This window comes from Myotis daubentonii, chromosome X, assembly GCF_963259705.1.
Source record: "Myotis daubentonii chromosome X, mMyoDau2.1, whole genome shotgun sequence".
In the NCBI taxonomy this organism is placed as follows: Eukaryota; Metazoa; Chordata; class Mammalia; order Chiroptera; family Vespertilionidae; genus Myotis; species Myotis daubentonii.
The window spans coordinates 92,708,126-93,861,558 of record NC_081861.1 but is presented as its reverse complement, the minus strand read 5'-3'; the positions used below and the strand labels follow the sequence as shown (position 1 = coordinate 93,861,558).

Genomic DNA, 1,153,433 nt, shown 5'->3' with positions numbered 1-1,153,433 from the left:
TATGTGACAGAAAGGAAGTATTATTATTTTAGAAGTTGGCTGAGACTTTTATTTCTATCAGTATGTCTTGCTAGATACCCTAAATGACCCTCCCAATGAAAACAATTAAAATGTAAGGCAAAATACAAAAATAATATTTTCAAGTTCATTGCTGAACTACTAGATAGTAAAGAATCCATAGCCAAAAGGAGGTGAAATCAAGAATTCTTCAGGAAGCCGAGGTCGGTTTGGCTCAGTGGATAGAGCATCGGCCTGTGGACTGAAAGGTCCCGGGTTCGATTCCGGCAGAAAGAAACAAGACACCCTAAGTAAAAGCCCATGGAAAAAACAAATATCAGAATCAGACTCATGGGCTATAGAAGGTAAAACCATCACATAGAACAGCCGTGGGCAAACTACGGCCCGTTTGAAATGAATAAAACTAAAAAAAAAAAAAAAAAAAAAAAAAAAAGACCGTACCCTTTTATGTAATGATGTTTACTTTGAATTTACATTAGTTCACACAAACACTCCATCCATGCTTTTGTTCCGGCCCTCCGGTCCAGTTTAAGAACCCATTGTGGCCCTCGAGTAAAAAAGTTTGCCCACCCCTGACATAGAATATAAGTTAGCTTTAAAAGGGGTTAAAGAGGTTTATAAAATGCTTAAAATATAAGCAAGGAACAAGAGACTCTAAAGAACAATCAAACATTTCAACAAGAGTGCAATAGAATCACTGGAACTGAAAAGTAGAAGAGGATACTTAATACATATCGATAAACAAAAAAACATAAAATGCACAACTAAAGAATCAGTGAAATTGTAGATAGATACAAATTATTCATAAGGTAGTACAGAAAGACAATAAAATGATAAATATTAGAGGTTCAGAGACATGAGGATGAATAGATAGATCTAATATATTTCTAACTAGACTTCCAGAACACAGTAATGGAATGAGAAAGAGGCGGTATTCAAAGACAAAATAGCTGAGAATTTTTAAATATTGTTGAAAGATATTAATCTTTAAGACCTAGATTCCTGGCAAATACTAAGCTACACAAAATAAATTCATTCTAGACACATCATAATGATTTTATAGAATGCCAAAAATAATATTATCAAAGCAGTCAGTTAGAAGAAGAAAACAAGAATAAAACACATTATCTAGAAAGAAATAGCTATTACACTTAAGATTAGCTTATCCTATATAATAAAAGGCTAATATGCAAATTGACTGAATGGCAGAACGACCAGTTGCTATGATGCGCACTGACCACCAGGAGGCAGACGCAAAACTCAGGAGCTGCCCTCTTGTGGTCAGTGTTCTTCCAGCTCCTCCTGCTTCCGAAGCAGTGCTAAGCCATCACTCAGACATCCCCTGAGGGCTCACAGACTGTGAGAGTGTGCAGACCAGGCTGAGGGACACCCCCCCCCCGCCAAGTGCACAAATTTTGTGCACTGGGCCTCTAGTCAATAATAATGACAGCAGAAGATGGTGGAAAATTGACTTTTATGTACTGAGATGATTCTATACCAAGCAGAACTATCTTTCAAGTTAATATAAATATATTTTAATAGGACCTTTAATAAAGCAAATTCTAAGTGATATATTTAAGTTAGGAAAAGATCTTGGATGGAAGGTCTGAGATACAATGGGTAATAGTGAGCAAAGATATAGGTAATTACATGGGTTAATCTAACCATATATTGACTATATACAAAAGTATAAAAGTAATGTCTTATACGTGACAAAATAAGATATAATAAAAGGATTTTATAATGGTTTATATATTGATATGGGTCATTAAAATTTAAATGTCGTTAAGTAAAAAGGGAAAGATAGTTATTAACTTTGTTTTTAATTCGTATTTTTAAGTTTTATTGAGATATATTGATATTCAGCACAGTGTAAGTTTAAGGTGTACAACATAATGCCTTCACTTCATATACTGTGAAATTTTTATCACAGCAACTTTAGTTAATATCCACCACTCATATAGATATCAAATCAAAAGAAAAAAATGTTTTTCATGTGTGTGTGTGTATGATTTTTTTCTCTTTAAATATTTATTGTTGAAAGTATTACAGATGTCTCCTTTTTTCCCCACTTACCCCTTCTAGCCCTCATCTGCACCCTGTCCCAGACCTTCACCACACTACTGTCTGTGTCCATGGGTTCTTTTAACAATTTTCATGTATATCATACAGCAATGTTAACAATAGTCATCATGTTGCACATTATATCTCCAGTATTTATTTATCTTATAACTGGAAGTTTGTACCTCATGAATACCTCCACTGAATTTCAGCACCCTCTATACCCCACCCCTGATACCCACAAATCAGTCTGCTCATAGGAATTTGGTGTTTTGTTTTGGGGTTTGGGGTTATATTTTAGATTCCATATATAAGTGAGATCATACAGCATTTGCCTTTCTCTGTCTGACATTTCACTTAGCATAATACCCACCATTTTGTCACAAATGGCAGGGTTTCTTTATTTTATATGGCTGAATAATATTATATATATATATATATATATATATATATATATATATATATATATATATCACAACTTCTTTTTTTATTGATTTTTTACAGAAAGGAAGGGGGAGGGATAGAGGGTTAGAAACATCAATGAGAGAGAAACATCGATGAGAGAGAAACATCGATCAGCTGCCTCCTGCACACCCCCTACTGGGGATGTGCCCACAACCAAGGTACGTGCCCTTGACCGGAATCAAACCTGGGACCTTTCAGTCCACAGGCCGACACTCTATCCACTGAGCCAAACTGGTTAGGGAAATCTCACAACTTCTTCATTCATTCATCTGTTGGTAGACACTTAGGATATTTTCATGTCTTAGTATTGTAAGTAATGCTGCTATGAACTTTGGGTTTGAGATATCTCCTCAGAATAATGATTGCATTTACTTGGGATTGTTTTTTCTATATTTGTAAAAATATGCTATTGGAATATTGATAAATATTGCATTGAACTGAATCTATAGCTGGCTTTGGGTAGTATGGACATTTTAACAATGATTATTCTTCCAGTCCATGAACATGAACACAGGATATCTTTCCATTTACTTGTGTCTTCTTAGATTTCTCTCATCAATGTCTTGTGGTTTTCAGTGTAGAGAACTTTCACCACCGTTAGTAAATTTATTCCTAAGTATTTTATTGTTGTTGTTAGCATATAGAAATATTGATTTTCGTGTGTTAATTTTCTGTCCTGCAACCTTAGCCTTTAGAATTTTTTATATATAAAGTCATGTAATCCGAAAATGTAGACAATTTTACTTCTTTGTTTCCAATTCAACCTTTCACCACTGCATATGAGGCTTGTCATATATGGAATTTCATTATGTTGAGGTACATTCCTTCTATACCTAATTTATTAAGAGTCCTTATCATAAATGGATGCTGAATTTTGCTCATGAACATTAGACTTTATTAAGTAACTACATAATATTGTTAAAAATAGTCAGAAAGTTTAGAGGTCAAAAAAGTAAAAATATACACTGAGTGGCCAGATTATAATGACTGGCCAGATTATTATGACCACCCCATCAGTACTTCGTTGGGCCACCTTTTGCCTTCAATACTGCGGCAATTCTTCTTGGCATTGACTCCACGAGATATTGAAAGGTGATGCGAGGAATCTGACACCATGCCTGATGAATAGCACTGTCCAGTTCTGTGAGATCTGATGGTTGTGGAACCAGCTGCCTGATGGCTCTTTTAACTTCGTCCCACAAATACTCAATTGGATTGAGATCTGGTGATTGTGGGGGCCACCTAAGCTAGGTAAAGTCTTCCTCATGTTCTTGAAACCACTCCTGCACAATACGAGCACCGTGGCATGGTGCATTATCTTGTTGGAAGAAGCCATCTCCATTGGGATATACCATCAACATCATAGGATGAACTTGATCAGCAACGATACTTAGGTATGTTGTACTATTCAGATATTTATAATGATCTGGCCCTCTAGCAACTTCAGCGCAAAATTGTAGCTAATTTGCCTACAAACATCAGGTGGTCATAATAATCTGGCCACTCAGTGTATACTAGGTAAATCCAAAGCAAGAAAAACTTGCATGTTTATATGAATAACAGACAAAATAAACTTTATGACAAAAAGCATTAATGTAAACAGGTAAGTTTGTGATGATAATAAGTATAGTTTACCAGGAAAAAAATCATTTTAGATTTGTATGTTTCTGAAAACAAAGTTTCAAAACATATAAAGCAATGTGAAAATATATGAAAAAGTTAACAGACTTGATATTATAATGGAAAATTTTTAACATACTTCACTCAGAAATTCATAGATTAAGGAGACCAAAAATTTGATGATAGTGAAGATCAAATAGCATTATTACAAGTATTATTACAAGCATTTTTTTCATATTTAGAGCTTTACATACAACACTGGAAAATGCATGTTTTATTAAAGCACATGTGAAATATTTTTGGAAATGATCCATGGGTCAAAATTATAGTCTTTAGGCAAAATCCAGCCTGCCGCCTGATTTTTGTTTTTCTTTAATAATTTTATTTTGATATAATTTACATACCACATATTTAAGTCATTTGAAGACTATAAGTCAGTAGCTTTTAGCATTTCACTGAGTTTCACATCCATTGACATAATTATAGAACATTTTATTACCTCAAAAGGAAACCACACAGGTCTTAGCTACCACTGTTTTATCTGTCCATACCCACTTCCTTCAGCCCTAGGCAATTACATATCTACTTTCTATCACTATAGATTTGCTTATTATGAAAATTCAATATAAATGGAATTATAAAATATTTTCCTTTGTGACTGACTTCTTCCAATTAACACGTCTTCAAGGTCCATCCATGTTGCAGCATGTTATCAGTATGTCATTTCTTTTTAATGCTAAATAATGTTCCATTGTATGGACATACTGAATTTTATTTATCCATTTATCAGTTTTAGTGTAGATATCTGTTTTCATTTAGTTTGGGTGTATACCTAAGAGTGGTTTGCTGAGTCAGATGGTAACTTTGTTTTAAATTTTTAGATACTGCCAGCCTGTTTTTCATAATCACTTCTAACAGTTTACATTCCCATAAGCAGTGCATGAGGATTTCAATTTCTCCACATCCTCACCAACACTTATTATCTTTTTGATCACTGTCATTTTGATGGGTATATAATAGTATCTCATTGAGGTTTATTTTTGTTTGTTTGTTTTTTGTGTTTTTTTTATTTGCATTTCCTTGATGGCTAATATGTTGAGCAAATTTTCAAGTGCTTATTAGCCATTTATATATATTCTTTGGAGAAATTAACATTCAAATAATTTGCCAATTTGAAATTGTATTTTTATTAATGTGCCATAACATACTATATATTCTAGATATAAGGCTCTTATCAAATATATAAATTGCAAAATTCCTCCTGCCCCATTCTGTAAGATATTTTTTTCACATTCTTTTTTCCCTTTTTATTTATTTATTTATTGGTTAATTTTCAGCTGAGGAAATTATTTTCATTGACTTTTCCAGAGTGGAAAAGAGGGAGGGAGGAAAGAGAAACAATGATGAGAGAGAGAGACATCTATTGTGTGCTTCCTGCATCCGCCTAATGGGGGCCAAGGAACAAGCCTGCAACCGAGGTACATGCCCTTGACCAGGAATCAAACCTGAGACCCTTCAGTGTGCAGGCTGACTCTTTAACCACTTAGCAACACTGACCAGGGCCTTTTTTCCCTTTATTAAGTTTAATTATAGATGGTATACAATCCCATGTTGTTTACATAAATTTCAGGTGTACAATATAGTGACTCTACATTTGTATAACTGACAATGTGATTCCCTTTTCAACCACACCCAGCCCCTCCCTTCTGGTACCCATCCTTTGATGATGTGCTTTGAAGTGCAAAAAGGTTTTCACTTTGTTGATGCTCATTTTATTAATTTTTAACTTTATTTTTATCGTTGATATTATTACAAATATCCCCATTCTCCACTCCTTTACCCACCTCCACCCAGCCCCTGCTGATGCTGCCCTATGACCATCACTACACTGTTGTCCTTTTCTATGGGTCATGTACTTATGTCTTTGGCTCACTCCTTAACTTTCGTTCATCTGGTCCACTCTCTCCACTCCAATCTGACAGCTGTTAGTCTGTTCCATGCATCCATGCCTCTGTCTCTATTCTGTTCATCAGGTTATTTTATTTATTAGATTTCACATATAAGTGAGATCATATAGTATTTGACTGGCTTATTTCACATAACATAATTACCTCTAGGTCCACCCATACTGTCAGAAAATAAAAAAATAAAAATAATTCTTAATTTTTTTGGTCACACTAGAGGCCCGGTGCACAAAAATTTGTGCACTTTGGTGGGGGAGGTGGTGGTCCTTTAGCCCAGCCTACTCCCTCTTGCAGTCTGGGACCCCTCGGAGGATGTCCACCTGCTGGCTTAGGCCTGCTCCCTGGAGGATTGGGCCAAAGCTGGTAGTCAGACATCTCTCAGGCAGCCCGGCAGCCCTCGGGGGATGTCCACTTACCAGCAGGGAGCAGACCTAAGCTGCAGTTGGACATCCTTAGTGCTGCTGAGGAGGCGGGCGAGGCTCCCACCATCATCTCTGTGCTAGCAGCCATAAGCCTAGCTTGTGGCTGAGCAGAGCTCCCCCTGTGGGAGTGCACTGACCACCAGGGGACAGCTGCATTGAGCATTGGCCCCCTGGTGGTCAGTATGTGTCATAGTGACCAGTCATTTTGCTGTTAGGGTCAATTTTCATATTACCCTTTTATTATATAGTATAGAGGCCTGGTGCACAGGTGAGGGCCGGCTGGTTTGCCCTGAAGGGTGCCCACTGGAGTGCCTGGCCAGCCTGGGTGAAGGGCTGATGGCTGTTTGCAGGCTGGCCAAGCTCCCCAGTAGGGACCCTCACCCCAGAGAAGTTTGCCCAGCCTGGGTGAGGGGCTGATGGCTGTTTTCAGGCTGGCCACACACCCTTTAGGGTTGGGGGTCCCCACTTGGGTGCCTGGACAGTCTGGGTGAGCGGCTGAGGGCCGTTTTCAGGCTGGCCAAGCCCCCCCTCCCCCAACGGAAGCTCCCAGCCTCTCCTTTTATTCTTTTTTTCTTTATTCTGGAATTTATTTACCTTCTATAATTGAAACTTTGTAGCCTTGAGTGGAGCTCAGAGCCAGCCAGGGCGGGCGGGAAGCTTGGCTTCCTCCATCGCCAGGGGCAACCCAAGCCTCCTGCTCGCTCCAGGTCTGTGGCCATGGCCGACTGAAAGCAGGTATCTCAGGTTTATTTGTCTTCTATAATTGAAACTTTGTTGCCTTGAGTGAAGCTCAGAGCCAGCTGCAGCAAGCGGGAAACTTGGCTTCCTCCATCACTGGGCAACCAAGCCTCCTGCTTGCTCCAGCTCCGTGCCTGCCGGCCACCATCTTGGTTGGGTTAATTTTCATATAGTCGCTCTGATTGGCTGGTGGGCATGGCTTAAGGTGTAGTGAAGGTACAGTCAATTTACATGTTTGTCTTTAATTAGTGTCTTTAATTAATTAGTATAGCATTGTGTACATATAACACAGCAAAATTTTTATCCACTCATATACTGATGGGCACTTGGGCTGCTTCCAGATCTTGGCTACTGTAAATAACACTGCTATGAAAATAGTGGTTCATATATTGTTTTAAATTGGAGTTTCAAGATTCTTAGGATATATTCCCAGAATGGGATCACTGGGTAAAAGGTAGTTTAATTTTTAACTTTTTAAAAAACTCCATACTGTTTTCCACAATGGCTGCACCAGTCTGTGTTGCCACCAACAGTGCACAGAGGTTCCCTTTTCTCCACATCCTCACCAACCATTCTGACAGGTGTGAGATGATACCTCATTATAGTTTCAATTTGCATCTATCTGATAATTAGAGACAATGAGTAATTTTTCATATGGCTATTGACCATCAGTATGTCTTCTTTGGAGAAATGTCTATTCAGGTCCTTTGCCCATTTTTAATTGGATTATTTTTCTTCTTGATGTTGATTTGTAGAAGATTTCTAAATATTTTGGAAATTAACTCCTCATCAGATGTCTCATTGGAGAATATGTTCTCACATTTTGTTTATGGTTTCTTTTATTGTGCAGAAGTATTTTTTAGTTTGATGTAGTCCTATTTGTTTATTTTTTCCATTGTTTCTGTGCCCAAGGAGACATATGAGCAAAAGCACTGCAATAAGAGATGTCTGAGATTTTACTGCCTATACTTTCTTTTATAATTTTTATGGTTTTGTGACTTACATTTAAGTAATTTCTTTAAATCCTTACTGAAAGATATGTTTATTGATTTTAGAGAGAGAGGAAGGGAAACAGAGAGAGAAACATCAATGTAAGAGCCAAACATCAACTGATTGACTCATGCATGCACCAGGACTAGGGATCAAATCAGCAACATAGGTATGTGTTCTGACTGGGAATCAGATCCACAAGGAAGGCCAAGCATCATATGAAAACATGCTCAAAGTCACTAATTATCTGAGAGATGCAAATCAAAATGACAATGAGGTACCATCTCACACCTGTCAGAATGGTTAGCATCAACAAATCAACAAACGACAAGTGCTGGTGAGGTTGTGGAGAAAAAGGAACCCTTGTGTACTGCTGGTGGGAATGCAGACTGGTGCAGCTACTGTGGAGAACAGTATGGAGTTTCCTCAAAAACTAAAAATGAGACCTGGAGAGTATTATGCTTAGTGAAATAAGCCAGTTAGAGAAAGACAATTATCACATGATCTCACTCATATGTGAATCTAATGAACAAAGTAAACTGATGGAAATGGAGTGGATCCATAGACATGGAAGCATGGGACAGAGTGAGGAATCTCAAAGGGAAGGTGGTGGAGGGTGGGTGAGTGGCAGGGGATCAACCAAAGAACTTGTATGCATATATGCATAACACATGGACACAGACAACAGGGTGGTGATGCCCTGAGTGGGGCGGTGGAGGCATGCTAGAGGGGATCAGTGGTGCATAAAAAGAGACATATGTAATACTTTCAACAATAAAGGTTAAAATTAATTTTAAAAAGAATAAAAAACAACAAAAAAACACAAAATGAAAAGAAAAAATAGATAAAAAACAATAATAAGCAAATATAATTTTCCTCAGCAGAGTTCAGTTACCCGTTTGGATACTGTTTGTGAAGTTTATTGGATCCTGCTCTGATGTTGTGTGAAGCTGGCCACTTGTTGTATTAGTTCTGGGCTGCTTTGGAGGGACTCTGGCACAGGCCAATGTCAGATGTTGTTTGTGACTGGCCCTTGGCAACCTGTTTGAAGATATGAGCAATCCACAGACCGTGACTGGCTCTGCTGGGCTTGGCTGCATGCAGGAAGGACCAAGCTTAAATCCAAGGCCATCCTTTACCAACACTGGGGCATGTTAGAAAATGTCCCAAGATACCTCAAGACCTGCCTCAAACTTTCTCTGCCTGGCAGCTCCCTTTTAAGCTCAGTCGTTGAGAGAGCCTCAGTAGATTCTGGAAGATGGGCCAAGTGGATCACTCAGGAGAGAGAGGGAGGTGCCATTCAGTCTTCAAAGAAGGTGGTAGGCATGGCTCCTGCCCCAGAACCACATGACAGATTCTGTCCTAGATTTTGCCCTGACCTCAGCAAGCCAAAGCCCCTAGTAATCAGGTGGGTAGTGCCTCCAGAGCCCAGATGTTGGGTCTTCTAGAAGTCTGGACTGTTGTTCTATTGGATCTCCTGTCAGATCCATGGGAGAGTGATGGAACGTCCCTGCCCCAAAGTCAGTCATAGACACCCCTTGAGTATGTCCAGATTTCTACACCTTGGCCTATGCAGGTCACTTTTAAGCCAGGCTTAAGCTCTGCAGAGTGGGTCAAGAGGGATTCCAGAGTGAAGGGTGATTGCCTTCTGCCTAACCTGATGCTGCTCAGAGGGGATTGCTCTGCTCAAGATAGATGGCAACTGTGGCACCTGAGAACGACTTATCATGGGGATCCTGGTCATCATCTCCCTAGTCTCCCACACCAACCCCAAAATCCCAGACTCTTCCCAGGCATCTCCAGTTCATACCATCCTCCTTCCACCAGAGCCCAGGGTGAGTGGTTGTGAATGAAATTTTGAGCATTGGCCCTTTAAGAGGGTGCCTATTTCTCCAATGGAGTCCATCTTTCCTTGGAGGACAGAAATCCCACAACTTTTATAGCCAGAAGTGATGTGGGTGCCTCTTCAAGGCTCTGGTGCTCTGGTGTGGGAAACCCAGACTGTGATTTAGGCCCCATGTTTCTCAGGGAGGCCTTGAAGCTCCTGAACCTCAGCTGCAGCCTGTGTGAGTAGGGCCAACACTTTCCACATCTTCATCCTTCCTACCAGTCTTGATGTGGCTTCTGTAAATCTTTGGTTATAAGATTCCTCTTCAACTAGTCTTCAGTTGGTTATTCAGGGCGGTTATTCTTTTATTTAAATACTAGGGGCCCGGTGCACGAAATTCGTGCACTGGGTGGCGGGGGGGGGGAGTGTCCCTCAGCCCAGCCTGCCCCCTCTCACATACTGGGAGCCCTCAGGCGTTGACCCCCATCACCCTCCAATCTCAGGATCGGCCCCTTGCCCAGGCCGGACGCCTCTGGCCTAGGTGTCCGGCCCGGGCAGCGGGGACCCGCAGCTGCAGCGGCCCCGCAATCGTGGGCTTCACTTTAGGCCCAGGCAAGGGACCCCTAGCTCCCGGGACTGCCAGCTTCGACCGTGCCCAGCTCCCATCGCTGGCTCCACCCCTACTTCCTGCTATCACTGGCCAGGGCGGAAAAGGCACCTGATTCTCTGATCATGGCTGGGGGGGCCACCTTTGCCCTGCCCCCCAGCTCTTAGCTCCCCCCTGGGTTTCCAATCACTGTCAGTGGCAGGGGGCTTCTTCCTGCTTTCCCTTTTGCCTCCCTGCATTGTGCCTACATATGCAAATTAACTGCCATCTTGTTGGCAGTTAACTGCCAATCTTAGTTGGCAGTTAATTTGCATATAGCCCTGATTAGCCAATGAAAAGGGTAGCTCGTACGCCAATTACCATTTTTCTCTTTTATTAGTGTTGATGTTGTTACTGATTTTTTAGAGAAAGATTGAGGAAGGGAGAGGGATAGAGAGATAGAAACATCAATGAGAGAGAAACATTGGTTCCCTGCCTCCCACACAAGCCCACAACCTGAGCATGTGCCCTGACCAGGAATCAAACTGGTGACCTCTTGGTTCAGGGGTGGATGCTCAACCACTGAACCACACAGGCCAGGCCATGGTGATTTTTCTTTAATTTAGTTGTATTTCAGTTTTGTCCTGGGAGGAGATGAGTGTAAGGTCAACCTACTCTGCCATCTTAAAAGTCCCCCACTTTATTACTTCTCTCATTGCTTTTGTCTTTGGAGCCATGTCTAAGAAACTATTGCCTAATCCAAGATCACAAAGATTTATGCCTATATTTTCTTCTAATAATTTTACAGTTTTATCAGTTACATTTAGGTCTTTGATTCATTCTGAGTTAATTTTTATATATGGTATGAGACGGTTGTTCAAACTCATTTTGCATATGGATATCTGGTTATCCCAGCATCATTTTCTGCAAAGACTATTGTTTTCCCCATTATATTTTCTTAGCACCCTTGTCAAAAATCAATTATCACTCAATATAAATGTTTATTACTGGACTCAAAATTGTATTACATTGCTCTATATGTCTGTCCTTATGCAAGTACCACATTCTCTATATTAATACCAGCACATTATATCATCACAGGGACAAGAACCCTACAATATACCTTATACAAAAATCCCTTTTTTGACTCACTGATACACCACTTTTCTCCAGGTCTAAGGGTAATATGTGCCCAAATGTTAACTTAAATTGGTTGATTCCAAGCACTCTTTGGTTTTCTTTCTTTCTCTCTAATTTTTTTCTCATTCTGTCTTAATCTCTTTCTCCTTCCTGTCTCTATTGTCTACCATCTCAGTTGCTTTTTCTCTCTTTTACTTTTCCTCCTGTTTATTTCATCTCTTTTCATTCTTTCTATCAAATTTTTCTTTATCCATGTATTGCTTTTCTTTCTCTTGATGCTCTTGTTCTTTCTCATTTCTACTGTCCCATTTTTCTCTCACAGATTAGTCTCTTTCACTCTCCCTCCAATCTCAGTCTCTCTCTCTCTCTCTCTCTCTCTCTCTCTCTCTCTCTCAATATATATATATATATATATATATATATATATATATATATATATATATCCCTCCATCCCTCCCTCTCTCTAAACTTCATCTCTGAACACTCCTAGTCCTGTCTTTTTAGCACTGTCCAATTCCTGCTAGATGCTTGTATAGCAAAACCACTTAAATAAAGCAGTTATCTTTGCATTATATTAGAACCAATATTTACCTAAAATAAATACCAAAGTTTGCTTCAAATATTCTAATTCAATAAATATGTATAGAGCACTTAAATGTATAAGACATTATGCTTGATTTTATGGTGCATAATATCATTGATTTATCATAAAAACTTTCCAAAACAAAAAACAAAGGAGCTATTATTCCTATTTTATGGACAAATAAATTAAACTGTGAGGTGATGTTCAGGAAGGAAAAGGAGTATGACTAAAATTTTATATAAGGAAAATGTAGAACTAAGTTTTGTGTCTTGTTCTAAAGTCCATGCTACTATTACTCTACCAGCCTTAGAATGGTTAATACTTACTCTTAGGGCTGGAATGGAGGGTAGAAGGTGAAGGTGGGTGTGAGGAGGGGTTGTAAAGGAGAACAATGGCCAGGTGGCATAAGCTCCAGCTTCCCCCACCAGCCCAATTTCCAACAAAATTCACCACCCTCTTAACCCTCATTCTTAGACTTTTTCTTGCCCCAGGTCCTGAGAAAATTTTGGTCAAGACAGAGTGAATCTTAGGATATTTATCCCCTCCCATCAGTGCAGCCTGAAAAGAAGTTACGTTCCTCAGATCTGGAACCTGACATAGGGTTACTATATTGTGTCTATCACTTTTCCGACACTTGGTGAGTGAGGACTGAGAAGCAGGCGTCCATGTAGCCCTTAAGTTTCATTATTTTGTCCCCTCACCTCATGCTTGCCCAGTGCTTAAACCTGGCCTCCTGGCTGGTTATTCTGCATCATGCAGCTCTAGAATTGGGGCTATGAACACATCCACCTTCTTCCTTAGCCTTCCTCTTCTGAAGACTGGCCCCACTCCTGCACTTTCCACTCCTCTTATTTGTTACCAACAGCCAGGTCTTGCATCACCCACCCTGTAAGTGGTGAGGTAGCCTGTCCTGCCCTGATCAGGCTACTTGCATCTACTGGGCCCTAACACTGTAGTCAAGGTAGCCTTCTCTGGGCCTCTATTCTCCTCCTCATGCCCATGTTATCAAGGCTTGGGGAAACCTAAACTCTGATAACTGATTCATGAAGAAATCGGAGTTTAGTTTTAAATGAAGTCCTAAACCTGGTCTCCTCCACCATCACATTATCTTGTTTCTACTGCCACAATGCAGACTGTAATTAATTAGGTAGTACACATATTTTAGGTACAGAATAACCTTTCCATGGGGAACTCTGACTGACAGGTTCTAATTTATAAGCTTTATTTCCAGTGCATAGACAAACACTGCCGTGCTCAGACTGTACCTTGTGAAGGTTATAGCATTTAGACCCCAAAGCTCTTAATTTTATTGGAAATAGGAGAAAAATGTCATACAAATATTTCATTTTGAAACATAATGAGTCCAACACACACTTCTTACTGCAGTAATTGCCACCTACCTACTTACTTGCACCACGATCTGAGAGTCAGTCACTGGGGGGCCCAGTTCTGTGCTCTGTCTTCAGTATCCCAGGGTATCAGAAGTGGTTTTCTTCTTACTCCACAAAGAATTGCAGAGTATCATCTTCCCTGTGTACACATATACTTGGTGGGGCTTTGTTGTATGCAAGTTAGTATTTCAGTGTTTTCACTGTGAACACATAAGTGGCCTTATAAATATAACAGAGCCATTGAGCCTTGTTCTTAACCTAGATTACCTTGGTGGACCAGCTGGCAGAAGTACCCTGCTCATTTCAGTCAATATGGAGTAAATTTTGCTTAAAAGGAAGGAAAACAAACAAACAGGTGTCACAGAGAGTGTGGTACCAAGAGAGTTGAGGGGAGAGAACTGTGAATCCCATGGAGGCAAATGAATAGGGAGTTCCAGTTAGAAAGGCTGAAAACTGAGCCTTTATCTGTGCTTGTTAAAGCAGGAGTGAGATAAGAATGGAATGGGAGCCCTAACTAGTTTGGCTCAGTGGATAGAGCGTCAGGCTGCAGACTGAAAGATCCTGGGTTTGATTCTGGTCAAGGGCATGTACCTGAATTGTGGCCTCGATCCCCAGTAGGGGGCGCTCAGGAGGCAGCTGATCGATGTTTTTCTCATTGATGTTTCTGATTCTCTATCCCTCTTCCTTCTTCTCTGTAAAAAAAATCAATAAAAATATATTTTAAAAATAAAATAAATAGTATACTTCTTAAAAAAAAAAGAATGGAATGGAATGGGAAATAGTAGCGCAGTTGTCTGGAAAAGACATGAGTTGAGAGATGCACCAGCATGGGAACTGGAAAGGATAGTAAACAAATCAAAGTTGGAAGAGCTACCTGAGGAGCAATTGTTGACATAACTCTAGTGGTGGCATCCCAACCTACCAGAAGGAATCATATTTCTTTAAATATGAAAGAGGAAGAATGAGCCAACCTCAACAATAAACTAGAGATAGGGAGAATGAGAAAACAGACTTGCATTTGAGTTTTTATATCCAGAAGTTTGGTTTGAATTTTCTGAGTGAGTACATGTGAGTCACTACAAGGAAAGAATTTGTCCTTCTTAGTAAAAGAGGCCATGGCTTTTTCCCACCAAAACTTAGGCAAAATGGAAGGTTTTGAACAAGGGTTTAGGGAGCTAATATTGAATGAAAAAATGGGGAGGCCTTTCCCACATTTTAATTTCTTATGGGTACTCCACCAGAAGTCTTCATTGTAGTCAGACATACCTGAGTTCCAGTCCTGGTTCCATCACCAGATGACAGTAAATGAGTCACTTTATCTCTATGAGCTTCAGTTTTCTCTTAGGCAAAATGAAGATAATATCACAATGGTGTCCTTGAAGTTTCACAATAAATATTAAGTGAATTTAATGAAGCTCAGACTCTCTTCTGTTGGCTACAAGAGGGCAGATACAGTAAATCCTGAGAGCACCACTTTCCCTTTGCTATTGGGTTGTCTGGGTGTTGGGCCAGCTGACTCCTCTATTAGAGAAGTGGGAAAAGGGTCTAGTGACCCCTGCCAGGTTGAGGATAGGTTGGGTGTCAGGGTAGTGGAAAAATTACCATAGTTAAGGTTATTCTCAAATTGAGGTAGAGAAGAGATGCCAGTTACTGGAATGTCCAGTGCAGCCCAGAGGTCACCTATCACTGGCACCCCATCTTTACCACTTTTACACTAAATAGAAAGTGTCTTTGACCTCCAGTAAATGGGAGCTGTCCATCTCTGAATGATATAGGTTTCCTGACACTTGGCTCAAATCCCTCCATTATTCCTGTCTCTCTCCCTTCCCTTTCTCTGCCTCTACTCCCACTTATTAGAATAGCCATGGGAACTATCCTCTGTGGAGCTCTGCCAGGCCTCCAGATTTCCATTCTCTGTACTAACATTTATATCCATGTTAGGGAAGGTGCATGGCTGCATGTATTCAATCCTCTCTACTTGTTCTTTTAGCTTAGACTTTAGTAAATGCAGGGAGGTAGGCACTAGAATTTGTTGAGTACTGAGTATATGCTGGACACACTGCCAAATACAATGCACTTAGTATCTCACTTAATCAGTACAAAGGACTTATAACCATTTTACAGGTGAGAAAACTATGTTACATGCAAAGTAATATAGTCAAGAAGCAACAGAGTCAGGACTTTGGCTTTCTGATTCCAAATCCAATGCCCTTGCCACTATGCACAATTCTGGGAAATCCTAACTCTCTTCCTCCATCTCAATCAGGTATATGTGGCAAAGAGTATCCTTCTGGATTCATTCATATATTCGTAGACCATCACATTTGACAAAGATGAGGCTATATTTACAGGTGACTGTTACTCGCATTCACATTAGGCATTCTTTTAGTTATCATGCCCCACTCCAGTTAATCAAGAAGCAGGCACTAATGACTCCTATTTTCATTGAAACCCTATGGACCTCTCTGTCTCTCAGCATTTGCCTGAAAAAGGTACCTTCCCTGGCCTGGATCAGAGGCCAGAAACCAGACACCCCTTCCTTATTCCCATCCTGATGCCACTAGATCCTGGTAAGACCAGCTCTCTTATTCTTAGCTTAGAGTTCCTTGGCAGGAGCAACATGATTGTTCAAGCCTAAAAGGCGTAAATAATGCCTAGTAGGAAAGAAACTTCCGTTCTGTACCCATAGATGCCTAAAAGTTCACCTTCCATGCCCCTCATTATTTTCCCTGTGTGAAGCTAATCAGGGTTTCTAATAAGATAGGCCACCAAAGTCGACTAATTTCTGCTATTTAGCTGTGGCTTGGCCCAAACCTGCACCTTGGAAGGATCATGAGGCAGCCAGGCCTGAGAGCTCAGTCACAGCTGCACTGGGAACCCACAGCCTGTGCCTGGCGCATTCCCTAACCCTGCAGTTTTATTAGCTTCATTTTTATGTGCATTTTAACTCTCTGAATGAAGCCAAAATCAACATCAAATAACATCAAGGAACACAAGGCCATGATTCCCCCAAATCTCAGTGCTCAGTCCCCAATTCACTTAGAAGAAGGGTGGGCAGAATATGTCTCAATTTCCCCCTGCCTATCTATTTAAAGGGTGGGGAAAATTGTTGTTGCTATGAGAGCTATTCTCAGACACTGCCGCTTTAGAATTCACTGTGAGAGGATGTTTCGGGTCATCATAACCCAAGGAGCAGAAGGAGGAAAAAAGGGGGGAAGAAAGAAAACCCAGCCAGCAAGCAATCCTCAGATCCCTGTGTCCCTGAGGCCATAAGAGCTTGGCCTAATGGTCCTGGCCAGTGCCTGCTGGAATGGACAGTTGGAGAAACCAATTCCCTGACTCTCTGCCTTCTTGTCTTCTCCTTTTTTTTTCTTCCTCTTTTTAAATTTTAATCCATGGCCAGCTAGGCACAAGCTTTCCAACAGGCCTTCTATATGGGCTACAAATCCCAGCCACCCCAAGGGATTCACTAGTCCTTTCCCTTGTGCTCTTAGGTAGGGAAGCCAAGAGCTGCAAACGGGTCTGGGAAATTTTCCAGTACTGAATGCTCGACAAAGGACCTGAACCCAGATGGAGGAGCCAAGCCGCCTAAGCTGAAAGAGTTTCCCAGCCTTGAAATTTTCAGAAAGCCAGTACAGATTATAGCTTTTCTGACCCATAATGCTGGGAAGTAGGGGCAGATATCTAGGATTGACTGGACAGAGCCTTTGCCTTTCATTCAGGAGACATGAGTTCTAGACCTGAAGGTGTACTCTTAAGTCCTTTTCCTCTCTTAGTCTCAGAATCTCCCAGAAAAATTGCAATCTTCATTGAACATATTCTCCTAAAGTAAAACTTTCTAATTTTTAAAATAGATAAAATATTCATACTTTATTTGCTAAGACTTTGATGAAGAGTTCTGAGAGGTAGTAATGCAAAGCAAGAATATGTCACAAAAAGAAAGAAATTCTAGAACTTTTGTTATATAGTTGTTCCCTTAGCAATCAAGGGCTTAGGCCCTGCTGCTATGCACCATTCCTTGTTAGAATCTAGCTAAGTCTCTGCTGCCCCCATCTGTAATGTAGCCAGATGTTCTCTAGATGCCCTACCACCATTGATTATATTATTATCAAACCTCTGAGTTTTTTCCCTGACCTTCTTAATGCAAATATTTAAAAGCTTAATGTTTTCCTCTAGGGACAATTATAAACCTATATATTTATAGAACCTCTATCTTTCTCTCTATCTATAACTATATACCTACTTATCTACCAACCTGCTTACCTACCTACCTATTTATGTGTGTCAAGCATAACATTTAGAGCATAAGTTCCTTATGTTAGTGGAAAATAAGATCAATTAACTAGATGGCAATTCCTCTCCTGATTGTAATCTCTTTTTTGTGGGCCTTTTTTCCCCTCATAAAATGAGCTCGAAATCTAAGTTAATGAGTTCATTCTGTCCAATGGTAATGGGAACATATAAATAAAATCTCTCTCCTGGCAGGACATATTTAAAGTACTCAAAGAAAAGAATCTACAACCTGGAATACTTTATCCAATAAGGTTATCATTTAGAATTAAAGGAGAAATAGAATTTCCAGGACAAGCAAAAACTAAAGTAGTTCAACACCAGCCTACAGGAAATGTTACTGGGTCTTCTTTATGCAGAAAGAAAATACCATAACCAGAAATAAGAAAATACAGGAAAGGAATAAAAATCTCACTAGTAAAGGCAAATATACAATAGTCACAGTGAATCAACCACCTAAAAGTTAATAAAAGTGTTAAAAGACAATAGTAAAAAAAAAAACTATATCTGAAATAAATAAGCAAGAGATACACATATGCAAAAAGATATAAAAAATGACATCAAAAACATAGAGAGGGGCAGAGAGATCCAAGATGGAAGCAGATAGGTAGAAGCTACACTCACTTCCTCCTAGGACTAAATTAGAATTACAACTAAAATATAGAACAATCATCCTGAATAAAAAACTGAAGACTAGCTGAAGAGAAATCTAATAATAATTTACAGAAGCCACATCGAGACTGGTAGGAAGGATGAAGATATGAATAAGGCTGGCTGTGTTCCCACAAGTGGCTGAAATTCCAGAAGGATATCTCAGCTGCAAAGGTTCCCCTTGTGAAACTGGGGTCTCAACCTCATGCAAGACTATCAGCTCAGAGCACTAGAAGCTAGAAGAGGTGTCACATAACATCTGACTATGAAAATCAACAGGGATTCTACCTGCCAGGTAGAGACAGGTGGTTGCTACAGACACAGACACAGACACCCTATTAAAGGGCCAAAGCATAAAATGTCATTCACAGCCAATCACCCTGGGCTCTGAGGGAGGAAGAGTGGAGCAGACTAGAGTTGTGTGAGGAGAGACTGGGGTTTGTGGTTCTGGAGAGAGAATTGAAGTGTCAGCTGTCAGGATCCCTGTGCTGAGTTCCTCTCCCACACCACAGATGCCATATTTCTTAGGGGGATCACTCCCCTCCTCATGGCATTGTCCAACTTCTGGTCACTCTGTTGTCTTGCCCTGTGGAGCTCAGTCCCTGCTGAGGAGTCAAATGACTGGGCTAAGGAGCAGAAGTCCAGGCAGATTTAGGGGGTGTCAGTGACTGAAGTGTTTGGCTGTAGGGTGGGGGTTAATTTACCTCACTTTCCCATGAACCTTAGACCCACTAGCCTCAACCCCCATGATCCCAGAAACCGTACCCTCCAGGTACATGGTGACCCCTCCTTGGGAAGAAGGTCTGGACAGAATCAATAACAGACTGAGTTGTCTGGCTCTGGGACATAGGCCACTCCTCCCACCTCCCTCCAAGCCTTACCTGCACCTCCCCTTGTGGGAGATCCACTATTCCTATCCTCCTAACTCTTGGCACCCTGCCCTGTTGAAGTTGGGCTCTTGGCAGAATCCAGGACAGACTGAGATGTGTGGATCTAGGATGGGGACATTTTTTCCCTTGTACGCAGGACCACTACAGAACTCTCCCTTCACACAGCCAAATATTTGTCAGTTTGAGCCTGATAAACTCTGTTGGCCTCACCCTGACTACTCCCTGAGAGTCCACCCCACCACAAGAGTCTGTAGGCACTCTGAGACTTTTGTTGATCACCCTCAGAATAGCACTGGTACCAAGTTTGAGCCTGTATCAATCTTGTGAACACTGCTTGCTCCTACTCAGTGGCTCACTGAGAAATTTCCTCATGCAACTCAAGTACTACCAGAGGTTCTTTCTGTGAGTGAGCCTAGCAGGCATCTGGCAGGAGAAGGCTGATCTCACGTAGCATTTGGCCTTTTGTTGACCTGCCCTGGGTTCAGTGTTAGAGGAAGCCAGCATTGGTGAGCAGCTTGGTCCTTCACACACACAGACCTAGGCCAAGCAGAGGCAGACAAAAATTGTGGATTGCTTTGGAGATACAAACAGATTGCCCAGGGCCAGTTATAGGCAGTGTCTGATATTGACCTTGATGACAGTACCTCTCAATAGGCCCTAGGACCAACAAACCCAGTGGCCAGCTTCAGAAAACATCAGAGAATGATCCAATTAGTTTCATAAGTGGCATATCCAAAGGGAGATCTCAGGAGATCTTGGTAAGGCAAATTATAGTGAGTATAGTCAGCACCTGCACAGCAGCTCATACACTGTGGTTAAAGTAGAACATCATAGTCATCCAGCCTGAGGGTCAATCCTATGCACAAAAAGGCCAATAACAATCAAGACCAAATTACAATAGAAGAGCTCACATAACCCACACAAGAGACATTCCTGGATCACCCTGCTCAGGTGATCAAATATTTCACCTCTGGGTCCTACAGGATACCAACTACATAAAACCACCCCACCAAGGCTGGGAAACACAGTAGATCTATCTAATACATAGAAACAAACCAAAGAGGTAGCCAAAATTGGTAGACAAAGAAATATGTTCCAAAGAAAAGAATAGGAGAAATATCCAGAAAAAGAACTGAATTAAATAAAGGCAAGCAATTTACCAGATATAAAGTACAAAAATATGGAGGTAAGGATGCTCAAGGAACTTAGTGAGAACTTCAACAAAAGATAGCAAGCATAAAAACTGACATATAAACCATTAAAAATAAGTCAGAAATAGGGAATACAATACCTGAGATGAAAAATACATTAGAAAGATTAAACAGTAGGTTGGATGAAGCAGAGGACTGAGTCAGAGATTCGGAAGACAAGGTAGCAGAACACATCCAATCAGAGCAACAAAATGAAAAAGGAATGTTAAAAAATGAGCAAAGCTTAAGGAACTTTTGGGACAATATTAAGTGCAACAACATTTATATCTTAGCAGTATCAAAATGAGAAGAGAAGGAGCAGAGGAACAAGAACCACTTCTTTTTATTAAATTGACTAGAAGCCCAATGCACGAAATTCATACAAAAGTAGGCCCTCCTTCCCCTGGGTGCCAGCACCAGCTTCCCTCTGGCACCTGGGACCCCGGCTTCCCTCCCTATGCTGGCAGGTACCCAGGACCTGGGCTTCCTTCACAGCCCCGGCTTCATTTGGAAGGATGGGAGGACGTCCATAAGGACATCCAGTCTAATTAGCATATTATGCTTTTATTATTAAGGATTGGGGTGATATTGGTCAATATGAACATATAGGTTACAGGTGTGGGTTTCTATGTTACAAGATCTGAATATAGCACCGTGCTTCCACCACTGAGTCAAATCTTCTCCTGTCACCTTATATGAGAACCTATTTAAAGAACTAACTTTGCTAACCTAGTGAAGGAATAAGATACACAAGTTCAGGAAGCACAGAGAGACCCAAACAAGATGAACCAAATCAAGAGGCCCACACCAAGACACATCATAATTAAAATTCCAAAGGTTAAAGACAAAAAATAATCTTAAAAGCAGTAAGAGAAAGACAGTCAACTGCCTACAAAAGAGCTCCCATAATATTGTCAGCTGATTTCTCAATAAAACACTTCAGGCCAGAAGGGATTTCGTGAAATATTCCAAGTGAGGAAAAGCAAAGACCTACAATCAATTCTACTTTGCCCAGTAAGGTTAATCATTTAAAATTAAAAGAGAAACAAAGTGCTTCCCAGACAAGAAAAGCTAAAGTAGTTCATTACCATAAGACCAACATTATAAGAAATGTTAAGGGATCTTCTTTAAGAGGAAAATAAAAGAAAAGAAACATAGCTATAAAGAATAAAATGGCAATAAATACAAACCTATCAATAATCACATTAAATGTAGATGGCTTAAATGCTCCAATCAAAATACATAGGGTAGCTGAAAGAATAAGAAAAAAAGACACCGCCCCCCAAAAAGAAAACAAGACCCATATATATGCTTTCTAAAAGAGACCCACCTCAGAATTAAAGATACACACAGACTAAAAGTAACTCTATGAAAACTATTTCATGCAAATGGAAAGAAAAAAAAGCTGGGGTAGCATGATCTATATGAGAAAAAATAGATTCTAAAACCAAGGCTATAACAAGAAACAAAGAAGAACACTACACAATGATAAAGGGAGCAATCTAACAATAGTCTATAACCCTTGTAAAACATTTATGCACTCAACGTAGGAACACCTAAATATTTATAGCAAATCTTGATGTACATAAAGAGAGAGATCAACAATAAGACAGTCATAGTAGGAAATTTTAACACCCCATTGACATCAATGGATAGATGTTCTAAACAGAAATTCAACAAAGAAACAGCAGCCTTATATGACACACTAGATCAGATGGACTTAATTGGTATCTTCAGAGCATGCCATGCCAAAGCAGAAGAATATAGATTCTTTTCAAGTGTACATGGAACATTTACTAGGATGGCACATATATTGTGACACAAAACAGGTCTCAATAAATTTAGAAAGATTAAAATTATGTCAAGCATCTTCTCTGACTATAATGATATGAAAATAGAAATAAATGACAAGGAAAACACACACACACACAAATATATGGAGGCTAAATAGCATGTTACTAAACAATAAATGGGTTAACAATGAGATAAGAAAATAATACTTTTATACAAAAGACAATGAGAACAAAATTACCCAAAACTTATAGGACACAGCAAAACCAATTCTAAGAGTGAACTTCATAGTACTACAGGCATACCTGGAGAAAGGAGAAAAATCTCAAATAAACAATCTAACTTTACAATTAAAAAAACTAGAAAAAGAAAAACACAAAGTCCAAAATGAGTAAAATAAAGGAAATAATAAAGATCAGAGCAGAAATATAAAACAATACAGTCCAAAACAACATTACAAAAGATTAATGAAACCAAGAGCTAGTTCTTTGTAAAGATAAACAAGATGAACAAATCTTTAACCAGACTCACCTAGAAAAGAGAGGACCCAAATAAATAAGATCAGAAATGAGGAGAAGTAACAACTGACACCATGGAAATACAAAGAAATGTAAGAAAATATTACTGAGAATAATATGCCAATAAATTGGACCATCTGGATGAAATAGATAAATTTCTAGAAACATAAATATTCCAAAACTGAATCAGCAAGAATAATAAGAATAGACCAATGATGATTAATGAAATTGAAGCAGTAATTAAAAACAAACAAACCAAAAAACAACTCTGAGCCCGGCCTGGTGTTGATCATCGACCTATGAACCAGGAGGTCACAGTTCAATTCCCAGTCCAGGCACATGCTCTGGTTGTGGGCTCGATCCCTAGTAGGGGGAGTGAAGGAGGAAGCCAATCAATGAGTCTCTCACATTGATGTTCTCTCTCTCCTTCTCTCTTCCTCTCTGAAATAAATAAAAATAATATTAAAAAAAATACTCCAATTAAACAAAAGTCCTGGACTGGATGGAATCACAGGTGAATTTGAACAAATGTTCAAACTGTTCCAAAAAACTCAAGAGAAGGGAAGACTCCCAGGCTTATGAGACCAGCATTATCCTAATTCCAAAGCCAGTAGACACTAAAAAAGATATATAAGCCAATATTTTTGAGAAACATAGATGCTAAAATCCTCAACAAAATGTTAGCAAACCAGATCCACAATACATTATAAAGATCATACATCATGGTCAAGTGGGATTTATTCTAGAGATACAAGATTGGTACAATAGGCCAGAACTCTGAGCCCTGAGGATCAAAGGGAACCCACATGGCACCAGCTTGGGCCATGTCCCTTGGGACCGGCACAGTGGAAAGAAGGTACGCAGAACTGCTGGTCAGCAAGGGATTCTAGATCTGGGTCCACAATCAGGAAAGGCTGAGGAGTGCCTGCAGGAGAAGAGCGTGCAGAGGTGCAGCCTTTCCCCCTCACAGGGGATTCTAGATCTGGGTCCAACGTCAGTAAAGGCTGAAGAGTGCCAGCAGGAGAAGAGTGTGCAGAGGTGCAGCCTCTCCGGCCTCTGTGGCTTGTGCCTTTCTTCATAGAGCCTAGTTCATAGGACCTTTTGGATACAGACACTTACCCGTGGCTGGCGTGTGGGAGAAGGTGCGGAATTGTGGAATCTGGGGAGAGAGGGGGATCCAGGAGAAGTGGCAGAGAGTTTAGTGCTGAGTCATGCCTGAGCCTGGGACCTGGGCAGCCATTTTGTCCTGAAGAGATAGCCCCTCCCTCCAGTATCCAGGCAACTAATACAGCCACACCCAGATTCCACCCTGAATGGTAAAAGGATTAAAAAAACACCACAAATACTAAAGAGAGACTTTCAGTCCCAGCAATCAGAACCTGAGAAACACTACAGTACAGAAGACTGGGATCTTAAGCCAGCCAAAGGAACACTTCAATTTTTCATTTTTATTTTATTTTATTTTTTAATTACTTTGTTATCTCTCTCTTTTTTCTTTCTTTTCCTTTTTCCCCTTTGTTTTCCTGTTTTTGTTTGTTGCTTTATTTTCTATTTTTATATTATTTTCCATCACTCTATTTTATTTTATTTGCATTTGCTATTTTTATACCATTTTTGAAATCAAATTTGTTGTAAATTTGCTATTCTTTTTTTTCTCATTCTCTTTCCTCTTATCCACCCATCCCCTTTCTACTTCCTCTATACTGAACTGAGATCCTCCCCATATTCCAGTTAGGGCAATTAATTCCCTTTTAATGTGCATGAATTTCGTGCACCTGGCTACTAGTAATAATAATAATGATTAAACTTATTATAGAGATGACTATTAATAAATCACAATAAATACATAATTTAGATTATATATATAATTTCCTTTTTCTTCCTTTTTCTTTTCTCTCATCTTTTTCACTCTCTTCAATATCATTTATGCTCTCTTTTCTCCCCCCTAATTCTCTTTTCTCAGGTGGTCACTTATAGTGGCATTATTATTGTCATGAGTACATTTGTGCTTTGGTCCCTTTGTGTTGTGTCTTGTCAAGGTGAATTTTATCCGGTCTGGCCAGGTGCTAGAGAGTGAGCCTCATAACCAGAAACCTGGAGAGGAAACTCCATCCATAAATGGGTCAATAACACCCCAGGCCCAACTACAGAGGAAGGAAGAAGGCAGCAGTGAGGGAGAGAGCATGTGTCAGTGAGGAACCAAAAGAGGAGTGTGTGGTCATGTGGGATGTGTGTGTGTGTGTGTGTGTGTGTGTATGTCAGTGAGGCACAGATAGATCCTGCAGGACCTTCGGGGTCACGCTAAACAGGCTCACCTAACTACGCAGCCTCTGCTACCCTTGTAAGCAGTTCCAGGAGGCTGGCTTATACTCAGAAGCCTAGCGTTTTTAAGGGGAGAGCTGCTATAACTGGGAGCCAGGCCTTAACCCCACCCAGGGTGCCCTCAGATATCACCTTGGACTCTACAGACACCCCTGCCAGGGACCTGCTACTTGGGCTGTGGTCCCATGGTCAACGAGTCTCCAACCACCCTGGGCACAGGCTCCTGTGAGTTCTGAAGCATGCTCCCCTCTGACTGGCCCAACGCTTCAGCCCGGGGCACAGCAACCATGCAAGCATCAGACACCTGAGCAGCCCAATCCTGTCCAAGGAGCAGCAGTCCCACAAGCAGCCTGCACAAGGACTAACAGCAGAAGCCTCAAGTGGCCTGCTCCTGTCCAAGGAGCAGCAGCTGTCAGCTGTGTGAGCACCCTGCTCCCTCATCTGAGGAACAGCAACCACATGAGCAGCCTGCCCCGGTTGAGCAGCAGCAGCTGCACAGCCCACACCCTCCTCCTGTCTGAGGAGCAATAGGTGTGTAAGAAACCTGCCCTCATCCAAGGAGCAGTCTTCCCCCATACGAGGAGCAACAGTGGTGTGAGCAGCATCTCCGCAAGCAGCCCGCTCCCCTTAAAGGAACAGTAGCTGCCCGAGCAGCCTGTCCCAGTCTGAGGAGCAGCAGCCACACGAGCAGACCACCCACATCCGAGGAGCAGTGGCCCTGTGCAATCCACCCTGGTCCAAGGAGCAGCAGACACACGCACCCTGCACCTGTCCGACGAGTAGCAGCTGGGTGAGTGGCCTGCCCCCATCCGAGGAGCATCAGACATATGTGCAGCTCGCTCCCACCCAAAGAGAAGCAGCCATGCAAGCAGCCCATCCATCCAAGGAGCATCAGCCTCACGAGCGGACAGCCTCCGTATGAGGAACAGCAGCTGTACATGCAGCTCAATCCAGCCCGAGGAGCAGCAGCTGCCCAAGCAGCTTGCTCCTGCACAAGGGGCAGCAGCCACACAAGCAGAGGGACCGACCATATCTGAGGAGCGGCATCCCTGCAACACCCGCACTGGTCCAAGGAGCAGCAGCCACACACAGTCTGCACCTGTACGAAGAGCAGCACCTGGGTGAGCATCACGCACCCATCCGAGGAGCAGCAGCTGCATGTGCAGGTCACTCCCGCCTGAGGAGCAGCAGCCACACAAGCAGCCCATCTCCGATCTGAGGAGCAGCAGCTGCATGAGCAGCTTGCACCTGTATGAGGGGCAGTAACCCTGTAAGAAACCTGCCCCTGTCCAAACAATGGCAGCATCATGAGCAGCCTGCCCGATCTGAGGAACAGCAGCAGCGTGGAGCCAGCCCTAATCCAAGCAGCAGCAGCCACGTGTGCAGTCCGTGCACATCCGAGGAGCAGTAGCCACGTGAGGAGCCCACTCCTGTCCAAGGAGCTGCAGCTGCACTCAGCCCACATCCACCTGAAAAGCAGCAGCCTCATTATCAACCCAACCCTGTCCAAGGAACAATAGCTGTGTGAGCAGCCAAACCTACCAGGCAGAGGAGACAAAACTGCTGCGAACAGCACCTACCAGAGGATCCACTAAAAACTGAGGAGCAGCCACTACCATGACCACTTGAGGAGCAACTGCAGCCCGAGAAACCACTACCACCCAAGGAGCAGCCCCTGCATGACTCGACATCTAGTTCAGTCAGCAAGACCAAAAATGGGTAGACAAAAAAAAACAAAAACAAAAACAAAACCCAAAAGGAAAGAAAAGGAGAAATCGCCAGAAAAGCAGCTAAGTGAAACAAAGACATGTAATATATCAGAAAAAGAATTCAGAATAAGGGTCCTAGAGTGTATAAACCGGATGGAGGAAAAAATCAACAACTTATGTAAGAATCAAGAAGAAATGGATGAAAAAATCAATAACTTCTGTAAAAATCAAGAATAAATGAAGAGTGATATAGCTGCAATAAAAAACACCATGGAAAGTTTCAAAAGTAGACTAGGAGAAGCAGAGGACTGAATTAGCGAATTAGAAGAGAGGGAAGCAAAACACACTCAAACTGAACTGCAATTGGAGAAAAAAAAATAAAAGACAGGAGGAGAGCCTAAGGGAGCTTTGGGACAACATGAAACAAAGCTATATACGAATAATAGGGATGCCAGAAAGACAAGAAGAGGAACAGGGGAGAGAAAACCTATTTGAAGAAATAATGTCAAAAAACTTCCCTGATGTGGGAAATGAAAAAAGTCACACAAGTACAGAGAGTCCAAAACAAAATGAACCCAAAAAGCCTCCCACCAAGACACAATGTAATTATAATGGCAAACGTCCAGGACAAAGGGAGATTCTTAAAGGCTGCAAGAGAGAGACAGAAAGTTACATACAAGGGATCTCCCATTAGATTATCAAATGATTTCTCAACAGAAACACATTATGCCAGAAAAGAATGGAAGGAAATTTTCAAAATGATGAAAAGCAAGGCACTGAATACAAGAATACTCTATCCAGCAAGGCTATCATTCAAAGTTGAAGGGGAAATAAGGAGCTTGACAGACAAAAAAAGGCTAAGGGAGTTTATCACCACCAAGCCAGCAATGCAAGAAATGCTAAACGGACTGGTATAAGGAGAAGAAATAAAAAAAACTAAGAAAGAAAACTGGCACTAAAATAGAAAAGGCTACATACAAGTACCTTTCAATAATAACTTCAAACGTAAATGGACTAAATGTTCCAGTCAAAAGACTTCAAGTGGCTGAATGCATAAAAATACATGACCCATATATTTGCTGTCTATAAGAGACCCACCTCAGAACACGTGACTCACACAGACTGAAAGTGAAGGGATGGAAAAATAACTTTCAGGCAAATGGAAATGAAAAAAAAGCTGGGGTAGCAATACTTATATCGGACAAAATAGACCTCAAAGTGAAAGCTGTAACAAGAGATAAGGAAGGTCACTTCAAAATACTAAAGGGATCAATAAAACAAGAGGAAATAACCTTGAAAAACATTTATGCACCCAATGCAGAAGCACATAAATACATTAAAAAAAAAAACCTCCAGGAAGATATCAAGGGAGACATCCACAACAATACAATCGTAGTAGGGGACTTTAATACACCACTGACATCACTGGATAAATCCTATAGACAAAAAAATCAGCAAAGAAACAACAATCATAAATGACTCACTAGATCAGAAGGACTTAATTCACATCTTCAGAACATTTCACCCCAAAGCCACGTTCTTCTCAAGTGCACATAGGACATTTTCAAAATTAGACCACATACATCTACACGATGGAATACTATGATACTCTAAAAAGGAAGGAACTCTTACCATTTGCAACGTCATGGATGGAACTGGAGAGCATTATGCTAAGTGAAATAAGCCAGTCAATAAAGGCAAAATACCACATGATCTCACTCATTCATGGACAATAGAGACCATTATAAACTTTTGAACAATAATAGATACAGAGGCAGAGCTGCCTCAAACAGATTGTCAAACTGCAGCGGGAAGGCCGGGGAGGGTTGGGGGGCAGGAAGTAGGGGGGTAAGAGATCAACTAAAGGACTTGTATGCATGCATATAAGCATAACCAATGGACATAAGACACTGGGTGATAGGGGACGCTAGGGGACTGTCTAGGGCAGGGGGATAAAATGGATACATATGTAATACCCTTTGTAATACTTTAAGCAAAAAAAAAAAAAATTAGACCACATATTGGGTCACAAGCAAAGTCTCCCCAAATTCAAGAAGAATGAAATCATACCATCGCCTGAGACCACAATGGCATAATATTAGAAATAAACTACAATAAAAACAACCCAAAATACTCAAACACCTGGAAGCTGAACAGTACGTTATAAAATATTGATTGGGTTACCAATGAGATCAAAGAAGAATTTAAAAACATCCTGGAAAATAATCACAATGAAAACACAACAATCCAAAACCTATGGGACACAATGAAAGCAATCCAGAGAGGGAAGTTTATAGCTCTACAGGCCTACTTTAAAAAAAAAAAGAAAAAATGGTAGTAAATCATCTAACTCTACATCTCAAAGAATTACAAAGAGAGCAACAAGAAAAGCCCAGAGTGAGCAGAAGGGAGGAGAAAATAAAGATTAGAGCAGAAGTAAATGACATAGAGACCAAACGAAACCAATATATAAAATCAATGAAACCAAGAGCTGGTTCTTTGAAAGGATAGACAACATTGAAGAACCTCTAGCCAGGCTCTCCAAGAAGTAAAGAGAGAGGACCCAAATAAACAAAATCAGAAATGAGAGAGGCGAAATAACGACAGACCCCACAGAATTACAAATGATTGTTAAAAAAATATTATGAACAACTCAACTCCAACAAACTAGACAACCTGGAGGAAATGAACATATTCCTAGAAAAATACAACATTCCAAAACTCAATCGGGAAGAATCTAAAAATCTCAATAGGCCAATAACTATGGAAGAAATTGAAGTAGTCATCAAAAAGCTTCCACCAAACAAAAGCCCAGGACCAGATGGCTTCACAGGGGAGTTTTACCAAACATTCAAGGAAGAACTAAAACCTATCCTCCTCAGACTACTACAAAAAATTCAAGAGGAAGGAACACTTCCAAGCTCATTCTATGAAGCCAGCATCACCCTAATACCAAAACCAGATAAAGACAATACAATGAAAGAGAATTATAGGCCAATATCCCTCACGAATATAGATGCCAAAATCCTCAACAATATCTTAGCAAATCAGATCCAGCAGTACATCAGAAAGATCATACACCATGACCAAGTAGGATTTATCCCAGGGATGCAAAGATGGTACAATATCCGCAAATCAATAAAGTGGTACATTACATAAACAAATTGATAGGAAAAAACCACATACTCATATCAATTGACGCAGAAAAAGCATTTGACAAAATCCAACACACATTTTTTATAAAATCTCTCAGCGAGGTAGGAATAAAAGGATCATACCTGAACATAATAAATGCCACATATGACAAACCCACAGCCAACATCATACTCAATGGACAAAAACTAAAACCATTTCCCCTAAGAACAGGAAAAAGACAGGAATGGCCACTCTCACCATTCTTGTTCGACGTAGTACTGGAAGTATTAGCCATTGAGATTAGACAAGAAGAAGAAATAAAAGGCATCCAAATTGGAAAAGTAGTAAAAATGTCCTTATTTGCCGATGACATGATATTGTACATAAAAAACCCTAAAGTCTCCATCAAAAAACTATTAGACTTAATAAATGAATTTGGCAATGTAGCAGGATACAAAACTAACGCCAAGAAATCTATGGCATTTCTATACACCAATAGTGAATGTACAGAATGAGAGATTAAAATAAGAATCCGATTTACCATCGCACCAAAAAAAATAAGATACCTAGGGATAAACTCAACTAAATAGGTAAAACACCTCTACTCAGAAAACTACATTACGTTGAAAAAAGAGATAGGGGAAGACATAAACAGATGGAATAACATACCATGTTCATGAATTGGTAGAATCAACATTATTAAAATGCCCATACTACCTAAAGCAATCTATAAATTGAACGCACTTCCCATTAAAGTACCAACGGAATATTTCACAGACCTAGAATGAACTCTTCAAAAATTCATCTGGAATAAAAAAAGACCCTGAATAGCTGCAGTGATCTTGAGAAAGAAGAACAAGTAGGTGGGATCTCAATACCAGATATCTAGCTGTATTACAAAGCCACTGTTCTCAAAACAGCCAGGTACTGGCACAAGAACAGACATATAGATCAATGGAATAGAATAGAGAACCCAAAAATTGACCCGAACCAATATGCTCAATTAATATTTGACAAGGAGGCAAAAACATACAATGGAGTCAAGAGAGTCTCTTCAATAAATGGTGTTGGGAAAATTGGACAGATACATGCAAAAAAAGGAAACTAGACCAGCAACTTACACCATACACATAAATAAAGTCAAAATGGATAAAAGGCTTAAATGTAAGACAGGAAACCATAAAAATACTAGAGGAATCCAAAGGCAGCTAAATCTGAGATATGCCAAAACAATTTCTTCACTGATACCGCTCCTAGGGCATTGGAAACTAAAGAGAAAATAAACAAATGAGACTACATCAAAATAAAAAGCTGCTGCACAGCAAAAGAAACCATCAACAAAACAACAAGGAAGCCTACTACATTGGAGAACTTATTTGCCAATGTTATCACCAATAAGGGTTTAATCTCCAACATTTATAAGGAACTCATACAACTTAACAAAAGGAAGATAAACAATCCAATAAAAAAATGGGCCAAGGACCTAAATAGACACTTTTCAAAAGAGGACATTGAGAAAGCCAAAGGACATATGAAAACATGCTCAAAGTCACTAATCATCTCAGAGATGCATATCAAAACAATAATGAGGTATCATATCACACCTGTCAGACTGGCTATCATCAACAAATCAACAAACGTCAAGTGCTGGAGAAGATGCTGAGAAAAGGGAGCACTCGTGCACTGCTGGTGGGAATGCAGACTGGTGCAGTCACTATGGAAGACAGTATGGAGTTTCCTCAAAAAGTTAAAAATGGAACTCCCATTTGACCCAGTGATCCCACTTCTAGGAATATATCCCAATAAACCAGAAACACCAATCAGAAAGGATATATGCATCCCTATGATCATAGCAGCACAATTTACCATAGCTAAGATTTGGAAACAGTCTAATTGCTCATCAGTAGATGAGTGTATTAAAAAACTGTGGAAAAAAACAAGATGGCGGCTTAGGTAAACACTGGAGATTGCTTCCTCACACAACCACTTCAAAAATACAACTAAAAGATGGAACAGACATTACCCAGAACCACAGGAAGGCTGGCTGAGGGGAAATTCTACAACTAGAAGGAAAGAGAAAAGCACACTGAGACTCAGAGGAGGCGCAGTGCGGAAGTAAAATACTAAGGTGCGGAGGTGTGCGTGGATCAGGCTGGCGGCAGAGGGCGCAGTTTTCTGTTTCAATCGGGAGGGAGTCTCAGGCTCTGAGCTCCAGATCCGGGCGAGTCTCTAGGGACCTAAGCTCAAACAGGAGAAGCGGGAATGTCAGGCATGGTTTGGAACTCAATGGCAGCTTTCTCTCCGAGGTTTGCAGCAGTTGCTGGGACACTGAGAGGCAGAGCCTCTGGGGATGGGACTGAGAGCAGCCATAACTGCTCACTCTGCCCGCGCTGGTGATCCCGTGGGACCCGCCCCGCCCAAGCCCTGCACAGAGTCATTTGCGGCATAGCCTCAGCAAAGGCTAGATTAGCACCTCCCTAGAGAACAGAAGTTCTCCCACTGCAGACACAACTGGTTCTCACAGCCAGTTGGCCTGGAGGTCAAATTCCCCAAACCCCCAGTATTACCTACAACAATTAAGGCTTAACTACAACAAGACTGCGCACAAAGACCACTAGGGGGTGCACCAAGAATGCATGAAAAATGTGGAGACAAAGAAACAGGACACAAATGTCAGAAATGGAGGATATAGAGTTCAAAACCACACTTTTAAGGTCTCTCAAGAACTGTCTAGAAGCCGCCGATAAATTTAGTAAGGCCCTCAAAAAGACTGGTGAGACCTCCGATAAATGTAGTGAGATCCTCAAGAAATCTAATAAGACCCTTGATGTTGTGATAAAGAACCAACTAGAAATTAAGCATACACTGACTGAAATAAAGAATATTATACAGAATCCCAAAAGCAGACCAGAGGAGCACAAGAATTAAGTCAAAGATTTGAAATACAAAGAAGCAAAAAACACCCAACCAGAATAGCAAAATGAAAAAAGAATCCGAAAATACGAAGATAGTGTAAGGAGCCTCTGGGACAGCTTCAAGCGTACTAACATCAGAATTATAGGGATGCCAGAAGATGAGAGAGAGAAAGATATTGAAAACTTTTTGAAGAAATAATGACAGAAAACTTCCCCTACCTGCTGAAAGAAATAGACTTACAAGTCCAGGAAGCGCAGAGAACCCCAAACAAAAGGAATCCAAAGAGGGACCACACCAAGACACATCATAATTAAAATGCCAAGAGCAAAAGACAAAGAGAGAATCTTAAAAGCAGCAAGAGAAAGAAAGTCAGTTACATACAAGGGAGTACCCATACGACTGTCAGCTGATTTCTCACCAGAAACTTTGCATGCCAGAAGGGAGTGGCAAGAAATATTCAAAGTGATGAATGCCAAGAACCTACAACCAAGATTACTTTATCCAGAAAAGCTATCATTCAGAAGTGAAGGTCAGATAAAGAGCTTCACAGATAAGGAAAATCTAAAGGAGTTCATCACCACCAAACCAGTATTATATGAAATGCTGAAAGGTATCCTTTAAGAAGAGGAAGAAGAAGAAAAAGGTAAAGATACAAATTATGAACAACAAATACGCATCTACCAACAAGTGAATCTAAGAATCAAGTGAATAAATAATCTGATGAACAGAAAAAAAAATATAGATACATATATATGAAGGAAAAACCACCACCCCATCCAGAAACTTTAATAAATATTTGGAGGTCAGTTAAAGGTAGTACTAATTCTTCATATAGGTCAGGTATCGAAATGCTGGTTCAAACCCTCTCCCTTATCCCCAAGCAATGAGGAGTTAGAGACAGGGAAAGATAAAATGAAAGAAACCTCCAGGGAGGCTTGTGTCCTCTATTTCAGAACAGGGAGAAGAGCTAAAACGAAGCATTGTTTCATCTATTTCTCTTGATGTATCAGGCTAAATCAGAAGTTCTCAAACATTCTTGTTTGCTGATACCCTTAACATCTCATTAATATTTTCACAATGTTTATCAACCAAAAGTAATACCTAATAGTTCCATTTATTAAGTAAATAAGATCAAACAACTCAATAAATATGTATGCCCTAATAACATAGTAGTGGCTAAAAATTAATATACTTAAATTGAGTAAAAATATTAATATGAATTAAATATCATTATATTTCATTTTGAATAGCCACATTTTGGGCAATGCACAACATCTCAATTTTTGAATCATATTTGTTATCACCACCTCCATTTTCTGTTCCATATGAATTTTCATACAGTACTTTATTTTTATCATGGTAGCCATCAAAGGAATATAGCACAATCTAATGTTGAAATTGTTAACTACTTCAATCTCATCTCTTGCAGGATGTCTGACATATGTCAACTACTACTATGTTTCATTCAAAAAAGAATAAAATATGCCACAATGTCTCTGTGTTCACTGTGACACCCTGAAGAACCTCAGCTCACAATTCAGGAACTCCGGGGTTACAGTTTCCTGGACATTCTTAGTCATGACTTCCTTCCCCTCCACTGACTTAAATATCTTTCTTTAGCTCTGTTTCCCTCATTGCATCCTTTTTTGTCACATCAATCTGAAATAAGATGAAGAGCATGACTACATCATCCATAAAAGTGCTATTGAAGATGCATTCTATTCACCCTTTCCAATGCATTCTTCACATTGTAGCTTGGGAGATCTTTATAAAAGTGTACATTTGACAGCCCCATCATATTGGAAAACATTTTGAAGCCTTAAAACAAGTGGTGATGAGGATGCAAGATAATGGAAGCTCTCATATATTGGTGGTGGCAGTATAAATTGGTACAACCACTTTGTGATATTGTTCATAATATCACCAGTTTTTAAGCATCTAAAAATTGATGTAGACTATAATGGACAGAAAGTAATATATTTGTACAATGGAATATTATAGTTATATGCAACAACATGTATTGATATCACAAGAATAATTTTGAGCAAAAGGCACCAAATAAAAATATACACTATAAGATTCCATTAATATAGTTAAAATTCAAATCTAGCTATATTTTAATAGGTGTGTTTTCATATGGAAAAATTATATTTAAAAAAGACATACTTCAGTTTCTTCCAAGATAGAGTATCTCCAGTGAGGCTGAGACTGAGCATCCACACACATCTAGTAGCAATGTTTATGTAAGGGGCAGGCAAAGCAGAAATATGTGAAACTCCTGTCCCTCCCTCCTACCTACTCCTGTGGCAGCAGATTCTTTTTTTTTTTAGATATATTTTATTGATTTTTTACAGAGAGGAAGGGAGAGAGATAGAGAGTTAGAAACATCGATGAGAGAGAAACATCGATCAGCCGCCTCCTGCACATCTCCCACTGGGGATATGCCCGCAACCCAGGTACATGCCCTTGACCGGAATCGAACCTGGGACCTTTCAGTCCGTAGGCCGATGCTCTATCCACTGAGCCAAACCGGTTTTGGCCTGTGGCAGCAGATTCTAATGGAAACTGAGCTTCCACCTCCATCATGCAGCAACAGAGCAATTTAATTTAGCTTTCCATAAGGGCATTGGAAACAGTGAGGGGTTGACCTTACATCTCACTCAGACGCATCAATAGGGTGCCCTAATTTCATGTATTTGGAGGGGGGGGCTAGATTTCTACCCTATCCATCTGCAGTGAAGCATTATGAGTCAGTGTAATAATTTTGCAGAGGAGGAGTCAGCAGGGCCAAGGGAGAACCTAAACATACACACCCACCTAGTCCTTGCATTACACCTCAACAGGGGGACTGCTTGCTTTTAAAAAAATAATAAAATATTTAAGTATGATTTGCAATATCATAAAATAATGTCCAAAACAGCCAGAATGCAATAAAAAATCACATATCATATCAACCAAGAAAATCACAACTCAAATGAGAATAAAACAATCAGATGACAACAAGATAGAGATGACTCAGATATTGAAATTATCTAACCAGAATTTTAAAGCAGCCATCAAAAAAATGTTTCAAAAATATAAAAATATCAGCAAATAGAAAAGTTATTATAAGCACTAATTAGAAATCACAGAATTAAAAATATTAGAGCAAAAATAACCCCAAAACCTCACTAGTTAACCTCAATAATAAAGTGGAGCTCACAAAGGATAGACTCAGTGTACTTGAAGGCAAAACAATATAATTCATACAATATGAACAACAGAGAAAATAGAACAAAAATGAGCCCATATAAATGGCCTGTCCTGTCTCAGTCTTCAGACTTTCCTAAAATCTCTTAAACAAGCAGCAGCTGGTGTTAGCATGCCCCATACTTATCAATAAGAGGCCCAAGACCCAGCACTATCACCAGCCTACCTCGCTTCACAGCTTGGCCTTGACTGGGCACTTCCAAGCCAAAATTTACAAGTAGAAGCCATTGGCAGATCACTCCTTAGCTCCTACTGGGTGGCCCCAGGCAGTGGCTGACTTTTCACCTCCCAGGAGGCCCCAGAGCCAATGTACCCAGTGGACATTTCAAACCATACCAGATTACAACTCTACATGTCCAAAAGCTACACACACAAGGGCCAGACTCAGTGAGCACCAAACCCCACTGAAGCAAGTCCAGCTTTATAGGGGTGTCTCCTGCAGAGCAGCTCTTCTACTATAGTCTTCTACTATTTGGGTCTTCACAGCCAATTGGCCTAGAGTTTAACTCCTCCAAATGATGCCAACAGCAATGAAGGCTCAACTACAACAAGACTGTGCACATGACCCACACAGGGCCACACCTATAAGGCCCAGTTCAGGTGACTAGGGAGCCTGAGCCACTGGGCCATACAGGACACCTAATACATAAGACTACTCAATTCCAGGAGACATAGCAGCTCTATCTAATATATAGAAACAAACACAGGGGAGCAACCAAAATGCATCGACAAAGAAACATGTCACAAATGAAAGAAATGGAAGCAAGCAAACTACTGGATACAGAGTGCAAAACAATGTTAATATGGTTGCTCAAGGATCTTAATGAGACCTTCAAGGGACTTAGTGACACTTTCTAATAACTTAGTGAGAATTTTAAAGACATGAGAAATGATCAGTCAGAAATTAATCATACGCTAACTGAAATAAATAATTATTTACAGGGATTCAACAGTAGACTAGAGGATTCTGAGAATCAAATTAACAATTTGAAATATGAGGAAGCAAAAAACGCCCAGGTAGAAAAGAAAAAAAAGAGTAGAAAAATATGAAGATAGTGTAGGGAGCCTCTGGGACAAATTCACTGTGTACCAACATTTGTATCATGTGGGTGCTGGAAGGAGAAGAGAGGGAGCAAGAAATTAGAAGAGAGGGAAGCAAAACACACTCAAACTGAACTGCAATTGGAGAAAAAAAAATAAAAGACAGGAGGAGAGCCTAAGGGAGCTTTGGGACAACATGAAACAAAGCTATATACGAATAATAGGGGTGCCAGAAAGACAAGAAGAGGAACAGGGGAGAGAAAACCTATTTGAAGAAATAATGTCAAAAAACTTCCCTGATGTGGGAAATGAAAAAAATCACGCAAGTACAGAGAGTTCAAAACAAAATGAACCCAAAAAGACTCGCACGAAGACAAATTATAATTATGATGGCAAACGTTCAAGACAAATGGAGAATCTTAAAGGCTGCAAGAGAGAGACAGAGTTACGTACAAGAGATCTCCCATTAGATTATCAAATGAGTTCTCAACAGAAACACACCAGGCCAGAAAGGAATGGAATGATGCTTACAAAGTGATGCAAAGCAAGGGACTGCATCCAAGAATACTCTATCCAGCAAGGCTATCATTCAAAATTGAAGGGGAAATAAGAGCTTCACAGACAAAAAAGTAAAGGGAGTTTATCACTACCAAGCCAGCAATTCACGAAATGCTAAAGGGACTGGTGTAAAAAGAAGAAATAAAGGGAAGAAAGGACAAAGGCAAAAAAATAAAAATGGCTAAAAACAAGTACCTATCAATAATAACTTTAAACGTAAATGGACTAAATTCTCCAAACAAAAGACATCAAGTGGCTGAATGGATAAGAAAACATGACCCATACTGTCTACAAGAGACCCACCTCAGGAGAAACAAAGATGGCGGCATAGGTAAACACTGGAGCTTGCTGCCTTGAACAACCACTTCAAAAATACAACTAAAAGATGGAACGGACATCATCCAGAACCACAGGAAGGCTGGCTGAGTGGAAATTCTACAACTAATAGGAAAGAGAAAAGCATACCGAGACTAAGAGGAGGCGCAGTGTGTAAGTAAAATACTAAGGGCGTGGTTATCGTTTTCAATCAGGAGGGAGTCTCAGGCTCTGAGCTCCAGTTCCAGGCTAGTCTCTGGGTACCCTGACTCATACTGGAGAAGCAGGACTGTCTGGAATCAGTCAGAACTCAAGGGCAGCTTTCTCTCGGAGGAGCTTGAAGCGTTTGCCGAGACACTGAGAAGCGGAGCCTCTGAGAGAAGCCATAACTGCTAGCTCCACCCTGTTGATCCCGTGGAACCCGCCCCGCCAAAGCCCTGCAGGGAGGCTTTTGCTGGATAGCCTCAGGCAGAGGCTATATTAGCACCTCCCTAGAGATCCAGGAGCCAGTGTACCCAAAGGTCAGAGTGGGACCATCCAGTTTGCAGCTCCATGGAGCCATAAAGGACACACTCAGGGGGAAGACTCAGTGAGCACCAAAGCCCCATTGAAGCAAGTCTTGCCCCGGAGGGGTGTCTCCAGCACAGAAGTTCTCCCACTGCAGACACAGCTGATTCTCGCAGCCAATTGGCCTGGAGGTCAATTCCTCCCAGTGTTACCTACAAAAACCAAGGCTTAACTACAACAAGACTGTGCACAAAGCCCACAAGGGGGTGCACCAAGAGTGTCCTCCTCAGGTAATTGGGGAGGTTGAACCGCTGGGCCCTAGAGGACACTTAGCACAGAAAACCACTCTATCAACACTGGGAAGCATAAAAAATGCGGAGACAAAGAAAAAGGACACAAATGACAGAAATGGAGGAAAGCAAACTACTGGATATAGAGTTCAAAAGCACACTTTTAAGGTTTTTCAAGAATTTTCTAGAAACCGCCAATAAACTTAATGAGACTTACAAGAAATCTAATGATAACCTCGAGGTTGTGATTAAGGACCAACTAGAAATTAAGCATACACTGACTGAAATAAAGAATATTATACAGGATCCCAACAGCAGACTAGAGGATTGCAAGAATCAAGTCAACAATTTGAAATATGAAGAAGCAAAAAACACCCAACCAGAAAAGCAAAGTGAAAATAGAATCCAAAAATACAAAGATAGTGTAAGGAGCCTCTGGGACAGTTTCAAGCATACCAACATCCGAATTATAGGGGTGCCAGAAGAAGAGAGAGAGCAAGATATTGAAAACCTATTTGAAGAAATAATGTCAGAAAACTTCCCCTACCTGGTGAAAGAAATAGAGTTACAACTCCAGGAAGCGCAGAGAACCACAAACAAAAGGAATCCAAAGAGGAGCACACCAAGGCACATCATAATTAAAATACCAAGAGCAAAAGACAAAGAATGAATCTTAAAAGCAGCAAGAGAGAGTCAGTTACCTACAAGGGAGTACCCATAGGACTGTCAGCTGATTTCTCACCAGAAACTTTGCATGCCAGAAGGGAGTGGCAAGAAATATTCAAAGTGATGAATGCCAAGAACCTACAACCAAGATTACTTTATCCAGAAAAGCTATCATTCAGAATTGAAGGTCAGATAAAGAGCTTCACAGATAAAAAAAAAAAAAAAGCTAAAGGGGTTCATCACCACTAAACCAGTATTACATGAAATGCTGAAAGGTATCCTTTAAGAAGCAGAAGAAGAAGGAAAAGGTAAAGATACAAATTATGAACAACAAATACACATCTATCAACAAGTGAATCTGAAAATAAAGTGAATAATCTGATGAACAGAATGAACTGGTGATTATAATAGAATCGGGGGCATAGAAAGGGAGTGGACTGACTATTCTTGGGGCTGGGGGAAGGGGTGAGGGGGATGCGGGAAGAGACTGGACAAAAATCGTGCACCTATGGATGAAGACAGTGGGTGGGAAGTGAGGGCGGAGGGTGGGGTGAGTACTGGCGAAGGGGAGTTATGGGAGAAAAAAAGAGGAACTGTAATAATCTGAACAATAAAGATTTAATTAATCAAAAAAAAAAAAGAGACCCACCTCAGAACAAAGGACTCACAGACTGAAAGTGAAGGGATGGAAAAATATGTTCCAGGCAAATGGAAATGAGAAAAAAAAACTGGGGTAGTAATAATTATATTTGAAAAAATAGACCTCAAAGTGAAGACCATAACAAGAGATAAGAGAGGCCATTTCATAATAATAAAGGGATGAATACAACAAGAGGATATAACCCTGTTAAACATACATGCACTCAGTGGAGGAGCACACACACACACACACACACACACACACACACACACACACACACATTAAAAAAAAAACTCTCCTAAAAGATATCAAGGGAGAGATAGACAACAATACAATCATAGTAGGGTTCTTTAATACCCCACTGACATCACTGGATAAATCCTCTAGACAAAAAATCAGCAAAAATATAGCATACCTAAATGACTCACTAGACCAGATGGACTTAATTGACATCTTCAGAACAATTCACCCCAAAGCCACAGAATATATATTCTTCTCAAGTTCATGTGGGATAGTTTCAAAGATACACCACATATTTAGTCACAGGCAAAGTCTCTCCAAATTCAAGAAGATTGAAATCATATGAAGCATCTTCTCAGACCACAGTGGCATAATACTAGAAATAAACTACAATAAAAACAATCAAAAAAATTCAAACACCTGGAAGCTGAATAGCATGCTATTAAACAATGATTGGGTTACCAAAGAGATCAAAGAAAAAATTAAAAATATCCGGGAAATTAATGACAATGAAAACATAGCAATCCAAAATCTAAGGGACACAGTAAAAGCAGTCCAGAGAAGGAAGTTTATAGCTCTTCAAGCCTACCTCAAAAACAATAAAAATGGTAATAAATTATCTAACTCTACAACTTAAAGAAATAGAAAGAAAGCAACAAGAAAAGCCCAGATTGAGCATAAGGAAGGAGATAATAAAGATCAGAGCAGAAATAAATGAAATAGAGCCCCCCAAAAAAAGAAAAAAGAAAAAAAAAAGATCAATGAAACCAAGAGCTTTGAAAGGATAAAAAAGATTGATGAACCTCTAGCCAGGCTGATCAGGAAACAAAGAGAGAGCACCCAAATAAACAAAATCAGAAATGAAAGAGGCAAAATAAGAATAGACCATACAGAAATACAAAGGATTATAGAAAATACTATGAACACCTCTATTCCAATGGACTAGACCAGTGGTCGGCAAACTCATTAGTCAACAGAGACAAATATCAACAGTACAATGATTGAAATTTCTTTTGAGAGCCAAATTTGTTAAACTTAAATTATATAGGTAAGTACATTGTTATTCACTTAATTAGGGTACTCTTAAGGCTTAGGAAGAGCCACACTCAAGGGGCCAAAGAACTGCATGTGGCTCACGAGCATACAATGGAGTGAAGACAGTCTCTTCAGTAAATGGTGTTGGGAAAATTGGACAGATACATGCAAAAAATTGAAACTAGCCCACCAACTTACACCATACACAAAAATAAACTCAACATGGATAAAGGACTTAAATGTAAGATGGGAAACCATAAAAATCTTAGAGTAATCCACAGGCAGAAAAATCTCATACGTATGCCAAAACAATACCTTCTTCACAGATACAGTTCTTCAGGCAATGGACACTAAGGAGGAAATAAAATGCTTCTGCACAGCAAAAGAAACCATCAACAAAACAACAAGAAAGCCCACTGTATGAGAGAACATATTTTTCAATGCTATCACCAATAAAGGTTTAATCTCCAACATTTATAGGGAACTCATACAACTTAACAAAAGGAAGATAAACAATCCAATCAAAAAATAGGCAACAGGCCTAAATAGATAATTTTTGAAAGAGGACATATAGAAGGCCAAGAGATATACAAAAACATGCTCAAAGAAACTAATCATCCAAGAGATGCAAATCAAAACAACAATGAAGTACCATCTCACACATGTCAGATTGACTATCATCAACAAAATCAACAAATCAATAAATGAGAAGTGCTGGTGAGGATGTGGAGAAAAAGGAACCTTCATGCACTGTTGGTGGGAATGCAGACTGGTGCATTCACTGTGAAAAACAGTATGGGGTTTTCTCAGAAAATTAAAAAATTGAACTCCCATTTGACCTAGTATTCCCACTTCTATGAATATAACCTAAGAAATCAGAAACACCAATCAGAAAGAATATATGCACCCCTATGTTCATAGCAGCACAATTTACCATAGCTAAGATTTGGAAACAGCCTAAGTGCCCATCAGCAGGTGAGTGGATGAAAAGACTGTGGTACATCTACACAATGGAATACTATGCTGCGGTAAAATGAAAGAATTCTTACCATTCGCAAAAGCTTGGACGGACCTGGAGAGCATTATGCTAAGCAAAGTAAGCCAATTAGTGAAATAGAAATATTACATGATCTCACTCATTTGTGGAATATAATGAACAACATAAACTGATGAACAGAAACAGAAACAGAAAAACCTCGATCAGACGGTCAAACCTCATAGGGAAGACAGGGGAGGGTGGGGTAAGAGGGAGAGACCAACCAAAGGAGTTGTATGCATGCATATAAGCATAACCAATGGACAGAGACACTAGGGGTGTGAGGGCAAGAGTGGGAGTGAGGGGCAATGGGGGCATAAGGACAGATATATAATACCTTAATCAATAAAGAAAAAACTACAAAGTGCAAAAAAATATGATAGTGCTGAAAAGAGAAATATTCAAATCTAACTGTATTAGAGAACTTCAAAACCCTCTTCTCAGAGATTGATGTAATCTGTGGACAGAAAACACACACACACACACACACACACACACAATAAATTCAACTCAAATTATTGTATATATAATAATATATATAGTTATATATATATATATACTAGAGGCCTGGTGCACAATAATTTGTGCACTCGGGGGGTAAGGGGGGGACCCTTAGTCCGGCCTGTGCCCTCTCGCAGTCTTGGACCCCTCAGGGGATGAACACCTGCTGGCTTAGGCCCGCTCCCTGGGGGATTGGGCCTAAGATGGCAATCAGACATCCCTCTGGCAGCCTGGCAGCCCTCGGGGGATGTCCACTTGCCAGCAGGGAGAAGGCCTAAACTGCAGTCGGACATCCTTAGCGCTGCTGAGGAGGCAGGAGAGGCTCCCACCACCACCACTGTAGTGGCAGCCATCAGCCTGGCTTGTGGCTGAACAGAGCTCCTCCCATGTGAGAGCACCCTGACCACCAGGGGGAATCTCCTGCATTGAGCATCTGCCCACTGGTGGTCAGTGTGCGTCATAGTGACCGGTCTTTCTTGTCATTCGTTCATAACGGTTGCTTAGGCTTTTATATATATACTAGTAGCCCGGTGCACGAAATTCGTTCACATTAAAAGGGAATTAATTGCCCTAACCAGTTTGGCTCAGTGGATAGAACATCGGCCTGCGGACTGAAGGATCCCGGGTTTGATTTCGGTCAAGGGCATGTACCTTGGTTGCTGGCACATTACCAGTGGGGAGCATGCAGAAGGCAGCTGATCGATGTTTCTCTCTCATTGATGTTTCTAACTGTCTATCCCTCTCCCTTCCTCTCTGTAAAAAAATCAATAATTTTTTTTTTTAAAAAAGGGAATTAATTAGCAAACTGGCCACCTGTTGATTCCGTGAGGAAAGGGGCTCCCTCCTCCCTCCTCCCTCTTGTCAGGGTCTGGGGTGCAGGAGAATGGGGTTCCTGGCTGGCAGGCCACTGACAGCGAGCTATCCAACAGCAGATTCTGTGAGGAATGGGGCTCCCTCCTCTCTACTGTCAGGGTCTGGTTTGAAGGTCGGCCATGCCCCCTGTTGGGCCAGACCCAGAGTTCTACCACGCTGTGGCCTCCACCTCAGCAACCCAGGACTGACTGCTGCTGGGCGCTCCTGGTGCTCTGAGGGTGGGTTCTTCCCTCAGGCCACACAGGAAACAGCTGGGGAGGGCGCAGCCCTTGGCAAAGTGACCCAGGATTCAGTGGGTCCACGCTCCGAGAGTGGGTTCCTGCCTCAAACCCCGCCCTCACTGGAAATAGCTCTGGGAAACAGCTCGAGGGAGGGCGCAGCCATTGCCAAGACAACCCCTGCAGGACTGACTTCCTTCCACTTGGTCGCCAGACCGGGTCGTGATGAACACCACCCAGGGTTTTTATATAAGTAGATAGATCTAACAAGGAATAGTATCTATTAAAGTATTATCAAAGATTAAGAGTTAACAATAAAATTAAAATATGGTGCCCTAGCCAGTTTTTCTCAGTGGGTAGAGTGTTGGTCTGTGGACTGAAGGGTCCCAGATAGCAGGCTTGATCTCCCACCCTGATCAGGGTGCATGTGGGAGGCAACCAATCAATATGTCTCTGTCACACCCATGTTTCTCTGTCTCTCACCCCTTCCTTCCACTCTCTCTAAAAATCAGTGGGAAAAATATTCTCAGGTGAGGATTTTTAAAAAATTTGGAATATGGGTAAAAGGCATGAGGTAGCATTTCACTGATGAGGATATACAGATAGCAAATAAGCACATGCAAAGTTGTTCAACATAATTAGACAATTGGAGAAATGCAAATAAAAATTACAATGAAACATTACTGCACATCTATGAGAATGGCTAATCTAAACATTGGCAAAACCTGATGCTGGTGAAAACATGGCAAACAGGATAACTCTTGCATTTCTGGTAAGAATAACAATGATACACTGGAAAACAGTTTTGCAATATCTTAGAAAATTAAACATGTACTTCTCATACAGCCCAGAATTTGCACTTGTGGGTATTTTGGGTGAAGAAATTGAAACTATGTTCATACAAAAACCTGTACACTAATGTGTATAGCAGCTTTATTCTTAATATACAAAAACTGGAAACAACCCACATGTGCTTCAATAGGTGAATAGTTAAGCAAACTGTACTACACCTATACCATAGAATGCAATAAAAAGGAACAAACTATTCAACACTCAGCAATTTGGATGAATCTCCAGGAATTATGCTGAGTGAAAATAACCATTCCAAAAATATAACATACTGAATGATTACATTATAACTTTTTGAAATGGAAAAACACTAGAGAAATGTAGAACTTAGAAAAACAGATGATGGTTGCCATGGTTCAGGTCAGGGGGACAAAGAGGTTAGTATGAATATAAAAGTTCAACAGGAGGGATTTTGTGGTGACAAAACTGTTCTGTACCATGACTGTATCAATATCAATATTCTAGTTGTGCATTATAGTTTTTTTAAAATATGTTTTTATTGATTTTATACTGTAGTTCTGGTGCATTTTATGTAGACCTAACCTCACACCAAGAAAATGGGATGCATCCAAGGAACCTTTTTTGCAGAATCATACCTATAAAAGGAAAATAGCAACTAGGCTTTCTGGGACTGGTGAACTGAGGCTTTCATCTTTGGCCTTCAGTGTTTCCTGGGTCACAAAAACTCACTCTAGTGTGCCCTATACTAGTGGGAATATATCAGGCCGAGTATTCCAACACTTCCTGTGTTTGCCTAGCTTTTAGAACATGGATTCTTTTTTTATTGAGGAACAATTGACATGACATTATATTAGTTTCAGGTTATAACATAATGATTAAATATATCTATGTATTGTGAAGTAATCACCACAATAAATCTTTTTAACCTCCATGATCATACATAGTTATAAATTTTTGTGTGATAAAGTTTTTAAAGATCTACTATATTAGCAACTTTCAATTGTGCAATAAAATATTATTAACTATAGTCACCATGCTATATATTATATTTCCATGACTTAATTATTTTATAATTATTCTATAATTAGAAGTTTGTAACTTTTGATCCCCTGCATCCATTTGTGCATCCTCTAGCACCTGCCTCTGGGAACCACCAATGTTTTCTCTATATCTATGAGCTTAGTTTGTTTATATTTTTTTCAGATTCCACTATATGTAGAATCATACAGTACTAATCTTTGTCTGACTGATTTCACTTAGCATAATATCCTCAAGTTACATCCATGTTTTCACAAACAGCAAGATTTCATTCATCTTAAAGCTGAATTTTATATATATCTATACTAATAAAAGGGTAACATGCTAACTTGACCAGGAGACCTTCTGGACAAATCTATGGTGATGGGGCCAAGGCAGAGGTGGTTTAGGGGGTGATCAGGCCAGCAGGGGAGGGCAATTGGGGGCAAGCAGGCTATGGGGGGGGGGCTGTTGTGGGCAAGCAGGCTGAAAGGGGGAGCAGGTGGTGGTGAGCAGGCTGGCAGTGGGGGGCAGTTGGGAGTGAGTAGGCCAGCAGGCAGAGTAGTAAGGGGCGATCAGGCAGGCAGGCAGGTGAGCAGTTATGAGCCAGCAGTCCTGGATTGTGAGAGGGATATCTAACTGCCAGTTAGGCGGGATCAGGCATAAACCAGCAGTCAAACATCTCCCGAGGGGTCCCAGATTGGAGAGGGTGCAGGCTGGGCTTAGAGACACCCCCCATGCACAAATTTCATGCACCGGGCCACTAGTATATATATATAAAAACCCAGTGTCTGTGAAGACCAGGATGGCCAAATGACCAGTCATTTGGAATTGAGCACCTCTCAGTCCCTCCCTCATGGCCCACAGGCTTCAATCACAGCAAGGCAGGCAGTGGGAGGGTGGGCAGTGTTGCGAGCGCGGCACTGCAGCAGATGGGTGGGAGGGGTGGCAGGCAGGTGGGCAGGGCGGTGAACATGACAAGCAGCAGTGGGCAGGTGGGTGGGGCTGCAAGTGCGGAGGGGTGGCAGGTGGGTGGGCGGGGCTGTGAGCAGTGGCGGGCTACCATACAAGATTTCATTTGATGGGCCTCTAATACCCTATCTAATAAAAGAGAAACATGATAATTAGCGTATGGCCACTACCCTTCCCATTGGCTAATCAGGGTGATATGCAAATTAACTGCTAGGCAAGATGGTGGCCGGCAGCCAGGCAGCTTGAAGCTAACATGAGGTTTGCTTGCTTCAGTGACGGAGGCTTGCAACGTTCCCCTCCTGCCTTGCCGGCCTCTGAGCTTGCAGTTTGAAACATTGTAACAAATATAGAAGCTAAACAAAACCCCAGAAACCTGCTTTCAGCCTGCCAGGATCTCAGAGCTGAAGTTGATACAGTGTTTCGATTATAGAACGCAAACAAACCAGATACCTGCTTTCAGCAGCAGAGGCCTCAGAGCTGGAGCCAGAGCTAAAGCTGGCCCAGAATAAAAAAAAAGAAAAAAAGGAGCGGTTGGGAGCTTCAGTCACCTGCCAGCCTGAAAACAGCCATCATCCCCTCACCTAGGCTGGCCAAGCACCACAGTGGGGACCCCCACCCTGATCCAGGACACCCTTCAGGGCAAACCAGCCAGCCCCACCCATACACCAGGCCTCTATCCTATATAGTAAAAGCCCAGCACCGGGATCAGCGTGACAGGGGGCAGTGCCCAAACCCCCTGATCACCCTGTGGCTCTGTGTGTGACAGGGGGTGGGGCCACAACCTCCTTATCGGCCCTGCTCTGTTCATGACAGGGGAAGGCGCCCCAACCCCCTGATCAGCCCTGCTCTGTGCCTGATAGGGGGGAGCTCCCCAACACCCTGATTGCCCTGAGGCTCTGTGTGTGACAGGGTGCGGTGCCCCAACCCCCTGATCGGCCCTGCTCTGTGGGTGATAGAGGGCGGCACCCCAACCCCCTGATCGGCCCTACTCTGTGCGTGACAGGGGGTGGTGCCCCAACTCCCCTATCGACCCTACTCTGTGACAGGGGGGAGCTCCCCAACCCCCTGATGGGTCCTGCTCTGTGCGTGATAGGGGGGAGCTCCCCAACCCCCTAATCAACCCTGCTCTGTGCGTGACAGGGTACAGAGCCCCAACCCCCCTGATGGGCCCTGCTCTGTGCGTGACAAGGGGTGGCGCGGCAACCTCCCCATCGACCCTGCCTTGAGTGTGGCAGAGCGCGGCGCCCCAACTCCCCAATCGGCCGTGCTCTGAGCCCGACAAGGGGCTGAACCTAGGGATTGGGCCTGCCCTCTGCCACCCGGGAGCAGGCCTAAGCCAGCAGGGCGTTATCTCCCGAGGGGACCCAGACTGCGAGAGGGCACAGGCCGGGCTGAGGGACACCCCCCTTCCCCCTCGAGTGCACAAATTATTGTGCACCGGGCCTCTAGCCTCTAGTGTGTATAGATAGATAGATAGATAGATAGATAGATAGATAGATAGGTAGATAGATAGATATAGATTATAGATATAGATATAGATATAGATATAGATATAGATATAGATATAGATATAGATATAGATATAGATATAGATAGATATAGATATAGATATAGATAGATATAGATAGATATAGAAAGATATCTCACATTTTCTTTATACATTCATCCATCGTTGGACACTAAGTTGTTCCCATATATTAGCTATTTTAAATAATTCAATAATGCTACAATGAACATGGGGGTGCATATATCTTTATAAATTCATGTTTTCATTTTCCTCAGATAAATACACAGTAGTGGAATTGCTGAATCATAAGGTAGTTACATTTCTAGTTATTTGAGAAACCACCATATTGTTTTCCATAGTGGCTTTGCCAATCTACATTTCCACCAAGAGTGCACAAGCATTCCATTCTTCTCACATCCTCATCAACACTTGTTATTTCTTGTCTCTTTGATACTAACCATTATAACAGGAGTGAGGTGATATTTAATTGTGGTTTTAATTTGAATTTTCTTAATAATTAGTGATGTTGAGCATTTTTTCATGTACCTATTGGCCATCAGTGTGCCATATTTGGAAAAATGTCTCTTCAGATCTTCTTCCCATTTTAAAAATCAGATTGGTTTATTTTTAGCTATTGAGTTGTATGAATTCTTTATATATTTTTAATATTAGCCCATTATCTGATTTGAAAATATCACTCATCCAGTAAGTTGACTTTTCATTTTGTTCATGATTTCCTTTGCTGTGCAAAACTTTTTAGCTGATATAGTTCCACTTGTTTATATTTACTTTTGTTGCCTTTGCTTTTGGAGTCAGATTCAAAAAGTTATTGTCAATTCTAATGTCAAGAAGCATACTACCTATGTTTTCATCTAGGAATTTTATGGTTTCAGGTATTTCACTCAAACCTTTAGTACATTTTCAATTAACTTTTGTGTATGATTGCAAAAGAATTTCCCAGTTTTATTATTTTGCATGTAGCTGTCTAGTTTTTGCGAAACTGGTCATTGAAGTGAATGTTCTTTCCCCATTATATATTCTTATCTCATTTGTTGTAAATTAATTGACCATTTTGGCATGGATTTGTTTCTGAACTCTCAATTCTGTTCCATTTATCTATGTGCTGGTACCATACTGTTTTGATTACTATAGCTTTGTAATGAAGTCAGGTAGGAAGATTCCTCAGGCTTTGTTCTTCTTTTCTAAGATCGCTTTGACTATTAAAGTTGTTTTTTGGTTTCACACAGGAATGTTAGAATTGTTTTTCTATTTATTTGAAAACTGCCATTGGAAGTTTATAGGGATTCCATTGAGTCTATAGATTGTTTTGGGTAGTACAGACATTTTAACAATATTAATTCTTCCAATCCATGAACACAAAATATATTTTCATTTATTTGTGTCTTCTTCAGTTTATTTCATCAATATCTTATAGTTCTCTGTGTAAAGGTCTTTGATGAATTATTTTTTGCACAGGAAGAGAGGATCTTATAGTCCCAGGAAAAGATAAAGTATGAACACACTTCACAGGATTATATTCAATGGTATTGTAATCAGCTCCTCTACAGGTTGAGGAGTGCCAGCGTCATGCTTAGAGAGTAAAATAAAGACTATTTTTAGCATGCAAGGCTATCCTGAAAGAAGCAAGTGAAGTGGCCAGCCAGTTGTTGCAGTTCCTAATCCTTTCAAGACCATATTCACCGTCAACAATTTCCCCTTCTTGGCTTTTCCACATAGAAAGGAAATTGGCCACTGTTAGGAGGACAGGGCCTTTCTGGCACTGGGCCTGCCACTATCCCTAACTACCAAGATGGAGCTCCTCAAGAAAATTAAACTAATCAAATCCCAGATGCCTTAAATGTAATGTTAGCTCAGAGGCAAAAAAAAAAAAAAAAAATGGCCAGTAAGTTCTCATTCCCATCATGCTCTGAATGACCTCACTTGTTTCTCATCACAGTATAAAGATGGAAGCAATGTTTGGAAGAGTAATCATGGAACATTCATGTAAGGAACATTTTTTTGTACCTTATTTTTCAATTACAGTTTATATTCAATATTATTTTGTATTAGTTTCAGCGTAGTAGTTAGATAATCATATACTTACTTTACAAAATGTTCCCCCAGATATTTTCAGTACCCACCTGGCCCTCATAGTTATTACAATGTTATTGATTATATTCCGTATTCTGTACTTTACCTCCCCATGATGTGACTACAAATTTGTACTTCTTAATACCTTCACCTTTTTCAACGAGCACCCTAACCCCTTTTCCTCTGGCAATCATCATCAGTCTGTTCTCTGTATCAATAAGTCTGCTTCTATTTTGTTTCTTCGTTTATTTTGTTTTTTAGATTCCACATATAAGTGAAATCGTATGGTATTTGTCTTTCTCTGACTGACTTATTTCACACAGCATCATACCTTCTAGGTCCATTCATGCTATTACAAATGATAACATTTCATCCTTTTTTTCTAGTCAAATAATATTCCATTGTATATATGTACCACTGCTTTTTTTATCTACTTATCTCTTGATGGGCACTTAGGTTGCTTCCATATCTTGGCTATTATAAATAATGTTGCAATGAACTTATATTTTTTTGAGTTAGTGCTTCGTGTTTCTTCTAATATATACCCAGAAGTGAAATTTCTGTGTCAAATAGCAGTTTCATTTTTAATTTTTTGAGGAACCTCCATACTGTTTTCCACAGTGTCTGCACCAATTTTCATTCCCATCAAAAGTACACAAGAGTATATGTAAAGAAATATTAATGTCTAGATATCATTTCCTGCCCCCAGCTATCCAGAATTTGTCTTGGCCTACCTATGTTTAAATCCTTCTAGACCAACTTTTGATAAAAATATTTTCCCTCATCCGGAAGTGACATCACAATTTTCTATCAGCTATAATATTTTCTGTGCCCTCTTATGATTCTTACCACCCCTACTCATATATCAGCTATATGTGTCTATGTTGTAGACATCAGAGTCAGACAGAGCTAAGTTCAAATCCAAGGTCCACTACTTATTGAGCGATTTGGGTCCAATATTTAATATCTGTAAGCCTCATTTTTTTTTTCATCTGGAAATTTGGTATAGCAATAATATCCATCTCATAAAGTTGTATGGACTAAAAAAATACTTACAATGCTTTCCCAAACTTCCATTTTTTGATTCAACATCATTCCCAGCCTTATAACAGGAAAAAAGCTGAAGAAATTAAACATCAAATAATTTTCTTTGACTCATCAAAGCATTGACATTGCAGAGCAGACTACCACACCAAAATCTGGAAAAATAGGTGAATCCACAGAATCACAACCCAGATCTAAAATAGAAATGAATCAAGCCATAGACTAGTAAAAGCACATAAATGGTAATTTTCACAAATTGCTGGGAGAAGAGTATGGATTAGGGTGAGTGGAGGTATCAGTTTTAGTGGGCAGCCCACAATTTTATCAGCAGGAATCCTGTCATTTTATCATGGTGAAGAGCTCTGGCAAGGTAAAGGGAAAACAACCTTTTTTAAATGCACCTAGATCATTTTGCATAACAAAGGCTTACTCTCTAGAGAATAAGACTTTATCAGAGCCTATCCCACCTACAGAGAAGTGTATTAACCTTACTTTCAATCCCCTCAAGCCTTCTTGTTTCAGATGAGGGAGTGAAAATAAAAGCTAAAATATCCACTTGGGAAGGTCATAGCCCAGTAACCAAGCCCACTAAAGACAGTGTTTTAGAATTTACCAGGTGACTGTAAAACACAAAATAGGTACTTGGAAGATTCAGGAAAAACACTTTATTTGCAGATGTATTAGTACAGTGACTAGGGGGAGTCAGTTGTCCAAAGCCTGAGTGATGAATATGGAGGAAGCTTTCTTTTTATCCCCTGAGTTTCTTTGTGGTGGGCTTTCGCAGCCCTACCTAAGCCAGTTAGAATGGGGAAGTAAGATTACATCTAAAGGCCTGGCCTGGGTGGCACCAGTGACCTCCCCTCTGGCTAAGCTATTAAATTCTTGGTTTATGGCCCTTGTAAACTGGGAGTATTTAGGAAAACAGATTATTGCCTAAGAAAGGGGCAGTGACTTAATTATAGACTAACAAGAATGTGCATCAGAATACTGGTTACTGGCACAGATTCAGATTGCTAGCCCAATTGCCTTATTTTCCCCTTCAACAGAATTATTTATTGATTTTTTTAAAAATAGTTTTTATTGATTTCAGAGAGGCAGGGAGAGGGAGAGAGAGATAGAAACATCAATGATGAGAGAGAATCATTGATCAGCTGCCTCCTACAAGTGCCACCCCCTACCGGGGACCTAGCCTGAAACCCAGGCATGTGCCCTTGACCAGAATCAAACCAGGGACCCTTCAGTCCACAGGCCAGTGTTCTATCCATTGAGCCAAACTGGCTAAGGCAAGACAAAAAATTAATCATAACAATATAGAACAATTCCCCTCATCCTATATAATAATACTGGATTACAACAGAAAGAGCTGCAAAACACAGAACCTATTTAAGGAGGAAGTCTTAGGAAAATCTAAAGACAACACAGGAGGGATAAACAGGGACAAGAGGAATTTGAAGTCTCTGGTACCTAGTTGTACAGCAAACATTAAACACACCCCAACTCCTGACAAATAAATGAAACCTCATACCAAAGGCCTATTTACCTCAGTTGCTATTACCTGATACAGTTTTCAACAAAATATTACATGGTGCAATAATAAAAAGCAGGGAAAAACATAGTGAAGTGTGGTAGCAATCATCTCAGGTAGAAACTATAGTTTAACTTTAACCCTGCTGTTTGGCTTCTGTACTTATTTGCTTTGTTTAACTATAGAAAATTTATTTTGATTTTCTGAATTATATAAATCATCCCATTTGATTAAATACCCTATGGATTGTAATGTGAAATCCCATTTGTTGTGGTCATACTGGTCTTAGAAAACACATTTTCCTTTACCTGGGAAGGACAGCACAATTATCCCAAGGTCAGAGGGCTCCATTTAACTTGTCCCTGTTGACTCAGTGTTCCAGAGACCCAAAAACTGTAATTTAGATAACATGCTTAAGTCTGACCAGGTTCCTCATTCCAGACACGAGGACTCTAGATAATGTGTTTCTGTCAATTCAGTGATCTGGAGACCCAAAACTATAATTTAGATAACATGCTGCTTCTGCTTCTGTAAACTGCTTTTTTGCGAACCAGGCTCCTCATTCCAAACCCTGGGATATAATCAATACCTTTGTGATCTTTGCCTATGTAAGTCTGGTTTTGCAACCATCTTATTACTATGAGATTTGGGAGAAGAGCGACATGCCCCTCATAGTCCCAGATTTGCAATAAATATGACTCCTTAATTCAACTTCTTGAGGCATCCTTCTGTGATTCGCGGGGTACATTACAACATTAGTCTGAAAAGACAAAGCAAGTATCAGAACTGGTAACAATGATTAATATGTAAAAGACTAATAAAAAAGTAGACAACATTAATAAACAGATAACTATTGGCGGTAGAGAAATAGAAACTCTAGAAAATAACAAAAAAGAAACCCTAGAGTGTTGAGGGCCTGAGGTGGGGGTGGGAGGGCTGAGCTGGAGGGGGTTAATGGGGGAAAAAAGGTGACATATGTAATACTTTCAACAAAAAATAATAATTACAAATAGAAAATAAATAAATTAATTAATAATAATAACAGAAAACCTAAAAATAAAAAAATACTGTAATGGGAATTAAGAATCAATAGAATGGATACAGTCAAGGATTGAATCAATAAATTGGAAAATATAGGAATAGAAACTTCCCAGATTAAAATGAAAAGAGAAAAAGGAAAACAATATGCAAGAACTATAAGACAATATAAAAAATGTGTAAAATATGATCAATTAGAATACAAGAAAGAGAAGAAAGAAAGTATGGGGAAGAAGAAATATTGGAAAAAAATAATTGCTGATAAATTTCTAAACACCAAAGCACAGATCCAGAAAACAAAGAGATCTTATCAAAACAATATATATAGCTCTCAAAATGCAAACCTAGAAATACTATAGAGGAGGAAACCAAAGACAAAGAGAAAATCTTCAAAGAAACGAGGTCAAAGGTGATGTGATAGGGAGGGTATCTTATTTATAGAAGAACAAGGATAAGAATTAAAACAGATTTCTCATCAGCACCATGTAAACAAGAAAAGAATGTAGTGAATAATTTAGAGTGTTGAGAAAGAAAAAAATCTATAAACCTAGAATTCTTTATCCAGCAAAATCATTCATTAAAAGTAATGGAAAAATAGTTTATCAGACAAACAAGAACTGAGGAAATTTATTCCCAGAAAAATTGCTATCAAGGAAATTTTGAAATAAATTAAAATAATATAAGTCAGAAATATGAATGCGCATAAATAAGAAGCATTGTAGAAGGAATAAATGAAGGTTAATATTCTTTTATTTCTCTTAATTGATTTAAAACTGTTAGTTTAGGATGATACTAGTAATAATGTCTTGTGCAATAGCAGATGACTAAGTGAAATAAATGACAGCAATGTTATAAGGGATCATAATGAGGAACTGTGACTCCTCTAAGGTACCTGCACAATACATGAAAATGGTATGGTGCTGTTTGAAAGTGAACATAGATTAGTTGGACTAACAACTGTAAGTTAATTCAATTTAGATCAGTTAAAAATGAACATAGAGGTTCTGTGGATTCCAAGAAGGCAGCAGATTAAGTCGAAGCTACACTGACATTCTCCCAGGACCAAACCATAATTACAACTAAAATATAGAATAATCTTCCTGAATAATCAACTGAAGATGGGTGGGAGGGAATCCTTATAACCAAGGATGTAAACTGGAAACAGAAGAGAGACCAGTAGGAAGTTCAGAGGTGCAAGAGGGCTGGCCAGGTTCGCACAAGCAGCAGCTGAAGTTCTGGACAAATATTTCGGCAATGTAGGGGGCGGGGAGTTCCAAATAAGAATTCTGGAGTCTAAACCTCAAACCAGGATCCTCAGACCAGAGCACCAGAATGAAGAAAGGTGTCCACATAACATCTGGCTATGAAAAGCAGCTTGGTTTCTGTCTGCCAGGGAAAGACAGCTGGAAATTCAGTCATCCTCTTAAAGGGCCAGGATAAAATTTCATGTGCAGTCACTCAACTTGGGCTCTGGCAGAGGGAAAGCAGAGTGGGTTAGAGGTATGTGAGGAAAATCTAGAGTAGGAGGTTCTAAGGATAGAGTTTGGAAAACAGCTGCCTGGATTCTTGCGATGAGTCATTCCCCATACTGCAGAAGACATCTTTCTCAGGCAAACCTTTACCATCCAGGCATCTTTTGACTTGGGGGAAGCAACTTCCACAGTCTGTTGGAAAACCTCTTGCCCAAATCTGTGGAGTTTACCCTTGCTGTGGTATACTGCCCAAGACTCATTAGGAAACTGAGAATAACAATCTGCCTGCAGGCAGAGGCTGATCTCTGGGTGCTCTGAGTCTTTGCCTGATTGTTTCTGGACTAAGAGGTAGGAAAAGCAAATATTGGTGGGCATTTTGGTCCTGTCCAAATGCATCCAGCCCCAGCAGAATGTGCCACAGTGGTGGATTGCTGAAAATTCCAAACAGGGTATTCAGAGCCAATCACAAACAGCATATGACATTATCTTGCACCAGAGACAACCCTCCCCCCCCAAAAAAAGACTTGCAGTCACAGCAAACCCACCGAATACATATAAATAAACCCAAACAGGCAGCCAAAATGAGAAGACAAAAAAAGCCCCAAATAAAAAAAGAAGAGGATCCTCCAGGAAAAGAGATAAATAAATGGAGATTAAAAATTTATAAGATATAAAGTTCAGAATAATGATTACAATGATGCTCAAAAGCATGAGAAAAAATATAGAAACTATGAAAAATGACCTTTTGTAAATGAAGAATGACATAGCAGAAATAAAGAATGCACTTAAAGGAATAAACAGCAGATTACAGGAATACAAGAAACAGATCAGAGAATTAGAAGACAGGGTAGAAGAAATCACAACATCATAAAACACTACCACCAACAACAAAGAATAATTAAAAATTGGGAGGACAATTTAATGGAGCTGTGAGACAAGATAAAACCTAACAATACCCCATTCATAGGAGTCCCAGAAGGTGAAGAAACTGAGCAGGGTATAGAGAACTTGGAAGAAATAATGATAGAAAACTTCCCTAACTTGGTGAAGGAAAAAGTCACACAAGTTCAGGAAACACAAAGTCCCAAGCAAGAAGAACCCAAAGAGGCCCAAGCCAAGACACATCATAATCAAAATGCCAAAAATTAAAGACAAACAGAGCATCTTAAAAGCAGCAAGAGAAAAGCAATTTGTTACCTACAAAGGAGCTCCAATAAGGCTATGAACTGATTTATCATCAGAAAATCTACAGCCCAGAAGAGAATGGCATGACATATCCAAGATACTGAAAAGAAAGGATCTGAAACCAAGAACACTTTACCCAACAAGGCTATCATTCAAAATAGATGGTGAAATGAAGAGCTTCCCAGGAAAAAGAATGGCTAAAGGAGTTTATCACTACCAAACCAACATTACAAGAAATGTTAAAGGGACTGCTATAATAATAATAGAAGTATATATAGGGTAAACATAGGCATAAAGAATTGAAATTGCAATAAATAAGTACATATCAGTAATAATGGTAAATGTAAATAGATTAAATGTTCCAATGAAAAGACACAGGGTAGCTGAATGGACACAAAAACATGACCCAATTATATTCTGTCTACAAGAGACCCACCTCAGAACAAAAAACTCACACAAGATGAGAGTGAAGGGATGGGGAAATTTTTCCATGCAAATGGAAACAAACAAACAAACAAAAAACTCAGGTAAAAATATTCATATCTGACAAAATAGACTTCAAAATGAAGGCCATAATAAGAGACAATAAAGGTCACTCATAATACTAAAGGGATTAATCCAAGAGGATATAACTCTGTTAAACATATATGCACCTCATAGATGGGCACCTGAATATATATATAAAAAAAAAATTCTGGAGGACTTTAAAGGAGAGACCAACAGCAATGCAATCATAGTAGAGGACTTTAACACCCCATTGATTTCATTGGATAGATCCTCCAGACAAAAATAATAAATAAGGAAACAGTGATCCTAAATAACACAGTAGATCATACAGAATTAACTGACATTTACAGAACATTTCACTTCTTCTTAAGTGCACATAGGTCATTTTCAAAGATAGACCACATGTTAGGACACACACTAAGTCTTTAAAAGTTCAAGAAGATTGAAATTATATCAAGCATCTTCTCAGATCACCATAGCATAAAATGAGAAATCAACTACAATAAAAACACTCAAAATTTTTCAAACACACAGAGACTAAATAGGATATTATTAAACAATGAATGGGTTAACTATGATATCAAGGAAGAAATAAAAAATTTCCTGGAAACAAATGAAACTAAACATAAAACTACCAAAAATGCACAGCTAAAGCAGTCCCAAGAGGGAATTGCATAGCACTGAAGGCCTGCATTATATATCTCCAACCCTACAACTCATAGAATAAGAAAGATAAAAACAAGAAAAGCCCAAAGTAATTAGAAGGAAGAAACTAATAAAGATCAGAGTAGAAATAAATGACATAGAGACTATAAAAACAATACAAAAGATCAATGAAACTAAGAGCTGGTTCTTTAAAAGAATAAACAAGATTGATGAACCTTTAGCCAGACTCATCAAGAATCAAAGAACACCCAAATAAATAGAATCAGAAATGAAAGAGGTGAAGTAACTACTATCATCAAAAAAATACAAAGGTTGTAAGAAAATACTATGAACAACTACATGCTAACAATCTAGACAATGTGGACAAAATGGAAAAATTCCTAGAAAAACACAATCTTCTAAAACTGAATGAGAAATAATCTAAAAACCTGAATAGACTAATAACAACTGATGAAATAGAAGGAATAATTTTAAAACTCCTAACAAATGAAAGCACTGTCTCAGGCAGCTTAAAAGGGGAGTTTCACCAAACATCCAAAGAAAAATTTGTAACTACACTCCTGAAAGAGTTCCAAAAACATCCAAAGCAAATGAATACTTCCAAGCTCTGTTTACAAGGCCAACGTTAATTTAATTACAAAACCAGATAAAGACACTACAAAGAAAGCGAATTGCAGGCCAATATGCATGATGAGCATAGATGCTAAAATCCTCAACATAATATTAACAAATTGGGTCCAACAATATATTAAACAAATCATGCATGCATGACCAAGTGGGATTTATGCCAGGGATTCAAGGCTGGAACAATATTCGCAAAGCAATAAATGTGATACATCACATAAACAAATTGAAAGACAAAAATCACATGATCATATCAATAGATTCAGAAAAAGCATTCAACAAAATCCCAAACCCATTTTTTATAACAACTCTTAGCACTGTGAGAATAGAAGGATCATAACTCAATATAATAAAGGCCATATATGACAAACCTACAGTCAACATCATACTTAATGTGCAAAATCTAAAATAATTTCCCCTATGAATAGGACCAAGCCTGGATGTCCACTTTCAACACTCATATTTAATATAGTGCTGGAAGTTAAAGCCACAACAAACAGATAAGAAGCAAACATAAAAGACATCAAAAAGGGAAAGTAAGAATTTGTAATTATTCCCAGATGACATGATAGTTAGTGTACAGAGAAAATGTTAAAGCCGCCACCAAAAAACTACTAGATTTAATAAATGAATTTGGCATTGTAGCAGGATACCAAAGTAACACTCAAAAATCAATGGCACTTTTATACACCAATAATGAAATCTCACAAAGAGAAACTGAAAAAAAAAATATTTGATTTACCATTGCAACAACAACAAAAAGAAAAACATACTTAGAAATAAACTTAACTAAGGAGGTAAAAAAAAAAACTGCACATGGAAAACTACAGGATGTTGAAGACATAGAAGATAGGAAGAAGTAGAAGACTATACCATCCTCATTAATTGGTAGAATTAACATCATTAAAATGTTCATAATACCCAAAGAAATCTATAGATTCAATGCAATCCCTATTAAAATACCAATGGTATATTTTACAGATCTAGAACAAATACTCCAAAAATTTAAATGGAACCAAAAAAGACCACAGATAGCTTCAGCAATCTTGAAAAAAAAGAAGAAAGTTGCAGGAATCAGAATACCAGATATCAAGTTATACTATAAAACCACTGCAATCAAAACAGCCTGGGACTCGCATGAGAACAGGCATATAGATCAATGGAATGGAACAGAGTATCCAGAAACTGATCCAAGCCATTATTCTCAATTAATATTAGACAAAGGAGGAAAGAGCATACTATGGAGAAAAGACAGTCTCTTCAAAAAATGGTTTTGGGAAAATTGGACAAGTACATGCAAAAAAAATGAAACTAGACCATGAACTTACCCCGTACACAAGAATAAACTCAAAATGAATAAAAGATTTAAATTTAAGTCATAAAACCATAAAAATCCTAGAAGAAACCATACGCAGCAAAATCTCAGACATCTCTCAAAGCAACATATTTTTCATTACATCTCCTGCAGTGGTCGGCAAACTCATTAGTCAATAGAGCCAAATATCAACAGTACAACGACTGAAATTTCTTTTGAGAGCCAAATTTTTTAAACTTAAACTATATAGGTAAGTGCATTGTTATTAACTTAATTAGTGTACTCCCAAGGCTTAGGAAGAGCCACACTCAAGGGGCCAAAGAGCCGCACGTGGCTCGCAAGCCGCAGTTTGCCGACCATGGTCCTAGGGAAAGGGAAACAAAGGAGAAAATAAAGAAATGGAACTACATCAAAATAAAAAGCTTCTTCACAGCAAAAGAAACAAACAAAAAAATAAAAAAAGGAGCCTACTGCATGGGATAACATATTTTCCAATGATACATATGATAATGGATTAATATGCAAAATATATATAGAACTTATACAACTCAACACGAGTAAGACAAACAATCCAATTAGAAAATGGGCAAAGGTCCTAAACAGACACTTCTCTAAAGTGGACATGTAGTTGGCAAAGACATCTGAAAAAATGTTCATAGTCACTAATCATCAGAAAGATGCAAATTAAAATGACAATGGCATATCACCTCACACCTGAAAGAATGGCTACCATCAACAAATCAACAAATGACAAGTGCTGGTGAGGATGTGAAGAAAAGGTAACTTTAATACACTGATGGTAGGAATGCAGATTATTGAAGCCACTATAGAAAATAATATGCAGTTTCCTCAAAAAATTAAATATGGAACTATCAATTGACCTAGTGACCCCACTTATAAAAATATATCCTAAGAAACCTGAAATACCAATCAGAAAGAATGCATGCCCCCCCCCAAGTTCATAGCAGCACAATAGACAATAGCCAAGATCTGGAAACAGCCTAAGCGCCCATCAGTAAATGAGTAGTTAAAAAAGATGTGGTACATATACACCATGGAATTCTATTCAGTTGTAAAAATTAGGATCTCAAGGGAAGGGTTTATGGTGGCCAAATAGGCAGAACTCTCATGCACCTCATCCTAGGGCCAGACTGGAAATACAACCAAATTAGAGAACATTCACCCAGAATTATCAAATGAGGCCCAGCTGAGGAGGTGTCTTATAGCAAGGAAGTATAAGAAAACACCTAGAGACCTATAGGAAGGGCAAGATTGCAAGGGGAGTGAGGCCAACCCCCAGGGGTGGCAGGCCAGCAGGCTGAGAGGAAGAGGAGGGAGTACTGTGCTATGGAAGAGTAGGTTCCTTCAGAAAAGTAGAAGCCCAGCCCAGTTTGAGGATCAGAGCTTGACTTGAGGCAGCAGGCACAAAATCCTACTGTGAAAAGGGAATAGTGGCAGGACTGCTGGCTGCCAGGGAGTCTGAACCTCAGACCCCAGCCTCAAATGGTGGCACAATGTAAGGGAAAAGAGGTGAGGCGCTGGTGGGAAAGAAAGCCACAGTTTCATTTCTGTTGTTTTTTAATCTCTAAACCCAGAACACAGGAGTTTTCAGTTGCAATGACTCACCCCAAGCTTTGGTGCAGGGAGGGAGGTGCAGACTTGAGGTGCCTGAGGAGTTGTAGGGGAGGGAATCAGGGCAGGGAGATGTGGAAAAGCAGTAGCCAGGAGTCCTGAATTGGGATGTTCTTAATGTTCCAAATCTAAAGGGCCATTTCTCCAGGGAGGAGCTAGCTACACTCAAAAGCCAAAGGGCAGGAAAGGGAAAAAACCACACCCTAGACCAGTGGTTCTCAACCTTCCTAATGCTGCGACCCTTTAATACAGTTCCTCATGTTGTGGTGACCCCCAACCATAAAATTATTTTTTTTATTTATTGGTTAAACTATTACAAAGGGTATTACATATGTGTCCATTTTACCCCCGCCCTAGACAGTCCCCTAGCCTCCCCTATCCCCCAGTGTCTTATGTCCATTGGTTATGCTTATATGCATGCATACAAGTCCTTTAGTTGATCTCTTACCCCCCTACCTCCTGCCCCCCAACCCTCCCCGGCCTTCCCGCTGCAGTTTGACAATCTGTTTGAGGCACCTCTGCCTCTGTATCTATTATTGTTCAAAAGTTTATAATGGTCTCTATTATCCATGAATGAGTGAGATCATGTGGTATTTTTCCTTCATTGACTGGCTTATTTCACTTAGCATAATGCTCTCCAGTTCCATCCATGACGTTGCAAATGGTAAGAGTTCCTTCCTTTTTACAGCAGCATAGTATTCCATCGTGTAGATGTACCACAGTTTTCTAATCCATTCATCTATTCATGGGCACTTAGGCTGTTTCCAGATCTTACCTATGGTGAATTGTGCTGCTATGAACATAGGAGTGCATATATCCTTTCTGATTGGTGTTTCTGGTTTCTTGGGATATATTCCTAGAAGTGGGATCAAAGGGTCAAATGGGAGTTCCATTTTCAGTTTTTTAAGGAAACTCCATAATGTCTTCCATAGTGGCTGCACCAGTCTGCATTCCCAACAGCAGTGCACGTGTGTGCCTTTTTCTCCACATCCTCTCCAGCACTTGTGGTTTGTTGATTTGTTGATGATAGCCAGTCTGACAGGTGTGCGATGGTACCTCATTGTTGTTTTGATTTGCATCTCTTGGATGATTAGTGACTTTGAGCATGTTTTCATATGTCTCTTGGCTTTCTGAATGTCCTCTTTTGAAAGGTGTCTATTTAGGTCCTTTGCCCATTTTTTGATTGGATTGTTTATCTTCCTTTTGTTAAGTTGTATGAGTTCCCTATAAATTTTGGAGATTAGGCCCTTATCAGATATGACATTGGCAAATATGTTTTCCCACACAGTGGGTTTTCTCGTTGTTTTGTTGATAGTTTCTTTTGCTGTGCAGAAGCTTTTTATTTTGATGTAGTCCCATTTGTTCATTTTCTCTTTAGTTTCAAGTGCCCTAGGAGCTGTATCAGTGAAGAAATTGCTTCAGCGTATGTCTGAGATTTTGTTGCCTTTGGATTCTTCTAGAATTTTTATGGTTTCCTGTCGTACCTTTAAGTCCTTTATCCATTTTGAGTTTATTTTTGTGTATGGTGTAAGTTGGTGGTCTAGTTTCATTTTCTTGCATATATCTGTCCAATTTTCCCAACACCATTTATTGAAGAGACTATCTTGGCTCCATTGTATGTTCTTGCCTCCTTTGTCAAATATTAATTGAGCATATTGGTTCGGGCCGATTTCTGCGCTCTCTACTCTATTCCATTGATCTATATGCCTATTCTTGTGCCAGTACCAGGCACTTTTGAGAAGAGTGGCTTTGTAATACAACTTGATATCTGGTATTGAGATCCCACCTACTTTGTTCTTTTTCAGGATTGCTGCATCTATTCAGGGTTGTTTTTTATTCCAGATGAATTTTTGGAGAGTTCGTTCTAGATCTCTGAAGTATGCTGTTGGTATTTTGATGGGAAGTGCGTTGAATTTATAGATTGCTTTGGGTAGTATGGATATTTTCATGATGTTGATTCTACCAATCCATGAACACGGTATGTTCTTCCATCTGTTTATGTCTTCCTCTATATCTTTTTTCAACGTCCTGTAGTTTTCTGAGTAGAGGTCTTTTACCTCTTTAGTTAAGTTTATTCCTAGGTAGCTTAATTTTTTTGGTGCGATGGTAAATGGGATTGTTTTTATAATCTCTCTTTCTGAAAGGTCACTATTGGGGTATAGAAATACCATAGATTTCTTGGGGTTAATTTTGTATCCTGCTACATTGCCAAATTCATGTATTAAGTCTAGTAGCTTTTTGATGGAGTCTCTAGGGTTTTGTATGTATAATATCATGTGGTCTGCAAATAAGGACAGTTTTACTTCCTCCTTTTCCAATTTGGATGCCTTTTATTTCTTCTTCTTGCCGAATTGCAATGGCTAACACTTCCAGTACTATGTTGAACAGGAGTGGTGAGAGGGGGCATCCCTGTCTTGTTCCTGTTCTTAGGGGAAATGGTGTTAGTTTTTGTCCATTGAGTATGATATTGGCTGTGGGCCTGTCATATATGGCTTTTATTATGTTGAGGAATAATCCTTCTACTCCCGCCTTACTGAGAGTTTTTATCAAAAATGGGTGTTGAATTTTGTCAAATGCTTTTTCTGCATCAATTGATATGACTATGTGGTTTTTTTCTTTCAATTTGTTTATGTGATATATCACGTTTATTGATTTGCGGATATTGTACCATCCTTGAATCCCTGGGATAAATCCTACTTGGTCATGGTGTATGATCTTTCTGATGTACTGATGGATCCGATTTGCTAAGATTTTGTTGAGGATTTTGGCATCTATGTTCATGAGGGATATTGGCCTGTAATTCTCTTTCATTGTGTTGTCTTTACCTGGTTTTGGTATTAGGGTGATGCTGGCTTCATAGAATGAGCTTGGAAGTATTCCTTCCTCTTGAATTTTTTTAGTAGTCTGAGGAGGATAGGTTTTATTTTTTTTAATTAAATCTTTATTGTTCAGATTATTACATTTGTTCCTTTTTTTCCCCCCCATAACTCCCCTCCTCCCAGTTCCTGCCCCACCCTCCGCCCTCACTCCCCACCCACTGTCCTCATCCATAGGTGCACGATTTTTGTCCAGTCTCTTCCCACATCTCCCACACCCCTTTCCCCCCCAAGAATAGTCAGTCCATTCCCTTTCTATGTCCCTGATTCTATTATAATCACCAGTTCATTCTGTTCATCAGATTATTTATTCACTTGATTCTTAGATTCACTTGTTGATAGATGCATATTTGTTGTTCATAATTTGTATCTTTACCTTTTTCTTCCTCTTCCTCTTCTTAAAGGATACCTTTCAGCATTTCATATAATCCTGGTTTGGTGGTGATGAACTCCTTTAGCTTTTCCTTATCTGTGAAGCTCTTTATCTGACCTTCAATTCTGAATGATAGCTTTGCTGGATAAAGTAATCTTGGTTGTAGGTTCTTGGTATTCATCACTTTGAATATTTCTTGCCACTCCCTTCTGGCCTGCAAAGTTTCTGTTGAGAAATCAGCTGACAGTCGTATGGGTATTCCCTTGTAGGTAACTGAGTTTCTTTCTCTTGCTGTTTTTAAGATTCTCTCTTTATCTTTTGCTCTTGGCATTTTAATTATGATGTGTCTTGGTGTGGTCCTCTTTGGATTCCTTTTGTTTGGGGTTCTCCGCGCTTCTTGGACCTGTAAGTCCATTTCTTTCACCAGGTGGGGGAAGTTTTCTGTCATTATTTCTTCAAATAGGTTTTCAATATCTTGCTCTCTCTCATCTTCTGGCACCCCTATAATTCTGATGTTGGTACGCTTGAAGCTGTCCCAGAGGCTCCTTACACTATCCTCGCATTTTTGGATTCTTTTTTCATTTTGCTTTTCCGGTTGGATGTTTTTTGCTTCCTCGCATTTCAAATCATTGACTTGATTCTTGCGCTCCTCTGGTCTGCTGTCGGGCGTCTGTATAATATTCGTTATTTCAGTCCGTGTGTGCTTAATTTCTAGTTGGTTCCCCAATATAAGATCGAGGGTCTTATTAGTTTTCGTGTAGATCTCATTAAGTTTATCGGCAGCTTCTAAACAGTTCTTGAGAGACCTTAAAAGTGTGGTTCTGAACTCTATTTCTTCCATTGACAATTTTGTCCTGTTTCTTTGTCTCCGCATTTTGTTATGCTTCCTTGGTGCACCCCCTAGTGGTCTTTGTTCGCAGTCTTATAGATATATCTTGATTGTCGTAGCTAATTCCAGGGAGGGTTTGACCTCCAGGCCTAGTGGCTGTGAGAATCAGCTGTGTCAGCAGTGAGAGAACTTCTGTCCTCTAGGGAGGTACTAATCTAGCCTTTGCCTGAGGCTATCTGGCAAATGCCTCTGTGCAGGGCTTGGGCGGGGCGGGTCAAACAGGATCAACAGGGTGGGCCGGAGAGAGCAGTTATGGCGGCTCTCAGTCCTGTCCCCAGGGGCTCTGCCTCTCTGAGTCCCAGCACCCGCTGCAAAGCTGGGAGAGAAAGCTGCACTCGCTCTGACTGAAGCCAGACAGTCCCACTTCTCCCGTTTGAGTCTGGGTCCCTAAATATTCGCCCGGATCTGGAGCTCAGAGTCTGCGACTCCCTCCCGATTGAAAACGCCAACCGCGCCCTCCGCCACCAGCCCGCTCCGCGCACTCCGCACCTCAGAATTTGACTTCAGCACTGCGCCTCCTCTGAGTGTCCCTATGCGTTTCTCTTTCCTCCTAGTTGTAGGACTTCCACTCAGCCAGCGTTCCTGTGGTTCTGGGTGATGTCCCTTCCGTGTTTTAGTTTCACTTTTGAAGTAGTTGTTCAAAGCAGCAAACTCCGGCGTTAACCTATGCCGCCATCTTGGTTCTCTCGAGGATAGGTTTTAGTTCTTCATTGAATGTTTGGTAAAACTCCCCTGTGAAGCCGTCTGGTCCTGGGCTTTTGTTTGATGGAAGCTTTTTGATGACTACTTCAATTTCTTCCATAGTTATTGGCCTGTTGAGATTTTTAGGTTCTTCCTGATTGAGTTTTGGAATGTTGTATTTTTCTAGGAATTTGTCCATTTCCTCCAAGTTGTCTAGTATGTTGGAGTAGAGCTGTCCATAGTATTTTTTAACAATCATTTGTATTTCTGTAGGGTCTGTTGTTATTTCACCTCTGTCGTTTCTGATTTTGTTTATTTGGGTCCTCTCTCTTTGCTTCTTGGTGAGTCTGGATAGAGGTTTGTCAATCTTGTTTATCCTTTCAAAGAACCAGCTCTTGGTTTCATTGATTTTCTGTATTGGTTTTTTGGTCTCTATGTCATTTATTTCTGCTCTAATCTTTATTATCTCCTTCCTTCTGCTCACTCTGGGCTTTTCTTGTTGTTCTCTTTCTAATTCTTTGAGTTGTAGAGTTAGATGATTTACTACCATTATTTCTTGTTTTTTGAGATAGGCCTGTAGAGCTATAAACTTCCCTCTCAGGACTGCTTTCATTGTGTCCCATAGGTTTTGGATTGTTTTGTTTTCGTTGTCTTTAGTTTCCAGGATGTTTATAATTTCTTCTTTGATCTCATTGGTAACCCAATCAATATTTAATAGCATGCTATTCAACTTCCAGGTGTTTGAGTACTTTGGGTTGTTTTTTATTGTAGTTTATTTCTAATATTATGCCATCATGGTCTGTGAAGACGCTTTTTATGATTTCAATCTTCTTGAATTTGGGGATACTTTGCTTGTGACCCAATATATGGTCTATTTTTGAATATGTATTATGAGCACTTGAGTAGAATGTATATTCCGTGGCATTGGGGTGAAGTGTTCTGAAGATGTCTATTAAGTCCATCTGATCTAGTGAGTCATTTAGGATTGCTGTATCTTTGCTGATTGTTTGTCGATAGGACTTATCCAGTGCTGTCAGTGGTGTATTAAAGTCCCCTACTATGATTTTATTGTTGTCGATCTCTCCTTTGATATCTTCCAGGAATTTTTTTATGAATTTGGGTGCTCCTGCATTGGGTGCATATATGTTTACCAGGGTTATATCTTCTTGTTGTATTGATCCCTTTAGTATTATGAAGTGGCCTTCCATATCTCTTGTTATGGCCTTTACTTTGAGGTCTATTTTGTCCGATATAAGTATTGCTACCCCAGCTTTCTTTTCCTTTCCATTTGCCTGAAAGATATTTTTCCATCCTTTCACTTTCAGTCTGTGTGACTCCCTTCTAATGAGGTGGGTTTCTTGTGGTTAGCAGATGTATGGGTCATGTTTTTTTATCCATTCAGCCACTCGATGCCTTTTGGTTAGAGCATTTAGTTCATTTACGTCTAAAGTTATTATTGAAAGGTATTTGTTTGTAGCCATTTCTTTTTTTGTGTGGCTGTTTTCTTTCTGAGTTTTTCATTTCTTATTTTTATACCAGTCCCTTTAGCATTCCTTGCATTGCTGGCTTGGTGGTGATAAACTCCCTTAGCCTTTTTTTGTCTGTGAAGCTTCTTATTTCCCCTTCAAGTTTGAATGATAGCCTTGCTGGATAGAGTATTCTTGGATTCAGTCCTTTGCTTTGCATCACTTTGTAAATTTCCATCCGTTCTTTTCTGGTCTGATGTGTTTCTGTTGAGAAATCATTTGACAATCTAATGGGAGATCCCTTGTATGTGACTTTCTGTCTCTCTCTTGCAGCCTGTAAGATTTTCTCTTTGTCCTGAACATTTGCCATGGTAATTATGATGTGTTTTGGTGTGGGTCTATTCGGGCTCACCTTGTTTGGGACTCTCTGGGCTTGTGTGACTTTTTTCTTCCCCACCTCAGGGAAATTTTCTGATATTATTTCTTCCAATAGGTTTTCTAATCCTTGTTCATCTTTCTGTTGTTCTTGTACCCCTATTATTCGTATGTTGTTTCGTTTCATGTTGTCCCAAAGCTCCCTTAGGCTCTCCTCCTGTCTTTTACTTTTTTTCTCCAATTGCAGTACACTTTGGGTGTGTTTTGCTTCCTTGTCTTCTAATTCACTAATTCGGTCCTCTGCTTCTCCTAGTCTACTGTTGATACTTTCAATGGTGTTTTTCATTGCAGCTATATAACTCTTCATTTCTTCTTGGGTCTTACTTAAGTTGTTGATTTTTTCACCTGTTTCTTCTAGCTTCTTCCATATGTTATTGATTTTTTCATCTGTTTCTTCTTGCTTCCTACGGAGGTTGTTGATTTTTTCCTCCATCCGGTTTATGCACTCTAGTACCCTTATTCTGAATTCTTTTTCTGTCATGTTGCATGCCTCTGTATTACTTCGCTGCTTTTCTGGAGAGTCCTCCTTCTCTTTCCTTTGGGGGTTTCTTTGTCTACCCATGTTTGATCTCACTGACATATCTAGATGTTGAGTCGTTCAGTGATTGCTCCCTTGGTGGCAGTGACTCCTTGGTCTGTGGTTGCTCTTCTGGTGGCTGTGGTAGCAGCTGCTCTTCAGTTGGCAGCAGATCTTCTGGTGGGTGCTGTTCACAGCTGTGGTGGCTCTTCTGGCTGGTGGGGCGAGGTTTCACGTACAGCTGCTGTTCCTCAGCAGAGGGTGTGGTGCTCAGGAGGTTGCTGTTGCTTGGATCTGCTGCTTTGATTTAAAGGTACAAAGTACAACACAACAAGGCACCACGTACCCCGATCTAAACACAAATATATTCACGATATTAATAACCCCAAATAAAGGTGACCACCCGAATTAAGAGAATTAGGGGATAAGGAAGAAGGAAGAGAAAAAGATAAAAGAAAAAAGAGAAAAGAAAAGTAGGGACCAAAAAAAGGAGTGCAAAAATGAAATTGGGTAAAAAGAGGGGGAAAATAAAAGCAAGAAAAGAAAAGAAAAGAAAAGAAATAAAAACAGCGGAAAGAGAGAATGAAGTGGAATTGGGGAAGAGACTTTTTATATGAGGAGAATACTCGTATAGAACCGCCACTTATCCCAACAGATTCCAGCAACAGTTCCTTGGAGATGAATGCAAACTAGAAACAACCAATAATATAACGATGAAAATAGAATGGAGTACACTAATCCCAAAATAAAATAAAGAGAAAATAAGATGGCACTTTAAAAAATGGTAAAATGGTAAAATGTTAGCAGTAATAATACTGGTTAAAAATAAGATGGTAGTAATTAAAAGGGTAAAATCAGGTGATGGAAAAAGAAAAAAAGAAGAAAAGAAAAAGAAGAAGAAGAAGAAGAAAATTGGTTTCTTAGTTAAAAGGTGAAAAAAGAAAAAAAAAATTGCAGTAGTGAAGGTCCTTAGGTTCTTCTGTTCTTCAGTGTGGCTCGCCTTAGACCTGCCAGGTATTCAGGAGAGTGTTGGGTTTCCCTGTGATACACTGTTCCTCTGTGTTGTAAACCACAGTCCTTATTTTAATGCAGCCCGCATTTTTTTCCCAGACTGCCTTATTTTGTGTTTAGCAAAGATTCAGTTTGTGGGTCATCCTCTGGGTGGCAGTGTTCTGGGGTTGGCCTCTGAGGCTATAGGGCCTCTCTGTCCAGTGGGAGTTCACTGCCCAGAGCTGGCTGCATAATAGTTAGTTACAGGAGCTATGTTGTTGCTGGGATTGAAAATCCCTCTATAGGCCAGACCCTGTTAACTCCCAGGGACTGATCAGGTTATTTTAATCCTTGATCTCCTACAGGGTGGAATCTGGGTGTGGCTGTGCTCCTTGCCTGGGGGCTGGGGAGAGGTGTCTCACTCTCCTGAGAGAATGGCTGCCCCAGTCCTGGGCTCAGGGGTGTCTCAGCACTCAATTCGCTGCCACCTCTCCCGGCCCCCCTTCTCTCCTCAGTCTCCCCCCACATTCCACTCCTCCACAGACTCTCCCTCTCTTCAGCACAGGTGAGTGTCTGTATCCTAAATGTCCCATGAACAGGATTCAGTGAAAACAAACAAACAAACGCAGGCCACGGAAACGGGGAAGGCTTGGTTTCTGTAAGCTTCTTCTCTTACCGGGACTGCATGGTCAGGTCAGCTCTTCAGGCTGTCCCCTTTAGGCTCAGTCCTCCGTGATCACAGAACCCAGCTCTCAATTCCCCTGGTGTTGCCAGGAATCCCGCGGTTCTCCTTTCCCCAGTCAGGGGCTGTGCCTGTCCCAAGGGACACGGCTGTCTGCCACGCGGTCTCGCTCTGACTCTCTGGGCTCAGAGGTCTGGCAAACTTTCCTGCCCAAATCCCTGTTGTTTTTTTTTACCTTTCCAGGGGAGTTCTGCTCTTCCAGGCTGCAAATCGTCTCACCAGCTGAGCAATTTCGCCAATTCGGGGTGGATGTTATTAGTTTCAGCTGCTCACTCCATTTGCTCCGGGTCACGACCTGGGACGCGTCTGCCTATATCGCCGCCATCTTCTGTCTCCCATAAAATTATTTTCGTTGCTACTTCATAACTGTAATTTTGCTACTGTTATGAATCATAATGTAAATATCTGATATGCAGGATGTATTTTCATTGTTATAAATTGAACATAATTAAAGCATAGTGATTAATCACAAATACAACATGTAATTATATATGTGTTTTCTGATGGTCTTAGGCGACCCCTTTGAAAGGATCATTCGACCCCCAAAGGGGTCGAGACCCACAGGTTGGCGACCCACAGGTCGAGAACCGCTGCACTAGGTGATACAGCCTACCACACACTGCGTTTTGAACTTCACAGAGGAAACAAAGGCAGAGGCCAAGGTTACAGGCCTGGACAGTCTCAAGGAGTCCTAGGATTAGTGACTGGTTTGGAGGAAGGGCTGACCACTCCACTATACTGGGAATAAGACTAATAAAAACTCCAGGATCCCAGCCAACCCCATTGGTCACCATTCAAGGATCTCTGTCCATACAAGGGCACAGAATATAGCTTGGGACACTGGCAGAGGAGTAGCTATGGGGCAGTAAAACACACCCACCATACTCCCTGAAAGCGAAACAGCACTTCCCCCTACTAAAGCCCTGTCAGAAACAGACTTTTTTTAAAAAAATATATTTTACTGATTTTTTACAGAGAGGAAGGGAGAGAGATAGAGAGTTAGAAACATCGATGAGAGAGAAACATCGATCAGCTGCCTCCTGCACATCTCCTACTGGGGATATGCCTGCAACCCAGGTACATGCCCTTGACCGGAATCGAACCTGGGACCTTTCAGTCCGCAGGCCGATGCTCTATCCACTGAGCCAAACCGGTTTCAGCCAGAAACAGACTTTTGAGTGATTATGATTGACAGATGGCTGACAGGCAAAGGTGGGCAGAGGTGAAGCCTGGGGAGGTAGGGGAAGTTTGGTCAAGAAGCCTTGAGCCCCATTGTAGCTAACAAGCTTAAGTTACAGGGCAGATTTATCCTCCTGCTTATAGCCAAGGCCTGTGGAGAAAGACACAAGTGGAGGATCAATGGATCACCTGGAGCTTCAAGAAGGTTGCTAAAACCCAAAAGACAGTGCCAGACAGTGGTTAGCACCTAAGTACCTAAGAGGAAGCTCAGAATCAGCAGACAGAAGAATGAGGTCTGAAGTGAGCTCCCAAGAGGCATTAAATTTGGCTGAAACAAATGCCACTTAACTTTTTTATTTCTTTTTTCACCCCTCTTTTAAACTTTCTTTCTTTCTCTTTTTCCCTCCCATTTTTCTTCTCTTTTCTCAAATTTAATTTTCCTTTTTCCTCCCCCCTTTAAAAGTTTTCTTCTTTATCTGGTTTATTGATTAGTTATTATTCTAATCTCTGTGGCATCATTCATATAATTATCTGCTTCCCTTCCCGTACTCAATTTTCTTTTCTATTTTCTTTTTCTCACTACCCAATTTTTTATTTCTCACTTTTCTTTCTTTTCTTTTTCTCCTGAAATCTTTTTTTTTCCCTTCCTTAATTTAGGTCTATCTGCTTTCTCCTCTATTTGTCTTTTCATTTTTTTTCTTCTTGATTTTTATTTATTCTCTCCACTTTTTATTCTAAATGTTTTCCTTTTACTATTCCTCAAACTCTTTATTTTTACTATTTAAGCTCTGCATCTACATCTTTGACTCCGTTTTTCTTATTGTTTTTCATGTTTTCAGTTTGTTTGTTTGCTTTTTTATGCTTTCTCCCCATATTTTGTCTTTCTTTTTTTTCTATCATTCCTGCTCTCTTATCTCTTCCCTAATTCTCTCTTCAATAGTGGAAGTGTTTGTTGGTGCTATGAGGATCTTGTATACATTCCTGTTTTGTTTCACCTGTATCAGGTTTTGTCTTGTTGTAGTTTGTTCTTTTTGGCCAGCACATCCATAACAGCTTTCACAATTTAGTCAGCGGGGAGCCACATAATCAGCCAACCTTTGAAAAGGCTCCATCCATGGATGGGACAGTAACATTAAAAACCCAACTACAAAAGGAGAACCCAAATAACTCAAGTAAAGGGCTTCCCTAGGGCATCCATCTAAGGAGATCTGAGAGACTGCACCACTGGCTCAAAATACCTACTACATAGGACCATCCCCCAAAATCTGGGTAGCACAGCAGTTTGATTTAAGATATAGAAACAAATATCAAGGGACAGAAAAAATTGGGAAACAAAGAACAACCCCCAAATGAGCAAAAAGGAGGCATACTCAGAAAAGGAACTAAATGAAATGGAGGCAAGTAATTTGTCAGATAAATAATTCAAAGTAATGGTTATAAGGATGCTCAAATATATGACTGAGAATTACAAGTAACTCAATGAGAATTATAAGGAGCTGAATGAGAAATACGCCAAAATGGATAAGAATCAAAAGGAAATGAAGAATGGCATAGCTGCAATAAACACTCTGGAAGGTTTCAACAGTAGACTAGAAGATCTGACAACTAAATCAACAAGTTAGAAAACAAGTTAGGGCCCAGGAGCAGGTCAGGCACAGATTCAAAGCACCTAAGGATCTATATCTTCCTGCAGGCTGTCTTTTATTCTCAGCCACTTAATGAGTCCTGGCTGTAGTCAGGGCTTAAACTTCACAAGGTGGAGAGAAAGGGATTCCACAGTGTGTAGCTATTGCTTCCCCCAAGCTAATTCTACCTGGATGGTAAAGGTTACCTGAGAAATATGACTTCTGCAGTATGGAGGAATAACTCAGCACAGGGATACGGGTGGCTGTCCTCTCAGTTCTCTTCCCAGAACCACTGCCCCTGAACTCTGCTCACACAACTCTAGCCCACACTGCCCTACCTACGCTGGGGCCCAAGATGAGTGGCTTCAAATAAAACTTTGTGCGTTGGCCTTTTGAGAGGATGCCTACATTACTAGCCATCTCTCCCTGGCAGACAGAAACCCTGATACTTTTCACAGACTGATGTTATGTGGGTAGAAAAAACACCCAATTAGAGTAGCAATTGGGAAATAATTTGAATAGAAAGAAGAGAGTTTAAGAAAGCTTTGGAACAACATGAATCACAGCAACATCTACATAACAGGGGTACTAGGAGGAGAAAAAATAGAAAACTTGTTTTAACACATTGTTTGCAGGTAGTTTTTATCACGCGCTAACAGGTGGCGCGGGCCATTTTTGCTAATTTTTGTGCAAATGGCAACGTTCAGTAAAATTACGATAACTTTAGTTTACGTATTTATACGTTACCCGCATTCTACCACTAGTCTATAATATCGTATTAATACGTATCCCGCGCTCTACTACCTCCAGTCAACGTAAAATGTATAAATAATGACAGAATACTTACCTGATTTGGGAAAGAAAAAAAAGACACACAAGTCCAAGAACCCCACAGAGTCCTAAACAAGAGGAACTCCAACATATCCAGAAGATACATCATAATTAAATTGGCAAACATTAAAGACAAAGAAATAATCTTAAAGGCTGCAAGGCAGAGACAGAAAATTACCTGTAAAGAATCTCCCATTAGACTATCAGCTGATTTCTCAACAGAAAAACATCAGGCCAGAAGGGAGTGGCATGAAGTATACAAAGTAGTATAAAGCAAGATACTGAACACAAGAATACTATATCCAGCAAGGCTATTATTCAAAATTAAAGGTGAAATCAGGAGCTTTTCAGACAAAAAAAAAAAAAAAAAAAGGCTAATGGAGTTTATTACCACCAAACCAGCAATGCAAGAAATTCTAAAGAAACTGTTGTAAGAAGCATAAATAGAAAGAGAGGGAGGAACATAGGCATAAAGAATAAAAATGGCAACAAACAAGTACCTATGAATAATAACCTTAAAAGTAAAAGGATTAAATGATCCAATCAAAAGATACAGGGTAACTGAATGGATAATAAATATGCTGTCTACAAGCAACCCATCTCAGAAAAAAGGACTCACACGGACTGAAAGCGAAAGATAGAAAAAAAAATTCTTTAGGCAAGTGAAAAATGAAAAAAAAAAAAGCTGGGGTACAAATACTTATATCTGACAAAATAGAACTCAGAGAGAGGGTCATAGCAAGAGAAAAAGAAGGCCAGTTCATAGTACTAAAGTGATCAATACAACAAGATAATATAACTCTAGTAAACATATATGCACCTAATACAAGACCATTCAAACACATTAAAAAAAATTCTGGAAGATATTAAGGGAGAGATTGATAGCAACACAATCTTTGTGGGAGACTTTAATAACCCACTGACATAACTGGGTAAATATTCTATACAAAAAGTCAAAAAGAAAACAGCAGCCTTAAATGCCTCACTAGATCAGATGGAACTAATTGACATCTTCAGAATGTTTCACCCAAAGCTACACAATATATATTTGTCTCAAGTGCACATGGGACAATTTCAAAGATAGACCACATGATAGGACAAAGGCTAAGTCTCCACAAATTCAAGAACATTGAAATCATTTCAAGCATCATCTCGGATTACAATGGCATGAAATTAGAAATCAACAACAATAAAAAACACTCAAAAACAATCAAACTCATGGGGGATAAAAAGCATGCTCTTAAAAAATTAAGGGGTTACCAAGGAGAACAAAGAAGAAATAAAAAAACATCCTGAAAAAAGTGACAATGAAAACAGAATAATCCAAAATCTATGGCACACCATGAAAGCAATCCCTAGAAAGAAGTTCATAACCCTACAAGCCTACCAAAAAAGGTAAAACTTATAATAAGTTATATAATTGTACAAATTAAAGAATTATAAAAGAACAAGATAAGCCCACAGTAAGTTGAAGAAAGGAAATAATAAAGATCAAAGTGGAAATAAATGACATAGAGATTAAAAAAACAATACAATAAATCAATGACCCCAAGACTTGGTTCTTTTAAAGGATAAACAAAATTGATGAACCATTACCCAGACTCATCAAAAAACAATGAGAGAGGACCCAAATAAATAAAATCACAAATGAAAGAGGCAATATAACAACAAACACCACAGAAATACAAAGGACTGTAAGAAAATACTATGAACAAACTATTTTCCATCGAACTGGACAACCTAAGCAAAAGGCACAAATTCCTAGAAATATACAATCATTCAAAACCATGCAACCTTTCAATCAGGTAGAATCAGAAAACCTGAATAGACTGATAATAACTGATGAAATTGAATCAGTAATTAATAAACTCCCAGGAAATAAAAATCCAGGACTGGATGGATTTACTGGAGATTTTTACCAATTATTCAAAGGAGATCTTAAACCTATTGTACTTAAACTATTACAAAAAAATCAAAAGGAAGGAACATGCCCAAGTGCTGTTTATGAAGCCAGCATTATCCTAATCCAAAATGCAGATAATTACACTACAAAGTAAGATAATTATAGGCCAATATCTCTGATGAACACAGATGCTAAAATCGTTAAAAAAAATAGTAGCAAATAGGATCCAGAAATACATTAAAAAGATCATACACAATGATCAAGTGGGATTTATTTAGGGAATGTAAGGCTGGTACAATATTCGCAATTCAATAAATTTGATACAGTACATTAACAGATTGCAAGACAAAATTCACATGATCATATCAATTGATGCAGAGAAAGCATTCAACAAAATCCAATATCTTTTTTTGATAAAAAACTCAGCAAAGAGGGAATAGAGGGATCATACCTCAACATAATAAAAGCCTTATATAATAAATACACAATGAATAGAATACTCAATGGGAAAAATTAAAACTATTTCCCCTAAGAACAAGAATAATTCAGGCATGCCCACTTTCACCACTCCTATTCAACATAGTACTGGAAGTGTTAGCCATAGTGATTAGACAAGAAGAAATAAAAGCATCCCAATTGGAAAGAAGTGAATAAAACTGTGGTTATTTGTAGACAACATGATAATTGTACTTAGAAAATCCTAAAAACTCCATCAAAAAACTACTAGATTTTAAATATGAATTTTTCAATGTAGCAGAATCCAAAATTAACACCCAGTAATTCATGGCATTTTTATATAACAACTAGAGGCCCAGTGAACAAAAATTTGTGCACTTGGGGGGGGAGTCCCTCAGTCTGGCCTGTGCCCTCTAACAGTCTGGGACCCCTCGAGGGATGACCACCTGCTGGCTTAGGCCTGCTCCCTGGGGGGTTGGGCCTAAGCTGGCAATCAGACATCCCTCTGGCAGCCTGGCAGCTCTCAGGGGATGTCCACTTGCCAGCGGGGAGCAGGCCTAAACTGCAGTCGGACATCTTTAGCACTGCTGAGGAGGCAGGAGAGGCTCCCACCACCACCACTGTACTGGCAGCCATCAGCCTGGCTTGTGGCTGAGCAGAGCTCCCCCATGTGAGAGCGCACTGACCACCAGAGGGCAGCTCCTGCATTGAGGGTCTGCCCCCTGGTCGTCAGTGTGTGTCATAGTGACCAGTCATTCCCAGTCTTTCTGCTGTAAGGGTCAGTTTGCATATTACCCTTTTACTATATAGGATACAGGCCTGGTGCATTGATGGGGGCGGGCTGGTTTGCCCTGAAGGGTGTCCTGGATCAGGGTGGGGGTCCTACTTGGGTGCCTGGCCAGCCTGGGTTAGGGGCTGATGGCTGTCTGCAGCTGGTCACACCCCCTTCAGGGTGGGGGTCCCTACTGGGGTGCCTGGCCATCCTGGATGAGGGGCTGATTGCTGTTTTCAGGCTGGCCAGCAACTGAAGCTCCCAGCCTCTCCTTTTGTTCTTTTCTTTTTTATTCTGGGATTTATTTACCTTCTATAATTGAAACTTTGTTGCCATCACTGGAGCTGAAAGCCGGCTCTTGCTCACTCCAGCTCTGAGGCCACGGCCTGCTCAAAGCAGGTATCTGGGGTTTCTTTAGCTTCTATAATTGAAACTTTGTTGCCATAACTGGAGTGAAGAGCCAGCTCCTGCTTTGTGGCCACAGCCTGCTGAAAGGTATCTGGGTTTTTTTTTAGCTTCTATACTTGAAACTTTGTTGCTTTTGGAGCTCAGAGCCAGGCCGCGGCAGGTGGGGAACCTTGGCTTCCTCCATCACTGGAGCAAGCAAGCCTCCTGCTCGCTTCACCTGCTTAGATGCTGGTCGCCATCTTGGTTGAGTTAATTTGCATATCATGCTGATTATCCAATGGGAGGCATAGCGAAGGTACAGTCAATTACCATGTTTGTCTATTATTAGTTAGACTAATGAACTCTCAGGAAAAGAAACTTTAAAAAATCCCATTTACCATTGCAACAAAAAATAAGATACTTAGGAATAAACTCAACCAAGGAAGTAAAAGACCAGTTCTCAGACAACTACAGGACATTGAAAAAAGAGATAGAGGAAGATATAAACATTGGAAGAATATACCATGTTCATGGATTGGTAGAATCAACATCATTAAAATGACCATAGTACCCAAAGCAATCTATAGATTCAATGCAATCCCTATTAAAATGCCGATGTTATATTTAATAGAATGAGAATGAACTCTCTAAAAATGTATATGGAACAATAAAAAGACCCTGAATAACCACAGAGATCTTGAGAAAGAAGAATAAAATTTTAGGGATAACAAGACCAGATATCAAGTTATATTACAAAGCCACAATGTTCAAAAGAGCCTGGTACTGACACAAGAATAGACATATAGACCAATGGAACAGAACAGAGAACCCAGAAATAAACCCAAGCCATTATGCTCAATTAATATTTGACAAAGGAGGCAGGAACTTACAATGGAGTCAGGATAGTCTCTTCAATGCATGATATTGGGAAAATTGGACACATACATGTAAAAATTGAAACTAGAACACCAACTTACACCATACTCAAAAATAAATACAAAGTGCAAAATGACTTAAATGTAATACATGAAACCATAAAAATCTTAGAAGAAGCCATAGGCAGAAAAATCTCAGACAACTCTGGTAGCTATGTGTTTACTGATACATTTCCTAGGACAATGGAAACTAAGGAGAAAATAAACAAATGAGACTACATCAAAATAAAAAGCTTCTGCACAGCAAAAGAAACCAACAAAATAACAAGAGAGCCCACACATGGGAGAACATATTTACCAATGATACATCCAATAAGGTGTTAATCTCCAAAATTTACAGGGAACTCATACAACTTAACAAGAGGAAGGTAAACAATCCAATTAAAAAATGCACAGAGGACCTAAATAGACACTTCTAAAAAGCAAACATACAGAAGGCCAAGAGGAATATAAAAATGCTCAAAGTCACTAATCACAGGAGAGATGCAAATTAAAATGACAATGAGGTATCACCTCACACCTGTCAGAATGGCTATCATCAACAAATCAATAAATGACAAGTGTTGGTGAGGATGTGGAGAAAAAGGAACCCTAGTACAGTGCTGGTAGAATTTCATACTGGTGCAGCCACTGTGGAAAACATTATGGAGTTTCCTCAAAAAATTAAATTAAAAATGGAACTTCCATTTGACCCTGAGATCCCACTTCTATAAATATATCCTAAGAAATTATAAAGAATATATGAATCCCTATGTTCATAGCAGCATAATTTATAATATCTTAGATCTGGAAACAGCCTAAGTGCCCATCAGCCAATGAGTGGATTAAAATACTGGTATATTACACAATGGAATACTGCATAGCTATAAAAAAGAAAGAACGTGTACCACTTGCAACAGCATGGATAGACCTGGAGGGCATTATGATAAGCGAAGTCAACCAGTCAGAGAAAGATAAGTATCACATTGTCTCACTCATATGTGGAATCTAATGAATATAAACTGATGAACAAAAAATGATCCAGAGGTATAGAGGCACCAAGACTGTCAAACCTCAGGAGAAATGCAGGGCAAGGTCAGTAGGTGGCAAGAGATCAACCAATGAACTTGTATGCATATAAGCATAACTCATGGACACAGAAAATAGGGTGGTGAAGGCCTAGAGTGGGGGAGGGGATAGGCTGGGAAAGTTCAATGGAGGAAAAATAGCACATATGTAATATCTTCAACAATAAAGATTTTTTTAAAAAGTATCTCTTTTTTGATCTATTGAACAGATAAACTGATCAACAAAACAGATCTAGAGACATAGAAGCATGGAACAGACTGATGAATCTCAGGGCAAATGCAGGGTGGGTGGGTGGGTGGGGAGAGATTAACCAAAGAATGCATGTGCATATATACATAACCCATTGACACAGACAATAGTGTAGTGAAGGCCTGTGGGTGACAGGTGCAGGGTAGAGGGGATCAGTGGAGGGATAAAAGGGGACATCTGTATTACTTTCACCAATAAAGATAAATTTAAGAAATGAACTTTGATCGAGAGGAGAGAAAATTAAATCATATGTAAAATGCTCAATTGCAAACAGACAAAGCATAAAATGGGGGGAAGAAAAAAGGAAATAAAGAACAAAGAACCTGGGAGGAGGGGAGGAAGAGGGGAATGGGAGATATCTGTAATACTATCAACACTAAAAATACATTTAAATAACAAATAGAAAGGAGTTGCAAGCATTACAGATATTAATTCAATTATATCAATAATCACTTTCAATGCAAATGGCCTAAATACACCAATTAAATGACTGAGATGTTCAGAATATACTTATTTACTTAGTTACTTTTTAATCTTCACTCAAGGTGCCTTTTTAAAATTGATTTTAGAGCAAGTGGAAGAGAGAGAGAAAGAGAGAGAGAGAGAGAGATACCAAAGTGAGAGAAAAACATTAATCTATTGTGTCCCTTACATGCCCCAATTGGAGATTGAAACAACAAATTGGGTATGTGCCCTGACCAGCAATCAAACCAGCAACCCTTTGGTGCAGAGACCGACGCTTCAACTGAGCTGCACCTCTCAGGGCTGTTCAGAATGGATTAAACACAAATACACACACACGCACACACACACACACACACACACACACACACACACACACACACACACAAACCACCTTAAATATAATGACTCATTTTACAGGTAAAGGATGGAGTAAAAAGTAAGAGACTGGAGAAATATATACAGAAATATAATGACAAAATGCTTTTAGGACAGGGTGGTGGGTTTGGTGGAACCTATACTGACCGTCTCCCTGGACCATACTGGAATTACAATTAAAATATAGAAAAATCATCCTGTACAACCAACTGAAGACTAACTGAAGAGAAGCCTTATAACCAATGACTTAAAGAGGAGGCCACATTGAGACTAGTAGGAAGGGCAGAGGCATGAGAGAGCTGGCTGGGTTCCCATAGGCAACAACTGAATTTCCTGAGGGATATCTCAGCTGCAGCGTTTCCCCCTGAAAAGTCTTGGCTCTAAACCTCAACTGGGTTCCCACCCTAGAGCACCAGAACTAGGAAAGGTGCCCACATAACATCAAGCTGTGAAAAGCAGCAGGGTTTCTGTCTGCCAGGGAGAGATGGCTAGTAATGTAGGCATCCTCTCAAAAGGCCAACGCACAAAGTTTTATTTGAAGCCACTCATCTTGGGCCCCAGCGTAGGTAGGGCAGTGTGGGCTAGAGTTGTGTGAGCAGAGTTCAGGGGTGGTGGCTCTGGGGAGAAAACTGAGAGGACAGCCACCTGTATCCCTGTGCTGAGTTATTCCTCCATACTGCAGAAGCCATATTTCTCAAGTAACCTTTACCATCCAGGTAGAATTAGCTTGGGGGAAGCTATAGCCACACACAGTGGAATCCCTTTCTCTCCACCTTGTGGAGTTTAAGCCCTGACTACAGCCAGGACTCATTAAGTGGCTGAGAATAAAAGACAGCCTGCAGGAAGATATAGATCCCTGGGTGCTTTAAGTCTGTGCCTGACCTGCTCCTGGGCCTAGGGACAGTAAAAAAAGACTTTAGTGTACAGCTTTGTCCTCTCCACATGCATCCAGGTCCTGCAGAGGGAACCACAAACTGTGGATCACTGACAGTTCCAAATAGGTTGCTCAGGGCCAAGCACAGAGAGTGTCTGACATTGGCCTGCACCAGAATTCCTCTGAAGAGGCCCAGACCAGTACACCCAGTGGCCAGCTTCAGAGAACAGAGCAGGATACAGTAAGTTTACAATCAGCATATCCACAGGCAGATATTGGCAGACACCAATATCTGAGGCAAATTTCATTTTGTATGATCAACACCTGCACAACAGCCTGCAAGCTGTTTTGGGAATTGAGCCTTCCTTTGAGCAAGCCTGAGAGTTGAGCCCATTCACGAACCAGCCAATAGCAATCAAGACTCTATTTCATAAGAATGCTCCACACAAAGTACACAAGGGAGATTCTTAAAGCACCCAGTTCTGTTGATCAGGGAGATTGTGTCACTGGGTCCCACAGGTCACGTACTACATAAGACTGGAAGTCTTAGAAAAATCTACCTAGTAAATAGAAATAGACAAAAACAGGCAGCCAAAATGGGCAGCAAAGAACCAGTCCCAAAATGAAGGAAAAAGAGAATTCTCCAGAAGACCTAAATTAAGTGGAGGTATGCAATTTATCAGATATGGAGTTCAGAGTAATGATTATAAGGATGTGAAAAGCATGAAAAAAAAGATATAGCAACCATAAAAAAGGATGAGTCAGAAATAAAGAATTCCATATCTGAAATAAAGAACACAGTGGAAGTAATAAACTGCAAGCTCAATGAAGTAGAGGATGGATCAGTGATTTGGAAGAGAATGTAGAAAAACACACAATCCAAGCAGCAAAAAGAAAAAAGATCTTTATTTTTTAAAAAATCTTTATTGTTCAGATTATTACAGTTGTTCCTCTTTTTTCCCCCCATAGCTCCCCTCCACCCAGTTCCCCTCCCACCCTCCGCCCTCACCCTCCACCACTGTCCTCATTCATAGGTGCACGATTTTTGTCCAGTCTCTTCCCGCATCCCCGACACCCCTTTCCCCCCAAGAATAGTCAGTCCACTCCCTTTCTATGCCCCCAATTCTATTATAATCACCAGTTTATTCTGATCATCAGATTATTTATTCACTTGATTTTTAGATTCACTTGTTGATAGATGTGTATTTGTTGTTCATAATTTGTATCTTTACCTTTTTCTTCTTCCTCCTCTTCTTAAAAGATACCTTTCAGCATTTCATATAATCCTGGTTTGGTGGTGATGAACCCCTTTAGCTTTTCCTTACCTGTGAATCTCTTTATCTGATCTTCAATTCTGAATGATAGCTTTTCTGGATAAAGTAATCTTGGTTGTAGGTTCTTGGCATTCATCACTTTGAATATTTCTTGCCACTCCCTTCTGGCATGCAAAGTTTCTGTTAAGAAATCAGCTGACAGTAGTATGGGTACTCCCTTGTAGGTAATTGACTGTCTTTATCTTGCTGCTTTTAAGATTCTCTCTTTGTATTTTGCTCTTGGCATTTTAATTATGATGTGTCTTGGTGTGGTCCTCTTTGGATTCCTTTCATTTGGGGTTCTCTGCACTTCCTGGACTTGTAAGTCTATTTCTTTCACCAGGTAGGGGAAGTTTTCTGTCATTATTTCTTCAAATAGGTTTTCAATATCTTGCTCTCTCTCTTCTTCTGGCACCCCTATAATTTGGATGTTGGTATGCTTGAAGCTGTCCCAGAGGCTCCTTACACTATCTTCGTATTTTTGGATTCTTTTTTCATTTTGCTTTTCCGGTTGGGTGTTTTTTGCTTCTTCGTATTTCAAATCTTTGACTTGATTCTTGCGATCCTCTGGTCTGCTGTTGAGATTCTGTATAATATTCTTTTTTAAAAAAATATATATTTTATTGATTTTTTTACAGGGAGGAAGGGAGAGAGATAGAGAGTCAGAAATATCGATGAGAGAGAAACACCGATCAGCTGCCTCCTGCACATCTCCTACTGGGGATGTGCCGCACTCAGGTACATGCCCCCGACCGGAATCGAACCCGGGAACTTTCAGTCCGCAGGCCAACGCTCTATTCACTGAGCCAAACCAGTTCTGGCAGATTCTGTATAATATTCTTTGTTTCAGTCAGTGTATGCTTAATTTCTAGTTGGTCCTTTATCATAACATCCAGGGTCTCACTAGATTTCTTGAGTGTCTCACTAAATTTATCAGCAGTTTCTAGAAAATTCTTGAAAAACCTTAAAAGTGTGGTTTTGAACTCTATATCCAGTAGTTTGCTTTCCTCCATTTCTGTCACTTGTGTCCTGTTTCTTTGTCTCCGCATTTTTTATGCTTTGCAGTGTCGATAGAGTGACTTTCTGTGCTAAGTGTCCTTTAGGGCCCAGTGTCTCAACCTCCCCAATTACCTGAGGTAGACACTCTTGGTGCACCCCCTTGTGGGCTTTGTGCACAGTTTTGTTGTAGTTAAGCCTTGATTGTTGTAAGTCACAGTGGGAGGAATTGACCTCCAGGCAATTGGCTGTGAGAATCAGCTGTGTCTACGGTGGGAGAACTTCTGTGCTGAAGACACCCTTATGGGGATAGACTTGCTTCAGTGGGGCTTTGGTGCTCACTGAGTCTGCCTCCTGATTGTGTCCCTTATGGATCTGAGGCGTTTTAATTGGATGGTCCAACTCTGACCTCTGGGTACACTGGCTCTTGGATCTAAGGAGGTGCTAATCTAGCCTCTGCCTGAGGCTACCCAGCAGAAGCCAGCTGTAAAGCAATGCAAGTTGCCCTGGGGCCTCGGGGCAGCTGCAGTTTGTTAAGTAATTTTCAGATTACAAAGGGCCGGGCCTTTCATATGCAAAAGCCTCTGTGCATGGCTTGGGCGGGGCGGAGCAGGGTTCCAGGGGATCAACAGAGCAGGTGGAGTGAGCAGTATGGATGCTCTCAGTCCTGCCCTCAGAGGCCCCAGCAATAGCTGAAAGCGCCTCCCAGAGAAAGCTGCCCTCAAGTTCTGACTGATGCCAGACAGTACAGTTTCTCCCCGTATGAGTCTGGGTCCCCGGAGACTTGCCCGGAACTGGAGCTCCGAGCTTGAGACTCCCTCCCGATTGAAAAAGACAATCGTGTCATCAGCCGCCAGCCCTCTCCGCATGCACCTCTGCACCTTTCTATTTTACTTCTACACCACACCTCCTCTGCATCTCAGTGTGCTTTTCTCTTTCCTTCTAGTTGTAGAATTTCCACTCAGCCAGCCTTCCTGTGGTTCTGGATGATGTCCATTCCGTCTTTTAGTTGTATTTTTGAAGTGGTTGTGCGAGGCAGCAATCTCCTGTGTTTACCTATGCCGCCATCTTGGTTTCTCGAAAAAAGATTTTTAAAAAGGGAGAATTGCCCTAACTGGTTTGGCTCAGTGGATAGAGCGTCGGCCCGTGGACTGAAGGGCCATGGGTTTGATTCCAGTCAAGGACACGTACCTTGGTTGCAGGCTTGATCCCTAGTAGAGGGCTTGCAGTAGGCAGCTGATTGATGTTTCTCTTTCATCGATGTTTCTAACTCTCTATCTCTCTCCCTTCCTCTCTGTAAAAAAAAAATCAATAAAAATATATTTTACAAAAAATAAGGATAGTTTAAAGATCTTTGGGACAACATGAAACATAACAACATCAACTTGATAGGGGTACCATAAAGAAAAGAGAGAGAGCAAGGGATCAAGAACCTATTTGAAGAAATAATGTTGAAAACTTCCCCAACCTGGTGAAAACTTACCTAACCTTGTGAAGGAAACAGACATACAATCCAGGAAGCTCAGAGAATCCCAAACAAAATGGACTCAAAGAGACCCACACAAAGACACAACATAATTAAAATGGCAAGTTAAAGACAAAGAGAGGATCTTAAAAGCCACAGGACAAAGGCAGTCAGTTATCTACAAGGGAGTTCCCATAGACTGTCAGCTGATTTCTCAATGGAAACATTTCAAGCCATAAAGGATTATCATAAAATATTCAAAATGATGAAAAACAAGGAGCTACAACCAAGGCTACTCTACCCAGCAAGGCTATCATTTAAAATTGGAGGAGAAATAAACAGTCTCCCAGACAAGAAAAAGCTAAAAGAGTTTGTTACCACCAGCATTACAAGAAATGTTAAAGGGCTTGCTTTAAGAAAAGGATAAAGAAAAACAAAACAAAACAAAAAACAGAGGAACATAATTTTAAAAATGGCAATATATATGTACCTATCAATAGTCACTTTAAAAGTGAATGGCTTAAATGATCCAATGAAAAAAGATATAAGGTAGCACAAGCCAGTTTGGCTCAGGGGATAGAGCGTTGGCCTGTGGACTGAAAGATCCCAGGTTTGATTCCAGTCAAGGGCACATGCCTGGGTTTCGGCTTGATCCCTAGTAGGGAGTCATGCAGGAAGCAGCCAATCAATGATTCTCTCTCATCATTGATGTTTCTATCTCTCCCTCTCCCATCCTATCTGAAATCAATATATTAAAAACAAGATATAAGGTAGCTGAATGGATAAGAAAACAAGACCCATGTATGTCCTGTCTTCAAGAGACCCACCTCAGAATGAAAGATACTAACAGACTAATAGTAAAGGGATTGAATAAGATATGTCATGCAAATGGAAAGGAAAAATAGCTGGGGGAGCAATACTTATATCTGACAAAATAGACTTTAAAACCAAGGCTATAGTAAAAGCCAAAGTAGGACACTACATAATGATAAAGTGATCAATCCAACAAGAGGATATAACCCTTGTAAGCATATATGCACCCAAGTAACACCTAAACATATAAAGCAAATATAGATGGACATAAAGGGAGAGGCTGACAGTAATACAGTTATAGTAGGAAATTTTAATACCACATTGATATCAATGGATAGACCTTCTAGACAGAAAATAAAAAATATGATGGCAACCTTAAATATCACACTTAATAAAATGGATTTAATTCATTTTTGGGGGGTGGGGGTAGAGAATATACATTTTCTTAAGTGCTCGTGAATGTTTTCTAGGATATACTACATGGTAGGACACAGAACAAGTCTCAATTAATTTAAGAAGATTGAAATTCTATCAAGCATCTCCTCTTACCATAATACTATGAAACTTGTAATTAACCACAAGAACAAAACTGAAAAATACATAATAAATGTATGCTAAATAAGATGTTACTAAACAATGACTGGGTCAACAATGATATCAAACAAAAAGTCAAAAGATACCTTGAAATGAATAAAAATCAGAACACAACAACACCAAATCTGTGGGACACAGGGAAAACAGTCCCGAGAAGGTGAATTCATAGCATTAGAGACTTATCTCAAAATAATGATAACTCAATAATCTAACATTACACTAAAAAGAACTAGAAAAAATGCTCTGGCTGGTGTTTCTCAGTGGTTAGAGTGTTGACCCATGCACTGAAGGGTCATGGGTATATACCTGGGTTGTGGGTTCACTTCCCATTCCTGGTCAGAATGGGTGTAGGATGCAACCAGTAGATCAGTTGATGTGTCTCTCTCATATTAATGTCTATCTCTCTCTCTCTCCCTCCCACCCTCCTTCCCGTCTACTTACTTTGAAAAGCAATGGAAAAAAATATCCTCAGGTAAGGATTAACAACAATAAAAAAAGGAATGAGAAAAATGACAACAAACAACGCCCTCTGTGATTAGAAGGAAGGAGAAAATAAAGAGCTGAGCAGAAATAAATGAGAATATAAAGCAATACAATCAATTAAACCAATAACTGGTTCTTTGAAAAGATAAACAAGATTGACAAGCCTATAACTAGACTCATTAAGAAAAAAGAGAGAGGACCACATAAATAAAATCAGAAATGAAAGAGAAGAAGTAACAACTGACACAAAAGTAATACAAATGATTGTAAGAAAATATTATGAACAAATTATATGTCAACCAATTGGGCAATCTGGAAGAAATGGAGAAATTCCTAGAAACACACATTCCAAAACTAAGTCAAGAAGAATCAGATAATCTGAAAGACAGATAACAACTAGTGACATTGACTCAATAATTTAAAAACTCCCAACAAATAAAAGCTTTCGACTGGATGGCTTTGCAGGTGAATTTTACCAAACATTCAAAGAACTAGCACCTATCCTTCTCAAAGTATTCCAAAAAATTCAAGAGCAGGGAAGACTCGCAAGGTTATTTTATGAGACCAGCATATTCTAATTTCAAAATCAGAGAAAGACTCAACAAAGAAAGAAAATTATAGACCAATATCCCTGATGACTATAGATGCTAAAATCCTCAAAAAATATTAGCAAACCAAATCCAGTAACACATTAAAAAGATCATGCATCATGATCAAATGGGATTAATTCTGGGAATACGATGTTGGTACAACATCTGCAAAACAATAAATGTGATATACCACATGAACAACTTGAAAGATAAAACTGCATGATCATATCAATAGATGCAGAAAAGGCATTTGATAAAATCCAGTATCAATTTATTATCAAAACTCTCAGCAAAGTGGGAATAAAGGGAACATACCTCAACATAACAAAGGTCATATATAACAAATCCACAGCCAACATCATACTCAATGGACAAAAACTAACAGTGTTTCCTTTAAGAACAGGAACTAGACAAGGATATTCGCTTTCACCACTCTTTTTTTTCCCTTTATTGATTAAGGTATTACAAATGTGTCCTTATCCCCCCTATGGTCCCCCCATCCCCCCACTCATGCCCTCACCCCCCGGTGTCTGTATCCATTGATTATGCTTATATGCATGCATACAAGTCCTTTGCTTGATCTCTCCCCTGCCTTCCCTCTGAGGTTTGAGCATCAGATTGATGCTTCTCTGTCTCTAGATCTATTTTTGTTCATTGGTTTATGTTGTTCATTATAATCCACAAATGAGTGAGATCATGTGATATTTATCTTTCTCAGACTGACTTATTTCACTTAGCATAATGCTCTCCAGCCCCATCCTAGCTGTTGCAAATGGTAGGAGTTCCTTCCTTTTTACAGCAGCATAGTATTCCATTGTGTAGATGTGCCAAAGTTTTTTAATCCACTCATCTGCTGATGGGCACTTAGGCTGATTCCAAATCTTAGCTATTGTAAATTGTGCTGCTATGAACATAGGGGTGCATATAGTACTGGGAGTCATACCCACAATATGCACACAAGAAGACAAAATAAAATGCACCCAAATTGGAAAGGAAGAAGTACAACTGTCACTATTAGCAGAATAAAGAATAAAACTGTCATTATTTGCAGATGACATGATATTGTATATAGAGGGCCCTAAACATTCCATCACAAAACTACTAGATCTGATAAATTAATTCAGTAAAGTATCAGGATCCAAAATAAATATCCAGAAATCAGTTGCATTTTTATACACCAATGAACTATCAGAAAGGGAAACTAAAAACAAAACAAAACAAAACAATTCCATTTACAATTGCTTCAAAAAGAATAAAATACCTAGGAATAAATTTAATCAAGGATATAAAAAACTACTCCTAAATTATAAGACACTGAAGAAAGATACCGAGGGGACTAGAGACTTTGAGTTTCAGCAATCGGATCCTGAGGAACACTATAGTCCAGAAGACTGGGATCTTAAGCCAGCCAAAGGAACACTTCACTTTTTCATTTTTATTTTATTTTATTTCTTTTTTATTACTTTGTTATCTCTTTTTTCCTTTTTTTCTTTGTTTTCCTGTTTTTGTTTGTTGCTTTATTTTCTATTTCTTTTCACATTAATTTTCCATCACCCTATTTTATTTTATTTGCTATTTTTATACCATTTTTGAAATAAAATTTTTTTTTTAATTTATTATTATTTTTTTTCTCGTTCTCTTTCCTCTTATCCACCCATCCCCTTTCTACTTCCTCTATACTGAACTGATATCCTTCCCATATTCATCCAACTCTTAACCTTACCTTCTATATATAAGCTCAGCATCTCTGCCCCAACCCTCATTGCTGGGTGTTTGGTGGTTGTATTTTTTTTTCTTTAATTTTATTATTATTATTATTATTATTATTATTATTATTATTATTTGTTTCTTTGTTTTGTTTGTTTGTTTATGCATTGTTTCTGTGGTGTTTTCCCCATATATATATATATATATATATATATATATATATATATATAATCTCCTTTTCTTCCTTCTTCTTTTTTCCCTTATCTTTCTTGCTTTCGTCGATATCATTTATGATTCTTTTCTTGCTCCTAATTCTCTTTTCTCAGGTGGTCACTTATAGTAGGTTTATTGTTGTCATGAGTACATTCGTGCTTTGGTCCCTTTGTATTGTGTCTTGTCAAGGTAAATTTTATCCTGTCTAGCCAGGTGCTAGCGATTGAGCCTCATAACCAGTCACCTGGAGAGTAAACTCCATCCACAAACAGTTCAATAACACGCCAGACCCAACTACAGAGGCAGGAAGAAGGTGGCAGTGAGGGAGAGAGCGTGAACCAGTGAGGGACCAAAAGAGGAGTGTGTGGTCATGTGGGATGTGTGTGTGTGCATGTGAGTAAGGCCCAGAGAGATCCCACAGGGCCTTCAGGGTCAGGTTAAACGGGCTCATCTAACAAGGCAGCCTCTGCTACAATGTAAGCAGTTCCAGGAGGCTGACTCATCCCCAGAAGCCTAACGTTTTTAAAGGGGACAGCTGCTGTAACTGGGAGCCAGTCCTTACCCCCACCCAGGATGCCATCAGATAACACCTGGGACTCTACAGACACCCCTGCCAGAGACCTGCTACTTTGGCTGTGGTCCCACGGTCAACGAGTCTCCAGCCACCCTTGGCACAGGCTCCTGTGAGTTCTGAAGCATGCTCCCCTCTGACTGGCCCAACCCTTAGCCCAGGGCACTGCAACCATGCAAGCAGCAGACACCTGAGCAGTCCAATCCTGTCCAAGGAGCAGCAGCCCCATGAGCAGCCTGCCACATGCCTAAGAGCAGAAACCTCATGAGGCCTGCCCCTGTCCAAGGAGCAGCAGCTGTCAGCTGTGTGAGCAGCCCTCTCCCTCGTCCGAGAAGCAGCAACCATGTGAGCAGCCTGCCCATGATTGAGCAGCAGCCACATGCAGCCCTCCCCCATACAAGGAGCAGCAGCTGTGCAGCCCACACCCTCCTCCTGTCTGAGAAGCATTAGGTGTGGAAGAAACCTGCCCCCATCCAAGGATCAGCAGCTGCATGAGCAGCCTGCCCTCATATGAGGAGCAGCAGTGGTTTGAGCAGCCCATACCCATATGAGGAACAGCATCGCCACAAGCAGCCCACTCCCATTCAAGGGGCAGTAGCCGCCTGAGCAGCCTCCCCCAGTACGAGGAGCAGCAGCCACACAAGCAGACTACGCACATCTGAGGAGCGGCAGCCCTGCGCAGTCCACACTGGTCTGAGGAGCAGCAGACACATGCAGCCTGCACCTGTTCAATGAGCAGCAGCTGGGTGAGCAGGCTGCCCCCATCCGAGGAGCAGCAGACACACAGGCAGCTCGCTCCCACCCAAAGATAAGCAGCCACGCAAGCAGCCCATCCCCCATCTGAGGAGCAGCAACTACGCAAGCAGACAGCCCCTGTACGAGGAGCAGGAGCCACACTTGCAGCTCACCCCTGTACGAGGAATAGCAGCCACATGAACAGATAGACCGACCACATCTAAGGAGCAGCAGCCCTACACAACCCACACTGGTCGAAGGAGCAGCAGCCTCATGCAGCCTGCACCTGTCCAACTAGCAACAGCTGGGTGAGCATCCTGCCCCTATCTGAGGAGCAGCAGCCACACGTGCAGCTCACTCCTGCCTGAAGAACAGCAGCCACGCAAGCAGCCTGACCCCCATGTGAGGAGCAGCAGCTGCATGAGCAGCCCACACCCGAATGAGGAGCAGTAGTCCTGTAAGCAACCTCCCCCTGTCCAAAAAGCAGCAGCCTCACGAGAAGCCAGCCCCATCTAAGGAACAGCAACAGAGTGCATCCAGCTCGATCCAAGGAGCAGCAGCCACGTGAGCAGTCTGTGCCCATCCGAGGAGCAGAAGCCACGAGAACAGCCTGCTCCTGACCAAGGAGCAGCAGCCATGCTCAGCCCACCCTCACCTGAAGAGCAGCATCCTCGTGATCATCCCACCCCTGTCCAAGGAACAGCAGCGGGGCGAGCAGCCTCACCTACCAGCCAGAGGAGACAACACTACCCTGAACAGCACCCGCCAGAGGAGCTGTTGCCAACTGAGGAGCAGCCACTACTGCAACAACTTGAGAGGAAACTGCAGCCTGAGAAACCAGTACCACCCAAGGAGAAGCCCCTGCACGAATCGACATATAGATCAGTTGGTGAGACCAAAAATGGGTAGACAAAAAAAAAAAAAAAAAAAAACCAAAGGGAAGAAAAGGAGAAATCGCCAGAAAAGTGGCTAAGTGAAACAGAGGTATGCAATATGTCAGAAAAAGAATTCAGAATAAGGATCCTAGAGTGCATAAACCGGATGGAGGAAAAAATCAACAACTTCTGCAAGAATCAAGAAGAAATGGATGAAAACAACCAACAACTTATGTAAGAATCAAGAAGAAATGAAGAGTGATATAGTTGCAATAAAATACACCATGGAAAGATTAAACTGAAGACTAAGAGAAGCAGAGGAATGAATTAGCGAATTAGAAGACAGGGAAGCAAAACACACCCAAACTGAACTGCAATTGGAGAAAAAAATTAAAAGACAGGAGGAGAGACTAAGGGAGCTATGGAAAAACATGAAACGAAGCAATATCCGAATAATAGGGGTGCCAGAAAAACAAGAAGAGGAACAAGGATTAGAAAACTTATTCGAAGAAATATTGTCCGAAAACTTCCCTGATGAGTGGAAGAAAAAAGTCACACAAGCACAGAGAGTCCCAAACAAGATTAACCCAAAAAGACCCACACTAAGACACATCATAATTAAGATGGTAAATGTTCAGGACAAAGAGAGAATCTTACAGGCTGCAAGAGACTGACGGAAAGTTACATACAAGGGATCTCCCATTAGGTTATCAAATGATTTCCCAACAGAAACACATCAGGCCACAAAAGAATGGACAGAAATTTACAAAGTGATGCAAAAGCAAGGGACGGAATCCGAGGATACTCTATCCAGCAAGGCTATCATTCAAAATTGAAGGGTAAATAATAAGCTTCACAGACAAAAAAAGGCTAAGGGAGTTTTTCACCACCAAGCCAGCAATGCAAGAAATGCTAAAGGGACTAGTGTAAAAAGAAGAAATAAAAAGCTATGAAAGAACACAGGCACAAAAAGTAAAAATGGCTTAAAACAAGTACTTTTCAATAATAACTTTAAACGAAAATGGACTAAATGTTCCAATCAAAAGACATCGAGGGGCTTAGTGGATAAAAAAACATGATCCATACAATTGCTGACTACAAGAGACACACCTCAGGAAAAGGGACTAACACAGACTGAAAGTGAAGGGATGGGAAATTATCTTTCAAGAAAATGGAAATAAAAAAAAAAAAGCTGGGGTAGCAATACTTATATCTGACAATATAGACCTCAAAGTAAAGCCCATAACAAGAGATAAGGAAGGCCACTTCATAATACTAAAGGAATCAATACAACAAGAGGATATAACCCTGATAAACATATAAGCACCCAATGCAGGAGCACCAAAATACATAAAAAAACTCCTGGAAGAAATCAAGGGAGAGATAGACAAAAATACAATCATAGTAGGGGGCTTTAACACACCACTGACATCACTGGATAAATCCTCCATACAAAAAATCAGCAAAGAAACAGCAATCCTAAATGACTCACTAGATCAGATGGACTTAATTGACATCTTCAGAACATTTCAACCCAAAGCTGCAGAATATACATTCTTCTCAAGTGCACACGGGACATTTTCAAAATTAGACCACATATTGGTTCACAAGCAAAGTCTCCCCAAATTCAAGAAGATTGAAATCATACCAAGCATCTTCTCAGACCACAATAGCATAACATTAGAAATAAACTACAACAAAAACAATCCAAAACACTCAAACACTTGGAAACTGAATAGCATTTTATTAAATATTGATTGGGTTACCAATGAGATCAAAGAAAAAATTAAAAACATCCTGGAAAATAATCACAATGAAAACACATCAATCCAAAACCTATGGGACACAATGAAAGCAGTCCTGAGAGGGAAGTTTATAGCTTGACAGGCTTACCTCAAAAAGCAAGAAAAAAATGGTAGTAAATCATCTAACTCTACAACTCAAAGAATTAGAAAGAGAACAACAAGAAAATCCCAGAGTGAGCAGAAGGAAGGAGATAATAAAGATTACAGCAGAAATAAATGACATAGAGACCAAAAAACAATACAGAAGATCAATGAAACCAAGAGCTGGTTCTTTGAAAGAATAAACAAGATTGATGAACCTATAGCCAGGCTCACCAAGAAGCAAAGAGAGAGGACCCAAATAAACAAAATCAGAAATATTAGAGGTGAAATAACAACAGACCCCACAGAAATACAAAGGATTGTTAAAAAATACAATGAACAACTCTACTCCAATAAACTAGACAACCTGGAGGAAATGGACATAATCCTAGAAAAACACAACCTTCCAAAACTCAATCAGGAAGAATCTAAAAATCTCAATAGGCCAATAACTATGGGAGAAATTGAAGCAGTCATCAAAAAGCTTCCATCAAACAAAAGCCCAGGGCCAGAAGGCTTCGCAGGGGAGTTTTACCAAACATTCAAGGAAGAACTAAAAACTATCCTCCTCAGAGTTTTCAAAAAAATTCTACAGGAAGGAACACTTCCAAGCTCATTCTATGAAGCCAGAATCACCCTAATACCAAAACCTGATAAAGACAACATAATGAAAGAGAGTTACAGGCCAATATCCCTCATGAACATAGATGTCAAAATCCTCAACAAAATCTTAGTAAATATGATCCAACAGTACATCAGAAAGATCATACACCATGACCAAGTATGATTTATCCCAGGGATGCAAGGATCGTACTATATCCACAAATCAATATCCGTGATACATCACACAAACAAATTGAGAGGAAAAAAACCACATACTCATATCAGTTGATGCAGAAAAAGCATTTGACAAAATCCAACAATCATTTTTGATAAAAAGTCTCAGCAAGGTGGCTATAAAAGGATCATAACGCAACCTAATAAAAGCCATATATGACAAACCCACAGCCAACATCATACTCAATGGGCAAAAACTAAAACCGTTTCCCTTTAGAACAGGAAAAAGACAGGGATACCCGCTCTCACCCCTCCTGTTTGACATAGTACTGGAAGTATTAGCATTGCGATTAGACAAGAAGAAGAAATAAAAGGCATTCAAACTGGAAAAGAAGAAGTAAAACTGTCCTTATTCTCAGATGACATGATTTTGTACGTAAAAAACCCTAAAGACTCCATTAAAAAACTATTAGACTTAATAAATGAATATGGCAATGTTGCACGATACAAAATTAATGCCAAGAAATCTATGGCATTTCTATACACCAATAGAGAACTTACAGAAAGAGAGACTAAAAAAGCAATCCCATTTACCATAACACCAAAAAAAATTAAGCTACCTAGGAATAAACTTAACTAAAGAGGTAAAAGACCTCTTCTCAGAAAACTACAGGACGTTGAAAAGAGAGATAGAGGAAGACATAAACAGATGCAAGAACATACCGTGTTCATTGATTGGTAGAATCAACATCACTAAAATGTCCATACTACCCAAAGCAATCTATAAATTCAACGCATTTCCCATTAAAATACCAACGGCATATTTCACAGACGTAAAACGAACGCTCCAAAAATTCATCTGGAATAAAAACAAACAAACAAAAAAATACACCCGAATAGCTGCAGTGATCTTGAGAAAGAAGGACAAAGTATGTGGGCTCTCAATACCAAATATCAAGCTGTATTACAAAGCCACTGTTCTCAAAACTGAATGGCACTGGCACAAGAACAGACATATAGATCAATGGAATAGAATAGAGAACCCAGAAATCATTCCAAACCAATATGCTCAATTAATATTTGACACAGGAAGCAAGGACATACAATGGAGTCAAGACTGTCTATTCATTAAATGGTGTTGGGAAAATTCAACAGATACATGCAAAAAAAATGAAACTAGACCACCAACATACACCATACACAAAAATAAACTCAAAATGGATAAAGGACTTAAATGTAAGACAGGAAACCATAAAAATACTAGAAGAATCCAAAGGCAACAAAATCTCAGACATATGCCAAAGCAATTTCTTCACTGATACTGCTCCTAAGGCATTGGAAACTAAAGAGACAATAAACAAATGGGACTACATCAAAATAAAAAGCTTCTGCACAGCAAAAGAAACCATCAACAAAACAACAAGAAAGCCCACTGCATGGGAAAACATATTTGCTAATGTTATCACTGATAAGGGTTTAATCTCTAACATTTATAGGGAACTCATACAACTTAACAAAAGGAAGATAAACAATCCAATTAAAAAATGGGCAAAGGACCTCAATAGACACTTTTCAAAAAAGACATTCGGAAAGCCAAGAGATATATGAAAATATGCTCAAAGTTACTAATCATCTGAGAGATGGAAATCAAAACAACAATGAAGTACCTGTCAGAATGGCTATCATCAACAAATCAACAAACGACAAGTGCTGGAGAGGATGTGGAGAAAAGGGAGCACTCGTGCACTGCTGGTGGGAATGCAGACTGGTGCAGCCACTATGGAAGACAGTATGGAGTTTCATCAAAAAACTAAAAATGGAACTCCCATTTGACCCAGTGATCCCACTTCTAGGAATATATCCCACGAAACCAGAAACACCAATCAGAACGGTTATGTGCACCCACCTTCTTACACCACACACAAGAATAAACTCAAAATGTATTAAATACTTCAATGTTAGTCTCAAAACCACAAAAATCCTAGAAGAAACCATAAGCAGTAAAATTTTGGACATTTCCTGTAGCAATATATTTTTTTCAGATATATCTCCTCAGGCAAGAGAATGAAAATAAAAAATAAATAAATGGACTACATCAAACCACGAAGCTTTTGCACAGCAAAGGAAACCATCAACAAAATTAAGACAAACGACTGAATGTGAGAACATATTTACCAATGATGCATCTAATAAGGGGTTAATATGAAAAATTTAGAAAGAACTTTATATCTCAACACCAAAAAACAAACAAACAAACAAAAAACCACAAAAAAACACACACCAAATAATTCAATTAAAAAGTGGGCAAGCCCTATCCAGTTTGGCTCAGAGGATAAAGTGTTGACACTTCGACTGAAGGGTCCCAGGTTTGATTCCAGTCAAAGGCACATACCTTGATTGCAGGCTCAATTCCCAATCCCAGTTCAGGGCCCGTACAGAAGGCAACCAATTGATATGTCTCTCTCACATCAATATTTCTCTTCTGGCTCTCCCCCCTCCCTTCCACTCTTGGTAAAAATCAATGAAACAATATCCTTGGATGAGAAATAAATAAATAAATAATAAATGAATAAATAAATAAAAATGGGGAAAAGACCTCAATAAAAACTTCTCTAGAGAGAACATATACTAGTAGATGACCAATAGACATATGAAAGGATGCTCAAAGTAATTAATCATCACAGAAATACAAATTAAAACTGTAATGAGATATCACCTCACATCTGTCAGAATTCCTATCATCAATAAATAAACAAAAAACAAGTATTGGCAAGGATGTGGTTAAAAGGAAGTCCTAGTTCACTGTTGGAGGGAATGCAGATTGGTGCAGCCACTGTGGAAAACAGTATGGAGTTTCCTCAAAAAATTAAAAATGGAGCTGCCTTATGACCCAGTGACTCTTCTTCCAGGAATTTATCCAAAGATACTTGAAACACTATTTCAAAAAAATATATGTACCCCTATGTTCATTGCAGTGTTATTAACAACTAGAGGCCCTGTGCAGAAAAATTTGTGCACTATGGTGTTGGGGGCGTCCATCAGCCTAGCCTGTTCCCTCTCGCACTCTGGGACCCCTCAGGGGAAGACCATCTGCTGGCTTAGGCCCCCTCCCTTTGGGTTTGGGCCTAAGCTGGCAGTCAGACATCCCTCCTGGGATGTCCACTTGCCAGCGGGGAGCAGGCCTAAGCTGCAGTCTGACATCCTTAGCACTGCTGAGGAGGCAGGAGAGGCTCCCACCACCACCGCTGCCTGGCTTGTGGCTGAGCAGAGCTCCTCCTGCATTGACCACCAGAGGGAAGCTCCTGCATTGAGCATCTACCCCCTGGTGGTCAGTGTGTGTCATAGTGACCAGTCATTTCCAGTCATTCTGCTGTTAGGGTCAATTTGCATATTACCCTTTTATTATATAGGAGTGCCTGGCCAGCCTGGGTGAGGGGCTGATGGCTGTTTGCAAGCTGGCCACAGCCTCTTCAGGGTGGGGGTTCCCTGTGGGGTGCCTGGCCAGCCTGGGTGAGGGCCTGAGGGCCATTTTAGGCTGGCCACACCCCCTTCAGGGTGAGGGGGTCCTGCTGGGGTGCCTGGCCAGTCTGGGTGAGTGGTTGTTGGCAGTTTTAGGCTGGCCAAGCCCCCCAGCAGGGACCCTCATCCCATGAGGGTGTGGCTAGCCTGGGTGAGTGGTTGATGGCTCTTTGCAGGCTGGCCACAGCCCCTTCAGGGTGGGAATCCCGGCTGGGGTGCCTGGCCAGCCTGGGTGAGGGACTAATGGCTGTTTTCAGGCTGGCAACAGCCCCCAGCCACCCAAGCTCCCAGTGGAGGCTGACTGGAAGCAGGTATCTGAGATTTATTTGTCTTCTATAATTGAAACTTTGTCGCCATGAGCAAAGACCACAGCCGGCTCAGAGCAGGTGGGAAGCTTGGTTTCCTCCATCGCCCAGGCAACCAAGCCTCCTGCCTATTCCAGCTCCGTGGCTGCTGGCCGCCATCCTGGTTGGGGTAATTTGCATATAGTCACTCTGTTTGGCTGTTGGGCTTGGCTTGGGGCATAGCAAAGTTACAGTCAATTAGCATATTTGTCTTTTATTAGTGCAGACATCCAAGATCTGGTAACAACCCAAGTGTCCATCATTAGATGAATGGATAAAAAAGCTGTGGTACATTAACACAATGGAATACTACTCTGCTGTAAAAAGGAAAAAAAATGTTACTATTTGTGACAGCATGCTTGGACTTGGAGAACATTAGGCTAAGTGAAATAAGCCAGTCAGAGAAATACAAGTACCATGTAATTTCATTCATATATGGAATTTAATTAACTACCAAGCAAAACAGAGCCAGACTCATAGACAGAGAGCAGGCAGACAGTTCTGGGGGTGAAATGGGGGGTGAGAAATTGAACAAAAAAGAAGGGAGAGAACTCATGGAAATGGACAACAGTGTGGTGATTGCGGGGGTGAAGGTGAAAGTGGTAGAGGGCATAGAAGGGATAAAAGGTGATGTAAAAAATAAAATAAATTAAAAAAGTGTTTTCACATAGTAAGAGCAATATTAATGGTAGCTATGATTATTTGTTGCTGTTATTATTGTTGTTACTAAACTTGGAGCTCCTAGAGAGCTAGGAACTAATCTGCTTCATCTCTGCCTCCCCACTTCCTGACACAAAGCAAGTGGGGAAGAAAAATAAATTTACATAAAGTTAATAATTGACTACTCTGCTTCAGGCCTTGTACTTGTTACTCAGTCTGCCTGTAACTCTCTGCCTCCAGTTATTTTATGTGACTCACTTCCTTTCTTCAGGTCTTTATTGAAATATCACCTTCTCAAAAGATTGCACCATATTAAAATTACACTCCTACGCTCACACATCTCAGCCTTTTCTGTGGTTTATGTTATAGCATAACATACTCGATATATACCATTTTTGTGTTTATCATCTGTCTCCCTCTACTGGAATGTAAGCTACATGAAGGCAAAGATTTTTGTATATTGTGTAGTACCATATCCCTGATATTCCCTCAATCTTTCCACCTGGATATAGTTCCCTGTGGTAGCATTTACCACACTGGGCCATAGTTTTCTTTCTCCTTGTTTCTTTCCCCCACTAGTTCTATGGCTCATTGCAAGATTTGTATTATGACACTATTTATTGCCTAATAAACTTCCATGGAGGATTTTGTAGATGAACTGCAGGACTTTGCACTTGAATAAGTTAATGCATCTTGTTAGCTGTAAACCCGGACCCCAGTCTATACACCCACTTATTGGATTGTGGATGCCTTCCTCTTGTTATTTGGCACACCCCTTTTCTAGTTTTGTGACATGTGTGATTTTGATTGGCACATTCTCCAGTTCTTCAACAAGTCGATTGGTGAAATTATTGAGCAGGATACTAAGGTAGGTTTGGGGAGAGAATGAGTTATGGCAAACTACTGATAATATCATTTGTAAGGACTCCATTCTTAATTCTATATGAGTGCACTCATTTAGTGACTCCAGACATACTTGCCAGAGCTATTCTTTACATTGGTCTTTGATATTTTCTTTGATTGTCCATAGGGAGGCAAAAAGTCTTCAATCATCTCTCCCAATACATATTATTGGCTTTAACACTAATGTCCCAATCACAGAGAATGATCATAGACCTGATGAGTTGCAACATCAAGGAACTTCAGTTGATAATATAGCATCAGAGACTTACTATATCCTAGGACCTGTTGAGACAGTCCAATAAGCCAGAACAAATGAAATAGAGTAACTGAGATAACTATACAAATGGATAGGACAATTTACAGCAGATACAGAAGGTCACCTCTCTAGAGATAATATCCGGGTCTCATTTGTATTTCAGCTCAGACCCACAAAAGCAACAAATCCAACCAGGTGGGTGACACCAGGACCAGTTGCAATGATTGATGATCCCCTGCCCTGACACTGATCAATAAGTGAAGACTACGACCCAGAAGGAGCACACCTAGAACAATTGAATATTTGTTGAAACCCTCACCTGGCACCTCGCCTAAGATTCCAACCTGTAAGATAGAAATAAAAGACTCAAAACAAAGGATGCTGCTTCTTCTCCCACAGGCATGATTCTCCTAAACTCTAAGGGACGTTACTAGGCTTGCAACCTCCTGGGGCCCATCCCCCAAGCTCCCCAACTGGCCAGCCCCCCAATAGGCCTCAATCACCAGCCAGGCCAAGGGACCCCACCCGTGCATGAATTCACCTTCTTTCATTCAGTCCCCTAAAACTCCTCCCCTCTGACAACTTTCAGTCTGTTCCTCCATGTATCAATGCCTCTATTTCTATTTTGTTCATCAGTTTATTTTATAAATTAGATTCCACATGTAAGTGAGATCATATGGTATCTGCCTTTCTCTGACTGGCTTATTTCACTTAACTTAATAATCTCCAGGTCCTGTATGCTGTTTGAAAAGGTAAACATTTCTTCATTTTTATTGCTTTGTATATTCCATGGAAGAAATGTACCACAGCTCTTTTACCCACTGATCTACTGATGGCCACTTGGGCTGTTTCCAGATATAGGCTATTGTAAATAATGCTGCAATGAACATAGGGGTGCATAAATTCTTTCAAATTAGTGTTTTTGTTTTTTAGGCTCTATACCCAGAAGTATGATTGCTGGGTCAAATGGCAGTTCCATTTTAATTTTTTGTGGAAACTCCATACTGTTTTCCACAGTGGCTGTGCCAGTCTGCATTCCCATGAACAGTGCACAAGGGGTCCCTTTTCTTTGCATCCTCTCAAGTACTTGTTGCTTTTTGATAAGTTGATGGTAGACATTCTGACAAGTGTGAGGTGATACCTCATTGGAGGTTTAATTTTCATCTCTCTATGATTAGTGATCTTGAGCATTTTTTCATATGTGTATTGGCCATCTGCATATCCCCTTTGAAAAAGTGTCTATTTAGGTCCTTCACCCATTTTTTAATTGGGTTGTTTGTCTTTCTGGTGTTGAGTCATATAAATTATATATTTTGAATATTAACTCCTTATCAGATGTATCTTCGACAAATATGTTCTCTTATACAATGGTTTCCCTTTTCATTTTGTTGCTATTTGTCTTTTTAGATTCAGTTTTTAGAGATGAAACTGCTGAGTCAATTTTACTTTCCAGAAAGAATGCATCAATTTACACTCTACCCAATAAAATACAAGAGTGTACATTTTCCATATTTCCATTAACGCTAGTTTCCTTTTGATATTTTAGTGGTCTCATGGTAATTTTGTTGGGTAAATAGAAGTTGGTAATCTACACTAATAAAAGACAAAGATGCTAATTGACTGTACCTTTGTTATGTCCACCAGCCAATAAGAGGAGTATGCAAATTAACACAACAAAGTTGGTGGTTAATTTGCATACACAGGCTCCCAGTGAAGACTGCAGACAGTGTAGAAGGAAGCCAAGCACTGCAGAAGAAAGCCAAGTGGCTGAGAAGGGAACGGATCAGAAGTAGCAGAGACAGGAACGGAGCTGAGGCAGTGGACACAGGAGGGAGGGAAGTGTCAGACAAGGGAGGGAGCCGAGGTGGTGGAGACAGGAGGGAGCCGAGGGCAAAGCAGTGAAGGGAGGGAGCAAGACAGTGGAGAAGGGAGCGGAGCCAGCCTCGGTGGGCTTCACCCATTCTCTGCTTTGCTCTGGTCTCAGGAAATCCTATTCTTGCAGGAATAGGCCTGAGGAAGCCCTATTCTTGCAGGAATCTTCCTGCAATGGGCCTCTAGTCTATAAAATAGGAGTAGAGAAGGTACTTTGTATCTAGAATCTTACCATGGTTTTATTACAAAGTTTTGGTCTTGGTTTCTAACCTCTGATTTTTTTTTTTTCTGGATGGTCCTAAAAAATGGTGCCTTTTCCATCTGTATGTGAGCACCTTTGTTTACCTTGCACTTAGAATGGCTATCATTAAGAAGACAACATATAACAAATGTTCACAAGGATGTGGAGAAAAAGGAACCCTTCTATAGTGTTGGTGAGAATGTAAACGGATACAGCCACTACGGAAACAATGTGGAGTTTCATAAAAAAATTAAAAGTAGTTTTGCCATATGATCCAGAAATCTCACTTCTGGGTTTATATCAAAGGAAATAAAGATAGTATATCAAAGAGATGTATGCACTCCCATGTTTATTATAGTATTATTCACAATAGCTAAGATATGGAAACAACCAAAGTGCCCATCAATGGGTGAATCAATAAAGAAGATGGGGAGTCTCAAAGATGGTTGCCAACGGGACTGCAAGCTGCAAGATAGTGTGTTAGTGAAAGACCAAAAGCAGAGTGCGTGGATGTGTGGGGAGGGTCTGTATTTGTGAGTGAGGGACAGTTATATTACAAGGAATTTTTGGGGACTGCCGGACCAGGATCTCCTGTCTGGGCAGCCTCTACTGCTGCTGAAATCTCTCCCAGATCAGCCGGCTCTGCCGTGGAGCCCACACCATCTTGAAGGGGAGAGTGGTGGTGATTGGAAGTCCAGCCCTACCTTCAATCAGGGATCTCAGATACCTCCTGGGACCCTACATCCACAACCCCCAGAGATGAGCTGCCTCAGCTGTGAACCCAGGAATACCAAGACTCCAGCTTCTCTGACCACGGGTGCCTAGAAAGTCTGTCCATAAGGAGACAAAGTGGCACGAATACATGGATGAGCCTTTCGCCTTCTCACAGAGCAGAGAGAAGGAACACCTGAATCAATTAATATCCACCCGGAACTGGTGAATTCAACACAGGCCAGATATCATCTAGGGAAAGGTGAGACCTGGGATCCAGGCTGGCGGAAGAAACACGAGCAAAACGCATGCAAAACACGTGAAGTGGGAACTGAAGTCTCAGAGGAAGACTGCGCCCCACAAAATCTGAAGCTGATGAGGTCAGTGTAGCCCTCAAATGTAGAAGGAGGTCCATAGGGATACTGGCAGAAAGGGACTATAGAAATTAACCCACAGCACGGCTGGGCCCAGAAATGCAGCCTGAAGTTCTACCAGTATAGTGCCAGGGGAAAAATTCGCGAGTCTGCACGTGTCTTGTGGCTTTTTTTTAAATTTTTCTTTTTAAATCATTGCTTTTGATTGCTAAGTCCAATACATAAGGTCTTCCAATTAAAAAACACTCACTGAGACTGCAGGGAAAAGCTGTTTTTGTGGAACCTGAAGTTCAGAGTGGGGAGGGAGGAGCAGAAAACCAGCTCTAGGGCAGTCTATCCCCCCCATCCAGTATTGAGTGCTGCAGGGAAAGCAATCTAAACACTGGGAAGGGAAGGGGGTTTTCAGCACTGGATATCAATACAGAAACACTGCCAACCAGGGGTTGTATCAGAAATTGAATCTTGTATAAATACAACTAAAAGCAGGCTGAGACACAAAGAGATCCCAACTGCTTGAAAACAGTGTGTGGCTTATGACACAGAGGAGAGGTGGAGTGCAGGGAACTTCAGTACTGTGCTGTCTACCTGACAGGAAACAGGCCTGCCAAGCAGAACAGTAGAGGAAGTGAATGACCTTCACTACTTCACATTTTTATTTTTTATCTTTCACTTGAGAAACTAATTTTTTTCCTCACTTGATTTTACCTTTTTTATTACATTTTTATATTTAATTATTATTAGTATTACTATTATTTTACCTTTTTAAGTTTTATGTTATTTTTTCTTTATTTTATTTTATTTTGGAATTAGTATTGTACATTCTATTTTTATTTTTATTTTAGAATTATTTTACTCTATCTCAATTTTTCCTTTATGGCACTGCTCACTTCTTCACTTTCCCCTTTTATCCTGTTTCTCTTACCCTGTTCCTGCTTTAGTTTTTCTCTATCCTTTCTCTTTACTCCCTGTTAAAAATTGATCTTACTCATATATCTAATTTCTGCTCCCCTGCTCCAAATCCATACACAGTTCTCTCTTCTCTTTCTTCACTATCCAAATTTTCTTTTTCTTCCTTATTTTTCTCCTTTTTTTTTTCCTATCAGTCTTCTTGCTATTTGTTTGACTGTTGATTAGTTTGGTTTTTATTGCTTGTTTGTTTTTTTGTTTTGTTTTGTTTTCTTTTTTTTTAGTTTTTAATTAAATCTTTATTGTTCAGATTATTACATTTGTTCCTCTTTTTTCCCCCCATATCTCCTCCTCTCCTCCCAGTTCCCGCCCCACCATCCGCCCTCACTCCCCACCTCATCCATAGGTGCACGATTTTTGTCCAGTCTCTTCCCACATCTCCCACACCCCTTTCCCCCCAAGAATAGTCAGTCCATTCCCTTTCTATGTCCCTGATTCTATTATGATCACCAGATTATTCATTCACTTGATTCTTAGCTTCACTTGTTGATAGATGCATGTTTGTTGTTCATAATTTGTATCTTTACCTTTTTCTTCTTCTTCCTCTTCTTAAAGGATACCTTTCAGCATTTCATATAATACTGGTTTGGTGGTGATGAACTCCTTTAGCTTTTCCTTATCTGTGAAGCTCTTTATCTGACCTTCAGTTCTGAATGATAGCTTTGCTGGATAAAGTAATCTTGGTTGTAGGTTCTTGGTATTCATCACTTTGAATATTTCTTGCCATTCCCTTCTGGCCTGCAAAGTTTCTGTTGAGAAATCAGCTGACAGTAGTATGGGTACTCCCTTGTAGGTAACTGAGTTTCTTTCTCTTGCTCCTCTTAAGAGTCTCTCTTTGTCTTTTGCTCTTGGCATTTTAATTATGATGTGTCTTGGTGTGGTCTTCTTTGGATTCCTTTTGTTTGGGGTTCTCCGTGCTTCCTGGACTTGTAAGTCTATTTCTTTCACCAGGTAGGGGAAGTTTTCTGTCATTATTTCTTCAAATAGGTTTTCAATATCTTGCTCTCTCTCATCTTCTGGCACCCCTATAATTCTGATGTTGGTACGCTTGAAGCTGTCCCAGAGGCTCCTTCCACTATCTTCGTATTTTCGGATTCTTTTTTCATTTTGCTTTTCCAGTTGGGTGTTTTTTGCTTCTTCGCGTTTTGAATCTTTGACTTGATTCTTGCGCTCCTCTGGTCTGTTTTTGGGTGTCTGTATAATATTCTTTATTTCAGTCAGTGTATGCTTAATTTCTAGTTGCTTCTTTATCACAACATCGAGGGTATCATTAGATTTCTTGAGGATCTCACTACATTTATCGGCGGCTTCTAGACAGTTCTTAAGAGACCTTAAAAGTGTGGTTCTGAACTCAATAACCTCCATTGACAGGTTTGTCCTGTTTCTTTGTCTCCGCATTTTTTATGCTTTCTTGGTGCACCCCCTAGTGGTCTTTGTACGCTCTCTTGTTGTAATTAAGCCTTGATGGTTGTCGGCAATAGTGGGGGTGATTTGACCTCCAGGCTAACTGGCTATGAGAGTCAGCTGTGTCTGCAGTGGGAGAGCTTCTGTGCTGGATCTCTAGGGTGGTGCTAATCTAGCCTTTGCCTGAGGCTATCCGGCAATTGTTTCTGCGCAGGGCTTGGGCGGGGCGGGTCCCCGGGGATCTACAGGGTGGGCAGACTGAGCAGTTATGGCTGCTCTCAGTTCTGTCCCTAGGGACTCTGCCTCTCAGAGTCTCAGCAACTGCTGCAAACCTCGGAGAGAAATCTGCCTTCGAGTTCCAACGGAAGCCAGACAGTCCCGCTTCTCCTGTTTGAGTCTGGGTCCCCAGAGACTCGCCCGGATCTGGAGCTCAGAGTCTGAACCTCCCTCCCAATTGAAAACAACAACCGCGCCCTCCACCACCAGCCCGCTCTGCACGCACTCCGCACCTGAGTATTTCACTTCAGTACTGCACCTCCCCTGAGTCTGGGTATGATATTCTCTTTCCTCCTAGTTGTAGAATTTCCACTCAGCCAGCCTTCCTGTGGTTCTGGATGATGTCCATTCCGTCTTTTAGGTGTATTTTGATTGGGTTGTTCAAGGCAGCAATCTCCGGTGTTTACCTATGCCGCCATCTTGGTTTCTCTCCTTGTTTTCTTTTTTTTTCTTTTTTTTTTTTACTTCTGTTTTTATCTCCTCGCTTTTTCTCTTCTCCTACTAATAACTTAACTAATTGCAATCACAAACTCAGACCTATCTACTCTCTATTCTCCTTTTCTAATAGTAAAGGAATACATAGATAGATTAAAAAAGGGGACTATATATATATTTATATTTATATTTATATTTATATATAAATTTTCTTTTGTATACACACACACACACACACACACACAAACACACTAGGGGCCCAGTGCATGAATTCATGCACCTTGAAAGGAACTGTGGTCTGTGAGGCTGTGTTGGGCACAGGGGAAGGTCTTGGCCCATCCTCTATGCCCCTGCCTGGCCTCTCCTGCCACAGCCCCCAGTCTTCTGTCTGCTGGCACCTTCATTCCCATTGCCTCTGCTCCCACCTTCTGACAGCACTGAATGATTGGGGCAGGAGACTGGGGGCTGGTTCCTTCTTCCCTTCTAGTAGCAGATGTGAGCAGGGCTGGGCCAGCGCTGTCAGTGGGTATGAGCAGTGACTGCTGCTCTGATCACCCCTCAGGAGCAGAGGGAAGTGGCGAAGCCCTGAGGGGCAATTGGGGCTGGGGCTGGTGTCAGCAGCAGGTGCAAGCACCAGGCAGGACTGCAGCACAGGAACAAAGAATTTTCAGTAACCACCTGAGGCTCATCCCAATGACAGTGATTGGCACCCTGCCTTGGTCTGGTGCCCCCACTCACCTGCTCCATCTTCTCACTGCAGCCGATGCCCACTATGTTCCTCACTCTGCCACCTGCTGCCGATGCCTGCCATGTTCTGTGTGCGCCCCCTGGAGGTCAGCACACATCATAGCAATTGGTTGTTCCTCTGTTCACTCTATTTGCATATTAGCCTTTTATTATATAGGATATATAAGTTATATATATATATTCTTTTTTTGTATTTAGTTTTTTAGTTTTCTTCTTATACACTCATTCTCTATACACCTCCCCTATACTGAATTGTGGTTATTTCCCCATTCATTCAATTTCTTGACCTTACTTTCTGGAAATAAGCTCTGCTTCCTCAGATTTGCCTGGGTGTTTGTTGTTTAGGGGTTTATAGTTTACATATTTTGGATTAGTTGTTGTTTGTAGTTTGCATTCATCTCTAGGTGGTTGTTGTTTGCATTTTTTGGATTAGTTGTTGTGTTATTGGAGTTTTCTTCCCATATACATATATATCCCCCCTTCTTTTTTCTTCTCTTTCTTTCCTCTCTTACATTTTCTTCCTTTCTCAATATCATTATTTTCACTCTTTTCTATCACCTGACTCTCTTTTCTCTAGTGGTCACCTTTATTTGGAAATATTAGTATTGCGAATACATTTATGTTTGGTGCCCTGAGTATTGTGTGTTCTTGTGTTGTATTTTGTGCCTTTAAGTCAATGCAGGAGAGAGAGAGATACACAACCAAAAAACCAGAGAGGAGAAATCATGGAGAGACAAAGAAACAGCCCACATACAAAAGAAAAGGAGGAAAAACCGGAAAAGGAAGTAAATGAAATGGAGGCAACAATATGTCAAAGAAAGAATTCACAGCAATGGCCATAAGGTCGATGAAAAGGATGGAAGACAAATTCAACAACATGTGTAAGAACCAAGAGGAAATGAAGAAGAACCAAGAAGAAATGAAAAATGGCATCGCTGAAATAAAGAACTCAATAAAAAGCATCAAAAGTAGACTAGAAGAAGCAGAGGATCACATCAGTGAGCTAGAAGACAATGTAGGAAAAAATACCCAAGCAGAGCAGCCTCTAGGAAAAAAAAACAACACTAAAAAAAACAGGTGCAGACCCTAAGGGAACTTTGGGACAACATGAAACAAAACAGCATCTGCATAATAGGGTGCCAAAAGGGGAGGAAACTGAACAAGGAATAGAAAACCTGTTTAAAGAAATAATGACAGAAAACGCTCCTGATATAGGGAAGAAAAAAAAACTCACACAAATCCAAGAAGCTCACAGTGTTGCAAACTAGATGAACCCCAAAAGACCAACACCAAGACACATTAGAATTAAACTGTCAAACACCAATGACAAAGTAAGAATTTTAAAGGATTCCAGAGAGAGACAGAAAGTTACCTACAAAAGACCCCCCATCAGAATAGTGACTGATTTCTAAACAAAAACACATCAGGCAAGAAGGGAATAGAATGAAATATACAAATTCTTGCAAAGGAAGGGTCCGAGGCAGACTTCCAAAATGGCCACCAGCAGGAAGGTAGGGAGGGAGAGAGTGTGAGAGAGCCAGGAAGTGATAGAGGAGTGTGTGGACACGAGTGGTGTGTGTGTATGAGTTAGGGACAGTTAGATTCTGCAGGTCTTATAAGGGGCTGCTAAACCGGGCAGTCTCAGGCAGCGGAGTCCTGCTCCCTGCAGGGACACTCCTGGGCAGCCAGCACAGGCACGGCGACCACACCATCTTGGGAAACAGAGCTGCTTGAGACTAGGATCCTGGCCTCAGCACCACCCAGTCTGATCTCAGACGCAAACCAGGACCCTGCAGCCACTGGGGACAGAGACCTGTGACCACAGCTACAGACCTGTAATCACCAAAAGTTCAGAAATCCCCGCGGCAGATCCATGAGTAACAGAGCCCATCCCCCCTTCCCACAGGCTAGCGGGCAGCACCAGAGTAACTAACTGATAGACCCAGACCTTGCCAGGGCCTCAGCGCTCCAGGAACTTTAGCCTGGAAGTGCGCGAGCACATTAGAACTGATCCTACTAGCACTGCCAGCTTCTGAGCCCTGGGCTGGGAGCAAACGCCGGAACCCCAGGAACTGAGCCTAGGCGCACTGCCGGCTTCTGAGCCCTGGCCTGGGAGCAATCTAGCGAACACCAGGAATTTGTCCCACGTATCACAGGGCCAGGGACCCCGATTCTCTGGGCAGGAGGCAGCACCAAGCACCAGTGATTTGACTGTGTTTCTTTTCACCTGCGCCTGAGATACTGATTTCCTGTGCATTCATACTAAGAGCCAGTGACTCCAATTCCTGGTGCAAGGGCAGACAGGGACCCTGATTCTCAAGGCAAGTTGAACGAACCAACAGAGACTCTGATACTGGATTCTGGGGAACTCTGACTCCTGGCGCTTGCTAGGGGGCTCTGGTTTTCAACACGCTTCAGGGGGGTCTCTGTTTCAGCACGGTGCAGGCAGGGTTCCGAATTCTAAGGGCGCATACGAGGCCACATTGAGCGCTGACAACACTGACTCTGAGCGAGCCTGGTTCCCACCAACCCACAACAACCACACATCTTAGTGTCAGAGCTCTTCAGTGACACTAGGGTGGTGGGAGGCTCCCATTGCACACGGCCCAGGCCCACCCAACTCTATGTTTGTACCATCGGGAGATAATCAGAATGAAGAGACGAAACAACAACCAGAGGAAAGACAATGAGGAGTCACCAAGAAAGGACATTAATGAAGTTGAAACGCACAACATGACAGAAAAAGAATTCAGAATAATGGTTGTACAATTCATTCACCGGATGGATGAGAAAATCAACAACCTATGCAAGAATCAGGAAGAAATAAAAAGTGATATAGCTACAATCAAAAACGCCATGGAAAGTTTCAACAGCAGACTAGAAGAACCAGAGGACCGAATTAGTGAATTAGAAGATAAGGCAGAGAAACAAGCTCAATCTGAACAGCAACTGGGGAAAAAAATTAAAAAGCAGGAGAAGAGCCTAAGGGAGCTTCGGGACAACATGAAACGAAGTAACATACGCATAATAGGGCTGCAAGAAGGACAAGAAGAGCAGCAAGGATTAGAAAATCTATTTGAAGAAATAATGTCACAAAACTTCCCAGATATGGGGAAGAAAAAAGTTACACAAGTACAAAGAGTCCCAGGCAAGATGAACCCTAAAAGACCCACACCAAGACACGTCATCATAATGATGGCAAATGTACAAGACAAAAACAGAATCTTAAAGGCTGCAAGAGAGAAACAGAGAGTTACCTACATAGGATCCCCCATCAGATTATCAAATGACTTCTCAACAGAAACACATCAGGCCACAAAAGAATGGACAGAAATATACAAAGTGATGCAAAGCAAAGGACTGAATCCAAGAATACTCTATCCAGCAAGGCTATCATTCAAAATTGAAGGGCAAATAAGAAGCTTCACAGACAAAAAAAGGCTAAGGGAGTATATCACCACCAAGCCAGCAATGCAAGAAATGCTAAAGGGACTGGTGTAAAAAGAAGAAATAAAAATCCCAGAAAGAAAACACCCCCCCCCCCAAAAAAATAGAAATGGCTACAAACAAGTACCTTTCAATAATAACTTTAAACGTAAATGGAATAAATTGTCCAATCAAAAGACATCAAGTGGCTGAATGGATAAAAAAACATGACCCATATATTTGCTGTCTACAAGAGACCCACCTCATTAGAAGGGACTCACACAGACTGAAAGTGAAGGGATGGAAAAATATGTTTCAGGCAAAAGGAAATGAAAAAAAAGCTGGGGTAGCAATACTTATATCAGACAAAATAGACCTCAAAGTGAAGGCCATAACAAGAGATAAGAAAGGCCACTTCATAATACTAAAGGGATCAATACAACAAGAGGATATAACCCTGATAAACATATATGCACCCAATGCAGGAGCACCCACATACATAAGAAAACTCCTGGAAGATATCAGGGGAGAGATTGACAACAATACAATCATAGTAGGGGACTTTAATACACCACTGACATCACTGGATAAATCCGCTAGACAAAAACTCAGCAAAGAAACAGAAATCCTAAATGACTCACTAGATCAGATGGACTTAGTTGACATCTTCAGAACACTTCACCCCAAAGCCACAAAATATACGTTCTTCTCAAGTGCTCATGGGACATCTTCAAAAATAGACCACATATTGGGTCACAAACAAAGTCTCCCCAAATTCAAGAAGATTGAAATCATACCAAGCATCTTCTCAGACCACAAGGCCTTAATATTAGAAATAAACTACAATAAAAACAACTCAAAATACTCAAACACTTGGAAGCTGAATAGCACGTTATTAAATATTGATTGGGTTACCAATGAGATCAAAGAAGAAATTAAAAACATCCTGGAAGCTAATGACAATGAAAACACAACAATCCAAAACCTTTGGGACGCACTGAAAGCAGTCCTGAGAGGGAAGTTTATAACTCTACAGGCCTATCTCAACGAATAGGAAAAAATGGTAGTAAATCACCTAAATCTACAGCTCAAATAATTAGAAAGAGCAACAAGAAAAGCCCAGAGTGAGCAGAAGGAAGGAGATAATAAAAATTAGAGCAGAAATAAATGACATAGAGACCAAAATACATTACAGAAAATCAATGAAACCAAGAGCTGGTTCTTTGAAAGGATAAACAAGATTGATGAACATATAGCCAGGCTCACCAAGAAGCAAAGAGAAAGGACCCAAATCAACAAAATCAGAAATGATAGAGAGGAAATAACAACATATCCCACAGAAATACAAATGATTGTTAAAAAATACTATGGACACCTCTACTCCAACAAACTAGACAACCCGGAGGAAATGGCCATATTCCTAAAAAAATACAACATTCCAAAAATCAATCAAGAAGAATCTAAAAATCTCAATAAGCCAATAACTATGGAAGAAATTGAAGCAGTCATCAAAAAGCTTCCAGCAAACAAAAGCCCAGGACCAGACGGCTTCACAGCGGAGTTTTACCAAACATTCAAGGAAGAACTAAAACCTATTCTCCTCAGACTACTACAAAAAATTCAAGAGGAAGGAACACTTCCAAGCTGATTCTATGAAGCCAGCATCACCCTAATACCAAAACCAGGTACAGACAACACAATGAAAGAGAATTACAGGCCAATATCCCTCATGAACATAGATGCCAAAATCCTCAACAAAATCTTAGCAAATCGGATCCATCAGTACATCAGAAAGATCATACACCATGACCAAGTAGGATTTATCCCAGGGATGCAAGAATGGTACAATATCCACAAATCAATAAATGTGATACATCACATAAACAAATTGAAAGAAAAAAACCACATGGTCATATCAATTGATGCAGAAAAAGCATTTGACAAAATTCAACACCCATTTTTGCTAAAAACTCTCAGCATGGTGCGTGTAGAAGGATTATTCCTCAACATAATAAAAGCCATATATGACAAACCCACAGCCAACATCATATTCAGTGGACAAAAACTAACACCATTTCCGCTAAAAACAGGAACAAAACAGGGATGCCCACTCTCACCACTCCTGTTCGACATAGAACTGGATGTATTAGCCATTGCAATTAGAGAAGATGAAGAAATAAAAGGCATCCAAATTGGAAAAGAGGAAGTAAAACTGTCCTTAATTGCAGATGACATGATATTATACTTAAATAACCCTAAAGACTCCATCAATAAACTATTAGACTTAATAAAAGAATTTGGAAATGTAGCAGGATACAAAATTGACGCCAAGAAATGTATGGCATTTCTATACACCAATAGTTAATGTGCAGATTGATAGACTAAAAAAGCAATCCCATTTACCCTAGCACCAAAATAATTAAGCAACCTAGGAATAAACTTAACTAAAGAGGTAAAAGACCTCTTCTCAGAAAACTATAGGACATTGAAATAAGAGATAGAGGAAGACATAAAGAGATGGAAGAACATACCATGTTCTTGGATTGGTAGAATCAACATCATTGAAATGTCCATACTGCCCAAAGCAATCTATAAATTCAACGCACTTCCCGTTAAAATACCAATGGCATATTTCACAGACCTAGAACGTACTCTCCAAAAATTCATCTGGAATAGAAAACGACCCAGAATAGCTGCAGCGATCCTGAGAAAGAACAAAATTGGTGGGATCTCAATACCAGATATCAAGCTGTATTACAAAGCCACTGTTCTCAAAACTGCCTGGTACTGGCACAGGAACAGACATATAGATCAATGGAATAGAATAGAGAGCCCAGAAATCAGCCCCAACCAATACCTTCAATTAATATTTGACAAAGGAGGCAAAAACATACAATGGTGTCAAGATAGTCTCTTCAATAAATGGTGTTGGGAAAATTGGACAGATACATGTCAGAAAATGAAACTAGACCACCAACTTACACCATACACAAAAATAAACTCAAAATGGATAAAGGACTTAAATATACGACAGGAAACCATACAAATACTAGAAGAATCCAAAGGCAACAAAATCTCAGACATATGCCGAAGCAATTTCTTCACCGATACAGCTATTAGGGCATTGGAAACTAAAGAGAAAATTAACAAATGGGACTACATCAAAATAAAAAGCTTCTGCACAGCAAAAGAAACTATCAACAAAACAACAAGAAAGCCCACTGCCTGGGAAAACATATTTGCCAATGTCATATCTGATAAGGGCCTAATCTCCAAAATTTATAGGGAACTCATACAACTTAACAAAAGGAAGATAAACAATCCAATCAAAAAATGGGCAAAGGATCTAAATAGACACCTTTCAAAAGAGGACATTCAGAAAGCAAAGAGACATATGAAAACATGCTCAAAGTCACTAATCATCCGAGAGATGCAAATCAAAACAATACTGTGGTACCATCTCACACCTGTCAGACTGGCTATCATCAACAAATCAACGAATGACACGTGCTGGAGAGGTTGTGGAGAAAAAGGAACACTTGTGCACTGCTGGTGGGAATGCAGACTGGTGCAGCCACTATGGAAGACAGTATGGAATTTCCTCAAAGAACTAAAAATGGAACTCCCATTTGACCCTGTGATCCCCCTTCTAGGAATATATCTTTGGAAACCAGAAACACCAATCAGAAAGGATATATACACCCCTATGTTCATAGCAGCACAATTCACCATAGCTAAGATCTGGAAACAGCCTAAGTGCCCATCTGTAGATGAATGGATTAGAAAACTCTGGTACATCTACACAATGGAATACTATGCTGCTGTAAAAAAGAAGGAACTCTTACCATTTGCAACAGCATGGATGGAACTGGAGAGCATTCTGCTAAGTGAAATAAGCCAGTCAATGAAGCAAAAATACCACATGATGTCACTCATTTCTGGGTTATAAAGACCATTATAAACTTATGAACAAAAATAGATACAGAGGCAGAGCTGCTCCGAACAGACTGTCAAACTACAGCAGGAAGGCTGGGTAGGGTGGGAGGGCAGGAAGGGGGTGGGTAAGAGATCAACCAAAGGACTTGTATGCATGCATATAAGCATAACCAATGGACACAAGACACTGGGGTGTAGGGGAGGCCAGTGGATTGTCAATGGCGGGTGGAAAAAAAAGGAGACATATGTAATACTCTTTGTAATACTTTAAACAATTAAAAAAAAAGAAAACAAAAAAAGGGAAGGGTCTGAATCCAAGATTACTGTACCCAGCAAGCTATCAATCAAAATTGAGGGTGAAATCAGAAGCTTCACAGACAAAAAAGGACTAAGGGAGTTTATTACCATCAAACCAGCAATTCAAGGAATGTGAAAGGGTCTGCTGTAAAAAGAGGAAATAGGAAGGAAAGAAGGAACATAGGCATAAAAAGCAAAAATGGCAACAAACAAGTACCTATCAATAATAACTGAAAATGTCAATAGATTAAATGCCCCAATTAGAAGACATAGGCTAGCTGAGTGGATAAGAAAACATGACCCATATATCAGCTGTATACAGGAAACCCACCTCAAAACAAAGGACTCACACAGACTGAAAGTGAAGGGATGGAAAAAATGTTTTTCAGGCAATGGAAATGAAAAAAAGCTGGGGTAGCAGTACTTATATCAGACAAATTAGACCTCAAAGTGAAGGCCATAACTAAAGATAAGGAATGCCACTTCATAATACTAAAGGGAGCAATTCAACAAGAAGATATAACTCTGGTAAACATATATACACCAAATACAGGAGCACCCAAATACATAAAAAAAATTCTGGAGGATATCAAGGGAGACATTGGCAGCAATACAATCATAGTAAAGGACTTTAATACCCCACTAACACCACTGGACAAATCCTCTAAACAAACAAACAAAAAAAAAAACAACAACAAAAATAAGCAAAGAAACATCAATCCTAAATGACTCACTAGATCAGATGGAATTAATTGACATCTACAGAACACTTCACCACAAAGCCACAGAATGGGTCTTTTTCTAAGATAGACCACATATTGTTACACAGGAAAAGTCTCTTCAAATTCAAGAAAATAGAAATCATACCAAGCATCTTCTCAGATTACAATGGCACAATACTAGAAGTCAACTACAATAAAAACAATTTTTAAAAAATCAAACACCTGGAGGCTAAATAACATGCTAATAAACAATGATTGGTTTACCAAAGGGATCAAAGAATTAATAAAAAGTATTATAGCAGCAAATGACAATGAAAACACAACAATCCAAAATCTATGGGACACAGTGAACACAGTCTTGAGAGAGAAGTTCATAGCTCTACAGGCCTATCTCAAAAAACAAGAAACAACGGTAATAAATTATCTAACCCTACAGCTCAAAGAGTTAGAAAGAGAGCAACAAGAAAAGCCCAGCATAAGCATAAGGAAGGAAATAATAAAGGTCAAAGCAAAGATAAATGACATAGAGACTGAAAAAACAACACAAAAGATCAACAAAACCAAGAGCTGATTTTCTAAAAGGATAAACAAGATTGATGAACCTTTAGCCAAGACTCACCAAGAAGCAAAGAGAGAGGGCCCAAATAAACAAAATCATAAATGAAAGAGGTGAAGTAACAAATGATCCCACATAAATACAAATTATGAAAAAATAGTATGAACAACTGTATTCCAACAAAATGGACAACCTAGATTAAATGGACATACTCTTAGAAAAATAAAAGCTCCCAAAACTCAATCAAGACAAATAACAAAACCTGAATAGGCTGATAACTACCAAGGAAATTGAAGCAGCGATCAAAAATCTTCCAACAAACTAAAGCCTTGGTCTAGACAGCTTTTCAGAGGAGTTCTACCAAGCATTCAAAGAAGAACTAAAACCTAACCTCCACAGACTATTACAAAAAATTCAAGAGGAAGGCACACTTCCAAGCTCTTTCTATGAAGCCAGCATTATCCTAATCCCAAAACCAGATAAAGGCACCACAAAAAAGAAAATTACAGGCCAATATCCATGATGAACATAGATGATAAAATCCTCAAAAAAAATTCTAACAAATCAGATCTAGCAGTACATTAGAAAGATCAGGCCCTAACCAGTTTGGCTCAGTGGATAGAGCGTCGGCCTGCAGACCCAAGAAAGATCATACACCATGACCAAGTGGGATTTATTCTGGGGATGCAAGGATGGTACAGTACCCACAAATCAATAAATATGATACATCACATAAACAAACTGAGAGATAAAAATTACATAATCATATCAATCAATGCAGAAGAAGCATTTGACAAAATACAGCACCCTTTTTTGATTAAAAACTCTCAGCAAAGTGGGAATAGAGGGATCAGACATCAACATAATAAAAGCCCTACATGACAACCGTACAGCCAACATCATACTCAATGGGCAAAAACTAAATCCAATTCCCCTAAGAACAGGAACAAGTCAGGGATGCCCACTATCACCACTCCTGTTCAATATAGTACTAGAAGTGCTAGCCATAGTGATCAGACAAGAAGAGGAAATAAAAGGCATCCAAATTGGAAAAGAAGAAGTAAAACTCTCCTTGTACGCAGATGACATGATACTATACATAGAAAACCCTAAAGACTCCATCAAAAAACTACTAGACCTAATAAATGAATTTGGCAATGTAGCAGGATACAAAATTAACATCCAGAAATCTATGGCCTTTTTATACACCAACTAGAGGCCAAGTGCATAAAATTCATGCACAGGAGTCAAGCGGTCCCCTCAGCCCAGCCTGCACCCCCTCTAATCAGGGACCCCTTGTGAAATGTCCTACTGCTGGTTTAGGTCCATAAGTCGGACACCCCTCTCACAATCCGGGACTGCTGGCTCCTAATCGCTCACATGCCTGCTGGCCCAATTGCCCCCAACTGCCCACCCCTGCTGACTCAATTTCCCCTAACTGCTCCCCTGATGGCCTGATCACCCACAACTGCTCTCTCCTGCCAGCCTGATCACCTAAACTGCCATCCCCTGCTGGCCAGTTCACCTCCAATGGCCCTCCCCTGCTGGCCTGGTTGCCCCCAACTGCCCTCCCCTGCAGGCCTGGTTGACCCCAACTGCCCTACCCTGCCGGCCTGATCTCTTCCTCAACTGTCCTCCCCTGCTGGCCTGGTTGCCCCCAACTGCCCTCCTCTGCCAGCCTGATTTCCCCTAACCCCCTGCCGGCCTGATCTCTCCCCAAGTTGCCCTCTCCTGCCAGCCTGATCACCACTAACTGCCTCTGCCTTGGTCCCCACCACCATTGCTTTGTATGGAAGGAAGTAGATGTCTGGAAGTTGGCTGGTCAACCCGGACTAATTACCATATTACCCTTTTATTTGTATAGGTAGATTATATAGGATAGGATTGCTTAATTGGGGGGTAGGGGAGCCTTTTTCAGCATGAGGAGATGTTCTTGGCAGAAAAAAATACATAATCCCTATAGCTGGACTGATAGCCAGCCATATGCACTATATTGCCAAACCAATTATTAAAAAATTGAACTGCTTTCTTACACCTTACACCAAACAGCTGTTGCCCTTAAAACCCTCCCTCAGCCCCCACCTTAGGTTCTGCCTTCAGAGTTCACCAAGATTAGGTTCAGATTGGTCAGTTTCTATGCCAGTCAGGGTCAAAAACTCCACCTCCTAGGCAGCCATTGGCTTCTCACAATTCACCCACATTTGGCTCTGATTGATCTATGCCAGTCAGTGTCTCCATGCCTATCTCCAGGCCTATCTTCGGGCCTGATCTGCAACTGCCATGGTAACTGTGGATCAGGACCTGCCTCTCTCTCCAGGCCTATCTCTGGGCCTGATCCCCAGCCACAGGGGCAGTGGTGAGGTTGTTAGGCCTCCGGCCTGGCCTCATGTCAGAGACTAATGACCTCACCATGCCCACCGCCCCCTGTCCCCCACCACTGCCCCACCGGACCTCCAGCCACCAACTTAGCTGTGATAGGTGCCTGTGAGCCTCAGGGAAGGGAACTAGAGGTGCTCCATGAACTTCCTGGTGACAGATTGCCCATCTGGTCATTTAGGTCGTGACAGCCCCTGGCCTTTTATAATGTAGATAATGAACTCACAGAAAGAGAAATGAAAAAAAATCCCATTTAATATTGCACCAAAAAAATTAAGATACCTAGGAATAAACTTAACTAAGGACTTAAAAGACCTGTACTCGGAAAACTTCACAACATTGGAAAAAGAGAGAGAGTAAGACATAAACTAATGGAAGAACATACCATGTTCATGGACTGGTAGAATTCACATCATTAAAATGTCCATACTACCCAAAGCAATCTACAGATTCAATGCAATCCCCATTAAAATACCAATGGCATATTTCAAAGATCTAGAACAAACTCCAAAAATTCACCTGGAATAAAAAAAGACCCCGAATAGCCGCAGCAACCCTGAGAAAGAAGAACAAAGTTAGAGGGATCACAATACCAGATAGCAAGCTATATTACAAAGCCACGGTTCTCAAAACTGCCTGGTGCTGGCACAAGAACAGACATATAGACCAATGGACCAGGACAGAGAACCCAGAAATCGACCCAAGCCATTATGCTCAATTAATATTTGACAAAGGAGGCAAGAGCATACAATGGAGTCAAGACAGTCTCTTTAATAAATGCTGCTGGGAAATTTGGACAGATACATGCAAAAAAATGAAACTAGAACACCAACTTACACCATACACAAAAACAAACTCAAAATGGCTAAATTACTTGAACATAAGAACAGGAAACCATAAAAATACTACAAGACTCCATAGGCAGCAAAATATCAGACATATGTCTCAGCAATATCTTTACAGACACAGCTTCTAGAGCAAGGGAGACTAAGGAGAAAATAAACAAATGGGACTACATTATAATAAAAAGCTTCTGCATAGCAAAAGAAACCATCAACAAAACAACAAGAAAACTCACTGCATGGGAAAACATATTTGCCAATGACATTTCTGTTAATGGTTTAATCTCCAAAATTTACAGAAAACTCATACAACTTAACAACAAGAAGATAAACAGCCCAATCAAAAAATGGGCAAAGGATCTAAATAGACACTTATTGAAAGAGGACATACAGAAGGCCCAGAGACATATGAAAACATGTTCATAGTCACTAATCATCAGAGAGATGCAAATCAAAACAACAATGAGATATCATCTCACACCTGTCAGAATGGCAATCATCAACACTCAACAGATGACAAGTGCTGGTGAGGATGTGGAGAAAAAGGAACCCACATGCACTGCTGGTGGGAATGCAGACTGGTGCAGCCACTGTGGAAGACAGTATGGAGTTGCCTCAAAAATTTAAAAATGGAACTCCCATTTGACCCAGCAATCCCACTTCTAGGAATACATCCCAAGAAAATAGAGACAGCAATCAGAAAGGATATATGCACCCCTATGTTCATAGTGGAACAATTCACCATAGCTAAGATTTGGAAACAGCCTAAATGCCCATCAGCAGATGAGTGGATTAAAAACTGTGGTACATCTATACAATGGAATACTATGCTATGATTAAAAGAAGGAATTCTTACCATTTGCAATAGCATGGTTAGAACTCTAGAGCATCATGCTAAGTGAAATAAGCCAGTCAGAGAAAGATAAATATCACATGATCTCGCTCATATCTTATGGAATATAATGAACAACATAAACTGATGAACAAAAACAGATTCTGAGACAGAGAAGCAACAATCAAACCATCAAACCTCAGAGGGAAGGTTGGAGAGGGTGGGGTTAAGGTGGAAAGATCAACCAAAGGACTTGTATGCATGTATATAAGCCTAAGCAATGGACACAGACAACAAGGGTTGAGAGCATGAGTGGGGGGTTGGGGGGGGCAATGGGGCAACAAGGACACATATGTAATACCTTAATCAATAAAGAAAAAAATTAAAAAGTGCAGCCAAATTATAATACATAAATATATAAAATTAAGATGCTGTATATCTTAAATTTACACAATGTTATATTTTAAATACTTCAAAATTTTCAAAATAAAATAAGGTATAACATGAAATTAAATAAACTGTTTAGGAAGCTAAAAATAAGGTGGAAGTGATACTATATCCCTTGATGCAATCAGTATTTTGTCTAACAGTGTCATAGATAAGGCTGGTTTTAAAGAGAAATAAAATAATCTGAGCACTCAGGGATACACCTGGAGTTAGGCTAGTCCTTCTAAGATAGAGAAGGGATCTTAGACATAGCTGACTGGAGACCCATTGGATCTGACAAGTCCTGAGCCATCAGAAGTATGATGTTGGTGTGCTGGTATTACCTTGCCTGCCCTGACATCCCAGAGCATGCATAATCCCAGGAACCCATCTGGAAATCTTTATCTACTGCTGAATGATCCAGCTAATGTTTGGGCTTCTCTCTGACAGAGACACAGCTAGGCTGAGGAAGAGGTTGCCTTGAAGCTGATTTCTCAGCTAAGTTTATGCTGGTGCCCACTGATCAAGGTCATTTCTTTATCACAGGCCTTGAGTGTTGTCTCTTGGAGCACCTGGAGAAGGTGCTCTTTATGCTTCTGAAAGAATGAATGAAGTACTGGATGTCTCAACAAAATAGCAAAACAGTCTTACATAGAGACAGGAGAGGAGATTATTGCTAAAATTTGAAAGCTATAAAAAAGCAGGGGTATATTTCATCCCACAGAACTAGGCCCTAAAAATATGTCAACAGGCTAAAACAAGTTATTGAACTGGACCATATGATTGATAGTTACAAATGGAGAGTCCTGAACTTGGGTGCAGAAAACCAACTGGCTATACACAGGATGGAAGAGACTGTCCAGGGCAGTTTAAAGGACAGAGACTTACAAGCATCACCGTTGGTATGATGAGGCCAATATATCTAATGGGGACTTAAGCTAAAGTATTATAATTATAGCATCCAGATAGAGAAAAGTAACTATCCCTTCCCACTCAGAAGATTCTGTCAGATGCTCCACAGCCTTTCCTATGTGATGACTTATCTCCTGATAAAGAAGCTTTGCCATTCATAATTACCAAAAGAAATCTGTTTCTTTTTTACTTTTTTATTGAATTTATTGAGGTGACATTGATTAAATATTTATATAGGTTTCAGATGTATGATTCTATAATGGGAACCTAGCCTTCCTAGAACATTAGAAAAGGAAAATGTTGGAAGGGTTTAAGAAAAGGGTGCCTAAACAAAAGAGCCTGAATATGATACTGGCTGTTCAAAAACAAACAAATAGACAGACAAAAACAAAACAAAACAAAACAAAACAAAACAAAACAAAACAAAACAAAAAAACAACCAAGCAAAAATCCTTCTGATCTATCAGGCCTAACAAAAGTACACTAATGCTGACCCACATGTACCAGAAAATATCAAGATGGTAAACATGACTTTTATTTGGCAAAGTGCCCTGGATAGCAGAAGGAAGCTCCAACGTTTACACGGGGCATTGGTGGACATAGCCATACCCAGGAAACAAGGAAATTAAAGCAGGCCACCATTTTCTAAGAAATAGTGCAAGAAAGTTAGAAGGAGAAGGGGGACCTAAAAGTAAAAGGAAAGGCGCCACTAGATGCCAATCAGTGTGCCTATTGCAAAGAGGAAGGCAATTGGAGAAAGGACTGCTCAGAACTTAAAAAGAAAAATACAAAAAAATAAAAACCCTTGCCAGCTGTGGGAAATTTACACTATGGAATACTATGCAACTGTAAAAAAAGAAGGATCTCTTTGGGACAGCATGGATGGACCTGAAAAATATTATGCTAAGTGAAATAAGCCAATCTGAGAAAGACACAAATCACATGATCTCACTAACTTCTGGAATGTAATGAACAAAAAGAATTGACCAATAAAATAAGACCCAAAACATGGAGGCACAGAACAAACTGACATACCTCGATGTGGGGTTAGGGGGATGAGAAGAGATAAACCAAAGAACTTATATAATTACTAGAGGCCCGGTGCACAAAAATTTGTGTACTGGAGGGGGAAGGGGGGTCCCTCAGCCTGGCCTGTGCCCTCTCGCAGTCTGGGACCCCTCAGGGGATGACCACCTGCTGGCTTAGGCCCATTCCCCGGGGGATCGGGCCTAAAATGGCAATCAGACATCCCTCTGGCACCCTGGCAGCCCTCAGGGGATGTCCACTTGCCAGCGGGGAGCAGGCCTAAACTGCAGTCGGACATCCTTAGCACTGCTGAGGAGGCAGGAGAGGCTCCCACCACCACCACTGTACTGGCAGCCATCAGCCTGGCTTGTGGCTGAGCAGAGCTCCTCCCATGTGAGAGTGCCCTGACCACCAGAGGGCAGCTCCTGCATTGAGGGTCTGCCCCCTGATGGTCAGTGTGTGTCATAGTGATCCGTCATTCCCAGTCTGCCGGGAGCCGGTCCATCCTTGCTGTTTCAAGGGACCTGGCGTATATGGCATACGGTTCTTAATATGTTTGCTCACCTTCTTGGCGCTGTGTTTTAACCAAGGTCACCTCTCCGAGAAAGGTTGAATCCCCAGGTAGGGATTTTCCCCTGAAGTTAGGGAGGGAATAAAACCCCTCAACTAAGTGCCAGGCGGGTAACTAATCCCTTTAACTACGAACAATCATGCTTAAACTACATAATCTTTTCTCCCTGGAATGGAGATAAGAAACGCCCTAACCTTTGTAATAGAGATTGATGGGATTGAGTCAACTGGTATAAATACAGATGTAACAAGACAGCAAGACACAGAACTCATGAGACAGAACTGAGAACACAGAACTGAGAACACAGGGCTTGGAAGACAGGACCAAGAGAGACAGAGCCTAGGCACAGAACCTACACAGAACGTTCTCAAGAGACAGAAGAACTTCGCTGGAGAGAGCATGCCGGAGGATCCTGGAGAGGGACTGGCCTCGGAGCCTAGAGACAGAGCCTAGCGGGAGAACATGGCAAGGGATCCTGGACTGAACCTGACTACAGAGATTGGCAGGAGAACCTGACTGGAACCTGGACACTGAACCTGACTGAAGAGCCTGGACAGAACCTGGCTGGAGAACCTAGTGAGGGAACATGGCTACAGAACCTCGCTGGAAAACCTGGAGAACCTAATGAGAGAACCAAACCAGAACTTGGCTAGAGAACCCAACCATGCTGATCAACTGAACGCTGCCTCTGTGTTGTTCCTTCTTCGCCGACTCCGTCCACACCTTTGGGGACCCCTGGACCTGCTGGGGTTGGACCCTGGCATCTGGCGCCCGAACAGGGGTCCAACCCCAGCAGGTCCAGGGGTCCCCAAAGGTGTGGACGGAGTCGGCGAAGAAGGAACAACACAGAGGCAGCGTTCAGTTGATCAGCATGGTTGGGTTCTCTAGCCAAGTTCTGGTTTGGTTCTCTCATTAGGTTCTCCAGGTTTTCCAGCGAGGTTCTGTAGCCATGTTCCCTCGCTAGGTTCTCCAGCCAGGTTCTGTCCAGGCTCTCAAGTCAGGTTCAGTGTCCAGGTTCCAGTCAGGTTCTCCTGCCAATCTCTGTAGTCAGGTTCAGTCCAGGATCCCTTGCCATGTTCTCCCGCTAGGCTCTGTCTCTAGGCTCCGAGGCCAGTCCCTCTCCAGGATCCTTCGGCATCGCTCTCTCCAGCGAAGTTCTTCTGTCTCTTGAGAACGTTCTGTGTAGGTTCTGTGCCTAGGCTCTGTCTCTCTTGGTCCTGTCTTCCAAGCCCTGTGTTCTCAGTTCTGTGTTCTCAGTTCTGTCTCATGAGTTCTGTGTCTTGCTGTCTTGTTACATCTGTATTTATACCAGTTGACTCAATCCCATCAATCTCTATTACAAAGGTTAGGGCGTTTCTTATCTCCATTCCAGGGAGAAAAGATTATGTAGTTTAAGCATGATTGTTCGTAGTTAAAGGGATTAGTTACCCGCCTGGCACTTAGTTGAGGGGTTTTATTCCCTCCCTAACTTCAGGGGAAAATCCCTACCTGGGGATTCAACCTTTCTCGGAGAGGTGACCTTGGTTAAAACACAGCGCCAAGAAGGTGAGCAAACATATTAAGAACCGTATGCCATATACGCCAGGTCCCTTGAAACAGCAAGGATGGACCGGCTCCCGGCACCAGTCCTTCTGCTGTTAGGGTTAGTTTGCATATTACCCGTTTACTATATAGGATAGAGGTCTGGTGCATGGGTGGGGGCCGGCTGGTTTGCCCTGAAGGGTGTCCCGGATCAGGGTGGGGGTCCCGCTTGGGTACCTGGCCAGCCTGGATGAGAGGATGATGGTTGTTTGCAGCTGGTCACACCCCCTTCAGGGTGGGGGTCCCCACTGGGGGGCCTGGCCAGTCTGGGTGAGGGGCTGAGGGATGTTTTCAGGCTGGTGGGCGACTGAAGTTCCCAGCCTCTCCTTTCCTTTTTTTTAATTCTGGGATTTATTTACCTTCTATAGCTGTCACTGGAGCTGAGAGCCAGCTCCAGCTCTGAGGCCATTGCCAGCTGAAAGCAGGTATCTGGGTTTGTTTAGATTCGATAATTCAAACTCTGATGCCATCACTGGCCGCTCTAAGCTCTGAGGCCCCGCTGGCTGAAAGCAGGTACCTGGGGTTTGTTTAGGTTCTATAATTGCAACATTGTTGCATCTGGAGCTCAGAGCTGGGCTGCGACAGGCAGGGAACCTTGGCTTCCTCCATCACTGGAGCAAGCAAGCCTCATGTTCGCTTCAGCTGCCTGGCTGCAGGCCAACATCTTGGCTGGCAGTTAATTTGCATATCTTGCTGATTAGCCAATGGGAAGGGTAGTGAAGTTACAGTTAATTACCATGTTTCTCTATTATTAGATAGGATATGCATAGTCCATGGACACAGGCAATAGGGTAGTAAAGAACTGGGCGGGGGGGGGGTGATAGAGGCTTGGAGGAGGGGGTAGAGGGGGGAGGGAGATATCTGTAATACTGTCAACAATAAACATATATTTAAAATAAAAAAGAAATAAGTAGATTGCATTCTGTAAAATGCAATATTATACCTAAAGGGAACTCTTGAAAAAAAATAGAGCATGAATTGGAAAAGATTTTTAATGAAAAAAGGCAAACATAAAACAATAGTAATTACCACCATCAGGTAGTTTCCCATTTCCTGTGCAATACCCCACACCAAAATGCACCTAATACACTGGACATATTTCATACTTCTAAACTGGACTGGAAGAACAAAGTAACTGTAAATTACAAGGTGTCCCAAAAATGTATACAAATTTTTTTTCTTTTCTTTTTTTTTTTTAAAGTTGTGAAGTTGCCAAAGAGCATTCATGCCCCACCACATAGGTGCCCCACCACATGCCACCACACATGTGCCCCACCTCATCGGCGCCCGCCCCACCTCATCACACAGGTGCCCCACCTCATCGGGGCCCACCCTACCTCATCACACAGGTGCCCCACACACAGGTGCCCCACCTCATCGGCGCCCACCCCTCCTCATCACACAGGTGCCCCACCTCACCACAGAGGTGCCCCACCTACAGGGGCACATCCCACCGCCACATAGGTTCCCCACCCCCAACCGGCCCCCCTGGTGAGTGGGGGGGCAGTTGGGAGCAATCAGGCTGGTGGGTGGCTGGCAGGGGGTGTCCGACTGCTGGAGCAGGATCGGAGGCAGGCCAGGTGCACTGGCATATGTGCTGCCAAAGCGAGCACCAAATTTTAAGAACTAATAGCTCAATTTTGAAAATGAAATGTATTTGAATAAACACTGCCTTTAAAATTAAAAACTAAAAACCCTTGCTGAGAAATCTTAGAAAGAAATGACAAATATGATGACAAATGAGGAGGCCCAGAGGCACCCCTAGATACCTCCTGACCTATTACTATCTCCCCACAGGAGCCCCCAGTACAATTGACAGTGTATGGAAGCTACATACTCAGTGCTAAATACAAAACTAACCAAAATTTCAGCTGCAGTGTTGGTTACTGGAGCGTCTAGGGGGCAATTACAAAAACAGGTGTTCCTTCAACCTCTAGAATGACAGCTTGGGGATAAAAAACTGACAGCTTGGGGATAAAAAACTGACGCATAGTTTTTCCTGTATGCCAGACTGACCCCATTCCATGGTTGGGCCAAGATTTACTTTGTAAATTGCATACACAATAACTTTTTCCCCTGAGAAGCAGCAATTATGTTTAGAAGTTCTGCTGGAACATGCTTTCCATCTCTAGGTGCTCCTGACTTTCCTGGAAGGACCCAGAGGTGAACTCTTCCCACCCAAAATATACAAGCAGGTTGATTGAGCCATTTGGGCCAAGGGAACCCCATGTAAGGCAGTGAATATCCAACCCATAAAAATTAACATGAAAGAAGGGATGCAGGTTCCACAGAAGAAATAATACCCCCTTAAAAGGAAGCTTTAGTGGGAATTCGACCAATATTGCAGATATTCTTAGAATTATAATTAATTTGTCTAAGTGAGTCTCCCTATAATACCTCATTTTGTCAGTCAAAAAGCCTTACTCTCCTGAACAGGATCTTAGGGCCATAAATGTTGACCAGGACATTCATCCTATGGTGCCCAACCATTACACTTTGTTGACTATGGTGCCTGGGGATAGCAAATGATTTTCTGTCCTAGAGTTGAAGGACATTTTTCTGCACCCCAATAGATGACCAGGCTCAAATATTATTTGCCATTGAATGGCAGGACCAAGAAACTAAAGCCATACTCCAATGCAGTTGGACTATGTTGCCAAAAGAATTTAAGAATTCCCCAACCATATTTGGATTAATAAAGAGTGTCCCAAAATTCACGCAATATTTGAATTTAATGGTGCTCGCTATCGCGACATGATAATCCAGTTTTTTGTACCTAAATTGCAAGATATTGCTGTGGACAATATGTGGTTTCAACAAGACGGTGCCACATGCCATATAGCCCGAGAAACAATTCAATTACTGCATGAGTCATTTCCTGGTCGTGTAATTTCCTGTTTTGGTGATCAGAATTGGCTGCCCAGATCATGCGATTTAATGCCATTGGACTTTTTTCTTTGCGGTTTTTTGAAGTCTAAGGTTTATGCCAACAAGCCTATGACCACCCATGCTTTGAAGGAGGAAATTGAGTGCTGTATCAATGAAATCCAGCCACATTTATGCAAAACGGTCATGGAAAATTTTAACAAAAAAGTGCGTATGTGTCAGCAAAGCTGTGGAGGCCATTTACCTGATATGCTATTCCATACATAACCCTATACTGTATACTTTACAAATCAATAAAAAAATTACAATTTTTAATTATAAACCTGTGTTTTCTATCAAAATTAATTCTTGCATGAATTTTGAGACACCCTTTATTATCAAAAGATTTAAGGGATATTCGATTGAAGTCTGGAATTCTTTTACAATATGTAGATGCCTTACTAATAGCTAGCAATACTTATGAAGACTGCTCAACACCATCACACGTCTGAATCATTTGGGGGGGAAAAAGGAGGATATAAAGTATCACCTCACAATGCCCAGATTTGTAAACAGGAGATGGCATACCTAGGATTCCAATTGAAATAGGACACTAGAAGCTTGATGGCTGATCAGAAATAAGCAATCAACATGATAAACATCCAAGAGAACTGGAAGCAGCTTTGTAGATTCTTAGGGTTTTGCTGAATTTGGATTCCAAATGTTGGTCTTATAGTGAAATCATTGTATAATTCTTAAAGACTATATTATGAACATCTTGAATGGATAAGAGACTGTCAAGCAGTATTTGACACCTTGAAGTCAAAGTACTTTTGGCCCTCACTCTAGGATCCAAATTTACAAAAATATTTCAAATTATAATTTCATGAAAGGCAAGGAATTGGACTTGGGGTACTAACCCAGACCCTGGGAAATACCCCTCAACACATAGCCTATCTCTCAAAGAAACTAGATCACATGGAAAAAGGATGGCCACCATGCTGTTGGGAAATAGCAGCTACTGGTGACATCTTACAGGAAGCAGAGAAATTCATTCTGAGCATTGGTATTCATACCACACCAGGTCCTAATCCTAGTAGAACAGAAAAGATGGCATTGGCTGATGGCAGAGCACATAGAAAATATCAGGCAATTTTATTAAACTACAAAAATATTATTTTACAAACCACCACTACCTTAAACCTAGACACCCTACTCCCAGACTCAGACCTTCAGCATTATTGCTTAGAAATCATTGACAAAGTTTATTCCAGCAGACCAGATCTATTAAACAAGTCACTGATAGAACCTTACTGGGAATTATATACAGATGGGAGCAGATTCATGGAGAATGGTCAATGATGAGCCAGGTACATGGTAGTCACCAGAGACAAGGTAATATAGGCCCAGGCCCTTGCTGTAGGAACCTCACCACAAAAGGCTGAATTGACAGCCCTCACAAGACCCTTAGAATTATCCCAGGGAAAGAATGTTAACATCTACATTGACTCTAAATATGCCTTCATGGTAGTCCATCTCCATGCAATATGGAAAGAAAGGTTGCTCTTAACTTCAGGGAATAAGAATATCAAACATGCAAAAAATATTTTAAAATTGCTAGAGTTAGTGAGTCTACTGAATCAAATTGCCATAATTCACTGCCCAGGACACCATAAGGATGGTTCCCAAATAAGGCAGAGAAACAAAAATGCTGATAAAGCAGCAAAACAAACTGCCTGAGGGCCACCACCTCTTGGGGCTTTAATTGCCCAACTATCATTGTCAGAATGTAAACCACATTTCATAGAATGAGATGAGGAACAGGTCTGTGAATGGGAATCCTCTAACTGATCCTAATTCTATATGGAAGATCAACACTCATGGTGTGGGTATGATCTTAATCCTTGAAGCTCTAGTATATCTCATCCTCAAACACCTACATGAAGGGACCCATTATGGAAGGAATACTTTAATGGACCTCATTAGAACACATTTGAAGGGCCCTCATTTACAAAGGATAATTTAGAAGATTATCCCAAACTGTCAGATATGTGCTAAAAAACAATCTTAAAACAGATCGTGCCCCAACATGAAAGGGAGTACAATATAAAGGGATATGCCCATTTGGGGACTGGCAAGTTGACTACACAAATGCCTGAAATGATAGGAAACTTTAAATTTTTATTAATTTTTGTAGATACATTTTCTGGATGGGTAGAGGCGTACTCCACTAGAACTGAGAAGGCAACTGAGGTAGCAAAATTTCTACTAAAAAACCTAATCCCTATGTTGTAAAGACTTCCTTACAACACTCAAAGTGACAATGGGCCATCATTCACTTCAGAAATTTCCCAGAAGGTAGGACAGGCATTACAAATTCAATGGAACTGAAAATGGTGGCCAAATAGGCAGACCTGTTGTGCACGTTGTCCCAGTGCCAGACTGAAAAAACAACTAAATTGGAGAACATTCCCCTAGAGTTACCAACTGAAATCCATCTGAGGAGGAGACATATCAAGAAGGACAGAAAACACCTGGAGAGGAGTAGATCCAGCTCCCAGGGGCTGCAGGCCAGCAGGCACAGAAAGGAGGGAGTGCTGGGATATGGGAGGGTCTTTTCCATCAGAAGATAGAGGCCTGGAGCCCAGGCTGCGTTCCACATCGCTGCTGGCCACTGCGGAGTCTAGAGCTGGCAGACTGGGTCAGGGGAGAGGCGGTGGGGGGTGGGAGAGGGGGGAGCCACAGTTTCATGGTTTGTTTGTTTGTTTTTTTCTCCAAATCCAGAGCACAGGAGTTCTGGTTTGCAACTACTCACCAGAAGCTTTGGTGCAGGGAGGGAGGCATGGACTTGAGATGCCTGAGGAGAGGCTAGCTGGAAACAGGGCAGGGAGACATGGAAAAGCAGTAGCCAGGAGTCCTGCATTTGGTCATTCATACACAGGCAAATCAAAACTGCAGTTTTTCCTGAGAGGAGCAAGCTGCTCCCAGTAGCCTCAGGAAAGCTTTCCCTGCTCTCTGGAGTCCTGGATGCCACACCCTGCATTTTGAGCTTTTCAGAGGGAAAAAAAAGGCAGAGGCCAAGGTTATAGTCTGAACAGTCCCAAGGAGCCCTGCATTAGAGGAGAGCCATGCACCCCACTATTCTGGAAACAAGACTGATAAAAACTTCAGTTTTTCAGCCAACCACATTGGTCTCCATACAAGGATCTCTGTCCAGCCAAGGGCATAGTAAGATTTTGGGCCACTCATGGATGAGTAGCTTTGGAACAGGAAATACACCCAACTTATTCCCTGAAAGCTAAACAGCACCTCACACACCTAAAGTCCTTTCAGAAACAGATTCGTGAGTGACTAAGATTGACAGCTGGTTACCAGCTAAAGGAGAGCAGAGGCATAGCCTAGGGAAAAAGAGTAAGTGTGCTGACCCAGCCCTGGGCCCTGTGCTGCTAACAAACCTACTTTAGAGGGGAGATAAGCCCCTCTTGCTTACAGCCAAGTTTTGTGGAGACAGACACAAGCAGTGGGTCAGTGGATAACTTGGAGCTTCAAGCAGGTTGCTGAAAGCAAAAAGACAGTGCCTGACAGGGGTTAGCACCTAACTACAACAGGAAGCCCAGAACTGGCAGAAAGAACAGAAGAGAGGGATCAAAAGTGAGTTCCCATGGGGCATTAAACTAGACTGAAATGAACGTCAATTTATGTTTTTTCTTTTATTTCTCCTTTTGTTCCTTCTTTTGTCCTCCCCTTTTAGTTATTTTGTCTTTTTTAGTTTTTTCTCTTTCCTTTCTTTTTCCCCCTTTTTAAATTACTCTTTATCTACTTTATTGATTTGTTATTAATCTAGTTTCTGTTGTTTTGTTCAAATATCTAATTTTATTCTTCCCTTTTATTGCTCAAGTTTTCTTTCTTTCACTACTCAATGTTTTGCCCTCTTTTCTTTTTCTATTCCATTCTCATTATTTTTATTTTTCTTATTTTAGGTATATCGAATTTTTCCTCAATTTTTTTTTCCATTTTTTCCCCTTGTCTTTTCTTTTTTTTTCTATAGCTTTATTTTTTTTCTTTCTTTTTTTTCCTTAAAGTATTACAAAGGGTATTATATATGTGTCCATTTCCCCCGCCCCCGCCCTAGAGAGTCCCCTAGCCTCCCCTAACCCCCAGTGTCTTATGTCCATTGGTTATGCTTATATGCATGCATACAAGTCCTTTGGTTGATCTCTTACCTCCCTACCTCCTGCCCCCCAACCCTCCCCAGCCTTCCCACTGCAGTTTGACAATCTGTTTGAGGCAGCTCTGCCTCTGTATCTATTATTATTCAAAAGTTTATAATGGTCTCTATTATCCATGAATGAGTGAGATCATGTGGTATTTTTCCTTCATTGACTGGCTTATTTCACTTAGCACAAGGCTCTCCAATTCCATCCGTGCCTTTGCAAATAGTAAGAGTTCCTTCCTTTTTAGAGCAGCATAGTATTCCATCGTGTAGATGTACCACAGTTTTCTAATCCATTCATCTACTGATGGGCACTTAGGCTGTTTCCAGATCTTAGCTATGGTGAACTGTGCTGCTATGAACATATGGGTGCATATATCCTTTCTGATTGGTGTTTCTGGTTTCTTGGGATATATTCCTAGAAGTGGGATCACAGGGTCAAATGGGAGTTCCATTTTCAGTTTTTTGAGGGAACTCCATACTGTCTTCCATAGTGGCTGCACCAGTCTGCATTCCCACCAGCACTGCACGTGTGTGCCTTTTTCTCCACATCCTCTCCAGCACTTGTGGTTTGTTGATTTGTTGATGATAGCCAGTCTGACAGGTGTGAGATGGTAACTCATTGTTGTTTTGATTTGCATCTCTTGGATGATTAGTGACTTTGAGCATGTTTTCATATGTCTCTTGGCTTTCTGAATGTCCTCTTTTAAAAGGTGTCTATTTAGGTCCCTTGCCCATTTTTTGATTGGATTGTTTATCTTCCTTTTGTTAAGTTGTATGAGTTCCCTATAAATTTTGGAGATTAGGCCCTTATCAGATATGACATTGGCAAATATGTTTTCCCACACAGTGGGTTTTCTCGTTGTTTTGTTGATGGTTTCTTTTGCTGTGCAGAAGCTTTTTATTTTGATGTAGTCCCATTTGTTCATTTTTTCTTTAGTTTCAAGTGCCCTAGGAGCTGTATCAGTGAAGAAATTGCTTCGGCATATGTCTGAGATTTTGTTGCCTTTGGATTCTTCTAGAATTTTTATGGTTTCCTGTCGTACATTTAAGTCCTTTATCCATTTTGAGTTTATTTTTGTGTATGGTGTAAGTTGGTGGTCTAGTTTCATTTTCTGGCATGTATCTGTCCAATTTTCCCAACACCATTTATTGAAGAGACTATCTTAGCTCCATTGTATGTTCTTGCCTCCTTGGTCAAATATTAATTGAGCATATTGGTTAGGGCTAATTTCTGGGCTCTCAATTCTATTCCATTGATCTATATGCCTATTGTTGTGCCAGTACTAGGCACTTTTGAGAACAGTGGCTTTGTAATACAGCTTGATATCTGGTATTGAGATCCCACCTACTTTGTTCTTTTTCAGGATTGCTGCAGCTATTCGGGGTCTTTTTTTTATTCCAGACGAATTTTTGGAGAGTTCGTTCTAGATCTATGAAGTATTCCATTGGTATTTTAATAGGAAGTGCGTTGAATTTGTAGACTGCTTTGGGTAGTATGGACATTTTAATGATGTTGATTCTACAAATCCTTGAACACGGTATGTTCTTCCATCTGTTTATGTCTTCCTCTATATCTTTTTTCAACGTCCTGTAGTTTTCTGAGTAGAGGTCTTTTACCTCTTTAGTTAAGTTTATTCCTAGGTAGCTTAACTTTTTTGGTGCTATGGTAAACGGGATAGTTTTTATAATCTCTCTTTCTGAAAGTTCACTATTGGTGTATAGAAATGCCTCAGATTTCTTGGGATTAATTTTGTATCCTGCTACATTGCCAAATTCATGTATTAAGTCTAGTAGCTTTTTGATGGAGTCTCTAGGGTTTTGTATGTATAATATCATGTCGTCTACAAATAAGGACAGTTTTACTTCCTCTTTTCCAATTTGGATGCCTTTTATTTCTTCTTTTTGCCTAATTGCAATGGGTAACACGTCCAGTACTATGTTGAACAGGAGTGGTGAGAGGAGGCATCCCTGTCTTGTTCCTGTTAATGGGGAAATGTGTTAGTTTTTGTACATTGAGTATGATGTTTGCTGTGAGTTTGTCATATATGGCTTTTATTATGTTGAGGTATCATCCTTCTACTCCTGCCTTACTGAGAGTTTTTATCAAAAATGGGTGATGAATTTTGTCAAATGCTTTTTCTGCATCAATTGATATGACCATGTGGTTTTTTTCTTTCAATTTGTTTATGTGATGTATCACGTTTATTGATTTGCGGATATTGTACCATCCTTGCATCCCTGGGATAAATCCTACTTGGTCATGGTGTATGATCTTTCTGATATACTGCTGGATCCGATTTGCTAAGATTTTGTTGAGGATTTTGGCATCTATGTTCATGAGGGATATTGGCCTGTAATTCTCTTTCATTGTGTTGTCTTTACCTGGTTTTGGTATTAGGGTGATGCTGGCTTCATAGGATGAGCTTGGAAGTGGTCCTTCAAGAGCCACTCTTGAATTTGTAGTAGTCTGAGGAGGATAGGTTTTAGTACTTCCTTGAATGTTTGGTAAAACTCCCCTGTGAAGCCGTCTGGTCCTGGGCTTTTGTTTGCTGGAAGCTTTGTGATGACTGCTTCAATTTCTTCCATAGTTATTGGCCTGTTGAGATTTTTAGATTCTTCCTGATTAAGTTTTGGAATGTTGTATTTTTCTAGGAATTTGTCCATTTCCTCCAGGTTGCCTAGTTTGTTGGAGTAGAGCTGTCCATAGTATTTTTTAACAATCATTTGTATTTCTGTGGGGTCTGTTGTTATTTCGCCTCTATCATTTCTGATTTTGTTTATTTGGGTCCTCTCTCTTTGCTTCTTGGTGAGTCTGGATAGAAGTTTGTCAATCTTGTTTATCCTTTCAAAGAAAAAGGTCTTGGTTTCATTGATTTTCTGCATTTTTTTTATTTATTTTTTTATTGCTTAAAGTATTACAAAGGGTATTACATATGTATCCATTTTATCCCCCCGCCCTAGACAGTCCCCTAGCCTCCCCTATCCCCCAGTGTCTTATGTCCATTGGTTATGCTTATATGCATGCATACAAGTCCTTCGGTTGATCTCTTACCCCCCTACCTCCTGCACCCCAACCCTCCCCGGCCTTCCCGCTGCAGTTTGACAATCTGTTTGAGGCAGCTCTGCCTCTGTATCTATTATTGTTCAAAAGTTTATAATGGTCTCTATTGTCCATGAATGAGTGAGATCATGTGGTATTTTTCCTTTATTGACTGGCTTATTTCACTTAGCATAATGCTCTCCAGTTCCATCCATGACGTTGCAAATGGTAAGAGTTCCTTCCTTTTTACAGCAGCATAGTATTCCATCGTGTAGATGTACCACAGTTTTCTAATCCATTCATCTACTGATGGGCACTTAGGCTGTTTCCAGATCTTAGCTATGGTGAACTGTGCTGCTATGAACATAGGGGTGCATATATCCTTTCTGATTGGTGTTTCTGGTTTCTTCGGATATATTCCTAGAAGTGGGATCACAGGGTCAAATGGGAGTTCCATTTTCAGTTTTTTTAAGGAAACTCCATACTGTCTTCCATAGTGGCTGCACCAGTCTGCATTCCCACCAGCAGTGCACAAGTGTTCCTTTTTCTCCACATCCTCTCCAGCACTTGTCGTTTGTTGATTTGTTGATGATAGCCAGTCTGACAGGTGTGAGATGGTACCTCATTGCTGTTTTGATTTCCATCTCTCGGATGATTAGTGACTTTGAGCATGTTTTCATATGTCTCTTGGCTTTCTGGATGTCCTCTTTTGAAAGATGTCTATTTAGGTCCTTTGCCCATTTTTTGATTGGATTGTTTATCTTTCTTTTGTTAAGTTGTATGAGTTCCCTATAAATTTTGGAGATTAGGCCCTTATCAGATATGTCATTGGCAAATATGTTTTCCCACACAGTGGGTTTTCTCGTTGTTTTGTTGATGGTTTCTTTTGCTGTGCAGAAGCGTTTTATTTTGATGTAGTCCCATTTGTTCATTTTTTCTTTAGTTTCAAGTGCCCTAGGAGCTGTATCAATGAAGAAATTGCTTCGGCATATGTCTGAGATTTTGTTACCTTTGGATTCTTCTAGAATTTTTTATGGTTTCCCGTCATACATTTAAGTCCTTTATCCATTTTGAGTTTATTTTTGTGTATGGTGTAAGTTGGTGGTCTAGTTTCATTGTCTTGCATATATCTGTCCAATTTTCCCAGCACCATTTATTGAAGAGACTATCTTGGCTCCATTGTATGTTCTTGCCTCCTTTGTCAAATATTAATTGAGCATATTGGTTCGGGCCGATTTCTGGGGTCTCTATTCTATTCCATTGATCTATATGCCTATTCTTTTGCCAGTACCAGGCAGTTTTGAGACCAGTGGCTTTGTAATACAACTTGATATCTGGTATTGAGATCCCACCTACTTTGTTCCTTTTCAGGATTGCTGCAGCTATTCGGGGTCTTTTTTTATTCCAGATGAATTTTTGGAGAGTTCGTTCTAGATCTCTGAAGTATGCCGTTGGTAGTTTAATGGGAAGTGCGTTGAATTTATAGATTGCTTTGGGTAGTATGGACATTTTAATGATGTTGATTCTACCAATCCATGAACACGGTATGTTCTTCCATCTGTTTATGTCTTCCTCTATATCTTTTTTCAACGTCCTGTAGTTTTCTGAGTAGAGGTCTTTTACCTCTTTAGTTAAGTTTATTCCTAGGTAGCTTAATTTTTTTGGTGCGATGGTAAACGGGATTGTATTTATAATCTCTCTTTCTGAAAGTTCACTACTGGTGTATAGAAATGCCTCAGATTTCTTGGGGTTAATTTTTTATCCTGCTACATTGCCAAATTCATGTATTAAGTCTAGTAGCTTTTGGATGGAATCTCTAGGGTTTTGTATGTATAATATCATGTCATCTGCAAATAAGGACAGTTTTACTTCCTCTTTTCCAATTTGGATGCCTTTTATTTCTTCTTCTTGCCGAATTGCAATGGGTAACACGTCCAGTACTATGTTGAACAGGATTGGTGAGAGGGGGCATCCCTGTCTTGTTCCTGTTCTTAGGGGAAATGGTGTTAGTTTTTGTCCATTGAGTATGACGTTGGCTGTGGGCCTGTCATATATGGCTTTTATTATGTTGAGGTATGATCCTTCTACTCCCACCTTACTGAGAGTTTTTATCAAAAATGGGTGATGAATTTTGTCAAATGCTTTTTCTGCATCAATTGATATGACCATGTGGTTTTTTTCTTTCAATTTGTTTATGTGATGTATCACGTTTATTGATTTGCGGATATTGTACCATCCTTGCATCCCTGGGATAAATCCTACTTGGTCATGGTGTATGATCTTTCTGATATACTGCTGGATCCGATTTGCTAAGATTTTGTTGAGGATTTTGGCATCTATGTTCATGAGGGATATTGGCCTGTAATTCTCTTTCATTGTGTTGTCTTTACCTGGTTTTGGTATTAGGGTGATGCTGGCTTCATAGGATGAGCTTGGAAGTGGTCCTTCAAGAGCCACTCTTGAATTTGTAGTAGTCTGAGGAGGATAGGTTTTAGTACTTCCTTGAATGTTTGGTAAAACTCCCCTGTGAAGCCGTCTGGTCCTGGGCTTTTGTTTGCTGGAAGCTTTGTGATGACTGCTTCAATTTCTTCCATAGTTATTGGCCTGTTGAGATTTTTAGATTCTTCCTGATTAAGTTTTGGAATGTTGTATTTTTCTAGGAATTTGTCCATTTCCTCCAGGTTGCCTAGTTTGTTGGAGTAGAGCTGTCCATAGTATTTTTTAACAATCATTTGTATTTCTGTGGGGTCTGTTGTTATTTCGCCTCTATCATTTCTGATTTTGTTTATTTGGGTCCTCTCTCTTTGCTTCTTGGTGAGTCTGGATAGAAGTTTGTCAATCTTGTTTATCCTTTCAAAGAAAAAGGTCTTGGTTTCATTGATTTTCTGCATTTTTTTTATTTATTTTTTTATTGCTTAAAGTATTACAAAGGGTATTACATATGTATCCATTTTATCCCCCCGCCCTAGACAGTCCCCTAGCCTCCCCTATCCCCCAGTGTCTTATGTCCATTGGTTATGCTTATATGCATGCATACAAGTCCTTCGGTTGATCTCTTACCCCCCTACCTCCTGCACCCCAACCCTCCCCGGCCTTCCCGCTGCAGTTTGACAATCTGTTTGAGGCAGCTCTGCCTCTGTATCTATTATTGTTCAAAAGTTTATAATGGTCTCTATTGTCCATGAATGAGTGAGATCATGTGGTATTTTTCCTTTATTGACTGGCTTATTTCACTTAGCATAATGCTCTCCAGTTCCATCCATGACGTTGCAAATGGTAAGAGTTCCTTCCTTTTTACAGCAGCATAGTATTCCATCGTGTAGATGTACCACAGTTTTCTAATCCATTCATCTACTGATGGGCACTTAGGCTGTTTCCAGATCTTAGCTATGGTGAACTGTGCTGCTATGAACATAGGGGTGCATATATCCTTTCTGATTGGTGTTTCTGGTTTCTTCGGATATATTCCTAGAAGTGGGATCACAGGGTCAAATGGGAGTTCCATTTTCAGTTTTTTTAAGGAAACTCCATACTGTCTTCCATAGTGGCTGCACCAGTCTGCATTCCCACCAGCAGTGCACAAGTGTTCCTTTTTCTCCACATCCTCTCCAGCACTTGTCGTTTGTTGATTTGTTGATGATAGCCAGTCTGACAGGTGTGAGATGGTACCTCATTGCTGTTTTGATTTCCATCTCTCGGATGATTAGTGACTTTGAGCATGTTTTCATATGTCTCTTGGCTTTCTGGATGTCCTCTTTTGAAAGATGTCTATTTAGGTCCTTTGCCCATTTTTTGATTGGATTGTTTATCTTTCTTTTGTTAAGTTGTATGAGTTCCCTATAAATTTTGGAGATTAGGCCCTTATCAGATATGTCATTGGCAAATATGTTTTCCCACACAGTGGGTTTTCTCGTTGTTTTGTTGATGGTTTCTTTTGCTGTGCAGAAGCGTTTTATTTTGATGTAGTCCCATTTGTTCATTTTTTCTTTAGTTTCAAGTGCCCTAGGAGCTGTATCAATGAAGAAATTGCTTCGGCATATGTCTGAGATTTTGTTACCTTTGGATTCTTCTAGAATTTTTTATGGTTTCCCGTCATACATTTAAGTCCTTTATCCATTTTGAGTTTATTTTTGTGTATGGTGTAAGTTGGTGGTCTAGTTTCATTGTCTTGCATATATCTGTCCAATTTTCCCAGCACCATTTATTGAAGAGACTATCTTGGCTCCATTGTATGTTCTTGCCTCCTTTGTCAAATATTAATTGAGCATATTGGTTCGGGCCGATTTCTGGGGTCTCTATTCTATTCCATTGATCTATATGCCTATTCTTTTGCCAGTACCAGGCAGTTTTGAGACCAGTGGCTTTGTAATACAACTTGATATCTGGTATTGAGATCCCACCTACTTTGTTCCTTTTCAGGATTGCTGCAGCTATTCGGGGTCTTTTTTTATTCCAGATGAATTTTTGGAGAGTTCGTTCTAGATCTCTGAAGTATGCCGTTGGTAGTTTAATGGGAAGTGCGTTGAATTTATAGATTGCTTTGGGTAGTATGGACATTTTAATGATGTTGATTCTACCAATCCATGAACACGGTATGTTCTTCCATCTGTTTATGTCTTCCTCTATATCTTTTTTCAACGTCCTGTAGTTTTCTGAGTAGAGGTCTTTTACCTCTTTAGTTAAGTTTATTCCTAGGTAGCTTAATTTTTTTGGTGCGATGGTAAACGGGATTGTATTTATAATCTCTCTTTCTGAAAGTTCACTACTGGTGTATAGAAATGCCTCAGATTTCTTGGGGTTAATTTTTTATCCTGCTACATTGCCAAATTCATGTATTAAGTCTAGTAGCTTTTGGATGGAATCTCTAGGGTTTTGTATGTATAATATCATGTCATCTGCAAATAAGGACAGTTTTACTTCCTCTTTTCCAATTTGGATGCCTTTTATTTCTTCTTCTTGCCGAATTGCAATGGGTAACACGTCCAGTACTATGTTGAACAGGATTGGTGAGAGGGGGCATCCCTGTCTTGTTCCTGTTCTTAGGGGAAATGGTGTTAGTTTTTGTCCATTGAGTATGACGTTGGCTGTGGGCCTGTCATATATGGCTTTTATTATGTTGAGGTATGATCCTTCTACTCCCACCTTGCTGAGAGTTTTTATCAAAAATGGGTGTTGAATTTTGTCAAATGCTTTTTCTGCATCAATTGATATGACCATGTGGTTTTTTTCTTTCAATTTGTTTATGTGATGTATCACGTTTATTGATTTGCGGATATTGTACCATCCTTGCATCCCTGGGATAAATCCTACTTGGTCATGGTGTATGATCTTTCTGATGTACTGCTGGATCCGATTTGCTAAGATTTTGTTGAGGATTTTGGCATCTATGTTCATGAGGGATATTGGCCTGTAATTCTCTTTCATTGTGTTGTCTTTACCTGGTTTTGGTATTAGGGTGATGCTGGCTTCATAGAATGAGCTTGGAAGTGTTCCTTCCTCTTGAATTTTTTGTAGTAGTCTGAGGAGGATAGGTTTTAGTTCTTCCTTGAATGTTTGGTAAAACTCCCCTGTGAAGCCGTCTGGTCTTGGGCTTTTGTTTGCTGGAAGCTTTTTGATGACTGCTTCAATTTCTTCCATAGTTATTGGCCTGTTGAGATTTTTATATTCTTCCTGATTGAGTTTTGGAATGTTGTATTTTTCTAGGAATTTGTCCATTTCCTCCAGGTTGTCTAGTTTGTTGGAGTAGAGCTGTCCATAGTATTTTTTAACAATCATTTGTATTTCTGTGGGGTCTGTTGTTATTTCGCCTCTATCGTTTCTGATTTTATTTATTTGGGTCCTCTCTCTCTGCTTCTTGGTGAGTCTGGCTAGAGGTTTGTCAATCTTGTTTATCCTTTCAAAGAACCAGCTCTTGGTTTCATTGATTTTCTGTATTGTTTTTTTGGTCTCTATGTCATTTATTTCTGCTCTAATCTTTATTATCTCCTTCCTTCTGCTCACTCTGGGGTTTTCTTGTTGCTCTCTTTCTAATTCTTTGAGTTGTAGAGTTAGATGATTTACTACCATTTTTTCTTGTTTTTTGAGATAGGCCTGTAGAGCTATAAACTTCCCTCTCAGGACTGCTTTCATTGTGTCCCATAGGTTTTGGATTGTTGTGTTTTCATTGTCATTAGTTTCCAGGATGTTTTTAATTTCTTCTTTGATCTCATTGGTAACCCAATCAATATTTAATAGCATGCTATTTAGCTTCCAGGTGTTTGAGTATTTGGGGTTGTTTTTATTGTAGTTTATTTCTAGTATTATGCCATCGTGGTCTGCGAAGATGCTTTTTATGATTTCAATCTTCTTGAATTTGGGGATACTTTGCTTGTGACCCAATATGTGGTCTATTTTTGAAGATGTCCCATGAGCACCTGAGAAGAACGTATATTCCCTGGCTTTGGGGTGAAGTGTCCTGAAGATGTCTATTAAGTCCATCTGATCTAATTAGTCATTTAGGATTGCTGTATCTTTGCTGATTGTTTGTCTATAGGACTTATCCAGTGCTGTTAATGTTGTATTAAAGTCCCCTACTATGATTGTATTGTTGTCGATCTCTCCTTTGATATCTTCCAGGAGTTTTTCTTTTTTTCTTTTTTTTTAATTTGGGTGCTCCTGCATTGGGTGCATATATGTTTACCAGCGTTATATCTTCTTGTTGTATTGATCCCTTTAGTATTATGAAGTGGCCTTCCTTATCTCTTGTTATGGCCTTCACTTTGAGGTCCATTTTGTCTGATATAAGTATTGCTACCCCAGCTTTCTTTTCCTTTCCATTTTCCTGAAAGATATTTTTCCATCCTTTCACTTTCTGTCTGTGTGAGTCCCTTCTAATGAGGTGGGTTTCTTCTAAACAACACATGTATGAGTCATGTTTTTTATCCATTCAGCCACTGGATTTCTTTTGGTTGGAGCATTTAGTCGGTTTACGTTTAAAGTTATTATTGAAAGGTACTTGTCTGTAGCCATTTCTTTTTTTGTGTGGCTGTTTTCTTTCTGAGCTTTTTATTTCTTCTTTTTACACCACTCCCGTTAGCATTCCTTAAATTGCTGGCTTGGTGGTGATAAACTCCCTTAGCCTTTTTTTTGTCTGTGAAGCTTCTTCTTTGCCCTTCAATTTTGAATGATAGCCTTGCTGGATAGAGTATTCTTGGATTCAGTCCTTTGCTTTGCATCACTTTATAAATTTCCTTTCATTCTTTTCTGGCCTGATGTGTTTCTGTTGAGAAATTATTTGATAATCTAACGGGAGATCCCTTGTATGTAACTTCCAGTCTGTCTCTTGCAGCCTGTAAGATTCTCTCTTTGTCCTGAACATTTGCCATGGTAATTATGATGTGCCTTGGTGTGGGTCTTTTCGGGTTCACCTTGTTTGGGACTCTCTGGGCTTGTGTGACTTTTTTCTTCCCCACCTTAGGGAAGTTTTCTGATATTATTTCTTCTAATAGATTTTCTAATCCTTGTTCATCTTTCTGTTGTTCTGGCACCCCTATTATTCATATGTTGTTTCGTTTCATGTTGTTCCAAAGCTCCCTTAGGCTCTCCTCTTGTCTTTTAATTTTTTTCTCCAATTGCAGTACATTTTGGGTGTGTTTTGCTTCCTTGTCTTCTAATTCACTAATTCGGTCTTCTGCTTCTTCTAGTCTACTGTTGATACTTTCAATGGAGTTTTTCATTGCAGCTATATCACTCTTCATTTCTTCTTGGTTCTTACTTAAGTTGTTGATTTTTTCATCTGATTCTTCTAGCTTCTTCCATACGTTATTGATTTTTTCATCTGTTTCTTCTTGCTTCTTGCATAAGTAGTTGACTTTTTCATCTGTTTCTTCTTGCTTCTTGCAGAAGTTGTTGATTTTTCCTCCATTCAGTTTATGCACTCTAGGACCCTTATTCTGAATTCTTTTTCTGTCATGTTGCATGCCTCTGTATTACTTAGCTGCTTTTCCGGAGAGTCCCTCTTCTCTTTCCTTTGGGGGTTTCTTTGTCTACCCATGTGTGATCTCACTGACATATCTAGACGTTGAGTCATTCAGTGGCTGCTCCCTGGGTGGCAGTGACTCCTTGGTCTGTGGTTGCTCTTTGGGAGGTTGCGGTAGCAGCTGCTCTTCAGTTGGCAGCAGCTCCTCTGGTGGGTGCTTTTCATAGCTGTGGTGGCTTTTCTGGCTGGTGGGGCAAGGTTTCACGTACAGCTGCTGTTCCTCAGCAGAGGGTGTGGTGCTCAGGAGGCTGCTGTTGTTTGGATCTGCTGCTTTGATTTAAAGGCACAAAATACAACACAACAAGGCACCATGTACCAGGCACTAAACACAAATATATTCACGGTATTAATAACCCCAAATAAAGGTGACCACCCGAATTAAGAGAATTAGGGGATAAGGAAGAAGGAAGAGAAAAAGATAAAAGAGAAATAAGAAAAGAAAATTAGGGACCAAAAAAAATGAGTTTAAAAATGAAATTGGGAAAAAGGAGGGGGGAAAATAAAAGCGGGAAAAGAAAACAAAATAAAAGAGGGAAAAGAGAGAATGAAGTGGAAGAGAGGAAGAGACTTTTTATATGAGGAGAATACTCCTATAGAACAGCCACTAATCCCAACAAATTCCAGCAACAGCTCCCTGGAGATGAATGCAAACTAGAAACAACCAATAATATAATGATGAAAATAGAATAGAGAACCCTAATCCCAAAATAAAATAAAGAGAAAATAAAATGGCACTTTAAAAGATGGTAAAATGGTAGCAGTAATAATACTGGTTAAAAATAAGAAGGTAGTAATTAAAAGGGTAAAATCAGGTGATGGAAAAAGAAGAAGAAGAAAAAAGGAAAAAAATTGGTTTCTTAGTTAAAAAGTGAAAAAAAAAAATTGCAGTAGTGAAGGTCCTTCGGTTCTTCTATTCTTCAGTCTGGCTCGCCTTAGTCCTGCCAGGTATTCAGGAGAGTGTTGAGTTTCCCTGTGCTACACTGTTCCTCTGTGTTGTAAACCACAGTCCTTATTTTAAAGCAGCCCGCATTTGTTTCCCAGACTGCTTTATTTTGTGTTTAGCAAAGAGTCAGTTTGTGGCTCAGCCTCTGGGTGGCAGTGTTCTGGGGTTGGCCTCTGAGGCTATACAGCTTCTCACACTTAAAACTGATTTGGGGAGGTCAACTATCCAGAGCTGATTCCTTAATAGTTACCCGCTCTGTGTCGTTGCTGGGATTGAAAATCCTTCTATAGGCCAGACCCTGTTAACTCCCAGGGACTGATCAGATTATTTTAATCCTTGATCTCCTACAGGGTGGAATCAGGGTGTGGCTGTGCTCCTTGCTTGGGGGCTGGGGGGAGGAGTCTCACTCTCTGGAGAGAATGGCTGCCCCAGTCCTGGGCTCAGGGGTGTCTCAGCACTCAACACTCAATTCGCTGCCACCTCTCTTGGCCCCCCTTATCTCCTCAGTCTCTCCCCAGATTCCACTCCTCCGCACACTCTCCCTCTCTTCAGCACAGGTGAGTGTCTATATCCGCAATGTCTCATGAACAGGATTCAGTGAAAACAAACAAACACCGGCCGCGGAAACAGGGAAGGCTTGGTTTCTGTAAGCTCTTCTCTTACTGGCACTGCATGGTCTGGTCAGCTCTTCAGGCTGCCCCCTTTAGGCTCAGTCCTCCGTGATCACAGAACCCAGCTCTCAAATCCCCCAGCTGCGCCAGGAATCCTGCGTTTCTCCTTTCCCCAGTCAGGGGCTGTGCCTGTCCAAAGGGACTCGGCTGTCTGCCACGCCGTCTCCCTTTAACCCTCTGGGCTCAGAGGTCTGGCAAACTTTCCTGCCCAAATCCCTGTTTTTTTTTTGTTTTTTTTGTTTGTTTGTTTGTTTTTACCTTTCCAGGGAAGTTCTGCCCTTCCCGGCTGCAAACCGTCTCACCAAGTGAGCAATTTCGCCAATTCGGGGTGGGTGTTATTAGTATCAGCTGCTCACTCCATTTGCTCCGGGACAGGACCTGGGACACGTCTGCCTATATTGCCGCCATCTTCTCTTTCCCCTTGTCTTTTCATTTCTTTTCTCTCTCCTTTATTGTAAACTCTTTTCCTTTTCACTATTCCTCTAATTTATTATTCTTATTTTAATTATTTCAGCTCTGCATCTACATATTCTGCTCCAATTTTTCTTTGTGTTTTGTTTTGTTTTGTCTCCATGTTTTTTCTTTCTTTTTTTCTATCGTTCTTACTCCCTTTCCTATTTCCTAATTCTCTCTTCTCTGGTGACTGCTTTTGTTGGTGCTATAGGTATCTTGTCTACACTTTTGTTTTGTTTCTTCTGGTTTTTTTTTTGTCTTGTATTTTGTTCTGTTGGATCAGGACATCCACAACAGCTTGCATAGCATTGTCAGAGATGAGCCACATAATCAACCAAACTGTGAAGAGATTCCAACCATGAATGGGATAATAACATTAAAAAGCAACTATGAAAGGAGAACCCAAATAACGCAATTGAAGGGCTTTCCTAGAACATCCAGCTCAGGAAACCTGAGAGATCGCACCACTGGCTCAAAGCACCTACTACATAAGACTATCCCACAACATCTGGAAGACATAGTACTTTGATCTAATACATAGAAACAAATACAAAGGGACAGCAAAAATAAGGGTACAACGAGACAACCCCCAAATGAAAGAAAAGGAGGAATTGTCAGAAAAGGAATTAAATTAAATGGAGGCAAGTAATTTGTCAGATAAAGAATTCAAAGTAATGGTTATAAGGATCCTCAAACATCTGTGTGAGAATTACAAGAAGCGTACTAAGACTTACAAGGAGCTGAATGTGAAATACAGAAACATGATTAAGAATCAAGAGAAAATGAAGAATAACATAGCTGTAATAAAGAGCGGGATTCAAAAGTAGACTAGAAGAAGCTGAGGGCAAAATCAGTGGGTTAGAAGACAAGATAGAAAAAAAAAACATACCACTCAATCAGAGCAGCAATTAGAAAAAAAAAATTAAAAGCAGGAGAGTTTAAGGGAGCTTTGGAACAACATGAAAGGAAACAATATCAGCATATTATGAGTGCCAGAAGGAGAAGAAACTCTGCAAGGAATAGAAAACCTATTGAAGAAATAATGACAAAAAACTTTCATGACTTAGAGAAGAAAAAAGTCACACAAGTCCAAGAAGCAAAGAGATTTCCAATCAAGATGAATCCGAAAGACTCACACCAAGACATCATAATTAAAATTGCAAAAATTAAAGATGAAGAAATAATCGTAAGACTGCAAAAGAGAGACATCAGGTTACCCACAAGGGATCTCCCATTAGACTTTCAGCTTATTTTTCAATAGAAACACTTCAGGGCAGAAGGGAGTGGCATAAAGTATACAAAGTAATGAAAACCAAGGGACTGAAGCCAGGACCACTCCATCAAGCAGGGCTATTATTCAGAATTGAATGTGAAAGTAGAAGCTTCACAGAATTAAAAAGGATAAGAAGTTTATTACCACCAAACCAGCATTGTGGGAAATGCTAAAGGGACTGTTATAAGAATAAGAAATAGAGAGAGAGGAACACAGGCATAAAGAAGAAAAATGGTAACTAATAAGTACCTATCAATAATAAACTTAAATGTAAATGTATTTAATGCTCCAATAAAAAGACTAGGGTAGCTGAATGGATAAGAAAACATGATCCATATATATGATGTTTAAAAGAGACACACCTCAGCCCTAACCAGTTTGGCTCAGTGGATAGAGCATCGGCCTACGGACTCAAGGGTCCCAGGTTCGATTCCGTTCAAGGGCATGTATCTTGGTTGCGGGCACATCTCCAGTGGGGAGTGTGCAGGAGGCAGCTAATCGATGTTTCTCTCTCATCGATGTTTCTAACTCTCTATCCCTCTCCTTTCCTCTCTGTAAAAAAAAAAACAAACAATAAAATAGATTTTAAAAAATATAAAAGAGACACACCTCAGAACAAAGGAACCACACAGACTGAAAGTGAAGGGATGAGGGGAAAAAATCTCCCAGGCAAATGGAAATGAAAAAAGCTGGGTAGCAATACTCACATCTGACAAAATAGACTTAAAAGAGAAGGTAATAACAAGAGATAATGAAGGCCACTTCATAATACTAAAGGGATGGATACAACAAGAGGATATAACTCTGGAAAACATATGTGCACCCAATATAGGAGCATCCACATATTATTTTTTTTTAAAAAAACACAAACTTCTGGAGGTTATCAAGGGAAGATCACCAGCTATATAATCATGGTAGAGGAGTTTAAGACCCTTCTGACATCACTGGGTAGATATTCAGGACAAAAAATCAACAAAGAAACAGTGATCCTAAATCAGACTAGATCAGATGGAATTAATATTTTCAGAACATTTCACCCCAAAGCTACAGAATATATTTTCTTCTCAAGTGCACATGGAATATTTTCAAAGGTATCTCACATGTTAGATCACAAAATTAGGTTCTGCAAGTTCAAGAAGATTGAAGTCATAGCAAGCATCTTCTCAGATTAAAATGGCATGAAATTAGAAATCACCTATAATAAAATAACTCAAAAACATTCAAACACATGGAGGCTAAATGGCATGCTATTAAACAATTAATGGGTTGCCAAAGAGATCAAAGAATAAATTTTTAAAAAAATTTCTGGAAACAAATGAACACACAACAACCCCAAAACTATGGTATACAGTGAAAGCAGTCCTGAGAGGGAAGTTCATAGCACTACAGGCCTACCTCAAAAAAACAAGAGAAATTTTTAGTAAGTTATCTAAACCTACCACTTAAAGAATTAGAAAGCTAACAATAAGAAAAGCCCAAAGTAGAAAGAAGGAAATAATAAATATGAGAGAGGAAATAAATTTCATAGAGACTAAAAAAAAAAATACAAAAGATCAATAAAACAAAAAACTGGTTCTTTCAAAAGATAAACAAGACTTATGAACCACTAGCCAGAATCATCAAGAAATAAGAGAGAGGACCCAAATAAAAAAAAATCAGAAACAAAAGAGTAGAAGGGACAACTGACCCCACAGAAATACAAAGAATAATAAGAAACACTCTGAATGACTTTATTCAAACAATCTGAACAATTTTGATGAAATGGACATATTTCTAGAAAAATGCAATCTTTCCAAAACTCAATCAGGAAGAATCAGATAACATGAATAGACCAATAACTACTGATAAAATTAAAGCAGTAATAAAAAATATTCTAGCAAACAAAAGTCCTGGTCCGGACAACTTCACAGGGGAGGTTTAACAAACTTTCAAAGAAGAACAACCACCTGTTCTCCTCAAACTATTCCAAAAAATTCAACAGTAAGGAACACTTCCAAGCCCTTTCTTTGAGGCCAGCATTACCCTAATTCCAAAAACAAATTAAGCCAATATAAAGAAAGAGAATTGCAGGCCAATATCCCTGATGAATATAAATGCTAAAATACTCAACAAAACATTAACAAATCAGACCCAGCAATATAATAAAAAAATCATACCAAAAAAAGTTTATACATCATAACCAAGTTGGATTAATTCCAGGGAAGCAAGGCTGGTACAATATTCACAAATCATTAAATTTGAAATATGACATTAACAGATGGCAAGACAAAAATCACATGATCATATCAATTTATGAAGAAAAAGCATTAAAAAAATCCAACACACTTATTTAAAATTCTTTATTGTTTGAAGTTTTACATAAGTCTTCTTTTTTCCCCATTGACCTCTCCCAGGAAGACCCAACCTCCCAGCACATGCCCTCACCCCTCTACTGTCTGTGTCATTGGTTATGCTCATATGCATGCGTACAAGTCCTTTGGTTGATCTCTAACCCACTAAATCCCCACCTTCCCACATAGATTACACTGTCCGTTCGATGTTTCTATAATTTTGGTTTTATTTTTGTTCATCAGTTTATATTGTTCATTATATTCCACAAATGAGTGAGATCATGAGATATTTATCTTTCTCTGACTGGCCTATTTAGCTTAGAATAATGCTCTAAAGTACATCCATGCTGTTGCAAATGGTAAGAATTCATTCTTTTTTGACAGTAGTATAGTAATCCATTGTGTAGATGTACCTTAATTTTCTAATCCACTCATCTGCTGATGGGCACTTAGGCTGTTTCCAAATCTTAGCTATTGTAAATTGTGCTGCTATGAACATAGGGGTGCATATATTCTTTCTGATTTGTGTTTCTGCTTTCTTGGGATATATTCCTAGAAGTGGGATTACTGGGACAAATGAGAGTTTCATTTTTAATTTTTTGAGGAAACTCCATACTGTTCTCCACAGTGGCTGCACCAGTCTGCATTCCCACCAGCAGTGTATGAGGGTTCCCTTTTCTCCCCATCCTCTCCAGCAGTTGTCATTTGTTAATTTGTTGATGATTGCCATTCTGACAGGTGTGAGATGGTACCTGATTGTTATTTTTTTAATTTATTTTTTTCTTTCTTTATTTTTTTAACTTTTTTTAAAAAATATTACAAAGAGAAGTACATTTGTCTCCTTTTTCCCCCTTGACCTTCCCCAGGCCTCCCCTACTCCCCAGTGTCTTGTGTCCAATGGTTATGCTTATATGCATGCATATAAGTCCTTTGGTTGATTGATCTCTTACCCCCCCCCAACCCTCCCCAGACTTCCTGCTGTAGTTTGACAATCTGTTTAATGCATTATTACTTTGATTTACATCTCTCAGATGATTAGTGACTTTGAGCACATTTTCATATGTCTCTTGTCCTTCTGTATGTTCTCTTTCAAAAAGTGTCTATTTAGGACCTTTGGTCATTTTTGATTGTTTACCTTCCTTTTGTTAAGTTGTATGAATGCCTTGTAAATGTTGGAGATTAAACCCTTATCGGTGATAGCATTGGAAAATATGTTCTCCCATGCAGTGGGCTTTCTTGTTGTTTTTTTCATGGTTTATTTTGCTGTGCAGAAGCTTTTTATTTTGATGTAGTCCCATTGGTTTATTTTCTCCTTAATTTCCATTATCCTAGGAGCTGCATCAGTAAAGATATTGCACGGACAAATGTCTCCTATTTTTTTCAGCACTAATTCATTGTTGTTGTTGTTATTATTATTATTGTATAAAGTTTTACATTTGTCTTCTTTTCCCCCAATTGATGCCCCCACTCATTCCCACCCCAGGCAAGCCCCCACCACCTCAGTGCCTGTGTCCATTGGATATGCTAATATGCATGCATACAAATTCTTTGGTTGTTCTCTAACCCTTCCCCTCCCTTACCATTTGTCTCTGGATCTATTCTTGTTCATCAAATTATGTTGATCATTATATCCCGCATATGAGTGAGATCATGTGATATTTATCTTTCTCTGACTGGCTTATTCCACTTAGCATAATGTTCTCCAGTTCCAACCATGCTGTTGCAAATGGTAAAAGTTCCTTCCATTTTATAGTGGCATAGTATTCCATTGTGTAGATGTAACACAGTTTTTTAATCCACTCATATGCTGATGGACACTAAGGCTGTTTCCAAATCTTAGCTATTGTAAATTGTGCTGCTATGAACATAGGGATGCATATATCCTTTCTGATTGCTATTTCTGGTTTCATGGGATATAGTCCTAGAGGTGAGATTACTGGGACAAATGGGATTTCCATTTTTGACTTTTTGAGGCAACTCCATACTGTCTTCCACAGTGGCTGCACCAGTCTGCATTCCCACCAGCAGTGCACTAGGGTTCCTTTTTCTTCACATCCTCGCCAGCACTTGTCATTTGTTGATTTGTTGATGATAGCCATTTGGACAGGTGTGAGATGGTACCTCATTGTCATTTTGATTTGCATCTCTCAGATAATTAATGACTTCGAGCATGATTTCATATGTCTCTGGGTCTTCTGTATGTCCTCTTTCGATAAGTGTCTATTTATATCGATTGCCCATTTTTTGATTGGATCATTTATCTTCGGTTTGTTAAGTTGTATGAGTTCTCTGTAAATTTTAGAGATTAAGCCCTTATCAAAAATATCATTGGCAAATATATTATCCCATGCAGTGGGCTTTCTTGTTGTTTTATTGGTGGTTTCCTTTGCTGTGCAGAAGCTTTTTATTTTTATGTAGACTCATTTGTTTATTTTCTCCTTGGTCTCCCTTGCCCTAGGAGTTGTGTCTGTAAAGATATTGCTACGACATATGTCTGCTATTTTTCTGCCTATGGTGTCTTGTAGTATTTTCATGGTTTTCCATTCTTATGTTTAAGTAATTTAGCCATTTTGAGTTTGTTTTGTGTATGGTATAAGTTGGTGATCTAGTTTCTTTCTTTTTTTTTTTTTTTTGCATGTTTATGACCAAATTTCCCAGCACCATTTTTTAAATGTTTTTTATTGATTAAGATATTACATATGTGTCCTTATCCCCACGTTACACTCTACCCCCCCAACCCCCCACTCATGCCCTCACTCCACCCGTTGTCAGTGTCCATTGGTTAGGCCTATATGCTTGCATATAAGTTCTTTGGTTGATCTTTCCCCCTTACCCCCACCTTCCCCCACCTTCCCTCCAAGGCCGGACAGTCCAATTAATGCCTCTCCGTCTCTGGATCAGTCCTTGTTCATCAGTTTATGTTGTTCATTATATTCCACAAATGAGTGAGATCATGTGGTATTTATCCACTCTCCAGTTCGATCCATGCTGTGACAAATAGTAAGAGTTCCTTTTTCTTCTTCCTCTTCTTAAAGAATACCTTTCAGCATTTCGTATAATGCTGGTTTGGTGGTGATGGACTCCTTTAGCTTTTCCTTATCTGTGAAGCTCTTTATCTGACCTTCAATTCTGAATGATAGCTTTGCTGGATAAAGTAATCTTGGTTGTAGGTTCTTGGCATTCATCACTTTGAATATTTCTTGCCACTCTCTTCTGGCTTGCATGGTTTCTGTTGAGAAGTCAGCTGACAGTCATATGGGTACTCCTTTGTAGGTAACTGACTGTCTTTCTCTTGCTGCTTTTAAGATTCTCTCTTTGTCTTTTGCTCTTGGCATTTTAATTATGATGTGTCTTGGTGTGGTCCTCTTTGGGTTCCTTTTGTTTGGGGTTCTCTGCGCTTCCTGGACTTGTAAGTCTATTTCTTTCACCAGGTATGGGAAGTTTTCTGTCATTATTTCTTCAAATAGGTTTTCAATATCTTGCCCTCTCTCTTCTTCTGGTACCCCTATCATTCTGATGTTGGTACGCTTGAAGTTGTCCCAGAGGCTCCTTACACTATCTTCATATTTTTGGAATCTTTTTTCTTTTTTCTTTTTTGGTTGGGTATTTTTTGTTTCTTTGTATTTCAAATCTTTGACTTGATTCTTGGGATCCTCTTGTCTGCTGTTGGATCTCTGTATATTATTCTTTATTTCAGTCAGTGTATGCTTAATTTCTAGTTGGTCCTTTTCCACTAGATTTATCGAGGGTCTCATTAAATTTATCGGCGGTTTCCATAAAATTCTTGAAAAACCTTATAAACGTGGCCTTGAACTCTATATCCAGTCATTTTCTTTCCTCCATTTCTGTCATTTGTGACCTGTTTCTTTGTTTCCACATTTTTTATGCTTCCCTGTGTTGGTAGAGTGGTTTTGTGTGCTAGGTGTCCTGTAGGGCCCAGTGGCTCAGCTTCCCCAGTTACCTGAGGTGGACACTCTTGGTGTACACCCTTGTGGGCTTTTTGCACAATCTTATTGTAGATATGCCTTGATTGTTGTCGGATCACTGGGAGGAATTGACCTCCAGGCCAATTGGCAGTGAGAATCAGCTGTGTCTGCAATGGGAGAACTTCTGTGCTGAAGACACCCTTCTGGGGCAAGACTTGTTTCAGTGGGGTTTTGGTGCTCACTGAGTCTGCCCCCTGAGTGTGTCCCTTATGGATCTGAGGAGTTGTAATCCAGATGGTCCCCCTCTGACAACCGGGTACACTGGCTCTTGGATCTAAGGAGGTGCTAATTTACCCTCTGCCTGAGGTTACACAGCAGGAGCTACGAAGAGATCTGCAGATTCCCCTACCTTTTTTGGAGTTTGGAGGTACCCTGATGAGGCCCAGCTGGGAAGCAATGCAAGCTGTTGTGGGGCCTTGGGCCTTCTCTTGGAAGTTCTGGGTCTGTCTGGCCCAGTTGCAGTTAGGTAATTTTCAGGTTGCAAAGGTCCAGGGCATTCATATGCAAGAGCCTATGCCACAGCCTGGGTGGGGCGGGGTCTCAGGGAATCAAAGGGTGGAGCAAGCAGCTATGGCGGATTCTCAGCCCTGCCCTAAGGGGCCGCGCGTCTCAGTGTCCCTGTAATTGATGCAAGTAACTCTGAGGGAAAGCCGACCTCATGTTCCGAGTTCTGCCCGTTGCCAGACAGTCCAGTTTCTCCCTGTATGAGTCCTGGGTCCCCAGAGACTTCCCAGAACCGGAGTTCAGAGCAGTCAGGAGCTTGTGACTCCCTCCCGATTAAAAAAGACAGCCGCATCCACAGGTGCCAGCCCCTTTCTGCGCGCGAGCCTCTGTACCTCTGCACTTTACTTCCGCAGCTCCTCTGGCTCTCAGCATGCTTTTCTTTCCTTCTAGTTGTAGAATTTTCACTCAGCCAGCCTTCCTGTAGTTCTGGATGATGTCTGTTTTGTCTTTATGTTGTTTTTTTTGAAGTTGTTGTGGGAGGTAGCAATTTCCCGGTGTTTATCAATGCCGCCATCTTAGTTTCTACCCAGCACCATTTTTTTTAGACTTTTCTCTCTTTTTTATTTTTATTTTTTATTTTTTTTGATCTATTTTTTTTATTGCTTAAAGTATTACAAAGGGTATTACATATGTATCCATTTTATCCCCCCGCCCTAGACAGTCCCCTAGCCTCCCCTATCCCCCAGTGTCTTATGTCCATTGGTTATGCTTATATGCATGCATACAAGTCCTTCGGTTGATCTCTTACCCACCTCCCTCCTGCCCCCCAACCCTCCCCGGCTTTCCCGCTGCAGATTGACAATCTGTTTGAGGCAGCTCTGCCTCTGTATCTATTATTGTTCAAAAGTTTATAATGGTCTCTATTAACCATGAAGGAGTGGGATCATGTGGTATTTTTCCTTCATTGACTGGCTTATTTCACTTAGCACAATGCTCTCCAGTTCCATCCATGCTGTTGCAAATGGTAAGAGTTCCTTCCTTTTTAGAGCAGTATAGTATTCCATCGTGTAGATGTACCACAGTTTTCTAATCCATTCATCTACTGATGGGCACTTAGGCTGTTTCCAGATCTTAGCTATGGTGAATTGTGCTGCTATGAACATATGGGTGCATATATCCTTTCTGATTGGTGTTTCTGGTTTCTTGGGATATATTCCTAGAAGTGGGATCACAGGGTCAAATGGGAGTTCCATTTTTAGTTTTTTGATGAAACTCCATACTGTCTTCCATAGTGGCTGCACCAGTCTGCATTCCCCCCAGCAGTGCACGAGTGTTCCTTTTTCTCCACATCCTCTCCAGCACTTGTCGTTTGTGGATTTGTTGATTATAGCCAGTCTGAGAGGTGTGAGAGGGTACCTCATTGTAGTTTTGATTTGCATCTCTCAGATTATTAGTGACTTTGAGCTTGTATCCATATGCCTCTTAGCTTGCTGGATGTCCTCTTTTGAAAGGTGTCTATTTAGGTCCTTTGCCCATTTTTTTATTGGATTTTTTATTTTCCTTTTTTTAAGTTGTATGAGTTTCCTATAAATTTTGGAGATTAGGCCCTTATCAGATATGACATTGGCAAATATGTTTTCCCAGGCAGTGGGCTTTCTTGTTGTTTTGTTGATGGTTTCTTTTGCTGTGCAGAAGCTTTTTATTTTGATGTAGTCCCATTTGTTCATTTTCTCTTTAGTTTCAAGTGCCCTAGGAGCTGTATCAGTGAAGACATTGCTTCGGCATATGTCTGAGATTTTGTTGCCTTTGGATTCTTCTAGTATTTTTATGGTTTCCTGTCTTACATTTAAGTCCTTTATCCATTTTGAGTTTATTTTTGTGTATGGTGTACGTTGGTGGTCTAGTTTCATTTTCTTGCATATATCTGTCCAAATTTCCCAACACCATTTATTGAAGAGACTATCTAGGCTCCATTGTATGTTCTTGCATCCTTTGTCAAATATTAATTGAGCATATTGGTTCAGTCCGATTTCTGGGCTCTCTATTCTATCCCATTGATCTATATGTCTGTTCTTGTGCCAATACCAGGCAGTTTTGAGAACAGTGGCTTTGTAATACAGCTTGATATCTGGTATTGAGATCCCGCCTACTTTGTTCTTTCTCAGGATTGCTGCAGCTATTCGGGGTCTTTTTTTATTCCAGATGAATTTTTGGAGAGTTTGTTGTAGATCTGTGAAGTATGCCATTGGTATTTGAATGGGAAGTGAGTTGAATTTATAGATTGCTTTGGGTAGTATGTACATTTTAATGATGTTGATTCTACCAATCCAAGAACATGGTATGTTCTTCCATCTGTTTATGTCTTCCTCTATCTCTTTTTTCAACATCTTGTAGTGTTCTGAGTAGAGGTCTTTTACCTCTTTAGTTAAGTTTATTCCTAGGTAGCTTAATTTTTTTGGTGGGATGGTAAATGGGATTGTTTTTATAATCTCTCTTTCTGAAAGGTCACTATTGGGGTATAGAAATACCATAGATTTCTTGGGGTTAATTTTGTATCCTGCTACATTGCCAAATTCATTTATTAAGTCTAGTAGTTTTTTGATGGAGTATCTAGGGTTTTGTATGTATAATATCATGTCATCTGCAAATAAGGACAATTTTACTTCCTCTTTTCCAATTTGGATGCCTTTTATTCCTTCTTCTTGCCGAATTGCAATGGCTAACACTTCCAGTAATATGTTGAACAGGAGTGGTGAGAGTGGGCATCCCTGTCTTGTTCCTGTTCATGGGGAAATGTGTTAATTTTGTCCATTGAGTATGATGTTTGCTGTGGGTTTGTCATATATGGCTTTTATTATGTTGAGGAATAATCCTTCTACATGCACCATGCTGAGAGTTTTTAGCAAAAATGGGTGTTGAATTTTGTCAAATGCTTTTTCTGCATCAATTGATATGACCATGTGGTTTTTTTCTTTCAATTTGTTTATGTGATGTATCACATTTATTGATTTGTGGATATTGTACCATTCTTGCATCCCTGGGATAAATCCTACTTGGTCATGGTGTATGATCTTTCTGATGTACTGATGGATCCGATTTGCTAAGATTTTGTTGAGGATTTTGGCATCTATGTTCATGAGGGATATTGGCCTGTAATTCTCTTTCATTGTGTTGTCTGTACCTGGTTTTGGTATTAGGGTGATGCTGGCTTCATAGAATGAGCTTGGAAGTGTTCCTTCCTCTTGAATTTTTTGTTGTAGTCTGAGGAGAATAGGTTTTAGTTCTTCCTTGAATGTTTGGTAAAACTCCCCTGTGAAGCCGTCTGGTCCTGGGCTTTTGTTTGCTGGAAGCTTTTTGATGACTGCTTCAATTTCTTCCATAGTTATTGGCCTATTGAGATTTTTAGTTTCTTCTTGATTGATTTTTGGAATGTTGTATTTTTTTAGGAATATGGCCATTTCCTCCGGGTTGTCTAGTTTGTTGGAGTAGAGCTGCCCATAGTATTTTTTTAACAATCATTTGTATTTCTGTGGGGTCTGTTGTTATTTCGCCTCTATCGTTTCTGATTTGGTTTATTTGGGTCCTCTCTCTTTGCTTCTTGGTGATCCTGGCTAGACGTTTGTCAATCTTGTTTATCCTTTCAAAGAAGCATCTCTTGGTTTCCTTGATTTTATGTATTATTTTTTTTTGTCTCTATGTATTTTTTTCTCTTCTAATCTTTATTGTCACCTTCCTTCTGCTCACTCTTTGCTTTTCTTGTTGCTCTCTTTTTAGTACTTTGACATGTAGAGTTAGATGATTTACTACCATTTTTTCTTGTTTTTTGAGATAGGCCTGTAGAGCTATAAACTTCCCTCTCAGGACTGCTTTCATTGTGTCCCATACGTTTGCGATTGTTATGTTTTCATTGTCATTAGTTTCCAGGATGTTTGTAATTTCTCCTTTGATCTCATTGGTAACTCAATCAATATTTAATAACATGCTATTCAGCTTCCAAGTGTTTGAGTATTTTGGGTTGTTTTTATTGTAGTTTATTTCTAATATTTTGCCATTGTGGTCTGAGAGAATGATTGGTATGATAGCAATCTTCTTGAATTTGGAGAGACTTTCTTTGTGACCCAATATGTGGTCTATTTTTGAAAATGTCCCATGAGCACTTGAGAAGAATGTATATTCCGTGGCTTTGGGGTGCAATGTTCTGAAGATGTCAATTAAGTCCATCTGATCTAGTGAGTCATTTAGGATTGCTGTTTCTTTGCTGATTTTTTGTCTTCAGGATTTATCCAGTGATGTCAGTGGTGTATTAAAGTCCCCTACTACAATTTTATTGCTGTTGATCTCTCCCTTGATATCTTCCAGGAGTTATTTTTATGTATTTGGGTTCTCCTGCATTGGGTGCATATATGTTTATCATGGTTATATCCTCTTGTTGTATTGATTCCTTTAGTATTATGAAGTGGTCTTGCTTATCTCTTGTTATGGCCTTCACTTTGAGGTCTATATTGTCAGATATAAGTTTTGCTATCCCAGCTTGTTTTTTCATTTCCTTTTGCCTGAAAGATATTTTTCCATTTCTTCACTTTCAGTCTGTGTGAGTCCCTTATTCTGAGGTGTGTCTCTTCTGGACAGCAAATATATAGGTTGTGGGTTTTTATCCATTCAGCCACTCGATGTCTTTTGATTGGAATATTTAGTCCATTTACGTTTAAAGTTATTATTGAAAGGTACTTGTTTGTAGCCATTTCTATTTTTTGGTCCTGTTTTCTTTCTGAGCTTTTTATTTCTTCTTTTTACACCAGTCTCTTTAGCATTTCTTGCATTGCTGGATTGGTGGTGATAAAATCTCTTAACCTTTTTTTTGTTTGTGAATCCTCTTATATAACTTTCAATTTTGAATGATAGCCTTGCTGGATAGAGTATTCTTGGATTCATTCCTTTTCTTTGCATCCCTTTTAAATTTCCGTCCATTCTCTTCTGGTCTGATGTGTTTCTGTTAAGAAATCATTTGATAATCTAATGGGATATCCCTTGTATTTAACTTTCCCTCTCTCTCTTGCAGCCTTTAAGATTCTCTCTTTGTCCTGAACATTTGCCATGGTAATTATGATGTGTCTTCATGTGGGTCTTTTCAGGTTCACCCTATTTGGGACTCTCCGTGCTTGTGTGACTTTTTTCTTCCCCACCTCAGGTAAGTTTTCTGATGTTATTTCTTTCAAATTGGTTTTCTAACCCTTTTTCCTCTTTCTGTTGTTCTGGCACCCCTCTTATTCTTATGTTGTTTCGTTTCATGTTGTCTCATAGCTACCTTAGGCTCTCTTCCTGTCTTTTACTTTTTTTCTCCAATTGCAGTTCAGTTTGGGTGTGTTTTGCTTCCCTGTCTTCTACTTCGCTAATTCGGTCCTCCGCTTCTCCTAGTCTACTGTTGAAACTTTCAATGGTGTTTTTTATTGCAGCTATATTACTCTTCATATCTTCTTAGTTCTTATATAATTTGTTAATTTTTTTCTTCCATTTCTTTTTTATTCTTACATAAGTTGTTGATTTTTTCACCCATTTCTTCTTGCTTCTTGCATAAGTTGTTGATTTTTTCCTCCATCCAGTTTATGCACTCTAGGACCCTTAATCTGAATTCTTTTTCTGTAATGCTGAATGCCTCTGTTTCCCTTAGATGTTTTTCTGGTGAGTCCTCCTTTTCTTTCCTTTGGGGGTTTCTTTGTCTACCCATTTTTGAGTTCACTTACATATCTAGATGTTGAGTCATTCAGGAGCTGCTCCTTGGGTGGCAGTGGCTTCTCGGGCTGTGATTGCTCCTTGGGTGGTTGTGGTACTAGCTGCTCCTCAGTTGGCAGCAGCTCCTCTGGTGGATGCTGTTCACATCTGTGGTGGCTACTCTGTCTGGTGGGGGGAGGCTTCACACACAGCTGCTGTTCCTCAGACAGAGGGTGTGCTGATCTGAGGCTGCTTTTCATTGGATGGGGGCGGGCTGCATGCTGCTGTTGTTCCTCTGAAGTGGTGGGCTGCCTGTGGGGCTACTGCTCCTAGGACTTGGAGAGTTTGATTGCAAGTCTGTGGCTCCTCAGACGGGGGTGGGCTGGTTGCAAGGCTGCTGCTCTTTGGACGGGAGTGAGCTGCACGCGTGGCTGCTCCTCCTCGGACGGGGACGTGCCACTCACCTGGCTGCTGCTTGTCGGACAGGTGCAGGCTGTTGTGGTTCTGCTCCTTGGACTGGTGAGTGCAGCACAGGGCTGCTGCTCCTCGGATGTTGGAGGTCAGCTCGTGTGGCTGCTGCTCCTCAGACTGGGGTGGGCTCCTGCTGCTCCTTGAATAGGGCCGGGCCGCTCGCAGAACTGCTGCTCCTCGGATTAGGCAGGCTGCTCGTGCGGCTGCTTCTGCTTGGATGAGGGCAAGATGCTTGTGCAGCTGCTCCTCCTCGGACTAGTGCAGAGTGTGCGCAGCTGCTGCTCCTTGGATGGGGGCAGGCTGGGCAGGGCTGCCGCTCCTCGGGCGTAGGAAGACTGCTCATGTGTCTGCTCGTCCTCGGACAGGTCAGACTGCTCGCGTGGTTGCTCCTCCTCGGATGGGGAAGCGGGCTGCTCACACAGCTGCTGCTCCTTGGACAGGGGCAGGCCAAATGAGGCTGCTGTTCTTAGGCTCAAGGCAGGCTGCTCACGGGGCTGATGCTCCCTGGACAAGAGTGTGCTGCTCATGTGTCTGCTGCTTACGTGGTTGAAAAAATAATGTGAAAAGAAGTAGGAAATAAAGGAACAAACAAACAAACAAACAAAAAGAGAACAAAGAGAAAAGCCAAAAAAAAGCTAACAAAATAATAATAATAAAATAATAATGAAAAATTAAAATGCCATTCCTTTGGCTGGCTTAAGATCCCAGTTTTCTGGAATGTCTGTGACTTGTTGTTGTTGTTGTTGTTGTTGTTGTCATTGCTGGGACTGAAAGCCCCTCTATAGATGAGACCCTGTTAACTCCCAGGGAGTAATCAGATTATTTTAATCCTTCATCTCATTCAGGGTGAAATCTGGGTGTGGCTGTATTCCTTGCCTGGAGGCTGGAAGGAGGGTTGGGGTTATAACTTTAGGAGAAAATGGCTGCCCAGGTCCTGGGCTCAGGGATGACTCAACACTCAATTTGCTGCCACTTCTCCTGGAGCCCCCCTCTCTCCCCAGCCTCTCCCCAGATTCCACTTGTCCTCACCTTCTCCTGCTCTTCAGCACAGGTGAGTGTCTGTATTCGAAATGTACTATGAACAGTGTTCAGTGAAAACAGACAAACAAACGCTGGCCACAGAAATGGGGAAGGCTGAGTCTCTGTAAGTTCCTCTCTTACCAGCACTGCATGGTCTGGTCAGCGCTTCAGGCTGCCCCTTTTAGGCTCAGTCCTCCGTAATTACAGAACCCAGATCTCAAATCCCCCGGCGCCAACAGTCCCGCAGATCTCCTTTCCACAGTCAGGGGCTGTGCCTGTCCCGAGAGACGCAGCTGTGTGCCACGCTGTCTCCCTCTAACCCTCTGGGCTCAGAGGTCTTGGAGTTATATTTTCTTGTTGGATTGCTCCCTTTAGTATTATGAAGTGGTCTTCCTTATCTCTTGTTATGTCCTTCACTGTGAGATCTAATTTGTCTGATATAAGTATTGCTAACCCAGCTTTTTTTCCTTTCTTTTCATTTCCATTCGCCTGAAAAATCTTTTTCCATCCCTTCACCATCAGTCTGTATGAGTCCTTTTTTCTAAGGTGGGTTTCCTATAGACAGCAGATATATGGGTCATGTTTTCTTATCCACTCAGCTACCCTGTCGTTTTTTGTAAATTAAATCTTTATTGTTCAGGTTATTGCAGTTGTTCCTCTTCCCCACCCCCATAGCTCCCCTCCACCCAGTTCCCACCCCACCCTCAGCCCTCAACCCCCCCGCACTTCCCTCATCCACAGGTGCATGATTTTTGTCCAGTCTCTTCCCGCATCCCCCACACCCTTTTCCCCCCTCAAGAATAGTCATTCCACTCCCTTTCTATGCCCCGGATTTTATTATAATCAGAAGTTTATTCTGTTCATCAGATTATTTATTCACTTGATTTTTAGATTCACTTGTTGATAGATGTGTATTTCTTGTTCATAATTTGTATCTTTACCGTTTTCTTCTTCTTCCTCTTCTTAAAGGACACCTTTCAGCATTTCATATAGTACTGGTTTGGTGGTGTTGAACTCCTTTAGCGTTTTCTTATCTGTGAAGCTCTTTATCTGACCTTCAATTCTGAATGATAGCTTTGCTGGATAAAGTAATCTTGGTTGTAGGTTCTTGGCATTCATCACTTTGAATATTTCTTGCCACTCCCTTCTGGCCTGCAAAGTTTCTGTTGAGAAATCAGCTGACAGTCATATGGGTACTCCCTTGTACGTAACTGACTTTCTCTTGCTGCTTTTAAGATTCTCTCTTTGTCTTTTGCTCTTGGCATTTTAATTATGATGTGTCTTGGTGTGGTCCTCTTTGGATTCTTTTTGTTTGGGGTTCTCTGAGCTTCCTGGACTTGTAAGTCTATTTCTTTCACCAGGTATGGGAAGTTTTCTGTCATTATTTCTTCAAATAGGTTTTCAATATCTTGCTCTCTCTCTTCTTCTGGCACCCCTATAATCCGGATGTTGGTACGCTTGAAGCTGTCCCAGAGGATCCTTACACTATCTTCGTATTTTTGGATTCTTTTTTCATTTTGCTTTTCCGGTTGGGTGTTTTTTGCTTCTTCATATTTCAAATCTTTGACTTGATTCTTTCCATCCTCTAGTCTGCTGTTAGAACTCTGCATAATATCCTTTATTTCAGTCAGTATATGCTTAATTTCTAGTTGGTCCTTTTTCATAACCTTGAGGGCCTCAATAGATTTCTTGAGGGTCTCGCTACATTTATCGGCGATCTCACCAGACTTTTTGAGGGTCTTACTAAATTTATTGGCGGTTTCTAGAAAGATCTTGAAAAACCTTAAAAGCGTGGTTTTGAACTCTATATCCAGTAGTTTGCTTTCCTCCATTTCTATCATTTGTGTCCTGTTTCTTTGTCTATGCATTTTTTATGCTTCCCTGTGTTGATAGAGTGTCTTTCTGTGTTAGGTGTCCTATAGGGCCCAGTGCTCAACCTCCCCAATTACCTGAGATGGACACACTTGGTGCACCCCCTTGTGGGTTTTTTGCACAGTCTCATTGTAGTTAAGCCTTGATTGTTGTAGGTATCACTGGGAGGAATTGACCTCCAGGCCAATTGGCTGTGAGAATCAGCTGTGTCTGCAGTGGGAGAACTTCTGTGCTGGAAACACCCCTCTGGTGAAAGACTTGCTTCAGTGGGGCTTTGGTGCTCACTGAGTCTGCCCCCTGAGTGTGTCCTTTATGGATCTGAGGAGCTGCAATCTGGATGGTTCCACCAGGCACACTGGCTCCTGGATCTCTAAGGAGGTGCTAATTTAGCCTCTTTCTGAGGCTACCCAGCAGAAGCTCAGCTGTGAAGCTATGCAATTTGCCATGGGGCCTTGGGCCAGCTGCAAGTTTGTTAGGTAATTTTGAGATTGCAAAGGGACAGGCCTTTCATATGCAGAAGCCGGTGCACAGCTTGGGCAAGGCGGGTGTCCCAGGGGATCAACAGTGCAGAGCATGCAGCTATGGCTGCCCTCAGAGGCCCCGCTTCTCAGTGTCCTGGCAATCGCTGCAAGCACTTCTGAGAGAAAGCTGCCCTCGAGTTCCGACCGATGCCAGACGGTCCAGTTTCACCCGTATTAGTCTGGGTCCCCAGCGACTTGCCTGGAATTGGAGCTCAGAGCTTGAAACTCCCTACCAATTGAAAAAGACAACCGTGTCCTTAGCCACCAGCCTTATCCGAGTGTGCCTCTGTACCTCTGTACTTTACTTCCACACCGCTGCTCCTCTGAGTCTCGGTATGTTTTTCTCTTTCCTTCTAGTTGTAGAATTTCCACTCAGCCAGCCTTCCTGTGGTTCTGGATCATGTCCGTTCTGTCTTTTAGTTGTATTCTTGAAGTGGTTGTGCTAAGCAGCAATCTCCAGTGTTTACCTATGCCGTCATCTTGGTTTTTCCCTCTACCCTATGTCTTTTAATTGGTGCATTAAATCCATTAACATTTTAAGCTATTATTGATAGGTACTTTTTTTGTCACCATTTTTATTCTTTACCCCTGTGTTCCTTCTCTGTTTCTTATTTCTTCTTTTTACAGCAGACCCTTTAGCATTTCTTGCATTGCTGTTTTGGTGGTAATAAAATCCCTTAGTCCTTTTTTGTCTGTGAAGCTTCTGATTTCACCCTCAATTTTTATTGCTAGCCTTGCTGGGTACAGTATTCTTGGATTCAGACCCTTACTTTGCATGACTTTGTATATTACATTCCATTCCCCTCTTGCCTGATGTGTTTCTGTTGAGAAATCAGTCGCTAGTCTGATGGGGGATCCTTTATAGGTAACTTTCTGTCTCTCTCTGGCTGCTTTTAAGATTCTTACTTTGTCATTATTTGTTGCTAATTTAATTATGATGTGCCTTGGCGTTGGTCCTTTGGGGTTCATTTTGTTTGGGACTCTGTAAGCTTCTTGGATTTGTGTGAGTTTTTTCTTCCATATATCAGGGAAGTTTTCTGTCATTATTTTTTTAAACAGGTTTTCTATTCCTTGCTCAGTTTGAATTTGTCTTCCATTCTTTTCAGCCACCTTATGACCATTCTTTCTCTGACATATTGCTTGCCTCCTTTTCATTTACTTCCTTTTCTGGTGATGCCTCCTTTTCTTTCATATACAGGCTGTTTCTTTGTCTCCCCGTGATCTCTCTTCTCTGGGTGTCTGGTAATGTAGCTCTCTCTCTCCTTTCCATGAGGAGGAGCAGGGCTTGTCTGAGCCCATGTATTCGCACTGCTTGAGACCCAATGTTCTTGGTTTCATAGCTGGTCCCTGGGTGTTGTAGCTGCAGGGTCCCTGGATGTATATGCTCTCAATAACAGACACTCTCTCCTTCAAGATGGTGGAGTATCTGCGGCAGAGCCAGCCACTCCGGGAAAGATTTTAGTAGCAGTGGATGCTGCCCATTTAGGGGAACCCGATCCAGCAATCTCCACCAGTCCCCTGCAGTATAGCTATCACTCACCTACAAATTTACACTCTCCCATACGTTCACACCCTCTCCTTTCGTTCTCTCACTCACACACTATCTTGAAGTCTGCCTTACCTTCGGCAGCCATCTTCTGATCTAGGTGTTAATTTTTACACAAGGAAAGAGCAGAGCAATTTCTACGTCACCCATGCAAGGATTTCATCATCCAGGGAAGGCAGATACAGGTCTAGCCTGACACATTGTACTGACCTCCTAACAAGCTTTCAGAATTCCCTTTAGACATGGTCACCAACTTTGCACCTAGAAATGTCACACTCACCTTGGCATGTGGTAAAGTGGATGGGAAATATTTGTGAAAATACGCCAAGGAGAAAAATAGATATTTAAGCTACTTATTCTTCCCAGCTCAGCCTATAAAATGAAGTGAGAATTCTTGAGATGATAATTTCCTATAAACAAGGAACTCCCAATTGTTATTCTGTCTAATCTTCATTTATTCACTTAACAACTTATATTGAAAGCACATTGTAGATACTAGACATACAGAAGTGAATGAAGCAGCAAAAAAATCTCTATCCCTGATAGAGCCAACTTTTCAATGGGGAATTCGGAAAACAATAAGCAAAAGAATTATAAAATATGCAAGAAAGTGAGAAATGGTTTGAAAAATTGTAAAGCTGGAGAAAGAGAATTATGAGTCCCCAGTGAGCTAGCTTCACTCAGGATGACAAAGTAAACTGTGCTTGCATCCTCAGATAACTACATCAAAATTACCACTTGATCATAGAACCAACATCATTGAGAAATACCTGATTAACTGAATGGAATTCTTACAATGGAGAGTATAATAAAGCCATGTTAAAACTGGCAGGAGGGGCAGAGATGCAGAACAGGCAGGTCCCACATGCACAGTTTGGCATTTAAAATCTGGAAAAACATCTTGGGTGTAGAGGTCCCCCCAGGAGATGCAAGGGGTCTCAGCACACATTGTGCTACCTAACTCAGGTCACCAGTCCTGGGAAGAGAACTCTCCATAACATCTGGATGTGAAAACAGCATGGGTTTCTTGTGAGAAGTACTAAGGGCATGTACAGGTCTTAAGGGCCAGTGAATAGACTCCCTAACTCTAAGTTCTATTCAGGGGCAAAAGCTTGAAAACTTCTAGGGACATATGAGGGGAGACTAAATTTAATAATTTCAGGGCTAGGAATGGAAGGCAGTAGTTGGAGTAACTCACTCCAGGGATGGAAATACTAGCAGGAACCATTGTCTTTTTGTTGAACTCCCCTCCAGCCCTGTCATCCTGGAAGGCTGGCCCTCTGTTAACCTGGCTAAAACTGTTTGCCCCACCCTGATGTTTTCCTGAGACCCAGCCCAAACCAATTCAACCACATGAACCTAGCTTGTTCTAGTAGCTTCTCCATACAAGCAGCCTTCCTTGGCTCATGCTGCAGGTTTTACCAAAATCTCTCAAAGGTCCAGAAACCAAAAACAGGTAATGTCCAGTTTCCGTATGTCTTATAGCTCTCGCTAAGCAGCACAAAGTTCAACACAAATGGCCACCAGACTCAGCTTGAACTATAAATCCCATCAGTTGGCCCCAAGCTTGGTATAAGTGGTGGCCAGTCTTGACCTGGAATGAGTTTACATTAAGCAGCCACAAGTCAGACACTTGTAGCAACTGGCCTTAGCTCATATCATGGTGCTTTCCAAAGGGTATCAAGCCAGTCATAAGTGGCAGCCAGCTTAGTTTTACAGCATAGTTGCTCCCAAGAGCCTCCGAGACAGATGCAATAAGAAGCAAGGCACATATCACTTTGTACCTCCTACTAAGAAGCTCTAAGCCTGACACAAGTGGCAATTGAACTTATACTACAATACAATACCTCCCGAGAAGGTCTAGAAGCAGCAAAAGCCAGCTTCAAAACCCAGTAGACCATCACCCGACTAGCTACACAAATGAAACACCTATAAGGGAAGTGTGGCTCGCACCAGAGCCATGCTAAAGCAATTCCTGCTGTGAAGTTAGACCCAACACAAAAGGTCATCTGCTCCAGTGATGAAAAGCCTTCACAACCAGTTCACTTGAGGGTCAACCTCACCAACTGATATGCCAAAGCTATTAACCTACAACATAAGGGGACACAACCCACACAGAGGATACCCCTGCTTCACCCACCTGAGGTGACCAGATGGACAGCAACTGGACCCCAGAGGACACTTTCTGCATAAAGCAACTCTGTCAAGATCAGGAGATGTAACAGACCTATTTAATAAATAGAAACAAACTTAAGAGTCAGCAAAAATGAGGAGACAAAGAAACATGTCCCAAGTAAAAGACCAGGACAAATTTTCAGAAAAAACCCCTCATTGAAATGGAGACAAACAATCTACCAGATACAGACTTCATAACACTGGTTATAAGGATGTTCAATGAAATTAAGGTAAGGGTAGATGAACTTAGAACTTCAACAAAGAATATGACACATAGAAGAATACTGTTGAGAGGGAGAAAATGGCGGCCAAATAGGGAGAAGTGCCATGCACCTCCTGGGGTCAGGCCAGAAAAGCAACTAAATTGGAGAACATCCAACTTGAAATAACAAATTAGAGATCGCTGAGGAGACAGTTTTCAATAAAGAAGGGCGGAGGCCACCTAGAGAATGCCACTTTCCAGCCATAACTGATGTGGAACCACCACTGTGCCTCTGCAGTTACTGGTGCCGTACCTCCCAGCAGGCTCCCAGACATCTGAAGGGAGCATTCACCAGAGTGACCTTCTGCACCAGGCCTCCTCACGGGCCATCAAGAACCAGAGTCCCAGAATCCGGCTTGAGGACTCTGCAGTGAGTGCAAGCCAGGGAGAACACTGTGCCCCACCCTAGACCCCAGAACCATGCTGCTAGCTTGACCTGGATCCACCTGGTGCCTGCTCCAACCCAAGCCCTGGAACCTGCTGCCAAGAGGACCTGGAGCAACACAGTGTGCACCCCTCTCTGGGACACAGGGGATCATGGACTGTGCAATCCAGAGCAACCTGTGCCTGTTCCACCCTGGCCACCAGGACAAAACTTGCTGGGGTGACCCAGAACAACCCATCATGTGCCCTCACTCCAGGCTATAGGAGAGCATAAATGGTGCAACCCAGAGCAAAACATGCCGACTTCATTCAGGCCCCTGGAGGGGTGACCCAGAGCAAACCACCACATGCCTCACTCAGGGCCACAGGAGAGCTCTGATTGTGCAACTCAGAGCAACCTGCCCCCACTCCAAATCAAGGAGGGGAGAACTGGAGCAACCCAGTGTATTCCTCAATTTGGGCCACAAGAAAGAAGGACTGTGTGATCCAGAGCACTCCGTGCCTGCTCCAACCTGAGCCCGGGACTTGCTGCTGGAGGACCTGGAGTAAACCAGCTTTTTCCCCACTCTGAGCCACAGGAGAGCTCTGACTGTGCAACCCAGAGAAACCTGCACCCACTTCACCCAGGCCCCTGGGACAGTCCTGTAGGGGCTACCTGGAGCAAGCCAGCACACACCCAATTCTGGGACACAAGAGAGTGCTGCCAGAGTGACTGAGAGCAAGCTGGTATGCCCAACCGGGGGACACAGGACCACACTGCCAATATGCTGCAGAGGCACAAAGGGTGTTGCCCTGCCATAGGTGCTGGGGCTGTGCAGCAAACTGCATGCCAGAGGGCTCTAGGTTCTCACAGGGAGTTGCACACCAGGGAACTGTGAACATTCTCCTTCCACCCCGAACATTTTAAGTGGACAACTGAGTGACCAGATTCATGGGAGAAGAGGATACAAATCAGAGCAGAGACAACAAAAGTGAGAGACTCAAGGCTGACCCAGTCTCTAGGCTAATGATTTCCATACCATTGGCCTGAGAGGGTCTTCAACCTCTCAAACCCCAAGCAGGGTGCCCAGGGCCAGAAAGAGACAGCTACAATGGGGACACAAAGAAACAACCCCCCAAGGGAAAAAAAGAGGAATCACCAGAATAAGAACTAAATGAAATGGAGGCAAGCGATATGTAAGAAAAAGACTTCAGTGTAAGGGTCATAAAGTTCCTAAACCAGCTAGATTAGAAAATCAACAACATATGTAAGATTCAAGAGGGACTGAAAAATTATATACCTAAAAAGCAAATTAGAAGGTTTCAACAGTAGACTACAAGAAGCAGAGGACTGAGTCAGCAAGTTAGAAAACAAGGAAGTAAAACACACCCAATCAAAACAGCAATTGGATAAAAAAAATGTTAAAAACAGGAGGAGAGTATAAGGGGGCTTTGAGACAACATGAAATGAAGAAACATCTGGGGTTCCAGAAGGTCAAGAAGAGGAGCAAGGAATAGAAAACATACTTGAAGAAATAATGACAGAAAACTTTGCTGACTTGGGGAAGAAAAAGTCACACAAACACAGAGAATCCCCAAAAAGATGAATCCAAAAAGACTCACACCAAGACACATCGTAATTCCAATGGCAAATATTAATGAAAAGAATGAGCGCTTTTTTAAAAAACATATTTTATTGATTTTTTACAGAGAGGAAGGGAGAGAGATAGAGTTAGAAACATCGATGAGAGAGAAACATCGATCAGCTGCCTCCTGCACATCTCCCACTGGGGATGTGCCCACAACCCAGGTACATGCCCTTGACCGGAATCGAACCTGGGACCTTTCAGCCTGCAAGCTAACACTCCATCCACTGAGCCAAACCGGTTTCGGCAAGAATGAGCTTTAAGCACTGGAAGAGAGAGACAGAAACTTAACTACAAGGGATATCCCATTAGACTATCAACTGATTTCTCAACAGAAATGCATCAGGCAAATAGGGAAGGTAATGAAATTTAGAAAGTGATGAAAATCAAGGGACTGAATCCAAAAATACTTTGTCCAGCAAAGCTATCAATCAAAATTGAAGGTGAAATCATGAGCTTTGTATACAAAAAAAATAAATAAAAAAGGCTAAGGGAGTTTATTACCACCCAGATAACAATGCACGAAATGAGAGAGGAGGGAAGATGGCGGCGATATAGGCAGATGTGTCCCAGGTCGTGTCCTGGAGCAAATGGAGTGAGCAGATGAAACTAATAGCACCCACACCGAATTGGAGAAATTGCTCAGCTGGTGAGATGGTTTGCAGCCGGGAAGAGCAGAACTCCCCTGGAAAGGTAAAAAAAAAAAAAAAAAACAGGGTTTTGGGCAGGAAAGTTTGCCAGAACTCTGAGCCCAGAGAGTCGGAGGGAGACCGCGTGGCAGACAGCTGCGTCCCTTGGGACAGGCACAGCCCCTGATGGGGGAAAGGAGAATCGCGGGATTCCTGGCGCCACCAGGGGAATTGAGAGCTGGGTTCTGTGATCACGGAGGACTGAGCCTAAAGGGGGCAGCCTGAAGAGCTGACCAGACCATGCAGTCCTGGTAAGAGAAGAAGCTTCCAGAAACCAAGACTTCCCCGTTTCCACGGCCGGCGTTTGTTGCTTTGTTTTCACAGAATCCTGTTCATAGGACATTTCAAATACAGACACTCACCTGTGCTGAAGAGAGGGAGAGTGTGCGGAGGAGTGGAATCTGGGGAGAGACTGAGGAGAGAAGGGGGGCCGGGAGAGGTGGCAGCGAATTGAGTGCTGAGACACCCCTGAGCCCAGGACTGGGGCAGCCATTCTCTCAGGAGAGTGAGACTCCTCCCCCGAGGCCCCAGGCAAGGAGCACAGCCACACCCAGATTCCACCCTGTAGGAGATCAAGGATTAAAATAACCTGATCAGTCCCTGGGAGTTAACAGGGTCTGGCCTATAGAGGGATTTTCAATCGCAGCAACAACACAGTGCCGGTAACTAACTATTACGCAGCCAGCTCTGGGCAGTGAACTCTCACTGGACAGAGAGGCCCTATAGCTTCAGAGGCCAACCCCAGAACACTGCCACCCAGAGGCTGACCTACAAACTGACTCTTTGCTAAACACAAAATAGGGCAGCCTGGGAAACAAATGCGGGCTGCTTTAAAATAAGGACTGTGGTTTACAACACAGAGGAACAGTGTATCGCAGGGAAACCCAACACTCTCCTGAATACCTGGCAGGTCTAAGGCGAGCCACACTGAAGAATAGAAGAGCCTAAGGACCTTCACTACTGCATTTTTTTTTTCTTTTTTAACCTTTTAACTAAGAAACCAATTTTTTTCTTCTTCTTCTTCTTTTCTTTTTTTTATTCTTTTTCCATCACCTGATTTTACCCTTTTAATTATTACCTTATTATTTTAACCAGTATTATTACTGCTACCATTTTACCATTTTTTAAAGTGCCATTTTATTTTCTCTTTATTTTATTTTGGGATTAGTGTTCTCCATTCTATTTTCATCGTTATGTTATTGGTTGTTTCTAGTTTGCATTCATCTCCAGGGAGCTGTTGCTGGAATTTGTTGGGATTAATGGCTGTTCTATAGGAGTATTCTCCTCATATAAAAAGTCTCTTCCCCTCTTCCACTTCATTCTCTCTTTTCCCTCTTTTATTTTGTTTTCTTTTCTCGCTTTTATTTTCCACCCTTCTTTTTCCCAATTTCATTTTTGAACTCCTTTTTATGGTCCCTAATTTTCTTTTCTTTTTTCTCTTTTATCTTTTTCTCTTCCTTCTTCCTTATCCCCTAATTCTCTTAATTCCGGTGGTCACCTTTATTTGGGGTTATTAATATCGTGAATATATTTGTGTTTAGTGCCTGGTTCATGGTGCCTTGTTGTGTTGTATTTTGTGCCTTTAAATCAACGCAGCAGATCCAAACAACAGCAGCCTCCTGAGCACCACACCCTCTGCTGAGGAACAGCAGCTGTATGTGAAACCTCGCCCCACCAGCCAGAAGAGCCACCACAGCTATGAACAGCACCCACCAGAGGAGCTGCTGCCAACTGAAGAGCAGCTGCTACCGCAACCTCCCAAAGAGCAACCACAGACCAAGGAGTCACTGCCACCCAGGGAGCAACCACTGAATGACTCAACATCTAGATATGTCAGTGAGATCACACATGGGTAGACAAAGAAACCCCCAAAGGAAAGAGAAGAGGGACTCTCCGGAAAAGCAGCTAAGTAATACAGAGGCATGCAACATGACAGAAAAAGAATTCAGAATAAGGGTCCTAGAGTGCATAAACCAGATGGAAGAAAAAATCGACAACCTCTGCAAGAAGCAAGAAGAAACAGATGAAAAAATCGATAACATATGGAAGAAGCTAGAAGAAACAGATGAAAAAATCAACAACTTAAGTACGACCTAAGAAGAAATGAATAGTGATATAGCTGAAATGAAAAACTCCATTGAAAGTATCAACAGTAGACTAGGAGAAGTGGAGGACCGAATTAGTGAATTAGAAGACAAGGAAGCAAAACACACCCAAATTGTACTGCAATTGGAGAAAAAAATTAAAAGACAGGAGGAGAGCCTAAGGGAGCTTTGGGACAACATGAAACGAAACAACATACGAATAATAGGGGTACCAGAACAACAGAAGGATTAGAAAACCTACTCGAAGAAATAACATCAGAAAACTTCCCTGAGGTGGGGAAGAAAAAAGTCACACAAGCCCAGAGAGTCCCAAACAAGGTGAACCCGAAAAGACCCACACCAAGGCACATCATAATTACCATGGAAAATGTTCAGGACAAAGAGAGAATCTTACAGGCTGCAAGAGACAGACAGGAAGTTACATAAAAGGGATCTCCCATTAGATTGTCAAATGACTTCTCAACAGAAACACATCAAGCCAGAAAAGAATGGACAGAAATTTACAAAGTGATGCAAAGCAAAGGACTGAATCCAAGAATACTCTATCCAGCAAGGCTATCATTCAAAATTGAAGGGCAAATAAGAAGCTTCACAGACAAAAAAGGCTAAGGGAGTTTATCACCACCAAGCTAGCAATGCAAGGAATGCTAAAAGGACTGGTATAAAAATAATAAAAAGCTCAGAAAGAAAACAGCCACACAAAAAAAGAAATGGCTACAAACAAGTAACTTTCAATAATAACTTTAACCGTAAACGAACTAAATGCTCCAACCAAAAGACATCGGGTGGCTGAATGGATAAAATAACATGACCCATACATCTGCTGTCTACAAGAAACCCACCTCATTAGAAGGGACTCACACAGACTGAAAGTGAAAGGATGTAAAAATATCTTTCAGGCAAATGGAAAGGGAAAGAAAGCTGGGGTAGCAATACTTATATCAGACAAAATAGACCTCAAAGTGAAGGCCATAACAAGAGATAAGGAAGGCCACTTCATAATACTAAAGGGATCAATACAACAAGAAGATATAACCCTGGTAAACATATATGCACCCAATGCAGGAGCACCCAAAATCATAAAAAAACTCCTGGAAGATATCAAAGGAGAGATCAACAACAACACAATAATAGTAGGGGACTTTAATATACCACTGACAGCACTGGATAAGTCCTCTAGACAAACAATCAGCAAAGATACAGCAATCCTAAATGACTCACTAGATCAGATGGACTTAATAGACATCTTCAGAACACTTCACCCCAGTGCCACGGAATATACATTCTACTCTAGTGCTCATAATACATATTCAAAAATAGACCATATATTGGGTCACAAGCAAAGAATCCCCAAATTCAAGAAGATTGAAATCATAAAAAGCATCTTTGCATACCACGATGGCATAATATTAGAAATAAACTACAATAAAAACAACCCAAAATACTCAAACACTTGGAAGCTGAATAGCATGCTATTAAATATTGATTGGGTTACCAATGAAATCAAAGAAGAAATTCAAAACATCCTGGAAACTAATGACAATGAAAACACAACAATCAAACATCTATGCGACACAATGAAAGCAGTCCTGAGAGGGAAGTTTATAGCTCTACAGGCCTATCTCAAATACAAGAAAAAATCGTAGTAAATCATCTAACTCTACAACTCAAAGGATTAGAAAGATAGCAACAAGAAAACCCCAGAGTGAGCAGAAGGAAGGGGATAATAAAGATTAGAGCAGAAATAAATGACATAGAGACCAAAAAAACAATACAGAAAATCAATGAAACCAAGAGCTGGTTCTTTGAAAGGATAAACAAGATTGACAAACCTCTATCCAGACTCACCAAGAAGCAAAGAGAGAGGACCCAAATAAACAAAATCAGAAATGATAGAGGCGAAATAACAACAGACCCCACAGAAATACAAATGATAGTTAAAAAATACTATGGACAGCTCTACTCCAACAAACTAGACAACCTGGAGGAAATGGACAAATTCCTAGAAAAATACAACATTCCAAAACTCAATCAGGAAGAATCTAAATATCTCAACAGGCCAATAACTATGGAAGAAATTGAAGCAGTCATCAAAAAGCTTCCAGCTAACAAAAGCCCCGGACCAGACGGCTTCACAGGGGAGTTTTACCAAACATTCAAGGAAGAACTAAAACCTATCCTCCTCAGACTACTACAAAAAATTCAAGAGGAAGGAACACTTCCAAGCTCATTCTATGAAGCCAGCATCACCCTAATACCAAAACCAGGTAAAGACAACACAATGAAAGAGAATTACAGGCCAATATCCCTCATGAACATAGATGCCAAAATCCTCAACAAAATCTTAGCAAATCGGATCCATCAGTACATCAGAAAGATCATACACCATGACCAAGTAGGATTTATCCCAGGGATGCAAGGATGGTACAATATCCACAAATCAATAAACGTGATACATCACATAAACAAATTGAAAGAAAAAAACCACATGTTCATATCAATTGACGCAGAAAAAGCATTTGAAAAAATTCAACACCCATTTTTGATAAAAACTCTCAGCATGGTGCGTGTAGAAGGATTATTCCTCAACATAATAAAAGCCATATATGACAGGCCCACAGCCAACATCATACTCATTGGACAAAAACTAACACCATTTCCCCTAAGAACAGGAACAAGACAGGGATGCCCCCTCTCACCACTCCTGTTCAACATAGTACTGGAAATGTTAGCCATTGCAATTTGGCAAGGAGAAGAAATAAAAGGCATCCAAATTGGAAAAGAGGAAGTAAAACTTTCCTTATTTGCAGATGACATGATATTATACATACAAAACCCTAGAGACTCCTTCAAAAAGCTACTAGACTTAATAAATGAATTTGGCAATGTAGCAGGATACAAAATTAACCCCAAGAAATCTGAGGCATTTCTATACACCAATATTGAACTTTCAGAAAGAGAGATTATAAAAACAATCCTGTTTACCATCGCATCAAAAAAATTAAGCTACCTAGGAATAAACTTATCTAAAGAGGTAAAAGACCTCTACTCAGAAAACTACAGGAAGTTGAAAAAAGATATAGAGGAAGACATAAACAGATGGAAGAACATACCGTGTTCATGGATTGGTAGAATAAACATCATGAAAATGTCCATACTACCGAAAGCAATCTATAAATTCAACGCACTTCCCATCAAAATACCAACGGCATACTTCGAGATCTAGAACGAACTCTCCAAAAATTCATCTGGAATAAAAAAGACCCCGAATAGCTGCAGCAATCCGGAAAAAGAACAAAGTAGGTGGGATCTCAATACCAGATATCAAGTTGTATTACAAAGCCACTGTTCTCAAAACTGCCTGGTACTGGCACAGGAATAGGCATATAGATCAATGGAATAGAATAGAGAGCCCAGAAATCAGCCCGAACCAATATGCTCAATTAATATTTGACAAAGGATGCAAGAACATACAATGGAGCCAAGATAGTCTCTTCAATAAATGGTGTTGGGAAAATTGGACAGATATATGCAAGACAATGAAACTAGACCACCAACTTACACCATACACAAAAATAAACTCAAAATGGATAAAGGACTTAAAGGTACGACAGGAAACCATAAAAATTCTAGAAGAATCCAAAGGCAACAAAAACTCAGACATACGCTGAAGCAATTTCTTCACTGATACAGCTCCTAGGGCACTTGAAAGTTAAGAGAAAATGAACAAATGGGACTACATCAAAATAAAAAGCTTCTGCACAGCAAAAGAAACCATCAACAAAACAACGAGAAAACCCACTGTGTGGTAAAACATATTTGCCAATGTCATATCTGTTAAGGGCCTAATCTCCAATATTTATAGGGAGCTCATGCAACTTAACAAAAGGAAGATAAACAATCCAATCAAAAAATGGGCAAAGGACCTAAATAGACACCTTTCAAAAGAGGACATTCAGAAAGCCAAGAGACATATGAAAACATGCTCAAAGTCACTAATCATCCAAGAGATGCAAATCAAAACAACAATGAGGTACCATCTCACACCTGTCAGACTGGCTATCATCAACAAATCAACAAACCACAAGTGCTGGAGAGGATGTGGAGAAAAAGGAACACTTGTGCACTGCTGGTGGGAATGCAGACTGGTGCAGCCACTATGGAAGACAGTATGGAGTTTCATCAAAAAACTGAAAATGGAACTCCCATTTGACCCTGTGATCCCACTTCTAGGAATATATCCCAAGAAACCAGAAACACCAATCAGAAAGGATATATGCACCCATATGTTCATAGCAGCACAATTCACCATAGCTAAGATCTGGAAACAGCCTAAGTGCCCATCTCTAGATGAATGGATTAGAAAACTGTGGTACATCTACACGATGGAATACTATGCTGCTGTAAAAAGGAAGGAACTCTTACCATTTGCAACAGCATGGATGGAACTGGAGAGCATTATGCTAAGTGAAATAAGCCAGTCAATGAAGGAAAAATACCACATGATCTCACTCATTCATGGATAATAGAGACCATTATAAACTTTTGAACAATAATAGATACAGAGGCAGAGGTGCCTCAAACAGATTGTCAAACTGCAGCGGGAAAGCCGGGGAGGGTTGGGGGGCAGGAGGTAGGGGGCTAAGAGATCCACTAAAGGACTTGTATGCATGCATATAAGCATAACCCATGGACATAAGACACTGGGGGATAGGGGAGGCTAGGGGACTGTCTAGGGCGGGGGGATAAAATGGATACATATGTAATACCCTTTGTAATACTTTATGAAAAAAAACAATGCACGAAATGCTAAAGGTACTGTTGTAAAAAGAAGAAGACAGGAAAGAAGGAACGTGTATATAAAGAATAAAAATGACATGAAACAAGTACCTATCAATAATAATCCGAAAAGTAAATGAATTAAATGCTCCAATAAAAAGACATAGGGTGGCTTAATGGATAAGAAAATATGACCCATATATATGCTGTCTACAAGAAACTCAACTCAAAACAAAGGACTTACACAAAAATGAAGGGATGGAAAAATATTTTTCAGGAAAACAGAACTGAAAAAAAAAAGCTGGGGTAACAATACTTATATCTGAAATGAGAAACCTCAAAGTGAAGGCCATAACAAGAAATAACAAATGCCTCTTCATAATACTAAATGGATTTATACAATAAAATATAATTCTGGAAAAAATATATGCACCCAATATGGGTGCACCCAAATACATTAAAAAAAACTGGAAGATACCAAGGGAGAGATTGACAGCAATACAACTAGAGTAGGGGGCTTTAATACCCTGTTTACACCACTGGATAAATATATTAGACAAAAAAAAATCAACAAAGAAACAACAATCCTAAATGAAGCACTAGATCAGAAGGAATTGACATCTTCAGTACATTTCACCTGAAAACAATAAAATGTACATTCTTCTCGAGTGCACATGGGACATTTTCAAAGACAGACCATATATCAGGATACAGGCTAAGTCTCTTCAAATTCAAGATGATAGAAATCATATCAACCATGTTCTCAGATCACAATGGCATATAATTTGAAATCAACAACAATAAAAATGAAAAATTCAAACACTTAAAGGCTTAGTAGCATTCTATTAAACAATGATTGGGTTACTAAAGAGATCACAACAATCCAAAATTTATGGGACACAGCAAATGCAATCCAGAGAGAGAAGTTCATAGCTCTACAGGCCTCAAAAACATGAAAAACTGGTAATAAATTATGTAACCTGACAACTTAAAGAATTAGAAAAAGAGCAAAAAGAAAAGCCTGGCTTAAACAGGATGAAAAAAATAATAATGATCAGAGGGGAAATAAATACATGAAGACAAATAAAAAGATCAATAAAACCAAGAGCTGGTTCTTTCAAAGGATAGTCAAGATTGATGAACCTCTAACCAGGCTCACCAAGAAACAAAGAGAGAGGACCAAAATAAAAAAAAAAATCAGAAATGAAAGAGGTGAAGCAACAACCAATTCCACTGACATAAAAAGAATTATTAAAAAATACTATGAACAAATCTACTCCAACAAACTGGAAAGCCTAGATTAAATGTACATATTCCTAGAAAAATATAATCTTCCAAAACTCAATCAAGAAAAATAAAAAAACCTGAATAGGCTGATAACTACTGATGAAATTGAAGCAGTAATCACAAAACTTCCAGCAAACAAAAGTCCTGGGACAAAACTTCACAGGGGAGTTTTACCAAACATTCAAAGAAGATTTAAAACATATCTTCCTCAGACTATTCAAAAAAATTCAAGAACATTATGCTAAGTGAAATAAGTCAGAGAAAGATAAATATCACATGATCTCATGCATTTACAGATTATAATGAACAACACAAACTGATGAACAAAAACAGATCCAGAGAAAGAGAAGTACCGATCAGATGCTCAAACCTCAGAGGGAAGGCAGGGGTGGGTGAGGGTAAGGGGTAGCAGTCAACCAAAGGACTTATATGCATGCATATAAGCATAGCCAATGGACATAGACACCAGGGGGGTGAGGGCATAAATGGGAGTGGGATGGGGAGCAATAGGGTTATAAGGACACAATCAATAAAAAAGAAGGAAAATAATAAAAAAATAAATAAAATATATCCTCCTCAGACTATTCCAAAAAATTCAAGAGGAAGGAACACTTCCAAGCTCTTTCTATGAAACCAGCATTACCCTAATACCAAAACCAGATAAAGACAACGCAATGAAAGGGAAATACAGGCCAATATCCCTCATGAACATAGATGCCAAAATCCTCAACAAAATTCTATCAAATCAGATCCAGCACTACATCAGAAAGATCATACACCATGACCAAGTAGGATTTATCCCAGGGATGCAAGGATGGTACAATATCAGCAAATCAATAAATGTGATGCATCACATAAATGAATTGATACAACAAAGGAAACCATAAACAAATTAACAAGAGAGCCCACTGCATGGGAGAACATATTTGCCAATCAGGAAGAATAAGAACAACCTGAATAGGCTGATAACTACTGATAAAATTGAAGCAGTAATCACAAAACTTCCAATAAACAAAAGCCTGGTGAGGTTAAGGATGTGAGATCAACCAAAGGACTTGTATGCATGCATATGAGTATAATCAATGGGCATAGACAGTTGGGAGGTGAGGACATTTGCTTGTGAGTGGAAGTGGCCAGGAGAGAGGTCAATGGGGGGAAAGGAGACATAAAGAGTTTAAATTATAAAAAGAAACATAAAAATGACATAGAAATCATAAAAAAGAACCAGTCAGAAATGAAGAATATAATAACTAAAATGCATAATACAATAGAGGTTATTATCAAATTCAGCGTTTCTCAACCTGTGGGTCATGAGCAATGAAAATACATCCTGCATATCAGATATTTACATTACAATTCATAACAGTAGCAAAATTACAGTTATGAAATAGCAACGAAAATAATTTTATGGTTGGGGGTCACCACAACATGAGGAACTGTATTAAAGGGTCACGGCATTAAGAAAGTTGAGAACCAATTGAATCTGGTAAAACAGGTAGTAGAAAATAACCAATCACAACAGCAATATCTATATATATATAAGGCTAATATGCTAAGTGTCCGATTGACTGACCAGTCGCTATGATGTGCACTGACCACCAGGGGGCAGACACTCAATGCAGGAGCTTCCCTGACATGCACTATCCATTTACAAAGAAATGGCACTGTGGACCTAGCACCCACAAAGCAACACTCAACTCTCCCCAAGTGGGACACAGGCCCCACCACCAGCCTGGAGCAATACACCACCAAATTGTGGCCAATGCTGCTGAGACCCCATGGTGCAAAATGCGGCCCATGGCCCAGCCCAGCCTGGAAACGGTTGCTGTGGGTGCAGGGTAATGATGTCATGTAGCAATGCCTGGCTTCCTCTCCCTAGAGACTAGCCCAGCTGTGAGCAAACTACGGCCCGCGGGCCAGATCCGGCCTGTTTGAAATGAATAAAACTAAAAAAAAAAAAAAAAAAGACCGTACCCTTTTATGTAATGATGTTTACTTTGAATTTATATTAGTTCACACAAACACTCCATCCATGCTTTTTTTTCCGGCCCTCCGGTCCAGTTTAAGAACCCACTGTGGCCCTCGAGTCAAAAAGTTTGCCCACCCCTGGACTAGACTCTTTGGAGTTTCTTCCACCCAGGAACATGACTTGCTTTATAGCCAGGTGAAAACATTTTAAAGTTTAGCCAAACATCTGTGAAGCGTTTTCCCATGCCTCATCTCATTTGATTCTCACAGAAGTCCTGCAGTAGGTAGATAGACACAATAGAATCTTATTTTCATTTCATTAGCCAGAACACAGAGATTTAGAAAGTTTAGAAATGACCCCACTGAAAAGAAGTAAGAAATGGTGGAACTTAAAAATGACTTCAGGTTTTTCACTGTGCAGAATATAGTCAAACACTGCTGCAGTTAAATATTTTACCCTTTGTTCTCCCTGTGTGATCTACAATAATAATCTGCTTCATGTTGACATTTACTGCTGTGTTGCTGACAATTATCTGAAGGAGAAGTTTGGGTGCTTCACTGGGCTGGGAAAAGTTTAGCAAAATCAGAAAGCAGGTCTAATTAAGCAAGTTTAATTATGAATTATAGCTAAGTTGACTTGTGCTTGCATGATGCATATAAAGCTCTTGCTGGCACCAATCGCATGCATGGGTTTTGATCTGTCATTGTTGATCATGAATTTGGTTGACACTTCTATTATAGAGAAAGGGCCAATAGCGATATTAAAATATTTATTGTAATTAATTTCCTTTCAATATGCAGGAATCCATGCACTGGGCACTAGTATCCTATATAATAAAGAGGTGATATGCAAATTAACCCTCACATCCTCACAAGATGGCTGCCTACAACCAGGCCTTCAGGGGGTTAGTGAGGGATGACCAAATGACTGAAAAAGCAGGCTGTGTTTGGCGACCAGGCCAGCAGGGGGGGGGGGTTAGTGAGGGACAACCAAATGACTAAACAAGCAGGCTGTGTGGGGCTACCATGCCAGCAGGGGGGTTAGTGAGGGACGACCGAATGCCTCAACAGTAAGCTGCATGGGGCGACCAGGCCGGTGGGGGCCGGGGGGCAGTTAGGGGCGATCAGGCCGGCATGCAGAGGCAGTGAGTTCTGATTAGGCTGGCGGGGGGGGGGGGGACTTGGGGGGGACCAAGTAGGCAGGCAGGTGAGCAATTAAGAGCCAGTAGTCCAGGATTGTGAGAGGGATGTCCGACTGCCAGTATAGGCCTGATTCTGGGGACATCCCCTAAGGGGTCCTGGATTGGAAAGGGTTCAGGCTTGGCTGAGGGAACCCCCGCCCCCATGCATGAATTTTGAGCCCTGGGCCATTAGTATATATATAAAATATGATAGTTTACTAGACCTCTGGAATGACATCAAACATACCAACATTCACATTATAGGGGTATTAGAAGGAGAATAGAGATAGCAAGGAATTGAGAACCTATTTGGAAAAAATAATGATTGGAAACTTCCGTATTCTGGTGAAGGAAATTGGTACAGAAGTCCAAGAATCACAAAGAGTGTCAAAGAAGATTATTTTAAAGGGTCCCATAATTAAAATGCCAAAGGTTAAAGAGAAAGGGAAAAATCTTAATAGCAACAAAAGACTGTCAGTTGATTTCTCAACATAATCTTTGCATGCCAGAAGGGAATGGCATGAAATATTCATTGATGCAAGGCAAATATCTACAATCAAGATTGTTCTACCCAGAATGTGTATCATTTACAATCATAGGAGAGATAAAGTTTTCCAGACAGGAAAATATTAAAAGAGTTAATCACCACTAAATAAGTATTACAAAAAATGTTAAAAAGACTTTTTAAAGAAGACAATAAAAGATTGAATATATGAATAAGAAAATATAAGAAAGAATACTCACTAATAAAGGCAAGCATAATAAAAAGCAGTGGATCCACAGACTATGAAGCTAGTCCAAGGGTTAAAGGGCAAATGTAGAAAGATCGTGGTTAATTGCAACAATAATTTAAGAGTTACACACAAACACATACACAAAAGAAATAAAATATATCACAAAAATATAAATGTGGATGAGGCAAGTAAAAATGGTAGGCATTTTAGAATGTGTCCAATGTAAGTGACTATCAACTTAAAATAGACTGGTATAAACATAGTTCAATATATAGGGAGCTCATAGTAGCCACAAACCAAAAAGTTATAAGAAATAAAGAAAGAAACCCAAGCAGGATGAAAAGGAAAATAAGACATTTGGTGTGTGTGTGTATGTGTGTGTGTGTGTGTGTGTGTGTGTGTGTGTATGGCAGGGGTGGGGGGAGGGGGGGATAACGATCTGAATCTGTGCCAGTAACCTGAATTCTGATGCACATGCTTACTAGCCAATAATTAACTCCATTCTTAGCTGTGATGCCCATCCTGCCTTATAGAACCTGTTCCCCAGAATACTCCCATTTTATAAAGGCCATAAACCATGAACCATATACGACCCCCAAACAGGTTGGCAGCACTGGCGTCAGACAGGCCAAGCCTCTGAGTGTAATCTCACTTCCCCCATCCCAACTCACAGGGAGCTGCAAAGCCTGCAAAAAGTCCAGAAGCCTGATCCATATTTGGGGGACAAAGAAACTAAGGTTATAAAGGGAAAGCTCCATCCATATTAATCGCTCAGGCTTTGGAAGTTGATTCCCCTGAGTCACCACACTAGGGCATTAAAAGGCTCCTCTTCTGACTCTGAGTGCCTGACTGATTATTCTCCTGCACTGCCTGGCAGCTTATCTATAACATCTGGTGCATTGGCCGGGAAAATACCAGTCACGCTGCCCAATTCAGAAACTGTTGGTAAAGGCCAACAGCTAGGTCCATTTGCCCAGGCCCCCCTGAAGACAGGAAGGCATGCCTCCAATAATTTACTGGGTCCAAGTTTTCATCAGGCCTGGACAACCAGGATCCCCCGCTGATGCCCCAGTGGACTCCAAGGAAGACAGAAAAGCCCTTTCTGGAACCAGATGTCTGGCCGGTGAGTTTTCGCCCAGGGGACCAGTCTGAGTTCAGGCCTGTCTTTTGAGACAGAAGAAATGGCTAATCACCAGTTTCGCAAAATCTATGCCTCAGTTCAGGGACTTTCCATGGATGGAAGTCAAAGCTTAGACTGACTGGTGTGTGAATGTGAATGTAAGAGTCTGTGTGTAGCAAAAGTTACCTTGTGTTTCTCCTGTGTCTGTTAACTGGGAGGGATTACATGGTTTAACTGCAAATATGGGAAGTATTTCCTCCAAACCCACTGTTTTAGAATAGATGGTAAAGAATTTTAAGAAAGGTTTTACTGAGGACTATGGGGTGAAGTTAGTTCCCTGGAAGTTAATAAAGATGTGTGAAATAGACTGGCCATCTTTTGGGGTAGGATGGCCAGCGGATGGTACATTGGATGTCCCCACAATCAGGAATGTTCACAGAGTTATAACAGGAGACCCAAGTCATCCTGACCAGTTCCCCTACATTGATCAGTGGCCAGAAATAGCTCATCTCAAGCCACCTTGTATCTGGCTCCTCATATGTAAAAAGGGACATAGTAAGGTTTTAGTGGCAGGATAAAAGAGACAGGCATCAGAAGAGAAGCAGCCCCCTCAGAAGGAGAATAAGCCTCCTATTCTGCAGGAACCCCCTAAGGAAGCCCTGCCAGTTTTACCACTTCCATGTGTGCCTGAAGCTGCACCCAGTGATCCTTTCCCCATCAGGGAAGCTTAGATACATCACCTCCTTCCATCTCTCCCCAACCAGACTCCCCAGAGCCAGTTGGATAGTGCTTGGCGTCAACTGATCAGGGACCCAACCAACCCCCAGCTTTCCAGATGCTTCTCTGGGAGACTCAGGGCCTTCAAGTGCTTGGAGAAAATAGGACTCTACAAGAGGGGGATTGGTCTTTTACTACCATCCTTTTACCACAACTGATATCCTAAATTGGAAACATCACACTCCTGCCTATTCTGAAGAACCTCAGGCCATGGTAGACCTCCTAGAGTCAATTTTCCAAACCCATAAGCCCACCTGGGTTGACTGCAAGCAACTCCTCATGCTCTTTAACACTGAGGAAGGCATGAGAATAGTAACAGAAGCTCAGAAATGGCTCCAGACCCAGGCCCTGGCTGGGATATTAGACACAGACAGGTGGGCCAGGGAGGCCCTCCCAGATGAGGAACCCAGATGGGACCTGAACTCAGAAGACAGAAGGGCCAGGCTAAAGACTTACCAACTGGCCTTCCTCCAGGGACTAAGGTCTGGGGCTAAGAAGCCCACCAATATAGCCAAGACCTCTGAGGTCTTCTAGAAACCTGATGAAAATCCAGCAGCCTTCTATGAGAGACTCTGTGAGGCATATCAGATCTACATTCCTTTTGACCCTGAAGCCCCAGAAAATCAAACTATGGTCAACTCAGCCTTTGTAGATCAGGCTCAACCCAATATAAGGAGAAAGCTACAGAAGCTCGAAGGATTTGTGGGGGGGAAAACACAACCACGCTTCTAGAAATAGTAAACAAGGTTTTCATCAACTGAGACAGGGCAGCTAAGAAGAAAGCAGAGGAGAGACTGAAAAAGAAAGCAACTTTGATAGTGGCAGCTATTAAGGAATCAAGCTCTCAGACAGATAAGAAAGGGAAACAGCAAGGACCCTGGCCAAGGGGAAGGAGGACAAACTTTAAGTAGGATCAGTGTGCCTGTTGCAAGGAATCTGGACACTGGAAAAATGAATGTGAAAACTGCCAGAAAGGGAATTCATAGTCATCCAACCCACCAAGCTGCTAAGGCAGATCTCTTTGGGCTGGTGGCAGCTGACTCTGACTAGGACAGACTTGGCTCTTTCCAACTGGGCCCCCACAAGCCCATGGTCAGAATGAAAATTGGGGGCCAGACTGTGAACTTTATGGTTGATACGGGACTGAGCACTTGGGAGTCACTCATAAGGTAGCTTCTCTCTCAGGAAAGGAGGTCACCATTATCAGAGCTACCAGTGACCAGACCTGTAGACTATTCTGCCGCCCTTACTGACGCCAAATTGGTGGCCACCAAGTGACCCATGAATTCTTGTACTTTCCAGATTGTCCAGTGCCTCTAATGGGTAGAGACCCTTTAGCCAAGATGGGGGCAGAGATCACCTTTGCGCCAGATGGCTCAGCACAGTTGCGCCTAGGTGAGGAGACCTCTCCAATAATCCTGTCCTTAGCAGTGTCCAGGGAGGAAGAATGGAGACTTTATACCTCACAGTCAAAGGAATCACCATTAGAACCTGAATTAGAGGAAGAATTCCTGCTGTTCTTGGCAGAAGGAAATCCCCCTGGCCTGGCCAAGGACCACACCCTGTTACTAACTGACTTAAAACCTGTCAAAATCTGCCAATGTCCGATTCCAAGGGATACACATCTAGGAATTCAGGTCCACTTAGACTGGCTGCTTCAGTTGGGACTTATTAAATGGTGTCAATCTCCATGGAACACTCCTCTCTTTCCCATCAAAAAGCCTGGGACTAATGATTAGCACCTAGTGCAGGACCTGTGGGCTGTTAATGAGGCTGTTATAACCCTGCATTTGGTGCTGACAAATCCCTGCACTCTTCTGGGACTCATTCTATCAGAGGCAGAATGGTTTACATGTCTAGATCTTAAAGATGCCTTTTTCTGCTTTCAGTTGTCACCTTCCAGTCAGCCCCTATTTGCCTTTGAGTGGGAAAATCCAACTACAGGGGCCAAGGAGCAGTTCACCTAGACCAGACTGCCACAAGCGTTCAAGAACTCCCGGACTCTTTTTAGTGGAGTGCTAGCATCTGATCTGTCCAAATTTCTAGGACAAGACATGGGGTGTGTTCTACTCCAATATGTAGATGACCTCCTATTGGCTAGCTCCATGCAAGTTCAGTGCTGGGAAAGAACACAAGCCCTTCTGAGACTCTTTTTTTTTTTTTTAACCTTTCAAATCCGCTTTTATTTTCTTTCCTCCTCCTCACACACAACTTCTCCCCACACATTTCTTACAGCTGTAAAGTCACTTCATGTTGTTCAGGTACCATTTTACTCCTAAAACTCTAGACTCTTAACTGAAACAAGTTACAGGGTGTCCAAGAAAAAGGCACAAATCTGTCAGAGAGAAGTCAACTTCCTAGGTTTCCGAATCACCTGAGGGAAATGAAGACTAGGGACTGAAAAGAAGCAGGCAATATGTGCTATTCCAGTCCCCAGCACCTGGTGGCAGATTCAGGAATTCCTGGGAGCAGAAGGGTTTTATGAAATTTGGATCCCAGGGTTTTCAGATCTAGCTAAGCCTCTCTATGAAGCTTTAAAAAGAGAGAAGTCACCTATCAACGGGTCCTGAGCAGGAAAAGGCCTTCACCACCATAAAGGCAAAGCTCACTGAGGCCCCAGCATTAGGGCTACCAGATGTGACACGAGACTTTAACCTTTTCGTTCATGAGAACAATGGGGTAACCCTAGGAGTTCTAACCCAGGAGTTTGGACCCTGCCAAAGACCAGTAGCCTATCTCTCCAAGCAGATTAACCAAGTTGCCTCCGGGTGGCCCCCATGTCTCAGGGTCCTTGCAGCCAAGGCACTATTAGTCAAAAAGGTGGAAAAGCTTACCCTGGGACAAAACTTAAATGTAAAAGTACCTCATGCTGTTGTCACCCTAATGGAAGCTAGGGGGAAGCACTGGCTAACTCATGCTCGAATGACTCAATATCAAGGGCTTTTATGTGAAAATCCATGAGTATGATTAGAAGCAGTGAGAACTCTTAATCCTGCCACCTTCTTACCCATCACTGAGGGAGCCCCGGAGCACGATTGCCTAGAAGTTCTAGAGCAGGGTTTACTCCAGCTGGCCAGATGTAACAGACTGGCCTCTGCAGAATCCAGATTTGATATTTTATATGGATGGGAGCAGCTTTCTAGATGAAGGGAAAAGATGAGCTGGATATGCAGTAATATCAGACTTTGAGACAATAGAGGCAAAGGCTGTGCTCAAAGGATGGTCAGCACAGAGGGCAGAACTTTGGGCCCTGGTCAGAGCCTTAGAACTCAGCAAGGAAAAGCACGCTAACATTTATACCGACTCACACTATGCCTTTGTCGACCTGCATATCCACAGGGCTATATACAAGGAAAGAGGACTCCTGACCACTGCAGAGAAAGGAATAATAAAACAGGATGAAATCTTAAAATTACTAGAAGAGGTCTGGGAGCCCAAGGAAATAGCCATTATCCACTTGTTACAGAGTAGGAAAATTTTTAGGCCTGCTTAATTATCTAGCCACCTAAGCAGCTTGACAGCCTGTACAAAGTTTCTAGGTACTGAGTTCCCACACCTGAGCTATGGCCCACAAATAGCAAACAGATCAACACTCCTGGGCAACAGGCCCATAAAGAACAAACAGATCAAAATTAAGAATAGTCCTTAACTTTAAGTTACCCAGAAATGAATAACAGGAGGATGATGAATATAGCTTGGCTAAAACTACACAATTAGCTTTTGTAACTTGGCTTTGCTTGCTATTGGAACCTGAACACAAATGTAGTTGTCTCCTTTAAATATTGGACTTTGCAGATGGTCAGGGCCGCTTCTCTCTTGGGCTTCCTGAGTGGAGGAGCGGACACTGGCCAGTCAATAAAGGCTCTCTAAATTTTAATCAGTCTGGAGTTCTGGTCATTTTGTCGCTCACACGCCACAACACACTGTAAAGGTCACCAAAAAGGGAAGGATTCAGTGTCAGAAGGAAACCTTCATGCCGACCCAGTAGTCAAGTTGGCTGCTAAAGAACAAGTAGCACAGTTGAAGATCATGTTGGCCCCTGAATTACCTGAACCTCCAAAATACACTCCTCAGGAAGAGGAATGGTCCCAGCAAGAAGGGGATAAGAGGACAAAGGAAGGTTGGTGGACACTCAGTTCATAGTATCTATGTCCCAGAGCAGTTAACCTATAAGGTAGTCCTCCAGTAGCATGAACTTATTCATTTAGGGAAGACTGTCCTAGAGACTTTGTTAAGCAGATACTACCTAATTGCCCGTCTTCCCTCCTTATGTGCCTCAGTTTCTCAGCGCTGCCTCCTCTGTGCACAGAACAATGCCAAACAGGGTCCTGTAGGACCGATGGGAGTTCAGAGCTGCAGGCAAGCTCCCTTTGAGGACTTAGAGGTAGATTTTACAGAAATAGGGCCTAGTAGAGGGAATATCTCCTAGCCTTTATCTGCACTTTTTCAGGCTGGATTGAGGCATATCCTACTCACACAGAGAAGGTAAGATAAGTCACTAAGGCATTGCTGAAGGACGTAATTCCGCAGTACGGAATGCCTCTAACCATAGGATCAGATGATGGCCCGGCCTTTGTAGCCGAAGTGGTACAACAAGTAGCTAAGGCCCTAGGAATTAAATGGAACTTACATACAGCTTACAGACCCAAGAACTCAGGGAAAGTAGAGTGCATGAACTTGACTATCAAGCATCCTATGGCTAAACTATGTCAAGACACAACCTTACCCTGGACAGATTTCTTTCCCCTTGTACTCCTGTGGGTATGTTGTGCCTTGAGGGCCAGGGTACATTTCTCTCCCTTTGAAATTCTATATGGTAGACCCCCTCCCTTAATTTGGCTGAAAGGACATTTGGGGGAAACAAGAAACTTAGAAATTCAGAAGTAATTACAAGGACTTGGGAAAACTATCTTTGAAGTACATAGATAGGTTACGAACTGTTTTCCCATCACTTTAGGAACAGCTGTGCACCCTCATAAGACTGGAGACCAGGTTTGGGTAAAGTGTTGGAAAAAGGAGCCCCTTAAACCAACTTGGAAAGGACCCTATCCAGTCATACTAACCACCCCCACAGCCCTCAAGGTTGCAAGATTGAACAACTGGATCCACCACTCCCGGGTGAAAGCAGCCCACTAGCCGAGTGATGCCCAGCCTGAGTGGAAGGTGACCTGTGACAAGAAATACCCCCTGCAGGTTATCCTAAAGAAGACAGTGGGGGGAAAAAAAAGAAGACAGTGGACTTGGCTAACTGACATGTTCCAAGGAATTTAGATAATTATCCCTTTCTTTCTTATCTCCCCCTAAAAGTAATATGCTCTGGTATTTATGGATAATCATTGTTTTTATCTTTCTAATAATTATTATTTTGTTTTTTTATGAGTGTTGCCAGAACCCTAGACTAGTACCAGGAGGAAAACTCTTCTGCCCCTGCTGGGACACAGAAACACTATAAATTACTACCTCCTCCACAGCAAAGGAATTTATTGTTGTCCCTGACCAAGATGAGGCTTTTTTATCTTTAATTTCTTTATTGACTAAGGTATTACATATGTGACCTCATCCCCCCATAAACTGCCCCCACACACACACTCATGCTTTCATCCTCTTGTTGTCTGTGTCCATTGGTTGGGCTTATATGCATGCATACAAGTCCTTTGGTTGATCTCTCCCCCTTCCCCCACCATCCCCTACCTTCCCTCTGAGTTTTGACAGTCTGATTGATGTTTCTCTGACTCTGGATCTGTCTCTGTTCATCAATCTATGTTGTTCACTATATTCCACAAATGAGTGAGATCATGTGGTATTTATCTTTGTCTGACTGGCTTATTTCACTTAGCATGATGCTCTTCAGTTTCATCCATGCCATAGCAAATGGAAAGAATTCCTTCTTTTTTACCGCAGTGTAGTATTCCATAGTGTAGAGGTAACAGTTTTTTAATCCACTCATCTGCTGATGGGCACTTAGACTGTTTCCAAATCTGAGCTATGGTGAATTGTGCTGCTATGAACATAGGGGTGCATATATCCTTTCTGATTGCTGTTTCTAGTTTCTTGGGGTATATTCCTAGAAGTGGGATCACTGGGTCAAATGGAAGCTCCATTTTTTGTGTTTGAGGAAACTCCATACTGCTCTCCACAGTGGCTGCATCAGTCTGCATTCCCACCAGCAGTGCACAAGGGTTCCTTTTTCTCCACATACTCTCCAACACTTGTTGCTTGTTGATTTGTTGATGATAGCCATTCTGACAGGTGTGAGATGATACCGCATTGTTGTTTTGATTTGCATCTCTCATATAATTAGTGACTTTGAGCATGTTTTCATATGTCTCTGGGCCTTCTGTATGTCCTCTTTTTAAAAGTGTATACTTAGGTCCCTTGCCCATTTTTTGATTGGATTGTTTATCTTCCTTTTGTTTAGTTGTATGAACTCCCTGTAAACGTTAGGGATTAAACCCTTATCGGTGATAACATTAGCAAATATATTCTCTCATGCAGTGGGCTTTCTTGTTGTTTTGTTGATGTTTTCCTTTGCTGTGCAGAAGCTTTTTATTTTGTTGTAATCCCATTGGTTTATTTTCTCTTTAGTTTCCATGTCCTGGGAGCAGTATCAGTGAAGAAATTCCTTTAGCATAAGTCTGCGATTTCACTGCCTGTGGATTCCTCTAGTATTTTTATGGTTTCCCGCCTTATGTTTAAGTCCTTTATCCTTTTTGAGTTTATTTTTGTGTATGGTATACGTTGGTGGTCTAGTTTAATCTTTTTGCATGTATCTGTCCAATTTTCCCAACACCATTTATTGAAGAGGTTGTCTTGACTCCATTGTATGCTCTTGCCTCCTTTGTCAAATATTAATTGGGCATAGTGGTTTGGGTTGATTTCTGGGCTCTCTATTCTATTCCATTGATCTATATGTCTGTTCTTGTGCCAGTACCAAGCTGTTTTAAGAACAGTGGCTTTGTAATACAGCTTTATATCTGGTATTGAGATCCCACCTACTTTGTTCTTCTGTCTCAGGATTGCTGCAGCTACTCCAGGTCATTTTTTATTCCAGATGAATTTTTGGAACGTTCGTTCTAGATCTGTGAAATATGCCATTAGTATTTTAATGGGGATTGCATTGAATCTATAGATTGCTTTGGGCACTAAGGACATTTTGGTGATGTTGATTCTACCAATCCATGAACACGGTATGTTCTTCCATCTGTTATGTCTTCCTCTATCTCTTTTTTCAGTGTCCTGTAGTTTTTCACATATAGGTCATTTACCTCCTTAGTTAAGTTTATTCCTAGGTATCTTAATTGTTTTGGTGCGATGGTAAATGGGATTGCCGTTTTAGTGTCTCTTTCTATAAGTTCACTATTGGTGTAAAGAAATGCCATAGATTTCTTGGCATTAATTTTGTATCCTGCTACATTGCCAAATTTGTTTATTAAGTCTAATAAGTTTTTTGATGGAGTTTTTATGGTTTTCTATGTACAGTATCATGTCATCTGAAAATAAGGAGAGTTTTACTTCTTCTTTTTGAATTTGGACGCCTTTTATTTCTTCTTCATGTCTGATTGCAATGGCTAATACTTCCAGTACTATGTTGAACAGGAGTGGTGAGAGTGGGCATCCCTGTCTTGTTCCTGTTCTTAGGGGAAACGTTTTTAGTTTTTGCCCATTGAGCATGATGTTGGCTGTGGGTTTGTCATATATGGCTTTTATTATGTTGAGGAATGATCCTTCTATTCCCACTCAGCTGAAAGTTTTTATCAAGAAAGGGTGTTGGATTTTGTAAAATGCTTTTTCTGCATAAATTAATATGACTATGTGATTTTTATCCCTCAATTTGTTTATATGATGTATCATGTTTATTGCTTTACAGACATTGTACCATCCTTGCATCCCCGGGATAAATCCTACTTAGTCATGGTGTATGATCTTTTTGATGTATTGTTGGATCCGATTTGCTAGAATTTTGTTGAGGATTTTGGCATCTATGTTCTTGAGGGATATTGGCCTATAATTCTCTTTCGTTGTGTTGTCTTTATCTGGTTTTGGTTTTAGTGTGATGCTACCTTCATAGAATGAACTTGAAAGTGTTCCTTCCTCTTGAATTTTTTCGAATAGTCTGAGGAGAATAGGTTTTAGGTCTTCCTTGAATGTTTGGTAAAACTCCCCTGTGAAGCCGTCTGACCCCAGGCTTTTGTTTGCTGGCAGCTTTTTGATGACTTCTTCAATTTTTTCCATAGTTATTGGCCTAATGAGATTTTTAGAATATTCCTGATTGAGTTTTGGAAGGTTGTATTTTTCTAGGATTATTTCCATTTCCTCCAGGTTGTCTAATTTGTTGGAGTAGAGTTGTTCATAGTATTTTTAAACAATCTTTTTGAATTTCTGTGGAGTCAGTTGTTATTTAGCCTCTTTCATTTCTGATTTTGTTTATTTGGGTTCTCTCTTTTTGCTTCTTGGTGAGCCTGGCTAGAAGTTCATCAATCTTGTTTATCCTTTCAAAGAACCAGGTCTTGGTTTCATTGATCTTTTGTATTGTTTTTTTTTTTTTTTTTTTGGTCTCTATGTCATTTATTTCTGCTCTGATTTTTATTATCTCCTTCCTTCTGCTCACTCTGGGCTTTTCTTGCTGCTCTCTTTCTAATTCTTTGAGTTGTAGAATTAGATGATTTGTTATCATTTTTTCTTGATTTTTGAGGTAGGTCTGTAGAGCAATAAACTTCTCTCTCATGAGTGCTTTTATTGTGTCCCATAGATTTTGGATTGTTGTGATTTTATTGTCATTAGTTTCCAGGATGTTTTTAATTTCTTCTTTGATCTCATTGGTATCCCCATCATTATTTTGTAGCATGCTATTCAGCTTCCAAGTGTTTGAGTTTTTTGGTATGTATTTATTTTAGTTTATTTCTAATATTATGCCATTGTGGTCTGAGAAGTTGCTTGGTATGATTTCAATCTTCTTGAATTGGTGGAGACATTTCTTGTGACCCAGTATGTGGTCTATTTTTGAAAATGTTCCATGTGCACTTGAGAAGAACATATATTCTGTGGCTTTGCGGTGAAATGTTCTGAAGATATCAATTAAGTCCATTTGATCTAGTGAGTCATTTTAGGATTGCTGTTTCTTTGCTGAATTTTTTGCCTAGAGGATTTATCCAGTGATGTCAGTGGTGTGTTAAAGTCCCCTACTATGATTGTATTGTTGTTGATCTCTCCCTTGATATCTTCCAAGAGTTTCTTTATGTATTTGGGTGCTCCTACGTTGGGTGCATATATGTTTATCAGGGTTATATCCTCTTGTTGTATCGATCCCTTTAGTATTATGAAATGGCCTTCCTTATCTCTTGTTATGGCCTTCTCTTTGAGGTCTATTTTGTCAGATATAAGTATTGCTACCCCAGCTCTTTTTTTCATTTCCATTTGCCTGAAAGATATTTTTCCATCCCTTCACTTTTTGTGCTGAGGTGTGTCTCTTGTAGACAGCATATATATGGGTCATGTCTTTTTATCCATTCAGCCACTCAATGTCTTTTGATTGGAACATTTAATCCATTTACATTTGAATTTATTATTGAAAGGTTCTTGTTTGTAGTTATTTCTATTTTTGTGCCTGTGTTCTTTCATACCTTTTTATTTCTTCTTTTTACAGCATTCCCTTTAGCATTTCTTGCATTGCTGGCTTGGTAGTGATAAACTCCCTTAGCCTTTTTTGTCTGTGAACCTTCTTATTTCCCCTTCAATTTTGATTGATAGTCTTGCTAGATAGAGTATTCTTGGATTCAGTCCTTTGCTTTGCAACACTTTGTATACCTCCTTCCATTCCCTTCTAGCTTGATGTGTTTCTGTTGAGAAATCATTTGATAATCTGATGGGGGATCCTTTGTAGGTAACTCTTTGTCTCTCTCTTGCAGCCTTTAAGATTCTCTCTTTGTCATAAAGATTTGCCATTGTTATCATGACATGTCTTGGTGTGGGTCCTTTGGGATACATTATGCTTGTGACTCTCTGTACTTGTGTTACTTTTTTCTTCCCCGTATCTGGGAAGTTTTCTGTCATTATTTTTTCAAATAGATTTTCTAATCCTTGCTGCTCTTCTTGTCCTTCTGGCAGCCCTTTTATGTGTATGTTACTTCATTTTATGTTGTCCCAAAGCTCCCTTAGGTTCTCCTCCTGCTTTTTAATTTTTTTCTCCAGTTTCTGTTCAGATTGAGCTTGTTTCTCTACCTTATCTTCTAACTCATGAATTCGGTCCTCTGCTTCTTCTAGTCTACTGTTGAAACCTTCCATGGTGTTTTTGATTATAGCTATATCACTTTTCATTTCTTCCTGATTCTTGCATAGGTTGTTGATTTTCTCATCCATCCGTTGAATGAATTGTACAACCATTACTTTGAATTCTTTTTTTTGGTCATGTTGCATGCTTCAATTTCACTAATTCCCTTTCTTGGCGACTCTGTATTTTCTTTCCTCTGGGGATTGTGTCATCTCCCCATTTTGACTATCACCAGAAGGTTCAAACATCGAGTTGCATGGGCCTGGGCGGTGTGCAGTGGAAGTTTTGCACGACCCTAGTGTCGCTGAAGAGCTCTGACACTAAGATGTGTGACTGTCGTGGGTTGGTGGGAACCAGGCTTGCCCAGAGGCAGCGTTACCAGCGCTCAGTGTGGCCTCATGTGTGCGCACCTAGAATCAGGGAACCCAACTGCACTGAGCTGAAACAGAGACCCCCCCTGCTGTGTGTTGAAAGTCAGAGTCCCCTAGCATGTGCCAGGAGTCAGTGTTCCCCAATAATCCAGTATCTCAGCCTTGCACTGAGATTCGGGGTCCCTGTGTGCGCATGCACCAAGAATTGGAGTCATTGGCTCTTAGTGTGAATGCACTGGGAATCAGGGATCCCAGGCGCACGTTATAAGAAACAGAGTCAAGTCACTGGTGCCTACTGCTGCCTCCCGCCCTATCAAATTGGGGTCCTGGTTAGCTTGGGGGACTTCAATGAGCGCTTGCCCAGAATCAAAGTCAGGTGGCACTGCTGCCCTGCATGAGCTTCGGGGTTGGTCACCCGATTGCCTTGTGGGGAACAGATTCCTAGTGTCTGAGCACTCCTAGGCTCAAGTTCCTGCAGAGGCACTGTGGGGAACAGATTCCCAGTGTCCACAAGCTCTCAGGCTCAAATTCCTGTAGGGCTCTGCACACAGTGCGAGGGGCGGGTCTATCAGTTACTATGGCACTGCCTAGGAGCCTGCAAGGAGGGGGATGGGCTCTGTTACTCACAGAAATCTGCTGTGGGGATGTCTGGATTCTTGGTGTCTGTGGGTCTGTAGCTGTGGTTGCAGGTCTCTGTCCCCAGTGGCTGCAGGGTCCTGGTTTGCTTCTGAGACCAGACTGGGTGGTGCTGAGACCAGGATCCTAGTCTCAAGTAGCTCTGTTTCTCAAGATGGCGTGGTCTCTGTGCCCACGCTGGCCACCCAGGAGTGTCCACGCTGGGAGCGGGCCTCCACCATCTATGACTGCCCGGTTTGGCAACCCCTTGGAAGAACTGCAGAATCTAACTGTCCCTAGCTCATGCACACACACACACACACACACACACACACACACACACACCACATGTCCACACTCTCCTCTATCACTCCCTCTCTCTCTCACATTCTCTCCCTCCCTACCTTCCTGCCAGTCACCATCTTCACCATTGAGACTGTTTTTTACTGTTACTTTTGGCCTCCCCTCTCTATATACCATGTATTACAGGTACAGGAAACCTCTCCACTTGTCCTGTAGCCTGGAAGTTACTAGTACAAGTAAGCAAGCTGAGTGGGGACCAGAAAGTTTTAAATTCCTTCTCTATGGTAAATTAAGGAAATCAAGCATCAGTTATCTTTGATGTATGCCCGACAACTGATCCCTATGACTTTATAACAACCTGTGGAAACCAAGGCTAGCAGCGGGAATACAGCCACAATAATAAGTATGTTTGTTGGAAACCAATACCAAATCACGTAATAATAGGATATCCAGGCTGCGCTGAGTTAAATGAGTTCTACTGTCCTGAGTGGAGCTGTGTCACCTGAACTACCTGGATGTCCACAAGGAGGACAGAGCTAAGGACCGACTAGCCAGAAGTGAGCAAGCTACTGTTTACAGACTTCTCCATAGCAGTCTCACCACATGGTTACTTCCTTTCTTACCACTTGCCTCAGCATTACTCTTAGTAATCACCTTTGGGCAATGCTTACTTAACTGTTTAGCCCGATATATCTCCTCCAGATTAGAGACCTTCAAGCTCCAGATGGTGCTACAAGCCAAGATGCAGAATTAACATTATGATTCTCTTGGTGAAGATGAAGACTCAAGCTGCTGAACCCCCATAATAATATCCCTCCTCAGCAGGAAGTAACTAGAGAGCAGTTGGCGACCCTATCCCCAATTCCTGAGTCTTCTATAATCCCCAAGGCTAAGGATAGCTTGAGGATCAAGAGGGGGGAATGAAAAGGAAAACAAGACATTTGGCGGGGGGGTGGGAGGGGTGGCTAGCTATCTGAATCTGTGCCAGTAACCTACATTCTGATGCACACTCTTGCTAGCTGATAACTAGCTCCATTCTTATCTGCCTACCCTGCCTTGCAGAACCTGTTTCCCGGAATACTACCATTTTATAGAGGCCATAAACCATGAACTACATACAATCCTCGGAGGGGGTTGGCAGCACTAGCGCCAGACAGGCCAAGCCTCTGAGTGTAATCTCACTTCCCCCATCCCAACTCACAGGGGGCTGCAAAGCCCAGGAAAAGTCTAGAAGGCTGGTCCATATTTGGGGGACAAAAAAATAAAGATATAAAGGGAAAGGTTTGTCCATATGAATTGCTCAGGCTTTGGAACCTCAGACAGGCCAGCTACAAAAGGACAGTGAGCCTCAGACATCATAAGCTGTCCAGACCAACTTCACTTGGCTGACTTTTTCTTTTTTTATATTGTTGCTCGGTGTTTTGTTGTTGTTGTTGTTGTTTTTATTTTTTTTAATTTTTTTGAGTTTTGCTTTGCTTGTTTTTATTGTTGTTTTTTCTATTTTCAATATTTTTGATATTCTCTGCTTTATTGCTTTGATATTATTCTTATAACTATTAAATTTATTGCTTCTCTCTAGTTTTTTTATAAATATTGCCCTCCTTCCTGAATATATCTTTATTTCCTCTTTTCCCCAGTTTTCTTTGTCATAATTTCTTTTGCTTTACCTTTATCTATTTTCTTGATACCATTGTATATTTTTTTCTTTCTTTCTCTGACTTCTTGACTTTTTAAAACCATTTTTCTATTCCTGCTCTCGACTCTTATTTATTGCTCTTCCTCCTTTCCTTTTAGAATCTTTTGCCTGCCCCCTTTATCCCCCAGTAGCTTCATTATTTTTTAATTATTTTCACTATCAACACATGCTAGAAAGGCTATCATCAATCAATCAGCAAACAATGAGTGCATGCAAGGATGTGGAGAAAAAGGAACCCTAGTACACTGTTGGTGGGAATGCAGACTGGTGCAACCACTATGGAAAATAGTGTGGAGTTCACTCAAAAAATTTAAAAATGGGACAAACATTTGGCCCAATAATTCCACTACTAGGAATATATCCTAAGAATGCTGAAACACCAATCAAAAAGAATATGTGCATCCCTATGCTCATAGCAGTGTTACTTACAATAGCTAAAATCTGGAAATAGCCCAATGCTCATTGCTAGATGAATGGATCAAAGTGCTATGGTACATTTACAGAATGAAATACTATGCAGCTGTAAGAAAAGAATGATTTCTTACCCTTTGATACAGCATTGAGGGGCCTGGAGAGTATTATGCAAAGGGAAATAAGCCCATCAGAGAGAGATAAGTTATCACATGATCTCACTAATATGTGGAATCTTATGAAGAAAGTAAACTAATGAACAAAACATATCCAGAGACATTGAAACATACAACAGTCCAATGTATTTTAGAAGGGAACTTGGAGGGGAAGAGATTAAATAAAGAAGTTATAGGCATATATACATAACCCATGGACAAGAAATACTACAGGGAAGGCCTTGGAAGGGAGCAGTAGTAAGGTGAAGGGGCTCAACATGGGAAAAGAGGGGGACATTTGTAATACATTAAACAATAAAATTTAAAAAAGAAAAAATGAATGATATATAGAACAACAGAACAAAGAGAGTAAAAAGACTAGAGCTGGATCAAATGAAATATAAATAAAACAAAATATAAGAAATTTAAAAATCATGAGTACATGGGTTGGGCAGTTTTATATAAATAAATTTGAAAAATTACACATTTGTAATTATCTGGATAATATGCATTAAAATTAGCTCAAGAAAAATAAAAACAAAAAACTAATAATCATCTTAAATTCACTGATATTATAAAATTCTCCCCTTATAAGTATTTTTTTTATCTTTCTTGTTGAAAGTATTACATATGCCCCCTTTTCCCACATTGACCTTTCCCACCAATCCCCAGCACCACACCCCAGGCCTTTACAACCCTATTGTCTGTGTCCTTGGGGTATGCATTTACACACATAAGTTCATTGATTGATCTCTTCCCACAACTTCCAAACCTCCACTGCCTTCCTTCTGAGGTTCGACAGTGTTCAATGCTTCTATGTCTCTGGATCTTTTTTTTTCATCAGTTGATATTGTTCATTAGATTCCACATATGAGTGAGATCATGTGATACTTATCTTTCTCAGACTGGCTTATTTCACTCAGCATAATATTCTTCAGGTCCATCTATGATGTTGCAAATGGTAACAGTTTTTTTCTTTTCTTATTTGCAGCAGCATAGTATTCTATGGTATAGATGTACCATTGTTGTTGTTTTTATCCACTTGTTAGAAATGCTCTCAACAATGTCTCAGAAATGAGACAAACGCTTGAAACTGGAGAGGCAAGGCAAATTTACTCCTGCATAGAAGGGTGCTGTTACCAGCTGGAAATCATGGCAAAGCACACTGAATGGGAAGTCCGTTTGGGGTTTATTTCCTGATGCAGGTCTACCCTGCCCCTCACCCTGAACTCTGATTTGATTGGTCAGGGCTCAGAGCTCAGGTTCCCATTATTGTGCAATTAGCTAATTCAGAGGAAGAGGACGGGTAAGATGGAGCCTAAGATGGAAGCTCCCTGAGATTCAGAAAGTCATATCAAAATGATGGGACCTAAGATGGTGGTGAGCTCCTTTCTTTGACAGAAAAGATCACTGGTTCACTCTAACACACTCATCTGCTTATGGGAACTTAGGCTGCTTCCAAATCTTAGCTATTGTAAAGTGCTCTGCTATGAACATAAGGGTGCATATATCCTTTCTGATTGGTGTTTCTGAATTCTTAGGTTATATTCCTAGAAGTGTGATCACTGGATCAAATGGCAGTTCCATATTTAATTTTGGGGGGAAACGCCATACTGTTTTCCATAGAGGCTGCACCAGTTTGCATTCCCACCAGCAATGGATGAGAGTCCCCTTTTCTTCAAATCCTCACCAACATTTGTCATTTTTTAAAAAAAATTTATTGGTGATAGCCATCATTTCAGGTGTGAGGTGATACCTCATTGTAGTTTTGATTTGCATCCCTAGGATGATTAGTGACTTTGAGCATTTTTTTATATGCCTTTTGTATGTCCACTTTGGAGAAGTGACTATTTAGATCCTTTGCCCATTTTTTAATGGGATTGTTTGTCTTCTGTTTGTTACGTTGTATGAGTTCTCAATATATTTTGGATATTAATGCCTTATCGGATGTATCATTGGCAAATATACACCCTCACACAGTGAGCTCCCTTTCCATTTTGTTGATGGTATATTTTGCTGGGCAGAAGCTTTTTATTTTGATGTAGTCACATTTGTTAATTTTCTCCTTAGTTTCCATTGTCCTAGGAGATGTATCAGTAAACATATTGCTATGACATATGTCTGAGATTTTACTGCCTATGGTTTGTTCTAAGAGTTATACGGTGTCACATCTTACATTTAAGTCCTTTATCCATTTTGAGTTTATTATTGTGTATGGTATAATTTGGTGGTCTATTTTCATTTTCTTGCATCTATTGACCAATTTCCCCATTTATTGAAGAGACTGTCTTAAATCCATTGCATGCTTTTGTGTCCTTTGTCAAATATTAATTGATCGTAACAACTTGGAATGATTTCTGTTTTATTCCATTGATCTATATTCCTGTTCTTGTGCCAGTACCAGGTTTCTTTGATTACAATGGTTCTGTAGTATAACTTGATACCTGGTATTGTGATCTCTCCAACTTTGTTCTTCTTTCTCAAAATTGCTGCAGCAATTTGGGATAAATATTTGGAGAGATGTTCTAGTTCCGTAATATATGCCATTGATATTTTCATAGGAATTGAAGCAGTAATAAAAAAAAAACTGCTACTGAACAGAAACCCTTGTCCAGAAGGCTTCACAGGGGAGTTTTACCAAGCATTCAAAGAAGAACTAACAGCTATACACTCAAACTATTCCTCATAATTAAAAAGGAAGGAACACCTCCAAGCTCTTTCTATGAATCCAGCATTACCCTAATCCCAAAACCAGATAAAGCATCACAAAAGAAGACAACTACAGGCCAATATCCTTGATGAACTTAGATTCTAAAATCCTCAATAAAATTTTAGCAAATAGGATCCAGCAATACATTAAAAAGATCATACACCATGACCAAATGAGATTTATTCCTGGGATGCAAGGCTGGTACTATATCTTCAAATCAATAAATGTGATACAGCACATTAACACATTGCAAGACAAAAATCACATGTTCACATCAATTGATGCAGAAAAAGCATTTGATAAAATCCAACACTCTTTGATAAAAACTCTCAGGAAAGTGGGAATAGAGAGATCATATCTCGATGTATTAAAAACCTGGTATGACAAACCTATAGCCAACATCATACTCAATGGGCAAAAACTGAAACTATTTCCCCTAAAAACGGGAAGAAGGCAGGGATGCCCACTCTCACCACTCCTGTTCTACACAGTACTAGAAGTGCTAGCCATAGTGATCAGACAAAAAAAAGAAGAAAAAGACACACAAATTGGAAAGGAGGAAGTAAAATTGTCATTATTTGTAGATGACATGCTATTTATTGTACATAGAAAACCCTGAAGACTACATAAAAAACTACTAGATTTAATAAATGAAGTTGACAATGTAGTCAGATGTGAAATTAACACCCAGAAATCTATGGCATTTTTATACACCAACAATGATCTCTCAGAAAGAAAAAAAAGCCAATTTTCCATTGCAACAAAAACCATTAATATACTTAGGAATAAACTTGACCAAGGGCATAAGAGACCTGTACTTGGAAAACTACAGGATGTTGAAAAAGAAATAGAGGAAGATACACACAACTGGAAGAATATACCATGTTCATGAATTGGTAGAATCAACATCATTAAACTATCCATACTACCCTAAGAAATCTATAAATTCAATGCAATCTCTATTAATTTACCCTTAAAGGTTTTTAGATTGTGTCAAATATGAGTCTCAAATCAAAGGTTACCATGACAGATGGTGGTAATTGCCGGTATTCACTTGCGACTCAAGCATTTCATGTACGGACAATTATATGTATTTTCCCCCCAGGAGAGATGTAGATGTGTTTTTATTTAAATATGGTTAATTATTCTCTCATTTATCCTGAGGAATCCATACAACTAATACTGAAAGAAGCATTCTGTGTAAATAATATTTGTCTGCAGTATTGATTATCTCCTTACTGAGAGATTTTTCAGCTGCAGAATGTCTGGGCCCATAGTTAACATTCTTTACTTCCAATGCACTCACTGGTGGAGAAAAGACAAGCCCAGGCATCAGGTCCCAGCAGTGCAGGAGTTAGTCTACCCAAGATTACATGGAGCTAGAACTGAACTAATCCCACCAGGCTACACATTGTTGCTCACTCAGTCACTGCCAGAACAGACTTCTTCAGTCAACTTTTACATCTAAGATCCAATCATTCATTGTCTTAACCTGTAAATTTACTTAATTGTATGTTTTTCAGGGTGAAAGATATAAACTGGGAAGTCTTGGGAAACTGGGAATATCTTTTGAGCCTCATTATGACCCATGTTGTTCAGAATATGTTCCTCTATAAATCTAACTTGATCCTCTACATCCCTCATCCTATCTCCACAGTTTTACTGTGCCCTTCAAGTCTGCAATCAGCAGATCCTCATACATTTTGTTTCTTTGATAAATGTTTCTTTCATTTCCTGAATTCATCTGAATACTGGATTACTGTATGGATACTATTCTTCCTTAAAATCTCTCAATTAAGATTATTTTCTGTTATTATACTTCTTGTAGCTCAGTGAGAGAATATGAGACTAAAAGTTTTCCTCTTTGTTTCCACTACCATCCCCAAGCTATTTATCTACCTTTCTTGGAGGCTGGGTGGAGGTGGAGAGAGCTGGGGGCTTAGGCTACACGACTTGATATTTTAACCACCACTCTTTATTTTTTTTAATATGAACAATGCACATGTGCAGGTTTTTTATACCCTTTTCTATGCTTTGTATATATTGAATGTTTTCCATAAAAATAAACATTAAAAGGAAAAAAAAACTGAGGTAAACAATACTTATATCCGACAAAATATGCTTTAAAATAAAGTGTGTAACAAGAGACAAAGGAAATTACCTAATGATATATAGATGAAAACAGGAGGATACAACACTTGTAAAATCTACTCATACAATGTAGAAACACCTAAATATGTAAAACAAATATTGATGGACATAATGGGAGAGATTGACAGTAATAGAGTAATCATAATGGATTTCAATGTACCATTGACATCAATGGATAGATCATCTAGACAGAAAATCAACAACAAACAGTGGCCTAAATTACACACTAGACCAGGTGCATTTACCTGACATTTTAGGACATTTTCACCCCAAAACAAAGAATTTACATTATTTTTTAAGTACACATGAAAACATTTTCAAAAATACACCAAATGTTATGCCACAATAAAGTCTCAATAAACTTAAGAAGATAGAAATCATATCAAGCATCATTTTAATAAAATCTTAATGGCACAAAACAAGAAATCAATTGCAAGAAGAAAATTGAAAAACACAAAAACATGTAGACGTTAAATAATATGCTACTAAACAATGACTGAGATAACAACAAGATTAAGGGGAATAAAAACATAAGATACTTTGAAACTAATGGAAATGAAAACACTATGAGCCAAAATATAGAACTGAAAAAGAAAGCCACATAAAACAATTAAGTAGCTTAGGGGATTATTGCAAGGCCACCCAAGAAGATATCCTGTTTTCAGTCTCTTTTCTTCCTCCAAGGGTTTTGTTTCTTGATCTAGGTGTGGGTTACTTGGGTGTTTTAAATTTATAAAAATTCAGAGAGCTGTGCACTGAAGATAGGTAAAACTTTGTAAATGTGTATTATGCTTCAATAAAAGACTGAAAGTATTTTTTAATCAATGAAACACAGCCAAAGCAGCTCAACAGGGAAATTGATAGCAATACAAGCCTACATATAGAAACAAGAAAAAACTATTTTTACACCTACAGGAATGAGATACCTGCCCACAGATGCCTCAATTATATGGCTTCAGTGCGCCTCACTGGCAAATGCACCATGGGTGCCCCTGTGAGCCACCACTGGGAGCGCGCACCTACCCACCACAGGTGCAACAGCAAAAACTGAATCTTCCCACCCCACAGCTACAGAACTCTGGACAATACAGTTGCATGTTTTTCCAGTGCACTGGCCTCCTAAGCCCACTGCTCCACAGGCAGCTGCTGGGCGCCTCTGTGGGCCCCTGTTGGGCATGCACTTATACAAGCAGGGACACACTGTTGGGCTGTAGAAATGTTGAATTCCTCTTGTGGGATACCTCCCCACAGACACCACAATCTTGTGGCTTCAGCTCCAGGGCCCTTCAGAATGCGTCAGTACACCCTGCTGGCAAACGCACAACGGGTGCACCTGTGAGCCACCACTGGGGGTGCGTGTATCCAACCGTGGAACAGCAGCAAAAGCTGAGTCTTCCCACCCCACAATTACAGAACTCTGGAAACCACAGTCACGCCTTTCCAGAGCACAGGCCTCCTGAGCCCCATCACCCCAACAGACGGTTCCTGGGTGCCACTGTGAGTCCCTGCTGGGAATGTGAAATTTCAACCAAAGGTGCAAGACAGCAAAAAATGGGACACCCCCCCCCTCATGGCTGCTGACTTCTAGACACCATAGCTGTGCCTTTCCAGCTCTCAGGCCTACTTCAAGAGAACCCAAATAGCTCAAGTAGGGAGCTACACTAGATTACCAAGCCCAGGAGACCTGAGAGATCTCACAGTGGCACCATCCCCAAAAGAACCTGAGTAGCAAAGCAATCGGATTTACAATTAAAGTGTTATAGCAAAACATTGGAAGACAAAAAAGCAATCCCCAAAGGAAAGAAAAAGAGGATCGCCAAAAAGGGATTTAAATATCGGAGAAAGAATTCAGAGTAATGGTTATAAGGATGCTCAAACAGCTGGATGATAAATACACACAACTCAATGACAATTACACACAACTCAATGAGAATCATAAGGAGCTGAATGAGAATGTCACCAACATGAAAAGGAAAAAAGAGGAGATGAAGAATGACATAGCTGCAATAAAGAACACAATGGAAGGCTTAAAGAGTAGACTAGAAGAGGCCGAGGACCGCATCAGTGAAGTAGAAGACAAGGTAGGAAAAAACACACAAACATAGCAGCAACTGGAAAGAAGATTTAAAAAGCAAGAGGAAAGCCTAAGGGAGCTTTGGGACAACACAAAAAGAAACAACATTCTCATAATAGGAGTACCAGAAGGAGAAAAAGAGAAGCAAGGTATAGAAAACCTGTTTGAAGAAAAAATGAAAGGAAACTTCCCTGATATTGGCAAGAAAAAAACTACGCAAGTCCAAGAAGCACATAGAGCCACAAACAAGATGAACCCCAAAAGACCAACAACAAGACACATCATAATTAAATTGACAAACACCAATGACAAAGTAAGAATCTTAAAGGCTGCCAGAGAGAGACAGAAAGTTACCTACAAGGGATCCCCTAATAGAATATCAACTGATTTCTCAACAGAAACACACCAGGCCAGAAAGGAGTGGAATGAAATATACAAAGTGATGCAAAGCAAGGGACTGAATCCAAGAATACTATACCCAGCAAGGCTATCATTCAAAATTGAAGGTGGAATAAGGAGCTTCACAGACAAAAAAAAAAAGGGCTAAGAGAGTTTATTACTACCAAGCCAGCAATACAAGAAATGTTAAAAGGACTGCTGTAAAAAGAAGAAACAAAAAGCAAGAAGAAACACAAACATTAAGAATAAAAATGACAACAAACAAACTTATCAATAATAACATTAAATATAAATGGATTAAATGCTCCAATCAAAAGACATAGGGTAGCTGAATGGATGAGAAAGCATGACCCATATATTTGCTGTCTGCAAAATACCCACCTCAGAACAAAGGATTCACACAGACTGAGAGTGAAGAAATGGAAATTTTTTTTTCAGGCAAATGGAAATGAGAAAAAAGCTGGGGTTGCGATAGTTATATCTGACAAAATAGATCTCAAAGTAAAGGCCAAAACAAGAGATAAGGAAGGCCACTACATAATACTAAAGGGAGCAATTCAACAAGAAGATATAACTCTGGTAAATGTATATGTATGCATCCAAATACATTAAAAAAAAAAAAAAACTTCTGGAAGATATCAAGGGAGAGACCCATAGCAATACAGTCATAGTAGCGGACTTTAATACCCCACTGACACCACTGGATAAATCCACTAAACAAAAAATCAGCAAAGAAACAGAAATCCTAAATGACTCACTAGATTATATAGACTTAATTGACATCTTCAGAACATTTCACCCCAGGTTATAGAATATACATTCTTCTCCAGTGCACACAGGACATTTTCAAAGATAGGCTACATATTAGGACACAGGCAAAGTCTCTTCAAATTCAAGAGGATAAAAATCATAACAAGTATCTTCTCAAATCACAATGTCATAAAACTAGAAATCAACTACAATAAAAACAATGAAAAAAATCAAACACTTGGAGGCTAAGTAGCATGCTTTTAAACAATGATTGGGTTACCAAAGAGATCGAAGAAGAAAATTAAAAGCATCTTGGAAACAAATGACAATGAAAACAAAACAATCCAAAATCTATGGGACACAATGAAAGCAGTCCCTAGAGGGAGTTCATAGCTCCACAGGCCTACCTCAAAAACAAGAAAAACTGGTAATAAATTATCTAACCTAACCTTGCAACTTAAAGAATTAAAGAGTAACAAAAAAACCCCACAGTATCCAGAAGAAAGGAAAAAATAAAGATCAGAGCAGAAATAAATGACATAGAGACCAAAAACACCAATACAAAAGATCAATGAAACCAAGAGTTGGTTCTTTGAAAGGATAAACAACACTGAGGAAACTCTTGACAGACTCACCAAGAAACAAAGAGAGAGGACCCTAATAAACAAAATCAGAAATTAAAGAGGAGAAGTAACAACTGACCCTACTGATATGCAGAGTATTGTAAAAAAAAAAAAAAATACTATGACCAGCTCTACTCCAAAAAACTGGACAACCTCAATGAAATGGACATATTCGTAGAAAAATAGAAGCTTCCAACTCCATCACCAAGAATAAAAAAACCTGAATAGGCCCATAACTACTGATGAAATTGGAACAGTAGTCAAAAAGCTTCCAGCAAACAAAAGCCCTGGACCAGATGGCTTCAAGGGTGAGTTTTACAGAACATTCAAAGAAGAAATAAAACCAATACTTCTCAGACTATTCCAAAAAATTCAAGAGGTAGGCATACTTCAAAGTGCTTTTTATAAAGCCAACATAACCCTAATCCCAAAACCAGATAAAGGCACCACAAAGAAAGAGAATTACAGGCTAATAACCCTGAACATAGATGCTAAAATCCTCACCAAAATTCTAGCAAATCAGATCCAGTATTACATTAGAAAGATCATACACCATGACAAAGTGGTATTTATTCCAGGGATGCAAGGCTGGTACAATATCTGCAAATCAATAAACATGATACACCATATAAACAAATTGAGAGAAAAAAATCACATAATCATATCGATTCATGCTGAAAAGGAATTTCAAAAAGTCCAACACCCTTTTCTGATAAAAACATTCAACAAAGTGGGAATAGAAGGATCATACCTCAACATAATAACAGCCTTATATGACAAACCTACAGCCAACATCATACTCAATTGGCAAAAACTAAAATCATTTCCCTTAAGAACAAGAACAAGACTGGGATGCCCACTTTCACTACTCCTGTTCAACATAGTGTTGGAAGTACTAGCGATAGCGATCAGACAAGAAGAAGAAATAAAAAACATACAAATTGGAAAAGAAGAAATAAAATTGTCATTATTTGCAGATGACATGATACTGTAAATAGGAAACCCTAAATACTCCACCAAAAACTTTAGACTTAATAACTGAATTCAGAACTTACCTCTGTGCCATCTTCCCTGGGGGCTGCCTGTGACTTCGTTGACAATCTCATGGCATGCTGATTGTGAAACCATAGTCAAATTTATGGAAATGCAAAGCAGATCCAAGAAACAGCGGCCTCCTGATCACCACACGCTCTGTCTGAGGAAGAGTTGCTATGTGTGAGGGCTCCTCCCACCAGCCAGAAGAGCCACCACAGCTGTGAACAGCACCCACCAGAGGACCTGCTACCAACGGAGGAGCAGCTGCAACCACAACTGCCCAAGGAGCAACCACAGCCACTGCCACCCAGGGAGCAGCCACTGAATGACTCAACAACTAGATAGGTCTGTGAGATCAAACATGGGTAGACAAAGAAACCCCCAAAGGAAAGAAAATGAGAACTTGCCTGGAAAGCAGCTAAGTGATACAGAGTCATGCAACATGACAGAAAAAGAATTCAGAATAAGGGTCCTAGAGAGCATAAACCAGATGGAGGAAAAAATAAACAACTTATGCAAGAAGCAAGAAGAAACAGATGAAAAGATGAATAACTTATGTAAGACCCAAGAAGAAATGAAGAGCAATATGCTGCATTAGAAACACCATTGAAAGTATCAAGAGTAGACTAGAAGTGGAGGACCAAATTAGTGAATTAGAAGACAAGGAAGGAAAACCCACCCAAACTGTACTTCAATTGGAGAAAATAATTAAAAGACAGGAGGAGAGTCTAAGAGAGCTTTGGGACAACATGAAATGAAACAACATACAAATAATGAGGGTGCCAGAACAACAGAAAGAGGAACAAGGATTAGAAAATCTATTCGAAGAAATAATATCAGAAAACTTCCCTGAGGTCGGGAAGAAAAAGTCACACAAGCCCAGAGAGTCCCAAATAAGGTGAACCCGAAAAGACCCACAACAAGACACATCATAATTACCATGGAAAATGTTCAGGACAAAGAGAGAATCTTACAGGCTTCAAGAGAGAGAAGGAAAGTTACAGACAAGGGATCTGCCATTAGATTATCAAATGATTTCTCAACAGAAACACATCAGGCCACAAAAGAGTGGACAGAAATTTACAAAGTGATGCAAAGCAAAGGACTGAATCCAAGAATACTCTATCCAGCCAGGCTCTCATTCAAAATTGAAGGGGAAATAAGAATCTTCACAGAAAAAAAAAGACTAAGGGAATTTATCACCACCAAGCCAGAAATGCAAGAAATGCTAAAGGGACTGGTGTAAAAAGAAGAAATAAAAAGCTCAGAAAGAAAACTGCCATGCAAAAAAAGAAATGGCTACAAACAAGTACCTTTCAATAATAACTTTAAATGTAAACGGAATAAATGCTCCAAACAAAACACATCGAGTGGCAGAATAGATAAAAAATCATGTCCCATACATTTGCTGTCTACAAGAGACTCACCTGAGAAGAAGAGACTCACACAGACTGAAAGTGAAGAGATGGAAAAAATATGTTTCAGGCAAATGGAAATGAAAAGAAAGCCAGGGTAGCAATACCAATATTGGACAAAATAGACATCAAAGTGAAGGCCATAAAAATAGATAAGGAAGGCTACTTCATAATACTAAAGGGATCAATACAACAAGAAGATATAATCCTGGTAAACATATATGCACCCAGTGCAGGAGCACCCAAATACATAAAAATACTCCGGAAAGATATCAAAGGACAGATCGACAACAATACAATCATAGTAGGGGACTTTAATACACCCCTGACATCACTGGATAAATCCTCTAGACAAACAATCAACAAAGAAAGAGCAATCCTAAATGACTCACTAGATCAGATAGACTTAATTGACATCTTCAGAACACTTCACCCCCAAAGCCATGGAATATACATTCCCCTCAGGTGCTAATGGGCCATATTCAAAAATAGACCACATATTGGGCCACAAGCAAAGTCTCCCCAAATTCAAGAAGATTGAAATCATAGAAAGCATCTTCTCAGACCAGGAGGGCATAATATTAAAAATAAACTAAAATAAAAACAACCTGAAATACTCAAACACTTGGAAGCTGAATAGCATGATATTAAATATTGGTTGGGTTACCAATGAGATCAAAGAAGAAATTAAAAACATACTGGAAACTAATGATAACGAAAACACAACAATCCAAAACCTATGGGACACAATGAAAGCAGTCCTGAGAAGGAAATTTATAGCTCTACAGGCCTATCTCAAAAAACATGAAAAAATGGTAGTAAACCATCTAACTCTACAACTCAAAGAATTAGAAAGAGAGCAACAAAAAAACCCTAGAGTGAACAGAAGGAAGGAGATTATAAAGAATAGAGGAGAAATAAATGACATAGAGACAAAAAAGTACATAAAATCAATGAAACCAAGAGCTGGTTCGTTGAAAGGATAAACAAGATTGACAGACCTCTAGCCAGGCTCACCAAGAAGCAAAGAGAGAGGACCCAAATAAACCAAATCAGAAATGATAGAGGCGAAATAACAAGAGACCCCACAGAAATACAAATGATTGTTAAAAAATACGATGGACAACTTTACTCCAACAAACTAGACAACCTGGAGGAAATGGACAAATTGCTATAAAAATACAACATTCCAAAACTCAATCAGGAAGAATCTAAAAATCTCAATAGGCCAATAACTATGGAAGAAATTGAAGCCGTCATCAAAAAGCTTCCAGCAAACAAAAGTCCAGGACCAGATGGCTTCAAGGGGAGTTTACCAAATATTCAAGGAAGAACTAAAACCTATCCTCCTCAGACTACTACAAAAAATCCAAGAGGAAGGAACACGTCCAAGCTCTTTCTATGAAGCCAGCATCACCCTAATACCAAAAGCAGGTAAAGACAACACAATGAAAGAGAATTACAGGCCAATATCCCTCATGAACATAGATGCCAAAATCCTCAACAAAATCTTAGCAAATCGGATCCAGCAGTACATCAGAAAGATCATACACCATGACCAAGTAGGATTTATCCCAGGGATGCAAGGATGGTTCAATATTCGCAAATCAATAAACGTGATACATCACATAACAAATTCAAAGAAAAAAGCAACATGGTCATATCAATTGATGCAGAAAAAGCATTTGACAAAATCCAACACCCATTTTTGTTTTTTGTTTTTTTAAAAAATATATTTTATTGATTTTTCACAGAGAGGAAGGGAGAGGGATAGAGAGCAAGAAACATCAATGAGAGAGAAACATTGATCAGCTGCCTCCTGCACGCCCCCAACTGGGGATGTGCCTGCAAACAATGTACATGCCCTTGACTGGAATCAAACCCGGGACCCTTGAGTCTACAGGCCAACGCTCTATCCAATGAACCAAACCGGTTCTGGCCCAACACCCATTTTTGATAAAAACTCTCAGCAAGGTGGGAATTGAAGGATCATACTTCAACATAATAAAAGCCATATATGACAGGCCCATAGCCAACATCATACTCAATGGACAAAATCTAACACCATTTCCAATAAGAACAGGAACAAGACAGGGATGCCCCCTCTCACCACTCCTGTTCAACATAGTACTGGAAGTATTAGCCATTGCAATTAGACAAGAAGAAGAAATAAAGGCATTCAAATTGGAAAAGAGGAAGTAAAACTGTCCTTATTTGCAGAAGACATGATATTATACATACAAAACCCTAGAGACTCCATCAAAAAACTACTAGACTTAATAGATGAATTTTGCAATGTAGCAGGATACAAAATTAACCCCAACAAATCTGAGGCATTTCTATACACCAATAGTGAGCTTTCAGAAAGAGAGATTATAAAAACAATCTCATTTACCATTGCACACAAAAAATTAAGCTACATAGGAATACACTTAACTAAAGAGGTAAAAGACCTCTAACTCAGAACACGACAGGATGTTGAAAAAAGAGATAGAGGAAGACAAAAACAGATGGAAGAACATACCGTGTTCATGGATTGGTAGAATCAACATCATTGAAATGTCCACGCTACCCAAAGCAATCTATAAATTCAACGCACTTCCCATTAAAATACCAACGGCATACTTCACAAATCCAGAAGGAACTCTCCAAAAATTCATCTGGAATAAAAAAAATGACCCTAAATAGCTGCAGCAATCCTGAGAAAGAACAAGGAGGTGGGATCTAAAAACCAGATACAAAGCTGTATTACAAAGCCACTGTTCTCAAAACTGCCTGGTACTGGCACAAGACCAGACATATAGATCAATGGCATAGAATAGAGAGCCCAGAAATCAGCCTGAACCAATATGCTCAATTAATATTTGAGAAAGGAGGCAAGAACATACAATGGAGCCAAGATAGTCTCTTCAATAAATGGTGCTGGGAAAATTGGACAGATATATGCAAGAAAATGAAACTAGACCACCAACTTACACCATACACAAGAATGAACTCAAAATGGATGAAGGACTTAAATGTACGACGGGTAACCATAAAAATTCTAGAAGAATCAAAAGGCAACAAAATCTCAGACATATGCCAAAGCATTTTCTTCACTGATATAGCTCCTAGGGCACTTGAAACTAAAGAGAAAATGAACAAATTGGACTACATAAAAATAAAAAGCTTCTGCACAGCAAAAGAAACCATCAATGAAACATCAAGAAAGCCCACTGCATGTGAAAACATATTTGCAAACGTCATATCTGATAAGGGCCTAATCTCCAACATATATAGGGAACTCATACAACTTAACAAAAGGAAGATAAACAATCCAATCAAAAAATGGGCAAATGATCTAAATAGACACCTTTCAAAAGAGGACATTCAGAAAGCCAAGAGACATGTGAAAACATGCTCAAGGTCACTAATCATCTGAGAGATGCAAATCAAAACAACAATGAGGTACCATCTCACACCTGTCAGACTGGCTATCATCAACAAATCAACAAACGACAAGTGCTGGAGAGGATGTGGAGAAAAAGGAACACTCGTGCACTGCTGGTGGGAATGCAGACTGGAGCAGCCACTATGGAAGACAGTATGGAGTTTCCTCAAAAAGTAAAAATGGAACTCCCATTTGACCCTGTGATCGCTCCTCTAGGAAAATATCCCAAGAAACCATAAACACCAATCAGAAAGGATATGTGCACCCATATGTTCATAGCAGCACAATTCACCATAGCTAAGATCTGGAAACAGCCTAAGTGCCCATCAGTAAATGAATGGATTAGAAAACTGTGGTACATCTACACGATGGAATACTATGCTGCTGTAAAAAAGAAGGAACTCTTACCATTTGCAATTGCATGGTGGAACTGGAGAGCATTATGATAAGTGAAATAAGCCAGTCAATGAAGCAAAAATACCACATGATCTCACTCATTCAGGGATAATAAAGACCATTATAAACTTATGAACAATAATAGATACAGAGGCAGAGCTGCCTGAAACCGATTATCAAACTGCGGCGGGAAGGCCAGGGAGGGTTGGGCGGCAGGAGGGAGGGGGGTAAGAGATCAACCGAAGCACTTGTATGCATGCATATAAGCATAACTAATGGACATAAGACACTGGGGGGCATGGGAGGCCAGGGGATTGTCAAATGATGGGAATAAAAAAGGACACATGTGTAATACACTTTGTAATACTTTAAGCAATAAAACAATAAAAAAATAATAAAATAAAGTAATAAAAAATAAATGAATTCAGCAATATAGCAGGATACAAAATTAACACCAGTAAATCTTTGGCATCTTTATACACCAATAGTGAATTTAAAGAAAGAGAAATTTTTTAAAAAATCCCATTTTCCATTGCACACACAAAAAATTAAGATACCTAGGAATAAACTTAAATAAGAAGGTGAAAGACCTCTACTCAGAAAACTACAGGACATTGAAAAAAGGGATAGAGGAAGACATAAACAGATGGAAGTACATACCCTGTTCATGGATTGGTAGAATCAACATCATTAAAATGTCCATACTACCTAAAGCAATTTATAGATTCAATATTCTCCCCATTAAATACCAAGGGCATATTTCACAGATCTAGAAAGAACTCTCCAAAAATTAATCCGGAATAAAAAGTAAATTAAAAAAAAAAACCAAATAGCTTTAGTAATCCTGAGAAAGAAGAATAATGTAGGAGGGATCTCAATACCAGATATCAAGATGTATTACAATGCCACTGTTCTAAAAACTGCCTGGTACTGACAGAAGAACAGACATATAGACCGATGGAACAGAATAGAGAACCCAGAAATCGACCCAAACCACTATGTTCAATAAATATTTGATAAAGGAGGCAAGAACATACAGTGTAGTCAAAAGAGTTTCTTCAATAAATGGTGCTGGGAAATTTGGTCAGAGACATGCAGAAAAATGGAACTAGACCACCAACTTACACCATACACAAAAATAAACTCAAAATGGATAAAGAACTTAAACGTAAGACAGGAAACCATAAAAATACTAGAAGAGTCCACAGGCAGCAAAATATCAGACATATGCCAAAGTGATATCTTCACCAACACAGCTCCTAGGGCATTGGAAACTAAAGGGAAAATAAACAAATGGGACTACATCAAAATAAAAAGCTTCTGCACAGCAAAAGAAACTATCAACAACAACAACAATAAAACACAAGAAAATCCACTGCATGGGAGAACATATTTGCCAACAATATCTCCAATAAAGGTTTAATCTACAACATTTACAGGGCACTCATACAACTTAACAAAAGGAAGACAAACAACACAATCAAAAAGTGGGCAATGGACCTAAATAGATACTTTTTGAAAGAGGACATAAGGAAGGGCAAGAGGCATATGAAAACATGCTCAAAGTCACTAATCATCCAAGAGAAGCAAACCAAAACAACAATGAGGTGTCATCTCACATCTGTCAGAATGGCTATCATCAACAAACCAACAAATGACAAATGCTAGCGAGGATGCAGAGAAAAAGGAACACTCGTGCACTGCTAGTGAAAATGCAGACTGGTGTAGCCACTGTGGATAACAGTATGAAGTTTCCTCAAAAAACTAAAAATGGAACTTCCATTTGACACAGTGATCCCACTTCTAGGAATATATCCCAAGATACCAAAAACACCAATCAGAAAGGATATATGTACCTCTGTGTTCATAGAAGCACAATTTACAATAGCTAAGATTTGGAATCAGCCTAAGTACCCATCAGCAGCTGAGTGGATTAAAAATTTTGGCACATCTACACAACAGAATGCTATGCTCCAGTAAAAAGGAAGGAACTCCTACCATTTGCAACAGCAAATGGATGGAGCTGGAGAGCATTATGTTAAATGAGATAAGTCATTCAGAGAAAGGTAAATATCACGTGATCGCACTCATTTGTGGATTATCATGAGCAACATAAACTGATGAACAAAAGCAGATATAGAGACACAAAGCATGGATCAGATGCTTAAACCTCAGAGGGAAGGTAGGAGAGATCAACCAAAAGACTTGTATGCATGCATATAAGCTTAAGCGATGGATGCAGGGCAGGACTGGGGGATGAGGGGACAATTGGAGGATAAAGACACATTTCTAATACCTTAATCAATAAAAATAAAGTTTAAAAATAAAAAAAAATATATGATTATATCAATAGATGCAGAAAAAGCTTTTGACAAATCCAACATCCATTTATAATAAAAGTTCTCAGCTAGGTGAAGGGAACATTCTTCACCATGAAAAGTCCAACATTCTTCAACATGAAAAGTCCATATATGACTAACCCACAGCTAATATTATTCTCAATGGTAAAAAAAAAACAAACCTAAAAGCTTTTTTTTAATATCAGGAAAAGACAAGGATTCCACTTTTACCACTTTAAATAACATACTGTATTTTTAACTACAACAATCAGACAAGAAAGAGAAATAAAATAAATTCATATTGGATAGGAATAAGTAAAATGTCATTTGTAAATGACATGATACCCAAAAAAAAGATGCAACAAATATATGTTAGAACTTATAAAGGAATTTGGAAAGTAGCAGGATACAAAATTAATATAAAAAAAGCAGTTGCATCTTCATACACCAATACCAACTATCAGAAAAAAATCCCATTTACAATTGTATTAAATGAATAAAATATCTAGGAATAAATTTAACCAAGGAAGTAAATGATCTATACTCAGAAACCTATCATAAATTGAAGAAAGAAACCGAAGAAGACACAAATAAATTGAAGGATATACCATGTCCATGGATAGGAAATATTAAGATCAGCAAAATGTTCATACTACCTATGGGGAGAAAATGGCAGAGGTATAAACGGACGTGTCCTGTGCCTTGTCCTGGAGCAGATAAGGGTGAGCAGCTGAAACAGGTAACATACAGCCCGAATAGGCAGAGGATTTTCAGCTGAGAGACTGTCTGAAGCTGGGAAAGACCGAGAACTCCCCCCCCCCAAAAAAAGGATGGTTGGAGACTGTGGCTGAAACCTCTCTTGGTGCACCAGCTCAGCAGCGGAGACTGCGCTATATTGGGTAGCTGTTGCCGGCATCTAGAGATCAGCTTCTAACCTGGAAACAGGGGATTTCAAGCAGCTTGACTGCGTGAACTCAGACGAGCACTGCTTCTTCTCATGGAAAGCAGAGAGAGAACTACATAACCAAACACCTGGAGAAGAGAGATCATGGTGAAACAAAGAACCAACCCATATATGAAAGAAAAACAGGCATCATCAGAAAAGGAAGTAAACGAAATGGAGGCAATGGAGGCAAGCAACCTGTCAGAGAAAGAATTCAGAGAAATGGCCATAAGGTGGATGAAAAAAATGGAAGACAAATTCAACAATATATGTAGGAACCAAGAGGAAATGAAGAGAAACCAAGAAGAAATGAAAAATGACAACACTGCTATAAAGAACTCAATAGAAAGCATCAACAGTAGACTAGAAGAAGCAGAGGACTGCATCAGCGAGCTAGAAGACGAGGTAGGAAAAAATACCCAAACAGAACAGCTTCTAGAAAAAAAATTAAAAAGCAGGAGGAGAGCCTAAGAGAACTCTGGGACAACGCTAAACGAAACAACATCCGAATAATAGGGGTGCCAGAAGGAGAGGAAACTGAACAAGGAATAGAAAACCTGTTTGAAAAAATAGTAACAGAAAATTTCCCTGATATAGGGAAGAAAAAACTCACACAAATTCAAGAAGCTCACAGAGTCCCAAACAAAATGAACCCGAAAAGACCGACGCCAAGGCACATAATAATTAAATTGGCAAACACCAACGACAAAGCAAGAATCTTAAAAGCAGCCAGAGAGAGACATAAAGTTACCTACAAAGGATCCCCCATCAGACTAGCGACCGATTTCTCAACAGAAACACATCAGGCAAGAAGGGAATGGAATGAAATATACAAAGTCATGCAAAGGAAGGGTCTGAATCCAAGAATACTGTACCCAGCGAGGCTATCAATCAAAATTGAAGGTCAAATCAGGAGCTTCACAGACAAAAACGGTCTACGGGAGTTTATTACAACCAAGCCAGCAATGCAAGAAATGCTAAAGGGTCTGCTGTAAATAGGAAAAATAGGAAACAAAGAAGGAACGCAGCGGTAAAGAACAAAAATGGCGACTAACAAGTTTCTATCAATAATAACTTTAAATGTAAATGGATTAAATTCCCCAGTCAAAAGGCATAGGGTAAATGAGTGGATAAGAAAACATGACCCATACATCTGCTGTCTACAGGAAACCCACCTCATAAAAAAAGATGCACACAGACTGATGGTGAAGGGATGGAAAAAGGTTTTTCAGGCCAATGGAAGTGAAAAAAAAGCCGGGGTAGCAATACGTATATCTGACAAATTAGATCTCAAAGTGAAGGATATAAAAAGAGATAAAGAAGGCCACTTCATAATACTAAAGGGAGCAGTCCAACAAGAAGAAATAACTCTGGTAAATATATATGCACCCAATATAGAAGCACCCAAATACATAAGAAATCTTCTGGAGAAGATCAAGGGAGAGATTGACAGCAATACAATCATAGTAAGGGATCTTAACACCCCATTATCAACACTGGACAAATCCTCTAAACCGAAACTCAGCAAAGAAACATCAATCCTAAATGACTCACTAGATCAGATGGAATTAATCGACATCTCCAGAACATTTCACCCCAAAGCCACAGAATATACATTCTCCTCAACTGCACATTTGTCATCTTCAAAGATAGACCATATATTGGGTCGCAGACAAAGTCTCTTCAAATTCAAGAAAATTGAAATCATATCAAGCATCTTCTCAGACCACAAAGCCATAAAACTGGAAATCAACTACAATAAAAAAAATCCAGAAAAATCAAACACATGGAGACTAAATAGCATGCTATTAAACAATGACTGGGTTACCAGTGAGATCAAAGAAGAAATAAAAAGCATCATGGCAACAAATGACAACGAAAACACAACAATCCAAAACCTATGGGACACAGCAAAAGCAGTCTTGAGAGGGAAGTTCATAGCTCTACAAGCCTACTGGAAGAAACAAGAAACAATGAGAATAAATGACCTAACTCTACATCTCGAACAAAAAAAAGCCCACTGTAAGCAGAAGGAAGGAAATAACAAAGATGAGAGCGGAGATAAATGACATAGAGACCAAGAAAACAATACAAAATATCAACAAAACCAAGACATGGTTCTTTGAAAGGATAAACAAGATTAATACACCTCTAGCCAGGCTCACTAAGAAACAAAGAGAGAGGACCCAAATAAACAAAATCAGAAATGAAAGAGGTGAAATAACAACAGACCCCATAGAAATACAAAGGATTGTTAGAAAATACTATGAACAACTCTACTCCAACACACTAGACAACCTGGAGGAAATGGACATATTCCTAGAAAAATACAACCTTCCAAAACTTAACCAGGAAGAATCTAAAAATCTCAATAGGCCAATAACTATAGAGGAAATCGAAGCAGTAATCAAAAAGGTTCCAGCAAACAAAACCCGGGGCCAGATGGCTTCACAGGGAGTTTTACCAAATATTCAAGGAAGACATAAAACCTACCTTCCTCAGACTATGTCAAAAGATCCAAGAGGAAGGAACACTTCCCAGCTCATTCTATGAAGCCAACATCACCCTAATCCCAAAACCAGATAAAGACAATACAATGAAAGAGAATTATAGGCCAATATCCCTCATGAACATAGATGCCAAAATCCTCAACAAAATCTTAGCAAATCGGATCCAGCAGTACATCAAAAAGATCATACACCATGACCAAGTAGGATTTATCCCAGGTATGCAAGGATGGTACAATATCCGCAAATCAATAAATGTGATACATCACATAAACAAATTGAGAGAAAAAAAACCACATAGTCATATCAATTGATGCGGAGAAAGAATTTGACAAAATCCAACACCCTTTCTTGATAAAAACTCTCAGCAAGATAGGAATTGAGGGATCATACCTCAACATAATAAAAGCCATATATGACAAACCCACAGCCAACATCATACTCAATGGGCAAAAACTAAAACCATTCCCCCTAAAAACAGGAACAAGACAGGGATGCCCCCTCTCACCACTCCTGTTCAACATAGTACTGGAAGTACTAGCCGTTGCGATCAGACAAGAAGAAGAAATAAAAGGCATCCAGATAAGAAAAGAAGAAGTAAAACTATCCTTATTTGCAGATGATATTATACTGTACATACAGAACCCTAAAGACTCCATCAAAAAATTATTAGACTTAATAAATGAATTCGGCAATTTAGCAGGATACAAAATTAATGCTAAGAAATCCATGGCATTTCTTTACACCAATAGTGAACTTACAGAAAGTGAAACTATAGAAGCAATCCCATTTACCGTTGCACCAAAAAAATTAAAATACCTAGGAATAAACTTAACTAAGGAGGTAAAAGACTTATATGCCAAAAACTACAGGACACTGAAAAAAGAGATAGAGGAAGACATAAACAGATGGAAGAATATACCGTGTTCATGGATTGGTAGAATCAACATCATCAAAATGTCCATACTACCCAAAGCAATTTATAGATTCAATGCAATCCCCATTAAATTACCAAAGGCATATTTCACAAATCTAGAAGGAACGTTCCAAAAATTCATCTGGAATAAAAAAAGACCCCGAATAGCTGCAGCCATCCTGAGAAAGAACAAAGTAGGCGGGATCTCAATACCAGATATCAAACTGTATTACAAAGCCACTGTTCTTAAAACAGCTTGGTACTGGCACAAGAACAGACATATAGACCAATGGAATAGAATAGAGACCCCAGAAATCAACCCAAACCACTATGCCCAATTAATATTCGACAAAAGATGCAAGAGCATACAATGGAGTCAAGACAGTCTCTTCAATAAATGGTGTTGGGAAAATTGGACAGATACATGCAAAAAGATGAAACTAGACCACCAACTCACACCATACACAAAAATAAACTCAAAATGGATAAAAGACTTAAACCTAAGACGGGAAACCATAAAAATACTAGAGGAATCCACAGGCAGCGAAATCGCAAACATATGCCGAAGGAATTTCTTCTCTGATAATGCTCCTAGGGCAATGGAAACTAAAGAGAAAATAAACAAATGGGACTACATCAAAATAAAAAGCTTTTGCACAGCAAAGGAAACCATCAACAAAACAACAAGAAGACCCACTACATGGGAGAACATATTTGCCAATGATACCACCGATAAGGGTTTAATTTCCAACATTTACAGGGATCTCATGAAACTTAACAAAAGGAAGATAAACAATCCAATAAAAAAATGGGCAACGGACCTAGATAGACACTTTTTGAAAGAGGACATACAGAAGGCCGAAAGACATATGAGAACATGCTCAAAGTCACTAATTATACGAGAGATGCAAATCAAAACAACAATGTGTTATCATCTCACACCTGTCAGAATGGCTATCATCAACAAATCAACAAACAACAAGTGTTGGATAGGATGTGGAGAAAAAGGAACTCTTCTGCACTGCTGGTGGGAATGCAGTCTGGTGCAGCCACTGTGGAGAACAGTATGGAGCTACCTCAAAAAACTAAAAATGGAACTCCCATTTGACCCAGTGATCCCACTACTAGGAATATATCCCAAGAAACCAGAAACACCAATCAGAAAGGATATATGCACCCCTATGTTCATAGCAGCACAATTCACCATAGCTAAGATTTGGAAACAGCCTAAGTGCCCATCAGCAGATGAATGGATTAGAAAACTGTGGTACATATACACAATGGAATACTATGCTGCGGTAAAAAAAAAAAAAAGGAACTCTTGCCTTTTGCAACAGCATGGATGGAACTGGAGAGCATTATGCTAAGTGAAATAAGCCAGTCAGAGAAAGATAAATACCACATGATCTCACTCATTTGTGGATTATAGAGAACAACATAGACTGATGAAAAGGGACAGCCCCAAAGACTGAGAAACAGCGATCAGCCTATCAATCCCCAGAAGGAAAGTAGTGGAGGGCGGGGGTAAGGGGAAGAGATCAACCGAAGGACTTGTATACATATATATAAGCCAAACCAATGGACATGGACAACAGGGGGATGGGAAGGGGAGGTTGGGGGTTAATGGGGGGGATGAGGACACATTTGTAATACCTTAACTAATAATAAAAAAATAAATAAATAAAAATGTTCATACTACCCAAAGCAATCTATAGATTCAATGCAATCTCTGTCAAAATACCAATGGTATTTTTCACAGATCTAGAATAAATAATCCCAAAATGTACATGAAATCACAAAATACCATAGATAGCAAAGTGATACTGAGGAAGAAGAACAATATTTGAGATATTATGCTACCTGTTATCAAACTATACTACAGGGCCATAGTCATCAAAACAGCATGGTACTAGCATACAAATAGACACATACATTAATGGAAGAGAATAGAGAGCCCAGAAATAAACTCATACCTATATAGTTACATTTGACAAAAGAGGCAAGAATATACAATGGGATAACAATCATCTCTTCGATAATTGGTGTTTGGAAAATTGGACAGATACATGCAAATATGAAACTACACTATTTCTTGAACCATATGAAAAAATAAAGTCAAAATTGAATTAAATTTAAGACCCCCCAAACAATAAAACTCATAGAAGAAAACATAGGCAGTAAACTCTTTGACATCACTCTTAGCAATATGTTTTTTGGATATGTCACCAGGGCAAGGGAAGTGAAAGAAAAATAAAGAAATTGGACTACATAAAACAAAAAAACAAAAAACTTTCACAGCAATGAAAACCATCAACAAAATAAAAAGACAACCTGGTAAATGAGAGAAGGTAATCACCAATGATACATCTGATAAAAGTTTAATGTCCAGAATTGTTGTAGTAATATATAGAAATGTTTAAAAATGTCTAAAAAATATTAAAAAGGGTTTAAAATGTTTGAGTTAACTTTCCTTGCTAAAACTTTCCCTTTCAATCTATCTTCATCTACTCTCAATTGTTTGTAATAATATTCCTGTAATTTCTTTTGGTTTTGCCCTGTCTATTATAGGGTTTACATTTTTTAGTTCAGTTAAATCACACTGAATATCTTTCACTAAGGGTATTTAATATTTTTTCCTAAGGGTTTGTTCTGTTGTCCTCCATGGGCTCTCAGAGCTAGTGTTAAAAGGAAGATCTTTCTTTTTAAACAAGTTCTTAAAGAATGCTCTTATTCGCTCTATTTTATTCTTGCTCATATCTGCCAAATGGACAGAGGCCTTTCTTATGTGGGTATTTAAATTCTATTTTAAGCCTACCTTTTAGTTTTAGTTTCTTTTGTATTATATGTTTAACCTTTAAAAGCCAGCTTTTCATATGATAATTTCTCTGGAGTTATTATAATTTTATTATTTGGTCCTTTGATAAAATTTATGTCAACAAGATATTCAAAATATCTGAGCAGTAATTGTAAGGAGGTTGTGTAGTGGGTAGTAGTGTGCTGTTTATGGGTTGGGCTCCACGAAGGTGTCACCCCACTGCACCCAAACTGGAGGCGATCAGTGAAGATAACATCCAGTGATCAGAGCCACCAGCACAGCACAGGGATCAAAGCAACCGTGACAACAAAGTGTCCAGTGATCAAACAATGATCCGCAGTGGTGTCACCTGTCTGTTGCCTTTCAACCCTCTCTTTGTGTCTTGGTTTCTCTCCTGATCCTCTAAAACAATCAGGAGGGCTCAGGGTGCTGACTTGCCAGGCCTTATTTGCACCCCCCTGACAAGCCAGTGAATTAATTACAGTTGAGGTGGAATTCCCTGTAGGGCTGCCTACACATCCCAAGATTTAAATCTCTGACACCTCCAAAGGCCCCTAGTCACCTAGGGCCAGCTGGGGTCTGGGCTGGAGGGAGGATATGCCCTTTATCTTCGGAGCTCAAATGAATCCGGCTCTCATTTATGGAAAAATGTTATTCTGCTCAGATTTTCTCAACAAAATGCTGACTACACCAATTGTCCCTTATAGTTCCCAGGAAAGGATCTGGGGTATTTATTTAAGGCTCCCTTGAGATACACTTTAACCGTGCAGGTGTGAGACATTCAAGTAGTTGCTAGCGAAGAGGCTACTCTACGCAGACAGGACCAAGGGCAGGCCTAGGATTGAAAAGGCTAGAAGCTTTAATTTTAATTTTAAGCATAAGCAAAATAATTCAGTTAACTGATGGAGGAATTACACCACATGAAACATATGCAGTTGCAAATCACACAGCACTTTATTACTAACACAAGTTCCTGATGCTGTGGGTACAGGCTTAATGGGGGATCATGGTGGTGCTGTCCTCTGGGTTCCGGCATCTGGGCTGGTCCTGTCCGGATGCAGGGGGCCAGCGTTCTTCACCTGAGAGCTCAGTTGCATCTCAGTTGGGGGTACTAGCTGTTCTTCTGTCATCTGGTAGAGAGAGGAGCATGGAGTGGCGTCCCTTGCCAGACTGGCAAAAGGACTTGCCTTTGTGGCTGTCTCCACAGGTGAGCACTTGGCTCATCAGGACCCCCATTTTTAAAGCCTGCACCGCATCCACAGCAGTTCAGGTGGCTATCAGTGAATTACGTCAATGCACATATGTTAATCTCAAACAGGGCGAGGGGCTACATGTGGTTATCTAGGAAGAGTACATCACTCACTCAAATGGTTATCTTGACAAGTCACTCTGAATAAGTTACTGAAGTTGAAACCTTATCTATGAGGTACACATGCTTCAGGGCAGTGGGGAATGTGTCCTTAATATCACACTTTAAGTTTCAAGGAAAGTTAACTCAAACATTTTAAAACCTTCTTAACATTTAGACATTTTTAAAGCATTTTTAAACATTTATATATATTACTACAACAAAAATATATAAGGAATTCATAAAAGTTCACAAAAAGAAAACAATCTGATTAAAAATTGGGCAGAGATACTGAATATACATTTTTTTTAAAGAGGACCTACAGATAGCCAATAGACACATGAAAAGATACTCACCGCCACTAATCATCAGAGAAATGTATATTAGAATCACAGTGTGATAGCCCCTCACATATGTCAGAATGGCTATCATTAATAAACCAACAAACAACAAGTGCTGGTCAGGATGTAGAGAAAATTGAATCTTCATGCACTATGGTGGGATTGTAAATTGGTACAGCCACTATGAAAAGCTGTATGGAAGTTACTCAAAAAATTAAAGATAAAACTACCATATGATCCAGCACTTTCACTTCTGGGTATTTTTCTGAAGAAATTCAAAATACTGATTTAAAAACATATATCCACCCCTATACTCATTGCAGAATTATTTACAATAGCCAAGAAATGAAAGCAACCTAAGTGTCTATCCATACAAAAATGATAAGGTAGAGGCAGTACAGATATGCAATAGAATATTACTCAGCCATAAGAAGAATAAATATTGGCATTGTGACAGCATGGATAGACCTAAAAGGTTTTATGTAAGGGAAACAAATCAGACAGAGAAAGACAAATACAATATGGTTTCTTTTAAATATGGAATATTAAAAACAAATAAACAACAACAAAAAAACAGAAACAAATTCGTTGATACAAAGCAGAAATTGATGGTTTCCAGATGTAAGGTGGGTTAGGGGTCTGGGTGAAAAAAAAGGGAAGGAATTAAGAAGTACAAATTGCAGGATACAAAATTAACATGCAGAAATCTATGGCATTTTATACACCAATAATGAACTCACAGAAAGAGAAATGAAAAATAAATCCCATTTACCATTGCACACAAAATATTAAGATAACTAGGAATAAACTTAACTAGGGATGTAAAAGACCTGTACTTGGAAATCTATAGGACATTGAGAAAAGAGATAGAGGAAGACATAAACAAAATGGTAGAACATACCATGTTAATGGATTGGTAGAATCAACATCATTTAAATGTCCTTATAACCTAAAGCAATCTACAGATTCAATGCAATCCCTATTAAAATACCAACGGCATATTCAAAGATCTAGAACAAACTCTCCAAAAATTCATCTGGAATAAAAAAAAAGACCCCAAATAGCCAAAGCTATCCTTAGAAAGAAGAACAAACTTGAAGAGATCACAATACCAGATATCAAGCTATATTACTAAGCGACAGTTCTCAAAACTGTCTAGTACTGGCAGAAAAACAGACATAAAGACCAATGGAAAAGAACAAAGAACCCAGAAATCGACCCAAGATATTATGCTCAATTAATATTTGACAAGCCCAGGGCCAGACAGCTTCACAGGGGAGTTTTACCAAATATTTAAGGAAGAACTAAAACCTATCCTCATCAGACTATTCCAAAAAATTCAAGAGGAGGGAACACGTCCAAGCTAATTCTATGAAGCCAGCATCACCCTAATACCAAAACCAGATAAAGACAACACAATGAAAGAGAACTACAGGCCAATATCCCTCATGAACATAGATGCCAAAATCCTCAACAAAATCATAGCAAATTGTATCCAACATTACATTAGAAAGATCATACACCATGACCAAATGGTTTTATACCAGGGATGCAAGGATGATACAAAATCCACAAATCAATAAATGTGATATATCACATAAACAAATTGAGAGAAAAAAACCATGTAGTCATATCAATTGACGCAGAAAAAACATTTGACAAAATCCAACACCAATTTTTGATAAAAGCTCTCAGCAAGGTGGGAATAGAAGGATCATACCTCAACATAATAAAAGCCATATATGGCAAACCCACCACCAACATCATAGTCAATGGGCAAAAACTAAAACCATTTGCCTTAAGAACAGGAACAAGACAGGGATGCCTGCTCTCACCACTCCTGTTCGACATTGTACTGGAAGTATTAGCCATTGCGATTAGACAAGAAGAAGAAATAAAAGGCACTCAAATTCGAAAAGAAGAATTAAAACTGTCCTTATTCTCAGATGACATGATATTGTACTTAAAAACTCCATCAAAAAACTATTAGGCTTGATAAATGAATTCGGCAAAGTAGCAGGATACAAAATTAACACCAATGAATCTATGGCATTTCTGTACACCAATAGTGAACTTACAGAAAGAGAGACTAAAAAAACAATCCCATTTACCATCACACCAAAAAATTTAAGATACCTAGGAATAAACTTAACTAAAGAGGTAAAAGACCTCTACTCGGAAAACTACAGGACATTGAAAAAAGAGATAGTGGAAGACATAAACAGATGGAAGAACATACCATATTCATGGATTGGTAGAATCAACATCATTAAAATGTCCTTACTACCCAAAGCAATCTATAAATTCAACGCACTCCCCATTAAAATACCAAAGGCATATTTCACAGACCTAGAACGAACTCTCCAAAAATTCATCTGGAATAAAAAAACACCCCAAATAGCTTCAGAGATCCTGCAAAAGAAGAACAAAGCATGTGGGATCTCAATATCAGATATCAAGATGTATTACAAAGCCACTGTTCTCAAAACTGCCTGGTATTGGCACAAGAACAAACATATAGATCAATGGAATAGAATAGAGAACCCAGAAATCTACCCGAACCACTATGCTCAATTAATATTTGACAAAGGAGGCAAGAACATACAATGGAGCCTAGATAGTCTCTTCAATAAATGGTGCTGGGAAAATTGGACAGATACATGCAAAAAAATGAAACTAGACCACCAACTTACACCATACACAAAAATAAACTCAAAATGGATAAAGGACTTAAATGTAAGACAGGAAACCATAAAAATACTAGAAGAATCCAAAGGCAACAAAATCTCAGACATATGCCAAAGCATTTTCTTCACTGATACAGCTCCTAGGGCATTGGAAACTAAAGAGAAAATAAACAAATGGGACTATATCAATGTAAAAAGCTTCTGCACAGCAATAGAAACCATCAACAAAACAGGAAAGCCCACTGCATGGGAGAACATATTTGCCAATGTTATCACTGATAAGGGTTTAATCTCCAACATTTATAGGGAACTCATACAACTTAACATAAGGAAGAGAAACAATCCAATCAAAAAAAGGGCAAAGGACTTAAATAGACCCTTTTCAAAAGAAGACATACAGAAGGCCAAGAGATATATGAAAACATGCTCAATGTCACTAATCATCTGAGAGATGCAAATCAAAACAACAATGAGGTACTGTTAAGGGCTATTAGAATACTCTTGGCTTAATTTACATCAGCTGGGACTTAGGGGAAGGGCAGAGCCACTCCCTTAGGGCAGGACCAGTCAAAGACTGGAAGCCACTCAGTCTGACTCTCCTGCCCAGTGTTAAGGGGATGGATCTCATGATGTCAAAGGACCACCCAGATGTGATGTAACTTCCTGTAATTCAAATATGTAATAAATCAGCTTTTGGAGCTGGTTCTCTCTGTGTGCTCTGTCCCTCCAGAGGGCTGGCTCTCTGTGCTTGTCCTTCCAGAGGGCAGGCACCACACCCAGCCCAAGGTTTTAATCTATTTTATGTCTGTCTTTCATTATTCTTTAATCCCGATAGCGCCTCCTAGCTCTCCCCCTCCAGGCAGGACGCAGAGAGGAGGCCCCAGCCCCAGCAAGCCTGCCATATTCTGGCACCCAGTGTGGGGGCCAAATTGGAGGTTAGTCATTTCTTTTTAAGGGATTGCTCCAGTGAATCACAGCTGCCACAGAATGAAAAAGGGTAAGTGGGAGCAGATTGTTTGCAAATAACTGGGTGAATAAAACTCGGAAAAAGGACTCAAAAGGAGTCCCCACTCTATCTGAGCTTTTAAAAAGCTACAGCGTGTCTGTGTACTGTGTGTATTATCACTTTGTTTTTTTGCTTAATCTGGTTTTTAAAAGGATGCAGTGGGATTAAATTAGAAACCGTAGTCCAGCTAAACTGGGGAGGGAGCGGGTGCAGCGGGTGCCCTGAGAGTCTCTCCTCCTGCCTGGACTTCAGGGGCGCCATTGAAGGGAGCAGGAGGCAAGAGTGGTTGTCACTGCTGCTTATTCCTTTTTGGAGAGCGGGAGTGCACTCTGTGGGAGGTGGGCAGGCCAGGGAGAGGCATTGCTTCCCCGTGCTTGGGGGCGAGTGGTGGTGCCTCCCCAGGTGGCTGGTTTCCGGCTGCTGTTTTCCCCTTCAAGGGGTGCGCGCCTCCAGCCCTGGCTGAGGCCAGACACACTTGTGCACCCCTGCGCCCTGGGCACACCACAGCCTGCTGGCCCCCTGCACTTCTGGCAAGCTTGGATTTTTCTGCATTCCCAAACTGGTGCGGGAAAGTTCCCAAGCAGAAAAAAAGATGTCCTTTTAAATCCCGCCTGGGCCTGCAGCTAGAAGACAAGGAAGAGAACTTGCATTTTAAAATCCCCTCCTCCCGTTTTCCAGCAGTCTCACTGACTTGGGGATGCAGGTGTTGGTCTTATTTTTCTTTATGGAGTATCTGCAGTATAGGGTTGAGTTTATTCATTTAAAAATATGTACTGTTATTGTGTTTGAATTTTTGTCTCATTGTAAAAAGGGTAATATGATTCTAGTCAGTTTTCAAGCTAAGTCTAAAAAGAAAGGAGGATTAATTCTGTAATTTAACCAAGTGTACTGATAAGCAAGTTCCCCTTTGTACAGGGAAGGGCGTCCTTTTAATCCTTTTAATCTTTTCAATCTTCCCACCAAGCAGCATGGCCTTGGGATGCCTGTTCTTATGGCAGCCGCCATATTGTACAGCATGGCACATTGCTGCCATCTTGAACCAGCAAAGGCCTGCCCCTCCCCCAAATTAGCCAATCACAAAAGAAATGTCTGCTTACTGAGGCAGGATGGGATTTCAGGGGTGGAGTTTTAAGGCAAAGTTTTAAGATGGAAGCCCAGGTGATGGTGCCATATGTATGCCTCGTGGATTTATTTACTATATTTTTCCTATGAAGATAATTATTCTTATTGCTTAATAAATTAGCCTTATAATTTAACCAGGGTCTTATAATATCAGTTATATGACAGACCAATGTTTTGAGCAGTTAGCTTTAATAAAAACCGACAATAGGTCATATTTCTTAAAAGGCTTGTAGATAAAAACATTCTTAGAAATTATAAGGTAAAATGAAGATTATTCAGGCATTAAATCTAATTATTAATAGCAATCACCATAAATATTAAAGAAAAAGTTATCTTAAATTCTCTGAACGTGACCACAGCTATGCAGCGAGAGAATGGGCAAGCAATAAACATGTTTCTCCCAGCAGTTTTTCTGACATTCATGGTATATCATATGAAAAATTCAATGACCAAATTAAAAATAATTAATTACATGGTCAAGACTAAATCCTTTAATGTTAAGCACTATTTTAAGTTTTAATAATTTTAAGTTACATATATATTTGACAATTTTTCCGAATGTAATATTTTAAAAATATACTTGAAAGACAAATTTTGTGCATCTCAAAAGGCCCTAAAATTGTACAAAAGGATTTATGCCTTCTCCCAAAAAAGGAAATAATTAAATTAGACCAATACAATATACTTGGTTGCATAAGGAAATTCTGCCAAATAAATAAATAAGAGGAGAAATTAATTTATTAATAGCAATGTTATTATTTAAATATATATATATGTGCTTTCGGAGCTGACTCTCTCTGTGTGCTCTCTCCCTCCAGAGGGCAGGCACCACACCCAGCCCAAGCTTTTAATCTATTTTATGTCTGTCTTTCATTATTCTTTAATCCCAAAAGCACTTCCTAGTTAGCTCTAACTGGTTCAAGTCTCCCCCTCCATGCAGGACACGGAGACGAGGCTCCAGCCCCAGCACACCCGCCATAAAGTACCATCTCACACCTGTCAGAATGGCTATCATCAACAAATCAACAAACGACAAGTGCTGGAGAGGATGCGGAGAAAAAGGAAAACTTCTGCACTGCTGGTAGGAATGCAGACTGGTGCAGCCACTATGGAAGACAGTATGGAGTTTCCTCAAAAAACTGAAAATGGAACTCCCATTTGACCCTGTGATCCCACTTCTAGGAATATATCCCAAGAAACCAGAAACACCAATCAGAAAGGATATATGCACCCTTATGTTCATAGCAGCACAACTCACCATAGCTAAGATCTGGAAACAGCCTAAGTGCCCATCAGCAGATGAAGGGATTAGAAAACTGTGATACATCTACACAATGGAATACTATGCTGCTGTAAAAAAGAAGGAATTCTTACCGTTTGCAACAGCATGGATGGAACTGGAGAGCATTATGCTAAGTGAAATAAGTCAGTCAATGAAAGAAAAATACCACATGATCTCACTCATTTATGGATAATAAAAACCATTATAAACTGATGAATAAAAATAGATACAGAGGCAGAGCAGCTTTGAACAGACTGTCAAACTGGAAGGCTGGGGAAGGTTGGGGGGCGGGTAAGAGATCAACTGAAGGACTTGTATGCATGCATATAAGCATAACCGAAGGACACAAGACACTGGGGGGCAAGGGGGGGAGCTGGGGGAATGTCAAATGGAGAAGAAAAGGAGACATATGTAATACTCTTTGTAATAGTTTAAGCAATAAAACAAAATTAAAAAAATAAAAAATAATAAATAAAAATATTTGACCAAGGAGGCAAGAGCATATAATGGCTACAAAACAGTCTCTAACAAATGGTGATGGGAAGTTTGGTAGATACATGCAAAAATATGAAACTAGATCACCAACTTACACCATATACACACACAAAATGGCTGAAGGACTTGAATGTAAGATGGGAAACAATAAAAATCCTACAAGACTCCATAGGCTGCAAAATAGCAGACATATGCTGTAGCAATATCTTTACAGACACAGCTCCTAGGGAAATGGAGACTAAGGAGAAAATAAATGGGGCTATATCAAAATAAAAAGCTTCTGCACAGCAAAAGAAACCATCAACAAAACAAGAAAGCCTACTGCATGGAAGAATATATTTTCCAATGATATTTCTGATAAGCGTTTAATCTCCAAAATTAACAGAGAACTCATACAACTTAACAAAAGGAAGATAAATGATTCAATCAATAAATGGGCAAAGGATCTAAATAGACACTTATCGAAACAGGACATACAGAAGGCCCAGAGACATATGAAAATATGCTCAATGTCACTAATCATCCAAGTGATGCAAATCAAAACAACAATAAGATCCCATCTCACACCTGTCAGAATGACTATCATGAACAAATCAACTAACGTCAACTGCTAGCAAGGATGTGGAGAAAAAGGGACCCTCCTGCACTGCTGATGGGAATGCAGACTGGTGCAGCCACTGTGGAAGACATTATGGGGTTTCCTCAAAAAGTTAAAATTGGAACTCCCATTTGACCCAGTAATGCCACTTCTAGGACTATATCCCAAGAAAACAGAAACACCAATCAGAAAGTATACATGCACCCCTATGTTAATAGCAGCACAGTTTACAATAGCTAAGATTTGCAAACAACCTAAGTGCCTATCAGCAGATGAGTGGCTGAAAAGACTGTGGTACATCTACACAATGGAATACTACGCCGCTATAAAAAAGAAGGAACTTTTATCATTTGCAACAGCATGGATGGAACTGGAGAGCATTATGCCTAGTGAAATAAGCCAGTTAGAGAAAGATAAATAACACATGATCTCACTCATATGTGGGATATTTTAATCAACATAATTTGATGAACAAGAATATATTCAGAGACAAATGGTAGGGGGGGAGGAGGTTAGAGAGCAACCAAAGGACTTGTATGCATGCATATTAGCATAACCAATGGGCACAGACAATGAGGCGGTGGAGGCTTGTCCAGGGTGGGAATGACTGGGGTGTCGGCAATTGGGGAAAGAAGGAGACATATGTAAAACTTTAAACAATAAATAAAATTTTAAAAATAAGTACAAATTGGTAGTTACCATATAAAAATAGTCATGGGGATGTAAAATACAGCATAGGAAATATAGTCAGTAATATTATAATAGCTATGTATGTTATCAGATACCCACTAGACTTACTGGGGTGAGCACTTAATAAGGTATATAAATGTTCAATCCCCATATTATGCACCTTTTACTAATATAATATTGTATGTCCACTTTAATTCAAAGTATTTAAAAAGAATATCCAGATGCTGGAAAAACGGCGACCAGCAGGAAGGTAGGGAGGGAGAGAGTGTGAGAGCGCAAGGAAGTGATAGAGGAGTGTGTGAACACGTGTGGTGTGTGTGTATGAGCTAGGGACAGTTAGATTCTGCAGGTCTTCTAAGGGGCTGCTAAGCCAGGCAGTCTTAGGCAGCGGAGTCCCGCTCCCTGCACAGACACTCCTGGGCAGCCAGCACAAGCACGGCGACCACGCCATCTTGGGAAACAGAGCTGCTTGAGACTAGGATCCTGGCCTCAGCACCACCCAGTCTGATCTCAGACGCATACCAGGACCCTGCAGCCACTGGGGACAGAGACCTGTGACCACAGCTACAGACCTGTGGACACCAAAAGTTCAGAAATCCCCGCGGCAGATCCGTGAGTAACAGAGCCCATCCCCCCTTCCTGCAGGCCTGTGGGCAGCGCCAGAGTAACTAACTGATAGACCCACCCCTTGCTGGGGCCTCAGCGCTCCAGGAACTTTAGCCTGGAAGTGCATGAGCACCTTGGAACTGATCCCGCATAGGGCCGGGTTCAGGAGCACTGGGCTGGGAGCAAACGCGCGAACCCCAGGAACTGATCCTACGAGCACTGCTGGCATCTGAGGCCAGGGCTGGGAGCAAACGCGCAAACCCCAGGAACTGAGCCTAGGCACACTGCCGGCTTCTGAGCGCTGGGCTGGGAACAATCACACGACAACGGGCATTTGTCCTGCGTAGCACAGGCCCAGGGACCCCGATTCTCTGGGCAGGAGGCAGCACCAAGCACCAGTGATTTGACTGTGTTTCTTATCACCTGCGCCTGAGATCCTGATTCCCTGTGCATTCATACTAAGAGCCAGTGACTCCAATTCCTGGTGCAAGGGCACACAGGGAACCTGATTCTCAAGGCAAGGTCAAGCGAAGCAACAGAGACTCTGATACTGGATTCTGGGGAACTCTGACTCCTGGTGCACGCTAGGGAGCTCTGGTTTTCAACATGCTTCAGGGGGGTCTCTATTCCAGCACGGTGCAGGCAGGGTCCCTGATTCTAAGGGCGCCTACGAGGCCACATTGAGTGCTGACAACACTGACTCTGAGCGAGTCTGGTTCCCACCAACCCAAAACAACCACACATCTTAGTGTCAGAGCTCTTCAGTGACACTAGGGTGGTGGGACGCTCCCACTGCACATGGCCCAGGCCCACGTAACTCGACGTTTGAACCATCGGGAGAAAATCAGAAGGAAGAGATGACACAACACCCAGAGGAAAGACAATGAGGAGTCGCCAAGAAAGGAAATTAACCAAGAACCATGCAACATGACAGAAAAGAATTTGGAATAATGGTTATACAATTCATTGACCAGATGGATGAGAAAATCAACAACCTATGCAAGAATCAGGAAGAAATGAAAAGTGATATAGCTACAATCAAAAACACCATGGAAAGTTTCAACAGCAGACTAGAAGAACCAGAGGACCGAATTAGTGAGTTAGATGATAAGGCAGAGAACAAGCTCAATCTGAACAGCAACTGGAGAAAAGAATTAAAAAGCAGGAGGAGAGCCTAAGGGAGCTTCGGGACAACATGAAACAAAGTAACATACGCATAAAAGGGCTGCCAGAAGGACAAGAAGAGCAGCAAGGATTAGAAAATCTATTTGAAGAAATAATGTCAGAAAACTTCCCAGATATGGGGAAGAAAAAAGTTATACAAGTAAAGAGAGTCCCAGGAAAGAGGAACCCTAAAAGACCCACACCAAGACACGTCATAATAACGATGGCAAATGTACAAGACAAAGAGAGAATCTTAAAGGCTGCAAGAGAGAAACAGAGAGTTACCTACAAAGGACCCCCCTTCAGATTATCAAAGGATTTCTCAACAGAAACACATCAGGCCACAAAAGAACGGACAGAAATTTACAAAGTAATGCAAAGGAAAGGACTGAATTCAAGAATACTCTATCCAACAAGGCTATCATTCAAAATTGAAGGCGAAATAGGAAGCTTCACAGACTAAAAAAGGCTAAGGGAGTTTATCACCACCAAGCCAGCAATGCAAGAAATGCTAAAGGAACTGGTGCAAAAAGAAGAACTAAAAAGCCCAGAAAGCAAACAGCCACAAAAAAATAGAAATGGCTACAAACAAGTACCTTTCAATAATAACTTTAAACATAAATGTACTAAATGGGCCAATCAAAAGACATCGAGTGGCTGAATGGATAAAAAAACATGACCCATATATTTGCTGTCTACAAGAGACCCACCTCATTAGAAGTGACTCAAACAGACTGAAAGTGAAGGGATGGCAAAATATCTTTCAGGCAAATGTAAAAGAAAAAAAGCTGGGGTAGCAATACTTATATCTGACAAAATAGACCTCAAAGTTAAGGCCATAACAAGAGATAAGGAAGGCCACTTCATAATACTAAAGGGATCAATACAACAAGAGGAAATAACCCAGATAAACATGAATGCACCCAATGCAGGAGCACCCAGATACATAAGAAAACTCCTGGAAGATATCAGGGGGGAGATCAACAACAATAAAATCATCGTAGGGGTCTTTAATACACTACTAACATCACTGGATAAACCCACTAGACAAAAACTCAGCAAAGAATCAGAAATCCTAAATGACTCACTAGATCAGATGGGCTTAATTGACATCTTCAGAACACTTCACCCCAAAGCCACAAAATATACGTTCTTCTCAAGTGCTCATGGGACATCTTCAAAAATAGACCACAAATTGGGTCACAGACAAAGTCTCCCCAAATTCAAGAAGACTGAAATCATACCAAGCATCTTCTCAGACCACGATGGCATAATATTAGAAATAAACTACTCTTGGAAGCTGAATAGCATGTTATTAAATATTAACTGGGTTACCAATGAGATCAAAGAAGAAATTAAAAACATCCTGGAAAATAATGACATTGAAAACACAACATTCCAAAACCTTTGGGACACAATGAAAGCAGTCCTGAAAGGGAAGTTTATAGCTCTACAAGCCTATCTCAACAAACAGGAAAAAATGGTAGTAAATCATCTAAATCTACAGCTCAAAGAATTAGAAAGAGAGCAACAAGAAAAGCCTAGAGTGAGCAGAAGGAAGAAGATAATAAAGATTAGAGGAGAAATAAATGACATAGAGACCAAAAAAACAATACAGAAAATCAATGAAACCAAGAGCTGATTCTTTGAAAGGATAAACAAGATTGACAAACCTCTAGCCAGGCTCACCAAGAAGCAAAGAGAAAGGACACAAATAAACAAAATCAGAAATGATATAGGCGAAATAACAACAGATCCCACAGAAATACAAATGATTGTTAAAAAATACTATGGACAGCTTTACTACGACAAACTAGACAACCTGGAGGAAATGGACATATTCCTAGAAAAATACATTCCAAAACTTAATCAGGAAGAATCTAAAAATCTCAATAGGCCAATAACTATGGAAGAAATTGAAGCAGTCATCAAAAAGCTTCCAGCAAACAAAAGCCCAGGACCAGATGGCTTCACAGGGGAGTTTTACCAAACATTCAAGGAAGAACTAAAACCTATCCTCCTCAGACTACTACAAAAAATTCAAGGGGAAGGAACACTTCCAAGCTCATTCTATGAAGCCAGCATCACCCTAATACCAAAACCAGGTAAAGACAACACAATGAAAGAGAATTACAGGCCAATATCCCTCATGAACATAGATGCCAAAATCCTCAACAAAATCTTAGCAAATTGGATCCAGCAGTACATCAGAAAGATCATACACCACGACCAAGTAGGATTTATCCCAGGGATGCAAGGATGGTTCAATATTCGCAAATCAATAAACGTGATACATCACATAAACAAATTGAAAGAAAAAAAGCACATAGTCATATCAATTCATCAATTGAAAAAGTGTTTGACAAAATCAACACCCATTTTTGATAAAAACTCTCAGCAAGGTGGGAATTGAAGGATCATACCTCAACATAATGAAAGCCATATATGACAAACCCACAGCCCACATCATACTCAATGGACAAAAACTAACACCATTTCCCTTAAGAACAGGAACAAGACAGGGATGCCCACTCTCACCACTCCTGTTCAACCTAGTACTGGAAGTATTAGCCGTTCCAATTAGATAAGAAGAAATAAAAGGCATCCAAATTGGAAAAGAGGAAGTAAAACTGTCCTTATTTGCAGATGACATGATATTATACTTGAAGGACCCTAAAGACTCCATCAAAAAACTATTAGACTTAATAAAAGAATTCAGGCAACGTAGTAGGATACAAAATTAACTCCAAGAAATCTATGGCATTTCTATACAACAATAGTGAATTTGCAGAAAGAGAGACTAAAAGAGTAATTCCATTTACCATTGCACCAAAAAAATTAAGCTACCAAGGAATAAACTTAACTAAAGAGGTAAAAGACCTCTACTCAGAAAACTACAGGACATTGAAAACAGAGATAGAGGAAGACATAAAGAGATGGAAGAACATAGCATGTCCTTGGATTGGTAGAATCAACATCATTAAAATGTACATACTGCCCAAAACAATCTATAAATTCAACGCACTTCCCATTAAAATACCAATGGCATATTTCACAGACCTAGAACGAACTCTCCCAAAATTCATCTAGAATAAAAAACGCCGCCGAATAGCTGCAGTGATCCCGAGAAAGAACAAAGTAGGTGGGATCTCAATACCAGATATCAAGCTGTATTACAAAGCCACTGTTCTCAAAACTGTCTGGTACTGGCACAAGAACAGACATATAGATCAATGGAATAGAATAGAGAGCACAGAAATCAGCCCCAACCAATACCCTCAATTAATATTTGACAAAGGAGGCAAGAACATACAATGGAGCTAAGATAGTCTCTTCAATAAATGGTGTTGGGAAAATTGGACAGATACATGCAAGAAAATGAAACTAGACCACCAACTTACACCATACACAAAAATAAACTCAAAATGGATAAAGGACTTAAACCTAAGACGGGAAACCATAAAAATACTAGAAGAATCCAAAGGCAAGAATATCTCAGGCATATGCCGAAGCAACTTCTTCACCGATACAGATCCTAGGGCATTGGAAACTAAAGAGAAAATAAACAAATTGGACTACATCAAAATAAAGAGTTTCTGCACAGCAAAAGAAACCATCAACAAAACAACAAGAAAGTCCACTGCATTGGAAAACATATTTGCCAATGCTATCACTGATAAGGCTTTAACCTCCAACATTTATAAGGAACTCATACAACTCAACAAAATTAAGATAAACAACCCAATCAAAAAATGGGCAAAGGACCTAAATAGACAACTTTTAAAAGAGGACATTCAGAAAGCCAACAGGCATATGAAAACATGCTCAAAGTCGCTAATCATCTGAGAGATGCAAATCAAAACAACAATGAGGTACCATCTCACACCTGTCAGAATGGCTATCATCACCAAATCAACAAACGACAAGTGCTGGAGAGGATGTGGAGAAAAAGGAACACTTGTGCACTGCTGGTGGGAATGCAGACTGGTGCTGCCACTATGGAAGACAGTATGGAGTTTCCTCAAAAAACTAAAAATGGAACTGCCATTTGACCCTGTGATCCCACTTCTAGGAATATATCCCAAGAAACCAGAAACACTAGTCAGAAAGGATATATGTTCATATATCCACCCCTATGTTCATAGCAGCACAACTCACCATAGCTAAGATATGGAAACAGCCTAAGTGCCCATCTGTAGATGAATGGATTAGAAAACTGTGGTACATCTACACAATGGAATACTATGCTGCTGTAAAAAAGAAGGAACTCTTACCATTTGCAACAGCATGGATGGACCTGGAGAGCATTATGCTAAGTGAAATATGCCAGTCAATGAAGGAAAAATACCACATGATCTCACTCATTTCTGGATAATAAAGACCATTATAAACTTATGAACTAAAATAGATACAGAGGCAGAGCTGCCTCGAACAGACTGTCAAACTACCGCAGGAAGGCCGGGGAGGGTGGGAGGGTAGGAGGGGTGTGGGTAAGAGATCAACCGAAGGACTTGTATGCATGCATATAAGCATAACCAATGGACATAAAACACTGGGGGGTAGGGGAGCCCAGGGGCTTGTCAAGGGCGGGAAACAACAAAAAGGAAACATATGTAATACTCTTTGTATTACTTTAAGCAATAAAAAAAAGAATATCCAGTGAAGTACTGTCCCAATTTTACAGATAAATTACCTCATCCTTGATGTGCAAAGTGACTTGCCTGAGGTTACCACGCTGGTAAGTGTTTTATCTGTTATTGAAATCCAATCTGTGGTACTCATTCCTTTTGTCAGGGAACCTAACTAAGGGGGTGATAGCCTGAGTGTTGACCTGGTGGCAAAAGTGGGAATGTCCTCTATTAGGGTGTAAGATTAGGAAGAAGAGTGGTGGGGCCAAAGAAACCACCAGGTTCATGCATACTGTATGCTAAGTGAAATAAGCCGGTCTGAGAAAGACAAGTACTATATGATTTCACTCATATGTGGAATTTAATGAACACAATGAACTACGAAGCAAAATAGAGAGACTCAAAAATAGAGAGGAGGCTGGTAGCTATCAGGGGAGGGAATCTGGGGGCAGGGGGTAGAGGGACAGGGCAAAAAGAAATAAAAAGAAAAAACTCATGAACACAGACAAGAACGTGGTGATTGCTGGGAAGTTCGGGAGGTGCAGGATGGTATAGCAGGTAAATGGTGATGGACTGAGACTTGATTTGGGATAGTGAATGCATAATACAGTGTACAGGTGACACGTTGTAGAATTGTGCATAATTTTGTTAACCAGTGTCACCCCAATAAATTAAATAAACACAAAAAAGAAAAATGATATTGAAACAATAACAAAAAAAGAGAAACCACTAGGTTAATAGTTTTCTCTGCTAGCCAGGGTTTTAAAATTAGACTTTCAACACCATCCCATAAAGAGTAAAATATATATGTTTAGCATACTTGAGAGATCTAGGATTCATGTATATTTGAAGTTCTAGCACCTTAATTCTTGTGATGGCAGGTTTATTATTTTTACTCTCTGGGTCACAGAACCTCATTGGTGTAATCAAGGAGTTAAACTTTCTAAGATCCTCTGACTTTCTAGGGTCTTTGAGTTTAGTTACAGAACTGAGCCAGTTACTCCAAAAATTCTGTAAGATTCTATAGTGATTGTGGTTTTCCCATGTCCCAGAAGTAGTAGTACTAATGTACAAAGTTCCTGGATGCTCACTTTGAGAGATGACAAAAAAGGAAAAAGCTGAAAAGATTTTGTTCAAATCCACAGTTAAATTGAAACTGGGTATATGCAAGTAGAACCCAAGGAAACTGAGTGATAATGTCAAGAGAGGTAAGCATATACAATCCAGGAGCCAGAGGTACGAAGGAAGGAGGAAGGGGAGGCCTCAGGGAGATATGGTTAAGACACTCTAGTAACTTTCCCGGCAGGCTTAGCCTGTCCTATGACCTAAAAATGCAGTCTGCTCTGCACTTGCTGTCCAACTCTAGCTTACTACTATCATCACCTTCTTTTATTTTCCCTATGAGCCCATGAAACAACAATTTGAAGAGAAAGGTTTAATAGATTATTGAATAGTACAAAGAGTATCTGCTTTTGTGTCAGAGGCTTGAGTTCTAGTCTCAGTTCTGCTCCTGAGTAACTCTGTAGCTTTGAAAGTCCTGGCTCCTTCTCTCTCTTCTCAGGGACTCATCTGTAATTTAAAGAGATTGGAATACTTCTTAATCTTCGTTGGAGCACAAACTTCTGAGAATCTGATGAAATTTTTGAATACATATGTCACAATTTTGTGTATAATTTCAGGAGACTTATAGATCCCTAGGCTAAGAATTCCTGAGTGATAGATAAGGGCTCTTTCTGCTCTGAGTCTGTGGTTCTGTAATCTGGACATGAAGCCAAGGTCTGCTACCCCTTCCAGAGGAAGAGGAGGAGGAATTAACCTTACAAATATATCCTTTGGCCAGTGCTTCTAGCAGCTTTTGGCTTTAACCCATGACACTCAGGGGTTTGGGAAGTTCTTACTTCCACCACAAGGCTTGAATATGAGTAAAAAAGACAAAGGCAATGTGCTAGAGTCCCCTTCAAAACTGAGTACCCCTAAGGTCCCTTCCTAGGGCCTTTTTGGTCCCAGATGAAAATTAAAGGCAATTGTAAGAGGGCATCTGGTCCACACAATAAATTACTCTAGGAAGACTGACTTGCATTGCTGGCTGGCTAGGCTTGTTCCAGACTGCACTCTCCTCTGGTGGCTGTTAACGTGTGCAAGACCTTAGCTAGAGGCCCCAAACTTTAATAGCAGTATAGGGACAGGGGTCCAGTGGAGCTTCCCAATTATGACTTTGCCAATATATTAGGCTTAAGGAAGGAAAGAGTGGTCACAATGGATAGCCAAGCCTCCATTTACAATGAAGACCAGGGCTCCTTACCCCCTACCAAGACCAATCTCATGTCTTCTTTATCCAACTGCATGTTGGGCTTCACAAACCTAGATGTGTCAAAGAATTTTTTCCAAACTCAACATATCCAAAATTAACTCATCACTTTCTTTTCCTAGCCAATTTATATAATTCAGTAGGCTTTAAGGTGCAGTTACAGAAATTTAAGTAAAATGGATTGAATTATGATAAAATGTATAAACATTTATCATCTTTAACAAATAATCTGGAAATGCTTAGTTATAAAGTTGTTCAATTTAGTGGCTCAATAACCTCAAGGATACATCTTCTTTTATCTGTGTACTCTATTATATTCAGCATACATGCTACACTCTTGATAGCTTCAGCAGTTCACAATGTCAGGTTTTCATACTATAATGCCCAAAGACTGAAAGACAGGACAACCTTCCCTTTTGCCCCTTTATAAAGATAAAACATCTTTCAAAGAAACTCCACAACAGACTTTTCATATACCATTGGTAAGAAGTTTACTATATACTTTATGCTTTAGAAGTTATAATTAGATTCAGCAGTAACACAGTAGAAATACAAACACATATGATAAATAAACAAATATGATAAATTTTTATTTCTGTATATAAGAACAGAGGCAGGCATTCCAGAACTTATATGGTAGCTTCATAAAGTCATCAGAGATCCAGGATCCTTCTAGCCTTCTGTTTTGTTATCTTTAGAGAATTCTCCATATCTATGTGGTCCCTAACAGCTGTTGGAGATCAGTCATCACATCTATGTTCAGGAAGGAAGATGGAAAAAATCTGGTAGTAATGCCCCCAGCTAAAGTTGGTACTCTATTGCAAATAAGAAGCAGAGAATGGATATTGGTGGTCTACCAGACCTCTGAAAAACATGCCACTTTCTAATAAATCACTAGCAAAGGAAATGAAATTGTCATGATTAGTTTAGACCAGTGGTTCTCAACCAGCATAATTTTGCTCCCAGGCAACAGTTGACAATATCTGGAGACCCTTTTAAGTACAACCTGGGAAAGCTGTTGTAACTGGCACCTAGTGAATACAGGCTCAGAATGCTGCTAAACATTTTACAATGCACAGGACAGGCCCACAACAATGAAATATCTAGCCTAAAATGTAAACAATGTCAGGGGTTTAGAAATCCTGTCTTATGCTCATCAAGATCCATCACATACCTACCTTTGACCCTTGGGCTAAAAAAGGGCCCAGTGAATGGTGATATAATTTATCCAGCTGCTTAGACTAAAATTCTTGGGGTTGTTCTTACCCTGATTTCAACTCTATAGTGACTTCTCCTTGCTCTCAGGATAAAGAAGAAAACACTTAATGTAACCTGAGAAAACCTACATGGTTCTCTGGACCTTACCAGTTTTACTACCATATCACACCACTCTCCCCTCTCACTTTCTGTGGTCCAGCCATACTAGCCTTTTGTTTTAGCTTCTCAAACGTGCTGCATTATTTCCCATCTCTCCTCCTTCACTGAATCCTTCATATCCAATGGGAGCTGTTGATAACATTAATGGTCTCAATTATTTACCCTTCCCTCTATCCATTCCCATTGGCATGTAACATTACAGTGTCCTTCCATTCTGACTCTAAGCCTGGCTATATGATTTGCCTCAACCAATGGATGGTTAGCATAAGTCATAGCATGCCAATTTTGAAGCTAGGCATTATGTAGTATCTCATATCTGTAGTCAACCCAAAACAAGCCCAGACTAGATAAATAAAACCCCAGATGACCTGTAGATATTTGAATGAGAAATAAATTCTTATTTTTTTTATTTTTTTGTTAATTAAATCTTTATTGTTCAGATTATTACATTTGATCCTCTTTTTTCCACCCATAGCTCCCCTCCACCCAGTTCCACCCCACCCTCCTCCCTCACTCCCCATCCACTGTCCTCATCCACAGGTGCACGATTTTTGTCCAGTCTCTTCCCGCATCCCCCTCACCCCTTTCCCCCTCAAGAATAGCCAGTCCATTCCCTTTCTATGCCCCTGATTCTATTATATTCACCAGTTTATTCTGTTCATCAGATTATTTACTCACTTGATTTTTAGATTCACTTGTTGATAGATGTGTATTTGTTGTTCATAATTTGTATCTTTACCTTTTTCTTCTTCCTCTTCTTAAAGGATACCTTTCAGCATTTCATGTAGTACTGGTTTGGTGGTGTTGAACTCCTTTAGGTTTTTCTTATCTGTGAAGCTCTTTATCTGACCTTCAATTCTGAATGATAGCTTTGCTGGATAAAGTAATCTTGGTTGTAGGTTCTTGTCATTCATGACTTTGAATATTTCTTGCCACTCCCTTCTGGCCTGCAAAGTTTCTGTTGAGAAATCAGCTGACAGTCGTATGGGTACTCCCTTGTACGTAACTGACTTTCTTTCTCTTGCTGCTTTTAAGATTCTCTCTTTGTCTTTTGCTCTTGGCATTTTAATTATGAAGTGTCTTGCTGAGGTCCTCTTTGGATTCCTTTTGTTTGGGGTTCTCTGAGCTTCCTGGACTTGTAAGTCTATTTCTTTCACCAGGTAGGGGAAGTTTTCTGTCATTATTTCTTCAAATAGGTTTTCAATATCTTGCTCTCTCTCTTCTCCTAGCACCCCTATAATTCTGATGTTGGTACACTTGAAGCTGTCCCAGAGGGTCCTTACACTATCTTCGTATTTTTGGATTCTTTTTTCATTTTGCTTTTCTGGTTGGGTGTTTTTTGCTTCTTCATATTTCAAATCGTTGACTTGATTCTTGCAATCCTCTAGTCTGATGTTGGGAGTCTGTATAATATTATTTATTTCAGTCAGTGTATGCTTAATTTCTAGTTGGTCCTTTATCACAACCTCGAGGATCTCATTAGATTTCTTGTAGATCTCATTAAGTTTATCGGCAGTTTCTAGAAAATTCTTGAAAAACCTTAAAATTGTGGTTTTGAACTCTATATCCAGTAGTTTGCTTTCCTCCATTTCTGTCATTTGTGTCCTTTTTCTTTGTCTCTGCATTTTTTATGATTCCCTGTGTTGATAAAGTGGTTTTCTGTGCTGAGTGTCCTCTAGGGCCCAGTGGTTCAGCCTCCCCAATTACCTGAGGAGGACACTCTTGGTGCACCCCCTTGTGGGCTTTGTGCACAGTCTTGTTGTAGTTAAGCCTTGACTGTTGTAGTTATCACTGGGAGGAATTGACCTCCAGGCCAATTGGCTGTGAGAATCAGCTGTGCCTGCAGTGGGAGAACTTCTGTGCTGGAGACACCCCTCTGGGGCAAGACTTGCTTGAGTGGGGCTTTGGTGCTCACTGAGTCTGCCCCCTGAGTGTGTCCTTTATGGCTCCATGGAGCTGCAAACTGGATGGTCCCACTCTGACCTCTGGGTTTCCTGGCTCCTGGATCTCTAGGGAGGTGCTAATCTAGCCCTTGCCTGAGGCTATCCAGCAAAAGCCTCCCTGCAGGGCTTGGGTGGGGTGGGTCTCAGGGGATCCAGATGGCGGGGCTAACAGTTATGGCTGCTTTCAGTCTTGCCCTCAGAGGCTCTGCTTCTCAGTGTCCTGGTAATCGCTGCTAGCCCCTCGGAGAGAAAGCTGCCCTCGAGTTCTGACAGCTGCCAGACAGTCCCGCTTCTCCCCTATGAGTCTGGGTCCCTAGAGACTCACCCGGAACTGGAGCTCAGAGCCTGAGACTCCCTCCCGATTGAAAACAACAACCGCGCCCTCAGCCGCCAGCCCGCTCCACATTCACCTCCGCACCTTAGTATTTTACTTCTGCACTGCGCCTCCTCTGAGTCTTGGTATGCTTTTCTCTTTCCTTCTAGTTGTAGAATTTCCACTCAGGGAGCCTTCCTGTGGTTATGGATGATGTCCGTTCAGTCTTTTAGCTCTATTTTTGAAGTGGTTGTTCGAGGCAGCAATCTCCGGTGTTTACCTATGCCACCATCTTGGTTTCTCCAAATTCTTATTGTTATATACTATTGAGGTTATGTTATTGTTAGGCAGAATTAGTATGATGGAAGCTGACTGATAAACACCTCAATCCAATATTACCCAGATTCTGCTTATTCTACTGCCTGAATATCTTTCCTATTTGTTCCATTGACTGAGTACTGACATAAAAATATTCTATCTGGTCTCTCCATTTCTAATCTTCTCTTCCTCCAGCCAGTCCTCCATACTGCTTCCATAATTATCTTGCAAAACAAAACATAAAAACAATGATTATATTACTTTCCTGCTTAAAATTTACTGATGGCTTTCCACTGCCTCCAGGATAGGACCCAAACCCCGTAGTCTTGCATTGCAGGCATCCTTTGTGGGACACTTCTGCCTTTAAACCTTCATCTACCTTGTTTTCCTTGGCATACTCCAATCACAATGCTCAAACATGCTCTGTAATTTCAAGCCTCTACACCAGAGGTTCTCAACCTGTGAGTTGTGACCCCTTTGGGGGTCGAACGACCCCTTTCACAGGGTTCGCCTAAGACCATCGGAAAACACATATATAATTACATATTGTTTTGTGATTAATCACTATGCTTTAATTATGTTCAATTTGTAACAATGAAATTGGGGGTCACCACAACATGAGGAACTGTATTAAAGGGTTGCAGCATTAGGAAGGTTGAGAACCACTGCTCTAGACTGTTAATCTCCCCTTTGCTCCTTCCATTCCCTCTTTTGAATAATTTTTTTCCCAGAATTCTAACTATAGTTCAAATACCAGCTCTTCTGTGAAGCCTTCTTTGATTCTCTTCACTTCTCCCCAGATGGAAGATATCATGCTCTTCCTTTGTGCTTCAATGAGGAGCTGTTTACCTTACACTTCCTTTAGCTTTAGGTTATAATTAGTTCTTTTTTTGCACTGTTAACAATCATTTATTTTTGTATAACTTTGTTTCTCAAGGTAATATATTTTATATTCAGGGTTTATTTCTATTAATCTTTTGATTTCATTTTTAATAATTATTAACAATTGCAAATTACAATGGATAGATGCCCTAGCCCTGTGAGTTTCTTTGTGTTATTTTTCCAGCCTCCTTCCGCACTCACACTGGCTCCCCATACCTAATACAGAAACTGGAACAAAATAAGCACTCAGTAAAGTGTTGCAGAGAAATAATTCTCTAATTTTAAGTCTTTAATGATAGAGCTATAAAATGTTATATTGCAGGCAGTTATAACCTCCAAATTATCTTCCCTTCTGCCTGCATAACCATAATCATCCATCAATAAAAAAAAGTCATTGGGCATAATGAGCTTTCCCTTTGAAAGTAATATATGACCAGGGAAGGGGAAGGATTTCATTAATTTATAGATAAGGGTGGAGCAAGGATGCTGCATAGAGTTGAACAGTGAAACTTAGATAGGCTAGGGGTTGGGTGGAATGGGGTGGGGGTTAAGGATAATGATTCTGATGCAAAGGGAACACAGGAGACAGAAACAAGAGTTCACTAAAGAGACCAAGAGACTAGAGGAGAAGTAATGAGAGATAAGAAGATGGAATATATTAAAGCCAAGAGCTGGAGGCTGTAACAAGTTTTCTATGTGCCGTGAATCTATGTGCATTTATTCTGAAGCTATCTTAGGACACAAAGACCATGATACAGGATAGGATTTCCTTAGAGAGAGTACACATATACTATTTGGGTGGTCTACCTACTAAATCCCTGGTACCAAATATGCTCCACTTTTGCTTTCATCCCCAACTTTATGCTTCAAGAAGTTTCCAAATACCTCCTGCTCTGTGTCTCAATTCCCTACCTCATCACTGACTCCCTGTGTGACCTTGGGTTGATCCTTTCTCCTCTATATGCTTCTGGGTCTCCATTTATATCATGAGGGAGGTTTGATACGAAGTTTTACAAGGGTTTAGCTTGATGATACTGTATCTACGATTCCAAAACTATAAGGTGTGTTTGTGAGTGTATATGTATGCATATGAATTCAGACATGTCTCTGCCCCATGGGTTCCAGTTAACTTATAAAATGGGGATATTTGATCCAGACAATTTTTAAGTCCCTTCTAGTTTTTAAAGTAATGATTTTATAATTTTGCAGTCCAGATAAACCAAGTCAAAACCTAAGGATCCTCCTCATATATTTTTTTAATCATTCTCTTAACTATTAGATGCATCCCCTCTTGCAACTCCCAGAAAGAAATAAAGATTTCCAGGCCTTGCCCAAGAGCTAGGGAGCCAAGTTCCTTTCTGGCCCCATCGCTGTTAGCTCCAAAGTACTATAAAAATGCCAGCTGCTTGGAGCCGTGTCTCCCACAGCTAATAGGTGTTTGTGTGTGTTTTTTTCCAGTTGTCTTGAGAAACTAAATTATTCTCCAAGCAAACTCCATTTATGTCTATAATAAATTTGATTTAAGTGAGAAAATTATCACCCTCTCAGGCTGAGAAAACTACTCCAATCTCCCCAGGGAAGAAATGCCTTCATTAACCTGAGGACCCTGGAAAAGGAAAGAACCTCATCCTGGGGGTGGAACTCCAATAAATACAAAGGCCATGGGACTGAAGTGAACTCACAATTAGCCTCAGTACTCCTGAAGGACATGGAAATTCAGGGCCCATTGAGCCCTCAAGAGGATCATCGTACACAGCAACCTGCCCTCACACTGAGCTGCCTCTCTTACAAACCAGACAAATGAGATCTCTCCTGTTCATAAATGTCTTTGTATATCTCATTCCACTATTTATGCCATAATTTAAATACCTCTATGGATTTTTAAAGTAGATCAGATCTAATTACCTTGTTGAAGACATGAGGAGACTGAGGCCTAGAGGGGAAAAAAGACTTACCCAAGGTCACACAGTGAATAAGTGGCAAAGCTAGAGTCTTCCTAGACTGTGAAAGAGCAGCAACCACAGTGTAGCCTAATTTTGCAAATTCACCCTACCTCATCCTTTGCCCTTTATAACCCAGTGCTCTAGTCTAAGTCATCCTTGTTAGAGTTTTTGGTTTTGCATACATGGGGAACTATCAGAGAGAGGGAGCTACCACTTTCTTCAGCCTGGTTCAAATAATTTATCAGCCACACTTCATTCTGCTTGAAACCTTGATAATCTGACAACAAAAGCTTATTACAAGTCCCTGGCATTTTTTATGATTTCTCTCAGTTCCCAGCCTCTCCATCTACAAGTAGAGACAGCTGCCCCATCATTTCCATAGACAAGAGCTACTCTAGTTCCTGAAAGCTCCACCTTTCCCCCAAGAAACACATCTAAGAACGTGCCCCATAGAAAAATAATAAAATGGAATGTGTTCTCTATGGATATCTTAGTGACTTAGCCTTCTTCCACACCAATTTCTGTCTTCTTCCTCATCCATCATTACCACCAGTTCCCTTTGCTGATAACTAGCCCAGTGCATTCTAGCTTTACACAAAACAGGAGTCCTGGAGATGCATTTTAGGACAACATGAAAGAGACTTATCAACTGTCATTGGGAAGTCAAAGGTACAAGGATAATATGATTTCTATTGTTGCATTCCTTATTCATTCATCATTCATTATTTCATTCATTCATTCATTTCTAAATAATTACCAAGTGTCTATTGCCCTCAAGGAGTTCACAGATTAGCAAGAATAGATGTGATGATGTTATAACATACAGTGATTACTGTCAAATTAGGGTTATGCACAAAGTATTGAGTAAACATATTAAAATCTCTAATTTTGCTCAAGGAACTCGAGCAACACAAAGGAGATATTGTTTTATTGATCTTGGAAGGAAAATTGGAGTTTGTCAACAAAAATGAGAAGCTGTGCTCTAAGCAGAGAGACTTCCATGTCAAAAACCATGGTTGAATGATAACGGCAAATATTTACTGAGAACTTACTATGTGTCAGGTGCTTTATGCACTAAATAATTTAATCCTGACAATAGCCTTATGAAGCAGGTAATGTGATTACCCCTTTTACAGAAGGGTGACTGAGGCACAGAGGTAAAGTGACTTGCCTAAGGCTATTTTTAATATATTTTTATTGACCTCAGAGAAGAAGGGAGGGGGAAAGAAAAAGAAACATCAATGATGTAAGAGAATCGCCCATTGGTTGCCTCCTGCACACCCCACACTGGGGATTGAGCCCGAATCCCAAGCACATGACCCACCTGGAAATCAAAAGGTGACCTCCCAGCCCATAGGTCTATGCTCAACCACTGAGCCACACAGGTCTGGTACCCAAGGCTATTTTAACTACATAATAGGAAAGGCAGTTGGATTTCAGAGATGGAGCTCTTAACTACTACATTATATTGCTTCTTTCAGTTGCCAGTTGGGAGCATCTTGACTAACATGTAAGGCTGAAAGGGAGGAGACACAGAAGGTGAAAATGGTAAGAAGCATGGTGGAGAGATCAAAATCAAAGGACCATGTGAAAAAAAACACACACACAATAAGAAGCCATTAGAATGGAGTAGGCATTTGCGTTAGGTATGACACTTAGGCACAGATGCAGGCCTATTTGGAATACCGCATTAGCTCATCTCTATGTAAGACATTACTGTCAACTCCCAGGTTGGCACTAAAATCCAGAAGGTTTTTGCAGTATCCAGAAAAATCAGAGAAGGGCTTATAATTTGCAGTTTCTCATGTCACCACCAATACCCTCGTTATGTACGCCTAGCCAATGGGCTAAGAATAGGCAAGATGTAAACTAGCTGAGGAGACTGAGCCCCAGGTAGCTGCTGTCTTTGGCCGTGGTTTGGAAAGAGCTTGTGAGGTCCAAGAGAGGTGGTATTTGAGATTTGGAAGGGAGCTGTGAAGACAGAGATGTAGTTTTCTGAGAGGTGGTGCCAGTGATGTACCAACTTGTTGCCTCAGTCACAATATTTGTTTTCTGTCCACAAAGCCTTGCTTTGGAAATTTAATCATAGTACTAAAGTTTTCTTCTTTCACCATCCTTTCTGCCTTCTTTCTTTTTTAAGTAGTTACTATTTGTGTGTGAGTGTGTGTGTGCATGTGTGTGTGTGTGTGTGCGCGTGTGTGTGTGTGGGGGGGTGGGGGTTGAGTGCCAACAGCCATTTTCATTTGTACTGCAAAGAAATAGAAAAGGCATGTGGCGGACTCTGCTTGTCCTTACTCAAAATCAATTCTCCTCTTCTTCCTAACAGAATTCTGATGTGGCAGGGGGAAGAAGAGAGTCTAGCATTTAAAAAGCATTCAAAAAATAAAAATAAAAGAACTACACCTCTCAGCTTTCTTCACCTCTCAGAAAGATGGAGAGAGTTCAGTGTGGGGTAAACACCGTGAATCAGGGGATACATAATTTTTGCCTTTTCTGTCATTTTATCCCATAATGCAAACATGATGTATGGTGATACAGGAGCTATATATCTTGTAGATAGACCCCTATACCCTAAGGGCAATACTGCAGGTAAGAATGGTAGAGCAAAAGGACACAGGGGCCTGGATATACAATGGGTCTTGGACTCTAACTCTCAATTTCTTGTTATACAAAAAATAAAATAAAATAAAAAATAATTCCCTTACATGTTTAAATCGCTGGGTTTGTTTGTATGTTTATTTGCTTTTATTATTTGTGATCGAATGCAATCCCAATTTGTTATAGTTAACATACTTTCTTGAGCTGGAGTTTTGAAGAGTGGGGCACCGAGAAAGAGGTGATTCTGAGGGGTAAGCTATGGACAACCACTCCTTGGCTCCTGCAGGCCTTTCTCCCCAAGCTCCGTTTTGTCCAAACGTGGAAATGTCTTTGTTCAGATTATATCAGGAAGACTGTTTCCTTACAAGGGGTAACAGTGTAAACCAGAGCCTTTGAGGGAAAGAAAACTCAGTAGATAAAATATGAGCATCTAATACAAGCTGTACCTTCTCTTCTACATCTCTGTCTTTTGGAACTCTTCTCTGGCAAAATCTAGGATGTTCCCTGTTCTGTTTTTTAAAAGTATACAAATGTAATGATTTAAAGATTATAGACAAGATGGAGTGATATAATTGTGCTTATTTTACATTGTTGAAAATGAACTGTTTAACTACAATCTTCCCCTACAAACTTCAAACAATATTCACATTGAATAAATAACCTGACATATAACTTATAGGTGATGAACACTAATAAAGTTTGAGTAAAGTAAAACATAGATTTAAAACTGAGTTATTCATATTTTAAATTTATATTTGCTCCACTTAAAATTAATACTTGTAGAAGATCACAAAAACTGTTTATATTTTCAGACATTGCAGAGAAGGTATATCCCATTGTTTTTAACTGATAAAGTAAATATTTTTTTTCTTTTTTTGTTAATCCTCGCCTGAGGATATTTTTCCATTGATTTTTAGAGAGAGTGGAAGAGACAGGGAGATAAAGTAAATCTTAAATTAGAAAATACTGCTATGCCACATATTAAAATAAAAACAAACATTTTATTTTAAAATTTTAAATTTTTATTTTTAAAATTACGTTGAAAGAACAGTTATTGATGTACATTTTAAATAAATCAAAGAAAATGAACTCACAGACACAGAAAAGAGACTGATGGTTGCCAAAGAGGAGGGGGTTGAAGGGCTGAGTGTAAAAGGCTAAGAGATTAAGAATACATAGGGGAAAAGTTCCTCAACATAAAAATTGGCAATGATTTTTTTCAGAAGTCGGGGCGGGGAAGGGGATATGACACCTAAAGTAAGAGCAACGAACAACAAAAATAAACAAGTGGAAATATATCAAACTAAAAACTTCTGCAAAGCAAAATAAATTATCAACAAAATGAAAAGGTAATCTACAGAATGGTAAAATGATTTTTAAATTATATGACAAAGGAATGATATAAAAATACATAGAGAACTCATACAACTTAATAACAAATGAAACCAAAAATCCAATTAAATAATGGACAAAGGAACTGAAAATACACTTTTTAAAAATTCCTTATTGTTCAAAGTATTACATATGTCTCCTTATTCCCCATTGATTTCTCTCTGGCCATTCTCACCCCCCCAGCACATACCCTCACCCTGCTACTGTCTGTGTCCATTGTTTATGCATATATGCATGCATACAAGTCCTTTGGTTAACCTCTTATCCTCCCTACCCTGCCTTCCCTCTGAGGTTTGAAAGTATGTTCAATGCTTCACTGTCTCTGGATCTATTTTTGTTCATCAGTTTATGTTGTTTATTATATTCCACAACTGAGTGAGATCACGTGATATTTATCTTTCTCCAACTAGCTCATTTTGCTTAGCATAATGCTTTTCAGATCCATCCATGCTGTTGCGAATGGTAAGAGTTCATTTTTTTTTTTTTTACAGCAGCATAGCATTCCATTGTGTAGATGCACCAGTTTTTTAAACCACTCATCTGCAGAAGGGCACTTAGACTGTTTCCAAATCTTAGTTTTGTAATTGTGCTGCTATGAATAGAGGGGTGAATATGTCCTTTCTGATTAGTTTTTCTTATTTCTTGGGATAATAGAAGTGAGATGACTGGGTCAAATGGGAGTTCCATTTTTAATTTTTTCAGGAAACTCCATACCATTTTCCAAAGTGGCTGCATGCACCAGCAGTTCACGAGGGTTCCTTTTTCTCCACATTCTAGGTAGCATTTGTTCATTGTTAATTTGTTGATGAGAGCCATTCTGACAGGTGTGAGATGGTACCGCATAGTTGTTTTGATTTGCATCTCTTAGATGATTAGTGACTTTGAACATGTTTTCATATGTCTTTCGGCCTTTCTTCTTTCTTCTTTCAAAAAGTATCTATTTAAGTCCATTGCCCATTTTTAGATTGGGTTGCTTATCGTCCGTTTGTTAAGTTGTATGAGCTCCCTGTAAATGTTGGAGATTTATTGGTGATAACATTTGCAAATATGATCACCCATGCAGTGGACCTTCTTGTTTTGTTGATGGTTTTCTTTGCTGTGCAGAAGCTTTTTATTTTGATGTAGTCCCATTTGTTCATTTTCTCTTTAGTTTCAAGTGCCCTAGGAGCTGTATCAGTGGCTAAATTTCTTCGGCATATGTCTGAGATTTTGTTGTCTTTGGATTCTTCTAGAATTTTTATGGTTTCCCGTCGTACAGTTCAGTCCTTTATTCATTTTGAGTTTATTTTTGTGTATGGTGTAAGTTGGTGGTCTAGTTTCATTTTCTTGCATGTATCTGTCCAATTTCCCCAACACCATTTATTGAAGAGACTATCTTGGCTCCATTGTATGTTCTTGCATCCTTTGTCAAATATTAATTGAGCATATTGGTTTTCACAAATTTCTGTGCTCTCTATTCTATTCCATTGATCTATATGTCTGTTCTTGTGCCAGTACCAGACAGTTTTGAGAACAGTGGCTTTGTAATACAGCTTGATATCTGGTATTGAGATCCCACCTACTTTGTTCTTTCTCAGGATTGCTGCAGCTATTCGGGGTCTTTTTTTATTCCAGATAAATTTTTGGAGAGTTCGTTGTAGATCTGTGAAGTATGCCATTTGTATTTTGATGGGAAGTGCGTTGAATTTATAGATTGCTTTGGGTAGTATGGACATTTTCATGATGTTTATTCTACAAATCCATGAACACGGTATGTTCTTCCATCTGTTTATGTCTTCCTCTATATCTTTTTTCAACGTCCTGTAGTTTTCTGAGTAGAGGTCTTTTACCTCTTTAGTTAAGTGTATTCCTAGGCAGCTTAATTTTTTTGGTGGGATGGTAAATGATATTGTTATATAATCGGACAAAATAGACCTCAAAGTGAAGGCCTTAACAAGAGATAAGGAAGGCCACTTCATAATACTAAAGGGATCAATACAACAAGAAGATATAACCCTGGTAAACATATATGCACCCAATGAAGGAGCACCCAAATTCAAAAAAAAAAAACCAAAAAACTCCTGGAAGATATCAAAGGAGAGATCGACAACAATACAATCATAGTAGGGGAATTTAATACACCATTGACAGCACTGGATAAGTCCTATATACAAACAATCAGCAAAGATACAGCAATCCTAAATGACTCACTAGATCAGATGGACTTAATAGACATCTTCAGAACACTTCACCCCAAAGCCAGGGAATATACGTTCTTCTCAGGTGCTCATGGAACATCTTCAAAAATAGACCACATATTGGGTCACAAGCAAAGTATCCCCAAATTCAAGAAGATTGAAATCATAAAAAGCATCTTCGCAGACCACGATGGCATAATACTAGAAATAAACTACAATAAAAACAACCCCAAATACTCAAACACCTGGAAGCTGAATAGCATGTTATTAAATATTGACTGGGTTACCAATGAGATCAAAGAAGAAATTAAAAACATCCTGGAAACTAATGACAATGAAAACACAACAATCTAAAACCTATGGGACACAATGAAAGCAGTCCTGAGAGGGAAGTTTATAGCGCTACAGGCCTATCTCAAAAAAAACAAGAAAAAATGGTAGTAAATCATCTAACTCTACAACTCAAAGATTTAGAAAGAGAGCAACAAGAAAACCCCAGAGTGAGCAGAAGGAAGGAGATAATAAAGATTAGAGCAGAAATAAATGACATAGAGACCAAAAAAACAATACAGAAAATCAATGAAACCAAGAGATGGTTCTTTGAAAGGATAAACAAGATTGACAAACCTCTAGCCAGACTCACCAAGAAGCAAAGAGAGAGGACCCAAATAAACAAAATCAGAACTGATAGAGGCGAAATAACAACAGACCCCACAGAAATACAAATGATTGTTAAAAAATACTATGGACAGCTCTACTCCAACAAACTAGACAACCTGGAGGAAATGTACAAATTCCTAGAAAAATACAACAATCCAAAACTCAATCAAGAAGAATCTAAAAATCTCAACAGGCCAATAACTATGGAAGAAATTGAAGCAGTCATCAAAAAGCTTCCATCAAACAAAAGCCCCGGACCAGACGGCTTCACAGGGGAGTTTTACCAAACATTCAAGGAAGAACTAAAACCTATCCTCCTCAGACTAATACAAAAAATTCAAGAGGAAGGAACACTTCCAAGCTCATTCTATGAAGCCAGGATCACCCTAATACCAAAACCAGGTAAAGACAACACAATGAAAGAGAATTACAGGCCAATATCCCTCATGAACATAGATGCCAAAATCCTCAACAAAATCTTAGCAAATCAGATCCAGAAGTACATCAGAAAGATCATACACCACGACCAAGTAGGATTTATCCCAGGGATGCTAAGATGGTACAATATCCCCAAATCAATAAACGTGATACATCACATAAACACACTGAAAGAAAAAAACCACATGGTCATATCAATAGTTGCAGAGAAAGCATTTGACAAAATTCAACACCTATTTTTGATAAAAATTCTCAGTAAGGTGGGAGTAGAAGGATCATACCTCAACATAATAAAAGCCATACATGACAGGCCCACAGCCAGCATCATACTCCACAGACAAAAACTAACACCATTTCCCCTAAGAACAGGAACAAGACAGGGATGCCCACTCTCACCACTCCTGTTCAACATAGTACTGGAAGTGTTAGCCACTGCAATTCGGCAAGAAGAAGAAATAAAAGGCATCCAAATTGGAAAAGAGGAAGTAAATCTGTCTTTCTTTGCAGAAGACATGATATTATACATAGAAAACCCTAGAGACTTCATCAAAAAGCTACTAGACTTAATACATGAATTTGGCAATGTAGCAGGATACAAAATTAACCCCAAGAAATCTGAGGCATTTCTATACACCAATAGTGAGCTTTCAGAAAGAGAGATTATGAAAACAATCCCGTTTACCATCGCACCAAAAAAATTTAGCTACCTAGGAATAAACTTAACTAAAGAGGTAAAAGACCTCTACTCAGAAAACTACAGGATGTTGAAAAAAGATATAGAGGAAGACTTAAACAGATGGAAGAACATACCGTGTTCATGGATTGGTAGAATAAACATCATTAAAATGTCCATACTACCCAAAGCAATGTATAAATTCAACGCACTTCCCATTAAAATACCAATGGCATACTTCAGAGATCTAGAACGAACTCTCCAAAAATTCATCCGGAATAAAAAAAGACCCCGAATAGCTGCAGCAATCCTGAAAAAGAACAAAGTAGGTGGGATCTCAATACCAGATATCAAGATGTATTACAAAGCCACTGTTCTCAAAACTGCCTGGTACTGGCACAAGAATAGGCATATAGATCAATGGAATAGAATAGAGAGCACAGAAATTGGTGAAAACCAATATGCTCAATTAATATTTGACAAAGGATGCAAGAACATACAATGGAGCCAAGATAGTCTCTTCAATAAATGGTGTTGGGAAAATTGGACAGATATATGCAAGACAATGAAACTAGACCACCAACTTACACCATACACAAAAATAAACTCAAAATGGATAAAGGACTTAAATGTACGACAGGAAACCATAAAAATTCTAGAAGAATCCAAAGGCAACAAAATCTCAGACATATGCTGAAGCAATTTCTTCACTGATACAGCTCCTAGGGCACTTGAAACTAAAGAGAAAATGAACAAATGGGACTACATCAAAATAAAAAGCTTCTGCACAGCAAAAGAAACCATCAACAAAACAACGAGAAAACCCACTGTGTGGGAAAACATATTTGCCAATGACATATCTGATAAGGGCCTAATCTCCAAAATTTATAGGGAACTCATACAACTTAACAAAAGGAAGATAAACAGTCCAATCAAAAAATGGGCAAAGGACCTAAATAGACACCTTTCAAAAGAGGACATTCAGAAAGCCAAGAGACATATGAAAACATGCTCAAAGTCACTAATCATCTGAGAGATGCAAATCAAAACAACAATGAGGTACCATCTCACACCTGTCAGACTTGCTATCATCAACAAATCAACAAACGACAAGTGCTGGAGAGGATGTGGAGAAAAAGGAACACTTGTGCACTGGTGGTGGGAATGCAGACTGGTGCAGCCACTATGGAAGATAGTATGGAGTTTCCTCAAAAAACTGAAAATGGAACTCCCATTTGACCCTGTGATCCCACTTCTAGGAATATATCCCAAGAAACCAGAAACACCAATCAGAAAGGATATATGCACCCCTATGTTCATAGCAGCACAATTCACCATAGCTAAGATCTGGAAACAGCCTAAGTGCCCATCAGCAGATGAATGGATTAGAAAACTGTGGTACATCTACACGATGGAATACTATGCTGCTCTAAAAAGGAAGGAACTCTTACCATTTGCAACGGCATGGATGGAACTGGAGAGCATTATGCTAAGTGAAATAAGCCAGTCAATAAAGGAAAAATACCACATGATCTCACTCATTCATGGACAATAGAGACCATTATAAACTTTTGAACAATAATAGATACAGAGGCAGAGCTGCCTCAAACAGATTGTCAAACTGCAGTGGGAAGGCCGGGGAGGGTGGGTGCAGGAGGTAGGGTGGTAAGAGATCAACCAAAGGACTTGTATGCATGCATATAAACATAACCAATGGACATAAGACACCGGGGGGTAGGGGAGGCTAGGGCACTGTCTAGGGCGGGGGGAAAAAATGGACACATATGTAATACCCTTTGTAATACTTTAAGCAATAAAAAAAAAAAAGAATTGTCAAGGGGATGTAAAGTAGAGCATAGGGAATACAGTGGGGCCTTGACTTATGAGTGTCCTGACTAACGAGTTTTTCAAGATATGAGCCGTCTCTCGGCTGATATTTGCTTTGAGTTGTGAGCTAAAATTCGGGTTATGAGCCTGATTCAGATACCCCACCTCTAATTGGCACAGCGAACATCACTGTGAACGCCACCCCCATCAGCCCAGCATCACGTGTCTCACTCATTCACTTTTTGATTTGACATACGAGTAATTTGAGTTATGAGCTCCGTCACGGAATAAATTAAACTCGTAAGTCAAGGCCCCACTGTTTTATAATACTATGTGTGGTGTTAGGTGGGTACTATATTTACCAGAGTGATCACTTTGTAAGTTATACTAATGTCTAATCACTAGGTTGCACACCTGAAACTAATATAATATTGTATGTCAACTGTAATTGAAAAATTAAAAAAACTATTTTAAAAAACCAACATCATGAGGAGAAAGCAGGTCCATCTCCAAAGAAAATTGTAAATTGGGTGGGAATTTATGACTTCACTGTGGGTTACTTTTGCACACCATCTAGGTCTAACTTTTACTGTGTCTCCACAGAGCTATCTTGGATATGCCCTCTGATTTGGAATTTATTAAAAAACGCCTCCAGCATTCCATAAGTGCTCACCTCATCATTATTTCGGGGCACACCTGAAGCTGACATTTTTAGTTGTGCTGATATGCAAAGGGCTTAAGAGACCATTATATTATACACTCAAAAGTAACATGTTGGTATTTTAACCTAGAAATAATGCTTTAGCTCAAAACAGTAAATTGTACAGTGGGGCCTTGACTTATGAGTTTAATTCGTTCCATGATGGAGCTCGTAACTCAAATTACTCGTATGTCAAATCAAAAAGTGAACGAGTGAGACACATGATGCTGGGCTGATGTTGTGGCGTTCACTGTGACGTTCGCTGTGCCAACTAGCGGTGGGGTATCTGAAGCTGGCTCGTAACCCGAATTTTAGCTCGCAACTCAAAGCAAAAAATCGGCCGAGAGAAGGCTCGTATCTTGAAAAACTCGTTAGTCGGGACACTCGTAAGTCAAGGCCCCATTGTATTGTAAAACATTAGGAACTGGATAAGGCCAGTGAGCATGATGCTTATGTGTATGATTTTGTTATGATTTGTTTTTTGTTGTTGTTCAATGATTTTCCAGTGTCTTTCAAATTTCTTAAGAAATGAAATATAGGGAGATACTTGGGTAGAAAGCTCCAACCTTGGAATCTGGCTCTGAATACCTTCCAATGGGCCACAATGAATTTGGCATCTACCACCCAAACTTTTCTCAGATTCAGAGATCCATAACTCAAATTTGTTGAACACCTTATATGTGCCAGAATATCCTTATGCATAGAAAAATGTTCAAATACACCATTATGGCAGACTCTGCAAGTCGCCTATCCTGCTATACATTCTCCCCTTCCTTCTTACAGAATCATGGTTTTTCATCAACAATGTACCCACTTAAAATGGTTTCCTACCAAGACTCCCTGCAGCCAATGTGAGGTGTGGCCTATGATATAGAGGGTGGGGCAAAAGTAGGTTGGGAATACATGAACACAACGTTTATTCTTGTATTATTATTTATTAATTATAATATTATTATTTTCCATACAAAAAACTATAAACATACATTTGCCCAACTCTGTAAAAGCAAAAATTCCCTGGTTGCTAAATTCAAGGAAAGATTTTTTTATGAAAATTGATAGAATCCATTGGCATACAGCCTTTGCCTTTTTCCCTTCTTTTTATGCTCAGAATGTGATGTCAACTTGAGAGCACAAGAAAGAAATATATGTGCTTAGGATGATTGAAGTAAAATGTACAAGAATCTCATCCTTAATTACTTTGTAGAACCACTATTCCACTTGTGCTATATTTGCAGGCTTTTGGTTAGGGATGTAAAAAATTCCCAAATTATTTAAGTCACTTAATATTTTTTTTTTGTAACTGTCAATGTCAGTGTGTGTTGTTGTTTTTTATATTTGAAAAGTTTTATATCTTAATTATTATTGTGATAAAATACAAAAACAAAACAAAACAAAACTTACCATTAGTGTCATTTAGTATATTCACAATGTTGTGGAACCATCACCACTATCTAGTTCCTGAATATTTTCATCACTCCAAGAGGAAATCCTGCCATTAAACAGTTGCTTCTCATTCTTCCCTCCACCTAGCCATAGTGTACCACAAAGCTGGTTTCTGTCTTTAAGGATCTGGAAACTCTGGTTATTTTAATAAACAGAATCATATAATATGTGGTCTTTTGTGTCTGGAATCTTTTACTCAGCATAATGTTTACAAGGGTCATCTATGTTGTAATATGTACCACTCTTTTTCATGGCTGGATTATATTCCACCATATTCATATACCACCTTTTATTTATCTATTTATCTGTTGATGGACTATTTGGGTTATATATACCTTTTGGCTATTGTCAATAGTGATGCTATGAATATCTGTGAGCAAATTTTTGTTTGAACATTTGTTTTCAATTCCAGGAGTGGAACTGCCAAGTCAAATGGAAACTATATGTCTAACACTTTGGAAAGCTGCCAATCTGTTTTTGCAAAGTCACTGTAATAATTTACATTCCAACCAACAGTATATAAATGTTCTGATTTCTTAACATCCTCACCAAAATTTGTTATTATCTATCTTTTTAATTATAGCCATCTTAGTGGTCTGAATATCACATTGTAATTTTGATCTTCATTTCCCTAATGACTGTTAATGACATACAGGTTTTTTTAAAAAAAACTTTATTAAATTGGTTGGGGTAACATTGGTCAACATGAACATATAGGTTTCGTGTGTTGATTTCTGTTACAAAATCTGTATATTTCATCATGTGCCCACCACCTAAAGTCAAATAATCTCCTGTCACTTCATATTAAAACCCCCTTATTCCCCCAGCCATCTTCCCTCTGGCAACCACAACACTGATGTTTGTGTTCATAAGTTTCAGTTTTATATTCCACATATGGGTGAAATTATATGGTTCTTAGCTTTTTCTGACTGACTTATTTCACTTAGCATAATGTTCTCAAAGTCCATCCATGTTGTTGCAAATGGCGCTATTTCATCCTTTCTATGGCTGAGTAGTATTCCTTTGTGTATATGTACCACATCTTCTTTATGCAGTCCTCTATCGCAGGACACTTTGGTTGTTTACATGTCTTGGCCATAGTGAATAATGCTGCAATGAATATAGCAGTGTACATATCTTTGCAAATAAATGACTTCGAGTTTTTCAGGAGTGGGGTTTCTGGGTCATATGTTAGCTCTATTATTAATTTTTTGAAGAATTGCCAGACTGCTTTCCATAGTGGTTGTACCAGTTTACATTCACACCAACAGTGAATGAGGGTTCCCTTTTTCCCACAACTTCTCCAACACTTGTTGATAATGGCCACTCTAACAGATGTAAGGTGGTGTCTCATTGTAGTTTTGATTTGCATTTCCCTGATTGCCAGTGAGGTTAAACATCTTTGCTTATATCTTTTTGCTATTTGTATGTCTTCTTGGGAGAGTTGAATTTTTAGATCCTCTGCCCACTTTTTGATTAGATTGTTTGTTGTTGAGTTTTATGAGTTTTTTTTAATATATATTTTGGAAATTAAACCTTTGTCAGAACTACTTTTTGCAAGTATCATCCCTCATCTGATTGGCTGTCTCTTTATTTTGTTGTCAGTTTCTCTTGCTATGCAGAAGCTCTTCAATTTGATATAGTCCTATTCATTTATTTTTGACTTTACCTCCCTTGCCTATGGAGTCAAGTCCATAAAATATTCTCTATAACACAGATCTATAAGTTTGGTACCTATATTTTCTTCTATATAAATTATAGTTTTAGGTCTTATGTTTAGGTCTTTGATCCATTTTGAATTAATTTTTGTACATGGGGACAAACTGTAATCCAGTTTCATTTGTTTGCATGTGGCTTTCCAGTTTTCCCAGCACCATTTATTGAAGAGACTATCTTTACTCCAATGTGCATTTTTGGCTCCTTTGTCAAATGTTATCTATCTATATACATGTGGTTTTACAGATGGGCTCACTATTCTGTTCCATTATCTGTGTGTCTGTTTCTCTGCCAATACCATGCTGTTTTGATTATTGTAGTTCTGTAGTACAATCTGAAGTCAGGTATCATGATACCTCCATCTTTGTTCTTTTTTTTTCACTATTGCTTTGGCTATTCAGGGTTTTTGTAGTTCCATACAAATCTGATGATTTCTCATTCTATTTCTTTAAAAATTATTTGGATTTCAATGAGGGTTGAATTTAATCTGTATATTGCTTTGGGTAATATAACCATTTTAACTATGTTTATTCTTCTAATCCATAAACACAGAATATTTTTCCGTTTTGTTGTGTGTTTTTTTCCAATATCTTTTAATAATGCTTTGTAATTTTCAGTATATAGGTCTTTCACATTCTTTGTTAAGTTTATTCCTAGGCATTTTATTCTTTTGGTTGCTATTGCAAAAGGAATTCTTTTTTCCATTTCTTTTTCTGAAGCTTTGTTGTTGGTATACAGGAAGGCAATGGATTTTTTCACATTAATTTTGTATCCTGCAACTTGACTGTATTTATTGTTTCTCATAGTTTCATAGTTTTTTATGTTTTTTTTGGTAGAGTCTTTATGGCTTTCTATATACAGCATCATGTTGTCCACAAAAAGTGACAGTTTGACTTATTCCTTCCCTATTTAGATGCCTTTTATTTCTTTCTCTCGCCTTATTGCTTTGGCTAAGACTTCCAGTACTATGTTGAGTAAGAGTGGTGAGAGTGTACATATTTGTCTTATTCCTGATCTTAGGGGAAAAGCTTTCAATTTTTCACCATTGAGAATGATATTAGCTAAAGGTTTATCATATATGCCCTATATTAATCCTCAAAGCATCCAGGGAAAATAAAGAAATGACCTGAAAGGAAAACCCATCAGAATTTCATCTGACTTCTCAGAAGAAACTCTACAAGTCAGAAGTGAATGGAACCAAATATTCAAACATCTGAAAGAGAGAAATTACCAGTCACACAAGATATCCAGCAAAATTATCCTTTAAATATGAAGGAGAAATAAGAACATTCCCAGACATACATAAGCTGAGTGATTTTATCACCAGAAAATCTTCATTGCAGAAAATACTCAATGGAGTTATTCTACCTGAAACAAAGAACATAAGGTCATGACACTTTGAGTAAGATAATAAAAAAAACTTGCAGCATAAATAGGAATAATTTGTGACAACAAAAAACATACAAGGGGAAGGGGGAAAGGTATGAACTGGCAAAGATGAAGATTACATTCACTCAAAGGAGGGGAAAAAAACTATGGTATATATGCAACTTCACTTTTTATAAATGTAATGGCAACCACACACAAAAATTCCCAAAATGGGACATATAGTTTTAAAAAAGAAACAGAGGAAAGATGTATGGAATACAACCAAACAAAAACAGCAGACAGAATATAAAGGAAAAGAACCAATGGAGGCACAGTTATCAGAAAACAAAAGATAAAATTACTATAGGAAATCCTCATACATCAATAATTACCCTAAATGTAAATTGTCTAAATTCACCAATAAAGAAGCACAGAGTAGCTGACACACAGTTTTATATGTGCTTATTGGTCATTTATGTATCTTTTTTTGAGAAAAGCTCCATTCAATCGTTTGCTCATTTTAATTAGATATTCTGTCTTTTATTATTGAGTAGGTAGAGTACTTTATATATTCTACATACAAACCCCTTATCAAATATAATTTGCAAATATTTTCCCCCATTCTGTGGATTATCTTTCCACTTCGTTGATAGTATCATTTGAGGCTAAAACATTTTAAATTTTGAAAAAGCACAACTTATTACATTTCTTTTTTTGTTGTTGCTTGTTTTTGTGTCACATCAATGATTCAATTATCAAATTTGAGGTCAAGATTTGCCTCTATTTTTTTTCTAAGTGTTTTAGAATTTAATAAATTTTGATCTATGGTCCATTTTGAGTTAATTTTTGTATATCGTATAAGTTAAGGATCCAACTTCATTCTTTTGCATGTAGCTATCTAGTTGTCCCACCACCATTTGTTGAAAAGACTGTTCTTTCCCCATTGAATAGACTTGACACTCTTGTGGAAAATCAGTTAACATAGATACATGGGTTATTTCTATTTATATAATTACTAGAGGCCTGGTGCACAAAAATGTGTGCACTCGAGGGGGGGTGGTCCCTCAGTCCGACGTGTACCCTCTCTCAGTCTGGGACCCCTCGGGAGATAATGACCTGCTGGCTTAGGCCTGCTCCCGGTTGGCAGAGGGCAGGCCCAATCCCTAGGTGCAGCCCCTGGTTGGGCTCAGAGCAGGGCCGATTGGGGGGTTGGGGCACCGCCCCCTGTCACACTCAAGACAGGGTCAATGGGGAGGTTGTGGCACCACCCCCTGTCACGCACAGAGCAGGGCCAATCAGGGGCGCTGGGGCTCCGTACCCTGTCACAGACAGAGCAGGGTCGATCAGGGGGTTGGGGAGCTCCTCCCTGTCATGCACAGAGCAGGGCCGATCAGGGGGTTGAGGAGCTAGCCCCTGTCACTCACAGAGTAGGGCCGATAGGGGAGTTGGGGCACTGCCCCCTGTCACACTCAGGGAAGGGCTGATGGGGAGGTTATGGCTCTACCCTGTCACACACAGAGCAGGGCCCGTGGGGGGGGGGGTTGGGGTGCCACACCCTGTCACACACAGAGCAGGGCCAATCAGGGGGTTGGGGCACTGCACCCTGTCACACATAGAGCAGGGCCGATCAGGGGGTTGGGGAGCTCCCCCCTATCAGGCACAGAGCAGGGCTGTTCAGGGGGTTGGGGCACCTTCCCCTGTCACGAACAGAGCAGGGTGGATAGGGAGGTTGTGGCCCCGCCCCCTGTCACACACAGAGCCACAGGGCAATCAGGGGGTTTGGGCACTGCCCCCTGTCACACTGGTCCCTGTGCCAGGAGGCCTCGCAGCTCCGCTGATCCCGGTGCTGGGAGGCATATTACCCTTTTACTATATAGGATAGAGGCCTGGTGCACAGGTGGGGGCCGGCTGGTTTGCCCTGAAGGGTGTCCTGGATCAGGGTGGGGGTCCCCGCTGGGGTGCCTGGCCAGCCTGGATGAGGGGATGATGGCTGTTTGCAGCTGGTCATACACCCTTCAGGGTGGGGGTGCCCACTGGGGTGCCTGGCCAGTCTGGGTGAGGGGCCGAGGGCTGTTTTCAGGCTGGCGGGTGACTGAAGCTCCCAACAGCTTGTTTTTTCTTTTTTTTTTTTAATTCTGGGCCAGCTTTAGCTCTGAGGCTTGGCTCCAGCTCTTAGGCCTCCACTGCTGAAAGCAGGTATCTGGTTTGTTTGGGTTCTATAATCGAAACACTGTTTCAACTCCAGCTCTGAGATCCCGGCTGGCTGAAAGCAGGTTTCTGGGGTTTTGTTTAGCTTATATATTAGTAACAACGTTTCAAACTGGAAGCTCAGAGGCCTGTAGCGGCAGGCAGGGAATGTTGGAGTCCTCCGTCACTGAAGCAAGCAAGCCTCTTGTTCGCTTCAAGCTGCCTGGCTGCCGGCCGCCATCTTGGCTGGCAGTTAATTTATATATCGCCCTTATTAGCCAATGGGAAGGGTAGCAGATGTACGGCTACTTACCATGTTTCTCTTTTATCAGATAGGATTTTGTACTTCCTTTATTAAATTCATCCCTAGGTATTTTATTCTTTTTGATGCTATTGTACATGGAATTGTGTCTTTGCTTTCCTTTTATTTTTTAATCATTTTTAAATTTTATAAATACAGTTGACATATAATGTTATATTAGTTTCAGGGGTATATACCAATTATTAGAAACTATATAACTTACTAAGTGATCATCCTAATAAATTTTGCACCTATCTGTCTTCATGCATAGATTTTATAATATTTTTAAAAATATATTTTTATTGATTTTAGAGAGGAAGGGTGAGGGAGAGAGTGATAGAAACATCAATGATGAGAGAGAATCATTGAGCTGCTGCCTCCTGTACACTCCCCACTGGGGATAGATTCCCTCAACCCAGGCATGTGCCTTTGATCAGAATCGAACCTGGAACCCTTCATTCTGCAGGCAGACATTCTATCTACTGAACCAAACCAGCTAGGGCAGCTTTTAGAATATTATTGACAAATGCTGTACTTTACATCACCGTGACTATTCTGTAACAACTGATTTTCACTTCGTAAACTTTACGCTTTTTCAATACATCCCCACACCCCATCCCATCTGGAAACCATCTGTGCCTGAGAATCTGTTTCTTTTATGCTTTTTAATTTTTTTTATTCAGTTGTTGATAGATATGTATTTATTGCCATTTTATTGTTCATATTTTTATCCTTCTCCTCCTTCCCCTCTTTCTCATCCTCCTCCTCCTCCTTCTCCTCTCCCTTCTCCCTTCTCCCTTCTCCTTCTCCTTCTCCTCCTCCTCCTCCTCCTCCTCCTCCTCCTCCTCCTCCTCCTCTTTCTTCTTCTTCTTCTTCTTCTTCTTCTTCTTCTTCTTCTTCTTCTTCTTCTTCTTCTTCTTCTTCTTTTCTTCTTCTCCTCCTCCTCCTCCTCCTCCTCCTCCTCCTCCTCCTCCTCCTCCTCCTTCTTCTTCTTCTTCTTCTTCTTCTTCTTCTTCTTCTTCTTCTTCTTCTTCTTCTTCTTCTTCTTCTTCTTCTTCGATTCTTGAACATTTTATGCAATATTGATTTGGTGATGAACTCCTTTAGCTTTTTCTTATCTGGTAAGCTCTTTATCTGTCCTTTGATTCTAAATTATAGCTTTGCTTGGTAGAGTAATCTTTGTTGTAGATCCTTGCTTTTGATCACTTTGAATATGTGTTGCCACTCCCTTCTGGCCTGCAAAGTTTCTGTTGATAAATCAGCTGACAGTCATATGGGTACTCCCTTGTAGGTAATTAACTGCTTTACTCTTGTTGCTTTTGAGATTCTCTCTTTGTCTTTAACCTTTGCAATTTTAATTATGATATGTCTTGGTGTGGACTCTTTGAGTTCTTCTTGTTTGGGACTCTCTGTGCTTCCTGGACTTGTGTGTCTATTTCCTTTACCAGTTTAGGGGAATTTTCTGTCATTGTTATTATTATTTTTAAATATGTTTTTCAATTTATTTTATAGAGAAAGGAAGAGAGAGAGAGAAAAAGAAAGTCAATGTGAGAGAAACATTGATCAGCTGACTCCCTCATGCACCCTGTCCAAGAATCAAGCCCACAACCTGGGCATGTGCCTGGTCCAGGAATTGAACTGATGACCTTTCAGTGAATGGACTGAAGCTCAACAAACTGAGCTACATAGTCCAAGGCTGTCATTATTTTTTCCAAAAGGTTTACAATTTCTTACTCTTTCTTTTCTCCTTCTGGCAACCCCATGATGTGAATGTTGGTATGCTTGAAGTTGTCTCTTTACACAATCCTCAATTTTTTTCATTCTTTTTTCTTTTTGCTGTTCTGATTAGGTATTTTTTGCTTCCTCATACAGTAGTATAAATTCCTGATTTGATTTTTGACTTCATCTATTCTCCTCTTTATTCTCTGTAAATTATTCTTTATTTCAATAGTGTGTCCTTCATATCTGACTGTTTTTTTTCTATTTCCTTTTTCCTGCTGTTGAAGTTCTCACTAAATTCCTTGAGCATCCTTATAATCATTTACTTGAACTCTGTATCTGGTAGTTTACTTGCCTCCATTTCATTTAGTTCTTTTTCTGGAAATTTTCTCTGTTCTTTCATTTGGGACCTATTTCTTTCTTTTCACATTTTGGTTACTTCCTTATGACTGTTTATTTGTATTAGGCAGAGCTGTTTCTCTGTAGCTCCCAGAATTGTTAGAGTTGCCTCATGTACTAGGTGTCCTGTAGGGCACAGTGGTGTAGCCTTCCCAGTCACTGGACCTGGGCAATCCAGGTGCATCCCTGAGTGTGTTATGTACACCCTACTGCTATAATAATAGCTGATATTTTTTGTTGTTGGTATACAGAAAGGAATTGACCCCTAGGCCAATTGGCTGTGAGAATCAGCAACAACTCCAGCAGAGAAGGTGCCATGCAAGAGATGACCCTACAAAACAGGACTTCTTCAGTGGAGCTTTGATACTCACCAAATATTCCCCTTTAGTGTGTCACTTGTGGAGATGGTAGAGTTGTAATCCAGTGTATCAGAAGCTGTCTACCACGTGCACTGGCTCTAGAGCCTTTCAGGTGGTGCAGGTCAGCCATTGCCTGTGTCTGCCTGGGGCCACCCAGAACAAACTATAGAGCAATCTGAAGATGGCTTCCATTGTGCTTGGCTTAGAGGTGCCCAAGAGAGGCCAAGCTGTGAACCAATGCTGGATGCAGTTAGTGCCAGGCCTGGGGACCCTTAGAAAGAGGTATGGGACATGCTGAGGTCAGCTGCTGCTGGTTTGAGAGATTTTAGAAAATTCCAATGTATGAAGAGAGGTCATTTGTATGGGGAAGGCACTGGAAACAACTTGTGTATGCCCAAAAGTTGGATTAGGTGGGGTCTCAGGAAATCACCAGGGCATGTCAAACACTCTGAGCCAGGTTGATGCAAACTCAGATATAGTACCCATGTGTTGGATTTGTGTGTGGGGGAAGGCAGTCTCAGAAATGAATCAAGGGCCTCTGCTAGCACTTTTGTCTGGCAGAAAGTTGCCCCACCTTCCCACTCTGGCCCTGATGCCAGAACACCTGAATTCCTCCCCTGATTTATTTCAAGCTGCTGTCCCAGTTCTGGAGCTCAGAGGGAGTGAGTCTAAATATGTCCCTGCATGGTCTCTAAAGGAACTGCCTGGGACTCCAGCATCCCTCCATCTCACTCTGCCACAATCACCTCTGCCTTTTTACATCTAGAAGTTATAAGGACTTCTCTTCCTGGCTCTGGAATCCTGGCCTGAGAGGCCTGGTGTCAGATTGGGACCCCATCACTCCTCAAAGGATACTCCACAGCTGAGTTATCCCTTCTGATTTTAAATTTCCACACATGGGTGTGGGACCAGACCATTCTGAGTTTATGCCCCTCCTACCAGTCACGATGTGGCTTCTTTCAATCCCTAGTTGTAACACTTTCATTAGGAAGATTTCAGGTGGTTCTGAATAATGGTTGTTTTGTAGTTTAGTTGTAATTTTGATATCATTGTGGGAGGATTTGAGTACAGCATTTACTTCTGCCACCATCTTGACAGGAAGTCTATTTAAGTATTATTTCAGTTGAATTTCTGTTTACCATAACGTTTTGAAGCAAGGATTCAGAATCTGGAGAAGGGGCCACACACAAATGGATATACTAGATAAGAAATATAAATTTGGAAGACACTGGGGATTAGCTCCCTGAATCTCCAGACCCATAGCTTTTTATTTACTAAAATATTTGCCCTTTAACAAAGCAAACAGACATCAGTGGTAAGGTTTGGTAAACAATAAAGGATTATCAGGTTAGGGGATTTCCCTCAGCCATTCAGCCAGCAGCAGGTAATAATATACAGATTTTCGGCCCTTGCTGAATATCAAAGTCCATCAGCCTTCTGATGGACTTCTTGCATTTATATATCAATTACTGTTGGTCTTTGCCTCCAGCACTGTTACCAATATTCAACGTAATCCTAGCTGATAAAATTCATCTCATTTAATCTCCACAACAACACTGTGGGAAAGGTTTTATTATTCTATTGGAAAGATGAGGAAATAGAGGCTCAGAGAAACTGAGAGATTTGTCTGTCACACAGCTTGTAAGAGGCAAATCTTGGATCAAAACCTAGATTTGTCTGATTCAATTTCTTGTGCTTTTTCTTCTATTCCATTATGTGCCAGCATCCTATACTTACATAATATCCTGTTTCCTGGGAAAAAAAGGATTTTGTGTGCGTGTATGTGTGTGTGTGTGTGTGTGTGTGTGTGTGAGAGAGAGAGAGAGAGAGAGAGAGAGAGAGAGAGAGAGACTCGTTAGAAAGGAAAAAAACACATTATCTTCATTATGCATTTTCTAGGTTCCTGATGATACGTGGGTTACATTAAAAAAAGATAGATATAGCCCAGCTGGTATTGTTCAGCAGTTGAGCATCAACCCAGAAAGCAAGAGGTCACTAGTTAAATTCCTGGTCATGGCACATTCCCCGGTTGGTGGTTTGATCCGAAGTAGGGGGGGGTGTGGAAGGGAGTCAATTGATGATATTTCTCTATAATCTATGTTTCTATCTCTCTACCCTTCTCCTTTAAAAAATAATTTTTTAAAGATAGGTATATAGGAAGAAACCAGAAAACCTTGTTTTTACCATTCAGGAACTTTCAGTCTGAGATCAATAACCCTTCTGTAAGCATTGCTCTCATTTCCACAGCTCTGTTAGAACCACTTGTTTCCATTTATGTGTAGCATTAATCCGTTTATCTATTTATGTCATCTGGGATAGGGAATTGGACTAAGAGAATTGGAAAGAGACTTGGACTAAGAGTCTAAAGACCTGAGTCATAGTCCTAGGTAATTAGTAACACCACTAACTTACTGTATGCTTTCTAGGCCTCAGCATCCCCATCAATATAAGGACTACATTAAACTAAATACTCTCTCAGGGAATTTATAGACATGACAGGCCAGGATCCTTTAGTTGAAAGGTATTTTAAGGCCAGGTCTAATACAACTTGAATGTATTTTGTAATGTGTGAATTTTCCAAATAGATAATAAGAAACTGGGTACATTTTAGGATGTTTTGGAGTTATGCTTCTGAGTTAAAACTGAAGCTTTCTAGTTTCTTAGTTGTCTAATCTTCAGCATGTTCTTAAACCTCTCTATGTGTCAGTTTCTACAAAGTGTAAGCAACAATTTTACCTATGGAGAAGTATTCTTAGTAGGATTAATGATAAATGAACATACAATTTACAGAACAGTAGCTATGAAATAGAAAATGGTTAATCTATGGCAACCATGATTGGTATAATTGTGCTTTTTGCCTTCTATATATTTTCTGTATTTTCTGATCAGGTTATTGAACCTTCCATTCTCCTTTTCTTGCATTTACACAAAGGAAATATTCTCCCTTATAAAAATGTGAATGTTCTCACAACCCACGTGGTTCAGGGTTTGGGATCTGGAAAAAGGGCTGCACGCAAATGAAAGAGATGAGACAAGAAATGATAATTTGAAAATATTGGGGGCCAGGCAGGCAGGTCCAACGCAAGAGAAAGGACTTACACTGGTGTCCAAACCTCACCAACCTTTTATTCGATTTTGGATACACATCTAGCTCTTAGTCAGGCAGGTAATTGCGGCAACAGACAAACTACCTTAAAGGTCAGTAAATATTAGAAAGATTTACACTGAGACTATTTGGTCAGGGAACAGCTTGAGCCCCCATTGTCTGGACTAAACAATTGGTGCATAGCTCTGGCCCTTGCCATGGGTTCAAGGTTCACCAGCATCTGGGATCTTTGTTTACACTTCTCTGATAGTGAAGACAATGGGTGGCTTCCTGCATCTCCCCGTTTCTTTTCCTTAGTAATTCTTGAAAAGTGAACGCTGACTGAATGGTTCGAGTCTTTTTTTTTTTTTCTGTTCCTTTATTTTTTTTTTTATTGCTTAAAGTATTACAAAGGGTATTACATATGTATCCATTTTATCCCCCCGCCCTAGACAGTCCCCTAGGCTCCCCTATCACCCAGTGTCTTATGTCCATTGGTTATGCTTATATGCATGCATACAAGTCCTTTAGTTGATCTCTTACCCCCCTACCTCCTGCCCCCGAACCCTCCCCAGCCTTCCCGCTGCAGTTTGACAATCTGTTTGAGGCAGCTCTGCCTCTGTATCTATTATTGTTCAAAAGTTTATAATGGTCTCTATTGTCCATGAATGAGTGAGATCATGTGGTATTTTTCCTTCATTGACTGGCTTATTTCACTTAGCATAATGCTCTCCAGTTCCATCCATGACGTTGCAAATGGTAAGAGTTCCTTCCTTTTTACAGCAGCATAGTATTCCATCGTGTAGATGTACCACAGTTTTCTAATCCATTCATCTACTGATGGACACTTAGGCTGTTTCCAGATCTTAGCTATGGTGAATTGTGCTGCTATGAACATAGGGGTGCATATATCCTTTCTGATTGGTGTTTCTGGTTTCTTGGGATATATTCCTAGAAGTGGGATCACAGGGTCAAATGGGAGTTCCATTTTCAGTTTTTTAAGGAAACTCCATACTGTCTTCCATAGTGGCTGCACCAGTCTGCATTCCCACCAGCAGTGCACAAGTGTTCCTTTTTCTCCACATCCTCTCCAGCACTTGTCGTTTGTTGATTTGTTGATGATAGCAAGTCTGACAGGTGTGAGATGGTACCTCATTGTTGTTTTGATTTGCATCTCTCGGATGATTAGTGACTTTGAGCATGTTTTCATATGTCTCTTGGCTTTCTGAATGTCCTCTTTTGAAAGGTGTCTATTTAGGTCCTTTGCCCATTTTTTGATTGGATTGTTTATCTTCCTTTTGTTAAGTTGTATGAGTTCCCTATAAATTTTGGAGATTAGGCCCTTATCAGATATGTCATTGGCAAATATGTTTTCCCACACAGTGGGTTTTCTCCTTGTTTTGTTGATGGTTTCTTTTGCTGTGCAGAAGCTTTTTATTTTGATGTAGTCCCATTTGTTCATTTTTTCTTTAGTTTCAAGTGCCCTAGGAGCTGTATCAGTGAAGAAATTGCTTCGGCATATGTCTGAGATTTTCTTGCCTTTGGATTCTTCTAGAATTTTTATGGTATCCCGTCGTACATTTAAGTCCTTTATCCATTTTGAGTTTATTTTTGTGTATGGTGTAAGTTGGTGGTCTAGTTTCATTTTCTTGCATATATCTGTCCAATTTTCCCAACACCATTTATTGAAGAGACTATCTTGGCTCCATTGTATGTTCTTGCCTCCTTTGTCAAATATTAATTGAGCATATTGGTTCGGGCCGATTTCTGGGCTCTCTATTCTATTCCATTGATCTATATGCCTATTCTTGTGCCAGTACCAGGCAGTTTTGAGAACAGTGGCTTTGTAATACAACTTGATATCTAGTATTGAGATCCCACCTACTTTGTTCTTTTTCAGGATTGCTGCAGCTATTCGGGGTCTTTTTTTATTCCAGATGAATTTTTGGAAAGTTCGTTCTAGATCTCTGAAGTATGCTGTTGGTACTTTAATGGGAAGTGCGTTGAATTTATAGATTGCTTTGGGGAGCATGGACATTTTAATGATGTTGATTCTACCAATCCATGAACACGGTATGTTCTTCCATCTGTTTATGTCTTCCTCTATGTCTTTTTTCAACGTCCTGTAGTTTTCTGAGTAGAGGTCTTTTACCTCTTTAGTTAAGTTTATTCCTAGGTAGCTTAGTTTTTTCGGTGCAATGGTAAACGGGATTGTTTTTATAATCTCTCTTTCTGAAAGTTCACTATTGGTGTATAGAAATGCCTCAGATTTCTTGGGGTTAATTTGTATCCTGCTACATTGCCAAATTCATGTATTAAGTCTAGTAGCTTTTTGATGGAATCTCTAGGGTTTTTTATGTATAATATCATGTCGTCTGCAAATAAGGACAGTTTTACTTCCTCTTTTCCAATTTGGATGCCTTTTATTTCTTCTTCTTGCCGAATTGCAATGGCTAACACTTCCAGTACTATGTTGAACAGGAGTGGTGAGAGGGGGCATCCCTGTCTTGTTCCTGTTCTTAGGGGAAATGGTGTTAGTTTTTGTCCGTTGAGTATGATGTTGGCTGTGGGCCTGTCATATATGGCTTTTATTATGTTGAGGTATGATCCTTCTACTCCCACCTTGCTGAGAGTTTTTATCAAAAATGGGTGTTGAATTTTGTCAAATGCTTTTTCTGCATCAATTGATATGACCATGTGGTTTTTTTCTTTCAATTTGTTTATGTGATGTATCACGTTTATTGATTTGCGGATATTGTACCATCCTTGCATCCCTGGGATAAATCCTACTTGGTCATGGTGTATGATCTTTCTGATGTACTGCTGGATCCGATTTTCGAAGATTTTGTTGAGGATTTTGGCATCTATGTTCATGAGGGATATTGGCCTGTAATTCTCTTTCATTGTGTTGTCTTTACCTGGTTTTGGTATTAGGGTTATCCTGGCTTCATAGTATGAGCTTGGAAGTGTTCCTTCCTCTTGAATTTTTTGTAGTAGTCAGAGGAGGATAGGTTTTAGTTCTTCCTTGAATGTTTGGTAAAACTCCCCTGTGAAGCCGTCTGGTCCTGGGCTTTTGTTTGATGGAAGCTTTTTGATGACTGCTTCAATTTCTTCCATAGTTATTGGCCTGTTGAGATTTTTAGATTCTTCCTGATTGAGTTTTGGAATGCTGTATTTTTCTAGGAATTTGTCCATTTCCTCCAGGTTGTCTAGTTTGTTGGAGTAAAGCTGTCCATAGTATTTTTTAACAATCATTTGTATTTCTGTGGGGTCTGTTGTTATTTCGCCTCTATCGTTTCTGATTTTATTTATTTGGGTCCTCTCTCTCTGCTTCTTGGTGAGTCTGGCTAGAGGTTTATCAATCTTGTTTATCCTTTCAAAGAACCAGCTCTTGGTTTCATTGATTTTCTGTATTGTTTTTTTGGTCTCTATGTCATTTATTTCTGCTCTAATCTTTATTATCTCCTTCCTTCTGCTCACTCTGGGGTTTTCTTGTTGCTCTCTTTCTAATTCTTTGAGTTGTAGAGTTAGATGATTTACTACCATTTTTCCTTGTTTTTTGAGATAGGCCTGTAGAGCTATAAACTTCCCTCTCAGGACTGCTTTCAATGTGTCCCATAGGTTTTCGATTGTTGTGTTTTCATTGTCATTAGTTTCCAGGATGTTTTAATTTCTTCTTTGATCTCATTGGTAACCCAATCAATATTTAATAGCATGCTATTCAGCTTCCAGGTGTTTGAGTATTTTGGGTTGTTTTTATTGTAGTTTATTTCTAATATTATGCCATCGTGGTCTGCGAAGACGCTTTTTATGATTTCAATCTTCTTGAATTTAGGGACACTTTGCTTGTGACCCAATATGTGGTCTATTTTTGAATATGTCTCATGAGCACCTGAGAAGAACGTATATTCTCTGGCTTTGGGGTGAAGTGTTCTGAAGATGTCTATTAAGTCCATCTGATCTAGTGAGTCATTTAGGATTGCTCTTTCTTTGTTGATTGTTTGTCTAGAGGATTTATCCAGTGATGTCAGTGGTGTATTAAAGTCCCCTACTATGATTGTATTGTTGTCAATCTCTCCCCTGATATCTTCCAGGAGTTTTCTTATGTATGTGGGTGCTCCTGCATTGGGTGCATATATGTTTATCAGGGTTATATCCTCTTGTTGTATTGATCCCTTTAGTATTATGAAGTGGCCCTCCTTATCTCTTGTTAAGGCCTTCACTTTGAGGTCTATTTTGTCCGATATAAGTATTGCTACCCCAGCTTTCTTTTCCTTTCCATTTGCCTGAAAGATATTTTTCCATCCTTTCACTTTCAGTCTGTGTGAGTCCCTTCTAATGAGGTGGGTTTCTTGTAGACAGCAGATGTATGGGTCATGTTTTTTTATCCATTCAGCCACTCGATGTCTTTTGGTTGGAGCATTTAGTCCGTTTACGTTTAAAGTTATTATTGAAAGGTACTTGTTTGTAGCCATTTCTTTTTTTGTGTGGCTGTTTTCTTTCTGAGCTTTTTATTTCTTATTTTTATACCAGTCCCTTTAGCATTCCTTGCATTGCTGGCTTGGTGGTGACAAACTCCCTTAGTCTTTTTTCGTCTGTGAAGCTTCTTATTTCCCCTTCAAGTTTGAATGATAGCCTTGCTGGATAGAGTATTCTTGGATTCAGTCCTTTGCTTTGCATCACTTTGTAAATTTCCCTCCATTCTTTTCTGGCCTGATGTGTTTCTGTTGAGAAGTCATTTGACAATCTAATGGGAGATCCCTTGTATGTAACTTTCCGTCTCTCTCTTGCAGCCTGTAAGATTCTCTCTTTGTCCTGAACATTTGCCATGGTGATTATGATGTGTCTTGGTGTGGGTCTTTTCGGGTTCACCTTGTTTGGGACTCTCTGGGCTTGTGTGACTTTTTTCTTCCCCACCTCAGGAAAGTTTTCTGATATTATTTCTTCGAGTAGGTTTTCTAATCCTTGTTCATCCTTCTGTTGTTCTGGTACTCCTATTATTCGTATGTTGTTTCGTTTCATGTTGTCCCAAAGCTCCCTTAGGCTCTCCTCCTGTCTTTTAATTTTTTTCTCCAATTGCAGTACATTTTGGGTGTGTTTTGCTTTCTCGTCTTCTAATTCGCTAATTCGGTCCTCCGCTTCTCCTAGTCTACTGTTGATACTTTCAATGGAGTTTTTCATTGCAGCTATATCACTCTTCATTTCTTCTTGGGTCTTACTTAGGTTGTTGATTTTTTCATCTGTTTCTTCTAGCTTCTTCCATATGTTATCGATTTTTCCATCTGTTTCTTCTAGCTTCTTCCATATGTTATCGATTTTTTCATCTGTTTCTTCTTGCTTCTTGCAGAGGTTGTCGATTTTTTCCTCCATCCGGTTTATGCACTCTAGGATCCTTATTCTGAATTCTTTATCTGTCATGTTGCATGCCTCTGTATTACTTAGCTGCTTTTCTGGAGAGTCCTCCTTCTCTTTCCTTTGGGGGTTTCTTTGTCTACCCATGTTTGATCTCACTGACATATCTAGACCTTGAGTTGTTCAGTGGTTGCTCCCTTGGTGGCAGTGACTCCTTGGTCTGTGGTTGCTCTTCGGGCGGTTGTGGTAGCAGCTGCTCTTCAGTTGTCAGCAGCTCCTCTGGTGGGTGCTGTTCACCGCTGTGGTGGCTCTTCCGGCTGGTGGGGCAAGGTTTCATGTACAGCTGCTGTTCCTCAGCAGAGGATGAGGTGCTCAGGAGGTTGCTGTTGCTTGGATCTGCTGCTTTGATTTAAAGGCACAAAATACAACACAACAAGGCACCACGTACCAGGCACTATACACAAATATATTCATGATATTAATAACCCCAATTAAAGGTGACCACCTGAATTAAGAGAATTAGGGGATAAGGAAGAAGGAAGAGAAAAAGATAAAAGAGAAAAAGGAAAAGAAAAGTAGGGACCAAAAAAAGGGAGTGCAAAAATGAAATTGGGAAAAAGGAAGGGGGAAAATAAAAGCGAGAAAAGAAAAGAAAAGAAAAAAGAGCGAAAAGAGAGAATGAAGTGGAAGAGGGAAGAGACTTTTTATATGAGGAGAATACTCCTATAGAACAGCCATTAATCCCAACAAATTCCAGCAACAGCTCCCTGGATATGAATGCAAACTAGAAACAACCAATAATATAACGATGAAAATAGAATGGTGAACACTAATCCCAAAATAAAATAAAGAAAAAATAAAATGGCACTTTAAAAAATGGTAAAATGGTAGCAGTAATAATACTGGTTAAAAATAAGAAGGTAGTAATTAAAAGGGTAAAATCAGGTGATGGAAAAAGAAGAAAAGAAAGAAAAAAAAAGAACAGAAAAAAAAGAATGAAAAAAAATTGGTTTCTTAGTTAAAAAGTGAAAAAAGAAAAAAAATTGCAATAGTGGAGGTCCTTCGTTTCTTCTATTCTTCAGTGTGGCTCGCCTTAGACCTTCCAGGTATTCAGGAGAGTGTTGAGTTTCCCTGCGATATACTGTTCCTCTGTGTTGTAAACCACAGTCCTTATTTTAAAGCATGCCTCATTTATTTCCCAGACTGCCTTATTTTGTGTTTAGCAAAGAGTCAGTTTGTGGGTCAGCCTCTGGGTGGCAGTGTTCTGGGGTTGGCCTCTGAGGCTATAGGGCCTCTCTGTCCAGTGGAAGTTCACTGCCCAGAGCTGACTGCGTAATAGTTAGTTACCGGCGCTATGTTGTTGCTGGGATTGAAAATCCCCCTATAGGCCAGACCCTGTTAACTCCCAGGGACTGATCAGGTTATCTTAATCCTTGATCTCGTACAGGGTGGAATCTGGGTGTGGCTGTGCTCCTTGCCTGGGGGCTGGGGGGAGGAGACTCACTCTCAGGAGAGGGTGGCTGCCCCAGTCCTGGGCTCAGGGGTGTCTCAGCACTCAATTCACTACCACCTCTCCCGGCTCCCCCTCTTTCCCCAGTCTCTCCCCAGATTCCACTCCTCAGCACACTCTCCCTCTCTTCAGCACAGGTGAGTGTCTGTATCCGAAATGTCCCATGAACAGGATTCAGTGAAAACAAACAAACAAATGCCGGCCGAGGAAACAGGGAAGGCTTGGTTTCTGTAAGCTTCTTCTCTTACCGGGACTGCATGGTCAGGTCAGCTCTTCAGGCTGCCCCCTTTAGGCTCAGTCCTCCGTGATCACAGAACCCAGCTCTCAATTTCCCTGGCGGCGCCAGGAATCCCGAGGTTCTCCTTTCCCCGTCTGGGGCTGTGCCTGTCCCAAGGGACACGGCTGTCTGCCACGCGGTCTCCCTCCGACTCTCTGGGCTCAGAGGTCTGGCAAACTTTCCTGCCCAAATCCCTGTTTTTTTTTACCTTTCCAGGGGAGTTCTGCTCTTCCCGGCTGCAAACCCTCTCACCAGCTGAGCAATTTCGCCAATTCGGTGTGAGTGTTACTAGCTTCAGCTGCTCGCTCCATTTGCTCCGGGACACGACCTGGGACACGTCTGCCTATATCGCCGCCATCTTGGTTCTCCGGTTCGAGTCTTTTTAAGACTCTTCATTCCACATCTGCAAACTAGAAATAAACATATGAGAACAAAAATGAGACAAGCGCCCTAGACGGTCTGGCTCAGTGGATAGAGCGTTGGCCTGCGGACTGAAGGGTTCTGGGTTCGATTCCGGTCAAGGGCATGTACCTTGGTTGTGGGCACATCCCCGGTGGGAGGTGTGCAGGAGGCAGGTGATTGATGTTTCTGTCTCATCGATGTTTCTAACTCTCTATCCCTCTCCCTTCCTCTCTGTAAAAAATCAATAAAATTTATTTTTTAAAAAAATGAGACAAGCAATAGTGGTTATGTTGAGAGGCAAATGTCATGTCCTTTAGAAATTGCTGCCAGGCATCCAAGGAATCAGCCTGCAGTAAGTTTCTTTCTGGGCCAACTGTTTTTTGAGTCCTCTTTCCAATGTCCAACAGTTTTTTAATGTGTACATGCCAGCAATTATATGCTAGCTTTGGGTGGTGGACAAACAATGGCAATGCAGGTCTGACCTTCTCTGGTTTGGTCCTGGGCAACCTGCAGCGAAGCACAGCTGCTGACTGTAAGTATGGCAAGGCATCTTCACCATCTCCATTTCTGGACTGTTTCTCCTGTTGTATTCGTGGCTGGAGCAATCTGGTCAGTTCCTCTCTGGGATCCATTTTTGCAGGAATCCACAGGGGCTTGGAGGTGTTTTCCGGAAATATACAAACATGTTGTCAACCAAAGGTTAATAAAGGAATCTTTTATACAAATTAGACTTGGGATCCTTCTATTTTTGCCCAAACAAATTTCCTTCGGCTTATTTTGACACCATGTGTATTCTCATGGGTAGCTTGTCTTCAACATTATAAGTAAAAAATAATTTTTAAAGTAAAAAAAAATTCTTGATGTAATTTACTCACAGGGGATTATTTCACTATCCCCTTTCTTTTTTTGATTTAAATAATATTAATGGCTTTTGGAAATTTTGCAATGCAGCCTTAATAACTTTTTAATTTTATGCACAGAAATATGACTGCTTTGGATTCATTGAATGTTAAGCAGTTTTTGAACTATGAGATAAACCATTAGTAAAATAATTAGTTAATGCTTCAGGAACAGTTACTTGCCCAGTACAAGGAAGTTTTTATGAATACTCATTTATTTTAATTAGCCAATTTAAACCAATCTGAAATGATATTTATTTTTTAACTTTACTTGTCCTCGGTTATGGACAGTAAATTAAAATTTGGCTGTATTTAATAAATATACTGTTACTTTATTTTGCCCTTCTTATAGGCCAAAACCCTCATAACATATAAATTATATGTATATTATTAAAACATAACTATCAATTTTCATTTGATAAAGCTTTCCATGCAATTTCAAGTATATTAGATGGGTTTAGTTTCAAAAATTTTTCCTTTAAGAAGAGAGAACAAACTTTTTTGGATCACTCTGGGCCCTTGGAGTTTTCCAAAAATCATCCCTCAGTTATAGCCTTGAAATTTAACTTGGAAAGACCATAAAATATATATTTAAAGATTATATACTTTTTATAATTATTAAAATATATTAATTAAATTTAAACTGGTTTTTGTATTAAAAATTCAGTTGGGATCACAGAATTAATCTTTTTTAATTAAACCAATGAGCAACATATTTTGAATTCCTAATTATTTCAGAGAAAACACAAAAATTATTTTCTCAAAAATAAATTTCTATACTTTAGGGATTTTGTTATTACAACTATATAATTTTATCCAAATTAATTTAAAATCTTATAAGCTTTAAATTTTAGGTAGCAAGTTAGATACTTAGCATTTCTCAAATTCATAATGGTTTTACATTTTAAGAGTAATATTTAAAATAAAATAAAAGGCATATTTAATTAATAGATTCAATTCTATCCCCTACAGTTTTTTATGAGGTAAACTCAGGTTAATATTTCAATATTTTTGTCATTTTAAAATACCTAGATATTTAATAATTTTTATTATTTATTTTAGCAATGTTCTAAAGTCTTAAGTTACCAGAGGCTTTGGAAAACTATGTTTCTGGCAAAAAGGCAGGGGAAGGGGATTTAAAACTGCCACATTTTTCTTTAAATATAAGGCTTCTGTTGCTGCCAACAGCTTCTCCGCTTTTACAGGGAGAAGAGCATCTGGCCCTTCATCATTAATATATTATTACTGAAAAGCTTGACCACAAATTCTTTATTTTAGTTATTTTTGTTATTTATGTTCTAAAAACTTTAAGATTACTTTTGTAATTTAAATTTATTTTATTTATTAATAAAAATTATTTGCTTTCAACAAAATTATTATTAATGACCTTTTAGTAAGAACAATGTTATTGAATATAAAATCCACTAAGATAATTCCGTTTTCTCTTAGCAAAAGCTTTTATTTTAGTTATAGAGGTGTCTTTTCTGACATTTTTGGTTATTCATATGTGCTAGAGTGATGTGTTACTTCACTTTTTATTTTTTATATATTTTTTTATTGCTTAAAGTATTACAAAGGGTATTACATATGTCACCATTTCCCCCCCCCACCTTTGACAATCCCCTGGCCTCCCCTACACGCCAGTATCTTATGTCCATTGGTTATGCTTATATGCATGCATATAAGTCCTTCAGTTGATCTCTTACCCCCTTGTTCTGCCCCCCTATCCTCCCCGGCCTTCCCGTTGCAGTTTGACAGTCTGTTTGAGGCAGCTCTGCCTGTGTATCTATTTTTGTTCATAAGTTTATAATGGCCTTTATTATCCATGAATGAGTGAGATCATGTGTTATTTTTCCTTGATTGACTGGCTTATTTCACTTAGCATAATGCGCTCCAGTTCCATCCATGCCATTGCAAATGGTAAGAGTTCCTTCTTTTTTACAGCAGCATAGTATTCCATTCTGCAGATGTAACACAGTTTACTAATCCATTCATCTACAGATGGGCACTTAGGCTGTTTCCAGATCTTAGATATGGTGAATTGTGCTGCTATGAACATATGGGTGCATATATCCGTTCTGATTGGTGTTTCTGGTTTCTTGGGATATATTCCTAGAAGTGGGATCACAGGGTCAAATGGCAGTTCCATTTTTAGTTTTTTGAGGGAACTCCATACTGTCTTCCATAGTGGCTGCACCAGTCTGCATTCCCACCAGCAGTTCACGAGTGTTCGTTTTTCTCCACATCCTCTCCAGCACTTGTCGTTTGTTGATTTGGTGATGATAGCCATTCTGACAGGTGGGAGATGGTATCTCATTGTTGTTTTGATTTGCATCTCTCAGATGATTAGCGACTTTGAGCATGTTTTCATATGTCTCTTGGCTTTCTGAATGTCCTCTTTTGAAAGGTGTCTATTTAGATCCTTTGCCCATTTTGGATTGGATTGTTTATCATCTTTTTGTTAAGTTGTATGAGTTACCTATAAATGTTGGAGATTAGGACCTTATCAGATATGACATTGGCAAATATGTTTTCCCAGGCAGTGGGCTTTCTTGTTGTTTTGTTGATGGTTTCTTTTGCTGTGCAGAAGCTTTTTATTTTGATGTAGTCCCATTTGTTCATTTTGTCTTTAGTTTCAAGTGCCCTAGGAGCTGTATCAGTGAAGAAATTGCTTCGGCATATGTCTGAGATTTTGTTGCCTTTGGATTCTTCTAGAATTTTTATGGTTTCTCGACGTACATTTAAGCCCTTTATCCATTTTGAGTTTATTTTTGTATATGGTGTAAGTTGGTGGTCTAGTTTCATTTTCTTGCATGTATCTGTCCAATTTTTCCAACACCATTTATTGAGGAAACTGTCTTGACTCCATTGTATGTTCTTGCCTCCTTTGTCAAATATTAACTGAGAATATTGGTTTGGGCCGATTTCTGGGCTCTCTATTCTATTCCATTCATCTATATGTCTGTTCTTGTGCCAGTACCATGCAGTTTTGAGAACAGTGGCTTTGTAATACAGCTTGATATCCGGTATTGAGATCCCACTTAATTTGCTCTTTCTCAAGTTCGCTGCAGCAATTTGGGGTGTTTTTTTATTCTAGATGGATTTTTGAGAGTTCATTCTAGATATGTGAAATATGCTGTTGGTATTTTAATAGGAAGTGTGTTGAATTTATAGATTGCTTTGGGTAGTATGGACATTTTAATGATGTTGATGCTACCAATCCATGAACAAGGTATGTTCTTCCATCTGTTTATGTCTTCCTCTATCTCTTTTTCCAATGTCGTGTAGTTTTCTGAGTGGAGGTCTTTTACCTCTTTAGTTAAGTTTATTCCTAGGTAGCTTAATTTTTTGGTGCGATGGTAAATGGGATTGTTTTTTAATCTCTCTTTCTAAAAGTTCACTATTGGTGTATAGGAATGCCATAGATTTCTTGGGGTTAATTTTGTATCCTGCTACATTGCCAAATTCATGTATTAAGTCTAGTAGTTTTTTGATGGAGTCTCTAGGGTTTTCTATGTATAATATCATGTCTTCTGCAAAGAAAGACAGTTTTACTTCCTCTTTTCCAATTTGGATGCCTTTATTCCTTCTTCTATCTAATTGCAATGGCTAATACTTCTAGTACTATGTTGTACAGAAGTGGTGAGAGTGGGCATCCCTGTCTTGTTCCTGTTCTTAGGGGAAATGTTGTTAGTTTTTGTCCATTGAGTATGATGTTGGCTGTGGGCCTGTCATATGTGGCTTTTATTATGTTGAGGTATGATCCTTCTACTCCCACCTTGCTGAGAGTTTTTTTTGAAAAATGGGTGTTGGATTTTGTCAAATGCTTTTTCTGCATCAACTGATATGACTATGTGGTTTCTTTCTTTCAACTTGTTTATTTAATGAATCACGTTTATTTATTTTCGGATATTGTACCATCCTTGCATCCCTGGGATAAATCCTACTTGGTCGTGGTGTATGATCTTTCTGATGCACTGATGGATCCGACTTGCCAAGATTTTGTTGAGGATTTTGGCATCTTTGTTCATGAGGGATATTGACCTGTAATTCTCTTTCATTGTGTTGTCTTTACCTGGTTTTGGTATTAGGGTGATGCTGGCTTCATAGAATGAGCTTGGAAGTGGTCCTTCCTCTTGGATTTTTTGTAGTAGTCTGAGGAGGATAGGTTTAATTCTTCCTTGAATGTTTGGTACAACTCCCCTGTGAAGCCGTCTGGTCCTGGGTTTTTGTTTGCTAGAAGCTTTTTGATGACTGCTTCAATTTCTTCCATAGTTATTGGCCTATTGAGATTTTTAGATTATTCCTGATTGAGTTTTGGAATGTTGTATTTTTCTAGGAATTTATCTATTTCCTCCAGGTTGTCTAATTGGTTGGAGTAGACTTCTTTGTATCTCTGTGGGGTCTGTTGTTATTTCGCCTCTATCATTTCTGATTTTCTTTATTTGGGTTCTCTCTCTTTGCTTCTTGATGAGCCTGGCTAGACGTTTGTCAATCTAGTTTATCCTTTCAAAGAACCAGCTCTTGGTTTCATTGATTTTGTGTATTGTTTTTTTGGTCTCTACGTCATTTATTTCTGCTCTAATCTTTATTACCTCCTTCCTTCTGCTCACTCTGGGCTTTTCTAGTTGCTCTCTTTCTAATTCTTGGAGTTGTAGATTTAGATGTTTTACTACAATTTTTTCTTATTTTTTGAGATAGGCCTGTAGAGCTATAAACTTCCCTCTCAGGACTGCTTTCATTGTGTCCCATAGGTTTTGGATTGTTGTGTTTTTATTGTCATTATTTTCCAGGATGTTTTTAATGATAGCCTTGCTGGATAGAGTATTCTTGGATTCAGTCCTTTACTTTGCATCACTTTGTAAATTTCAGTCCATTCTTTTCTGGCCTGATGTGTTTCTGTTGAGAATTCATTTGACAGTCTAATGGGAGATCCCTTGTATGTAACTTTCCGTCTCTCTCTTGCAGCCTGTAAGATTCTCTCTTTGTCCTGAACATTTGCCATGGTGATTATGATGTGTCTTGGTGTGGGTCTTTTCGGGTTCACCTTGTTTGGGACTCTCTGGGCTTGTGTGACTTTTTTCTTCCCCACCTCAGGAAAGTTTTCTGATATTATTTCTTCGAGTAGGTTTTCTAATCCTTGTTCATCCTTCTGTTGTTCTGGTACTCCTATTATTCGTATGTTGTTTCGTTTCATGTTGTCCCAAAGCTCCCTTAGGCTCTCCTCCTGTCTTTTAATTTTTTTCTCCAATTGCAGTACATTTTGGGTGTGTTTTGCTTTCTCGTCTTCTAATTCGCTAATTCGGTCCTCCGCTTCTCCTAGTCTACTGTTGATACTTTCAATGGAGTTTTTCATTGCAGCTATATCACTCTTCATTTCTTCTTGGGTCTTACTTAGGTTGTTGATTTTTTCATCTGTTTCTTCTAGCTTCTTCCATATGTTATCGATTTTTTCATCTGTTTCTTCTTGCTTCTTGCAGAGGTTGTCGATTTTTTCCTCCATCCGGTTTATGCACTCTAGGACCCTTATTCTGAATTCTTTATCTGTCATGTTGCATGCCTCTGTATTACTTAGCTGCTTTTCTGGAGAGTCCTCCTTCTCTTTCCTTTGGGGGTTTCTTTGTCTACCCATGTTTGATCTCACTGACATATCTAGACGTTGAGTCGTTCAGTGGTTGCTCCCTTGGTGGCAGTGACTCCTTGGTCTGTCGTTGCTCTTCGGGCGGTTGCGGTAGCAGCTGCTCTTCATTTGGCAGCAGCTCCTCTGGTGGGTGCTGTTCACAGCTGTGGTGGCTCTTCTGGCTGGTGGGGCGAGGTTTCACGTACAGCTGCTGTTCCTCAGCAGAGAATGTGGTGCTCAGGAGGTTGCTGTTGCTTGGATCTGCTGCGTTGATTTAAAGGCACTTTCCAGGGGAGTTCTGCTCTTCCCGGCTGCAAACCCTATCACCAGCTGAGCAATTTCGCCAATTCGGTGTGAGTGTTACTATTTCAGCTGCTCACTCCATTTGCTCCGGGACACGACCTGGGACGCGTCTGCCTATATCGCCGCCATCTTCCGTCTCTCCTAAAATATTTTTCTGTGGATGTTGACAGTTAATGCAGGTTAGGATAAGCCCCTTTGCAAGTCTAGCTCCTTCATTTAGAATGCTTTGTTCTCCAATTTCAGGCCTCTTGGAGATATTGAATGCTTAGTTCCAGACCAATATGCAAAGATTCTTCTCTCAGGTAAAGATGTGGAGGTGAGTGGCATTCTACAAAATCATCAGGGAGCCAGATTCTTCTCTCCAGGATGTTTTTAATTTCTTCTTTGATCTCATTGGTAACCCAATCAATATTTAATAACATGCTATTCAGCTTCCAAGTGTTTGAGTATTTTGGGTTGTTTTTATTGTAGTTTATTTCTAATATTATGCCATTGTGGTCTGAGAGGTTGCTTGGTATGATTTCAATCTTCTTGAATTTGGGGAGACTTTGTTTGTGACCCAATTTGTGGTCTATTTTTGAATCTGTCCTATGAGCTCTTGAGTAGAATGTATATTCCGTGCCTGTGGGGTGAAGTGTTCTGAAGATGTCAATTATGTCCATCTGATCTAGTGAGTCATTTAGGAGTGCTGTTTTCTTTCTGATTATTTGTCTAGAGGATTTATTCAGTGATGTCAGTGGTGTATTAAAATCCCCTACTATGATTGTATTGTTGTCAATCTCTCCTTTGATATCTTCCAGGAGTTTTTTTTTTATGAATTTGTGTGCTCCTGCATTGGTTGCATATATGTTTATCAGTGTTATATCCTCTTGTTGTATTGATTCCTTTATTATTATGAAGCAGCCTTCCTTGTCTCTTGTTATGGCCTTCACTTTGAGGTCTATTTTGTCTGATATAAGTATTGCTACCCCAGCTTTCTTTTCATTTCCATATGCCTGAAAGATATTTTCCCATCCCTTCATTTTCAGTCTGTGTGAGTCCCTTCTTCTGAGGTGAGTCTCTTGTAGACCGAAAATGTATGGGTCATGTTTTTTTTATCCATGCAGCCACTCAGTGTCTTTTGGTTGGAACATTTAGTCTGTTTACGTTTAAAGTTATTATTTAAAGGTACTTGTTTGTAGCCATTTCTTTTTGTGTGTGTGTGGCTGTTTTCTTTCTGAGCTTTTTATTTCTTATTTTTATACCAGTCCCTTTAGAATTTCTTGTATTTCAGGCTTGGTGGTGATAAACTCCCTTAACCTTTTTTGTCTGTGAAGCTTCTTATTTCCCCTTCAATTTTGAATGATAGCCTTGCTGGATAGAGTATTCTTGGAGTCAGTCCATTGCTTTGCATCACTTTGTAAATTTCCCTCCATTCTTTTCTGGCCTGATGTGTTTCTGTTGTGAAATCATTTGATAATCTATTGGTAGATCCCTTGTATGTAACTTTCCGTCTCTCTCTTGTAGCCTGTTAGATTTTCTCTTTGTCCTGAACATTTGCCATGGTAATTATGATGTGTGTTGTTGTGGGTCTTTTCACGTTCACCTTGTTTGGGACTCTCTGTTCTTGTGTGACTTTTTTCTTCCCCACCTCAGGGAAGTTTTCTGATATTATTTCTTCAAATAGGTTTTCTAATCCTTGTTTCTCTTTCTGTTGTTCTGGCACCCCTATTATTCATATGTTGTTTTGTTTCATGTTTTCCCAAAGCTTCCTTAGGCTCTCCTCCTGTCTTTTAATTTTTTTCTCCAATTGCAGTACAGTTTGGGTGTGTTTTGCTTCCTTGTCTTCTAATTCACAAATTCGGTCCTCTGCTTCTCCTAGTGTACTGTTGATTCTTTAAATGGTGTTTTTTATTCCAGGTATATTGCTCTTCATTTCTTCTTGGGTTTTACATAAGTTATTGATTTTTTCATCTGTTTCTTCTTGCTTCTTGCATAAGTTGTTGATTATTTCCTCCATCTGGTTTATGCACGCTAAGACCCTTATTCTGAATTATTTCTCTGTCATTTTGCATGCCTCTGTATCATGTAGCTGCTTTTCTGGCGAGCCCTCCTTTTCTTTCCTTTGAGGGTTTCTTTCTCTACCCACGTTTGATATCACTGACATATCTAGATGTTGAGTCGTTTAGGGGCTGCTCCCTTGGTGGCAGTCACTCCTCGAGCTGTGGTTGCTCCTCAGGCATAACCTCCTCTGGTGGGTGTTTTTCACAGTTGTGGTGGCTCTTCTGGCTAGTTGGGGGAGGCTTCACATACAGCTGCTCTTCCTCAGACAGAGGGTGTGGTGATCAGGACGCTGCTGTTGCTTGGATCTGCTGTGTTGATTTAAAGGCACAAAATACAACACAACAAGGCACAACGTACCAGGCACTGAACACAAATGTAGTCACGATATTAATAACCCCCAATAAAAGTGAACACCCAAATTAAAAGAATTAGGGGATATGGAAGAAAGAAGAGAAAATGTAAAAGAGAAAAAAGAAAAGAAAAAAATAAGAAAAAGGAGTGCAAAAATGAAATTGGAAAAAGGTGGGGGGAAAAAAGAAAAAGAAAAAAAAGAGCGAAAAGAGAGAATGAAGTAGAAGAAGGGAAGAGAGTATTTTTATGAGGAGAAAAATCCGATAGAACTGCCACTAATCCCAACAAATTCCAGCAACAGATCCCTGGAGATGAATTCAGACTACAAACCACCAATAATATCAAGTGAGGCAAGGGAAAACAGAAGCACAAAAATAACCGGGTGGGGAGGGGGAAGGGAGGGTAAAAACCAGCAGAAAAAGCAAAACAACCTTATAACCAATCCTCAAAACAAAACAAAACAAAAAACAGTATACTCAACAATAAAGCAAACAGCAACAAAACAATAGAAAGATAAAAGAAGAAGAAAAAATTGGATAGTGAAGAAAGATAAGGGAGAGGTGTATAAGGATTTAGAGCAGTGGATTGGAAATAGGATATATAAGTAGTGTGAAATTTTGACAGGGGGTAAAAAGAAGGAATAGGGAAAATCTAAAGCAGGAATAGGGTAAGAGAAGTAGGACAACAAAAGGGGAAAATGAGGAAGAGGATTTTAGCATAGTGGTAACTTTAAGATTTCAAAGCCAATTACCATCCAAGGCATTTTCTTTTGACAAATTTTGTAACAGAGGTAATTTTTTGATTTTTAGTGGCTTCAATACTAAAGTATTATATTATTTTATTTTATGTTTATTTTGTGTAAAAAACAGGAGTGCCCCCAATATTTGGGAGGCAACTTTGGAATATGGTACATTATTATTTTAAAATTACCTATTATTATGGAAACATTAATCCTATTGTCCAAATGTAGCCTGCATATTTTCTTTGTGTCATTTTTTTTGCCATCTGTTTAAAGAAAAAACAAACAAACAAAAAAACAGTGTGGGTTATTCTGTAGCATCCGTGAAGACATTGGGGCTGAAAAAGTCACCTAAATTCAGGTGGAGCGCGCACATTTTCTTAAGCTTGCTTTTCTATTCATGGTTATAGAAATCCCAGATGCATCCCCAAATTCTGGGAAATGTTTCATTTGTCTAATTTTCAAATGATAGACTGGGAAATAAAAACATGGCAAAAATGAGACAACACTCTTGAGAGTGGGTGCCCCTTTTACAGCATTGCCAAAAGACCTAGTAATTTTTTTAATTATTTCCCTTTTTCTAGGGAATTTTCTATAACCTGTATTATTGGCTACGTGTACTGCTCATAATCTTTCTCTCCCCACTCCCACATTCTTTTTTTGTTCTGGGGAAACTCAGCAATGGTCTAGTCATCTATCATTTCTTTCTTATTAAATTAAAGTCATGCTTAATAAACTAACAATAAATAACAAAGAAAAACAATAATTAATAGATAAGTACCCAATAATTTCCTTTTTAATATCTAGGTTCTAGGACATAAAAGAAGTTGAATCTGCATTGATTGAATCAGGAGGTGGGATGCTCGCACCTTTCCTGGAGAGCCACCTTGTGTCCTTCTTGGTTGCCTACATTCTTTTTTGAAATGTCCTGTTTTTCCACAAAGTCTAATTTGCTTACGTTTTCTGCACATAATTTAGCTGATTTTGCACGTCATTATACTGTCCCAGCCCTGCTAACATTTTATAAGTTATTTGAGCATTCAGCCTACGGTTTGTGTGGGCTTGCTCCTGACATTTCTCCAAAAATTTCCCTTCCATAGTAAATAATTTCCTCCATCCAGAGTTGCACAAGCCAGAGAAATGTTTCAGGATTAGGACATCGAGGTGGAGGGGGCCATGAAGGCCATGCCTCCAATTTTTCTTTTCTTTTTGCTCCTCTTTAGGAGCGGAGGGTGCAAGGACAGGAGATTTATCCTCCTTAGCCTCTTTCTAAAAGGCTCTAGCAAATGAAATACCGTGTTCCACAAGGAGAAACAGTTTGGAGGCAAGTTTTTCCCCTGCTGCTGAGTTTTTTTGTGTGTGTGTGTGTGTTTTTTTTTTTAACAAATTTTGACCTACTCTTTGCCAAACATTCAAGATCTAATGTACCTTCTTCAGGAAACCAAGGGTTATGTTCTATAACATCAAGCAAAAATTGTGAGAGAATACCTTCTGAAACTTTAATCCTTAAGCATACAAACCAAAAGTCTACAATAAAGTTTCTTATTTTTTAACCAAATTCTGCCCCATTTGCCTGACTAAAAAAACATGTTCCCACTCTACTTACAGATTGCAATTTCTGCAGCTGACTATGGGCTTTGTGTGTGGTGAATATCCCCCAACTATCTGGTGTTCCAACCTATCTGGTGAATTCTTCGTTTTTTCACTCTAGGCGAAGTCTTATCTTCCAGATTGCCTGTTGAGGTACCAGATGTGAAAGTTCCCCCCACATCCCGCATGGTTCAGGGTTCGGGATCTGGAGAAGGGGCTGCACGCAAATGAAAAAGATGAGACAAGAAATAATAATTTGGAAATATCGGGGGCCAGGTGGACAAGCCCAATGCAAGAGAAAGGACTTCCACAGGTGCCCAGGCCTCACCAACCTTTTATTCAATTTTGGATACACATCTATCTCTTAGGCAGGTAATTGCAGTAACAGAATACAGTGGGGCCTTGACTTATGAGTTTAATTCGTTCCATGATGGAGCTCGTAACTCAAATTACTCGTATGTCAAATCAAAAAGTGAACGAGTGAGACACGTGATGCTAGGCTGATGTTGTGGCGTTCACTGTGACGTTTGCTGCGCCAACTAGCGGTGGGGTATCTGAAGCTGGCTCGTAAGCCAAATTTTAGCTCGCAACTCAAAGCAAAAAATCTGCCAAGAGACAGCTCGTATCTCAAAAAACTAGTTAGTCGGGACACTCGTAAGTCAAGGCCCCACTTTATCTTAAAGGTCAGTAAATATTAGAAAATTTACTGTGAGACTGGTCAGGAAATAGCTTGAGCCCCCATTGTCTGGACTAAACAATCGGTGTATAGCTCTGGCACTTGCCATGGGTTCAAGATTCACCAGCGTTCCGGAATCCTTGTTTACACTTCTCTGATAGTGAAGACAATGGGTGGCTTCCTGCATAAAAAGAGAACTGGCTGAGAGGAAGATAAGGGACGTGTTGGCTAGGACGATTTGATTAATACTAAAAACCCCTTCCATTCCTCCAGAATAATACTGACAGCTGATTGTGCACCTTCCTCAAGTTACCTCCCAGAGGCACATAGAGCATGGGGTAAAAGGAGTAGTGGGTGGGCTTGGAAGCCAGCTTGAACTGACAGCAAGAGCTTCTCTCTGGCTAGGCTCATTGCCCATGGACAGTAGCTTCTGCAGCTAATTTTAAGATGGCCACTTCTGCAGCTAATTTTAAGATTGGCACACATTCATTTTTTGTTAAATTACTTTTAACATTCATTATCTCTCCCACCTTTAATTTTCTTTCACCAGCTGCTTTTTACAGATCCCGTTTAAAGCAAAATTAAATCAAATAACCAGACTCAAAATCACTGAGCTAAATTCCCACTTAATATGTGTGCTTTATGTAAGGTACTTCAGTGATGTCACACTGTAAGAGAATGTTTACATTCCCTTTGTAAAATGTATATTGTGTATTACCTATACTAGCAAATATTGTTCCATCTGTGATGTCCAAGATTACAAAACTATTCTACTCCTGAATATAAGGTCAGACAAAACTATCCAATATACTATATACAAATTAGTTTTAGATGTTTTCAAAAATGAAATTAAAAAGAGTTTTTATTGAGCTCATCCAACAACTCTAATAAAAATAAAGAGGATGCATGTGAAGATAAGAAAATTATAGCTGATCAGACAATAAAATTATCTATTTAATTTTTAACCAGAACATGTTAAACCAGGAAGTAAACAAAGTCAAATGGAAGTATAAGGAGGAGGCCAATGATAAATGATTTTTATAATATACAGCAACAATAACTATAATGCATTTAATAAAGTTTCTCCAAAACAAAATATGCATACCTAATACTTTCCAGATTGATGTCGTGTATGAAGAAGTATACACTAATAGATGTTGTATACATTGTTTTCTGGAAAAGGAGTGAACCTCTTTTTTTTAATATGAAGTTTGGCAATTCCAAAAATTGAAGAGGAGGGAAGATTCCCAAGCTCATTTTATGAGACCAGCATTGTACTAATTCCAAAAACAGATAATGACACTACAAAGAAAGGAAATCATAATGCAGTGTCCCTGATAAGCACAGATGAAGAAATCAGCAACAAAAATTTTTGCAAACCAAATTCAACAATGTATTAAAAAGATTAGGAGGGATAAAAAAAAATGGCTGCAGTCTAAGAAGCTTTTGTCCGCTTGTTCCCAACACTGGACTGGACTTGTGGCTAATATACAGGACATTCCACTTGAAAAAAAAAAAACAGCTTAAAAAAGCTGGTAGGAAATACTACGATCCTGGAGCTTGGAAAGAGGGCAGAAGATGCGGAGTGGGTGAGCCAACACAGGCAGCTGCACATCTTGCCTGGAAAGCTGGAGGGAATGTGTGGCAGTGCAGTTCCTGCCCCCTGGGAGCAAGGGGTCTCAGCTGCATGCAGGGATCTCCAAAAAAAAGCAACAGTGAAAGGAAGTGGAGCCCTCATAGAATCAGACATTGGTGGAACTCAGTCCACTGGGGGAACTCAGACCACCTTATCCTAGGCAAAAAGCAATGCTGGGTTACAATACCAACCTGAGAAGCTCACCTGGATTAGTGTCTGCAGGAGAGGCTACTCAGCAGAACTCCAGACTGGCAGAGGGGTCTGAGCAGACCACCCAACTTTGAATGTGATGAGTCAATTATTCTCTGAAAGAACTTTCCCAAAGAGCAGGAAGTGGGCCAGTTAGAGTGTCCTGGGAAAGAGGCATGATCTTCCCAAACTTGAGGAAGAGGAGCCACCCATTCCTCCACCTTTGGAACAGCACTGGGCTGGAAATCTGTACCTGAGCAGCTGAGCCTGGCAGCATGGGGTACTCAGACATCTGGCTGGGTGGGAAGCTGAGCAGAAGCCCCGACCAGTGAGAATGGGCAGTGCTGAAAGATTAGAGAGCCAAGCTGGGAGGGATTTCTGTTGTTGCTTTATTTTTTGTGTGTATTTTGTTTAAATCCCTGACTGCTTAGAGATGGCATCAAGGGGGTGTCAGTGACCTAAAGGGAGTTGAGGCATTGGAAGCACCTGTCCACCCATACTACAAGCTATGCACCACCCACAATGCAAATCTGTTGAAACCATCCTCACCAGGACCAGATACCCCACAGATCCCAGTTCTGTGGGGGAAGAGAAAGCAGCCCAGAACAAGTAAGTGCATGCAAGAGGCAAGCTTGAAGCAGAACCACCAGAATACTTAGGGGACCCACCCTGCAGGGTTTCAGCCAGGCTTCCAAGGGCCAGGCAGAGGCAGTGACTCACATTGATCTGTACCAGATAACTGCTCAGGAAGCCCAGGAACCACAGACCAAGGGGCCAGATACAGCAGCATCAAAGCAAAATCCAGTGTGCTTTTCAAAAGCAGACCCAAAGATTTTTAATTTATTTATTTTTGTGTTGATTTGTTTTCATTCCGTATAGATTTTCTTCCTCTTGTCTCTTTTTTGTCTCATATTCGCTAATTGCTATCTTTTATTTTAGTCTATTTTTTTCTTTCTCATTCTCTCTACCCTTTGATAATACTTATTTTTTTTATTTTTTTAGATTACCTTTAAAATTATATTATATTTTATTTTATCTTTATTGTTGAGATTATTACAGATTCCCCTCTTTTTTTCCACCCATTGCCCCCCTCCACCCAGTTCCTGCCCTGCTGCAGGCCTCTGCTACCCTATTGCCTGTGTCCATAGGTAATGCATATATGCATATAAGATCTTGGTTTAATCTCTTCCCACTCCCCATCCCCTTGCCTCTGAGTATCATCAATGTATTCCATCTCCATCCCTCTGATTCTATTTTATTCACCAGTTTATTCTGTTCCTTAGATTCCTTATTCATTTATTTTGATTTTTAGATTCAACTGTTGATAGGTATGTATTTGTTGCCATTTTGTTGTTCAAATTTTGATCTTTTTCTTTTTCTTCTTCTTCCTCTCCTTAAAGAATACCCTTCCTCTTGTTTGGGACTCTCTGTGCTTCCTGGACTTGTGAGTGTATGTCTTCACCAAGTAGGGGAAGTTTTATGTCATTATTTCTTCAAATAGGTTTTCAATATGTTGCTCTCTCTTCCCCTTCTGGCACTCCCATAATGCAAATGTTGGTATGCTTGAAGTTGTACCAGAGGCTCCTTACACTATCTTCATATTTTTGGATTCGTTTTTCTTTTTGCTCTTCTGGTTGGATGTTTTTCGTGTCCTCATATTTCAAATCCTTGATTTGATTCTCAGAATCCTCTAGCCTACTATTGAATCCCTGTATATTATTCTTTATTTAAGTCAGTGTATGCTTAATTTCTGACTGGTCCTTTTCCATTTTGGGGAGGTTTCTAGAAGATTCTTGAGTAACCTTATAACCATGGTTTTGAACTCTATATCTAGTACAGTGGGGCCTTGACTTACGAGTTTAATTCGTTCTGTGATGGAGCTCGTTAAGAAGCTCGTTAACACAAATTACTCTGTCAACTCAAAGCAAAAAATCGGCCGAGAGAAGGCTCGTATCTCGGAAAAACTCGTTAGTCGGGACACTAGTAAGTCAAGGCCCCACTGTAGTTTGCTTTATTCAATTTCTTTAATTTGTGACGTTTCTTTGACTCCACATTTTGGCAGCTTCCCTGTGTATGTTTCTATGTATTTGGCAGAGCTGCTATTCTCCTTGACTTGGTAGAGTGTCCTTGTGTAGTAGGTGTTCTTTAGGGCCCAGTGGTTCAGCTGCCCAAGTTACCTTAGCTGGGCACTCTAGGTGAACCCCTTTGTGGGCTATGAGCACAGTCTTGTTGTAGTTGAGACTTGATTGCTGTTGGTGTTACTAAGAGGAATTGACCTTCAGGCCAATTGGCTGTGAGGACCAGCTGCGACTACAGTGGGAGAGCTGCTGTGCAGGACACATACCTATGGAGCAGGCCTTGCTTTCCTGGAGCTTTTGTGCTCACTGAGTCTTCCCCTTGAGTCTGTTACTTATGGATGTTTAGAGTTGTACTCTGGTATGGTCTGACACTGACCACTGAGTACATTGGCTCTTGGATCTCCAGGGAGGTGCAAAGCCAGCCACTGCCTGGGGCCATCCTGCAGGAGCTACAGTGAGATCTGAAGATTCCTCCCCTATGTATTGGATTTGGGAGTGCCCAGATGAGGTCCAGCTATGAAGCAAGGCAGGCTGGTGCTGGTGCCAAGTCTTGGGCCTTTTATTGATAGGTTTGGGGATCCCTGATCCAGTTGCAGCTTGATTGAGTGATTATAACCTGAGCAAGGACAGGTGATTCATATGCAAAAGTTGCTGCACACAGCTTGGGTGGGGTTGTAAATTGGATGAGGTGGGGTCTTAGGGACTCACCAGGGCAGAGCAACCAGAAATGGCTGCTAGTCAGCCCTGGACCGGGGAGGTCTCAGCATAGGAACAATGATCCCTGAGAGCACCTCCATCTGGAGAAAACTGTCCCAGAGTTCCTGCCTGATGACAGACAATCCAATTCCTCTTCGTATGTGTCTCTGTCCCTCAGAGCCTTGTCCTGGTGCTGGAGCTCAGAGGAAGTGGGACCTTATAAGTTCAGTGTGTGGTGCCAGCTTTTTAAGAGAACAGCTGAGTCTCCAGAAGCCTGCGTATCACTGAACCTCAATCTGCACTAGTTTTTACAGCCTGTAGTTCTTACTGCCTGTAGGGACTTCTTTTCCCAGCTCTGGGACCCTAGGCTGGGGGTCTGGTGAGGGAATGGGACTGTTGCTCCTCCGGCAGCCTCTGCAGAGACAATCTCCTTGCCATTTAACAAAGCTGTACACATGGGTGCCAGACCAGACTGTTCCACACCTCCAAACCTCCTACTAGTCTCAGTGTACTTTCTTCTTTACTTCTCTAAGTGTAGGACCTCTATTCATCCAGCTTTCCAGTGGTTCTGGATAATTGTTGTTCTTTCTGTATTTTATTTTTTCTTTATTGATTAAGGTATTACACATGTGGTTTTTCTGCCCCATTGCCCCCCTCCACCCCCCACTCATGCCCTCACCCCCCTGTTGTCTGTGTCCATTGATTAGGCTTACATGCATGCATACAAGTCCTTTGGTTGATCTCTCCCACGTACTCCCACCTTCCCCTACCTTCCTCTGAGGTTTGACAGTCTGATCTATGCTTCTCTGTCTCTGGATCTCCTTTGGTTAATCAGCTTATGTTGTTCATTATTTTCCATAAATGAGTGAGATCATGTGATATTTATCTTTCTCTCTCTGGCTTATTTTGCTTAGCATAATGTTCTCCAGTTCCATCTATGCTGTTGCAAATGGTAAGAATTCCTTTCTTTTTACTGCAGTGTAGTAATCCATTGAGTAGATGTACCACAGATTTTTAATCCACTCATCTCCTGATGAGCATTTGGGCTGTTTCCAAATCTTAGCTATGGTGAATTGTGCTGCTATGAACATAGGGGTGCATATATCCTTTCTGATTGGTGTTTCTAGTTTTTTCTGTATTTTTGTTCTAATTTGATGTGGTTGTGGGAAGTGTTGAGTACAGGCATGTACCTATGCCACCATATTCCCTTTCTCTGGTAATACTTATTTTCAATTCATTTTTTTCCTCTTTTCCCAGTATTATTTTCCCTTACCATATTGTATTTTATTTATTATTATTACTTTTTTAAATTATTATTTTATTTGTTATTTTCTTTTTTAATTTTTTTATCAATTAGGTTATTACATATGTGTCCTTATCCCCAAGTTACCCCCTATCCCACCCACTCATGCCCTCACACCCCTGTAGTCTGTGTCCATTGGTTAGGCCTATATGCTTGCATCTAAGTCCTTTGGTTGATCTCTCCCCTTCACCCCCACCCTCCCCTACCTTCCCTCTGAGGCCTGACAGTCTGATAGATGCCCCTCTGTCTCTGGATCTCTCCTAGTTCATCAGTTTATGTTGTTCATTATATTCCACAAATGAGTGAGATAATGTGGTATTTATCCTTCTCTGACTGGCTTATTTCACTTAGCATAATGCTCTCAAGTTCCATCCATGCTGTTGCAAATAGTAAGAAATCCTTCTTTTTTACTGCAGTGTAATATTCCATTGTGTAATTGTGTAAGTGTACAACAGTTTTTTAATCCACTCATCTACTGATGGGCACTTAGGCTGTTTCAAAATCTTAGTGATGGTGAATTGTGCTGCTATGAACATAGGGGTGCATATATCCTTTCTAATTGGTATTTCTAGTTTCTAGGGTTATACTCCTAAAAGTGGGATCACTGGGTCAAATGGGAGTTCCATTTTCACTATTTGAGGAAACTCCATACTGTTCTCCACAGTGGTTGCGCCATTCTGCATTCCCACCAGCAGTGCACAAGTGTTTCTCTTTCTCCACATCCTCGCCACCGCTTGTTGTTTGTTGATTTGTTGATGATAGCCATTTGGGCAGGTGTGAGATGATACTGCATGGTTGTTTTGATTTGCATCTTTCAGTTGATTAGTGACTTGGAGCATGTTTTCATGTCTTTTGGCCTTCCTTCTGTCTTCTTTTGAAAAGTTTCTATTTTGGTCCATTGCCCAATTTTTGATTAGGGTGTTTATCTTCCATTTTTTTTAGTTGTAGGAGTTCCCTGTAAATGTTGGAGATTAAACCCTTATCTGTGATAACATTGGCAAATATGTTCTCCCATATAGTGGGCATTCTTATTGTTTTGTTGATGGTTTCTTTTGCTGTGCAGAAGCTTTTTATTTTTATGTAGTCCTATTTGTTTATTTTCTCTTTAGTTTCTATTGCCCTAGGAGCAGTATCAGTGAAGAAATTGCTTCGGCAGATGTCTGCTATTTTTCTGCCTGTGGATTCCTCTTGTATTTTTATGGTTTCTTGTCTTATGTGTAAGTCCATTATCCATTTTGAGTTTCTTTTTGTGAATGGTGTAATTTGGTGGTCTAGTTTCATTTTTTTGCATGTATCTGTCCAATTTTCCCAACACCATTCATTGAATAAACTGTCTTGACTCCATTGTATGTTCATGCCTCATTTGTGGAATATTAATTGAGCATAGTGATTTAGGTCGATTTCTGGCTTCTCTACTCTGTTCCATTGATGTATATGTCTGTTCTTGTGCCAGTACCAAGAAGTTTTGAGAACCGTGGCTTTGTAATACAGCTAGATATCTGGTATTGAGATCCCACCTACTTTGTTCTTCTGTCTCAGGATTTCTGCAGCTATTTGGCACTTTTTTTAAAATTCCAGATGAATTTTTGGAAAGTTTGTTCTAGGTCTGTGAAATATGCCATTGGTAAATTAATGAGGATGGCATTGAATTTACAGATTGCTTTGGGTAGTATGGACATTTTGATGATGTTGATTCTACCAATTCATGAACCTGGTATGTTCTTCAATCTGTTTGTCTTACTCTATTTCTTTTTTTCAGTGTCCTGTAGTTTTTCCACATATAGGTCTTTTACCTCCTTAGTTAAGTTTATTCTAGATAACTTAATTTTTTTGTTGCGATGGTAAATACTACACTTGATCTTAGCCAAAAGGCCGAGAAGCGATGTGATGGTAAATGAGATTGCTTTTTAAATCTCTCTAACTATAAGTTCATTTTTGGTGTATAGAAATGACATAGATTTCTTGGCATTAATTTTGTATCCTGCTACATTGCCGAATTAATTTATTAATCTAATATTTTTTGGATGGAGTCTTTAGGGTTTTCAACATACAGTATCATGTCATCTGCAAATAAGGACAGTTTTACTTCTTCTTTTCCAATTTGGATGCCTTTTATTTCTTCTTCTTGTCTGATTGCAATGGCTAGTACTTCCAGTACTATGTCAAACAGGAGTGGTGAGAGTGGGCATCCCTTTCTTATTCCTATTCTTAGGAGAAATTGTTTTAGATTATGCCCATTGAGTATGATGCTGGCTGTGGGCTTGTCATATATGGCTTTTATTATGTTGAGGAATGATCCTTCTATTCCCACCTTGCTGAAAGTTTTTTAACACGAAAGAGTGTTGTATTTTGTCAAATGCTTTTTCTGCATCAATTGATATGACTATGTGATTTTTGTCTTTCAGTTTGTTTATGTGATATATCACGTTTATTGATTTGGGGATATTGTACCATCTTAGCATCCCTGGGATAAATCCTACTTGGTTATGGTGTATGATCTTTCTGATGTACTGTTGGATCCGATTTGCTAGATATTTGTTGAGGATTTTGGTATCTATATTCATAAGGGATATTGGCCTATAATTTTCTTTCATTGTGTTGTCTTTATCTGGTTTTGGTATTAGTGTGATACTAGCTTCATAGAATGAGCTTGGACGTATTCCTTCCTCTTGAATTTTTTGGAATAGTCTGAAAAGAATAGGTTTTTGTTCTTCCTTGAAAGTTGTGTAAAACTCCCCTGTGAAACTGATTGGCCCTGGGCATGTGTTTCCTGGAAGCTTTTTGATGATGGCTTCAATTTCTTCCATAGTTATCAGCCTATTAAGATTTCTAGAATCTTCCTGATTGAGTTTTGGAAGTTTGGATTTTTCTAGGAATATGATCATTTCCTCCAGGTTGTCTAGTTTGTTGGAATAGAGTTGTTCATAGTATTTTTTAATAATCCTTTGTATTTCTGTGGGGTCTGTGGTTATTTCGCCTCTTTCTTTTCTGATTTTGTTGATTTGGGTCCTCTCTATTTGCTTCTTGGTGAGCCTGGCTAGAGGCTCATCAATTTTGTTTATCCTTTCAAAGTACCAGCTCTTGGTTTCATTGATCTTTTGTATTTTTTTTTTCTTTTTTTGTTTGTTTTTTTTTGTGATTTTTTTTGTAGTTTTTGTGGGGTTTTTTTGGTCTCTATGTTATTTATTTCTGCTCTGACCTTTATGATCTCCTTCCTTGTGCTCACTCTGGGTTTTTCCTGTTGCTCTCTTTCTAATTTTTTGAGTTGTAGATTTACTACCTTTTTTTGTTGTTGTTAGGCCTGTAGAGCTATTAAATTCCCTCTCAGGACTGTTTTCTTGGTGTCTCATAGATTTTGGATTGTAGTGTTTTTATTTTCATTAGATTCCCGAATGTTTTTAATTTCTTCTTTGATCTCATTGGTGACCCAATCATTGTTTAATATCGTGATATTTAGCTTCCAAGTATTTGAATTTATTGGATTGTTTTTTATTGGAGGTTATTTCTAATATTATGCCATTGTGGTCTGAGAAGATGCTTGATATGATTTCAATCTTCTTGAATTTGGGGAGACATTGCTTGTGACCCAGTATGTGGTCTATTTATGAAAATGTCTCATGTGCATTTGAGAAGAACGTATATTCAGTGGCTTTGGGGTGAAATGTTCTGAAGATGTCAATTAAGTCCATCTGATCTAGTGAGTCATTTAGGAGTGATGTTTCTTTGCTGATTTTTTGTCTAGAGGATTTATCCAGTGATGTCAGTGTTGTATTTAATTTCCCTACTATTATTGTATTGTTGTCAATTTCTCCTTTGATATCTTCCAGGAGTTTTTTTTTTTTTTAATGTATTTGGGTGCTCCTGCATTGGGTGCATATATGTTTATTAGTGTTATATCCTCTTGTTGTATTGATCCCTTTAGTATTATGAAATAGCCTTCCTTATCTCTTGTTATGTCCTTCACTTTGAGGTCTATTTTGTCCGATATAAGTATTGCTACCCCAGCTTTTTTTTCATTTCCATTTGCCTGAAATATATTTTGCCATCCCTTCACTTTTTGTTCTGAGTTGGGATTCTTGTAGACAGCATATATTTGTGTCATGTTTTTTATCCATTCAGCCACTGGTTTTCTTTTGATTGGAGCATTTAGTCCATTTACTTTTAAAGTTATTATTGAAAGGTTCTTGTTTGTAGCCATTTTATATTTTGTGCCGGTGTTCTTTCTTACCTTTTTATTTCTACTTCTTCTTCTTTTTTTTCACCAGTCCCTTTAGCATTTCTTTCATTGCTGGCTTGGTGGTGATAAACTCCTTTAGCCTTTTTTGTCTGTGAAGCTTCTTATTTCCCCTTCAATTTTGAATGATAGCCTTGCTGCATAGAGTATTCTTGGATTCAGTCCCTTGCTTTGCATCACTTTGTAAATTTCCTTCCATTATTTCCTGGCCTGATGTGTTTCTGTTGAGAAATCATTTGATAATCTAATGGGAGATCCCTTGTATGTAACTTTCTGTCTCTCTGTTGAAGCCTTTAAGATTCTATCTTTGTCCTGAACATTTGCCATCATAATTATGATGTGTCTTGGTGTGAGTGTTTTGGGGTTCATCTTGTCTGGGACTCTCTATGCTTGTGTGACTGTTCTTCCCCACATCAGGGAAGTTTTCAGAGAATATTTCTTCTATAAGTTTTGTAACCCTTGTTCCTCTTCCTGGCATTCTGACATTCCTTTTATTCGTATGTTATTTTGTTTCATGTTGTCCCATAGCTTCGTTAGGTTCTCCTCCTGTCTTTTAATTTGTTTCTCCAAGTGCAATTTAGTTTGGGTGTGTTTTCCTTCCCTGCCTTCTAATTTGCTAATTTGGTCCTCTGCTTCTCCTATGCTACTGTTGAAACTTTCCACGGTGTTTTTTTTTTCTTTTTTTACTGCTTAAAGTATTACAAAGGGTATTACATATGTGGTGTCCAATTTTCCCCCCGCCCTAGACAGTCCCCTAGCCTCCCCTATCCCCTGGTGTCTTATGTCCATTGGTTATGCTTATATGCATGCATACAAGTCCTTTGGTTGATCTCTTACCCCCCTACCTCCTGCACCCACCCTCCCCGGCCTTCCCGCTGCAGTTTGACAATCTGTTTGAGGCAGCTCTGCCTCTGTATCTATTATTGTTCAAAAGTTTATAATGGTCTCTATTATCCATGAATGAGTGATATCATGTGGTATTTTTCCTTCATTGACTGGCTTATTTCACTTAGCGTAATGCTCTCCAGTTCCATCCATGCCGTTGCAAATGGTAAGAGTTCCTTCATTTTTAGAGCAGTATAGTATTCCATCGTGAAGATGTACCACAGTTTTCTAATCCATTCATCTACTGATGGGCACTAAGGCTGTTTCCAGATCTTAGCTATGGTGAATTGTGCTGCTATGAACATAGGGGTGTATATATCCTTTCGGATTGGTGTTTCTGGTTTCCTGGGATATATTCCTAGAAGTGGGATCACAGGGTCAAATGGGAGTTCCATTTTCAGTTTTTTGAGGAAACTCTATACTGTCTTCCATAGTGGCTGCACCAGTCTGCATTCCCACCAGCAGTGCACAAGTGTTCCTTTTTCTCCCCATCCTCTCCAGCACTTGTCGTTTGTTGATTTGTTGATGATAGCCAGTCTGACAGGTGTGAGATGGTACCTCATTGCTGTTTTGATTTGCATCTCTCAGATGATTAGTGACTTTGAGCATGTTTTCATATGTCTCTTGGCTTTCTGAATGTCCTCTTTTGAAAGGTGTCTACCTAGGTCCTTTGCCCATTTTTTGATTGGATTGTTTATCTTCCTTTTGTTAACTTGTATGAGTTCCCTATAAATTTTGGAGATTAGGCCTTTATCAGATATGACATTGGCAAATATGTTTTCCCACACAGTGGGTTTTCTCGTTGTTTTGTTGATGGTTTCTTTTGCTGTGCAGAAGCTTTTTATTTTGATATAGTCCCATTTGTTTATTTTGTCTTTAGTTTCTAATGCCCTAGGAGCTGTATCAGTGAAGAAATTGCTTCAGCATATGTCTGAGATGTTGTTGCCTTTGGATTCTTCTAGAATTTTTATGGTTTCCTGTCGTACATTTAAGTCCTTTATCCATTTTGAGTTTATTTTTGTGTATGGTGTAAGTTGGTGGTCTAGTTTCATTTTCTTGCATATATCTGTCCAATTTTCCCAACACCATTTATTGAAGAGACTATCTTGGCTCCACTGTATTTTCTTGCCTCGTTTGTCAAATATTAATTGAGCATATTGGTTCGGGCCGATTCCTGGGCTCTCTATTCTATTCCATTGATCTATATGCCTATTCTTGTGCCAGTACCAGGCAGTTTTGAGAACAGTGGCTTTGTAATACATCTTGATATCTGGTACTGAGATCCCACCTACTTTGTTCTTTCTCAGGATTGCTGCAGCTATTTGGGGTCTTTTTTTATTCCAGATGAATTTTTGGAGAGTTCGTTGTAGATCTGTGAAGTATGCCGTTGGTATTTGAATGGGAAGTGCGTTGAATTTATACATTGCTTTGGGTAGTATGGACATTTTCATGATGTTGATTCTACCAATCCATGAACACGGTATGTTCTTCCATCTGTTTATGTCTTCCTCTATATCTTTTTTCAACGTCCTGTAGTTTTCTGAGTAGAGGTCTTTTACTTCTTTAGTTAAGTTTAATCCTAGGTAGCTTAATTTTTTTGGTGCGATGGTAAACGGGATTGTTTTCATAATCTCTCTTTCTGAAAGCTCACTGTTGGTGTATAGAAATGCCTCAGATTTCTTGGGGTTAATTTTGTATCCTGCTACATTGCCAAATTCATGTATTAAGTCTAGTAGCTTTTTGATGGAGTCTCTAGGGTTTTGTATGTATAATATCACGTTGTCTGCAAATAAGGACAGTTTTACTTCCTCTTTTCCAATTTGAATATCTTTTATTTCTTCTTCTTGCCTAATTGCAATGGCTAACACTTCCAGTACTATGTTGAACAGGAGTGGTGAGAGGGGGCATCCCTGTCTTGCTCCTGTTCTTAGGGGAAATGGTGTTAGTTTTTGTCCATTGAGTATGATGCTGGCTGTGGGCCTGTCATGTATGGCTTTTATTATGTTGAGGTATGATCCTTCTACTCCCACCTTACTGAGAGTTTTTATCAAAAATGGGTGTTGAATTTTGTCAAATGCTTTCTCTGCAACTATTGATATGACCATGTGGTTTTTTTCTTTCAATTTGTTTATGTGATGTATCATGTTTATTTATTTGCGGATATTGTACCATCCTTGCATCCCTGGGATAAATCCTACTTGGTCATGGTGTATGATCTTTCTGATGTACTGCTGGATCCGATTTGCTAAGATTTTGTTGAGGATTTTGGCATCTATGTTCATGAGGGATATTGGCCTGTAATTCTCCTTCATTGTGTTGTCTTTACCTGGTTTTGGTATTAGGGTGATGCTGGCTTCATAGAATGAGCTTGGAAGTGTTCCTTCCTCTTGAAATTTTGTAGTAGTCAGAGGAGGATAGGTTTTAGTTCTTCCTTGAATGTTTGGTAAAACTCCCCCGTGAAGCCATCTGGTCCGGGGCTTTTGTTTGCTGGAAGCTTTTTGATGACTGCTTCATTTTCTTCCATAGTTATTGGCCTATTGAGATTTTTAGAGTCTTCCTGATTGAGTTTTGGAATGTTGTATTTTTCTAGGAATTTGTCCATTTCCTCCAGGTTGTCTAGTTTGTTGAAGTAGAGCTGTCCATAGTATTTTTTAACAATCATTTGTATTTCTGTGGGGTCTGTTGTTATTTCGCCTCTATCATTTCTGTTTTTGTTTATTTGGGTCCTCTCTCTTTGCTTCTTGGTGAGTCTGGCTAGAGGTTTGTCAATCTTGTTTATCCTTTCAAAGAACCAGCTCTTGGTTTCATTGATTTTCTGTATTGTTTTTTTGGTCTCTATGTCATTTATTTCTGCTCTAATCTTTATTATCTCCTTCCTTCTGCTCACTCTGGGGTTTTCTTGTTGCTCTCTTTCTAATTCTTTGAGTTGTAGAGTTAGATGATTTACTACCATTGTTTCTTGTGTTTTGAGATAGGCCTGTAGCGCTATAAACTTCCCTCTCAGGATTGCTTTCGTTGTGTCCCATAGGTTTTGGATTGTTGTGTTTTCATTGTCATTAGTTTCCAGGATGTTTTTCATTTCTTCTTTGATCTCATTGGTAACCCAGTCAATATTTAATAGCATGCTATTCAGCTTCCAGGTGTTTGAGTATTTTGGTTGTTTTTATTGTAGTTTATTTCTAGTATTATGCCATCGTGGTCTGCGAAGATGCTTTTTATGATTTCAATCTTCTTGAATTTGGGGATACTTTGCTTGTGACCAAATATGTGGTCTATTTTTGAAGATGTCCCATGAGCACCTGAGAAGAACGTATATTCCCTGGCTTTGGGGTGAAGTGTCCTGAAGATGTCTATTAAGTCCATCTGATCTAGTGAGTCATTTAGGATTGCTCTATCTTTGCTGATTGTTTGTCTATAGGACTTATCCAGTGCTGTCAATGGTGTATTAAAGTCCCCTACTATGATTGTATTGTTGTCGATCTCTCCTTCGATATCTTCCAGGAGTTTTTTTTTTTTTTTTTTTGAATTTGGGTGCTCCTGCATTGGGTGCATATATGTTTACCAGGGTTATATCTTCTTGTTGTATTGATCCCTTTAGTATTATGAAGTGGCCTTCCTTATCTCTTGTTAAGGCCTTCACTTTGAGGTCTATTTTGTCCGATATAAGTATTGCTACCCCAGCTTTCTTTACCTTTCCATTTGCCTGAAAGATATTTTTCCATCCTTTCACTTTCAGTCTGTGTGAGTCCCTTCTAATGAGGTGGGTTTCTTGTAGACAGCAGATGTATGGGTCATGTTTTTTATCCATTCAGCCACTTGATGTCTTTTGGTTGGAGCATTTAGTCCATTTACATTAAAAGTTATTATTGAAAGGTACTTGTTTGTAGCCATTTCTTTTTTTGTGTGTGTGGCTGTTTTCTTTCTGAGCCTTTTATTTCTTCTTTTTATACCAGTCCCTTTAGCATTGCTTGCATTGCTGGCTTGGTGGTGATAAACTCCCTTAGCCTTTTTTTGTCTGTGAAGCTTCTTATTTCCCCTTCAAGTTTGAATGGTATTCTTGGATTCAGTCATTTGCTTTACATCACTTTGTAAATTTCCCTCCATTCTTTTCTGGCCTGATGTGTTTCTGTTGAGAAATCTTTTGATAATCTAATGGGAGATCCCTTGTATATGACTTTCCTTCTCTCTCTTGAAGCCTGTAAGATTTTCTCTTTGTCCTGAACATTTGCCATGGTAATTATGATGTGTCTTGGTGTGGGTCTTTTTATGTTCACCTTGTATGGGACTGTCTGGGCTTGTGTGACTTTTTTCTTCCCCACCTCAGGGAAGTTTTCTGATATTATTTCTTCGAATAGGTTTTCTAATCCTTGTTCATCTTTCTGTTGTTCTCGTACCCCTATTATTCATATGTTGTTTCGTTTCATGTTGTCCCAAAGCTCCCTTAGGCTCTCCTCCTGTCTTTAAATTTTTTTCTCCAATTGCGGTACATTTTGGGTGTGTTTTGCTTTTTTCTCTTCTAAATCACTAATTCGGTCCTCCGCTTCTCCTAGCCTACTGTTGATACTTTCAATGGTGTTTTTTATTGCAGCTATATCACTCTTCATTTCTTCTTGGGTCTTACTTAAGTTGTTGATTTTTTCATCTGTTTCTTCTTGCTTCTTGCAGAGGTTGTCGATTTTTTCCTCCATCCGGTTTATGCACTCTAGGACTCTTATTCTGAATTCGTTTTCTGTCATGTTGCATGCCCCTGTATTACTTAGCTGCTTTTCTGGAGAGTCCTCCTTCTCTTTCCTTTGGGGGTTTCCTTGTCTACCCATGTTTGATTTCACTGACATATCTAGACGTTGAGTCGTTCAGTGGCTGCTCCCTGGGTGGCAATGACTCCTTAGTCTGTGGTTGCTCTTCGGGCGGTTGCGGTAGCAGCTGCTCTTCAGTTGGCAGCAGCTCCTCTGGTGGGTGCCGTTCACAGCTGTGGTGGCTCTTCTGGCTGGTGGGGGGCAGTTTCACGTACAGCTGCTGTTCCTTAGCAGAGGGTGTGGTGCTCAGTAGGCTGCTATTGCTCGGATCTGCTGCGTTGATTCAAGGGCACAAAACACAACACAACAAGGCACCACGTACCAGGCACTAAACACAAATATATTCACAATATTAATAACCCCAAATAAAGGTGACCACCTGAATAAAGCAAATTAGGGGATAAGGAAGAAGGAAGAGATAAAGATAAAAGAGAAAAAAGAAAAGAAAAGTAGGGATCAAAAAAGGGAGTGCAAAAATGAAATTGGGAAAAAGAAGGGGGGAAAATAAAAGCGAGAAAAGAAAAGAAAAAAAAGAGCGAAAAAAGAGAATGAAGTGGAAGAGGGGAAGAGACTTTTTATATGAGGAGTATACTCCTATAGAACTGCCACTAATCCCAGCAAATTCCAGCAACAGCTCCCTGTAGATGGATGCAAACTAGAAACAACAAATAATATAACGATGAAAATAGAATGGAGAACACTAATCCCAAAATAAAATAAAGAGAAAATAAAATGGCACTTTAAAAGATGGTAAAATGGTAGCAGTAATAATGCTGGTTAAAAATAAGAAGGTAGTAATTAAAAGGGTAAAATCAGGAAAAAGAAGATGGAAAAAGAAGAAAAAAAGAGAAGAAAAAAAGGAGAAAAAGAAAAAAAAAGAAAAAAATTGGTTTCTTAGTTAAAAGGTGAAAAAAGAAAAAAAAATTTATAGTAGTGAAGGTCCTTCGGTTCTTCTATTCTTCAGTCTGGCTCGCCTTTAGTCCTGCCAGGTATTCAGGAGAGTGTTGAGTTTCCCTGTGATACACTGTTCCTCTGTGTTGTAAACCACAGTCCTTATTTCAAAGCAGGCCTTATTTGTTTCTCAGACTGCCTTATTTTGTGTTTAGCAAAGAGTCAGTTTGTGGCTCAGCCTCTGGGTGGCAGTGTTCTGGGGTTGGCCTCTGAGGCTATATGGCATTGAAAATCCTTCTATATGCCAGACCCTGTTAACTCCCAGGGACTGATCAGATTATTTTAATCCTTGATCTTGTTCAGGGTGGAATCTGGGTGTGGCTGTGCTCCTTGCCTGGGGGCTGGGGGGAGGAGTCTCACTCTCCAGAGAGAATGGCTGCCCCAGTCCTGGGCTAAGGGGTGTCTCAGCACTCAACACTCAATTCGCTGCCACCTCTCCTGGCCCCCCTTATCTCCTCAGTTTCTCCCCAGATTCCACTCCTCCGCACCCTCTCCCTCTCTTCAGCACAGGTGTCTGTATCCGAAATGTCCCATGAACATGATTCGGTGAGAACAAACAAACAGACGCCGGCCGCGGAAACGGGGAAGGCTTAGGTTCTGTAAGCTCTTCTCTTACTGGCACTGCATGGTCAGGTCAGCTCTGCAGGCTGCCCCCTTTAGGCTCAGTCCTCCGTGGTCACAGAACCCAGTTCTCAAATCCCCTGTCAGCACCAGGAATCCCGCAGATCTCCTTTCCCCCCGTCAGGGGCTGTGCCTGTCCCAAGGGACACGGCTGTCTGCCATTTGGTCTCCCTCCAACCCTCTGGGCTTAGAGGTCTGGCAAACTTTCCTGCCCAAATCCCTAGTTTTTTTACCTTTCCAGGGGAGTTCTGCCCTTCCCGGCTGCAAACCGTCTCACCAGCTGAGCAATTTCGCCAATTCAGGGTGGGTGTTACTAGTTTCAGCTGCTCACTCCATTTGCTCTGGGACACAACCTGGGATGCATCTGCCTATATCGCCGCCATCTTATTTCTCCCCCATGACTATTCTTTAATTACAAATTTGTTCTCCTTAATCCCTTCACCCATTTCTCCCATCCTCTGAACCCCCCCACCCACTTGGCAACCATCAAAATGTTTTCTTATCAATGTGTCTGTTTCTGGTCTGCTTGTTCATTTGTTTTATTTTCTAGATTTCACATATAAGTGAAATCATATGGCATTTGTCTTTCTCTGTCTGACTTATTTCACGCCACCAGATACCCTCTAGGCCCATCCATGTTGTTACAGATGACAAAATTTATTTTTTATGGATGAGCCATATTCCATTGTATATAAGCACTACACCTTTTATGAATTCATTTACTGATGGACACTTAGGTTGCTTCTATATCTTGCCTGTTGTAAATAATTGTTTAACAAACATATAAGTTCATATGTCTTTTTTATTTAGTGTTATGGGTTTCTTCAAATACATACCCAGAAGTGGAAATTCTGGGTCCTTGATTGTCTCTTGTTATAGCCTTTGTTTTAAACCCTTTTTTTGTCTAGTATAAGTATTACTACCCCATTTTTTTGTTGTTGTTGCTTCAATTTTCATGATATATCTGTTTGCATTCCTTTACTTTCAGTCTGTGTGTCTCTTTTGATCTGCAATGAGCCTCTTGTGGACAGCATATATAAGGGTCTTGTTTTGTTATCTATTCAGCCACCATATGTCTTTTTTTTTGTAAAGTCAAAGTCTTCATTTATTCTTTCCCTGCAGAAGCGTGTGTGTGTGTGTGTGTGTGTGTGTGTGTGTGTGTGTGTGTGTGTTTAACCTTTATTGTTGAGATTATTACAGATGTCCCTCTTTTACCCTCCATAGCTACCCTCCATCCAGTTTCCAACCCACCCCAGGGCCTTGCCACCCTATTTTCTGTGTCCATAGGTACTGCATACATGCATATAAGATCTTTGTCTAATCTCTTCCTGCACCCTTCCCACACCCCCTTACCTCTGAGAATTGTCAGTCTGTTCCATTCCTATGTCCCTGATTCTATTACATTCACCAGTTATCCTGGACATCAGATTTTTTATTCATTTCATTTTTATTTTATTTTTTAAGTCACTAGGAATTTAGAATGTATTATCCAAAGAGAATGCAGCCTGTATTGACTATACAGTTATGTATAATGAATATCCTATATAATAAGAGAGGAATATACTAATTAGCCGTTACGCTCTGAGGTGTAACGACCAAGCCTGTCACAACCAGATCACAGATCAGCAGGAGGATGGGCCAATGAGGTACAAGTGGTCTGCGGAGAGCTACAGGAGGGGGCAGTGCAGCAATTTTGAGGGGGAGGTGGGAAGAACAGGGCAGGGGGAGCTACAGGAGGGTGGGACAGTGGGCAGAGAGCTACAGGAGGGGGCAGGGCAACAAGCAATGAGAAGGAGGCAGGGGGAGCTAAAGAACGGCGGGGCAGTGGATGGAGAGCTGCAGGAGGTCAGCAGCAGCCTATTGGTTCACGGATTCGTGTGCAGGGCTACTAGTTATAAAAGTTCTTAGAAGCCCTGTAGTAAAGCCCAGAATCTATTCCCAGTTTCTAGATCTGGTGTTATATGGAGTACAGTTTGTGAAACACTGTCCTTAAATGCTTATTCACCTGACCTATATTTTTAACATTTATTTATTTATTTATTTATTTATTTATTTATTTATTTATTTTTATTGTCTTATTGCTTAAACTTTACATCCTTCAGATGGTGTTTCTCGGAAGTTTGCTCAACTCTATATTTTTGATACAGCAGAAGCTACCAGTAAAAGATTAGTAATGCCAGAAAACCAGGGCTGCTCAGAAAGACTCATGATCAGCATCAACAATCTCATGTATGAAATAAATTAACAAAATCGTACAAGATGGGAAGGAGAAAAAATATCAGGGATATAGACGGATATGTGATGTGCCTTGTCCCAGAGCAGATAGGGTGAGCAGCTTAAACTGGTGACATCCAGCCTGAATTGGCAAAGGAGATTCAGCTGGGAGACAGTTTGCAGCCAGGAAAGGCAGAGGATCCCTGAAGAAAGGTAAAATCAAAGCTCTGGGAAGGATAATCTGCCAGAATTCTGAGCCCGAGGGCTCAGAGGTAATCCACATGGCATCGGCTTAAGCCATGTCCCTTGGGACAGGCACAGAGTCTGACTGTGGAAAGAACGTACGCAGAACTGGTGGTTGGCAGGGGATTCTGCATCTGGGTCCGCAGGCAGGAAAGGCTTAAGAGTGCTGGCAGGAGAAGAGCACGCAGAGGCACAGCTTTCTCCCTCCTTGCGGGGGATTCTAGATCTGGGTCCACAGTCAGTAAAGGCTGAAGAGTACTGGCAGGAGAGGAGCACATAGAGTTTCAGCCTCTCTGGCCTCTGTGGCTTTTGCTTTCTTCTTTGAGCCTAGTTCATAGGACCTTTCAGATACAGACACTTACCCATGGCTGCAGTGTGGGAGAAGTTGTGGACTTGTGTAATCTGGGGAGAGAGGGGGGTCCAGGAGAAGTGGCAGTGAGTTTGGTGCTGAGTCATGCCTGAGCCTGGGACCTGGGAAGCCATTTTGTCCTGAAGAGATAGCCCCATCAGTATCCAGGCAACTAATACAGCCACACCAAGATTCCACCCTGAATGGTACAAAGGATTAAAAAAACACACAAAAATATAAATAGACCCTGAGAGTCCAAAGGGACTGGCCTAAAGAGAGACTTTCAGTCCCAGAAACTGGAACCTGAGAAACAGTACAGTACAGAAGACTGGGATCTTAAGCCAACCAAAGGAAAACTTCACTTTATCATTTTACTTTTATTTTTACTTTTTTATTATTTTGTTATCTCTTTTTTCCCTTTTTTTGTTTTCCTGTTTTTGTTTATTGCTTTATTTTCCATTTCTTTTTACATTATTTGTCCATCACTCTATTTTATTTTATTTTTATTTGCTATTTTTATACCATTTCTGAAATCAAATTTTTTGTAAATTTATTATTATTATTTTTTCTCATTCTCTTTCTTCTTATCCACCCATCCCCTTTCTATTTCCTCTATACTGAACTGAGATCCTCCCCATATTCATTCAATTCTTAACCTTATCTTCTATATATAAGCTCAGCATCTACATATACTGCCCCCACCCTCTTTGCTAGGGGTTTGGTGTTTGTATTTTGTTTGTTTGTTTGTTTATCTATTGGTTCTGTGGTGTTTTCATATATATATATATATATATATATATATATATATATATATATATATATTCTACTTTTTCTTTTCTCTCTTTTGCTCTCTCTTCAATATCATTTATGCTCTCTTTTCTACCCCCTATTTCTCTTTTCTCAGGTGGTCACTTATAGTGGGGTTATTATTATCGTGAGTACATTCATGCTTTGTTCCCTTTATGTCATTTCTTATTGAGGTGAATTTTATCCTGTCAGGCCAGGTGCTAGAGAACAAGCCTCATAACCTGAAACCTGGAGAGGAAACTCCATCCATAAATTGGTCAATAACACCCCAGACCCAACTACAGAGGCAGGAAGAAGGTGGCAGTGAGGGAGAGAGCATGAGTTAGTGAGGGACCAAAAGAGGAGTGTGTGGTCATGTGGGATGTGTGTGTGTGTGTGTGTGTGTGTGTGTGTGTGTGTGTGTATGTGAGTGAAGCACAGTTAAACCCCACAGAACCTTCGGGGTCAAGCTAAACAGACTCGCCAAACTAGGCAGCCTCTACTACCATTGTAAACAGTTCTGGGAGGCAGGCTCATCCTCAGAGGTCTAGCGTTTTTAAGGGGAGAGCTGCTGTAACTGGGAGCCAGGCCTCACCTCCACTCAGGGTGCCCTCAGATAGCACCTGGGACTCTCCAGACACCCCTGTCAGGGACCTGCTACCTCGGCTGTGGTCCCATGGTCAATGAGTCACCAGCCACCCTGGGCGCAGGCTTCTGTGATTTCTGAAGTGTGCTCCCCTCTGACTGGCCCAAAACCTTAGCCCAGGAACTACAACCACACAACAAGCAGACATGTGAGCAATCCACTCCTGTTCAAGGAGCAGCAGCCCTGTGAGCAGCATGCCCCAGGCCTAAGAGCAGAAGCCTCATGTGGCCTGCCCTCTCCAAGGAGCAGCAGCTGTGTGAGCAGCCTGATCCCCTATCTGAGGAGCAACAACCACGTGAGCAGCCTGCCCCGTCTGAGGAACAGCCTGCACATGATTGAGGAGTGGCAGCCCCATGCAGCCCACCCCCATCCGAGGAGCAGCAGCTGTGCAGCTCACACCCTGCATCTGTCTGAGGAGCAGTAGATGTGTGAGAAGCCTGCCTTCATCCAAGGAGCAGCAACTGCATGAGCAGCCTGCCCGAATATGAGGAACAGCAGCAGTGTGAGCAGCCCATAACCATACAAGGAACAGCAGTGCCGTGAGCAGTCCGCCCCCATTCAAGAAGCAGTAGCTGCCCAAGCAGCCTGCCCCAGTCCTAGCAGAAGCAGCCAAATGAGCAGACCACCCACGTCCGAGGAGCAGCAGCCCTACGCTTTCCACTCTGGTCCATGGAGCAACAGACACAAGCCGTCTGCACCTGTTTGAGAAACAACAGCTGGGTGAGTGGCCTGCCCCGATCCTAGGAGCAGCAGCCACGCAAGGAACCAATCCCCCTTCCAAGGAGCAGCAGCTACACAAGCAGACCACCCCCATATGAGGAGCAGCAACCGCTCATGAAGCTCTCTCCTGCTGAGGAGCAGCAGCCACCCAAGCAGCTTACCCCTGTCTGAGGAGCAGCAACAACACCCAGTCTTCACCTGTTCAATGAGCAGCAGTTGCACGAGAAGCCTGCACCCGTATGAGGAGCAGTAGCCCTGTAAGCAACGTGCCCCTGTCTAAAGAGCAGCAGACTCACAAGAAGCCTGCCCCATCTGAGGAACAGCAGCTGCATACAGCCAGCCCCGATGCAAGGAGCAGAAACCACATGAGCAATCCGCGGCCATCTGAAGAGCAGAAGCCAGGTGAACAGCCCACCCCTGTCCAAGGAGCAACAGCTTCACTCATCCCGGTCCCATCTGAGGAGCAGCAGCCTCATGATCAGACCACCCATGTCCAAGGAACAGCATCTGGGTGAGCAGCCTCCCCTACATGCCAGAGGAGAAACCACTGCTGTGAACAGCACCCACCAGAGGAGCCGCTACCAAATGAGGACTGGCCACTTCTGTGACCACCTAAGGAGGAACTGCAGCCAGAGGACCAACTGCCACCCAAGGAGCAGCACCTGCATGATTTGACATGTAGATCAGTCGGTGAAACCAAAAATGGGTAGACAAAGAAACCCCAAAGAAAAGAAAAGGCAAAATCGCCAGAAAAGCAGGTAAGTGAAACAGAGGCATACAATATGTCAGAAAAAGAATTCAGAATAAGGGTCCAGCAGTTCATAAACCGACTGGAGGAAAAAAAAAATCAACAACTTATATAACAATCAAGAAGAAATGAAGAGTGATATAGCTGCAATAAAAAACTCCATGGAAATTTTCAATAGTAGACTAGAAGAAACAGAGGACTTAATTAGCGAAATAGAACACAGGGAAGCAAAACACACCGAAACTGAATTGCAATTAGAGGGAAAAAAAATTAAAATACAGCAGGAGAGCCTAGGGGAACTATGGGACAACATGAAACTAAACAAAATAATAGGGTTCCAGAATAACAAGAAGAGAAACAAGGGTTAGAAAACCTATTTGAAGAAATAATGTCAGAAAACTTCCCAGAGGTGGGGAAGAAAAAAGTCACACAAGCACAGAGATTCCCAAACAGGATGAACCTGAAAAGAACCACACCAAGACACATCATGATTACCAATGCAAATGTTCAGGACAAAAAGAGAATCATGAAGGCTTCAAAAGAGAGACAAAAAGTTAGATAAAAGGGATCTCCCATTAGATTATCAAATGATTTCTCAACAGAAATACATTAGGCAAGAAAATAATGGATGGAAATTTGCAAAGTGGTGCAAAGCAAGGGACTGAATCCAGGAATACTCTATCCAGCAAGGCTATCATTCAAAATTGAAGGGGAAATAAGTAGCTGCACAGACAAAAAAAGGCTAAGGTGTTTTATCACCACCAAACCAACAATGCAAGAAATGCTAAAGGGACTGGTGCAAAAAGAAGAAATGAAAAGATAAGAATTAAAACAGGCACAAAAAATAAAATGACTAAAAACAAATACTTTTCAATAATAACTTTAAACATAAATGGACTAAATGCTCCATTCGAAAGACATCGAGTGGCTGAATGGATAAAAAAAAAAAAATGACCCTTATATTTGCTGTCTACAAGAGACTCACCTCAGAATAAGGGACTCACACATTCTAAAAGGGAAGGTATTGAAAAATATCTTTCAGGCAAATGGAAATGAAAAAAAAAGCTGGGGTAGCAATACTTATATTGGACAAAAAAAGACCTCAAAGTAAAGGCCATAACAAGAGATAAGGAAGGCCACTTCATAATACTAAAGGGATCGATACAACAAGAGGATATAACCCTGATAAACATATATGCACCCAATGCAGGAGCAACCAAAAACATAAAAAAAAACTCCTGGAAGATATCAAGGGAGAGATAGACAATAATACAATCATAGTAGGGGACTTAAATATACCACTGACATCACTGGATAAATCTTCTAGACAAAAAATCAGCAAAGAAATAGCAAGCCTAAATGGCTCACTAGATCAAATGGACTTAATTGACATCTTCAAAACATTTCACCCAAAGCCACATGGGACATTCTCAAAAATTGACCACATATTGGGTCACAACCAAAGTCATCCCATACTCAAGAAGACTGAGATAATATCAAGCATTTTCTCAGACCACAATGGCATAATATTAACAATCAATTACAATAAAAACAATTCAAAAAATTCAAACACTTGGAAGCTAAAAAGCATGCTATTAAAAAATGATAGGGTTACCAAAGAGATGAAAGAAAAAATTAAAAATTTCCTGGAAACTAATGACAATAAAAACACATCAACCAAAATCTATGGGACACAATGAAAGCAGTCCTGAGAGGAAAGTTTATAGCTCCACAGGCCTACCTCAAAAAATAAGAAAAAAATGGTAATGAATCATCTAACTCTAAAATTCAAAGAATGTGAAAGAAAACAACAAGAATATCCTACAGTATCCAGAAGAAAGGAGATAATAAAGATCAGAGCAGAAATGAATGACATAGAGGCCAAAAAACCAGTACAGCAGATCAATGAAATGAAGAGCTGGTTCTTTGAAAGATAAACAAAATTGATGAACCTCTAGCTAGGCTCCCCAAGAAGCACAGAGAGTACCCAAATAAACAAACTCAGAAATGAAAGAGGCAAAATAACAACAGTACCCACAGAAATACAGAGGATTCTTAAAAAATTCTATGGACAACTCTATTCTAAAAAACTAGACAACCTGGAGGAAATGGACATATTCCTAGTAAAATACAACCTTCCAAAACTCAATCAGGAAGATTCTAATAACTGCAATAGACCAGAAACTATGCAAGAAATTGAAGCAGTCATCAAAAACTTTCAACAAACAAAAGCCCAGGGCCAAGAGGTTTAACAGGGGAGTTTTACCAAACATTCAAGGAAGAGCTAAAACCTATTCTCCTCAGACTATTCCAAAAAATTCAAGAGGAAGGAACACTTCCAAGTTCATTCTATGAAGGTAGCATCACCCTGGTTTTTTACCAAAACCAGCTAAAGACAACCCAATGATAGAGAATTACAGGCCAATATCCCTCATGAACATAGATGCCAAAATCCTCAACAAAATCTTAGCAAATCGGATCCAGCAGTACATCAGAAAGATCATACATCATGACCAAGTAGGATTTATCCTGGGGATGCAACAATGGTACAATATCCGCAAATCAATAAACATGATATACCACATAAACAAATTAGAGATAAAAATCACATAGTCATATCAATTGAGGCAGAAAAAGCATGTGACAAAATCCAACACCCTCTCTTGATAAGAAAAAAAAATGCTCAGCAAGGTAGGAATAGAAGGGTCATACCTAAACATAATAAAAGCCATATATGACAAACCCACAGCCAACATCATAGTCAATGGGCAAAAACTAAAACCATTTCCCCTAAGAACAGGAACAAGACAGGGATACCCACTCTCACCACTCTTGACTGATATAGTACTGGAAGTACTAGCCATTGCAATCAGACAAGAAGAAGAAATAAAAGGCATCCAAATTGGAAAAGAAGAAGTAAAACTCTCCTTATTTGCAGATGACATGATACTGTACATAGAAAACCCTAAACACTCCATCAAAAAATTATTAGACTTAATAAATGAATTCGGCAATGTAACAGGATACAGAATTAATGCAAAGAAATCTATGGCATTTCTATACATCAATAATGAACTTACACAAAGAGAAACTAAAAAAGCTATCCCATTTACCATCACACCAAAAAAAGTAAGATACCTAGGAATAAACTTGACTAAGGAGGTAAAAGACCTATACGCAGAAAACGACAGGACACTGAAAAAGGAGATAGAGGAAGACATAAACAGATGGAGGAACATACCATGTTCATGGATTGGTAGAATCAACATCATCAAGATGTCCATACTACCCAAAGCAATCTATCGATTCAATGCACTCCCCATTAAAATACCAACCGTATATTTCACAGACCTAGAAAAAACTTTGCAAAAATTCATCTGGAATAAAAAAGACCCCAAATAGCTGCAGCAATCCTGAGAAAGAAGAACAAAGTAGGTGGGATCTCAATACCAGATATCAAGCTGTGTTAAAAAGCCACTGTTCTCAAAATTGCCTGGTACTGGCACAAGAACAGACATATAGATCAATGGAATAGAATAGAGAACTCAGAAATTGACCCAAACCACTATGCTCAATTAATATTCCACAACGGAGCCAGGAACATACAATGGAGTCAAGAAAGCCTCTTAAATGGTGTTGGGAAAATTGGACAGATACATGTAAGAAAATAAAACTAGACCACCAACTTACACCATACACAAAAATAAACTCAAAATGGATAAATTCTGAAACATAAGATGGGAGGCCATAAAAATACTAGAGGAATCCACAGGCAGCAAAATCTCAGACATATACCAAAGCAATTTCTTCACTGATACTGCTCCTAGGGCAATTTAAACTAAAGATAAAATAAACAAATGGGACTATATCAAAATAAAAAGATTTTGCACAGCAAAGAAAACCATCAACAAAACAGCAAGGAAGCCCACTGCATGGGAGAACATATTTGCAAATGTTATCACCAATAAGGGTTTAATCTCCAACATTTACAGGGAACTCGTATAACTTAAGAAAAGGATCATAAACAACCCAATCAAAAAATGGGCAACAGACCTAAATAGATACTCTTCAAAAGAAGACAGAAGGCCAAAAAGCATATGAAAACATGTTCAAAGTCACTAATCATCCAAGAGATGCAAATCAAAATGACCATCCAGTACCATCTCACACCTGTCAGAATGTCTATCATCAACAAATCAACAAACAACAAGTGCTGGCAAGGATGTGGAGAAAAAGGAATCCTCGTGCACTGCTTGTGGGAATGCAGACTGGTTCTGCCACTGTGGAGAACAGTATGGAGTTTCCTCAAAATACTAAAAATGAAACTCCCATTTGACCCAGTGATTCCACTTCAAGGAATACATCCCAAGAAACTAGAAACACCAATTAGAAATGATATATGCACCCCTATATTAATAGCAGCACAATTCACCATAGCTAAGATTTGGAAACAGCCTAAGTACCCATCAATGGATGAATGTATTAGAAAACTGTGGTACATCTACACAATGGAATACTATGCCACAGTAAAAAAGGAGTTCTTATCATTTGCAACAGCATGAATGGAACTGGAGAGCATTAAACTAAGTGAAATAAGCCAGTCAGAGAAAGATAAATATCACATGATCTCACTCATTTGTGGAATATAAGGAACAATATAAACAGATGAACAAAAACAGATCCAGAGATAGGGAAGCATCAATAACACTGTCAAACCTCAGAAGGAAGGTAGGGGAGGGTTGGCGTAAGGGGGAGAGATCAACCAAAGGACTTATATGCTAGCATATAAGCCTAACCAATGGACACAGACAACAAGGAGGTGAGGGCATGAGTGGGGAATGGGGTTTAATGTGGGGACAAGGTCACATATGTAATAACTTAATCAATAATAATAAAAAAAATGTACAGGATGCTACATGAGGTAGAAAAGTTAGCCCAATCTGAAGCAGCAGCAAAAGGTTTTGCTCTCATAGAAGTAACAATGGCAATTAAATATGATCGTAACAGTGACCCAGGTAGATTTAATTCTCTCCATGTAATTGAGGTTGCTGTCATATTTAGAAAGGAAGATGAAGAACCTCCTTTTGAAAGGGACTTGCTCATTCATTGTAAACCAGATACCAAAAATCCAAATGACACTAAAATGAAACAAAGCAATATCCTGTTTCCTACATTAGATTAAATGACATATCCTTTTCTTTTCCCACATGGTGAAAAAGGCTGGGGAACAGATATTGCATTAAGACTCAGAGACAACAGTATAATTGACAATAATACTAGACAAAATGTAAGGACACGAGTCACACAAATGCAGTATTATGGATTTCGTCTCTCTGTGCGGCACATTCAATCCTATTTTAAATGCAGGAAAGTTAACTCAACAGTTTATCATGGATTCATTTTCAAAAAGGGAGGCCAATTGGATAAATTTCATCAAAGCAAACCAATCTAAGTTGAAGGTTGAAAAATATAGTGGTTTCATGGATTATCTCAAATCTAGATCTGAAAAGGACAATGATAATACTTCCATAATCTTCTGAGGGTAGTCCCAGAAATATGCAGCAGTGATATCAGGATGCTATGACAATTGTAACGAAGTACGGAAGCCCGATTTATTCCTATCCATGACATGCAACCCCAAATGGGCAGATATTTCAAACAATTTACAACGCTGGCAAAATGTTGAAAACAGACCTGACTTGGTAGCCAGTGTTTTAATATTAAGCTGAATGCTCTTTTAAATGATATCTGTAAATTCCATTTATTTGGCAAAGTAATAGCTAAAATTCATGTCATTGAATTTCAGATACACTGACTGCCTCACACTCACATATTATTGATATTAGATAGTGAGTCCAAATTAAGTTCCTCTAATTAATTCCCTTTCAATGTGCACGAATTTTATGCACTGGGCTACTAGTACAACTTAATAAAAGAAAGAAAAACAATCCAAGTAAAAAATGGGCAGAGGACCAAAATGGGACACAAAGTAGACATACTGGTACAGATTACAAGAGTCATATGAAAAAATGTTCAAAGTCACTAATCATGAGAGAGATGCAAATTAAAATGACAATGAGGTATCATCTCACACCTATCAGAATGCTTACCATCAAAAAATCAACAAATGATAAGTGTTGACAAGAATGTGAAGAAAAAGGAACCCTAGTACTCTGCTGTGGAAATGCAGACTGGTGCTGCCATTATGGAAAACAGTATGGATTTTACTCAAAATTTGAATATGGAACTGCCATTTGACCCAATGACCCCAATTCTAGGAATATATCCTAAGAAACCCAAAACACCCATCAGAAAGAATGTATGCGCCCCTTTGTTCATAGCAGTGCAAATTGCAGTGAGTAAGATTTGGAAACAGCCCAAGTGTCCATCAATAGATGAGTGGATTAAAAAGCTGTGGTATATTTACACCATGGAATACTATGAAGCAGTAAAAATGAAGGATCTGTTACCATTTGAGACAGCATGGAGGGACCTGGAGGGTATTATACAACATGAAATAAGCCAGTCAGATAAAGACTAGTATCACATCCTCTCACTCATCTGTGAAACCTATACAACAAAATCAACTAATGAACAAAATCAATAGAGACATAGAATCATGGAACAGACTGATGAATCTCAGAGGGAAGGCAGGCAGGGATGGGTGGATGTGAAGAGATTAACCAAATAAGTTATATGCATATACACATAACCTCTGGACCAGACAATAGTGAAGTGAAGGCCTGGGGTGGAGGATGGGTAGGGGCTAGAAGAGGTTAATGGCGGAAAAAGGGGATATCTGTATTACTTTCAACAATAAAGAATTTTTTGAAAAGCACACAGTCGCAGGATACCTTTTATTTAAAAAAACCCAGTTATATGCTGCCTACAGGAGATGCATTTAAGATCTAAAGACATACATTGGCTCAAAGTGAGCAGATGGAAGAAGATATCACAAGGAAAGGAATTCAAAAGTGGGAATAGCAGTCATTATATAAGAAAATGTAGACTTTAAAGCAAAAATAGAATCAAAAATGGAAACTTCTTAGATATTATCCTATCTAATAAAAGAGAAGCATGGTAATTAGCCGTACATCCGCTACCCTTCCCATTGGCTAATCAGGGTGATATGCAAATTAACTGCCAGCCAAGATGGTGGCCAGTAGCCAGGCAGCTTGAAGCAAACATGAGGCTTGCTTGCTTCAGTGATGGAGGACTCCAACGTTCCCTGCCTGGCGCTGCCAGCCTCTGAGCTTGCAGTTTGAAACATTGTTACAAATATAGAAGCTAAACAAAACCCCAGAAACCTGCTTTCAGCCAGCCGGGATCTCAGAGCTGGAGTTGAAACAGTGTTTCGATTATAGAACCCAAACAAACCAGATACCTGCTTTTAGCAGCGGAGGCCTAAGAGCTGGAGCCAAGCCTCAGAGCTAAAGCTGGCCCAGAATTAAAAAGAAAAAGAGAAAAAGAAGCGGTTGGGAGCTTCAGTCACCCTCCAGCCTGAAATCAGCCCTCAGCCCCTCACCCAGACTGGCCAGGCACCCCAGTGGGGACCCCCAACCTGAGGGTGTGTGGCCAGCTTCAAACAGCCATCATCCCCTCATCCAGGATGGCCAGACACCCCAGTGGGGACCCCCACCCTGATCCAGGACACCCTTCAGGGCAAACCAGCCGGCCCCCACCCATGCACCAGGCCTCTATCCTATATAGTCAAAGGGTAATATGCCTTCCCAGCACTGAGATCAGTGGAGCCGCGAGGCCTTCCAGCACCAGCATCAGTGTGACAGGGGGCAGTGCCCAAACCCCCTGATCGCCCTGCGGCTCTGTGTGTGACAGGGGGCGGGGCCACAACCTCCCTATCCAACCTGCTCTGTTCGTGACAAGGGAAGGTGCCCCAACCCCCTGATCAGCCCTGCTCTGTGCCTGATCGGGGGGAGCTCCCCAACGCCCTGATTGCCCTGCAGCTCTGTGTGTGACAGGCTGCAGTGCCCCAATCCCCTGATCGGCCCTGCTCTGTGTGTGACAGGGTGCGGTGCCCACCCCCCCCCACTGGCCCTGCTCTGTGTGTGACAGGGTAGAGCCATAACCTCCCCATCAGCCCTGCCCTGAGTTAGACAGTGGCGGCACCCCAACCCCCTGATCGGCCCTGCTCTGTGGGTGATAGAGGGCGACACCCCAACCGCCCCCCACGAGCCCTGCTCTGTGTGTGACAGGGTAGAGCAATAACCTCCCCATCGGCCCTGCCCTGAGTGTGACAGGGTGTGGCGCCCCAACCCCCTGATCCGCCCTGCTCTGTGTGTGTCAGGGGCCGGTGCCCTAACTCTCCTAACGGCCCTACTCTGTGAGTGACAGGGGGGAGCTGCTCAACCCCCTGATGGTCCCTGCTCTGTGCGTGACAGGGGGGAGCTGCCCAACTCCCTGATGGGCCCTGCTCTGTGCATGACGGGGGGAGCCCCCCAACCCCCTGATCGACCCTGCTCTGTGCGTGACAGAGTACGGAGCCCCAACCCCCCGATGGGCCCTGCTCTGTGAGTAATGGGGGCAGCGCCCCAAACCCCTGATGGGCCCTGCTCTGTGCATGAAAGGGGATGGCGCCGCAACCTGCCTTGAGTGTGACAGGGGGCGGTGCCCCAACCCCCCAATCAGCCCTACCCTGAGCCTGACTGAGGGTGGCATCGCAACCTCCCGATCCGCCCTGCTCTGTGCATGACCGGGAGTGGCACCTCAACTCCCCAATCAGCCCTGCTCTGAGCCCGACCAGGGGCTGCACTTAGGAATTGGGCCTGCCCTCTGCCACCCGGGAGCAGGCCTAAACCAGCAGGTCATTATCTCCCAAGGGGTCCCAGACTGCAAGAGGGCACAGGCTTGAGAACACTAATCTCCCCTCCCGCCCTGAGTGCACAAATTTTTGTGCACCAGGCCTCTAGTAATATATAAGAAGTACAGATATATAAACAGCTAACATCAGAGCACTTAAATATATTAAGCAAAAACTGACAGATCTAAAGGAAGAAATAGACAATTATACAATAATAGTAGGAAAATCCAGTACCTTAGTTTCTGCAATGGATGTCTCATTCAGACAGAAAATCAAGAGTGAAATGTTACAAAGAATCATACTCCACTCAAGGCAGGGTCGATGGGGAGGTTGCGGCGCCACCCCCTGACATGCACAGAGCAGGGCCAATCAGGGGGTTGGGGCGCTGCCCCCATTACTCACAGACCGGTTAGGGCATACATGTGGCACTTTTTAAATCAAGAGGGATATCTCAGGTGCAGAAACCTCCCATGAGAAAAAAGGGGTCCGAACACCAAACCATCCCCCAGCCCAGGGTTTTAGATCTTGGAAGAGAAGTCTGCATAACTTCAGGCTATAAAAACAGCAGGGTGCCCTAACTGGTTTGGCTCAGTGGATAGAGCATCGGCCTGCAGACTGAAGGGTCCCAAGTTCAATTCTGGTCAAGGGCATGTACCTTGGTTACGGGCACATCCCCAGTAGAGGGTGTGCAGGAGGCAGCTGGTCGATGTTTCTCCGTCATCGATGTTTCTAACTCTCTATCCCTCTCCCTCTCTGTAAAAAAATCAACAATATATATACAAACCCAGGACCTGAGAGAGGACAAAGGTGTCGTGAAAACCACCACTATTTCAAACCCAAGATGGGAAAGGAAAAGACTCACATCAACATCGTCATCATAGGACACGTAGATTCCAGCAAGTCTACCACTACTGGCCATCTGATCTACAAATGGGGGGGATCGACAAAAGAACCATTGAGAAATTTGAGAAGGAGGCTACTGAGATGGGGAAGGGCTCCTTCAAGTATGCCTGGGTCTTGGGTAAACTAAAAGCTGAACGCGAGCGAGGTATCACTATTGATATCTCCCTGTGGAAATTCGAGACCTGCAAGTATTATGTAACCATTGTTGATGCCCCAGGGCTCAGAGACTTCATAAAAAAACTTGATTACAGGCACATCTCAGGCTGACTGTGCTTTCCTGATTGTTGCTGCTGGTGTTGGTGAATTTGAAGCAGGTAGCTCCAAGAATGGACAGCCCGTGAGCATGCCCTTCTGGCCTACACACTGGATGTGAAACAGCTGATTGTTGGTGCTAACAAAATGGAGTCCACTGAGCCACCCTACATCCAGAAAAGCACAAGGAAGTTGTTAAAGAAGTCAGCACCTACATTAAGAAAATTGGCTACAACCCTGACACAGTAGCATTTGTGCCAATTTCTGGTTGGAATAGTGACAACATGCTGGAGCCAAGTGCTAATATGCCTTGGTTCAAGGGATGGAAGGTCACCCATAAAGATGGCAATGCCAGTGGAATCACACTGCTTGAAGCTATGGATTGCATCTTGCCACCAACTTGTCCAACTGACAAGCCCCTGCGTCTTCCCCTCCAGGATGTCTACAAAATTGGTGGTATTGGTACTGTCCCTGTGGGCTGAGTGGAGATTAGTGTTCTCAAGCCTGGCATGGTGGTCACCTTTGCTCAAGTCAATGTTACAACTGAAGTAAAGTCTGTTGAAATGCACCATGAAGCTTTGAGTGAAGCTCTTCCTGGGGACAATGTGGGCTTCAACGTCAAGAACGTGTCTGTCAAAGATGTTCGCCATGGCAATGTGGCTGGTGACAGCAAAAATGATCCACCAATGAAAGCAGCTGGCTTCACAGCTCAGAGGATTATCCTGAACCACCCAGGCCAGATCAGTGCTGGATATGCACCTGTGCTGAATTGTCACACAGTTCACATTGCTTGCAAATTTGCTGAGCTGAAGGAGAAGATTGATTGTCGTTCTGGGAAAAAGCTAGAAGAGGGCCCAAGTTTTGGAAATCTGGTGATACTGCCATTGTTGATATGATTCCTGGTAAGCCCATGTGTGTTGAGAGCTTCTCTGACTACCCTCCTCTGGGCCATTTCGCTGTTCATGACATGAGACAGACAATTGCTGTGGGTATCATCAAAGCAGTGGATAAGAAGGCAGCTGGAACTGGCAAAGTCACCAGGTCTGTCCAGAAAGCTCAGAAGGCTAAATGAATATTATTACCAACACCTGCCAACCCAGTCTTAATCAGTGGTGGAAGAACGGTCTCAGAACTGTTGTCTCAATTGACCATTTAAGTTTAATAGTAAAAGACTGGTTAATGATTACAATGCATTAATGCATCGTAAAACCTTCAGAAGGAAAGGAGAATGTTTTGTGGACCATTTGGTTCTTTTGTGTGTGTGGAAGTTAAGTTATTAGTTTTTAAAATCTGTACTTTTTAATGGAAACAACATGACCAAAAATCTGTCACAGAATTTTGAGACCCATTAAAATAACAAAGTTTAATGAGAAACCTGTGTGTTCTTTTGGTCAACACTGTAACTTTCTGTTATACTACTCAGGTAAAAGACTTCAGAGTTGCCCATGACCTATTTCCAGTGTTATATCTGCTGATACTTTACAATTAGAGAGCTCTGTTAATATTTTTCTGGGTAGGAACTTTGGGGTTTTTCGTGGGATTTTTTTCCCCCACTGAGTCACCTGTCTTCATGGTAAAAGCTATGGGAAAGAGGGTCTGTTGGTGTAATACTAAATAGGTTAGGACAAGTAAGCAAAGTAACTTTGTGTTTGTGAGCTAGTTTCTAAAGGCCAAATTCTGTAAAGGCCACGTGTTAACATAAAATTTTGTAGTTACATCAATATTGAGTAAATTTGTTCGTATGTCAAATTTTAGTTTTCCAGTTTTACTGGAATGTGAATTCACATTTACAAATTCTGAGGTAGTTTAACAGCCTTAAGTGAGATTTGAATAGTATTGAGCACTGTCTTGCTGCAGTTATTGTATCAAAATTCTAGGAAAAATAAATTGATTCTGGGGAAAAAAAAAAAAAAAAACAACAGCAGTGATTGTAACTGAGTGACATGGAGGCTGGTGGAGACTCAGGCAGTTCCTCCTAAAGACCCAGTACATGAAATTACATGGTCCTTCTTCCTCTGAGCTTCAGTGCTGGGCGACAACTTTGGGGGATCCAGGGACATAAGGGAAGAACTGGATTGTCTGGCATCAGGGCAGGCGCTCAGGGGTGGTTTTCTCCCAGGGGTCATTGTTCCTGTTCTGGGACCTTCCTCATCACAAAGCTAACTGGCATCCAAATCTAGTTTCCATCAGCATGGTACATGCTGTTCACTCCACCCTGGTGATTCCCTGAGAGCCCACCCCATCTGATTTGCAGCCCCAGCCAAGGTGTTTACAGCTGCTTTTCCATTTGAATGGACTATCATGGCTCAGGCTTTAGAGTCCTCTAAAATCTCCCAAAAAGGCAGCAACTGGTGCCAGCGTTCCCCAAACCTATCAATAAGAGGCCCAAGACCCAGCACTAGTACCAGCCTGCATTGCTTCACAGTTAGGCAATAACTGGGCACTTCCAAGACAAATATAAGTAGTAGCCATCTGTAGATCTCTCTGTAGCTCCTGCCAAGTGGTCCTGGGCAGTGGCTGACTTTACACATTCAGGCAGGCTCCAGAACCAGTGTATCTGATGGAGAGCTTCAGACCATACCAGATTCCAACTCTTCACATCCACAACTGACACAGTCAAGGGTCAGACTCAGTGAGCATAAAAGCTCAACAGAAGCAAGTTCAGCTCCATATGCAAGTCTTGTGCACAGCAGCTCTTCCACTATAGTACAGCTGGTCCTTAAAGTCAATTGGCATGGAAGTCAATTCCTCCCAGTGACACCAAGAGCAATCAAGGCTCAACTACAACAAGACTGTACACACAGCCCACACATGGGAATACCTAGAAGATAGTACAGGTGATTGGGAAGTTTGAGCCACTGGGTGCTATAGGACACCTATTACACAAGGCCACGCTACCAACTCCAGGAGACCTAACAGCTCTACCTAATATATGGAAACAAACTCAGGAAAGCAGCCAAAATGCGGAGACATAGAAACATGTCGCAAATGAAAGAAATGGAAGCAAGCAAACTACTGCATACAGAGTTCAATACAGTGGTAACAAGGGTTGGTCAAAGATCTTGATGATTGCTTCAAGGGACTTAATGAGATCTTCAAGGGACATAGTGAGACTTTGGAGGCTCTTGGTGATAATTTCAAAGACATGAAAAACGACCAGTCAGAAATTAAGCATACACTAACTGAATTAAAGATTAATTTACAGGGATTCAACAGTAGAGTAGAGGATACCAAGAATCAAATCAGCAATTTGGAATATGAGGAATTAAAAAAACACCCAAGCAGAAGAGCAAAAAGAAAAGAGAATCCAAAAACATGAATATAGTGTAAGGAGCCTCTGGGACAACTTCAAGTATACCAACATTCACATCATGGGGGTGCCAAAAGGAAAAGAGAGAGAGTAAGATATGGAAAAAAAACTATTTGAAGAAATAATGACAAAAATCTTCCCCTACCTAGTGAAAGGAATAGACTTATAACTCCAGGAAGCATAAAGACTGTCAAACAAGAGAAACCCAAAGAGGCCCACACCAAGAAACATCATAATTAAAATACCAAAGGTTAAAGACAAAGAGAAAATCTTTTTTTAAATTTAATTTTATTTTATTTTTTAAATTTTTTATTGCTTAAAGTATTACAAAGAGTATTATATATGTCTCCCTTTTTTTCTCCCCTTGACCTTCCTTCAGCCTCCAATACCCCCCAGTGTCTTGTGTCCATTGGTTATGCTTATATGCATGCATGCAAGTCCTTCAGTTGATAAAGAGAAAATCTTAAAAGCACCAAGAGAAAAGCAATTAGTTATATACAAAGGAGTGCCTATGTTACTGTCAGCTAATTTCTCAACAGAAACTTTTCAGGCCATAAGGGTATGGCAAGAAATATTCAGTGATGAATAGCAAGGACCTATGACCTAGATTACTCTACCCAACAAAGCTGTCATTTAGAATTAAATGTCAGATAGTTTCACAGACAAGAAAAAACTAGAGGAATTCACCACCACCAAACCAGTATTACATGACATGTTGAAGGGTATTCTTTAAGAAGAGGGAGAAGGAGGAGGAGGAGGAGGAGGAGGGGGAGGAGGAGGAGAAGGAGAGGGAGAAGAAGAAGAAGAAGAAGAAGAGGAAGAAGAAGAAGAAGAAGAAGAAGAAGAAGAAGAAGAAGAAGAAGAAGAAGAAGAAGAACAACAACAACAACAACAACAACAAGAACAACAACAACAAGAACAAGAACAAGAACAATAAGAACAACAAGAACAAAAAAAGATAAAAAGTATGAACAACAAAATGGAAACAAATACATATCTATCAACAATTGCATCTAAACATCAAAATAAATGAACAAGAAATTTAATGAACAAAATAAACTGATGAATACAATAGAATCAGAGGCATGGAAACAAGGAACAGACTGATGAATCTCAGAGGGAAGGGGGGCAAGAAGAGATTAACCAAAGATCTTATATCCATATATGTATTACCTATGGACAAAGGCAATAGGGTGGTGAAGTCCTGGGGCAGGCGGGAACCAGATGGAGGGGGCAATGTGGGGGAAACAGGAGGAACATCTATAATACTCTCAACAATAAAGATTTTTTTAAAAATTAACAAGACATTCCTGCTTCAAGCATGACAGGAAGCCCAGGCCAGACTAAGAATTAACCAACAGAGTGCTGCAGTGTGTGCTCACAGGTTTCCTCAGCCCATACTGAGCTCTGGCAGCAGTAAATCAAAACAACATAAACTGATGAACAAAAATAGAAACAGAGAAGCATCAAACAGGGGTAAGAGATCAAACAAAGGACTTGTATGCATGCATATAAGCATAACCAATAGACATTAAGCAAGTGAAGGCATGTGCTGGGGGGTGGGGGTGGACGAGGGAAGTCAATGGGTGGAAAAGGAGACGTATGTAATACTATAGGTAATACTTTAAACAATTAAAAATGCCATTTGTATTAAAAACAAACAAACAAACAAACCAAAAACAACAACAGCATGTGCCTTGTGCATGCATACCAGAGAGGCCCACTGAGATAGAGCTGAATCATAGGTTTCTTCAGTGAGGCACCACATGACAGCCTCATCCAGACCAGCAGGGAAGGGAAGTATGCACACACACACACACACACACACACACACACACACACACACACCATGCTGTCCCACACTAAGCTCTGGTCTAGCCATAGATAGTTGGAATGGAGAGCTACTGCGTAATCATGATCACCAATGGCCGTCCCAACTCAAACCCACTCCTTTTGGCCAGCTGGCACCCCAGGCACCATACAAACACACCCAAACTCCAACCAGCCTGCCAAAACCACCCTGCACACACAGTACATTGGGAGATATAGCTATTTCATCTAACTCATAGGAATAAACATAGAAAGTTAAACTGCATGAGACAAAGGAATTTTTTCCAAATGAAGCAAAAAAAAACACCAAACCCAAAAAACCAGAAAATAGCTAATGGAGCAGAAATAAATAATTTAACTAATTAATTCAAAGAAATAGTCATAAGGACACTCAACAAATTTGAGAACAGAATGGAGGAACTCAGAACAGAGAGTGAGAAAATAAAATAAAGAACCAATCAGGAATTAAGAATATAATAAATGAAATGAAAATAATTATAAAGAGCCCTAGCCAGCTTGGCTCAGTGGATAAAGCATCAGCCTGCGGACTCAAGGGTCCCAGGTTCCATTCCGGCCTAGGGCACATGCCTGAGTTACTGGCTTGATCCCCAGTAGTGGGTGTGCAGGAGGCAGCCGATCAATGATTCTCTCTCATCATTGATGTTTCTATCTCTCTCTCCTTCTCCCTTCCATTCTGAAATCAATAAAGAAATATATTTTTTAAAAAAGAAAATAATTAGAAAGAATCTGCAGCAGATTGGTTAACACAGAAGAACAGATTATTTTCCTGGAAGACAGAATAGTGGAAATTACTAATTCAGAACAGCAAAAAAAGAAAATTTTAAAAATTGTGGATAGTATAAGGGACTTATGAAACCATATAAGGTGCACTATCATTCACATTAAAAGGATTCCAGAATATAAAGGGAGAGAAAAAACAACAACAACAAAAATAACCCAGAAAGTATATTTAGAAAAAAATGGCTGAAAACTTTCCTAATTTTGGAAGAACCAGAAATCTAGGTGAAAGAAGAACAATAAGTTCCAAACGAGAGGAAACCAGAGACACAGAAAACAACAAATATTGTAATTAAAATGGAAAAATTTAAGGTTAAAGAGATCATCTTTAAGATAGAAAGAGGAAGCAGCAACTCACATACAAGGAAAACCCCATAAAGCTATCAGCTGACTTCTCAGAAATATCTACAGGCAAGAAGGGAGTGGTGGGATATATTTAAAGGGCTGAAAGAAAAAAATCTACACAAACTGTCAGTTATAAAAACAGTCATGGGGATGTACATAGAAAATATAGTCAATAATGCAGTAACTATGTATGGTGTCATATAAGTACTCAAATTATCAGAGTGATTACTTCATAGGTTATATAAATGGCTAATCACTATATCATGCAACTGAAATTAATGTAATATTGGATAACAACTATAATTGGACATTTTTATTTAAATAAATAAACCTGACGCTCCAGGGCTCAGCAGAGAGAAGGGATGTCGTGTCCCGGAGCAAATGGAATAAGCAGCTGAAACTAATAACACCCACACGGAATTGACGAAATTACTCAGCTGGTGAGATGGTTTGCAGCTGGGAAGAGCAGAACTCCCCTGGAAAGGTAAAAAAAAAACCAGGGATCTGGGCAGGAAAGTTTGCCATCACCTCTGAGCCCAGAGGGTTAAAGGGAGACGGCGTGGCAGACAGCCGAGTCCCTTTGGACAGGCACAGCCCCTGACTGGGGAAAGGAGATACACAGGATTCCTGGCGCAGCTTGGGGATTTGAGAGCTGGGTTCTGTGATCACGGAGGACTGAGCCTAAAGGGGGCAACCTGAAGACCTGACCACAGCATGCAGTGCCAGTAATAGAAGAGCTTACAGAAACTCAGCCTTCCCCGTTTCCTCAGCCAGCGTTTGTTTGTTCGTTTTCACTGAATCCTGTTCATAAGACATTTTGGATACAGACACTCACCTGTGCAGAAGAGAGGGAGAAGGTGTGGACGAGTGGAATCTGGGGAGAGGCTGAGGAGAGAGGGGGTGCCAGGAGAAGTGGCAGTGAATTGAGTGCTGAGACACCCCTGGGCCCAGGATCTGGGCAGCCATTCTCTCCAGAGGGTGGGACTCCTCCACCTAGCCCCCAGGCAAGGAGCACAGCCACACCCAGATTCCACCCTGAACGAGATCAAGGATTAAAATAACCTGATCAATCCCTGGGAGTTAACAGGGTCTGGCCTATAGAGGGATTTTCAATACCAGCAACATCACAGAGCAGGGTAACGATTGAAGAACCTGCTCTGGACAGTTGACCTCCCCAAACCAGTTTTAAGTGCAATAGAGAAAAAAAAAAAAACCTTGCTACTGGATAGAGAAGCCATATAGCACCAGAGGCCAACCCCAAAACACTGCCACCCACAGGCTGAGACACAAATTGACTCTTAGCTAACCACAAATTAAGGCAGTCTGGGACACAAACACAGCCTGTTTAAAATCAGGACTGTGGTTTACAACACGGAGGAACAGTGTATCACAGGGAAATTCAACACTCTCCTGAATACCTGGCAGGACAAAGGTGAGCCAGACTGACGAGTAGAAGAAGCAAAGGACCTTAACTACTGCAAATATTTTTTTTCTTTTTTCACCTTTTAACTAAGAAACCAATTTTTTTTCTTCTTCTTTTTCCATCACCTGATTTTACCCTTTTAATTACTTCATTTTTATTTTTTTAATTGAATCTTTATTGTTCAGATTATTACATTTGTTCCTCTTCCCCCCCATCCTCCCAGCTCCCACCCCACCCTCTGCCCTCAGTCTCCACCCACTGTCCTCATCCATAGGTGCACGATTATTGTCCAGTCTCTTTTCAAATCTGCCACACCCCTTTCCCCCCCAAGAATAGTCAGTCCATTCCCTTTCTATGTCCCTGATTCTATTATGATCACCAGATTATTTATTCACTTGATTCTTAGATTCACTTGTTGATAGATGCATATTTGTTGTTCATAATTTTTATCTTTACCTTTTTCTTCTTCCTCTTCTTAAAGGATACCTTTCAGCATTTCATATAATGCTGGTTTGGTGGTGATGAACTCCTTTAGCTTTTCCTTATCTGTGAAGCTCTTTATCTGACCTTCACTTCTGAATGATAGCTTTGCTGGATAAAGTAATCTTGGTTGTAGGTTCTTGGTATTCATCACTTTGAATATTTCTGGCCATTCCCTTCTGGCCTGCAAAGTTTCTGTTGAGAAATCAGCTGAGAGTCGTATGGGTATTCCCTTGTAGGTAACTGGGTTTCTTTCTCTTGCTGCTTTTAAGATTCTCTCTTTGTCTTTTGCTCTTGGCATTTTAATTATGATGTGTCTTGGTGTGGTCCTCTTTGGATTCCTTTTGTTTGGGGTTCTCTGCACTTCCTGGACCTGTAAGTCTATTTCTTTCACCAGGTGGGGGAAGTTTTCTGTCATTATTTCTTCAAATAGGTTTTCAATATCTTGCTCTCTCTCATCTTCTGCCACCCCTATAATTCTGATGTTGGTGCGCTTGAAGCTGTCCCAGAGGCTCCTTACACTATCTTCGTATTTTCGGATTCTTTTTTCATTTTGCTTTTCCGGTTGGGTGTTTTTTGCTTCTTCGCATTTCGAATCTTTGACTTGATTCTTGTGCTCTTCTGGTCTGCTGTTGGGTGTCTGTATAATATTCTTTATTTCAGTCAGTGTATGCTTAATTTCTAGTTGGTTCTTTATCACAACATCGAGGGTATCATTAGATTTCTTGAGGATCTCACTACATTTATCAGCGGCTTCTAGACAGTTCTTAAGAGACCTTAAAAGTGTGGTTCTGAACTCAATATCCTCCATTGACAGTTTTATCCTGTTTCTTTGTCTCGGTATTTTTTATGCTTTCTTGCTACACCCCCAAGTGGTCTTTGTGCACAGTCTTGTTGCCTTTAAGCCTTGATTGATGTCGGCAATACCGGGGGTGATTTGACCTCTGGGCTAACTGGCTATGAGAGTCAGCTGTGTCTGCAGTGGGAGAGCTTCTGTGCTGGATCTCTAGGGCTGTGCTAATCTAGCCTTTGCCTGAGGCTATCCGGCAAATGGTTCTGTGGCGGACTTGGGCGGGGCGGGTCCCCGGGGATCTACAGGGAGGGCGGAGCGAGCAGTTATGGCTGCTCTCAGTTCCTTCCCCAGGGGCTCTGCCTCACAGAGTCCCAGAAATGGCTGCAAACCTCGGAGAGAAAGCTGCTTTCGAGTTCCAACCAAAGCCAGACAGTCCCGCTTCTCCCGTTTGAGTCTGGGTCCTCAGAGACTCGCCCGGATCTGGAGCTCAGAGTCTGAAACTCCCTCCCGATTGAAAACAACAACCGCGCCCTCCGCCGCCAGCCCGCTCCGCGCACGCACTCCACACCTCAGTATTTCACTTCAGCACTGCGCCTCCTCTGAGTCTGGGTATGATATTCTCTTTCCTCCTAGTTGTAGAATTTCCACTCAGCCAGCCTTCCTGTGGTTCTGGATGCTGTCTGTTCTGTCCTTTAGTTATATCTCTGAAGTGGTTGTTCGAGGGCAGCAATCTCCGGCGTTAACCTATGCCGCCATCTTGGTTTCTCAACAAATAATTTTTCCCATTTTTATTTTTAACCAGTATTATTACAGCTACCATTTTACCATTTTTTAAAGTGCCATTTTATTTTCTCTTTATTTTATTTTGGGATTAGAGTTCTCCATTCTATTTTCATCGTTCCTTCAGCATCAATATTCCCTACCTCAATTTTACCTCTAAGCTAATACCCTCTCCCTCACTTTTCCCCTTTTGCTGTCCTGTTTCTCTTACCCTATTCCTGCTTTATATTTTCCCTATTCCTTCTCTTTACCCCCTGTCAAAATTTCACACAACTTATATATCCTATTTCCAATCCCCTGCTCTAATTCCTTATACAACCCTCCCTTATCTTTCTTCACTATCCAAAATATTTTTCTTCTTTTATCTTTCTATTGTTTTCTTGCTGTTTGCTTTATTGTTCAGTATACTGCTTTTTGTTTGTTTGTTTGTTTGTTTGTTTTGTGTGTGTGTGTGTGTGTGTGTGTGTGTGTGTGTTTTAGGACTGGTTGTGAGGCTGTTATTCTTTTTCTTTTTATTTTTTTCTGCTTGTTTTTCCCCTCCCTTCACCCCCCCACCACCCCGGTTATTTTTGTGCTTCTGTTTTCCCTTGCCTCTCTTGATATTATTGGTTGTTTCTAGTTTGCATTCATCTCCAGGGAACTGTTGCTAGAATTTGTTGGGATTAATGGCGGTTCTATTGGACTTTTCTCCTCATATAAATAGTCTCTTCAAATCTTCTACTTCATTCTCTCTTTTCGCTCTTTTTTTTCCTCTTCCCCCCCCTCCTTATTCGCAATTTCATTTTTGCACTCCTTTTTTCCCCTAATTGTTTTTTCTTTCCTTTTTTCTCTTTTATTTTTTCTCTTCTTTCTTTCTTTCTTATCCCCTAATTCTCTTAATTTGGGTGGTCACCTTTATTTGGGGTTCTTAATACCGTGAATATATTTGTGCTTAGTGACTGGTATGTGGTGCCTTGTTGTGTTGTATTTTGTGCCCTTAAATCAACGCAGCATATTCAAGCAACAGCAGCCTCCGGAGCAACACACCCTATGTCTGAGGAACAGCAGCTGAACGTGAAGCCTCCCCCAACCAGCCAGAAGAGCCACCACAGCTGTGAACAGCACCCACCAGAGGAGCTGCTGCCACCTGAGGAGCAGCTGCTACTGCAACCAACCGAAGAGCCACCACAGCCCAAGGAGCCACTGCCAACCAGGGAGCAGCCACGGAATGACTCAACGTCTAGATATGTCAGTGAGATCAAACATGGGTAGACAAAGAAACCCCCGAAGGAAAGAAAAGAAGGACTCGCTAGAAAAGCAGCTAAGTGATACAGAGGCATGCAACATGACAGAAAAAGGTCCTAGAGTGCATAAACCGGATGGAGGAAAGAATCAACAACTTATGCAAGAAGCAAGAAGAAACAAATAAAGAAATCAACTAACTATGCAAGAAGCTAGAAGAAACAGATGAACAAATCAACAACTTAAGTAATACCCAAGAAGAAATGAAGAGCAATATAGCTGCAATAAAAAACATCATTGAAAGTATCAAGAGTAGATTAGGAGAAGCGGAGGACCGAATTAGTGAATTAAAAGACAAGGAAGCAAAACACACCCAAACTGTACTGCAATTGGAGAAAAAAATTAAAAGACAGGAGGAGAGCCTAAGGGAGCTATGGGACAACATGAAACGAAACAACTAACGAATAATAGGGGTGCCAGAACAACAGAAAGATGAACACGGATTAAAAAACCTATTAGAAGAAATGATATCAGAAAACTTCCCTGAGGTGGGGAAGAAAAAAGTCACACAAGCACAGAGAGTACCAAAAAAGGTGAAGCCGAAAAGACCCACACCAAGACACGTCATAATTACCATGGCAAATGTTCAGGAAAAAGAGAGAATGTTAAAGGCAGCAAGAGAGAGATGGAAAGTTACATACAAAGGATCTCCCATTAGATTGTCAAATGATTTCTCAACAGAAACACATCAGGCCAGAAAAGAATGGACAGAAATTTACAAAGTGATGCAAAGCAAAGGGCTGAATCCAAGAATACTTTATCCAGCAAGGCTATCATTCAAAATTGAAGGGGAAATAAGAAGCTTCACAGACAAAAAAAGGCTAAGGGAGCTTATCACCACCAAGCCAGCAGTGCAAGAAATTCTAAAAGGACTGGTGTAAAAAGAGGAACTAAAAAGCCCAGAAAGAAAAGAGCAACACACAAAAAAGAAATGGCTACAAACAAGTACCTTTCAATAATAACTTTAAACATAAACGGACTAAATGCTCCAACCAAAAGACATCGAGTGGCTGAATGGATAAAAATACATGACCCATACATCTGCTGTCTACAAGAGAACCATCTCGTTAGAAGAGACTCACACAGACTGAAAGTGAAAGGATGGAAATATATCTTCCAGGCAAATGGAAATGAAAAAAAAAAAAGCTGGGGTAGCAATACTTATATCAGACAAAATAGACCAAAAGTGAAGGCCATAACAAGAGATAAGGAAGGCCACTTCATAATAAAGGGATCAATACAACAAGAAGATATAACCCTGATAAATATTTATATGCACCCAATGTAGGAGCACCCAAATTCATAAAAAAAAAACTGCTAGAAGATATCAAAGGAGAGATCGACAACAATACAATGGTAGTAGGGGACTCTAATACACCATTGACATAACTTGATAAGTCCTCTAGACAAACAATCAGCAAAGAAACAGCAATCCTAAATGACTCACTAGATCGATGTACTTAATAGACATCTTCAGAAAACTTCACCCCAAAGCCACGGAATATACATTCTACTCAATTGTTCATGGTACAAATTCAAAAACAGACCACATATTGGGTCACAAGCAAAGTCTCCCCAAATTCAAGAAGATTAAAATCATAAAAAGAATCTTCTCAAACTATGATGGCATAATATTAGAAATAAACTACAATAAAAACAACCCAAAATACTCAAACACCTGAAAGCTGAATAGCATGCTATTAAATATTGATTGGGTTACAAATGAGATCAAAGAAAAAATTAAAAACATCCTGGAAACTAATGACAATTAAAACACAACAATCCAAAACCTATGGGACACAATGAAAGCAGTCCTGAGAGGGAAGTTTATAGCTCTACAGGCCTAACTCAAAAAACAAGAAACAATGGTAGTAAATCATCTAACTCTACAACACAAACAATTAGAAATAGAGCAACAAGAAAAGCCCAGAGTGAGCAGAAGGAAGGAGATAATAAAGATTAGAGCAGAAATAAATGATATAGAGATAAAAAAAAAGACATAAAATCAATGAAACCAAGAGCTGGTTCTTTGAAAGGATAAACAAGATTGACAAACCTCTAGCCAGGCTCACCAAGAACCAAAGAGAGAGGATGCAAATAAACAAAATCAGAAAGGATAGAGGTGAAATAACAAGAGACCCCACAGAAATAAAAATGATTGTTAAAAAATACTACGGACAGCTCTACTCCAACAAACTAGACAACCTGGAGGAAATGGACAAATTCCTAGAAAAATACAACATTTCAAATCTCAATAAGGAAGAATCTAAAAATCTCAATAGGCCAATAACTATGGAAGAAATTGAAGCATTCATCAAAAAGCTTCCATCAAACAAAAGCCCAGGACCAGACGGCTTCACAGGGGTGTTTTACCAAACATTCAAGGAAGAACTAAAACCTATCCTCCTCAGACTACTACAAAACATTGAAGAGGAAGGAACACTTCTAAGCTCATTCTATGAAGCCAGCATCACCCTAATACCAAAACCAGGTAAAGACAACACAATGAAAGAGAATTACAGGCCAATATCCCTCATGAACATAGATGCCAAAATCCTCAACAAAATGTTAGCAAGTTGGATCCAGCAGTACATCAGAAAGATCATACACCATGACCAAGTAGGATTTATCCCAGGGATGCAAGGATGGTACAATATCCGCAAATCAATAAACGTGATTCATCAGATAAACAAGTTGAAAGAAAGAAACCACATAGACATATCAGTTGATGCAGAAAAAGCATTTGACAAAATCCAACACCCATTTTTGATAAAAACTCTCAGCAAGGTGGGAGTAGAAGGATCATACCTCAACATAATAAAAGCAATATATGACAGGCCAACAGCCAACATCATGCTCAATGGGCAAAAACTAAAAACATTTCCCCTAAGAATAGGAACAAGACAGGGATGCCCACTTTCACCACTCCTGTTCAACATAGTACTGGAAGTATTAGCCATTGCAATTAGACAAGAAGAAGATATAAAAGGCATCCAAATTGGAAAAGAGGAAGTAAAACTGCCCTTATTTGCATACGCCATGATATTATACATACAAAACCCTAGAGACTCCATCAAAAAGCTATTCGACTTAATACATGAATTTGGCAATGTAGCAGGATACGAAATTAACCCCAAGAAATCTGAGGCATTTCTATACACCAATAGTGAACTTTCAGAAAGAGAGATTATAAAAACAATCCCATTTACCATCACACCAAAAAAATTAAGCTACCTCAGAATAAACTAAACTAAAGCGGTGTAAAAGTCCTCTACTCAGAAAACTACAGAACGTTGTAAAAAGAGATAGAGGAAGACATAAACAGATGGAAGAACATACCGTGTTCATGGATTGGTAGAATCAACATCATGAAAATGTCCATAGTACCCAAAGCAATCTATAAATTCAACGCACTTCCAATTGAAATTCCAACAGCATACTTCACAGGTCTAGAATGAACTCTCCAAAAATTCATCTGGAATAAAAAAAGACCCAGAATAGCTGCAGCAATCCTGAGACAGAAGAACAAAGTAGGTGGGATCTCAATACCAGATAACAAGATGTATTACAAAGCCACTGTTCTAGAGCAAAAACCAAGATGGCGGCATAGGTTAACTCCAGCGTTTGCTGCCTCGATCAACCCCTTCAAAAATACAACTAAAAGAACCAACATCACCCAGAACCACAGGAAGGCTGGCTGAATTGAAGTTCTACAACTAGGAGAAAAGATAATAGGATACCCAGACTCAGAGGGGGCGCAATGCTGAAGTAAAATACTAAGGTGCGGAGTGCATGCGGACTGGCAGCTGATGGCATGGTTGTCTGTTTCAATCGGGAGGGTGTCTCAGACTCTGAGCTCCAGATCTGGGGGAGTCTCTAGGGACCTAGACTCAAATGGGAGAAGCTGGACTGTGTGAATTTGGTTGGAACTCAAAGACAGCTTTCTCTCCGAGGTTTGCAGCGGTTGCTGGGACTCTGAGAGGCAGAGCCTCTGGGAACGGGACTGAGAGCAGCCATAACTGCTCACACCTCATGCCCATAGATACCCTGGGATCCGCCCTGCCCAAGCCCTGCACAGAGGCATTGCTGGATAGCCTCAGGCAAAGGCTAGCTTAGCACCACCCTAGAGATCCAGCACAGAAGTTCCCCCACTGCAGACACAGCTGATTCTCATAGCCAGTTGGTCTGGAGGTCAAATCCCCGCCAGTATTACCTACAACAATCAAGGCTTAACTACAACAAGACTTCGCACAAAGACCAAAAGGGGGTGCACCAAGAAAGCATAAAAAAATGCGGAGACAAAGAAACATGACAGAAATGGAGGATATAGAGCTCAAAACCACACTTTTAAGGTCTTTCAATAAGTTTCTAGAAACTGCTGATAAACTTAATGAGATCTACAACAAATCTAATGAGACCCTCAATGTTGTGATAAAGAACCAACTAGAAATTAAGCATACACTGACTGAAATAAAGAATATTATACAGACACACAACAGCAGACCAGAGGAGCGCAAGAATCAAGTCAAAGATTTGAAATGCGAAGAAGCAAAAAACACCCAAGCAGAAAAGCAAAATGAAAAAAGAATCCGAAAATACAAAGATAGTGTAAGGAGCCTCTGGGACAGCTTCAAGTGTACCAACATCAGAATTATAGGGGTGACAGAAGATGAGAGAGAGCAAGATATTGAAAACCTATTTGAAGAAATAATGACAGAAAACTTCCCCCACCTGGTGAAAGAAATAGACTTACAGGTCCAGGAAGTGCAGAGAACCCCAAACAAAAGGAATCCAAAGAGGACCACACCAAGACACATCATAATTAAAATGCCAAGAGCAAAAGACAAAGAGAGAATCTTAAAAGCAGCAAGAGAAAGAAACCCAGTTACCTACAAGGGAATACCCATACGACTCTCAGCTGATTTCTCAACAGAAACTTTGCAGGCCAGAAGGGAGTGGAAGAAAAATTCAAAGTGATGAATACCAAGAACCTACAACCAAGATTACTTTATCCAGCAAAGCTATCATTCAGAAGTGAAGGTCAGATAAAGAGCTTCACAGATAAGGAAAAGCTAAAGGAGTTCATCACCACCAAACCGGTATTATAGGAAATGCTGAAAGGTATCCTTTAAGAAGAGGAAGAAGAAGAAAAAGGTAAAGATACAAATTATGAACAACACATATGCATCTATCAACAAGTGAATCTAAGAATCAAGTGAATAAATAATCTGATGTACAGAATAAACTGGTGATTATAATAGAATCAGGGACATAGAAAGGAAATAGACTGACTATTCTTGGGAAGGAAAGGGGTATGAGAGATGCGGGAAGAGACTGGACAAAAATTGTGCACCTATGGATGAGGACAGTGCGTGGGGAGTGAGGGCAGAGGGTGGGGTGGGAACTGGGAGGAGGGAAGTTATGGGGGAAAAAAGAGGAACAAATGTAATAATCTGAACAATAAAGATTTAATTTTAAAAAAACAAAAAAACAAAGCCACTGTTCTCAAAACTGCCTGGAACTGGCACAAGAACAGGCATATCGATCAGTGGAATAGAATAGAGAGCCCAGAAATCGGTCCAAACCAATATGCTCAATTAATATTTGACAAAGGAGGCAAGAACATACAATGGAGCCAAGATAGTCTCTTCAATAAATGGTGTTGGGAAAATTGGACAGATATATGCAAGAAAATGAAACTAGACCACCAACTTACACCATACACAAGAATAAACTCAAAATGGATAATGGACTTAAGTGTATGACAAGAAACCATAAAAATTCTAGAAGTATCCAAAGGCAACAAAATCTCAGACATATGCCGAAGCAATTTCTTCACTGATACAGCTCCTTGGGCACTTGAAACTAAAGAGAAAATGAACAAATGGGACTACATCAAAATAAAAAGCTTCTGCACAGCAAAAGAAACCATCAACAAAACAAGGAGAAAACTCACTGCGTGGGAAAACATATTTGCCAATGTCATATCTGATAAGGTCCTAATCTCCAAAATTTATAGGGAACTCATACAACTTAACAAAAGGAAGATAAACAATCCAATCAAAAGATAGGCAAAGGACCTAAATAGACACCTTTCAAAAGAGGACATTCAGAAAGCCAAGAGACATATGAAAACATGCTCAAAGTCACTAATCATCTGAGAGATGCAAATCAAAACAGCAATGAGGTACCATCTCACACCTGTCAGACTGGCTATCATCAACAAATCAACAAACGACAAGTGCTGGAGAGGATGTGGAGAAAAAGGAACACTCGTGCACTGCTGATGGGAATGCAGACTGGTGCAGCCACTATGGAAGACAGTATGGAGTTTCCTCAAAAAACTAAAAATGGAACTCTTAATTGACACTGTGATCCCACTTCTAGGAATATATCCCAAGAAACCAGAAACACCAATCAGAAAGGATATATGCACCCATATGTTCATAGCAGCACAATTCACCATAGCTAAGATCTGAAAACAGCCTAAGAGCCCATCAGTACATAGATGGATTAGAAAACTGTGGTGCATCTTCACGATGGAATACTATGCTGCTGTAAAAAAGATGGAACTCTTACCATTTGCAATGGCATGGATGGAACTGGAGCGCATTATGCTAAGTGAAATAAGCCAGTCAATGAAGGAAAAATAACACATTGTCTCACTCATTCATTAATAATAGAGACCATTATAAACTTTTGAACAATAATAGATACAGAGGCAGAGCTGCCTCAAACAGATTGTCAAACTGCAGCGGGAAGGCCAGGGCGGGTTGGGGGGCAGGAGAGAAGGGGGTAAGATATCAACCGAAGGACTTGTATGCATGCATATAAGCATAACCAATGGACATAAAACACTGGGGGGTAGGGGAGGCCAGGGCATTGTCAAGGGCAGGGAAAAGGAAAGGACACATATGTAATACCCTTTGTAATACTTTTAGCAATAAAAAAAATAAAAATCAAACAAAAAAAATAACACACTTACATGCCAATAAAAAAAAATACTGTGACTTTAACAAGCAAATGGTACAAAATTAGAAAATAAATACTGCAAGTAAATAGAAGAAATAAAAGAAATAAATATATAAATAAATAAATAAATAAATAAATAAATAAATAAATAAACCTAAAACCTGGAATACTACACCCAGCAAAGTTATAATGCAGAATTGAAGGGAAAGTGAGTTTTATATCTTCTTTGTCTACAGAAGGGCACTTTGGTTGTTTTCAGATTTTGGCCATCATGAATAATGGTACAATGTACATAGGAATGCATATAGCTTTAGAAATATTTTTTTTCAAAAATTTCAGTTCGATACTCAAAAGAGGGGTTGCTGGGTAACTCTATTCTTGATTTCCCGAGGAACCTCCATAACTGGTTTCTATAATTGCTGTACCAGTATACATTCCCACCAGCAGTGAATGAGGTTCCATTTTCTCCAAAACCTCTTTAACAGTCATTTCTTGTCTTGTTGATAATAGCCGTCATAACATGTTGAATCCCAACCCCACTGTAGTTTCATTATAATTTCTCTAACATCTAGTGAATCTAAGAATCTTTTCATATATCTTTGGCCATTTGTATGTTCTTGGGAGAAATTTCTGTTCAGGCCTCTGCCCATTTTTTAATAAGTTTGTTTGTTTCTTTATTTGTTGTTGAGTTGTCTGAATTCTTTATATATTTTGGATATTAACTCCATATTAAAAGTCTTGTTTATAAATATCTTCTCCCTTAAATTGGTAACAATTTTGTTTTGTTTACAGTTTCTTTTCATGTGCAGAACTTTTTTAGTCTGATATAGCTCAATTCATTTATTTTTGCTTTCACTTCCTTAGCCTTTGGGGTCAAATTAATAAAATCCTCTCTAAAACCAAACTCCACAAGTTTAATGCTTATGTTTTCTTCTGTATAATTTATTGTTTCAGGTTTTATATTTAGGACTTGAATCCATTTTAAGTTAATTTTTGTGTATGGTTACAAATAGCAGGCCAGATTCATTCTTTTCTAGGTGGCTTTCCAATTTTCCCAGCATCATTTATTGAATAGACTTTTCTCCATTGTATGCTTTTGAGTTTATGTTTGAGCTCTCAGTTTTTTCCATTGGTCTGCATGTCTCTTTATCTGCCAGTACCATACTATTTTTATTATTGTTGCTTTGTATTATAAATTGAAGTCAAGGAGTGTGATACCTTCAGCTTTATTTTTATCCTCTCAGGATTGCTTTGGTTATTCTGGGTATTTTTGTTCTGTTTCTTTTTAAAATGCCATTGGAAATTTGATAGTGAGTGCACTAAATCTGTATATTGTTTTGGGTAATATAGCCAATTTAACTTGAAAAGTTGATTCATTCTATATATGAAAACAGATTATCTTTCCATTTTTCTGTATTTTCCTATTTCTTTTAACAATGTCTTGCAATTTTAATATATATATTAATATATATTTATATATATATATATATACATATATATATATATATATATCACACACATGCACACACTTGAATGTTACTCAGCCATGAGATAAAATGAAATACTACCATTTGTGATAATATGTTTGGATCTTGAGAACATCATGCTAAGCAAAATAAGTTAGACTCTGTTATGTCAAGAATCATATGATCCAGCCTTCTCCGTCTGAGGAGCAGCAGCCATTCGCATCCCACCCCCGTCCAAGGAGCAGCAGCCGCACAAACAGCTCACCACCACCAGCCTGAGGAGCAGCAGCCATGCGCAGCCCATCCCCATACAAGGAGCAGCAACCTCACAAACAACCCATCCATATCTGAGGAGCAGCACCCAGATGAACAACCCACCCACATAAGAGGAACAACAACAATGTGAGAAGTGTGCCCCTGCCAGCTAAAGGAGCTGCAAATGCTGCAAGCAGCTGATTAAGCAGCACCCACCAGAGGAGTCACCACCAACTGAGGAGGAGCTTTTGCCACTACTGCGTGAGCAACAGCCACCACCTGAGGAGCAGCTGCTGCCTGAGGAGCAGCCCCAGCACAACTCGACACCTTGATCATTCAGTGAGAGCAAAAAATGGGGAGACAAAGAAACCCACAAAAAAAGGAGAAATCGACAGAAAAGGAGCTAAGTGAAATAGAGGCATGAAACATGTCAGAAAAAGAATTCAGAAAAAGGTTCATAAAGTTAATAAACCAGTTGGATGAAAAATTCAACAATTTATGTAAGAATCAAGGGGAAATAAAGAGTAATATAGCAACAATAAAAAACACTGTGGAACATTTCAACAGTAGACTAGGGGAAGTGGACAACTGACTTAGCAAATTAGAAGACAGGGAAGCAAAACATACCCAAACTGAACTTTAAATGGAGGAAAAAATTAAAAGATAAGAGGAAAGCCTAAGGGAGCTTTGTGACAACATAATATGAAACAGCATATGAATAATAGGGGTTCCAGAGTGACAGAAAGAAGAACAAGGTTTAGAAAATCTATTTGAAGAAATAATGTCAGAAAACTTCCTGGATGTGGGGAAGAAAAAATCACACAAGCACAGAGGGTCACAAACAAGATGAACCCAAAAAGACACACACCAAGATACATCATAATTACAATAGCAAACATTTAGGACAAAGAGAGAATATTAAAGGCTGCAAGAGAGAGACAGAAAGTTACATATAAGGGATCTCCCATTAGATTATCAAATAATTTCTCAACAGAAAAACATCAGGATGGAAAGGAATGGAAGGAAGTTTACAAAGTGATGCAAAGCAAGAAAACTCTAACTCACAAGGCTATTATTCAAAATTGAAAGGGAAATAAGGAGGTTCACAGACAAAAAATAAATAAAATAAAATAAAAAGGCTAAGAGCATTTATCACTACCAAGCCAGCAATGCAAGAAATGCTAAAGGGACTGGTGTAAAAAGAAGAAATAAAAAGGGAATAAGGAACAGAGGCACAAAAAAATAAAAATGTCTACAAACAAGTACCTATCAATAAGAACTTTAAATGTAAATGGACTAAGCCGTCCAATAAAAAGACATCGAGTAGCTGAATGCATAAGAAAACATGACCCATATATATGCTGTTAAAAGAGACCCACCTAACAATAAGGGACACACAAAGAATGAAAGTGAAGGGATAGAAAAATATCTTTCAGGCAAATGGAAATGAAAAAAAAAGCGGGGGTAACAATACTAATATCTGACAAAATAGGCCACAAAGTGAAGGCCATAATAAGAGATAAGGAAGTCCACTTCATAATACAAAAGTGATAAGTACAACAAGAGGCTATAACCCTAGTAAATTATATGCAGCCAATGCTGGAGCACCCAAATACATAAAAGAAAACCCCCTGGAAGATATCAAGGGAGAGTTCAACAACAATACAATCATAATAAGGGGCATTAACACCCCACTGACATTACTGGATAAATCCTCTAGAGAAAATATCAGCAAATAAACAGCAATCATAAATGACTAACTAAATCAGATGGACATAATTGACATCTTCAGAACATTTCATCCCAAAGCCATGGAATATACATTCTTCTCAAGTGCATATGGGACATTTACAAAGATAAACAACATATTGGGTCACAGGCAAAGTTTGTCCAAATTCAAGAAGACTGAAATCATAGGAAGCATCTTCTCAAACCACAATGTCAATTTATTAGAAATAAACTACCATAAAAACAATCAAAAAATTCAAACACATGGAGACTGAATATGAAGCTATTAAACAATGACTGTGTTACCAAATATATCAAAGAAGAAGTTAAAATCATCCTAGAAATGAACGACAATGAAAACAAAACTATCCAAAATTTATGGGACACAGTGAAAGCAGTACCTGAGAGGGAAGATTATAACTCTAAAGGCCTAACACAAAACACACACACACACACACACACACACACACGAAAAAATGGTAATAAATTAACTCTACAACAATGAATTAAAAAGATAACAACAAGTAAAACCCAAAGTGAGCAGAAAGAAGGAGATAATAAAGATCAGAGCAGAAATAAATGACAAAGAGACAAAAAAAACACACAATAAAAAAGATCAATGAAACCAAGAGCTTGTTCTTTGATAGGATAAACAAGATTGATGAACCTCTAGCCATGCTCACCAAGAAGAAAAGAGAGAGGACCCAAATAAACAATATCAGAAATGAGCTTCTCAAAAAAGATGGCAGCTGGCAGGATGGAGGTGAGGGATAGGAAGTGGGTGAGTGAGGGGATGAAAGGAGAGTGTGTGGATGTGTCTGTTGTGTGTGTGAGTGAGTGAGGGACAATTAAATCTGGTAGGAGCAGCAGAGGCTGGCAGACCAGGCTCTCTGGGACAGGGAGAGATTACCACTGCTGCGGACACTTTCCGGACTGCCAGACTAGGGCATGGAGCCCAGGCCATCTTAAAGGGGAGAGCAGCCTCTTTTAAGAACTCATCAGCACCACCACCCAGACAGGTCTTGGACACTGCCCGGGAACGAGCAGCCACTTCAGCCAAAATCCTGCAGCCACACCCACAGACTCCCAGACCCTGGGATCTCCACCTCCAAAGGAACACCGCGCCTGCAGCAGTAAGTGCAGCCTCTCCCTCCCCAGCGGCAGACCTCCAACATTGCATTCGCGTGTCTCTAGCACGCAGGGCTCCAAGTCACACCACTCCATAGACTTCTCTTGGGAGTCACTGTGAGCCCCAGCTCGATGTGATTTTGTACAGACACAGGCACACTGCTCCCCAGTAGAAATTCTGAATTCCCTCTGCCTGAATAACTGTCCCACACACCCAGCTTCAACTTCAGCGCCAGGGCCCTTCAGCTTCAGGGCCCCTAAGAGTGCATCAGACTCAGAGCCCTGAAAATGCACTGCCACAGTTGCTCACTCCCCCTGAGCCCATCTATCCACAGGGCACTTTGGGAAGCCACAGTGAGCCTCCAATGGGTCCGATCTTGGACAAATAGGGATGCACTCCCATGGGCAGTAGAAATTCTGAATTCACTCATCCTGGATACTGGCCCAAAGACGCCTCGATTAAGCGTGCCAGGGACCTTCAGAGTGCTTCAGTGTGCCTGCACTAGCAGACTCACTGTGGGTGCTCATGTGTGCCACCACTGAGAACACGCGCCTATCCACCACAGGTGCAAAAACTGAGTTTCCCCACCCCACAGCTGCAGAACTCTGGACACTACAGTTGCATGCTTTTACAGCATGCTGGTTTCCCAAGACCACCGCTCCACAGGCAGCCCTGGGGCCCCGCTGTAAGCCCCGCTGGACACGCACTTACAAAAACAGGGGTGCACTGATGGGCTGTAGAAATGCTGAATTCCCTCTTCTGGGATACCTGCTCACAGACACTGAAATCCAGTGGCTTCAGTGCCAGGGCCCTTCAGGGTGTGTCAGTACATCCTGTTGGCAAACACACCACAGGTGCCCCTGTGAACTGCCGCTTGGATCGCGTGTATCCAACCACAAAGGCAGCAGCAAAAGCTGAGTCTGCCCACCCCACAACTACAGAACTCTGGACACCACAGTCACGCCTTTACAGAACGCAGGCCTCCTGAGCCCTACCATCCCAACAGATGGTTCCAGGGTGCCACTGTGAGTTCCCGCTAGGCACCCTTGATTTCAACAAAGGGCGCAAGACAGCAAAAATTGGGACACCCCCTCCATGGCTGCTGACTTCTAGACACCTCAGTTGTGCTTTTCCAGCTTGCAGGCCTACATCAAGAGAACTCAAATAGCTCAGTAGGGAGCTACACTAGACTGCAAGCACAGGAGACCCGAGAGGTCACACCAGTAGCACCATACCCAAAAGAAACTGGGTAGCAAAGCAATCGGAGCTACAATTAAAACATTACAGAAAAACATGGGAAGACAAAAAAGCAATCCACAAAGGAAAGAAAAATAAGAATCACCAGAAAGGGAGTTAAATGAAATTGAGGCTACTAACTTATCAGAGGAAGAATTCACAGTAATGGTTATAAGGATGCTCAAACGGCTGGATGACAAATACACACAATTCAGTGAGAATTATGAGGAGCTGAATGAGAATGTCACCAACATGCAAGGGAACCAAGAGGAAATGAAGAATGACATAGCTGAATAAAGAACACAATGGAAGGCTTAAACAGCAGACTAGAAGAGGCTGAGGACCACATCAGTGAATTAGAAGACAAGGTAGGAAAAACACACAAATACAGGAGAAACTAGAAAAAAAAAACTTAAAAAGCAAGAGGAGAGCCTAAGGGAGTGTTGGGACCATGCAAAACGAAACAACATTCGCTTAATAGGGGTACTAGAAGGAGAGGAGGAGAAGCAAGGAATAGAAAACCTATTTGTTTGAAGAAATAATGACAGAAAACTTCCCTGATACTGGCAAGAAAAAAACTACACAGGTCCAAGAAGCACATAGAGTGCCAAACAAGATGAAATCCAAAAGATCAACACCAGGACACATCATAATTAAATGGGCAAACACCAACAACAAAATAAGAATCTTAAAGGCTGCCAGAAAGTTACCTACAAGGGATCTCCTATTAGAATATCAGCTAACTTTTCAACAGAAACACACCAGGCAAGAAGGGAATAGAATGAAATATACAAAGTGATGCAAAGCAAGGGAATGAATCCAAGAATACAATACCCAGCAAAGCTATCATTCAAAATTGAAGGTGGAATTAGGAGCTTCACAGACAAAAAAGGAATAAGATATTTTATTACCACCAAGCCATCAATGCATGAAATGCTAAAGGGACTGCTGTAAAAAGAAGAAACAGGAAGACAAGAAGAAACACAAACATTAAGAATAAAAATGACACATAAACAAGTACTTTTCAATAAAAACATTAAATGTAAATGGATTAAATGCTCCAATCAAAAGACACATGGTAGCTGAATGGATAAGAAACATGACCCAAATATTTGCTATCTGCAAGAGACCCACCTCAGAGCTAAGGATTCACACAGACTGAGAGTGAAGGGATGGAAAAAAATTCAGGCAAATGGAAATGAGAAAAATAGACCTCAAAGTAAAGGCCATAACAAGAGATAAGGAAGGCCACTACATAATACTAAAGGGAGCAAAAGCAATTCAACAAGAAGATATAACTCTGGTAAACATATATGCAACCAATACAGGAGCATCCAAATACAAAAAACAACTTCTGGAAGATATCAAGGGAGAGATGGATAGCAATACAGTCATAGTAGGGGACTTTAATACCCCACTGACACCACTGGATAAATCCTCTAAACAAAAAATCAGCAAAGAAACAGCAATCCTAAATGACTCACTAGATCAGATGGACGTAATTGACATCTTCAAAATATTTCACCCCAAAGCTACAGAATATATATATTCTTCTCCAGTTCACATGGGACATTTTCAAAGATAGACCATATCTGAGGACACAGGCAAAGTCTCTTCAAATTCAAAATAATAGAAATCATAACAAGCATCTTCTCAGATCATAATAGTATAAAACTAGAAATCAACTACAATAAAAACATTGAAAAAAAGCAAACACTTGGAGGCTAAATAGCATGCTATTAAACAATGACTGGGTTACCAGAGAGATCAGAAAAGAAATAAAAAGCATCCTGGAAACAAATGACAATGAAAACACAACAACCCAAAATCTATGGGACACAATGAAAGCAGTCCTGAGAGGGAAGTTCATAGCTCTCCAGGTCTACCTCAAAAAACAAGAAGAACTGGTAATAAATTATCTCATCCTACAACTCAAAGAGTTATAAAGAGAGCAACAAGAAAAGCCCACAGTATCGAGAAAGAAGGAAATAATAAAGATCAGAATAGAAATAAAGACATAGAGACAAAAAAAAAGAAAAATCAGTGAAACCAAGATCTGGTTCTTTGAAAGAATTAACAAGATTGATGAACCTCTTGCCAGGCTCACCAAGAAACAAAGAGAAAGGACCCAAATAGACAAAATCAGAAATGAAAGAGGTGAAGTAACAACTGACCCTATTGATATACAAAGGATTGTCAAAAAATACTACAAACAACTCTACTCCAACAAACTAGACAACCTCGATGAAATGGATACATTACTAGACAAATAAAATCTTCCAAAACTCAATCAGGAAGAATAAAAAAACCTGAATAAGCCAATAACTACTGATGAAATTGAAACAGTAATCAAAAAACTTCCAGAAAAAAAAAAAAAGCCCTGGACCAGATGGCTTCACAGGGGAGTTTTACCGAACATTAAAAGAACTAAAGCCAATCCTTCTCAGACTATTCCAAAAAATTCAAGAGGAAGGCACACTTCCAAGCTCTTTCTCTTAAGCCAGCATTACCCTAATCCCAAAACCACAAAGAAAAAGAATTACAGGTCAATATCTCTAATGAACATAGATGCTATAATTCTTCAACAAAATTCCAGCAAACTGGATCCAGCATTACATTAGAAAGGTCATACACCATGACCAAGTGGGATTCATTCCAGGAATGCAAGGTTGGTATAGTATCCACAAATCAATAAACATGATACACCACATAAACAAATTGAGAGACAAAAATCACATACACATATCAATTGATGCAGAAAAAGCATTTGACAAAGTCCAACACCCTATTCTGATAAAAATTCTCAGCAAAGTGGGAATAGAGGGATCATACCTCAACATAGTAAAAGCCATATATGACAAACCCACAGCCAACATGATACTCAATGGACAAAAACTAAAACCATTTCCCTTAAGAACAGGAACAAGATAGGGATGCCCACTTTCACCACTCCTGTTCGACATAGAACTGGAAGTGCTAGCCAAAGCAATCAAGAAAAAGAAGAAAGAAAAGGCATCCATATTGGAAAAGAAGAAGTAAAATTGTCATTATTCGCAGATGACATGATCCTGTACTTAGAAAACCCTAAAGACACCATCAAAAAATTATTAGACCTGATGGAGAAACCAAGATGGCGGCATACGTTAACACCGAAGATTGCTGCCTCGAACAACCAATTCAAAAATACACCTAAAGATGAACGGACATCATCCAGAACCACAAGAAGGCTGGCTGAGTGGAAATTCTACAACTAGGAGGAAAGAGAATATCATACCCAGACTCAGAGGAGGCGCAGTGTTGAAGTGAAATACTCAGATGCAGAGTGCGCGCGCGGAGCAGGCTGGCGGCAGAGGGTGCGGTTGTTGTTTTCTATCGGAAGGGAGTTTCAGACTCTGAGCTCCAGATCCGGGCGAGTCTCTAGGGACCCAGACTCAAATGGGAGAAGCGGGACTGTCTGGCTTTGGTCAGAACTTGAAGGCAGCTTTCTCTCTGAGGTTTGCAGCGGTTGCTGGGACTCTGTGAGGCAGAGCCCTTAGGGACGGAACTGAGAGCAGCCATAACTGCTCGCTCCGCCCGCCCTGTAGATCCCCGGGGACTCGCCCAGCCCAAGCCCTGCACGGAGCCATTTTCCGAATAGCCTCAGGCAAACGCTAGATTAGCACTGCCCTAGAGATCCAGCACAGAAGCTCTCCCACTGCAGACACAGCTGACTCTCATAGCCAGTTAGCCCGGAGGTCAAATCACCCCCGGTATTGCCAACAACAATCAAGGCTTATCTACAACAAGACTGCGCACAAAGACCACTAGGCATTGCACCAAGAAAAGATAAAAAAATGTGGAGACAAAGAAACTGGACGCAAATGTCAGAAATGGAAGATATAGAGCTCAAAACCACACTTTTAAGGTCTCTCAAGAACTGTCTAGAAGCTGCCGATAAACTTAGTAAGGCCCTCGAAAAGACTGGTGAGACCGCCGATAAATGTAGTGAGATCCTCAAGAAATTTAATGAGACCTTCGATGTTGTGATAAAGAACCAACTAGAAATTAAGCATACACTGACTGAAATAAAGAATATTATACAGACACCCAACGGCAGATCAGAGGAGCGCAAGAATCAAGTCAAAGATTCGAAATGCGAAGAAGCAAAAAACACCCAAGCAGAAAAGCAAGATGTAAAAAGAATCCAAAAATACGAAGATAGTGTAAGGACCCTCTGGGACAGCTTCAAGCGTACCAAATTATAGGGGTGTATCAGAATTATAGGGGTGCCAGAAGATGAGAGAGAGCAAGATATTGAAAACCTATTTGAAGAAATAATGACAGAAAACTTCCCCCACCTGGTGAAAGAAATAGACTTACAGGTCCAGGAAGCGCAGAGAACCCCAAACAAAAGGAATCCAAAGAGGACCACACCAAGACACATCATAATTAAAATGCCAAGAGCAAAAGACAAAGAGAGAATCTTAAAAGCAGCAAGAGAAAGAAACCCAGTTACCTACAAGGGAATACCCATACGACTCTCAGCTGATTTCTCAACAGAAACTTTGCAGGCCAGAAGGGAATGGCAAGAAATATTCAAAGTGATGAATACCAAGAACCTACAACCAAGATTACTTTATCCAGCAAAGCTATCATTCAGAACGGAAGGTCAGATAAAGAGCTTCACAGATAAGGAAAAGCTAAAGGAGTTCATCACCACCAAACCAGTATTATATGAAATGCTGAAAGGTATCCTTTAAGAAGAGGAAGAAGAAAAAGGTAAAGATACAAATTATGAACAACAAACATGCATCTATCAACAAGTGAATCTAAGAATCAAGTGAATAAATAATCTGGTGATCATAATAGAATCCGGGACATATAAAGGGCATGGACTGACTATTCTTGTGGGGGAAAGGGGTGTGGGGGATGCAGGAAGAGACTGGACAAAAATCGTGCACCTATGAATGAGGACAGTGGGTGGGGAGTGAGGGCGGAGGGTGGGGCGGGAACTGGGAGTAGGGGAGTTATGGGGGGGGAAAGAGGAACAAATGTAATAATCTGAACAATAAATATTTAATTAAAAAAATTTAAAAAAAATTATTAGACCTAATAAATGAATTTGGCAATGTAGCAGGATACAAAATTAACACCAAGAAATCTATGACATTTTTACACGCCAATAGTGATCTTAGAGAAAGAGAAATTAAAAAAAAATCCTATTTACCATTGAAACAAAAAATTAAGATACCTAGGGATAAACTTAACTAAGGAGGTAAAGGACTTTTACCCAGAAAACTACAGGACAATGAAAAAAAGAGATAGGGGAAGACATAAACAGATGGAAGAACATACCATGTTCTTGCATTGGTAGAATCAATATCATCAAAATGTCCATACTACCCAAAGCAATCTATAGAGTCAATGCACTCCCCATTAAAATACCAACAACACATTTCACAGATCTAGAAAGAAGTCTCCAAAACTTCATCTGGAGAAAACAAAACAAACCTGAATAGCTGCTGCGATCCTGAGAAAGAAGAACAAAGTAGGAAGGATCTCAATACCAGATATCAAGCTGTATTACAAAGCCACTATTTTCAAAAATGCCTCGTACTCACACAAGAACAGACATATAGACCAATGGAATAGAACACAGAACCCAGAAATTGACGCAAACCACTATGCTCAATTAATATTTGACAAAAGAGGCAAGAACATACAATGGAGTCAACACAGTCTATTAAATAAATGGTGCTGGGAAATTTGGTCAAACACATGCAAAAAAATGAAACTAGACCACCAACTTACACCACACACAAAAATAATCTCAAAATGGATAAAGGACTTAAACGTAAGATGGGAAACCATAAAAGTATTAGAGGGATCCACAGGTAGCAAAGTCTCAAATATATGCCAAAGGAATTTCTTCACTGACACAGCTTCTAGGGCAATGGAAACTAATGAGAAAATAAACAAATGGGACTATCCTATCTAATAAAAGAGAAAAATGGTAATTGGCGTACAACGATACCCTTTTCATTGGCTAATCAGGGCTATATGCAAATTAACTGCCAACTATGATTGGCAGTTAACTGCCAACATAGGCGCAATGCTGGGAGGGAAAGGGGAAGGAGGGAAGAAGCTGCCTGCCACTGACTGCAATCGGAAACCCAGGCGGCAGCCAAGAGCCAGAGAACCGAGCTGCCTTTGCTCGGAGAAGCCAGGCCTCCTTTGCCGGCTTCTGTGATAAGAGAACCTGGCCGCCTTTGCCGGCCCTGGGCCAGTAATGGGAGAAGCTGGGTGGGGCAGGGAAGAGGCAGATGTCTGCCTGGCTTCTCAGATCACTGATCACCAGTGATGGGAGAACACCCAGAGGCAGGGCCAGAGGCCAGGCTGCATAGCTGCCTGGGGACACCATCTGGACCCCAGGGGCGATGCAGCCAGGCCCCAGAAGGAGACCCAGGGCCCGGGGCTGAGTTGCAGCTGTGGTACGCAATCCAGTGCCTGGGCTGAGGAGACCCAGAAGGAGACCCAGGCACCGGGGCTGTTTTTGCCGCTGGGGCACGCAATCCGGTGCCCAGGCTGAGGAGACCCAGGGCCCGGGGCTGTGTCGCAGCTGGGGCACGCCATCCGGTCCGGGGGCGATACAGCCAGGCCCCAGAAGGAGACCCAGGCACCAGGGCTGTATCGCTGCTGGGGCACGTGATCCAGTGCCTGGGCTGAGGAGACCCAGAAGGAGACCCAGGGGCCTCGCAAGAGGAGAGTCTCCATGGTCAGATGGCGTGGTGTCGGGACAGGAATAAAGACCCGAGGTGACTCAGATGCCTGGCCACAGGGTTAGACCAGCCAGCAGGGCCTTTCAGTTGGGACTGGGGTGGGGGTGGGGCGAGGGAGGCAAGCCGGAAATAGAGAACTACAACTCCCAGGAGGCTTAGCGGCCAGGACCTGGGTGCCTGGCTGTGAAATCGGATTGGCTGTAGTTTCGCAAGCCACTTTAAACTAGAGGCTTGCAAGGTTGGAAGTTCTGCGTCGGGAGCCAGGGAGAAATGGAGCTGGAGCAGAGAGAGGGGTCCATGGCAGCCGTGGGCTTTGAGGAGTTCTCAGCACCTCCCGGCTTGGAGCAGGCGCTGCCTCCGCTGAAGGTGGTCACATCCTGGAGAGCGAGCTTGAGACCGAAGTGGAGTTCCTGTCTGGGGGTCTGGGCAGCTCCAGCCTCCAGGAGCGAGATGAAGAGGAGGAGGAAGCCTGAGGCCAGCAAGGGCGGCGCCAACAGGAACTCAATCGCAGGAAGTACCAGGCGCTGGATCAGTGCTGCAGGGAGATTGAGCAGGCGAAGGAGCGGGTCCTGAACAGGCTCCATCAGGTATAGAGAATAACACGGAGACTCCAGCAGGAGCGGAGGTTCCTCATGAAGGTGCTGGACTCCTACGGTGACAACTACCGGGCCAGCCAGTTCACCATCTTACTGGAGGACAAGGGCAGCCAGGGCAGAGACGCCCCCAACCCAGGCAACGCTGGGAACGAGCCTCCAGAGAAAGAGGGGCTGTCCCCGCCCAGGAGAACACCAGCGCCCACAGAAGCCAGCAGCCCGGCCCCTGGCGAGGGGCCCAGCAGTTGGAAGAGGCGGCGAGTGCCATAGGAAGGGCACTGGGCAGGAGTCCCGCTGACTCCGGAGCTGGCCCCCATGCAGATAAAGGTGGAGGAAGACTTTGGCTTCTAAGCCCTCGAGGCTCTGGACTTAAGTTGGGTTTCTTGGGGGCCAGACAAGCTGCTGCCCTACCCCACCCTAGCCAGCTCCCCCTTTGACTGACCCCCCAATAAACGGACCCGATGCAAAAAAAAAAAAAGCTTATAGAGGCATATTTATAGGATCAAATAGTATAAATATAGATGTAACAGGACAATAAAAAGAGAACCTGGCTATGATGATAACCTGAATGCTGCCTCTGTGTCATTCCTTCTTTGGGAATCCCTGGACCTGCTGGGGCTGGACCCCAACATTCCTCTTCTTATAAGGACTTCAGTGAGATGGGCTAAGGGTCCCACTGGAACTGCCACAATTTAATGTAATCCCCTCTTTAAAGATCTTATCTCCATATACAGGTACATTCTGAGGTTCTGGGGATTAGGATTTTAACATACATTTTGTTGATTACCCAAATCAGCCCTTAACAACCAGCATGTTTCAGAAAGTAGATTCCTACAGGGTTATTTACCAAACATTCAGAAGTATTTTTAAAAGAGCTAAGCCCCTCGCCCACCGTGTGGGCCCCTCCCAGCGAAGAGCGAAGGCCTGGGTTCCGGGCACCAGAGGAAAACTGGTGCCAGCAGCCAGGGGAAGGGGCCCCCAAGGGGCCCCAGATTGCGAGAGGGCACAGGGTGGGCTGAGGGACCCACCCGAGTGCACAAATTTTTGTGCACCGGGCCTCTAGTATCAAAATAAAAAGCTTCTGCACAGCAAAAGAGACCATCAACAAAACAACAAGAAAGCCCACTGCATGGGAGAACATATTTGCCAATGATATCTCTGATAAAGTTTTAATCTACAACATTTAAAGGGAACTCATACAACTTAACAAAAGGAAGATATACAACCCAATCAAAAAATGGGCAACGGACCTAAATACACACTTTATGAAAGAGGACTGAGGACATGCTCAAAGTCCCTAATAATCTGAAAGATGCAAATCAAAACGACAATGAGGTACCATCTCACACCTGTCAGAATGGCTATCATCAACAAATCAACAAATGACAAATGCTGGAGAGGATGCGGAGAAAAAGGAACCCTCATTCACTGCTGGTAGGAATGCAAACTGGTGCAGCCACTGTGGAGAACAGTATGGACTTTCCTAAGAAAACTAAAAATGGAACTTCCATTTGACCCAGTGATCCCACTTCTAGGAATACATCCCAAGAAACCGGAAACACCAATCAGAAAGGGTATATGCACCCCTATGTTCATAGCAACACAATTTACAATAGCCAAGATTTGGAATCAGCCTAAGTGCTCATCAGCAGATGAATGGATTTAAAAACTTTGGCACATCTACACAATGGAATACTATGCTGCTATAAAAAGGAAGGAACTCCTACCATTTGCAAAATCATGGATGGATTTGGAGAGCATTATGCTAAGTGAAATAAGTTAGTCAGAGAAAGATAAATATATGCTCTCACTCATTTGTGGATTATAATGAACAACATGAACTGATGAACAAAAACAGATGTAGAGAGAGAGGCATTGATTAGATGCTCAAAACTCAGAAGGAAGGTAGGGTAGGGTGTGGGTGAGGGGGAGAGATCAATCAAAGGACTTGTATGCGTGCATATAAGCATAAGCGATGGATGTGGACAACAGGGGGTGAGGGCAGGATTGGGGGGGATGAGGGGACATTGGGGGGATAAGGACATATTTGTTATATCTTAATCAATAAAGGGCAAAAATAAAATAAAAAATGAATAGGAAAAAGAAAAAGAAATGGAAGAGATGGAATAACGACAGACCCCGCAGAAATACAAAGGATTGTAAAAAACATACTACGAATAATTCGATTCCAACAAATTAGACAACCAAGAGAAAATGGACATGTGTCTAGAAAAATACAACCTTCCAACACTCAATCAGGAAGAATATAAAGATCTCAATAGTCCGATTACTATGGAGAAATTAAAGCAGTCATCAAAAAGCTTCCATCAAACAAAAGTCTGGCACCAGAAGCCTTCACAGGAGAGTTTTAACAAACAAAGAAGAAATAAAACCTATCTTCCTAAGACTATTCCAAAAAATTCAAGAGGAAGGAACACTTCCAAGCTCATTGTATAAAGCCAGCATTACCTTAATACCAAAACCAGATAAAGACAACACAAAGAAAGTAATTACAGGCCAATATCCCCCATGAACATTGATGCTAAAATCCTCAATAAAATTCTAGCAAATCGGATCCAGCATTACATCAGAAATATTATATATCATGACCAAGTAGAATATATCCCTGGGATGCAAGGATGGTACAATATCCATAAATCAATAAATGTGATACATCACATAAACAAATTGAAAGATAAAAATCACATAGTCATATCAATTGATGCAGAAAAAGAATTCTACAAAATCCAATATCCTTTCTTGATAAAAACCCTAAGCAAAGTGGGAATAGAGGCATCATACCTCAACAGAATAAAAACATTATATGACAAACCTACAGCCAACATTACACTCAATGGGCAAAAAATAAAACAATTTTAGCTAATAACATGAACATTCGAGGATGCCCACTTTCATCACTCCTATTTGTTACAGTACTGGAAATGCTAGCCATAGCAATTAGATAAGAAGAAGAAATAAAATATATCCAAATTGGGAAAGAAGACATAAAACTGTCATTTTTCAAAGATGACAAGATACTGTACATAGAAAACCCTAAAGACTCCATCAAAAAACTATTAGATATAATTAATAAATTTGGCAATATACCAGGATACAAAATTAATGCCCAGAAATCTATCACATTATTACACACCAGTAGTGAACTTACAAAAAGAGAGATTAAAAAAGCAATCCCATTTACCATTGCAACAAAAAATTAACATACCTAGGAATAAACTTAACTATGGAGGCAAACAACTTGTACTAAAAAAACTATAGGACACTGAAAAAAAGAGATAGAGGAAAAATAAACAGATGGAAGAACATGCCCTGTTCATGGATTGGTAAAATCAACATCACTAAAATGTTCATACTACTCAAAGCAATCTATAGATTCCATGCACTCCCCATAACAATGCCAATGGATATTTCACAGATCTGGATGAACTCTCCAAAAATTCATCTGGAAAAAAAAAGACCCTGAGTAGCTGCAGCAATCCTGACAAAGTAGAAGAAAGTAGGAGGGATCTCAATACCAGATATCAAGCTGTATTACAAAGCCACTTTTCTCAAAACTGTCTGGTACTGGCACAAGATCAAACGTATAGACCAATAGAATAGAATAAAGAACCCAGAAATTGACCCAAAAAAACTATGCTCAATTAATATTTGACAAAGGGGGCAAGAGCATACACTGGAGTCAAGAGAGTCTCTTCTATAAATGCTGTTGGGAAAATTGGACAGGAAAAAAATGAAACTAGACCTCCAACTTACACCATAAACAAAAATAAACTAAAAAAATGGATAAAGGACTTAAATGAAAGATGGGAAACCATAAAAATCTTAGAGGAATCTACAAGCAGCAAAACTCAGACATATGCTGAAGTAATATCTTCAACAGTACAACTCCTAGGACAATGGAAACTAAAAAGCAAACAAACAAATGGGACTGTATCAAAATAAAAAGCTTCTGCACAGCAAAAGAAACCATCAACAAAACAACAAGAAAACCCACTGCATGGGAGAAAACATTTGCAAATGTTATCTCCCATAAGAGTTTAATCTCCAACATATACAGGGAACTCATACAACTTAACAAAAGGAAGATCAACAAACCAATCAAAAAATAGGCAACAGACCTCAAAAGAGGACATAAAGAAGGCCAAGAAATATATGACAACATGCTCAAAGTTACCAATAGTCCAAGAGATGCAAATCAAAACGACAATGATGTACACCTCCCACCTCTCAGAATGGCTATCATCAACAAATCAACCAATGACAAGTGCTGGTGAGGATGTGGAGAAAAAAGGAACCCTTGTGCACTGTTGGTGGAAATGCAGACTGGTGCAGCCACTGTGGAGAACAGTATGGAGTTTCCTCAAAAAAAAAAAATGGAACTCCCATTTGACACAGTGATCCCACTTCTGGGAATATATCCCAAGAAACTAGAAACACCAATCAGAAAGGATATGTTCATAGCAGCACAATTTACAATAGCTAAGAATTGGAAATAGCCTAAGTGCCCATCAGATAAGTGGATTAAAAGACTGTGGTACAACACTAGCTGGCTAGGCTCAGTGGCTAGAGCGTCAGTCTGCAGACTCAAGGGTTCCAGGTTCGATTCTGGCCAAGGGCACATACATGAGTTGCAAGCTCACTCCCCTATAGGAGGTGTGCAGGAGGCAGCCGATCAATGATTCTCTCTCATCATTGATGTTTCTATCTCTTTCTCCTTCTCCCTTCTTCTCTGAAATCAATAAAAATATATTTTAAAATAACTGTGGTACACCTACACATTATAATACTACACCACTGTGAAAAGGAAGGAACTCCAGCCATTTACAGCAGCATGGATGGACCTGGAGAGCATTATGCTAAGCAAAAGAAATCAGTTTGAGAAAGATAAATATCACATGATCTCATTAGTGGAATATAAAGAATAACATAAACTGATGAACAAAAATAGATCTAGAGACAGAGAAGCATCGATCAGACCATCAAACCTCAGATGGAAGGCAGGGGAGGGTGGGGGTAACAGGGATAGATCAACCAAAGGACTTATATGCAAGCATATAGGCCTAACCAATGGACACAGACACCAGGGGGTGAGAGTATGAGTGGGGGGGATAGAGGGATAATATGAGGATAAGGACACATATGTAATACCTTTATCAATAAAGATAACAAATAAATAATTAAATAAACAATCAAACAAACAAATTTATTAATTAAAGGACACATCAAGGGAGATAAACAACCTTATGCTCTTACTCATATCCTATATAATCAAACCTTAATATGCAAATAAACCCAATGGAGGAACACCTGGCAGAATGACTTGTCTTGTATCAATGATGAGCCTCTCTACTAGGGGGCAAATGCTCAATGCAGGAACTGCCCCCTGGTGGTCAATGTTCTCGCACAGGTGGAGCGCCACTCAGCCAGAAGCCTGGATGGTGGCTGTTGAGTGCAACGGCAGTGGTGGGAGTCCCTCTTGTCTCTGCTGCAGGAGGGTGGTAAGGAGTGAGGGGCCCCAGACAGAGTGAGCGCCAGACTGCAACAGGGATGTCTGATGGCCAGCTTAAGCCTGATCCCTGAGAGGATCGGGCCTAAGCTGGCAGTTGGACATCTTCCAAGGTGTCCCCGGACTGGGAGATGCATATGTGGATAGATAAAGAAACAGGACAAAATTGTCAATGGAAGAAATAGAGTTCAGAACCACACTTTTAAGGTCTCTCAAGAACTGTTTAGAAGCTGCCGATAAACTTAATGAGATCTACACGAAAACTAATAAGACCCTCGATCTTATATTGGGGAACCAACTAGAAATTAAGCACACACGGACTGAAATAACGAATATTATACAGACGCCCGACAGCAGACCAGAGGAGCGCAAGAATCAAGTCAATGATTTGAAATGCGAGGAAGCAAAAAACATCCAACCGGAAAAGCAAAATGAAAAAAGAATCCAAAAATGCGAGGATAGTGTAAGGAGCCTCTGGGACAGCTTCAAGCGTACCAACATCAGAATTATAGGGGTGCCAGAAGATGAGAGAGAGCAAGATATTGAAAACCTATTTGAAGAAATAATGACAGAAAACTTCCCCCACCTGGTGAAAGAAATGGACTTACAGGTCCAAGAAGCGCGGAGAACCCCAAACAAAAGGAATCCAAAGAGGACCACACCAAGACACATCATCATTAAAATGCCAAGAGCAAAAGATAAAGAGAGAATCTTAAAAACAGCAAGAGAAAGAAACTCAGTTACCTACAAGGGAATACCCATACGACTGTCAGCTGATTTCTCAACAGAAACTTTGCAGGCCAGAAGGGAGTGGCAAGAAATATTCAAAGTGATGAATGCCAAGAACCTACAACCAAGATTACTTTATCCAGCAAAGCTATCATTCAGAATTGAAGGTCAGATAAAGAGCTTCACAGATAAGGAAAAGCTAAAGGAGTTCATCACCACCAAACCAGGATTATATGAAATGCTGAAAGGTATCCTTTAAGAAGAGGAAGAGGAAGAAAAAGGTAAAGATACAAATTATGAACAACAAATATGCATCTATCAACAAGTGAATCTAAGAATCAAGTGAATAAATAATCTGATGAACAGAATGAACTGTTGATTATAATAGAATCAGGGACATAGAAAGGGAATGGACTGACTATTCTTGGGGGGGAAAGGGGTGTGGGAGATGTGGGAAGAGACTGGACAAAAATCGTGCACCTATGGATGAGGACAGTGGGTGGGGAGTGAGGGCGGAGGGTGGGGCGGGAACTGGGAGGAGGGGAGTTATGGGGGGGGGGGGAAAGGAACAAATGTAATAATCTGAACAATAAAGATTTAATTAAAAAAATAAATAAAAAAAAATAAAAAAACTTTCAAGAGGCATCTAGCTAAAATTTAAAAAAAAAAATGTTTTACCTTTTTATTTTTTTATTATTTTCTTTTTAATTTTTCTTCTTATCCACTCATTCTCTTTTTACCTCTTCTATACTGAACCATGGTCCTTCCCCTATTCATTCAATTCCTTAAACCTACTTTCTATATATAAGCTCCACCTCTACAGATGCTGTCCCCTCCCCTTTTCCTGCATGATTATTGCTTGCATTTTTTCATTTATTTGTTTGTTTATTTTTCCCATCTTCTTTCTTCTTTTTCTTTTCTCTTACCTTTTTTCCTTTTCTCAACACCATTTTCGCTCTTTTGTATCTCCTCATTCTCTTCTCTCTGGTGGTCACTTTTATTGGGGTTATCAGTGTCATTGAATATATTCCTGTTGGTTCCCTTTCAGTTGTGTCTTGTCAATTTTTCTTTTGTGCTATACAGTCAACATGTTAGAGTGCCAGCCACATAATCAGACACCCTGAGAGGAGACAACATTCACGAATGCAACAATAACACCCAAGAACTAACTATACCAAGAAGACCCAAATATCCCAAGTAGGGGGCATGCTTAGAAAGCCCAGGAGACCTGAGAGATTACACCACTGGGTCCCACAAAATATCTATTATATACGACAAACTAAAAAAAAAAATCTGGATGCCATAGAAGTTTCATCTACTACATGGAAACAACCACAAAGGAAAAGCGAAAATTGGGAGACAAAGAAATACCCCCTCATTAAAGAAAAGGAGGAATCACCAGAAAAGGAAGTAAATGAAATTGAGGCAAGCAATTCATCAGAGAAAGAATTCAGGTCAGTGGTTATATGGATGCTGAAAAAGATAGAAAAAAAATTCAAAAACATGTGTAAAAGTCAAAAGGAAATGAAGAACCAAGAGGAAATTGAGAATGACATAGCTGTAATAATAATAATAATAAAACCAACACAATGGAAAGTATCAACAGTAGAGTAGAAGAAGCTTAGGACCACATCAGTGAACTAGGTGACAAGGTAAATAAAACACCCAAGCAGAGCAGCAAATCAAAAAAAACTAAAATGCAGGAGAAGAGAACAAGGGAGCTTTGGGACAACGTGAAATGAAAGAACATCCACATAATAGGGATGACAGAAGGAGATGAAACAGAGCAAAGAATAGAAAACCAGCTTAAAGAAGTAATGACAGAAAACTATCCAGATTTTGGGAAGAAAAATTCACACAAATCCAAGAAGCTCACAGAGTCTCAAACAAGATGAACCCAGAAAGACCGACACCAAGACAAATCATAATAAAACTGGCAAACATCAATGACAAAGTATGAATCTTATAGGCTGCAAGATGGAGACAGAAAGTTACGTACAAGGGATCTCCCATTAGACTATCAACTGTTTTCTCAACAGAAACATTTCAGGCCAGAAGGGAATGGAATGAAATATACAAAGTCATGGAAAGCAGTGGACTGAATCCAAGAATAAAATACCCAACAAGGCTGTCATTCAAAATTGAAGGTGAACTCAGGAGTTTCACAGAAAAAAAATCACTAAGAAAGTTTATTACCACCAAGCCAGCAATGCAATAAATACTAAAAGGGACTGCTGTAAATGATGAAGTATAAAAGGAAGAAGGAACACAGGCATAAGGAATAAACATGGCAACAAACAAGTATCTATCAATAATAATCTTAAAAGTAAATGGATTAAATGTTCTAATCAAAAGACATAGGGTAGCTGAATGGATAAGAAAACATAACCCATATATCTTCTGTCTACATAAAGGACTCACACTGATTGAAAGTGGCGGGATGGAAAAAAAATTTCAGGCAAATGGAAATTAAAAAAAAAAAAAGAATGGGTAGAAATACTTATATCTGACAAAATAAACCTCAAAGTGAAGGCCATAACAAGAGAAAAGGAAGGCCACTATATAATATGAATGGGAGCAATTCAACAAGAGGATATAACTCTGGCAAACATATGCACCCAATACAGGAGCACCAAAACATATAAAATCTACTGGAAGATATCAATGGAGAGATCAACAGCAATAAAAACATAGTCAGGAAATTAACACCCCATTGGCACCATTGGATAAATTCTCTAAATCAATAATAAACAAAAAAACCCAGCAATTCAAAATCACTCACTATATCAGATGGAATTAATTGATATTTTCAGAACATTTCACCAAAAAGCAACAGAATATACATTCTTCTCAAGTGCACAAAAGACATCTTCAAAAATATACCACATATTGGGAGACAGCAAAGCCATTTCAAACTCAAGATGATAGAAATCATATCAAGCCATTCTCAGAGTACAATGGCCTAAATTTATGAATCAACTACAATAAAAACAATGAAAAAAAGCAAACACATAGAGGCAAAATAGCATGTGATTACTAGTAAACAATATTGTGTTACCAAAGAGATCAAAGAAGAAGTTAAAATCATCCTGGAAATGAATGACAATGATAACAAAACAATACAAAATCTAAGGGACACAGTGAAAGCAGCACTGAGAGAGAAGTTTATACCTATAGAGGCCTACCTCAAAAAACAAGAAAAAATGGTAGTAAGATTCCTAACCCTACAACTTTGAAGTAATTAGAAAGAGAGCAACAAGAAAAGCCCAGCGTAAGCAGAAGGAAGGAAATAATAAAGATCAGAGCAGAAATAAATGACATAGAAACAAAAAAAATCATAATAAAAATGATCAATAAACCTGAGATCTGATTCTTTGAAAGGATAAACAAGATTGATGAACCTCTAGCCAGGCTCACCAAGAAGCAAAGAGAGAGGACCCAAATAAACAAAATTAGAAATGAAAGAGGTAAAGTAACAACAGTCCCCACAGTAATACAAGGGATTGTGAAAAAATACTATGTACAACTCTAAAAAAATGGACAAGATAGATAAAATGAACATATTCTTAGAAAAATAAAAGCTTCCAAAACTCATACAGGAAAAAATAAAAAACAACAACTGAATAGGCAAATGACTACTGATGAAATTGAAACAGTATTCAAAATTCTTCCAGCAAACAGAAGCCCTGGTCTGGATGGCTTCACAGGGGAGTTTTAAAAAACGTACAAAGAAATAAAACCTATCCTACTCAGACTATTCCAAAAAAAATCAAGAAGAAAGCACACTTCCAAGCTCTTTCAAAGAAGCCAGCATTACCACAATCCCAAAACCAGATAAAGACAATACAAATAAATAACATTACAGGCCAATATCCCTGATGAACATAGATGCTAAAATCCTCAACAAAATTCTAGAAATTTCGGTCCAGTATTACATTAGAAAGATCATACACCATGACCAAGTGGGATCTTTCTGGGGATGCAAGGCGGGTACAATATCTGCAAGTCAATAATTGTCATATATCACATAAACAAATTGAGAGACAAAAATCACATAATCATATCAATTGATGCAGAAAAGCATTTGATAAAATCTAAGTCCCTTTCTTGATAAAAACTCTCTGCAAAGTGGGAATAGAAGGATCACAACTCAACATAATAAAAACCTTATATGAAAAAAGCTATAGCCAACATCATAATTAATGGGTAAAAACTAAAACTATTTTCCTAAGAACAGGAACAATACAGGATGCTCATTTTCAACACTACTGTTCGTGACAATACTGGAAGTGCTAGCCATAACAATCAGACAAGAAAAAAAAAGGCATCCAAACTGGGAAAGAAGTAAAACTGTTAGTATTCACTGATGATATGATATTTTACATAGATATTCCTAAAGACTCCATCAAAAACTACTAGACCTAAAAAAATGAATTTGGTAATGCAGTAGAATACAAAAACAAACAAACAAACAAACAAAAAACAGAAATCTATGGCTTTTTTATACACCAATAATGAACTCACAGAAAGAGAAACTAAATAAACAATCCCATTTACCATTGAAACAAAAAAATTAAGATACCTAGGAATAAACTTAACTAAAGACATAAAAGACCTCTACTTGGAAAACTTCAGAACATTGAAAAATGAGATAGAGGAAGACATAAACAAATGGAAGATTATACCATGTCCATGGATTGATAGAATCAACATCATTAAAATATTCATACTACCCAAATCAATTTATAAATTCGATGGAATCCCCATTAAAATACAAATGGCATATTTCACAGTTCTGGAATAAATTCTCCAAAATTCCTATGGAATATAAAAGATCCTGAATAGACACAGCAATCTTGAGGAAGAAGGACAAAATTGGAGGGATCACAATACTAGATAGTAAGCTATAATACAAAACCACTGTTCTCAAACCTGCCTGGTACTGGCACAAGAACAGATATATAGACCAATGAAACAGAAAAGAGAACCAAGAAATCGACCCAAGCCATTATGCTCAATTAATATTTGACAAAGGAAGCAAGAGCATACAATGGAGTCAAGACAGTCTCTTCAATAAATGGTGTTGGGAAAATTGGTCAGACACATGCAAAAAATGAAACTAGACCACCAACTTGCACAATACACACACATACACACATACACACACTCCCCCCCCACACATACACACAAACACACACAAAAACAACTCAAAATGGATAAAGGACTTAAATATAACATGGAAAACTATGAAAATCTTAGAAGAATCCACAGGCAGCAAAATATCAGACATATGTCAAAGTAATATCTTTACCAATAGAGCACTTAGGGCAATGGAGACTAAGGAGAAAATAAACAAATGGGACTACATCAAAATAAAAAGCTTCTGCACAGCAAAAGAAACCATCAACAAAACAACAAGAAAGCCCACTGCATGGGAGAACATATTTGCCAATGTTCAAGTGTTTAATCTCCAAAATTTATAGGGAACTCATACAACTTAACAAAAGGAAGCTAAACAACCCAATTAAAAAATAGGCAAAGTTTTTGAAAGAGGACATACAGAAGGCCTAGAGACATATGAAAACATTCTCAAAGTCACAAATCATCTGAGAGATTCAAATCAAGACAACAATGAGTTACCACCTCACAGCTATCAGAATGGCTATCATTAACAAATCAACAAAGACAAGTGCTGGCGAGGATGTGGATTAAAAGGAACCCTAGTCCACTGCTGGTGGGAATGCAGACTGGTGTAGCCACTGTGGAAAACACTATGGAGTTTCCTCAAAAAGTTAAAAATGTAACACCCATTTGACCCAGTAATACCACTTCTAGGAATATAGCCCAAGAAATCAGAAACACCAATCAGAACACATGTATGCACCCCTATGTCATAACAGCACATTTTACAATAGCTAAGATTTGGAAACAGCCTAAGTGCCCATCAGCAGATGAGTGGATTAAAAAACTTTGGTACATCTACACAATGGAATACTAAGCTGCTATACAAAAGAAAGAACTCTTACCATTCGAAACAGCATGGATGGACCTGGAGAGTATTAGGCTAGGGTAAATAAACCTGTCGAAGACAGATAAATATCACATGATCTCATTCATTTGTGGCATATAATTAACAACATAAACTGATTAACAAAAATGGATCTAGAGACAGAAGTATTGAACAGACCTTCAAACCTCAGAAGGAAGGCAGGGGAGGGGGGGGTAAGAGATCAACCAAAGGACTTGTATTTATGCATATAAGCATAACTAATGTATATGGACACTTGTGTCTGGGGCATGTCCTGGGGGTAGGAGTGGTCAGGGAGGGTCCTATGAGGGGAAACGGAGACATATGTAATACTTTAAACAATAAAGAATAAAAACAAACAAAACAACAACAAAACACAAAAATAAAAGAGCTTTTTAGTAAAAATAAAAGGCTAATTGAGTTTATTATCAACAAACCAGCACTGCAAAAATGTTAAAGGGACTTCCTTAAAGAGAAAAAGAGAGAGAAAAATAGGTATAAAGAATACAATGGCAATAAATAAGTAACTAACAATAATAATCATAACTTAAAAAAATTTAAATGCTTCCAAAAAATGACATATGGAAGCTGAATGGATAAGGAAACATGACCAATATGTATGTTATATACAAGAGACCTATCTCAGAACAAAAGATGCACACATTATAAAGTGAATGGATGAAAAAAAAATATTCCAGGCAAATGGAAACAAACAAACAAACAAAACGCTGGGGTAGCAACACTAATATCTGCCAAAATAGTCTCCAAAACAAAGATAATATGAAAAGGCATAAAAGGTCACTACAAAATAGAAAAGGGACCAATACAACAACAGGATATAACCCTTGCAAATATATATGCATCCCATAAGGAGCACCTAATTACACTAAAAAATCTTGGAGGACTTGGAGGGAGAGGTTGATAGCAATACTGTAATAGTAGGGAACTTTAACACCCCATTGACATCACTGGATATATTTTCCAGAAAGAAATCAAGAAAACAGTGTCCTTAAATGACATACTAGATCAGATCAATATAATTGGTATTTACAGAACATTAAATATCAAAGCTGTAGAATATACATTCTTCTCAAGTGCAAATGGAACATTCTCAACGATTGTCCACATGTTAGAACACAGCATAAGTATTAAAAATTTCAAGAAAACTGAAATTATATCAAGCATCCTCTCAGATCACAATGACCTGAAACTAGAAATCAACTACAGTTTTTTAAAAAATCAAAAAAACATAGGGGAGTCCAAAATGGCAGCCAAATAGGCAGACATGTCTTGCGCCTTCTAACAAAGCAGAGAGAAGGAACAACTAAGTCACATAACATCCACCCAGAATTGGCGAATTAAAAACAGCTAGTGAGATAATCCATGGCTGGGAAGGACAGAGGACTCCTGAAGAAGGGTAGGATTGGGGATCTAGGAGAGAGATGTGTGCAACCAAAGTGACTAGAGTGTCAGAAGGAACCTGTGCTGCACCAATTTCCGAGTTCCTTGGGGACACACATAACATTCGACTGAGGAAGGGGGTCCACAGGGATGTTGGCAGCCAGGGAATGTAGATCTAAGTCTGCAGCCATGAGAGGCTGTGCCCAGGAAGGCAGCTTGAAGAACTGCTGGAGTGTGCATTACCCAGGGGGAATGGGGGAAAGGAGGAGAGGGAGAGAAACTCGCAGTGGCATGGTTCTTTTGCCTTTATATTTTCCCTGCTTTTGTTTACTAAACCCTGTTCATGGGACCTCTCAATTACAAATACTCACCAAAGCAACAGTGCAGGTGAAGGTGCAGTTTTGTGATGGTTGTGGAGAGGCTGTGGAGGGGAATAGAACAGGGAGAGGTGACCAGCAATCTGGCACTGGGACATTCTGGAGCCTCCAACCATAAGCAGCCATTTCTCTCCTGAAGAGCTAGCCCCTCCCAACAGCACCCACAGGATAACTAGTGCAGCTACACACAGCGTAGAGGTTTGCAGAAAAAAATGAGGAAACTGCATAACCCCAAAGATTCCTGGGGGACTGGGTTGAGGGGCTATTTGGTCCTGGAAACACCCCCACCTAAAGTCCAGGTAAAAAATTGATGCTTGTGTAAATAAGGCTGAAAGCAGGCAGACAACTAAAGCAGGCAGATTGGTCCCACCTGCCTGTGACCAAGGCTGAGGAGACAGAAACTGAGGAACAGTGGATCACTGAGAACTTCAGCACAGTGCTGACTATCTAACAGGAAACTGATTAGTGGCAGACAGAACAGTAGAGAGGGGTCTTAAACCAGCCACAATGGGACATTAAAACTCAGCTGAAGCAGACAACACTACACTTTTTTGTTTCTATCTTTTACCTAAGGGAGAAAAAAATTAAATATTTTATTTTTTGTATTATTTTTCTTCATTCTATTTTTATATCATTATTTTATTTTATCTTATTTTTTTTATTTTTTTCCACCCTTTTCTTCCTCACTTCTCCCTTTTCAGTGTTTCTCTTCTCCTGTCCCTGCTTTAGTTTTTCTCTCTCCTTTCTTTTTACCCCTTGTTAAAAATTGATCTTCTTTATCTGTGTTAATGATGTGTTATTATTGTCATCTTTGTTGGCTTACACATATATCTAATTTCCTTTCCCTTGCTCCATGTCCATGCACCCTTCTCTTTTCTCTTTGTTAGCCAATTTTTCATGTTTTGTTTTACCTCTCATCTCTTGTTCTTTTTTTCTCCTAATTCTTAGTTTCACTCACTAAACTGAAGCCTACCTGCTCTCTCTTCAATTCTCCTTTTCCAAAAGTAGATGAATATATGGATCGATAAATTAAAAAAATTTTAAATCATTTTATATTTTTAATTTATTGATTTTTTAAATTCTTTTCCACTCATTCTTTTTCTACCTCCACTATACTGAACTGTGGCCATTCCCATATTCATTCATTTTTTAAAATTTTACTTTCTGGATATAAGCTCTGCCTCCACAGATTCTGACCCCTCCCCCATTTTTTGAGGAGATTGTTGTTTGCATTTTTGGTTTATTTGTTTGCTTTGGGGAGTTTTCGCCCCATATATGTATATCTTTGTCCCCTACTTTTTATTTTTCTTTTCTCTCTTACCTTCTTTTCTTTTCCCAATATTATTTTTGCTCTCTCTTCTCTCTCTTATTCTCTTTTCTCTGGTGACCAATTTTATTGGGGTTATCAGTGTCATGAGTACATTCATATTTTGTCCCTTTGTGTCATGTCTTCTGATTTGTATTTTGTACTATTTTGTCAATGTGGAAGAGAGTAAGCCACATAACCAGATTCCCTGAGAGGAGAATCCACCCACAAATGGGACAATAACACTCAAGACCCAGCTATACCAAAAAAACACAAATATTACAAGTAGAGGCCATCCCTAGATTACCCAGCCCAGAAGACCTGAGAGACTGCACCACTGATTCCCACAAAACATCTACTATATAAGACAAAGTCAAAAAAATCTGGGGGGGAAATAGAAGCTTCATTGAATACAGTGGTTGCCAACCTTTTGGACCTCATGGACCACCAGTGGTCCACGGACCACCTGTTGGTGACCGGTTATCTAATACATGGAAACAACCACAAAGTAACAGCAAAAATGTGAAGACAAAGAAACAACACCCAAATGAAAGGAAAGGAGGAATCATCAGGAAAGGAAGTAAACGAAATGAAGGTAAGCAATTTGTCAGAGAAAGAATTCAGAACAAAGGTCAAAAGGGAGCTGAAAAGGATGGAAGACAAATTCAACAACATGTGTAAGAATCAAGAAGAAAAGAAGTACAAGAAGAAATGCAGAATGACAAAGATGCAATAAAGAACAAAATGGAAATATCAACAGTAGACTAAAAGAAGCTGAAGACCGCATCAGGGAGATTGAATACAAAGTAGAAGAAAACACCCAAGCAGAGCAGCAACTAGAAAAAAAAAACTTAAAAAGCAGGAGGAGAGCCTAAGGGAGCTTTGGGATAACACGAAACAACATCTTCATAGTAGGGGTGTCATAAGGAGAGGAAACAGAGCAAGGAATAGAAACCTGTTTGAAGAAATAATGACAGAAAACTTCCCTGGTACTGGGAAGAAAAACTCACACCAGGCCAAGAAACACACAGAGTCCCAAAATGTTGAACCCAAAAAGACTGAAACCAAGACTCATCATAATTAAATTGGCAAAAATTTACAAAGTAAGAATTTTAAAGGCTGCCAGAGAGAAACATATGTTATCTATAAAAGGTATCCCATTAAACTATCAACTGATTTCTCAACAGAAATTCATCAGGTTAAAGGGAAAGGAATGACATATACAAAATGATGCAAAGCAAGGGACTGAATCCAAGAATACTATACTGGGCAAGGCTGTTATTCAAAACTGAAGGTGAAATCAGGAGCTTGACAGACAAAAAAAATGGCTAAGGGAGTTTATTACCACCAGGCAGCAATGCAAGAACTGCTAAAGTGACTGCTGTAAAAAGAAGAAATAGGAAGGGTAGAAGGAACACAGGCATAAAAAATAAACATTGTGACAAACAAGTACCTATCAATAATAACCTTAAAGGTAAATGGATTAAATGTTCCAATCAAAAGACATACGGTAGCTGAATGGATAAGAAAACATGGTCCATATATCTGCTGCCTACAAGACACCCACCTCAGACAAAGGGCTAACACAGAATTATAGTGAAGGAATGGAAAAAATATTTTCAGGCAAATGAAAATTAAAAAAGCATGGGTAGCAATACTTATATCAGACAAAATAGACTTCAAAGTGTAGGCCATAACAAGAGATAAGGAGAGCCACTTCATAATACTAAAGGGAGCAATTGAACAAGAGGTTATAACTCTGGTAAACATATATGCAGCCAATACAGGAGCACCCAAACACATAAAAAACATAGAAGATATAAAGGGTGATATAGACAGCAATACAATTATAGTAGAAGACTTTAATACTCAATTGAAACCACTGGATAAATCCTCTAAACAAAAAATCAGCAAAGAAACATCAATCCTAAATGATTCACTAGATCAGATAGAATTAATTGCCATCTTCGGAAAATTTCACTCCAAAGCTTCAGAATATACATTCTTCTTAAGTACACACAGGACATTTTTCAAAGATAGACCACATATTGGGACACAGGCAAAGTCTCTTCAAATTTATGAAGATAGAAATGATATCAAGCATCATCTCAGACCACTATGGCATAATATTAGAATTCAACTATAATAAAAGCAATGACAAAAAAAATCAAACACATGGAGGCTAAATAGCATGCTATTAAACAAAGACATCAAAGAAGAAATAAAAAGCATCCTGGCAACAAATGACAATGAAAACAAAACAACCGAAAACCTATGGGACACAGTGAAGGCAGTCATGAGAGGGAAGTTCATAGGTCTACAGTCCTAACTCAAAAAAAAAAAAATGTAATAAAATATCTAACCCTAAAACTTAAAGAATTAGAAAGAGAGCAACAAGAAAAGCTCAGCTTAAGCAGAAGGAATTAAATAATAAAGATAAGAGTGGAAATAAGACATAGAGACCAAAATAACAATACAAAAGATGAACGATATCATGAGCTGGTTCTTTGAATGTATAACCAAGATTGATGAACTTCTAGCCAGGCTCACCAAGAAACAAAGAGAGAGACCCAAATACATAAAATCAGAAATGAAAGAGGTGAAGTAGCAACAGACCCCAGAGAAATACAAAGGATTATAAAAAAATACTATGAACTATTCTACTCCAACAAACTGGACAATCTAGATGAAATAGAAATATTCTTAGAACAATACAAGCTTCCAAAACTCAATCAGGAAGAATCAATAAACCTGAATAGGCCAATAACTATTGATGAAATTGAAACAGTAATCAAAAATCTTCCAGCAAACAAAAGCCCTGGTACAGATGACTGTACAGGGAAGTTGTACCAAACATTCAAAGAAGAACTAAAACCTAACCTCCTCAAACGATTCCAAAAAATTCAAGAGGAAGGAACACTTCCAAGCTTTTTCTATGAAGCCAGCATTACCCTAATTCCAACATCAGATAAAGACACCACAAAGAAAGAGATCTATAGGCCAATATCACTGATAAACATAGATGCCAAAATCCTCAACAAAATTCTACCAAATCTGACCCAGCATTACATTAGAAAGATCATACACCATGACCAAGTGGGATTTATTTCAGGGATGTAAGGTTAGTAATATATCCACAAATCAATAAACGTGATACATCACATAAACAAATTGAGAGATAAAGATCACATAAGCATATCAATTGATGCAGAAAAAGCATTTGACCAAGTCCAATGTCCTTTCTTGATAAAAATCCTCAGGAAAGTGGGAATAGAGTGACCTTATCGCACATAATAAGAGCCTTATATGATAAACGTACAGCCAACACCATACTCAATGGGCAAATACTAAAAAAATTTCCCCTAAGAAAAGGAAAAAGACAGGGATTTACAGTTTTACCACTCCTGTTTGACATAGTACTGGAGGTGCTAGGCATAGTGATCAGTCAAGAAAAAAAAATGAAAGGCATCCAAATTGGGAAAGAAGTAAAACTGTTATTATTTAAAGATGACATGATATTGTACATAGAAAACCCTAAAGATGCCATCAAAAAACTAACTAAAAGACTTAATAAATGAATTCGGCAATGTAGCAAGATACAAAATCAACACACAGAAATCTATGGCTTTTTTATACACCAACTAGAGGCCCAGTGTGTGAAATTTGTGTGCCTGGGGGGGGGGGGGGTCTCTCAGCCCAGCCTGCACACTCTCACAGTCCAGGAGCCCTCAGGGGATGTCCGACTGACCGCTTAGCCATCAGTCAGAAATCCTTAGCATTGCCGCAGAGACAGGAGTGGCTCCCACTACTGCCACTGTGCTCAACAGCCATGAGCCCAGCTTCTGGCTGAACAGTGCTCCCCTTGTGGTAACGCACTGACCACCAGGGGGCAGCTCCTGCATTGAGCGTCTGCCCCCTGGTGGTCAGTGCATGTCATAGTGACCGGTTTTTCCGCTGTCATGCCAAAACCGGCTCTCCAACATCCCCCGAGGAGTTCCGGATTGCGAGAGGGTGCAGGCCAGGCCAAGAGGCCCCACCGGTGCACAATCAGGGCTAGGAGGGATTCAGGAGATTGTTCAGCTGGGAATGGACCATGGGAAGGCTGCAGGGTTTGTCCAGCCCATCTCGCTCAGTCCTGATCAACCAGACCCCAGCAGCAAGCTAACCTACTGGTCAGAGAGTCTGCCCCCTGGTGGCCAGTGCATGTCATAGTAAGCAGTTGAGCAGCCTTAGCATATCATTAGCATATTATGCTTTGATTGGTTGAATGGCTGACCGGACGACCGGACACTTAGCATATTAGGCATTTATTATATAGGATGATGTAAATATATCATAACAGAACCTGCATGATAAAGAAATCAGTGACCATATTGTCATGCACTAATTCGGCAAACATCTCCAGCACTTTCTCTAGCCCTGAGCAGTCTTTCTGTGGGTTCCCAGGTGATGGAATTTCTACCAATGGCCCCGATGGCCCTTCCGAGGAGATGCTGCCAACAGACACCGCACTGGCTTATCTGACTCACAGATTTGTTTTGTTTTGTTCATTTGTACATTTCTTACAGTGGAATCTGTGTCTGACATGCTAGACTTGGACCATTTCACATTGACAAATAGATCTGAGTCTCTAGGCCCCCAAGCAAGATGGCCTCTGCAAGGCCTCCTGGGAGATCTGACAACTGCCCATGGGGACCATGGAGAATGGACCCATCATCTCCTCGGACAAACAGTTGGCAGGAGTCACACGTTTCCCAGAATTTAGGATCCAGGCAACACTGTGACAGCGTCCATGGTGGGCAGACTTCAGTGGCCCCAGTGTCCTGCCTCATGTGAACCTTTCCTCTCGAGTGTGGGAGAGGCCGTGGCTGCTCCTGACATCCCAGCCAGGGAGCTGGGATGTGGTTCCTGGCTCCCTGGGGCCTGTCCTGCTCGGTCGTGGAAGCTGCGGGAAGAGTCCCCCTTTGGGACTGGAGAAGCCGTGGCAAGGAGCTGGGGTGGCCTCTAGGACCGCAGGGGGTCTCTGTCCACAGCTAGCACAGAGCAGGGCCTCTAGTCAGACAGTCCCCTGGATGGGTTCTGCCAGTGTCTCCATGAGCATGGGCCAGAAGGCTCCTAGCTCACCGCAGCCTTGCACAGTGTGTGAGAGCTGGAGCAGAGGGTCCGCTAAGCTGCCCCACTCTGACCACAGGAACTGTGAGACCCAGGCCTGCTGTTGGCTGAGGCCACGGGGGTTCTACTGTGCCCCACTGCCCTCTGCCACCACCTCCCCTCTTGTGCAGCACCGCTGTCTGCCTGCCCAGCTTTTGTGTTCTTGCACCACTCAGTGCCCCCCCCCCACCTCCTGTGTATTCCTGAGTGCATCTTGCTTTCTGAAGTACTGGCCTCACCCTCCCTGCCACTTACTCTCTACTTGCTCTCTCATTGGCCACAGAGCCTCTGACCCCATACCTCTGGGGACAAGTTTACATCCTCCTATAACGAAGGACCATACACATGGGCTGACAGCAGCACACACTGATGGACTTGCAGTTCTGTCAGTGGGGACACAGCAGCGGCACTGGTTGTGGTAGGCACATCTTTGCCCAGGGGCTCAGGAGAACCACTGGTTCTGCATCCAGCCTCTTCCTTCAGCAATAACAGCGGAGCCCCTCACACTTCCTCAGGTCCTCCTTCTGCCTCCTTCACCCCCATGTGAGGATGCCCTCGATCACAGAGGCTCAGGTATTCAGGGCACTCTCCCACCTCAGTCAGCTGGGGCGCCATCTCAATTCCACCCATTTAGCTTTGCCTGTCGCCCTGTAACACCTGGGGATGGGATGCAGATTTCATGGCCAGTTTTCCTGCCTTCACACATTGTGAGAGCTATAAATTCAAACAATCATCTGAGGCCTCCCTGAAGCCTGAGGTTCACCCTTCAGGGGACATATACCCTCAGGAGACCCTGAAATGCACAGAATGCTCACTTCTAAAGGCTCCACTCCCTGTGGGCTCCCTGGCACTGGGCACGCCCTGAACACATATTTTAAGGGGGAGGGGGCATTTAATGGTTCACAAACCACATCATAAAAATGACAGCTGGGTCCGCCTTCTTGTGAAAACATCTCCCAGTTTGGCCTTCATGGTTCACACCCTCTTATTCTCCTCTCACAACCTGAAGGGATTGGAGATGCAGCTGTGATGATGAGTTAAGCAGTGACAGTGCTAGAGCCCCTCAGAGCCAGTGCCAGGCCTGCAGGGCAGGGGGCAAGAAGGCAGCCACTGTATCACAGCTCCCAGCAGCAGTCGTTTCAGGGGCTCCACAGGGTGACTCCCTGGCGTGCATCAATGGTCTCAATGGGAGTCCCAAATTTCCCAATAAATCTCCAAACAAAATTAATTTTAATGACTTTAATTAACCTTAGTGGACTATTCCTATTAATATCTGCTACTTTTGTGAGGTTGTTCAGGAAATACTTAGAGAGGACCAAACCAACAGGCCAATGAGGGAAACGATTGGTCCAAAATCTTTTGCAATTAATTGCCTGTGTGCTATCTATTCACATCTCTTTCCATGTGCAGTGCATACACTTCATCTGGAGTGGGGCGGGCAACCTGGAGGAAGCACAGGGAGAGCAGTAACCACTGGCACTATAAAGCAGTAATGATGCTAGATGGCGCTGCTGGTGGTATCCTTTCTTCCTTTTCGGGTGTCTAGGAAGGAGAAGCCACTACAGTGCCCGAGACCAAGTTCCAGGAGGCCAGCAATGCTGTCAGGATCGTGCCGGCAGCCCTGGTCCATTGGTGCCTGGCCTGTCCTCTTCAGATTGACCCTGCAGGACTACTAAGGGAGCCAGTCCCCAGTTCTGCCCCGCCTCTGCCACCGATTGTTTGGAGTCTAAGGGATAGGAGGAGGGACCAAGAGGCCTGCCTTCCAGCTGCTGGCCAGTTTCCACACCACTTACTCCAGTACCCTGTTAACCATCCCCTGATCAATGGGAGCCTGCAGGCCGGGGGTGGGACCAAGCAGTCTGCCTTCCTCCCTCTCACCAGTCTCTGCTGCCATTGATTCATTGAAACCGGAGGGACTCCAGTTCCCCCATTAGCCATCCCCTGATCAATGGAGCTTGAGGGCTGGGGATGGACCTGTTGTCTGTTCAGTCATTACAGACCCTGGGTTTTTATATATTAGGATAATGAATTCACAAAAAGAGAAACTAAAAAAATTTCATTTACCATTGCACCAAAAAATTAAGATACATAGGAATAAACTTAACTAAGGAGGCAAAAGACTGGTATTCAGAAAACTACAAGACATTGAAAAAAGAGATAGAGGAAGACATAAACAGATGGAACAATATACTGTGCTCATGGATTGGTAGAATCAAGATCATCAAAATGTCCATACTACCTAAAGCAATTTATAGGTTCAATCCAATCCCCAATAAAATACCAATGGTATATTTCACAGACCTAGAACAAGCTCTTCAAAAATTCATCAAGAGTAGAAAAAGACCCTGAGTAGCCACATCAATCCTGAGAAAAAAGAACAAACTTGGAGAAAACACAGTACCAGATATCAACCTATATTACAAAGCCATTGATCTCATAACTGCCTGGTACTGGGCACAAGAACAGACATGTAGGCCAATGGAACAGAACAGAGAACCCAGAAATAGACCAAATCCATTATGCTCAATTCATATTTGGCAAAGGAGGCAAGAGCATACAATGGAGTCAAGACAGTCTCTTCAATAAATGGTGCTGGGAAAATTGGACAGATACATGCAGAAAAAAATGAAACTAGATTACCAACTTACACCATCCACAATAATAAACTCAAAATCGTTAAAGGACTTAAATGTAAGAAGGGAAACCAAAAAAATCTTAGAGGACTCCATAGGCAGCAAAAGATCAGACATATGTCACAGCAATATCTTTACTGATACAGCTCCTAGGGCAATGGAAACTAAGGAGAAAATAAACAAATGGGATTACATAAAAATAAAAAGCTTCTGCACAGCAAAAAAAAAAAAAAACCAAAACAAACAAACAAACAAACAAAAAACAAAAAAACAAAAACAAACAAAAAAACAAACACACACAAACACACACACACAAAATACACACATCATCAGAACAACAAGAAAGCACACTGCATGTTAGAACATATTTGACGATATTTCTGATAAGGGCTTAATCTCCAAAATTTACAGAGAACTCATAAAACTTAACAAAAGGAAGATAAATGATCCAATCAAAAAATAGTCAAAGGATGTAAATAGACACTTTTTGAAAGAGGACATACAGAAGGCTGAGAGACATATGAAAACATGCTCAAAGTCACTAATCATCCGAGATATGCAAATCAAAACAACAATGAGGTATCATCTCACACCTGTCAGACTGGCTATCATCAACAAATCAACAAAGGACAAGTGCTGGCGAGGATATGGAGAAAAAGGAACCCTAGTCCACTGCTGGTGGGAATGCACACTGGTGCAGCCACTGTGGAAAACACTATGGATTTTCCTCAAAAAGTTAAAAATGGAACTCTCATTTGTCCCAGTAATACCACTTCTAGGACTATATTCCAAGAAACCAGAAACACCAATCAGAAAGAATATATGCACCCTATGTTCATAGCAGCACAATTTACAATAGCTCAGATTTGGAAACAGCCTAAGTGCCCATCAGCAGATGAGTGGATTAAAAAACTGTGGCACATCTACACAATGGAATACTACACTGCTATAAAAAAAATAAGGAACTTTCACCATTTGCAATAGTCTGGATGGAACTGGAGAGCATTGTGTTGAGTGAAATAAGCAAGTTTGAGACAGATAAATATCACATGATCTCACTCATTTGTGGCATATACTGAACAACATGACCTGATGAACAAAAATAGTTCCAGAGTCAAGGTAACACTGAACAGACCATCCAACCTCAGAAAGAAGGCAGGGGTGGGGGAGTTTAGAGATCAACTAAAAAACTTGTATGCATGTATATTAGCATAACCAATGGACAAAGACACTGCGTTGTGGGGGGGGGGTGTTAGGGCTTGTCTTTGGAGGTGGAAGTGGCCAGTGGGTGGTTAATTAGGGATATAGGAGTCATATGTAATATTTTAAACAATAAAAAAATACAAAAAATAAGTGATCTTGGGAAATCTAAAATATTTTTTTTAATTTATCTATCTATATATGCATCTATTTTTGTAAAAGGAAAGTAGTGGAAAGAGCATATAGGTTTGAGTTTACCAAGTGAAACTAATTCAGCAATTAGGAGAAGAATGTTATACCCAGATTTCAAGATCCTCCAAAGGACATCACCAGGGTGCACCGAGTCTGATGCAAAAGCATAGAGTCTTTATTCAAGCCCGGGGCTGGGTCCCTCTGCCTCCCCTACCAATGCAGGGATAGGGTGCAAGAGAGCCCGGAGTCCCATGAGAACAAAGAATTTATAGGGCTTGGGGTTAGGGGGTGGGGGTGCACTCTGACCACTGATTTGGCTGATTCCAGTTGGTTGAGTGAGGGCCGGGGGCTAGTGACACAAGGGCAGGGTGCAGCTAGGGTCTAGTTACACAAAGACAGGGGGGTGGCTAGCATACTTTTGGCCTTGGGCTAGTTTCCCCCGCTTTCCCATTGGCCGAGATAAGGGCAGGCTGAGTAACTGATACATTCTGCGGCTTTTTCTGGGAAGAGGGGTTAGGGACACAGCTATCAGTCCTGATCTGTCCTTTCAAAGAAGAGAGCAAGAGAGGAAAAACAAAAGCATTAAAAAATTGTCTAGCAAAGAGACAGAATAGAGAAGGGTGCCTGCACTTGGAACAAGGGAGTGGAAATTAGATATATGAGTAAGCCAATAAAGACTGCAATATTAATCACACATCACTAAATCAGTTAAAGAGGACCAATTTTTAACAAGAGGTATAACAAAAGGAGAGAGATAAACTAAAGCCAGGACAGGAGAAGAGAAACAGACTGAAAAAGGGAGGAGTGAGGAAGAAAAGTGTGAAATAAAAAGATAAAATAAAATAATGATATAAAAATAGAATGAAGAAAAATATTACAAAAAATAAAAGGTTAAAACTGTTTTTCTCCCTTAAGTAAAAGATAGAAACAAAAAAGTGTAGTGTTTTTCCATCAGCCGAGTTTTAATGTCCCATTGTGGCTGGTTTAAGACCCCTCTTAACTGTTCTGTCTGCCACTAGTCAGTTTCCTGTTAGAAAGTCAGCACCACGTTGAAGTTCCCAGCAATCCACAGCTCCTCTGGTCTGTCTCCTCAGCCTTGGTCACAGGCAGGTGGGACCAATCTGCCTGCTTTAGTTGTCTGCCTGCTTTCAGCCTTATTTACTCAAGCATCAATTTCTTACCTGGACTTTAGGTGGGGGTGTTTCCAGGACCAAACAGTCCCTCAACCCAGTCCTCCAGGGATCCCTGGGGTTATTCAGTTTCCTCATTTTTTCTTCAAAGCTCTAGCCTGGGTGTGGCTGCACTAGTTGTCCTGCGGGTGCTGCTGGGAGGGACTAGCTCTTCAGGAGAGAAATGGCTGCTTATGGTTGGAGGGTCCAGAATGCCCCAGTGCCGGATTGCTGGTCACCTCTCCCTGTCCTACTCCCTTCCACAGCCTCTCCACAGCCTCCACAAAACTGCTCCTCCACCTGCACCCGAGCCTTAGCGAATATTTATAATTGAAATGTCCAATGAACTGGGTTTAGTGAACAAAAGCAGGGAAAATGTAAAGGCAAAAAAACCACGCCACTGCACAGCTGTGGCAGTTCCTCAGGCCACCTTTCTGGGCGCAGGCTCTCATGGCTGTGGACTTAGGTCTAGATTCCCTGGCTGCCAGCAGCCCTATGGACTTCCTTCCTCAGTTGAGTGTTACACGTGTCCCCAAGGGACTCAGACTTGGTGGAGCGCAGGTTCCTTATGACCCTCTAGTCCCGGTGGTCACGGGTTCCTCTCTCTCCCGCCCAGATCCCCGATCCTACCTTTCTACAAGCATCCTCTGTTGTTTCTGGCCCTGTGTTATCTCACCAGCTATGTTTAATTCTCCAATCCCGGGTGAATGTTGTCACTTTAGTTGTTCCCTAGTCTATCTGCTTCATTAGAAGGCACAGGACACGCCTGCCTATTCAACTGCCATTTTGAACTCTTCCATTTATTGCCATTCTTATTCTTTATGCCTGTTTTCTATTTCTCTTTAGTTCTTCTTCTTACAACAGTCCTTTCTGTATTTCTTGTAGTGTTTATTTGGTGGTAATAAAATCTTTTGGCCTTTTTTTTTTTTTTTTTGTCTGCAAAGCTCTTTATTTCATCTACAATTTTGAGTGATAGCCTTTCTGGATAGAGTAGTCTTGAGTACATTCCCTTGGTTTTCATTATTTTGTATAATTCATGCCATTCCCTATTGAGAAATTAGCCAATGGTCTAATGTGAGCGCCCATGTAGTTAACTTTCTGTCTCTCTCTTGCATCCTTTAAGATTTTTTCTTTGTCTTTAATGTTTGCCATTTTAATTATTATGTGCCAAGGTGTGGGTTCTTTGGGGTTCATTTTGGGTGTGACTCTCTGTGTTTCCTGATCTTAAGTGACTTTTTCCTTCACCAGGATAGGAAATGTTTCTACCATCATTTCTTCAAACAGGTTCTCTATTCCTTGCCCAGATTCTACTCCTTCCGCTATCCCTAAAATGCAAATGTTACATTTCATGTTTTTCCAAATCTCCCTTAAACTCTCTTCCTGCTTTTTATCTTTTTCCCATTTGCTACTCAATATGTGTGTTTTTTTCTTCTTTGTCTTCTAATTTGCTGCTTCAGGCCTAAGATTCTTCCAGTTGAATCCTTCTAGGGAGTTCTTCATATCAGCTATGCCATTCTTCACTTCCATTTGATTCTTATGCATTGTTTCAAACTCTCTTTTCATGTTGATTTAGTTCTCAATAAGTCCCTTAAAATTCTCATTAAGTTCCTTATAATTTTCATTAAGTTGCTTGTAGTTCTCTCAGAGTTCTTTGAGTACCTTTATTACCATTTGAATTCTTTATCTGAAAAATTGGTTGCCTCCATTTCATTGAGTTCCTTTTCTGGTGATTTCTCCTTTTCTTCATTTGAGGGTTGTTTCTTTGTCTCCTCATTTTTCCGCCCCTTTGTATTTGTTTCTATGTATTTTATCAAAGTGCTATGACTCCAAGAATTAGTGGGGTGGTCTTATTTAGTAAGTGCTTTGTGGGATTCAATGGTTCAATCTCTTAGATTGTCTGAGCTGGATGCTCTAGTAAAGCCCCTAACTTGAGTTATTTAGTATGTTCTCCTGTTGTAGTTCAGCCTTAAATGTTATTATCCCATTTGTGGATGCTGACTGTGTGGCTCACCCTCAATCATGTCATGTAAGCTGTTGTGTGGGTGCAGGTGCTGACCAAACAGAACAAAATACAACACAACAAAAAATAAACAAAACAAAAATATACACAAGGCTCCTACAGCACCAACAAAAGCCATCACCAGAGAAGAGACAATTAAGAAAGAGAGAAGAGGAGGAACCAAGATGGTGGCATAGGTAAATGCCTGTACTTTCTGCCTCCCACAACAACATCAAAATTAAAACTAAAATACAGAGCTACCATCATCCAGAACCTCAGGAAAGCTGGCTAAATGGAAGTGTTAAAACTAGAGAAGTAAAGAAGAAAGCACATTGAGACTGGAAGAAAGTGCAGAGGTGCAAATAGGCTGGTCCAACACCCCCGTGTGCCACTTTTTTTAATCGGGATGGAGTTTGTCTCTGCAGATGCCACATGTGAGGAGAAAGGGGTCACAGCCCCACAACAGAAGCCCAGCCCAGGGTCCCAGAGCTGGGAAGAGAAGTCCTCATAACTACATAACTATGAGTTGTAAAAACCAGTGTGGCTTGGGGCTCAGGGACACAGAGGCTTCTGGAGACCCAGCTGTTCCTCTTAAAAGGTCAGCACCACAAACTGAACTTACAAGGTTCCACTTCCTCTGAGCTCCAGCACCAGGGCCAGGCTCTGGGGGACACAGACACATATGAGGAGAAACTGGATTGTCTGGCATCAGGGTAGGAACTCAGTTGTGGCTTTCTCCAAGAAAGGATCATTGTTCCAATGCTGGCACTTCCCAGGTTGCAGGGCTTACTGGAAGCCATTTCTGTTTGTTCTGCCCTGGTAATTCCCTAGATCCTACCTCATCCAATTTACAACCCACCCAAGCTGTGTGCAGTGGCTTTTGCATATAAATAGCTTGTCCTTGCTCAGGTTAAAATCTCTCAAATAAGCTGCAAGTCACAGAACCCCAAAACTATCAATAAAAGGCCAAAGACCCAGCACCACCACCAGCACCAGCCTGCCTTGCTTCCTAGCTGGGCCTCATCTGGGCACTTCCAAAACTGATACAAAGAGAAAGTGTCTGCAGATCTCTATGTAACTCCTACTCAGTGCCCCAGACAATGGCTGCCTTTGCACCTACCTGGAGACCGAAGAGCCAGTGTACCCAGTGGTCAGTGTCAGACCATACCATATTACAACTCTACACATCCATAAGTGACACACTCAAGAGGCAGACTAAGTGAGCACCAAAGCCCTACTGAAGCAAGTCTTGCTCCATATGGGTGTCTCCTGCTCAGCAGCCCTGACATTGTAGTATCAGCTGGTCCCTACAGCCAATTGGCCTAGAGGCCAATTCCTCCAAGTGACACCAACAGCAATCACGCCTCAACTATAACAAGACTATGCTCACAGGCCACAAAGGGGTGCACCTAGAGTTCCCAGCTCAGGTAATGGGGGAGGCTGAGCCACTGGGCCCTATAAAACACCTACTACACAAGGCCACTCTACCAACTCAAGGAGACATAGTAACTCTACCCAATACATGGAAACAAACACAGGGAAGCTGCCAAAATGTGAAGACAAAGAAACATGTCACAAATGAAATAAATGGAAGAAAGCAAACTACTGGATATAGAGTTAAAAACCACGATTGTGAGGTTACTCAAGAATCTTCTAGAAACCTCCAACAGACTTAGTGAGACTTTCAAGGATCTTAGTGAGAATGCCAAGAGAATGGAAAAGGACCAGTCAAATATTATATATGAAGATAGTGTAAGGAGCCTCTGGGTCAATTTCAAGTGTACCATCATTTGCATTATGGGGTGCTAGAAGAAGAGTGAGAGCAAGATATTGAAAACCTACTTGAGAATATATGAAGGAACCAACATGGCAGCATAGGTAAACACAGGAAATTGCTGCCTCCCACAACCACTTCAAAACTACAACTAAAAGACAAAACAGACATCATTCAGAACCACTGGAAGGCTGGCTGAGTGGAAATTCTACAACTAGAAGGAAAGAGGAAAGCACACTGAGACTCAGAGGAGGTGCGGAAGTAAAGTGCAGAGGTACGGAGGCACACGCGGCAAGGGCTGGCAATGGAGGACGCTGGTGTCTTTTTCAATCCGGAGGGAGTCACAAGCTTCCAATGGCTCTGAACTCCAGTTCACATGAGTCTCTGGGGACCCAGACTCATACGGGGAGAAACTGGACTGTCTGGCAGCAGGCAGAACTCAAGGGCGGCTTTCTCTCAGAGGTACTTGCAGCCATTACCACAAGACACTGAGACCCTGGGCCACTTAGGGAAGGACTGAGGATCAGCCATAGCTGTTTGCTCCACCCTGTTGATTCCCTGAGACCCCACCCACCCAAGCTGCTAGCAGAGGTTTTTGCATATGAATGGGCTGGCCCTTTGAGATCTAAAATTACCTAACAAACTGCAGCTAGGTGAGAGAGCCAGAACATCCAAAAAAGGCCCAAGGCCTCACAGCACCTTGCATTGCTTCACAGCTGGGCCTCATCTGGGAACCACAAAACCCCAAAAAAGGAAGAGGAATCTGCAGGTCTCTCCATAGCTCCTGCTGGGTAGCCTCAGGAAGAGGCTAAATTAGCACCTCCTTAGAGATCCAAGAGCCCGTGTACCCAGTGGTCAGATTGGGACCATCCAGATTACAACTCCTCAGATCCATAATGGACACACTCAGGGGGAAGACTCAGTGAGCACCAAAGCCACACTGAAGCAAGTCTTGTCCCATAAGGGTGTCTTCCGCAAAGAAGTTCTCCCATTGTAGACACAGCTGATTCTCACAGTCAATTGGCCTGGAGGTCAATTCCTCCCAGTGATACCTACAACAATAAAGGCTTAAATACAACAAGACTATGCACACAGCCCACAAAGGGGTGCACCAAGAGTGTGCACCTCAGGTAACTGGGGAGGCTGAGCCACTGGGCCCTATGGGACACCTAGCACACAAAGCCACTCTATCAACACAGGGAAGCATAAAAATGTGGATACAAAGACACAGGTCACATATGCCAGAAATGGAGGAAAGCAAACGACTGCATATAGAGTTCAAAACCACGGTTATAATGTTTTTCAAGAATTTTCTAGAAACTGCCGATAAATTTAGTGAGACCCTCGAGGATATGAAAAAAGACCAACTAGAAATTAAGCATACACTGACTGAAATAAAGAATAATATACAGAGATCCAACAGCAGACAAGAGGATCCCAAGAATCAAGTCAAAGATTTGAAATACGAAGAAGCAAAAAATACCCAACCAGAAAAGCAAAAAGAAAAAAGAATCCAAAAATATCAAGATAGTGTAAGGAGCCTCTGGGACATCTTCAACCCTTCCAACATCCAAATTATAGGGGTGCCAGAAGAAGAGAGAGAGCAAGATATTGAAAACCTATTTTGAAGAAATAATGACAGAAAACTTCCCCTACTTGGTGAAAGAAATAGACTTACAAGTCCATGAAGCTCAGAGAACCCCAAACAGAAGGAATCCAAAGAGGACCACACCGAGACACATCATTATTAAAATGCCAAGAGCAAAAGACAAAGAGAGAATCTTAAAAGCAGCAAGAGAAAGAAACCCAGTTACCTACAAGGGAATACCCATACGACTCTCAGCTGACTTCTCAACAGAAACTTTGCAGGCCAGAAGGGAGTGGCAAGAAATATTCAAAGTGATGAATAGCAAGAACCTACAACCAAGATTACTCTACCCAGCAAAGCTACCATTTAGAATTGAAGGTCAGATAAAGAGCTTCACAGACAAGAAAAAGCTAGAGTAGTTCATCACCATCAAACTTGCATCATATGAAACGTTGAAGGGTATTCTTTTAGAAGAGGAAGAATAAGAAAAAATATGAACAACAGAATGGAAACAAATAGATACCAATCAATAATTGAATCTGAAAATCAAAATAAATAAGAAATCTAATAAACAGAATAAACTGGTGAATAAATAGAATCAGAGGAATGGAAATGGAACCGACTGATGTTTCTCAGAGGAAAAGGGCTGGGGGGTGGTATGAGAATAAACAAATCATCTTTTCTGTCAAAGAACAGTTTAGACAGCTGACATTTTGTACTGCGTGACTTGGCAGGAGCCATGTTAGCTGCATGGCTTGCAGCTCCGCTGGGGGCCACCATCTTGAAACAGCAAAGGCCAACCACTCCTTTTGAATTAGCCAATCACAAAAGACTGTGTGCCTGAGCTCCAATCAAGAGCAAGTGACAGGTCATGTGCATCTGGGATTATAAATCCCAAGGAGACTGCCTGCTTGGTGTGTGCATGTTTCCAGACAATGGGTGTGCACCCTTATACATAGAAGTAAAGATGTTTGCCTTGCTGCCTGGCTCCTGAGAATGTTTTGTGTTCTACCAGGACCCCTGATTTGGAGGGCTTGCCTTATGTTTAACAGTGGGAAGAGATTAAAAAAAAATCATATATGCATGCATGCACTACCTATGGACACAAGAAATAGGGTGTTAAAGGCCTGGGGTGGGGTGGGATGAGGTGGGAACAGGGTAGAGGGGGGCAATAGGGGGGGAAAAGAGGGACATCTGTAATAATCCCAACAATAAACATTAAAAGATAAATAATTTTTTAAAGAAAAAAGAGCAAGAATGAGAGATGAAAAGAAAGAAATGATAGGAGGAGAAAACAAAACAAAATGAACAAAGTACAAACCAAAAGGGGAGGAAGGAATATGTAGATGCAGAGCTGAAATAAAGAAAATAAGAATAAAGAATTAGGGGAATAGTGGAAAAATGGTTTAAAATAACAGTGGAAGAAAAGAAAGAAATTTTGAAAATAAAAATAGAGAAAAAAGCAGATCAATCTAAAATAAGAAAAGGAGAAATGATGAAAAAGTAGAAGAAAAAGAAAAGATAAAAAGAAGAAAGGAAAAATGCCGGTGATGTGAAGGACAGCCTTACCTTCAATTGGGGACCTCAGATAAGGAACTTACAACCACAACCCTCAGGGACAAGCTGCCTTAGCTGTAAACACAGGAACACCAGGACTCCAGCTTCTCTGACTATGGGCACCTAGAAAGTTTGTCCAGAAGGAGACAAAGCAGCGCAAATACAGACAAGCCCTGCGCCTTCTCACAGAGTAGAGAGGAGCAGCTAAATTGATTAATATTCACATGGAATTGTCGAATTAAACAGAGATCATATATCGCCTAGGGGAAAGTCAACGCAGGAGAGCGAGAGCTACATAACCAGACATCAAGAGAGGAGTGATCATGGGGAGACAAAAAACCAGCTCACATAAGAAAGAAAAGGATTTACCAGAAAAGGGAGTAAATGAAATGGAGGCAAGCAATATGTCAGACAAAGAATTCAGAGCCATGGTCATGAGGTCGCTGAAAAGGATGGAAGACAAATTCAACAACATGTGTAAGAACCAAGGGGAAATCAAGAACATCCAAGAAGAAATGAAAAAATGAAAAAATAGAAAGCATCAACTGTAGACTAGAAGTGGATGACCACATCAGTGAGCCAGAAGACGAGGTAGGAAAAAATACTCAAGCAGAGCAGAAAAAAACACACACTCAAACAAACAAAAAAAACAAGAGAGAGCTTAAGGGAACTTTGGGACAACACAAAATGAAACAACATCCACATAAGAGGAATGCCAGGAGGAGAGGAAACTGAGCAAGGAATAGAAAACCTGTTTGAAGCAATGACAGAAAACTTCCCTGATAAAGGGAAGAAAAAAATCACACAAAACTAAGAAGCTCACAGAGTCCCAAACAAGATGAACACCAAAAGACCAACATCATATAATTAAATAGGCAAACACCAACCACAAAGTAAGGATTTAAAGGCTACCAGAGAGAGACAGAAAGTTACCTACAAAGGATCCCCCATAAGAGTAGTGATTGATTTCTCAACAGAAACACATCAGGGAAGAAGGGAATGAAATCATATATACAAAGTCATACAAAGGAAGGGTCTGAATCCAAGAATATTGTACCAGCAAGGCTATCAATCAAAATTGAAGGTGAAAGCAGGAGCTTCACAGACAAAAAAAGGACTAAGGGAGTTTATTACCACCAAAACCAGCAATGCAAAAAATTCTAAAGGGTCTGATATAAAAAGAAGAAATAGAAAGGAAAGAAGGAACACAGGCATAAAGAATAAAATGGTGACAAACAAGTACCTATCAATAATAACTTTTAATGTAGATGAAATAAATGCCCCATTCAAAAGACATAGGATAGCTGAGTGGATAAGAAAACATGACCCATATATCTGGTGTCTACAAGACACCCACCTCAGAACAAAGGACTCACACAAACTGATGGTGAAAGAATGGAAAAAGGGTTTTCAGGCGAATGGAAATGAAAAAAAAAAAGCAGAGGTAGCAATACTTATACCTGACAAATAAGACCTCAAAGTGAAGGCCATAATAAGAGATAAGGAAGGCCACCCCATAATACTAAAGGGAGCAATTCAACAAGGAGATATAACTCTGGTAAACATATATGAACTCAATGCAGGAGCACCCAAATACATAAAAAAAAAACTTCTGGAGCATATCAAGGGAGAGATTGACAGCAGTACAATCATAGTAGGGGACTTTAATACCCCACTAACACCACTTGACAAATACTCTAAACAAAAATCAACAACGAAACATCAAACCTAAATGACTCAATAGATCAGATGGAATTAATTGACATCTACAGCACATTTCACACTACAACCACAGAATATACATTCTTCTCAAGTGCACATGGGTGTTTTTCAAAGATTGACCACATATTGGGACACAGGCAGAGTCTCTTCAAATACAAGAAGATAGAAATCATATTAAGCATCTTCTCAGATCACAATGGCATAAAACTAGAAATCATCAACAATAAAACAATTTAAAAAATCTAACACCTGGAGGCTAAATAGCATGCTATGAAACAATGACTGGGTTACCAAAGAGATCAAAGAAGAAATAAAAAGCCTCAAGGGAAAAATGACAATGAAAACACAAGAATCCTAAATCTGAGGGACACAGTGAAAGCAGTCTTGAGAGGAAAGTTCAGAGCTCTGCAGGCCTATTTCAAAAAAAAAAGAGAAACAATGGAAATAAATTATCTAACCCTACAGCTCAAAGAGTTAGAAAGAGAGCAGCAAGAAAAGCCAAGCATAAGCAGAAGGAAGGAAATAATAAAGATCAGAGCGGAGACCAAAAAAATAATACAAAAGATCAATAAAACCATGAGCTGGTTCTTTGAAAGGATAAACAATATTGATGAAACTATAGCCAGGCTGGAAAGAGAGAGGACCCAAATAAATAAAATCAGAAATGAAAGTGGTGAAGTAACATCCGATCCTACAGAAATACAAACAATTCTGAAAAAAATAGTATGCACAACTCTATTCCAACAAAATGGACAACCTATATGAAATGGACATATTCTTAGAAAAATAAAAAGTCATAAAATTCAATCAATAGGAATGAAAAAAATCTGAATAGGCCAATAACTACTGAAGAAATTGAAACAGTGATAACAAATCTTCCGGCAAACAAAATCCCTGGTCCGGACGGCTTTACAGGGGAGTTCTACCAAGCATTCAAAGAAGAGCTGAAACCTATCCTCCTCAGACTATTCCAAAAAATCCAAAAGGAAGACACACTTCCAAGCTCCTTCTATGAAGCCAGCATTACCCTAATCCCAAAACCAGATAAAGACACCACAAAAGAAGAGAACTACAGGCCAATATCCTTGATTAACATAGATGCTAAAATCCTCAACAAAATTCTAGCAAATCGGATTCAGCATTACATTAGAAAGATCATACACCATGACCAAGTGGGAAGGGAATTATTCCGGGGATGCAAGAATGGTACAATATTCGCAAATCAATAAATGTGATACATCACATAAACAAACTGAGAGTCAAAAATCACATAATCATATCAATTGATGCAAAAAAGGCATTTGAAAAAATCCAACACACTTTCTTGATTAAAACAAACAAACAAAAAAAAACTCTCAACAAAGTGGGAATAGAGGGATCCTACCTGAACATAATAAAAACCTTATATGACAAACCTACAGCCAACATCATACTCAATGGGAAAAAACTAAACTCATTTCCCCTAAGAACAGGAAAAAGACAGGGATGCCCACTATCACCACTCCAGTTTGATATAGTATTGGAAGTACTAGGCATAGCAATCACACAAGAAGCAGAAATAAAAGGCATCCAAATTGAAAAAGAAGAAGTAAACCTCTCCTTGTTCACAGGTGACATGATACTATACATAAAAAAAAAAACCCAAAGACTCCATCAAAAAACTTCTAGCCCTAATAAATGAACTTGGTAATGTAGCAAGATACAAAATTAACATCCAGAAATCTATGGAATTATTATACACCAATAATGAGCTCAGAGAAAGAGAAATGAAAAAAATCGCATTTATTATTGCACCAAAAAAATTAAGATACCTAGGAATGAACTTAACTAAGGAGGTAAAAGACTTGTACTCAGAAAACTTCGGGACATTGAAAAAAGAGATACAAGAAGACATAAACAAACGGAAGAACATACCATGTTCAAGGATTGGTAGAATCAACATCATTAAAATGTCCATACTACCCAAAGCAATATACAGATTCAATGCAATCCCCAATAAGATACAAAGGGCATATTTCAAAGATCTAGAACAAACTCTCCAAAAATTCATCTGGAATAAAAAAAAGAACCTGAATAGCCACAGCAATCCTGAAAAAGAAGAACAAAGTCGGAGGGATCACAATACCAGATATCAAGCTATATTACAAAGCCACGGTTCTCAAAACTGCACAATACTGGCACAAGAACACACATAAAGACCAATGGAACAGAACAGAGAACCCAGAAATTGACCCAAACCGCTATGCTCAATTAATATTTGACAAAGGAGGCAAGAGCATACAATGGAGTCAAAACAGTCTCTTTAAAAAATGGTGCTGGGAAATTTGAATAGATACATGCAAAGAAATGAAACTAGATCACCAACTTACACCATATGCAAAAACAAACTCTAAATGGCTAAAAGACTTGAATGTAAGATGGGAACCATAAAAATCCTAAGACTCCATAGGCAGCAAAATAGCAGACATATGTTGCAGCAATATCTTTACAGATATATCTCCTAGGGCAAGAGAGACAGAGGAGAAAATAACCAAGTGGGACTACATCAAAGTAAAAAGCTTCTACACAGCAAAAGAAACCATCAAGAAAACAACAAGAGGATGTGAGGGCGATCTGGCTGCGACATCTGTCACCCCATTGATCGCCAGGGTTGATTCGGCTGATCTGGCTGGCTAGGCGGGTGTCCCCCTCCTCCCTCACCGATCCATGTGCGTCCCTCCCGAAGCTGCGTGCTCGGTCGAAGAGGACGACCTTCCCCCCTGAGGAGAGGACCGGTCTTCGGTCAAGGGTATACGAGTAGCTGCGCTCCCCTGCTAGAACCTCCAAACAAGCTCTCAAGAAAACAACAAGAAAGCCCACTGCATGGGAGAACATATTTGCCAATGCTCTTTCAGAAAAGGGTTTAATCTCCAATTTACAGAGAACTCATACAACTTAACAAAAGGAAGATAAATTATCCAATAAAAATATAGTCTAAGTATGTAAATACTCACTTTTTGAAAGAGGACATACAGAAGGCCAAGCAACATATGAAAACATGCTCAAAGTCACTAATTATCTGAGAGATGCAAATCAAAACAAAGAGATACCATTTCCCTCCTCTCAGAACGGCTATCATCAACAAATCAACCAAGGACAAGTGCTGGCGAGGATGTGGAGAAAAAGGAACCCTTGTGCACTGTTGGTGGGAATGCACACTGGTGCAGCCACTATGGAAAACACTATGGAGTTTCCTCAAAAAGTTAAAAATGGAACTCCCATTTGACCTAGTAATCCCACTCCTAGGACTATATCCCAAGAAACAAGAAACACCAATCAGAAAGTATATATGCACCCCTATGTTCATAGCAGCACAATTAATCATAGCTAAGATTTGGAAGCAGCCTTAGTGCCCATTAGCAGATGAGTGGATTAAAAAAACTATGGAGATACGCTCCTTAGATCACTCCTTTCTGCTGGTGAACGCCGCGGAGTAAGCATCGTTGGAATTTTCCCTGTAGCAGTCATCATGTCTAAGTCTGAGTCCCCAAGGAGCCGGAGCAGCTGCGGAAGCTCTTTATTGGAGGTTTGAGCTTTGAAACAACCGATGAGAGTCTGAGGAGCCATTTTGAGCAATGGGGAACGCTCACGGACTGTGTGGTGATGAGAGATCCAAACACCAAGCGCTCCAGAGGCTTTGGGTTTGTCACCTATGCCACCGTGGAGGAGGTGGACGCAGCCATGAACGCGAGGCCACACAAGGTGGACGGAAGAGTGGTGGAACCAAAGAGGGCTGTCTCGAGAGAAGATTCTCAAAGACCTGGTGCCCACTTAACTGTGAAAAAGATTTTTGTCGGTGGTATTAAAGAAGACACTGAAGAACATCACCTAAGAGATTATTTTGAACAGTATGGGAAAATAGAAGTGATTGAAATCATGACTGACCGAGGCAGTGGCAAAAAGAGAGGCTTTGCTTTTGTAACCTTTGACGACCATGACTCTGTAGACAAGATTGTCATTCAGAAATACCATACTGTGAATGGCCACAACTGTGAAGTAAGGAAAGCTCTATCTAAGCAAGAGATGGCTAGTGCTTCATCCAGCCAAAGAGGTCAAAGTGGTTCTGGAAACTTCGGAGGTGGTCGTGGAGGTGGTTTTGGTGGAAACGACAACTTTGGACGTGGAGGAAACTTCAGTGGACAAGGTGGCTTTGGTGGCAGCCGTGGTGGCGGTGGATATGGTGGCAGTGGAGATGGCTATAATGGATTTGGTAATGATGGAAGCAATTTTGGAGGTGGTGGAAGCTACAATGATTTTGGCAATTACAACAATCAATCTTCAAATTTTGGGCCTATGAAAGGAGGAAACTTTGGAGGCAGAAGCTCTGGCCCTTATGGTGGTGGAGGTCAATATTTTGCCAAACCACGAAACCAAGGTGGCTATGGCGGTTCCAGCAGCAGCAGTAGCTACGGCAGTGGCAGAAGGTTTTAATTACTGCCAGGAAACAAAGCTTAGCAGGAGAGGAGAGCCAGAGAAGTGACAGGGAAGCTACAGGTTACAACAGATTTGTGAACTCAGCCAAGCACAGTGGTGGCAGGGCCTAGCTGCTACAAAGAAGACATGTGTTAGACAATACTCATGTGAATGGGCAAAAAAAACTCGAGGACTGTATTTGTGACTAATTGTATAACAGGTTATTTTAGTTTCTGTTCTGTGGAAAGTGTAAAGCATTCCAACCAAGGGTTTTAATGTAGCTTTTTTTTTTTTGCACCCATGCTGTTGATTGCTAAATGTAATAGTCTGATCATGACGCTGAATAAATGTGTCTTTTAAAAAAAAACAAAAAAAAAAACTATGGTACATGTACACAATGGAATACTACACTGCTATAAGAAAGAAGGAACTTTTACCCTTTGCAACAACATGGATGCAACTGGAGAATATTATGCTAAGCGAAATAAGCCAGTTGGGGAAAGATAAATATCACATGATCTCACTCATATGTGGGATATAATGATCAACATAATTTGATGAACAAGAATAGATCGATCTAGAGACAAATGGTAGGGGAGAGGGTGTTAGAGAACAACCAAAGAACTTGAATGCATGCATACTAGCATAACCAGTGGACACAGACACTGGGGTGCTCGGGGCTTGCCCAGGGTGGGAATGGCTGGGGGGGGGGGTTGTCAATTGGGGAAAAAGGAGACATAGGTAAAACTTTAGACAATAAAAAAAAGTTTTAAAAAAAGAACTTAAAAAATAAAATAAATAAAAAAGACAAAGAAATGGAGAAAAATGAATAGTGACAAATTGAATATAAAAAGGTAAGAGGAAAATTAGATATATGAATGAAGCAACAGAGACTGGAATAATAACAAATCAATAAAGCAGATAGATAAAGAATAGTAATTTAAAAAGGAAAGAAAAGAGAAAAAATAAAAATAGAAATTTTAAAGAAAATAGATAAAATGGGAAAAAAGGAAAAAAAATGTGAAGTGGCATTTCAGCAGAGTTTGGTGCCATGGGAGCTTTTCAGCAGAGTTTGGTGCCCATGGGAGCTCTCTTTGGATCCTACTCTTTTCATGGCTGTGGCTGACTCTCTTGTCTGCCAATTCCTGGCTTCCTGTGAGGTACTGTACTGTGTTAACACTGTCAGGAATTGTCGTCCTTTGGCTTTCAGCAACCTGTTTGAAACTCCAAGTGACCCACCATTTGTGTCTCTCTCCACAGAACTTGGCTACAAGGAGGAGGGGGTCAATCTTCCCACTAAAGTAGTTTTGTTAGCAGCTTGGGGTCCAGGGCTGGGTCTGCAAATGTTCCCTGATTCCCTGGATTCTGCTTCTACCCACCTTTGCCTGCTAGCCAGCTGTCAATCTTAATCACTCAAATGTCTGTTTCTGATAGGGCTTTGGGTGGGGGAAGTGCTGTCTAGCTTTCAGATAATGTGGGTGGTAGGTTTCCCTGTTCCAGAGCTACCCTTCCACGAGTGACCCAAAATATTACTCTCTCCTCAGCTGGGCAGAGATCCTTGTATGGTGACCAGTGGTATCGGCTAGATACCTGGAGTTTCGTTCAACTCTCCCATGGGGGGGAAAAGTTCCCAGGATAGTGGTGAGGACAGCCCCTTTCCCAATCCAGCCACTGATGCTCCCTAAGACTGTTGAAACCTTTAGACTTGGCCTCTGCTTTTGTTTCCTCTGAAAAGTTCAAAATGCAGGGTATGACAGGCAGGGCTCCTCAGGTTGGAGCAGGCGGTATCACCTAGGGAAGGGTATTTTTCTTTTCCTGTCCTGGGGCAACTGGTGGTGGCTAGCTCCTCTCAGGAAAAATGGCCATTTCCCTTTACCTCCAAATGCAGGACTCTGGCTACTGCTTTTCAAAGTTTCCCTGCAATGCTTCCCAACTCAGCCTCTAACTTAGGTACCTCAAGTACATACCTCCCTCCCTGCACCAAATCCTCAGGTGAGTAGCTGCAGATGAAAACTCCTTTGCTCTGAGTTTAAAAAGAAAAAGAACAAAAAACTGCAACTTTCTCTCCAACTGGCTCTGGTCTACCTGCTCCAGATTCTGCCAGCCCAGCAGTCTTACCATCTTTCATGGCTGGGTGTTATATGGGCTGCTGGTCTTAGCTCTGGTGCTCTGAGCTGTGGAGTCCAGCTTATGTTCCTTGCCTACATCTTCTGGGGGAACAGACCCTCCCATAGCCAGTAGCTCCGTCCTCACTCTTGGCCTGCAGGTCTGCAGTCCCTGGGAGCTGGATCAGTTCCTCTGGCTACCCTGCCCTTTCTACCTGTCTCCAGATGTTTTCTGTCCTTCCTTGATATAAGTGTCCTCCTCAGGTAGACCTCAGTTGGTAATTCCATGTGAATGTTCTCCATTTTAGTTATATTTCCAGTCTGGTCCTGGGAGGAGGTGCATGACAGGTATGCTTATTCTGCTGCCATAACCTACATTTTTATTCCTTATGAGCATATTTTCCTTTAACTTATCAAGCATCTGTTCTAAAGTCCTTGTCTCATCATTCTAACATTGGGTGATATTGGAATTGCCACCTTTATAGTTGAGAGTGGCTTATACTTTTCTGGCTGTTTATTTATAGAATAATATTGGATTGTTTCTTGGACATGTTAAATGTTATATGGAGAGCTCTGGATTGTCTTGTATGCCTTCTAAGAGTGTTGATTTTTTTAGCTACCAATCAGCTTGGCTAGACTAAAATTATTGCTATTAAGTATCAAAGGAGTACTCAAATTTGGTTAAACTCAAATGTCAAGTTCTGTCATGCCTGCTATGGGAAGCAGCTCATATCTCAGAAAGATTACTTTCAAATACCTCCATACATTCATGGTGTAGCCAGTGACTGACCGGTTTTTACACAGAATGTGGGATTCCCCTTCTTTGGATTTCTCCCTTTGATGATCCCATCAGTCTCTGGAAAGTCTGGTTACACTTAGCTCCTTTCTTTAGTCCTTCCAGGCAGAAAGACAATAGAATTTCTATCAGAATTTTCTTTACTCCAAGCTAGTCCACAATTGTAAATTCCCTCAGGAGAAAGCAATGAAATTGGAAACACACCCCATTTGGTCACTTCCTCCAAGTTTAGATTTTCCAATAAAATATAACTGCTTTTATTTTTTCCCTAGAGAACAAGGACAGTTGTTTTATTATATTCATCTCAGAGTTTATTTTTGTTACTTCAAAAGTTAATTTTTCAAGAATTTATTCCTCCACACAGGAAACAGTACTGTATATTTAAATTTAAAATAAATATTTATGGAGAAACTAAGATGGCGGCATAGGTAAACACCGGGAAATTGCTGCCTCCCACAACAACTTCAAAAATACAATGAAAAGACAAAACGGACATCATCCAGAACTACAGGAAGGCTGGCTGAGGGGAAATTCTACAACTAGAAGGAAATAGAAAAGCACACAGACCCAGAGGAGCTGCAGAAGTAAAGTGCAGAGGTACGGAGGCCCACGCGCATGGAAAGGGGCTAGCACCTGAGGACGCAGCTGTCTTTTTGAATCAGGAGGGAGTCACAAGCTCCCGACTGCTCTGAACTCTGGTTCTGGCAAGTCTCTGGGGACCCAGGACTCATACGGGGAGAAACTGGAATGTCTGGCAGCAGGCAGAACTCTGAACTTGAGGGCGGCTTTCCATCAGAGGTGCTTGCAGCAATTATCAGGACACTGAGACGCACAGCCCCTTAGGGCAGGGCTGAGGACCAGCCACAGCTGCTTGCTCCGCCCTTTGATTCCCTGAGACCCCGCCTCACCCAGACTGCAGCAGAGGCTTTTGCATATGAATGCCCTGGCCCTTTGCAACCTGAAAATTACCTAACAAATTGCAGCTAGGCCAGACAGACCCAGAACTTCCAAGAGAAGGCCCAAGGCCCCACAGCAGCTTGCATTGCTTCACAGCTGGGCCTCATCAGGGCACCTCCAAACTCCAAAAAAGGAAAGGGAATCTGCAGTTCTCTTCGTAGCTCCTGCTGGGTAACCTCAGGCAGAGGCTAAATTAGCACCTCCTTAGATCCAAGAGCCAGTGTACCCAGTTGTCAGACCATCAGGATTACAACTCCTCAGATCCATAAGGGACACACTCAGGGCGCAGACTCAGTGAGCACCAAAGCCCCACTGAAGCAAGTCTTGCCCAGAAGGGTGTCTTCAGCACAGAAGTTCTCCCACTGCAGACACAGCTGATTCTCACTGCCAATTGGCCTGGAGGTCAATTCCTCCCAGTGATCCTACAACAATCAAGGCATAACTACAAAAAGACTGTGCACAAGCCCACAAAGGGGTGCACCAAGAGTGTGCACCTCAGGTAACTGGGGAGGCTGAGCCACTGGGCCCTACAGGACACCTAGCACACAAAACCACTCTACCAACACAGGGAAGCATAAAAAATGCGGAGACAAAGAAACAGGTCACAAATGACAGAAATGGAGGAAAGCAAACGACTGGATATAGAGTTCAAGGCCACGTTTATAAGGTTTTTCAAGAATTTTATGGAAACCGCCAATAAATTTAGTGAGACTCTGGAGGATATGAAAAAAGACCAACTAGAAATTAAGCATACACTGACTGAAATAAAGAATAATATACAGATATCCAACAGCAGACAAGAGGATCCCAAGAATCAAGTCAAAGATTTGAAATATGAAGAAGCAAAAAATACCCAACCAAAAAAGAAAAAAGGAAAAAGATTCCAAAAATATGAAGATAGTGTAGGGAGCCTCTGGGACAACTTCAAGCATACCAACATCAGAATTATAGGGGTACCAGAAGAAGAGAGAGGGCAAGATATTGAAAACCTGTTTGAAGAAATAATGACAGAAAACTTCCCATACCTGGTGAAAGAAATAGACTTACAAGTCCAGGAAGTGCAGAGAACCCCAAACAAAAGGAACCCAAAGAGGACCACACCAAGACACATCATCATTACAATGCCAAGAGCAAAAGACAAAGAGAGAATCTTAAAAGCAGCAAGAGAAAGACAGTCAATTACCTACAAGGGAGTACCCATACAACTGTCAGCTGATTTCTCAACAGAAACCATGCAAGCCAGAAGAGAGTGGCAAGAAATATTCAAAGTGATGAATAGCAAGAACCTACAATCAAGATTACTTTATCCAGCAAAGCTATCATTCAGAATAGAAGGTCAGATAAAGAGCTTCACAGATGCCCAAACCGGTTTGGCTCTGTGGATAGAGCGTAGGCCTGAGGACTGAGGGGTCCCAGGTTCGATTCCAGTCTAGGGCATGTACCTGGGTTGCGGGCACATCCCCAGTGGGAGATGTGCAGGAGGCGGCTGATCGATGTTTCTCTCCCATCGATGTTTCTGGCTCTCTATCTCTCTCCCTTCCTCTCTGTAAAAAATCAATAAAATATATTTTAAAAAAAGAGCTTCACAGATAAGAAAAAGCTAAAGGAGTTCATCACCACCAAACCAGCATTATATGAAATACTGAAAGGTATTCTTTAAGAAGAGGAAGAAGAAAAAGGAACTCTTACCATTTGCCACAGCATGGATGGAACTGGAGAGCGGATAAATACCACATGATCTCACTCATTTGTGGAATATAATGAACAACATAAACTGATGAACAAGGACTGATCCAGAGATGGAGAGGCATTGATTGGATTGTCGGGCCTTGGAGGGAAGGTAGGGGAGGGTGGGGGTAAGGGGGAAAGATCAACCAAAGGACTTATATGCAAGCATATAGGCCTAACCAATGGACAAGGACAATGGCGGGGTGAGGGCATGAGCGGGGGGGGGGGCAGGGATAGGGGGTAACGTGGGGATAAGGACACATATGTAATATCTTAATCAATAAAAAATATATTATAATAAATATTTACAGTTGTAAAAAAGGTTACCCAACGTTATACAATTATTACATGTAGAATCTGTCCTCCAAACCAGTTATTTTTCTACTGTACAATGATTTTCAAACAACACTCACACTTAGAAATATACACCATTGATGCTAAAATGCGTTTTACACTGAATTTTCGTGCTGCTTCTAGCCTGATATAATTCCTCAGGTGCTTCTGAGACAATGTCTATCAATGAGAACAGTATGGTGGTTCAACTGACCCTTAATTACTTCACTTTTAAATATGCAATTCTATACTGGAAACTCATTTTTAATACTTGCATGTTCATAAATAGCATCACACAAGATTCCTTGGTGATAAATTGGACTCTAAGGAATTAAATTTATATTCACCAAGCCACCAGAGAAGAATTGGTTAACCAGGGTTTATTTATTAATTTTCAATTAGTAATATCACATCTTAGAAAGCTTTAAAGCTCATGTCAGCTACTTCTCTCAGTAGGGAAACACACATAGGAAAGCAAATAAACATCAAAAGTCTCTGGGTGGATGCAGTAAGGGCATACTAAGTAAATGCTTTGAAGGAGACCATCAAATCCTAATAGTTGTGTGTGTCTGCCTCTTCTAGCTGAAGTCATGAATTCCTTCTGCCTACCTTACACAATTCTGGAACTGGAGAGCAAAATTCAATAAAGCAGGTTGGTATGTGGGATTAGTTTTCCTTTCTGCTTTGGTTTTGACAGGTTTTAATCCAATTACTTGTTGAATCTGAGACTTTCCTCTGACAATTTCCATTCTATCTAGTAAGGCCCTCTTCTAGGGTTGCTCCATACTGTTCTTTTCCCATTCCAGCCAGATAGAGACTTGATGATATGACCTGTCTGCAATCGGGGCTCTCACTGCTGCCAATTATCCCCCTCACCAACTGATCCTACACAAAGTATGCTAAAGATCTGTTGAGTCATCTTTTTTCCACTGTCATACTCATGGTTGTCATCATCATCATCATCAACAACATCATTACATTCTAGCAATTCCAGCAAAGTGACTTTTATTTACATGTTCTAATGCTATATTTCTAGTATCTCTGAGAAGAAAGGCAGGTATAATAAATTTCACTTTATATGTGAGAAATCTAAAGCCCAGAAAAGTTATTTACTCAAATATGTGCATCTAGCTAGCAATGAAACCAGAACTGAGATCCATGTATTTTACTTTCTACTCTCAAACACTTTTCCCTAAAATAGTGTTTCACTGAAGATGCCTATTATAATGCAGACTAGAAGCCCAGTGGACAAAAATTTGTGCACTCGGGGGTGGGGTCCTTAGGCCTGGCCTGTGCCCTCTTGCAGTCTGGGACCCCTCAGGGGTGACCACCTGCTGGCTTAGGCCCTCAGACATCCCCCTGGCAGCCCAGGAGCCCTCAGGGGATGTCCACTTGTCAGCAGGGAGGAGGCCTAAGCTGCAGTCGGACATCCTTAGCACTGCTGAGGAGGAGGAAGAGGCTCCCGCCACCACCACTGTGCTGGCAGCTATCAGCCAGTCTTGTGGCTGAGCAGAGCTCCCCCTGTGGAAGGACACTGACCACCAGGGGGCAGCTCCTGCATTGAGTTTCTGCCCCCTGGTGGTCAGTGTGTGCCATAGTGACCAGTCACTCCCAGTCATTCTGCTGTTAGGTCAATTTGCATATTACCCTTTTATTATGTTGGATAGAGGCCTGGTACATGGGTGGGGACAAGCTGGTTTGCCCTGAGGGATATCCCAGATCAGGCTGGGGATCCTTGCTGGGGTGCCTGGCAAGCCTGGGTGACAGGCTGATGGCTGTTTGCAGGCTGGCCACAGAACCTTCAGGGTAGGGGTCCCCGCTGGGGTGTCTGGCCAGCCTGGGTGAGGGGCTGATGGCTGTTTTCAGGTTGGCCACACTCCCTTCAGGGTGTGGATCCCTGGCCAGCCTCGGTGAGGGGCTGATGACTTTTTGCAGGCTGGCCAAGCCCCCCAGTGACCCAAGCTCCCAGGCTCTCCTTTTTTTCTTTTTTTTTTCCAACACATCTATGAGCAGAGGCCAGGCTGGCTGGAAGCAGGTATCTGGGATTTATTTGTCTTCTATAATTGAAACTTTGTAGCCTTGAGCAGAGGCGACTGCTGGCCAGGGCCGGAGGAAAGCTTGGATTCCTCCATCACCAGGGCAACCCAAGCCTCCTGCTTGCTCCAGCTCTGTGGCCGCCGGCCACCACCTTGGTTGGCTTAATTTGTATAGTTACTCTGATTTGCTGGTGAGCATGGCTTGTGGGTGTACTGGATGCATGTTCAATTTTCATGTTTCTCTTTTATTAGATAGGATTCCTAAGCTTCATGCTCATTTATTAGAAAATTAGGGAGGAAATCTTCAAAGGGTCTTTAAAGGGCCCCCAAAGTCTTTCTTATGAGAAGGCAAAATGGCCAACACTACATAATATTCTGTCTACCAGTCAGGATTAGACATTAGTGTCTCTTGTCCCACAAACAGTGCTGGAAATATCATGTAAACATATACTTGTGGTTCCAGGTCTTTGAATTATCATTTTTAAAAGTTCATGTTCTTTAATTATAGGCCACTTCATCTAGGGAATTATGACAGGCCAAATGATAATCTCAGAGATGTTCTGCTATTGTCCTCACACACTTTTATTTCTGGGATTTCACTTATAGGAACCTCCAACATTTATGCTTATTTTCAACTCTCCTTTAGCATGAGTCCCAGGTAACTCATATTATTGTGTCTCTTTTTCACCTAATGTGAATTTGATTTTCTCTCTAAATGTCATAGGTATTGCATCCAACTAGTGTTCAATCATCCAACGCGTTAATTTATCCATTAATATAGGAAAATTTCCATTGTATCCAATGGATCTAAAAAATGCTGCAGAGTTAGAACACCTGCCATAATTTTAAGGAGACTCTGTAGCTCAATTGTTGATAAATATTGTTCAAAGTGCCCTTCAAGCTTGGCTGTTCTAACTTTATAGCTTCCTCTTCTAGGAAACATATACTCATCTACTTAAGGTACTCATTGTTCCGTCTATCCTTTAAGAAAGCCAAGTGGTAAATAGAAGGAGGGCTATAAGAACGGAGGCCATTTAGACCTGCTTAGTCTAGGAAAAACAAAGCCCTCCTGGTTATGTAAAGTCTAGTCTACCTCACCAAGACTAAAGTTCAACAGTAAGAGTTGGTCATTAAGTCTTCCTTTTCCTTACATTATTTCTTCTGCTTATATTTTCTTCTGGGACCTCACAGGCTGACCGAGGATAGGGTTTTAGTATCTTTTTACCATATCATCTCTTTTCCTCTCCTCTCCTCTCCTCTCCTCTCCTCTCCTCTCCTCTCCTCTCCTCTCCTCTCCTCTCCTCTCCTCTCCTCTTTCCCCTCCACTACCCACCCTTATTATTCTCTCTCTCTCTCTCTCTCTCTCTCTCTTTCTCTCTCTCTCTCTCTCTCATTTATTCTAATCACAACAGACATGTTCACACAACTCTGTCTTGAATAGATGTTCCTGTCTTTCTGGGACCATCCACATGTGTTACAACATGATAAGATCATATCTCTCTCCTCCTACTCAGGGCCCTAGTCTCAATATCTTTCCCATCCGCTAAGAATAAATTTCCCAGTGGCAGATACCTGCTCTTTGTGACTCAAAGAAGTAGCTAGCTAAACTGAGGGTCAAGCTGATCTTTAGATTAAGAAGAATGTCCATCCGGTAAAGGAGAAAATTAGCAGAATTGACTATATCAGTTTCTAGATCAATGACAGCTAAGTCACTTAACTTTTGTGGAATTTACTTTCCTTGCATGATAAAAAGGGAAGGTGGATTTAGCAACAACTTCTAAATAAGTAGTTTTCTAACTGTGATCTATAGTACTTTGGGCCCATCATACTTCATTTTAACTAGAGCAGCTATTATTTTATCTGTTGTATAATGAGGCTCCAAGTAAAACTATGGTAGACAAAGGATTAAACCACTAAAATATTAAAAAATACTCACCTATAGAGTACTTGAGGTTCAGTCAATCTTAACATGTTTTTATCTGGAAGTAAAATCTCTTTATAACCATTTCATTAAAATGGGAATATTTGCCGAAAATATTTGCCGAAACCGGTTTGGCTCAGTGGACAGAGCATCGGCCTGCGGACTGAAAGGTCCCAGGTTCGATTCCGGTCAAGGGCATGTACCTGGGTTGCGGGCACATCCCCAATAGGAGATGTGCAGGAGGCAGCTGATCGATGTGTCTCTCTCATCAGTGTTTCTAACTCTCTATCTCTCTCCCTTCCTCTCTGTAAAAAATCAATAAAATATAAAAAAAAAGTTTTTTAAAAAATAAAATAAAATGGGAATATTTGTGGTTGTCTTAGCAAAGAATAAACTTAACAGGTGGGGATTCCAGTCTGGGTGCCCAGTCAAGCAATGCCATGAAAGATTGGTGAAGGAAATATAAGAGTGCAAGTTTATGGTCATTAAAAAATCATCCCTATGCATGACCCCCTTGTGACATGCACCCAATGGATACTGAGCTCACCTTAAGTTGTGTTAAAACACAAAAATTCAACTGAGTAAATTTCAAAATTCAAATGGTTAAGGAGAGGTTCTCATTTGTATTTACTCCTAACCAGTTCCACAGACAGATAGACACCTGATAAAGGTAGTGAATATTGAATCATAAATAACCTTCTGGTAGGTCCTTTCCAACCAGCAATGTAAATTTATGGGAATTGATCAATGAGGTGTCTCGGTTTGTTTGTGAATAGTTAGGGACACAGTTAGATAACCTAAAAAGTATTGCCTGATTTTGTACCAACGACCTAGGCGTTCATAGCCCAAGGAGAATGATAACCACCATAGAAAAAGATAAAATCTGTAGGGTATCAGTACTTCCACTAAGGTGACACAGATAATGGACAAACCTGAGTTATTAATGAGAAAACCCATGCCTGAAAGGTTACTCCCCCCAACACACACACCCTTAGCAATGAACTGGGATATAGGAATGGTGGTGTTATCTTCCCAGGCCCATGCCAGAGTAAAAGAAATAAAGTAAACAAGAAGGGCTTCATGTTTAGTTAAAGTATAAAGTCTTCTTCTGGTGTCTTGGGTGGAAGCAGTCTACATTGATGTTAGCTACTTCTCTTTCTTGTCAATTTGATTTATAGGAGTCTAGCATCTATACAGGACCAAATTTCAGATCTTCTTTACCTGTGAGATGTATAACTAAGGTTCAATACCTTTAGTTTTGCAGCAATGTCAGTACTTAGGAGTACTTGGTAAGTTCCTTTCCAATGGGGCTTGAGGACTGTCTTTGTCTAATGATGCTTCCAGAATACCTAGTCACCACGCTCTAGGCTGGGACTAACAGAATCCTTTGAATTGAGATCTGGAAAAGCTTCTTTAACTTGTTCATAATAGGCATGAGTATAAGACATTGAAGATTTACAGTAGTTGATCATATTAGCATGAGACAATAGGGATATACTGAAAGTTCTACACTAATAGACATTGGCCTACCAATAACTATCTCATTAGGAGTAATTGCATGTTTCCCAGAAAGTATTCTGAAAACAGCAAAATCAAAGGCAATATCTTAGGCCAAGGGACTCAGCAAGTTTAGATATTTTAAGTTTGTGGATCCCATTAGATCTCTCTACCTTGAGAGTGATAGGAACAGTTGATAATATTTTTTCTTTTTTTAAGTTTTATTCTCTCCCTTACAATATTTTATTGAGTTAAACTTATACATACAATAGGATGCACAGATTTTATATGTATAGTAGTTGAGTCCTTTTTACTGCTGAGTAGTATTCCATTTCATGCATATAACCAAATATTGTTTATTCATTTTTTGTTGATAGACATTTGGATAGTCTTCAGTTTTTGGCTATTATGAATAATGCTGCTTTAGATACTTGTACATGTGCTCATAAGAGTTCCATTTTCTTTATATCTTTATCAACATCTACACTAATTAAAGATAAAGATGCAAATTGACCATACCTTCATGACAACCTACCAGCCAATCAGGAGTGAGTATGCAAATTAGCCTAATAAAGATGGTGGGTTAATTTGAATACACAGTCACTGAGCAGCTGGGGGCGGGATGCCTGCATCTATGCCATGGTGACAATGCAGGCGTTCTGCATCGCTCTAGCCGCTCCAGGCCTCTGGGCAGCGTGGGAAGGCGGAAAGGTGGCTCTGTACCAGAGCTAAGGTGGTGCCGGCAACCAGAGGAAGGAAGGCCAATCTTGCACAAATCTTCATGCATCGGGCCTCTAGTAGTGGTTGAAAATGGTTATCTTCTTATGGTTTTAATTTGGGTTTCCTGGATGTTGAGCCTCCTTTACCTGCACATTAGATACTGCTTTATCTTTTTTTGGGAAGTGTCTGTTCAAGTCTTATAACTCATTTTAATTATTGGCTAATTTTTCTTAAAATTGAATTGCAAGAGTTTTAATATATTTTGGCTACGAGTGTCAGATATACGTATTGGGAATATTTCTTCTAGTCTATAGGTTTTGATGCGATAAAGTTTTAAATTTTCATGAAATTCAGTTTATCAAAAACATTTTTTTAATGCTTAGTGCTTTTTGTGTTTTCTAAAAATTCTTTGCCTGTCTACCCCATGGTTTTAATGATAGTCTCAGGTACTTTTCTCTCAAAGCTTTATTGTTCTGGCTTTTACACCTTTAATTATATTTTAATTTTTTATTGATTAATTTATTACATACTTGTCCTTATCCCCACGTTACCCATTATCACCCCCACTCATACCCTCACTCCCCTGTTGTCTCTGTCCATTGGTAAGGTGTATATGCTTGCATATAAGTCCTTTGGTTGATCTCTCCTCCTAACCCTGAACCTCCCCTACATTCCTTCTGAGGTTTGATAATCTGATCGATGATTCTCTGTCTCGGGATCTGTTTTTGTTCATCAGTTAATGTTGTTTATTATATTCCATCAATGAGTGAGATCATGTGGTATTTATCCGCTCTCCAGTTCCATCCATGCTGTGGCAAATGGTAAGAACTTCTTTTTTACCACAGCGTAGTATTCCATTGCATAGATGTACCACTGTTTTTTAATCCACTCATCTACTGATGGGCACTTAGGCTGTTTCCAAATCTTAGCTATGGTGAATTGTGCTGCTATGAACATAGGAGTGCATATATCTTTTATAGTTGGTTTTTCTAGTTTCTTGAGATATATTTCTAGAAGTGGAATCACTGGGTGAAATGGGAGTTCCGTTTTTAGTTTTTTGAGGAGACTCCATACTGTTCTCCACAGTGGCTGAGCCAGTCTGCATTCCCACCAGCAGTGCACGAGGGTTCCTTTTTCTCCACATCCTCGCCAGAACTTGTCATTTGTTGATGTTAGCCATTCTGACAGGGGTGAGATGGTACTGAGTTGTCATTTTGATTTGTATCTTTTGGATGATTAGTGACTTTGAACATGTTTTCATATGTCTTTTGGCCTTTCTTCTATCTTCTTTCAAAAAGTATTTAGGTCTGTTGCCTAGTTTTTGATTGGGCTGTTTATATTCTTTTGTTAAGTTGTTTGAGTTCCCTGTAAATGTTGGATATTAAACTCTTATCGGTGATAACATTTGCAAATATGTTCTCCCATTCAGTGGGCTTTCTTGTTGTTTTGTTGATGGTTTCCTTTGCTGTGCAAAATCTTTTTATTTTGATGTAGTCACATTTGTTTATTTTATGTTTAGTTTAAATTGCCCTAGGAGCAGTATCAGTGAAGAAATTGCTTTGGTATATGTCTGGGATTTTGCTGCCTGTGGATTCCTCTAGTGTTTTTATGGTATCCCATCCAATGTTTAAGTCCTTTATCCATTTTGAGTTTATTTTTGTGTATGGTGTACGTTGGTGGACTAGTTTCATTTTTTTTGCATGTATCTGTCCAATTTTCCCAACATCATTTATTGAAGAAGCTGTCTTGACTCCATTTTATGTTCATGACTCCTTTGTGGAATATTAATTAAGCAAAGTGGTTTAGGTCAATTACTGGATTCTCTATCCTATTCCATTGATCTATATGTTTGTTCTTGTGCCAGTACCAGGTAGTTTTGAGAACAGTAGCTTTGTAATACAGCTTGATATCTGGTATTGAGATCCCACCTACTTTGTTCTTCTTTCTAAAGATCTCTGCAGCTATTTGGGGTCTTTTTTTATTCCAGATGAATTTTTGGAAAGTTTGTTCTAGGTCTGTGAAATATGCTGTTGGTATTTTAATGGGGAGTGCATTGAATCTATAGATTGCTCTGGATAGTATAGAGATCTTGATGATGTTGATTCTACCAATCCATGAACACGGTATGTTCTTCCATCTGTTTATGTCTTCGTTTATCTCCTTTTTCAGTGTCCTGTAGTTTTCTGCGTATAGGTCTTTTACCTCCTTAGTCAAGTTTATTACTAGGTATCTTAATTTTTTTGGTGTAATGGTAAATGTGATTGTTTTTTTAGTCTCTCTTTCTGTAAGTTCATTATTGGTGTATAGAAATGCCATAGATTTCTCGGCATTAATTTTGTATCCTGTTACATTGCCAAATTCATTTATTGAGTCTAATAATTTTTTGACTGAGTTTTTAGGGTTTTCCATGTACAGTATCATATCATCTGCGAATAAGGTCAGTTTTACTTCTTTTTTAATTTGGATGCCTATTATTTCTTCATTTTGTCTGATCAAAATGGTTAGTACTTCCAGTACTATGTCGAACAGGAGTGTTGAGAGTGAGCATCCCTGTCTTGTCCCTGTTCTTAGGGAAAATGGTTTTAGTTTTTGCCCATTGAGTATGAGGTTGGCTGTGGATTTGTCATATATGGCTTTTATTATGTTGAGGTATGATCCTTCTATTCCCACCTTCCTGAGCGTTTCTATCAAGAAAGGGTGTTGGATTATGTCAAATACTTTTTCTGCATCAATTGATTTGACTATGTGATTTTTATCTTTCAACTTGTTTATGTGATGTATCACGTTTATTTATTTGCAGATATTGTACCATCCTTGCATCCCCAGGATAAATCCTACTTGGTCATGGTGTGTGATCTTTCTGATGTACTGCAGAATCTGATTTGCTAGAATTTTGTTGAATATTTTGGCATCTATGTTCATGAGCAATATTGGGCTGTAACTCTTTCATTGTGTTGTCTTTATCTGGTTTTGGTGATAGGGTGATGCTGGCTTCATAGAATGTACTTGGAAGTGTTCCTTCCTCTTGAATTTTTTGGGATAGTCTGAGGATAGGTTTTTTTTCTTCCTTGAATGTTTGGTAAAATTCCCCTGTGAAGTCGTCTGGCCCTGGGCTTTTGTTAGCTGGAAGCTTTGTGATGACTGCTTCAATTTCTTCCATAGTTATCGGCCTACTAAAGGCCCGGTGCACAAAAATATGTGCAGTCTGGGGGTTCCCTAGTCCAGCGGGTGCCCTCTCACAGTTTGGGACCCCTCGGGGGATGTCCAGATTCTGGCTTAGGCTGTTCCATGGGCGATAGGGCCTAAGCTGGCAGTCAGACAACCCTTTGGCAGTCCAGCAGCCCTGTGGGGTGTCCATTTGCCAGTGAGGAGCAGGCCTGAGCTGCAGTCAGACATCCTTAGCACAGCTGGGGAGGCAAGAGAGGTTTTCCGCCACCACCACTGTGCTGGCAGCCAACAGCCTGGCTTGTGGCTGAGCAGAACTCCCTCTGTAGGAGTGCACTGACCACCAGCGGTCTGCTCCTGCATTGAGCATCTGCCCCCTGGTGGTCAATGTGTGTCATAGTGACCAGTCATTCCCAGTCATTCTGCTGTCAGGTCAATTTGCATACTACCCTTTTATTACATAGGATAGAGGCCTGGTACACGGGTGGGGGCCCACTGGTTTGCCCTGAAGTATGTCCCAGATTAGCCTGGGGGTCCCCACTGGGGTGCCTGGCCAGCCTGGGTGAGTGGCTGATGGCTGTTTGCAGGCTGGCCACCTCCCCCCCCCAGCAGGGCCCCTCACCCCATGGGGGTGTGAACAGCCTTGGTGAGGGCCTGATGGCTATTTTCAGGCTGGGCACACCCCTTTCCCTGAGGAGGTCCCTGCTGAGGTGCCTGGCCAACCTGGGTGAAGGGCTGATGGCTATTTACAGGATGTCCACAGCCCCTTCAGGATGGGAGGTCCTTCAGGGGTGCCTGACCAGGCTGGATGAGGGGCTGAGGGCTGTTTTCAAGCTGTCCACACCTACTTCAGTGTGGGCATCTCCACTGGGGTGTCTGGCCCCCCTGGATGAGAAGCTGATGGCTGTTTGCAGGCTGGCCACAGCCCCTTCAGGGTGGTGGGGATCCTGCTGGTGTGCCTTGCTAACCTGGGTAAGGGGCTGAGGGCCGTTTTCAGGCTCCCCACAGCCCCTTCTGTGTGGGGGAATCCCACTTGGGTGCTTGGTTAGCCTGGGTGAGGGGCTGATGTCCATTTTCAGGCTGGCCACGGCCCCCGGTGACCCAAGATTCCAGCCCCTCCCTTTTTTTCTTTTTTTTTTTCTTTCTGGGATTTATTTATCTTCTATAATTGAAATTTTTAGTCTTGTGCATAGACCAGGTCTGGCCAGGGCAGGTGGGAAGCTTGGCTTCCTCCATCTCCAAGGGTAACCCAAGCCTCCTGCTTGCTCCAGGTCCATGGCCACGACCATCTTACTTGGGTTAATTTGAATACTCGCTCCTGATTGGCTGGTTGGCATGGCTGGTGGGCATGGCTTGAGTGTAGCAGAGGGATGGTTAATTTGTCTGTTTCTCTTTTATGATGTAGGATTGAGACTTTTAGAATCTTCCTGATTGAGTTTTGGAAGGTTGTATTTTTCTAGCAATATGTTCATTTCCTCCAGGTTGCCTAGTTTAATAAAATAGAGTTGTCCGTAGTATTTTTTTAACAATCCTTTGTATATCTGTGGGGTCTGTTTTTATTTCACCTTTTTCATTTCTGATTTTCTTTATTTGGGTCCTCTCTGCTTCTTGGTGAGCCTGTTTATCAATCTTGTTTATCCTTTCAGAGAACCAGCTCTTGGTTTCATTGATCTTCTGTATTGTTTTTTAGGTCTCTATGTCATTCATTTCTGCTCCTATCTTTATTATGTACTTCTGTCTGGATACCGTGGGCTTTTCTTGTTGCTCTCTTTCTAAATCTTTGAGTTGTAGAGTTAGATGATTTACTACCATTTTTTCTTCTTCTTTGAGATAGGCCTGTAGAGCTATAAACTTCCCTCTCAGGACTGCTATCATTGTGTCCACTAGATTTTGGACTGTTGTGTTTTCATTTTCATTAGTTTCCAGGATGTTTTTAATTTCTTCTTTGATCTCTTTGGTAACCTTTCATTGTTTAATAGCATGCTGTTCAGCCTTCAAGTGTTTGAATTATTTGGATTGTTTTTATTGTAGTTTATTTCCAATATTATGTCATTGTGGTCTGAGGAAATGCTTGATGATTTCAATCTTCTTGAATTTGGGAAGACTTTGCTTGTGACCCAATATGTGGTCTATTTTTAAAAATGTCCCATGTTCGACAGACCCAAAGCCTGAGAAACAGCGATCAGGCTATCAATCCCCAGAAGGAAAGCAGGGAAGGGCTGGGGTAAGGGGAAGAGATCAACTGAAGGACTTGTATACATGTATATAAGCCAAACCAATGGACATGGACAACAGGGGGATGGGAGCTTGAGTGTGCGGGGCGGCGGGGGGAGGGAGGTTGGGGGTTAATGGGGGGGGGATGAGGACACATTTGTAATACCTTAACTAATAATAAAATAAATAAATAAATAAATAAATAAATATGTCCCATGTTCATTTGAGAAGAATGTATATTCCATGACTGTGGGGTGAAATGTTCTGAAGATGTCAATTAAGTCCATTTGATCTAGTGAGTCATTTAGGATTGTTGTTTCTTTGCTGATTTTTTGTCTAGAGGGTTTATCCATTGATGTCAGTGGTGTATTAAGTCCAATACTATGATTGTATTGTTGTTGATCTCTCCCTTGATATCTTCCAGGAGGTTTTTTTTAATGTATTTGGGTGCTCCTGCATTGGGTGCCTATATGTTTATCAGGGTTTTATCCTCTTGTTGTATTGAACCCTTTAGTATTATGAAGTGGCCTTCCTTATCTCTTGTTATGACCTCATTTTGAAGTCTATTTTGTCAGATATAAGTATTCCTACTCGAGCTTTTTTTTCCCATTCGCCTGAAAGATATTTTTCCATCCCTTCACTTTCAGTCTGTGTGAGTCCCTTATTTTGAGGTGGGTATCTTGTAGACAGCATATATATGGGTTGTGTTTTTTTATCCATTCAGCCACTCAATGTCTTTTGATGGAGCATTTAGTCCGTTTATGTTTAAAGTTTTTATTGATAGGTACTTGTTTGTAGCCATTTCTATTTTTCTGTTCCTGTTTTCTTTCTTAGCTTTTTATTTATTCTTTTTACACCAGTCCCTTTAGCATTTCTTGCATTGCTGGCTTGGTGGTGATAAACTCCCCTAGCCTTTCTTTTTTTTCTTTTTTTTTTTTTTTTTTTTGTCTTGTCTGTGGAACCTCTTATTTCCCCTTCAATTTTGAATGATAGCATTGCTAGTTAGAGTATTGTTGGATTCAGTCCCTTGCTTTGCATCACTTTGTAAATTTCCTTCCATTCTTTTCTGGCCTGATGTGTTTCTGTTGAGAAATCATTTGATAATCTAATGGTAGATCTTTGTATGTAACTTTCTGTCTCTCTTGCAGCCTTTAAGATTCTCTCTTTGTCCTGAACATTTGCCATTGTAATTATGACGTGTTTTGTTGTGGGTCTTTTCAGGTTCTTCTTTTTTGGGATTCTCTCTGCTTGTGTGACTTTTTTCTTCCCCATCTCAGGGAAGTTTTCTGACATTATTTCTTCAAATAGGTTTTCTAACCCTTGTTCCTCTTCTTGTTGCTCTGGCACCTCTATTATTCGTATGTTGCTTCATTTCATGTTGTCCCAAAGCTCCCTTGTCTTTTAATCTCCTCCTGTCTTTTAAATTTTTGCTCCAATTGCAGTTAACTTTGAGTCTTTTTTGCTTCCCTGTCTTCTAATTCACTAATTCAGTCCTCAGCTTCTCCTATTTTACTGTTGAAACTTTCCATGATTATTTTTATTGCAGCCATATCAGTCATCATTTTTTCTTGATTCTTACATACATCATTGATTTTTTTATCCATTTCTTCTTGATTCTTACAGAGTTCTTGATTTTTCCCTCCATCAGGTTTATGAATTGTATTACCCTTAGTCTGAATTCTTTTTCTGACATATTGCATGCCTCTGTTTCACTTAGCTGCTTTTCTAGTGGTTCCTCCTTTGCTTTCCCTTAGGGGTTTCTTTCTCTACCCATTTTGGGTCTCACCAACTGATCTAGATGTTGAGTCATGCAGGGGCTGCTTCTTGGGTGTCAGTGGCTCCTTGGGTGCAGTTGCTCCTCGGGTGGTCATGAAAGTGGCTGCTCCTCAGTTTGTAGCAGCTCCTCTGGTGGGTGCTGTTCACAGCAGTGGTGTCTCCTCTGGCTGGTAGGCGAGGCTGCTCGCACAGCTGCTGTTCCTTGGACAGGGGTGGGCTGATTATGAGGCTGCTGCTCCTCAGATGGGAGCAGGCTGAGCATGGCCGCTGCTCCTTGGACAGGGGCAGGCTCTTCACATGTGCCATCTGCTCCTCTGATGGGGGCGGACTGCTCACTTGGCTGCTGCTCCTTAGATCGGGGTTGGCTGCACGCTACTGCTGTTCCTCAGATGGGACAGGCTGCTTATGAGGCTGCCGCTTCTTGGACAGGGGCAGGTTGCTTACAGGGCTACTGCTCCTCATATGGGTGTGGGTTGCTCACGCAGTTGCTGCTTTTTGGATGGGGGACGGGCTGCTTGTGTGGCTGCTGCTTCTTGGGCTGGGGCAGGCCGCTCACCCATCTGCTGCTCTTTGGACAGGTGCAGGCTACGTGTGGCTGCTGCCCCTCAGACCAGAGTGTGCTGTACAGGGCTGCCGCTCCTCGGATGTGGGCAGTCTGCTCATGTGGCTGCTGCTCCTCAGACTGGGGTGGGCTGCCTGGGCGGCTACTGCTCCTTGAGTGGGGGTAGGCTGCTCGCAATGCTGCTGTTCCTCGTATGAGTGTTGGCTGCTCACACACCTGCTGCTCCTCAGACAGGTTCAGGGAATGGGCTGTGCAGCTGCTGCTCCTCGGACAGGTGTGGACTGGTGGGGCTGCTGCTCCTCAATTGTGAGCAGGCTGCTTATGAAGCTGCTGCTCCTCCTACGGGGCAGGCTGTTCATGTGGTTGCTGCTCCTCAGACAGGGGAGTGGGCTGGTCACACAGTTGCTGCTCCTTGGACAGGGGCAGGCCATGTGAGCCTTCTGTTCTTAGGCCAGGGCAGGCTGCTTGCAGGGCTGCTGCTCGTGTGTTTTCAGTGCTCCGGGCTAAGGTTTTGTGCCAGTAAGAGGGGAGCACGCTTCAGAGCTCACAGGAGCCTGAACCCAGGGTGGCTGGAGACCCATTTACCATGGGACCACAGTCAAGGTAGCAGGACCCTGGCAGGGGTGGCTATAGAGTCCCAGGTGTCATCTGAGGGCACTCTGGGTGGAGGTGAGGCTGGGTTCCCAGTTACAGCAGCTCTCCCCTTCAAAAGGCTAGACCTTTGAGGACAAGCCAGCCTCCCACTACTGTTTACTATGGTAGCCGAGGCTGCCTAGTTAGGTGAGCCCAGTTAGCCTGCCCTCGAAGGTCTTGCGGGATCTAATTGTGCCTCACTCATATACACACACACACATCCCACATGACCACAGACTCCTCTTTTGCTCCCTCACCCACTCACACTCTCTCCCTCACTGCTGCCTTCTTTCTGCCTCTGTAGTTGGGTCTGGGGTGTTACTGACCCATTCGTGGATGGAGTTTCCTCTGTAGGTGTCTGGTTATGAGGCTCGCTCTCTAGCCCCTGGCCAGACAGGATAAAATTCACCTTGACAAGACACAACACAAAGGGAACAAAGCATGAATGTACTCACGACAACAATAACCCCACTATAAGTGACCACCTGAGAAAAGATAATTAGGGTTGAGAAAAGAGAGCATAAATGATATCAAAGAGAAAGAAAAAGATAAGAGAGAAAAGAAAAAGAAGAATATAGATAGATAGATAGATAGATAGATAGATAGATAGATAGATATAGGTATATAGATATATAGATATATAGATAGATATATAGATATATAGATATATAGATATATAGATATATAGATACATAGATACATAGATACATAGATACATAGATACATAGATACATAGATACATAGATACATAGATATATAGATATATAGATATATAGATATATAGATATATAGATATATAGATATATAGATATATAGATATATAGATATATAGATATATAGATATATAGATATATAGATATATAGATATATAGATATATGGGGGGAAAACACCACAAAACCAATAGATAAACAAAGAAACATAAAAACAAACAAACAAAGAAACAAAAAATACAAACACCAAACCCCCAGCAAAGAGGGTGGGGGCAGAATCTGTAGAGGCTGAGCTTATATACAGAAAATAAGGTTAAGAATTGGATGAATATGGGAAGGATCTCAGTTCAGTATAGAGGAAGTAGAAAGGGGATGGGTGGATAAGAGGAAAGAGAACAAGAAGAAAATAATAATAATAATAATAATAATCTATTCTAATAAAAGACACACATGCAAATTGACTGCACCTCTGCGACACCCCAAGCCATGCCCACCAGCCAATAAGAGTGAGTATATGCAAATTAACCCAACTAAGATGGCAGCTTGCAGCCACAGAGCTGGAGCAAGCAGGAGGCTTATTTGCCCTGGTGATGGAGGAAGCGAAGCTTCCCTCCTGCCCTGGCCAGCTGTGGCCTCCCTCAAGGCAACAAATTTTCAATTATAGAAGATAAATAAATTCCAAATACCTGCTTCCAGCCAGCCTCCACTGGGAACTTGGGTGGCTGGGGGCCGTTGCCAGCCTGCAAACAGCCATCAGCCCCTCACCCAGGATGGCCACAACCTCATAGGGTGAGGGTCCTCGCTTGGAGCTTTGGCCAGCCTGCAAACAGCCATCAGCCCCTCACCCACAATGGCCAGGCACCCCAGCAGGACCCCCCACCCTGAAGGGGTTTTGGCCAGCCTGAATACAGCTGTCAGCCCCTCACCCAGGCTGGCCAGGGACCCACACCCTGAAGGGGGTGTGGCCAGCCTGCAAACAGCCATTGGCCCCTCACCCAGGATGGCCACACCCTCATAGGGTGAGGGTCCCCTCTGGGGGGCTTGGCCAGCCTGCAAACAGCCATCAGCCTCTCACCCAGGATGGTCAGGCACCCCAGCGCGGACCCTCACCCTGAAGGGGCCGTGGCCAGCCTGCAAACAACCATCAGCCACTCACCCAGGCTGGCCTGGCACTCCAGTGGGGACCCCCACCCTGAATGGGGTGTGGCCAGTCTGAAAAAGGTCCTCAGCCCCTCACCCAGTCTGGCCAGGCACCTCATTGAGGACCCCCACCCTGATCTGGGACACCCTTCAGGGCAAACCAGCTGACCCCCACCTGTGCACCAGACCTCTATCCTATATAACAAAAGGGTAACATGCAAATTGACCCTAACAGCAGAATGACTGGGAATGACTGGTCACTATGACACATACTGACCACCAGGGGGCAGACGCTCAATGCAGGAGCTTCCCCCTGGTGGTCAGTGTCCTTCCACAGGGGGAGCTCTGCTCAGCCACAAGCTAGGCTTATGGCTGCCAGTACAGCGGTGGTGGTGGGAGTCTCTCCAGCCTCCTCAGCAGCACTAAGGATGTCCGACTACAGCTTAGTCTTGCTCCCCACTGGCAAGTGGACATCCTGCAAGGGTTCCCAGACTGCCAGAGGGATATCTGACTGCCAGTTTAGGCCTGAGCCCCCAGGGAGGGGCCTAAGCCAGCAGGTGGTCATCCTCTGAGGGGTCCCAGACTGTTAGAGGGCACAGGCTGGGTTGAGGGACCCTCCCTAGTGCACAAATTTTTGTGCACTGGGCCTCTAGTAATAATAATAATAATAATAATAATAATAATAATAATAATAATAAATTTATAAAAAATTGATTTCAAAAATGGTATAAAAATAACAAATAAATATAAAATAGAGTGATGGAAGAATAATGCAAAAATAAAAAGGAAGTAAAGCAACAAACAAAAACAGGAAAACAAAAAAAAAAGAAGAAAAAATAGATAATGAAATAATAGTAAAAAATAAACATGAAAATGAAAAAGTGGAGTGTTGTTCTCTTGGCTGGCTTAAGATCCCAGTCTTCTGTACTGTACTGTTTCTCAGATTCCCGTTCCTGGGACTGAAGGTCTCTCCTTAGGCCAGTCCCTTTGGACTCTCAGGGAATTAGATTTTTTTAAAAAAAAAATCCTTTGTACCATTCAGGGTGTTATCTGGGTGTGGCTGAATTGGTTGGCTGAATACTGGAGGGATGGGGCTATCTCTTCAGGACAAAATGGCTGCCCAGGTCCCAGGCTCAGGCATGACTCAGTGCCAAAGTTGCTGCCACTTCTCCTGGACCCCCCCTCTCCCCAGATTCCACAACTTCGCGCCTTCTCCCACACTGCAGCCACGGGTAAGTGTCTGTATCTGAAAGGTCCCATGCACTAGGCTCAATGAAGAAAGGCACAGGCCACAGAGGGAGGAGAGTCTGCACCTCTGTGCCCTCCTCTCCTGCCAGCACTCCTCTTCAGCCTTTCCTGACTGTGGACTCAGATCTAGAGTCCTCTGCAGTTCAACAGTTCTGCGGATCTTCTTTCCACAGTCAGACACTGTGCCTATCCCAAGGAATGCGGCTCGGTGCTGGTGCCGTGTGGGTTCCCTCTGACCCTCAGGGCTCAGAGGTCTGGTAGATTATCCTTTCCAGAACCTTGATTTTACCTTTCTCCAGGGATCCTCTGCCCTTCCCTGCTGCAAACCGGCTCCGAGCTGAGTCTCCTTTGCCAATTTGGGCTGGAAGTTACTTGTTTCAGCTGCTTACCTATCTGCTCTGGGACAAGGCTTGGGACACGTCCATCTATACTGCCGCCATTTTGTCTCTCTTTTTTTTTCTTTTTTAAATTTTATTTTTCATATGCAGTTTACATTCAATATTATTTTGTATTAGTTTCAGGTGTACAGCATAGTAGATAGACAATCATATACTTTACAAAGTGTTTCCCCTGATATGTCAAGTACACACCTGGCACCATATATAGTTATTACAATATTATTAACTATATTCTCTATGAACAGTGATAATTCTAAGAAGCATTTTATTAAGATTTGTATGATTTGCTCAATGAATTGGGTACATCAGTTACAGGGATTACAAGAATTACACCCCAAGTGGGAAACACATTTTTCTAACAGTTTCTTTGCCACTGTGAAGGCATTAGCCTTGTGGACAATGAAGGCTTCAACCTATCCTGAAAACAGGCATACAATAACAAAACCATTGATATATTAAGTGCAGTAACATAAAGTCCAGTTGCACGTGTTCAAAAGATTCAGAGAGAGGAGGTCTGAGGCCTCTGGGGACAAAATTAGTTTTTCCAGATTTATGGACCTGGCAGGTCAGACATTGCTGGCAGACTGTTTTCAAAATTTATAGAAGTCTCTTCACCAATGCCTTATTGTAATTTGAGTCATTTTAAATCCACTGCTATGGGCAAAGGAATAAAAAAAATAAACGTTGCCAGGGAACCATGAAAACCAAGTGGCTCTAGGGTTCCTTTTTTTCCTTATCCTCACCAACACTTCTTTGTTAATTTATTGAAGATAGCCACTCTTACAGATTTGAGGTAATATCTCATTGTGGTTTTGATTTGCATTTCTTTTGTTTTTTATTTACCCTCATATTTTTTTTATTTTTTTATTGCTTAAAGTATTACAAAGGGTATTACATATGTGTACTTTCTTTTCTCCAGCCCTTGAGAGTCCCCTGGCTTCCCCTACCCCCCAGTCTCTTATGTCCATTGGTTATGCTTACATGCAAGCATAAAAGTCCTTCGGTTGATCTCTTACACCCCTCCCTCCTGCCCCCCAACCCTCCCTGGCCTTCCTGCTGCAGTTTGACAATATGTTTGAGGCAGCTCTGCCTCTGTATCTATTATTGTTCAAAAGTTTATAATGGTCTCTATTATCCATGAATGAGTGAAATCATGAGGTAATTTTCCTTCATTGACTGGCTTATTTCACTTAGCATAATGCGATCCAGTTCCATCCATGCTGTTGCAAATGGTAAGAGTCCCTTCTTTTTCACAGAAGCGTAGTAGTCCATCGAGTAGATGTACCACAGTTTTCTAATCCATTCATCTACTGATGGGCACTTAGGCTGCTTCCAGACCTTAGCTATGGTGAATTGTGCTGCTATGAACGTACGGGTGCATATATCCTTTCTGATTGGTGTTTCTGGTTTCCTGGGATATATTCCTAGAAGTGGGATGACAGGGTCAAATGGGAGTTTCATTTTTAGTTTTTTGAGGGAACTCCATACTGTCTTCCATAGTGGCTGCACCAGTCTGCATTCCCACCAGCAGTGCACAAGTGTTCCTTTTTCTCCACATCTTCTCCAGCACTTGTCGTTTGGTGATTTGTTGATGATAGCCAGTCTGGCAGGTGTGAGATGATACCTCACTGTTGTTTTGATTTGCATCTCCCAGATGATTAGGGACTTTGAGCATGTTTTCATATGTCTCTTGGCTTTCTGAATGTCCTCTTTTGAAAGGTGTCTATTTAGGTCCTTTGCCCATTTTTTGATTGGATTGTTGATCTTCCTTTTGTTAAGTTGTATGAGTTTCTTTCCTATAAATTTTGGAGATTAGGCCCTTATCAGATATGACATTGGCAAATAAGTTTTCCCACGCAGTGGGTTTTCTCATTGTTTTGTTGATGGTTTCTTTTGCTGTGCAGAAGCTTTTTATTTTAAAGTACTCCCATTTGTTCATTTTGTCTTTAGTTTCAAGTGCCCTAGGAGCTGTATCAGTGAAGAAATTGCTTCAGCATATGTCTGAGAATTTGTTGCCTTTGGATTCTTCTAGAATTTTTATGATTTCCCGTGGTACATTTAAGTCCTTTATCCATTTTGAGTTTATTTTTGTGTATGGTGTAAGTTGGTGGTCTAGTTTCATTTTCTTGCATATATCTGTCCAATTTTCCCAACACCATTTATTGAAGAGACTATCTTGGCTCCATTGTATGTGTTTGCCTCCTTTGTCAAATATTAATTGAGCATATTGGTTCGGGCCGATTTCTGGGCTCTCTATTCTATTCCATTGATCTATATGTCTGTTCTTGTGCCAGTACCAGGCAGTTTTGAGAACAGTGGCTTTGTAATACACCTTGATATCTGGTAATGAGATCCCACCTACTTTGTTCTTTCTCAGGATTGCTGGAGCTATTCGGGGACTTTTTTTTATTCCAGATGAAATTTTGGAGAGTTCATTCTAGATCTGTGAAGTATGCCGTTGGTGTTTTAATAGGAAGTGCGTTGAATTTATAGATTGCTTTGGGTAGTATGGACATTTTAATGATATTGATTCTACCAATCCATGAACAAGGTATGTTCTTCCATCTGTTTATGTCTTCCTCTATCTCTTTTTTCAATGTCCTGTAGTTTTCTGAGTAGAGGTCTTTTACCTCTTTAGTTAAGTTTATTCCTAGGTAGCTTTATTTTTTTGGTGCAATGGTAAATGGGATTGTTTTTTTAGTCTCTCTTTCTGTAGGTTCACTATTGGTGTATAGAAATGCCTCAGATTTCTTGGGGTTAATTTTGTATCCTGCTACATTGCCAAATTCATGTATTAAGTGTAGTAGTTTTTTTGATGGAGTCTCTACGGTTTTGTATGTATAATATCATGTCGTCTGCAAATAAGGACAGTTTTACTTCCTCTTTTCCAATTTGGGTGCCTTTTATTTCTTATTCTTGTCTAATTGCAATGGCTAATACTTCCAGTACTATGTTGAACAGGAGTGGTGAGAGCGGGCATCCTTGTCTTGTTCCTGTTCTTAGGGAAAATGGTGTTAGTTTTTGTCCATTGAGTATGATGTTGGCTGTGGGTTTGTCATATATGGCTTTTATTATGTTGAGGTATGCTCCTTCTATTCCCACCTTGTTGAGAGTTTTATCAAAAATGGATGTTGGAATTTTTCCTTCATTGACTGGCTTATTTCACTTAGCATAATGCTCTCCAGTTTCATCCATGACGTTGCAAATGGTAAGAGTTCCTTCCTTTTTAGAGCAGCATAGTATTCCATCGTGTAGATGTACCACAGTTTTCTAATCCATTCATCTACTGATTTTGTCAAATGCTTTTTCGGCATCAATTGATATGACCATGTGGTTTTTTTTCCTTTCAATTTGTTTATGTGATATATAATGTTATTGATTTTCAGATATTGTACCATCCTTGCATCCCTGGGATAAATCCTACTTGGTCATGGTGTACGATCTTTCTGATGTACTGCTGGATCCGACTTGCTAAGATTTTGTTGAGGATTTTGTCATCTATTTTCATGAGGGATATTGGCCTGTAATTCTCTTTCATTGTGTTGTCTTTACCTGGTTTTGGTATTAGGGTGATGCAGGCTTCATAGAATGAGCTTGGAAGTGTTCCTTCCTCTTGAATTTTTTGTTGTAGTCTGAGGAGGATAGGTTTTAGGTCTTCCTTGAATGTTTGGTAAAACTCCCCTGTGAAGCCGTCTGGTCCTGGGCTTTTGTTTGATGGAAGCTTTTTGATGACTGCTTCAATTTCTTCCATAGTTATAGGCCTGTTGAGATTTTGAGATTCTTCCTGACTGAGTTTTGGAATGTTGTATTTTTCTAGGAATTTGTCCATTTCCTCCAGGTTGTCTAGTTTGTTGGAGTAGAGCTGTCCATAGTATTTTTTTAACAATCATTTGTAGTTCTGTGGAGTCTGTTGTTATTTCGCCTCTATCATTTCTAATTTTGTTTATTTGGTTCCTCCCTTTTTGATTCTTGGTGAGTCTGGCTAGAGGTTTGTCAATCTTGTTTATCCTTTCGAAGAACCAGCTCTTGGTTTCATTGATTTTCTTTATTGTTTTTTTTGGTCTCTGTGTCATTTATTTATGCTCTAATCTTTATTATCTCCTTCCTTCTGCTCACTCTGGGCTTTTCTTGTTTCTCTCTTTCTAATTCTTTGAGTTGTAGAGTTAGATGATTTACTACCATTGTTTCTTGTTTTTTGAGATAGGCTAGTAAATCTATAAACTTCCCTCTCAGGACTGCTTTCATTGTGTCCCATAGGTTTTGGATTGTTATGTTTTCATTGTCATTAGTTTCCAGGATGTTTTTAATTTCTTCTTTGATCTCATTTGTAACCCAATCAATATTTAATAACATGCTATTCAGCTTCCAAGTGTTTGAGTATTTTGGGTTGTTTTTATTGTAGTTTATTTCTAATATTGTGCCTTTGTTGTCTGAGAAGATGCTTGGTATGATTTCAATCTTCTTGAATTTGGGGATATTTTGCTTGTAGCCCAATATGTGGTCGATTTTCGAATCTGTCCTATGAGCATGTGAGTGGAATGTATATTCCATGGCTTTTGGGTGAAGTGTTCTGAAGATGTCAATTAAGTCCGTCTGATCTAGTGAGTCATTTAGGATTGCTGTTTCTTTGATGATTGTTTGTTTAGAGGATTTATCCAGTTATGTCAATGGTGAATTAAAGTCCCCTACTATGATTGTATTGTTGTCGATCTCTCCTTTGATATCTTCCAGGAGTTTTTTAATGTATTTGGGTGCTCCTGCATTGGGTACATATATGTTTACCAAGGTTATATCTTCTTGTTCTATTTATCCCTTTAATGTTATGAAGTGGCCTTCCTTATCTGTTGTTATGTCTTTAACTTTGAGGTCTATTTTGTCCGATATAAGTATTGCTACCCCAGCTTTCTTTTCATTTCCACTTACCTGAAAACTATTTTTCCATCCCTTCACTTTCAGTCTGTGTAAGTCCCTTCTAATGAGGTCTTTCTTTTGTAGACAGCAGATGTTTGGGTCATGTTTTTTTATCCATTCAGCCAATCGATGTCTTTTGGGAGGAGCATTTAGTCCGTTTACATTTAAAGTTATTATTGAAAGGTACTTGTTTGTAGCCTTTTCTTTTTTTGTGTGGCTGTTTTCTTTCTGAGCTTTTTATTTCTTCTTTAACACCAGTCCCTTTAGCATTTCTTGCATTGCTGGCTTGGTGGTGATAAACTCCCTTAGCCTTTTTTTGTCTGTGAAGCTTCTTATTTCCCCTTCAAGTTTGAATGATAGCCTTGCTGGATAGAGTATTCTTGGATTCAGTCCTTTGCTTTGCATCAGTTTGTAAATTTCTGTCCATTCTTTTATGGCCTGATGTGTTTCTGTTGAGAAATCATTTGATAATCTAATGGGAGATCCCTTGTATATAACTTTCCATCTGTCTATTGCAGCCTTTAAGATTCTCTCTTTGTCCTGAACATTTGCTATGGTAATTAGGATGTGTCTTGGTGTGGGTCTTTTTGGCTTCACCTTGTTTGGGACTCTCTGTGCTTGTGTGACTTTTTTATTCCTCACCTCAGGGAAGTTTTCTGATATTATTTCTTGGAATATGTTTTCTAATCCTTGTTCCTCTTTCTGTTTTTCTGGCACCCCTATTTTTCGTATGTTGTTTCGTTTCATGTTGTCGCAAAGCTCCTTTAGACTCTCCTCCTGTCTTTTAATTTTTTTTCTCCAATTGCAGTACAGTTTGGGTGTGTTTTGCTTCCTTGTCTTCTAATTCACTATTTTGGTCCTCCACTTCTCCTAGTCTACTCTTAATACTTTCAATGGTGTTTTTTATTGCAGCTATATCGCTCTTCATTTCTTCTTGGGTCTTACTTAAGTTGTTGATTTTTTCATCTGTTTCTTCTTGCTTCTTGTATATGCAGAAGCAATTTCTTCACTGATACGGCTCCTAGGGCACTTGAAACTAAAGAGAAAATGAACAAATGGGACTACATCAAAATAATAAGCTTCTGCACAGCAAAAGAAAACATCAACAAAACAACAAGAAAGCCCACTGCGTGGGAAAACATATTTGCCAACGTCATATCTGATAACGGCCTAATCTCCAAAATTTATAGGAAACTCATACAACTTAACAAAAGGAAGATAAACAATCCAATCAAAAAATGGGAAAGGATCTAAATAGTCACCTCTCAAAAGAGGACTTTCAGAAATCCAAGAGACATATGAAAACATGCTCAAAGTCAGTAATCATCGGAGAGATGCAAATCAAAACAACAATGAGGTACCATCTCACACCTGTCAGACTGGCTATCATCAACAAATCAACAAACGAGAAGTGCTGGAGAGGTTGTGGAGAAAGAGGAACACTTGTGCCCTGCTGGTGGAAATGCAGACTGGTGCAGCCACTATGGAATACAGTATGGAGTTTCCTCAAAAAACTAAAAATGGAACTCCCATTTGACCCTGTGATCCCACTTCTAGGAATATATCCGAAGAAACCAGAAACACCAATCCGAACCAATATGTGCACCCATATGTTCATAGCAGCACTATTCACCATAGCTAAGATCTGGAAACAGCCTAAGTGCCCATCAGTAGATGAATGGATCAGAAAACTGTGGTACATCTACACGATGGAATACTATGCTGCTGTAAAAAAGACGAACTCTTACCATTTTCAATGGCATGGATGGAACTGGAGAGCATTATGCTAAGTGAAATAAGCCAGTCAATGAAGGAAAAATACCACATGATCTCACTCATTCAGGGATAATAAAGACCATTATAAACTTATGAACAATAATAGATACAGAGGCAGAGCTGCCTCAAACAGATTGTCAAACTGCAGCAGGAAGGCCAGGGAGGGTTGGGGGGCAGGAGGGAGGGGTGTAAGAGATCCACCGAAAGACTTCTATGCATGCATATAAGCATAACCAATGGACATAAGACACTAGGGGTTTGGGGCGGCCAGGGGATTGTCAAGGGTGTGTGTGGGGGGAAATGTATTGCTTAAATACTTTAAGCAATAAAACAATAAAAAAAATGAAACACATCAGGCCAGAAGGGAATGGAATGAAATATACAAAGTCATGCAAAGAAAGCGTCTGAATCCAAGAATACTGTACCCAGCAATGCTATGAATAAAAATTGAGAGTGAAATCAGGAGCGTGACAGACAACAAAAGACCAAGGCAGTTTATTACCACCAAACTTACAATGAAAGAAATGGTAAAGGGTCTGTTGTAAAAAGAAGAAGTAGGAAGCAAAAAGTAACACAGGTGTAAAGAATAAAAGTGGTGACAAACAAGAACCTATTAAAAAGAACTTTGAGTGTAAATGAATTTAATGTCCAATCAAAAGACATAGGGTAGTTGAGTGGATAAGAAAACATCACCCATATATATATATTGTCAACAGGAAACCCACCGCATAGAATAGGACTCACACAGACTTGTGGTGAAGGGATGGAAAAAGATTTCTCATGCGAATGGAAATGAAAAAAAACCTGGGATAGCAACACTTTTATCTGACAAATTAAATCTCCTAGTAAAGGACATAACAAGAGATAAGGAAGGCCCCATATAATACTAAATGGAGCAATACAACCAGAAGATACAACTATGGTAAACATAGATGTACCCAATACAGGCGCATCAAAATACATTAAAAAAAAAAAAAACTTCTGGAGGACAAATCCTCCAAAAAAATAAGCAAAGAAACACCAATCCTAAATGACTCACTAGATCAGGTCGAATTAATTGACATTTTCAGAACATTTCACACCAAAGGTACAGAATATACATTCTTCCAAGTGCACATGGTTAATATTCAAAGATAGAACATATATTGGGTCACACGCAAAATCTTTTCAAATTCAAGAAGATAGAAATCATATCAAGCATCTTCTCAGATAACAATGACACAAAACCAGAAATCAACTACAATGAAAAAATTTAAAAATCTAACACCTGGAGGCTAACTAGCATGATATCAAACAATGAATGGGTTACCAGGGAGATAAAATAATAAATAAAAAGCATCATGGTATTTTGACAATCAGTTTGAGGCAGCTCTGCCTCTGTATCTATTATTGTTCATAAGTTTATAATGGTCTTTATTATCCATTAATGAGTGAAATCATGTGGTATTTTTCCTTCATTGACTGGCTTATTTCACTTAGCATAATGGTCTCCAGTTCCAAACTGCAGCGGGAAGGCCAGGTAGGGTTGGGGGACAGGAGGGAGGGGGGTAAGGGATCAACTGAAAGACTTGTATGCATGCATATAAGCATAACCATTGGACATAAGACACTGGGGTGTAGGGGAGGCCAGGGGATTGTCAAGAGTGGGGGGGGGGGGAAGGACACATATGTAATACCATTTGTAATACTTTAAGCAATAAAACAATAAAAAAAGCACCATGGTAACAAATGACAATGTAAACACAACAATCCAAAATCTATGGGACACAGTGAAAGAAGTCTTGAGAGGGAAGTTCATAGCTCTACAAGCCTACCTCAAAAAACAAGAACAATGGTAATATATTATCTAACCCTACAACTTAAATAGTTAGAAAGAGAGCAACAAGAAAAGCCCAGCATAAGCAGGAGGAAGGAAACAATAAAAATCAGAGTGGAGATAAATGACATAGAGATCAAAAAAACAAAAACAAACAAACAAACAAAAAGATCAACAAAACCAAAAGCTGGCTGTTTGAAAGCCTAAACAAGATTGATTAATCTCGAGAACCAAGATGGCGGCGATATAGGCAGACGTGTCCCAGGTCGTGTCCCGGAGCAAATGGAACGAGCAGCTGAAGCTAGTAACACTCACACCGAATTGGCGAAATTGCTCAGCTGGTGAGAGGGTTTACAGCCGGGAAGAGCAGAACTTCCCTGGTAAGGTAAAAAAAAAAACAGGGATTTGGGCAGGAAAGTTTGCCAGACCTCTGAGCCCAGAGAGTCGGAGGGAGACCGCGTGGCAGACAGCCGCGTCCCTTGGGACAGGCACAGCCCCTGACGGGGGAAAGGAGAACCGCGGGATTCCTGGTGCTGCCAGGGAAATTGAGAGCTGGGTTCTGTGATCACCGAGGACTGAGCCTAAAGGGGGCAGCCTGAAGAGCTGACCTGACCATGCAGTCCCGGTAAGAGAAGAAGCTTACAGAAACCAAGCCTTCCCCGTTTCCGCGGCCGGCATTTGTTTGTTTGTTTTCACTGAATCCTGTTCATGGGACATTTCGGATACAGACACTCACCTGTGCTGAAGAGAGGGAGAGTGTGCTGGGGAGTGGAATCTGGGGAGAGACTGGGGAAAGAGGGGGAGCCGGGAGAGGTGGTAGTGAATTGAGTGCTGAGACACCCCAGAGCCCGGGACTGGGGCATCCACCCGCTCCTGAGAGGGAGTCTCCTCCCCCCAGCCCTCAGGCAAGGAGCACAGCCACACCCAGATTCCACCCTGTACGAGATCAAGGATTAAGATAACCTGATCAGTCCCTGGGAGTTAACAGGGTCTGGCCTATAGGGGGATTTTCAATCCCAGCAACAACATAGCGCCGGTAACTAACTATTACGCAGTCAGCTCTGGGCAGTGAACTTCCACTGGACAGAGAGGCCCTATAGCCTCAGAGGCCAACCCCAGAACACTGCCACCCAGAGGCTGACCCACAAACTGACTCTTTGCTAAACACAAAATAAGGCAGTCTGGGAAATAAATGCGGCATGCTTTAAAATAAGGACTGTGGTTTACAACACAGAGGAACAGTATATCGCAGGGAAACTCAACACTCTCCTGAATACCTGGAAGGTCTAAGGCGAGCCACACTGAAGAATAGAAGAAACGAAGGACCTTCACTACTGCAATTTTTTTTCTTTTTTCACTTTTTAACTAAGAAACCAATTTTTTTTTCATTCTTTTTTTTTCTGTTCCTTTTTTTTTTCTTCTTTTTTTTTCTTTCTTTTCTTCTTTTTCCATCACCTGATTTTACCCTTTTAATTACTACCTTCTTATTTTTAACCAGTATTATTACTGCTACCATTTTACCATTTTTTAAAGTGCCATTTTATTTTTTCTTTATTTTATTTTGGGATTAGTGTTCACCATTCTATTTTCATCGTTATATTATTGGTTGTTTCTAGTTTGCATTCATATCCAGGGAGCTGTTGCTGGAATTTGTTGGGATTAATGGCTGTTCTATAGGAGTATTCTCCTCATATAAAAAGTCTCTTCCCTCTTCCACTTCATTCTCTCTTTTCGCTCTTTTTTTTTTTTTCTTTTCTTTTCTTGCTTTTATTTTCCCCCTTCCTTTTTCCCAATTTCATTTTTGCACTCCCTTTTTTTGGTCCCTACTTTTCTTTTCCTTTTTCTCTTTTATCTTTTTCTCTTCCTTCTTCCTTATCCCCTAATTCTCTTAATTCAGGTGGTCACCTTTAATTGGGGTTATTAATATCGTGAATATATTTGTGTATAGTGCCTGGTACGTGGTGCCTTGTTGTGTTGTATTTTGTGCCTTTAAATCAACGCAGCAGATCCAAGCAACAGCAACCTCCTGAGCACCTCATCCTCTGCTGAGGAACAGCAGCTGTACGTGAAACCTCGCCCCACCAGCCGGAAGAGCCACCACAGCTGTGAACAGCACCCACCAGAGGAGCTGCTGCCAACTGAAGAGCAGCTGCTACTGCAACTGCCCGAAGAGCAACCACAGACCAAGGAGTCACTGCCACCAAGGGAGCAACCACTGAACAACTCAACGTCTAGATATGTCAGTGAGATCAAACATGGGTAGACAAAGAAACCCCCAAAGGAAAGAGAAGGAGGACTCTCCAGAAAAGCAGCTAAGTAATACAGAGGCATGCAACATGACAGATAAAGAATTCAGAATAAGGATCCTAGAGTGCATAAACCGGATGGAGGAAAAAATCGACAACCTCTGCAAGAAGCAAGAAGAAACAGATGAAAAAATCGATAACATATGGAAGAAGCTAGAAGAAACAGATGAAAAAATCGACAACATATGGAAGAAGCTAGAAGAAACAGATGAAAAAATCAACAACCTAAGTAAGACCCAAGAAGAAATGAAGAGTGATATAGCTGCAATGAAAAACTCCATTGAAAGTATCAACAGTAGACTAGGAGAAGCGGAGGACCGAATAAGTGAATTAGAAGACAAGGAAGCAAAACACACCCAAAATGTACTGCAATTGGAGAAAAAAATTAAAAGACAGGAGGAGAGCCTAAGGGAGCTTTGGGACAACATGAAACGAAACAACATACGAATAATAGGAGTACCAGAACAACAGAAAGATGAACAAGGATTAGAAAACCTACTCGAAGAAATAATATCAGAAAACTTTCCTGAGGTGGGGAAGAAAAAAGTCACACAAGCCCAGAGAGTCCCAAACAAGGTGAACCCGAAAAGACCCACACCAAGACACATCATAATCACCATGGCAAATGTTCAGGACAAAGAGAGAATCTTACAGGCTGCAAGAGAGAGACGGAAAGTTACATACAAGGGATCTCCCATTAGATTGTCAAATGACTTCTCAACAGAAACACATCAGGCCAGAAAAGAATGGACTGAAATTTACAAAGTGATGCAAAGCAAAGGACTGAATCCAAGAATACTCTATCCAGCAAGGCTATCATTCAAACTTGAAGGGGAAATAAGAAGCTTCACAGACAAAAAAAGACTAAGGGAGTTTGTCACCACCAAGCCAGCAATGCAAGGAATGCTAAAGGGACTGGTATAAAAAGAAGAAATAAAAAGCTCAGAAAGAAAACAGCCACACACACACACAAAAAGAAATGGCTACAAACAAGTACCTTTCAATAATAACTTTAAACGTAAACGGACTAAATGCTCCAACCAAAAGACATCGAGTGGCTGAATGGATAAAAAAAACATGACCCATACATCTGCTGTCTACAAGAAACCCACCTCATTAGAAGGGACTCACACAGACTGAAAGTGAAAGGATGGAAAAATATCTTTCAGGCAAATGGAAAGGAAAAGAAAGCTGGGGTAGCAATACTTATATCGGACAAAATAGACCTCAAAGTGAAGGCCTTAACAAGAGATAAGGAAGGCCACTTCATAATACTAAAGGGATCAATACAACAAGAAGATATAACCCTGGTAAACATATATGCACCCAATGTAGGAGCACCCAAATTCATAAAAAAACTCCTGGAAAATATCAAAGGAGAGATCGACAACAATACAATCATACTAGGGGACTTTAATACACCATTGACAGCACTGGATAAGTCCTACAGACAAACAATCAGCAAAGATACAGCAATCCTAAATGACTCACTAGATCAGATGGACTTAATAGACATCTTCAGAACACTTCACCCCAAAACCAGAGAATATACGTTCTTCTCAGGTGCTCATGGGACATATTCAAAAATAGACCACATATTGGGTCACAAGCAAAGTATCCCCAAATTCAAGAAGATTGAAATCATAAAAAGCGTCTTCGCAGACCACGATGGCATAATATTAGAAATAAACTACAATAAAAACAACCCAAAATACTCAAACACCTGGAAGCTGAATAGCATGCTATTAAATATTGATTGGGTTACAAATGAGATCAAAGAAGAAATTAAAAACATCCTGGAAACTAATGACAATGAAAACACAACAATCCAAAACGTATGGGACACATTGAAAGCAGTCCTGAGAGGGAAGTTTATAGCTCTACAGGCCTATCTCAAAAAACAAGAAAAAATGGTAGTAAATCATCGAACTCTACAACTCAAAGAATTAGAAAGAGAGCAACAAGAAAACCCCAGAGTGAGCAGAAGGAAGGAGATAATAAAGATTAGAGCAGAAATAAATGACATAGAGACCAAAAAAACAATACAGAAAATCAATGAAACCAAGAGCTGGTTCTTTGAAAGGATAAACAAGATTGATAAACCTCTAGCCAGACTCACCAAGAAGCAGAGAGAGAGGACCCAAATAAATAAAATCAGAAACGATAGAGGCGAAATAACAACAGACCCCACAGAAATACAAATGATTGTTAAAAAATACTATGGACAGCTTTACTCCAACAAACTAGACAACCTGGAGGAAATGGACAAATTCCTAGAAAAATACAGCATTCCAAAACTCAATCAGGAAGAATCTAAAAATCTCAACAGGCCAATTACTATGGAAGAAATTGAAGCAGTCATCAAAAAGCTTCCATCAAACAAAAGCCCAGGACCAGACGGCTTCACAGGGGAGTTTTACCAAACATTCAAGGAAGAACTAAAACCTATCCTCCTCAGACTACTACAAAAAATTCAAGAGGAAGGAACACTTCCAAGCTCATTCTATGAAGCCAGCATCACCCTAATACCAAAACCAGGTAAAGACAACACAATGAAAGAGAATTACAGGCCAATATCCCTCATGAACATAGATGCCAAAATCCTCAACAAAATCTTAGCAAATCGGATCCAGCAGTACATCCGAAAGATCATACACCATGACCAAGTAGGATTTATCCCAGGTATGCAAGGATGGTACAATATCCGCAAATCAATAAACGTGATACATCACATAAACAAATTGAAAGAAAAAAACCACATGGTCATATCAATTGATGCAGAAAAAGCATTTGACAAAATTCAACACCCATTTTTGATAAAAACTCTCAGCAAGGTGGGAGTAGAAGGATCATACCTCAACATAATAAAAGCCATATATGACAGGCCCACAGCCAACATCATACTCAACGGACAAAAACTAACACCATTTCCCCTAAGAACAGGAACAAGACAGGGATGCCCCCTCTCACCACTCCTGTTCAACATAGTACTGGAAGTGTTAGCCATTGCAATTCGGCAAGAAGAAGAAATAAAAGGCATCCAAATTGGAAAAGAGGAAGTAAAACTGTCCTTATTTGCAGACGACATGATATTATACATACAAAACCCTAGAGATTCCATCAAAAAGCTACTAGACTTAATACATGAATTTGGCAATGTAGCAGGATACAAAATTAACCCCAAGAAATCTGAGGCATTTCTATACACCAATAGTGAACTTTCAGAAAGAGAGATTATAAAAACAATCCCGTTTACCATTGCACCAAAAAAACTAAGCTACCTAGGAATAAACTTAACTAAAGAGGTAAAAGACCTATACTCAGAAAACTACAGGACGTTGAAAAAAGACATAGAGGAAGACATAAACAGATGGAAGAACATACCGTGTTCATGGATTGGTAGAATCAACATCATCAAAATGTCCATACTACCCAAAGCAATCTATAAATTCAACGCACTTCCCATTAAAGTACCAACAGCATACTTCAGAGATCTAGAACGAACTTTCCAAAAATTCATCTGGAATAAAAAAAGACCCCGAATAGCTGCAGCAATCCTGAAAAAGAACAAAGTAGGTGGGATCTCAATACCAGATATCAAGTTGTATTACAAAGCCACTGTTCTCAAAACTGCCTGGTACTGGCACAAGAATAGGCACATAGATCAATGGAATAGAATAGAGAGCCCAGAAATCGGCCCGAACCAATATGCTCAATTAATATTTGACAAAGGAGGCAAGAACATACAATGGAGCCAAGATAGTCTCTTCAATAAATGGTGTTGGGAAAATTGGACAGATATATGCAAGAAAATGAAACTAGACCACCAACTTACACCATACACAAAAATAAACTCAAAATGGATACAGGACTTAAATGTACGACAGGATACCATAAAAATTCTAGAAGAATCCAAAGGCAAGAAAATCTCAGACATATGCCGAAGCAATTTCTTCACTGATACAGCTCCTAGGGCACTTGAAACTAAAGAAAAAATGAACAAATGGGACTACATCAAAATAAAAAGCTTCTGCACAGCAAAAGAAACCATCAACAAAACAATGAGAAAACCCACTGCGTGGGAAAACATATTTGCCAATGACATATCTGATAAGGGCCTAATCTCCAAAATTTATAGGGAACTCATACAACTTAACAAAAGAAAGATAAACAATCCAATCAAAAAATGGGCAAAGGACCTAAATAGACACCTTTCAAAAGAGGACATTCAGAAAGCCAAGAGACATATGAAAACATGCTCAAAGTCACTAATCATCCGAGAGATGCAAATCAAAACAGCAATGAGGTACCATCTCACACCTGTCAGACTGGCTATCATCAACAAATCAACAAACGACAAGTGCTGGAGAGGATGTGGAGAAAAAGGAACACTTGTGCACTGCTGGTGGGAATGCAGACTGGTGCAGCCACTATGGAAGACAGTATGGAGTTTCCTTAAAAAACTGAAAATGGAACTCCCATTTGACCCTGTGATCCCACTTCTAGGAATATATCCCAAGAAACCAGAAACACCAATCAGAAAGGATATATGCACCCCTATGTTCATAGCAGCACAATTCACCATAGCTAAGATCTGGAAACAGCCTAAGTGCCCATCAGTAGATGAATGGATTAGAAAACTGTGGTACATCTACACGATGGAATACTATGCTGCTGTAAAAAGGAAGGAACTCTTACCATTTGCAACGTCATGGATGGAACTGGAGAGCATTATGCTAAGTGAAATAAGCCAGTCAATAAAGGAAAAATACCACATGATCTCACTCATTCGTGGACAATAGAGACCATTATAAACTTTTGAACAATAATAGATACAGAGGCAGAGCTGCCTCAAACAGATTGTCGAGCTGCAGCGGGAAGGCCGGGGAGGGTTGGGGGGCAGGAGGTAGGGGGGTAAGAGATCAACTAAAGGACTTGTATGCATGCATATAAGCATAACCAATGGACATAAGACACTGGGTGATAGGGGAGGCTAGGGGACTGTCTAGGGCGGGGGGATAAAATGGATACATATGTAATATCCTTTGTAATACTTTAAGCAATAAAAAAAAAAAAGATTGATTAATCTCTAGTCAGACTCATCAAGAAGGAAAGAGAGAGAACCCAAATAAATAAATTCAGAAATGAAAGAGGTGAAGTAACAACTGATCCGACAGAAATACAAGCGATTATGAAAAAAAAACCAGTATGAACATCTTTTTCCAACAAAATGGACAACCTAGATGAAATGGACACATTCTTAGAAAAATACAAGCTCCCAAAACTCAACCAAGAAGAATAAAAAAAACTGAAAAGGCCCATAACTATGGAATAAATTGAAGCAGTGATCAAAAATCTTCCAGCAAACAAAAGCCCTGGTTCTGACACCTTTACAGGAAAGTTCTACCAAGCATTCAAAGAAGAACTAAAACCTATCCTCCTCAGACTATTGTAAAAAATTCAAGAGGAAGGCACACTTCCAACCTCTTTCTATGAAGCCAGCATTACCCTAATCCTAAAACCAGATAAAGACACCACAATAGAAGAGAACTACAGGCCAATATCCTTGATGAACACGGATGCTAAAATTTTGAACAAAAATCTTTCTAATCAGATTCAGCAATACATTAGAAAGATCATACACCATGACCAAGTGGGATTTATTCCAGGGATGCAAGGATGGTACATTCTCCAGAAATATGTAAATGTGACACATCACTTAAACAAACTGAGAGACAAAAATCACATAATCATATCAATTGATGCAGAAAAAGCATTTGAGAAAATTCAAGACCTTTTCTTGACAAAACCTCTCAACAATGTAGGAATAGAGTGATCAAAACTCAACATAATAAAAATCCTATATGACAAACCTACAGCCATTATCATATTCAATGGGCAAAAACTAAACACATTTCTCCTAAGAACAGGAACAAGACAGTGATGCTCACCTTCACCACTCCTGTTTGACATAGTACTAGAAGTACTAACCATAGTGATCAGAAAAGAATAATAAAAAAAGGCATCTAAATTGGAAAAGAAGTAAAACTGTCCTTATTCAGAGATGACATCATACTATACATAGAAAACACCTAAGACTCAATCAAAAAACTACTAGACCTAATAAATTAATTTGGCAATGTAACAAGGTACAAAATTAACATCCAGAAATCTATGGCCTTTTTATACACCAATAATAAACTCACAGAAAGAGAAATGAAAAAAAAATCCCATTTACCATTGCACCAAAAAATTAAGATACCTAGAAATAACCTTAACTAAGGATGCAAAAGACTTGTACTCAGAAAACTACAGGACATTGAAAAACGAGATAGGGGAAGACATAAACAAATGGATGAACATACATGTTCATGGATTGGTAGAATCAACATCATTAAAATGTCCAAACTACTTAAAGCAATTTATAGATTGAATGCAACACCTATTAAAATACCAATAACATATTTCAAAGATCTAGAATAAGCTCTCCAGAAATTCATCTGAAATAAAAAAGACCCTGAATAGCCACAGCTATCCTGAGAAAAAAAGAACAACTTTGGAGGGATCATAGTATCAGATATCAAGCTATATTACCAAGCCATTGTTCTCAAAACTGCCCGGTACTGGCACAAGAACAAACATATGGAGCAATGGAAAAGAATACAGGACCCAGAAATTGACCCAAGTCATTATACTTAATTAATATTTGACAAAGGAGGCAAGAGCATGCAGTGGAGCCAAAACAGCCTCTTTATTAAATGGTGCTGGGAAATTTGGTCAGATACATGCAAAGAAATTAAACTAGAATACCAATTTAAACCATACACCAAAAACCAAACTCAAAATGGCTATAGGACTTGAATGTAAGACAGGAAACCATAAAAATCCTACAAGATTCCATAGGCAGCAAAATTGCAGACATATTTCATAGCAATATCTTTACAGACACAGATCCTAAGGCAAGAGAGACAGAGGAGAAAATAAAACAAATTGGACCACATCAAAATAAAAGCTTCTGCACAGCCAAAGAAACCGTAAACAAAACAACAAGAAAGCCCACTACATGGGAGAACATATTTGCCAATGTTATCACCGATAAGGTTTTAATGGCCAACATTTACAGGAAACTCATAAATCTTAACAAAAGGAAGATAAACAATCTAATCAAAAAATGGGCAAAGGACTTAAATAGACACTTTTCGAAAGAGGACATTCAGAAAGCCAAGAGGTATATGAAAACATGCACAAAGTCGCTAATCATCTGAGAGATGCAAATCAAAACAACAATGAGATACCACTTCACACCTGTCAGAATGGCTATCATTAACAAATAAACAAATGACATGTGCTGGAGAGGTTGCAGAGAAACAGGAACCCTCCTTCACTGCTGGTGGGAATGCAGACTGGTGCAGTCATTGTAGAAAACAGTATGGCTTTTTCTCAAAAATTTGAAAATGGAACTCCCATTTGACCCAGTAATACCACTTCTAGGACTATATCCCAAGAAAACAGAAACACCAATCAGAAAGGGTATATGCACCCCTATATTCATAGCAGCACAATTTACAATAGCAAAGATTTGGATACAGCCTAAATGCCCATCTGCAGATGAGTGGATTAGAGAACTATGGTATATCTACACAATAGAATAGTATGCTGCATCAAAAAAGAAGGAATTCTTACCATTTTCAGCAGCATGTATGGAACTGGAGAGCAGTATGCTAGGTGAAATAAGCCAGGTAGTGAAAGAAAAATACCACATGATCTCACTCATCCTATCTAATAATAGAGAAACATGGTAATTAACTGTAACTTCGCTACCGTTCCTGGCTAACCAGCGAGATATGCAAATTAACTGCCAACCAAGATGGTGGCCGGCAGCCAGGCAGCTGAAACGAACAGGAGGCTTGCTTGCTCCAGTGAAGGAGGAAGCCAAGGTTCCCCGCCTACAGCTGGTGGGCTCTAAGGTTGCACTCTAAGAAACAATGTTGCAATTATAGAAGCTAAACAAACCCCAGAAACCTGCTTTCAGCTGTCAGAGCTGGATCTGCAGCAGTGTTTCAATTATAGAAGCCAAACAAACCCAGATACCTGCTTTCAGCAGTAGAGGTCTCAGAGCTGGAGCCGAGTCTTAAAACTAAAGCTGGCTCTCAGCTCCAGTGACAGCCATAGAAGGCAAATAAATCCCAGATTTTTAAAAAAAAAAAAAAAGAAAAGAAAAAAAGGAGAGGTTGGGAGCTTCAATCACCCACCAGCCTGAAAACGGCCCTCAGCTCCTCACCCAGACTGGCCAGGCACCCCAGTGGGGACCCCCACCCTGAAGGGGGTGTGACCAGCTGCAAACAGCCATCATCTCCTCATCCAGGCTGGCCAGGCACCCAAGCGGGACCACCACCCTGATCCGGGACACCCTTCAGGGCAAACCAGCCAGCCCCCACCCATGCACCAGGTGTCTATCCTGTATAGTAAAAGGGTAATATGCAAACTGACCATAACAGCAGAAGGACTGGGAATGACTGGTCACTATGACACACCCTGACCACCAGGGGGCAGATGCTCAATGCAGGCACTGCCCCCTGGTGGTCAGGGTGCTCTCACATGGGAGGAGCTCTGTTCAGCCACAAGCCAGGCTGATGGCTGCCAGTACAGCGGTGGTGGTGGGAGCCTCTCCTGCCTCCTCAGCAGCACTAAGGATGTCCGACTGCAGTTTAAGCCTGCTCCCCGCTGGCAAGTGGACATCCCCCTAGGGCTTCCGGGCTGCCAGAGGGATGTCTGATTGCCATCTTAGGCCCAATACCCCTGGGAGCAGGCCTAAGCCAGCAGGTGGTCATCCCCTGAGGGGTCCCAGACTGTGAGAGCGCACAGGCCGGGCTGAGGGACCCCCCCTCCCACCTGAGTGCACAACTTTTTGTGCACCGGGCCTCTAGTTTATGGATAATAAAGAACATTATAATCTGATTAACAGAAAGATAGATACAGAGGCAGAGAAGCATCAAACAGACTGTCAAATTATTGCAGGAAGGCTGGGGAGTGTTTGGGGGATCAGGTAAGAGATCAACCGAAGGACTTGTATTCATGCATATAAGCATAACCAATGGACACAAGACACTGGAGTGGGGTGGGGGTGAGGGCATGTGCCAGGAGGTAGGGGAGGCCTGGCTAAGGTCAATGGGGAAAAGAAGGAGACTTATGTACTACTATTTGTAATACTTTAAACAATAATAATAAAAATAATAGATCTATCCTTATGCCCATTGCAGTATCCTAATGATAAAAACCCAGGGATTGTAACATCCAAAATGACAGAAGGCTCAACCTACCGGAAGTCAGTGCTGAGTTGCTGTGGCAACCCAGCACTGACTGCCACCGCTGTGGACGCCCTAACCCAACACTCACTGCCAAGGGGGCTGCAAATCAGGCCCAAAGAGTGGCCTGGAAAAAGGAGCAGGGTCTGATCCGTAGCCTGGGTGGCAGCTGTTGATCAGCAATTGCCTCTCTCTTTCCTTCTGGGCCTGGCCAGTAGGCACACCTCTCTTTCTCTCAGGCCTCCACTGGGCCTGCAGATCAACCCTCACTCTCTGATCAGGCCCATTGATAGGCACAGAGATGCTGACTGGTGTAGCAACTAACCAATCCAAACATAATCTGGGTGAACTGCCAGGAGCCAATGGCTGCCTAAGAGGCCGAGCTTTTGACACTGACTGGCATAGAAACCAACCAATCAGAACCAAATCTAAGTGAAGTGCAAGGAGCCAATGGCTGCCTAGGTGGCAGAGCTTTTGATGCTGACTGGCATAGAAACTAACTAATCAGAACCTATTCTGGTTGAATTGCGAAGGCAGAACCTAAGGTGGGACTGAGGAGGAGTTTTAAGAGCAACAGTTGTTTGGTGTAAGTTGTAAGAAAGTGGTTCAATTTTTTTAATCACCAGTTTGGCAGTATAGTACATATGGCTGGCTATCAGTCCAGATATAGGGATTATGTATTTTTGTCTGCCAAGAGCATCTCTTCCTGATTAAAAAGGCTGCCCCCATTTAAGCAATCCTATGCTATATATCTAAAACAAAAACGAACTCATAGAAACAGAGATCAAGTTGATGGTGGCCAAAGAGGAGGAGTTGATGGATGAAATGGTGAAGGTAAATATAATAAAAAAAAAACCTGTGATTACCTTGCACAGTGACAGATGGTTACTATACTTAGTGTGGTGATCATATTGTAAGGTATATAAATGTCAAATAGCTATATGTACACTTGAAACCAATATAATATTATATGCCATAATATAAATAAATAGGTGGTTCTACATGGAACACATGAGCTACCTAAGACTCTATTTGTGTGTTTGTTTTGTAAGGAATCTGATTATTCAAATTTATTACTATCAAGTATTATGCAATGATGCTCTATTTTTCTTATCAAATAGGAAACAATATCCTCAACTACTCTATTGTTATCCATCCTCTTTGTTTGCTTTTTGTTTATGCAAAGCAGTATCACAACTTGACATTGTTTATTTTACATACATCTTTGGAGGCATGGCTGTGCTTGGAATTTGTATGAAATGGGGTAAATACACCAATAATCACAAAGCAGTGATCACTGTGGCAACATGGAATAGCCTGCATTTTTTATTTGCAGGAATATAAAATGATGCAAGCGGCTTATGACATCTATTTCAAAAAAGTACACATTTTGTCAGAGACACGGGCTGTTCCCCAGTGGATTTGATGGCCAGCTGTTAAAGAATTAGGGAAGTATCTTTTTAAAAGACAAATTTAGAGAAGACTTAAATGAAGTTCACATTTTTTTAGATTACTATCTAATTCTGTGAAAATGAGTTGGGTAAATTCCCATTCATTTTTATGATTGTTTTCTACACAAAATGGTATCAAAATAAACTTTCCATTCCTTGTGGTGTATCCTCTCAAATTGAATTCTTAGTCCCCATCTGGGATCTCGCATGCACATGCGCTCGCAAACTAAGCACACAAAACAGACCTCTATTTCACCACTCTTGTTCAACATAGTACTGGAAGTCCTAACCACAGTGATCAGACAAGAAAATAAAAAGACATCCAAACAGGAATGGAGAAAGTAAAACTGTCATTATTAGAAAATGACATGATATTCTACATGGAAAACCATAAAGACTCCACCAAAAAACTACTAGATTGAAAAAAATGAATTCAGAAATGTAGCAGGATACAAAATGAACTTCCAGAAATGGATGGTATGTTTATACACTAATGATGAACTCTCAGAAAGAGAAACCAAAAAAAAAAAACTAAACAAAACAAACAAACAAAACAAAACGAACAAAAAACCCCCAACAATCCCATTTACCATTGCAACAAAAAAAATTAAGATACTTAGAAATAAACTTAAGCAAGGAGGTAAGAGACTTGTACTTGGAAAACTAAAGGATGTTGAAAAAAATACATGGAGGAGGTTATAAACAACTGAAAGAATATATTGTGTTCATGGATTGGTAGAATCAACATAATTAAAATATCCATACAACCCAAAGCAATCTATAGATGCAATGTAATCCCTATTAAAATATGAACAGCATATTTCACAGATCTGGAACAAACACTACAAAAATTTATATAGAACCAGAAAGACCTCAGAAAGCCACAGCAATCATGAGAAAGAAGAACAAAGTTGGAGCCATCCAAAGACCAGATATCAAGTTATACTACAAAGTCACTGTACTCAAAATAGCCTTGTATTGGCACAAGAACAGGCATATAGAATAATGGAACAGAGCAGAAATCAATCCAAGTCATTATGCTCAATTAATATTTGACAAAGGAGGCAAGAGCATACATTAGAGCCAAGACAGTCTCTTCAATAAATGGTGTTGGGAAAATTGGACAGATACGTGCAAGAAAATGAAACTAGACCACCAAATGACACCATACACAAGATTAAACTCAAAATGGATAAAAGACCTAAAAATAAGTTGTGAAACCATAATAATCTTAGAATAAACCATAGTAAACAAAATCTCAGACATCTCTTGTATAAATTTGTTTACCCATACATCTTCTAGGGCGGTGGTTCTCAACCTTCCTAATGCCACAATCCTTTAATACAGTTCCTCATGTTGTGGTGACCCCCCAACCATAAAATTATTTTCATTGCTACTTCATAACTTTAATTTTGCTACTGTTATGAATCGTAATGTAAATATCTGATATGCAGGATGTATTTTCATTGTTACAAATTGAACATAATTAAAGCATAATGATTAATCACAAAAACAATATGTAATTATATATGTGTTTTCTGATGGTCTTAGGCGACCCCTGTGAAAGGGTCATTAGACAGCCAAAAGGGTTGCGACCCACAGGTTGAGAACCGCTGTCCTAGGGGAAAGGAAACTAAGGAGAAAATAAACAAATGGGACTATGTCAAAATAAAAAGCTTCTGCACAGCAAAAGAAACCATAAAAAAAAGAAAAGGGAGCCTACTGGATGGGAGAATATATTTCTCAATGATACATCCAATAAGGGGTTAATTTCCAAAATATGTAAGGAAGTCATACAACTTAACAAAAGGAAGAGAAGCAATCTAATTTAAAAATGGGCAAAGGGAGATTTGGAAAATGGCTGCCAACAGGAAGGCAGGCTGCTAGATAGTGTGTGAGTGAAAGAACAAAAGGAGAGAGTGTGGACATGTGGGGAGTGTCTATTTGTGAGTGAGGGACAGCTATATTGCAAGGGAATGTTGGAGACTACCGGACTGGGCTCCCCTGACCTGGCAGCCTCTACTGCTTCTGAAATCTCTCCCAGAGCAGCTGGCTCTTCCAGAGAGACCAAACCATCTTGAAGGGGAGAGTGGCTGGGATTGGAAGCCTAGCCCTACCTTCAACTGGGAAGAACTCGGATACCTCCTGGGAACCTACAACCACAGCACCCAGGAACCAGCTGGGAACCCATGAACATCAGGTCTCAAGCAGCATTAATACACGGATGCAGACGAACCCTGCATCTTCTCACAGAGGGGTCAGATATCGCCTAGAGAAAGGTGAGGTCTGCAATCAAGTCTGGAGGGAGAAACGCAAGCAGTGAGATCTAGAGTTTCAAAGGAAGCCTGTGCCCCACAAAATCTGCAGCCATTGGGGTCAGTGTGGTCCATGAATGTGGAAGGGGGTCCACGGGGCTTCTGGCAGAAGGGAACTCTAGAAATCAACCCATAGCTGGACTGGGCACAGAAAGGCAGCCTAAAGTTCTAACAGAATACTGGCTGCACAACGCCAAGGGAAAAAGACATGCGCAGAGACGTGCTCAGTGCAGGGTGAAATATTTGTAAGTCAGAGCGCTTTGACTTTTTTTCTCTTTAAATCCTTGCTTTTGATTACTAAGCCCAGTACATAGCATCTCCCAATTAAAGACACTCTCAGAGACTGCAGGGGAAGTTGTTTCTGTGGAACCTTGGGATCAGAGTGGGGAGAAACGAACAGAGGACCAGCTCTGGGGCAATCCATTCCCCCAACCCAGTATTAAGTGCAGCAGGGAAAACAAAATCTAAATACTACATAGAGAGGACTTATAGACCTGGATGTCAATACAGAAACACTGCCACCCAGGGGTTGAATCAAAAATTGACTCTTATGTAAATACAACTAAAGGCAGGCTAAGAAACAAAGAAATACTGCCTGCTTGAAAACAGGATTGTGGCTTATGACACAGAGGAGCAGTGGAATGCAGGGAACTTCAATACTGTCCTGACTACCTGACAGGAAACAGGCATGCCAAACAGAAGAGTAGAGGATGTGAATGACCTTCACTACTGCATAATTTTATTTTTTATCTTTTACTTAAGAAACTAAGTTTTTTCTTTTTTTCTCAGTTGATTTTATCTTTTTAATTATATTTTATTTTTGATTAGTAATATTACTACTATTATTTTACCTTTTTTAAAGTTTCATTTTATATTTACTATTTTATTTTATTTTATTTTATTTTATTTTATTTTAGGGTTAGTGTCCTACATTCTATTTTCATTTTTCCTTTAGCATCATTTTACTCTATATCAACTTTACCTTTGTGTCAACACTCTCTTCCTCACTTTTTCCCATTCGTTGTCCTGTTTCTCTTACCCTATTCCTGCTTTAGATCTTCCCTATTCTTTTTTTACCCCCTGTTAAAAATTCATCCTACTTATATATCTAATTTCTGCTCCAAGTCCATACACACTTCTCTCTTCTCTTTATTCACTATCCAATTTTCCCTCTTCCCTTTTTGTTCTCTTTTTTGTTTTCTTTTGTTTTTATTTTATTTTGTTTTGTTTTACCCTTCTTTCTCTCTTTCCTATAGTTGTTGTTTGTTTGATGGTTGATTAGTTTGTTGTTGTTTTTTTGTTTGTGTGATTGTTTCTCTTTATTTCTTCTGTTTTTGCTCTCCTCACTTGTTATTAGTTGTTGTTTGTATTTTTCATTCATCTCTAGGTGTTTGTTGTTTGCATTTTTTTGGATTAGTTGTTGTTCTGTTGGAATTTACTCCCCATATAAATAGTTTTTTTCCCGTTTCATTTTTTATTCTCTTTTTTTTCCTCTCTTACTTTTTTTTCCTTTTCTCAATATAATTTTTGCACTCTTTTTTTTAATCCCCTAATTCTCTTTTCTCTAGTGGTCACCTTTATCTGGGGTTATTAGTATCGTGAATACATTTGTGTTCAGCGCCTTGTGCATTGTGCCTTGTTGTGTTGTATTTTGTGCCTTTAAGTCAAAGCAGGAGAGAGAGAGCTACATAACCATACACTCAGAGAGGAGCAATCATGGGGAAACAAAGAAACAGCCCACATACAAAAGAAAGGAGTCATCAAAAGAAAAGGAAGTAAACGAAATGGAGGCGAGCAACATGTCAGAGAAGGAATTCAGAAAAATGGTCATAAGGTCGCTTAAAATGTGAAAAGAGAAATTCAACAATATGTGTAAGAACCAAGATGAAATGAAGAAGAAACAAGAAGAAATAACAAATGACATCACTGCAATAAAGAATTCAATAGAAAGTATCAAAAGTAGACGAGAAGAAGTGGAGGACCACATAAGTGAACTAGAAGACAAGCTAGGAAAATATACCCAAGTAGAGCAGCATCTAGAAAAAAAAAAACTTAAAAAACAGGAGGAGGGCTAAAGGAACTTTGGGACAACATGAAATGAAACAACATCTGCATAATAGGGGTGCCAGAAGGAGAGGAAACTGAACAAGGAATAGAAAACTGAAGAAATAATGACAGAAAACTTCCCTGATATAAGGAAGAAAAAACAGACACAAGTCCAAAAAGCTCACAGAGTCCCAATCAAAATGAATCCCAAATGACCGACACCAAGACATCATTATAATTAAATTGGCAAACACCAACAACAAAGTAAGAATCTTAAAAGCAGGCAGAGAGAAACAGAAAGTTACCTACAAAGGATCCCCCATCATACTAGTGACTAAATTCTCAACAGAAACACATCAGGACAGAAGAGAATGGAATGAAATATGTAAATTCATGCAAAGGAAGGGGCTGAATCCAAGAATACTGTACCTAGCAAGACTAACAATCAAAATTGAAGGTGAAATCAGGAGCTTCACAGACAAAAAAGCATTAAGGGAGTTTATTACCACCAAACTAGCAATGCAAGAAATTCTAAAGGGTCTTCTATAAAAAGAAGAAATAGGAAGAGAGGAGGGAACACAGGCATAAAGAATAAAAATGGCAACAAACAAGTACCTATCAATAATAACTTTAAATGTAAATGGATTAAATGCCCCAATCAAAAGACATAGGGTAACTGAGTGGATAAGAAAACATGACCCATATATCTGCTGTCTACAGGAAGCCCACCTCAGAAAAAAGGAGTCACAAACACTTATGGTGAAGGGATGGAAAAGGGGTTTTCAGGCGAATGGAAAGGAAAAAAAAAAAGCTGGGGTAGCAATACTTATATCTGACAAATTAGACCTCAAAGTCAAGGTCATAACAGTAGATAAGGAAGGCCACTTCATAATACTAAAGGGAGCGATTCAACAAGAAGATGTAACTCTGGTAAACATATATTCACCCAATACAGGATCACCCCAATACATTAACAAACTTCTGGAGGATATCAAGGGAGAGATTGACAGAAATACAGTCGTAGTAGGGTACCTTAACATCCCACTAACACCACTAGAAAAATTCTCTAAATAAAAAATCAGAAAAGAAACATCAATCCTAAATGACTCACAAGATAAGATGGAATTAATTTACATCTTCATAACATTTCACCCCAAAGCTACAGAATATACATTCTTCTCAAGTGCACATAGGTCATTTTCAAAGATATACCATATACTGGGACACAGGCAAAGTCTCTTCAAATTCTAGAAGATAGAAATCATATCAAACATTTTCTCATATCACAATGGCATAAAACTAGAAATCAACTACAATAAAAACAATAAAATATCAAACACCTGGAGTCTAAATAGCATGCTTTTAAACAATGACTGGGTTACCAAAGAGATCAAAGAAGAAATAAAAAGCATCATGGCAACAAACGACAATGAATAAACAACAATCCAAAATCTATGAGACACAGTGAAAACAGTCTTGAGAGGGAAGTTGATAGCTATACAAGCCTACCTCAAAAAACAAGAAACAATGGTAATAAATTATCCAACCCTAAAACTCAAAAATTTAGAAAGAGAGCAACAAGAAAAACCCAGCATAAGCAGAAGAAAATAATAAAGATCAGAGTGGAGATAAAGGACATAGAGACCAAAAACAAAACAAACAAACAAAAAACCAAACCAAACCAAAACAAAACAAACAACAACAAAAAAAAACAATACAAAAGTTCAACAAAATCAAGAGACCAAGAGCTGGTTGTTTGAAAAAATAAACAAGATTGATGAACTTCTAGCCAGGCTAACCAAGAAACAAAGAGTGGACCCAAATAAACAAAATCAGAAATGAAAGAGGGGAAGTAACAACCGATCCCACAGAAATACAAGCGATTATGAAAAAGTAGTATGAGCAACTCTGTTCTAACAAAAATGGACAACCTAGATAAAATGGACATATTCTTAGAAAAATACAAGCTCCCAAAACTCAACCAAGAAGAATAAAAAAATCTGAACAGGCTGATAACTACCAAAGAAATTGAAACAGCGATCAAAAAGCTTCCAGCAAACAAAAGCTCTGGTCTGGATGGCTTTATAGAAAAATTCTACCAAGCATTCAAAGAAGAACTAAAACCTATCCTCCTCAGACTATTCCAAAAAGTTCAAGAGGAAGGCACACTTCCAACCTCTTTCTATGAAGCCAGCTTTACCCTAATTTCAAAACCAGATAAGGACACCACAAAAAAGGAGAACTACAGGCCAATATCCTTGATGAACACAGATACTAAAATCCTCAACAAAATTCTAGCACATCAGATTCAGCAATACATTAGAAAGATCATACACCATGACCAAGTGGGAATTATTTTGAGGATCCAAGGATGGTACAATATCCACAAATCAATAAATGTGATGCATCACATAAACAAACTGAGAGACAAAAATCACATAATCATATCAATTGATGCAGAAAAAGCATTTGAAAAAATCCAATATCCTTTCTTGATAAAAACTCTCAGAAAAGTAGGAATAGAGGGATCATACCTCAACATAATAAAAATCCTATATGACAAACCTACAGCCATTATCATACTCAATGGGCAAAAACTAAACTCATTTCTCCTAAGAATGAGAACAACACTAGGATGCCCACTTTCACCACTCCTGTTCAACATGGTACTAGAAGTTCTAGCCATAGTGATCAGACAAGAAAAAAATAAAAGGCATTTAAATTGGAAAAGAAGAAATAAAACTATCCTTATTCGCAGATGACATGATACTATACATAGAAAACCCCAAAGACTCAATCAAAAAACTGCTATACCTACTAAATGAATTTGGCAATGTGGCAGGATACAAAATTAACACTCAGAAATCATTTTTATGACAATAATGAACTCACAGAAAGAAAAATGAAAAAAACAATTCCATTTACCATTACACCAAAAAATTAAGATATCTAGTAATAAACAACTAAGGACGTAAAAGACCTGTACTCAGAGAACTACAGGACATTGAAAGAAGAGATAGAGGAACACATAAACAAATGGAAGAACATACCATGTTCATGGATTGGAAGAATCAACATGATTAAAATGTCCATACTACCTAAAGCCATCTATAGATTCAATGCAATAGCTATTAAAATATCAATGGCATGTTTCAAAGATCTAGAACAAACTCTCCAAAAATTCATCTGGAATAAAAAAAAGACCCTGAATAGCCACAGCTATCCTGAGAAAGAAGAACAAAGTTGGAGGGATCACAATACCAGATATCAAGTTATATTACCAAGCCACTGTTCTCAAAACTGCCTGGTACTGGCACAAGAACAGGCATATAGACCAATGGAACAGAATAGAGAACCCAGAAATTGACCCAAGCCATTATACTCAATTAATATTTGACAAAAGAGGCAAGAGCATACAATGGAGTCAAGACAGTCTCTTTAATAAATGGTGCTGGGAAATTTGGACAGATACATGCAAAGAAATTAAACTAGATCACCAAGTTACACCATACACAAAAAAAATAAACCCAATATGGCTAAAGGACTTGAATGTAAGACTGGAAACCATAAAAATCCTACAAGACTTCGTAGGCAGCAAAATTGCAGACATATTTCATAGCAATATCTTTACAGACACAGTTCCTAGGGCAAGAGAGACAGAGGAGAAAATAAACAAATGGGACTACATCAAAATAAAAGCTTCTGCACAGCCAAAGAAACCATAAACAAAACAACAAGAAAGCCCACTGCATGGGACAACATATTTGCCAATGTTATCTCTGATAAGGGTTTAATCGCCAACATTTACAGGGAACTCATAAAACTTAACAGAAGGAAGATAAACAATCCAATCAAAAAATGGGCAAAGGACCTAAATAGACAGTTTTTTAAAGAGGACGTTCAGAAAGCCAAGAGGCATATGAAAATATGCTCGAATCATCTGAGAGATGCAAATCAAAACAACAATGAGATACTACTTCACACCTGTCAGAATGGCTATCATTAACAAATAAACAAATGACATGTGCTGGAGAGGTTGCAGAGAAAAAGGAACCCTCCTTCACTGCTGGTGGGAATGCAGACTGGTGCAGCCATTGTGGAAAACAGTATGGCGTTTCCTCAAATATTTAAAAATGGAACTGCCATTTGACCCAGTAATACCACTTCTAGGACTATATCCCAAGAAAACAGAAACACCAATCAGAAAGGATATATGCACCCCTATGTTAATTGCAGCACAATTTATAATAGCTAAGATTTGGAAACAGCCTAAATGCCTATCAGCAGATGAGTTGATTAGAAAACCATGGTACATCTACACAATGGAATACTATGCTGCTATAAAAAGAAGGAATTCTTACCATTTGCAGCAGCATGGTTGGAACTGGAGAGCATTATGCTATGTGAAATAAGCCAGTGAGGGAAGGAAAAATACCACATGATCTCACTCATTTATGGATAATAAAGAACATTATAACTTGATGAACAAAAAGATAGATACAGAGGCAGAGAAGCATTGAACAGACTGTCAAATTACAGCGGGAAGGCTGGGAAGGGGTGCGGTGGGAGGTAGGAGATCAATCGAAGGACTTTTATGCATGCATATAAGCATAAGCAATGGACGCAAGCCACTGGGAGTGGGGGTGAGGGCATTTGTTCGGGGGTAGGGGAGATTGAGGAAAGGTCAATGGGGAAACAAAAGGAGACATATGTACTACTATTTGTAATACTTTAAAGATTAAAATAAAAATTTTAAAAAATGTGCAAATGGAGAACCAAAAAGGGAAGCCATATAGTCAGACCTGTTGTGCAATTCGTCGCAGGGCCATACTGGAAATACAACTAAAGCATAGAGCATCCAACCAGAATTAACAAATGAGTCATAGCTGAGGAGGTGACTTATAGCAAGAAAGAACAGAAAACACCTGGAGTCTGGTAGTAAGGGCGGTGAGGTTTCGAGAAGGGTGGCAGGCTGGTGGTCTTAGAGGGAATAGAAAGCTGCGTTATGGGAGAATCTGTTCCCTCAGAAACATAGAAGCCCGGCCCAGGCTGAGCACCAGAGCCATTTCCAGTGGTGTCAGGCATAACATCCAACTATGAAAAGGAAAAGCCACTCCCTGCTGGCTGCCAGGGAGTGGTACCTAAGACCACAGCCATGAAAAGCTGTGCCACAAAAGGCGGCCTTCAAGAAAGGGGACAGCAGCGTGGTGTTGGTGAGAGAGGAAACCACAGTTTCATTGTGGCTTTGTTTTTATTCTCTAAACACAGGACTTGTCCGTTGCAACCACTCAGTGGAGGCTTTGGCACAGGGAGGGAGGCTTCATCTTTAGGTTCTTGAGGAAAGGCGGAGGTGGGAAGCAAGGCAGAGAAACATGGAAAAGCAGTAGCCAGGAATCCTGCATTGGATGTTCATAAGCTTCCAAATTTAAGGGCTTCCAAACATAAAGGCTTCCAAACCTAAATGGCCATTTCTCCACAGAGGAGTTAGCCCCTTCCAGGAGCTTCAGGACAGGTGATACAGCCTGCCACACCTTGCATTTTGAGTTTTACAGAGGAAACAAAAGCAGAGGCCAAGCTTAAGGGTATGAAATGTCTCAAGGAGCCCTCAGTAACTGGATTAGAAGAGGGGACATCTGCTCTGCTATTCTGGGAGCCAGCATGATAAAAACTCCAAGGTCCCAACTGATCCCTTTGGTCTCCATACAAGGATCTCTGTCCAACCAAGAGCAGAGTAATATTTGGGGCCACTCTCAGAGAAGGAGGCTAGGACAGGAAAAATCACCCATCATATTTCCTGAAAGCCAAACAGCACCAACCCCACTAAAAGCCCTGTCAGAAACAGACTCTTGGGTGTTTAAGATTGATAGTTTGCAGACAGAAAAAGAGGGCAGATTGCCCCCCCCCCCCTTGCTTGCAGCCAAAGCCTGTGGAGACAGACACATCAATGGATAGGTGATTCCCTTTAAGATTCAAGCAGGTGTTAAAAGCCATAAGACAATGTCTGACAAAGGTTTGCACCTAAGTGCCTAACAGGAAGCCTAGAATTGGCAGACGGAAGAGAAGAGTGGGCTTCTAAGTCAGTTCCCAGTGGCCATTAAAACTCGGCTGAAGTGAAAGAAAACAGCCACACACACACACAAAAAGAAATGGCTACAAACAAATACCTTTCAATAATAACTTTAAACGTAAACGGACTAAATGCTCCAACCAAAAGACATCGAGTGGCTGAATGGATAAAAAAACATGACCCATACATCTGCTGTCTACAAGAAACCCACCTCATTAGAAGGGACTCACACAGACTGAAAGTGAAAGGATGGAAAAATATCTTTCAGGCAAATGGAAAGGAAAGAAAGCTGGGGTAGCAATACTTATATTGGACAAAATAGACCTCAAAGTGAAGGCCTTAACAAGAGATAAGGAAGGCCACTTCATAATACTAAAGGGATCAATACAACAAGAAGATATAACCCTGGTAAACATATATGCACCCAATGTAGGAGCACCCAAATTCATAAAAAAACTCCTGGAAGATATCAAAGGAGAGATCGACAACAATACAATCATAGTAGGGGACTTTAATACACCATTGACAGCACTGGATAAGTCCTATAGACAAACAATCAGCAAAGATACAGCAATCCTAAATGACTCACTAGATCAGATGGACTTAATAGACATCTTCAGAACACTTCACCCCAAAGCCAGGGAATATACGTTCTTCTCAGGTGCTCATGGTACATCTTCAAAAATAGACCACATATTGGGTCACAAGCAAAGTATCCCCAAATTCAAGAAGATTGAAATCATAAAAAGCATCTTCGCAGACCACGATGGCATAATACTAGAAATAAACTACAATAAAAACAACCCAAAATACTCAAAAACCTGGAAGCTGAATAGCATGTTATTAAATATTGATTGGGTTACCAATGAGATCAAAGAAGAAATTAAAAACATCCTGGAAACTAATGACAATGAAAACACAACAATCCAAAACGTATGGGACACAATGAAAGCAGTCCTGAGAGGGAAGTTTATAGCTCTACAGGCCTATCTCAAAAAACAAGAAAAAATGGTAGTAAATCATCTAACTCTACAACTCAAAGAAATAGAAAGAGAGCAACAAGAAAACCCCAGAGTGAGCAGAAGGAAGGAGATAATAAAGACTAGAGCAGAAATAAATGACATAGAGACCAAAAAAAACAATACAGAAAACCAATGAAACCAAGAGCTGGTTCTTTGAAAGGATAAACAAGATTGACAAACCTCTAGCCAGACTCACCAAGAAGCAGAGAGAGAGGACCCAAATAAATAAAATCAGAAACTATAGAGGCGAAAAAACAACAGACCCCACAGAAATACAAATGATTGTTAAAAAATACTATGGACAGCTCTACTCCAACAAACTAGACAACCTGGAGGAAATGGACAAATTCCTAGAAAAATACAACATTCCAAAACTCAATCAGGAAGAATCTAAAAATCTCAACAGGCCAATAACTATGGAAGAAATTGAAGCAGTCATCAAAAAGCTTCCATCAAACAAAAGCCCAGGACCAGACGGCTTCACAGGGGAGTTTTACCAAACATTCAAGGAAGAACTAAAACCTATCCTCCTCAGACTACTACAAAAAATTCAAGAGGAAGGAACACTTCCAAGCTCATTCTATGAAACCAGCATCACCCTAATACCAATACCAGGTACAGACAACACAATGAAAGAGAATTACAGGCCAATATCCCTCATGAACATAGATGCCAAAATCCTCAACAAAATCTTAGCAAATCGGATCCAGCAATACATCAGAAAGATCATACACCATGACCAAGTAGGATTTATCCCAGGGATGCAAGGATGGTACAATATCCGCAAATCAATAAACGTGATACATCACATAAACAAATTGAAAGAAAAAAACCACATGGTCATATCAATTGATGCAGAAAAAGCATTTGACAAAATTCAACACCCATTTTTGATAAAAACTCTCAGCAAGGTGGGAGTAGAAGGATCATACCTCAACATAATAAAAGCCATATATGACAGGCCCACAGCCAACATCATACTCAACGGACAAAAACTAACACCATTTCCCCTAAGAACAGGAACAAGACAGGGATGCCCCCTCTCACCACTCCTGTTCAACATAGTACTGAAAGTGTTAGCCATTGCAATTCGGCAAGAAGAAGAAATAAAAGGCACCCAAATTGGAAAAGAGGAAGTAAAACTGTCCTTATTTGCAGACGACATGATATTATACATACAAAACCCTAGAGATTCCATCAAAAAGCTACTAGACTTAATACATGAATTTGGCAATGTAGCAGGATACAAAATTAACCCCAAGAAATCTGAGGCATTTCTATACACCAATAGTGAACTTTCAGAAAGAGAGATTATAAAAACAATTCCATTCACCATCGCACCAAAAAAATTAAGCTACCTAGGAATAAACTTAACTAAAGAGGTAAAAGACCTCTACTCAGAAAACTACAGGACGTTGAAAAAAGATATAGAGGAAGACATAAACAGATGGAAGAACATACCGTGTTCATGGATTGGTAGAATCAACATCATTAAAATGTCCATACTACCCAAAGCAATCTATAAATTCAACGCACTCCCCATTAAAATACCAACGGCATACTTCACAGATCTAGAACGAACTCTCCAAAAATTCATCTGGAATAAAAAAAGACCCCCCGAATAACTGCAGCAATCCTGAAAAAGAACAAAGTAGGTGGGATCTCAATACCAGATATCAAGTTGTATTACAAAGCCACTGTTCTCAAAACTGCCTGGTACTGGCACAAGAATAGGCACATAGATCAATGGAATAGAATAGAGAGCCCAGAAATCGGCCCGAACCAATATGCTCAATTAATATTTGACAAAGGAGGCAAGAACATACAATGGAGCCAAGGTAGTCTCTTCAATAAATGGTGTTGGGAAAATTGGACAGATATATGCAAGAAAATGAAACTAGACCACCAACTTACACCATACACAAAAATAAACTCAAAATGGATAAAGGACTTAAATGTACGACGGGAAACCATAAAAATTCTAGAAGAATCCAAAGGCAACAAAATCTCAGACATATGCCGAAGCAATTTCTTCACTGATACAGCTCCTAGGGCACTTGAAACTAAAGACAAAATGAACAAATGGGACTACATCAAAATAAAAAGCTTCTGCACAGCAAAAGAAACCATCAACAAAACAACGAGAAAACCCACTGTGTGGGAAAACACATTTGCCAATGACATATCTGATAAGGGCCTAATCTCCAAAATTTATAGGGAACTCATACAACTTAACAAAAGAAAGATAAACAATCCAATCAAAAAATGGGCAAAGGACCTAAATAGACACCTTTCAAAAGAGGACATCCAGAAAGCCAAGAGACATATGAAAACATGCTCAAAGTCACTAATCATCCGAGAGATGGAAATCAAAACAGCAATGAGGTACCATCTCACACCTGTCAGACTGGCTATCATCAACAAATCAACAAACGACAAGTGCTGGAGAGGATGTGGAGAAAAAGGAACACTTGTGCACTGCTGGTGGGTATGCAGACTGGTGCAGCCACTATGGAAGACAGTATGGAGTTTCCTTAAAAAACTGAAAATGGAACTCCCATTTGACCCTGTGATCCCACTTCTAGGAATATATCCCAAGAAACCAGAAACACCAATCAGAAAGGATATATGCACCCCTATGTTCATAGCAGCACAATTCACCATAGCTAAGATCTGGAAACAGCCTAAGTGCTCATCAGTAGATGAATGGATTAGAAAACTGTGGTACATCTACACGATGGAATACTATGCTGCTGTAAAAAGGAAGGAACTCTTACCATTTGCAACGTCATGGATGGAACTGGAGAGCATTATGCTAAGTGAAATAAGCCAGTCAATAAAGGAAAAATACCACATCATCTCACTCATTCATGGACAATAGAGACCATTATAAACTTTTGAACAATAATAGATACAGAGGCAGAGCTGCCTCAAACAGATTGTCAAACTGCAGCGGGAAGGCCGGGGAGGGTTGGGGGGCAGGAGGTAGGGGGGTAAGAGATCAACTAAAGGACTTGTATGCATGCATATAAGCATAACCAATGGACATAAGACACTGGGTGATAGGGGAGCCTAGGGGACTGTCTAGGGCGGGGGGATAAAATGGATACATATGTAATACTCCTTGTAATACTTTAAGCAATAAAAAAAAAAAACTCGGTTGAAGTGAATGACACTTTACTTTTTTATTTTTTAAATTTTATTATTTATTTTATTGCACCATTTTATTCCTCTCTTCCCCTTTTTCCCTCCTGTTTTCCTCCTCTGATCTCCTTTTTAGTTTTTCTCTTTCCTATCCCCCCCCTTTTAAATTGATCTTCTTTATCGATCTGCTTTATTGATTTGTTATTATTCTAGTCTCTGTTTCTTTATTCATATATCTAATTTTCTCTTCCCTGCTCCTACTCAATTTCTCCCTCTTTCTTCGAAATTCTTTATAGTTTAAAGTATTACATATGTCCCCCTTTCCCCCCATTGACCCCCTCCAGCCCACCCCTACCAAACCTTCCGCCCAGATCTTCAGCACCCTATTGTCTGTATCCATGAGTTATGCATATATGCATACAAGGTCTTTGGTTGATTACCTCCCACCCACCCAACCTCCCCCGTGCCAGGGCTGACCAGCAGACCCTGACTGATGGATGAATGATTACTCTGACACACGTTCCTCTTCAGGCTTTTATTTTAACAACAGTTTGAGATAAGGTTTAAAACTTTTAGATACAATCAGTAGGGTAAGTATTCTTGGGAGTACACATGTGTCTGCAGTGTCCTTTAAGCAAGGACTCCTAAAGATTAAGCATAAAGATTTCGGTAAACACCCAAGGGTCCGGATTTACACAGACTTGTTTGGAAAGATCAAGAAACAATGAGGGGCAGCCGCATTCAGCCAACTTCCCTAGGTCGGAATTGCCTCCTTATAAACTTTCCAACCAGGTCTCCGGTGCTACCTCACACCCCCAGATTCCCTCTGAGATTCTGAACTCTGTTCCATGCTTTCATGTCTCTGGATCCACTACATTTATCAGTTTATTTTGCTACTTAGATTCCACATACGAGTGTGATCATGTGATACTTGTCTTTCTCTGAGTGACTTATTTCAATTAGCATGATACTCTCCAGGTCTCTCCATGTTATCTCAAAGCATAAGAGATTCTTCCTCTTTACTGCTGCATAGTATCCCATGCTATAAATGTACCAGAGATTTTTTTATCCACTCATCTACTGATGGGAACTTGGGCTGTTTCCAGATCTTAGCTATTGTAAACTGTGCTGCTAAGAACATAGGGGTGCATATATTATTTCTCATTGGTACGTCCAGGTTCTTAGGATATATTCCTAGAAATGGGATCCCTGGGTCAAATGGCAGATCCATATTTAAGTTCTGGAGGAAACTCCATACTGTTTTCCATATTGGTTGCACCAGTCTGCATTCCCACCAGCAGTGTACTAGGGTTTCCTTTTCTCCACATCCTCACCAGCATTTGTCATTCATTGATTTGTTGATGGTAGCCATTCTGAGAGGTGTGAGATGGTACCTCATTGTTTTGATTTGCATCTCTTGGATGATTAGTGATTTTGAGCATTTTTCATATGTCTCCTGTCCAACTGTATGTCCTCTTTGGAGAAGTGTCTATTTAGGTCTTTTGCCCATTTTTTAAGTGGATTGTTTGTCTAGCTTTTGTTAAGTTGTATGAGTTCCTTATATATTTTGGATATTAAATCTTTATCAGATGTATTATTCCCAAATATGTTCTCCCACACAGTGGGTTTGTTTTCATTTTGTTGATGGTTTCGTTTCCTGTGCAGACAATTTTTATTTTGGTGTAGTCCCATTTGTTTATTTTCTCCTGAGTTTCCTTTGCCTTAGGAGATGTATTTGTAAACATATTGCTAACAGAGATATCTGAGATTTTGCTGCCAATGGTTTCTTCTAGGATTTTTATAGTTTCCCAACTTACATTTAAGTTTTTTATCCATTTTTAGTTTATTCTTGTGTATGGTGTAAGTTTGTGGTCTAGTTTCATTTTTTGCATGTATCTCTACAATTTTCCCAACACCATGTATTAAAGATACTCTATTGCCAAAACCGGATGTAATACTCTTTGTAATACTTTAAGCAATAAAACAAAATTTAAAAAAAAAAAGGAAGGGACAGAGAAGGATGTCAGAAAAAACAGATAACACTGAGGTACAAAGTCCTTCATATATGTTATTTCTAAGTTTTTTGAAAGAGAACAGGTAAGCATTATAGGATAACTTACTCTTATTCTGGTATGCCTAGTACTTAACCTGGTTTTAGCATGGACATTCCTATATTCAGGAAACCCCTCAGGTTCAGGTAAACTGAGACTGTTGGCCACCCTTGTTACCCACTTTACAAATGATGACCGTGAGCCTTATAGAGGTGAATACCTTATCCAAGGCCATGCAACTAGTAAGAAATATAGACAAGACTTCCTGACTCCAATGGTCAAGTCTTTCAGATCCAGCATGTTATATCCAGTATCTCAAGAGCGCTAAGGGGTTGGTCTGGCAGAGTATTGGCCGCTGCAGCTTTGACATCATTTACTTATTTATTTATTTAATTTAATTTAAAAATGTATTTTATTGTTGATAGTATTACAGGTATTTCCCAATCCCCCCCCCCCACACACACACACTTTATCTGTTCCCAGCCTCTACCCACGCCCCCAGGTCTTCACCACCCCATTGCCCATATACATGGGCTATGCATATCTATCGATATAAAACCCTGATATACAAATAGACCGAATGGTGGAACAACTGAACAACCAAACAACCAGTCACTATGATGTGCGCTGACCACCAGGGACGAGTGCAGAACATGGCAGGCTTCGGCCACTGGTGGTTACCGAAAATTCTTTGCTCCTGCGTGCTAGGGTCCTGCCTGGCACACGCACCTGCTGCCAGCACCAGAGTCAATGCTCGCACCCACTGCCGGCGCCCTGCGATGGCCCTGATTGCTAGGCGTCATCAGCGGTTGCAAGGGGCGGCTGCCACCCTGATTGCCCCTGAGGGCTTCTCCACCTGTCCCTGATCCTGAAGAGGATCGGGCTGCAGCCACCTCTCCCACTGGCTGCTGGCGACGCCCTGCTCACACTCGCTGTTGCTGTTCACATGCACTGCCAGCACCAGTCCTGCTTGCACCTGAGCGGGGCAGGCACAATCACTGAATGGGAGTGGCATCAGCAGGAGTGGGGCTGCCAGCAGACAGGGGACTGGGGGCTGCTGTGAAAGAGGCACCACCAGCCCCTGGAACTCTCCCTTTGGACCCTGTGGCTGCACCACACCCCTTACTTATTGCCCTCTGGTATCCGGATGTGGGATCGGGAAAAATCCACAGAGGTGCTTCATGCACATACTGCCTGGGCCGACCCCCATCTTGAGAGTGAGCGCTGGTGAAGTCCAGCCCAATGACCAACACCCACCTATGTCCGTGAGTGAGCCCTTAACAACTTCCACCTACTACCTGGCCCCATCTCTGGGAAAGGTCAGTGTCCTGGTTCCCTGCAGAGTGCTGGTCAGCTCTGGTGGGTGGAGGGGTACCAGCAGGTGTTGGCCTGACCTGTTCAATTCAGGCAGCCCCACATTTGGGCAAAAAGTTGCGTGGAAAAATCACTCCTTATATCCTGCAGGTACAATATACTGTGAACAAATGCAGCGTGGAATGTTCATGTGTGACCCGGACAGCCTTGATACCTATGCCGGCCCCCTGGAACTCCCCCTTGGGCATCAGGGCCACGTTCCACCCCTTAGCTATTGCCGTGTTCTTTTGGATGCAGAACTGAAATACTAAGAACACGCCTTACCCAGGACCGTGATTGGCCTCTCCCTCCTTCCTTCTTACCACCCCCAGCTGCCACTTCCAAGCTGGACTGGTCCCCACCTCTGGAGAGAGTCCTGGAAAAACTGAGTAGATCCCAATCCCATGATCAGGTCTCCCATTCGTGTCCAGGACTGAGCCCATCGTGCTGTTGTAATGTACCCCGCGAATCACACAAGGATGCCTCAAGAAGTCGAATTAAGGAGTCACATTTATTGCAAATCCGGGACTACAAGGGGGCATTTTACTCTCTCAAATATAGTAATTACCTAGCCCCAACACCAGATTTATATAGGAAAAAATCACAAAGGTATTGATTACATCTCAGGGTTTTGAATGAGGAACGTGGTTTGCAAAAAAGCAGTTTACAAAAACAGAATTGAGCAAGTTAGTTAAATTATAGTTTTGGGTCTCCAGACAACTGAGTTGACAGAAACACGTTATCTGGAGCCACTGAGGCAATTTAGGATAATTGTGCTGTCCTGGTTGCCAGGTACAGAAGAATGTGCTTTCTAAAACCAGTGTGACCACAACCAATAGCGTATTCACATTACAATCAATAAGGTATTCAATCAAATGGGATGATTTATATAATTCAGAAAATCAAAATAACTTTTCTATTATTTTAGCAAGAAAATAATGACAGAAGCCAAGTCATCAGGGTTAAAATATTAAACAGCAATTTCCACCCAAGCATGGTTGCCACCATGCTTCAGTACCCTTCCCAGGCCTGGCCGGAATCCAGGCTCCCACGTTCCCTGTGGATCCCCAGATGCTCCCAGAGACTGACCCCTAGTGGTGCTGGTCCCCAACCCTGAGCACGCCCACAGCTCAGCCAGGAGTTGCTGTGAGGCACATACCCCATAAGCCTACAGGTATAATCTCCAGGGAACAGATGAAGCACAGATACTTGGAATAACCAGGATGAGCCTGATATCACCGCTGGTCTCCTGGAACTCTGCCTCAGGCATTAAGATAAAATCTCATCCCTTACTGATTCCTCTGGAGCTACAGAGGAAAGCAGAAATATAAAAGTGGCCATTAGGTGGTGACTGACAACTGAGGTAAAAGTCAGAGAGATGGATATCTGAAGGGTGGTGGCATGGGCAAGAGAGCACCCCCACCCTCTAAGGTCCCCAATTTTGCATTGTTCACCTTGGAGCTTCTCTTATCCAACTCCAAGTGGTGGAAAGCATCCAGCATGCCCCAAGGCATCTACTGGGGATCTCCTGGCAGCAAGGCGTGACCCTCGCCACAGAAGGGACATTTGAAAATATTTTTTGAGGAAGCTTCAAGGAGAAGGACAGACTCCCCATGCAACATCCTGGTGGCTCACTGGGACATGGAGACACCCTGGATATGCGGGCGCAGGCTTCTAATTTCCTTTCATTATGCCATGAATCCATGCACTGGGCCACTAGTATACATATAAATTCCCAATTTAATTTCTCTCACCACCACCCCCACCTTCTCTCTGAAATTCATCAGTCTGTTCATGGTTCTATGTCTCTGCATCTATTTTGTTCATCAGTTTACTTTGTTAATTAGATTCCACATATGAGTGAGATCATGGTATATTTATTTTTCTCTATCTGGATTATTTTGCTTAGCATAATTCTCTCCAAGTCCATTCATGCTGTTGCAAACAGTAAGAGATCCTTTTTTTTTTTACATCTGCATAGTATTCCATTGTGTAAATATATCACAGCTTTTAATCCACTCATCTGCTGATGGACACTTGGGCTGTTTCCTAATCATAAGTATTGTACAGGTGGGTGGCTCCATAGGGAATTTTGTGCATTGGTCCTTTAAGAGGGTGCCTGCATTTTCAGCTGTCACTTCCTGGCAGGCAGCAATCCCGCTGCTTTTCCAGCAAGATGTTATGTGGGTACCCTTCTCAGTTGTGGTGCTCTCTGCTAGGGATTCCAACGTGGGGATTAGATCCCAGATTTCTCAATGACAATCCCCCATACCTGAGCTATTTCTCCAGACTTCAGTTACTGCCTGTGGGCACCCAACCAGCTTTTGTGCCTCTACTCCTCCTACCAGTCTCTATGTGGTCTCCACTTTTGGGCCTTGGGTGTCAGGGTTCTCTCCTGTGAGTCTTCCATTGATTATTCAGGAAATTTTTCTGTATTTTAGTTGTATTTCAAGTTTCTTCCTGGGAGCATGGCAGTGCAGTATCCACTTACTCTACTACCATTTTTATTCTCCTCAATTTCTCTTTCCTTTTTATTCACTACTCAATTTTCTCTCTCTCTTCCGTTTTTATTTTACTAATTTTTTAAATTGTATCACTTCCTAAATTCCTCTGTTCTCCTTTTCAAAAAAAAATTTGTTTGTTGTTTTCTCATTTCTTTCTCCCTCCTCTATTCTAAACCATGGTCCTTCCCCTATTTCTACAATTCCTTAATCTTATTTTCTTTATTTAAGCTTTGAATGTACCTATTCTGACCCCCACCCTCATTTTCTGTGTATTTTTCATTTGTGCTTTTTGGTTTATTTGTTTGGTTTGTTGTGTTGTGTCCCCATATTTTTTCTTTCATTTTCTTCCTATCATTCTTGTTCTCATTTCATTGTCCGAATTCTCTTTTCTCTGGTGGTCACTTTAATTGGGGTTATAAGGGTCTAGTGTACATTCATGTTCTGTTCCTTCTGTGTCATGTTTTGTCTTGTGCCGGGGTCCAACCCCAGCGGGTCCAGGGGTCCCCAAAGGCGTGGACGGAGTCGGCGAAGAAGGAATGACACGGAGACAGTGTTCAGTTGATCAGCAGCCTAGCCAGGATCTCCAGCCAGGATCTCCAGCCAAGTTCTGGTCTGGATCTCCAGAGAGGTTCTGCTTAGGATCTCCAGAGAGGTTCTGTCCAGGTTCTCCAGTCAGGTTCAGTCACCAGGTTCTAGTCAGGCTCTTCTGCCAATCTCCGCAGTCAGGTTCAGTCCAGGATCCCCTGCCATGCTCTCTCCCCAGGCTCCGACTCCAGGCTCCGAGGCCAGTCCCTGTCCAGGATCCTCCGGCATGCTCTCTCCAGCGAAGTTCTTCTGTCTCTAGAGAACGTTCTGTGTAGATTCTGTGCCTAGGCTCTGTCTCTCTTGGTCCTGTCTTCCAAGCCCTGTCTCCTAAGTTCTGTGTCTTGCTGTCTAGTTACATCTGTATTTATACCAGTTGATTCAATCCTATCAATCTCTATTACAAAGGTTAGGGCGTTTCTTATCTCCATTCCAGGGAGTAAAGATTATGTAGCTTAAGCATGATTGTTCGTAGTTAAAGTGATTAATTACCCGCCTGGCACTTAGTTGAGGGGTTTTATTCCCTCCCTAACTTCAGGGGAAAATCCCTACCTGGGGATTCAACCTTTCTCGGAGAGGTGACCTTGGTTAAAACACAGTGCCAAGAAGGTGAGCAAACATATTAAGAACCGTATGCCATATATGCCAGGTCCCTTGAAACAGCAAGGATGGACCAGCTCCCGGCAGTCTTGCTGTATTTTATGCTGTTTAGTCAGCACCTCCACAACAGCTGATGCACCATGGTAGCGAGAAAGCCACATAATCAAACACCCTGAGAGGAGACTCCATCCATGATGAGCCAATAATATTCAAGACCCAACTACATGATGAGAACCCAAATATATGAAGCATGGGGACTACCTAGAACACCCAGTCCCAGAGACGGCATCACTGGTTCCCTCTAATACATAAGACCAACCCAAAAAATCTGGGTGGCAGATCAGTTTGATCTAATACATGGAAACAAATACAAAGGAACAGTAAAAAATGGTGAGACAAAGAAACAACTCCCAAATGATAGAAAAGGAGGAATCTCCATAATAGGAACTAAATAAAATGAAGACAAGTAATTTGTCAGAGAAAAAAATTCAGAGTAATGATTATAAGGATGCTCAAATATCTGGATGACAAATACATGCAACTCAATGAGAATTATAAGGGACTGAATGAGAAATGCAAAATCATGAGTAAAAATCAAGAGGAAATGAAGAATGACATAGCTGGAATAAAAAGCACAGTGGAAGGTTTCATCAGTAGACTAGAAGAAGCTGAGGACCAAATCAGCGAGTTAGAAAACAAGGTAGAAAAATACTCTCAAACAGAGCAGCAACTAGAAAAAAAATAGAAAGCAAGAGGAGACCCTAAAGAAGATTTGTGACAACATGAAAAAAACAACAACAACATCCACATAATATGGGTGCCAGAAGGAGAGAAATTTAAGTAATGGAATACTTGTTTGAAGAAATGATGATTTAAAAACTTCCCTGACTTGGGAAGAGAAAAGTCACAGAAGTCCAGGAAGCACGGAGAGTCACAATCAAGATGAACCCAAAAAGACCTACACCAAGACATGTCATAAGTAAATTGGAAAACATAAAAGACAAAGAAAGAATCTTAAAAGCTCAAGGGAGAGACAGAAAGTAAACTACAAAGAATCTCCCATTAGACTACCAACTGATTTCTCAATAGAAACATTTCAGAACAGAAGAGAATGGAATGAAGTATACAAAGTGATTCAAAGCAAGGGGCTAAATCCAAGAATACTCTATCCAGCAAGGCCATCATTCAAAATTGAAGGTGAAATCAGGAGCTTCACAGCCAAAAATGGTTAAGGGAGTTTATTACCACCAAACCAGCAATGCAAGAAATGCTAAAGAGACTGTTGTATAGAAGAAATAGAAAGGAAGAAACATAGGCATAAAGAATTAAAGTATCAGCAAACTAGTACCTATGAATAATAACCTTAAACGTAAGTGTATTAAATGCTCCATTCAAAAGACTTACAGTAACTGAATGGATAAGAAAACATGACCCATATATATGCTGTATACAAGAGACCTACCTCAGAATAAAGGACTCACACAGACTGAAAGTGAAGGGATGGAAAATATTCTTCAGGAAACTTAAAAAAAAAGTCTGAGGTAGCAATACTTACCTCTGACAAAATAGACCTCAAAGTGAAGGCCATAACAAGACACAAGGAAGGCCACTTCATAATACTAAAGGGATCAATAGAACAAGAGGATATACCTCTTGGCAACATATATGCACCCAATACAGGAGCATCTAAATATATTTAAAAAAAAACTTCTGGAGGATATCAAGGGAGGGATTGACAGCAACATAATCATAGTAGGGGACTATAATACCCAATCACATTACTGGATAACTCTTCTAGACAGAAAATAAACAAGCAAACATAAATCTTAAATGACACTCTCTGACAGATGGAATGAATTGACATCTTCAGAACAGTCCTCCCCAAAGGTACGGGATACACATTCTTCTCAAATACAAATGGGACATTTTAAAAGATAGACCACATGTTAGGACACAAGCTAAGTCTCTACAAATTCTAGAAGATTGAAATCATATCAAGCATATTCTCAGGACACGATGGAATGAAATTAGAAATCAGCTACAGTGAAAACACTCAAAATCAATCAAATACACGGAGGCTAAATAGCATGCTATTAAACAATGAATAGATTACAAAAAAAAATCAAAGAAGAAATAAAAGACACACTGGAAACAAATGACAATGAAAACACAACCAACCAATATCTATGGGACACAGTGAAAGCAATCCTGAGAGGGAAATCCAAAGCACTACCAACCTACCTAAAATAAAAGAAAAACCAGTAATAAGTTATCTAACACTATAACTTAAAGAATTAGAATGAGAATAACAAGAAAGCCCACAACAAGTAGAAGCAAGAAAATGATAAATATCAGAGAGGAAATAAATGAAATAGATACCCAAAAAACAATACAAAAGATTAATAAAACCAAAAGCTGGTTCATCAAAAGGATAAACAAGATTGATGAACCTCTAGCCAGATTAACCAGGAAACAAAGAGAGAGGACCCAAATAAACAAAATCAGGAATGAAAGAGATGAAATAACAACATAATAAATAAATGACTTTATTACAACAAGCAGGACAACCTGGAAGAAATGGATATATTTCTAGAAAAATAAACCTTCCAAAACTCAATCAGGAAGAATCAGAAAACCTGAATAGGCTGGTAACTACTGATGAAATTGAAGCAGCAATAAAAATAAATAAATAAATAAATAAATAAATAAATATAAATAAATAAATAAATAAATAAATAAATAAATAAATAAATAAAAAACTCCCAGAAAACAGAAGCCCTGGTCCAGATGGATGCACAGGGCAGTTATACCAAATATTCAAAGAGAATATTCATCTATTCTTCTCAAACTATCCCAAAAAATTCAAGAGTAAGGGACACTTCCAAACTATTTTTATGAGGCCAGCATTACCCTAATTCCAAAACCAGATAAAGACATGATAAAAAAGGGAATTACAGCCCTAACTAGTTTGGCTCAGTGGATAGAGTGTCGGCCTGCAGACTGAAGGGTCCCAGGTCCGATTCCAATCAAGGGCATGCACCTTGGTTGTGGGCACATCCCCAGTAAGGAGTGTGCAGGAAGCAGCTGATTGATGTGTCTCTCTCATTGATGTTTCTAACTCTCTATTCCTCTCCCTTCCTCTCTGTAAAAAATCAATAACATATATTTTTTAAAAAAGGGAATTACAGGTCAATATCCTTGATGAACATAGATGCTAAAATCATCAACAAAATATTAGCAAATCACATCCAGCAATATATTACAAAGATCATACACCATGACCAAGTGGGATTTCTTCCAGGGATGCAAGGATGGTATAATATTCACAAATCAATAATGTGATACATCACATAAGTAAATTGAAAAGCAAAAATCACATGATCATATAAATAGAGGCAAAAAAAACACATTTGATTAAATCTAACATCCCTTTTTGATTTAAAAAAAAAAAACAACTCAGGAGAGTGGGAATAGAAGGAACATATCTCAATATGATAAAGACCATGTGTGACAAACTTACAGCCAACATCATGCTCAATGGGCCAAAACTAAACACATTTCCCCTAAGAACTGTAATAAGATGGGATGTCTGCTTTCACCACTCTTATTCAACGTACTAGTGGAAGTCCTAGCCACAATGATCAGACAAAAAGAAGAAATAAAAAAATCCAAATTGGAAAGAAGGAAGTAAAACTCTCATTTGCTGGTGACATGCTATTGTACATAGAAAACCCTAAAGACTCCAACAAAAAAGTATGAGATTTAATAAATCAATTTGGCAATGTAGCAGGATACAAAATCAACACCCAAAAATTGATGGCTATTTTACTCACCAATAATGAATTCTCAGAAAGAGAAACTGAACAATCCCATTTACCAATGCAATAAAAAAATTAAGATATGTAGGAATAAACCTAACTAAGCAGGCAAAAGACCTATACTCAGAAACTACAGGACATTGAAAAAAAGAGATAGAATAAGATATAAACAAGTTTAAGAATATACCGTGTTCATCAACTGGTAGAATCAACATCATTAAAATGTCCATACTACCCAAGGCAATCTACATATTCAGTGAAATCCCTATTAAAATACAAATGGCATATTTCACAGAGTTAGAACAAATACTCCAAAAATTTATATGGAATCAGAAAAGATCCTGAATACCTGCAGCAATTTTGAGGGGAAAAACAACAAAAACAAAGTTGGAGGAATCACAATACCAGATTCCAAGTTATACTACAAAGCCACCATAATCAGAACAGCCTGATACTGGCACAAGAACAGGCATATAGATCAATGTAACCTAACAGAAAACACAGAAATCTACTCAAGCCATAATGCTCAATTAATATTTGACGAAAGAGGCAAGAAAGTGCAATGGAGTCAATAGAGTATCTTTTTAAAATATATATATATATATATATATATATATATATATATATATATATATATATATATATATATTTGTATTGATTTTTTACAGAAAGGAAGGGAGAGAGATAGAGAGTTAGAAACATCGATGAGAGAGAAACATCAATCAGCCACCTCCTGCACATCTCCTACTGGGGATGTGCCTGCAACCCAGGTATATGCCCTTGACCGGAATCGAACCTAGGACCTTTCAGTCCGCAGGCCGGTTGCGATGGTCGCTTAGGCTTTTATATAGATAGATGCATTTTCCATAGACAATAGCTACTGCTGTAAATCTAACAGGTCACTGGCCCTGTGTCCCCTGACCTGACTTTCCTGAAAAAAATTTAATAGCTGTTACTATAAACCTTTCAAAAGATAACTTCCCTTTAATAAGCACCCCCATACTTAAGTTTACCTCAGATCATTAATCTCAAACTTCAGTCTCATAAAAATTAAATGCTGACCTCATGCCAACAAAATCCTGAAGTTATTACAATCCTTTAAATAAGGTCTAGACCAGGGGTGGGCAAACTTTTTGACTCGAGGGCCACAATGGGTTCTTAAACTGGACCAGAGGGCCGGAACAAAAGCATGGATGGAGTGTTTGTGTGAACTAATATAAATTCAAAGTAAACATCATTACATAAAAGGGTACGGTCTTTTTTTTTTTTTTTTTTTTTTTTAGTTTTATTCATTTCAAAGGGGCAGGATCCGGCCCACGGGCCGTAGTTTGCCCACGGCTGTTCTAGACAATCAGAAGTAGGGTCACATATTTGGGGCTATTCTGGCTATGATATTAAGTTGGTTCTCTTCAGAAGTACTTCAGCATGCTTTATAGAAATGGTTTAATTCCACTCAAAAGGATCAGTGCACCTCAAGGGACACACAATTCATTCATTCCTATTATAGTAAACTAGTGGCCCAGTGCATGAAATCTGTGCACATTAAAAGGGAATTAATTACAGGAAATATTTTAATATTGCTATTTGCCCTTTCTCTATAACAGAAGACTTGATTTGCCCCCATCTGACACTGGCCTCCCATTTAAAGCCAAGTCCTGGGTGCAGGTATCTGGCTCCCTCCTCCCTTCTGTCAGAGTTTGGGCCAGTGCCTATAGGGATGCAGCGTCAAGTCCCTGCCCGAGCCCGCCGGGACCCAGTGTCAAGTCACGCCAGCACCATGAGACCCAGAGTCAAGTCTTAGGTGTGGGTATCCAACTCCTTCATCCCTCCTGTCAGAGTCTGGGAATGGGAATGCAGCGTCAAGTCCCCACTGCCACCCAGTCAAGTCCTGGGTGGGGTGCGGGTATCTAGCTCCTTCTTCCCTCCTATAAGAGTCTGGGCCGGCACCCGCAGGGACACAGCATCAAGTCCTGTTGGCGCCGTTGGCGCCGCAAGACCCAGAGTCAAATCCCCGCCCACCCATGCACACCTAGAAATCACGCGGGACCCAGATCCGCCGGTGTCCACAGGGAAGCAGCGTCAAGCCCCTGCAGGCACTGCGTGGGACTCCCCTGAGTCCCAGAGTTCTACCCCGTGGGGCTGGTGCCACACAGGATTCCCCGGAGTCCCACCCCGCAACCGCAACCTGTGCTGCAGGACTCCCCCAATGCAACTCCTGGTCAAGTCCCCACTGGCGCCCACAGGGACACAGCGTCAAGTCTCCACCAGCGCCTGTGGAGATGCATAATCAGGTTCCCGCCCACCAATGCGCGCCTGCTGTGCATGCAGCCTCCCGGTGATAGGTCGTTAACGCATGAGGGCATCACAATCACAGGCTTTTTCTAATATAGGATGATATTTTATGTTCTCAGTATAAACTGTGTTCCACTAGGATACTATTTTATACATGGATATCTGAACACTAATTTATTCTGTGTATTAGGAGTAATTGTTAGAGATTTGCCAATATTTAAAACTACCATCTCTCTAGTACAGTGGTTCTCAACCTGTGGGTCGCGACCCCTTTGGGGGTCCAATGACCCTTTCACAGGGGTCGCCTAAATACATTCTGCATATCAGATATTTACACTATGATTCATAACAGTATCAAAATTACAGTTATGAAATAGCAATGAAAATAATTTTATGGTTGGGGGTCACCACAACATGAGGAACTGTATTAAAGGGTCACGGCATTAAGAAGGCTGAGAACCACTGCTATAGTAAGTCATATTTCCTTTAATATATTGGCCAGAAGCTCAAAATAAAACACAGATTATTCTAGAAAATTTTCAGGAAGTATAATTGGTTTCTGTCTCATGTGACATATAATTTCCACAATAGGAATAATATAACTGGAAAAGGTAGCTCAAAACTTGTCTCTAACTTTAGCAGAAGTCATTAAATGATAGTATTTCTGCTCTGGAAATCCAACAAAGTCTGATTCTAAACCCATCAATTAATGTTATCATGGAGAGTGGTACAGCCTTTGATTTCTTCTTAGCTAACTAAGAGAGAGTTTTTGTTATAGCAAATACTTCTTGTTGCAGCTGTATAAATACCAAAGGCAAATAGAACAGTCTGTGAATAGGCTAAAAGAAAAAGGACCTGGCTCTATAAAACAGACCCTGCTGGATTCTGGGACATTTTATTGTCTGGGTTACATATTCTAGATCCTTGGCTTCAAAATCTGTTACAAGTACTAATAACCATTTGTTTCTGACAACTGATTGTATTATATACAGTTGGCTGATATATCCTGTTCAGAGTCTTAAATGTTACTAAACAGACACAGTCATGTCCAATGATTCAAAAATTCATCTTATAACAGAAAGAGAAGAAATATTAACCTTGGGCCAACTACAGAGAACATTCAATGGATACTCTTCTGATACTAATTAATAAAATATAGGTAGTAGTGAAAATTTTGATATTATGTGTCTTTGGCCATAAGTAGGGGACTGAGAAAAAACAATCAGTCCCTGACATCCAGAATTGATCTGGTATTCACAGGTGGACTTCAATTTTATCACAAACTAGTCTGACATTATAGCTAGGCCATTTTGTCCTCTTGTTGCACATAAACAGTACTCTGAGACTTCAATATAACAAAACAATGTCACTTCATAATTTTATTGAATCACAGATTAAAACTTTTCATAAAATTGTCCCTACTTTCTGATATCATCTAATCTAGTGAAAAACCCCAATTCCTTTAACCCTTTCCAAAATCACACAACAAAGCCTAAATCCTGTAATAGGTTCTATCTAGCACCCTCTTACTAAGAGGAAACCCCGCAGTATGTAGCTTCCCTAACTCCAAGGAATAATAAAGACACCTTGTTTGACTACAGATATATTCCTGGTTATCTTTCGGTAAAAGGTCATTAAGATTACCTAGTAGGTGCTCAATGAATATTTGTTAAATGAATTACTCATAAAATATGCTTCCTTTTCCAACCTGTTCTATACAAGATGACCTTAGAATTGCCAGATTCACTGTTTATTTCTCAAATTAAACTTACCAATCAAGTGTGGCTCTTTAAACACTTGACTGCTATTTGTTACCCTCCATACCACCAATATGAGGGTAGCCCCTCCTGGCTCTCTCTTACCTTTCTGATTCCTTCACTGCCTGCTCTTCTCAGTCCATTATTAAATATTGGAGACTCGTAATATTCTACACACACTTCTTGGGAGATTTCATTTACTCAATTACCAACAATATGTGGGTGATTTCAAAATTTTTATTTCATACCAAGTTTCTACTCCTGCCTGCCAATTAACTGCGCCTGGATGTATCAACAACTGTCAACCCATTACTTTAAACACTGTCCTTTAGAATCTTTGCTTGCAAACCGTTGATTAGAAATTCATGCCTCTGTGCTGACATATCTCCATCTCTTACAACCAAGATCAGTGTGATACTATTATTTACCTTCTAAAACATGGTGTGCTAGATTCTGAAAATTATTTTGGCTAAAGATTTTCTTTCTTATCTTAATTCTGAAAAAAATTAGAATGCTGAAAAGGAAACATGACCTGTAGTAGTAGCAGTCTACCTTCTAAACTGCTATATAACATAAGGAAAGTAGACCTTGATACTTAACAGAGAAATGCCCACAAACATTTAAGCACTTCCAAATTATCAATACTAATAGAGATACAATCCTATCTAATAAAAGACAAAAAAGGGTAATTAACCATACCTCTGCTATGCTTCCCATTGGCTAATCAGCGAGATATGCAAATTAACTGCCAACAAAGATGGCAGCCAGCAGCCACGCAGCTGAAGTGAGCAGGAGGTTTGCTTGCTCCAGTGATGGAGGAAGCCAAGGTTCCCCGCCTGCCGTGGCCCGGCTCTAAGCTCCAAAAGCAACAGCTCCAAAAGCAACAAAGTTTCGATTATAGAAGCTAAACAAACCCCAGATACCTGCTTTCACCTAGCCACGGCCTCAGAGCTGGGAGTGCCAGTGACTGCAACAGAGTTTCAATTATAGAAGGTAAATAAATCCCAGAATTAAAAAAAAGATAAAAAGGAGAAGCTAGGAGATTCAGTCACAGGCCAGCCTGAAAACGGCCCTCAGCCCCTCACCCAGTCTGGCCAGGTACCCTAGTAGGGACCCCCACCCTGAAGGGGGTGTGGCCAGCCTGAAAACAGCCATCAGCCCCTCATCCAGGCTGGCCAGGCACCCCAGTGGGGACCCCCACCCTGAAGGGGGTGTGACCAGCTGCAAATAGCCATCAGCCCCTCACCCAGGCTGGCCAGGCACCCAAGCGGGACCCCCACCCTGATCCGGGACACCCTTCAGGGCAAACCAGCCGGCCCCTACCCATGCACCAGGCCTCTATCCTATATAGTAAAAGGGTAATATGCAAACTGACCCTAACATCAGAAAGACTGGGAATGACTGGTCACTATGACACACACTGACCACCAGGGGGCAGACGCTCAATGCAGGAGCTGCCCTCTGGTGGTCAGTGCGCTCTCACATGGGGAAGCTCTGCTCAGCCACAAGCTAGGCTGATGGCTGCCAGTACAGCGGTGGTGGTGGGAGCCTCTCCTGCCTCCTCAGCAGCGCTAAGGATGTCCGACTGCAGCTTAGGTCTGCTCCCTGCTGGCAAGTGGACATCCCCCAAGGGCTGCCGGGCTGCCAGAGGGATGTCTGATTGCCAGCTTAGGCCCAATCCCCCGGGTAGCAGGCCTAAGCCAGCAGGTGGTCATCCCCCGAGGGGTCCCAGACTGTGAGAGGGCACAGGCCGGGCTGAGGGACTCCCCCTTCCCTGAGTGCACAAATTTTTGTGCACCAGGCCTCTAGTATAAAATAAAAAAGAATAAACATTTAGATTACTCGTATGTGCCTTGTGTGGTATTAAACTACTTTATATGCATCATCTTCCTTATTCTTCACAACAACCCTATGAAGCAATATTCTAGTGAAAAATGAAAGGCTAGAGATATTAAGTGACTTTCCCAAAGTCATATTAATAGAAAGTGGTGGAGCCAGTATTCAAACCCTGGCAGTCTCTGAGGAGGCAATAATTTTTTAAGCATTATACACAAATTGTTAAAGACATTTAAAAATAGATAAATTGGAGTATACTAAGATTAATAACTCTAAAGATACCAACTAGGAAGAAAAAAATGCACTCTAGCCAGATTGAAAAAAGAAGTTTGCAATGCATATGTTTGAAAAAGGATATATTTTCAGAATATATATGGAACACTTACAAATCAATGAAAAAAAACAGACTAATAAAAATGAGCAACACTATTGAACAGGCACCTTACAAAAGATTTCCAAATTTCCAATAAACATATAGAAAAGGTGCTCAACTTTATTAGTCATCAGACAAATGAAATGCAAAAGGAAACCATAATAAGATGTCATTCCAGAAAAAATCAGAATGGCTCAAGTGAAAAATACAAAAATCTCAAGTGTTGGTGAGGATTTAGAGAAACTAGAACTCTCACATACTGCACATAGAAATGCAAAATGGTACAACCACTTGGAAAAGCATTTTTTCAGTATCTGATAAAGTTGAATATATGCATACACAATGGCCTAGCTGTCCCATTCCTAGGAATATAGCTAACTGAAATGCACACATGTCTACTACAAGCCATGTAACAAAATGTTCATAGCAGTACTATTCATAATTGCCAATAGTCAGAAACTACTTTATGGTCATTAATAGTCAAATGGACTGGATAAATATATTGTGGAACATTAACACAATTGAATACTATAGAGCAATGGGAGTGAAACAACCACAACTATCTATATATATAAAAGCCAAGCGACTGGAGTGACTGGAGCAACCTGTCGCTATGATGTGCACTGTGACTGGGCAACCAGCCCAATCAGGGGCGGGGTTGGCAGTCAACCTCCCATGGCCCTTCACCCCGGCCAGCCAGCCCCAATCAGGGCAGGCTGACCAGATCCCACCAGTGCACGAATTCATGCACCAAGCCTGTAGTTAGAACAATATGGTTGATACGGCAAGCATAACATTGAGCAAAAGAAGATGGAGAAAAAGCAGTAGATATGGTATGATTCCATTTATATAAATTACAGAAACAGGCAGCATTAGTTTATGGTGTTAGAAGTGAGGATAATATTTTCCACTGGATGGGTGTGGAGTTGGGGGTCGGGGGTAAGTGGAGCAGGGTCCTTTCAGGGTGCTTGTAATGTTCTGTCTTTTGATCTAAGTGCCGTTACATGCATGTGTTCATTCTGTGAAATTCAGTGATCTGTACACATATGATATATACATTTTTCTGTATGTATGTTATACTTCAATAAAAAAAAAAAAGCAAGGAAGTGTGCCTCTAGATGCCACACACTTAACCATGACACCATACTGCTAATGAGGAGAAAAATGCAGAGCCAAGATGAGATACAGATTCACATTTTATTTAATTCCTTCCTTGACAATTGACAAATGACTGCTTATCATGGTTTCTTGGGGTCACATGCAAGTATTTGAAGCTCTGATTGCTTAATTTTCAAAATTTGAGAGTCCTGCCCCCAGTCATTTGGTAGTTGAAGTGCTTCTCACAACACTTGGATGAGACAGCTCTTAAATAATCACAACAATAAATGCATGATTATATATTAAATAGGATGATAGATCACAAGGCAAGATTTTCTGAGGAATTAACATTTAATTCTGAGATAAATCTGATCAATAAAAAGTTACCCATGCAAAGAAATGAAAACTGTCTAATTCTAAAGAAAAGTGTGTGCTAAAACCTTGAGACAGAGAGAATGGCATGTTTGAGAAAAGGGAAGTAGGCCAATGTAACCTGAGGAGTGTAAAATGGGGGAAAGAATGCTGTGAGATGAGGCTGGAGAAGTAATCTTGGGAGATATAAAGAGCTTTGTAGGGCATATAAGGATTTTGGATGTCAAGTACAAAAGGAAACTATTTCAAGCAGGGGTGTAGCATGATCTAATTTACATTTATTTATTGTTGACAATACTACAGATGTTCCCCCATCCCCCACTCCCTGCCTTCACCCACCTCCACCCAGCCCCTACCACTCATCTCTGGCCATCACCACAGTGTTGTCTGTGTGCATGGGCTCTTTGGCTAATCTCTTCACCTTCTTTCATCCAGTCTGCCCCATTCCCCTCCCCTCTAACCTCTGTCAGTTTGTTCCATGTATCCATGCCTCAGGTTCTATATTGTTCATTAGTGTATTTTGTTCATCAGATTCCACATGTAAGTATGGCATTTATCTTTCTCTGTCTGGCTTATTTTGCTTAGCATAATAATCTCCAGATCCATTCATTTTGTCACAAATGGTAAGAGTTCCTTCTTTTTTACAGCCACATAGTATTCCATTGTGTAAATGTACCATGGCTTTTTAATCCACACTTCTACTTATGGGTACTTGGGCTATTTCCAGATCTTGGCTATTATAAATAGCGCTGCTATGAAATAGGGGTGCATATATTATTTCTGATTGCTGTTTCAGCATACTTAGGATATATTCCCAGAAGTGGGATCGCTGAGACAAAAGGCAGTTCCATTTTTAACTTTTTGAGAAAACTCCATATTTTTTCCACAGTGGCTGAAACAGTATGCATTCCCACCAACAGTGCACTAAGATTCCCTTTTCTCTGCATCCTCGCCAGAACTTGTTTGTGTTTGTTTGTTTTGTTTTGTTTTCTTTTTTAAATATAATTTTCTTTATTTCACTGTTATTTCTTTTTATTTTTTTTCTTTATTGATTAAGGTATTACATATGTGTCCTTATCCCCTCATTACCCTCCCCCCCAACTCATGCTCTCACCCCCCTGGTGTCTGTGTCCATTGGTTAGGCTTATATGCATGCATACAAGTCCTTTGGTTGATCTCTCCCCTTTACCCCCACCCTCCCCTACCTTCCCTCTGAGGTTTGACAGTCTAATCGATGCAGGACTTGTTATTTGTTCATAGATTTATGGTAGCCATTCTGGCAGGTGTGAGGTGATATCTCATTGTAGTTTTAATTTGTATCTCTGTGATGATTAGTGACCTTAAGCATTTTTTCATACATCTATTGGCCATCTGTATGTCTGCTTTGGAGAAGTGTCTATTTAGGTCCTTTGCCCATTTAAAAAAAAATGTATTTTTCTTGATTTCAAAGAGGAAGAAAGAGGGAGAGAGAGATAGAAGCATCAATGATGAGAGAATCATTGATTGGCTGCCTCCTGCACGCCCCCCACTGGGGATCAAGCCAGCAACCCAGGCATTTGCCCTTTACTGGAATCGAACCTGGGACCCTTCAGTCCACAGGCCAACACTCTATCCACTGAGGCAAACCAGGTAGGGACCTTTGCCCATTTTGTAATTGGATTGTTTGTCTTTCTGGTGTTGAGTTATATAAGTTCTTTATATATTTTGGAAATTAACACCTTATAGGATGTATCATTGGCTATTATGTTCTCCCACACAGTGGGTTCTCCTTTCATTTCATTGATGGTTTCTTTTGCTGTGCAGGAGTTTTTTAGCTTGATGTAGTCCCATTAGTTTATCTTGTCCTGAGATTCCCTTCCCTAGGAGATTTATTGGCAAAAATATTGCTCCAAGAAATATCTGAGATTTTACAGCCTATATTTACTTCTAGGATTTTTATGGTTTCATAACTTACATTCAAGTTTCTTATCCATTTTGAGTTTATTCTTGTGAATGGTGTAAGTTGGTGGCCTAGTTTCTTTACTTTTTTTTTTTTTTTTGCATGTACCTGTCTAGTTTTCCCAGCACCATTTATCGAAGAGACTGTCTTTTCTCCATTGCATTCTCTTACCTCCTTTGTCAAATATTAATTGACCATAGAGACCCGGATTGATTTCTGGGCTCTCTGTTCTGTCCCTTTGTTCTATATGACTGTTCTTATGCCAGTATCAGGCTGTTTTCATTACAATGGCCTTGTTGTATAGTTTGATATCTGTTATTGTGTATTGTGATTTACATTTTTAAATGATCGCTCTGACTGCCATGTGGTGCATTTATTATAGAATGAGGGGAAATGAGGACACCTAGTTAGGAGGCTATTAAAGTATTCCAGGTGAGAGATGGTGATGGCTTATACTTAAGTGATGACTACAGGGAGGAATAGAGTGAAAACTTTTGAGATACATTTTGCATGTAGAATTGTCTGGACTACTGATGTACGAGATGGTAAATGAGAGAAAAGGAGACATGTAGATGATGTCCAGGTCTTTTGATATGAGCAATTGGGTAGGTGAAGCTACTATTTACTAATAAAAGGAAGATGAAAGAAAAGCAGACTTGAACGAAGAGAGAATAATCAATCAAAAACTCAGTTTTGAACATTTTAAGTTTGAAATGACAGGGAGACATTAAGATGGAGATGTTAAGTGGGTAGTTGGATTAGTAAATCTGGAGATCAGAAGATATGTATGGCCTGAAGAGACAGCCTTCACAGTTGCTGGCAAAAAATATAATTTTTAAGTCCATGAGGATCTATGAGGCCACTGGGGAGAATGCTTATAAAATAGATGGATAGGGCCCAGGACTGAGCTCTGAGAAAAGTCCAATAGGAACCAACAGAGGAGACTAAGAAAAGGTAGCCAAGATGCAGGAGAAAAACTAAGATATTGTCTTGGGCAGAATTTAAAAGAGAAAGGAGTGGACACTGGTATCAAATGTAGCAAAGAGGACAAATAAAATCAGCACTGAAAAGTGTTGTTAGATTTAATATCACTGAGGTGCTCGGTGACCTTGGCAAGAGCAATTTTTGTCAATTGGTGGGAAGGAAAGCCAGATTTTAGTGGCTTGAGGTGTGAAAGGAATGTGAGGAATTTGAGACTTTGAGTATAACTAGCTTTCTCAAAAGTCATGGCTAGCCAAAACCGGTTTGGCTCAGTGGATAGAGCGTCGGCCTTCAGACTGAAAGGTCCCGTCCCAGGTTCGATTCCTGTCAAGGGCATGTACCGGAGTTGCGGGCACATCCCCAGTGGGGGATATGCAGGAGGCAGCTGATCGATGTTTCTCTCTCATCGATGTTTCTAACTCTCTTTCTCTCTCCCTTCCTCTCTGTAAAAAATCAATAAAATATATTTTAAAAAAAAAGTCATGGCTATGTACAGAAGAACAATAGGGCAGGAACTAAAGAGGAGTAGAGATGGAGGAGAATGAGAAGGACATAATGGTTGAGGAAGAATTTTTATTTAAGATGGAAGAGATTTGAGTGTGTTTATAAGCCTGCAGAGAAGTGGTCAGTTTAGAGAAAGTTACTGAGAATACAACAGAAAGACCAAGGTGTTATTGATTGAATATTTAAATTTTTTTGAATCAATACCTGCCACAACATTCACATTGTGATGACCTTAGTTTAAGTCTTCATCATTTCTTGCTTGTATTATCTGTGACCATCTTTTAACTCATCTTTTTATTTCTAGTTATCTCTGCCTTCAAACCATCTCTATACCAGCAGTTCTCAAAGAATGGCCTGTGGTCTTCTGGAGATCCCTGAGATACTTTCAGGGTGTCTATGAGGTCAAAACTGTTTTCATAACAATACTAAGATGTTAGTATTTTAGTATTAAAATCATTTACCTTTGCCACTGTGTGAATATTTGCATGGATGGCAACTCAGCATGAATCAAGGTGATGAAACCAAATGGTGCTACTAGTCACTGGATTCCTCACCACCACTAAATCTCATAAAAATAAATGTCAGTTTTCTTTTAAAGTGTCCTTGATTAAGCAGTAAAAATTGTTAATTCTTTTTCAAATCTCAATCCCAGAGTATATATCTTTACAATATTCTATGTGACAAAATTGAAAGTACTCATAAAATGCCTCTGCTGCACAACAAAGTATGATAGTTTTCTCAAGGAAAAGCACTTATGAGTTGTGGGCTAAACTAACTGCTTTTTTCATGGAACACCATCTTAATTGACAGAGCAACTGACAAATAAACTGTGGTTATTCAGACTTGGGTATTTGGCAGATATTTTCTTGAAAATGAATAGTGTGAGCCTGCCACTTCAAGAACAGCAACTGACAATATTTGTTTTCAATTATAAAATTTATAACTTTATAATTTATAAAATTTACTTCTGCCAAGATGAGGTTGACAGTTTCCAATCAATGGTAATATTAACACATGATTTTAAAGTATTGTGTAATAAAATGTACATGCAAAGTTGCATGACTAAGTGCACTAATATTTTCCAAATAACAAATCCATGATGCTACAAAATCATGCTTGAGTAAATGGAGCATTCATAGTGCAAGATAGACCAATGATTTTAATGTAATAGAATATGCAAAGTACATTGATATGGTTTCTGGTTCCACATTGCAGCTAACTTTAAAAAAAAACTACATGTGTTGCATTTTGGTGTAGTCTCAAAGAAGACTATGCATGTACTTGAGTGAGGCCAGATTTTCTGTATTTTCTTCAAACAAAACAACATAATAGATTGTGTGTGGAAATGGCCATAAGAATCTGGCTATCTTCTACTAAACCAGACAATAAAAAATTTTGCAAAATACTAAAATGATATAATTCTTCTCTCTATGTTTTGTTTTTGAAAAATTATATATATTTCATTAAAAGATGTTATTTATTTAAATAAGTAATTAGTTTATTATTGTTATTTTAGATGAATTAATCAAAACTTTAAAAAATCCAAATTTGCAATATGGTAAACATCAATATATATCAACTACAAAAGCAAAGGCTCTCTGAGGTCCTCAATAATTTCTAAGAGTATAAATTGGTCCTGAAACCAAAACATTTGAGAACAGTTTCTCCACTAACCATGCCATCTCCCTGGTTCTTAAGTCTCAATACCTTACAAGCATTGAAGTCTCTTCACAGACATTCCTAAAGCTTCCATTCAAGTGGTCATCTCCTGTCACGCACATCCATGCACCCTACACATCAGCTGCATCTACATCAGGGAGCTTGCTAGTTCTTCAATCTTTCATGCCCTTCTTCATCTCCATGCCTAGCACATCTAACCCAACTCAAATACCACATTGTCTTCCCTCTTGATTGGCAAATTTATTGATCTCTTCTTATTTTCTCCAATGCACTTTAAGAGGTGAATTTCAGAATTGCCAATTTTGAAAATAAAGAAACAAGTCAAGAGATAGAGACTACATTCCACAGCAAGTGAGTGGCAGAGCCAGAGCCTAAATTCTCAGCATTCTTTGACACTTGTCTTCATGGAAGCTGTTTCAGAGACTCAGAAAGTGTTGAAGGCACTGGACAGAAGGGGAATTAAGTTAAATTGAGCTAAAGAAATATTCTGGGTTAAAACATTCAACCTTTGACATTGGCTTGGTCTAAGAGCACTTAATCACTCTTTACTCATATTGACAGCAGATGAAAAGCAGCTCATGGGAAATATCCTTTCCTTTTTTTTTTTTCTTCTTTAATTCTATTCCACACCAGCCAGTCATTATCCTTGAATGGAATGGTTGAGGCCACCTAAAGAGTACTGTCTCCATCTGAAGAAACCTACTTAATCTGATGTTGTTCTGTCAAGACTGCCTGCTGCAACAGTTGCCCTTATTTGGCTCCCTAGTCTGTGATAAGAAATCTAGGTGAAGCAACATTCAGGGATTGATAGAAAATGTAACTATCTGTTTCAGAGCACTTTGCTTTTCCTATAATTTGTCAAATTATGGGTATTGGGAATTTTATCTTTAGAGAAAATTGGTTGTAAAACATTGGTAAATGTAAAGAGATAGTTTCTGTGAGGCCTCCAAATGAAGCTAACCCTAAGGAAAGTTACTTGTTCCACAGAATCTAGTGAGTTAGGAAAGACTGCTCCCAGCGACAGGGGTGACAGGTTGTTAATGAAAATTAACTTGGTATCTGAATTTCTTAAAAACACCCTCCCATAATAAAGCTTTTAGGTTGGAGATGATCAGTTCAGTTTAACCCACATTATTGCAGCACACCTGAGCCAGATCCCATACTAAGAGCTTGGACTGCACAGTTGAATAAAACTAGTTCCCTGATCCTGATAAGTTATTTGACTCTTCAGGAATCCAGGCAAAAATACACATACTTACAACATAGAATTATTAGTGTTTGAGTATGTATGACTGGGGAATGAGTGGCTATAATGAAAGAGAGAAAGCTTTCTTATGGAGGTGATATTTGAGCAAAGTCTTAAGATGAATATGTTCACAGAAGGTCATTACAGTTTTAGAGAACCAAATGTGAAAGGCATGAAGGTAGTAAAGTTGAGCTTGTTCCTTATTGTCTAGTTATCCTCTATACCTCCAGAATAATTATCTGCCCTCCTCTTTCCTCTTCTGTTTCCCATGAGGCTGACCCTGTGGAATGTATCAACTTGTCTGTTAGATTATGGCAGGGTTTGGCTAATTGGAGGCACTGACAGATCAAGAGTGGGAGGAGAAGAAGGTCTTGGAATTTTATCCCTACTTCTTCCTTGCTCTGGGTCTCATTTCTGGCACTGACTGGAGTCTTCCCTGATTATAGCTCTTACTAGGAACTTCTCCACAGATCTAGCTCTCACTAGGCTCTGGTAATACTGTTCCATTGTGTTAGCCCTCCAGACCAAGGGTGTAATGGCTTACTAGACCCTGAGTGCTTTACCATTCTTGTTGGTATCCCTAATCCTGCCCATGCATCTGAAATTTGTGAATGTTATTTCCTATAGGACTTTTTCAAATATAAGAAGAACATCCATGGAATCAGATTTTATAGGATATAAAATGCATGGCTGTGGGTGAGGTGAGAGGAGACAGGAAGAAGATGAGACAAGGTCTAGATGGCAGAATCTTCTATGTCCCTTTTAATAAAGACCTTGTGTGAGTAGGTCATGAAGAACCTTTACAAACCAATTTTGTTGGCAATTGAGAACTCTTTTAAAAAAATGATCTTTTACTAATTTTTCAATTACAATTTATATTCAATATTATTCTATATTAGAGGCCCAGTGCACAAAATTCATGCATGGGTAGAGTCCCTAGTCCTGGCCAGCAATCAGGGCCAATGGGGCCTTCCAGCTGCAGGCCGGGACTTTCCTTCTGGCTGCCAGCTGGGGCCTCCCTTTGTTCTGTGCTGCCTCCTGGTGGTCAGCACACGTCATAGCAAGCGATCGAACTCCAATCTCCCAGTCGAACTCTTTTTTAAAAATGTTTTTGAAGCATTTGTAAGCAGATGGAGAAAATGCACATTTTTTAATATATATACTTTTTATTGATTTCAGAGAAGGTAGAAAGAGAGAAACACCATTGATTGGCTGCCTCCTACACGCCCCCTAATGGGGATCAAGCTCGGGCATGTGCCCTTGACCGGAATCGAACCTGGGACCCTTCAGTCCGCAGGCTGACACTCTATCCACTGAGCCAAACCAGCTAGGGCCCAGTCGAACTCTTGAGGGGACATTTTGCATATTAGCCATATATAGATAGATAGATAGATAGATAGATAGATAGATATAGATATAGATATATAGATATAGATATAGATAGATAGATTTGTTTCAGAGGAACTCTTGAGTTTTGTTGTTTTATTGTGCAGATTATGCCAGAATTAATAGCTTCATTTTATTTAACATTTCTATGTCAGATACTTCACCTTCATTATCTCATTGAATCCTCACAGCAACTATTGAAGCTGAGCACTCATTGATTTCCATTATACAAGTGAAAAAACTAAGACTCAGAGAAGAGAAGCAACTTGTCTTCTTGATTGTTAATGAATTTAAGAGGAAGAATTTGAACCGCTGTCTGAGTCCAGCTTTTGGATGGTTCACTACACTCAGTTGGATGGTGAATTGGTCAACAAGATTTTTAGGTTAAGCAGGCATTTCCAACTAAGCCCACTGGCTCACCCATTAACAAAGGATACTGGTGACAGATTGTGGGGTACATGGAGGGAAGTGAATGAGACTTCTAGTTTAGGAACAATGCCTTCATTTCCTGCAATTATCAATCTCTCCCACTGGCCATGTCATCCTAATGTCTGGGCAGAGACAGAACCATATGACTAATTGCTAGTAGAAGAACTCCATCTTCAGAAATGCTAGCTGCATCCGCTCCTCTTGTGGAAACCTGGCACTCCAGTAGGAGTGAATGCCATCCATAGTGCCAGTCAGTGCTTGCTTAGCACAAGTACAGACCAAGTTGACCTGGCTAGTGAGTCTGGATACAAAATCATAATTTAGTGCTAAGCTTTAGGAAAATGAAAATGGGAACCAACTTTTAACACCTACTCCAGACTAGGCACTTTGCATTGGATTCTTCACTATAACACTGAGATACATGTGCCATCACCTTCATATTATAGATGAGGAGACTAAGGTTTACATAAGGGAAGTTATATGTCAGGGTGTAAGATAGTGGTCAAGTGTAAAAACAGGCATTGAAATCCAGAGTCTTCCTGACTCCCAAAGTCCATATTCTTTGCTACTGCATCATGTGGGCAATATAATATAGTAGTTAAAAACCTCAGAATTGGGAACTTGGTTTTGAATACTGGCTCCACCATTTCATAGCTATATGTCGGTGGGAAAACCACTTAATCTCTCTGTGCCTCAGTTTCTTAATCTCTAAACTGGTAATAATAATATCTACCTCATAGAGTTGTTGTAAGGATTAAATGCATTCATATTTGTAAAGCACTGAGCACGGTGCCTGACACAGTCAATGCCATATATTTCTTTTTTTAATTTCTTTATTGGTTAAGGTATTACAAATGTGTCCTCATCCCCCCATTAACCCCCAACCTCCCCCCACACACACACTCATGCTCTCATCCCCCTGTTGTCCGTGTCCATTGGTTTGGCTTATATGCATGCATACAAGTCCTTTGGTTGATCTGTTCCCCTTACCCCCAACCTCCCCTACTTTCCCTCTGGGGATTGATATGGCAGGCTGAGGAGGAGCAGGAGGGGGGAGGGAAGGGAGCCAAGGGATGGACATCTTGTCAATTTTTTCTTTTTTTCCCCCTTTGAATAAATGTCACTTTTTGAGGCAAAGAAGAAACTGTGAACTATTTAGATACCCTTTTCTTTGGGGTAGGCTCATGCCCCAGGCGCCATCTCTTCTCCCAAAAACACTAATCCACTTCCCTAACCTAGTCAACCTCCAAACCACAGAGACTCCCTGCTCCAGCCAAATATTTCTTAAGTAAATGTAGAGCCCTTTCTATCTCTTCAAAATCTCTTAATTCTTCCATTCTCAGACCTGTAGAAGAAAACAAAGGAACTACCTTAGGAGGAAGACTCTCCTAGAAGGAAATCAGCTTTTTTCATGAAGCTGGAGAAAGGCCAAGGCTATTGACTGACTTTAAGACCCAACCTACAAAGCTTGGGAGGGCTGATAGAGAAAGTATATTGTGTCCATGTGTTGTGGTGAATTCCTGTGTCCACCCACCCTTGCTCCCTCACTGCAGCAAAATGTTGCTTGGTCAGCTCTCTCTGACCTCCCCTTCTACCTTTATATCTGGAGATGGCTGCTGAGATGATAGCAAGAATGGAGGCAGTTATCTGGAGGACTGATATCTTTACCATAGGTTATGGAAGCTGGGCTTAGAACCACAGCACTGTCTGGCTCAGGTACATATGGGTTCCAGATTCTTGCACATTGGTACCAAGTAAGCAAGAGCAAAGAGGTGGCTCCATGGATGCTCCTTCCTAACCCACAACCAAAAATGTATAGATGTGTATATGTCTACAGATGCCTTAGGGTTTTCTGGAAGTCTGAGTTGGAGAGGGAGAAAAATATGTTCTCCAATTCCCACTGAAGACACTAGTATGAATGGGGGAAAGCTGATAATCACCAAGGAGACCCTGGCTACACAAGTCTGCCCTCAATCACCATGGTCTGGGTATTGGCTATTATGCTTTGCCCAGCCAAGGTTCATGGGCCCTTGAGCATGAGTTGTACATCTTTATTCTCAAAGATTGTCACCAGTACTGAACTGATGGATTGGACACATACCCAACTGCCCAACAGTTACACTGTGAAGGGAGAAAACCACTATTTTTGTTGTTAGACACACCTAGCTGCCCCAGAACCACCATTTAATATCTGTGTGATCTGAAGGAAGTCATTCACCCTTGTAGAGCTTCAGGTTCTTCATATCTAAAATGAGGATAACACTATCTCCCCTAAGGCTGTTGTGAGGAATAAATGAGAAATCAAGGTAAAAGTGCCTAGCAAAGGGACTTTCCCTCCTCCATTGCCTAATTCTTTCTCTCAACTACCAGACAGTACTCTAAAGCTTTCAGGGCTTTGAAAATATAAAGTAATATTATTATAATTCAAAGCCTTTCCTTCCCACTAAGCTTTTATAACTCCTCCCTTAGAATCATGCAGGCCTTGTTCTGTAAATGACCTTCTAGGTCTTATATGGATCTGAGGCACACTCATTAATGTCTCAGTTAGTTGAATGATTATTTTACACATCTGGGCCCCTTCCCAGAGTCTTTGACTACAATTGAGATGGTTCTATCCAGGGGTGCCTCTGCCATTTCAATTGGAGATTTGTATACTTATTACAATTTTCTGACAGATGGCCATAAAGTATCTTCAGCAAGGAGTGCTTTTTATAATTCACACAAAGGCTCCATATAAACTAGTGATGGACCTGCACCTTCCCTATCCCCATTTTGCTTCAGGTACTGGCCACACAGATAATTGTTCCTCCATTTCCCCATCTACAACAGCACATTACAGGCAATGAAAAGTTGTTTTATTTTTCTCCAAACACCAGTTCAACACTGGGTTTTGGGGTCTTCCATATTAGACGAGTTTTCAGTAATGAAAATATGCCATCTTTGTACAGGCTCAAAACTCCCACAGGTCTTCATTTCTATCTTAGCTTTCACCACTGACATTCTATGTGACTTTGGGCAGTAATAGTCTTCTGGATATCAATCTCTTTAGCTGTAAAATGGGAATAAAATGAGGTGGTTAAGAGGCTCAAATGAGACAATGTACGGGGCAGGCAAAAGTAGGTTTACAGATGTGAGTACACAAAACAGAGTTTATTCTTGTATTATTATTTAATTATTGTATTATTGATTTTCATTATAACTGCAAACCTACTTTTGCCCACCCCTATATATAAAATGCAGGCAATGTGCCTGCCAGGTGGCCATACCTAACTCATGCCAGATTTCCTGGGAAGGCTCTCCTACTTCATGCTTGGCACCTGACAGATGTTTCTTTCATTCCTTTGCTCCCAGAGGACCCTCAACTACATTGTGAGCCTTGTTTCAATTCTCAAGGCCTTGAATTCTAGAAATATAAATCATACAAATACTCTGGATTGAATTCTCATAACCTGTCCACTTGTGGTCAGAGCTCAGTCTGTTTTTCCCTTTGTCACAGTGGGAACAGCCTGGCTACTTGGCTGCCAATACTTCTTTCTCATAGCTCTTCAAATTTATTTAAAGTATCTTTAGACCCATATCCTTAGGCATTTTGTGATGTCTTATTCACTTCGGGGAAAATAATGTGATTTCTTGCTGGATCTAAATACAACCTGGATAATCAAGAGGCCAGGGTTAATTTCCAATTAAGTGTAAAATCAGCCAGCATCAGGATAATGCTTCTTTCCTATTTCCCAACCAGCATCACCAGTACCTTTGAAGAAACACAATAAGCACAATTATAATGACAGTAGAAGTACAAAATGTAGGAGGAAGAGTAAGGCAATGTAGGGAGTGAATAAGGGGTTCTCATGAGGGTGAAGGTACCCAAACCACATCACCAAGAGTTGAATTGTCATAGGAAGGAGTCCCTGTCATACCTCAAGGACTAGGAATCTTCCAGACATGACTGTTGACAACTGCAAAGGGCAGAGTAGGTGGGCCTGGGATGAAACTCTTGTGTGAGAGAAAAAAAAAATTGGGGGGAAATTGAGCCAGGTTTGGGGCCAGCTTAGATAGGGTGGTGTAGGTCAGGGTGGCTAGTTATAGGGCCAAGAGACATAACAGTTTCTAACCAATCAGGTTACACTGCATTGAAGAATACAATAAATCAGGTGGTAGATAACATTTGGGAAGATCTTGAAGAGCAAACATAATCCACTAGTGACTAGCCTGAATGGATATAGAGAAGATTCCATTCCTTGATTGAAAATGAGGCAGCCACTGACGCTGCTGCTGCTGCTGGTGGTGGTGGTGGTGGTGGTTAATAATAATTGAGCACTTCTTAAGGGCCAATCATGGTTATTTGGGTGAAGTAACTTGTCCATGGTGATTGAGGCATGAGTATGAATAATGGTGGTCAAGTTCCTTCCAGGGTAGTTAGAGGCCAAGTGTCTTATCAGCAATGGCTAGCAAAGAAGAAACAATGAGCAACAAAGGAACTCAGTCTCTATTGAGTCCCTCTAGATCACAGACCCAGAAAGGAGACAATTCTGAGTCATGCAGGATGGTAATAGGGGTGGAGAAGAGGTGAATGAACAAAAGGTTGTTCATACCCCACCTATCTCACATTTTTATGGCTCTGCGGGGGGGACTATAGTAGGATGGCACCTGTCAGCATTATGAGACCTAGATGGAAGTAGCCAAGGAAGTAGAAGCTGGAGGGATAAATCCAAGGCTGACAAAACTAGTAAAAAAAATCAGTTCCCACAGGTTTGCCAAAGGCTAGGAAAGGCCACCACCTATTTCTGTTCACCAGGACCAGAAAAGTCCTCTTTTGCAGTCTTGATTTTAGGCACCTTTTTAGGCATTCAGAGGTCATGGGTTTTCATGAAATTGGATTAATAGAAGCTCAAAGGACGTGACACTTGCGTTCACAACAAAATAGGGAGATCCCCTATCTCATGAGGAGGCTCCCTGATAGAAATATTGCTCTGGAAAGAGCATTCCTGGTGTCTGACCCATAGGGGATCCCAACCATCTGGACTGAAAGTCTCCTTATCCTCCAGCCTCTTAGAAAAGATTGGGCACCTTCACTTTGCACCCCATTGGCCCCATAAAACCCAGCAAGTCTCTAAATTTAACAGAATCCTTCAGAAAACTCAGCTGGATTGACTTGGGTTACCAAAATACCAGTACTCTGTGAGCAACCTTAGAGGATCAAAGGTGCAAAGGACTTTGAAATTAACTTGGCCTCAATCTCTTCTCTGAATTGATTAACTAAACCACAGGGGATTAGTTAAGGGGATGGTCTGGGTTTGAATCCTGAATTCACCATTTCCTGGCTGTGGGAATTTGAGCAAATGATGTTAGCTAGTCTGTGCCTCAGTTTTCTCAGCTGTATAGTAAAATGAAGCTAAGTACTTACATCATAGGAATATTATCAGGAAAAACGGTAAATCCATGCAAAGCATTCAGGTAACACATTTAGCATGCAGTAGTGCAAGTGACCAAGTGATATGGGGAATACACATCTCATCTTGGCCTTTATGGACACTGCTTCTGCCCCCTTCTACTATATAGAATGAGACTAGTTAAGGGATTGGCAACCAGCATCAAGGTGTCATCTAAGAATATATTCAGCTTCCTAAGAGCACTCCCCACCCCTTTTGTTATAGTCATTTGTTACAGCCACCACTTTCTTTGGTGTGTTGTGTATTTCAGATGGGAGAAGTTGGGCAATACCAGGGTTCCTAACTGCCCACATAGAGTCTACTCCAGGATTAAGCATGTGTCTTTATGCTGCGAGGCAGGGCTTCTGTAGGCAACTGCTTCATGCCTTATAAGCAGCATTATGGTCTCCAAGAAGATCCCATACCCTAATCTTCAGTATCGTGATTACATGATAGAGGAGAGGTTGAAGATGTAATTTAGGTTATTACTTATTTTAAAACTAGAGGCCCAGTGCACGAAATTCATGCAAGAGTAGGCCTTCCTTCCCCCAGATGCCGGCACCGGCTTCCCTCTGGCACCTTCCCTCTAGCCGCTGGCAGGCATCTGGGACCCAGGCTTCCCTCACAGCCCAGCTTCATCTGGAAGGTCGTCTGGAAGGATATCAGGTCTAATTAGCATATTACGCTTTTATTATTCTAGGTAGGGAGATTGTCCTGGATTATCTGTATGAGCCCAATAAAATCACTCCAATGAAAGGTGAGCAACTTAACAGAGGCAGAAGAGGGAGTCAGAGGAAGGGGAAGCAAAAGGTTTTGATGTGTCACTCACTGTAATCTTGAATATGGAGGGGCCTCATGTCAAAAAATGGAGACCTCTCCTACTACAACAAGGAATTGAATTCTCCCAACAACCAGAGAACTTAGAAGAGGGTTCTGAGCCCCAGATGACAACCACATCCCAGCTGATACCTTGATTTTAATTCAGTGAGACCCTAAGAAGAGAATCCAGTCACACTATGCAGAATTTCTGACCTATAAAGACTATGAGAAAATAAGTGGATCTTTTTAAGCTGCTAAATTTGTAGTCATTTGTTACAGCAGCAATAGAAAACTAAAACAATGGTCCTGGGCCTTAATTTGTACATCTGTCAAAAGGGGGCAAAATATGTAGTATTACCTATTTTTGGGGGGACTGTTATGAGGACAAAATGATGAACAAAAGAGTGTTCTGCAGTCTCAAGTCATAAAAATATTAGGATATACTCCAACAGGGGAAAAATCAATCTGTTTTGAAACAATTGGGTTGAAGTAATTAAGAGCTTAACACTCCTGAAATTTCCCAGAAGTGCTGAGGTTTTGGAGGACTGATTCTCCTCTCCTACAGAAGCAGTGTAGCATAGGTGAACACAGAAAACCTAGATCCCAATCTACTTCCTAGAACAAGTTATGTCACCTCTCTAAGTCTCAATAAAATGAGAGAAAACTCCTGCTCATCCCACATCTGCCACTTATCTCTCTAGGTGATTCTCATGTCCATTAGCTACAGATAACTGGATATAAAGTAACCCTTTAAAATGGAGAAACAGCCCTGACTGGTTTGGCTCAGTGGATAAAGGGTCGGCCTGCGGACTGAGAGGTCCCAGGTTCGATTCTGGTCAAGAGCATGTACCATGGTTGCGGGCACATTCCCAGTGGCGGGTGTGTAGGAGGCAGCTGATCGATGTTTCTCTCTCATCGATGTTTCTAACTCTCTATCACTCTCCCTTCCTTTCTGTGGAAAATCAATAAAATATATATATGTATATATATATATATATATATATATATATATATATATATATATATATATATATATATATTTTAAATGGAGAAACAGACTCAGAAGGGATTTATCTAAGGCCACACACTAGAGCTCTGCCTAAATGATATGGCTGTGTGAGGCTCATCTGAAGCAATGAGTGTACATATATGATAGAAACAAAATAGTACCCAGATGAGAGGCCTATTCGTCATCCCCAGTGTGTGCTCTAATACTAGAAGAAGATATCTTTATATGGTAAAATAGTCACCTAAAGAAAGTAGAGTTGAAAGACCCTTGGGTTGATACTCTGAGAACCTGTTTTGTGCCATTGGCATCTACATAGTAAAATAAGCAATGACATTGCTCTAGCACCTTCCCTTTAACAAAATGGAATCAGAAATGTCTACTCAGATTTTTCAATAACTGGACCAATTATGTTTTAGTTCCTTTCCAATGATCTAGATGGCAAATGAAAACTAAGAGCTTTTGTCTGGGAGTTTTTCATTTGGTGACAAATATGTGGGGAATTAAGAGAGTAAAAGCCAAACCCCCCAAATAATGACCACTAAATCCACCCATCATAATACCCCTTGCTAGGTAACTGTGGTGTAATGGAAAGAACCTTGAATAGGAGCCCAAGGACTTGGGATCTTCTTTAAGCATGGCTCCTAATGTGTTATGTAAACTAGGCAATTACACTGAATGATTTTGCAAGACCCTACCAATCAAATACTATATGAGTTGTAAAAAGAGTCTATCTGAAGGCTGTGGTTCTTAACCTTTATTGGGTCACAGGCCCATTTGAAATTCAGTGAAATGTTATGAACATCTCTCCAGAAAAAGAAATTATTGAGGAATTCTGAACACCATTTCAGAGGCTTCATGAAGTTCCTGAATCCATGAGCACTGGGTTAAAAACTGCTTCTTTCAGGAGATAAAAGCAATTAACTGCAGAAGACAAATATGATGCAATGTGACAGCTGCCTGGCCTCAATCCATCTTAACATTGTTTCTCAGCATTTGACCCAAAAATTGAACTCCTGCAGGACAAATACCAGCTCCCTTCTTTAAAGAAATGTTTTCAGCTTTTCTTTATTTCTTTCCTGCTTACTTGGAAAGGAAGCTGCCAGGGCAAAACAGGCAGAAGAATAATTCAAACAGACTTAGGCTTTGACCTGAAAAATGTGCTTTGCAGATTTGTCTTAGGTGGTTGTATGTAAGAGCAGGAAGGCTACCTTCCTGAGTTCACATGGACAGTTTGTGGGGGGACATCACCCAAGCTGTCTGGCCCCACAGAAGCAGACAGGTTCTTGGCAATATATTGCAGCATGAGAGCTCCAACCTGGCACCAGGGTCCATATCATCAGTAAGAGACATGTTATGATTCTCTGATGTTTAGCAAACATTCCTACTTCCCTGCTTCCTAGGTAAGGCCCCAACCCAAGTAGTTTTCAGTTCAGGGTAAGATTTTTGAAATCAGTGGTTAGTCCCAAATTATTCAGAGTTCAATGTCCTTTTGAGGAGGCAGGAAGTTCAGGAAGAGTTGAAAACTGAGCTCCCCTCTTCAACTCAGGTCAGTGGAAAGCTTGGTTTCTGCAGAGTCTGGCTTGAGGGAGTTTAGCCATTCACAGTCGTACAGGACCTCAAAATAGAACTTCTAACGGGATAAAGACAGAATAAAAAGGAGAAATAAACCTGTTCTAGGACATGTGCCCCCTATTTATAGCATCCTAGAGCCTAAAGGTGCAGGGCCAGGAAGGAGCTGTTCTTCAGCACAAAATGACTCAGCACACAGGGTTTGAAGATCCTTCCAAAACCTGGAAAGGGTCTTCAGAGGCCAAGGTTTTCAAACCTGAAAGGGAAAGAAGAGAGTAGGAAATTAGCTAAGACTGGTTATACACTTAACAGCCACTGAGTAGTGGGGCCTCCTTGATAGGTAGCTAAGCATGCATTTGGTAGCTAATCTGAATAATAGGGACTGGCTAGGAAAAGGCCCTTATAACTCTGATCCCATGAAACAGGGCCTAAGATGGTCCCTATACTCAGTAATAGAAACTGTGTGCCTTTGGCCTCAACTCTAATCCCCCCAAAGTCTACAGGGGATGCAGAAGCTTGATACCTCTGAGATTATCCCCCACCCTGTAACATGGCCTCTGCCTTTATAGCATTTATAACACTACAATATTTCCACACTTCCTTTTACTGGGACTTCACCTCCATGGGGGCTGATAAGGAAAAAGCTTATCTACCTGTGCATCTCTGAGGACTGCCAGTGATAATTAAAAAAAAGGAAGCCTGGGACAGACACCTGGATCTCATTTCTGTGTATATTGGTTCATGTTATGCCAGAAATCTGATAGTCAAACAATCAGAACTCCTAGATAAAAACATTTCTATGATCTCCATGGCTCCTGTTGACTTTAGCAAGTTACTTATCCCCTATGAACCTCAGTTCCTTATTCATTGAATTAAAATGCATATTATCCTCCCTATATCTAGCATTTGATATGCATCAAATGAGCTAATGAATGTGAAAGTGCTTTACATCAGACAAATATGAAGGACTAAGAAGGAAGTTTCAGAGGGGTAACACTGAAATAGTGATTGGGTCTGAAAGAATGAAGTCCTACTACAGATACTAAGCTGGACTCTTGGTTCCTGCTATAATGCCAAAAGAGAAGTTACTGATCATCTTATAGACCCAAAGAATGCCAGAGTAAGAAAGTTACAACCTTTCCATTTTACAGATTGGGAAATTGAGGCTCAGACTATGAAATGTACTTGCCCCAAATGTCACAGTCTAGGATTCCTAATAAACTTGATTCAAAAGCAATTTGTAAAACTACACTGTAGTTTTGCTGGGGAGAAAGAAAAGAAAGAAGAAAGAAACTGAAAAACACAGAGAATCTCAGAATTAGAAGGCAGTAAGTAATTATAGGGTAATGAACTGAGACATGGAGGTAAGTTTCCAGTCTCTGAACCAACACAGTATTACAATCATCAGAAAATCAGATCCGCCAAAACCGGTTTGACTCAGTGGATAGAGTGTCGGCCTGCGGACTGAAAGGTCCCGGGTTCGATTCTGGTCAAGGGCATGTACCTGGGTTGTGGGCACATACCCAGTAAGAGGTGTGCAGGAGGCGGCTGATTGATGTTTCTCTCCATCGATGTTTCTAACTCTCTATCTCTCTCTCTTCCTCTCTGTAAAAAATCAATAAAATATATTTTTTTAAAAAAAGAAAGAAAATCAGATCCCATAAAGAAGTCTTATGTGTGCCCGACCAGTGTGGCTCAATGGTTGAGCACTGTCCCATGAACAGGAGGTCACAGTTCAATTCCCAGTCAGAGCACAGGCCGGGGTTGAGGGCTCAATCCCCAGTGGGAGGTGTGCAAGAGGCAGCTGATTGATGATTCTCATTAAGGTTTCTCTCTCTCCCTCTCCCTCTCTCTGAAATCAATAAAAACATCCTATATAATAAAAGAGAAACATGCAAATTAACTGTCCCTCCACTACACTCAAGCCACACCCACAAGCCAATATGGAGCGAGTATGCAAATTAACACAACTAAGATGGCGGCAGCCACAGAGCTGGAGCAAGCAGGAGGCTTGGGTTGCCCCTGGAGATGGAGGAAGCCAAGCTTCCCACCTGCCCTGGCTGGCCCTGGGCTACACTCAAGGCTACAAAGTTTCAATTATAGAAGATAAATAAATCCCAGAAAAGAAAAAAAAATAAGGAGAGGCTGGGAGCTTGGGTCGCTGGGGGGCGTGGCCAGGCTGCAAATAGCCATCAGCCCGTTACCCACTCTGGCCAGGCACCCCAACGGGACTCCCCTACCCTGAAGGGGCTGTGGCCAGCCTGAAAACAGCCCTCAGCCCCTCACCCAGGCTGTCCACACCCCCATGGGGTGAGGGTCCCCGCTGGGGGTCTTGGACAACAGCCATCAGCCCCTCACCCAGGCTGGCCTGGCACCCAAGCGGGACCCCCACCCTGATCTGGGACACCCTTCAGGGCAAACCAGCCGGCCCCTACCCATGCACCAGGCCTCTATCCTATATAATAAAAGGGTAATATGAAAATTGACCCTAACAGCAGAACGACTGGGAATGACTGGTCACTATGACACACACTGACCACCAGGGGCAGATGCTCAATGCAGGAGCTGCCCCCTGGTGGTCAGTGCGCTCCTACAGAGAGAGCTCTGCTCAGCCACAAGCCAGGCTGATGGCAAACAGCACAGCAGTGGTGGCGGGAGCCTCTCCTGCCTCCTCAGCAGTGCTAAGGATGTCCAACTGCAGCCTAAGCCTGCTCCCTGCTGGCAAGTGGACATCCCAGGAGGGCTCCCGGGCTGCCAGAGAGATGTCTGACTGCCAGCTTAGGCCCGATCCCCCGGGGAGCAGCCTAAGCCAGCAGGTGGACATCCCCCTAGGGGTCCCAGACTGCGAGAGGGCACAGACCGGGCTGAGGGACCCCCCTCCCGAGTGTACAAATTTTTGTGCACAGGGCATCTAGTCCTATATAATAAAAGGCTAATATGCAAATCAACCAAATGGTGGAATGACCAGTCACTAATATGCAAATCAACCAAATGGTGGAATGACCAGTCACACCCACCAGGGTCAGATGCTCAAGGCAGGAGCTGCCCTCTCGTGGTCAGTGCACTCCTACAGGGGGAGAGCCTCTCAGCCAGAAGCTAGGCTCATGGCTGGCTAGTGCAGCAGTGGTGGTGGGAGCCTCTTTTGCCTCCATAGCAGTTGGCCATCCCCTGAGGGCTTCTGGATGTGAGAGGGCACAGGCCAGGCTGAGGGACCCCCTGAGTGCACAAATTTCATGCACCAGGCCTCTAATATATACACACAAATAAAAGCATTATATGATAATTAGACCAGGAGACCGTCTGGACGTCCTTCTGGACAAAGCCGTGGTAGCGGGGCTGAGGCAGAGGCGGTAAGGGGCAATCAGGGTGGCAGGGGAGGACAGTTGGAGGTGATCAGGCCAGCAGGGGAAGGCAGTTGGGGGTGAGCAGGCTGGCAGGGGGCGCAGGTGGGGGCAATCAGGCCAGCAGGGAGGCAGTTGGGGGCAAGCAGGCTGGCAGGGGGGGAAGTTGGGGGTGAGCAGGCCAGTGGGGGGACAGTTGGGGGAGGGCAGGCTGGTGGGGGGAAGTAAGTGGTGAGCAGGCCAGAAGAGGGGTCAGTTGGGGGCGATCAGGCTGGCAGGCAGAGTGGTTAGGGGCAATCAGGCTGGCAGGTAGGTAAGCAGTTAGGAGCCAGCAGTCCTGGATTGTGAGGGGGATGTTTGACTGCCGGTGTAGGCCTGATCCCACAGTCGGGCATCCCCCGAGGGGTCCCAGATTGGAGAGGGTGCACCCCCCCCCATGCATGAATTTCATGCACAAGGCCACTATTGTGTGTGTGTGTTTGTGTGTATAAATTTTATTTTACTTTTTTAAAGAAGGTTCATGTTTACAAGGTTCTATAATCATGGGTGGGAGACTACATACCTGAGTCTTCAACTCTCATCTCCAGGAAGTCTGCCTTGAGAACTGTGGGTAAAAGAGGAAAGACATTTCACTAAGACTCTAGAAATCAGAACTGGAAAGGCAAAGCAAGGGTAAGGGTCCTTACATGCCAGTGTCAATTTAAAAATGGGGATGTGATTTCATCTAGATTTTTCAAAGCCTTGAGCTCCATGCTTGTAGATTGAACTACCTCTCTGGCAGATTTTGAGAGCCCAGTCTCCCAGACACAATAACATCTTTCAGGTGACAGACCTTGTGTGCCAGACTGTGGAAGACTAAGGGAGCCCAGAGAAATTGGCCTGAGACCAAACACTACATTCTGTAATTATCTCTAATAGGGAGAAGGGCAAGGATGGAGGGCAAATGCCATGTGAAACATGAATCCTTTTTTGACATGAAGACCAAACCAGCCTTGCCTGGCCTCTTGATGTACTTAGATTAATCCTAAATTAGACTTGTCTAAAGACAGCTGGAGGGAAAAGACAATCCTGAAGAGTCAAACCCCCATATAGTGTGGACAGAATATCCCAGACAACAGCTGGTCTCAGGGCTCTATCTTCAACATTATTTTTTTCTTCTCTCCTATGTCTGTTTACACCTATTCCCTGAGTGATTGTATTCCCATCCATGCTTTCAATCACCACCATATACTGAGGATCCCCCCTCCCAAAAGAACTACTATTCACATTTTTGTATATGTGAATACCCCCATGAAGTGTGATAGATATACTAAAAAGTTCTACCCTAAATATCTGTAGGTCAAACCCCAAATAGTAGTCTAAGTTGCAGTTACCTAGTGAAAATCTTTATCTGGATGTCCCATAGGGCCTTCAAAAACACTGTGTCCAAAACTGAGTAGAGCAAGTTTTTCACAAAACCTGCTCCTCCATGATTAATTATTATTAACATCTATTTAATTACCCAAATTAGATTTTCCTCTCTTAATCCTTCTCCAATGTTCCATATTTGAAAAGTCAACAACGTCTTATTGAATCTATCTAAAATCTCTTGTTCCATTTTATTCCTCCTGGCAATGCCAGAGGTCAGGTCCTCATAAACTCTTGCCAGGATGATTAGCCTCTGGTCTTTACTGGTCTCCCTGCCTCCAGTCTTTACTTCCATGTCTATCTTTCCCATCACCAAAAGAATGATTATTTTTACAACTCAGTCAACTCTGAATATGCATTATCATGCTTAAAAAGGTGACCTGCTGTGGAGAATCATGTCCTGGTGAGGACATGTTTTGACTAGATGATGTCAAACCTACCTCAGTTCACTACTGGTAACTGCACATTTTTCTGTGTTTAACTAACCACCTACAAGAGTTATACTCTTGTCACCCATCCAGAAGCATAATTTCAAACTTTCTCATAAGCAACATGGAGCAAATTCACAAGAGTCCCTGAGGCTAAGCAATCATTTGTCCAGGTGTTCTAGTTAAAACAGTCCCAAATGTCAGGTCTTGGACAGTCTGTATCAGTACTTGAGAAGAAGGAAGAAGGGAAAGGAATGAGGGAGGGAGGGAAGGAGGGAAGGAGGGAGGGAGGGAGGGAGAAAGAGAGAGAGAGAGAGAGAGAGAGAGAGAGAGAGAGAGAGAGAGAGGTGAAATAAAACAAAAAGATTCTCAGGCCCTACTCCTAGAGATTTTAGTTTAGTGTGTCTAGAGTAGAAGGCAGGATTCTGTGTTTGTTTTTTCCTTTAAAATTTTCAAGGTGATTTATATGTGCAGCTAATATGAGAACAATCACCTAAGCAGAATGTTTACCTCTGAAATTAGGACTATGTTTTTCTAAGGCTGTTTATGTTAGAGTGTTGCATTCTATATATTCTTGCTAGCTTCCCCTTAAGAATATAATAGGTGTAAAAAAGTAAACTAACAAAAAATAAGACCTACATTGAGTGCAATGTTTTTATAATACTGCTTGGCATGTGAGTGCTGAGAGAGAGAGAGAGAGAGAGAGAGAGAGAGAGAGAGAGAGAGAGAGAGAAGCAGAAAGAGTAAGGTATGGAAAGGCAGTCAGGGAGGCAAAGATACAACGTACAGAGACAGATAAAGAAAGAAAGACATGAGGAGAGAGAGACAGAAAAATAAAAATAGTGAAACAGTGAGACAGAGGGACAAAGACAGAAACAGACATAAGTAGAAAAAGACAAAGAGAGACTGATAGAGACTGACAGAGACACTGAAAGAAACAGAGTGCATGAGAGACAAATAAAGTGACAAAAGATAGAGGAAAAAAAGATTAAAATACAGGGTGACAGATGGAGACAGAGTTGTGGGAAAGAGAGGGACAAACAGAGACAGAGACAGAAATACAGAGAAAGAAAAAGAGGATATAAAAGAGCAAATGAGATGCTTATGATACATTCATTAAAAAGTTGTTTTGTTTTTCTTCAGTCACCTGTTTCTTACCTTCCTATTTTCCGAGAAGCTGTTTCAAAGAACCTGGTCCTGGAAGCCACCCTGTAAACAGAAGCCAACCAAGTCCCATGAATTGATTTGGAATTTGTATGAGAACTAATGGCCAATGGAAGAACAAGAAAATATGAACCAGATGGGCCATCAATGCCAGGGTATGCCTTACCTTACAAAGAACTTGGGTCTGAAGGAAAAACCCAAGTATGAGAATGTGAAATGGTTCAGGGATAATAGGCACCCTCAGTTCTATGGTTGATATCTCTTGCTACCTGTTGGTTCGGAATGGTCTAAGTATGTTGCCCATTCAGGCTATTCTTGGGAGAAATAAGTGAAACAAGTCCTACATTTCAAAGTATAATGTTTGGCATTGTGTAAATACACTTAGCTAATTAGTCAAAATGGCGAAAGCTTTTAAAAAATTGGTTCCATGCCCTGGCTGGTGTGGCTCAGTTGGTCGTGCTGCAATGAAGGTCACCAGTTCAATTCCTTGTCAGGGCACATGACTGGGTTGCAGGTTCAATCCCCAGTAGGGGGCGTACAGGAGGCAGCCAATTGATGTTTCTCTCTCACATCAATGCTTCTCTCTCTTTTTCTCTCCCTTCTCTTCTCTCTAATATCAATAAAAACATATTAAAAATAAATAAATAAAATAAAAATTGCCTGATTTTACAATTATGGGAAAAAAGAGAGACAAAAAAAGAAACACCAGGAGGAAATATCCTGAGAGGGGTCTCAGGCAATGACTGAGGAGAGGCCAGCCAGTTTGGCTATGGAAGCTTTACCTCTGGCTCCTTGGTTTGCAGCCCAGCTTCAGGTAATGTGTGGGACATCAGCTCAGCTCATACCCTGTAAGAGGTTCTCTGGAGAAGCTGAGTCATTTTGGAAGATTTTTTAAAAGTCATACCTTGTTTTTGTTTTTTAAAAAAAAAAAAAAGCCTTAAGGCATAAGTACAATGAATGAATTTGTTCATTAAATTACTTTTAAAACCAGTAGCAATAATAAGAAAAAAAGAAAAATTCCAGAGCCAAGGGAGCATGAAAACAGAAGGTAATCTTACCACCCATCAGACATCAATATAGCTAGAAACAATGGTTCTCCTATTAGGCACTAAGGTTCAAGCTCGTCAGCTTTGGGGAAATCTCTCAGCTTTCAGTGTAGAGTAGAACATTCTGAACAGAGCTGGTCTGTGCGTTTTCCTAGACTATGAAGTGAATGATGCCTAGGATTGTGCACTGTACACCCTTCAAAACCATAATGGTAATCCTGAAAGCCTTCCTGGTGGCCTAAGTTTGGCCTTAAGTCAAGGATGAAGAATAACCCCACTTACACAGATGATGGGATTTCCCCTGCATTGCCAACTACAATATCTGGCTTTGTTTTCTGGGGAGTAGCTGCCCGGCAGAAAGGATCTGGAGGTCTCACTGGGGGGCGGATGATTGTTGGCTTTTCTCCTGGAGGCCACACTTTGCTGAAACTGTCAGAGTCTCCTGGAAGAAAAAAACAAAATAAAAAACTTTAATGGTTATCCAAACGGAAAACTACACAATATCAAAGCTATCTAGGCCATCTCCTTTGGCACCATTTCTCTTTGGTCACTAACAACTCTGGATTTTTGTTTCTTTATAATTCTTCCAGCAGTTATATATTCATAAAGTCTTTGTTTGAAAATCAGCTCTGAAGTTTGTATTTTTGTGACCTAGGGCCATGGTCGGCAAACTGCGACTGGCGAGCCACATGCGGCTCTTTGGCCTTTGAGTGTGGCTCTTCATAAGCCTTAAGAGTACCCTAATTAAGTTAATAACAATGTACCTACCTATATAGTTTAAGTTTAAAAAATTTGGCTCTCAAAAGAAATTTCAGTCGTTATACTGTTGATATTTGGCTCTGTTGACTAATGAGTTTGCCGACCACTGACCTAGGGTATTCACAACAATTTTCTGATTCTCAGTTTCCTTATATGTATAATTAATACCAATAATATAGTATTTGAAAAAGATATTGAGATATTTTAATTACGTACTAATATGTTTAGTACAGTGCCAGGCACATAGTAGGTGCTTAGTCAATGTTTGATGATAAATTTCAATTTGTTAAATTCATCATCATCAAAACTCAAGCTTTTTTCACTTAGGTCTTGACTATGGTATCAGCCTCCTAACTTGCCTTCCTACCTCTGTCTCCAGTTTCCAGGTCTGTAGAAAATAAATATACATAATTTTTTTAAATGTTCTTATTGATTTCAAAGAGGAAGGGAGAGGGAGAGAGAGATAGAAATATCAATGATGAGAGAGAATCATTGGTTGCCTCCCGCACACACACCCCCCAATGGGGATCAAGCCCACAACCCAGGCACATGCCCTTGACCAGAATTGAACCCAGTACCCTTCAGTACGCAGGCCAACGCTCTATCCACTGAGCCAAACCAGCCAGGGCTAAATATACATAATTTTTATAAGACGTTTCTGGCAAAAGGATGGTGAAATGGATGCACTTACAAATATTTGGTGGCACTGTACACCGGGCTTATTCTATCATGCAGCAGTGTGGATGAAATGCAAAATCATATAGGTGAGACATTTCATACTTAGTGATCCAGTTGATCCCCTTTGGGGATAAGATCCAAAGGAATTTAACCAAAAGAAAAGAAATTAAAACAACAACAATCTTCATGCACTGCTGGTGAGAATACAGACTGTTGTAGCCACTGTGGAAAACAGTACGACATTTTCTCAAAAAATTAAAAATGAAACTCCCATTTGACCCAGTAATCCCACTTCTAGGAATGCATCCCAAGAAAACAGAAACACCAATCAGCAAGTATATATGCACCCTTATGTTCATAGTAGCACAATTTACAATAGCTAAGATTTGGAAACAGCCCATTCCCATCAGCAGATGAGTGGTACATCTACACAATGGAATACTATGCTGCTATAAAAAAGAAAGAACTCTAAACATTCACAACAGCATGGATAGACCTGGAGAGCGTTATGCTAAGCGAAATAAGCCAGATGGAGAAAGGTAAATATCACACGATCTCACTCATTTGTAGAATATAATGAACAAGATAAACTGATGAACAAAAATAGATCCAGAGCTATAGAAGCATCCAACAGACCATCAAACCTCAGAGGGAAGGCAGGGAAGGGTAGGGGGGTTAGAGATCAACCAAAGGACTTGTATGCATGAATATAAGCATAACCAAAGGACACAAACAGTAGGAGGACGGGATATGGGCTGGGCAGCGGAAGTGGCCAGGAGAGGTCAATGGCGGGGGGAGGGGGGTGGGGAGTGGGAAGAGACATATGTAATACTGTAAACAATAAAGAATTTAAATTAAAAAAAATAAAACAATTGGAAGAATACATGTTTCTTAACAGCAAAAAGTCAGACCCAAACAAATGAGTCAATGCTTACAAGCATTTAACCAAAACGTGTTATGTATGAACTGACAAGGACTTGGGCCAGATAAAAAAATATATGCATATCTACACTAATAAAAGAGAAACATGCAAATTGGTGTCACTCCGCTATGCCCACCAGCCAATCAGGATGAGTATGCAAATTAACCCAGCAAAGATGGTGGTTAATTTGCATATGCAGGCACAGGGTGAAGACTGAAGGCTCCGCCCAAGTGAAGACTGAAGACGACTGAAGACTGAAGACTGAAGAGGCTTGGCTTCTCTGTGCTGGTCAGAGCAGAGAAGCCTCCAGGCTTGGCTTTTCCACTGCAGCTGGAGTGAAGGCCAAGGTTCCGGGTGCTGGAGGAAAACTAGTGCTGGCAGCCAGGGGAAGGAAGGCTTATTGCACAAATCTCTTCATGCAATGGGCCTCTAGTAAAATAATATAAGTAAAACATGTCCACAAAAATAATCATGGCCTGATGAACACAATATGGAAATAGACACATGCACAACTATGCAAGGGTGTTAGATCTTAATATTCATTAAGATTTATTCCATAAAAAATTTAAGGTAAATGTAAAAATATTAACTTTAATATTTTAATACTGTTATAAGATTTACCCTAAGTATTTTTACACTGTTTTTCTCCTCCTTAAAGATGTTCCCAGTGACTATGTACAGAATAAAGTTCAAATTCCTTACCATAAATTCAAGGCCCCCTGTGATTTAGTCTCGAATTATCATCCCAGGCACTAATTCTAGACTATAACTACAGAGAATATGGAGTTGAGTAGACATGTCTTTGAGACCATGTTCTGCTACTTCCAAGCTCTGGGACCCTGGGCAGTTATTTCACCTCTTTGAGTATAAATTTCTTCACCTGGTAAGTGGGTATAATAATCCCTCATTACAAGATGATTGTAAGTACTAAATTAGGTAGCCAATAGAGAATGCCTAGCATACATCAGGAGTAAGTAAGTATCAGACTCTGTCCTGTTCCTTGTTTGATACATGCTCCTATTCTCATCTCTTAACTGTATTGTAACCATTCCTCAACACTCAGCTCAAATCTTAGCTCTCTGAACACTCCACCTGACATAGCTAATTCCCATCCATGTAAACACTCATAAAGTGCTATATATTGTCATATGGGTTTTTTAGTCCCTCCAGCTAGCCATTCTAATGAGGAAAACATATATGAAAAGAAACAATAATAATAAAGTGTGATTGATATCCTAGTGGAGGAATGAAACAGGTACTGTTCACATACACACATATAAATTCTGTCTTCCCATCTGGACTGTGTCTTATATTTCTGGACAGGCTATTATCCTTAGCATCAAGCTAGGTACACTGGGAAAAAAATGACCCAAATAATAATAGTAATCTAATTTTTCTAACTTACTTTATACCACTCAAAGCACTCTCCCAGAAAACTATTTGGTGTTCACAATAAGCTTGGAAGAAAAGAACAGACGGATCTTATTTATTCTCTCCATTTTACAAAGAAAGAAACTGAATTCAGCTGATGTGGCTCAGTGGTAGAGCGTCAACCTATGAACCAGGAGATCTCAGTTCGATTCCTGGTCAGGGCACATGCCCCAATTGTGGGCTCCATCCCCACTGTGGGGCATGCAAAAGGCAGCCAATTGATGATTCTCTCTCATCATTGATGCTTCTATCTCTCTCTCCCACTCCCTCTCTGAAATCAATAAAAATATATTTTTTTAAAAAGAAGGAATCTGAGGTTTGGAAAGGTGAACTGACTCACCCACAATCACATATGTAAGCAGTAGAGTGATGATTGAAACCCCTATCTCCTATATCTGCATCCACTGTTCTTCCCAGTGTCTGCTGTTTTATTATTATCTATATACTAGAGGCCTGGTGCATGAAATTTCTGCACTGGGGGGTGGTGTCCCTCAGCCCAGCCTGAACCCTCTCCAATCTGGGACTCCTGTGGGATGGGGCCTAAACCGGCAGTAAGACATGGCTCTCACAATCTGGGACTGCTGACTCCCAATGGCTCTCCTGCCTGCCAGCCTGATCACCCCCTACCCACTCTCCTGCTAGCCTGATCAATGCCCAACTGCCTTCCCCTGCCAGCCTGGTTGCCCCCAACTGCAGTCCCTTGCAGGCCTGGTTGCTCCCAACTGCCCTCTACTGCAGGCCTGGTCCCCCCCCCACTGCCCTCCCCTGCTGGCCTGATGGCCCACAAATGCCCTTCCCTGCTGGCCATCTTGTGGTGGCCATCTTGTGACCATATGGGGGCAGCCATCTTTGACCACATGGGGGCAGCCATCTTGTGCAAGGGCATGATGGCCAATTGGCATATTACCTCTTTATTATATAGGATATAAAACCCTATTATGCAAATAGACCAAATGGTGTAACAACTGAACAATAAGTTGCTATGATGTCTGCTGAACACCAGGGGAATGCACAGAACATTGGCAGCAGGCAGCAGAGCATGAAACATGGCAGGTGTCAGCTGTGGCAGGATGGTGGAGCAGGTGAGCAGGGGTACCAGACCAAGGTGCAACACCAGTCACTGTCATCTGGGCAAGCCTCTGGTGGTTACTGAAAATTCTTTGCTCCCGTGCCCCATGGTCCTGCCCAGCGCTCGCACGTGCTGCTGGCGCGAGCTCAACTCGTACCTGCTGCCAGTGCCAGAGCTTCTGCTCGCACCCGCTGCTGGTGCCCAGCACTGGTCCTGATAACTTGGCAACATCAGCAGGTATGAGTGGTGGCTGCTGGCCCCAATTGCCCCTGAAGGCTTCTCCACCTCCCCCTGCTCCTGAGGGGTAATCAGGGCAGCAGCCTCTGGTCACACCCACTGATGGTACCAGCCCCACTTGCACCTGCTGCTGGTGCCAGCCCCAATCGCTCCACTGTCAGTGGGTGCGAGCAGGGCTGGCGCTTCCAGCGCATGGGTGTGGCAGCAGCAGGATGGGAGTGGGGCTGCAGGCAGAGAGGGGACTGTGGCTGTGGTGGGAGGAGCTGGGCGGGAGCATGGAGGAGGGGCCGAGACCCGCCCCTGTGCCCACCACAACCTTGCGGCCCCCAGTTCCTTTCAAAGTGCACTGATTCGTGCACTGGGCCCCTAGTTAGTAGTAACAATAATAGTGGTAATGACAATAAAATAACTGGTATAACTTTAGTTACTTTTTACTGAACACCTGCTCTGTTCCAGATAGGATTTATCTCTGTATTCACAAAAGGCCCAAGTAAATTGCTTAGCATGCAACTGGTATTTAAAAAGTATTGAGTAAAGAAAAATCTAGTTATTCCCATTAAAGGGACAATGAAAAAAGCTTTCCCTCTTTAAGTCCCCAGTTGTGCCATCTGAGATACATACAAACAATGATATACTCACATTTCAGGGCTATTTTGAAACCTAAATAAAAAGGTGTTCAATATATTGGATTTTGCTTGAGAGCTTTTGTCCCAGCCTTATGCTCTCATAAGATATGCACACAAATGATCTAACATAGACTTCACCTCCAGAGGCTTAAAACTGAGTTAGAGAATGAAGTCACACTCATTGGAAATATGTGAAAACTGTAACTCTGCATCCACATTAGAGGTCCAAACTTGGGTGCCCAAAATAAGTAAGGTAAAGGAGAATTCCCTGGGGCAAGATTGTCAGAAGGCTCCATAGAAGGAATAGGATCTGAGCTGGACCTTGAGTGAGAGCTAAGAATACTTCCTTGCCTCTTCCCCTCAACAATGGTCCTTCTCTTTCTGGGTGTTTTTGGCATGGCCAGAGACAGGTTGATGGTGGAAAGAGTAGATCTGAGCTCTTTTACAGCATCCATATTTGAGGCTTAGGCTTATTTTCATAGGCTCCAAAATATGGAAGGTTATACATCTATCATTTTCCATGCCTGCCATTTCCTGGGAAGATGTCACCCACCCACCCATTATCATTTTTTGAACTTCTATTACCAGATGCCTTGTATATCAAATTTAATGAAACATCACAAAAACCATGTCTGCAATGTAGGCATTGTCCCCACTTACAGTTGAGAAAACTGGCTCAAAGAACTGAAGTTTACCTAAGATTATGTAGTTAGTAATTAGATTCTTATAAAAGCAAAGCAACTGCTGCCATTTTACTGAATACACATTATGTGCCAAGCACATAGATAGTTCATTGTTACAGAAATCCTATGGGCACAATTATCTTCATTTTACAGATGAGAAAACTAAGGCTCACAGAGCTTATGGCTTGTCCAATGTCCCATACCTAGCATGAGGGAGGATTCAAAATAAAATCTGGGAGACTCTGGAGCATAAGTCGTATCCAAGACTTCACTAAGTTTTTGAGCCTATGGTCTTTCTACCAAACTGCAGTTCCTATTAATTTCTTTTCAACCTTAGTCCACAACCTGACTTTTACTATAAATCTGACCTCCCTCTCCAACCCAATTTGTTCTCTCCCTCCCAATTCTCTGTCAAATGACTATAACCAAAAAAATCTTAACATTCATAGATTTCTTAGGCTATCAATCTTCAACCTTAACCAACTTTCTTCTACCTTTCCTTATACCAATCTACACCCAACCTGAGGACACAGAATAAGGGGAGATTGTTTCCTCATGTAGATTCCCCCAGTCTTCTAGAATTATATCTTTCTTTCTATGATACTTCCTATACTTACCTAAAAGCATCTTATCTCTTTTAGCCACTAATTACCCTTTTGGATCAATCTGAAGTTAGGCTTCAGAGAAGGCAGAGAATGAAAACCAAACACAGTAGATAATTAAAGCATAATGAGTCCAAACAAGAAAACCTGGATTAATGGCTAGCACAACCCATTACTGCAAGAGCAAGTCTATTACTAATATTTTAGAGCAGATGCAAATGCCACTCATAAGATTAGTCACTCCAGTGGAGAACCAATGGCCCTGTGGCTGAATAAGGCCTAACAAGCACTATTTCTCCAAGCCCAAGAGCATGCCATCACAATGCAGTCTTTTCTCTCCCATGAGACAGAGGGAAAGAGCTAAGAAGGTCCCCTAAATCCACATGGTATAGGGTCCCAGTGTGGATATATTCCCAATTTTTATCTCAGAACCTCAGATAGAGTGAAGGGCTTGCCCCATGCTCCTACTGGAATTTTTTCTCACCCCCACTAGGAACATGGATCACACTGGACTGCAACTGACTGCTTACATGCCAGCCTCTCCATGAACCTTTGAAAGGCAGGGACCATGGACTTTCATCTTCATCTGTCCCATTGCATAGCACTATGTCTGAATAAATAAACAAATACATGCAAGAATATGTCTTGTCCTTCCATTCCCCAAAGGAAAGCCCAAAGTCCCAATGTAGTAGCTACACAAATACCCTTTCCAAAGCCAGGCCTGGTAACAGGTAGTAACATCAAAGGAAGGGAGGAAATTAGGCTTGTATTATTTTGCTCCCCGCAAATGAATGGTTCTTAGAAAGCAGAAAGAGGAAGGTAGCTATAGCCACTTAAGAAATAAGAATGTGGTACTCCAATGGACACAGACATTAGTGGGGTGAGGGCACAAGTGGGAGGGTGGGGGCAATGGGGGGTAGGGACACATATATAATACCTTAATCAATAAAGAAAAAAATAATGTGGTACTCAAGAAGTCTGGGTTCAAGTCTTATCTCTACATCTTACAAACTGGGTGGCTGGGCAACTTATTTCACTTCTCTGAGCCTTGGTTTCTCTATCTATGAAATGGGGGAGGGGGGGAACAAAGCCTACATCATAGTCTATCACATGATTAGATATAACAGAAGTAGAGAAAGTATCCAGTTCCATGTCAGGAATACAAAAGGACCCTTGGAAAAACTACATCAGCAAACAATATTGATCTTATTGTAAAGTTTGCATGGAACAAAGCAATTTAGCATGCCCCTTGTTTTTGCTATTTTTAATTGCTAAGAAAAAATTTGGAGACTATCAAGTCCATTCAAATATTGGATCAATGCAAGGGGCAAAGGTAAGGGACAGGACAGTGGCATAGTTGGATCACTAAAGCAATGAGGCCTGTGCACTGACACTCAGGATGATAGGCAAAGCTCTGAACAACACAGGCAAAGTAAAGTGACAACTGCAAGGTAGGTCTGCTGAGATGACAGCTCCCTCCCTCAGACACTGCCATTCAAGCTGTTGCCTTATAGCTCAGAGTCAGAAAGCTTTTTGCAGCTTTGGTTTAATTGATATCCGTACTTATGCCTGGAATCTATCACTGGAGTGGGAGCCAAAATGGGAGGAAGGGAGAAAGTAGAAAGTAGGAGTGAGCAAGGTTCAAAGAGGCAACACCAGAGGTTTGATTAATTTTTGATCAAGGCTAGAACTACTGCCTCAGTTATGCTTTCTGTAACCAAAGCTAGAGGCATGAAACTTTGAAAAAAAGCTGCATCACACTAGCCTTAGGCAGCAAGCAAAGCAAGGCAATTCTGTGGCAGAAATTTAAATCGTCTGGCTAACACTGGACAGTCAAGTCAGTACTTTTATTAACTGAAACAATTAGATCAGAGCAGTGACCACCAGCAGCGTGGGGCAGGACTGTGGAGGAAGGGGAAAAGGGGAATGCCCCTGGGATTTAACTTTGCAGCAGAAGATGGTGGAGGCGGAACTGATAGGGAGGGCTAAGTTACTGTGTGTGCTGAGAAGATAGGATCTGGCTGACCTCAAGGGTTGGCGACAGGCAAGAGAAACTTTACTGTGATGAACATAAGCTAAGTTACACAACTCTCTACTAGACTGATGTGAAGGTCAATATATGACTTATAAATTGAAGCAGATGTCTACATCGAAGTCTGGCCTTACTTGGCTGCTTCCCAGAAGAGGCAAGTCCTACAGTGGGAAAGGGCAAAGGGAAGGAAATAATAACATATTGTGAATATTGTTATTCATTTTTAACCCTAGTAATAATTCTGTGGAGTGAGCTGTTTTTCTCATTTATAGGCATGGAAACTTAGGTGCAAAGAGGTTAAATAACTTAACTATAATAATACAGATGCTTCAGTGTGTTGAGCTAGAGAATGCAGAGTCAGTTACTTAGGGATAATCTTATTGGATCCCCCACAGAATATCTTTTACTGAATTGTGCCCTAAGACAATGTCATCAACTCATGCTGAGGCTGTTATATGCAACCATCCATGGGCGAAAATGCTTCTTAGAAACATTTTCTATTCTCAAAAGCAGAAGAGTTGTGCTTTACTTGAACAACTGGCTTGTTGTCACCTTAAGAACTTGGAATTATATAACCATCGAGGGATTTTTTCCCCCATTTTTATTTTCTCAAGAAAGTTTGGAGCCAAATGCTAAAGCAAGTGTATAAGGCTTCACGACAAACATTTTGTGTACTAATTCCATTCTTTCCATCTTCCTACAATTATACCTTTTCACCTTCTTGGCCTTAATGTTTCTTACCTATACTCTAGAATTTTAGGCTTTGCAGGCCACAGAGTCTCCACTACTCAATACTGCTACTGTAGTGCAAAAACAGCTCTAGGCAATATATAAATGAAGGGGCATATGTCCTTGGACAAGGAAATTTGAATTTCATATAATTTTCATGTGTTATGATATATAATTTTTCTATTGAGTTTTTATAATCACTTGAGGCCATAGTTAGCTAAGCCCTGATACCTATATGTCTTATTCACTTTAACATCCTCAATACCTAGAATGGGGACAAGCACACAGTAAGTACTCAATAAACATTTGTTTATTAAATAAATTATTACTATTTTTAAGTGCTTATATTTTTCTATATTGTGAAATGCCTTAAATTGTCTTTGGAATAGGGCAGGATGTAAAACATAAGGCACATTTTTAGAAGGTTATCTAAGTAAAAGAATCAGGGTTTGGATCTAAGCCTGGGTGCTATCAAAGTCCATATTCTTTCCATTATACTATATTGTTTTGATAGATTTATATTCTCCCCAAATTTCCGCTGGATTAGTCCAAAACTCCCTACATGACTCTCCAAATGATGTAGCCAATTAAACATGCAGAATCCAGCCACATCATGAATTTGTAATTTTTCTTTATTTATTTTATTATTTTCCATTACCATTTATCCCCCTATACTCTCTTCCACCTCCACCCCCGCCACATCACACTATTGTCTATGTCCATGAATTCTTCCTCTTTTCTATTTTGTTCAATCCCTGCACTCCCTAACACACCTTGCCCTCTACCAGAGCTGTCTGCCTTCCCTTTATCTATGAATCTGTCTCTATTTTGCTTGTTAGTTCATTTTGTTCATCAAATTCCACATATGAGTGAAATCATATGACACTTGTCTTTTTTCCGACTGGCTTATTTAACTTAGCATGATACTCTCCAGATCCATCATGCTGTTGCAAATGGTAAGAGTTCTTACTTTTTTGCAGCTGTGTAGTATTCTATTGTGTAAATGTACCACAGCTTTTTTACCTACTCATTTACTGATGGGCACTTGGGCTGTTTCCAGATCTTAGCTATTGTAAATAATGCTATAATGAACATAGGGGTGCATATATACTTTTGGATTAGTGTTTTAGGTTTCTTCATATAAATTCCCAGAAGTGCAATTGCTGGGTGTTTTGCAGAAGTTGTGGCTCTTTTGTTCTTATTTCTACAAAATTGGAGAGTAAGGTTCTATAATAATCTACAATAATAAAAGACAAAGAAACTAATTGACCGTACCTTCACTACGCCCTAAGCCATGCCCACCAGCCAATCAGAGCAACTATATGCAAATTAACCCAACCAAGATGGCGGCTGCCAGCCACGGACCTGGAGCAAGCAGGAGGCTTGGTTGCCCCAGCGATGGAGGAAGCCAAGCTTCCCGCCTGCTCTGAGCTGGCTGTGGCCTCCACTCATGGCAACAAAGTTTCAATTATAGAAGACAAATAAATCCCAGATACCTGCTTCCAGCCAGCCTCCACTGGGAGCTTGGGTGGCTGGGGGCTGTGGCCAGCCTGCAAACAGCCATCAGCCCCTCACCCAGGATGGCCACACCCTCATGGGGTGAGGATACCCACTGGGGATGTTAGCCAGCCTGAAAATGACCCTCAGCCCCTCACCCAGACTGGTCAGGCACCCCAGGAGGACCCACAACCCTGAAGGAGCTGTGGCCAGCCTGCAAATGGCCCTCAGCCCCTCACCAAGGATGGCCAGGCACCCCAGCGGGGACCCCCACCCTGAAGGGGCTGTGGCCAGCCTGCAAACAGACATCAGCCCCTCACCCAGGATGGCCAGGCACTCCTATATAATAAAAGGGTAATATGCAAATTGACCATAACAGCAGAATGACTGGGAATGACTGGTCACTATGACACACACTGACCACCAGGGGGCAGACTCTCAATGCAGGTGCTGCCCCCTGGTGGTCAGTGCGCTCCCACAGGGGGAGCTCTGCTCAACCACAAGCCAGGCTTATGGCTGCCGGTACAGCAGTGGTGGTGGGAGCCTCTCCCACCTCCTCAGCAGCACTAAGGATGTCAGACTGCAGCTTAGGCCTGCTCCCCGCTGGCAAGTGGACATCCCAGGAGGGCTCCCAGGCTGCCAGAGGGATGTCTGACTGTGAGCTTAGGCCCAATCCCTAGGGAGCGGGCCTAAGCAAGCAGGTGGTCATCCCCCGAGAGGTCCCAGACTGCGAGAGGGCACAGGATGGGCTGAGGGACCCCCCCTCATAGTGCACAAATTTTTGTGCACTGGGCCTTTAGTAAATGCATAATATGCTAATTGGACTGGACATCCATCCAGACATCTTTCCGGATGACCTCCCAGACAAAGCCAGGACTGCGAGGGAAGCCCGGGTCCCAGATGCCTGCCGGCAGCCACAGGGAGGCCTGGGTCCTGGTGTCAGAGGGAAGCCGATACCAGCAGCTGGGGGAAAGAAGACCTACTCTTGCATGATTTTTGTGCATCGGCCTCTAGTAAGAAAATAATAGTTCACAGATTCAAAGCTTCTTATAAAAAGGTAAAGTGATACCTGTGCTTTATTGAAAAAAACAAAGGATTTGGTGCCTACAAGACTTGGTAGGATTTAGAGCATAGCTCTGCCAGTTAGTAGCCTTTGGCAAGTCACTTACCACTAGGAACCTCATATTTCCAGTAGTAAAGAAAACAATAATAATACATTCTTCACAGTATGGTTGTGAGGATCAAAAAGAGCATGTCAGTGCCCACTGCAGTGCCATGCACATAGCAGATGCCTAATATATGGCAACAGTAGCAATAATAATAATAATAATAATAATAATAATAATAAATAATATAATTATTTTAAATTACTCCACAAATAAAGAGTTCCTACTATGGGACAGTTAGGCATTGTTCACACATGGGATATAGAGGTAAATAAAAGAAGTTAAAATTCCCTGCCCTCATGAAGCTTATATTCTAGCAATTATTGTAAATGATTTTTATGTTCTTGTCTACCATTCCAATATTAGTGGTAGTAAAATGGAACCAATTTCTACTTATATATCTCCAATTTCAGAAAGATCTCAAAATGCAAAGTAGTTGGGTTCAGTTTTGGTTCCCATGGGATTCCCAAGCACTTACCCTCCTTGTGATGAACTAGGGGCCGAGGAGCTGGTCTCTTTATGTGGGAAGAGGAGGCCTTGGTGGGCCCAGAGCCTGACACAGGTCCATTGGTGGCCTTGCTCCCTCCTCCATCCTGCAGCCTAGACACCAATTTTCCCACATCCACCTCGGGGCAGGACTCCAATTTGCCATCTGAAGCAAGTCTGCTTGGGGACTTTCTCCCAGGATCAGATTCCCCACTCTTCTGAATAGGCAGGTTGGGGTATTGTGGTTGTTTGGGGATTTCTATACTGTTGATGACAGTACCATTGGGTGTTTGATGTTGAATTTTATCTAGGAAAAGTTGGTGCAAAGAGTAAGATTAGTGATAATCTTTATCACCTTTTCATTTTGTACTTGTATACATGCATACAACTGAAAAATTGTACACATTTGCAAAGGAGCTATTATTATGGATCAAATCAAAAATATCCTAAAAAATCAGTCTCTACCTGTACCAATTCACATGGAGTCACAAGTCACACCAGATAGGGAATTCAAGTTCTGAGTATGATTTTCACCACTACAATTCACAATAAAACCACAATCTACCAAGATGCTTTATTCAAAACGAACTTAAGAGTCATCAATCAATTATATATTCTATTAAATTTTTAAAAGAAACATCAAGTACTCCTTAACCAATTCTATTGACCTCAAATGTAATTTGTAAAGACCTCTCAAATTTAAAGTTAATAAACTTAACAGAATTTAACTTCTTTCTTCATCTTCATAGAAAATAAAACTCAACTAGCCATTTTATGGTCATCTAGCTTTTGTGGTCTATATAATTCCCTGTGACAGTTGAAAAAATATAGTATTTGGTACATGCTTTTCAGTTGTTCTGAGTCTTACTTACTTAAAGCTTTGAGACTGTAATGAGAACCAGGGATGCTCTCCCTAGAAAAATTAACTTACACAAATACACGCAAAATTTTGAAAATGAATTTTAATAAGTTAATGTAGTCCTCTAAAATCACCTTCCTTAGTAACAGAGAACCTGTATCAGAGTATAGTGGTTAAGAACAGAGCTTCTGGTCAGTTAAATGAGACCCAAGAGACATGTCAACCAATTGTAATACATGTATCGTATTTGGATCCTGATTTTTAAAAACATTAAATATGAGAAAATGACAGTGTGGAAATTAATTACATAGGTAGTAATTTAAAGGAATTTGTGTTTTGTTTTTTCTTTTCTTTTAGGTATGATGATGCGTTGTGATTTTGAGTAAAAGGAATGCTAATCTTTTAAAGAGACATACTGAAACATTTATGGATAAAATGTCATAATGTCATCATGGGGCACTGAGTAGGGGTGTAGATGGAACACAACTGGGTGTGCGGTGGTAAAAGTCAAAGCTGGGTAATAGGTACATGGGGAGTAAGTTATACTATTTTTTCATCTTCTGTTTATGATCAAAATGCACCATAAAGAAAATGCTATAGAGGCATCAAACAGACTGTCAAACTTCAGAAGGAAGGCAGGGGAGGGAAGGGAGGTGGTGTAAGAGATCAGCCAAAGGACTTGCATCCATGTATATGAGCATAACCAATGGACACAGACAATAGGGGGTAGGGGCAAATGCTGGGAGGCAGGAGCAGCCTAGGAGAGGTCAATGAGGAAGCGGGGGGCGGGGGGGAAGACATATGTAAAACTTTCAACAAATAATTAAAAAAAATAAAATAAATTGGCAGGTACAGAGAATTAAAAAAAAAGAAAGTGTTAAAGGAAATGCAGGCTTAGAAATTAATAATAATAATAATAATAAAAGAAATGCAGGCTTTGGCTGTGGCTGGGTGGCTCAATTGGTTAGAACATTAAAAGGTTGTGGGTTCTATTCCCAGTCAGGGCACAAACCTAAGTTGTGAGTTCAATTCCTGGTTGGGGCATGTATAAGAGGCAACTGATTGATCTCTCTCTTTCTCTCTCTCCTTCTCAAAAGCAATAATAATCTACACTAATAAAAGACAAAGATGCTAATTGACCATACCTTCGCTACACCCAAGCCACGCCCACCAACCAATCAGGGCGATTATATGCAAGTTAACCCAACCAAGATGGCAGCTGGCAGCCACAGAGTTAGAGCAAGCAGGAGGCTTGGTTGCCCCAGCAATGGAGGAAGCCAAGCTTCCCGCCTGCTCTGAGCTAGCTGTGGCCTCCGCTCATGGCAACAAAGTTTCAATTATAGAAGACAAATAAATCGCAGATACCTGCTTCCAGCCAGCCTCCACTGGGAGCTTGGGTGGCTGGGGGTTGTGGCCAGCCTGCAAACAGCCATCAGCCCCTCACCCAGACAGACTGGCCAGGCACCCCAGCAGGACCCCCCACCCTGAAGGGGCTGTGGCCAGCCTGAAAACAGCCATCAGCCACTCACCCAGGCTGGCCACACCCTCATGGGTTGAGGGTCCCCATTGGGGGGCTTGGCCAGCCTGCAAACTGCCATCAGCCCCTGACCCAGGCTGGCCAAGCACCCCAGCAGGATCCCCCCCACCCTAAAGGAGGTGTGGCCACCCTGAAAATGGTCCTCAGCCCCTCATCTAGGCTGGCCAGCCACCCCAGTGGGGACCCCCACACTGAAGGTGTTGTGGCCAGCCTGAAAACAGCCATCAGCCCCTCACCCAGGCTGGCCAGGCACTCCTATATAATAAAAAGGTAATATGCAAATTGACCCTAACAGCAGAACAACTGGAAATGACTGGTCAACTATGACACAAACTGACCACCAGGGGGAAGATGCTCAATGTGCTCCCACAGGGGGAGCTCTGCTCAACCACAAGCCAGGCTGATGGCTGCCAGTACAGTGGTGGTGGTGGGAGCCTCTCCCGCCTCCTCAGTAGCGCTAAGGATGTCCGACTGCAGCTTAGGCCTGCTCCCCACTGGCAAGTGGACATCCCCTGAGGGCTCCCGGGCTGCCAGAGGGATGTCTGACTGTGAGCTTAGGCCCAATCCCCCAGGGGGTGGGCTTAAGTCAGCAGGTGGTCATCCCCCGAGGGGTCCCAGACTGCAGGAGGGCACAGGCTGAGGGATCCCCCTGAGTGCACAAATTTTTGTGCACTGGGCCTCTAGTAATAATAAAAACACAACATATCTCAGGTGAGGATTAAAAAAAAAAAAAAAGAAATGCAGGCTCTGGAGCTAGGTGCCCAGGACTGATTCTTAGTCCTGCTTCTTACTAACTGTGGGATCTTAGGTAAGTTCATAATATCTCTCAAACTTTCTCCACAGAGAAATAGGAATAATAACCGTATGTACCTCTCTAGGTTGTGGTGAGGATTATATGAGATGGTAAATTTATTTCAGTGCCTGGTACATAATATATATGCAATAATTGTTAGTTATTATTTATACTATTATGCTTCAGGTAGGCAGTGAGGCAACAGTTTCCTTCTGGAAAGGCAGGGCTAAGTTTTCTGCAAAGACTTTTTCAGCCAGAGAGTTTTGTTCTCCTTGGAACCTGTCACCAATCACTGCCATCACCATAGGGTTCAGGGCCAAGAGGAGTTCATCTATAGTTCCTGTACTCTGGTCCAGGGTAGATACATGATCCTACTTTTCTTAACCCTCATATAATTGCTATCACACTAGAGCAACCAAATAAAAATAATTAGCAAAGGCTCATAAATATCAGTAGGGACATAAACACAGGACTGCCATGTAACTAGATCATGTGCTTCCAGGACATGCTTTGAAGCACAGGCCACCTTTAAACATCCAGCACTTAGGAGTAACTGCAAGCACATTTACCCTCTCAAAACAATGACATAAATAGTGACATGAAATCCTTCTCCCATATGCTTTAGGCCCAATATCTCAGTTACTTGTTTCCATCTGAATACTTTCTTCTTCTGGTGGAGAGACCCTAGAAAATTGCATCCCTGTTCTCCTTTAGGGGACACAACAGGGGTAATCTGTGCCTTACAGGTCATAACAGTATAATCACCATCTCAATACAGTATAAGAGAGTATAGTTTCATTGAGGTGTGCACCTACACAGTGTCACTTCCACATAGGAAGGATCTTTTCTTAGCTCACAAAAATAGGGGATGGAATGATAAAAGTGATGGGTACTTTTGCCCTTCTGCCAGGGTAACCATTTCTAAGTTCTGGGATATGTTGAAAAATAATGACAAAATGGCAATTATTATAATGACAGTAACAACAATGGTAATACTAACAGATGCCATTACTTGAGCACTTTGTCTGTGCCAGTCCCTGTTGTAAATATTTTACATGGATTATCTCATGTAATCTTCAAAACTAGTCTATAAAATAGTAAACTCTTTTTTAAAAATATATTTTTATTGATTTCAGAGAGGAATGGAGAGGGAGAGAGAAATAGAAACATCAACAATGAGAGAGAATCGCTGACCAGCTGCCTCCTGCACACCCCTCACTGGAGATCGAGCCCACAACCAGGGCATGTGCCCTTTACAGGAATTGAACCTGGGACCCTTCAGTCCATAGGCCAACGTTCTATCCACTGAGCCAAACCAGCAGGGCTAAGGTAGTAAACTCTTATTAGTCCCTTTTTACAGATGAGGAATATAAGGCACTAAGAGGCTCATGGTTACAAAACCAGTGTGGCAGAACTAGTTTTCAAAACTTGAAGTCTGTTTCCAAGAGTCCACTCTCTTTCTGAAGAGAGACTTCATTGTTCCTTCAGATAATAAGAATTCAGTATCATCCCCCTAACGAGACATCTATTTTCAAATAAAAACACACAGGCCAGATTCAGAAACTGCAGAGAATTGGGAGTGAATCCTTATCAGACAGGGAGGCCTCTCTTCTATGTGTGGGCAAGTAGTGGGGAGGAGCTTTGAGAGGCTTCACACTAGCCCAGCAAGATAAATACATCAATTATTGAAATATAAGCAGAATCATGAAAATAAGTGCTATGAGGAGGACAGTGCTAATTCTGTCTGGCTGGAGAACACTTTGAAAAATAGGTCACATTTGAGCTGGCACTTGAAGGATTACAGTAAGTGGAATAAAGGAAAGGGGGATTTCAAACAGAACTTGGAGGAGTAAAATATCATGGTTTGTCTAAGAAAATATAAAATTAAACTAAAAAGTTCAGTGTGGTTTGATCATAGAAACCTATTTTAGATGAAAAATGTGAGTAGCTGGATATGAGATTATTAAGGTGGGTTGGGGCTATATCATGAATGCCATAATATAGAACATGAATGCCATGCTCAAGAATATGAACTTTATCATTGGAATGCAGAGGACCATAACTTTTTACAGAGAAATGGCATTATTACATGTATTTTTAGACTATCCCTTTAGATTCATTATGAAAAGTATAACAGATTAGAGAAACTAGAGGAAAAAAGACCAGATAAGGGACTGCTTATGAGAAAGATCTAAACTGGAATAGTAGTAGCAAAACCAGACAGATTAATAGATATTAAGGGGGTGGATGAACAGAGCTTATATATGGGGATGTGAAGGAGCCCATGATGATGGTGGAATGACTCACTAAAGCACTACATATAAGTGTAATAAAAAGTTTGGGTGAAAACAATGAAATTCTACTGGAAAAGAACTGTGGTGAGTATAAGGAGTGGCTCCTTCTTAGAATAGCATTTAGACGGTATAAGAATTACAATAGAGGAGAACCAAGATGGCGGCATAGGGAGTAGACCTGTGCGTGCTGCCTCCCACAACATCATTGAAACTACCAACTATAAGACAAACAAACAACCACCATTCAGAACCATGGGGAAGTTGGCCCAGTGGAAGTTCTACAACTGGAAGGAAAGAAAGAAGCACAGTGAGACTGAGTAGGAGCTACAGAGGTGTCAAAAACAGAGGTACACAGTCGCATGCCAGGCAGGCTGCAACTGGATGCGCAGTTTTTTATTCAATCAGATTGCTCAGGGTGGGTCTCTGAGGCCCTAGACCCTATGGGGAGAGGTGCACAGCCTTGGAGTAGTTGGAAAGCGAGGAAGGCTCTGGCGCACAGCTGCTCGCTGGCACTGGGGGACGCGAAGTCCCGGTGTCCCGAAGAGGCAAGGAGCCATGGAGACACTGCCATTGCTATTTGCTCCGCCCTGGTGACTCCCTGAGACCCCGCCCTACTCAATTTACATTCCCATCCAGGCTGTGCCAGAGGCACAAGAGGAAATGCCTGCACTTTTACAAACTCTCGAATCCACTGAGCTGGTTCGGGTGGGATCATGAGGCACCAGACCCTACGGGGAGAGGTGGCACGGCCTTGCAGCCATCAGAAAGCAAGGGAGGCTCTGTTGCACAGCTGCTCCCCAGCACTGGAGGACGCGAAGTCCCAGAGCCCCAGAGAGGGGAGGAGCCGCAGAGACGGCATTGCTATTTGCTCCACCCTGGCAACTCCCTGAGACCCAGCCCTAATCAATTTACATCCCCATCCAAGCTGTGCCAGGGGCACAAAAAGACCCACCTACGCTTTTGCAGCCTAACCCAACAAATTGCAGACTTCAACTTCTCGCACCCATGGGAGACACACTCAAGAAGCAGACCCAGGAGAACCAAGATGGCAGCGTTAAGTACAGACCTGTGCGTGCTGCCTCCCACAACAACGTCGAAACTACCAACTATAGGACAAACAGATATCATACGTATCCATGGGAAAGCTGGCCCAGTGGAAGCTCTACAACTGGAAGGAAAGAAAGAAGGGCATTGAGACTGAGTAGGATGTGCAGAGACACCAAGTACAGAGCCCAACCCAACAAACTGAAGATATCAACTCCTTGCATAGAAAGAAGAGCATTGAGACTGAGTAGGATGTGCAGAGGCACCAAGTACAGAGCCCAACCCAGCAGGCTGCAGATTTCACCTCCTCGTATCTAGGAGGGACGCACTCAGGGGGCGGAGTTGGGTTCGGGGCAGGCCGGGGCCGGGCCCGGCTGGGCCGGTGATGTGGAACCGCTGTACCAGCAGGTGCACAAGCAAGCCCACCGGTTCTAATCTCACGTAGGACGCTGGGGGACGGCTGACGGGCAGTCTGTGCACTTGGTGGAGGGCAAAGTCCAAGCAGGCGTGCTGGATGTTCAGCCACCAGGAACACCTGGAGATTTTGTCTGGTGGGGAGCCTCTCAGAGGGGACAGAGTGCCAAACTTTGTGTTTCCCCGGTGAGGCTGGGACGGCCCCGGTGAGGTCGAAACGGCCCCGGTGAGGTTGGGATGGCCCCGGTGAGGTTGAAACGGCCCCGGTGAGGTTGGGATGGCCCCAGTGAGGTTGAAACAGCCCCGGTGAGGTCGAGACGGCACCAGTGAGGTCGAGACGGCCCCGGTGAGGTTGGGACAGTGCCAGGGAGGTCAGGGTGGCCCCGGTGAGGTTGAAACGGCCCCAGTGAGGCCGGCACAGCCCCGGTGAGGTCGGGATGCCCCTGAAAAGGTCGAGACGGCCCCGGTGAGGTCGGGATGGCCCCGGTGAGGTCGGAATGGCCCCAGTGAGGTCAAGACGGCCCCGGTGAGTTTGGGACAGCGCCAGGGAGGCTAGGACGGCCCCGATGAGGTCGGGATGGCACCGGTGAGGTCGGGACGGCCCCATGAGGTCCAGACTGCCCCGGTGAAGTCGGGACGGCCCCGGTGAGGTTCGGACGGCCCCGGTGAGGTTGAAACGGCCCTGGTGAGGTCAGGACGGCTCCAGTGAGGTTGAAATGGCCCCGGTGAGGTCGAGACGGCACCGGTGAGGTCAAGACGGCCCCAGTGAGGTTGAGACGGCACTAGTGAGGTCGGGACGGCCCTGGTGAGGTTGAAACGGCCCCAGTGAGGTTTGGACGGCCCCGGTGAGGTTGGAGCGGCCCTGGTGAGGTCGGGACGATTCTGGTGAGGTCCAGACAGCCCTGGTGAGGCCAAAACGGCCCCGGTGAGGTCGGCACAGCCCTGTTGAGGTTGAAATGGCCCCAGTGAGGTTGAAACAGCCCCGGTGAGGGTGAATCAGCCCCGGTGAGGCCGAAACAGCCCCAGTAAAGTCGGAATGGCCCCGGGGAGGTTGAGACAGTCCGGTGAGGTTGAGACAGCCCCGGTGAGGTCATGACAGCCCCAGTGAGGTTAAAACGGCCCCGGTGAGGTAGGGATAGCCCCGGTGAGGTAGGGATGACACCAGTGAGGTCACGGTGGCCCCGTTGAGGTCGGGACGGCCCAGGTGAGGTCTAGATGGCCCTGGTGAGGACAAAACGGCCTCGGTGAGGTTGGCACGGCTCCAGTGAGGGTGGGACAGATAATGGGGACCAGTATAGACTGATGAACAGGGGTATATACAGAGGCAGAGCAGCATTGAACAGACTGTCAAACTACAGTGGGAAGCCTGGGGAGGGTTTTTTGGGGGGGGTTAAGATATCAACTGAAGGACTTATATGCATGCATATAAGAATAACCAATGGACACAAGACACTAGGGGGTAGGGGAGGCCGGAGGAATGTCAAGGGGTGGGGGGGAAGGAGACATATGTAATACTCTTTGTAATACTTCAAGAAATAAAAATTATTAAAAAAAAGAATTACAATATTATAATACACAAATGAGCTCTGGAATAAGATGAAAGCAAATTGCTGCTCTGTTATTTAGTAGCTGTGGGAATCAGGCAAACTATTCACCGTATCTAAACCTCCAATACCTTCACTATTAGATACCTACCTCATACAGTAAGTGATGAGCACTAAATGAGAATGAATTGATGCCCATTTAGCATGTGTATAATTCAAAAGATAATAAGTAATGGACACAACCTAAGTGTCACTCAACAGGTGAATGAATAAAGAAATTTGACATTTAGTTTTAAAAATGATTGATATCTGGCCATTTGCAACACTATGGATGAACCTGGAAGACATTATCCCAAGTGAAATAGACCAGATTAAAAAAAAGACAAAAAAAAAAAAAAAAGACTGCATAACCTCATTGATACGTGGAATCTAAAATGTTGACTACATAGAAACAAAGAGAAGAATGGTAATTACCAGGGGCTGGTAAGGGCTTGGGGAACAGGGAGATGTTGGTCTAAGGGTAACAAGTGGCAGTTATATAGTATGAATAAGTCTGTATAGCTCATGTACAACATAATGACTATCCTTTTTAATAAAAGCCTAATATGCAAATCGACCAAACTGTGGAACAACCAGTCACTGTGACACACACTGACCACCAGGGGGAAGATGCGCAACAGGTCAGCCAAGGTGTGGCACCCCCCCACACACCATCGCTCCCACAGAGGGAGGTGACCAGTGGCAGCAGTGGGGGGTGGGGGCGGCAAGGCCAGTGAGCAGGCAGCACCAGGCAGGCCAAGGCAAGTACCAGCACCCCCCAGACATCACCCCGCCAGGTGCCCCACAGATTGGCCCTGATAGCTGGCCAGGCTTAGGGACCCTACCCATGCATTTTGGGGAATTTCTCCCCAAATTTATTGAAATATAATTGACAAAAATTGACTCATAGGTAGAGAGTAGGCTGCCAGTTATTGGGGGAGGGCGCATGGAGAGATTGAGCAAAAAGGGAAAAAATGTATATATTTAGGTACACAATAGAATGTTTTGATACAGGGATATATATTGTGAAATGAATACAACAATGAAGTTAATTAATATCCATCACCTAACACAGTTACTGATTTTTTTTATGTGATGAGAATTTTTAAGACCTACTCTCTTCAAATATCAAGTACACAACAGTATTATTAACCATAGGCACAATGCTATACCTTACCTATCCAGAACTTATTCATTGTGCATAAATTGACTTTTGTACCTTTTGATCAACACCTTCTCATTCACCATCTCTCCAAGTCCCTGGCAACCATTACTTTATTCTCTGTTTCTATGAGTTTGACTTTCAGATTCCACATCTAAGTGAGACCATCCAGTATTATTGGTCTGCCTGTCCTTGGCTTATTTCATTTATCATAAATTTCTCTAGGTTTATCCCTGTTTTCCTAAATAACAGGATTTCCATCTTTTTTAAATACTGAATAGTATTCCATTGTGTGTCTGTGTGTGTGTGTACCTCCCACATTTTCTTTATCCATTCATCTATCTATGGACACTAGGTTATTTCCTTATTTTCATTATTGTGAATAATGCTGTAATTAACATTAAAGTGCAGATATCTATTTGAGATATTGATTTCATTTCCTTTAGATATATACCCCAGTTCTATTTTCAGTTTTTCAAGAAATATCCATACTGTTTCCATAATGACTGTACCAATTTACATTCCCACCAACAGTGTATAAGAGTTCCCTTTTCTTTATATCCTCATCAACACTTGTATTTTGTCTTTTTGGTACTAGCCACCCTAACAAGTGTGAGGTGATATCTCATTGGGAATTTGATTTGTTTTTCATTGATAATTAGTGAAGTTGAGCATTCTCCATATAACTGTTGGCTATTTACATGTCTTATTTTGTGAAATATCTAATCAGATCCTTTGATCTATTAAAATTTGAGTTATTTTTTATTGAGTTGTGTGAGCTCCTTACATATTTTGGATATTAACCTCTTATCAGATAATATGGTATGCAAATAGCTTCTATTCTGTAGGTTGTCTTTCATTCTGTTGATAGTTTCCTTTGCTATGCAGACCTTTTTAGTTTGACGCAATCACATTTGTCTATTTTCCTTTTGTTGCTGGTGGTTTGGGTATCATATGCAAAAGAAAAAGAAAAATCACTACCCAGACCAATTTCATGAAGCTTTCCCCCTATGTTTTCTTCTAGTAGTTTCATAGTTATGGGTCTTACACTTAAGTCTAATACATTTTGAGTTGATTTTTGTACATGGTGTGAGTTAAAGGTCCAATTTCTCTCTTTTGCATGTGGCTATCCACTGTATTCTTGGCAATTTTGTTAAAGATCAAGGGACCATAAATGTTGTATTTATTTCTGGGCTCATTATTCTGTTTCATTGGTCGAAATATCCGTTTTATGCCAGTACTATACTGTTTTGATTACTATAGCTTTGTACTATATTTTGAAATCAGAAAATGTGATGTCTCCAACTTTGTTTTTCTTCAAGATTGCTTTGGCTATTTGAGGTCTTTTGTGGTACCATATTAATTTTAGAATTTTTTTTCTATTTTTAAGAGAAATGCCATTGGAATTTTTAAAAATCTTTATTGTTGAAAGTATTACATATGTCCCTAATCTCCCCCATTGCCCTCTATAACCCTCCTTCTCCCCCAAGCCCTCACCACCCTACCATCTGTGTCCATGGGTTATACACATACACACATGAGTTCATTGGTTGATCTCCCCCCACTTCCACCCTCCCCTGCATTCCCTCTGAGGTTTAACCATCTGATTGATATCTCCATGTCTCTGGGTATATTTGTGTTCATTAGTTTATGTTGTTCATTAGATTCTACATATGAGTGAGATCATGTGATGTTTATCTTTCTCTGACTGGCTTACTTCGCTTAGCATAATGCTCACTAGTTCCATCCATGCTGTTGCAAATGGTAAAAGTTCTTTTTTTTTTACAGCTGCATAGTATTCCATTGTATAGCTGTACCATAGCATACAATGTAGCCAAGGCAGTCTCTTTAATAAATTGTGTTGGGGAAATTGAACAGATACAAGCAAAAAATAAGATAGACCAAAAATTTACACCATACACAAAAATAAACTCAAAATGGATAAAAGGCTTAAATGTAAGACATGAAACCATAAAAGTCCTAGAAGAAGCCATTGGAAGCAAAATCTCAGACATCTCTCATAGCAATATCTTTATGGATACATCTCCTAGGACAATGGAAACTAAGGAGAAAAAAACAAACAAATGGGACTACATCAAAATAAAAAGCTTCTGCACAGCAAAAGAAACCATCAACAAAATAACAAGAGAGTCTATTACATGGAAGAACATATTTGCCAATGATACATCCAATAAGGGTTTACCCTTGAAAATTTACAGGGAACTCATACAACTTAATGAAGGAAGACAAATAACCCAATAAAAAATTGGCAAAGGACCTAAATAGACACTTCTCCAAAATGGACATACAAAAGGCCAAGAGACATATGAAAAAGTGTTCAGTCAGTAATCATCCAGGAGATGCAAATCAAAATGACAATGAGATACCACCTCACACTTGTTAGAACGGCTATCATTAACAAATCAACAAATGACAAATGTTGGTGAGGATGTGGAGAAAAAAGAACCCTAATGCACTGCTGGTAGAAATGCAGACTGGTGAAGCCTCTGTGGAAAACAGTTTGAAATTTCCTCAAAAAATTAAAAATGGAACCACTATTTGACCCAGTGATTCCACTTCTAGGAATATATCCCAAGAATTCAGAAACACCTATCAGAAAGGATATATGCACCCCTGTGTTCATAGCAGTGCAATTTATAATAGCTAAGATTTGGAAACAGCCTAAGTGTCCATCAGCAGATGCCATTGGGATTTTTTAAAAATACATTTTATTGATTTTAGAGAGGAAGGGAGAGGGAGAGATCGAAACATCAATGATGAGAGAGAATCATTGATTGGCTTCCTCCTGCACGCCCCCTACTGGGGATTGAGCCCACACCCAGGCATGTGCCCTTGGCCAGAATCGAACCTGGGACCCTTCAGTCAGCAGGCCGTCACTCTATCCATTGAGCCAAACCAGCTATGGCGCCATTGGGATTTTTTATAGGGATTGCAATGAATTGGTAGATAGTTCTGGGTAGTGTGGACATTTTAACAATATTAATTATTCTACTACATGAATACAGAATATCTTTCCATTTATTTGTCTTCAATTTCTTTCATCACTGCCTTCTAATTTTCAGTACATAGGACTTCAACTCCTTGGTTAAATTTATTCCTAAGGTGTTTTTTTTTTTTTTCATGCTATTATAAAAGGGATTGTTATCTTAATTTCATTTTGTATAGTTCATTGTTAGTATATAAAAAACAACTAAATTTTATGTTGATTTTGCATCATGCACTTTACTGAATTCACTTATTAGTTCTAACAATTTTTTAGTAGTATTTAGAGTTTTCTACATGTAAGGTTACATCACTTTCAAACATAGACAATTTTACTTTTTCCATTCTGACTTGGATGTCATTTCTTTTTTTCACTTTCCTAATTTCTAAGTACATTCAAGTACTATGTTGAATAGAAGTGGAGATAGTAGACATCCTTGTTCCTGATCTTAGATGACATATTTTCAGTTTTGTTTTGTTTTGACCTTTGAGTATGATGTTAGCTGTGGGTTTATCATATATGGCCTTTATTATATTGAAGTACATTTTTTGTTGCTAATCCTCACCCAAGGATATTTTTTCCATTAATATTTTTTAGAGAGAGTTGGGAGGGGGAAAGACAAAGAGAGAAACATGGATGTGAGAGAGATACATGGATTAGTTGCCTCCTGAAAGTGACCCAACTAGGCTGGGGATTGAGCCTGCAACCCAGGTGCATGCCCTTGACTAGGAATCAAACCACAATCCTTCAGCGCGTGGGTCATGCTTTATACATTGAGCCATGCCAGCCAGAGCATATAATTCCTTACATATCTAATTTTTTGAGAATTGTTATAATGAAAGATTAATAAAATTCATCAACTGTTTTTTCTGGATTTACTGAAGTAATCATATGATTTTTGTCCTTCATTCTATCACTGTTTTATGTTGAACCATTCTTATATCTACCCCAGAGATATATCTCACTTGGTCATGGTATAAGATCATTCTAATCTATTGATAAATTCCAACTCTAGTATTATGTTCAGGGTTTTTTCATCTATGTTCCTCAGGGATCTTGGCTGGCAGTTTTCTTTTCTTATCCTTATCTGGCTTTGATATCAAGTTAATGCTGACCTCATAAAATAAATTCCTCCCCTCTTAATTTTTTAGAAGAGTTTGAGAAAAATTGGTATTCATTCTTCATTAAATGTTTGATGTGAGGTTTTTCTTTGTTGGGAGATTTTTGATTTCTGATCCAATCTCCTTACTTGTTATTGGTCTGGTGAAATTGTCTAATTCTTCATGGTTCAGTCTAGGTAGGTTATATGTTTCTAGGAATTTATCCATTTCTTCTGGATTATCCAAATAGTTCACAATTGTTTATGATTCTTTATATTTCTGTGATGTCAGTTGTAACATCTCTTTCATTTATAATTTTACTTATTTGAGTTTTCCTTTTTTTATTCTTAATAAATGTCAGTTTCATCTTTCTTTTTTTAAAAAAATTCTTAATTTATTTGATATTTCCTATTGTTTTCCTGAACTCTATTTCTTTTATTTGCATTCTGATCATTCTTCCCCCTTCCTTCTCCTAACATTGGCCTTAGTTTGTTCTTGTTGCTAGTTCCTTGAGATTAAAGTTAGGTTATTAATTTGTGATCTTATCTTTTTTAAATAAAGGATTTTGTCACTAAAATTCCCTCGTAGAACAACTTTTTCTGCAACCTATAAGTTTTAATATGTTGTATTTCCATTTTTGTTTCACGATAAGTTTTTTTGATTCTCAATTTTATTTCTTCTTTGACCCACTGTTTTTTTCAGGACTGTGTTAATTTCTACATATTTGTGAATTTTCATGTTTTTATCCAATTACTGATGTCTAAATTCAAACCATTATGGTCAGAAAAGATATTTGATGTAATTTCCATCTTCTTAAGTTTGTTAAGATTTGTTTTGTAGCCTAACATGTGATCTATACTGAAAAATTTTCTCTGTGTGCTTGAAGAAAAGTAGTGTATTCTACTGCTGTTAAATAGAGTGTTATGTATATGTGAATTAGGCTCATTTGGTTTATATTGTTTTTAAAGTCAGCTGCTTCCATATTGATTTTTCTGTGTGGATGATCCATGCATTGCTCAAAGTGGGTGCTTAAAGTCCACTACTATTAATTTATCGCTGTATGCTTCTCCCTTCATTTCTGTTAATGTTTGCTTTACATACTTAGATGCTAATATACATATATATATATATGTGTATATATATATATATATATATATATATATATATATATATATATATATATTAGATGCCGGGTACACAAAAATTTGTGCACTAGGAAGGGTCCCTCAGACCAGCCTGAGAGATTGGGCCCAAGCTGGTAGTCAGACATCCCTCTGGCAGCCTGGCAGCCCTCAAGGGATGTCCACTTGCCAGCGGGGAGCAGACCTAAGCTGCAGTTGGACATCCTTAGCACTGCTGAGGAGGCGGGAGAGACTCCCACCGCCACAGTTGTACTGGCAGCAGTCATCCTGGCTTGTGGCTGAGCAGAGCTCCCCCTGTGGGAGCGCAATGACCACCAGAGGGCAGCGCCTGCATTGAGAGTCTGCCCCCTGATGGTCAGTGTGTGTCATAGTGACCAGTCATTCCCATTCGTTCTGCTGTTAGGCTCAATTTGCATATTACCCTTTTATTATATAGGATAGAGGCCTGGTGCATGGGTGGGGGCCGGCTGGTTTGCTCTGAAGGGTGTCCTGGATCAGGGTGGGGGTCCTGCTCGGGTGCCTGGCCAGCCTGGGTGAGGAGCTGATGGCTGTTTGCAGGTGGTCACATCCCCTTCAGGGTGGGGGTCCCCACTGGGGAACCTGGCCAGCCTGGGTGAGCGGCTGATGGCTGTTTGCAGGCTGGCCACACCCCCTTCAGAGTGGGGATCCCCACTGGGGTGCCTGGCCAGCCTGGGTGAGGGGCTGATGGTTGTTGCAGGCTGATCAAGCCCCCCCCAATGGGGACCCTCACTCCATGGAGGTCTGGCCAGCATGGGTGAGGGGCTGATGGCTGTTTTCAGAGTGGCCACACCCCATTTAGGGTGGGGGGTCCCCATTGGGGTGCCTGGCCAGTCTGGTGAAGGGCTGAGGGCCGTTTTCAGGCTGGCTAAGCCCCCTGGCGAGGGAAGCTCCCAGCCTCTCCTTATTTCCATTTTTTTTTAAATTCTAGGATTTATTTACCTTCTATAATTGAAACTTCATTGCCTTGAGAGGAGCTCAGAGCAAGCCAGGGTGGGCGGGAGGGAAGCCTCCTGCTTGGTCCAGCTCCATGGCCAGGGCTGGCTGAAAGCAGGTATCTGGGGTTTATTTACCTTCTGTAATTGAAACTTTGTTGCTTTGAGTGGAGCTCAGAGCCAGGCCGTGGAAAGCGGGAAGCTTGGCTTCCTCCATCATTGGGGCAACCAAGCCTCCTGCTTGCTCCAGCTCCGTGGCCTCCAGCCACCATGTTAGTTGGGTTAATTTGCATATAGTCGCTCTGATTGTTTGGTGGGCGTGGCTTAAGGCATAGTAAAGGTATGGTCAATTTGCATGTTTGTCTTTTATTAGATTAGATATATATATTACAACAGTTATGTCTTCTTGACAAAATATATAATTATCACTATAAAATAACCCTTTTTGTCTCATGTGCGTTTTTTTCATGAAGTCTATTTTGTCTGATATAAGTATAGGCAATCTTGCTCTCATTTGCAAGGGAACACATTTTCTACTTCTTCACATTCAGAATATATGTATGTATGCTTACAGCTAAAGTGAGTCTCTTGTAAACAGCATATACTTTAATCTTTTTCTTTATCCATTCAGCCATTCTAGGTTTACCGAGTGGAGAATTTAATACATTTTATATTTACAGTAATTATTTTTTAATTTAAGTTCTTTGTTGTCTAATGTATTACATAAGTCTCCTTTTCCCCCATTAACCTCTCCCCAGCCACCCCCAACCCCAGCACATGTCCTCACCATCCCCCGCATCCGTGTCCATTGGTTATGCTCATTTGCATGCATACAAGTCTTTTGGTTTATCTCTTACCCCCTCACCCCATGCTTTCATAGGTTGGACAGTCTTTTTGATGCTTCTATGACTCTGGTTCTGTTTTTGTTTATCAGTTTATGTTATTCATTATATTCCACAAATGAGTGAGATCATGTGATATTTGTCTTTCCCTGACAGGCTTATTTCACTTAGCATATTGCTCTCCAGTTCCATCCACGCTGTTGCAAATGGTAAGAATTCCTTCTGTCTTACAGCAGTGTAGTATTCCATTATTTAGATGTACCACAGTTTTCTAATACACTCATCTGCTGATAGGCACTTAGGCTGTTTCCAAATCTTAGCTATTGTAAATTGTGCTGCTATGAACATAGGGGTGCATATATCCTTTCTGATTGGTGTTTCTGGTTTCTTGGCATACATTCCTAGAAGTGGGATTACTGGGTCCATTTTTAATTTTTTGAGGAAATGCCATACTGTTTTCCACAGTGGCTGCACCAGTCTCCATTCCCACCGGCAGTGCAAGAGGGTTCCTTTTTTAAAAATATATTTTATTGATTTTTTACAGAGAGGAAAGGAGAGGGATAGAGAGAGTTAGAAACATCGATGAGAGAGAAACATCGATCAGCTGCCTCCTGCACACCCTCTACTGGGGATATGCTCGCAACCAAAGTACATGCTCTTGACTGGAATCTAACCTGGAACCCTTCAGTCCACAGGCCAATGATCTATCCACTGAGCCAAACCAGCTAGGGTGAGAGGGTTCCTTTTTCTCCATATCCTCCCCAGCACTTGACGTTTGCTGATTTGTTGATTATAACCATTCTGACAGGTGTGAGATGGTACCTCATTGATGTTTGGATTTGTATCTCTCAGATGATTAGTGACTTTGAGCATGTTTTCATATGCCTCTTCACTTTCTGTATGTCCTTTTTCAAAAAGTGTCTATGTCCTTTGCCAATTTTTTGATTGGATTGTTTATCTTCTTTTTGTTAAGTTGTAGGAGTTCCCTATAAATTTTGGAGATTGAACCCTAATCGGAGATAACATTGGCAAATATGTTCTCCCATCCAGTGGGCTTTCTTGTTGTTTGTTTATGGTTTCTTTTGTTATGCAGAAGCTTTTTATTTTGATGTAGTCCTATTTGTTTATTTTCTCCTTGATCTCCATTGCCCCAGGAGCTGTATCAGTAAAGATATTGCTACGAAAAATGTCTGCTATTTTGCTGCCGATGGCTTCTTCTAAGATTTTTATGGTTTCCCGTCTTAAAGTCCTTTATCCATTTTGAGTTTATTTTTTGGTTTGGTGTAAGTTGGTGTTCTAGTTTCATTTTTATTTTTCATGTATCTGTTCAATTTTACCAACACCATTTACTGAAGAGACTGACTTGACCCCATTGTATGCCCTTGCCTCCTTTGTCAAATATTAATTGAGCATAATGGTTTGGGTCGATTTCTGGGTTCTCTGTTATGTTTCATTTGTCTATCTGTCTGTTCTTGTGCCAGTACAAAGCAGTTCTGAGAACAGTGGCTTTGTAATAGCTTGATATCTGGTATTGTGATCCCTCCAACTTTGTTCTTCTTTCTCAAGGTTGCTGCAGCTGTTTGGAGTATTTTTTTTTTATTCCAGATGAATTTTTGGAGAGGTAGTTCTAGATCTTTGAAGTATGCCATTGTTATTTTAATGGGGATTGCATTGAATCCATAGATTGCTTTGGGTAGGATGGACATTTTAATGATGTTGATTCTACCAATCTATGAACACAAAATATTCTTCCATTTTTTGTCTTCCTCTATCTCTTTTTTCAGTGCTCTGTAGATTTTGGAGTACAGGTCAAATACCTCCTGGGTTAAAGTTATTCCTAGGTACCTTAATTTTTGTGTGGTAATGGTAAATGGGATTGTTTGAGGGGTGTTTTCTTTTCATTTCTCTTTCTGTGAGTTCATTATTGGTGTATAAGAAAACTGTAGATTTCTGGATGTTAATTTTGTATTCTGCTACATTGCCAAATTCATTTATTAAGGCTAGTAGTTTTATGATGGTGTCTTTAGGGTTTTCTAAGTACAATATAATGTCATCTATGAATAATGACAATTTTACTTCTTGTTTTCCAATTTGGATGCCTTTTATTTCTTCTTCTTGTCTGATAGCTATGGCTAGCACTTCCAATACTATGTCAAACAACAGTGGTGAAAGTGGGCATTCCTATCTCATTCCTGTTCTTAGGGGAAATTGTTTTAATTTTTCCCATTGAGTATAATGTTGGCTGTAGGTTTGTCATAAAAGGCTTTTACTACCTTGAGTTATGATCGCTCTATTCCCACTTTTCTGAGAGTTTTTTTTTTATCAAGAAAGGGCGTTTGATTTTTTCAATGCCTTTCTACATCAATTAATATAGTTATGTGATTTTTGTATTTCATTTTGTTTATGTGATGTATCACGTTTATTGATTTGGGGATATTGTAGCAGCCTTGAATCTCTGTGATAAATCCCACTGGTCATGGTGTATGATCATTCAAATGTAATGCTGGATCCGATTTGCTAGGATTTTGTTGAGGATTTTAGCATCTATATTCATGAGGGATATTGGCCTGTAATTCTCTTATGTAGTGTCTTTATCTGGTTTTGGGATTAGGGTAATGCTGGCTTCAAAGAAATAACTATGAAGTGAGACTTCCCCTTAAATTTTTTGGAATAGTCTGAGGATAGGTTTTAGTTTTTCTTTGAATGTTGGGTAAAATTCCCCTGTGAGGAGAGTCAAAATGGTGGTGGAATAGACGGACATTTCCCGAGCCATGTCCCAGAGCAAATAGAATGAGCTCTGAAATATATAACATCCAACCTGAATTGGGGAAGGAGACTCAGCTGGTGAGTCAGTTTGCAACTGGGAAGGGCAGAGGATCCCTGGAGAAAGATAAAATCAAGGATCTGGGCAGGAGAGTCTGCCAGATCTCTGAGCCCAGAGGGTCAGAGGGAATCCACGCAACACCAAACCAAGTCCTGGGGACAGGCAAAGCATCTTACTGTGGAAAGAAGGTCCACAGGACTGCTGGGCTACAGGTGATTCTAGATCGAGGTCCACAGTCATGAAAGACTTAACCCAGAGGGGGCAGCCTCAAGGGCTGACCAGACCACACAGTGCTGGCAGGAGAGGAGCTTACAGAGGCACATTCTTTCCCCTCTCTGTGGTCTGTGCCTTTCTTCACTGAACCTAGTTCATAGGACCTTTTGGATACGGACACTTACCCATGGCTGAGGTGAGGGAGAAGGTGTGGACTTGTGGAGTCTGGGGAGAGGCTGGGGAGAGAAGGGGTCCAGGAGAAGTGGCAGAGAGTCTGGCACTGAGTCATACCTGAGTGTGGGACCCGGGCAGCCATTTTTGTCCTGAAGAGATAGCCTCTCCCTCCAGTCTCCAGGCATCCAATACAGACACACCCAGATTCCACCCTGAATGGTACAAAGGATTAAAAAAAAAATCTAAATAGTCCCTGAGAGTCCAAAGGGACGGGCCTAAAGAGAGACCTTCAGTCCAAGCAACGAGAATCTGAGAAACAGTACAGTACAGACTTGGATCTTAAGCCAGTCAAAGGAACAACAGTTCACTTTTTCCTTTTTTTAATTATTATTTTGTTATCTCTTTTTTTTCTTTGTTTTCCTGTTTTTGTTTGTTGCTTTATTTTCTATTTCTTTTCACATTGTTTTTCCATCACTCTATTTAATTTCATTTTTGTTTGCTATTTTTTATTTTTTATACCATTTTTGAAATAAAATATTTTTGTAAATTTGCTATTATTATTATTTATATTTTCTTCTGGTTCTCTTTCTTCTTATCCACCCATCCCCTTTTTACTTCCTCTATACTGAACATAGGTCCTCCCATATTCATCCAATTATTATCCTTATTTTCTGTATATAAGCTCAGCCTCTACAGATTCTTCCCCCACCTTCTTTGCTGGGTTTTTGGTGTTTGTACTTGTTTGGTGTATCTATTGGTTTGGTGGTGTTTTCCATATATATATATATATATATATATATATATATATATATATATATATATATATATATTCTCCTTTTGCTTGCTTTTTCTTTTCTCGCTTATATTTTTCTCTCTCCTTAATATCATCTGTGCTCTCTTTTCTCTCTCCTAATTCTCATTTCTCAGATGGTTACTTATAGTGGGGTTATTGGTGTCGTGAGTACATTCATGCTTTGTTCCTTTTATATGGTGTCTTGTCGAGGTGAATTTTATCCTGTCTGGTCAGGTGCTAGAGAGTGAGCCACATAACCAGAAACCTAGAGAGGAAACTCCATCCACAAATAGGTCAATAATACCCCAGACCCAACTACAGAGGCAGGAAGAAGGCATCATCAAGGGACAGTGTGAGTGAGTCAGGGAGCAAAAGAGGAGTGTGCGGTCATGTGGGGTGTGTGTGCGTGTGTGTGTGTGTGTGTGTGTGTGTGTGTGTGTGTGTGTATGAGTGAGGCACAGTTCATGCAGGACATTTGGGGCCAAGCTAACCGGGCTCAACTAACTAAGCAGCCTCTGCTACCATTGCAAACAGTAATGGGAGGCTGGCTCATCCTCAGAGGCCTCACCTTTTTGAAGAGGAGAGGTGCTTTACTGGGAGCCCAGCCTAACCTCCAGGTTGCCCTCAGATAACATCTGGGACTCTATAGCCACCCCTGCCAGGGACCTGCTACCTTGACTGTGGTGGTCCACGAATCTCCAGCTACCTCAGGTGCAGACCTCTGTGTGTTCTGAAGCATGCTCCCCTCTGACAGGCCCAATGCTTTAGCCCAGGGCACTGCAACCACATGAGCAGCAGACATGTGAGTGGCCTGCTCCTGTCCAAGGGGCAGCAGCCCCATGAGTAGCCCTCCCCAGGCCTAAGAGCAGCAGCCGCACATGGACTGCCCCTGTCCAAGGAGCAGAAGCTGTGTAAGTGGCCCGCTTCCTTGTCCAAGGAGCAGCAACGATGTGAGCAGCCTGTTCCATCAGAGAGCAGCAGCCACATGAGCAGCCTGTCCATGATTGAGGAGTGGCAACCCTGCACAGCCTGCTCCCATCCGAAGAGCAGCAGCTGCAAGAGCAACCTGCCCCCATCTGAGGAGCAGCAGCTGTGTAAGCAGCCCGCCCCCATATGAGGAACAGCAGCACTTTGAGCAGTCCGCCCCCATTCAAGGAGCAGCAGCTGCATGAGCAACCCTCCCCTGTCCAAGAAGCAGCAGCCTCCCAAGTAGCCCACGCCATTCGAGGACCTTCAGCAGCATGAAGCCAGCCCTAATCTAAGGAACAGCAGCCACGTGAGCAGTCCACTCCCGTCCAAGGAGAAGCAGCCACATGAGCAGCCTGCCCATGTCCAATTAGCAGCAGCCATGCGCAGCACACCACCATCCAAGGAGGAGCAGCCTCATGATCAGCCAACCCTAGTCCAAGGAACAGCAGCTGTGTGAGCAGCCTCCCCCACCAGCCAGAGGAGACACCACTGCTGCGAACAGCACCCACCAGAGGAGCCGCTGCCAACTGAGGAGCAGCCATTATGCAACTGACCGTGGATCAATCGCAGCCCAAGGAGCCACTTCCACCCAAGGAGCAGCTCCCGCACAGCTTGACATCTAGATCAGTCAGTGAGACCAAAAATGTATAGGCAAAGAAACCCCCAAAGGAAAGAAAAGGAGGATCTCAAGAAAAGCAGCAAAGAGAAACAGAGGCATGCAATATGTCAGGAAAAGAATTCAGAAAAAAGGATCATACAGGTCATAAACCAGATGGATGAAAAAAATCAACAACTTATGTAAGAATCAAGAAGAAATGGATGAAAAAATCAATAGTTTATGTAAGAATCAAGAAGAAATGAAGAATAATATAGCTGCAATAGAAAACACCATAGAAAGTTTCAACAGTAGACTACGAGAAGCAGAGGACCGAATTAGCAAATTAGAAGACAGGAAAGCAAAACACACCCAAAACGACCTATAATGGGGAAAAATTAAAAGACAGCAGGAGAGCCTAAGCGAGCTAAGGAACAACATGAAACAAAACAACATACGGATAATAGGGGAGCCAGAACAACGGGAAGAGGAACAAGGGTTAGAAAACCTATTTGAAGAAATAATGTCAGAAAATTTCCCTGAGGTGGGGAAGAACAAAGTCACACAAGCACAGAGAGTCCCAAACAAGATGAACCTGAAAAGACCACAGCAAGACACATCAAAATTACGATGGCAAATGTTCAGAAAAAAGAGAGAATCTTAAAGGCTGCAAGAGAGAGAAAGAAAGTTACATACAAGGGATCTCACATTAGATTATCAAATGATTTCGCAATAAAAACATCAGGCTAGGAAATAAAGGAAGGAAATTTACAAAGTGATGCAAAGCAAGTGACTGAATCCAAGAATACTCTATCCAGCAAGACTATCATTCAAAATTGAAGGGGAAATAAGCAGCTTAACTGACCAAAAAAAAAAAAAAAAAAAAAAAGGCTAAAGGAGTTTATCACTACCAAGGTAGCAATGCAAGAAATGTTAAAGGGACTGGTATAAAAAGAACAAATAAAAAGGAAAGAAAGAACACAGGCACAAAAAATAAAAATGGCTACACACAAGTACCTTTCAATAATAACTTTAAACGTAAACGGACTAAATGCCCCAGTCAAAAGACATCCAGTGAGTGAATGGATGAAAAAACATGATTCATATATATGCTGTCTACAGGAGAACCACCTCAGAACAAGTGACTCACACAGACTGGAAGTGAAGGGATGGAAAAATATCTTTCAAGCAAATGGAAATGAGAAAAAAAAAAAACTTGGGTAGCAATACTTATATCTGACAAAATAGACCTCAAAGAGAAGGCCACAATGAGAGACAAAGAAAGCCACTTCATAATACTAAAGGGATTCATAAAACAAGAGGATATAACCCTGATAAACATGTATGCACCCAATTCAGGAACACCGAAATACCAAAAAAAAAAAAAAAAAAAAAAAAAACTCCTGGAAGATATTAAGGGAGAGAACGACAACAATAAAATCATGGTAGGGGACTTTAATAGACCACTGACATCACTGGATAAATCTTCTAGACAAAAAAATCACCAAAGAAAAAGCAATCCTAAATGACTCACTAAATAAAATGGACTTAATTGATATCTTCAGACAATTTCATCCCAAAGACACGGAGTATACATTATTCTCAAGTACACATGGGACATTTTCAAAAATAGAGCACATATTGGGTCGCAAGCAAAGTCTCCCCAAATTCAAGAAGGTTGAAATCATGTCAAGCATTTTCACAGACCACAATAGCATAATATTAGAAATTAACTACAATGAAAACAATCCAATAAATTCAAACACTTGGAAGCTGAAAAGCATGCTATTAAACAATAATAGGATTACCAAAGACATCAAAGAAAAAATTAAAAACGTCCTGGAAAATAATGAAAATAAAAACAAAACAATCCAAAATTTATGGAACACAATGATAGCAGTCCTGAGAGGAGAGGAAAGTTTTTAGCTCTACAGGCCAACCTCAAAAAAAAATGTTAATAAATCATATAACTCTACAACTCAAAGCATTAGAAAGAGAGCAAAAAGAGAAGCCCAGAGTGAGCAGAAAGAAGGGGATAATAAAGATCAGATTAGAAATGAATGACATAGAGACTAAAAAAATAATACAGAAGATCAATGAAACCTGGGGCTGGTTCTTTAATAGAATAAACAAGATTAATGAACCTCTAGCCAGGCTCTTCAAGAGGCAAACAGAGAGGACCCAAATAAGCAATCAGAAATGAAAGATGCAAAATAACAACAGACAACACAGAAATAAAAAGGATTGTAAAAAATACTATGAACAACTCTATTCCAACAACTAGATAACCTGGAGGAAATGGACATATTCCTAGAAAAATACAAACTTCCAAAACTCAATCAGGAAGATTCTAAAAATCTCAATAGGCAATAACTATTGAAGAAATTGAAACAGTCATCAAAAAGCTTCCAGCAAACAAAAGCCCAGGGCCAGATGGCTTCACAGGGGAGTTTTACCAAACATTCAAGGAAGAATTAAAACCTATCCTCCTCAGACTATTCCAAAAAAATAAAGAGTAAGAAACACTTCCAAGCTCATTCTATGAAGCCATCATCACCCTAATACCAAAACCAGATAAAGATATTAGAAAGAAAAATAATTATAGGCCAATATCGCTCATGAACATAAATGCCAAAATCCTCAACAAAATTGTAGCAAATTCGATCCAGCAGTACATCAGAAAGATCATACCCCATGACCTAGTATGATTTATCCCAGAGATGCAAGGATGGTACAATATCTGCCAATCAATAAACATGATACATCACATAAACAAATTGAGAGATAAAAATCACATAGTTATATCAATTGATGCAGAAAAAGCATCTGACAATATGCAACACCCTTTCTTGATAAAAAGTCTCAGCAAGGTGGGAATAGAAGGATCATACCTCAACATAATAAAAGCCATATATGACAAACCCACAGTCAACATCATACTCAATGGGAAAAAAACTAAAACCATTTCCCCTAAGAACAGGAACAAGACAGGAATGGCCACTCTCACCACTCCTTTTCGACATAATACTGGAAGTATTAGCCATTGCAATCAGATAAGAAGAAGAAATAAAAGGCATCAAAATTGGAAAAGAAGAAGTAAAACTGTCCTTATTTGCAGATGACATGCTATTGTACATAGAAAACCCTAAAGACTCCATCAAAAAAATTATTAGACTTAATAAATGAATTCGGCAGTGTAGCAGGATACAAAATTAACGCCAAGAAATCTATGACATTTCTACACACCAATAGTGAACTTACAGAAAGAGAGACTGAAAAAGCAATCCCATTTACCATTGCACCAAAAAAATTAAGATACCTAAGAATAAACTTAAGGAGGTAAAAGACCTATAAGCGGAAAACTACAGGATACTGAAAAGAGAGATAGAGGGAGACATAAACAGATGGAAGAACATACCATGTTCATGGATTGCTGGAATCAACATCATTAAAATGCCCATGCTACCCAAAGCAATCTATAGATTCAATGCACTCCACATTAAAATACCACTGGCATAATTCACGGATCTAGAACAAACTTTCCAAAAATTCATCTGGAATAAGAAAAAAGACCCCGAATAGCTGTAGCAATCCTGAGAAAGAAGAACAAAGTAGGTGGGATTTCAATACCAGATATCAAGCTGTATTACAAAGGTACTGTTCTCAGAACAGCCTGGAACTGGAAAAAGAACAGACGTATAGATCAATGGGATATAATAGAGAACCCAGAAATCGACCCAAGCCACTATGCTCAGTTAATATTTGACAAAGGAGGCATGAACATACAATGGAGTCAAGACAGTCTCTTCAAAAAATGGTGCTGGGAAAATTGGACAGATACATGCAAAAAAATGAAACTAGACCACCAATTACACCATACACAAAAATAAACTCAACATGGATAAAGGACTTAAACATAAGATGGGAAAACATTAAAATACTAGAGGAATCCACAGGCAGCAAAATCTCAGACATATGCCGAAGCAATTTCTTCACTGATACTGCTCCTAGGCCGTGGTCGGCAAACTGCGGCTTGCGAGCTACATGCGGCTCTTTGGCCCCTTGAGTGTGGCTCTTCCTAAGCCTTAGGTGTACCCTAATTAAGTTAATAACAATGTACCTAGCTATATAGTTTAAGTTTAAAAAAATTGGCTCTCAAAGGAAATTTCAATCATTGTACTGTTGATATTTGGCTCTGTTGACTAATGAGTTTGCCGACCACTGCACTAGGTTAAGTTTGTTGGAATAGAGTTGTTCATAGTATTTTTTTTTTTACAAACCTTTATATTTCTGTAGGTTCTGTTGTTATTTTGCCCCTTTCATTTCTGATTTCGTTTATTTGGGTCCTCTTTCTTCTCTTCTTGGTGAGCCTGGCTAGAAGGTCATCAGTCTAGTTTATCCTTTCACAGAACTAGCTCTTGGTTTCATTGATCTTTCTATTGCTTTTTTATCTATATGTCATTTGTTTCTGCTCTGATTTTTATTATCTCCTTCCTTCTGCTCACTCTGGGCTTTTCTTGTTGCTCTCTTTCTAATACTTTAAGTTGTAGAGTTAGATAATTTATTTCCATTCTTACTTGTTTTTCGAGGTAGGCCTGTAATGCTATGAACTTCCCTCAGAACTGCTTTTACTGTGTCCAATAGGTTTTTGGATTGTTGTGTTTTCATTGTCATTAGTTTCCAGGATGTTTTTAATTTCTTCTTTGATATCTTTAGTAATTCAATCATTGTTTAATAGCATGCTATTCAGCCTCCAAGTGTTTGAATTTTTAATTGTTTTAATTGTAGTTTATTTCTAATATTATGCCACTGTGGTCTGAGAAGATGCTTGATATGATTTCAACTTGAATTTTGAGGGACTTTGCCTGTGACCCAATATGTGCTCTGTCTTTGAAAATAGCCTATGTGCATTTGAAAGGAATGTATATTCTCTAGCTTGGAATGAAATGTTCTGAAGATGTCAATTAAGTCCATCTGGTCGAGTGAGTCATTTAGGATTGCTGTTTCTTCGCTGATACTTTGTCTAGAGGATATAGCCAGTGATGTCAATGGGGTATTAAAGTCCACTATTATGATCACATTGCTGTTGATCTCTCCATTGATAGCTTCCAGAAGTGTTTTTATGTGTTTGGGTGCTCCTGCATTGGGTGCATATATGTTTACCAGAGTCATATCCTCTTGTTGTATCAATCCCTTTAGTATTATGAAGTGGCCTTCTTTATCTCTCATTGTGGCCTTCTCTTTGAGGTCTATTTTGTCAGATGTAAGTATTGCTACCCCAGCTTTTTTTTTTTTTTTTCATTTCCATCTGCCTTCACTTTCAATCTGTGTGAGTCCCTTGTTCTGAGGTGTGTCTCTTGTAGACAGCAAATACATGGGTCATGTTTTCTTATCCATTCTGCCACTTGCTGTCTCTTGATTAGAGCATTTCATCCATTTACATTTAAAGTTATTATTATTTTTTCTTCTTTTTTTTAAAATATATTTCACTGATTCTTCACAGAGAGGAAGAGAGAGGAACAGAGAGCCAGAAACATCGATGAGAGAGAAACTTCGATCAGCTGCCTCCTGTACACCCCCCACCAGGGATGCGCCCACAACCAAGGCACACACCCTTGACCAGAATCGAACCTGGGACCCTTCAGTCCGCAGGCCAGTGCTCCATCCACTGAGCCAAACCAGTCATGGTTAAAGTTATTATTGATAGATGCTTGTTTGTAGCCATTTTTATTTTATTGCCTGTGTTCCTTCTTTTCCAGTTTTTTTTTAATTCTTTTTACAAGAGTCCTTTTAGCATTTCTTGTATTTTTGCCTTGGTAGTGATAAACTCCCTTCACTTTTCTTTGTCTGTGAAGCTCCTGATTTCCCCTTCAATTTTGAATGATAGACTTGCTGGGTATAATATTCTTGGATCCAGTCCCTTGCTTTGCATCACTTTGTATACTTCCTTCTATTCCCTTTTGACCTGATGTGTTTCTGTTGAGAAATCATTTGACAATCTAATGGGAGATCCCTTGTAGGAAACTTTCCGTCTCTCTCTTACAGCCTTTAATATTCTCTCTTTGTTGTTAACGTTTGCCATTGTCATTACGAAGTGTCTTGGTGTGGATCTTTTTCAGTTTATCTTGTTTGGGACTCTCTGTGTTTTTGTGACGTTTTTCTTCCCCAAATCAGGAAAGTTTTCTGATATTATTTGTTTGAATAGGTTTTCGATCCCTTGCTCTTCTTGTTATCATCCTGACACCCCTGTTATATGTATATTGCTTCGTTTCATGTTGTCCCAAAGCTCCCTCAGGCTCTCCTGTCTTTTGATTTTTTTTCCAATTGCAGTTCAGATTGGGTGTGTTTTGCTTCCCTATTTTCTAATTCACTAATTCTGTCCTCTGCTTCTCCTATTCTAATGTTAAAAGCTTCAATAGTGTTCTTTATTGCAGCTATATCACTCTTCATTTCTTCTTGGTTCTTACATAGGTTGCTGATTTTGTCATCCATCCAATTTATGAACTGTATGACCTTTATTTTTAATTCTTTTTCTGACATATTTCATGCCTCTATTTCATTTAGTTCCTTTTTTTTTTTAATGCTTCCTCCTTTTCTTTCCATTGGGTTTGTTCTTTTGTCTCCTTATTTTTGCTTTCACTGAAGGATCTAGATGTTGAATCGCATGGGGCCTGAGGTTGTAGTGGAGGGCCTGGTGGCAGGTCACATTGTCGCGGACAGCAGCTTCTCCTCTCCTGGTCACGGGATGGCAGCTGCTCCTTGTGTGGTCACAGGTGTTGGTTGCTCTCCACTTGGTCACTGGCTACTCCCTGAGGGTTGCAGTCTGGCTGCTGGCTCCCCACGCAGTTGTGGGCAGCAGCTGCAGTCTCCCCTCATGCATGGTCGTGGGTGGTGACTGCTGGCTCCCCGCACAGTTGCAGGTGGCCGCTGCTGGCTCTCCTCACTCATGGTAGCAGGCAGTGGCTTCTGGCTTCCCGTGCAATTATAGGTAGCATCTGTTGGCTCCCTGCACATACATGCAGTCTCAGGCAGTGGCTGCTAGTTCCCCACAAAGTCACAGACAGTGGCTGGTGGCTACCCACGTGGACTTGGGTGGTGTCTGCTCACTCCCTGCAAGTGCGAGTGGTCATGGACAGTGGCTGCTGGTTCCTTGTGAGGTCACGGGCAGTGGCTGCTGGCTCCCTTCATGCACATGCTCACAGGCGGCAGCTGCTGGTTCCCCCACATGTGCATGGTTTGGGGCAGTGGTTGCTGCCCCCCACGAGGTTGCACAGAGTGGGTGCTTGCTCCCCACACGGTCACGAGTGGCATCTGCTGGCTCCCTACATGTGCTTGCAGTTGTGGGCAGTGGATGCTGGCTCCCCGGGAGGTCACAGATAGAGTCTGCTGGTTCCTTTCACATGCGGTTGCGGGCAGCAGCTGGTGCTTCTCCCCTTCAAGATGGTGTGGCCTCTGAGACAAAGCTGGTGCTCTGGGAGAGATTACAGCAGTAGCAGAGGCTGCCAGCTATGCAAACCTGGTCTGCCAGCCTCCGAAGGTCCTGTGAGGTCTAGCTGTCCCTCCCTCAGATACACACACACCATGTGTCCACACACTCACTCCCCTTTCACTCCCTCACTCACACTCTCCCTCACTGCCATCCTCCTAGCTGCCATCTTTCTATTTACAGTAATTATTGATAAGAACTATAATTGCCATTTTCTTTTTTTTGCTTTCCCCCCAAATTTATTGAGATACAATTGGCACATAATACTGGAAGTTTAAGGTACACAATCTGATGATTTGATATAAATATATTTAAAAATAATTACTATAGCCCTAACCGGTTTGGCTCAGTGGATAGAGTGTCGGCCTGTGGACTGAAAGGTCCCAGGTTCGAGTCCGGCCAAAGGCATGTGCCTTGGTTGTGGGCACATCCCCAGTAGGAGGTGTGCAGGAGGCAGTTGATCGATGTTTCTCTCTCATCGATGTTTCTGACTCTCTATCCCTCTTCCTTCCTCTCTGTGAAAAATCAATGGAATATATTTTAAAAAAAATAAAATAATTACTATATTAGGTCTATTAATCCCTCCATCACCTCACATAATTACCTTGTGTGTGTGTGTGTTTGTGTGTTGAGTACATAAGTTCTATTCTCTTAGCAGCTTTCAAATATACAAAACAGTGTTGTTAATTATAGTCACCATGTTCCTTGGACCCCCAGAACTCATTAATATTCTAACTCAGAGTTTGTACTTTGGCAGGCATCTCCCTGTTTCCCTCCAGCACTCCCAACTCTACCCTCTGTTGAGAGTTCAGCTTGCTTAAATTCCACAAATAAGTGAGATAGAGCACACAGTATTTTAATTTCTCTAACTTATTTTACTTAGCATAATTTCCTTGAGGTCCACCCATGCTGTTGTAAATGGCATGATTTCTGTCTTTCTCAGGGTGGAATAATATTCCATTGTTTTATATATATATATATATATATATATATATATATATATATATATATATATATATATCACATCTTTATCCATTCATCCATATACACACACTTAAGTTGTTTTCATATCTTGGTTATTATGAATAATACTGCTGTGAACATGGGGGTGGAGAAAACTCTTCCAGATCCCGATTTCATTTAGAGATATATACCCAAAAGTGGGATCACTGGATTATATGGTACTTCTATTTTTAATTTTTAGAGAAAACTACATACTGTTTTTTATAGTGACTGCACCAATCCACATTCCCACCAACAATGTTCCAGATTTCTCTTTTTTTTCACATCCTAGCCAACATTATCTCTTGTATTCTTAATACCATTTAGCATGTCTGACATGTTATCTCATTGTGGTTTTGATTTGCATTTCCCTGATGATGCATAATGTTGAGCATGTTTCATGTACCTGTTGTCAATGGTATGCCTTATTTGGAAAGATGTTTATTCACTTCCTCTGCCCATTTTTTAAAAAATTGATCTGTATTGTTGAAAGTATTACAGATATCCTTTTGTTCCCCTCATTGACCCCCTCTCCCCACTACCATGCCATGCCCAGGCCTTCACCCCACTATTGTCCGTGTCCATGGGTTATGCATATATTGATATAAGTTCTTTGGTTGATCTCTCCCCACCCCACCCCCACTTTCCCTCTGAGAATGTTGCATGCTTTCATGTCTCTGGATCTATTTCCTCAGTTTATTTTGTTCAGTAGATTCCACATATAAGTGAGATCATGTGATACTTCTCTTTCTCTGACTGGCTTATAACCCTTAGCATAATACTCTCCAGGTCCCTCCACACAGTCTCAAAGGGTAATAGATCCTTCTTTCTAATAGCTGCATAGTATTCCATTGTGTAAATGTACCATAGCTTTTTAATCCACTCCTCTATTGATGGGCACTTTGGCTGCTACTAAATCTTAGCTATTGTAAATAATGCTGCTATGAACATAGGGGTGCATATATTCTTTCTGATTGGTGTTTCAGTATTCTTATAATGTATTCCTAGAAGTGGGATCACTGGGTCAAATGTCAGTTCCATTTTTAATTTTTTAGGAGACTTCACAGTTTTCTATAGTGACTATACCAGTCTGCATTTTCACCAGCAGTGCACTAAGGTTCCTTTATCTCCACATCTTTGCCAGTGCTTGTTGTTTTTTGATTTATTGATTGTAGCCATTCTGGCAGGTGTGAGGTGGTATTTCATTTTAATTTGTATCTCTGATGAACAGTGGTGTTGAGAATTTTTTCATGTGCGTCTTGGCCATTTTTCTATCTTCTTTGGAGAAGTGTCTATTTAGGTCCTCTGCCTGTTTTTCTGATTGGACTGTTTGTCTTTCATTTGTTCAGTTATATGAGTACTTCACATATTTTGGAAATTAACCCTATCTCAGATGTATTATTAGAAAATATGTTCTCTCATTAGGTGGGTTCTCTTTTCATTTTGATGCTGGTTTCTTTTCCTGTGCAGAAGCTTTTTATTTTGATAGTCCCATTTGTTTATTTTTTCTTTCTTTTCTCTTGCCCTAGCATTGTGTCAGAAAAACTTTTGCTATGTGGAATATCTGATATTTTGCTGCCTAAGTTTTCTTCAAGGATTCTTATGGTTTTGTGACTTACATTTAAATCCTTCATTCATTTTGGTGTAAGTTGGTGGTATAGTTTCATTTTTTTTGCATGTATCTGTCCAATTTTCCCAACACTATTAATTGAAGAGACTGCCTATACTCCACTATACTTGCTTCTTTTATCAAATATTAATTGAGTATAGTGGCTTGAGTTGATTTCTGGGGTCTCTGTACTGTTCCATTGACCTATATGTCTGTTCTTTTTTTTTTTAATTCTTTACTGTTGAAAGTACTACAAATGTCCCTTTTTCTCCCATTGTCATCTCCCAGCTTCCCCCTGCCCCCCAGTCCTGGCCTACACCCCCCATTGTCTGTGTCCATTGGTTATGCTTATATGCATACAACTTTATTGGTTGATCTCTTACCCCTCCACCCCCGCTTCCCACCCTCCTCTGCCTTCCCTCTGAGGTTTGACCACCTGTTCGATGATTCTCTATCTCTGTATCTAGTTTTGTTCATCAGTTTATATAGTTCATTATATTCCACAAATGAGTGATATCATGTGATATTTATCTTTCTCTGACTGGCTTATTTCGCTTAGCATAATGCTCTCCAGGTCCATCCATGATGCAAATAATAAGAGTTCTTCCATTTTTACAGCAGTATAGTATTCCATTGTGTGGATGTACCACTGTTTTTTAATCCACTCATCTGCTGATGGGCACTTAGGCTGTTTCCAAACCTTAGGTATCATAAATTGTGCTGCTATGAACACAGGGGTGCATATATATTTTCTGATTGGTGTTTCTGATTGCTTGGATGTATTCCTAGAAGTGGGATTGGATTGTTTATCTTTTGTTATGTTTTATGAGTTCCCTATAAATTTTGGAGATTAAACCCTTATTAGATGTAACATTGGCAAATATGTTCTTCCATGCAGTGGGCTCTCTTGTTATTTTGTTGATGGTTAATTTTGCTGTGAAGAAGCTTTTTATTTTGATGTAGTCCCATTTGCTTATTTTCTCCTTAGTTTCCATTGTCCTAGGAGATCTGTCGGTAAACATATTGTTACAAGATATATCTGACATTTTGCTGTCTATGGATTCTACTAAGATTATTTATGGTTTCCCATCTTACATTTAAGTTTTTTATCCATTTTGAGTTTATTTTTTGTATGGTGTAAGTTGGTGGTCAAATTTCATTTCTTTGCATGTATCTGTCCAATTTTTCCAGCACCATTTATTAAAGATACTGTCTTGACTCCATTGAATGCTCTTGCTTCCTTTGTCAAATATTAATCGAGCATCATGGTTTGGAGCAATTTCTGGATTCTCTGTTGTTTTCCATTGGTCTATATATCTGTTCTTGCAACAGAATCAGAATGTTTTGAGAACAATGGCTTTGTGATATCACTTGATGTCTAGTATTATGATCCCTCTAATTTTGTTCATTCTTTCTCAGGATTCTTGTGGCTATTTTTTTTTTATTCCATATAAATTCTTGGAGAGTTTGTGCTAGGTCTGCGAAATATGCCATTGGTGTTTTCATGGGGATTGCATTGAATCAATAGATTGCTTTGGGTAGTATGAACATTTCAATGATGTTGATTCTACCAATCCATGAACACAGTTTATTCTTCCACTTGTTTATATCTTCCTCTATCTATTTTTTCAATATCCTGTAGTTTTCTGAATACATGTCTTTTTACTTTTTAGTTAAGTTTATTCCTAGGCATCTTAATTCTTTTGTTGCAATGGTAAATGGGATTGTTTTGTTTGTTTGTTTCTCTTTCTGTGAGTTCCTTATTGGTGTATAAAAATGCTATAGATTTCTGAGTGTTTATTTTGGATCCTGCTATGTTGCCAAATTCATTTATTAAATATAGTACTTTTTTGATGTAGTTTCCAGGGTTTTCTATGTACAATATCATGCCATCTGCGAGTAATGACAGTATTCTTCTTTTCCAATTTGGATGCCTTTCATTTTTTCCTTCTTGTCTGATCGCTTTGTCTAGCACTTCCAGTACTATGTCAAACAGGAATGGTGAAAGTTAGCATCTTGTTCCTGTTCTTAATGGAAATGGTTTTAGTTTTTGCCCATTGTGTATAATGTTGGCTGTAGGTTTGTCATATACGGCTTTTAGTATGTTGAGGTATGATCCCTCTATTCCCACTTTGACGTGAGTTTTTTCTCAAAAAGGGTGTTGGATTTTGGCAAATGCTTTTTCTGCATCAATTGATATAATCATGTGATTTTTGTCTTTCAATTTGTTTATGTGATATATCATGTTTACTGATTTGTGGATGTTGTACTAGCCTAGAATCCCCGGAATTAATCCCACTTGGTCATGCTGTATGATATTTTTAATGTGGAGTTGGATATGATTTGCTAGAATTTTGTTGAGGATTTTAGCATCAATGTCCATCAGGAATATTGGCCTGTAATTTTCTTTGTAGCATCTTTATCTGCTTTGGGGATTAGGGTAATGCTGGTTACAAAGAAGGAGCTTGGAAGTGTTCTTTTCTCTTGAATTTTTGGAATAGTCTGAGGAGGGTAGGTTTACAATTATTCTTTGAATATTTAATAAAACTGCCATGTGAAGCTATCCAGACCAGGGCTTTGCTGAAAGATTTTTTGTTTGTTTGTTTTTTTATTACTGCTTCAATTTCCTCAGTAGTTATTGGCCTATTCATATTTTCTGATTCTTACTGATTGAGTTTTAGAAGATTGTATTTTTCTAGGAATATGTCCATTTCGTCTAGGTTGTCCAGTTTGTTGGAACTGAGTTGTTCGTAGTATTTTATTTTTTACAATCCTTTGTATTTCTGTGGGGTCAGTTCATTTCTTTCATTTCTTAATTTCTGATTTTGTTTATGAGGGTCCTCTCTCTTTTCTTCTTGGTGAGCCTGGCTAGAGGTTCATCAATCTTATTTATTCTTTCAAAGAACCATCTCATGGTTTTATTGAATATATATATATATATATATATATATATATATATATATATATATGATTAGTAGCTCGGTGCATGAAATGTGTGCACATTGAAAGGGAATTAATTAGAGGAACATAATTTGGACTCAGTATCTAATATCAATAATATGTGAGCGTGAGGCAGTCCGCATTTCTGAAATTCAATGACATGAATTTTAGCTATTACTTTCCCAAATAAATGGAATTTACAGATATCATTTAAAAGAGCATTCAGCTTCATATTAAAAACTCTGGCTACCAAGTCAGGTCTGTTTTCAACTTTTTGCCAGCATTGTAATTTGTTTGCAATATCTGCCCATTTGGGGTTGCACGTCATGGTTATGAATAAAACGGGCTTGCCATACCTCATTACAATTGCCATAGCATCTTGATATCGCTGCTTCATATTTCTGGGACTACCCTCAGAAGATGATGGAAGTATTATCATTTTACCAATTGACACATTGTCCTTTTCAGATCTAGATTTGAGATAATCCATCAAAGCACTATATTTTTCAACTCTCAACTTAGATTTGTTTGCTTTGATGAAATTTATCTGATTGGCCTTCATTTTTTAATACGAACCCACCATAAACTGTTGAGTTAATTTTCCTGCATTTAAAATAGGATTGAACGTGTCCCGCACAGAGAGATGAAATCCATAATACTGCATTTGTGTGACTCATGTCCTTACATTTTGTCTAGTGTTACTGTCAATTACACTGTTGTCTCTGAGTCTTAATGCAATATCTGTTCCCCAGCCTTTTCACCATGTGGGAAAAGAACAGGATATGTCATCGCATCTAATGTAGGAAACAGGATATTGATTTGTTTCATTTCAGGGGCATTTGGATTATTGGGATCTGGTTTACAATGAATGAGCAAGTCCCTTTCAAAAGGAGGTTCTCCATCTTCGTTTCTGAATATGACAGCAATCTCGGTTACACGGGGAGAATTATATCTACCAAGGTTACTGTTAGGATCATATTTAATCGCCATTGTTACTTCTGTGGGAGCAATACCTTTTGCTGCTGCTTCAGATTGGACTTCCTTTTCTACCTCATGTAGCATCTTGTACGATTTTGTTAATTCATTTATTTCATGCTTGAGGTTGTTGATATTGATCATGAGTCTTTTTGAGCAGCCCTGGTTTTCTGGCATTACTAATCTTTTACTTGTAGCTTTGGCTGTATCCAAATTATAGAGTTGAACAAACATCCGAGAAACACCATCTGAAAGATGTAAAGTTCCAGTACGGTGATAAACTTGTCCGTGTATTCTAAAACAGTATGGCCCATATCCTGATGGTGATGCAATATTTGCACTCATGGAAGCAAAAGCAAAAGAACTATTTATGGAATGAATATTTTCTATGAAATTTTAACTGTCAGAATCTTTGTCATTAATTTTCTTAAATATGCCGGGTAATCTGGAAAATGTATATCATTTGGACAGACTTTCCCTTTGCTACAACATCGAGTAAATTTCCCATCAGATGGTTTTTCATCAGAGAAATTTAGTGATAGGCAAAATTCACATCGAACAGTCATCCCACCACAACTATGTTCAAGGATTGCATCGTCATGTGCTCCATTTTCGCCGAGAAGGCAGTTCCTACCGGTATTGGTAGTACTTGTTGATGACTGTTCTCTAGACATATTCTGTCATTGCCACCACCTTCTTTCAACTTCAAAGGCACGTTGGTCTTTAGACATTTTCTGTCGATAACACTGTTTTTTTTTTTTTCAGCATCAGAGTGATGTTTTTCCAGTAGCCGGTGTTCAGATACATCCTGTCACAGGCACCGCCTTCTTTCAAGATCAGATGCACGCTGCTCTGCAGACACTTTCTGTCAATAACACTGGCATCTTTCAGCTGCAGAGCTACATTGTATCAACAGTTGTCCTTTAGACATAGTCCCACCTCCCTGCTGTCACGGTCTGAGATGCAGGTGAATGAGAGTCCTGGCTGTCAGGCCGCTGAGAGCTGTCTGACCAAAGGCTGATTCTGGCTGATTCTGTAGGGGTGGGACTTCCTCCTCCCTGATGTCAGTTTCCACAGCTGTGATGAGGAAGCTAGGGTGACAGAGGGAGCCAAACCCTCCAAGCCACCCTTCCTCTCACTCTGCTCTATGTCCAGCAGTCTCCTGCTCTGCCAAGTTCTCCAAACCTCCCGCTCTCCGCCTGCCGTTCTCCCACTCTGCTCTCCGCCAGCAAGGTCCCAGGAGCCCATGGGTGTGGCTAGGCATGGGTGGCCTCGCCTCCCATGCCAGCAATGGTGCCAGGAGTCCGAGGCTGCAGCCGCAGCCACTGTCGCCTCCTGGGCGCCAAACACCTGCATATGCAAATTAACCACCATTTTTGTCAGGTTAATTTGCAGTCACTCTGATTGGCTGGTGGACGTGGCTTGTGGGCATGACTTGAGCATAGCAGAGGGATGGATAATTTGCATGTTTCTCTTTTATTATATGGGATAGTCTCTATATCATTTATTTCTGCTCTGATCTTTATTATTTCCTTCCTTCTACTTACTCAGGGCTTTTCTTGTTGCTCTCTTTCTAATTCTTTAAGTTGTAGGGTTAAATAATTTATTACCAGTTTTTCTTGTTTTGTGTGGTAGGCATGTAGTGCTATAAACTTCCCTCTGAGGAATGCTTTCACTGTGTCCCATAAACTTTGAATTGCTGTGTTTTCATTGTCATTTGTTTTCAATATGTTTTTTATTTCTTGTTTGGTCTCTTTGGTAACTCACTCATTGTTTAATAGCATGCTATTTAGCCTCCAAGTGTTTTATTTTTAATTGTTTTTATTGCAGTTGATTTCTTTTTTCATGTCATTGTGATCTGATAAGATGCATGATATGATTTCAATCTTCTTGAATTCGAATGGACTTATCCTGCATCCTAATATGTGGTCTATCTTTGAAAATGTCCCATATGTACTTGAGAAGACTGTATATTCTGTAGCTTTGGGGTGAAATGTTCTGAAGAAATTAATTAGTTCCATCTGATCTAGTGAGTAGTTAAGGATTGATGTTTCTTTGTTGATTTTTTTTTCAGAGTATTTATCCAGTGATGTCAGTGGGGGTATTAAAGTCCCCTACTATGATTGTATTGCTGTAGATCTCTCCCTTGATATCTTCCAGAAGTTTTTTATGTATTTGGATGCTCCTGTATTGGGTGCATATATGTTTACCTGACTTATATCCTCTTCTCTACCGATCCCTTTAGTATTATGAAGTGGCCTTCTTTATCTCTTGTTACGGCCTTCACTTTGAGGTCTATTTTGTCAGATATAAGTATTGTTACTCCAGGTTTTTTTTCTTTTTCTCATGGGAATATTTGCTAATACTCCCCTGTGAAGCTGTCCTGGCTTTGGCTTTTGTTTGCTGTGTGTTTTTGTTTGTTTGTTTTTCTGCTTCAATTTCATCAGTTGTTATTGACCTTTTTAGATTTTCTGATTCTTCTTGATGCAAGTGTGGAAAGTTGTATTTTTCTTGGATTTTTTCCATTTCGTCCAGGTTGTCCAGCTTGTTGGCATATTGTTGTTCATAGTATTTTTATGATCCTTTTTATTTCTGTGTGGTAAGTTGTTACTTCACCTCTCTCATTTCTGATTTTATTTATATTTTTTTCTTGATGAGTCTGTCTAAAGTTCCATCAACATTATTTATCTTTTCAAAGAACCAGCTCTTGGTGTCATTTATATTTTGTATTGTGCTTTTAGTCTGTATGTCATTTATTTCTGCTCTGATCAGTATTATTTCCTTTATTCTACATACTCTAGGCTTTTCTTGTTGTTCTCTTTCTAATTCTTTAAGTTGCAGGGTTAAATTGTTTATTAGCCATTTTTCTTCTTTCTTGAGGTAGGCCTGTAGTGCTATGAATATCCCTCTCAGGACTGCTTTTGCTGTGTCACATAGATTTTTTTAAATTTCTTTCTTGATTTCATTAGTAACCAATTCATTATTTAATAGAATGCTTTTTAGCCTCCATGTGTTTGAATGTTTTGGGGTGTTTTATTGCAGTTGATCTCTAGTTTCATGTCATTGTGAGCTGAAAATATGCTTGATATGATTTCAGTTGTCTTGAATTTGTAGAGACTTAATTTGTGTCCTGACATGTGGTCTACCTTTGAGAATATCCCATGTGCACTTGAGAAGAATGTATATTCTACAGCTTCGGAGAGAAATGTTCTGTAAATGTCTATTAAATCCATTTAATCTAGTGTGTTGTTTAGAGTTGCTGTTTCTTTTCTGATTTTTTTTTTTTGGTCTAGAATATCTATCCAGTGATGTCAGTGGGTTGTTAAAGTTCCATACTATGATTGTATTGCTGTCCATCTCTCACTTAAAGTCCTCCAGAAGTGTTTTCATATATATTTAGGTGCTCCTATATTGGGTGCATATATGTTTACCAGCTATATCCTCTTGTTGTATCAATCCCTTTAGGATTATGAAGTTGGCTTCATTGTCTCTTGTTATGGCCTTCATTTTGAAGTATATTTTACCAGATATAAATATTGCTACCACAGCTTTTTTTTTTTTCCATTTCCATTTGCATGGAAAAAAATTTTTGCATCCCTTCACTTTCATACTGTGTGAATCTTTTGTTCTGAGGTTAGTCTCTTGTAGACAACATATGTATGGGTCATATTTTCTTATTCATTTAACTACCCCTTTGTCTTTTGTTTGGAGCATTTAAGCCATTTACATTGACATTTTTATTCTTTATATCTGTTTTACTCTTTCTTTCTCTATTACTTTTTCTTGAAAAATTCCTTTAGCATTTCCTGCAGTGTAAGTTTGGTGGTAATAAACTCCTTTAGCCTTTTTTTTTTTTTAATAATCTTTGAAGCTCCTACTTACACCTTCAATTTTGATTGATAGTCTTGCTGGATAGAGTAGTCTTGGATTCAGTCACTGGCTTTTCATTACTCTGTATACTTCATGCTACTCCATTTTTGCCTGATGTTTTTCTGTTGAGAAAACATTTGCTTGTTTAATGGGAGCTCCCTTGTAGGTAATCTCTGTCTCTCTCTTGCAGCCTTTAAGTTCCTTTCTTTGTCTTTAACAATTGTTATTTTAATTATGATGTGTCCTGGTGTGAATCTTTTTGGGTTCATTTTAATTGGGACTGTCTGTGTTTCCTAGACTTGTGTGACTTTTTTCACCAGGTCAGGGAAGTTTTCTGTCATCATTTCTTCAAACAGGTTCTCTATTTTTTGCTCAAATTCTTTTCCTTCTGGTAGCCCTAGTATGCAGGTCACTGTGGCAGTTCTGTGCATTTGGGGGCATGAGGTCATGTCTACTAGGTGGTTTCAAGCAGTGGGGCCATTTGTCCAGGGGTACCAGGTCAGACACAATGGGTTGCAGTGGCAGGTCTGTGCATCTGGGGGCATTGGGCCATGGTGGCAGGGCTGTCACACCACATGAAAGCAGTAGGGCCAGTTGGGCAAAATCATCTGGTCTGTCATGGTGTGTGGGGGTGGCAGACCTCTGGGTCCAGGAGTCAAGGTGGTGAGGTTGGCAGTGTACTCCACTGGTGGAAGAGGCAGCCCAACTTGGTGCTGCTCAACTGATGCAGGAGGCTTACAGGGGTTGTTCAGGTGGTGTAGGGGGCAGGGTGAGCCAGGCACTGCTCTGCTGATGGAGGAAGCAGGTTGGGCTAAACATCCAACTTGCCAATATGGCAGGGCAGGCCAGGTGCTCCATTCACAGAGAGGGTCGGCCAGGTGCTCAGCTCATGTAGGGTCAAAGTTCCACAAGCCAATGTGGCAGGGCAGGCCCCAGACACTGCTTGTCAAGGCATCCTGCCGGTCCTCCAAGGCCCACAGTCCAGGCACACCAAGCTGCTATGTCTAGTCTGTGTGTCCAGAGGTTTCAGGTCCCAGCAGTGGGGGCATGTGCTTCCATCCTTTGCTTAGGGGTACTGAGGTAGGGCTACTCCTTGAAGCCTCCTCCCACAGAGGACCCTGTAGGTCCTTCAAAATGGCATGCTCTCCACTTTCAAGCATAGAGAAACACCTGGTTGTGCATCACACAGCAGCTCTTCTGCTGGAGCGTCCAACCCCGACCACCTCCACTCCCCCTTTCCCACCCAGCTCCTTCTGAAAGATGCCCTCCCACATTCACAACCACAAACACTCTCCTACGCACCCACTCACACAATAACCCTCACTCCAGTCCTGTCCTCTGCCACATTGGTCCTGCCATTTTCTTAACTGTTTCTGACTCTTACATTTTTTCTTCCATTCTTGGCTGTCTTCCTTGATGTTTTGATTTTTTGTAGTGCCATACTTTGATTCCTTTCTGTATATATTTTGTATATCTGCTACAGGTATTATATTTGTATCATAAAGTTTACATAAAACATCCCATTTGTAGAGCAGTCTGTTTTGAGTTGCTAGCAAAGTAACAGACCACATACAGATTACATTTTAACTTTTCCTTCCCTTACATTTGTTATTAATATCATCATTTATATATTTTTAGATTGTGTATCCATTAAATTATTACAGCTATAGTCATTTTTAATAATTTTGTATTTTAACTTTTATACTGGTTAAAAGTGATTTACACACCTTCATAGTATTAGAACATTCTGAATTTGACTATATACTTGTCTTTAGCAATAAATTTTAAATACTTTTATGTGTTTCCATGTTGTTAGTTAGTGTCCATTTATTTTAACTTGAATAAAGTCTTTCAGAATTTCTTGGAAACCAGGTCTATTGGTAATGAAACCCCTCTGAATTTGTCTGGAAAAGTTTTATCACTCCTTCATTCAGAAAGACTGCTTTGTAAAGTGTAGTATTCTTGGTTGACAGGTTTTCCCCCCTTTCAGTACTTATCATATATCATTCCACTCTCTCAGGACATACAGGGTTTCTGCTGAGAAATCTGTTCATAGTGCTATAGTTTCTTTGTATGTGATAATTCATTTTTCTTGTGCTGCATTCAAAATTCTCTCTTGGTCCTGGTATTTTGAGAATTTAATAGACTATGTCTTAGTGAAAATCTCTTTATGTTTAATATATTTGGGTTTCTTTATGCTTCAAGGATCTGGATGCTCATTTCCCTCTCCAGATTTAGTAAGTTTTCTTTCATTATTTCTTGAAATAAGCCCCTTCCCCCCCGCCCCCCTCACCCCTTTTCTTCCTCTGCTCCTTCTGGGACTCTCATAATGTGTATAATACTTTGTAGACAATGTCCCATAAGTCTCCTAGGTTTCGTTTTCTTTCAATCAATCTTTTTTTTTCTCTTTGTTCCTCTGACTGGATAATTTCATATGACCTATCTTTATGCTCACTAATTATTTCTCCTGCTTGGTCAAGGTTAAGTTGAAGCTCTCTATTGAATTTGTCTATATAGTCATTGTGTTCTTCAGTTCCAGAATTTTAGTTTGGTTGTTTTCTATGGGTTCTATAACTTTCTTGGACTTGTCATGGGAATTCCTTGTCAGACAGTTCAAAGATCTCTGTGTCAATAGGGTCAGTTTCTGGTGCTTTATGTTGTTCCTTTGGGGGTGTAATATCTATGCAATTATTACTAATCCATGAGGCCTTATGTTGTTGTCTCTTTGAAGAAGTAGGAAAATCTTCCAGTCTTTAGAGAGTGGCTTTGGAAAAGAAAACCTTTATCAGTCAGCACACAAGATAAAGGGTGGGCCATTTGATGAGATCCACAGGTGGACTTGCTGCTGAAGTTTTTAGGAAGGCTGATCCAAAGCCAAGGTCATTTGGTGGACAAGCCTGCTGGAGCAAACTTGCAGCCTGGGGTCATAGGGCTGGCACATCATTGGGGTAGACCTAGAGGCTGGGTCCACAGGAATATATCTTGGATGCTGGGTCTGTGGTTACATCATGAAGACTAGGGGAACAATGCCTGGCCTGAAACTTGGTACCACAAGCTGGCCTGGTTCTGAGGCTTGCCTGGAGCCTGTGTCTGTGGAGGCCAGAAGGGAATGGGTTGGTACTTGGGTTCACTGGGTAGGCCTGATGCTAGTGTCCAAATAAGTTGAGTGTTCACTTCACTCTCCTCCCCTTAGGTACAGGGTAATTTCCTCAAACTGCACTGTGTGAACTTGGGGGAAGAGTGACATGGGTAATATAAAAATGTTCTTCCTGCCATATGCCATGCACTTTTTCTTATTTTTGTGTCCTACCCAGGTGCTATAATCTCTCAGCTGGTTACCATGGCTCTCATGAAGGTATTTTGATATATGGATGGTTGTACGAATTGATGTTACTCTGAGGGGACATGGTCTGGAAACTACCCTTCAGCCATCTTGCTGATATCATTACTCCATTTTAGCTGGATTTGAAATTAAAATCTCAGAACATTCAGAAAGCACATTGCTCACCCATTTCTATGTATTGAGTTACAAATCTAAGAACCTCCTGGATCCTCCACTGGCATCCTAAGGGATCACGGAAACTGGTTTTATAGGTTTATCCTTATCCTATTTACTGCCAAAGGACTAATTTGCTCTTTGGGCATACATTTTTAAAACCATGCTTTGTATGGCCCAGGAGCCAGGAAAAGTCTACATTTACATGGAGAAAAATGGCCACACCTCCACTTCTGCTTTCTTTGTGTCTAATCACTGTTAAGAAGCTAAAGGTACATTTTAGTACTGACCTTCACTTTCATCTAGGGAAGTGGTATTATAGACACGTGTCCTTTCCCGCAGCAAGCGCTTCGAAATCGTGATTGGTTTGTGCCTTCTAGCTGTCACTCGAGGTGGAGGCACTGGGGGTGCAGCACTTTCCTCAGGTGGGCCTGAATAGATCTGTAAAGGGGGAATATTTACAGGAAACAATTAGAAAGATCAAGTTTTTATCTCCCTATGCCAGTGATGGCGAACCTATGACACGCATGTCAGAGGTGACACACGAACTCATTTTTTGGTTGATTTTTCGTTGTTAAATGGCATTTAAATATATAAAATAAATATCAAAAAATATAAATCTTTGTTTTACTATGGTTGCAAATATAAAAAAAAAATTATATGTGACACGGCACCAGAGTTAAGTTAGGGTTTTTCAAAATGCTGACACGCCGAGCTCAAAAGGTTCGCCATCACTGCCCTATGCTAACTACTATTTGATGCCAGTCAGCATTACATCTAGAGTCTGCCATATCAATTCTAAAATGACTAAAGAAATGGGGGAATTATTTTAATCACTCTAGCTACCAGCAAGAGTTTAGAAATCTCCTACCATGTTCAAGGCACATGATCTGGCATTTCTCAGTGTGGAAGAAATAATACAGACAAAAACTCCAACATCAGTAGTGGATTTTCCACTTACAGCCTGGGAAACCTTAGTCAAGTCTACTCCCATGTCTGAGCCTTAGCTTCCTCATCTGTAACACAGATAGGGTGCAGTGATAATCAAGTGAAAACTGTAATCAAGGTATATGGCATGAGTAGGGGTGGAGTGTGGAGATAATGAAAAATACCCACATGTACTCAATTTTTCGGAAAGGATACCAAAGAAACTGGTTATATTGTTTGCCTCAAGACAGGACTAATGAGTGGCTGAGGAAAGGATGAAGGAAAATTTATTTTCACTCCTATATCATTTTGATCTTTTAAAATTTCATACCCTTTATGCATTACTTATTAAAAATAGGACAAAAACAAAGTGCCTTGGAAAATGTAAAAAGTGTTGGATTGATGAGAGAGGGACTTTGATTAAAATTTTTATACAGTGTCTCACATGTCTTTGGGGAGAATGACATTTTGGTCAAAGAGTACACACTTTGGGAGGAAACACATACGTGCTGAGGGAGGGAGGTGACCCTTATTCAATGCAATAATGAAATCAACTCCAATGATTAGTATAAAGAGAAATGTTAGAGCCCAATATTCTATCAGAAAAGAGTCAACATAGGCTGCATAGTCACGGGATTTATATGTTTGGAAACACAAGGCAAACTTGTGTTACACCTGGATAATGGTAGAGAACAATACAAGAATATTCACAAGATAGTACATGTCTCAATGTCTCATGGCTTAGGGAAGAGAGACTATGACATAATAGTAAGCAGATGAGCTTTGAGACCATACAGTTAGGGGTTATATTTCTGGTTCCACTGTTATTTAATAACAATATTATAAATACCTAAAAATTTTGTGAGCATTTGCTTAGGTATTCTTATTCCTTGTTATTCATCAAATACTCCAGGGCCTTTGCACTGAGTATTTCATCTATTTGCAGTGCTCTACCTCCAAATATTCATGTAGCTTTCTCTCTCAATTCCAGTAGGATTATGATCAAATATACTTTTAATAAGTCCTTCCAGGTGAATGTATCTAAAACGTTGACATGCTTCCCTCTACCCAACACTACCTATGCTCCTCTCCTGTTTAAGTTTTTTTTTTTTTCAATCCTCACCTGACGATAATTTTTCCACTGATTTTTTTAAAGAGAGAGTGGAAGAGAGGGGAGAGAAAGAGAGAGAGAAAGAAACACTGACAGGAGAGGCACATCGATTGGTTGCCTCGGTAGGCACACAAACCAAGGCTGGGAATCAAACCACAACTGAGATACATGCCCTTGACAAGGAATTGAACCTGTGATCCTTTGGTCCATGGTCCAATGCTCTAACCACTGAATCAAACTGGCCAGGGCTCCTGTTTAAGTTTTGTTCTTCTAAGCATTCCTTATCACTTTACAGCATAGTATATTGTGGTTATTTATTTTTGTTGTTGTCTGTCTCCTCACTCAATTGTAAGCTATATGGAAGTATATCATCATGTTCACTGCTATATCTCCAGCAATTAGTAGAGTGATTAGAATTGCTGAGCCAAAAGTCAAACACACTTAAAATTAAATGGCCCACTATAGCTACTCCCATTTTCCAGCTATGATAGTGCAAAAGGGACTAGATTAATATCTTCAGCCTGAAACAATAAAAAAAACCCTAGAAAAATACATGGAATAATGGTTTTCAAGGCATTTAAAATCTGACAATGAAGGACAGTGATACACAAGAGACAGGAAAAACTAATGAGATGAGCCCTATGATTGGTCCAGCTTATAGATTGGAGTCTGCACAACATAATGCATGGAGGGGAATTCAGGGGGAGCCCATCAGTCTCCCTAAGTTGATGACATTGAGTTGCAAGTATGGGGAGGGCAAAGAAGTGAGAGTTTTCAGGGAAGACTACCAGAGAGAAGACTGATGCACAGAGAGTTCTGGAAATCTGTAGGGGTTCTTTTTAAGACTTTAACTGAGTGCTGACCAACACATATGTGTGAGGCAAGAACCACATGATAAAATTACAGGGAACAATATCTAAGATCACAGAGTACCTGGAAGAGTTCCTCTTCTCACCAACCACAATGAAAAATATAATAATTCATAGGACACTGGGTAGAATACACAGAAAAGTTTTGCCTCATTAGCTAAAAACAAAAACAAACAAAAAAAAACACAAAAAAACAAAAACAAAAAAACACCCTAGAGGAAACACTGTTCTTTTTCTGCCTAACAAACACTAAAAGAAATACTTTTAAAAGAAGTACTTTAAAAAAAAGCACCAAGCTGTTTTCAAGTAACTTAAATGTATCTCAGAAAATAGCTTAAGAATATTATTTATAGGAATACAAAAAAAAAAAAAAATGGCCAAGATCCAAGAAGGCAAAATTAGCAATGTCTTGCACCAAATAAGAATTATAATAACATACCTCTTTTCAAATTTGGTGATTTTTATTTCTTTTTCTTGCCTAATTGCTCTGGCTAGGAATCCAATACTAAGTTGAATAGGAGTACTAAGAGAGAGCACACTGGTATTGTTACTGATCTTAGTGAGAAAGCTGTACACTTTTGACATTTGAGTACGATGCTAGCTGTGGTCTTGTCATATATGAAGTGTTTTGTTGAGGTGCATTCCTTCAGTACCCAATTTTTAAATTTTTTTTTATGAAAGGATGCTGAATTTTAGAAAATGCATTTTGTGCAACTAGTGAGATTATCATATGATTTTTATTTTTAATTGTATTAATGTGGTATATCACATTTATTGATTGTGTATGCTGAACCACCCTTGCTTTCCAGGGGTAAATCCCACTTAATCATGGTGTATTATCCTTTAGTATGCTGTTGAATTTGATATGCTAGTATTTTGTTGAGAAATTTTGTGTCTATATTCAACAGATATATATGTTTGTAGTTTTCTATTTTGTAGAGTCCTTATTTGACTTTGGTATCAAGGTAACTTTGGCATCATAAAATGAGTTTAGTAACATTCCCTTCTTTTCAATTTTTTTGAAGTTTGCGGAGGACTAGAATTAACTCTTTTTTTAATTAGTAGAGTTCACCAATAAAGCCATCTAGTCCTGGGATTTTTTCTTTGTTTGGAGATTTCTGATTATTGATTCAATCTCCTCACTCATTATTAGCTTGTTTATATTTTCTATTACTTCATGATTCAGTATTTGTAGGTTGTATGTTTCCAGGAATTTAACCTTATTTTTTAAAAAATGTATTTTTATTGATTTCAGAGAGGAAGGGAAAGGGAAAGAGAGAAACATCAATGATGACAGAGAATCACTGATCTGCTGCCTCCTGTAGACCTCACACTGGGGATTGAGTCAGCAACCTGAGCATATGCCCTGACTGGGAATTGAACCATGACCTCCTAGTTCACAGATTGATCCTTCTTTTCCATGTTGTACAATTTGTTGGCATACAACTATTTCTACTAAGTACCTTTCAATAATAACTTTAAACGTAAACGGACTAAATGCTCCAATCAAAAGACATCAAGTGTAGGGGAGGCTAGGGGACTGTCTAGGGCGGGGGGATAAAATGGATACATATGTAATACCCTTTGTAATACTTTAAGCAATAAAAAAAATAAAAATTAAAATTAAAAAAAAGAAGATTGAAATCATAAAAAGCGTCTTTGCAGACCACGATGGCAAAAAAAGTAAAAAAAAAAAAAAAAAGACATCAAGTGGCTGAATGGATAAAAAGACATGACCCATATATATGCTGTCTATAAGAGACCCACCTCAGAATAAGGGACTCACACAGACTGAAAGTGAAGGGATGGAAAAATATCTGTCAGGCAAATGGAAATGAAAAAAAAAAGCTGGAGTAGCAATACTTATATCTGACAAAATAGACCTCGAAGTGAGGGCCATAAGAAGTGATAAGGAAGGCTACTTCATAATACTAGAGAGATCGATACAACAAGAGGATATAACCCTAATAAACATATATGTACCCAATGCAGGAGCACCCAAATACATAAAAAAAACTCCTGGAATATATCAAGGGAGAGATCAACAATAATACAATCATAGTAGGGGACTTTAATACACCACTGACATCACTGGTTAAATCTTCTAGACAAAAAAATCAGCAAAGATACAGCAATCCTAAATGACTCACTAGATCAAATGGACTTAATTGACATCTTCAGAATATTTCACTCCAAAGCCAAAGAATATACGTTCTTCTCAAGTGCACATGGGACATTTTCAAAAATAGACCACATATTGGGTCACAAGCAAAGTCTTCCCAAATTTATATCAATGCCGGGAGCCGGTCCATCCTTGCTGTTTCAAGGGACCTGGCATATATGGCATACGGTTCTTAATATGTTTGCTCACCTTGTTGGCGCCGTGTTTTAACCAAGGTCACCTCTCCGAGAAAGGTTGAATCCCCAGGTAGAGATTTTCCCCTGAAGTTAGGGAGGGAATAAAACCCCTCAACTAAGTGCCAGGCGGGTAATTAATCCCTTTAACTACGAACAATCATGCTTAAACTACATAATCTTTTCTCCCTGGAATGGAGATAAGAAACGCCCTAACCTTTGTAATAGAGATTGATAGGATTGAATCAACTGGTATAAATACAGTTGTAACAAGACAGAAACACTCAGAACTCAGAACACAGAACTAAGGAGACAGGGCTTGGAAGACAGGACCAAGAGAGACAGAGCCTAGGCACAGAACCTACACAGAACGTTCTCTAGAGACAGAAGAACTTCGATGGCGAGAGCATGCCGGAGGATCCTGGACAGGGACTGGCCTCGGAGCCTGGAGGCGGAGCCTGGCGAGAGAGCATGGCAAAAGATCCTGGACTGAACCTGACTGCGGAGATTGGCAGGAGAGCCTGACTAGAACCTGGTGACTGAACCTGACTGGAGAACCTGGACAGAACCTCTCTGGAGATCCTAACCAGAACCTCTCTGGAGATCGAGACCAGAACTTGGCTGGAGATCCTGGCTAGGCTGCTGATCAACTGAACGCTGCCTCTGTGACATTCCTTCTTCGCCGACTCCGTCCACACCTTTGGGGACCCCTGGACCTGCTGGGGCTGGACCCCAGCATCTCAAGCATTTTTTCAGATCACAATGGCATATTAGAAATAAACTACAATAAAAACAATCCAAAAAAATTCAAACACTTGGAAATTGAAAAGCATGCTATTAAACAATGATTGGGTTACCAAAGAGATCAAAGAAGAAATTGAAAACATCTTATTATTCTTAATATTTCTATGGTATCTCCTTTTCATTTTCAAATATTTGAGGCTTCTCTCTTTATTTCTTAGTCAAGCTAAAGGTTTGTCATGTTTTGTTTATGTTTTCAAAACAAGAGCTCTTCTTTTCACTGATCTTTTTTCTTGTTCATCTGATCTCTAGCTCATTTATTTCTGCTCTGATTTTGGTTATTTCCTTCCCTCTGAAAACTTTTGGCTTAGTTTGTTCTCCTTTTTCTCTTTTCTTGAGGTGTAAAGTTAGTTTCTTTATTTGACATCTTCCTTTTTCTTTAATGTAGGTGTTTATCTCTATAACATTCTCCTCTTAGAACTTCTTTTGCTATATCCCATAGGTTTTGATACATTTTTCCATTGTTTGTTTCTAAATATTATTTATTTACCTTGACCCATTTGTTTTCAAGAAGTGTGTTGTTTGGTTACTACCCTATTGGTGGATTTTCCAGTTTGCTTTCTGTTATTAATTTTTGTTTTCATACCATTGTGTAAAGAAAAGGTGCTTGGTATGATTTCAATCATCGTACACTTATTAAGGCCCTTTTTGTGACCTAACATATTATCTATCCTTGAGGATGCTCTATGTACACCTGAGAAGAATGTGTACTCTACTGCTGTTGGGAGGCATGTTTTCTATAGGGCTGTTATGTTCATTTGGTATATTTCTAATGTTTATTGATTTTCTGTCTGGATGATCTATGCATTATTTAAAGTAGGGTACTAAAGTCCGCTACTATTATTTTGTTGTTGTAAATTTCTCCCTATAGATATGTTAGGATTTTCTTTCTATATTTCGGTGCTCCAAAGTTGGGTGAGTATATAATTTAACTATGATATCCTCTTGATGAATAGACCACTTTATCATCTATAATAATAAAAGGGTAATATGCTAATTAGACTGGATGACCTTCTGGACGAAGCCAGGGCTGTGAGGGCTGAGCCTCTTGCACGAATTTTGTGCATCAAGCCTCTAGCAGAGATATAAAGCATAGTGTAATGAATAGTATAGTTAATAATACTGTACTATAATGATGTAATATGATACCTATTGCTTCCATAGCAATTACATTATCTAATCTAATAAAAGAGAAACATGCAAATTGACCGCACCTGCACTATGCCCCAAGCCATGCCCACTAGCCAATCAGAGTGACTATATGCAAATTAACCCAACCAAGATGGCTGCCGGCAGCCACGGAGCTGGAGCAAGCAGGAGGCTTGGTTGCCCCAGCGATGGAGGAAGCCAAGCTTCCCACCTGCCCTGGCTGGCTGTGGCCTCAGCTCAAGGCAACAAAGTTTCAATTATAGAAGAAAAATAAATCCCAGATACCTGCTTCCAGCCAGTCTCCACTGGGAGCTTAGGTGGCTGGGGGCTGTGGCCAGCCTGCAAACAGCCATCAGCCCCTCACCCAGGCTGGCCACACCTTCATGGGGTAAGGGTCCCAATGGGGGGCTTGGCCAGCCTGCAAACAGCCATCAGCCCCTCACCCAGGCTGGCCACACCCTCATGGGGTAAGGGTCCCCGCTTGGGGGCTTGGCCAGCCTGCAAACAGCCATCAGCCACTCAACCAGGCTGGCCACACCCTCATGGGGTGAAGGTTCCCAATGGGGGGCTTGGCCAGCCTGCAAACAGCCATAAGCCCCTCACCCAGGATGGCCACACCCTCATGGGGTGAGGGTCTCTGCTGGGGGGCTTGGGCAGCCTGCAAACAGCCATCAGCCCCTCACCCAGGCTGGCCAAACCCTCATGGGGTGAGGGTCCCCACTGGGGGGCTTGGCCAGCCTGTAAACAGGCATCAGCCCCTCACCCAGGCTGGCCAGGCACCCCAGCAGGGGCCCCCATCCTGAAGGGGCTGTGGCCAGCCTGCAAACAGCCATCAGCCACTCACTCAGGCTGGCCAGGCACCTCAGCAGGACCCCCTTTCCTGAAGCGGGTGTGGCCAGCCTGAAAATGGCCCTCAGGCCCTCACCCAGGCTGGCCAGGCACCCCAGTGGGACCCCACCCTGATCCTGGACACCCTTCAGGGCAAAAAAGCTGGCCCCCACCCATGCACCAAGCCTCTATCCTATATAATAAAAGGGTAATATGCAAATTGACCCTAACAACAGAACGACTGGGAATGACTGGTCACTATGACACACACTGACCACCAGGGGGCAGATGCTCAATGCAGAAGCTGCCCCCTGGTGGTCAGTGCGCTCCCACAGTGGGAGCTCTGTTCAGCCACAAGCAAGGCTGACGGCTGCCAGCACAGCAGTGGTGGTAGGAGCCTTTCCCGCCTCCTCAGCAGCGCTAAGGATGTCCGACTGCAGCCTAGGCCTGTTCCCTGCTGACAAGTGGACATCCCCCGAGGGCTCCTGGGCTGTCAGAGGGATGTCTAACTGCCAGCCTAGGCTCAATACCCTGGGGAGCAGGCCTACGCCAGCTGGTGGACATCCCCCAAGGTGTCCCAGACTGTGAGAGGGCACAGGCCGGGCTGAGAGAACCCCCCCCTCCGAGTGCACAGATTTTTGTGCACCAGGTCTCTAGTCCTATATAATAAAGAGGTAATATACAAATTAACTCTCATGCCATCATGCCATCACAAGATGGCTGTGCCCACAGTGGAGGTGTGGTTCCCGTAACACAAGATGGCTGCGCCCACAGTGGAGGCAGTGTTCCTGTAACGAGCCATAACAGAGCGATCAGCAGGGATCTGAGGCTACATGGTGCCGGGCTGGAGGGGGGAACCTCAGACCACAACCCCACCCAGGGGGGCTTGATGGGGTACCTCAAGGCGTGCCCCTTGCCCCAGTGCCAGGCTGGGGGACCCCAGGCTGTGCCCCCCGCCCCAGCACCGGGATAGGGGACCTGAGGCTGTGATCCCACCTGGTGGGGATTGATGAGGGACCTGAAGCCACACCCCCCACCCGGCAGACTTGATGGGAGACCACAAAGCATGCACCCCCACCCCGGTGCTGGGCCAGGGGACCTGAGGGTATGCTGGGGGACCTGAGGCTGCACCCCTTGCCCAGCAGGGCTTGACGGAAGACCTGATGCTCTGCCCCCTGCCTGGCACTGGGCCAGGGGACTTGAAGGTTGCCCCCTGCCCAGCAGGGCTTGACGGGGGTGGGGCCGGCCGGGTCTGGGTCTCATGCGATTTCGAGGCATGGGTGGGCAAAAACTTGACTCTGGGTCCTGCGGCGCACCCCAAACTCTGACAGGGAGAAGATTTTCATATACATTTTACTAATTTTCTTTCATCTCTGACACTTCTATTATAGAGAAAGGGCAAATAGCAATATTAAATTATTTCTTCTAATTAATTCCCTTTTAATGTTCACTGGGCCACTAGTTATATAATGATCTTCCTAGTCCTTTTTTACAGTTGTTGGCTGAAAGTTTACTTTGTCTGATGTACTGGTAAGTATAGCTACTCTTCTCTCTTTTGGTTTTCATGTACATGGAATAACTTTTTCCATACTTTCACGTTGATCCTATGTGTTTCCTTAAAGTGGAAGTGAGTCTCTTTTATGCAGCAATTTGTTGGATCTTGTTTACTTTATTTTATATTTTAGTTACATTTGACATACAATATTATATTACCTTCAGGTGTAGAATAGTGATTAAACACTTATATAGCTTATGAAGTGATCACACTGACAAGTCTACTATGTTGAAACTTGTTTTTAATTCAGTCAGCCTCTATATGCCTTTAGATTGAAGACTTTAATCCATTTATATTTAAAATAATTATTGATAGCATTTACCAATTATTGATAGTATTTACCAATTCCACCTTAATAACTGTTTTCTAGGTGTTTTGTAATTCACCTGTTTTTTCTTTGTTTTTCTCTCCTCTCTTGCTGTCTTTCTTCTTGTCAAGTGATAATTTATGTAACGGTATGTTTTGATTCCCTTCTCTTTGTTTTGTGTATCGACTGTAGATTTTTACTTTATGGTTACCAGAAAGTGTACATAAACAAAAATATAGATATGAGTCTATTTATCCATTAAGGAATCTAATGAACAAAATAAACTGACAAACAAAATAGATCCAGAGATATGGAAGCATGCAACAGATTGATGACTCTCAGAGGGAAGGGGGGTGGGGCAGAGATTAACCAAAGAATTTATATGCATATATGCATAACCCATTGACACAGACAACAGGGCAGTGAAAGACTGGAAAGGGGTTGGGAGAGCTGCCAAGAAAGTAAATAGGGAGGGGGGAAGGGGACATCTGTAATACTTTCAACAATAAAGATAAATTTTTAAGAGTCTATTTAAATCTAACATCTTTGATCATATAAAAACATCTACCATTTTATACCCCATATTTTGTTTAACACCCCATATTTTGTTTCCAATGTCATAATTTACCTCTTTTTAGATTCTGTATACATTAACAAATTATAAATTTATCTTTAATACTTTTGACCTTTAACTTTTATATTATGGTTACATGATTAACACACTGCCATATTATAGTATTAGAGTATTTTAAATTTGACTCTATACTTCCTTTTAACAGCAGGTTTTGTATTTTCATATATCTATTTATATTACTTACTAGTGTCCTTTTATTCCTGTTTGAAGAACTCCTTCCTGTATTTCTCGGAAGGCAGGGTCTAGTGTTGATGAACTGACTCAGCTTTTCTTCATTTGTTAAAGTCTTTATCTCTCATTTCTGAAAGATGATTTACTAGGTAAAGTATGCTTGATTGGCAGGGTTTTGGGTTTATTTTTGCAGTTTGCATATACCATCCAACTTTCTTCTGGTCTGTAAGGTGTTTGCTGAGAAATAGGTTGATAGCTTTATAGGGGTTTCCTTTATATGTGAGGGTTTTTTTTCTCTTGCTACCTTTAAAATTCTGTCTTTGATTTTAGACTCTTTCATTATAATGTGTGTTGGAGATCATTTGGGGTTGAAATTTTGAGGGGACTCGTTAGCTTCATAAATCCCCAGATTTGAAAAGTTTTCAGCCATCATTTCTCTCCTTGCCTGCCCTCCCCCACTTCCCCCCACAGGAGTGAGGATATTTTTTCCATTGGTTTTCTTTTTAGTCTACTTTTTAAAAAAATTAAATTCTTAATTGTTTAAAGTATTACAAGTGTCTCCTTTTCCCCCCATTGACCTCTCTCTGGCCACTCTCACCTCCCAGCACATGCCTACTTTCTATGTCCATCGGTTTTGCTTATATGCATACATGCAAGTCATTTGGTTGATCTTTTACCCTCCCCTTCCACCTTCCCCTGACTTTCCTCTGAGGTTTCAGTCTGTTCGATGTTTCTGTGTCTCTGGATCTATTTCTGTTCATTATATTCCACAAATGAATGAGATCATGTGATATTTATCTTTCTCCAACTGGCTTATTTCGCTTAGCATAATGCACTCCAGGTCCATCCATGCTGTTGCGAGTGGTAAGAGTTCTTTTTTTAAAATATTTTTTATTGATTTTTTACAGAGAGGAAGGGAGAGGGATAGAGAGTTAGAAACATTGATGCGAGAGAAACATCGATCAGCTGCCTCCTGCACATCCCCCACTGGGGACGTGTCCGCAACCAAGGTACATGCCCTGGACCAGAATCGAACCTGGGACCTTTCAGTTCGCAGGCCGATGCTCTATCCACTGAGCCAAACCGGTTAAGGCAGTTCTTTCTTTTTTAAAAGCAGCGTAGTATTCCATTGTGTAGATGTACCACTGGTTTTTAATCCACTCATCTGCCATTATTTCTTTTTGTGACTTTTAATTTCTTTATTTATTATGGCATTACATATATGTCCTTATCCCCCCATTAACCCCCACTCATGCCCTCACACCCCCCTGTGTTTGTGTCCATTGGTTAGGCTTATATGCACGCATACAAGTCCTTTGGTTGATTTCTCCCCCTTACCCCCACCCTCCCCTACCTTCCCTCTGAGGTTTGACGTTCTGATCGATGATTCTCTGTCTCTGGATCTGTTTTTGTTCATCAGTTTATGTTGTTAATTATATTCCATAAATGAGTGAGATCATGTGTAGCAGCACAATTCACCATAGTTAAGATTTAGAAACTGCCATTATTTCTTTAAATACGCTTTCTCCCATTACTCTCCTTCTGGGAGTTCTGGGATTCAAACAATGAATAGATTGTCTCCTTTAATGAATCCCTTAATTTACATAGACTATCCTCACAATTTTTCATTCTTTTTTATTTTTGTTCCCCTGATTGGATTATTTCAAATAGCCTGCCTTCTAATTCACTAATTCTTTCTTCTGTCTGGTTGAATATTATGTTGAAGGTCTCTACTGAATTCTTTAGTTCAGTCATTGTTTTTTTTTCTAATGGTTTCTATTTCTTTTTTTTTTCTTCTCACTTTGTTTATGCATTATATACTTAACTTTATTTAGTTCTCTGTTTTCTTGTAGTCCATTGAATTTCTTTAAGAGTATTATTTTGGTGCTGCTGGTATGGCTCAGTAGTTGAGCATTGACCTATGTACTAGGAGATGACAGCTTGATTCCAGGTCAGGGCACATGCCCGGGTTGTGGGCTCGATCCCAAGGAGAGGGTGTGCAGGAGGCAGCCAATCAATGATTCTCTCTCATCATTGATGTTTTTATCTCTCTCTCCCTTTCCCTTCCTCTCTGAAATCAATAAAAATATCTTTAAAAAATTTTAATAGATGAGTATTCTGCATTCTTTGTCAGACCATTCCTAGACCTTCATTTCCTTAGGGTCACTTATTAGAGATTTATTAGTTTCATTTGGTGGTATCATTTTCCCTTTATTCTTTATCCTTATGGCCTTACATTGATGTCTGTGTGCATTTGAAAAAGTAGACATCTCTTCCATTCTTTACAGACTGGTTTCCACAGGCAAAGCACTTCAAAAGTCATCCCAGATTGAGATTCTGGGTAGGACATGTCGTGGTGTCCAGGGAGAGGCTTGCTGCTAGAATTCTTGTGCAGGCAGGTCTGGGGCCTGGGTCAGCAAGCTTAGCGCTTGGGTCCACAGGGACAAGCCTGGTGCCTGATTCTAAGTGGGTGGGCCTGAGGTTGTGCTCACTGGAACATACCTGGTGCTTGAGTCTGTAGTGATGGGCCTGTGATCTGGGTTCAAGTGGATGGATCCATGGGGTGGTCTTGGCATCTGGGTCCACAGGGACTGTTATAGTGATGGATGGGCTGGGAAGCCTGGTTTCATAGCAACTAGCCTAAAAGCTGGGGCCATGAGACCTGGCCTGACACTAGGGAAAGCCTAGAGTTTGGGTCTATGGTGCCCAGCCTGGTATTAGGGGGCCCAGAAGCCTGGCTTCATGGGATCTAGCCTACAGGCTGTTGCTGGTGCTGGTGCTGGATTGGAAGTGAGGTAGGCCAAGAGTCTGGATGCATAGGAGTTTTTCTGGAGCCTGAGCAGCAGAAAAAGTCCTGGTATTAAGGTGGCCTGGGAACCTATGTCTGTGCGAGGCAGTCTAAAGGCTAGGTCTGTGGAAGGTAGCCAGTTCTGGAATAGGCCAGAAGTATGGGTTCAGGAGAGCTTACCAGATGCCTGGTGACATGAGAGTTAGCCAGAACTTGGGTGGGCCAGAAGCCTGGCTTTTTAGGAGCCCACTGGTGCCTTAGGAGCTGACTGGAGATGTGGGAACTGAGTGATATAGATATGGTTTAGGGACTTGGGTTTGCAGGAACCAACAGGGAATCTGTTGCTACAGGATCCATCTAGGGTTATGGAAGTCATAAGGGGTCACAGAAGTTGGTGGACTCCTGAATGAGCAAGGAGACCACTGGGAGACTGTAGTAGACACTGCAGTCTGTAGGAGTTCGCCTGTTGCGGGGGTCGTTCAGCACTGGAGTCCACAGTGAAGTCAGATTCTCACTTCACCGTCCCTCCATGAAGAGCGTGTACCCTCTGTGCTGGACTTCCAAGGTTTGGGAGGGGGTTGGTGGTGGTGATATACTAGTAATTCTATCTTCCCTCCTCAATAAATCTTATTTCTGCGCTTCACCCATATGTTGTAATCCTTCACCCAGATTCCTTAGCTCTTGTAAAGATATTTGTGCATATATGATGTTTTGGGGACAGAACCAGTGCTAGAAATTCCTATACTGCCATCCTGCTGATATCATTCCACAATCCACTGAGCTCCATATCTTCATATCCCATTTGCTCATTGACCTGGTCTCTGCCCACACTAATCTTTTGGAACTGTTTTTTTGTTTGTTTGTTTGTTTAAGATATTCATACTTTACTTCCTTAAACTACATAAAGTATGCGATAAAATAAAGGAAGCTATGCTTTCATGGATAAGAACCTACACTTTTTTAAAATTTAAATTCTTTATTGTTTAAAGTATTACATGAGTCTCCTTTTCCCTGCCATTGACCTCTCCCTGGCTACTCCCACCCGCAAGCACAAGCCCTCACCCCCCTACTGCCTCTGTCCATTTGTTATGCTCATATGCATGCATACAAGTCCTTTGGTTGATCTCACCCTCTCACCCCTCAACTTCCCTCATAGGTTGTACAGTCTGTTTGATGCTTCTCTGTCTCTGGATCTGATTTTTTTCATCAGTTTATGTTGTTAATTATATTCCACAAATGAGTGAGATCATGTGATATTTATCTTTCTCTGACTTATTTCACTTAGCATAACGCTCTCCAGTTCCATCCATGCCATTGCAAATGGTAAGAATTCCTTCTTTTTTATAGCAGCGTAGAATTCCATTGTGTAGATGTAACAGAGTTTTCTAATCCACTTGTCTGCTGATGGGCATTTAGGCTGTTTCCAAATCTTAGCTATGGTAAATTGTGCTGCTATGAACATAAGGGTGCATATATTTTTTCTGATTGGTGTTTCTGTTTTCTTGGGATACATTCTTAGAAGTGGAATTACTGGCTCAAATGGAAGTTCCACTCTTAATTTTTTGAGGAAACACCATACTGTTTTCCACAGTGCACCAGTCTGCATTCCCACCAGCAGTGCAAGAGGGTTCCTTTTTCTCTGCATCCTTGCAAGCACTTGTTTGTTGATTTGTTGATGATAGCTGATTTGTTGATGATAGCCATTCTGACAGATGTGAGATGGTACCTCATTGTTGTTTTTATTTGCATCTCTCGGATGATTAGTGACTTTGAGCATGTTTTCATATGTCTCTTGTCTTTCCGTATGTCCTCTTTCAAAAATTGTTTTTATAATGATCACCTCTAGCTTCCTAATTGTCAAATCCAATGGGGAGTTTTCAAGCCTTATTTTGACTTTGCCCCAATAATTGACATTGGTGAAAATCCTACTCTAAAATAGCCTTTACCTTTTAACTTTCTGTATGACTATATTCCTACTCTCTGAACACTGCCCAGTCTCTTTCACTGGATCTTCCTAAAGGCTGGTTTTCCCCAAGACTGTGTTCTCTATCCTCTATTGATCTCACTAGAACTGTTAGACACATTCTTTAACAGTTTTATCCACTCCCATGGATTGCAATATGAGTTTTCTCGAATGATTTCTATACTAGCACTAGGAAATTTGTGCATGGGGGGGCGGGGAGCAGTGTACCTCAGCCTGGCCTGCACCCTCTCCAATTTGGGACCTCTCGGGGGATAACTGGCAGTCAGACATCCTTCTCACAATCCAGAACTGCTGGCTCCTAACCACTCGCCTGCCTGCCTGATTGCCCCTAACTGCTTCTGCCTGCCAGCCTGATCATCCCTAACTGCTCCCCTGCTGGCTTGATTGCCCCTAACTATTTCTGCCTCAGCCCCACACCCAGGACCCAGGATTCCCTCCTCCAACTGACCACAGGCACCTGGGACCTGAGCTTCCCTCCCTCTGGTCAGCCATAGGCACATGGGACCCGGCCGGCTTTGCCCAGGCCAGCTGAAGCCACAAGGGATGGTGGGCAGGTGGCTCTGCCTGGGCTGCAACCGCAGGTGCTGGTGCCTGGGACCACAGGGTGGGTGGCTTCTTTGTCTCCCAGGCCACAGCCAGCCGTAGGTGCTGGTGCCAGGGACTGCCAGCAGGCGGTTTTGCCTGGGCCCGGCTTTGTCAGGAAGGATGTGCGGATGGTCGTCCAGAAGACATGTGGTCTAATTAGCATATTACCCTTTTATTAGAATAGATTATGGTGTGTTTTTTCTTGCCATGATTAACCATAGTAACTGTTGCTTATGTATTAAAGTTCTATTACTGCTAAGTCTAGAAGAAGCCTCAGAATCCTTCTCACCATTCATCTTAAGTCTGATGCTTAGTTGATCAGAATTAACAACTGAGGTGAAGCCTCTTACTGCAGATGTATCCCAGAATGTATGGCATCCTCTCTGCTTTATGATCCAGTTAATAATACACTGCCTCAATCATGTTGATTGAGGTCATTTTTCCCCTTGCAGTTTCTAGTAGTAGATTACCATCTACTGCCTAGGAAGTAAAATTGACTGTCTCCATGTAGATCACAAAATAAGGCATTTTTTCTATCAATAAAATTTCATTCTTTCAGCATGAATAATTTTTTCAACAACATTTTGAGGCAGTAACGGCTTATAATAAATTGAGTGATTTACTGTTTCAGGTACTGTGCTGTGTCATACACAGATTTCATTTTATCTTTGCAACAACTCTATACAGTAGGTACTATAATGACACAGATGAGAACACTGAGGTATAGAGAGATCAGGCAACTGACCAGTAAAACCTGAAAGTGGCTGAGTCTTATTTCAAATCCATGAGCCATGCCATTTAACCATTACACTCCACTCATTATTGTGCTAGAGCCTGCTCTTACTGGCTCACACATTTTCAGGAATTTTGTAAGTTGGTTGTTAAACATGTTCATTATTAAAAATTAAATTATATAATCTTAAAAGTGAATAAATTACATTAAAACCAAAGGTAATACATACTCTAAATTCATCACTCCTCAATAATTTACTACACTTTATTTGTCTGACTCGACATTATTTATATCTTTTGAGTCTTTCTGGTAGAATATAATAGTGTATTACTGCATATTTCTCTTCAGTTCTGCATTTGGTGGCATCACATTAGCAGCTGAAATCAGCCATGGATGGAGAATTTATGCCACGGAAATTGGTTGATAGTATAAATCAGAGTTTTGTTTTCTTTTTTCTTTTTTAAATATTTTTTATTGACTTTTTACAGAGAGAATGGGAGAGGGATAGAGAGTTAGAAACATCGATGAGAAAGAAACATCGATCAGCTGCTTCCTGCACGCCCCCCACTGGGGATGTGCCCGCAACCAAGGTACATGCCCTTGACCGGAATCGAACCTGGGACCTTTCAGTCCACAGACCGACGCTTTATCCACTGAGCCAAACCCGTCAGGGCCAGAGTTTTGTTTTCTTTGATTGAGAGTCAGTTGTTAAACATTTATCGGCACAACACTGACCACATTGGTGGTGGTGGTCTTGTCAGAATATGTTATATTATGCAGATGAAAATCTATTTAAACAGACTTGATGTAGATATTTTCAAAGATGGAATAATTGTCCTTGTCAACTATTTTAGTTGATTCATATCTTCACTAATTGTCATCATTGCAAAGTTTTCAGTCCCCATATGGATTGCTGGATATAATATGTCATGCCCTGTCCCTGTACCCTCCCTTTGCAGCCTTTGTTACCTTAACGACTCTAGTTTTCCATTTATATGTTTAAGTACCAACCTTACCGGCTTAAAAATATAAGCTTTTAACATTGCTCTCTCTGTTCCGTATCCTTCAGATGAAAAGTAGAGTTGGGTTGCGGCAGAGGAGAGAAATTCAGAAGGGGAATATTGGAGTAATGACTGCAGTGGGAAAAGAGGGAACCTATTTCCCGGGCCACAGGTGCTGGCACCCTGGACCACAGGGCTGGCAGCTTCTCTGGGTGGCTGCAGCCCGGGACCTTGGGGCGGATGGCTTGTCTGTTTCCTGGGCTGTAGCCAGCCGCAGGTGCTGGAGCCTGGACTGCAGGTGGGCAGCTTCTCCGTGTCCCCTGGGATGCAGTATAGGTGGCTTCTCCGGCTGGCTGCAGCCTGAGATCACGAGCAGGTGGCTTCTCCAGCTGGCTGCGGCCTGGGATCACAGGGCAGGCGGCTTCTTCGTCTCCTAGGCTGCAGCCAGCCTCAGGCACTGGGGCTTGGCTCCTCAGTCTCCCTGAGGACATGTGGGGCAGGTGGCTTCTCCAGCTGGCTGTGGCCTGAGATTATGGGGTAGGCGGCTTCTTTATCTCCCCAGCTGTGCAACTTCTTCATCTCCCAGGCCAAAGCCAGCCGAAGGCGCTGGAGCCAGACTTCTCTGTCTCCCCTGACTTCTGCGTCTCCAACAGGCCTGGAGGGGCCAGAGCCGGGATGCTTGCATGATAGCCATGGCTGTGAAGCAAGTATCCCGGCTCCGACCTCCGCCATCTTTGTTGGGTTAATTTGCATATCACTCCTGATTGGTTGATGGGCGTGGCTTTGGTCATCATGAAGGGATGGCTATTTTGCATGTATCTCTGTTATTATATAGGATATTTAACACCTGCTTAATACTGGCATCTGGGTATCTCAGAGCTATCGGAAACTCAACACTTCTAAAATTTAACACACTTAAATATTTTCTTATAACTATTTATTATTTAACCCTTTGTACACCATAAGCATCTATAGACACAGGCAGCAGACCTTCCCCACACGCCATGTACATCTATAGCCACAAACCTCGCATATCAACTCTGGTCACCCGATTTTAAAATCAGACTTGTTAGTGACATCTCTGGGTTTGTAAAGAAAATTATGGTAACTTAAATTCGTAAATATTCTAGTGCATATGGAAGGAATTCCAATATAATCCATTGGAGGCGTGGCAGTTAACTGGTTAAAGCAATGCTAATGTCCATGCCAGAAATCTGGACATTATTACCCAAGCATCCTCCATCTATCTCATATCACACAGCCATTTAGTCACCAAGTTCTATCACCTATATAACCTTAATATCTCTCTAATCTATCATCTCTGTTCCCTGCTACTGCCTTACTTCAGAATCTCATCATGTCTCCCTAGTATTACTACAGTGGTCTTCTTACTGTTCTCTGTGCCTTCTGTCACTCTTTCCTTTAATGTGTCTACCATAGTATGAATAGAGTGATCTTTATAAACTCGAAGTATAATTGTATTACTCTTCTGTTTAAAGTATTTCAGTGACACCTCCCTATCTTTAGGACAAAGTCTAAATTCCTTAGTTTGTACACAAGGAGTTCCATAATCTGGCCACTGCCAACAATCTCCAGTCTCATCTTTTACTAATCCAAAATCCCTCTTAAACTACAGCCATTCTGGGTTATTATCATTCTTTGCATGCTATGTTTTGTTATTCCTGTGTGTATACAGAGTTCTCTGTGTTTAGAACACCTTTCCCTTTTATGGAGGAGGCTGCTAATTGCTTTCCAGTATCCAGTAGCCCTTCTTCCTTTTACTAATATAAATCATTGAGTTTTAGCTGTGTACCCATGCCTACATTTCTTAGACTCCCTTGCAGCTAGGCCATGTATTTAAGTTTTAGACAATATAATACAAGTGCAAGTTATCTATGAAGATTTCTGGATCATGTTTTTATGAAGAAATTGTCTGAATTGCATTGTCTGTTTCATCCTCTCTGGAAAATAACTGGAGACCAATGGAACACGTTTCTGGGACAGAGATTGAGGCAACATGGTGAGGATGGCAGAGCTACCCCACAAATTTAAGACTGTTGACCTCTGGACTTTTACATGAATTTATGTTTCTCTTTGTTATAGGAGGTTAGTCTGTACCTTAATTAATACACTTCTCTTTAACTTTCAGGACTCAAATCATGCATTACCCACTGTATGAAGCATTTTCTGACTTCCAAGACAGATATGTTTCTCCTTCCATGTGGTCCCATAGCATCTGATGTACATCTTCGTCATGGTAGTCATCACATTGTATCCTGAGTATTAATTAGTTGGTCCAAATTCCCTGGCAGTATCACGAGTCTCCCAACAGTGGAGATTTTTGTCTCATTCATCTCTAGAATGTAGAGCCCTAATAAGGCACTAGCAAAAGGTAGCAGCTCAATGACAGTTTTTAGACTGAATTGATGAATTTTGGTTGCCCCTCAATAGCTGTTATAAAGTAGAGTCTTTTCTCACTTATTCCTTCTCCAACTGGAATTAAGGAAAGAAAGTATAACATAGAGATTAAAGAGTCAGGTATGAAACTGGACCACTCTTTTGCACCATATAACACACACACACACACACACACACACACACACACACACACACACACACTCGGTTAAAGACTTAAATGTAAGTCCCAAAACCATAAAACCCCTAGAGGAAAATATGAGAAGTAAACTATTTGGCATCAGTCTGAGTAATATCCTTTTTGATACATCCCCTCAAGCAAAGGAAACAAAAACAAAAATAAACAAATAAGACTTCATCAAACTAAAAAGCTTGTGCACAGTGAAGAAAACCTTAAATAAAACAAAAAAGACAACTTATAGAAAGAATATATTTGCAAATAAGATATCTGATAAAGGGTTGATATAAAAAACATATAAAAAACTCATACAACTCAATAACCAAAAAAGTAAACAATCCAGCTGAAAATGGGCAGAGGACATGAAAAGACATTTCTCCAAAGAAGGCATATAGATGGTTAACAGACATATACTAGTATAAACATGCTCAGCATCACTAACACTAGGGAAATGCAAATAAAAAACACAATGAGATACCAGCTCACACCAAACAAAATGGCTATTATCAAAAAGTCAACAAATAATATGTGTTGGTGAGGATGTGGAGAAAAGGGAACCCTTGTGCACTGTTGATGGGACTGCAAATAGTTGCAGCTCCTATGGAAAACAGTATGGAGATTCATCACAAAACTAAAAATTGAACTATTATACAACCGAGCAATTCTACTTCTGAGTATTTATCCAAAGAAAACAAAAACACTAATTAGAAAACACTTGCACTATGTTCATTGCATCATTACTTACAATAATCAAGCTATGGAAGAAAAACCTAGGTGTCCATCAGCAGAGAAATGGATAAAAATGATGTGGCATATATACAATGGAATATTATACAGCAATAAAAAAGAATGAAATCTTGCCATTTACAACAACATGATGGTCCTAGTGAGCATCTTCTCTGAGCCCTGAACAAAGTGAAATAAGTCCGTCAGAAAAAGACAATTACTGTATAGTTTCACTTATACGTGAAATCTAAAAAAAATAAGTCTTGTTTTATTTTTTTTAGATTTCACATATAAGTGAAACTATACAGTAATTGTCTTTTTCTGACGGACTTATTTCACTTTGTTCAGGGCTCAGAGAAGATGCTCACTAGGACCATCATGTTGTTGCAAATGGCAAGATTTCATTCTTTTTATTGCTGTATAATATTCCATTGTATATATAGTAAAGAAACCAAAACAACAACAACAAAAAACACAGACTCATAGAAACAGAAACCAAAGGGATGGTTACCAGAAGGGAGGGTGTGTAGTGATAGGTGAAAAGGAGAAGAGGAATATAGTCAATAATATTGTGATAAATTTACATAGTGACAAGTGATTACTAAACATTGTAAGGTATATAAGTGTCAAATCATTATATTGTATAACTGAAACAAATTTAATCAATATAAGATTGGTTAAACTATAGTTAACCAACTATACTTAAATTTTTGAAAAGTCAGCTTTGAGTCAGAATCAGTAGTGTTAAGGCTTTGCCACTTACTAGTACACAATATTGGGTGTGGTACTTATTAAACTATATTAACCTCCATCTTGAGGCTCAACTTGCACTTTCTAAATGTAGTTGCAAAATGAGGATAATGATACCATCTATCTCATAGGGTTGTGCTGATTGATTGAAAAAATATATGTAAAGAGCTTAGTCTAAAACATATTAAGTGCTCAATAAATGGTAACTATTCTAACTATTAGCAACCCTAACAAGGATTTAAACCCATGTTTCCTTATAGGAAGAAAGAGTGAGAGAGGAGATGAAGAAAGAAGGCAGAGTAAGTGGAGGAGGGAGGGAGGTTGATATTGGAACAATAAGGGTGAAGTGGTTCTCTGCTATGCAAATCAGGGATTGTGAACTTGATACCTGATGGCTCTTCAAGATCTCTTTTGGATTAAATGATTTTATTTCACTCTTCGTTATACAAATTATTCATGTCTCATTAACAAAACTCTTTCCTCACATCCCATTCTTCTTCAAGGAGCTACCCAACCCCCAAGATGGGTTCAATAACTTCTAGGGGTGGTAAGGAGAGCTGCTAATTCCATCTGGAAAGGGTGCATTCTATAGGCCCTGTCTCTTCTAAGTAGACTGAGACATAGTTTGGGAGCCTTTTGAGGCCAGTTCTGACTATATGCTAGTAGACAAGGCTCAGCGAAAATGCTCACTAGGCTTAAAATCACATTCTCTAAATGAGAAAAGTCTAGAAAAACAGAGAGGGTACTTCCTATTGTGTATCCTTTCTAAAAGTAAAACATGGCCCTCAACATGTATTGCAACATCTTCTCCAAAGCTGGCCTACAGATGTAAACCTTGGAGCTAAGCTTTAATGTGGAAATGTTGGCAATTACTGTGGTAGAAATATTACAGTTATCTGTCTCGCTATTTTGTCTGCCCTCCAAAGGCCACATTTCATATCTCTTTTAAATGATAAGCTGTAACCTATCTGTTACTGCTATTCCCTTTGAGAAGAATAATGGAGTAAATGATCCTCCTTGCTTGTTCAACTTGAACCACTTTGACTTCTTTGCTGTCCAACATGCCAAGAACCCTATTTCCTCAGGAGCTCTGCACTATTCCTGGATCTTCTCTCCTGCAAGATATCCACCACAGTTTATACCCTTACTTTATTCAATTCATTGCCTAAATATCAGCAATACCACCTTCTATAACAATCTCATACCTTTTTTATTTTTCTTCAGAGCAGTTCTCACCATGTGAAAAATATTCCAAATTATTTATCATCAGTCTCTTCCCACTAGAATATGAGATCTATGAAATAAAGTCCTCTGTTTTGTTTACATGTACATACTGAGTGCCTATAACCTTGCTAGTATATAATAAAAATTTGGTAAGTATGTATTAAATTAATGAATATTATTAGTTCTTTGAAAATAGGACTACAAAGTACAGATATAACTAGTGGGCTTGGGAAGGAAAACCTAGCAAAATATCCACAGTTTCTCTTAGAAGATGAGGAAAGAGCTGATGGGCTCATGATCTCTGGACTTAACTTCTGACAGCCTAATTTTACTGAGAAGAAAACTTTTAGAGATGAAAAAAGGAGTTAAGAAAGACCCAAGAAAAGAAACTCAAGCTATTCTATTCAATTCCCTATTGACTTCTTGAGTATTTATGAAAAAAATTATTCTGAACATATTCTGAGAATTAAATAACAATAAACCCTTTGTAGATAGAAAAAAAATCCTAAATGAATGGGAAACTCATAGTGTTAGACGATTTCGTACAGGGAAGGATGGGACCAAATACCAGGTGAAATAGAATATAAAACTAGTTTCTCTGCATCTCATGCAATCATTGTAAAGAGGAAGTGATAGCAGTGGCAGGAGAAGGTGAAAATGGTTGTATCAGCTGCTATACTAGAAGACTGACTAAAACATGGCTTTGGTGGAACAAACTTTTTCCAAGTTCAAGCTATGGGTCAGAACTGTTTTTATTTTATTTTATTTTTTAAAATATGATTTTTAGAAAGAGAGGAAGGAGGAGGGATAGAGATATAGAAACATTGATGAGAGAGAAACATCAATTGGCTTCCTCCTGCATGCACACTACGGGGATCGAGCCCGCAACCCAGGCATGTGCCTTGACCAGGAATCAAACCAGTGACCTCCTGGTTCCTGGGTCGATGCTCAACCACTGAGCCACACTGCCAGGCTGAACTGCTTTTAATAGTGAACTCCTTCCTATCCAATGTCTACTATGTGTCAGTTACAGTTCTAAGTACTTTATATATATTAACTCATTTATTGATTGTTTACAAATTTCTTTCTCTGAACTTCCAAAGAGGATTTGGGAGTAAAGGACATGGTTGACCAACCAGCACAGTGGTCGGCAAACTCATTAGTCAACAGAGCCAAATATCAACAGTACAACGATTGAAATTTCTTTTGAGAGTCAAATTTTTAAAACTTAAACTATATAGGTAGGTACATTGTTATTAACTTAATTAGGGTACTCCTAAGCTGGCCTTTGCTAAAAACGTCCTCAATCTGATTAAGGTACGTTCACTGAGGTCAACCCCTTCCAACTCTCCCATCCACACTCATCTTGTATACTTGTTTCAGATAGACGAGTGTGGATGGGAGTGTTGGAAGGGGTGTACCTCAGTGAACGTAGCTCAAAACAATGTACCTCCCCCGCACTGCGTATCCTGCAGCCCGCCTGCGCCGCATCTCCTATAGCCCGACGGAGGGACACCCCCCACTTCTTCTAACATCACTTCTTCAAAATAGACTCACTCAGGCCGAAAACCGACTTCTGCGCATGGGCCACGAAGTTTCAATCGCAATTTACATGCGCGCCCGCACGTGGTATTTTGTGGAAGAGCCACACTCAAGGGGCCAAAGAGCCGCATGTGGCTCGTGAGCTGCAGTTTGCCGACCACTGAACTAGCATATTCCCTAAATTCCACCACAGAATAAAGCCCTCTATTTACCTTTTTCATAGGATTAAAGGAGGAGAGAATAACTGGAAGTATAAATGAAAAGTTAAGGAAATCATAAAAACCTGACAGGGTATAAGCCCTCATTTTCCTTCCTCTGGACACAAGTGGCCCTACCATCACTGAAAAACCAAGCAGGAATTCTTAACTCATAGATAGATTAAATCTATTCACTAGGAAGCAGATTTGAGAGGGGATTTGAAGTCAAAGGGTTGGCTAAGAATAAAGAATGTACATTGTCCAAGGTCACCTGATAGCAAGTGGCAGGGCCATGATATAAATTCAGATGTGTTCAACTTCAAGGTTAACACTCTTTCCTCTGTATAATATTAAAGTAAACATTTTAAGTTTAAAAAAGAATTCCTTGGGTGAAAACATTATCAGGAACAACTTATTTTCCCACCCTCCACAACTCCAGGACAGAATGATTTGTTTCTTTTGCAGATTGGTTAAGAACACTTAGGGTTTTGTTTTCTTTGATAGATTTCGGGGGAAATCCCAAATGATATACAGAGCAGAATCAGATGAACCAGTGCTATTTGTTTCCTGAAAATATGGTTAACAATAAGTGAATGTTAGCTGAATTAAATTCCTGGTCTAAGAGACCAAAATACCCAAAGAAAACTACTTCACTCTGCTGGGCCTTGGTTATTGCCTGGGGTTGTAGTCAGGAGTCCAACTCCTGGGAATCCTTTTTCTGAAGGCTCATCAGTACTAAATCTGGATGACAACATTTGTTGGGCTTTGAGGCACAACCAAGAAAAGTATCACCTTCACTGGAAAGGGGTTCATGATCTGCTTGCCTGAGCTTAGCCACATATTAATCTCCTTCCGGTTTCTTCTCTGTCATGCCTTCAAGTGTGAAAGAGAAGAATTATAACAGAAGGCAATCATTTTTCAGTTGCCAAAAGCCATGATATCCATATTTAAACATTTGGAAATTTTGGCAGAACAGAGCAACTATCCAGATTCAACCCAGATGCCGCTTCAAGGCTGCAAATATCACATTGTTCAAAAAGTATCTTGCCTTTCCATAAATCAAAGCTACAGGACTTAGCCCTGATGAATCCCAGATTTCCACTGAGTCTCCATTTACACTCTGGTTGAAGCTGCACTTTCTGGGGTTTGGTTATATTAGCAAAAACTGTACTTTGAACTTCATTAGAAACAAAAGTAGTGATGGGGTAAAAAATAACGAGCTCTTAACATTTGAGAGAGGCCATTTTAAACATCAAGTATGTCACCAAGTTTTCTTAGAGTATGTATACAACTTTGAAAATGTCATGTATGCTGTTACCAAGAGCCAACTTTTTTGTAAGAGGGCTGTCACCAGGTCTATCTTTGGTCTTTGCAATAGTCTTTAAGGCCCTTCTAGATATAACATTCTAGAATCTTATCTAGTCTACCCATTCATTATACTTATGGGAAAACTCCAAAGAGGGGGTCATTTATCCAAGGCTCCAAAGCCAGTAGGTGATAGACCTGAGACTAGGACCCAAGAATTCTAATCCCCAATCTGGCACACTATTCCCTTAAAACACAGTATCTCCTATATGAACCAGTTTTAGACAGCCACTGATTATATCTATTGGGTCTACAATTCATGATCTGTCTGTTGGTCCATTCCCCTGTGCAGTTGTCTTGGGGAGAGAATACTGAGAGAGAGAAAGCAAGAAGTCAGATCTTCATAAGGACACCTCCATCTACTTGGCCTAGATTATGTGGTTCCTACTAAGAATGGTATGACATATTTCAAGTGGAATTTTACTTTTAAAACTATTTAGGATGATTTTAGGCTTGGGAAGTAAATAGTTTCTGTATCATTAACAACCATGAATTAAAAATGGTCTAAGGGCCCTGACCAGTTTGGCTCAGTGGATAGAGCGTGGGCCTGTGGACTGAAGGGTCCCGGGTTCGGTTCCGGTCAAGGGCATGTACCTTGGTTGCAGGCATATCCCTAGTAGGGGGTGTGCAGGAGGCAGCTGATCGAGGTTTCTCTCTCATCGATGTTTCTAACTCTCTATCCCTTTCCTTCCTCTCTGTAAAAAAAAAAAATCAATAAAATATATTAAAAATAGTCTAAGGACTTTTAAGAAAAGCCTCTTTAACTATAAAGACTTAATAGATATCAAGGTACAAGGACTGGAAAAACACCATAATTAAGATAAAGTTAATCTCCTGTTAATTCAGTAGATGTATGGTAGTATAGAGCATGGGGAAGTATTAAAATTTGGTGGGAAATACTATGTGCAAAGTACTTAACATATTTATCTCACAGAATCCTCACAGAATCCTCCCAACCGAGGGAAGAAGGTCTAATTATTAGTTTCATTTTTAAAACGAGAGGGGAAAGCTCAAGGAGGTAGACTTGCTTGCTTAAGGATAGAGCTGGGATTCAACCTCAAGGTTGTTATCTGGTTCCAAATCTATTTTCCCATTCTTTACATAATATTCTCACCTCCATGGATATTTGCAAAGCCTATAGAGGTAGCCTGGGAATTTCAAGGTTATTTCAAGAACTCTTAATCCAAGAAAGTAGCAGTGATCCAGGCATCATTCCTAAAATCCCAGAACAAAGAAAAATTCTCCCCAATCTCAATTCCCCTCCACTGATTTCTGGATCCTGAAATTCCCATAGGCCGTATCACCAGACTGGGGAGTCTGAGTCTGCTTCAAGTCTGGCTGCTAAAGTACACCTTATTTGGCCCTCTAGTACACTGGCAACAGTCTTTCTGCATTATCCTGATACTGATCTTCAAACCTGAGACTCAGACCATTCAAAGGAGAATAGCAAAGGTAAAGGTATATAATATGAGAAAGTCACTGGCCATAGAAATAAATGGACTATATGATCTTGGATATCTTTTTCAAATTCTCAAAAATATGATCCTATATTTAATATTTCCCTCCCTCCATCCTTCCCTCCCTCTTTCCCTCCCTCTCTCCCTCCTTCTCCTTCTTCCTGCCTTCCTTGCTCAAAATACAATACAAAAATAAAAAGATATTTAATTTTGATAGCCCATAACAAATTTAATCCTTCTCAGCCTCAGTTTACCTTTAAGTAAAATTAGGAATTACCTCATAAGTTTTGAGGCTTCAATGAGATGTTGAATGTCAACATTTTAGCATAGTGCACGGCACATAGCAAACTCTCAATAAATATTTATAATTATTTTACTGTTATAATTATTATTTTAGTGCCATCTGGGGATATGAAAAAAGAAGAAGGTATTTCCACCTTTTGCTTAATCTTGAGGATAATTCTTAGGGTGAAGGTAATCAAAAGGGTGACTTGTGGGGAATGTTTCAGCTCTTCGAACATTGGGGGGTAAAGCCTAGCTCACAGCTATATCCTACACCTATTACATTATCTCATCAAGATCAGAGATGCTTATTCATTTCAAATAGGCACTGACCTCACTTCAAAGCTAAGAGAACTAGGCCTTTGGAAAATGTGTAAAAGATCTTGATTAAGAGAAAACTGAAAATTTGAAGACATGTTTTCAAAAGATTCACTAAGACTAATAAACATGTCTGAAATTTCTCAATCTTAACAATTTTCTACTCAAAGGTATTTTCTTTAGGTTATACTTTGCTCTTAACATTTACTTCTTTTTCTGAAGATTCATTTGAAAATTTCTGCCAAATCCCCAACTAACTACATATTAGAATATGAAAATGCCCTCACATGTACAGGCTAATAACTGTAATTTTAATAACTTTTAACTTTACTATTTCATAAATTAAAGGTAATGAAGTAGATGTCTGGCTTAATTAGATTTTCTTTCTGTCTCACTCTCCATGTATGTGTATATACATAGATATGTATTTTGAAATATGTTAAATATAAATATGTATAGCATAAATCTATACTTACATGTACTTCTATTTTTAAATATCTACCTACTAACATCCTTCAAAAAGAGTACAGGGAAATATTTATTCCTTTGCTGCCCTCTAGTGGTACACGAAAGTTCACATAAACCACCTTTCAGAGCATAAAGGAAGATCAGACTATGACTAGAAGTTTCTTCTGGATTGCTAGACTGTGTATTGAAAAAATACACAAATCAGAGTTGTTCCTTAAAAGAACTCTTGCTTGCCTCCCCAAATCCATTACATGGCTATGATGTTGGGTTTTTCCTGGCCAAAGCCCCATTTGGCCATTTGGGAATATAGGCAGCATTTGAGTTCCCACAAACCCAGTCAATTTACAGGAAGAACTGCCCTCCACCATCTACATCTGCAGCAAAGACTGTACCATTCAGTTTCCTCAAACATGGCTTCTAAAGATACATTTTTAGAGGTAACGTGAAAATCCATTTTCACATACATTGGGAATAGATGTTCTAATTATCTTAAAAATAATTATTCTCCCAGAAAACTATATTTAAGGTAGTAAAGCAAAATCCTACAGGATTAAGAGCAGCTTCCAACCCAGCAAAAGAGAAAAAAATGGCAATTAGAAGAGAACTCAAGGGAGGTTAGAAGAGCTAAGTCAACATCAGTGATGCAAAGACAAGTACAACCCTTTGTTGTCTTTAACATCTCACATAAAACAGATCCCCGTTCTCTGAGGTGCAACCTTAACACAAGAGATCTAGATTTAAGTCTTGGCTTTGCCATGTGCAACAATCAGTGCCTCTCTTTCCAAAACCGCCTCCTCCACCCCCCACCAAAGGAAATAATAATATCCATTATTCACAGGGTGGGGGTAGCCAGGTAGAGGTCAATGGGGAAAAAAGGAGACATATGTAATACTATATGTAATACTTCCCAGCGGTTGCCAACTTTTCAGACCTCATGGACCACCAGTGGTCCAAGGGCCATTTAAAAAAAAAAAGTACAATTGCCCCAGTAGGGGGGTGGGGATAGGTTAGAAGAGGTCAATGGGGAAATTGGGGGAAATATGCAATACTTTCAACAATAAAGACTGACATAAAAAAGAAAGTATCATTTTGAATAAAATAACAAGGTGAAACTAATGGAAAAAAAGGTACATTGCCCCACACTGGGCACATAGTCTGATTCCATATTCCTTGAATAAAAATCTAAATCTAAAAAGGCAGAACTGCTGGTTCCTAGCTCCAATCCAATGATCTGCACAGTAGTAAAAGAAGAAAATGGATAACAATAAGTTGTGTAATTGAGAAGATGGTTTTGCAAAGTGCAAGTGAGACAACTGGCAAGACTTTGGGGCTGCTACAATATAAGTCAACTTTCCTCTGTCAGTTCAAATTGCCTCTGTGTCTCAAGGTAGTAGCATCAGGTAATACCCCTCAGTGAGATGGGAAGAGAGAGAACTTATGAATGATTGATATCATTCTAGTGATCAGTGTAGCGGTAGATCTCCCATCACTTACCTACCCACCAGAAAATAATTTAGAGAAGATTATTCAAATTGCCTTTTAAAATTCTTTAAAAAGACTTAGAAATTGGCTCCTTTAAGCATCAATTCTTCTGATGCATTTAAATTTTATTTACAGACCCTGGATATCCTTAAAAGAGAAACTGGAGGAATCGGATGACAGAAACTTAAAACTAATATGTTTAATCCATTTTCTATTAAAGATCAAGTGTAATGGAAAAAACACATTACTAAAATTACAATATATGTCAACTGAAAATCATATCCCATTAACTGAATAACTTGGCAGGAACATATAATCCCCAATACTTGCAGAGCAGCATCAGCTCTCATATATATTATCTCTTTTAATCCTCACAACCACTCTATGAGGTTACACCTACAAGGTCCAGAATTTCTGGAACATATCATTTTGCTCTTTTTCAAAAGAAGTAATTTGGTAAATGTATAAATAACCTGGGACTTCATTTCATATCTCCATATGTTTCATATTAATAAATTCATAAATCAGAAAAGATCCTTGGTTACCATGTCTTTGTTTAGAAAACATGATCAGAGTACATCTCTGGTATTGCACAAAGGTCAAAACTTTAATTATTTAACACATTTGATAGTTGTTTATACAAAGGTTGAACAACTTCACCCAAAAGCTATGAAGCTATGGTTAGTAAAAATAATCCCCTATTGAATCATGAGGATAACAGGTAACTAGCATTTTAATTGTTCTTCAAAACACCCTGCGGATTATGCTTTTGATATCCTGCTGAAAGCACAGCAAAATCACACATTTATGAACTCAGTAGGGATTGAGATCATTCATGGAAAAACTGATTTTCTGGTAAAACTGAAGTTGGCCTTTCTCTTAAAAATTATATAGAATGACAAAAAACAAACCCCATCTATTTTGTAATGAGAGACTGAACATGCTGGTGTCAGTCTTGTGTCTACTATAAATTAATTAGAAAATCTAAAATGCAATGAATAATGCAGTGAGCTTTCAGAGATCCCTACTATCTTTAGGATCAAGACAAAATTAATTGTCAAGCATTCAAGATGTATGATTTGACCCCAAAATGCTAGGATTAGAACATCCTCTAATACAAAACCACAGTCTATGTGAATGATCCTTCAGCAATTATTGCCTCAAAGTTCTTTGGTTCTAAGCACAAATGATCTATACTTCTACTTCAGGTATCAATTTTTATGAACATAACAAATATGTTCTGGAGGTAATATTAGTATAGATCTAAACTTCCTGGTTCCAAATATGAGCCTTAATACTTACTCTGTGACCCTGGACAAGTCCCAAGTTCTCTATGCCTTGGATTTTCTTATATATAACTAGAGACCCGGTGCACAAAAATTTGTGCACTCGGGGGGGAAGAGGGGGGGGTCCCTCAGCCCGGCCTGTGCCCTCTCGCAGTCTGGGACCCCTCGGGAGATAACGCCCTGCTGGCTTAGGCCTGGTCCCGGGTGGCAGAGGGCAGGCCCAATCCCTAGGTGCAGCCCCTGGTTGGGCTCAGAGCAGGGCCGATTGGGGATTTGGGGCGCCGCCCCCTGTCATGCACAGAGCAGGGCAGATTGGGAGGTTGCGATGCCACCCTCAGTCACGCTCAGGGTAGGGCCGATTGAGGGGTTGGGGCACCGTCCCCTGTCACACTCAAGGCAGGTTCCATGGGGAGGTTGGGGCACTGCCCCCTGTCACACACAGAGCAGGGCCAATCAGGGGGTTGGGGTGCCGCACCCTGTCACACACAGAGCTGCAGGGCGATCACGGGGTTTGGGCGCTGCCCCCTGTCACACTGATCCCAGTGCCAGGAGGCCTCGCGGCTCTGCTGATCCCGGTGCTGGGAGGCATATTACCCTTTTACTATATAGGATAGAGGCTTGGTGCACGGGTGGGTGCCGGCTGGTTTGCCCTGAAGGGTGTCCTGGATCAGGGTGGGGGTCCCCACTGGGGTGCCTGGCCAGCCTGGGTGAGGGGATGATGGATGTTTGCAGCTGGTCACACACACTTCAGGGTGGGGGTCACCACTGGGGTGCCTGGCCAGTCTGGGTGAGGGGCTGAGGGCTGTTTTCAGGCTGGTGGGTGACTGAAGCTCCCAACTGCTCCTTTTTATCTTTTTCTTTTTCTTTTATTCTGGGCAGGCTTTAGCTTTGAGGCTTGGCTCCAGCTCTTAGGCCTCCGCTGCTGAAAGCAGGTTTCTGGCCTTTGTTTACCTTCTGTATTTAAAACAATGTTGCGATCCTGCTGGCTGAAGCCTGGTGAACTAAAGCAGGTTTCTGGGGTTTTGTTTAGCTTCTATATTTGTAACATAGTTGCTTAGAGTTGCAGCTCAGAGGCCTGCAGTGGAAGGCTGGGAATGTTGGAGTCCTCCGTCACTGAAGCAAGCAAGCCTCATGTTAGTTTCAAGCTGCCTGGCTGCCGGCTGCCATCTTGGCTGGCAGTTAATTTACATATCACCCTGATTAGCCAATGGGAAGGGTAGTGGTCGTATGTTAATTACCATGTTTCTCTTTTATTAGAGAGGATTAGGTTTAAATGTCCTAATATGTGTAAAGAGCTTCAAACAATGTTTGATACATAGTAAGGGCTTTATAAGTGTTAGCTAACACTTTCTTGTCATCACTTGAAAATTTGCTTCATCTCCGGCATTCAAAATACTAGCATCCAACTCTGATGAGACCTTCCTATCCTTCTAAAAATCTAATGCCTCCAATCTCCCTATTCCTGTTTTCAACACTGAGACCTCAATTCTCCTGATTCTTCCATTTTTTCTTAGTCTACCAATTCCCTCATTTCCTTCCCCTCCTTTTGAGTTTGGTCTAAATGGTGGATAATAAACAATTACCAACACCCTCAGCATATTTGATCCCCGTTTATATCCTGCAATTCCCTAAAAACACCAATGCTGAAAACAGCACATAGTTTCTTGTAATTCGACATACCGGCTTTTAAGCAGATATGCATTTTCCTTTAACAACAACATTTTAACAAATCCTTCATCAGTTCTCTCTCCATTTCCATTGTAGACTGTTTTAAACCTTCTTTTACTCTCCTCATGCCTCCAGCTTTACACCCATTTTCCCTTACTCTCAGCAGATAAAATAAACTTACATTCTACTTGAGAAAACAGTGCAACAATCATAATCACCCTCAATTTTTCACAGACACTACTTGTTCATGCCCCCAGGTGGCAAATTATATACATATTAGTGGTAACCGGTGAATGAAATTTGTGCACATTAAAAGGGGATTAATTAGAATAAATATTTTTATATTGCTATTTGCCCCTTCTCTATAATAGAAGTGTCAAAGATGAAAGAAAATTAGTAAAATGTATATGAAAATGTTCCTCCTGTAAGAGTCTGGGGCGCACCATAGGACCCAGAGTCAAGTCCCCGCCCACCATGTGCACCTCAAAATCGCGCAAGACCCAGACCTGGCCAGCCCCACCCCCCCACATTGGGCTAGATCCAGACGTGGCCGGTACCACCCTTGTCAAGCCCCGCCAGGTGGGGGGCATAGCCTCAGGTCCCCTGACCTGGCACTGGGGTGGGGTTTGCGGCCTGAGGACCCCAGCCTGGGCCGGGGCTGGGGGCACACCTTGAGGTCCCCCATCAAGCCCTGCCGGGTGGGGGACATGGCCTAAGATCCCTTGTCAAGCCCCACTGGGAGAGGGGCATGGCCTGAGGTTCCCCCATCAAGCTTCGCTGAGAGGGGGGCACAGCCTCAGGTACCCTGTCAAGCCCTGCTGGGTGGCGTGTGTGAAATGAGGTCCCTTGGCCTGGGGACAGGGGAGCAGCCTGAGGTCCCCTGGTCCAGCACTGGGGTGGGGGGCACACCTTGAGGTCCCCTATCAAGCCCTGCAGGGGGGGGCGTGGCCTGAGGTCCCTCAGACTGGCGCCAGGGTAGGGGGTGCAGCCTGAGGTCCCCCATCAAGCCCTGCCTGGCAGGGGGCATGGCCTGAGGTCCCCTGTACAGCCCTGCCAGGTGGGGGCACAGCCTGAAGTCCCCTGGCCTGGCACCAGGGTGGGGGGCACAGACTGAGGTCCCCCGTCAAGCCCCAAGAGGGTGGGGGGTCACAGCCTCAGCTCCATGCTGATTGCTCTTTAAGGCTCCTTAGGAGAACTCAGCCTCCGCTGTGGGTGCAGCCATCTTGTGTTACAGAAACCCCGCCTCTGCTGTGGGCGCCACCATATTTGCGGTGGAGTGACAGTCAATTTGCAGATTTCCTCTTTTTTATATAAGATATTCTAATTTATCTCTCTTCCTTCCATAAAAGGCCATGCAAAGCCAATCTTTCCTCAAATAATCAGGAGGCCGTCTGCTCAAAGCTACTCATGGACCTCTATACAATTATCCTCTCTCTCACTTGGATCTTGTTTTTTTTTTTCAATTACAGTTGACATACAATATTATATTAGTTTTAGGTGTACAGCATAGTGATTAGACATTTATGTAATTTATGAAGTGATCCCCTTGATAAATTTAGCACCCAGTTGGCATCATACACAGTTATTACAATATTACAGTGGGGCCTTGACTTACGAGTGTCCCGACTAATGAGTTTTTTGAGATACCAGCTGTCTCTCGGCCAATTTTTTGCATTGAGTTGATAGAGTAATTTGAGTTAATGAGCTCCTTACGAGCTCCTTAATGAGCTCGGTCTCGGAACAAATTAAACTCGTAAGTCAAGGCCCCACTGTATTGACTATATTCCCTAGGCTGAATGTTACATCCCATGACTATTTTTGTAACTGTCAATTTCTACTTCTCTTAATGCCTTAACTTTTTTCACCCAGGTCTCCAAACTCCCCTCACCAATCTGGAAACCACTGGTTTGTTCTCTGTGTCTATGAGTCTGTTTCTGTTTTGGTCATTCATTTATTTTGTTCTTTAGATTCCACATATAAATGAAACCATATGGTATTTATGTGTCTATGACTTACTTCACTTAGCATAATACCCTCTACATACATCTATGCTGTTGCAAATGTAAGATTTTTTATAGCCATGTAACATTCCACTGCATATATGTACTACATCTTCTTTATCCATTCATCTATTGATGAGCACTTAGGTTACTTCCATATCTTGGTTATTGTAAATAATGAAGCAATGAGAGGTGTAGAGGATCTACCTAAAACATAGAAACAAACCCAAACAGACAACCAAAATGAGGAGACAAAGAAATAATCCCCAAATGAAAGAACTAGAGAATTCTCCAGAAGAAGAGCTAAATGAAGCAGAGATAAGGAATTTATCAGAAACAGAGTTCAGACTAATGATGGTAAAGATGCTCAACAGCATGAAAAAAGATATAGTAACTATAAAAAAAGAACAGTGAGATAAAGAATAACATAACACAAATAAAGAACACATTGGAAGGAATACACAGCAGATTAGGGGAAGCTGAGGATTGAATCAATGAATTAAAAGAAAGAATTGAAACTATCAATGAATCAGAGAACAACAACAACAAAAACAATTAAAAAACAGGGGGACAGCTTAAGGGAGCTGTGGGACAAGTGAAACATAACAATATTAAAATAGTAGGTGTGCCAGAAGAGCCAGAAAGGGAGAAAGGGATAAAGAACGTGTTTGAAGAAATAATGGTAGAAAACTTCCCTAACCTGGTAAAGAAAAAATATCACACAAGTTCAGGAGGCACAGAGATCCCCAAGCAAGAAGAACCCAAACAGGCCAATGCCCAGATACATCATAATTAAAATGCCAAAAATTAAAGACAAAGAGGGAATCTTAAAGGCAGTAAGAGAAAAGAAAACTGTTAACTACAAAGGAGTTCCCATAAGGCTGACACCTGATTTCTCATTAGAAATTCTACAGGCCAGAAGGGAATGGCACGAAGTACTCAAGGTAATGGAAAGTAAGGATCTGAAACCAAGATTGCTATATCCAGCAAGGCTATCATTCAAAATAGACAGTCAAAGAGCTTCCCAGAAAAAAAAAAAAAAAAGGCTAAAGGAGTATATCATCACCAAGCCAGCATTACAAAAAGTGGTAAAGGGACTGCTGTAATAATAAGAAGAAACAGAGAGAGAAACCTAGCCATACAGAATTAAAATGGCCATAAATACTTACCTATTAACAATAACCCTAAATGTAAATGGATTAAATGCTATAATCAAAGGTGTAGGGTAAACCCTCATGCACTGCTGATGGGAATGCAGACTTGTGCAGCCACCGTGGAAAACAGTATGGAGTTTCCTCAAAAAATCAAAACTGGAACTCCCATTTGAGCCAGTAATCCCACTACTAGGAATATATCCCAAGAAATCAGAAACACCAATCAGAAAGGATATATGCACCCCTATGTTCATAGTAGCACAATTTACCATAGCTAAGATTTGGAAACAGCCTAAGTGCCCATCAGCAGATGAATGGATTAGAAAACTGTGGTACATCTACACAGTGGAATACTATGCTGTTGTAAAAAAGAAGGAACTCTTACCCTGTACAACAGCATGGATGGACCTGGGGAGCATTATGCTAATCAAAATAAGCCAGTTGGAGAAAGATAAATATCACATGATCTCACTCATTTGTGGAATATAGTGATCAACATAAACTGATGAACAAAAATAGATCGAGAGACAAAGATGCATCGAACAGACTGTCAAATCTCAGATGGAAGGCAGGGGAGGGGAGTGGGGTAAGAGAGCAACCAAAGGACTTGTATGCATGCATATAAGCATTACCAATGGACCCAGACACTAGGGGGGTGATGGAATGTCCTGGCAGGTGGAAGTGGCCAGGGAGAGGTTAATAGAGGAAAAAAATAATATTGTAATAGCTATGCACGGGATGGGGTGGGGGGAGGTACTTGAACTATAAGGGGATCACTCTGTAAAATACATGATTGTCTAATATAATAATTTTTAAAAAGGCATAGGGTAGCCGAATGAATACAAAAACATGACCCAACTAATGTTGTCTACAAGAGACCCACCTCAGAACAAAAGACACACACAGGATGAGAATGAAGGGATGGAGAAAATTTTCCATGCAAATGGAAAAGAAAAAAAAAAAACCTGGAGTAGCAATACTCATATCTGACAAAATAGACTTTAAAATGAAGGCCATCATAAGAGACAACAAAGGTCACTACATAATACTAAAGGGATCGATCCAACAAGAGGATATAACCTTGGTAAACATATATCCACCCAATATAGGAGCACATAAATATGTATAAAAAGAAACTGCTAGCCCTAACCAGTTTGGCTCAGTTTGGCTCGTCTGCCTGCGGACTCAAGAGTCCCCAGTTTGATTCCAGTCAAGGGCATGTACCTTGGTTGCGGGCACATCCCCAGTGGGGAGTGTGCAGGAGGCAGCTGATCGATGTTTCTCTCTCATTTATGTTTCTAACTCTCTATCCCTCTCTCTTCTTCTCTGTAAAAAATCAATAAAATATGTTTTAAAAAAAAAAACTTCTAGAGGACTTTAATGGAGAGATCAAAAATAATACAGTCATAGTAGGGGACTTTAACACCTCTCTAACTTCACTGGATAGATCTTCCAGACAAAAACTTAACAGGGAAACAGACTCTAACGGACACACTGGGTCAGATGGATTTAATTGACATTTATAGAAAATTTCACTCCAACACAGCAGAACATACATTCTTCTCAAGTGCACAAGGATCATTCACAAAGATAGATCACATTTAGGACACAAAACAAGTCTCTACAAGTTCAAGAAGGTTGAAATTATATTAAGCATCTTCTCAGATCACAGTGGAATGAAATTAGAAATCAACTACAGTAAAAATACCTCAAAACAAACAAACAAACACATGGTGGCTAAATAGCATGTTATTAAACAATACTAGAGGACCGGTGCACAAAAATTTGTGCACTCGGGGGGGGGGAGGGGTCCCTCAGCCCAGCCTGTGCCCTCTCGCAGTCTGGGACCCTTCGGGAGATAACAACCTGCTGGCTTAGGCCTGCTCCAAGGTGGCAGAGGGCAGGCCCAATCTCTAGGTGCAGCCCCTGGTCGGACTCAGAGCAGGGCTGATTGGGGAGTTGGGGTGCTGCCCCCTGTCACTCACAGAGCAGGGCCCAAAACGGGGTTGGGGCTCCGTACCCTGTCACGCACAGAGCAGGGTCGATCAGGGGGTTTGGGATGTCCCCCCGTCACGCACAGAGCAGGGCCGATCAGGGGGTTGAGGAATTCCCCCCTGTCACTCACAGAGTAGGGCCAATAGGGGAGTTGGGGCACCGCCCCCTGTCACACTCAGGGCAGGGCCGATGGGGAGGTTATGGATCCACCCCATCACACACAGAGCAGGGCCCATAGGGGGCGGTTGGGGTGCTGCCCTCTATCACCCACAGAGCAGGGAGGATCAGGGGGTTGGGGCGCCACCACTGTCACACTCAGGGCAGAGCCGATGGGGAGGTTACGGCTCTACCGCATCACACACAGAGCAGGGCCCGTGGGGGTGGGGTGTTGGGGCACCACACCCTGTCACACACAGAGCCACAGGGCCGATCAGGGGGTTGGGGCACCGCACCCTGTCACACACAGAACAAGGCCGATCAAGGGGTTGGGGCACCGCACCCTGTCACACACAGAGCCACAGGGTGATCAGGGGATTGGGGAGCTCCCCCCTATCAGGCACAGAGCAGGCCCATCAGGGGGTTGGGGTGCCTTCCCCTGTCATGAACAGAGCAGGGCGGATAGGGAGGTTGTGGCCCCGGCCCTTGTCACACAGACAGCAAAGGTGTTCAAACAGGCCTTAGGCTTCCATATCCCTATGATACAGTGTACGCCGCGGGGCAATCAGGGGGTTTGGGCGCTGGCCCCTGTCACGCTGATTCCGGTGCTGGGAGGCATATTACCCTTTTACTATATAGGATAGAGGCCTGGTGCACGGGTGGGGGCCGGCTGGTTTGCCCTGAAGGGTGTCCTGGATCAGGGTGGGGGTCCCCACTGGGGTTCCTGGCCAGCCTGGATGAGGGGATGATGGCTGTTTGCAGCTGGTCACACATGCTTCAGGGTGGGGGTCCGCACTGGGGTGCCTAGCCAGTCTGGGTGAGGGGCTGAGGGCTGTTTTCAGGCTGGCAGGTGACTGAAGCTCCCAACCGCTCCTTTTTTTCTTTTTTTTCTTTTTTATTCTGGGCCAGCTTTAGCTCTGAGGCTTGGCTCCAGCTCTTAGGCCTCAGCTGCTGAAAGCAGGTATCTGGTTTGTTTGGGTTCTATAATCGAAACACTGTTTCAACTCCAGCTCTGAGATCCCGGCTGGCTGAAAGCAGGTTTCTGGGGTTTTGTTTAGCTTCTATATTTGTAACAATGTTTCAGACTGCAAGCTCAGAGGCCAGCAGCGTCAGGCGGGGAACGTTGGAGTCCTCCGTCACTGAAGCAAGCAACCCTCATGTTCGCTTCAAGCTGCCTTGCTGCCGGCCACCATCTGGGCTGGCAGTTAATTTGCATATCGCCCTGATTAGCCAATGGGAAGGGTAGTGGTGGTACAGCTAATTACCATGTTTCTCTTTTATTAGATAGGAAATAGATTACCAACGAGTTCAAGAAATGAATTTAAAGAAAAACTTCCTGGAAATAAATGAAAATGAGCACACAACAACCCAAAATCTCTGGGACACAGCAAAAGTAGTCCTAAGAGGGAAATTCATAACACTACAAGCATACCTCAAAAAAAAAAATAAAAAAGAGAGAGAAAAAAAAATCAGCAATTATTATTTAACCATACAACATAAAAAAACTAAATAAAAACAAAACTAGAAAGAGAACAATAAAAAAAGCCCAGAGTAAGTAGAAGGAAGGAAATAATAAAGATTAGAGCAGAAATAAATAGCATAGAGATTTAAAAAAGAATACAAAAAATCAATGAAACTAAGAGCTGGTTTTTTGAAAGGATAAACAAAATTGATAAACTGTTTGCTAGACTCATCAAAAAACAAAGAGGACACAAATACATAAAATCAGAAACAAAAGTGAATAGGTAACCACTGACACCACAGAAATAAAAGGATGTAAGAAAATACTATGATCAACTACATGCCAACAAGCTGGACAATGTGGATGAGATAGAGAAATTCGTAGAAAAATATAATCTCCCAAATCTGATTTAGGAGGAATCAGAAGAACTGAATAAGCCAATAACAACTGATGAAATAGAAGCAATAATATAAAAAACTCCCACCAAACAAAAGTCCAGGTTTGGGCAGCTTCACAAGGGAGTTTTACCAAGGATTCAAAGCACTAACACCTATACTCCTCAAACTATTTCAGAAAATTGAAGAGGAAGGAACACTTCCAAACTCTTTTTATGAGGCCAGCATTATCCTAATTCCAAAACCAGATAAAGGCACTACACAAAAAGAGAATTACAGGCCAATATCCCTGATGAACATAAATGCTAAAGTCCTCAATGAAATATTAGCAAATCCCATTCCAGCAAAATGGATAAAGGACTTAAATGTAAGACAGGAAACCATAAAAATCTTAGAAGAATCCATACTAGTAGAAAGAAAAATATCAGGCATATGTCATAGCAATATCTTTACCGATAATAGCTCCTAGGACAATGGATACTAAGGAGAAAATAAACAGATCATCAAAATAAAAAGCTTCTGCACAACAAAAGAAACCATCAACAAAACAACAAAACAACAAGAAAGCCCACTGCATGGGAGAATATATTTGCCAATGTTATCTCCAATAAGAGTTTAATCTCCAACATTTACAGGGAGCTCATACAACTTAACAAAAGGAAGATAAACAATCCAATCAAAAAATGGGCAAAGGACCTAAAGAGACACTTTTTGAAAGAGGACATTCAGAAAGCCAAGAGACATATGAAAACATGCTCAAAGTCACTAATCATCTGAGAGTTGCAAATCAAAACAACAATGAGGTACCATCTCACACCTGTCAGAATGGCTATCAGCAACAAATCAACAAATGACAAGTGCTGAAGAGGATGTGGAGAAAAAGGAACCCTCTTGCACTGCTGGTGGGAATGCACACTGGTGAAGCCACTGTGGAAAACAGTTTGGGGTTTCCTAAAAAATTAAAAATGGAACTCCCATTTGACCCAGTAATTCCACTTCTAGGTATATATCCCAAGAAATCAGAAACACCAATCAGAAGGGATATATGCACCCCTATGTTCATAGCAGCACAATTTTCAATAGCTAAGATTTGGAAACAGCCTAAGTGACCATCAGCAGATCAGTGGATTAAAAAAACTGGTACATCTACACAATGGAATACTACACTGCCATTAAAAAGAAGCAACTCTTACCATTTGCAATAGCCTGGATGGACCTGGAGAGCATTATGCTAAGTGAAAGAAGCCAGCCGAAGAAAGATAAATATCACATGATCTCACTCTTTTGTGGAATATAATGAACAACATAAACTGATGAACAAAAATAGAGCCAGGGGAAAGATATTTTAGAATATAATACAAGTAATCCTGTTATTTGCAGATTTTTAATAATTCCTACAACTTTTATGATATTATATTCAGTATAGTTTTGGTAATGTTATATTTAAAATCATTTTATTGAAATATTAATGTTTATTGCTAAAAAAATAATGCAGCAATGAACATAGGAATGTATACCTCTTTTCAATTTAGTGTTTTTAATTTCCCAGATAAATTCCAAGAAGTGGAATTGCTGAGTATATGGTAGTTCTATTTCTAAATGTTTGATAAAGCTCCATACTGTTTTCCATACAATTGCACCAATTTTCATTCCCACCATGCACGAGGGTTGCCTTTTTTCTACATCCTTACCAACACTTATTTAATTTTTTGATGATAGCCACTCTGACAGGTGAGAGGACAAGCAGATGGCCAATAAGCATATGAAAAGGCGCTCAATATCACCAATCACCAGACAAATGCAAATTAAAATCACAATGAGATATCCTCTCTCACTTGGATATACAATGTCTTTCTCCACAACAGCTCCACTCCCCATGGTGTATAAACATGCCTAAGTTTCCCAACCTTAAAAAGATTCTCTCTTGGCCCTTGTCAGTTTTGCTTAATGGTTAGAGTGGAGGCCTGTGGACCAAAGGATCACGGGTTCAATTCCATGTCAAGGGCACATACCTTGGAAGCATGGTCCCCTGCCCCAGTGGGCATATGTGCGAAAAGCAACCAATAGATGAACCTCTCTCATGTTGTTTCTCTCTCTCTCTCTCTCTCTCTCTCTCTCTCTCTCTCTCTCTCTCTCTCCCCCTCCCTCCCTTCCTCTTCTTCCCTCCCTTCCCCTCTTGCTAGAAATCAATGGAAAAATATCTTTGGGTGAGTATTAAAAACAAAAACAACACAAAAAACAATTCTCGCTTAAATCAATGTCTCTCTAGCCACTGCCTCCAATTTTCCCTTCCCTTTACAACCAAGCTACTTGATGCTCATTTCCTCACTTTCCGTTAGATATTTTTAAATAATTTATTATGAAATATTTCAGGTAAATAAGAGATTAAAATATTATAACAAAAAATCCTGTGTAACCACCACTTGCTTTAAGATCATTCACCAATTGTACTTGCTTTCTCCTCACAGAGGTAACCATTACTAGTATTCCCCAGTGGAGTTTTCAGTAAGTGAAGATTAAATGGGTGCACAAGAATGATAAGCACACAATCAAATGTCAACCCAATACAAGCAATCTACTAGCCCATTCTTTCAACTGAATTGGACAGCTGTTATGAATTACAAAGTGTTCCCCCCGAAATTAATATTTTGAAGACTTTGCCCCTAATGTGTCTGTACTTGGACTTAAGGCCTTTAAAAGGTGATAAGGGTTAAATGAGGTCATAAATGTGGGGTCTAAGCAAATATGACTTGTGTCCATATAAGATGAAAAAGAGACACTAGGGAAGGACATGCAGAGAAAAGAATGCATGAGAAAAAAGCAAGAAGGTGACCATCTGCAAGTCCAGGAGAGAGGCCTCAGAGAAAATAGCCGTGACTTGATTAGCACCTTGATTTTGGTTTTCCAGCCTTTGGAGCTGTGAGAAAATAAATTTCTAAGGTTTAACCTATCCAGTACATGGTATTTTGATATTGAATCCTAGCAAATTAATATAACAACCAAAAGTGTGCGAAAAGATACCCAATCTCATTAATAAATTTTAATTAATACATTAAGAATTTATTTGAAAACAATGAAATATAATTATTCAATTACCAGCTGGATAACATTAAAACATTTGGTAATATCCAAGTTTACTGAGGATTTGAGAAAATAAGCCAAATACTGATGGTGCCAGTATACATCAATGAAACATTTCTTTTTTTTTTACTTTTTCTTTTGACATGGTTTTAAACTTATGAAAAAATTACAAAACTAGTACAGTGTTCCTATATAATCTTCATCCAGATTCCCCTAATGTTAATATCTTATACCATAGTGAAATTATTAAAGCCAAAAAATTAACATGGGCACAATAATATTAGCTAATCTACAGGTTTTGATGGTTTTTTATCAATTTTTAAATTAATGCCCTTTTTATGGTCTAGAACAGTGATGGCGAACCTATGACACACGTGTCAGAGGTGACACGCGAACTCATTTTTTTGGTTGGTTTTTCTTTGTTAATTGGCATTTAAATATATAAAATAAATATAAGTCTTTGTTTTACTATGGTTGCAAATATCAAAAAAATTCTATACGTGACACGGCACCAGAGTTAAGTTAGGGTTTTTCAAAATGCTGACACGCCGAGCTCAAAAGGTTCACCATCACTGGTCTAGAATGTAATCTAGGATCCCACATAACATTAAGTTGTTATGTCACCGTAGTCTCCTCCAGTCTGTGATAGTTCCTCAATATTTCTTTGTCTTTCATGACCATAACACACTTTTGAAGAGTACTGATACACATGAAAATAATGGTACCCTTCAGAATAATGATTTCCAAGATACCCATAATCCCCAGAATCTTATTATGTTACCTACATAAGAAAAGAGACTACAGATATGACTAAGGTAAAAATTTTGAGATAAGAAGCTTATCTTAAACTAGAGGCCCAGTGCACAAAATTCATGCACGGGTAGGGCCCCTAGTGGCTAGTGGCTGCTGGCTGCCAACCGGAGCCTCCCTTTATTCCTCATCACCCCTGGTGGTCAGTGCACATCATAGCGAGTGATTGAACTCCCGGTCGGTCGAACTCCTGAGGGGACACTGTGCATATTAGGCATGTTATTTAGGTGGGCCAACTATAATCACAAGGGTCCTTATATGGGGGAGGTAGGAGGTTCATAGACATAAGGGGATGTGATGACAGAAGCAAATATTTGTGTGTGTGAGAGAGAGAGACAGAGACAGACACAGAAACAGAGACAGGTTGAGATTGATTTGCAGGTCCTATGCTTTGAGGGAAGGGCCCACAAACCAAGGAACACAGGGGGCTTCTAGAAGCTACAAAGAGAGATGCAGCATGCCAACCAATTTTATATGCCTAACCTCCAGAATTGTTAAGATAATATATTTGTTATGTTTTAAGCCACAAAGTTTGTAGTAATTTGTTACAGCAACGATAGAAAATGGATATAAATCTTGGTACCTGAAAATTAACATACCTGTTGTAAAAAATACTTAAAATTTATGGAAGTAAATTTTTGTTACATATTGTAGAAGTGGCTTTATAATTGGGCAATGAGCAGATACAAGAAGAATTTGGCAGAGCATAATAGAAACAGCCTAGAATGCCTTAAAGAAGTTGTTAGTAGAAATGTGGGTTTATGATTCTGTCTGCTAGTGAGGGCTCAGAAAAATAGTGAGGATCACAGTAGAGAAAACATAAACAAATGCAAGTATACAGTATGTAACTTTTAAGATGGGCTTTTTCACTCAGGAGAATGTCCTTGAAATCCATCCAAGTTGTTGTGTATATCAATAATTCATTCCTTTACATTGCTGAGTAGTAATCAATAATGTGAATTACTGCACTTTGTTTAACCATTTACCCATGGAAGGACATCTGGTTTGGATCCCACTTTTGGCTATTACAAATAAAGATGCTTTGAACATACTTGTAGCAGTTTGTGTGGACATGTTTTCATTTCTCTGGGTTAATGCCCAGGAGTGTAAATGATGGGTTGTATAGTAAATGCATGTTTGGTTGTGTTATTTTTAAGAAACTGAATATTTTTCCGAGAGTAGCTGCAAGGGTTTGAGAGACTTAATATCTGTGTTCTATAGTCAGCATTGGTATTATCACAATTTTAAAAAATATATATTATTGATTTCAGAGAGAAAGGGTGAGAGAGAGAGAGAGATATCAATGGTGAGAGAATATTGATTGGCTGCCTCTTGCATGCCCCCCACTGGGGATTGAGCCCGAAACCCAGGCGTGTGCCCTGACCAGTAATAGAACCATTACCTCCTGGCTCATAGTCAATGCTCAACCACTGAGCCATGCTGTCTGGGCTATCATGATTTTTAAACTTAATAATTCTAATAGGTATATAGTGATACTAATGTGGTCTTTATTAGCATTTCCCTAATGGTTAGTGATCTTGAACATCTCTTTACATGGTTATTTGTCATCAATACATCCTTTTCATGTCTTTGGCTCATTTTATAATGGGATTGTTTGATTTTTTTTACTGTTGAGTTGAGAAGTCTTTATATATTTTAGTTATGAGTCCTTAATCACATATGTGGTTTGAACATATTTCTCCCCACTGGCTTTTGTTTTGTGTTGTTGTTGTTGTTGTTTGTTTTTCCCCCTTTTTTCCTTTTTCCTCTTTTATTCTTGCATATCTCTAATTTCTCTCTTTCCTTTGATTCTATTTTTTGTCCCTTTTATTGTTAATATTGATTTTTCTCATTTTATTTTTCTCTTCTTTCTCTTTTCCTTTTCCGTTTAACTTCTACTATGTATAACTTAATGTACCATTGTTACTATGTTTTAAATTCATTAACATTATTCCATTTATTTTGTTTCCGTTTCTTTTTCAGAACTATACTAGTTCTTTTATTTTCCTTCTTGCTCCCATATTGCCATTTTCTTCTTCTTATTTCTCCCTTTTCCTTTATAACCCCTCTAAGTCTTTGGTCTCGTGTCTTTTAGTATTATTATTTTTTCTTTGCTCTGCTTTCTCTTCCTTCTCTTAGTCTTACCTGTTATTGCTTTGCATAGCTTGATTTTTGTGGTGTTTTTGGTTCAGTGCTATTGTGTCTTATTCTCTTCTGTCAGCACCACTGGCATGAAGAGTAGGGGTTGAGTCTCACTGTCAAAAAGTCAGAAGGGAGAGCCATTCCATGAATGGGGCATAAATAATCAAGTTCCAATTACAGCAGTAGAGCCCAAAATAACACACTCAAGGGGCATTCCTAGAGCATCCAGCTCAGGAGATCAGAGAGACTGCACCACTGGACTCCTCAAGACACTATCTACATAAGCCCATCCCACAAAGACTCGGAGGCATAACAGATTTATCTAATACATAGAAAAAATACAAAGAGACAGCTAGAATGGGGAAACAATGAAACAACCCCCAAATGAGAGAAAAGAAGGAATCGCCAGAAAAAGAACTAAATGAAATGGAGGCAAGCAACCTATCAGACATAGAGTTCAAAGCAATGTTTATAAAGATGCTTCAGGAACTTAATGCAATTTACAACAATATAAAAAAGGAATAGAAACCATAAACAAAATCCAAACAGAAATGACAAATAATATATCTGACATCAAGAACACACTAGAAGGAATTAAAAGTAGATTGGATCACAGGGGAGTTTTACCAAACATTCAAGGAAGAACTAAAACCTATCCTCCTCAGACTACTACAAAAAATTCAAGAGGAAGGAACACTTCCAAGCTCATTCTATGAAGCCAGCATCACCCTAATACCAAAACCAGGTAAAGACAACACAATGAAAGAGAATTACAGGCCAATATCCCTCATGAACATAGATGCCAAAATCCTCAACAAAATCTTAGCAAATCGGATCCAGCAGTACATCAGAAAGATCATACACCATGACCAAGTAGGATTTATCCCAGGGATGCAAGGATGGTACAATATCCGCAAATCAATAAACGTGATACATCACATAAACAAATTGAAAGAAAAAAACCACATGGTCATATCAATTGATGCAGAAAAAGCATTTGACAAAATTCAACACCCATTTTTGATAAAAACTCTCAGCAAGGTGGGAGTAGAAGGACTATACCTCAACATAATAAAAGCCATATATGACAGGCCCACAGCCAACATCATACTCAACGGACAAAAACTAACACCATTTCCCCTAAGAACAGGAACAAGACAGGGATGCCCCCTCTCACCACTCCTGTTCAACATAGTACTGGAAGTGTTAGCCATTGCAATTCGGCAAGAAGAAGAAATAAAAGGCATCCAAATTGGAAAAGAGGAAGTAAAACTGTCCTTATTTGCAGACGACATGATAGTATACATACAAAACCCTAGAGATTCCATCAAAAAGCTACTAGACTTAATACATGAATTTGGCAATGTAGCAGGATACAAAATTAACCCCAAGAAATCTGAGGCATTTCTATACACCAATAGTGAACTTTCAGAAAGAGAGATTATAAAAACAATCCCGTTTACCATTGCACCAAAAAAATTAAGCTACCTAGGAATAAACTTAACTAAAGAAGTAAAAGACCTCTACTCAGAAAACTACAGGACGTTGAAAAAAGACATAGAGGAAGACATAAACAGATGGAAGAACATACCGTGTTCATGGATTGGTAGAATCAACATCATTAAAATGTCCATACTACCCAAAGCAATCTATAAACTCAACGCACTTCCCATTAAAATACCAACAGCATACTTCAGAGATCTAGAACGAACTTTCCAAAAATTCATCTGGAATAAAAGAAGACCCCGAATAGCTGCAGCAATCCTGAAAAAGAACAAAGTAGGTGGGATCTCAATACCAGATATCAAGTTGTATTACAAAGCCACTGTCCTCAAAACTGCCTGGTACTGGCACAAGAATAGGCATACAGATCAATGGAATAGAATAGAGAGCCCAGAAATCGGCCCGAACCAATATGCTCAATTAATATTTGACAAAGGAGGCAAGAACATACAATGGAGCCAAGATAGTCTCTTCAATAAATGGTGTTGGGAAAATTGGACAGATATATGCAAGAAAATGAAACTAGACCACCAACTTACACCATATACAAAAATAAACTCAAAATGGATAAAGGACTTAAATGTACGACAGGATACCATAAAAATTCTAGAAGAATCCAAAGGCAAGAAAATTTCAGACATATGCCGAAGCAATTTCTTCACTGATACAGCTCCTAGGGCACTTGAAACTAAAGACAAAATGAACAAATGGGACTACATCAAAATAAAAAGCTTCTGCACAGCAAAAGAAACCATCAACAAAACAACGAGAAAACCCACTGTGTGGGAAAACATATTTGCCAATGACATATCTGATAAGGGCCTAATCTCCAAAATTTATAGGGAACTCATACAACTTAACAAAAGGAAGATAAACAATCCAATCAAAAAATGGGCAAAGGACCTAAATAGACACCTTTCAAAAGAGGACATTCAGAAAGCCAAGAGACATATGAAAACATGCTCAAAGTCACTAATCATCCGAGAGATGCAAATCAAAACAGCAATGAGGTACCATCTCACACCTGTCAGACTGGCTATCATCAACAAATCAACAAACGACAAGTGCTGGAGAGGATGTAGAGAAAAAGGAACACTTGTGCACTGCTGGTGGGAATGCAGACTGGTGCAGCCACTATGGAAGACAGTATGGAGTTTCCTTAAAAAACTGAAAATGGAACTCCCATTTGACCCTGTGATCCCACTTCTAGGAATATATCCCAAGAAACCAGAAACACCAATCAGAAAGGATATATGCACCCCTATGTTCATAGCAGCACAATTCACCATAGCTAAGATCTGGAAACAGCCTAAGTGCCCATCAGTAGATGAATGGATTAGAAAACTGTGGTACATCTACACGATGGAATACTATGCTGCTGTAAAAAGGAAGGAACTCTTACCATTTGCAACGTCATGGATGGAACTGGAGAGCATTATGCTAAGTGAAATAAGGCAGTCAATGAAGGAAAAATACCACATGATCTCACTCATTCATGGACAATAGAGACCATTATAAACTTTTGAACAATAATAGATACAGAGGCAGAGCTGCCTCAAACAGATTGTCAAACTGCAGCGGGAAGGCCGGGGTGGGTTGGGGGGCAGGAGGTAGGGGGGTAAGAGATCAACTAAAGGACTTGTATGCATGCATATAAGCATAACCAATGGACATAAGACACTGGGTGATAGGGGAGGCTAGGGGACTGTCTAGGGCGGGGGGATAAAATGGATACATATGTAATACCCTTGGTAATACTTTAAGCAATAAAAAAAAAATAGATAAAATAAATAAATAAATAAAAGTAGATTGGATAAAGCAGAGAATCAAATCAGTGATTTGGAAAAAATTATAACAATAAATACTCAAATAAAGCAGAAAATAGAAAATTAAATTAAAAATCATGAGGATAGCTTAAGGATGCTCTGAGACAACATGAAATGTAGCATCCACATCACAGAAATGCCAGAAAGGAAAGAATGTGAGGAAGGAACAGAGAACCTGTTTGAAGAAATAATGACACAAAACTTCCCCAACATGGTGAAGGAAAATGTCACACAAGTTAAGGAGGCACAGAGAGTCCCAATCAAAATGAACCCAAAAAGACCCACACCAAGACACATCATAATTAAAATGGCAAATGTTAAAGACAAAGAAGAAATCTTAAAGGCTGAGAGAGAGAGAGAGAGAGAGAGAGAGAGAGAGAGAGAGAAAGTGAGAGAGAGAGAGAGAGAACGTTATGTACAAGGCAGTTGCCATTAGACTGTCAGCTGGTTTCTCAATAGAAACACATCAGGCCAGAAGGGAGTGGCATGAAGTAAACAAAGTAATGAAAAGCAAGGGACTGAATTCAAAAGTACTCTATAGAACAAGGCTATCATTCAAAATTGAAGGGGAAATCAGGAGCTTCAGAGACAAAAAGGGCTAAAGTAATTTAATACCACCGAAATGCTAAAGGGACATAGGGGAGGGAGGAAACCAAGATGGCGGCATAGGTTAATGCTGGAGTTTGCTGCCTCGAACAACCACTTCAAAAATACAACTCAAAGACAGAACGGACATCACCCAGAACCACAGGAAGGCTGGCTGAGTGGAAGTTCTACAACTAGGAGGAAAGAGAATAGCATACCGAGACTCAGAGGAGGCACAGTGCTGAAGTCAAATACTAAGGTGTGGAGGTGCATGTGGAACGGGCTGGCGGCTGAGGGCGTGGTTGTCTGTTTCAATCGGGAGGGAATCTCGGACTCTGAGAGGTGGGACTATCTGGCTTTGGTCGGAACTCGAGGACAGCTTTCTCTCTGAGGTTTGCAGCGGTTGCTGGGACTCTGAGAGGGAGAGCCTCTGGGAATGGGACTGAGAGCAGGCATAACTACTCGCTCTGCCCGCCCTGTAGATCCCGTGGGACCCGCCCTGCCCAAGCCCTGCACAGAGGCATTGCTGGATAGCCTCAGGCAAAGGCTAGATTAGCACAGCCATAAAGATCAAGCACAGTAGTTCTCCCACCGCAGACACAGCTGATTCTCATAGTCAGTTGGCCTGGAGGTCAAATCCCCGCCAGTATTACCTACAACAACCAAGGCTTAACTACAACAAGACTGTGCACAAAGACCACAAGTGGGTGCACCAAGAAAGCGTAAAAAATGCAGAGACAAAGAAACATGACAGAAATGGAGGACATAGAGCTCAAAACCACACTTTTAAGGTCTTTCACTAAGTTTTTAGAAACTGCCAATAAACGTAATGAGATCTACAAGAAATCTAATGAGACCCTCAATGTTGTGATAAAGAACCAACTAGAAATTAAGCATACACTGACTGAAATAAAGAATATTATACAGACAACCAACAGCAGACCAGAGGAGTGCAAGAATCAAGTCAAAGATTTGAAATGCGAAGAAGCAAAAAACACCCAACCGGAAAAGCAAAATGAAAAAAGAATCCGAAAATATGAAGATAGTGTAAGGAGCCTCTGGGACAGCTTCAAGCGTACCAACATCAGAATTATAGGGGTGCCAGAAGATGAGAGAGAGCAAGATATTGAAAACCTATTTGAAGAAATAATGATAGAAAACTTCCCCTACCTGGTGAAAGAAATAGACTTACAGGTCCAGGAAGCGCAGAGAACCCCAAACAAAAGGAATCCCAAGAGGAACACACCAAGACACATCATAATTAAAATGCCAAGAGCTAAAGACAAAGAGAGAATCTTGAAAGCAGCAAGAGAAAGACAGTCAGTTACCTACAAGGGAGTACCCATACGACTGTCAGCTGATTTCTCAAAAGAAACTTTTCAGGCCAGAAGGGAGTGGCAAGAAATATTCAAAGTGATGAATACCAAGAACCTACAACCAAGATTACTTTATCCAGCAAAGCTATCATTCAGAAGTGACGGTCAGATAAAGAGCTTCACAGATAAGAAAAAGCTAAAGGAGTTCATCACCACCAAACCAGTATTATATGAAATGCTGAAAGGTATCCTTTAAGAAGAGGAAGAAGAAGAAAAAGGTAAAAATACAAATTATGAACAACAAATATGCATCTATCAACAAGTGAATCTAAGAATCGAGTGAATAAATAATCTGATGTACAGAATGAACTGGTTATTACAATAGAATCAGGGACATAGAAAGGGAATGGACTGTCTATTCTTGGGGGGGAAAGCGGTGTGGGAGATGCAGGAAGAGACTGGACAAAAATCGTGCACCTATGGATGAGGACAGTGGGTGGGGAGTGAGGGCGGAGGGTGGGGTGGGAACTGGGAGGAGGGGAGTTATGGGGGGAAAAAGAGGAACAAATGTAATAATCTTAACAATAAAGATTTAATTTTAAAAAAATGCTAAAGGGACTGCTGTAAAAAGATGAAAGAGAAAGAGGGGGAGGAAAGAACAAGAACCTCTCAATAATTACTTAAAAATAGAAATGGATTAAACACTTCAATCAAACAACACAGGATAGCTGAATGGATAAGAAAACATGACCCATATATATGCTGTCTAGGGGAGACTCAATTCAGAACAAAGGACTTACACAGAATGAAAGTGAAGGGATGGAAAAAAATTTTTAGGCAAATGGAAATGAAAAAAATAAAAACTGTGGTAGCAATACTTATATTTGTCAAAATAGACCTCAAAGTAAAGACCATAATAAGAGATAATGAAGGCCACTTCATAATGCTAAAGCGATAGATTCAACAAGAAAATATAACTTTGGAAAGTACATATGCACCCAATACAGAAGAATACAAATATATATTTTTTAAAGAAACAACTTCTGGAGGATATCAAGTCAGAGATCAACAGCAATACGATCACAGTGGGGGAATTTAACACCCCACTGGATCACTGGATGAATCTTATACCTAAACAGCTTACTAGATCAGAAGGAAATAATTGACATTCTCAGAACATTTCACCCAAAGCTATAAAATATACATTCTTCTAAAGTACACATAGGGCATTTTCAAAGACAGACAACATATTGGGACACAAAACAAGTCTCTACAAGTTCAAGGAAATTGAAATCATATCACTCATCTTCTCAGATCACAATGGCATGAAATTAGAAATCAGCTACAATAAAAAAAAAAAAACACCTCAAAAACAATTAAAAACATGGAGGCTAAATAACACATTCTCAAACAATAAATGGGTTACCAACAGAATCAAGGAAGAAATTAAAAACATCCTGAAAACAAATTAAAATGAATTCCCCCCCACCACAAAAAGGGAGCCAGTTAGAGCAATCCTGTGATGCAAGTTCATAGCAAAGTTCATGGCCTACCTCAAAACAAAACAAACAAATAAACAAACGAAAGAAAACACACAAAAAAACAAGAAAAACTGATAAAAAGTTATCTAAACCACAACTTAAAGAATTAAAAGAGAACAACAAGAAAAACCCAGAGTAAGTAGAAGTATGGAATTAATACAGATCAAAGCGAAAATAGATGACATAGAGACAAAAAAAACCACCACAAATGACAAAAGACAAATAAAATCAAGTGCTGGTTTAAAGGATAGTCCAGATTGATGAATCTCTAGCCAGACTCACCAAGAAACAAAGAGAGAGGAACCAAATAAACAAAATCAGAAATGAAAGAGGTGAAGTAACAACTGACCCCACAGAAATACAAAGGATCTTAAAAAATACTACGAACAATTATATTCCAACAAACAGGACAACCTGGACAAAATGAACATATTCCTAGAAAAATACAATCTTCCAAAACTCAATCAGGAAGAATCTGAAATCCTGCAAAGGCCAATGACTACTGATGAAATTGAAGCAGTAATAAATAAAATAAAAAACAAACAACAACAACAACTTCTGGAAAAAAAGCAAAGAAAGCCCTTGTCCAGATGGCTTCAAAGGGGAGTTTTACCAAACATTCAAAGAAGAAATAACACCTATCCTCCTCAGACTATTCCAATAAATTCAAGAGGAAGGATCAAGTCCAAGCTCTTTCTATAAGGCCAGCATTAACCTAATTCTAAAACCAGATGAAGGCACTCCCAAGAAAGGGAACTAAAGACCTATATCCCTGATGAACTTAGATGATAAATCCTCAAAACATTTTAGCAAATCCCATTCAGCAATGCATTAAAGAGATCATACACCATGACCCAGCGGGATTTATTCTGGGGATGCATAGCTGGGACAATATTTGCAAATCAATAAATGTGATACAGCACATAAACAGATTGCAAGACAAAAATCACATGATCACAATGCTCTCTAGTTTGCTGGAAGCTGTTTGATTATTGTTTCAATTTCATCAGTAATTATTGGCCTATTCAGGTTTTTTGATTCTTCATGATTGAGTTTTGGAAGCTTGCATTTTTCTAGGAACATGTCCATTTCATCAAGGTTGTCCAGTTTGTTGGAATGGAGTTGCTCGTAATATTTTTTTACACTCCTTTGCATGTCTGTGGGGTTGGTTCTTACTTCACCTCTTTCATTTCTGATTTTGTTTATTTGGGTCCTCTCTCTTTGTTTCTTGGTGAGCCTGGATAGAGGTTCATCAATCTTGTTTATCCTTTCAAAGAACCAGCTCTTGGTTTCATTGATCTTTGTTTTATTTATTTATTTATTTATTTATTTATTTATTTATTTATTTATTTATTTATTTATTTTTGGTCTCTATGTTGTTTATTTCTGCTCTGATCTTTATTTCCTTCCTTCTGGTTACTCCGGGCTTTTCTTGTTGCTCTCTTTCTAATTCTTCAAGTTGTGAGCATTATGCTAAGTGAAATAAGTCACTCAAAGAAAGATAAATATCACATGATCTCACTCATTTGTGGAATATAATGAAAAAAAATAAATCCAGAGACATAGAAGCATCCAATAGACTCTAAAACCTATGAGGGAAGGTAGGGGGTGAGGGGGTAAGAGATCAACCAAAGGACTTGTATGCATACATTTGAGCAAAATGGACACAGACAGTAGAGTGGTGAGGGCTTGTGCTTGGGGGAGGGGAGGCAGGGAAGAGGTCAATGTGGGAAAAAGGAGACTCATGTAATACTTTAAACAATAAAGAATTATTTAAAAATTACATGATCATATCAATTGATGCAGAAAAAGCATTTGACAAAATCTATCACTCTTTTGATAAAAACTCTCTGCAAAGTGGGAATAGAGGTATCATACCTCAACATAATAAAATCAATATATGACCAACCTACAGCCAACACCATAGTCAATGGGCAAATACTAAAAACCATTTCCCTAAGAACCGGAACAAGACAGGGATGCCCCCTTTTCCCCTCCTGTTCAAGGTAGTACTGGAATTTCTAACCATAGTGATCAGATAAGAAAAATAAATAAAAGGCATCAAATTAGAAAGGAAGAAATAAAACTCATTATTCACAGATGACATGTTATTATACATAGAAATCCCTAAAGACTGCACCAAAAAGTACTAGATTTAATAAATACATTTGGGAATGTAGCAGGATACAAAAAAACAGCCATAAATCTATGGCATTTTTATACACCAATAAGGAACTCTCAGAAAGAGAAACTAAATGAACAATCCCATTTACCACTGAAACAAAAATAATAAGATACTTAGGAATAAACTTAACTGAGGAGGTAAAAGACCTGTACTCAGAAAACTACAGGATGTTGCATATAGAGATAGAGGAAGTTATAAACAAGTGGAATAATATACTGTCCTCATTGATTAGTAAAATCAACATCACTAAAATATCCAAACTACCGAAAGCAATCTATGCTAGTAGATTCAATGCAATCCCGATTAAAATATCAGTGGCATATTTCACAGACCTAGAACAAACACTCCAAAAAGCCATTTATAATAAAAAAAAAGACACCAAATAGCCACAGCAATATTGAGAAAGAGGAACAAAGTTGGAGGGATCACAATATCAGATATCAAGTTCTACTCCAAAGCCACTGTATTCAAAACAGCCTGACACTGGTACAAGAACAGGCATATAGACCAATGGAATAGAACAGAGACCCTAGAAATCAACCCAATCTATTATGCTCAATTGATATTTGACAAAGGAGCCCTAGTCTATTTGGCTCAGTGGATAGAGTGTTGGCCTGTGGACTGAAGGGTCCTGGGTTTGATTCTGGTAAGGGGAACATTCTTGGTTTATAGGTTTGATCCCTGCTGGGAGCCGGTCCATCCTTGCTGTTTCAAGGGACCTGGCATATATAGCATAGGGTTCTTAATATGTTTGCTCACCTTCTTGGCGCTGTGTTTTAACCAAGGTCACCTCTCCGAGAAAGGTTGAATCCCCAGGTAGGGATTTTCCCCTGAAGTTAGGGAGGGGATGAACTCCTTAACTAAGTGCCAGGCGGGTAGTTAATCAATTTAACTACAAACAATCATGCTTAAGCTACATAATCTTTACTCCCTGGAATGTAGATAAGAAACGCCCTAACCTTTGGAATAGAAATTGACAGGATTAGAATCAACTGGTATAAATACAGATGCAACAAGACAACAACAGACAGAACTGAGAACACAGGGCTTGGAAGACAGGACCAAGAGAGACAGAGCCTAGGCACAGAACCTACACAGAACGTTCTCTAGAGACAGAAGAACTTCGCTGGCGAGAGCATGCCGGAGGATCCTGGACAGGGACTGGCCTGGGAGCTTGGAGGCAAAGCCTGGCGAGAGAGCATGGCAGGGGATCCTGGACTGAACCTGACTGCGGAGATTGGCAGGAGAGCCTGACTAGAACCTGGTGACTGAACCTGACTGGAGAACCTGGACAGAACCTCTCTGGAGATCCTGAGCAGAACCTCTCTGGAGATTGAGATCAGAGCTTGGCTGGAGATCCTGGCTAGGCTGCTGATCAACTGAATACTGTCTCCGTGTCCTTCCTTCTTCGCCGACTCCGTCTACGCCTTTGGGAACCCCTGGACCTGCTGGGGTTGGACCCCGGCAGATCCCGAGTAGGGGGCATGTAGTAGGCTGCTGATCAATGATTTTTTCTCATCATTTATGTTTCTATCTCTCTCACTTCCTCTCTGAAATCAATAAAAATATATTTTAAAAACTATTTAACAAAGGAGGCAAGAACATACAATGGAGTCAAGACAGTCTCTTCAATAAACGGTGTTGGGAAAACTGGACAGATACATGCAAAAAAAATGAAGTTAAACCACCAACTTACACCACACACAAGAATAAATTCAAAATCGATAAAAGACTGAAGTGTAAGATGTAAAACCATAAAAATCTTAGAAGAGAAAGAAAAGAAAAAGAAATCTTAGAAGAAACCATAGGCAGCAACATCTCAGACATCTCTCGTAGCAATATGTTTACGTATACATCTCCTAGGACAATGGAAACTAAGAACAAAATAAACAAATGGAACTACATCGAAATAAAAAGCTTCTGCACAGCAAGAGAAACCATCAACAAAATAACAAGAGAGCCCACTGCATGGGAGAACATATTTGCCAATGATACATCCTATAAGGGGTTGGTCTCCAAAATACTGTATATAGAAAACTCATACAACTTAACAAAAGGAAGACAAACAATCTAATTAAAAAATGGGCCAAGGACTTGCATAGACACTTCTCCAAAGCAGACATATAAGTGGCCATGGGACATATGAAAAAATGCTCAAAGTCACTAGTCATCAGAGAAATGCAAATTAAAACTACAGTGAGATATCACCTTGTAAGTACAGTGGGGCCTTGACTTACGAGTGTCCCGACTAACGAGTTTTTCGAGATACGAGCCATCTCTCGGCCGATTTTTTGCTTTGAGTTGTGAGCTAAAATTCGGATTACGAGCCAGCTTCAGATACCCCACTGCTAGTTGGTGCAGCGAACGTCACAGTGAACACCATAACATCAGCCCAGCATCACGTGCCTCACTCATTCACTTCTTGATTTGACATATGAGTAATTTGAGTTACGAGCTCCATCACGGAACGAATTGAACTCATGAGTCAAGGCCCCACTGTATCAGAATTGCTACCATCAACAAATCAACAAACAACAAGTTGCTGGTGAGGATGTGGAGAAAAGGAAACCCTAGTACACTGCTAGTGGGAATGCAGATTGGTGCAGCCACTACGAAAAACAGTATAGAGACTCCTGACTCCTCAAAAAATTAAAAATGGAACTCCCATTCATCCAGTGATCCCACTTCTGAGAATATCTACACTAATAAAAGAGAAACATGGTAATTGGCGTACAACCGCTACCCTTTTCATTGGCTAATCAGCGAGATATGCAAATTAACTGTCAGCCAAGATGGCGGCCGGCAGCCAGGCAGCTTGAAACTAACATGAGGCTTGATTGCCTCCGTGACAGAGGATCATTGGAGGAAACCAACGTTCCCCGCCTGCGGCTGCAGGCCTCTGAGCGGGCAGTTTAAGAAACATTGTAACAAATACCGCCGGACTTCAGCCAGCAGATTCGCAACATTGTAAGCAAAGGCCAGAAACCTACTTTCAGCCGCGGAGGCCTGAGAGCTGGAGCCAAGCCTCAAGGTAAAGCTGGCCCAGAATAAAAAAAGAAAAAAGAAAAAAAGGAGTGGTTGGGAACTTCAGTCACTCCCAGCCTGAAAACAGCCCTCAGCCCCTCACCCAGGCTGGCCAGGCACCCCAGTGGGGACCCCCACCCTGATCCAGGACACCCTTCAGGGCAAACCAGCTGGCCCCACCAATGCACCAGGCCTCTACCCTATATAGTAAAAGGGTAATATGCCTCCCGGCACCGGGATCAGCGTGACAGGGGGCAGCGCCCAAACCCCCTGATCGCCCTGCAGCTCTGTGTGTGACAGGAGGCGGGGCCCCAACCCCCTGAGCAGCCCTGCTCTGTGCCTGATAGGGAGGAGCTCCCCAACCCCCACCCCCCACGGGCCCTGCTCTGCGTGTGATGGGGTAGAGCGATAACCTCCCCGTCGGCCCTGCCCTGAGTGTGAGAGTGGCGGTGCCCCAACCCCCTGATCGGCCCTACTCTGTGGGTGATAGAGGGCGGTGCCCCAACCCCCTGATGGGCCCTGCTCTGTGTGTGACGGGGGAAGCGCTCCAACCCCGATTGGCCCTGCTGTGTGCGTGACAGGGGGTGGTGCTGCAACCTCCCCATCGACCCTGCCTTGAGTGTGACAAGGGGCGGTGCCCCAACCCCCCAATTGGCCCTACCCTGAGAGTGACTGAAGGTGGCATCACAACCTCCCAATCTGCCCTGCTCTGTGCATGATGGGGCGGCGCCCCAACTCCCCAATCGGCCCTGCTCTGAGCACGACCAGGGGCTGCACCTAGGGATTGGGCCTGCCCTCTGCCACCCGGGAGCAGGCCTAAGCCAGCAGGTCGTTATCTCCCGAGGGGTCCCAGACTGCGAGAGGGCACAGGCCGGGCTGAGGGACCCCCCCCTCCCCCCCGAGTGCACAAATTTTTGTGCACCAGGCCTCTAGTATCCTAATAATCCCAAAACACCAATCAGAAAGGATATATTCACCCCTGTGTTCATAGCAGCATTGTTTACAATAGATAAGATTTGGCAATATCCCAAGTGCCCATCAGTGGATGAATGGATAAAAAACTATGGGACATTTACACAATGGAATACTATGCAGCTCTAAAAATGAGAGATTTCTTATCTTTTGGGACAGCATGGATAGACCTGGAGAATATTATGCTAAGTAAAATAAGCCAATCTGAGAAAGACAGACATAACATGATCTCACTTATTTGTGGAATCTAATGAACAAAACAAATTTGACCAACAAAATAAGACTGGAAGCATGGAGGCATGGAACAGACTGATATACTTCCATGTGGCGGTGGGCAGGCGAGGAGAGATAAACTAAGCAATTGATATAATTATATGCATAGCCCATTGGTACAGACAACAGAGTGGCACCCTGGCAATATATAGCTTTCTCTACTTCAAAAAAAAAATAATTAAATTAATTTTTGCATGTTGACTTTGTATCCTGTGGCATTGATAAACTCCCTTATAAGTTCAAGGAACATTTTTATGGTATAGATTCCTTAGGATTTGCTATATAGAAAGTCATGCCATTGGCAAGTAGGGAAAGTCATATTTGTTCCTTTCTGACCTATATGTGTTTTTATGCTTATTTGTTTTAAATATATATAATTGTATTGATTTCAGAGAGGAAGGGAGAGGGAGAGAGAAATAGAAACATCAATGGTGAGGGAGAATCATTGATTGGCTGCCTCCTTCATGCCCCACAGTGAGGATTGACTCCAAGTGCCCTGACAAGGAATCAAACCCTGACCTCTAGGGTTATAGGTCAACACTCAACCACTGAGCCACTCAGACTGGGCTCCGATGTGTGTTTTTTTAATTGAATTCATTAGGGTGACATTGTTTAATAAAATTACACAGATTCCAAGTATACAATTCTACATTATATGTATATAGTATTGTGTATTAACCACCCCAAGTCAAATGTCCTTCCATCACCATTTATCCCCATTTTACTCTTCTATACCTTCATCAGCCCCTTTTTAGTAATTGCCACACTATTGCCTGTGTCTATAAGGTTTGTTTTCTTAATCCCTTCACCAATTTCACAAATCTCAGCATATTCTTAAATTTCTTAGGTACCTCCATACTATTTTCCCTAATGACTGTACCAGTTTATATTCCCACCAGCAGTGAATGAGGGTTCCTTTTTCTTCACAATTTCTCCAACACCTGTTATTACTTTTCTTACTGATAACTAAAGGCCCGGTGCACAAAAATTTGTGCACTCGGGGGGTCCTTCAGCCTGGCCTATGCCCTCTTGCAGTCTGGGACCCCTCAGAGGATGTCCACCTACTGGCTTAGGCCCACTCCCTGGGGAATTGAGCCCAAGCTGGAAGTCAGATATCCCTCTGGTAGCCTGGCAGCCCTCGGGGGATGTCCACTTACCAGCAGGGAGCAGACCTAAGCTGCAGTTGGACATCCTTAGTGCTGCAGAGGATGCGGGAGAGGCTCCCACCACCACTGCTGTGCTAGAAGCCATCAGCCTTGCTTGTGGCTGAGCAGACCTCCCCCTGTGGGAGTGCACTGACCACCAGGGGACAGCTCCTGCATTGAGCATCTGCCCCCTGGTGGTCAGTGTGTGTCATAGTGACCAGTCATTCCCAGTCGTTCTGCTGTTAGGGTCAATTTGCATATTACCTTTTTATTATATGCCTGGTGAATAGGTAGGAGCTGGCTGGTTTGCCCTGAAGGGTGTCCCGGATCAGGGTGAGGGTCCTGCTTAGGTGCCTGTTCAGCCTGGGTGAGGGGCTGATGGCTGTTTGCAGGCAGGACAAGACCCCCCCCGAGTGGGGACCCTCACCCCATGGAGGTTTGGCCAGCCTGGGTGAGGGGCTGATGGCTGTTTTCAGGATGGCCACACCCCCTTTTGGGTGGGGGGTCCCCAATGGGGTCCCTGGCCAGTCTGGGTGAGGGGCTGAGGGCCGTTTTCAGGCTGGCCAAGCCCCTTCAGTGACGGAAGCTCCCAGCCTCTCCTTTTTTTCTTTTTTCTTTTTTTATTCTGGGATTTATTTACATTCTATAATTGAAACTTTGTAGCCTTGAGAGGAGCTCAGAGCTGGCCAGGGTGGGTGGGAGGGAAGCTTGGCTTCCTCCATCGGCAGGGGTAACCCACGCCTCCTGCTCGCTCTAGCTCTGTGGCCACAGTTGGCTGAAAACAGGTATCTGGGGTTTCTTTATCTTCTATAATTGAAGCTTTGTTGCTTTCAGTGGAGCTCAGAGCCGCCGCGGCAGGCGGGAACCTTGGCTTCCTCCATCATTGGGGTAACCAAGCCTCCTGCTTGCTCCAGCTCCGTGGCTGCCGTCCACCATCTTGGTTGGGTTATAATCATCTCTGATTGCCTGGTGGGCATGACTTAAGGTGTAGCAAAAGTATGGTCAATTTGCATGTTTGTCTTTTATTAGTGTAGATAGCCATTCTAACAGGAGTGAGGTGGTATTACACTGTAGTTTTGATTTGCATTGTCCTAATAGTGAAGTTGAACCTATTTTCATATATCTGTTGGACATTTGTATGTCTTCTTTGGAGAAGTGTCTATTCAGATCCTCTGCTCAGTTTTTAAATGGATTGTTTAGGGTTTTTTGGTATTGAATTGTATGAGTTCTTAATATATTTTGGCTATTAACACCTTAACTGTTGTTTGAAAATATATTCTCCCATTCAGTTGGTTGCTTTTTTATTCTGTTTGGAGTTTCCTTTGCTGTGAAGAAGTTTTTTAGTTTGATATAGTCCCATTTTTTTATTTTTTCCGTTACTTCTAATGCCTTTGGGGTCAAATTCATAAAATGTCCTCTATGCTTAAGGTCCATAAGTTTAGTATCTATGTTTCCTTCTATGTAATTTATTGTTTCAGATATTGCATTTAGATATTTGATTTATTTTGTGTTAATATTTATACATGGTTTCACTGATATGTGGAATCTAAAAACAAAATAAATGAACGAACAAAACAGTAACAAATTCATAGATACAGAGAACAAAATTATTGTTGCCAGGTAAGAAGGGGGTGTGAGGCTGAGTGAAAAAAGTGCAGGGATTAGGAAGTACAAATTGACAGTTATAAAGTAGTTACAGACTACAATAGTCATCAATATTGTAATAACTATGTATGGTGTTGGGGGGGGAGGTATTAGACTTATCAGGGGAATCATGTTGTAAGTTGTATAGTCTAACCACTATGCTATATAACTGAAATCAATCTAATATTGAATGTCAAATTTAATTGAAAAGTGAAAGATAAATGAAACTGTAAAACCACTTACCTTCTCTGCTTTATTTTTTTTTTTTAAATCTTGTTATAACTAGATCAACTAAAAAAGTATAAATAAGGATAGAGACAGATCTTAACATAGTATACATGGTAATAATTTTAAATACATACTGTTTTTCTACTTTCTTTAGAATATAAACTTATGAGAGCTGTATCTCCAGTGCTTAAAGCAGTACTTGGCAAATAATAAGTACTCAATACATATTTATTGAATAAATCAATCAACTAATCAATTAATGACATCTGGACTTTAGACCAATGGTCAGGAAATTATAGCCCACATGCTTCCTGCCTGCTTGTAAATAGAACTTTATTAAAATATTTTGCCCTAACTGGTTTGGCTCAGTGGATAGAGCGATGGCCTGCAGACTCAAGGGTCCCAGGTTCGATTCTGGTCAAAGGCATGTACCTCAGTTGTGGGCATGTCCCCAGTGAGGGGTGTGCAGGAGGCAGCTGATTGATGTTTCTCTCTCATTAGTGTTTCTAACTTTCCCTCTCCCTTCCTCTCTGTTAGAAAATCAATAAAATATGTTTTTTTAATTAAATAAAATATTAACTTGTTTACATGTTGTCTATGGCTTTCCCAATACAAAAGTGTATGTGAATAGTTGTGACAGAGTTCTATAACCTGCAAAGTTTAAAATATTTACTATATGGTTCCTTAAGAAAAGGTTTGTCAATTCCTGGTTTAAATTCAGAGTTAATCTTTCAGGAATCTCTACTTAAAATTGAGCTTTTTTGTACCTCACTAAAAGTTTCCCATTCTGTATTTCTTATTTTCATGAAATACTGGGCACATGGATGTCCCCCACCAAAAAAAACGAACAAACAAACAAAAAAAACAACAACTATACTTCCTTGACTCTATTCTAGCTAGATGTGACCATGAGATTAAATTCTGACAAATAGTAAGTTAATGAAAGTAATATGTATGACTTTCAGGACAAGACCTTAAAGGGAAGAACTGTATCCTCTACTTCCCTTTATTTCATCCTTCTCAGTTGATATAATATAGAAGATATTTGGCCATGCACATGAAGCAATACCTTAGCTATGGCAGAGAAATAAGATGGAAGAAACCTGCGTTTGTACCTGTCAAGTCGCCATACTGGCCTTGGACCACGTTGCTGGACTATTCCACAACAAAGAAATAAATGTCTCTTGTGTTGGAGCCAGAGTGTTTATATGTAGAGTCTTAGAAGGCTAACTTCTATCTAATGGTGGACATTATATTTTAACTGTGGATACCACCTAGATTATACCATCAGTCTCATCCACTTCCAGAAATGTTTTTATTGAATTATGCCCTGTGAGGATGGCAAAGGCTATTACAAAGTGTAGAATCAAATGCAGGAACATCTGAAGCAAGTGCACATGACTTGTCAATAAATAATTTTTGTCTCGCCTCATTCCTGGGCCCATCTATCTCTATCCTTATTTATACTTTTCTATCTCTATCCTTATTTATACTTTTTTACTTGACCTAATTATAATGTATGCTACCTCATATTTTACATATCGTAAAAATATAGGACCTTAAATTATTTCAGAACTAGAGGCCTGGTGCATGAAAATTCATGCACTGGAGGGGGCATCCCTCAGCCCAGCCTGCCCCCTCTCACAGTCCAGGAGCCCTCAGGGGCAGGAGGCGACCCAGCGATCAGGGGAAGGCAATGCCCCATCACACCTCTGATGCTGCCACTGCCTGCAGGGCAAGCCTCAGCCAGAACTGGTTACCTGAGCCTCGGGCAGCCCTGGGCAGCTGGGCAGCCACCATCCAAGGCTTGCCTGAACCTCGTGCCCACCCTAGGTGGCTAGGCAGCCACCATCTGAGGCTTGCCTGCACCTTGGGCAGGCCCTGGGTGGCTAGCCAGCTGCCATCTGAGGCTTGCCTGCACCTCGGGCTGGCTCTGGGTGGCTGGGGGGCTGAGGGGACTGGGTGCCACCATCTTGTGGCTTTGGGTGCCACCATCTTTGAGAGTGTGGCAGTCAATTAGCATATTTCCTCCTTATTGGCTGTGGGTGCCACCATCTTTGAGGGTGGGACAGTCAATTAGCATATTTCATCCTTTTTTTAACTTTTTTTTGTATTTTTTTAAATATATTTTTTATTGATTAAGATATTACATATGTGTCCTTGTCCCCACATTACCCTCTACCCCCCCCCACTCATGCCCTCACCCCCCCGCCCCCGTTGTCCGTGTCCATTGGTTAGGCCTATATGCCTGCATGTAAGTCCTTTGGTTGATCTTTCCCCCTTACCCCCACCCTCCCCGACTCTCCCTCCAAAGCCCAACAGTCCAATCAATGCCTCTCCGTCTCTGGATCAGTCCTTGTTCATTAGTTTATGTTGTTCATTATATTCCACAAATGAGTGAGATCATGTGGTATTTATCCGCTCTCCAGTTCCATCCATGCTGTGGCAAATGGTAAGAATTCCTTTTTCCTCTTCCTCTTCTTAAAGAATACCTTTCAGCATTTCATATAATGCTGGATTGGTGGTGATGAACTCCTTTAGCTTTTTCTTATCCGTGAAGCTCTTTATCTGACCTTCTATTCTGAATGATAGCTTTGCAGGATGAAGTAATCTTGGTTGCAGGTTCTTGCTATTCATCACTTTGAATATTTCTTGCCACTCTCTTCTGGCCTGCATGGTTTCTGTTGAGAAATCAGCTGACAGTAGTATGGGTACTCCCTTGTAGGTAACTGACTGTCTTTCTCTTGCTGCTTTTAAGATTCTCTCTTTGTCTTTTGCTCTTAGCATTTTAATTATGATGTGTCTTGGTGTGGTCCTCTTTGGATTCCTTTTGTTTGGGGTTCTCTGCGCTTTCTGGACTTGTAAGTCTATTTCTTTGACGAGGTAGGGGAAGTTTTCTGTCATTATTTCTTCAAATAGGTTTTCAATATCTTGCCCTCTCTCTTTTTCTGGTACCCCTATAATTCTGATGTTGGTACGCTTGAAGTTGTCCCAGAGGCTCCTTACGCTATCTTCATATTTTTGGAATCTCTTTTCTTTTTTCTTTTTCGGTTGGGTATTTTTTGTTTCTTTGTATTTCAAATCTTTGACTTGATTCTTGGGATCCTCTTGTCTGCTGTTGTATCTCTGTAAATTATTCTTTATTTCAGTCAGTGTATGCTTAATTTCTAGTTGGTCCTTTTTCATGTCCTCCATGGTCTCACTATACTTATTGAGGGACTCATTAAATTTATTGGCGGTTTCCATAAAATTCTTGAAAAACCTTATAAACGTGGCCTTGAACTCTATATCCAGTCGTTTGCTTTCCTCCATTTCTGCCATTTGTGACCTGTTTCTTTGTCTCTGCATTTTGGCTGCTTCCCTGTGTTGATAGAGTGGCTTTGTGTGCTAGGTGTCCTGTAGGGCCCAGTGGCTCAGCCTCCCAAGTTACCTGAGGTGGACACTCTTGGTGCACCCCCTTGTGAGCTTTGTGCACAGTCTTGTTGCAGCTATGCCTTGGTTGTTGTAGGATCATTGGGAGGAATTGACCTCCAGGCCAATTGGCAGTGAGAATCAGCTGTGTCTGAAGTGGGAGAACTTCTGTGCTGGAGACACCCTTCTGGGGCAAGTCTTGTTTCAGTGGGGCTTTGGTGCTCACTGAGACTGCACCCTGAGTGTGTCCCTTATGGATCTGAGGAGTTGCAATCTGGATGGTCCCCCTCTGACCACTGGGTACAGTGGCTCTTGGATCTAAGGAGGTGCTAATTTAGCCTCTGCCTGAGGTTAACCAGCAGGAACTACGAAGGGAACTGCAGATTCCCCTTCCTTTTTTTGGAGTTTGGAAGTGCCCTGATGATGCTCAGCTGTGTAGCAATGCAAGCCGCTGTAGGGCCTTGGGCCTTCTCTTGGAAGCTCTGGGTCAATCTGGCCTGGCTACAGTTAGGTAATTACAGGCTGCAAATGGCCGGGGCATTCATATGCAAAAGCCTCTGCTGCAGCCTGGGCGGGGCGGGGTCTCAGGGAATCAAAAGACGGAGCAAGCAGCTATAGTGGAGCCTCAGCCCTGCCCTAAGGAGTCGCGAGTCCCAGTGTCTCGGCAATGGCTGCAAGCACCTCTGAGGGAAAGCTGCCCTCAAGCTCGCCCGCTGCCAGACAGTCCAGTTTCTCCCCGTTTGAGTCCTGGGTCCCCAGAGACTTCCCGGAACCGGATTTCAGAGCTGTCGGGAGCTTGTGTCTCCCTCCGGATTCAAAATGACAGCTGCGTCCTCAGGTGCCAGACCCTTTCCGCGCACGCGAGCCCCCGTACCTCTGCACTCTACCTCCGCAGCTCCTCTGGCTCTCAGTGTGCTTTTCTTTCCTTCTAGTTGTAGAATTTACACTCAGCCAGCCTTCCTGAAGTTCTGGATGATGCCCTTTTTGTGTTTTTGATGTATTTTTCAATTGTTGTGGGAGGCAACAATTTCCCGGTGTTTATCTATGCCGCCATCTTAGTTTCTCCAGCATATTTCATCCTTATTGGCTGTGGGTGCCACCATCTTTGAGGGCGGGGCAGTCAATTAGCATATTCCCTCCTTATTGGCTGCGGGCACCACTATCTTTGCGACGGCATGAGGGTCAGTTAGCATATCCCCTCTTTATTAGATAGGATGATATAGGTTTACCTAAGTCTAGGTCAGTGATGGCAAACCTATGACACGCGTGGCAGAGGTGACACAGAAACTCATTTTTTTGGTTGATTTTTCTTTGTTAAATGGCATTTAAATATATAAAATAAATATCAAAAATATATGTCTTTGTTTTACTATGGTTGCAAATATCAAAAAATTTCTATATGTGACACGGCACCAGAGTTAAGTTAGGGTTTTTCAAAATGCTGACACGACGAGCTCAAAAGGTTCGCCATCACTGGTATAGGTATTGCTTTCTTTATAGTTTCATTATACATATAGCATTTTATAGCTATCATTTTCCTTTGTTTACATGTCTATCACCATATTACACTGCTAACTCCTTATAGCTATAGACAGTGATATTTTTCTCCTCCTATACCATTAGCATGGTGCCTGATAATGAAATAGTTACTAATTAAGCAATATTTGCTGAATAAATGAATTTCACAGTGGCAAACATGTTGTTAAATGTAATTGTACCATAATGGAATTTCCTTCCATTATCAACTTGACCCAGGGAAGGAGACAAAACTCTAAAAGGTGGCTAGGAAAAAGTGTTACATGTTTGGAGGAGTGACGGTGAGGACAGGAAATACATACCTTTACAAAGTGCTCAATTAGGATTTCCACCACAATGTTCTGGAATTTGATATTCATCATGGCAGCCACAGTGTCCTCCTGAGCTCTCATCAGCGTGGGACCAAAGATCACCCCCATGTTGGAGGGAGTCATAAAATTCTCTTTGCTGTGCTCACACACACTGCCAAAAGAGAAAGAAAATTATTAAGAAGATTTTCACCAAGACTGTTAGTTGATATAGAGGGTAAGCAAAATTAAAATGTAGAAGAAAAGGAGAGGTGTAAATTGGAGAGAAAACATTACAAAGGAAACAACTAGCAAAGAATACAAGACAATATATGATTAAGGGCCAAAGTGAGACATAACTAACTTAGCACTGATAAAGCTAAGAAGAGTGGGTTGGGGAGCTATAGTAAGAAAATATTTGGAAAGAAAAAAGAGAAGCAATATGGCATTCCAGGCAAGAGGTACCCTATATAATAATCCTATATAATAAAAGCCTAATATGCAAATTGTCCCCTTGGCCAGGAGTTCAACTGGGAGTTCGACCACTTGCTATGACGTGTGCTGACCACCAGGGGGCAGCGCAGAACATGGAGGGTGTCCACAACGTACTGTGACCTCTCGCCAGCTACCTGGGGATGGGGGTGACAGGGACAGAGGTGCAGTGAAAATGCAGGGTGTACACCAAGCTCGCTCTCATTCCCCCTGCTACCCTCTCCCAGAATGCCAGGGCTCAAGCACCAGGGAAGCCCTCATGCTCAGGTGCCTGGTGCCTGTGAAGATCCTGCCTGCCTTGCACCCGCACGGCATCTTCCGGATGAGCCGGGCTGCAGCCACTGGGACCACAGGGGCTGGTTGGGCTCCCTGTGGGATTGCACAGGAACCGGTGTGTGAGGTTGGCTGGGAGAGAGCACGCTGCCCACCCAGTTTCCATGCCATGCCTCTGGGCGGCCTGGAGGACCACGCTGTGCCCTGGTCCGCAGCGTCTGGCTGTACTCACTGCATCTCTGCATGGGGACTCGGGCTCTGTGACTCAGGCTGAGGGGGGCTCACGGGGGCCCAGGGGCCCAAGTACTGCCCAGGGCCCAGAGGTCAGCTGGGATCTACCCTTCCATGCCAGATTCTCGTGCTTTGATTGCTGGCCAGGCCTAGGGACCACACCCATTCATGAATTTCATGCACCAGGCCTCTAGTACTATATATAAAGTACAGTACATAAAGTGTCTACCAGTCTCTCCAGTTAGAAATCCAACCCTCCCCTAACCTGAGTTGGAGATGCAAAAAACTCAACGAATTTAAAGAGAACCTTAAGATTAGCCCTTTATCACTGTCCTCATTTTACAGATGAAAAAAACAGAGATCCAAAGAAGGAAAATTATTTGCCTGAAGTTACAAAGAGCCTAATTACCATAGGGCCTTTACTCCCCAATTTTCTGATCCCTAGTCACCTCCTTGATTAAATTCCCTTTACTGGTGTCCTGTTTTTCATTTGGACAGGAAAAACTCTTGCGAAAGTTGCAATTAAGGCCTTCTGTAACTTGCTAATTATTTCTAATCCCCAATGCGCACCTTGGGCTCTAAAGCTGACTTGGGTAACTCATTAGCTATACACAATGACTATTAGTGACTTAAACTCTCTGGGCTTCAGTTTTTCCACTAGCAATAAAATAGTATCCACCTCAGAGGGTTGTTGAATAGAGCTAAATTGCTTTAGCATAGCATCCTAGGAATAAGCCATTAGAAGTACCTGCTTTTATTATTACTTCTCCAGGAGTCTCCATCTAGACCAGTGGTTCTCAACCTTGGCTGCACATTAGAATCACCTGGGAATCTTTCTAAAATCCTGATTTCTGGGCCTCATCCTCCGGAAATTGTTTCTTTGTTATGGGCTGGGGCCACAACATTAGTAACAAAGAAACAATTTCCGGAGGATGAGGCCCAGAAATCAGGATTTTTTAAAAGATCCCCAGGTGATTCTAATGTGCAGCCAAGGTTGAGAACCACTGATCTAGACACTGCTGACCTCAGACTTTGATATACTACATTGCTTGGGTCATATTTTCTGGCTAAATCTTGTTATTTCAGACCTCCATGTCTTTGCTCATTCCCTTTGCTTAGGATATTGTCCTTCTCCAAGATCTAAAGAATGTACATTTCTCCATTGAGATTCACTTTACCTGATATCTCCTTCAGGGTCATCCTAGCCTACTTTCCTCATCTTGATTGACAGACACCATTGGCAAGCAACGTATATTGCAAATATATGTTTATTACCTACCGCTCCTACTAGGTGGTAAAGAACTTTCAAGTATGTGTACCTTGTGCACAGCAGGTACCAATTAATTATTTTTAATGGAACTGAGTGCCTCTATTGCTCTTTTCAGTAAGACTGGAGGCAGCCAAGTAAAAGATGTACTGCCTTTTGGTGAAAATAGCTGCGGGGATAGGGAAATGAGGAGACAAGGCAGCTCATGACAAACCCTAATTTCCAAAATCCATCCAAGATGGCAGAGTAGGGAGAAGTTGCCCTAACCTTCTCCCATGACTACATCAATATTACAACTAAATTACAGAACAATCAACCTGGATAACCATCTGAAGACTACTTGAGCATAAGTCATATAATTAAGAATATACAGAAGAAACTGGTAGGAGGGGTAGAGAAGAAAAATGGACTGGCCCCTCATCCATGTGTGGTGGTTAAGAATCTGGAGGGGAAGGAAGAATGGCAGCTGGCAGGATGGAGGTGAGGGATAGGAAGTGAGTGAGTGAGGAGATAAATGGAGAGTGTGTGGATGTGTGTGGTGTGGATGTGAGTGAGTGAGGGACAGTTAAATCTGGCAGGAGCAGCAGAGGCTGGCAGACCAGGCTCTCTGGGACACGGAGAGACTAGCACCACTGCAGCACACCCCGGACTGCCGGACTAAGGCACGGAGCCCAGGCCATCTTAAAGGGGAGAGCAGTCTCTTCTAGGAACTCAGCAGCTCCACCACCCAGACAGACCTTGGACACTGCCGGAACCCGGCAGCCACTCCAGCCAAAATCGTGCAGCCACACCCGCAGACTCACGAACCCTGGGACCTCCACCTCCATAGGAGCACTGCGCCGCCCACAGCAGTAAGTGCAGCCCCCCCCCCCAGCTGCAGACCTCCAAGATCGCGCATTCACACATCTCCAGCTCACAGGTATCCAAGGCACACCACTCCATAGACTGCTCTTAGGAGTCACTGGGAACCTCTGCTGGGTGTGATTTTGTAGACACAGACGCACTGCGCCCCAGTAGAAATTCTGAATTCCCTCTGCCTGAATAACTGCCCACACACACCCAGTTGTGCACCTTAAGTGCCAGGGCCCCTCAGAGTGCTTCAGAGCTCAGCACCAGCGAACTGCACCACCGCAGTTGCTCACTCCCCCTGAGCCCATCTATCCACAGGGCACTTTGGGGAAGCCCCAGTGAGACTCTGCTGGGTCCGATCTTGGACTAATAGGGACACACTCCCCTGGGCAGTAGAAATTCTGAATTCACCCATTCTGGATACCTGCCCAAAGTGTGCCAGGGCCCTTCAGAGTGCTTCAGTGCGCCTGCGCTAACAAACTTACTGCAGGTGCTCCTGTGTGCCACCACTGGGAACGTGTGCCTATCCACCACAGGAGCATCAGCAAAAACTGAGTTTCCCCACCCCACAGCTGCAGGACTGTGGACACTACAGTTGCATGCTTTTCCAGCTTGCAGGTCTCCCAAGACCACTGCTCCACAGGCAGCCCTGGGGCCCCGCTGCGAGCACTGCTGGTCATGCACATAAACAAACAGGGGTGCAATGCTGGGCTGTAGAAATGCTGAATTCCCTCTTCTGGGATACCTGCCCACAGACACTGCAATCCAGTAGCTTCAGTGCCAGGGCCCTTCAGAGTGTGTCAGTACACCCTGCTGGCAAACACACCACAGCTTCCTCTGTGAGCTGCCACTGGGATAGCGTGTATCCAACCACGGAGGGAGCAGCAAAAGCTGAGTCTACCCACCCAACTACAGAACTCTGGACACTACAGTCACGCTTTGCCAGAACGCAGGCTTCCTGAGCCCCAACACCCCAACAGACAGTTCCTGGGTGCCATTGTGAGTCCCTGCAGGGCATGCTTGATTTCAACCAAGAGCAGAAGACAGCAAAAATTGGAACACCCCCTCCATGGCTGCTGATATCTAGACACCGAGGTTGTGCCTTGCCAGCTCACAGGCCTACATCAAGAGAACCCAAATAGCCCAAGTAGGGAGCTACGCTAGACTACCAAACCCAGGAGACCTGAGAGGTCACACCAGTAGCACCATACCTTAAAGAAACTGGGTAGCAAAGCAATCGGAGCTACAATTAAAACATTACAGCAAAACATGGGAAGACAAAAAAGCAATCCACAAAGGAAAGAAAAAGAGGATCACCAGAAAAGGAGTTAAATGAAATTGAGGCTACTAACTTATCAGAGAAAGAATTCAGAGTAATGGTTATGAGGATGCTCAAACGGCTGGATGACAAATACACACAACTCAATGAGAATTATAAAGAGCTGAATGAGAATGTCACCAACATGAAAAGGAACCAAGAGGAAATGAAGAATGACGTAGCAGCAATAAAGAACACAATGGAAGGCTTAAACAGCAGACTAGAATAGGCTGAGGACCGCATCAGTGAATTAGAAGACAAGGTAGGAAAAAAACACACAAACACAGGAGCAACTGGAAAAAAAACTTAAAAAGCAAGAGGAGAGCCTAAGGCAGCGTTGGGACAATGCAAAACGAAACAACATTCATTTAATAGGGGTACCAGAAGGAGAGGAGGAGAAGGAAGGAATAGAAAACCTGTTTGAAGAAATAATGACAGAAAATTTCCCTAAAACTGGCAAGAAAAAAAACTACACAAGTCCAAGAAGCACATAGAGTGCCAAACAAGATGAACCCCAAAAGACCAACACCAACACACATCATAATTAAATTGGCAAACACCAACGACAAAGTAAGAATCTTAAAGGCTGCCAGAGAGAGACAAAAAGTTACCTACAAGGGATCTCCTATTAGAATATAAGCTGACTTCTCAACAGAAACAACCCAGACAAGAAGAGAATGGAATGAAATATACAAAGTGATGCAAAGCAAAGGAATGAATCCAAGAATACTATACCCAGCAAGGCTATCATTCAAAATTGAAGGTGGAATCAGGAGCTTCACAGACAAACAAGGGCTAAGAGTGTTTATTACCACCAAACCATCAATAAAAGAAATGCTAAAGGGACTGCTGTAAAAAGAAGAAACAGAAAGACAAGAAGAAACACAAGCATTAGGAATAAAAATGACCACAAACAAGTACTTTTCAATAACATTAAATGTAAATGGATTAAATGCTCTAATCAAAAGACACAGTGTAGCTGAATGGATAAGAAAACATGACCCAGAGGAGAAACTAAGATGGCGGCATAGATAAACACCAGGAAATTGCCGCCTCTCACAACAATTGAAAAATACCGCAAAGGACAGAGCGGACATCATCCAGAACAACAGGAAGGCTGGCTGAGTGTAAATTCTACAACTAGAAGGAAAGAAAAGCACACTGAGAGCCAGAGGAGCTGCGGAGGTGAAGTGCAGAGGTACGGCGGCTCGAACGCGAGCGCGGAAAGGGGGTGGAACCTGAGGACGCAGCTGTCTTTTTGAATCACAAGCTCCTGACTGCTCTGAAATCCGGATCCGGGAAGTCTCTGGGGACCCAGGACTCATATGGGGAGGAGCTGAACTGTCGGGCAGCGGGCGAACTTGAGGGCGGCTTTCCCTCAGAGGTGCTTGCAGCAATTATCGGGTCACTGAGACCCACACACTCCTTAGGGCTGGGCGGAGAATCCGCCATAGCTGCTTGCTGCGCCCTTTGATTCCCTGAGACGCCGCCCCACCCAGGCTGCGGCAGAGGCTTTTGCATGTGAATGTACCTAACTGCAGCCGAGCCAGGCAGACCCGGAACTTCCAAGAGAAGGCCCAAGGCCCAGCAGCGGCTTGCATTGCTTCACAGCTGAGCTTCTTCGTGGCTCCTGCTGTGTGGCCTCAGGCAGAGGCTGAATTAGCACCTCCTTAGATCCAGGAGCCACTGCACCCAGTGGTCAGAGGGGGACCATCCAGATTGCAACTCCTCAGATCCATAAGGGACACACTCAGGGAGCAGACTCAGTGAACACCAAAGCCCCACTGAAGCAAGTCTTGCCCCAGAAGGGTGTCTTCAGCACAGAAGTTCTCCCACTTCAGACACAGCTGATTCTCACAGCCAATTGGCCTGGAGGTCAATTCCTCCCAGTGATCCTACAACAACCAAGGCATAGCTGCAACAAGACTGTGCACAAAGCTCACAAGGGGGTGCACCAAGAGTGTCCACCTCAGGTAACTGGGGAGGCTGAGCCACTGGGCCCTACAGGACACCTAGCACACAAAGCCACTCTATCAACACAGGGAAGCAGCCAAAATGTGGAAACAAAGAAACAGGTCACAAATGGCAGAAATGGAGGATAGCAAACGACTGGATATAGAGTTCAAGGCCACGTTTATAAGGTTTTTCAAGAATTTTATGAAAACCGCCGATAAATTTAATGAATCCCTCAATAAGTATAGTGAGACCATGGAGGACATGAAAAAGGACCAATTAGAAATTAAGCATACACTGACTGAAATAAAGAATAATTTACAGAGATACAACAGCAGACAAGAGGATCCCAAGAATCAAGTCAAAGATTTGAAATACAAAGAAACAAAAAATACCCAACCGAAAAAGAAAAAAGAAAAGAGATTCCAAAAATATGAAGATAGCGTAAGGAGCCTCTGGGACAACTTCAAGTGTACCAACATCAGAATTATATGGGTACCGGAAGGAGAGAGAGGGCAAGATATTGAAAACCTATTTGAAGAAATAATGACAGAAAACTTCCCCCACCTGGTGAAAGAAATGGACTTACAAGTCCAGAAAGCGCAGAGAACCCCAAACAAAAGGAATCCAAAGAGGACCACACCAAGACACACCATAATTAAAATGCCAAGAGCAAAAGATAAAGAGAGAATCTTAAAAGCAGCAAGAGAAAGACAGTCAGTTACCTACAAGGGAGTACCCATACTACTGTCAGCTGATTTCTCAACAGAAACCATGCAGGCCAGAAGGGAGTGGCAAGAAATATTCAAAGTGATGAATAGCAAGAACCTGCAACCAAGATTACTTTATCCAGCAAAGCTATCATTCAGAATAGAAGGTCAGATAAAGAGCTTCACGGATAAGAAAAAGCTAAAGGAGTTCATCACCACCAATCCAGCATTATATGAAATGCTGAAAGGTATTCTTTAAGAAGAGGAAGAAGAAAAAGGAACTCTTACCATTTGCCACAGCATGGATGGAACAGGAGAGCGGATAAATACCACAGGATCTCACTCATTTGTGGAATATAATGAACAACATAAACTGATGAACAAGGACTGATCCAGAGACGGAGAGGCATTGATTGGACTGTCAGGCCTTGGAGGGAAGGTAGGGGAGGGGAGGGGTAAGGGGGAAAGATCAACCAAAGGACTTATATGCAAGCATATAGGCCTAACCAATGGACACGGACAACGGGGGGGGTGGGGGTGAGGGCATGAGCGGGGGGGGGGGTAGAGGGTAACGTGGGGACAAGGACACATATGTAATATCTTAATCAATAAAAAATATAGTAAAAAAAAAAAAAAAGAAAACATGACCCATATATTGGCTGTTTGCAGGATACCCACCTCAGAACAAAGGATTCACACAGACTGAGAGTGAAGGGATGGAAAAAAAATTTTCAGGCAAAGGGAAATGAGAAAAAAGCTGGGGTTGCGATACTTATATCTGACAAAATAAACCTCAAAGTAAAGGCCATAACAAGAGGTAAGGAAGGCCACTACACAATAATTAAGGGAGCAATTCAACAGCAAGATATAACTCTGGTAAACACATATGCACCCAATACAGGAGCACCCAAATACATAAAACAACTTCTGGAAGATATCAAGGGAGAGATTAATAGCAATACAGTCATAGAAGGGGACTTTAATGCCCCACTGACACCAGTAGATAAATCCCCTAAACAAAAAATCAGCAAAGAAACAGCAATCTGAAATGACTCACTAGATCAGATGGACTTAATTGACATCTTCAGAATATTTCACCCCAAAGCTACAGAATATACATTCTTCTCCAATGCACATGGGGCATATTCAAAGATAGACCATATATTAGGACACAGGCAAAGTGTCTTCAAATTCAAGAGAATAGAAATCATAACACGCATCTTCTCAGATCACAATGGTATAAAATTAGAAATGAACTACAATAAAAAGATTGGAAAAAAATCAAACACTTGGAGCCTAATAGCATGCTATTAAGCAATGACTTGACTAGATTACCAGAGTGATCAAAGAAGAAATAAAAAGCATCCTGGAAACAAATGACAATGAATACACAACAATCCAAAATCTATGAGACACAATGAAAGCAGTCCTGAGAGGGAAGTTCATAGCTCTAGAGGCCTACCTCAAAAAAAAAAAAAAAAAAAAAAACCCAAGAAAAACTGGCAATAAATGATCTAACACTACAACTCAAAGAGTTAGAAAGAGAGCAACAAGAAAAGCCCACAGTATCCAGAAGGAAGGAAATAAGATCAGAACAGAAATAAACGACATAGAGAACAAAAAAAAAAATACAAAAGATCAATGAAACCAAGAGCTGGTTCTTTGAAAGGATTAACAAGATTGATGAACCTCTAGCCACGCTCACCAAGAAACAAAGAGAGAGGACCCAAATAAACAAAATCAAAAATGAAAGAGGTGAAGTAACAACCAACCCCACAGACATGCAAAGGAGTGTAAAAAATACTACGAGCAACTCCATTCCAACAAACTGGACAACCTTGATGAAATGGACACATTACTAGAAAAATACAAGCTTCCAAAACTCAATCAGAAAGAATCAAAAAATCTGAATAGGCCAATAACTACTGATGAAATTGAGACTGTAATCAAAAAGCTTCCAGCGAACAAAAGCCCTGGACCAGATCGCTTCACAGGAGAGTTTTATTGAACATTCAAAGAAGAACTAAAGCCAATACTTCTCAGACTATTCCAAAAAATTCAAGAGGAAGGCACACTTCAAAGCTCTTTCTATGAAGCCATCATTACCTTAATCCCAAAACCAGATAAAGATACCACAAAGAAAGAGAATTACAGGCCAATAACCCTGATGAACATAGATGCTAAAATCCTCAACAATATTCTAGCAAACCGGATCCAGTATTACATTAGAAAGATCATACACCATGACCAAGAGGTATTTATTCCAGGAATGCAAGGCTGGTACAATATCCACAAATCAATAAACGTGATACATCACATAAACAAGTTGAGAGACAAAAATCACATAATCATATCGATTGATGCAGAAAAGGCATTTGACAAAGTCCAACACCCTTTTCTGATAAAAACACTCAGCAAAGAGGGAATGGAGGGATCATACCACAGCATAATAAAAGCCTTATATGACAAACCTACAGCCACTATAATACTCAATGGGCAAAAACTAAAACCATTTCCCTTAACAACAGGAACAAGACAGGGATGCCCTCTCTCACCAATCCTGTTCGACATAGTACTGGATGTCCTAGCCAAAGCGATCAGACAAGAAGAAATAAAAGGCATCCAAACTGGAAGAGAAGAAGTAAAATTGACATTATTCACAGATGACATGATACTGTACTTAGAAAACCCTAAAGACTCCATCAATAAATTATTAGACGTAATAAATGAATTTGGCAATGTAGCAGGATACAAAATTAACGCCAAGAAATCTATGGCATTTTTATACACTAATAGTGAACTTACAGAAAGAAAAATTAAAAAGAAATCCCATTTCCCATTGCACCAAAAAAATTAAGATATCTAGGAATAAAGTTAACCAAGGAAGTAAAAGACCTCTACCCAGAAAACTACAGGACATTGAAAATAGAGATAGAGGAAGACATAAACACATGGAAGAACATACCGTGTTCATGGATTGGTAGAATCAACATCATCAAAATGTCCATACAGCCAAAGCAATTTTTTTAAAAAAATATATATTTTATTGATTTTTTACAGAGAGGAAGGGAGAGGGATAGAGAGCTAGAAACATCGATGAGAGAGAAACATCAATCAGCTGCCACTTGCACACCCCCTACTGGGGATGTGCCTGCAACCAAGGTACATGCCCTTGACAGGAATCAGACCTGGGACCCTTCAGTCCACAGACCGATGCTCTATCCACTGAGCCAAACCGGTTGGGGCCCTAAAGCAATCTATAGATTCAATGCACTTCCCATTCAAATACCAACAGCATATTTCACAGATCTAGAAAGAACGCTCCAAAAATTCATCTGGAATAAAAATTTAAAAGAAACACACACACACAAACAAACAAACAGCTGCTGCGATCCTGAGAAAGAAGAACAAAGTAGGAGGGATCTCAATACCAGATATCAAGCTGTATTACAAAGCCACTGTTCTCAAAACTGCCTGGTACTGGCACAAGAACAGACATATAAACCAATGGAATAGAATAGAGAACCCAGAAATCGACCCAAACCACTATGCTCAATTAATATTTGACAAAGGAGGCAAGAACATGCAATGGAGTCAAGACAGTCTCTTCAATAAATGGTGCTGGGAAATTTGGTCAGACACATGCAAAAAAATGAAACTAGACCACCAACTTACACCATACACAAAAATAAACTCAAAATGGATAAAGGACTTAAACGTAAGACGGGGGAAACCATAAGATTATTAGAAGAATCCACAGGTAGCAAAATCTCAGACATATGCCGAAGGAATTTCTTCACTGACACAGCTCCTAGGGCAATGGAAACTAAAGGGAAAATAAACACATGGGACTATTTTAAAATAAAATGCTTCTGCACAACAAAAGAAACCATCAACAAAACAACAAGAAAACCCACTGCAAGGGAAAACATATTTGCCAATTGATATCTGCAATGAAGGTTTAATCTCCAACATTTATAAGGAACTCATACAACTTAACAATAGGAAGATAAACAACCCAATCAAAAAATGGTCAACGGACCTAAATAGATACTTTTTGAAAGAGGACATACATAAGGCTGAGAGACATATGAAAACATGCTCAAAGTCACTAATCATCTGAGAGATGCAAATCAAAACGACCATGAGGTACCATCTCACACCTGTCATCATGGCTATCATCAACAAATCAACAAATGAGAAATGCTGGTGAGGATGCGGAGAAAAAGGAACCCTCCTTCACTGCTGGTGGGAATGCAAACTGGTGCAGCCATGGTGGAGAACAGTATGGAGTTTCCTCAAAAAACTAAAAATGGAACTTCAATTTGACCCAGTGATCCCACTTCTAGGAATATATCCCAAGAAACCAGAAAAACCAATCAGAAAGGTTATATGCAGAGGAGAAACTAAGATGGCGGCATAGACAAACACCGGGAAATTGTTGCCTCACACAACAATTGAAGAATACTGCAAGGGTCGGAGCAAACATCGTCCAGAACAACAGGAAGGCTGGCTGAGTGTAATTTCTACAACTAGAAGAAAAGAGGGGCACGCTGAGAGCCAGGGGAGCTGCGGAGGTGAGGTGCAGAGGTGCGGAGGTGAAGTGCAGAGGTACGGCGGCGGCTCGCGCGCGGAAAGGGGGTGGCGCCTGAGGACGCGGCTGTCTTTTTGAATCACAAGCTCCCGACTGCTCTGAACTGTGGTTCCAGCGGGTCTCTGGGGACCCAGGGCTCATACGGGGAGAGGCTGGTCTGTCAGGCGGCAGCGGGCGAACTTGAGGGCGGCTTTCCCTCAGAGGTGCTTGCAGCCATTACTGGGACACTGAGAAGCACGGCTCCGGGCGCGGAGAATCACCATAGCTGCTCTCACCGCCCTTTGACTCCCTGAGACCCCGCCCCACCCAGGCTGCAGCAGAGGCTTTTGCATGTGAATGTACCTAACTACAGCCCAGCCAGGCAGACCCGGAACTTCCAAGAGAAGGCCCAAGGCCCCGCAGCAGCTTGCATTGCTTCACAGCTGAGCCTCTTTGTGGCTCCTGCTGTGTGGCCTCAGGCAGGGGCTGAATTAGCACCTCCTTAGATCCAGGAGCCACTGCACCCAGTGGTCAGAGGGGGAGCATTCTCCCACTTCAGACACAGCTGATACCCACAGCCAATTGGCCTGGAGGTCAATTCCTCCCAGTGATCCTACAACAACCAAGGCACCAAGAGTGCACCAAGAGTGTCTACCCCAGGTAACTGGGGAGGCTGAGCCACTGGGCCCTACAGGACACAGGGCGCGCAGGGCCACTCTATCAACACAGGGAAGCAGCCAAAATGCGGAGACAAAGAAAAAGGTCACAAATGGCAGAAACGGAGGAAAGCAAACGACTGGATATAGAGTTCAAGGCCACGTTTATAAGGTTTTTCAAGAATTTTATGGAAACCGCCGATAAATTTAATGAATCCCTCAAGGAGTATAGTGAGACCATGGAGGACATGAAAAAGGACCAACTAGAAATTAAGCATACACTGACTGAAATAAAGAATAATTTACAGAGATCCAATAGCAGACAAGAGGATCCCAAGAATCAAGTCAAAGATTTGAAATACAAAGAAACAAAAAATACCCAACCGAAAAAGAAAAAAGAAAAGAGATTCCAAAAATATGAAGATAGTGTAAGGAGCCTCTGGGACAACTTCAAGTGTACCAACATCAGAATTATAGGGGTACCAGAAGGAGAGAGAGGGCAAGATATTGAAAACCTTTTTGAAGAAATAATGACAGAAAACTTCCCCCACCTGGTGAAAGAAATGGACTTACAAGTCCAGAAAGCGCAGAGAACCCCAAACAAAAGGAATCCAAAGAGGACCACACCAAGACACATCATAATTAAAATGCCAAGAGCAAAAGATAAAGAGAGAATCTTAAAAGCAGCAAGAGAAAGACAGTCAGTTACCTACAAGGGAGTACCCATTCGACTGTCAGCTGATTTCTCAACAGAAACCATGCAGGCCAGAAGAGAGTGGCAAGAAATATTCAAAGAGATGAATAGCAAGAACCTGCAACCAAGATTACTTTATCCAGCAAAGCTATCATTCAGAATGGAAGGTCAGATAAAGAGCTTCACGGATAAGAAAAAGCTAAAGGAGTTCATCACCACCAATCCAGCATTATATGAAATGCTGAAAGGTATTCTTTAAGAAGAGGAAGAAGAAAAAGGAACTCTTACCATTTGCCACAGCATGGATGGAACAGGAGAGCGGATAAATACCACAGGATCTCACTCATTTGTGGAATATAATGAACAACATAAACTGATGAACAAGGACTGATCCAGAGACGGAGAGGCATTGATTGGACTGTCGGGCCTTGGAGGGAAGGTAGGGGAGGGTGGGGGCAAGGGGGAAAGATCAACCAAAGGACTTATATGCAAGCATATAGGTCTAACCAATGGACACGGACAACGGGGGGGGTGAGGGGATGAGCGGGGGGGGGTAGAGGGTACACATATGTAATATCTTAATCAATAAAAAATATTAAAAAAAAGAAAGAAAGGTTATATGCATCCCTATGTTCATAGAAGCACAATGTACCATAGCTAAGGTTTGGAATCAGCCTAAGTGTCCATCAGTAGATGAATGGATTAAAAAACTTTGGCACATCTACACAATGTAATACTATGCAGCTGTAAAAAGGAAGGAACTCCTACCATTTGCAACAGCATGGATGGAGCTGGAGAGCATTATGTTAAGTGAAATGAGTCAGTCAGAGAAAGATAAATATCACATGCTCTCATTAACTTGTGGATTATAATGAACAATGTAAACTGATGAACAAAAACTGATGTAGAGACAGAGAATCATTGATCAGTTGCTCAAAACTCAGAGGGAAAGCAGGGGAGGGTGGGGGTGAGGGGGAAAGATCAACCAAAGTACTTGTATGCATGCATATAAGCATAAGTGATGGATGTGGACCACAGGGGTTGAGGGTGAGGGCAAGATTGGGGGGATGACGGGACATTGGGAGGATAAGGACACATTTGTAATATCTTATTCAATAAATGGAAAAAAAAGAATCTGGAGGAATATCACAGCTGCAGAGGTCCCCTCTGAGGAGTGAGGGGTCTCAAACCTACTCCACGCTCCCCATCCTCGAGCACCAGTGTTGAGAAAACGAGCCCACAAAACACCTGCCTATGACATTAGCAGGGATTAAATCTCCCCAGGTAAGATGGAGAGCTGATGGAAACCCAGGCATACACTAAAAGAGATGGCACAGAAAATCTTGTTCACAGGCACTCACCATGGACTCCAGTGAAGGGACAGTGCCTAAGAGGATGCCAGGGTCATACAGGATGAAACTGAGTTGTGTGGCTTCAAGGAGAAGGCTGGAGTGAAAGCTGCCAAAGTCCATGTGTGGAGTCCCACAGAGGACATCTTTTTTGGGTTGACCACTGCCCAACAGGGCATTAGCTTAAAGAGGTACACCAGCTCCACCTTGATGACTCCCATAGATCCTGCCCTATCCAGGTCACACACAGTTATAGGATATGCCAGTGGCAGCCAGCCTAAGCTTATGTTGCAGTCTTCCTGAAAAATCTCTCAAGGAATTATGGGCAAGCTCGGGGCATGCCAGAGACAAACAGGGAGAAGTTGTTATATGGTTTTAACATGAGGGCCATTTTCCTGTGCAGCCCTATCTGAAACTTCTGTACCCTGCTGAACTCTACTGGCTCCCACCTGATGACTTCTTTAGACCCTGCCCCACCACAAAGGTCCACAGGACACAAGTCGGTGGTGGCTGGCCTCAGTATGCCATGAGAATAGGCTAAGTGGCCTCAGAAGCAGCACTGATGCAGTCTGAATCTATATTAAACTGCTGAACACAAACTGCCCTTACATGATGACTCAATGAAACTTACCTCATATAAATTATGTACCACATGAGGCTATTTCAGGGGCTGAGTCTAATAGGCAACTAGGAGGTAGATGAAGGACTCGGGATGCTATAGGACATTTGCTGACATGACCCACACCTGGCTGCCAGCCCTTAGTTACACAGCTGGGCTTTCCCACACACATCTAGGACCAGCATAGGCAGCTAACAACAGTAGTTCCTAACAGGTAGCCCAGGGATAGTCACAGGCAGGATCTGATATTGACCTGCACTGGATTCCCTGACAAGAGTCCCCAGAATCAATATACCTAGTGGCTGGTTTCAAATCTCAATAGAGCACTACCTGATTTGCTTGCTGTACAAACAGCATAACCAAAGGGAGGTCTAAGCAGGCACCAGGTCATGCTGGGGAAATTCCGCTTCCTGGGGTAAGGGCCCACACAGAAGCTTGCACACTGAGCTCAGGTTCAATTCTCATACTCAGCCAGCCTGAGAGTCAACACCAACAGACAGGCAATGAAGACTCAATCACATGACCCACACAAGAAACCACCTCAGGTGATCAGATGGACTGCACAATTGGATCCACAGGATACTTACTACATGAGATCATCATATCAAGACTGGATAACACATCCAATCAACCTAATACATAGAAACAAATACAGAAAGGCAGCCAAAATGGGGAAACAAAGAAATATGCCCCAACCAGAAGAACAGGAGAATTCTCCAGAAAAAGAACTGAATGAAAATGAAGGCAATCTACAAAATACTGAGTTAAAAACCATGGTTATAAGGATGTACAAAAAAAAACAACACAACTTAATAAGAACTTCAACAGAATATAAAAAGACATAGAAACCATTAAAAAGAATTAGTCAAAAATGAAGACCACAATAACTGAAATGAAGAATACACTATAATAAATCAATAGCAGATTAGATGAAGCAGAAGATCAAGTCAGTGATTTGGCACACAAGGTAGCAGAACATCCCATCAGAAAAGCAAAAAGAACAAAGAAAAAAAATTGAGGTTTTACCCTGATTTTATTTTTTAATTAATTTTTTATTGTTGAGAGTATTACATATGTTCCTCTATTTCTCACTATTTCCCCCCTCCACCCAGTACCCACCACTCTCTAGGCCTTCAACTATTGTCTGTGTCCATAAGTAATGCATATATGCATATAAAATCTTTGTTTAATCCCTTCCTGCTCCCCTATTCCCCTTCCCTCTGATAATCATAAGTCTGTTCCATTTCCATGCCTCTGATTCTATTTTATTCACAAGTTTATTCTGTTTATTAGATTTCTTATTCATTTATTTTGATTTTCAGATTCAATTGTTGATAGATATGTATTTATTGCTTTCTTATTGTTCATATATATATATATATATATATATATATATATATATATATATTTCTTCTTCTTCTTCTTCTTCTTCTTCTTCTTCTTCTTCTTCTTCTTCTTCTTCTTCTTCTTCTTCTTCTTCTTCTTCTTCCTGTTCTTAAAGAATACTCTTCAACATTTCATGTAATACTAGTTTGGTGGTAATGAACTCTTTTAGCTTTTTCTTCTCTGTGAAGCTCTTTATCTGATCTTCAATTCTAAATGACAGCTTAATGAAGATAGTCTAAGATGCTTCAGACATAACATGAAATGTAACAACATTCACATCATAGAGGTACCAGAAGGAGAAGAAAGCGAGCAAGGGAAGAGAACCTGTTTGACAAAATAATCACAAAACACTTCCCTAACCTGGTGAAGAAAAAAGGCACACAAATTCAGAAGGAGCAGACATTCCCAAACAAAGTCAACCCAAAGAGGCAGACAACAATACACATTGTAATTAAAATAGCAAAGGTTAAAGATAATGAGAGGATCCCAAAAGCAGCAAAAGAAAGACAATTAGTTACCTTCAAAGGCACTCCCATAAGACCATCAGTTGATTTCTCAACAGAAACGTTTCAGGTGAGAGAGATTGGCATGAAATATTCAAAGTGATAAAAAGCAAGGACCTACAAACAAGACTATTCTACACAGCAAAGCTATCATTTAAAATTAAAGGTGAAATAAAGAGCATCCTAGAAAAAATAAAATAATAAAATAAAATAAAGAAGGTCATGACCATCAAAGTAGTATTGCAAATATTAACAGGACTTCTTCTAGAAGAAAAAAAAAATAAAGAGGAACATAAATATGAATAACAAAATGGTAATACATATGTACCTATCAATAACCACTTTAAATGTAAATGGATTAAATGTTTCAATTAAAAGAAATAGAGTAGCTGAATGAATAAGATAATAAGAACCATATATATGCCATCTACAAGAGATACACTTCAGATAAAAAGACACACACAAACTGAAAGTAAAGTGAGAAAAAAAAAGATATTTCATCCAATGGAAAAAACAACAAAAAACCTCTGAGGTACCAATAGTTAGTTATATCAGACAAAATAGATTTTTAAATGAAGGCTATCATAAGAGACAAAGAAAGACATTGTGTAATTATAAAGGGATCGATCAAACAAGAGCATATAACTCTTGTAAACATTTATCCACCCAACATAGTAGCACCTAAATATATAAAGCAAACCTTTATGGATATAAAGGGAAAGAGTGACAGTAACACAGTCATTGTAAAGAATTTTAACACCCTAAGAGATCAATAGATAGATCTTCCACATAGAAAATCAACAAGAAAATAGTGGCCTTAAATGATACATTAGACCAGATGGATTTAATTGATATTTTCAGAGCATTTCACCAAAAAGCAGCAGAATATACATTGTTTTCAACTTTACAATGAACATTTCCACTGTCTGGCCAATTTAAGGAGATTAAAATCGTATTAAACATCTCTGACAACAACAGTATGAAACTATAAATCAATTGCAAGAAATAAACTGAAAAACACACAAAAACATGAAAGGTAAATAACATGTTACTCAAAAATGAATGGATTAACAATGAGATCAAGGGAGAAATCAAAAGGCATTTTGAAACAAATGAAAATATAAACCCAACAACCCAACATCTATGGGACACAGTAAAAGCAGTCCTAATCTGACAAGGGGTTAATATCAAAAATTTACGAAGATCTCATACAACTCAACACCCCAAAATTCCACAAATAATTCAATTAAAAATTGGGCTGAGAACCTGAATAGATTCTTCTCAAAAGAGGACAGACAGATGACTAATAGATATATATTTTTAAATGCTCAATTTTACTAATAATCAGAGAAATGCAAATTAAAACCACAATGAGATATCACCTCATAACTCTCAGTATCTCAAAAAGATATCTGTGTATTAATGTTTATTTTTATATTATTTATTTATTATCTAAGGTTTTACATATATCTCCTTTTCCCCCATTGACTCCCCTGCCCAGCCATTCCCACCTGGGGCAAGAGCCCACCGCCCTATTGTCTGTGTCCATTGGTTATGCTAATATGCATGCATACAAATACTTTGGTTGCTCTCTAACCACCACCCCCACCCTACCAATTGTCTCTGTATCTATTCTTGTTCATCAAATTATGTTGATCATTTTATCCCACATATAAGTGAGATCATGTGATATTTATCTTTCTCTGACTGCCTTATTTCACTTAGCATAATGTTCTCCAGTTCCATACGTGCTGGTGCAAATGGTAAGTATTCCTTCTTTTTTTACAGCAGTGTAGTATTCCACTGTGTAGATGTGCCACAGTTTTCTAATCCAAATCCATTCATCTGCTGATGGGCATTTAGGCTGTTTCCAAATCTCAGCTATTGTAAATTGTGCTGCTATGAACATAGGGGTGCATATATACTTTCAGATTGGTATTTCTATTTTCTTGGGATATATTCATAGAAGCCGTATTACTGGGTCAAATGACAGTTCCATTTTTAATTTATTGAGGAAACACCATACTGTTTTCCACAGTGGCTGCACCAGTCTGCATTCCCAACAGCAGTGAAGGAGGGTTCCTTTCTCTCCACATCCTCTCCAGCACTTGTGGGTTGTTGATTTGTTGTTGACAGCAATCCTGACAGGTGTGAGATGATACCTCATTGTTGTTTTGATTTGCATCTCTTGGATGAATAGTGACTTTGAGCGTGTTTTCATATGTCTCTTGGCTTTCTGAATGTCCTCTTTCAAAAAGTGTCTATTTAGGTACTTTGCCCATTTTTTTATTGGATTGTTTATCTTCCTTTTGTTAAGATGTATGAGTTCCCTGTAAATGTTGGAGATTAAAACCTTATCAGAGATTGCATTGGCAAATATGTTCTCCCATACAGTGGGCTCACTTGTTGCTTTGCTGATGGTTTCTTTTGCTGTGCAGAAGCTTTTTATTTTGATGTAGTCCATTTGTTTATTTTCTCTTTACTTTCCATTACCCTAGGAGCTGTATCGGTAAAGATACTGCTACAACAAATGTCTGCTATTTTGCTGCCTTTGGCTTCTTCTAAGATTTTTATGAATTCCTTTGTAATACAGCTTGATATCTGGTATTGAGATCCCACCTACTTTGTTCTTTCTCAGGATTGCTCAGCTATTAGGAGTCACTTTTTATTTCAGATGAATTTCTGGAAAATTTGTTCCAGGTCTTTGACGTATGCTGTTGGTATTTTAATGCAGATTGCATTGAATTATAGATTTCTTTGGGTAGTATGGACATTTTAATGATGTTGATTCTACCAATCCAGGAACATGGTTCATCCTTCCATTTGTTCATATATTCCTCTATCTCTCTTTTTAGCATCCTGAAACTTTCTGAGTACAAGTCCTTTATATCCTTGGTTAAGTTTATCCGTAGGTATCTTAATTTTGTTGCAATGGTAAATGGGATTTCTTTTTAAATTTCTCTTTCTGTGAGTTCATCATTGGTGTATAGAAAAGCCAGACTTATGGATGTTAATTTTGTATCCTGCTACATTGCCGAATTCATGCATTAAGTCCAGTAGTTTTTTGATGGAGTCTTTGGGGTTTTCTATGTACAATATCATATCATCTGCGAATAAGGAGAGTTTCACTTTTTTTCCAATTTGGTTGTCTTTTATTTCTTCTTCTTGTCTGATCGCCATGGCTAGTACTTCCAGTACTATGTCGAACAGGAATGGTGAGAGTGGGAATCCCTTTCTTGTTCCTGTTCTTAGGGGAAATGGTTTTAATTTTTGCCCACTGAGTATGATGTTGGGTGTGGGTTTGTCATATATGGCTTTTATTATGTTGAGGTATGAACCTTTTATTCCCACCTTGTTGAGAGTTTTTATCAAGAAAGGGTGTTGGGCCCTGACGGTTTGGCTCAGTGGATAGAGCGTCGGCCTGCAGACTGAAGGTTCCCAGGTTCGATTCCAGTCAAGGGCATGTACCTTGTTTGTGGGCACATCCCCAGTAGGACGTGTGCAGGAGGCAGCTGATCGATGTTTCTCTTTCATCGATGTTTCTAGCTCTCTATCTCTCTCCCTTCCTCTCTGTGGAAAATCAATAAAATATATTTAAAAAAAAGAAAGGGTGTTGGATTTGGTAAAATGCTTTTTCTGCATCAATGGATATGACTATATGGTTTTTATCTCTCAGTTCGTTTATGTGTTGTATCACATTTTTTGATTTTCAGATATTGTACCATCCTTGCATCCCCGGAATAAATCCCACTTGGTCATGGTGTATGATCTTTCTAATGTAATGCTAGATTCGATTTCCTAAATGTTGTTGAGGATTTTGGTGTCTAGGTTCATGAGGGATATTGGCCTGTAATTCTCTTTCTTTGTATTGTCTTTATCTGGTTTTGGGATTTGGGTAATACTGGCTTCATAGAAAGAGCTTGGAAGGGCTCCTTTCTCTTGAATTTTTTTTGAATAGTCAAAGGAAGATATGTTTTATTTCTTCTTTGAATGTTTGATAAAACACCCCTGTGAAGTCGTCTGGTGCAGGACTTTTGTTTGTTGGAAGTTTTTTGATTACTGCTTCAATTTCCTCCATAGTTATTGGCGTATACAGATTTTTTGATTCCCCCTGGTTGAGTTTTGGAGGGTCGTATTTTTCTAGGACTATGTCCATTTTTCGTAGGTTGAACAGTTTGTTGGAGTAGAGTTGCTCATACTATTTTTTTTTTACGATTATTTGTATTTTTCTGGGGTCTGTTGTTATTTCACCTCTTTTGTTTCTGATTTTGTTTATTTGGGTCCTCTCTTTTTGCTTCTTGGTGAGCCTGGTTATAGGTTCATCAATCTTGTTTATCCTCTCAAAAAACCAGCTCCTGGCTTCTTTTGTATTGATCTTTTGTATTGACTTTTTTGTTTTGTTTTGTTTTTTTGTTCTTATGTCATATATTTCCTCTCTGATCTTTATTTTCCTTCCTTCTGCTCACACTGGGCTTTCCTTGTTGTTCTCTTTCTAATTCTTCAAGTTGCAGAGTTAGGTGGTTTATTACCAGTTTTTCTTGTGTTTTTTTTTTTGTTTGTTTGTTTTTTGTTTTTTTTTTTGAGGTAGACCTGTAATGCTATGAACTTCCCTCTCAGGATTGCTTTCACTGTGTCTCAAAGAATTTGGATGGTTGTGTTTTCATTGTCATTTGTTTCCAGGGTGATTTTAATTACTTCTTTGATCTCTTTTGTTACCCACTATTGTTTTATAGTGTGATATTTGGCCTCCAAGTGTTTGAATTTTTATGATTGTTTTTACTGTAGTTGATTACTAATTTTATGCCATTGCAATCTGAGAAGATGCTTGATATGATTTCAATCCTCTTGAATTTGGAGAGACACTGCCTGTGTTCCAATATATAGTTTATCTTTGAAAATGTCCCATGTGCACTTGAGAAGAATGTATATTCTGTAGTTTTGGGATGGAATGATCTAAAGATGTTGATTAAGTCCATCTGATCCAGTGAGTCGTTTAGGATTGATGTTTCTTTGCTAAATTTTTGTCTAGAGGATTTATCCAGTGATGTTAATGGGGTATTAATGTCTCCAACTATGATTGTGTTGCTATCTATCTCTCCCCTGATTTCGTCCAGAAGCTTTTTTATGTATTTTGGTGTTCCTGCATTGAGTGCATAAATGTTTATCAGAGTAATATCCTCTGTTTTATTGATGCCTTTAGAATTATGAAGTGGCCTTTCTTGTCTATTGTTATGGTCTTCACTTTGAGGTCTATTTTGTCAGATATAAGTATTGCTACCCCAGTTTTTTTTTTCATTTCCATTTGTCTGAAAGATATTTTTCCTTCCCTTCACTTTCAGTCTGTGTGAGTCCCTTGTTCTGAGGTGAATCTCCTATAGACAGCATATATATGTGTCATGTTTTCTTATCCATTCAGCCACTTGATTGCTTTTGATTGGAGTATTTAATCCGTTTACGTTTAAAGTTATTGTTCATAGGCAATAGTTTGTAGCCATTTCTGTACTTTATGCCTGTGTTCCTTCCTCCCTTTCTATTTCTTCTTTTTACAGCATTCCCTTTAGCATTTATTGCATTGCTGGCTTGGTATTGATAAACTCCATTAGCCTTTTTTTTTTCTACGAAACTTCTGATTTCCCCTTCAATTTTTATTGGTAGTCTTGCTGGATAGAGTATTCTTGGACTCAGCCCTTTGCTTTGCATCATTTTGTATACTTCCTTCCATTATTTTCTGGGCTGATGTGTTTCTGTTGAGAAATCATTTGATAATCTGATGGAGGATCCTTTGTAGGTAACTCTCTGTCCTTCTCTTGCAGACTTTAAGATTCTGTTTGTTGTTAACATTTGCCATTGTAATTATGACGTACGTGTCCTAGTGTGCGTCTTTTGGGATCTGGGGACTTTCTGTACTTCAGTAACTTTTGTCTTCCCCATATCAGGGAAGTTTTCTGTCATTATTTCTTCAAATAGATTTTCTAATCCTTGCTGCTCTTCTTGTCCTTCTGGTAGCCATATTATATGTATGTTACTTTGTATTGTGTTGTCCCAAAGCTCCCTTAGGCTCTCCTCCTGCTTTTTAATTTTTTTCTCCAGTTGCTGTTCAGATTGGGCTTCTTTCTGCACCTTATCTTCTAACTCACTAATTGGGTCCTCTGCTTCTTCTAGTCTACTGTTGAAACCTTCCATGGTGTTTTTTTATTGTGGCAATATCACTTCTGATTTATTCCTGATTTTTGCATAGGTTGTTGATTTTCTCGTCCATCCGGTGTATGAACTGTATGACCATTACTCTGAATTCTTTTTCTGTAATGTTGCATGTCTGCATTTCACTTATTTCCTTTCTTGGTGATTCTTCTTTTCTTTTCTCTGGGGATTGTTTTGTTGTCTCCCCATTCTAACTATCACCAGAAGGTTCAAACGCTGAGTGATGGAAGCCTGGGCCGTGTGCAGTGGGAGCTTTGTGCCACTCGAATGTCACTGAAGAGCTCTGACACCAAGACGTGTAGGTTCTGTGGGTTGGTGGGAGCCACACTCACACAGAATTAGTCATCAGCACTCAGTGCAGCCTTGTGCATACACCTAGAATCAGCGACCCTGGCTGCACCTCGCTGGCGTGTGCAGAAAATCAGAGTCCCTAGCGCGTGCCAGGAGTCAGAGTCCCCCTGTGCCGGTGCAGAGAATCGAGTATCAGAGTCTCTGTTTTTTGGTGTGGCCGCACACCGAGAATCAGGGTACTTGTCTGAGCATGCACTGAGAATTGGAGTCACTGGCTCTTAGTGTGTGTGCACTGGGAATCAGGGATCCTAAGCACATGCATTGAGAAACAGTCAAATCACTGGTGCTAGTACTGCCTCTTTCACAGAGAATCAGGCTCCCTGGCCTGCTTAGGGGACCGGGTTGCACAGCCGCCCTGTGTCGGCAGGATGTCCACTCCTGTGCTGTGTAGAACAGACTTCCCTGTGCGCTTGTCCAGAATCAAAGTCTGGTGGCACTGCTGCCCTGTGTGGGCATGGAGTCTAGTTGCGAGAGTGCACGCTGCGGCAAACAGCCTCCCAGTTTCCACATGCCCAGGCTCAAATTCAGGCAGCGGAGCCACTCTGTGTGGCCGTGGGTTCTGGTTGCATGAGTGTGTTCTGTGGGAAACAGATTCCCAGTGTCCGCACCCACAGGCTCAAATTCAGGTAGTGGAGCTGCTCTGTGTGGGTGTAAGGGTCTGGTTGCATGAGTGCACTCTGCAGGAAACAGATTCCCAGTGTCCGAGCACCCAGGCTCAAATTCAGTGGAGCCGCTCTGTGGGCATAGGGTCTGGTGGCGCAATCACGGGCTTTGGGAAACAGATTCCCAGTGTCTACATGCCCAGGCTCAAGTTCAGGCAGTAGAGCCACCCTTTGTGTGCAGGAGGCATGCTTGGATGGGGCTGGTCCAAGAGTTTGTTATATAAGGCTTTTATTATGTTGAGCTATGATTCCTCTATTCCCACTTTGCTGAGAGTTTTTATCAAGAAAGGATGTTGGATTTTGTCAAATGCTTTTTCTGCATTGATTGATATGATTATGTGATTTTTGTCTCTCAATTTGTTTATGTGATGTATCATGTTTATTGATTTGCAGATATTGTACCATCCTTGCATCCCCAGTGTCATGGTGTATGATCTTTCTAATGTAATGCTCGATCTGATTTGCTAGAATTTTGTGGAGGATTTTCGCATCTATGTTCATCAACAATATTGGCTTGTCAATTTTTTTTTGGTGTCTTTATCTGGTTTTGGTGTATATATGTTTATTGCAGCATTATTCCCAACAGCCAAGATATGGAAACAACCTAATTATTCAGATGGATAAATGGATGAGTGTACAAACACAATGACATATTAACCAACCTTAAAATAGAAGAAAATCCTGCAGCTTTCAACATGGATGAACTTGGAGGACATCATGTTAAGTGAAATGAGCCAGGCACAGAAAGACAAATAGTGCATAATTCCACTTATATGTGGAATCTAAATTAGCCAGTCTCTCAGAAGTATATAGAGGGTATAATGACGGTTGTCAGGGACTGTGGGGGAGGGAAAAGTGGAAAGATGTTGTTAAGAGGCATAAAGTTTCAGCTATGTAGTTTAAGTTCTGGAGATTTAATGTACAGTGATGTGATTATAGTTAACAATACTGTATTGTATACTTGGAATTTCCTAAGAGAGTAGATCTGAAATGTTCTCATAAAATTAAAGGAGGAAAGAAAGAAAATAATAACTATGTGAAGTAATAGAGTTATCACTTGGCTTTATTGTTGTGATTATTTCACAATATATCCACACCAAGCATCAAGTTGTACACCTTAAATATACACAATTTTTATTTGTCAATTATACTTCAATAAACAATAACAACTAAATAAATTAATTAAAACTAATGCCATCACTATTGTGTGGTGTGATGTTTGGCCTCTTTTTCCATCCCTAGGTATATATTCCCTCATCTGTAAAATAAGGTTTTTAAGTGCTATAAAGGGCTTTCAGCTCTGCCTTTCATTGACTCTAAGTTGTTCTTTTGGAACTAATGGGGACGGTAAAAACAGCCTCACATTATGTGTCTACTGTTGGAAGAGTACAGATCCATCTATTAAGTATGCTTCTTCTCCCCACTCTACATACAAAAACAACAAGAATAACCCCCTAAAAACCAAATAAAAAACAACCAGAATCAAAGCAGGTCTCTTGATCCAACTATGGTAAACTTTAAAAGACAAATGACCTATTTTATTTAACACAAAAATTACAAGAAACATGAAAGAGATAAAGGGAAGACTTTTAAATTTGGAACATGGTAAAAACATAGAAGCCATCAAGCCTTGGCCTCTGTGTTTTTTATTATAAGCGCTCCAAGTGATTCTGACACACACACACACACACACATTTGAGAACTACTATTATAGATCAGGGAATCACCAGACTATGACTTTTAGGCCAAATCTAACCTTTCAACTGTTTGGGTTTTTTTAAATAAAATTTTACTAGAGCACAACTATGTCCATTCATGTTAACAATGGCTGGTTTTATACTACAAAGGAAGAACTGAGTAGCTGTGACAGAGTCCATAGAGCTCAATTTATGGACATGAACAACAGTGTGGTGATGGCAGTGGGGTTGTAGGGAGGTGTGGCAGTTGAAGAAGACAGAGGGAATAAATGGGATGAAAAAAATTAAATTAGCCCAGGCAGTGTGGCTCAATGGTTGAGCCTCGACCCAACAGGTTAACAGTTTGATTCCTTTGTCAAGACACATACCTGGGTTGCGGACTCAATCACCTGTAGGGGGCGTGCAAGAGGCAGCCAATTGATGTTTCTTTTTCATCAATGTTTTTATCTCTCTCTCCCTTCCTCTTTCTCTAAAATCAATAAAAACATATTAAAAAATTAAATTAATTTAAAAAAGAAAAAATATGACATATTTGCAAATACTGGGAATTTGAACATAGAATATTTGATATTAAATTATTATAAGTAATAAATTTAATTTTTAAAAATAAAAATTTTTTGATGTAACAATTGTGTTTATCTGTATAATTTTTTTCTTTTTTTCCCTTTATTGATTAAGGTATTGTAAATGGGTCCATATCCCCCCATTGTCCCCCCACCCCCCCACTCGATATACATACTGAAATATTAATGAATGAAGCAAGATGATGCTTTGGATTTGCTTCAAAATAATGTAGGAAGAGAAGTAGGTAGGAGTACAGATTAAACAAGATTGGCCACATATCGATAACTGTTGAAGCTGAGTGAAGGGCATCTGAAGAGTTCCTTAGACTCTTTCACCCATACCCTCAACCCCCCTCCCACCTGACAATCATCAAGATATTCTCTGTACCTATGAGTTTGTTTCTGTTTTGTTTTTTCATTTATTTTAATTTGGTGTATTTTTTGTGAAAAAAGGGGAAGGTATTAAGATGTACAAATCTCCAGTTATAAAAATAGTTATGGGGATGCAAAGTCCAGAATAGGGAATATAGATAATAACTATGTATGGTGCTAGGTGGGTACAAGACTTATCAGGGTGATCATGTCATCCTATATAATAAAGAGGTAAAATGCAAATTGACCATCATGCTCTCACACAAGATGGCCGGCAGGGGAGGGCAGTTAGGGGCGACCAGGCCAGCAGGGAGGTCAGCTGGGGGCGACTAGGCCAGCAGGGAGGGCAGTTGGGGGGGACCAGACCTGCAGAGGAGGGCAGTTAGGGGTGACCAGGACAGCAGGGGAGGGCAGTGAGGGGAGACCAGGCTGGCAGGGGAGGGCAGTTGGGGGTGATCAGATTGGCAGGGGAGGGCAGTTCGGGGTGATCGGGCCAGCAGGGGAGGGCAGTTGGGGATGATCAGGCCAGCAGGGGAGGGCAGTTGGGGGCAATCAGGCCAGCAGGGGAGCAGTTAGGCGTTGATCAGGCTGGCAGGGGAGTGGTTAGGGGGTGATCAGGCTGGCAGGCAGAAGCGGTTAGGGGCAATGAGGCAGGCAGGCAGGCGAGCAGTTGGGAGCCAGAAATCCCAGGTTGTGAGAGGGATATCCGACTGCTGGTTTAGGCCTGATCCCACAGGGGTCCGAGATTGGAGAGGGTAAAGCTTTGGCTAGGGACCCCCCCCCCCCAAATGCACGAATTTTTCATGCACCAGGCCTTTAGTAAGTTATATAACTGTCTAATCACTATGTTGTACACCTGAAACAATATAATATTGTACGTCAACTGTAACTGAAAAATAAAAGATTTATAAAATGAGAGAGTTCCTTAGACTATTCCATCTATATATATATATATATATATTTGAAATATTTCATAATAAAACATTTTTTAAAAGGACAAGATGCTAATGGAGGGTGACATTGTATCTATCACAGTGTGAGCAGTCCCCAGCTCTGAGGATGGTTCTCTTAAGGACAGACAGCTCTGATTTTATCTACTGGTGTGATATCTATAATTTACTTTAAATACTTTAACATGAAGTGCAATGTCCTGAATTTCACCACACCATTATTTAATGTATCTCTAAGAAAGAAAAATCATTTTATTGCCAAATAACTATATATTTTGAATAGAAAATATTACATAGTGATTTAAATAGAAAATAAAAATGAACATAATTTAACCAAAATGACTACAATATGAACTAACAAGTTCATGCAAGCAGAGGTTATGATAATTACATCTACTGCCTGACAACAGTTATTTTAAACCCATTGATTCTGAAATGAATCCTGAATTAGGGTTACAATTTGAAAAAGAAAAATGCCCCTTAGAATTGATGAAATTTGATGTATGTGTTTGGTGGTTTTCATGCATACCCCACCACAGGTGGACATATTACATATTCTAGGGTTGATTAATCAGTATTTAAAAGACGAATCAGCCATGGCTGGTTACTCAGTCATTAGAGCATCACGCTGAGGGGACTCAGGTTCAATTCCCAGTCAAGGGCACATACTTTGGTTGCTTGTTTGATCCCTGGTGCCAGTTGGGGTGCATGCGGGAGGCAACCAATTGATGTGTCTCACATTGATGTTTCTCTCTTTCTTTCTTTCTCTCTCTCTCTCTCTCTCTCTCTCTCTCTCTCTCTCTCTCTCTCCCTCCTCTTCCTTTTTCTCCTCCTCTCCTCCTCCTCCCTCCCTCCCCCCTCCCTTCCATTCTCTCTAAAAAGCAATGGAAAAAAATGTCCTCATATGAGGATTAACAAAAAACAAAACAAAAAAAGATATGACTAATCAGAAGCTAGAGGGGCCACTCTAAGGTCAGTTAACTTCATCTCCAATCAATGCCAGTGGCTTTGTTAATTAGTATAGTTTATGATAAAATGATTTCTCATTTCTTAGATATGTTAAGATATATGGATTGACTAGAACTATTGTATAGACATTCCCAAACTTGCATAGACAGGATAGAAGAATAGAATAATGGTCAATCTTAAAACCAGTAAGGTGGATCAAACTATATTATGCATCTTCAGAGTGATTCAGCATAAGGTACACAACATTATCATGTGTTCTAGCCAAAAAATAGGTAACTTGTATCCATTTAGCCTTTAAACATAGCCTCTGTTTTACAAGAAATAAATGAAATGAGTGAACATACTGAAAATATGACAATGAAGAAAGTAGACAAAACTAATAAGACTAGTCCTGGCTGGTGTGGCTCAGTTGGTTGGGTGTCATCTCCAAGAATGTATCTAGGGTGTCCCAAAAAATTGTATACATGCACTTTTAATAATTATAAAGGCTATGCTTATTAAAATACATTTCATTTTCAATATTGAGCTATCAGGTATTAAGTGTGTATACACTTTGGGGGGACACCCTGTATATATATATAACACATAGACACAGACAACAGTGTGGTGTTCGCCAGAAGAAAAGGGGGGGTGTGGCAAAGGGGGAATAAATGGGGGCAAAATAAGACTGGGTGATGGGCACATGATGCAGTGTGCAGATGATGTTTTGTTGAGTTGTACACTTGAAATCTGTATGATTTTGTGAACCAATGTCACAATGTGCTGGGCTGCATATCTGGCACTTCGGCCAGGCGGGGCACACTGTGCTCTCTGTTCCTAGAACACATAGATAGGACAGTAGTCACTGTACTGATGCTGTACTGTGTTGGGAACAAATTGTGTAAACAAGGCTTTGTAACTAACTTTGTGGTTTTTGCAAATAGAAACGCTGTAACTCCTGTAGTTGGCACTGCAGTTCAGCCTTTGCTTCGGCAGGGTGCTGTAACTGTAGTTGCTGGCCAGCTTAATAAAGGCTCCTAAATCTTGATCTGAGTCCCTGGTGGTTGTCTCCGTGGGTTGCCCCCATTACATTTGGAGGCCCCCAGCGAGATCCACTCCAGCCGAGTTGCCAGTGGACACCCCGGATGCCCCAGGAGAGGACACTCCAGTCTCGTTCCCCGGTCCCAGGGAGGCGGAGTGTTTTCCTCCCCAAACTGCAATCCGAAAACAACGAGCCACCTGGACCTCCAGCGGGGAGGTAAGAATCTGGTATCTGTCTGTGGACCATTCCCTTTAGGACTCAAAAGAGGGCTGGATGCAGCGGAACCTCGGAGTCCAACCGCCTGGACGCGATGGCGTCCTGGTCTGGGGGTCCTGGTCTGGGCAACCTTAGGTTGCATTTGTCTGGTTTGTTTTGTGTTTGTTCTTTGTTGTCTTTGTCTTTGTCAAAATGTGTCAGGGTCAGTCATCTTCGCCGACCCCCTTACAATGTTTTCTTGAGAATTTTCAGGACTTTAAGAGACGCTGAGAGGACTACGCCATCCCCTTTAAAAGCTACGTTGTGCCGTCTGGCTGTACACATGAGAGTATTTGTTCTGTTGTTTGTTTAAAGATAGGGCAAACCCAGCTTTAGGGGGAAGACAGTAGAGAACTTTTAATTCCTTTTCTCTGATGTATAATTTTGCTGTGTTAGGTTAACATTTTGGAATTCTAGGGTTAATTTAAAGGTATAACATTTGTGAAGGTTACAACCCAAAGAAGTTTAAACAAAGACTTGTTGGGTAAATATTAGTACATTTTCTCATGGCCTGTGTGGGGTGAGGGAGGGGGACTTCCAGATTTTTATCATGTGGTCCTGAGACCTGCAACCTGCGACCTGCCTGCCCTTCCTGATAGATTTACAGTAGGTCTCTGTTGGGGACAGCGTCCGCTCTGACTCGGGGAGAAAGAGAGCTGAAAACTGCTTGGAGTGGGTTTGAGATGGGATAGTGGCAGTATGATTTGCTAGATAAGGTAGTAGGCTCTCAGCCTGCTGAGATGGAGGAGCCCTAGGTTGGGGGACAGGGGGATAGTCAGAGAGGTCAAAAGTGGTAAAAGAGGAGAAGGATTTGAGCCTCTGGGGTTTAACGAAGGAAAAATCTAGGAGGAAGAGCAGCTAAGGACAGAGTAAATGGTTAATGCAGAAAGGGGGGGGGCATCGGCAGGGAGAGCAGGGAGAGATAGTTTTTGTTGATTTTTACTTATCTGAACTATGCTGGGACTCAAGGTTGCAAGCTGCTACTAAGCACAACAAGTTTTTCTCTGTCCTGTTTTGTTCTCTTTAACCCTTCCAATACTAAATTACACTGATACAATATGCTTGAAATTACATAAGGAAGGAAGCACCTGTTCTTAGTAATCTAAGAAATACTGGCTGTTTACTTTATAGTAATCATTAAAGGATTGAGGTTTCTAAGAATAAGGAATTACTGAGTAGGCCTGAGGCATGGTTATGCATTTTTAAAGGACATAGAAAGAAGGTTTAAAGGCTAATTTGAAAGTATGACATTTATAAAGGTTGTGTATGTAATAAGAAGGAGAAGAGAAATGTTAAAAGGAAATTAATTAAATGATACAGGCCAGTAAGCCAGAAAGAGTAAATAATTTATATTCTGCCTCCCTAAACAGAGGGTAAATAGCTATGCCAAAGTACTTAGGAGGGACTGATAAAAGAAATCCAAACAGCTACTGTTTTGTTACAATTCTAGAGAGTCCATAAAAAGGACTGGCAAGGAAAATCAGAAGATCTTTAGGCAGGTCAGTAGCTTTTTCTCCTTATGTAATTCCTCTGAAATTTGGCAATACTTAATAAATAAATCATGGCAATACATTTCTTTGCATAAATTCAATAAGACCGGTTTCCAATAGTGGTTTTATTGACTGAAAACTTTGACTGGAGTATCATGTTTTAAAGAGCCCTGTCTGAGCTCTGAAGACTTGAAGCCAATAAGAGTGCCATAGAGAAAGCCTGGTATCTTGCTTGGTAGCCCTGAAAATAGCTGGCGCTGGAGCGTCAGGCCCATTCCCTACCATCACTGGCGGTTGGTCAGAGTACACGGGGAGCAATAAGGGCACCTCTGTGTCCCTGCGGAACCCCCATGCACTCTGGGCCACAATGAGTAGGAGGGCTGCTGAGAAGGGCCTTAAAGCAAGGACAATGGGACCAGGTAGAGCCACTGCAGGTGAGGAATTCACCTAACTCAGCAGATACTGCAGGCAGGTCTGATGGCAGCTAGATGGCGTGGCTTCCTGGCCCTACGGGGCACATAAAGATTCAATCATGAAATTCCAGCAAAGGTAGTCAGTTACCATTCTTGTTGTGTTTATGCAAACAATTGGGCCAAATTGAATACAGTAAATAAATTAGTATTTCAATAAACAGAGGGATAATTCTAAGGAGAAAAACTCTATTTCAGTAGAGGTTATTAAAACTGAAATGTTTTCTTTCTCTCCCACAAGACCATTTGTTACAGTTTGTCTCTGCCAGGTCACAAGCCCACCTCCTTCTGTGCCCAGGCCTCATCGTCCCTCTGACAGACAGCAAGGATCTCTTGGCTCTGAGAGAAACTTCTGACCTGCCTCAGCAGGAAGTAATTACAGAAGAAATCCAACGTCCATTTTCCCCGAAAGAATTCAGAGCCAGGATCCTTGAGGTAATATAGTAGGCAGTTAGACAGACATGAGCAGAGCAAGGACGATGGGCCAACTGGCACTGCCAGATGTAACTAAGTCTTTCCACCTCTATGTATGTAAGACAAGGGGACTCCCCAGAAGCAAGAGGGAACTAGGCTGCAGACGAAGCAGCCTGGGAAGCTGCCCTAAAACCGTGGGTCGCCCCATTACAACCCCAATGAATTCAATTAAAATTAAAATAAAATAAAAAGTAAATTACAGAATACCATAATTTCATTTTGGTAAAAAATGCAGCCCGGCCAGTGTTGCTCATGGTTGGGCATCAACCTATGAACCAGGAAGTCATGGTTGATTCCCAGTTAGGGCACATGCCTGGGTTTTGGGCTTGATCCCCAGTAGGGGGCATACAGGAGGGAGCAAATCAATGATTCCCTCTCATCATTGATGATTCTCTCTCCCCCTCTTCCTTCCTCTCTGAGATCAATTAAAAAAATATTTTTAAAAATGCAAGTGTGTTGCGGGGGGGGGGGGGGGGGAGGGTGTATACAAAAACACAAACACAGAAAGATAAAAAAATGTGTACTGATATATTAATAGCAGTGATTTTTGTATGCTTGGATATAGAAAGCTTTTACTATTTTTCTGTATTTTCTAATCTCTACAATGCCTGGTATTGCTTCTGAAACAACATAAGTGTTATTACAAAATTAAAAAGACTCCATTAACCTTAGTAGCCCATACCCTTTAAAATGGTAGCCCGGGCCTAAGATTACACAGGAGATTTGCATTTGGGGATTAGATCAAAGGATTTTATTGCCTGTTTCCAATTGTATTGCTATATCTCACCTGCCTTGATTGGACCTTTCATATAAGATTCAGTAAGAGCATCTGAAAGAAAAGGGCTGGGACTTCATCAAGTTTACAGAACAGGTTATACAACTGGTATTGTGTCTGTTTGCTGATAAATACCTGTATGAAGGCAGAATTAGGTCTGGGGCTGTTTCCACTATAATATTCCACAGGTAGTGAGATTCTGGGGGAGGTGACCTATAGCATTCTCCTACCTCTGATTAATGAAAGTTATAGATACCAAGCAAAAATAACTGGATAGCTCGGCCAGTGTAGTTCAATGGTTGAGCATCGACCTCTGAACCAGGAGGTCATGGTTCACTTCCTGGTAAGGGCACATGCTTGGGTTGTAGGCTCGATCCCCAGTTGGGGGCGTGCAGGACGCAGCCAGTCAATAATTCTCTGTAATCATTGATGTTTCTATCTCTCCCTTCCCCTCTGAAGTCAACACAAAAATTTTTAATTAAAGATAACTGGATAATAGGAAACTCCAAATTAGCCAAGATCTGTTTGTATCTGCCTGTTATTAGCTTAGAAATTGGGCTAGCAGTGGGAACACATTGCAAAAGTATTGATACACTTAGCATATAGGTTGAGAATGCAGTGGTTGGCAGGCAGGATGATTATGTGAATTTTAAAAGTGCATGGGTTTTTTTTCTGTGTAAATTTCCCTATTGGAGGTAAGCCTGTTTTTATTTGTCTTTCCCTACAACTTTTTATTTCAAAGGTTTTCAAACATACAAAAACTTTGAAAGAATGGTATTATAAACAATCATAGTGTCTATACCTGGATTCAAGAATTAACATTCTACTACTAATTTTAACATTTTGCTTTCTCTCTGTATATATTAAGTATTCAGCATTCATCTCCAAAGAACAAGCATGCTGGCCCACAAAACCACAATAACACTTTCACGCTTATGGAAATTTACAACAGTTCCTTATAATCTAGTATCTACTCCATATACAAATTTTCTCAAATGTCATGCAAAAAAATTATTTTTCAGTTGGGTTTTTCAAATCTAGATAGAATCAAAGTTCACACACTGCATTTGTTTCTGTTTCTTTAGTCTCTTAATATAAAACAGTGCCCCTACTTCTTATTCCAGGACATCATATTTTTTTCTTCTTTTTAAAAATTTATTGTTGTTATAGTTCACATACAATATTATATTAGTTTCACATGTACAATATAGTGATTAGACATTCATATACCTTGTAAAATGATCACCCTAATAACTCTAATAATCACTTGTCATATAGTTATTATGATATTCTTTGAAAAATGGGAGTAATAATTATACTTAGTTCTTTTTTCAATTTATTGATTAAGGTATTACATATATGTCCTTATCCCCCCATTTCCCTCCACTCATGCCCTCACCACCCTGTTGTCTGTGTTCATTGGTTAGGCTTATATGCATCCATACAAGTCCTTTGGTTGATCTTCCCCCCACCCTCCCCTACCTTCCTTCTGAGGTTTGAGGGTCTGATCGATGCTTCTCTGTCTCTGGATCTGTTTTTGTTCATCAGTTTATATTGTTCATTATAGTCCATAAGTGAGTGAGATCATGTGATATTTATCTTTCTCTGACTGGCGTATTTCACTTAGCATTATTATACTTAGTTCTAAGGGTTGTTTGAATTAAATGAGATCATAATGTAAAGTATATAGCATAATATCTATTCCATAGTAATAGCAGCCTGATATCAGAAAACCATCATTATTTGCAAGATCAAGGGCAGCCATTCTCCCTTATCTATATTTTATCTCCTTATATCACTAAGCTAATGATTTGCAAATTGTAGACACTTGACATAGACTTTTTAAAAGTCCAAACTAGTGTCTTATGCTAATAGAATATCAAACACTCTGTATTTTTGTATGCCCTGTATTTCCTGTAAACTGGAAAGGCTAATTTGATTTGGGCTAAATGTTTCTGGCAAAAATATTTCAGTTTATATTGTATATTATTACTGTATCCCATTAGGAGTCACATAAGGTCATTTTGTACCATTATTAGCAACATTAACTTTTTTTGTTGTTGTTTCAAACTTTATTCCCAGGCTTCTTTAGCATAATTAGCTGCAAAGGATGATTTGTGCATAAGCAAAAACTGAAAAGAGCTGCAGTGTTCAAGGGGCTGGGCTTAAAAAATTAGAAATCTACATTTTATCAGACTCTTGAACAAAATGTGTAAAAGCAGTCAATATAAAATAGCAGCTCCCAGTAACTTCTTCAAATTAATCTTCTTCAGAAGTTTATTGAATTCAGTTTGCTTCATTCTTGGAAGCCTCACCAAAATTCTCCACAAGATCTGGAACTTCATTATCATCATCATCTCCAGTAGCAAATGGTGCTTTTCCATCCACAGATTGTTTTGGGCATAGCTTTGCAAGTCTCTTTAAACTAGTCAGACTGTCTGCACCAAGCTGGATAGCACTTCTGTCAGCTGCTTTGTCACAGCATGGCCTGTAATGGTGAAAGTGTTCGCTGCCAGAGATGCCTGAACTTTAGGGTTGTTAAAAGTAGATCACTATTTCCTGGAACTTATTTGCCTCTCCAATACCAGAGATATTGTTTACCCCTAACTTCTTTAAGGAGAACTGAAGTTTTTATCATCTGCTGTAGCTGTTCTGTGAATCACTTTCTTCTTTCTAGGAGCAGTTCCTTTCACACCAGTGCACACTTGTGCCTGCAGTTTGGCGAGGTTCTTCTGGTTCAGGATAGTTTCTTTCATCTTGTTGGAGAGGAAATGGTGCAGCGAGGGAGACTAGGGTTGGCACTCAGGGGGTCTTGGGTAGACTAGCTGATAATAAGCTCACATACAGGGGGACCCAAGATGGCTGTTCAGCGATGCTAATTGTGATCAATTAATTGAAGTTGTGTTTGCCAGACAGCTTCACTATAAAGATACTTTTTTTTTCCATTTGGAATTAGTATGTAATATGTGGGTAGTACATTAAAACTACATGACTATCTTGTTCCTGAGTAATCTTCATCCATGTCTGAAATAGGTAGGGCACTGAGGTTGCAAAGTTTTTCTCATTCTATCATTCCTCCCACATTTATTAGCTGGCTTTCTTCTTTAATAAAGAGCTTTCCTTATTCTACCTACTTCCCATAAATTTTTATTTATTCAAGGGTTATAATCAAATACAATATTTATTATTTTTGATGTTCAGGTTGCCCTCAGATGCAATCAGTGCCAGCTTTTTCAAGCAGATCCCTGTGTCCTTGTGACATGACACACTTATTAGTGTTTGAGCTGTTCTTTGCCTACAAAGGTACACTTTAATTTATCCAAGGCTCTCCTTGTATTTTCCTTGTCCCAGAGCCAGCATCAGTCATTTCTCTAAGCAGCCTTGGTACTTTTGAGAAGGAAATGTTATTTATAAACAAACATCAGGGTATTATGTGTATCTATTGCATTTTGGGGTAGAATCACTTCAAGACTGATTCACAGTTTTTGTTGTTTTGTTTTAAAATCAGTTCGAACTGGCATTCTCAATTCAACATTACCATTATTCAAGTCAACATTACCATTATTTTTTCTTTACATCTTGAATTTTGTATTTTTATTTCTTTTTCTTATACTGTATATCTTGGCTTTTGATAATATTAATACATTTACTTTTTTGCTTTATCCTTGTGAAATATATATACATACTAGAGGCCTGTTGCAAGAAAAGATTCGTGCAATAGGCCTTCCTTTCCCCTGGCTGCCTGCACCAGTTTTCCTTTGGCACCGGACACCCAGGCCTTCGCTCCGGCGCCTTCAAAGCCTTCACTGCTTCGGCCGGAGCCGCCTTCAGTCTTGGCTCTGCCGCTTTGGCCTACATATGCAAATTAGCCGCCATTTTGTTGGCAGTTAATTAGCATATCTCACTGATTAGCCAATGGGAAGTGTAGCGAAGGTATGGTCAATTACCCTGTTTGTCTATTATTAGATAGGATATCCTATCTAATAAAAGAGAAAAATGGTAATTGGCGTACGACGATACCCTTTTCATTGGCTAATCAGGGCTATATGCAAATTAACTGCCAACTATGATTGGCAGTTAACTGCCAACTATGATTGGCAGTTAACTGCCAACTAAGATTGGCAGTTAACTGCCAACAAGATGGCGGTTAATTTGCATATGTAGGCACAATGCAGGGAGGCGAAAGGGAAAGCAGGAAGAAGCCCCCTGCCACTGACAGTGATCGAAAACCCAGGGGGGAGCTAAGAGCTGGGGGGCAGGGCAAAGGCGGCCCTGGGGCCGCCTTTGCCCTGCCCCCCACCCATGATCGGAGAATCAGGCGCCTTTGCCGCCCTGGCCAGTGATAGCAGGAAGTAGGGGTGGAGCCAGCGATGGGAGCTGGGCACGGTCGAAGCTGGCAGTCCCGGGAGCTAGGGGTCCCTTGCCTGGGCCTAAAGCGGAGCCCACGATCACGGGGCCGCTGCAGCTGTGGGTCCCCGCTGCCCGGGCCGGACACCTAGGCCAGAGGCGTTAGGCCTGGGCAGGGGTGGAGCCTGCAACCGCGGGGAGCTGGGGGTCCCCTGCCCAGGCCTGACACCTCTGCCGGAGGCCTCAGTCCTGGTCAAGGGGCCGATCCGGTGATTGGTGATTGGAGGGTGATGAGGGTCAACTCCTCTGGCCGAGGCATCAGGCCTGGGTGGGGGGCGGAGCCAGGGATTGGGGGGATATGATGGTCCCCTTGCCCAGGCCTGAAGCCTGGGTCAGAGGCGTCAGGCTTGGGCGGGGGGTGGAGCAAGCGATCAGAGGGAGATGGGGGTCCCCTGCCCAGGCATGACTCCTGGGCCAGAGGCCTCAGGCCTGGGCGGGGGCCAGAGCCAGTGATCAGGGGGAGATGGGGGTCCCCTGTCCAAGCCTGACACCTCTGGCGGAGGCGTCAGGCCTGGGCAAGGGGCCGATCAGGCGATCGGAGGGTGATGGGGGTCTATGCCTCTGGCCGAGGCATCAGGCCTGGGCAAGGGGCCGATCCTGCGATTGGAGGGTGATGGGGATCAACGCCTGAGGGCTCCCAGTATGTGAGAGGGGGCAGGCTGGGCTGAGGGACACTCCCCTCCCCACACACACCCAGTGCACGAATTTCGTGCACCGGGCCCCTAGTATATATATATATATATATATATATATATATATATATATATATATATAATGTGTGTGTGTATATATATATATATACACATATATATGTATAAAGTTTCACATTATAATAATATTACTAGTACTAAAGAATGTACTAGGTGATGTTTACAATTCTTTTTGCAGTTCTGTTTAGAATATATCTCATTAAGAAGAGTCAGAGGACTGTGTTGATATGTTAGTTGGAATCACTTTTCTCGATGTGTCTTTGTTATCAATTTGATAAACATTTAAATTTGTTAGCTTTTTGTGTTTAATTTTAAGGTTTGTAATGCTTTCCTTTTGATTAAATTTTACTTTTTGGTTATATGAAACATTAACATGGCTCAAAAAGTCAAAACCAGCCCTAGCTGGTTTGGCTCAGTGGATAGAATGTTGGCCTGGGGACTGAAGGTTCCAGAGTTCAATTCCAATCAAGGGCACATGCCTGGGTTGCAGGCTAGATCCCCAGTAGGGGGCATGCAGGAGGTAGCCAATCAATGATTCTCTCTCATCATTGATGTTTTCTATCTCTCTTTCCCTCTCCCTTCCTCTCTGAAATCAATAAAAAAATATTTTTCAAAAAAGTCTAAACCACAGAAAAGGTGGACTTGAGGACTCATCCATATTCTTTTCACTCTACTTACCACCTGCCTTCTTTAGTAATCATTTTAATTTGTTTTTATAACAGCTTTATTAAGATATATTTCACATACCACACAATTCACCATTTTAAAGGGAAAAGGGTACAATTCAATGTTTTTAGTATATTCAGAGTTGTTTAAACATCACTATTATCTAATCCTAGAACATTTCCACCACTCAGAAATAAAACAAAATACCCATAACCGTTAGCATCACTCCCCATTTCCTCCCATGTTTCCAGGTCCCAGCCTTAGGCAACCACTAATCTACTTTCTGTCTCTATAGATTTGTCCACTGTGAACACTTCATGTAAATGGAATCATATAATGTGTCCTTTTGTGTCTGGCTTCTTTCACTTAGCATAATGTTTTCAAGGTTTATCTATATATCAGTACCTGATTCCTTCTCATGGCTGTATGTTTACATCACATTTTATTTTTACATTGTTCAGTTGATGTCTCATTTGAGTTGTTTTTATCTTTGGGAAACTATGAATCATGCTACTATGAATATTTGTGCACAAGTTTTTTGTATGGACATATATTTTCTTTTTTTTGTGTGAACATATATTTTCATTTCTCTTCAGTATATACCTAGGAGCACAGTTGCTGGTTCATGTGGTAAATATGTTAGCATTCTGAGTCATTAGGTTTTTTTATTTATCTTACTGTGCTACCTTTGACAAGGGTAAGGAAATATGTGTTTATATTCTTATTTCCCTCTTTTTTCTAACAAGAAAGGTACTATATATATATATCCTGTTTTACAACTTGGGTGTTTCTTATTGTTGCTGTCTGTTTTATATGCTGAAAATTTGTAATGCATCCTGGAAGTCACTATAAAAACATCCTGGATATCACTACAAAAACAAAGTCCATAGACTTTTTTCCCATTCTTTTTTATGACCACACTGTTTGAATTATTTACTTAACTAGTCCCCTAGTATTAAACATTTGTGTTGTTTCCAATCTTTTGTTATTAAAAATTATGCTGCAATGATGAACCAAGTGTATATGTTGTTTTGTGGAGGTGTCTTCAAAGTAAATGCCTAGAATTGAGATTGCTGTGTGAAAGGATAACAACATGCAGATTTGTTAGATATTTCCATATCCCCCTCCTCTAGGTCTATATGCATTAACACCAGCAATATATTAGAGCAGCAGTCGCCAACCTTTCAGAACTCATGGACCACCAGCGTTCCTTGGACCACCGGTTGGCGACTGCTGTATTAGAGTACCTGCTGCCCCAAAGTCTCATCAACAGAGAATACAGTAACACCTTAGGATTTGACAAAAAATCTCAGTTTAGGTTTAATTTGCATTTTTTCTTATTATGAGTAAAGTTGATCAGCTTTTTTCATTTTTTTCAGGTATTTGTCTTTCTACTTCTTTGTCCTGTATGTTTGTTCTGTCTCTTGCTTATTTTGTTTTAGGGATTTTAAGAACCAAGATTCTTATAGTAAGGCAGGTGGCCAACCTTTGGGTGGATGGAGGAAGGTGTTACTCACCCATTGCTAACAGGAGAATCCTCAACCAAGTCCTTGACTGCTGCAACATATTGAGACTCTTCAAAAATCAGTTGGAAGAACATTTTGAGATTAGCTAGTCTAGTACCCTCATGTTATAAATGAACAAACTGAGGCCCAGAGAGTAGGTAGAACTTTCTTAAGGTCACACAGCAAATCAGTGATAGAGCTGGAAATTGAACACAAAGACTGTTTTCCCCAGGGCAACTTCAAATTAACATTGAAATGGCTTATGTGCTGATTTTTGTACTTATTACTGAGACCATCACAAATAACCTTATTCAAAAAGAAAATATTTCCTAATATACTCTATTAGCCCAAATTGCAAACATTGGCAACAAATATAAAAGCCATCCTCTTGTCAAGTCTATTTATCTACATTAGTGTCTGTAATACTCATTTAAAAAATGTAGAATGCCAGAGCTGAATCAGATCTCAGAGATATTTCATTATATAACAAGTAACCCAAGATCCAATGATGCAGAGTGACCAGGATTTGTCACAAAGGGAGACCAGGAGGGCCACTTAGCCTGAAGAATCACCTTCACAAAGAACATAAATTCTCGGTATTTGAGATCCTTTCCAAATGAGGTTGAAGTATATCATCACCGCATTTTTGTGAATGTGTGGGTACTTTATTTTGTTAAATATACTTAAAATGCATAAATTTTTTTCTAAGATTATTGTCTTATTTCTTTATTTTTTAAAATACCAAGAGTGTCCTAGAAAGTGACCTGCCCATGATAATCAAGAAAGCTAGTAGCAGAACTGAAACTAGAATCTAGGTTTGCTGACTCTTGGAGATACTGCTTTCTGCTGCACCATACTGCTTCCAAAGAGGCAGCAATTGGCCATTTATTAGTCAAGTAAATTTGTCTTTATTCACATAATTGAATCCTCTGGCCAGGAAGCATTGCAGTGGGGCACACATGCCCCTTACACACACCCATCTTAGAGCCCATTACCAGCCCTATTCTCTGGAATGCTGCTGTCTGTACTGGCCTTCCACACCCAAGCAAGAAGTTGACTATAATCTTAACAATAATTCCCATTTCTTGAAAGCCTCCTGAGTGCCATGCACTTTACCTGTGTTCATTCAAATCCACACAACAATGCTGCTGCATGATAGGCAATATTATTGTCATTTCAGAGATGACCAAACAGAGGCTGACGGTTGCTTAACATTTTCCAGATAAATAAATGGTAGAGTTGGAACAACAAACCAGGTTTATCTGAGAGCAAGGCCTGTGTTCAGATCTACTGTACCTGGTGGGATTGTCTCAGTTGTAACAACCCCTCAAATGAGATGCCTGATGGCTTTGGGACGATATAGACTAGGATCCAGGCAAATTCATCTCCTTAAAGAGCACTCAGCATGTCCAGGATGAAGCAATTGAGGACTTGGAATTAGATATGACAGGAAATTTCTTTGCAGTGCTACCATGTGAGCCAGTCCTCTAATATGAACTCTTCATGAAACCCCAGAATTTACTTACTTGACCAAGTGTCTTATAAGAAGTTCCAGCATCTCCCGGTTCTTTTCTGGTAGCTTATATACTAAGGAGTGAATAGCTCCCAGTCGATAATCCAGGTTGTCAGACTCTGGGAGACAACAGAGACAGAGAGGTTTGCCTTCTGGGCAATGGTATCAAGTAAACTTTCATACATACACACATGTGTACATGCAAAGATAAATAATAAGAGACAGCGAGAGTGTTAGAGAAATGAAAAGAGACAGAAAGATAAATAAGCACAGAAACACAATGGCAAAAAATATACTAAGACACAAAGACAATGTGACAGAGAGCTAGAGGAAGACACAGACCAAAAGGCAAAAAAAAAGGGAAATAAAAAAGATAGGCCTAGGAAGATGAAGAAATTAGAACAGAGAGGAGAAATATGAGAAGAAAAAACAAGACTGTCTTAGAAGAATTCAGAATTTGGGGTACAAAAGGTCACTTTTAACATTCCACATGTAAATTTTCAGATGGAAACCTTTGCCCACCCACCATCCTTGTGGTTCTTAAGAAAATCACCTAGAGGGCTCAGAGTAAAGATTAATACGTATCTTGCCTCAACAAACATTCATTATAAGGACAAGCCCCATGATTCTTTTTCCTGCATGCCACACAGGGCATGATGCAGGAGGGGGAGGGGGGGTCATGTAGGCAGAAATACTCATACAGGGGCCTCAGCCAAAAATTTTAATGTTTCTTCAGCAGCCAATTTTTGGGGTGATTCTATATGCCTTATGACCCATGCACCTCTCCACCGTCACTTGCAGTTTTAACATCTAGAAAACATGCTGCTATAACTAACAGATTAGGAGTAAAGACTCACAATACAATTAAAAGGAATTGGAAAAGGAAAAAATGCTGGAAACAACTTGAAACAGCAAGCTTAATGGAGCCATTATGCTTTCCCCTGGTAGTGTGAGATAATGCTCTTGTTCTTTTTTTTTTCTTCTTTCTTTCTTTTAATTTTTTTCTTTATTGATTAAGGTATTACATATATGTCCTTATCTCCCCATTGCCCCCTCTCCCCCCGCTCATGCCCTCAACCTCCTGGTGTCTGTGTCCATTGGTTTGGCTTACATGCATACATACAAGTCCTTTGGTTGATCTCTCCCCTTTACCCCCTTCCTCCCCTACCTTCCCTCTGAGGTTTGAGCATCTGATTGATGCTTCTCTGTCTCTGGATCAATGGAAGAGGCACAATTTATCAATAACCTATCACATCCCTCAAGTTAGCTAGTTTTCTCCAAACCATTCAACTATCATTGACTTATGAAAAATAATACAGCACTTGAATTAGACAGCAAGTGAGAATACTTTCATTTGGCAGTGCATAAAAATCTATGTATTCCCCCCTCTGCCTGCTCAATTACTTTCCCTCAAGCAGTTTTCTAGGCTTATTGCTGTAAATATTAAGAAACCAGGATAACACAATTAACTGGTAACATAAATACTTACTGGCAGCAGAGACCAGCTCTTTATGTAGTCTATAGGTCATGACAGGTTCAGAAAGATTCCTGAAATTAATGAAGACTGTAAGTTCCTTTGGGAAGGGAGTTCCCAGGCCACAGATTCTCAGTTCTGTGCATGGCAAGGCTGAAGTTTCTGAGCCCCACAGTTTAGTGACTACACACATTATTCTCCTCACCTGAAACTTTGTTAGAGGAATCCTATTTGCTAGTAATTTAACAGAAGACCCATAAAACTATTGGCTGTGACCTTGAGCAAAGTCTTTAATTCATTCCCCAAAATGAAAAGAGGCACAAACCAATCCTGCAAAATTCCAAGCAAACTTCGAAGTGCTACTATGAAGTCTTTACAGTTTGATAGTTGCTTAGTGGCTTTCACATCTATCTTCCCATTTGATCTTTCCAATGATCATGTGTGGTGTAGCAATTATTCAATTCCAAATTAAATAAAGGAGTCTCAAATAGGTTTATTTAGTATAAGCAAAAATATTGACTTAGCATCTATTTGTGTCTAGCATTCTGCTAAGTATTGGGGATACCAGAAGTAATTATGACATAATCTAAACCTCCAAGGAGCTAATAGTCTAATTAAGGAGAATGTCATATACAACATTTACAATGAAATAGTACAAGTGTGACAATAAAATAAAGAGAAGTAGTGGGTGGCACAGAGGAAGAAAGTAATCTAATAATAATAATAATAATAGTAATAATAATAGCAAATTCTTCACTGTTTTAAGTGATGTACATACATTTACTCATATAATCCTCATGTCAACCTTAAAAGGTATATATTCTTAATATCTCCATTTTATAGATAAGAAACTGAAGTTCAGATAAATTAAATAATTCATCCAAGACCACACATCTAGTAAGTGCAAAACTAGCAGTCTGCCTCGAGTCCATGCTCTTAATCACTATGCTATACTGTTTGCCACTGTTATTACTATAGTAATCCAGGAGAGAGTTAATAAAGGTCTAAATAAAAATAGTGGAATTAGTAACAGAAATAAAAGGTGAGGAGAGTTATTAAAAGATAGTAAAGACAGAAATCCAACAATTGGGTTTGTTGATAAGGGAGAGAGTAAATCTGGTTTAGGTGACTGGGTAGAATAGAAATTGATTCAGAGGGTAGAGGAAATGCTATGCCAGAGGGTCACTGGAATAGCCAAAGGGATATGTGTTTTAGAAAGATGGATGGAGTGAGCTTTTGGATCTGCGAAGTAGATATAAAAATCATGAACCTAGGACAGTGGTTAAGACCACGAGAACAGATACAACTGCTCAAGTAGAGATAGCTATCTGGCAGCCAATATCTACATGAGGCTTTTCAACATTTGTTTGTCCAGAATAGTGTATAAAAAAAGAAATGGAGTTGAATCATCCATCAGAATATAAAAAATTGAAATATTCACATAAAAATTCATATTTTATGCCTCTTAAAACTTTGAGGGGGTCAGTGGAGAAAGGGGGTCATCTATAATACTTTTAACAATAAAGGTAAATAAAAATTTACTAAAAAAATTGAAAGATATGGCTACATTGGGCCCATATGATTATTTGTGGCAGTAAAGAATACTGCTGTTTATATATAAACAAAGAGATTGCTAGACACATAATGGTTCCATGTGCAATATGTTTAATATGAAAGTAGTCTATTTCACACTCATTTTCATGTCCTGGCTCCTGTGGATATCTAAATTTCCCATCCCTCCAGCGTAGGAAAAAGAGAGGAGAGCCCTGGGAAATAGCAAATAGAAAGTTCACAAATGAATGGGACTGCTAAAAATGGTCAAGTAGGTGGGAGAAAATCCAAAAGCAAGAGATATAGCAGAATCTAAAAGAGGAGAAAGTTTTAAAAAGGACTTGTTAACAGCTTCAAATGACACAAAGAGGTAAAAAAGTAAAGGCTGACAATTGTCCATTGTGTTTAGCATTGAAATAGTCACTAGTGACCTTGCGAAGAGCAGCACCAATAGGGCAGAGAGGGTAGAAGTCAGATTGCAATGGGTTAAGCAGTAAACTGGGAGAAGTAAATAGGGACAGGCAAGGTATATTACTTCATATACTGAAGTTTAGTTTGGAAGAGGTAATCTCATCTAAGCTCCTGCTTCCAGTTATCTTCTACATTGTCAAAGATTCTCTCAATTTTTATCTCAAGCCTAGAACTCATTCTTTTATATTTCTCATATATCCAATTGCCTGTTTAAGATCCTGTCCCGATTTCCTCAAAGACATCCAAATTTGACATTTTCAAAACTTAACGTCATCTCAAATCTAGTATTTTCCTTGTATTTCCAAATTCAATAAAGGCATGACCATCATTTGGTTATATGGGTCCAAAACATGGAAATCACTGTTTTATCTCCCTATCCTCTATCTTAATATCCAATTTTACTCCCTAAATTTCTTTTTATAACTTTTTAATTTTTTTCAATTACAACTTACATTCAGTATTATTTTGTATTAGTTTCAGGTATATAGTATAGTGGTTAGAGTTAGACAATCCTATAGCTAAATCTCTTGAGTAAGCTTATTTCTACTAATCTCCACTGCCATTCCCAGTCCAAGGAGAAGCACAATCTTTCCTGGACCACAGCAATACCCTGCTAATTAGTTTCTACCTGTATCTACTTTACCTTCTTCTAATGCAGTGGTTTTCAACCTTCCTAATGCCGCAACCCTTTAAAACAGTTCCTCATGTTGTGGTGACCCCCAATTTCACTGTTACAAATTGAACATAATTAAAGCATAGTGATTAATCACAAAAACAATATGTAATTATATATGTGTTTTCCGATGGTTTTATGTGACCCCTGTGAAAGGGTCGTTTGATCCCCAGAGGGGTCGCGACCCACAGGTTAAGAACCGCTTCTCTAATGTGATCTATCTACATTTTTTCAAAATACAAATCTCATCATGCAATCTGATTAAACTCTTTCAATACAGGGGTTGGCCAAAGTAGGGTTACAGTTCTTTACATGGAAAATACTTAATAAATAATACAAGAATAAACTCTGTTTCACGTACTCACAACTGTGAATCTACTTTTGTCTACCCCTGTATATTCCCATCATTTTAAGATAAACTTAGGCCCCAATTATTACAATGTCCTATAAGGCTTTGCATGATCTGGCCCCTACATATCTCTCCCTGCTCTCTACACTCAATATCCCACTTATATAGGTACATGAAGTTTCTTGAAGGGGTCTTCCTCCCCTTTAATCCAGGCCTTTGCATGTTGAGTTCTCTCTGTCTGAAACAGCCTCCCACAGTTGACTCCCAGTTATAATTCAAACCTCAGTTCAAACAACCAGAATAAATCAGGTCTTCCTGTTATTTGCCTTCACAATACCTTGTATCTTTCCTTCAGAGCACTTATTATAGTTTGTTATATTTGTACTAGAGGCCCAATACACGAATTTGTGCATGGGTGGGGTCCCTCAGACTGGCCAGCCTGGTGGGGAGCACTGGGGGTAGGGACCATGGGAGGTTGGCCGGCTGGCCCCACCCCCAATCAGGGCCCATCAGGGCCTGACCAGGTGGGGGGAGGGGTTGCAGGAGGTTGGCTGGTCAGTCCCGCCCAGATCGGGGCCCATCCTGACTGGCAGGCCAGGGGAAAAGACCACAGGAGTTTTGCCAGCTGCAGGAGGTTGGCTGTGGGAGCACACTGACCACCAGGGGGAAGCTTCTGCATTGAGCATCTACGCCCTGGTGGTCAGTATGCACCATAGCGACTGGTCAACAGGTCGTTCCTGTCGTTCAGTCATAATGGTTGCTTAGGCTTTTAGATATATAGATATATAGGTAATTATTTGTCTTTGTCTGCCTCCCTCACTGTTCTATAATCTACATGCCTACGGCTTAACCCTATGCTAGACTTAGAATAGGACATGTTTATTGTATGACTCAGTGAATGGTGGGTTGAATGAATGAAAGAAGGTCAAGGAGATGTGCACTACTAGAGCATATTTATGTGCTGAGGGGAAAGAGCCAGTTGAATGAGAACGGTTAAAAATACAGGAAAGAGAAGGTATAGTTTTTAAGAGTATTTTTCTGGAAATGTTAGAGATAAGGGATGAGTTAGGTGCTTAGAACACAGATGGAGGAGATCCACTGTGAAAATACTGCTATCTTTGAGAAATCGTAAGGATGTTGATTAGCTAGTGCATATTAAAGGCCCATAAATAAGAGTCTTAAGGATTAATATCTCTTATTAGGGATGCTATCCACTCACATTTGATTTTCCCATCTTTCAAAAGGGCCACACTGTTTATTGAGGGATGAACTGGAAAAGATGTAATGTGGGAAGGAATTTAATCTATATAAAACTTTGAAAACATTGATTCATTTGAAGGAAGCCACAGACAGAATTATTTATTCTCATTATTCTTGTTATCACAAGTCTCCTGAAAGTAAGCAGATTGCTGTCTTTAAGAAATTACCAAAGTAAGGGGAAAACCAAGATGGCGGCAGAGGTAAACACCGGAAATTGCTGCCTCACACAAGCACTTTAAAAATACAACTAAAAGACAAAACAGACATCATCCAGAACCACAGGAAGGCTGGCTGAGTGGAAATTCTACAACTAGAAGGAAAGAGAAAAGCACTGAACCTCAAAGGAGGTGTGGTGTGGAAGTAAAGTGCAGAGGTATGGAGGGACATGCCAAAAGGGCTGGCAACTGAGGATGCGGTGCACATGGAAAGAGCTGGCAGCTGAGGACGCAGCGCATGTGGAAATGGCTGGTGGCTGAGGACAAGGTTGTCTTTTTCAATCAGGAGGGAGTCTCAAACTCCTAACTGCTGTGAACTCCAGTTTCAGGTGAGTCTCTGGGGACCCAGACTCATACGGAGAGAAACTGGACTGTCTGGCATCGGGCAGAACTCAAGGGTGGCTTTCTCTCAGAGGTGCTTGCAGCGATTACCAGGACACTGAGACGCAGGGCCTCTTAGGGTAGGACTGGGGGGCAGCCATAGCTGCTTGCTCCACCCTGTTGATTCCCTGAGACCCCGCCCCACCCAAGCTGTGCACAGAGGCTTTTATATATGAAAGGCCTGGCCCTTTGCAACCTGAAAATTACCTAACACACTGCAGCTGAATCAGAGAGACCCAGAACTTCCAAAAGAAGGTCCAAGGCCTCACAGCAGCTTGCATTGCTTCACAGCTGGGCCTCCTCTGGGCACCTCCAAACCCCAAAAAAGAAGAGGAATCTCTCCATAGCTCCTGCTGGGTAGTCTCAGGCAGAGGCTAAATTAGCACCACCTTAGAGATCCAAGAGCCAGTGTACCCAGTGGTCAGAGTGGGACCATCCAGATTACAACTCCTCAAATCCATAAGGGACACACTCAGGGGCAGACTCAGTGAGCACCAAAGCCCCACTGAAACAAGTTTTGCCCCAGAAGGGTGTCTCCAGCTCAGAAGTTCTTCCATGGCAGAAACAGCTGATTCTCACAGCCAATTGGCCTGGAGGTCAATTCCTCCCAGTGATACCTACAACAATCAAGGCTTAACTACAACAAGACTGTGCACAAAGCCCACAAAGGGGTTCACCAAGAGTGTCCACTTCAGGTAATTGGGGAGGCTGAGCCATTGGGCCCTATAGGACACCTAACACAGAAAGTCACTCTATCAACACAGGGAAGCACAGAAAATGCAGAGATGAAGAAACAAGTCACAAATGACAGAAATGGAGGAAAGCAAACTACTGGATATAGAGTTCAAAACCACGGTTTTAAGGTTTTTTCAAGAATTTTCTAGAAACTGCCAATAAATTTAGTGAGACCCTCAAGAAATCTAGTGAGACTGCTGATAAATTTAGTGAGACCCTCAAGAAATCTAGTGAGACCTCCGATAAATTTAGTGAGACCCTCAAGAAATCTAGTGAGACCCTCAATGTTATGAAAAAGGACCAACTAGAAATTAAGCATACACGGACTGAAATCAAGAATATTATACAGAGTTCCAACAGCAGACTAGAGGATCACAAGAATCAAGTTAAAGATTTGAAATACGAAGAAGCAAAAATCACCCAACCGGAAAAACAAAAAGAATCCAAAAATATGATGCTAGTGTAAGGAGCTTCTGGGACAACTTCAAGCGTACCAACATCCGAATTATGGGGGTGCCAGAAGAAGAGAGAGAGCAAGATATTGAAAACCTATTTGAAGAAATAATGACAGAAAACTTCCCCTACCTGGTGAAAGAAATAGACCTCCAAGTCCAGGAAGTACAGAGAACCCCAAACAAAAGGAATCCAAAGAGGGACCACACCAAGACACATCATAATTAAAATATCAAGAGCAAAAGACAAAGAGAGAATCTTAAAAGCAGAAAGAGAAAAACAATCAGTTATCTACAAGGGAGTACCCATACGACTGTCAGCTTATTTCTCAACAGAAACTATGCAGACCAGAAGGGAGTGGCAAAAAATATTCAAAGTGATGAATGCCAAGAACCTACAACCTAGATTACTTTACCCAGCAAAGTTATCATTCAGAATTGAAGGACAGATAAAGGAGAGAACCAAGATGGCGGCATAGGTAAACACCGGAGAATGCTGCCTTGCACAACCACTTCAAAAATACAAATAAAAGACGGAACGGACATCACCCAGAACCACAGGAAAGCTGGCTGAGGGGACATTCTTCAACTAGAAGGAAAGAGAACAGCATACCGAGACCCAGAGGAGGCGCAGTGTGGAAAATACAAAGGTTCGGAGGTGCGCGCGGAGCGGGCTGGTGGCTGAGGGCGCGGTTGTCGTTCTCAATAGGGAGGGAGGCTCAGGCTTTGAGCTCAAGTTCTGGGTGAATCTCTAGGGACGCAGACTCAAACGGGAGAAGCGGGACAGTCTGGCATCAGTCGGAACACGAGGGCAGCTTTCTTTCCAAGGTTTGCAGCGGTTGGTGGGACTCTGAGAGGCAGAGCCTCTGGGGACGGGACTGAGATCAGCCATAACTGCTCCCTCCACCCACTCTGTTGATCCTGTGCGACCGGCCCCGCCCCGCCCAAGCCTGGCACAAAGGCATTTGCCAGATAGCCTCAGGCAAAAGCTAGATTAGCACCTCCCCAGAGGACAGAAGTTTTCCACTGCAGACACAGCTGACTCTCACAGCCAGTTGGCCTGGACGTCAAATCCCCCCAGTTTAACTACAACAATCAAGGCTTAACTACAATAAGACTGCGCACAAAGACCACTAGGGGGTGCATCAAGAAAGCATAAAAAATGTGGAGACAAAGAAACAGGACAAAATTGTCAATGGAGGATATAGAGTTCAGAACCACACTTTTAAGGTCTCTCAAGAACTGTCTAGAAGCCACCGATAAACTTAATGAGATCTACAAGAAATCTAATGAGACCCTCGATGTTATGATAAAGAACCAAGTAGAAGTTAAGCATACACTGACTGAAATAAAGAATACTATATAGACTCCCAACAGCAGACCAGAGGAGCGCAAGAATCAAGTCAAAGATTTGAAATGCGAAGAAGCAAAAAACACCCAATCGGAAAAGCAAAATGAAAAAAGAATCTGAAAATACGAAGATAGTGTAAGGAGCCTCTGGGACAGCTTCAAGTGTACTAACATCAGAATTATAGGGGTGCCAGAAGATGAGAGAGAGCAAGATATTGAAAACCTATTTGAAGAAATAATGACAGAAAACTTCCCCTACCTGGTGAAAGAAATAGACTTACAACTCCAGGAAGTGCAGAGAACCCCAAACAAAAGGAATCCAAAGAGGACCACACCAAGACACATCATAATTAAAATGCCAAGAGCAAAAGACAAAGAGAGAATCTTAAAAGCAGCAAGAGAAAGAAACTCAGTCACCTATAAGGGAATACCCATACGACTGTCAGCGGATTTCTCAACAGAAACTTTGCAGGCCAGAAGGGAGTGGCAAGAAATATTCAAAGTGATGAATGTCAAGAACCTACAACCAAGATTACTTTATCCAGCAAAGCTATCATTCAGAATTGAAGGTCAGATAAAGAGCTTCACAGATAAGAAAAAGCTAAAGGAGTTCATCACCACCAAACCAGTATTATATGAAATGTTGAAAGGTATCCTTTAAGAAGAGGAAGAAGAAGAAAAAAGGTAAAGATACAAATTATGAACAACAAATACACATCTATCAACAAGTGAATCTAAAAGTCAAGTGAATAAATAACCTGATAAACAGAATAAACCGGTGGATATAATAGAATCAGGGGCATAGAAAGGGAGTGGACTGACTATTCTCAGGGGTAAAGGTGTGTGGGGTGTGTGGGTAGAGACTGGACAAAAATTGTACACCTATGGATGAGAACAGTGGGTTGAGGGCAGAGGGTGGGGTGGGAACTGGGTGGAGGGGAGCTATGTGGGTAAAAAAGAGGAACAACTGTAATAATCTGTATAATAAAGATTTAATTTAAAAAAAAAGAAATTACCAAAGCAACTCCAAGAAAGCCACAGTCCTTGGCAGTAAGGTATAAAGGAAGAAGACGCTCCAATACCAGTGGCCTTACAAGTCAGAGATATTTAGGTTCAAATAATATGAGTTGTCACCATTGATATTATTAATATGGAAAGGGGCATACTTCAATTACCCCATCTCTAAAATGAGTATTAGTGCCACCTACCTTATATAGCGTTATTGTGAGAAAAAACAATGAAATTGTCAGCATAAACAAGTAGAAAACTGGCTAGCAAAGAAGAAACCCTCCACAACAGCATCTCTTTTATTTGGCAGATGCAAAAGAAATACTCCTGGAAAGAGTATTCATGTTCATATAAAGTTATAAGATAATGCCCCAGCTGAAGGTCATTTAACAGCAATATCTGAGACCCAATCTATTTTGGATTAATGATATTTTCCAGAGCTTAAGTATCTATCTTAATGACTAAAAAGTATCATAACTGGAAAGAAGACATTTTAGCACATAAAGTATGATATATACTATGAAATATAAAAAATGGTAAGAAATGAATATGTTTAAAAATATAGATATGTGACAAGTATTTTTCATAATATATATTTATGCCAGTAAATTGAATAATATATTAATCATCGTTATGAATCTAAAAAACTTTCTGGGGAATAAACTTTTTTCCCTACTGCTGCCACTTCATTTAATTCCACCATTTTTATGGTTGTATTTTATTTTTCCCCATTATAGTGATTAAAGCATTAGATATGAAACCCATACACAAGCACACAGATTATATTTGCGCAAATGTAATTAAATGTTTCAAAATGGTTATTATTTACAAATAATGTTAAGAACCTTAAATGGTCACAAATCCTGATTTTATTAGTGAGCACATAGTGAGATCACTATCGGTGCAAAATGGCAAAACTTAAATTTTAAGGGCATGATTTTTAAAATAAAAATTTTCCCCTTAATAAAAAAGCACATACCTCATAAACACAGACAACACAGAGGGAAATGTGGGGTGGAGACAGTTAGAAAGGGTAAAGGGGAGAAAATGGTGACAGAAGGAGACTTGACTTTGGGTGATAAACACACAATACAATATACAGAGGATATATTATAGAAGTATACACCTGAAATCCAAATAATTTTATTCACCATTGTCACCACAATAAATTCAATAAGAAATAATTAAAAAAAAACCGTTTTCTCCTAAAAAAAAAAAAAAAACCCAGTTTTCAATAGCAATTCTATTATTTTTATGCTTCCCTTGCTTAAATTCCAAGATTTAAAAAAATTTTTTCTAAGGTACATTCTCCTTTAATAGAAATCCTTTTCACTTGCTTTTTCTTTAGCAATCTGATCCAATATCCTGAAATGTGGACCACATTAACTCCAATTTCCATCCAGACAACTTTCATCTATATATATAAAAGCCTAAGCAACCAGCAACCAGCCAACCAGCCAGTAGCTATGATGTGCACTGACCACCAGGGGGCAGACAATCAATGCTGGAGCTGCCGAGCTGCAGTGACTTGGTAGCTGTGGTTCTTGAGTGATGCACCCGGAACCAGAGAGGAGGGAGCCCAATTCTGGGGTGTGTCACCTGAGAACCACCCTATTGCAATCCAGGACCCCTCAAGGGATGTTGGAGAGCCAAGTTCAGCCCAATCCCTGCAGGCCAGGCTGAAGGACTCCACCGGTGAATGAATCCGTGCACTAGGCCTCTAGTCAACTATAAAAAGAAAAGTCCCAAATCATATCAGGCATACCTGAGGTAGAATTTCAAGGAGCTGGTGATTGTCTTAATGTCCCAGTCACTATTATGAAAATCAACATCTCCTGGGCATTTAGGATCTAATTGAGAAAAGAGAATGAGAAAAAAGTTAACTTTCCGAAGATCTTACATTTTACCCCTTTAAAAGGAAAATAAAGTGTCTTAATTAAAAGACTAACAGTTACACTAACCAGTTTTCAAGAGATGAAAATTTATAACAAAAATGTATTTTATATTTCAAAAAATTCCCTTGCATTTATTTCAGTCAGGCATGTAAGGAGCTTGGAAATCATCTCTTCCTTTCACATGATAAGAAAAGATGTAACGAACAGAAAATAAACTCATCTTAGATCAATCAAAGGACTGAGGTCATACATAGGGCAAACTACTGTCCCCAGAACTGAAGAGATAGACAGGCAGATACAGAGAATGAAAACTTACTAGAGTAAAAGTCCAGGAGTAAAAAAAAACCCTTGGGAATATGTACAGGGTCAGAAAAACCCAATCTGCAACTAAAAAATTGCTAGAGGTTTGGTGTGGACAAGTTTGAGAGTGAAAAATTCTATCGGGACCCAGTCCTAAGTGGGGACTCCACACTTTTGTGAGTTTTATCTCCAGGAGCCCTATCAGGTTCTCACACTAAAGATCTGAGAAAAATCCCTCATATTTCTGTGCTTTTGAGAGGAGAGAAAAAGTAACCTTTTAAATTTTATGCAAAGAGCATTTCATTCTTCTTCACAAGACCCACCCTCAAGAGAAACGATTTTACCAGATTCTCATGTACTGGGGTTTTACCAGGACCTAGGAAAAAGGAAATTCCCAACTACAGACAGGCTTGTCTTCCTATCTTTTCTAAGTGGTAAAACCAAACTAAAAGAGAGGAGCACTTGTGAAGGCCACAAGTCAGGAGCGCAGGATCACTAAAGACTAAGATGTAATTATAGGACTGTAAAATGCTACCCCTTTTCTGACACCTTGCCACCACATCAACAGGCCTTCTGGATAATAACATGAAAATATGACTAAAATAACTATGCTTCTCAGATAATATTTAAGAAGAGTCTAGGGAAACCCAAAGACAACAGGGGAAATAAAAACAAGGATACCAGAGATAAGTTTGGCCTCTGACTTATAAATACAGCAAACAATTAATACAGACTAAACCCTAACCAAATAAACAAACATCACAATAAAGGTGTGTTTACCGTATTTCTGTTTATCACAATTCCCTTTACCGATTACATCATGTCTGGCTTGAAACAAAAAATTGCAAAATACAAAAAAGAGAGATACTTTTCAGGAGATACTAAAAATCAAACAAACAAAAGCCACAATTTGAAGGAACACAGCAAACCTCACAAGACTTAGATATGGCAGAGTTGGCATTATCAGAATGGAAATTTCTATAATTAATATGCTAAAGTCTACAAATGATAATGTGGGCAACATAAAAGAGGACATGGATAATATAAGCAGAGAAATAGAAGCTATAAGAAAGAATCAAAAGGAAATTCTAAAAACACCATAACAGAAATGAGCAATTCCTTTGCTGTGCTCATCAGTGGATGTGGGGAAGTATGGGATTTGGTTGGAAAGTCTGTAAGGAGCATTCTATAAAAGATCAAAGGCCTCTGTGGAACCTTGCTGCAGGCGGCAGACCCTGCCTTGACTTTTCCAAACAAGTCTGAGCCTCTGGGTGTTTTACTAGAATTTTTATGTTTAGACTTCAAAACGTCCTTGTTTGAAAGACACTACAAATGCAGGTATTTTCTCAAGAATGCTTATCTTGCTGGTTGTATCTAGAGATTAATATTAGTTCAAACTGTTGTTATAATAAAAGCCTAAGGAAGCAGGCAAACAGGGCTGTTTGCTCCTAAAGCCAAACACCCCCTTAGCTTTCTCTTTCACAGAAACATGTATCAGAGTAATCTATTCATCTGTCACTCAGGGTCTGCTGGTCAGCCCCGGCAAAGTGGTACCCCACATGAGGAGTCAGGAATGCAACAAGATGCGGTGGAACCCTCGAAAACAAAAAGTAAAAACAATGAAAGTAACTGCACAGTAAGTCATTGGAGCCCACTTGGGATTTCCAAGGTCAAGGAAATTGTTTCTCAGCTAAGGAATTCACTATCTCTGTTATGCTTCTTAAGAATGTGAGTATATTTTCCATTCGAAAAATAAGCCTATTTCTGAAAGTAATAAAAAAAAGGTTTTTCCTGCATTTGCCTAGGAAGCAAAGGTTATAAATATATTATTTAAAAAATTATGTTATGTTAATCAGGAAGTAGATTACTTTATTTATTTATTTATTTATTTATTTATTTATTTTTTACTTCATGGCTCTCTGCTTTATTGTTATATTTCCTAACTTACAATATGTTACATGTATGTATTAGTATTCTACTGCTGCATAACAAATTATTCCAAAACTGAGTGACTTAAAAAAATATTGTCCTTAGAGTTCCTAAGTCAGGAATTCAGAAACAATTTAGTTAGTTTGAGGTCTCTCACGAAGTTGCAGATAAATGATCAGTAAGAGCTACAGTCATCTGAAGGCAGTCTACTCAAATGGCTGGAAAATTTTTGCTAGTTTTCGGTGGGAAGCCTCAGTTTCTCCCCATGTGAGCATCCTCACAGGCTGCTTGAGTATCTGCCGGGGTCCAACCCCAGCAGGTCCAGGGGTCCCCAAAGGTGTGGACGGAGTCGGCGAAGAAGGAATGACACGGAGACAGCGTTCAGTTGATCAGCAGCCTAGCCAGGATCTCCAGCCAAGTTCTGGTCTCGATCTCCAGAGAGGTTCTGCTTCGGATCTCCAGCAAGGTTCTGTAGCCATGTTCCCTCGCTAGGCTCTCCAGCCAGGCTCCGTCCAGGCTCTCCAGCCAGGCTCAGTCACCAGGTTCTAGTCAGGTTCTCTTGCCAATTTCTTTAGTCAGGTTCAGTCCAGGATCTTTTGCCATGTTCTCTCGCTAGGCTCCATCTCCAGGCTCTGAGGCCAGCCTCTGTCCAGGATCCCCTGCCATGCTCTCTCCAGCGAAGCTCCTCCGTCTCCAGAGAACGCTCCCGTAGGTTCCGTGCCTAGGCTCTGTCTCTCTTGGTTCTGTCTTCTAAGCTCTGTGTTCTAAGTTCTGTGTTCTGAGTTCTCAGGAAGTAGATTACTTTAAATGAATAGATTACTTAATGCTGTTTAATAATAATAACATATCTCTCTATATAAAAGCCTAATATGCAAAGTGCCCCCTAGGAGTTCGACTGGGAGACAGGGAGTTTGATTGCTCACTATGACGTGTGCTGACCAGCAGGGAGTGGCACGGAATGAAGGAAGGCCCTGGCTGGCAGCTGGGAGGCCCCAATCAGCCCTGATTGTCAGCCAGGCCTAAGCACCCTACCCATGCATGAATTTCATGCACCGGGCCTGTAGTAATAATATAATACTGTATTTTTTACTATCTTCCCAGAGTTTTAAATTTTAAGATTTGCTTTCTCTCCTTATGAAGGAAAATTTTATACTTAAGGTAAATAGGAAGCTCTGTCAAATAAGTAAATAATAATAATATTCTATTTATATAAACATATTAAGTAGATTTTAATATGCTTTCATTTATAACTAATTGTTATAAGTTATAATATTGTGGAATATTGTGTTGTACAGAAAGGACACGATTCCATGTCATTTGCATTATAATCAAATCAATAACCATGTCATTTTAAATTTCTTCTCATTTGGAGACAGTCACTATTTTGTTATGATACATTTAAAAAAAATGTTACATCTTCTCAGGGATCTACAGTAAGGACTCCAATTTATTTTAAGCTACATATCTCTGAGAATAAACTCTCAGATCATTCCCTCGAATTAGATAAAAATTATTAGAACTCTATATAGTATCTAGATTTATAGAAATAGTGGCAAGAAAAATAAGGAGAAAAAATTAATTATAGGACTAAATGAACTAAAAATAATTATGGTTTTATTAATTATTGTTCTCATAGCAATGTGCTTGTTTGCATGAATCCAATAAGAATCTGATTTCTTTGTAACAGGACGTAGGTCAGTTTCCAATTGTAGTTTTATTAACCAAAGCTTTACTGGAATGTCTTGTCTGAGAGAAATGCCAGGACTCTAGATGTCACCAGAAAGCTCTAAGGAATGAAAATTGACTTTGAAGCTGATAAGCCCCTTGGATAAATAGCCTGGTACCATGCTTGGTCATGTGGTTGATGGCAATCTTCCCAAGTAAGGAACGAAGGTTGCTTCCTCAGAGATGGCATGAAAGAAACCTCAAGTTATCTGTAGGGACCTCAACTTGAGGAATGCACCCCAATTCTGTAGGTATTGAAGGCGAAGCCTGATGGCAACTGTATGGCTTGGCTTCTTGGCCCTAGAAGTAAACTTTCTCATGAAATTCCAGCAAAGTATTTTTTTAAAATAGTCTATGTAGTCAACTGTTATTCTTGTTGTGTTCATGCAATCAGGCCAAATTATAACTAGACTTAATGCAGTAAGTAAATTAGTCTTTAATAAAAATGAGGGTGATTTTAGGGAGAAAAAAAATCATTTCAACAGGAAATTATTAGAAACTTTTCTTTTGCCCAATAATACTAAATTTTATAACACAGTTTGTCTCCACCAGATTACAAGCTCTACTTACACCTAGGGAATATCACCTCTAGGCACTATTGTCACCTTCTGTGCCCAGGCCTCATCGCCCTCTGACAGAGAGCAAGGATTTATTGGCTCTAAGAGAATCCTTTGACCGGCCTCAGCATGAAGCAGTTACAGAAGAAACTCAGCATCCCCTATCCCTAAAAGAATTCAGAACCAAGATCCTTGAGGGGGGTATAGTAGGCAGTTAGACAGACATGAGCAAAGCAACGACGATACGCCAACTAGAGGAAAGATAGACTTTAAGACATACTTCTCACTACTCCAACTACTCTGAAACTAGGAATAAAGGAACCTGTGTAGAACTAACCTTTAATCATAACTGGAAGGAATTTATAGTTTTCGTGTAATAGAAGGTATAGAGAAAAAGGAAAAAGAAAGTGAAGTAGACAAACTGAAAGGATATGTATAAGTTACAGAAGGTATGTGTAAGTTATAAAAAGTATATATAAGTTACACAGGATATATATATATATGTATATATATGTGTGTATATATATATATTAAAAGGTATGTATAACTTATAGAGAGTCTGTACAAGTAAAGAAGAACTAGAGTTGAGGAAGTAAAAATTGTAAGAAGGGCCGAAACCGGTTTGGCTCAGTGGATAGAGCGTCGGCCTGCAGACTGAAAGGTCCCAGGTTCGATTCCGGTCAAGGGCATGTACCTGGGTTGCGGGCACATCCCCAGGGGGTGTGCAGGAGGCAGCTGATCGATGTTTCTCTCTCATCGATGTTTCTAACTCTCTATCTCTCTCTCTTCCTCTCTGTAAGAAATCAATAAAATATATTTTAAAAAAATTGTAAGAAGGAATATAAAGAAAGGAATATAACAGGAAGAAAGAAAATTAGAGTAGGAATACTTAAGAATAATTATAAAAGTCATAATAATGTTTATAAAGTCATAGAAGGTTTATAAAGAGAAATCTTAAAAGCAATTATAAGGATACTGAATAATAAATCCAATAGATAGAGCACCTGAATTAATCTTAAAAGTAATCATATTAATTTAAATCTTAAAACACATATACTTATATGTGAATAGGGGGTTAAATTTTTTTAAAAGTGTACTTTTCAAGGCCTGTGTGAAGTAATTAGGAAGGTGACTCAGCTGTGAATCCAGCAAGCAGAACCAATAAGCACTGTCAGACCTACCCACCAGGAGTCAAAAAACATCTCAGCAACATCATCTCATCACCTGACAATAGCTTATGTCTACAGACCTCAGGCCTGCATGTAGCTACATTCCTCACTAGCCCCTTCCCTTTTATAATCCTGTCCCCTACATCGTGCTAGAAGGCAATATTTAATACTTATAAGCACCCTGTCTTCTTGATTAGACTAACCATTATTGTCATTGTAATTCTCTTTGTTTTTCCTATAGTCTACAAAATTGGAACTCAAGCAGTAAACACGCTTCATGGACCAAGACATTCCAAAGCAGAAAGCTTGCCGCCTCCCTCTGTCTTCTGCAGCCAGCAAAACAAAAAGGGCGGGGGGGGGGGGGCGGGGAGATGTGGGAAAGCATAGGACTTGGTTGGAAAGTCTGTAAGGGGGATTGTCTGGAAGGTAAGAGGACTCTAGGGGACCTTGCTGAAGGTGGCAGACACTGCTTTGACTTTTCTAAACAAGTCTGAGCCCTGGGGTGTTTTACTAGAATCTTTATGTTTAGACTTCAATGCATCCTTGATTGGGAGACAAAATGATGGCAGAATATGGACATGTCCTGAGCCTTGTCCCAGAGCAGATAGAACCAGCAAATAAATCCAATAATATCCACCCTGAAATGGCAAAGTAGACACAGCTGGTAGACAATTCGCAACCAGGAAGGGGAGAGGACACCTGGAGAATGGTAGAATCAGGGATCTGGGCTGGGGACAACTGCGAGACCTCAGAGCCCAGAGGGTCAGAGAGAAACTGCACAGCAATGAGGCCTTGTCCCTTGGGTCAGGCACAGCATCTGACTATGGAAAAGAGGTCTGCAGGACTGCTGGTGGCAGGGGATTCTAGATCTGGGTCCACAGTCACAAGAGACTGAGCCCAGAGGGGGCATTCAGGACTGCTGCACAGACTGTGCCATGCAGGGAGGAGAGGGGCAAGCAGAGGCACAGCTCTTTCCACTCTTTGTGGTCTTTGATTTTCTTCACTGAACCTAGCTCATAAGAGCTTTTGGATATGGACACTCACCCGTGGCTGAGGTGCAGGAAGCGGTACAAATTTGTCGAGTCTCGGAAGAAGCTGGGGTGAGGAGAGGGCCCAGAAGAGGTGGCCTTGAGTCTGGCACTGAGTCATACCTGACGCAGGACCTAGGTAGCCATTTTCTCCTGAAGAGATAGCCCCTCCCTGCTGTCTCCAGGCAACCAACACAGCCACACCCAGATTATGCCATCAGTGGTACAAAGGATAAGAAAATCTGAATAGTCCCTGAGAGCCCACAGGGACTGGCCTAAAGAGAGGCCTTCAGTCCCAGTAACAGGAAACTGAGAAGCAATAGACAATACAGAAGAGTGGGATCCTAAACTAGCCAAAGGAACAACACTTCACTTCTTCATTTTTATTTTATTTTATTTTTGTTTTTTTCCCTTTATTGATTAAGATATTGCAAATGTGTCCTTATCCTCCCAGTGTCCACTCATCCCCCCAATCCTGCCCTCACCCTCACCCCCTGTTGTCCACATCCATCGCTTATGCTTATATGCATGCATACAAATCCTTTGGTTGATCTCTCCCCTCACCCCCACCCTCCCCTATCTTCCCTCTGAGTTTTGAGCATCTGATCCATGCTTCTCTGGCTCTACATCTGTTTTTGTTCATCGGTTTATGTTGTTCATTATAATCCACAAATGAGTGAGAGCATGTGATATTTATCTTTCTCTGACTGACTCATTTCACTTAGCATAATGCTCTCCAGCTCCATCCATGCTGTTGCAAATGGTAGGAGTTCCTTCCTTTTTACAGCAGCATAGTATTCCATTGTGTAGATGTGCCAAAGTTTTTTAATCCATTCATCTGCTGATTTCAAATCTTAGCTATGGTAAATTGTGCTTCTATGAACATAGGGGTGCATATATCCTTTCTGATTGGTGTTTCTAGTTTCTTGGAATATATTCCTAGCAGTGGGATCACTGGGTCAAATGGAAGTTCCATTTTTAGTTTTTTGAGGAAACTCCATACTGTTCTCCACAGTGGCTGCATCAGTTTGCATTCCCACCAGCAGTGAATGAGGGTTCCTTTTTTCTCCGCATCCTCGCCAGCACTTGTCATTTGTTCATGATTGCCATTCTGACAGGTGTGAGGTGGTACCTCATTGTCATTTTAATTTGCATCTCTCGGATTAGTGACTTGGAGCATGTTTTCATATGTCTCTCAGCCTTATGTATGTCCTCTTCCAAAAAGTGTCTATTTAGATCCTTTTATTATTTTATGTCTTTTTTCTTTGTTCTTTATTTTCCATTTATTTTTGCATTATTTTCCATCATTCTAATTTATTTTTTATCCTATTTGTAATCAATTTTTTTTAATTTAGAATTATTATTTTCTTCTCTTTCTCTTTCTTCTTATACACTCATCCTCCTTCTACTTCCTCTAAACCAGGGTTCTCAACCTTTCTAATGCCACAACCTTTTAATATAGTTCCTCATGTTGTGGTGACCCCCAACCATAAAATTATTTTCGTTGCTACTTCATAACTGTACTTTTGCTACTGTTATGAATCATAATGTAAATATCTGATATGTAAGATGTATTTTCATTGTTACAAATTGAACATAATTAAAGCATAGTGATTAATCACAAAAACAATATGTAATTATATATGTGTTTTCCGATGGTCTTAGGCGACCCAAAGGGTTGAGAACCACTGCTCTAAACTGAACTGAGGTCCTCCCCACATTCATCCAATTCTTTTTTTTTTTTTGAAATGTTTAATTTATTTTTTTACAGAGGAAGGAAGAGGGATAGAGAGTTGGAAACATTGATGAGAAAGAAACATCGATCAGCTGCCTCCTGCACACACTCCACTGGGTACATGCAACCAAGGTACATGCCCCTGACCGGAACTGAACCTGGGACCCTTGAGTCTGCAGGCTGACGCTCTATCCACTGAGCCAAACCGGTTAGGGCTTCATCCAATTCTTAACCATACTTCTGTATATAAGTTTCTGCCCCACCCTCTTTACTGGGAATTTGGTGTTTGTATGTTTTGGTTTATCTGTTTCTTCTCTGATGTTTTCTCCTCATATATACGTATTTTTTTCCTTTTTCTTCCTTTTTCTTCTTTTTCTTTGCTATCATACCATTTATTCTCTCTTTGATATCATTTGTGCTCTCTTTTCTCTCTCCTAATTTGCTTTTCTCTGGTGGTCACTTGTACTGGGGTTATCAGTGTCATGAGTACGTTCATGTTTTGTTCCCTTTGTGTCGTGTCTTGTCGAGGTGAATTTTATCCTGTTCAGCCAATGTTCTAGAGAGCAAGCCACATAACCAGACACCCAGAAAGGAGACTTCATCTATGATTGGGTCAATAACACTCCAGACCCAACTACAGAGGCAAGAAGAAGGTAGCAGTGAGGGAGAGAGCATGAGTAAGTGAGGGAGCAAAAGAGGAGTGTGTGGTCGTGTGGTGTGTGTGTGTGTGTGTGTGTGTGTGTGTGTGTGTGGCACAGTTAGATCCCACAGGACCATCGGGGGTAGGCTAACTGGGCTCACCTAACTAGGCAGCCTCTGCAACCATTGCAAACAGTCCCAGAGCGGCCGGCACCTCCTCAAATGCCTCACCTATTTGAAGGGGAGAGCTGCTGTGATTGGGAGCCCAGCCTCACCTCCACCCAGGGTGCCCTCAGATAACACACAGGACTCTACAGCCACCCCTACCAGGGACCTGCTACCTCGGCTGCGGTCCAATAGTCACTGAGACTGCAGCCACCCAAGGCACAGGCACTTGTGAGCTCCAAAGCATTCTCTCCTCTGATGAGCCCAAGGATTTAGCCCAGGGCACTGCGACCACATGAACAGCATACAGGTGAGCAGCCTGCTCCCGTCTGAGGAGCAGCAGCTGCACAAACAGCCCGTACCCATCTGAGGAACAGCAGCCAAACACAGCCCGCCCCCGTCCAAACACCAGCAGCCTCAGGAGCAACCCACCCCCATCTGAGGAGCAGCAACTGCGCGAGCAGCCTCCCCATCCCACCCACCCACAGCCAGAGGAGCCACCGCTGCTACAAATAGCAGCCATCAGAGTAGCTGCTGCTAACTAAGGAGCAGCTGCTGCTGTGACTGCCTGGGAAGCAGCTGATGCCCGAGGAGGCACTGCCACCCAAGGAGCAGACCCTGCACAACTTGATACCTAGATACTCCCGTGAGAACAAAAAATGGGAAGAAAACAAAAGGAACGAAAAGGAGGAATTGCCAGAAAAGCAGCTAAGGGAAATGGAGGCATGGAATATGTCAGAAGAAGAATTCAGAAAAAGGGTCATACATTCATAAACCGGATGGATGAAAAAAATCAACAACTTATGTAACAATCAAGAAAAAAATAAAGAGTGATATAGCTTCAATAAAACAAACAAACAAACAAAAACACCGTGGTAAGTTACAACAGCATACTAAGAGAAGCGGAGGACTGAATTAGTGAATTAGAAGACAGGGAAGCAAAACACATCCAAACTGAACTATAATTGGAAAAAAAATTAAAAGATGGGAGGCGAGCCTAAGGGAGCTTTGGGACAACATGAAATGAAGCAATATACAAATAACAGGAGTGACAGAATAACAGGAAAAGGAACAAGGGTTAGAAAACCTATTTGAGAAATAATATCAGACAATTTCTCTGATGTGGGGAAGAAAAAAGTCACACAAGCACAGAGAGTCCCAACCAATATGAAACCGAAAAAGCCCACCCCAAGAAAAGTCATAATTATGATGGCAAATGTTCAGGACAAAGAGCAAATATTAAAGGCTGAAACAGAGAGACAGAAAGTTACGTATAAGGGATCTCCCATTAGATTATCAAATGATTTCTCAACAGAAACACATCAGGCCAGAAAAGAATGGAAGAAAATTTAAAAGTGATGCAAAGCAAAGGACTAAATCCAAGAATACTATACCCAGCAAGGCTATCATTCAAAACTGAAGGGGAAATCAGGAGCTTCACACGCAAAAAAATAAATAAATAAAAAAAACTAAAAAAGGCTAAGGGAGTTTATCACTACCAAGCCAGCAATGCAAGAAATGCTAAAAGGACTGGTGTAAAAAGAAGAAATAAAAAGGAAAGAAGGAACTCAGGTACAAAAAGCATGGCTACAAACAAGTACTTATCAACAATAACTTTAACATAAATGGACTAAACGCCCCAATCAAAACCAATCGAGTGGCTGAATGGATAAATCATAACCCAAATATATGCTGTCTACAGGATACCCACCTCAGAACAAAAGACTCACACAGACTGAAAGTGAAGGGATGGAAAAATATCTTTCAGATAAATGAAAATGAAAGAAACAAACAAAAACCTGGGGTATCAATACTAATATCTGACAAAACAGACCTCAAAGTGAAGGCCATAACAAGTGATAAGGAAGGCCACTTCATAATTATAAAGGGATCAATACAACAAGAGGATATAACCCTGATAAACATATATGCACCCAATGCAAGAGCACCCAAATACATAAAAAAAAAACTCCTGAAAGATATCAAAGGAGAGATCAACAAAAATACAATCACAGCAGAAGACGTTAATACATCACTGACATCACTGGATAAATCCTCTAGACAAAATATCAGCAAAAAAACAGCAATCCTAAATGACTCACTAGATTAGATGGACTTAATTGACATCTTCAGAACATTTCACCCCAAAGCCACGGAAAATAGGTTCTTGTCAAGTGCACAATATCTGTTTTGAAAGATAGACCATATATTGGGTCACAAGCAAAGCCTCTCCAAAATGCAAGAAGATTGAAATCATATCAAGCACCTTCTCAAACCACAATGGCATAATATTAGAAATAAACTACAATAAAAACATGAAAAAAATCAAACTCTTGGAAGCTGCATAGCATGTTAATAAACAGTGATTGGGTTACCAAAAAGATCAAAGAAAAAAATTAAAACATCCTTGAAACTAATGACAATAAAAACACAACAATCCAAAATCTATGGGACACAATGAAAACATTCCTGAGGGGGAAGTTTATAGCTCTACAGGCATACCTCAAAAAAAAAAAAAAAAAAAACCCCACAAGAAAAAATGGTAATAAATCATCAAACTCTACAACTCAAAAAATTAGAAAAAGAGCAACAAGAAAAGGCCAGAGTGTGCAGAATAAAGGAGATAATAAAGGTCAGAACAGAAATGAATGACATAGAGACCAAAAAAACAATACAGAAGATCAAGGAAACCAAGAACTGTTTCTTTGAAAAGATAAACAAGATTGATGAACCTCTAGCCAGGATCACCAAGAAGTATGGAGAGAGGAACCAAATAAACAAAATCAGAAATGAAACAGGTGAAATAACAACAGACCCCACAGAAATATAAAGGATTGTAAAAAATTATTATGGACAACTCTATTCTAACAAACTCGACAACCTGGAGGAAATGGATACATTCCGAAAAAAATACAACCTTCCAAAACTCAATCAGGAAGATTCTCAAAATCTCAACAGGCCGAAAACTATGGAAGAAATTGAAGCAGTCATCAAAAAGCTTTCAGCAAACAAAAGCCCAGGGCCAGACAGTTTCACAGGGGAGTTTTAGCAAACATTCAAGGAAGAATTAAAACCTATCCTCCTCAGACTATTCCAAAAAATTCAAGAGGAAGGAACACTTCCAAGCTCATTCTATGAAGCCAGTATCACCCTAATACCAAAACCAGATAAAGACAACAAAATGAAAGAGAATTACAGGCCAGTATCCCTCATGAACATAGATGCCAAAATCCTCAACAAAACTCTCGCAAATCGGATGCAGCATTACATCAGAAAGATAGTACACCATGAACAAGTAGGATTTATCCCAGGATGCAAAGGTGGTACAATATCTGCAAATCAATAAACGTGATACATCACATTAACGAATTGAGAGATAAAAATCACATAGTCATATCAATTGATGCAGAAAAAGCATTTGACAAAATCCAACACCCTTTCTTGATAAAAACTCTCAGCAAGGTGGGAATAGAAGGATCAAACCTCAACATAATAAAAGCCATATATGACAAACCTACAACCAACATCATACTCAATGGGCAAAACTAAAACCATTTCCCCTAAGAATAGGAACAAGACAGTCATGCCCACTCTCACCACTCCTGTTTGACATAAAACTGGAAGTACTAGGCATTGTGATCACACAAGAAGAAGAAATAAAAGGAATCCAAATTGGAAAAGAAGAAGTAAAATTGACCTTATTCGCAGATGACATGATACTGTACATAGAAAACTCTAAAGACTCCATCAAAAAATTGCTAGACTTAATAAATGAATTTGGCAATGTAGCATGATACAAAATTAACACCAAGAAATCTACGGCATTTCTATACACCAATAATGAATTTACAGAAAGAGAGACTAAAAAAACATTCTCATTTGCCATCCCAACAAAATCATTAAGATACCTATGAATAATCTTGATTAAGGAAGTAAAAGACCTATATGAGGAAAACTACAGGACATTGAAAAAGGAGCTAGAGGAAGACATAAATAGATGGAAGAACATACCATGTTCATAATTGGTAGAATCAACATCATGAAGAAGTCCATACTACTCAAAGCAATCTATATATTCAATGAATTCCCCATTAAAATACCAACGGCATATTTCACAGACCTAGAACGAACGCTCCAAAAATTCATCCGTAATAAAAAAAAAAGGCCCCGAATAGCTGCAGCGATCTTGAGAAAGAAGAACAAAGTAGGTGAGATCTAAATACAAGATATCAAGCTGTATTACAAAGCCACTGTTCTCAAAACAGCCTGTAACTGGCACAAGAATAGACATGTAGATCAATAAAATAGAATAGAGAACCCAGAAATCAACCCAAACCACTGTGCTCAATTAATATTCGACAAAGGAGGCATGATCATACAATGGAGTCAAGACAGCCTCTTCAATAAATGGTGTTTGGAAAATTGGACAGATACATGCAAAAAATGAAACTAGACCACCAACTTACAGCATAAGAAAATATAAACTCAAAATGGATAAAGGACTTAAACATAAGAGGAGAAACCATAAAAATAATAGAGGAATCCACAGGCAGCAAACTCTCAGACATGCCGAAGCAATTTGTCCACTGATACTGCTCCTAGGGCAATGGAAACTAAAGAGAAAATAAACAAATGGGACTACATCAAAATAAAAAGCTTTTCCACAGCAACGGAAACCATCAACAAAACAACAAGAAAGCCCAGTGCATGGGAGAACATATTTGCCAATGTTATATCCAATAAGGGTTCAGTCTCCCACATTTACAGTGAACTCATACAACTTAACAAAAGGAAGATAAACAACCCAATCAAAAAATGAGCAATGGACCTAAATAGATACTTTTCTTAAGAAGACAGAAGGAAAGCCAAGATATATATGAAAACATGCTCAAAGTCACTAATCATCGGAGAGATGCAAATCAAAACGACAATGCGGTACTATCTCACACCTGTCAGAATGGCTATCATCAACAAATCAACAAACAACAAGTGCTGGCGATGATGTGGAGAAAAAGATACCCTCGTGCTCTGCTGGTGGGAATGCAAACTGATGCAACCACTGTGGAAAATAGCATGGAGTTTCCTCAGAAAACTAAAAATGGAACTCACATTTAACCCAGTGACCCCACTCCTAGGAATACATCCCAAGAAACTAGAAACACCAATTGGAAAGAATATATGCACCCTTATGTTCATAGCTGCACAATTCACCATAGCTAAGATTTGGAAACAGCCTAAGTGTCCATCAGCAGATGAGTGGATTAAATAACTGTGGTACATCTACACACTTGAATACTACGCTACTGTAAAAAACGAAGGAGTTCTTACCATTTGCAACAGCCTGGATGGAACTGGAGAGCATTATGCTAAGTGAAATAAACCTGTCAGAGAAAGATAAATATCATACGATCTCACTCATTTATGGAATATAATGAGCAACATAAGCTGATAAACAAGAACAGATCCAGAGACAGAGACTCATCAATCAGTCCACCAAATCTCAGAGGGAAGGTAGAGGAGAGTGGGGAAAAGGAAGAGAGATCAACCAAAGGACTTGTACGCATACATATAAGCCTAAATAATGGACACAGACAATGGGGGTGGGGAGTGAGGGCATGAGAATTCCTCATAACTACAGGCTATAAAAAGAAGCAGGGATTGTGGCTAAGTGACACAGAGCCTGCTGGATACCCAGTTGTTCCATTTAAAGGGCCTGCACATGAACTCACTTGGACTCGATCACTCTGATCTCCAGTGTTTGATAGCTTTGATGGACCCAGACACATATGGGGAAGAACTGGTTTGTATGACCTGTGGGAAGGAACTCAGGGGCTGCTTTCTCCCAGACAAAGGTGTGCACAGGGTTCATTCTTCCTCTGCTGGGACCTCCCGTGTCTCAGAGGTGAGTGGCACATCCATATCTGAGTCTCTATAAGCCTAGTCACACTGTTTGCTCCTCCCAGGTAATTCCCTGAGACCCCACTCCATCCAATTTGCAGCCCCACCCAAGATTTTTGCAGCACATTTTCCATATGAATGGCCTGTCCTGGTTCAGGCTTCAGACATTGCTAAAATCTCTCAAACAAGCTGCAGCTGATGACAGCATGTCCCAAACCTATCAATAAAAGGCCCAAGACCTGGCTATAGCACCAGCTTATCCTGGTTCAGAGCTGGGCCTCATGTGGACATTTCCTTGTCTAATATAAATAGCAGCCATTTGCAGCTCTCTCTGTAGCTTTGGCCAGTTGGCCCTAGGCAGTGACTGACTTTGCACTTCCCTAACTGCCCTAGAGCCAGTGCACCCAGAGGACAGCTTCAGAACATACTGGATTAAAACTCTACACATCCATAAGCAATGCACTCAAGAGTCAGATTCAGTGAGCATCAAAGGTCCACTGAAGCAAGTCTTGCCCCATAGAGGTGTGTCCTGCACAGCAGCTCTACCACTATAGTCATAGATGGTCCTCACAGCCAATTGACCTGAAGGTCAACTCCTCCCAATAATGCCAACAGCAATCAAGGCTCAACTACAAGACTGTGCACACAGCCCACACAGGGGCATACCTAGAGTGCCCAGCTCCAATGACTAGGGAGGTTGAGCCACGGGACCCTACAGGACACCTACTACACAAGGCCACTCTACCAATTTTAGGAGACATACAGCTCTACCTAATACATAGAAACAAACACAGGAAAGCAGCCAAAAAAAGAAACATGTCACAAATTAGAGAAATGGAAGCAAGCAGACTACTGGATACAAAGTTCTAACCTTAGTTATAAGGTTACTCAAGGATCTTCATGAGCATTTCAAGGATCTCAGTAAAAACATTAAAGATGATAAAGGGCCAATCAGATATTAAGCATTCACTAACTGAAATAAAAAATAATTTACAGGGATTCAATAGTAGAGTGGAAGACTCTGAGAATCAAATCAATGATTTGGAATCTGAGGAAGCAAAAAAATACCCAATTAGAAAAGGAAAAAAAAAAGGAATCCAAAAATATGAAGGTGTAAGAGCCATCTAGGACAGTGATGGCAAAACTTTTGAGCTCAGCGTGTCAGCATTTTGAAAAACCCTAACTTAATTGTGGTGCCATGTCACATATAAGAAATTTTTTGATATTTGCAACCATAGTAAAACAAAGACTTATATTTTTGATATTTATTGTATATATTTAAATGCCATTTAACAAAGAAAAATCAACCAAAAATATGAGTTCGTGTGTCAGAGGTGACATGGGTTTGCCATCACTGATCTATGACAACTTCAAGCATACCAACATTCACAATATGGGGGTGCTGGAAGGAGAAGATGCCGGGAGCCGGTCCATCCTTGCTGTTTCAAGGGACCTGGCATATATGGCATATGGTTCTTAATATGTTTGCTCACCTTCTTGGCGCTGTGTTTTAACCAAAGTCACCTCTCCGAGAAAGGTTGAATCCCCAGGTAGGGATTTTCCCCTGAAGTTAGGGAGGGAATAAAACCCCTCAACTAAGTGCCAGGCGGGTAATTAATCCCTTTAACTACGAACAATCATGCTTAAACTACATAATCTTTTCTCCCTGGAATGGAGATAAGAAACGCCCTAACCTTTGTAATAGAGATTGATAGGATTGAATCAACTGGTATAAATACAGCTGTAACAAGACAGAAACACTCAGAACTTAGAACACAGAATTCAGAAGACAGAACCTACATGGAGCCTGGAGACAGAAGAACTTCGCTGGAGAGAACATGGCAATAGATCCTGGACTGAACCTGACTATAGAACATGGCAAGAGAACCTGACTAGAACCTGGTGACTGAACCTGGCTGGAGATCTGAAGCAGAACCTCTCTGGAGATCCAGACCAGAACTTGGCTGGAGATCCTGGCTAGAGATCCTGGCTAGGCTGCTGATCAACTGAACACTGTCTCCGTGTCCTTCCTTCTTCGCCGACTCCATCTACGCCTTTGGGAACCCCTGGACCTGCTGGGGCAGGACCCCGGCAAGAACTCAGAACACAGAACTTAGGAGACAGGACTTAGAAGACAGGACCAAGAGAGACCGAACCTAGGCACAGAACCTACACAGAACGTTCTCTAGAGACAGAAGGACTTCGCTGGAGAGAACATGGCAAAAGATCCTGGACTGAACCTGACTACAGAAATTGGCAAGAGAACCTGACTAGAACCTGGTGACTGAACCTGGCTGGAGATCCTAAGCAGAACCTCTCTGGAGATCCAGACCAGAACTTGGCTGGAGATCCTGGCTAGACATCCTGGCTAGGCTGCTGATCAACTGAACGCTGTCTCTGTGTCATTCCTCCTTCGCCGACTCCGTCTACGCCTTTGGGAACCCCTGGACCCGCTGGGGTTGGACCCCGGCATATGGCGCCCGAACAGGGACCCCTAGGTAAGCGCCCCACACTCGGGACGGATCGGACTCCACCGTAGGAATAGGGTGGATACTCTTCGCCGACTCCGTCCACACCTTTGGGAACCCCTGGAAAAGGATTCCCCTAGGTAAGCCGCCCCCCATTGAGAACCCCCACACTCGGGACGGATAAGACTCCACCAGGGTGCTACAAACCCCCCTATAGAGGATAAGTAAGGTAAGAAGGTGGATAGTACAGAACTTAGATTGAGAAGATGTGCCATACTGAGTCCAAAGAAAGAAGACTCTGTATTGATCTTTAGATTAAGAAGATGTGCCATACTGAGTCTAAAGAAAAAAGACTCTGTATTGATCTTTTAACATATATGCTTGCTAGCAGAGGAATTAAGGTTACTCCCAGTCAGACAGAACGTTTTATACAAGAAGTATGTCCTTGCTTTTCTGAGGAAGGAAAGGTAAATGTAATGGCATGGGAGAAGGTAGGCCCAAGGAGCCTTATCCTTAACCCCACTGCAGCCTTTCCACCCTGGGAAAGTGCAGGATTGGCAAGCTCTCCCTGGGATGATAGATCAGGACTCAGGTAATAGCGGAAAGCGCCAATCCTACTCTTAAAATGGATATAAGAGAGCATTTGAGGTTTTTCTTTTTAATGCTTGCTTTTAAAAAATAAAAAAGGGGGAATTTGCCGGGAGCTGGTCCATGCTTGCTGTTTCAAGGGACCTGGCATATATGGCATACGGTTCTTAATATGTTTGCTCACCTTCTTGGCGCTGTGTTTTAACCAAGGTCACCTCTCTGAGAAAGGTTGAATCCCCAGGTAGGGATTTTCCCCTGAAGTTAGGGAGGGAATAAAACCCCTCAACTAAGTGCCAGGCGGGTAATTAATCACTTTAACTATGAACAATCATGCTTAAGCTACATAATCTTTACTCCCTGGAATGGAGATAAGAAACGCCCTAACCTTTGTAATAGAGATTGATAGGATTGAATCAACTGGTATAAATACAGTTGTAACAAGACAGAAACACTCAGAACTTAGAACACAGAATTCAGAAGACAGAACCTACACAGAGCCTGGAGACAGAAGAACTTCACTGGAGAGAACATGGCAAAAGATCCTGGACTGAACCTGACTATAGAACATGGCAAGAGAACCTGACTAGAACCTGGTGACTGGACCTGGATGGAGAACCAGCAGAACCTCTCTGGAGATCCAGATCAGAACTTGGCTGGAGATCCTGGCTAGGCTGCTGATCAACTGAACACTGTCTCCGTGTCCTTCCTTCTTCGCCGACTCCGTCCACACCTTTGGGGACCCCTGGACCTGCTGGGGTTGGACCCCGGCAAGAAGAGATAGAGAAATATATTGAAAACCTATTTGAAGAAATAATAACAGAAAATTTCTCCTACCTGATGCAAGAAATAGACTTACAAGTCCAGGATTCACAGAGATTACCAAACAAGAGTAACCCAAAGAGGCCCACACCTAGACACATCCTAATTTAAATGCCAAGGGTTAAAGACAAAGAGAGAATCTTAAAAGCATCAAGAAGAAAACAGTTAGCTATCTACAAAGGAGTGCCCATACAACTGTGAGCTGATTTCTCAACAGAAACTTTGCAGACCAAAAGGAAGTGGCAAGAAATAGTCAAAGTGATGAATAGCAAGGACCTACAACCAAGATTATTCTACCCAGGAAAGCTATCATTTAGAATTGAAACTCAGATAGCTTCACAGAAGGTAACAAAGCTCATAACTACCAAACCAGTATTACATGAAATGTTGGAGGGTATTCTTTAAAAACAGGAAGAAGAAGTAGAGGAAAAATATATGAACAAAATAAGAGCAATAAATACATATATATCAATCACTGAATCTAAAAATCAAGACAAACAAACCAGGAATCTCATGAACAAAATAAACTGCTGACTAAAACAGACACAGAGTAATGGAAACATAGAACAAACTGATGAATCTCAGAGGGAAGGGGTAGGGGGGATGGGATGAGATTAACCAAAGACCTTACCTATGGACATAGACAATAGGATGGTGAAGGCCTGGGGTGGGGCAAGGTGGTGACCAGGTAGAGGGGGGTAACGGGTGGAAAAAAAGGGGAGCATCTTTAATACTCTCAACAATAAATATTTTTAAGAAAGAAAGAATACATATAATAGGAATACCAGAAGGAGAAGAAATAGAAAAGTGAACAGCAGAAACATGTGAAGGAATGAGCGAGAATTTCCTAAAACTAATAATAAACAACAAACCACAGATCCAGGAAGCTGAGAGAACACCAAGCAGAATACATACCAAAACATCTACACCTAGGCATATCTTATTTAAATTAAATATAAAAAAAGAAAAAAATCTTGACAGAAGCAGAAGAAAAACACATCTTACCAAAGGAGGAACAAGGATAATAAGTATATCATACTTCTCTTTAGAAACCATACAAGCAAGAAGAGAGTCAAATAAAATATGTAAAGTGTTAAAAGAAAAGCAGACCAGCCTAAGTTCTGTACCCAGCAAATATATCTTTAAAAGTAAAGGACAAATACGTTCTCATTTAAACAAACACTGAGGAAATTTGTCACCAGTAGACCTTCCTTGCAAAAGACATTAAAAGAAGTTCTTCATAGAGGAAGCTATAGATCAATAATTCAGATCTACATGAAGAAAATAGTATGAGAAGAGGAATAAATAATGGTAAATAAAACCTTTTTAGTTCTCTATTCTTAATTGATCTAACAGGTAAAAGTTCAAAATAATATATTCAGTGATTATAGCTTATTGATAAGGGAAATGAATGACGATGTTATAAGGGATTAAAGATGAGAATTAGGAATATTCTGTTATAAGGTACTAACGTGATTTGTGTAGTGGTATAGTGTTATTTAAAAGAAGACTTGCATAAGTTGTAAATGTATGTTGCAAATGCAAATGCAACCACTAAAAAGAAGTTTCACAAAAAGGTATAATTGATATGCTAACAGAAGAAAAAAATGGAATCATACAAAATACTCAGTTAAACCCAGAGAAGGCAGAAAAAGAGTAGAAGAGCAAAAGGAAAGAAAGAATAAGGACAACAAATAGAAAATAATAAAAAATATGATAGATTTCAATTCAAATACATATATCAACAACCACTTGAAATGTCAATGATAAACATACTGATTAAAAGGCATTATGTCTTTCAGAGTGTATTATAAAAACAAGACTCAGTTGTATACTGTCTACAAGAAATGCACTTTAAATATAAAGACACTTATAGATTAAAAATAAAAGGAATGGAAAAATATATGTAATGCTAACACTAATCAAAACAAAGCAGGAATTTCTCTATTTATTTCAAATAAAGCAGATTTAAGATCAAGAAAAATCAGGGAAAAGAAAACCATTACATAAAAGGATTAATTCTTCAAGAAGACAAAGCAATCTTTACCAGGTATACAATCAACAACGAAGCATCAAAATATGTGAGACAGAAACTAGTAGAACTGCAAGGACATGAATTAGCTATTATTGCTAGAGATTTCAACATCCCTCTATCAGTAATTGACAGATCCAACAGGCAGGAAATCATAAAGGATATAACTGAACTGAATTTGACCATCAATAACCTGGATCTAATTGACATTGATAGACTACTTTATCCAACACAGCAGTATACATACTCATCTCAAGTCCTTTTGAAACACTTTACCAAGATAGACCACATTCTGGGCCATAACACTTCTTAACAAATTTAAGAAATAGAAACCATGCAAAATTTGCTTTCAGATTACAATGAAATTAAGCCAGAAAACAATAACAGTACGATATCTGAAAAAAAAGTACTTGGAGATTACACAGCACACGTATAAATAACATGTGACTCAAAAAAAAAAAAAGAAATCTCAAGAGAATTTTAAAATATTTTAAATTGAAGCAAAATAAAAATATAACATAAAAATTTGTGGAGTACAGTAAAAGCAATGTTCAGAGGGAAATATGTAGCATTGAACACATATATTAGACAAGTAAAAAGAGGTAAAATTAGTACTTTGAAATTCCACCTTATGAAATTACAAAAAGAACAAATAAAAGCCAAAGAAAGCAGAAGTAAAGAAATAAAAATTAGTGCAGATATCCATGAAACTGAAAACAGAAAAATCAATAAAGAAAATAAAAAAAACTAAAAGATGGTTCTTTATAAACATCAAGAAAATTGATGAACCTTTAGCCAGTTTAATTAAGAAAGAAAAAGAGAAGAAACAAATGACTAATAGCAGAAATGAACGTGTGACAATCACTACTGATCCCATGCACACTGACAGGAAAATAAAGGAACATTATGAATAGCTCTATGCCCATAAATTGGATAACCTTGAAAAAATGAACAAATACCTCCAAAGACACATCCTATCAAAATTCTCTCTCTCTCTCTCTCTCTCTCTCTCTCTCTCTCTCTCACACACACACACACCCCAATAAATAAATAAATAAATAAATAAATAAATAAATAAATAATCTAAAGAGGTTGGTATCTATTAAATAAATTGAATCAACAAGTAATAATCTTCCAAAAAGAAAGAACCAGATACACATTTATTTACTAGTAAATCCTACCAATATTTAAGAAAGAAATTATACCATTCTTTACAGTATTTTTCAGAAAGTAGAAGCAAAGGGAATATTTTTGAACTCATTCTACGAAGCCAGCATTACTTTTATACCAAAACCAAAGACATTATCATAAAGGAAAAGTAGAGATGGAACATCTCTTATGAATATAAATGCAAAAATCCAGAACAACATATTAGCAAATAGAATAAAACCTTACATAAATAAATCTCACAACCAAAGGGGACTTATTATTGTAGGTATGTAAGGCTGATTAAGCTTTCAAAAATCAATTCATGCTATCCATCACATTAATAGGCTAAAGGGCAAAAAAGGCATATGATCACATCAGTAGATGCCGAAAAATCAATTGACAAATATAATACCAAATTATAATTAAATCTCTCTGCTAACTAGGGATAGAGGGAAATTTCTGCAACTAACAGCAAAACATATAGAACTAGCATTATACTTAATCCATATACGTAGATAGGAAGTTTCAATATGTCAGTTCTTTCTAACCTGATGCATATATTCAATGCATTCCAAATCAAAATCTCAATTATTATGTGGATATCAAAAACTTACCTGACCACTGTACTCAATACAGCCTGGTACTGGCACAAGAATAGGCATATAGAACAATGGAACAGAACAGAGAACCTAGAATTCAATTTAAGCCACTATACTCAATTACTATTTGAAAAAGAAAGCAAGAGCAGAGACAGTCTCTTCAAAAAATGGTATTGGAAGTTTGGACAGATACATGCAAAAAATGAAACTAGACCACCAACTTACAAGAATGAACTCAAAATGGAGAAAAGACTTATATATAAGACATGAAACCTTAAAAGTCCTAGAAGTAACCAGAGGCAGAAAAATCTCAGATACCTCTTGTAGCAATATCTTTATGGATACATCTCCTAGGTCAAAGGAAACAAGGATGAAAATAAACAAATGAACTACAAAAAAATAAAAAGCTTCTGCACAGCAAAAGAAACCATCAACAGAATAATAAGAGAGCCCACTGCATGGGAGAATATATTTGCCAATGTTACATTTGATAAGGGTTTAATCTTCAAAATTTATAGGGAACTCATACAACTTAAAAAAGGAAGACAATCAAATTAAAAAATGGGCAAAGGACCTAAGTAGAAACTTCTCAGAAGACCAAGAGGCATATGAAAAAATGGTCAAAGTCATTGATGATCCAAGAGATGCAAATGAAAGCAACAATGAGGTACCACCTCACAAATGGCTATCATCAACATATCAATAAATGACAAGTGCTGGCTAGGATGTGGAGAAAAGGTAACCTTAGTACACTGCTGGTGGGAATGCAGACTGCTGCCCCCATTATGGAAAAGAGTACAGAGTTTCCTCAAAAATTTAAATATGAAACTGACATTTGACCCAGTGATCCCACTTCTAGGAATATATCCCATGAAACCTGAAATTCCAATCAGAAAGAATGTATGCACCCCTATATTCATAGCAGCACAATTTACAACAGCTAAGATCTGGAAACAGACTAAGTGCCCATCAGCAGATTAAAAACATGACACATTTATACCATGGAATACTATTTAGCAGTATAAAAGAAGAATCTCTTACTCTTTGAGACAGCATGGAGAAAGTATAATGCTAAGTGAAATAAGTCAGTCAGAGAAAGATTAAGTATCACATGATCTCACTCCTATGTGGAACCTAATTAACAAAATAAATTAATGAATGGAGTGGATCCAGAGACATGCAAGTATGGAACAGAGTGGGGAATCTTAGAGGGAAGATGGGGGAGCGTGGATGGGTGGGTGATAAATAACAAAATAACTTGTATGCATATATGCATAACCCCTGGACACAGACAAGAGGGTGGTAAAGGCCTGGGTCGGAGGGTGGGGGCAGGCTGGAGGGGGTCAATAGGGAAAAAGGGGGACATATATAATACTTTCAACAATAAAGATTTTTTTAAAAAAGTAAAAACAAAAAATCCAGTACCCATTTTTAAATTTTTTTTTTTATTGATTTCAGAGAGGGAGAGAGAAATAGAAACATCAATGATGACAGTGATCCGGGCATGTGCCCCTGACCAGAATAGAACCCGGGACTCTTCAGTCCACAGGCGAATGCTCTATCTACTGAGCCAAATCAGCCAGGGCCAGTACCCATATTTTTAAAAACTCTCAGCAATGTGGGAATAGAGGGATCTTACCTCAAACATAATAAAGGCCATACATGACAAACCTATAGCCAACATCATACTCAATGGGCAAAAAATAAGTGTTTGCATTAAGATCAGGAACAAGAAAGGGATGTCCACTTTCACCACTCTCATTCAACACTAGAGACCCGATGCATGAAATTCATACAAGAGTAGGCCTTCCTTCCCCCGGCTACCAGCACCGGCTTCCCTCTGGCACCCAGGACCCGGGCTTCCCTATGGTACCTGGGACCCGGGCTTCCCTCTGGCTGCCAGCAGGCACCCGGGATCTGGGCTTCCCTCACAGCCTCGGCTTCATCCAGAAGGTCGTCCACAAGGACGACCGGAAGGATGATTGGCCTACTTAACATATAATGATTTTATTATTAGAGACTAGAGGCTCAGTGCACGAAATTCATGCGGGGGGAAGGGGGGCGGAGGAGGGATTGGCCCAATCAGGACCCCTGCGGGATCAGGCCTAAACTGACAGTCAGACATCCCTCTTGAAATCCAGGACTGATGGCTCCAAACCTCTCACTTGCCTGCCTTCCTGATCACCCCTAACCACTTGCCTGCCTGCCTGATCACCCCTAATTGCTCACCTGCCTGCCTGATTGCCCCTAACTGCTCGCCTACCTGCCTTATCGCCCCTAATGGCTTCTGCCTGCCTGCTTGATCACCCCTAACCACTTGCCTGCCTGCCTAATCCCCCCTAACTACTCTGCCTGCCTGCCTGATGGCCCCTATCCACTCACCTGCCTGCCTGATTGCCCCTAACTGCCTCTACCTGCCTGCCTGATTGTCCCTAACCACTCCCCTGCCTGCCTGATTGCCCCTCACTGCTCGTCTGCCTGTCTGATCATCCCTAACCACTCTGCCCGCCTGCCTGATTGTCCCTAACTGCTCGCCTACCTGCATCATCATCCCTAACCACTCTGTATGCCTGATCGCCCCTAACTGCTTGCCTGCCTGCCTGATCACCCCTAACCACCTCTGCCTTGGCCCCCGCTGCCACGGCTTCATCCAGAAGGTTGTTTGGCTGTCCGGTCTAATTAGCATATTATGCTTTTATTATTATAGATAATACTGAAAGTCCTAGGCATAATGATCAGACAAGAAGAAAATATAAAAGGTATCCAAATTGGAAAAGAGGAATTAAAATTGTCATAATCTGTAGATCTTTATTGTAAAGGGCGTCCCAAAATTCACGCAAGAAGTAATTTTGATAGAAAACACAGGTTTATAATTAAAAATTGTAAATTTTTTATTGATTCATAAAGTATACCATATAGGGTTATGTATGGAATTGCATATCGGGTAAATGGCCTCCACGGCTTTGCTGGCACATACGCACTCTTTTGTTGAAATTTTCCATGACCGTTTTGCATAAATGTGGCTGAATTTCGTTGATGCAGCGCTCAATTTCCTCCTTCAAGGCGTGGGTGGTCGTGGGCTTGTTGGCATAAACCTTAAACTTCAAAAAACCCCAAAGAAAGAAGTCCAACGGTGTTAAATCACATGATCTGAGCAGCTAATTCTGATCACCAAAACAGGAAATTACACCACCAGGAAATGACTCATGCAGTAATTGAATTGTTTCCCGGGCTGTATGGCATGTGGCACAATCTTCTTGAAACCACATGTCGTCCACATCCATATCTTGCAATTCAGGCACAAAAAACTGGATTATCATGTCACGATAGCGAGCACCATTAACTGTTATTGCAGCAGCATTTCGTCATGGAAAATTTCAACAAAAGAGCGCATATGTGCCAACAAAGCTGTGGAGGCCATTTACCCGATATGCTATTGCATACATAACGCTATACTGTATACTTTAGGAATCAATAAAAAAAATTACAATTTTTAATTATAAACCTGTGTTTTCTATCAAAATTACTTCTTGCGTGAATTTTGGGACACCCTTTACATAGAAAACCCTAAGGCAGCAGTTCTCAACCTGTGGGTCGCGACCCCTTTGGCGGTTGAACGACCCTTTCACAGGTGTTGCCTAAGACCATCCTGCATATCAGATATTTACATTACGATTCATAACAGTAGCAACATTACAGTTATGAAGTAGCAACGAAAATAATTTTATGGTTGGGTCACAACATGAGGAACTGTATTTAAAGGGCCAGAAGGTTGAGAACCACTGCCTTAAGGACTCTACCAAAAAACTACTAGATTTAATAAATGAATTCAATAATGTAGCAGGATACAAAATTAACATCCAGAAATTGATGGCATTTTTATACAACAATATTGAACTCTCAGAAAGAAAAACTGAAGAAAAAAACACACACACAAAAAAACAACCAATCCCATTTACCATTGCAAAAGTAAATAAATAACATCCCTTGGGATGAACCTGACCAAAAAGGTAAAAGACCTCGTATTTGGAAATCTACAGGACATTGATAAAATAAATAGAGGAAGATAAAAACAAATTGAAGAATAATCCGTGTTCATAGAATGGAAGAATTAACATCAACAAAATGTCTATACTACACATAGCAATCTGTGGATTCAACACAATCTCAATTAAAATACCAATGGCATATTTCACAGATCTAGAACAAATACTCCAAAAAATTTATATGGAACCAAAAGAGACCTCCAAATAGCCTCAGCAATATTGAAAAAACTAGAACAAAGTGGGAGGGATTAAATACCAGATAGCAAATTATAGTACAAATCCATTCTAATCATAACAACCTGGTACTGGCACAGAAATGGGCATACAGACCAATGGAATAGAATAGAGAACCCAGGAATCGACCCAAGCCAATATGCTCAATTAATATTTGACAAAGGAGGCAAGAACATACAGTGGAGTCAAGACAGTCTCTTCAATAAATGGTGGTGGAAAATTTGGACAGGTACATGCAAAAAAAATGTAACTAGACGACCAACTTACACCATACACAGAATAAACACAAGTTGGATAAAAGACATAAATGTAAGTCAGGAAACCATAAAAATCCTAGAGGAAACCATAGGCGGCAAAATCTCAGACATCTCTCATAGCATTATGTTTGCTTATATATCTTCTAGGTAAGGGAAACAAAGAAGAAAATAAACAAACAGGACTATATCAAAATAAAAACCTTCTGCACAGCAGAAGAAACCATCAACAAAATAAGTTAGCCCACTCTACAGGAGAATATAATACATCACATAAAGCGTGAATTTCCAAAATATATAGAAAACTCACTCAAATTAACAAAAGGAAGACAAAGAATCCATTTTTAAAAATGGGCAAAGGGCCTAAATAAACACTTTTCCAAAGAAGACATGCAGATGGCCAAGAGATATATGAAAAAATGCTCAAAGTCACTAATCATCTGAGAGATACAAATTGAAATGACAATGATGTATCAACTCATACTGGCCTCAATGGCTACCTTCAACAAATCAACAAACAACAATTGCTGGTGAAGTTGTGAGAAAGGGGAACCCTAGTACACTGCTGGTAGGAATGCAGACTGGTGCAGCCACTATGGAAAAGAGTATGGATTTTCCTCATAAAATTAAAAAGGGAATTGACATTTGACCTGTGATCCAATTTATAGGAATATATCATAAGAATCCTGAAACAATGATCAGAAAGAATATATGTGCCCCTATGGTCATAGCAGCACAATTTACAATAGCTAAGATCTAGAAATGGCCCAAGTGCCCATCAGTAGATGAGTGGATAAAAATGCTGTGGTACATTTACACAATAGAATACTACATGGCTATAAAAAAGAAGGATCCTTTACCCTTTGCCACAGCATGGAGGGACCTGGAGAGTATTATGCTAAATGAAATAAACCAGTCAGAGAAAGACAAGTATAACATGATCTCACTCATATGTGGAATCTAATGAACCAAATAGTTCAAGACAAAGAAGAATAGTTGACGAATCTCAGAGGAAAGGGGTGAGGGGCAGGAAGAGATTAACCAAAGAACGTATATGCATACTAGAGGTCCAGTGCATAAATTTGTGCATCAGTGGTGTCACTCGGCCTGGCCTGCAGGATTGGGCCAAAACCAGCTCTCCGACATCCCCCAAGGGGTCCTGGATTGCAAGAGGGCACAGGCCAGGCCGAGGGACCCCACTGGTGCACAATTGGGGCCAGGGAGGGACCCAGGAGGTTGGAAGCCAGGGAGGGACCGCAGGAGGGCTCCATGACATGTTTGGCCTATCTCACTGAGTCCCAATTGGCTGGATCCCAGCAGCAAGCTAACCTACCAGTTGGATTCTCTGACCCCTGTTGTTCAGTGCACATCATAGCAACTGGTCGACCGGTTGACTGCCTGCCCCCTGGTGGTCAGTGCACATCATAGCGAGTGGTTGAGCGGCCTTAGCATATCATTAGCATATTACACTTTGATCGGTTGAATGGACAACTGGAAGACCGGACACTTAGCATATTAGGTTTTTATTATGTAGGATATTTATAAGCCATGGACACAGACAATTGTATGGTGAAGGCCTGGAGGCCGGCTGAGCGTGGGATAGAGGGAGTGAATGAGGAAAAAAAGGGGACATCTGTAACACTTCAACAATAAAGATATTTTTAAAAGAGGCCTGGCCAGTTTTGCTTAGTGGATAGAGCATCAGCCTGAGGACTTAAGGGTCCCAGTTTAATTCTGGCAAGGGCAAGTACCTCGGCTGTAGGCTCTATCCCTGGCCCTGGTCAGCATGTGTGTGGGAGGGAACCAATTGATATGTTTCTCTCACATAGATATTTCTCTCTCTATCTCTCCCCTTCCCTTCCACTCTCACTAAAAATCAAAGGAAAAATATCATTGGATGAGGATTGATTAAATAAATTAAATAAATAGATAAATAGATAGATAAATAAATAGATAGATAGATAGATAGATAGATAGATAGATAGATAGATAGATAGATAGATAAAACAGGGCCCTGCTGGAGTGGCTAAGTGGTTGAGCATCAACTCATGAGCCAGGAAGTCATGGTTCAATTCCCAGTCAGGGCACATGCCTGGGTTGTGGGCTCAATCCCCAGTAAGGGGCATGCAGGAGGCAGCTAGCTGATCAATGATTGTCTCTCATCATTGATGTTGCTATCTTTCTCTTCCTCTCCCTTTCTTTCTGAAATCAATAAAAATATTTTTTAAAAGTAAATAAAGGAGGAAGCCTTTAATAAATCACAAAGCATTGGATTGGAATTAATGGTATCAGAATGAATTTACTTTCTTAATATACAAATAGATATGAACAGATGTATGCATGCATGTATGAATGAATGTATAATGTGCTGAGTACTGAAAGGATCCATAAGCAATTCTAGTAAAACCCCAGCAGCAGTAAGTATACCTCATGCCCAGATTTCAGTTTCAAAATGTATGCTTTTGTCCACTTAAATGAACCAGGGCTCCTTGGAGAAATGGCTGGATCCATGGCTATGGATGGCAAAGTATAAGATAAGAATAGAATTTCTTCTTGTTACAGAAAGTAAAGAATTGGTCAAAAGATGAAGGAAAATGTCAAAAGAATAGAGAAACCATCTTGAAGAGGTTCTAAATGGCCAAATATACGATGATCTGAACATCAAAATAATAATAGTGATAGATTTAACCCATTGAATAAAATAAGAATCCATGGATCCATAATAATAGTAATAGATTTAACCCATTGAATAAAATAAGAATCCATGGATCCATTCTATTATGGATGAACAAATGGATAATAAGGGAAAGATACATCTTATAGCATAATTACAACTGATAAATGTAGAAAGACTGGTGGAATTATAAAGTCACCATTTGACAGATTAAAAATGGCAGCAAAGTAAGTAGATGCTGTACAGACATGCTCCCAGGAACAAACTGGTATTACAACTAAAAATCCTGATTTCTGGGCCTCATCCTCCGGAAATTGCTTCTTTGTTACTAATGTTGTGGCCCCACCTCATAACAAAGAAATAGAATTTCCAGAGGATGAGGCCCAGAAATCAGGATTTTAAAAAGATTCCCAGGTGATTCTAATGTGCAGCCAAGGTTGAGAACCACTGCAGAGGCTTTGAGTCTGCCTGACCTTATTAGCCAGAAACAGCCTTTGACACGGTCCTGCACTAGAGATTGAGAGGTATAGAGGCTCTACCTCAGGGGTGGGCAACCTTTTTGTGAGTGTGTGCCAAAACCAGCAAAATCTCTGACTCAAAATTCTTCTGCGTGCCAACCTTAATTTTTTGAGAACATGTTACGCCTACTTGATATTTCTTACAGTGTATGTATGTGAAGAACCTTGAAGAAATAATAAAATTCATTTGAGCAACAAAAACACAGTATATGATGATGAAAAATACATTTATTTTTTAATGTATACGTGTACACTGATAGTCCGACAGAAAACTTTATGACTCCATTAGATATTATCAGTGGGACTTTTGCTGCTGCATCACTGATGACAGAGATTTTACATCAGGTTTATATTTTGTGACCTTCAGAGATATGCACGAGCCACTACTTTCATCTGTCAGGCTACTCCTATTATGAGACTTAACAAAATTCATCACTGAGAACAAAGATTCACAAGTGTAGGTGGATGAAAACATGGAGAGTAACGCTGTTGCAAAGTTTTTCTGGAATGGCATTCCAAATCCTCAATAGTTCGTTTTTACACTTCTCTCTGGTACTCCTGTCTCTAATCGCTTTTTTTTTTCAATGTTTTCCAAGTCAACTCTAAGAGCAATAAATTTCTGCTTCCAAATTGAGCTACTCTGAAATTCAATCAACTGCATTTCAAAATCAGCCATGTCTATCCATGAAAACATTTGTAAGTTTAGTTCCTCGAGTTTCATGCTGTCTGGAAACCTCATGAATTTTGCTGTCTCTAGAGGACTTTATCAGAGAGATAGATAATAATACAGTCATAGTAGGGGACTTTAACACCCCTCTGACTTCCTTGGATATATCTTCCAGACAAAATCTTAACAAGGAAACAGAGACTCTAAAAGACATACTGGCTCAGATGGATTTAATTGACATTTATAGAACATTTCGCCCCACAGCTGCAGAATATACATTCTTCTCAAGTGCACATGGATCATTCACAAAGATAGACCACATGTTAGGATACAAAACAAGCCTCTACAAGTTAAAGAAGATTGAAATCATATCAAGCATCTTCTCAGATCACAGTGGAATGAAATTAGAAATCAACTACAGTATAAAGACCCCAAAACATTCAAACACATGGAGGCTAAATATCATGTTATTAAACAATGAATGAGTTACCAATGAGATCAAGAAAGAAATAAAGTCGCCATTTGGTAGGTATCCTAGTAACACAGTAATTACTAATTCAACAAAGCACCATAAATAGAAGCTAAAATTAGTGGGTGAGTTTGATAAAGAAAAGGATAATCTCTAAATACTCTGATAAATAAACCTATTCATTGCAAAGGGAAGAAGAGTAACTTTATAGTGGAGAAACCAGGCAGATACTAGTTTTACCAAATGATCAAAATTAATAGCATCAGTAATGGCACATAGATATCATGTGCTTTCTTATATGTTGTACTGAGAAAGATACAAATAACTTCTCCAGTATTCCTACCCAAAATCCAAAACATGAATCTAACCACAAGAAAACATCAGGCAAATCCAAAATGAGGGATGTTCCATAAAGTCACTAGCCTGGCAGAATATGCATTCTTCTCAAGTGCAAATGGAATGTTTTCTAGGACCAACCACATGTTAGGACACAAAACAGGTCTCAATAAATTTAAGAAGACTGAATATCAAGCATCTTCTCTGATCATAATGGTATGAAATTAGAAATCAATTAAAAGAGGATAAAAATGGAAAAACACAGAAAGACATGGAGGCTAAATAACATGTTATTAAACAATGAATAGGCAAACAAAGAAATCAAGGAAAAATTAAAAATTACCAGTTAACAAATGAAAATGAACACAAAACAATCAAAAATTTATGGGACACACAAAAGCAGTCTTGACAGGGAAGTTCATAGCATTATAGGCCTACCTCCAGAAGCAAGAAAAATCTCAAATAAACAATGTAATCCTACACCTAAAAGAGCTAGAAAAAAACCAAAGCCCAGCATAAGTAGAAAGAAGGAAATAAAATCAGATTGGAAATAAATGACATAGAGAGCCCCCACCACCCTCCCCCCAAAAAATCCAGTGAGTCTGGCTCAGTGGTTGAGCATTGACCTATGAACCAGGAGGTCATGGTTCGATTCCTGGTCAGGACGAATGACCAGGTTATGGGCTCAATCCCCAGTGTGGGGCATGCAGGAGGCAGCCGATCAATGATATTCTCATCATTGATGTGTCTCTCTCTCCCTCTCCCATCCTCTCTGAAATCAATAAAAAAATACATTTTTAAAAAAAAGAAAGAAAAACAACAGTGAAACCAAGAGTTGGTAATGAACCTTTAGCAAGACTTATCAAGGAAAAAAGAGAGAGGACTCAAATAAATAAAATCAGAAATGAAAGAGGCAAAGTAAAAACTGACATAATAAAAATACAAAGAATTATAAGAAAATACAATGAGAATCTATATGCCAACAAATTGAACAGTCTGAACAAAATGGATAAATTCCTAGAAATATACTACCTTCCAAAACTGAATTAGGAAGAATTAAAGAAGCTGAATAAATAGACTGCAACTAATGGAATTGAAGCAGTAATCAAAAAACTCCCAGCAAATAAAAGTCCTAGACCAGATGGCTTCATAGGTGAATTTTACCAAACATTCAAAGAAGAACTAACATGTATCCTTCTCAAACTATTCCAAAAAATTCAAGAGGAGTGAAGACTTCCAGCCCTTTTAATGAGGCTAGCATTATCTAAATTCCAAAAAGAGATAAAGACACTATAAGGAGGGAAAATTATATCCTTGATGAACACAGATGCTAAAATCCTCAACAAAATATTAGCAAACCAGATCCAGCAATACATTAAAGAGATCATACACATGATCAAGCGGAGTTTATTCTGGTGATGCAAGGTTGGTACGATATCCACAAATCAATAAATGTGATATACCATATAAACAAAAGTAAGGATAAAAAACACATGACCATTTCAATAGATGCAGAAAAAGTTTTTGATAAAATCAAGCACCCATCCTATATAATAAAAGCCTACTATGCTAAGTGTCTGACCATTCAACCATTTGACCAGTTGCTATTATGTGCACTAACCAACAGGGGGCAGACGCTCTGACCAGTAGGTTAGCTTGCTGCTGGGGTCTGGCTGAACAGGACTGGGCGAGATAGACCAGGCATGCCCTGGAGCCCTCCTGTGGTCCCTCCCCGGCCCTGATCGTGCACCGGTGGGGTCCCTCAGCCTGGCCTGTGTCCTCTCGCAACCCAGGACCCTTTGGGGGATGTCATAGAGCCAGTTTTAGCCAGATCCCTGCAGGCCAGGCTGAGGAACCCCACTGGTGTACGAATCTGTACACCGGGCCTCTAGTTTACTATAAAAACTATCAGTAAAGTGGGAATAGAGGGAACATACCTCAACATAATAAAGTCATATATGAAAAAAATTACAGCCAAGATCATAGTCAATGAGCAAAAATGAAAAGCATTTGCATTAAGATCAGCAACAAGATAGAGATGTCCACTTTTTTACTTTTATTCAACATAGTACTGGAAGTCTTAGCCACAGTGATGAGACAAGAAGAAATAAAAGGCATCCAATTTGGAAATAAGGAAGTAGAACTGTCATTATTTGAAGATGACATGATATTGTATATAGACTTCATCAAAAAACTACTAGGTCTAATAAATGCATTCAGCAAAGTAGCAGGATACAAAATCAATATTCAGAAATCATTGGCATATTTATACACCAATAATGAACTATCAGAAAGAAAAACTAAGAAAATAATCTCACTTACTATTGAAATAAAAAATAAGGTATAAATTTAACCCAGGAGGTAAAAGACCTGTACTCAGAAAATTATAAGACACTGAAGAAAGATGCTGAAGAAGATACAAATAACTGGAAGTATATGCTACATTCATGGATAGGAAGAGTTAACATCATTAAAATTTCCATACTAACGAAAACAATCTATAGATTCAATGCAATTACTATCTGGGTACCAATGGCGTATTTCACAGAACTAGTATGAAGAGGGAAGTATCACGCTCCCTGACCTTGGTATTGGCAGAAAAACAGACACAGAGACCAATGGAACAGGATTGAGAGCCCATAAATAAACACACATATAAATGGGCAAATAATTTTCAATAAAAAAGCCTAAAACAGCAGACCAGAGGAGCGCAAGAATCAAGTCAATGATTTGAAATGCGAGGAAGCAAAAAACATCCAACCGGAAAAGCAAAATGAAAAAAGAATCCAAAAATGCGAGGATAGTGTAAGGAGCCTCTGGGACAGCTTCAAGCGTACCAACATCAGAATTATAGGGGTGCCAGAAGATGAGAGAGAGCAAGATATTGAAAACCTATTTGAAGAAATAATGACAGAAAACTTCCCCCACCTGGTGAAAGAAATGGACTTACAGGTCCAAGAAGCGCGGAGAACCCCAAACAAAAGGAATCCAAAGAGGACCACACCAAGACACATCATCATTAAAATGCCAAGAGCAAAAGATAAAGAGAGAATCTTAAAAACAGCAAGAGAAAGAAACTCAGTTACCTACAAGGGAATACCCATACGACTGTCAGCTGATTTCTCAACAGAAACTTTGCAGGCCAGAAGGGAGTGGCAAGAAATATTCAAAGTGATGAATACCAAGAACCTACAACCAAGATTACTTTATCCAGCAAAGCTATCATTCAGAATTGAAGGTCAGATAAAGAGCTTCACAGATAAGGAAAAGCTAAAGGAGTTCATCACCACCAAACCAGGATTATATGAAATGCTGAAAGGTATCCTTTAAGAAGAGGAAGAGGAAGAAAAAGGTAAAGATACAAATTATGAACAACAAATATGCATCTATCAACAAGTGAATCTAAGAATCAAGTGAATAAATAATCTGATGAACAGAATGAACTGTTGATTATAATAGAATCAGGGACATAGAAAGGGAGTGGACTGACTATTCTTGGGGGGGAAAGGGGTGTGGGAGATGTGGGAAGAGACTGGACAAAAATCGTGCACCTATGGATGAGGACAGTGGGTGGGGAGTGAGGGCGGAGGGTGGGGCGGGAACTGGGAGGAGGGGAGTTATGGGGGGGAAAAAAAAGGAACAAATGTAATAATCTGAACAATAAAGATTTAATTAAAAAAAAAAAAAAAGCCTAAAACATATAATACAGAAAAGAATGCCTCTATGATACCTGAAACAATAAATTACATAGAAGAAAACATAAGTACTAAACTTGAGGACTTTGGTCTTAGGGAATATTTAATGAATTTGATCCCAAAGACAAGAGAAGTAAGGCAAAAAATAAATACATGTGCCGGGGTCCAACCCCAGCAGGTCCAGGGGTCCCCAAAGGTGTAGACGGAGTCGGCGAAGAAGTAATGACACAGAGACAGCGTTCAGTTGATCAGCAGCCTAGCCAGGATCTCCAGCCAAGTTCTGGTCTGGATCTCCAGGGAAGTTCTGGTTAGGATCTCCAGCCAGGTTCTGTCCAGGTTCTCCAGTCAGGTTCAGTCACCAGGTTCTAGTCAGGTTCTCTTGCCATGTTCTATAGTCAGGTTCAGTCCAGGATCTTTTGCCATGTTCTTTCGCTAGGTTCTGTCTCTAGGTTCTGAGGCCAGTTTCTGTCCAGGATCTTTTGCCATGTTCTCTCCAGCGAAGTTCTTCTGTCTCTAGGCTCCATGTAGGTTCTGTCTTCTGAGTTCTGACTTCTAAGTTCTGTGTCTTGCTGTCTAGTTACATCTGTATTTATACCACTTGATTCAATCTTATCAATCTCTATCACAAAGGTTAGTGCGTTTCTTATCTCCATTCCAGGGAGTAAAGATTATATAGCTTAAGCATGATTGTTCATAGTTAAAGTGATTAATTACCCGCCTGGCACTTAGTTAAGAGGTTTTATTCCCTCCCTAACTTCAGGGGAAAATCCCTACCTGGGGAAACAACCTTTCTCAGAGACCTTGGTTAAAACACATAGTGCCAAGAAGGTGAGCAAACATATTTGGAACAGTATGCCATATATGCCAGGTCCCTTGAAACAGCAAGCATGGACTGGCTCCCGGCATACATAGCACTATGTCAAACTAAAAAGCTTCTACACAGCAAAAGAAACTGCCAACAAAACAGCAATGAACTGAATCAGAGATGATATTTGCAAACAACAGCTCCAACAAAGGCTTAATACCCACAATATATAAAGAACTGTCCAAACTCAATACCAAAAAACACACCAAAAAAATCCAATTAAAAAATGGGCAGACAATCTATGAGCACAGCTAAAGCAGTCCTGAGATGGATGTTCATAGCATTATAGGCCTACCTCAAAAAGCAAGAAAAATCTTAAACAATCTAACTTTACACTCAAAAGAACTGGAAAAAGAGCAAGAAAGAAAGCCCAAAATGAGTAGAAGGAAGGAAGTACTAAAGATCAGAGCAGAAATAAACAAATAATAGTCTAAAAAAACCAATACACAAGATTGATGAAACCAAGAGCGAGTTCTTTGAAAATATAAACAAGATTGACAAACCTTTATCCAGACTCTAAGATCAGGATACTCACTCTCACAACATTACTTCAACATAATATTGGAAGTCTAGCCACAACAATCAGACACGAAATAAATACAAGTCATCCAAATTGATACAGAAGAAATAAAACTGTCACTATTTGCAGATGACATGATGACATGATATTATAAATAGAAAACGCTAAAGACTACACCAAAAAAATTATTGGAATAGATAAATTCGGTAAAGTTGTAGGATACAAAATTAATATTCAGAAATATGTTGTGTTTCTGTATACTAATAACAAACGATCAGGGAATTCAGAAAACAATATATTTACAATTACATCAAAAAGAAGAAAATACTTTGAAATAAATATAATCAAGAAGGTAAAGGATGTATACTCTGAAAAATCTAAGATATTGATAAAAGAAAATTAATATGATACAAAAAATATAAAAATAGACTAGGAAAATTAATATTGTTAAATGTCCATTTCACTAAAACAATCTATAGATTCAATGCAATCCTATCAAAATATCAATGGTCTCTTTCACATAGAAGAAATTTTGTGAGACCTAAAATTTATGTGAGACCATGAAAAAACCCAAATAGCCAAAGCAGACTAGAGAAAGAACAAAGCTGGAGAAATAATGCTTTCTGATATCAAACTCTACTACAAAGTTATAATAATCAAAACAGTTGGTACTGGGGAAGGGGGGCAGATACAGCTCAATGAAATAGAACATAAGGCTCAGAAATAAACCCATGCATACATGGTCAATTAATCTTTGACAAAGGAGGCAAGAACATACAGTAGGGAGAACACAGTTATCAATAAATGGTATTAGAAATACTGAATCAATACATGCAAAAAAATGAAACTAGACCATTTTTAATACCACATACCAAAATAAACTCAAAATGCACTAAAGACTTAAATGTATGATCTTTAACCATAAACTCCTAAAACAGCGGTTCTCAACCTGTGGGTCGCAACCCCTTTGGGGGTCGAACGACCCTTTCACAGGGATCGCCTAAGACCATCGGAAAACATATTTTCGATGGTCTTAGGAACCGAGACACCGCTCCTTTATCTGTCTCCAGGCGGGTCCGCCCACATGCAGATACGCCCACATAAGAGTACCCGGCATGATGACATCATTGCACCAACCCCATCACATACACCCGGTATAAATACAGGTGTATGTGACAGGGTTGGCGCCATAATGTACTTATGTGGACCAGTCACACATGTGTAGAGAGCAGCTACTGTGTAGAAAGCAGCTGCTGTGTTGAAAGCAGCTACTCTGTTAAAAGCAGCTACTGTGTTGAAAGCAGCAGTATTGGAGGTAAAACAACACTTCATGAATTATAATTACTGGGTAAATGTAAAATCATGTACTGTAAAATCATCAACTACTGCAAAAAAAAAAAAAAAGAAATCTGTACCATGGGAACTTAATCTGGATGCTGATCAGTCATTTTTTATATTCAGCTGTGGTTGATGTGAATACTGCCCTCTTGTGATAGTAACAGGTATGTAAAAAAACAACACAGAGAATGGTAAATCATAGGAAACTTTAATGAACTGTATTGACTGAACTGTGCCATGTATCACCTTTTGTATTATTAAAGCTATTGTTATATATTATTTTCATTAGCAAACCATCCCACGACAATGGATCGTGTAGAGAAGAACGTTAAGAAAAGAAAATATAGTGAGGATTTTTTACAGTATGGTTTTACCTCAATAATTACAGCAGGAATTGAGAAACCGCAATGTGTTATTTGTTGTGAAGTTCTATCGGCCGAATCTATGAAGCCGAACAAACTAAAACGCCATTTTGATAGCAAGCATCCGAGCTTTGCCGGCAAGGATACCAACTATTTTAGAAGCAAAGTTGATGGACTCAAGAAAGCCAGACGTGACACTGGTGGCAAGTACCACAAACAAAATGTAGCAGCTGTTGAAGCTTCATATTTGGTGGCACTCAGAATCGCCAGAGCTATGAAACCTCACACCATTGCTGAGGATTTACTGTTGCCAGCAGCCAAAGACATTGTTCGAGTTATGATTGGAGACAAATTTGTTACAAAATTGAGTGCAATTTCCTTATCTAATGACACTGTCCGTAGAAGAATAGATGACATGTCTGCTTATATTCTTCATCACGTAATCCAGGAAATTAAATCTGCTCCACTTCCAATATTTAGTGTCCAGCTCGATGAATCTACAGACGTTGCAAACTGTTCACAGTTACTGGTTTACGTGCGGTATATTAATGATGGCGACTTCAAAGATGAGTTTCTTTTTTGCAAATCTCTAGAAAAGACAACTACTGCACGTGATGTATTTGACACAGTTGGTTCATTTTTGAAAGAGCATAAGATCTCTTGGGAAAAGGTTTGTGGTGTTTGCACAGATGGTGCTCTAGCTATGCTAGGATGTCGATCTGGATTTCAACGTTTGGTACTGAATGAGTCACCAAAAGTCATCGGAACTCACTGTATGATTCATTGGCAAATATTAGCAATGAAGACGCTGCCACAAGTGTTGCAAGAAGTAATGAAAAGCGTCATAAGTTGTGTCAATTTTGTAAAGGTGAGCACTTTAAACAGTCGACTGTTTTCACAACTGTGCAACTAGTTGGATGCTCTGCTATTTCACACTGAAGTGAGATGGTTGTCGAGAGGAAATATTTTAAAACGTGTTTTTGAGCTTTGTGATGAACTCAAAACGTTTTTTAATCAGAAAGCAAGACCACAGATCGAAGCACTTTTCAGCAATAAAAGTGAACTGCAAAAAATAGCTTATTTGGTTGACATCTTTGCCATCTTGAATGAATTAAATTTATAACTGCAAGGACCAAATGCAACATGCCCCGATTTGTCTGAAAAGATCTGATCACTCCAAATGAAACTTCAGCTTTGACAAAAAAAAATTGGATGAAAATAAAATTTACATGTTGCCTACCTTATCTGCTTTCTTTGAGGAACATGACATTGAACCAGACAAAAGGATTATGATGATAATTTCTGTGAAAGAACACTTGCACATGCTTGCAGACGAAATTTCATCGTACTTTCCAAATCTACCTGACACCCCATTTGCACTTGCCAGAAGCCCATTCACAGTCAAAGTTGAAGATGTTCCTGAGACAGCACAAGAGATGTTCATTGAACTTATTAACAACGATGCAGTGGGAACTGATTTCTCTACAATGCCAGTTACAAGATTCTGGATCAAGTGTTTGCAGTCATATCCTGTTCTGTCTGAGACTGTGTTGCGCCTTCTTCCATTTCCAACAACATATCTTTGTGAAACAGGATTTTCCAGCTTGTTGGTTATCAAGTCTAAATACAGAAGTAGACTTGTTGTGGAAGATGATCTTAGTTGTGCTCTTGCAAAGACTGCCTTGAGGATTTCTGATCTGGTGAGAAAGAAGCAATCTCAACCTGCGCACTGACGTTGGCTTTTTACACATACTATCACAAAATGTAGCAATGTAGTTTACTGTTGTTATATTAAGACTGTTACCCATGCTACACCATGCTTCAAGACAAAATTTCGTTTATTTGTAATTAGAACTAAATATTTCACAATATATAATTACATATTGTTTTTGTGATTAATCACTATGCTTTAATTATGTTCAATTTGTAACAAAGAAAATACATCCTGTATATCAGATATTTACATTACGATTCATAACAGTAGCAAAATTACAGTTATGAAGTAGCAACGAAAATAATTTTATGGTTGGGGGTCACCACAACATGAGGAACTGTATTAAAGGGTCGCAGCATTAGGAAGGTTGAGAACCACTGTCCTAGAAGAAATCATAGGCAACAAACTTTTTTGTTATCAGTCTTAGCAATAACTTGTTGGCTATATCACAGGCAACAAAAGCTAAAATAAACAAAGGGGACTATATCAAACTAAAAAGCTTTTGCACACTGAGGAAAACTATCAATAAAATGAAAAGTAAGCCTACTAGAAGGAAGAAGATATTTGTAAATGATATTTCTGATAAGGGATTAATATCGAAATATATAAAAATTTCATATAACTTGGTATAAAAACAATCAATTAAAAATGGATAAAGAAGATGAATACATATTTCTCCAAAGAAAGAAATACAAATGGCCAACAGACATATGAAAAGATGTTCAACATCACTAATCTTCAACAGAGTGCATAACAAAACTACAATGAGATATCACCTCACACCTATCAGAATGGCTGTAACCAAAAAGACAAATAATAATATCATAATAACTATGTATTGTGACAGATGGTTTCTATACTTATGTTGATCAATTTGTAAGGTATATAAATGTCTAACCACTGTGTTGTACACCACACACTAATGTAATATTGTATGTTAACTATAATTTTGAAAAATAAAGAAAACCTCAAATAAGTACTGGCAAGGATGTGAAGAATAGAGAACCCTCTTCCACTGTTGGAAGAATTGTAAATTAGTGCAGTCACTATAGAAAACAGTATGGAGGTTCCTCAAAAAATTAAAAATAGAACTACCATATAACCCAGCAATTACACTTCTGGATATTTACCTGGAGAACTCAAAAACACTAATTAAAAATGATATACGCATCCTTATATTCACTGCAGCATTATTTACATTAGTCAAAATATGGAAGCAATCCAGGTTCTGTCAGCATATAAATGAATGAACAAGATGTGGTATGTGTATGTATATATACACAATGAGATATTATTCAGTTAAAATAAGGAATGAAATCTTGCCATTTACAACAACATGGATGGACCAAGAGGATGGCATGCTAAGTGAAATAAATTAGACAGAGAAAGACAAATATTATATAATATCACTTATATATGAAATCTGAAGGATAAAACAAATGACCAAGAAAAACAAAACAGAAACTGACTCATAGATATGGAGAACAAACTAATGGTTGCCAAAGAGGAAGAGAGTGGGGAGATGAAGCTAAAAATACAAACTTCAGTTGTAAAATGAATAAGTAGGGGATAAAATGTACAGTTTAGAGGATATAGTCAATAATATCATAATAACTTTTTAAGGTAGCAATTTATTAGAATTCTTATGGTATACAGATGTCAGATCACTATATTGTATTCTTGAAGCTAATAAATATTTTATGTCAAATATACACTAATTTTAAAAAATGTGTAGAAACTTAGCAGCAACAATAATGCACACATACACACACAAGAGGTTTTGTCCATAGAACAAGATGAATTCCATACTGACTATGCTAATCAGTGTGGAAATCAGAAGTGGGGGTGGGGGAGGGGGTTTACCCAAAGCATAGCTAGAGAGTGCAGAGTAGAGTTTTATTAAAATAGCATGATCGAAGGAGATGGAAGATGGCGGCGACATAGGCAGACGCTTCCAGGTCGTGTCCCAGAGCAAATGGAATGAGCAGCTGAAACTAATAATACCCACCCCGAATTGGCGAAATTGCTCAGCTGGTGAGACGGTTTGAAGCCGGGAAGAGCAGAGCTCCCCTGGAAAGGTAAAACAAAACAGGGATTTGGGCAGGAAAGTTTGCCAGACCTCTGAGCCCAGAGAGTCGGAGGGAGACCTCCTGGCAGACAGCTGCGTCCTTTGGGACAGGCACAGCCCCTGACTGGGGAAAGGAGAACTGCGGGATTCCTGGCGCCGCCGGGGGAATTGAGAGCTGGGTTCTGTGATCACGGAGGACTGAGCCTAAAGGGGACAGCCTGAAGAGCTGACCAGACCATGCAGTCCCGGTAAGAGAAGAAGCTTACAGAAACCAAGCCTTCCCCTTTTCTGCGGCCGGCGTTTGTTTGTTTGTTTTCACTGAATCCTGTTCATGGGACATTTCAGATACAGACACTCACCTGTGCTGAAGAGAGGGAGAGTGTGCAGAGGAGTGGAATCTGGGGAGAGACTGAGGAGAGAAGGGGGGCCGGGAGAGGTGGCAGCGAATTGAGTGCTGAGACACCCCTGAGCCCAGGACTGGGGCAGCCATTCTCTCCAGAGAGTGAGACTCCTCCCCCCAGCCCCCAGGCAAGGAGCACAGCCACACCCAGATTCCACCCTGAACGAGATCAAGGATTAAAATAACCTGATCAGTCCCTGGGAGTTAACAGGGTCTGGCCTATAGAGGGATTTTCAATCCCAGCAACAACACAGCGCCAGTAACTAACTATTACGCAGCCAGCTCTGGGCAGTGAATTTCCACAGGACAGAGAAGCCCAATAGCCTCAGAGGCCAACTCCAGAACACTGCCACCCAGAGGCTGACCCACAAACTGACTCTTTGCTAAACACAAAATAAGGCAGTCTGGGAAACAAATACGGCCTGCTTTAAAATGAGGACTGTGGTTTACAACACAGAGGAACAGTGTATCGCAGGGAAACTCAACACTCTCCTGAATACCTGGCAGGTCTAAGGCGAGCCACACTGAAGAATAGAAGAACCGAAGGACCTTCACTATTGCAATTTTTTTTTATTTTTTCACCTTTTAACTAAGAAACCAAATTTTTTTCTTTCTTTTTCTTCTTTTTTTTCTTTTTTTTCTTCTTTCTTTTTTCTTCTTTTTCCATCACCTGATTTTACCCTTTTAATTACTACCTTCTTATTTTTAACCAGTATTATTACTGCTACCATTTTACCATTTTTTAAAGTGCCATTTTATTTTCTCTTTATATAATTTTGGGATTAGTGTTCTCCATTCTATTTTCATCGTTATATTATTGGTTGTTTCTAGTTTGCATTCATCTCCAGGGAACTGTTGCTGGAATTGGTTGGGATTAGTGGCGGTTCTATAGGAGTATTCTCCTCAAATAAAAAGTCTCTTCCCCTCTTCCACTTCATTCTCTCTTTTCACGCTCTTTCCTTTTCTTTTCTTTTCTCACTTTGATTTTCCCCCCTCCTTTTTCCCAATTTCATATTTGCACTGCTTTCCCCCCCTAATTTTCTTTTCTTTTGTCTCTTTTATCTTTTTCTCTTCCTTCTTCCTTATCCCCTAATTCTCTTAATTCGGGTGGTCACCTTTATTTGGGGTTATTAATATCGTGAATATATTTGTGTATAGTGCCTGGTACAAAGTGCCTTGTTGTGTTGTATTTTGTGCCTTTAAATCAAAGCAGCAGATCCAAGCAACAGCAACCTACTGAGCACCACAACCTCTGCTGAGGAACAGCAGCTGTACGTGAAACCTCGCCCCACCAGCCAGAAGAGCCACCACAGCTGTGAACAGTACCCACCAGAGGAGCTGCTGCCAAATGAAGAGCAGCTGCTACCGCAACCACCCGAAGAGTAACCACAGAACAAGGAGTCACTGCCACCAAAGGAGCAACCACTGAACGACTCAACGTCTAGATATGTCAGTGAGATCAAACATAGGTAGACAAAGAAACGCCCAAAGGAAAGAGAAGGAGGACTCTCCAGAAAAGCAGCTAAGTAATACAGAGGCATGCAACATGACAGAAAAAGAATTCAGAATAAGGGTCCTAGAGTGCATAAATCGGATGGAGGAAAAAATCGACAACCTCTGCAAGAAGCAAGAAGAAACAGATGAAAAAATCAATAACATATGGAAGAAGCTAGAAGAAACAGATGAAAAAATCAACAACTTAAGTAAGACCCAAGAAGAAATGAAGAGTGATATAGCTGCAATGAAAAACACCATTAAAAGTATCAACAGTAGACTACGAGAAGCGGAGGACCGAATTAGTGAATTAGAAGACAAGGAAGCAAAACACACCCAAACTGTACTGCAATTGGAGAAAAAAATTAAAAGACAGGAGGAGAGCCTAAGGCAGCTTTGGGACAACATCAAACGAAACAACATACGAATAATAGGGGTACCAGAACAACAGAAAGAAGAACAAGGATTAGAAAACCTATTAGAAGAAATAATATCAGAAAACTTCCCTGAGGTGGGGAAGAAAAAAGTCACAAAAGCCCAGAGAGTCCCAAACAAGGTGAACCTGAAAGGACCCACACCAAGACACATCATAATTGCCATGGCAAATGTTCAGGACAAAGAGAGAATCTTACAGGCTGCAAGAGAGAGACGGAAAGTTACATACAAGGGATCTCCCATTAGATTGTCAAATGATTTCTCAACAGAAACACATCAGGCCAGAAAAGAATGGACAGAAATTTACAAAGTGATGCAAAGCAAAGGACTGAATCCAAGAATACTCTATCCAGCAAGGCTATCATTAAAACTTGAAGGGGAAATAAGAAGCTTCACAGACAAAAAAAGGCTAAGGGAGTTTATCACCACCAAGCCAGCAATGCAAGGAATGCTAAAGGGACTGGTATAAAATTAAGAAATAAAAAGCTCAGAAAAAAAACAGCCACACAAAAAAAGAAATGGCTACAAACAAGTACCTTTCAATAATAACTTAAAATGTAAATGGACTAAATGCTCCAACCAAAAGACATCGAGTTGCTGAATGGATAAAAAAACATGAACCATACATCTGCTGTCTACAAGAAAGCCACCTCATTAGAAGGGACTCACACAGACTGAAAGTGAAAGGATGGAAAAATATCTTTCAGGCAAATGGAAAGGAAAGAAAGCTGGGATAGCAATACTTATATCGGACAAAATAGACCTCAAAGTGAAGGCCATAACAAGAGATAAGGAAGGCCACTTCATAATACTAAAGGGATCAATACAACAAGAAGATATAACCCTGGTAAACATATATGCACCCAATGCAGGAGCACCCAAATTCATAAAAAAACTCCTGGAAGATATCAAAGCTGAGATCGACAACAATACAATCATAGTAGGGGACTTTAATACACCACTGACAGCACTGGATAAGTCCTCTAGACAATCAGCAAACATTCAGCAATCCTAAATGACTCATTGGATCAAATGGACTTAATAGACATCTTCAGAACACGTCACCCCAATGCCACGGAATATACATTCCACTCAAGTGCTCATAATACATATTCAAAAATAGACCATATATTGGGTCACAAGCAAATTATCCCCAAATTCAAGAAGATTGAAATCATATAAAGCATCTTCGCAGACCACGATGGCATAATATTAGAAATAAACTACAATAAAAACAACCCAAAATACTCAAATACCTGGAAGCTGAATAGCATGCTATTAAATATTGATTGGGTTACCAATGAGATCAAAGAAGAAATTAAAAACATCCTGGAAACTAATGACAATGAAAACACAACAATCCAAAACCTATGGGATACAATGAAAGCAGTCCTGAGAGGGAAGTTTATAGCTCTACAGGCCTGTCTCAAAAAAAAAAAAAAAAATGGTAGTAAATCATCTAACTCTACAACTCAAACAATTAGAAAGAGAGCAACAAGAAAAGCCCAGAGTGAGGAGAAGGAAGGAGATAATAAAGATTAGAGCAGAAATAAATGACATAGAGACCAAAAAAAACAATACAGAAAATCAATGAAACCAAGAGCTGGTTCTTTGAAAGGATAAACAAGATTGACAAACCTCTAGCCAGACTCACCAAGAAGCAGAGAGAGAGGACCCAAATAAACAAAATCAGAAACGATAGAGGTGAAATAACAAAAGACCCCACAGAAATACAAATGATTTTTAAAAAATACTATGGACAGCTCTACTCCAACAAACTAGACAACCTGGAGGAAATGGACAAATTCCTAGAAAAATACAACATTCCAAAACTCAATCAGGAAGAATCTAAAAATCTCAACAGGCCAATAACTATGGAAGAAATTGAAGCAGTCATCAAAAAGTTTCCACCAAATAAAAGCCCAGGACCAGACGGCTTCACAGGGGAGTTTTACCAAACATTCAAGGAAGAACTAAAACCTATCCTCCTCAGACTACTACAAAAAATTCAAGAGGAAGGAACACTTCCAAGCTCATTCTATGAAGCCAGCATCACCCTAATACCAAAACCAGGTAAAGACAACACAATGAAAGAGAATTACAGGCCAATATCCCTCATGAACATAGATGCCAAAATCCTCAACAAAATCTTAGCAAGTCGGATCCAGCAGTACATCAGAAAGATCATACACCATGACCAAGTAGGATTTATCCCAGGGATGCAAGGATAGTACAATATCCGCAAATCAATAAACGTGATACATCACATAAACAAATTGAAAGAAAAAAACCACATGGTCATATCAATTGATGCAGAAAAAGCATTTGACAAAATTCAACACCCATTTTTGATAAAAAACTCTCAGTAAGGCGGGAGTAGAAGGATCATACCTCAACATAATAAAAGCCATATATGACAGGCCCACAGCCAACATCATACTCAATGGACAAAAACAAACACCATTTCCCCTAAGAACAGGAACAAGACAGGGATGCCCCCTCTCACTACTCCTGTTCAACATAGTACTGGAAGTGTTAGCCATTGCAATTCGGCAAGAAGAAGAAATAAAAGGCATCCAAATTGGAAAGGAGGAAGTAAAACTATCCTTATTTGCAGATGACATGATATTATACATACAAAACCCTAGAGACTCCATCAAAAATCTACTAGACTTAATACATGAATTTGGCAATGTAGCAGGATACAAAATTAACCCCAAAAAATCTGAGGCATTTCTATATACCAATAGTGAACTTTCAGAAAGAGAGATTATAAAAACAATCCCGTTTACCATCGGACCAAAAAACATTAAGCTACCTAGGAATAAACTTAACTAAAGAGGTAAAAGACCTCTACTCAGAAAACTACAGGACGTTGAAAAAAGATATAGAGGAAGACATATACAGATGGAAGAACATACCGTGTTCATGGATTGGTAGAATCAACATCATTAAAATGTCCATACTACCCAAAGCAATCTATAAATTCAACGCACTTCCCATTAAAATACCAACGGCATACTTCACAGATCTAGTACGAACTCTCCAAAAATTCATCTGGAATAAAAAAAGACCCCGAATAGCTGCAGCAATCCTGAAAAAGAACAAAGTAGATGGGATCTCAATACCAGATATCAAGTTGTATTACAAAGCCACTGTTCTCAAAACTGCCTGGTACTGGCACAAGAATAGGCATGTAGATCAATGGAATAGAATAGAGAGCCCAGGAATCGGCCCGAACCAATATGCTCAATTAATATTTGACAAAGGAGGCAAGAACATACAATGGAGCCAAGATAGTCTCTTCAATAAATGGTGTTGGGAAAATTGGACAGATATATGCAAGAAAATGAAACTAGACCACCAACTTACACCATACACAAAAATAAACTCAAAATGGATAAAGGACTTAAATGTCCGAAAAGAAACCATAAAAATTCTAGAAGAATCCAAAGGCAACAAAATCTCAGACATATGCCGAAGCAATTTCTTCACTGATACAGCTCCTAGGGCACTTGAAATGAAAGAGAAAATGAACAAATGGGACTACATCAAAATAAAAAGCTTCTGCACAGCAAAAGAAACCATCAACAAAACAACGAGAAAACCCACTGTGTGGGAAAACATATTTGCCAATGACATATCTGATAAGGGCCTAATCTCCAAAATTTATAGGGAACTGATACAACTTAACAAAAGGAAGATAAACAATCCAATCAAAAAATGGGCAAAGGACCTAAATAGACACCTTTCAAAAGAGGACATTCAGAAAGCCAAGAGACATATGAAAACATGCTCAAAGTCACTAATCATCCGAGAGATGCAAATCAAAACAACAATGAGGTACCATCTCACACCTGTCAGATTGGCTATCATCAACAAATCAACAAAAGACAAGTGCTGTAGAGGATGTGGAGCAAAAGGAACACTTGTGAACTGCTGGTGGGAATGCAGACTGGTGCAGCCACTATGGAAGACAGTATGGAGTTTCCTTAAAAAACTGAAAATGGAACTCCCATTTGACCCTGTGATCCCACTTCTAGGAATATATCCCAAGAAACCAGAAACACCAATCAGAAAGGATATATGCACCCCTATGTTCATAGCAGCACAATTCACCATAGCTAAGATCTGGAAACAGCCTAAGTGCCCATCAGTAGATGAATGGATTAGAAAACTGTGGTACATCTACACGATGGAATACTATGCTGCTCTAAAAAGGAAGGAACTCTTACCATTTGCAACGGCATGGATGGAACTGGAGAGCATTATGCTAAGCGAAATAAGGCAGTCAATGAAGGAAAAATACCACATGATCTCACTCATTCATGGATAATAGAGACCATTATAAACTTTTGAACAATAATAGATACAGAGGCAGAGCTGCCTCAAACAGATTGTCAAACTGCAGCAGGAAGGCCGGGGAGGGTTGGGAGGCAGGAGGGAGGGGGGTAAGAGATCAACTAAAGGACTTGTATGCATGCATATAAGCATAACCAATGGACATAAGACACTGGGGGAAGGGGCGGCTAGGGGACTGTCTAGGGCGGGGGGGGAAATGGACAAATATGTAATACCCTTTGTAATACATTAAGCAATAAATCAAAAAAAATAGCATGATCAAGTGAATAAAAAAAATTTCAAGTGAGACAGCTAAAATATACCCTTGACAGGAAAAGAAAATATAATCCTATCTAATAAAAGAAAAACATGGTAATTAGCCGTACCTCTGCTACCCTTCCCATTGGCTAATCAGGGCAATATGCAAATTAACTGACAGCCAAGATGGCAGCAGGCAGCCAGACAGCTTGAAGCGAACATGAGGCTTGCTTGCTTCAGTGACGGAGGACTCCAACGTTCCCCGCCTACCGCTGCTGGCCTCTGAGCTTGCAGTTTGAAACATTGTTACAAATATAGAAGCTAAACAAAACCCCAGAAACCTGCTTTCAGCCAGCTGGGATCTCAGAGCTGGAGTTGAAACAGTGTTTCTATTATAGAACCCAAACAAACCAGATACCTGCTTTCAGCAGCTGAGGCCTAAGAGCTGGAGTCAAGCCTCAGAGCTAAAGCTGGCCCAGAATAAAAAAAAGGAAAAAGAAAAAAAGGAGAGGTTGGGAGCTTCAGTCACCTGCCAGCCTGAAAAAAGCCCTCAGCCCCTCACCCAGACTGGCCAGGCACACCAGTGAGGACCCCCACCCTGAAGGGTGTGTGACCAGCTGCAAACAGCCATCATCCCCTCACCCAGGCTGGCCAGGTACCCCAGTGGGGACCCCGACCCTGATCCAGGACACCCTTCAGGGCAAACCAGCCAGCACCCACCCGTGCACTAGGCCTCTATCCTATATAGTAAAAGGGTAATATGCCTCCCAGCACCGGGATCAGCGGAGTTACGAGGCCTCCCGGCACTGGGATCAGTGTGACAGTGGGCAGCGCCCAAACCCCGTGATTGCCCTGCAGCTCTATGTGTGACAGGGGGCGGGGCCACAACCTCCCTATCTGCCCTGCTCTGTTCATGACAGGGGAAGGCACCCCAACCCCATGATCAGCCCTGCTCTGTGCCTGATAGGGGGGAGCTCCCCAACCCCCTAATCGCCCTGTGGCTCTGTGTGTGACAGGGTGCGGCGCCCCAACCCCCTGATAGGCCCTGCTCTGTGTGTGATGGGGTAGAGCCATAATGTCCCCATCAGCCCTGCCCTGAGTGTGACAGGGTGCGGCCCCCCAACCCCCTGATCAGCCCTGCTCTGTGTGTGACAGGGGGCAGTGTCCCAGCTCCCCTATCTGCCCTACTCTGTGAGTGACAGGGGGGAGCTCCTCAACCCCCTGATCGGCCCTGCTTTGTGCGTGACAGGGTACAGAGCCCCAACCCCCCTGATGGGCCTTGCTCTGTGCGTGAGAGGGGGCAATGCCCCAACCCCCTAATTGGCTCTGCTCTGTGCGTGATGAGGTGGCGCCGCAACCTCCCCATTGACCCTGCCTTGAGTGTGACAGGGGGCGGTGCCCCAACCCCCCAATTGGCCCTACCCTGAGCATGACTGAGGGTGGCATCACAACCTCCCGATCTGCCCTGCTCTGTGCATGACAGGGGGCGGCACCCCAACTCCCCAATCAGCCCTGCTCTGAGCCTGACCAGGGGCTGCACCTAGGGATTGGGCCTGCCCTCTGCCACCCGGGAGCAGGCCTAAGCCAGCAGGTCGTTATCTCCTGAGAGGTCCCAGACTGTGAGAGGGCACAGGCCAGGCTGAGGGACCCCCCCCCCTCCTCTCCGAGTGCACAAATTTTTGTGCACCGGGCCTCTAGTTAACAATATAAGAATTAGAGGAAATATGAAAACTCCTCTCAGGTTCTGTAATAAAAAATTCAAACAAAGATTACTACTTAAGTAAGTGGTTCTCAAATATCAGTATGCATAATATTCATCGATATTCTCTGGCTCCACCTTTAGAGACTTTGACTCTTAGGTCCCAGTATGTTTAACCAACTTACAGATGATTTAAATACAGATTGCTCACCACATATAGACATATACTGCCCTCTGTAGGCTGTGCTTCTGATATTTTACCAGAAAACTCAATCTACCCTCTGAGATACACACCACAAACTAGGAAAATGTGGAGAAAAAAATTACCTCTACTTTGAAACCTATTGTAGAGGACACACTGTGGAAAATAATTCTATTTTCAAATAAATATACAAATAATTAAGAGAGATTTAAACTGATATTTCACCCAGATCTGAAAGGTTTAGTTCCAAATATAACTATGATATAAAGGAAGCCAGGATATTAGTCTATAATTATGGCATTTTCTTACTTTATCACAGTCCTTTTTTATCACAAATTCCTTAAAGAAAGTAAAATAAGAAACATTTTACTTTATCATTACCCAAAGCAGTGTTTATCAAACAGTAATCTTTTGGTCACGTACATCAGAATCACTGTGGTTGATTGTTGAAAATGAAGAGTCCCATCTTAGTTCTACTAAATCAGAATTCCTGATGGAAGAAGTCAATAAAACATATACACACAGAAACAGACATGCACACACATTCACAAATATTTAACTGTATAATTCAGTTCATTTTATATATTCAGAAATTTGACAAGCATCACCATAATGAATTATACAATGTTTTCATAATTCCAAAATAAAACACCTTTAGCATTCACTCTCCTTTTTCTTCTTCCCCACCCCCCACCCAAACTAGGCAACCAGTATTCTATGTTCTTTCTATGTTGGTCTATTATGGAAATTTTGCATAAATGCAATCATACAACATATGGTCCTTTATTATTGTCTTCTATTAGTATAAGTTTTCCAAGGTTTATCCATGCTATATGTATCAGTACTTCATGCCATATAATTGCAGAAAATATTGTATTGAATTAATATACAAAAATGTCTAATTTACACAAGTATTTCATTTGAAAGAGGCATGAAGAGAGAATTAGATGCTTGTTTCCAAGAAGAATTCAGGATTTGATCTCATTTATAGGCAATTATCCAAAACTGCCCTTGTTTATTGACAGGAATTATAACCAAAGCCAGTCTGTCTGGACTCAAGAAGCTTAGCGCACAGACAATAAATAAGATAAATGATAACAATGCCAGGAATGATGGAATTAATTGTACAAATTCAAATAGAAGGCAAAAATCTAAGCCTTAAAATGACCACATGACAAGGCATATGACTCTGGATTTATGCTGACAGGTAGCCATAGCCACATTTAGCTATTTTAATCTAAATTTAAATTAACTACATTTTAAAAAAAGAGTTCTATAGTTGCACTAGCCACATTACAAATCCACAATGGCCAAATGGATTTGGCAGCTATCATATTGGACAAATCAGACAGGGAACATTTGTATCATTGCAGACATTTCTGTTGGACAGTGTTGCTCAAGAGATAAATAAAACTATCACAGCATGACCCATTTATTAACTAAAAGTATTAATTAAAAGTCTACTGTGTGCAAGGCGCTGTTCTATGTACTAGGGAAGCCATAATATAGAACACAAAATTCTTACTACTGTGAAGCTAAACTGCGAATGATGGGAAAGAGAGGAGATATATATATATATATATATATATATATATATATATATATATATATATATATCACACAATATATTAAAGAGTAAAAATATAAAAATGTGAGGGAACAGAAAAAGAGATGCTATTTTAGTTACCATGGTATGGGAAAGTATCTATGATAAAGTGATATTTATGTAGAGATCTGAAAAAAGTTGAAAGTGAGCCTTACAAATATATTAGATAAAAGCATTTCAGAAAGAGAAAATAGTTAAAGCAATAGCTTGAGGCAGGTATAGGCTGGGCATGTTCCCAAATACAAGGCAGCTACTGTGGCTAGAGGATTGTAACATGTGAAAGAGTAAAACCAAAATATGAGCAATTGTGTCGAAAATGTAGATTTTTCTGGTGAAAAACTTAATGTTGTTTCGAAAGTTTTCTTAGATTGGTAAATACAGAAGATTTTTTATATGTCAAATGAATTTCTAAGTTAAGGGAAATACATCTGAAATGGCAGTATGGGGACTGCCATGGATCTTCTCAACAGCAAAAGAACCATAAATAGAGAAAATGATTGCAAGAAAAACAGAACCATTTAGAATCTCTACAAACTGTCCTCATGGCATACACCAAATGGATAAGCCCTGTGTCCTTGTCAGATGCAGCCAAGAACACAGGGCTTTCTATGCCCCAAAAGAGGTTTTTAGCACTCTCAGCCTTAGGTTGCAGAAGCTCTATTTGTGGTAAGCAGTTAGACCTGAGCAGAGCGTGGATGATGATCCAGATACAGAAGGTCTCCAGGGTGGAAATCCCCAGGGTGGCCTTTCCTTCCCTAGCATATAGATGGCCATTAGGCTTGGATCCCCCTGACCTTTCCTCCCTAGAGATAACATCTAGGCTTCAGTTGTATTTCACCTCCAAGCCCAGAAAAGCAGCAAAACCAGACCAGTGACTCCATGGCTGACCTCAGGACCAGCTGCATTGGATAATGACCCCCCAGCCCTGGTGTGCACCAATCAATCAGTGGAGACCACAACCCTGAAAGGACACACCTGGAAAACTACTGAATATTCTATTGAAATCTTCCCCTGGGGCCTCCCCTAAAATCTCCACCCTTAAAACCCTTAGGACTGAGGACCCAGTGCACTGTCCCTCCCAGGAGCATGCCCTGAATTTCCCTTTACCTTCTCTACCCGCTCCTTGCCCCAGGCACATTAGTATTAGCTTCCCCACTGCCAAGCTGCAAAAGCCCTTCCTTTACCTCTATAACTTGTTTCCTAAGCCCATTTCTTCTAGGAATTACCTTTTCTATCTCTGTGATTTACCAAATACATGTTCTCTTATACTTTGAATCTTGGCTCTGAATTTTTCCTAGCCAGAACCCAAGTACTGAGGTTGCTGAAGCCAGATTTGGTCTGACCCCACCAGTCAGATACCTGGTGCCATTCCTGCTGCCTATAGCATATTCAAGAAAGCATGACTGAAACTTGTTGAGCCCCCTTCCTCAACTCAGTCCCCATTCATAGGGTGGAATCTTCACTCTAGAAATAGCAGGAAATTAATAATGGGCCCAAATAATCCCTTTGCCAGCTCACTGAAGGGGCAGAAATTTCATGCAGAGAGTGGGAAGCTAGGAAGACCAGGGGATTCTGCTTCCACCCAATGTCCTGTTCATAGAACATGTGTATCAATACGAGAGAACCAAGTCACTGTCCTAACCACCAGATCCCAAATCATTTGTGCAGAGGTCATATCCAAAAACTGACTTTACTAGAAATAGAGTGTGAGAAATTTCAAGTTGAATGATACTCAAAAATAATGAAACTGTTGATGGTAAGTAATTAAGAAAAAGGTGGTAACTTCATGAGCTCTCTAAACCATAAAAGAACCATTTAAGCAGAGAAAACCAAGCAAAGACATAGATAGCTAAGAAAAGCACACCTAGGGAAGGTGCAAGCATAAAACAATTACCAAAATGTTATTGGGTCACTGTGGAATGACTTGCAAATAGTCCATAGGAGTCACTAAAAAACAAGTAAACAAAACAAAATCAACAAAATGTCTGTGTAAAAAGGGGGCAGTAATTAGTATTCAGAGTTGCTATGGGGTGGGGCCACAACATTAGTAACAAAGAAACAGAATTTTTGAAGGATGAGGGCCAGAAATCAGGATTTTAAAAAGATTCCCCCAAAAAAATAAAAATAAAAAGATTCCCAGGTGATTCTAATGTGCAGCCAAGGTTGAGAACCACTGTACTAGTACCTTCCCCTTGACCTTCACCCAGGTCCTTACCATTACCTTCCTCACTCCCAAGCTCCTAGGGCAGCGGTTCTCAACCTGTGGGTCTCCTTTCACAGGGGTCGCCTAAGACCATCGGAAAACACATATATAATTACATATTGTTTTTGTGTTTAACCATTATGGTTTCATTATGTTCAATTTGTAACAATGAAATTGGGGGTCACCACAACATGAGGAACTGTATTAAAGGGTCACAGCATTAGGAAGGTTGAGAACCACTGTCCTAGGGCCTTTCCTTTGCCTCTATAACTGGTGTCCTCAGCCCTTATAGTCTAAAAATTACTTATTCTGCCTCTCTGATTTTATAAATGAACAAGAGGCCCAGTGCACAAAAATTTGTGCACTCGGGGGGGGGGGGCGGGGTACCTCAGCCCGGCCTGTGCCCTGTCGCAGTCTGGGACCCCTCGGGGGATAACCACCTACTGGCTTAGGCCTGCTCCCTGGGGGATTGGGCCTAAGATGGCAGTCAGACATCCCTCTGGCAGCCCGGGAGCCCTCGGGGGATGCCCACTTGCCAGCGGGGAGCAGGCCTAAGCTGCAGTCAGACATCCTAAGTGCTGCTGAAGGAGGCAGGAGAGGCTCCCACCACCACCGCTGTACTGGCAGCCGTCAGCCTGGCTTGTTGCTAAGCAGAGCTCCCCCAGTGGGAGAGCACTGACCACCAGGGGGCAGCTCCTGCATTGAGAATCTGCCCCCTGGTGGTCAGTGTGCATCATAGTGACCAGTCATTCCCAGTCATTCTGCTGTTAGGGTAAATTTGCATATTACCCTTTTATTATATAGGATAGAGGCTTGGTGCATGGGTGGGGGCCAGCTAGTTTGCCCTGAAGGTGTCCCAGATCAGGGTGGGGGTCCCGCTGGGGTGCCTGGCCAGCCTGGGTGAGGGGCTGATGGCTGTTTCCAGGCTGTCCACAGCCCCTTCAGGGTGGGGGTCCCCACTGGAGTGCCTGGCCAACCTGGGTAAGGGGCTGAGGGCCGTTTTCAGGCTGGCCACACCTCCTTCAGGGTGGGGGTACCCCTGGGGTACCTGGCCAGCCTGGGTGAGAGGCTTATGGATGTTTGCAGGCTGGCCACGGCCCCCAGACACCCAAGATCACAATGGAGGATGGCTGGAAGCAGGTATCTGGGTTTGTTTATCTTCTATAATTGAAACTTTGTTGCCTTGAGTGGAGCTCAGAGCCGGCCAGGGCCTGAGGGAAGCTTGGCTTCCTCCATCGCCGGGGCAACCAAGCCTCCTGCTTGCTCCAGCTCCGTGGCTGCCGGCCACCACCTTGGTTGGGTTAATTTGCATATAGTTGCTCTGATTGGCTGGTGGGCGTGGCTTGGGCATAGCAAAGGTATGGTCAATTAGCATCTTTGTCTTTTATTAGTGTACATGTTCTCATATAGTTTGAGTCTTAGCTCTGAATTCTTTCCTAGCCAGAACTCAAATACCAAAGTTGCTGAATCCAAGTCCGGTCTTATCCCATTGGTCCAACACCCAGTGCCCTTCCTGCCACCTACAACAAAACCATGCTTTAAAAATGTAAAGTAAGGTGTGAAGACAATGTGTATTCAAATAAAATATGTCAATAAAGCAATAGAAATTACTTTTTAATTGAAATTATTAGGATAACAGTAGTTTAAAAAAACCTACAAGTTTCAAGTGTACAATTCAACAAAACATGTTCTGCACACTGTATCGTATGTCCATCACCCCAAGCTAAGTCTTCACCACACTATTGTCTGTGTCTACGTGATATATATATATATATAAACCCTTCACCTTAAAAAAAGAAGGAAATCTTACCTTTTGCGACAGCATCAATGGACCTGGAGAGTATTATGCTTAGTGAAATAAGCCAGTCAGAGAAAGACAAGTGCCATATGATTTCACTTATATGTGGAATATAATGAAGAAAATAAACTAACAAAGAAGACACGGACTCATGGGTACAAAGAACAGACTGATAGCTGTCAGAAGGGAGGGCTTTGGGGTCTGGGTGAGAAGGACTTAAGGATTTACCAAAGGAAAAAAAAAGGAAGATTCATTGACAGAGACATGATTGTCAGAGGAAGAGGATGTGGGGGAGGTAGAAGAGGAAAGTATGAGGCTAAATGGTGATGGAAAGAGACTTGACTTGGGGTCATAAACACACAATACAATATAAAGATGCTATATTGTAGAACCGTATACCTGAAACCCATATAATTTTATTAATCAATGTCACCCCAATAAATACAGTAAAAAAAGGATATGAACATATAAATAAGAAATTTACAAAGAAGAAAACTGAATAGCAAATAAGTGCATGAAAACATCAAGAAAATATTATTTCATACAAATAGGATTTTTAAAATGTTAAAGTCTTAGAATACACATTCTGGCAAAGATGTGGGAAAATGAGGAGTCATATGGTACTGGAGAGAGTATAAATATCCACAAACACTTTGGAAAACCATGTCACATTATCTTGAATATAAACATACTGAATATAAACATACCCTGACAACAAGCAGTTTTGCTTCTAGGTAAGTACTCCAGGGAAACCCTCAGACATGTGCTCCAGAAGACTTTGACACAGTAGATTGTTTCAATGTTATTTTTTAATCATTATTGTAGAAAGTATTACAGATGTCTCTTTTTCCCCCCATTACCCCACTCCACCCAGTTCCCATCCCACTCCAAGTCTTTACCACCCTATTGTCTGAGTCCCTAGATAATGCACATATGCATATAATACCTTTGGTTAATGTTTTCCTGCATTGCCCTTCCCCCTTTTCTCTGAGATTCATCAGTCTGTTCCAGGTTTCCATGCCTCTGATTCTATTTTACTCACAAGTTTATTTTGTTCCTTAGATTTCTTGTGTATTTTGGCTTTTAGATTCAATTGTTGATAGATATGTATTTATTACCATTTTGTTGTTCATATTTTTTTCTTTATTTTTCTTCTTTTTCTTTCTCTTCTTAAAGAATACCCTTCAACATTCCATGTAATACTGGTTTGGTGGTGGTGAACTCCTTTAGTTTTTTCTTGTCTGTGGAGCTCTTTATCTGACCTTCAATTCTAAATAACAGCTTTGGTTGTAAGTCCTTACTATTCATCACTTTGTGTATTTCTTGCCACTCGATTCTGGCCAGCAAAGTTTCTGTTGAGAAATCAGCAGACAGTCATATGGGAGCTCCCTTGTAAGTAACTAACTGCTTTTCTCTTGCTGCTTTTAAGATTATATCTTTGTCTTTAACATTTGGCATTTTAATTATGATGTGTCTTGGTGTGGGCCCCTTTGGGTTTCTCTTGTTTGGGACACTCTGCACTTCCTGGACATGTAAGTCTATTTCTTTAACAAGGTAGGGGAAGTTTTCTGTTATTATTTCTTCAAATAGGTTTTCAATAGCTTGCTCTCTTCTCCTTCTGGTGCCCCCATAATGGGAATGTTGGTATGCTTGAAGTTGTCCTAGAGCAGGGGTCCTCAAACTACGGCCCGCAGGCCACATGCAAATACAAATATTGTATTTGTTCCCATTTTGTTTTTTTACTTCAAAATAAGATATGTGCAGTGTGCATAGGAATTTGTTCATAGTTGTTTTTTTTTAAACTATAGTCTGGCCCTCGAATGGTCTGAGGGACAGTGAACTGGCCCCCTGTTTAAAAAGTTTGAGGACCCCTGTCCTAGAGGCTCCTTACACTATGTTCATATTTTCTTTTTTTTCATTTTGCTCTTCTGATTGGGTGTTTTTTGCTTCCTCATATTCCAAACCGTTGACTTGATTCTCGGAATTCACTACTCTACTGTCGAATCTCCATAAATTATTCTTTATTTCAGTTAGTGTACACGTAATTTCTGACTGGGCCTTTTCCATGTCTTTGACATTTTCACTAAGATCATTGAAAGTCTCACTAAGTCCCTTGAAGCTCTCTTTAAGATCCTTGAGAAACGTTATAACAATTGTTTTGAACTCTGAATCTAGTAGTTTGCTTGCTTCCATTTCACTTCTTTTTCTGCAAATTTCTTCTATTCTTTCATTAGTGACATGTGTCTTTTTCTCCGCATTTTGGCTATTTCCCTGTGTTTGTTTCTATGTATTGGATAGAGCTGCAATGTCTCCTGGAATTGGCAGTGACCTTGCATAGTAGGTGTCCTGTAGGGCTCAGTGGCTCAGCTTCCCCAATCACCTGACCTGGGCACTCGAAGTGTGCCCCTGTGTGCTCTGTGTGCACAGTCTTATTGTAGTTGAACCTTGATTGCTGTTGTTAGTACTGGGAGGAATTGATTGCCACTCCAATTGGCTGTGAGGACCAGCTATGACTACAGTGGAAGAGCTGCTGTGCAGGAGACACTCCTATTGGAGCAGGACTTGCTTCAGTGGGGCCTGGATGCTTACTGAGTTGGCCCCTTGAGTTGTTGCTCATGGATGTGTAAAGTGGTAATCTGGTATGGTCTGAAGTTATCCACTGAATGTACTGGCTCTGGGGTCTCCCTGGAGATGCAAATTCAGCTACTGCCTGAGGATGTGGTATATCTACACAATGGAATACTATACAGCTATAAAAAGAAAAAACTCTTACAATTTGCAACACCATGGATGGACCTGGAGAGTATTATGCTAAGTGAAATAAGCCATTCAGAGGAAGTCAAGTATCACATACATGGAATCTAATGAACAAAATAAACTGATGAACAAAAATAGATCCAGAGGTATAGAAGCATGGAACAGACTATCAAACCTCACAGGGAATGCAGGGGAGGATGGATGGGTGGGAAGAGATCAACCATTGAACTTGTAAGCATATATGCATAACCCATGAACACAGATAATAGGGTGGTGAAGGCCTAGTGTGGGAGTTGGAGGCAGGGGCAGGCTAAAAGAGCTCAATGGTGGACCTATGCAATACTTTCTGCAATAAATATTTTTAAAAGGACTATATTCTTAAATTAACAGATTTCCCTACTTCTTAAAAAAAAAAAAAAAAGCCTCCTTGTCACTCAGCCACAATCCCCGCTGGGACTTCTCTTCCCAGCTCTGGAACTCTGGTCTGGATGTCTGGTATGGGGCTGTGTCCCTTTGTACCTCCCTAAAAGACTCCACAACTAAGATATCCCTCCAGATTGAATAATAATAATAATAATAATAATAAACGCCGCAGCCCTAGGTGGTTTGACTCAGTGGATAGAGTGTCAGCCTGTGGACCGAAGGGTACTAGGTTCAATTCCAAGGTTGGATTCCAGCCAAGGGCACGTAGCTCGGTTGCAGGCTTCTCCCCAGCTCGGGCCCTGGTCAGGGCACTTGCAGGAGGCAACCAATTGATGTGTTTCTCTCACATTGATATTTCTCTCTGTCTTTCCCTCTCTCTTCCACTCTCTCTAAAAATCAATGGAAAAATATTCTCAGGTGAGGTTTAACAAAAAATAAAAATAAAAAAATAATGATAAAAACCACTACATGTGGGTTTCAGACCAGCCTGTTCTGTGCCTCCACCCCTCCTACCAGTCTCCTTGTGCTTTCTTCTTTACTTGTCTAGTTGTAGGACTTACATTCAGACAAATATCAGGTGGTTCTGAATGACGGTTGTTCTGTATTTTAGTTATAATTTTGATGTGGTTGTGGGAGATGTCGAGTACTGGAGTTTACCTACATTGCCATCTTGGTCTCCTCCAATGGTATTTTTAATAGCATAATATTGGAAACCATCTAAAAGGCAATCAATGGGGAATGGATAAACTATGATATCCTAATATGTAAAAACCCTGGGTCCGTCAACATCCACAAAGACCAGAGGCTCGACCTAACACTCAGGCTGTGCACACAACAGGCTCTCGTGGGTGGGGACTTGTGGCAGGGGACACAGGGATGGGGGAGGTGGGACTGGCAATCACACTCACTCACAACCACACACACGCACACATACACACAGCGTCCACCAGCTCACAGCCTTTTCTCCCTTACTTTCCTTCCCAGCTCACTCTGGGAGCCTCTCTCAGAATGAAGAAACAAAACAGACTGGGCCTGAAGAGGCCTGGATGGAAGGGAGGGTGGGCAGAGGGTGGAGAGGACCCCACTGGCCCCACCCCCTCCCAGCTGGGAAAGAGGAAGAGGGAGACAGGGAGGCAGGGAGGCCTGGAGGACTGCTGAGAAAAACAGAGACAGAGACTGGGCAAGAGCAGGCTGGCAGGTGAGGGCAGTTGGGGGTGAACAGTCAGTCAAAGGCAATTGGGGGCAATCAGGCAGGCAGGCAGGTGAGCAGTTAGGAGCCAGCAGTCCCAGATTGCGAGAGGTGGGATTGGGCCTAAACCAGCAGTTGGACATCCCCCAAGAGGTCCCCGATTGGAGAGGGTTCAGGCTGGGCTGAGGGACACCCCCCCGACGCCCAGTGCATGAATTTCGTGCAACAGGCCACTAGAGTTCATATCACAGAATACTAAGCCAATGTTAAAATAAATGAATGTATATTTCCAGAGCTGGTAATGTGACTAAAGCTGAAAAATATAAAGTTTAGCACATATAAGGAAATTTATAGAATGTTATTTCTGTACATTTAAAATATTCAAAATAATAATATATGTTGAGAACATAGACTAATTGAAAGTGGCTATTTTCTGGAAAAGAAAGAAATAGGGTTTGTTATTTGTAGTGTTTTATTTCTTTTAAAAGAAAAAAATATGGTTCAAATTGCAAGATATTAACATCTGTTAAATCTGAATGGCAGATGCATAAATATTTGTAACATTTTTTGTTTTCTTGTGTAATAAACATTTTTATAATTTAAAAGATAATAAAAAGAAAGGAAAAGATTAAATAAATTCTTACTCTACAATTGACAGATTTGGAAGTTAAGACCTAGAAAAATTAAGTGACTTCAAAGCCTTACTAGCAGCCAGAATTGGAATCCAGGCTTTCTAACTTGCAGTCCAGGACTCCCACAATGCCTCAGGTACATATTATTGCCACCTTCATTAGAAGATACACAAAATTACAGGCTTAAGAAATGGTATGGAAAGCCAATAGTGGGACTGTCCTCAATAACCCAAAGTCATTCCCTAAAGGCCTCTCACCTAAAGAGTAACATTTATAAACTCTCTGAGAAAACTACATAGCTCATTTACATAATGGCTTCACTGCAAACCTTATTATAACTTCTGACAACTGCCAATTATGGGAAAACACCATGAACAAAAAAGAAATATCCCTAGGAAAAGTCTACAGAGGCTACAAAATCCCTGCTTATTACCTGGTTGGTGGAAGAGTGCACCTCTCATTCATCTTTCTGAAGTTGAGTTATCCTCAAAATTTAATCAGGTCAATAATGCCAACTATTCTTTCTCAAACTGTTGGATTCTGATCTCTATAAGAAACCTCCAGATGCCCTGATGCAGACAATTCATTGGCAAAGTCTAAAGAGAGTGAGCTTCACTACTTATTCTTGGTATCCTCTCTCCACTTACCTTATCCATGGTTATCAATGGCTTCATTCATAAAGTACACTTCTGAATTGAAGACTGAGTTTTCAAATTATTTTCCAGTGCCTAGTACTTAATTGCAATTAAGAACAATAGCTATTTTTTTCCATCTTCAACCAAGGATATGTGTGTGTTTTCTATTGATTTTAGAAAGGGGGGGGGTGCAGAAATGGAGAGAGAAAGAGAGAGAAACACTGATGTGAGAGAAAACCATCGATCGGTTGTCTCCCTGCCCTGACAGGAAATTGAAACTACAATTTAGGTATGTTCCTTGACCACGAATCGAACCTGCAGCCTTTTGGCGTATGAGATGATCCTCCAACCAACTGAGCCACCTGGCTAGGGCAACAAAAATAGCTAGTTTTATTAAATGCTCACTAAGGGCTAGATATTGTTCTATATACTTTTTTCTTTTAAAAAATGGGTGGCCCTAATCAGTTTGGCTCAGGGGATAGAGCGTCGGCCTGCAGACTGAAAGGTCCCAGGTTCGATTCTGGTCAAGGGCATGTACCTTGGGTGTGGGCACATCCCCAGTAGGAGGTGTGCAGGAGGCAGCTGATCGATGTTTCTCTCTGATCGATGTTTCTAGCTCTCTATCCCTCTCCCTTCCTCTCTGTAAAAAAATCAATAAAATATATTTTTAAAAAAACACACACATCTGATAAAAGATTTAAATACATAATTTATAAAGGAACCTTAAAAATCTACATTAACAAGACAAATACCCAGACAAAACATGGGAAAATATATGAATAAACATTTCACAAAAGAAGATAAACAAATGGCTAATAAATACATGAAAAAAATGCTTAACACTATTTATTATTAGGGAAATGAAAATTAAAATCATAATGAAAGACCATTTCATGCTTTATGGGATGTTCTAATGAAAATAAGACAATAAAAAATATTGTGTGGACAAGGAAAAACTGGAACACTCATATATTACTGGTGATAATGTAAAATGGTATAGCCGCTTTACAAACAGTTTTGAAGTTTCTCAAAAAGTTAAATATAAATTTGCTGTATGGCCCAGAATTTCCTTTCTAGTTGCATACTTAAGAGAAATGAAAATGTTATGTCCACACAAAAACTTTGACATAAATATTCATAGAAACATTACTGAAACTAGCCCAAAACAAGAAATAACTCAACTGCTCATCAACTTCAATATACTAGGCAGCAATAAAAATTCATGAACTAATAATACAGTGGTACATTATCCTAAGTGAAAGAAGCCAAAAACTATAAACCACATATCATATAATTCCATTTTAATAAAATTTCAAAAAATGTAAAATTTATAGAGAAGAAATGAGTTTACTGATTGCCTGGGACTGAGAGTTATTAACTGTAAATGCATGTGTGGGATCTTATTGCAGACATGAAAATGTTCGGTAACTCATTTATAGTACGGATGCACCACTCAACAAAGTTATTAAAATCATTGAATTGCACACTTGAAATCAGTGATTTTATTATATGAAAAAAACTCAAAATTTTTAAAAACCTGAACAAATACATACTCCATGACCCATAAATTTTAGTCCTAGATACACTGAGTGGCCAGATTATTATGACCACCTGACGTTTGTAGGCAAATTAGCTATAATTTCGCACTGAAGTTGCTAGAGGGCCAGACCATTATAAATAGGGAAGCAGGTTGTTTACCACGACAGTAGAAGTGATTTTATTTATTTTTTTAAAATATATTTTATTGGTTTTTTTACAGAGAGGAAGGGAGAGGGGTAGAGAGTTAGAAACATCAATGAGAGAGAAACATCGATCAGCTGCCTACTGCACACCCCCTACTGGGGATGTGCCTGCAAACAAGGTACATGCCCTTGACCGGAATCGAACCTGGGACCCTTCAGTCTGCAGGCCGACGCTCTAATCCACTGAGCCAAATAGGTTAGGGCAGAAGTGATTTTTTTAAATTAAATCTTTATTGTTCAGATTATTACAGTTGTTCCTCTTTCTTCCCCCCATAGCTACCCTCCACCCAGTTCCCACCCCACCCTCTGCCCTTACCCCCCCCACACTATCCTCATCCATACGTGTACAATTTTTGCCCAGTCTCTTCCTGCACCCCCACATCCCTTTCCCTCCCGAGAGTAGTCAGTTTTTAGATTCACTTGTTGATAGATGTGTATTTGTTGTTCATAATTTCTATCTTTACCTTTTTTTCCTTCTTCTTAAAGGATACCTTTCAGCATCCTATCTAATAATAGACAAACATGGTAATTGAGCATACCTTTGCTATGCCTCCCATTGGCTAATCAGCAATATATGCAAATTAACCGCCAACAAAGATGGCGGTTAAATTGCATACGTAGGCGTGAAGCGGCGGAGCGAAGACTGAAGGCGGCTTCGGCAGGACCAGCGAAAAGCTTGAAGGTGGCTCTGGCTGGAGCGAAAGCCTGGGTCCGGGGGGCTGAAGGAAAACTGGTGCTGGCAGCCAGGGGAAGGAAAGGCCTATTGCATGAATCTTTTCATGCAACAGGCCTCTAGTTTCATATAATACTGGTTTGGTGGTGATGAACTCCTTTAGCTTTTTCTTATCTCTGAAGCTCTTTATCTGACCTTCAATTCTGAATGATAGCTTTGCTAGGTAGAGTAATCTTGGTTGTAGGTTCTTGGTATTCATCACTTTGAATATTTCTTGCCACTCCCTTCTGGCCTGCATAGTTTCTGTTGAGAAATCAGCTGACTGTCGTATGGTTACTCCCTTGTAGGTAACTGACTGTTTTCTCTTGCTGCTTTTAAGATTCTCTGTTTGTCTTGGCATTTTAATTATGATGTGTCTTGGTGTGGTCCTCTTTGGATTCCTGTTGTTTGGGGTTCTCTGCACATCCTGGACTTGAAAGTCTATTTCTTTCACCAGGAAGGAAAAGCTTTCTGTCATTATTTCTTCAAATAGGTTTTCAATATCTTGCTCTCTCTCTTCTTCTGGCACCCCCGTAATTTGGATGTTGGTACGTTTGAAGTTGTCCCAGAGGCTCCTTACACTATCTTCATATTTTTAGATTCTTTTTTCTTTCTGCTTTTCCAGTTGGTTTTTTTTTTTTGCTTCTTCATATTTCAAATCTTTGACTTGATTCTTGCGATCCTCTAGTCTGCTGTTGGAACTCTGTATAATATTCTTTATTTCAGTCAGTGTATGCTTAATTTCGAGTTGGTCCGTTTTCATAACCTCGAGGGTCTCATTAGATTTCTTGAGGGTCTCACTAAATTTATTGGCGGTTTTTAGAAAATTCTTGAAAAACCTTATAAGTGTGGTTTTGAACTCTATATCCAGTAGTTTGCTTTCCTCCATTTGTCATTTGTGACCATTTTCCTCCATTCTGTCATTTGTGTCATTTCTGTCATTCTGTTTCTTTGTCTCTTCATTTTTCATGCTTCTCTGTGTTGATAGAGTGGCTTTCTGTGCTAGGGGTTCTATAGGGCCCAGTGGCTCAGCCTCCCCAATTACCTGAGGTGGACACTCTTGGTGCACCCCTTTGTGTGCTGGGTGCACAGTCTTGTTGTAGTTAAGCCTTGATTGTTGTAGGTATCACTGGGAGGAATTGACCTCCAGGCCAATTGGCTGTGAGAATCAGCTGTGTCTACAGTGGGAGAACTTCTGTGCTGGAGACACCCTACTGGGGCAAGACTTGCTTCAGTGGGGCTTTGGTGCTCACTGAGTCTGCCCCCTGAGTGTGACCCTTATGGATCTGAGGAGTTTTAATCTGAATGGTCCCACTCTGACCACTGGGTGCAATGGCTCTTGGATCTCTAAGAAGGTGCTAATTTAGCCTCCACCTGAGGCTACCCAGTAGGAGCTGTGGAGATATCTGCAGATTCCTCTTCTTTGTTTGGGGTTTGGAGCTGCCCAGATGAGGCCCAGCTGTGAAGCAATGCAAGCTGCTGTGGGGCCTTGGGCCTTCTTTTGGAAGTTCTGGGTCTCTCTGAGCCAGCTGCAGTTTGTTAGGTAATTTTCAGATTGCAAAGGGCCAGGCCTTTCATATGCAAAAGCTTGGGTGGGGCAGGGTCTCAGGGGATCAACAGGGCAGAGCAAGCAGCTATGGCTGCTCCTGAGTCCTACCCAAAGAGGCCCCCCGTCTCAGTATCCCAGTAATCACTGCAAGCATCTCTGAGAGAAAGCCGCCCTCGAGTTCCGACCGATGCCAGACAGTCCAGTTTCTCCCCGTATGAGTCTGGGTCCCCAGAGACTCGCTCGGAACTGGAGTTCAGAGCAGTCGGGAGCTTGAGACTCCTTCCCGATTGAAAAAGACAACCATGTCCTCAGTTGCCAGCCCTTTCCACATGCACTGCGTCCTCAGTTGCCAGCCCTTTCCGCGTGCACCTCCGTACCTCTGGACTTCTGCACCTCCTCTGAGTCTCAGTGTGCTTTTCTCTTTTCCATCTAGTTGTAGAATTTCCACTCAGCCAGCCTTCCTGTGGTTCTGGATGATGTCCGTTTTGTCTTTTAGTTGTATTTTTGAAGTGGTTGTGCGAGGCAGCAATTTCTGGTATTTACCTATGCCGCCATCTTGGTTTCTCCTCAGAAGTGATTTTTCTTTTGAAGATATGGGTAAACAATGTGATTTAATAGCCTTTGAACATGGGATATATTTGAACGTGAGTGGCCAGATTCTTATGACCACCCCATCAGTACTTCGTTGGGCCACCTTTTGCCTTCAGTACTGCGGCAATTCCTCTTGGCATTGACTCTGCAAGATGTTGAAAGGTGATGCGAGGAATCTGACACCATGCCTGTTGAATAGCACTGTCCAGTTCTGTGAAATTTGGTGGTTGTGGAACCAGCTGCCTGATGGCTCTTTCAACTTCGTCCCACAAATGCTCAATTGGATTGAGATCTGGTGATTGTGGGGGCCACCTAAGCAAGGTAAAGTCTCCCTCATGTTCTTAAAACCACTCCTGCACAATACGAGCACCGTGGCACGGCACATTGTCTTGTTGGAAGAAGCCATCTCCATTGGGATACGCCATCAACATGATAGGATGAACTTGATCAGCAACGATACTTAGGTATATTGTGCTAGTCAGACATTGTTCTGCATGAATTAAAGGGCACAAATCATTCTAGGAAAACATGACCCAAACCATAACACTGCCCCCACCAGCTTGAAGGGTTGTACTTATGCATGTGGGGTGCATGCTTTCATACTGTTTCCGCCAAATTCTCACTCTGCCATCTACATGATGCAACTGGAAACGTGATTCATCGGACCACATGACTTTTTTCCAATGCTCGATTGTCCAATCCTTGCGTTCCTGTGTGAATTGGAGACATTTTATCTTGGTAACTGCAGACAGCAAAGGTGTTTGAACAGGCCTTTGGCTTCCACATCCCATATAAGGCAGTGTACAGCTAATTTGCCTATAAACGTTCGCTGGTCATAATAATCTGGCCACTCAGTGTATATCTGTAATAGATATCACACATGTATGTTCACCTTAAAGGCATGTAAAAGAATTTAATAGCTGTGCTACTTGTAATAATCCCAAACTGGAAACAACCATACTGTCTATTAACACAGAATGGATAAATATGCTATGATATATTAATTTCCTGGAATAGTATACAATACTGAGAATGAACAATTTCTAACCATAATGATGCAGAGATGAATCTTACAAACTTAATGTTTGTTGAATGAAAGAATCAAGGCACAAAAGAGTGTAAAATGTATGATTCTATTTATATAAAAAGCAATAATAAAGAAAACTAGTATGTACTCTTATAAGTCATAACAATGGTAAACTTCTAATATGGTATTGTGATGAGAAGGGGTCAGAATTAAACTTTTATATGTAGCTAATACTCTATGACTTTTTTAACTGCATTTTTTTATTTTTAATACTCACCCAAGGATATGTTTATTCGTTTTAGGGAGAGGAATGAGGAGAGAGAGTGAAACATCAATGTGAGAGAGAAACATTCACTGCCTGCCTTTCATTGGTGCCCCAACTGGGGACCTAAAGTGCAACCTAGATATATGCCCTAACCGGGAATTGAATGTGATTTTCTTTCAGAGCAAAGTAGAACAGCTTTTGTCTTTGAACCTTTTCCACCCATTTTTAATTGAGCTCTAGTTTATGGAGAAAGAAATAAACATAGATCTGACATGTACATTTTGACAATTTTTAAAATGTCATTTCATGCACTAAAACACAACATACACCAATATTATTGACTACATTCCCTATGCTGTACTTCACAACCCCATGACTATTTTGTAACTACCAATCTGCACTTCTTAATCTATTCACCTTTTTCACCCAGTCTTCCAACCATCCACCCCTCTGGCAAACTACAGTCTACTCTGTATCTGAGTCTGTTTCTATATCATTTGTTTATTTTGTCCTTAAATTTCTGCTTATAAGTGATATCATATGGTACTTACCTTTTTCTGACTTATTTCATGTAGCATAATGCCCTCCACACCCATCCATGATGTTGCAAAAGGTAAGATTTCATTCTTTTTTATGGCCAAGTAATATTCCATTGTATATATGTACTCAGTTTTGTGGGGTTTTTTTTTTTACCTACTCATCTATTGATGGAAATTTGGGTTGCTTCAATATCTTGGCTATTGTAAATAACACTACAATGAACATAGGGATGCATACAGTTTTTCAAATTAGTGTTTTTGGTTTCTTCATATATATACCCAGAAGTGGAATTGCTGGGTCATAAGGCGGTTCCATTTTTAATTTGTTGAAAACCATACATACTGATTTCCACAGTGGTTGCACCAGTCTGCATTCCCTGCAACAGCATAGGAAGGTTCCTTTTTCCCTAAATCCTCACAAGCATTTGTTTGTTGATTTCTTGATGATACACATTCTGACTAAGCAGTAAATCACTAACATTTCTCTTGGGAACATTTTTTTTTCCTGACATATCTCCCCAGACAAGGGAAATAAAAAGAAAAAAATAAGCAAACAGGACTATATCAAACTAAAAAATTTTTACATTGCAAATGAAACCACCAACAAAAGTTAAAGATAACCTACTGAATGGAAGAAGATATTTGCCAATGATACATCTGATATGGGATTAATATCCAAAATTTATAAAGAACTCAGACAACTCAACAGGAAAATAATAATAATCCAATTAAAAATGGGCAGAGGCCTAGCTGGTATGGCTCAGTGGTTGAGTGTTGCTCCATGAACCAAGAGGTCACCAGTTCAATTCCCAGTCAGGCCACTTGCCAGGTTGCGGGCTTGATCCCCAGTAAGGGGCATGCAAGAGGCAGCCAATCAATATTGCTCTCTCCCATGGATATTTCTCTCTCTCTATCTCTGTTCCTCTCTCTCTAAAATCAATTAAAACATATATTTTTTAATTTAAGTGGGCAGAAAGATTGAAGATGACTGACGATGGGAAGGCAGGCTGCAAGATAATGTATGAGTGAGAGAACAAAAGAGAATGTGTGGACATATGGGGAGTGTCTATTTGTGAGTGAGGGAGAGCTATATTCAAAAGGACTGTTGGGGACTGCAGGACTGCGCTCCCCTGACCAGGCAGCCTCCACTGCTGCTGAAATCTCTCCCAGAACGACCGGCTCTGTCACAGAGACTGTGCCAACTTGAAGGGGAGAGTGGCTGTGATTGGAAGCCTAGCCTTACCTTCAACCAGGAAAAATCGGATACCTCCCAGGATCCTACAACCATAACACCCAGGGACCAGCTGCGAACCCAAGAACACCTGGTCTCAAGCAGCATGAATATGCAGACTCAGACTAGCTCTGCACCTTCTCATTGACAGGACAGATTTCTCCCAGAGAAAGGTGAGGTCTATGATCCAGGCTGGAGGGAAAAATGCGTGCAGTGGAAACTCGAGGTCCAGAGGAAGTCTGCACCCCACAAAATCCACGGCCCTTAGGGCCAGCCTAGTCCATGAAAGTGGAAGGGGGTTCACAGGTCTGCTGGCAGAAGGGAACTCTAGAAATCAACCCATAGCTGCACTAGGCACAAAAAAGCAACCTGAAGTTTTACCAGTAAACTGGATGCACTGTGCCAGGGGAAAAAAGACTTACGGAGATGTGCGCAGAGTCGCGCGCAGTGCCGGGGTGAAAAAGTCTGAGTTCCTGTGCTTACTCTGGCTCTATTTTCTCTTTAAATCCTTGCTTTTGATTACTAAGCCCAGTACATAGGATCACCCAATTGAAAAAACAATCAACAACAAAAAAAAACCGCTCAGAGACTGCAGGGGAAAGTTGTTTTTGTGAAACTTGGGGATCAGAGCAGGGAGACATGATCAGAAAACCAGCTCTGGGGCAGTCCATTTCCACAAACCAGTATTAAGTGCAGCAGGGAAAACAAAATATAAACACTGGGTAGAGAGGACTTATAGACCTGGATGTCAGTAGAGAAACACTGCCACCCAGGGGTTGAATCATAAATTGACTCTGGTGTAAATACAACTAAAGGCAGGCTGAGAAACAAAGAAATAATGCCTAATTGAAAATAGGATTGTAGCTTACGACACAGAGGAGCAGTGGAATGCAGGGAGCTTCGATACTTTCCTGACTACCTGACAGGAAAGAGGCTTGCCAAACAGAACAGTAAAGGAAGTGAATGACCGTCAATACTGCACATTTTTATTTTTTATCTTTTATTTAAGAAACTAATTTTTTTCTTTTTTTCTCACTTGATTTTACCTTTATAATTATTAAATTTTTATTTTAATCAGTATTATTACTGCCATTATTTTATCTTTTCTTTAAAGTTTCATTTTATTTTCTCTTCATTTTATTTTATTTTGGGATTACTGTTCTACCTTCAATTTTCATTTGTCCTTTAGCATCATTTTACTCTATCTCAATTTTACTTTTATGCCAACACTCTCTTCCTCACTTTTCCCCTTTTGTTGTCTGCCGGGAGCCGGTCCATCCTTGCTGTTTCAAGGGACCTGGCATATATGGCATGCGGTTCTTGATATGTTTGCTCACCTTCTTGGGGCTGTGTTTTAACCAAGGTCACCTCTCCGAGAAAGGTTGAATCCCCAGGTAGGGATTTTCCCCTGAAGTTAGGGAGGGGATGAAACTCCTTAACTAAGTGCCAGGCGGTAGTTAATCAATTTAACTACAAACAATCATGCTTAAGCTACATAATCTTTACTCCCTGGAATGGAGATAAGAAACGCCCTAACCTTTGGAATAGAAATTGACAGGATTAAAATCAACTGGTATAAATACAGATGTAACAAGACAGCAAGACACAGAACTTATAAGACAGAACTGAGAACACAGGGCTTGGAAGACAGGACCAAGAGAGACAGAGCCTAGGCACAGAACCTACACAGAACGTTCTCTAGAAACAGAAGAACTTTGCTGGCGAGAGCATGCCGGAGGATCCTGGACCGGGACTGGCCTCGGAGCCTGGAGGCAGAGCCTGGCGAGAGAGCATGGCAGGGGATCCTGGACTGAACCTGACTGCGGAGATTGGCAGGAGAGCCTGACTAGAACCTGGTGACTGAACCTGGCTGGAGATCTGAAGCAGAGCCTCTCTGGAGATCAAGACCAGAACTTGGCTGGAGATCCTGGCTAGGCTGCTGATCAACTGAACACTGTCTCCGTGTCCTTCCTTCTTCGCCGACTCCGTCTACGCCTTTGGGAACCCCTGGACCTGCTGGGGTTGGACCCCCGGCAGTTGTCCTGTTTCTCTTACCCTAATCCTGCTTTAGACTTTCCCTATTCCTTCTTTTTACTCCCTGTTAAAAATTCATCCAATTTATATATCTAATTTCCAATACCCTGTTCCAAGTCCTTACACACTCCTCTCTTCTTTCTTCACTATCCAAATTTTTTCTCCCTCCCCTTTTGTTTGTTCGTCTGTTTTTGTTAGTTTTTTTGTAGTTTTATTTTGTCTTGTTTTGTTTTCTGTTTTTTTTTTCCTTTTGCCCTTCTTTCTCTCTGTCCTATTGTTGTTATTTGTTTGATTGTTGATTAGATTGTTTTTTTTGTTTGTGTGATTGTTTCTCTTTTTTTTTTCTTCTGTTTTCCTCTCCTTCCTTGCTATTAGTTGTTGTTTGTAGTTTACATTCATCTCTGGGTGTTTGTTGTTTGCATTTTTTTGGATTAGTTGTTGTTCTATTGGAGTTTAGTCCCCATATAAATAGTTTTTCCTCCTTCATTTTTTATTCTCTTTTTTTTTAATTCCCTAATTCTGTTTTCTCTGGTAGTCACCTTAATTTAGGTTTATTAGTATTGTGAATACATTTGTGTTCCGTGCCTTGTTGTGTTGTATTTTGTGCCTTTAAGTCAACACAGGAAAGAGAGGTACATTACCAGACATCCGGAGAAGAGAGATCATGGGGACACAAAGAAACAGCCCGCATACAAAAAAAAAAGGGCCATCACCAGAAAAGGAAGTAAATGAAATGGAGGCAAGCACTATGTCAGAGAAAGGATTCAAAGAAATGGTCATAAGGTCGCTGAAAAGGTTGGAAGACAAATCCAACAATATGTGTAAAAACCAAGAGGAAATGAAGAAGAACCAAGAAGAAATGAAAAATGACATCACTGTAATAAAGAACTCAATAGAAAGCATCAACAGTAGACTGGAAGAAGTAGAGGACCGCATCAGTGAGCTACAAGACAAGGTAAGAAAAAATAAACAAACAGAGCAGAATCTAGAAAAAAAAATTAAAAAACAGGACAGCCTAAGTGAACTTTGGGACAACACAAAATGAAACAACATCTGCATAACAGGAGTCCTAGAAGGAGAGGAAACTGAGGAGGGAATAGAAAATCTGTTTAAAGAAATGACAGAAAACTTCCCTGATATAGGGAAGAAAAAACTCACACAAGTGCAAGAAGCTCACAGAGTCCCAAACAAAATGAGCCCCAAAAGACTGACGCCAAGGCACATCATAATTAAATAGGAAAACAACAAAGACAAAGTAAGAATTTTAAAAAGCAGCCAGAGAGAGACAGAAAGTTACTTGAAAGGATCCCCCATCAGACTAGTGACTGATTTCTCAACACAAACACATCAGGCCATAAGGTAATGGAATCAAATATACAAAGTCATGCAAAGAAAGGGTCTGAATCCAAGAATACTGTACACAGCAAGGCTATCAAACAAAATTGAGAATGAAATCAGGAGCTGCAAAGATAAAAAAAGACTAAGGAAATTTATTACCACCAAACCAGCAATGCAAGAAATGTTAAAGGATCTGCTATAAAAGGAATTAATAGGAAGCGAAGAAGGAACACAGGCATGAAGAATAAAAATGTCAACAAACAAGTACCTATCAATAATCACTTTAAATGTAAATGGATTAAATGTCCCAAACTAAAGACATAGGGTAGCTGAGTGGATATGAAAACATGACCCACATATCTGCTGACTACAGGAAACCCACCTCAGAAAAAAGTATTCACACAGACTGATGGTGAAGGGATGGAAAAAGGTTTCTCAGGCAAAAAAAAATGAACAAAAAAAAGCTGGGGTATCAATACTTATATTTGACAAATTAGATCTTGTTATGAAGGACATAACAAAAGATGAGGAAGGCCACTTCATAAATACTAAAGGGAGTGATCCAACCAAAAGATATAACAAAGGGTACACATATACAGCCAAACAGGAGCACCAAAATACATAAAAACTTCTGGAGGATACCAAAGGAGAAATTAACAGCAGTGCAGTCATAGAAGGGAACTTTAATACCCCACTAACACCACTGGACAAATCCTCTAAACAAAAAATCAGCAAAGAAACGTCAATCCTAAATGACTCACTAGATCAGATGGAATTAATTGACATCTTCACAACATTTCACCCCAAAGCCACAGAATATACATTCTTCTCAAGTGAACATGGGTCATTTTAAAAGATAGACCATATATTGGGACACAGGCAAGTCTCTTCAAATTCAAGAAGATAGAAATCATATCAAGTATTTTCTCAGATCACAATGGCATAAAACAAGAAATCAACTATAATAAAAACAATGAAAAATGTGAAACACCGGGAAGCTAAATAGCATGATATTAAACAATGACTAGGTTAGCAGAGAGATCAAAGAAGAAAGAAAAAGCATATGGCAACAAACGACAATGAAAACAAAACAATCCAAAATCTATGGGACACAGTGAAAGTAGTCTTGAGAGGGAAGTTCATAGCTCTACAGGCCTGCCTGAAAAAACAAGAAACAATGGTAATAAATTATCTAACCTAAAAACTCAAAGACTTAGTAAGAGAGCAACAAGAAAAGCCCAGTGTAAGCAGAAGAAAGGAAATAATAAAGATCAGAGCAGAGATAAATGACATAGAGACCAAAAAAAACCAAAAACGAACAAACAAAACAAAACAAAAACAATCCAAAGATCAACAAAACCAAGAGCTGGCTCTTTGACAGGATAAACAAGATTGATGAACCTCTAGCCAGATTCACCCAGAAGCAAAGAAAGAGGACCCAAATAAACAAAATCAGAAGTGAAAGAGGTGAAGTAACAACCGATCCCAGAGAAACACAAACGATTATGAAAAAATACTATGAACAACTCTATTCCAACAAAATGGACAACCTAGATGAAATGGACATATTCTTAGAAAAATACAAGCTCCTAAAACTCAACCAAGAAGAATCAAAAAACCTGAATAGCCTGATAACTACCAAAGAAATTGAAACAGCGATAAAAACTCTTCCAGCAAACAAAAGACCTGGTCTGGGTGGCTTTAAAGGGAAATTCTACCAAGCATTCAAAGAAGAACTAAAACCTATCCTACTCAGACTATTACAAAAAATTCAAGAAGCCATCATTACCCTAATGCCAAAACCAGATAAAGACACCACAAAAAAAGAGAACTACAGGCCAATATCCTTGATGAACACAGATGCTAAAATCCTCAACAAAATTCTAGCAAATTGGATTCAGCAATACATTAGAAAGGTCATACACCATGACCAAGTGGGATTTATTCCTGGAATGCAAGGATGTTACAATATCCGCAAATCAATAAATGTGATACATCACATAAACATACTGAGAGACAAAAATCACATAATCATATCAATTGATGCAGAAAAAGCATTTGACAAAATCCAACACACTTTCTTGATAATAACTCTCAGCAAGGAGGGAATAGAGGGATCATACCTCAACATAATAAAAGCACTATATGACAAACCTATAGCCAACATCATACTCAATGGGCAAGAACTAAACCCATTTCCCTTAACAAGAACAAGACAAGGATGCCCACTTTCACCACTCCTGTTTGACATAGTACTAAAAGTACTAACCATAGCGATCAATCAAGAAGAAATAAAAGGCAACCAAACAGGAAAAGAAGTAAAACTGTCCTTATTCACAGATGATATTATACTATACATAGAAAACCCCAAAGACCCCATCAAAAAATTACTAGACCTAATAAATGAATTTGGCAATGTAGCAGGATACAAAATTAACACCCAGAAAACTATGGCCTTTTTATACACCAATAATGAACTCAAAGAAAGAGAAATGAAAAAAAAAATCCCATTTACCATTGTACCAAAAAAATTAAGATACCTAGGAATAAACTTAACTAAGGACATAAAAGACCTGTACTTGGAAAACTACAGGACATTGAAAAAAGAGATAGAGGAAAACATAAACAAATGGAAGAACATACCATGTTCATGGATTGGTAGAGTCAACATCATTAAAATGCCCATACTACCTAAAGCAATCTATAGATTCAATGCAATACCTATTAAAATACCAATGGCATATTTTAAAGCTCTAGAACTAACTCTGCAAAAATTCATCTGGAATAAAAAAAGACCTTGAATACCCTTAGCAATCCTGAGAAAGAAGAACAAAGTTGGAGGGATCACAATACCAGACATCAGGCTATATTACCAAACCACGTTTCTCAAAACTGTCTGGTACTGGTACAAGAACAGACATATAAATCAATGGAACAGAATAGAGAACCCAGAAATTGACCAAAGCCATTATACTCAATTAATATTTGACAAAGTAGGCAAGAGCATACAATGGAGTTAAAACAGTCTCTTTAATAAATGGTGCTGGGAAATTTGAACAGATACATGCAAAAAAATGAAACTAGATCACCAACTTACACTATATATGAAAACAAACTCAAAATGGTTAAAGGAATTGAATGTAAGACGGGAAACCATAAAAATCCTACAAGACTCCATAGGCAGCGAAATTATATACATATGTTGTAGCAATATCTTTACAGACACAGGTCCTAGGGCAAGAGAGACTAAGGAGAAAATAAATAAACAAATGGGACTACATCAAAATAAAAAGCTTCTTCACAGCAAAAGAAACCACCAACAAAACAACAAGAAAGCCTACTGCATGGGAGAAAATATTTGCCAATGTTATCTCTGATAAGGGTTTAATCTCCAACATTTATAGGGAACTCATACAACTTAACAAAAGGAAGATAAACAATCCAATCAAAAAATGGGCAAAGGACCTAAATAGACACTTTTCGAAAGAGGACATTCAGAAAGCCAAGAGACGTATGAAAACATGCTCAGAGTCACTAATCACCCGAGAGATGCAAATCAATACAACAATGAGGTAACACCTCATACCAGTCAGAATGGCTATCATCAACAAATCAACAAAGGACAAATGCTGGAGAGGATGAGGAGAAAAAGGAACCCTCTTGCACTGCTGGTGGAATGCAGACTGGCGCAGCCATTGTGGGAAATAGTATAACATTTCCTCAAAAATTCAGAAATGGAACTGCCATTTGACCCAGTAATACCACTTTTAGGAATATATCCCAAGAAAACCGAAACACCAATCAGAAAGGATATATGCAGCTCTATGGTCATAGCAGCACAATTTACAACAGTTAAGATTTGGAAACAGCCTAAATGCCCATCAGCAAATGAGTGTATTAGAAAACTATGGTACATCTACACAATGGAATACTACGCTGCTATAAAAAAGAAGGAATTCTTAACCATTTGCAGCAGCATGGATGGAACTGGAGAGCATTATGCTAAGTGAAATAAGCCAGTCAGTGAAAGAAAAATACCACATCATCTCACTCATTTATGGATAATAAAGATAATTATAACCTGATGAACAAAAAGATAGATATAGAGGCAGAGAAGCATCAAACAGACTGTCAAATTACAACGGGAAGGCTGGGGAGGGTTGGGGGGGCAGGTAAGATAGCAACCATATAAGCAGAACCAATGGATGCAAGACACTAGGGGGGGGGGGTAAAGGCATTTGCCAGGGTGTAGGGGAGGCTGAGGGAAGGTCAATGGGGAAAAAAAGGAGACATGTGTACTACTGTTTGTAATATCTTAAATAATAAAATAAAATTTAAAAAAATTTAAGTGGGCAGAGGACCTGAATAGATATTCTCTAAAGAGGACATACAGATGGCCAATAGACATATGAAAAGATACTCTACATCACTAATCATCAGAGAAATACAATTAAAACCACATGGAAATAGGTGTTTGGGGTTTTTTCATATATATATCAGAATGTATATTTTTAATAGAAAAAAGAGTTCACTACTTCTGATAGCAAGAAAGTGGTATTAATGACTAAATAATAGAAAAAAATAGAACTTTAATATTTAGGATGATAAATATTTAAGGCCAGTGCCCAGCCAACATGGCTCAGTGGTTGAACATAAACTTATGAACCAAGATTTCATGGTTTGATTCCGAGTGAGGGCACTTGCCCAGGTTTCGGGCTTGGCCCCCAGTTCGGGGGGCATACAGGAGGCAACCGATCAATGATTCTTTCTCATCATTGATATTTCTTTCTCTTCCTCTCTCTTCTCCTCTAAAATCAATAAAAAATATATATATTTTTTTTAAAATGTAAGGCCAGTTTTGGAATGGTTCATCTAAAACCTCAAGAAACTAAAATATTCAGAATTGTGTGAAAAAAAATATCTTGCATAGTACGGATATAATCATTATTATGTGTGAGATTGTTTCACCAATAAAAATGGGGAAAGACATTTAAGAACAAACTTTATACTGTAAACATAACAATTATGTTCCCTAAATATACAAAAAAAACTGTCTTCTGAGTCACATACAAAGTATTATTTTGGAAGGCAAAGAGTAACTTGAGTACACATTTGGTTATGTTTAATTTAGTTAGCTGGAAAAAATAAACTGTAGTATGACTAAAACAGAAATGTAACTATTTATGCCAAAACACGTTTTTCCTATTTAAATATCCAAGTAGAAAAACAACTTATTTTTCTGTTCAAAATCCAAAATAATATTTTAACCAAAATCTTGGCAAGAAAAGGAGTTTACTTAACTATATGACAAGGATGAACTTTACCTGAACCCTGTTCTCCAAGGAGACAGAGAAGGTTTAGAATTCTCCCCATCTTTTTGGTTCTGAGAAATAACTAACTTCAAAGGACCACCCTGACCTCACTTATAAGACACATCTCCATCCTTTCATATGACTCATGTAAAATGCATAACACTCCTTTTTACCTGCTTCTATAAAATGCCAAATTTCATTCCTCTTCTATGGGATGCACCTCATTTATAAGGTTCTTCCCGTTGCACAAGTCTATATAAAATAACCCCCTTAATTGTTTGTCCTTGAAAAAGCTACAGTAATCAAAATAAGGTGGTAGTAAGAGAGTAGATTTTAAAAGTTCTCAACACAAGATTAAAAAAAAAATGTAACTATTGGGAGGGAGTGTCATAGTGGCATAAAGAGACATAGACTAATGGAACAGAGATACCAGAAATAAATCTCCCCATATATGGTGAAATTATTTTTTTATAAGGGCACCCTTCAAAGGGAAAAGGACAGTCTTTTCAACAAATAGAGCTAGGAAAACTTGATATCAACATAATTTGGGATTCCTTATGGAAAGTTCCAGCAAAGCATACATAAAAATGCCTATGTAGTCAATTATCATCTTTGTTGCACCTATTTAAATAATCATGTTAAATCTAATGAGGCCAGACTTACTTTGTAAAGAAGATTCAAAAAAGGGCATGACTTGTTATTAGAGACATTTATGTTTCAATGGAAAACTATAGCATACCTTTAAAGATCATTAGATTCTTGTTCTGTTCATTGTCTTTGAGCTGCTTTTACCCTCTTGGTAAATTACATTTTGTCAGTGCCTACCAAATTCTCAATTATTCTAGTTTCCTTCAATATCTGGCTCCAACTCTCCAAACTAACATTTCCAATTCTTCCCATCCTCCTGACTTATCATCACTAAGGGAAAAAAAAAACTGCCAACTTCCCAAAGCCCTGCAAGCTGAAACCAGACAACAATCTTGATTAACACTTCAAAAAATATTAACACAACGGATCATGTATGGGGAACACTCATGCATGGAATTGCTGCTCCATATGCCACTCAGGATGCTATTGGTTCAATATCTAGAAATCCTCACAATTGGTTGCCCAAACACCAGGTCTCAATGGATGGTTCAGCTGCTTTGTAACAAACAAATGGTGACCAAATGAGAAATGAACTTATATTGTTCAAATAATAAAGAATGTCTATTCTTTCCTTAATCAAGCAAAAGAGGACAGACAGAAAATCAGGATCAAGATGGAGGAGTAGGATGATCCTGAGCTCACCTCCTCCCATAACACAAAAAACTACAACTACATATAGAACAACAATCACTGAGAACTACCTGACGGTTAGCAGAACATATTTTTCAATAACTGATATAAAGAAAAAGCCATATCCAGATGGGTAAGAAGGGCAGAGATACAGTCTAGTCAGGACCCACACTCAGTGTGATGATCCACAAGTGGTAGGGATATCATAACTGTAGAGGTCCATCCTGAGGAGAGAGAGATCTGAACCTAACATGGGCTCCCCAGGCCAGCACACCCTCATCAGGGAAAGGAGTCCCCATAATATTTATAATAATAAAAGCATAATGTGTTAATTAGACCAGATGTCCTTAAGCTTCCAGACGAAGCTGGGGCTGCGAGGGAAGCCCGGGTCCCAGGTGCCTGCCTGTGGCTGGAGGGAAGCCTGGGTCCTGGGTGCCAGAGGGAAGCCAGTGCTGGCAGCCGAGGGAAGGAAGGCCTACTCTTGCAAGAATTTCATACATCGGGCCTCTAGTCTAGTTATAAAAAACAGTGGAGCTTACAATTGGGAGACCTGAAGAGCTGCAGGAAACTGAGACTCGTCTCTTAAAGTGCTCAAGCACAGCTCAGCCAATGTTTCTCAGTGGTTGAGTGTTGACCCATGAACCATAAGGTCAGGGTTCAATTCCCAGTCTGGGCGCATGCCCAGGGTTGCAGGCTCAATCCCCAATAGGGGGAGTGCAGGAGGCAGCCAGTCAATGATTTTCTCTCATCATTGATGTTTCTCTCTCTCTCTCTGCTTCCTCTCTCTGAAATCAATAAAAATATACTTTTGTGGTTTTCTAAATATATATTTTTTATTGATTTCAGAGAGGAAGGGAGAGCGGAGAAAGAGATAGAAACATCAATGATGAAAGAGAATCATTGATTGGCTGCCTCCTGCACATGCCTTACTGGGGATCGAGTGTGCAACCCAGGCATGTGCCCTTGACTGGAATTGAACCCAGAACCCTTCAGTCCACTGGCCAATGCTTTAGACACTGAGCCAAATCAGCTAGGGCTAAAATATAGCTTTGAAAAAGAACTCATGCACAAAATCCTTCACAATGACTCCCAGCACAGAGGTGCACCAGTCTGAAAATCGCCTGGGTCATATGTGAAGGAGATACATTGACCAATCTTAAGACAAAAGGTGGAAGAGCTGGTATCTGTTGGAACTTTCTATAGGGATGAAATTACTTGCAGGTACCATTTTTAAAATTTTCCTCCCACCTAGCTGAGAGGTGCCATTTTTCACATTCTCAATTAACCTTGTTAACACTGTTTACCCTACACTGGTATCTTGAAGATCTTGCCCACCCAACTTGCCTACTCCAACTTGCACCCCTCCAAAGTGGTTCCCACTCTATCTCAAAAAAGCAGGCACCCTCAGCCTATACTAAAACCCACCCAAAATATCTCCAGCCCTACACCCAGCATGCAGATTCAGCAGGCACTGGTATCCCTCAAAAATGACTCTCACCCTGTCACAATTGAGGGGATGGGCTCAGATAGCATCAGAGCCCTTCAAAGCAAGTCCTGCACCATCACACCAAGCAGGCAACCTCAGATGGCATCAGTACCCATCTAAAGTAGTTCCCAATTCAGGAGCAAACCCCCACATACCAGTGCATTCTCAGCAGCCAAGACCAAACAGTAATGAAAGCCTATTGCTCACATAAATGTGCCAGAAGCCACTGTGGTAAAACCCACCAGAGTTATGACCTACACACAAGTGTTCCCGCAGCAACCACCGCCAGACCTCACAGGCAGCCAGGGTGGGAGACAGCCCCATCATCCATCAGAACACAGGCAGCAGTTGTGGCTGAGCCTTATAGACAATCAGGCCAGAGGCTAACCCTATTCAACAGTGTACCCACAGCAGTCATAACCAGGCCTCACAGACAGCTAAGCCAGGGACCTGCCCTGCCCACTTGAATATTGACAAGTATTGAGGCTGAACCTCACAGCCAGTTGACTTGGGGCCAAATCCTTCCCACCAGCATGTCCCGGAAATTGCATCAGACTATAATAGGTGAGTGGACACAACCCATACAAGGGAAACCCCAGGAGCACATGGCTCTGGAGACCAGGGGAGATTGTGCCACTGGGTATCACAGGACATCTTCTATATAAGGCTACTCCTTCAAGAATAGAAAATATAATTTATCTACCTAATACACAGAAACAAATGGAGTAGGCAAAATGAAGAGATAAAGGAATATGTTCCAAATAAAAGTTCATGACAAAAACATAAGAAAAATAACTAAACAAAACTGAGATATTCAATCTACCAGATAAAGAGTTCAAAGTCATGATTATAAAGGTGTTCACCAAATTCAACAAGGAAGAATACAGTAAGAACTTCAACAAAAAGATAAGAAATATAGAAAAGGATTAAATGAGACTGAAGAATACAACAACTGAGATGAAAATTACACCAACACCAATGTGAATCAACAGCAGATTAAATGATGCAATAAAAATATTCAGTGATCTAGAAGGCAGAGTACAGCAGTGGAAATGGCCCAATCAGAACAGCAAACAGAAAAAAAGAATTTTAAAAAATGGGTTAGTTTAAGGCACGTCTGGGACATCAACTGCACTAACATTCATATTATAGGGATCCCAGAAGGAAGAGAGAAAGGGACAGAAAACTTACTTGAAGAAATAAAAGCTGCCCTGCCTGGTGTGGCTCAGTTAGTTGAGCATTATTCCATGTACCAAGAAATCACCAGTTCGATTCCCGGTCAGGACACATGCCTGGGTTGTGGGCTAGATCCCCAGTAGGGTGCATGCAGGGGGCAGCTGATCGATGTTTCTCTTTCACCAATGTTTCTCTCTCTCACTCCCTTCCTCATTGTCTGAAATCAATAAAAACATATTTAGAGAAAAAAAGAAATAAAAGCTGAAAACTTCCCTAACCTGTGAAAGAGACATCCAAGTTGAGGAAGCATGAAATTCCCAAACAAAATGAACCAAAAAAGACCCACACTAAAACACATCATAATTTAAATGTCAAAAGTTAAAAATATTCCAAGTGTCCATAAGTAGGTGAGAGGATAAAAAATCTGTGGTACATTTACACAATGGAATATTACATAGCCATAAAAAAGAAGGAAATCTTATCCTTTGTGACAGCATGGATGGGCCTGGAGAAGTGAAATAAGCCAGTCATAGAAAGGCAAATACCATATGATCTCAACTTATATGTGGAATCTAATGAACAAAATTAACTAACAAACAAAGTAGCAACAGTCTCATAGATACAAAGAACAGACTGACACCTGTCACATGTAATAGGTGTTACAGGGCTGGGTGAAAAAGGTGAAAAGATTAAGAGACAACAACAGCAGTACAGTAAAACATTGATATAATGGATTAATTGGGCAAGGGGGTGTCAGTTGAAGCTGAAAGTCTGTTATATGAAGTAGGTTTTCCGAATGTATACGTTAAAAACATGACAAATTAGTTTACCTATTTTTACTTATGTAGACACATTTGTATAATTAAGTGTATGTAAAAAAACTTTAATTTCACAGAAAAGTTTTCTGGTTGTATTACTGTAATTTTAAATTTATACTGAATAGGTATAGTAAATGCATGCATTCATCAGTCACCCGAATAAACAAATGCACAGGGCTGGGGCATGGCTTAGTGCACATGGGAACATCGTAGGCATGCAACAACAGAACCAGTTACCTCAAGATGTGGTATGATCACATGCTAAGCATTCCCCAAACACTGTTTATGAGCAGTGACTTGGATTTAAATATGTAGACTATAGTTGTAGATATGAAGTAGTTATTTATGTCAGAGAAATTACTACATGTTTTTTCTCTAACATATTGCCTATTCACTAAAATTAGTCAAAAATAACTGAATTAATAACAAAGAATTACTTGTTAATTTAATTATAAGCACATCTTATTCAAAAGCATTTTAAAATTAACAGGCTGTTAATTTTTACATAGGGCATATGGACCAGAAATTTTGCCTGTTAAATCCAAAGTCCATTAAATTGAGGTCCTCAAAATCAAGGGTTTACTATGTGGTGATTACCAGAGGGAAAGAGTGTGGGGGAGGTAGTAGAGGGTAGGGGAGATAAATGGTAATGGAAGGAAACTTGACTTGAGATGGTGAACACATCATACAACACACAGATGATGTATTATAGAACTGTACCCCAGGAACCTCTATAATTTTTTAACCAATGTCACTCCAATAAATTCAATTAAAAAGTTTGTTAAAAAGTTTTATAGAGAGGATCTTTTAAAAAGCATGAGAAAAAACAACCAGTAACGTACAAAGTAGCTCCTAAAAGAGTAAAAATTGATTTTTCAGCAGAAACTTTGCAGGCCACAAAGGATAGCACAATATATTCTAAGTGATGAAAGGGGGGAAAAAACTTCCATCCAAGGCTACTATATCTGGCAAGGCTACCATTCAGAATTGATGGAGAGACAGAGTTTCCCAGGTAAACAAAAGCTAGAAGCATTCTGCAACACTAAACTGACATTATAAGAGATGTTAAAGGGAATTCTTTAAGCACACAAAAAAAGGCCAAAACTATAAATGAGAAAATTCATAAAAGAGAAAATCACCACTGGTAAAGGCCAAAATACATTAAAGGTAGTTAATTAATGACTTATAAGGCTAATATAAAGATTAAAAGACAAAAGTAATAAAAATTACCTATATCTACAATAATTACTTAAAAGATACACAAAAAGATGAAAAATATGACATAAAAAACATAAAACATGGTACAGGAGTAAGAAAATGTGATACTTTCAGAATGTGGTCAGACCTAAGCAACAATCAACTTAAAATAAACTGTTATATACTTAGGTTGTTATATATGAATCTCATGGTAACCACAAACCAAAAACTTAAAATAGATACACACACACACACACACACACACACACAAAGAGAGTGGAATCCAAACATAATATACCTTTTAAGCCTGGTCAGAATAGTTCTAGTGTAGAGGCTGAGGAAGAAGCCAAATTGCAAAGGGTTTGAGGAGTAAATAAAATATGAAGAAGGAGAGATGCCAGTCATTTCTTCCAAGGCAAGATTGTCTCTGACCCAAGGTAGACAAATATGTGTACATTTTACCTTTGGAAATATCTACTTTTTTTAAAAAAATTCTACAACCTTATTTAGTAATGTCTCCTTTTTCTGAGTCACACTTCCTAATACATAAACAACAACAAATAAGAATTATGAAGTTAAAATTGTTACCAAAAAAGGCATTTAGCAGCTTCTGAACTTGAATATTGCTGCCCACGGTTCGGTACAATCCCTCTGTCTTGATCCCTAGGGAAAGAAAATCAGGTCAGATTTGTTTATACAGCTAGAGTTTTCATTTACCTCAGGGTAAAAAAAGTAGGTACTTAGACACTGGAGTCAGTTCAAACATAAAAGGGTTACCCTATTCTCTCCAAGCTCTCCAGCCCTCCCCTGCAATAGGGGAAGAGTCCTGAAGCATCTCTCCAAATTATTGTCTTCATACTTTCATTTGGATTGTACCAAGCCCTCATTAATCTGAACATAAGTGAACACACTCTATAGTAAAGAGAATAATATGCTTAGGTGGGTAGTAGCAGAAGACTGAGAATGATGCTACCATCTTGGAAAGGAGCTAGGATCTAATTAAAAAAAAAAACAACAACACACAAAAAAACAATATCAACCTTCAAGATATTCCTGAGCAGTGATAGAAAGGAAGAGAGGATTGGAGTATGGCAGATGAAAAATAAAAGGCCATTTTGTGCATGGAGAGGACTGAAGCAATATTTCAAAGAAAAAAATAGACTGCTCATACAGTACACTGGCCCATCTATAATAATAAAAGCATAATATGCGAATCGACCAAATGAATGAACAGCAGAACGACCATCCGGAGGACCTTCTGGACGACCATGCTATGACACCCACTGGCGCCAGGACAGCCAAGGTGGATGCAATGCGATTGGTCAGGGGCCGGGCCATCGCCCCATGATCGCCCTGCAGAGGGAGGTCCAGGCCACAGGCTGGCAGCGCTACCGATCAATCAGGGGGCTCCATGATCGCCCCAAAGGGGGAGTCTCAAGCCACTGACCTGCAGGCTTTGGTGGGTGGGCGGGGCCTCCTTCTGTGGGGGTGCGCTTAATTGCAGGATTGCCCTGCAGAGGGAGGCTCAGGCCACCAGCCAGTGGGGTGATCAATCAATCAGGAGGCTTCACAATCGCCCCAGAGAGGGAGGCCCAGGCCACTGATTAGCAAGCTGTGGCGGGTGGGTGGGGCTCACTCTGCGAAGGCGCGATCAATCACATGATTGCCCCACAGAGGGAAGCCCAGGCCACTGACTGGTGGGCTGTGGTGGGTGGATGGGGCCTCCCTCTGTGGGCTGCAATTGATGGTCCCAAAGAGGGAGGCCCAGGCTACCCCACATTTGTGCTGGGATGGGTGGGTGGGGACTCCCTCTATAGGGGCGATCCATCACGAAGCCCTGGGCAGGTGAGCAGGGCCTACCTCTTTGGGGAGATTGATTGTGGGGCTCCTGGACTGTGAGAAGGCACAGGCTGGGCTGAGGGACACACACCCCCTCCTGCCCCCAGTGCATGAATTTCATGTACCAGGCCTCTAGTTTCAAAATATTATCAGAGAGAAACTTGAGAATATCATCAACCTGGAAAAATGTTTATTCCACATTTGTCTGAATTTGGTTTTGCATCCATCAATTTCTAAACCAATATCTATTCTGGCACAAACTGAACTCTTGTTTATTTAGGACTATCATCACAATACTACTTGAGGAGTGCCAGGTAGTATTTAGGAATACTTTTAAAAAGCCATTTAAAGCTATTTCTCTTAAAAAAGCCAGAAGCCACAAATTCTCCAAATATGTTTGTGTACCACTGGTTTGGAAATCACCAAAATTATACAAATTGTGTCTAGTGTTCAGTGTTTATAAACAGTGTTTAGTGTTTATAAACAGTGTTTATTCCAGAAATGGGTCCTGAACAATTGATTACATTATTGCTACTTTTGAGAAATTGCCCCAGGATAAATTCACATTGGCTATATTCAAACACTGTCAAGCCTATGGTTCATTACCTTACCTTTTGTCTCAATGACATTGATGCACTTTCTAACAAACTTGAAGCCCACTTCATTCAGCTCCACTGTTTCAAGCAAAGGAAAGCAGAGTTAGATGTTGATGTACACAAGCTTCACCTACCAAGCATTCAGTTATCATGCTAAGAGACTGCAGAGAGAGAACTAGGGGTTTGATTGGTCATATCCAATCATCCTTAACTGGAAAGGTCCTTTGCATGGGTGGGGGGTTAGAGTTTTTACTCTTTATAACACAAAATGCTTTTACTTAGCCCTCTGCATTATGTCTGCTTTAGGCATGAACAACAACAAATGTGAAATGTTATACTGGAAATGCACACAATTTCTCTATGTGTCTAGAACAAGAAGGATATAATGTGTTTCTTTATATTACTACTGCTATTCCCACCATAAACTAAGATAAAGTGACTTCCTCAATGGACACTTTTTTTTTTTTCAAAATAGGTATGAATATCATTCAACACAGTGGCATCCATAAACACACACACTTGCATCAATATTACATATCATTGGCGACAGCATTTATTATGAATAAGACAGCTGGCTGTTTATAACATCAGTAGATCAGAAATTTGACTCACTTTCTTCCTGTTTTGTTATGGGGCTGTGGTAAATCTACAAAAGAAGAGAAACAGAAAGATCCATGGCTATTGTGAATCACTATAGGCAAATAAAATTAAAACAATTAACAACTCTAACAAGAAGGAAAAGTGGGCTAAACAGAATCATCTTTGTCTAGATCTTTAGGAAACAGCTGAAATAATCCCTGAAGATTACATTGGATTTCACACTGCTCACTGCAACTAAAGTTATGGCCCTCTTAGACATTTACTTAGGTAAAGCTTGGAGGGTTTTTCCAATGGAGCAAGAGAGCATAAGAAAAAAGGAAGTGGATTTCTCATGCATACCTGGATAATGGGCATGTGATGGTAAAATGTAAACATTCCCAATACCAACCTCCCTGTCCCCCAAGACTGGTTAATAGGTGTTTCTCTTTGGAAAGACAAGTGTCCAACTGAAAGAGATCCATGAACTGACCAAGATTTTTTGCATCATCTTGAAGTATACATTTTAATAGCTATGAAAAGACCAAAGTCTAGCCCTGGTTCTGCTTCTTCCTCATTATGAAATCTAGGGCATGTCCTTTTCATTCTCTAGACTTCAAAATTCACATATTTAAAATGATCAGAATTAGAGATGTTCCTTCAAGCCTACCGGCCATATAGGGCCCACAAAATCATTTGTTCTGGCCCTGCCAAGACATTAGGGGTGAGTTATTTAAATGTTTGGCCAAATATAATAGGCTAATTTTAAGTTGACAAGTTTGTATGGCATATATATATATATATATATATATATATATATATATATATATATAGCAACTGGAATGCCATAACGACTGGAATGACTGGTCACTATGACGCCCATGGTGGCCAGCAAACTGGCCCCATCGGGGGGTGTGGCCAGCCAGCCAACCCCCCTCGGACCCTTACCCTGGCAGGCCCCACACCTGATCGGACTCTCCCATGCCGATTGATGGTGGGGCAGCCGGCCAACCCTCCCATGGCTCTTCCCCCCTCCCCGCCAGCCCTGCCCCCGATGGACCCCACCACCCTGATCAGCCTGCAGCCCCACTCCCAGCCAGCCCTACTCCTGATCGCCCCCCCCCAACCCCAGTAGGGGGCAAGGCTGGATAGCCAACCTCCCCCTCCCTGGCCCCACCCCAGATCAGCCCCCACCACCCAGATCAAGGACAGGGTTGGCTGGCTAATCTCCTGCCATTTCCTCATTCTGACAGGCACGTCCCCAATCCACCCTGATCAGGGCTGGGTTGGCCGGACCCCACCCATGCATGAATTCATGCACTGGGCCTCTAGTGATATTATAAATATCCAAATGGCCCTTGGCAGAAAAAGAACCCCAACTGCAAGGGAGAACATATTTGCCAATGTTATCACTGATAAGGGTTTAATCTCCAACATTTATAGGGAACTCTTACAACTTAACAAAAGGAAGATAAAAAAATACAATAAAAAAAATGGGCAAAGGACCTAAATAGACACTTTTCAAAAGAGGACATTCAGAAAGCCAAGAGACATATGAAAACATGCTCAGAGTTACTAATCACCCGAGAGATGCAAATCAAAACAATAATGAGGTACCACCTCATACCAGTCAGAATGGCTATCATCAACAAATCAACAAGCGACAAGTGCTAGAGAGGATGCGGAGAAAAAGGAACCCTCCTGCACTGCTGGTGGGAATGTTCTCCACTGGTGCAGCCACTGTGGAGAACAGTATGTAGTTTCCTCAAAAAGTTAAAAATGGAACTTCCATTTGACCCAGTGTTCCCACTTCTAGGAATATATACCAAGAAACCAGAAACACCAATCAGAAAGGATATATGCATCCCTATGTTCATAGCAGCACAATTTACCATAGCTAAGATTTGAAAACAGCCTAAGTGCCCATCAACAGATGAATGGATTAGAAAACTGTGGTACATCTACACAATGGAATACTACGCTGCTGTAAAAAAGAAGGAATTCTTACCAATTGCAACAGCATGGATGGAACTGGAGAGCATTATGCTAAGTGAAATAAGCCAGTCAGAGAAGGATAAATACCACATGATCTCACTCATTTGTGGAATATAATGAACAACATAAACTGATGAACAAGGACAGATCCAGAAACAGAGAGGCATTGATTGGACTGTCGGGCCTTGGAGGGATGGTAGGGGAGGGTGGGGGTAAGGGGGAGAGATCAACTAAAGGACTTATATGCAAGCATATAGGCCTAACCAATGGACAAGGAAAACAGGGGGGTGAGGGCATGAGCGGGGGGGGGGGGGGGCGGGTAGGGGGGTAACGCGGGGATAAAGACACATATGTAATATCTTAATCAATAAAAATATATATATATTAAAAAAGGTTCCCCACCCCTGCTTTAAGCAAATCATGCAAAACATGTGTAAGATTAGTAGATTGGTATGTTAAGTAAAGCAGCAACGACATTAGCAATGTGAGGCTACAAGAAATTAGCTCTCTATATGCCACCTGTTAGAGTCTGCTGTAACAATCTTTTCTTTTAAAAGGAAAATTTTTGCATATGCATATATACCCATGAGTATTTGAATGAGAGAGGTTTCCATGCTGGCCCTCGCTTCCACTTAGATAAACAATATATTTGTATTAAGTCTCCCATAATCAAGCTGGTAAAGGTCCACTCAGTGGGCCCATGTTCTAGCATTATTCTCCACAAAAACCCTTCTGTAGCCTTCGATCCTTAAAACCTAAGGAGAGAACAATTTCAGGAGAGAGATTCAAGAGGAAAATGCTTTGCTAAGCCTCCTAGCATCCTCCTAGAGAAACACCAAAGACATGTAATAGTTAAGCTCCAGATTTCTTGGAGGGGAAGGAGAGAGGACAGGTCCTGGACTACTTTCTGGATAGCACTTCTCATATCACTTCACATTTATAGCTATCTTCTTGGTTGCCATAAATGCAATTTGGGATCTGTGCACTCCTGTTTAGATTCCAGGGCCCTAAGGACAGAGAAAGAAAACCCTGGAATACATTTCCCCTCCTAGTAAGGTGAATAAAGCAAGGAGATTTGACTATATCCAAATACTGTTGAATATCAGTAGCTTTGCACCCACACTTCAGACTAGTTAAAAGCACCTAACACTAAAATATCACATTATGGTTGACAGACTGGATTTCATTTGAATTTTAAAGCAACCCTGTGAGGTATGTAAAAAAGAGATTATTAAAGCCATTTTACTAAAGAGAAAAAAACTGATTCTCAGATAGATGAAATCACTTGCTCAAGTTTACACAACCACTGACTGGCAGAACCATGATCCAAATCTAGGCCTTTCATATTCCAACATTATGAAGCTGATATTATTTCATATGTTACCAGAAGAAACCTACTCGAAAGATACTGAAAAGAGAAAATGCTTTTCAATCATTTATTACTGTTCATATTGGTCTTTATAGGATAAGCACTAACTCTTTTAAAGACTCTGTCCTCCTGTGCAAGAAGTTTCTAAATAGAGTGGTACATCTTGGCATACAGGATGGCAATGTGATCTCCTCCACTAGATGTTTCCTTAAAGATAATAAACTGACTTCCGAGAGTAAGAAGGGGCAGCAAAACAATTTTGAATAAAATCTTAACAAATGCTTGTTCACAGCCATGCCAATTATATTCAGTCTTTCTATATGAACATATATTAATTATATAAAATATGAAAGGCTTAGTTTTCTTTACGAAGATCTTGTAGGTACAGCTGCATAATGTAAAACTGGAGCTAGAATCTATGGGCTCTGGATTCTAGGCCCACCTTTGATGTCTTCTGTGAGGGTGGTCCTAGAGAAGTTCCTCACCTTACTGTTGTTTTTTAATTTATGGGTTTTAGAGGGGTGGGGAAGAAAGAAGAAGGAGGAGGAGGAGGAGGAGGAGGAGGAGGAGGAGGAGGAGGAGGAGGAGGGGAAGGAGGAGGAGAAGGAGGAGGAGGAGGGGAAGGAGGAGGAGGAGGAGGAGGAGGAGGAGGAGGAGGAGGGAGAGAGAGAAATATCAATTTGTTGTTAACTTGCCTTACTTGTTAAACAAGAGATGAATCAACAAAATTCCTTCTGGCTCTAAAAAATTAGTCAGATGGATCTATTACCCTTTACCTATACTACCACTAGAGGGCACTCACACACTGGGCTATGCTGCAGAGATATCACCAGTGCCTGGGATAACTTACAGGCTCTTTCCCATCCATGGCCTCCATCCATAGCCTTCTATTAGCTTCTGAAAGGGCCTGTAGAGTGATGGTTCCTGGCCTAAGGAAATAAAAATGAGAAGTTGAAAGCAAAAAACTCATCTAAGAGAATGGAGTCTTGTGATCTAAGGCCCCCCTCAGCCCCGGGAAGTGTCACACTGAGTAGGCACAGGCATACAGAACTCAAATTTTTCAAAGTCTGTTTTACTCAGAAAACAAGAGAATATTTAGAGAAAAGTAACTTTGGGAACCCTGAAGGAGGGGCTATCTTGGCTAGGGTTGGGCAAGAAAATAGGAGGGCAGATGCCAGGATACCTCACCATAATATACACTTAAATTGGCCCTATACTGTTTGAGACAAACTGAGGCTCTCCCTCCCCTCTCAGAAGCCAGCCATTTGGTCTGAGCTATAGGGGTGAGCATGTTCATTCTGGGCACATTCATCTCAGAAAAGTGGCTTTGCTACTTCCACCACCTAGGATGCCCAGGAGAATTTCGAATTGGCACAACATGCACAGTGGCTAACTTAAGCAATCTTATGACTAATAATAACTAAGAGTTACTAAATGCTCACTAGGTACCAGGTTCTGTTCTAAGCACTTTATAAGTATTAATTTATTTAATCTACCCAGGAAGCCCATAAAGCAGGTACTACAGAGGGCTTTTGTTTAAATCCTATTTTATAGGAGCAGTAACTGAGGAATAGAGAGGTTACCTAAGTTAACATATTGGGTAAGTATAGTAGACCAGAATTTGAACTTAGTAATTCTGGCTTAGTAGCCATGTTCTTCCTTAACCATTACACTATAAGGCCTCTTCATCATGGCAGAGGGCCTCAATACCAATTTTATTTTATTTACTTGCAGGCTACCTATACCCAGAGATATCCCAAGTTGTTATATTGTGTATTATCTTTTTCAACCTTCAAAAAACAAAACAAATTGGAAATTTGGGATTGACCATATTATTACAAGCATAAAGTCTCCTTGCATTCTTTACCTCACTGTGCCATTATGAGAAGCTTGCTCCTCTCACTACTTGTATAATATGAGACCTCTCTCAAGTCATGAAATGATAAGAACAATGATGAGAGACCTTGCAAAAGTCACTGGGCCTCTGTGGGCCTGTTTCATTATCCATAAGGTTGTTGAAACACACAAGTTGGGAGGTGCTTTCTAGTCCTGATATCATGGGATTCCTGTTCTACCTGCCCTTCCATCTCTTACTTCATTAAAGTGCTCCTTTAAAAAGAACACTCTTAAATCATCTTTAAGCAAGAATCAATTGAAAACCAGGACTTGGCTTTTGATAGTGAATTCTTTCACATCTACCCTTCTCTTAGAAACACCCAACCTTTTGGATATATTTTATGAGGCTAGAAAGTCTAGAAATCTTTGCAGAAGCAGCTATATAACTGAATCCTGCAGCCAGAAAGAAGGAAAAGAAGAAAATGGGCAACCAACAGAAAAGCAGAAACTGAGGACCAGATATGACATTAAAACCATTCTGAAACTGAGCTTCCCTAACTGGGAAATACAAAAGCCAGTATGTGTCCTTGCTTCACTTTACAGAGAAGCTGAATAAAAAAGTACTATTCAGGAAGCATTTAGAGATTTTTAAGTGTTACAGAAAGTCAAATTCAAAGAACAATACTGTTTAGGAATAGAATGACTTCTAGTCCAGGGTTTTCTATTCTGACCTAAGATAAATCCTTTGCCCTCCCTGAGGTCTCAGTGACCCATCTGGAACAAAAAGGCATACACAGAATATCTGCAGAAGAGTGTAATAATTAAGAGTGTGAGCTTGGAAAGTAGAATGCCTGGATTTAGATCCTGGCTCTACCATTTTCCAGTTATATAATCTGACTTACTTACTTTCTATCTGTGTCCTTGTTTTCCTTTGTAAAATTGGGATAATAATACCCCCTACCTCATGTAACTAAAGGACATTATCCCTTAAAGGGCTGAGAACACTGCTTGGCACATAGGAGGTATTCAGCAAATGTCAGCATTTGTGTTGCTGCTGCTGCTGTTATTATTGTTGTTGTAGGAGGTATTCAGCAAATGTCAGCATTTGTGTTGCTGCTGCTGCTGCTGTTATTATTGTTGTTGTAGTTGTTGTTGTTATTATTATTATTATTACTGCCATTCAAGCTCTGATGGGCTATGAGCGTGTGGCTTCAAATAAAAAGCTATCCTATATTCCTGAAATATATATATAAAAAAAGACTCAAAACCTCCTTTGCTCTGTACTGCAGGGTGTCTGCTGCCTGCTGGGCAGCCCAATTTTGTTCCTTAGAGCAGAATGACTAGCCAGGAAAGACTTCACATCTCTCAGAAAACTCCACATGTGCAGAGGAACCTCAGCACCTGTTCAATGTTATAATTGACCCTCTATTTCACAGCACAGGTATTTTGCTTACAATACAGAATGAAATAAAGTTAAAAAGAACATAGGCTTTGGAGACCTATAGACCAGGGTGTGAGCTCAGCCTTGCTAGTATGCGACTTTGATTTGAGATTAAATAAGAGAATGTTTTTTTTAAGTGCCCAATATGTGGTAACAAAAATTATAGACACATTGAAACTTTAACTCCTGGGTTCTAGTCTCAGAAATCCAGGGTATGAAAAAAATAGATTAAAAAATGAACACCAAATTTATTATCTACCATGAGTGATACATAGCACGAGGTGCAAGATACATATATATGAATTGTCCTCAGCTTCTAACCTCAGAGCCAAATTATTTGTAACTGCTTGGGTCCATGGGAATATTATCTGCAAATACTTAGCTCCCAATTTAGGCTAAAAAGGTAATTAGAATGAAACTAATGGCAGAAAATTTTTATTTATTTTAAGCACCTTCATGCTGTAAAGCCAGAAACAGTAAAGGTTCATGAAAGGAAAGCCATAGCCAAAAGTCATTTTTCCCTTCCTACTGGGCCAGTAGCTTTGGGGAACATGAGTGACAGAATCACGGTTACTAGTAACTATATTTACTATCACAGTCATCTTTGATTAAGACTATCCATTATTAACCTCCCAAAATTATCTTGGTTCACATACAGAAATTTAAAATAGGGAAACTGACCAGTAGTAACTTATTCCCAGACCAAAAAAGCCCTGATCTCTTAGACTAATCTTTATGAATCCAGTCACTGAAAGTTTTGTTCATATAATATTATTGTAATTGAACCTCCAGGTTCCTTTGTAGTTATATGATCAGTTTGTTAAATTATATTCTATTACTCAGTACCTACTCCATAGAAGCAACAGACTGAAATAAAATATAGAAGCCTATTTATTCACTGAAATTTGGATCAATCTCCCACCTACATAACATGTGCTTATCCAAAGTAATTCCAAATGCTCTCATTTTAAAATTTAAAGGTTAAATTCCCCTCTTACAAAATGTCCTCAGGTCAGGAAAAAAAAAAAAAGAGGGCACCAGAAATAAACAAGTGAAACCAAGTCCAAAGTTTGTAAGCCTTGGCTGAAATCAGAAAGTTGATAATCAAACTATTTCCACTTTACATAATATCTGCAAAGTAGGGAAAGTCTGTATGATGTTTGCACCAAATGGAAGAAAATATTACTCCCCAGTACTACTATAACCCTCCATCACATCTAGCTCCTATTAAAATGTCGTCCAGCCCAGTCAATATAGCTCAGTGATTGAGCATCAAGAAATTCACTGAGAGGTAGCTGGTTTGATTCCTGGTCAGGGCACATCCCAAGAGGGGAAGAGCCAATTGACTATTCTCTTTCATCATTGTTGTTTCTATCTCTCTCTCCCTCTCCCTTCCTCTCTCTAAAATCAATAAAAACATATATTTTTAAAAAGGCCGGGGAGGGTTGGGGGGCAGGAGGTAGGGGGGTAAGAGATCAACTAAAGGACTTGTATGCATGCATATAAGCATAACCAATGGACATAAGACACTGGGGGATAGGGGAGGCTAGGGGACTGTCTAGGGCGGGGGGATAAAATGGGTACATATGTAATACCCTTTGTAATACTTTAAGCAATAAAAAATAAAAATTAAAAAAAAATGTGTTCCAATTCACTTGTTCTTATATGTTACTAGAGGCCCGGTGCACAAAATTTGTGCACTGGGGGCGGGGGGCGGGGCGGGGAGGGTCCCCTCAGCCTGGCATTTGCCCTCTTGCAGTCCAGGAGCCCTCGGGGGATGTTCAACTGATGGCTTAACATGTTAAACGCCAAGCCTGTTTTGTCTTCCTTTCTGTTTAGCCCATGGTATCTGATTTCACCGATATGCTGGTGGCTGGAGATCTATGTAAGGTTGTGAAAAGACTGCATGTATATCTTCAGATATATTTCTTGTATGTATTTATTGCAATCTGTACTCTGTTTTCTTTTAGAAATGCTTTCTCTTCAGTCAGTTGTCTGTGGTTCGTGTTCCAGTGCAGTTTAAAATTTTTTTCGTTACCCATAACAGTGACAATGTCAGTAGAAGAAGCATGTGAAAGCGATTCAAGTGAAATTAGTTTCCCTAAAAAATGTCGTAGAGTCATGCTTTTTTCATCATCAGAGGATGAGGATGAGGATTTTGAAGAAGGGCGTGATCCGAGAGGTAATCAACCAAGGATTATGCCTTTCACCTATCTGTCTGGCTTTAGGATTGAAGACTTGAATGTAAAGTCATGGGCAACAGTAGAGAATTCTTATGAACTGTTTGTGCCTAATGAATTGTTTGAGGATATCGCCAAACAAACAAAGTTATATGCGTCGCAAAAACTACGGGTTGAAAACTCGCGTTTGTGTAAGTGAACTGTGACAAACAAAAATGAAATGAAAAGATTTTTTGGGTTGATTCTATGGATGGGACTAGTTAGACTACCATCTTTATGTTTATACTGGTCCCATGATCCTGCATCTATGCAAACTTTCCCCCAAAAATAATGTCAAGAGATAGATTTGAAATATTATTATGAATTCTGCATTTTTCAGACAATAGGGAGGTAGATGTTTCCAATCGTTTATGCAAAATACAACAACTAATAGATAACATGGAAATAAATTTCAAAAAATATTATGATCCATCTGAAGCTATATGTATTGATGAATCTTTGATACCATGTCATGGCTGCATAATATTTAGGCAATATATGAAACAAAAATGCCACAAATATGGTATTACATTATTTAAGTTGTGCTGTGGATCTGGGTACACGTATGCTTTTCGTGTATATGCAGGGAAAAGTTTAGAAAAAGAAAATACAACACCAACTAATGTTGTAATGTCTCTTTGTAGAGATGTATTCAGTAAGGAACACATGAACACAGACAACTGGTACACAAGTTTAGATTTAGCATATAAATTACTCGATAATAATACTCATTTAGTAGGAACATTACGTTCAAATCAACGGGGAAATCCTCATGAAGTAACATCAAAGAAATTAAAACGGGGAGAAATTATAGTAATAGAGAACAAAAAAGGAATAACCATTTTAAAATGGAAAGATAAGTGGGACATCTTACTTCATTCAACAAAACATACATCAGAGATGGTGAATGTTGAAAATAGATCAGGTCACTACTTGAAACCAAAAATTGTAGTGGATTATAATGCAGGAAAAGCAGCAGTTGACATATCTGATCAAATGAGTGCCTATAATAATCCATTATGAAAATCCATGAAATGGTATAAAAAGCTAGCCTTTGAGCTCCTACTAAATACTGCTGTTCTCAATGCTCATGTTTTACTTAAAAATATTAGCAAGAAGAATATGAGTATCACAGAATTTCGGGAGAAATTAGCTGTCCATCTAACGAATTGTCGGGATGAAGAAATTCCAAGTAGCAGTACTGTAAATATACCTCAAATATCTTGTCACAAACTGTAACAAAAAACTGGAAGAGTGTCTAAAGTTCAAAGATACTGTGAAAAATTATACGAAGATAATGCAGCACGATTTGAATGAGATATTGCCAGAAAGTTGACAAAACAAGTTATAACATTCTGTGAAACCTGCACAGGACAACGATTTTTGTGTATACCGTGTTTTAATAATATTCATTAAAAAAATTTTTTTTGGTAACAAGTAATATTTAGGTACATTCTTTTATGATCTCCAAATTATTTAAAATTTATTAATAGAAGAATATAATTTTTAAAATTATATATCGTCAGTCAACAGTGACTGACGTGGCCTGAATGAAAAGTATACTGTCAGTCATTAGTGACTGACGAGGTCTCGACAGAAAGTACAGTGAGTGACATGGTGCTTAATGTGTTAAGCAGGCAGTCGGACATCCTTAGTGCTGCTGCAGAGGCAGCAGAGGCTCCCGCCACTGCCACTGCACTCGCCAGCCATGAGCCCAGCTTCTGGCTGAGCAGCACTCACCCTGTGGGATCACATTGACCAACAGGGGGCAGCTCCTGCGTTCAGCGTCTGCCCCCTGGTGGTCAGTGTGCATCATAGCAACCGGTTGTTCCATAGTTTGGTTGATTTGCATATTAGCCTTTTATTATATAGGATATTAGGAGATTTTAAAAAGAATGAGTTTTGTTATCTTGTCCTTTTTGCAACATCATCAAACACTGACCTTTTGCATATATGATAGCAAATTAAATCCTAGGAATGACTTTTTCTGCCTAGAGCAGGTGAGGCAAAGCGGACTGAAGTTTGCATAGAGAGAACCAACACTGGGCCAGGTCTAACAGGGATCCCTGTGAAGGGTAGCCAGAAGAGCCAAGACAATAATATCATGAATAGATTTGCTCATTTTCATCAACAAGAGATGACAGAGGAAAAGATCTAACCAGGCTCAGCACAGTACATGGGACATTGTTAATTCACACCAGCACAGCTTACCTTTCATTAGTTTCTATATCAAAACAGAACCTCTTGTCAATAGACTCTGTCTTCCTTCTCACGCAGTACTTCAGGGTTAAGTCCAAGGCCCCCTGATAGAAGAGAAGAATTAATAGTCAATTTTGGGGAAAAACGTGCAAAAGCTTCTGCACCCTGTAGTGTCCTTCGTGTCACTTGGAAGGCATCTGTCAGGGCAGCAGAAGCAATATATAGCCTCACTGAGATCCTTTGTCCCTTCAGACAGTAGTTGCAGCAAGATGGCAGATGGTTTCTCCCTGCTGCAAAAATCAATAAATGGCTGAGATGAAAAGAAAATTATATTCAGAGTGGGCCATCACTCTTTTCCAAGTGCAGTAGATTAAATAGGAAGCTCATTTCACATCATGTAAGGGGAGTGAAGGAGAAATAGGCTGCCCAAAATCATATTAAGTGTCCAAAATAAACTTTTCATTAGATGTCTAGGTAGGGAGATTGCTATGATTAAGTGGTTTTCTGCAACCCTCCTTCCATTAAAGCGGCTGATGGAGGAGGGGGAAGACAAACATTTCTCTTCCTCACTTCTAGACTCTTGAGGATGACAGGCCTTCCAAAAGCAATGACTCCAGAGATAGGGTAGGAGTAAGGAAAATAATTCAATGTGTGTATTAGTTAAGGTAGCATTTGGTATTTCGTATGTGCAGAATGGTTTGGCCCACCTTAGTCTTGTAGGCACTTAACAAGGCCAATGAAATCCACCTTCTCCACAGATTAAAATTCCCCAGTCCCACACTATTAAGTTTTCCTCTATTATTTCAACAGATACAATGTGGTATAGTTAAGAGAAGTAGCAATTATTAATCCCCTACTAGGTGCCACATATTACACTAGGTATTCATAAACCAACTTTCTTCATAATCCTTGGAGGAAGCTCAGAGAAGTAAAATGGCTTACCCAAAGTCACCCATGTTGGTATAGTGAAAATGGCAATAAACTAAGAAGGTTAAAACCTGGGATCTTGTCTCAGTTAAGCCATTTACTAGCTACTGGTATATGACCCAGGGCAAATAATTTTCACTCTCTGAATCTTAACTCCACAGTCTAGAGCATTAAATGAGATTAATACTACCCACCTTACTGTCTCAAATTCAGAAACACTTCCCAAATGCCAGGTCTATACCTAAGCATTGTACCATCTAAACTGGCCAGCACAGCTGACAATCCAATTATTTTCTCTCATTGACACACTCAACCACCAAAAGCCTATTCTTCTGCTGCTCCTGCACTATGCAAACTCAACTCTAAATTCATCATTCAATCTGCCTTCCCTGCCCCAGCACTTAGAATATCAAGCATTGTTAGTTGCTCAAGATGAGAGTGATTAACAACTGCATTATGTACGCACCCTCCCACTTTAAATTCTGAATTCCCTCACATTTAGTGGCATCACAGCTCAGGGGCCTACGTCTTGCCCACCACTCTAGGTTCCCCTGCAACCACCCCCATCAGTGTAAAACTACTCATATTTCATACATGAATCATGCTCTTTCGTGACTCCATAAACTTTGCATATACTGTTTCCTCCACCTAAAATGATTATGTATATTATTTGCCTAGCTAAACTCTTACTGGTTCTACAACATGCAATTTAGTTTCATTTCCTCTAAAATCCTTCCCAAATCACATACATTGCCATTATATGTTTTCAACATTATATTAAAGCTTTATGTTTTCGTGAATGATTTCCCTACTTGACTGAGAAATCCTCAAGAATGTGGACAATGTTTTATTTATCTTTATATCTCTAGTACATAATAAACAGCACTCAATAAATGTTTACTACATCATCATCCTTGCTATTTTTCTAAGAAGACAAATGATACCAAGCAAAAAGTAATTTATTCAAGATCAAAAAGTTTCTATGCTACCCTGGCCAGCATGGCTCAGTTAGTTGGAGCATCGTCTCATGCACCAAAAGGTGGCAGGTTCAATTCCGGGTCAGGGCACATATCCATGTTGTGGGTTCATTCCCTGTCAGGATCCATGTTTCTCTCTCACATTGATGTTTCTCTCTCTCTCTTCTTCTTTCCCTCTTCCTCTTCCTCTTCCTCTTCCTCTTCCTCTTCCTCTTCCTCTCTCTCTCTCTCTCTCTCTCTCTCTCTCTCTCTCTCTCTCTCCTCTCACTTTCAAATCAATAAAAAACATATCCTCAGGTGAGGACTACAATAAATGAATAAATAAATAAATAAATAAATAAATAAATAAATAAATAAATCTATACTAATAATAGAGGAATATGCAAATTGTCCAGGATGCTGCAACATCACAACCACTCAGCAGGGGCATGCACAGCAAATGTGGGTAAGTGGGACCTTGCAGCACTGTGGAAGGGGGCGGGGCCATGGCAAGGCTTAGGCAGGCACATGCAGATGAAGGCCTCTGCTGCAGGCCCGGCCTGGGGGCAGGGCAGTGGCAGAGGCCTTTGTCTTCCCATGCCTGCGCTGGGGGTTGGGCAGGCATGCACAGAGGGAGGCCTCCACTGCGGGCCTGCCCCCAGGGGTCCGCAGGCCTCCCCCATGACCTGCCCCGGGGGTCCACAGGCATCCGCCAGCTTCAGCCTACCTCTTTGGGGAAACCCATCCAGGAGCCAAGGATGGATGGGTGGGGCCTATCTCTTTGGGGCGATGGATCCTGGGGCTCCCGCACTGTGACAGGGCACAGGCAAGGCTGGGGGATCCTCCTGCCTGAGTGCATGAATTTCGTGGACCAGGCCACTAGTACTAAGTAAAAAACTATGGTACTAGGCCAGCTAGGATTTAAAACCAGTTCTTGAGACTCAAAAGGTAGCACTGTTTCTTCTTGCACAACTATCTGACAGGGAAAGGATGAATATCTTATAAAACAGTGTTTGGGAAAGTGATCTATAAAGTGAGCAGCACAACACAAATGGAAGTTGATAGGCTGAAATAATAGAGAACAGTGGTGAGTACCATAGTCAGAAAGAGGGCTAATTCCTCCATCATCATATTCAGCTAACCATACCTCACAGTGTTACTGGGAGAGTAAATGAGGCACATGCTGGAAAGTATTCAGCACCTGGCACACAGCAGACATTCAATATACAGTGGTTTTTTAGGATATTATCATTGTCTCATTTGTTTATATTATTTGGCTTTCTGGAGCACAAGTTAATGACAGGAACTAAGTCAGAGAACTGACAAGAAGAAGTCATTTCCAACTATAATTGAGGGAAATTCAAGTAATTACTTCCACCTCCCCTCCCTTCATAATGGAAAACCATGTTCCTCTTTCCATTCCATAAGGAATACCACAGTAAAACTACTAAGGCTGTGACAGGATTGTGGTTTTGCAAGCAGCCACTCAATGAAAAAGGAATAGGGGAAGATAAACTAAAAGGAGGGCTTGCTCTTATATGCTAAGAGGAAATGAAAGAGGCATCCACTTCCTCTGTCTTGAGTTTTGCATTAGGCACCTCTGAGCAGGAGAGAAAGGGCCTAAATGAGCTTACTGTCTAAGAAAGGAACTTTCAAGGCCAGGATTTGGAAAGTAATCTATCTATATAAAATCCTAAGCGGCCATCACAAACGAAACAACCGAATGGATGACTGAACAGGCTGTGTGGGGCAACCAGGCTGGCAGGGGGGTTAGTGACGGGCGGCCAAACAACGGAGCAGCAGGCTGTGTGGGATGATGAGGCCAGCAGGAGGGGCAGTGAGGGGCAACTAAATGACTGAACAGAAGGCTGCGTGGGGCAACCAGGCTGGCAGAGGGGTTAGTGAGGGACGACCAAAAGACTGAACACAGCAGGATGTGTGGGGAGACCAGGCCAGCAGAGCGGGCAGTGAGGGGTGGCCAAATGACTGAACAACAGGCTGTGTGGGGTGATCAGGCCAGCAGGAGGCTTAGTGAGGGACAATCAAACAACTGAACAGCAGGCTGCATGGGGAGACCAGGCTGGCAGAGGGGGACAGTGAGGGGCGACCAAGCTGGCATGGGGGACAGTTGGGGGTGAAGAGGCCAGCAGTGGGGGCAGTTGGGGGTGACCAGGCCAGCAGGGGAGGGGCAGTTGGTGGCAACCAAGCCTGCAGGGGGGGCAGTAAGAGGTAACCAGGCTGGCAGGGGGCAGTAAGGGGCGACATGCTGGTGGGTGGGGGGACAGTTAGGAGCAACCAGGCTGGCCAGGATGGGCAGTTGGGGGCGACCAGTTTGTCAGGTGGGGCCAGTTGGGCCCCCAGGCCCACAGGCAGAGGCAGATAGGGTTGATCAGGCTGGCAGGGGGGCCAATAGGGGCGATCAGGCAGGCAGGCAGGCAGGCAGGTGAGCAGTTAGTAGCCAGTAGACCCGGATTGTAAGAGGGATCCTGGATTGGAGAGGGTGCAGGCTGGGCTGAGGGGACCCCACCCCCATTCACGAATTTCATGCACTGGGCCTCTAGTGTATGTATAAAAAGAAAACACTGCAGGACAGTATTGCTTATAAGCACTTGCCAGTCAGGTACATCAGCTCAGTTCTAACAGAAAAGAAACAAGTTCAGTACTTTGGAATCACATCTAAAGGTGCATTGGCAGACTGAAAAGTAAGGAAAATTTTGAAGTCATGAATGAGTAACAGGCCCATAAGAAAACATGGATGAAGGTTCTGAAAAACCTTCATATCATTTGGTACGCTTCATTAGAATTGCATCCCATCTCCAGTTGACATTCGAAGCAGAGTAACAAAATGTGTGGTTAAAGAACAAAAAAAGCAGTTTTTGGCAGCCTGAGACTAAATCTCAGTCCTCTCTAATTTTCCATGGACAAGCCACACAATCAAGATCTTCTATGCAAAGCAACATGATAGAGAAAAATTGACCTAATTACCTTTCTACCTAAATTGGGTCTTCATGTACCACATCATTCAATGCTAACAAGTCACATTGTTTCACTTTGTCAATTTGTAAGGAATTAAAATACTTAAATAAATATCATCACTAAGACCCTGTCTGAGAGACAATTAAAAGGACACATTGAGCCCAGCTGGTGTGGCTCAGTGGTTGAGTGTTGTCCTATGAACCAAGAGGTCATGGTTTGATTCCTGGTTAGGGCACATGCCTTGATTGTAGGCTGTATTCCCAGGAGGGGAGTGCAGGAGGCAGCCGATCAATGTTTCTCTATCATCAATGTTTCTATCTCTCTATCCCTCTCCCTTCCTCTCTCTACAATCAATAAAAATAATTTTTTTTTAAAAAAAGGAAACATTGAACTACTTTAGCATATTAACACTCTATCAGTTTTTATCTTAAGAAATCCTGGAGTACAGTGACGCTCTCTCACCACTCCTCTTCGACATAGTACTGGAAGTATTAGCCATTGCAATTAGACAAGAAGAAGAAATAAAAGGCATCCAAATTGGAAAAGAAGAAGTAAAACTGTCCTTATTCGCAGATGACATGATATTATACATAAAAAACCCTAGAGACTCCATCAAAAAACTATTAGACTTGATAAATGAATTCAGCAATGTAGCAGGATACAAAATTAACACCAAGAAATCTATGGCATTTCTATACACCAATAGTGAACTTACAGAAAGAGAGACTAAAAAAGCAATCCCATTTACCATCACACCAAAAAAAATTAAGATACCTAGGTATAAACTTAACTAAAGAGGCAAAAGACCTCTACTCAGAAAACTACAGGACACTGAAAAAGGAGATAGAGGAAGACATAAACAGATGGAAGAACATACCATGTTCATGGATTGGTAGAATCAACATCATTAAAATGTCCATACTACCCAAGGCAATCTACAAATTCAACGCACCTCCCGTTAAAATACCAATGGCATATTTCACAGACCTAGAACGAACTCTCCAAAAATTCATCTGGAATAAAAAAGACCCCGGATAGCTGCAGCAATCTTGAGAAAGAAGAACAAAGAAGGTGGGATCTCAATACCAGGTATCAAGCTGTATTACAAAGCCACTGTTCTCAAAACTGCCTGGTACTGGCACAGGAACAGACATATAGATCAATGGAATAGAATAGAGAACCCAGAAATCGACCCGAACCAATATGCTCAATTAGTATTTGACAAAGAAGGCAAGAACATACAATGGAGTCAAGACAGTCTCTTAGACCACCAACTTACACCATACACAAAAATAAACTCAAATGGATAAAGGACTTAAACATTAGATGGGAAAACCATAAAAATACTAGAGGAATCCAAGGGTAACAAAATCTCAGACATATGCCAAAGCAATTTCTTCACTGATACTGCTCCTAGGGCATTGGAAACTAAAGAGAAAATAAACAAGTGGGACTACATCAAAATAAAAAGCTTCTGCACAGCAAAAGAAACCATCAACAAAACAACAAGAAAGCCCACTGCATGGGAGAACATATTTGCCAATGTTATCTCTGATAAGGGTTTAATCTCCAACATTTACAGGGAACTCATACAACTTAACAAAAGGAAGATAAACAATCCAATCAAAAAATGAGCAATGGACATACATAGACACTTTTCAAAAGAGGACATTCAGAAAGCCAAGAGACATATGAAAACATGCTCCAAGTCACTAATCATCTGAGAGATGCAAATCATAACAACAATGAGGTACCATCTCACACCTGTCAGAATGGCTATCATCAACAAATCAACAAACGACAACTGCTGGAGAGGATGCAGAGAAAAGGGAACACTCGTGCACTGCTGGTGGGAATGCAGACTGGTGCAGCCACTATGGAAGACAGTATGGAGTTTCCTCAAAAAGTTAAAAATGGAACTTCAATTTGACCCAGTGATCCCACTTCTAGGAATATATACCAAGAAACCAGAAAGACAAATCAGAAAGGATATATGCATCCCTATGTTCATAGCAGCACAATTTACCATAGCTAAGATTTGGAAACAGCCTAAGTGCCCATCAGCAGATGAATGGATTAAAAAACTGTGGTACATCTACACAATGGAATATTACACTGCTGTAAAAAAGAAGGAATTCTTACCATCTGCAACAGCATGGATGGAACTGGAGAGCATTATGCTAAGTGAAATAAGCCAGTCAATGAAAGAACAATACCACATGATCTCACTCATTTATGGATAATAAAGACCATTATAAACTGATGAACAAAAATAGATACAGAGGCAGAGTAGCATTGAACAGACTATCAAACTACAGTGGGAAGGCTGGGGAGAGTTGGGGGCAGGAGGGGGAGGGTAAGAGATCAAACAAAGGACTTGTATGCATGCATATAAGCATAACCAACGGACATAAGATACTGGGGATAGGGGAAGCAGGGGGAATGTCAAGAAGGGGGGAAAAAAAGGAGACATATATAATACTCTTTGTAATACTTTAAGCAATAAAACAAAATTAAAAAATAAATAAATAAAATTACTGTAAAAAAGAAAAAGAAATCCTGGAGTATGAGTGTGTGTGTGTGTGTGTGTGTGTGTGTGTGTGTGTGTGTGTTTGTGTGTTCCCAAAACTCCTGCAAAGGTAGGCAAAAGTGAGATGACAGAATAAAAGTTTTAGCTCTATGGTCTAACTTAACAAACCTAACATAGCATATCAGGTCCTTCCAGATGAGTAAATTATGTTCTGAGTGTGTTAAAGTCCTTTGCCACTTTGGGGAGTGGAGGAAAGTTTGGAGGGCATGAGAAGAGGCATTAACTGCTTAAAGATATTTGAGTATTATTACATAGACTGTGAGGAATAGGTTATTCCAATAGGTTTAGACCACAGACTAACTCTGTTAAAAGGGAATTTTGGTAAATTATTTATATTTTCAACTCTTGTTATTTAAAGGAATCCTATAATGGAGCCTTCTTAAAAGTAAGATATATTCTCCACTCACAATTCATCCATACTTTTGCAAATTTTCTTTGTAAATGTGACAGGCAGTTGTAATAATTTAGTAAATGGTATGAAAAAGTAGAGGCACTTTCCAAAGGCCTAACATAATTAACAGAGATCTTTTGCTCAACTGAAATGTATGTGGCCCAAAGAGAACATATGAAGCCATGGCTTCACATGATAGTGATGGATTTGGTTCTTTGACACTAAGTCAACATATACTCTCTTCTGAGATGTAGTCACAGATGCATTGCAAAAAATGTGGCACCATAAAGAACTGACCTGCTTAGCACCTGGCTTCTGCTCCATTGGCGTCATGGTGAGTGTTTTGGTCTCTTTCTCATACTGGCAGTAGTATTTCACCCAGGATATTCCCAAAGCCCCTAGAAAGAGAGGCAAAAGTGAGATAACAAATTAATTTTTTGGCTGCATGGTCAGTCCAACCCCAAGATGGAAGCTGTGTACACCTTGGCCTTCAGGGTCATGCTCCAGATCTACCCCTATACATATGGAGATCAGAAACCTTATCAACTCTTTCCACATCTGCTCTGGCTTGCTCCAAATCATACACCTTGCCATGTTCCCTATGAATGCTGCCACTACACATCTTATTGCATAAGCTGGAACCTTATCATCAACAGACATTCAATACAAAGTGGCTTTTTATGATATTACTAGAGGTCCGGTGCACAAAATTTGTGCACGGGGGGGGGGTACCCTCAGTCCAGCCTGCTCCCTCTCCAAGCCGGGACCCCTTGGGGGTTGTCCAACCGCCAGTTTATGCCCCCCTGCCAGCCTGGTCACCCCCAACTGCCTCCCTCTGCCAGCTTGGTCACCCCTGACTGCACCCCCTGCCAGCCTAGTTGCCCTAACTGCCCCCTTGTCAACCTAATCACCCCCATCTGCCCCCCTGCTGGCCTGGTCACCTCCAACTGCACCCCCCCCACCGGCCTGGTCACCCCTAACTGCCACCCACCTCACGGCCTGATTGTCCCACGCAGCCTGCTTGTTCAGTCATTTGGTCATCCCTTACTAGCCCCCTTGCCGGCCTGGTCACCCTATGCAGCCTGCTTGCTCAGTCGTTTGGTCATCCCTCACTAACCCCCCTGCCGGCCTGGTTGCTACATACAGACTGCTTGTTCAGTCATTTGGTCATCCCTCACTAACCCCTCTGCCGGCCTGGTCTTAGGCAGTCATCTTGTAAGGGTGTGAGGGTTAATTTGCATATTACCTTTTTATTATATAAAAATCATTGTCTCGTTTATTATATTATTTGCCTTTCTAGAGCACAACTTAATGATAGGAACTAAATCAGAGAACTGACAAGAAGAAGTCATTTGTGGTTTCAACATTGTATTAAAGCTTTATGTTTTTGTGTCTGATTTCCCTACTTGACTGAGAAATCCTCAAGAACTTTGGCAATGTTCCTACTTCCCTGTAATGTGCCCCATTTAATTGGTGGTTGGGTTCTGCCCATTCTATCCCCTAATGTCTGTCTTTCAGCAGTCTCATAGGCTCCATCTCTTCTAGAACTAAATTAGTCCCACACCCTATTGCTGACTTATCTTTTTCATGTTTTATAAGATATTTCAAGCAAAATTAATCATAATTTTTCCAAGTAATTATTTCAGTGACCTCTTTGGTTTCCCCCTTCTCTGTTCTAGTCCATTCTTTCTAGTCCATTCTCTACTCTTTTGTTAGAAGAATATTTTAACTATATATCCCTGTTATTCTTCTCATTATAAACCACCCATGATTTTTCCATTATCTGAAAACTCCTTAGGTTGGCCCACAAAGCTCTTCATGTTATGATCATATTTGCTGTTTCAACATTGCCTTTTCTAATTTTATCTGTGTTCCAGTCTCATTAAATTACTTTCAGTTACCAAATAAATATGTGACCATATAATTTACCATCCATATTCAAAATATATTTAAGAGTGAATGGGGCACCACTGTTAATTACATCAGGACAACAGATATAAACCAGGACTGTATTTGGCAAATCAAGACTCTACAAATAAACTATATCCTCACACACCTCTGTGCCTTTATTCTTGCAGTGGTATACACCTGGAGTTTTATTTCCCTTTTTCTTTACATGTCAGGATTCCACTCATAATTCAAGTTCCAATTCGAACATAACTTTCTCAGTGAGAGTCATACACATGTGCGCGCGCGCGCACACACACACACACACACACACACACACAAATAAAAGAGAAATATGCAAATTGACTGTACCTTTGTGACACCCACCAGCCAATCAGGAGTGAGCATGCAAATTAACCCAACAAAGATGGTGGGTTGCTTTGCATACACAGGCACCGAGCAACCAGGGGGTGTTCTGCACCGCCCCAGATGCTCCAGGCCTCTGGGCAGCGTGGGAAGGCAGAAAGGTGGCTCCGGGCCAGAGCAAAGGCAGTGCTGGCAGCCAGGGGAAGGAAGGCCCATTCTTGCACAAATCTTCATGCATCGGGACTCTAGTATGTATAGATATATACATACATACTAGAGGACCAATGCACAAAATTCATGCAAGAGTAGGCCTTCCTTCCCCCTGCTGCTGGCACCAGCTTCCCTCTGGCACCCAGGACCCAGGATTTCCTCCAGCACCGGGACATGGGTTTCCCTTCAGCCACCGGCAGGCACCCAGGACACAGGCTTTCCTCACAGTCCCGGCTTCATCTGGAAGGTTGTCTGGAAGGATGTCCAGTCTAATTAGCATATTACTCTCTTATTGTTATAGATATCCCTTATATATATGCTCAATGCATTTCATTATAATTATTAACATGCTTGTCCATCTTCCTCATCAAACTGTGTACTTCTTGAGGGCAAAAATGAAGGTTTTTCATTTTTTTGTATGCCTAATGCACTGAATATTATCTGGAAAAAAGGATGCTCAGTAAGCATACATTCAACTGAGTAGCAATGCCATATCTATTTGACAAATTAGAAAATGGGGACATAGAAGGATCATATAGCTAAATAGTATTAGAGCCAAGATTAGAAACCCATTATTCTATACTTCTTTTATAATATAACAGTGGTTCATAGCCAGAGGCAATTTTGCCTCTCAGGGGACAGTTGGCAACATCTAAAGACATTTCAGATTATCACACCTAGGGAGTTCTATTAAAATAAATGGGGAGAGATGCTGCTAAACATCCTATAGTACATAGTATGCCCCCCTCAGAACAAAGAATTACCGATCCCAAAATGTCAATAGTGCTGAGACTGAGAAATCCTGCAATGCAGAGTTGAAGGAATGAATCTGACAAATGGAAGAACACATCTTTGAAAACCATCAAACTTTAATTGCTCTAAGGGAGGAAAAGCAAAATAACATCACTGCTACGATATTATGCTTTGTGTATTGCAGTGGTTTTTGCCACTGGTAACCTCTGGGTAGCCTCTTTTGCCTACTCTCCAGGTAGAATAATTCTGGGAAGGGAATAAAATCACAGGCTTTACAGGCATTAGGTCATAATTCATAAGGAAAATCAAACAGTATATATATGTTTCCATAATGTAATTTAGGACGCAGGAAAACTTGAATCATCTGCAATGTTTGGTGAATGGATAAGTTAACATATTTTCCTTGGCTATCAGTGAACAATTGCCTTGCCCACTGAAATCACAATGGTTATTTAGTGTTTTATGGGCAACCATGTAATCCTAAGGCAGTGGAAGTTACAAAGTATGGAGGTAGGAGCACAGGTTTTGACTTTTCGTACATATGAGTTTACTCGTAGGCTGCTACTTGACAGTTGGCTGACTTTCAACTATTGATATCTCTACGCCTCAGTAGTCTCATGTGAAAAATGTCTCCGACAAAATGGTTTCAAAGATTAAATGAGATGCAGTACTTAAAGCACTTAGTAGGTTTAATAAATATTATTTTTCTGCCTCCGTTCCCCTATCTCCCTTTTTGCCCGAGTAAAAGAGTCATTAAAATGACTAAACGATTAACAATCCCCATTTTGAATCTCAGAGAAAACCTGCGGTCTTATTATCCCAGAGCCTTTGGAAAACAATTCCTTAACTTTCCCCTCTAATTTATCCTTCCTTTTTATTTTCACTATTCCAAGACTTCTCTCCAAAGAGGTATAGTTCTCAGGTCTGTGATCATTATTGATGCCTGAAGCTTGGAAGGGTGAAGAAGCAGTAGGTGCTTGCCTACTTAAAACCAGTGGGTATCCTGTATTCCCACTTACATTTCTCTTGGGTATAGAGATAGCCTTCAATTGTTGGCTGTCCTGGAAGTTTGCAGGTCTGGGGAGCCTCTTTCATCCTTTTCTTAAGTTCTTCCATCTCTTCTCGAGTACTGGAGAAATGATTTCTTGTCTGTCAAGACATTATCATCATCATCAATCATCATCATCATCATCATCATAAATAAGCAATTTTTGGTCAGAGACCCAGAGTTTTCTTGGCACTTATCATATGTTACAACACAGCAACATAAATAGCACTGTACCCATAAAACCACATTTTGGAGATTTTTTTTCTAATAGGAATCATATAAGACTGAAATGAATAAGGGTTCTTAGAATTCTGAGCATGAGACTGACGACTGCTTCACCAAGAGAGCAACTTCTAACTTCTGCCTCAAGTAAAGTTACTGCCTACTGAACTCTGATATAAATTCTGACCATTAGAATAAAATGTATAAGAGGGTGCTTTCTTTGAAGATAGGTGAACAGAAAACCTATGTTTTCATAACCATGAATAACAAAAGCTAATGGTAAGAAGTAATATTCTAAAAATTCAAAACTAAAACACAGTGGCAAAATACAGTTTGAAATGTGGGTATAAAAATCATTAGAGGTCCTTAGCATTTAATCTCAAGATTGTCAAATGAGAAAAAAAAAATAGCGATCAAACAGGTAGACCTGTCGTGCACCAAGGCCATACAGGAAATACAACTAATTTGGAGCGCATTCATCTGGAATTACCAATTGAGGTCCAGCTGAGGAGGCGACTTATATCAAGGAAGGACAGAAAACACGTGGAGACATGTAGGAAGGGTGAGGTCACAAGAGGAGCTGACCCAGTTCCCAGGGGCGGCAGGCCAGCGGGGCGAGAGAGAAAGGACCACTGGGTTACAGGAGTGTCTGTTCCCTCAGAAGATAGAGGCTCCGAACTCAGGCTGGTATCCACAGCCCAGAGCACCAGAGCCAAGATCCGAGGCCCACATAACATCCAGCCATGAAAGGTGGCAGGGTTGCTGGCTGCAATGGAATCTGGAGTAGGTAAACCTGAGTCAGTTGGAGAGAAAGCCTGTTTCATTCGATTGTTTTTTGTTGTTGCTGCTTGTTAACCTCAGAGCACAGGAGTATTCATTTGCAGCTACTCACTTGAGACTTTGGTGCAGGGAGGGAGGTGTGGACTTCAGGTGCCTAAGGAGAGGCTGGGTAGAAGCATTACAGGGACGTGTGGAAAAGCAGCAGCCAGAAGTATTTCGTTGTAGGCCACGAAAACTAAAGGGCCATTTTTGCTGAGAGGAACTAGCTGCTCCCAGTAGCCACATGGCAGGAAAAAAAGAAAAAGAAAAAAAAAAACCTGCCCTAGGTGATACACCTGTTCCACCATCAGGATCCCTGCATGCCAGATCCTGCATTTTGACCTTTTCAGAGGAAACAAAAGCAAAGGCCAAGCCTAGGGGTTTGAACAATCTCAGGAGCACCGGTGACTGGATTACAGGAGGGGCCACCCACCCCATTATGCAGGAACCAGACTGGTTACTATCCCTGCACAGAAGAGCTGATAAAAACTCCAGGTTTCCAGCCAACCCTGCTAGTCTCCATACAGGGATCTCTGCCTAGTCAAGGGCAGAGTATATTTTGGGCCACTCATGGAGGAATAGCTCTGGGACTGAGAAACACACCTACCACATTCCCTGAAAACTAAACAGCACCTCCCCCATCTAGAGCCCTTTCAGAAACAGAGTTTTGAGTGATTAAGATTGACATCTGGATAGCAGGCAAAGGCAGGCAGAGGTGGAGCCCAGGGAACCAGGAAAAGTCTGCTGACTCAGCCCTACATCCTATGCTGCTAACAAACCTGCTAGGGGGCAGATTGGCCCCTCCTGTATGCAGCCAAGGCCTATGGAGACAGACACAAATGGTGCATATGTGGATCACTTGGAGTTTCAAGCAGGTTGCTGAAAGCCAAAGGAGGTCAGTTCCTGACAGTGGTTAGCACTCAAGTACCTCACAGGAGCCCAGAATTGGCAGACAGAAGGGTGGGATCCAAAGAGAGCTCCCGTGGGACACTAAACTTGGCTAAAATGAATGCCACTTCACTTTTTTTTTCTCCCTTTTGTCTTCTCTTTTCTTTTTTCTTTCTTTTCTTTTTTCCCTTCTAAAATTTATCTTTATCTATCTGCTTTATTGATTTATTATTCTAGTCTCCATTTTTTTCCTTCATATATCTAATTTTCCTCTTCCCTTTTCCTACTCAACATTTTTCTTTTATTACTATCTTTTTTCTCTTTTCATTCTCTCTTTTCTTTTTCTCCTGATTTCTCATCTTATTTTTTCCTTGTTTTAGGTCAATCTGCTTTTTCCTCTAATTTACTTTTCAAATTGTTTCTTGTATTTTATTTTTATTTACCTCCCTCCTTTATTTTAAACCATTTTCTTTCCTCTATTACCCTATTTCTTTATTCTTATTTTCTTTATTTCAGCTCTGCATCTACATATTCCATACTCCCTTTTTTGGTTGTTTTTTGTTTGTTTGTTTGTGCTTTGTTTGTTTGCATTGTTTTATTTTCTCCTCATAATTTTTCTTTCTTTTTTTCTATCATTATTGCTCTCTTTTCTCTTTTGCAATTCTCTATTTTCTGGTCATTGCTTTTGTTGGTGTTATAGGGGTCTTGTGTGCATTTTTGTTTTATTTCTTCTGTTTTGTGTTTTGTTGTGTTATATTTTATTCTGTTCGGTCAGCATCTCCATGACAGCTCACAAGATGTGGTTGGGGTGAGCCACATAGCCAGCCAGCCTGAGAGGAGACTCCATCCACGAACAGGATAATAACATTCAAGACCCAGTTACAACATGAGAACCTAAATAACTCAAACAAGGGGAATTCCTAGAGGACCCAGCTCAGGAGATCGAAGAGACCACACCACTGGGTACCACAAAATATCTACTACATAAGACCACCCATACAATTTGGGAGGCACAGCAGTTTGATCTAACACATAGAAACAAAAACAAAGGTATAGCAAAAATGGGGAGACAAAGATATGAAAGAAAAGGAGAAATTGCCAGAAAATGAATTAAATGAAATGGAGGTAAATAATTTATCAGATAAAGAATTCAGAGTAATGGTGATAAGAGTGCTCAAACAATTCAGTTAGACCTACAAGCAACATAATGAGAACTATAAGGGTCTTAATGAGAGCTACACCAACATGAAAAGAGAGGTTGTAAAAATAAATAAGAATCAATTGGAAATGAGGAATGACATGGCTGAAATAAAGAACACCCTAGAAGGATTCAACAGTAGACTAGAAGAAGCTGAGGACTGAATCACCAAATGAGAAGATAATGTAGAAAAAAACAACAAATCCATTCAGACAAGCAAATGCGGAAAAAAGAATTTTAAAGCAAGAGGGACTCTAAGGGAGCTTTGGGACAACATGAAACATAACAACATTTGCCTTATAGGGGTACCAGAAGGAGCAGAATCTTGGGAAAGGAATAGAGGCCCTGTTCAAAGAAAGAATGGCAGGAAATTTCCCTAAATTGGAGAAAGAAAAAGTCACTCAAGTTCAAGAAACACAGAGAGTCCCAACAAGTTGAACCCCAAAAGACCCACACCTAGGCACATATTAATTAAAATGGCAAACATTAAAGACAAAGAAAGAATCTTAAAAGCTGCAAATGAGAGGCAAAGTTACCTACAAGGAAGCTCCCATTAGACTGTCAGGTGACTTCTCAATAGAAACACTTCAGGCCAGAAGGGAGGAGTGGCATGAAATATTCAAAGTATCACATGATCTCACTCATATGTGGAATCTAATAAACAAAATAAACTTATGAATAAAGTAAAACCAGATAAATAGAAGCATGGAACAGACTGACGAATTTCAGAGGGAAGATGGGAGAGAAGTGATTAACTGGGGAAATTATATGCATGTACTCATCACCCAAGGACAGACAATAGAGTGGTGAAGGCCTAGAAGGGGAGGGTATGGGGTGGAGGGGGTCAATGTGAAAAAGTAAAACACAAACAAAGGGGACATCTGAAATACTTTCAACAATAAAAATAAATTTTAAAAAAATCTTATCAAATGACAGTGACAAAGGTGATCTGAGCTACCCTATCTAGTTGGACCCATTCTAGTCACTGTCCCCTAAATGAGTTAACCATATATATTAATGCAAAGGCTTCTAAAACTCATACTTATCAAGTTATATTTGAAGGAAGATTTAAATGATTAGATTGGTTATAGGAATACTTTGTAAATAAGAAGAAGATAAGGGCTCTCACATTCTGGTGAAGGAAATTACCCAGTAATGAGAGTCTCCAAAAAGAAAAACAACAACAATAGCAACTGTATGTCAGGATCCTCCTAAACAAACAAGTCAAAATTTATTTCCACTGCCACTTACCATTTTCATCTAAAAACACACCTATAAATTTCATGTAATGAAACAACTAGTTCAAAGTCACTACCTCAGTGATGCCTTCTTTTACTATACTAGTTGGTCAATTGTCAAACTCTCTATGCATCTTTGAAATTTTTGGTCTTAATTTTATTATAGCATTTATCAAAAGGCATTATGAGTTATCTGTGGATATGTCTCTCTCCACCAAGAGACTGTATATTCATTGAAGACATAAAAATTACCATTCCTCATTGTATGAGTCATGTTACAATGCCTGGCACACCATACATATTCATTATATCCACAAGCATTCATTAAATGAATGAATAAATAAGAAAAAAATATGGAAAAAAAACCAAGATGGCAGGATAGGTAAACACCGGAGTTTGCTGCCTCGCACAACCACTTCAAAAATACAACTAAAAGACGGAACGGACATCATCCAGAACCACAGGAAGGCTGGCTGAGTGGAAATTCTACAACTAGAAGGAAAGAGAAAAGCATACTGAGACTCAGAGGAGGCGCAATGCGGAAGTAAAATACTAAGGTACAGAGGCACACATGAAGTGGGCTAGCAGCTGAGGGCACGGTTGTCATTTTCAATCGGGAGGAAGTCTCAGGCTCTGAGCTCCAGTTCTGGGCGAGTTTCTGGGGACCCAGACTCAGATGGGAGAAGCGGGACTGTCTGGCATCAGTCGGAACTCGAGAGCAGCGTTCTCCTGGAGGGGCTTACAGCAATTGCCAAGACACTGAGAAGTGGGGCCTCTGAGAGCAGCCATAACTGCTAGCCCCGCCCTGTTGATCCCATGAGACCCACCCCGCCCAAGCCCTGCAGGGAGGCTTTTGCTGGATAGCCTAAGGCAGAGGCTAGATTAGAACCTCCCTAGAGATCCAGGAGCCAGGAAGCCCAGAGGTCAGAGTGGGACCATCCCAGTTTGCAGCTCCATGGAACCATAAAGGACACACTCAGGGGGCAGACTCAGTGAGCACCAAAGCCCCATTGAAGCAAGTCCTGCCCCAGAGGGGTGTCTTCAGTGCAGAAGTTCTCCCACTGAAGACACAGCTGATTCTCACAGCCAATTGGCCTGGAGGTCAATTCCTCCCAGTGATACCTACAACAATCAAGGCTTAACTACAACAAGACTGTGCACAAAGACCACAGGGGAGAGCACCAAGAGTGTCCTCCTCAGGTACTTGGGGAGGCTGAACCACTGGGCCCTAGAGGACACTAAGCACAGAAAACCACTTTATCAACACAGGGAAGCATAAAATATGCGGAGATAAAGAAAAAGGACACAAATGACAGAAATGGAAGAAAGAAAACTACTGGATATAGATTTCAAAGCCACACTTTTAAGGTTTTTCAAGAATTTTCTAGAAACTGCTGATAAACTTAATGAAACCTACAAGAAATCTAATGAGACCCTCGAGGTTGTGATAAAGGACCAACTAGAAATTAAGCATATATCGACTGAAATAATATTATACAGACTCCCAACAGCAGACTAGAGGATTGCAAGAATCAAGTCAACGATTTCAAATATGAAGAAGCAAAAAACACCCAACCGGAAAAGCAAAATGAAAAAAGAATCCAAAAATACGAAGATATTGTATGGAGCCTCTGGAACAGCTTCAAGTGTACGAACATCCGAATTATAAGGGTCCCAGAAGAAGAGAGAGAGAAAGATATTAAAAACCTATTTGAAGAAATAATGACAGAAAACTTCCCCCACCTGGTGAAAGAAATAGACTTACAGGTCCAGGAAGCGCAGAGAACCCCAAACAAAAGGAATCCAAAGAGGACCACACCAAGACACATCATAATTAAAATGCCAAGAGCAAAAGACAAAGAGAGAATCTTAAAAGTAGCAAGAGAAAGAAAGTCAGTTACCTACAAGGGAGTACGCATACGAATGTCAGCTGATTTCTGACCAGAAACTTTGCAGACCAGAAGGGAGTGGCAAGAAATATTCAAAGTGATGAATGCCAAGAACCTACAACCAAGATTACTTTATCCAGCAAAGCTATCATTCAGAATTGAAGGTCAGATAAAGAGCTTCACAGATAAGAAAAAGCTAAAGGAGTTCATCACCACCAAACCAGTATTATATGAAATGCTGAAAGGTATCCTTTAAGAAGAGGAAGAAGAAGAAACAGGTAAAGATACACATTATGAACAAGAAATACACATCTATCAACAAGTGAATCTGAAAATCAAGTGAATAATCTGATTAACAGAATGAACTGGTGATTATAATAGAATCAGGGGCATAGAAAGGGAGTGGACTGACTATTCTTGGGGGGGAAAGGGGTGAGGGGGATGCGGGAAGAGACTGGACAAAAATTGTACACCTATGGATGAGGACAGTGGGTGGGGAGTGAGGGCGGAGGGTGGGGTGGGAACTGGGTGGAGGGGAGTTCTGGGGGGGAAAAAGCGGAACAAATGTAATAATCTGAACAATAAAGATAAAAAGAAAAATAGATAAAAATGTGACAATAATGAGAAGGCTGTACCTATGCCCATCTATAAGGGCCAACATGGGGAAGAAAGTGGAGAAAACCTTTAAAAATAATCTAGTTAACTCTAGTAATATGTAGTGAAAAAAGGGAGAGAGGGGGAAATGGGCATTCATGGCAATAAAACCCACAATGAGACTGTCTTGATTGATAAGCAGGGAAGTAGCATAAAACCTGTGCATAAACAAGCCAATAACTGAGCTCTGATCTGGGAGAGAGACAGCAAATTAACAACTCTTAATAAATATTGGATAAAGTTGTCAGTGGGTAGAAGGGTGGGTTTCAGCAACAGTCAGTGCCAAAGACAGGGAAGAGCTAATAATGGAAGAGCAAGAACCGTCCAGTACACTAAATATCTGTGATCCACACCAGTGTGTCTTGACAAATTGGCTGGGGTGCAAAAATCTAGAATTCTAAAGTCAAGGTCATCAGGGTTTAAATCTAATTGTAATGCAGAGTCAAGTGACAAAACCCATATGCAAACTTACATTCTGCAAACTTAGCTGGAGCTTTTGTTTGTAAGGGAGGAAATCCTGTGTGAGCTCCACAGTCAAGTTGTTGGAAATGAAGAGGCTATGGAGAAAGGCCAAGACCTAGGGAAAACATGTAAAAATAACTTTATCACCAGTGCCTTCTTATTGATCAAATAAAGAAAACAGAAGCACAGAAAAGAAATTCCACAGTGTTTACCCAGTATAGTGTTAAAATCAGTCATGCAAACACAAACATGTCTACACATAGCTATTGTCTTACCAGGATAAACATTGACACTGAAATCAGTTCCAGAAAATAAGGACTACTAACAAATTTATTCATTCAGATCCTTTTCAGATAGCACAGAAAACCATTCATAATTTTGACTGCATGAAGACAGACTATGTCTTTTCTCTCTAAATCCTAAGGATTAGCACAGAGTAGGTACTCAATAAATATGTTTTGACTAGGTAGCTAAATAGATGAATGAATAAAGTAAACATCTGTACCTTTATGAAGACTGCCATAATGCTAAAGAATTCAAAGAGCCTAAACCCCAATTTTAAATTAGAAAAGTTTTGAGGGAGTTGCAGAAGACATACAATAAATAAAATATTTTAATGCCCAAAGTGCTCGACCCCATTAAAAATCAAATATATATACAAATAAAAACACAAAAATTATGAATTCAAGCAAATATAAACATTAAAAAATAATGATCAATGTTGGCAATAGTGAAGTATAATAAAAAGTACTAAAAATTATTCTATAGTTTTTAGAAAGTAAACAGGTAAGAACACATAAAATGCACACACACCATATACATATAAACACATGTATATATAAATATATATATATATTAATAAAGAGCTAATATGCTAATGGGCGATACACCATAACAGTAATGACCAGTCATTAGCATATTACCTGGGGCATTGCTCTGGAAACTGGGTGGCAGCAGGGAGGCCCCAGAGGAGGCGGGACCACCCCTTGCCAAAGAAGGAAGGGGTGAGAGCTCATAGCACTCCCCTCACCAGTCCTTCACCACCCACCACTCACACTCTCCACGGCCCACCTGCTAGGGGAAGGAGCACAGTGCAGCAGGCGGGAAGCTTCCACGCTCTCCTCTGGCGCCATGATGGGGCAGGGTTGCCGCATTGCTATAGAGATGGGGCAGAAGCGGGGAGGCGCACAGAGAAAGCAGGACCAGCCCATGGCTACTAGAGGGACTGAGGGGGGGCTTGAAGCAGACAGAGAAGGCCAGAGGGTTTGGGAGCTGGGCCAGGCGTGCTGGAGCTCTGCGTGGACAGGTATGGGTATCAAGGCAGGGCCGTGCTATTTCAAATCACACGCTGGGCTCCTAGTACACACACACACACACACTGAGTGGCCAGATTATTATGACCACTTTTTGCCTTCAATACTGTGGTGATTCTTCTTGTACTTGACTCCACGAGATGTTGAAAAGTGATGAGAGCCGAGACTGGTTTGGCTCAGTGGATAGAGCGTCAGCCTGCGGACTGAAGGGTCCCAGGTTCGATTCCGGTCAGGGGCATGTGCCTGGGTTGTGGGCACATCCCCAGTGGGAGGTGTGCAGGAGGCAGCTGATCAATGTTTCTCTCTCATCGATGTTTCTAACTCTCTATCCCTCTACCTTCCTCTCTGTAAAAAATCAATAGAATATATTTAAAAAATAAAAAAAAAGAAAAGTGATGAGAGGAATCTGACACCATGCCTGATGAATAGCACTGTCCAGTTCTGTGAGATTTGATGGTTGTGGAACCAGCTGCCTGATGGCTTTTAACTTCGTCCCAAAAATGCTCAATTGGATTGAGATATGGTGATTGTGGGGGCCACCTAAGCAAAGTAAAGTCTCCCTCCATGTTCTTGAAACCACTCTTGCACAATACTAGCACCGTGGCATGGCGCATTGTCTTGTGGAAGAAGCAATCTCCATTGGGATACGCCATCAACATGATAGGATGAACTTGATCAGCAATGATACTTAGGTATGTTGTGCTATTCAGACATTGTTTCGCATGAATTAAAGGGCACAAATCATTCTAGAAAAACATGCCACAAACCATAACACTGCCCCCACCAGATTGAAGGGTTGTACTCATGCATGTGGGGTGCATGTTTTCATACTGTTTCTGCCAAATTCTCACTCAGCCATCTACATGATGCAACTGAAAATGTGATTCATCGGACCACGTGACTTTTTTCCAATGCTCGACTGTCCAATCCTTGTGTTACTGTGTGAATTGGAGATGTTTTATCTTGGTAACTGCAGACAGCAAAGGTGTTCGAACAGGCCTTAGGCTTCCATGTCCTTATGATGCAGTGTACGACTAATTTGCCTACAAACATCAGGTGGTCATAATAATCTGGCCACTCACGTTCAAATATATCCCACATTCAAAGGCTGTTAAATTGCGTTGTTTACCCATATCTTTAGAAAAAAATCACTTCTACTGTCATGGTAAACAACCTGCTTCCTTATTTATAATGGTCTGGCCCTCTAACAACTTCAGCGTGAAATTATAACTAATTTGCCTATAAACGTCAAGTGGTCATAATAATCTGGCCACTCAGCCTGTGTGTGTGTGTGTGTGTGTGTGTATACATACTAGGGGCCCGGTGCACGAAATTCGTGCACTGGGTGTGTGTGTGGGAGGGGGGGGGAGTGTCCCTCAGCACAGCCTGCCCCCTCTCACATACTGGGAGCCCTCAGGTGTTGACCCCCATCACCCTCCGATCGCCTGATCGGCCCCTTGCCCAGGCCTGACGCCTCGGCCAGAGGTGTCAGGCTTGAACAGGGGACCCCCATCTCCCCCTGATCACTGGCTCTGGCCCCCGCCCAGGCCTGAGGCCTCTGGCCCAGGAATCATGCCTGGGCAGGGGACCCCCACCTCCCTCTGATCGCTTGCTCCACCCCCCGCCCAAGCCTGACGCCTCTGACCCAGGCTTCAGGCCTGGTCAAGGCGACCATCATATCCCCCCAATCCCTGGCTCCGCCCCCAACCCAGGCCTGATGCCTCGGCCAGAGGAGTTGACCCTCATCACCCTCCGATCACCAATCACCGGATCGGCCCCTTGACCAGGCCTGAGGCCTCTGGCAGAGGTGTCAGGCCTGGGCAGGGGACCCCCAGCTCCCCGTGGTTGCAGGCTCCGCCCCTGCCCAGGCCTAACACCTCTGGCCTAGGCGTCTGGCCCGGGCAGCGGGGACCCACAGCTGCAGCGGCCCCGCAATCATGGGCTCTGCTTTAGGCCCAGGCAAGGGACCCCTAGCTCCCGGGACTGCCAGCTTCGACCGTGCCCAGCTCCCATCGCTGGCTCCACCCCTACTTCCTGCTATCACTGGCCAGGGCGGCAAAGGCACCTAATTCTCCGATCATGGCTGGGGGGCAGGGCAAAGGCGGCCCTGGTCCCGCTTGGGTGCCGCCCAGCTCTTAGCTCCCCCCTGGGTTTTCGATCACTGTCAGTGGCAGGGGGCTTCTTCCTGCTTTCCCTTTCACCTCCCTGCATTGTGCCTACATATGCAAATTAACCGCCATCTTGTTGGCAGTTAACTGCCAATCTTAGTTGGCAGTTAACTGCCAATCTTAGTTGGCAGTTAATTTGCATATAGCCCTGATTAGCCAATGAAAAGGGTATCATTGTACACCAATTACCATTTTTCTCTTTTATTAGATAGGATATATATATATACTAGAGGCCCAGTGCACAAAAATTTGTGCACTGCGGGGGGAGGGGGGGAGTATCCCTCAGCCTCACTTGTGCCCTTTCACAGTCTGGGACCCCTTGGGAGATAGTGACCTGCTGGCTTGGGCCTGCTCTCGGGTGGCAGAGGGAAGGCCCAATCCCTAGGTGCAGCCCCTGGTCAGGCTCAGAGCAGGGCCGATTGGGGAGTTGGGGCGCCGCCCCCGTCACACTCAAGGCAGGGTCAATGGGGAGGTTGCGGTGCCACCCCCTGTCACCCACAGAGCAGGGCCCATCAGGGGGTTGGGGCGCTGCCCCCTGTCACGCACAGAGCAGGGTCCATCAGGGGGGTTGGGGAGCTCCCCCCTGTCACGCAGAGAGCAGGACCAATCAGGGGGTTGGGGAGCTCCCCCCTGTCATTCACAGAGTGGGCCGATAGTGGAGTTGGGGCACCACCCCCTGTCACCCACAGAGCAGGGCCGATCAGGGGGTCGGGGAACTCCCCCCCGTCAAACTCAGGGCAGGGCCAATGGGGAGGTTGCGGCTCCACACCGTCACACACAAAGCAGGGCCCATGGGGGTGTTGGGGCACCACACCCTGTCACACACAGAGGAAGGCCAATCAGGGGGTTAGGGAGCTCCCCCCTATCAGACACAGAGCAGGGCCGGTCAGGGGGTTGGGACGCATTACCCTGTCATAAACAGAGCAGGGCGGATAGAGAGGTTGTGGCCCCGCCCCCTGTCACACAGACAGCAAAGGTGTTCGAACAGGCCTTAGGCTTCCATATCCCGATGATGCAGTGTACGCCGCGGAGCGATCAGGGGGTTTGGGCGCTGCCCCCTGTCACGCTGCTCCAGGGGCCAGGAGGCCTCGCTGCTACACTGATCCCGGTGCTAGGAGGCCACGCTGCTCCGCTGATCCCAATGCTAGGAGGCCTCACAGCTCTGCTTGAAACAGGGGCAGTGAGGCTTCGCTGCTCCGCTGATCCCGGTGCTGGGAGGCTTCGCTGCTCAGCTGATCCCGGTGATGGGAGGCCTCGGGGCTCCGCTTGACACAGGGGCACTGAGGCCTCACTGCTCTGCTGATCCCGGTGCTGGCAGGCCTCACTGCTCCACTGATCCCAGTGCTGGGAGGCCTCATGGCTCCGCTTGACACAGGGACAGTGAGGCCTCGTTGCTCTGCTGATCCCGGTGCTGGGAGGCTCCGCTGATCCCTGTGCAAGGAAGCCTCACGGCACTGCTGATCCCAGTCCTGGGAGGCCTCGTGGCTCCGCTGATCCCAGCTTCGGGAGGCCTCCTGGCTCCGCTGATTCCAGTGCTGGGAGGCATATTACCCTTTTACTATATAGGATAGAGGCCTGGTGCATGGGTGGGGGCCGGCTGATTTGCCCTGAAGGGTGTCCTGGATCAGGGAGGGGGTCCCGCTTGGGTGCCTGGTCAGCCTGGGTGAGGGGATGATGGCTGTTTGCAACTGGTTACACCCCCTTCAGGGTGGGGGTCCCCACTGGAGTGCCTGGCCAGCCTGGATGAGGGGATGATGGCTGTTTGCAGCTGGTCACACCCCCTTCGGGGTGGGGGTCCCCTCTGGGGTCCCTGGCCAGTCTGGGTGAGGGGCTGAGGGCCATTTTCAGGCTGGCGGGTGACTGAAGCTCCCAACCTCTCCTTTTTTTCTTTTTTCTTTTTTTATTCTGGGATTTATTTACCTTCTATGGCTGTCACTGGAGCTGAGAGCTGGCTTTAGCTCTGAGGCTCTGCTCCAACTTGAGGCCTCGGCTGCTGAAACCAGGTATCTGCCTTTGTTTGGCTTCTATAATTGAAACACTGTTGCAAATCCAGCTCGGCTGGCTGGCTTGAAATCATGGGCTTTGTTTAGCTTCTATAATTGCAACATAGTTGCTTAGAGTGCAAGCTCAGGGCCCAGCAGCGGCAGGCGGGGAACCTTGGCTTCCTCCATCACTGGAGCAAGCAAGCCTCCTGTTCGCTTCAGCTGCCTGGCTTCCGGCCGCCATCTTGGTTGGCAGTTAATTTGCATATCGCCCTGATTAGCCAATGGGAAGTGTGTCAGAGGTACGGTTAACTACCATGTTTGTCTATTATTAGATAGAAGATATATATATTAGAGGCCTGGTGCACAAAAATTTGTGCACTCGGGGGGGGGGGTAGTGGGGGTCCCTCAGCCCAGCCTGTGCCCTCTCGCATTCTGGGACCCCTTGGGAGATAAAGACCTGCTGGCTTAGGCCTGCTCCTGGGTGGCAGAGGGCAGGCCCAATCCCTAGGTGCAGCCCCTGGTCGGGCTCACAGCAGGGCCGATTGGGGAGTTGGGGCCCTGCCCCCTGTCATGCACAGAGCAGGAAGATTGGGAGGTTGTGATGCCACCCTCAGTCACGATCAGGGTAGGGCCGATTGGGGGGTTGGGGCACCGTCCCCTGTCACACTAAAGGCAGGGTCGATGGGGAGGTTGCGGCGCCACCCTCGGTCACGCACAGAGCAGGGGCAATCAGGGGGTTGGGGCACTGCCCCCTGTCACTCACAGAGCAGGGCCCATCACGGGGGGTGGGTCTCTATACCCTGTCACGCACAGAGCAGGGCCATTCAGGGGGTTGGGGTGCCGCCACTCTCACACTCAGGGCAGGGCTGATGGGGAGGTTATGGCTCTACCCCGTCACACACAGAGCAGGGCCCGTGGGGGGGGGGGGGGTTGGGCAGCTCCCCCCTATCAGGCACAGAGCAGGGCTGATCAGGGGGTTGGGGCACCTTCCCCTGTCACAAACAGAGCAGGGCCGATAGGGAGGTTGTGGCCCTGCCCCCTGTCACACACAGAGCCGCAGGGCTATCAGGGGGTTTGGGCTCTGCCCCCTGTCACACTTACCCGGTGCGGGGAGGCCTCATGGCTCCGCTGATCCCCGTGCTGGGAGGCATATTACCCTTTCACTATATAGGGTAGAGGCCTGGTGCATGGGTGGGGCCGGCTGGTTTGCCCTGAAGGGTGTCCTGGATCAGGGTGAGGATCCCCACTGGGGTGCCTGGCCAGCCTGGGTGAGGGGATGATGGCTGTTTGCAGCTGGTCACACAGGCTTCAGGGTGGGGGTCCCCACTGGGGTGCCTGGCCAGTCTGGGTGAGGGTCTGAGGGCTGTTTTCAGGCTGGGGGTGACTAAAGCTCCCAACTGCTCCTTTTTTACTTTTTTTTTTCTTTTTTTATTCTGGGCCAGCTTTAGCTTTGAGGCTTGGCTCCAGCTCTTAGGCCTCCGTGGCTGAAAGTAGGTTTCTGGCCTTTGCTTACAATGTTGCGGATCTGCTGGCTGAAGTCCGGTGGTATTTGTTACAGAGTTTCTTAAACTGCCCGCTCAGAGGCCTGCAGCGGCAGGCAGGGAACGTTGGTTTCCTCCGTCACTGAGGCAACCAAGCCTCATGTTAGTTTCAAGCTGCCTGGCTGCCGGCCGCCATCTTGGCTGACAGTTAATTTGCATATCTCGCTGATTAGCCAATGAAAAGGGTAGTGGTCGTACGCCAATTACCATGTTTCTCTTTAATTACTGTAGATATATATATATATATATATATATATATATATATATATATATATCTGGTAAACAAATACAAAACTATATATAAACGAAGATATATATATATATCTGTGTGTGTGTATCACACACAGTACTATACACAATCTTCCTGTTTCAATCCCCAGGTTTCCCATCTCAGGAAATTACAACACTACCCAATCATTCAATCAAACCAGAATGTAAAGAATAAGATCTGATTTCTCTTTCACTCTCATCTCAATCTAATCTATCAATAATTCCTGTCAGTTTTGTTTCCAAATATGTCTCTAATCCAGCCATTGTTTTCTATTTCCACTACTGCTGGAGGCTAATTCCAGCGTGTCGTAAATGCAAGAAGTTTCACCAAAAGGTTGATGGAACTTAAGGCTTCAGCAGGGCTGAAGAATCATATATTACCTGCTGCTGGAATAGCTGAAAGCATTTCCCCAAACCTGAAAATCTACGTTATAACCTGCAGCTGGCCAGAGGCTGAACAGCTGTAGGCATTTCCCCAAACCTGAAAATTTGCATATATTATTGTCTGCTACTGAGACAGCCAAAGGCAGTTCCCCAAACTGACAATGCCTACTGTATACCAAAACTTAATCTTTGAGATTATATATATACTAGAGGCCCTGTGCAAAAAAAATTTGTGCAGTCGGGGGGGAGGGGGTGTCCTCAGCCTGGCCTGTGCCCTCTCGCAGTCTGGGATCCCTCGGGAGATAATGACCTGCTGGCTTAGGCTTGCTCCTGGGTGGCAGAGGGCAGGCACAATCCCTATGTGCAGCCCCTGGTTGGGCTCAGAGCAGGGCCGATTGGGGATATGGGGTGCCGACCCCTGTCATACACAGAGCAGGGCGGATTGGAAGGTTGCGATGCCACCCTCAGTCACGCTCAGGGTAGGGCCAATTGGGGGGTTGGGGCACCACACCCTGTCACACTCAAGGCAGGGTCAATGGGGAGGCTTCTGCGCCACCCACTGTCACGCACAGAGCAGGGCCCATCAGGGGGGTTGGGGAGCTCCCCACTGTCATGCACAGAGCAGGGGCCATCAGGGGGTTGGGGAGCTCCCCCCTGTCATGCACAGAGCAGGGCCCATCAGGGGGTTGAGGAGCTGCCCCCTGTCACTCACAGAGTAGGGCCGATAGGGGAGTTGGGGCACTGCTCCCTGTCACACACAGAGCAAGACGGATCAGGAGGTTGGGGCGCCGCCCTCTATCACCCACAGAGCAGGACCGATCAGGGGGTTGGGGCACCGCCACTGTCACACTCAGGGCAGGGTGGATGGGGAGGTTATGGCTCTACCCCATCACACACAGAGCAGGGCCCGTGGGGGGGGGGGGGGGGTTGTGGCGCCACCCTCTATCACCCACAGAGCAGGGCCGATCAGGGGTTTGGGGTGCTGCCACTCTCATACTCAGGGCAGGGCAGATGGGGAGGTTATGGCTCTACCCCGTCACACACAGAGCAGGGCCAGTGGGGGCGTGGTTGGGGCCCCGCACCCTGTCACACACATAGCAGGGCCGATCAGGGGATTGGGGCGCTGCACCCTGTCACACACAGAGCCGCAGGGCAATCAGAGGTTGGGGAGCTCCCCTCTATCAGGCACAGAGCAGGGCTGATCAGGGGGTTGGGGCGCCTTCCCTGTCACGAAAAGAGCAGGGCGGATAGGGAGGTTGTGGCCCCGCTCCCTGTCACACAAGAGCCGCAGGGCGATCAGGGTGTTTGGGTGCTGCCCCCTGTCACCCTGATCCCGGTGCTGGGAGGCCTCGCAGCTCTGCTGATCCCGGTGCCGGGAGGCATATTACCCTTTTACTATATAGTATAGAGGCCTGGTGCACAGGAGGGGGCCAGCTGGTTTGCCCTGAAGGGTGTCCTGGATCAGGGTGGGGGTCCCCACTGGGGTGCCTGGCCAGCCTGGGTGAGGGGCTGAGGGCTGTTTTCAGGCTGGTGGGTGACTGAAGCTCCCGACCGCTCCTTTTTTTCTTTTTTTTTGTTTTTTATTCTGGGCCAGCTTTAGCTCTGGCACCAGCTGAGGCCTCTGCTGCTGAAAGCAGGTATCTGGTTTGTTTGGGTTCTATAATCGAAACACTGTATCAACTCCAGCTCTGAGATCCTGGCTGGCTGAAAGTGGGTTTCTGGAGTTTGTTTAGCTTCTATATTTGTTACAATGTTTCACACTGCAAGCTCAGAGGCCGGCAGCGGCAGGCGGGGAACGTTGGAGTCCTCTGTCACTGAAGCAAGCAAGCAAGCTGCCTGGCTGCCGGCCGCCATCTTGGCTGGCAGTTAATTTGCATATCGCCCTGATTAGCCAATGGGAAGGGTAGCGGACGTACGCTAATTACCATGTTTCTCTTTTATTAGATAGCATATATATATATATATATATATATATATATATATATACACACACATATATATATATCTGCTTTACTTTAGGGCAATTTGTGTTAATAAAGAGTGAGGGGTCCAGAGATTTAGAGAACTTGGCTACTATAGCTAAATCTCCTCTGGCACCCCCATGTATTCCAAATTTATATTTCCAGTCTCTTTATTAATTTTCACACCACCCTTCTCCAGATTCCTGAACCCTTCTAGATGCTGAGAAACACCCCAGCATACACTACCACTACTCTATCCCAAAACAACCTCTTCTCTTGCTTAGAGCACTGCACTAACCTCCTAACTGGTTTCTCCACTCACAATGTTGGCTTCTTCCAAGCCATTCTCCATAATAAAATCAGCTCATATTATATCCTGCTTAATATCCATCAAAGGTTTCCTTAGACTACAACCCAAATACCTTACCATAGCTATAGGTCCCATGCCTTCCTTTCAGATATTATTTGCTGCCATTCCCTTATATCTCACCAGTATTTTATTCCTTGATTACACCATTCTTTTCTAAGTTAAGGACTGTGTATGTCTGTGTTTCTATGCCTGGAATGTTCTTTCCCCCTTATTCACATTGCCTCACCTTTGCTTTCTTTAGATCTTAATGACAATTTCAGAGGACCTCCTTGACTACTTGACCTAAAGTTGCTGCCCATTTTGTTCTTTGTTTTAGTGCTTATTACAACTAACGATTATTTTATTTATGTACTAGAGGCCCGCTCCACAAAATTTGGTCACAGATAGGGTCCCTAGGCCTGGCCAGAGATCAGGGCCAATCTGTGGGGCGACTGGAGGGGCAATCTGGGGACCCCACCGGCACCTACCTTGGCTGGCCCGGAGCTGCCTGCTCACCAGCTTTGCGCTCTGCTACCACCACTGGTCACCTCCCTCTGCGGGGCGACCAGTGGGGCAATCGGGGGGCCTCTGTTGGCAGTTGCCTTTGCAGGCCTGGGGCCTGCAGGCTGGGGGCAGCTTCTGTGTTGAGCATCTGCCCCCTGGTGGTAAGTGCACATCATAGTGACCAGTCATTCCGCTGGTTGTTCCACCATTCAGTTGATTTGCATATTAGGCTTTTATTATATAGGATATTTTCCTTCCCTTTGGTCTACCGACATGAGACAGTAGTATCCATAATGACAGAAACTGAGTCTGCCTTGTTCACTAAAGCAAAACCAGTGTTTAGCACAGTGCCCAACACATAATAGAAGCACAATAAATGTTTATGGGATGAATGAATAAATACTTGTTTGCACATATACATAAGCAGACATATATAAATGACAGATACACATAAACACAGATGCATATATTAATTTGCAATATATGCATGTTTATGCACATACGTATACACACACCCAAATCTACAAGTACATGGGTATATGCAGATAGAAAACAAATGTAATAGGTACATAGAGAATATGGGAAGAAAATGCCACAATATTCACAGTCATTATCTCTGTATGGGGAATTTGTTTTTTGTTTTGTTTTTGTTTTTTTTTAATTTTGTTTTATTGCTTAAAATATTACAAAGAGTGGTATATATGTCTTTTTCCCCCCTTTGTTTTTCTTATAATTTATTCTAGCTTTTCAGCAATAAGAATACATTTGTTATAATAAAACGTTGTTAAAATTCAACATAGCTGTCAAATCAAAGTACATCTTATTTTATAACAAATTAAGGAGATTTAAGTAAAGAAAAAAGTTAAAGAAAATAGAAGTAAACGTGTTAGAGCGGGAAGTCATTGAGTACACAGGAAATGAGTTCCTAGCACAGTGCCTGGGATATGATGGGTATTTTAAAAGGCTTTATGAAAGCGTGAGAGGAAGAAAGGAAGGAGAACGAGGTAAAAAGAAGGGAGACAGAGCCCAGCAGATGTAGGATCCATCGATGAAGTTTCTCTCTCATCTACCAGTATCTCTCTATCCCTCTCCCTTCCTCTCTCTCTAAAAAAATCAATAAAAATGTGTGTGTGTGTGTGTGTGTGTGTGTGTGTGTGTGTGTGTTTAAAGGGAGACAGAGAAAGCCAGGGAACAAAAGAACAAGAACGGAACAAAATAAAGAATAAGCATAGCTAGAGAGAAAACATGGGTGAGGAAAAATTCGTTTTTAAACAGGGATTATCTTTCACATTCTTCTAGGTTCCAATTTTATGATCGAAGTTCTCCGTATTTACCAAGCATTTGGTAAATATTTTTAAAGCATTAACCAACAGATAGAACTTACCGGCTCCACAATATTGAACTTCTTGGACTCCTGAACTTCCTGGATTTGATAAACATAATCAAGGGAGGACTCAAAAAAAATGTGCCTCTCCTTGTCCACCTGCAGGTCTGCCTGTGTAAGAAGGGTAGCAAATGTTACAAATCGGCATAGTCATTCATGCAAGTCAGTGCTTATGGGATCAACAGAATGCTAGAGCTAGAGGAGACTTTAGCCACCAAGTAGTGATCTTATTTCTTTGTTTTACAATTAGGGAACATGAAGCCAAGAGATAAAAGGTGATTGACACAAGACTTCTGTTTCTAGTCCTATAAGTAAGAAGCCTGTAAGTTGTCATGTCCATTGTCATTCATGAAAAAAGCTGAACAAGGTAAAAAAATCAACAACTCCTCTTAGATCCAACAGAGTATTGAAATCAGAGAGAACAATATCTCAAAAACTGTATAGACATTTGAATATGGAGAATCAAAGCTGGTCCTGCAGCCTATATCCGATATTTAAGAACTCTTTAGTAGGTCCAAGAAGGTGGCATTTGTGAACAGTGAGCTTGCACTCTCCCAAAAACACATTCAATGTATCCCTATATTTACAGAAATTCTTCCTGAAAGACAACTGAGAGCCTTTTCAATAGATTCTGCACAACAAACAAGAGAGAGAGAGAAAGAGAGAGAGGGGCGGGGGGGAGATAGAGAAGGCTGAGGAACTGCCAGAGCTCTCCAGGAGCTGAGGGAACAGCCCAGGACCAGAGGAACTGGTGCACATCATTGTTTATAGCTCCCAGGCATGTGGATGGCAGATGGAAGCTCCATCCAGGTTCTATGGACAACCTGCAGGTGCTGCAGCACATCCTCAGCCACCACTAATGGAGTTAGATCAAACAGAAGAAGGAGGGCATGATAGCTTGCATCAAAGGAGCTTCTTCACTCAGAGACTGATCCAGCAGATGTGGCAGGGTTATGTTTCGAGTTTATGCTTTACCCATTGGGTTGCACATACATGTGGCGCTCCTCTGCCTGGAAACAATATAGAGGTAGCAAAAGACTGTGGTCCCTGGCTATAGGAATATCCTATCCAGAGGAAGTGCACAGATAGTGGGGTGCTGCTACTCCTAGAAAGAGTATGTGTGCTGGTAAATGCCAGCACACAGGACTGCCCCATCAGAGAAAGTGCAGAGATAGGGGGGCACTGCAGCATGCACATGTGGGGCTACTCTGCCCAAAGAAAACACAGATCTAGTAAAACCTTGCAGATCAATGCAGAGTGAGTTGGGTGCTACCGTACATTTGGGTAGGGTTGCCGAGCAAAGGGAAGGTAAAGAACAAAGTAAGGCTATTTGCACACACAAGGCTGCACCACCAAAAGAAAGGGTGGAGCTAATAAGTGGTTGAAATACAAGAAAGCAATCATGCAGAATAGCCCAGCACAGATAATTAAAACAGGACATGCTGAGCACACACAAGGCAGTCCCTTCTATCATGCAGCCCTCCCCATATCAGAAAGTCAAGAAAGCACACACACACACACCAGGCTAGCCAAATCAGAACCCACTCCTTCAAGCTATGTGAAACAATAGGTATTGCAGGCATCCACCCCAACTACAACCAGCAAGCTAAAAGTATTCAACACACAAACTAACAGGGACCACTATTTCAAGAATGGGAACAGTAACTATTCCAACCAACTAAAATGCACAAACACAGACAGTCAAACAAAATGGGGAGACAGAAGAATATACTCCAAATGAAGGAACAAGAAAAAACTCCAGAGGAAAATCCTAATGAGACACAGTTAAGTAATTTGTCAGATAAAGAATTCAAAGCAAAAGTCACAACCATATTAAATGAACTTGAGCATAGAATAGAAGAACTCAGAGAGCACTTGAATAGAGATAGAAAATGTAATAAAGAACCAATCTGAGATGAAGTATCCAATAATCAAAGTGAAGAATACATTATAAAAAATCAACAGCAGCTTTATTAATACAGAACAGATTAGTGAACTGAAGGCAAAATAGTGGAAATTATCCAATCAGAAACAAATCAGCATACTTGTTCATGCAAGTCAGTGCTTATGGGATCAACAGAATGCTAGAGCTAGAGGAGACTTTAGCCACCCAGTTTTTTAAAAAACTGAGGATGGTACAAGAAATCTGTGAGATACATAACATTCACATTATAGGGATTCCAGAAGGAGGGGAAATAAAGGGACAGAAAAAAATATTTGAAGAAATAATGGCTGAAAACTTTCCTAATCTAGGGAAGGAAACAGATATTAAAGTCCAAGAAGCATAGAGAGTCCCAAACAAGATGGACCCAGAGGGGAAAAAAAAAAAAAACAAAGAAGAAAATAAAAAGAAAAAAGATGAACACAAAGAGACCCACACCAAGATATATTAAAATGAAAACAAAAAAGCTAAGACAGAAAGAATGAAACAAGTTAGATACAAAAGAAATCCTATAACACTAAGCTGATTTCTCAGAAGCAATTTTACAGGCCAGAAGAAAGTGGGGAAAAATATTTAAGTGCTAAAAAAAAAAAAATCTACAATATAGAATACTATATCCAGCAAGGTTATCATTCAGAGTGGAAAGAGAGATAAAGAGTTTACCAGATTACCAAAGACTAAAACAGTTAAGCCCTGGCTGCTGTGGCTAAGTTGGTAGGAACATCATCCCATTTACCAAAACATTCCAGGTTCCATTCCCAGTCAGGGCATATTTCTAGGTTGCAGGTTCAATCCCTGGCAGGGCACATATTGAAGGCAATCAATCAATGTTCTCTCTCATATTTCTCTATCTATCTATCTCTATCTCATTCTGTCCTTCCCTCTCTGTCTTCCCCTTTCTCTCTTCCCCTCTCCCTAAAATCAATAAGCATATCCTCAGGTGAGGATTTTTTTAAATTTTTGTATTGATTAATTTATTACATATGTGTCCTTATCCTGTTACCCCCTATCTCCCCCACACACATGCCCTCACCCCCCTGGTGTCCATGTCCATTGGTTAGGCCTATATGCTTGCATATAAGTCCTTTGGTTGATCTCTCTCCCTTACCCCCACCCTCCCCTACCTTCCCTCTGAGGCCCGACGGTCCAATCGATTCCTCTCCATCTCTGGATCTGTCCTTGTTCATCAGTTTATGTTGTTCATTATATTCCACAAATGAGTGCGATCATGTGGTATTTGTCTCTCCCTAACTGACTTATTTCACTTAGCCTAATGCTCTCCAGTTCCATCCATGCTGCTGCAAATGGTAAGAATACCTTCTTTTTTACCGCAGCATAGTATTCCACTGTGTAGATGTACCAAAGTTTTTTAATTCACTCATCTACTGATGGGCACTTAGGCTGTTTCCAAATCTTAGCTATGGTGAATTGTGCTGCTATGAACATAGGGGTGCATATATCCTTTCTGATTGGTGTTTCTAGTTTCTTGGGATATATTCCTAGAAGTGGGATCACTGGGTCAAATGGAAGTTCCATTTTTAGTTTTCTGAGGAAACTCCATACTGTTCTTTTTGGGGACCAGAGGACATGGCAAAGCCCTGGACTCTACCCTACGTCGATCCTGGAAGGTTTTAAGGTCAAAGCTCAGGAAAGGTTTAAGGCTTACTTAGAGTTTGCAGCAAAGTGGAACTAGACAAGGCTTGACCGAGGCATGGCCTCTGTGGCTAAAAGTGTAGTTAAGCTAGCATAACCTGATTGTCATAGTAACTGTAACCTGATTGTCATAGTAACTGTCAAGTATAGATGAATCTAGACAAAGCTTGCCCAGTCTTGCCCAGCCTGTAACAATCTGTTACTTCCCTATCAGAAGCCAAGCCCTAGCAGTGATCTATGAAGCATGACTAGCCACAGCTTAGCTATAAAACAGTGTGTGTAAAGAATAAAGTTGCTGGTGCCTTGTGCCAGTCCTCCCGACCCCGTCTCATGGTCTCTTGTATTTCATCACACGCCACCTCTACCCGTCGGACCCTCTCCAAGGTGCGCGGGTCACCGCAGTTCTCTACAGTGGCTGCACTAGTTTGCATTCGCTCCAGCAATGCAGGAGGGTTCTTTTTTATCCATATCCCCAGCACTTCTCATTTGTTGATTTGTTGATGATAGCCATTCTAACAAGTGTGATATGGTACTTCATTGTCGTGGATTTGCATCTCTCAGACGATTAGTGACTTTGAGCTTGTTTTCATATGTATGTCCTCTTTCAAAAAGTGTCTATTTAGGTGCCTTGCCCATTTTTTGATTGGGTTGTTTATCTTCCTTTTGTTAAGTTGTATGAGTTCCCTATAAATTTTGGAGGTTAACCCTTATCAGAGATAACAATGACAAATATGTTCTCCCATGCAGTGGGCTTTCTTGTTGTTTTGTTGATGGTTTCTTTTGCTGTGCAGAAGCTTTTTATTTTGATGTAGTCCCATCTGTTTATTTTCTTCTTGGGTTCTATTGTACCAGGAGCTGTATCAGTAAAGATATTGCTAAAACATATGTCTGCTATTTTGCTGCTATGGATTCCTCTAAGATTTTTATGGTTTCCCGTCTTATGTTTAAGTCCTTTATCCATTTTGAGTTTATTTTTGTGTATGGTGTAAGTTGGTGGTCTAGTTCCATTTTTTTACATGAATCTGTCCAATTTCCCCAGCACCATTTATTGAAGAGACTCTCTTGACTCCATTGTATGCTCTTGCCTCCTTTTCAAATATTAATTGAGCATAATGGCTTGGATTGATTTCTGTTTTGTTCCATTGGTGAAACCTAGATAATTTTACTAACCTATGTCACCCCAATAAATTTAATTTAAATAAATGAATAATAGAGGAAACTATATGCAGGATAGTAGGGATATATGGGAATTCTGTGTACTTATCATTCAAGTTTTAAACTTAAATCTGCTCTAAAAATAAAGTTTTTTAATATTAAAAAATGTAACTAAGGATCCCCAGCTCTTTTCTGTTTGAACAAGTACAAAGACTGCATCCTTGCTCATTAGGAAAGTCATCAGGGATGTGTACATACAGCATCACACTGCTAGGACACTCCAGAAACTTCCATTGCAACCATCTCCAAAAGAATAAAGTTTGAACCGTGTCCAGAGTTGCAAACCCACAGGTTTGCTAATTCTGTAGGACAATTCACAGGACTCAACATATAGTAATACACATGCCTAAGATTTATTTTAGTGAAAGCATACAAACAAAACCATCAAAGGAAAAAATACATGGGGTAAAGTTCAGAGTAAACTAGGTGCAAATTTCCAAGTGTTCTCTCTTAGTGTAGTCATACAGGTCAAACTCCATCAAGGGATTATGACAACACATGTGCAATGTTGTCTACCAAGGAAGCTCACTAAAGACTGAGTGTCCTGTCCAGCCGGTATGGTTCAGTGGTTGTGCATTGACCTATGAGTTCATAGGTCACAGTTCGATTCCTAGTCGGGGCACATGCCTGGATTGCAGGCTCGATCCCCAGTAGGGGGCATTCAGGAGGCAGCCGATCAATGATTCTCTCTCATCATTGATGTTTCTATCTCTCTCTCCCTCTCCCCTCCTTTCTGAAATCAATAAAAATATATTTTTTTAAAAAAAGACTGAGTGTCCTAGGTTTTTCTTGGGGGATGCAAAAAGGTACCCTCTACCAAACATGTACCAAATCTCAGACTCCCAGAAGAAAATAAGGTATTCAACATAAACCACATTGTTGGTACAGGCAGTCGAAGCACACTGAATCACTTACATTTAGGGAAACTTATATATCAGTGTAGGGAACTGTTTACCATCCAAGTTCCCAGATACCAGCCAAGAGCAATTCTTGTAAGTAGACCTTTTGAAGCATAGTAGTAGTCTCAGGTCTGTTATGTTAGCTCTTTTGTGCATTGGAATTTTGGCACAGAATAGATGAAAACGGAATAAAATAAAAGTGTGTGAAAGAAAATGGCAGAAGACCCCAGACTAGTACTTCATTCCAGTTTATGAAAAAGAAATAGTTCTTTACTTTCTCAATACTAACTCCATCTAACACTGAGGCTCTTGACTCATGTCAGAGCCAACAGCAAGAGCACCGCACAGCTCTGCTCATCTGACTGGCTCTGAGTGGCTGGGAGTCCATGTATTCTTCTGAATCCTTCCATTCGACTATGCCAGGGCAGGTCCTTCTCAATCCCTGCCCACTGTACTAACTGTTGGGAACTTAGTCCACGCTCCTCCTTTATCCTCTGCTCACTAGACACAGGTGTTCTCGGCAGTGGGGCGGACAGAAAAGCCATGAGAAGTTGTGGGTGTATAAGAATGAGTCTTTATTGCAGAAACCAGTGGCTACATAGCCATCAGACAAGAACAGTCCTCACGGTGAAGTCCATATAGGCAGCCAGCCAGACACTGGCTGGTGAGTACATATCTTTCCCATAAAGCAGCATTAGTCTCTGTACCCACAGCTATTATCTGAGGAGCCACACACTGCCTCTTAGACTCACAGTCTCACATCATAGCGGTATCTGAGTTCTCCAGCTCAGCGGCTTCTCCTGTCTCTCCTGCCCAGCTGTGTCGGGGTCCAGCCCCAGCGGGTCCAGGGGTCCCCAAAGGTGTGGACGGAGTCGGCGAAGAAGGAATGACACAGGGACTTCTCCAGCCAGGTTTGGTCGCCAGGTTCTAGTCAGGTTCTCTTGCCATGTTCTATAGTCAGGTTCAGTCCAGGATCTTTTGCCATGTTCTCTCCAGTGAAGTTCTTCTGTCTCCAGGCTCCGTGTAGGTTCTGTCTTCTGAATTCTCTTCTAAGGTCTGTCTCTTTCTGTCTTGTTACATCTGTATTTATACCAATTGATTCAATCCCATCAATCTCTATTCCAAAGGTTAGGGCGTTTCTTATCTCCATTCCAGGGAGTAAAGATTATGTAGCTTAAGCATGATTGTTCGTAGTTAAAGTGATTAATTACCCGCCCGGCACTTAGTGGAGGGGTTTAATTCCCTCCCTAACTTCAGGGGAAAATCCCTACTTGGGGATTCAACCTTTCTCAGAGAGGTGACCTTGGTTAAAACACAGCACCAAGAAGGTGAGCAAACATATTAAGAACCGTATGCCATATATGCCAGGTCCCTTGAAACAGCAAGGATGGACCGGCTCCCGGCACAGCTGCTCTCTCTAGCAGACTTCTTCACACTCTTCATCCTAGATGCTCTCTCTCCGTACTCCAGCAGACTTCTTCACACTCCAGCCAACTAGCTGGTCAGTGACTTACTTTTACACTATTTAGACAAAGAAGGCTTCATGCCAACAGTGACATCAATCATACTGGCTACTGAAGGGCAGTGTACCATGTGTCCTTGGACCCACTCATGGTATCTTGGCCTGATTAGGATTCCCAGACTCAGAGTCCTTGGATGTTTTGATTAGGCTCATGCCCAGAGTGGCCTTTGGCCATTCTGGTGTATTGATAATAAGGCCTCTGTGCTCCCACAAGCCTTGACTATCCAGGGAGCTGGCATGGTTCCCACAACTCATCACCTTGAAACACCTCACATGGAAGTGATGTATACTCACTAAATCAAGTGTCTGGGATGACCTTCAACTTTGCCACAATGTGTATGACCTTGGAGAGGATGATTTCTAAGAACTTTCACAGCACTTATCTATTACCTTAATCAATTGGGTATCTGTAAATATCTCTATATGGTACTGGATCTTTTATCCCATAGGCCCATTTTTCCACTTAAAAAAGTCTTAATCAATTAAGTCCTTCTTTCCCTTCCCCAGTGTTACTCTTCTGACTCAGACCCTCTCCCCTAGATCATTGCAATGTTTCCTAAATTGATTTTCCTGTTTCCAGTCTCTCCCTGATCTAATTCACTGTATAGCCCCAGCCAGGTTAAGATTCCTAAAATAAAATTCCACTCATATTGCTTGCACAATCAAAGGCCTTCAAATGATCCTTCCAGGTCCAATACAAACTCCTGAGCCTATTACTCCACAATATAGCCTCAACTTGTCTAATCTTAGCTTGTCTTTCATCGCCTTCCAGTAGTAATGCAAATTCTGGTCAAAATGTTTTCCATTCTTTGTGCCATTGCCCTCCACTAGAAGGGTCCATTTCTCCATTTCTATCCATCAAATATTTTACCTATTGTTGAATGAGCACCTTAAATTGGAAAGCAACATTCTTCCACAAAGGCCACTCTCCACATTCAAAGTTTTTTATTCTCTAAATACTTTCCCACCCCTACAAGGACACCACATACACATACATATTATAGTATGGAACAATTCTACCTGTACAAGAGTCATGTGTATTCTTATCCAAATGGTATGCTGCAGAAGGGCATTATTTTCTTTGTAGTCCTGCTGCACTCAGCATGGAACTTGACATGCTTTAGGCACTCACCAAATAGTGACTTCTTTGAACTGAAATCAATGTAAGTCCCATATAAGCTATAGTCCCAGTGCAGAACCAAAAAATAACTAATGTTGGAATACCTCAGAGGGAAAAAATACATCTGTTCCTGACCCACCAAATACAAAACTGCTTTAACTCTATCCTCGTGTGGAATATGGAATCAGAAACTTAGAACTGAAAGGGATTCTGTAGATCAGTGAGTACCAGTCCTCCTTTGACAGATAGGGGAACGCAGACCAAGAAAGAAATATGTTATTCAAAATCATACAGTGAATCAGTGGAGGAGCTGGCTTGAGAACTCAGGACAGCTGGGTCCCAGGCCATGGTTTTAACTGCAAGAAATACTATCATACATGATTCTCGGTTGAGGCAGGGTACGAGGAAAGCATTGCAACAGGAAGCTACCACAAGGTATAGCTGGCAATGGAAGAGGGGACATGTTTTTTTAACATACCTCTTGTAACTGAGATTCTTTCTTTTTGGAAGAGAGATGTAAGTGTCGATCCAACAAAGAATAAAACCTCTCACCATCCTTTTCAAATTTCTTTTTCCGCTCCTAGACATGGAAGAGAAGGCACAGATTAAGATGTCTATAGTTTTAATTCAATTTACTCAGAACTGAGAACACAGGGCACAGTGCCAGGTTTCATGTGGCCAATCTCTCTATTTCCTGGGAAGAAAAAAAATAGCTAGAGTGTATTTGCTTTTGCACTGGTCTTGGTAGTTTTGACTTCCACAAATATAGCCCTCAATGGCTCCAACTAGACAAAGAGTAGTTCCTACCAGTACAGCTAAAGGATATGGGAGCTGCTGCTCAGAGAATGACATTTGAAAATGGGCCTAAATGTTGGGTACTTTTATTCTCTCCAATTTTTTTCTTTTTTTCCCCCACAGTGGCAATATTTATTTACTTTTTTTTTTATTATTGCTTACAGTATTACAAAGGGTATTACATATGTGTCCCTTTTTTCCCCCCGCCCTTGACAATCCCCTGGCCTCCCCTACCCCCCAGTGTCTTATGTCCATTGGTTATGCTTATATGCATGCATACAAGTCCTTTGGTTGATCTCTTACCCCCCTCCCTCCTGCCCCCCAACCCTCCCCAGCCTTCCCGCTGCAGTTTGACAAGCTGTTTGAGGCTGCTCTGCCTCTGTATCTATTATTGTTCAAAAGTTTATAATGGTCTCTATTATCCATGAATGAGTGAGTTCATGTGGTATTTTTCCTTCATTGACTGGCTTATTTCACTTAGCATAATGCTCTCCAGTTCCATCCATGCCGTTGCAAATGGTAAGAGTTCCTTCTTTTTTACAGCAGCATAGTATTCCACCGTGTAGATGTACCACAGTTTTCTAATCCATTCATCTACTGATGGGCACTTAGGCTGTTTCCAGATCCTAGCTATGGCGAATTGTGCTGCTATGAACATATGGGTGCATATATCCTTTCTGATTGGTGTTTCTGGTTTCTTGGGATATATTCCTAGAAGTGGGATCACAGGGTCAAATGGGAGTTCCATTTTTAGGTTTTTGAGGAAACTCCATACTGTCTTCCATAGTGGCTGCACCAGTCTGCATTCCCACCAGCAGTGCACGAGTGTTCCTTTTTCTCCACATCCTCTCCAGCACTTGTCGTTTGTTGATTTGTTAATGATAGCCAATCTGAAAGGTATGAGATGGTACCTCATTGTTGTTTTGATTTGCATCTCTTGGATGATTAGTGACTTTGAGCATGTTTTCATATGTCTGTTGACTTTCTGAATGTCCTCCAATTTTTTTCATAGTCATTAGCTACTCATTCGATTTTTTTAAAAGGAGGAAGAAGGAACACAGTAGTGAACCAAATATGTGCCTTTAGAAGGTTAATCTACAATGTATTCAGACAACATAATAATAAGTAAAACATTTCCAAGGCAATAGGTTCTTTGGTTTTGTTTAAGCATTTCACTGCTGCATATTAAAAGATGATGTTATAGATGATTAAAATATCCTGAAAGGTTTATCTGGAAAGCAAGAGTTGGAAAATTTTATGGGGGAATGGAGGACTCAATTGTCACTCTCCTCAAGTATGAAATTCCATTAAGCTCTCACCCTTTCAGCACAACGGCCTCCAAAAGAACACTAGCCATGCTTGTTTGTCATTGACTAATGCTGACACCCTGAAATCCTGTCAGCAATGTGCTGGAAAATTCAAGTAAAAGGCTTGTGTTGTCTCACAGAAAATCCAAATTCATTGAGCACCTGCAGTGTGCCAGGTACTGGAAGAGGCACAGCAGAGGATACAGATAAAAAGAAAAAAATACCTCAACCCATGGTTTATTTCTAGAGGCCATCTGTTGCTAGGCAGGAAACCAGGACAGAAACGAGTGACCTGACTTGTAAGGAATGTGCTTTTATCAGAGGGACAGAAATAGAGAGGAAGCTAACATTAAGTGAAACCTACATCAGTCCAGGCAGTGTGCTAGGTACTTAAATTCCATGATCTCATTTAGTATTCACAATGCTGAGAAGTAGATATCGTAAAGAAAATTAAGGTTAAAAAAAGGTAAACTAACTTGTCCAAGGTCACATAACATGCAGATCTATCCAATTCATTCAACATAGTCAAATAAAACCCAAATGATTATTAGAGAAATTACACTTAGGTGGCTTATAAGTAATCAGGAAGCCTTGTGAGTAAACCTCAAGTAGGTCTACAGCCAGAGCCCCAACTCAGATACCAAAACACAGGACAGAGATTTTCACACAAAAGATAAGGCAAACTGTCCTTCCAGCTGCTGAATCTACTTAAAGTACCAATTGTTTGAAGAAAACATAGCAGCCAGAAAAATAGCAAAGACTTCTGTGGGTGACTTTCTATTCCACTTCCATTTTTAAAATAAAAACTATGAGATATTAAAAAGAAAAAACTATGAGATATAATTCACCTATAAAATTCAACCCTTGTTTAAGGGGACCATTCAGGACGTTTTAGTATATTTAGAAAGTTGTGCCACCATCACTGCTATCTAATTTCAAAATATTTCCATCACCTCAAAAAGAAAGCCCATACCTATTAGCAGCCATTCCCCACATTCTCCCACTCTCTGTCTCAAGAAACCACAACTGACTTTCTGTCTCCATGGATTTATCTACTACAGACATTTCAGATAACTGGAATCATACAATATGTGAATGTCTTCTTACACTTGGCATAATAGTTTCAAGGTTTACCCATTTATCAGTACTTCATTCCTTTTTATGGCTAAGTAATATTTGATTGTATAGATACACCACATTTTCTTTTTTTTCTATGACGTTTTTTCTTTATTGATTAAGGTATTACATGTGTCATTGCCTCATTGCCCCCCACCCCCCAACTCATGCCCTTGCCCTCCTTTCTTTTCTTTTTAAAATATTTTATTAACATTTTAGAGAGAGAGGGAGAGGAAGGGAGAGAGAGATATGGATGTAAGAGCGAAACTTAAATTGGCTGCCTCCTGCACACCCCATACCAGGGATGGAGCCTGTAACCTGAGCACATGCCCTAACCAAACAGAGAAGAATGCCCAACCAACTGAGCAACATTGGCCAAGGTATGCACCACATTTTCTTTAATATCAATTAAGCATAAATATATACGTTTATTTATGGACTCTCAGTTCTATTCTATTAATCTTTATGTCTATTTTTATGTTGACACCACAGTCTTCATTTCTATAGTTTTGTAGTAAGCTTTAAAATTAAAAATTGTGAGTCTTTTTCAAGATTCCTTTTTCTATTCTAGTGCTTTCTTCATGGATTTTAGGGTCACCCTATCAATTTGAACAAAATGATCAAAAGGGATTTTGCTAGATATTGCACTGAACCTATAAATCAATTTGTGCATACTACCATCTTTACTATATTAAGTCTTCCAATTCATGAATATGGAATGTCTTCCTACTTATCTATGTATTTAGGTTTTTCTTAATTTCTTCCAATAAAATTCAGTGTAAAATCTTGTACTTCTTTTGTTAGATTTATGCTTAAGTACTTTAATATTTTCATACTACTGTGAATAAGATTATTTTCTTAATTTAATTTTCAAATTGTTCATTAAGTGTGTATAGAAATAGTTTCAGGTGTGCAACATAGAGGTTAGACCATCAAATACTTTACAAAGTGGTGTGCCCAATATTTCCAGGACCCACCTGGCATCAAAACTATAACTGAGGAGTAAAATTTATGGTAAAAAAATATATATAGAAATATATTTTATTTTTGTGTAATGATCTTGTATCCTGCAATATTGTATCCTAACTCCTTTATTAGTTCTAATAGTATGTGAGTATGTGGTGTGTGTGTGTGTATTTGTGTGTGTGTGTGTGTGTCTGTGTGTGTGTGTGTGTAGTAGAGCTCAGGAAGTATGTCTCAGCGCTGTGGCTGTTGCAATGGTGTGAGCACACTCCACCATGACATGCTTCCTCGGCACACCAGGAAGTAGCAATGCCCGCCTGAACTAACTCCTAGAGCCACATGCATAATACCCCAGCCTTTCAGCCATTGGTCGCCTATAGCAATGTGTCTCCCTCTGATTGGTCACCTATAGCAACGTGTCTCCCTCTGATTGGTCGCCTATAGCAACGTGTCTCCCTCTGATTGGTCCCCTCATGCTATATATATCCCTGTAGTTCCTCAATAAAACGGATCTGCATCAATGAACCTGGTCCCCGGAGTCGTGCATGCAGACGCCCTAGCGCGTTGGGGCTCCGGCATCCTCGCCCCCGAGGGACCCCCTGCTTCATGTGTGTATTCCTTAATATTTTCTATACAAAAAAACTCAAATAAACATATTTTACTTGTGCCTTTCCAATGTTGGCTAATTACCTAGGATAGAACCTCCAGCATAATGTTGAATGGAAGAGAAAAGAGTACATATCCTTGTATTATTTTTTAACTTAGAAATATTTTAGATCGCTTCTCGGCCTTTTGGCTAAGATCAAGTGTAGTATCTGTTCTTATCAGTTTAATATCTGATACGTCCTCTATCCGAGGACATTATATTAAATGTATTTTTGGAGCAGGGAGATGGAATAGGAGCTTGCTCCGTCCACTCCACGCATCGACCCGGTATTGCAGTACCTCCGGGAACGGTGCACCCCCTCTGGGGAAATAACTCTGGTTCCTAAAGGAAGGTTCAAGCTTTGCCTGCTCCCATCCTGCCTGCGCTCTTGCCGGGGCAGGCGCCATCTTGCTCCGACCTGACCCGGGTTCTCCTTATCTTGAGAGATGAGGCGCTCTTCCCTGAGGTTCGGGTGTCGAGCACTCTTTTTGCCTTGTCCTTAGTTTGCCTCGGACTTGATGGGACGCTCCTGCGCAGGTGCGGGCCAGGGGAGACCCGCTAGGCAAACTTGCCGTCCTCAGGGCCAAGCCCAACCCAGGGGAGGGACCAGGACCCCTGTCCAAATGGCCACAAATACCAGCCGGGACAAGGAGGCGAGGAACAGATGCTTGGGGAAACCAAAGGAGTGAGCAGAAGATGGTTTCTTCACACGCACAGGTCTGAACCTCCCATCATGGCATGGGAATGCCTGCAGGAAGGGTCATGTCAGTGCAGGCTAAGCACATTCCATGTTGTCTCTCATTCATTCATTCATTCATTCGTTCGTTCGTTCAACAGATACCTATCAAATGCCAAGTACGTGCCCAACGCTGTCCTAGCTGCCGAGGGTAGAGCAGCACACAAAATCTCTGCCGTCAGGGTGAGAAGCTTATCTGCTTCTACAAGGTATGCGTATTTGTCAGTGTACCTCTACACCTGTGTGCCTGTGTGTACATGTCTGTATCTGTGTATCTCTGTCTATGCCACGTGACGACCATGGGTGTGCATAATGACTTGACAGCTGGGAGAGAGAGAAAGCCAGGTAAAGAGGGATGTGAAGCAGGAGTGCCCGGGGTGGGGGCGGGGGAGAACCTTCCCAGCGCCACAGGATGGACGTTAGCTCTGTTTTACGGACGGGAGGTGACGTTCCCTAGAGGGCACTTGTAACAGAGAGAGGCCAATACGTGCTTGGCACCTCCACGAGGACCCGGAGCAGGGAGGTGTTGTCATTGTCCCCGCTGTACAGGTTAACAAACCCGAGGGCCCACGCGGTCAACAGACTGCCTGAGTCCCAACTTTGCTCCACATGAGCTGTGTGACCTGAGGCCAATTGCTTAGAAATGTGTGAGTCGCAAATGTAATTTCTAATTTTCTAGTAGCCACATTTAAATATAAAATAAAGAAAAACCCGTGAAAAAAAAAAAGAAATATTTTAGTTTTTCACTATTAAATATGATATTTGCTGTGGCATTTTTTTTTGTATCAGCCATTTATCAGGTGGGGAAACTTCCCTTCTATTACTAGTTTGTATAATATTTTAATAATGAAAAGGTGTTTTTCAAATGTTTTTCTTGTGTCTGACATGTTTATGCACTTCAGTCCTTTAATCTATTAATATGGTGTAATCCATTGATTGACTTTTTTATTTTTTAATATATTTTATTGATTTCAGAGAGGAAGGGAGGAGAGATAGAAACATCAATAATGAGAATCATTGATCAGCTGCCTCCTGCACACCCCTACTGGGGATTGAGCCCACAACCCGGGCATGTGCCCTGACCGGATATTGAACCGTGACCTCCTGGTTCATAGGTTGATGCTCAACCACTGAGCCACACCGGCTGGGCTGATAGAATTATTTAGATGTTAAACCAACAATGCATTCCGGGAATAAAGCTCACTTGGTTAAGTTGTTGAATTTGGTTTGCTAGTTTTTTGCTGACAATTTTTACATCTATATTCTTGAATAATACTGGTCTGCAGTTTTTGTTTCTTGTTATTTTGGGTTTTGCTATCAGGGTAATACTTGCCTCTTAGAATGAGTAGGGAAGTATTTCCTCTACTATTTTTGGAAGATTATGTGAATAATAAGTTATTTAAACCTTTGGTAGAATTCACCATTGGGGCCAGCTGGTCCTGGGCTTATCTATTCAGGAAGGTTTCTGACTGCTAAATGAATGGCTTGATTTGTTATTGGTCTATTTGAATTTTCTATTTCTTCTGAAGTCCACTTGCATTTAATTCCATTAAAGTCAACCACCAGTGGCATCAGTCTACTATTTCTTAGCCATTCCAACATGGATTAAAAAGAACTTCTTTTCCAGGGTCAATTTGAACACAAGTGCCAAATGTACCAGAGGTTCTAATCAAGAGTCACTTTCCATCCTCAGGTCAAAAGGCTGGTGTTGGACTGATAAGGGAAAGAACTGCTATTTGTTGAGAATGCCCATTTATGAAGCAGTATGTGAGGATCTTTAAAAAATTCTTATCAACTCTGAATGCTAGGTTTAACTTTTTCAATTTTTCCGCATTGAAAAATTTTAATATTTTTTAATTTTATTTTTTATTGAATTTAATGGGATGACATTGGTTAATTAAATTATATGGGTTTAAGTTGTTCAATGTTATAATACATCATCTATATATTGTATTGTGTGCTTACCACTCCAAGCCAAGTCTTCTTCTATCACCATTTATCCCCCATTTACACCCTCTACCTCCCCCCCAACCCTCTTTCCTTCTGGTAATCTTATACTATTGTCTTTGTCTATGAAGTTTTATTCATTGCTTAATCCCTTCACCTTTTCACTCAGCCCTACAACCCTGCTCCCCTCTGACAGCTAACAATCTGTTCTCTATCTATGAGTATGTTTCTATTTTGTTAGTTTATTTTGTTCATTAGATTCCACAAATGAGTGAAATCTTATGGTACTTACTTGTCTTTCTATGGCTTATTTAACTTCACATAATGATCTCAGGTCCACCCATGCTGTCACAAAGGGTAAGATTTCCTTCTTTTTTATGGCCAAGAAGTGTCCCATTGTGTAAATGCACCACAGGTACTTTATGCACTCATTTACTGATGGAAACTTGAAATTTGCTGATTCCAAGTTTCTTGACTATTGTAAATAACACTGCAATGAATGTAGGGTTCATACATTTTTTCAATTAGTATTTTGGGTTTCTTCAGATATATTCCCAAAAGTCCAATCACTGGGTCATAAGGCAGTTCCATTTTTAATTTTTTTAGGTAACTCCATATTGCCTTCCACAGTGCCTGCACCAACCTGTATTCCCACCAACAGTGCATGAGGGTTCCCTTTTCCCCACATCCTCACCACACTTCTTGTTTGTTGATTTATTGATGATAGCAATTCTCACACAGGTGAAGTTATATCTCACTGTGGTTTTAACTTGCATTTCTCTGATGCTTAGTGATGTCAAGCATCTCTTCATATGTCTCTTGGCCATCTATATGTCTTCTTTGGAGAAGTGTCTATTCAGGTCTTCTGCCCATTTTTTAATTGGATTGTTTGTTTTCTTGGTGTTGTGTTGTATAAGTTCTTCATAAATTTTAGGTATTAACCGTGTACCATTGGCAAATATGTTCTCCCGTTCAATGGGTTGTCTTTAGATTTTGTTGATGGTTTCTATGCTGTGCAAAAGCTTTTTAGTTTGATGTAATTCCATTTCTTTAGTTTTTCTTTTTCTTTCCCTTGCTCGAGGCATTATACCAGGAAATAAATATTGTTTTTAGAAATGGCCTAGATTTTACTACCCATGTTTTCTTCTGAGATTTTTATAGTTTCAAGTCCAACATTTAAGTCTTTAATCCATTTTGAGTTTATTCTTCTATATGATGTAAGAAATTGGTTTAGTTTCATTTTTTTTTTGCACATGTCTACCTAATTTTTCCAACACCATTTGTTAAATAGACTATCTTTTACTCATTATATGGTCTTGCCTCCTTTGTCAAATATTAATTGATCATCAAGGCATGGGTTTATTTCTGGGTTCTCTCCATTAATCTATATGTCTGTTTTTATGCCATTATCATGCTGTTTTGATTACTATGGCCTTGAAGTATAGTTTGATGTCAGTTAGCATGCTTCCTCTAACTTTTTTCTTCTTTTTCAAGATTGCTGTGGTTCCATATAAATTTTTGGAATATTTGTTCTAGGTCTGTGAAATACAGCATCATCTTGATAGAAATTGTGTTGAATCTATAGATTGTTTTGGATAGTATGGACGTTTTAATTATGATAATTTTTCCTATACATGAACACGGTATATGCTTCCACTCATTTGTATATTCTTCAGTTTATTTAGTCAGTGTTTTATAATTTTTGAGTACATGTCTTTTACATCCTTAGTTAAATTTATTCCTTGGTATTTTTTAAGCAATTGTAAATGGGATTGTTTTCTTAAGTTTCCCTTTCTGATAGTTCATTATTGGCATATAAAAATGCGATTGATGGATATTTATTTTGTATCCTGCTACTTTACTGAATTGTTTATTAGTTCTAGTAGTTTTCTGATAGAATGTTAGGGTTTTCTCTATACAGTATCATGTTATCCTCAAATGATGTGAAGGTGGGGTTAGAAGGACTGAGTATGGTGGGGCTAATGCATTCCCCCTGGCTAATGGCACACAAAGGTCATGCTCCATCCAATAAAGATGGTGTCTGAGATGTGGGAGAATGTCTCAGCACAGGGAGTCTAGTTCACTCTGCTCTCTCTCTGCCAGAGCCTAGGATGAAAAGCTGTGAACAAAATTTTGTGCATTGGCCCTTTAAGAGGGTACCTGTATCTCTAGTGGACTCCTGTCTCTCTCTGATGGACTGAACCCCTGTGGCTTTTCACAGCCAGCTGTTATATGGGCAACTCTTTCCAGCTCAGGTGCTTTGGGCTAGAACAATCACAGATGTGGCTTCTTCTATAAATCCTTGTCTATAAGACTTCTTTCAGCTAGTATTCACGTTGGATATTCATGATGATTGTTCTGTAATTTAGTTGTGATTCCAGTTTGGTCCTGGGAGGAGGTGAGTGTAGCTTCCACCTACTGTACTGTACAGTCACTGAAGAGAGGAAATACAGACTGGAAACATGATTGCAGCATAACATTCATAATGCTCAAATGATCATTTAAGTAGCATCCAAAGTTAAAGATTTTTATTAAAATTTTTCTTTTGCAAATAATCACATAGTTCTACATAATAGTTTAGGACAAACAGCAATCCCCAGGCCCTTTTCTCCTATTTCCCCTTCCAAAGAAGCAACGACTTATATCATTTTAAGCCAATTATTCTAGTATTTCCTTCCATATTTCTAATATCTCAAAATAAATATTACTATTAATTTTTAAGTTTTATGCATTACCTATTAACTTTACAATAAAGATGAGCATTTAGCTCTCTTCTCACTGTCCCATTACCACCACCTTTGCCCCCCAACCTAAGCACACTTCCTCATACTCCCAATATACTTGTAAGTTTATTTATTCATATTTAGTATTTACATTATCATGGATATCTAAATATTATTTATAACTGATACATATGAAATGTGATTAATCTTACTTTCCAAACAAGTTTTATATTCCCTAAAGTTACTAATTGCCTTCTTTGTTTTGCTTTGGTTTCTAATTTTCAAGACACTTAACACTAAATCCCTAACTCTCCTCTAGTTCTCTAAATATCCTCATTCATGTCATTTCATTTTAAAGTAGTATCACCTGGAAAATTCTGGTAGCTCTAATCTGAACTTGTTGCCTTCTATGCATACTGCCAGGTTGTATTTTGGGGACCTTCTTCTACCTTCATCCTAAGGAATTATCTTTGCTTCTTTCCTATGTTGGAATTCTCTTGCCCAATATTTCCTGGTCTTATTTTTCTGGCTTTGCTCACTTATTATGATGAAGCCCATTTATATGAAGCTCCCTGAAAAAGGGTATAGATGTCAGTTTTTGAGATGTTGCAAATCTACACATTTCTTTATGCTAAATAGGCAGGAATCTTGGTTCCAATGATTCTGAAATTTCCTAATGAGGTCCTTTTTTTAAAAAATAAATAAATTCTTTATTAGTTAAGGTATTACAAACGTGTCCTCACCCCCCTCCCCCTCCATTAAACCGCCATCCTCCCCTCCCCACCACTCATGCTCTCATCCCCCTGTTGTCCATGTCCATTGGTTTGGCTTATATGCATGCATACAAGTCCTTTGGTTGATCTCTTCCCCTTGCTCCCTCCCTCCCCTACTTTCCCTCTGGGGATTAATAGTCTGATCGCTGTTTCTCTGTCTTTGGATCTGTCCCTGTTCATGTTGTTCTCTATATTCCACAAATGAGTGTAATCATGAGGTATTTATCTTTCTCTGACTGGCTTATTTCACTTAGCATAATGCTCTCCAGTTCCATCCATGCTGTTGCAAAAGGCAAGAGTTCCTTCTTTTTTACCTAATGAGGTCCTTAACAATCTATCTTCATCCATATTGGTCCTTTCTGGAAAAAACGCTTCAGTCCTAAATTCAGACTAATTCAGTCTTATATTCAAAGAAAATCCTCTCAGTTATTTCCTGTATAATTTCCTCTTTATCTTTATAAAATTCATTTGTTTGGACCTCCTAGACTAGACTTTTACTTTTCTCTTTTCTCTCTAATCCTCCATCTCTTTCCTTTTTTGACCATTTAAAATATTTTCTTAATTTTATCTTCCAAACCATTTACTAAGTTTTTCATATCTGCTATCACTTCTTTTAATTCCAAGTGTTCTTCTTTGCTCTCTTTTAGAAGCTCCTGTTCTTGCTTCACAGATGCAGTTTCTTTCCATCTATCTGAAAATAGTCAAGTTATATATTTCAAGTCTATCTCTCCTTCTATTTCCTTCCACTGTCTTTGATCTGTTTGTTTTAGTCTCTATCTTTCACGTTCAGGAATTTGCTTGACTATGAGGGACTTCCCTTGACTATTGACAAGTAGAGGAATGGAGAGCTAAATGAAAATTCCAATTGTATATGTGGAAATTGTCAAATTTGGGCTTCATTTGGCTGATCCATTATGATATAGCAAATGACCCTGTATATTCAAGTAACTTTAGAGTAACCTTTGGGTCAAGGTAATCAGGGGTTAGAAAGAGAAACCTAGTCTCAACACCAATCTCTACACTCATGAAGAAGTCCTGGCTAGGGTGGCTCAATTGTTTGGAGCATAGTCCATACATTGAAAGGTCACAGGTTCGATTCCGGGTCAGGGCATATACACAGTTGCAGGTTCAAACCCCAGGTGGCGTGCATGCAGGAGGCAACTGATGGATATTTCTCTCTCACCCTTCTTCTCCTTTACTCTCTCTAATAAAATCAATTAAAAAATAGCCCTGACCGGTTTGGCTCAGTGGATGGAGCGTCATCCTGCAGACTGAAGGGTCCCAGGTTCAATTCCAGTCAAGGGCCTATACCTTGGTTGCAGGCACATACCCAGTAGGGGGTGTGCAGGAGGCAGCTGATCTATGTTTCTCTCTCATCAATGTTTCTAACTCTCTATCCCTCTCCCTTCCTCTCTGTAAAAAAAAAAAAAAAAAAAAAAATCAATAAAATATATATTTTTTTAAAAAGACTTCCAAATGAATATCACTCAAGGAACAAACTAAATAACTTACAGATTGATTTGAAGAAAATTAAAAAACTTTATATTACAGAAACACATCTGAGAGCACTAAATGTCTCAAATTTATTCTGATTTTACTTAGGGTTTTTTTCTATGTCCTTTACTATACAGTTCAATTTTTCTCAATAAAAGTTTTACGTATTCCTGTTAAAATTAACTTCTGCATATTTTATAGTTTTGTTGTTAATATGAATTGTATTTTTACTTACAACATTTCTGAATGGTTATTGCATGTTGAAAATAATACTGATTTTTGTAGATTAGTAATTGCCAATCTGGCTTAATTATTAGTAGGTTTAATAAGTTTGCAGGTACTATTGATTTTTCTAGTTAGATAATCATATTATCTGAAAATAATACAAATTTTATCTTTTTTTCCACATCTTTACACACTTAGTTAATTTTCATCTTTATTGCCCTCCAGTGTTGGGTTGAACAGCAGTAGGTTAATAGCATCCTTGTTTTATTCCTCATCTTAAGAGAAATGTATTTAGTATCTATATTAAGTACAGTGTTTTCTATAGATTTTAATCACATATCCATTATTGAGGTAGGAATGTCCCTTCAATGCTAGATTAAGAGAAGTATGATTTTTCTTCTTTACACTAAAACTGAAGTTAATTGCAACAACTGATTTTTAAGGCTGATATATAAAACTATTGAAAGCAGTTAACTAATACTTTAGCATCTATGTTATAAGTAATGGGATATTTTGCTTTTTTTTCTTAAACCTTTATTTTTTTAGAGCAGTTTTAAGTTCACAGCAAAATTAAGTGGAAGGTAGAGATTTCCCATATACTCCCTGGCCCCACACATTAATAACCTGCCCCAATATCAATATCTCCCACCAGAATATACACTTGCTACAATTGATTAATATACATTTCACACATCCAAATCATTCAAATTCCATACTTCATATTAGGATTCACTCTTGGTGTTTTACATTCTACTGGTTTGAACACATGTACCCATCATTTCAGTATCATAAAGAGTATTTTCACTGCCGAAAGTCTGTATTCCATCTATTCATCCTCTCCCCTACCAAACTCTGATTTTTCATTGTCTCCATAGGTTGTTTGCTTTCATTTACTGTTAACCGTATTATAGATATCCCCCTCTTTGCCCACCTCTACCCAGCCCCTGCCCCACCCAGATCTTCGCCACACTATTGTCTGTGTCAATGGGCTATGCATATATGCATATACTGATATACTAGTATATGTTCTCTGGTTAATCTCTTCCAATCCCCTCCACCTCCTCCCCTCTGAGATCTGTCATTCTGTTCCATGCATCTGGCCCTACTTTGTTCATCAGTTTATTTTGTTCATTAGATACCACATATAACTGAAATAATATATTTGTCTTTCTCTAACTGGCTTATTTTCCTTAGCATAATAATTTCCTGTCCCTTCATGCTGTCTCAAAGGGTAAGATATCCTTTTATTTTACAGCTGCCTAGTATTCCATGGTATAAATATACCACAGCTTTTTTTTATGATGAAAAATATATAACATACAATTTTCCATAGTTTTTTCCATTATAGTTCACATTCAATATTATTCTGTATTAATTACAGGTGCACAACATAGTAGTTAGACAATCATATACCTTACAAAGTGGTTCCCCTAATATTTCAAGTAACCCCCTCTGGCCCATACATAGCTATTACAATATAATATTTTTTTCCTCCATTGACCTCTCTCTGGCCACTCCCACGCCCCAGCACATGCCCTCGCCCCCTAGTGACTGTCCATTGGTAATGCTTATATACATGCATACAACTCCTTTGGTTGATCTCTTACACCTCCTCCCCTGCCTTCTCTCTGAGGTTTGACAGTCAGTTCGATGCTTCTCTGTGTCTGGACCTATTTTTGTTCATCGATTTATGTTGTTCACTATATTCCACAAATGAGTGATATCATGTTGGCTTTCTCCAATTGGCTTATTTCACTTAGCATAATGCTCTCCAGACCCATCCATGCTTATACCACAGCTTTTTTTATCCACTCATCTACTGATGGGCACTTGGGCTATTCTCAGATCTTAGCTGCTGTAAATAATGCTACTATGAACAAAGGAGTGCATATATTTTCTGATAGGATTCCTAGGATATATTTTCAGAAGTGGGATCACTGGGTCAAACAGCAGTTCCATATTCAACTTTTTGAACCCCGTAGTTTTGCCTTTTTTAAAATATTATATAATTGCCCGGCCAGGGTGGCTCGATGGTTGAGCATCGACCCATGAACCAAGAGGTCACTGGTTTGATTCCCCGTCAGGGTATGCCTGAGGTTGTGGGCTTGATCCCCAGTAGGGTCATGCAGGAGGCAGCTGAGCGATGTTTCTCTCTCACTGATGTTTCTCTCTATCCTTCTCCCTTCCCCTTTCTCTAAAATCAGTAAAGACGCATTTTAGTCCTATCCAGTTCCGCAGTGGTTAGAGCATCAGCCTGAGGACTGGAGGGTCATGGGTTCAATTCCATTCAAGGGCACATACCTCAGTTGCAGGCTCAATCCCCAGCCCTAGTTGGGGAGCATGCGGGAGGCAACCAATTGATGTGTCTCTCTCACATCAATGTTTCTCCCTCTCTGTCTCTCCCCCTCCCTTCCACTCTCTCTAAAAATAAATAGGTGGGAGGAATTTTCTCAGGTGAGGATTATTTAAAAAACATATTTAAAACGATTTTTTAAAAATGTTATATAAGAGAAATCATATAGGATGTAGCCCTTTGAGATTGATTTTTTTCACTTAGCAACATCCATTTAAGGTTCTCTGTATCTTTCCATGGCTTTATAGTTCATTTCTTTTTGGATCTGAAAAATATTTCATTGTCTGGATGTACAACAGTTTATGTATTCATTCATCTGCTAAAGAACATCTTGGTTGCTTCCTAGAATCAGCAATTATGAATAAAACCGCTGAAAACATCCATGTTGAGGTTTTTGTGTGGACATAAGTTTTCAAATCCTTTGGGTAAATACCAAGGACTGCAATTGCTGGATCATATGGTAAGAGTATATATATTTTTCTCAGAAACTGCCAAACTGTCTTCCAAAGTGACTGTATCATTTTGCATTCCAATCACCACTGAATGATAGTTCCTGTTGATCTGCATCCTTACCAACATTTGGTGTTGTCGGTGTTCTGGATTATGGCCATTCTAATTAGTGTGTAGTAATATCTCATTGTTAATTTGCCTTTCCCTGATAAAATATGATGTGAAACACCTTTTCATATGCTTATTTCCCATTTGTATATCTTCTCTGTTACATACTTTTGTCTGTTTTTAAGTCCAGTTGTTTGTTTTCTCATTGTTGAGTTTTACTAGTTCTTTGTAAAGTTATAAGTGGAATATTACTTGGCCAAAAAAGAATGAAATCTTACCATTTGCCACAGTATAGAAGAGCACAGAGTATTATGCCAAGTGAAGTAAGTCACTCACAGAACAACTACTACCATATGATTTCACTTATATGTGGAAAATAAAGAAGAAAATAAATGAACAAACAAAATTGAAACACACTGATAAATACAGAGAACAGACTGATGGTTGTCAGAGAGGAGTGGGGTTGGGGGACTGGGTGAAAAAGATGAAGTGATTAAGGAATACAAAATAGTTACAAATAGTGACAGGGATATAGAGTCAATAATATTGTATTATGGTGCCAGATGGGTACTGGAAATATTGGGAGGAACACTTTGTAAACTATATTATTGTTTAAGCATGATGCTGTATACCTAAAAGTAATACAAAATAAATTGAACCTAAACTGTAATTGAAAAATAAAATAAAGAAAGAGTTCTTTGTATATTTCAGATCATAGTCCTTTATCAAATGTGTACTTTGCAAAAATTTTCTCCCAGTCTATGGCTTGTCTTCTCATTCATTTGGCACTGTTTTTCATGGGGCAGAACTTTTTAAAAAATTTTAATGAACTCCACCTGATCAATTATTTTTTCCATGGGTTGCGCCTTTGATATTGTATCTAAAAAGTTATCACTGCCCTGGTTGGTGTTGCTCAATGGTTAGAGTGTTGGCCTGTGCATTGAAGGGTCTTGGGTTCAATTTCTAGTCAAGGGCAGGTACTTACCTGGGTTGCAGGTTCAATCCCTGGCCTTGGTTGGGGCATGTGCCAGAGGCAAAAATAGCCTTGGGTGAGGATTAACCAAAAAAAAGTCATTACCATTCTCAAGATAATGTAGATTTTCTTTTATGTTATCTTCTAAGACTTTCAAGTTTTGTATTTTACATTTAGGTCTATGAAAGGTCTTTATTGCATATGAAATCATTGTTTTTTCATGTCGATGTCCATTTTTTTCCAGCACCATTTGTTGAAAAGACTATCTTTGCCCCATTGTATTGTCATTTGCTCTTTTGTGAAAAATCAGTTGACAATATTTCCTTGGATCTATTTCTGGGCTCTCTACTATGTTACATTGATCTATTTGTCCATTCTTTCTCCAATGCCACACTGCCTGAATTACTGCAGCTTTATGGTAAGTCTTGAAGTTGGGTAGTGTCAGTCTTCCAAGTTTGTCCTTCTAAACCCCCAACATTATGTTGCCTATTCTGTATTTTTTGCCACAAAATAATTCCCTAGGATTTTGATTGGGATTATACTTAATATGTAGATCAAGTAGGAAAGAACTGACATCTTGACATTATTGAGTCTTCCTATCCATGAATATGAAATGTCTCTCCATTTCTTTAGTTTATTTTTAATTTCATTTATCAGAATTCCTCTATGTTCATAAGTAAAAGGGGCTTTTGCTTTATTATAACTTATTTTCCTTATTTCATTTCATAATCAAAATTACAGTACTATAAATCTGATAGATTTTGCTCTTTTCATATATCCTGGGAAAATTGTATATGAATAAAAAGTAATTGCTCCCTTAAATGCTTGGTAGAACTCAGCAGTAGAGCCAACTGGGACCACTTCTATGGGATTGTGAAGGGAAGGGAAGATCACTGACTTCCATTTCAATTTCTTTAGTATGCATTTTTGTCTTCTGCGTATTTTCACCTTGTACCAAATTCTGGCCTTTCAAATTTTTCAAATGTATTAACATAAGCTATTTAAAATTATTTTATCTTCAAAAAGTCTCTATTGTGTCTATAATATTTATTTATTTTATAATCTGTAATTTGTTTACTGCATCTTCTCTTTTTATGACCTGATCTACCAGTGATCTACCTATTTAGTTAATTTTTGATTTTATTAATAATCTCTAACGGTTTTGATTGTTGTTAAAGTTTTCCATTAATTTATTTAAATTATATCCTTAACTCTTACATGTTGAGTCTGTCTCATTATTTTGGGTCTGCTCTCTCATTTCTAAGTTCTTAAATTAAATGCCAACATATTTGTTTTTAATTATTTTTGTTTATTGATCAATATATTTAAAACAATAAACTTCGATTTTTAAAAAAGAAAGAAAACAAAAGTAAACTTCTCTCTATGTACTGCTCAAGTGTGTTCCATAAATGTGGAGGTATATTGACTTTATTATCATTGCATTCTAAAATGTATTTTTAAATATAATTTTATTGATTTCAGAGAGAAAAGAAGAGGGAAAAAGAGATAGAAACATCAATGATGAGAGAGAATCATTGATTGGCTGTCTCCTGAACACCCACACTGGGGATCAAGCTCGCAACCTAGACATGTGCCATGACCAGGAATTGAATTGTGACCTCCTGGTTCATAATAACCAGTTTCTACCTAGCATCTCAACTGATTCCCAGACTAACTTCTTTTGCCATAAATCCTCATATGATTATTATTTTATAAATGAAGAAACCAAACTTTATAGAGGTTAAGTGGCTTACCCAAGGCCATGCAACCAGCGTGAAATGAAGCAAACTTATACCTAAAATCTACACTATTCGCCATCTTAAAAATCTGCAGTATCAACTGCAAGTTTACTCACCTTGAGATCATATACAGGATCTGTCCACAGGCCATTGATGTATACCTTCTATCTTGAGAAACATCTATCTGCATAAATTGTGCCCTCTACATAGAATGTTTTTCCCTCACACCCCAATTCACTGGCTAACTCCAGTTTAATCTTCAAGATTCTATTCCTGTATCATATTCTCCAAGGTGTATTTTCTAAGTGGTCCTCCATGCCTCACATCCTAGTCTGGATTTGGATATTATTGTGTGCTCTCTCGACATTATGTACATAATAAAATAACTAACCCCATTGTACTGTAATTGTCTGTTTGCTGGTCTAGAGTGTGAGTTCTTTGAGAGCAGAAACTGTGTCTTATTTATTTATCTCTGTACTCCCAGATATAATAAGCACCAGAGGACATGCTATAGAGTATATTCTCAGTAAATATTGAATGAGAGAGAGAACAAGAATGTGAGAGTGAAAGAAAATAGGAGGAGAAAAAAGGAGATGTGCAAATGGAAGGAAGAAAGGAGCACTGTTATGAAGAGAATTATGTATTATATTAACATTTTAGTCATTCTTGTACATTCCATAACTAGAAATATTGTCACTGCATCATTTCAACATGAATATGCTATGTTACCATTTACATGAACTAAATTGTTATAGAAGAATATTACAAGGAAAACAAATAATCATAGGCATTAAGGTCACAGGCAAAAAATAATTTTTTCCTCTCTAGTTTTGCTTCTTAAACATAATTTCAGTCATAAGATTATTTTATATGTGCAAATAATAAATATAGTAAGTAAGTTTGTACAAGGAAGGTGCTCAGCTCTGATGGTAATCTTAAAGAGGAAACCAGCCTTTAAGATGCTCATAACCCAGTAAGGACAAAAGATATACCCCAAAAGCCCAATATCTCTTTCAGTTGCAAAAAGAAATGCTGATGTTAACTAATGCAGTACCTATACCCTTCCACAACTAGAGTTGGAGTAAATAAACAACAAACTGCCTCTAGAGATTGCTGTTTCTTCTATGTGTCTATTATTCTTTTTTTTTCTTCAGTTTAGTTGATTGAAGTGAACACTGAGGCAAGAGTAACTGTCCAATAGAAAGTCTGAGAGTAATAGGCTTTGCACACTTTCATCATGATGACTTACAATAGATGAGCAGCTGGACAGGAATCGCTTGAGGAACACACAAAATGTCTTAACGCCATATTTGGACAATCTGAGCCTTATGTCCTAGCTGGAGGAAGTTAACATAAGTTGCCAATGTTAAAAAATAGGTTCTGGTTCAGGAAATCTCTACTCTATGTGCCAACGAGGCTCCTTTTCTGCCCAGTTGAAGCTGGGGTCTCTGGAGCTGAATATTCTTGTCCCTCTCCTTCTCCCACTTGGAAGGGGATGTAAGCTAATATAACCCTCTCCACACATTTGCACTCATCCAGCATGTAATACATGCAGGGCCATGAGCTTTGTGTAGATAGTCCATTACTCTTTGAATGAGAGGATGATGCTTCATGTCCACAGAACATGGGATTCTGACATTTAGTAACATACTCAGACCCTTCTTCACAAGGACAACAGCAGATATTTAATATGTTTTCGCTGGGAGCTCAGAGGAGAAATAATATACATAACAAATTAGATCACTCAAAACCATAATATAAAATTCACCCTGAACAATATGTACAGAATTCAGATTCAGTGCAATTTTAAAGGTCAGAATAAATTAGGAAAAAGCTCAGCAACTTTCCAAACAGCCAAGACACATAGGGTCACTGCCTATGTGTTAATCTCTTCCCTGAGGGAAACAGCCTCATTGTTGTTGTTGTCTCTGTCAGACGGAGATGGCAATACCAAATGAGCATGCAAGGTTGCTAAACAGTAAATCATATAGATAAATCAATAAAACTAAGGTTATGAAGCATTAAAAGGAATATTTATAAACACATTTTTTAAACTGATAGTATTTACAAAAATGAAACTGTTTCAGTACCAATCATGTTTTATACACTACTTATTTAATGACAACAATAACCTTGTGAGGTAGATATAATTATTATCTACATTTTTACAACTAAAAATGAGGCTCAAACAGGTAATTTGTCCTATGTCACATAACCAGAAAAGGTAGCACAGTTGGTCTGTTCAGTTCTGATGCTTTTGTGCCTTGATACTGCCTATATGATTCCATAGTACACTGATAAAGGGAAGGACTCTGGGTTCAAGTACCAGTTCTATTTCTGTACATGACTGTGGGAGTTATTTAGTGACTCTGTGCCTTAGGTTTTTGTTTTTGTTTGTTTTATTGTTACTGTTTGTTTTGTTTTTATTTTAATACTAGAGGCCTGGTGCACGAAATTTGTGCTGGGGGGCGGGTCCCTCAACTTGACCTGCACCCTCTTGCAATCCAGGACTGCTGGCTCCTAACAGTTCTCCTGCCTGCCTGCCTGCCTGATTGCCCCTAACCACTCTGCCTGCCTGCCTCATCGCCCCTAACCACTCTGCCTGCCTCATCGCCCCTAATTGCTCTCCTGCCTGCCTGATCACCCCTAACTGCCTCTACCTCAGCCCCTGCGCCTTCGTCCAGAAGGACGTCCAGAATGATATCCAGAAGGTCATTCGGCTGTCCAATCTAATTAGCATATTACACTTTTATTGTTATAGATTTAAAGCAAAATAAAAGTTCCTACCTCATACGGTAGTTCTGAAGATTAAATTAATATCAGTAGAGTAATTAAAAGAATATCTGACACAAAATAAGCACTACATACATGCTTAACAAATAAACAATTACACATACAGGGTTACAGTACCATAAAGTTAGAAGAGGTCATGAATCGTATCTAGCCAACTTTGCTGCTTCAGGAAAGATTCCACTTAACACCATCACAGAGCAAAAAATGCCACTCTGAAATAACCATGGGGGCAGTAATACTAGCACATTCCCCAACATAACAGAGCATTTAAATACTGTCCCATGCAGGAAGTACTACCTCAGCTTGAACTTCAACTCTTCCCTTTATAATTTTTGCCCTTGGAAGAAATGGAAAACAAATGAGCATTAAAATGTGGAAAATGAAATTGCAGCGAAAAATCTATAATTCCATTAGGAAAGAAGAAGGGCTGAGTTCTTTTGTAGTGATGAAGACACAGGAATAGAAATAAAACCTTAGGTTCTATTCTTGCCTCTGCTTTTACCTAGCTATTGGAACTTAGGCTAACCACTTCACTCCCTTTGCTTCAGCAATATTATCTATAAAATGAAAATACTAGGCGAAAGATCCCATGAATCCATAATATTAAAATATCCTGATTGAAAATAACTTCGTCAAGGTCCTACCAAGTGAATGTACTCAAACCCACAACTCCTGACCCAAGACTCTTACCACTACATCTTTTAGTTTTCATCAAAACATCTTCTCTAACTCTCATCTTCTGGCTCTTCATCATCACCAACTTTCAGCCAGGCCATGGTAGATTGATGCATTGTTCCCAAATCTTACCCCTCCATGTATACATCTACATTATCATGTAACTCTTCAGTTCCTACCATAAGAAGCAGAAATTATTTTACTTCCTAACCAATATTAGGTTTGGCCATGTGACTTGTTTTGGCCAATGAAATTTCTGAGAAAGTGATGGTGTGCCAGTTTTGAAAAGACCTCACATTTCTGAGATAACCCCCATGTACTTCTGTGATCATCATGAGAATAATATGTCCCAGAAGCCCCCTAATCTTTGAAAAATATAGACACATGGAGAACACCTAAATAAAAGCTGTGTTCAAAGCCAAGCCATTCAAACTTAATTGAGGTCAAGAAAGCTACTCTAGAGAAACAAGATGGCGGCATAGGTAAATGCCTATACTTGCTGCCTCCCACAACCACATCAACATTAAAACTAAAATACAGAACAACTATCATCCATATCTGCAGGAAAGCTGGCTGAGTGGAAGTTCTACAACTAGTGAGGTAAAGAAGAAAGCACATTGAGACTGGTAGGGGGTGCGGAGACACAGAACGAGCTGGTCCAGTACCCTAATGTGCCGCTTCTTTAATCAGGAGGGAGATCGCCTCTGCAATGGCCACTGGGTGGAACAACGAGTCCCAGCCCCACATCAGACTCCCAGTCCAGGGTCCCAGAGCTGGGGAAAGAAGTCCCTATGGGCAGTAATAACTATGGACTATAAGAATCAGTGCAGAATGGGGCTGAGTGACTCACAGGCTGCTGGAGACCCAGCTGCTCCTCTTAAAATACTGGCACCGCAAACTGAATTTACAAGCTCCCAGTTGCTCTGAGCTCCAGTGCCAGGCAAGGCTCGGGGGATCCAGACACATACGGGGTGAAACTGGGCTGTCTGGCATCAGGGCAGGAACTCAGGGTGGCTTTCTTCCAGATGGAGGTGCTGGCAGCATTATTCCCGAGCCAGGACCTCCCAGGTGCAGGGCTGATTGGCAGCCATTTGTTTACTCCACTCTGGTGATTCCCTGAGAGCCCACTTCATCCACTTTACAACCCCACCCAAGCTGGGCACAGCAGCTTTTGCATATGAATAGTCTATTCTTTCTCAGGCTAAAATTCTGTTAAACAAGCTGCAGCTGGATCAGGGAGCACCAAGCCTATCAATAAAAGGCCCAAGGTCTGCACCAGCACCACCCTGCCTTGCTTCACAGCTGGGCCTCATCTGGGCACTTCCAAACTCGATAAAAAGCGGAGGAATCTGCAGATCTCTCTATAGCTCCTGCTGAATGTCCCCGTGCAGTGGCTGAACCAAGGAGAACCAAGAACCAGTGTACCCAGTAGTCAGTGTGAGACCATACCAGATTAAAACTCTTAACGTCCATAAGTGACACACTCGAGGGGCAGGCTCAGTGTGCACCAAACCCCACTGAAGCAAATCCTGCTCTGTAAGGGTGTCTCCTGCACAACAGCTCTGCCACTGTAGTTGCAGCTAGTCCTCACAGCCAGTTGGGCTGGAGGTCAATTCCTCCCAGTGACACCAACAGCAATCCAGGCACATCCACAAGAAAATTGCACACAGCCCACGAAGGAGTGCACAAGGGTGTCCACCTCAGGTGATTGGGGAGGCTGAGCACTGGGCCCTATAGGACACCTACTACACAAGGCCAATCGATCAACTCAAGGAGACTTAGCAGCTACCCAATATATAGAAACAAACATGGGGAAGTGGTCAAAATGCAAAGACAAAGAAACATGTCACAAATGAAAGATCAGAAGAACTCTCCAAATGAAATGAAATCAAGCACACTACTGGACACAGAGTTCAAACAAATGGTTATAAGGTTGCTAAAGGATCTTAATGAGAGCTTCAAGGGATCTATGAGAGTATCAAGGGACTTTGTGAGCCTTTCAAGGGTCTTAGTGAGAATTTTAAAGACATGAAAAAGGACCAGCCACAAATTAAGCATACACTAACTGAAATAAAGAATAATTTACATCATTCAACAGTAAAGTAGAGGATTCCGAGGATCAAATCAATGATTTGGATATGAGGAAGCAAGAAACACCCAAGCAGAAGAGCAAAAAGAAAAATAAAAGATATAAAAAATATGAAGATAGTGTAGGGAGACTCTGGGACAACTTCAAGTGTACCAGCATTTACATTATGGGAATGCCAGAAGGAGAAAAGAGATAGATAGCTATTGTGCTGGGGTTCTTGTTCCAGCATCTAGATGGATTCAGCAAGTTGGTAAAGGGCTGTGTGTAACTTAATAAAGAGTCCAGAGACGAAGCATCATTTTGAAAGGCATTATAGGGAGTCAGAGGAGCCTAGCTAAAGAATCTAAGATCTCCTCCTCTCCGGACCCCATGTTTTTTATTAACACAAATTGTCCTGAGGTGAGGTGGAGATATACACTTCAAAGGGTCAGGTTTCCTATACACAAGCATTGTCAGAATGGGGGAATTTGCCTATGGCTGTTCAGGTGTTTGGCCAGTAGGAGGCAATAACATGTAGATTAAGATGCCCTGAGTTGTCTGGCAGCAAGCAATCATCCCTTTTCAGGTTTGGGGAAAAGCCCTTCAGCCACTCCAGATTCAGCCCAGCTGTCATGCTGGAATTATTGGAAACCTATCTGAAGAAATAATAACAGAAAACTTCCCCTGCCTGGTAAAAGAAATAGACTTAGAAGTACAGGAAACGCAGAGAACCCCAAACAAAAGGAATCCAAAGAGGACCACACCTAGCACACAAAGCCACTCTGTCAACACAGGGAAGCAGCCAAAATGTAGAGACAAAGAAATAGGTCACAAATGAAAGAAGTGGAAGAAAGCAAACTACTGGATATAGAGTTCAAAACCATGGTTAAAAGGTTACTCAAGAATCCTATAGAAACCTCTGAGGAACTTAGTGAGACTTTCAAGGATCTTCGTGAGAATGCCGAAAAAATGAAAAAGGACCAGTCAGAAATTAAGCATACACTGACTGAAATAAAGAATAATATAGAGAAATTCAACAGTAGATTAGAGTATCCCACGAATCAAATTAATGATTTGAAATACGAGGAACCAAAAAACACCTAATGAGAAGAGCAAAAATAAAAAAGAATCCAAAAATATGAAGATAGTATAAGAAGCCTCTGGGACAACTTCAAGTGTACCAACATCCAAATTATGGGGGTACAAGAAGAAGAAAGAGAGCAAGATACTGAAAACCTATTTGAAGAAATAATGACAGAAAACTTCCCCTACCTGGTGAAAGAAATAGACTTACAAATCCAAGAAGTACAGAGAACCCCAAACAAGAGGAATCCAAAGAGGACTTCACCAAGACACATCATAATTAAAATGCCAAGGGCAAAAGACAAAAAGAGAATCTTAAAAGCAGCAAGAGAAAAACAGTTAGTTACCTACAAGGGAGCGCCAATACAACTGTCAGCTGATTTCCCCACAAAAATTATGCAGGCCAGAAAGGAGTGGCAAGAAATATTCAAAGTGATGAATAGCAAGAACCTACAACCAAGAATACTCTACCCAACAAAGTTATTTAGAATTGAATGTCAGATAAAGAGCTTCACAGACAAGAAAAAGCTAAAGGACTTCATCACCACCAAACCAGTATTATATGAAATGCTGAAGGGTATTCTTTAAGAAGAGGAAGAAGAAGAGAAAGATAAGGATAAAAAATGTGAAAAACAAAGTGACAACAAATACAAATCTATCAAGTGAATCTAAAAATCAAATGAATAAAAAATCTGAATAACGGAATAAACCGGTGAATGGAATAGAATTGGGAGCATGGATGGAAACATAACAACCCAAAATCTATGGGAAAACAGTGAAAGCAGTCCTGAGAGGGAAGATTATAAGTCTACCCTAAAAATCAAGAAAAAATGGTAATAAATCATCTAACTCTACAATGTAAATAATTAGAAAAAGAGCAACAAGAAAATCTCAGAGTGAGCAGAAGGAAGGAGAAAACAAAATCAGACCTGAAATGAATGACATAGAAAAAACAAACAAACAAACAAAAACAATACAAAAGATTAATGAAACCAAGAGCTGGTTATTTGAAAGGATAAAGAAGAAGGATGAACCTCTAGCCAGGCTCACCAAAAAGCAGAGAGAGAGGACCCAAATAAACAAAATCAGAAATGAAAGAGGCGAAATAACAAAAGACCCCACAGAAATACAAAGGATTGTTAAAAAATACTATGAAAACCTCTATTCCAACAAACTAGACAACCTAGATCAAACGTGCACATTTCTTGAAAAACACAACCTTCCAAAACTCAGGAAGAATCTAAAAATGTCAATAGGCCAATAACTATGGAAGAATTTGAAGCAGTCAGCAAAAAGCTTCCAGCAAACAAAAGCCCAAGGCTAGATGGCTTCACAGGGGAGTTTTACCAAACATTAAAAGAAGAAATAAAAACTATCCTCCTGAGAATATTCCAAAATTTCACAAGGATAGAACCCTTCCAAGCTCATTCTATGAAGCCAGCATTACCCTAATACCAAAACCAGATAAAGACAACCCAATGAAAGAGAACTACAGGCTAATATTCCTCATGAACATAGATGCAAAAATCCTCAACAAAATTCTAGCAAATCAAATACAGCATTACATCAGAAAGATCATACAACATGACCAAACAGGATTTATCCTGGGGATATAAGGATGGTACAATATCTGGAAATCAATAAACGTGATACATCACATAAAGAAATTGAGTGATACAAATCACATAGTCACATCAATTGATGCAGAAAAAGCATTTGACAAAATCTAACATCCTTTCATGATAAAAGCTCTCAGCAAGGTGGGAATAGAAGGATCATACCTCAACATAATAAAAGCCTTATATGACAAACCTACAACCAACATCATATTCAATGGGCAAAAACTAAAACCATTTCCCTTAAAATCTGGAATGAGGCAGGGATGCCCAATTTCACCACTCCTGTTCAGCACACTACTGGAAGTGCTAGCCATAGCAATTAGAAAAGAAGAAGAAATAAAAAGTATTCAAATTGGAAAGGAACACATGAAACTGTCATTTTTTGAAGATGACATGATACTGTACATAGAAAACCCAAAGACTCCAACAAAAAAATATTACACTTAATAACTGAATTCAAAAATGTAGCAGGATACAAAATTAACGCCAAGAAATCTATGGCATTTTTATACACAAATAGTGAATTTACAAAAAGACAGTTAAAAAAATTTTCATTTAACATCACACCAAAAAAATCAAGATACCTAGAAATAAACGTAACTAAGGAGGTAAAAGATCTGTACTCAGAAAACTACAGGACCCTGAAAAAAGAGACAATGGATGACATAAATAGATGGAAGAACATACCGTGTTCATGGATTGGTAGAATAAACATCATTACAATGTCCTTAGCAGCCAAAGCAATCTATAGATTCAATGCACTTCCATTAAATTACCAATAGCATATTTCAAAGATCTAGAAAAAACTCTCCAAAAACTCATCTGGAATAAAAAAAGACCCCGAATAGCTGCAGCAATCCTGAGAAAGAAGAACAAAGTAGGAGGGATCTCAATAACAGATATCAAGCTGTATGACAAAGCCACGGTTCTCAAAACTGCCTGGTACTGGCACAAGAACAGATATATAGACCAATGGAATAGAATAGAGAACCCAGAAATCAACCCAAACCACTATGCTCAGTTACTATTTGATAAAGGAGGCAAGAGCATACAATGGAGTCAAGACAGTCTCCTCAATAAATGGTATTGGGAAACTTGGATAAATACATGCAAAAAAAAAAAAAAAAGAAACAAACCACCACTTACACCATACAGAAAAATAAACTCAAAATGGATAAAGGACTTAAACATAAGACAGGAAACCATAAAAATACTAGAGGAATCCACAGGCAGCAAAATCTCAGACATATGCTGAGGCAATTTCTTCACTGATACTGCTCCTAGGGCAATGGAAACTAAAGAGAAAATAATCAAATGGTACTACATCAAAATAAAAAGCTTCTGTATAAGAAAAGAAACCATCAACAAATGAACAAGAAAGCCCACTGTATGGGAGAAAATATTTGCCAATGTTATCACCAATAAGGGTTTAATCTGGAACATTTATAGGGAACTCATACAATTTAACAAAAGAAAGATAAACAACCCAATCAAAAAATTGGCAATGGACCTAAATAGATATTTTTTGGAGGAGGACATTAGGAAGTCCAAGAGACATATGAAAACATGATCAAAGTCACTAATCATCCAAGAGATGCAAATCAAAACGACAATGCGATACCATCTCACACCAGTCAGCAAATCAACAAAGGATAAGTGCTGGAGAGGATGCAGAGAAAAACGAAGCCTCGTTCACTGCTGGTGGGAATGCAGATTGGTGCAGCCACTGTGGAAAACATTATGGAGTTTCCTCAAAAAAACTAAAAGTGGAACTTCTATTTGACCCAGTGATCCCACTTCTAGGAATATTTCCCAAGAAACTAGAAACACCAATCGGAAAGGATATATGCACCCCTAGGTTCATAGCAGCAAAACTTACTAAAGCTAAGATTTGGAAACAGCAAACCTTAAAAAACTTAAAAAGTGCCCATCAGGAGATGAGTGAACTAAAAAACTGTGGTACATCTACACAGTGGAATTCTATGTTGCTATAAAAAAAGAAGGAATTCTTACTATTGGCAACAGCATGGATGCAACTGGACAGCATTATGTGAAACGAAATAAGCCAGTCAGCAAAAAAGAAATATCAGAGGATCTCACTCATTTCTGGAATATAATGAACAACATCAACTGATGAAGAAAACACATCCAGAGACAGAGAACTATCAATCAGACTGTCAAACCTGAGACGAAAGGTAGGGGAGGGTGGGGGTAAGGGTGAGAGATCAATCAAAGGACTTGTATGCATGCCTATAAGCCTAACTAATGGACACAGACACCAGCGGGGTGAGGGCATGAGTTGGGGAAGGGGGAATAATGACACATATGTAATACCTTCATCAATAAAGAACAACTATAAATAATAATGATAATCCTATCTAATAATAGACAAAGATTGAAATTAACCATACCTCCGCTACGCTTCCCATTGGCCAATGAGCGAGATATGCAAATTAACTGCCAAGAAAGATGGCAGTTAACCACCAACAAAGATGGCGGTTAATTTGCATACCTAGGCACAATGCTGGGAGGCAAAAAGGGAAGGATGGAAGAAGCTGCCTGCCACTGATTGTGATTGGAAACCCAGGTGGCAGCCAAGAGCCAGGTGGGGGGGGGGCCACCTTTGCCCTGCCCCCCGGCCCATGATCGGAGAACTGGGAGAACTAGCCGCCTCTGCCCGCCCCCTGCCAGTGATTGGAGAAGCCAGGCAATCGTGTCTCCTGCAGCGATGCAGGCGGGGACCCAGGAGGCACAGCAGCCAGTCTTGCCTGTGGTCCCGGGCTGCAAGGCAAGTCTTGCCCCCAAAAGCCCCATCAGCAGGTTTTGCCTTGTGGCCAGGAACCGCCCATCAGTGGGTCCGGGGCTGCAAGCCAAGGCCCGCCCCCAGAAGGCCCAACAGTGGGTCTTGCCTTGAGACCCGGGAACTGCTCATCAGCCGGTCCGGGACTGCAAGTCAAGGCCTGCCCCAGAAGCCCCAGCTACTTTAAAAATAGAACGATCTCCTTTTGAACCAATCTGTTTAGATTCAGGATTAGTAAAACAGTATGGAACTAATGAAATACAGTGATAGGAATTAGGAAGTGTGACACTGATGGTTCTGGGCATGTTAAGGGTAAGGGACAGAAGGGTACACATGGTCTTCCCTTCAGTTCTACTGAAGAGATGAGCTCCGAGGGCCCGAACTGCTCCATGCCCAGAGGAGGTGGGTGTGGTCAGTGGCTCTGTTTCAGAAATTCCTGCCAAGCAGAGACCTTAGCTGACCCACAGGAACCTTTTCACTCCAGAAAACAGGAACAGCCAGTTCCCAATGTGCACGGGAAAACCAGTGTACCCTCCTATGCACAGTGTCCTGATGGAGTGACGGGGGAGGTGGGTGAGGGGAGCAGTGCAGAGTTGTTAGGCAGCTGGAGTGGGAGTGGAAATGCCATGAAATGTCCACAGTCCTGGCTGTGCCCACGGCCTGGGCTGCTCCTCTAGGCCCTGGCTGAGGGATTAGGGCTGATTCTCTCGGGAAGGGAATAATTCCATGGGTGAAAGATTTACAGGCTCAGGGTGGGCCGTGTGTTAGTTTGGGGCAAATCCCTCAGCATTCCTGCTGCCAAGCCCTCAAAGGAACGAAGCAGAGGTACCCCTCACCTCCAAGACCCCTTCGTGGACATTTTAGCATCTACGTGATTTTTAAGCCCTTCAGGGAGACGTTCTATCCTGCAGTCCCAGCCCACCCCACTGTTGCTGTTTTTTGCCAGCTGAGTTGAGCATCAAGGTGAAGGGGGGTTAATACTCACTGAAAGACTACTGATCCTACCGGGAAACCAACCTATTTACTGTACTGTTGTAAATATCATACCCTTTATATCCTGTATATTGGCTTCTTTTAAATAAATTGAAATGTCTTAGAAAAAAGGAAAAAAAAAAGGCAAGGCAGGGCGGGATCCAGAAGACCCAGAAGCCACCTGATATGGTAGTAACTCTATCAGTGAGCACTCTGAAAGTCAGTGGCATAGGACAGATGAGGTGAATCAAAAACAAAACCCACTTTAAATATAAAGACACATATAGATTAAAAGTAAATGAATTAAGCTGCAGCCTGTTTTGCTCAGTGGATAGAGCATTAGCCCGTGGACTGAAGGGTCCCAGGTTTGATTCCAGTCAAGGGCATGTACCTCAGTTGCTGGCTTGATCCCCAGTCCCTATCAAAGCATGTGCAGGAGGCAACCAATCAATGTGTCTCTCCCTTTCCCTTCACTCTCTCTAAAATTCAATGGAAAAATATCCTTGGGTAAAGATTAACAAAAACAAAGTAAATGGATTAAGTAACATTAAAGAGATTATAAGAAGAATATATTCCAAATTCTGTTAGTTGTATAATGGTTATGTTTAAATTATTAACACCTAAGAAATTGGGTGAAGGGTACATATAATATGCTGTAGTACTTTATAGTTTTTTTACATGTATGAGAATATTTCAAATTAAAATATTAAAAAATTAAAAAATAATAAAATATTAATTGAAATCTGCATTAATTGAAAAATCAAATTTCTTCTAGCATAATTTATTAAATTGTGCTAAAATTTACAAGGGTTCAATTAAAAAATATCTTAATTCTAAATAATATAATAGAAAATATATAATAGTGCAGTTATAAGCACTTATCTGAAAATAAAAATTTAAAGAAGTGAATTTAAAGAAGGGATTAGCCAAAGAAAATATATGCACAACCCATGGACACAGACAACAGGATGGTGATGGCCAGAGAGAAGTCGGGGTCAAGAGCTGGGTAGAGGGGGCTAAAGGGGGGAAATAGGGACATCCTATAAAATAATCATAAAAGGCGAATATGCACATTGACTTAACAGCAGAATGGCCGGTTGCTGTGATGCGCACTGGCCACCAGGGGGCAGACACTCAATGCAGGAGCTGCCCCTTGGTGGTCAGTGCACTTCCATATGGGGAGTGCTGCTCAGCCAGAAGCTGCCTCATGGCTGGCCAGCACAGTGGTGGTGGCAGGAGCCTCTCCCACCTCCTTGGCAGCACTAAGAATGTCCAACTAACAGTTTATACCCGATCCATTGGGGGCCTAAGCCTTTCTCGGACATCTCCTGGGTTTGGCATTTCAATGAAAAACAGAAAATCTTCCTGAATAATCAATGGAAAACTCGCAGGAGAGAACCATAACACCTGAGGACCGAAAATGAAGACCACATAGAGACTGATAGGAAGGGCAGAGGCGTAAAAGCCATGGATGGGCACCCAAAGACAGCAACTGAAGTCCCAGAGAGATATATAATTTGTGGGGAGGTGGCACTGAGAACTACGGGAGTTAATCCACAAGCTGGGCTCCTCAGCAGAGAGCATCAAAACTGAGGAGGGTACCCACGTAACATCTACCTCTGAAAAGCAGTGGGTTGCTGTCTTCCAGGGAGTGGCAGCTGAACGTTCAGGCACCCTCTTGAAGGGCCAATGCACAAAAATTCCCTGTGGAACCACCGACATTGTGCTCTGGCCGAAGGAGGGTAAAATGTACCAGAGCTGTAAGAGGGGGATAGAGCTCAGAAGGCAAACAGCCCAATTTTCCTGGGCTAAGTCAATTCCTCACCCAGCAGAGGATATTGATTTGACATAGACATTTGCCTTGCCTAGGGGGAAGACATTGGACACATCCTATTGAAAAACACCTTGCCCTGAGGCCACTTATGAGATTAAAAGTAACAATTAGCATCTAGGCAGAGGCAACTGCCCCACCCTGTTTAAAAATAATCTTGCCACACCTGAGGACAATTGCCTGGGGGGCAATTCAAGTCTGCATCCTATTATCACTAGGTAGGCAGAGGTAACATCTGGAGGCTATGAGCCTTTGCGTGACCTAATTATTCAGAAACAACCTTTAATACTGTCCCTCACTAGAGACTGAGAGGTGTAGAGGATCTACCTAATACATAGTCACAAACCCAAACACAAAGCCAAAATGAGGAGACAAAGAAACAACCCACAAATGAAAGAACTACAGAATTCTCCAGAAGAAGAGTTAAATGAAGCAGAGATAATAAATTTATCTGAAACAGAGTTCAGAGTTATGATAATAAAAATTCTCAACACCATGAAAAAAGATATAGTAACTATGAAGAAAGAACAGGATGAGATAAAGAATGACATAAAACAAATAAAGAACACATTAGAAGAAATGCACAGCTGGTTATGTGGTAAGCTGAGGATCGAATCAGAGAATTAGAAGACAGAGCTGATAATGTCACTCAATCAGAAAACCAAAAAGAAAAAACAATTAAAAAACAGGAGGACAGCTTACGGGAGCTGTGGGACAATGGAAAACATGAAACTATTAGAATAACAGGTGTGCCAGAAGAGGCAGAAAGGGAGAAAGGCATAGAGAAGTTGTTTGAAGAAATAATGGCAGAAAACTTGCCTAACCTGGTAAAGGAAAAAGTCACACAAGTTCAGGAGACACAAAGAACCCCAAACAAGAAGAACCCTAACAGGCCCATGCCCAGACACATCATAATTAAAATGCCAAAAATTAAAGAAAAAGAATCTTAAAAGCAGCAAGAGAAAAATAAAACTGTTATCTACAATGGAGCTCCCATAAGGCTGACCCCTGATTTCTCATCAGAAACTCTACAGGGCAGAAGGAAATGGCATGAAATACTTAAGGTAATGGAAAGCAAGCATTTGAGACCAAGATAACCATATCCAGCAAGGCTATTATTCAAAATAGACGATCAAATAAAGAGCTTCCCAGACCCCCCCCCCCAAAAAAAGGCTAAAGGAGTACATCACCACCAAGCCAGCATTATAAGAAATGCTAAAGGGATTTGCTGGGGTCCAACCCCAGCAGGCCCAGAGGTCCCCAATGGTGTGGACGGAGTCGGCGAAGAAGGAATGACACAGAGGCAGCGTTCAGTTGATCAGCATAGTTGGGTTCTCTTGCTATGTTCTATCCAGGTTCTGTAGCCAGGTTCTGTCTCTAGGTTCTTCAGCCAGGTTCTCTCACTTGGTTCTGTCTCTAGGTTCTGTGGCCAGTTTCTGTCCAGGATCTTTTGCCATGTTCTCTCCAGCGAAGTTCTTCTGTCTCTAGGTTCTGTGTGGGTTCTGTGTCTAGGTTCTGTGTCCTGTTGTCTTGTTACATCTGTATTTATACCAGTTGATTCCAATCCTATCAATCTCTATTCCAAAGGTTAGGGCATTTCTTATCTCCATTCCAGGGAGTAAAGATTATGTAGCTTAAGCATGATTGTTCATAGTTAAAGTGATTAACTACCCGCCTGGCACTTAGTTAAGGGGTTTTATTCCCTCCCTAACTTCAGGGGAAAATCCCTACCTGGGGAAACAACCTTTCTCGGAGAGGTGACCTTGGTTAAAACACATAGTGCCAAGAAGGTGAGTAAACATATTAAGAACAGTATGCCATATACGCCAGGTCCCTTGAAACATATGCTGTGCAGATGTTTCTTCCCTGCAGCGACTGTGTCAAGCAGCAAGGATGGACCGGCTCCCAGCAGGGATTGATGTAATGAAAAAAAGAAACAGAGAGAGAAAACAAGACATAATTAACCCATTATACACCATAAGTGTCTGTAGACACAAGTGGCAGACCTTCCCAACACACCACGTGTGTCTATCAAAATAAAAATGTATTCCCTAAGTGGCAGCCCTGACCAGCTTTAAAATCATTTTTCGTGAGAATATTCAGCTGAAAATATTGAAGAACTAGAGGCCTGGTGCACAAAAATGTGTGCACTCGGGGGGTCCCTCAGCCCGGCCTATGCCCTCTTGCAGTGTGAGACCCCTTGGAGGATGTCCACCCCAGTGGGGACCTTCACCCCATGGAGATTTGGCCAGCCTGAGTGAAGGACTGATGACTGTTTTCAGGCTGGCAGCACCCCCTTTAGGGTGGGGGTCCCCATTGGGGTGCCTGGCCAGTCTGGGTGAGGGGCTGAGGGCCGTTTTAAGACTGGCCAAGCACCCTGGTGACATAAGCTCCCAGCCTCTCCTTTTTTTCTTTTTTCTTTTTTATGCTGAGATTTATTTACCTTCTATAATTGAAACTTTGTTGCCTTTAGCGGAGGCCTGCGGAAAGCTTGGCTTCCTCCATCACCAGGGGCAACCCAGTCCTGCTTGCTCCAGCTCCGTGGCTATGGCTGGCTGAAAGCAGGAATCTGGGAATTGTTTACCTTCTATACTTGAAACTTTGTTGCTTTCAGTGGAGCTCAGAGCCAGCTCCTGCACCCTCCAGCTCTGTGGCCACGGCTGGCTGAAAGCAGGTATATGGGGTTTATTTACCTTTTATAATTGAAACTTTGTTGCTTTCAGTGGAGCTAAGAGCCAGGCCATAGCAGGCGGGGAACCTTGGCTTCCTCCATCACTGGAGCAAGCAGCCTCCTGCTCGCTCCAGCTCCATGACTGCCGGCTACTACCTTGGTTGGGTTAATTTGCATATAGTTGCTCTGATTGGCTGGTGTGCGTGGCTTAAGGCATCGCGAAAGTGCAGTCAATTTGCATGTTTGCATTTATTGGTATAGGATACCCAAATTGTGAGTAATATATTTATTTTTATAATATTCATTGCAAATTGATTTATTAAATTAAATTCAAAATATCATGGGGTGTGGGCATAGTTTCCATTTTGGACCTGTGGCAACGACCTTATTAAAATGACAATAAATAAGCACCTATCAATAACCATCCTAAATGTAAATCTAAATGTAAATGGAATAATGCTTCAATCAAAAGGCATAGGGTAGCTGAATGGATAAAAAAAAATGAGAAAAATATATGCTGTCTACAAGAGACCCACCTCAAAACAAAAGACACACACAGGATGAGAGTGAACAGATGGAAAAGAAAATTTCCATGGAAATGGAAAAGGAAAAAAAAGCTGGAGTACCAATAATCATATCTGACAAAATGGTCTTCAAAATGTAGGCCATCACAAGAGATAAGAAAAGTCACTACATAATACTAAAGGGACTGATGCAACAAGAAGATATGACCCTGGTACACATATAGGAAATCAATATAGAAGCACATAAATATATATAAAAAAACTTCTAGGGAACTTTAGTGGAGAGACTGACAACAAAACAGTTATAGTAGGGGACGTTAAACCCCTCTAACATAAATGGATAGATTTTCCAGACAAAAACTTAACAAGGAAACAGAGACTCTAAAGGAGACGCTGGAGCAGATGGATTTAATTGTCATTTATAGAACATTTCACCCGATGCAGCAGAATATATATTCTTCTCACGTGCACATGGATCATTCACAAAGATAGACCACATGTTAGGACACAAAACAAGTTTCTATGAGTTCAAGAAGATTGAAATCATAGCAAGCACCTTCTCAGATCACAGTGGAACAAAATTAGCAATCAACTACAGTAAAAACACCCCAAAACATTTAAACACATGGAGGCTAAATAGTATGTTATTAAGTAATAAATGGCTTACCAACAAGATTAGAAAAAAAAAAAAAAAGCGGCCTAGAAACAAAAGAAAATGAACACACAAAAACCGAAAATCTCTGGGACAAAGCAAAAGCAGTCCTGAGAGGGAAGTTCATAGCACTAGAGGCATACCTTAAAGAGAGAGAGAGAGAGAGAGAGAGAGAGAGAGAGAGAGAGAGAGAGAAATCAGCGATAAACTATTTAACCCTATGACTTAAAGAACTAGAAAGACAATAACAAGGAAAGCCCAGAGTAAGTAGAACGAAGGAAATAATAAAATATCCTTGGGTAAAGATTAACAAAAACAAAGTAAATGGATTAAGTAACATTAAAGAGATTATAAGAAAAATATATTCCAAATTTTGTTAGTTGTATAATGGTTATGTTTAAATTATTATCACCTAAGAAATTGGGTGAAGGGTACATATAATATGCTGTAGTACTTTATAGTTTTTTTTACATGTATGAGATAATTTCAAATTAAAATATTAAAAAATTAAAAATTAATAAAATATTAACTGAAATGTGCATGCATTACATGAAAAATCTCCTAATTTCTTCTAGCATAATTTTATTAAGTTGTGCTAAAATTTACAAGGGTTCAATTAAAAAATATCTTAATTCTAAATAATATAATAGAAAATATATAATAGTGCAGTTATAAGCACTTATCTGAAAATAAAAATTTAAAGAAGTGAATTTAAAGAAGGGATTAGCCAAAGAAAATATATGTACAACCCATGGACACAGACAACAGGCTGGTGATGGCCAGAGAGAAGTGGGGGGCAAGAGCTGGGTAGAGGGGGCTAAAGGGGGGAAATAGGGACATCCTATAAAATAATCATAAAAGGCGAATATGCACATTGACTGAACAGCAGAATGGCCGGTTGCTGTGATGCGCACTGGCCACCAGGGGGCAGACACTCAATGCAGGAGCTGCCCCCTGGTGGTCAGTGCACTTCCATATGGGGAGTGCCACTCAGTCAGAAGCTAGCTTATGGCTGGCCAACGCAGTGGTGGTGGCACGAGCCTCTCCCACCTCCGTGGCAGCAATAAGAATATCCAACTAATGGTTTAGACCCGATCCCTTGGGGGCCTAAGCCTTTAGTCAGACATCCCCCGAGGGCTCCCTGGCTGCCAGAAGGATGTCTGACTGCAAGCTTAGGCCTATTCTCCCGGGGAGTGGGCCTAAGTTGACAGGTGGACATCCCCCAAGGGGTCCTAGACTGTGAATGGGCACAGGCCGGGCTGAGGGACACCCCCTGAGTGCACAAATTTTTGTGCACCGGGCCTCTAGTAAATACATATTAATCAATAATAATTAATCATAATACTCATAGATACAGATAATATTTTGACAGTTGCCAGATGTGAGGGGAGTTGGGGGTATGGGTTAAAAAGGTAAAGTTTTTTTTTAGAAGTACAAATTAGTTATAGCCCATTGACCCAGACAATAGATAGGTGAAGGCTTGAGATAGGGCAAAGGGGGGAAAATGGCGGAAATGGGTAATACTCTCACCAATAAAATGCATTTTTAAAAAATATTTATATCCCCCCCCCCTAAAAAATAAAGTACTTAGTATATATCTATCAGTTTTAAAAAATTGAAAGAACTTTCCCTGGCCAGTGTGGCTCAGTTAGTTGGAGCATCATCCCATACACTGAAAGGTTGAGGGTTCATTTCTAGTCAGGGCGCATACCTAGGTTATGGGTTTGGTCACTAGTTGAGGCACATATGGGATGCAACAGATCAATGTTTCTTTCTCACTTCAATGTTTATCTCTCTTTCTCTCCCTCACCCTCTCTCTAAAGCCAATAAAAACGTGTCCTCAAGTGAGGATTACAGAAAAATAAAGTAAGAACTCCAGTCAAATATATGAACACAGATGAATCACACATACAAGGGTGGGCAAAAGTAGGTTTATGAGTACAATTATGAGTACATGAAACAGTGTACTATTGTATTATTTATTATTTAATTGTACTAGAGGCCCGGTGCACAAATTTGTGCACTCGGGGGGGGGGGTCCCTCAGCCGGGCCTGTGCCCTCTCACAGTCTGGGACCCCTCAGGAGATAACGACCTGCTGGCTTAGGCCTGCTCCCGGGTGGCAGAGGGCAGGCCCAATCCCTCGGTGTGGCCCCTGGTCAGGCTCAGAGTAGGGCCGATTTGGGAGTTGGGGCACCGCCCCCTGTCACACACAGAGCAGGGCGGATCAGGGGGTTGGGGTGTCGCCACTCTCACTCACACTCAGGGCATGGCCGATGGGGAGGTCATGGCTCTACCCCGTCACACACAGAGCGGGGCCCGTGGGGGGAGCGCTACCCCCTGTCACACACAGAGCAGGGCCAATCAGGGGGTTGGGGCACCGCACCCTGTCACACACAGAGCTGCAGGGCGATCATGGGGTTGGGGAGCTCCCCCTATCAGGCACAGAGCAGGGCTGATCAGGGGGTTGGGGCGCCTTCCCCTGTCACGAACAGAGCAGGGCCGATAGGGAGGTTGTGGCCCCGCCCCCTGTCACACACACAGCCGCAGGGCGATCAGGGGGTTTGGGCGCTGCCCCCTGTCATACTGATCCCGGTGCTGGGAGGCCTTGAGGCTCCGCTGATCCCGGTGCTGGAAGGCATATTACCCTTTTACTATATAGGATAGAGGCCTGGTGCACATGTGGGGACCGGCTGGTTTGCCCTGAAGGGTGTCCTGGATCAGGGTGGGGGTCCCCACTGGGGTGCCTGGCCAGTCTGGGTGAGGGGCTGAGGGCTGTTTTCAGGCTGGCGTGTGACTGAAGCTCCCAACCTCTCCTTTTTTTCTTTTTCTTTTTTATTCTGGGCCAGCTTTAGCTCTCAGGCTTGGCTCCAGCTCTTAGGCCTCTGCTGCTGACAGCAGGTTTCTGGCCTTTGTTTACCTTCTTTATTTGAAACAATGTTGCGATCTTGCTGGCTGAAGCCCGATGGACTAAAGCAGGTTTCTGGGGTTTTCTTTAGCTTCTATATTTGTAACATAGTTGCTTAGAGTTGCAGCTCAGAGGCCTGCAGCAGCAGGCAGGGAACGTTGGAGTCCTCTGTCACTGAAGCAAGCAAGCCTCATGTTTGCTTTAAGCTGCCTGGCTGCCGGCCGCCATCTTGGCTGGCAGTTAATTTGCATATTGCCCTGATTAGCCAATGGGAAGGGTAGTGGTCGTACGCTCAATACCATGTTTCTCTTTTATTAGATAGGATTACCACTGTAGACCTACTTTTACCAATCCCTATACATAATTTTGAGTGAAAAAAAGAAGGTACAAAAATAATATATACAGAATCATTCTTTTTTTATAAATATGAAAAGCAATAATAGCAAAAACAAATAATACTTTCTTTGCATTGGACAGGGTCCTAAGAATTTTATATATAACTAGTGGCCCGGTGCACAAAATTCATGCATGGTGAGGTGTTCCCTCAGCCCAGCCTGCACTGTTTCGCAATCTGGGACCGCTGGCTCCTAATCGCTCACCTGCCTGCAGGCCTGATCTCCCTAACTGCTCTCCCCTGCTGGCCTGATCCCCCTAACTACTCTCCCCTGCCAGCCTGATCATCCTAACTGCTCTCCCCTGCCAGCCTGATCACCCCTAACTGCCTCTGCCTCAGCCCCGCCATCATGGCTTTGTCCGAAAGGACTTCCAGAAAGTCGGCCAGAAGTTGTTCGGTCTAATTAGCATATTACCTTTTTATTAGTATAGATTGATTTCAGAGAGGGAGGGAGATAGAACCCTCAATGAAGAGAGAGAATCATTGATTGGCTGCCTCCTGCACGCCCCACACCGGGGATCAAGCCCACAACCCAGGCATGTACCCTGACTGGGAATTGAACTCCAGGCCCTTCAGTCCTCAGGTGGAGGCTCTATCCACTGAGCTACACTGGCCAGGGCTACACTTTCCCTTTCCGCTGGGATGTGTTCTGTCTGCTGGAGCTGAATCACTGAAGCTGTCTCATTGGGGCAGAGTGGGGTGCACTGGGAAGCTTAAGGCAGAGAAAGGTGCACTGGGTTGGAGCAGGTGGAGCCCCCTGAAAGCTGGAGAGGGGCCTCGCTTAACAGCCACACTGTTTCATGGCTGTGCTGCCTCGCAGTTGAGTGGCCACACTTTTGGGCTGTGCCACAGTCAGCGGGAGTTTATACAACTGAACTGTCTCAGGGATAGCTTCCTCCTCACCACATCCCCAAGCTGGGGGTTTCTCTTAGGGTTGAAGTGACACCAATCACCCTTGGTTGGTAGCCAATTGGCCACTTTGTAAAGAGAAGTCTGGAATCCTGACTTTACATGAACACTCCAATTTTTTAAGATAGCAACTAATGCAAACTTCAGATGTTTGGGCCAAACCAGAGAGGTGGTCAGACCTGGTGTCCAGGCCACTGGGCAGCACTGGGATCAGCCCAGCTGTAAAGGAACCCTAGGCGTCTGGGCAGGTGAAGGGGTGGGGGCCTGCTTAGGTAATTCCGACATCACCCCACTTGTTTGTTTGTTTGTTATTTTTCCACTAATATCAATTTATTGTAATCTGTTGGCAGCATAGATAGATACTATTTACCAGAACTTTGTCTTCATAGAAGTGGACAGTATGTAGCCATTCTATAGGAAACTGTGTGCACTTAATCATCAGCATGATCTTTCAGTTTCTTTTTTTGTTTTTGTTAATGAAAATAAGCTTTATTATATCAAGTAATAAATACATACAAAGATGCAAACACTATTAGTCACTGTCTTTCAGATGTTTGGATCCACTGATGGGAAAGGCAAAACTGAAACCTACATATATCCTTAGGGGAAATTTCAGGGGTCCTTGTAAGGCAAGATTCGATAAGTTGCTCTTTCTTCTGTATTTATAACTTGTGAATTTTAAAGATTGATTTCAACTCATGCAAATGCTTAAGGAAAAAAAAGTTACATTGAGCAGAATTTATACTGTGTGGTGAATGGGCACTGACTACTAAAGCGCTGCCTCAGGACTTGCTGAAACAAACCTTCAGAGTTGGATCAGCTCAGAAGAGAAACATAAGCAACCATGTGAGTAACAGAAATGTATCCAGAAGAGAAACACCAGTATCTGGGAGGCCAACTACAGTTTGCTGTGATAGGTAACTGACGTGCATCATGTAAATCAATACTTTAAAAAAATACACAAAATGCCCTGGGTAGTTCCTAACTAATATGTAAACCTAGTAACAGCAAAAATCTCTTCTCCTTTTCAGCGAAGGGAGGTTCGGAGCCTGACGAACCATGGGAGGGGCACAGGGAGGAGGAACCAAGCTGTTACCATTTTGAAACCAAGTTTCATCAGAAGGGGGTGGGGGTCAATGAGCTTCTTGGAAGAAGATGGAAAGCCTTTCACGCTGACTTGGAGGCTAGGACTTGGAGTTCCACTCGGTCTCCACCAAGCACTCCCCAACCAGCCCTCTCACGTGGATGATGCCTCATTTCAGTCTCTCCATTGTGCTCTTTCTGCCTGCGTACATGGGTCGGCTCTCCTTCCCCAGCTCTTTGATGATGGCCAGCAGCTCAGCATATTTGTTCTGGAGCACCTGGCTGTTCCATGTTCCCTGCGTGTAGCCTAGAGATGGTGGTCTGTAGTCACTCAGCAGTTGGCAGTACTGGGAGGATGTCGCCATGTTGTGGAAGGTGGGTGGACACTGACAGCAGCGTTGAGGGAGGCAGCGGGCATGTGCACTGTAAAGTTCAGTTTGTAAGACATCCCCCTCCTGGGCGGGGGGCGGGGGGGCCACAGTGGGGCCTGGCCCACGAGGCAGCAGCGGCAGCGAGGCCTGGTAGTGGCGAAGCGGCCCGGCATCTGTGCGCCCGTCCGTGTGCCCGCCAAGCTCCCACGAACTTTTTGTTGTTGACAGCTCAGGCTGCAACAGCAAATGTGGATGTCCCTCACCCTGACACCCCCACAGTATCATAATCTTTCAGTTTCTTGATGTTCGGCTGTGCCGCTCAATTTCTTTCTGCAAACGATCAATCTTTTTATGATGAGTAATCTCTTCTTCATGTTGTTTCTTCAAGGCTGCCAGCTGTTCTTTAGTCCGCTCTCTCAGAAGTATTATTCCTCTTCAGCCTTCTCTTTTTTTGCAAAGGTCCCACCGGCTTCCCTGATCACGCCCGCCTCTGAGCTGAAATTAGCTGACTGTTTGCAACCAAAGCCTCCAGCTTGCATGGCCCTCACTCCCCACATTCCGAGCCACAGCCATGCCGCTAACACCGATACTGCCATAGTTGTCAGTGCCACAGCTCTGGACCACCCCACTTGGTTTTAAACGCAAACCCACCTTGAACAGGCCTTGAAGGTCTTTTTTCCTTCTGTCTGCTCACATTCAAGTGCCGGCAGTGCTGGTCCATTGGTGGCTGGCCTGTCCTCTTCAGATTCAACCTGTAGGACTACTAAGGGAGCCAGTCCAAGGGATAGGAAGCAGCCTCAGAGCCCAAAGCCGAGTTCCAGGTGGCCAGCAGCGCTGTCAAGATCTTGCCTGCAGCGCTGGTCCATTGGTGCCTGTCCTGTCCTGAGATTAACCCTGCAGGATTACTAAGAGAGCCAGTCCCCATTTCCGCCCTGCCCCCATGCTGCACGCGCAACCTCCTCCTGTCTGGTCATGACCCGTTATGGCATCCTGGCCTAATTTGCATATTTCCTCTTTATATCCTATCTAATAAAAGAGAAACATGGTAATTAGCATATGACCGCTACCCTTCCCATTGGCTAATCAGTGAGATATGCAAATTAACTGCCGACCAAGATGGCGGCCAGCAGCCAGGCAGCTGATGCGAACAGGGAGGCTTGCTTGCTTCAGTGACGGAGGAAGCCAAGCTTTCCCGCCTGCCTTGCCGGCCTCTCAGCTGCACTCTAAGCAACATTGTAACAAATATAGAAGCTAAACAAAACCCCAGAAACCTGCTTTATTGCCGGGCTTCAGCCAGCAGGATCGCAACATTGTTTCAAATACAGAAGGTAAACAAAGGCCAGAAACCTGCTTTCAGCAGCGGAGGCCTAAGAGCTGGAGCCAAGCCTCAAAGCTAAAGCTGGCCCAGAATAAAAAAGAAAAAGAAAAAAAGGAGAGGTTGGGAGCTTCAGTCACACGCCAGCCTGAAAACAGCCCTCAGCCCCTCACCCAGACTGGCCAGGCACCCCAGTGGGGACCCCCACCCTGAAGGATGTGTGACCAGCTGCAAACAGCCATCATCCCCTCACCCAGGCTGGCCAGGCACCCCAGTGGGGACCCCCACCCTGATCCAGGACACCCTTCAGGGCAAACCAGCCAGCCCACACACGTGCACCAGGCCTCTATCCTATATAGTAAAAAGGCAATATGCCTCCCAGCACCAGGATCAGCGGAGCCTCAAGGCATCCCGGCACCGGGATCAGTGTGACAGGGGGCAGCGCTCAAACCCCCTGATCGCCCTGCGGCTGTGTGTGTGACAGGGGGCGGGGCCACAACCTCCCTATCGGCCCTGCTCTGTTCGTGACAGGGGAAGGCGCCCCAACCCCCTGATCAGCCCTGCTCTGTGCCTGATAGGGGGGAGCTCCCCAACCCCCTGATTGGCCCTACTCTGTGTGTGACAGGGTGTGGCGCCCCATTCACCCCCCTCCCCCCAACGGGCCCTGCTCTGTGTGTGACGGGGTAGAGCCATAACCTCCCCATTGGCCCTGCACTGAGTGTGACAGGGTGTGGCGCCCCAACCCCCTGATCCGCCCTGCTCTGTGTGTGACAGGGGGCAGTGCCCCAACTCACCTATCGGCCCTACTCTGTGAGTGATGGGGGGAACTCCCCAATCCCCTGATGGGACCTCTCTGTGCGTGACAGGGGGGAGCTCCCCAACCCCCTGATCGACCCTGCTCTGTGCGTGACAGGGTACGGAGCCCCAACCCCCCTGATGGGCCTTGCTCTGTGAGTGATGGGGGGTGGCACTGCAACCTGCCCATCGACCCTGCCTTGAGAGTGACAGGGGGCGATGCCCCAACCCCCCAATCGGCCCTACCCTGAGCATGACTGAGGGTGGCATCACAACCTCCCAATCCACCCTGCTCTGTGCATGACAGGGGGCGGCGCCCCAACTCCCCAATCAGCCCTGCTCTGAGCCCGACTAAGGGCTGCACCTAGGGATTGGGCTCTGCGACCCGGGAGCGGGCCTAAGCCAGCAGGTCGTTATCTCCTGAGGGGTCCCAGACTGCGAGAGGGCACAGGCCGGGCTGAGGAACCCCCCCCTCCCCCCTTAGTGCACAAATTTTTGCACCGGGCCTCTAGTATAGATAGATAGATAGATAGATAGATAGATAGATAGATAGATAGATAGATAGATAACACTTTCCAGTGTTCCTGACAACTCTATTAGGGGCTGTTATTCATCTCAAATAGATAAGGAAGCTAAAACTGAGAAGTTAAGTGACTAGCCTAAGCTCAACAGCTGAGTAAATTGAAGAGCTAGGATGCAGACCCAGGTTGTCTGGCTCCAGAGTCCACATTTTAATGACTGTACTAAGTAAACCAACACTAAAAATTGCTTAGGATAATTCACCTATGTGGGCAAAGGGAGCAAAAATCATAATAGGGGAGGAAGGTCCATATTTAAAGGTTATCAGGAGGATAAACCCATAGCACTTCCCCAAACCACTGCCCCCTTATATGTACATACACACCAGACTTCCAGTGGAAGACATGCTATGAAGAAATATTATTTTAATGTTCTTTTTTGAATTTTTAAAAAATATAATATTTATTCTGAAATATATTCTGCACAAATCACAATAAGTGTTCACAACTGAACCCATCTGTGTAATTAGCACTCAGATTAAAGAAAACAACATTAACAACATCAGTAAGGGCCCTCTTAGACCGGTTTTGTCACTGATACCCCCACTTTGGGTTAACCACTATCCTAGCTTCTAATACCATCACTTAGTTTTACCTGTTTTTAGACAGTATAGAAATGGGCTCATATAGTAGGTACCTGCTTTTATAACTTTTTTTCCCTTTGACATTATACAGGGATGAGCAAAAGTAGATTTATAGTTATGAGTACGTGAAAGGGTTTATTCTGTATTATCATTTATTAACTAGAGGCTCAGTGCATGAAATTCTTGCAGTGATAGGATTCCTAGGCCTGGCCAGCAATCAGTACCGATCAGGGCCTTCCGGATGCCAGCTGGGTCCTTCCTTTGTTCCGTGCCACCTCTTGGTGGTCAGTGCACGTCATAATGAGTGATTGAACTCCCGGTCTCCCGGTCGAACTCCCAAGGGGACAATTTGCATACGACGCTTTTATATATAGATTATTATTATTATTATTATTATTATTATTACTAGGGGCCCAGTGCACGAAATTCGTGCACTGGGTGTGGGAGGGGGTAGGGGGGAGTGTCCCTCAGCCCAGCCTGCCCCCTCTCACATACTGGGAAGCCCTCCGGCATTGACCCCCATCACCCTCCAATCACAGGCTAGGCCCCTTGCCCAGGCCTGATGCCTCTGGCCTAGGCGTCCGGTCCGGGCAGCGGGGACCTGCAGTGGCAGCGGGGGGGGTGCCGCGATCGCGCGGGCTCCACCCCTGCCCCTGCAGGAAGCCTCTGGCTGAGGCGTCTGGCCCGGGCAGCGGGGACCCACAGCTGCAGCGGCCCCGCAATCGTGGGCTTCGCTTTAGGCCCAGGCAAGGGACCCCTAGGTCCTGGGACTGCCAGCTTCGACCGTGCCCAGCTCCCATCGCTGGCTCCACCCCTACTTCCTGCTATCACTGCCCAGGGCGGAAAAGGCACCTGATTCTCCGATCATGGCTGGGGGGCAGGGCAAAGGCAGCTCCCCCCTGGGTTTCAATCACTGTCAGTGGCAGGGGGCTTCTTCCTGCTTTCCCTTTCGCCTCCCTGCATTGTGCCTACATATGCAAATTAACCGCCATCTTGTTGGCAGTTAACTGCCAATCTTAGTTGGCAGTTAATTTGCATATAGCCCTGATTAGCCAATGAAAAGGGTATCGTCGTACGCCAATTACCATTTTTCGCTTTTAGTAGTATAGATTATTATTAACATACTTTGCCCACCCTGTATTTGTTAGATTTATCCATATTGTGGTAAACAGCAGCTCCAGTTCACTCATTCTCATGGCTGGAATGCAATATGAATTTATCACAATGTATTTACCCACTCAATTGTTGCTAGGCATTATCAATTTTTTTTCAGTCTTTCCATTGCATCACCACAAAGCCAGGTTCAGAGTGCAGTGTAGTGGAAAGCGTATGGTTTCTGGAGTAACAAAAAATCTGGTTAAAGCTTGCTTCTGGTAATAACTTGATATTATATATCATTAATGTGTTATTGGACAGATTATTTGGCCATTATAAGTGTTGATGTAGGATATGGATAATAATGCATATCTGTGATGACATATAGCAAGTAGATAGTAGATAGTAATTATTATTATAACGCCCATAAAATATTTGCTATTGGCTTGAAAATCACTTATGGATTACTGTCACATAGCTTAGCTCTTGTAGCATTGCCCTCTGCCAGGACATGCACTGGCCTTTGAAATGCAGGGTGGACATGTACCCTACCAGGTTTCTGCCTTGTTCCATCTCCTGTATTTTTTCAACCCCATCTATCTCCAAATCAGGTCCTTTTCCTAAACTTCTTTCTATAATCTCTGTTCATGGAGGAAAAACAGCAACAAGACTGACAATCTTATGTTTTATAGCCAATTCCTTTTTGCCTGCCATCTATTAGGTGACAACATAGCTTCCACAACAGTCCTAACTCTCCAAAAAGTGGGCTAAATACATCCTCAGATGTGTCAGATAGTTTGGCTCTGGACCACCAGAGACCACACAAAGGCTTGATTCAGTGGCTGTTCCACTTTGGCAAGGGCATTCTTGAAAGAGAACTAAAAACATCATACTGTGGGAAAATCTGACAAGACCCTAAAAATATAAATCAAAGGGTACAAATGCTTTCCCTGTCATGTGTCCAAGGGGGTTGACTGAGTCTTTATTCTGTAGTCTCCAATGGACAGCCCAGCATTCTGCACTGCAGGATGAACGACCCATTATGAACAGAGATAGACTGGGCCTTATTTATCCTCCTTTGACCTTGGAGAGAGGGGAGGAAGTTGCATGGTGCTGACAAGGGAAATAATGGTGGAAAATGTTCTGCTAATCAAGTGATAGCTAAAATACACACATATGGAGGACTCACAAATTTTGTGTGTGCTGGGACTTTTGAGGGGTGAGATCGTTAGAAAGAGTTAACAAAACAGGAGTTTAGCATAGGTAGACAAAGAACTCTAAAGCCAGTAGACAAGAAATTGGAGAAAAGGACAAAGAAGTGGATCATACTTGACCTATCCTAGTCACCAGAAATAAAGATTTATATTAACTCAATATAAGAAATGTTAAAGTGCATGGACTCAGAGCCAAGAAATTTGAGTTCAAATCCTGGATTTGTCACTTGCTTTTGTCCCTGTAAAATAAGCCTAATAATAATCACAAACAAGATGTAATTAAGGTTCCAGACTAGAAAAATGTTATCAACCCTAACAGTGAAAAGTGAAGATGTGGCTGACAAGAGTTGAGGGTTAAGAGGTAGTGAAGGAAGACAGAGGTGCTAATATCTTCATCTTACCAAGCTACAGTGAAAAAAAGAAGAAAAAAAAGTTAATGGAGTAAGAAATAAGGGTCTAAAAATATTAAAGTAGAGGTAAGCAATAGAAGCACTAGAATGATGTTATAATTATCAAAAATTGCAAGAGGAAAAGAAGAAGGTATGAGCAATAATAAAGAAATAGCAATATAAGCATATTTTTTCAAAAATACAAAAATAACCATCAAAATAATAAATGTTTCTATCACACAGATGGGGTTGAAAAAATATAGAAGATGGAATAAGGCAGACACCTCATAGGGTACATGAAGTTGCCCACAGTATGATGTTTTTAAAATGGTTAAAAATTAATGCCTATGAGGAGTAGAGAAATATGAGAGATTGTTGAGATATTTACAGATCCTATTTTACTACTTTATATATTTTTATATATATTTTTTATTGATTTCAAGGAGTAAGGGAGAGAGAAAGAGAAATAGAAACATCAATGATGAGAGAGAATCCTTGATCGGCTGCCTCCTGTTTTAAAATAGAATCCTATTTTAAAGAAAATAGTTCCATAAAAGTCCACCAGATAAAATAGATCCAAGGGAAATTGCTCTGGCTAAAGTATGGAGTTAGGAGCCCCACGTAAACAGTTTCTGGAGGGGGAGGGTAGCCTCTGATGGAGATGATACCTGTGAAATCATCTGGCTGGTGATTTCAAGCTTAGGAAGGCAATCAGAAACCATTGCACAACAGAAGCTATTTCCCAAGGCATCACAATGGTTAACCTGATGGGAACTGGTTATTTTTATGAAATGACATATTAGAAAATAGCCTTCTGACAGTTTGTTATTGAATGGCCCTATCTATTGGGATACAGTCACCCATGTGGAACTGACAACAGAGTTCACTGGCCTGCAAATGGATTCTGCAAAGTAACTTGCATTAGCCAGTTACATCTCTGACCAACAGCTCAGAATCTATCCATAGGAGAAAAATATTATTTGAGTATCACAATTCACTCCCCTCCATGCTTGTCCCATTACCTTTCCACAGATTTCACACAAAACAATTATTATTTCAAGCGGTAATAGCATCAGTGTCATTTGAAAAGGTTAATCATGTTTGATAACCAAGATGTTTATTCACAATGTGTACCCTCTTAATTCTCAGAACTTTGCTATTTTGTTAACTTTTTAAAATTATCTATGACAAAAAGACATCTCCAACATCTTGCAGTGACGCAGACACAGATCTGGAGGCCTGGTGACATGAAACCACTCCATAAATCAGTAGCCATTTGGGAAACATTCATTGCCTCTACCATCTCTTTTTGCCTTACTCATTAACTTCTATTTTTTTTTTTTTTGTACATCAGAGTAAGCCCATCATAAATTGGAAAATTTCATTGGATGCATTCTATTCTCCCCATTTTACTGCCAAAGATAATGATGATGGTGATGGTGATGGTGATGATGATGATGACGACAACAACAATGACAGAAAACAGGTACTGTTTTCAGGTACTGTTCCAAGAACTTTATATTAGAATTTAAAAATCACTCATAGTCACATTAAAAAAAGGAAAACAATTTCCATTTTATATCCCACATATGAGTGAAATCATATGGTTCTTAACTTTTTCTGTCTGACGTATTTTGCTCAGTTTCACCCAATAAATTTAATTTTAAAAATCCCCCCAAAGGGAAAAAGTCAGGTGAAATCAGCTTCAATAATATATTTTATTTAACCCAATATATCCAAAATGATATCATTTAAACATGTAATTAATATAACATATTAATGAAACATTTTCATTTTTTCATATTATCCTCAGAATTGTTTATACACTAAATTCTGATATGCCAATTTCAATTACTCAACAGATGAAAATTTAGTTAATTGCCCTGATAATTACAAACAGAATAGGTGATTAGGAGTTATTTGTCCATGGTTCATGTTGTACACATGAGAAAACTGAAGCCCAGAGAGAAGTGGTATCTCTCATAAAGGGAAATGAGCCCTAGTCTTACAACCAGAAGAACTGAATTCAAATCCAAGCTCTGCCCCTTCCTGGTTGAGTGCCTCAGACATTACATCTCACTGAATCTTGGTGTCTTCATATGTAAACATGGGATAATAACCTTTACTGTACAAGGCTGCTCTGGGGTTCAAATGGAAATATACATCTATATTTGTAAGGTCCTACAAAGCACATACCAACACCAATAAAGTCAGAGGAGCCATCTCCCAGCAATGCTGGGTGTATCAGTCTGGGCCCAATCAAGAGATAGAAATCAGTATAAAAATTAATAAACTACAAATTTACTAAACTAAAAAAAGTAAATATAAGGTATAAGGAAACTAACTCTGTACAGTTCCACAGGCTGAGGAAAGGTACCCCAGGGAGAATGAATTTGAAAGGGGTTTAGATCTCACTGAAAAAAAGGTATAATAATTTAAGCCACTGAATAGCAGAGAAGTTTGCTAGCTTGGCCTGGTGGTCTGCAGTCACAAAGTAAGAAGGAGGCAACTCTCCAGAATGCAGAGGGGAAAAGACAACCAGCAGACAGTGGGAAAGGTATACAGAGGATGGGAAAATCTCTAGATTGAAGTGAGCTTTGTAGAGCCAGCCTGCTTCAGTGGAAACATCTTAAGGTACAACCAGCCTGTATGAGGGCTGGCAAAGGAAACATGGAGTAGCAGCTCTTTCATAAGCCTTTATTCAGCAGGTGTGCCACATAGGGGACCTACAGAGGAAAGATGGGAGAAAGCATGGGTGGGGAGCCCTTCAGGGAGAGACCTATATTGAGAGAACTGCAAAAAGATTATCACCAGGCCAGGGGAGGCTTTGAGATTACTGAGGGACCATGCATTCCGGGTGTGTGATGCGGCCAGAGTCCCACCAATATCTCACTCCCATTCTACTGGCCCAGCTGTGTAGCAGCCATAAACTTTAGGCGTACCCTTTCCTCTAACAATATCCTCCTAGCTGCTAGCACCTTCTGCTGAGAAAGCTTAACATCTTGTGCACTGTAAAGGAGAGATGTTTAAAGGAATTCTGTCCGTTTTCACAGAACAGGTTTTGAGGAGTGTTCAAACTGAGAGACAATAAATAAATAAAATAGAGGGGTAGACTGGAGGCTACACTTTCTTGTCCTAATTTCAGAGCTCTGTCTGCTACCTTACATTTTACTACTAGGAGGATTTTAGATAGTTTCTTGAAAAAGACTCTCACACCAAACGTTGATCACTTTCCTTGTATGTGTATAGGTTGGCCCCACTGATAAAGAAGTAAGGAAAATATAGGAATTTAACCTTTCTGAGTCTCGGTTTCTTCATTGGGATAATGGATATTATACATCCTACAGGTCTGCGGTAATAATTAAGGGAAGATAGTGTATGTAAAATCCTCAGCCCAGGCCTGTGATATAGGAAGTATATAATAGAAATTCATTTCCATCCCCTCAGATGACATGAGGTCAACCACTGCAGCAAATTCTTCCTTTCCTTTTTCCTATTCTCACCCAGGAATGAATGTAAACCATGTGTAAAGGTTTTTATGTCATCTATTCTTCATCCTTTTTATTCAGTATTATGTAACAATTATCAAGTCAATTACAAGTAGTTAATTATTTTCAAATCACACTTATGATTATAAAGATTCTTCTCTCCTATTATATACTTGTCCAATTAACTATTCATGTTATTGAGACTCCAGATGAACTGAGTGGAATCCAGAATTGCTGTGCTATCCAGAGAACTGACTTTGCTTGAATGCCAATCACTCAAATAATGTCCATGTCACCTTGAATGATGACATCAGGCAGTGGGAGCACTTCTACTAGTCTGCTCTTTCTTCTCATAACTTGCTACTTTCATATCTTGGATCCAAACTGTTGGTCATGATATTGCAGGTAATAACCACTGAATGCTGGGTTCTTAGTACTAAAAAGGCCAGATGCTTGGTCAAGTTACTACATTTAGTTCTGGTAGACACTCTTGGTTACATGGTGCATACATATTGTAGCTCACAAAACAGGCCTACACCTAGCTGATAAGAATAAATTTCATAATTATTCATACCCCTTTATGAGAACCTGAAAAATCGGCATTCTATAAGTAATCAAGCTGAGATTAACTGGCACAAAGCTGACCAACTGAAATTTCTACATTGAAGGAAATGTTCTATATCTGTGTTGTCCAATATAGTGGTTACTAACCACATGTGCCGATTGAGCAGTTGAAATATGACTGGTTCCACTGAGCAACTGATTTGTTAATTTATTTTATTTGCACAGCTATCAGCTACTATATTGCACAGCACAGATATGGATATTATGGCTTAATGGAATGGGAGATTTGAATCTAAAAAGATCCTTAGATCTAAATCCTGGCTAATGTCACTTACTAACTATATAACTTTAGTCATATTCATTCCCTTGTCCAAATCTTAGACCCCATTTGTGAATGGGTCCTAAAATCTAGCCCTTCAGATGTGTCTGCTGATAATACCAGAACCTCACAGGTTTGTTGTAATTAGAGAATTAATAAAAAGCATCTAGTCCAGTGCTCAGTACATAATAGTCTTCACTTTTAAAAATATATATATATTTATTAATTTCAGAGAGGAAGGGAAAGCGAGAGATAGAAACATCAAAATGAGAGAAAATCATCCATTGGCTGCCTCCTGCACGCCCCCTACTGGGGAACAAGCCCACAACCCTGGCATGTGCCCTGACAGGGAATTGTGACCAGCTTGGTTCATAGTTCGAGGCTCAACCACTGAGCCATAGCAGCCAGGATAAGTAGTCTTCAAATAATAGCTATTATTATCACACTCCTCATTTGCCAGATGGAGAACCTGAAATTCCCAAAGCAGAAGTGTATTGTCCAGAGATACATAACTAGTTGAAGGCATAGCCAGAAGCCAATTAATTTTCTCATCTTTTTTGATGATGTGTTTTCTTATATAGATAAACCCTTCTCACCCCAGAAAACTGAAAAGTGGTTGCCAAACAACTGTTCAAGTGCTGTAAAAAATATACATGTTATGCATATAAAAGAAATGTACCTTGGTGAAGCCTATTTGCTCCTTCCGAAAACTTTCCAGGGGTTTGATCAGCAAATCACTAGCATTGTGTACCTAGAGAATAGAAAGAACACACAAAACAATTTTTAGTTTAGCAAAATCAGATTCAAGATTCCTTGTTACTAGGGCATTTCCTTGTAATATACCATCCAGTGAAATGTTAACTAGTGTGCTGGCTCTTTGGGTTTTGTTGCTGTCATTTTCCTATATTGGTCTCTTAAAATCAAATGCTTTGAAAGGAAATGAGAGAAGGAACATTAGAGACATTTCTCTGTAATTTTACCAGTAGTCTGATCAGATATTTTAATTGAAAAATATCCAAATAAATCAACAAACGACAAGTGCTGGTGAGGATGTGGAGAAAAAGGAACCCTCATGCACTGCTGGTGGGAATGCAGACTGGTTCAACTACTATGGAAAACACTATGGAGTTTCCTCAAAAAATTATTAAAAATGGAACTCCCATTTGACCCAGTAATCCCACTTCTAGGAATATATCCCAAGAAATCAGAATCACTAATCAGAAAAAAAATATATGCACCCCTGTATTCATAGCAGCATAATTTACAATAGGTAAGATTTGGAAACAGCCTAAGTACCCATCAGCAGATGAGTGGATTAAAAAATGGTGGTACATCTACACAATAGAATACAATACTGATCTAAAAAAGAAGGAACTCGTACCATTTGCAACAGCATGGCTGGACCTGGAGAGCATTATACTAAGCAAAATAAGCCAGTTGGAGAAAGATAAATATCACATAATCTCACTCATTTGTTGAATATAATGAACAACATAAACTGATGAACAAAAATAGATCCAGAGACACAGAAGCATCGAACAACAGTCCAACCTCAGAGGGAAGGTGGGGGGGTGGATAAGAGAGCAACCAAAGGTATTGTATGCATGCATATAAGCATAACACATGAACACAGACAGTAGTGGGGTGAGGGCATGAGCTGGGGGGTGGGAATGGCTGGGGAGAGGTCAATGAGGGAAAAAGGAGATATATGTAATATTTTAAACAATAAAGATTTTTTTTTTAAAAAAAGACAAATATCCAGAGTCATGTCCACAAACACACACAGGAAGCCTGAAGTATGTGTGGTAAGTAGAAAAGAGAGTGAAAAATACATGAAAAGGCCAGTTTTACGAAGCGCAAACTACTTCATGGGAAGCAAATGAGTTAGCAATAATAGCATTAGGATAAATTGTTTCTAGTCTTCTCCTAGTATGTCATAAAAGCAGAACATTTCCTTCAGAATTTTGTGTATTATTAAAAGCAACAGACAGAACACTAGACCAGGCCTTCCAATTACCTAATTTTAGATGCTCAGAAGCTGATAGGAACAGCCTGAGCCTGTCCAGGTACTAAAATATTGACATTGATATGTTCTAGAGATATAAAAACATCATCTCCAAATCAAATCCCTTATTCAATGGGCAGATAGAGATACATAAAACTTTGTCTTCATGTGAACCTCTTGGCAGCTGTCCAAGGCAGCAAGTGGGGTTTGTTTCTTCAGTGGTGTGAATTATTTGCCCTTTATTGGAGGACTTTAGCAAACACATCTGAAGGGCTAGATTTTAGGACATGTTGCATTAATTTTGATCTACTAAAAGACGTGTAACTGAGGGACTGGCTTTCTTGTCAGATGAGACATAAAGTATCAATAAGACAAGATAACAACAATAGAAGACAGAATCAAAAGCCAATTTTGACCAGTCCTGTATTCTCCAAACTAAGAAGCAATTTTTAAACTACCAGCAAAAAGCATTTGGCAAATTGGGATTTTATATATATACTAGAGGCCCAGTGTACAAAAATTTGTGCACTCAGGGGGGTCCCTCAGCCCGGCCTATGTCCTCTTGCAGTCTGGGACCCTTCGGAGGATGTCCACCTGCTGGCTTAGGCCCGCTCCCTGAGGGATCTGGCCCAAGCTGGCAGTCAGACATCCCTCTGGCAGCCCGGCAGCCCTTGGGGGATGTCCACTTACCAGTAGGGAGCAGACCTAATCTGCAGTCGGACATCCTTAGTGCTGCTGAAGAGGTGGGAGAGACTCCCACCAATACCGCTGTGCTGGCAGCCATCAGCCTGGCTTGTGGCTGAGCAGAGCTCCCCCTGTGGGAGGGCACTGACCACCAGGGGACAGCTCCTGCATTGAGCATCTGCCCTCTGGTGGTCAGTGTGTGTCATAGTGACCAGTCATTCCAGTCGTTCTGCTGTTAGGGTCAATTTGCATATTACCCTTTATTATATAGGATAGAGGCCTGGTGCACGAGTGGGGGCCGGCTGGTTTGCCCTGAAGGGTGTCCCACATCAGGGTGGGGGTCCCACTAGGGTACCTGGCCAGCCTGGGTGAGGGGCTGATGGGTGTTTACAGGCTGGTCACACTCCCTTCAGGGTAGGGGTCCCCACTGCGGTGCCTGGTCAGCCTGCGTGAGGGGCTGATGGCTGTTTGCAGCTGGTCACACCCCTTTCAGGATGGGGGTCCCCACTGGGGTGCCTGCCCAGCCTGGGTGAGGGCTGATGGCTGTTTGCATGCTGGTCAAGCCCCCCCTAGTGGGGACCCTCACCCCATGAAGGTTTGGCCAGCCTGGGTGAGGGGCTGAGGGCCATTTTCAGGCTGGCCAAGCCCCCTGGTGATGGAAGCTCCCAGCCTCTCCTTTTTTTCTTTTTTTTTTAATTCTGGGATTTATTTACCTTGTATAATTGAAACTTTGTAGCCTTGTGTGGAGCTCAGAGCCGGTCAGGGTGGGCAGGAAGCTTGGCTTCCTCCATCGCCAGAGGCAACCCAAGCCTCCTGCTTGCTCCAGCTCCGTGGCCCCGGCTGGCTGAAAGCAGGTATCTGGGGTTTATTGATCTTCTATAATTAAAACTTTGCTGCCTTGAGTGGAGCTCAGAGCCGGCAGTGGCAGGCGGGAAGCTTAGCTTCCTCCATCACTGGAGCAACCAAGCTTCCTGCTGGCTCCAGCTCTGTGGCTGCCGGACACCATCTTGGTTGGGTTAATTTGCATATAGTCAATCTGATTGGCTGGTGGGTGTGGCTTAAGGTGTAGAAAAGGTATGGTCAATTTGCATGTTTGTCTTTTATTAGTGTAGATTTATCCAGGTCCTACAGGCACTTTGGATCTCCTGTGTTGTATCCAGGTATGAGTCAAGGTTCAATTAAATGGGCAAACATTTATCCAATCAAATAGCTCCACTAACTGCCCTGGTATAAAAAATAAAGACACCAGTGACTCTTGATTAAAAACAAGAATCCGTCTACTGAAAGTACCAGGCTGTCGCTCTTGCCCCGCATGCACTACACTTCTGTGGATTATGGATTATGTGCTATTAACTTTGTATGCCCACATGGAAAGAAATTAAGTCTTGGTGTCAAATTCAGTGCAGGGAGTCATTTTTTGAGCTTTGTAGAGGTTTTAAAACATGGCCAAAAAATTCTGTGACTCTCCTCTCATTGTGAGCTTAGGTCTCTGTCCCCTACCTTGAATATGATGTATTTGTTATTGTTTTGAACCAACAGAGTACAGAAGAAGTGATACTATGAGACTTGCCACTTCTAAAGAGAGTAGCATGTGTCAAGCTACTATATGAGTATTCATTCAGGTGAGCCCTTGCATATGCAGGCATCCAGTTGTTGTTTTTTATGTTCCAAGGGGCATTTTGTTGCATAAGCAGTGGTCATACTGACCCATAAGGCTACTGCTTTTTATATGTGTGGCCTGTCTCAATCTAGAAAGTAGTGCATGATTCACCAAAATTGGAGTCTATAGTTTTCCCTTAATCACATTGGCAATATTGCTCCCAGTCTCCTACAAAACAAATAGATACTCTGAACCTCTTCATCTCTTTGACATTAATTGGTTATTATACTACTTTCTGCCAAAACACAGAGCTAGAGATGTATGAAAAGGTTACACTGAAGCTTGGTTCTGTTTTCTTTTTCATTCTTTTTTATCCTTAACTTAAAATTCTAGCAACTACTTATTCTTTCTCAACTGTAATTAGAAAGTAATTTTAAAAAGAAGAAATTTAGCAACAACTCATAAATGCTGGCCCTTAATCCCCTTTCTGATCACTGCATCCATTTTGTGAGCTCTCTAGGAGAAAAGTTCCTACCGTTATGTCAGGGTAGAATCCCCGGAATAATAAATGACATGCTAAACATATTAGTGAGTATATGTAATCAGGTTTCTATTGAATGAAGCACATATTAACACTAGATAGGGCATTTAGAAGGGTAGAGATGGTATTCAACCCAGTAGTGCAAAACTGCTTAGTAATCTTTGATGGTTAACCAATTACCAAAAGAAGGAATGAAGGACAGACTGTTTTAAATATCATGGGCCACTTTAGGTTATTCTTGGCAGTCCTCAAAGACAGACCTTGCACATTGCTGATAAAGTCCCCTTCAGAGTCATAAATTCACTTAGGCAAACCTCCTATCTTTAACTATACAGGAAGTCTGTCATCCAGACTTCTAAAGGCCACCTTCTAAGGTACTACACCCTCCCCTAGGATATTGTTTAAGAAATCACACCTGGGATGCTCCTTCTCATTTCTTCCCTCCTTAGTTCTTTCCACAATTTAAATTCATTTCTGAGGGTGACTAGAACATTTGCAATTGTCACATGCTAGGACTTTGAACTTCCTATTTGTTCTTCTAAAGCTTCTTTTGGTCTCTTCTTATAGAAAGGATAAAAAGCTGATTTTAAAAAGGTGATTAACATCTCCCACATTATCCATATTGGGGTATTAGAGTCCAAGAAATGGAAGAGGTACAGTCAAGAAATGAATTTCTGGCATATTGTGAAAGGCCCTCATTGAGCCTAACCTTCACAGCATTCATGAAATTAAATGGGAAATGGGGAGCCAACACTCAGTACATGACTGAAGAGTTGTGGAGACAAAGGGGCACAACATAATTAAAGACAGAAGAAAATGAGTCACTCTTTTGGCAAACAGCCAGCAAGAAGGGTGAGAAAAACAACATCTCAAAAGATGAATCCTACTTCAATATTTGAGAGCTTTGTAATTGGGTAAATAAAAGAGATCAAGAAACAAATAGGGCTGAAGAAAGTACAGCTGAGCTTTCTGATGGTATCTGAATAAAATGGGGGTGAATGGCTTTGAGATCAACATTGGCAGCAGCCCAGAAACTCTTCAGGCAGGAAAAAAACCATTTAGTAGAGTGTGGATTAGTTAATAAGTCAGAGATACCAGACTCCAAGGAAACTACCCATATTGGCCTTTCAGTACCCTTAGAAGAAAATCTCTTGATTAAGAAATTTCCCAAGTGAAATTTCCACAAGCAAAATCATGGAAGCAACAAAAGGTAACTAAACACAATACACATAATCAGTGATTTTTGCTATTACTAGTAATAAAACACTTTCATATTTAATAATTTGGAGTATTTAAAACAACTTTGAGAGTTGAAGATTATTTTCATCATTTTACATATGAAGAAAGAGAGACTCAGAGAAATGTGTGATAAATCTAAAGTTAACAAGTAAATTAGTGGAGCAGCCATTATTAGAGCCTAATAGTCTCTAATTCTCTTACCTCCAAGCCTTGCCTTCAATGCTACTTCTCTAGAAGCCTACATGAAATGAGAGCAGTATTCTGAGAAGCCAGTACCACAATATTGAAAAGGAAGAGTGATTACAGATGAAAGAACTCTTGATATCTGAATAAATGGGCTTAACAGAAATGGTCTGCCAATAGGAATACATCCTATGAAGGAAACAAAAGGTAGAATTCTTTGTTGTCCTCCACAAAGTTCCAACAACCAAAAAAAGAAATGAGCAAAAGGCCTGAACAAACACACCTCACCAAAGATGATCTACATATAGGAAATAAACATATGAAAAGATGCTCTACATCATACATCATCAGAAAAATGCAAACTACACTAGCAATGAAATCTCACTATACACCTATTAAACACATTGCAGATCAGTAGTTTTATTGATAGCTTTACTCAGTGGCCAGATGAGTTTCCATTGAATGAGCACAAAAAAACGTTTTACATAAATGTTAAAGGCATGCTTTAAAATTAAATGCCCATTGCATTTTGAAGTTATTTATTACATGTTACTACAAGCTTTTATCTTTTAAAAGAAATCTCGTGATTGGCCACAAGCCTTAGAACAGAAAACACGAGAATTCTCGTGATCCGTCCACAATGTGTTAAAATGGGTAAAATTCAAAATACCTGATAGCATCAAATCTGGCAAGGATGTAGAGCAACAGGAACCCTCATTCATTGCTGGTGGAAATTCAAATGCTACAGTCACTTTGAAATCATGAGCGGGGGGGACATTGGGGGATAAAGACACATATGTAATACCTTAATAAAGAAAAAAATTATATAAAAAAATAAAATAAAATAAAATAAAGTTTGGCAGTTTCTTACAAAATTAGCCTTGCTTATTGCCATACAATCCAGAAAATTCACTCTGAAATTTGTCCAAGAGTTGAAAATTAATGTCATAAAAATCTGCACACATGTTTATGAAACATAGTAATCCCTTCTTTGGAAAACTGCTGTATAAAACTGCTGTTCGAACTACTCTGTTATTCTTAGACAGTCTCTTATTCTGTAGGTCAACTCTGTTATTGTTAGATAGTCTCTTATTTTGTAAAATAACTTTGTTTTTTAGCTTGAATAATAGAAATGATAAACTTAATTGTCTGACCTTGCAAGCTAGCCATCTAACATAAGGGACTGATACACTGATACTGATGCCAGGTGTCTGTATAGCTATGTACCCAAGGTTAGAGGTGTCTGTATAGATATGATATGTACTCAAGGTTACAAGTTGTCTGTATAGATATGACAGGTGTTTGCTAGATATGATATGTACTCAAGGTTACAAGCTGTCTACAAAAATAACACAAATAACTTCACAAAGAAGAATATAAAAAGGAAATACTCCTTACTGTGTTTGTTCAGAATTCGACAGAGGTAATCTGCTCTGAACCTGCACGCAATAAAGATGACTCCTAACTAATTAGCTCATTAAGGCATCTTGTCTAGCTCGCTGATTTGCAATACAACATTTATAGCACCTTTATTTGTAAATGACAAAATTCGAAGCAACCAAGATGTCCTTCAATAGGTGAAAATATAAACAAACTGTAGTACTTCCACATAATGGAATATATATCAGTGATATGAGGAAATGAGCTATCAAGCCATGAAAATATGAAAAGACATGAACAATCTTTAAATGCATATTGCTAAGTGAAAGAAGCAAATTTGAAAAGGCTACATACTGTATGACTCCAATGATATGACATTCTAGAAAAGATAAAACACAGTAAAAGGAAAGATCAGTGTTTGCCAAGGGTTCTTATATAAAGGAAGGAGAAAGGGGTGACTAAGTTAAGAACATGGGCATTTTTGGTCTGTAAAAACATTCTGTATGATGATACTTTATTGGTGAATTCATGTCATTATACATTTGTCAAAACCCATAGAATGTTCAACAGAAAGAGTAAATATAATGTAACCTACGGACTTTAGTTACTAATATTGTGTCAATATTCGCTCATGAATTAAAACAACTGTACAACACTTGGAAGATGTTAAAAATAGGGGAAACTGTGTGTGGGAAGGGGTAGGGGGAGAAAGGGAGCATATGAAATCTCTTTGTACTTCCCACTCAATTTTCCAATAAAACTGAAATTGCTGTAACTATAAAGTCATTTTTAATTAAACTTTAAATGGAAGAAATAAGTTTTCATAATAGATTTGAATTAATCAAACATCTATAATAATAAAAGTGTAATATGCTAATGAGACTGGACAGCTAGACAACCTTCCAGATGAAGTCGGACTGCGAGGGCTGAGGCAAGCCACCATGGCTGTGAGGGGTGAGGCAAGCCACCGTGGCTGCAAGGACTGAGTCCCTTGAACGAATTTCGTGTATCGGGACTCTAGTATGTAAATAAAGCCCATATTATTACTGGAAGCAGAGACAAATAAATGGATAATTTGCTTAAGAACAAAAAGATCATAATTTTGGTGAAATATTCAACAGTCCAGTTTAGTGTCCTCTGAAATCCTTTCTCACTGAAATGAATAGGAATAGGATTTCCACACTAATTTCTCTTTACCTGAGATGCTAAACTCTCAGGGTGGGAGCTTGAGCTTAAATATCCAGATCTATTTTCTGTCTTTACAGTACCAGGAAGCCATGAAACCAAAACCAAAACAATAGAGCATTCATCTAACCAAAGAAGACAGGGAAAATTCTCAATATAAGCAATGATTTAGGCTCCAGGCCCAGTGGCAGTGACCTACCATCATCATCCTTTCATTTTCAACTTCATTGAGTAATTCAGCAAATTCCTTGAAGGATTCAGCTAAAAGGATAAAAAAAAAAAATTAATCATGGTACTTGATGGGCGAGTAGACAGAGATCTGTACAACAGGAAGTAGGAACCTATGTCCCACATCCACATGGCCACTAAAAGAATGTATCAAATATAAGGTCAATAGAAGAATGTGTTCCGTGCTGTCCAGTGTTTGTTTTATCTTTTCCGTTTCTTATTTTGCCAATCCCCCCACCCAAAATATTTTTTTCTCCAGTTTTATTGATATAATTGACATACAACAATAAACAAGTTTAGGGTGTATGGCATAATGATTTGATATACATATATTGTGAAATGATTACCATAAGTTGTTAGCATCCATCACTTCATATACTTAAAAAAACTTTGTTTTTCCTTGTTTTGAGAACTTTTAGGAATTATTCTCTTTATAACTTTAAACTATACTGAAAGGAGTTTTTAGGGTTAAAATGGGAGTTTTTATGGGTGAAATAGGCAGGTTTAGGAAATTTGAGGAATTAAGGAGTCCATGGAAAAAGCACAGGGCTACAGAGCTGCAAATGGTACATTTCCATAGAATAAGGGAGCTGGAAACAGCAGAAGGCACATTCCCATAGAATAAGGGGACTGGGAGCTGCAGAAAGGTATACATATACAAAATAAAGGGAAGGAAGCCTCTCATTCAAAAAGAGAAGAAGAAAGCCCAGAGGGAATAGGGAAACAATAAGGGAGAAGAAAGAAGGAGAGCCTCACCTTACCTATGTTAGGTTCAACCTTTGAGCTCTGGAGTTGCTATAGTGACCAAATCAGAAGGGGATAGTGACCAATCAGAGGGGATATCAAGTCACAAAGAACTGCAGCCTTTATAAACCTTAGGAAAAAGGGACTCAGTGGAACTCTTTCTTCTCCACACGTGGGAGTCTGTGCTTGTTTCTCAATAAATTTCCACCTTTGCTATACCACCTTTTGTCCATGGTTTCATTCTTCTTCTCCACCGGACAAGAGCCTGGGAACCATCCTGCTCAAGGGAACATCGCGTGTTTCCAGTCCAAATTTCCCATTTCAATACTATACAGCATTCTTAACTACATTTATCATGTTCTACATAACATCAACAGCACTTAGTTATAACTGAATGTTTATAACTTTGAACCACTTTCACCCAATTTCCCCAGCCCACCCCCATCCCTGTCAATCACGAATTTGACTTTTTTTTATGAGTTTGGTTTGTTTAGATTCCATATATGAGTGATATCATACAGTGTTTGTCTTTCTCTGATTTATTTCACTTAGTTTAACCTCCACAGGGTCCATCTATGTTGTTGCAAATAGCAGGATTTCCTTCATTTCTGTGGCTGAATAGTATTCTATCATGTTTGTGTGTGTATGTGTGTCTGTGTGTGTGTGTCATATTTTAAATATACTGTATATCATATTTTCCTTATTAATTCATTCATCAATAGACACTTAGATTGTTCCATGTCTTGAATATTAAATGTAATACTGCCATAAGTATAAGGGTGCAGATATCTTTTCAGCATTGTAATTTCATTTTCTTTAGATATATAGCCAAACGTGGAATTGCTGAATGATAAGGTAGTTCTATTTTTTAATTTTTTTAAGAACTTCCATACTGTTTTTTATAGTGTCTGCACCAATTTACATTCCCACCAACGATGCACAAGTGATCCCTTTCCTCCACATCCTTACCAGCAATTACATCTTGTCTTTTTTATAATAGCAATTCTAACAGGCAAGAGGTCCTATCTCATCATGGTTTTTAATTGCATTTCCCTAATGACTAGTGATGCTGAGCACCTTTACATGTACCTGTTGACTACTTCAATATCTCTTTAGGAAAATATCTATTCAGGACCTTTGCCCATTTTTAAAGTGGATTATTTGGGTTTTTTGTTTGTTTGCTTTTTTGTTGAGTTGTATGAGTTCTTTATATATTTCTTATATTAGCCCCATAACAGATAGATGACTTGCAAATATTTTCTCATTCCATAGGTTGGCATTTCATTCTGTTGATTATTTATTTGATGTAATCCAACTTGTGTAGTTTTATTTTATTTTATTACTTGTGTTTAAAGTGTCATAGCAAAAACATGACTGCTAAGACTCATCCCAAACAGCTTTTCCCTTATTTTCTTCTCAGAGTTTTGTGGTTTCAGGTCTTACTTTCAAGTCTTTAATTCATTAAGAGTTAATTTTTGTGAGTAGTGTGTGACTAGGGAATGGTTTCATTATTTTACATGAGAATATCCAATTTTCCCAGCACCATTTGTTGAAAAGATTGTCATTTCTCCATTTAGTATTCTTGGCTCCCTTGTTAAATATTAGTTGATTATACATTTCTGAGCTCTCAATTCTGTTCCATTGCTCTCTGTGTCTACTGTTAAACCTAAATCCATCCCTAAATTATAGCTTTGTTTCTCAGATTTCTGAAAAGCTTTTGTGGGATTGTAGGTGAAAGGGCATGTGGTATGTGAGAAATAACATTAGATGGGGTAATAAATGACGAAGATTCTAGTTTAAGAAAGAAATAGAAGGAGCAGGAACTTGGGATAAACTTGGATTTACAGTCTCAGTCTAACATCCTCTTGATGTGCAATTTTTAATTAAGTAACTTGAACCCTTTGACATTCAGTTGCCTACCTTGTAAAATAGGCATAATAAAATACTTGAGAGTGTTGTTTTAAGGACTAAATTAGAAGGTAAATGTAGAATGCCAACTCATAGTCAATAATAAACATTACCTTTTCCCAATCCCAATGTTCTACTCTCCTAGTGCCAGTTCTGTCACTTACAGGTGAGGTGACTAGGCAAGTCACTTCTCCCTGGACTTCATTTTCCTAATATACTAAATAAATAAACTAATACATTTAAGCCAAATTAAGCTAGATAGTCTTAACCATCCCTTTCAATTCTAATAACTTCTATTTTAAAGTTCCCAACTTCTCACCACAAACAGGAAGTATATTCTTAAATGGTATCTGAATTACAACAAACATTATAAGTACAGAGAAACAAAGGAATCCATGTTAATATTTTTAGATAAAAAATAAACTTCCCTTCCTAAATGAACTGCACAACTAATCCAGCATTCCAAGTACAAATGAAACTAAGTTCAGGGTCAATACAGAACACCAAAAAAATGGCACTCTTTCCTTCTGAGGATTAAGTTACTGCACATATCCAGGGGAGTCACCTTTGCAAAGGCCACAAATTAAAAGCTCAATCTCGGCACAAAGAAGAAAAATACCCTAATCAGAAAGTGTAAGTAGGAAAAAATATAAATGTTCACTGACCTTCTGTTCTCAAATACTTTAGCTAAAAAAGGGTCCAAGAGATTGTTTGTTATTCTGGCGTTTTTCCATGTAAGCTCAGTTTGTTTCTTATCTTCTTTGTAAATATGTGTATTCAATTATGTTGCCCATCTTATAATTGGGTTATATGTGTTTATTAATGAGTAGTAAAAGCACTTATATATTCTGGACAAAAGTCCCGTATCAGATAGATGATTTTCAAAATTTCCTCACATAATGTGGGCTGTTTTTCAACTGTCATTTGAAGAAGAAAGGATTAAAATTTTGTTGAAATCCAATTTATCTACCTTCATTTGTCACTTGTACATTTAAGTATTTCATCCATTTCAACTTAATTATTGTGAGTGGTGCATGATTGTGTTATACCTTTATTTCTTCTTCTAAGAGATTTATACTTTTAACACTTACTTTAGTTTCTTAATCTATTTTGAGTTAATTTTTGTACATGTTGTGTACAAACAGGTCTAACATCATTCTTTCACATGCGTTTATCCAGTTATCCCAGTATTTTATTAAATTTATTAAGGTGATATTGGCTAATAAAATTATGTAGCTTTCAAATGTACAATTCAATAATACTTCATCTGTACATTGCATTATGTGTTTACCACCCAAAGTCAAATCTCCTTCAATTACCATATATTTGACCCCCTCCTAATCCCACACCCCCGTTCCTCTGGTTACTACCACACTGTTGTCTGTGGCTATTAGGTTTTGTTTGTTTGTCTTGTTTGTTCATTTGTTGCTTTCAGTTTTATATCCCACATATGAGTGAAAAGTATGGTTCTTGACTTTTCTATCTGACTTCTTTTACTTAGCAGCATGATATTCTCAAGATCCATCCATGTTGTCATACTTGGCAGTATTTCTTCTTTTCTTATGGCTAAAAAGCATTCCAATGTACATATGAACCAACTAAGACATTGGCCTCCCAGCATTATTTATTGAAAAGAATATTCTTTCCACAGTGAATTGTCTTGGCACACTTGTCAAAAACCAATTAACCATAAGTAAGGAATTATGTTTGGTATCTTAATTCAATTCTATAAAATTCTATGTCTGTCCTATGACAGTACCATACAGTCATGAAAACAATATCCTTGCAATAAGTTTTGAAATGGGAAACTGTAAGCCATCCAACATGTTTTTTGTTGTTGTTGTTGTTATTGTTGTTTTGTTTTTGAAGATTGTTTGGCTATTCTAGCTAGATCCCTTGAATTTCTATAAGAATATTAGTATGATTTTGTCAATTTCTGAGAGATAAGATTTTTTATAGTTATCACATTGAATATGTAGACCAATAGAAGGATCATGGCAAACTTAACAATATTGTCATCTTTTTTAAAAAATGTTTATTGTCGGAGAAACCAAGATGGCAGCATAGGTAAACACCGGAGTTTGCTGCCTCGAACAACCACTTCAAAAATACAACTAAAAGACAGAACGGACATCATCCAGAACCACAGGAAGGCTGGATGAATGGAAGTTCTACAACTAGGAGGAAAGAGTAAAACATATCGAGACTCAGAGGAGGCGCAGTGCTAAAGTAAAATACTAAGGTGCGGAGTGCATGTGGAGCTGGCTGGTGGCTGAGGGCGCGGTTGTCTTTTTCAATCCGGAGGGAGTCTCAGAATCTGAGCTCCAGTTCCAGGCGAGTCTTTGGGGACCCAGACTAATACCAGAGAAGCGGGAAAGTCTGGCATCGGTTGGAACTCGAGGGCAGCTTTCTCTCGGAGGTGCTTGCAGCGATTACCCGGACACTGAGAAGCAGAGCCTCTGAGGGGAAGACTGAGAGCAGCCATAATTGCTAACCCCGCCCTGCTAATCCTGTGGGACCCGCCCCGCCCAAGCCCTGCAGGGAAACTTTTGCTGGATAGCCTCAGGCAAAAGCTAGATTAGCACCTCCCTAGAGATCCAGGAGCCAGGAAGCCCAGAGGTCAGAGTGGGACCATCCAGTTTGCAGCTCTGTGGAACCGTAAAAGACACACTCAGGGGGAAGACTCAGTGAGCACTAAAGCCCCATTGAAGCAAGTCTAGCCCCAGAGTGGTGTCTCGAGCACAGAAGTTCTCCCACTGCAGACACAGCTGATTCTCACAGCCAATTGGCCTGGAGGTCAATTCCTCACAGTGATAACTACAACAATCAAGGCTTAATTACAACAAAACTGTGCACAAAGCCCACAAGAGGGTGCACCAAGAGTGTCTACCTCAGGTAATTGGGGCACTTAGCACAGAAAGGAACTTTATCGACACAGTGAAGCATAAAAAATGCCAAGACAAAGAAATAGGACACAAACGACAGAATTGGAGGAAAGCAAACTGCTGGATATAGAGTTCAAAACCACACTTTTAAGGTCTTTAAAGAACTGTCTAGAAGACACCAATAAACTTAATAAGGCCCTCGAAAAGACTGGTGAGACCACCGATAAATGTACTGAGATCTTCAAAAAGACTGGTGAGACCGCCGATAAATATAGTGAGATCCTCAAGAAATCTAATGAGACCCTTGATGTTGTGATAAAGGACCAACTAGAAATTAAGCATACACTGACTGAAATAAAGAACATTATACAGACTCCCAACAATAGAGCAGAGGATCGCAAGAATCAAGTCAAAGATTTGAAATACGAAGAAACAAAAAACACCCAACCGGAAAAGCAAAATGAAAAAAGAATCCAAAAGTACGAAGATAGTGTATGGAGCCTCTGGGACAACTTCAAGCGTACCAACATCCGAATTATAGGGGTGCCAGAAGAAGAGAGAGAGCAAGATATTGAAAACCTATTTGAAGAAATAATGACAGAAAACTTCCCCTACCTGGTCAAAGAAATAGACTTACCAGTCCAGGAAGCGCAGAGAACCCCAAACAAAAGGAATCCAAAGAGGACCACACCAAGACACATCATAATTAAAATGCCAAGAGCAAAAGACAAAGAGAGAATCCTAAAAGCAGCAAGAGAAAGAAAATCAGTTACCTACAAGGGAGTACCCATACGACTGTCAGCTGATTTCTCAACAGAAACTTTGCAGGCCAGAAGGGAGTGGCAAGAAATATTCAAAGTGATGAATACCAAGAACCTACAACCAAGACTACTTTATCCAGCAAAACTATCATTCAGAATTGAAGGCCAGATAAAGAGCTTCACAGATAAGAAAAAGCTAAAGGAGTTCATCACCACCAAACCAGTATTATGTGAAATGCTGAAAGGTATCCTTTAAGAAGAGGAAGAAGAAGAAAAAGGTAAAGATACAAATTATGAACAACAAATACACATCTATTAACAAGTGAATCTAAAAATCAAGGGAATAAATAATCTAATGAACAGTATGAACTGGCGATTGTAATAGAATCAGGGACATAGAAAGGGAATTGGGCTATTCTTTGGGGGGGGGAGGGGTGTGGGGTGAGGGAAGAGATTGGACAATAATCATGCACCTATGGATGAGGACAGTGGGTGGGGAGTGAGGGCTGAGGGTGGGGTGGGAACTGGGTGGAGGGGAGTTATGGTGGGAAAAAAGAGTAACTAATGTAATAATCTGAACAATAAAGATTTAATTAAAAAAAAAAGAAAAAGAAAAACAGTAAAAAAAAATGTTTATTGTTAAGAGCATTACAGATACCTCCCTTTCACCCCCACTGACCCCCTCCATCTGGTTCCCACCCTGGGACAAGCCTTCACCATTATATTGTCTACGCCCATAGGTAATGCATAAATGCATATAAGATCTTTGGTAAATCTCTTCCCATCCCCCCTCACCCCTTCCCTCTGAGATTCATCAGTCTGTATATGTTGCCATATATCTGGTTGTATGTTATTCATCAGATTATTTTGTTCATTAGATTTCTTATTAATTTATTTTGACTTTTAGATTCAATTGTTGATAGATATGTATTTATTGTCATGTTATTGTTCATATTTCTTCTTTTTCTTCTTCGTCTTCTTCCTCTTTTTTTTCAGTTTCTTTTTCTTTATTGAATCATATATTACAAATGTGTCATCCTCCCAATGTCCCCTGATCCCCCCAATCCTGCCCTCACCCTACCCCCCTGTTGTCCACATCCATCACTTATGCGTATATGCATGCATACAAGTCCTTTGGTTGATCTTTCCTCCTTACCCCCACCCTCCCGTGCCTTCCCTCTGAGTTTTGAGCATCTGATCGATGCTTCTCTGTCTCTACATCTATTTTTGTTCATTGGTTTATGTTGTTCATTATAATCCACAAATGAGTGAGAGCATGTGATATTTATCTTTCTCTGACTGGCTTATTTCACTTAGCATAATGCTCTCCAGCTCCATCCATGCTGCTGCAAATGGTAGGAATTCATTCCTTTTTATAGCTGCATAGTATAAAAAATACCCTTCAGCATTTAATATAGTACTGGTTTGGTGGTGATAAACTCCTTTAGCTTTTTCTTATCTGTGAAGCTCTTTACCTGACCTTCAATTCTAAATGAGAGCTTTGTTGGGTAGAGTAATCTTGGTTGTAGGTCCTTACTATTCATCACTTTGAATATTTCTTGCCACTCCCTTTAAACCTGCAGTTTCTATTGAGAAATAAGCTGACAGTTGTATGGGTGCTCCCTTGTTTGTAATTAATTGATTTTTTTCTTGCTGCTTTTAAGATTTTCTCTTTGTCTTTAACCTTTGGCATTTTAAATATGATGTGTCTTGGTGTGACCTCTTTGGGTTGCTCTTGTTTGGGAATCTCTGAGCATCCTGGATTAATATGTTTATTTCTTTCACCAGGTAGGGGAAGTTTTCTGTTATTATTTCTTCAGATAGGTTTCCAATAATTCCAGCATGACAGCTGGGCTGAATCTGGAGTGGCTGAAGGGCATTTCCCCAAACCTGAAAAGGGATGATTGCTTGCTGCCAGACAACTCAGGGCATCTTAATCTACATGTTATTGCCTCCTACTGGCCAAACACCTGAACAGCCATAGGCAAATTCCCCCATTCTGACAATGCTTGTGTATAGGAAACCTGACCCTTTGAAGTGTATATCTCCACCTCACCTCAGGACAATTTGTGTTAATAAAAAACATGGGGTCCGGAGAGGAGGAGATCTTAGATTCTTTAGCTAGGCTCCTCTGACTCCCTATAATGCCTTTCAAAATGATGCTTCGTCTCTGGACTCTTTATTAAGTTACACACAGCCCTTTACCAACTTGCTGAATCCATCTAGATGCTGGAACAAGAACCCCAGCACAATAGCTATCTATCTCTTTTCTCCTTCTGGCATTCCCATAATGTAAATGCTGGTACACTTGAAGTTGTCCCAGAGTCTCCCTACACTATCTTCATATTTTTTATATCTTTTATTTTTCTTTTTGCTCTTCTGCTTGGGTGTTTCTTGCTTCCTCATATCCAAATCATTGATTTGATCCTCGGAATCCTCTACTTTACTGTTGAATTATGTAAATTAATCTTTATTTCAGTTAGTGTATGCTTAATTTGTGGCTGGTCCTTTTTCATGTCTTTGAAATTCTCACTAAGATCCTTGAAAGGCTCACAAAGTCCCTTGATACTCTCATAGATCCCTTGAAGCTCTCGTTAAGATCCTTTAGCAACCTTATAACCATTTGTTTAAACTCTGTGTCCAGTAGTGCGCTTGATTTCATTTCATTTGGAGAGTTCTTCTGATCTTTCATTTGTGACATGTTTCTTTGCCTTTGCATTTTGACCACTTCCCCATGTTTGTTTCTATATATTGGGTAACTGCTAAGTCTCCTGAAATTGGTAGAGTGGCCTTGCATAATAGGTGTCCTGTAGGGCCCAGTGGCTCAGCCTCTCCAGTCACTTGAGCTGGGCACTCTAGGTGTGCCCATGTATGGGCTTTATGCACAGTCTTGTTTTGGTTGAGCCTTGATTGTTGTTGGCATCACTGGGAGGAGCTGATGTCCAGGAAAATTGGCCCTATGGACTAGCTGCTACTACAGTGGAAGAGCTGCTTTAGAGGAGATACCCCTATGAAGCAGAATTTGCTTCAGTGCGGCTGTTGTGCTCTCTAAGTCTGTCCCTTGAGTGTGTAGTTTGTGGATGTGTAGAGTTGTAATCTGGTATGGTGAGAAGCTGTCCATAGGTGCACTGGCTCTGAGGCCCCCTGGGAGGAGCAATGTCAGCCATTGCCTGCGGCCCCACCTAGCATGAACTACAGAGCTATATGTAGATGGCTGCTACCTATATTAGGCTTGGAAGCACCCAGGCAAGGCCAAACTGTGAAGCAAGGCAGGCTGGTGATAGTACCAGATATTGGGCAACTTATTGATAGGTATGAGGTTTGCTGATGCCAACTGCTATTTGTTTGAGAAATTTTAGGAAAGTCTGAAGCATGAGCCAGGACAGGCCATTCATATGCAAAAGCCTTGGGTGGGCTTCAAATTGAATGGTGCATGTTTTCAGGAAATCACCAGGAAGAAGTGAACAGTGTGAGCCATGCTGATGGAAACTTAGATATGGCTGACAGTCAGCTAAGCCATGAGGGAAGTGCCAGTACAGGAAACATGAGCACTGTGAGCCATCCCCAAGTTCCTGCCCTGATGCCAGAAAATCCAGTTATTCCCTGTATGTCCCTGGTTCCCCCAATGCCCACTGCCCAGATCTAGAGATCAGAGGAAGCCGGAATGTGTAAATTCATGCACCAGCCTTTTAAGAGGAACTGCCTGGTTCTCGAGCAGCCTCTGACTCACTCAGCCAAGGCCCCACTGTTTATCACAGTCTAAAGTTATGGGCACTTCTCTTTCCAGCAGTGGAACCCTGCGCTGCGTGTCTGGTGTGGAGCTGGGACAGCTTGCTCCTCATGGGAGGCCTCTTCAGTGGAGCTATCCCTCAGAATTTAAAAAAATACATACACCATACCTAAGGAGAAAATTAACAAATGGAACTACATAAAAATTAAAAGCTTCTGCATAGCAACATAAACCATCAACAAAATGAAAAGGGAACACACCATATGGGAGAAGATATTTAGCAATGATATATCTGATAAACGGTTCATATCCAAAATACATAACGAATTCACACAAATTAACAAAAGGAAGACAAACAATCCAATTAAAAAATTGGTCAAAAGACCTTAATAGATACTTCTCCAAAGTGGACATAAAGATGGCCAAGAAACATGAAAAAATGGTCAAAGTCACTGATCATCAGAGATATGCAAATTAAAATGACAATGAAATATCACCTGATAGAATGGCTACCTTCAACAAATGACAAGGGCTGGCAAGGATGTGGAGAAAAGGGAATCCTAGTACACTGCTGGTGGGAATGCAGACTGATGCAGTCATTATAGAAAATAGCATGGAGTTTCCTCAAAAAATTAAATATGGAATTGCCCTTTGAACCAGTGATCCCACTTGTAAGAATATATCCTAAGAGACCCCAAACTACAATCAGAAATAATATATGCACCCCTATGTTTATAGAAGCACAATTTACAATATGTAAGATCTAGGAACAGCTTAAGTGACTCTCAGTAGATGAGTAGATAAAAATGTTGTAGTACACCATGGAATACTATGCAGCATAGAATCTCTTACTCTTTGAGACGGCATAGATGGACCTGCACAGAATCATACTAAGTGAAATAAGTCAGTCAGAGAAAGAAAAGTTTCACAGGATCTCACTCATATGTGGACTCTAATGAACAAAATAAAGTGATGATCAAAATAGACCCAGAAACACAGGAGCATTGAACGGACTGCAGAATCTCAGAGGGAAGGAGTGGATATGTGAGAAGAGATCAACCAAAGAACTTCTATGCATATATGCATAACCCATGGACATAGATGATAAGGTGGTGAAGGCTTAGGGGAGGTCTAGAAGGTGTCAATGGGGGAAAGAAGGGGACATATGTAATATTTTGAACAATAAACATTTAATTTTTTTATTGTTTCATTGCTTAAAGTATTACAAAGGGTATTACATATGTGTCCGTTTTTCCCCCCACCCTTGACAATCCCCTGGCATCCCCTACCCCCCAGTGCCTTATATCCATTGGTTATGCTTATATGCATGCATACAAGTCCTTTGGTTGATTTCTTACCCCCCTCCTCTTGCCCCCCAATCCTCCTTGGCCTTCCCGCTGCACTATGACAATCAGTTTGAGGCAGGACTGCCTCTATATCTATTATTGTTCATAAGTTTATAATGGTCTTTATTATCCATGAATAAGTGAAATCATGTGGTATTTTTCCTTCATTGACTGGCTTATTTCACTTAGCATAATGCTCTCCAGTTCCATCCATGCCTTTGCAAATGGTAAAAGTTCCTTCGTTTTTAAAGCAGCATAGTATTCCATCCTGTAGATGTACCACTGTTTCCTAATCCATTCATCTACTGATGGGCAATTAGGCTGTTTCCAGATCTTAGCTATGGTGAATTGTGCTGCTATGAACATATGGGTGCACATATCCTTTCTGATTGCTGTTTCTGGTTTCTTGGGATATATTCCTAGAAGTGGGATCACAGGGTCAAATGGGAGTTCCATTTTTAGTTTTTTGACGAAACTCCATACTGTCTTCCATAGTGACTGCACCAGTCTGTATTCCCACCAGCAGGGGACAAGTGTTCCTTTTTTTCCACATCTTCTCCAGCACTTGTTGTTTGTTGATTTGTTTATGATAGCCAGTCTAACAGGTGTGAGATGGTACCTCACTGTTGTTTTGATTTGCATCTCTCGGATGAATAGTGACATTGAACAAGTTTTCATATATCTTTTTGCTTTCTGAATGTCCTCTTTTGAAAGGTGTCTATTTAGGTCCTTTGCCCATTTTTTGATGGGATTGTTTATCTTCTTTTTGTTAAGTTGTATAAGTTCCCTATAAATTTTGGAGATTAGGCCCATATCAGATATGACGTTGGCAAATATGTTTTCCCACACAGTGGGCTTTCTTGTTGTTTTGTTGATGGTTTCTTTAGCTGTGCAGAAGCTTTTTATTTTGAAGTAGTCCCATTTGTTCATTTTCTCTTTAGTTTCAAGTGCCCTAGGAGCTGTATAAGTGAAAAAAATTGCTTCAGCATATGTCTGAAATTTTGTTGCCTTTGAATTCTTCTGGAATTTGTATGGTTTCCAGTCATACATTTAAGTCCTTTATCCATTTTGAGTTTATTCTTGTGTATGGTGTAATTTGGTGGTCTAGTTTCATTTTCTTGCATATATCTGTCCAATTTTCCCAAAACCATTTATTGAAGAGACTATCTTGGCTCCATTTTATGTTCTTGCCTCCTTTGTCAAATATTAATTGAGCATATTAGTTCGGGCCGATTTCTGGGCTCTCTATTCTATTCCATTGATCCATATGTCTGTTCTTGTGCCAGTAGCAGGCAGTTTTGAGAACAGTGGCTTTGTAATACAGCTTGATATCTGGTATTGAGATCCCACTTACTTTGTTCTTTACCAGGATCCCTGCAGCTATTCGGGGTCGTTTTTTCTTACAGATGAATTTTTGGAGAGTTCGTACTAGATCTGTGAAGTATGCCGTTGGTATTTTAATGGGAAGTGCATTGAATTTATAGATTGCTTTGGGTAGTATGGACATTTTAATGATGTTGATTCTACCAATCCATGAACACGATATGTTCTTCCATCTGTTTATGTCATCCTCTATCTCTTTTTTCAACATTCTGTAGTTTTCTGAGTAGAGGTCTTTTACCTATTTAGTTAAGTTTATTCCTAGGTAGATTAATTTTTTTGGTGCCATGGTAAATGGGATTGTTTTTATAATCTCTCTTTCTGAAAGTTCACTATTGGTGTATAGAAATGGCTAGGTTTCTTGGGGTTAATGTTGTATCCTGCTACATTGCCAAATATATGTATTAAGTAGAGTAGTTTTTTTATGGAGTCTGTAGGGTTTTATATGTATAATATAATGTCGCCTGCAAATAAGGACAGTTTTACTTCCTCTTTTCCAATTTGGATGACTTTTATTTCTTCTTCTTGTCTAATTGCAATGGCTAATACTTCCAGGACTATCTTGAACAGGAGTGGTGAGAGTGGGCATCCCTGTCTTGTTCCTGTTCTTAGGGCAAATGGTGTTAGTTTTTGTCCATTGCGTATGATGTTGGCTGTGGGCCAGTCATATATGGCTTTTATTATGTTGACGTATGATCCTTCTATTCCCACCTTGCTGAGAGTTTTTATCAAAAATGGATGTTGGATTTTGTCAAATGCTTTTTCTGCATCAATTGATATGACCATGTGGTTTTTTTCTTTCAATTTGTTTATGTGATGTATCACGTTTATTGATTTGCGGATATTGTACCATCCTTGCATCCCTGGGATAAATCCTACTTGGTCGTGGTGTATGATCTTTCTGATGGACTGCTGGATCTGATTTGCTAAGATTTTGTTGAGGATTTTGGCATCTATATTCATGAGGGATATTGGCCTGTAATTCTCTTTCATTGTGTTGTCTTTACCTGGTTTTGGTATTAGGGTGATGCTGGATTCATAGAATGAGCTTGGAAGTGTTCCTTCCTCTTGGATTTTTTGTAGTAGTCTGAGGAGGATAGGTTTTAGTTCTTCCTTGAATGTTTGGTAAAACTCCCCTGTGAAGCCGTCTGCCCTGGGCTTTTGTTTGCTGGAAGCATTTTGATGACTGCTTTCATTTCTTCCATAGTTATTGGCCTGTTGAGATTTTTAGATTCTTCCTCATTGAGTTTTGTAATGTTTTATTTTTCTAGGAATCTGTCCATTTCCTCCAGGTTGTCTAGTTTGTTGGAGTAGAGTTGTACATAGTATGTTTTAACAATCATTTGTATGTCTGTGGGATCTGTTGTTATTTCGCCTCTATCATTTCTGATTTTGTTTATTTGGGTCCTCTCTCTTTGCTTCTTGGTGAGCCTGGCTAGAGATTTGTAAATCTTCTTTATCCTTTCAAAGAACCAGCTCTTGGTGTCATTGATTTTCTGTATTGTTTTTTGGTCTCTATGTCATTTATTTCTGCTCTAATCTTTATTATCTCCTTCCTTCTGCTCACTCTGGGGTTTTCTTGTTGCTCTCTTTCTAATTCTTTGAGTTGTAGAGTTAGATGATTTACTACCATTTTTTCTAGTTTTTTGAGATAGGCCTGTAGAGCTATAAACTTCCCTCTCAGTACTGTTTTCATTGTTTCCCATAGGTTTTGGATTGTTGTGTATTCATTCTCATTAGTTTCCAGGATGCTTTTCATTTCTTCTTTGATGACACTGGAAAACAAATCAATGTTTAATAACATGCTATTCAGGTTTCAAGTGTTTGAGTATTTTGGGTTGTTTTTATTGTAGTTTATTTCTAATATTACGCCATCGTGGTCTGAGAAGATGCTTGGTATTTCAATCTTCTTGAATTTGGGGAGACTTTGCTTGTGAACCAATATGTGGTCTATTTTTGAATATGTCCCATGAGCACCTGAGTGTAATGTATATTACATGGCTTTGGGGTGAAGTGTTCTGAAGATGTCAATTAAGTCCATCTGATCTAGTGTGTCATTTAGGATTGCTGTTTCTTTGATGATTGTTTGTCTAGAGGATTTATCCAGTGATGTCAGTGGTGTATTAAAGTCCACTACTATGATTGTATTGTTGGCAATCTCTTCTTTGATATCTTCCAGGAGGTGTTTTTATGTATTTGGGTGCTCTTGCATTGGGTGCATATATGTTTACCAGGGTTATATCTTCTTGTTGTATTGATCCCTTTAGTATTATGAAGTGGCCTTCCTTAACTCTTGTTATGGCCTTCACTTTGAGGTCTATTTTGTCTGATATAAGTATTGCTACCCCAGCTCTCTTTTCCTTTCCATTTTCCTGAAAGATATTTTCCTATCCTTTCACTTTCAGTCTGTGTGAGTCCCTTCTAATGAGGTGGGTCTCTTGTAGTCAGCAAATGGATGGGTCATGTTTTTTTATCCATTCAGCCACTCGATGTCTTTTGGTTGAAGCATTTAGTCCATTAACATTTAAAGTTATTATTGAAAGGTACTTGTTTTTAGCCATTTCTTTTTGTGTGTGGCTGTTTTCTTTCTGAGCTTTTTATTTCTTCTTTTTACACCAGTCCCTTTAGCATTTCTTGCATTGCTGGCTTGGTGGTGATAAAGTCCCTTAGCCTTTTTTTGTCTGTGAAGCTCCTTATTTCCCCCTCAAGTTTGAATGATAGCCTTGCTGAATAGAGTATTCTTGTATTCAGTCCTTTGCTTTGCATCACTTTGTAAATTTCCATCCATTCTTTTCAGGCCCGATGTGTTTCTGTTGAGAAATCATTTGATAATCTAATGGGAGATCCCTTGTATGTAACTTAGCTTTTTTAAAAAATATATTTTATTGATTTTTTACGGAGAGGAAGGGAGAGGGATAGAGAGTTAGAAACATCGATGAGAGAGAAATATCGATCCGCTGCCTCCTGCACACCTCCTACTGGGGATGTGCCCACAACCAAGGTACATGCCCTTGACCAGAATCAAACCTGGGACTCTTCAGTCTGCAGGCCAAGGCTCTATCCACTGAGCCAAACTGGTTAGGGCTTGTATGTAACTTTCCGTCTCTCTCTTACAGCCTGTAAGATTCTCACTTTGTCCTGAACATTTGCCATGGTAATTATGATGTGCCTTGGTGTGGTCTTTTCGGGTTCACCTTGTTTGGTAGTCTCTGGGCTTGTTTGACTTTTTACTTCCATGCCTCAGGGAAGTTTTCTGATAGTATTTCTTCGAATAGGTTTTCTAATCCTTGTTCCTCTTTCTGTTGTTCTGGCACACCAATTATTTGTATGTCGTTTCATTTCATGTTGTCCCAAACCATCCTTAGACTCTCCTCCTGTCTTTTAATTTTTATCTCCAATTGAAGTACGGTTTGGGTGTGTTTTGTTTCCTTGTCTTCTAATTCACTAATTCGGTCCTCCGCTTCTCCTAGTCTATTCTTGATACTTTCAATGGTGTTTTTTATTGAAGCTATAACGCTCTTCATTTCTTCATGGGTCTTACTTAAGTTGTTCATTTTTTCGTCTGTTTCTTCTTGCTTCTTGCATAAGTTGTTTATTTTTTCCTCCATCTGGTTTATGCTCTCTAGGATCCTTATTCTGAATTTTTTTTCTGTCATGTTTCATGCCTCTGTATCACTTAGCTGCTTTTCTGGCGAGCCCTACTTTCCTTTCCTTTGGGGGTTTCTTTGTCTACCCATGTTTGATCTCACCAACCTATCCAGTTGTTGAGTCGTTCAGTGACTGCTCCCTGGGTGGCAGTGGCTCCTCAGGCTGTGGTTGCTCCTTGGCCGGTTGTGGTAGCAGCTGCTCCTCCGTTGGTAGCAGGTCCTCTGGTGGGTCCTGTTCACAGCTGTGGTGGCTCTTCTGGCTGGTGGGGGGAGGCTTCACACACAGCAACTGTTCCTCAGACAGAGAGTGTGGTGAACAAGAGGCCGCTGTTGCTTGGATCTGCTTTCTGTGGGGAGAAGCAGGGTTTCTGAGTTCACGTAGTTGCGCTGCTTGAGAGCCGTTGCTTCCAGGTTAATAGCCGATCTCTGGATGCCGGTAACAGCCGCTCAAGATGGCACAGTCTCCCTGGCTGAGCCGGTGCTCCCGGACAAGATTATTTTTTTTAAAATGCCTCACATGGGTGTCAGACTACCTTGGTCTGTGCATCTGTCCCTCCTACCATTCTTCCTGTGCTTTCTTCCTTACTTCTTTCATTGTAGGACTTCCATTGAGCCAGATTTCAGGCAGTTCTGAATAATGGTTGTTCTTTATTTTACTTATAATTTTGATGTGGTTGTGGGAGGCAGTGACTACCCACATTTACCTATGCCACCATCTTGGTTCTCCTATATTAAGTCTTCTGACACATGAACATGAGATATCCTTGTATTGATTATCTGGCCAATGGTGGCCTCATCAAATGAGTTGGGAAGTGTTCCCTTCTCTGATTTTTTAAAAGAATTTGAGATGGGATAGTGTTAAATCCTTTAAATATTTGGTAGAATTCACCAGTAAAATCATCCATACCTGGTCATTTTTGTGGGAAATTTTTTAAATTACAAATTCAGTGTCTTTATTTTTTTATAGGTCCATTCACATGTACTATTGAACGACTTTTAGTAGTTTATATCTTTCTAGGAATGTTATCTAATTTGTTGGCATAGAGTTATTTATTCTATTTCCTTACCATCAGTTTTATTTCTGTAAGGTCAGTAGTAATGACCTCTGTTTCATTCCTGATTTTAGTAATTTGATTATGCTCCCGGTCGGTCTTCCTAGGGTTTGTCAATTATATTTAAACTAGTGGCCCAGTGCATGGATTCAAGCACATTGAAAGGCAATGAATTAGAAGAAATATTTTAACATCACTATTTATGCTTTCTCTAGAATAGAAATGTCAACCAAATTCACGCTCGAGAATGACATATCAAAACACGTGTGCGATTGGTGCCAGGAAGAGCTTTATATGTAACGTACATGCACGAGTCAACTTAGCATCTTATATACATAGAATAAACTTGCTTAATTAGCTTTCTAATGTAGCTAAACTTTTTCCAGCTCAGTGAAGCACTCCAACATCTGTTTCATGCAATTGTCAGCAACACAGAAGTAAATATTAACATGAAGTAGATTATTATTGTAGATCATGAAGGGAGAACAAGGGACTCACACAGACTGAAAGTGAAAGGATGGAAAAATATCTACCAGGCAAATGGAAACGAAAAAATAAAAGCTGGGGTAGCAATAATTATATCTGATAATATAGACCTCAAAGTGAAGACCATGACAAGAGACAAGAAAGGCCACTTCATAATTCTAATGGGATCGATACAACAAGAGGATATAACTCTGGTAAACATTTATGCACCCAATGCAAGAGCATCCAAATACATAAAAATAATTCTGGAAGATATCAGGGGAGAGATTGACAGCAACACAATCATAGTAGGAGACTTTAATACCCCATTAATATCATTGGATAAATCCTCTAGATAAAAAATTAGCAAAGTAACATCAATCCTATACAACTCACTAGACCAGATAGACTTAATTGACATCTTTAGAACATTCCACCCCAAAATTACAGAATATACTTTCTTCTCAAGCACACATGGGACATTTTCAAAAATAGACAACATATTGGGATACAGGCAAAGTCTCTCCAAATTTAAGAGAATTGAAATCATGTCAAGCATCTGCTCGGATAACAGTGGCATAAAATTAGAAATCAACTACAGTAAAAACAATCACAAAAATTCAACACTTGGAGGCTGAATAGCATACTATTAAACAATTAGTGGGTTAACAGAGAGATCAAAGAAATAAAAAACTTTCTGAAAACAAATGGCAATGAAAACACAACAATCTAGAAGCTTTGGGACACAGTAAAAGCAATCCAGAGAGGGAAGTTCATAGCATTACAGGTCTACCTCAAACCAAAAAATAAAAATAAAAAAAACTGGTAATAAACCATCTAATTCAGCAACTTGAAGAATTAAAAAGAGAGCAAGAAAAGCCCATTGTGAGCAGAAGGAAGGAAATAATAAAGATCAGAGTGGAAATAACTGACATAGAGACCAAAAAAACAATAAAAAAGATCAATGAAACAAGCGCTGGTTCTTTAAAAGGATAAACACAATTGATGAACCTCTGGACAGGCTCACCAAGAACAAAGAGAGAGGACCCAAATAAATAAAATCAGAAACAAAAGAAGTGAAATAAAAACAGACCCAATAGAAAAAAGAAGAATTATAAAAAAAATACTATAAGCAACTCTACTCCAACAAACTGGTCAACCTACAAGAAATGGACATATTCCTAGAAAAATTCAACTTTCCAAAACTCAACCAAAAGGGATCAAAAAATCTGAATAGGCGAATAACTATAAAGGAAATTGAAACAGTAATCAAAAAACTTCCAGCAAACAAAAGCCTGGATCAGATGTCTTCACAAGGGAGTTTTAACAAACATTCAAAGAAGAAATAAAACCTATCCTCCTAAGATTATTCAAAAAAATTCAAGAGGAAGGAACACTTCCAAGCTCTTTCTACGAAGCGAGCATTACCCTAATCCCAAAACCAGATAAAGACACCAAAAAGAAAGAAAATTACAGGCCAATATCTCTCATGAACATAGACGCCAAAATACTCAACAAAATTCTAGCAAATCAAATCCAGCATTACATTAGAAAGATCATACAGAATGAACAAGTGGGATTTATTCCAGGGATGCAAGGATGGTACAATATCCACAAATCAATCAATGTGATACACCACATAAACTAAGAGATAAAAACCATACAATCATATCCATTGATGCAGAAAAAGCATTTGACAAAATCCAACACCTTTTCTTGATAAAAGCTTTCAGCAAGGTGGGAATAGAAGGATCATACCTCAACATAATAAAAGCTATTTATGACAAATTCACAGCCAACATCATACTCAATGGGCAAAAACTAAAACAAATTCCGCCCAAGAACAGCAATGAGACAGGGAGCCCACTCACAACCCTCCTGTTCAACATAGTACTGGAAGTGCAAGCCATTGTGATCAGACAAGAATAACAAATAAAAGGCATCCAAATTGGAAAAGAAGTAAAACTGTCCTTATTTGTAGATGACATAATATTGTACATACAAAACCCCAAAGACACCATCAAAAAACTGCTAGACTCAATAAATGAATTCGGCAAAGTAGCAGGATATAAAATTAACACCCAGAAGTCTATGGCTTATCCATACACCAATAATGAATTCACTGAAAGAGAAATTTAAAAAGGAATCCCATTTACCAGTGCAACAACAAAATTAAGATACCTAGGAATAAACTGAATCAAGGAGACAACGGACATGTACTCAAAAAATTACCGGACACTAAAAAAAGAGATAGAGGAAGACATGAAGAAGTGGAAGAATATACCATGTTTATGGACTGGTAGAATCAACATCATTAAAATGTCCATACTACCCAAAGCAATCTATAAATTCAACACAATTCCCATTAAAATACAAACGGCATACATCAGAGTCCTAGAACAAATTCTCCAAAAATAAATCTGGAATAAAAAAAAGACACCGAATAGCTGCAACAGTCTTCAGAAAGAAGAACAAAGTTGGAGAGATCACAATACCAGATATTAAGCTATACTACAAAGCCACTATTCTCAAAAAACCTAGTACTGCCACAAGAACAAACATATAGACCAGTGGAACAGAACAGAGAACCCAGAAAACAACACAAGCCAATATGCTCAATTAATATTTGACAAAGGAGGCAAAAACATACAATGGAGTCAAGACAGTCTCTTCAATAAATGGTGTTGGGAAAGCTGGACAGACACTTGCAAAAAAATGAAACTAGACCACCAACTTACACCATACACAAAAATCAACTCAAAATGGATAGAGGACTTAAACATAAGATGGGAAACCATAAATATCTTAGAAGAAGACATAGACAGCAAAATAGCAGACATTTGTTGCAGCAGTATCTTTACCGATATAGCTCCTAGGACAATGGAAACTAAAGAGAAAATAAACAAATGGGACTACATAAAAAGCTTATGAACAGAAAAAGAAACCATCAACAAAACAACAAGAAAGCCCACTGCATGGGGGCTCATAAACTGAATGACCAGATTATTAGACCACCCCATTAGTACTTCGTTGGGCCACCTTTTGCCTTCAATACTGCGGTGATTCTTCTTGGCATTGACTCCACAAGATGTTAAAAGGTGATGCGAAGAATCTGACAAGATGCCTGATAAATAGCACTGACCAGTTCTGTGAGATTCGATGGTTGTGGAACCAGCTGCCTGATGTCTCTTTTAACTTCGTCCCACAAATGCTCAATTGGATTGAGATCTGGTGATTGTGGGGGCCACCTAAGCAAGGTAAAGTCTCCCTCATGTTCTTGAAACCACTCCTGCACAATACGAGCACCTTGGCATGGTGCATTGTCTTGTTGGAAGAAGCCATCTGCATTGGGATATGCCATCAACACGATAGGATGAACTTGATCAGCATCGATACTTAGGTATGTTGTGCTATTCAGACGTTGTTCCACAAGAATTAAAGGGCCCAAAACATGCCAGGAAAAAATGCCCCAAACCAGGAGAGAAACCATGATGGCGGCATAGGTAAACACCAGAGTTTGCTGCCTCGCACAACCACTTCAAAAATTCAACTAAAAGACGGAATGGAAATCATCCAGAAGCACAGGAAGGTTGGCTGAGTGGAAATTTTACAACTAGAAGGAAAGAGAAAAGCATACCGAGACTCAGAGGAGGTGTGGTGCGGAAGTAAAATACTAAGGTACAGAGGAGCACGTGGAGCGGGCTACCAGCTGAGGGCGCGGTTGGCTTTTTCAATCGGGAGGGAGTATCAGGCACTGAGCTACCATAACGGGCAAGTCTCTGGGGACCCAGACTCATACGGGAGAAGCGGGACTGTCTGGCATCGGTCGGAACTCGAGGGCACCTTTCTCTCGGAGGTGTATGAAGCAATTACCAGGACACTGAGAAGCAGATCCGCTGAGGGCAGGACTGAGAGCAGCCATAACTGCTCATTCCGCCCTGTTGATCCCATGGGACCCGCCCTGCCCAAGCCCTGCACGGGGGCTTTTGCTGGGTAGCCTCAGGCAAAGGCTAGATAAGCACCACCCTAGAGATCCAGGAGTGAGTGTCCCCAGTGGTCAGAGAGGGACCATCCAGTTTGCAGCTTCTCGGACGCTTAAAGGATACACTCAGGGGGCAGACCAAGTGAGCAACAAAGCCCCATTGAAGCAAGTCTTGTCCCAGAGGGGTGTCTCCAGCACAGAAGTTCTCCCACTGCAGACATAGCTGACTCTCACAGCCAATTGGCCTGGAGGTCATTCCCTCCCAGTGTTAACTACAACAATCAAGGCCTAACTACAACAAGACTGTGCACAAAGCCTACAAAGGGGTGCACCAAGAGTGTCCTCCTCAGGTAATTTGGGAGGCTGAACCACTGGGCCCTACAGGACGCTTGGCACAGAAAACCACTTTATCAACACAGGGAAGCAAAAAAAATGCGGAGACAAAGAAATAGGACACAAATGACAGAAATGGAGGAAAGCAAACTACTGGATATAGAGTTCAAAACCACACTTTTAAGGTTTTTCAAGAACTTTCTAGAAGCCTCCGATAAATTTAGTAAGACCCTTGAAAAGCCTGGTGATACTGCCAATAAATGTAGTGAGATCCTCAAGAAATCTAGTCAGACCCTCGATGTTATGATAAAGAACCAACAGGAAATTAAGCATACACTGACTGAAATAAAGAATATTATACAGACTCCCAACAGCAGACTAAAGGATTGCAGGAATCAAGTCAACGATTTGAAATAGAAAGAATCAAAAAACTCCCAACTGGAAAAGCAAAATGAAAAAAGAATCCAAAAATACGAAGATAGTGTAAGGAGCCTCTGGGACAGCTTCAAGTGTACCAACATCCGAATTATAGGGGTGCTAAAAGAAGAGAGAGAGCAAGATATTGAAAACCCATTTGAAGAAATGATGACAGAAAACTTCCCCTACCTGGTCAAAGAAATAGACTTACCAGTCCAGGAAGCGCAGAGAACCCCAAACAAAAGGAATCCAAAGAGGACCACACCAAGACACATCATAATTAAAATGCCAAGAGCAAAAGACAAAGAGAGAATCTTAAAAGCAGCAAGAGAAAGAAAATCAGTTACCTACAAGGGAGTACCCATACGACTGTCAGCTGATTTCTCAACAGAAACTTTGCAGGCCAGAAGGGAGTGACAAGAAATATTCAAAGTGATGAATACCGAGAGCCTACAAAGATTACTTTATCCAGCAAAGCTATCATTCAGAATTGAAGGTCAGATAAACAGCTTCACAGATAAGAAAAAGCTAAAGGAGTTCATCACCACCAAACCAGTATTATGTGAAATGCTGAAAGGTATCCTTTAAGAAGAGGAAGAAGAAGAAAAAGGTAAAGATACAAATTATGAACAACAAATACAAATCTATCAACAAGTGAATCTGAAAATCAAGAGAATAATCTGATGAACAGAATGAACTGGTGATTATAATAGAATCAGGGGCATAGAAAGGGAGTGGACTGACTATTCTTGGGGGGGAAAGGGGTGTGAGGGATGCGGGAAGAGACTGAACAAAAATCGTGCACCTATGGATGAGGACAGTGGGTGGGGAGTGAGGGCAGAGGGTGGGGTGGTAACTGGGTGGAGGGGAGTTATGGGGGGAAAAAAGAGGAACAAATGTAATAATCTGAACAATAAAGATATAATTAAAAAAAAAACATGCCCCAAACCGTAACACTGCCCCCACCAGCTTGAAGGGTTGTACTCATGTATGTGGGGTGCATGCTTTCATTCTGTTTCCACCAAATTCTCACTCTGCCTTCTGCATGATGCAACTGGAAACATGAGTCATCGAATGACATGACTTTTTTCCAATGCTCGACTGTCCAATCCTTGTGTTCCTGTGAGAATTGGAGATGTTTTATCTTGGTAACTGCAGACAGCAAAGGTGTTCAAACAGGCCTTCAGCTGTTTTGCTGATACTCACTCCATGGCTCCAAGTGCCAACAACCATCCCACATTCAAAAGCTATTAAATCGCGTTGTTTACCCATATCTTCAGAAAAAAAAAAAAAACACTTCTACTTTCGTGGTAAACAGCCTGCTTCCCTACTGATAATGGTCTGGCCCTTTAGCAACTTCATCATGAAATTATAGCTAATTTGCCTACAAACGTCAGGTGCTCATAATAATATGGCCACTCAGTGTATTTGTCAATGTTATATCCGAAAAGGGTTTAATCTGCAGCATTTACAAGGAACTCATACAACCTAACAAAAGGAAAATAAAGAATCTAATTAAAAAATGGGCAAAGGACCTAAGTAGACACTTTTCAAAAGAGGACATTCAGAAAGCCAAGAGATACATGGAAACATGCTCAAAGTCACTAATCACCCGAGAGATGCAAATCAAAACAATGAGGTACCATCTCACACCTGTCAGAATGGCTATCATCAACAAATCAATGAACAACAAGTGCTGGAGAGGATGCAGAGAAAAAGGCACCCTCCTTCACTGCTGGTGGGAATGCAGGCTGGTACAGCCACTGTGGAAAACAGTATGGCGTTTCTTCAAAAAATTAAAAATGGAACTGCCATTTGACCCAGTAATCCCACTTCTAGGAATATATCCCAAGAAAACAGAAACACCAATCAGAAAGGATATATGCAAACCTATGTTCATAACAACACAACTTACAATAGCTAAGATTTGGAAACAGCCTAAGTGCCCATCTGCAGATGAGTGTATTAAAAAACTGTGGTACATCTACACAATGGAATACTACGCTGCTGTAAAAAAAGAAGGAATTCTTACCATTTGCAACAGCATGGATGGAAACTGGAGAGCATTATGCTAAGTGAAATAAGCCATTCAGTGAAAGATAAATACCACATGATCTCACTCACTTGTGGAATATAAAGAACATTATAAACTATTTAACAAAAATAGAGGCAAAGAAGCATCAAACAGGCAGTCAAACTACAACGGGAAGGTAGGAGAGGGTTGGGGGGTAATAGATCAAATGAAGCACTTGTATGCATACAGATAAGCATAACCAATGGACACAAGACACTGGGATGGGGGGCGGGTGAGGGCATGTGCCGGGGGGGGGTAGGGAAGGCCAGGGGGTGGTTAATGGGGGGGAAAAAGGAGACATATGTACTACTATTTGTAATACTTTAAACAATAAAAAATGAAAAGAATAAAAAATATAGTGTTTAATCTCTACAGACTTATGTATTTTCCAAATTTCTGTTATTGATTTGTAATTTCATTTCATTGTATGCAGGAAATATAATTTCAATTCTTTACAATTTATTGAGGTTTGTTGTCTGGCTTATCCTATGATCTCTTTGGGAGGATATTCCATGTCCACATGAAAGGAATATACTCTACTCCTCTTGAGTGAAGTGTTCTAAAATATCTGTTAATTGATTTATTATGTTGTTCAAGTCTTCTGTATTCTTGTTGATGTTATGTACAGTTGTTCTATCCATTAATGAAAATAGGTTTTTGAATTCTCCAAATATTATTTTTTAATAATTTAATTGTGCTTCATGTATTTTGAAGTTCTATTTTTAGATGAATATCTTATATAATAAAGAGTTAATATGCTAATTAAACTAGATGGTGGAACAGCCTTCCGGAACAACCAGTGGGCAGGGGGCAGAGCCACAGGGCTGTGAGGCAGCCGGGACTGCGAATGCAGAGGCAGCCAGGGCTGCAAAAGCCTACTCTTGCACTTATTTCGTGCATCGGGCCTGTAGTATAATTTTTATACCAACTTGAATTACTGACTTATAATAAAATGTCCTTCTTGTTTCTAGTAACTATTTTTTAGTTAAAGTCCATGTTTGTCTGCTCCAGCTTTATACTGTTTGCATATTATATCTCATTCTGTCCTCATGTGAATTCTAGCTATTCTCTAATGTTTCATTTCCACTTTAAGAACTTCTTTTGCAGGACATTCAGAAAGCCAAGAGACATATGAAAACATGCTCAAAGTCACTAATCATCCGAGAGATGCAAATCAAAACAACAATGAGGTACCATCTCACACCTGTCAGACTGGCTATCATCAACAAATCAACAAAGGACAAGTGCTGGAGAGGATGTGGAGAAAAAGGAACACTTGTGCACTGCTGGTGGGAATGCAGACTGGTGCAGCCACTATGGAAGACAGTATGGAGTTTCCTTAAAAAACTGAAAATGGAACTCCCATTTGACCCTGTGATCCCACTTCTAGGAATATATCCCAAGAAACCGGAAACACCAATCAGAAAGGATATATGCACCCCTATGTTCATAGCAGCACAATTCACCATAGCTAAGATCTGGAAACAGCCTAAGTGCCCATCAGTAGATGAATGGATTAGAAAACTGTGGTACATCTACACGATGGAATACTATGCTGCTGTAAAAAGGAAGGAACTCTTACCATTTGCAACGTCATGGATGGAACTGGAGAGCCTTGTGCTAAGTGAAATAAGCCAGTCAATAAAGGAAAAATACCACATGATCTCACTCATTCATGGACAATAGAGACCATTATAAACTTTTGAACAATAATAGATACAGAGGCAGAGCTGCCTCAAACAGATTGTCAAACTGCAGCGGAAAGGCCGGGGAGGGTTGTGGGGCAGGAGGTAGGGGGGTAAGAGATCAACTAAAGGACTTGTATGCATGCATATAAGCATAACCAATGGACATAAGACACTGGGGAATAGGGGAGGCTAGGGGACTGTCTAGGGCGGGGGGATAAAATGGACACATATGTAATACCCTTTGTAATACTTTAAGCAATAAAAAAAAATGATAAAAAAAAGAACTTCTTTTGCTATTCATCAGGGCAGATTTTAATGGTTAATTCTTTAAGTTTTTTGTTTACCACAAAATGTCTTAAGTTCTCAGTTTTTAATAGATAGTTTTGTTAGATATATAATATTTATTTGATAGACTTATTTATAATTTTTTATTCAAGTATAGTTGGGTTTACCATATTATACTGGTTATATGAGTTTCAGGTGTACAATACAGTGATTCAACATTTTAATACCTTACAATGTGATCTCTCCACTAATTCTAGTAATCATCTGTGATGGGGAATATAGTAAATAACACTGTGATAAGTTTGCACAGGGACTTATCACAGATGATAGACTTTTTTCAGTACTTTGAATATGTCACCCCACTGTTTTCTGGCCTTTATGGTTTCTAAAGAGAAGTCATCTGTTAATTTTTTTGACAATCTCTTAAACATCATGTCATTTTTATCTTATTATTTCAAGATTCTCCCTATTTTGACGTCTTTCAACAGTTTCACTACAATATGTTTAAGCATGGATCTCCTTGAGTTTGTCTTCCTTTAAGTTTGTGGAATTTGTGGGAAGAGTAGATTAAAATTCTTAACCAAATTTGTTTAGTTTTGGGCCACTGTTCCCCCAAATATTATTTCTACCCTTTCTCTCCTTTTCATCTAGGATTCTCATTATGCATATAACTGTTATACTTGATGATATCCATGGTCTCTGAAGATTTATTCATTGTTCTTAATTATTTTTTGCAAATTGAATAAATTCATCTGTATTTAAGTTACTCTGATTCTATATTCTCCCAGTATAAATCTGATGTTAAACCCCTATAGTGAATTTTTCACTTCAATAATTGTACTTTCAAACTACACAATTTTTAAGTTGTTTTTTTTAATATTAATTAAATGGAAATTTTATTTTTCTATAAATTTTGTAAATATATAATATTTAAAGTAGTTAATTGAAATTCTCTTTTTGAAAGTCCAATGGCTTGGCTTCAAGGAGACAATTTCTATTTATTATTGATTTCTTGTTGACCTTCCTTAGGGGCCATTTTTTACTTCATTGAAGATATAATTTTTTTTGTTAAAGAGTGAACATGTTAAATAATACAATATGACAACTTTGGAAATCAGAATCCCATTCCTTTCCTGTAATTTATTGTTCTTATTGTTGCTCTTTGTTTAGTGATTTCATGGACTAATTCTATAAAGTCTGTATTTTTTGTCATGTTAATCCACTGAAGTCTCTGGTCAGTTAGCTCAGTGGTCAGCTAATGATTGGACAAAGATTTATTTAAATGCTTTGAAAAAATAAGTCTCCCAGCCTTTGTTGAAGGGCTCTGCTTGTGTGTTGGTATATACCTTCAACACTAAGCTAGGTGGCTTATAACTCTATTTTAGTCTTCAATTCCTGCTTGCACAGATCTTTGAGGTCAGCCAGAAGCGAGAGATTAAAGTTTCCTCAAGTCTTTTCTTGAGAGATGCAAATCTAGGACATCAGTGAAGCCCATACATGTGCATGACTTTCTAGAGTTTTAGGACTATGTTGCAGCTTTTCAAAGCTATGTACAACTCATTCTCAATTTTTCCTGTTAGGTTTACTGTTCGGCTTCTTGTTTGTTGCTATTCTTTTCTTTTTGTTTGTGGCTATTTTGTTTGTTGCTATTCTTCTGTTTGTTGCTATTCAGCTGCCTGAGGCAGCTGAAATGCCAAACAATTACCACTAATTATTTTTTACAAAGTCCCTAAGGAAAAATCCACTTACAGTAACTCAGATATGAGTCAATTCATATAAGAAAGTCCTATAAGTATTTTTCAGCTCTAGAGGAGTTTCAAACCCATTGTACCCTCTCCAATGGCTGCTGTAATGATCGCTTTAAGAGGTCCCCTGATTGTGTACCTGCTAGTTTCCAAGGCTACTGTGGAGCTGTAGAAAAGAGAATGGAAAAAGGGTAAGTTAAAACACCACAAAAATCACTGTTATTCCAATTATTCAGCCCTTTTCCTTGAATAAACACACCTTATATTGTTACAAATTTTGGTTAATTTCCAGTGCTTTTATTGCTTCAATTAAAGAGCAGCTTTTCAGAGGTTATTTCCTGACCATTCTCACTCAGGTAACTGGGTCATAGATTGCTGTTGTTGTTGCTAATAGTCACCAGAAGATATATTTTTCCATTGATTTTTAGAAAGAGTGGAAAAGAGGGGAAGAGACAGAGTGAAACGTCAATGTGCTAGAGACACATCAATTGTTTGCCTCCTATACATGACACAACCAGAGCCTGGGATACAGCCTGTAATCCAGATACATACCCTTGACTGGAATCAAACCTGTGACTCTTCAGTCCAAGGGCCAACGGTCTAACCAATGAGCAAACCAGCTAGGGCTGGGTCAGAAATTTTTTTATTTTTTATTTTTTAGATAAGTCTTTATTGTGCAGATTATTACAGTTATTCCTCTTTTTTCTCCCCATAGCTCCCCTCCACCCAGTCCAACCCCACCCCATGCCCTTAACCCCCCATTGTTCTTGTCCATAGGTGTTCGAGTTTTGTCCAGTCTCTTCCCCCACTCCCCATACCCCCGTCCCACCGAGAATTTTCAGTCCACTCCCTTTCTATGCCCCTGATTCTACTATATTCACCGGTTTATTCTGTTCATCATATTTTTTTATTCACTTGATTTTTAGATTCACTTGTTAATAGATATGTATTTCTTGTCACCTTGTTGTTTATAATTTTTATCTTTACCTTTTTCTTCTTCTTCCTCTTCTTAAAGAATACCCTTCAGCATTTCATATAATACTGGTTTGGTGGTGATGAACTTCTTTAGCTTTTTCTTATCTGTAAAGCTCTTTATCTGACCTTCATTTCTAATGATAGCTTTGCTGGGTAGAGTAATCTTGGTTGTAGGTTCTTGCTATTCATCACTTTGAATATTTCTTGCCACTCCCTTTTGGCCTGCAAAGTTTCTGTTGAGAAATCAGCTAACAGTCATATGGGTACTCCCTTGTAGGTAACTAACTGTTTTTCTCTTGCTGCTTTTAAGATTCTCTTTTTGTCTTTTGCCCTTGGCATTTAAATTATGATGTGTCTTGGTGTGGTCCTCTTTGAAGTGCTCTTGTTTGGGGCTATTTGCACTTCCTGGACTTATAAGTCTATTTCTTTCACCAGGTAGGGGAAGTTTTCTGTCATTATTTCTTCAAATAGGTTTTCAATATCTTGCTCTCTCTCTTCTTCTCGCACCCCCATAATTCAGATGTTGGTACACTTGAAGTTGTCCCAGAGGCTCCTTACACTATCTTCATATTTTTGGATTCTTTTTGCTTTATGTTTTTCCATTTGGTTGTTTTTTGCTTCTTCATATTTCAAATCTTTGACTTGATTCTTGGGATCCTCTAGTCTGCTGTTGGATCTCTGTATATTATTCTTTATTTCAGTCAGGGTATGCTTAATTTCTAATTGGTCTTTTTTTATATCCTTGAGGGTCTCACTAAATTTGTCAGAGGTTTCCAGAAGGTTCTTGAGTAACCTTATAACTGTGGCTTTGAACTCTATATAGAGTAGTTTGCTTTCCTGCATTTCTATCATTTGTGACATGTTTCTTTGTCTCCGCATTTTGGCTAGTTCCCTGTGTTAACAGAGTGGCTTTGTGTTCTAGGTGTCCTATAGGGCCCAGTGGCTCAGCCTCCCCAATCACCTGAGGTGGACGCTCTTGGTGCACCTATTTGTGGGCTGTGGGCATAGTCTTGTTGTAGTTAAGCCTTGATTGCTGTTGGTATCACTGGGAGTAATTGATCTGCCAACCAATTGGCTGTGAGGACCAGTTGTGTCTACAATGGGAGAATGGCTGTGCTGGAAATACCCTTATGGGGCAGGACTTGCTTCAGTGGGTCTTTGGTGCTCACTGAGTCTAACCTCTGAGAGTGTCTCTTATGGATCTGAAGAGTTGTAATCTGGTGTGGTATCACTTTGACCACTGGGTACACTGGCTCTTGGATCTCCATGGAGTTGCACTGCAAAGTCAGCCACTGCCTAAGGCCACCCAGCGGGAGCTACAGAGAGATCTATAGATTCCTCCTCTTTGTTTGGGGTTTGGAGGTGACCAGAAGAGGCGTAGCTGTGAAGAAATGCAGGCTGCTGACCAGCCTTAGGCCTTCTTTTGTAAGCTCTGGGGTTCTTTGGCCCAGCTGCAGTTTGTTAGGTTAGGTTGCAAAAGGCCAGGCCATTCATATGCAAAAGCTTCTGCTCACAGCTTGGGTGGGGTTATAAATTGGGTGGGATGTGGTCTCAGGGAATCAAGGGGCAGTGCCAACAGCAATGGTTGCCCATTGGCCCTGCCCCAGATAGGTCCCTGGTCTCTGTGTTCCACAGCCCCATGCAGGAACAATGAACGCTGCGAGCACCTCTGAGAAAAAGCCACCCTCATGTTCCGGCCCAATGCCAGACAGTCCAGTTTCTCCCAAATGAGTCTGGCTCTCCAGAGTCTCACCTGGAACTAGAGTTCAGAGTAGTCAGGTGTTTGTATCTTCCTCCCAATTGAAAAAGACCACAGCGTACCCAGTTGCCAGCCCATTTCCACATGCGCTTCCATACCTCCACTCTTCTGCACATCTGCACCTCCTACCAGTCTAGGTGCACTTTTCTCTTTCCCTTTAGTTGTCGAAATTCCACTCAGCCAGCCTTCCGGTGGTTCTGGATGATATCCGTTTTGTCTTTTAGTTGTTGTTTTGATGTGGTTATGCAAGGCAGCAAGTTCAGGTGTTTACCTATGCCACCATCTTGGTTCTTCTCCCAGAGATTTTTTTCATACATACTTTCAATTAACAAGAGCTTCAGAATTGTTAAATCAATTTAAAATTAAGTTACTGAGTCAGAAAATCCCACTGCTTAATGGATGGCTTCTAAAACAGCGGTCGCCAACCTTTCAGACCTCAGATACCACTGGTTGGCAACCGCTTGCTCTAAAAGGTCATATAAGTTCATGTAATTGGTGATTAGAAGACTTTAAAGACCCACTGAGATCCATGGCAACAGGCAAAAAGTATTAGCAAAGTCAAGGTTGTTTCTGCATTCTGGTAAACTCCTATCTGAAAGACTCAGACTTTCACAGATCATCTATATTAATTCAACTACTTCATTTTATTCATAAAGACTGGGGACCAGAAATAGAAACTGACATATCCAAGGTTCACACCAATAGCTGCACAATCAGAAGGGGACTCCAATTCAATGCTCTAAGTGCTTTAAGATAACCATGTGTCACCAGCCATTGCCAAAGAACCTATGCTATATACTCTTCCCTATCCAAATGCCCCCCAATGGTATGTAGTTTCCCCAAAAGGTTTCATATTCATTTTTCTTTGTTCATGTATATAGTGAGTAGGGAAATGCTTCAAGGACTAATGCAGGAGGTTTGGACCATGGTTATTTCTGGCTTATAGTCATGAAGTCTTCTAAGGCCTCTTGCTGCTATATTTTAATGAAACATCATGGATATTATAGCACTGTCTGAGAACTAACATTGTGAATGGATCTCTAGAGTTACTGGAAAGAAATAAAAGCTTTAGTAAAATCAGCCTATCCCTTAGAGTGTTGTAGGAGAGAATAGCCATTAAACAGCAGGGAGAATGAGTTCAAAATTTATTCTATCTTCAGATAAGAGGAACAGTGACTGAGAAAACTGGCTAGATAGGGAAGAGAACAGGCATGCATAACCACCACTGCCACTACCACCACCACCATCAACAACATTCATTGCCCCAACATAACTACAAAGCACGGCATACAAAACTGACTACAGGGAACATTCCTGTTTAAGAACGTCAGAGGAAGAATTACTCTGTTCTACTTCTGAGAAAGATTGTGAGAAACCTTCACCCAAAAGACCTGCTATTCCCTCTGAAGAATTTAAGGAAGAAAAAAATTAATTATTTAGTGAAGGGAGGCTTCTTGGACTGCATTTGTCCAGCTAGGATTACAAGTACATACAAAGGTATCTTCTACATCCTCAATTTTGGGATCAAAAGATACAATGAGGCAACCGAACGTGTGAACAGCCAAGAATTTGACAGCAGATCCAGGCTCTGCGACCACACGCGCGAACCGCCGAACCTTATGCAGCAGCCCCAGGCACCATGACCACTCCAGCGACCGCACGAGCCACCAAAGCCCATAACCACCAGAGGAGCAGCCACCGGATACAACCACACAATGAGCAGACGATCCGCAACCTCCCCACCCAGGACAAGCAGCTGCCCCACGAGCAGCCAACACCCGCAACCACCTGAGGAGAAGCCACTGCATGTGACCACATGAAGAGCAGACCCCCCGCAACCCCCCAAGGAGCAGGTGCTGCCTGCAACCACACAAGGAGCAGTTGCCCCGAGACCACCCAAGGAGCAGCTGCCCTGCAACCGCATGAGGAGTGGCTACACCATGACCGCCTGAGGTGCAGCTGCCACCAGCAACTGCCTGAGGATCTGGGGAGCAGATACCAACCAACTCTGCCTGAAGAGCAGTTGCGGCCCACGACCAGGAAACCCACCACCAATCCCACACTGAAGCCACAGGCCCCACGCAACTCTACACCTAGATCCCTTGGTGAGTGCAAAAATGGGGAGACAGAAGGACAATCCCCAAAGGAAAACAAAGGATGAGTCGCCAGAAAAGGAACTAAATGAAACAGAGGCATGCAATAAGTCAGAAAAAGAATTCAGACTAAGGATAATACAGTTCATAAACCTGATGGATGAGAACATCAACAACCTATATAAGAATCAGGAGGAAATAAAGAGTGATATAGCTACAATAAAAAACAATATGGAAACTTTCAACAGTAGACTAGGAGAAGCAGATGACCGAATTATCGAATTAAAAGACGGAAGAAAAACACACCGAATCTGTACTGCAATTGGAGAAAAAAATTAAAAGACAGGAGGAGAGCCTGAGGGAGATTGTGACAACATGAAACAAAGCAACATACATATAATAGGGGTGCCAGAATGACAAGAAGAGGAGCAAGCGTTAAAAAAAACCTATTTGAAGAAATAATGTCAGAAAACTTCCCTGATTTGGGGAAAAAAAAGTTACACAAGCACAAGATGAACCCCAGAAGACCCAAACCAAGACAGGTTTTACTTACAATGGCAAACATTAACAACAAACAAAGAATGTTAAAGGCTGCAAGAGAGAAACAGAAAGTTACCTACAAGGGATCTCCATTAGATTATCAAATGATTTCTCAAGAGAAACACTTCAGGCCAGAAAGGAATGAAAGGAAGTATACAAAGTGATGCACAGCAAGGGACTGAATCCAAGAATACTCTATCCAGCAAGGCTATCATTCAAAATTTAAGGGGAAATCAGGAGCTTTACAGACACAAAAACAAACAAACAAACAAACTAAGGCAGTTTATCACTACCAAGCTAGCAATGCAAGAAATGCTAAAGGGACTGTTGTAAAAAGAAGAAATAGAAATGGAAGAGGGAACACAGACAGAAAAAAATAAAAATGGCTACAAACAAATAAATATCAATAATAACTTTAAACGTCAATGGCCTAAATGTTCCAATCAAAAAATATCAAGTGGCTGAATGGATAAAAAAAAAAAAAAAAAAAACATGACCCATACTGTCTACAAGAGACCCACCTCAGAACTAGAAACTCACACAGACTGAAAGTGAACGGATAAAAAAATATCTTTGGGGCAGATGGAAATGAAAAAAAAAGCTGTGGTAGCAATATTTACCATATCTGACAAAATAGACTTCAGAGTGAATGCTATAACAAGAGATAAGGAAGGCCACTTCATAATAGTAAAGGGATTGATATAACAAGAGGATATAACTCTGGTAAACTTACATTCACCCAATGCAGGAGCATCTAAATACATAAAAAAGCTGCTGGAATATATCAAGAGAGAGATCAACAGTAATACGATCATAGTAGGGAACTTTAATACACCACTGATATCACTGGCTAAATCCTCTAGACAAAAAAATCATCAAAGAAACAGCAATCCTAAATGACTCATGAGATCAGATGGACTTAATTGACATCTTCAGAACATTTCACCTCAAAGCCATGGAATATACATTCTTCTCAAGTGCACATGGGACATTTTTAAAGATAGACCACATGTTGTGTCACAGGCAAAGTCTCTCTGAATCCATGAAGATAGAAATAATACCAAGAATCTTCTCAGACCACAATGGCATAATATGAGAAATAAATTACAGTAAAAACAATCAAATAATTCAAACTCGCGGAGGCTGAATATCATGCTATTAAACAATGATTGGGTTACCAAAGATATAAAAGAAAAAATTAAAAACATCCTGGAAATGAATTACAATGAAAACATAACAATCCAAAACCTGTGGGACACAGTAAAAGCAGTCCTGACAGGGAAGTTCATAGCATTACTGGCCTACCAAAAAACAAAACAAAACAAAACAAAAAACTTGTAATAAATAAACAAACTCAACAACTTAAAGAATTAGAAAGAGAGCAACAAGGAAAGCCCAGAGTGAGCAGAAAGAAGGAAATACTAAAGATCAGAGCAGAAATAAATGAAATATTGACCAAAAAAACAAACAAACAATAAAAAAGACCAATGAAGCCTTAGCTAGTTTGGTTCATTGAATAGAGCGTCAGCCTGCAGACTGAAGTATCCCAGATTCCATTCCGGTCAAGGGCATGTACCATGGTTTTAGGCACATCCCCAGTAGAGGGTGTGCAGGAGGCAGCTGATCCATATTTCTCTCTCATCACTGTTATTAACCTCTATCCCTTTTCCTTCCTCCCTGTGAAAAATCAATAAAATATATTTTTAAAAAAGAACAATAAAAACAAGACCTGGTTCTTTGAAAGGATAAACAAGATAGATGAACCTCTAGCCAGGCTCACCAAGAAGCAAAGAGAGAGGACCCAAATAAACAAAATCAGATATGAAAGTGGAAAAATAACAACAGACCCACAGAAATACAAAGGATTGTAAAAAAAAAAAAAATACTATGAACAACTATACTCCAACAAATAAACAACCTAGAGGAAAAGGACATATTTCTAGAAAAATACAACCTTCCCAAACTCAACCAGGAAGAATCTAAAAATCTCAATAGGCTGATAACTATGGAGGAAATAAATTGAAGCAGTCATCAAAAAGCTTCCAGCAAACAGAAGCCCGGGCCAGACGGTGTCACAGGGGAATTTTACCAAACATTCAAAGAAGAACTAAAACCTATCCTTCTCACACTATACCAAAAAAATCAAGAGGAAGGCACACTTCCAAGCTCTTTCTATGAAGCCAGCATTACCCTAATCCCAAAACCAGAAAAAGACAACACAAAAAATGAGAACAAAATACAACCAGAGGCAAACTAACAAACTGACAGAAATCAGAGAGGAGGGGGACTGAATTAAAGACAGTGAAGGAATTATCCAAAGAACATAAATACATAGCCCATGGACACAGACAACACTGTGGTGATGGCCAGAGGTTGAGGAGGAGGCTGGGTGGAGATGTGTAAAGGGAGGAAAATGGGGGATTATCTGTAATAGTGTTAACAATAATTTTTTTAAACGAAGTACACAAAATTTTATAAACACAGCAAAATACCTTCAATGGAACATTAGATGAAAAAATCAGAATACAAAATATTGTACATAAAATGTATACATTATTAATGAGGCAAGTTAGTAGGAAAATTCCTTGACAAGTGGAATAAGGAAACTGAAACATAGCTGAAAAACAAACTGGCTGAGCAATTTATAGCCAGCAACAGAAGGCCACCAGCGTAGAAAGCTCCAGGTGCCTAGCATGGAGCAAAACTGGGAAAACAAGGACCTTGCCTCCAGGGTAACCTTTCCTCCCTAGAGATAACATCTATGCCTTGGTTGTATTTCAGCTCCAGGCCCAGAAAAGCAGCAAAACCAGACTAGCAAAGGACAAGGTTGAACTCAGGATCAGCTGCTTTGACTAATGACCTCCTGCCCTGTTGCCTACCTGGAAAGTTGATGAATATCCTATTGAGATCCTCCCCTGGGACCTCCCCTAAAGTCTCCACCTTTAAAAGATTTTAGGACTAATGACCCATTGTGCTCTCCCTCCTGGGAGGATGCCCTTTCTGCTCTCCCTTCTCCCTTTTTTCCCCCCACAGTTGTGCATCTTCTAAACTCTAAGGGATCCCAGGAGGCATGCAACCAGGGCAGCAATGGGTACGGCCAGTTAATCCAGGGCCAACCCCCGGATCCTATCTCTAAAGTCCCTTTTTTTTCTGACTCCCCACCAAAGCTCATTTCTTTCCTATAACATTGTCAGAGAGCCAAGGCAGCCCCATTCCTAGGCTCTCCTTTTGCTTACACTATCATATGCATGTGCTTATTTCACTGTCCCCAGTTTTAATAAACATACTTTCAAAAATCATCTGGACTCATGAAATCTTTCCTGCATGAAGTCAAGAACCCACACACTACTGGCTAGCCCTAGGCAGACCCTCTCGGGGCCAGGTCCCTTTTCAGTAATATCACAACTATATATAGAAAAGTATGTTCAGATTTTTTAAAAGAACTAGAAGGAAATAGATCATAACAATTTTTGAGTGGAAGAGATGATTAACAATCCCACTTAAACTACTTATTAGCTACATTATCCTGGGCAAGTTTCTTTACCCCCTTAGCCTCAGTATACCTCCTTAGCATTGCTCTGAAAATTAGATAATGAATGCAAAGCATTTTGCGTGTAGTACATGCTCAGCAAATTACAGCTATTTATATTCTGTTTACTCTATTTCCATATTTTATAAGGTATGTTTACAGTATCTATACTAATAAAAGGGTAATATACTAATTAGACTGGGAGAACTACCAGGAGACCTTCCAGATGTCCTTCCGGACAAAGCCATGGTGGTGGGGCCAAGGTAGAGGCTGTTAGGGGTGATCAGGCCAGGAGGGGAGGGCAGTTGGGGTGATCAGGCCAGTGGGGAGGGGGGGCAGTTGGTAGCAAGCAGGCCAGCAGGGGGGGCCAGTTGGAGGAGAGCAGGCTGGCAGAAGGGGGCAGTTGGGGGTGATCAGAGCAGTGAGGGGGGGCAGTTGGGAGCGAGCAGGCTGGCGGGGGGGGGCAGTTGGAGGCCAGCAGGCCAGCAGAGGGGGCAATTGGGGGCAATCAGGCTGGCAGGGGGACAATTAGGGGTGAGCAGGCCAGCAGGCAGAGTGGTTAGAGGCAATCAGGCAGGCAGGCAGGTGAGCGGTTAGGAGCCAGCATTCCCAGATTGTGAGAGGGATGTCCCACAGGGATCGGGCCTAAACCAGCAGTTGGACATCCCCCTAGAGGTCCCAGATTGGAGATGGTGCAGGCCGTGCTGAGGGACACCGCCTCCCCCATGCACGAATTTCGTGCACCGGGCCACTAGTCCTACAAAATAAAAGCCTAATATGCAAATTATCCCCTTGAACAGGAGTTCAACTGAGAGTTCAACTGCTTGCCATGACGTGTGCTGACAACCAGGGAGTGGCGCAGAACATGGCAGGCATCAGAGACATGGCACTGGCAACAGGTGGCAGTGGAGGCACTGCTGGCCCCAATGGGCGCCGATGAGAGCGGGACCATGGTGGGATGGTGGAGCAGGTGAGCGGGCAGCACCAGGTCAAGGCAGGTGTGAGCAGGGGTCCGATTGCCCTGCTGATCACCCCGCAGATGGTGACCAGTGGCAGCGGTGGGGGTGGGGCCACAGCACAGCTCCCAGGTGCTGAGGGAGCCAGGCAGGGGGCCCGGCCCTGATCAATCGCCCCACAGTTGGCAACCAGCAGCCAGCAGGCCCTGATCACCTGATCGGGGCTGGTGACTGGGCTGGGACCGGGAACTGGGGGTGGGTGGCAGTAACCAACCTCCTGCGGTGCCCTGGCAGGGGGCTGTGACCTCTCACTAGCTACCTGGGGGTGGGGATGATGGTGAGGTGTAGTGAGAATGTAGGGTGTCTGCCGAGCTTGCTCTCACTCCCTCTGCTACCCTCCCCTGGGACACCAGGGCTCACGTGCCAGGGAAGCCCCTGTGCTCAGGAGCCTGACACCCACAAGGAGCTTGCCCCACACCAGTGTGGCCTCTTCCGGGTGAGCCATGCCACAGCCACCAGGACTGCAGGGGCCAGTCGGGCTCCCGGTGGGTTCGCGCAAGAGCTGGTCTGCGAGGCCGGCAAGGAGAGTGCATGCAGCCCGCTCGGCTTCTGTGCAGTGCTGCCAGGTGGCCCAGAGGCCCATGCTGCACCCTGGCCGGCGAAGTATGGCCAAGCTCACCACATCTCTGCATGGGGACTCAAGTGCCGTGACTCAGGTGGAGGGGGGCGCGCAGGGGCCCAGGGGCCCAGGTTCTGCCCAGAATCCAGAGGTCAGCTGGGACCTGCCCTTCCATGCCAGACACTTGTGTTTCTATCACTGGCCAGATCTAGGAACTGTACCCGTGAAGAATTTCGTGCATCGGGCCTCTAGTTACATTATAATGCAGAAATACCAATAAACTCAATTTTCATTTTTTAAAAACAGAAAACTACCTAAGACTATACAGCTAATAAATAGATAGGTCTGGATCTAAACCCAGATCCAGGCAAATACAAAACCACGTACCTAAATCCTGTCATCTCCCCATCTATAAAAATAAAAGCGTAATGTGCTAATTAGAATGGACAGCCGAACAGCCTTCCAGACATCCTTCCAGACAAAGCCATAGCAGCGGGGGCCGAGGCAGAGGTGGTTAGGGGCAATCAGGCAGGCAGATGAGCAGTTAAGGGCGATCCGGCAGGCATGCAGAGTGGTTAGGGGCCATCAGGCAGTCAGGCAAGCAATTAGGGGCGATCAGGCTGTCAGGTAGAGACAGGGGCGACCAGGCAGGCAGGCGAGCAGTTAGGGGTGATCAGGCAGGCAGGCAGAGGGGTTCGGGACGATCAGGCAGGCAGGTGAGTGGTTAGGGGCGATCAGGCAGGCATGTGAGCGGTTAGGGGCAATCAGGCAGGCAGGCAGGCCAGCGGTTAGGAGCCAGCGTTCCTGGATTGCGAGAGGGTGTGGTCCGGGTTGAGGAACCTCCACCCCCCCGCCCCCGGAAGTGCATGAATTTTGTGCACCAGGCTTCTAGTACATATGATAAAGGGTTAATATGAAAAATATATAAAATACTCATACAACTCAACAAAAGGAAGACAAAAAAATCCAATCAAAAATAGGCAGAAGACCTGAATAGGCATTTCCCCAAAGAGGACATACAACTAGCCAAGAGACATGAAAAAGTGCCTCTAGTAAGGAAATAATGAGCCAAGGTTTTAGAAGAGTTATTAGCATTGATATAAGATGGTGTTAGGGGCAGAATAGGGGGGAGAGCTCAGAGTACACAATTAGAAAGTCAGTGTGACCTTTACGGTGGAGCAAGAGTGAATGGCAGATGCCTAAAGCCTAGGCCTACTAAAGGATGTTTCGGAGAAACACATTCACGTCAATTGAACTCCCTATCCACAGTCAGGAATATGTTGGGATTGTTTTGTACCACTTATTTGCCCCTGCCTGGCACCTAAGCGATAGGAGAGTATAAAAACTCTACGAGAATTAGAAAAGGTGATACTCATGCCTTGCATTCTCCTCAATCTGTGTGCATGATATCTTCTTCAGTCAAATGCTCCCATGGGAACTCAGAGGGCCCTGAGAGCTGGTACTTTCCTTTGAAAGCTCTCTGAGTTTTGTTCTGCTTTGTGAATACTAGACCAATGACAGTGTTGAACTTTATCTGAGCTTGGGTTCCAGGAAAACAAGAACTGTTAAGAAATCCCCACCCTTTTGTGTTCTAAAGGTGGAATGTTTATCTACAGGTCAAAGGTTATCTTCAATAGATATATTGAAAGCAAAAGCAAGAATAGAGGGGGAACCTTGAGATTAAATGGGACTTAAAAAGCATTATAAAAAAATTTTAAAGAAATTTTAAATAATGGTGGACAGGGAAGTGATAAAATCCCTTGGGTGATAAAATCATAAACAGACACAAGGAAAATATTATTATGAACATCAAGAAAGTGACCAGCTTTGACTGGAAGAAGGCAGTTGTGACTGGCACTTGGATAGGCTTCTACAGTGGCTGACAAAGTTCTATGATGTGGGTTGTGGGATAAATGGGTGATTCAAAAATAACACAGTAAGCTATGCATTTATTTTAGGTGGTTTCCTATATCTGTATTCTGTTTTACAATAAAAAGTTACAAATAAGACACACAAAAAACAACTAAACTGCAAAGAACCACCAGCCCTCACATTTTATACCCATCACCATATTTCCTCATGACTCCCATAACCCGTTTCCTTTCTTTTCTTTGAAATTTTCCTTATTAATGAAGGTTTTCCCCATGGTAATAGTCTGAATAAAACCACATCCTTAAACTGTTCAGTATGCAGTTTTGGCACTTTTGGTTTTATCGTCTGAGTTACACAGGAAGCACTGTCAAATTATAATGAATATTTAGACTTCCTACTTTAAATTTGTATGGGTAAAATATTTTAATATACATATTTCGGAGAGAATTGTCAATGCCCTCACTGTCCATGATGAGTTTCTATTTATCAGAGTTCTGGTGTGCTTTGTGTGATATTAGAAAGCAATATAGTATTATCAGTTGTAGTTAATTGTTTAAATAATAAGTTCATTGCAAGTTACTTTATTTAATTTAAATTAGCATCTGCAAATCAGTGGTTTCAATTGCAGATTAGGTGAGCAGTTAGGAGCCAGCATTCCCGGACATCCCTCTCACAATCCCTCCCAGTCACATCACTCACTCTATGGAATCTTATTAACATACAGAGTTTAGGACCCACTCAGATGATTGATTTACCTGATAGTCTTGATGTATTCTTGGTATATTCTTACTATATGGTTGGTACATTATGTCAATATTAGTAGGTATATATGAAGAATCTTCTTTGTAAAAAATTTTTTATCCTTTTATTGTTGTTGTTAATCCTCACCTGAGGATATTTTTTTCCATTTATTAATTAGAGAGAATAGAAGGAAGGGGGAGAGACAGAGAAAGAAACATCAATGTGAGAGAGACACATCGACTGATTGCCTCCCGCACATTCCCTGACCAGGATCGGGGATCCAGCCTGCAACCAAGGTACGTGCCCTTGAGTGGAATCAAACTTGCAACCCTTCAGTCTATAGGCCAACACTCTAACCATTGAGAAAACTGGCTAGGGTATATTCTTCCATTTTTATAAATCAGACAAAATATCTCCTCTTTTTTAAAAATACAAATAATTGTCTATTAATATTTTGATTATAATACTTTTTTTGGATTGACTTTTTTTTTGCATGCCTCAGTAACAATCCACTGTCATTGTCAGTTGTATTATTATTCTTGTAATAACTCTCATTACATCTTTTATTTTTAAAAGTGATCACTAATAAATAACCACAGCCATTTATGTCTTTTCCTCATCTACAGATATTTTTTGTCTTAATGTAATGTATCCTTAAAAGCACTTGCTATTGGCTACAAGCCAAAGTATTATACTGTTAACAAAAATGAACTTTTGTAATGAATTTACTGGGGTAACATTGGTTAATAAAATTACATAGATTTCAAGTGTACAATTCTATAATACATAATGTGTATATTGCATTGCGTTCACCATCCCAAATCAAGTCTCCTTACATCACCCAATATCCTATTCTACCCCCCACCCTCATTCCCCTCTGGTAATCACCATATTATTGTCTATATATGAGTTTTGCTTTTGTTTTGTTTTGTTTTTTATTTTAACAAGAGGGGAAGGGGAGAGAAAGAGAAAGGAGGAGAGAAAGAGCCATTGATCGTTCCCCAAATGGGGAACAAACCCCCAACCTAGTATGGGCCCTGACCAGGAATCAAACCAGCAACCTATAGGTGTACTGGATGATGCTCCATTACACTAAGCCACACCAGCCAAGTCCATTTCCTTTGTTGTTGTTGTTTTACTTTTTGCTTAATCCCTTCAAACTTTTTCACCCAGCCCTGAAAACCCCCTCCCCTCTGACAGCTGTCAATCTGTTCTCTATGAGTCTTTTTCTATTTTGTTTGTGAATTTTGTTCATTATAGTCCACATAGGGATGAAATAATATGGTATTTGTCTTTCTTTGACTGGCTTATTTCATTTAGTATAATGCTCTCCAGGTTAACAGATAAAGGACTTCTTCAGAACCCCATGAAAAAGGACTGTACCAGGTACTTGTGACCATATCAACAATCCACTGAGTGAGATCACACCACTAATCAACTGAGTGAAACTACTAACACAAGGTAAAATGGAACAAGAATTAATTACTTAGGATTTAATGAACTGATGAAGGATGATTGATGGTTTAGTTTGGAATATTACCAGTGTAATAATCCTATCTAATAAAAGAGAAACATGGTAATTAGCCATAACTTTGCTACCCTTCCCATTGGCTAATCAGGGAGATATGCAAATTAACTGCCAACCAAGATGGCAGGCGGCAGCCAGGCAACTGATGCGAATAGGAGGCATGCTTGCTCCAGTGACAGAGGAAGCCAACGTTCCCCGCCTACCGCTGCTGGGCTCTGAGCTGCTCTCTAAGAAACAATGTTACAAATATAGAAGCTAAACAAAACCCCAGAAATCTGCTTTCAGTCAGCCGGGATATCAGAGCTGGAGTCGCAACAAAGTTTCAAATACAGAAGGTAAACCAAGTCCAGAAACCTGCTTTCAGCAGCCGAGGTCTGAGCTAAAGCTGGCTCTCAGCTCCAGTGACAGCCATAGAAGGTAAATAAATCCCAGAATTAAAAAAAAAAAAAATGAAAAAAGGAGAGGCTGGGAGCTTCAGTCACCCGCCAGCCTGAAAACGGCCCTTAGCCCCTCATCCAGACTGGCCAGGCACCCCAGTGGGGACCCCCACCCTGAAGGGGGTGTGACCAGCTGCAAACAGCCATCATCCCCTCACCCAGGCTGGCCAGGCACCCAAGTGGCACCCCCAACCTGAAAGGGGTGTGACCAGCTGCAAACAGCCATCATCCCCTCACCCAGGCTGGTCAGGCACCCAAGAGGGACCGCCACCCTGATCCAGGACACCCTTTAGGGCAAACCAGCCGGCCCCTACCCGTGCACCATGCCTCTATCCTATATGGTAAAATGGTAATATGCCTCCCAGCACTGGGATCAGTGGAGCCGCGAGGCCTCCCGAACCTGGGATCAGCGGAGCCATGAGGCCGCCTGGGACCAGGATCAGCGGAGCCGCGAGGCCTCCTAGCACCAGGATCAGCGGAGCAGCGAGGCCTCAGTGAAGTGTGACAGGGGGCAGCGCCCAAACCCCCTGATTGCCCTGTGGCTCTCTGTGTGACAGGGGGCGGGGCCACAACCTCCCTATCTGCTCTGCTCTGTTCATGAAAGTGGAAGGCGCCCCAACTCCCTGATCGGCCCTGCTCTGTGCCTGTTAGGGGGGACCTCCCCAACCCCCTGATTGGCCCTGCTCTGTGTGTGACAGGGTGGAGCCGCAACCTACCCCTCAGCCCTACCCTGAGTGTGACAGGGGGAGCTCCCCAACCCCCCCATGGGTCCTGCTCTGTGTGTGACGGAGTGGAGCCGCAACCTCCCCATCGGCCCTGCCCTGAGTGTGACAGGGCGGAGTGCCCCAACCCCCTGATTGGCCCTGCTCTGTGAGTGACAGGGGACGGCGCCCCAACCTCCCCATCGACCCTGCCTTGAGTGTGACGGGGGCGGCGCCCCAACCCCCCAATCGGCCCTACCCTGAGCGTGACTGAGGGTGGCATCGCAACCTCCTGATCTGCCCTGCTCTGTGCATGACAGGGGGTGAAGTCCCCAATCAACCCTGCTCTGAGCCCGACCAGGAGCTGCGGGGCAGGCACCTAGGGATTGGGCCTGCCCTCTGCCACCCGGGAGTGGGCCTAAGCCAGCAGGTTGTTATCTCCCGAGGAGTCCCAGACTGTGAGAGGGCACAAGTGGGGCTGAGGGACACCCCCCCCCCCAGTGCACAAATTTTTGTGCACTGGGCCTCTAGTCTATACATAATAGAGAAATATGCTAATTAACCGGGACGCCATAATGGGTTGACTAGACAGGAGGAGGTTGCATGCAGAGCATCGGGGGCAGGGCGGCATGGGCCTCTACGCACCTGTGCTAGGGTAGGGCCTGATGAGCAGCAGCCTTGGCATCTTCAAAGGCCGGAGAGGGAGGCAGGGCAGGACCAGAAGCAGCCGTGGCTGCTGCGGGGGCCCAGGGAGCGAGGTAGGGCCAGACCGGCAACTCGAAGGTGGGCGGTGCTGCAGAATTTCAAATTGCACGCTGGGTTCCTTGAAATGACATCTGAATATGATGCTCATTGAATCATATATGATCAGACACTTAGGAGCAAATGTTCACTTTATGGAACCAATGCGTACAAAACCCAGGGAAAACCAGGCTGATGCCTGGCTTTCAGAGTTCCTAGCCTTATAGGAGAGTAAGTACAGTCTATCCCAGGCAGGCCCCAAAATTTTTAGATATTTGGGGGATCTAGAGAAGAAAGGAATTCACCCAAATTTATAGATACTATAGGTGAAATATGGTGGATAATTCTTGGCTTGGCATCTCAGCCTCATGAGGTTTTTAAAAGCTCCATCTGAGATTCTTTATGAACATGTCTAGCAAAGCAGGAGACATCTGATCGATAATGGTCCTCTCTCATTGATGTTTCTATCTCTCTATCCTCCTCCCTTCCTCTCTCTCAAAAAAAAAAAAAAAAAAGAGAGAGAGAGACAGAAATGCCATTTGATGGAGCATTTGAGATCTTGATTTCTGGCATGCCCTAGTTTGGCTCAAATAACTGCTTATAACAATTATCTGAAAGCTTGGACATTCTTACATAGACATTTACTTTGCATAGTCCACATGATTCTGAAGAAGCCTACTCAGGACCAACTGACAGACCTAGATCCAGTGCTAGGTACCAGCAAAAGTCTATTATGCTTTGCATTGGGTGAATTTGGGTGAGTTTTGTCTTGTAATCTGTCTTTTTTTTTTCTTTGTGTCTATTTATATATGTTATAAATGTGATATAATTTTCTACCTCCATATGTATTGTTAATATTAATTTAAAAGCTATCACTTATAAGGACAGGATATTTTAAATTTATCAGAAATATAGACACTAACTCAAAATATCATATTATAATAGTAAACTAGAGGCTTAGTGTACAAAAATTTGTGCACTCAGGGCGGGGGGGTACCTCAGCCCGGCCTGTGACCTCTCACAGTCTGGGACCCCTCGGGGGATGACCATCTGCTGGCTGAGGCCTGCTCCCCAGGGGATTGAGCCTAAGCTGGCAATCAGACATTCCTCTGGCAGCCTGGAAGCCCTAGGGGGATGTCCACTTCCAGCGGGGAGCAGACCTAAGCTGCAGTTGGACATCCTTAGTGCTGCTGAGGAGGTAGGAGAGGCTCCCACCACCACCGCTGTACTGGCAGCCATCAGCCTGGCTTGTGGCTGAACAGAGCTCCTCCATGTGGGAGCTCACGGACCACCAGAAGTCAGCTCCTGCATTGAGCGTCTGCCCCCTGGTGGTCAGTGTGTGTCATACTGACCAGTCATTCCCAGTTTTTCTGCTGTTAGGGTCAGTTTGCATATTACCCTTTTACTATATAGGATAGAGGCCTGGTGCACGGGTGGGGGCCAGCTGGTTTGCCCTGAACGGTGTCCTGAATCAGGATGGGGGTCACGCTTGGGTGCCTGGCCAGCCTGACTGAGGGGCTGAGGGCTCTTTTCAGGCTGCCCACACCCCCTTTAGGGTTGGGGTCCCCACTGGGGTGCCTTGACAGCCTGAATGAGGGGCTGATGGCTGTTTTCAGGCTGCCTGCACCCCCTTCAGGGTGGGGGTCCCACTGGGGTGCTTTGACAGCCTGGATGAGGGGCTAATGGCTGTTTTCAGGCTGTCCGCACTCCCTTTAGGGTTGGGGTCCCCACTGGGTTCCTGGCCAGCCTGGATGAGGGGCTGATGGCTGTTTTCAGGCTGCCTGCACCCCATTTAGGGTGAGGGTCGCCACTGGGGTGCCTGTTCAGACTGGATGAGGGGCTAGTGGCTGTTTTTCAGCTGCACGCACACCCTTCAGGATGGGCATCCCCACAGTGGTGCCTGGCCAGTCTGGATGAGGGCCTGAGGGCTGTTTTCAAGCAGGCCAAGCCTGCAACTGGAGCTCCCAGTCTCTCCTTTTTTTCCTTTTTTTTTTATTCTGGGATTTATTAACCTTCTGTAATTGAAACTTTGTTGCAGCTCCAGCTACGAGGCCGGCTTGCTGAAAGCAGGTATCTGGGGTTTGTTTAGCTTCTATAATTGCAACATTGTTGCACCCGGAGCTCAGAGCCGGGCCTCGGCAGGCGGGGAACCTTGGCTTCCTCCATCACTGTAGCAAGCAAGCCTCATGTTCGCTTCAGCTGTGTGGCTGTCAGCCGCCATCTTGGTTTGCAATTAATTTGCATATCACCCTGATTAGCCAATGGGAAGCGTAGCAAAGGTATGGTTAATTACCATGTTTGTCTATTATTAGATAGGATTTGATACTTTTCTTTATTATGCATATTTAATAAAAGGAACATTTAATAATAATTGTACATGTTGAGGGACTTTTGATCAAGATGGCAGAGTATATAAACTCTATGCACACCTTCTCCACAATCACATCAATATTCAACTAAATTATAGAACAAACATCATTGAGAACCTCCTGAAGACTAGCTGAACAGAACTTTTATAACTAAGGATGCAAAGAATAAGCCATGTAGAAACAGTGGAAAGAATGGTGACATGGACCATGATAATCCCACATTCACGGTGTGGAGATTAGAAATCTAGAGTGATATCTCGGCTGCAGAGGTCCCAGCCCCATACCTGGCTCCACAGCTCAGGGTACCAAGACCAGGAAGAGAAGTCCCCATAACATTCGATCCCTTCCCAAGCAGTTCCAGACCCTACTCACCTGGTGGCCAGTTCAGATCACACTACAACACAATCCAACAAGCTCCACAAAATATAAACCTAAAGGTTGGACTAAACTAGCAGGAGAAATGTACTAAAGAGACTTTTTCTCCATGAAGTTATCTCCCATAAAAAGATTGTCTGCTGTAGTCATGGCCAGATCTCATATCCAGTCAGTATAAGAATGAACCCCAGAGGGAGAAAATGGCGACCAGCAGGAAGGTAGGGAGGGAGAGAGTGTGAGAGCACAAGGAAGTGATGGAGGAGTGTGTGGACGTGTGTGGTATGTGTGAATGAGCTAGGGACAGTTAGATTCTGCAGGTCTTCTAAGGGGCTGCTAAACCGGGCAGTCTTAGGCGGCGGAGTCCCGCTCCCTGCATGGACACTCCTGGGAGGCCAGCAAAGGCACGGCGACCACGCCATCTTGGGAAACAGAGCTGCTTGAGACTAGGATCCTGGCCTCAGCACCACCCAGTCTGATCTCAGACGAATACCAGGACCCTGCAGCCACAGGGGACAGAGACCTGTGACCACAGCTACAGACCTGCGGGCACCAAAAGTTCAGATATCCCCGTGGCAAATCCTTGAGTAACAGAGCCCATCCCCCCTTCCCTCAGGCTTGCAGGCAGCGCCAGAGTAACTAACTGATAGACCCACCCCTTGCCGGGCCTCAGCGCTCCAGGAACTTTAGCCTGGAAGTGTGCAAGCACCTTGGAACTGATCCCGTGTAGGGCCAGGTTCAGGAGCCCTGGGCTGGGGGCAATCGCGCGAACCCCAGGAACTGATCCTACATGCACTGCCGGGTTCGGAGCCCTGGGCTGGGAGCAAACAGCGCGAAGCCCAGGAACTGAGCTTGCATGCACTGCCTGCTTCTGAGCCCTGGGCTGGGAGCAATTGCGCGAACACCGGGAAGTTGGCCCGGGTATCACAGGCCCAGGGACCCCGATTCTCTGGGCAGGAGGCAGCACCAAGCACCAGTGACTTGACTGTGTTTCTTATCACCTGCGCCTGAGATCCTGATTTCCTGTGCATTCATACTAAGAGCCAGTGACTCCAATTCCTTGTGCAAGGACACACAGGGACCCTGATTCTCAAGGCAAGGTCATGCGAAGCAACAGAGACTCTGATACTGGATTCTTGGGGAACTCTGACTCCTGGCGCACGCTAGGGGGCTCTGGTTTTCAACAGGCAGGAGGGAGGGGGGTAAGAGATCAACCAAAGGACTTGTATGCATGCATATAAGCATAACCAATGGACATAAGACACTGGGGGGTAGGGGAGGCCAGGGGATTGTCAAGGGCGGGAGAAAAAAAAAGGAGACATGTAATACTCTTTGTAATACTTTAAGCAATAAAAAAAAAAGAATGAACCCCACTGACATACCAACAGCACTATTGGCCCAACTAGACTGTCAAATTACAGTGGGAAAGCTGGGGAGTGTTGAGGGGGGAGGGGGAAGTAAGAGATCAGCCGAAGGACTTGTATGCATGCATATAAGCATAGCTAAGGGACACAAGACACTGGGGGGGGGGGGGTGAGCGCATTTGCCAGGGGGCAGGGGAGGCCGAGGGAAGGTCAATGGGGGGGAAAAAAGGAGACATATGTACTAATATCTGTAATACTTTAAACAATAAAATAAAATTTAAAAAAGAAAAAAAAAACAATATGGGGAACACCATGGAGAACCCAGATCAGGAACCAGAGAGACAGTGCCAATGGATCCCACAGCACACCTTCTACATAAGGCCACTCTTTCAAGACAGGGAGAAGTAGCAGATCAATCTAACATATAGAAAAAACAAAAAAACACATGAATTCAGCCAAAATGAAGATACAAAGAAACATGTCCCAACTGAAAAAACAGGACTAACTCCAGAAAAATAACTAAATAAAATTGAAACAAGTAATCTAGCAGATACAGAGTTCAAAACACTAGTTATAAGGCTGCTCAATGAACTTAGGATAAGAATAGGAGAACTCAGTGAGAACTTCATCAAAGAGATAGATAACATAGAAGTGAGGTAGAAAGCATAAAAAAGAACCAGAGAGGATTGAAGTATACAATAATTAAAAGAACAACGTACTAGGTGGAAACAACAGCAAATTAGATGAAGTAGAAGATTGAATCAATAATCTGGCAAATAAGGTAGTGGAAAATATCCAATTGAAATAGCAAGAATCTACACTAATAAAAGACAAACATACAAATTGACCATACCTTCACTATGCCTTAAGCCATGCCCACCAGCCAATCAGAGCGACTATATGCAAATTAACTCAACCAAGATGGCGGCAGGCAGCCACAGGGCTGGAGAGAGCAGGAGGCTTGGTTGCCCCAATGATGGAGGAAGCCAAGTTTCCCACCTGCTGCGGTGGCTCTGAGCTCCATTCAAAGCAACAAAGTTTCAATTATAGAAGGTAAATAAACCCCAGATACCTGCTTTAAACTGGCTGTGGTCACGGAGCTGAAGCGAGCTGGAAGTTTCCCTCCCACCCGCCCTGGCCAGCTCTGAGCTCCTCTCAAGGCCACAAAGTTTCAATTATAGAAGGTAAATATATCCCAGAATTTAAAAAGAAAAAAGAAAAAAAGGAGAGGCTGGGAGCTTCCGTTGCCGGGGGGGCTTGGCCAACCTGGAAACAGCCCACAGCCCCCTACCCAGACTGGCCAGGCATCCCAGTGGGGACCCGCCACCCTAAAGGGGGTGTGGCCAGCCTGAAAACAGCCATCAGCCCCTCACCCAGGCTGGCCAAACCTCCATCAGGTGAGGGTCCCCACTGGGGGGGGGGGGGGCTTGACCAGCCTGCAAATAGCCATCAGCCCCTAACCCAGGCTGACCAGGCACCCCAGTGGGGACCCCACCCTGAAGGGGGTGTGACCAGCCTGCAAACACCCATCAGTCCCTCACCCAGGCTGGCCAGGCACCCCAGCGGGACCCCCACCCTTATCCGGGACACCCTTCAGGGCAAACCAGCCAACCCCCACCCATGCACCAGGCCTCTATCCTATATAATAAAAGGGTAATATGCAAACTGACCCTAACAGCAGAACAACTGGAAATTACTGGTCACTATGACACATACTGACCACCAGGGGGCAGTTGCTCAGTGCAGGAGCTGCCCCCTGGTGTTCAGTGTGCTCCCACAGGGGGAGCTTTGCCCAGCCACAAGCCAGGCTGCCAGCTGCCAGTACAGCAGTGGTGGTGGGAGCTTCTCAAGCCTCCTCAGCAGCGCTAAGGATGTCCGACTGCAGCTTAGGCCTGCTCCCTGCTGGCAAGTGGACATCCCCCGAGGGCTGTCGGGCTGCCAGAGGGATGTCTGACTGCCAGCTTGGGCCCAATCCCCCAGGGAGTGGGCCTAAGCCAGCAGGTGGACATCCTCTGAGAGGTCCCAGACTGCAAGACGGCATCGGCCGGGCTGAGGGACCCCCCTCCGAGTGCACAAATTTTTGTGCACCGGGCCTCTAGTAATAAGAATAAAAAACAAACGGATACTTTAAGAAAAAACATCAAGTGTACCAATATCACATAATAGAGGTACAAAAAAAGAAAATAAAGAGAGAAAGGGATTAACAACATATTTGAAGAAATACTGATGGGAAATTTTCTGAAACTGGTGAAGGAGATAGACATGTAAGTCCACGAAACATACAGTTCAAAACAAGATGAAGCAAAAGAGGTCCATAACAAGATACATAATAATTAAAATGCCAAAGTTTAAAGACAAAAAGAGAATCTTAAAACTTGCAAGATAAAAGCAGACAGTCATGTACAAGGAAGCTGCTTACTTTACAGAAATTTTGTAGGCCAGAAGGAAATGGCACAAAACATTAAAGGTGACAAAAGTAAATAACTACAAACAAGATTACTCTACCCAGCAAGGTTATTAATGAGAATCAAGAGAGAGATCAAGAGTTTCTCAAAAGAAAAAGCTCAGGGAGTTCATCACCACTAAACCAATGTTAAAACAAATGTTACAGGGACTTCTCTAGTAGAAAAGAAAATATAAAAAATATGACAGTCCAATCAATGCCGCTTTGTCTCTGGATCTGTCCTTGTTCATCAGTTTATGTTGTTCATTATATTCCACAAATGAGTGAGATCATGTGGTATTTATCCTTCTCTGACTGGCTTATTTCACTTAGCATAATGCTCGCCAGTTCCATCCATGCTGTTGCAATTGGTAAGAATTCCTTCTTTTTTACAGCAGCGTAGTATTCCATTGTGTAGATGTACTACAGTTTTCTAATCCATTCATCTGTTGATGGGCACTTAGGCTGTTTTCAAATCTTAGCTATGGTAAATTGTGCTGCTATGAACATAGGGATGCATATATCCTTTCTGATTGGTGTTTCTAGGGCCTCAGAGGGAAGGTAGGGGAGGGTGGGGGTAAGGGGGAGAGATCAACAAAAGGACTTAAATGCAAGCATATAGGCCTAACCAATGGACACGGACAACAGGGGGGTGGGGGCATGAGTGGGGGAATAGGCGGTAATGTGGGGATGAGGACACATATCTAATATCTTAAACAATAAAAAAATATATGTTTATTTAAAAATATATGACAGGAAAATACAGAAAAGAAAAAATTCTAACTGACAAAGGCAAACACTGAGTGAGTAATAGATCAATTAGAAAGCTAGGACAAATGTTAAAAGACAAAACTAAGAAGATCATATGTAATTACTACAATTAATAAAGGAATACAAACAAAAACACATTAACAAAGAAAGTAAAAAATATGGACAAAAACAGTGGCCTTAAATGAACATACATGCTAAAAGCCTCAACAAAATATTAGCAAATGGGATCCAGCAATACATTAAAAATATTATACACCACGATCCAGGGAGATTTATTCTGGTAATGCAAGGTTGGTTCAATATTAGTAAATTAATAAATATAATACAGCAGACAAACAAAATGGAGAATAAAAATCACACAATTATATCAATAGATGCAGAAAAAGCATTCAACAAATCCTGCACCCATTTATGATAAAAATTATCACAAAAGTGGGAATAGAAGAAACATACCTCAATGTAATAAAGGCCATATATGGCAAACCCACAGAAAACATCATACTCAATGGGCAAAAATGAAAAGTGTTCTTCTCTTAAAAACCATAAGATCACGAATAATACAGGGATGTTCCCTGTCACCACTCTTATTTAACACTAGAGGCACAGTGCATGAAATTCATGTATGGGTAGGGTCCCTAGGACTAGCTGGCGATCAGGGATGATCTGTGGGGCAACTGGTGGGGTGATCAGGGAGCCCCCGCTGGCACTCGCCTTGGCTGGCCTGAAGCCTGTGAGCTGAGGGCAGCTTCTGCATTGAATATCTGCCTTCGGTGGTCAGTGCTCAACATAGTGGCCAGTTGTTCCGCCGTTTGGTCGATTTGCATATTACGCTTTTATTATATAGGACTAGAGGCCCGTTACAGGAAGATTCCTACAAGAATAGGGCTTCCAGCTGCTAGAGCGAAGCAAAAAGGGGAGCGAAACCCGCTGAGGTGGGCTTCCCTCGCACTCCGAGCCACTCCTGCTGGGTTTCCCCTCCCGCTCTCAGGCACTGTGGCGGGTTTCTCCTCCCACTCCCAAGCACTGTGGCAGGTTTCCCCTCCAACTCCCAAGCACTGTGGCGGGTTTCCCCTCCTGCTCCCAGCCACTCCTGCTGGGTTTCCCCTCCTGCTCCCAGGCGCTGTGGCGGGTTTCCCCTCCCACTCCCAAGCACTGTGGCGGGTTTCCCCTCCCACTCCCAAGCACTGTGGTGGGTTTCCCCTTCCACTCCCAGGCTCTGTGGCAGGTTTCCCCTCCTGCTCCCAGCCACTCCTGCTGGGTTTTCCCTCCCTCTCCCAGGCGCTTTGGCGGGTTTCCCCTCCCGCTCCCAGGCACTGTGGTGGGTTTCCCTTCCCTCTCCCAGGTGCTTTGATGGGTTTCCCCTCCTGCTCCCAGGCACTTTGGCGGGTTTCTTCTCCCACTCCCAGGCGCTGTGGCGGGTTTCCCCTCCAGCTCCCAGGCCGCTGTGGGGGGTTTCCCATCCTGCTTCCAGCCACTCCTGCTGGGTTTCTCCTCCTACTTCCAGGTGCTCCTGCTGGATTTCCCCTCCCACTCACAGGCGCTGTGGTGGGTTTCCCCTCCCGCTCCCAGGCGCTGCCCCTTCCCCTCCAAGCCGCAGCCCCTCCAGCTCGCAGCCGCTGTGGCTGGGCTTGCCCTCCCACCTCCTGCCTCCCACTTCTGCAGCCTTGGCTCCATTTCTGTCCTCGAGGCCTCTACTTAGCTCCCTTCTGTACCGCTTGGCCTCCATTTTGTCCTCAGTCTTCCCTCGCAACTGGTATATGCAAATTAACCACCATCTTTTAGCTTCTATAATTGAAACATTGTATCTTATGGAGCTGTTGCTTCAGGAGCTCAGAGCTGGGCTGCGGCAGGCAGGGAACATTGGAGTCCTCCGTCACTGGAGCAAGCAAGCCTCATGCTCTGCTTCAGCTGCCTGGCAGCAGGCCGCCATCTTGGCTGCAGTTAATTTGCATATCTTACTGATTAGCCAATGGGAAGGGTAGCGGAGGTACTGCTAATTACCATGTCTCTCTATTATTAGATAGGATAGTACTGGAAGTTCTAGCCACAATAATTGGACAAGAAGAAGAAATAAAAGACATCTAAATTAGAAATGAAGAAGTAAAACTGTCATTATTTGACGATGACATGATATTGCATATAGAGAACCCTAGAGATTCCACCAAAATGTACTAGAACTGATTAATAAATTCAGTAAAGTAGCAGGATACTTTATAAACAAATATCCAGAAATCAGTTGCGTTTTTATACCCCAATAATGAATTCTCACAAAGAAAAACTAAGAAAACAATCCCATTCACAGTTGCTTCAAAAAATGTAAAATACCTAGGAATAAATTTAACCAAGGATATAAAAGTCCTGTATGCAGAAAATTATGACACTGAAGGAAGAAACTGAAGAAGACACAAATAATTGGAAGCATATACTGTGTTCATGGATAGGAAGAATTAACATAATTTAAATGTTCACACAACCAAAAACACTCTATAGATTCCAAACAATTACTATCAAAATACCAATGGCTGGCATGGCTAAATGGTTAGAGTGTTGTCCCATGCAGCAAAGGGTCACAGGTTTGATTCCCAGTCCAGGGCACATACCTGGATTAGAGATTAGATCCCCAGGCCTGGCCACGTGCAGGAGGAAAACAATTGATGTTTCTCTCACATTGATGCTTCTCTTTCTCTCTCTCTCCCTCCCTCCCAATCCCTTTAATACTCTCTAAAAATCGACAGAAAATATTATCATTGGAGGAGGATTAACAAAAAAATACCAATGGCCTATTTCATAGAACTACAACAAATATTCCAAAAGCTTATATGGAACAACAAATGACCCCAAATAGCCATAGCAATCTTGAGAAAGAATAGCAAAGTTGGATGAATCATGCACCTTAATATCAAACTATACACAAGGACATAGTAATCAAAATAGCTTGGCCCTAGCCAGTTCTGCTAGATGGATAGAGTGTTGGCCTGCAGACTTAAGAATCCTGGGTTCGATTCTGGTAAAGGACATGTACCTTGGTTGCAGGCTCAATCCCCAACCCTGAGTGGGACACCTGTGGGAAGCAACAAATTGATGTGTGTCTCTCAAATCAATGTTTCTCTCTATCTCTCCCTCTCCCTTCCACTCTCTAAAATTCAATGGAATAAACATTCTCAGGTGAGGATTAATAAAACAATACAAAACAAAACAAAAAAAAAAGCTTGGTACTAGCATAAAAACAGACATATAGATCAATGGAACAGAATAGAGAGCCCAGAAATAAATCCACACTTTTATGGTCAATTACTATTTGACAAAGGATGCAAGAACATATAATAGGAAAAGATAGTCTATTCAACAAGTGGTATTGGGAAAATTGGACAGAAACATGCAAAAAAAAGAGAAACTAGACCACCTTCTTATACCATACAAAATAATAAATTCAAAATGGATTGAAGACTTAAATTTTAGACTTGAAACCATAAACATCCTAGAAGAAAACATAGGAAGAAAAATCTCAGACATTTCTCATAGCAATTTTTTTCTGATACATCTCCTCAGGCAAGGAAAACAAAAGAAAAAAAAATGTGACTACATCAAACTAAAAAGGTTTTGCACAGCTCAGGAAACATTCAACCAAATGAAAAGACAACCCACTGAATGGGAGAACATATTTGCCAATGATACATCTGATAAGGGGTTAATCTCCAAAATATATAAAGAACTTAACATCAAAAAACAAACAAACAAACAATTCAAATGAAAATTGGGCAAGTGACTTGAATAGACACTTCTCCAAAGAGGACATACAGATGGCCAATAGACATATGAAAAATGCTCAAGGTCGCTAATCATTGAAGAGGTGCAAATTAAAACCACAATGAGGTATCACCTCACACCTGTCAGAATGGCTATCATCAATAAATCAACAAAGGACAAGTGTTGGCAAAGATGTGGAGAAAAAGGGAATCCTCCTGCACTGTTGGTGTGAATGCAGACTGGTACAGCCACTGTCGGAAGCAGTATGGAATTACCTAAAAAAATTAAAAACAGAACTCCCTTATGACCCAGCAATTCCACTTCTGGGAATATATCTGGAGAAACACAAAATTTGAAAGAATATATGCATCCCTATGTTCACTGAACCATAATTTACAAAGAATAACCACGATTTCGAAGCAACCCAAGTGTTCATCAATAGATGAGTACCTAAAACAGCTGTGGTACATTTACACAATGACATACTACCCCTCTGTAAAAAAGAAGGAAATCTGACCTTTTGAGACAACATGGATGGGCCTGGAGAGTATTATGCTAAGTGAAATAAGCCAGTCAGAGGAAGGTAAGTACCGTACGACTTCACTTATATATGGAAGGCAATGAACAAAATAAATTAACAAAATATAAACATACTCATAGATACAGAGAACAGACAGACAGCTGTCAGAGGGGATGGGGATGGGGATGGGGAGGGATTAAGCAAGGAGAAAAAAACTCATAGATACAGACAAAAGTAGGTGCTTACCAGAGGGAATGGGGAGTGGGGGGAGGTAGAAGAGGGTAAAATAAGGATAAATACTGATGGAAGGAGACTTGATTTTGGGTAGTCAACACCCAATACAATACTTGGTTTTGTATTAAAGAATTATACCCCTGAAATGATATAATTTTAATAACCTATGTCACCCCAATAAATTCAATAAAAATTAAAAATAAATAAGTAAAAATAAAAAAGCAAAATAAACAAACAAAATAAAAAACTCATAGATACAGAGGATAAACTGATGGTCACTAGATGTGAGGGGCACAGTGGGAATGGGTGAAAAAGGTGAAAGATATAAATAAGTAAAAAACTGTCAGTTATTTAAAAAAAAGCTACAGGGATGTAAATCAGACAATAAGGAATATGGTCAATAATACTGTACTAACTATGTATAGTGTCAGATGGGTACTAGACTTATAGGGAACTCACTCTGTAAGGTATATAAATGTCTATTCACTACATTGTATACAAATTAATATAATATTGTATGTAAACTGTAATTGAAAAATAATATTTAAAATAGTAATAATAATAATACATTTTTATATTTTAGCTCTGGAGTTCACAAAGATAATTGTTACTAACTTGTTTCAGTGACATTAGATTATTCACAATAGTTCTGTGGTTCAATGTTCTAATATTACAAATGGTTTACACCAGTGGTCGGCAAACCGCGGCTCGCGAGCCACATGTGGCTCTTTGGCCCTTTAAGTGTGGCTCTTCCACAAAATACCACTGTGGGCGCACACGTACAGTGCGATTGAAACCTCGTGGCCCATGCGCAGAAGTCGGTTTTCGGCCTGGGCGAGTCTATTTTGAAGAAGTGGCATTAGAAGAAGTGGGGGATGTCCATAGGGTCAGTCTGGCGACTGGGTGACTGGGCGACTGGTGACGCAGCGCAGGCGGGCCGTGGGATATGCAGCGTAGGGTAAGTACATTGTTTTGAGGTACATTCACTGAGGTCGACCCCTTCCAACTCTCCCATCCACACTCGTCTATCTGAAACAAGTATAAGACGAGTGTGGATGGGAGAGTTGGAAGGGGTCGACCTCAGCGAACATACCTCAATCAGATTGAGGACGTTTTTAGCAAAGGCCAGCTTAGGAGTACCCTAAATAAGTTAGTAACAATGTACCTACCTATATAGTTTAAGTTTAAAAAATTTGGCTCTCAAAAGAAATTTCAATCATTGTACTGTTGATATCTGGCTCTGTTGACTAGTTGCTGGGGTCCAACCCCAGCGGGTCCAGGGGTCCCCAAAGGTGTAGACGGAGTCGGCAAAGAAGGAAGGACACGGAGACAGCGTTCAGTTGATCAGCAGCCTAGCCAGGATCTCTAGCCCGTATCTCCAGAGAGGTTCTGCTTCGGATCTCCAGCGAGGTTCTGCAGCCATGTTCCCTCGCTAGGTTCTCCAGCCAGGTTCTGTCCAGGCTCTCCAGTCAGGTTCAGTGTCCAGGTTCCAGTCAGGTTCTCCTGCCAATCTCTGTAGTCAGGTTCAGTCCAGGATCCCTTGCCATGTTCTCCCGCTAGGCTCTGTCTCTAGGCTCCGAGGCCAGTCCCGGTCCAGGATCCTCTGGCATGCTCTCGCCAGCGAAGTTCTTCTGTCTCTAGGCTCCGTGTAGGTTCTGTCTTCTGAATTCTGTCTCCTGAGTTCTCAGTCTTTCTGTCTTGTTACAACTGTATTTATACCAGTTGATTCAATCCTATCAATCTCTATTACAAAGGTTAGGGCGTTTCTTATCTCCATTCCAGGGAGAAAAGATTATGTAGTTTAAACATGATTGTTCGTAGTTAAAGGGATTAATTACCCGCCTGGCACTTAGTTGAGGGGTTTTATTCCCTCCCTAACTTCAGGGGAAAATCCCTACCTGGGGATTCAACCTTTCTCGGAGAGGTGACCTTGGTTAAAACACAGCGCCAAGAAGGTGAGCAAACATATTAAGAACCATATGCCATATATGCCAGGTCCCTTGAAACAGCAAGCATGGACCGGCTCCCGGCAAATTCCCCCTTTTTTATTTTTTAAAAGCAGGCATTAAAAAGAAAAACCTCAAACGCTCTCTTGTATCCATTTTAAGAGTAGGATTGGCGCTTTCTGCTATTACCTGAGTCCTGATCTAGCACCACAGGGAGAGCTTGCCAATCCTGCACTTTCCCGGGGTGGAAAGGCTGCAGTGGGGTTAAGGATAAGGCTCCTTGGGCCTACCTTCTCCCATGCCTCTACATTTACCTTTCCGGCACCTTTCCTTCCTCAGAAAAGCATGGACGTATTTCTTGTATAAAATGTTCTGTCTGACTGGGAGTAACCTTAATTCCTCTGCTAACAAGCATATATGTTAAAAGATCAATACGGAGTCTTTTTTCTTTAGACTCAGTATGGCACATCTTCTTAATCTAAAGATCAATACAGAGTCTTCTTTCTTTGGACTCAGTATGGCACATCTTCTCAATCTAAGAATCAATACAGAGTCTTCTTTCTTTGGACTCAGTATGGCACATCTTCTCAATCTAAGTTCTGTACTATCCACCTTCTTACCCTACTTATCCTCTATAGGGGGGTCTGTAGTACCCTGGTGGAGTCCTATCCGTCCCGAGTGTGGAGGTTTTCAATGGGGGGGCTTACCTAAGGGAATCCTGTTCCAGGGGTTCCCAAAGGTGTGGACGGAGTCGGCAAAGACTATCCACCCTCTTCCTACGGTGGAGTCTGATCCGTCCCGAGTGTGGAGGTTCTCAATGGGGCAGCTTACCTAAGGGAATCCTGTTCCAGGGGTTCCCAAAGGTGTGGACGGAGTTGGCGAAGACTATCCACCCTCTTCCTACGGTGGAGTCCGATCCATCCCGAGTGTCGGGCGCTTACCTAGGGGTCCCTGTTCGGGCGCCATATGCCGGGGTCCAGCCCCAGCGGGTCCAGGGGTCCCCAAAGGTGTAGACGGAGTCGGCGAAGACTATCCACCTTCTTCCTACGGTGGAGTCCGATCCATCCCGAGTGTGGGGGTTCTCAATGGGGGGTGGGGCTTACCTAGGGGAATCCTGTTCCAGGGGTTCCCAAAGGTGTGGACGGAGTCGGCGAAGACTATCCACCCTCTTCCTAAGGTGGAGTCCTATCCGTCCCGAGTGCGGGGCGCTTACCTAGGGGTCCCTGTTCGGGCGCCATATGCTGGGGTCCAACCCCAGCGGGTCCAGGGGTCCCCAAAGGTGTAGACGGAGTCGGCAAAGAAGGAAGGACACGGAGACAGCGTTCAGTTGATCAGCAGCCTAGCCAGGATCTCTAGCCCGGATCTCCAGAGAGGTTCTGCTTTGGATCTCCAGCGAGGTTCTGCAGCCATGTTCCCTCGCTAGGTTCTCCAGCCAGGTTCTGTCCAGGCTCTCCAGTCAGGTTCAGTGTCCAGGTTCCAGTCAGGTTCTCCTGCCAATCTCTGTAGTCAGGTTCAGTCCAGGATCCCTTGCCATGTTCTCCCGCTAGGCTCTGTCTCTAGGCTCCGAGGCCAGTCCCGGTCCAGGATCCTCTGGCATGCTCTCGCCAGCGAAGTTCTTCTGTCTCTAGGCTCCGTGTAGGTTCTGTCTTCTGAATTCTGTCTCCTGAGTTCTCAGTCTTTCTGTCTTGTTACAACTGTATTTATACCAGTTGATTCAATCCTATCAATCTCTATTACAAAGGTTAGGGCGTTTCTTATCTCCATTCCAGGGAGAAAAGATTATGTAGTTTAAACATGATTGTTAAAGGGATTAATTACCCGCCTGGCACTTAGTTGAGGGGTTTTATTCCCTCCCTAACTTCAGGGGAAAATCCCTACCTGGGGATTCAACCTTTCTCGGAGAGGTAACCTTGGTTAAAACACAGCGCCAAGAAGGTGAGCAAACATATTAAGAACAGTATGCCATATATGCCAGGTCCCTTGAAACAGCAAGCATGGACCGGCTCCTGGCAACTAGTGAGTTTGCCAACCACTGGTTTACACTGTCTTTAACTCAGTGGTTACCAAACCTTTTCTTAAATGGCCAGAAGGCAAATATTTTAGGCTTTGTAAGCTATCCTGTCTCTACCATTACTATTTAATATTACTGTTGTACTGGAAAGGCACCCATGGGCAATACTTAAATAAATAGGTGTGATTTGTTAAAACAAATTTTTATTTACACAAAAAAAAATACACAAAAAACGTAGAGGGCAAGATTTGGTCCAAGGGCCATAGTTTGCTGACACTACCTTATCTTCATAACAACTAAAACAACGTTCTTTTTCATTCCACTGTTCAGTCTCCTCTTTGTAACATCCTTGAGACAGATATTGATAATATTTTTAAGAAGACAAGTCTAAGGCTTGTAGAAAGAAATACAGGAAATACCTTGTCCAAGATCACACAGTTCATAGTGCAAGTTATTAAATTCATTTGTCAAGGGAAATGCAAAATGTCCTGTTGCCTGAAAAGGTGTACATATATAAATGCTAATGTTAAACTTTCTAAGGAATTTGTTCCTTAGAAGACTATTTCTGTAAATCATTTTGGAAAATAAACCAAAAAACAGTCTTAATTTATTCATTACAAAAATATATTTTTCATGTATCAAATTCTTTAAAGAAAAATTCCCTTTCATACTGACTGAGTAAAAGGCCTCAATGGAGGTTTTAAGTGATATCTTTTGATTGCTCTTGGTGAGAAAGACATGGGACTGGGAGGAAATGTTTCTTTCTCCTTCTTAAGCAGCCTCCCAGGAGCATGATACTTGACCACAGGGATAAAGATGCCCAGGTTCTCTGCATCCACAAACAAGGAGGATGAATGGTTTCAGACCAGCCTTGAGGCAGCAGGTGGCCTCTTGTAGCTGAAGACTTACCAATGTTAATCTCATCATCAGTCAGAGTGTCTCCAATAAAATCAAACTGAAAGGACTGCAGAGTCTGGGAAAATTTCTGAACAGCTGAGGAATAATCTGCAAAGAAAACAGGAGAAATGGTCAACACTGTTTTACTTTGACCAATATCCTCATCTCTATTAGGGAAAATAGGAGTAAAGCAAAGGGAAATGCTTCCAGCAGGTAACAACTTACATTGAATGATGTTAAACAAACAAACAAACAAAAAAGACTGCACTGTCTGTAGAAGATTTGAGCAACCAGAACCACACATTAAAGAGGGACAAGGGCAGGTTAGTGAAGTCCTTTTAAGTTATGGAACGTGTTTCATCTTCAATCCCTGTCCTCTTTGACCTGTTTGTTCTACTCAAAGCCCGTAAAAACTTAAGCATTTAGTCCTAACCAGTTTGTCTCAGTGGATAAAGCATTGGCCTGTGGAATGAAGGATCACAGGTTCGATTCCAGTCAAGGGCATATACCTTGGTTGCTGGCACATCCCCAGTAGGGGGTGTGCAGGAGGCAGCTCAAGGGCTCTTCCCATGACAACAGAGACAACATCTGGACGTTTTACATATTAACCAGATGACAGCCTGGGTTGGAATACAATCTGGTAGGGGAACAAGTTTGGCTTGCTCACTGAGTATTCACCAAAGGACCTAAAATAAGGGGCACTGAATGTAAAAACTGAAGGTGGTATGGCCAGACACATGTTTAGGCTTTTTTTTTCTTTTGGTTAATAATTTAGAATTTTATTATATAAAATGTTAATGGTGATATAAAATAAAATCACAATTAGGTACCCATTTGACAAATTATCTTTATTCAAATTTTTAAAATATCACCTCCACCAAGAGGTCCAGCCAAACTATCCCCAGTTGCTACTTCAAGAGTGGTTCTTAGGATCATCATCACCTGGAAGCTCGGTGGAAATACACATTCCCAGGTCACACCCAGATCTGCTGAATCAGAATCTGCATTTTTATAGATTCCCTAGGGCCGTGGTCGGCAAACTGCAGCTCGTGAGCCACATGCAGCTCTTTGGCCCCTTGAGTGTAGCTTTTCCTAAGCCTTAGGAGTACCCTAATTAAGTTAATAACAATGTACCTACCTATATAGTTTAAGTTTAAAAAATTTGGCTCTCAAAAGAAATTTCAGCCGTAACCGGTTTGGCTCAGTGCATAGAGCAGCCGTGGGCAAACTACGGCCCACGGGACGGATCTGGCCCGTTTGAAATGAATAAAACTAAAAAAAAAAAAAGACTGTACCCTTTTATGTAATGATGTTTACTTTGAATTTATATTAGTTCACACAAACACTCCATCCATGCTTTTGTTCCGGCCCTCCGGTCCAGTTTAAGAACCCATTGTGGCCCTTGAGTCAAAAAGTTTGCCCACCCCTGGCATAGAGCGTCGACCTGCGGACTGAAAGGTTCCAGGTTCGATTCTGGTCAAGGGCATGTACCTTGGTTGCAGGCACATCCCCAGTAGGGGGTGTGCAGGAGGCAGCTGATCAATGTTTCTCTCTCATAGATGTTTCTAGCTCTCTATCTCTCTCCCTTCCTCCCTGTAAAAAATCAATAAAATATATTTTTTAAAAAATGAAATTTCAATCGTTGCACTGTTGATATTTGGCTCTGTTGACTAATGAGTTTGCCGACCACTGCCCTAGGGGATTAGTATGCTCTTCAAGTTTGAGGAGCACTGTTCTCACCAAAGTAACTCTTCTAGGAAAACTCAAGTTTGCTGGTTATTTATGGTTCCCTGTTCCTGTTTCTTCATTCACACCTTAGTTTCATTATCCTCCATCTTTACATCTATCAGATACACAGGCCTACTAAGAGTTTTTGCTCTCAGGCTAACAGAAAGTGAGACAATACAAACAATAGTATCTATTCCTTTCAATAAAAAGCTATCTCGGTTTAGCTATCATGATTAAACACAATAAAATGTGTTCAGGCATTTGGCTAGAACAGATTAACCTGTCAATAATTGTATTATCATCTTGTCTATGCCCCTTATTCAGAAACACATATGTTCAGAAGCCTGACCCTTTGAACACACCATTGATGATGATCATGATGGTGGTGATGATGATGATGATGATAATAAAGGTTTTACAGAGGTCAGGGACTGCAGACCTGGTTACCATGCCTTTTCAAATTTCCACAATTTAGAATCACATTTTCCACTTCAAATCTGGGCCTCATAAGTGTGAAAGGAACACATATACCCTGCCCTCCACATTTCATCAGCAAAGAACACAAAACTGGTTCCATGTCTCGAAAACAATCACTTTTCTCTGGCCTTCTTGGCCAGCAGCAAAAAAGGACAAGCCCAGAATTACCCATGTAATCTGTTTCACTCATGAAAATTGAATTATAATATTCATTATATTTCCCTCTCACACATACCAGAATTTTTTAAATGTTATCGGAGCCAAACAACGTACAGTTATTATGCATTTCTCTTTTAGAATTATCTGAGCATTTCATAAACCACAAATAATATGATTTTCAACATTTATAGTATAATGCATACAGTAAGGATGGAGTTACATTCATCCCCCCTTTTTATATGTACCATTTCTTTTTTAATGTTTTTAATGTTTCAATTATAGTTGAAATACATTATTATATTAGTTTCAAGTATAGAACCACTTCTCTTCTCCATACTTCAGGCCTTCAAAACACTACCTTACATATTCACAGAACCTGAAAAAGTTTATGAAAGTCTTTCTACAAACATTCTCATTTATTCTTCCCAACTATCCAAAGGTAGATATTACTATCCTTACCTTATAAACAAACAAATAAGACAATGCAGATAAATCACACTGAGAAATATGAATAACCATAAATTAACTGCTCTTCATGGAAAAGTATTATTTATTCCACCTCTGTACTTTGGAAAGTGTCAGGAAAGACTCATATATTTTAGATAAATGAGTTGGGTAAATTCTGGACACCAAAGAATCAACTGATAACCTAGAAATGCTTGTCATGTACAGGACATTTATTTTCTTATCATCCTTATAATAAATGCATCATTCCAAGGCATGTAAACTAATCATTTTATCCTCCCAAATGCTTCCTTATCCCTGTCTACTAATCCACTATGCCACAATTTTTCATACTATATTTGAGGGTTCTCTCTCCATCACCTTCTAATTTAGTCATGTGTCTTCTATAATATTTTTCCTCTCCTTTTCCTTACTCATTCCAGATGACACTTTTTTAGGAAATTGAAAATCTCTGTGAATGAGGTAGACTATAAGAGGATTAATTGGTACAGTAATTAACTAATGTTATATAAATACCAATTTTCTTTCTACCCCTATACTTTTCTATGGAATCATATAGAATATACTTTTATGTCTAACGTATTTAGGTCTACAACATGTCTTAGAAATACACCTACATAAAAAAATAAAATAAAACAGAAGCTATTGGAACCAACATTGTAGGAGATGTGTAAAACAGTAAGAGGTTCACTGCAACCAACCAAAGAAAAATATATATTCAAAATGGCAGGAAAGATTTTTGGTGTTTTCACTAGCCCTTACTGCCCTCATGGCATAGTGGGGTCTTGGGTTTAAGCAAGTAGCAGTCTGTTTCCCAATTCCAGACCTCAAACCATAGGAAGCAGAGCAGACTTTATTTACAAGTTATTGTGTACATCTATTCTAACCTGTCTGGAAGTTCCTTAAAAGGCTGATCCAAGCTGGTCATCTCAGCTTCATATAGAATGTCAGGCAGGGGATGAAATGGACACTGCTCATAAAAGATACAAGGTGACTACAAACCTACTATATTATCTTGCTAAGGGCTGTCATGCCAACATGGCATAAATTGGGTGGCTTAAACAATAAAAATTAATTTTATCACAATTCTGGACACTAGAAGTCTGATATTAAGGTGTCAACAGAATTAGTATTTTCTAAGGCCTCTCTCCTTGGCTTATAAATGGCCATCTTCATTCTGTATCTTCTCATGGTCTTCCTACTGTGTGTGTCTGTGTCCTAATCTACTCTTCTTATAGAAAACCATACATGCACAGCTGGCGTGGCTCAGTAGTTGAGTGTCAACCTTTGAACCAGGAGGTCATGGTTCGATTACCCATCAGGGCACATGCTGGAGTTGCAGACTTGATCCTCAGTGTGGGGAATGCAGGAGGCAACCAATCAATGATTCTCTCTCATCGTTGATGTTTCTCTCTCTCTCTCTCCTTCTCCGTTCCTCTCTGAAATCAATAAAAAATATATATATATATTTTTTAAAAGAAAACAAGTCATGTTGGATTTGGGTACACCCATATGACCTAATTTACCTTAACTGCCACTTGTAAGGCCCTATCTCAAAATAGAGTTATAACATGAAGTTACTAGTAGTGGGGTTAAGACTTCAACATACTAATTTTGAGGGACACAATTCAGCTGATAATAGCCAAGATTATGGGGGCAAGAGATAATCAGTGGAGACATATAATATACGATCTAAAGCACATAGGAGAAGATAGCGTGAGAATCTTTGGGAAATTATGACATTCAAGAGCAGCCAAATATATGGGAGAAATTTAGAAAGACATGTATATGCCAAGGAAAGATACATGCTCAAAAAAGAAGAACCTTTTACCTCAGGCTGTTCCCTAGGCTCAGAGCCTAACTAAATGGTGGAGCACCCCAGCAAGCACAAAGCCAAACTAAAAAGACTAGAAAAAGAGGCTGGTTTGTCTTTTTTTCTTTTCTTATGTACATTTTGTTTGCTTGTTTCTTTGTTTCATTGATCTCCTAGAATTCAAGGAAATCTCTGTCAAAACATGAGCTGAAAACAGCTAAAAGAATGCTTTTCAGTGATCACACATGACAAGAAATAGTAATTGCAAAAATAGTTTGTAAATGTCTCAAAACAAATGAACTGCAACAGCCTTTAAAAATCAAAAATTTTTTTAAATTTAAAAACAACAAACTATAGAAATGGGAGAATCTAATCTGATTTCCTGTGTTGCCACATTATAATAAAATGCCCAATTTTCAACAGAAATTAAAATCACAAAGCATAAAAAGAAACAGGAAAACAAATCTCATTCAAAGAAACAAAATAATTGACAGAAACCAGAAGACATTGAACTTAGTAGAAAAAGATTATAACAGTTGTCTTAAATATGCTCAAAAGCTAAGGGAAAACAGAAAAAAAGAATTAAATGGAATAAGGAAAACAATATTTCAATGAAATAAGAATGTTAACAAAGGTGAGAATCATAAAATGAAAACAAAAAGGATATTATATGTTAATAAAAGGGTCAATTTACCAAGAAGATATAAAATTATGAACATATATGCAGCAAATATCAGAGCCCTAAAATATATGAACAAAATTGTACAGGATTAAAGGGAGAAATAGATAGCTCTGCAATGATATTTCTGATAATAGATAGAATCAGACATAAGTAAAAAAAAATAGAGTACTTAAAAACACGATAAACCAATTGGACATAAGTGACGTATAAAGAAGACCCCATGCCACAACAGAATGCATATTTTTTGAAGTGTACACTGAACATTCTCCAGGATAGACAGTGTGTTAGGCCACAAAACAAAATTTAATAAGTTTTAAAGGATTGAAGTCATACAAAATATCTTTGCTGATCAAAATGGAATGAAATTAGAGATTAATAATAGAAAGAACACTGGAAAACTCACAAATGTGTGGAAATTAAAAAGCACACTCTCAAACAACCAATGAGTCAAATAAGAAATCAAAGTAAATTAGAAAACAACTTCAGATAAATGAAAACAAATAAACAAAAAATATATCCAGGCAGTGAAAAAGCAGTGCTAAGATGAAAATTTATAATTAAAAGTGAATACATTAAAAAAGAAAAAAAATACCTCAAATAAATAATCTAACTTTGTACATTAAGGAACCAGAGAAAGAAAAGAAACCTAAACCCAAAGACAGCTGAATGAAGGAAATGAAGAACAGAAAACAATATAGAAAATTAACAAGATGAAAAGTTGTGAGGCTGGCCTTGACTGGTTTGGCTCAGTGGATAGAGCGTTGGCCTGTGGATTCAAGGGTCCCAGGTTCGATTCTGGTCACGGGCACCAAAAAAAACTAATAATAATAAGTTGCGAGGCTGTGTGGCTCAGGGTCTCCCTCCCTCCTTCCTGTAGGCTTTTCCCTTCCCGGTCTCTCTGATAGTAGGAGCTTTAGCAGCCTAACCAGGTGCCTGCTGCCCACTGCATCTGGGAGAATCTATGAAGCCCTTCCAGAGGTGGACTCTTTCCCAACGGACACATTGTTGGAACTTTTTCTTAAGGAGAGAAAAGTATTGGTAGGTTTAGGATTTGGGGGAGAAACAAAATAGCATAGCCTAGAAAAAAAATTAGCAAAATTAACAAACCTTTAGCTAGACTGAATGAGAAAAAGTAGAGAAGACTCAAATTACTCAAAACAGAAATGAAAGCGAGAACATTACTAGCAATTTTACAGAAATAAAAAGGATTATGAGAGAATACTATAAATACTACCAACTTAAATCACTTAAATGAAAAGGCATGAACGGAAGTGGGGTGGGGGGGCAATGGGGGGGATAAGGACACATACGTAATAGCTTAATCAATAAAGAAAAATTTTTTAAAAAATGAAAAGGGGAAATTCCTAGAAATATACTATCTAAACTGAGCCATGAAGAAATAGAAAATCTGAATAGATTGAATCTGTTACCAAAAACCTCCCAACAAAGCAGAGCTCGATGAGATGATTTCACTATTCAATTTTACCAAACATTGAAAGAACACCAGTCCTCAAGAGTGGGTAATACTTCCTAACTAATTGTATGAAGCAAACATTACTCAGATACCAAAGCCAGGAAAAAAAAAGAGTACAAGATAGAAAAACTACAGACAAATATCCTTTATAGATAGCAATGCAAAAATTCCCAAGAAAATAACAAACCGAATCAAGAAACATATTAAAAGGATCAAGTTATATAACTATGTGCAATTTGATCCCAGAATGTAAAAGTGGTTCAATATACAAAAATCAATCACTGTAATACATTATATTAATAGAATGAATGGGGGAATCTCATGGTATCTCAATTGATGCAACAATTTTGATAAGATTTGAACACTTTTTCATGATAAAAGAAAACACTCAATAAACTTGGACTAGAAGATAGCTTCCTGAATCTGATAAAGGCCATATATTAAAAACCCACAGCTAACATCATACTCAATGATAAAAATCTAAAATCTTGCCCAGCCGGTGTGGCTCAGTGGTTGAGCATTGACCTATGAACCAGGAGGTCATGGTTAAGTTCCCAGTCATGGCACATGCCCAGGTTGCAGGCTCGATCCCCAGTGTGGGGCATGCAGGAGGCAGCCGACCAATGATTCTCCTTCATCACTGATGTTTCTATCTCTCTCTCTCCCTCTCCCTTCCTCTCTTAAGTCAATAAAAATATATATTAAAAAAATCTTATCCCCAAAGGGAAAGAATAAAAGAAGGATTCTAATTTTTGCCACTTCTATATAACATACATTTCAAAGTTCTACACAGAGCAATGAAGCAAAAAAAATAAATAAATTCAAATTGGAAAGGACAAAGTAAAATGATCTCTGTTCTCAGATGACATGATTGTATATGTAGAAAATACTAAATATTAACAAATATACTATTAGAGCTAATAAACTTAGCAAAGTCACAGGATTCTAAATCAACACACACACACACACACACACACACACACACACACACAGTTGTATTTCTATACACTAATAATAAACAATTTGAAAAGTAGATGATGAAAACAACTGCATTCATAATACCTTTAAAAACAATAAATACTTCAGAATAAATTTAACCAAAGAGGCAAAAGACATGTACAATAAAAACTACAAAACATTGATGAAAGAAATTTAAAAAAAAAAAACATAAACGAATGGAAAGACATCCATGTTCATGGATTGAAAGACTTAATGCTAAGATGACAATACTACCTAAAATGACCTACAGAGCCCTAGCTGGTGTGGCTGAGTTGGTTGGGCATTGTCCCATGAACCAACAGCCAGGGCACATGTCTGGGTTGTGGGCTCAATCTAGAGTACAGGGCATGCAATTCCTTTCAAAATCTCAATGATGTTTTATAAAGAAATAGAAAACTCCGTTCTAAAAAAAATAAATAGGAATCTCAGGGGAACCCAAATAGGCAAAACAATCCTAAAAAGGAAGAAAAAAGTTGTCCAACTAATAATTCCTGATTTCAAAACTTGCTATAAAGTAACAGTAATCAAAATAGTGTGGAATTGGAATAAGAACAGTCATTTAGACCAATGGAACAGAATAGAGGACCAAGAAATGAACCCTACACAGATGGTCAATTGATTTTCAAAAATGGTGCTAAGACTACTAAGTGTGGAAAGGTATCATCAACAAATGGTCCTGAGAAAACTATACATCCACAGGTAGAAAAAAATGAAGTTGGATCTGTACTTTAGGCTATATAAAAAATTACCTTCAAATAGAATAAAGAAACACCCAGCCCCAGCAGATAGAGCCACAATCTGTGGATTGCTAATATCTCCAAACATGGTACTCAGGTCTATTCAGAAACAGTGTCTGACACTGTCCTGCACTAGAAATTGGGAGTCATAGCAGATCAACCTAATACAACACAAACCCAAATAGGCAGCCAAAATGGGAAGACCATCCCCAAACGAAAGAGTAAGAGAATTCTCCAGAAGAGCTAAATGAAATGGAGATAAGAAATTTGTAAGACATAGAGTTCAGAATAATGATGTTAAAGATGCTCAACAGCATGAGTAAAGATAAAGTAACTAAGGAGAATGACATAGCACTAAGAAGAATACAGTGGGGAGAGAGAAAGATGGCGGATGGCAGGACGGAAGTGAAGGAGAGGATGTGAGTGAGTGAGTGAGTGAGTGGATGAAAGAAGAGTGTGTGGATGTAGTGTGAGAGAGAGAGAGAGAGAGAGAGAGAGAGAGAGAGAGAGAGAGAGAGTTAAATCCAGCAGGAGCAGCAGGGGCTGGCAGACCAGGCTCTCTTGGACAGGGAGAAACTACCACCACTGTGGGCACTCCCCAGACTGCGGTACTCCGGCACGGAGCCTACTTCATCTTAAAGAGGAGAGCGGCCTCTTCTAGGAACTCATCAGCACCATCACCCAGATAGGCGTTGGACACTGCCCATGACCCAGCAGCCACTCCAACCAAAATCCTGCTGCCCCACCCGCAGACCTGCAGACCCTGGGACCTCTACCTCCAAAGGTGCACCACTCCCACAGCAGTAAGTGCAACTTCCCCCCTTCCCAGCAGCAGACCTCAGGATACCACATTCGCATTTCCAACATTCACCCATTTCCAGCCCTCAGACTTCCAGAGCACACCATTACAAAGGAAGCTTTTGGGAGCTACTGTGACCCCCCCTGTGTGTTATTTTTGTACAGAAACAGGCGCGCTGCCCCACAGTAGAAATTCTGAATTCCCTCTTCCTGAATAACTGCCCACAAACAACCCAGCTGCGCAACTTCAGCACCAGTGCCCCTCAGAGTGTGTCAGAGCTCTGCGAAGGCAAAGGCACTGCTACAGTAGCACATTTGCAAGGAGAAGGCCCCCTGAGACCATCTATCCACAGGGTGGTCTGGGGAGCTGCAATGAGCCCTGGCTGGGTGTGATCTTGGACAAACAGGGATGCACTCCCCCAGCAGTAGAAATTCTGAATTCACTCATCCTAGACACCAGTCCACAGATGCCTTGATTACGTGGCTTCAGTGCCAGGGCCCTTCAGAGTGCTTCATTGCACTGCCACTCTGGTGAATGCACGGGGGGTGCCCCTGTGAGCTGTCACTGGGAGCGTGCACCTATCCACCACAGGTGCAGCAGCAAAAACTGAGTCTTCCCACACCACAGCTGCAGAACTCTGGACACTAGAGGCACACACTTTGCCAGCACGCGGGCCTCCCAAGCCAACCCCTCCACAGGAAGCTCTTGGGAGCTGGTGTGAACCCTGTTGGGCATGCACTTATACAAACAGGGACACACTGCTGAGCTGTAGAAATGCTGAATTCCCTCTTCTGGGATAACTGACCACACACACAGCAATCCCGTGACTTCAGCACCAGGGGCCTTCAGAGAGCGTCAGTACACCCTGCTGGCAAATGCACCATAGGTACCCCTATAAGCCACCACTGGGGGCGCGTGTATACAAACATGGGTCAGCAGCAAAAGGTGAATCTGCCCGCCCAAAAACTACAGAACTCTGGATACCACAGTCACGCCTTTCCAGAGAACAGGCCTCCTGAACTGCACCACCCCAACAGACAGTTCCTGGGTGCCACTGTGAATCCCCACTTGGCACGCATGATTTCAACAAAGGGTGCAAGACAGCAAAAATTGGGACACCCCCCTCCAAGGCTGCTGCATTCTAGACACCACAGTTGTGCCATTTCAGCATGCAAGCCTACATCAAAAGAACACAAATAGCTCAAGTAGGGAGCTACGTTACATTACCAAGCCCAGGAGACTTGAAAGATCACACCAGTAGCACCATCCCTAAAAGGACCTGGGTAGCAAATCAAACAGATCTACAATTAAAACATTACAGCAAAACATGGGAAGACAAAAAAGCAATCCCCAAAGGAAAGAAAAAGAAGTTCGCCAAAAAGGTAGTTAAATAAATTGAGGCTAGTAACATATCAGAGAAAAAAATTCAGAGTAATGGTTATAAGCAGGGGGTCCTCAAACTTTTTAAACAGGGGGCCAGTTCACTGTCCCTCAGACCGTTAGAGGGCCGGACTATAGTTTAAAAAAAAAAACCATGAACAAATTCCTATGCACACTGCACATATCTTATTTTGAAGTAAAAAAACAAAACGGGAGCAAATACAATATTTGTATTTGCATGTGGCCTACGGGCCCTAGTTTGAGGACCCCTGGTTATAAGGATGCTCAAAATGCTGGATGACAAATACACACAACTCAATGACAAATACACACAACTCAATGACAAATATACACAACTCAATGGGAATTATAGGAGCTGAATGAGAATGTCACCAACATGAAAAAAAAGAGGAACTGAAGAACAACATAGCTGCAATAAAGAACACAATGTAAGGCTTAAACAGTAGACTAGAAGAGGCTGAGGACCGCATCAGCGAATTAGAAGACAAGGTAGCAAAAAACACGCAAACACAGCAGAAACTGAAAAGAAAATTTAAAAAGCAAGAAGTGGACATAAGGAAGCTTTGGGACAACACAAAACGAAACAACATTTACATAATAGGGGTACCAGAAGGAAAGGAAGAGAAGCAAGAAATAGAAAACCTGTTTAAAGAAATAATGACAGAAAACTTCCCTGATATTGGCAAGAAAAAAAACTACGCAAGTCCAAGAAACACATAGAGTCCCAAACAAGATGAACCCTGAAAGACCGACACCAAGACACATCATAATTAAAATGGCAAACACCAACGACAAAGTAAGAATCTTAAAGCTGCCAGAGAGAGACAGAAAGTTACCTACAAGGGATCTCCTATTAGGATATCAGATGACTTCTCAACAGAAACACACGAGGCAAGAAGGGAATGGAATGAAATATACAAAGTGATGCAAAGCAAGGGACTGAACCCAAGAATACTATACCCAGCAAGGCTATCATTCAAAATTAAAGGTGGAATGAGGAGCTTCACAAAATAAAAGGGCTAAGAGAGTTTATTACCACCAAGCCAGCAATGAAAGAAGTGCTTAAGGGGCTGCTGTAAAAATAAGAAACAGAAAGGCAAGAAGAAACACAAACATTAAGAAGAAAAATAATGAAAACAAATACTTAACAATAATAACATTAAACGTAAATGATTAAATGCTCCAATGAAAAGACAAAGGGTAGCTGAATGGATAAGAAAACATGAACCATATATTTTCTGTATGCAAGAGACACACCTCAGAACAAAGGATTCACACAGACTGAGAAGGAAAGGGTGGAAAAAATTTTTTAAGGCAAATGGAAATGAAAAAAACCTAGGGTTGCAATACTTATATTTGACAAAATAGACCTCAAAGTAAAGGCCACAACAAGAGATAAAGAAGGCCACTACATAATACTAAAGGGAGCAATTCAACAAGAAGATATAACTTTGGTAAACATATATGCACCCAATACAGGAGCACCCAAATACATAAAACAACTTTTGGAAGATATCAAGGGAGAGATCAATAGCAATACAGTCATAGAAGGGGACTTTAATACCCCACTGACACCACTGGATAAATCTTCTAAACAAAAAATCAGCAAAGAAACAGCAATCCTAAATGACTCATTAGATCAGATGGACTTAATTAACATCTTCAGAATATTTCACCCCAAAGCTACAGAATATACAGTCTTCTCCAGTGCACATGGGAAATTTTCAAAGATAGACCACATATTAGGACACAGGCAAAGTCTCTTCAAATTCAAGAGGATAGAAATCATAACAAGCATCTTCACAGATCACAATGGCATAAAACTAGAAATCAACTACAATAAAAACAATGAAAAAAAATTGAACACTAGGAGGCTAAATAGCATGCTATTAAACAATGATTGGGTTATCAAAGAGATCAAAGAAGAAATAAAAAGCATCCTGGAAACAAATGACAATGAAAACACAACAATCCAAAATCTATGGGACACAATGAAAGCAGTCCTGAGAGGGAAGTTCATAGCTTTACAGGCATACCTCAAAAAACAAGAAAAACTGGTAATAAATTACCTAATCTTGCAACTTAAAGAATTAGAAAGAGAGCAACAAGAAAAGCCCACAGGATCCAGAAAGAAGGAAATAATAACAATCAGAGCTGAAATAAATGACACAGAGACCAAAAAGACAATACAAATGATCAATAAAACCAAGAGCTGGTTCTTTGAAAGGACACACAAGATTGATGAACCTCTAGCCAGGCTCACCAAGAAGCAAAGAGAGAGGACCCAAATAAACAAAATCAGAAATGAAAGGGGTAAAATAACAAGAGACCCCAGAGAAATACAAAGCATTGTTAAAAAATACTATGAACAACTCTATTCCAAAAAACTAGACAACCTGGAGGAAATGGACATATTCCTAGAAAAATACAACCTTTCAAAATTCAATCAGGAAGAATCTAAAAACCTGAATAGGCCGATAACTATGGAAGCAATTGAAGCAGTCATCAAAACACTTCCAGCAAACAAAAGCCCAGGGCCAGACAGCTTCACAGGGGAGTTTTGCCAAACATTCAAGTAACAACTAAAAGCTATCCTCCTCAGACTATTCCAAAAAATTCAAGAGGAAGAAACACTTCCAAGCTAATTCTATGAAGCCAGCATCACCCTAATACCAAAACCAGATAAAGATAACACAATGAAAGAGAATTACAGGCCATTATCCCTCATGAACATAGATGCCAAAATCCTTAACAAAATTCTAGCAAATCGGATCTGGCAGTACATGAGAAAGATCATATACCATGACCGAGTAGGTTTTATTCCGGGAATGCAAGGATGGTACAATATCCACAAATCAATAAACGTAATATATCACATAAACAAATTGAGAGATAAAAATCACAGTCATATCAATTGATGCAGAAAAAGCATTTGACAAAATTCAGCACCCTTTCTTTTTTTTTTTTTTTTTTTTTTTTTTTGTTTCTTTCTTTTTTTTTTTTTTTATTTTATTGCTTAAAGTATTACAAAGGGTATTACATATGTATCCATTTTATCCCCCCGCCCTAGACAGTCCCCTAGCCTCCCCTATCACCCAGTGTCTTATGTCCATTGGTTATGCTTATATGCATGCATACAAGTCCTTTAGTTGATCTCTTACCCCCCTACCTCCTGCCCCCCAACCCTCCCCAGCCTTCCCGCTGCAGCTCGACAATCTGTTTGAGGCAGCTCTGCCTCTGTATCTATTATTGTTCAAAAGTTTATAATGGTCTCTATTGTCCACGAATGAGTGAGATCATGTGGTATTTTTCCTTTATTGACTGGCTTATTTCACTTAGCATAATGCTCTCCAGTTCCATCCATGACGTTGCAAATGGTAAGAGTTCCTTCCTTTTTAGAGCAGCATAGTATTCCATCGTGTAGATGTACCACAGTTTTCTAATCCATTCATCTACTGATGGGCACTTAGGCTGTTTCCAGATCTTAGCTATGGTTAATTGTCAGCACCCTTTCTTGATAAAAACGCTCAGCAAGGTGGGAATAGAAAGATGATACCTCAACATAATAAAAGGCATATATGACAAACCCAAGGCAGAACATCATAATCAATGGGCAAAATCTAAAACCATTTCCCCTAAGCACAGGATAAAGACAGGAATGCCCACTCTCATCACTCCTGTTCAATATAGTACTGGAGGTACTAGCCATTGCCATCAGACAAGAAGAAATAAGAGGAATTCCAATTGGAAAAGAAGAAGTAAAACCGTCCTTATTCACGGATGACATGATACTGTACATAGAAAAGCCTAAAGACTCCATCAAAAAATTATTAGACCTAATAAATGAATTCGACAATGTAGCAGGATACAAAATTAATGCCAAGAAATCTATGGCATGTCTATACACCTATAGTGAACTTACAGAAAGAGAGACTAAAAAAGCAATCCCATTTACCATCAGACCAAAGAAATTAAGATACCTAGTAATAAACTTAACTATGGAAGTAAAGGACCTGTGAATGGGAAACTACAGGACATTGAAAAAAGACATAGAGGAAGACATAAACAGATGGAAGAACATACCGTCTTCATGGATTGGGAGAATCAACATCATTAAAATGTCCATACTACCGAAAGCAATCTATAGATTCAATGCACTCCCCATTAAAATACCAACAGATCTAGAAAGAACTCTCCAAAAATTCATCTGGGGGGTGGGGGGGACGAATAGCTGCAGTGATCCTGAGAAAGAAAAACAAAGTGGGAGGGATCTCAATACCAGATATCAAGATGCATTACAAAGCCTCTGTTCTCAAAACTGCCTGGTACTGGCACAAGAACAGATATATAGATCAATGGAATAGAATAGAGAACCCAGAAATCGACCCAAACCAATATGCTCAATTAATATTTGACAAAGGAGGCAAGACCATACAATGGAATCAAGACAGTCTTCAATAAATGGTGCTTGGAAATTTGGTCAGACACATGCAAAAAATGAAACTAGATCACCAACTTACACCATACACAAAAATAAACTCAAAATGGATAAAGGACTTAAATGTAAGATGGGAAACAATAAAAATGTTAGAGGAATCCAAAGGCACCAAAATTTCATACATATGCCAAAGCAATTTCTTCACTGATACCACTCCTAGGACAATGGAAATTAAAGAGAAAATAAACAAATGGGAGAACATCAAAATAAAAATCTTCTGCACAGCAAAAGAAACCACAAACAAAACAACAAAAAGGCCACTGCATGGGAGAACATATTTGCCAACGATATCTCTGATAAGGGTTTAATCTACAACATTTACAGGGAACTCTTACAACTTAATAAAAGGATGACAAACAACCAAATAAATAAAATGGGCAAAGGACCTCAATAGATACTTTTCAAAAGAAGACATAAGGAAGGCCAAGAGACATATGAAAACATGCTCCAAATCACTAATCATCTGAGAGATGCAAATCAAAACAACAATGAGGTACTATCTCACACCTGTCAGAATGGCTATCATCAACAAATCAACAAATGACAAATGCTGGAGAGGATGCAGAGATAAAGGAACGCTCGTGCACTGCTGATGGGATTGCAGACTGGTGCAGCCACTGTGGAGAACAGTATGGAGTTTCCTCAAAAAACTAAAAATGGAACTTCCATTTCACCCAGTGATCTCACTTCTAGGACTATATCCCAAGAAATCAGAAACACTAATCAGAAAGGATATATGCACCCCTATGTTCATAGAATTCACCATAGCTAAGATTTGGAAACAGCCTAAGTGCCCATCAGGAGATGAGTGGATTAAAAACTTTGGCACATCTACATAATGGAATACTATGCTGCTGTAAAAAGGAAGGAACTCCTACCATGTGCAACAGCATGGATGGAACTAGGGAGCATTATGCTAAGTGAAATAAGTCAGTCAGAGAGGGATAAATATCACATGACTTCACTCATTTGTGGATTATAATGAACAACATAAACCAATGAACAGGAATAGATCTAGAGACAGAGAAGCATCGATCAGACGCTCAAACATCAGGGGGAAGGCAGGGGAGAGTGGGACTAAGGGGGAGAAATCAACCAAAGGACTTGTATGCATGCATATGAGCATGACCAATGGATACAGACACTGGGGGGCGTGAAGGCATGAGTGGGGGGATAGAGAGGCAATGGGGGAATAAGGATACATTTGTAATACCTTAATCAATAAAGGAGAAAAATTTAAAAATACAGTGGGGAGGAATACACAGCAGATTAGGGGAAACCAAGGATCAGATTAGTGAATTAGATGACAAGGTAGAAAAAATTAATCAGAGAACCAAAAAGAAAAACCAATTAAAAAAACAGGAGGACAGTTTAAGGGAACTGTGGGACAACATGAAACATAACAGTATATGCATGATAGGAATTCGAGAAGGAGAAGAAAGTGAGCAAGGGATAGAGAAATTATTTAAAGAAATAATGGCACCTAAACTGGTAGAGAAAAAAGTCACACAAGTTCAAGAGACATAGAGAGTCCCAATCAAGAAGAACCCAAACAGGCCCACGTCCAGACACATCATAATTGAAATGCCAAAAATTAAAGACAAAGAGAGACATTTAGACAGCAAGAGAAAAGCAATTTGTTACCTATAAAGGACCTTCCATAAGGCTGTCTGCTGATTTCTCATCAGAAAGTCTACAGGCCAGGAAGGAATGGCATGAAGTATTCAAGGTAATGACAAGCAAGAATCTGAAACCAAGATTACTATTTCCAGCAAGACTATCATTCAAAATAGATGATGAAATAAAGAGCTTCCCAGATTAAATTTAAAAAAAAACGCTAAAGCAGTTTGTCACCACCAAATGAGCACTGGAAGAAATGCTAAAGGGACTGCTGTAATGAGAAGAAATGGAGAGAGAGAGAGAGAGAGAGAGAGAAACATAGGCATAAAGAATTAAAATGTCAAAAAATAAGTACTTATATATACTAATAATAGACGAATATGTAAATTGACCATCTCTTCATGACACCCACCGCCAATCAGGAGTGAGTATGCAAATTAACCCCCCAAAAATGGCAGACCTGTGGGCAGCACACACACATACACACAGGCGCCGAGCAGCTGGGGTCCTGGGGACACCACTGGAGTGTCCGGTCCTGTCAGCCCGGCCTGGGGGCAGCTGAAGTTTCCAGTCCTTTTTGTTTCTGCAGCCCCTGGACCAGAAGCAAAAACCAAGAGCATGGGGAGCACTAGGAATTCTGGGAATTGTAGTTCTGGTGTTAGCCCCTGGACCAGAAGCAGAAGCCAGAGCTTGGGGTGGACCAGGAATGCTAGGAATCATAGTTCTGGTGGCAGATGTGTTGTGAGATCTCCTAGACCCGTGGTCAGCAAACTGGCTCGCGAGCCACATGCGGATCTTTGGCCCCTTGAGTGTGGCTCTTCCACAAAATACCACAAAATACCATGTGCAGGCACACACATACAGTGCGATTGAAACTTCGTGGCCCATGCACAAAAGTTGGTATTTTGTGGAAGAGCCACACTCAAGGGGCCAAAGAGCCGCATGTGGCTAGAGAGCCACATTTTGCCAAACCGCAGTTTGCCAACCACTTTCATAGACGAGTGGTTCTCAACCTTCCTAATGCTGCGACCCTTTAATACAGTTCCTCATGTTGTGGTGACCCCCAACCATAAAATTATTTTCGTTGCTACTTCATAACTGTAATTTTGCTACTGTTATGAATCGTAATGTAAATATCTGATATGCAGGATGTATTTTCATTGTTACAAATTGAACATAATTAAAGCATAGTGATTAATCACAAAGACAATATGTAATTATATATGTGTTTTCCGATGGTCTTAGGCAACCCTTGTGAAAGGGTTGATCAACCCCCAAAGGGATCGCGACCCACAGGTTGAGAACTGCTGTCCTAGACACTAGAGAAAAGTGAGCCTGGAGGAAGTTACTGTTGCAGGTGGAGGATGGAGGGAAAGCAAAGGTGAGAAACATAAGTAAAGTCAGAGTGTCAAGTAGAAATTAAAAAGAAGGTATCCTGCAACTTCTAGGAAATCTCCACCAATGGAGAAAAGAAAAAAAAAAAAAGCCCTCTACTATTCTGTGAGCACAAAACCAAACTGGGTTGGGGTCTCAGACAATTTGTTCATATGATTACAAAGACAAACAGAAACTCCTGGATTGGAGAGGGCTCCCCTGAGGGCTCCCAGATTGGAGAGGGTGCAGGGCGGGCTGAGGGACCCACCCCACATGCACAAATTTCGTGGATCGGGCCCCCAGTCAATAATAATGTTAAATGTAAAGGAATTAAATGCTCTAAACAAAAGACATAGTGTAGCTGAATGGATACAAAAACATAACCCAACTATATGCTGTCTACAAGAGACCCACTTTAGAAAAAAGACTCAGATAGGATGAGAGTGAAGGAATGGAAAAAAAATTTTTATGCAAATGGAAATGAAAAAAACCTGGAGTGGCAATAGTCATATCTAACAAAATAGACTTTATAATGAAGGCCACCACAAGAGACAACAAAGGTCACTACATAATACTAAAGAAATTGTTCCAACAAAAGAATATAACCCTAGTAAATATGTATGCACCCAATATAGTAGCACCTAAATATATATATATATATATATATATACATATATATATATATATATATATATATATATATATATATATATATATATAACTTCTGGAGGACTTTAAGGGAGAAATCAATAGAAATACAGTCATAGTAGGAATCTTTAATATCCCACTGACTTCCCTGGATAGATCATCCAGACAAAAAATTAACAAGGAAACAGTGACTCTAAAGGATGCACTGGATCAGATGGATTTAATTGACATTTATAGAATATTTCACCCCAAAGCTGCAGAATATACATTCTTCTCAACGAAATGTGCCTCATTCTCAAAGTAGACTACATGTTAGAACATAAAACAAGCCTCTACAGGTTCAAAAAGATTGAAATCATATCAAACGTCTTCTGAGATCATAATGGAATGACATTAGAAATCAACTACAGTAAAAACACTCAAAAACATTCAAATACATGGAGGCTAAATAGCATGTAATTAAACAATGAATGGGTTACCAATGAGATCAAGAAAGAAATAAAAAAACTTCTTGAAACAAATGAAAATGAACCCAAAACAATCCAAAATCTCTGGGACACAGCAAAAGAAGTCCTGAGAAAGAAGTTTATAGCATTACAAGCCTAAGTCGAAAAACAATAAAAATTAATAGAATTAGAAAGTGAACAAGGAAAGCCCATGTAAGTAGAAGGAAGGAAATAAAGATTAGAATAGAAATCACATAGAGACTGAAAAAACAATACAAAATATAAAAAAACTAAATAAAGCTCTAATAGATAAGACCTAAAACTATGGAACTCTTATAAGAAACAGAGAAGAAATCTTCATGGCATTAGATTTGAAAATGATTTCTTAGATATATCATCAAAATCTTAGGCTATAAAAGAAAAAAAATTGATAAAGTGTACTTCAAAATTTTAAATTTTGTGCATCAAATGGCACTATCACAATGATGAAATAACAGCCCACAGAATGGGAGAAAATATCTGCTAATCATATATCTGAAAAGGGGTTAATATCCAGCATAGTTAAGGTACTCCCACAACTCAACAACAACAAAAAACAACCCACGTCAAAAATGTTCTAAGGATTTCTTAAAGAGGACATACAAATAGTCAATAAGCATATAAAAATTGTTTAACATCATCTGCCATTAGGGAAATGCAAATGAAAACCACAATAAGATAATACTTCATTATTATTAGGATAACCATTTTCAAAAACACAGAAAATAACAAGTGTTGGTAAGTCTAAGGAGAAACTGGAACACTTTTGCATTGCTGGAGGGAATGTGAAAGGTGTAGCCACTGTGGAAAATGATTTTGCAGTTCCTTAGAAAGTAAAACTTAGATTCCATATGATCCAGCAATTTCATTTCTATGTATATACCCAAACGCATAAAAAGCAAGAGTCAAAAAAAAAAAAAATATATATATATATATATATATGTAATCAGTCATATTCATAAAAGCCTAAAAGGTGGAAACAACCCAAATATACATCAAAACATAACAGAAAAACAAAATATTTTATATATGTATATATATGTATATATATATTTCCTATCTATTAAAGAGAAATATGGTAATTAGCCATACATCCGCTACCCTTCCCATTGGCTAATCAGGGCGATATGCAAATTAACTGCCAGCCAAGATGGCGGCCGGCAGCCAGGCAGCTTGAAGTGAACATGAAGCTTGCTTGCTTCAGTGACGGAGGACTCCAACGTTCCCCGCCTGCCTTGCTGGCCTCTTAGCTTGCAGTTTGAAACATTGTTACAAATATAGAAGCTAAACAAAACCAAAGAAACCTGCTTTCAGCCAGCTGGGATCTCAGAGCTGGAGTTGAAACAGTGTTTCGATTATAGAACCCAAACAAACCAGATACCTGCTTTCAGCAGTGGAGGCTTTAGAGCTGGAGCCAAGCCTCAGAGCTAAAGCTGGCCCAGAATAAAAAAAAAGAAAAAAAGGAGCGGTTGGGAGCTTCAGTCACCCGCCAGCCTGAAAACAGCCCTCAGCCCCTCACCCAGACTGGCCAGGCACCCCAGTGGGGACCCCCACCCTGAAGGGTGTGATCCAGGACACCCTTCAGGGCAAACCAGCTGGCCCCCACCCGTGCACCAGGCCTCTATCCTATATAGTAAAAGGGTAATATGCATCCCAGCACCAGGATCAGTGTGACAGGGGGCAGCGCCCAAAGCCCCTGATCACCCTGCGGCTCTGTGTGTGACAGGGGGCGGGGCCACAACCTCCCTATCTGCCCTGCTCTGTTCGTTACAGGGGAAGGCGCCCCAACCCCCTGATCAGCCCTGCTCTGTGCCTGATAGGGGGAGCTCCCCAACCCCCTGATCGCCCTGCGGCTCTGTGTGTGACAGGGGGCGGGGCCACAACCTCCCTCGCCGCCCTGCTCTATTTGTGACAGGGGAAGGTGCCCCAAACACCTGAGCAGCCCTGCTCTGTGCCTGATAGGGGGGAGCTCCCCAACCCCCTGATCGGCCCTGCTCCCTGGGTGATAGAGGGCGGCGCCCCAACTGCCCCCCCACCCCCCCGCCACGGGCCCTGCTCTGGGTGTGACGGGGTAGAGCCATAACCTCCCCATTGGCCATGCCCTCAGTGTGACAGGGTGTGGTGCCCCAACCCCTTGATCCGCCCTGCTCTGTGTGTTACAAGGGGCGGTGCCCCAACTCTCCTATGGTCCCTACTATGGGAGTGCCAGGGGGGAGCTCCTCAACCCCCTGATCAGCTCTGCTCTGTGCGTGACAGGGGGGAGCTCCCCAACCCTCTGATGGGCCCTGCTCTGTGAGTGACAAGGGGCAGTGCCCCAACCCCCTGATCGACCCTGCTCTGTGCGTGACAGGGTACAGAGCCCCAACCCCACTGATGGGCCCTGCTCTGTGAGTGACAGGGTACAGAGCCCCAACCCCCCTGATCGGCCCTGCTTTGTGCATGACAAGGGTAGTGCCGCAATCTCCCCATCGACCCTGCCTTGAGTGTGACAGGGGGCGGCACCCCAACTCCCCAATCGGCCCTGCTCTGAGCCCGACCAGGGGCTGCACCTAGGGACTGGGCCTGCCCTCTGCCACCTGGAAGTGGGCCTAACCAGCAGGTCGTTATCTCCCGAGGGGTCCCAGACTGCGAGAGGGCACAGGCCGGGCTGAGGGACCCCCTCCTCCCACCCCGAGTGCACAAATTTTTGTGCACTGGGCCTCTAGTATATATATATATATAATGGAATATTATTTGGCCTTAATAAATAATTAGCAAAAATAAATTAAATTCAAAGAAATATATTTTATAAATTTTTAATATTTCTTATTTTCCCACTGCCTCAACATTCTCCCAAACAGGCTATGAGCCCTCTGCCCAGGTGACTATGTGCCCCAGTGTGATAAAGCTGGTCTCTGCCACAATTTTCCCTTCTTGTCTTCCCCTGACTGTGAGTAGCATTCAAACACACCAATGAAATTCCCTCATGACTTTGGCTTGTGGACTCCATCCTCACACCAATAAAGGCACCTACTCATGGGTTCTTTTTTTCTCTCTTCTATCTTTTTTCTTTTTTCTTTTTCTTCACTTTTTCTTCTCTTTTTCTTCTCTTCTCTTCTCTTCTCTTCTCTTCTCTATGTTCACTTCACTTCCCTTCTCCTCCTCCTCTTCTCTCTCTCCCTCCCTCTTTCTCCTTCTCTTTCTTCCACCTCTCTCTTTCCCACCTCTCTCTTTCCCATTCACTTTCTCTCACTCATTCTTCCTTCTCTTCTCTTCTCTTCTCTTCTCTTCTCTTCTCTTCTCTTCTCTTCTCTTCTCACTTCACTTCTCTTGCCTTATCCTTCTCCTCCTCTTCTCTCTTCTCCTCCCTCTTTCTCCTTCTCTTTCTTTCACCTCTCTCTTTCCCATCCATTATTTCTCACTCATTCTCCCTTTCTTATCTCTCTTGTGCTCTGGCTCCTCCCCGTTCGATTCCTTGAGCCCACTGCCTTGGAGCTCCTTCCATAGGGCCTCCTGCATGCAGGGCAGTGCCTCCCTATTATAGGTCCTGTGAGTATAATAAATGTCTCACTTTTATACAACTCTCCATGATATTAATACACATATGCACCTGAATGAAATAAAAAAACATTTTAAGTAACAATTATTCCTGACAAAAGACAATGAAATTGTGATACATGCTACAACATGGATAATCCATGAAAACACATTAAGTAAAATAAGCCAGACAAAAAAAGGCTAGATTGTGTGATTCCACTTATATGAGGTATGTTGAATACACGAATCCATAGAAACAGAAAATAGAATATAGGTTACAAAGCATTGAAGGGAGAAGGCAGTGCAGTATTGTTTAGTGAGTAAAGCTTATTTTTCTTTTTAAGTATATTTTTATTGATTTCAGAGAGGAACAGAGAGGGAAAGAGAGAAACATCAGTGATGAGAGAGAATCATTGATCAGCTGACTCGCACATGCACACCCCACACTGAGGATCAAGCTCATAACCTAAGCATGTGCCTGACTGGGAATCAAACCATGACCTCCTGGTTTATAGGTCGATGCTTAACCACTGAGCCACAAAGGCAGGGAGGGTATAGCGTTTTTTATTGGAATGATGAAAATGTTCTGAAATGAATAGTGTTGATGATTACTTTTAGTGCCACTGAACTATACACTTTGAATGGTTAAAATTATATATTTTGTCATATATAGTTGGCCACAAAAAAGAAACTACGTCAAGAAACTATTCAAAGAGGTTTTGCTAAGTCTAAATGAAAATAACTACAATAACTAAAGAACATATTTACATATATGCACAGCCCATGGACCATATGTGGTGAAGGCCTGGGGTGGGGTGGGGTGGGGACTAGGTGAAGGAGGGCAAAGGTAGGGGAAAATGAAAGACATCTGTAATACCGTGAACAACTTTTTAAAATTAACTACAATTATTATCTAATTAGGGGAGAATGGGAGGTAAATAGTAAAGTGAAACTAAAATACCAGTCAATGCCCTAACCAGTTTGGCTCAATGGATAGAGCTTCGGTCCACAGACTGAAGAGTCCCAGGTTTGATTTCGGTCAAGGCCATGTACCTTGATTGTGGGCTCACTCTCCAGTAGGGAGAGAGCAGGAGGGAGCTGATCAGTGTTTTTCTCTAATCTATGTTTCTGACTCTATATCCCTCTCTCTTATTCTCTGTAAAAAATCAATAAAAATATATTTTAAAAATAAAATAGAATACTAGTCAACAATGAAATAGAATACAGGAGAAGGTAGTTAAGTTTTAGTTATTCTAACGACCTTGTTATGAAATATTTAATTGCACCAATAAATGAGGGCTGGCCAGTGTGGCTCAGTAAGTTGTAGCATCATCCAGTACATCAAAATGTGGCAGGTTCGATTCCCAGTCAGAGCACATACCCAAGTTATGGGTTCAATCCCTGGTCAGGGCATGTATAGGAGGCAACCAATCAATGTTTCTCTCTCTCTCTCTCTCTCTCTCTCTCTCTCTCTCTCTCTCTCTCTCTTTCTCGTCAATTTTTTTAAAAAAATAAATTTAAATTGAAAAAAAACAACACAAATGTCATTGGTGAAAACCATAACAAAACAAGTTACAATACAACAGAAGGCAGGAAATGAGAAAAAAGAAAATAAAAATATTATCAATGAGAAAAAAACAAAATAACATGGCAGAAATAAGTCTAACTATATAGTAAGTGCAATAAATGTAAACAAATAATGAAAGAAATAAAAGGAAACAGGTGTTCCTTGAAGAATGGCTATATCCTGTGTACAGGAAGCACAACTAAAACATAAACACTCAGAATGGCTTAAAATAATATAATGGAAAATAAATATACCAGGGAAATGCTAACTAAAAAAGACTTAAAAAGCAATATAAATATCAGACAAAAAGCAAATAAAATCATTAACCAAAGAACTTATATGCATTATACATAGCCCAAGGACACAGATGATAGTGCAGTGAAGGCCTGGGGTGGGGTAGAGGACAGATGGAGGAGGACAAAAGGGATGGAAATAGGAGATATCTGTAATACTGTAACAATTTAGAAAACCATTAAAATGGCTAAAAACTTATTTTAATAATAGGCACAATGCACCAAGAATATGTCTTAGATCTGTATGTATCTAATAGAATGTCCTCAAGTAGATATATAGAATTAAAAGAATTGACAAATTCATAATCATAATGAGAGAATTTAACGTCACTGACAAAGAAAAAAAATTGTCAGTATGAGTATAAAAAGTTGATCATAAAGACAAGCAATATCTCATTTTTATACTCTATCTATCTACAGCTCTGTGACCAACATTCTGGTATACTGTGTTTGTGTTTGTGTGTGTGTGTGTGTGTGTGTGTGTGTGTGTGTTGTTAATCCTCACCCAAGGATATTTTCCCACTGAATTATAGATAGAGTGGCGGGGGAGAGACAGAGTGAGAGAAACATTGATTTGAGAGAGACACATCGATTGGTTGAATCACAAATGGGGATTGAACCTGCAACCACGGTACATGCCCTTGACCAGAATCGAACCCTGGATGGACCCTTCAGTCTGCAAGCCAATGCTCTCTCCACGAAGCCAAACTGGCTAGGGCCCAACATTCTGTTTTTTAGTGCATTTGTAACATTAACAAAAACTGACTACATGACAGACTGCAGAGAAGTTTCAAAATCACCATGCAAATTGTCTTATGGGACCATAAAGCAACAAATTCAGAAAGCAATAATAAAGATAGTCTAAACACAAAGTATAATTGGAACTGAAAGATACACTACTAAATAATTCACAGGTTAAAGAAAAAATCATTTTAAAATTGAAAATACAATGAATGACACAACATATCAAAAGTTGTAGTATGCACCAAAAGTGGCTCTTATGGGACATTTATACCTTAAATGGATATATTAGAAAACAAAAATAAGTGAGAAAACTGGCATCAATTTTAAAAGCTGGAAAAAGAAACTAGTCTCCAGAAAAATGTAGAATAAATTAAATAATAAGCATAGAAGCAGAAAATATTAAAAAATTGAACATATTGAAGGAGCAGCAAAATCAAAAGTAGATTTTTTTAAAATGTTACTTTATCTTTTTTCTATTGATGAGAGAGGGAGATAAAGAGAGAGATAAAGATCAAGTTGTGGTTCCCCTTATTTATACATTCATTGATTGATTCATATATGTGCCCTGATTGCTTATCGGGACAATTCTCTAACCAACTAAGCTACCTAGCTAGCTGGCCAGAGCAAAAGTAGTTCTTTGAAAAGACTAAAAATACAGACAAGCATATAGCAAGATTGATCAAACAAAAAAAATGGAAAAAAATTAGGAATGAAAGGTGATATAATTACAATTCTATAAAAAATTATGCAAGTAATTTTGAAAAATTAGTAAAAGGAGCAATTACTTATAAATAGTTCAGAGAATTATTTACATTAGGATAGATAATTACCAGTAAAAATATAAGTAACTAGGAATAAATCAGACCAAAAACAAGGTAAACACTTTAAATTTACAAATTCTAAAACAATATTGAAAAATAAAAAAAATAGTAACTCCTCTTCAGTAAATGTCGAGCTAAATCGTTTCCAAAGATGGGAAATTTCATCATAATTACCAAAATTAACAACAACGACAAAGAAACCCAGGAAATCTAAATGGACGACCACTAAAATTTGCAATATAAACTACAAACTCCCCACTGTTGCCTACACCATTTTCCCTATAACAAAGGCAGAAAGTTCAGGCAGTTTTACAGGTGAATTTTAACAAAACTTTAAGAATAAAATAATCCAAATGTTTTACAAGCTGTTTCAGAGAATTTAAAAAAGAGTAAAGGATTTCTGTGCTCACAAAGTTAAAGTAGACATACTTTCCTTATTCCTTCACTAAGTTAAAAACAATAATTATATATGAAACATACATAAGACTCTGAAAAGTAAAGAGAAAAAATAAAATTAGTTTTGAAGTGCTGAGAGAAAAAAGCTATCAACCTACTAATAGTAAATTGATAAATAAATCTGAGGAAATCACCCAGAGTACAACACAGAGAAGAAATAGCTGTAAACAATATATATATTTAAAACAAGAGAGACAAGACTAGAACAAGAAACCCTGATAGGAATTCTGTCAGCTTGAACAAAAGACACTGACTTAAATTTCCTGGATTACATTTTGGCTTCATATACCCAGGCTGATGCTGAAAATGCCAACAATCTGGAAATAACTAAGGACACAGATGAAAAAAATGGGCAATGTAAAGCCCGTTCTCTTTCAGGTCTGATTTTGTTTTCTCCTTCCTTCTGCTCACTCGGGCTTTTATTGTTGTGCTCTTTCTAATTCTTTGAGTTGTAGAGTTAGATGATTTATTACCATTTTTTCTTGGTTTTTTGAGCTAGGAATCTAGAGCTATAAACTTCCCTCTCAGGACTGCTTTCATTGTGTCCCATAGATTTTGGATTGCTGTGTTTTTATTGTCATTAGTTTCCAGGACTTTTTATTTTCTTCGTTGATCTCTTTGGTAACCCAATCAATGTTTAATAGCATGCTTTTCAGCTTCCAAGTGTTTGAAATTTTTGGATAGTTTTTATTGTAGTTTAATTAAAATATTATGCAATTGTGGTCCTGGAAAATGCTTGATATGATTTCAATCTTCTTGAATTTGGAGAGACTTTGCTTGTGACCCAATATGTGGTTTATTTTTGAAAATGTCCCATGTGCACTTGAGAAGAACGTATATTCCGTGGCTTTGGGGTGAAATGTTCTGAAGATGTCAATTAAGTCCATTGGATCGAGTGAGTCATTTAGGAGTGCTGTTTCATTGCTGATTTTTTGTCTAGAGGATTTACTCGGTGAACTCAGTGGTGTATTAAAGTCTCCTACTATGACTGTTTTGTTTGTCGATCTCTCCCTTGATATCTTCCAGGAGTTTTTTCTTATGTATTCGGGTGCCACTGCATTGGGTGCACATATGTTTATCAGGGTTATATCCTACTGTTGTATCAATCCCTTTAGTATTATGAAGTGGCCTTCCTTATCTCTTGTTATGGCCTACACTTTGAGGTCTATTTTGTCAGATATAAGTATTGCTATGCCAGCTTTTTTTTTTTTTCTTTCATTTCCATTTGCCTGAAAGATATTTTTCCATCCCTTCACTTTCAGTCTGTGTGAATTCCTTATTGTGAGGTGGGTCTTTTGTAGACAGCATATACCTCAGTCATGTATTTTTATCCATTCAGCCACTCGAAGTCTTTTGGTTGGAGCATTTAGTCCTTTACATTTAAAGTTACTATTTATAGGTACTTATTTGTAGCCATTTTTTCAATTTTTTGTGCCTGTTTTCTTTCTTAGCTTTTTATTTCTTCTTTTTACACGAGTCCCTTTAGCATTTCTTGCATTGCTGGCTTGGTGGTGATAAACTCCCTTAGCCTTTTTTTGTCTGTGAAGCTTCTTATTTCCCCTTCAATTTTGAATGGTAGCTTTGCTGGATAGAGTATTCTCGGATTCAGTCCCTTGCTTTGCATCACTTTGTAAATTTCCTTCCATTCTTCTCTGGCCTGATGTGTTTCTGTTGACAAATCATTTGATAATCTAATGGGAGATCCCTTGTATGTAACTTTCTGTCTCTCTCTTGCAGCCTTTAAGATTTTCTCTTTGTCTTGAACATTTGCGATCATAATTATGATGTGTCTTGGTGTGGGTCCTTTTGGGTTCATATTGTTTGGGACTCTCTGTTTTTGTGTAACTTGTTTCTTTCCCATCTCAGGGAAGTTTTCTGATATTATTTCTTCAAATAATTTTCTTTTTTTAAATTTTTTATTGATTAACTTATTACATATGTGTCCTTATCCCCACATTAACCCCCATCCCTCCCACTCATGCCCTCAACCCCTGTTGTCTGTGTCCATTAGTTAGGCCTAAATACTTGCATATAAGTCCTTTCATTGATTTCTCACCCTTACCCCCAACCTCCCCTACCTTCCCTCTGAGGATTGATGCTTATCGATGCTTCTCTGTCTCTGGATCTGTATTTGTTCATCAGTAATCCTTGTTCTTCTTCCTGTTGTTCTGGCACTCGTATTATTCATATATTGCTTTGTTTCAAGTTGTCCCATTGCTCCCTTAGGCTCTCTTCCTGTCTTTTTTTTTCTTTCTCCAATTGCAGTTCAGTGTGGGTGTGTTTTGCTTCCCTGTGTTCTAATTTGCTAATTCAATACTCCACTTCTCCTAGTCTACTGTTGAAACTTTCCATGGTGTTTTTTATTGCAGCTATATCACTCTTCAGTTCTTCTTGATTCTTATGTAAATTATTGATGTTTTCATCCATTTGTTCTTGATTCTTACATAAGACGTTGATTTTTTTTTTCCTCCATCTGGTTTATGAACTGTATGACTCTTATTCTGAACTAGTAGCCATGTGCACGAAATTCATGCACAATAAAAGGGAATTAATTGCCCCAACTGGTTAGGCTCAGTGGATAGAGCAAAGGCCTGCGGACCCAAGAGTCCCAGGTTGGATTCCGGTCAAGGGATGTACATTGTTTGTGGGCACATCCCCAGTGGGGAGTGTGCAGGAGGCAGCTGATCGATGTTTCTCTCTCATCGATGTTTCTAACTCTCTATCCCTCTCCCTTCCTCTCTGTAAAAAAACAATAAAATATATTTTTTCAAAAGAGAATTAATTAGAGGAGATATTTTAATATTGCTATAAGTGGGAGAGATGAAAAGAAATTAGTAAAATATATATGAAAATAATATATAAATTTATTAATAAACAATAACAAAAGGATATAACAACAGAGGCATGATATAAAAACGACAAAAACATGATATGGAAACAACAAAAACATGATGTGAAAACAACAAAAACATGATATAAAAACAATAGTGATGCAAACAATGACTGATAAAGTGATTAAACTTATTCCAATATCTCCCTGTACACCACATTAAGAGTGAAAACACTTTCAGAGTGCTTGACTAATTTCCCTTGTGATGAAGTACTTAGAACTTTAACTGTAACATCACATGCTATTCAAACTCGAGAGAAAGCAACATATAACTGATCATGTGCAAAAATGGGTTCAGGTAGGAATATGCCTACTTTGTCTAGAGTTTGTCCTTGTGATTTATCAAGTCATCACAAATGTTGGCATTGCGGGAAACCGTCGTCAAATCAATTTAAATGGGAGGCCAGTATCAGATGGGGACAAATTAATTCTTGGAATCAGAACAGACTCTCCCGCTGCAGATCCTGTTCATACTTCAGCTTTGATAATGTTAGGTCGTAATCTTTTGATAATAAATCTGGTACCATTACAAAGACCCCATTTACTATTGAGATTTCTCAATAGCATGATGATTGCACCCACTTTCAATTTTAATTCATGACACGGCATTCCCGAAGGAGTAATAATATTAAGAAATTCGATAGCAAAATTTTCCTGTTCAGCATCATCTGTGGAATCAATGGTATCATCACTCAAATATGTGTGAAAATCTCCATCGAGTATATCCAAATTTTCTTCGTTTAATTTTTGAACATGCTCATTTTTTGAGCAAAGAATTGCATGTTTAGATATATTTTTAATATTATCTATAGCAGTGGTTCTCAACCTTGGCTGCACATTAGAATCACCTGGGAATCTTTTTAAAATCCTGATTCCTGGGCCTCGTCCTCCAGAAATCATTTCTTTGTTATGGGGTAGGGCCACAACATTAGTAACAAAGAAACAGAATTAAAACTTTATTGTGGGGAGCCGCTACAGTGTTTTGGACAGGTCAAGCCTTGGACTGATGAGAGGGCACAGTCCTCTCACTGCCACATGCAAGTCCCAGCTTAGAGGGCAGGGCCCTCCCAGCACAATTATATCCAACAGCTATAGTTGTAAGCTTGAACCTATGGTCTGAACACGTGGCCCCACATGCCTGAGTGATGTAGGCTTGATAGAGTTCAGGTGCATGTAGCTGAGTAGGAGTGAAACCCAGGAGAATATTGTAAACATCTTGGTCACGCCCTTATTTTGACTCATAGCATCTGCTATAAAATAAAGGCATGGCTGTGGGCGTGGTTGCTGTCTCTCAGAAAAGCAGCATCCCACCAAGGCCCGGCTTTCATTCTCTTGTCTGTCTTTTCTAAGCCTTCCAGCTGCCCCCACTCAGGTTCACCCCTTGCCATGCTGGGGCAGCACACTTTAGAAAGATATGCCTCCATGCTCCCAGGGTGGGTTCCTGCCTCAAATCCCGCCCTTACTGGAAACAGCTCTGGGGAGGGCGCAGCCGTTGCCAAGACAACCCCTGCAGGACTGACTTCCTTCCGGTTGGTCTCGGCAGTTGTGGTAGTGATGAACACCATCCATGGGTATATAAGTAGATAGATGAATCGATACAAGAGGAAATAACTCTGATAAACATATATGCACTCAATATAGGAACAACCAAATTCATAAAAAACCAAAAAACTTCTGGAGGATTTAAGGGAGAGATCAACAGCAATACAATCATAGCAAGGGATTTTAACACCCCACTGACATCACTGGATAGATCTTCTAGACAAAAAATCAATAAGGAAAAAGCAATCCTACATGACACACTAGATTAGATGGAATTAATGGACATTTTCAGAACATTTCACCCCAACATACATTCACCCAGAACATACATTCTTCTCAAGTGCACATGGGACATTTTGAAAGATATACCACAATTTAGGATACAACCTAAATCTCTACAAATTCACAAAGATTGAAATCATAACAAGCATCTTCTCAAACCACAATGGCATGAAAGTAGAAATCAACCACAATGAAAACAATAAAAAACAATCAAACACATAGAAGCTATATAGCATGTAATTAAACAACTAGTGGCCCAGTGCATGAAATTTGTGCATGGTAGGGGTGTCCCTCAGCCCAGCCTGTACCCTCTTTCAATCCAGGACCGCTGGCTCCTAACTGCTCAACCTACCTGCCTGCCTGATCGCCCCTAACCACTATACCTGCCGGCCTTCTTGCCCCCAACTATGCCCCCCCCACTAGCCTGATTGCCCCAACTGCCCTCCCCAGCCAGCCTGATGGCCCCCAACTTCCCTCCCCAGCCAGCCTGATGGCCCCCAACTGCCCTCCCCAGCTGGCCTTCTTGCCCCTACAGCCCCAACCCTGCTGGCCTGCTCACTCCCAATTGCCCCTCTTGCTGACCTACTTGCCCCCACATGCCCTGCCTGCTGGCCTGCTCACCGCCAACTATCCCCCCTGCTGGCCTGCTCATCCCTAACTGCCCCCCCCCGTTGGTCTACTCACCCCCAACTGCCCCCACTGCCAGCCTGATTGCCCCCAACTGCCCCCCACTGCCGGCCTGCTCCCCTCCAACTGCCCCCCCTGTGGCCTGTTCACCCCCAACTGGCCCTCCCTGTGGCCTGCTCTCCCCCAACTGCCCTCCCCTCCTGGCCTGATCACCCTGAACTGCCCTCCCCTCCTGGCCTGATCGCCCTGAACAGCCTCTGCCTTGGCCCCACCACCATGGCTTTGTCCAGAAGGACGTCTGGAAGGTCTCCTGGAAGGGCTCCTGAAAGGTCTCCCAGTCTAATTAGCATATTACCCTTTTATTAGTATAGATGAATTGGATACTAAAGAGATCAAAGAAGAAATAAAAAATATCCTGGAAAAAAATGAACATGAATACACAATAACCCAAAATCTATGGGAAACAGTGAAAGCAGACCTGAAAGAGAAGTTCATAGCACCACAGGCCTGCCTCAAAAAACAACAAAAACTATTAATAAGTTATCTAACCCTACAAATTAGAATTAGAAAGAGAGCAACAAAAAAAGCCCAGAGTAAGTAAAAGGAAGGAAAAAATAAATACCAGTGCAGAAATAAATGACATAGTGACTAAAAACAAAACAAATGATCAATAAAACCAAAAGCTGGTTCTCTAGAAAGAAAAGACTGAAGAACCTCTAGACAGACTCATCAAGAAACAAAGAGAGATTACCAAATTTTAAAAATTAGAAATGAAAAAGGTGAAGTAAAAACTGACACCACAAAAATACAAAGTATCATTACAAAATATTATGAATGAATATATTCCAAAAAACTGGACAACCTGGATGAAATGGGCATATTCCTAGAAAAATACACTATTCTGAAACTCAATCAGGAAGAATAACTAAAAAATATATAAATAGGCCAAAAACTACTGATTAAATTAAAGTAGTAATAAAAGAAACTTCCAGCATATAAAAGCCCTGTTCCAGACAACTTTACAAGGGAGTTTTATCAAACATTCAGAGACTTAACACCTATCCTCCTCAAACTATTCCAAATAATTCAAGAGGAAGGAACACTTCCAGGCTCATTCCATGAGGCCAGCATTACCCTAATTCCAAAACCAGATAAAGACACTACAAAGGAAAAGAATTATTATAGGCCAATATCACAAGAACGTAGATGCAAAATCCTCAACAAAATATTACCAAATCAAATCCAGCAATACATTAAAAAGATCATACACCATGACCAAGTGGGATGTATTCCAGCGATACAAGGCTGGCACAATATCTGCAAATCAATAAACGTGATACATCACATAAACCAAATGAAAGACAAAAATCACATAATTACATCAATTGATGCATAAAAAGCATTCAACAAAATCCAACACCCAGTTTTGATAAAAACTCTCAGCAAAGTGGGAATAGAGGAACCATATCTCAACATGATAATGGGCATATTTGACAAGCCTAAAGCCAACATCATACTCAATATTCAAAAACTAAAACCATTTACCCTAAGAACAGGAACAAGACAGGGATGCCCACTTTCGCTACTCCTCTTTGACATAGAACTGGAAGTGCTAGCCATAGCGATCAGACAAGAAGAAGAATAAGGGCATCCAAATTGGAAAGAAGCAAGTAAAAATGTAATTATTCCCAGAGGACATTATATTGTACATAGAAAACCCTAAAGATTCCACAAAACACACACACACACACACAACTATTAGATTTAATAAAGGAATTCAGCGACATAGCAGGATTTAACACCCAGGAATCTAGGGCCCTTTTATACATCAATAATGAACTCTCAGAAAGAAAAACTAAAAATCAATCCCATTTACCATTGCAACAAAAAAATTAAGATACCTAGGAATAAAGTTAACCAAGGTGGTAAAAGATCTGTATTTGGAAAACTATAGGACATTGAAAAAAAGAGATAGAGGAAGATTTAAACAAGTGCAAGAATAAACTGTGTTCATGGATTGGTAAAATCAACATCATTAAAATGTTTATACTACCCAAGGCAATCTACAGATTCAATGCAATCTCTATTAAAATACCAACAGCATATTTCACAGACCTAGATCAAACCCTCAAAAATTTATATGGATTCAAAAAAGACCACAAATAGCCACAGTAATCTTGAGAAAGAAGAACAAACTTGGAAAGATCACAGTATCAGATATCAAGTTATACTACAAAGCCACTGTACCCAAAACATCCTGGTATTGGCACAAGAACAGGCATGTAGAAGAGTGGAACAGAACAGAGAACCCAGAAATCGACCTGAGCCTTTACGCTCAATTAATATTTGACAAAGGAGGCAAGAGCATACAATGGAGTCAAGACAGTCTCTTCAATAAATGGTGTTGGGAAAATTGGACATGTAAAAAAATAAAAGTAGACCACCAACTTACACCATACACAAGAATAAATTCAAAATGGATAAAATTTGTGAAACTCTAAAAGTCCTAGAAGAGCTCTAGCTGGTTTGGCTCAGTGGATAGAGCGCCGACCTGCAGATCAAAGGATCCCAGGTTCGATTCCAGTCAAAGGCACATGCCCAGGTTGCAGGCTCAATCCCCATTGTGGGGCATGCAGGAGGCAGCCAATCAATGATTCTCTCTCATCATTGATGTTTCTTTTTTTTTTTTTTTAAATATATTTTATTGATTTTTTACAGAGAGGAAGGGAGAGAGATAGAGAGTTAGAAACATCGATGAGAGAGAAACATCGATCAGCTGTCTCCTGCACATCTCCCACCGGGGATGTGCCCGCAACCCAGGCACATGCCCCTGACCGGAATCGAACCTGGGACCCTTCAGTCCGCAAGCCGACGCTCTATCCACTGAGCCAAACCGGTTTCGGCATCATTGATGTTTCTGTCTCTCTCTCCCTCTCCCTTCCTCTCTAAAATCAATAAAAATATTTTTTGAAAAAATCCTAGAAGAAACCACAGGCAGAAAAATCTCACACATTTCTCGTAGCAATATGTTTACGGATACATATCCTAGGACAATAGATACTAAGAAGAAAATAAAGTAATGGGACTACATCAAAATGAAAAGCTTCTGCACAGCAAAAGAAACCATCAACAAAATATCAAGAGTGCCCACTGCAAGGATTTGCCAATGATATATCCAATAAGGTTAATCTCTAAAATATATACGGAAGTCATACAACTTCACAAAAGGAAGATATACAATCTAATTTAAAAATGGGCAAAGGACCTAAATAGACACTTCTCTAAAGTGGACATACAGAAAGCCAAAAGGCATATGAAAAAAAATGCTCAAAATCACTGATCATCTGAGTGATGCAAATTTAAAACAACAATGAGTTATCACGACACACCTGTCAGAATAGCTATCATCAACAAATCAACAAAGGACAAGTATTGGTGAGGATGTGGAGAAAAAGGAACTTTTGGTGGAAATACTGACTGGTGCACCCACTGTGGAAAACAGTATGGAGTTTCCTCAAAAAATTAAAAATGGAACTCTCATGTGACCCAGTGATCCCACTTCTAGGAATATATCCTATGAAACCTGAATCACCTATTAGAAAAAAATATATGCACCCTTATGTTCATAGCAGTGCAATTTATAATAGTTAAGATTTAGAAACAGCCCAAGTGCCCATCAGCAGGTTAGTGAATAAAAAGCTGTGGAAAATTTACACAATGGAATAATATGCTGTTTTAAAAAAGAAAGAACTCTTACCATTTGCAACAGCATGGATGGATCTGGAGAGTATTATGCTAAGCGAAATAAGCCAATCAGAGAAAGATAAGTATTGCATGATCTTGTTCATATGTGGAATCTAATGAGCAAAATAAAGTGATGAACAAAATAGATCCAGAGATATAAAACCATGGAACAGACTGTGGAATCTCAGAGGGAAGGCAGAGGTGGGTGGGTGGGGTTGGAAAAAATCAACCAAAGAACTTGTATGCATATATGAATAACCCATGGACACAGACCTGGGGTGTGGGATGGAGGTGGGCTAGAAGAGGTCAATGGGGGTAAAGAGGGACATATGTAATAATTTCAGAAATAAAGATTTTTTAAAATAATAAATTTTTAAAAAGAAAAGCAATTTGAAAAAATAAAAACTTCCCTATCCTTGCAAAGAAAAACAAAATTTAAGTCCATGAGGAACAGAGAGTTCCAAAAAAGATGGGCACACAGAGGCCCATGGCAAGACACATCATAACGAAAATGCCAAAGGTTAAATAAAAATAGAATCTTAAAAGCAACAAGAGAAAGCAGTTAGTTATGTACATGGAAACTTCCTTTAAAATGTCAGTTGATTTATCAACAGAAACTTCACAAGTCACAAGGAACTGGATGGAAATATTCAAAGTGATGAAAAACAAGGAACTACAACCAAGATTAAAGTACATTATTTAGAATTGATGGAGAGACAATGAGTTTGCCAACATTAACAACAAAAAGCTAAAAAGTTCACCACCACCAAACCAGTATTACAAGAAATGTAACAGGAGTTGCTTTAAGAAGAATTTTTTAAAGATATATATATATATATATATATATATATATATATATATATATATATATATACCAATAAAAGGAAGCATATACATACCATGCTCATGGACATAAAGAATCAACATCATTAAAATATTCATACTACCTAAAGCAGTCTACAGATTCAATGCAATCCGTATAAAAATACCAGTGGCATTTTCCAAAGAACTAGAGCAACAAATAATCCTAAAAGTTATATGGAAACACACGCACACACACACACACAAACTAATTGACAAAGCAATCTTGAGGGGAAAAAAAACTTGGAGGTATGATGCTACATGATATGAAACTATACTACAGGGTTATAGTAGTCAAAACAACATGGTACTGGCATAAAAACAGACACATAGACCAATCAATGGAATAAACCAACACAAATATGGTCAATTAATCTATAACAAAAAAAAATCAAGAATATACATCAGAGTAAAGGTAAATGATAGATACATGCAAAAAAAGAGAAACTAGACCTCCTTATCACACCATATTCAAGAATAAACTCAAAATAGATAAAAGACTTAAAAGTAGGACCCAAAACCATAAAAATACTAAAAGAAAACATAGGCAGTAAACTCTTTGACATTTATCTTAGTAATAATTTTGGGGATGTGTCTCCTCAAGCAAGGGAAACAAAAGAAAAAGTAAACAAATGGGACTACATTAAACTAAGAGTTTTGCATAGTAGAAGAAAGCATCACCAAAACAAAAAGACAACCTACTGAATGGGAGAAGATATTCACCAATGACACATCCAAAAAGCAAAAACAAAAAACCTCATGCAACTTATTACCAAAAAACTTATATATATCAAACAATTTGATCTAAAAATGAACAGAGGGGCCCTGGCCTGGAGGCTCAGTTGATTGGAGTGTTGGTCGTCCTATAAACTAAAAGGTTGAGGGCTTGATTCCCAGTCAGGGCACATACACAGGTTGTAGGTTTGATCACCAGTCGGAGCGCATACAGGAGACAACCAATCTCTCTCTCTCTCTCTCTCTCTCTCTCTCTCTCTCTCTCTCTCTCTCTCATCAATAAACATAGCCTCTGAGGGGGAAAAATGACCAGACATTTCTCAAAGAAGACATGATGATTGCCAATAGACATATGAAAAGATGCTCAACATCACTAATCAGAGAAATGCACTTTGAAACAACAATGCAATATCATCTCCCACCTGTCATAATGGCTAACATCAATAAATCAACAAACAAAAGTGTTGGCAAGGGTGTGAAGAAAAGGGAAACCTCATGCATTGTTGGTGGGATTAAGAATTGGTACAGTCACTGTGGCATTTTCTCAAAAAATTAAAAATGGAGCTGCCTTATGACCACTTCTCAGTATGTATCTGAAGAAATCCAAAACATTAATTTGAAAATATATATCATTCTTTCTTTCATTCAGCATTATCTATAATAATTATGATATGGAGGCAACCTAAATATCTATTAATAGATGAATGGATACAGAAGATGAGAAACATATATACAATGAAATATTTCTTGTCCATAAAATACATGAAGTCTTATCATTTGCAACAACGTGGATGGACCTAGAGGGTATTATGCTAAGTGAAATGTCAAACAGAGAAAGACAAATACCATTTGATTTCACTTATATGTGGAATCTAAAAGAGAAAATAAACAAAGAAATAAAGCAGAAAGAAATTAGGAAATACAGAGAACAAGGTGATGGGTGCCAGATTGGGGAGAGGGGTTGGGGGCTGGGTGAAAAAGATTAAATAAGGGATTAAGAAATACATATTGGCAATACAAAATAGTTACAGGGATGTAAAGTACAACATAGGAAATATAGTCAATAATATTGTAATAACTGTATTCTGTCATAGGGATTACCTTGTCTATATATATATAAAAAGACCCAGTGTCCGTAACATCCAAAATGACCAAATGGACAACCGAACACCGGAAGTGAGTCCTGCAGTCACTGCTGACTGCCGCTGCTGCGGGCGCCGTGACCCAGCACTGACTGCCGCCACTGGGGGCACCGCGACCCAGCACTGACTGCCAAGGAAGCTGCAGATCAGGCCTGGAGAGAGGCCCGGAGGGAGAAGCATGGTCTGATCCGCAGCCTCCATGGCAGCTGTTGATAAGCCCTTGTCTCTCTCTCTCTCTGGGCCTCGCCAGCAGCTGTGCCTCTATTTCTCTATGGGCCTCACCAGCAGCCGTGGGGGCTGCTGATCAGCCCCGCCTCTCTATTCAGGCCCGGAGATATGCCCGGAGACACTGACTGGCATAGAAATCAACCAATCAGAACCAAATCTGGCTGAACTGCGGGGAGCCAATGGCTGCCTAAGAAGTGGAACGTTTGATGCTGACTGGCATAGAAACCGACCAATCAGAACCTAATCTGGGTGAACTGTGAAGGCAGAACCTAAGGTGGGGGCTGAGGAGGGGTTTTAAGGGCAATAGCTGTTTGGTGTAAGGTGTAAGAAAGAGGTTCAATTTTTTAATGACCAGTTTGGCAGTATAGTGCATATGGCTGTCTATCAGTCCAGATATAGGGATTATGTATTTTTGTCTGCCACGAGCATCTCCTCCTGCTGAAAAAGGCTCCCCCCTCCCCATTCAAGCAATCCTATCCTATATATCTATACTAATAAAAGGGTAATATGCTAATTAGACCAGGTCAAATGGCCATCTTCTGGACATCCAACTTCCTTCTGGACAAAGCCATGGTGGTGGGGGCCAAGGCAGAGGCAGTTAGGGGCCAGCAGGGGAGGGCAGTTGGGGGTGAGATCAGCCTGGCAGGAGAGGGCAGTTGGGGGCGGCCAGGCCAGTAAGGGAAGGCAGTTGGGGGCGAGATCAGGCTGGTAGGGGAGGGCAGTTAGGCGCAATCAGGCAGGCAGGCAGAGGGGTTAGGGGCAATCAGGCAGGCAGGCAGGTGAGCGGTTGGGAGCTAGCAGTCCCAGATTGGAGAGGGTGCAGGCTAGGCTGAGGAATACACCCCCCATGCACGAATTTCGTACACCAGGCCTCTTGTTATTTATAATAGCCAAAATATGAAAACAATCTAAGTGTCCATGGATGGTAGAATGAATAAAAAAAAATTATATATGTAATAGAGTGCTATTAAACCATACTAAAGAACAAAATCTTGCCATTTGTGAAAACATGGATGTACCTTGAAAGCATTATGCTACGTGAAATAAGACAGAGAAAGATAAATACCATATGATCTCACTTATATGTGGAATTTGGGGGGGAAAAAACTCATAGAAAACAGATTAATGGTTGTCAGAGGCAGGAGACTGGGGGTCAGAAAAATGGATGAAGGAGGTGAAAAGGTACAAACTTCCAGTTACAAAATAAGTATGGCATGGGAATGTATAATGGACAGCATGGTGACTACAGTTAACAATACTGTATTGCATATTTGAAAGTTCCTTAGAGAGTACATGTTAAAAGTCCTCATCATGCCTTGGTCAGTGTGGCTCAGTTGGTTGAGCATAGTCTCATGCACCAAGAGGTCACTGGTTCTATTCCAGTCAGGGCACATGTCTGGGTTGTGGGTTCGATCCCCAGCAGGAGGCAGCTGATAGATGTTTCTCTCTCTCTCCCTTCCTTTCTCTAAAATCAATTTTAAAAAACATATTTTTTTAAAAGTCCTCATCACAGAAAAGAAATATTTAACTATGTATGTTAGTAACTAGACTTATTGTGATGACAATTTCGCAATATATACAAATACTGAATCATTATATTGTACAACTGAAACTAATATAATATTATATGTAAATTATACTACAATTACAAAAACAAGATCCAACTATTTGCTATTTACAACAGACTCACTTTAGATCCAAAGCTAAAAGCAGACCCAAAGAAGTAAATGATTAGACATATATAATACTTTAAACAATAAAAAATGAAATAAAGTATGAAAAAAACTATTCTATGCAAATAGTAACTAAAAGACAGTTGCGATGGAAATAGTAATAACTGTCAAGGATGCCAAATCCTATTGAAATAGAGAAAATAACTTCAACAAATATAGCTGGGATAACTGTATTTCAACATACAAAAGAATAAATTTGGACCCCCTACCTCATGTCATTTACAAAATTATATTCTAAATGGATAAAACAAATTAAGAGCTAAAAGCATAACCCTCTTAAAGGAAAACATAAGGATAAATCTTTATGACCTTAGACTTGGCAATAAATTCTTAGACATAGTTACAAAATCATGAGCAACAGAGAAAAATACATAAATCAGACTTCATCAAACTTAAAAACGCTTGTGCATCAAAAGACATCATCAAGAAAGTAAAAAGACAACCTACATAATAGGAGAAAATATTTGGAAATAATATATCTGGTAAGTGTTAATAAACAGAGTATATAAAGTACTCCTACTACTTAACGACAAAAAGATAACCCAATTTTAAAATTGGAAAAGGACTTGGATATACATTTTTCCAAATAAGATATACAAATGGTCAATAAGATATAAAAGATGCTTATCCTTAGATATTAAGAAAATAAAAATAAAAACTATAATGATGTACCCACTTCATGCCTATGAGGATGATAACAAAAAAAAAATAAGTAAGTATTGGTGAAGATATGAAGAATTTGGAATGCTTATACATTCCTGGTGCAGCTGTTGTAGAAAACAGTTTGAAATTTCCTCAAAAAGTTAAACATAGAATTACCATATGACCCAGCAAATCTACTCCTAGATATATACCCAAAAGAATTGAAAACAGATATTCAAACAAAAACATATACATGAATGTTCATGGCACAGCAGCACTAGTGATAAGAGCCTATATGTGGAAACAACCTAAATGCCTCTCAACAGATGAAGGAATAGACAATATGTGATATATATGTGTGTGTATTTTTTTATACACAAAATATTCATATCATTTGGCAATAAGAAGAAATGACATGCTGATACACATTATAACATGAATAAACCTTAAAAATATTATGCTAAGTGAAATAAGCCAGATGAAAAAACAAATATTAAGATTCTACTTATATGAAATATCTAGAACAGCCAAATTCATACAGACAGTAGATTAGAGGTTATTAGGGGCTGAAGGGAGGGAGTAAATGGGGAATTATTTAGTGGTTACAGAGTTTCTATTTGGGGTGATGAAAAAATTGGGGAACAGATAATGGTGATGGTTATACAACATTATGGATATAATTAATGCCACTGAATTGTACATGTACAAATGTTCAAAATCACAAATTTATGTCATATTTTACCAAACAAAAATTCAAAAAAAAGTAAGTGATCTGCCTCAGAAGCTATTCTCTTGATCACTATGGATGATATGCCAACCCCCTATAGCTCCAACTCCCAGATAGCTTCCGTATCTATAAAATATGAATAATATACCATACCCTACCTCTCTCATCTTTTTTCTAAGACTCAAATTAAAGAGGAACAGCACGGGGCTTTCTAAACTGCAAAGGACTGAAGTCAGGTGCCATTATTATCTTGGAGATTTACACATAAACCATCATATTAAGTTGGTCTTCTGTACTGTGCAATAAAACGTATTTGTTTTGCCATATCCTGCAGCTCAGAGGCAACTTCAATTGCACTATAAGTTTCCAATGACACTACTCCAAGCAGGTAAATTTTTATAATCTTTAATGTTGAAAAAAAAAGAAAAAAAGGAAAAAAAATGTTGAAAGTATTACAGATGCCCCCCCCCTCTTTTCCCATAGACCCCTCTACCCCACACCCACCCCTCCGAGGCCTTCACCACACTATTATCTATGTCCATGGGTTATGTAAATATGCATATAAGTTTTCCAGTTAATCTCTTCCCCACCACCTCCCAAGCAGGTAAAATTTTACATTTGACCAGACTGATAGGGATCTCTGGTCAGACTGGTTGTGAACTACAACTTTTCCATTTAGTAGCACACTTCCTTTCAGGGTATTTTGAACATGCTTTTCACAAAAGAATAATTTACCTAGGATTTCAGAACACTGATCACAGAGGAGGAAAAAAAAAATTGAAGTTGCCAGGTCTTTCTCAAAGAGGCTAAGGAGAATTCCTGGGGAGCCAACATGGCATGGAGTACCAGAGAGCATAGTGAGTATCAAGGAAGTAGCAATGGTATTCAGCTTTTGAAATGGCAAAGACCTACCACAGGTACAATCAGCTTCTTGAGAAGTTTCTTCAAGTTTTTTCAGTTCTGCTGAGCAATGATTTAGAAAGATTCCTCAAAGGGGATCTGGCACATCACCAGACTATTGTCACCAAAGCAGCAGTGCTCACAGTAAAACACATTATTGGATTTGATTAGTTTAGAAAGGGCAAAGGGCTCTCCACATAGCTAGTGAAGGGCATCCTGAAGTGAAAAACCAAGGCCAACACCTTTAAACAAGGCTATGAGGCCAGCACTCAGTGAAAGGGTTTGTAATACACTGTTTTATTTATGCTCAGGGCCCATGTCCCCTTTGCCCTTACCAATTTAATCAGAAATTCTTTCTGACATCCATAACATCTGAGTCCATTTTTCATTTCCTCTTTTTGGCTACAAACTCTTGTCTTGTATTGAACTGGCCTTGGCCACACTTCCCTTTGCAACAGGAAATTGCTATCACTTCCTGACTATAAGTGATTGCAGTCATCTTCTCAATAGAACCTATCTTCCAGAATCCTACCTCCACACTGACCCATGTGCCCCACCATCCTTTGAAGGGATTAAAACAGACAATGTATTACATATCATCAAATTCAGTAAAATCTCAAAATTTGAAACTAACAAATGAATAATATTAATGGCTACTACTATGTACTGTGGCTAGGCATTTACACATACAGTATGGAATCTTTACTTCAACGTTAAGATGCAGGTCCTATTATTATCCCATTTTTTGAGAAAAGTGAGGCCATGAAAAGTTAAGTGATTTTGCAAGGTTTCACAGTTAAGAAAGAAGTAGCAGAGGTTTTTCAAGATATGGTATGGAGCAATTGGACATCCATAGGCCAAAAAAAAAAAAAAAAAAACCAACAAAAACATGAGATTAAATCTTTGTGACCTAGGGTTCTATGACATGTTCTTTGACATGATTACATAAACACAATCCATGAAGAAAAAGTAAATAAATTGAACTTCACCAAAAGTAAAAGTTTTGCTCTGTGAAAAACCCTAAAAAGAGGATTTTCAAAAAGATAAGCCATAGCCCTGGTCAGTGTGACTCAGTTGGTTGAGCATCATTCTGTGCACTGAAAGATCACCAGGTTCCATTCCTGGTCAGGGTACATGCCCAGGTTGTGGGTTCAGTCCTTGGTTGGGGTGGGTACAGGAGACAACCAGTCAATCTCTCTCTCTCTCTCTCTCTCTCTCTCTCTCTCTCTCTCTCTCTTGGTTGGGGTGGGTACAGGAGACAACCAGTCAATCTCTCTCTCTCTCTCTCTCTCTCTCTCTCTCTCTCTCTCTCTCTCTCCCCCCACTCCCTCCCTCTCTCACAAAAATTAATATAACCTTTTTAAAAAAGAAAATATCTGCAATGTACATATCTGACAAAGGACTCATATCCAGAATACATAAAGGACTCACTAAATCCAAAAGTAAGAAAACAAACAATCCAATTAGATAATGGGCAAAATACCTGTATACTGAATGGGCAAGATACTTGACAAAAAACAAACATATAGACAATAAGTAAGCACATGAAAAGAGGTTCAACATCATTAGCCACTAAGGAAATGCAAATTAAGGCCCAGATGAGATACTACTACACACCTATTAGCATGGCTACAATAAAATATAGTGGCAATACCAAGGAGAGAAACAGAAATTATACACTGCTAGTGGGATTATAAATTGGTACAGTCACTCAGGCTAGGTAGTTTCTTACAAAATTAAACACATCTCTATATATAAAAGCCTAAGCAACTGGCCAGTAGCTATGACATGCAATGAGCACTTGGGGGCAGATGCTCAATGCAAGAGCTGCCAAGCAACAGCAACTTTGCAGAGCGCCCTCTCACACTCCAGGACCCCTCAGGGGATGTCAGACTGCCAATTTTGGACTTATCCCTGCAGGCCAGGCCAAGGGACCTCACCTGCTGGAGGGGCCCTGCTCACTCCACAGATGCCCTTCGAGTCCCAGCACTGCCCCAGATGTGGCCAGCTGGGGAGGGACCGCAGGAGGTTGGCTCCAGGGTGTGTCCGGCCCATCTCGCCCAGTCCCACCCCACTGGCCACCTTCCAATTAATTTCTTTTCAATGTGCACGAGTCCATGCACCAGGCCTCTAGTACACATATAATCCCATAATCCCATTCCTGGGCATTTATTCTCTAGAAATAAAAATTTATATTCACACAAAGACCTGTAAAACCGTGTCAAAAGCAGCTTTATTTATAACCACGCAAAACTATAAATAATCAAAATGTCCCTCAACTGTAGAATGGATAAACAAATTGGTGCATGCATACATGGAATACCAGTCAGCAATAAAAAGGAATAAACTATTGATATCCTGGGATGGATCACAAGGGCATTATGCTGAGTTAAAAGCCAATCTCAAAAAGTCATATACTATATGATTCATTTATATAACATTCTTGAAATGACAATTATATAAAGGACAGATCAGTGATGCCTGGGTGAATGAACTTGAAATTGAATGGGCTTTCCAAAGTCTTTGTAAAACATGCCAGTAGCTATATGTACAAAGATAACAGGAATTCTTTATTGAGTAATCACATGGTGAACTATCAAAATTGTTATAAGAAACTCTTAGGAGAAATACTAATATGAGGTGAAAGGAAAATCTTAAAATGTCAAGAACTTTTACCCAGGAAAATCTTTCTATTTTTTAAATATGCACCCAAGGTTAGTTATGTTTACTGATTTGAGAGAGAGAGAGAGAGAGAGAGAGAGAAACATTGATTTGAGAGAGAAATATTGATCAGCTGCCTCCTGTACTCACCCCAATAAGATCTGAATCAGGACATGAACCTTACAACTGAAGACATGTTACACACACACACCAGGAACTTTATTAAGTGCAAGCAGATGTTCCTTAACAACCGTTAAAAAAAAAAAACACAAACAGTAAATTCCATTATACTCTGTTGCTCACATTTGAAATTCGAGTCTGCATTAGGAGCAAGTAAGAAAAAGTTTGAAAAAAAATCAGAGAACAGCAAAATGTTCACTCTGCTGAATGCATGTGCTTCGAGCCAATGAAAAAATATTGCTGGTTGTCAGATGCATCCCAACAGTCAAAAGGGTGGACTTAAAGAGCCTTCACTTATTGATATAATTTACTATTTGTAATGCCTGCTCTGAAATTCTTCCCACAAATCTGCACGGTGTATTGTGCCATGTGGATTAGAAAGAATGAACTCTTTGTGTCTGCTACTTATGAATTTAAAGGTAAATCTGTTGGAATAAAAATTATAATTCCAGGGTCTTAAGCACAAACAGTTGTAAGCTGACAAATTCACTGATACAATACCAGCAGTCAAAGAGAGAACATCAAAGCCTAAAGCACTCCCACAGAAGTAGTACCAATAGTTAAATAGAATAATTTTGAGAACATGACTTTGGGGGGAAAAAAAAAAAAAAACGCTTTCCAAATTTCTCTGGAAACAAATTATAACTTGATCCAAACCCACTGTTTATGAAAGCCAAGTTTAGCCGAAACCGGTTTGGCTCAGTGGATAGAGCGTCGGCCTGCGGACTAAAGGGTCCCAGGTTCGATTCCGGTCAAGGGCATGTACCTGGGTTGCAGGCACATCCCCACTAGGAGATGTGCAGGAGGCAGCTGATCGATGTTACTCTCTCATCGATGTTTCTAACTCTCTATCTCTCTCCCTTCCTCTCTGTAAAAAATCAATAAAATATATTTTTTTAAAAAAAAGCCAAGTTTAACCCCTTTCTGAAACAAGCCAAGACATTATAGTGAATAAACCCTTTCCTTTTGAGGATGTAATACCAAAAGCAGTGATTTTCTGTGGAAGAAAAGGCAAGCCTCTGTGGCCAGCCACATCTTTGCAGTAGTCTCCTAGACTATAGCCTAGAGTTCCAGAAATTTTAAAATCCTGAATCTGACAGGTGTGAGATGGTACCGCATTGTCATTTTGATTTGTATCTCTCAGATGATTAGTGATTTTGAGCATGTTTTCATATGTCTCTTGGCCTTCCTTCTGTTTTCTTTCAAAAAGTATCTATTTAGGTCCGTTACCCATTTTTTGATTGGGTTGTTTATCTTCCTTTTGTTAAATTGTATGAATTCCCTGTAAATGTTGGAGATTAAACCCTTATCGGTGATAACATTGGCAAATATGTTCTCCCAAGCAGTGGGTTTTCTTGTTGTTTTGTTGATGGTTTCTTTTGCTATGCAAAAGCTTTTTTTTTTTTATGTAGTCCCATTTGTTTATTTTCTCTTTTGTTTCCATTGCCCTAGGAGCAGTATCAGTGAAGAAATTGCTTTGGCAAATATCTGAGATTTTGTTGCCTGTGGATACCTCTAGTATTTTTATGGTTTCCCGTCTTATGTTTAAGTCCTTTATCCATTTTGAGTTTGTGTATGGTGTAAGTTGGTGCTCTAGTTTCATTTTTTTGCATATATCTGTCCAATGCTCACACCTGTCAGAATGGCTGTCATCAACAAATCAACAAACAACAAGTGCTGGAGAAGATGCAGAGAAAAAGGAACCCTCGTGCACTGCTGATGGGAATGCAGACTGGTGCAGCCACTGTGAAGAACAGTATGGAGTTTCCTCAAAAAACTAAAAATGGAACTCCCATTTGACCCAGTGATCCCACTTCTAGGAATATAGCCTAAGAAACAAGAAACATCAATCAGAAAGAATATGCACCTCTATGTTCATAACAGCACAATTCACCATAGCTAAAATTTGGAAAGAGCCTAAGTGCCCATCAGCAGATGAGTGGATTAAAAACTGTGGGACATCTATGCAATGAAATACTATGCTGTGGTAAAAAAGGAGTTCTTACCATTTGCAACAGCATGAATGGAACTGGATAGCATTATGCTAAGTGAAATAAGCCAGTCATAGAAAGATAAATATCACATGATCTCACTCATTTTCAGAATATAATGAACAACCTAAACAGATGAACAAAAACAGATCCAGAGACAGAGAATCATCAGTCAGAACGTCAAACCTCAGAGGGAAGGTAGGGGAGGGTGGGGACTTGCATGCATGCATATAAGCCTAATCAATGGGCACAGACAACAGGGGGGTGATGGCATGAGTGTGTCTGTGTGTGTGGGGGGGGGGGGAAAGGGGGGATAAGAACACATATGTAATACCTTAATCAATAAAGAAATTAAAATAAATAAATAAATAAATAATTAATTAAATAAGGTACATATTAAAAAAAAAAATCCTGAATCTGCACAAGTAGTTTTTACCAGTGGTCTCAATGGGTTGGTATCCAAACTCTAGGTGTAATGTTTCAAAATCAGGCCAAACTCAATACTGGACAATCATCCTTACTGCTTAGCAGTGTCTTACTTCTAGGAATATTTTGCTACCAACAAATTATTGTCTATAATGGGGAAACTAATATCCATATTTGGCTCCGACAAATCAGTTCTTTTCCCTGCCACCCACCAGTTGACTTTTCCTAGACAATCTATCCACAACTGTTATTAACGTTCACAGATCCAGTCAACTCTTATTAAAGGCCAGTTTTGTAGGTTCGTTTATTTTGTAAACTGAATACGGAAGTGGAGGGATCAACAACATCTTGTCTCCATCTAACATTTGCAAAGGATGGAATATATGAAAAAATTAAGTAAACTATTAGCAAATTCAATGTGTAAGTAAACTGATTTTTAACTGTCAAAACGTTGCCTTCTCTCACCTCCACTCTTACACATCAGAACAATAAGCAAAGGAAAATGAAGTTTTGCTCATGGTGTGCAGTTGATAAAAATTTTAGGCTGGAAAGAGCTACCCTTGTTTTATTAATTTCAAATAGACATTTCAAATCTTATGGCGTCCACTCAAAACTCTCAATGTCTTTCTCTCTCTCCCCACTCTCTCACTCACAAAGGCACACCCACACATCCACAGCCTGCAATCCCACACACTATCCACATGCTTAAGACAAAAAAAAATTATGACTCATCCTCTCATCTTTGATCTCTCTCTCTCTCTCTCTCTCTCTCTCTCTCTCCCTCTCCCTCACATCCAATCCATTAGCAAGTAACAAACAGTAATGGCTCTACTCTCTAGGTATATCCTGAACCCCTATGCCCTTCTCACTACCTCCACCACTGCTTTAATCCAGGCGACCATCATCTTTTGCCCAGATTAACACAAAAGCCTTGTATCTGATTTCCCTGCTTAAACTCTTACTCCTATAATCCATTCAACTCACAAAAGCCAAAAGTACCTTTTAAAAACATAAAATTTGATACTCTCTATCCCATTATCCTGTTGTATTTTCTTCATACAACTAATAACTATCAGAAAATATCTTATTTAATTATTTATTAGTGTATTAGTGACCCAGTGCACGGATTCGTGCACATTGAAAGGAAATTAATTAGAAGGTGGTCAGCGGGATGGGATTGGGTGAGATGGGCTGGACACACCCTGGAGCCAACCTCCTGTGGTCCCTCCCTGGCCGGCTGCATCTGGAGCAGCACCAGGACTCAAAGAGTGCCTGCGGAGTGAGCGGGGTCCCGCCAGAAGGTGGGGTACCTCGGCCTGGCCTGAGGGGATCGGGCCAAAACCAGCTCTCCGACATCTCCTGAGGGGTCCCGGAGTGTGAGTAGGCACTCTGCAAAGTTGTTATCCTACAGCATGTGGAATGCAAACACAAGTGTGCAGTAATCAGATTCAGGGCCAACAGTGCCCCAGCAACAACATAACCCACGGCCGAGGGTGGAATCACACAGCCCCATGAGGAATTGGGCTCCCTCCTTTATGGTTTTGGGGTTGGTCACCCAAGAACCACCACTGCCAAGTCACTGCAACTCGGCAGCTCCTGCATTGAGTGCCTGCCCCCTGGTAGTCAGTGCACGTCATAGCAACCAGTCGGATGGTTGGACAATCCAGGACACCTTAGGGGATGTCGGACTGCGGGTTTCGGCCCAATCCCCGCAGGCCAGGCCCAGGGACCCCACCAGTGCATGAATCCATGCACTGGGCCTCTAGTATGAATATAAGATCTTTGGTTAATCTCTCCGCCCTCTCTACCCTCCCCCCTTCCCTCTGAGAATCATCAGGTGTTCCATGTTTCCATACCTGTGCATTGAGTATCTGCCCCCTGGTGGTCAGTGCACATCATAGCTAACATTTGAATGGTTGAATTATCAAATGGTAGAACCACTGCTTAGGCTTTTATATGGAGGCCCACTGCACAAATTTGTGCACTGGTGGGGGGGTGTGGCCTGTGGGGATCAGCCCACTGTGGGAGCAGCTGCTCATCCTGGTCAGGCAAGCGGCACTCCCACTGTGGGAGTGCACTGACCACGAGAAGACAACTCCTGAGTTGAGCGTTTTCCCTCTGGTGATCAATGTGCGTCATAGCGACTGGTCGACCAGTCGTTCTGGTTGTTCCACCATTCGGTCACTGGGCTTTTATATGTATACATAGATTGTATGCCTCTCCTGATTAAAATTCAAGCTCCATAAAATATAGGACTTGGTTTCTCTCTTTCACCATTACATCTGCAACAAACAGAACAATGTTTGGCATATAGGAGATGTTCAATAAGTATTTTCAGAATGATTGAATGATTATTGGACAGACTTTTAGTGAGTAATTATCTAAAAAAGCTGTGCTAGGTTCTATGGGTAATGAAGACAAAGAAGATATGGTCCCTGAATCAGATAGAAGAGACACAAACATTACATAATTATAACAAAATATTGTGAATGTAATAACAAAAGTATAAATCAAAGGCACTGGAAGGATAGAAGGGTCATCTGATTATATTTGGGTAAGATGCAGAAAGCTTCACAGAAGAGAATAAATCTGAACTGCAATTTGAAGAATGACTACATTTTCCAGGCAGAAAATGTGCAATGGCCATGGCAGGCAAAGGCAACAGCACAGACAAAGAATTGAGTCTTAAGCAATGATAAAGAGCACAAGGATGCTGACTATAATTCAGGAAACAATAACTAGATATCTATGGGAGGAAATGATAAAAAAAAAAAAAAGGAAGCTTGAAGAAGTGGGCTGTGGTCAGACAATAAATGGTTTTATATGCCTTGTGAAGAATTTTGGTATTAAATCTTGTAGGCAGTGGGGACTCAATTGCAACCAAAGAATAAAAGGGATTCATCCATTCAAGAAATATTAACTGAGTATCTGATTGGATTTGCTTTTTTAGGAAGATAACCCTGGCAAAGTGGCAAGAGTGCACTTAAGTGGGGAACAAAGGGGAGGTAGGCAGAACAATTAGAATGCAGCCATCAATCCAGCTAGGGCAGTGGTACTCAACCTTGGCTGCACATTAGAATCACCTGGGAATCCTTTTAAAATCCTGATTTCTGAGCCTCATCCTCCGGAAATTCTGTTTCTTTGTTACTAATGTTGTGGCCTCACCCCATAACAAAGAAACAGAATTTCCGGAGGATGAGGCCCAGAAATCAGAATTTTAAAAAGAGTCCCAGGTGATTATAATGTGCAGCCAAGGTTGAGAACCACTGAGCTAGGGGATTTATTAAACACCATAGGTTACCACCCCTACCCCAGAATTACTGAATCTAAATTTCTCATGATGGAATTCAAGAATCCATGTTCAATTTATTCATTTTGCTTTGAAAGCAATACATGTTCATGGAAAAAATACTCAAACCCACCTCCTGCAACAACAAATACAATTACTCATACTATCCACACCACCTGCTTCCACCAATGTCCCATTGCTCCAGAGTGTCCAAGGTTGAGAATTACTGCGCTATGAGATCCAATTACCTAGGATTTTTTTCCAAAATTTCAATAATAATAAGAATCACCTGGAACAAACTGTATTTTTAAGAGACCTAAGCAGGCTTCTCCCCTCCAAAGTCTGATTCAGTGGATTTTAGCTGAGCCTGGGAAACATTTACACCAGATGAGTTTTATCAGGTAATTTGGGACACCTGTCAGAATCCTAATATACACCACTCCGTGCCAAACTTTAATATACATAGGAGTCACCTGGATATCTTTAAAAAAGACTGATTTAGAATCAGTATATTTGAGGTGCAACCCAAGTTTCTGCATTTCAAACAAGCTACCATGTGCTGCCACTGCAGCTAGCACAGGGACAAAACTTCACTGAGCACTGATTCTCAACCCTAACTATCCATTAGAATCACCTGGGGAGGCTTTAAAACTCTCAGTCACCAATCATTTCCAAACTCTTCCAAAACAGAAAAGGAGATATTGCTTCCCAACTGATTTTATGAGTCCAAGAATACCACAATATCAAAGACAGGTGAAAACACGACAAGAAAAGAAAACTATAGGCCAATATCCTTTATGCATATTGATGCAAAAATCCTCAACAAAGGCTTTTTGTTTACCATGGCAGCAGGCAGGATACGAGTGAGGGAGAAACTGTAAGGGAGTGAGAGGGGAGTGTGTGATGTGTGGGGGGGGTGTGAGCGTATGTGTGAGGGACAGTTAGATCTAACAAGAGTCTGGGGGCTGGCGGATCAGGCTCTACTGGACAGGAAGTCCCTGATACCCCCAGAGTCACTCCCCCTGACAGGTGTGTTTCTGGCACAGAAACAATACCATCTTGAAGGGGAGAGCAGTCTCTGACAGGAGCACAGCCACACCAACACCCACACTGTCCTTAGACATCACCCTGGACAACTCAGTGAGCCACAGAGTGCACGGCACCCAACCAGAGTGACGCCTCCCTGGCTGTTGAATCCAGGACCCAAGCAGAGATAGGCAGAGTGCACAACACCCAGGCCGTAGGCTCCAAGGCCACCCCAGGAATTCGCAGAGTGCATGCCACCCTGACCAGAGTAGTGCCACCACGGCCAGAGTAGTGCCACCCCAGCCATAGGCTCCAGGACCCCCGGAACCTGGCCACAGGCACCTGGACCCCACAGCGAGTTGCACACCAGTGGGATCTCACAGGTGACCCTTGCCAAGGAGCCAGGACCCTGAGAACATCCACAACAGCTTGCACAATGAGGACACAGTTGAGCAAAATGGTCAGAAAACCTGTGAGGAGTTGCCATCCATGAATGGAATAATAACATTCAACAGCCAACTACATCAGGAGAACCCAAATAATTCAAGTAGGGGAACGAACTAGAATATCCAGCTCAGGAGATCTGAGAAACTGTACCACTGAGTCCCAAAAAACCCCTAATAAATAAGATCACCACTAAAAAATTCGGGGTGGCATAGCAGTTAGATGTAAGACATAGAAACAAATAAAAAGGGACAGTAAGAATAGAGAACCCAGAAATCAACCCAAACCACTATGCTCAATTAATATTCGACAAAGGAGGCATGAACATACAAAGGAGTAAAGACAGCCTATTCAATAAATGGTGTTGGGAAAATTGGACACATACATGCAAAAAAAATGAAACTAGACCACCAACTTATACCATACACAAAAATAAACTCAAAATGGATAAAGGACTTAAACATAAGACAGTAAACCATAAAAATACTAGTGGAATCCACAGGCAGCAAAACATCAGACATATGCCAAAGCAATTTCTTCACTGATACTGCTCCTAGGTCAAAGGAAACTAAAGAAAAATTAAACAAATGGGACTACATCAAAATAAAAAGCTTCTGCACAGCAAAAGAGACCATCAACAAAGCAACAAGAAAGCCCACTGCATGAAAAAACATATTTGCCAATGTTATCTCTGATAAGGGTTTAATCTCCAAAATGTGCAGAGAACACATGCAACTAAACAAAAGGAAGATAAACAATACAATCAAAAAATGGACAAAGGACCTAAATAGACACTTTATCAAAGAGGATATAAAGAAGGCCCATGACATATGAAAACATGCTCAAAATTACTAATCATCCGAGAGTTGAAAATCAAAATGACAGTGTGGTACCACCTCACACCTGTCAGAATGGCTATCATCAATAAATCAACAAATGCCAAGTGCTGGCGAGGATGCGGAGATAAAGTAACCCTCATGCACTGCTGGTGGAAATGCAGACTGGTGCAGCCACTATGAAGAACAGTATGGAGTTTCCTCAAAAAACTAAAAATGGAACTCCCATTTGACCCAGTGATCCATCTTCTAGGAATATATACCAAGAAACTACACCAATCAGAAAGGGTATACACACCCCAATGTTCATAGCAGGACAGTTCACCATAGCTAAGATTTGGAAACAGCCTAACTGTCCATCAGTAGATGAGTGGATTAAAAATGAGGTAAGTCTACACAATGGAATACTATGCTGCGGTAAAACAGGAGTTCTTACCATTTGCAACAGCATGGATGGAACTGGAGAGCATTATGCTAAGTGAAATAAGCCAGTCAGAGAAAGATAAATATCATATGATCTCACTCATTTATGGAATAAAATGAACAACATAAACTGATAAACAAAAACAGATCCAGAGACAGAAGCATCGATCAGACCGTCAAACCTCAGAGGGAAGGTAGGGGAGGGTGGGGGTAAGGGGTAGAGACCAATCAAAGGACTTATATGCAAGAATGTAGGCCTAACCAATGGACACAGGCAACAGGGGGGTGAGTGCATGAGAGGGGGAGGGGGTAAAGTGGCAATAAGAACACATATGTAATAACTTAATCAATAAAGAAATTTAAAAAGGAGGGGGGACAGTTTAAATGGGAAGGAAAAGAAACAATTCCCAAAGCAAAGCAAAACAAAGGAGGAATCTCCAGAAAGGAACTAAATGAAATGGCGGCAAGTAACTTGTCAAAGAAAAAAATTCAGAGTAATGGCTGTAAGGATGCTCAATCATCTGATTGAGAATTACAAACAACTCAATGAGAATTAGAAGGAGCTGAATGAAAAATACACCAACATGGATAAGAATCATAAGGAAATGAAGAATGACATAGCTGCCATAAAGAACTCCTTGGAAGGTTTCAATAGTAGAGTAGAAGAAGCTGAGGACCAAAACAGCAAGTTAGAAGAAAAGGTAGGAAAAAACCCCAAGCAGAGAAGCAACTGAAAAAGCATTAACAAGCAGGAGGAGAGTTTAAGGGAGGTTTAGAACAACATGAAGTGAAGCAACATCCACATAATAGGGGGAACAGAAGGAGAAGCTGGGGAAGGAATCGAAAACCTGTTTAAAGAAATAATGACAGAAAATTTCCCTGACTTATGGAAGAAAAAAATAACACAAATCCAAGAAGCACGGAGAGTACCAATCAAGATGAACCTAAAAAGACCTACACCAAAACACATCATAATTAAATTGGCAAACATAAAAGACAAAGAAAGAATCTTAAAGGCTGTGAGAGAGAAAGAAAGTTAATGTAAGGGATCTGCAATTAGACTATCAACTGATTTCTCAACAAAAACACATCAGACCAGAAAGGAATAGTATAAAGTATACAAAGTGATAAAAAGCAAGGGACTGGGAGAACCACCAAGATGGCGGCATAGGTAAACATCTGAAATTGCTGCCTAGCACAACCACTTCAAAACTACAACTAAAAGACAAAACGAACATCACCCAGAATCACGGGAAGGCTGGCTGAGTGGAAATTCTACAACTAGAAGGAAAGAGAAAATCACACTGAGACTCAGAAGAGGTGATAAAGTAAAGTGCAGAGGTACGGAGGCACGTGCGGAAAGGGCTGGCAACTGAGGACTTGGTTGTCTTTTTCAATTGGGAGGGAGACACAAGCTCCCGACTGCTCTGAACTCCAGTTCCGAGTGAGTCTCTGGGGACCCAGACTCATACAGGGAGAAACTGGACTGTCTGGCATCAGTCGGAACTCGAGGGCAGCTTTCTCTCAGAGGTGCTTTCAGCGATTACCAGGACACTGAGACGTGGGGCCTCATAGGGTAGGACTGAGGATCAGCCATAGCTGTTTGCTCCACCCTGTTGATTCCCTGAGACCCCGCCCCACCCAAGCTGCATGCAGAGGCTTTTGCATATGAATGGCCTGACCCTTTGCAATCTAAAATTACCTAACAAACTGCAGCTGGGTCAGAGAGACCCAGAACATCCAAAAGAAGGCCCAAGGCCCCACAGCAGCTTGCACTGCTTCACAGGTAGGCCTCATCTGGGCACCTCCAAACCCCAAACAAGAGGAATCTGCAGATCTCTCCGTGGATCCTGCTGGGTAGCCTCAGGAAGAGGCTAAATTAGCACCTCATTAGGGATCCAAGAGCCGGTATACCCAGTGGCCAGAGTGGGACCATCCAGATTACAACTCCTCAGATCCATAAGGGATACACTCAGTGGGCAGACTCAGTGAGCACCAAAGCCCCCACTGAAGCAAGTCTTGCTCCATAAGGGTGTCTCCAGCACAGAAGTTCTCCCACCGTAGACACAGCTGATTCTCACAGCCAATTGGCCTGGAGGTGAATTGCTCCCAGTGATACCAATAGCAATCAAGGCTTAACTACAACAAGACTCTGCACACAGCACACAAAGGGGTGCACCAAGAGTGTCCACCTCAGGTAATTGGGGAGGCTGAGCCACTGGGCCCTATAGGACACCTAGCACACAAAGCCACTCTATCAACACAGGGAAAAAGCCAAAATGCAGAGACAAAGAAACAGGTCACAAATGACAGAAATGGAGGAAAGCAAACGACTGGATGTAGAGTTCAAACCCACGGTTAAAGGTTTTTCAAGAATTTTCAGGAAACTGCCGATAAATTTAGTCAGGCCCTTGGTAACTCTAGAGAGACCCTTGAGGATATGAAAAAGGAACAACTAGAAATTAAGCATACACTGACTGAAATAAAGAATAACATACAGAGATCCAACAGCAGACTAGAGAATCGCAAGAATCAAGTCAAAGATTTGAAATATGAAGAAGCAAAAAAAACCCAACCAGAAAAGCAAAATGAAAAAAGAATCCGAAAATACGAAGATAGTGTAAGGAGCCTCTGGGACAGCTTCAAGCGTACCAACATCCCAATTATAGGGGTGCCAGAAGAAGAGAGAGACCAAAATATTGAAAACCTATTTGAAGAAATAATGACAGAAAACTTCCCCTACCTGGTCAAAGAAATAGACTTACAAGTCCAGGAAGCACAGAGGAGCCCAAACAAAAGGAATCCAAAGAGGACCACACCAAGACACATCATAATTAAAATGCCAAGAGCACAAGACGAAGAGAGAATCTTAAAAGCAGCAAGAGAAAATAAGTCAGTTACCTACAAGGGAGTACCCATACGACTGTCAGCTGATTTCTCAACAGAAATTATGCAGGCCAGAAGGGAGTGGCAAGAAATATTCAAAGTGATGAATACCAAGAACCTACAACAAAGATTACTCTACCCAGCAAAACTATCATTCAGAATTGAAGGTCAGATAAAGAGCTTCACAGATAAGAAAAAGCTAAAGGAGTTCATCACCACCAAACCAGTATTATATGAAATGCTGAAAGGTATCATTTAAGAAGAGGAAGAAGAAGAAAAACGTAAAGATAATAATTATGAACAACAAATACATATCTATCAACAAGTGAATCTAAAAATCAAGTGAATAAATAATCTGATGAACAGAATGAACTGGTGATTATAATAGAATTAGGGACATAGAAAGGGAATGGACTCACTATTCTTGGTGAGGAAAGGGGTGTGGGAGATGCGGGAAGAGACTGGACAAAAATTGTGCACCTATGGATGAGGACAGTGGGGGGGTAAGGGCAGAGGGTGGGGTGGGAACTGGGTGGAGGGGAGTTATGGGGGGAAAAAAAAGAGGAACAAATGTAATAATCTGAACAGTAAAGATTTAATAAATTAAAATAAATAAATAAATAAAACTTGGGGGGGGGAGATCGGAAAGGGACTGGATTATTTTAAGGAACCACATAGTTTATCCCTTGGATATTGTAATTTTGATTTAAGTGCATGACATGAAATAACAGTAGACATTTTTCATAACAAGCACACACACAAAATAAGTGAATAATGAATTTTTTTTTATTTTGGACAGGTCATTCATATAATGTGTGAATTTAATAATAAACTTTTACATTTGAAAAAAAAAAAAAAGAAAGAAAGAAAGAAAGAAAGAAAGAAAGAAAGAAAGAAAGAAAGAGGTCAGCCCTGATAAGATATTGAGAGGAGTGCTTACAAGATCAGGTTTGCAAATTATTCCCCACATACTCATAACAAAATGGGCCAAAATATGTTCCATATATGTTCAGTAGTTTTTAAACTTCAGGAATTGACTGAACACTATGGGATTGCTCCCTGAGAAATCATACATTAGCACATACTCACACATCTATAGAGATAAAAGCCTAAGCAACCAGCCAACCACTCGACTGGCCCACCGGTAGCTATGACGCGCACTGACCACACTGACCACCAGGGGGAAGATGCTCAATGCAGGAGCTGCTGACGTGCAGTGACTTGGCAGCTGCAGTTCTTGGGTGACTCACCTGAGAGGAGGGAGGGAGAAGAGGAACCCGATTCTGGGATGTGCCACCTGAGAACTGCCCTCTTGCAATCCGGGACCCCTTGGGGTATGTCAGAGAGCCGGTTTAGACCCGATCCCCACAGGCCAGGCTGAGGGATCCCACCAGTGCACAAATCTATGCACCGGGCCTCTAGTTAACATAAAATCTGGGGAGGAGGTTGTTTCCACAAAATCCTAATGGAGAGTTATAATTATACAATAGTATTTGTAGTAAAGATACAACATTTTGATGGCCTGCTTAGAAAAAATGATAATGTCTTAGAATAGTGGAACTTGAACAAGCCAGCACTGAATCACAGGTGGGTGAGATGAGATGATGAAGAAAATAATGCCAAAAAAAGAATTAAGATATAGTCCCAACTGTCAACTGTCACTGGGTGCTGAATCGGAAAAGGAGAACACATGCCAAATGTTTCAAATCTGCGGACTCAAGTAGGACACTGTTTATTCAGAAATATGTGGCTTCAGGAGCTTGTCTTAGAAGTTGTTAAACCACCATCCTCAGAGCCCAGATATAGAACCAGTGGCAAATGCTTTTAACTTTAGTGGAAGAGAATACTGAGATTATCCTTATGAAAGGCAAAAAGGGGACAAAATAAGTTGAAAACCAAGTCTAAAAAAAAGCTTAAATCGGGGAGACAAAACTTGTAGGAAGCATTCCTAGAGAGAAGCATAGTGTTCATTACAACTAAATATAAAAATCATTTTTTAAACTGTCATTCTTCCTTACAGATCAGCAATCTTTGTGCATTTTTGTAGGCATGTGTTCTTTCTGGAGGTGTTTATGTTGAAATGGTATCTGCTTTAAATCAGCAGAAGTCTAAGAGGGTGGATTCAGTGTTCAGAAACTAAATTAAATCTCAATTGTGCCATTCAACTCTAAAAAGGAAAATTCCCTATCACTGACCTGTTGCCAGAGAGACTCACAGAGTTCTGCCAGTTGGCTATGTATGCCCTTATATATGCCCTGTGTGTGATCCCAGGCTTAAAAGAATAAGGCAAAGGAGCAGTAATGAATCTGAACTGAGGCAGCATTCTGAAGTCTAGGAAATCAGACACTTTGCCAGACATACTGCTTGATGGATGGGGCAGTTCTTAAGCAAAGGAGACAGCTATGCCATGCAGATTCAAATAAAATTCTAAAAGAGAAGTGTATTATTTATAATAGCCAAGACATGGAAACAACCTGTGTCTTTCCATAGATGTTTAGATAAAGAAGATGTGGTACATCTATACTAATAAAATGGTAATATGCTAATTAGACCAGACACCTTCTGGACATCCATCCGGACGTCCTTCCAGACAAAGCCAAGGTGGCGGGGGCCAAGGCAGAGGAGGTTAGGGGTGATCAGGCCAGCAAGGGAGGGAAGTTAGGGACAACCAGGCTGGCAGGGGAGGGCAGTTAGGGGCAACCAGTCCGGCAGGGGAGGGCAGTTAGGGGTGACCAGGCTGGCAGGGGAGGGCAGTTTGGGGCAACCAGGCCAGCAGGGGAGGGCAGTAAGGGGCAATCTGGCCAGCAGGCAGAGGTGGTTAGGGGTGATCAGGCAGGCAGGGGAGCAGTCAGGGGCATCAGGCAGGCAGGCAGAGTGATTAGGGGTGATCAGGCAGGCAGGCAGGTGAGCAGTTAGGAGCCAGTGGTCCTGGATTGTGAGAGGGATGTCCAACTGCCAGACATCCCCCAAGGAGTCCTGGATTGGAGAGGGTGCAGGCCGGGCTGAGGGACCCCCACATGCACAAATTTCATGCACTGGGCCTCTAGTCTATAATAATAAAAGGGTAATATGCTAATTAGACCAGACGTCCTTCCTGACAAAGCTGGGGCTGGAGGGAAGCCACCCAGGGTCCGGGGTGCCTGCGGCCTGCCCAAGGGAAGTCAGCTGGGATCCCAGGTTGCCTGCAGGCAGCTGGAGGGAAGTCAGCCTGGGTCCCGAGTGCTTGCAGGCAGCCCGAGGGAAACCAGCCCAGGTCCCAGGTCCCAGTTGCCTGCGGGCAGCCAAAGGAGGGAAGCAGCCTGGGCCTCGGTGCCAGCATCAGGGGGAAGGAAGGCCTACTCTTGCACGAATTTTCATGCATTGGGCCTCCAGTGTGTGTGTGTATATATATATATAATGGACTATTACTGAGCCATAAAAAATATGAAATATTTCCATTTGCAACAACACTGTTGAGAGTACTATGCTAAGTGAAAAAGATGAGAACCATATTACTTCACTCATATGTATAATATAACACAAAAAGTAGCAAACAAAGAAAACAAACGCATAGATACAGACAATGGAATGGTGATTGCCAGAGAATAAAGAGGGTTGGGGGAGTGTAAAGAGCGTGAAATATGTGGTAATAGAAGCAAACTAGACTTCAGATGGTTACCATGCAAAGTATACAGATTTTGAATTATAATCTTATACACATGAAAATTATATAATGTTATTAAGCAATGTTACCTTAATAAATTTAATTATTTATTTAAATATGAAAGGACCTCACTGGGATGACACTGATACAAGAGTAACAAAGGAGACCTAGCCGGTTTGGCTCAGTGGATAGAGCGTTGGCCTGTGGACTGAAGGGTCCCAGGTTTGATTCCGGTCAAGGGCACATGCCTGGGTTGCGGACTCAATCCCTAGCATGGGACATGCAAGAGGCAGCCAAGCAATGATTCTCACTCATCGTTGGTGTTTCTATTTCTCTCTCCTTCTCGCTTCCTCTCTGAAATCAATTTAAAAAAATGTTAAAAAACAACAACATCAAAAAAAAAACTCTAAAAAAAAAAGAGTAACAAAGGAGGAAATGAGATACTGAAATACAGTCAGAGATCTGGATTGAAGTCTCAGCTTTATTGGATAACTGTATACTGAAGTCATTTCAGTTCTTTACCTGTACAACAGGGTTAACGACAACTCTACCTGTTTCAAAGAATTGGTATGAAATGCAAACATCATCATAAAACTGATGCATATTATTGTCATTGAAATAATAAAGTCCTACGTAAAGGTACAAAATTTATTTGTTCACCATCTATTCCCCTATTTCATTCATTACAGTCTCTGAGATTATTTTCTTTCTTCTCTATCTTGGCATAGCCACACTCCTGTATTAAAGCTGAGATCAAACCTGTATACACCTGGGATTTCCTAGATGTCAGCAGAAGAGCTGGGAGGGGCCCAAATCCCCATCTTATAGAAAGCAGAAGCTGCTGCAGAATAAGAGATCTCCATAGAGACTTCATCAGTTCTAGGTGATACATAAGATCTCACAATGGGTGCAAGCAACCTGAGGTGAGTGTAAAAGAAAGAGAATGTCCACATTCCTATTTTTGTCATTTAATTCATTTTATGTACATCTTTTATCAAAGAGATTTTTATTAAACTTTTAGGACATAGTGGGCTAAGGAAAGCAATAAGATATTATATAAAGAATATTGATCCATTCCCAAGAGGGGAAGGATCCTGGGCCAGAAAACAAATAGCTGTAAAGGATATTTTTATGACAATTAGAGCAATCTTAATATAGACTTTAGATTAGATAATACTATTATATCAGTGTTAAATGTCTTGATTTTAATAGATGAAATATGGGTAGATAATAAATATCCTTGATATTAAGAAATACACACTGAAGGATCCAAGGGAAAGTGTTATGATGTATGCAATTACTCTCAAATGGTTTAGAAAAATATAATAATATGTAAATATTTAGAGATAGAATAAGGCTAAAGTAGCAAAATGTTAATAATAAGGGAATTGGAGTGAAGAATTTACTGAAGTCCTTTGTAATATTTTTAAACTTCACTGTAGGTTTAAAAGTACTTTAAAGTAAACTATTTAAAAAATAATAATTAATGGTCTAGAAAACAATAGACCTGAAATCTAGCCATCATGTAACCCCTGAGCAAGTCACTTGTCATCTTTCAGTTTAATTTCTTCAGATGCTAAAATCGGGGTAATGATGCAAATGCCCTACTTCCTTTCCAGAACTGTTCTAAAATGCAAAGCATAATGATGGTACCGATGTGGAAGGTGTAGGGAAAAAAAAGCTTTAGAGTACAAAGACAAGATTTAAAGCCACTGCTCTACCATTTATATGAATAGATTGTATTGATCGTATCCTAAGCCTCAGTATTTCCGTCTACAAAATGGGAACTGTTCTAAGAGGGAATTTCATAAGGATACATGACTACCTCAAGAAGTAAGAAAAATCTCATATAAACAATCTGTCTTACACCCCAAGAAGTTAGAAAAAGAAGATGAAACAAAGCCAAAGTTAGTAGAAGGAAGACAATAACAAAGATCAGAGTGGAAATAAATAAAATAGACTAAAAAGACAATAGAAAAGAAACAAAAAGCTTTTTTAAAAAAAGATAAATAAAACTGGCAAACGTTTAGCTAAATTTACCAAGAAAAAGAGAAAGGGATCAAATAAATAAAATTAGAAATAAAAGGAGACATTACAACTGATATCACAGAAATATAAAGGATCATGAGAGACTACTATGAACAATTAATTATACACCCACAAATAAGACAACCTAAAGCAGTGGTTCTCAACCTTCCTAATGCCGCTACCCTTTAATACAGTTCCTCATGTTGTGGTGACCCCCAACCATAAAATTATTTTCATTGCTACTTCATAACTGTAATTTTGCTACTGCAAACAATATGTAATTATATATGTGTTTTCTGATGGTCTTAGGCAACCCCTGTGAAAGGGTCGTTTGACCCCCAAAGGGGTCGCGACCAACAGGTTGAGAACCACTGACCTAAAGAAATGGATAAATTCCTGGAAACATACAATCTTCCATGACAAAATCATGAAGAAATAGAAAATCTGACTAAACTGATTACTAGTAGGAAATTGAATCACTAATCAAAAACCTCAAAACATATATTGAGTGGCTGTTATTGGAAGCGTATACATCCAAAGACCCGGCATCCAGAGATCGGCTACTAACCTGGAAACAACGGATCTAAGCAGCACGACTACGTGAACTCAGACGAGGCCTGCTTCTCCTCACGGAAAGCAGAGAGAGAACTACATAACCAAACACCTGGAGAAGAGAGATCATGGGGAAACAAAGAACCAGCCCACACATGAAAGAAAAACAGGCATCACCAGAAAAGGAAATAAACGAAATGGAGGGAATGGAGGCAAGCAACCTGTCAGAGAAAGAATTCAGAGAAATGGCCATAAGGTGGATGAAAAGAATGGAAGACAAATTCAATAAAATCTGTAAGAACCAAGAGGAAATGAAGAAAAACCAAGAAGAAATGAAAAATGACATCGCTGCTATAAAGAACTCAATAGAAAGCATCAATAGTAGACTAGAAGAAGCAGAGGACCACATCAGTGAGTTAGAAGACAAGGTAGGAAAAAGTAACCAAGCAGAGCAGCTTCTAGAAAAAAAAATTAAAAAGCAGGAGGAGAGCCTAGGAGAACTCTGAGACAACACGAAACGAAACAACATCGAAATAATAGGGGTGCCAGAGGGAGAGGAAACTGAGCAAGGAATAGAAAACCTGTTTGAAAAAATGACAGAAAACTTCCTTGATATTGGGAAGAAAAAACTCACACAAATCCAAGAAGCTCACAGAGTCCCAAACAAAATGAACCCCAAAAGACAGACACCAAGGCACATTATAATAAAATTGGCAAACACCAATGACAAAGCAAGAATCTTAAAAGCAGCCAGAGAGAGACAGAAAGTTACCTACAAAGGATCCCCCATCAAACTAGCTACTGATTTCTCAACAGAAACATACATCACATAAACAAATTGAGAGGGAAAAAACACATAATCATATCAAATGATGCAGAAAAAGCTTTTGAGAAAATTCAACACCCTTTCTTGATAAAAACTCTCAGCAAGGTAGGAATAGAAGGATCATACCTCAACATAATAAAAGCCATATATGACAAACCCACAGCCAACATCATAATCAATGGGCAAAAACTAAAACCATTCCCCCTAAAAACAGGAACAAGACAGGGATGCCCCCTCTCACCACTCCTGTTCAACATAGTACTGGAAGTACTAGCTGTTGCGATCAGACAAGAAGAAGAAATAAAAGGCATCCAAATTGAAAAAGAAGAAGTAAAACTGTCCTTATTAGCAGATGACATGATACTGTACATAGAGAACCCTAAAGACTCCATCAAAAACTTATTAGTCTTAATAAATGAATTCGGCAATGTAGCAGGATACAAAATTAGTGCCAAGAAATCTATGGCATTTCTTTACACCGATAGTGAACTTACAGAAAGTGAGACTAAAAAAGCAATCCCATTTACCATCGCACCAAAAAAATTAATATACCTAGGAATAAACTTAACTAAGGAGATAAAAGACTTATATATGAAAAAGTACAGGACACTGAAAAAAGAGATAGAGGAAGACATAAACAGATGGAAGACCATACCGTGTTCATGGATTGGTAGAATCAACATAATCAAAATGTCCATACTACCCAAAGCAATCTATAGATTCAATGCAATCCCCATTAAATTACCAACGGCATATTTCACAGATCTATAACAAACATTCCAAAAATTCATCTGGAATAAAAAAAAAAGACCTCGAATAGCTGCAGCATTCCTGAGAAACAAGAACAAAGTAGGTGGGATCTCAAGACCAGATATCAGACTGTATTACAAAGCCACTGTTCTTAAAACAGCTTGGTACTGGCACAAGAACAGACATATAGATCAATGGAATCGAATAGAGAACCCAGAAATCGACCCAAACCACTATGCCCAATTAATATTCAACAAAGGAGGCAAGAGCATACAATGGAGTCAAGACAGCCTCTTCAATAAATGGTGTTGGGAAAATTGTACAGATACATGCAAAAAGATGAAACTAGACCACCAACTCACACCATACACAAAAATAAACTCAAAATGGATAAAAGACTTAAATGTAAGACGGGAAACCATAAAAATACTAGAGGAGTCCACAGGCAGCGAAATCAAATCGCAAACATATACCAAAGGAATTTCTTCTCTGATAATGCTCCTAGGGCAATGGAAACTAAAGAGAAAATAAACAAATGGGACTACATCAAAATAAAAAGCTTTTGCACATCAAAGGAAACCATCAACAAAACAACAAGAAGACCCACTAGAGCCTGGATGAGAGGAAATGAGTTTGATACTTGCAGGTTGGACAACAGGCCACACAGAGGGAGAGTGACCAAGGATGACCACAGGGTGGGTCACCTCTGCCGGCTTCCCCTTCATGAACAAGGACAGTATGAAGTAGTGTTTCACAACTGAGGAAACACGCCTGCCCAGCCCTGTGAGGACAGGAGCTAAGTGTGCAGCAGGCAGGAGAGGCAGCCTTGGTTTCCCCGGGGAAGGCCTACGGTCTCTGGAGCTCCCCACATGTAGTCCAGATGCGTGGCTGCTGCTGTGGACACACACTCAGCCACAGTGGAGGCGGCGGCTGCACCTCTGGGTGCCTGGAGGATGGGGATACTGAGAGGCCCTGCGTGGCCCAGACCACAGAAAGCAGTCACAGTGGTGGTGGTAGGGGCAAGGGGGGGAACATTGATTTTGTACATTCTCCAAATGCAATCTTTAATAAACTTTTTATTTTCTCTGGAAGAAAACAAAAAGACCCACTACATGGGAGAAGATATTTGCCAATGATATCACCGATAAGGGTTTAATCTCCATCATTTACAGGTAACTCATGACACTTAACAATAAGAAGATAAACAATCCAATCAAAAAATGGGCAACGGACCTAGATAGACACTTTTCAAAAGAGGACATACAGAAGGCCGAAGGACATATGAAAACATGCTCAAAGTCACTAATTATACGTGAGATGCAAATCAAAATGACAATGAGGTACCACCTCACACCTGTCAGAATGGCTATCATCAACAAATCAACAAACAACAAGTGTTGGAGAGGATGTGGAGAAAAAGGAACCCTTCTGCACTGCTGGTGGGAATGCAGACTGGTGCAGCCACTGTGGAGAACAGTATGGAGCTTCCTCAAAAAACTAAAAATGGAACTCCCATTTGACCCAGTGATCCCACTTCTAGGAATATATCCCAAGAAACCAGAAACACCAATCAGAAAGGATATATGCACCCCTATGTTCATAGCAGCACAATTCACCATAGCTAAGATTTGGAAACAGCCTGAGTACCCATCAGCAGATGAGTGGATTAGAAAACTGTGGTACATATACACAATGGAATACTATGCTGCGGTAAAAAAGAAGGAACTCTTGCCTTTTGCAACAGTATGGATGGAACTGGAGAGCATTATGCTACGTGAAATAAGCCAGTCAGAGAAAGATAAACACCACATGATCTCACTCATTTGTGGATTATAGAGAACAACATAGACTGATGAACAGGGACAGATCCAAAGACAGAGAAAGAGCGATCAGGCTATCAATCCCCAGAAGGAAAGTAGGGAAGGGAGGGGGTAAGGGGAAGAGATCAACCAAAGGACTTGTATGCATGCATATAAGCCAAACCAATGGACATGGACAACAGGGGGATGAGAGCATGAGTGGGGGGGAGGTGTTAATGGGGAGGATCAGGACACATTTGTAATACCTTAACTAATAAAGAATTAAAAAAAAAAAACTCCCAACAGACAAATGTCCAGGGCCAGATAGCCTCACTGGTGAATTCTACCAAACATTCAAAGAGGAATTAATAATACCAGTCCTTCGCAAACCCTCCCAAAAAACTGAAGAGAACATTTCTAAACTCATTTTATGAGGCAAGCATTACCCTGACACAAAAACCAGTCAACGACTCTACAGAACAAAAGAAAATTACAGGCCAATATAACTGATGAACAAAGATGCAATAATCCTCAACAAAGTATTAGCAAGCTGTAATAAACATAACATTAAAAGGATCATAAACCATGATAAAATGGGGTTTATTCCATGGATACAAGGATAGTTCAACATCTATAAATTTCAACATTAACAAAATGAAGGATTAAAATCATATGATCATCTCAATAGATGAAGAAAAACATTTGACAAAATCCAACATTCCTTACTGATAAAAACTCTCAACAAAGTGGGTATTGGTAGGAATGTTGCTCAACATAATAAAGAGCATATATGACAAGCCCACAGTTAATATCATACTCAACAAAAAACTGAGATCAGAAACAAGAGGATGCCCACTCTCATCACTTTTATTCCAGACTAGAGGCCCAGTGCATGACATTCATGCATTGGGATGGGGGGTGTCTCAGCCCGGCCTGAGCCCTTTTACTGTCCAGGAGCCCTGGGGGGACGTCCAACTGCCATCTGTTGGACATCCTCAGTGCTCACACGGAGGTGGGAGAGGCTTCAGCCACTGCTGCTGCGCTCACCAGCTGTCAGTCCAGCTTCTGGCTGAGCAGCACTCCCCCTGTGGGAGTGCACTGACCACCAGGGGACAGCTCCTGCATTGAGCATCTGCCCCCTGGTGGTCAGTATGTGTCATAGCGACTGGTCATTCCATTCTTTGGTCAATTTGCATATTACCCTTTTATTATATGGGATAGTATTTGAAGTACTAGCCAGACCAATTGAGCAAGAAAAGGAAATGAAAGGGGTATTCTCAACAGCAGGATTTAGCGGCTGGCCTTGCCTTGGCTCCCAAGGGGCTCAGGTGAAGAGTGCCAGGTGGGGCAACCTGTCCCTTGCCCTTCCTCTCCGTGGGCAGAGGTCGACTCGGGAGGAGCGAGGGTCACAGAGCTGGTGGCTGGATCTGAGGAACTGTCCCTTGGGGTGAAATAGCAGGGCTCCCCCTGCTTCTAAGGGACTGGAAGTGCCCCTAAGTGGGCACATTTGTGTCCCTGGTGAACCTGTTTGTGGAGTGCAAGAGAATTTGGGATGGGCCAGTGTCCCTCCAGCCTTGCCCTTAGCTGCCATTTGGGCAGCTTTTTTACTTCAGGGGATTTCAGTCACAGCAACATGCTGGGTCCAGTTTTGAAGAATGATTTGTGAAGCTGGTGTGGGTCAGCATCATCACGGCACTTCATTGACCATGGATTCTTATGATATCCCAGAAGTGACTCCCAAACGAAGTGCATCCTCAAGGCTTAAAGATCGCTTTATAGGTGCCACCCCTCTGCAAAAGCAGTTAGAATCAGTCAGGAAGCTGACTTGATTTGTCCCACCTTCACCTCAAAGGAAAATTCCCCAATGTTCACAGTTGCATTCCTTCTACATAAGCAATGGACTTTGTACAGTTTAACTCCCCCGTATGAGTTCTCCTACACTAATCTCAAAGAGTACTCTAAATTTCTGAGTGCATTTATTGTTGCTGAAAAGCAAAAAGGACTTGCTGTGGAAGTGGGAGAAGACTTGAACATCAAAATGATTTTCTCTACTCTCCTGGGAATGAAAGCAACACAATGGGACCCTGATGCATTTCTCATCCAGATTCTGTCAAACTCTCAATTGCCATCTGAGAACAGAGAAGGTAAAGTGTTATGGACTGGTTGGTTCTGCTGTATCTTTGGAGACTGTTCTGGAGACTGTTTCAGAAGACTTCACCAGTCTACCCTTATTCCTTGCAAATGAAGCAAAGACTAATTCAGCCTTAATTGGAAACTGGTTTCAGGAAACTTTTGGCTGTCATTTCAGTCCCTTAGCAATCAATGCGTTTAATCTTTTCTGGATGGTGGCTATGTAGACTGCATGCTAAATGGACCTCAACTTGAACAGCCATACCAGGACATATCCCCTTAAATTGATGTTAAAAACTGTGAGCTGTCTTAACAACCATCATGTACTGGGCTTTTTTTTTGCTTTAGGAATCTGGCAAATTGCAGGGGCTTACAATGTGGGCTGAAGAAATGAGTACAATCCAGATCATGCTTACACAGTTAAGTTATTGGTTATAGATAACTTGAGTTACTTGAATATTTCATCCTTTCGGTCAAAAGATCGGCTAGGACTAGATTTAGGAATAGATGTCATAGGACAAGATCCCCTAGGCCAGTGGTCGGCAAACTCATTAGTCAATAGAGCCAAATATCAACAGTACAACGATTGAAATTTCTTGTGAGAGCCAATTTTTTTAAACTTAAACTATATAGGTAGGTACAATGTTATTAACTTAATTAGGGTACTCCCAAGGCTTATGAAGAGCCATGCTCAAGGGGCCAAAGAGCCGCATGTGGCTCACGAGCCGCAGTTTGCCAACCACGGGCCTATACCAACTTCTGATCCAGGTCATCCCGACTTCTGCACATGGGCCACGAAGTTTCAATCACACTGTACATGCGCAACCGCATGTGGTATTTTGTGGAAGAGCCACACTCAAGGGGCCAAAGAGCCGCATGTGGCTCGCGAGCCGCAGTTTGCCAACCACTGCCCTAGGCCACTGCCACCACCACGCAAATAGAAGTAGGATATAAGGGGAACAAATGCCTGGATGGAATGGATTAAATATTCTGTACACACCCTAAATAAAAGCAACTGTTATGCTTGCGTGGCAGGAAGGCCAGAGGCCCAAGTGGTCGCATTTCCATTCAGATGGACCTCAGACAGTAATGGGATGGAATATGTGCTTGCTTTGTACCTAGAGGAAACCGCCTGGGCAAACGCTTCCTGTAAGACTCTTGCCCTGTTGTTCCCATTCAACAGAGGTAAAGAGCAAGGACCCCAAAAATGATCCGGCTCCCCATCCTCCAATGTAAACTATACCTCCTGCCTCTTAAGGGGGGTTGGGGGATGGGGAACAGTGCTTGGAGTTTATGAGAAATTTATCCGGATGTGGAAATGGCCGAGTATCCTCAGAAGCCAATCATGCTACACTGTCGATACCCCATGCTGATGTCTGGTGGTGTTATGGGGAACCCTGACTTGGACCTTGCCCAGCAATGGAGCGGAACTTGCGTTCTGATACAATTGGCTATCCCTTTCACATTGACATATCGTAAACCTTTTTCAATGGACAGAGAGACTAGGAAGAGGAGAGAGAGTCCAGGGGGCTCCTTTGATCCCCATATACACACAGATCCCATTGGGGTTCCAGGAGGAGTGCCAAAGGAGTTTAAGGCTAGAAATCAGATTGACGCAGGGTTTGAGTCTGTCCTGTGCTGATGGCCACTGTGAACAAGAATGTGGTGGATTAATTCTATTTACTAGAACCAGCAAAGGCTTGTTAACTACACTTGAGACACAGTTAAAGGGATAGCTGAACAGCTAGATGCCAACAGCAGGATGACCTGGGAGAACAGGTGCCGGGAGCCGGTCCATCCTTGCTGTTTCAAGGGACCTGGCATATATGGCATATTGTTCTTAATATGTTTGCTCACCTTCTTGGCACTATGTGTTTTAACCAAGGTCACCTCTCTGAGAAAGGTTGTTTCCCCAGGTAGGGATTTTCCCCTGAAGTTAGGGAGGGAATAAAACCCCTTAACTAAGTACCAGGCGGGTAATTAATCACTTTAACTATGAACAATCATGCTTAAGCTACATAATCTTTACTCCCTGGAATGGAGATAAGAAACGCCCTAACCTTTGGAATAGAGATTGATAGGATTGGAATCAACTGGTATAAATACAGATGTAACAAGACAACAGGACACAGAACCTAGACACAGAACCTACACAGAACCTAGAGACAGAAGAACTTCGCTGGAGAGAACATGGCAAAAGATCCTGGACAGAAACTGGCCACAGAACCTAGAGACAGAACCAAGTGAGAGAACCTGGCTGAAGATCCTAGAGACAGAACCTGGCTACAGAACCTGGATAGAACATAGCAAGAGAACCCAACTATGCTGATCAACTGAACGCTGCCTCTGTGTCATTCCTTCTTCGCCGACTCCGTCCACACCTTTGGGGACCCCTGGACCTGCTGGGGTTGGACCCCAGCAAACAGGTTGGCCTAGGATATGATTCTGGCAGAAAAAGGAGGAATATGTGTAATCTTGGGGGTCACTGCTATACATTCATCCCTGACAACACAGTCAGACGGACCCTCACTGAGGCTCTAAAGCATTGGCAACTTTAGCTGACGAGTGAGTAAGAATCCTGGAAGTGAGGATCCTTTCTCTGATTTACGAGAGCAGTGGTCGGCAAACCGCAGCTCGCAAGCCACATGCGGCTCTTTGACCCCTTGAGTGTGGCTCTTCCACAAAATACCATGTGTGGGCATGCACGTACAGTGCAATTGAAATTTCGTGGCCCATGCACAGAAGTCGGTTTTCGGCCTGGGCGAGTCTATTTTGAAGAAGTGGCATTAGAAGAAGTGGGGGGTATCTGGTCGGTCAGGCGACCGGAGACATGGCCCAGGAGGGCCACGGGATACGCAGTGCGGGGGAGGTACATTCATTGTTTTAAGGTACATTCGCTGAGGTTGACCCCTTCCAACTCTTCCATCCACACTCGTCTATCTGAAACAAGTATACAAGACGAGTGTGGATGGGAGAGTTGGAAGGGGTCGACCTCAGCGAACGTACCTCAATCAGATTAAGTACGTTTTTAACAAAGGCCAGCTTAGGGGTACCCTAATTTAGTTAATAACAATGTACCTACCTATATAGTTTAAGTTTAAAAAATTTGGCTCTCAAAAGAAATTTCAATCGTTGTACTGTTGATATCTGGCTCTATTGACTAATGAGTTTGCCGACCACTGCACTAGAGCAATGGTTTGGAAAGTGGAAGGGAGTGATAGTATCCACTTTCACCTCTTTTTTTTTTTGTTAATATATTTTATTGATTTTTTTTTACAGAGAGGAAAGTGAGAGGGATAGAGAATTAGAAACATCGATGAGAGAGAAACATCGATCAGCTGCCTCTTCACACGCCCCCCCAATGGGGATGTGCCCGCAACCAAAGTACATGCCCTTGACCGGAATCGAACCTGGGACCCTTCATTCTGCAGGCCAACACTCTATCCACTGCGCCAAACCGGGTCGGGCCACTTTCATCTCTTTGATTAGGAGTTACAGTGATGGGATGTTACATCATCCCATGTATTATCCAAAGGTTAACTGAAACTGCATTGACCAAACAGCAAATTACTCTTCTCCTAGACCAGTGGTTCTCAACCTTCCTAATGCCATGACCCATTAATACAGTTCCTCATGTTGTGGTGACCCCCAACCATAAAATTATTTTTGTAGCTACTTCATGACTGTAATTTTGCTACTGTTATGAATCATAATGTAAATATCTGATATGCAGGATGTATTTTCACTGTTACAAATTGAACATAATTAAAGCATAGTGATTAATCACAAAAACAATATATAATTATATATGTGTTTTCCGATGGTCTTAGGCGACCCCTGTGAAAGGGTCGTTCGACCCCCAAAGGGATCGTGACCCACAGGTTGAGAACCGCTGTCCTAAACAATGCAGAGCATGAGTCAATGAATGTCAGCCGAATTTGAAAAAAAAAACCAACAGTTTAAATAAAGAAAAGGGGGGAATTGTGAAACTAAAAAAGTCATCTTTTCTGTCAAAGAACAGTTTAGACAGCCATCATTTTGGACTGTGTGACTTGGCAGCCACCATTTTGGCCTCATGACTTGCAGCTCCCCTGGGAGCCACAATCTTGAAACTGCAAAGGCCAATACCTCCCTTTGAATTCGCTAATCTCAAAAGACTGTGTGCCTGAGCTCCAATCAAGAGTGAGGGACAAGAACCAACAAAGAAGGCGACCGGGAGGAAGGTAGGGAGGGAGAGAGTGTGAGAACGCGAGGGAGTGATAGAGGAGTGTGTGGATGTGTGGTGTGTGTGTGTGTGTGTGTGTGTGTGTGTGTGTGTGTATGAGCTAGGGACAGTTAGATTCTGCAGGTCTTCTAAGGGGCTGCTACACCGGGCAGTCTTAGACAGCGGAGCCCCGCTCCCAGCGTGGACACTCCTGGGCGGTCAGCGCGGGCACAGAGACCATGCCATCTTGAGAAACAGCGCTGCTTGAGACTAGGATCCTGGCCTCAGCACCACCCAGTCTGGTCTTAGATGCAAACCAGGACCCTGTAGCCACTGGGGACAGAGACCTGCAACCACAGCTACAGACCCACGGACACCAAGAATCCAGACATCCCCACGGCAGATCTCTGTGAGTAACAGAGCCCACCCCCTCCCCGCAGGCTTGGGGGCAGCACGAGAGTAACTGATAGACTCACCCCTTGCCCGGGCCTCAATGCTGCTACAGGAACCTTAGCCTGGAAGCGTGCGAACACCTTGAACTTGTCCCGCGAAGCACAGGCTACGGGAACCTTAGCCTGGGAGCTAACGCGCGAACACTGGGAACTGGTCCCCTGCAGGACGGGCTACAGGAACCTTAGCCTGGGAGCTAAAGCGCAAACACTGGGAACTGGTCCCCTGCAGCACGGGCTACAGGAAACTTAGCCTGGGAGCTAAAGCGCGAACACTGGGAACTTGTTCCCTGCAGCACAGGCCCTGAGACCCCGATTCTCTGGGCAGGAGGCAGCACCAAGCACCAGTGATTTGACTGTGCTTCTTATCACCTGTGCCTGGGATCCCTGATTCCCTGTGCATTCAAACTAAGAGCCAGTGACTCCAATTCTTGGTGCATGTGCACACAGGGACCCTGATTCTCAATGTGAGGCTGCGCGAAGCAACAGAGACTCTCATACTGGATTCTTCGGGAAATCTGACTCCTGGCGCACACTACAGGGCTCTGTTTTTCAACACACTCCAGGGGGTCTCTTTTTCAGCATGGTGCAGGCGGGGTCCCTGATTTTAAGTGCGCACACGAGGCCACATTGAGCGCTGGTAACCCTGACTCTGAGCAGCCTGGTTCCCACCAACCCACAACCACACACCTTAGTGTCAGAGCTCTTCAGTGACACTAGGGTGGTGGGAAGCTCCCACTGCACACGGCCCAGGATCACGCAACTCGACGTTTGAACCATCTGGAGATAGTCAGAATGGGGAGACGACACAACCCCCAGAGGAAAGAACATGAGGAGTCGCCAAGAAAGGAAATTAATGAAATTTAAGCCTCCAACATGACAGAAAAAGAACTTAGAGTAATGGTTGTACAATTCATTCACTGGATGGATGACAAAATCAACAACCTATGCAAGAATCAGGAAGAAATGAAAAGTGATGTAGCTGCCAACAAAACCATCATGGAAGGTTTCAACAGTAGGCTAGAAGAAGCAGGGGACCGAATTAGTGAGTTAGAAGATAAGGCAGAGAAACAAGCTCAATCTGAACAGCAACTGGAGAAAAAAATTAAAAAGCAGGAGGAGAGCCTAAGGGAGCTTTGGGACATGAAACGAAGTAACATACGCATAATAGGGCTGCCAGAAGGACAAGAAGAGCATCAAGGATTAGAAAATCTATTTGAAGAAATAATGACAGAAAACTTCCCAAATATGGGGAAGAAAAAAGTTACACAAGTACAGAGAGTCCCAAGCAAGATGAACCCCAAAAGACCCACACCAAGACACGTCATAATAACAATGGCAAAAGTACATGACAAAGGGAGAATCTTAAAGGCTGCAAGAGAGAGACAGAGAGTTACCTACAAAGGCTCCCCCATCAGATTATCAAATGATTTCTCAACAGAAACACATCAAGCTAGAAGGGAATGGAGGAGGTATAGAAAGTCTTGCAAAGCAAAGTACTGAATCCAAGAATACTCTCTCCAGCAAGACTATCAATCAAAATTGAAGGGGAAATCAGGAGCTTTGCAAACAAAAAAAGGCTAAGGGAATTTATCACTACCAAGCCAGTAATGCAAGAAATGCTAAAGGGAATACTGTAAAAAGAAGAAGTATAAAGGTAAGAAAGAACACAGGCACAAAAATAGGAATGACTACAAGCAAGTACCTTTCAATAATAACTTTAAATGTAAACGGACTAAATGCTCCAAACAAAAGACACTGAGTGGCTGAATGGATAAAAAAACATGACCCATATATATGCTGTCTACAAGAGACTCAGCTCAGAATAAGGGACTCACACAGACTGAAAGTGAAGGGATGGAAAAATATCTGTCAGGCAAATGGAAATGAAAAAAAAAAAAAAAAGCTGGGGTAGCAATAGTTATATCTGACAAAATAGACCTCAAAGTGAAGGCCGTAACAAGAGATAAGGAAAGCCACTTCATAATACGAAAAGGATCAATACAACAAGAGGGTATAACCCTGATAAACATATATGTACCCAATGCAGGAGCACCCAAATATGTAAAAAATCTCCTAGAAGATAACAAGGGAGAGATCAACAACAACACAATCATAGTAGGGGACTTAAACACACCACTGACATCACTGGATAAATCCTTTAGAAAAAAAAATCAGCAAAGAAACAGCAATCCTAAATGACTCGCTAGATCAGATGGACTTAATTGACATCTTCAGAACATTTCACCCCAAAGCCACAGAATATATGTTCTTCTCAAGTGCACATGGGTCATTTTCAAAAATAGAGCACATGCTGGGTCACAAGCAAAGTCTCCCCAAATTCAAGAAGACTGAAATCATACCAAGCATCTTCTCAGATCACAATGGCATAATATTAGAAATAAACTTAAATAAAAACGATCCAAAAAACCCAAACACTTGGAAGCTGAATAACATGCTACGAAATAATGATTGGGTTACCAATGAGATCAAAGAAGAAATTAAAAACACCCTGGAAAATAATGGCAATAAAAGCACAACAATCCAAAATCTATGGGACAAAATTAAAGTAGTCCTGAGAGGGAAGTTTATAGCTCTACAGGACTGCCTCAAAAAACAAAAAATTATAGTAAATCATCTAACTCTACAACTCAAAGAATTAGAAAGAGAGCAGCAAGAAAAGCTGAGAGTGAGCATAAAGAAGGAGATGATAAAGATTAGAGCAGAAATAAATGACATAGAGACCAAAAAAACAATACATAAGATCAATGAAACCAAGAGCTGGTTCTTTGAAAGGATAAACAAAATTGATAAACCTCTAGCCAGATCACCAAGAAGCAAAGAGAGAGGACCCAAATAAACACAATTAGAAATGATAGAGGCGAAATAACAACAGATCCCACAGAAATAAAAATGATTATTTAAAAATACTATGGACAACTCTACAACAAAATAGACAACCTGGAGGAAATGGACATATTCCCAGAAAAATACAATCTTCCAAAACTCAATCAAGGAAGAATCTAAAAATCTCAATAGGCCAATAACTATGGAAGAAATTAAAGCAGTCATCAAAAAGCTTCCAGCAAATAAAAGCCCAGGGCCAGATGGCTTCACAGGGGAGTTTTACCAAACATTCAAGGAAGAACTAAAACTTATCCTCCTCAGACTATTCCAAAACATTCAAGAGGAAGGAACACTTCCAAGCTCATTCTATGAAGCCAGCATCACCCTAATACCAAAAGCAGGTAAACACAACACAATGAAAGGGAATTACAGGCCAATATCCCTCATGAACATAGATGCCAAAATACTCAACAAAATTCTAGCAAATAGGATCCAGCAGTACATCAGAAAGATCATACACCATGACCAAGTAGGATTTATCCCGGAGATGAAAGGATGGTATAATATAGGCAAATCAATAAACGTGATACATCACATAAACAAATTGAGAGATAAAAACCACATAGTCATATCAATTGACGCAGGAAATGCATTTAACAAAATTCAACACCGTTTCTTGATAAAAATTCTCAGCAAGGTAGGAATAGAGGGATCATACTTCAACATAATAAAAGCCATATATGACAAACCCACAGCCAACATCATAATCAATGGGCAAAAACTAAAACCATTTCCCCTAAGAACAGGAACAAGACAGGGATGCCCCCTATCACCACTCCTGCTCAATATAGTACTGGAAGTACTAGCCACTGCGATCAAACAAGAAGAAGAAATAAAAGGCTTCTAAATTGGAAAAGAAGAAGTAAAATTGTCCTTGTTGCAGATGACATGATACTGTACATAGAAAACCCTAGACTCCATCAAAAAATTATTAGACTTAATAAATGAATTCAGCAATGTAGCAGGATACAAAATTAATGCCAAGAAATCTATGGCATTGCTCTACACCAATAGTGAACTTACAGAAAGTGAGACTAAAAAAGCAATCCCATTTACCATCACACCAAAAAAATTAAGATACCTAGGAATAAAGTTAACTACAGAGATAAAAGACTTATTTGCAAAAAACTGCAGGACACTGAAAAAAGAGATAGAGGAAGACATAAACAGATGGAAGAACATACCGTGTTCATGGATTGGTAGAATCAACGTCATCAAAATGTCCATACTACCCAAAGCAATCTATAGATTCAATGCAATCCCCATTAAATTACCAACGGCATATTTCACAGATCTAGAACAAACGTTTCAAAAATTCATCTGGAATAAAAAAAGACCTCGAATAGCTGCAGCATTCCTGAGAAACAAGAACAAAGTAGGTGGGATCTCAAGACCAGATATCAAGCTGTATTACAAAGCCACTGTTCTTAAAACAGCTTGGTACTGGCACAAGAACAGACATATAGATCAATGGAATAGAATAGAGAACCCAGAAATCAACCAAAACCACTATGCCCAATTAATATTCAACAAAGGAGGCAAGAGCATACAATGGAGTCAAGACAGTCCTTTCAATGAATTGTGTTGGGAAAATTGTACAGATACATGCAAAAAGATGAAACTAGACCACCAACTCACACCATACACAAAAATAAACTCAAAATGGATAAAGGACTTAAATGTAAGACGGGAAACCATAAAAATACAAGAGGAATCCATAGGCAGCGAAATCGCAAACATATTCTGAACGAATTTCTTCTCTGATACTGCTCCTAGGGCAATGGAAACTAAAGAGAAAATAAACAAATGGGTCTACATCAAAATAAAAAGCTTTTCACAGCAAAGGAAACCATCAACAAAAGAACAAGAAATCCCACTGCATGGGAGAACATATTTGCCAACGATATCACCGATAAGGGTTTAATCTCCAACATTTACAGGGAACTCATGAAACTTAACAAAAGGAAGATAAACAATCCTATCAGAAAGGTGGCAATGGACCTAAATAGACACTTTTCGAAAGAGGACATACTGAAGGCCGAAAGACATATGAAAACATGCTCAAAGTCACTAATTATACGAGAGATGCAAATCAAAACAACAATGCAGTATCATCTCACACCTGTCAGAATGGCTCTCATCAACAAATCAACAAACAACAAGTGTTGGAGAGGATGTGGAGAAAAAGGAACCCTTCTGCACTGCTGGTGGGAATGCAGACTGGTGCAACCACTGTGGAGAACAGTATGGAGTTTCCTCAAAAAACTAAAAATGGAACTCCCATTTGACCCAGTGATCCCACTGCTAGGAATATATACCAAGAAGCCAGAAACACCAATCAGAAAGGATATATGCACCCCTATATTCATAGCAGCATAATTCACCATAGCTAAGATTTGGAAACAGTCTAAGTGCCCATCAGCAAATGAGTGGATTAGAAAACTGTGGTACATCTACGTAATGGAATACTACGCTGCGGTAATAAAGAAGGAATTCTTGCTTTTTGCAACAGCATGGATGGAACTGGAGAGCATTAGGCTACATGAAATAAGCCAGTCAGAGAAAGATAAATACCACATGATCTCACTCATTTGTGGAATATAGAGAACAACATAGACTGATGAACAGGGACAGATCCAAAGACAGAGAAACAGCGATCAGACTATCAATCCCCAGAGGGAAAGTAGGGGAGGGTGGAGGTAAGGGGAAGAGATCAACCAAAGGACTTATACGCATGCATATAAGCCAAACCAATGGACATAGACAACAGGAGGATGAGAGCATGAGTGGGGGCTGGGGGAGGCTGGAGGTTAGCGGGGGGATGAGGACACATTTGTAATACCTTAACCAATAAAGAATTTTTTAAAAAAAAGTGAGGGACAGGTCACGTGCATAAGGATTAAAAAGCCAAGCAAACCCCCTGCTCAGTGTGTGCATGCTTACAGACCATATGCTGCACACCCTCATGCTGAAGTGACGATATTTGCCTTGCAAAAAAATAAAAAGGACCATTATGTAGCTACTACTTAATTTCTTTGGTCTATAGTACCGTGTAGCCCTCAAAGTCTGGGTATTTCTTATGCCATACATCCGAAGGATGCAAAAGCTTTGTAGGACAGTGTCGACAAAGCCTCCGGGGAAGTTACCCAGGAGGAAGTTGACTTGTTCATGGACTGCCTTTGTTCACATTTCCAAAGGCATTTCAAAATTCACTTATCAGCCACAAGATTTGTTCATGTATCAACATCTGTAGATTCAGCACACACTAATGGAAAAATTAAGATTCTGTGTCATAAATGCCTTATTGGAGTGTTGTCATATTTGACAGAACAGGCAATTTTTCTAATTGAGTGAGGCCTTGTGGGGATCATAGGTCATGGAATATATACCTTTTTCTCATTGATTATTTGACTAATTGTTATGCTGAGAAGGGACTGCAGCAGAAATGGGCATCCATCTCTGCATTTGTTTCCTCACAGTGCCTTTGGAGGTACCCAGTAAGAGACAAGAAGGATCTAGAACAGAAGGTGGTAAGGGATGAACCACAGCCAGGTGCTTCTGTAATAGTCATGATGATCAAGGGTGCCAATCTCTAGAAAATGCTGAATTGTTATTTGTTGGCCATCTTTCTAAAAAATATATAATGTTTAGTATGTCAAACGTTTAGGGTTCAAATGAGATAGCTCTAATATTCAGTATTTCTGATTTGGGTCTCTAAAACTTTTAATCTTTTGTAAACATTTTACTTGCATTAAGAGAGAATTTCTGTCTTGTAAAGACATTTTCCTAGCACAATTTTGCTGTAGAGAACTAGCAATCAAAAAATCCTCTGCAAATGAAACTAAAAATGAATATGGATTTTTTAAAGCCACTAATATGCTTCTGGTTTTAATATTATTCAGTTCTTATTGCAATGTTGAATTAAATGTATTCACTTTTAAAATGAAGCAATGTCTTGGTGACAGATTTTTAATTAATGTTTCAGGAATGGGAAGTCATGGGCTTTTTTTCTCTAGCACAAAGGTTACAAACCAACAATTACAGAGAGTCATAAAAATTGTACATATGGAAGGCAGAGATTTTCTTCATGTCCCCAATTTTGCTTTAGCACAGTGCTTGGTAAATATCTGTAGATAAAATGAATGAAATTTAATCAATTCTTCCATTTTGCAGATAAAATTTACCAACTTTAGAAACTTGCCCTAGAGGTTATATCTAAACCTCTTCTTTTTACTGAGTACAGAAAAGTTTTGTTTTACTTTAGAAACCATGTTTTTAAAAACTCTTGTTTGGAGGAAAATAATTTTAATAGGCTACTAGTCTAAAAAAACAAAACAAGCTTCTGGAGTGTGGCATTGTTTTACGTTAGGAACATGAGAGGTAGTAGAAAAAGCATGGGCTTTGGAGTCAGACATTCATTCATTCAATTAATATTAAGCTCCTACTGTGTACTTAGTATTTGGTAATGGGAATATAGCAGTGAAGACAAAAAAGATCCCTGCACTGTGGAAATTACATTCTAATGGAGGAAGGCAAAAGATAATTTCATATAGAGATAAACACAATAAAGTAAGTAAGGCAGTGAGATGGAAAAAAGGATGAGTGGGATGGGCCTACTTTACTTACAGTTATCAAAGAAGGGCTCTCTGAGGAAGTGACAGGGGAGCTGAGTCCTGAGTAAGGAGCAGGAACTAGCCACATGAAGACCTAAGGACAAGTGTGCTAGGCAGGTGACACTGCAGGAGTGAAGGCCTTGGGACAGATAAGGGCTCAATTTGAGGAACAAAGGGAATCTGTATGGCTGAAGTACAGTGAGTAAGAGTGGAGTAGTGCGAGATGAAACTGAAGAGATTGTGCACCAGAAACTTCTTCCGTGGTGCTATGACTCTCAACTTTTGGCTGGGCACATGGCTGCCCAGAAACAGGATGACATTTTCTAGCCTTTCTCAGAGGTTTCTAAGTTCTGACCCATATAAGTGGAAGCGTTATGTAGAGCTTCTAGGAATCTTCCTTAAAACACAGCAGGCATGTACCCCTTGCTCTTTTCTTCTTCCAACTATGCTGATTGGCACACATGTAATGACTGGTACTCTAGCTGCTCTTTTAGGTCACAAGGATGAGGGTCAGGTCCTAAGGACCAGGAAACATGGCCTGGAAGGAGTTTGTGCCCTGAGGACTTTATATATATAAATATATATATATATTTTGATTGATTTCAGCCTCCTACATGCCCCCTACTGGGGGTCGAGCCGCAACCCGGGCATGTGCCCTTAACCAGAATTGAACCTGGGACCCTTCAGTCCCCAGGCCGATGCTCTAAACACTGAAACAAACCTATTAGGGCCCTGAGAACTTCTTGAAGCTGAACCTTGTACCAACCTTGGGAGGTCTTCCCCCAGACATGTGTGTCAGAGAAGTAAACTTCCATCTTGTTTTGAGCTATTGCTGTTTGGGTCTCTTGCTCATAACCAAACCTAATCATAATACCTAGAGACAGGATTCCCATCATCTCAGTTTTCATAGGTACTGTGAAGAAATTGGATTTTATCCTAAATGCAATGGGAAACCCCTGAAGCAGGAGAGTAATATGACCCACTTTCTATTTTATAAGTTATTGAATAAATTGTACATAGACAAGAGTGGAAGAGGGAAAACAGTTAAAGGGGTGTTAGAAATGGTACAGACCCTATGGAGAAGTTAGTGTATAGTATGCTCTCCTTTATAGAAGGAATGGAGGAATATGTGTGTGTATTTCCTTATGTTAAAAAAATGGAAGGGACAAACCAAAAACTAATAAAAATGGTTACTAATAGGAGAAAGGAAGGAATTGGAGAGAGGAGAAAGGAATGCAAGTTAGGGCTTCTTTGAATGTTCCATTTATAGTTTGGAACCATATAAGTGGTTTATATAACTACTAGAGGCCCAGTGCATGAAATTCGTGCATGGGGGGTGTCCCTCAGCCAAGCCTGCACCCTCTCCAAGCTGGGGATGTCCAGCCGCTTGTTTGGACCCAATCCCAATGGCATAAAAGGGCAGTCAGACATCTCCATCACAATCTAAGACTGCTGGCTCCCAACCACTCACCTGCTTGCCTGCCTGATTGCCCCTGACGGAATCTGCCTGCCAGCCTGATCATGCCCTAAACCAGCCCTGGGCAAACTATGGCCCGCGGGCCGGATCCGGCCCATTTGAAATGAATAAAACTAAAAAAAAAAAAAAGACCGTACCCTTTTATGTAATGATGTTTACTTTGAATTTATATTAGTTCACACAAACACTCCATCCATGCTTTTGTTCCGGCCCTCCGGTCCAGTTTAAGAACCCATTGTGGCCGTCGAGTCAAAAAGTTTGCCCACTCCTGCCCTAACCTCTCCCCTGCCAGCCTGATCAATGCCTAACTGCTCCCCTGACGGCCCAATTGCCCCAAACTGCCCTTCCCTACAGCCCTGGTCGCCACTACTGCCCTCCTCTGCTGGCCTGGTCCCTCCTAATTGCCCTCCCTTGCAGGCCTGGTCCCCACAACTGCCCTCCTCTACAGGCAGAAAAAAATCAGGTTAAAAAATGGGCGGAGGATTTGAATAGACTTTTTTCAAAAGAATTCATAGAGATGGCCAACAGATACATGAAAAGATGCTCACCATCACTTAAATGCAAATCAAAACCACAATGAGAATTCACTTCACACCTGGTAGATTGGCTGCTATAAAAAAGACAAGAAACAAGTGTTGGTGAAGTTGTAGAGAAAAGGGAAACCTCATGCACTTTAGGTAGAAATGTAAATTGACATAGCCACTCCAGAAAACAGAATGGAGACTCCTAATTTTTTTGAAATAGAACTACTCTATGATCCAGTAATTGACTTCTGGAAATTTATCCAAAAAAGATTGAAAATACATCTGCATCACCATGTTCATTACATCGTTATTTACAATAGCCAAGATATGGAAACAACCAAAGTCCGCATCCATATATATATGTGTGTATATATATCCTATCTAATAAAAGAGAAACATGGTAATTAGTGTACGACCGCTACCCTTCCCATTGGCTAATCAGGGAGATTTGCAAATTAACTGCCAGCCAAGATGGCAGCCAGCAGCCAGGCAGCTGACACGAACAGGGAGGCTTGCTTGCTTCAGTGAAGGAGGGAGCCAAGCTTCCCCTCCTGCCTTGCTGGCCTCTCAGCTGCACTCTAAGCAACATTGTAACAAGTATAGAAGCTGAACAAAACCCCGGGCTTCAGCCAGCAGGACCACAACATTGTTTCAAATACAGAATGGTAAACAAAGTCCAGAAACCTGCTTTCAGCAGCGGAGGTCTCATAGCTGGAGCCGAGCCTCAGAGCTAAAGCTGGCCCAGAATAAAAAAAAAAAAAAAAAAAGGAAAAAAGGACAGGTTGGGAGCTTCAGTCACCCGCCAGCCTGAAAATGGCCCTCAGCCCCTCACCCAGGCTGGCCAGGCACCCCAGTGGGCCCCCCCCACCTAAAGGGTGTGTGACCAGCTGCAAACAGCCATCATCCCCTCACCCAAGCTGGCCAGGCACCCAAGCGGGACCCCAACCCTGATCCAGGACACCCTTCAGGGCAAACGAGCCGGCCCCCCACACCCATGCACCAGGCTTCTATCCTATATAGTAAAAGGGTAATATGCCTCCCAGCACCGGGATCAGCAGAGCCGAGAGGCCTCCTGGCACCAGGATCAGAGTGACAGGGGGCAGCGCCTAAACCCCCTGATTGCCCTGTGGCTCTGTGTGTGACAGGGGGCATGGCCACAACCTCCCTATCCGCCCTGCTCTGTTCCTGACAGGGGGGAGCTCCTCAATCCCCTGATCAGTCCTGTTCTGTGCATGACAGGGTGGAGCTCCCCAACCCCCTGATCGCCCTGCGGCTTTGTGTGACAGGGTGCGGTGCCCCAACCCCCTGATCGGCCCTGCTCTGTGTGTGACAGGGGGCGGGGCCACAACCTCCCTATCCGCCCTGCTCTGTTCCTGACAGGGGGGAGCTCCTCAACCCCCTGATCGGCCCTGCTCTGTGCGTGACAGGGGGGAGCTCCCCAACCCCCTGATCGCCCTGCGGCTCTGTGTGTGACAGGGTGTGGCGCCCCAACCCCCCTCCCCATCGGCCCTGCCCTGAGTGTGACAGTGGCAGCACCCCAACCCCCTGATCCGCCCTGCTCTGTGTGTGACAGGGGGCAGTGCCCCAACTCCCCTATCGGCCCTGCTCTGTGAGTGACAGGGGGGAGCTCCTCAACCCCCTGATCTGCCCTGCTCTGTGTGTGACAGGGCCAGTGCCCCAACTCCCCTATCGGCCCTGCTCTGTGAGTGACAAGGGGGGAGCTCCTCAACCCCCTGATGGGCTCTGCTCTGTGCATGACAGGGGGGAGCTCCTCAACCCACTGATCGGCCCTGCTCTGTGTGTGACAGGGTACAGAGCCCCAACCCCCATGATGGGCCCTGCTCTGTGCGTGACAGGGGGTGGCGCCGCAACCTCCCTATCGACCCTGTCTTGAGTGTGACAGGGGGTGGTGCCCCAACCCCCCGATCGGCCCTACCCTGAGCGTGACTAGGGGTGGCATCGCAAACTCCCGATCCGCCCTGCTCTGTGCATGACAGGGGGCGGCGCCCCAACTCCCCAATCGGCCCTGCTCTGAGCCCAACCAGGGGTTGAACCTAGGGATTGGGCCTGCCCTCTGCCACCCGGGAGCAGGCCTAAGCCAGCAGGTCGTTATCTCCCGAGGGGTCCCAGACTGCAAGAGGGCACAGGCCAGGCTGAGGGACCTCCTCTCCCCCACGAGTGCACAAATTTTTGTGCACCGGGCCTCTAGTATATATATATACTTGCATACATATATAATGGGATACTATTCATCAATAAAAAAGAATGAAATATTTATATTTGTGGTAACATGGATAAACCTGGAGGACATTAGGCTAAGTGAAATAAGTCAGACCAGAGAAAGATAAATACCATGATTTCACTTACATGAGGAATATAAAAAAACTTAATGAACAAACAAACACACCAAAATCATAGATACAGAGAAAAGATTGGTGGTTGCCAGAGGAGAGGTGGGGTAGGGGTGGTTGAAATGGGTGAAGGGGGTCAAAAGGTACAAATTTCCAGTCAAGAAATAAGTAATGGGAATGTAATACACAGCATGGTGACTATAGTTAACAAATAATGCTTTGTTGCATATTTGAAAATTCCTGAAAGTAAATCTTTAAAAAATAGAAAAAAATTTTTGTAGCTATTTATGGTGACAGATGATATCTAGGCTTACTGTGATCATTTAACAACGTATACAAATATTGAATCATTATGTTGTACATCCCAAACTAATATAATGTGATATGTCAACTAGAGGCCTGGTGCAGAAATTAGTGCACGGGGGGCGGGGGGGAAGGGGAGAGGAGAGGGGGCCCTCAGCCCAGCGTGCACCCTCTCACAATTCAGGACCCCTTAGAGTTATGTCCAACTGCAGGATCAGGCCTAAACCGGAAGTCGGACATCCCTCTCGCATGGCACCTAATGGCTCGCCTGCCTGCCTGATTGCCCCTAATCCCTCTACCTGCCTACCTGATCACCCCTAACCACTCACCTGACTGATTGCCACTAACCACTCTGCCTGCCTGCTTGATCACCCCTAACAGCTCACCTACCTGCCTGATTTCCCCTAACCAATCACCTGCCTGCCTGAACACCACTAACCACTTGCCTGGCTGCCTGATCACCCCTAACCACTCTGCCTGCCTGCCTGATAGGCCCTAACAGCTCACCTACCTGCCTGATCACCCCTAATTGCTTGCCTGCTTGCCTGATCGCCCCTAACCACCTCTGCCTCGGCCTCCGCTGCTGTGGCTTCATCCAGAAGGTCATCCAGAAGGACATCCGGAATGACGTCCAGAAGGTCGTTTGGCTGTCCGATCTAATTAGTGTATTATGCTTTTATTATTACAGATTATATCTCAGTGATTAATTAATTATTTTGTTTTTAAAAGTTGGAAGCAACTTAAGTGTCCATAGATTCATGGTGGGTTAAAAACTATGTGGTATATGTATACAATTCAGTACCCAATAGAAAGGAAATTCTGACACATGCTACAACATGGATGAACCTTAAGGATATTAAGTTAACTGTAATAAGCCAATCACAAGAAGCCCAATACTATATAATTCCATTATATGAGGTAGCATCCAATTCATTGAGACAGAAAGTAGAATGGTCCTAGCCTAGGGCTGAAAGGAAAAGGAAATGGAGAATTACTGTTTAACTAGAGGCCTAGTGCATGAAATTCGTGCACTGGGGGGGGGACGGTGGTTTGTCCCTCAGCTAAGCCTGCACACTCTCCAATCTGGGACCCCTCGGGGGATGTCCGACTGCTGGTTTAGGCCCAATCCTGCCTAAATCAGTAGTCAGGCATCCCTCTCACAATCCAGGACTGCTGACTCCTAACTACTCGCCTGCCTGCCTGCTTGATTGCCCCTAACCACTTCTACCTGCCAGCCTGATCACCCCCTAACTGCTCCCCTGCTGGTCTGATTGACACCTAACTGCTTCCCTGCCAGCCCGATTGCTGCCAACTGCCCTCCCCTGCCAGCCCAGTCACCCCCAACTGCCCTCCCCTGCAAGCCTGATTACCCCCAACTGCCTTCCCCTGCAGGCCTGGTACCCCCCAACTGCCCTCCCCTTCCAGCCATCTTGTGACAATGTGGGGGCAGCCACCTTGTGATGATGTGGGGGCAGCCATCTTGTGGTGGCCATATTGTGACAAAGTGGGGCCGATCATCTTTGTGATGATGTGGGGGTGACCATCTTGTGATGACATGCAGTGGCCATCTTGTGGCAGCCATCTTGTGATGATGTGGGGCAGCCACCTTGTGGCAGCCATCTTGTGACAAAGTGGGGGCGGCCATCTTGTGATGGCATGGAGGCAGCCATCTTGTGATGACATGGGGGCGGCCATCTTGTGATAATGTGATGGTGTGTGGATCAATTTGCAATTACTGGGGGTAGGGGAGGCCAGGAGATTGTCAAGGGCGGGGGGAAAAAAGGACACATATGTAATACCCTTTGTAATACTTTAAGCAATAATAAAAAAAAAATTTGCAATTACCTCTTTATTATATAAGGTATGCATAACCCATGGACACAGACAGTAGGGTGCTGAAGGCCTGGGGCAGGGATGGGAAGACAGGCTGGAGGCAGTCAATGGGGGGGAAAAGGGGGCATGTGTAATACTTCCAACAATAAAGAATTATAAAAAAGTAAAATGAAGTTATGGACATGACCCAATTCAGAAATTAAAACAAATTTGTCAAGCTCTAAAATAATATTATATAAATAATCATTTAATCATGTTTATGAGTCCTAAGGCATATGTAATTTCAGAATTTCAGACTTTTTTTCATTAAAAGGGATGGTGTAATTGAATTCTTCCTGATATATTCAATGAAGATACATTAATCAGATGTCGCAAGTTTGTACTGAAGTGAAGCCAGAATAACCATTATTTAAAACTAGAGGCCTGGTGCATGAAAATTCATGCACTGGAGGGGGAGTCCCTCAGCCTGGCCTGTCACCTCTCACTGTCTGGGAGCCCTCAGGGGTGGGAGGTGACCCGGTGATCAAGGGAAGGCGATGCCCCCATCACACTTCTGCTGCTGCCACTGCAAGCAGTACAAGCCTCAGCTGGCCTTTGTTATCTGAATCTTGGGTGGCCCTGGGCGGCTTGGCAGCCAACAGCTGAGGCTTGCCTGCGCCTCGGGCATCAGCTGGGCAGCTGCCATCGAGGCTTGACTGTGCCTCAGGCTGGCCCTGGGCAGCTGGAGGGCTGAGGGGACTGGGGGACTCCAGAGGCAGGTGTGCAGCACGGCCTGCCACCCCAGCGGGGCTGAGGAAATTGGGCACAGCAAACTTGTGGCTGTGGGCGCTGCCATCTTTGAGGGTGGGGCAGTCAAATACCATATTTCCTCATTGGCTGTGGGCACTGCCATCTTTGCGATGGTGTGAGGGTCAATTAGCATATTCCCTCTTTATTAGATAGGCTACTCTTAAGAAAATAAGACATGAAAATTTTATAAATGTATTTTAAACTCACTTTCCATTTTAATTATAATGGAAAGACTTATTTAACTTTAAGGCTGTGGAAGTAGCAGTAGCCAACCCTTTCAAGACATATGGACCGAGATGTACAGGATTGTCACCAGAAACAACAGATCATTGTGCATACTGTGTAATGAAACAGTAGTAAGCAGAATGTGGAATGTAAAGAGACATTTTGAAACTAATCATTTTCAGCTCTTGAAAAAAAGTATCGATGAAAGGAAGGAATACATTTCTAGGCAGCTACACCTCTATAAAAGTCAATCAAATTCCATCATTACATTTGTAAGATGCTCTACAAATTCAACATCAGCAAGTTACTGTATTGCTCACTTCATAGCTCAGCATGGAAAAGCCCTCAGTGACGGAGGATTTATTAAGGAAACATTTCTAAGATGTGCACCAGCTCTATTTCACGACATGAAAAATAAAGATGATATTATTAAAAGAATTTCTGAGTTACCACTCAGTAGAAATACTGTCAAAGACAGAATAATAGATCTTAACAAAAACATACAACATCAATTAAAAAAGACTTAAATAGTTGTAAATATTTTTCGATTTATCTTGATGAAACTACTGATGTCACATCAAATGCTCGGTTGGCCATTATTGCTAGGTATTCTGATGGTCTCACAATGAGAGAAGAGTTGATAAAGTTAGAATCAGTGCCAATAAGCACATCCGGAAACAAAATATGTAAGGTTGTGATAAAAACATTCAGTGACCTAAACATTGATATCTCTAAAATTGTGTCAGTCATGACAGATGGGGCACCAAATATGGTGGGAAAAAATGTGGGATTCCTGAAATTGTTTATGGAAGCTATTAGACATCCACTTGTACCTTTTCATTGCATTATCCATCAGGAGGTGTTGTGTGCCAAATCGGGATTCTCAGAATTGAATGATTTAATGTGTTGTAACAAAAATTGTGAATTTTATAGCTTCTTGACCCCTTCACAAGAGAGAATTTTCTGCACTTTTATAGGATATTGATTCAACCTACAGTGGACTACTGATGTTCAATAATGTGAGATGGCTGAGTCGAGGTAAAGTACTTGAGCGATTTGTGGAATGCTTTGAAGAAATTACGGTATTTATTGAGAATAAGGATCTGGTAAACTTTCCTCAGATCAATGATCATAAGTGGGTCAGCAATTTGATGTGTTTTACAGATCTCTCTGTTCATATGAATGAACGGAACTTAAAATTACAAGGTTTTGGCAAAAGTATTGACATTATGTTTGGATACATCAAATCTTTTGAAAGTAAACTTAAAATTTTCAAGCGAGATATTGAAACTAAAACTTATAAGTATTTTCCTTGGATAAAAAAGTATTTCAAGAAGGCCACTACAACGAGTGTAATGGAGTCCATACTTATGTACCAGAATATAGTAAACTCGTTATTTGAACAGTTCAGCGAAAGATTCGACCAATTTAGAAGCCTAGAACAGACCATTAAAATAATTAAGTATCCGGATGTAGTTGTTTACAGTACTTTGGAATTAAAGGATTTCCAATGGATGCAAATTGACGATTTAGAGATGCAACTTGCAGATTTTCAAGGTAGCATTTGGACTCATGTGCTTGTCGACTTAAGGTCGAAACTTGAAAATCTGGAACGAAGTTGTTTGAATAATGAAGAAGAGTGCAACTATGAACAAGAAATTTTGAGTGCTTGGAACAGAGTACCTGACACTTTTAGCGACAAAAAAACTCTAGCGATGGCTTGCTAACAATTTTTTCATCAACATATTTTTGTGAGACTTTGTTCTCAGCATTAAATAATATTAAAATGAACAAAAGAAACCGGCTAACAGATGAAGTTAGTGGCGCTTGCTTGGCCTTGAAGTGCACCAAGTATGAACCTGCAATCGAAGAATTAGCAGACAAACTTCAGCACCAAAAAAGTCACTAATTTCTAGTTTTCGTATCAATTGATTATCATTGTTTTTATTATTTTTTCCTAAATGTACATTGTTTTTCTGTTTTTGTTCATTTTATACATATTTTTGGTTGATTTTTCTTTGTTAAATGGCATTTAAATATATAAAATAAATATCAAAAATATAAATCTTTTTTTTACTATGATTGCAAATATCAAAAAAAAATTATGAATATTTCTATATGTGACATGGCACCAGAGTTAAGTAAGGGTTTTTAAAAATTTTGACACGACGAGCTCAAAAGGTTCGCCATCACTGCCCTAGGAGATGTATTCGTAAACATATTGCAACATGAGTTTTCTGAGATTTTGCTGCCTATGGTTTCGTCTAAGATTTTTATGGCTCACATCTTACATTTTAATTCTTTTATCCATTTTGAGTTTATTCTTGTGTATGATGTAAGTTGGTGATCTACTTTCATTTTTTGCATGTATCTGTCCAGTTTTCCCAACACCATTTATTGAAGAGACTGTCTTCACTCCATTTTATGCTCTTACTTCCTTTGTCAAATATTAATTGAGCATAACAGCTTGGGTCGATTTCTGGGTTCTCTGTTCTGTTCCATTGATCTATATGTCTGTTCTTGTGCCAGTACAAGGTTGTTTTGAGTATAGTGGTTTTGTAGTATAACTTGATATCTGTTATTGTGATCCCTCCAACTTTGTTCTTCTTTCTCAGGATTGCTGTGGCTATTTGGGGTCTTTTTTGGTTCATATAAATTTTTGGAGTATTGTTCTAGATGTGTGAAGTATGCTCTTGGTAATTTAATAGGAACTGCATTGAATCTATGGATTGCTTTGGGTAGTATGGACATTTTAATGATGTTAATTCTACCAATCCAAAAACATGGTATTTTGGCATAAATGTTTTTTCAAAATATACTTGGATATCAGAGACTAACATTTATTAAAAGGATGTAATTTGTAAATACGTTATTCCATTAATACACTCAATGACCAAGATTGGTATCACTGTCTGTACTTACAATTGAAGACACAGATTTTAGAGGCTGGTGGTTTACAAAATGCCACCCAATTCATCAGTAGCAGATGTGGAATTCGAACCCAGGTCTGTGTGCTTCCAATGCCAGTGCTCTTTCTCACATCATGCCACTGTAATAAGTCTCACCATGTCATTCCTTGCTGATGAACTTGATTTCCTAGATGAGAATAAGCTGAAACCTAAGCTCAGTAACATAACTTCAACCAAGACTACATTTTTAACTACTTTAGGCGAGATTTTTAAAAAATAGACTTGCTTGGTTCCAAAATGACAGTGGATTAAGTGGGAGCTACACTGACACTCTCCCAGGGCTAAACTGGCATTACAACTAAATTATAGAGAAACATTTCTGAATAATCAACTGAAGGCTAGCATAAAAAAATATGTGGTACATTTACACCATTAAATACTATGCAGGAATTAAAAAAATTATCTCTTACCCTTTGAGACAGCATGGAGGGACCTAGAGAGTATTATGCTAAGCAAAATAAGCCAGCCAGAGAAAAACAAAAATCACATATCTCACTTATATTGGAATCTAAGGAGCAAAATAAACTGAGGAACAAAATAGATCCAGAGACATAGAAGCATGGAAGAGACTGTTGAATCTCAGAGGGAAGATGGGGATGGGTGGGTGGGTAGGTGGGAAGAGATTAAACAAAGAACTTATATGCATATATACATAACCCATGGACACAAACAATACTGTGGTGAAGGCCTGGGGTGGGGCGGGTGTAGGCTAGAAGGGATCAATGGGGGGAGAGGAGGAGACATCTGTAATACTTTCAACAATAAAGATAATTCTTTTTAACTAGAAGACTTAGTTAAAGCTCTGAGGTACAAAAGTTTTATTTCCCTACCAAACTAGTGTCTAGTGCTCCCAAAAGGACAGAAGTTAATGATAGAAAACATTCCCCAGGGCAACAATCTAATTTCATTCCTCTTCTTATACTCATGTGTATTGGTTGATTTAGATGGCTGGAAAACAGGAGTTGACTCCATGACCTCCCAAACTCCTTTTAACACTATAATTCTGATTTTCTTTACCCTACTTACATAGGGGAACCAGTGATTATTCTCTAAAATTGGGTTTTAAAGGCCAGATTGTTCCATTTTAGTACAGATACCACAAATAACATAAAATTACATCTAGCAACGGCCATACTTCAAAAAATTCCTATTAAATTATACCAAAATAATCCTCTCAAAATACCAGAATCACAGCAATTGATCGCAAGGAATAAATATGAACCAGGGAAGTTGAGAGGGACCCCTGTTCATAACATTTCATTTCTTTAGACGTCAGTGAAATATCATCTGACAAGTTGGAAAAAGCCTGACTGGGCAACATGCCCTGTTGTGACTTTTGTGGTTCTTATCCCATTGCCTTCACTACTTGGCATATTACATCATTGTTAACTGTAAAGGAAACTGCTGTCTGACCTTTAATTTCCCAAATCTGTCAAGGAAAGAAAAAGGCTCCTGTTATCTTATGACAAATAATAGATCAGAAATCATGGGTTTCCCTTCCAGCAGAACCATAGATTACTTATTTATTACTCAGTTGTACCATACCAATTCAAATTTCAAAACCAACAAATGCCTACAAACTATTCAGGGGCTTCATAAAATATCCCAATGACTGTATATAATGAGAAAGAGGAACTGGGTTCACGACTATATGCCAAAATACAATAAAAAAGAGAAATATTTGCACCAGAGAAATAATGTTTCTGATTGGTCATTAAGGAAAGCAGAACCCCTGGATGACAGCTTCCTGAGACCAGAGCCAGGATTGTGTCAGATCCTATTCTAGGCACTAGGGATACATCATTGATAATGAAGACTATGCCCATTCAAACAGGAAACACTGACTAGCACCATATGGATTCTGTCTTTATTAAACACTACAGGCCTGGTGCATGAAATTCGTGCATGGGAGGGTCCCCTCAGCCCAGCCTGCACCATCTCCAATCTGCGACCCCTCGGGAGATGTCTGACTGCCGGGATCGGGCCTAAACCTGCAGTCAGACATCCCTTTCAAAATCCTGGACTGCTGGCTCCTAATCGCTCACCCGCCTGCCTGCCAGGTCGCCCCTAACTGCCCCCCGCTGCCGGCCAGGTCGCCCCCAACTGTCCCCTCCCTGCTGGCATGGTCACCCCCAACTGCCCCCCCACTGCTAGCTTGGTCACTCCCAACTGGCCCCCCTGAAGGCCTGGTTGCCCCTCACAGCCCCCCCCCACCTTCCTGGTCACCCCTCATGGCACCCCCTCCAGTCTGGTCACCCCATGCAGCCTGCTGTTCAGTCATTTGGTTGTCCCTCCCTAACTCCCCTGCCAACCTAGTCGCCCCACATAGCCTGCTTGTTCAGTCGTTTGGTTGTCCCTCACTAACCCTTCTACTGGCCTGGTTGCCCCACGCAACCTGCTTGTTTAGTCGTTTGGTCATCCCTCACTAAGCCCCCTGACAGTCTGGTCGCCCCATGCAGCCTGCTGTTCAGTCGTTTGGTCATCCCTCACTAACATCCCTGCCGGCTTGGTCGCCCCACACAGCCTGCTTGTTCAGTCATTTGTTCATCCCTCACTAACCCCCCTGCAGGCCTGGCTGTAGGCAGCCATCTTGTGAGGATGTGAGGGTTAATTTGCATATTTCCTCTTTATTATATAGGATGAAGAAGTAGGCTATTTCCAAAACCACTTCTTTGCATACATCTCTACATAAATCCAGATGAAGCTAGACAAAAACAAGAAGGTCCAAGGAACATTCAAGGAACTCAATATCATGCCACACTCAACAATAGCCAATTAATGTTACACTGCCTATTTTAGTCTTTGAGAGCTATTCTGTCTGTCATAATTACTTAACTCTGTCTTGTTAGCACAAAAAGCAGCCATAGACAATATATAAACAAGTAAGCATGTCTATGTGCTGATAAAATGTTATTTATAATAACAGACATTATTTTTTAATATTTTTATTGATTTCAGAGAGGAAGGGAGAGGGAGAGAGAGATGGAAACATCAATGATGAGAATCATTGATTGGTTAACTCCTGCATGACCCCTACTGGGGATCAAGCCCACACCTGGGCATGTGCCCTTGACAGGAATCGAACCTGGGACCCTTCAGTCCACAGGCTGATGCTCTATCCACCGAGCCAAACCAGCTAGGACAAGACAGACTTCTTAAACCCACCCTGCAAGGCATAATCGCTGACCCCCATCTACAGAGAATGCATCAAAATACAATAGAAAATTTAGAGCCATTAAGAGCCATAAGATCTGGCTTTGGACCCCAATTTTCCACACATTAGCTGAGTATCTCTGAATAAATCACTTAACTTCTCTGAATTTCAATTTCCTTGTCTGTAAAACTAAGAGACCATTATCTGCCCTTGCTTACTTCACCTGTGTAAGAGGAACACTAATAACACCCTGCCCAATTAGCTCCTAGGGTTGTTATAAAGATCAAAATGACATCATAAGTCAAAGTGTTTGGTGAACTGAAAAATACTAATAAAGGTATTATGCTGTCATTTTTTTATGAAGTATTATTATGTATGGCATCAATGTGGACACACATGTCTGTCTAAGGATGAAACTGGTTTCAAACAAGATGTATATTAGTCCCCAAACTCACTGACCATAGATAACTTGGGCTAAACAATGTCTGCACCACCTATGAAACTTCTAGAATAGAAAACCAAGTGGCCTATTAAAATGAGTCCCTAGCCCTAACCAGTTTGGCTCAGTGGATAGAGTGTCGGCCTGCAGACTGAAAGGTCCCAGGTTCGATTCCAGTCAAGGACATGTACCTTGGTTGCGGGCACATCCCCAGTAGGAGGTGTGCAAGAGGCAGCTGATCGATGTTTCTCTCTCATCAATGTTTCTAACTCTTTATCCCTCTTCCTTCCTCTCTGTAAAAAAAATCAATAAAATATATTTTTTTAAAAAATGAGTCCCTATTTTTCCTCCTTATTAACTAATTTACAGTGTTTCCGTTTATTTCCTTCCTAAAGAGGTAATGAAAAAGGTCACCCTGGGTCACCCCCTCTCCTATCCTCAGTAGAGGCTTCCCCAATATTTTTGACCACCTCTGTTGGCTTCAGAGAATTCTCATTTAAAGACATCTACCTTCATCTGGACTGTCTTCTCAGCAACCTTCACAGAATAGCACACAGTCTAGTTGATGACACAAGAAACTCTACCACAAGCTCTGGTCTATCAGCCTTGTCAGCTATCCAGTTCTCTACTGCTGTTTGCCAGCTTTCAAACCTTCCCTAATGGCCACTTCCTGTGGACATGTGTACTGTTAGCTGCTCCCATTTCTCTACAGAAGTCCCCATATCTCTTCTTCATACCTCTACTTTCTGAACTACCTGTTCCTCTGAACAGCACTTATGTTCTCTTCCATCATTGCAGGGAATAAAAGCAATGTGGAACAGCAGAAAGAATATTCAGAAAATCTAAGTCTTAGTTCCACTACTGACTAGCAGTTCGAAAGTACTTCAGCTCCCTAAGCCTTCATTTTCTCATCTATAAAATGGAGATAATAACACTTTCCTGCCCAGATTAAGTTATATAAAATATGTGAAACTACCTTGTATACCATAAAGTGCTTTGCAAATGTTAGTCCATGCCCCTATCTATATATCCACATCCAGGTAACCAGTCAGCCTGAATAAGATCACATTCACAGATCCACCCTTCCTGTTATACAGCACAAACATGACCATAAGTCAAACCCAATTTGTATTAGAGCTGCTTCCTCCTTATTCATAATTGGATTCTCTAAATTCCACATATCTGGGGGAGGATCTATTATAGAAAGGATGTCTCTTTTTTAAAAAATATGTTTTTATGTATTTCAGAGAGAGGAAGGGAGAGGGAGAGGGAGGGAGTAATAGAAACATCAATGATGAGAAAGAATCATTACTGGGTTGCCTATTGCATGCCCCCTACTGGGGACCGAGCCCAAAACCCAGGCATGTGCCCTGATTGGGAATAGAAACATGACCTCCTGGTTCATGGGTCGATGCTCAACCACTGAGCAGCACTGGCCAGGCAGGGCTATCTCTTGATCTTCTATTTCAGCGGTTCTCAACCTGTGGGTTGTGACCCCTGAAAATACATCCTGCATATCAGATATTTACATTACGATTCATAACAGTAGCAAAATTACAGTTATGAAGTAGCAACAAAAATAATTTTATGGTTGGGGGTCACCACAACATGAGGAACTGTATTAAAGGGTCGCGGCATTAGGAAGGTTGAGAACCACTGTGGGCAAGCACCAACCAGAGAAAGTACAGAAATAAATTCAGACTCCCTGAACCTTCCCCTACTCCATTCCTGCAGGTCTGTGAAACATTGGCTCCTGCAGGACAATACTGGAGGTGCATTCTTGGTAAGCAGAAGTAAAGATAAAACAATTCTTTCACAAAGCTGTAAGTGATTCTGAAAAAAAAAAAAATCACAGCCTCAAGAAAAAGATGTTGGTGAAGGGTAGCGACTTTTTCATGAGGCACAGTGATATCGCGGAGAGCCCTGGAGTGGGACTGATTATTTGGTTCCAGTACAGACTGTGATTAGCTGGCTCTGTGACCTTGGACAAGGATGATACACTCAGGTTTGTTTCATCTGAAATATGAAAGAATAAAATGAAATGTTCTCTTAAGAGCCCTTAGAACTCGATGAGTCCATTTCCAGCAAGATGTTGCCATTAGTCAAAAAGAAAAGGGAACTATTAAAACAGCATCTGCTTTTCACAAAGTAAAAGACAAACAAAATGCCAAGGATCCTCAGCTTTCCCTCCCCTTTCATTCTGCTAATGAAGCCATATAATCCCTGGCTGGGCTGTTACCCAATCAGCACACTGGTACTCTTTGCTTTCTCATTTGGTACCACAACAGAATAAGTATTCCCATAAACTCTGAAACATGAACCATGGATTCAGAAGACAAATCTCTCCATGTAAACCAACTATAGATAGATATCACTATTTCCCATTTTAAGAGCAAGAGAAATTCAGCATGGTGATGATGGTGGCTGGGATATTGTTTACAACCCTCTTTTCAGTTTTATTTTTGCTGCTCTAAACTAAAGCTTTAAGGGACAGCTATAAAACACCTCAATGGCTTGTTACCCACCCTCCTCCCCCCACCTAATAAATTCAGGATGGATGAATTCAGGATTAGTTTCCAGTTGTCAACCACCACATACATAATACATATTTTCCCAATCACAGAAAGAGATTTTTCCACGACAGCCTGGCTTTGGAAAGAGAGTTGGAAGCTGAAATGTGGCCCACCTGCTTCTGGGAAGTCCTTAATGAAAACCTTTTGCAAAGAACTGCCTTGAAATTCCTAACATGGCACAATAATGCTGGGCCGACTGCTTGCCACTTGTGAGAAATTCCATGCTGCCTTAGAATAAAAAATAATATGGGGGGGGAGGGCTTTGTCACCATTTAGTAATGCAACAAATGAACCACTATACAGTATCGCTACATGGAAAAGCAGCTGCACATGCCCTAAGGAGTCAACAGATGAGCAAAGAAGAGGGGAACTGCCCAACCAGCTGGTGTAGGCTCTTGGGGCAGGAAACAAAGAGGACAGGTGTCACCCACCAAGATGTATTGCCATTTTTCTATGACAAAGGAAGGAAAATATAACCAGACCCTGATTAATTTTGGACTAGATTGCCCAAAATGGAAAGCATCTGATCCCAGCCATCATAGTGCTGGTGAAGGGATAAAAGGAAACTTTCCACTAGCACAGTCCTTGGCAGCCAACCGGGTCATTTCAAATAAAAGCAGCCCTGGCCCTAATAAAGAAAGAACATCCAGACAGTTGTTTTTTCAATCCTCACCTGAGGATATGTTTTTTATTGATTTTTAGAGAGAAAGGGAGATATAGAGGGAGAGAGAAACATTTACCCTAGTATGTGAGAAAGAAACATCAATTGGTTACCTCCCATGTGCACCCTGACTGGGGATTGAACCCACAACCTAGGTATGTGCCCTGACCAGGAATCTGCAACCTTTTGGTGTATGGGACGATGCTCCAACCAACTGAGCAACTTGGCCAGGGCCAGACAGTTCTCCACCTCCCACTGCTCCTGAGGGGCTATTGGAGCCGACCGCCACCACTCGCACCCGCTGATGGAGCCGAGCAATCGAGGCCGGAGCCCAGCACTGGCAGCAGGTGCAAGTGGCAGCACCAAGTGGGACTATGGTGTGTAGGAGCAAAGAATTTTCAGTAACCACCACAGGCTCACCCCGATGACAGCAACCAGCGCGCAGCCTTGGTCTGGCGCCCCCGCTCAACAGCTCCACCATCCTGCCACAGCTGACATCCACCATGTTACGCAGTCTGCCACCTGCTGCAGACACCCGCCATGTTCCACCCACACCCCCTGGTAGTCAGCGAACATCATAGCGACCAGTTGTTCGATTGTTCCACCATTTGTTCTATTTGCATATTAGGGTGATATAATATATATATATATATATATATATATATATATATATATATATATATATATATATATATATATTTAATTTTCAGATGTTAAACTAACTTTGCATTCCTAGAATAAATTCCACTTAGTTATAGTGTATAATCTTTCTTATATGTTGCAGGATTTACTTTGCTAGCATTTTGTTGAGGAATTTTGATCTATACTCTTCATGCAATTTGGTCTATAGTTTTCTTTTCTTGTGATGTCTTTGGTTTTGGTATCAGAATACTACTTGCCTCAGAGAATGTGTTAGGTGTTCTCTTCTAATTTTTGGAAGAGTTTGCTAAGTATGTGTATTAAATTTTCTTCAAAAGTTTGGAATATCCCAGCCAGTGTGGTTCAGTGGTTGAGTGTCGACCTATAAACCAGGAGGTCATGGTTTGATTCCTGGTCAGAGCATGTGCCCAGGTTGTGGGTTCGATCCCCAATAAGGGGTATGCAGGAGGCAGCTGATCAATTATTTTCTCTTATTATTGATGTTTCTATCTTTCCCTCTCCCTTCCTCTCTGAAATCAATAAAAATATATATTTTTTTAAGTTTGGAAGAATTCACCAGTGAAGCCATCTAGGTCTGGGCTTTTCTTTATAGATAGTATTTTGATCACTATTTTAATTCCTTTACTTGTTATAGGTCTATACAGGTATTCTATTTATTGTAAAGTGAATTTGTGTAATTTGTGTCTTCTTATAAATTTGTTCACTTCACCTATATTTATTGGTAAATAGTTAGGCATAATCATAGTATTCCCTTATATTCTTTTATTTTTGTAATGTTGGTAGTAGTGAACGTTTTTTCATTCCTGCTTGCGATAATTTAAGACTTTTGTCTCTTTTGTCTTTGTCAGTTTAGGTCAGTGATGGCGAACCTCTGACACGCATGTCAGAAGTGACACGTGAACTCATTTTTTTGGTTGATTTTTCTTTGTTAAATGGCATTTAAATATATAAAATAAATATCAAAAATATAAGTCTTTGTTTTACTATGGTTGCAAATATCAAAAAATTTCTGTATGTGACACAGCACCAGAGTTAAGTTAGGGTTTTTCAAAATGCTGACACGCCAAGCTCAAAGGGTTCGCCATCGCTGGTTAGCTAATGGTTTCTCAATGTTATCTTTTTAAAACCAATTTTTATTTTTGTTAAATATTGTCTGTGGTTTCCCTACCATTTATTTCATTTAAGTCCACGCTAACCTTTATCATTTCTTTCCTTCTTCTTGCTTTGGGATTACTTTGGGCTTTTGTTCAAATTTCTTAATGTGGAAGATTAGGTTATTGAATTGGTATGTTTCTACTTTCCTAGTGCAGGTGTTTAAACCTATAAATGTTCCCCTAAGCTGCATTCCATAAGTTTTGGCATGCTGTGTTTTCATTTTCATTCATTACAAAGTGTTTTCTAATTTCTCTTATGATTTCTTCTTTGATATACTGGTTACTTTGGAGTATGTTTACTTTCCATATTTGTGAACTTCTTTGTGTTGTGAATTTTCCTTCTGTTGTTGACTTGTAATTTCATTCCACTGTGACTACACAACATACTTTGGTATGAATAAATATATTCAGGCATGTTTTGTGTCCTAGCAGAGGGTCTATCCTAGATAATGTTCCATGTGCATGTGAGAAGATGTATATAATAGATATAGTTGTTTCATAGTGTTGTTCAAGTTTTCTATTTTTTGTTGATCTCTGTCTACTTAATATAACTATTATGAAAAATGGAATATTAAAATCCCCAATTATTGTTAGGTTATCTATTCCTCCTTTCCATTCTGTCCACTTTTTTTCATGTATTTTGGAGCTCTGTTGTTAGTTGCATGTTTATAATTCTACTAGAGGCCTGGTGCACAGGATTCATGCACTGGTGGGGATCAAGGTCTGCGGGGATCAGTCTGCTGTGGGAGCGCTGCTCATCCCAGTCTGCCACGTGGCTGTGGACCCGCCCTCTGAGTGGCTGCTCCCTGGTCTGGCATCTTCTGTGGAGCCAGAGCACTCACCTCTCCAGGAGGCCTGGTCATGGACAGGCCCAGGGACAATAGCACTGAGAGGCGGCAGAGTAGGCCTCAGTCCCACTGCAGCCACGAACCCGCCTCCCAGCCTCCAGAGTCAGCTCTGTGAGCCTAGCAGTGGTGCTGCACAGCCTGCAGGTATCCAGAGGAAGCAGCAGGAAGTGAGGAGGAGGACCCTAGGGCGAGGAGGCAACAATTGCAGCCCAGGTTCCTGCCTGTCGGCCCGGGGTTTGCAGCTGGAGCAACCGCTCATCCCGGTCAGCCGAGTGGCACTTCAACTGTGGCAGCACACTGACCACCAGGGGGCAGATCCTGCATTGAGCATCTGCCCCCAGGTGGTCAGTGTGAATCATAGCACCTGGTCAACCAGTCGTTCTGGTCGTTCTGCCGTTCGGTCACTGGGCTTTCATTATATAGGATACCTTCATGTATATTGACTGTTTCAACATTATGAAATATTTTTCTTTGTTACATCATACCAATTTTGTCTTAAGGTCTATTTTATCTGATATTAGTATAGCAATCCTAACTCTCTTTGGTTACAATTCTCTTGGTATATTTCTCCATCCGTTTACTTTCAACCTATTCATGCCTTTGAGTCCAAAATATTCCTTTTTAAAACAGTATGTATTTAAATCAATTTATCCATTTTTATCAATTTATCCATTTTGCTAATCTCTGCCTTTCTACTGCAGTATATGTTCCATTCACATGCTATCTAATAAAGAAGGAATATGCTAATTGACCCTCGTGCCATCACAAAGATGGCTGTGCCCACAGCCAATGAGGAAATATGCTAATTGACTGCCCCGCCCTCAAAGATGGCAGCACCCACAGTCAATAAGGAGGGAATATGCTAATTAACTACTACAACCTCAAAGATGGTGGTGCCCACAGCCACAAGATGGCCGGCAGGGGAGGGGAGTTGTGGGTGAACAAGCCAGCAAGGGAGGGCAGTTGGGGGTGACTGGGCCGGCAAGGGAGGGCAGTTGGGGGCAACCAGGCTGTCAGGGGAGGGCAGTTGGGGGCAACCAGGCTGACAGGTGAGTGGTTAGGGGGAGATCAGGCTGGCAGGCAGAAGTAGTTAGGGGCAATCAGGCAAGTAGGCAGGCAAGAGGTTGGGAGCCAGCAGTCCCGGATTTTGAGAGGGATGTCTGCCGGTTTAGGCCCGATCCCTGTGGGATCGGGCCTGAACTGGCAGTCAGACATCCCCCGAGGGGTCCCAGATTGGAGAGGGTGCAGGCAGGGCTGAGGGACACCCCCCATGCATGAATTTCATGTACTGGGCCTCTAGTTTAATATAATTACTGGTAAGGTAAGATTTATGTCTGCCGCCGAAACCGGTTTGGCTCAGTGGATAGAGCGTCGGCTTGCGGACTGAAAGGTCCCAGGTTTGATTCCGGTCGAGGGCATGTACCTGGGTTGCGGGCACATCCCCAGTGGGAGATGTGCAGGAGGCAGCTGATCGATGTTTCTCTCTCATCGATGTTTCTAACTATCTCTCTCCCTTCCTCTCTGTAAAAAATCAATAAAATATATTTAACCAAAAAAAAAAAAGATTTATGTCTGCCATTTACATAGTTTTCTATCTGTCTTATATTTTTCTATATTCTTGCACTATAATCTTCTATTCTGTTAAATAGATTTGCCTACTGTACTATTTTAATACCCTTGTTTCTTTTACTATATATTTTAGTTATTTTCTTAGTGCCTGACCTTGAGATTACAAATACTATTTAACTTAATATAGTTCAGATTAATTAAACATAATTTAGAAAGCATACAGAAATTCTGCTCCAATATACTCATTTCCCACCCCCCCCTGCTTTATGCTATATATTTTTATACATTTTGCATCTTTATATACCATAAGCTCATCAATAGTTTTATAACTACTACATTAAACAGTGGTCATTTTAATCAGGGAAGAAAGGAGTAACTAAAAAAGGCAGTTAGCACTAGCTGGTTTCTTCAGTGGTTAGAACATCTGCCTGTGGACTGAAGGGTCGTAGGTTCGATTGCAGTCAAGAACATGTACCTTGGTTGCAGGCTCGATCCCCAGCCCCAGTTGGGGCATGTGTGGGCAGCAACCAATTGATGTGTCTCTCTCATGTTGATATTTCTCTTGGTCTCACCCCTTCCTTCCACTTTATTTAAAAATCAATGGATAGAATATGCTCAGGTGGAGTTTACCAAAAAAAGAGAAAGTTATACTGTTTTTTATGTCTACCTATATAGTTACATTTACTGGTGCTGGTAATATTATTTTATCTCTTATGTTTTATTTTTTATTTCTTATCTTTATTATTGAGAGTATTACAGATGTTCCCCCATTGCACTCCTCCACCCAGATCTCACCCACTTCAGGCTTTCACCACCCTATTGTCTGTGTCCATGGGTAAAGCATATATGCAAATGAGTTATTTGGTTAATTCTTACCACTCCCCTCTCTTCTCTCTGAGATTCCACAGTCTGTTCCATGTTTCCATGCCTCTGGTTCTATTTTATTCATCAGTTTATTCTGTTTATTAGATTCCTTCTTTATTTATTTTGATTTTTAAAAGATATATTTTTCTTGATTTCAGAGAGGAAAGGAGAGGGAGAAAGAGATAGAAACATCAATGATAAGAATAATAAAAAGCAAAGATTCAAGATGGCAGCTGACAGGAGGGCAGGCTACAAGATAGTGTGTGAGTCAGAGAGCAAAACACGAGTGCGTGGACGTGCAGGGAGTATCTATATTTGTGAGTGAGGGACACCTCTATTCCACAGGACTGTGGGGACTCGCAGACCAGGCTCCCGTGGTTGGGCAGCCTCTACTACTGCTGAAATTTCTCCCAGAGCAGCTGGCTCCACTGCAGAGACTGTGCCACCTTGAAGGGGACAGCAGCTGTGATCAAAAGTCCAGCTTTACCTTCAACAGGGGAGACCTTAGTTACCTCCCAGGACCCTACAACCACATCGCCCACGGACCAGCTACCTCAGCTGCGAACCCACAAACACCGAGACTCCAGCCTCCCCAGCCACAGGTGCCTAAAAAGTCTGTCCAGCGGGAGACAGAGTGGCACCAAATATGCGGACAGGATCTGCATTCTCACAGAGCAGATAGAAGGAGCAGCTTGAATGAACAACATCCAGCCGGAATTGGTGAATTAAATATACCTGGTGAGTCAATCCATGGATGGAAGGTCAGAGATCGCCTAGAGAAGTGGTTTTCAACCTTGGTTTCACATTAGAATCACCTGGGAATCTTTTTTAAATCCTGATTTCTGGGCCTCATCCTCTGGAAATTCTGTTTCTTTGTTACTAATGTTGTAGCCGCACCCCATAACAAAGAAACAGAATTTCCAGAGGAGAGGCCCAGTAGTCAGGATTTTAAAAAGATTTCCAGGTGATCTCACTCATTCATAGATAATAAAGACCATTATAAACTTATGAACAAAAATAGATACAGAGGCAGAGCTGCCTCAAACTGATTGTCAAACTGCAGCAGGAAGGCCAGGGAGGGTTGGGGGGGCAAGAGAGAGGGGGGTAAGAGATCAACTGAAGGACTTGTACGCATGCATATAAGCATAACCAATGGACATAAGACACTGGGGGGTAGGGGAGGCCAGGGGATTGTCAAGGGCGGGGGGAAAAAAAAGGACACATATGTAATACCCTTTGTAATACTTTAAGCAATAAAACAATAAAGAAGAAAAAAAAAGATTTCCAGGTGATTCTAATGTGCAGCCAAGGTTGAGAACCACTGGCCTAGAGAGAGTTCTGCCTCCTCAGATTCAGCTGGGTGTTTGTTGTTTGGGTGTTTCTTGCTTGCATTTTTTTCGATTAGCTGTTGTTTGTTGTTTGCATTCATCTCAGAGTGTTTGTTGTTTGCATTTTTTGGATTAGCTGTTAGTTTTTTGGAGTTTTCTGCCATATACATATAATTTTTCACCCTACTTTTTTCTTCTCTTTCTTTTCTCTCTTACATTTTTTCCTCTTCTCGATATCAGTTTTGGACTCTTTTCTCTCCTGTAATTCCCTTTTCTCTGGTGGTCACCTTTATTTGGGATTATTGGTATTGTGAATACATTTGTATTTGGTGCCCTGTGCATTGTGTCTTGTCATGTTGTATGTTGTGCCTCGAAGTCAACATAGGAGAGAGAGCTACACATAACCAGACAACCTGCAAGGAGCAAACAAGAGGAGACAAAGAAACAGCTCCCATACAAAAGAAAACAAGGAATCACTAGAAGAGGAAGTAAACAAAATAGAGGCAAGCAACATGTCAGAGAAGGCATTCAGAACAATGGTCATAAGGACACTAAAAAGGATGGAAGACAAATTCAACAATATGTGTAGAACCAAGAGAATATGAAGAACAACCAAGAAGTGAAAAATGACATTGCTGCAATAAAGAACACAATAGAGCCCTGGCTGGTTTGCCTCAGTGGATAGAGCATTGGCCTGCAGACTGAAGGGTCCCGGGTTCGATTCCAGCCAGGGGCGCATGCCCAGGTTGTGGGCTCAATCACCACTAGGGGACATGCAGGAGGCAGCCGATCAATGGTTCTCTCTCGTCAATGATGTTTCTATCTCTCTACCTCTCCCTTCCTCTCTGAAATGATAAAAATATATTTTTAAATAAATAAATAAGTAAATAAAGAAAGAACACAATAGAAAGAATCAACAGTAGATTAGAAGAAGCAGAGGACTGCATCAGTGAGCTAGAAGAACAAAGTAGGAAAAAAATATCCATGCAGAGTAGCAACTGGAAAAAGAACTTAAAAAACAGGAGGAGAAACCAAGATGGCGGCATAGGTAAACACCGGAGTTTGCTGCCTCGCACAACCACTTCAAAAATACAACTAAAAGACGGAACGGACATCATCCGGAACCACTGAGTGGAAAGTCTACAACTAGAAGGAAAGAGAAAAGCATACCGAGACTCAGAGGAGGAGTAGTGAGGAAGTAAAATACTAAGGTGCGGAGGTGCATGAGGAGCAGGCTGGCGGCTGAGGGCGCGGTTGTCTTTTTCAATCGGGAGGGAGTCTCAGGCTCTGAGCTCCAGTTCCGGGCGAGTCTTTGGGGACCCAGACTAATACCAGAGAAGCGGGACTGTCTGGCATCGGTCGGAACTCGAGGGCAGCTTTCTCTCGGAAGTGCTTGCAGCGATTACCGGGACACTGAGAAGCAGAGCCTCTGAGGGCAGGACTGAGAGCAGCCATAATTGCTCACTCCGCCCTTTGGATCCTGTGGGACCCGCCCTGCCCCGCCCAAGCCCTGCATGGAGGCTTTTGCTGGATAGCCTGAGGCAAAGGCTAGATTAGCACCTCCCTAGAGATCCAGGAGCGAGTGTCCCCAGTGGTCAGAGTGGGATCATCCAGTTTGCAGCTCCTCAGACCTTTAAAGGACACACTCAGGGGGCAGATCCAGTGAGCACCAAAGCCCCATTGAAGCAAGTCCTGCCCCAGAGGGGTGTCTCCAGCACAGAAGTTCTCTCACTGCAGACACAGCTGATTCTCACAACCAATTGGCCTGGAGGTCATTCCCTCCCAGTGTTAACTACAACAATGAAGGCTTAACTACAACAAGACTGTGCACAAAGCCCACAAGGGGGTGCAGCAAGAGTGTCCTCCTCAGGTAATTGGGGAGGCTAAACCACTGGGCCCTAGAGGACACTTAGCACAGAAAACCACTTTATCAACACAGGGAAGCATAAAAAATGCGGAGACAAAGAAACAGGTGACAAATGACAGAAATGGAGGAAAGCAAACTACTGGATATAGAGTTCAAAACCACACTTTTAAGGTTTTTCAAGAACTTTCTAGAAGCCGCCGATAAATTTTGTAAGACCCTCAAAAAGACTGGTGAGACCGCCGATAAATGTAGTGAGCTCCTCAAGAAATCTAGTCAGAACCTTGATGTTATGATAAAGGACCAACTGGAAATTAAGCATACACTAACTGAAATAGAGGATATTATACAGACTCCCAACAGCAGACTAGAGGATTGCAAGAATCAAGTCAAAGATTTGAAATACGAAGAAGCAAAAAACACCCATCCGGAAAAGCAAAATGAAAAAAGAATCCAAAAATACGAAGATAGTGTAAGGAGCCTCTGGGACAGCTTCAAGCGTACCAACATCTGAATTATAGGGGTGCCAGAAAAAGAGAGAGAGCAAGATATTGAAAACCTATTTGAAGAAATAATGACAGAAAACTTCCCCCACCTGGTGAAAGAAATAAACTTACAACTCCAGGAAGCGCAGAGAACCCCAAACAAAAGGAATCCAAAGAGGACCACACCAAGACACATCATAATTAAAATGCCAAGAGCAAAAGACAAAGAGAGAATCTTAAAAGCAGTAAGAGAAAGACAGTCAGTTACCTACAAGGGAGTACCCATACGACTGTCAGCTGATTTCTCAACAGAAACTTTGCAGGCCAGAAGGGAGTGGCAAGAAATATTCAAAGTGATGAATGCCGAGAACCTACAACAAAGATTACTTTATCCATCAAAGCTATCATTCAGAATTGAAGGTCAGATAAAGAGCTTCACAGACAAGAAAAAGCTAAAGGAGTTCATCACCACCAAACCAGTATTATATGAAATGCTGAAAGGTATTCTTTAAGAAGAGGAAGAAGAAGAAAAAGGTAAAGATACAAATTATGAACAACAAATACACATCTATCAACAAGTGAATCTGAAAATCAAGTGAATCTGAAAATCAAGTGAATAATCTGATGAACAGAATGAACATGATTATAATAGAATCAGGGGCATAGAAAGGGAGTGGACTGACTATTCTTGGGGGGAAAGGGGTGAGGGGGATGTGGGAAGAGACTGGACAAAAATCATGCACCTATGGATGAGGACAGTGGGTGGGGAGTGAGGGAGGAGGGTGGGGTGGGAGCTGTGTGGAGGGGAGTTATGGAGGGGAAAAAGAGGAACAAATGTAAGAATATGAACAATAAAGATTTTATTAATCAAAAATAATAATAATAAACATTAAAAAAAGAAACATCAATGATGAGAGAATCATTGATTGGCTGCCTCCTGCATGCCCCCCACTGGGGATCGAGCCAGCAACCTGGGCATGTGCCCTTGACTGGAATCAAACCTGGGACCCTTCAGTCCACAGGCCAATGCTCTAGCCATTGAGCATAACCAGCTAGGTCTGTTTTTTCTTATTTTTAAATTCAATTGTTGATAGATATGTATTTATTGCCATTTTATTATTCTTATTTTTTTTCCTTCTTCCTCTACTTCTTTTTAAAAAAGACCCTTCAACATTTCATGTAATACTGGTTTGGTGGTTGTGAACTCCTTTAGCTTTTTTCTTTTCTGTAAAACTCTATCTGACTTTCAATTCTAAATGATAGCTTTGCTGGGTAGAGTAATCTGGATTGTAGGTCCTTGCTTTTCATCACTTTGAGTATTTCTTGCCATTCTCTGCTGGCCCGCAAAGTTTCTGTTGAGAAATCAGCTGACATTCATATTGGCACTCCCTTGTAGGTAACTACCTGCTTTTCTCTTGCTGATTTTAAGATTCTCTCTGTCTTTAACCCTTGGCATTTAAATGATGTGTCTCGGTGTGGGCCTCTTTGGGTTCCTCTTGGTTGGGACTCTCTGCACTTCCTGGACTTATAAGTCTATTTCTCTCACCAGGTAGGGGAAGTTTTCTATCATTATTTCTTCAAATAGATTTTCAATATCTTGTTCTCTCTTTTCTCCTTCCAGTACCCCTATGATGCTTGAAGTTATCCCAGAGGCTTTTTACACTATATCTTCATATTTTTGGATTCTTTTTTCTCTTTGCTCTTCTGATTGGGTGATTTTGCTTTCTCATATTCAAAACCACTAATTTGATTCTCAGTATCCTCTATTCTACTGTTGATTCTCTATAAATTATTCTTCATTTCAGTTAGTTTGTCCTTCATTTCTGACAGGTTCTTTTTTATGTCTTTGATGTTCTCACTAAGGACTTTGACACTCTCACTAAGTTCTTTGAGACTTTCAAGAACATACAATGGAGCCAAGATAGTCTCTTCAATAAATGGTGTTGAGAAAATTGGACAGATATATGCAAGAAAATGAAACTAGACCACCAACTTACACCATACACAAAAATAAACTCAAAATGGATAAAGGACTTAAATGTACGACAGGAAACCATAAAAATTCTAGAAGAATCCAAAGGCAACAAAATCTCAGACATATGCCGAAGCAATTTCTTCACTGATACAGCTCCTAGGGCACTTGAAACTAAACAGAAAATGAACAAATGGGACTACATCAAAATAAAAAGCTTCTGCACAGCAAAAGAAACCATCAACAAAACAACGAGAAAACCCACTGTGTGGGAAAACATATTTGCCAATGACATATCTGATAAGGGCCTAATCTCCAAAATTTATAGGGAACTCATACAACTTAACAAAAGGAAGATAAACAATCCAATCAAAAAATGGGCAAAGGACCTAAACAGACACCTTTCAAAAGAGGACATTCAGAAAGCCAAGAGACATATGAAAACATGCTCAATGTCACTAATCATCCGAGAGATGCAAATCAAAACAACAATGAGGTACCATCTCACACCAGTCAGACTGGCTATCATCAACAAATCAACAAACGACAAGTGCTGGAGAGGATGTGGAGAAAAAGGAACACTTGTGCACTGCTGGTGGGAATGCAGACTGGTGCAGCCACTATGGAGGACAGTATGGAGTTTCCTTAAAAAACTGAAAATGGAACTCCCATTTGACCCTGTGATCCCACTTCTAGGAATATATCCCAAGAAACCAGAAACACCAATCAGAAAGGATATATGCACCCCTATGTTCATAGCAGCACAATTCACCATAGCTAAGATCTGGAAACAGCCTAAGTGCCCATCAGTAGATGAATGGATTAGAAAACTGTGGTACATCTACACGATGGAATACTATGCTGCTCTAAAAAGGAAGGAACTCTTACCATTTGCAACAGCATGGATGGAACTGGAGAGCATTATGCTAAGTGAAATAAGCCAGTCAATAAAGGAAAAATACCACATGATCTCACTCATTCATGGACAATAGAGACCATTATAAACTTTTGAACAATAATAGATACAGAGGCAGAGCTGCCTCAAACAGATTGTCAGACTGCAGCAGGAAGGCCAGGGAGGGTTGGGGGGCAGGAGGTAGGGGGGTAAGAGATCAACTAAAGGACTTGTATGCATGCATATAAGCATAACCAATGGACATAAGACACTGGGGGATAGGGGAGGCTAGGGGACTGTCTAAGGCGGGGGGATAAAATGGATACATATGTAATACCCTTTGTAATACTTTAAGCAATAAAAAAATAAAATAAAATAAAAAATAAAAAAATAAAGTTCTTTGAGACTTTCACTAAGTTCCTTGACCATCGTTATAACCATCGTTTTAAACTATCAAGTAGTTTGCTTTCTTCCATTTCATTTAGTTCTTTTGTTGCAGGTTTCTAGTGTTCTTTCATCTGTGACATGCTTCTTTGTCTCCACATTTTGACTGCTTCCCTGTGTTTGTTTCTATGTATTAGATAGAGTTGCAATGTCTCCTGGAATTGGTAGAGTTGTCTTGGGCAGTAGGTGTCCTATAAGGCCCAATGGCTCAGCCTCCCCAGTCACCTGAGCTAGGCACTCTAGGTGCACCCCTACATGGGCTGTGTGCATTATCCTGTTGTAGTTGAGTCTTGATTGCTGTTGGTGTCAGTGGGAGGAAAAGATCCCCAGGCCAATTGGCTGTAAGGGCCAGCTGCAACAACATTAGAAGAGCTGCTGTGCAGAAGACACCCCTGTAGAGCAGGACTTGCTTCAGTGGGACTTTGGTGCTCAGTTGGTCTACCCCTTGAGTGTGTCACTTTTGGATGTGGTAGAGAAGTAATCTGGTGTGGTCTAAAGCTGTCCACCAAGTGCCCTGGCTCTGGGGCTTCTAAGAATGAGCTACAGAGTTATCTGCAGATGGCTGCTACTTATGTTGGTCTTGAAGGTGCCCAGGAGAGGCCAAACTGTGAACCTTGGAAAGCTGCTGCTAGTGCCGGGCCTGGGGCCACTTATCGAGAGGTATGGTGCACACTGAGTCCAGGTGCTACTTATTTGAGAGTTTAGGAAAGTCTGAAGCCTGAGCCAGGACAGGCCATTCATATGGAAAAGCCCCTGCATGCAGCTTGGGTGGACCTACAAATTGGGTGGTACAGGATCTCACAGAATCACCACGGCAGGGCAAACAGTGTGGGCCAGGTTGATGCAAACTCAGATATAGTGCCTGTCAACTCTGTGGCGAGGGAGGTTTCTGCATAGCAACAATGACCTCTGCCAGCACTTTTGTCTGGGGGAAAGCTATCCCACAGTCTTGCACTGATGCCAGACAGTTTAGTTCCTTCCCAATGTTCCTGGATCCTTTCAAGCTGCTGCCCTAACACTGGAGCTCAGACGAGTGAGTTTGAGTAAGTCCATGTATGGGCCCTTTAAGAGGAACTGATGGTTTTTACAGCCCAAAGTTACAGGGACTTCTCTTCTTAGCACTGGAACCCGGGCTGACAGTTCTGGTGTAGGATTGAGACCCCTTCCTCCTCATGGGAGGCCTCAGCCAAGATATCCCTTCCGATTGAAAAAATAAAAATAAAAATGCCACACCTGGGTGTCAGACCAGCCCGTTCTGCACCTCTGCCCCTCCTATTAGTCTCTATGTGGTTTCTTGTTTAATTCTCTAGTTGCAGGGCTCCCATTCAGTCAGATTTCAGATGGATCTGAATGATGGTTGTTCTGTATTTTAATTGTAATTTTGATGTGGTTGTGGGAAGATGTGAGTACCACATTTACATCACCATCTTGATGATTAATTCACTCCTAATATTTTGTGCAGATTTTAGTTACCATCTATCATACTTTCATTTTATTCTGAAGGATTCCCATTAGTATTTCTTGTGGGGCAGGTCTGGTAGTGACAAATTGTTTTTGTTTTTATTTCTCTGACGATGTATTAATTTCTCCCTTATTTTTGAATGACAGTTTTAATGAACATAAAATTCTTGGTTGTCATTCTCTTGCCAGTACTTTGCCTTCTGGTTTACATGGTTAAGGATAAGTCAGCTCTTGATCTAATTGAATGGTCACCTGATGAGTCATTTCCCTCTTGCTTCTTTCAAGATTCTGTCTTTAGTTTTTGTCAGTTTGACTATAATGGACCTAGGTATAGCTCTTCTTAAGTTTATCCAATTTAGAATTTGTTGAGCTTCATGCATCTGGAGATTAGTGTTGTTCATCAAATATTAAGAATTTTTTAAGCCATTATGCCTTCAAATATTCTTTCTGCTCCTTTCTGGGACCCCCATTGATTCACTTCATGGTGTCCCACAGTTTTTGTAGCTCTATTAATTTTAATCATTTTTTTGTTTATGTTGCTCAGACTAGATCATCTCAGTTGACTTACTTATCTTCAAGTTCTACAGTTCCTTTTTTCTTCCAGCTCAAATCTATTGTAGAGCCCATGTAGTGAATTTTTTATATCAGTTATTTTACTTTCAACTACAGAATTTCTATCTGGTGCTTTTTAATAATTTGTATGTCCTTAGAGTGTGTCTTTGGTGAGACACTGTTCTCATGCTTTCCTTTAAATCTTCAGACATGGTTTCCTTTATGTCATTAAATATACTTCCATTACCTGATTTAAATTTTTGTCTAAATTCCAACATTTAGGCCCTATCAGGGAGTTTTCACTGATTGCTTTTTTTCCTGTGTAAGGACCATACTTTTCTGTTTCTTTGTATGTCTGATCATTTTTTAATTGAAAATTGGATATTTTAGACAATATAATGTGGTATTTTGGAAATCAGTTTCTGACCCCCAGGTTTTCTTGTTATTGTTTTTGTCATTGTTTGCTTGTTTAGTATCTTTCTTGGACTAATTCTGTAATATTTATATTCCCTATAGTGTGTAGACACTGAAGTCTCTGCTTGGTTATCTTAGTGGCCAGCTAGTGAGTGTTCATAAATCTCATTAAATGTCTTGAACCATTAAATCTACTTCCTTTTGCTGAAGGGTTCTATGTGTATGTTAGGACATTCCTTCAACACTCACCCAGGCAATTTATAACTCTGCCTCAAGTTCAGCCAGAGGAGAGAAACTGGTGTCCTCTCAGGTCTTAAAAACCCTGAGGACAGAACTTTTCCCACTGAGCTAGCTCCAAGTCAGGTGACATAATGAGAAGCCCTATGAATGGGGCTTTTCTAGGTAATTTTGAAATAGGTTAAGTAGTTACAAGATTGTGGGTATGAGCTCTGTGGATATGTGAGGTTTTGAGGAGGTACAAACTGAGTCTTCCCCCTCAGGTACTGAAAGGCTGCTGGTTTCCACAGCTGCTGTGGTTATGAAGCTATGGGTTTTCAAGGCTACCAGAAAGGTCTTGAGAATTAAATGGGAGGCAAGGTAAGTTAAAATGCCAAAATCCCTGATGCTTCAGAGGTTCACCATGTTTTCATCAAGAAATACTCTTCAGATTATTGCAAGACTTTTGGCTAATTTCATGAGCTCTGAAAAAGTTGATTGTGACAATTTTTGGTAGTGAAGTTTTTTTGGTTTTTTTGGTTTTTGTTTTGCTTTTATGGAGGAGTTGATTTTCTGAGATCTTTAGTCTACCATCCCCTCCAAGTACAATCTGAAAGAAATCTTGTCAGAGTGTGCCTGGAAATTTGCCTACAATAGAACACAATCCTGAGAAAGCAGACGTTGAAAGAAGCACTGAGATAGTGTTTTTAAGGCTCAACAAGCAGTTGCCACTTGTTGCCTCTAAAGTGAAGAGCGGGGGAACTGGACATAGGAGGAGGGAAAAGATTTACCCTTTTGTACCTTTTGAATTTTGTACCATGTTCATGTGCTACCTATTAAAAAAAAAACATTTTTATCTATATTTATAAAAGGCTAATATGCAAAGTGTCCCCTCAGGATTTCGACAGGGAGACCAGGAATTCAATCGCTCACTATGATGTGCACTGACCACCAGAGGGCAGCGAAAAACGAAGGAAGGCCCTGGCTGGCAGCCAGCAGCCAGGCAAGGGAAGCCCCAGCGGCAGCCGGAGGTCCTGACTGGCCCTGATCGCCAGCCAGGCCTAGAGACCCTACCCGGGCACGAATTTCATGCACTGGACCTCTAGTATATTTATAAAAGAAGAAAGAAGCATTAGGTAAAAAGTATTGCTCATTACCAGGGCCATTAACTACCAAGAGAGTAAAACTGGGAGCTTTGACTTAGGAGCTCTTCTTCCTTGGTTTATTCTTTTCCCCTATGGACAGTTACATCCCCATGGTCTATCTCAGCGGTCGTCAACCAGTGATCTGTGGACCACTGATGATCTGTGAGGTCTGAAAGGTTGGCAACCACTGGTTTAAGGAAACTTTTGGAGCAGTGGTCGCCAACTGGTGGTCTGATGATCAGTGGTGGACCGTGAGGTCCGAAAGGTTGGCAACCACTGGTCTAGCTCCTTTTTATCCCCACAAAGCCCCACTCTGTAACATGTGATAGAATATATATCATACACTCAACTTCTTTGTAGCTCTTCTCACAATTGTAATTAAATTATTTAAGTGGGGCCGAAACCGGTTTGGCTCAGTGGATAGAGCGTCGGCCTGCGGACTGAAAGGTCCCGGGTTCGATTCCGGTCAAGGGCATGTACCTGGGTTGCGGGCATATCCCCGGTGGGAGATGTGCAGGAGGCAACTGATCGATGTTTCTCTCTCATCGATGTTTCTACCTATCTATCTCTCTCCCTTTCTCTCTGTAAAAAATCAATAAAATATATTTTAAAAAAATAAAAAATAAATTATTTAAGTGGGTAATCAAGTATTTAATGTATGCTCATAGCAATCTTATTCATCATTGTATCCCCAATTTCCAGGATAGTGCCTGACACATAAGTAGGTGCTTAGTAAAACCTTATTGAATTGCCTTTACATTATGCAAGGCTTTAACACTTGATGTAAGCCAGATAAAGCATCATGAGACCATCCACCCCACACAAAAAAATTAGCTCAAGATTTCCAGAGTACTCCCCTGGAAAAATATGTTTCCAGATCCTCATGGGCTTTTAGGAAATTTCTGTATTAACTGATTAGAGAAACAGATGTTAGATTAAACAAAAAATTCTGGCTATGCTTTAAAAATGAGGCTATAAAAATGAAGCTACAAGGTAATTTTCCTTCATCACTCTTAACTCTGATTGGAAAACTTTTCTTAACAAGCAGGTCAAGCCATAAACTTCCTTATCCTACCCCAACACCATCCCCCATCCCTTAAAAAAACACAGCTTCTATACATGGTCACACTGAAAGCCTGGCTTGGTTCACTTTCCACCTTAGTTCTCACAGAACTCACCCCAGTCTAGTTACTTAGGAATCTGGTTTGCTGAGGACCTCCAATAAACATGACAACATAGTCTCCACCAAATTCCATTTGACATTGCTTCATCTCTACTAACATACTAACATACCATAACATACCATAACACATACTCATTACACTGATCTGAGTTACTCTGGAGGATATCTAAAGTAACTCCATGTGCTCCAAGGCACTAATCAAATATCACTGGGATCATGACAGGATGTCTGCAGACTGAGAATGTATATTACATAACCAACTCCTCCCTGCACACCATGGCACTACACCCACCCCAAAGGGATTAAATGCTTTGTTCTCCCTCACTATAGAGCTATTCAGGACAGAACTGAAGGGCATCAGGTTAACACCTGTCAAGATACATGAATGTATCAAGAGGATAATCAGATAGGCTAGCACAGTTCAAGTCATCTGCTCATGTTGGACACAGCAGTTAGAGTTTCCTTTTGCCCACTCTCCCAGATTAAAGATAAATTGGCTCTAAAGTTTTTGTTAGAATCTATTGAGGTTGGTCTAACTATTTGAGCAAGATAGTTGACAGTCCAGAAAAAATGATCATGCCAAAAGGAACCCTGAAGCTCAATGACCAGACCTCTAATTTTACAAATGGGAAAACTCAGGCTGATGAAACTAAAAGCTTATTCAATGTTATATAGCTAGCTAATAGCAGGGTTGGAACTAACACCCAGGTTCTCTCTGTGCCAAGCTAAAGATGACTCCAATAAGTATATGCAATATCAAATTCACCTCAAAGATGGAATCAACCCATCCTTCCAGGAAACCAATCACTTACCAGATAGGTGCCCCAGGTATCAAAGCAAGAGCTAAACAGAAACCCAAAAGGTCAACTAAACATCTAAAACTCTTGTGTTCAAAAGAATAACATGTAAGAAAGGGGACATTTTTTTGTAAATATTTAAGAGTGGGTTGTAAAAGTTATACCAGTAATTTCAACTTCATCAACTTTATGTATACTTTTAATACAGAATATATCTTTTATATTCTTTTAATACATAAGTTTTCATTAGTACAAGACAGCCTATGTATGTATGGCTGTGCATATATATGTGTGGGCTTAGTGAAGTAATTCTTCTTTCTATCTCTTTTATATATACAAACGTACATACATATAAGGTTATGTCATCCTCTGGTATTGACAGCTACTTAATTTTTAAATTTTTTAAAAATTGTTAATTAGCCCTGACCGGTTTGGCTCAGTGGATAGAGCGTCGGCCTGCGGACTGAAAGGTCCCAGGTTCGATTCCAGTCAAGGGCATGTACCTTGGTTGGGGGCACATCCCCAGTGGGTGGTGTGCAGGAGGCAGCTGATCGATGTTTCTCTCTCATCGATGTTTCTAACTCTCTATCCTTCTCCCTTCCTCTGTAAAAAATCAATAAAATATATTAAAAAAATAATAAAAAATAAATAAAAATTGTTAATTAAATATTGTCATGAACACTAAAATAATTTTGCAATTTTATGTAGGCATAAAGTTAGAAGCTATAATTGGGTTATTCATTTCCCAAATGATTAAAATACAATATAGAATGCAATTTAAAAAAAGTCAGGAGACCTGGCCAGATGACTCAGTTGACTGGAGCATCGTCCCATATACCAAAAAGTTGTGGGTTCAATTCCTGTTCAGGGCACATACCTAGGTAGTGGGTTCAATCCCCAGGTAGGGTGCATACGGGAAGCAACCAATCGATGTTTCTCTCATATTGATGTGTCTCTCTATCTTTCTCTCTCTCTCTCCCTCTCTCCCTCCCCCTCTATCTCTTCCTCCTTCCTCTCTCTCTAAAAGTCAGTAAAAACATAACCTTGGACAAGGATTTAAAAAAACAAAAAGTCATGGAATGTCAGAGCTGAATGTGAGCGTATAGGTCCCCACCTTTATAAAGCTGCAGACCTAGGGCCCCAGTGAAATAACTTACCAAGGTCACAGATTCCATTAGAAGCAGAATTAGCACCATACCCAGATATCTAGACATCATTTCTATGATTTTTTTCCCATTATACCATCCTCCTGCCTTAATCACTTGCAAACAGTGTACAGTGGTACTTCCACAGAGAAATTTCTGTTACCTTCCACCTTCCCAGCCAATTAAAGTCCAAGACTCACAGACTGATACAGGTAGATCATCTAGCTCAGGAGTTGCCTAATTGAATTTAGGCTATGAATATATTTTATTTAGGTAGCACATTTTTTTTAAAGTAAGTAAAGACCTTTTGAATGGGGTAAGGCTGCCATATTTTACCCCAATCACTCCAATCCTATCAACCCACTTCCAAGAGCTTCATATTTTTCTGTTTTCTCCTTGGCCTCTCACAGCATTTGAGCCTGTGATCCCTGAATCTAGAGCAGGCATAATTAACAAAGTAAAACTAGTTGATAGAAAATGTGAAATATTTTCCCAATAGCCATATTCACTGCCTTACCCATAAAAATCCACTTAGGTTTTTTTTTTAGGTTAACTAGTTATATCAGAGGTCCACAAACTACAACCAGAGACAAACCCAGCCCGCCACCTATTTTTGTATGTACCCTAGCTGAGCTGACAATGGTTTTTGCATTTTTAAACAATTGAAAAATTCAAAGGAAGAATAATATTCTGTGACATGTAAAAGTTATGTGAAATTCACATTTCAATGCTAATCAAGTTTTATTAGAAGACAGCCATTCTCATTTCATATACGTATTTTCTATACCTGTTTTCTCATAACAATGGCAATTAGTTAATTGCCACAGTGACTGCATGGCCCTCAAAGCCTAAAATATGACCCTTTATATAAGCTCACATGCAGACCCCTGCGCTACATCAAAGAAAATTTAAGCTGCCAATTAACTGCTGAAAAGTCACGAATATTTGTGTGAAATTGCTAACACCTTACCCATCACTATCAGATGAATCTTTATAACACACAGCTCAATCCATGCCTCTCTCCCATCAAAAACATTTTAGTACTCCCTGCTTATGAAGAAAAGTTAATTGCAGCATCATTCATGGTGGCCAAGACATGGAAACTACTGGAGTGTCCCTTGATAGATGATTGGATAAAGAAGATGTGGTACATATATATATAATGGGATACTACTCAGCCATAAGAAAAGATGAAATACTGTCATTTGCAACAACATAGATGGACCCTGAGAATATTATGCTAAGTGAAATAAGACAGACAGAAAAAGTTAAGAATCATATGATGTCACCCCAATAAGTTTAATTTTAAAAAGTCTGAAGTACCCGGTCAGCGTGGCTCAGTGGTTGAGCATCAACCTATGAACCAGAAGGTCACAGTTCAATTTCTGATCAGGGCACATGCCTGAGTTCCAGGCTCGAACCTCAGTGTGGGGTGTGCAGGAGGTAGCCAATCGATTATTCTCTCTCATCATTGATGTTTCTATCCCTTTCTCCCTCTTCCTTCCTCTCTGAAATCAATAAAAAATATATATGTATTTTTAAGTCTGAAGTATTTAACAGTTCCTCACCCTCCATTCTAACTTTATCTCCCAAACTTCCCTTCCTGCACCTCATATTCCATATGACTTGAATTATTTGCTGTCCCTTTACATTCTGTGTCATTACTACTCCAATAAATGCCCTGTCCTGAATACAGTGCAATGTAATAAAATAGGCAGGGCGCCAAAACCGGTTTGGCTCAGTGGATAGAGCGTCAGCCTGCGGACTGAGAGGTCCCGGGTTCGATTCCGGTCAAGGGCATGTACCTGGGTTGCGGGCACATCCCCGGTGGGGGATGTGCAAGGGGCAGCTGATCGATGTTTCTAACTCTCTCTATCTCTCTCCCTTCCTCTCTGTGAAAAATCAATAAAATATATTAAAAAAAAAAAAGAAAGAAAATAAGCAGGGCTTTAGGGTCAGGTCTGGGTTCTAATTCAGACTTTTGCCCTTATTAGTAGAGAAAGTTATATAAGGCCTCTAATGGTCAGTTTTCTCATCTATAACATGAGAATAATAATCCTTACCTCTTAAAGCTGTTGCAAGATTTGAATACATTACACGTGGGAACAGTTAAACAAGTGGTAAGTGTTATTCATTCTGACCAATTCCAATGCTCCTTCTTCCTTTTTCTTTGTCCTCCCATTGGGAAATGAGCTCTCCTTCTGATGTCACACACAATGGTATCTACCTGTCCCACTCTTATGGCTCTGATCCATATTTACTACCTTATACAATACTGATCTCTCCCTATATCTTGTCTGTGAACTCCTTAGGGCAGGATCCATCTGTGACTCACTCTGTCACATATTTAATAGCCCTGAGAACAATGACTTGAACATAGTATGTGCAAAAATATTTACTGAATGAATGGTATGTATTTATGGAACTATAAATAACAATTATAAGGTATATCATGTTCCATTGGGATATAAGCAGGAGCCACAGGATACTTGTTCCAAATACCTAGCTTAGAAAATATTCAGACACATCAGGGACCAAAACTGCCAACATAAAAACAAAGAACAAACAGAAAAAAGGGCAATATTACTCACCTTCAGAGTAGCAGTGTGTTTATTTTCATTACTTTAAGTTATAAGCTTCATCCTATACTTCAACAATTATAATTGGATCAAATTTAAAGGGGGAATCAACCATATTCCCAAGGAAAACATGTTGAATATCATTAATAACCTCAATTATCTCTGAGCACAGAGCTAAGCAAATCTAAATATTCAAACAGGACCTACATTTAATAAATTCAGCATCACACAGTTGTGACTAAAACCTCATCTAGAGCTCTGTACAAAATCAGACTTGAGCAGGATAAATGTAAAAATCAAGTTCCACCTAGGCTAACAACTGTCACAAAAACTGCAGCGGGGGTTTACAGCACCATGTACCATGCTTCATTAATTCCTAGAAACACTAGCCATTTGATTCCATGGTCAGCTTCATAATTTAAATAAATAAGGTATCAATCATTTCCCTGACTTTTAATGCCAGACTCCAAATGACAAAATGAATTCACACACATGAATACAAAATGAACTGCTGTAACATTTTCCAACAAGATGATAACAAAAATATGCTCCCAACTATATCTGCTGATGCATTTCCCTTCAGAAACCTCCTGACAAGTACACATTCACCAGCAGATATATTATTAAACTGAAGATGTATTATGAACAACTTACAATATTTATCTCTTTCCATTTACAAAGCACTTTCATAATCTATTACCTTCTTTGAGCCTTAAAAAAGTCCTGTGAGGTGGGTATAATTACCCCTACTTTACAGATGAAGTAAGTGATTTGTGCCATTTTATCCCAGGTTGATGAAGCCAGGATGGTAAACCAAGTCTTAAAAATCCAATTCCCAGTGTTCTCTTCTTTTTCCTCCCACCCCCACCTACTCTCAAACCGATGCTCAGCTAGCACAGCATGAAGCAGAATGGGAGTATAAACATAACTGTGGTCAACACACTGAAAAACATCCAGCCTTTGCCTCTTGCTAATTACGGTTTTAGAATCATGCAGCTTACAGGAAAGAAATGGAGTATGGGTTAGCTTCTTGGTTTTATTTCCTACTTGTCTTCTTTTGGGCTTTCTATGCATATTCAGAAACAGAAAACCACTGTAAAATATCAAGAAGGCCCCTGGGTCAAAATAGCTCTTGGATCTTTTGCACATATTCAAAGGTCTAGGCCTGCATAGTTGTTGACTCTTACCAGCCTCAGTCTCAGAAAAGGAAAGAATAAAACTAATTCTTGCTCCTAGCTTACTAAGCTTTTGCCTTCCTCAAATGTTTCATTGAATTGTTTACTTTTTCTTATGAATCTTAATCTCTATGATATGCCTTAGCTGGTCATTTTATTTTAACACAAATACTTTCAAGTTACCTTATATTTCATAAACTGCCTTCCTGGGGCTTTATGAGGAGCTTCACTTGACTGTGGATACTGCACCAAGAAGTTTACTGGAATAAGTAAATAAAAAGAAAACCCGAACATTCCCCCCTTTTCCTTTTGGTGAACCCTCACCTTTCTAACTACCTTTCTGGCACAACCTGCATATCTTTAGTCTCTAAGTGAACTCTTCAGTGGAGAAACATCCCAAAGCCTATAAGTCTCTAAGGATCAACATCAAATACGCCATCTTTAAGGTGCTGCCACAACAGGACAAACCATTAAATGAGCAAATTCAATCAAATGACAGGCAGTCACTTGGACAATTTATATATTCTGACTAAAGTAGGCAGACAGCATGTGCCAGGAAAGCACAGATTCCAAGGGGCAAATTGGAAGAGCTACATAACAAAAACCAGCTGGTAGTAGTTACCATTGTGTTGATGCTCCAAGCCTTTCTCCCTCCCTGCTCTTGGTTGGCTGCATCTGCCTTAAGAAGGTCCCCACACTGGACCTGGTCACAGTGTGTTTGGGATAAATCCACTCAGAACGAAGTTATAAGCATACAGGACACTTTTGCCAGTGAGTCTGATTTTATTTTTCACAATCATCTTTCAGCCAAGAAAAGAAAAAAATAATTATCACTCCACCCAATCACTATTATCCATTCTTCTGGGTATATACTTTGGCACAAAGGATTGATTTGCCTGCACTCTTGTTGGGGATGTTTATTATTCTTTCTCTTACTCCAAGCCTTCTGCTAACTTGCAGAAATAAAAACTCCACACACTGGGGGTAGGGGGTCGGAATCCCACAGCTGTCTGTGACCACTGGGAAAGCCAAGCTAGGTGAGGTTCCTTGAGTCCTATGGCTCCCAACCCTACCCCTGTAATTTGCTCCCTGGGGCGTAGGCTCCTTGTGCCAGAGACTAGGCAGGTCTTTGTTTGTTCCACACTCAAGCAGAATTCAGTGGCATGTGAGGCCATCCAGTAATTCTGAACTTAGACTGACCTTAACCAAAACCATAGCTCAGTAACTTAAAAAAAATCACCAGGGCAAACATGCTTTCCTTAGAAAATAACTTGCCATGTGAATGTTTTATTGTCCCCACACTTACCTGTAGCAACTAGAGACCAGGGCAAAACCACTACTCAAGCTGCTGACCCTAGTTCCCAATTCTTTAGGAGGTGCTGGAGCAGTTACTTGGTCAGCTTGGATGTCCCCTTGCGGCAGGCATGGATGCTAAACATGTCTGACAGTACAGGCAGAGTGTCCCTTTGGAACAATGTGCCATGATAGTTGCAGAGCAAGAGGGTCCCTGGCACAGCAATAGATCGTGTCTTACAAGGTCAAGGCCACTAAAAGTAAAGGCCCAATGTTCTAAATCCTCCCTTCCCCCTGCGGTGAGGAAAAGCTTGAAGGCCGGAACCACCGGATCAAGGAAGGACACACCTCATCCCCAAGCCTTTCACTTACTTCTCATTGCGCTGATTAGCGCGTTGCCGTCTTTGATCACGTCTTTGATGAATTTATTGGTCCTCTCCAGCTCCTGCTCATAACACTTGAGCCTCTCGCGAAAATTGGGACTGTCCAGATAGCAGTCCCTGAACTCCAGAGGGGGATGCCCCATGGTTCTGATGGCGGGGGTTGAGAGGAGAAAAGAAAGATACAAAGACCAAGAGCATCAGTGGCACAGTAGGGTTAGTTGATGGGATGGATTATTCGCATCCTCCCTCCCCTTTGGAGGACAGATACCTGTTCTGATGAGATTCCTGGGGAGACCTGGCTGGTCTGAACCGGAAACGGGCGATCCTAGGATTGCTTCAGGTGACCAGGAAAGGTAACTAAAGCAGTCGGATCCCAGCGGGGTGCTGCCTAGCAATCAGCATACCCCCTAGGCATCACCTCCCCAGACCGGCGGCAGAAACCGCAGCCCAGCTCGCCACCAGAGACGGGAGGGATCCTTCTAAGTGCAAACGTGAATACTTCAGCCCGCCCAGGGTGTAGGCGGGGGCGGGAGCTGGGGATGGGAGCCGCCCCGCCTCTCTCCTCCCAGCTCCTCGCTTCCGAGCTCGCAGATTTCCTTTGCCGAAGTCCGCGGGCAACCCAGATTGCACTCTCCCCTCCCCCTTCTTAAAGCCAGCGCCTCTGCCCCACCCCAGCAAAGCTGGGGTACCGAGCCCTAGCACTCGTGCTCCTTCTTCAACTGACTTCTTTGCACCCTAGGGTCTTGTTACCCGAGTTCTTCAGCTCCCAGGAGTTTTTCCTGGTCGCAGGGAGCCGGCTTACTGTCCTGTTAGGCACCGGAGGGGTTAAGCCGAGGCGGCAATGAAACGTAGCCTTCCTCCACAGACACCCGAGCGGGAAGCGGAGAGCGAGATCGAGACACACAATAGGTGCAGTAGCCCGGCGCTTCCCTACGGAAACTGGGGAGCAGTAGGCGCCCTAGGACTCCAGCTGGAAAGCGTGGAGGCCTGGGAGATGTAGTCTTTCCTCTTCACGCCGCATGACTCCTCCCAACCATCTCCTGACCACCCCCGCCCCGGCAGCAGCTTTCCCAGACAGGCATTTCCAGCCTGCCCCAGGCTCGCGGGCCCAGCCCAGCCTCCAGGGGCAGGTGCGCCACCCTTGAGTCTTATGTGGAAAATTTCAGAAACTGAAACAGAGCCCGGGAAGATATTGTGGGAGGCCGTCTCTCATTTACCACTATCTGGCTGGATTGTTTATTTGTTTTCCTTACAACCTCCCTCTGACTTACCAACTTCTTTTTCTCTACCCTTTCTCCTGGTCCTATCGCTCTAATTCTTTTTTTTTTTTTAACCCATGTAATATTTTATTTTTTTTATTTTTATTTTTTATGGTGTTATAAATTTATTTATTTATTTATTTATTTAATCTTCAAATTCCTTATTAGTTAAGGAATTACTCTAATTCTGATGGGCCTTCAACCAGCAGGAGTGACTCCTACTCTAGGACTTCTATGTTAAGCTCAGAACCCCTTGCCAAAAATAAATAAATAAATAAAGGGCCATAATTAGGAGTTTGCTTTTCACTGAAGAGGAACTCAGAGCACGGTTTTTATGACCCAACTCATTGCATAAGCCATTGATTAAAGCACATGATTTTCCATGTGGAAGTGGAAAACCTAAAGAGGATGTTTTAAATATAGCCTTGCAGCTTACCTAAGAGGCCCCTTGTCCATTGTCCATTGCAGAGAACGAGAACAACTCTTTTTTTAAATCCTCCTCACCTAAGGACATGTTTAGAGAGACAGAGAGACCTCGATGTGAGTGAGAGAGAAACATCCATTGGTTGCCTACCATAGGCTCCCCAACTGGGATGGAACCTGAAACTTGGATATGTGTCTTGACCATGAATCTAACCCAAAATCTTTCGGTGCATGGAATAATGCTCAATTAACTGAGTCACTCTGGCAAGAGGAGCTACTCTTAACAGTTGGCTGCCTTGACATTAATAGTAGCTAGTTGCTGGAAAATAGTGTGCACATGGCCAAAAAGATTCATTTGGATTTTGGAGGAGTGTTTAAAATTACATTGCCCTATAAAGAAAGTTTAGAAAAACCAGAAGTGAAGGAGTTGTAAATAGAGTAATAATCACCTAGATTAGTATCCTGCTGCTATAACAAATTACCTACAAATTTGGTTACTTAAAGCTCCACAAACTTATTATTGTACAGTTCTGGAAGTCAGAAATCAGAAATGGACTTCACTGTCCCAAAATCAAGATGTCAGAAGGATTGTCTTCTTTCTGAAAGCTATAAGAAATATCTAGATCCTTGCCTTTTCCAGCTTCTAAAAGTGGCCCACACCCCTTACACAATAGTCCCCTTCCTCCATCTTCAAAGCTAGCAAAGACTGATCAAGTCTTTTCATATATATATTTGTTTTATTTATTTCAGAGATGAAGGGAGAGAGAGATAGAAACATCAATGATGAGAAAGAATCATTGATCAGCTGTCTCCTGCACATCCCACATTGGGGATCAAACCTGCAACCGGACATGTGTCCTGACCTGGAATGGAACCTTGACTTCCTGGTTCATAGGTCAACACTCAACCACTAATCCATGCCAATTGGGTGATCAAGTCTTTTACATTGCGGTGTCACTGACTGTCCTGCCTCCCTCTTTCACTTATAAGGACCCACCAAGTAACCCAGGATAATCTCTCCATCTCAAGATCCTTGACTTAATCACATCTGTAAAGTCTCTTTTGCCATATAAGATAACACAGGTTCCAGGGATTAGAGCATGACATCTTTGGGGGTACATTCATCTACATAATCTGATAACCCACCTCCCTAATCTTCAAAACAATCCTGTGAGGTGTTATTTTTGTACCCATTTAAAGATGAGAAAGCTGAGTCAGAGAGGTTAAGTGACTTTCCCAAGGAGACATGGCTAGTTAAGTGGCAGTGCTTGAACTTGAGCCTAGTCTGCCTGGTCCAGAGACACTGTTCTTAACCACTACACTATACTGCAGTATGGTAAAGAATCCAGTGAAAAAAAACCTTCTGTAAATTAATAAGTAGCCACACCCCAGGGTAGGATTTTATTTTCTACTCTTTTTACCTCTATAATATTTTATATTTATTTCCTACCCTTTTTATTTTTATTAGAAAATGCACAAAATGGTATTTAAAAGCACCAATTCAGGTACTAAGGGAAGATGCCCAATCAGTAGGTATATATGGTCTTTCATTCTACAAAGGTTCCCTATAGCATTCATTCAGTAATTTGACAAGCATTTATTGAGCCTCTGCTATAAGCCTTGACTTACAGGGCCTATACTTATATTTTCATCACTATTAACATTGCCATTGATGTTATTGATGATAGGTACAATCATGTTCATCTAATTTCCTATACTTAAAATGTTTTATAGTCATATCTATGTATGTATAATCCTTTATCTAAACCAGGAGTAGAGAATGTCCGGCTCCAGGGTTGTATAAGGCCCACGAAATCATTTGGTCTGGTCCTGCCAAGGCATTAAAAGTGACTTAAATAAATGTTTGACCAAATATAGCAGGCTAATTTTTTAAAATTTATCTTCATTGTACCCTTTTCCTCCACATCTTGCTAACATTTGTCATTTGTGGATTTCTTGATGGTAGCCATTCTGAGAGCTGTGAACTGATACTTCATTATTATTTTAATTTGCATCTCTTAGATGATTAATGACTGAGGATTTTTTCATATGTCTCTTGGTGTGTTTTTGTTGTTGTTGTTGTTGTTGTTGTTTTTTCTTTTATTTATTTTTTATTGCTTAAAGTATTACAAAGGGTATTACATATGTGTCCATTTCACCCCCCCACCCTAGACAGTCCCCTAGCCTCCCCATCCCCCAGTGTCCTATGTCCATTGGTTATGCTTATATGCATGCATACAAGTCCTTTGGTTGATCTCTTAGCCCCTACCTCCTGCCCCCCAACCCTCCCCGGCCTTCCCGCTGCAGTTTGACAATCTGTTTGAGGCAGCTCTGCCTCTGTATCTATTATTGTTCAAAAGTTTATAATGGTCTCTATTGTCCATGAATGAGTGAGATCATGTGGTATTTTTCCTTTATTGGCTGGCTTATTTCACTTAGCATAATGCTCTCCAGTTCCATCCATGCTGTTGCAAATGGTAAGAGTTCCTTCCTTTTTACAGCAGCATAGTATTCCATCGTGTAGATGTACCACAGTTTTCTGATCCATTCATCTACTGATGGGCACTTAGGCTGTTTCCAGATCTTAGCTATGGTGAATTGTGCTGCTATGAACATAGGGGTGCATATATCCTTTCTGATTGGTGTTTCTGGTTTCTTCGGATATATTCCTAGAAGTGGGATCACTGGGTCAAATGGGAGTTCCATTTTCAGTTTTTTAAGAAAACTCCATACTGTCTTCCATAGTGGCTGCACCAGTCTGCATTCCCACCAGCAGTGCACAAGTGTTCCTTTTTATCCACATCCTCTCCAGCACTTGTCGTTTGTTGATTTGTTGATGATAGCCAGTCTGACAGGTGTGAGATGGTACCTCATTGTTGTTTTGATTTGCATCTCTCGGATGATTAGTGACTTTGAGCATGTTTACATATATCTCTTGGCTATCTGAATGTCCTCTTTTGAATGGTGTCTATTTAGGTCCTTTGCCCATTTTTTGATTGGATTGTTTATCTTCCTTTTGTTACGTTGTATGAGTTCCCTATAAATTTTGGAGATTAGGCCCTTATCAGATATGTCATTGGCAAATATGTTTTCCCACACAGTGGGTTTTCTCGTTGTTTTCTTGATGGTTTCTTTTGCTGTGCAGAAGCTTTTTATTTTGATGTAGTCCCATTTGTTCATTTTCTGTTTAGTTTCAAGTGCCCTAGGAGCTGTATCAATGAAGAAATTGCTTCGGCATATGTCTGAGATTTTGTTGCCTTTGGATTCTTCTAGAATTTTTATGGTTTCCTGTCGTACATTTAAGTCCTTTATCCATTTTGAGTTTATTTTTGTGTATGGTGTAAGTTGGTGGTCTAGTTTCATTTTCTTGCATATATCCGTCCAATTTTCCCAAAACCATTTATTGAAGAGACTATCTTGGCTCCATTGTATTTTCTTGCCTTCTTTGTCAAATATTAATTGAGCATATTGGTTCGGGCCGATTTCTGGGCTCTCTATTCTATTCCATTGATCTATATGCCTGTTCTTGTGCCAGTACCAGGCAGTTTTGAGAACAGTGGCTTTGTAATACAACTTGATATCTGGTATTGAGATCCCACCTACTTTGTTATTTTTCAGGATTGCTGCAGCTATTCGGGGTCTTTTTTTATTCCAGATGAATTTTTGGAGAGTTCATTCTAGATCTATGAAGTATGTCCTTGGTATTTTAATGGGAAGTGCGTTGAATTTATAGATTGCTTTGGGTAGTATGGACATCTTAATGATGTTGATTCTACCAATCCATGAACACGGTATGTTCTTCCATCTGTTTATGTCTTCCTCTATATCTTTTTTCAACGTCCTGTAGTTTTCTGAGTAGAGGTCTTTTACCTATTTAGTTAAGTTTATTCCTAGGTAGCTTAATTTTTTTGGTGCGATGGTAAACGGGGTTGTTTTTATAATCTCTCTTTCTGAAAGTTCACTATTGGTATATAGAAATGCCTCAGATTTCTTGGGGTTAATTTTGTATCCTGCTACATTGCCAAATTCATGTATTAAGTCTAGTAGCTTTTTGATGGAGTCTCTAGGGTTTTGTATGTATAATATCATGTCGTCTGCAAATAAGGATAGTTTTTATTCCTCTTTTCCAATTTGGATGCTTTTTATTTCTTCTTCTTGCCTAATTGCAATGGCTAACAATTCCAGTACTATGTTGAACAGGAGTGGTGAGAGGGGGCATCCCTGTCTTGTTCCTGTTCTTAGGGTAAATGGTGTTAGTTTTTGTCCATTTAGTATGATGCTGGCTGTGGGCCTGTCATATAAGGCTTTTATTATGTTGAGGTATGATCCTTCTACTCCCACCTTGCTGTGAGTTTTTATCAAAAATGGGTGTTGAATTTTGTCAAATGCTTTTTCTGCATCAATTGATATGACTATGTGGTTTTTTTCTTTCAATTTGTTTATGTGATGTATCATGTTTATTGATTTGCGGATATTGTACCATCCTTGCATCCCTGGGATAAATCCTACTTGGTCATGGTGTATGATCTTTCTGATGTACTGCTGGATCTGATTTGCTAAGATTTTGTTGAGGATTTTGGCATCTATGTTCATGAGGGATATTGGCCTGTAATTCTCTTTCATTGTGTTGTCTTTACCTGGGTTTGGTATAAGGATGATGCTGGCTTCATAGAATGAGCTTGGAAGTGTTCCTTCCTCTTGAATTTTTTGTAGTAGTCTGAGGAGGATAGGTTTTAGTTCTTCCTTGAATGTTTGGTAAAACTCCCCTGTGAAGCCGTCTGGTCCTGGGCTTTTGTTTGCTGGAAGCTTTTTGATGACTGCTTCAATTTCTTCCATAATTATTGGCCTGTTGAGGTTTTTAGATTCTTCCTGATTGAGTTTTGGAATGTTGTATTTTTCTAGGAATTTGTCCATTTCCTCCAGGTTGTCTAGTTTGTTGGAGTAGAGCTGTCCATAGTATTTTTTAACAATCATTTGTATTTCTGTCGGGTCTTTTGTTATTTCACCTCTATCGTTTCTGATTTTGTTTATTTGGGTCCTCTCTCTTTGCTTCTTGGTGAGTCTGGCTAGAGGTTTGTCAATCTTGTTTATCCTTTCAAAGAACCAGCTCTTGGTTTCATTGATTTTCTGTATTGTTTTTTTGGTCTCTATGTCATTTATTTCTGCTCTAATCTTTATTATCTCCTTCTTTCTGCTCACTCTGGGGTTTTCTTGTTGCTCTCTTTCTAATTCTTTGAGTTGTAGAGTTAGATGATTTACTACCATTTTTTCTTGTTTTTTGAGATAGGCCTGTAGAGCTATAAACTTCCCTCTCAGGACTGCTTTCATTGTGTCCCATAGGTTTTGGATTGTTGTGTTTTCATTGTCATTAGTTTCCAGGATGTTTTTAATTTCTTCTTTGATCTCATTGGTAACCCAATCAATATTTAATAGCATGCTATTCAGCTTCCAGGTGTTTGAGTATTTTGGGTTGTTTTTATTGTAGTTTATTTCTAATATTATGCCATCGTGGTCTGCGAAGATGCTTTTTATGATTTCAATCTTCTTGAATTTGGGGATACTTTGCTTGTGTCCCAATATATGCTCTATTTTTGAATATGTCTTATGAGCATTTGAGTAGAATGTTTATTCCCTGGCTTTGAGGTGAAGTGTTCTGAAGATGTCTATTAAGTCCATCTGATCTAGTGAGTCATTTAGGATTGCTGTATCTTTGCTGATTGTTTGTCTAGCGCACTTATCCAGTGATGTCAGTGGTGTATTTAAGTCCCCTACTATGATTGTATTGTTGTCGATCTCTCCTTCGATATCTTCCAGGAGTTTTTTTATGAATTTGGGTGCTCCTGCATTGGGTGCATATATGTTGACCAGAGTTATATCTTCTTGTTGTATTGATCCCTTTAGTATTATGAAGTGGCCTTCCTTATCTCTTGTTATGGCCTTCACTTTGAGGTCTATTTTGTCCGATATAAGTATTGCTACCCCAGCTTTCTTTTCCTTTCCATTTGCCTGAAAGATATTTGTCCATCCCTTCACTTTCGGTCTGTGTGAGTCCCTTCTAATGAGGTGGGTCTCTTGTAGACAGCAGATGTATGGGTCATGTTTTTTTATCCATTCAGCCACTCGATGTCTTTTGGTTGGAGCATTTAGTCCGTTTACGTTTAAAGTTATTATTGAAAGGTACTTGTTTGTAGCCATTTCTTTTTTTGTGTGGCTGTTTTCTTTCTGAGCTTTTTATTTCTTCTTTTTACACCACTCCCTTTAGCATTTCTTGCATTGCTGGCTTGGTGGTGATAAACTCCCTTAGTCTTTTTTTGTCTGTGAAGCTTCTTATTTCCCCTTCAATTTTGAATGATCTCTTGGTGTTTTGTATATCCAATTTGAGGAAGTATCTATTTAGGTCCTTTGCCCATTTTTTAATTGGATTGTTTGTTTTGCACTTGTTAAGTTGTATGAATTTGTTATATATTTTGGAAAATAACCCCTTATCACTTGTATCATTGGCAAATATGTTCTCTCTTTTCACCTTTTTCATGGTTTCTTTTGCTGTGCAGAAGCTTTGTATTCTGATGTAGTTCCATCTGTTTATTTTCTCCTTAGTTTTCATTGGCCTAGGAGATGTATCATTGAAGATATTGCTACATGATATGCCTGAGATTTTGCCGCCTATGATTTCCTCTAAGAGTTTTATGGTTTCATAACTTATATTTAAGTCCTATATCTATTTTGAGTTTATTTTTGTGTATGGCATAAGTTGGGGGTCTAGTTTCTTTTTTTTTTTTTTTGCATGTGCCTGTCCAGTTTCTCCAACACCATTTATTGAAGAGACTGTCTTCACTCCATTGTATGCTCTTGCCTCCTTCGTCAAATAATTGAGCATAATGGCTTGGGTCAATTTCTGGGTTCTCTGTTCTATCCCATTGATCTATATGCCTGTTGTTGTGCCAGTACCAGGCTGTTTTGTGTACAGTGGCTTTGTAGTATAACTTGATATCTGGTATTATGATGCCTCCAATTTTGTTCCTCTTTCTCAAATTTACTGCAACTTTGGGAGTCTTTTTTGGTTCCTTATAAAGTTTTGGAGTGTTTGTTCTAGAACTGTGAAATATGCCATTGGTACTTTAATAGGGATTGCATTGAATCTATAGATTGCTTTTGGTAATATGGACATTTTAATGATGTTGATTCTACCAATCCATGAAAATGGTATATTCTTCCACTTGTTTATATATTCCTCAACGTCCTATAGTTTTCCGAGTACAAGTCTTTTACCTCCTTGGTTAAGTTTATTCCTAAGTATCTTCATTTTATTGTTGCAATGATAAATGAGATTTTTAAAAATTTTCTCTTTCTGAGAGTTCATTATTGGTACATAAAAATACCATCAATTTGGGGGTGTTAATTTTGTATCCTGCTAAGCTACCAAATTCATTTATTAAATCTAGTAGTTTTTTATAGAGTCTTTAGGGATTTCTATTTAAAAATATATATATTGATTTCAGAGAGGGAAAGAAAGAGATAGAAACATCAATAATGAGAAAGAATCATTGGTTGGCTGCCTTCTGCATGACCCACACTGGGGATCGAGCCCGCAACCCGGACATGTTCCTTGACGAGGAATTGAGTTATGACCTACTGGTTCATAGGTTGACACTCAACCACTATACCAAATAATGACAGTTTTACTTTCTCCTTTCCAATTTGGATGTCTCATTTTCTATTCTTGTCTGATTGCTGTGGCTAGGACTTCCAGTATTATGTTGACTTAGAGTGGTGATAGTGGGCATCCCTGTCTTGTTCCTGTTCTTAGGGGAAATGGTTTTTGTTTTTTACCCATTGAATATGATGTTAGCTGTAGGTTTGTCATATATGGCCTTCATTATTTTGAGATGTGATCCCTCTAGTCCTGCTTTGCTGAGAGTTTATATTTTTTTAAAAAAGGGTGTTGGATTTTGTCAAATGTTTTTTTTCTACAATTGATATGATAAAGTGATTTTTTTCTTTCAATTTGTTTATGTGCTGAAACACATTTATTAATTTGCAAATACTATACCAGCCTGGCATCCACGGAATAACTCCCACTTGGTCATGATGTATGAACTTTTTAATGTACTGCTGGATTTGATTTGCTAAAATTTTGTTGAGGATTTTAGCATCTATGTTCATCAGCGACATTGGCTTAAAATTCTCTTCCTTTTGTAATGTCTTTATTGAGCTTTGAATTAGGCTAATGCTAGGCTCATAAAAAAGCTTGGAAGTGTTCCTTTCTCTTGGATTTTTTGACTAGTTTGAGGAGGATAGGTGTGAATTCTTTGAATGTTTGGTTAAACTTTCCTGTGAAAACCTCTGGATCCGGGCTTTTCTTTGCCAGTAGTTTTTTTCATTATTGCTTCAATTTCATCAGTAGTTATCTGATTCTTCCTGATTGAGTTTTGGAAGATTGTATTTTTTTTACAAATGTGTCCATTTTGTTCAGGTTGTCCAGCTTGTTGGAATACAGTTATTCATACTAATTTTTTTATGATCTTTTGTACTTCTGTGGAGTCAGTTGTTACTTCACATCTTTCATTTTTTATTTCGTTTATTTGGGTCCACTCTCTTTGTTTCTTGATAAGTCTGGCTAAAGGTTCATCGATCTTGTCTATCTTTTCAATGAACCAGCTCTTGGTTTTATTGATATTTTGTATTATTTTTTTTTAGTCTCTATGAAATTTATTTCCACTCTTATCTTTATTATTTACTTCCTTCTACTTACTCTGGACTTTCCTTGTTCTCTTATTAATTCTTTATTTTGTAGGGTTAAATAGTTTAGTAGAAGTTTTTCTTGTTTTTTGAGATAAGCCTGCAGTGCTATGAACTTACGATTCAGGACTGCTTTCACTGTGTCCGAAAGATTTTGGATTGTTGTGTGTTAATTTTCATTTTTCTTCCGGGACGTTTTTTTATTTCTTTCTTTTTATTTTTAATTTTTATTTATTTTTTATTTTTTTATTACTTAAAGTATTACAAAGAGTATTACATATGTCTCCTTTTTTTCCCCCCCGTCCTTTACAATCCCCTGGCCTCCCCTAGCCCCCAGTGTCTTATGTCCATTGGTTATGCTTATATGCATGCATACAAGTCCTTCCGGTGATCTCTTACCCCCCCCTCTCGTGCCCCCCCACCCTCCCCGGCCTTCCTGCTGTAATTTGACAGTCTGTTTGAGGCAGCTCTGCCTCTCTATCTATTTTTGTTCATAAGTTTATAATGGTCTTTATTATCCATAAATGAGTGAGTTCATGTGGTATTTTTCCTTCATTGACTGGCTTATTTCACTTAGCATAATGCTCTCCAGTTCCATCCATGCTATTGCAAATGGTAAGAGTTCTTTCTTTTTTACAGCAGCATAGTATTCCATCGTGTAAATGTACCACAGTTTTCTAATCCATTCATCTACAGATGGGCACTTAGGCTGTTTCCAGATCATAGCTATGGTGAATTGTCCTGCTATGAACATAGAGGTGCATATATCCTTTCTGATTGGTGTTTCTGGTTTCTTGGGATATATTCCTAGAGTGGGATCACAGGGTCAAATGGGAGTTCCATTTTCAGTTTTTTGAGCAAACTCCATACTGTCTTCCATAGTGGCTGCACCAGTCTGCATTCCCACCAGCAGTGCACAAGTGTACCTTTTTCTCCACATCCTCTCCAGCACTTGTCGTTTGTTGATTTTTTGATGATTGCCATTCTGACAGGTGTGAGATGGTACCTCATTGTTATTTTGATTTGCATCTCTCGGATGATTAGCGACTTTGAGCATATTTTCATATGTCTTTTGGCTTTCTGAATGTCCTCTTTTAAAAGGTGTCTATTTAGGGCCTTTGCCCATTTTTTGATTGGATTGTTTATCTTCCTTTTGTTGAGTTGTATGAGTTCCCTATAAATGTTGGTGGTTAAACCCTTATCAGTGATAGCATTGGCAACTATGTTCTCCCATGTAGTGGGCTTTCGTATTGTTTTGTTGATGGTTTCTTTCGCTGTGCAGAAACCTTTTATTTTGATGTAGTCCCATTTGTTTATTTTCTCTTTAGTTTCCAATGCCCTAGGATCTGTATCGGTGAAGAAATTGCTTCGGCATATGTCTGAGATTTTGTTGCCTTTGGATTCTTCTAGTATTTTTATGGTTTCCCGTCGTATATTTAAGTCCTTTATCCATTTTGAGTTTATTTTTGTGTATGGTGTAAGTTGATGGTCTAGTTTCATTTTCTTGCATGCATCTGTCCAATTTTCCCAACACCATTTATTGAAAAGACTATCTTGACTCCATTGTATGTTCTTGCCTCCTTTGTCAAATATTAATTGAGAGTATTGGTTGGGGCTGATTTCTGGGCTCTCTATTCTATTCCATTGATCTATATGTCTGTTCTTGTGCCAGTACCAGGCAGTTTTGAGAACAGTGGCTTTGTAATACAGCTTGATATCTGGTATTGAGATCCCACCTACTTTGTTCTTTCTCAGGATCGCTGCAGCTATTCAGGGTCGTTTTTATTCCAGATGAATTTTTGGAGAGTTCGTTCTAGGTCTGTGAAATATGCCATTGGTATTTTAATGGGAAGTGCATTGAATTTATAGATTGCTTTGGGGAGTATGGACATCTTAATGATGTTGATTCTACCAATCCAAGAACATGGTATATTCTTCCATCTGTTTATGTCTTCCTCTATATCTTTTTTCAACGTCCTGTAGTTTTCTGAGTAGAGGTCTTTTACCTCTTTAGTTAAGTTTATTCCTAAGTAGCTTAATTTTTTTGGTGCGATGGTAAATGGGATTGCTTTTTTAGTCTCTCTTTCTGCAAGTTCACTATTGGTGTATAGAAACGCCATAGATTTCTTGGCATTAATTTTGTATCCTTCTACATTGCCGAATTCTTTTATTAAGTCTAATAGTTTTTTAATGGAGTCTTTAGGGTTTTTTTAAGTATAATATCTTGTCATCTGCAAATAAGGACAGTTTTACTTCTTCTTTTCAAATTTGGATGCCTTTTATTTCTTCTTCTTGTCTAATTGCAATGGCTAATACTTCCAGTACTATGTCGAACAGGAGTGGTGAGAGTGGGCACCCCTGTCTTGTTCCTGTTCTTAGGGTAAATGGTGTTAGTTTTTGTCCATTCAGTATGATGTTGGCTGTGGGCTTGTCATATTTGGCTTTTATTATGTTGAGGTATGATCCTTCTATTCCCACCTTGCTGACAGTTTTTATTAAAAATGGGTGTTGTCTATGCTGCTGTAAAAAAGAAGGAACTCTTACCATTTGCAACAACATGGATGGAACTGGAGAGCATTATGTTAAGTGAAATAAGCCAGTCAATGAACGAAAAATACCACATGATCTCACTCACTTATGGATAATAAAGACCATTATAAACTTATGAACAAAAATACAGTGGCAGAGCTGCCTCTTTCAGTCTGTCAAACTATAGCAGGAAGGCCGGGTAGGGTGGGGGGGGACAGGAAGGGGGGGTAAGAGATCAACCGAAGGACTTGTATGCATGCATATAAGCATAACCAATGGACATAAGACCCTGGGGGGTAGGGGAGGCCAGGGGATTGTCAAGGGCGGGGAGAAAAACTGGAGACATATGTAATACTCTTTGTAATACTTTAAGCAATAAAAATAAAATGGGTGTTCACTTTTGTCAAACGCTTTTTCTGCATCAATTGATATGACTATGTGGTTTTTTTCTTTCAATTTGTTTATGTGATGTATCACGTTTATTGGTTTGCCTATATTGTACCATCCTTGCATCCCTGGGATAAATCCTACTTGGGTCGTGGTGTATGATCTTTCTGATGGACTGCTGGATCCGATTTGCTAAGATTTTGTTGAGGATTTTGGCATCTATATTCATGAGGGATATTGGCCTGTAACTCTCTTTCATTGTGTTGTCTTTACCTGGTTTTGGTATTAGGGTGATGCTGGCTTCATAGAATGAGCTTGGAAGAGTTCCGTCCACTTAGATTTTTTGTAGTAGTCTGAGGAGGATAGGTTTTAGTTCTTCCTTGAATGTTTGGTAAAACTCCCCTGTGAAGCCGTCTGGTCCTGGGCTTTTGTTTGCTGGAAGCTTTTTGATGACTGCTTCAATTTCTTCCATAGTTATTGGCCTGTTGAGGTTTTTAGATTCTTCCTGATTAAGTTTTGGAATGTTGTATTTTTCTAGGAATTTGTCCATTTCCTCCAGGCTGTCTAGTTTGTTGGAGTAGAGCTGTCCATAGTATTTTTTAACAATCATTTGTATTTCTGTGGGGTCTGTCGTTTCTGATTTTGTTTATTTGGGTCCTTTCTCTTTGCTTCTTGGTGAGTCTGGCTAGAGGTTTGTCAATCTTGTTTATCCTTTCAAAGAACCAGCTCTTGGTTTCATTGATTTTCTGTATTGTTTTTTTTGGTCTCTATGTCATTTATTTCTGCTCTAATCTTTATTATCTCCTTCCTTGTGCTCACTCTGGGGTTTTCTTGTTGCTCTCTTTCTAATTCTTTGAGTTGTAGAGTTAGATGATTTACTACCATTTTTTCTTGTTTGTTGAGATAGGCCTATAGAGCTATAAACTTCCCTCTCAGGACTGCTTTCATTGTGTCCCAAAGGTTTTGGATTGTTGTGTTTTCATTGTTATTAGTTTCCAGGATGTTTTTAATTTCTTCTTTGATCTCATTGGTAACCCAATCAATATTTAATAACATGCTATTCAGCTTCCAGGTGTTTGAGTATTTTGAGTAGTTTTTATTGTAGTTTATTTCTATTATGCCCTTGTGGTCTGAGAAGATGCTTGGTATGATTTCAATCTTCTTGAATTTGGTGAGACATTGTTTGTGACCCAATATGTGGTCTATTTTTGAAGATGTCCCATGAGCACTTGAGAAGAACGTATATGTTGTGGCTTTGGGGTGAATTGTTCTGAAGATGTCAATTAAGTCCATCTGATCTAGTGAGTCATTAGGATTGCTGTTTCTTTGATGATTGTCTAGCGGATTAATCCCGTGATGTCAGTGGTGTATTAAAGTCCCCTACTATGATTGTATTGTTGTCGATCTCTCCTTTGATATCTTCCAGGAGTTTTTTTAATGAATTTGGGTGCTCCTGCATTGGGTGCATATATGTTATCAGGGTTATATCCTCTTGTTGTATTGATCCCTTTAGTATTATGAAGTGGCCTTCCTTATCTCTTGTTATGGCCTTCACTTTGAGGTCTATTTTGTCCGATATAAGTATTGCTACCCCAGCTTTCTTTTCCTTTCCATTTGCCTGAAAGATATTTGTCCATCCCTTCACTTTCAGTCTGTGTGAGTCTCTTCTAATGAGGTGGGTCTCTTGTAGACAGCAGATGTATGGGTCATGTTTTTTTATCCATTCAGCCACTCGATGTCTTTTGGTTGGAGCATTTAGTCCGTTTACGTTTAAAGTTATTATTGAAAGGTACTTGTTTGTAGCCATTTCTATTTTTTTTGTGTCTGTTTTCTTTCTGGGCTTTTTTTCCCCTTCATTTTACACGAGTCCCTTTAGCATTTCTTGCATTGCTGAATTGATGGTCATAAACTCCCTTAGCCTTTTTTGTCTGTGAAGCTTCTTATTTCCCCTTCAATTTTGAATGGTTGCCTTGCTGGATAGAGTATTCTTGGATTCAGTCCTTTGCTTTGCATCACTTTTTAAATTTCTGTCCATTCTTTTCTGGCCTAATGTGTTTCTGTTGAGAAATCATTTGATAATCTGATAGGGGATCCTTTGTAGGTAACTCTCTGTTTCTCTCTTGCAGCCTTTAAGATTCTGTCTTTGTCTTGTACATTTGCCATCGTTATTATGACGTGTCTTGGTGTGGGTCTTTTGAGGTTCATCTTGCCTGGGACTCTCTGTACTTGTGTAACTTTTTTCTTCCCCATATCTGGGAAGTTTTCTGACATTATTTCTTCAAATAGATTTTCTAATCCTTGATGCTCTTCTTGTCCTTCTGGCAGCCCTATTATGCCTATGTTACTTCGTTTCATGTTGTCCCAAAGCTCCCTTAGGCTCTCCTCCTGCTTTTTAATTTTTTTCTCCAGTTGTTGTTCAGATTGAGCTTGTTTCTCTGCCTTATCTTCTAACTCACTAATTCGGTCCTCTGCTTCTTCTAGTCTGCTGTTGAAACTTTCCATGGTGTTTTTGATTGTAGCTATATCACTTTTCATTTCTCCCTGATTCTTGCATAGGTTGTTGATTTTGCCATCCATCCGGTGAATGAATTGTACAACCATTATTCTGAATTCTTTTTCTGTCATGTTGCATGCTTCAACTTCATTAATTTCCTTTCTTGGTGACTCCTCATTGTCTTTCCTCTGAGTGTTGTGTCATCTCCTCATTCTGATTATCTCCCGATGGTTCATACGTCAAGTTGTGTGGGCCTGGGCCCTGTGCAGTGGGAGCCTCCCACCACCCTAGTGTCACTGAAGAGCTCTGACACTAAGATCTGTGGTTGTTGTGGGTTGGTGGGAACCAGGCTCGCTCAGAGTCAGTGTTGCCAGCGCTCAATGTGGCCTCGTACGCGCCTTTAGAATCAGGGACCCTGCCTGCACCATGCTGAAACAGAGACCCCCCTGGAGCGTGTTGAAAACCAGAGCCCCCTAGCGTGCGCCAGGATCAGAGTTCCCCAAGAATCCAGTATCAGAGTCTCTGTTGCTTCACGTGACCTCGCCTTGAGAATCAGGGTCCCTGTGTGTCCTTGCACCAGGATTTGGAGTCACTGGCTCTTAGTATGAATGCACAGGGAATCAGGATCTCAGGTGCAGGCAGTAAGAAACACAGTCAAGTCACTGGTGCTTGGTGCTGCCTCCTGCCCAGAGAATCGAGGTCCCTGGGCCTGTGCTACATGGAACAAATTCCTGATTGCTCCCAGCCCAGGGCACCAAAGCCTGCAGTGCGCATAGGATCAGTTCCTGGTGTTCGCGCATTCTCCCCACCCCCCCCCCACCCCCCACCCAGAGCTTCTGAACCCGGCCCTACAGGGGATCAGTTCCAAGGTGCTCGAACACTTCCAGGCCAAAGTTCCTGCAGCGCTGAGGCCCCCGCAAGGGGTGGGTCTATCAGTTAATTACCTGGAGCTGCCCGCAAGCCTCTGGGAAGGGGGGATGGGCTCTGTTACTCATGGATCTGCCTCTGGGATTTCTGAACTTTTGGTGTCCGCAGGTCTGTAGCTGTGGTCGCAGGTCTCTGTTCCCAGTGGCTCCAGGGTCCTGGTATGCATCTGAGATCAGACTGGGTGGTGCTGAGGCCAGGATCCTAGTCTCAAGCAGCTCTGTTTCCCAAGATGGCGTGGTCGCTGTGCCTGTGCTGGCTGCCCAGGAGTGTCCGCGCAGGGGGTGGGACTCCGCTGCCTAAGACTACCCAGTTTAGCAGCCCCTAAGAAGACCTACAGAATCTAACTTTCCCTAGCTCATACACACACACCACACAGGTCCACACACTCCTTTATCACTTCCTTGCGCTCTCACACTCTCTCCCTCCCTACCTTCCTGCTGGTCGCCCTTTTATTTCTTTCTTGATCTCCTTGGCAACCCATTCATTGTTTAATAACATGCTATTTAGCCTCCATGTGTTTGAATGTTTCTGAGCATATTTATTGTAGTTGATTTCTAATTTCATGAAATTGTGATCTGAGAAGATGCTTGATATAATTTCAATCTTCTTGAACTTGTAGAGACTTAGTTTGTGTCTTCAGATGTGGTATATCTTTGAAAATATTCCATGTGCACTTAAGAAGAATATATATTTCTATAACCTTGGGATATAATGATTCATAAATGTCAATTAATTCCAACTAATCTAGTGTGCAGTTTAGGATTGCTGTTTCCTTGTTGATTTTTTTGTCTAGAAGACCTATCCAGTGTTGTCAGTGGGATGTTAAAGTTCCCTACTATGATTGTATTGCTATCTATCTCTCCCTTAAAATCCTCCAGAAGTAGCCTAAATAATAAGAGGCTAATATGCAAATAGAATGAACTGCAGAACAACGGAACAATTGGTTGCTATGATGTGCGCTAACCATGAGGGGGCACGCACAGAACATGGCAGGCATCAGCAGTGGCGGGATGGTTGAGTAGGTGAGCGGGGGCACCAGACCAAGGCAGGGTGCCAGTTGCTGTCATTGGGGCGAGCACCTGCTGCCAATGCCCGGCACCAGTCCTGATCACTCAGTGCCATCAGCGGGTGTGAGCAGCAGCTGCCGGCCCCAATCGCCCCTGAGGGCTTCTCCACCTCCCCCTGCTCCTCAGGGGCGATTGGGGCCAGCAACTGCCTCTCACACCCACTGCTGGCTCCGGAGCCACTGCTCACACCCACTGCTGGTGCCCAGCGCCAGTCCCAATTGCTCGATGCGGTCAACGGGTGCAAGCGGCGTCTGCTAGCCCCAATCACCCCTGAGGACTTCTCCACCTCCCACAGCTCCTGAGGGGCCATCGGCTCAGCAGATGCTGCTTGCATCTGCTGCTGGCACTGGCCGCAATCACTCTGCACTGTCAGTGGGTGTAAGTGGGGCTGGCGCATCAGCGCATGGGAGTGGTGGTGGTCGGAGCAGGTCTGCTGGCAGACAGGGGCCTGGAGGCCAGGCAGGGGTGTGTAGGATGAGCCAAGACCTGACCCTGTGCCCACCGCAGCCTCGCAGCCCACAGTTCCTTTCAAGGTACATGAATGATGCACTGGGCCCCTAGTTATTATATATTTAGACTAGTAGCCTGGTGCATGAAATTCGTGCACTGTGGGGGGGGGGCTCAGTCTGGCCTTCACCATCTCCAATCTGAGACCCCCCAGGGAATGTCCAACTACCTGTTTGTGCCCACACTTTTAACAGATAACAGCTCCATTATTGTTTCTTTCTTATGCTTAAAACCATTGGAATTAGTAGGTATTCAAAGTGTGTATACATTTTGGGGGGGACACCCTGTATATCTCTAGTCAGTGGTGAAAGAAACCAACAGCAGATTTGGAACCCCCAGACAGGTCTCCCCACTTCACTTTCCACCTTCGTGGGAAGCAGGAGAATCAACGTTTTCTCTCATCAATTTGGAAAAGCACATCTTGTCACCCGCTGCCTGGCAGTAGTGCACTAGGCCCCAAGCAAGCGAGGCTCAGTCAAGGCAGCCTTCGCTCATGGGTGCTGGCACCCAAAGTGCACATTCCTCCTCTACAGTCGCCCCGACTATCCCACTGTTTCACTGAGAGGACGGAATGCCTCTCCACCTCTGGGTTCTTGATCTTGGACGCTGACCAAAGGCACCTCAGCGAGGGCTGCCCGCGCCCACCAGGTGTGCCTGTCTGCACCTGCTTCTGCCTCAGCACCTGCATTAACCCCTTAGAGGTGATCTTGTAGCTGCACTGGCCTCCGTGGGAACAGGGCATCACCACTCCGCCCTCTCACTGTCATCTCACAGATGCCCACCCTCAGCACCCAGAACCCCTAGACCAGCCGTGGGCAAACTACGGCCCGCGGGCTGGATCCGGCCCATTTGAAATGAATAAAACTATTGAAAAAAAGACCATACCCTTTTATGTAATGATGTTTACTTTGAATTTATATTAGTTCACACAAACACTCCATCCATGCTTTGTTCCGGCCCTCCAGTCCAGTTTAAGAACCCATTGTGGCCCTGGAGTCAAAAAGTTTGCCCACCCCTGCCCTAGACACTCTCCAAAGGACGTGAGCGCATCAGAGGGGATGTGTGCTCATCCTGTGAGGGTGTTAGGCATGCTGGGTTGATGGAAGTGCGGTGGAGAGGCGGGGGGAACTTGTGCACGCCTTGGTTTGCAATTGTTGCAGGCGCAGGAGGGTGACAGTGTGCTGGGGGATGTTCGCACGCCAGGGAGGATGTGCACACAGGAGGCCTCTGGCTTTGCAGATCCGCAAACCCCCGTGGTGCAGCCAGGAGGACATCAGTCTGCCCCGCCATGGTGGCTGTCCCTGCGATCCTGCACCTTCTGGGCCAGGAGGCGGATCTTGCGCAGCCACTCCTGGGCGCTGATGTCCTGTAGGCGCTACTTCAGCTCAGCCTGCAGGCTCCGTTTGGCGTGCTCACAGCTGTCACCACCGCCATGTGGGGAGTACAGGCTGCCCTCCGCTGGCCTGCCTCCACTGTCCAGAGGCTCTCTGCGCTGCTCACCTGCCCAGAGTGACTGGGGCTGGGTGGAAGCCAGGCATCCTGCCCTGCCCAACCCCAGCCGATCTGCCCCTGTGCAAGCTGCCGCCCTGCCGGGAAGGGTCACGGATCAGGGTCCCGGGACCGCAGACAGCCTCAAGCGCTGCCCCCGCCCGCTAGGTCATGGATCCGGGTTCCAGACCACGGACAGCCTTGCCCGCTGCCGCCTGCCTTCAGTATGCAAATTAGCCGACATCTTGTTGCTTCAGGGTGGGGGTCCCCACTGGGGTGCCTGGACAGTCTAGGTGAGGGGCTGAGGGCCATTTTCAGGCTGGTGGGTGACTGAAGCTCCCAACTTCTTTTTTTCTTTTTTTTTTATTCTGAGATTTATTTACCTTCTATGGCTGTCACTGGAGCTGAGAGCCGGCTTTAGCTCTGAGGCCTGGCTGCAGCTCTGAGACCTCAGCTGCTGAAAGCAGGGATCTGGGTTTGTTTGGATTCTATAATTGAAACACTATTGTGATCCTGCTGGCTGAAGCCTGGCTGGCCGAAAGCAGGTTTCTGGGTTTTGTTTAACTTCTATAATTGTTTCTTAGAGTGCAAGCTCAGAGGCCAGCAGCGGCAGGCGGGGAACCTTGGCTTCCTCCGTCACTGGAGCAAGCAAGCCTCCTGTTGGCTTCAGCTGCCTGGCTGCCAGCCGCCATCTTGGTTGGCAGTTAATTTGCATATCGCCCTGATTAGCCAATAAGAAGCATGTCAGAGCTACAGTTAATTACCACGTTTGTCTATTATTATATAGGATGCTCCAGTATTGGGTGCATATATGTTTACCAGAGTTCTGTCTTCTTGTTGCATTGATCCTTTTAGTATTATGAAGTGGCCTTCATTGTCTCACGTTATGGCCTTCACTTTGAAGTCTATTTTGTCATATATAAGTATTGCTTCCCCAGATTTTTTTTTTCCTTTCCATTTGCCTGGAAATTTTTTTCCCCATCCCTTCACTTTCATTCTATGTGATTCCTTTGTTCTGAGGAAAGTTTCTTTTAGACAATATATACATGGGTCATGTTTTCTTATCCGTTTAGCTGCTCTGAGTCTTTTGATTGGAGCACTTAAGTTATTTACTTTTGAGGTTATTATTATTATTTTTTACATATATTTTTATTGATTTTAGAGAGGAAGGGAGAGGGAGAGAGAGATAGAAACATCAATGATGAGAGAGAACCATTGATCGGCTGTCTCCTGCACACCCCATACTGGGGATTGAGCCCCCAACTCAAGCATGCACCCTTGGCTGGAATCAAACCTGGGACCCTTCAGTCTGCAGGCCGATGCTCTATCCACTGAGCCAAACCAGCTAGGACAAGGTTATTATTGATAGGTACTTATTTGTTGCCATTCTTATTCTTTATCCCTGTATTATTCTCTTTCTCTCTACACCAGTCCCTTTACCATTTCTTGCAGTGCTGGTTTGGTGGTAAGAAAGGTAAGAAATTCTTTTAGCATTTTTTTTTCTGTGAAGGCCTTTATTTCACCTTTGATTTTGAATGATAGCCTTGCTGGGTATTATAGACTTTGGTTCAGTCCCTTGGTTTTCATTAGTTTTTGGACTTCATGCCACTCCTTTCTGGCCTGAAATGTTTCTGATTAGAAGTCAACTGACAGTCTAATAGGAGCAACCTTGTAGGTAACTTTCTGTCTTTCTCTTGAAGCTTTTAAGATTATTTGTTTTCAATGTTTGCCATGTAATTATTATGTGCCTAGGTGTGGGTCATTTGGGGTTTATTTTGTTTGGGACTCTTTGTGCTTCCTAAACTTGAGTGAATTTTTCCTTCACCAGGTTAGGGAAATTTTCCGCCATTTTTTTTTCAAACAGGTACTCTATACCTTGCTGGATTCTTCTCCTTCTGTATGATGCAAAGTTGTTACATTTCATGTTGTCCCAAAACTCCCTTAAACTCTCCTCCTGCTTTTTAATTTTTTTTCCCATTTGTTGCTCTGAATTGGTGTTTGTTTGTTTTTCTACCCTGTCTTCTAACTCGCTGTTTCTTTCCTCAGCTTCTAGTCTACTTGCTGTGACCTTCATAGTAGGGTTCAGGATCTAAAGGAAAAGCTGACACACAAATGAAAATACTATACAAGAAATATGAATTTAGAAGAAATTGGGGGCCAGGTGGAGCCTCTTTCTTGAAGAGACACACTGAAACTGGGTCCTGTCTGCTTTTATTCACTTGAATACACATTTGCCCTTTAGCAATGCATACAGGCATATCAAAGGTAAAGTTTGGTAAACAGTAAAAGGATTATCAGGTTAGGGAATTGCCTTGAGCCAGCACTATCTCAACACTTGGTGCTTAGCGTCAGCCCTGCTAATGCCCAAGGTCCATCAGCCTTCCTCGTTCCTTGGTGCACTGACAGTATTGCCAAGTGGTGGCTTCCCGCATCTAATGTTGAGTTATTCCAGGATATTCTTTATTTTAGCTATGACGTTCCTCATTTCCAATTGATTCTTATTTATTGTTTCAACCTCTCTTTTCATATTGGTGTAGCTCTTATTAAGTTCCTTATAATTCTCATTAAGTTGTTGAATTATATGAGCACCCTTATTACCAGTACTCTGAATTCTTTATCTGACAAATTGCTTCCCTCCTTTTAATTTAGTTCCTTTTTTGGCGATTCCTTCTTTTCTTTAGTTTGGGGTTCTTTCATTGTCTCCCCATTTTTCTGTCCCCTTGTATTTGTTTTTATGTATTAGATCAAACTGCTATGCCTCCTAGTTGTTGTGAGGTGGTCTAATGTAGTAGGTGTTTTGGGGACCAAGTGGTGCAGTCTCTTAGATCTCCTGAGCTGAGTGCTCTAGGAAAGTCTCTTGCTGTACTTATTTGGACTCTCCTGGTGTAGTTGGGTCTTGAATTTTATTGTACCATTTGTAGATGGAATCTCCTCTCAGGCTGGCTGATGGTGGCTCCTGCCCAACCACCTTGTGGGAGCTGTTGTGGAGGTCAGGCTAATTTTTACAAACATATTTTTACTGATTTCAGAGAGAGTCAGAGAGGCATAGAGAGAGATACAAACATCAGTGATAAGAGAGAATCATTTTGCTGTCACCTCATGTACACCCCATGGGGATCAAGCGTGCAAACCAGCATGTGCCCTGGCCGGGAATTGAACCATGACTTTCTGGTCCTTACTGGCTCGGCAGCAGGCTAATTTTTAAGTTGATAATTTTGTATGACCTGCAAATAAATTTCCAAATGGCCCTTGGCAGAAAAAATGTTCCCCACTCCTGATCTAGACAACTAAATTATAGAGGAAAACAAGTACCCTGGCCCAAATTCCAAGGAAGAAAAATGGTTAAAATTAGAACTCAGTCCTTCAGGTAAGAGCTGCCTTAATTGAGCATTATCCTAGATGCTTTGTACACTTTATACCTAACCCTCACAACGACTCAATAGGATTTGTGTCCTCAATATCTTATTCAAATAACCCCTAAAAGAATTTTGAGTAGTTACGTGTTACTTCACACATTTTTAGGTTGACATCTATATTTTTCTTCATGTTTAAATAGTTGCAAAATGTTTGATATCTAGCTAATCTATACTAATAACAGGGTAATATGCTAATTAGACCAGGAGACCTTCCGGACGTCCTTCTGGACAAAGCCATGGTGGTGGGGCCAAGGCAGAGGCAGTTAGGTGTGATCAGGCTGTCAGGGGAAGGCAGTTGGGGGCGAGCAGGCTGGTGGGGGGCCAGTTGGGGGTGAGCAGGCAGGCAGGAGGGGCAGTTGGGAGCAAGCAGGCTGGTGGGGGGGCAGTTGGGGGTGAGCAGGGCAAGAGGGAAGTCCATTGGGGGTGAGCTGGCCATCAGGGGATGGCAATTGGGGCGAGCTGGCCAGAGGAGGGTGGCAGTTAAGGGCGAGCAGGCTGGCAGGAGGGGCAGTTGGGGGCGAGCTCGCTGGCTGGGGGTGGCAGTTGGGGGAGAGCAGGCCAGCGGAAGGGGGGCAGTTGGGGGCAAGCTGACTGGTGGAGGGTGGCAGTTGGGGGTGAGCAGGCAGGTGGGAGGGGCAGTTGGGGGCAAGCAGGCAGGTGGGAGGGGCTGGTGGGGGTGAGCAGGACAACAAGGAGGGCAGTTGGGGGACAGCTGGCCAGCAGGGGATGACAGTTTGGGGTGAGCAGGCTGGTGGGGGGGCAGTTGGGGGTGAGTTGGCCGGTGGGGGATGGCAGTTCAGGGTGAGCAGGCCGGCTGGGGGTGGCAGTTGGGGACAAGCAGGATGGCGGTGGGGGGCAGTTGGGGGTGATCAAGCCAGCAAGAGGGGCAGTTTGGGGCAAAATCAGGCTGGCAAGGGGGGGGGTAGGTGGTGGCGAGCAGGCTGGTGGGGGATGGCAGTTGGGGGCAAGCAGGTCGGTGGGGAGGGGCAGTTGGGAGTGATGTGGCTGGTGGGGGGGCGGGGGCAGTTGGGGACAATCAGTCCAGTACGGGTGGGCAGTTAGGGGTGATCAGGCTGGAAGGAGGGGACAGTTGGGGCTGATCAGGCCAGCAGGCAGAGTGGTTAGGGGTGATCACAGGCAGGCAGGTGAGCGGTTAGGAGCCAGTAGTTCCGGGTTGTGAGAGGGATGTTCCACTGCTGGCAGTAGGACATCCCCCAAGGAATCACAGATTGGAGAGGGTGCAGGCCGGGCTGAAGGACATGCTCCTGTGCACGAATTTTGTGCACTGGGCCACTAGGCCTATCTAATAAAAGAGAAACATGGTAATTAGCGTACAACCACTACCCTTCCCATTGGCTAATCAGGGTGATATTCAAATTAACTGCCAGCCAAGATGGCGGCCGGAAGCCAGGCAGCTTGAAACTAACATGAGGCTTGCTTGCTTCAGTGACGGAGGAAACCAACATTCCCCACCTGCCTTGCCGGCCTCTGAACCTGCAGTTTGAAACATTGTAACAAATATAGGAGCTAAACAAAACCCCAGAAACCTGCTTTCAGTGAGCTGGGATCTCAGAGCTGGAGTTATACATTGTTTCGATTATAGAACACAAACAAACCAGATACCTGCTTTCAGCAGCAGAGGCCTCAGAGCTGGAGCCAGAGCTAAACCTGGCCCAGAATAAAAAAATAAAAATAAAAATAGGAGCAGTTGGGAGCTTCAGTCCTCAGCCCCTCACCCAGACTGGCCAGGCACCCCAGTGGGGACCCCCACCCTGAAGGGTGTGTGACCAGCTGCAAACAGCCATCATCCCCTCACCCAGGCTGGCCAGGCACCCCAGTGGGGACCCCCACCCTGAAGGGTGTGTGACCAGCTGCAAACAGCCATCATCCCCTTATCCAGGCTGGCCAGGCACCCCAGTGGGACCCCCACCCTGATCAAGGACACCCTTCAGGGCAAACCAGCCAGCCCAACCCATGCACCAGGCCTCTATCCTATATAGTAAAAGGATAATATGCCTCCCAGCACCGGGATCAGCGGAGCCGAGAGGCCTCCTGGCACCGGGATCAGCGTGACAGGGGCAGCACCCAAACCCCCTGATCGCCCTGCGGCTCTGTGTGTGACAGGGGGCGGGGCCACAACCTCCCTATCTGCCCTGCTCTGTTTGTGACAGGGGAAGGTGCCCCAGACACCTGATCAGCCCTGCTCTGTGCCTGATACGGGGGAGCTCCCCAACCCCATGATCGCCCTGCAGCTCTGTGTTGGACAGGGTGCAGAGCCCCAAACCCCCCCCCCCCCCCCGCCACGGGCCCTGCTCTGTGTGTGACAGGGTAGAGCCATAACCTCCCCATTGGCCCTGCCCTGAGTGTGAGAGTGGCAGCGCCCCAAACCCCTGATCGGCCCTGCTCTGTGGGTGATAGAGGGCGGCGCCCCCTCCCCCCCACGGGCCCTGCTCTGTGTGTGATGGGGTAGAGCCATAACCTCCCCATTGGCCCTGCCCTGAGTGTGACAATGGCGGCCCCCCAACCCCCTGATCCGCCCTGCTCTGTGTGTGACAGGGAGCGGTGCCCCAATTCCCCTATCGGCCCTACTCTGTGAGTGACAGGAGGGAGCTCCTCAACCCCCTGATGGGCCCTGCTCTGTGCGTGACAGGGGGGAATCTCCCCAACCCCCCTGATGGGCCCTGCTCTGTGTGTGACAGGGGGCAGCACTCCAACCCCCGGATTGGCCCTGCTCTGTGTGTGACAGGGGGTGGCGCTGCAACCTCCCCATCGACCCTGCCTTGAGTATGACAATGGCGGCCCCCCAACACCCTGATCCGCCCTGCTCTGTGTGTGACAGGGGGCGGTGCCCCAACTCCCCTATCGGCCCTACTCTGTTAGTGACAGGGGGGAGCTCCTCAACCCCCTGATGGGCCCTGCTCTGTGCATGACACGGGGGAGCTCCCCAACCCCCTGATCGACCCTGCTCTGTGCATGACAGGGGGGAGCTCCCCAACCCCCCTGATGGGCCCTGCTCTGTGCATGACAGGGGGCAGCGCTCCAACCCCCGGATTGGCCCTGCTCTGTGTGTGACAGGGGGTGGCACTGCAACCTCCCCATCGACCCTGCCTTGAGTGTGACAGGGAGCGGTGCCCCAACCCCCCAATCGGCCCTACCCTGAGCGTGACTGAGGGTGGCATCGCAACCTCCTAATCCGCCCTGCTCTGTGCATGACAGTACATGAGGGTTCCTTTTTCTCCGCATCCTCTCCAAAACTTGTCGTTTGTTGATTTGTTGATGATAGCCATTCTGACAGGTGTGAGGTGGTACCTCATTGTTGTTTTGATTTGCATCTCTCAGATGATTAGTGACTTTGAGCATGTTTTCATATGTCTCTTGGCTTTCTGAATGTCCTCTTTCGAAAGTGTTTATTTGGGTCATTTGCCCATTTTTTGATTGGGTTGTTTATCTTCCTTTTGTTAAGTTGTATGAGTTCCCTGTAAATGTTGGAGATTAAACCCTTATCGGAGATAACATTGGCTAATACATTCTCCCATGCAGTGGGCTTTCTTTTTGTTTTGTTGATGGTTTCTTTTGCTGTGCAAAAGCTTTTTATTTTGATGTAGTCCCATTTGTTTATTTTCTCTTTAGTTTTCATAACCCTAGGAGCTGTATTGTATATTGCTACAAAAAATGTCTGCTATTTTGCTGCCTATGGCTTCTTCTAAGATTTTCATGGTTTCCCATCTTATGTTTAAGCCCTTTATTCATTTTGAGTTTATTTTTCTGTATGGTGTAAGTTGGTGGTCTAGTTTCACTTTTTTGCATGTATCTGTCCAGTTTTCCCAACACCATTTTTGAAGAGACTGTCTTGACTCCATTGTATGGTCTTGCCTCCTTTGTCAAATATTAATTGCGCATAATGGTTTGTGTTGATTTCTGGGTTCTCTGTTCTGTTCCACTTGTCAATATGTCTGTTCTGGTGCCAGTACCAGGCAGTTTTGAGAACAATGGATTTGTAGTATAGCTTTATACCTGGTATTGTGATCTCTCCAACATTGTTCTTCTTTCTAAAGATTGCTGCAGCTATTCGGGGTCTTTTTTTATTCCAGATGAATTTTGGAGAATTTGTTCTAGGTCTTTGAAGTATGCTGATGGTATTTTAATGGGGATTGCATTGAATTTATAAATTGCTTTGGGTAGTATGGACATTTTAATAATTTTGATTCTACCAACCCATGAACATGGTATAGTCTTCCATTTGTTCATTTCTTCCTCTATCTCAGTGGTTCTCAACCTGGGGTTGCGACCCCTTTGGGGGTCAAACGCCCCTTTCACAGGGGTTGCCTAAGACCATCAGAAAACACATATTTTCAATGGTCTTAGGAACCGAGACACCGCTCCTCTATCCGTCTCCAGGTGGGTCTGCCCACATGCATATATGCTCACATATGAGTACCAACCCCATCACATACACCCGGTACAAATACAGGTAACAGGGTTGATGCCATAATGTACTTATGCGGACCAGTCACACATGTGTAGAGAGCAGCTACTGTGTAGAAAGCAGCTGCTGTGTTGAAAGCAGCTACTCTCTTAAAAGCAGCTACTGTGTTGAAAGTAGCAGTATTGGAGGTAAAACGACACTTCATGAATTATAATTACTGGGTAAATGTATAATCATGTACTGTAAAATCATCAACTACTGCAAAAAAAAATATCTGTACCATGGGAACTTAATCTGGATGCTGATCAGTCATTTTTTATATTCAGCTGTGGTTGATGTGAATACTGCCCCTTGTGATAGTAACAGGTATGTAAAAAAACAACACAGAGGGAGAAACCACCATGGTGGCATAGGTAAACACCGAAATTGCTGCCTCCTACAACAACTTCACAAATACAATAAAAGGCAAAACGGACATCTTCCAGAACTACAGGAAGGCTGACTGAGTGGAAATTCTACAATAGAAGAAAGAGAAAAGCACACTGAGAGTCAGGAGCTGCGGAAGTAAAGTGCAAAGGTACAGAGGCTCGAGCACGCACGGAAAGGAGTTGGTACCTGAGGACGCGGCTGTCTTTCTGAATCGGGAGGGAGTCACAAGCTCCCAACTGCTCTGAACTCAAGTTCCAGGAAGTCTCTGGGGACCCAGAACTCATACCGGGAGAAACTGGACTGTCTGCCAGTGGGCAGAATTCAGAACTCGAGGGTGGCTTTCCCTCAGAGGTGCTTGCAGCAATTAAATTACTGGGACACTGAGACACACAGCCCCTTAGGTCAGGGCTGAGGATTTGCCATAGCTGCTTGCTCCGCCCTGTTGATTCCTTGAGACCCCGCCCCACCCAGGCTGCAGCAGAGGCTTTTGCATATGAATGCCCTGGCCCTTTGCAACCTGAAAATTACCTAACAAATTACAGCTGGGCCAGACAGACCCAGAACTTCCAAGAGAAAGCCCAAGGCCCCAAAGCAGCTTGCATTGCTTCACAACTGGGCCTCATCTGGGCACCTCGAAACTCCAAAAAAGGAAGGGGAATCTGCAGATCTTTTCATAGCTCCTGCTGGGTAACCTCAGGCAGAGACTAAATTAGCACCTCCTTAGATCCAAGAGCCAGTGTACCCAGTGGTCAGAGTGGGACCATCCAGATTACAACTCCTCAGATCCATAAGGGACACACTCAGGGGGCAGACTCAGTGAGCACCAAAGACCCAACTGAAGCAAGTCTTGCCCCAGAAGGGTGTCTTCAGTGCAGAAGTTCTCCCACTGCAGACACAGCTGATTCTCACTGCCAATTGGCCAGGAGGTCAATTCCTCCCAGGGATACCTACAACAATCAAGGCTTAACTACAACAAGACTGTGCACAAAGCCCAAAAGGGGGTGCACCAAGAGTGTCCACCTCAGGTAACTGGGGAGGCTGAGCCACTGGGCCCTATAGGACACCTAGCACACAAAGCCACTCTATCAACACAGGGAAGCAGCCAAAATGCAGAGACAAAGAAACAGGTCACAAATGACAGAAATAGAGGAAAGCAAATGGCTGGATATAGAGTTCAAACCCATGGTTATAAGGTTTTTCAGGAATTTTCCAGAAACTGCCGATAAATTTAGTGAGACTCCCAAGGATATGAAAAAGGACCAACTAGATATTAAGCATACACTGACTGAAATAAAGAATAATATACAGAGATCCAACAGCAGACAAGAGGATCCCAAGAATCAAGTCAAAGATTTGAAATATGAAGAAACAAAAAATACCCAACCGAAGAAGCAAAAAGAAAAAAGAATCCAAAAATATGAACATAGTGTAAGGAGCCTCTGGGACAACTTCAAGCACACAAACATTAGAATTATAGGGGTGCCAGAAGAAGAGAGAGGGCAAGATAATGAAAACCTATTTGAAGAAATAATGACAGAAAACTTCCCCTACCTGGTGAAAGAAATAGACTTACAAGTCCAGGAAGTGCAGAGAACCCCAAACAAAAGGAATCCAAAGAGGACCACACCAAGACACATCATAATTAAAATGCCAAGAGCAAAAGACAAAGAGAGAATCTTAAAAGCAGCAAGAGAAAAAAAGTCAGTTACCTACAAGGGAGTACCCATACAACTGTCAGCTGATTTCTCAACAGAAACCATGCAGGCCAGAAGAGAGTGGCAAGAAATATTCAAAGTGATGAATACCAAGAACCTACAACCAAGATTACTTTATCCAGCAAAGCTATCATTCAGAATTGAAGGTCAGATAAAGAGCTTCACAGATAAGAAAAAGCTAAAGGAGTTCATCACCACCAAACCAGCATTATATGAAATTCTGAATGGTATTCTTTAAGGAGAGGAAGAAGAAAAAGGAACTCTTACCATTTGTCACAGCATGGATAGAGCTGGAGAGCATTATGCTAAGTGAAATAAGCCAATCAGAGAAGGATAAATACCACATGATCTCACTCATTTGTGGAATATAATGAACAACATAAACTGATTAACAAGGACTGATCCAGAGATGGAGAGGCATTGATTGGACTGTCGTGCCTCGGAGGGAAGGTAGGGGAGGGTGGAGGTAAGAGGGGAAGATCAACCAAAGGACTTATATGCAAGCATATAGGCCTAACCAATGGACACAGACAACAGGGGGGTGAGGGCATGAGCAGGGGGCTATGGGTGTAGGGGGTAACGTGGGGATAATGACACATATGTAATATCTTAATCAATAAAATATAGTAAAAAAATAAAAATAAAAAATAAACAAAACAAAACACAAAAAAACCAACACAGAGAATGGTAAATCATAGGAAACTTTCATGAACTGTATTGACTGAACTATGCCATGTATCACCTTTTGTATTATTAAAGTTATTGTTACATATTATTTTCATTAGCAAACCATCCCACGACAATGGATCCTGTAGAGAAGAACGTTAAGAAAAGAAAATATAGTGAGGATTTTTTACAGTATGGTTTTACCTCAATAATTACAGCAGGAATTGAAAAACCGCAATGTGTTATTTGTTGTGAAGTTCTATCAGCCGAATCTATGAAGCCTAACAAACTAAAACACCATTTTGATAGCAAGCATTCCAGCTTTGCCGGCAAGGATACCAACTATTTTAGAAGCAAAGCTGATGGACTCAAGAAAGCCAGACTTGACACTGGTGGCAAGTACCACAAACAAAATGTAGCAGCCATTGAAGCTTCATATTTGGTGGCACTCAGAATCGCCAGAGCTATGAAACCTCACACCATTGATGAGGATTTACTGTTGCCAGCGGCCAAAGACATTGTTCGAGTTATGATCAGAGACGAATTTGTTATGAAATTGAGTGCAATTTCCTTATCTAACGACACTGTCCGCACAAGAATAGATGACATATCTGCTGATATTCTTGATCAGAAAATCCAGGAAATTAAATCTGCTCCACTTCCAATATTTAGTATCCAGCTTGATGAATCTACAGACGTTGCAAACTGTTCACAGTTACTGGTTTACGAGCGGTATATTAATGATGGCAACTTCAAAGATGAGTTTCTTTTTTGCAACCTTTTGAAACGACAACTACTGCATGTGATGTATTTGACACAGTTGGTTCATTTCTGAAAGAGCATAAGATCTCTTGGGAAAAGGTTTGTGGTGTTTGCACAGATGGTGCTCCAGCTATGCTAGGATGTCGATCTGGATTTCAACATTTGGTACTGAATTAGTCACCAAAAGTCATCGGAACTCATTGTATGATTCATCAGTAAATATTTGCAACGAAGATGCTGCCACAAGTGTTACAAGAAGTAATGAAAAGTGTCATAAGTTGTGTCAATTTTGTAAAGGCGAACACTCTAAATAGTCGCCTGTTTTTGCAACTGTGCAACGAGTTGAATGCGCCGAACAATGCTCTGCTATTTCACACTGAAGTGAGATGGTTGTCCAGAGGAAATTTTTTTAAAATAAATCTTTATTGTTCAGATTATTATTGTTCCTCTTTTCCCCCCCATAACTCCCCTCCACCCAGTTCCCACTCCACCCTCTGCCCTTACCCCTGGCCCCCCGCACTGTCCTCATCCATAGGTGTACGGTTTTTGTCCAGTCTCTTCCCCCCCCCCGCCACACCCCTTTCCCCGCCCGAGAATTGTCAGTCCACTCCCTTTCTATGCCCCTGGTTCTATTATATTCACTAGTTTACTCTGTTCATCAGATTTTTTAAAAAATATATATTTTATTGATTTTTTACAGAGAGGAAGGGAGAGAGATAGAGAGCCAGAAACATCAATGAGAGAGAAACATCGATCAGCTGCCTCCTGCACACCCCCCACTGGGTTGTGCCCACAACCAAGGTACATGCCCTTGACCGGAATCAAACCTGGGACCCTTCAGTACACAGGCTGATGCGGTATCCACTGAGCCAAATCAGATTTTTTATTCACTTGATTTTTAAATTCACTTATTGATAGATATGTAATTGTTGTTCATAATTTTTATCTTTACCTTTTTTCTTCTTCTTCCTCTTCTTAAAGAATACCTTTCAGCATTTCATATAATACTGGTTTGGTGGTGATGAACTCCTTTTCCTTTTTCTTATCTGTGAAGCTCTTTATCTGACCTTCAATTCTGAATGATAGCTTTGCTGGATAAAGTAATCTTTGTTGTAGGTTCTTGGTATTCATCACTTTGAATATTTCTTGCCACTCCCTTCTGGCCTGCAAAGTTTTTGTTGAGAAATCAGCTGACAGTCGTATAGGTACTCCCTTGTAGGTAACTGACTTTTTTTCTCTTGCTGCTTATAAGATTCTTTCTTTGTCTTTTGCCGTTGGCATTTTAATTATGATGTGTCTTGGTGTGGTCCTCTTTGGATTCCTTTTGTTTGGGGTTCTCTGTGCTTCCTGGGCTTATAAGTCTATTTCTTTCAGCAAGTAGGGGAAGTTTTCTGTCATTATTTCTTCAAATAGGTTTTCAATATGTTGCTCTCTCTCTTCTTCTGGCACCCCAATAATTCGGATGTTGGTGTGCTTGAAGTTGTCCCAGAGGCTCCTTACACTATCTTGACATTTTTGGATTCTCTTTTCTTATTACTTTTCCGGTTGGGTATTGTTTGCTTCTTCATATTTCAAATCTTTGACTTGATTCTTGGGATCCTCTTGTCTGCTGTTGGATCTCTGTATATTATTCTTTATTTCAGTCAATGTATGCTTAATATCTAGTTGGTCCTTTTTCATATCCTTGGGAGTCTCACTAAATTTATCGGCAGTTTCTGGAAAATTCCTGAAAAACCTTATAACCATGGGTTTGAACTCTATATCCAGCCATTTGCTTTCCTCTATTTCTGTCATTTGTGACCTGTTTCTTTGTCTCTGCATTTTGGCTGCTTCCCTGTGTTGATAGAGTGGCTTTGTGTGCTAGGTGTCCTATAGGGCCCAGTGGTTCAGTTTCTCCAATTACCTGAGGACACTCTTGGTGCACCCCTTTGTGGGCTTTGTGCACAGTCTTGTTGTAGTTAAGCCTTGATTGTTGTTGGTATCACTGGGAGGAATTGACCTCCAGGCCAGTTAGCTGTGAGAATCAGCTGTGTCTACAATGGGAGAACTTCTGAGCTGGAGATATCCTTCTGGGGCAAGACTTGCTTCAGTTGGGTCTTTGGTGCTCACTGAGTCTGCCCCCTGAGTGTGTCCCTTATGTATCTGAGGAATTGTAATCTGGATGGTCCCACTCTGACCACTAGGTACACGGGCTCTTGGATCTCTAAGGAGGTGCTAATTTAGTCTCTTCCTCAGGCTACCCAGTAGGAGCTATGGAGAGATCTGCAGATTCCTCTTCTTTGTTTGGGGTTTGGGAGTGCTCAGATGAGGCCCAGCTGTGAAGCAACGCAAGCTGCTGTGGGGTCTTGAGCCTTCTTTTGGATGTTCTGGTTCTCTCTGACCCAGCTGCAATTTGTTAGGTAATTTTAGATCTCAAAGGGCCAGCCCATTCATATGCAAAAGCCTCTGAGCACAGCTTGGGTGGGGCGGGTTCTCAGGCAATCAACAGGTCGGAGCAAATAGCTATGGCTGGTCCTCAGCCCTGCCCTAAGAGGCCCCCCTTTTCAGTGTTTCGGTAATCACTGCAAGCACCTCTGAGAAAGCTGCCCTTGAGTACAGCCCACTGCCAGACAGTCCATTTCCCCCCTGTATGAGCCTGGGTCCCCAGAGACTCACCCGGGACAGGAGTTCAGAGCAGTCGGGAGCTTGAGACTCCCTTTTGATTGAAAAAGACACCGGTGTCCTCTGTTGCCAACTCTTCCCGTGTGCGCACGCTTCCATACCTCTGCACTTTACTTCCGCACCCCCTGAGTGTCAGTGTGCTTTTCTCTTTCCTTCTAGTTGTAGAATTTCCACTGAGCCAGCCTTCCTGTGGCTTTGGGTGATATCTGTTTTGTCTTTAGTCGTAGTTTTGAAGTGGTTGTGCGAGGCAGCAATTTCAGGTGTCTACCTATGCCTCCATCTTAGTTTCCTCCCCCCAGAGGAAAATTTTTAAAACTTGTTTTTGAGCTTCGTGATGAACTCAAAAAGTTTTTTATTTTTTTATTTTTTAAATTTATTTTCCCTATATTGATAAAGATACTACAAATGTGTCTTCATCCCCCCAATGTCCTCTCATCCCCCCAATCCTGCTCTCACCCTCACCCCCTGTTGTCCACATCCATTGCTTATGCTTATATGCATGCATATAAGTCCTTTGGTTGATCTCTCCCACTCACCCCCACCATCCACTACCTTCCCTCTGAGTTTTGAGCATCTGATCAATGCTTTTCTGTCTCTACATCAGTTTTTGTTCATTGGTTTATGCTGTTCATTATATTCCATAAATGAGTGAGAGCATGTGATATTTATCTTTCTCTGAATGACTTATTTCACTTAGCATAATGCTCTCCAGCTCCATCCATGCTGTTGCGAATGTTAGGAGTTCCTTCCTTTTTACAGCTCCATAGTATTCCATTGTGTAGACGTGCTAAAGTTTTTAATCCATTCATCTGCTGATGGGCACTTAGGCTGATTCCAAATCTTAGCTATTGTAAATTGTGCTGCTATGAACATGGAGGTGCATATATCCTTTCTGATTGGTGTTTCTGGTTTCTTGGGATATATTCCTAGAAGTGGGATCACTGGGTCAAATGGAAGTTCCATTTTTTGATTTTTGAAGGAACTCCATACTGTTTTCCACAGTGGATGCACCAGTTTGCATTCCTACCAGCAGTGAATGAGGCTTCCTTTTTCTCCACATCCTCTCCAGCACTTGTCGTTTGTTGATTTGTTGATGATAGCCATTCTGACAGGTGTGAGATGGTACCTCATTGTTGCTTGATTTGCATCTCCCAGATGATTAGTGACTTTGAGCATGTTTTCATGTCTCTCAGCCTTATGTATGTCCTCTTTCAAAAAGTGTCTATTTAGGTCTGTTGCCCATTTTTTGATTGGGTTGTTTATCTTCCTTTTGTTAAGTTGTATGAGTTCCCTGTAAATGTTGGAGATTAAAACTTTATTAGAGATATCATTGGCAAATATGTTCTCCCATGCAGTTGGTTTTCTTGTTGTTTGTTGATGGTTTCTTTTGCTGTGCAGAAGCTTTTTATTTTGATATAGTACCGTTTGTTTATTTTCCCTTTATTTTCCATTGCCCTAGGACAGTGATGGCGAACCTTTTGAGCTCGGAGTGTCAGCATTTTGAAAAACCCTAACTTAACTCTGGTGCCGTGTCACATATAGAAATTATTTGATATTTGAAACCATAGTAAAACAAAGACTTATATTTTTGATATTTATTTTTTATATTTAAATGCCATTTAACAAAGAAAAATCAACCAAAAAAATGAGTTCGCGTGTCAGAGGTTCGCCATAACTGCCCTAGGAGCTGTGTCAGTGAAGAAATTCCTTTGGCATATATCTCAGATTTTGCTACCTGTGGATTCCTGGATTCCTCTAATATTTTTATGGTTTCCTGTCTTACATTTAATCCTTTATCCATTTTGAGTTTATTTTTGTGTATGGTGTAAGTTGTTGGTCTAGTTTCATTTTTTTGCATGTGTCTGACCAAATTTCCCAGCACCATTTATTGAAGAGACTGTCTTGACTCCATTGTATGTTCTTGCCTCCTTTGTCAAATATTAATTGAGCATAGTGGTTTGGGTCGATTTCTGGGTTCTCTGTTCTATTCCATTGGTCTATACGTCTGTTCTTGTGCCAGAACCAGGCAGTTTTGAGAACATTGGCTTTGTAATACAGCTTGATATCTGGTATTGAGATCCCACTTACTTTGTTTTTCTTTCTCAGGATCCCTGCAGCTCTTTGGGTTTCTTTTTATTCCAGATGAATTTTTGGTGAGTTCTTTCTAGATCTGTGAAATATGCTGTTGGTATTTTAATGGGGAGTGAATTGAATCAATAGAATACTTTGGGTAGTATGAATATTTTGATGTTGATTCTACCAATCCATGAACACGGTATGTTCTTCCATCTGTTTATGTCTTCCACTATCTCTTTTTTTCACTGTCCTGTAGTTTACTGGGTAGAGGTCTTTTACCTCCTTAGTGAAGTTTATTCCTAGGTATCTTAATTTTTTTTGGTGCAATGGTAAATGGAATTGTTGTTTTTTAAATTTCTCTTTCTGTAAGTTCACTATTGGTTTATAAAAATGCGAGAGATTTCTTGGCATTAATTTTGTATCCTGCTACGTTGCCAAATTCATTTATTAGGTTTAATATTTTTTTGATGGAGTCATTAGGGTTTTCTATGTACAATATCATGTCATCTGTGAATAATGTCAATTTTACTTCTTCTTTTCCAATTTGGATGCCTTTTATTTCTTCTTCTTGTCTGATTGCTTTGGCTAGCACTTCCAGTACCATGTTGAACAGGAGTGGTAGAAGTGGCATCCCTGTCTTGTTCCTGTTCTTAAGGGAAATGGTTTTAGTTTTTGCACATTGAGTATGATTTTGGCTGTAGGTTTGTCATATATCACTTTTATTATGTTGAGGTATGATCCCTGTATTCCTACTTTGCTGAAAGTTTTTATGAAGAAAGGGGGTTGGACTTTGTCAAATGCCTTTTCTGCATTGCCGGGAGCCGGTCCATCCTTGCTGTTTCAAGGGACCTGGCATATATGGCATACTGTTCTTAATATGTTTGCTCACCTTCTTGGCACTATGTGTTTTAACCAAGGTCACCTCTCTGAGAAAGGCTGTTTCCCCAGGTAGGGATTTTCCCCTGAAGTTAGGGAGGGAATAAAACCCCTTAACTAAGTACCAGGCCGGTAATTAATCACTTTAACTATGAACAATCATGCTTAAGCTACGTAATCTTTACTCCCTGGAATGGAGATAAGAAACGCCCTAACCTTTGGAATAGAGATTGATAGGATTGGAATCAACTGGTATAAATACAGATGTAACAAGACAACAGGACACAGAACCTAGACACAGAACCTAGAGACAGAACCTAGAGACAGAACATGGCAAAAGATCCTGGACAGAAACTGGAGACAGAACCTAGACACAGAACCTACACAAAACCTAGAGACAGAAGAACTTCCCTGGAGAGAACATGGCAAAAGATCCTGGACAGAAACTGGCCACAGAACCTAGAGACAGAACCTAACAAGAGAACCTGGCTGAAGAACCTAGAGACAGAACCTGGCTACAGAACCTGGATAGAACATGGCAAGAGAACCTGACTAGAACCTGGTGACCGAACCTGGCTGGAGAACCTGGACAGAACATGGCAAGAGAACCTGACTAGAACCTGGTGACCGAACCTGGCTGGAGAACCTAGCAAGGGAACATGGCTATAGAACCTGACTAGAGCCTGGAGAACCTGGCTGGAGAACCTAGCAAGAGAACATGGACACAGAACCTGGCTGGAGATCCTAACCAGAACTTTGCTGGAGATCCTGACCAGAACTTGGCTAGAGATCCTGGCTAGGCTGCTGATAAACTGAACTCTGCCTCTGTGTCATTCCGTCTTTGCCGACTCCGTCTACACCTTTGGGAACCCCTGGACCTGCTGGGGTTGGACCCCAGCATCTGGCTCCCGTACAGGGACCCTTAGGTAAGCCCCCCATTCCCCTAGCTAAGCCCCACTCTTGGGACAAATAGGATTCCACCATAGGAAGAGGGTGGATAGTCTTCGTAGTCTTTGTTGACTCCGTCCACACCTTTGGGAACCCCTGAAACAGGATTCCCCTAGGTAAGCCCCCCCACTCCCGCCATTGAGAACCCCACACTCGGGACGGATAGGCCGACTCCGTCCACACCTTTGGGGACCCCTGGACCTGCTGGGGTTGGACCCCAGCACTGCATAAATTGATATGATTATGTGATTTTTGTCTCTCAATTTGTTTATGTGATGTATCACGTTTATTGATTTGCAGATATTGTACCAGCCTTGCATTCCTGGAATAAATCCCACTTGGCCATGGTGTATGATCTTTCTAATGTAATGTTGGATCCGGTTTGCTAGACTTTTGTTGAGGATTTTAGTATCTATGTTCATCAGGGATATTGGCCTGTAATTACCTTTCTTTGTAGTGTCTTTATCTGGTTTTGGGATTAAGGTAATGCAGGCTTCATAGAAAGAGCTTGGAAATGTGCCTTCCTCTTGAATTTTTTGGAATAGTCTGAGAAGGAACAGTTCTTCCTTGAATGTTCGGTAAAACTTTCCTGTGAAGGCATCCGGTCCAGGGCTTTTGTTTGCTGGAAGCTTTTTGATTACTCTTTCAATTTCATCAGTAGTTATTGGCCTATTCAGGTTTTTTTATTCTTCCTCATTGAGTTTTGGAAGATTGTATTTTTCTAGGAATGTGTCCATTTCATCAAGGTTGTTCAATTTGTTGGAGTATAGTTGTTCATAGTATTTTTTGACGATCCTTTGTATATCAGTAGGATCTCTTGTTACTTCATCTCTTTCATTTCTAATTTTGTTTATTTGGGTCCTTTCTCTTTGTTTCTTGCTGAGCCTGGCGAGAGGTTCATCAATCTTGTTAATCCTTTCGATGAACCAGCTCTTGGTTTCATTGATCTTTTGTATTTTTTTTTCTCTATGTTGTTTATTTCTGCACTGATCTTTATTATTTCCTTCCTTCTGGATACTGTGGGCTTTTCTTGCTGCTCTCTTTCTAACTCTTTGAGTTGTAGGGTTAGATCATTTATTACCAGTTTTTCTTTTCTTTTTTTTTCTTTTTTTTTTTGAGGTAGGCCTGTAGAGCTATGAACTTCCCTCTCAAGACTGCTTCGCTGTATCCCATAGGTTTTGGATTGTTGTGTTTTCATTGTCGTTTGTTGCCATGATGTTTTTTTTTTTTATTTCTTCTTTGATCTCTCTGGTAACCCATTCATTGTTTCATAGCATCCTATTTAGTCTCCATGTGTTTGATTTTTTTGGATTGTTTTTATTGTAGTTGATTTCCACTTTTATGCCATTGTGTTCTGAGAAGATGCTTGATATGATTTCTATCTTCTTGAATTTGAAGAGACTTTGCCTGTGACCCCATATATGGTCTATCTTTGAAAATGACTCATTTGCACTTGAGAAGAATGTATATTCTGTGGCTTTGGGATGAAATGTTCTGAAGATGTCAATTAATTCCATCTGATATAGTGAGTCATTTAGGATTGATGATTCTTTGCTGATTTTTTGCCTCGAGGATTTGTCCAATGGTGATAGTGGGGTGTTAAAGTCCTCTTATATGATTGTGTTGCTGTCAATCTCTCCCTTGATCTCCTCCAGAAGTTTTCTTATGTATTTGGGTGCTCCTATATTGGGTGCATATATGTTTACCAGAGTTATTTCTTCTTGTTGGATTGCTCCCTTTAGTATTATGAAGTGGCCTTCCTTATCTCTTTTTATATCCTTCTCTTTGAGATCTAATTTGTCAGATATAAGTATTGCTACCCCAGATTTTTTTCATTTCCATTCGCCTGAAAAACCTTTTTCCATCCCTTCACCATCAATTTGTGTGCGTCTTTTTTTCTGAGGTGGGTCCTGTAGACAGCAGATATGTGGGTCATGTTTTCTTATCCACTCAGTTACCCTATGTCTTTTGATTGGTGCATTTATTCCACTTACATTTAAAGTTATTATTGATAGGTACTTGTTTGTAGCCATTTTTATTCTTTACCCCTGTGTTCCTTCTTCGTTTCCTATTTTTTCTTTTTACAGCAGACCCTTTAGCATTTCTTGCATTGCTGGTTTAGTGGTAATAAATTCCCGTAGTTCTTTTTTGTCCGTGAAGCTCCTGATTTCACCCTCAATTTTGATTGATAGCCTTGCTCGGTATAGTATTCTTGGATTCAGACCCTTCCTTTGTATGACTTTGTATATTTCATTCCATTCCCTTCTTTCCTGATGCGTTTCTATTGAGAAATCAGTTGTTAGCCTGATGGGGGATCCTTTGTAGGTAACTTTTAGTCGCTCTCTGGACGCTTTTAAGATTCTTGCTTGCCCTAACCTGTTTGGCTCAGTGGATAGAGCATCAGACTGCAGACTTAAGGGTCCCAGGTTCAATTCCGGTCAAGGGCATGTACCTTGGTTGCGGGCATATCCCCAGTAGGGAGTGTGCAGGAGGCAGCTGATCGATGTTTTCTCTCATCGATGTTTCTAACTCTCTATCCCACTCCTTCCTCTCTGTAAAAAAATCAATAAAATATATTTCAGAAAAAGATTCTTGCTTTATCATAAGTGTTTGTCAATTTTTTTGTGGTAGAAACAATTTCTTATTTTATTTTATTTTTTTTATTGCTTAAAGTATTACAAAGAGTATTAGATATGTCTCCTTTTTTTTTTGCCCCGCCCTTGACAATCCCCTGGCCTCCCCTACCGCCCAGTGTCTTGTGTCCATTGGTTATGCTTATATGCATGCATACAAGTCCTTCAGTGGATCTCTTACCCCCTCCCTGCCCCCCCCACCCTCCCCGGCCTTCCCGCTGCAGTTTGACAATCTGAGGCAGCTCTGCCTCTGTATCTCTTATTGTTCAAAAGTTTATAATGGTCTCTATTATCCATGAATGAGTGAGATCATGTGGAATTTTTCCTTCATTGACTGGCTTATTTCACTTAGCATAATGCTCCCCAGTTCCATCCATGGGTATTGTGTCGTCTCTTCATTCTGATTATCTCCTGATGGCTCAAACAACGAGTTGCGTGGGCCTGGGCCATGTGCAGTGGAGCCTTCCACCACTCTAGTGTCACTGAAGAGCTCTGACACTAAGATGTGTGGTTGTTGTGGGTTGGTGGGAACCAGGCTTGCTCGGAGTCAGTGTAGTCAGCTCTCAATGTGGTCTCCTACGCGCCCTTAGAATCAGGGACCCTGCCTGCACCATGCTGAAACAGAGAACCCCCTGGAGCGTGTTGAAAACCAGAGCCCCCTAGCGTGCGCCAGGAGTCAGAGTTCCCCAAGAATCCAGTATCAGAGTCTCTGTTGCTTCGCGTGACCTCGCCTTGAGAATCAGGTTCCCTGTGTGCCCTTGCACCAGGAATTGGAGTCACTGGCTCTTAGTATGAATGCACAGGGAATCAGGATCTCAGGCGCAGGTGATAAGAAACACAGTCAAGTCACTGGTGCTTGGTGCTGCCTCCTGCCCAGAGAATTGGGGTCCCTGGGCCTGTGCTACACTGGACAAATTCCCGGTGTTCTCGCGATTGCTCCCAGCCCAGGGCTACGAAGCCGGCAGTGCGCGCAGGATCAGTTCCTGGTGTTCGCACGTTTGCTCCCAGACCTAGGCTCCTGGAGCAGGCAGTGCGAGCAGGACCAGTTCCCAGTGTTCGCGTGGTTGCTCCCAACCCAGGGCTCCTAAGCCAGCCCTACGCGGGATCAGTTCCAAGGTGGTCGTGCACTTCCAGGCCAAAGTTCCTGCAGCGCTGAGGCCCCGGCAAGGGGTGGGTCTATCAGTTAGTTACTCTGGTGCTGCCCCTGAGCCTGCGGGAAGGGGGGATGGGCTCTGTTACTCAGGGATCTGCCTCTGGGATTTCTGAACTGTTGGTGTCCGCAGGTCTGTAGCTGTGGTCACAGGTCTCTGTTCTCAGTGGCTGCAAGGTCCTGGTATGCATCTGAGGTCAGACTGGTTGGTGCTGTGGCCAGGATCCTAGTCTCAAGCAGCTCTGTTTCCCAAGATGGCGTGGTCGCTGTGCCTGTGCTGGCTGCCCAGGAGTGCCGCGCAGGGAGCGGGACTCCGCCACCTAACACTGCCCGGTTTAGCAGCCCCTTAGAAGACCTGCAGAATCTAACTGTCCCTAGCTCTTACACACACACACCACACACGTCCACACACTCCTCTATCACTTCCTTGCGCTCTCACACTCTCTCCCTCCCTACCTTCCTGCTGGTCGCCATTTTTAACTGTCAAGTGTTTGTCAATTTAATTATAATGTGCCTTGGCATCTGTCCTTTGGGGTTCATTTTGTTTGGGACTCTGTGTGCTCCTTGGATTTGTGTGAGCTTTTTCTTCCCTATATCAGGGAAGTTTTCTGTCATTATTTTTTCAAACAGGTTTTCTATTCCTTGCTCAGTTTCTTCTCCTTTTGACACCCCTATTATGTGGATGTTGTTTTGTTTTGTGTTGTCCCAAAGTTCTCTTAGGCTCTCCTCCTGCTTTTTAATTTTTTTTTTTCTAGGAGGTACTCTGCTTGGGTATTTTTTCCTACCTTTTCTTCTAGCTCACTGATGCGGTCCTCTACTTCTTCTAGTCTACTGTTGATGCTTTCTGTTGAGTTCTTTATAGGAGTGATGTCATTTTTCATTTCTTCTCGGTTCTTCTTCATTTCCTCTTGGTTCTTACACATATTGTTGAATTTGTCTTCCATTCTTTTCATCCACCTTATGACCATTTCTCTGAATTCTTTCTCTGACAGGTTGCTTGCCTCCATTGCCTCCATTTCGTTTACTTCCTTTTCTGGTGATGCCTGTTTTTCTTTCAGATGCGGGCTGTTTCTTTGTCTCCCCATGATCTCTCTTTTCCAGGTGCTTGGTTATTTAGTTCTTTCTCTGCTGTGTTGATTTAAAGGCACAAAATACAACACAACAAGGCACAAAGCACAAGGCACTGAACATAAATGTATTCACGATACTAATAACTCCAAATAAAGGTGACTAGCAGATCAAGGAGAATTAGGGGATAAGGAAGAAAAAAGAGAAAAAGAAAAAAGAGGAAAAAAAAGAAAAAAAGGAATGAAAAAATGAAATTGGGAAAAGGAAAAAAAGTAAGAGAGAAAAGAAAAGAATGAAATGGAAGAGGGCAAGAAACTATTTATATGTGGAGAAATTTCCAATAGAACAGCCACTAATCCCAACAAATTCCAGCAACAGAATGCAAACTACAAACAACAATTGATATCAAGTGAGGCAAGGGAAAACAGGAGCAAAAAAATAAATAAATAACCAGAAAAGAAAACAAAAACAAACAAACAGAAAATAGAAAGAACAAGCAAAACAATCTCACAAGCAAGCATAAAAAACCCCCAATATACTGAACAATCAAGTAAACAACAACCAAATAACAGAGAAAGAAAAAAAATTTGGATAGTGAACAATGGGAAGAGAGAGGTGTATATGGATTTAAAGCAAGAGATTGGAAATTAGATATAGAAGTAGGATGACATTTTAACAGGGGGTACAAAGAAGGAATAGGGAAAATCTAAAGGAGGAATAGGGTAAGAGAAACAGGACAACAAAACGGGAAAAGTGAGGAGGAGAGTTTTTGTGTAAAGGTAAAGTTGAGGTAGAGTAAAATGATGCTAAAGGAAAGATGAAAATAGAATTTAGAACACTAATCCCAAAATAAGATAAAGAGAAAATATAATGACAAAAAAGGTAAAATGGTAGTAGTAATAATACTGGTTAAAAATTAAAATGTAGTAATTAAAAAGGTAAAATCAGGTGATGAAAAAAGAGAAAAAAATAGTATCTTAAGTAAAAGGTGAAAAAAAATTAAAAATGTGCAGTAGTGAAGGTCCTTCAGTTCCTCTACTCTTCTGTTTGACACGCCTTAGTCCTGTCAGGTATTCAGGAGAGTATTGAAGTTCCCTGCAATACACTGTTCCTCCGTATTTGTTCCCAAGATTGCCTTTATTTGTATTTACAGAAGAGTCCGTTTGTAGTTCAGCCTCTGGGTGTCAGTGTTTCTGGATTGACCTCCGAGGCTATAAGTCCTCTCTAGCCAGTAGTTTGGGAGAGCTGTTTCTGCCACAGAGCTCTTTCTTTCTTTCTTTCTTTCTTTCTTCCTTTCTTTCTTTCTTTCTTTCTTTCTTTCTTTCTTTTTACATTAAATCCTCCATTTCTTTTTTTTATTTGTTATTTTTTAAATTAAATCTTTATTGTTCAGATTATTACATTTGTTCCTCTTTTTCCCCCCATAACTCCCCTCCTCCCAGTTCCCACCCCACCCTCTGCCCTCACTCCCTACCCACTGTCCTCATCCATAGGTGCAAGATTTTTGTCCAGTCTCTTCACGCATCCCCCACACCCCTTGCCCCCCCAGGAATAGTCAGTCCATTCCCTTTCTATGTCCCTGATTCTATTATAATCACCAGTTCATTCTGTTCATCAGGTTATTTATTCACTTGATTTTTAGATTCACTTGTAGATAGATGTTAATTTGTTGTTCATAATTTATATCTTTACCTTTTTCTTCTTCATCTTCTTAAAGGATACCTTTCAGCACTTCATATAATCCTAGTTTGGTGGTGATGAACTCCTTTAGCTTTTTTTTATCTGTGAAGCTCTTTACCTGACCTTTAATTCTGAATGATAGCTTTGCTGGATAAAGTAGTCTTGGTTGTAGGTTCTTGGTATTCATCACTTTGAATATTTCTTGCCACTCCCTTCTGGCCTGAAAAGTTTCTGTTGAGAAATCAGCTGACAGTCGTATGGGTATTCCCTTGTAGGTAACTGAGTTTCTTTCTCTTGCTGCTTTTAAGATTCTCTCTTTGTCTTTTGCTCTTGGCATTTTAATTATGATGTGTCTTGGTGTGGTCCTCTTTGGATTCCTTTTGCTTGGGGTTCTCTGCGCTTCCTGGACTGGTAAGTCTATTTCTTTCACCAGGTAGGGGAAGTTTTCTGTCATTATTTCTTCAAATAGGTTTTCAATATTTTGGTCTCTCTCTTCTTCTGGCACCCCTATAATTGGGATGTTGGTACGCTTGAAGCTGTCCCAGAGGCTCCTTACACTATTTTCGTATTTTTGGATTCTTTTTTTCATTTTGCTTTTCTGGTTGGGTGTTTTTTGCTTCTTTGCATTTCAAATCTTTGACTTGATTCTTGTGACCCTCTGGTCTGCTGTTGGGAGTCTGTATAATATTCTTTATTTTGGTCAGTGTATGCTTAATTTCTAGTTGGTCATTTATCACAACATCGAGGGTCTCACTAGATTTCTTGAGGATCTCACTACATTTATAGGCGGTTTCTAGAAAGTTCTTGAAAAACCTTAAAAGTGTGGTTTTGAACTCTATATCCAGTCGTTTGATTTCCTCCATTTCTGTCATTTGTGACCTGTTTCTTTGTCTCCGCATTTTTTATGCTTCCCTGTGTTGGTAGAGCGGCTTTGTGTGCTAGGTGTCCTATAGGGCCCAGTGGCTTAGCCTCCCCAATTACCTGAGGTGGACACTCTTTGTGCACCCCTTTGTGGGCTGTGTGCACAGTCTTGTTGTAGTTAAGCCTTGATTGTTGTAGGTATCACTGGGAGGAATTGACCTCCAGGTCAATTGGCTGTGAGAATCATCTGTGTTTATGCTGGGAGAACTTCTGTGCTGAAGACACCCTTACGGGGCTTTGGTGCTCACTGAGTCTGCCCCTGAGTGTGTCCCTTATGGATCTGAGGAGTTGTAATCTGGATGGTCCCACTCTGACCACTGGGTACACTGGCTCTTGGATCTGAGGAGGTGCTAATTTAGCCTCTGCCTGAGGCTACCCAGCAGAAGCTACGAAGAGATCTTCAGATTCCCCTTCCTTGTTTGGGGTTTGGAGGTGCCCAATGAGGCCCGTCTGTGAAGCAATGCAAGCTGCTGTGGGGCCTTGGGCTTTTTCTTGGAAGTTCTGGGTCTGACTGGTCCAGCTGCAGTTTTTTAGGTAATTTTCAGATTGCAAAGGGCCAGCCCATTCATATGCAAAAGCTTCTGCTGCAGCTTGGGTGGGGCGGGGTCTCAGGGAATCGACAGGGTGGAGCAAACAGCTATGGCTGATCCTCAACCCTCCCCTAAGGGGCCCCGGGTCTCAGTGTCCCAGTAATCACTGCAAGCACCTCTGAGAGAAAGCTGCCCTCGAGTTCTGAGTTCTGCCCACTGCCAGACAGTCCAGTTTCTCCTTGTATGAGTCTAGGTCCCCAGAGACTCACTGGGAACTGGAGTTCAGAGCAGTCGGGGGCTTGTGACTCCCTCCCTATTCAAAAAGACAGCCACGTCCTCAGTTGCCAGCCCTTGCTGTGTGTGCCTCTGTACCTCTACACTTTACTTCCACATCACCTCTGAGTCTCAGTGTGCTTTTCTCTTTCCTTCTAGTTGTAGAATTTCCACTCATCCCGCCTTCCTGTAGTTCTGGATGATGTCTGTTTTGTCTTTTAGTTGTATTTTTGAATTTTCTGTGGGAGGCAGCAATTTCTGGTGTTTACCTATGCCGCCATCTTGGTTTCTCCAAGGCAATGAATTTTTGTACATTGATTTTGTATCCTTCAACTTGACTGTATTTTTTTATTGTTTCCAGTAGTTTTTTGGCAGAGTCTTTAGGGCTTTTTATATACAGCTTCATGTCATCCACAAAACGTGACAGTTTGACTCCTTTCTTCCCTATTTGTATGCCTTTTATTTATTTCTCTTGCCTTATTGCTCTGGCTAGTACTTACAGTACTATGTTAAATAAGAGTGGTGAGAGTGACATCCTTGTCTTGTTCCTGATCTTAGGGGGAAAGCTTTCAGTTTTTCACATTGTGTATGATATTGGCTAAGGGTTTATCATATATGGCCTTTATTAAGTTGAGGTACTTTCCTTCCATTCCTATTTTATTGAGTGTTTTAATCATAAATGGATGTTGTATCTTATCAAATGCTTTTTCTGAAAGATCATATGGTTTTTATCCTTTCTTTTGTTAATGTGGTGTATTACGTTGATTGATTTGCGAATGTTGAACCATCCTTGTGCCCCTGGAATGAATCCCACTTGATCATGATGTATTATTTTTTGAATGTACTGTTATATTCAATTAGCTAGTATTTTGGATAGGATTTTTGTGTCTGTATTTATCAGGGATATTGGTCTGTAGTGTGTGTGTGTGTGTGTGTGTGTGTGTGTGTGTGTGTTATCTTTGCCAGGTTTTGTTTTAGGAAGTATTGCCCTTTCTTCAATTTTTTGGAAGAGTTTGCAAAGAAGAGGCTTTAATTCTTCCTTGAACATTTGGTAGAATTCACTGGTGAAGCCATCTGGTCCTGGACTTTTGTTTTTTTGGGGGAGGTTTTTGATGGTTGTTTCAATTTCCTCACTGCTGATCAGTCTATTTAGATTTTACTGCCCTTCATGATTTAGTCTAGGAAGGTTATATATGTCTAGGAACTTATCCATTTCTTCTAGATTATTGAATTTGTGGCATAAAGTCTTTCATAATATTCTAGTATGATCCTCTGTATATCTGTGATATCTGTGGTGATTTCTCCTCTCTCATTTCAGATTTTGTTTATATGGGTCTTTCCCCTTTTTTTCCCTTAGTGAGTCTAGCCGGGGGTTTGTCAGTTTTATTAATCTTTTCAAAGAACCAGCTCTTTGTTTTATTAATTTTTCTACAGCCGTTGTTCTCTATTTCATTTAATTCTGTTCTGATTTTTATTATTTCCTTTATTCTGCTAACTTTGGGTTTCTTCTGTTCTTCTTTCTCTAGTCTTTTTAGGTGTAATGTTAGTTTGTTTACTTGGTATTTCTCTTGTTTCTTGAGAAAGGCCTGTTGTAATATAAACTTCCTTCTTATTACAGCTTTCGGTGCATCCCAGAGGTTTTGATATGTTGTGTTATCATTCTCATTTGTCTCTATATATCTTTTGATCCACTTTTTATTTTTTATTTGACCCAGTCATTTTTTAGTAGTATCTTGTTTAATCTCCACGTATTTGTAGGGTTTTTTTTGTTTGTTTTGTTTTTGTTTGTTTGGTTTTTTTACCTCCTTTTTGCAGTTTATTTCTAATTTCATGACATCGTGGTCAGAAAATATACTTGGAATAATTTCAATCTTTTTGAATTTGTTGATGCTTGTTCTGTGACCCAACATATGGTCTATCCTTGAGAATGTTCCATGTGCACTGGAGAAGAATGTATAGTCTGATGTCCTGGGATGAAATGTTCTGTAAATGTCAATTATATACATTTGGTCTAGTGTTTCATTTCTTTATTGATATTTGTTTGGTTGATATGTCTAGAGCTGTCAATGGAGTATTAAGGTCTCCAACTATAATTGTGTTTTGATCTGCTTCTCCCTTTATTTCTGTGAGTAGCTGTTTAATATATTCCTGTGCTCCCTGGTTGGGTGCATATATATTAAGAAGTGTTATGTTTTCTTGATATAATGTTCCCTTTATCATTATTAAGTGTCCATCTTTGTCTCTTGTTCTCTTGAGATTTATTTTATCAGATATAAGTATGGCTACACCTGCTTTCTGCGGATGTTTTTTGCTTGGAGAATCATTTTACACCCTTTTACGTTGAATCTACCGTTGTCTCTGCTGTTTAGATGTATCTCTTGTAGGCAGCATATGGTTTGGTTTGGTTTTATGGTGCCTCTTTACTGGTGAATTTAGACCATTTACATTTAGGATAATTATTGATGTATGAAGATTTTCTATAGCCATTTTATCTTTTGTTTTCTGGTAACTCTGTGCCTCCATTGGTTCTTCCTTTATACTTCTATCTGTTGTTTTTGTTTGGTGGTATTCCATACATCTTTCTTCTGCTTCCTCTTTTTTTAAGCTATATGTCTTGTTTAGGGAATTTCTATGTGTGGTTGCCATTAGTTTTATAAAAAGTGAAGTTGCATATATACCATAGTTTTTTCCCTTTTGAGTACATCTGATCTTCATCTTCCTTTGCCTGTCCATAGCCGTCCCTCTTCCCCTTGTATGTTTTTATTGTCACAAATTATCCCTGTTTATGCTGCAAGTTTTTTGCAATCCTATTGGTAGTCTTATGATCTTATGTTCTTTGTTTCAGGTAGAATAACTCCCTTGAGTATTTCCTTCAATGGAGGTTTTGTACTGATAAAACCGCTCAGTTTCTTATTTCTCCTTCATATTTAAAGGATAATTTTTGCTGGATATAATATATGTGGCTGGTTGTTTTTCTCTTTCAGACATTTGAATATTTGATTCCATTCTCTTCTTGCTTGTAGAGGTTCTGCTGAGAAGTTGGGTGAAATTCTGATGGGTTTTCCTTTGTAGGTCACTTTTTTTCTTTTCCCTGGATACTTTGAGGATTTTTCTTTTTCACTAATTTTTGACAGCTTCATTACCAAGTGCCTTGGAGAGGGCCTCTTTGAATTGAGGTAACTAGGTGTTCTGTTTGGTTCTTGGACTCAAGGATCTAGTTCTTTCCCTTGATTTGGGAAGTTCTCATCCAGTATTTGTTTTAATAGATTCTACATTCCATACTATCTTCCTCCTCCACTATGCCTATGAATGTGATGTTATTTTTTGTGTGGAATCAGAGAGGTCTCATAGCGCATTGTGAATGGAATCTGAGTTGCATGCACGATCTGCGAGTCTCTCTCTTCTTCCCTTTGCATCATTTCAATATCACTAGTTCTTTCCACTGTTTGGTTCTCTTTTCTATGCTCATCAATTCCCTCTTAATTTCTTTAATTGCCTGCTTCATTTCCAGGATTTCTGCTATATTCTTTTTTAACAATTCAATTTCTTTGGAGAAATACTCCTTTTGTTCATTGATTTGTTTTCTGAGTAAGCTGAATTGCCTGTCAGTATTTTCTTACATCTCATTGAGTATTTTCAGAACTGCAATCTTGAAATGTCTGTCATTCAACTCGCATAATTCCGTGTGTTCCAGCCTGTTTTCTCGGGATTTTTCATTTTCTTTCTGGTCATCTTTGTTGTTGTGGTTGTTCATGGTGTTCATTATTCTTTTTTTGTTTTCCCATCTCTGAGGAGGTCGTATTTTTACTCTGTTCCAGTAGATGGCGTTAAATTGCAAGATTTTTTTCTCTGTGGCCTCACAGTTTTGAGCCTCTGTGGCTTCTGTAGGGCTGTACTGTCTCTGCTGCTTGGGGCTGAGGTTTGTTTTTCCCTCACAGTAATGGTGGTCCCTGACCTCCAAGGGTCCAGCCCAAGCAGCCCTCCTAGGGTTCAGTCACAGAAGGAAACTGTGTTTCTACTGCAACAGCTCTTGGCCTACAGATAATACAATCCTGAAAACAACTCCAAGGGCAACGGGAGGTGAGATTTGGGAGTCTAATCAGTGTCAGGGCTCTGTGATCTACTTTCTTTGCCTGAAAGCCAACAGCCAGTCCCAGCTGTGGGGAATAACTCTGTAGGGAGGGTGTCTGCTGACTCTCAGCTCTGCATGCAACTCCGATCCCATTCACAATGCGCCCCCACGGTTCAGACACTATCTCACTGTTTGTGTGCGCAACCACACCATGCCGCCACTCCAGCGGGCTGTCCAACAGCCAGCCACTTGTTGGGTTAGCTCTGTTGGTCCATACCCGCTGAGGAAAATGCCCAGAACTGCTGCTGTCAGTTCCCAGCTGCGCTGCAGACACACTGCTATAACTGTAGCCCTGTTCGGCTTCCCTCCTTTCTCTCCTCTCCCCGCTTATTCCAAGGAACCCATCTTAGTTGTTCCAGTGTGCAGGTCTCTCAGGCGTGCATCTGTGTTGAGCAGGGATTTCCTTGTTGAATTATAGGTGGTTGTTTAGTTGAAATGTTAAGGGGAGAGGATAGACGTGCCCTTATGCCGCCATTCCTCAGACGTCACTCTCCTTAAGTTCTTTTCAAAAAGTTTAGAGAGCCTGAAATGAAAGGCAGTTTTCCAAAGGACACTTGTTAGGCTTCAGTAATTTATGAGATGTGTTTTAAAAGAGTTTTATCTTAATGCAGTGGCTCCAGAGACATGGAAGCATGGAAAGGAGTGTGGAATGTCGGAGGGAAGGCGAGGGAGGGTGGGTGGTAATCAACCAAAGACCTCATGTGCATATATGCATAACCCATGGACACAGACGATGGAGCTGTGGAGGCCTTGGGTGGGAGGCGGGGCCAGAGCAGGCTGGAGGGGGTCAATGGGGGAGGATAAGGGGGACAATACAGATTAAATAAATAAATTAATTAAAAAACAATATTTTATAAACCATGTGATTCTTTAAAAAACCCTAAAGCTCATTATCCTAAAATGTTACAGTCCCTCTTTCAAGAAAAGGTAGAAAAGATTCAGGTGTTAATTGGTCTATATCACTAACAAGAAAAGAAACGTGAGAAGTAGGAATGAAAAATGGAAAGAGAGGGGACAGCATAGGTTGAGGACTTTTCTTAGGCCAGACACTTTACATAAATTATCTCATTTACTTTACACAACAAATCAATAAGGAAGATTCTATTGTAACCTTCATTTAATAGATGAATCAACTGAAACTCAGAGAAGTTAAGCTACTTGATCTAGGTCGCCCAGAAAATCACATACCAGAGGTTTCAATCTGGGTCTGATTTTGGAGTCATTTATTTGCCATTGCATCATAATGCTTTCCTGCCCAATACGTCAATATCAAATCGCCATTACCTACTGCTTATGTGACTGCATGTACTTGGTACTATAATATGGAAAAAATAGTCAGTTCATTTGTTGGTAATTGTAGCAAATCATTTGAAATTATCTCAGGTTTAGTATTAACTACGACTTTATGTTGAACTTCTCTGAAGAGCTAGCTGACAGATCTGGCACTCAGGCTACATATACCCAACCCTCTAGAATTTCTTTTTTTTGTTTGTTTTCTTTTTTCTTTTTATTTTATTTTATTGCTTACAGTCTTACAAAGGGTATTACATGTGTGTCCCTTTTTTTCCCCTGCCCTTGAAAATCCCCTGGCCTCCCCTACCCCCCAGTGTCTTATGTCCATTGGTTATGCTTATATGCATGCATACAAGTCTTTTGGTTGATCTCTTACCCCCTCCCTCCTGCCCCCCCACCCCTCCCCGGCCTTCCCGCTGCAGTTTGACAATCTGTTTGAGGCAGCTCTGCCTCTGTATCTATTATTGTTCAAAAGTTTATAATGGTCTCTATTATCCATGAATGAGTGAGATCATGTGGTATTTTTCCTTCATTGACTGGCTTATTTCACTTAGCGTAATGCGCTCCAGTTCCATCCATGCCGTTGCAAATGGTAAGAGTTCCTTCTTTTTTACAGCAGCATAGTATTAAACCCTCTAGAATTTCCACACTTGCATTGCTTGGAACATAAGACAAAGTGCATATCAGCTCCTGAGCCTGATCACATGTCTAGCCTTGTCCCTATTTCTAGTCTAGCTTAAATCTTGTACTACTGTTGGTGCCATTCCAAGACCAAATTTTGGCTCCGGCCCATTCTCTGCTTTGACTGCACTTGGCCTAGTTTCTTTCCTTAGCCTAAGCCAAGATTTTAGGAGCTCAAAGTGGCAAATGGTTGAAGGTAGGGAAAATCCTTTTCCACAGTTCTCCATCCATCCAATGTTCCACTTACAACCCCCCTTCATGTCTCCATTTTAGTGTTTCTTGATGAAAAAAAGCCATCAATTTTAGCTTTAAAAATGTGATCTGTTTTAATCTACTAGCATATAACCAACTATCTACCAAACGTTTTTTATCTATAATATTCACTGTTTGCATCACACTTTCATATCAACAGAACAATATCAACATTATTGGTAAGGACTTAGTGATTTCCAAACAGAACTTATTTCAATTCTGAGAGACTTAATAAGGGTGATGAAAATGTGACTGCTTACTTTTAAACTCCCAGAAAGATATTAATACCAACCATTACAGAACAGTCTTCATACAATTACTTTTCTTTTTTTTAAATCTTCACCTGAGGATATATTTTTCCATTTATTTTTAGAGATAGTAGAAGGGAGGGAGGGAGGGAGGGAGGAGGAGGAGGAGGAGAAGGAGAGAGAGATATCTAGAGAGACACATCAATTGGTTGCCTCCTGCACCTGGCCCTGGTCAGACCTTGTGGGATGGAATATGCAACTGAGGCACAGGCCCTTGATCACGAATATAACTGTTGAAACTTCTGTGGGCAGACACACTACCCACTGGAAAAAACCAACCAGGGTCATACAATGTTGTTTTTGTTTTTGTTTTTAATTTTTAAAGAGTGCAGGCAGAAGAGGGACTTGCAGAGGAGCAGCTCTTTTCCCTCTTTGTGGCCTTTACTTTTCTTCGCTGAACATAGTTCATAGGAACTTTTGGATACAGACACTCACCCATGGCTGAGGTGCAGGAGAAGGAGCAGCAGCTGTGTGAGTGGCCCACCCCCCTGTCTGAGGAGCAGTAACCACATGATCAGCCCACCCCAATCCAAGGAGAAGCACTTGTGCGAGCAGCCCACCCCAAGTTCAAAGAGCAGCAGCTGCACAAGCAGCACACCCTGGTCCAAGGAGCAGCACGTCCCTGCCTAAGCAGCAGCAGCCACATGAGCAGCCTTCCCTGTCTGAGGAGCAGGAGCCCTATGCAGCCAGCCCCATACTAGGAGAAGCAACCCTGTGAAAAGTCCGCCTCCATCTGAGGAGCAGCAGCCACATGAGCAGCCTGCCCCCTTCAGAGAAGCAGCAGCCTTGTGAGCAGCCCACCTCCATCCGAGGAGCACCAGCTGCGTGAGTAGCCTCCACCCCCACAGCCAGAGGAGCAACCGCTGCTGCAAACAGCACCCACCAGAGGAGCTGCTGCCAACTGAGGAGCAGCCACTGCCATGACTGCCCGAGGAGCAACTGACACCAGAGGAGCCACTGCAACCCAAGGAGCAGCCCCTGGACAACTCAACATCTAGATCCTGAAGAGAGAACAAAAATGAAGAGACAAAGAAACCCCCAAAGGGGAAAAAGGAGATATATGTAATACCCTTTGTAATAATTTAAGCAATAAAACTAAAAAGAAAGAAAGAAAGAAAGAAAGAAAGAAAGAAAGAAAGAAAGAAAGAAAGAAAAGAAACCCCCAAAGGAAAGAAAAGGAGAAATCACTAGCAAAGCAGCTAAGTGAAATAGAGGCATGCAATATGTCAGGAAAAGAATTCAGAATAAGCGTCATACAGTTCATAAACTGGATGGATGAAAAAACAACTTATGTAAGAATCAAGAACTAATAAAGAGTAATATAGTGCAATAAAAAAACACCGTGGAAAGTTTCAACAGTGGACTAGGAGAAGCGGAGGACTGAATTAGCAAATTAGAAGACAGGGAAGAAAAAGACACCCAAACTGAACTGCAATTGGAGAAAAAACTTAAAAGGCAGGAGGAGAGCCTAAGGGAGCTTTGGGACAACATGAAACAAAGCAACATACGAATAATAGGGGTGCCAGAACAACAGGAAGAAGAACAAGGGTTAGAAAACTTATTTGAAGAAATAATGTCAGAAAACTTACCTGATGTGGGGAAGAAAAAAGATACATAAGTACAGATAGTCCCAACCAAGATAAACCCAAAAAGACCCACACCAAGACACATCATAATTATGATGGCAAATCTTCAGGACAAAGAGAGAATCGTAAAGGCTGCAAGAGAGATTGAAAGTTAACTACAAGGGATCTCCATTAGATTATCAAATGATTTCTTAACAGAAACACATCAGGCCAAAAAAGAATGGAAGGAAATTTACAAAGTGATGCAAAGCAAGGGACTGAATTCAAGAATACTCTATCTAGCAAAACAAGCATTCAAAATTGAAGGGGGAAATAAGGAGCTTCACAGACAAAAAAAGGCGAAGGGAGTTTATCACTACCAAGCCAGCAATGCAAGAAATGCTAAAGGGAGTGCTTCTCCTTGGATTGGGGCGGGCTGAAGATAAGAAGGAACATTGGCACAAAAAATAAAAATGGCTACAAATAAGCACCTATCAATAATAACTTTAAAAGTAAACAGACTAAATGCTCCAATCAAAAGACATCAAGTGGCTGAATGGATAAAAATACACACATATATATAGCATAAGAGCCACACCTCAGAATAAGGGACTCACACAGACTGAAAGTGAAGGGATGGAAAATATCTACCAGGAAAATGGAAATTAAAAAAAGCTGGGATAGCAATACTTATATCTGACAAGATAGACCTCAAAGTGAAGGCCATAACAAGAGATAAGGAAGGCCACTTCATAATACTAAAAGGATCAATACAACAAGAGGGTATAACCCTGATAAACATATATGCACCCAATTCAGGAGCACCCAAATACAAAAAAAAAAAAAAAAACAAAAAAACAACAACTCCTGGAAGATATCAAGGGAGAGATCAACAACAATACAATCATACTAGGGGACTTTAATAGACCACTGACATCACTGGATAAATTCTCTAGAAAAAAATTAGCAAAGAAACAGAAATCCTAAATGACTCACTAGATCAGATGGACTTAATTGACATCTTCAGAACATATAACACCAAAGACACGGAATATATATTCTTCTCAAGTGCACATGGGACATTTTCAAAAATACAGCATATATTGGGCCACAAACAAAGTCTCTCAAAATTAAAGATGATTGAAATTATAACAAGCATCTTCTCAGACAACAATGGCATAATATTAGAAATAAACTACAATAAAAACAATCAAAAAATTCAAACACTTGGAAGCTGAATAGCATGCTATTAAGCAATGATTGGATTACGAAAAAGATCAAAGAAGAAATTAAAAACATCCTGGAAACTAATGACAATGAAAACACATCAATCCAAAACCTGTGGGAAACAATGAAAGCAGTCCTGAGAGGGAAGTTTATAGCTCTACAGGCCTACCTCAAAAAACAAGAAAAAATGGTAGTAAATTATTTAACTCTACAACTTAAAGAATTAGAAAGAAAGCAACAAGGAAAAGGCAGAGTGAGCAGAAGGAAGGAGATAATAAAGATCAGTACAGAAATAAATGACATAGAAACAAAAAGAAAACAAATAAAAACAAAACAAAACAAAACAAAATACAAAATCTCAATCAAACCAAAAGCTGGTTCTTTGAAAGGATAAACACAATTGATGAACCTCTAGCCAGGCTCACGAAGAAGCAAAGTGAGAGGACCCAAATAAACAAAATCAGAAATGAAAGAGGCAAAATAACAGTAGATCCCACAGAAATACAAAGGATTGTTATAAAATACTATGAACAACTCTACTCCAACAGACTTGACAACCTGGAGGGAATGGACATATTCGAGGAAAAATACAACTTCCAGTACTCAATCAGAAAGACACTAAAAATCTCAATAGCCTAATAACTATGGAATAAATTAAAGCAGTCATCAAAAAGCTTCCAGCAAACAAAAGCCCAGGGCCAGATAGCTTCACAGGGGAGTTTTACCAAGCATTCAAGGAAACGAAATCTTATCCTCCTCAGACTGTTGCAAAAAATTAAAGAGGAAGGAACACTTCCAAGGTCATTCTATGAAGCCAGAATTACCCTAATACAAAAACCTGATAAAGACAACACAATGAAAGAGAATTACAGGCCAATATCCCTCATGAACATAGATACCAAAATCCTCAACAAAATTCAAGCAAATCGGATCCAGCATTACATCAGAAATATCATACACCATGAACAAGTAGGAATTATCTGGGGGATGCAAGGATGGTACAATATCCACAAATCAATAAACATGACATATCACATAAACAAACTGAGAGATAAAAATCACATAATCATATCAATTGATGTAGAAAAAGCATTTGACTAAATCTAGCATCCTTTCTTGATAAGAACTCTTAGCAAGGTTGGAATAGAAGGATCATACCTCAACATAATAAAAGCCATATATGACATACCCACAGTCACCATCACACTCAATGGGCAAAAATTAAAACCATTTTCCCTAGGAACAGGAAAAAGACAGGGATGCCCACTCTCACCACTCTTGTTCGACATAGTACTGGAAGTACTAGTCATTGCAATCAGACAAGAAGAAGAAATAAAAGGCATCCAAATTGGAAAAGAATAAGTAAAACTGTCCTTATTTGCAGATGACATGATACTGTACATAGAAAACCCTAAAGACTCCATCAAAACATTATTCAACTTAATAAGTAAATTCAGCAATGTAGGAGGATATAAAATTAATGCCAAGAAATCTATGGCATTTCTATACACCAATAGTGAACTTACAGAAAGAGAGACTACAAAAGCAATCCCATTTACCATCGCACCAAAAAAATTAAAATACCTAGGAATAATCTTAACTAAGATGGTGAAAGACCTATACTCGGAAAACTACAGGACGTTGAAAAAAAGAGATAGAGGAAGACATAAACAGATGGAAGAACATACAGTGTTAATGGATTGGTAGAGTCAACATCATTAAAATGTCCATACTACCTGAAGCAATCTATAGATTCAATGCACTGCTCCATTAAATACCAGTGGCATATTTCACAGGCTTAGCACGAACTCTCCAAAAATTCATCTGGAATAAAAAAAGGTCCTGAATAACTGCAGCAATCCTGAGAAAGAAGAACAAAGTAGGTGGATTCTCAATACCAGATATCAAGCTGTATTACAAAGCCACTGTTCTCAAAACTGTCTGGTACTGGCACAAGAACAGACATATAGATCAATCGAATAGAATAGAGAACCCAGAAATCTACCCAAGCCACTATACTCAATTAATATTTGACAAAGGAGGCAAGAACATACAATGGAGTCAAGATAGTCTCTTCAATAAATGGTGTTGGGAAAATTGGACAGATACATGCAAAAAAAATGAACTAGATCACCAACTTACACCATACACAAAAATAAACTCAAAATGGATATAGGACTTAAACATTAGATGGGAAACCATAAAAATACTAGAGGAATCCACAGGGAACAAAATCTCAGATCTATGCCAAAGAAATTTCTTCACTGTCACAGCTTCTAGGGCAATGGAAACTAAAGAGAAAATAAACCAATAGGACTACATCAAAATAAAAAGCTTCTGCACAGAAAAAGAAACCATCAACAAAACAACAAGAAAGCCCACTGCATGGGAGAACATATTTGCCAATGTTATCACCGATAAGGGTTTAATCTCCAACATTTACAGGGAACTCATACAACTTAACAAAAGGAAGATAACCCAATCAAAAATTGGGAAACGGACCTAAGTAGATACTTTTTGAAAGAAGACATAAGGAATGGGAGAGGCATTTGAAAACATGCTCAATGTCACTAATCATCCGAGTGACGCAAATCAAAATGACAGTGCGGTACCACCACACACCTGTCAGAATGGCTATCATCAACAAATCAACAAACGAGAAGTGCTGGAGAGGATGTGGAGAAAAAGGAACACTTGTGCACTGCTGGTGGGAATGCAGACTGGTGCAGCCACTGTGGAGAACAGTATGGAGTTTCCTAAAAACACTAAAAATGGAAATCCCATTTGACCCAGTGATCCCACTTCTAGGAATGTATCCCAAGAAATTAGAAACACTAATCAGAAAGGATATATGCACCCCTAGATTCATAGCAGCACAACTTACCATAGCTAAGATTTGGAAACAGCCTAATGTTAATTCCTTTAACATCCTTAAATAACGTTATAACTATTGTTTTGAACTCTGTATCCATTAGTTTGCTTGCTTCCATTTTTTTCATCTGTGACATGTTTCTTTGTCTTCACATTTGGGCTGTTTCCCTGTTTTTGTTTCTATGTATTAGGTAGAGTTGCTATTCATTCTGGAATTGGTAGAGTGACCTTGTGTAGTAGGTGTCCTATAGGGCCCAGTGGTTCAGTTTTTCCAGTCATCTGAGCTGGACACTGTATATGCATGCCTGTGTGGGCTTTAAGCACAGTCTTGTTGTAGTTGCGCCTTGATTGATGTTGGCATCACTAGGAGGAAATGAACCCCAGGCCAATTGGCTATAAGGACCAACTGCAACAACACCAGAAGAGCTGCTGTGCAGGAGTCATCTCTATAGAGCAGGACTTGCTTCAGTGGGGCTTCGGTGCTCACTGAGTCTTCCCCTGGAGTGTGTCACTGGTGGATGCATAAAGTTGTAATCTGGTGTAGCCCTAAGCTATCCATTGGGTGCACTGGCTGTGGGGCCTCTCAAGAGGCTCATGGTCAGCCACTGCCTGGGGCCACCTGGCAGGAACTACAGAGAGATTTGTAGATGGCTGCTATTACTATTGGGCTTGGAAGTGCCCAGGTGAGGTCCAGCTGTGAAGCAAGGCAAGCTGGTACTTGCAGGGTCTTTGGCCTTTTATTGATAGGTTTGGGGTATGCTTCCTCCAGCTGCTGCTTGTTTAAGAAATTTTAGCAAAGTCTGAAGACTGAACCAGCACAGGCCATTCATATAAAAAAGCAGCTGTAAACAACTTGGGTGGGGCTGCAAATTGGATGGGGAAGGGTCTCAGGAGTCACCAGGGCGGTTTTTACCAGTGTGGGCCATGCTGATGGAAACTCAGATATGGCTTCAGTCAGCTCTTAGATGGGGGAGGTCTCAGCACAGGAACAATGACCCCTGCAAGCACCCATGTCTGAGAGAAAGCCCCACCCTCCATGTCCCTGTCCCGATGCCAGACAGTCCAGTTCCTCCCTGTATGTCCAAAGCCACCCTCCAGCACTGGAGTTAAGAGGAAGAAAGACCATGTACATTCATTCATGGACCTTTTAAGAGGAACACCTGGAACTCCAGTAGCCTCCGTGTTACTCAGCCACAATACCCGCTGATTTTTTCACATCTAGAAGTTATGGGGACTTCACTTCCCAGCTCTGGAACCCTGGGCTGGGGTCTGTTGTGGGGCTGGGACCCCATGCTTCCTCATGGAAAGCCTTGGAAATATCCTTCCCAATTAAAAAACACTGCACGTGGGTGCCAGCCCAGCCCATTCTGTGCCTCCACTCCTCCTATCAGTCTCAATGTGCTTTCTTCTTTACTACTCTAGTTGAAGGACTTCCATTCATCCAGATTTCAGGCAGTTATAAGTGATAGTTGTTTTGTAATTTAGTTGTAATTTTGATGTGGTTGTGGGAGGCAGTGAGTACAGGTGTTTACCTACACCACCATCTTGGTTCCTCTCTTAATTTTTTAAAAATATTTTTATTGATTTCAGAGAGGAAGGGAGAGGGGGAGAGAGATATAAACATCAATTATGAGAGAGACTCATTGATAGGCTATCTCCTACATACTCCCTACAGGGGGTGGAGCCCACAACCAGGGCATGTGCCACGAACTGGAATCGAATCATGACCTCCTGGTTCATGGGTCTATGCTCAACCACTGTGCCACTCCAACTTGGCTATACAATGGTTTTGATTAATAACAGGAGCGGAAGTTTCCACTCCTCACTGTGGCAACAGTTAAGCTTTCTGATTTCTGTACTAGTACATCTTAGATCTGATTCTAAGTCATAATTAAATAAATGTGTTTATATAACTGTGCATTTGCATATCATTTTGTATGGAGTTATTTTCACTCATATCACATAGCACATTAATACTTTTTAACACAATTACTAGAATGAAAATTTGAGTAAAATAAAACAATTGAAATATTTTCCAACAGGTTTCTGGCCCTGGGGGTGATGAGACATTAAGTTTTCAGATAATTGACCCTAACAAAGTTCTTTTAGTTTCTTCTAAAGTTTTTCTTTAAAATTAAATTAGTTTCTTTCCAATTATTAAATTTCTTCATTATTTTCATGATGAAAACAAGCAGTAAAGCCCTGGCCAGGTTTCTAAATTGATTGGAGTGTCATCCTGTACAACAAAAGATTATGGGTTTAATTCCCAATCTGGGCACATTACGGGTTCAATCCCCGGTCAGGGTATGTATGGGAGGCAACCGATGGGTGTGTTTCTCTCACATTGATGTTTCTCTCTCTCTCTCCCCCCCCCTTCTTCTCACACTAAAATCCATAAACATCTTTGGGTGAGGATTTTTTTTAAAAAAAGCAGTAGACAGATTCTTAGAATAATGTTACTGGCTGCAAATGGATATGCATTTATCCTTAGAGTAAATTAAAATGCTAAGACATGAAATAAAGAATTTCATTAAGGTATTCTAGAACAATATATACTGATCTCCTTCCCACAAATTTGTTATCATTTCATTTTAGTAATTTTATAAATGGGCACATCACACAATGGATACCAATATGGTGGTCTAAGAAGGCAATAGTATAGCGGCAATGCTCTGGCAAGGAGCCAGTACATGCCAATCACACTTTCTCTCTTTGGTTGTTAAACCAACATTACCACAGGAAGGAAATTGGTTTCAGAATCTTCCTAAGGAAGATGGAAACATAAGTAAATATGGTACTCATATCCTTCCACAACCACAACAAAAACACAATTAATCTGTAGAACAACCATCATTCAGAACCATTTGAAATCTGGCTGAATGTAAGTACTACAACTAGGGAATTAAAGATGAAACCACATGGAGACTAATAGGAGGGGCAGAGATGTGGAAAGAGCTAGTCCCACACTCAAGTGTGGTGGGTAATAGTCAGGAGTGATAAATCAGTTGCAGAGCTCCCCCCTGAGGAGTGAGAGGTCCCAGCCCCACACCAGACCTCTTAGCCCAGTGGCCCAGTGCTGGGAAGAGAAGTCCCCATAACTTCTGGCTTTAAAAAATCAGTAGGGATTGAGGCTGACTAAGACGGAGGATGCTGGAGTCCCAGGCAGTTCCTCTTAAAAGGTACACATACTGACTTACTCAAACTCACTCCCTATGAGTTCCAGCACTGGTGCAGCAGCTCAAAAGGCACCAGGGACAAACAGGGATGAACTTAATTGTCTGGCATCAGAGAAGAAGCTGTGAAGAGGCAGCTTTATCCCACACAGAAGTGCTAGCAGAGGCTATTGTTCCATTTCTGAAAGCTTCTGCCACAGAGCTGACACAGGATGCCATATCTGACTCTCCATCAACCTGTTTATCACTGTTCAAGCCCCACCTAGTGATTCCCTGAGACCCAGGCCCACCCAACTGCCCAGCCCACCCAAGATGTTTCCAGTGGATTTTCTATACAAATGACCTGGCTTGTTTCATGCTTCAGACTTTTCTAAAATTTCTGAAACAATTAGAATTTGGCCTCCACATGCCTCATACCTCTCACTAACTGGTCTCAGGTCCAGCACTAGCAGCAGCTGGCTTTGGTGAAGAGCTTGGCCTCCCCTGGGCATCTACAAGCCCAGCACAGTAGCAACCATCTGAAGGTTGCTTTGTAACTCATGCCAGGTGTCCCTGGCCAGGAGAAAGGCGAAAGCTGACCTTGGACTGCCCCTCAGTGAGGCCCCAGAGCCAGTGCACTCAGTGGACAGCTTCAGGCCACATTGAAGCACCACACAAGCAACTCAACAAGTGTCATACTCAAGGGTCGTATTTCAGCAGGCACCAGAGCTCCACTGAAGTAAGTCCTGCTCCATCAAGTGGGCCCCTCTCTGCACATCTGAAATTCCACAGTGGTCAAAGCTAGTCCTTGCAGCCAATTGGCCTGGAGATCAATCTCTTCCATTGATGTGATGTGCCAACAACCATCAAAGCTCAACTGCAACAAGAGGTATACAGAGCTTAAATGGGTGGTGCACCTGGAGTGACCAGCTCAGGTGAATGAGGAGACTGTGCCACCAGACCATACAGGACACATACTACATAAGGCCACGTTTCAAATTACAGGAAATGCAGCAACTCTACTTAATACATAGAAACCAACACAGGGAGGCTGCCATTATGAGGAGACAGAAACATGACCCAAATGAAAGAATAGAACAAAACTCCAGAAAAAGAACTAAACAAATGGAAACAAGCAGGGGAAGAATAGATGAACTTAGAGAGAACTTCAACAACATTGAAAGAGATCATGGAAAATATAAAAAAGAACTAGTCAGAAATGAAGGCTACATGAACTGAAATGAAGAATAATTTCTAGAAAATCAACAGAGTAGATGTAATTGAGAATCAGATCAGTGATTCTGAATATAAGAAAGAAAAAAAACCCAATCAGAGCAGCAACAAGAAAAAAGAATATAAAAAAATAAGGGTATTGTAAGGAGCCTCTGGGACTACTTCAACTGTACCAGCTTTTGCATCATGGGGCGGCCAGAAGGGGAAAAGAGAGAGCAAGGATTTGAAAACCTATGTAAAAAATAATGAAGAAAATTTCCCTAACCTGGTGAAGGAAGTAGACATATAAGTCCAGGAAGCACACAAAGTCCAAAACAAGATGAATCAAAAGTGGCCCACCAAGACACATCAAAATTAAAATGCAAAAGATTAAAGACAAAGATAGAATCTTAAAAGCAGCAGGGGAAAAGCAGTTAGTAGCCTACAAGGGAGCTCCCATAAGACTGTTAGCTGATTTCTCAACAGAAACTTTGCAGGCCAGATGGGAGTGGCAAGAAATATTCAAAGTGATGAAAAACAAAGGTCCTACAACCAAGAATACGCTACCCAGGAAAGCTATCATTTAGAATTGAAGGTCAGATAAAGAGTTTCCCAGACAAGAAAAAGCTAAAGCCACTCATCCCCACCAAACTAGTATTACATGAAATGTTAAAGGGTCTTCTTTAAGAAGAAGAAAAATAAGGAAGAATGAGAAGAAGAAGAAGAAGAAGAAGAAGGAGAAGAAGAAGAAGAAGAAGAAGAAGAAGAAGGTAAATCATCAAAATTATGAACAATAAAATGGCAATAAATATATATCTATCATTAAATGAATCTAAAAAACAAAATAAATTAACAAGCAGAACAGAAACAGACTCATAGACACAGAGAACATTTTGGTGGTTGTCAGATGAGAGTGGGGTTGGAAGGATGGGTGAAAAAGATGAAGGAATTAAGAAATACAAATTGGCCCTAGCTGGTTTGGCCTGCCGACTAAACAGTCCTGGGTTAGATTCTGGTCAAGGAGACTTGCCCAGGATCCCCAGTAAGAGGTGTGCAGGAGGCAGCCTTTCAGTGATTCCTCTCATCACTGATGTTTCTATCTCTCTCTCCCTCTCCCTTCCTCTCTGAAATCAATAAAAAATATTTTTTAAAAAAAGAAGTACAAATTTGTAAAACATAATAGTCAGGGGGATTTACTAGTAAAGTACAGCATAGAGAATAGTGTCAATAATATTCTAATACATGTGGTGTCAAATGGGTATGAAATTTATTAGGATGACCACTTAGTAAGTTATACAGTGTCTAATCACTGAGGTGAAGCCTGAAAAATAATATAGTATTGTATATAACTATAATTTAAAAATTAAAAATGACATTTTTAAAAAGAACCTTACTAAGAATGAATTGTGGGTGAATTCGCATTTCAACCTTCCAAAAACTCAATTAGACCACTAAGTTACTTTGCTTATTAATCTTACAAAAAACAATTATTTTAAGTTAATAATGTTAAATACTGAAGGGTAAACAAAAGACTAATATTAGCATTTACTATGTCCAAACCACCTACTTAATCTTTACAACAACCACACTTCAAGGTAGGAATGTCATTCCCATTCTCAAATAAGGAAACTGTATCTCAAAAAGATGAAGCAGGCAGAAGGAAGATGACTGCTGACGGGAAGGCAGACTGCAAGATAGTGTGAGAGGGAGAGAACGAAAAGAGAACGTGTGGACTTATGGACAGTGTATATTTGTGGGTGAGGGACAGCTATACTCCAAGGGACTGTTGGGGACTGCCGGACAGGGCTCCCCTGACCAGGGCAGCCTCCACTGCTGCTGAAATCTCTCCCGGAGCGACCAGCTCTGCTATGGAGACCGCACCATCTTGAAGGGGAGAGTGGATGTTATCAGAACCCTATCCATCCTGGGAATCTACAACAACAACACCCAGGGAACAGCTGCAAACCCAGGAACACCGGATCTCTAGCAGCGTGAACACACAGACTTGGATGAGCTCTTCACCTTCTCAAGAAAAGGTCAGATTTCGCCTAGGGAAAGGTGGGGTCTGTGATCCAGGCAGGAAATGAAAACGTGTGAATGGGATCTAGAGGTTCGGGGAAGTCTGCGCCCCACAAAACCTACGGTTGTTGGGGCTAGCGTGATCCTTGAATGGGCTGCTGGCAGAGGGGAACTCTAAAAATCAACCCATAGCGGGACTGGGCGCAAAAAAGGACCCTGAAATTTTACCAGTAAATCTGCTGCTTAGTGCCAGGGGAAAAAGGCACGTGCGCAGTCTCAGAGGGTAAAAGTCGCGAGTTCACGCACTTACTCTGGCTCTTTTTTTCACTTTAAATCCTTACTTTGGATTACTAAGCCCAATACATAGGATCACCCAATTGGGGACACTCTGGGAGACTGGAGGAGAGAGTTGTTTCTGAGGAACCTGGGGAGTGACTATTGGAGAACCAGCTCTGGGGCAGTCCATTCTCCCAAACCAGTATTAAGTGGGACAGGGAAAACAAAAGCTAAATACTGGCTGGAGAGGACTTATAGCCCCGGAGGTCAATCCAGAAACACTGCCACCCAGGGGATGAATCACAAATTGACCCTGGTGTAAACACAAATAAAGGAATCTAAGAAAGAAAGAAATACTGCCTGCATGAAAATCAGGACTGTGGCTTACAATACAGAGGAGCAGTGGAACGCAGGGAATCTCAATACTGTCCTGACTACCTACAGGAAACAGGCGTGACAAAAGAGGAAGTGAAGGACTTTCACTACTGCACATTTTTATTTTTTCATCTTTTACATAAGAAACTGTTTTTTTCTTTTTTCCTAACTTCATTTTACCTTTTTAATTATTATATTTTTATTTTAATCAGTATTATTACTACTACTATTTTACCATTTTTAAAGCATCATATTATTTTATTTTTATTATATTTTGGAATTAGTGTTCTACATTCTATTTTCATTTTTCCTTTAGCATCATTTTACTCTATCTCAACTTTACCTTTATGCCAACACTCTCTTCCTGACTTTTTCCATTTTGTTGTTCTGTTTCTCTTACCCTATTCCTGCTTTAGATTTTACCTATTCCTTCTTTTTACTCCCTGTTAAAAATATTATCCTACTTATATATCTAATTTCCAATCCCCTGCTCTAAGTCCATACATAACTATCTCTTCTCATTCTTCACTATCCAATTTTTTTTCTCTCTTCCCTTTTTTAATTTTTATTTTTTTTCTGTTTTTGTTATTGTGTTCTGGTTTTCTTTTGTTTTGTTTTTGTCACAGGTTATTGTGCTTTATTTTATTTTGTTTTGTTTGCTTTCACTCTGTCCTATTGTTGCTTGATTGATAGTTGATTAGATTGTTGTTTTTGTGTGCTTTTTGGTAAGATTGTTTCCCTTTTATGTTGTTTTTGTTTCTGCTTAATTTTTGCTTCTGTTTTTCCTCTCCTCGCTAGCTATTACTTATTCTTTGTAGTTTGCATTCATCTCTGGGTGTTTGTTGTTTGCATTTTTTTGGATTAGTGGTTGTTCTATTGGAGTATTCTCCCCATATAAACAGTTCCCCCCTTCTTTTTTACTCTCTTTCTTTACTCTTTTTCCTTTTCTCAATATCATTTTTGCACTCCTTTTTTCCCCTCATCCCCTAATTCTCTTTTCTCTGGTGGTCACCTTTATTTGGGGTTATTAGTATCTTGAATACATTTGTGTCCAGTGCCTTGTGTGTTGTGCCTTGTTGTGTTGTATTTTGTGCCTTTAAATCAACGCAGAAGAGAGAGAGAGAGCTACAAAACCAGACACCCAGACAAGAGAGATCATGGGGAGACAAAGAACAGCCTGCATATGAAAGAAAAGGAGCCATCACCAGAAAAGAAAGTAAATGAAATAGAGGCAAGCAATATGTCAGAGAAAGAATTCAGAGAAATGTTCATAAGATCACTGAAATAATGGAAGACAAATTCAACAGTATGTGTAAAAACCAAGAGGAAATGAGGAAGAACCTAGAAGAAATGATAAATGACATTGCTGCTGTAAGGAACTCAATACAAAGCATCAACAATAGACTAGAAGAAGGAGTGGACCACATCAGTGAACTGGAAGACAAGGTAGAAAAAAATACCCAAACAGAGCAGCATCTAGAAAAAAACTTAAATAAAGGGAGGAGAGCCTAAGGGACCTTTGGGACAACACAGAACAAAACATCTGCATAATAGAGGTGCCAGAAGGAGAGGAAACTGAGCAAAGACTAGAAAACCTGTTTGATGAAATAACGACAGAAAACTTCCCTAAAATAGGGAAGAAAAAACTCACACAAATCCAAGAAGCTCACAGAATCCCAAACAAAATGAATCACAAAAGACCGACACCAAGGCACATTATAATTAAATTGGCAAACATCAATGACAAAGTAAGAATCTTAAAAGTGGCCAGAGAGAGACAGAAACTTACCTACAAAGGATCCCCCATCAGACGGGCGACTGATTTCTCAACAGAAACACATCAGGCCAGAAGGGAATGGAATCAAATATACAAAATCATGCAAAGGAAGGGTCGGATTCCAAGAATACTGTACTCAGCAAAACTATCAATCAAAATTGAGGGTGAAATCAGGAGCTTCACAGACAAAAAAGGACTAAGAGAGTTTATTACCACTAAACCAGCAATGCAAGAAATGCTAAAGGGTCTGCTGTAAAAAGAAAAAAATAGGAAGCGAAGAGGGAACACAGGCATAAAGATTACAAATGGCAACAAACAGGTACCTATCGATAATAACTTTAAATGTAAATGGATTAAATGTCCCAATCAAAAGACATAAAATAGCTGAGTAGATAGGAAAGCATGACCCACATATCTGCTGTCTACAAGGAACCTACCTCAGAATAAAGAACTCACACAGACCGATGGTGAAGGGATGGAAAAAGGTCTTTCAGGTGAATGGAAATGAAAAAAAAGCTGGGGTAGCAATACTTATATCTGACAAATTAGATCTCAAAGTGAAGGACATAACAAAAGATAAGGAAGGCCACTACAGAATAATAAATGGAGCAATACAACAAGAAGAAATAACTCTGGTAAACATATGTGCACCCAATACAGGAGCACCCAAATACATAAAAACACTTCTGGAGGATATCAAGAGAAAGATTGACAACAATACAGTCATAGTAGGGGACTTTAATATCCCACTATCACCATTGGACAAATTCTCTAAACAAAGCTCAGCAAAGAAACATCAATCCAAAATGACTCACTAGATCAGATGGAATTAGTTGACATATTCAGGACATTTCACCCCAAAGCAACAGAATATACATTCTTCTCAAGTGCACATGGGACATTGTCAAAGATAGACCACATATTAGGGGACAGGCAAAGTCTCTTCAAATTCAAGAGGATAGAAATCATATCAAGCATCTTCTCAGATCACAATGGCATAAAACTAGAAATCAACTACAATAAAAACAATAAAAAACATCAAACACCTGGAGGCTAAATAGCATGCTATTAAACATTGACTGATCAAAGAAGAAATAAAAAGCATATGGCAACAAACGACAATGAAACTACAACAATCCAAAATCTATGAGACACAGTGAAAGCAGTCTTGAGAGGGAAGTTCATAGCTCTAAAAGCCTACCACAAAAAAAGAAACAATGGTAATAAATTACCTAACCCTACAACTCAAAGAGTTAGAAAGTGAGCAACAGAAAAGCCCAGCATAAGCAGAATGAAGGAAATAATAAAGAGCAGAGCAGAGATAAATGACATAGAGACCAAAAAAACAACACAAAAGATCAACAAAACCAAGAGCTGGTTCTTTGAAAGGATAAACAAGATTGATGAACCTCTAGCCAGGATCACCAGAAGCAAAGAGAGAGGACCCAAATAAAGAAAATCAGAAATCAAAGAGGTGAAATAACAACCAATCCCACAGAAATATAAACAAATATGAAAAAACTATGAACAACTCTATTCCAACAAAAAGACAACCTAGACAAAATGGACATATTCTAAGAAAAAGACAAGCTCCCAAAACTCAACCAAGAAGAATCAAAAACCCTGAATATCCGGAAAACTACCGAAGAAATTGAAACAGCGATAAAAACTCTTCCAGCAAACGATAGCCCTGGTCTGGGCGGCTTTACAGGGGAGTTCTACCAAGCATTCAAAGAAGAAATAAAATCTATCCTACTCAGACTATTGGAAAAATTCAAGAGGAAGGCACTCCTCCAAGCTCTTTCTATGAAGCCAGCATTACCCTAATTCCAAAACCAGATAAAGACACTACAAAAAAGAGAACTATAGGCCAATATCCTTGATGAACATAGATGCTAAAATCCTCAACAAAATTCTAGCAAATCGGATTCAGCAATACATTAGAAAGATCATATGCTATGACCAAGTGGGATTTATTCCAGGAATGCAAGGCTGGTACAATATCCACAAATCAATAAATGTGATACATCACATAAACAAACTGAGGGTCAAATCACATAATCATATCAATTGATGTTGAAAAGCATTTGACAAAGTCCAGCACCCTTTCTTGATAAAAACTCTCAGTAAACTGGGAATAGAGGAATAATACATCAACATAATAAAAGCCATATATGACAAACCTACAGCCAACATAATACTCAATGGGCAAAACTAAAACCATTTCCCCTCAGAACAGGAACAAGACAAGGATGCCCACTTTCACCGCTCCTTTTTGACATAGTCCTAGAAGTACTAGCCATAGCGATCAGACAAGAAGAAATAAAAGGCATCCAAATTGGAAAAGAAGAAGTAAAACTGTCCTTATTTGCAGATGACATGACACTATACATAGAAAACCCCAAAGGTTCCATCAAAAAACTGCTAGACCTAATAAATGAATTGGGCAATGTAGCAGGATACAAAATTAACACCCAGAAATCTATGGACTTTTTATACACCAATAATGAACTTACAGAAAGAGTAATGAAAAAAACAAAACAAAACAAAACAAAAAAAACCAATCCCATTTACCATTTCACCAAAAAAACTAAGATACCTAGGAATAAACTTAACCAAGGACGTAAAAGAACTGTACTCAGAAAATGACAGGACATTGAAAAAAGAGATAGAGGAAGATGTAAACAAATGGAAGAACAGCCCATGTTCATGGATTGGTAGAATCAACATCATCAAAATGTCCATACTACCTAAAGCAATCTATAGATTCAATGCAATACCTATTAAAATACCAACAGCATATTTCAAAGATCTAGAACAAACTCTATAGAAATTCATCTGGAATAAGAAAAGCCGCCAAATAGCCACAACTGTCCTGAAAAAGAAGAACAAAGTTGGAGGGATCACAATACCAGGCATCAAACTATATTACCAAGCCACAGTTCTCAAAACTTCCTGGTACTGGCACAAGAACAGACATATAGACCAATTGAACAGAATAGAGTATCCAGCAATTGACCCAAACCACTATGCTCAATTAATATTTGACAAAGGAGGCAAGAACATACAATGGAGTCCAGACAGTCTCTTCAATAAATGGTGTTGGGAAATTTGGTCAGACACATGCAAAAAAATGAAACTAGACCACCAACTTACACCATACACAGAAATAAACTCAAAATGGATAAATGACTTAAACGTAAGACGGGAAACCATAAGAATATTATAGGAATCCACAGGTAGCAAAATCTCAGATATATGCCGAAGGAATTTCTTCACTGACATAGCTCCTAGGGCAATGGAAACTAAAGGGAAAATAAAGAAATGGGACTAAATCAAAATAAAAAGCTTCTGCACAGCACAAGAAATCATCCACAAAACAACAAGAAATCCCACTGCATGGGAGAACATATTTGCCAATGATATCTCTGATAAAGGTTTAATCTCCAACATTTATAGGGAACTCATACAACTTAACAAAAGGAAGATAAACAACCCAATCAAAAAATGGGCAACGGACCTAAACGGACACTTTTTGAAAGAGGACATACATAAGGCTGAGAGACATATGAAAACATGCTCAAAATCACTAATCATCCAAGAGATGCAAATCAAAACGACAATGAGTTACCATCTCACACTTGTTAGAATGGCTATCATCAACAAATCAACAAATGACAAATGCTGGTGAGGATGCGGAGAAAAAAGTACCCTCATTCACTGCTGGTGGGAATGCAAACTGGTGCTTCCACTGTGGAGAACAGTATGGAGTTTCCTCAAAAAACTAAAAATGGAACTTCCATTTGACCCAGTGATCCCACTTCTGGGACTATATCCGAAGAAATCAGAAACACTAATCAGAAAGGATATATGCATTCCTATGTTCATAGCTGCAGAATTTACAATAGCTAAGACTTGGAATCAGCCTAAGTGCCCATCAGCAGGTGAATGGATTAAAAAAACTTTGGAACAATTACACAATGGAATACTATGCAGCTGTAAGAAGGAAGGAACTCCTACCATTTGCAACAGCATGGATGGAGCTGGAGAGCATTATGCTAAGTGAAATAAGCCACTCAGAGAAAGATATATATCACATGCTCTCACTCATTAGTGGATTATAATGAACAACATAAACCAATGAACAAAAACAGATGTAGAGACAGAGAAGCATCGATCAGATGCTCAAAACTCAGAGGGAAGGCAGGGGAGGTTGGGGTGAGGGGGAAAGATCAACCAAGGGACTTGTATACATGTATATAAGCATAAGTGCTGGATGTGGACAACAGAGGGTGAGGGTGAGGGCAGGATTGGGGGATGAGGGGACATTGGGGGGATAAGGACACATTTGTAATATCTTAATCAATAATGGGAAAAAATAAAAATAAAAAATGGTAAAAGTTTGTTTTTTATTTTTATTTTTTGGTATTTTTTCCCCCTGTGTTTTTTTTTTGATTTTTTTTAATTATTAGTTAAGGTATTACAAATGTGTCCTCATCCCCCCCATTAACCCCCAACCTCCCCCCCCCACACAAACTCATGCTCCCATCCCCCCGTTGTCCATGTCCATTGGTTTGGCTTATATACATGTATACAAGTCCTTCGGTTGATCTCATCCCCTTGCCCCCGCCCTCCCCTACTTTCCTTCTGGGGATTGATAGCCTAATCGCTGTTTCTCAGTCTTTGGGTCTGTCCCTTTTCATCAGTCTATGTTGTTCTCTATAATCCACAAATGAGTGAGATCATGTGGTATTTATCTTTCTCTGACTGGCTTATTTCACTTAGCATAATGCTCTCCAGTTCCATCCATGCTGTTGCAAAAGGCAAGAGTTCCTTTTTTGTTTTTTACCACAGCATAGTATTCCATTGTGTATATGTACCACAGTTTTCTAATCCACTCATCTGCTGATGGGCACTTAGGCTGTTTCCAAATCTTAGCTATGGTGAATTGTGCTGCTATGAACATAGGGGTGCATATATCCTTTCTAATTGGTGTTTCTGGTTTCTTGGGATATATTCCTAGTAGTGGGATCACTGGGTCAAATGGGAGTTCCATTTTTAGTCTTCTGAGGTAGCTCCATACTGTTCTCCACAGTGGCTGCACCAGTCTGCATTCCCACCAGCAGTGCAAAAGGGTTCCTTTTTCTCTACATCCTCCCAAACACTTGTTGTTTGTTGATTTGTTGATGAGAGCCATTCTGACAGGTGTGAGATGATATCGCATTGTAGTTTTGATTTGCATCTCACGTATAATTAGTGACTTTGAGCATGTTTTCATGTGTCCCTTGGTTTTCTGAATGTCATCTTTCGAAAAGTGTCTATTTAGGTCCGTTGCCCATTTTTTGACTGGATTGTTTATCTTTCTTTTGTTAAGTTTCATGAGTTCCCTGTAAATGTTGGAGGTTAAACCCTTATCGGTGATAACATTAGCAACTAGGTTCTCCCATGCAGTGGGCTTTCTTGTTGTTTTGTTGATGGTTTCCTTTGCTGTGCAAAAGCTTTTTATTTTGATGTAGTCCCATTTGTTTATTTTCTCTTTAGTTTCCATTGCCATAGGAGCAGTATCAGTGAAGAAATTCCTTCAGCATATGTCTGAGATTTAACTGCCTGTGGATTCCTCTAGTATTTTTATAGTTTCCTGTCTTATGTTTAAGTCCTTTATCCATTTTGAGTTTATTTTTGTGTATGGTGTAACTTGATGGTCTAGTTTCATTTTTTTGCATGTATCTGTCCAATTTTCCCAGCACCATTTCTTGAAGAGACTGTCTTGACTCCATTGTATGCTCTTGCCTCCTTTGTCAAATATTAATTGGGCATAGTGGTTTGGGCCGTATTCCGGGTTCTCTATTCTATTCGATTGATCTATATGTCTGTTCTTGTGCCAGTACCAAGCTGTTTTATGAACAGTGGCTTTGTAATACAGCTTGGTATCTGGTATTGGGATCCCACCTACTTTGTTTTTCTTTCTCAGGATTGCTGCAGCTATTTGAGGTCTTTTTTTTTTTTATTCCAGATGAATTTTTGGAGAGTTATTTCTAGATCTGTAAAATATGCCATTGGTATTTTAATGGGGATTGCATTGAATTTATAGATTGCTTTGGGTAGTATGAACATTTTGATGATGTTGATTCTACCAATCCATGAACACTGTGTGTTCTTCCATCTGTTTATGTCTTCCTCTATCTCTTTTTTCAGTCTCCTGTAGTTTTTCGCATATAAGTCTTTTATCTCCTTAGTTAAGTTTATTCCTAGGTATCTTAATTTTTTTGGTATGATGGTAAATGGGATTGCTTTTTTAGTTTCTAGTTCTGTAAGTTCACTATTGGTGTAAAGAAATGCCATAGATTTCTTGGCATTAATTTCGTATCCTGCTACATTGCCGAGTTCGTTTATTAAGTCTAATAATTTTTGATGGAGTCTTTAGGGTTTTCTATGTACAGTATCATGTCATCTGCAAAAAAGGACAGTATTACTTCTTTTCCAATTTGGATGCCATTTATATCTTCTTCTTACCTGATTGCAATGGCTAGTACTTCCAGTACTATGTCGAACAGGAGTGGTGAGAGTGGGCACCTCTGTCTTGTTCCTGTTCTTAGGGGAAATGGTTTTAGTTTTTGACCATTCAGTTTCATGTTGGCTGTGGGTTTGTCATATATGGCTCTTATTATGTTGAGGTATGGTTCTTCTATTCCTACGTTGCTGAGATTTTTTTTTATCAAGAAAGGGTGTTGGATTTTTCAAATACTTTTTCTGCATCAATTGAGATGACTATGTTATTTTTATCTCTCAATTTGTTCATGTGATGTATCACGTTTATTGATTTTCAGATATTGTACCATCCTTGCATCCCTGGGATAAATCCTACTTGGTCATGTTTTATGATCTTTCCGATGTATTGCTGGATCCGATTTGCTAGAATTTCATTGAGGAGTTTGGCATCTATGTTCATGAGGGATATTGGCCTGTAATTCTCTTTCATTGTGTTGTCTTTATCTGATTTTCATATTAGGGTGATGCTGGCTCCATAGAATGATCTTGGAAGTGTTCCTTCCTCTTGAATTTTTTGGAAGAGTTGGAGGTGGATAGGTTTTAGTTCTTCCTCGAATGTTTGGTAAACCTCCCCTGTGAAGCCGTCTGGCCCTGGGCTCTTGTTTGCTGGGAGGTTTTTTGATGACTGCTTCAATTTCTTCCATAGTTGTTGTCCAATTGAGATTTTTAGAATCTTCCTGATTGAATTTTGGAAGGTTGTATTTTTCTAGTAATATGTCCATTTCCTCCAGATTGTCAAATTTGTTGGAGTAGAGTTGTTCATAGTATTTTTTAACAATCCTTTGAATTCCTGTGGGGTCTGTTGTTATTTTGCCTCTTTCATTTCTGATTTTGTTTATTTGGGTTCTCTTTCTTTGCTTCTTGGTGAGCCTGGCTAGAGGTTCATCAATCTTGTTTATCCTTTCAAAGAACCAGCTCTTGGTTTTGTTGATCTTTTGTATTGTTTTTTTTTTTGGTCTCTATGTCATTTATTTCTGCTCTGATCTTTATTATCTCCTTCCTTCTGCTCACTCTGGCCTTTTCTTGTTGCTCTCTTTCTAATTCTTTGAGTTGTAGAATTAGATGATTTAGTATCATTTTTTCTTATTTTTTGAGGTAGGCCTGTAGAGCTATAAACTTCCCTCTCAGGACTGCTTTCATTGTGTCCCATAGATTGTTGTGCTTTTTATTGCCATTAGTTTCCAGGGTGTTTTTAATTTCTTCTTTGATCTCATTTGTAACCCAATCATTATTTAGTAGCATGCTATTCAGCCTCCAAGTGTTTGAGTTTTTTGGATTGTTTTTATTGTAGTTTTTTCCTAATATTTTGCCATTGTGATCTGAGAAGATGCTTGGTATAATTTCAATCTTCTTGATTTTGGGGAGACTTTGCTTGTGACCCAATATGTGCTCTATTTTTGAAAATGTCCCATGTGCACTTGAGAAGAACGTATGTTCTGTGGCTTTGGGGTGAAATGTTCTGAAGATGTCATTAAGTCCATCTGATCTAGTGAGTCATTTAGGATTGCTGTTTCTTTGCTGATTTTTTTGTCTAAAGGATTTATCCAGTGATGTCAGTCGTGTGTTTAAGTCCCCTACTATAATTGTATTGTTGTCTATCTCTCCCTTGATATCTTCCAGGAGGTTTTTTGTTTATATATTTGGGTGCTCCTGCATTGGGTGCATATATGTTTATCAGGGTTATACCCTCTTGTTGTATTGAACCCTTTAGTATTATGAAGTGGCCTTCCTTATCTCTTGTTATGCCTTCACTTTGAGGTCTATTTTGTCAGATATAAGTATTGCTACCCCAGCTTTTTTCTCATTTCCAGTTGCCTGAAAGATATTTTTCCATCCCTTCACTTTCAGCCTGTGTGAGTCCCTTGTTCTGAGGTGGGTCTCTTGTAGACAGCATATATATGGGTCATGTCTTTTTATCCATTCATTCACTCGATGTCTTTTGATTGGAGCATTTAGTCCGTTTACGTTTAAAGTTATTATTGAAAGGTACTTGTTTGTAGTCATTTCTATTTTTGTGCCTGTTTTCTTTCTTACCTTTTTATTTCTTCTTTTTACAGCATTCCCTTTAGCATTTATTGCATTGCTGGATTGGTAGTGATAAACTCTGTTAGCCTTTTTTTCTTTGGCTGCAAAGCTCCTGGTTTCCCCTTCAATTTTGATTGATAGTCTTGCTGGTGAGAGTATTCTTGGATTCAGTCCTTTGCTTTGCAACACTTTGTATACCCCCTTCTAGCTTGATGTGTTTCTGTTGAGAAATAATTTGATAATTTGATGGGGGATCCTTTGTAGGTAACTCTGTCTCTCTCTTGCAGCCTTTAAGAGTCTCTCTTTGTTGTGAACATTCACCATTGTTATTATGACATGTATCGGTGTGAGTCTTTTGGGTTTACTCTTGCTTGGGACTTTCTGTACTTGTGTAACTTTTTTCTTCCCCATATCTGGGAAGTTTTCTGTCCTTAATACTTCAAATTGATTTTCTAATCTTTGCTGCTCTTCTTGTCCTCTGGCAGCCCTGCTATGCGTATGTTACTTCATTTCATGTTGTCCCAAAGCTCCTTTAGGCTCTCTTCCTTCCTTTTACTTTTTTTCTCCAGTTACTGTTCAGATTGAGCTTGTTTCTCCACCTCATCTTCTAACTCACTAATTCAGTTCTCTGCTTCTTCTAGTCTACTGTTGAAACCTTCCAAGGTGTTTTTGATTGTAGCTATATCACTTTTCATTTCTTCCTGATTCTTGCATAGGTTGTTGATTTTGTCATCCATCCGGTGAATGAATTGTACAACCATTATTCTGAAGTCTTTTTCTGTCATGTTGCCTGCTTCAATTTCCTTTCTTGGTGACTCCTCATTTTCTTTCCCCTGGGGATTGTGTTGTCTTCCCATTTTGACTATCACCAGAAGGTTCAAACATCAATTTAAGTGGGCCTGGGCTGTGTGCAGTGGAAGCTTCGCACCACCTTAGTGTCACTGAAGAGCTCCAACACCAAGATGTGTGGCTGCCGTGGGTTGGTGGGAACTAGCTCGCTCAGAGTCAGTGTTACCAGTGTTCAGTGTGACCTCATGTGTGCACCTAGAATCAGGAACCCCACATGCACCACACTGAAACAGAGACAGCCCTGACGTGTGTTGAAAATCAGAGCTCCCTAGCATGTGCCAGGAATCAGAGTTCCCTAAGTATCCAGTATCTCAGACTTGCTTTGAGAATCAGGGTCCCTGTGTTCGCATGCACCAATAATTGGAGTCACTGGCTCTTAGTGTGAATGCACTGGGAATCAGGGATCCCAGGAGCACGTGATAAGAAACAGAGTCAAGTCACTGGTGCTTACTGCTACCTCCTGCCTGGAGAGAATCAGGGTCCTGGCCAACTTGGGGGACTTCAGTGAGCGTTTGCCCAGAATCGAAGTCAGGTGGCACTGCTGTCCTGAATGGACTTTAGGTTTGGTCGTCCGATTGCCTTGCGGGAAATAGATTCCCAGTGTCCGCACACTCTCAGGCTCAAGTTCCTGCAGTGGCGATGTGGGGTACAGATTTCCAGTGTCACCGCACTCTCAGGCTCAAGTTCCTGTAGTGGCTTTGTGCGCCCTGCGAGGGGCAGCCTATCAGTCACTATGGCGCTGCCCACTAGCTTGCAGGGAGGGGGATGGGCTCTGTTACTCACAGAAATCTGCGGCCAGGATGTCTGGATTCTTGGTGTCTGTGGGTCTCTAGTTGTGGTCGCAGGTCTCTGTCCCCAGTGGCTGCAGGGTCCTTGTTTGTGTCTGAGACCAGACTGGGTGGTGCTGAGGCCAGGATCCTAGTCTCAAGCAGCTCTGTTTCTCAAGATGGCCTGGTCTCTGTGCCTGCGCTGGCCGACCAGGAGTGTCCGCGCTGGGAACGGGGCTCCGCTGTCTAAGACTGCCTGGTTTGTCAGCCCCTTGGAATACCTGCAGAATCTAACTGTCCCTAGCTCATACAGACACACACTACACACGTCCACACACTCCTCTATCGCTCCCTCGCTCTCTCACACTGTCTCCATCCCTACCTTCCTGCTGGTCGCCATCTTCAGTCCTGTATCAAATTTTTTTTATTTTGGTATAGTGTACCAGCTTTGCATCCTTGGAATAAATCCCAGTTGGTCATCATGTATGATCTTTTTAATGTATTTCTGGATCTGATTTGCTAAAAAATTTTTGAGGATTTTTGCATCTATTTTCATCAGGGATATTGGCCTATAATTCTCTTTCTTTGTAGTGTCTTTATCTAGTTTTGGTATTAGAGTAATACTGGCCTCAGAGAATGAGCTTAGAAGTGTTCCTTCCTCTTGAATTTTTTGGAATATTTTGAGCAGTGTAGGTGTTAGTTCTTCTTTGTATGTGTGGTAAAACTCCCCTATGAAGCTGAACAGACCAGGGCTTTTGTTTGCCGAAATTTTTTTGTTTTTATTTAAGTTACTGGTTCAACTTCATCAGTACTTATCAGCCTATTCTGGTTTTCTGATTAAATTTTGGAAGATTGTATTTTTCTATGTATACGTCCATTTCATGAAAGTTGTCCAGTTTGTTGGACTAAAGTTGTTCATAGTATTTTGCAACTATCCTTAGTATCTCTGTGGGGTCAGTTGTTATTTCACATCTTTCATTTCTGATTTTGTTTAGTCGGGTCCTCTTTTGTGTTTCTTGATGAATCTGGATAGGGCTTCATCAATCTTGCTTATCCTTTCAAAGAACCAGCTCTTGGTATTACTGATCTTTTTTATTGTATTTTTTTGTTTCTATTTCATTTTGATTTTTTTATCTTAAATATATTTTTATTGATTTCAGAGAGGAAGAAAGGGGGAGAGAGATAGAAACATCAATGATGATAGAGAATCATTGATTGGCTGTCTTCTGCACAACCCCTACTGGATACTGAGCCTGCAACCCAGCATGTGTCCTTGACTGGAATCAAAACCAGGACCCTTCAGGTGGATGCTCTATCCACTGAGCCATAGGTCATCTATGACATTTATTTCTGATCTTATCTTTATTATTTTTTTCCTTCTACTTAGTCAGGGCTTTTCTTGTTGCTGTCCTTCTAATTCTTTATGTTGTAGGGTTAGATAAGTTATTACAGGTTTTTCTTGTTCTTTTAAGGTAGGTCTGTAGTGCTATGAACTTCCCTTTTTGGATTGCTTTCACTGTGCCCTATAGATTTTGGATTGTTCTGTTTTCATTATCATTTGTTTCCACAATGTTTTTTTTTTTTTTATCTCGTGTTTGATATTCTTTGTAACTCAATCATTGTATAATAGCATGCCATTTAACCTCCATGTGTTTGATTGTTTTTTATCATTTTTATTGTAGTTGATTTCTAATTTTATGCCATTGTGATTTGAGAAGATGTTTGACATGATTTTAATCTTCTTGAATTTGTGGAGCCTAAGTCTATGTACTAACGTGTGGTCTTTGAAAATGTCCCACGTGCACTTGAGAAAAATATATATATTCCATAGGTTTGGGGTGAAATATCCTGAAGATGGTAATTAGTCCCATCTGATCTAGTGAGTCATTTAGGTTTGCTGTTTCCTCGTTGATTATTATTATTATTTTTAAAAAATATATTTTATTGATTTTTTTACAGAGAGGAAGGAAGAGGAATAGAGAGTTAAAAACATCGATGAGAGAGAAACACCGATCAGCTGCCTCCTGCACTCCTCCTACTGGGGATGTGCCTGCAACCAAGGTACATGCCCTTGACTGGAATCAAACCTGGGACCTTTCAGCCCACAGGCCGATGCTCTATCCACTGAACCAAACCAGTCAGGGCATCGTTGATTATTTTTTGTCTAGAAGATATATCCAATGATGTCAGTGGGGTATTAAATCCCCTACTATGATTGTATGGCTGTCAATTTCTCCCTTGATATCTTCCAGAAGTGTTTTTTTATGTATTTGGATGCTCTTGTATTGGGTGCATATATATTTACCAGAGTTATATCCTCTTGTTGTATCGATCCCTTTGGTATTATGTAGTGGCCTTCATTATCTCTTGTTATGGCCTTCACTTTGAGGTTTATTTTGTCAGATATAAGTATTGTAATAATTGCTACTCCAGCTTTTTTTTTTTTCATTTCCTTTTTTCTGAAGAATTTTTTTTCCCATCCCTTCACTTTCAGTCTGTGTGTATCAATTGTTTTGAGGTAGGTCTCTTGTAGACACCAAATATATGGATCATGTGTTCTTATCAATTCAGCTACCCTGTAGTCTTTTGCTTTAGAGCATCTAATCCATTTATTTTTAAGGTTATTATTAACTAGAGGCCTGGTGCACAAAAATTTGTGCACTGGGGGGGAGGGGGGTCCCTCAGCCTGACCTGTGCCCTCTCGCAGTCTGGGACCCCTCGGGAGATAACGACCTGCTGGCTTAGGCCTGCTCCCAGGTGGCAGAGGGCAGGCCCAATCCCTAGGTACAGCCCCTGGTTGGGCTCAGAGCAGGGCCGATTGGGGAGTTGGGGTGCCGCCCCCTGTCATGCACAGAGCAGGGTGGATTGGGAGGTTGCAATGCCACCCTCAGTCACACTCAGGGTAGGGCCGATTGGGGGGTTGGGGCACCGCCCCCTGTCAGACTCAAGGCAGGGTCGATGGGGAGGTTGCGGTGCCACCCCCTGTCACTCAAAGAGCATGGGCAATCAGGGGGTTGGGGCACTGCCCCCTGTCACGCACAGAGCAGGGCCCATCAGGGGTGTTGGGGCTCCTTACCCTGTCACGCGCAGAGCAGGGTCGATCAGGGGTTTGGGGAGCACCCCCTGTCACGCACAGAGCAGGGCCCATCAGGGGGTTTGGGGAGCTCCCCCCTGTCACGCACAGAGCAGGGCCCATCAGGGGGGTTGGGGCTCCTTACCCTGTCACGCGCAGAGCAGGGTCGATCAGGGGTTTGGGGAGCTCCCCCCTGTCACGCACAGAGCAGGGCCCATCAGGGGCGTTGGGGAGCTCCCCCCTGTCACGCACAGAGCAGGGCCCATCAGGGGGTTGAGGAGCTCCCCCCTGTCACACACAGAGCATGGCGGATCAGGGGGTTGGGGTGCCACCCTCTATCACTCACAGAGCAGGGCCGATCAGAGGGTTGGGGCGCTGCCACTGTCACACGCAGGGCAGGGCCGATGGGGAGGTTATGGCTCTACCTCATCACACACAGAGCAGGGCCCGTGGGTGGGGGGGTTGGGGCGCCGCCCTCTATCACCCACAGAGCAGGGCGGATCAGGGGGTTGGGGTGCCACCACTGTCACACTCAGGGCAGGGCCGATGGGGAGGTTATGGCTCTACCCCATCACACATAGAGCAGGGCCCGTGGGGATGGGGGGTTGGGGCGCTGCACCCTGTCACACACAGAGCCCCAGGGCGATCAGGGGGTTGGGGAGCTCCCCCATATCAGGCACAGAGCAGGGCTGATCAGGAGGTTGGGGCACCTTCCCCTGTCATGAACAGAGCAGGGCAGATAGGGAGGTTGTGGCCCTGCCCCTTGTCACACACAGAGCTGCAGGGCGATAAGGGGGTTTGGGCGCTGCCCCCTGTCATGCTGATCCCAGTGCTGAGAGTCCTCTCAGCTCTGCTGATCCTGGTGCTGGGAGGCAAATTACCCTTTTACTATATAGTATAGAGGCCTGGTGTATGAGTGGGGCTGGCTGGTTTGCCCTGAAGGGTGTCCTGGATCAGGGTGGGGGTCCCCACTGGGGTGCCTGGCCAGTCTGGGTGAGGGGCTGAGGGCTGAAGCTCCCAACTGCTCCTTTTTTTCTTTTATTCTGGGCCAGCTCTAGCTCTGGCTCCAGCTCAGAGGCCTCTGCTGCTAAAAGCAGGTATCTGGTTTGTTTGGGTTCTATAGTCGAAACAATGTATAACTCCACCTCTGAGATCCCGGCTCGCTGAAAGCAGGTTTCTGGGGTTTTGTTTAGCTTCTATATTTGTTACAATGTTTCAAACTGAAGCTCAGAGGCCTGCAAGGCAGGCGGGGAATGTTGGTTTCCTCCGTTACTGAAGCAAGCAAGCCTCATGTTAGTTTCAAGCTGCCTGGCTGCTGGCCGCCATCTTGGCTGGCAGTTAATTTGCATATCGCCCTGATTAGCCAATGGGAAGGGTAACGGTCGTACGCTAATTACCATGTTTCTCTTTTATTAGATAGGATAGGTACTTGTTTATTGCCATTTTTATTCATTATGCCTGTGTCCTTTCTTCTCTTTTTATTTCTTCTTACAACAGTCCCTTTAGCATTTCTTGCAGTGCTGGTTTGGTGGAAATAAACTCTTTTAGCCTTCTTTTGTCTGCAAAGCTCCTAATTTCACCTTCAATTTTAAATGATAGCCATGCTGGATAGAGTAGTCTTGGATTCCTACCCTTGCTTTTCATCACTTTGTATACTTCATGCCACTCCCATATGTCCTGATTTGTTTCTGTTGAGAAATTAGCTGAGTTTAATGGGAGATCCCTTGTAGATAATTTTATGTCTCTCTCTTACAGAATTGAAGATTCTTTCTTTATCTTTCATGTTTGCCATTTTGATTATGATGTATCTTGATGTTAGTCTTTTTGAGTTCATTTTGTTTGGGACTCTCTGTGCTTCCTGAACTTGTGTGACTTTTTCTTCCCCAAGTCAGGGAACTTTTCTGTCATTATTTCTTAAAACAGGTTTTCTATTCCTTCCTCTGGTTCTTCTCCTTCTGGCACTCCTCTTACGTGGATGTTGCTTCATTTCATGTTGTTCCAAAGCTCCCTTAAACTCTCCTCCTGCTTGTTAATTTTTTTTCTAGTTGCTGTCCTGATTTGGTGTTTTTTTCTACTCTGTATTCTAACTCGCTGATTCGATCCTCACCGTCTTCTAGTCTACTATTTGAAACATTCCAGAGTGTTCTTTATTGTAGCTATGTCATTCTACATTTCCTCTTGATTCCTATCCATGTTGGTGTATTTTCTCACTCATCTCCTTATAATTCTCATTGAGTTGCTTGTAATTCTCATTCAGATGTTTGAGTCGCCTTATAACTATTACTTTGAATTCTTTACCTGACAAATTACGTGACTCCATTTCATTTATTTCATTTTCTGGCAATTCCTCCTTTTCTTTTCTTTGGGCATTGTTTCTTTGTTCTACATTTTTGCTGTCCCTTTTTATTTATTTCTATGTCTTAGATCAAACTGATATGCCATCCATATTTTTTGGATGTGGTCCTATGTAGTAGGTGTTTTGTGGGATCCAGTGATGCAGTCTCTCAGATCTGAGTTGGGTGGTCTAGGAAAATCTGCTACTTGAGTTATTTGGTTTCTCCTGATGTAGTTGGGTTTTGAATGTTTATTGCTCTGATCATGAATGGAGTCTCCTCACAAGTTGTCTGATTATGTGGCTCATCACTGACCTTATGCAAGCTTTTGTGGATGTTCCCAGGGCCCCTGTTCCCATGGTGAGGGTCGCCCGAGAGTTCTCACTGGCATGTGACTCACTGCATGATCCCAGAGCTGGCAGCAAGAGTGGCATGCGACTCTGCAGCTCACTTTGGGGTTCTAGAGCCAAGATCTTTTTATTTTAAAAGTCTTATTTTATTCCTCCTATTTCCAGCCTCATATTCCAGAGCCTATCTTGCTTCAATACTGGATGGTGTTCCTTTCTTAGCAGTAAATTTTTTTAACTGGATACAATTTTCTTTGCACTTTATCTTTTAATTTAACAACAAATTATTTGTGAACTGTACTTTCATTTAAAAAGAAAAGTTTATTCTGTTGCTCATTGGTTTCAACACAAATTTTCTTCCCAATGTACTATCAGTTTACATAATCATATTATTATTTGCCCTAGTCATATAATAGTTTTGATATTCCTGATTTACTTATTTTGAAATGGTGCAAAGCCAACCTTTCTTATAGCCAGCAATAACACATTTTTCAACAACCCACTCAACTCACAGATGTGGGTATAGTTTCGCTGACCAGTAAATTAAAGAATAGGCATTAGACTATTGAATGAGGAAACAAATTTAAATTTTTATATCATGTGATTATAAAGATCCTTACTGACCAACCAGAGTTGCTCAATGGTTAAGTGTCAATCTATGAACCAGGAAGTCATGGTTCCATTCCTAGTTAGGGCACATAGCCAGCTTGTGGGCTCGATCCCCAGATTGTGCGGGTGTGCAGTAGGCAGCCAATCAATGATTCCCTTTCATCATTGTTGTTTCTATATATCTCCCCCTCTCCCTTCCTCTCTCTAAAATCAATAAAAATATTTTTTTAAAAAGAATCTTATAGTTGTTGCTCATATGAGCTTATGAAAAACTGGCTTGTTAAATTGTATTAGTATAACAGAAATAAATCAAGAGAATATTAAGGAGAAAATACAAAATATTTTGTTTTTATCCCACTTTTACCAACAAACAGTAAAGTGGAACCATTTAAACTTTAAACAGATATGAAATAGCATGTTCTATAGCGTTTTATGTATTTGGGTGCTCCTGCATTGGGTGCATATATGTTTACCAGGGTTATATCTTCTTGTTGTATTGATCCCTTTAATATTATGAAGTGGCCTTTGTTATCTCTTGTTATGGCCTTCACTTTGAGGTCTATTTTGTCCGATATAAGTATTTCTACCCCAGCTTTCTTTTCATTTCCATTTGCCTGAAAGATATTTTTCCATCCCTTCACTTTCAGTCTGTGTGAGGCCCTTCTAATGAGGCATGTCTCTTGTCGACAGCAAATGTATGGGTCATGATTTTTTATCCATTCAGCCACTTGATGTCTTTTGGTTGGAGCATCTAGTCCGTTTACATTTAAAGTTATTATTGAAAGGTACTTGTTTGTAGCCATTTCTTTTTTTGTGTGGCTGCTTTCTTTCTGAACTTTTTATTTCTTCTTTTTACACCAGTCCCTTTAGCATTTCTTGCATTGCTGGCTTGGTGGTGATAAACTCTCTTAGCCTTTTTTTGTCTGTGAAGCTTCTTATTTCCCCTTCAATTTTGAAAGATAGCCTTGCTGGATTGAGTATTCTTGGATTCAGTCCTTTGATTTGCATCACTTTGTAAATTTCCGTCCATTCTTTTCTGGCCTGATGTGTTTCTGTTGAGAAATCATTTGATAATCTAATGGGAGATCCCTTGTATGTAACTTTCCGTCTCTCTCTTGCAGCCTTTAAGATTCTCTCTTTGTCCTGAACATTTTCCATGGTAATTATGATGTGTCTTGGTGTGGGTCTTTTCAGGTTCACCTTGTTTGGGACTCTCTGGGCTTGTGTGACTTTTTTCTTCCCCACCTCAGGGAAGTTTTCTGGTATTATTTCTTCGAATAGGTTTTCTAATCCTTGTTCCTCTTTCTGTTGTTCTGTCTATAGCTTTTTAAATAAACATTTTGGGAGAACTGAAAACTTCTGTCATTCTCATGTTTAACCAGTACTTTGCTGCAACAACACTAGGCTTTTTTTTTTAATGTGACAACTTTATTTATTTATTTATTTATTATTGTTGACAGTATTACATATGCCCCCCATTTCCCACATCTTTTCCCCCACTCCATCCAGCACCCACCCTACACCAGACCTTCACCACACTAATGTCTGTGTCCACAGGCTATGCATATATGCATATATGTTCTTTGGATAATTTCTTGCAGTCCCACCCATCCCTCTCCTCTGAGATCTGTCAGTTTGATCCATGCGTCCATGTCTCTGAACCTATTTTGCTTGTCAATTTGTTTTGTTCATTAGATTCCACATATAAGTGAGATCAAGTGATATTTGTCTTTCTCTGACTGGCTTATTTCACTTAGCATAATAATCGAGAGGCTCATCCATGCTATCTCAAAGACATCCTTATTTTTCACAGCTGCATAGTATTCCATTGTGAAAATGTAAGGCAGCATTTTTATCCACTCATCTACTAATGGGCACTTAGGCTGTTTCCAGTTCTTGTCTATTGTAAATAACATTGCTATAAACATAGGGGTTCATATATTATTTCTAATTGGTGTTTTGGGTTTCTTAAGATACATTCCCAAAAGTGGGATCACTAAACCAAACAGAAATTCCAGTTTTAATTTTTTGCAGAAACTCCATACTGTTTTCCATGGTGGCTGCACCAGTCTGCATTTCCACCAGCAGTCCACAAGGGTTTCCTTTTCTCCACATGCACTCCAGCACTTCCTGAGTGTTGATGTATTGATAGTAGCCATTCTGACAGTTGTGAGATGATACCTCTTTATCTTTTTAGTTTGAATCTCTCTGATGATTAGTGATGTTGAACATTTTGTCATATATCTATTGGCCATCTGTATGTCCACTTTGGAGAAGTGTCTATTTAGGTTCTTTGATCATTTTTAAATTGGATTGCTTATCTTCTTGGTGTTGAGTTTTATAAGTTCTTTATATATTTTAGAAATCAACCCCTGATCAAATGTATCTTTCGTGAATATGTTCTCCCATACAGTGGGTTCCCTTTTAATTTTGTTGATCCTTTCTTTTGCTGTGAAGAAGCTTTTTAGTTTGATGTAGTCTCATTTATTTTTCCTATGCTTCTTTTGCCCTAGGAGAAATACCAGCCAAAATGCTGCTGCATGAGCTGCCTGGGAATTTACTGCCTATGTTTTCCTCTAGGATGTTTATGTTTTCACTACTTACATTTAAGTCTTTTATCTATTTTGAGTTCAGTTGTGTATGGTGTAAGTTTATGGTCTAGTTTCATTTTTTTTTGCATGTATCTGTCGAATTTTCCCAACATCATTTATTTAAGAGACTGTCTTTACTCCTTTGTGTGCTCTTACCATTTTTGTCAAATATTAATTGGTCATAGTTGATTTCTGGGGTTTCTGTTCTGTTTCATTGATATATATGTCTGTTCTTGTTCTGGCCTGATGTGTTTCTGTTGAGAAATCATTTGATAATCTAATGGGAGATCCCTTGTATGTAACTTTCCGTCTCTCTCTTGCAGCCTTTAAGATTCTCTCTTTGTCCAATACCAGGCTATTTGATTACAATAGCTTTGTCATATAGTTTTATACTTGGTATTGCGATCCTTCTAGCTTTGTTCTTCTTTCTCAAGATTGCTGCAGCTATTGAGGGTCTTTTTTTTTAAGGGAACATTATTTAATTTTCAACACATCTATTAATCATAGGTCCTGAATGACTCTATCATTAATAGGTACACTCTAATAATAAATAGACACACAGATATAGAAACATATAACCCATACAAATATTTATTCAGGGTCTTTTTAATTTCCATATAACAGTTTTGTAATATTTGTTCTAGGTCTGTGAAATATGCCATGGTATTTTAATAGGGATTGCATTGAATCTATAGATTGCTTCATGTAGTATGGACATTTTAATGATGTTAATTCATCCAATCTATGACCACAGTTTATGATTACACTTGTTTGCATCTTCCTATGTTTCTTTTTTCAATGTCCTATAGTTTTCCAATATATACTTCACATACCATAAAATTCACCTCTTTTAAAATGTAGTTAGATATATTTTAGTATAGTCACAAGATTGAGCAACCATCACCATAATAAATTTTAGAATACAACATCATTTAAAAGAAATATCCTGTACTCATTAGCACTCACTCACTATTCTCCCTGAAATCCACCATCTCCTACCCTCTGGCAAACATTAATCTACTTTCTGTCTCTATAGATTTCCTATCCTGAACATTTCATATAAATGGGATTATATATGTGATATTTTGTGTCTGGCTTCTTTCACTTAGCATAATGTTTTCAAGGTCCATTCATTTTATAGAGTGAATCAGTAATTCATTCCTGTTTTTAAAAAATATATTTTTATTGCTTTCAGAGAGGAAGGGAGAGAGAGAGATAGAAACATCAGTGATGAGATCGAATCATTGATTGGCTGCCTCCTGCATGCCCCACACTGGGGATTGTGCCCACAACCCAAGCATGTGCCCTTGACCAGAATCGAACCCGGGACCCTTCAGTCCACAGGCTGACACTCTATCCACTGAGTCAAAACGGCCAGGGCCCTTTTGATTTCAGAATAAAAATCCATTGTATAGATATATCACATTTTGTTTACACATTCATCAGTTGATGGAAATTTGGACTGCTTCCACTTTGGGGATATTATGAATAATGCTGTTGTGAAAATTCATATGACAAAGTTAGAAATTAATAACCAAGAATACCTAACAGAATCATATATATTTGGAAATAAAATTACATGTTAATAAATAACCCTTAGTTAATAAGGAAAGATAAAGGAAATTAGAAAATGTTAAAATAGAATGATAATAAAACTATAAATATCAACATTTAGGAGCCATAACTGAAAATGTTATATAGGTATACAGGGCAAAATTTGTGGCATTAAATAAGTTGTTCAATAAAAAGGAATGGTTATAAAACAAAAAAATTTGAACATTCAACTCATAAATTAGAAAAGTACATAGACAAAGTATTAAAAAGGGAATAATAAGGATAAGAAAATAATTAAATAGAAAAAAAGAGAGAGATCAATATGGCAGCCAAGAGAACGGCAGGGAAAGAGAGAGTATGACAGAGTAAAGGAGTGAGTGGGGAATGTGTGGACATGTGTGGTGTGTGTGTGGGTGAGTGAAGGACAGTTAAATATCACAGGAGTCCCGGGGACTGGCAGATTGGTCTCTCTTAGACAGGAAGCCCCTGCTATTGCCACAGGCACTCCCCAGGCTGTGGCAGCTTTGGCACGGAGCCCACACCATCTAGTAGAGAGGAGCAATGGTGGCCAGGAGTGTAGCCACACCAATTCCCAGACTGACCTCGGACACCACACCTAGATCTGTGCAAAGAGCTGCTTGCCAGGCATAAGCTGCATGGAACTACCACCATGCCTCAGAAGTGAGTAGCATGGTACCATGCCATGGGCTCCTCGATATCTGTAGTGAGTGCACACCAGAGAGACCTCCCAAGCTGCTACTCCTTGTCAGAGCCCAGAACCAGGATACCAGGATCACATGCTTCAGGTCCCCATGGTCTGAGTGCAAGCCAGGGGTACCACTATCCACCCCCCTCCACATCTTGGTCCCATTACAGAGCCACAGCCCAGTGCTCCCTCCACTCCTGGCCAGAAAGACCCATTTTCCATTGCACATTCACCCCCAGCCCAGGACAGAACAGCTGGTGTGACTTGGCACACCCAGCCCCAGGACACAGGGACATGCTGCAAGTGCACTGCCAGAGGGACCTAGGGCACAATCTTGCCTTGGGTGCCAGGGCCACACAATGAATTGGATGCCAGAGGGTTCTGGGCCCTCACTGGAAGTCACTCATCAGAGGAACTGTACATGTGCCCCAGCTGGCCCAGAGTTTCTGAAGTGGAAAATTGAGGGACAGAGCTGTGAAAGAAGGGGAAATAATTCAGAGCAATGACACTAAAGGTGTGAAACTCAAGGCAGAACCAGCCTCCAGGCAAGTGAGTCCCAGGCCATTGGACCGCTAGGAACTTCAAACTCTTGGATTCCAAGCAGGGTGCCCAAAGCCAGAAAGAGATAGCAAAAATGGGGAAACAAAGAACATTCCCCAAAGGGGGGAAAAAGTGGAATTGCCAGAAAAGGAACTAAATGAAATGGAGACAAGAAATATGTTCGAGAAAGAATTCAGAGTAATGGTCATAAAGATACTAAACCATCTAGATGAGAAATTCACCAACATATCTAAATATCAAGAGGAAATGAAGAATGATATAACTGTAATAAAGAACACAATTTAAGGGTTTCACCAGTAGACTAGGAAAGCAGAGGACCAAATCAGCAAGTTAAAAGATGGGGTGGAAAACAACCAATCTGAACAGAAATTGGAAAAAAATTAGAAAGCAGGAGGAGAGTTTAAGGGAGCTTTGGGACTACATGAAATGAAGCAACATCCATATAATAGGGGTTACAGAAGGACAAGAAGAGGAACAAGGATTAGAAAACCTATTTGAAGAAATAACATCAGAAAAATTCCCTGACTTAGGGAAGAAAATGTCAGACAAGCACAAAGAGTTCCAAACAAGATGAACCCAAAAAGACCCACACCAACACACGTCATAATTACAATGGCAAACATAAACAAAGCAAGACTTTTAAGGGATGCAAGAGAGAGAAAGAACGTTATCTACAATGGATCTCCCGTTAGATTATCAAATAGAAGGCAAAGGAATGAAATATACAAAGTGATGCAATTCAAAGGATTGAATCCAAGAATACTCTATCCAGCAAGGGTAACATTTAAAATTGAAGGGGAAATCAGAACCTTCACAAACAAAAAGAAACTAAGGGAGTTCATTACCACCAAACCAGCAATGAAAGAAATGCTAAAGGGACTGTTGTGAAAAAGAAGAAATAGGAAGGGAAGGAACACAGGCATAAAGAATAAAAATGGCTATAAAAAAGTACTTAACAATAATAACCTTAAAGATAAATGGGTTACATACTCCAATCAACAGATATAGGGTGGCTGAATGGATAAGAAAACATGACCCATGCATATGCTGTCTATCAGAGACCCACCTCAGAACAAGGGACTCACACAGAATGAAAATGAAGGGATAGAAAAAAATTTTTTTCAGGTGAATGGAAATGAAAAAATACTGGGATAGCAATACTTATATCTGAAAAAATAGACCAAAAAGTGAAGGCCATAGCAAGAGATAATGAAGGCCACTACATAATAATAAAGGGATCAATACAAGAGGATAGAACTCTTGTAAACATATATGTACACAATACAGAGCACCCAGATACATAAAAAAAACCTTCTGGAAGATATCAAGGGAGAGATAGACAACAATACAATCATAGTAGGGGACTCTAATACACCACTGACATCACTGGATAAATCCTCTAGACAAAAAAATCAACAAAGAAACAGCAATCCTAAATGACTGACTAGATCAGATGGACTTAATTGACATCTTCAGAACATATCACCCCAAAGCCACGAAATATATATTCTTCTCAAGTGCACATGGGACATTTTCTAAAATTGAGCACATATTGGGCCACAAGCAAAGTCTCTCAAAATTCAAGAAGATTGAAATCATATCAAGCATCTTCTCAGACCACAATGGCATAATATTAGAAATAAACTACAATGAGAACAATAAAAAAATTCAAACACTTGGAAGCTGAATAGTATGCTATTAAACAATGATTGGATTACCAAAGAGATCAAAGAAGAAATTTTAAAAAAATCAAGAAAAGCTAGTAAGAAATTATCAAACCCTACAACATAATGAATTAGAAAGAGAGCAACAAGAATAGCCCAGGGTAAGCAGAAGGAAAAATATAATAAAGATCAGAGTGGAAATAAATGACATAGAGAACAAAAAATACAAAAGATCAATAAAACCAAGTGCTGGTTCTTTGAAAGGATAACCAAGATTGATGAACCTCTCACCAAGAAGCAAAGAGAGAGGACCCAAATAAACAAACTCACAAATAAAAGAGGTGAAGTAACAACCGACCCCACAGAATTACAACTGATTGTAAAAAAAAAAAAAAAAAATGCTATGAACAACTCTATTCTAACGAACAGGACAACCTGAATGAAATGGACATATTCCTAGAAAAATACAGTATTTCAAAAATCAATCAGGAAGAATTAAAAAATCTGAATAGGCCAATAACTACCAATGAAGTTGCAGCAGTAATAAAAAAACAAAAACAAAAACAAACATACAAAAACTTCCAGCAAACAAAAGCCCTGCTCCAGACGGCTTCACAGGAGAGTTTAACCAAACATCCAAAGGAGAATTAAACCTATCCTCCTCAGACTATTCCAAAAAATTGAAGAGGAAGGAACACTTCCACACTCTTTCTGTGAAGCCAGGATCACTGTAATCCCCAAACCAGATAAAGACACTACAAGGAATGAGAATTACAGGCCAATATCCCTGATGAACATAGATACTACAATCCTGAACAAAATTCTAGCAAATAAGGTCCACCATTACATTAGAAGGATCATACACAATGACCAAGTGGGATTTATTCTGGGGATGCAAGGCTGGTTGATATTCACAAATCAATAAATGTTATACATCACATAAACAAATTGAGAGACAAAAATCACATAATCATATCAATTGATGCCGAAAGAGAATTTGACAAAATCCAACACCATTTCTTGATATGTACTCTCAGCAAAGTGGGAATAGAGGGATCATATCTCAACATAATAAAAGCCTTACATGACAAACCTACAGCCAACATCATACTCAATGGGCAAAACTAAAACCATTTTCCCTAAGAACAGGAACAAGAAAGGGATGCCCACTTTTACCACTCCTGTTTGACATATTAGTAGAAGTGCTTGCTATTGCAATCATACAAAAAGAAGAAATAAAAGGCATCCGAATTATAAAAGAAAAGGTAAAAGTGTCATTATTAGCTAATGACAAGATATTATACATAGAAAAACCTAAAGACTCCATAAAAAACTATTTAATTTAATAAATGAATTTGGCAATGTAGCAGGATACAAAATTAACACCCAGAAATCTATGGCATTTTATACACCAATAATGAACTCACAGAAAGTGAAACTAAAAAAAAATCCCCTATACCATTGCAACAAAAAAAATTAAGATACCTAAATTTAACTAAGGAGGTAAAAGACCTGTACTTGGAAAACCACAGGATGTTGAAAAAAGAGACAGGAAGATATAAACAAGTGGAAGTACATACAGTGTACATGGATTAGTAGACTCAACATCATTAAAATATCCAAACTACCCAAAGAAATCTATACATTCAATGCAATCCTCATTAAAATACCAATGACATATTTCAAAGACCTAGAACAAATTCTACAAAAAGTTATATGGGGTAAAAAAAAAAACACCCAAATAGCTACAGCAATCCTGATTAAAATAAGAACAAAATTGGAGGGATCACAATACCAGATATCAAGTTGTGTTACAAAGCCACTGTTCTCCAAAAGCATGGTAGTGGTGCATGAGCAGACACATAGACCAATGGAACAGAACAGAGAACCCAGAAATCGACCCAACCATTATGCTCAATTAATATTTAACAAAGGAGGAAAGAGCATGCAATGGAGTCAAAACAGTCTCTTCAATAAATGGTGCTGGGAAAATTGGACAGACACTTGAAAAAATGAAACTAGACCACCCACTTTCCCCATACACAAAAATAAACTCAAAATGGATAAAAGATTTAAATATAAGACAGGAAACCATAAAAATCTTAGAAAAATGTAAAGGCAGCAAAATATCAGATATAGCTCATAGCAATATGTTTACTGACACATAACCTAGGACAATGGAAACAAAGGAGAAAGTAAACAAATGGAATTACATAAAAATAAAAAGCTTCTGCGCAGCAAAAGAAGTCATCAACAAAGCTACAAGAAAGCCCACTGCATGGGAGAGTTTATTTGCCAAAGTGGCATCTGACAAGTGTTTAATCTCCAAAATTTATAGGGGACTCATACATCTTAACAAAAGGAAGATAAACAATCCAATAAAAAAATGGGCAAAGGACCTAAATAGACACTTTTTGAAAGTGGACATACAGAAGGCCAAGAGACATATGAAAAAAAATTTTTTTCAATCTTTTTTTAATTTAATCTTTCCCCCCCTTTATTGATTAAGATATTACAAATGTGTCCTTATCCCCCCAATGTCCTCTCATCCCCCCAATCCTGCCCTCACCCTCGCCCCCTGCTGTCCACATCCATTGCTTATGCTTATATGCATGCATACAAGTCCTTTGGTTGATCTCTCCCCATCACCCTCACCCTCTCCTACCGTCCCTCTGAGTTTTGAGCATCTGATCGATGCTTCTCTGTCTTTACATCTGTTTTTGTTCAAAGAGATCAACCAAAGAACTTATATGCATGCATGTATGCATATAAGCCCAACCAATGAACACAGACATCAGGGGATGAGGTCATGAGTGGGTGGGTGCGGGGGCAATGGGGGGATAAAGACACATGTGTAATGCCTTAATCAATAAAAAAAAAATTTTTTTAAAGGTTGTTGGGAAATCCACTTTGGGAGAGCAAAAGTGGAAGCCGAATAGGCAGACATGTCCTGTGCCTTGTTCTGGAGCAGATAGAAAGAGCAGCTAAATAGGATAACATCCACCTAGAATTAGTGAATTAGACACAGCTGGTGAGACAATTCACAGCTGGAAAAGGCAGAGGACGCCTGAGAATGGTAGGATCAGGGGTGGAGGTAGACACCCAACCACCAGGCTGAGAGGGTCAGGAGAAAGCTGCACTGCACCATGTCCACATCACTTGGGGACAGGCATAACATCCAACTTTGGAAAGGAATTCCACAGGGCTGCTGGCAGCTGGGGAACCTATGTCTAAGTCCACAGCCGCGAGAGGTTGCACCCAGAAAGGTGGCCTGAAGAGCTATCTGAGCGGCGAGGTGCCAGTGGGGAGAGAAACTCACAGTTGTGTGGTTGTTTTGCCTCTGTTTTGTCTTTGCTTTTATTCGCTAAACCCATTTCATATGACCTTTCAATTACAAACACTCACAATGTTATGGGTTGGCTCAGCGAGATAGACCACCGACTCAGAATTTAAATTTAAGAGCCTTTATTAAGCTGGCCAGCTGACCACAGCGCCTATCTCCCCCTCTGGGAGCTTCGGAGCATGTGGCAGAGATCCTTTATAGCACAACAGTGTTACCTTAGAAGTTCATAGAAAGTTCATAAGCACAAAGGGGGGGTAAACAGAGTCACACCTGGCTGGAGCTATCATAACACATTGTTTTTCTAAGACAATCTGGCAATTTGTCTTTCATGGTTCCTAACCCTAATACAATCCTCTTCATATCCTGACACAATTCCTCTCCATACGTCAGTCCCCCCTTCCAGCACATTCAATTTCTCATGTCCCATTTCCTCCCCTTAGCACATTCTGTAACATTCTGTAACCCTTCCATGGCTCACTCCCACACTCTGTAACAACATGAGGCTGTAGTACAGGTAGAGCTGCAGATTTGTGGAGTCTGAGGATAGTTAGTGGAGTAGAGAAGGGCAGGGAGAGGTGACCAGGAATCCTGTGCTGAGACATTTCTGAACCTACAAACCTAAGCAGCCAATTTTTTTCTCAACAGCCAGCCCCTCCCAGCAGTCTCAAGAAGGCTAATACAGCCACGCCCAGCCTACACCTTAAGCTTTACAAAGGAAAAAAAAGACTCTGAATAGCCCCAAAGAGCTCTTAGGGACTGGGTTGAAGAAGGGCCATTCAGTTCCAGAAAGCAATACAGCAGCACGTCCACCTAAAGCCCTATCAGAAACAGATGCTCTGGGCGGCCGTATATGACATAATGGACCCGGTAGGCAGTGGTCAGATCAACAGTTGGCAGCTGGCAGACAGGCAAAGCAGCCAAATTGGTTTCTCCTGCTTACAGCCAAGGCCTGTGGAGATAGACATAAACAGAGGAGTGGTGGATCACTTAGAACTTCAACGTGGTGCTGACTACCTAACAGGAAACTGAAGAGTGGCAGACAGAACAGAAGAGTGGTGTCTTAAACCAGCCTCTATGGGGCATTAAAACTTTTTTTATTTAGAAAAATTTTCCTCACATTCTTTTGTTTTTAATTTTTTGTATTATTTTTTCTGCATTCTATTTTTATTTTTTATTGTTATTTTATCTTATTTTCCCACCCTTTTCTTCATCACTTCTCCCTTTTTCATACTGCTTTC

General features: G+C 40.7%; 2 protein-coding genes, 2 long non-coding RNA genes, 1 other non-coding gene and 7 pseudogenes across 7 annotated transcripts; 6 read left to right on the top strand and 6 right to left on the bottom strand.

The window, feature by feature from the left end:
- The first annotated feature begins 284,657 nt into the window (after positions 1 to 284,657).
- Positions 284,658 to 290,979, top strand: LOC132223563 (polycomb complex protein BMI-1-like; annotated as a pseudogene).
- A 6,472-nt stretch (positions 290,980 to 297,451) lies between these two features.
- Positions 297,452 to 297,534, bottom strand: LOC132225477 (U2 spliceosomal RNA; annotated as a pseudogene).
- Positions 297,535 to 322,465: 24,931 nt separating this feature from the next.
- On the top strand, positions 322,466 to 323,903 carry LOC132224444 (elongation factor 1-alpha 1-like; annotated as a pseudogene).
- Positions 323,904 to 391,839: 67,936 nt separating this feature from the next.
- Positions 391,840 to 393,066, top strand: LOC132225164 (heterogeneous nuclear ribonucleoprotein A1-like; annotated as a pseudogene).
- Positions 393,067 to 487,694: 94,628 nt separating this feature from the next.
- On the bottom strand, positions 487,695 to 1,058,978 carry OPHN1 (oligophrenin 1). 3 transcript variants are annotated; one of them, XM_059679643.1, is made up of 25 exons: positions 1,058,303 to 1,058,978; positions 1,058,024 to 1,058,181; positions 935,451 to 935,546; positions 873,803 to 873,864; positions 865,466 to 865,537; positions 813,225 to 813,326; positions 804,396 to 804,506; positions 792,547 to 792,651; positions 785,138 to 785,267; positions 781,200 to 781,300; positions 773,075 to 773,166; positions 766,218 to 766,296; positions 762,040 to 762,073; positions 761,443 to 761,505; positions 759,581 to 759,655; positions 673,936 to 674,020; positions 663,741 to 663,799; positions 662,265 to 662,370; positions 620,343 to 620,502; positions 552,791 to 552,941; positions 508,820 to 509,134; positions 496,193 to 496,352; positions 494,859 to 494,909; positions 492,428 to 492,469; positions 487,695 to 488,780 (listed from the first exon to the last, which is right to left on the bottom strand). In XM_059679643.1, exons 2-24 carry the CDS (start codon positions 1,058,175 to 1,058,177, stop codon positions 492,436 to 492,438), a joined length of 2,397 nt encoding a protein of 798 aa, XP_059535626.1. In that variant the 5' UTR covers positions 1,058,178 to 1,058,181; positions 1,058,303 to 1,058,978; the 3' UTR covers positions 487,695 to 488,780; positions 492,428 to 492,435. The 3 variants fall into 3 exon arrangements, with proteins under 3 accessions (XP_059535626.1, XP_059535627.1, XP_059535628.1); XM_059679644.1 differs by lacking the exon at positions 1,058,303 to 1,058,978 and adding an exon at positions 1,056,185 to 1,056,276 and having other exon boundaries at positions 1,058,024 to 1,058,152; XM_059679645.1 differs by lacking the exon at positions 508,820 to 509,134.
- LOC132224446 (transcription factor BTF3-like) lies at positions 654,925 to 656,459 on the bottom strand (annotated as a pseudogene).
- LOC132225455 (U2 spliceosomal RNA) lies at positions 817,704 to 817,894 on the top strand. The gene has a single exon (XR_009450951.1). It is a non-coding gene; the product is annotated as a U2 spliceosomal RNA (small nuclear RNA).
- On the bottom strand, positions 817,730 to 818,269 carry LOC132224179 (uncharacterized). The gene is made up of 2 exons (XR_009450615.1): positions 818,142 to 818,269; positions 817,730 to 818,006 (listed from the first exon to the last, which is right to left on the bottom strand). It is a non-coding gene; the product is annotated as an uncharacterized LOC132224179 (long non-coding RNA).
- LOC132224178 (uncharacterized) lies at positions 818,157 to 819,040 on the top strand. The gene is made up of 2 exons (XR_009450614.1): positions 818,157 to 818,290; positions 818,411 to 819,040. It is a non-coding gene; the product is annotated as an uncharacterized LOC132224178 (long non-coding RNA).
- Positions 854,176 to 854,522, bottom strand: LOC132225074 (cyclin-dependent kinase 2-associated protein 1-like; annotated as a pseudogene).
- LOC132225011 (ATPase inhibitor, mitochondrial-like) lies at positions 854,813 to 855,041 on the bottom strand. Its single transcript, XM_059680214.1, has one exon. It carries the CDS (start codon positions 855,039 to 855,041, stop codon positions 854,871 to 854,873), a length of 171 nt encoding a protein of 56 aa, XP_059536197.1. The 3' UTR covers positions 854,813 to 854,870.
- LOC132224447 (centromere protein L-like) lies at positions 1,003,689 to 1,015,051 on the top strand (annotated as a pseudogene).
- Positions 1,058,979 to 1,153,433: the final 94,455 nt, after the last annotated feature.

Coding starts and splice junctions, on each gene's coding strand:
- LOC132225011 (XM_059680214.1), bottom strand. CDS start 855,041: ATGGCAGTATCGGTGTTAGCGGCATGGCTGTGGCTCGGAATGTGGGGA.
- OPHN1 (XM_059679643.1), bottom strand. CDS start 1,058,177: ATGGGGCATCCCCCTCTGGAGTTCAGGGACTGCTATCTGGACAGTCCC. Junction 662,371..663,740: donor AGAGCTGGTCTCTGCTGCCA/GTAAGTATTTAT, acceptor GTTGTCTCCCAG/AGTCTGACAACCTGGATTAT. Junction 552,942..620,342: donor TAATTGAGCACTTTGTAAAG/GTATGTATTTCC, acceptor CCCCCTTTACAG/ATCTATTCAGGCCCACCTGA.